The following is a 1,070,141-nucleotide window of genomic DNA, read 5'->3' as shown; positions in this document are numbered from 1 at the left end:
TCTCTAACAATGAAATACTGAAATCCTAGGTTTCTTTTAAACTGCTTCACTCATTTATATTATTTGTCTTATTCATAAGACTCCCTAGCTTTGGGATTTGTGGAATTTGTTGATTTAAGTCAAGATCTCTTACCTCTCAGAGATCAAATTTGTAGCTGAACCCCAATCTTTTAGCTTGTGACAGTTTAAGTCCTTCCCAACAGATTCCACCAGTTCCTGCAATGATTTTGGTCATGATTTTCTCAGTCTCCACCATGAAAGTTCAATCTCCTGCCCTGAGACACCCTGAAAACAATTTAGTCACTTCATCAGTTTCCACATAATATCCCCTCACATTAAGCATATCATGATTTCAGTAACCTTTACTCAAGATCTACATGGAGAGAAGAGGCAGTTGTTGGAGGGCTCTGTGCAGTCTCTGGCATCAAAAAGCTTGCTCTGCCGCCCATAGGCACAATCCTGAAGAATAAGGGTTGAGTAGGACAGAGGCACAGGCAACTCTAAACCAATGGGAAATGTGTTTTAGGAGATGCCCCAGCCTCCTCATCAACCTTGGCCTCCAGTGGAGCACTCTGAAGCACATTACTGTTTCTAAAAATGTGGAATTCCACAGCAGTAACAGACTTAATGCATCTTTTGTTAGCTTTTCCCTTTCCTTGTCTCACATCCCCACTTCTTCACGATTGTCTACTAAAATCTCTTCCCAGTAACTACCTTTGCCTAAGGCTTTGTCTCAGGGCCTTATGTTCATTTTGTTGTTGCTGTTCTTCTCTTTGTTTGTTTTTCATTTTGTTGTTGGAGGAGGAGGTGCCAAAACTAAGACTGCATGACAAGTAGAGGTTACATACCTTTGCAGTAGTTCACTGATTCTTCTTTCCCTCTTTCTGTCTCCCTCATGTCTTCTCTGAGGCAACAAACAAATCCTTTATTCCTCAATTTGCATAATGATTCAATTCACATACTAGTTATTCAGAATCCTCTTCCACCAGCAATATACAGTTGACTCTTCTCAAATAAATGTTAAGTTCTTCACTAAGAGGGCTTTGAAAATTGTTACAAGGTCACTGAAACTTGTAACAATTTTTAATTGTTAATTAATTTTTTCCATTTTATTACAAATAGTAATTACATAAAAATGGAAGGAAGCAGAAAAGAACACATGGCTTGAAGCTGGAGCTAAAGACTTGAATTTCAGAAAAGACAGATTTTCAATTAGAATGCCTTGTGAGTGATGCAAAGAGAGTCCACCAAGTCAGATTTCAAACAACGTTTTTTATTGAAATATAGGACACAGGTTTGAAAAGATTTACTTGAATATTGACCAAAAAGTGCAATATAAATTAGCTTAGCCTTTCAAAAGATAGAAACGAAGCAGAGAAAATTATTGCATAGTTCAAATTACTGGATAAACTAGCCTTTCTAAAAAGACAAATAAAGGAGGATTTAGAAGAACCTGAAAAATGTTGGACCAAGTTCATTGAATGAAGCCAGACAGTATAATCCAAACTCATCAGTTTCATTCTATTCCACAATTGTGAGTGGACCTTGAGATTCTTCACTTTGGGGTGAAAATAATAGTTAGTTCATTTTTGATAGCTTGGTACAAATGTTAAATTGCAGAGGTTAATGAGAGGGAAGGAATTCCCATAGGAGAAAAAAAAAAAAAAAGTAAAGGTAATGATTCCTCCTTCTACAACTTCCCCTACATTGCCTGACCCCACATCTATTTCTTTCTGGGTGGCAAGGGAGCAAAAGTGCTTTAAAAAGAGATAGCTAAGGAATATTTTTCCTAAGGGTTATGCTGTAGCCTATTTTTTATTGGGGGAAGAGGTGATAGAGGTAGCAAAGAAAAGGAGAAACTTTTTTTCTTTTTCTTTTTCTTTTTTTTTTTGGTTTTGTTTCTTTGGAGACAGAGTCTCACTCTGTCACCAGGCTGGAGTGCAATGGTGTCATCTCAGCTTACTGCAACCTCCGCCTCCCGGGTTCAAGCGTTTCCCCAGCCTCAGCCTCCCAAGTAGCTAGGACTGCAGACACGTGCCACCATGGCCGGCTAATTTTTTGTATTTTAGTAGAGACGGGGTTTCACCATGTTGGCCAGGATGGTCTCGATCTCCTGAGATCATGATCTGCCCACTGGGGCCTCCCAAAGTGCTGGGATTACAGGCATGAGCCACCGCGCCTGGCCTTTTAAAGACAGAACCCATCCACCAACATCAGGATCATTAAAAACCATACTATTTAAAATGCAGTTTATTTTCTTGCTCTGAGAAAACTTTTAATGATTCCCTGGCAAGCAATAATTATCTAGCTATGTCAAGAAATCTTCTGAACTTTATTTTGGGCATTAAAAGAAGTACAACAACAAGGAATGGATAGGATCTGTTTGCCATTTCTAGAAAGATTACTAAGCCTCAGTGCAGATAAACAGCCAGTTATTCTGATAAAAATGAAAATAATCAACATCATTGTCTTCCTGGACGAATTAATCAATTCAGTTTTAAAAAAAAATAGACCTGGAAATTCCAGAACAGCCCATGAACTTCTCATATGTTATGGTAGCAATACAGGTGCATTTTGAAAACTTAGCCAAAAGTGAATTAATATTAAAAGCCACTTTATTCTTTTTTGTGTAGAGTCTTCCAGACTGGGATCTCAACCTACGCTGTTGGTCTGTAACACAGGAGCCACCTCTCAACGACTGGCCGGACTAGCAACCCAGCTATATAAAATGAAAGCTTTGGAAATAATCTTGAGCATCTCTTTCTTCCCTTACATCAAATCTATCTCCAAATTTCCATCAGTTTTAGCTTCTAAGGAATCTATGGTCTAATCTCCACACCTACTGCCACCATCCTGGTCCAAACAGTTGTCACCTCCTACCTGAAATTCTGTAATGGTTGTCTAATATTTCTCCTTCAATCACCCTCCAGCCTTTAATTGCTTCTCCATACAACTTCAGAGCAAACTTCTTAAAATGCCAATCTTGTCATACAGAAGATAAAATTTCTCAGTATAGCCTATTAAGACTTTGCAAGGTCTGACCAGAAACTATGACTGACCACATATGCTCCCTTTCTCTTTAACCCCAAATACACTGTAGGTAACTTTCAGTTAGAAGAATGCACCATGAAAATTTCAACCAGATTCAGACATTTCTCATTCTGAAGTATCCCTTTTTTATCATCATCTTAATTGTTATATTTGCTAACACAAAAAAAATTCAACTTACAGTAGATCCGTGTTAGAAGATCCTTCTGGAATTAATTAGATCCAAAACATTTGATCAAGAAAGACTTAACTAACATCTCAGAAATATTCCTGTTTCATCTGAAGCTGCATAAATTTTAAAGTAAGTAGTGTTTAAATCAAAATCTTAGAAATTTTTTCCTTTTTGTTGATAAAAGTTTTATATCTATAATGAATAATGTTTAACAATATGAAACTCATTTTATGGTGATAAGCAATATTAAAAAGTCATAAAATTGGGTAACTTACAATGCATGCAATGCAACTGAAACATCTTTTTTTTTTTCTTGAGACACGATCTTACTCTGTCACCCAGGCTCGAGTGCAATGGTATGATCTCAGCTCACTGCAACCTCCATCTCCCAGGCTCAAGTGATCCTCCCACCTCAGCCTCCAGAGTAGCTGGGACTACAGGCGTGCACCTGCACACTCAGCTAACTTTTGTATTTTTTGTTGAGATAGGGGTCTGGCCATTTTGCCCAGGCTGGTTCAAACTCCTTGGCTCAAGTGATCCACCTACCTTGGTCCCCCAAAACTCTGGAATTACAGACACGAGCCAACAAATCCGGCCTGAAACCACTTTAAACTTTCATTTTCTTCCATTAAGCAAAAATGCTTTCATATTTTATCATCAATAAGATCATGTCAAGGTAGATAAAAGAATGATCCAAATGTCTTAAAGTCATGCTCTAAAAATGTTAATGTTCTGACTAAAAATGAAATCAAGGTTAAAACAAGAAAGAAAACACAACCTGAATATTCTTGGAGAAAAATAAGATCCCTTTTGAAATTTGAATTTACACAGTAAGGCAGGCAATCATATACAATATTGGAAAATCAAAGCTATCAAGCAAGAAAAAGCTTCCATTTAGAAATAATACTTCAGAATGTAATAGAGTTTAAAAGAACTCTTTCAAGGTTGTTAGGCCATTTTTGTGTCCTCTCTAAAGAGTTGTTTTATTATGAGACTCTTTCCCGTAGAAATAGATATTTTATTCCCAATTTATCTTTTCTCTAGTAGGAGAACAGAGAGAAAAGAAAAGTCAGATTGTCCTGCAATTTTTTTTCCAGAAACACACCATTACCCCTATTCTCTAGTTACTTTTTACAATAGAAAGGGCTGGCAAATAAGTTGCTATTCTTTTTAAATATAAAGATATTCTGCATGGTGGATTCTTGCAGCAAAACTGAATTAGATGGCGGAGGCATTGAGTGGTAAGAGGAATTTATGAGTGTACTTGCAAGAGTTAAAGTAATATATTTGTTAATGTTTGCTGGCATTTTTTGGTTTAGTGTAAATAACAAGGCCACATATTTCTACGTATTATTGATAAATTGGACACATCAAATAAAATCCAACATGTATTAAGAAATGGGACACGAACAATGTAAGTCCAAGAAATAATGTCTTTACTGAATAAAAACATATCTCCAAGCTTGGTTATCCTGAATCTCTGTATGAACCCATTCTAGCTAGCCGCGGGTCAGCTGCTCACTATTTAAAACACTTTTACCCTGGATCTCAGATATCTACACCCCTCCCCAAATGAAGGACTATTATAAAATTCTGCAATTAAATACTTTTTTAAAAATTTCATTTTTTTTTGAGACGGAGTCTCGCTCTGTCGCCCAGGCTGGAGTGCAGTGGCCGGATCTCAGCTCACTGCAAGTTCCGCCTCCCGGGTTCACGCCATTCTCCTGCCTCAGCCTCCCTAGTAGCTGGAACTACAGGCGCCCACCACCTCGCCCGGCTAATAGTTTTTGTATTTTTTAGTAGAGACGGGGTTTCACCGTGTTAGCCAGGATGGTCTCGATCTCCTGACCTCGTGATCCACCCGTCTCGGCCTCCCAAAGTGCTGGGATTACAGGCTTGAGCCACTGCGCCCGGACTTTTAAAAAAACGTCTTCAGATGTCACACCCTATTCCTTTGCTTGTTTATTTAATTAATTAACTTATTTATTTATAACTTTTATTTTAAGTTCAGGGGTACATGTGTAGGTTTGTTACATAGGTTACCTTGTGTTGTGGGGGTTTGCCATACAGATTACTTAATCACCCAAGTATTAAGCCTAGTGTGTTATTCCCCAATATTTTAATATAATATTTTTTAAGACCATTTTTGTGGGTGGCAATGGCTCTAAATGTACTAAAAACTAATTGGGAAAATTTAAAATTATAAATATTTATAACTAAAAGAGAACCTATTATGTTGGAAAACATAATAAAGGTATGTTTGTTTTGTTTTTTACTCATTTGGGATAAAATGTATACACTTGAGAATAAAAAGAATAAAAAGAAATCATCCCCAAATTTAATGAACGCAAATTTAAGCACAGTAGATAGTTTTATCAGTTTTGTTCTTTGTTTCTACTCTAAAATTATAACAACGATCAACTAGTTGGACAACTAACTAGTTATATCTTCCAGCTGTGAGCATCACGAATAAAAGTACAGATTTCTGGCATGTAACTCAGTTCTTTTTGCTGCTTATATTTCCTTTTTTGATTAATACATATTTATTAGAAAATTACAGTTATGTTTTAAAAATACTAAAGATATGACAAAAGATGGGCACTGTGTCCTGTCGTTTCAACCATCTTATATTAAAAAAATACCTCAATCATGTGAATGTTTGGCAATATTGTTTTTCACAGATGATAAACAATTATTTTATAATTTGAGGACACCAGAGCTATATTCCATTCATTTCAATAGTGCAATATGATCAGTTGTGTAACCTAGCCTGGTTTAGAACACTGATTATTTCTTTTTTTCTTTCAGCAAAACAATAAGATCCAATACACCAACTGTGATGATTAATACTATCAGCTTGATTGGATTAAATGAGGCAAAGTATTGATCCTGGGTGTGTCTGTGAGGGTGTTGCCAAAGGAGATTAACATTTGAGTCAGTGGGCTGGGGAAGGCAGATCCACCCTTAATCTGGTGGGCACAACCTAATCAACTGCCAGTGAACATAAAGCAGGAAGAAGAAAGTGCAAAGGTGAGACTGGCCTGGCCTCCCAGCCTATATCTTTCTCCCATGCTGGATGCTTCCTGTCCTCAAACATCCGACTCCAGGCTCTTCAGTTTTGAGACTCGGACTGGCTCTCCTTGCTTCTCGAGTTTGCAGACAGTCTATTGTGGGACCTCGTGATTGTGTAAGTGAATACCTAATAAACTCCACATATATGCATATATATATATATATATATATATATATATATATCCCATTAGCTCTGTCCCCCTAGGGAACCCTGACTAACACACTAACATAGAGCATCTTAACTTTAGGAGAAAATAGGTAACCTGGCAAGGTGAAAGGCTCTTAAGCCTCTGTTGAAACCTTTATACTCGCTATAACAAATTGGCTTCCAAGATGGCCCCACAGGATCCCACCTTCTTCGTTGGCATGGCCTACAAAGCTCCCACCATGCTGGATAGATCAGATTTATGTGTTCGACAGAATATTGAGAATATTGAGTGTGACTATCAAGACTAGATGATAAAGGACATCGTGGCATCTGTGTTACTCGGATTCTTGGATTGCTTAGTTTATGAGAAGCTAGCTGCCATGTTGCAAGGACACTCATGCAGCACTATGAAGCGGTCCATATGGAGAGAAAGTGAAGCCTCCAGTAACAGCCAGTGAGGACAGCAGCTAGACAGCAGCTATGTTGAATGAGCTTTTTTGGAAGTGAATTCTCCAGGCCTTGCCAAGTCTTCAGATGAACATAAGCCCAGCTGACATCTTGATTGTAACCTCCTGAGAGACTCACTGCCAGAATCACCAAACTAAACTGCCCCAGATTCCTGACCCTCTCAACTCTGTGAGATAATAAATGTTTCTTGTTTTAATTAGTTAATTGGGGTAATTTGTTATGCAGCAATAGTTAACTAGTACACTTACTAAGGGCCTTTAATCTTTTATTTTTAAAAAAGCCTCTTGTCGTCCCTACCCTACCATAGATGCATGCATGCACAAACACCCTCATATGTACTTGCACATACACCAATGGAAAACATATCCTAACACTTATTTTTTCTACCCCAAATGCACTCAATTAGAAAATATTCACATTTTCTCTAAATAACTTCCTCTAAGTTAATTTTACTGCATATTAAAAATTGCTTAACTTTAGAATATCTTAAAATTATTTCGTGTAAAAAGTAAAGAATTAATTTTACTTTTTAAGTATTTGTGTATGATAACAAAACAAATTTAATGTAACAGTGCTACTTACTAAAAATAATAAGCCCGAACTTGTTACACTGTGTATCATTTAAAAATAAACCACTATAACTCTCTCAGACATTTTGTGTTCCCATGACAAAGAGTTTATATTAATACTACCAACAGAGATTTTATTTTGACATGGACAAAGGGAGTTTCAGGAACCACAAAAAAACTGTGTACATAACATGAAACACAAGGTAAGTTTGCCATCAACACACAATGCTTCTTGCCTAAGACCTTTACCGTAACACATAAACAAATTTGTAAGTGTTGACTGTTTTGCTGCATTAGCTGGTTTGTCTGCCTGCCACAAAGAACTCCTAAGTGCCACGTCTTAAACACATTCCTTATATTTAACACCACAGGAGACCACTTTTGAACTTCCTATTTGTTGTATGTGTGTGTTTGTTTTTTAGTTTTTGCTTTATTTTGAAGTGGGGACACTAGAGGTTGGAAAAGCATGCAAGGGTTGTTTGTTTCCCGCAAACCAGTAATCTTGCTGTGAGAAAAGGGAAGTTCCCATCTCAAGCTTCTGCAGAAATGCGCTGATTGGCACTCTGCTGATTCGTTGATCTTAAGCACAGCCAGTAGAAGTCTGATTATAATTATCCTTTTTCCTGTTCTCTCTGTATATATCAGGTGCTGCAGGGCTCTCAGGGATGTGCTGTTTAATATCAAAACCCAACAAAGTTGGAGAGTTCCCCTTCCTCATTCAATGGTAGGCAAGGAAACACATTTAATATGTCTAAGTTGTTTGCAAGCCAAATCAAACATAGCACAGCTCATGATCGGAACCTGGCCAAGTGCTCATAGTGGGTGGTCAATGCACATTCGTCTAATTTAATTGAATGATCACAAAGAGCTTTAGACTAAACTGGAGCTTTAAAAAGTTTCCATTGTAAGCTCCAGGTTTTAACACTGTAATATGGTGGCATATTCATATTCTCAAAATGTGACTATGAGAGTCTTTCTGGGAACTTCCTGTGGTGTAGGCTCTAATTACAATATGTGACCAGCAGAGTGACAATGGAAGCTCCCTGCCATAGTTTTCTAACCCCCTCCTAGAGAGTTAATGAACTATCCAGTATCTTTCTAATGAATTCTTTCTCTTTTTCAATTATCCAGAGTTATTTTCTGTTTCATACAACTAAGAGCCTTGACTGATACAGAGATTATTTTGATATCTGTAATAGATAGATTCCAGAATTTGAAGATTTTAAGCCACTTAGAAGAGAAAATAAAAATATATCAAACAGATAAGGAGCTGAAAATATCATGAAATTAAAATATGCTATTTCAACATAGTATGATTTTAAGATTAAAATCATAACATTGAACAAGAAACACAAAACATCATAACACCAAAAGCAAGAAAAATATAATTTCTGAATAAAAAATTCACTTAGTATACCCCATTTTGATCTTGGAAAAGATAATTTTTCACAGTGGAACCAGTGATCCATAAGCATTTGGAAACTATTGCTCTAGCTGAAGTATATTCCTGACCATCCCTTACAACCATTTTACTTCATTTTATTTCTTCTCAAGTTATCTCCTTTCATTCCTACATAATAACATTGTAATTAATTTAAATAATTTAGCTAAGGGATAAATTAGGCCAGGTAAAATGATTTAAAAATAAATGATTTAAAAATGATTTAAAAATAAATCCTCAAGTTGATCTACATAATCAACATAATTCCTAGCAAATCTCAAACTGGGTTTTTTTGTAAAAATTGACAGTATGATTCTAAAATTCGTAAGGAAATGCAAGACATTCAGAATAAAGAAATTTTGAAAAACAACACAGTTGAAGTTTCAAAATTTAATATAAAGCTACAGTAATCACTATTATGTGGTATATCACTTTGTTTTCATCCTGCTATGAAGAAATACCCAGAACTGGGTAATTTGCAAAGGAAAGAGGTTTAATTGACTCACAGTTCTGCATGTCTGGGGAAGCTTCAGGAAACTTACAATCTTAGCAGAAGGCACCTCTTCACAGGATGGCAGGAGAATGAGTCCTGAGTGAAGGGGGTAGCCCCTTATTGTGAAAATTTGCTATCATGAGAATAAACATTCTCATGGGGGAAAATTGCCCCCATGATTCAATTACCTCCTACCTGGTCCCTCCTACCACACATGGAGATTATGAGAACTAAAATTCAAGATGATATTTGGGTGGGGACACCATCAAATCATTTCATTCATATCATCACATCATGTCATATCATTCCAGCCATGGCCCCTCCCAAATCTCATGTCCTCATATTTCAAAACAAAATTAGGCCCTTCCAACAGTACCCAAAATTATTAACTCATTCCCGCATTAACCCAAAAGTCCAAGTTCAAAATATCATCTGAGATAGCACAAATCCCTTCTGTCTATGAGCCTGTAAAACCAAAAGCAAGTTAGTCACTTCCTAGATACAACAGGGGTACAAACATTGGGTAAATACACCCATTCCAAATGAGAGAAATTGGTACAAAAAGGGGGCTACAGGATCCATGCAAGTCTGAAATCCAACAGGGCAATCATTAAACCTTAAAGTTCCAAAATGTTCTCCTTTGACTCCATGTCTCACATCTGGGTCACACTGATGCAAGTAGTAGACTCCCATGGCCTGGGATGGCTCCACCTCTGTGGTGTTGCAAGGTACAAAACTCCTCCTGGCTACTTTCATGGGCTGTCATTGAATGTCTGTGGCTTTTCCAGGTGCATAGTGCAAGCTGTCAGTTGACCCACCATTCTAGGGTCTGGAGGGCAGTGGCCCTCTTCTCACAGCTCCACTAGGCAGTGTCCCAATGATGACTCTGTGTGGGGGCTCCAACCCCATATTTCCCTTCTGCACTGCCCTAGCAGAGATTCTCCATGAGGGCTCTGAACCTGTTGCAAACTTCTGCCTGGACATCCAAGCATTTCCATACATTTCTGAAATCTATACAGAGGTTCCCAAACCTCAGTTCTTGACTTGTGTGCACCCACAGGCTCAACACCACATAAAAGCTGGCAAGGCTTGGGGTTTTCACCCTCTGAAGCAACAGCCCAAGCTGAACAATGGTCCCTTTTAGCCACAACTGGAGCTGAAGAGCTGGGACACAGAGCACAGGATGCACAGAGCATGAAAGGAAAACATTCTTCCCTCCTAGGCCTCCTGGCCTGTGATGGAAGGGGCTGCTGTAAAGGTCTCTGATATGCCCTGAAGATATTTTCCCCATTGTCTTGGTGGTTAACCTTCTGCTCCTCATTACTTATGCAAACTTCTGTTGCTGGCTTGGATTTCTCCAAAGAAAATGTGTTTATCTTTTCTATAGCGTTGTCAAGCTGAACATTTTCCAAAGTTTTATGCTCTGCTTCCTCTTGAATGCTTGGCTGCTTAGAAATTCCTTCCCCTAAGTACCCTAAATCGTCTCTCTGAAGTTCAAATTTCCACAGATCTCTAAGGCAGGGCAAAATGCTGTCAGTCTGTTTGTTAAAGGATAGCAAGGGTCACCTTTATTCCAGCTACCAACAAGTTCCTCATCTCCATCTGATACCACCTTAGCCTGGACTTTATTGTCAATATCACCATCAACATTTTGGTCAAAGCCATTCAACAAGTCTCTAGGAAGTATCCAACTTTCCCACATGTTCCTGTCTTCTGAGTCCTCCAAGTCTCTAGGAAGTTCTAAAGTTTCTCACGTTTTCCTGTCTTCTTCTGAGCCCTCCAACCTGTTCCAATCTCTGCCTGTTACCTAGTTACAAAGTTGTTTCCACATTTTTGGGTATCCTTAAGATAGCACCCCATTCTACCAGTACCATTTACTGTTTTATTCTGTTTTCACACTGCTCTGAAGAAATACCCAAGACTGAGTGATTTATAAAGGAAAGAAGTTAATTGACTCACAGTTCCGCATGGCTGGAGTGGCCTCAGCAAACTTACAACCTTAGCAGAAGGCACTTCTTCACAAGGTGGCAGAAGAGAGAAGCAGCTCTGAGTGAAGGGGAAGCCCCTTATAAAACCATGAGATCTCATGAGAACTTAAGCACTATCATGAGACTAGCATGGGGGAAACTGCCCTCAGGATTCAATTACCTCCAACCAGGTCCCTCCCACCACACATGGGAATTATGGGAACTATAATTCAAGATGATATTTGAATAGGGACACAGCCAAACCATGTCATGTAATATTAACATAAGTATATACATACAGATCAATGGAATAAAATTAATGATTTGGAAATAAGTCTATACATTTCTGATCAACTAATTTTCTACAAAGCAATTCAAAGGAGAAAGAATAATTTTGTTTTGCTGTTCCAGCAAATGATGCTGCAACAGCTAAAGAGTCACATAGAAAATTGTGAAATTGGACACCTTCCTCAAATCAAATACAAAAATTAACTCAAAATGGATCAAAGACCTACATGTAAAAGCTAAAATTATTTAACGAGTAGATAAAAAAAAAAACACAAACAAGTGTAAATCTTTGTGGTCTTTGATTATGCAATGATATTCTTAGATACAATGACAAAACCAAAGAAAAAATAAATTACATTTTATCCAAATTTAAAAACTTTGTTCTTCAAAAGATGCTATTAAGAAAGTAAAGACAGCACCCAGAATGTGGGGGGGGGGGGAACCTTTGCAAATAATATATATCTAATGGTCTATTGTCCACAATATATTAAACAATCATTACAATTTAATAATAAAGTCAAATAACCCAATTTAAAAATTGGACAAAATATTTTAATAGACATTTTCGTAAATAAATACACAAATGGCTATTATGCACATAAAAAGAGACACAGCCTCATTAGTCACTCAGGAATTGCAATTCAAAACTAAAATGAGGTACCACTTCACATCTAGTAAGATGACTACAATAAAAATGACAGACGAGTGTTGATAAAGATGTGATAAAGATGTGGATAAATCAGAATCCAAATAAATTGCTGATGAGAATGTAAAATGCTATAATCACTTTGGAAAACAGTTGGTGAGTTTCTCAAAAGATTAAATGTAGAGTTACCATACGACATGCCAATTCCAGTCTTAGATGTATGCTCAAAAGATAGAACACGTATGTCCATAAATAAGCTTTCATATGAATGTTTGTAGTAGTGTTATTTATAATAGCCAAAAAATGGAAACAATCCAAATGCAGAAAAGGTCAACTAGTGAACAGGTAAACAAAATGTTGTGGATTTATACAATGGAACATTATTCAGCCATTAAATAACATGAAGTACTATAATATGCATAAACCTTGAAAACATTATACTAAGTGAAAGAAGCCAACACAAAAATGCCAAATATTATATAATTTTATTTCCATGAATTGTCCGGGCTAAACAAATTTATAACAAAATAGATTAGTGTTTATCAGGAAATGGAGGGAGTGGGGAAGGCAAAATAACTACTAATGCTTATGGCATTCTTTTAGGGCAGATGAGAATGTTTATAATTAAATAGCGCTCGTGGTTGCACAGCGTTGTATATACACTAAAAATCGTTGTACTGTATACTTTAAAATTATTAGTTTAATGGTCTGTGAATTATAACTCAGTTAAAAAGAAATAAGTAGAAACTTCCAGTTTAAGTTCAGAGACGATGAGATAAAGAGCATCATCCCTGCAATAACAAGCAGGGAAAAAAAAAAAAAAGGAAAAAGGAAATTTTAAATTTTTCTTGGGCTTATCATAGACTTAAGATTACAAGGCAAACAACAAATCCAAAATATGGGGAGATCCAGAACCTGTTCAGTTGCTTACAGGAGTAGATAACACTAGGCACCAAATAAACTGCTATAAAAATTTATGAAAAAAATGTTTTAACAAATTGCTAAAGGCCATGTGTGGCTAGCATGAAAATAATAAACCCTAAGGATCTTAGAGATAGTGGAGGTGGACTGGGGGGAGGGGGACTATTTTTGTAGCATTATTTTTCATTAAGCCCACCAGGCCCTCACAAAGAAAATTAGGAATGATCCTGATAAAGATTTCCGTGCAGTTCTGGCTGAGGATAAGAGCAACTAGTGCTGAAACTCCATTCAGAATCATCTCTTCTATCAATCCTATAAAATAAAAGCCTACATCTGCATATTAAAGAGCTAAAAAAAATTGTCACTTTGGGGCACTCACGGAACTACATTGCAGGTGGAGAAAAAATAGCTAAGCCATAAATCTCTGTCTTTAAGGATAGGGTAGGATATATGCTACATGGGTAGGAGGCTAAGTTGCAGCATTGAACTACAAATGCAAAAAAGGTCTCCATCCCCACTACTCACCACCATATCAACATGTCAGGCAATCATTACATTGGAATACACTGGGAGAGCTCCAAGACAAAGATGCTATCTTGGAAGCACTGCAAAGGGAAATCCCAAAGCCAAGTAAGAAGTGCACATTGAGAATTACCTTCTTAAATACTAGTCCACACCAAAAACACAAGGCATCATTAAAAGAATATGAAGCTGGTGATGCACTGAGGTAACCCCAGCAGCAAGAACAAACATTAAATCCAGCAACATTAACACAAATCCCCACACTAGAGTTCTAGCAGAAAAAAGGCATACATACTGACAAACAGAAAAAATATTTACATTATCTACTGTCAATTACAACACTTATGAATTTCAACCAAAATTTTAAATCATACAAAAGGGGAAGAAAAAGTTCAATCTGATAAGACAAACTTTCATTAGAATTAGAGTAACATGTGACACAAATAGTAAGGCAATTAGAATTTGAATTTAAAATAATTATAATGAATATGTTAGAGTATCTAATAAAAAGATAAACATCATGCATGATCAGATAGGTTATTTCAATGTGGAGATAAAGTCTATAAGAAAAATAAAATGGACAATAGAAAAAGACTTGAAACTTTCAAGGAAAATGGGAACTTGAAGATAGGTCAGAAAAAATCACCTCAGCTGAAATGGAAAAAGAAATAAATGGGTGGAGGGTAAAGAGAAGAAAAAAGAAAGAAAGAAGAGAGCATCCATGCATTATGGGATAATATTAAATGCTATAATATATCTGTGTAATTGGTAACATGGAAAGAGAAAAGAGAAAGAATGAGTAGAAAAAATATTTAAAGAAATAATGGCCATATTTTTTTTCAAAATTAATGGCAGATACCAAACCACAGATCCAAGAATTTAGACAACAACAGGCTGGTTAAATAACAAAGCAGGATAACAATAACCAAACCAAACCAAACAATAACAACAAAAACCCGAGCATATGTAATATTGAAACCACTAAAACCAAAAACAAAGATCTTGAGGAAAGCCAAAGAATGAAATATACGTTACCTGTAGAGGGACTAGAATAACAAATATAGCAGAATTATTTTCAGAAATCCAACCAATAGACTGGGTGCAGTGGTTCATGCCTGTAATCCCAATACTTTGAGAATTGAAGTGAGAAGATCACTTGAGGCTAGGACTTTGAGATCAGCCTGGGCAACATAGTGAGACCCCATGTCTAAAAGAAATCTTTAAGAAATTAACCAGCTGAGGTGGCAAGAGCCTATAGTTTCAGCTACTCAAGAGGCTGAGGTGAGAGGATCACTTTAGTCCAGGAGTTGGAGGCTGCAGTAAGCTACAATCCTGCCACTGCACTCCAGCCTGGTTGACAGAGCAAGACACTGTCTCTAAAAAAGGGAAAAGAAAAGAAAAGAAAAAAAAGCAGGCAATCAAAAAAACAATGCAATGACATATTTAAAGTGCTTAAAGTAAAACAATTTTCCACCCAAAATTTAATATTCAGTAAAACCACCTTCAATAACAAAAAAGAAGTTAAAGTTTTTCCAGATCTAGAAAATCTGGGAGGATTTTATGCAATGGTATCTATTCAATGTTTAAGGAAGTTCGTTGGGGAAAAAAATATGTCAGAAACCTAGAACTATCTACACAAAGAACCTAAAATGTCAGTAATGGAATAAAGCCAATCTAATTAAGTTTTTATATTAATTGTTCTAAAATATAACTGTAAAGCAAAAGAGTATATGTTATAGCATATACACATATCACCTAAATGTGTGAGATATATACATATATCCCATACTCTCTCTCTATATATACACACTATGTATGTTATATACATACATGTATCTATGTAAATGTTATATAGTGTGTGCATATATAAAAATACATATATTTCAGAACTCACCAAAAATATTCTAATAAAATATTTGTAACATCTGTATGCTGCAAACTACAAAACACTGATGAAAGAAATGAATGAAGAGATGTACCACTTTCATAGAAGACTGAATATTTTTGAAATATCAATTTTCCCAATTTAATTAGTGGATTCAAAATAATCTCAATCCAAAATCACAGGTAGTATATCCACAATGTGTTTCTAAAAGTCATATAAAAAGTCCGTAAGAATAAGAACAGCCAAAATAGTTATAAAAATGAACAAAGTTGAAGAACTCACACTATCTGGTTTAACACTTAGTGTAAAGCCACAGTTAAAAAGGCAGCATGTGTCAACATAGAGTTAGACAGAGACATAGACTGATGGATCAGAACAGAGAGCCCAGAAATACACCTAATCAATGTAGTTTGATTTTTCACAAAGGTGGAACAGATATCCAATAGAGAAAGAATAGTCTTTACAATAAATGGTGCTAGAACAATTGGATGCCCATATGCAAAATAACGACTCTTGATACATAACTCACATCTTTTGTAAAAATTAATTCCAAAAAAAGACCTAAATGTGAAATATAAAACCAAAAAGTTTAAAGGTAAACATAAATGAAAATCCACATAAACCTTTAGCTTGATACTGTTTTTAGAAATAAACAACAAAATCATACCTGATGAAGGACTTGTAACCACAATACACAAAAAACTGTTGAAGCTCAACAATTAGGAAATGAACAACCTTGTTAAAAAAAAATATAGGCAAAAGCCAGGCACAGTAGCAAGGGCCTATAGTCACAGCTATTCAGGAGGCTGAGGCAGATAGATGCTTGAGTCCATGAATTCAGGACTGGAGTGCCTTATAATATCATCTGTGAGTAATCATGACACTGCAGCCTGGGCAATATAGTGTGGCCTCATCTCTAAAAGAGATAAAGTAGGCAAAATATCTGAACAGACACTTCTCCAAAAAAGATATATGGATAGCAAATAAGCAAGTGAAATGACATTCGGTACATGAGTCATTAGAGAAATGGAAAAAAAAAGCCACATGCGATATTCTAGAAATCTATTGGAATGGAAGGAAGAAAGTGAGGAAGGAAGGAAGGAAGGAAGGAAGGAAGGAAGGAAGGAAGGAAGGAAGGAAGGAAGGAAGGAAGGAAGGAAGGAAGGGAGAGAAAACCTGACAATATCAAATACTGGTTAGGATGTAAGAAACAGAGATCCTTGTTCATTGATAGTGGAAATACAAAATTGGTATAGTCATTTTGAAAGCAGGTACTTTTTTACAAAGTCAAATATATACTTACCATATGACCCAACAATCCCACCTCTATTATTTACACAGATGTACTTCAATGAGTAAATGGTGCCACATCCATACAATGAAATACTGCTCAGCAATAAAAATAAGTTATTGATTCACATAACATTGATAATTTTTAATATGTTGCATTAAGCAACAGAAGTTAGAACAAAAGGATATACATTGTATGATTATGTTGATCAGTGGTACCAGAGACTGGGAGTAAAACAAACAGTTGCCTACAAAGGGGCCTGCAGAAGGGACTTTTTGGAGTGATGGAACTTTTCTACATAGTACTTGGGTGGTAGATACATGACTCTATGCATTTGTCAAAACATAGAATTACATACAACAAAGATTGAATTTTACTGTTTGTAAATTTAAAAGAATCAATAAGGATGTCGGGGGATCACAGGATGGAATGTAGACTGTGAAAAATCTTATTAAACTACATGCATTTGGCAGCTTTACTGAAAGGCATGGAGGGGGAAAGGAGCTGACCTAAATAACTTTAGAACAGCCTTGACTGGATATTGTAAGGCTAAAGACAAAAAAAACAGTACACAACTATTCTCTTGTTGGTAAATTTGTTCCTTGCAAACTTTGAATTGCTAAAACAAATTAGCAATTCTAAAACTACTTTACATGTATCTAGAGTTGAACATATAGCTAAATAAATTGTACATAATGGGACCCAGTTTCTCTCTGCCAGAGAAAAATGTTACAAATAAGGAAGGAAGAAAGGCTAGAATGAGCCTTGTGGTGCTGAATATGCTTCAGAGGTATCAGTGAGAACTTACGTTTATTCTACAATGTCTAAAGATAGATAGGTTCCTTAACATAGATATGTGTACAATACATCAGTTATGATTCTACGACTGGAGCTGAGGAAATGCATGATAAGCCCAGAGTATCTAGTAGTAAGAGAAAGTTAGAATGTGCTCAAGAAAGGAAGAAGAGGTGACAGTCCCTGTAAAAGGGGCACAGAACTGAAACATTAAGAGTTCCCGGCCGGGCGCGGTGGCTCAAACCTGTAATCCCAGCACTTTGGGAGGCCGAGACAGGCGGATCACGAGACCATCCTGGCTAACACAGTGAAACCCCGTCTCTACTAAAAAATACAAAAAACTAGCTGGGCGCGGTGGCGGCCGCCTGTAGTCCCAGCTACTCGGGAGGCTGAGGCAGGAGAATGGCGTAAACCCGGGAGGCGGAGCTTGCAGTGAGCCGAGATCTGGCCACCGCACTCCAGCCTGGGCGACAGAGCGAGACTCCACCTCAAAAAAAAAAAAAAGAGTTCCCAATGATCAAAGCCGGAACCACTTCTGTAAGTACAATAGATGAAGATCATATTGAATTATAAATCCAAAGAATACAATATATATTTATATATCCATTCTCCTATAAATAATTGAATAAATACATAGGAAAATGAACAATCTCTTTAGAGAATAATTCCAATTAGTAAATAAAGAAGGAATAAGGGAAATAGAAAATCACCATTAGAACACTACACTAATAACTGTTGCAGGCAAAATCTACTGATGAATACTAAAATTACTAAGCAAACCTTTTAAGAGAAACAGAATATTTTCAAAGACTTGACATATGTCCCAAAAGCATTTACTAGTCGTTGTGGTGGTTTTACCATGTGTCCACAAATTATTTGACACTCCTTCCTCTAGATGATAAAGCTAAATTTCCTTCCCCTTGAATGTGGAGTGGATTTACTGATTTGTGTGAAAATAAGGGAATAGCTTTACAGTAGCCCTTTTAATAAGGGAGTAGCTTTACAGTAGAGAAATTTGGCATACACCACCTTAACAGGTATATTAGATTTCTAGGACTGTGGTAAAAAATACCACAAACTGAGTGGCTAAAACAACATTAACATATTCTTTCATAATTTTAGAGGCTAGAAATCAGGAAAAAAAAAAAAAAAAAAAGGTCTAGGCAGGGCCATGGTTCCACTGAGGTCTCTGGAAAATGAAATCTTCTTTGCCTCTTCTATGCTTGCCAGCCATACTAGACATTCCTTGGTTTAAAAATACATCGTGCCAGTTCTCTGCCTCTGTCTTCCCATGGCCTTCTCCCTAATGTATCTTTGTCTATTTCCAAGTTTTCCTCTTCTTAAAAGGACAACAGTCATATTAGATTTAGAGCCCACAATCATAAAAGATTTAAGGCCCTTTGACATATTAGTGGAAGGTCGTGGGTGAAAGAATCAGGATGTCTTCAAGGAGTGGGTTGAAGCAATGAGAATACATCTGCCATGTTTTCATCAGAGGACAACTAAAAAGGGAACAGGTTTGAAAAGTTAGTCAGTAGGGATTCATTATTTTCCATGCTCTAATTGTTTAAATGGAAATATCATTTATGCATTAATTATTATAAAGCAATGACAAACATCAAAAGCTGTTTCATTAATATTTTACAACAAAGTAACATGGAAGGAATGTTATGTGTGTAAGTGGTACTTTATTGATTCAACATAGTATTGTTTAGCATATGAGACAGTAAAGTATTAACAATTTATGGTTTATATCAATAAATAATTGTCTTGTTGAAGGCTGGTTCATTTCATCATTCATAGCAGTGATGAAGGAGTATCTAAGAGGAAATCCATATGGAAGTGGGGAATATAGGAGATAATTGTACAATCTTTACGATTATTTTCTACTATTATTTAAACCTATCCTAATAACAATTGTCAAAAACATTACAATTTCTTTCTTTTCTTTTGACATTTAAACTATATTTTAAAACGCAAAATATTTTCGGCTGGGTGCAGGGGCTCATGCCTGTAATCCCAGCACTTTGTGGGGCTGAGGTGGGCAGATTGCTTGAGCTCCGGAGTTCAAGACCAGCTTGGGCACCATGGCAAAACCCCATCTTTACAAAAAATACAAAAATTAGCTGGGCCTGGTGGCACACGTCTGTAGTCCCAACTACTCGGAAGACTGAAGTGGGAGGATGGCTTGAGCCTGTGAGGTGGAGGTTACAGTGAGTCAAGATTGCACCACTGCACTCCAGCCTGGGTGACACAGCCAGACCCTGTTAAAATAAAATAAAATAAATAAAATAAAATAAAACAAAACACAACAAAATAAAATAAAAATAAATCCAAAATATTTTAGTTGCGACTATATAAGTTGGCCCAACATGATAGAAAGATCTAAGTTTTCATGAATAGCTTATTTTCCCTTCTACTCAAACATCAGGTTAAGTTGCTGGGGAAACTACTTGTACATTTGAAAATGATGGTGAATATGAAAAATTGACTCAGTAACTACTGCAGTGATTGTCTAATTTAAATCAAAATTATTTTATTAGATCCAAATGCATCCAGAATGTTAACAGTTTTACAAGAAGAGAGACTTCAAAAATTAGTTGTGACAGTTCCACACCATTGTGGCCTAAAAACTGTTCTGAAGAAATTTCCAGCAAAAATGTTTAATCCTGCAGTTATATACCCCTTTCTATAAATAAAGGAGTGACTCTGTAATATAAACAAAAAGGAAACATGTAATAAAAGTTGAGCAACATATTAAAAAGGAAACTGCCCTTTAGAGATAATGGATCTATTCTCTACTCCATGCATGAATGCAACTCTTATTAACGCTAATGGAAGTTATGCATGAGCATCAAGAAAATATACCTGGTATAACGAATTTCCAAAGTGGATAATAGCATCTAATCTATTCCTGGCATAGTCTTGTCTTTATTCAGCCAAACAAAAGTACTCCTGAAATCTGGGGCTAGAGATAAGCATTTGAGTAAAGAATTTTAAAGTAATAAGAAATACTAAGAACATAGCAGTCCTTTGGGTACTATGCTCAGTACCTGGATGACAGAGTCATTCATACCCCAAACCTCAGCGTCAGGCAATATACCCAGGCAACAAACCTGCACATGTGCCTCCTGAATATAAAATAAAAGTTGAAAAAGAAAAATAACCAATTCCTTGTGGTCACATTGGTGTGACTTTCTGCTGCCACTGTGGGGTTTTAAGGGACTGGTTTCAAAGCGATGAGGTCACCTAATCAATTTAATAGAAAAACCTATAATACACTACCATAATGCCTAATACAGAGTGAGTGCTCAGAAAAGCTTAGCTGTTTTCACAACCTCATTTAGATTTTCTGCTTATAAAATTAGCATAAGATTAGCTATTAACAAATGGCTTTTCTCTCCAATATTTTTTTTATCTGGAATTCAAAAGATTCAAAGGCTCTTGATTGTAGATTATCTGTTGATATTTTCGATAGCTTAGGGTAGCTGCCTGCAGCTTTTTAGTAGTTTTTTATTGTTGTTATTGTTGTTGTTGTTAAGACAGGGTCTCACTCTGAAGTATAGTGGCACAATCAAGGCTTATTGCAGCCTCAACTTCCTGGGCCCAAGTGATCCTCCTACCTCAGCCTCCCACCACGCCCAGCTAATTTTTTTTTCTTTTTGTGGAAAGGGGATCTCACTATGTTGTCCAGACAGGTCTTGAACTCTCCACCTCAAGTGATCCTTCCACCTCAGCTTCCCAAACTGCTGAGATTACAGATATGAACTGCCATCACCCACACTTGTAGCTTTTGATAGTAGAATTTATTTTAAAGTCAGATGGTCATAATATTCAAGCAAATAGAGTCTTTTTTTATTAAGCAGATTTTAAGTATAGACTGGGCACAATGGCTTATGCCTGTTATTCCAACAGTCTGGCAGACTGAGGGAAGAGGATCAATTGAGCTCAGGAGTTTGAGACCAGCCTGGGCAACATAGCGAGACACTGTCTCTACAAAAAAAAAAAAAAAAAAAAAAATACAGACATTGTCCAGTTGTGGTGGCATGCACCCATAGTTCTAGCTACTCGGGAGGCTGGGTGGGAGGATCACATGAACTGAGGAATTTCAGGCTACAGTGAGCCAAGGTCATACCACTGCCTGGGTGACAGAGTGAGTCCCTAACTCTTAAAAAGATAGATAGAGAGATGGATGGATGGATGGATGGATGGATGGATAGATAGATAGATAGATAGATAGATAGATAGATAGATAGATACATACATACATACATACATACATACTTGCCCAATTTATTGAAGAAAGTCGTTAGATATTAATACTTCAATAAACATGAAAATATACATTGAAAACTGGGCAGTTTTGTTAATCCTTCACCTAAATATCTTCAATGATTTCTCTCAGAGATGGAATGTCAGTGTTCAGCACAAGTTCTTCTGTTCAAAACTGCTCCACAGTAGTCTCTCTTTACAATTGGTCTGTGTTCAACCATATGACAGAGAATAATTAATTGTGTAAAATAAGCTGTTTCACAGATGACGGTCTTGGTTTTTGTTTCAGTAATTAATTACTCAGTTTATCTAAATGAGGTGTTCTTATCCATATTATGTATTGATATTTTAGGAATTTTCTGTGCTTTTTTCCTCTGCAATTTTTTTTTCTACTGAAATTAAGTCCCAGAAGCTTCCCAGTCACACTTCTTGCTTTTTGTTCAATAATGGGAATTGCTCCTGGTCAGCAGGTAGATCTCTTTCTCTCCCAATCAATCTAAATACTGTGTGCTTGCTTGCTCACCCTTTATCTCCCCGCCTCACTCCCTTCCTCCCTCCCTCTCTCCCTCTCCCCTCCTCATTTTACTTTTTGTTTCTGCTCTGTCAACTCTAAATATGGGATAAGCATTTCTCCTTCCCTCTTCTATCTGATAGAGTGGAACAAGTTAATTCTACTGAAGTTATCAGGAATAGTGTGCAAGATGGAAAGCAAACTGGCTACCTACTGACATAAATGTTTTCATATTTTCCATGATAATCACATATGTAAATATATTACTAAAATGTTAAGAAAGATTCATCTGTAACTGGAGAGAGAAGAAAAATTAGAGATCCTTTCAGAGCCTGGAAGCAGCATAGATCAAACAAGTAGTGGAGGGAGCTGAAAGAATAGAGCTAATATGATTGAAAGTTTCCTATATGCCTGGCATTTTAAATATGAGCTATTACTGCCATACATTGAGTATCATTCAAAGAACATGAAGCCTGAGAGATTTAGTAAATTTTCTGAAGTTACCCATCTTGTAAATAGTATTTGCACACATATTTGGTTGCAAATCTCCTGAAATGTCCACAGCTAGCCGAGACTGCTCACTAATAAAATATCATTTAATCAACACTCACTGTTCCCTGAGTAGGTCATTAACACCATCAAATTAGCAAGTTTTGGTCTCTGTGCCCAGCAAAACTTCCAAAGATACACACCACAAACCACAGTATCCGTGCACTATAAAATAATAGCTCATTTTCAAAAATGTGGCCAAATTATTTAATATGTCTTATGGCATGCACATTGCTCTTAATCCCAAATATAAGATATTTTAGGGTGCATGTTTTTCCATTCTCATTCAAAAGAACATCATTTTAACCCCAATTTCCTAATGACCTGTGACCACTCAATTCCAAATGTCTTACCACATAAACCATTACCTGTTATATTACAATTAAAAGAATCCACTTTAAGTGTTCTAAAACAATAGACTTTAGATTAACTTTCATTCTATTTATCATTTTCTTCATTAACATCTGTTAATCTTGCTTTTAACGAGTCAACATGGAATAATAGAAAAAGTATAGGGAAACTGGGTTGAAATTCCCCAAATATTTCTTATAATGTTTATAATCTTTTTGAAAGGTTAAATAAAATTTTTGCTTCAGTCTTTACAGCTGCAACATTGAGGCTTAATATTTCCCTCATTGATTTGTTATTAAGTTGAAAAGGCACGTACCTGTTACATAGTGTACAAAAAATAAATTATTATACTCTGTTATCATCACCATCAACAGTATTCAAGTCAATACAATGAGATTGGAAAGAACTACTTCATAACCTAGCATTTATACGCACAATTTACTGAAATTTGCTTTTTAGGTTGGGAACGATACCTGCTAATTGATGGGCATTAAATTAATTAAGATACACAAAGCACTAATTGCAGAGAACAAAAGATTTCCTAACATAAATGCCTTGCAAAATACAGAATGACTGTGATATTATCTATCACAGTGTATGAGTTCTATCAGCACAACACTGCACTTTTCCCTGCAACATCTAAATTTGTATAGCCAAGCGATAAATGTGTACACTTGGAAGCTTAGCCTAGAACCTAACAACTTTCTCCTTGTTCCTTCTTGCTTGCTTGCTTTCTTCTTTTTTCATTTCCCAAATTAAAATTCATTCAGTATTTCAAGAAAATAAAATAATTTACTGATTTCTCACCTATCATTTTATTTTTCTTTTTTATCTGCTTTTATTTCTTTCTTCAAACTCTATTTTTCACGTCCATTTCTTCCAAGAAAGTCTCAAAAACTCATTTACCCTAGAATATAAAACTCCAAAGACCAGTTCAAAGTTACAGTATTATTTGTGGAGAGACGAAATGTGTTATTTTACATTTAGCTTAGACCAAAATGCTGTATCATCTAACAAGCTCTTCTGGGTATGAAAATTCAGAAAAGAAGTCTCCTATGACTCTGTCAGATCTTTGGCAGCTGGTGACCCTCTGTCCGTTCTACAAAGTCCCTAGATATTAATTCAACACTCAGAGAAGAAAAAATATATATAACCATCAGAAGCAAAACCGATGTGCCAAATGCACAGGAAATCAGCTATACAACTTGTAAAGCATATATTATGAGTTTATCCCAAACATCTTGTTAAGATATAACATTGAATGATAATAATACATAAACATACCCTGAATACTATCTTGTGGAAAAATCTGTCACAAATATATCTAAGTTATTTCTGCCCCCTCAACATTTTTTGTTGTTCACATTATACCTATGTCTCCTAAAAATATGCAGAGCACCAGCTATACCTGCTTAGGATTGTTAAAGGAGAATACTTATCCTTCCAACTTGGTCCACATTTATCAATGTATTACACTTTGTATGCCCTTTATCAAACAATATTCCAGTCAACATCTCAGCCAGATGCCCTCCAATCTTTGACTAGCACAATAGTATTCCAAGTGTGCCTTATATAATTGCCTTCTGGTCTATTCTGAATCCACCTTTTGCTATGCTATATTTCTTTTCAGGTCTTAATAGCTAAAATTTAAATTTGACCGATTAAAGCAATGTTTTTTATTAGGAACGCACACTGAAAAAAATAAATTTAAAAAAGAATAAAGGTTGACTCTATAAATTGGAATACATAAAGCTTAAAACACGAAAGAGTGGAGTTACATTAAAATAAGTATAATTTAAAAGTCAAATTTAAATATGTACAGAAAGCATGTGAAATTGTGTGTATTTTAGCCTTTAGGAACAGACAATATTATTTGCCACAAAATTCTTAAGTTCCTTTAATGAAATAATACAATGTTTAAAATATGGGGGAAACCACTGTAAAAACTGAGTAGTGTTACTATGGCAACAGAAAACCATTCAACTAGTCTTAGGCACCAAGAAAAGTGAAAATGAGTTCTTGCTCCATGAGAAATAATAGTACAGATGATATGCAATATACCTGTTATACTTTTGACTTAATAAATATTTCAGTAATATTTAAAAACACAGTCCTTATAGAAACATCATGTTCTGAGTCTTTAGAAATGAATTAAAATTAAAAGCACCATAACGACACTAAAAATCTGAAGAGAGTATGTGATTTTTTTGGGATAAAGATGGTATATCAAAAATTGATTTTATGTTTTGCTTCATTCAATATATATTTATTAGTTTCTACTGTGTACTAGCACTGTAATAGGTACTGTAGATAAAATAGAATACAAAGCATCACAATCCCTATTATTTTGGAAAGAGTACAAAATAAGACATGAATTCTACATATAATTATGTATAACCATAGGAATTTTGCATATATTATTCCTGCTGTCAGAGGCAAGGGGTGGGGAGGTACATAAGGAAAGGATTCCTGACATAAGGAGAATATCTGGTGAATTTTACAAACTCTTGCTTTAAAAAAAAAAAAAAAAAAAAAAAAAAAGGGTGGGGGTTGAGCAATATGGCCCCAAACATACAGGATCTTATGAAAGAGTTGACTTTGGCCTTTAGTCTTAAGGCAATATAAAACTACTGAAATGCTAATCAGGGAAATAAAAATGGTCACATTTTCATTTCAAAGAAAATTAAATTTCAGACTACATCGTTCAGTTTTGTTGTGGAAACAAACATCAAAAGCCTATAAAAAAACAAAAGGAATTATATCTCAGTGGTTGCTTGTTCAGTTGCAGATCAATTCTGGCTGCCAGGCTACACTTCTGCCGCCCAAGACTTTCATTTTTAGATCAGACTGAAGGAGCAGGTTCTACCTGGGACATACTCTTTTCATGGTATATCAAAAAGACCAAGAGCACTGAGCAACCCACAATGTTCTTAAAGCTCCTGGCTAAACGTAAAACTCAATCTCTTTTGCTCAAATTTCATTGGTTCCCACAAGTCACATGGCGAAAACTAAACAAGTAGTCAGAAAGTGTACTCAACCATGCAAGAAATATGGCAATCCACATGGCAAAATGATGGATGGGGGGTGAATACATAGTTCATTCTCAAAGAGGGAAGAGATTAGTTAGGAAAGATAAAACAATCCACCACAGAGGATTTTCTCACTTTTCAACCTTTAATTACATTTTGTGACCCTAATAAGTAAAAGTATAACATTATATAGCAAGGACTATTTTTTTTGGTTTTTTTTTTTTGTTTTTTTTTGAGACGGAGTCTCACTCGTCGCCCAGGCTGGAGTGCAGTGGCGGGATCTCGGCTCACTGCAAGCTCCACCTCCCAGGTTCACGCCATTCTCCTGCCTCAGCATCCCGAGTAGCTGGGACAACAGGCGCCCGTCACCATGCCCAGTTAACTTTTTGTATTTTTTAGTAGAGAAGGGGTTTCACCGTGTTAGCCAGGATGGTCTGGATCTCCTGACCTCGTGATCCGCCCGCCTCGGCCTCCCAAAGTGCTGGGATTACAGGCGTGAGCCACTGCGCACGGCCGGACATATCATTCTTAAAATCACCTTGCTTGTTACTTACATATTAGGAGACAGGTGGTAGACATCATGAATGAGACATTGAGGTATTCAAGGATGATTACTTCAAGCAATAATAACTTAAAGGCATATCACAATTTCACAAAACATGTACCCACCGATACAAAAGGAAAACAAAATTAAAAATCATCACAGCGAATAGATTTCAAAGCTTGTATTTATGACTCATATGTATTATTTTATTTCACCTACACCAAATAATTGGATTTGAAAGATTTCATTATCAGAATATTAAGACATCTCTAATTATTTGTGTCCATCCACCTCACAAATATATACTGCACTATGTCATGTAAATAAGCATTAAAACTTAGCCAACCACTTCCTTATAAAATAACTGTAGTTAATTCATGAACCTAGTGAAAATAATTGCTTGGCACTTAAATATGAATTATATTTTATTTGAAAATTGATTGCTCAACTTCATCAGAATCAGATAACCAAAAGTTGTGTGCTGACTAAGGTAATAATGTCTTCATTTGTAGCGTTTAATGATAAGGGAATTTCTAAACCTGTAAACAATTACTCCCCACCACTGAAAAACCTGCCTGGTGTTCTGGCCATCTGGGCATTCCACCAGTCTGCCTAGAAACTTGCACACCTCCTGCCTGAGTGTGCAAAGGAATATTAATGTTCCTTAAGAATTATCTTATTTATGCTAATAAATACTAATTTTCGTAAGTATTATTCCATGAACATTTTTTATGAGCAAGTACGCTCTTTTAAAAATGATCCATTTGTAGTAGATTAGCTTTCTACTGCTGCGTAACAAATTATTACCAATTTAGCAACTTACAATGAGATGAATTTACTATCTTACCCTTTCCTTGGGTCAGGAGTCCAAATACAGATTACCTGGGTCCTCTGAGAGTTTCTAACAGGCCAAAATCAAGGTGGCAGCCAGGATATCAATCTCATTTTAGGTTCTGGCTCTTCCATACTTACTGGAGGTGGCAGAATTCTGTACCTTGAGCCCATAGAGACTAAAAGTCTCCAGCTTCTTGCTGGTTGTAGGTCGGGAACTGCTCCTGTCTTCTACAGGCCACCCTCAGAAACTTGCCAATGCCCATACCATAGGCAGTCCAGGACATGGTAGTTTGCTTCTTCAAGGACACCAGGAAGAGCTCCCTTTTGATTAATTTAATGTCAACTGATTAGAGATCTTACCTGTATCTGTGGAATCTGTTTTGCCATATAAGATAACATAATCACAAGAATAATTCCATCATAGTCACAGGTTCCACCCACTCAAAGGAAGGGGATAGAATCTTCAGGGTCATCTTAAAAGCCTACCCACCATACATAGCTACACTTCATTTTTTAAAAAACTGTCTGTGCTGACTCAATAATGTAAAAACTGTAGAAATACAAATTCAACTCTACAAGATTAATCGAAAGTGCAATTTGATATGTTTAGAAGATCCTTCAAGAAAAGGAAAGAATGTTTTATAATATATATCATGTTAAATAACCTTCTATAATTAAACATTCATTTCATATAAACATATACTTCAATTTAAAGTAACTTTACTATAAACAATGAGTGGACCAGAGGTATAAGTGGCAACTGAGATGGCTTCTATAATTGTGAAACTCTCACGAATTCCTCTAATTCAATTCTTTCTTTGTGCTTATTAGGAAAGAATACTCCCTTTTTCACTGGATGATCTTGCATGAACACCAACCTGGATAATCTCTACTAGCAACCTCGAAAGACATGAAATGAGTGAAAATCATCATCTTAGGACATTCTGCATTCCTGAAATTTGGGAGCTAGATTTTTGGTAAATAATCAAACATATCAGTTTGAGAGAGAGAAAAAATATTGAATGGCAACCCTAATTTTACCCCAATTAATGTAAACTGTGAAATTTGTTTTAGCCTGAATAAATGCTCAGAAAATTCCAATTCTCTTGTTTTAACATCTCAAGGCAGTCTTTTCTTATTCAAAATAAATGTATGTATATATGAACCAATTTTTTTCTTTCATCATGAGTTTGCAACAACCTGAATATCTGCGGATGAAAATTGGTACATGCTAAATGACCAAGGAAATCATTAGCTTTTAAAAATAAGCAGAGAAGTTCTAAGACTAATGAGGGATAAATACAGACATGATCAAAGTCGCCATTTATTACCAAAAATCATATAATTTCAGCATGGTGTAAGAAACAGTATAAACATTTAATTGTTTATCAAAACTATTCAAGAAAGAGATGAGGTTTTAGACACATTCTGCAAGCAGGCATAAATATGTGATAGGTTATCAAATCCAATTAGAACTCAAAAACTGCATATTGAGATCTATAGCCAATTTGAGTGATTGGATGTTTACCAAATTACTGTTCTGTGATACTTTTTATTGTTTGTGAGCTTTGTTCCCTTTTATATGTATTTTCCTGCTATGAAGTATGTGATTCAGATTTGAAACTTTAAAAAAATAAACTATAAGTTATTGTTTTGCCAAACTGAATAAGATGAATTTGGATATCCAAGTTAACAGAAATTAATCAAAACATAACTTAAAAGATATAAGAATGTTCTACTCTTTATACTTGCAAAAATCTGAAAAATAGATGGCAAAACACAATGAAATCTCACTAGAACACTTTAATACAAAGAATTCAGAAGAAAGAAAGCTTATCTTTCATTTCAACAGAGAAGTCTGAATAGTAAATACAATAAAGGAATCCCAGCTCTAAAGTGATCTCTTGCTTTGATCCTTGGAGGGCTGAATTACATAAAGATTTCACAGTATCCCTTTAGTCATCAATAAAATGAACAGATGTGTTAGTTAGGGATCTCCAGAGAAAGAGAACCAATAAAACGTAAATAAATACATAGATAGACAGATGAGAGGGGATTTATTAGCAGAATTGGTTCATTCAGTTATAGAGGCTGAGAACTTCACTTACAGCCCATATGCAAACTGGGAACCCTGAGATGCTAGTAGCATGGCTCAGCCGAAGACTTAAAGCTTCAGAATCAGGGAAGCCAATGGTGTAAATCCCAGTCCGTGATAAAAAGCTGGAGAATAAATGGATGCGGGCGAGAGGTTTCAGGTAAGTCCTAGAGTCCAAAGGCTAGAGAGCATGGCGTTCTAAGGTCCAAGGGCAAGAAAAGAGTAATGTACCAGCTCAAGGAGGGTGGGGGTGGGAGGATCAAGGAGCAGGGCAGGATCACTTTTCCTTAGCCTTTTTTCTTCTACCTGGGATTGAATGGTGCCCATCCACATTGGGGGCAGACCTTCATCACAGAGTCCACCAACTCACAGGCCAGTCTCCTCTGGAAACATGCACACAGACACACCCAGGAGTAATGTTTTACTAGTTCTCCAGGTATTACTTAATCCGGTCAAGTTGACACCAAAAATTAACTATCACAACAGATATTTAAAGATCCAAAATTTTTTTCATAATTCTGGAAATATTTTTATCAACTAGTCCTATAAATCATTTAAACATCTTTCTACCATATAAGAAGAGGATCAAAATTAAGACTTAATACTAAAAAAAAAAAAAAAAAAAAAAAAAAAAAAAAAAAAAATCATGTTTCAACCTTTTTTGTACCTTACAAATTTACTTCAGTGAAGTTGACCTTTTTTGGAGATCAGTTCAAGAAATTGTAGCACGTGCAGAGATTCGGTAACCACCACACCAATCAGGCTCCAGAATAGTTCTATTACTCACAAAAACATCTTCCTAGGACTACTCTTTATAGTCACAGCAGGCCCCAACACTTAGTAAGAGCGAATTCTCTTCAATATACCTTTGCCTTTTCCAGAATGTCTCATAAGTGAAATTATAAAGTATTTAACCTTTTAATGTTGAATGTTCCATGTAAGTGCAAACAAGTCATGTTCACACACACACAAATTCTTAATATAATCGTGCGGACCTCATTAGTGTAACCGTGGAAATACAGCTTTGACATCTGCCCATGCATTTGGAACAAAAGACAAAACTAGTTCTATAATATATGAGGTCAGAATGAAAGGATAGCAGTGGTGCCTCTGTCACCAGACGAGGACCGGAAAATGTAAAGCTGTCCCTAAATATACCTCTCAGAAGTACTTTTCTTGTTCACTTTTAGATATGTTCTACAACTTAGGATTTATTTTAAGCTGGCTATACTCGTATCCCGCTTCAGAATATGGGGCTACACACACTGCATTCGCCAGGTAGGGTCAATTAATTTGTGAAAGAGCTCTGGCAGCTTTGAACAAAAGCTCTTTTCTATTTATTAAGGCATCAGAGAGCTGCCATATGTTAATTATGAATCCATTTTTTACTTCAAATACTTGGACAACAAAAAGGCATATTAGACAGAATATTTAACTAATGTGGTTTTTGAAAATATAAATAAAATTTTTATAATAAGAAGAAACAAGCTTTCCCCTTGACCTCTTCTTATTTGTAAACTTATTTTCTCTAGTCCAGTTTTTAGAGGAAAGAAAATCAGAAGAAAAAAGGTCTTTCCAATGGTTTTTCATTCATCTTTATAAATAGATTGAAGATTATGGGTATAATAATTCATAATAAAAAACAACTCCATAAATATTAGTTAATGATGGTAAATGCATAATTTTATATCAATTCAGAAATTGTCTTATTAGATGGGACTCTCAAATAACAAAATGATGGAGTAGACCACACTAAATAAAATTATAGCAACTTACTGGGGCTATCATATCCAGAAAGTGATGAAGTCTCATGTTTTCATTTGGATTTTGGTATTTTATTGGTTGATAGATGCTGATAGGGTTTGGCTCTGTGTCCCCACCCAAATCTCATGTTGAATTGTGATTCTGAGTGTTGGAGATGGGGCCTGGTGGGAGGTGACTGGATCATGGTGGTGGTTTCTAATGATTTAGCATCATCCCCAGAGTTCTGTCTACTGATAGACATCTGGTTGTTTGAAAGTGTGTAGCACTTCCCCTTCTCTCTTTTTTCTTTTTGTTCCTTCTTGTAAGATGCTCTGGCTTCTCCTTCACCTTCCACCATGATTGTAAGTTTCTTGAAGCCTGCTCAGCCATGCCTCTTGTACAGCTTGCAGAACTGTGAGCCAATTAACCTTTTCTTTATAAATTACCCAGTCTTCAGTGGTTCTTTATAGCAGTGTGAGAACAGACTAATACAGATGCTTTGAACTGTCATTTTGAAGCTCTAACCATAAGAAAGATTTAGGAAATGACCAAATATTTTATGGAGAGAAGGATCCTTATTCATCACATACTAGGTTTAAAAAAATGAGGCATTGGAGAAGAAGAATAAACATTTATTTCAATGTATGATTCCTATAATTGGTCAGTTTATCTTTCTTAATATAATGATTTCAAACTTCAAAATTCATTATTTCAACATCATGGTATTTATGACTTGATGAGAATACACTGATTTTGCAATGATCTTACTAACAATAGAAGTTTCTATTATAAAAAATAAAATAACAAATCATTGTCTTGAAATACTGTTTTGATAATTGCAGATTAGAGAGTTGTCCTGTGGAATTACACAAGGCTAAAATCTGGCCCACAATCTGCAAGGTCTTGGGAAACAGCTATTTCCAAATGAATCTCAAAATAGTATTTTTATTTTGTTCTTGTGCACCACATATATAGCTGGTTTATTTCTCCACTGCAGACTAGTCAGACAATTTATGCATTTTTCCCTGTTGGATATTTCATTTCATAAACTACATTTCACCACTGACTGTTCTGGTTCTTCAGCTTGAAGATGACAAGAAGTCACTGGCCTTGATTAGCAGCAATAAACATTTATTAAGCTTCAACAATGTGTCAGATGCTATATTAGTGACACTTTTAAAAGAAGAGAGTCACCCAAAACAAACACTCAGTTAGAGTCCCCACTTCTCATCACTGAGAGGACTGTATCTATTCAACCACTTGCAGCATTCATTCACACAGAAGAGAATCTGTACCCACTCAGTTGATAACTATTGTGTTCTTGCAAGATGATATAGAAGAGTCAGCGTTGTATCTAGGGATAAAGTGAGGATTAGTAATCTGGGTGGGCAATTTAACAGAGGTTGAAGTAAGGAGCTAGGAGCTTATAGGTCAGGAAGGTAACATTGGAGAGGGAAGGGAATAAAACAAAGGATGACTTGATTTGATCTGGTGAAGAGGAAGGAAGGACCAATCCTATGCAAAAGTATGAAAATAGTGTATCCTTAGTGTCTGCCACGCTACTTTGCATTTTCTTTGGCTCCATGGAAACAGTAATTCCATTTCACTACCTCATGTAACTAGTGTTTCTCTATTTACCCACTAAGAAAATTTGTTCTTGAACAGGATATAACTTTGTTCAATTTAATGTGTAATGTACAACTCTTCGAATGCTACTCTATTGGCTCAGTGCTTGAGAAGAGTCAGCTAAAAGGTAAGAATGGAGGTACTGTGTAAACAGTACCCATTGATCTGCCACCACAGGTCTGCCTTTGTCTTTCCCTTACAGAAACAAAAGTGCTTAACTTTACTCTACATAGCCCATTCTCCTTTTGGGCAACTGGAATCATGAAAAGATGAAAGAAGCAAGAGCCAACTACTCAAAGGGAAAATAGGAGGGAGCAAAATTTTACATGTTTGATTTTATTTTCTTCTCTGGTTATTTCAATTTTATCCCTGACTTTTTGGGGTGCAGGGGGCTCTCTTAAGCTGACTTTGCAACCAGTCACTGTAAGTTTTTAAAAGCAAATGACAAATGACAGCCAACCAATGATTCAGGACCTGAATCTCTCCCCAAGCCCACACTCTGACCTGCTAAAACTCATTATATGCTCCTGGTTTCCAATTCTTAATTCCACATTTCAACTTCATACCTTCCTTCAAACTTCACCCACATTGCTCTCCATTTTGCTAATAGACCCTTAGCATTTTGGATACTGGTGATTCTCCCCTGTTTTTAGCCTTAACTACTGTGGATAGTGGATAGCATTTCCTCTGCTTGGAACATTTTTCTTACTCCCATCTTCTTCTTCTTCTTCTTCTTCTTTTTTTTTTTTTTTTTTTTTTTTTTCTTTTGAGACAGAATCTCACTCTGTTGCCCAGGCTGGAGTGCAATGGCACGATCTCAGCTCAGCTCACTGCAACCTCCACCTCCCAGGTTCAAGCGATTCTCCCACCTTAGCCTCCCAAGTGGCTGGGACCACAGGCATGCACCACCACGCCCGGCTAATTTTTATATTTTTAGTAGATATGGCATTTCACCATGTTGGACAGGCTGATCTCGAACTTCTGACCTCAGGTGACCCACCTGCCTCAGTCTCCCAAAGTGTTGGGATTACAGGCATGAGCCACTGGGCCCTGCTATCCCCTCTTTTAAAGTCTCACTTATCCTTCAAGATTCAGTTCAAATACAACTTTTTCATTGACACCTGTTATAATCCATAGCTCTGAATAAATTGTTCCCTTTGTGCTAATGTAGGCATTCCGTTTACATTTCTCATGGTATCAGTCTTAGAGTTAGTTGTATGTATCTGTGTCCATCAACAAATTAAATAACACACGCAAAGCCTTTTAATTATTTTTATATCATCTCATTGTGGTGGTGCCCATAAGTATCTGAATTTGTAGCCCGCTCCATAATTTTTTTGGTTCTTTCCATTCTAACCATATCAATTTAAAATCTAAATAAAAAGCACAATTATTACGCAAAAACTGCCCAAACTAGTCTAATCTCCTTTTCTCACTAGATTGCAATCAATAAACATGACTCATGAAAATTTTGGAGTCACTTCTAACCTTAGTGCTTTGATTGTAATAAACATTAAAGATTTGAATTAAATTTTATTGAAGCAAAAAGCTATTCAATTTTTCTTTCAACCTTCCCTTTGGCCCACAACTAATCATCCCACTAGTTAGATGGTAAGTTGTTGAAAAGTAAGGTTTTTCAGATAGTAGACTGAGATTATGTGTAAATATAGCATTTCATTTAATTTGGATATCTTATGTAAAATAGTTATTTTATATGCATATCTAAATAATTGCAGAAATATTTAATTATTACTCATGAATAAACAGATTATAGATCATCTATAAAGAAATTACAAAGGTCACATTTTTAAAAATAGCACATTCATAATCAAGATAATTGGCTCTGTGGCAAGACCCATTGCGGTCTTTCTACAGAACTACTACTATAGGATCATAATCAAATTTGTTAGCTGATTTCCAGCAGCAGAGTTCAGGTTTCTTATAAATATATGAGAGGGAGAAGGAGCACAACCTCATTTTCAAGCCTTAGGTTGAGACCACAGTGCTGGTTGGAAAATGAAAACCTTTAATTTTTTAGGTGAGTTCATTTTATGTGGAAATCACTTAGAAAGAATAAATATAACAGTGATAACATGTTTCTGATACATTTCAGGCATTAATCAAAGCTCCAAAAGGTAGACATAATGTTACAGAAAAATTGTTCCTGCCTACCAACAGATAATGCATATAGCTATTTAAAATAATCTCACTAGACCAGGATATATTATAAAGTTACAGATTCTTACAATATAAATATTCAGTATAAAACCAAAAATTATCTTATCAGAATTTTAAATTTAATGATTTAATCATCTATTTTTGTTGGTACTGTCATATACACTTTTTCCAAAAGCTGAAATTTATCCTATCACAGTAAAAGACAACATTTTCCGGTAAATGTCCCCATGGAGGATTATTTTATTTTTTAAATTTTAAGTGTAGCCCTAGAATTGAAGACTGTTATGTTATTTGTTCACTTTTTAAACTTCATGCTTTTAAAAAGGAAACAATAATGTTTGACATTTAAGCATGTAGATGCAAGACAGCATTTAAGAACATCAATGTGTGTGCCTACTATGCCTTACTAGCCAAATATTCTACTGTTGTATAACAGGATCATTTGGTTATGTTGACTTTCTCAGATTCCTGAACAGTCCAATAACAATGTCTTTCCTTTACTGATATCATATATAGTCACCGTACCAAACAACATACATTAAGAAAATCCACATCCTCGAATGGTTTAGACATACAAACATTTGAGTTCAAATACATATCAACCACTTAGTAGTTATATGACCTTGGCACGCTACTCAAACATCTTTGTGACTCCTTTTCCTCGTGTATGATTTGGTGGTAATAATAGTACTTAACTCACAGAAGTGCTATGAGCAGGAAATTCCTTAGTATATGAACAGTGCTAGACAAATGATAAGCATTCCATAACTGTTAATTTTTTTTTTTAGTCCCAGCTTTGTCACCAAATAATGTGGAACATAATAAGACAAGTCATTTACTCTCTTTGTCAAATGAAGTTTACAGCACCTTCCTTAACTAGATACTAAGGTTGTTGTAAATGAAAAGTTAAAAATGTTAGTAATTTACATATTAACTTAAAAATACAATTTTTATGTAATTGATTAACCTTAACAGAAATGGAGCAAATGGGATTAAAGATGTGTTGAATGTAGGTATAATGGTAAAAGGGAGATATGAATAAAGGGAAAAATAGAAAAAGGTGCCAGGTGAGGTGGCTCACACTTGGAATCCCACCACCGTGGGAGGCCAAGGTGGGCGGATCACCTGAAGTCAGGAGTTCCAAACTAACCTGGTCAACATGGTGAAACCTGTCTCTACTAAAAATACGAAAGTTAGCCAGGCATGGTGCCAGATGCCTGTAATCCCAGCTACTTGGGAGGTTGAGGCAGGAGAATCGCTTGAACCCAGGAGACAGAGGTTGCAGTGAACCGAGATCATGCCACTGTACTGCAGCCTGGGTGACAGAGCAAGACTTTGTTTCATAAAAAAATAAACAAGTAAAAAATAAAAAGAGAGAAGAAGGAAATAAATAAGTCAAAATGCTGTCTATTCCTGAGTTGGGAATTCTATATATACTTAACAGAATGTATTACATTCACAGATCAAAACCAACAATGTTTATAAAGCACAGAAACGTGAAAATTATAGAAAATATAAAGAGCAATTGATTTAGAAAATGCAACATGATAAATGCTCAATAAAAATTAGTTATTATAGATAAACATATCTCTGGAACAAAATTTTAATGTCTTTATTTTTATCTCCAATTTACTAATTGGAAAATAGAAGTTCAAAAAAGTAAATTGCCCAAGGTCCACAACATAACTAGAACAATGTAAAAGCTGGAATTCAAGCCCAAGTTCTCTGCTGATAAAGCCTGTGTTCTTTCTAAGAATATTAACTGCCTCTCAATTCCATGAAATCACATTATGTAATATGCCTCAGGCAGTGGCAGAAACCTAGGCTGAAATAACCAACACTCCTTGCCAAACACTTTAGAAAGATTGTGTTTCTTCTCCATTAAAGAAGTGGAACATATGGTTCAGGTGGGCAGACAAATAAGTGGTTAATGGTTTCATCAATATCCTAAAGGAAGAAGTTGAATAATTAATTGACACTAGAAAAACATTAACAATGCAAGAGTGAGAAGGACTGATACAATCATCTATAGGTCTCTAAATACTCAGCTAAGTAAATTTTATTTTCTATTGTGCTATGTTGTATACACTGAACTGTACAGGGAATTTTAAGGGTAGTTTTGCCATATGCAATTTTAACCTCTATTGGCTTCATATGACCTCAAATTACACTTCCCAATCACTGATCACAGGCAAATTTAATTTATTCTCCTTATAGGACACTCTGCTTCTTATATTTCCTATATAAGTGAAGGTAGGCTAACTGTTACAGTCCATGAATGTGAAAATATCAGTAGCTTACCACAGTAAGCATTTATTCTCATTCAAAAATGCCTAAAATGGGTTTGCCCAGTAGGTAGTTGACTCTTCTTCAAGTTGTGACTCAGGGATCTGCGCCTCTTTCGTATTGTGTATGTGGTTTGCCATCTTCAACTAAGATCTGTGGATCATCTGCAATAAGGAGGAAAAGCAGGAAAAAATCCTACATGAGAAATTGTATAGGCCTGGCCTAAAAGTCTGCAGCTCTTATAGCATTTCTACTGTAGATATAGTATATGTTATATACATTGCAATGTATATACAATAGACATTCTCGTAGGTAGAGAACTCAGTCACATGATTGTACCTGTTTACAATGGAGGATGAGAAAAGTAGTCTGCCTCTGTGTACAGGAAGATTTGGTGATCAGCTAGGCAGTCAAAGACATAGTCTCTCTACCAAAGATGATGTCTCATTCTAGATGTCCGCATATTAAAATATTTTAAGGACCCTTCCAAATGCATCCTTCCCAAGAAGTATTCTAGGATCCCCCAACACAGATGTGATTTCTGCCTTACGTGAAGTATTACACAAGATTGTAGGGTTTTCATTTTGTTGTGTTTTTACATTGTTCTTAAGGAGTTTACCCTAAAGGCAAACTACAGAGGTTAAGCATGTAATGCAGGGGCCAAAATCATCAGTTCAAATGGCAACACGTTTACTTACTAACTTCATGACCTCACAAACTTGCTTCAAGTTTCTGTGACTTTGTCTCCTTATCTATAAAACAATACATACCTCAATGTCTGGTTAAAAGTTTCAGTTGGCATAATCTATACAAAGCTCTTAGAAGACTGCCTGAAACAGGTGAGTACTCAATAAGTGTTATCCATTATCTTAAACCTGCCATTTATTACCCATTTACTTATCTCATTTCTTATACTAAACCATAACCCTCCTCAGGGCCAAGATCATACCTTACTCAATTTCAGATGTTATGTATTTCCTGTGTAGTACTTGAGGAATATTAGGTAATCAAATAATTAGTGGATTGAGACAAGCAATTTCTTTTAGTTCTTTTTAAAGATTTTAAATGCCCTGTTTTATTTTATACAATAAAAAAAAACAGAACAAAATTCATAGTGATGCTTCATACTCAGTTGCAAAATATTAAAATATATGTATTCATAATTTCCCCCATTACTTCACACGGTTTAGTACATAAACGTCCACCTAAATGTATAGGGTGGTATTTATGATTGAGTTTTACCCTGTATGCCCTTTATATTAATGTAAACTCTTGAACAGTGACCAAAAATCATTACAGCTTGATGTCTGTTCAGTGGCTGGAATGAAATGAATTGGTCTCAGTCCAATTCCTAGTGGACAAGTGTCTAAATCAAAAAACACCACCACAATTAACATTACTTTACTTAATAGTTTTAACCACTGAGGTCAAGGATAAAATGAATAATAAAATTTGAACTAACCTTGCAGCACAAGTTGTAACTTCTTCCCAAATAGAGCTTGGATTAAGTTAAAAGGAATGCCTGATAACTAATAAATTTACAGAATAAAAGGAAGAAAGGAACTCCAATGAGGATGTGATTTTATATATCATAATAATCACATAATTTTATAAAACTGGATTTTCTATAATAGTCATTCCTTTTCACAAATAGCCTCAAAATGTTTTCTTCATGAAAAAATTAATTCCTATCAAATCTTAAAAGAATGTTTAACTTACTATTAATATTTGCAAATAAAGTTGAGAATTTAATTATAAGCATATTCATTTCATCCCCAAATCACATGTAGAAGACTCACTGATAAATTTCTAAAAGCAAGAAGAAACACAAATATTCCCTAGAGTCTTCACAGAAAGGCAGAAGAAACACCTTTGGATACACAGAGTTTCACTGAAGGTCTTAAAATTACAAAGCCAAAGTCTTTTTAGTAGCAGAAAGGTAAAAACTGAGTATTCATTTCTTTTCACAGAATTATAGGATGCTGTATAGTTCATGTTTTAAAGAAGTCCCAACATTTCATTTTTACAAAACATAATTACGATTTTTATAAATTGACTTGATTTCCCCAGAGTGACACAAGGATCTCCATTCTTCATGTGGTACTTAGTATCGGTATGGAAACATCATGCATTAATAAAATTTCTTATTTGTGTATATATGTGTATTTAACATTGTTCAAAGCACTGAGAAAAATATCAGAGAGCAAAATAGGCAAAATTCTCTGCGCTCATGAATTTACATTCTAGTGATGAGAGAAAGATAAAAATGAGAAGAATATTTAATAATGCAATAGTACAAGGTCAGGGAGATCAGTGTAGGCAGTAGTATATTCACCTGCTAGGGATGTCATGACAAAGTACACCAGCCTGAATGTCTTAAAGAAAAAGAGATGTATTTTCTCAGCGTTTTAGAGGATAGAAGTCTACAATCAAGGTGTTGGCAGGGTTGGTTTCATCTGATGGTTGTGAGGTAAGGATGTGCTCCAGACCTTTCTCCCGGGTTTGTAGATGGCTACCATTTTTTCTTTTTCTTTTTTCTTTTCTTTTTTTTTTTTGACAGAGTATCGCTCTGTCACACAGGCTGGAGTGCTGGAGTGCGATCTCAGCTCACTGCAACCTCTGTCACCTAGGCTCAAGCGATTCTCCTGCCTCAGTCTCCCACATAACTTTTGTATTTTTAGTAGAGATGGGTTTTTGCCATGTTGGCCAGGCTGGTCTCAAACTCCTGACCACAGGTGATTCACTCGCCTTGGCCTATCAAAGAGTGAGATAACAGGCATGAGCCACTCCGCCCAGACAGATGGCTGTCTTCTTTCTGTATCTTCATAATAGTCTTCTCTTTGTACCCCTCTGTGTCCAAATATCCTCTTCTTATGAGGATACCAATTATGTTAGATTAGGGTCCAACTCCAATGACTATAATTTAACTTAATTATTTCGTTAAAGATCTAATCTCCAAGTACAGAACATTCTAGAGTACTGGGGATTATGACATCAATATAAAACCTGGGGGGATGGGGGACACAAGTCAGCCCATAACAGCAGGGGGAGTAAAATTAAAATTTTCAGTGTAATGATCAAGTTAGATTTTATTGAAATGGTAACGTTTGGGCAAAGGCGCAAAATAGAAAATTTACGAAACAACAATTTAAGTTCCATTTTTGTTTATAATAAAAGTTTGCAATAAAAACCAAATTTGCAATTAATAAAAATCAAGTAAAGCTAACTAACATAAGAAGGAGGTGTTATCTCAGAGAACTTAGGAAAAGACTGAGGAAAGCCCCATGACCACCACCGAGAAAGCCTGATGAAACCTGGCAGCGCTGTCTCCCTGTTGATTTTCTCTGCTTCTCTCTGCATATCTGCTTTGTTCTCTTCAGGCAGACCCACTCTCTCCGCTTGACAGTCTACATGGTTGATGATGGCTCTCCATGGTCCGCAGTCTATACATATCCCATTTTCATCAGGTTGTAGAGACTTACCAACCATTCTTGAATGCTAATTACAAATTCCAAGGAGAAAAAAAGTCTCATTGGCCCAGTAAACTAATGGACAAGGACCTAGGATCATGCAGAACAAAGTTAGCTGCCCATGAGCCTTCTCCATGGAAGAATGCTAAAGATATGACTTGTGGACTAAGCAAAGGCCTCCAGTATAGTCTATAAAAGACAGTAAAGGCTGGGCACAGTAGCTCAGGCCTGTAATCCCAGCAGTTTGGGAGGCCGAGACAGGTGGATCATGAGGTCAGGAGTTCAAGACTAGCCTGACCAACATGGTGAACCCCCATTTCTACTAAAAATACAAAAATTAGCCCGGCATGGTGGCACACACCTGTAATCCCAGCTACTAAGGAGACTGAGGCCGGGAGGCCGGAGAATTGCTTGCTTGAACTCTGGAGGTGGAGGTCGCAGTGAGTCGAGATCGCACCACTACACTCCAGCCTGGGCAACAGAGCAAGACTCTGTCTCACTAAAAAAAAAAAAAAAAAAAAAAAGACAGTAAAGTTTTCCTCTTCAGATATTGAATATTGCTTTTTATAAAACTTCATTGTTTTGACCCTTTTTCTTTATCTACTTTCATTCTTCCTTCATTGACATTTACCAACTCTATATAAAATTAATCAGCTTATCCCTGATGTGGAGAAAGAGAAAGAGCACGGGAAAGGGAGTCATAAAAAACTCATGATCTGGGGTATGCTACTTTGTACCTCTCACCACGTGTTACAAATCTTCTCTCACTATAGGATAATTTCTTATTTACTTAAATCCCCAATTGCTTATTCAAAATGTATTCAAAAATATGTGTATTAATTTCTCACTGTGGGTCAGGGACTCTGATAAGGCAGAACCTCTGAAAGTGGGATGGGGGAGGTTTTTATCTTACCTGTACTTAAGGGTTACTACTATTTGTCATTTAAAATTTCAATCTGCTTTATAATAACCCATACTTATCTCATTAAACTTTGCAGCAAGATCCTCCCAGGAAAGTGAAGCAGAGAAAATGGGGGTAGAAACTGTAAGTTTCTGGAGGACAAGAGCTGAATTTTGTTACCTAAATATGAAAGATTTAACACATTTTTAAAAAACTAAACAGTGATGTTTTGTGGACTATATTCCCCATTCTTGTATCTCACATCTATAAATAACCTTTAAGGAGATGCACATGCTGGATGCACAACAAGGATGAGAGTCCCTGACAGATTAGTGAGAGTTAAATGAATGTGAATACAAGACTGTGAAATAACTATGAAATAAGAGCATTTTGGTTGGTACACACTATTCCTATAATCAAATCTTTTAAATCTCAAAAAATGTACGATCTCCTTTTACTGGCATAAGGATTACCAAAAATTTCACATATGCTGACGGTTTTATTTTATTTTACCTCGAATTTCAGCCTCTAACTTCAACATTCATATATCCCAAATGTAAGCAATCCATGAACAGCTCCACAATTTAGGGTTATTAATTAGAATAAAGTTAGCAGTTTGACTACGGAGTTCAGCCTGTTTTCTTGTGATTCTTTAATGCGGTTGACTGCCTGCAAACATTTAAATGATTCCCCTGCCACTTGTCTATGTATTTAAACAAATAGACTATTACAAGTACAAAGGCCTACTTGGTTTTTCTAATTTGACAGAGGATAAAAGAAGGCTTTCGCTACTTTGTTTTATTTCTAAACTCATTTAGCACCAAGTGCATATCCACTTTGACTTTTTTTTGAAACAGGTTCATTATGAAAATGGTCTAATAATGAGTAGTTGGATCTAGAGTTTTATCCCTCCCCAAATGAGCCCGAGCTTGTTTCTCATCATTTCTTTTATAATTATGTTCTCTTTCAGCCCATTCTGTGGTCTCCTCCTGAACATATTCTCTTTTGTACTGTTTCCTTTGACTGTGAATACCTCATCATACGTGGTAATTTTTATTAGAAGTCTACAATATAAATTCATCAACTGATATCTAGGTGTCTACCTTTCTTGAATTAATAATTTATAATATAGGTGCTTGCTCAAAATGGCATTACTCATATTAGGGAAATATGCATAAATAAGCCACTGAATTAAAAAGAAAATGGCATATAAATGTTTTATAACTCTTGAGGTTGAGCTATGCCTAAGTCAAATGCTTGCAGGAAGATTGTTTTTAAGACTGTGACTCTAGTAAGCAGATATGAGCGACAGGGACAGGGAAACCTGGAAGGAGGGAAGATAATGTAAGATTGCAAAATCTGAAAAACTAAGGCTCAGGACATGGGCTTATCTACTCCTCTGTAAGTGGATCATATTCTATATTGTCCTACAACTGTTCAAAATTAGCTCAAAGTGCTGATTGTTAATTATTCAGGAATTTTTCAAATCAATTTTTCAGCCATTGATAGTTTAAAATTAGCCACAGTGCTAGTATTTATACTGTGGAAATGAGCAAATACCACCCATTAGGGCATGCATTTTTCACCTGGGAGACATCGCTTATGAGTAGTTTTATTTGTTCTACTAAGGGTCTACAGACTAAAGCAACATTTTTTAAATAAAGCTTTATTGAATGCAACCACACCTATTTATTTATGTATACCTATGCCTTCTCACAACTCAGACTTGAGTAGTTTAGGTATAGATCATCTGGCCTGCAAACCCTAAAATATTTGCTAAATGGCTATTTGAAAAAAAAAAAAGCCCATTCCTGTTTTGAACTATGCTGGGTGAATTTCCAACCTTGGTAACACAAAACCCTGTAGCCAGATTATTCCATTTACACTTTTACCTTTGTTTTTCAGTATTATAGGAGAGGCTAGCCTTACTCTTCCCTGAAAAGGTTTACACATTTCTTTCCTAATCTTTGTGTTTGGTTTCTCATATAGGAGTACATATCTTGGCTTCCTAAATTTATGTTAGTTTCATTGAGATTTTAAATAGAAGATTTTAAGGTTTCAGACCCTGGTATAAGCACACCCTAGAAAAAGTTTAACAAAATCCTACCATTAGTGGTAGATTTTATCTCTTGTTTAAACTCTGAATGTCTCCAGCACCATATATTAGTTTCTCCTTTGTGTCGCTGCTGACTTAATCTATGTCTCCATCTTGGCCTTCAGTTTTGCAATACCTAAGATCCCCCTGACTCCAGCCATAGACTTCAATAAGTCAGTGATGAGCAGGTTCTTCCAAAGAGTTGTGTTGCAACTTTGAGATTCCTAAGAGTGATCTTAAACCTCTGCTTCTTATTTTCTAGGTCTTTATTGGATTTTCTTCTTCTGTTTCTTCTTTTGTCTTAATTCCACCACTAAAATAAAATAAGCATAGCTTATACAGATCTAAAGCAATGCATACAGCTTTCCTTGATTATCAGGCTTTTCCTACTTTTCATTATTATTTAAATTTTTGTAATGTTATTTCAATCAATATTTGCATAACTATCTTTATTTCTAAAGCACAGCTGTTCTTTTCCACATTTGACTGTTTCAGTTATTAACTGCTAATCCCAATACTAATCATAATGACTGATGAGAATTTCATAAAATTCACAATCATGGGAAAACCCTTTAAGAATTATATGCTAAATATAATATAAACTCCAGTTAAAATCTGCTATATTTTTCCAAATTTATTTTGAAATTATGTTGATCCAAAATATAGCCATAGAGACCAAAACTAAAAATAAGCTATTTTACATTTTCCTTTTCTAAGATGCTAAATATCAGAACAATGCTACAACCTTATAATTATCCGGTAAAGAAAAAAAGGTGAGTTAGTTTTGTTTCTACTATCAAAGTAGATATTAAGTGTTGTATCTTTCAAGAATCTTGCAATGAATGAAATTCAGCTTAAACTAAATTAAGCAAAATGGAAATAGGTACAAAGGTGAAATCCCGGCATAGATTACATGGCTAGAGCAGGACTTTCTCTCTCTCTCTTTCTCAACATATATATGTGTGTGTATATATATGTTGTGTATATACATGTATGTATGTACATATGTACAACTCTATCCCTATTCATATTTCTGTCTCTTGTCTCTTTCACATATGTTGGCTTTCTTCTCAGGCAGATTCTCTACATGTAGCAAAAATGACAACTACAACAACTTTAAGTTTCATATTAGCTTCTGGGAGCCAAAAAGTAAAATAACCTCTTTACCAATAATAGGTCAAGAGAATGTGCCCTAGGGGGACTTGGGTTGTCCTAGCAGAAAAATGGGACGTTGTCTTTTCCTAAACCAATCAATGAGGCCAAGGAAAATGATACAGTCTGATTGACCGAGGCTGGATTACATGCTCTTATCTGCAGTATTTGGGGAAAGGCCACATAAAAGTCTCAACTAATAATGGATTCTGTCAATAAATAAATAAACAGCAAGAGAAGGGAAAAAAAGAGCCGTTGTATCTACCCATGTCTTCTCTATGGACTACAAAAAACTGTTTATAGCTAATGTGAAAATTTCCACTCTAAGGAAAGTGTGTGCTAAAATGAAATATAACTAAAAATGTAGCACTATCCCTCTTCACTAGAAGGGCTTGCTCCATTTCAGGTGAAAGAATAATAAATAAAGGGATGAATGCCTGAGTGAATGTTTAAGCATGGACTTGTCTTCTCTGTACAGGGCAATGCCTACATTCAAAACTTCAAGGTCAAACTGACCATTCGTCAATCCTTAAAACAGGTATAATCAACCAGGGGTTGATGTAACCATCTGTCCAGTATATATCCACATCCCTGGAGTAGGCCCAGAGCCAGAAAAACCAAAAGAGACAGCTTAGGTCTGGGGAAATGGCCAGGTTTTTACTCAACAGCAACGTTCTGAAGAATGTGTACTTTGAAGTCTTTCTTCAAAGAGCCCTCTAAAAATAAGGAAGTCATCTTCTCATGGCTTGAGACTTTTGAATCCCTGAATTTTGTAAAGTGTCTCACTTTTCAACTGCCTAAAATCCCTCTATTCTCTATAAGTGTACAGTACAATTTCTAATCATTTAATTTAATGCATAGATCATTCGTTCACTAGTTCATTCACCCAATTTTTTGCAATGTTGCTTTAAGTCATAAGACATTTCTTTTATTAAATATTCTGCATTCTCCCTCTCAATGTTGATCCCTTTACCTTCGCTTTCCTCTTTCCTTTCTCTCCAAATTTTATACTACCCACTCCAGACTGGGTGAATGCCTGCTTGATTAACACAGCACTGAATTTTAGGATGTATTTTATTAATTTCTAATTATGTGTGTATATATATACATGCTTTTAAAATTAGATGGTAAATATGATTCACTGATAATTGTATCTCTAGTCCTAAGTCCAATGGAAGAGTAGCAATTATTCAGTAAAATAATTCAGTTTGTTTCAAATGAAAGTACCTGTGTCTGATTTGTGGTATAAAATCATTTGTACTTTAAAGAGAATGGGAAGGCGTTGTAAGGAAGCTGAAAGAGATTTCTTGATACTTTTAAAGGTTCTAGAAATTATTTGCTATGATGACTTCAAATTCAAAATGCAAGACTTTTCTTGCTTTCATATGTGCGAGAAACTATTTTTCTCTCTCTTTAACACAGAAAGAAAAATGGTAAATTCTGTGGATAAAATGCAACAATGGGATAGTAGCGAAGAGACACAGATGTCTAAATGACCATGTGTGCAAATATTTTACATTTGATAGATGTTTACACATTATATTTTGGAGTCATTTTGATCCTGTGTGATGTGAGAAAAAAAGATAGTTATCTTTACTTTAAAAAAATCAGTAACTGGAAAATTAAAAAGTTAAGTGGTTAGGTCAAGTTCATGAATCATATTAATATATGAGTTCATCCTGTAATATGGGGCAGGATTATAATTCCACTGAAGTTTCCCAGTCTCTTTATTTATTTATGAATTACATTTGATCAGAAATATCATCCTTTAAGTATTAATTTTCTTCATTTTGAAGTAAGGGTAAAATAGTACCCACTAAAACTCATAGTGAAAAGTAAAGAAAAAAAAATACATGGAAATCTGTGCTCAAGAGGAAGTGTTTATTTTGCAGTCACTTCAGCAGCACTCTCTGACTTTAGCAGGCCAACTTGCCTTGTTTCAGAAAATGTTTGCCTAGAAAAGGCAGAGCAAAAGTGGAAAATAATCATATATTCTACCTTGCTGATATGGAAGAAGAGAGGCCCCTGAAAAAACGATGACAATTCATTGTGCAGACCAACAAGAAGTGTTACTGGTTGAGAGTAGATCAACTGTCATGGGGGAAAGAGCCTGTGGCTAAAGATGGTGAAGTAGCCCCAGGGTAGGATGGAGAGGAAGGAATGTATGAATACTGAATGCCATTTCCCCATGAGACATTTGCAGTGGGAGATGATTGCAAACTAGCTAGGACCTATACTGGCCAACACAAGAAAATGTTTGCAGTTGCATAACACTTTCTACATCAAAATGCTAGTTTTCTGGACTAAAACACTGTGTTAAGGATTCATTTTAAGGAATAAAATGCTATTAATATTGGTGTATTTTTATTTTTCATATACAAGTTGCTTAATATTCACAGACTTTTAAAGTTTGTAACGGAAAAGCTGCTGCAGACGTTTATATCAGGTATTTGGAGAAACTGGAAACTAAGTGTAAGCTAAATGTTTTTAGGTCTGGGCTAGCAATTTAGAGAATTTGTCAGAGTACTTAGAGGCCTGTAAGTGTTATTATACAGTTTTCTTTCATTTAAAATCCAATGAACATTAACTTTAGATTAATTTTAATGCTCATGAATAAAAAATTCTTCCATTTAGAGTTTATTCAATGTTTCCTAGAATTTATTTAATTATTCCTGGACTAACTAGGAAAAACTTAATATGGTAAGTATAGTGATCATTCTACAATTCATACTTTGATAGCAATTAATTAAGTTATTTACCTAAACAACAGTATATTGCTCTGAAATGAGAAATAAGAGTTAGCTTCTCAAAAGGTTCACTAAGATCAGAGAGACCTTTGGAAGAAAATATAACTGAAGAACATTTTTATTATTATAAACATTATTATTAATAATATTAGTATTGAGAGCAACTGTAAATTTCTCTTCCTCTAATTATTGATATTGTTATGACGCCTAAGATTAATAATATACAAATACTGCTAACACCTTGCACATATCAAAATCTCATCCATCCGATTCCCCCTGCTAAACTACCTGCCCTCTGTAACATAATTCTTCTGTGCTGAAGAATTTGATACTACACAAAAAAAGAAATGATGTGAGAATAGGGAGGAAGACAAGAACTTGCCAAGTAGTGACATATAAAAGAGGCCAAGGGCTGGGCGCAGTGGCTCAGTGCTGTAATACCAACACTTTGGGAGGCCAAGGCGGGCAGATCACCTGAAGTAGGGAGTTCGAGACCAGCCTGACCAACATGGAGAAACCCCGTCTGTACTAAAAATACAAAATTAGCCAGGCGTGGTGGCACATGCCTGTAATCCCAGCTACTCAGGAGACTGAGGCAGGAGAATCACTTGAACCCAGGAGGCAGAGATTGCAGTGAGCCGAGATTGCGCCGTTGCACTCCAGCCTGGGTAACAAGAGAGAAACTCCATCTCAAAAAAAAAAAAAAAAAAGGCCAAGTAGAAACATATAATGAACCTGAGAGAAAAAGAAGAAAGAAAATAGAAGCCATATGGACTAGAGTAGTATGAAGAGGGAAGGATGGTTGATATTTGGGTAGTGAAGATAACTGCAATATAGATGGATGGAGTTTTTTATTAGATGGAGCTTTATCATTCAAACACTGGAATTCCTTGGACACATGGGTCCAGAAATCAAATCCTAGTACTTTAGGAGACCAAGGCAGTTGGATTGCTTGCGTACAGGAGTTCAAGACCAGCTTGGGCAATATGAGGACATCCTGTCTTCACAAAAGATAAAAAAATTAGCTGGGCATGGTGGCATGTGCCTATAATCCCAGCTACTCAGGACCTGAGTTGGAAAACTGCTTGAGCCTGGGAAGCAGAGATTACCGTGGGCCGAGATTTCGCCACTGCACTCCAGCCTGGGTGACAGAGCCGTAAAATTTTGAAATAATCCTGGCATTAAACAAAACAGAACTGGTATGGATTTAGAATGATGATACAAAAGAGCAAAGGTTAATCAGTGTTCTCTGAATTAGAAAGTCAAAGAACCATTAAGAAGATGACAATGAAATGAAGTCAACAGGACAAAGTTGAAGAAGATGATCTATTTATAAAGTGGATATACTAGCCATAGAAGTAAACAAACACAGACCTACATTAAGGAAGCTAAAATATCCCTTTATTAAGTGTTGAAATAGAAAACAATTTTTACCTGCCCATTGACACACACATTCCCACATCCCCACACTCAGTTTCTTAAGAAATCAAAGTCATTGTGAGAAATAAGAAGAGTTCCAAGTTCACCTATTATGAATAAGTGAGGGTTTCTTCCCATATCTCAGTGGTCAAAATCAAATCCTCACAAGGGAAAGGGGTGCTAACAGGGGACTTAAAATTGGTTACATATTTGCTTTGGTTTGAGCAAAGAACATCTTCTTGTGGTAAACAGCTATTAATATTGTTACAAAGTAAACAGACGAAATTCCTTTCTGAAGCTACTATTCACAGACATGTGGAAAGTTAGGGAAATAAATAGTAAGTCCCCCTCCCCAGCTTATAGTTTGAGAGGTGGAACTTTGATGAATCCAATAAGCCTCCGCTTGGCAGCATTTCTGGAATTTTTCAAGATCGGTTATGCGGCACTTGCCAAGCCCTCCTCCTCTCTTGCCCCCAGTAAAAAAACGGAAAGAAAGGGGGTCAGCCTGTAACAGATTGTCAATAAAAGGACTATCTGCAAGTCCTGTTTAAATATTGGATTTGCCTTTGAAGGTATCTATGAATATTGACCAGGGTAAATGTGTTAAAAGGGTGAAAATTTTAACTTACAAATTTTCCCAGTCATTTTACCTAATTAAATAAAGAGAAAGAGAATGTCCTTTTTCCTTATTGAGTTCCTTTCCACTGCCCATCCTTTTAAAAAATTATTTGTCAGAATTTCATGAGGCAGAATCATAGAATAAATAGGTAAAGAAAGGAACAAAGAAGTGGAATAGGGAAAGACCTTTTATAAGCCACTAATATTACCTACATAATAAACATAATTAGAGATTGGAAAATAGGGAAAAGAAAAATCTGAATTGATTGGATAGCATTGAAAGGCAATTTATTATTATTTATATACTTGTTATCTACCCGGATATATTTTTGTGCATTCATTTTAGAGAAAGGCAGTCTCCAAAGCAGTGTAAGGTAGTACAGAATTGGAGAGAAGACAAAAGAGATAATGAGAACAGCTCCAGAATTTAAATAACAGAAATATTATTACATTTAGCTGTTTGCATACCTATTTGAATTTGACTAAAAATAAGATGGAATCAGAAGTTCTAGGATTCACAAACTTTATAATATATGTTTATCATAGACAGGACATGCTCAATAGATGACTGCTGTGTTAGATACTTTATTTGTAAAATAGTACATTATTCACAGGAGTGAATCAGATTCAGAACCTTGTTAACTGTCTGGGTGAGAGTGAGACCCTGTCTCAAAAAAAAAAGTGTAGATAACAGATATTTTGATAATGCATTAGAAATGAAATTATGCTCCTAAACACTTCGCTGTGCATTGATTATTTTTATCATCCTTTTAAAGCATAAGAAGCAGATAACCTGTCAAGATGTTCTCTAGAATAGAGAAAATTGAGTCTATTTCCTTCTAGAAAAGTAAATGTCCATTGTGATATCTTAAACATGAGAAAAAGTTATGACTACATGTTTACAAATTAGAGGGAAACATTATAGAAAATAATTTAATTTGCTAACACCAATAAGAAAGCAAAAGGATGCCTGACATTGCATGCCAAAAGCAGTTTAACCAAAAATCTTCAGGGTGCAGCAAAATTCTATAGACAGTTTGTTTAACCTTTTTAAACAAAAATTTCAAAAAATTTCTCAAAGATTGTTTTAGGTATCTCACTGGAATTATTCCATAAACCAGAATAAATTTCTGAATGTCTGAGGACATTTATAAATGGTCTCATTTTCCTTGATACTAAGTTGTAGAGTCCCCGTTGCTGACTACTACTTTAATTATAATTCCTAATTTTAATTCCTATATTGGCATTAATTCATTTAATACATTGTTTTGACACTGAACACTGATATTTCTGAAGTCTTATTAGCTCTAGGAACACAAGCTATACGTTTTTGGTACCTGAGTCATCCTTGTTTCTGGAAGCTAACATTCTGAAGAGCCTTTATAGTCATGCAGATGTAAGGTGCATGACTCCATCTTTCTTTTTTCTTTCTTTTTTCTTTCTTTTTTTTTTTTTTCCCTGAGATGGAGTTTCACTTTTTTTGCCCAGGATGGAGTGCAGTGGCACGATCTCAGCTCACTGCAACCTCTGCCTCCCGGGTTCAAGTGATTCTCCTGCCTCAGCCTTCAAGTAGCTGGGATTACAGGCATGCGCCACCACGCCCAGCTAATTTTGTATTTTTAGTAGAGACGAGGTTTCACCAAGTTGGCCAGGCTGGTCTCGAACTCTTGACGTCATATGATCCACCCACCTCGGCCTCCCAAAGTGCTGTTATTACAGGCATGAGCTGCCGCACCCAGCCAACTCCATCTTTCTATAGAGACATCCAAATAGCGAATAATTCAAAAGCAGATGTTTCAGGGTCAGATGCTAAACTATCTGTCTCATAATGTATAATTTTTAGGTAGAGATATCTCTCTCCAGATAATTATAATGTTATCTGAGAACTCAGAGACCAGCTATTAGGTAAAAGGACTTAGTAAAGAGACTATAGTTTTTGTAAGAAGTGATCCCTAGGATTATAGTAATAAGTTTGGCCAAAGGGGAATAACAGCTACCAAGAACATGGAATAATGGGGAGGCTCTCAGGCTTGAAGATCAATTTTTCTTTCTGATGATTATTTTTATTACTTTTTAATGTTATTTTAAACATTTGGAATGTTTAATTTAAACATTTTGGATGAGTGGTAATTTAAGGAACAAAGAGAAAGCTTATGTGTATATGGTAATAGAGGTGACTCAAGGAGTTCCACACTTGTTGGAGTAATAAACATGCAATGTTCAGAGTTGAAGACAAGTAAACATCAGAATTATTGGTGAAAGAGACTGAACTGCCTATATTTATCAAGAGAGAGTCTCCAGCTACCAAAAATGTATAGTTTCTGTTCCTAGAGCTAATAAGAGTTCAGAAATGTCAGTGTTCAGTCTCAAAACAATGTGTTAAATGAATTTAATGGAAACATAGGAATTAAAATCATGGTATATAAAGTAGTAATCAGCATTGGGGACTCTACAAGGAAAATGGAACCATTTGTAAATGTCCTCAGACATTCAGAAATTCATTCTGATTCTTGGAATAATTCCAGTGAGATACCTAAAACAGTCTTTGAAAATTTTTTTGAAATTTTTGTTGAAAAAGTTTAAACAAACTTTTCTGAGTACATAAACCTACTTGTCCAATGAATGAATGACAACAAAATTTAAATTTGAGATGAAATGCAGTTTTTCTAAAATATCCATTTGCTGAAATCTTCAGTTAAATACTAATTGCTTTGGTTTTTGTCTTAGGAATCCATGCACATTCCTTCAGTCAGCTGCTTTTATATGTAATTGAATCTTCACAGCACTTTAAGGTATATGTTACTTTCTTTTTTTCACAGGTGAGCACAGGTAAGAAAACAGATTTAATGACCTCTACAGGTCATGCTTTTAGTCCACGATACTATACTGCTCCAAAAAGAGAGAGTATACTAGACAATTTACTTCCTCGGTCCTTTCAAAGGTGAAGAATCTCTAGAAGTTAAAGAATAACACAAAGCATAACCTAACGATTACTACCGCAGTGCAAACACATATTAATTGTGGCTATGAGATTTTTTTATTTTTCCTCAAATTTTCCCTTATCTTTGACATTGTGCTTATATATATATTTGGTAGGCAAGTGAATAATAAAACTTTTTTCTAATCACAGTGTGTCTTCTGAATGATCTCTTGCCTTTTCTTTCTTTCTTTCTCTCTTTCTTTCTTTCTTTCTTTCTCTTTCTTTCTTTCTTTCCTTCTTTCCTTCCTTCTTTCTTTCTTTTCTTTCTCTCTTTCTTTCTTTCTTTCTTTCTTTCTTTCTTTCTTTCTTTCTTTGTTTCTTTCTTTCTTTCTGTCTCTCTTTCTTTTCTTTTCTTTCTTTCTTTCTTTCTTTCTTTCTTTCTTTCTTTCTTTCTTTCTTTCTCTCTCTTTCTTTTCTTTTCTTTCTTTCTTTCTTTCTTTCTTCCTTTTCTTCTCTCTCTCTCTCTTTCTCTCTCTCTTTCTTTCTTTTTGACAGAGTCCCACTCTGTTGCCCAGGCTGGAGTGCCTTGGTGCGATCTCAACTCACTATAACCTCCACCTCCCAAGTTCAATCAATTCTCCTGCCTCAGCCTCCTGAGGAGCTGAGATTACAGGAGCCTGCCACTATGCCCGGCTAAGTTTTGTATTTTTAGTTAGAGATGGATTTTTGCCATGTTGGCCAGGGTGATCTCAAGCCCCTGACCCCAGCTGATCCACCCACCTCAGCCTCCCAAAGTGCTGGGATTACAGGCATGAGCCACCATACTGGGACAATTCTTTCAAGACATATTTACAAATATGTGTGATTTTACATTTATAAAACACAGTATGTATACTTGTTTCTTGAGTAAATTTAAAACAAAATCTGTACGCATGAACATTTTTCTCATCATTAAATTCTATCATACTAAAAGTAAAGATGGCTTCTCATTGATACTGCAGAGATTTTCATTTAAGCGAGTGGATAGGTGAAGACAGATTATATAATTTGAAGATTTTTATGTTACAAAAGTCATCTACAGAGCAAAGATAAGAACCTCAGTAAAATAAAATCAAAAATAAAATCTTTCTTGAGATCCAAAGCTAAGAAAATATCATCAGTCTAAAATATTTAAGAGATCAGTATCCATAGGTGGTATTTAATAATATTTTAATATTATAATTTATAATGAATTTAAATCAGAATTGCTGCATGCCTTCATCGACTTTGTATTGCTATTACAGAATATCTGAGACTGAGTAATTTATAAACAATGGAAGTCTATTTAGCTCACTGTTCTAAAGGATAGAAAGTCCCAGAGCATGGTGCTGGCATTAGGTGGTGGCCTTCATGCTGTGTCATCCCATAGCAGAAGGTGAAAGGGCAAAAGAGCAGGAGGGAATCAGAGAGGATGGGTGATGAAGTCATCTATTTTATCAGAAATGCACTCCTGCAATAACTAACCCCTCCCCACAATAATGCCATTAGTCCATTCATGAGGACAGAAACTTTGTAGCCTGACCACCTCTTAACAGTGTCACCTCTTAATACTCTCATGATGGCAATTAGATTTCAACATGAGCTTTTGGAAGGGACATCCAAACCACAGCACCACAGAATATGGGACATTTCTAACATATACCTGCTATGGCACTTTCACTTACATAACTTAAGATTTACAAAGACATTTAAAAAAAAGTCTTACAGTGTCAGTGTTGTTTCTATAGCGTGTTTAAGTGATAAAAGGATTGAATCATTAATTTATTGACTTTTAAATTTTGCTTAGCTGCCTGTAGGCATTTGTCATATATTTCTATTAACACTTAAATGCAATACCAAAATTGGACTCTAATATACACTACATCTACTTCAGCTGAACTGAAAATAAAATTTCATTTTTTCATTATTCTTTTAAAAAATCTCCTCTTAATTATGTATATGTTTGGGTGAAATAGTGTCATCTTAGTTAGAACTAACTACTTTCATTTATTTTTTTATTTTTTTGAGATGGAGTTTTGCACTTGTCACCCAGGCTGGAGTGCAACAGTGCGATCTCAGCTCACTGCAACCTCCGCTTCCCGGGTTCAAGTGATTCCCCTGCCTCAGGTGCCCACCACCACACCCAGCTACTTTTTGTATTTTTAGTAGAGATGGGGTTTCACCATGTTGACCAGGCTGGTCTTGGACTCCTGAACCCACCTCAGCCTCTCAAAGTGCTGGGATTACAGGCGTGAGTCATGGTGCCCAGCCAAGACTAACTACTTTCAAACTTAAAAATAAACCCCCAAAATTCTGAATTCGTAGTCGGTGTACGTCACAGGCTGTAGCAGAAGTTCTGAAACTTTTTCTCACAATCTAGACGAATGAAAGAAAGGATTACTGATTCTTTAGTGTACTATAACAGCAGAATTTAGCATGTTTCCCAAAAGTAAATTAATTACCTTATTGACTGAGTTTGTTCAGTAAATTTATTTTTCCCCTGTGTCTTAGTCTATTTTGTATTACTATAAAGGGACACGTGAAGCTGGGTAATTTATAAATAAAAATTATTTATTTGGCTCATGACTCTGGTTGCTGGAATGTTCAGGATTAAGTATCTTCATCTGGTAGGGGCCTCAGGCTATTTCCATTGACGGGGGAGGGGAGGGGAGCTGATGTGTGTGGAGATCACATGGTGAGAAAGGCAGCAAGGGACAGAGAGAGAGAGAGGGTAGATTCCAGGCTCTTTTGAACAACCAGCTCTCATGGAAACTAATGGAGTGAGAACTCATTCACCACTGAGGGAGGGCATTCATATATTTATGAATGATCTGCTCCCATGACCCAACACCTCCCATTAGGTCTCAGCTCCAACGTTGAGAATAAAATTTCAACTTGAAGTTTGGAGTGAAAACATCCAAATCATAGCACAGTGTATACTCATGTTTTAAAAAAAATAGCTGTGTGGTCTTAAAATAAAATTAGAAATATTTCTATTATTCATAGAAGCTTCAATTTTAATTTATTGAAAAATTTTTTTTTGAAATCCCAGAGTCTCAAAATCTCAACATCATTTTATAGAAATGTATTTAGATTTATAAATATTCATTTAAAAATATTTAAACTATATGAGTCATATCTAACAAAGCTAACATTCTGATGAGTTTTATAGAGCAAATTACCAAATCACATAATCAGAGATGTGTTTGTAACATCATTTTTTCTTCAGAGGACTGTGAGATTATACATGGAATTAAATCCCAGTTCACTTTTATCACTATACTCAGAAATTTGTAACTCAAGAATTTTTAAATCTTAGTAAAGATGCATTCAAGTGGAATGAAGCAACTTGCAACAGATGAATGCCCCACCTAGAAAAACTAGATAACAAACTGGCGCAGTGGCTCACGCCTATAATCCCAGCATTTTGGGAGGCCGAGGCAGGCAGATCACTTGAGATCAGGAGTTCAAGACTAACATGGCCAACATGGCAAAACCCCGTCTCTGCTAAAAATACAAAAATTAGCCAGATATGGTGGGGCATGCTTGTAGTCCCAGCTACTTAAAAGACTGAGGCAGGAGAATGGCTTGAACCTGGGAGGCGGAAGTTGCAGTGAGCCGAGGTCGTGTTCCAGTCTGACCCACAGAGTGAGAGTCCATCTCGAAACAACAACAACAACAAAAACTAGATAACTGAAAGCTCAGAGAGTTGTTTAAACAATGCACATTGGAAGAGCTAAGGCTCCAGAGAATGAAGAAGCTTGAAAAGCTAAGTTTAGCTCTATAGCCATGGCATTTGCCAACCTTAGTTAGGAGATTCTAAGATGACTCCCTCTGACCCATGCCCTTGTATAATTTTCTCCCCTTGAGTGTAGACGTCACTTTGTAGATGATGAATGTCATCCCTATGATTAAGTTATGTTATATGGCACAGGTTTTAAGAGTTTAAGAAAGTGAGATTGTTTTTGACAAGCCTAATCTGATCAGGCGGGCCCTTAAAAGAAACTGGACTATTCCTAGTGAAGAGACTCCAGGTGTGAGAGGGATTTGACATGAGGCAGATTCTCTGAGGCTGGGTTTACAGATGAAGGGGGCCACAAGGCAGGGAACAGCAGTACCTTCTAATAGCTGAGAATAACCCCGGACAAAATACAATAAAAAGATGAAGACCTCAGGTCTGCCACTGCAAGGAACTAGAACTAAATAAACTGCCAACAGGCTGAATGAGCTTGAAAACAGATTCTTCCTTAGTCAAATCTCCAAATGAGCACAAAGCCCAGCTGACTCTTTGATTTCAGCCTTGTGAAACCACGACCAGAGAACCCCGTCATACACCCAGATATCTGACCTACAGAAATATAACCTAATAAGTGGATGTTAAGATAATAAGTTTGCTTCCATGTGTTATGCAGCAATTCCAAGCAAAGACAGAAATCTAAGAATCTGGTAGTTATACTGATAAAAAGAACAAGACACAGAAAAACCAGAAAAGCTTTTGGACTTCAGGGATCCTCAAGTAGCTGGCCAGTTTCTGTTAGAGTAGGAGACTAAAAACTTAAGTGGAAAGCCTCTGGAAAAAAAAAAAAAAAATCATATTTTTTAGCAAATGAGAAAGATAGGGTTAAATTTCAAGAAAACTCCCTAGACTCTCAATTGAAAATTTTGCAGGAAAAAATGGACCGAAACCAGACAGAGCCTTACCATGATTACAATCAGCTTCTACTCAGTAAAATCCATGATGGATTAAGAGATCACTCTCTTTGACTAGTGGAAAAGGTAAACCATCTCCAGAGAAAGATGGCATTATTTGGAGTTTCTACAGTGTTTTGTATTCACTACCAGTATTTAATCAAACATAACTAGTCATGCCAAAAGTCAGGACCATGTGACCGAAACAACAGAAAAACAGTAGACAATAAAAACAAATCCACAAGGGATCCAGATGTTAACAAAAAGTTGTAAAAATACTACCTTTCAAATTCATAAAGCATTGTCACAGGTGTCTTACTATGAAATGTCTTTAATCTAATTTTATTTCCTTTAGAAGTGTGAGGGACTGAAAAGAAACTAGCCTGAAGATAAATCTTAATCTCTCATCATAACCTAATCATAAAGGAACTCAGCCAATGTTTAACAATAATTTATCAACTCCATGCAAACTATATTCTACTTGATCCAAGCAAACACAAATGTTCATTTACCTATATGGTATTGATTCTACATATATTAATTGTTTTGCTTTTGTTCTTAAATATAAAGTTGAAGTGCTTTTTAACACATTAGCTTTAACATTCTGCATAAGGAATATAAGAACAGACATTTCTCAAACTGTTTTTGTTCATTTCTACTTCAGAAAATTTTACTCTCCCAAAATGGTGTCAACTTGCTTTTGAAAGATAGGCTTTTATGAAGAAACACCTAATTATTGTAGTATTCTTAAGATAGTATATTAATAATGGTTATTAGCTACTAATATTACCTCAGATAGAAAATTATTATATTATTAACACTCAAATACAAAGAAACATATTAATTAAAATTATCCATTCTGGCTAAGGGGAATGTACTGATATTTAGTAATTATAGGACCATAATTTCATTTTTCTTTAAATAAACAAAATATTTTACATAATCATAATTTGCCATATCCCAAAGGGTTTGAAAACATATTTTATACAAAATAAAATATTAAAAGATATCGCAATACTTAAGTTGAAATTAAACATAAAATTAGTTTATAAATAATAATGTTAGTATTATGAGAATTTATTGGATATTATTATGAAATAATTTGACTCCAAATTTGTTCCTATGTATGAATTATACACTTCTACACTTACAATAAGCCAGTATTCTCTCATCTTAAATCCATTGTTGACTATTACAGACTAGCCTCCTGAAAGGGGAAAAAAGAACTTTTTCTGCCAGTGCTTCCTTTTTTAATAATCATTAAGACGAAACAAATCTGTAAAACGTTAAAGATTTGGGCTTTAGACTTCACTATGAATTACCTTGTCTGCATTTTTGAGCCTTTCAATAATTCAACACTTTTATTTATTTCAAGGTTGGTCAGTATAAAATTTCACATTGACACATGAATTTTTTTTATTTCAAGACTAGATCCTGAGCTGCACACTATGGCCTGAAATGTGTGAAATGTATGCTGAAAATGACTTAGCAATGCACTAATATTAAGGTTTCCAGCTTCCCAGATTATAATTGTTAGATCAAAGAATAGCTAATAAACACTGAATAGATGAGACAATACTGAAGAAATATATTGCCTATATTTATCATGATTAAATATGGTTTATGGTTTATGTAACTCCTATGTCTAAGATGCCTGGGGCTTGCAGTCTAGTTATGCTGCAGTAGTCAAGGTGAAGAAAGAAACAGCATTTTGGTTGTCCTGTGCCCTTGTTCGACACTTGAGAAAAAAATGTTTCACTGGAGTCAGCTTTGCACAAGAAAACGAACTTTGGAATTGACAGATCTGTGTTTCAATCCCGCTCCTATCCTTTATTAGCTGTTGAACATTAAACAAGTTATGTAATTTATCTTAACCTGAATTTGTCCCTGAAGTACTTATGAAGAAATAGATATAATACATTTAAAGCTCTTAGCCATTAGTAGCCATTCAACAGATAGTAGACATTCCTGGATGGCCTGGCCCTCCACAGGTAAGTATTCTATCCAGCGGTTCAGAAGAGTTAAGTAACAGAAAACAACACTGATCAACAGTAAATCTGAAGTCTGTAAGGACTTAAACTAAACCTTATGGTATGCTATGCCTTGTGGCATCAAATCCCACAATGATCATTTCTCAACTTGCTAATACACAAGTGTTGTGATGAATTTCTTCACAGTAGCTTTCACTGTGAGCTGCACCAGGTTCTGTCCTGGTTCTCTCTCTGGCTTAGGCATTCAAGACTCCTTTGCCTGGAGCACATTTCAGATGAGTGTCTTAGATTAGGGGAGTCTCTCTATTTACTCATAATATTGGTAGAGATCTTTGTTCCCTCCTCCCAAAGAACTATTTGCTCATGAAAATTAGAAAATGTGAAGGAGGTGTGTAAAAATGTTTGTAAAAATGTTTCACTTCTCTAGTCTCCCCATTGCAAATGCTAGTCTTCATCTTCCCTTTCAAGGAAATTATAACTGTATTCAATGCTTTTCTTGCATATTTTGAGGTATATGTGCCTTTATTTCTCTCTTGGTCTTCATTTCCTATTCAGCGTTCATTTTTAGTTGGAGGATCCACACCAAAAAACTAAGAAATTTCTAAAACACATGAATGCACTTATAGAAATTGTGTAAGATATATGTTATTGCTAAATCTGACTCATTCTTTGAGATCCAGTTAGGTCATCTCTAACCATTAAGTTTCCCTCATCAGCTGAGCCCACCACTGAATTCTAATAGCAATTTATAATACTTGCAATTCATATCACATTTGGCCTTATATAATAGTTTTGTATGCACATGGCTTTATTTTCTTCAAAACACCTGGCACAGCATAAGGAAGGCAAAAAACATGGACTTTGAATGTCACACAGACCCAAGTTGAAATTCCAGCCTCACAATTACTGGCTGGTTTGCCTTGAAATAGTTACTTTAATCTTGGACCAGTTGCTGCATGCATCCTGTGTGATACTTAACCTCTCTGTGTTTCAGTCTCCTCATCTACAAAATGGAGATAATAGTATTTTGCTAATATATAGGTGTTGCGATGAATAAATAAGATATATCATGTAAAATGTTTAGAACAGTTATTGGGACATGACAAAGACATTAAAACTATTTGCTTTTATAGTGAATAATTGTATTATAAAAGTATCATTATTGTTAAACGCTATTTTTTTCCTTTTTTCCCAACTTTTTTGAGGTTAAACTCTAAATTTTAGTGTTCACAATAAATGTAATCAGACTGTCTTTTTGGGAATATTGCATGAGTTAAGTATGTTATTTTATGAAAAGAATATCTCGAATATTTCCTAATATTTAAACACTAATTTAAATTTTATTTTCTTCAGAAAAGATAGGATGTTTTACACATCTTGGAAATGCCCGAACCTTTTTGTGTATAATTATATTTCACTAAAAATGTTTTGTGTTGAATTAAATCACATATAATTGAATTGAATAGCATTCCACCAAATAAATTATTTTTGGAGGAGTGTTTTTTCCCCTCTTCAGTGATTTATTATTTCTGATTTTGAAAATTAGCAGATTCTGACAAATAGTCCTAACATTTGCTATCCACATTTAAATAATTTGAAGATTTCCCTTCTTTCCATGGTGAGACATCTCAATAACTTACAGCTTTTGGACATCAGAAGAATCTAATTCTCAAATCTAAAGGAATCATCTGTTGAACTTCAAAGAGAATTAAATTAAAAATATGCTATGTACTATACAACAAATCCAGAAATACCTAAAGCAAAAATGAAAAGTCTATTTTGCTATCAAGTAAATAAACTAATCCATTCAGCAAATAATGGTTGAATGCATATTATGTTTACTTCTGTGCTAGACATTGCAGATAACAAGAACATATAAGAAATGATCATTTTCTATATTAAATAGGTAACAGTGCTTTAAGTGAAATAAAGCATGTAACTGAATGAATATAACAGAAAGAAATTGTTTATTTTATGTTAGAAGTGGAACAACATACTTTATGAGTTATAAAGACAAGTGCAAAGTATATTCTTAGCTGAAAAATAAGAAAAGACTAAAAACAAAGGGATATCTGAGCTAAGTAATAGAGGAGGTATAAATGTGTTGATGTTAAGATGGAGACGCAAGTACACTTGAACTCTACAGACTGAAGACTGTCTCAACAAGATATATTATGTCCCAAAGATGATATGTGCAAGTCTTAAGCCCTGATACCCATGAATGTGACTTTATTTGAAACAAAGGAGTTTTGCAAATGTAACCAATTAAGATAAAGGTATACCAGATTAACGTGAGCTCTAAATTCAATGACTGGTGTGCTAATAAGGAGAGAGAGATTTGGAGATACACAGACACACATACAGAGAAGAAGGCCAGGTTACAACAGAAGTAGAGATTGGAGTAATGCAGCTACAAGCTAACAAACACCAAGGGTTGATGACAACCACCAAAAGCAAAGAAGAGGCAAGGAAAGATTCTTTTCTGGAAACTTCAGAGGGAGCATGGCTCTGCTGACACTTTGATTTTGGACTTTTAGCCGTCAGAATTATGAGGCAAGCAATTTCTTTTGTTTTAAGCTACCACATTTGTGGCAATTTTTTATGGCAACCCTAAGAAACTAATATATTGATCAAAAAAGATGTTTTCCACAGATTTCTCTCTTCTGTTGAAATGGGCTTTAGTAAAAACCATCTGAGCTTTGGTGTCTTAAGTCCTGACGGTGCCTTTTTTACTAGTTGTGTAGCTTCAGTTAAATTAACTTCTAGCTTTAACTTAACTATAAAAAGAATATGATAATATCTACATGTTTTTATTTTTTTAACAAATAGAAATAAAGCATACATGTTATCTGATACACAGCAGATGTTTCACCAGCATTAACAGTGATAATGCTATTAGTGATTACTTTTATACAGGGTCCTATTGCTGATTGCAATTACCAAGAACTCTGATGGTGACATAATTAATAAAATAGATAACCGCAGACTTTAAATTGTGTCTTCTTAGATTTATTATACTTCAGATTTGAAAGATCTAAGACATACCTGTGATTTTTAAGAATATTAATACAGCATGAAAATAAGCGAATTACCAGATACACCCTGTTTTGCATAATTACAAGTGATACGCCTGCCTCGGAGCGTCATGCTTGATTGATATTGGTAGTCTGATGATACGATTAAATTAAAACATGTTATTTTATAAGAGTGGAATGGTGATATCTTGTCATTATATTCAATAGTATTAGATATCAACAGATTTCTTGGTTCTTTGTACAGGTGCACTAATTAAGAAGGCACATAGTCCCTGATTTTTTCATTTTTGAGGAATATAAAACAAAAAATACCACATGCTTCTTAAAATGTGATTTAGACCCATCTAGATGTGTATAGTAGTGTGCTGGGAATACCTGTTAACTGCACAAGATAAACAGTGCATATATTCCTATAGGCTCAATTTTAGGAAGACTTTTAAAAGGGAATTCAATGTATAATATCAAAACAAGCATAGTAATGAACAAGTAGCTAACAATACAGTATCTAAAGCCAGAGAGCCTCAGGTCATATGCTTATCTTAACCAATCATTAACTTCATGAACTTGGGCAAGTTTCTTAACATCTGTATGCCTCAATTTGCTTCATGTGTAAAGTGGAAACATTCATTAGTATAATATTATAGCATTTAATATGGTTATTAATTGAGCTAATACAAGTAAACCACTTGGAAGAACAGTGCCTCTGCTGAAAGTCATCACAGATATTACAAACAAATGGAAAATATCTTATGCTCATGGATTGTAAGAATTAATATCACTAAAATGGCCAGATTTCCCTCAGTAATATACAGATTCAATACTATTTTGATCAAACTACAAATGTCATTTCTCATAGAATTAGAAAAAAAATTCTAAAGTACATGTGGTACCAAAAAGAGCCCCAATAACCAAAGCAATCCTAAGCAAAAAGGATAAAGCTGGAGGCATCTCATTATCCAATTTCAAACGATACTATAAGGCTGCAATAACCAAAGCAGCATGGTACTGGTATATAACAGACATAGACCAATGGAACAGAATAGAGAACCCAGAAATAGAGCTGCACACCTACAGTCGTTTGATCTTTGACAAAGTCAACAAATATAAGCAATGGGGGAAATAATCACCTGTTTCATTAATGGTGCTGGAACAGTTGGCTAGCCATATGCAGAAGAATAAAACTACTCCTACCTTTCACCATATGTAAAAACTAACTCAAGATGGACTGAAAACTTCAATGTAAAACCTAAAACTATGAAATTCCTAGAAGAAAACCTAGGAAACATCATTCTGGACATTGGCCTTGGGAAATAATTTATGGTTAAGTCCTCAAAAGCAATTGCAACAAAGACAAAAATTGACAAACCAGATCCAGTTAAACTAAAGAACTTCTGCACAGGAAAATAAACTATAAATGGAGTAAACAGACAACCCACAGAATGGAAGAAAATATTTGCAAATTATACATCTGACAAAGGTCTAATAGACATGATCTATAGGTAATTTAAACAATTCAACAAACAAAAAACAAATAACCTAATTGAAAAGTGGGCAAAGGACATGAAAAGACATTTGTAAAAAGAAGACATACAAATGGCCAATAAACATATGAAAAATGCTCAACACTGTTAATCATGAGAGAAATGTAAATCAAAACCACAATAAGATATCTCACACCAGTCAGAATGGCTATTACTTAAAAAATGAAACAACAGCAGATGGTAGCAAGACTGCAGAGAAAACGGAATATTTTATACATTGCTGGTGGTCACGTAAATTAGGTAAACCACTCTGGAAAGCAGTTTGGGAGCTTTCTTAAATAACTTAGAACTATCATTTGACTCAGCTATCTCATTACTGGCTATATATACCAAAAGTAATATAAATTGTTCTACCAAAAAGATGCATGCATTTCTATGTTTATATCAGCATTGTTCACAATAACAAAAACATGGATTCAACCTAGGTGCCTGTCAATGGTGGATTGCATAAAGAGAATGTGGTCCATATACACCACTGAATACTACACAGCCATAAAAAGAGCAAAACCATGTCCTTTGCAGCAACATGGATGCAGCTGGAGTACATGTCTTAAGATAATTAACACAGGAACAGAAACCAAATACCAGATGTTCTCACTTGTAAGTGGACACTACATATTGGGTACTTGTGGATACAAAGATGGCAATAATAAACACTGGGGACTACTAGATGAGGAAAGGAAGGAGGGCAGCAAGGGCTGAAAAACTACCTTTTGGATATTACACTCACTACCTGGATGAAATATACCCATGTAACAAACCTGCATATGTACCCCGGAATCTAAAATAAAAGTTGGAAAAAAAAAAAAAAAAAGAATAGCTCCTGAAACTAAAGCTGAGTTTAACCATGAATCTATAAACCTTGGAATTAGGAAAGTTCTCTTGTATAGCTCATTCCAAGCCTTGGAAGGTACCTTTGCGATCTTTGCACAAGCTCTTTTCTTTTTGTAAATATACAAAAATAAGAGATTTATTCATAGTCATTTAAGGCAGTGACCCGTTTCCATTCTTATTCCCTCTTCATCAGCTTTCTTTCATGTCAGGTGGATTGGAATGGAACAAGGCCCTTTTCAGATTCAGCCATGGGTAAGTTGAGTTGGAGAGATGCTTTGGTTTTAGCTGAATAATTTGCATATATAGTTAAGATATTACCATTTTGGTGAAAAAATGCATTCCAGGGTTACAACTCCTGTGCTGATTTTCCCAGTGTCACGACAGGAAGGTGAAAGACAAGAGCTTGTACCACAAGATACATTAACTTGTCCTGTAGCACCTGTCATTGGAAGTGTGTGGGTAATAGAGGTTTGAAATGTATACAGCCAGAAGCCAGTCTCTAGGAAATTCTTCCAAATCTTGTAGCTTATACATGAAATAAAGTTGACAGAGCTTTTCTCCAATTTTAAAATAGATCAAAAATTTACACTTTATAAATAATGAGTTGTGATGCAGAAAAAAAGTTTTTCTAATATCAGTATTAGCAAAAAATCAATTATGATAAGAAGGCTAAATTATTTTTTATAAAAAATGACATTGTATAATTCATGTTATTTGAAATGGCAATGAGTCTGAAGATAAAAGAAAGTGGTATAGAAGTGTGTTATCCATTTAATTTATAAAGAGTTTTTTAGATTTTGTGATGTTTGTGGTACTGTGATTTCTTTTCTCTTTGTAAATAAATGTTTACTTATATACTCATTTTTATATACACAGTTTTTGGGGTCTTTGCTTGCTTGTTTGTTTGAGATAGAGTTTCGCTCTGTTGCCAGGCTGGAGTGCAGTGGCACAATCTCGGCTCACTGCAACCTCCAACTCCCTAGTTCAAGCGATTCTCCTGCCTCAGCCTCCCGAGTAGCTGGGATTACAGGCACGCGCCAGGTCTCCCAGCTAATTGTCGTATTTTTAGTTGAGAAAGGGTTTCACCATGTTGCCCAGGATGGCCTCGATCTCCTGACCTCGTGATCCACCCACCTAGGCCTCCCAAAGTGTTGGGATTACAGGTGTGAACCACCACTCCCAGCCTATGTACACAGTTTTATACTCATTTTCTTAATGAGCAAACAATAATTTTGTAAGCGTTCATATCTACAAAATCTAAGATTGCCTCTGCCCCTTCATATTAACTGATAAAATCACAAAACTACTAAAAATTTTGAGTGTGAATACATATAAGTATATATATATATATATAAATAAATGTATGTGAATGTTAAAAAGGCTTAATTTTTAAATATAAACCTGAGAGTCCAAAGAAATTTACAGCTTCTACATGTAGAGGTCAGACTCTCTACCTCTGCCATGTATAATTTTGAGATTCACTGTTTTATTGAAACCATTCCACAGACATTTATTGAGCTCCCACTAAGTCCTGACTGGAATACAAATTGAACACCTCACTGTCTCCATTTTCAAGTAGCAGAATATCTATAGAAACAGAGAGTTGCTGTCAGATAAATGAATGATAAGAAGAAAAAGAAAAAAAATACAGGAAGAATGGAAACATTTCAATTTTATTATGTTTATTTGAGACCTTTGATTTTTTTACAACACCGCTTTTATTTTCTGAGCGTTACTCATTGTCATGTCTTCCCCAAGAGAAATTAATGAGTAATAATAACTGAGAAATATTATATAGGCCTAAGTAGTTAGGCTGCAAATATTTTCAGATATTACTAAGTCAAATAGTGTTTTGGCAAGCAAAAGAATGTATCGGCAGAAAAGAATGAAATGAGAAAAATGGGCACAGGTATTTTCCTTTTCATGTAACTGATGTTATCCTGGAAATTCCAAAATCCAATTTTTATAAAAATTACTAGTGAAGCAATTCCTCAGCATAATATAGAAAAAAATCCCTTTTTGAAATAAAGATTCATTTTAGTTGCCTTTTTTGTGTTTATAGATATTGATAACATAAATACCATATACCTATGGAAAAGACATTATTCAGCATAAAAGGCATAAGATATATAAGAGAAACAAAAACTTCGTAAAGAAAACTCACATTTATTAAAGTGGGTTAAGGACTGCAGTTTCTCACACTGGAAAAAGAAAATGAGCTAATAATGTTATATAACTAACAATTTATGATGTCCTGCACCAAACAGGCACTCAATAAATATACATGCTTGGTGATAATGAGTTATGTAGAACTAAAAAAAAAAAAAAAAAACAAGAAAACTATGGAATAAACATGAGATTCACAAAAGATAAAGCAAATAATGAAAATTATAACATTTGAATTTTTAAAAGAATGATTAGGCACTTAATTACAGGTATTAAAGGGTGGCATTAGTGAATTATCATTGGCAGAATAGATGAAAATTGAATACTGAAAGATTTTGGCAAAATTTCATTTTCTAAAGAGCCTTAAAGTTAAGAGAATAAAAAAATATATATAATAAAATATGTTTGGAAATTAGGGGAACTATAGTATACTACTTTTGAAAATGTATTAAGTAAATTTTATTTTATATTTCACTTCTTTATTTGACATGATTCTAAAAAGTACATGTTCAATAAACATAAAACATATATATGTGTATATATATGTGTATATACTGTACATGTGTAGCTAGATAGATGATACAAAAATAGCTAAAAAGATAAAGAAGATATGAAAATCATTAAAACTTTAGCTGTATGGTCAATCCTGATGAGATTTCTTCCTTGGTTTATCAATTAATACCTGTTCCTACAATGTGAAATGTATTTTGGGTAATCTGCCTAGATTGTAAAATTTTGCTTTTAATCAGAATAATTTTCTGTGCATTATGCTAACTCAATTATATCCTCAATTATTTCAGGGGAAACAAAGGACAGAAAACAAAAGTTCTCACTTCTCAAAGAGCTAAGTTTCTTTATAATCCTGTTATGCTCCAAGATGTATGTATGTTGGGGGGTAGGGGGTGGGGGTACTGTCTCTTTATTTAAATACTTTACCAGGTACTTTTTTCCAAGTACTCACAGTTCCATCTTAATCAAGTCTCCAAATCTCTTCTGAAAACATTTTTTTAAAAAAATTTTGCCTTCCTCAAATCAGATTCCAAATATAGAAAAACAGGCCAGGTACGTTGGCTCATGCCTATAATCCCAGCCCTTTGGGAGGCCGAGGCGGGTAGATCACCTGAGATCAGGAGTTTGAGACCAGCCTGGCCAACATGGTGAAACCCCATTCCTACTAAAAATACAAAAATTAGCCAGGCCTGGTGGCAGGTGCCTGTAATCCCAGCTACTAGGGAGGCTGAGGCATGAGAATCGCTTGAACGTGGGAGGCGGAGGTTACAGTGAGCCGAGATCGTACCACTGCACTCCAGCCTGCGTGACAGAGTGAGACTTTGTCTCAAAAAAAAAAAAAGGAAATTAAATGTGCAGGGTTTTTTATGCCTAAAACTATCAATGCTTTTCTAGAGGGTCTCTAGAAAATCACAACAATTTGTTCTTTTACCTCTTAAAAGGAGACGACAGAAGTATCCAGTTAGGTTTCTTTGATGAGTTGCATGACAAGAATTGTCAAATCAGAAAAGATACTTAGACGTCTTTAGGTTAACTTACTATTTGTTAAATGTTATCATTGTAAATATTTCAGAAATTATATGCTTTATGGGAAGTCTTTGGGTACTGTTTAAAGCCCTTGCTTTCAATAATATGTATCATCCTCAGGAAAACTGAAAATACTCTTATGAAATAGTTTTTTTTTTTCTATATTTGTCAGAGTTTAAGTAGTGCTTTATCTAATATTAGTCAACAAAAGGAAAATGTTACGAGTCATAGTTTCAGTTTACTTAAAGTGTTCTTAGGCCACTGTCTTAATTTTTTAAGTTGAATCTAGCATCTTCTAAGCCAGTGGTTCTCACACAGTGGTGAACATTCGACTTTCCTATGGAGTTTATAAAAATACACATGTGCAGATTCTATTCCAGACTTTACTTGTTATTCTTGGTATACTCTTGATATGTATAGTTCAGGAATCATTATATGTAATATTTCAAGATTTTTGTCCTATAAAAATCCATCCTTAAAAAAAATAGATATAGCATTCACTGTCTTTAAAACACACAAAAATGATCAGTCTCTTTCCATAAAAGCCAGTCTCCAAAACTTGTGGGTAAAACCTACACTAGGTACTTCCAACTATTGGTCCTTCAAAGTTTAGGATGTTGGGTATACGCTTTGACTCAACATTGCTTAGACCACTGTTAGACGGTAGCAGGCGACTAAGTCAAGATCTCCCCAACTCTTTTTACTGAAGAAGCAAATGTCTTCATGAAAATACTAACCCAAGATCCAACAGAATAAGAATTAATTACAGAAGACCAAATGAACTAATGAGGGAAGTTCTAAACTATTTAAAACCTGGAACGAATGAGTTAACTCTGCTTTCATAACTGAAATGAAATATTTAAAAAGATCCCTGATTCTTACTGATCACCTAATTCAGAAACTCTATGCTGCTTCTGGTTTTTTATGGCAATATAGTTATCTGCGTAGGCTCAATAAGAATGCTTTCCTTTTCACCAAAGTATAATAGAATAAAATAATTGTAAAATTGACTGTCATATTTGAGAACAATGATTACTTAATCGGACATAACAAGCTGCTTTTGAGAAACAAAAGTTGATTTTCTTATGGAGCCAATGAATACTAGACTCTCCCAGGAAAACTGCCTAATATGTGGTTTGCAGCTTCCCAGCCTTATAGGTGTTAAGGAAGGTCACTTCCTGACAGGTAAAGAACTTTAAAATATTCGCAGCACTTTGAGAAGAAAAAAAAACTCCCAAATTTAGAGCTATGGTGGAAAGAGTATCTTGGGCTTAGTTCTCTAGTCTTGGTATAGTAAATAATAAACCTTTTATAAGTCAAATATGAAACTACTTATGAATATTTCCATACAGAAGTTAATCATGTGGTGTTTTTAATTGTTCAATTAAATCAAAAGCCATATCGATTTACAATGATTTGTCTTTCTTGATTTGTAAAAAACTGAAAAAGGCCTGTATGCAGAATGAATACCCTTACCACTTAACATAAGTAATCAGGTCAAACGTAGTAAAACTAGCCTTATCTTGTATTCAAGAGCATCTTTCTTTAAATTATTATGATTACAAGGTAGAAAGACACCTTCAGGAAAAATTATGAAAACTTTGAAATACAGCAAAAAGGTTACCAAGTATTTTCAATGGAAAACAGCATTGTCTAGAGCACACTGTTTTGGATTATCTGACTCTATGGGATTTACCCTTTTCATTGTATTTGACTATTTTATAACTCTGTAAAATGTATAGAAAACCAATAATAATGTGAATGATTCTTTGTCACACAAGGTAAATTTATTGTGTTCAATGGAATGAAATTGATTATAGCTCTGGGGATATTGATCCATTTTGCCAGTGTTCACATGAGCCTATGTAGGTGCCTGTTCTTTGGATTCTCCTAAAAACTGGTTGTACCATCTTACTAGTTTCCTCATTACTTAATGAATTTAATAAGTTTCTGCCATATGTTTATTTAAAAAATAAGCAGGTTGTGGTAAGTAGAAATTACAGTTGAATAAATAAGAGAAAGGTAAATGTACCTCCACAGGTTTAAAGTAAAGTATCTTAAATAAATTTAAAGCATATAATTAAAACTTCATTTTGACAAAACAAAATCTATGAAATGAATTACAGAAGCCATTAAAGAAAAAGCTTATGGGTTACAGTTTTATGTTGGCACCTTTTTATGTATCTTTATTTCTCATAACACTGGTTGGTATATCTCTCAGACGCTATTTTTATAAGCACTGTTCAGTCAGAGAGTTTTATTAATTTAACTTGGTTAAAAGGCACAAGAGTTGCATTTCTAAAGCAGTGAAAAAGTTCTGTCACCTAAAATAAATAATACCTCTGAAATGAGAAATACCAAAGCTTATCCATTGACTAGTGTGCTCTTGAAGATAGATTTTTAAAAACCGACAGGTTTTATCAGCCCATAAAATTTCATATCCTCGCTCTTGCTTATCTGTGTCATGACAATAAGACATTCAATGACAGTGAGGATCATGTTTATAAGGTAACTTATGCCAACACACCATTTTGCAAAGCAATATAAGGAAAACTAGTTTTTAAAAATGTCAATAAATATTTCATGCAGAAATTATTCAGTGTGCAATTAAAATTGAGAAAGAAGAGTCACAATGAAAATTAGCATATTTGAAGTTCTGAGGATTTCTACCATTAAACATCATAACTGTGAAATGAATTAGAAAAAAACATTTTTCAAATCTGTGCGAACATTTCCCCCCACATATGCCCATTAATAGCCCAAGGAATGATATCCTTCAGAACAATAGCTGCTGAAGGGGGATGCTATACTATGTCATGAATCATATTTTAGATCTTCAGTTAACTCTCAATAAATCCTCTAAAAGGAAGGTATTTTTAATTACAGCAATTAGAAATGTTTTTAATTGGAAGAAATAGAAATACAAACAAGGACTTGCAGAAATATAACTCACATGTTGCTGCATATAGTATTTGTGTCCCTGCAAAATATGTTAAAATCCTAACTCTGAAGTTGAGAACTGTATTAGGAGATCAGACCTTTGGGAGGTGATTAAATTATGAGGGCAAAGCCCTTATGAATGGGATTGGTGCCCTTATAAAAGAGGTCTGGGAAAGGTACCTTGCCCCTTCCTTTAGGGAAGGTTATAGGGAGTAAAGAGTCTTCTATGAACCAGGAAGCAGGCCATCCTCACTAGACACTGAATCTGCCTGTAACTTACCTTGGACTTCCCAGCCTCCAGAATGAAGAAAAATGAAATTTTATAGTTTATTAGCCACCCAGTAGATGGTACTTTGCTATAGCAGTCCAAAAAGGAAGACACATATAACCCCATTATGTCATTTTTCTGTGTACATAGGAAGTGCTTTCATTTTCATAAAAATAAATGGAATTATTCAAGTTTATTTCTATAACCTCAATTTTTCATTAGACATATGACAAAGATATTTCAAGCTATTTAATTTCCCTATAAAACATAATTTCTTATGGTTGCATGATATTCTAATTACAGATGAACCATAATTTATTTAACAAATCTTATCAATAGGCATTTAAGTTGCTTCCAGTTTTTTACTATTGTAAATTCTAACATGGTGTCATCCAAAAGACCACCAGGATGGCTAAATAGTAGAGAGGAAAGTTTTAGTGGCGATATCAGTTTGCAAACTGGGAAGAGACAGCCTCCAGCTTGTACCAAAGGTGCTCTCTCCTCAAAGAGGAAAAGAGAAGAGTTGGGTTTTATGCCTCACATGGCCCATATTAAATAATAGGGTTACGCATATTCAGCAAGTTTGGGAGAAAGGCTGTACATATTTATGAGGGGTGTTGAGTGCATGCATAATGGGCAAACATATAGGTAATATGCATCCCATATTTACTTTGGGGTGGGGTTTTGGCATCAAAATTGTGGAATTTGGCTGTTTACATCAATAAGCAAGCCATAGGACACAGTTCGTGTGCAGTCTCTATAAGCTGGTTGAAACTGGCTTATGGTCTGCAGTTGCTTATCAGGAAAGGATGTAAGACAGTCCTCTGTCCAATCAGAGTTGTAATGGTCTGTGTTGTAAAATAAATTTAGGAGGAATCTGATAATTGGCCTCAGAGCTCCTATTGTCAAGGTGTTAGCAAGTGTGGTTTATGTTGTAGACAGAGGTATTTAGGAAGTTGCCATGCCAGCCAATCACTGAAATCTTGATCTGTAAGTAATTTTTGTTTCCTTAACCTGAGGATCCATCTTAGTCTATAGAGGGGCATTTACTTTGCTCTGTCTGATCACAGTGTATATCCTTATGGCTCTATCTTGGATATATTCATGATTATTTCTTTATGATAAATTCCTAATCCAAACATAGTAGATCAAAGGCAATGCAAAATTCTAGTGCTTTTAATCTGTAAAGTGTTGTGCCTTCCAACCTCAGTGGTGTTCTCCAAGCTACAGAGCTGCATTGTGTTTGCATTTTACTATCAGCTCTCTTTCCAGTTTTTGAAGATGCTTAAAATCATAACCACTCCTTTCAAACCCTTAACTGTTTTTAATCGCAGTCACTAACTCTACATCCTTCTTGAAAAAGACAATAGAACATACCAGAGAAGACTTGTGTTGCCTTCCTTACCAAAAATTATTCTACATAATTACTTTCATCACCACCTATTCGTTTGATTTTTCCCTCGGGTTGAAAAGTAAATCCTCCTCCTGCAAATTAGATTGCATCCTTCTAGATTTCTCAGAAGACCAATATGTTTTCTCATGTATCTGTCCTCTATTCTGCCTTACCTGCCTTTCCTTTTCTACTCATTCCTTCACAACCTGTTATACAAACAGAAAAAGTCAGTTCCACAGTCCACTCCAGCTACCACCTTATTTTTCTTCTCTCTTCACAGTCAAATTTATTTAAAATGCTATCTCTACTCACTGTCTTCATTTCCTCATTTCCATTCATTGCACTGCAAATCTGACTCACCTCCATCTCTTACATAGCTATTGCCAAGGTCACATTTTTACTCATAATTCTAATGGAAACATGTCCTTTTGTCCTTATTTTATTTGCCCTCTCTGCGACACTTGACACTATTACTTTCTCTTTGAAACATTTACTCTCCATAGTTTGACAAAAACATATTGTGTTGTCATTCCTCCTACCTTTCTAACTCTTTGATCACTCTCATATGACAGCTTCTCTTACCCAAGCTTTAAAGTCAGCTATTTCTAAATTTCTGCAGTAGATTCTTTTCTCTTGTCTTCTATTTATTTTTTGTTTGTTTTCCCTTCTTATGAAACATATTCTGTCTAGGAGATATCATCCATATTCGTTAGTTTGATTATAATCAATCTCATTTTTATCCCCTAGCTACAGTCTTAAGTTTCTAACAATTTCCATGTACCAGCTATAACTTTAACCAAGTTACTGAAGCTTTCTCATCCTGAGTTTTCGTATCTGTACAATTAAAATAATGACTGTATATTTGCTATGGATTACTATAAATCATCAGTGAGATAATTTAAATGTTTTAGTACAGTAGCTAGCAGAAAGCAAGTGCTTAAGGAAATACTAGTTATTTGTAATCTCTAGTGAATTTAAAATAATTTAGACAAAACCTCACAAAATGAAGTAATTCATGGGAAGAAAGTTCTCCTTAAATACAAAAATTAATAACACCAAAACAACTGATTGCTTTGTACACAGAAGATTAAATTAGTTAAGGCAGCCATAGCTGTAATAACAGATGAACCTGAAATATTCAATGGCTTACTTAACCAACAAAATTGTATTTCTCACTCACTTCAAATATAATAGGTAAGGCACAGGCTTTGACCCATTCATTTTTCAGGATCTCAGACTGATGCAAATTTGGTATGCATATAGTTAGTTTACCTTCCAGGATTTGCAGGTGATATTTTTAGCAAATATTTTGCCACTGCATATCTGGAGTCTCAATCTTCCCAATTTCTGAAACAAATTTTCTTGACACCGGCTGACTTCCCATTCAGCCATGATGTATCTTTTAGGTTTGTTGTTGTTGTTGGAATTCCTACTTACTTCTAGTAGCAATTTGTGTATTAGTTACAGTAGTACAAGCTGCTTAAGAGGTAAATGCCAAAATCTCTGCAGCTTAACATAGTCACCTATACAATTAACTTCATTTGTATAATATCTTCCTCAATTTCTTAAAAACTGTAAGTCAGGAAACCTATATTTGTTCTAGTATTGTAAGTAGTTAGCAACCAGCTGTATAACTTGGTTGAAGTCATTTCCCTTTTTCTTGTCTTCAATTTCATGTGGAATAAATGATCTAGAAGATCCCTTCAACTCTATAATTTGGTTAACTTAAAATCATATCAGAATATTCATAGCTATCACAGAAACCAACAGAATGAGAAAAATATGTGTGTGTTTAGAAATATCAATGCCAAACATTTGCTCAAGTATTTATGAATGAAAGAAGGATGATCAAGCTACAATGTAGCTTAACAAGCATCTTTCAGGACATCTTGGTGGTCAGACTTAATATGGCCCCTCTGATCCTACATCCTAGTTCTCATGGCCTTTGTGTAATCCCCTTTTAGTGTGGGGCTAGGCGTAGCGACTTTCTCTTAACAAACAGAATATTGCAAAAGTAATGAGCCATCATTTCTGAGATTAGATTACTTTAAAAGGCTCTCTCTCTCTCTCTCTCTCTCCGTTCTCTCTCTCTCCCCATACATACATCCCTCCCCCACCCACCGGGAAAAGCAAGCTGCCCTGTTGTAAGTAACCTATGGAGAAGCATAAAGGGCTAGCAACGGATACTTTAGTCAACAGTTAGTGAGGACCTGAGGCTTGCCAACGGCCACACAGGTGAGCTCGGAGGCAGATCCTATTCCAGTCTAGCCTTGAGATGACCTTAGCCCCAACTAGTACCATTATCACACCCTTTTGAGATAGCTGGAGGCAGATAACCCAGGTAAACTCACCTCAGATTTCCAAGTCTTATAAATTAATTAAACCTCTCTGTTTGGGGGTAATTTGCTACGCAGAAATGGATAAATAGTACCCTATTTAATTGGTAAACAGCGAAGACATCATTCTTTTGACAGCGGGTAGACTGCTGTAGAGGACCTCACTTCTGGAAGGATAGCAGCAAAAGAGATTTTCTTGGGTCCTTTCTCATATTTTTTTCCTTTGGTTTAGCTCAGTTCCTGCCCAAAAAGGACGGGACTGCAAAATGTAATTTTCCTCTCTTATTCTGCCCTTTTAGCTCTTAGAATATTTAAATTGTGCCTGGTCATCCTTTATCCTTTACTGTGATGACACACTTGACACCTTCTAGTGGATTATCTTTTTTCAATAGCTTTAAAAAGTACTTTTTGATAATATTCTTACTACTTAAGTAAAACTTGTATTCATCATATAAAATTTAGAAAAAACAGGGACGTAAGAAAGGAAAATAAAAATTACCTGCAATTGTGTTGCTCAGAAATCCATCATTGTGGATGTACATCCTTCAAACAAATATCTTATAATTATTTAGGTACTCTAGTTTTAAACAATTTAACAATAATAGCACATATATATCACTTTTTATGTACCAAGAAGTTTTCTAACTTAATCTTCAAAGGACCTGCAATTATTGTCCCTGTGTTACAGGTAAGTAAACTGAGGTCCAATATATCTGAATTCATACGCACCTTTTCTCTCACTGAGCACTAGAGAATACGACATGAAGTGTATCTCATTTGTTCACATTTTGACAAAAGCCTTTTTTTTTTTTTTTGAGACGGAGTCTTGCTCTGTCGCCCGGGCTGGAGTGCAGTGGCCGGATCTCAGCCCACTGCAAGCTCCGCCTCCCGGGTTTACGCCATTCTCCTGCCTCAGCCTCCCGAGTAGCGGGGACTACAGGCGCCCACCACTTCGCCCGGCTAGTTTTTTGTGTTTTTAGTAGAGACGGGGTTTCACCGTGTTAGCCAGGATGGTCTCGATCTCCTGACCTCGTGATCCGCCCATCTCGGCCTCCCAAAGTGCTGGGATTACAGGCTTGAGCCACCGCGCCCGGCCGACAAAAGCCTTTAATGACACACTTTCTCACACTCAGATTTGGGTAAATGATGAAAGAATATTAGAAAGCCTGAAATAGTTTTAATAACTGCTTTTTAAAATACACACACATACATTTCTTTCATCTCTACATAAGGCCAGCACAGAGGTCAGCATTTATCAGAGGTTACCTCGGGGTCGAGCTGCTGGAGAAGGGCATAGATCATTGTTAACGTCCCATGCAATGTGATTAGGATGAAAGGGGTCATTCTGAGGTATCTACTGACTCCTTCCCCTAACACCTTAGGTTACATCTTCTTATGCTTTATGAGATCTGGAAAACACATGGGCATAATGTCCTTATTAAGTTCAGAGAATAATAGAGAAGTCAGAAGGTGATTTAAAACCTAGGACATAGCATATTAGGAGTTCTGGTATTCATCTCCGTTGCCAGACACAAGAATCAGTAAAATGTCAAATCAGGCTGCATTTTAAAACAGCTACTACATCTCTGCATTGAATGAAAGTTGCCAAATACAATTACTATACTTTATTCTATAGCTTGTGACCAAATATTAAATACATTTGATATATGTAAAACATGTTGTGATTGTAACATCTTTGCCACCTTGATTCCTGGATAATGCAAGAAAAAATTCACTCTTTATATTCTAATAAATATTAGCAAATATAGAATATATTACATTAAACAATCACTCACATATCATTATAATATACTATATATTGCAAATATAATTCTATGTTACTATAATTTGACTAGTATGGTTATACACTAAATGTCCTCCAAATTTAATCTTTATGAAACAGAAACTTAACTCTCTTGTACACCACTGTATCTCCAGGGCCTAGAATAGTTTGTGCGAGGTACATACATTATATCTATGTTCATTCATTTAATAAATGCATATGACTATATACTATTAAAAAGGAAATGAAATACAAAGATGACAAGTAACTGATTTAGGTTCACATAGCTAGCATTCAGGAGTTTGAATTCAATGTTACTCCTAAAACAATCCACCACCACTACTGCCACCATTGAATAGACAGGGAAATATCAGAGTGAGAGCTGGTGCTGTGGAACTCACACACATCCTTGGGTCTGCCCTAAGAATGTGCCATTAGGCAACACTTTCAGTCCTAGAGTTTGAGGAGCGCTGTTATGATCCATGTCTCTGTCTGCTTGATTACAGGTATATATGTAGAACTGTATTACAGGTATATATGTAGACATGCACATAGATCAGCATAGCTTGTAACTCTGTAAAGAATAGAATTCATGTCTTATTCATATTCATGATTATGGAGCTCGTATAACACTTTGTATACAGTGGAAACTCAGTAAAGTTCTGATTAATTGAATTAGAAAAATGCATTATGTTAGTTACATAACTCCTTCTGAATGCACATCCACAGTTGGGGATATTAACCAATGGCATAAGACCCTCTTATGTAGCTGCGGCATTCAGAAGGAGGGTTCCAGTTTGGGACGAAGAGAAGCTATAAAAACAGTTTTTCAAAATGAAGAAGTGCTTCAGTTCCAGAGGAAATGAGATATCAGGAAGTGTTTCCAAGCACAAAAGAGTAAAGTAGCCATCCTAGCTACTCCAAGTTAGATACAGAGCAAGAACTTGGTCAGTTGATCAAGACAGAAATCACTAACTTAAAGTGAAGAAAGCAGGGCAAAGCCAGACTTGAAGCAAACTTAAAATGTTTCATTTTCCCATTTTTCTCTCTTTTTCTTTTAGTATCTTCCTCATCTTTTTCTGTATTTCTTTCTTACCTTCAATATAAAAGTGACATATCTTAAAAGTCAAGATTACACATGGAAAAACTGTAACATCATTTTTTAAAAATGGCAATGGACAACTAATGATGGGACCAATAGTCACCCCAGACATTGAAGACTAGAGATACTATTGCTCTGGTGCACAAAAGCAAATGCTTATCTTTCAGGCATACAAAGCAAAACGGGAACATAACAGGATCTATCACTCACAATAGCCAATAATACAGAAAACCAAATTATCAGGTAAGAGATATGTTTCCTAGGTCTGAAATCTGAGAAGTAACATTGCATGAGTCTATTTTGGGGACTTTTTGGAATTACACATAATATTGTGATTAGGCCTTCAAGAAAAGAAAAAAGAAGAAGATAGAAACTTGGTGTAAATAATGAATTCAGGCTGGGTGCATTGGCTCACACCTGTAATCCCAGCACTTTGGGAGGCCAAGAAGGGTGGATAACCTGAGGTCAGGGGTTCCAGAGACCAGCCTGGCCAACATGATGAAATCCTATCTCTACCAAAAATATGAAAATTAGCCAGGCGTGCTGGCACATGCCTGTAATCCCAGCTACTCAGGAGGCTGAGGCAGAATTGTTTAAACCTGGAAGACAGAAGTTGCTGTGAGCTGAGATCACATCACTGCACTCCTGCCTTGCAGACAGAGTGAGACTGCATCTCAAAAAACAAAAATAAATAAATAAATAAATAAATAAATAAATAAACATAAAATAGAAAAAATCACCAGTGCAGATGAAGACAAGATCTAGAAGACGGAAGGAAATATCGAATGTGTCTATGTGCACCACTGGTGTCGTCACCAATGAGGCATACTGCCCCCAGGGGATACCTGTATCAAACTGGTAGACTGGCCTAGAAGTGCCACCAACTTGCTCACCAGTCATGTGCACAGTTTCCAGGGGTTTCCTGCCCCAAAGCAGTGCACCGGCTCCTGGGTTCACCACCAGGTATGCCATCCCCAGTGGATCCCTGCCAAACCCAGCAGACTGGCCCCCAGGTGCCTCAAGCACAGTTTTCAGCTAGGTGCATCATTTCCAGGGTGTCTCCATCCCAAAGCTGTGGATTATTCAGCATACTCACCAGAGAGATATGCCACTTCCAGGGGGACCCTACTATGAGCTGGTGGACTCCTGAACTCACCAGCTGTGTGTGTTACTCCCAGGAGAGCCTTATCCTGATTCAGTGGACTTGCCACACAAACCCCTACGGGGAGGCCACCAAGGAATTAGCAGGTATTGCTGAATTTGACTATAGCTGAATAAACTGTTCAGGGATTACACTACTGCACCCACCTGGAATCATAGCCAACACATTCTACTCAACTAACAACCCAAGACATATCTGCAGGTGAAAGTCTTTCCCTGCAAAACTGGAAGAGGTGACTGTTCCAGATATCAACAGAGGGACAAAAAAAAAAAAAAAAAAAAAAAAAAAAAACATAAAAAAGCAAATAAACATGACATCACCAAAGGAGCACACAAAAACATTCTCTAGTAAATGACCCTAAATAAATGAAAATTTATGAATTGCCTGAAAAGAAATTCAAAATAATGACTTTGTGAAAACTTAGCAAGCTGCAAGAGAATACCGATAGGAAATTCAATAAAATCAGAAAAAAAATCTATAATCTGAATTCAACAAAGAGATTGATATCATTAAAAAAGAACCAGACAGCAATCTTGGAACTGAATAAATCAATCAATAAAATAAAAATACAGTTGAAAGCATCAGTAGCATACTATATAAAACAGAAGAATTTCTGAACTTGAAGACAGGTCTTTTGAAACACAGTGAGAAGAAAAAGAGAAAATGCATGAAAAAGAATAAAGAACATCTACATGACTTAACAGGACACTATTAAGCAAAGGCATAGAAAGGCAGAGGAAGTTTGTTTAACGAAATAATAGCTGAAAAGTTCCTTAGTCTTGGGAAAGATACAGACATCCAGATACCAGAAACACGTCCCATACAGATTCAGCCCAAAGAGGTCCTCTCCAAGGCACATTATAATCAAACTGTCAAAAATCAAAGACAAAGAGAGAATTATAAAAGCAGCGTGAAAAACCCATTAAATCACATATAAAGGAATCTATGTTAGACTATCAGCAGATTTCTCAGCAGAAACCTTGCAGGCTACAAGAGAATGTAAGGGTATATTCAAAGTGCTGAAAAATAAAAACTGCTAGCCAAAAATACTATTCCCAACAAAGCAATCCTTCAGAAGGGAAGAAGAAATAAAGCATTTCCTAGACAACAAAAACTGAGAAAATGTATCCCTACAAGACAGGCCTTACCAGAAGTGCTTAAGGGAGCGCTTCAACTGAAAGTGAAAGGACAATAACTACTAATGTGAAAACATATGAAAGGATAAACCTTGCTGGTAGAGGTAAATTCATAAACAGAGTATTCTATTACTATAACAGTAGTATATACACTTTTAAATCTCCAGTATGAAGATTAAAATCAGAATGCTCAATGATTATATCTACAATAAAATATTAAATGATAGACAATATAAAAAGATCTAAACCAAAACACAAAATTTTAAACTGTGAAGTGGGGAAGGAGAAAAGTCTAGAGTATTTGTATGTGATCAGAGTTAAGTTGTCACAGTTTAAAATAACTTCTTATAATTATACAAAATCTTAAGTAAGCCCCATTGTAGCTACAAAGATAAAAATTACAGTTGATATACAATAGAGAGAGAGAAAGGATCAAAATTTATAAGTACAGAAAGCCAACAAACCACGATGGAAAAGGGTGAGAAAGAAACAAAGGAGCTACAAAACAGCCAGAAAACAATTAACAAAATGGCAGGAGTAAGTTCTTACCTATAAATAATAACCTCACATGTAAATGGATTAAATTCTCCAACTAACAGATACAGAGTGCTGAAAAGATTTTAGAAGACCCAACTATTTGCTGCCTGTAAGAAACTCACTATACCTGTAAGTGAAACTCTTCACTGAAAGTGAATGATTGGAAAATGACAGTCCATGTAAATGGAAAGCAAATGACAGCAGGAGTAGTTTTATACATTTATATACACACATATATATGTGTGTATGTGTATATATATTATATACATTTATATTTATATATAAATACAACATGATATATATAATATCATGTAAAATATACTTTAAGACCAAAACTGTAGAAAGAGACAAATAAGATCATTATATTATGATAAAGGGGTCCATTTCAGAAGAGGATATAACAATTGCAAATTGATTTGGAGAGGGGACACATCCAAATCATATCAGCCACATATAAGAAGCCCACAGCTAGCATCATTGTGAATGAAGAAAAGCTGAAAGCTTTACCCCTAAGATCTGGACCAAGACAAAAACGCCCACTTTCACCATTCTATTTAACATAGTACTGCAAGTCCTAGCTGGATAAATTAGACAAGAGAAAGAAATAAAAGTATTCAATTTGGAAAGGAGGAAGTCAAACTGTCCCTATTTAGAGATGACATAATCGTATGTACAGAAAACCCTAAAGACTCCACCAAAAAACCTGATAGAATTAATAAACAAATTCAGCAAAGTTGTAGGATGCAAAATCAACACACAAAGCAGTAACATTTCTATATACTAACAGTGAACTGTATGAACAAGAAACTTTTAAAATCCCATTTATGATAGCTATCAAAAAATAAGATACCTAGGAATAAATTTAACCAAGGAAGTAATATATCTTTACACTGAAAACTATAAAACTTTAATAAAATAAATTGTAGAAGACACAAATAAATGGAAAGATAGCTCATGTTCATGAATCGGAAAGGTTAATTTTGCTAAATTGTCCATTCTACCCATTCTATAGATTCAAGGCAATCTGTATCATAATACTAATGACATTTTCCCCAGAAATAGAGAAAAATAAAACTAAAATTTGTATATGACAACAAAATACTCCAAGTAGCCAAAGCAATCTTAAGAAAGAAAAAAAAAAAAAAAAAAAGAAAAAAAGAAGAAAGCTGCAGACGTTACAGAACCTGATTTGAAAATATATTACAAAGCTATAGTAACCTAAATAGCATGATATTGGCATAAAAACAGACAAATAGACCAATGTAACAGAATACAGAATCCAGAAATTAACCTCTGCATCTATAGCTAAGTGATTTTCAGTGAAGTTTCCAAGAACACACATGGGGAAAGGGCAGTCTCTTCAATAAATGGTGCTTAGAAAATTGGATATCTACATGCAGAAGAATGAAACTGAACCCTTATCTTTCACCATATAAAAATAAACTCAAAATAGATTAAAGGTTTAAATGTAAGACTCAAATATATTAAACTGTTGGAATAAAACACAGGGGAAACACGTCATAATATTAAACTAGGCAGAATTATTTGAATAAAACTCCAAAAGCACAAGCAATTAAAAGCCAAAATAAACAAATGGGATTACATCAAGTTAAAAAGCTTCTGCACACTAAAGGAAACAATAAACAAAGTGAAAAGAAAATCTAAATAATGGGAGAAAATATTGCCAAACTATTCTTCTGACAAGCAAGTAACATCCAGGTATTTAAGGAACTCAAACAACTCAATAACAACAACAAAATTTGATTTTAAAATAGGCAAAAGAACTTTATAGGCATTCCCCAAATGACTAGCAGACATATGAAAACATGCTCAACATAACTAATTATTAGGAAATGCAAATCAAAACTACAGTGACATATCACCTTACTCAAGTTAGAATGGCTATTATCAACATCTCTACTAAAAATACAAAAAGTTGCTGGGTGTGGTGGCACACGCCTGTAATTTCAACTTCTTGGGTGTCTGAGGCAGGAGGATCATTTGAACCCAGGAGGTGGAGGTTGCAGTGACCCTGGATCATGCCAGGGCACTGCAGCTTAGATGACAGAGTGAGACTCTGTCTCAAAAAGAAAAAAGGAAAAAAACAAACAAAACAAACAAAAAATGCCAACAGATAACAGTTAACAATAATATGGGGGAAGGGAAACTTTACACACTTTTGGTGGGAATGTAAAGTAGTACAGCCATTGTGGAAAATGGTATGAAGATTCCTCAAAAAAAATTAAATCATAACTGCAATGTAATCCAGCTACCCCACTACTGGAAATACATACAAAAGAAATGAAATCAGTATGTCAACCAGATGTCTTCACTCCCATGTTTATTGCATCACTATTCACAATAGCCAAGATATGAAATCAAACTAAGTGTCCATCAGTGGATGAACTGATAAAGAAAATGTAGTGTACATATATGCACAGTGGGATATTATTCAGACATTTAACAAAACAAAATTTTGGCATTTGTGACAACATGAATGAACCTGGAAGACATCATGTTGAGTGAAATAAGTGAAGCACAGAAATACAAATACTGCATGATCTCACTCATATGTGGGATTTTAAAAGCTGATCTCATAGAAGTAGAGATCATTGGTTTCCAGAGACTGGGGAAGAGAGAGGCACAGAGAAAGAAATTGGTGAACATGTACAAAGTCACAGTTACATAGAAGGAATAAGTTCTCATGTCATATTGCACAGTGCTTTACTTTAGTTAACAATAATGTACTTAATATTTCAAAATAGCTGGAAGAGTGGATTTTGTATATTCTTACTACAAAGAAATGATGAACACTTGAGGTGATGGATATGCTAATTACCCTGATTTCATCATTTCACAGGATATACATGTAATGAAACATCACATGGTACTACCCAAATATGTACAATTTTTATGCACTAATTAAAATTGTTTAAAATGACTAAAGAAGATAGGCAGAAATAAGTAATCCCAAAAAAGGAAGCACAAAGAAGGTAAAACCACAGAATCAATTTCACAATTTACTTGAATATGATAAAATGTATATGTAAAAATGATACAAAATCCCACTGCCCAATATCTATCAGTGTAAATGCCTACATTTTCCCAGGAATGTACTCATCATTTTCATATAAGTTTCCTTGACAGAAATAATTAGTATTAAGAACTCTTATTTTAATGTGGTGGCTACTGAATTAAAATTTAAGCTATTTTATATAAATTTATTATGTTATCTTTTAATATGTTACTTTTAAAAAAAACCTTGCTCCATTCCTAAATGCCAGATTACTACACCGAGTTAATCTTTTGCTCATGTGAAGGTATAGGAAAAACAATATAGGTTTTGGAATTAGATAGATCCAGTTTCAAATTTAACCTCTTTTGCTGTAACCTGTTGACTGACGTTAAGCAAGTCAGTTAGTCACTTGGCACTTGGCCTTTTTAAAATTTATAATATGGAGTAAATAACTCCTATAGCTCTAAATAGTTGTTGACTATATGCTATGTTTTCATTATTTACCCCTCCAAAACTCATGTTGAAACTTAATCCTCAATGTGACAGTATTGAGAGGTGGGACCTTGAAGAGGTGATTTAGTCATGAGGGCTCTGCCCTCATGAATGAATTAATCCACTTATGAATTAATAGATTAATGAATTGATGGGTTACTGAATTAATGGAGTGGGACTAGTGGCTTTAAAAGAAAAGGAAGAGAGCCCTGAGTTAGCAGCTTAGCATGCTCAGTCCCCTGGCCATGCGATGCCCTGCATCACTTCAGGACTATGAAGAGGATCCCCATCAGCAAGAAGGCTCTTACCAGACATGGCCCCTCAACGCTGGATATCTCAACTTCCATAACTATAAGAACAGAAAACCAAACACCGCATGTTCTCACTCATAGGTGGGAACTGAACAATGAGATCACTTGGACTTGGGAAGGGGAACATCACACACCGGGGCCTATCATGGGGAGGGGGGAGAGATTGCATTGGGAGTGATACCTGATGTAAATGACGAGTTGATGGGTGCTGACGAGTTGGTGGGTGCAGCACAGCAACATGGCACAAGTATACATATGTAACAAACCTGCACATTATGCACATGTACCCTAGAACTTAAAGTATAATAATAATAAAAAATAAATAAAAAAAGAAATAAATCCCTTTTCTTTATCAATTACTCAGTTTCAGCTATTCTATTACAAGCAACCAAAAATGGACTAATACAACTATTAAATGAGGTTCTATATATAATGTCCCCTGCAAGTTTCTAGGCATATATTTGATAAGTAGTGGGTCTATCCTCTGCTTTGCTCTGTTGAGATTGGTACTCCATATCTTAAATAGGTAAATGAAACATATACATGCCAGATAGTAAAAAAGAAACCTTCAGAGGAAAGAATTTCCTAATATTTATACAATGAAAGCAACCTCAAGAAAATAATCCTATATTACCATTCTTAAATTGTTTTGCATTCAACAGTTCCACCCTTAAATACCTTATTCAAGATGAAAGGCGTAGTGCCCAGTAACATATGTGTTAAAATAAAGTGTATATGTGTCCTCACCAGTGTAATGGAGCACAGACATTAGTAACTAAATATTAAATGTTAATCAAGTTCTGAGAAAAACATTATGAGATTGTTGAAAGGTGAACAAATGAGACGTTTCACAGTCATTCTACTATGGGTAAAGAAATAACCCCGAAGGTTGCTAATCAGCCGTACATTTGAATATTGTGCATATTATTAAATGTATGCAGCACCGTACTAAGTTTCTGCCTTCCGTGAAATAACATTTCCTCTCAAAAAAAGGTTCCAGTGCTCACATTTTATCCTAAGAAATGCATAAGACCCAGGATTTTTCAGTACAAAATAAGCAATATTTGTAGCTCTGCACGTTGAGCTTTAGTTTTCCCAAATCAAATTGAAAGTCTGATCTCTCCTTTTCTAATAAATACAAATCAAATTTAGTTATTCTCTTATCTTTGCTCTACCACCTGAGACCTACCAGTTTTCAGAGTTCTTTTTAAAATTTTTTTTCATTAAAACAAATCTGTGTAATATGGCAACCACGCTTGTTTAGTTCTATAAAATTATTTTAAGGTTTTTCCTGATGTATTTTGTTAACCAGAATATATTTCAATATTATGGCTAACCTCAAGGTACCAGGAAATTTTTTTTTTCTAATCCTTTATGGAAGTTTTTTAAAAGTTCAAAAAGCTGTGTCTCATAATATTTGTAATAATTTCCTGACCCAGCATAGGACTCTCCAGAGGGCCGAAGTGGGCTACAGAAAAGTATTTCCTCTGTTTCACTTCTCATAAGCTTCCCATAGTTCCCAAGAATTTTGTAAGGTTGTATAAGGCTGGAGTTCAGTTGATAGTTCAGAGATTGGTTGGCCTATAGCAGAAGTATCTTTCATGTTGACAAATGAAGTACTGACATGTAAACAATAGCACATTCTATGTTAGGCCACGCAAACCTAGTTCACTACCACAATAAAAACTTCAATTCTAATGGAAAAGCAAAATGATAATTTTAGCCATCCATATGTTCAACAAATCTTTATTGAGCATTATGATATGCCAGGCCCTATTTTACTTGCTAGGGAAACATCAATGAAGAAAATAAAGGAAAGTCTTCATCCTTAAAGAGCTTACATTCTGGTGGAAAAAGAGAGACACAAACCAGGACCAACTAATCCATTAGGCACAGTAGACACAGAGCATAAGGCTTGTAACACCCAAAGGGTCCCATAAAAAATATTTTGATTTCACTGTCTTTTAAAATCGAAATAAAAATTAGAAATATTACAATGATACATCCATGCTAGATTATATTTGTCTTTATATCAATGCAGACGTAAAATATAATTTAAAATATTTTTCATGGCTGAAGAGGCCCAGGGAAGTCGTGTTGTGGACATGTAAAAAGCACAATGAATGAGTAAATTATGGTGTATTAGAAGGTGAGAAGCTCTGTGGAGGAAGAAAAGGAAGTGTGATAAACTGTCGGATAAGGTTGTTTGTAATTTTACATAGAGTGTTAGAGAAAGCATCACTGGGAAACAACATTTGTGCAAAGGGTGGAAGGAGGTTAGGTAAACAGCCATGCAGATCTCTGGGTAAAGAGCATTCTAGAAGCAGATGCAAAGCTCCAAGATAGAAGGAGCAACAAGGAGGCCATTAGGCTGCAGCAAAGTGATCTCTGGGGAGAGGAACTAAAGGTGAGGTCATGTGAGTCAGGGATCAGATGTGTAGGGCTTTGTATGCCACTTCAGCTTTATTCTGAATGAGATAGGAAGCAACTGGAGGATATGGGGCAAGTTCCATGTTATGGGTTGAATTGTGTACCCCAAAAAGTTACGTTGAACTGGGTGCAGTGGCTCAAGCCTGTAATCCCAGCACTTTGGGAGGCCAAGGTGGGCGGATCACCTGAGGTCAGGAGTTTGAGATCAGCCTGGCCAACATGGTGAAACCCTGTCTTTACGAAAATATAAAAATTAGCCAGGCATGATGGCAGGTGCCTGTAATCCCAGCTACTCAGGAGGCTGAGGTGAAAGAACGCTTGAACCCAGGAGACAGAGGTTGCAGTGAGTTGAGATCGTGCCATTGCACTCTAGCCTGGGAGACAGAGTGAGACTCCATCTCAAAAAAAAAAAAAAAAAAGTTATGTCGATGCCCTAACTCCTGACACTGGTGAATGTGACTTATTTAGAAATGGGGTCTTTGCAGACATAATCAGATTAAAATGAGACCACTAGGGTGGACCCTAATCCCAAATGACTGGTATCCTTATAGGAAAAGGAAAACACTATGTGGAGGCAGGACGCATAGGGAAATCATCATGTGATGACAGAGGCAGAGATTCGAGTGATGCAGCTGTAAGCGAAGGTACACCAGGGACTGATGGCCATCACCAGAAACTGGGAAGAGGTAAGGAGGGATTGGAGCATGGCCCTGCTGACACCTTGATTTTGAACTTCTAACCTCCAGAACTGTGAGACAAGTTTATATTATTTTAAGTGATGCAGTTTGTAGTACTGTATTATGGAAGCCCCAGGAAACTAACAGTGTGACTTTGTTCTAATAGTATCTCTCCAGCTAAACGTTGAAAATAAACTAGAGCTAGGTCAAGGGCGGGAATGGGAGGCTAACTTTGATTCAAGTGTCCTCGGAGGCTGATTCATAGGAAATTGCAAATAGAAGGTTTTTCAGGAATGCTCTTGGGAGCAAGATGGGGGGCGGTGGTGTTGCATGGTGCGAGGAATGAGGAGCTCAGCATCGGGAAGAGAGAGAAGTGGGGCTACAAAGAAGAGGCAAAGAGCCCTCAGGCACTCCAGTGGAGAAAGAGGTGGAGTGATGAATCTGGAATAGCCTTTCCCAGTCATCATCTACGTGTGAGGAGTGGGCCTACTCTAAGTAACCCTGTGTAGTATAGGTATTGAATGTGGGCTAGCCCATTTGAGGGGATATAACGTTGAGCAAGACAGCTTCCTTCAGCAAACAGAAGGAAATACTTGAGGAACTCATCTGCAAGCAGCTACATTCCTCAAGCTGTAGAAATGAATACTTTCATCCTGGGGAGGAGGAATATGTGAGCTATTCACAGCATCCTTGAAATAGGACATTGCACCTATGGAGGTGAAATTCAAACAGCACAAGAAAACACGGATATTAGCGTGCACGGAATTCTGTGTGTATGAATGGTGTAGTTGTGTGTTTACATGTCCTAGCAAGGATCTTCCATTGGTATAGCACTCAAAATGTTCAACATACTGTACTTAATTTGGTGGTTACAATAACCCTGTGATGTAGGTGAAGACAGGTATTTTAATATGCCCATTTTACTTATAAAGAACATAAAGCCCAGAAATATTGAGTGACTTGACCAATAACACAGAATTAGTTTGTGTTAGGAATGGGACTGAAAGCATGGTCTTCTGAATTCATGTCTTGAGCTCTTCATACCAGGCCATTTGATGTAAATATTACTTCGGTTACGTGGCAGTGCTGAGGCTACACATATGTGCATATTCTTCTACACTTCATTATTTCTGAATCACCAAGGGAGTGTAGAGGAAGAACTGGATTTCTGTTTGTCAAACTCACATCAATTTCATCCTGGACCTAAACCTAGACTATATTTGCCAACCTCTCTTACATTTAGGTATAGCCATATGACTGAGCGTTTGTGAATGGAATCTGAATGGAGGTGATAAGGATCATCCAGGCCCATACAAAATGCTGAGAAAATCATCTCTTCCTCTTTTCCCATGGGCTGCCTTGTACAGCCTTGAAAATCATGTGGTAAGACGAAGGAATATTCATCAGCCTGGACCTCTGAATGTCTAAAAAGAACAAAGATACTCACATACTACCACTTCCCTCCAGTTTGCAGTTCTGATTCAGGGTTCTCTCAATCATTAGAAAAATCAGAAACACAATATGCATATCCTTATGTGGGATATTACAGTATAGATTTGGAATTTTGTTTCATGGCATTTTGCTTAAGTATAACCAATATATCTTATTTAAGTCTAATATTGAATAACTTAACCTAAGAATATAGAAAGCTGTTGGCAAGTGCATGTTCAATCTTTTGACCATTTAGTGAGATAAACTGAGATAATATTATTATGTTATTTTCCTAATTGTTAAATCTCTAGGAGGCAAAATGGAACAATATAAACAAATACATAAATAAGCACATAAATGAATGAATGAATGAATAAATAAATGCTTCTGGTTTGTATCATTCTAACTAAAAATATGCCAGAGAAGAAGGGAATATTTCTCTATTCCAGTGCTCATATTAATTAAAAAAAAAAAAAAAAAAAAAGGCCCGGGGGGAAGTCTGGTTTAAGTCATGTGGCTATCCCTAAACAAATCACTGGGGTAGAGCTGGTTGCAATACTTTATGTGGCCTGGATAATTTGCCTTTCCTATGTGGGTTGGGTATCATGATGGACATACCATTACTAGCACATAAAGTGAAGAGTAGAAGGATACCCAAGGAAGAGGCATGCTATTTCCAGAAGTGAAAAGAGATAAATGATCAGACAAAACCCATTAATAACTGCTATGAAGTTGTGCTGGCTTCATCAAAAGGTGAATGTACCGTAACACTACAATGGCTGTTTTCTAGAAACTAAGTATAAACATGTAGTTGGATCTTAGGAAAGAAATAAAATGAAGGTTCAGAAAACCACCCCAAATCTCTCCTTGCATTTCATCTGGCTCCTCTCTCTGCATGTGCTTCATGATGCTTTCTGCAGATTCCTATTATCTTCACCTCTGCTCAGTGGCTAAAAGCAGGTTCAACTGATGATATACTAGTTCATGACTCCCATCAAGAGCAAATCACCTCTGATTTTTGAATTGATATGGCAGAGAGAAGAGGGCCACACCACAGCTTGATAGTTTACATGGCCCATTAAGAAACAATGAAAGAAACAATGATTCTCTTAGCCCCAATTCCAACTTCCCTAAGAAGAACTGATTAGCTTGCTAATCAAGGAAGTTACCTCTTTCCCTCTCTGATCCAGTAAACTGTAGCCAGTAGGGAAGTTTCTCATTATAGAAACTTGCCATTGGAATCTCCACCATGTAAGCAGAGCGTTAGTAAAGTAAACATGTCTATATGGTATATACTTTACTGGATTTTTCAGCCTTAGTCATTACACCCTCTGTATTTCAACATCATTGTTAATAAAGTAGAAATGATGCCTATGTTGCTTGTTTTAGGGGAGGATTAATTATAATGAAAAATGCCCTAGCACATAGAAGGTTAAAAGGGTTATGGTCTAAAATTAAATCATAAGAAAAAATTTGTCATTCTTATTTATTTTGAGTAAAAACATTGTCTTCTGACTGTATAACCTAATTAGATGATTGCCAAGCTCTATTCCAGTTATTTAATGCCAATGATTTTCCCCTAGTTGATTCCAAACCATTAAACAAATAAACCAAAACAAAAAATCAAATACACTTTAAAATCAGGAGATTTGCTCATATCTTAAGGCTATTCCAAATCATGCCACAGTACAAAGGGATTTCAAAAGGATTCAACTTGATTTGAGTAACGGCAACCTCCCCTAGACAAGGTGACTAATTTGAATTTGATAACTCTCATTTAGATGTATAAATTCTATTAATCTATAATCTTAAGAGAATGATAGATATATTAATATTAATCAGACATAGTTTAATAGATACAGATGTATGTACACATCTTATATATTTCATATTATATATTATATAACATTTATCTTGAATTATTTCATTCATCAGACATTTATTGAGTACCCGCTAGGGGTCTGAGCAATGTATGGGGGACTTAAAATTCATGAAAATGTAACTAAAATATAAAAGTAAAAAATACAAACTTTATTTCTCAACATCAGCTCTATTAAGTTCAAGACACTTTAGTAAACAATGATCCCAGCCATTTAGTTCACCCCTAAAGAACTGAGGATCCTGGGAAGTTTACCATGTCAATGTAGTCTTTTTTATGTTATTAACTGAAGAAAAATGACTGTCCTTTAAAGACTTTTTAAGATTAAGAAATAAAAAGAAGTCAGATGTAGCCAAATCAGGGTTTTAAGGTGGATGTCTAATGATTTCCTTTAGAAATGCTTACAAAATTGTCCTCATTTGATGAGAGGAATGAGCAGGAGCATCATCCTGGTGAAGAAAGACCCTCTGGGTAAGCTTTCCCAGGTATTTAACTGCTAATGCTTTGACAAACTTTCGGAAACAACCATCATAATGTTAATAAGCAGATGTTATTCTTTGGCTCTCTGGAAAGACAACAACAAGCAAAATGTCTTGAGCATCCCAAAAATCTGTTGCCACAACTTTGCTTTCAACTGGTTTGCTTTTGCTTTGACTGACCACTTTCACCTCTTGGTAGCCACTGCTTTGATTGTGCTTTGTCCTTAGGATCATGCTGGTAAAGCCATGTTCCGTCTAGTATTACAATTATTCAAAGAAATTCTTCAGGATCTTAATCTCACTTTATTTAAAATCTCCATTGAAAGCTCTACTCTTGTCTGCAGCTGATCTGGACTCAATGGTTTTGGTACCCATTGAGTGGAAGGTTTGCTCAACTTTAACTTTTCACTCAGAATTGTGTCAGGCGAATGAATTGGGATGTCTATGGTCTTGCCTATTGTCTCTGTTGTTAATTATTGGTCCTGTTTAGTTAGGTCACAAACAAGATGAATTCTTTTCCTTGAAAATTGATGTAGATGGTCTGCGTCTGTGGGCTTCATCTTCAGGGTTGTGTCATCCCTTCTTAAAACTAGTTATCCATTTGTAAATGACTGGTTTCTTTCGGGAATTCTTCTCATAAACGGTTCTAAAGCATCGGTGAGCTCACCATTCTTCTACCTAAGCGTCATGATAAATGTGATGTCTGCTTTTGCTTTAATTGTAGCAGAATGCATGTTTCTCTGACAGGGGCTCTTTTCAAACTTATATCTTACCTTTTTCAGAGCCTTAAATGAGATCATCGTCAGTCATGTTATAACAAGCTAGTATGAGTTTATTTTGGTGCAGTAAAGTTTTGAAATCCATGCATAGTTTTTCTTTTTAATAATACATATTTTCTGTGAACATTTTGGAGACCCCTCATATTTCCGAGTGGAGAATGATCATTATTTTCTGATCAATCTTATTTTTGTTATTTATAGGAAAAGAGGTGAGGCATATGATTGAATATGATGTCAGATATGAGAAAATCATCTAACTGAGAGTATTGCAGAAATAATGTGGCCAACATTCTCAGAAGAGTAATGCGGCATGCCTTCCATGAGCTCAGATTTTAAAGAAATCCGGTAGGTAATCTGAAGGAGAAGCTAACTTCCTAGCTATCACCATAACACAGGCTGTATGTTAGCATTATAACTACATATCCATACAGAATTTTCCCTATACTTATCTGATTTGGGATTTAAAATATGCATGCAAAAGAAACAGGAATTTATGATAAAAGCTAGCAATACTTATTTTAATCTGATTGCATTCTTCAGGAAAATATTGCACTAAGTCAGGTTTAGATACCACCATGTGGCAGCTAATGTAGCTGTGAAAAGTGTCATATTCAATTTGGGTTGTTAAAATGAAGTACCATGGCCTAGGTGGCTTATAAACACAGAAAATTATGTCTCACAGTTCTCGAGAAATAGATCAGGGTGGCAGCATGATCAGATTCTAGTGAGGGCACTCTTTTGGACTGCAGAGTGCCAGCTTTTCGTGTCTATTCATGGCAGAAAGAGAGCAAGTGAGCTCTCTGAAGTTCCTTTTATAAGGGCACCAATCTCATCATGAGGGCTCCACCTTCATGACCTAAGTACCTTCCAAAGACCTGTCCTCCCAATATCATCATGTTGGGAGTTAGGATTTCAATATATGGGTTTTGTGGGACCACAAACATCCAGTCCACTGTAGATAGCTCCTTAGCCTCCCTTACCATCAGGAATATATTGAGACCCTCAGTATAGTATAGTATAGTCTGAAAAATTCTTGACAATAATTTTGATTAGCCAAGCCTGCATTAGTTGCCTGTACCTGGACCCTTCAACCATGGCCAAGGGTCAGGGTCAAATAGTATGGACAAGGCCACTTCATAGACACGTTTGCCCAATCATGTGTGGAAGCTGTTCTCAGAGAAAGGGGAGTAATTATGAGTCAGACATCTACTATCTGTGTCTATTATAGTCTTAAAGGAGTGAGGCCGAAAAGCAGAGCCCAGAAAAGTAGCAGTGTTTTATAAAGAATCAAAAATTCCACTTTCTTCCTTTCTAGACTATGACAGTTATTACTGACTATCTCTGGTTGACCACGATGTTTTCGTTAGTACAGTACAAACATATCTGTATACTTTATCTTATAAAGATGGGAGGATCTTAAGAAAACAGTGTTGGGCTCTTGAATCCTTTTGTATTTCTGGAGACTAGAATCTAGGCACTGTGATGTTATGCTTTTAACGCAACTCTATGAGTGCTGAATGCTTCTACTAGAGCAGGGTACTATCACTAACATTTATAGTAAGTAGCTATAAGCATTCTGTGTTGAAACTAATGAGGAGTTATGAAAGGTAATCTAACTGTGGGATCGAAGACAAGGTAGCTAGAAAAGTTACAGGAAAAAAACAAAGTTACAAGAAAAAAAGACTGTTGTTGCTTTCATAGTCTTTCAGAACTGGCATGCATGTATGCAAACATTTGAGAAATTATAATAAAGAGTTTTAAGGAGACACTTCCGTTGGAAGAAAAGAAATCAATATGTGGAAAATGTTTACTACTTAGGGAAGCTGTTTAAAAATATTTAATTTATATCTAGATTGGTATCTGTATCTATAGCTAAGCTTTCAAGTCATTAAGAATGTACAATTCATAGGTCTCTTTTGGATTGAAAAAGAAGGGGGGTGAATTACTTGAAGCAAGGAGGGAATAGAAGATACCAAATTAGCAGGGCAATATAATCTGGGTAAGATTTTACAGACTTAAAATGGTCCTTTCGGAAATATCCCAGGGTACAGAAAGGGTCACTGAGTGCTTCTTAGGATTGGGCTATCCCATAGGGTAGTCAAACACGTTCTGATGGCCCTATGTAATCTATATTTTCATCATTATTCTACTGATTTCCAAATGCCTTAAAATTCTATTCACGCCATGGCATCCTAGGAGTCTGAGTGCTATGCTTTGCTGTCTGCGTTGCAGATGTGATTTAACTCTGATTACCTTGATTTGTCAGTGAATTTAGGCCCAGTAGCATTTAAGATAGTAACTGTCTGCAGATATCTGACTGAGTATTAGAGAGTATTGTCCCTGATGGCAACAGCTCAGTAATTGGAAATCTTGTGAAAGCTTACATCTGGTTGAAGTAGAAGGTCATTTCATGTGAGAGTAGCACTGTCACGTGTGTGCATTATCCATGCATTTTGTTACTGAAAGACTAATATATGCAAGCCTAGCCCAGGGTGGTATGCAATGGTAAGTCAAAGGATGAGGAAGAGCTAAATCATGAAAGAATCCTGATTTTCACTTGGACACATGACTGCCTAAGGTAGTCTACATTTCCCATGTAAAGGATGGAATGAAAGGGAAAATGGTATATGCAACTTTAGGAAACTTTCCAGGGATGCAAGAATGCTCTTCTCTTCCTCCTCCTTCCCTTTCATCTTTGCTCTTTCAAGGTAGGTGTGATTACTGGAACTGAAATTAGGAATAGTGGCCACAGATGGCTGAGCAAGAAGACAGAAAGTGTCTATTTCAGTTTGGAATGCTTTTGATGGCCATACCTGCACTAGACCACCTACCTCTAGATTTTCATTTGAAAAAGAAACAAATTTGTCTTGTTTAGGTCACTGCTATTTTTTGTTTCTGTTGCTTGAAACCAAATTGAGTCTTAACTAATACAGTATGTATGCATCATTTTAAAAATTATTTTCGCTTTAATCAATTTTTTCCCACTAACTATTGATTTCATTCAGATAAGGGGACTTTTGTTGAGTATGAAAAAAACAAGATTACTTTGAATATGTAAACATTACATACCCTCTCCCCTTTTATAGCAATTATGGCTGAGATGTATATCATTATACAAACTCCTCATCTATATCTTTGCTTATTTCTGTAGAAGAGATATCTATAAATAGAAACACTGGATTTAGTGGCATATATATTCTATAAAGCGGTTGTTTTGTATTGTCAGCTTTCTTTCTAGAGCAATTGTGTCAGTGTATATTACTAGCATAGAGGCATGCCTGTCTCAACACACTTTCGTTAGAGTTTAGTAATAGAGCACTGTTGCTATTTCACCTAATTTCATGGGAAAATCATGAAATATGATAGATCTCCTAATTGGACATATTTTTATGTATTAGATTTCTATAGGCAAAACGTACTTCCTTACATTTATTGGCCGTTTGTATTTATTCTGTGAACAGATGGTTTTAAGGTCTTCTATCAACTTCCACACTGTTGGGGATCTTAGTATACTTCTTATTGATTTGAAAGGGTCTTTGGTCTAAAAATTTTAATAGTCATTTAAATGTTTTAATTCTTTTTTCTTATTTGATTAGATAATCACTTTTTATTTTCATTTTTGGAGCCCTTTTCCCTTTGGTGAAAATTATTTTTTTTTTTCAATATTAATGGTGCTGAAACCAACAAGTGCCATCTTTTATTAAAAAACCACTCTAGTTTGCACAGTTACGTCATATGATAGTATCTGTGCTCAAACATCATCTGTATGATGTCTCCTCATTGAGAAGAAGGTGTTAAATATAGTAGCTAAGAGGACACAGAATTTATTTTATTTTTATGGAAGCTTCACCTTAGAAAAACATTGGCAAGAGTCATGGATTTCCTGGCAACGAAGTGGGACGCTTTATGTCTTAAATCAGATATAGAAGACTATGTCCATGAGATTAAAAATGATTTGGAAGCTTGAAGTTTGAGGTTAGAATATAAGCAGCTGCTTTAAATAATGTTGCCTTGACATTTGATTAATTATATAAACAATCTGTTATCTTTCTTTCATTGCTTTTCTTTACTCATCGGTTATTTTTATTCACACCTCCCACCCCCGATTTTTGGTTCTTTCTCCCTCATTACTGTCTTTGTAATTTTGGTTATTTGTGGTCAACTCCTCTGTGGTGAACACTTTCAATTACTTATTTAACTGACTATGCTTAGTTTTCAGTTAACATTTCATTTATATAGATACATATATATGTATATGTATGTGTGTACATATATATGTGTGTGTGTGTGTATAGATATAAAACTTTTACTTTGAAATTTCATTTTCCTGCATCCCTCCAGACCTCTGGTGTTGTGTTAAAGCTGATTCTAAAAACTGATCTATAGCTACTATTTATTTAATATTCTCATTCTACCACTAATGATCTTTAATATCTATATATTGTCATTATATATATTTATCGATCTAAATAAATATTATGTATTTAATATTTCTGATGCTACCACTAATCATCTTTAATATATATACTTGTCATTATATATATATATACTTACAATATTATTTTTATTACTTTTCTTAATACAACCATTAAGCATTTGGGAGATGAATTGAGTAACTTCCATTTTTCCTCCTTTACAAATAAGAGCCTCTTGTCACAATTGGCTAGAGTCTACTCTTTCCAAAACTATTTAAGTAACAAGTGACTCCAGATGTCAATTTGTATTTTCTTTACGTACCCGGGGAGTTCATGGAGGTCCTGTATTAGGCAAATTCAAACAGCCTAACTTCAGCTTGTGACCATCTAGTTGGTCAGAATTTAGCAATATCATTAAATCTCCCTTCCCACCCCTGATTTTTTTTTAAGGAGTAACTATGCGCAAAGGACTGTAGATATAATCTTTCCTTATACAGATAATTAAAACTAGGAATTTGCATTCAAGAAAAACTAATCTGAAGAGGCAAATGGACAAACCATTAATATTAAAAAGGAACAAGGAAAAGGGCAGAATAAAATAGGTGTTAGTGAAGAGATATCATCAAAGGGTTTCAGGGTATCATGAAAGGAGTGATTTTCGGGGAGAGAACCTTGGTGAGAAGAGGCTTCTTGGAGAACGCTGGATTGGAGTTGAGCTTTAAAGAATGAATGAGATTTTAACTGTCACTTTGTGTTGGGTATGGTTTTAATTCTAATGAGGTTTCAGTTTCTTCAGATATACTAGGATTGATGTTACCTTTTAAAGAGCTCCTAGAAGTTGTTAGATCATTCTAAATGTATACAATCAAATACAATTTGGGAAATTTAGCTACGGATGTACTGTGCTTGTTGAATGAATATGATAAATCTTAGTGATTTGAGTGTACTAGTATAGAAAATAACATCTTAGCCATTTGAAATCACGAAATTTTAGAGCAGGAAAAGATCTTACAAATTATCTACTCAACACTCTCCTTTACAAAGAAGGCACCAAAAGGTTCAGCAATTGACCAAGGTCACTCATTTAACTTGACCAGACTTTTTCTCTATCAGAAGGCATGGCTTTGGAATCGGCACCTTTCTGTATTCATTATGGTAATTTCCATTGATGATGTGAAATAAGATAATTGAATCTCCACGATTGATCACCAGACAGGGATACTTTAAACTGTGCAATGAACTTGCAGGTTAAGTTTGAAGGAACATAAAATGGACCAAAGGCAGGAAACATTTTCAGACTCGGTACTTGCATAATGGAAATACGGAATAATTCGCACCTGAAAAAAATGAGACCCTAGCAGGACTTTCAAGCTGATGTCGTTTACTCACCTAAGGTGGAACTGGAGAGGAAGACTAGAGGAGAAAGGAGGAAGAAGGGGGGGGTGATGAAGAGTGGGAGGGGGAGAGAGGAAGGGAGGGACGGAGGAGGAAGAGGAGGGGAGAGAGCGAAAGAATGAGAGAGAGAAAGAGAGAGAGAAAGAGAGAGAGAGAGAGAGAGAGAGCGCGAGCCGAGGCGAGCCTCGAAGCCACTGGAGAGGTACCCTTTGTCTGACAAACCCTGAAAGGGAAGCCTCTATAGCAGCCCTCCCGTTCCCACCTCCAAGCGTTTGCCGAACTGCTAGGTGGAGCCCGCGCCGCGGAGCCCACGAGCACTCCAGATCCGGGTTTTGCCGGCCACCCCTTTCCCTGGCGCTAGCCCCCTCCCCGGCTCTCCGAGCTCTCGCCGCTGGCCCGCCCGACCGCGGCTCATTCTGGCCTCGGCTTGGGCCCCGGCTGCGACTACCCCGCGCGCAGGCTGCACAGCCCCCGCGCGCCCGCGCTCTGCCCCGCTCTCGGCGCGTCGCCCCCCTCGCCTGCTGGCCCGGCACCGCTCGCTCCAGTTCCCAGGAGCGGGGATGCAGATGCTGCAGCTGGTCGGGGTGGGCGCCGCCGCCGCCGCCGCTGCTGGTTTTTCTCGGACTGCTTGTTGCCTCCGCTCCGGCAGCTGCTGCCGCCGCCGCCGCCGCCTGTGACTCGCCCCCTCCCCTTTCTTTCTTCTCTTTTTGCCTCGGTCCTCTTCCTACTGGTGTGCGCGCGCGCGGGTTGCACGGTTTGCTTTGGCAGGAGCTCGCTCGTGTGTGCGCGTGTGTGAGTGTGCGTGTCTGGAGAGCGCCAGTGCCTCGCTCGCTCTTGGGGAGTCGAAGAAGAGAAAGAACCGAAGAGACAGCGGCGGCAGCGCGGAGCCCAGGGCTGCGCGATGAAGCTCCCACATGCCCGCAGCTGCCCGGCCAGGCCGGCGAGCTAATCAGCCACCCCACGGGCTCGGAGCTCGCCGGCCCCCGGGACGCAGCCCTCGGCGGCCGGGCGCCCGCTCTGCCCGCGCGCCCCCTCCGTGCACCGGGGAAGGAGTTTGTGTGGCTCTTGCTCAGGCTGTCCGCGGAGGTTGCGGGCGTGAGAGGGGATCCTCGGCTGGGAGAGAACCTCGGGAGGACGAGGAGGAGGACGGTTTGGCGGAGAAGCCACCCCTGGCCCTCGCGGCTCCCCCTACCTATTCCATCGCTCCCGCTCCGAGGCGGAAAGGGGAGGACGTGGAAGAAGAAAAAGAAAGAGAAGGGGGGTGGGGTGGGAGAACTGGATATAAAGATCGGCTGGGGGGATGGTGGAAGATTTTTGGTCTCTTCGGCAGCGTCTTTTCTTAAGCGGCGGCGGCAGCAGCAGCAGCAGCAGCAAGAGGAGGAGAAGCAACCCCAGCTATGACTGCCGCATGTTAATAGCTGCCGCTGGGTCCCTCGGCTGCTGCTGGAGACAGAGCTTGACTCCGAAGTTGTGCAACTGTGGACTGGCAGAGACATTTGAACCCTCTTTTCTCTTCGCTCCGCTTTTGCCCCCTTGGGGTGTGTGAAGCGAGGAACGTAAAGGCAGGCGAGCATTTGGCTCTCTTTTTCCTTCCCCTTTCTCCGTGGCTGTGCAGCAGAAGAAAGGGAAGAGAGACTTTTTGTTGTTGTTTCCTTGACTGGGGTCTCCACCCTCCTGCTGCTTTCTCTGCGCTTCGATTCTCGTTCTTTGCCGCGTGTGGTTGGGGGTGTCTGCACAGGGGCCGGCCGGTCTTTTGCCCCGAGCTCAATGGCTGGATTGTGGAAACTGCACCCGCCTTCAGGTTGTTGAGCAACTGATGGGACGATCTCAGGGACCGGCGGTTACGAAAGGTAATTTATTCTTCGCACTCTTCATAATAGGGGTCGCTCTGGCCGGGCGCAGGCTTCGGCATCTACCGGGCGGGCAACAGAGGGGGTGCGGGGTGCATTCACACTCGCCCTTCCACTCACACACTCGCCCTCACACACACACACACACACACTCATCCAGTCGTGATGCGGGGCGGGAAAGGAACCTCCTGGCTGGTGGGCGCTCGGGTCTGGCGCAGGTTCGAGTTTTTTCCAGCCATTCGGCGATTTGGCGGCCGAGGGGAGTGAAGGGGATAAGAGACTGGGCGCATTCGCAGCTGCACACGCTGGGGAATAGGAACAGTTCCCATCCCGTGAATTTTCCCTCCCCTCTCACCCCAGTGCCATCCCCTGGTGGGAGCAGAAAGCGGACAGGAGGGCGCCTTTTCTCCGGCCAGCTGGAACTGGTGCGGCTGGAGGCGGGAGCGGGCTGGAGGACGGACAGGGTCTGGGTGAGAAGCTGGGCTCTGGGAAGATGGAAAATGCAGGGTGCAGAGCCCGGCGCTATTCTCCCTCGACGCTTGCCTGGAGCATCCGTGGTGGCCCCTTTTGCCCAGGTCGCGCCCCTGAGTCGTGGAGTCGCGCTGCCTCCCCGCGCCCTGCCTGTTGTGTCCCCTTCACAGCAGCTTGGTTTAGACCTGCGTGCCCAGGCTTTGTTAGGCGGTTTTGACTGGAGAAAGCTTCCACTTTCGTGGGTGGCCCGGGCTGCGCTATGCTGGTAGTGGGCACTGGGCGGGGGGCGGCGGTGTTGCACGAATCCGGGCGGCCGCGGCGCCGGGGCGGGGTGGGCAGAGCATTGGTGGTCGCTGTTGGCGGGTTACAGGTAGGAGAAAAGGCACCTCGGCGCTTCTCTCGGGAGAGGGGAAAGCTCCAGACTGCAGCGGAGCGTCTGAGCTCAGAAGCTTAGGGTGCCAGGCCCCCAGCACTATAGGTGTGTGTGTGTGTTTGTGTGTGTGTGGTGTGTAGGGGTGGGGGCGACCTCCTCTACCAGGGTTACTTGGCGGCGGAGTCGGCGTTTGAGTGTGTGCGCATTTTTGCGCCCCAGGGACGGCAGATAGATATTTGCGGGGATGCTGGAGCTGATGCTACTGGAGCTGAGCTTGCTTATTGAAATCGCCTGGGATCCGCTTAACTGGAAAATCTGGTTTGAGGAGGCCACGGGGGCCCCCGCAGGGTGGCGAGGAAGCCTTGCCATGTCCCCTTCCCCTGGAGAGGCGCAGCTCGGCGAGATGCATGCGGCGCGTGAGAGTCGCTGGTGCAGCGCTCCATGCACCCCAGATTGGCCCTGATGAGAACCTCATAGGGTAGTCATCTCTCCAGCAGATTGAAGTAATCGAGTCCAGCCAGCATAACTCCTGGTCCCTGGAATTCTCTGGCCACTTTCCTCGCTCTGATAGAAACATGCGCTGCTTTTATTTTTATGGCCAGAGATATCATAGCAGTTGGGCGAACTCGAGCCTTGCGAGCCACCTCCAGGGTGTCTCCTCCCTGTGTCTGCGTGTGATCCCTGCCTGCGGTAGTTAGAGCACATTGTAAACAACGGTGTAAGCACTCCTGCCACAGTCTCCTTTAGAGTCGAACCTGCTGTCGTCTGTTGTGTTTACTTTCCTGGCTGTATTACTCATTAGGAAGTATAGGCTTCTTGCACCTCTGATTTTACATCCTTCCAGCCAGCTGCTGGGGAAATGAGGAGACACATAGACTCTGGCAGGAAGGAAAAATTGCCTTCTGTGTTTTGCTCTGAAGTAAATAGGCGGTCTGCTAATTTTAGTGTCATATGGGCTATCATCACTAGTTAAAGAATGTCATCGTAGAATCTGCAAAGAAATACTTCTTTAGCCTTTTTTTTTTTTTCATTTGGAGACTCTCCTATATTTCCCTACGAGAATAAACAGAGTTTGGTAAGATTTCTTTTGTATATTTTTCCATCTGTAATGGTCCTAAATGATCTGGCGCCCAATTTATCTGTATGTGGATTACAAATAGGATAGAATTCTCAGCTCTTTTATAATCACCAAAATAGGATACCAGATAATTTGTATAGGAGTTAAGAGGATATTTGTTGTTGAATTATCTCTCAGCTTTGTTTCACCCAATCTTTTTTTTTTTTTTTTTTTTTTTGGTAATCAAAGCAAGGGTAAAGAATGCACAAAGATAAACACAGTTTACAAACTGTTACTTTTGCAAGTGAAACTGCTTTTTACTTTTTACTTTCAATAATTAAAATGTATTAAATTCCTTAGGTCTAGATTAGCTCTGACTGCTTTGGTGTTTGTTGCAAATACTTGTGTTCTATTTTGTTTTAAAAAGTATAAGGCTCTTAATGTAACAGGGTACTTTGTTTTTAGGTACAATAATTTCTGGATGTCTTCATTATTTTTTGAAGACCTTGACCTCTTGAAAAAGCATAGATTGCAAAACACACCGAATCACTGATGCTTGACTTTAAGTTATATTTTCATGAGAGATATTGCTAATGGCCATCACCTAACAGAAAACTTAGAAAATTTTGATTTAATTCATGAGAATCTAACTTCATGTATTTGTTTCATTTCTAGATGATACATATTAAAGTCTTTATACTTGCAAATATTTCTGAGGATTAAAGAATACTTGTCCTCCCATTTTAGAAGATCTAATCACAATGATTCCCAGTCCTTACATTACAAGATTTGATCAGATCTGTTCTTTGTTTCCTAGCAGCATGTGTTCCCTAGCAGTCATACATTCCACAGGTCCTGATGTCATTAGAACTGTGTCTGTCAGTGTATTGTGCTGTCTTTAGCTGAAGGTGAATGTGTCAGAGTATTTGAATGCCATTCCATAGCTCTTCCTTATCACTAAGTATTCAGTAACCTGATCCATTTGTGTATATGGTTGACTAGACTATTTCTACAAAATCGGGGTAGGAGGAATGATTAACACAAAGTTTTCTATGAACTATTAATGTTTTTTTAGATAGAGACGTTAGGCTGCATCAGGCATCCCCGACCTGAAGAGTGATAAGCCAGCATGTGATTTGCCTGATGGGTAAACGCTTTTGATGTCTCATTTTAGGTTTCTTGGTGTGATTATCCTTCAGACTGAGAGTGCTCCTCAAAAATATGAATGGAAAGTCTTTCAGAAATGATTTTCTTAATCATGATCCTCTTACATTTTGCAGATTTAAACATTCTTTTCCACAGGGAATAATAGCAAGTATGGCACTTACTGGCTGCAGCTACACAGGCTGGCATTGTTTGTACTAATTAGGAAAGACAGATTTTTTTATGGATTTGATTTACCATTGATTCCTTTGTGTGCTATAGTCAAGGAAATCATAAATAGTAAATTAAAAAGACTATAAAATCATGAGGATTGAAGTTAGTCAAATAATATGATGCAAAACTGAATTGTTTTTCAGATTTGATTTGGACCACTTTAAGTGTTGGTTGAAACTCTCTTTAAAAAGGACTGCCAAGTAGAAGTGACAGTTACTGTTAGAAGTGGGGAGTTTTGGCCCAGAAATCAGCAAGGAAAACTGATTGCAATTTTCATATTTAGGATCAAACAGTGATTTTAAGAAATGCTGTGCAGCCTTAATTTAGCATGGTGTGAATGGCTAGAGCAGTTGGAATTTTAAAAGGATGATCTGTCCTTAAGTTTTGCAAATGGCTATTTTGCCTTCTCTTTCCTAGATTTGCATTATATTCAAAATATGCATTTGCTCACTTTGGGAGGAACCGTAAAGAATATGGCTGTATTGTAATTTATTATTTGTTTGTCCACAAGGATATATTTGCCCTTAGATTATTATTATGTCTTCTTATTTCATGCAAATGCATTTCTTTATAGAATAACCATTTTTATAATTAAATAAAAAGTAAAACTTGCAAGTATGAGTAAGGTCCTCCTGACATTTTTCCTTGGTTATCTTTCTGTGTTTTGTCGAGTAGGGGCAGGAAGAGGGTTAGAGAGTTGTTGATCAATGAAGAGAAAAATCCAGATTTTTCATTCATTGTAATACATTGCAAGAATGTAGTGTGAGCATGCCTGTAAATAACATTTATGCATCTAAGGTGTGCAGGTTTTTCCGCAAATCTTTAATGTGATTACTCTGATCTGAGTGTCAGCATGGCCCAATAAAATTAACTCTACTGCTGCATAAGAAACCAGGTGTAACTTTTTTCTTAGAATTGTGAAATGTGCTTATCGATTCATAAGCACAAAATATAAAAAGAGAAAAGTAGCTGTCCCACTTGAAATTAATTGAACTTCTTTATTTATTTTGGGGGGTAAATAAAAGGGGAGAGTTTCTATATTTGCTCATAATAGGTTCTATAGACCTTGATAAATCATGTCTTCCTTATGTCTTATTGACACCTAAAACAGGAACTTAGTTTCAATTTTAACAAATATCTTCATAAAAGTGATTACAAATAGGTATTAAAAGAAGTGAAAATTTGGTCCATATTATTCAAGAATTTAAATAGAGTATTGTGATGATAATCCTACTTATTTTGAAAACTATCTTTGGGATGGAAGAATAAATCACCCAACTGAATGTTTCTTTCTGCTAAAACTTCCATGTCAGTTTCTTTGTAAAGCAAACAATGCTCTTTTATCAGTGTTTTCAAAGTGTCCTCTGGGGAACCCTGAGGATCTCTGACACCCCTTCAGAGGAAATGTGAAAAGAAAACATTTTTATGATAATGCTAAGACATTATTTGCCTTTCACTTGTATTCTTTAACAAGTGTTCAGTGGCGTTTTCCAGAATGTATATGATATGTGATGACATCATTGCTCTGATGGCATATGTCATATGTTCTTACGTATTGCAAGTTTTAGAATTTTCCCAGTTTATCAATACTTGAATGGTGACAGTTACAGGTATAATAATCAAAAGTCACTTTAGAGGCTTAGTGCAGTGGCTCACATCTCTAATCCTGCACTTTGGGAGGCTGAAGTGGGCAGATCACTTTAGGTAAGGAGTTTGAGACCACCCTGGCCAGCATGGGGAAACCTTGTCTGCACTAAAAATACAAAAATTAACTGGGCATGGTGGTGCATGCCCATAGTCCCAGCTACTTAGGAGGCTTGAAGCAGGAGAATCGCTGGAACCCAGGAGGTAGAGGTTGCAGTGAGCCAAGATCGCGTCACTGCACTCCAGCCTGGGCCACAGAGCAAGACTGTGTCTCAAAAACAACACAAAACAAACAACAAAAAAAGAAATCACTTTAGGTCATTTTTTTTTATTATTATACTTTTAAGTTCTGGGATACATGCACAGATGTGCAGGTTTGTTACATAGGTATACATGTGCCATGGTGGTTTGCTGCACCCATCAACCCATCATCTACATTAAGTATTTCTCCTAATACTATCCTTCCTCTAGCCTCCACCCGCCAACAGGCCCTGGTGTGTGATGTTCCCCTCACTGTATCCATGTGTTCTCATTGTTTAATTCCCACTTATGAGTGAGAACATGGAGTGTTTGGTTTTCTGTTCCTGTATTAGTTTGCTGAGAATGATGGTTTCCAGCTTCATCCATGTCCCTGCGAAGGACATGAACTCATCCCTTTTTATGGCTGCATAGTATTCCATGGTATATATGTTCCACATTTTCTTTATCCAGTGTATCATTGATGGGCATTTGGGTTGGTTCCAAGTCTTTGCTATTGTGAACAGTGCCGTAATAAACATACGTGTGCATGTGTCTTTATAGTAGAATAATTTATAATCCTTTGGTATATACCCAGTAATGGGATTGCTGGATCAAATGGTATTGCTGGTTCTAGATCCTTGAGAAATTGCAACTCTGTCTTCCACAATGGTTGAACTAATTTACACTCCTACCAATAGTGTAAAAGCATTCCTATTTCTCCATATCCTCTCCAGCACCTATTGTTTTCTGACATTTCACTGATCGCAATTCTTTCATGAGATGGTGTCTCATTGTGGTTTTGATTTGCATTTCTCTAATGTAGGTCATTAATTTTTAAGAGTGTAAAACGGTCCTGGGCCAGCAAGTCTGAGAACGGCTCAAGTAGACTTTTCTGAGATCTGCCTCCTTGTACTCTAAAATGCCACCCATCCAGCCACATAAAGAGTCATGTAGGGTGAGAAAATGATTAGATGTCCAACCTGTAAAAAAGATAGGCAGGTTGGATATAGTTATTAATTATTTGGCATTTTCATTATTTTATTTCCAAATAATCTATTGTAGGAAACTTATTTTTAGACTTTTGTCCCCATTTATGGAAATGGAAACTTTAACACAGCAGATATGCAGCCTAATCTTCTGACTGCTCTTGGGAAGGCTACAAGGGAGTCAAGGGGAAAATATCTTGATCTAGGCCCTAGATCAAGATATTTTGATACCTAGAAAGGTAGATGGCGTCGAGATGAACAGAAAGGGACTCTGGAGTGTTTGCCTAGGTTTAATAAACTATTGGATTTGGGTTAAGGTACCTGATCTCTCTACGCTTTAATTTCCTGACATTTTTAATGGATTTGACAATTTTACCAAATTCACAGATGATTATGAAGATTTAATTGGTAAATCTATGCAGAGTCCTTAAAACAGTTCCTTGTGCATAATAATAACATAATTATTTGCTGCTATTATTACTATCATCATCATTATTATTGGGTCTCATGAGAGTCCTAGGAAACTTTAATCAATTCCCCATGTGATTCAGATACATAATTATATTTCACACCATTTTACAGTATGTCTTAAAATGTTGGTAAATTTTAAAATTTCATATAAAAGATAATCTTGACTTTATTTTACTCTCACACTATAAAACTCATGAAGGGTTATTAGCATTTTTTAGAGGAGGAATTAATAAAACACCTTTGTTAGCTTGAGCTAAGTTTGAAGTTTGATAGTGAATGTGAATGCCCAATTAAAACTAGATTTCAAAGACCCTAATTGAATATTTATGTATCTTGGGAATTATTAGAGAGAAAATCACTTTTCTGAAGTGATATCAAGATGACTCACTATACTCTTAATCTGTTAATCACTATCTAAGCATCACAACAAGCCATTTTCAGTGCAAAGGATCCTTGGGGCAATTATATACTGTAGTTCAGTCTGTTTGTGAGTAGTGATATGTCTAACTAGTGAAAGAAGCTATGCATTCAGATTAGCTTTACTAGATGCTAAAGTTTAACTGGAGAATTGTGTAATATTTTTGAATGAGACTTTGGCAACTATTTGAAAACTCGAAGTTACAGATGTGCTTATAAGTTATATACATTTTTGGGGTATATTCTATGGCTTGTTATAATTTCTGACCCAGCCTATCACTATAAAATTAGTACTATAGCACTTTCCTTCCAGAACTTTGGTAGATTCTGATTTAGTGTTGTAGAAACTAAATTATCCTCCATAGATAGGAATAGCTGGGCAGTGTTTTTAATTATGAGATTCTCAGAAATGGTCTTTGGACTGAGAGTCACTTGAATACAACCCTAAATGTGCAAGTTTCTACCTCTGTTATTGCTATCTGTAAAATAGAGATAATAAAGTCTACATTGCTGGTTTGAGTGGAGTAATAGGAAGTAAATATAAAAGTACCTAGTGGAGTGAATATTTCATGCATAGTACCTTTTGTTATTAGTCATAGTATTATTAGAAATGTCCTTGAGTACCATTATTAAGAAAACTTAGCTAAATCAAATATCATTTTCTTAATTGAAGAGTTCTTGATGAGCTGGGAAAATCAATAGCATTTTCTTAAGTAGTTGAGAAAGGTTCGAGTCTTGTATTTATTTTTACTATGTTGCTTCCCTCTGTCCCTTTTTAACCTTTTAAGTACTTATTTCTGAGCTCCTCTTCATCTTAAAATGTTATGCTCTGCTCCTAATTCCCCATCAAAAATTACAATCCTAGCAGAAAAATATTTTTGACATCCACCAAATACTATGTCCGAAGATTGACTTTAAATTGGGTATAAAATGAAAGTAACAATTTAAGATGTTTTAAATTAAATACCCTGTTATCTTTTCACATGTCAATCATTCTTTAAGCTTTAACTGCATCAGAATTTTCTGTAATGCTGTAACCATATCAAGTCATCATAAACGTCGAAGATATCAGGATTCTCATACTTTTAAAAGATTTATAATCCCAGGTTTTAAGTCTCATAAGAATGCCATAAATGAGATAAACCTATAAAATTCAGATCCCAAAATTGCTTTAAAGACTAAAACTTTTGAAGGGCTTGTAAATAAGTCCAAATTTTAGAATTGACATCTATATTTCAGTGACAGTGCCAATAACAGAAGTTATTAAAATGTGTGACTTTTTCTATAATTATCCAGCATGTATACTCAAAAGGAAAGGATATGATATGGTAGGTGGTAAAAATGAATGAAAAAGTAAACTGCACATTGGACTGGATGACTGGCTTGCTAAATTGCACCAGAATTAGGTGTTTTAAAGTATGACTCAAGGAACTGAAAGCCGAGTAGAAACGACACCCCCTCCTGTTTGATCAGCTTGTGTTGGTGTTTACGCATCCCGCAGAGGCAGAGTGTGTTACTATTCAGGACAGCCCCAGTGGCTCCACAGTAGCCTGAGCCTGTGAGAATAGAGGAGAGACTCAAGCCCAGTTTTTGATGTTCTGCTTGGGTGGGTAACCTGAATACTAAAATACATTCCATTGATGCTGACCCTGTAAGAGGGTTTTCAACAGTCTCCTGTTTTGTTTTGATTTGGTTTGGTTCCCCCCTTCCCCGTTTCCTTTTTCTCAAACTCTTCCAAAGACTTTTGGATAAAAGGAAATGGTCCTGACTGATGGTCATCTTTTTGTATGAGATTTTATTTCTGGCAAGAATGGAAGGGTTCAACTGGTTTTCATTAACACCTTTTGTTTTTTCAAATTTTCAGTGTTCTTGGTTTGTCAATGGCTTATGGTTGTTGTTTGAACCTTGACTCAGAATACTGATCATGACTTCAAGGCGTGGACAAAGAACCTATTGAGAAATCATTTTCTGTTAACACAAGGCATGTGTGTATCTATAGCCTTTCTTTATATTGGCTTTAAATGTTTGGTTGATGTTGTCTAATGAGTTTTAATTATATTATCAACTGTAGTTGGCTTTGGAGGAAGAGCTTAGGCAGCCATTTAAAAAAATTACATACAATCATCTTTTGAGGTTTAGGCAATTTCAATTAGTTTTCACTATGATTCTTAATTTTTATGTGTGATGGTTAAATATTACAGTCATTCTAAAATGGTGCAATTTTATGATAGTATCTAAGTAATATGTACTTAAATTTAACTTAAAATATTTAATAGAATGGGTGTTTTCACTATTTCTATTTTAATTGCAAAGACACCTCCAGCTCACTTTCTGCTGAACTGATTAATTTATTGGGAAGTTATTGTGTTTCTCACCTAAAGATTCTTGGGAAAGAGTGAAGTTTTACGTAGGTATCAGAAAAAATTGGATACCTCTAGGCTTCTGCTTCCATTCCATGCCTACCAGTTCCAGGCCTACCCAGCCTATCAGTTTTCTTTTTCTCTGACTACTGGATTCATTCCCTTTCACCACAGTCTGAATTAAGTACTCAGTCTTATACTGATCGACTGTCGTCAGCTTGGTGGAGGCAGTAAGAATATTGCAGTTCCTCTGTGGATGAATGGATAGCTAGCTTGAAGAAGAAAAGGCTCAATTAAGAGAGGGATGTTGCTCACACAAAAAGAAAGAGGTGCTGATAGTATCTGAATAGTGATTCTTTAATAACTGGGACAAATCAGGTGTTGGAAGAATTGGTTAGGAAAATCATTGAAAATGGGTTTACCCTCTTCCTATAAGAGGCCAGAGTGATCTTAGAAAATGGTTCCTTACTCACTTGACCAACAAAACCCAACAAAATTATGCAAATCGGGAGGTTCAAATCTTCAGGTTCATTTCAAGAGCACCCAAGTTATCTATTAAACTGCTCAAGATATCTAGGCTCTGTATATATGAAAAGCCACCAAATATCTGAAAGAAGTGCCTTTGCAGAAGCAGTGTGCCATTTCCGTCCTACAGTGGTAGAGCCATTGTACAATGGCTCTGTTCAATGCCAGATGGGAGAGCTGGACACAGGTTTGTTGGCACAAAGAGAACTGGATTTTTTCCTGTACATGCTTAAAAATGCAGAGAATAATGCTGATCTTCAAGGTTTGAATAGAGACTATCTAGGCATTGCGTAGATTCAGATTAACAAAATCCCCAAGATGTGACACCTGATAGTGCTCATGGTTGAATTAACCCATGTATGAGCTTCGCTGGCCACATTACTGAAAAGGAACAAATTGTTCCAAAGCCAGAAGTGGAGACTGCACAGAAGAAAAAGTTATGTCAGAAGAAACTGAAGAAACAAAAACTTACGGCACAGGAACAAATACAGCATAAAATAAATGCAAATAGAAGTAAAACCAGAAAAAGTGAGTTTGTAGATATGTATCCATCCATCTATTTGCGACGTCTAATTATTTTACACTTGCTGTGTACTCATTATGTCATGCTTCTGATGAGAATATATGTTTATTCAAGTAAACCTTCTGTTTAGAGGCAGAGTATTCAAAATTATATCAAGTAAGATATTTCAGATAATTGAGCATGGATAACTTTATAGTTGCCTAAAGCATCCAAACAAAATATACTTCAGTGTATCCAGTAGTGTTTTTCAAATGATAGACATCTAATATGGGCCCATTATTACCAAAACCAGAGACTGAATATTAATGCTGACACTTGACCACCTGAGGTGGCTTAAAGCTATTGTATGTATTCTTTGGAATACTCCTAAATTTATTATGTTACTTTTCCTGTATTCAGAAAAGAAAGTTATGTTGAGTTTTCATTTTCATTTAAAAGTACCAAATCAATATAAGTAGTAGCATATGAAGATAATTTGGAAGAATTTTTAAAGGTTAGTAGAAGGCCTAATTAGCAGAAATCTTATGTACAATGACCTTCCTTACTATTGCAAATCCTCAAAGAAGAAGGAGCACTAAAAATTAGTATGCTGTCAACATTTTTTTTTTTTATGATTTGACGTTATTAAGCAAACTTTGCGAGTATTTCTTTTTCTGGTGCGTTTGATTAAATGTGTGATCTTATCTTGGTGAAATAGCCTGCTGGGCTGCAGACAGTAGTGTTCAGAAATGAAATTTGCTTGGAGCTTCTGAGTAGACATTTATTCAATTAGACCTTTCTTGAATAATAGATGATAGTGAGATAACAGTGGTGTGTGTATATATGTTTTCTTCCTTGAATTTAGGGGATGTTGAGCTAGAGCAACATCAACAAGAGAAGTAATGGGGTATGAAAGAAAGCATTAGATTTACATATGAGAAATTAACCTACTTTATTACAAATGAATGAACAGTCTGTATGAGGGACTCATAGTATCAATGTCAGAGGACACTGTGTTAGCCCATATGTTTTGTTTTACCAGTCCTTGTATGTTAATTCCTTCCCGGCTACTCTCTTTTAGCTTAGTAGAGGTTACTCTGCAATGAATTTTTCCTCAACCTACATCATTTGTGCATGCTTTTTCGATTCTACTTGGGTGATGGTAATGGCTGAATTTTGATTCCCATTCTTTCTTCCTAGTATAGAAGATCATATTTAGATTTTTTTCTGATTATAGCACATGCTCATGTTGAACACTTTTGAAATACAGAGATACATAAAGTTAAAACTGAAATCACACAATATAACATAATACAGTGGCATACCACCATGTTCACAGAGATTACATCATATGTAATTTTTGCTTTGATTATCTGCATCTGTATTTTGTATTTGTGTTTGTTTTAATTGAAATGAGATTAAACCATATTTAGTTTGTAGAATTATCTCCAATTTCTCAATGCCATTATTTTTTTGAAAGCATTATTTTAAGTATTGTAAAATATTTCATAATGTAGATATACTACGATTTATTCAAACATTTACTTATTCATGTGGGTTGTCATTTGTTGCTAGAATAAGTGATGTCACCATGATTATCCAAGTGCTGAAAGCTTGGCCTGTTCTCTAGTTTTTTCTGCAGTACAGATTCCTTGAAGTACAATTACTAGATCAAGGAGTAAATAATCCTTTGACTTTTTCTACTTGGTTACAGATCCAGATGCATCATTGCTGTCTGTATAACTGGTCCTCTGAAAGTGTTGGAAACTCTTAAGAATTGTTAACTCTCAGTAGTGTATAGTTCATGGCTACTAATTCTTGGTTATGTATAGTTAGTAAAGTTAGTAACTTTTACTAAGTTTTTGGTAATTCTTAAGAATTACTAATGCTCAGCTGTACATGTACGCCAATATATAAAAGCAGAGGTCAATGTAATAATAATAATAAATGGAAATTCACTGATTATTAATATTTAAGTAAAATTGTGCCTTATGTCTTTGAATTTAACATATTGCTAAAACAAAACCATACAACGAATTTGCTCCATGAAGAACTGAGTCCACTGTGTGTCTAATATTTCCATAAACGTTCTTAGTTTCTTTCACTGATCTTGAGTGGACCTCATATCTCTTAAGTTTATCTAAAGTATCAACTTAACAAAACTTTTTCTTTCCCATACTTCTTATGGAACAAAAACAAATGTGGTTTGGATTATTGTTCTAAAATTTAAGTATGAAAAGTAGGAGCAAATTATCAGTCAATGCATTTAAAATAAATGAAGTTTGTCTATAAAAGTAGACGGGTCAGAAAAGTAATTTAACAGAACATTTTGGCTTATAATAAGTAAACGGGAACACAGGTTTTGCTAGGTGTAACCTCAATTGGAGATCTGTCTGTAGGAATAAGAGTTAGGTACAGGCTGGATGCTATGACTCATGCCTGTAATCCCAGGACTTTGGGAGGCTGAGACAGGACAATTGCTTGAACCCAGAAGTTTGAGACTAACCTGGGCAACATTGTTATATCCTATCTCTATAAACATTATTAGAAAATTAGGCAGGCATGGTGATGCACGTCCGTAGTGCCAGCTCCTCAGGAGACTGAGGCTGGAGGATCGCTTGAGTGGAGGAGTTCCAGGCTGCAGTGAGTCATCATCGCACCACAGCACTCTAGCCTGGGCTACAGAGTGAGACCTCGACTATTAAAAAAAAAAAAAAAAAAAAAAAAAAAATCAATAAAAATAGATACATAATGTGAAATGTCCAGTAGTGTTTAGGTAAAATTAAAGAGTAAAACAGCAGGTGGATAATGCAATTTGAAATCAATTTTCCAGTAATGCTGGTAGCTACTGAATTTGATTTCATTGTAGTTCATTCTTCGTTCTGAGAGACTTTAAACAGTATTTTTGTGACTTCTGCTTCCAATTGTACAGACATATTTACGATACATTTCTAGCAGTCAGAGCAGAAACATATTCTACTTTCACTATCGATATTTTGTTTAAATCTGCACCAGAATATATTTATGGGACAGAGTTTAATGCTTGATAAATAAATGATTGTATAACTGCATGAATGTGCTTTATGGACCTAGATGAAACAACTGAACATGAAAGCAGTTTTTGAAGTTACTATTGCAAGATAAATTTAAGTGCCATTGAAAATTGCTCTGTACATGCGCGTGCAATAAAGAAAGGCACAGAAGGAATCTTGAAAGCCAGACTCTTTGTGTTTTAGTTTCCTTAAAAATATATTGTCAAGAGTTGAAGTGACTTGCCCAAAGTGACATGGCAGTTTTGTAGCACATGCTGCCTTCTATTATGGATTTTTTTTTTTTTTTTTTTTTTTTTTTTTTTTTTTTTTTTTTTTTTTTTTTTTTTTTTTGAGACGGAGTCTCTGTCGCCCAGGCTGGAGTGCAGTGGCGCAATCTCGGCTCACTACAAGCTCCGCCTCCCGGGTTCACGCCATTCTCCTGCCTCAGCCTCCTGAGTAGCTGGGACTACAGGCGCCCGCCACTATGCCCAGCTAATTTTTTTGTATTTTTAGTAGAGACAGAGTTTCACCGTGTTAACCAAGATGGTCTCGATCTCCTCACCTCGTGATCTGCCCACCTTGGCTCCCAAAGTGTTGGGATAATAGGCGTGAGCCACCGCGCCCGGCCTGGAATTTCTTAGTCTTGCACTTGAGAGTTCTCATTTCTGATTTCAGGAATGATGTTATCACTCTCTATCTTGTATTGAATTAGTCACGTAACTTCTGTAGGTCTGTTTCATCTGTAAGTAGAAGATGGGGTGGTGGGTGGTCCTTTTACCCTAAAATATCCATGGGATAAAATAAAATGGTAAAGCTTATTAGAATACTTCTGCTTGCAAGGTGTACTTTTCAAAAAAAACTTACTAGGTAGTTGATGATGTAAGAATTTTCACATTTCTTCCTTTGTGAAGAGCTAAGGCTCAGTATTGCATGTGGTAATAGCATATTTTAAAAAGATGAAATAGATTAAACCATCTTTTTGTGATGGCTTAAAGGGAAAGTGACATAATGAAGATGCTTTGCATGATTTAAAACCATTAAGGAGTCTTATATATTTTTATGATATTTCTCTATTATTAAGGATAGTAATACGTTTTATTCCTAATAAATGATTTGAGGATTGGTATAGTGTGTTACATCAGCTTTCTTTTTCTTATGTTTATATTCAATACTTGTTAGATTCAGAGCTTTAGGCCCATAGTAGTGTTACCTTGTATCAAGGCAATTTCAACTTTTCTTCATTTATAAAGCAAAAGTATATACCTTGAGTATAGAATTCTCAGTGTCCTCCTTTTACTCTTTTTATTTTCTTATGGCTGAATTTATTTATGTAAAATTATTGCAATTTATTATAACGTTCAAACATTAAATTGTGTTTAGTTCTACATTAATGAAATGATCTTTACTGGCTGGGCTTAATAAACACATACATAGAAAAGTATCAATTACAGTAATAAAAATGTATACACATGAATGAAAATCAAAGAGGAAAAGTAGAAAAAGGGTAAAGGAATCATAAAAGCATGATTTCAGACCTTTCCTCTATGTCACACTGGAAAAGTTACTTCACTTCTCTATGCCTAATTTCTTCATGTGTGGACAAGGAGAAAAACAATACCTACCTTTCAGAGTTACTGTGAGGATTAAATGAGGTAGTGCACATACAACATATTGCACACTGGCTAGATTTGTATAAGCACCCAATACATTTTATTATTTGTGTTAATTTTTTCATTAATTTGTTGTTGAAGCTGCTACCTTTTCCTAAGTGGGCCTCTAAATTGTTCTACCATTTTTCTACAGTTCCCAAAATACTAGTTTCATTAAATCATTAATTTTATAATTCACTATTTATTTGTTAGCACCAGATGTCTGCAGGGTGCTGGGGATATGGAGCATAACATGGCAGAAAGAGCCTCTGACTTTATGGCACATGCAAAATCGTGGAAATAAAGAGGAATTAAGCAATGTATCCCTCATTAATTAGTTGTAGTTAAAATTGTGGTAAGTGCTACAGAGGAAAAGTCCAGGATGCTATGAGAGTTTAGCAGCAGAATCAGACCTTGTCTGAGCTGGGTGGTGAGTGGGATCTGAAAAGACTTCCCAGCGCCAGTGACATGTGAACTGAGATAGGAAGGTTGACTAGTCAGCCCTAGAGAATGTGCTCTCTTCACTTTCTGTCATCAGAAGAGCTCATCACAGACCCAAGCATGTTCTGTTGGGGGAGGTTAATAGAGCTGAGTACAGAGAGGAAAACTGAACATTGATGCCTTGATGTGGCAATGGAGACAACAAATCTGAAATTTTTCCTTTACAGAGAAAGTGAGTTAACATTGAGAATGTTTCAATATCACTTGTCTAGCTTTACTATTAAATTTCAGGATGCCAGAAAATAAACTCTCTATTGACCATAAACAGTGGTCAGGCACTGAAGATTTGAGATGAGCAGGAATATGTAAGATCTATACAAATATTGAAATGAAGATTTCAGAGTTTAGTTTTGGAGATATGTATCTGTTCGTATTGTGAAGAGGAGAGTTTTACTCCAGAAGGTTGGTTCCTACTCATCCTTATCCTTATTTCTTCCCATCCCTATTGACTTACTAAGTACCTGGTATCTTTTGTCCCTGAGAAATTCTGTAGAAATAGAGGAGCCAGCTTTAGGAATACCAGTGCTAAAGAAAAGGCTATGGTTATGACTCTATTTGTCAAAGAATAGCAGTAAAATATCAATCTGGAAAACAATTGTTAAGGAAAATGTGGTATTATTGTTTAGTAAAGACGGTAGACTTTGTCTTCTTTTCACTGCTAGGATTAAGGTTATTATTTAAATTTGGGGGGACTTTCTACAGTATGTAATGATAAAGATTATTTATTAATTATTTGGAACAAATTATTTAATACTAATAAAGTAATAGTGAAGTATGTTTTAAAAAATGATTTTTGTTTAGGAGTCTTTGGGCAAAATGTTAAGTAAGTGTGGTTTAGGAAAATTAACTTAGTGAAATCAAATTTTTAAAAGAGGAAGAGTCCTATAATAGAAGATACTATATTTAGAATCATTAATCTTTTTCATTCATTTTATCAAGAAATATTATTAAGTGCTTCTTTTTTTTTTTTTTTTTTTTTTTTTTTTTTTTTTGGAGACAGGGTCTTGCTCTGTCACCCAGGCTGGAGTGCAGTGGCACGATCATGGCTCACTGTAGCCTCGACCTCCTAAACAGAATGGATCCTCCCACCTCACCCTCACGAGCTCACGAGTAGCTGGGACTACAGGTGTGCACCACCATGCCCAGCTAATTTTTTTTTTAAGTAGAGATGAGATCTTGCTTTGTTGTTTGGACTGGTCTCAAACTCCTGAGCTCAAGTTACCCACCCACCTTGGCCTCCCAATGTGCTGGGATTATAGGCATAAGCCACTGGTGTGCCCAGCTTGAGTGCTTCTCATATGACACAGTTAAACACAATTGTGATAAAGATTAAACAGGAAAAATACTGCATTTCATGAACTCGTTAAGTAGTGCCTTCCTGAAGAAGGGAACCTCCTGTTTCAAGGCTTAAAGAAAGGGGCTCAGTTCTTGTGAGGAACTCAGAGGTTAGAGAACCTGGAACATAAGGATTGGGAGAAGTGATATGAGATCTGGCTAGTAAGTAGTAGCCAGAATTTGTAGTGTTTTCTAAGGTTAAGTATTTTGGGATTTTATCTTAGGAGCAATGGGAAGCCATTAAAGGTTTTAAGCAAGGTAATAACAAGATCAGATTTTCATTTTAAAAAGATTATGTTGGCTGCTCTGTGTAGACATAATTGGAGGAGGCATCAAGAGGGGCTGTGGAGAGACCAGCTACATGAGCGTCTAAGCCACTGCCCTACTGCTTCTGAGCTAAGCAGCAAAGGATAGATCCTGCTTCTTTCTGGCCTCAGTTGATTCATGTGTAAATAAGTGGTCTGCATTGAATAATACCCATTTTGACTGTACTATGCTGTACTCTAATTAGATTATAAAGATATGGGGGACCTAAATGAGATGGTGATCATTGGTTAAATGACCTCATCTAAACTTTACAATTTTTCACTGATCTACCTGTATAAGATATGGTTGCAGTTATCATTCTGTATCCAGTTGTTTAATATGGATTTATTTTTTACCTGAAAGTTAAAAGGCATTCTCTGGAGACCTGTAATGTAACTAGGATTTTTAATATGTTTGTATTTTAAATGCTATTTAAAAACCATAAAGCCAGATGTTGAAACTGCACTTAATTTAATTAAGAAAGTTGAAACCACAAAGATCTTTCATTTTGTTTACAGCGATTTATTTATAAATACTCATCATTGAAGTCAGGGAATTCCTGTTTCGATGATACCTGAAAAGAGAGAAGTACATTTTTCTTCTAACAATGGTTTAATATTCTGAATGACAGATACAAAATAGTTGACTATATTATTTAAGAACTTATGAAACACTTCAGTTTTTATGCTTTTCATTAATAATGTAAATATTTTATTTTCCCCTTGTGTTCTGTCCTCTAACTCATCATTGCTCTTTGTCATCCCTCTCTTATGGCATTTCTGACATTCTGCCATGACTTTCGATTATTTCTCTTCCTGTTTTAAACCTCTATGAAAATTTATAAAGTCATCTGCCAGGTGCAGTGGCTCACAAAATCTCAGCACTTTCGGAGGCCAAGGCAGGAGGATCACTTGAGGTCAGGAGTTTGAGACAAGCCTGGACAACATGGTGAAACCCCACCGCTACTAAAAATGCAAAAATTAGGCAGGCTTGGTGGCGAGCGCCTGTAACCACAGTCACTCGGGAGGCTGAGGCAGGAGAATCGCTTGAACCTGGGAGGCGGAGGTTGCAGTGAGCTGAGATTGTGCCACTGCACTCCAGCCTGGGCGACAGGCGACAGAGCGAGACTCTGTCTCAAAAAAAGAAAAAAAAAAAAGAAAAGAAAATACAAAGTCATCAATGACTGGAACTTCTTTTAGTCTTTTCATAAACTAGAGTATTTGGTTATGAAAATGAGATTTGATTTTTTCGAAGGTAAGGGCTTAGTATATTAGATGAAACATACGTGAAATGTGTCTTGTATGATTTAAAAAGGTAATAGAATAAGCTCTAATAACTTGTTTGTGTCATGATAACTTAGTGATTTAGAACATGAGCTTTAGAATCAGAAGACTCTGAGCCTAAACCACGGGACTGCCGTATAGCAGCTATGTGACTTTGGGTCACTTCCTAAGTATCAGTTTACGCTCTACATCATGGGACTGATTATATGTGTTCCATAGAAGGATCGTGAGAATTAAATTCAGTCATGTAATCTAATGCACGGGCAGAAGGTTTAGTCATTGTGAGATTCAGCTAGGAAAAATTAGTGCTATCACCACCCTTGCTTCATGTAGAAAAAGGGAGTGGAACACAGTGGTTCAAGCCATTTCCTTTTTTTCCCCTTTGCTCCTGCTCTTTTTGCAAGATTGACATTGCATTTTATATCTGCTGCTTTCAATCTTCAGGGACTTCCATTTGGAATCATTCTGGCATGCTGCTTCATGTATATCAAACTGTCTTTTTTTATCTCTGACTTATTCTGAAAGGAATGATTATCTGGCAATTTGTGAGATACAAATGGAAGCCTGAAACTTACAGCAGCGTCAGATAAGCATGCCAGAAATGACTTTATTACTTATTTCTAATACCACATTCTGTAGGCATATATACATAATATATGGACTGTAAAATACAGCTTGCATACTTAGTATTTTAGGACAGACATAGTCTTTCTTTTTCCCCAATGAACATTTTCCCCTAAATCAATTACTTTTAGAACTTGAAGAAAATTGCTTATTTTGAAAGTGACAATTTAAGAAAACAGTCTCACTATTGCAAAGAGTTACTGTGACAGAGGCCGGAATATGAGCTCAGAGACCTTTATCCTGAGTTAACTTCTCTCTTACTGAATGCAATAGTTTCATAAACATGTATTAATAATTAGGGATTATAATTAAATAATATTTAGCAAATGTATTAGATATTATGAGGAAAAACATACAACTGACATACATAATAAAATAGTATAGTTTTCCAGAACATTTTGAAGCCAGGTTTTCTGAAAGCACCTGTAGAGGTGTATGAACTAGGACTCAGTGTGTCTTTATATTTGGCCTGTGGGAACTTGCCCTTCAAAGGTAGGCTTGTAATATGATGTCAATATTTGTGTCCTCTTCAAGAACTGCTATTTCAATATAAGACATTGTCTGCTCTCTAATTACAGTATTCAAAAGAGAGAGATACAATTTTAAGCCTCTCTTGATAGCTGAAAATATTTTTTTTGAAAGGACATAAAAACCCTTAAGTTCTTGTTCTGGGTAACCAAGTATCATATTTTATTTGTAATCCTAACTGCTATGAAAGTGAATTGGTAATTTTTCCATGTTTTTGAGTCTCTTATTAGAATTAATACTTCTACAATAAGTTGCTTTACTATTTATTTTTTTTTCTGAGCAGTTTATTAAAAGAGCTGTTAAACACTTTGTGACATGTTTAAACATATTCAAAAAACTTATTTTAGATAATTTTATGTAATTGTTGTAGCAAACCAGATGTTGGGAAGTTCTTATTTAATCAGAGATAAAAAATATTCGCAATATAGTTTTGTCTAGCTGTCAGCATAGATAAATGAATCCATTTCAATCAGCATGCTCCCAGTGAAAAAAGGAGGAGATATAATAACATTTTTCTAGCTACATTTGTTGAAAATAAATATTAATCTTCTATGTGGTTAAAACCATGCTGTGCCAACTCTATCATAACCATAATTGCAGGGAAGCCTTTCAGATTTTTATTTTTATGAATTCTGGTTTTTTAAAAATCCTTCTGGAAGCATTGAATTAGATTCTGCTTTTAATTTAGATTATATGCTCATTTATGTTTGTGTTAATCTCATATTGAGACACCTTGTTAAGATACTCTTGGGTAGTTTATTGTCCAAATAGAACATGTGATCTGGTCAAGATTTTTTTGGGGTCCCAAACATAAACCTTATCTTAACCTTTCTTTTAAATCTGTTGTAATTCGTGGGAGAAGTTTAAATATATGTTTTTGTTTTTATTTTATATCAATTCATAATTGTGCATATTTATGGAGTACATAGCAATGTGTTGATATATAATATAGAGTGTTCAGATTAGGGTAATTAGCATATCCATCATCTCAAACACAAAGAAATAACAAGCAATATTTTATATATTCCTCGTTCTCTTTGGTTCTATAGCATTGGTTAAGACAAACTGCTTGCTTCTGTAGTTATGCTGACTTCCTGGAAAATGTTGCATAAAGTAAATCACTAAAGGAAAACAACTCTGAACTAACAAAAGAAAACAAAATTAGGCATAAGGCCAGAAAAAATGTTAATTTCAAGCTCCATTGGAAATGCCAGTGTGAAGAATGACAGGGACTCATGTGAGTACAGGAACCAAACTGGTAAGGAATGAGGTTCCATATTCTAGTCTTCTTAGTGTACAGTCAAGAAAGAGAGAAAGGGAAACCCAGACTACAAAGGGAATAACTTCCTCCTGAAACAATACCAACAACATCACTTTCCCATAATAATAAAGTTTGATTTTAAATTTATATGTCCTCTTAGGGGTCCTTAATTGTTTAAAAGGAATTGTAGTGAGGGGTTCGATATTATGGTTATAATTACTGATTTTTGTCAAATGTATGGAACATTTGCAGGGAAAATTGTTAAGATAGTAGAAAAGCACTATGAACTGTAATAATTACCAGCATTAACTGATTGTTCCAGTTCATATTGATGTTTGTCTAGGCTATTTATTGAGGAAATATAGAAAATGAAGATTGAAGGCATCATTTTATTTGCACCTCTAATAATAATTCTTAAGGATGACTGTCAGATTTTTTTTTTAAAGTCAGATTATCTCTCTATCTCAGTTTTATTGATACCCTCTTCAGAAAGCAACTTTTGAAAGGGTTCTTCTTAATTGCTGGATAGAAAATTGGTTAGAAGCACTTGACAAAATTCCCTTTGGAGACATGTTAGACTGCCAAGGAAAAGGGTGAAATGATACATATAGTTTTATTATCTTCTCTTGCTTTTATTATGGCATTCTGATGAAAGAGTAGAAAGTACATTTGATGGGCTCTCTGCAGTTACAGATACAACCTACAATATAAGCAGAGAGTGATGCAAAATTGTTCTCTTATGGATTTCTCATTGGCCTCTTGTTTCAGTGGCTTGAGGAATGAGAAGTGAAACAATACTTTCAGCTTCTGAAACACAGTGGTTTTGAAAGTAGGTGTAGAACCAGATTGGTGAGAGGTGGTGTCTGTCGGTCAAATGCCTCCACTTGTGTGTAAGATTTATATGTCAACATCGTGGGTGTTTGCCCACACACTATGGGGTAACAACCTATATTTGATTTTTATTTTTTTCTCTAATGTTGAGGGTGTGTGTCTGAGTGTCTGTGACTTAGTGATTGGGCATTTTGGGTTACCTTGTCATTCTTACATTGGCCAGTTTCTGTCTGCTTCCCTATGCCTTGAGAAACACAATAGAAACGACAATACAGAAGCAAGCCATCGTCTTCCAAGAGCAAAATTCTAACAGATCCCAGACTTTAAGTGAAGGAAAGATTTGAGGACATTTCCAAATATAGCACTCTGAATTATGAGTTTATAAAGTGCTAAGTAAGTGTCTTTGTATTTGTTAACTGCTTATTTTAAATTTTTCATGCTTTGCTTAATTAATCAACACTTTCTATTCATAAAATTTCTATATTGGTAAATTAGAATTTTTTTGAAATAATTTTTTAAAATTATTAATTTTTTTAAATTGTTAAATTCTTATTTTCAAAAATAATACTTAAATTTTTATTTTCAAAAATAATCTTCATGTATACCGTTTGGGGCCTCAAAATCAGATTTAATGAAAATTTCATGTCTAATAACTACAATAACTACTTTTATCTTTACTCTTTATTTCAGCTTCCAGACAACTTTAAATATGTTTATGTTTCCATAGCTAAAATTTGTTGGGTGAACTCATAAATATTTAACATGTGTTTATGTATCTTAATTTGGGTCTTCATTGCCGTTAAATATATGTTGTTTGAATGTGGGAGCCACCCTTTAATTTTATAGTTTGATATAGTAGTGGACAGAAGAACTTTAAATGCACAGGTTTATTTTGGTCTTTCATTTCTAAAAGTTTCCAAATTAAAAATTTATTGCTTCTTACTAAAGCATTATATATCTTTATGTATTTAAACTGAAACTGGGTCTTCCAGATTTTCTCTGGAGGAAATATAGAAAAGTTGGCCTTATATTTCTTAAGGCCAGAAAAAGAAGTGTATGCCTAGGGGATGGTGGTGTTTAAAGTATGTGAATAGAGGATTAACAATTCATAGTGGTCACTTAGAGGTGCAGACATGAACACACAACTGCTTACTTGAGGCCACCGCCTTGAATTCTCTGTGAACTTGGTCCCGACTCAGCGCCCTGGCTAACTCCATGCTGCTCTAGGCTCTTAGTCATTCAGAAATCCTTGGCAGAACCCGAGGGAAGGAATGGTGGACTCCAAGGGTCAGCAGACACCTTCTCACTGACTTCTCTGACTGGATGGCAACACATAACCATTTCTGATGTCTTCTGTAGGGGTGATGGAGCTTGAAACAGTCTGTACTCAAAAAGAGAGGGTCCTCTTATTTATTAAACTTCATCTTCTGAAGGTAATGCCAACCATCCCTGTCTGCACAAACCCCAAGCATTGTGGAGAATGGGGAAGGACAAATCATCCCTCTTTTATGCTTCCTTAATTCTCTTCTCCAGACTTCTCACTTCTAACGCAGAATCTGCTTTGTATTTTATTGGTGGAAAAGGAAAGAAAAATATAAATCGGCTTTGTCATTTCAACCTCTGATTATAATTCAACCCTGGAATTTAGTAATTTGTACTCTGGTAGTTTCATCTTAGCTGCCTGGCAGAGCAGAAGGGCAATCCAATGGTTCCAGGGACTGGGAACAGTCACGTTCCTTTAGTATCCTGTTGTTACCTGTGCTGCTTCCTGGATGATACTGTGGGCTCATTGGTTCCTAGCCAAACCTATCTTCCTTGAGTTGATAGCCCCACAGTTAAAGGGCTATGTAAAACCAAAAACTTTAGAAACATTCAGTTTTATATAGCTATTGTATCAATATATAACCTTCCCATTTCTCCACCTTCCTGTCTCTATTCTGATAGGGGCATTATTTTTCCTGCCCTCATCCTCTTCAACCTCAGTGCTGTCCTGGGGTATAAACATATATCATTTAACTATGATTTAAATATGATTCATTATGTAAGATGTGTGAAAATCAGTCCCAATACCATAGTCAAGGTATACATGTGTCAGTAATTACAAACACCACTTTGGTATTCACTTTAGCAAAATATAGATTAATGTATATTAACAGGCATCAGTTGAATAGGCATCTCAATTTTTACTTCCGTCTGCCCTTTCAGTGATATCCAGTTTCATTCCTGAGCTAAGCTTACTTCATTTTTAAGAAGCCCAAGTCCTTTCTTTGGGATCCCCAGTGAACAGTCAAACCGTTCTCCTTTCAGTGACTCAACTCCAGCTCCTTAAGTTCTCTGGATTTGGTTCCATATCTGTTTTCTTTACTGGCCCATGGTCAGCGTAAAAATCCAGTAATATTTTCCTTGTCTTCTTTAATATCTTTTCCATCACTGCTTTTTACCTTCTTGTTCTCTGAATTCTTTGGCTAAAAGCTCTCAAGTTCTCATTTTTCTGTAACAGCTCTCAGAGTATTCCCCATTCCCAAGTTTTTGTCTCCCCAAAAATTACCATCAAGAATTTATGATGACTCATCTTAGGTTACCTGTGAGTCACTTTGCCCAACTTAGGTTTAGTTCTCTATTGTTTTTTTTAGTTCAAATATTATCATAAACATTAACATTCTAAACAATTACAATTATCCTGCCTTCCATCAGACATTAGCATGGTCCTTTCTCCTAGCATTATGAGGGGGTGTCTTAGAGTCTACAGTTATCCAATTGGCTGTGATTAATGACTACTTTTTAAAAGAAAACACTGTGGGTTTATTTTAGCTATAAGCAGGCAGTCTTTAGGACTTGTAACAGCAAATAAATTGCAGTTTGAAGTATAGGAGACAAGAAAAATCTCTGTTCATTTCTTTGTTTGTTTGAGCTGTCCCATTACTTTCCACAGTGTCAGAAATCTGTTGCTTTCTGTGCACATGTGAGATTATTTTAATGTTACCATTGTTAATAGCAGAACTCATATTTTGATGTGGCATGAATAGCGGAAGATAGTTCATTTTATGATATTTTTCAGGTTCTTGACCTTAGGTGAAATACAAAGGTCAGTAATCTCTGAATTATAAAGTAGGATATATGTGATCTCTATTTATTTGTCTTATTTTATGGGATGATGGAGGAAGACCCTAAGAAGTTTCTACTTCTATTTCAAAGTGCCTGGCAGAATACCTGAAAGGTTGCTCAGGTGGGAATGTGGCATGAAGTTATAATTTCACTCTACTCAGGATGGTTAGGTGTTAGTAGAAAAAAACAAACAAACAAACAACTAACTAATGGAAAATGGATTCTTTACAAAAATCCAACTCTTTGCTACTATCCCCAGAATAAGTGGAATGCCATTATCTTCGTAAATTTAGATATTTGAACTTTCATGAAGGATAAATGGGAAAGATATCCTGCTGTGAAATCATATTTAATCTCTTTTAGATATTTAGAATGTAATTTTTTAATTAATCTTTGCTTTGGGAGTAAGCTTTATATCTAAATGATCATGAAATCTTTTAAAGTTATGTTTTCTGAAGCTTAACATGAATTATAGTGCCTAGCACATAATAGGACATCATAATGCGTGTTGCATGAATGAAGGGGTAACACTTTGTTTTGTCTTCATAAAAATGTCTGCAGAAGATGACTTGGAGGTTTTTGTCATTTTTTCTGGCACCTCCCTCTTTTTTTTTTTCTTTTGAGACAGGGTATTCATCACCCCGGCTGGAGTGCAGAGATCTGATCATGGCTCACTGCAGTCTCAACTTCGGTGCAGTGGGCTGCTCATGGCTCATGGCAGTCTCAACCTCCTGGGCTGAAGCAGTTCTCCCACCTCAGCTTCCCAAGTTTGTGGGACTGTAGGTGTGCACCACCATGACTGGCTAAGTTTTAAATTTTTTTTTTTTTCTTTTTTTTTGTGGAGAAAGGGTCTCCCTATGTTTCCCAGGCTGGCCTTGAACTCCTGGGCTCAAGTGACCCTCCCACCTTGGCCTCCCAAAGTGCTGGATTATGGGTATAAGCCATGGTGCCCAGCCCTCGTTTTCTCATAGTGTATTTCTTATCTCTGATCTCTGAGAGTTATATCAAAGTCATAATGGCAAAGAATGATCTGTTTTTAAATTTTTTCCTTGACTGAGCTGACTGTGGAATTTTTTAACTAACGAAATACAATGTTTTTCCTCCCGCATTCAAATGTATCACTTAAATTTTCGTTTATCATTCATGGATCCATCTTTTAAAAATATTCTTTTGCCAAAAATCAAAGGGTAATAAGCCATTATTGTTAAACACAGTCGACATATGCTGCAATCTGCTGATATTCTAAAACTTTGAATATTTGAAATGGTCATTACTAATGCTCTGTAGCATCTGGGCTGCTTAGCCTGCTACTATGAAATTTTATGTTAAAAGAACTAGGAATTGTTTTAAACTTTTTATTTTGGATCAGTTGTTGACTTAGATAAAAGTTGCAAAAATAGTACAAAGAATTCCTGTATACTCCTTAATTATCCGCTTCTGGTATTACTATTTACATAACTGCAGTCCACTTATCAAAATCTGAAAATTTAACATTCATAAAATTCTATTAACTGAATTGCAGATCTTGTTCAAATTTCACCAGCATTTCCATTAATGTAGGAGTTTTTAAAAATGTGGAGTGATTCATAGCTGTAACTATGTAAAGTTGATAAGTTTTGCTATTAACTGACTTTTTAAAAAGTAATGACAGAATTTAATAAACCTCTGATGCTATGAGAATGACGATGTCCTTTTCTTCTTATTCTGAAGTACATTTTTGAATGTTACCATTTGAGAAAAGGAATATCATTACTATTTTAGGAAATCATTAAATGTTACTGATGTTAACATTTTATTTTTACCCCATTTCAGTGATCTCAGTAGCATGATACATTCCACATTTCCATGTGGTTGTGGACATAGAGTGAAGTTCCATATTCTAATTTGATGTTTAGATCCGTAATACTATGAAAGTTATAGAGCTCGTCAGTGTCATCAATTGCAATAACCACTATTGATATAGTATAGAGTAGGAAGAGCTAAAATGTAAATGCTCTAGATTAAAACTAGACCGAGAGGACCTTTAAGAAGAGCAGACCATGACAGATGAAAATTTGGATTATTTGTAAAAGAGCTTCCTTAGTCCTTAATATATTTAACAACCCATTATGTGGAGAAATTTGTCTTTATGTCTGAACTTATACTGCAGCATAAATTAAATCCCTCTTATTTTGTCAACAGTAGTTAATAAGTGCAATGGCACGGTCTGGGCTCACTTCACACTCTGTCTCCTAGGTTCAAGCAATTCTCCTGCCTCAGCCTCCCAAGTAGCTGGGACTACAGGAACCCACTACCATGCCCTGCTAATTTTTGTACTTTTAGTAGAGATGGGGTTTCACCATGTTGGCCAGGCTGGTTTCAAACTCCGCCTCAGCCTCCCTCCGTGCTGGGATTCCAGGCGTGAGCCATCACGCCTGGTCTCTTACTTATCCTTGTGTGCTTCAGCTGAATATTGTATCTGGCACATGTACAGATACAGTACAGTCTTTTACTTGAGAGAGGCTGTGATGTAGAGAAAAAACAAGGGACGTAAAGGTGAGGGCTGTGATCTTCTAGCCTATAGGCCCAGGCATTGATTATTTTAAAGTGGTCTCCAGTACATTCCTAACTCTCACTGAGCCAACTGTTTGCCCAATTGGCTCAGCATTTCCTGTGTTTCTGTCTTTGCTTATGTGCTTACCTAAGCCTTATTTACTTGTTTATGAATAATGAATGCTTTTAAAATAACCTATACCAAATGAGTTGTATAGATAGCACCTTTTTGAAGTAAAACTTCTAAATAATTATTGATAAGTCAATGAAATTAATTACTTTGGTAGCCGTATCTGGGCATTATTAGCTTTATTACATTGTTTTGATAGAACTTAAATTTGGGGCTAGCAAGGATTTTTTTTAGATTTGAATTTTAACATAGTATACACCATACCCTTCAGAGTAACTCTGGAAGTATTGCTTTTTTAAAAACTGTTTTCTTTTAATCCTGTATTGGGTAACTTTAATTTTGTAAATATGTGAAAAGAAGTCAGGCTAATATTAAGTGACCCTGTGAGTCAAAACTTTAGGCTGGGCTTGGTGACACATGACTATAATTCTAGCAATTTGGGAGGCCAAGGTGAGATGATCACCAAAGCCCAGGAGTTTGAGACCAGCCTGGGCAACACAGCAAGATCCTATCTCTAAAAAAAAAAAAAAAATTTTAAATTAGCTGGGTATGGTGGCATGTGCCTGTAGTCCCAGCTACTTGGGTGGCTGAGGCTGGAGGATCACTTGAGCCCTGGAACTTGAGGCTGCAGTGAGACGAGATTGTAAGCTCCAGCCTGGATGACAGAGTGAGACCCTGCCTCTTAAATACACACACACACACACACACACACACACACACACGTATATACATATTATATAGATAGACAGAATGTACTTTAGAAAAACTTTTTTCAGTATCTGATCTTTACATGTTTCTAACCATAAGGACTCAAAAATATCTTAAAGCTGGAATGCCATGTATCTTTTATCAGTGTAATGTTATAGGGCCACCGTAGCTACAAGGGTGTCTGGAAAGCAAGTAATTTTAAAAGAAGCACATTGTGATGGTGAATAAAATGAAGGTTCTCTTGCTTAGTGATGGTAAGCAATCACGACTGTCTGCTAGAAGACCTTAACACAGTTCTTGGCACATAGGGAGTGCTCCATGGCTGGCAGCCATTCTACTACCATTATTATTATTGTTACTGTATTACACTTGAGTTCTTTCTGATTGTCAAGATTAGTCTTGATTTAATTAAGATGAAACAGTGCTTAGTAGACATCGCAGATGTAAGTGTTCCACGTGCTGCAGCATTTCCCTATTATTTCTGACTTAGTAATGTGGAGTTGATCACAAAAGTTATTAAGAAATTGTAAGGAGAGATGAATTCTTTCCAATTTATTTAAACCTTTCATCCTGAGTGTGTTTCTTTGATTTGGGGGTTATGCTATTTTTAATTTTTATTCATTTATTTATTTTATTTTTTGTAGAGATGAGGTCTTACTACATTGCCCAGGCTGGTCTTGAACTCTGGCCTCAAGTGATCCTCCTGCTTCAGCCTCCCAAAGTGGTGGAATGATAAGTGTGAGCTCCTGTGCGTGGCCTGTGGCTTATGTTTACAAAAAAATACAAATTACTGTTTATCTCATCCACCTATCATATATGAGTTTTATAGTAGTATAACTTAACCATTTGACAATATATTACAGAGCACTAATTAGGAGTTCGTATCCTGATTTGGCTAATAACATAAGCTAATCAAACTTGCAGTTCATTCTCTAAAATTTAAATCTCAGCCTCCTGGGGAAAAGGGCTGATAAAAACCAGGTAGGGTGGCTTGGCCACAGTCTGTCAGGTTTTGTCCAGTGCAAGCATCTAGTCCAAGCAGGACTTACTATGCTTATTTAAAAATTACTTGCTCTTCCAGACACCCTTGTAGCGAGGGTGGCCCTGTAACATACTACTAATGAATTATTGTGTTAGACAAGTAAACTGAGGTGGAAGTCCAATTCATTTGGAGTGGATCAACAATGAAGTTCAACAGAAAAAAGTCTGTGAGGAAATAGTAGACCCAGGCATGCCAAAATGTCAGTTGGTTGTGATAAAACTAAATCCATGTGACCTCACTTGATATTATCGCATATGAATTTTATTTTTTGGATTTAGCAATGTTCATATTCTAGACTTATGCTCATGTTATGCTTTCAGATGTCACTGGCAATTGGGTGAGGCAGAAACAGAAATTGGAAGACATCCTATGTCTCCAGGTGAGAGGGTTTGATGGATGAAGAGACCAAAAGCTGACTAGCAATTCCCCCCGGGAAATACTTCTAGGTGTTGTAGGGGTGGAGTGTAGGGAAGGAGCACAACCAACCTCCCAGTGTTGCATCTTCATTCTTTTCTTTCTTTGAGAACACTGTAGTTTATTTCTGTATCTCCGTCTTCCTTCTTCACCTGGCTGTTTCAGACTTTTCATTTAGGGCCCAGATTAGTCATTGCCTCCCCCAGATCTAGGTAAGGTGCTTCTCTGCATTTCCTTAGCAACTACACTTCCCTTGCCACAGTGCTTCTCAGGGCTTTTTGTAGCAGTCTATTTACTTGCTTTATTTCCCATAAATAAATAAGACGTCGAGGGGTGGTATCAATGTTCTTCATTTTATCCTTTGGGTCCAACCAACTTCCTGGCACATGGTAAGTACTAAATATAAATTAATAAAAGGTATCCATGGTATCAGATACCTGCATTGTAATTACAGTACCTTGGGAGGAGTGTATTTCAGCATATAATGCTGAGGAGGTAATTATGACTCCATAATATTATAATGCTAGAATGAGACCACTAGCTTAGCATAAAGAAACAAAGGAGGCAGTGTGTGGGGAAGCATTACTAGATAGATATATTAGGAGAATTGTAAACAGGTTTGACCTTGTGCAAGTACTTAACCTCCTCGAGCCCTAGTCTCCTATTCTGAAGACAGTGGAGAGAATTGCTATATCTCCCTTCTGGAATTGCTGTCAAGGTTAAATGTTTGGATGCATATGAAGCACTCAGAATCATGCTTGTTAAAGAGTAAATGATCACATTTTTAAGCTTATATTATATTGCATTTTTAATTTGGATTTAAGCCAACTATCCAAGTGCTCTAAAGAGACAAAATATCAATTTTGGAACTCATTTTCTTAAGTTTGAATTCCAACTTTACCAGTGACCAACAATGTCACTTCATTTTTTTTTTTTTTTTGGAGACAAAGTTTTGTTTCTGTTGCCCAAATTGGGGTGCAATGGCGTGATCTCGGCTCACTGCAACCTCCACCTCCGAGGTTCAAGGAATTCTCCTGCCTCAGCCTCCAAAGTAGCTGGGATTACAGGCATGCGCCACCACACCTGGCTAATTTTTGTATTTTCAGTAGAGACAGGGTTTCACCATGTTGACCAGACTGGTAAACTCCTGACCTCAAGCGATCCACCTTCCTTGGCCTCCCAAAGTGCTGGAATTACAGGTGTGAGCCACTGTGCCCAGCCCCAACAATGCCACTTTGGAAGAACAAGCTTACTCATTTTTAAAGTAGGGTAGTAATGGCACTTGCTATTATTATTATTGTCACAGGATTGTTATAAGGATTAAGTCATGTAAGACATGTAAACTGTTTAGAACAGTGCCTGGAACATAGAAAATGTGCTTTAAGGTAATTATTATGTAGGTAAAGACACTCACAACATGATGTTAGAAATAAGCCCTCAGCTTTATGAGGATGTTTGCCAGAATATAGCCAAAGTGGGAGGCAATGCTATACTGTGAAACTGTTATCAGGACTTTGACTTACCCAACATTGTAATCAGACTCATAGTTTTCTTGCCTCCATGCCAGCTTAGATGTAGTTAGTGATGATACCTCAGTGACTCTATGATATAGTTCTGTTGCAGAATTATGTGCTTGAATATTTGTACAGACTTATCAAACAGATTTACTTATATTGTAATTACTACTAAAATTCAATAGGAAAAAATCATTATCCAGTTTATTTGATTACATTAATGAAAATGTAATATTTCCCTAGTAATAATAATATCATCTAATATAATTTAAGGTATTAAACTTAGGTTTTGTTTAAGAGCTTCCACATACATTTACTTAGAACTGTACCATCTACGTAGGCATTTGAATGATTGAAGTAGGTAGGTAACATTTCTACAGTTACTCTTTTCTTTTTTTAAATCTCCTTTTTAGAAATTCTACCTGCCTCTGCTTTTTAAGACCGTGGTTTGCCCCACTTTTCTACCATTATACTACTCTTTTTTTTCTCCTTTCTGCCTTGGTAGATGAATGAAGAAGGTAATAGGTCCTATGGAGGAAAGAAGAAGAAGAGCAGTATGAGGGGATTGAGACTGAGTCGGGGGCATAGAAGGCAGCTTGTTCTATTAAACAGGCAGGTGAGGAGGCTTCATTGAGAAGGGGACATTTGAACAAAGACTTGAAGGATGTCAATATGTACAGGGAAGTTGAATACAAACATGTTAACAGAACATTTAAGGAAATGGATAAATGAAATAAATGTATAAATGGCAAGGACATGAATAAGGAAATAAAAGTGGTGTGTGTGTGTGTGTGTGTGTGTGTGTGTGTTCTACAAGTTTTTAGGAAGACTCAAGAATTCTGAGGATTAAAGCTAGAAAGGTAGGTAAGAGCCTAATTCTGGGCCTTGATGGACCTAACCAAGTAGTAGCCATGGAAACGGTGGGAGTGTCTACTGGATGTATAAGGTTCTAAGGAAATCTTCGGTAATCTATGACTAAATTAAAGATGGACAATAAAGGTAAAGTAGTCTAGGTTAATTTATAGCTCACTTACTTGGGGGATAGAGAGGATGGTGATGTCATTTTGTGGTCTTAGAAGATTATGAAAAAATTGATGGGAAAGGGAGAGGTATTACTTTCAACATAGGGCATTTCTATCCCCTACAAGTGGATATAGGCTGGATATAGCTTAGAGGTAGAATTGGGCTAGAGGTATAGATTTTGGCACCTTTGGGCAGAAGTTGTGTGTTAGTCCATTTTTATACTGCTGATAAAGACATACCTGAGACTGGGAAGAAAAACAAGTTTAATTGGACTTACAGTTCCACATGGCTAAGGCGGCCTCAGAATCATGGTGAGAGGCAAAAGGCACATGTTATATGGTGGTGGCAAGATAAAATGAGGAATAAGCAAAAGTGGAAACACCTGATAAACCTATCAGGTCTCATGAGACTCATTCACTATCACGAGAATAGCATGGGAAAGATTGGCTCCCGTGATTCAGTTACCTCCCCTGGGTGCCTCCTACAAGATGTGGGAATTCTGGTAGATAAAATTCAATTTGAGATTTGGATGGGGACACAGCCAAACTGTATCAGGTTGAGACCAAATATATGATTTACATTTCTAGAAGGAAGCTGAAAGAATGGGTGTAGCATATGGCCAAGGAGAAAGCCATGAAGAACTCTGATATTAGAGGATAGAAATCAGAAGAGGGAAATAAGAAGATATGGTTAGTGAGCCTGGAGGGATGGTCATAGAGCTTGGAGCTTAAAATAGAAGGAAAGAAAGTGTTTCAGAAGTTCTTGTTCAAGTGTAATGAGTGTTGTTTTATAGAGCAGTTTTAGTGAAGGGTGGTGTTACCTGAAAGACGACTGCAGTAGGTTGATGACTGAATGAGGGGTAGTAGCGGGAAGCAGGTGTAAATTATTTCCCCATCGGTTGAGAAAGGAAAAAAGGAAGGTTTTGGCAGTGTGCAAACAAGAATCATAGACAGCTGTGAAGTTTGGTTTTTGTTTACTGTCTTGCTCATTTGCTCTTTCAAGATATGAGATGCTTGAATGTGATTATGAGTTGCATGACGTTAGCCAGAAATGAAAACATGAGCAAAACAAGACAACCAACCAAACAAGGTCCCCGAAGAGATGGAAATGAGCCTCTTTTCTCTTGTGCACATGTAGACAACTGTGTCTACTTGAAGGCTATAATAAATAAATGAGAAACTACCTCCTTGTTTGTCTAGTCGAGCGATGAGTAGATGACACTCAGTAAATGTTATGTCCTCCAGCCTCCCAATCCTCACTGCAAAAATGTGCCTTGCTTATCTACAATTTGTACCCAGTAGATATGTATTAAATGAAAGTACTCAACTGTACTATGTTTTTACCCTATATTTGTGATAATTAAGAAAGGGTTGAGAACTGGTTGATTGCTAATTCTTTTTTGTAGTATAAACTTATAATTTGGCCAATTTTTAAATTAACACATCTTTTCTGGCTATGTCATTGATTATAAGCTTTACAAATTATAATGTTTATAGTTCAGAATGATACTGTAGTGTATTAGAGCTTGTAGACTAAAGTGTTGCTTACAGAAGTGAGAAAGAAGCAAACTACAAATCCCATAAACAATGAGATGGGCATAGGATAGAAAAAGCATAGGTCTGTAATTACTCCCAGGCCAGTTGCTTTCCTACGACTGGATTGGAGTATCACCAAACCTGAAAGAATAATGCATAACTCAAAATAAGAGCTAGTTAACTGTGGATATATAGAAAATAAATCCTGCTCCTATTGGCTAAGAACATCACTTGACTAACCTATGGAAGCCATTAAGTACTTGAGTTAGTTAATTCCCCTTTGTTCTGTTTCCATGTTTATTTGACTTCTCTGAAGCCAGCTTTTAGGAAGAGAATGGACTAGAAGGTGGGACCCCTAATATCCTGGTTCCTGTGAAGGTTGTTTGTAAATTAATAAGGTCACATTCCATTTATGTATATCAGCTTCTGTCAACTTTGGATCCAGTCAGTTTTCTCCTGAGAGACGATTTATTTTCTATATGTGCTTTCTTTATCAGTGTTTTGTTTTGTTTCCCTTTCTTTTCTTTTTTCTTTTATTTTCTTTCTTCCTTTCCTTTTCTTTTTTCTCTTTTTTTTTTTTTTTTTTTTGAGATGGAGTCTTGCTGTGTTGCCGAGGCTGGAGTGCAGTGGCTCTATCTCAGCTCACTTCAACCTCCACCTCCTGGGTTCAAGCGATTCTCCTGTCTCAACCTCCTGAGTAGCTGGGATTACAGGTGCCTGCCACTACACCTGCTAATTTTTGTATTTTTAGTAGAGACGGGGTTTCACCATGTTGACCAGACTGGTCTCGAACTCCTGACCTCAGGTGATCCACCCGCCTCGGCTTCCCATGGTGCTGGGATAACAGGCTTGAGTCACCGTGCCCTGCCTCTTTATCAGTGTTTCTAAGCATGAGAGAGTGAATCCTTCTCTTTGTAATGTGATCACAGGTGAGACACCCTGGAGCTTTTTCTTTGGTGACCACCTTGGCCATTTTTCTACTCTGTGTATCATAGTGATAAAAATTTAAACCATTTAAAACTCTTCTTGTTTATTTTTTGGTATTAGATGGAAATACTCTTTACCACATATGAATATTATTCTTTTATTTCTTTTTTTGTCCCTCCCCTTCAATGTTATTCTAATAAGATTTTTCTAAGGTTATACGTATGAAATACATTTTTTATGAGTATGTATCAATATTATGATTACAAACTATCTTTAATGATTTTTAGCCTCCATAAGTAGAGGTCAGTGTAAGATATATAGGCTCATGTTGTCTGCCTTATTAACTTTAAGGAAAACACAGTAAATTTCAGTAATAACTTCTTTGAAATATAATTGTCACATGAAGTTGTTATTCATTTCTTAATTCAATAAAGTGAATTAGAGCTGAGTTTTCTCGGCATGGTATATATCAAAACTATTTGTCTGCCTGATGAAATCATTATTGTAAATCTGTCTGGGCCTGAGTTCTTCCTATCTTTTTAGATAAATAAGGCTATGAATTTTACTTCCTATTTCAGATATTATTACATTAATATCTTTTGCTCTGCATGTGAATTCACGAATAATGTTTACTCATTTATTTTTCAAAATGAAAAGAAACTTTATTTACTCCTTCACAGTGGTAGTCCCAATTCATATTTTTATATTTTACATTATTGTTGTTGCAGCAAGAGTTCACTTAAGTTTATTTTCCCTATAGTGTTTTCTTTTAATGCATGAGTAGTTAGCAATGAGATTCTGAAAATGCTAGGAACCTTCACATTTTCCGAGTATATATATTCATTGTGGCTGCAGGAAATTCTATGTACATTAAATCCTTTCAATTTTAAGTAGCATTAAATGAAGTGTTTTTATATTGCCATATTTTATCCATACATAAGTGACAATTCTTAGTGTTTTGGTCCTGGGTTTCTGTTGGTTGTTTAAATATTCATTTGGCTAACAGAGCTATATTTGCTGTGTTTTGCTACACAGAGAGAAGATTTCTGTTAGTTCTTATTCTTTAACACAAGGAGGAGCATGAAATGTGACAGAAGAGATCATCACGAACAAAATCTAAATCTTTTGTCTCTGACAGCTCCATGAGGGAATCTGAGAAAAAAGGCTCCTTTGATTTGACCCCGAAATATAACTCCAGTCTGCACTTTGGGTGTTCTGAATACTGATAAGGACCACAAAAGATAGAACTATTGGTTAGCTTTGAAAAAGCAAAAAAAAAAATAGCTGTAAAATAATTAATACAACTGAGCTTCTCTGCAGTTATTAGTATTCTGGAATTATCTCATGAAGTTTTGCACCAGTTTTGAAAAACGCTGCAACATCCACTTTGAAAATCCCATCTCTGGTGCATTAAATTTAAAACAAGGCCGTTTTAGGAGCCAGGTGCTATTGTAATTTCGCATATAAACATCATATGTAGTGAAATGGTTAGGGGGAAATATTGAAACACAATACAGTACATTGCGGGGTAACTTTTGTAACAGTGTGAGTCTGTGTTGCTGAGACACATAAGTTGACACTTGCTCTTTTGCACTCCTGAGTTTGTGCTGTTATCAGTTCGTTGGAGGCCTACAACTTTCTCCTTTCAGCTGATTGATTTTGGATTTTTCAAACTGATTAATGTTTTCATTTGAATGGTAATGCTGATTTTGCAGAAGATGTGATCTTTTAATTAGCAGATGCTGAGATTAGCATTAGGGTTGAACAGTAATTAGCATTTGTTCTTATAGTACAAGAGCACAAACTAAGTACTGCAGCAAATAGAGCCACTGTGTCCTCCTTACATTGCCTCTTTAGATCTTTATGAGAGAGGTTTAAAATTATTAAAGCACTTACTCACTGTGGTACTATATTTTAACAAATTGAGGATTCACTTAAGATAAAAGTATTTTCAACTCCCTTATACTCTCTGTTATCTCTGTAAGGTTCTGTTTTCGAGGTTTATCTAGACACTTCATAGTGAAACTTAAACATTAGTTTTATTAAAGGGTAAATTATAATGTGTGGTGTGTGTGTGTACATGTGTATATGTGCATGTATGTATTTCTCTGAACATGTCCACAGTCTTGGTGTCTGGACTGTGCTTACAGAAGTAACACCCACTGTATATCCAAAGTTATTTTGAGGATCAACCTAAAATTGATGAGCCCCAGTTACAGACAGTCAGTGGAGTTAAGACTTGGAGTTTTCCTTCAGGCAAACCTAGATTGAAATTATGACTGTCCCACCTCCTAGGGCAAATTATTTAACAGCTTACTTCTCAATGTCCTCATCTTTAAAATGAAGATTATAATAGAATTATTTGAAGATTAAAATATATTTCACATAAAGCACATGGTGTACATTAAATAATGAGGGATTATTATAGTTAAAAACACTGTGTATATGAAGTAATACTCGTTCTTGTATATGGCCTACATTAAAAAAATAACTTGTTTTAGCTTATTAATGACATAAAACAAATTAGACACCTACAGAATAACTAAATCTTTTTAAAATAAATAAGTCCTCTTATTCTAGAACTGCAGGCTTTTTAGACACTCTTGTGTGCATTATGTAAGTCTGTACCTCCTCTCTAGAAAGACATTTGTGTCTCCGGTCTAGCCCTTCTTCATGGTCACTCCTCCAAGGAATCCTTATAGATAGATTGGTTGTCCTTACTAAAACTACCACCAAACACTGGCTGGTTTTATTTTTTGTTTTAAATGATTTCTGTAACAAATGGTGGTGGTTGGGAGAGTCAAAGCATGAATGATGAAATACTCATCTAGATAACTTGGGGCAGTTTGTCTGTGTGAACAATACAGGCTGTATTTTTAGGGCTGTGAAAGTAGACAGTGGGGTGATATTTTACAGAGATGCTAAATATGTGTTTGACTGCTTAATGTGTATCAAACTTCAGCATGATGAAACTTTAGCCATTAGTATTCAAAGAGGAAATTACTGGTGATCCCTAGTGCCTAGAGAGACTTCGTCCCATATAGAATTCCCCCTGCCCCCTCCACTGATGGCTATTAAAATAGCCCTAAAGTAAATGCATTTACATTTGTTACTATGGATGTTACTCTCCCAGGAGACAACAAACAGAACACTTAAACTCTGAGTGAACAGGATGATTGACAGTCTAAATCTCTGTCTCCACTGCTTGCTGCCTCCCCACTTAAATATAAACACAGAGAAGGGGTAACAAAATGAGTCAAGGTAGGTTTTCAAATGAAAAACAGGGAAAAAAGAAGAAGCAGGAAATATAATGCTTTATTTCTATGAGAGTTTAAGTGGTGCTTGAATGTAATTAAATTTTAGCCTGAAGAGAAAACAGGATTTTCTTCCAGTGTATCACTTTCATTCAAAATAGGTAAAACAAAATATGGCATTGAAATGGAGAGTTATGTTAGAAATAGAAAATAGTTAAGAAATAGATTCTTGAGAAATAATTGGCTAGGATGTTTAAGTTCATCAACCTAAATGTTTACTTGAATGCACATTTCGTTCACTATCAGAGACCATTGATTATTTGGCAACAACTTCAGTTTTCAGACCTACCTCTTTGGGATTGTCTTAGTCTATTTGTTCTGCTTTACAAATATCTGAGAGTAAGTGGTTCATAAAATAAACTTATTGCTCACAGTTCTGGAGGCTGGGAAGTTCAATATCAAGGCATGAGAAGATTTGGTGCCTGGTGAGGGCTACTCTCTGCTTCCAAGACGGTGCATAATGTTGCTGCATCCTTGCATAGCAGAAGGCTGAATACTGTGTCCTCACTGGTGGAAAGTGGAAGGGCAAAAAGGGGCCCAGCTCTTTCCCTAGAGATAATTTATAAGGGTTCTGATCCCATTTGTGAGGGCAGTGCCCTCATGACTTAATCACGTCCTAAAGTTACCTTCTCGTAATACTGTCACCTTGGGTCTTAGGTTCCAACATATGAATTTTGGGGGGACAAATATGAACAACCCATACCATAGCAGGAGTATTTTGCAAAAGGATCTTCCAGGATTTCATTGTCTTCCCATCTCTAAGGAAGACTTTCTGCACCACAAGTTTAGTATAAGAAAACTTTATTTTTCTTTCAAATGAAGTAGAGCTTAAACATCTATGAAACAGATGTAGATGTCTTTATCTGTAATTTTTAACTCTTTTAATACTGAAATAAAATTTAGTTAAATAGGTGTCAGTTTTCTATATTAACTCAATTTTTTAAAACATTTTAAGAAAGTTCAATGGATATGTGGAGCTATTTACAGATGTTTTGCTAGGGATATACTCATGTGTTGCCAGCAGAGTTTCCATAAATGTTTATTTCTTTTTTAGTACTTGCTACAAGATGTAATTTTTTGTTTATGTATTTACTTGTGTAATGTTTTATGAGGGATGAATCTAATTTATCTTGTTCATTACAATCTTATGCATAGGGCTAGGGACATAGGACATGCTTGATAAATATTTGTTGAATGAAATAATGAGAGATTTTGTCAAAATAAATGTATAGGTATGATTTTAGTGGCTATTATATCTAGTTGTAATGTATAATACTCATTGAGCACTTACTGTTTAATCTTATGCATTAGTTCATTTAAAATCCTAAAAATTATGTTGCTATACTCATTTTTAGATGAAAAAACTATGTGTACATATATATGTATCTTTTACACACACATACATTTAAAACATTGTGCAGATTTATAGTGAGGGTATAAATCTTTTATAATTCTTAGGAAGCATCAGAACAATATAACAAATGGCCGAATATAGCAGATATAGCTCATTTGGGCCTTAAAAACAGAAATAATTTGGAGATTAGATGAATAAAGAGATAGGATGATTTGATAAAGGTAACGAAGGCGATAGTTTTCATGAGTATGTAGGGTCACAGTTTTGAAAGAGGATATATGGTTCAGTATAGATTCCAGAAGATATTGAATGATAGCCGTAGGATTTTTGACTTCATCAGGAAATTGGACACCGTGTAGATTCTTAAATTAGGAATCAATATACTGAACCTACTTTTATCACTACCTGTGTTAGCGGGACTAATCTACAAGTGGCTTGGAAATATTTTTAAAGATTACTTATTTTTAGGCTTGCCATTGTAAAAACATGTTTAATTCTTATTTCATATTTGATTTTTATTAAATTTATAAGTTACTTAGAAACAGAATATGCAGTTTGAATTGGAAGTGACCTGTCTTGAACTGGAAGTGTCCTGTCTTCTACCTATGTCCCTTTTTAATCTTAACACTCCTGAGATTTTAGTAAGCAGCACAATATTTATCACTTGTTTACAGCTTAATGTATAAACCTTTTTACTTTGAGCACAGAAATACAATCAGACACACCATTGACTCATTATAGTTTGAATCTTATATTCCATTAGTTTGTTTAACATTGCTATATTTGGGAGAAATGTATTTTATGTTTTATAGTATATCTAAACATACTAAATTTGCTATGGTATTTAGCGTGAGTTAGATGTCAGAATAGATCTGATAATGTAATTCCTTGCTTAACTCTTTTCTTTGCATTATTCTTAGAATGCAAATCCCAATAATTAGTATGGCCAGGCCTGAGGTGCTATGGCTTCCATCCATCCTTCCAGCTTCCTCTCCCATCCCTTTCTTCATGGCCAACTCTGCTCCAGCAGCCTGTACTGTTTCTTCAGTTGTGGTTCTTTTCTGATTGAGAATATTCATGCAGACTGTTGTCTTTACCTAGAGCATTATCTTTCACCCCACCCACATTTTCCCGGGCAGCACTTATTCATGATTGTATTTGCTTGATCATCTGTTTGATATCTGACTCCCTGTTCTGATTGTAACCTCAATGAGGATGGGGATTGTGTCTATTATGTCACACTGTGTTGCATTCGTTGCCCTGCAGAGGATCAGGCATGTAGTTGGTGTTCAGTAAATATTTGTTAAATGAGGTGAATGAATGTCTCCCAGACCAATTAAGTTGTACTTTGATGTTTTTCAAGCACATTGGAGTGTGAATTGCCACAAGGAAGCCTGTTAGCTGTTTGAAGCCTTCTGCAATTTTTCTTTATTCTGTTATCTCATATATCGATTTATATTTGACTCAATGGCCATTTACACTATTTTAAACATTACATCCCCTATCTTTATGTAAGCTTGCATTCAGAATTAATGTCTGAACCCCAACAAAAACCGGTGTTTCGGTATATCAGTCAGGAGCTTTCCAATGAAACAGTTACATGCATTTTTTATGAACATTAGAATTAGCAGTGCAGAAAACGCATAGAAATTCCCAGTACACATGTATTCATTGCCTTAAGGCTGTTAGCTAACAGCTTACCCTTAACTGTATAGGAATGTGCTCTTATTTGTTGGGTAAATAGAATATATGTGATGATTTCATTTTTACAGACTGTCATTCTCTTCATACTTAATAAACACATTATTTAATTTTAAAATTTTAACATTAAGGAATATATTAATTCTATAATTTATTTTAAGCGATTATTGAACAGTTGTTTTATGCAAGGCACTTTTTAGAGTGTAAACCAATAAGGCATAATCTCTGACTTTAAGAGTCTATTTGTAAGCCAGTGAGAAAATAGGGCAAGTGCTATAAGCAGTCTACAAACAGCCGTGGGGACATGTGGGGAAACAATTAATTTCAACAACGGAGTCAAATAAACCTTCAGTGAAATAGGTGATACTAGACACGAACATTTAAAGATGAGTAAGATTTCTGTTAGACTGGTAAGAATTATATGACACCCTCTGCATGTTTAGTATAGGGGTTTCAATATCAAACTAAATGGGAAGTAAACAAAAGCATCAGGTAGAGATCAAACTATTTGCTTTATTAATAGTAGATCTCAGTTAAAAACCAAAGTCTGAACTTACAGCCAAATGGTTTTGCAAGTACTTCTCCTCTAGAGTTAAAACTTACCCAGACCAAGAGAGAGAAGAGAACCAGGTCCTGTGTGAACTGTACATTTTTACACTTTTTTTTTTTTTTCTAAGTTGAAGAATATAGACATCAATGACAGACACTGGAGGTCCCACCCAATTTCTTTTCTCCCTTGGGCATCAGCAACTGAGGAATGAAGAGATTTTCTAGCATGTGTTTGTCTTCGAAGTACAGGTTTCTGCATGAGAGAGAGACTTAGAGTTTCCTCTAGTAGTATTTTTCTAAAGAGAAACTTGCCTACATTTTAAAAGATACATACTTGTAGTAGTTAAATAAGAGCTTTTTGATTCTAATGTTGGCTTTTCTTTAAAGCCATCATTTTGTTTGGCAGAAAAACTATTTAATGTCCATTTTAGTCCCTCTTCCTTCAAAGACATTTAAAAGGAAGTCATGTTTGTACTAGTGGAAATCTTGGGCAAATAATATTAAAATGATATTATGGTTGATTTGTGAATTAAACCCAGGGTTGATTTTAATACAGTCATCATAAAATAAGTTAAAGGACATTATTTCATTGTGCAATCTAATAAACCTAACCACACTATTGAGATTCAGTTAAATTCAATTTTACTTTACTGCTAAAAATATTTTCGTGAAATACTATCCTTAGATTGAAGAAACGTTCCTATAGTGAAGGTTAATTTGTACTGGCAATTGTAAATAAAGTTGTTTGATAGAATGCAAAGACTAGGATCATATGTTGCTATCGGGTCTACCTAACTTTCCCTATCTGTCATATTTTATAGGGCAAATATTTGTAGGTTATGGACTTCAGTGTGAGACCTTTGGCTGTGAAAGTTTATTAGCTGACTCCAGTTACACTGATTTATGCAGTAGTAAATATGATGAAAGGGGAGGGATTGTGTTTTACTGGTAAGAAAAACAGTAGAACAGAGGGGATTAGACTTGTATTTCAAGTCATCTACTCTCTGGGGTATATTTTCCTTATAAAAATGTTTCGATGATATAAATGCCCATTTAATAGAATGTAAATATTTTTCAATTAAACAGTATTATAGAAGAGTGGCAGAACTGAATTTTCTTTCTATATAAGGCCTAATAGGTACACAAGTAATAAAGAAATAAAACTGATCTTTCTCTTTCTCTCCTCAAATAGATTTATGCATGTGTAAATACATGTGTGGCATGTTCTCTTATATTACATGAATTTATATCTCTACTGCTGATAAAATTAAACTAGCATTTAATTTTTTAGAGTTATTGTACAATGATAAAATAAACTCATAAAAAATAGCCAACCAAAACCCATTCTTGGATTTCTTGTTATGGAGTGGCTGTACCCTGAGTCAGTAATTGGGAACACACAGATGGAATCAGCCCCCGTAAAAACACAATCTCTGACTCGATAGAACCTATGGACTCTGGCAGAAATAGGAATGATACTGGGAATCTCGAATAGTGGGTCAGAGAAGCAGACAAAGTGATCATTTTCAGCTAAATATTTGCACGTAGCACTGTGATACAACTTCACCGGTGACTTCTGTTCCATCTTTCTGCTTTTCTACTGGTTTATTTCTACCTCTCATCTTTGCTTATTTTGCTATATTGTTGGTATTGTTTTTTGTAATGGAAGAGTGTTTGTTTAGAGATAAGTGAAGGATTCACTGAATGGGGCACTGTACACACAATCTCCATTCCTCTACTCTTCTGGAGATACTGGCATGAAGAACTGGGCTGCAAACCCGTGAGTGGGTTGGGCCGTAGGAAATGAGGAGACAGCATCTTGTGCATTGTGTCTTTCTCTTTTTTCCTTCTTGTCCTCTTCTCTCTGAAGCACATTCAGTTTTGCTGTCTTTACTTCTGCTTCCGTTGCCAGACTGTCAAGGACAGCTGAAGAAAAATCAAATAGACTTGTGGATCAGTGCTATTACACATGTAAGGTTTTTAGCCTCAGCCGAACCTTGAGTATGAGTACCACTCAGCCAATCCTTTCCCTGTCTCCCAGGCAGCTCCCTTTCTCATCTATCATGCTCTTTGTATTTGCATGTGCTATTCTTTTCCTGAAATACATTTAAAAAATTTCTTCTCCAGGTAAAGCCTAGTCATCCTTCAAGGCAAGTCTGGAATGCTACGTCAATTTATGAGCTTTATAGTCTGCCACTTCCTCTTGTCCATCTTCCTCATGTCTTGTCCCCAGCAGAGTTAGTTTCTTTCTTTCGTGTACAACACAAGAGGCATCGTCATTATTGTTTATGCCTTTCTCTCCCACATGCAATTACTGGAGGCCATGTCCATGCCTCATTAATTGTTGTCTTGCCCAGTACTTGGCACATGGTTGGCATTAGTTTAGATTTGTTTAGTAAATCAATGCCTGTGAATATGTTGCCAGTCTCAAAATGCAGTTTGCAAGAGGAGCGAGAACCATCATCTTTACATTTGTCACAAATATCTTCCTATTTATAATTATCATACTTTATTTTAAACACATCACTACATAGTAATAGCATTAAGTGGTAAACAGATGCAAGGGTGAAGAAATAGTTCAAATGATAATCTAGGCTCCCTGCTTTCAGATAGGGCAATAAAATACCTTCAGGCAGATAGCTGTCTGTCCTTATTCTTCATCTTTATTTTCTTTTACAAGATTTTTCAGGTTGTAGGCTTCTGTGATATCTGTGAGTCCTCCCTGCCATAGTTTGTTAGCGTCTGATCTGTAGCTACCACTTATATTAGCTTTCTCTGTGTCTTCCACACTTATCGTCATTTTTCTTTTCTACTCTCTATTGTCTCCTAACTATGGCCCTTTTCTACATAAAATCTACAACTCTTTTCAAATCTCATTTTTGTCAGCCACTTACCAGCTGTTGAGGCAACAGCTGATTTTTGTTATGTAGTGAAAGGGTGGGGCCCTTGACTCACAGCTGCCAAGCTTCTGGTTCTTTTCCCTCACTGCCTTGAAAGCCCAAGTCCCTTATTACATAAAATAGCCCAGCTGCTATCTATCTTGTAGCAGGTGATCAGGGAAGAGCTTTCTGTAGGATGATTAATAACAAGACTAGTTATGAGGGTAGCTAGATGGTGCCTGACAGAACTTATATCAAGCATCGGGGGGAGTTTAGTCATTACTATATTGCTATATATTAGGGTCTCTTAAAAGAGATATTTTATGACAAAATCTACAAATTTACAGGAGTTGATTATTTTCATATACCCAAATTTGTTTGGTTTTACCATACATTTAAATTTAGATGTGTTACTTAGGTTGAAAGTTAACAATAATGGCTTTGAAGACACCCAAGTCGAATGTAAATTTTATTTTTTATCATTTGTCTTATTTTTGTTACATTATAATTTTAATTTTGTGTTTTCCAGCAAAAATGAAGTTAACTATACCCTAAATAATAGATTTATGATAATAACCCTTTTCCTATATAATAGTTTAACCAAAATCAAGTGTGTATACATATTTATATAAAACTTAGCATATATTCCATTTCTGAGCCATCCCTCTTCCCATATATACCTTCTAATAAAGTTCCTCTTCAGAAAAAGAATGTATATATGGGGGAAAGGAGATGGCTCAGAATTGGAATAAATGCTAAGATTTACTAGGATTACTGATTGTGTGGAATTAAAATTTATCATGTGCTTACAGAAAAGATATTCAATTCAATTTATACTATAGAACACAACACAAATTGAATGCTACCACTAATGGATTATCTTCCAAGCAAACAGGATATGTAATAATATAACAATGTGAGATTGAGATTTTTCTAAAGGAAGAGAAATAATTTTTTTCTGTAAATTTTGGTTTCAGGCGTCTTTGCCATGAGCATATTGGCTTTCAAACCATGATGAAAAACAGTCACTTTTTTTTTTTATCTAAATTCATTTAACCATTAAGTTATCATATATTTATTGAGTTCTCATAAAGTTTCAGACACTGAGCTACATCCTGATGATAGAGTGGTGGGTACAACACATAAAGAGCCTTCATTGTATTCTGTTGCAATTCAGAGAGTGCTTTTTATAAATAGAAACCCTGCCTGTGTATGTTCTCCTATAGACAGACCAAGATATATATGATAATTCTTGTAATGTAGATTCTATAAACATGCTTAGCTCTTTTCTGAAAGTTCTTGGAACATTCACTCTTTGACAGAACAAGTTGTAAATCGTGGATAAAATTGTTATCTGCGTCGGTTGTGATGGTAGTGAAACGTATTTCAAAGGGCTTGTTTTTCAACTTATTTCCTGTGTAATGCCACAATTCAAAGTTGCCCATCTCTCCTCACCCCGAATGGTAATTAGATATTGACTCTTTTCAGGTAAATTTCAGTCAGTTGTAGGGTTTTCTAATTAAACCACAAAAGGATACTTGTGAGAGCATTTACATTCTGTAGTTTTGTGTTCTACATATTTTACATTAAAATATATGATTGCCTTTTCCTACCCCCCTATATATTAGGTTTATGAGAAATTGTTACTTTCCTTTCTTAGATATTAAAATGAACTCAAAAGTATCAATAATAATAATAATAGCTATAATTTATAGATCAGGAGCAGTTGTCAAGAATGATACCGGAACGATACATTATAGTAGCCACGGAAGTTATCCTGTGATATGTTTTCTTGCTTGTAGAGTTAATAGCAAATAAATGAACCATATGAATCCCCAATTTATGCTTTGAAGAAATGCAAAACCATTCAAATCAAAATTAGTTTGATTTATGTTTTAGAGCTATTTTATTTACTCTAGATATCCCCGCACAAGAAGAGTATAGTAATTTCATTTAAAAGGTTTAGAGGGGCGAACTGCTCTATATGTGAAATGCAGTGTTGACTCACTGAATTGAAACCTTCTCATTTACTTGTCTTTGCTTCTTTAGCAGTTAGATCAAGTGCTGCTGTAGAGTAAATTTTTTTTTTGGTCATTCTCATAGATTTTCAGATTATCTTCTAAAGCAGACCCATGGTGAGTTGTTGAAATGCTTCATTTCAGAAAGTTACATATGACTAAGCATGCCCTAAATTGAAAAGTTAAATTAAATTATTGCTTATGTAACATTTCTTTCCAAGTATTGAGTCTGATTACTTACTAAGCAACTCATCAGTGATTTTATTTTCACTGCCTCAGTCAATTTATTGTTTATTTAAGGTCTTTTAAAGAACAAATTTCACTGCTATTTTATGATCAGCTCAGCTAAATGGCAAATATTGGGTTAATGTTATAATATGGACTATCTTTTGGTCTAATCTGACATGATTTGTTTGTAGGTTGCTGACAAATGGGATTAAATGGTTAATGGCTAGAACATCTAGGCAAAATCTTAAATGGATTTAAAATTAGCTATCTTATATTTGTCTAAAATGCTCTTTATTCCTTGAGACACCAATTTTTCTTTTGAAAGCACATCTAATCAATTTCAAAGTGAAGAAAAATAGAGTCTGAGCCAGTTTTGAAAATTATTTCTCCTTGAAATGTTCAGAGTGCTGGAATTTATTTTACAGTTCCACCTAAGCAGGCTTCTGGACTGAAAGAAAGGGAATGAATAGTGTCTAAATCTGCTTTAGGAGAGAGCTTGTTTATCGAGCTACACCTCATTTTCCTTTATCTGTCACTATGTAAATAATAGGTCAAATTTCTTGGTTGGTTGTATTCTACGTGCACAGCATAAAGCTTGAGTCAACTAACTGTAGCAATTTTGATTCTTCCCTAAGCTTTCCTTTTCTTGTTAAGCTCGCTTCTCCATCTAACCTTCCTGTTTCCAAAAGGATGCAAACAGAATTATGAAGTTTAGACAATTAGAGTCTTCATGTCTATCTTTAAATTTATGCATCCAGTCTGGAAATGAAGTACGAGATTTTTGCAGGATGAAATAGAAATTACAGTGAAGTGGACTGTTAGAAATAAATGGATTTCTTTTTCTTTTTTGGAGCTTTCAACATTGTGTTTGGCAACATCTTTCAGTAAAGGTAATACATTCATACAGATTAACTGTGTCCAACAGCATGTATCAGAAACCCCAACATATTAGGGGCCTAGACAGTACAGAAATACATTTCTCTGTCTTGGAAAAAGAAGTTTAGCAGTAAGCGATGCATGGCTCTATGCTGTCTTCATGATCTGGAGAGACCAAAGCTCCTGCCTCCCCCTACTCCTCCTCTTTCTGCATTTTGACTCTGGCATTCATTCTCTGGATCACCTCACATTGAAGATGGCTTCTGATGCTACAGCTACCTCATCTACATTCCATATTGCATGAAGGAAACGAAGGAATCTAACAGGGTGACAAAAGGAATGCATTTTCCAGCTCATCAGCAGCTTTCTAGGAAATTCCACAGAACGTTTATGTATCATTAGCTTGAATTTAATCACACGGCCACACCTAGCTGAAAACGTTGGGAAATGTAGTCTTTTAGCAGAGTGTACTGCCCCATCAATAAAATTGAAAAGGAGAGAACGGATATTATGCACAATTAGCAGTCACTGTCATTTTCAATTTCCTCATCTTTAAAATGAGCGAGCGAGTGGCTTTCTCATGGTAGTTTTATGAGGATTAAGGGGGATACTGCGAAAATGATTCTTAGGCCTGGAACATAGTAAACATTAGCATGGTTCCCTTTCTAATTCTCATTTCCCTTACCATTACTGTAACATTAAAGCAGCGGGAAGTCTCAAGGCTTTATGGACTCTTATGATGATCCACATTAACTTGTGAATTATTTCACTTTCGGGACTAATATGTGCTTTGTTTTGCAATTGGTGTCTCCTTGCATTATCTCCCTTCTATAATGCCATACTCAGTGTTGGGATGTAAGTATATTCTGTCTTTATGCCCCTATATAACTAAGAATTGAGGATCAGTCACTCTTTGAAGTGGAAAAGGATTAGCCAGAGGGTTGATATATCTATCCTCCTGAAAATTTGGGGACTACAGATGTCCCTGAAGCTATCAATCCACCTGAGGAAGCCACAAGCTCTTTAGAACAGAGCATTCAATGGCAGTGAGGAACCAAGGACAGCCTCAAGTGGGTTACAGGACTGTTTTCTTGTTAAAGGAGGAGTTGGATTGGCTGATCTTTGGGGTTCTTCTTACTTCTTAAATAACATGATTCCAGGAATTCCATTTTCCTCACATCTTTTAAGCCATACACAGGTTCTTATGATGTTTGGTGCCTTTTATATGTAGACTAGATAGTGAGGGGCTGATCTGATGGCCTTGAAGGAACTTATAGTCTATACCATTGATTTTTGTTGCCTAAGATACTGACTTCTCTGTTTTTCTCTCTTGAATTCTAAGAATTGCCAATTATTCAGATTTGAACCACTTCAAGTAAATATTCCTGAAAGTGAAATCATTTAGTGATATTTACATTAGTACATTTTTGACATGCATGTTTATGTAAGAACTGCATATTTTTTTCTCTCAAATGAACTGTGTGTTACTGACAGCTGAGAAGTTACAAATAACTCCAGGTAAATACTGGTTCTGATATTTGTTACTTTTGTGCTGTTGGTAAGGTCACTTAAATGCCTAAAGACTTAGTTTCCTCATCTGTAAAATGGGAATATTTATAATACTCTTTTTATCGGTTAAATGGGAGTATTATAATAAAATCATAAATATGAAGCCTTAACAGTGTATCTGGAGCAAAAGATCATTAAAATTATTTTATTACTACTGTTTCTATTATGGAAATGAACTTGGAAAACTAGATAATTTAACTAGAGTGATAGTCCATTTATATGTTGCTGTATAACAAACTTCCCAAATCTAGTGGCAGAAAACAACTACTGTTTTATTATGTTCACAAATTATGTGGGCAGACTTTGGACAGGGCAGTGAAGGTGTCTCTGATCCGTCATGCCTGGGGCCTCAGTGGGGAAGGTTCCAAAGGCTGAGTGGGCCTCAGAGATCTGGGGCCTGGAATCATCTGGAGGCCCTTTCACTCACATGCCTGGTTTCTGGTCTGCACGGACCAAAGGCTGTGCTGACCAAAGGCTGGACCATTGACTAGGGAACCTACATATGACCTTCCCATGTGACTTGGACTTCTCACAGTATGACACCTGTGTTTGGAAAGGGAACGCTCGGAGAGCAGGTGTATCAGGTGACCAAGAGGAAGCTGCATGGCATTTGATGACCTCACTTCAGATGTCAGATGTCCCATAACATCACTTTTGCCACATTCTATTAGCTGAAGAATTCACAGGCCCTCCCAGATTCAAGGTGAAAGGACACTGATGTTTAAGTCGTCTTGGGACAGTGTCAGGCGACTTGTGATCATCGCCAATGCCTTGCTGCTCATTATAGAAGGTTGAAAGATGACAAGGAGTAAACATGATTAACTTTGAAAACAATTTTTCTATAAATTATTCTCAAGAAAGTAATGTAACTATAATGTGTCACCACCTACTATGGGCAAGCAGTTTCAGGTTTCCATCAGAGGCTAAAATCACTGTAAATGTAATCGTTGATTTTCATCTTATTAATCTTGGATCTTCACACTGTCAACTCTAGCATATATATATATATTTTTTTTAGTTTAAAAGTCATTGTGATCCTCAATACTTTTTTTTTCTTGCAGAAGTTTCTTATCCTAAGATTCTTTTTTTTCTTGAGATGGGGTTTCACTCTTGTTGCCCGGGCTGGAGTGCAAAGGCCTGATCTTGGCTCACTGCAACCTCCGCCTCCCAGGTTCGGGTGATTCTCCTACCTCAGCCACCCAAGTGGCTAGGATTACAGGCACCATGCCCATATATTTTTTTTATTTTTTATTTTTTATTTTTTATTTTTTTTGAGACGGAGTATCGCTCTGTCGCCCAGGCTGGAGTGCAGGGGCATGATCTTGGCTCACTGCAAGCTCTGCCTCCCGGGTTCACGCCATTCTCCTGCCTCAGCCTCCCAAGTAGCTGGGACTACAAGAGCCCACCACTGTGCCCGGCTAATTTTGTTTTGTGTTTTTAGTAGAGATGGGGTTTCACTGTGGTCTCGATTTCCTGACCTCGTGATCTGCCCACCTCGGCTTCCCAAAGTGCTGGGATTACAGGCATGAGCCACCGCGCCTGGCCTATTTTTTGTATTTTTAGTAGAGAAAGGTTTCGCCATGTCAGCCAGGTTGGTCTTGAACCCCTGACCTCAGGTGATCCACCCACCTCAGCCTCCCAAAGTATTGGGATTACAGGCGTGAGCCACCGCACTCAGCCCCTGCAGGTCTTATGAGGACTAAATTGCCTATTTTAAAAATATCTAGATCGGTATTATGCATTTAAGTTCATTATGTGTACATTAAATTAAATAACATGTCTGTAAGCCCGTTTTAAAAGCTATAAGGAACTACAGGAGATAAATTATTCTTAACTCAGTATGTTATTTACTAATATTGTATCATTAACATCATCATTACACTATTCTGTCAAAAGATTTGAAAAACAAGTGAGTTTGATAAATGTTTTAAACTTAGAATTCATTGCAGACAAATAAGCGATTCACATTTTTGAATGACAGTGAATGAATATTTTTAAAACTTTGTTCTAGGGGCTGTAGTTATAATTGTGTTTCAGTTGTAAATGTCTCATTAACTTTACAAATTGATCCCTGTTATTTATTTGGAAGTGACAGCACAATAATATCAAATTCAGCTAATAGCTCTCTTTGTCAGATCACTGTATTTTAGATAGTTTCTGATTTCATTTGTCTCAAATTAGAAGAACTTTTTTGTCTTTTTTTTTTTTTTTTAAGTCCTGGTAGCTTGATTCAAAATGTGACATTTTGGCACCCAGTAGTTACTGATACTATTCTAAATTTTAAGATCAAAAAGGAAATATATTTACATCTAAATGACTGTACTGTCTTCTGCTCATCATGTCTGCTATTTAATTTTTATTTTTAGTGACCTCAGAGTAGGCATACCTTACATAGGCTCATGTCTGAAAATGATTTGAATAGCCAGGGTAAACTTGCCTTTTCTGGATGCTTTTCTCTCCTCCGAGTGAGGTGAGGACACTGAGGTGAAGGTGTGTCATGCATATATTTTTGGTTACTTATTTTCAGTCTAAGCCAGTTCTATGAGTAGCTCTAATGGTTAACTTTGTAAATCATTCAGAAATCTGACTGCTTTCTCAAAACATACCTGGTCCTTTAGGCAGCAGTCTACAGGTGATTGCACCTGGATGTTTGCCTAAAGATGATTTAGAAAATTGGTTGGAAGCTTTGCTCTTCCCCAACTATCAAAAATTAACCTGCCAGAAATTTGCAAACACAGCAAAGTTATATTAATGATTCTGACTCATGCATAAGATTTTCTTTTTTAAAAAATATAAAGCTGGCTATTCCAAATTCCAAACATTCAGCATTTATTATTTGGTAATTTCTATTGCAGAATGAGTAGGACATTCATTACCAGACCCCTTGACTGTCTCAGACCTCTAGGCTGTTGACTCAGTATACTCAGTGGAGGTAGGTAATCAGTATTCTCTTACTCCATTGATAAACATGGGGTTTCATTTGTTGGGCGGAAAGAGAGGAAAGTCTTTGTACCGAAGACTTACACCAAGAGGAACTGTTGTCTGATTTCCAAACAGGCCAGGGAATATATTGTGTTGCAGGATCCCCTTGGGTATTCATTAAAGCATACTGCCTGTGTCACAGGGCTGAGAGCCTAGAGAGCTGACATGGGCCTACTTTGTAATATGTACACAATTTTGTATGTTCAGTTCCATATATATGTGTGTGTGTGTGTGTGTGTGTGTGTGTATGATTAAGTATATTTATAGCCTTTCTAATCAATACCATTTGTATTACAAATTTATTTCTAAAATTACTTTGTACTTTATAATGAAAGTGAGCTTCAAAGGCTTTGAACTTTGGCGTATAAGTTAGTAAATGGTTCTCTCTGTGAGAATTACACCAGATGATCTCCAAGTGCTTTTGCAGCTCTAAATCCCTGTGATTCTGTGAACCACGATTATTTTTTTCCAAAAATTAAGCCTCCACCTATATGATTTTTGGCCTTTGCTTAATTCTGAGTGTAAACATCTTTATCAAAATACTGTACAAGCAATCAAGTCGCATTATCAATAATCAGTAGTTGAGAAAAAGAAAGCTTGCTAATTTGGGCTCTTTTCATATTAACCGCTGCTCAAACTCATTACGCATTATTTCTTTTTCAGTTAGAGGAGTTCATTTACATTCAGCATCTCTGGGTTAAGTCCAGGTGAAAAAGCATTCACGTGCAGTCCCCAGTTCACTTCTATCTTGTAGAATTGTGAGGCATTTTTTTTAGACGTTTTAAAATGGGAATTGTAAACTCAGAAGCCTCATGGGTTGGGCAGGTGTCGTTAATGAATTAGGGATATAGTGTGTAAATGTTGCCAGAACCTCCCATTATTTTTTGAGAAACTACTAGTCCAGGTTTTTGTTATGAAAGTTTGTACCACCTTAGTGCTGTTTGAAATTATTTTAAAATCTTGTATATTAAAAAGATAAACAAATAAGAATGACATGACTGTGCATGACCAGGTCTCTTCATTCTTTAACTTCTGCCTTAAAACCAGGCATGCCCTTCAACTTCATGCTGCTGGATTTTCTGCTGTGAATCATTTACCCTTATAGATCCCTCCTCTTGGGGATTTCCACTTACTCCCTCACTGCACGGTTGTACAAGTGTGAACACGCCTGGAAACTATGATTATCCATGGATTTTGACAAAAGATCCTCAGTAGTTGTTACCATGCTTATTAAGTTCCTGAACAAATTTTTTATCTCCTAAATTAACATCAGGTTGACAGGCATCCAGGATGGACGCTGATCCTCTGGTCATCTGCACACTCAAAACTTAGTTTTTATCAGTCATTTTTCTTCCTTGTGGATCAGCTCAGAACCTTTTACATTTTTTCCAGTTTGTTTTTTTATCTTTCAGTATCATCCCTGCACACCACAGCACCAATGGCTTCCTTCATGCATATTATCTTTTAATTTTTTTTCAAGTAGAGTCATTTCATAATATGATACTCTTGTACTTTTTACATCACTGAAAGAATAGGATGGACAATGTACACAAACTAACTGAAATTGCAGCATAAATATCATGAACATACATCAGATTAAGGGATGTTGCTATGGCTGACATCAGAATGACATCTCCTGACTGCTACATTCATTTGTTGCTGACAGTCAGGGTTGGTTGATATCCCATTGTTCTTGAACACAGACTTGCTCACTTCAGTGAAATTGTTAAGGCAGAAAGTTCTCAAGAGCTGCTGTCTGAAGCAAATCTTAGGGCCAGAAGTTATAGTATATTCATATTCAGACTGATGCACTAGAGTTTTCAAAATGATTCGTTTGGTCTTCTTATGAAATAGTTTTGAGATTCCTCTTAGTAAACATTGGTTTGATTTTATTTCTGTAAATTATTTTTTTCTTCTCCACTGTATGGAGAAGACCGTCATGAGTGAACTTGGCATTTGCGTTGTTAAAACCAGTTGGACAGTATCTTCCACATTGCGAAGCTATACATGTCTGGTATGTTCTGAAATAATAGAAATTATAGTTAGATATACTATTTTTGATTATTTACTCTGAATGAGACATGTAAATTATTGTCTTACGTTGTCATGAAGATCTGTCAAATACATTTATATTTCACATCAATGTTATGAAGTTCCATTATTATTATTTTACAGAGGGGAAGCCAAGATATAGGAGTAGAAATTACTTGGCCACATCGCACTGGTAGGAAATCAGTCTTGGAAGTTTAACACAGAAATCTCACTCTTAACCACTATCTTGTCTGCGTCTCGTTATTTCATTTGAAATAACTCATGGTTAGTGTAGTCAGGGTACAATAAATTGTTTCCTAGCACCATACAAATCAATCCCTAATAAGTTGTTATGGAAGCTTTTGTAAGAATAGTGTAAAGCTCCTCTGTCGATATTTTGAAGAATTTACTGTTCTCCTCTTTTGCAAAGTGAATATGCATGTGTCTACTTTGGCCTGCAGTCTTCTGGCCCCTCCCCAATCTTTTAAGTTCCTTCAAAGATTACTGCAGTTGTTGGATCTACTTTGCAAGTTCTCTCAAAAATTATGGTCCTTAGTCAAATGGTCCAGGGGACTGAAACACTTTTTCAGTGAATGAGTGTTTCTCAAAACACAGTTTTTAACCATTAGCTTCACTTTTCCTTCTGGTAAGTTTTTCTTCTGTTCTTTTCAATCAGGTGGCCATTCTCTTGACAGAAAATTCTGAGACAACATAACAATTGGTTGTTTAGCTGTTTTTTAGTCATTTTTTGCCTTATCCTTTACTTTTTACACCATTAATCTCAAAATGTATGCCCTTTCTTTCCTTGTTATGTGCGTGAGTATTGATTTAAACTGTAGCAGCATTTGTTGGGTAATTAGGAATTTTAAAACACATCAGAAGTTATCTTTCTGCAAAGCTGACTAGAATTTATGAAAACTGTGAGTTTTTTCCTGAACTGGTAACAATAATACAATAATTATCCATTTTTTTTCTCAATATGAGCCAGTAAAAGGACTTGACATTTTCGAGAACATCATTTAACTCCTTCAACATAAATTTTCAGAGATTAGCATCTTTTGTTTGTTTGTTTATTTTGTGTGAAGAAGTATTGTGAGTGAATGAATACCAAATCAAACATAGAAAACGCATTTTTACTTTTGCTTTACCAGTGAGTCACTTTATGTTAATTTTTACCTTCTATTAAGTATAATCTGGAAATAAACTGAGTTTATAAACTCTAAGGATGATTGCAGACATCCAGGTTAAAATCACATTTCAAAAATGTGGTTAAATTTGCAGTGCATTTGACTAACTGTAGTCTCATAGCCTACTTTCATTAATGGGAAAATAATCTGTGCCTTTGAAAAACTAAATTTAATATTTCCTACAAAAATGCTAACAGTTTTTTTGATTCTCTTTCTTATTTCTTATACTTGAGATCTTTTATGCACATCCTTAACACACACACATAAAATCAAATTTTAGCATGAATTGAAACATGAAAATTATAACACAATATTTCCCAGCTGAACACAAAAGTATGCTGAAAAATCTTAATGTACATTCCACAAAGCCAATGACAAATCTTGCCCATAGTCCTTAGAGGCAGTTTCATTGTAAAATATTTTCCATGATTTTATTTCACCTTCCAATATTTTGAATTCCTCAGGATCAAAATGCGGTATTTCTATTAAATCCATATTCCCAAGTCTATCACTGACACATTTGCCCTCCTATGAATAATATCATTGTAGTCTATGATAGATCGCAATGTCAAGAAACTGATCTTGTTTCAATTTTTAACTCTGTTGAAAGAAATAAAAAATTCCATTTGCTTCCAAGTTGTGGAGAGAAGAAATAAGATAATTATTCAAAACAATAGCTTTAACATAATATTTATTTATGGTTTCTAATTAATTCTGTTGATTATTATTCTTAAAACCACAATAATCCTTTGGTAGCAGGTATATGTTGTGTGGGCCAGTGAACCTATTTGTTTAAGTCCATAGACAAGATGTGTATTTAAGAAGATTAGGGTTCTTTGAACACAGTGTTAGACATACTAAATAGGTAGCTCAGGAAGACATTAAATGTATTTTATGAGTGCAGTTTTTAAAGACAAAGATAAGTATTAAAGTTCAACTCCCCCCAAAACCCAATATGGATGTATTTTGGTAGATAGGATAAGTAACAGTCGAAAGTAAAAATCGAATAAGATATGATAATGTTAATATGGTATCAGTGATCATCTGTAGTCAGTTTATATAAGTTTATTAAAGATTATTTCACTTCATACCATTTTTCTATTTATTTCACTTAATTGAATTAGAGGCGTGCGCGCCGCACGCATGCGCACCCCATACTTTGGGAAGCAGGCACAGCAGTTTTGGGGAAAATGTGTGTGTGGTCCCAGGTGCCTGATTTTTCTCTTGAGAGTCAGAAGTGGTGTGTGAGTACATACAGATTAGGAATCCCCAAGGTCTGTCTTCCTTTAGCTGCTACCAGCCCCATCTTCCCCCAGGACTAATAATTTTTAAACCTTAGTGGGAGGACCTATCCCCCCAAGACTAAATACTGATTATCACAAGACATCTTGCTTGCTAGCTCTGAATGGACTCGTGGACCAAGTCCCTTGATAAACTGTAGTTGGGGTTCCAGTAATAGAGGCCTCCTCCTTACAACAGCAAAGATTCTGCAAATGAGGAGACACTTTTCCCACAAGTCACCATGGTTTTGGTGCTGACGGTTAATTTCCTTCTATATTACAATCCTCTCTACATACAGCTCTTGCAATATTTAGCACCCACCAGGATCCCCTGGAATTCATAAGCATGTGGTTTATGTTGCATCATTGCAATGTGGTTCATGAAGCCTTAGGGCCAGGAGTCCTGGATTCAAGTTTTTGTTCTGCTCCTCTGGGATGAGTGACCTTGGAAATGTTGACTCCCTGATTCTTTCCTTTGTAGAAGGGCACTGCAAATAGCATCTGACTCCTGATGGTTGTGAGAACTAAATGACATAATGCCTATTTGCTTAGGTCTGTTTTAGGCATATATGAAGTGCTCAGTCAGTGATACTGAAATCAATGTTTATATAGTCAGTGTATACATTATATACAATGAAATCAATGACTTATTATTGACACTTGTAAGGTGTTATCTTGCTGGTGGGAGAGTACACCCAGTGTACTATTCTTTCTTCTTCTTTGTAGCCCCTAGAACTATAACGTCAGGGAGTCTATAAACAATAGGCAAGTTAGCTCCCTTGCCAGTAATCACTTCACTCACATATATCACAAAAATAAACAAAATAACCTACTTCTAGGAAGTATAATTAGATAATATTGAACATTGCTAATGCAATAAAAATAATCCTTATTTACTTTGCTTCCTTAAATCCTGTATCAAGATAAGAAGATACTAATTTGGCCTTTCCTCTATCTTTCCAAAATTTTAAAACATTGCCAAATTTGCCTCATTATCTCTATCACACCAGGCACACTTCCCCATCAATTGAACTTATCTCAAAATGAATTCATGATATATGCCAATAAAATCATTCACTAGCATCTTCCCATTGTTACCATATCTAACATTTAAGAAATAAAAATGGCATGACGATTTAATAGAAGACCATTACTGCTCAGTATTGGTCAGGCTTCTTCCTAATTATAAGCAAACTCAACAAAGCAATTGTTCCCACAGCCTAGGGTTTTCACTTTTATACTCCTAGTGTTTATATTGCATGAAGCCTTCCTGAACAGCACGTCCATATGCTCACTGCTGAAATCACAAGGAAATGTCCTCCTCACCAATGAGGTGTGAGAAAGAAGGAAAGCAGAAGTGTTTATTTTTATATCTTTTTTACTGTTACCTTTTTTCCCTTTGAACATATTTAGTCTCAAATACTCACTTTCATTGGAAATCTTTGACATTCTAATATAACATGAGGCAAATCAGTGCAGACTCAGATAGGTTACCAAGATACAGACCTGTGACATATTAGATTTTCTCTTTTCAACAATTTCAAAAATCATTACTTTATGATTCAATTTAGGAAGCATTTGAATAAGTACTTGATATCTAACACTACTAGAGGCTTCAGGGATTCCCCCTAAAATATTAAAATGGTTCTTGCAATCAAGGAACTTCAAATTTCATTGGTACTTATGAGATGTGTAAGATTAAATGGCAAAATGTATGATAAACATGCTAGATATTAATACCATTCAAGGTCAGAGTTGGGAGAGATCAGAATGATTCAAATATTTGAGTAATAAACCTGTAAATATATGAAACATTTGAAGGGTATTTGAAACCTAATGTTGGTTGTTTTATATTATATGGATGAGAGAGAGAACAGATAAAGGCAAAAATGAACTGAATTCATTTTATTATTACCTTTTACCAAAGTATTTAACCAAGTGCTGTTGACATGAAAAACCAAGAATGTACATCTCTGCCTATTCTTTTCTCTGGGCATCGCTGGAATCCCATGTGAATGAATAATGAAATGAATAGAGACTGTATGGTGTGGTGCAGTTTATGCCAGAAATTGAGTGTAATGGTAAGAACAAAGACTTTGGTATTAGACATGTGATATTGTATGTTATTTTTGACATTTACTGCCTTTTTAATGTTGGAACAGTAAATATCACTGAGTCTCATTTTCTCTGTTAGGGTGGTTGTAAGAATTAAGTAAGATAATGAATGAAAAGTACCTAGCAGAATATATGGCATAGAATATGCATTAATACATAGAAATTTGACCATCACTTGAGTTAAGAGACTGGTTAAGGAGTTTTGTAATCTTATGCAGTAGAATCTAAGTAGCGTTTTTAAAAAAAATTATTTTTTTGAGACAGGGACTCACTCTGTCACCCAGGCTGGAGTGCAGTGACACGATCTCAGCTCACTGCAACCTCTGCCTCCCATGCTCAAGTGATCCTCCGACCTCAGCCTCCCAAGTAGTTGGGACTATGGGCATGTACCACCATGCCCAACTAATTGTTGTATTTTTTTGTAGAGACGAGGTCCCACTGTATTGCCCAGGCTGGTCTCGAACTCTTCAACTAAAGAGATTCCCCCCGGCTTGGCATCCCAAAATACTGGGATTACAGGCATGAACCAACACACTCACCATTCTCATTTGTATTGAGAGAAAAATATCAGTTTACCAAGGTGTAACCTCAATCTCTGGGGCTAAAACTTGATCCTCCCACTTCAGCCTCTTGAGTAGCTGGGACTACAAGCATCCATTACCACTCCCAGCTATTTCTCCTTCTTCTTCTCCTCCTCCTTCTCCTTCTTCTCCTTCTCCTTCTCCTCTTCCTCCTCCTCCTCCTACCCCCCCCTCCTTCTTGGTCTTCTTCTTCTTCTTTTTTTTTTTTTAATAGGAGACAAGATCTTGTTATGTTCCCCAGGCTGGTTTCAAACTCCTAGGCTCAAGAGATCCTCCTGCTTCAGCGACGCAAAGTTCTGGGAGTACAGACATGAACCATTGCACCCGGCCCTCCTGTATACTTTAAATCATTTCTAGATGACTTATGCTACCTACTACAAGGCCTTACACATTTCTTCATTTGCGTGGGATCGGTGTAGCACTTGGCACGCATCAAATTCAAGTTTGGTATTTGGGACTTTTTGGAAATTTTTTCTGAATAATTTTGATGCATTGTTGCTTGAATCCGTTAATGCTGAACCCACGGATAGAGGGGCAATTGTATTTTGAAACCTGCCAGGGTGTGTATGTGGTGGTGGTAGGATATTTTTCCCATGGAATTTGGCCAACACTATAAATAAGGAATTTTTATTTTTTTCAAGAGCTGGTTTATAGGCATAGTGCTGAGTAAAAGAGACAAATGATTAAAGAAATAATTACAATAAAGTAGGCTACAAAACATAATATAGTGTTACAATGTAGTCTTTGTGAGGACATCTAAACCAGCCAGGGAGGTCAAGGAGAGCATCTCCTTTCAAAAGCAGTAATATCTACATTGAGTTCTGAAAGATGCTAGGATTTGCCATGCAAAGAGTGAGGATAAAAATATTTGAGGCAGAAAGAAACAATGTGTGTGAAGTTCCAAAACTAAGAGAGGATTGTTCTTTTAAACAACTGAATTCAGTATGGTTAGAGCTTAGACTTCAAGGGGAGTTAGAAATGTTTGGGAAAGATAAGATTAAATATTAAAATAGAGACCAAGGAAGGGCTTAGTAAACTATGTTTCAAAGGCTTATTTTGAACACAATTCCATGTTGAAGGTGCTCATCATGGAATCAAGACTTATCTCTGAGCGTCATCTTTGGTACGCTCATGTTATAATAATGATTTTTACATTTCAGCAGTGCCATAGCAGTGGCATGGCATGTGGTATGATCATTCAGCCGTCTATGACAATGTAATTATAATACATTCTTTTTATTATATATCACTTGTGTTATTTTGTAGTAAAGGTCTTTGTGAAATTCAGTGTGCTCAGTGTCTGATCATAGTAACCCTTTCAAAATTAGAAAATAAAATCAGTTTGGCACGATTTCACTAAAAGTCACCCCTTTTCTCTGTAAGTGCTAATTCTGTATTGTATCAGTTATGGTTTTACTAGAAAAAAATTAATGTCGCCATTGTGTTATTTCTAGATTTCACTCTTTTTTAAAAAAAAAAAATTGGGCAACATTTGCTTTCAGATTCTCCAGACACTGTATTAGCATTGATCATTCTTATATCTTTTACTTACCTGGGCTGCTTCTTACCTGGGCCAGTAACCAGAACTTCTCTGGTCTCTTATTATTATTTTCTCTGTTTTGGTTTCTCCTTTTATCCTAACCATATTTATCCTATCATAGTCATTGTTAAGAGCATTTATCTTAATAGAAAAAAGAGTAAGAAAACAGGAGCTGAGGACTTATGCTCCCTCTCTCTAATTTTGTTCTACTTCATACAATTCTACCAACCTACTACAGAATCACAGACTCCTTATATTTTTTATTAAATAATTTTTATTATGTGAAACCAATTCATTATTTTTGTTATTTGATGCACTACAGCCACTCTTTAAAAACTGCTGTAACTCAACCCAAGAAGGATATATCTTTAAAAATGTTTCTGGACCAGCCACTAGTTTCTCATCTCTCAAGTGTTAAGTACTGGGGAAGATTTGCAAAATAGCACCCAGAAAATTAGGATCTATGCGTATTTATAAGAGGTTAGATTCTGAGACAACCATAAAAAATTCATATTTATGATTTCTGAAAATTGTTGAATGCAATCTTGATATATTTATTAAGTAGATAAGAAATAGCTAAGTTAAAAAAGTTATACAAATGTAAAATAATTGCAGAAACCATACTCAGATTTACTTTTTGCTTTATTATTTCCTGAATGTATATCATTTTGACATTATTAAGTGCAAATAATTAAACTGAAATTTAGAATACATAACATATTTTGATAGAAATTGAGTTTTGTGGTAAAAAAAAAAAAACAAACTAATTTTCCCAGAAAAATAATATTTAAATTCACTTTGGCATTCAAAAACTACTGGGCTATTCCTAATGAGGAGAAATTTGGCAACTGGCGTTTAACCCTTTCAGTATTAGCTGTAATTGAATGTAAACTGTAAAGCAAGTTGTCTAGCATAGAGTGCATTTGAAAAAAAAAAAAGACCCTGAAAAAGTCTCATTTCTTTTACTTTTTAATGTGTAATTCTAGCGTTTCATTTTACAAAAAGTATAAATACTCCTAAATCTTACTCATTTCAATAGAATGTCTCTGTTTTCCATGACGTACCAGAAAAAGCCTTAAATGATACGTGACGTGCTGCTAGTCATTAAATGAGGCATTCAATGCAGTATGATTGTGACTCTGTTGCTCAGTCATTTCAAGTTCTGTCCATCAAAATTGTGGGCACTTGCTTCTCAAATGAATCAAAAAGAGTTTCCAGGACCAGGGAGATATAAAGATTGAAATACTAAGCAACACACCTACTATAAAGTAGAAGTGATTGATTGGTCAACAGAAAACGTAATGTTCAGAGCTTCATGGTTGTAGATAAAATAGGCTATGTTTATTTATCCATTTAGGGCAGATTTGTTTTTTTCATTTGTTCCAGGTTAATTTTGATTTCCTTTGAAATAACTGGAAATTATTTTGAGATAGGCTTGTTGGTATCCTTGATTATCTGTGTGGTGTCTGCATGAAAGAGGAAACAAGTAGATTTTCAGGAAGTTTTCTTAATAGTTCGATGCAATCAATCTAGCCAATATCGAGAATTACTGCTCCATAAATAATTGTGGTTGGTTTTGATTTTATTCAGCCTAATAACAAGTATTGCTCTATAGATAATTGTTGATGGTTGCAAAGTCTGATTTCGTTCAGTTAAGCTGGTAACGTTTTTAAGAAACTGCTTGGGAGAAAGCCAAGAATTCCAGTGAACTGACTTCTAGAGGAACTGAATTGAAATTGTCTTAGCTTCAAAAATGTTTCATGTAGGTCCAACTGTGTTAATTAACCTTTCCCTTAAACTACCTTCTCCACAGTTAGAACCCCAAATGGGCAAACATAGCAAAGGACCATGCTATCTAGATTTAGGTTTTGCTCAAAACCTAAAACTTGGGAAGACATTATAAAGCAGGTTTGTGACATACAGTAAGTGTATGAGGGTTGCTCCTTCTTTCTAAATCACAGAAAAATTCAAGTTCTCTCTCCCTCCCTTTCTTCCTTTATAAAAATAATCCATGTATGTATTCAACAAAAGTAAAACCAGTGTATATTACACAAAGGTTTGCTTTCTTTATGTCAAATTGTTAATCCATAATGGGAAATACTGTGGTTGGAAGACAGTAGGAAACTCGATCAAACATACTCTTTACTGACAAAGTAGAGAATTGTCATTTAGAGTAGTATACTTGACCTGTGGCAAATGCTGCTAGTATTGGAATTCCATTGTTTCTCTTGTGCTCTACAGAGTGGGAGGGAAAAAGAGATACATTGTATTGAAAGTATATATTATGCTTGGGAAAAAGTGTTTCTCTAAATAAACAAAACCTTTTTAGTAAGTACCAATACAAACTAGTAAGGCCAAGGTCGTAGGTCTCAGTAACCATGTATGTCAGTAAAAGACATCTTGTGTGTTTCGTGGTTACAGTTAGTCTATAAAGTTGTATTGTTGATCACCCAAGTAAAAGGCAAGAGAGCACTGGTAGGATTTCCTACTTGGAAAAAATAGAGAAGAAAAAAGGAAAAGTGAGAAGATAAAATTACAAACTCTTCAAAACATGCTTGTTTGATGATGATCAGTAGTAGGTATTATCTTTGTATACAGAATCTTTGGGTTGATTTTTGTTAATTGTATCAACTTGAGTAATAGTTCTTATTTCTGGGAAATTAGAATCTACCAAAGAACAACTTAGAAAAAAAAAACTGTTATTATTGGGTTTCAATAAATGAAGCTTTGTCATTTACTGATGATCTTTATTCATCACATTCACAATTCACAAGAGTATTTCTAAGGTGGTTTTGATTTACTGACTTTTCCCATGCTCCATGAGAACTGCCATATGCCTGACGATTCTGGGCTGTCTCTTCCAGGTTTCATACCCACCCCTTGAGATCAACAGTTACTCCCCATATCCCTGGGACAACTAAGCGGAGGAGAGTAGTTAACTAAAGTGGCTTTGAACAGTGGCAGAAAAATGTGCTGGGAATATCTTATATTCTAAGCAACTTCCAATCTCTGTGGGCTAAAAGTGCTATGCAATATGATAAAGAGTATAACATCATGAGTTTTGTTTCAGGAGAAAAAAGTGAGATAATTGGCTGAAATTGACAAATTTTGAAATTTTCTAGTGCTGAACAATGATGAATAACTAAAAGTGCTGAATCAACCTGGCCTTTGAATTAAAGCAATATAACATACTGTAGAGGTTCGTCATTTCCAGCAAATAGGAGGTCCTGGCACACACAGTAAGATAATGTGAAAATGTAGCTTCAATCTATGATTTTTGACCTTCAGTACAATTCTAACTTAAAATATAATCTTCAAAATTTGCATTTTTGAATTTATCTTTTCCCTGTCTCTTGCAAAACCACATACATCAATATACATTGATATTTGGGGAAAATGATCCACAGTGGTATAAATTTAACATGCAATTCTGGGATACTAAGTTTTGAATTTCACATATCTAAGTCTTTTTATATTTCTAGAATTTTCATACAGGATGTAATAACTTGATAACGAACTCAACAGTAATTTGCACCATTTCAGATAATCTACTGATTAAATTTTTGCATACTTTATATATTCTAACAGAGATTCCATTTTCAGAGAGGTTCTCTGGGCTTTCTGCTTCATGTCTTCTGTAGCCACCCTGAACGATTATATCCTAAAGGTCTGTATTCTAAAGGTTTTCTGACACTGGACTTGGTTCTCCCTTTCATGATCTTTCTGGCTTTGGGACTACTTTAGACAGAGATGTTTTCTAGGCTTTTTCTATGCCTTACTTCTCTTACATCTTTAAATGCATTTATGGATACTTTAAAAAGATTAAATTGTGCTCAAACATATTCATAAAGCAGAACATACAGCTGACTTATATTTGGGAGGACTTTTATATAGTGGGAGTTCTAGACTCTAAGATCATGCCATTCAATTTTAACATCACTTCTATTGAAAAAAGAGATTTATCATATATTGCTTTGATTTACTACATCCTTACTGGATGTTTGTGGACAGAATTTGTAGATGGGAAATGTTCTGCAATGGATCCCATATTGAAATTTGTGGATCCCATTTGAGATTTACAGACTAATATAAAAACATAGGAATACAAATTTTATGACATAATTCTGAGTGTCATAATTGTCATTTCGAATTTAATGCTTATTCTTATAGAATGAAAGTTGTTTTATATATACGGTAAATCTAAGCCTTCCAAATGTATTTTATGCTTAATACAAACATCTTTTTGTTCCAAATTATAGTAGTCCATTAACTGAAGTAAACCAGGACTAATGCCAGTGCCATTGTTCTTTAATAGTAAAATCTAAACAACATTACTGCAATAAGGTAGTGGAGTGTTCAAAATCATAATTTCATTAATGGAAATGTGCTGGACTATCACTAATCAATGAACTGCTGTTTAGTTTTTAATAACATTTTTCCAAATATTTTAAATTTTGGTCCAAGTATTAGACTTCGTCAAAGTATGATAATACTGAGCCTCATAGTAGTTTCAATGTATTGAATATCATATATAAAACATTTAAAAGGTTTAAGCAGATTCAAAATAAATACATAGCATAATGAAAACAGTTATACTGCTAGCTGGAAAATTAAACTTTCAATTCCATTGGAATATATTTATAATCAACTTTTCTAAAAACAAAATAAATGTTTAATGTAATAAATTGCCAGAATGTGATATTTATGAAGCATCAATCACCATTTTCTCATTTTCAAGAATGGCCATAGCTGCAACTTAGCAGGAATAAAAGTCTCTGCTCCCTCCCCTAAGAAAGATGCATGTGTGTTAAATAAGAGTCACACAGAGAGAATACCTGTAACCCTACTGTACCATCATTGAGCTCAGAGACTGGCAAACTTGCAAACACCTTCCTGTTTTCCACTACCATTCTATATCATCCCTGGAGAGTTGAGGAAGCACAGATTGATTCATTTGCACCTATAGTGTCAGTTTTCTCATCTTTCTTTTGATTTTAGCTTTCCTAAAAGCCACTCTCAACATTACAGCACAGACAAGAATGAACATTTACTGTGAATTGATATTGTAAGTATGGTTAATAGGGATGGCTGCCCCTTTTCCTGATATCATGGTTTACTAACAAATAAACAAAGATGCCTTATTTTCTCTTTTCCCGCCTCTCTCTCATATACTGGCATGCAAAAACTGTGGGCCTCTCCATAAAAAGGCAGGCTGTACATGAACTTAATCTCTGTATCTATTTCAGAGAAGATACTGGTCTCAAATTGGAGTTAGGGTATGGAGTATTTTCATTGACTTCCCTTTTTTTATTTTGAAGTTTTGATTAGAGTATTATAATTATGAAATAGGTAGCATAACTATTTCTACAGAGTGGTGTGGAAAATACTTTAAAAAATAAAATATCCTAATCAAGCAAGTTTTGTGGAAGTAGAGGAGCATGCTTTTAGTACAAAATCTTGGCAAGGAAAAATAGATACCTGACCTTAAAATTTATGTATAATTATCACATTGGCCAACGTGCCATTTTAAAATGACTCCATGTAAATGTATGACTGTTTTTCTCAAACATAGATTCAAGTTCATAACATTTATTTTCCTTTTAATATGCATCTAAATTACTAACTGACCAAAACAAAATAAAATATAGGTAACTTGGGGGGAAATTTCTGTCTCAATAAGCTAACTAATTGCTTCAATTCATTCAAACATTTTTTCCTATTTTTAATGGAAAACGTCCAATTTTTGGTGCAAAAGTCACAGGCCTAATAGTGCAATTTGAAATAACTGCAGCAGCTTTTTTCTTCTGATTTTATTTCTTCTTTCTATGTAGACGAAAAATACAAAACTTCATCTCAAGCGGAATAGTTATCTTTTGTTTGCTGATTAAGCTAACCAAATATACATCTTCTTATTTTCTGCTTTGTTTTAGCCCAGGGTCTAATAAAGTTGTATAGGAATTTCTTGGGCAGCCATTTATTTGAGGTAAATACTGCGGTTTGAGAAAAATATTCATGTAACTTAATTTCCTGAGGAAATGATCTATGAAATATTTAACATCTAGTTGCTAGCATACTTTTTTAGTGCTAATAATTGACTCCAAAGAGAAAGAAATGGCATTCTTTTTCATTTTATTCCAGTGGTGTGTGGCATATTAAAATACGACACATATTTGGAAAAATACATTACATAAAATTAGATGTTAAACCTGTAATGCATCATTTTATTAATTGAGCAAGATAATTTCTTGAGAAACATTGCTACTAGATTATGGAAAATATATGATCAAGTTGTTAAGACGGCAAAAACCTACACTAATTCTTTAAAACTAGGGACATTTATGTATTTGGAGAGCACTGTTGGGAAAATGAGTAATTTCATCAACTCATTCATCATTTACCCTTTATACTTAGAGCTTTAAGAAGAGAATGGTAACTGATAGTATATCCACTCTTTCTTTGGCATTCAGACAGTAACTTGTTCAATTAAAAATTCTTGTTAGGTCAGACATAATGGATTCTTGTTGTTACTTTAGTATTTATTCAATGAAAGAGATCAATATTTTTGGCCCCAAGGGAGCTGCACTGATAAGAGACTCTGCAGTAAGTCTCTCTGTTCATTATAAACTTTTGGCTGGCAGGTGCAGTGTCTGCTGTATGACCAATTTTAATTAGAACATCAAGGTGGAATGAAAATTCAGACATTCTTTTTCTCTTTTTTTTAATAGCATATATGCTTTATAATAGCTTTTTACCTTCTCCTCCTTCCTTTTCTCTGGCGTGTGCCCCTTTTAGAAGGTATTTCTTAAAGGGAATTTGAGAACAATAGATCTGATTTTGAGAAATTTAACTATTATCCACTTGATCCCATGTGTTTCACGTTTGAGTAGATTAAATCTGATCACGGTTGTGTGTAGCCTTGTTATACGAGACAGGTAGAGAAATAATCATCTTTCATTATCACAGCCACCTTTGCCATGTTTCAAATGTATCTTTGTTTAAATTTAATGGAACTGATTTGTGATTTTTTGGAAACATGACATTAAATAAAGCCATAAAAATCTATTTTGCTTTGCTACTTCAAATGCTTTCTAAATATGGCCTAATGCTCTATTCAAGTAATAAAGTCATTTGCAGAATAAGCTGTCACATTGAACAAGCTCTAAATTTGACTAGATCTATTATTCCACAAATTAAACCAAAGTGCAGGTCTGTGCCTTCCCTGCAACAAAATCTTAACCAGACTATCGCATTTAATCTGCTAGATGATTTATTAACTTGCCATTTAATTCATTTCTTTTAAAGACTTAATTCAGAGTATAGATTTGAGAGCTGGCAGAGTCTTTTACAAATCATTTAGTTTTGTTCCTTTCTTTTACAGATAAAGAAACTGAGACCAAGAGAAATTAAATGGCATGCTTAAAGTTACATGTCAAATGGTTGCTAGAGAAACCAGCTCCTCTAATTTAGTTTTCTTTTCAAAATAGCATGTCAAAGAGATTTGTTACTATATATAAAAAACAATACTTGCTTAAATTTATTTATGAATAGACAAACTGATTTGTTTTCATGCCCCAGTTTACTTAGAGTTATCATAATACAATACATAATAATTTAGACCTGTGGGGCATGCAAAAAGGAATCATGTTTAAAGATCAGAATACGTAAAGGTTAAATGTCAGAGGTCTAGAAATAAGAGGTACAGCGTTTAAGCCTAAACTTTAAATTGTAGGCTCTGTAAGTGCCAGGACCATATTTTCTAGGTTTTCAGAAAAGGAAATCTTAAAGGCCTGAGTACTCACAGAATGTTGTTGCCTGAATAATTAAATATTCCAAAGAAGGTGAGAATTTCAGAGAATTGTACATGTTACTAACACCAGTATTTCCCACACTGGAATAATACTATTTGTTTACTTTTCAGTTAAATATGAAAAAAATCTGTTTATTTGAAATTAGACATTTCCTGAAGCATATATCTGTCTAATCAAAAAGGTTCTAATCATATTAGGAGAGTGATAATTTTAGTAGTTTAGACTTTGCATATAACATAGCGATATATTAGAGGAAAGAAGTATAAAATGGCAGGAAATTATTGTTACCAGAAGTATATTTCTATTATTGTGGCCATTAGGCAGGCTAAATATAAGAATGACCAAGAAATGCAAAATATCCTCACACCTGCCATTTATAACAGCTAATACAGTAAGAAAGCACGCATATGGAGTCTACTGCTTGCCATGCCCCAAACATAAAGTCTCTTTATGACTTTACTGATCATTTTTTTGATTGTCTGTAATCATGTTGAGACTTCATTTTGGAAGACCTGATACTGGTGTTTTCTAAGTTCAAATACAAAAGGATAATATTCTTATGGCACTTTTGTACTTTGGAAAATTCTATCTCATAATAAACTGAAGAAGCCTGTGGTTACAGGAAAGAAGAGTAAACAGTATCATTTATTGAAAACCTCCTATATGAGAGGAATGTGAGACACCTTCCCTTAGAAAATGGTAAAGGAAGGTATTAGTGTTCTTAAAAAATAATAATAACAGGGAAATCTAGGTATGAGGGGGCAGAATTCAAATCTAGGTCTTCAGAGTTGAAGTCAGGACTATAGACTCAAGTGACTTCCGGGGCCAGGAAGGAAAAATGAAATTGTGAAATTAATATGTCTTGTAAATCTTTGCTCTTCGCAGTTGTGTAGCATTGAATGCCTAAGACCTTGCTCTTCAAGATTTGACAGAAATGACTGTTACCCTGTTTTTCAACTGTCTCATCTCACACGAGGTTGTGCATTATGGCATTAAGAAATATAACTCTCCTAGAGCTATTTGTGGCTTAGAATAAGAGTTTTGTTAACATTTCTTGGTACTTTAGACCTTAAATGGAAAAAATTGCAAAATGAAATCTATCCTATGGTACATAGTGCTTTTATACACACATCAATGTGAAGTAGGTCTTTATGAGATTGATTTTGTGGCATTGAACAACAACAACAACAAAGTAAATTACTGAAGGCTGAGATAGGTAAAGAAACAGAGAAGTCTACCCACATTTCTGAACTCTTTGCTGGAGGCAGCTGTGTCCTACAGCTTACTAGTTTACAACAGACTATTCACTGCTTTTGAACTGTTTCAGATTACTCAGAGACAGCATTCATGGCCAGCCCAGAATTAATGTGTAAGTGCCCTTCTCAGAACCAGGATGGAGGAAGACGTCACTTAACGTTGGAAGAGGTGGATATTTAGATGTCATGAACCTCTCTATGCTTCTCTTAGGGCTAAATAGGAAAAGGTTTCCCTTTCATAAATGTTCATTCTCATTATAGAATGAATGGGTAATATATAGTTCCATCTACTTCTAGATGTTTGCTGTTCATTTGTGTGATGTTTAATGCAAAGCAAGAGGAAAGAAAATGTAGTTCTTTAACAAAGATCTCTTCAGTATATGTTAAGTTTACCACTAGAGATGAAAATACATTGTTTTTTAAGTGTTTTATTTTCTGAGGTCTTTGGGTAGTGGAATAAATTCACAGCCAGTTCCGTGTAATTTGGATATGTGATTATTATTTAGAATCCCTGATTTCTTTAAGTTGTAGTTTCTTATACGAGACTAAAACATTGTACTTTATCATGCAGATGATTTCTTATGCAAAAGCAGTGCTCTGTAGTGCTTCTACAGAGTTTACAAAAAGTAGTTTCGTGATAGTAATTTTTAAAGTTTTCTGTGTCAGTTTTTTGAATGTTAATGACAATTTTTTATGATCAAAAATCAGTATATAGAAGTCATAAGCCCTAGGTTTTAAAAATAAGAAAAGAAAATGGGAAATACAGTAATATCTTACTTTTTTCAGGAGAAATTAAAGAAAATTAATTGGTAAGAATAATATTACTTTCACTTCTTATATAAATCTAATATCTATATCTGCCCTGCATTTTATGTAATGAGGACTACAGGATAGATTTTACTTTGTGAGCATTCATTTTAAATTAAAAAAGTAACGTAGTCATGATTTTCATTATTTAGAAATGCCCTATTCTAACATTTCCTCAGACAGCATGGAATGTACTGCTGTGGCCTCTAGTAGGCCTCTTCAATGATGCTAATGAACACCAGCATTGTTTCTGCTATTTTGTTGACATACCTCAAATGTAAAATGAAAAGTAGCTTTTGAGTGACTCTAATTGTTAATACTATTGAATTAATTTTGATATTTCTGAGGAAATGATCATTTAAAGTAAAATTTACTCATCAAATTTACTATCAAAACACTTGACATTGCTGTATAGAGCATACTCTACTAAAATAGTATGTTGAAGATAAGTCAAATCAGCTTTTAGCTATTGTGTGGTATTCTGGAGAGGTGTAGGATATTGTAATGTGGATCCTAGACTCAGAGTGCCTGGATTTGCCTTAGTCATGCTAGCTGTGTGACTTTGGGTAAGTTACCTACATTTTCTACTACTCAGTATTCTCATCTGTAAATAGGGCATGATGATAAGACCTAGTTAGGATTGTTGTGGGACTGGAATGAATTTTATGTAAATGCTTAATACAATTTCTGACTTGTTAGCTCTTTTTATTTTTGTTGTTGCTATTGTTTTAACACAGAGTAAGGACACATGATGTACTCAGGACCAGAGTTTAGTTTACTATTGTTGGATTTTTGTGTTTTGCCATGGAAAATAATATTTAAATAAGACCAATGTCATCACACTGGAGCTCTATTTTCCCTAAGTGTGGTATTTGAAAGGAGTTACGCAATATAATGTCTTTTCCCAGCTGGGAGAGGCAAGTCATTGCTTAGATGGCCGGTCCTGGATATGAAGAAATTTGGTCCACTCAGTGTGAGTGACATATTTACCCTCCTCTACTGTGAATGTGCCCATGCACTTAGCCATTTCTGCAGGGTTGCACAGATTCTGTACTTGCTGAAAAATATGTTTGCATGGAAAGGCCTTGTGGCATATTTTGTGGCATTGAATTGCTACCATCTGTTTCCTAGCCAATGTTAAAAGAAAAAGAAAAAAAAAAAAAAGAAATAGCATTAGAAAATGTGTCATTTTACAGGAGCTACAGTAAAATTTTTTTTGCACTCCATTCCCTACCCTCGAATATGTGACATGTAAGAGTAGCTTCAGACACTTTCAGATTTGCCAATTCACAGCTGCGTATAATAAAACATTTAGAATTTATCACAAATGCTTTCACTGTTAACTACTAATTCCCCCCACCCCATGGAATTTGTGGTGCAAGTCTTAATTACGTTTTGTGTTATTTACTAATATATATTTTAATATTTATTTTAAAGATATTTCTCCCACAATGATATACGTTCCTAGGCATAAAAGAATGACATTTTAAGAGAATTTGACATAGTAACTATTAATAGCTTGGAAACTGAAAATCCTGACTTTTACAATAAAGACCCTATTGTCTTCAGCATTCCCATTTATAATAAAGCATGCTAAGGTGACCTTTATCTTTGTATTAAAAGGTGAATCCATATACAACATAATAAATGAGCAAAGGATTAAGAAACCTTAAAGTGCATATGTAGCAATATCAGAGGAAGAAGTTGCTGTACTTTGAGTAGCTTTGGCAAGAAAAAGTTAACTAAGGTATAGAAGTCTGAAGAAGTATTTGATGACAGAGTCCTGGCATGAATAGTCTTTTTCTACCTTTCATCATGAAGAATCTCTAACAGTTTAATGAGCAAATATAAAAATGATAAATGCTAACATTATTATAGAATCCATGGGAGAGACTGCCATCTCCAGTATGAAATTAAGGAGTTACTTTCAAATTGTATCCCATTAATGGAAGACAAGAAGAGAAGAATATGTTATGAGCTTTAAACTATGTTGGCCCCATGTTGAAAACATCAAATTCCTTGTGACACTGAATTTCCATGAGAGCAGGACTATTTATGCTGTGTTCAGCAATTTATACTTCCAGTATCTAGCCCAGAGCTTCTCAGTAGATGCATTGAATAACTATATTTACCAGAATGTGATTTAAAAAATAACACATTAAGGGTAAGTTCTGTTTTTTTTTTTTTTTTTTTTTTTTTTTGGTTATCAGAGACAGTGTGCTGGTCAGTAAAAAAAGCCAGATTAGGCCAGATAAAATGGAGTGATTTTGGAGGCAGAGGCTTGAGGCCAGGAGTTCAAGACCAGCCTGGGCAACATCGCAAGACCTCGTCTCTACCAAACAAACAAACAAACAAAAAACAAGATGGACACTTTGAAATCTGCCTCTGGCTTTGCCACTAACTAGTTTTTTGTTTGTTTGTGTGTTTACCTTGGGAAAGTTACTTTCTTTTTCTAGGGTTCACTGTTCTTTCTGTAAAGCAGTGGCCCACAATTGCAACTGAGGGCACTTTTAGCCTACAGAATTTATAAAGAGGATGGAGTCAACCTGCTCTTCTGTCCCAAACTACGTACTGTTCATACAACTGGGACAAGGTAATTATTCTTAGCTGTCAATGTTGTCAGCTGTGCCATTTAAACCTGTGATTCACTCTTTTGTATTATCAGAGTAACTATCTTTATTACTCTATAAGTTTATCTGAGGGTAGGGATTCTGCCTTTATCAACTTAGAATGGTGCCTGTAACAGTGCTTTTTAAAACCTGATAAAACACTTTCTTCAGTAATCACAAAAGGTACCATTTAATGATAGCTAAATCTCCTAGAGTATCTGCCTAGTGTTGGTAGCTAAAGAGTATTTGCTTTCATTTTCGTAGGATGTGCATACATGAGTTCATGTTGATAAAGAGTATGCTATCTAATCAACATGTTATCTGAAGATAAAGCATTGGGCCTCTGGTTTTTCTGTTTTTCCCAGAAATCTCAGAGTGTCGTGCATAGTCGATCTAGTCTGAAAATTTTGTTTCTCTATGTTCTTTGAAAATTTGAATTAGATTGCTTTAGAGGGAACATGCAGGTTTCAGTTTGGCATAGATGTTGCCACTTGCTGTTACTTCTTCTCAACCCACTTGACTCATTTATATAACCTGCCTGGTCCCTGTAGGCTCTTAAGTGTGAACCATGTCTAGACAGATCAAGACTGGGCATTTGGTTACTTACATATCTAAAATAAAAGTGATGTCTGTTGGCCTCAGGGGAGACCCTGTTGAATCTACTTATTCTCTTAAAAATAAAAGTAGAAAACTAAATAAAGATTAAAGAAGTAGACATTTGTGACTCAACTTTTATTTTATTATTTTTTTCCCAGCATTAGAGCTCAGACTGTGTAGCACAGGCCAGAGAAAGACGTTAGTGAAAAGACAATAAGCTGGCATCAGAGTTCATGTTATCAGGGTGCAGGCCCAACACAGAAAGACGAGAGAGTTATTCTGGTGAAATGAAGAGTAAGTACCTGGGTGCAAAGGCTGCTAGACAGAAGAAGTTGATTATCTCACTCTGAAAACCAATCCATTAAATAAAGGTCATGCTGCTGGGGAGAAAGGAATATATTATAGTTTCCTCAACATGTTCAATACGTTGACATCCTCAACAAAGAAGGCTCTTTCCCCATCATTACTCTAGCACTTCCCTGACAAACTCCATTAGAGGTATGTCAGCCATAAGTCTAGATGCTTTTAAACCATTTATATTTGTGTCTCTATAACTTCTCGGGTTTTTATGTGTAATGCTTGCAGTATAGAGAATATATCTTTTCATTTGTTATACATTTGCCTCCTTTAAACTTAAAGGAACAGCATTCAATTCTGCTATATATGAATTTAGTGAATTTTCACTAGTCATGATTTTATAGATTTTGATCACATTTATACTTTGTTTTTGGCTTTTGGGGCTAGAAATTCCTGTGCTAAATTGTTCGGTGGGATTTCCACAGATATATTTAAGGAATCATTTTGTGTTATAGATTTTTGAATCCTTGCTGTACATTTCTAATTCGTTTTAGTCAATTAGTAAAATATAACTGATCTTCATTTTAGTTAGGTTTATTTTTCTTGTTTTGATAGTCTTCCCATTTTGTTTTTTGCAAGCTGGGACTTTAGTAAGAAGAAAACGGAAATTTAGAAAGAAAGCCTGCATTTTAAATCTTTTTATTTTTTTTAAAAAAAATTTAACCACGAACTCCTAGGCCTACTGCTTAACACTCATATTGTGCTCATCTGTAAAATAGGAATAACACCCAATATATTATCAGAGTAGACATCACAGTACCCAGTATTAAACAGAACAGGTACTGTTATGAGAATACAAAAATTAATGATTAAAAGAAATTGGAAACTTTGAAGTCCTGTACAAGCTTAAATTTTTATTTTCTACTGTAACTATTAGAATGAAACTCCCCTGTATTTCATTTGTTTATTTAAAAAATAATGTCTGAATTTTAGCAAGTGTTTTTTGATGGTTTCTGGCTACTTCAGATGGAGTTTATAAGACATACATTACTAGGACCAGGCATCTAAGTTCAGTTTCTGACATTGCCACATAGTGGATGTATAATTTGGGACCAATAAATCATTTATTCTCTTGAGCCTCAAGCTCTATGTTTTCTGAATGATAATATAAGCCTGACTGAGTTATAAGGACTAGAGCTACGCATGCGATTTTTAGAACGGCGCACAGATTAAAGTACTTCAGTAAATGTTTCATACTGCTTTGTCTTGATGAATGCAGATAACATGTAAAGTACCTATTATACCGCACCACCCAGGTAGAAACACACATATTAGTTCCATTCTCCCCTTCTCATTAAACCTATTTATTTTATTTTATTTATTTATGTCATATTTAATACTCTTTTTTAGTCAAGGTTTAAATAAATTTAAGTTATTTAGGTAGAGTCAGCATCTTGGTGTAGAACTGACTGGAATCCACAATCTAAAATCACAGGGATATAGTGGGAAAAAATTGCTTGAATAGGAGTCTAAAGATCTTAATTCCAGTTCCAGAGCCACGCCTTGCCAGCTGTGTTGTTCAGAACAATTTACTTAACCTTCCTGAAATCCATCTCTTTCGTTTATAAAAATAGGATAATAATATCTATCCAATGTGCCAAAAAAGACTGTTGTGAGGATCAAATAAATTAATATGTGTTAAAATGTATTTTAAGCTCTATTGCTTATAATAAATTATAAAAATAAATGCTATTGTTCATATTAGACGTAGCAATGTAAATATTAGGAGTGGCCACTTAAGTAGCATATAGACAGATTCTCAGACTTGTAGAAGAAGCGGTAATGACCTAATCCCATGAGGGAAGCCAGCCAAGAATTTATACCTGCTGGGTAAACTCTCCATTGTAAGGCTTTGTGACTGTGAGCAGTCAACAATTTCCAAAGGGCTGGTCAGGAAATTAAGAGAACAGATTAAAATAAAATTGGGTAATGTTTCCCCTGGATCTTGATACTTAAAATTGTTCAACTGAGACACAGCTGATCCTTTCATTTTTTTAAGAAAAAAACCTATTATAACTGGCTTTGGCTGCCTATAGTTATGGCATGAATCATGTTTATACGTTGAAAAGATTGTCCCTTTCATCTGCCCTTTCTCTTGCTCCCTGACAGACATGCAGCTAAGATCTAAAAGTATTTCTTCTTTCGTCAAGGGAATTTTCCCCTCACATCAAAACCCTGGAGTTCTGAGCAAAGATAATTAATGAGCTAGTAAAAAATTGAATTTTAGCTTTTAGAAGACTATTAAAACGTTTTCTATGCTATTTCTAGTAGTAGTCTCAGTGTTGAAAATAAGAAACATGACGTCAGATTCCAAAATATCTTAGGAAACATTACAGTACTATTTCTTTTTCTTTTCTTTCTTTCTTTTTTAAGATGGAGTCTCACTCTGTTGCTCAGGCTGGAGTGCTGTGGCATGATCTCAGCTCACTGTGATCTCCACCTCCCGGGTTTAAGTGATTCTCTTACCTCAGCCTCCTGAGTAGCTGGGATTACAGGCATGCACCACCACACCCACTAATTTTTTTGTATATTTATCAGAGACCAGAGTCTCACCATGTTGACCAGGCTGGTCTTGAATTCCTGACATCAAGTGATCCACCCGCCTTGGCCTCCCAAAGTGCTGGGATTACAGGCGTGAGACACCACACCTGGCTGTGGTGCTACTTCAAAGGGCAAAAGTAGCACTTCAGTAGTAAGAAATGGTTTTGAGCACACATACAAAAAGTAACAGATAGGAGCAAGTACAATATCAAAGCCGAATTTATGCTGTAGATTTTGTATGTTTGCATGCAGGCATGCCAATGCTTATTAAACGTTGAGCAAAACTCCTTTAGTAATAAAATCCTTGTGTGTCTACAATTTAGTGCTTTAAACATGTTGTTGCTCCACGTCTGTTCATGATCATAAAAGAAAAATATTTCAGACTCCAGCAGATCATGACTGTCTAGACAGGTTTCAAAAAGGATATTGCATTATGTGATAATGGAAGTTGTAATATTTCAGCTTAGGGGCAGATACTTTAAAAATATAGATCTGTTTAGACTGAGTTTTGAAGCCAAAAGGGTATCACTACTGATACTTAGTTTACTTATACGTAAACTGCTGTATCAAAATTGGGTATTCATTGACGTTTCTGAGTAGTATTTTGTTTTGCATCTATTAGGTGAATAGTTTCTCTGAATACTAGTTTAGATGAATGCTAGATTCTCTGAATAAGATTCATTTTTTCCTATCATCCAGGTTAGTGTCTTCCCATTCATCCATTCAAAATATGTTTGCTGAGCACCTGATATGAATATTATAATAGGAGAGATTTCCTTTTGAGAGTGTGGTCAAGGGAAGCATCTTTAAGTAGACAGCATTTAAGCTCAGGCCTAAAACATTACAACTAGCCCTTCATCTATAAGATATGGTTGGACTTTATGCTATCTAAGGCCACATCTATGATTCTGTATGTATAAAAGTGATATAATCCCATGTGACTGAATTTAGCATGTTTCTTCATGGATTTACTTTTCCATTTGAGGACTTTACATGTTTCTGTTGCTGCTTTTCCTCCTTGTCCATCTATTATGTATATTTTTTTCTCCAGTTCTGTACCCCTCTTCCACCGCCATACCCCACGAAAAGAGCATTTGGATTTAGGAAATGGATATCGAGTGCATTATTCTTATATGTTCTATTGACAAATATGAGATATGGCCAAGTCACGTAACCTCTTTGGCCAAAGTTTCCCCATCTGCAAAATGAAGATAAATATTTTTTGCAACTACTTAATGGGTAGTAGTAGCTGGTTGATACTTCTATATCAAATGTACAAATACATAGGAATGTACTCTTGAGAAGTGTTATGGTACCTTCATCCAGAAAAGGTTGACACTAATAGAGGAGATACAAACCCAGGTAGTTTATTTCTTTCTTAAATTATTTTAAAGTATATTCTTTTCTTTTCTTTCTTTCTTTCTTTCTTTCTTTTTTTTTTTTTTTGAGACCGACTCTCACTCTGTTGCCCAGGCTAGAGTGCAGTGGCGTGATCTCAGCTCACGGCAACCTCTACGTCCCAGGATACAGCGATTCTTCTGACTCAACCTCCTGAGTAGCTGGGACTACAGGAGCGCGCCACCATGCCCGGCTCATTTTTTTATTTTTAGTAGAGATGGGTTCCACCATGTGGGCCAGGATGGTCTTGATCTCCTCATCTCATGATCCACCCACCTTGGCCTTCCAAAGTGCTGGGATTTCAGGCGTGAGCCACTGCGCCCAGCCTTTATTTTCAAGAAGAAGTATAAATTAATGAAAATAAAAGAAGTTTTTGTAAAAGGTGTTTTTTCTTCTCCCTAACATACCTAGTATACTAGTTACCTTTAAACACACCATATTGTTTTTGGAGAGGTAATAGAGATTAAATGTTGGATAATGTTAAATTAAAGTTTCCTTCCCCAAATGACAGCTTTGTATTGTCTGAAATTATTTTTCCTGAGAAAGTTTTTTCAGAGTAGATTGGCTTTCTAAATTATAAGATTGTTATTGTTTAATGATTAAAAATGTATCTAACATCCTTTTAAAAGGAAATAGATCATTAACTTCAGAAGTTCATATAAAAATGCATATTTTCCCCTTCCCGAGTCCATTATTAGAATTAACTTATATATCTAACAAAAAGAGATAGATAAATATATTGTAATATATCCACTTAGCAAAATGTTTTGCAACATTTAAAACTATTGATACAAAATTTACACTTACTGACATGGAAAATAGCTGTGGTATTTTATAGAACAAGAAAGATGAATCAGTCACCTAATACGACCTAATTTTTTTTAATGAAACATATTGATAGGTAGAATAATAATATATAAAGTTCTGGAATATTATACATCAAAATATTATGCTTCAAGTAATTTCTGGTATTTATCTTATATATATTAGTTAATACTTCCAGTAATTACTGGTATTTATCTCATATATATATATTCATATATATGCCTAATTTTAAAGGTTGACAAATATTGCCTTATCATCGAAGTAATAAAACTATTTTCAGTTTTTTAAAAAAGATAGTAGTTTTTTTTTTTAATAGAGTAGCCATTTTGAAAAGGTAGTACCGAATGGGGTACCATCCCAAAGAACATCGAAATGATAATATTCACATCCAGATTTTTAGCTTTGTCCATCGCTGCTATTCTTTTTTAAAGCTTTTTTACTTGTAAGCTTCCATTTGTTATCTCACAATATTTCTCTGACCTAACCTTTGGGTACCCCAAGAGGAGAATCTCTCGCACATAAAACTGTAGTCTCTAATGAGAACTAAATATTTTGAGAGGACTTACATGCTTGCAGGTAGCTTTATTTTATTGCATTTAGAAATTGTTAATCACTAAAAACGGCTATGGGGACTTTACTCCTGGATGAAGCATTAAATTACTAACAGGTGTGGAAGAGAAGGCAGAATTTTTGCTTCTGAATCTTCAGATTAAGGTACTCCTTCCCTTTGATTCCTTCTAGATGCCTTATGACCATGAAGCAAATGCAGGAGAGATTAGGGCATAGTAAATCAGTAGAATTTCGTTTTTTTTTTTTTTTTTTTGTTTTTGTTTTTTTTTTAATACTTTAAGTTCTAGGGTACATGTGCACAACGTGCATGTTTGTTACATATGTATACTTGTGCCATGTTGGTGTGCTGCACGCATCAACTCGTCAGCACTCATCAACTCGTCATTTACATCAGTTATAACTCCCAATGCCATCCCTCCTTCCTCCCCCCTCCCCATAGTAGGCCCCGGTGTGTGATGTTCGTTTTTAGATTCAGGATGTTAGCTGGCCTTGACTGAGCATTAGTTGCTTGTCTTGTTAAAATCTTCTTCTACAGGCCGGGCGCGGTGGCTCAAGCCTGTAATCCCAGCACTTTGGGAGGCCGAGACAGGCGGATCACGAGGTCAAGAAATCGAGACCATCCTGGCAAACACGGTGAAACCCCGTCTCTACTAAAAAATACAAAAATCTAGCCGGGCGAGGTGGCAGGCGCCTGTAGTCCCAGCTACTCGGGAGGCTGAGCCAGGAGAATGGCGGGAACCCGGGAGGCGGAGCTTGCAGTGAGCTGAGATCTGGCCACCGCACTCCAGCCCGGGCGACAGAGCGAGACTCCGTCTCAAAAAAAAAAAAAAAAAAAAAAAAAATCTTCTACAGTATTCTATTTCTTTTATTAGACAAAACCATGACGTTGATTTGGAAAAGAACATTTTAAAATTGGAAGTATTATATTTAAAAATAGTTTTTAAAGTTTAGAAAGTCTTTTCAGTTTCTCTCATCAACATCATCTTTCTAGATTCACCAATGTGAATGTATCTTCCAAACCACCCAGTTTGTTTCTCTGTGCTGGTAGGGCACTTGGCTCTGTCCCTAGCTCCTCTAGCTGTGGGAACTACATCTAACTTGTTTTTCATTTGGCTATCAAGATTCTGTATAGAATGACTTCTGCTTTTCCTTTCTGCTAATAAGGAATGTGGTCATAAAATTAAATATAATAAAATAAAAAGTGGTAACTTCAGTCTTCTCTAATCATTCATTGAGATGAAGGTGGGAATACTAATTTGCGTATTTTCAAGTTCTAAGGAGGCTTCATGAGTAGTCTGTAAAAAATGCTATTTATATGCTTTCATTCTTTCTCTAAAGTATGGCACCTGATAATAGAATTTTCAGCTAAAGAAGATTGAAAAAGGTAAGTTTCATAATTTTAAAGACCATGTTAAACTGCTACTTTCACAAGATCAAATTCAGGACTCTATAATGAGGTTTTATATCACATTTTACATCAGATTTAAAATCTGCATTTGGTTATTAAATTGATTTGTAACCATTTTAATATTCATATAAGATAATTTCGTGTGTGGGTTTTTTGCACATGTGGTAGTGTAGTATTGTGAGAAGTTGGCTTTTGGAGGCAGGAAGTTAGATTTATAATGCTTTTGAAGGTCTTCAACAACTATAACATTTTATGAATTTTTTAGGCATTTTTTTGGATGACTTGTAGCTTCATTAAAGGTATGCTAGCTTTTTTTACCTAAACATAGTAAATTCTTTTTTAGTTCCTATACCTATAAATCTTTTTATCTTGTTTTACACTGCCTAGAATTGTTTACTGAGTGTGAATATTGGTAACAGATTTAAAATAAAAAGCACTGATAAAAAGTAAAATCTTATATTTCACAGTTCTATAGTTGAGATTTGATACTGATCTTTAGATTCACAATGAAAATTAAATAAATTTCAGTTAAACAGTTTAAACCTATTCATAGAGCATGACAACCAGTAGTTATTAATATTTTGTTCATTATTACCTGACAGACCCAGAGTTTTTGTTATCCATTGAAAAACTTCAAATGTGAAGACCCTCCTCTTAATATGAAATATAGAATTCTCACAGTGGATATCAAGCCTTTTTTGTTTGATCATGGTTCAGATATATTTTTATCTACATGGTTCTTCCTTTGTAATACATTCTTATGGCAAACAACATTAAGAGGCCAGAATGGAAGGTTATGTTTAGCTAACTAGCAGATCTCACTTTAGAAGGGTTATCTACAAGGCCATGAATAATTGTATTACACACTGCTCGTTGTAATTTAGAAAGATAAAAGTATTCCTCTCTGTTCCCTTTGTGTTCATGTTTTCTCTGCAAGTAACAAATGTTTAACTCGATCTTCTGTTTTATGCTAACTGCAGCCACTGCTAACTTGATGGCTAAAAGTTAGCACCATAAAAAATTGCTCCCCTAAGAACTAAGAGTTTTTCAGGGAGTTTTCTCAATTGTATTCAAGAATAGGACCTCAGATTCTTCAATTCCATCTTTTTCTGTTTCTCTTTTCATTCCTTTTTTCAATAGCTGCCTCATATGCTGATGACATTAGTGAGATTTGCCCAGCCTGTCTTCTCAGCTCTACTGATGACAAATTTTGTCACTAACTCTGGCCTTTGGAAATGAGGGACACCACTCTCCTCATTTGCAACTTTGTTTTAGAAATGGTACAGATTGTTTCTTCAGTTCTCCAAAGTACAGATCTGATGGTTCAGACTTTACTGCAAGTTTAAAGGCAAAGGGGGGGGGGGGGGGAATGACATAGTAACTTACAAATTACTATGTTATTAATATTAAAGAACTCTCAGATCTCAGGCACTAAATTTGTCCTCAGAGTCTTCTAGCTTCTTACCCTGCTTGCAAGTAACTTGGCCAGTTGACCCTACCAAGTAGAGTACTTTAAGCACCTAATTGTCCCTGAAGTTTTGCCCAAATTTGAAAGGGCTCTGCCCAAAGTCCCTATCTCTCTTTACATTGAAATGATTTATAGTATAAAGGTCCACATTCTGGAACATCCCCCTCAATTTAATTGTATAACTACGTAACAATACCTGCTTGCATATATAATCACAAGGTGGTAGTTCTTGTGTTTGTGAACCAAGTATGTAATGGATCCTAATGCACTTTGGATAGTTGGTCTTTGACAGAATAACCTGCCCAGTTCAATTTTGTTCCGTGGCCTCTTAATTGATGTAAAGTGATACATATGTGCTTAACTCTCCATATCTTACAAACAACTGCCCAAACATGCATTAATTTGCAGTCATGTAAGTGAGAGGGGCCTTCTAAAGTGAGAGATACCTTTGACTTTGAAGAAATGGTTACTTCTTTAGAGGTCGCAACTCACCATCACATTGCAACACTGTGACAGAGTATTAACTTACTTAAAACGTAGAATCAACTTCCTTAACCACCAAGACCACTTATTTCCCTTCTGAAATATCAGCATCAGGTTATTCCATTGCTTTTAGTGCTTCTACAAGAAACAGTGGACAGTTGCTTGTTTTATAATTGCCTAATCTAACCAATAAAGCCTACACCACTAGGTACAGAAAATTGTATGACAAATTTAGGTAAAAGTTTAGCACCTACTCTTTACCAAGGCTCCCTACCACGTATCATTTGTAAGCTGCATATTAATGATTAATCCAGAAATATATCTTTTCTGTGTAAATGTATGTACAGTTTTTTCACTACTAAATACATTTGATGTTCATGTTTTAAAACTATGGTTTAAATTTTTTATGAGAAAGCTTTGTCTAGCTATCAAAATAATTGGACATTGGTAATCAAAATTTTAAAATTGGCCGTGTGCTTTCTTAAAATACCTAAACAAATGGTGAAATTGCATTATCTTGTGGGGGAGGGGGTGGAAAATAAAAATGGAAAAAATATCTCTATATATAAATCAACAAAGATATTTTTCATGCCTGTTTTCCTTACTTTCTTTTATACTTTTCTCCTTTCCTTTCTTCATGTAATTCATATTATCCCTCCCTCTTAATCCCCACTCTGTATTTTTTCATGTATGTTATCAATCTTTGTTTAAAATCGTTCTATAATATACTTATTGATCTTAATGTCCAAAAGTATGTATTTGTGAGATGGGTGACCACAGGTAGTTACTTGGATATGGAGTCTTGTAATGAGAGAGAAACTACTTAATCTGTAGAGAAAGAAAAATATATGACCCTGGCTTTATTTTGAATAATGCTTTAACCCACTGATATATCAGACATAACAATACCATATCACTGGGTGCTAATTACAGTAAAACATTTTATCACTTGGACAAATTAGGTAAGCCTTTAACAAATTAAATTAAAGATTTAACTTACTGCATAAAATTATCAAATAGTTATTGACAAATGGGAGGGCAGATATATATGGTTTTAGTTTTCATATCTGGGATACTGTTCTGTGTTTCAAGTCAACTACTTCAGTAATTTTCTTGATCTTAAATTCCAGGAAATACATTTTCTAAAATGATTCTCTTAATATTTTTCTCCATTTCTCAACCATCTGCTTAAGTTGCAAATCCATTTGGGTTGGTCCTCATGTATTTAGATATTTTTTGGTATTTAGCATTGCCCCACAGTCATGCGTTAGTATCCTCAAAGCTGTTCTGTGCCACTTGGTAAAATACGGTGATTCAAGACAGTCAGGCATTGTTGTAAACAAAGAAAGCATGTGTATTCTAACTTCACTTTTAATCTATTCTTTGTTTAGTTAGGGGTTTAAAGGAACCCAATTTTGAACCTGGCATTATCCTAAAAATTGTTGTGTGTTTTGTGAAATACTTTGTCCTTTTGGTGCTCTCCTTACAGGCCTGTGAACTTGAATTCACTTAATATAGTACCAGATATGAATAGAGGCTAATTCCTGTTAGGAAATTGAGAAAGGAATCACCTGCTTTTACTTGACAGCTTTGACATAGGCTTCTACTTTACTTTTTTCTTCCCCTCCAGCTCATGCAAAGGAGAGCCACAGGAAAGTGTTTCATTCTCTCAGAATCATTTAAAATTGAAACTAGATCTTAAATATATTAAACTATTTTGATTTATTCTGCTGTAAAATTAGTCCTTTTTGTGGTCAGTTGTTTCACAGTATCTTGGCATAAGGATATCTTGGGTATTTTTAAAAATATAATTATTTAAAACTTGATTTATCTTTTTGGCTCCATTATTTGAACCCGTAAAATAATTCACATGGGTTACCTGCCAAATTCATGTAATCCTCAGAGAGCCGTGAAGGGTTTTTTTTTTTTTTTCTTTTTTTTTAAATTTTTTTTATTTTAGAGTATGGAGTCACTTGTTTAGTATTTTTCTCAGCAATTAAGATTTTCACCTCATCGTGCCAGTTAGCTGACATTAGCAGTGAAATTTTCAAAGGATGTTTGATTTTTTATAGTCATTTATATTTCTTTGAGAGTAAAATTTAAAATTTTTTCTAGAATATTTTACAGCATTTAAGATATTAGCAGAAGTCATTACATGAGAAGATAAATTCAGTCTGACTTTAAGATAGTACCTATATAACTAAAGCAAATTGGTGAATTGTATATCATTACTTAGTAATTGGGAGATTGTGCAGATAATTAAATATAATAATTCAGTTTGACATGATTTTTTTCCTTTTATATATATCCAGATAAACCTTGTGGATAGTTGTAAATTCTTATGTAAATTTATCATATTCATTGATATTTTTAAAAAACAGTATTTTTTTTTTAAAGGTCCTAACGTGAATGACATGAGAAAGGGGACCACACATGTAATTTCTAATGTATAATGTTGGGAATAATCTTTAATAATTACAAAATCCGTACATTTCTTCTCTTAGAGGTCACTAGTTGTGTATACATTTTCTCTTTTCAAATTTTAAATTATTTTTAAATTTTTGGTAACTAGGATATCTATATTTTTTAGTAATTATGGAAGTCAAAGGCCTCTATCAGTTTATAAGAAAAAAAAAACAGTATCTAGCTTTCACTGACTCATGTTTAACAATTAACATTACCAATAACTAAGGGATTTTTTTGTAGTAGGGATTTTCAATATGTAGAAGATCCCATGTTCTTTGTACTTGAGTAGAAAATACTTTTTACCACACCAAGATAGAAACAGTCCAAGTACAAAATGTTTACAGTTTTTGTAATCATATCATAGAAGTGTACTGCGGTGAAGACCATTTGACTTCTTGAATACTTTAGGATTTTAATAATGCTAATTTTAATAATACTAATACAGTCTCTTTTTGTGCTGTGGTATTGCCTGCAAGAGTAAAAATACATTTGATGATGTTGTTAAAGGTGACCTCTCCTGTTCTAACATATCGTCATTTCCATTTTATTACACTATACTTGTCTGGTGAGCATAACTTTAATATGCTCTTAAAACAGTAGAAAAATTACCTAAATGAAAAAAGTGTTCACCATGAGGGATAAGAGATCATTTAATTTACTACTTTTTATACTATTGGAAAGCAGTTGTTTGAATAAATGTTCCTGTTTTATGTGCATTACCAAACTATAAATGAATTCTGTGTGTAGCTTTCAATCTGACAATCAAGGGCATAGAAATGCAAAATCTTTAAAATTCTGATAGAAAGGAGAAAAGTTGGCTCCCCGTTGTGTTTTATAAAAGTCCCAGGAGTCATGTTATTGGGTCTGACTGGCTTGATTTGGAGGGTGTGTCTATCCTAATCCATCTGTAATGCCATGAGGATGACATGTACTAATTGCCCTAACTCAACCAAGGCTTATCCCTGGATGGGCGTGAGACCAATTTCCCATGGCTAGGAAATTTGAGGTACTGTTTGAAAAACATAACAAGTTCTGGGGCAGAAAATAACAAATATTCATGAAACTCAGGGTCATTCAGACTATCTATGGGTTGAGTGGGCCTTAGCTTAAAGTTTTATGCTTTTGAACATTAACATTCACTCTCTCCCCCTTACTTTTAGGATCTTTTTATTCATAATACTCCATCCAGCCAGTGTACTGGAAAAAATGAAATTGAACACTATAACTAGAACAGAATCTAATACAATTATTTTGGACATCCCTCAAACCTAGGTCTGTTGGGAGAGAGGCATTTTCACTGAGAACACCGTTTTATGCTTTCTCCTGGTAATGTCCCTCCCCTCACTAAATAACATCCCTTTCTCTCTCCCTAAGGTATTTTTATTTCACTAAATAGATACTTCTGGCTTAATCATGTAGAATGCTTTCGACTATACATAACAGAAAACCAAGCTGACTAGCAACATTAACTAAAAAGATGCTTGTTTACTTAATATTACTTCCAAAGTGGTCCCTGTGATGGTTTGACCTTGAAGTTGAATCATCAGGGATCGACTCTCTTTTCACAATCTTTGGTAGGCAGTTGCTGCTGTTTCATTTTTTTTTTTTTTAATCTCTAGTTAAGATGACTTTCAGATAGCTTGACATCAGGTCTTGACGTAACATCACTCGAAGATAGAATATAGTGAATTGAATAAATGGTTTTCTGAAGTCTTCAAGCACTCTCTTTACATATTATTAGCTAAGACTAGGTCACACAATATTTGCTAGCTACAGCACAGGCTGGTAAATGCATATCTGAATTTTTCAGTTTCTGTGGTAGGGGCTGCATCACATATAATGTGTTGAGAATAGTTGCGTGGTCAATGTTTCCCAAAACTGTAATTAAGAGTAATTAAGAGATAGCTCCCTTTGATTTGTATAGAGGCATGTAAATAAGAGGTTGGTCTCATACTGAAAACTTTGCGTTGAGATCCATTTCTCTGGTTTAGTTCTTGAGCTTTTCGGTGGTTCTAAATTTTTAGGACAGTGCCAGTTTAGTCAAATATTTCATATAACACAACTGGTTATACTAAACTTGTTATCCTGGTGTGCTTCTTTAACCAGGGCACTAGTGGTTCAGAAACAGGATGGGTCAAAATAAATTAATAATGTAAAAATTAAGGTAAAATTATACATATATTTATATATACACACACAAACGTAGACACCTAGATATATGTATATAAGATAACACAATATGGAGGGTATAAATTTCTGTGATGTAGCACAGCTGATGAATTCTAGTAACTTGAAACAGGCTCATCATAGTTTTCTTTCATTTCCTATTCCCACACTTTTTTTCTTTCATAAGTTCTAACAGGCATCACTGGCTATCTGTTCACTCAAGGTATGTATTCAGTGAGGGCTTTATGTAAGAGATGCTAGATGTATTTTCACCTTAAATATTTCACCTAAAATATTAGCCTCTCCTCTCAGTAAAATTTGCTTATTGTGTTTCATACCATCTTTCTCTTTTTCTCACTTTGTATTTGATTAATAAGATACTTGTAATTGTACCGAACATAAATAATTATGACATGAATAATTTTGTTTCACTGGTCACTTCCAACATTAGAAGACTATTAACATGCTGTGTAGTAGATTATAGGGATATACATTATGACAATAATTATCTTTATGTCATAGTCATAATTTATAATATAGTAAGGCACCCATTTAGAGTTAAGGTCTAAGGTAATAGTGTTTTTCTCTCTTATGCCATCAGAATGAGAAATATTCTGAACCCATGTTTCCAAGCTTTTAACTAGGCAAATAATTGGATATTGATGTACTAAGGATTTTCTACATGATTATGTTATCTTTGTTCAGGCTGGGCAAATTTAAATAAATACAAAGGCCAAATTAGGGATTCTGGCATAATATAAGGAGACAGTAAGAGGACACTAAAGGCAGAATATCTAAGCAGAAAACCCGGCTCACTACTTACAAGCTGTGTGACCCTGGGCCACTGGTTCCTCAGGTTGCTCTTCTATACAATGGCTGTTACGAAGGTTAAACAAAATTACCCATGTGAATCTATAGCATAGTGCTTAAAATACGGTAAGCACTTAGTAACTGTTAGCACCTTGTCATTATAATTTGATTTGTGAATCTTACGGGAGAGATACTTAAATGTAAAGTTATATCTTGAAAAATGGAAAACAAACAGAACATACCTCCCCTATGAAGGAAGGATTGTGGGTCTTTGTGTGTCCACTAGCTTTTAGATCATACTTACAGAAAGCTTTGAACATATACCAGGCTCCATAATTGTATTTGAATCACTGAATAATGTTGATTAGTACTACATTTTGAACCTATCCGTACTAATCAGCCACAACTTTTATAATCTTTATGAAATTTATCTGAGATTAATTTAGAGTTGATGACCTATTGGACTTGGCATTCATATATTATCAGAACATATGGTTAGGTTGATTAATATATTAAAATACTTACGAAATTTAGCATTCTAATTTATTACATTGTCATATCATTACAAACAATGTAGTGACTTATATTCTATCTTTCTCACTATTTCTCTGTGGTTAAACACATGTGCATATACAATGGTAAGGAACATAAGGATAACATTTAAATTATTTTAGCCAGGTGTGGTGGCTTATGCCTGTAATCTCAGCACTTTGGGAGGCTGAAATGGGAGGATCAATTGAGCCCAGGAGGTTGAGGCTGCGGTGTAAAGGACGGGAAGGGAAGGGAACGGAAGGGGAGGGGAGGGGAGGAAGGAAGGAAGGAAGGAAGGAAGGAAAGAGAGAGAGAAAGAAAGAAAATTAGTTTTAGTCTTCATATGTTTCTTTATTTCCAATGTGTTAGACCCTGAACAGGTTGACTACTGATTAATTTCATGTTTATCCAGTGGCATGTTATGATTGTTTACTTTGTCATACTTCTAGATAAAAATAATGCAATATATTATAAACGCAAAATATTAAAAATGAGTGAGCTCTTAAAAATGTGAATGTTTTGATTTTTTTAAAAACTGGATTGCTATCTTTAAGTCACTTGCGGCCACTAGTGAAAATACTAATCTTGACTGAAAGGGGAAGTTACAAATTGGTAAAGGAAAGATTGCTGCCCATGCCATTATGTTTTCTTATTAAAACATTTTCTATGTTTATTTTCAGTTTTAAAGAACTTTGCTATATGTATTTTGAATGTTAAAGACCTAAGATTTTGCATGGATCAATACACACACACACACACACAAACACACACCCCTCCGTGTACATGGATTCCACATTCATGAATTCAACCAACCAAGAATCAAAAATATTTGGGGAAAAAAACATTGAAAATAACAGTACAATGATAAAAATAATACAAATAAGAAACAATACGGTGTAACAATGATTTACTTAGCATTTATAATGTGTTAGGTATTATAAGTAATCTAAAGGTGACAAAGTGTATGGGAGGATGTACATGGATATACGCAAATATCACAACTTTTTATATAAGGGAATTAAGCATTTGTGAATTTTGGTATCCTGGAGTTGGAGGATGGTGGTCCTGGAACCACCTCCTTGGATATGAAGGGAAGACCATGTATATATATACACATAGTTTTATATATATATATATTATTTATTTATATCTATAGAGAGAGAGAGAGAAAATGAATGAATGGCTTAATACAGAAGCTGAACAATAGTTTCTCATGGAAAGTATTAAATTGTCCTTATACTATTCTTAGTTTATAAGAAACTGCTTTTGAGACAGAAGTATTAATATAAAATGGAAATATTCTATATGAGAATAAGAGTATAATTATTATCACATTTTGGGAGAATATTTTGTTTCTGTTACATCTAGTAGGCATTCTTTATGCTAGGTCTTTACATTTTATGGTATGATCATTTTTACAGGTTGATGCACTGTTTTTCTTTGTTGAAAGTGTCCATTTTAAACAATGATTTTTAAAAAAGTAATGACATGTTTAATCAGTATTAAAAGGGAGGAGAAAATATTCCACATATTATGGGAGAACAAATGAGGTAGAAATTGCATAGTGCTCATTGATGGTATAAGGTTTGTAGGGTCAAAAGTATACAGCAACAATTAATACTGAAGTCAGCATGAACCTCAATAAATAGAGCAGCTGCAACTTATAGAGGACCTAAATCACTTCATAATTAAAACTGTAGCCTTAAGCCTTCCTGAAACATATTCCTTTTCCATTAGGTCTGAAGTATAAAATATTCTGGGAAAGAAAGTAAATTTAATCTTGTGTGTTTACTTCAAAGTATTCTAAATGTGACGATAAAAATGAGTATAATAACAAAACAATCTCTGGGAGTTTTGAGGCTATGGTTGTGATACTAGTAATATTAACTACAACTTATATGAAAGAGACTGATAGTGTCTGGGAACCAGATTATTGTTCAGCTAGGTAGCTAGCCTGTACATGCATGTAATTATCTTTTGTTTATATAGAAACATGCCGTGTGTGTATGTGTAACTGTGTATTCATAATCTGGACTTTAACTTGCCAGTTTAAAGACTGCCAGCAGTGCGTATGACTGTGCCATGCATCCGATGCATGGTAGTACTAGAGTGAATAACACAAGTGCCAGAGCGTCTACCTGGGGGCTTTGTTTGTCAATACCAAATTTAGAGACCTGGAGTCAAAGAAAGAAAATCTTGAAAGCTGTTGGGAAGCTGGAAGGCAGGAAATAATCTTGTTTGCAATGGTGGAGATCTTAGATGCTTTTTATGTTCTTTTTGATGCCTATTCTCAAAATGTTCCCCTTCAGACTGCACCACTGGGAAGGCAAATAGAACCTTCTTGACCAAAACCAAGAGTAATTTTAACAAAATGTGTACCTGAGTGGCTTGACTATATCTTCTGACCTGTAATTTCCTAAGATCGCCTATCCAATTTGAGGCCCCAAAGGAACATAAAAAGGGATTTCACAGAGTATTCAGGTTAATCGTCTTCTTTGCTTCCTCTGTTTCAGTCCCACCTATGGCTAGTTATCAAATACTGAACACTTGCCTTAGCAGAGCAGGACTGAGCAGGGAGCAGTGTTGGTGAACTGCTGAGACACATTGTGTAGCAGCTGGAGGTTTTGTGAAGTGGAAGACACCAAAGTCAAACTCAAGTTCTGAGTGTATTGAGAGGAAAAGAGCTGGGAAGCAGACTCACCACAAGGAAGAGCACAGACACAGGGAGTGGAGAGTATACAATTCTGTTTCCTCTTTTGTGTTTTAAGCCATCATTACCATCGCTTATTGACAGGGATCTGCATAAAACATGATTTCTGCTAGGTTTATATTAAATATGGTTGTTGAACAAAGCTTTCTTGATTTTGCCTGCAAACCCTATGATTTAAAAGCAGTTGCTCACACAATTCTAAAATAAATTTATTTTCATGCTCTCACAATGATATTAAAACTGTACTTTAACTGTAAGTGGAAATATATAAGTAGCTGAAGTACTCAGATTTCAGACTTATGACTTATTTTAGTTATGATATACACAATTGTGCTGCATATATTAGTAAATGCCTGCTTATGTGTTCCATGCCACAGCTGCCTTTGTTAATCAGAAATTAATAGATTCAGATGAAAATGGTTTAGTTAATGTTACATTTGCTGATAATACCTAGAATAAAGCATAGAATATTTGTAAACTCACTTTTTAATAAGCTCATCCAGCTACAAATCTGTTAATGAGAATTCTGATATAGCAAGCAGTGAGCTTTGGGGAAAGGTCAACCAATGTGGGAATAGATTTAAATCCTAGCTCTGACCTTCCTAATTATGTTACCTAGGGCAAGTAACTAAATCTCACTCTGCCAGTTTCTCCACTTCACAGATGTGAAAAGCTCTCTTGTGGTTTTTAGGGATAAAATAGGTAATGAACTTAAGAGCTTTGCATAGTGACTGGAACATACTGTAATTTATCCCTTCTGAAACCTACATTGGTATGGACAGTCCGCAACCTACAATGGTTCAAAATGATTTCTGACACTATAATGCCCTGAAAGTGATACACATTCAGTAGAAACCACTTTCGAAAATACTTCAAAATTGGAATTTTGATCTTGTTCTGAGCTAGCGGTATGCAGTGGGGAACTCTTGTTTAGCTGGGCAGCAAGCTGCAGCTCCCAGTGAGCCCTGCGATCACAAGGGTAAACAACCTTCAGGGCCAGTGTGCTTCCAGCTGAGTACGTGTGTGGTGAGTTCCCACAGCACAATTCCATTTTTCACTTTCAGTACAGTACTCAATAAATTACATAAGTATTGAACATTTTATTATAAAACAGGCTTTGTGTTAAATGATTTTGCCCACTGTAGGCAAACTTAAGTGTTCTGAGCATGTTTAAGGTAGGCTAGGCTAAGGTATGGTGTTCTGATAGGTTAGGTGTATTAAATGCATTTTCAGCTTATGATATTTTCAACTTAAGTTGGGTTTATGGAGACCAAACCCTATTATAAGTCGAAGACTATCTGTCTTCACATTTTAACATATCTGAAATTGGATGCATCATGGTAATGGATAGTGCATCAGTTTAATTGGAAAATTATTTTCCTTACTGGTACATAAAATAATCATGTTCTGTCTTATAATCAGAGGCATCTTATCATTGTTGAAATATGGTTTGTAAAATGGCATATAAAATAATGTTCTGCCCTTTGATTAGAGGCATCTTAATATCTCATCAACATGGAAATAGGTGCTATTACTGCCCCTTACTTTACTGTGGAACTGTTATTTGACTTTGTCAGCCATTGTTTAATATTAATATTTAATATTGCTATCTGGGACTCAATGTAAACTCCTTTTGTAGTCTTCAAATTAAATTGTATACACACACACACGCACACACACACACACACAGAGTAGTCCCCGTTATTCGCAGTTTCACTTACCGAAGTTTCAGTTACCTGAGGTTCGCCATGATCTGAAAATACTAAATGGAAAATTCCAGAAATAGACAATTCATATGTTTTAAATTGCGTGCCATCCTGAGTAACATGATGAAATCTCACGTTGTCATGTTTTGTCCCTCCTGGGACATGAATCATTCCTTTGCTGAGTATCTCCAAGCTGCCTACAGGCCCCATCCTTCCATCACTTAGTGGCCATCTCCATTATCTGATGAACTGTCAAGGTATTGCAGTGCTTGTGTTCAAGGAACCCTTATTTGACTTAATAATGACCCCAAAGTACAAGAATAGTGATGCTGGCACAGTGTTATAATTTTTCTATTTGATGACTTGTTATTGTTGTTAATTTCTTAATGTACCTAATTTATACATTAACCTTTATCATAGGTATATATGTATAGGGAAAACACCATGGTATATATAGGGTTCAATTCTACCTGCAGTTTTAGGCATTTACTGGGAATCTTGGAACATAGTCCCTGTGAATCGAGGGGGAATGCCTGTGTATGTATAATAAAATAGAGATCTAGCAAATATCAAACAAATATAACAGTACTAAACTTTTTGAAACTGAGCAAGTTAGTAATTGTTATGATTTAGTTAAATATATTTTCACACCTCATCAAATTTCCTATAAAACAATTGATTTCTGTATAACACTTAGGAGTTTCTAAAAAGTAAGAGCAGGCCAGGCACAGTGGCTCATGCCTATAATCCCATCCAATATTTTGGGAGGCAGAGGCATGAGGGTCACTTGAGCCTAGGAGTTTGAGACCAGCCTAGGCAACATAGAGAGACCACTGTCACTACACAGACTTAAAAAAAGAAAAAGGCCAAGGGTGGTGGCATGTGCCTATCGTCCTAGCTACCTGGAAGGCTGAAGCAGGAAGATAGCTTGAATCCAAGAGTGTGAGGCTTCAGTGAGCTGTGGATCGGCAACAGAGTGAAATCCTGTCTCAAAACGTTAAAATAAAGCAAAACAAAAACACAAGTAAGAGCACAGTATGACATTGATAACTGAACCTTTTAGTATATATTGTGTGTTTTAAAATCAAAATTCTATGGTTTCTTATATAAGGTAAATTGATTTTGGTGGCTGCATAGTATGAATGTGTGCAATTTATACGTGTAGTACAAAAAGAGTATTTTAAAATAGACACTAATTATTTGGATAAGAAACAAAAGCAAAGCTAACTTAATAATACTGTTTTTTCCATTGCTGTGTCAAATTATGCGATGAGGGAGACTTGCGTCGGAGTGCAGAGATGAAAAATCAGAATCAGAACTTGACAGGTTGAGAGTCACAGGAAATGAAACAGAAGGCTGAGTGACTCTTTACTCAGAACAAATCTCTCAGGTTAACTGAAAGTCTGGGGCTGGGAACAAAGACAAATTTATTGCCCTTTCGTGGTAAATGTCTGCAAACCTAGTCATGAGAGAGCCTTTGATGCCCTGGTGTACCTTTCAGCAGATTTGTAAATTCAGTAGATATGTGAAATAAAAATCAGCAGTTGCCTTGCCTTATATTTCGATAGATAAATTGCTTAAGGATTTTAAATCCATCCACAGTATGGATGATAGATACTGGATTAGAACTAAGGGATTTATTTAGTCTCCTTTTCCCAGAAAAGCAAGATTACTTCATGTCAAAACAGTGTTGTCAGAAAATGTAAATAGCAAAAGGCTTTACCTGAAACTTCATTTAGAAATGAAGACTCTCATATTTTCAAAATATAGTGTCATTATAAGATATGATGTTGTGTACCTTTATTTCTGAAAGTAAGCACCTTTACACAAAGCTAAACACCTTATAGTTAATATTACTTCATGAAAGAAGCAGTGCTCAAATGTATGATTTATATTACTGTTCTTTGATTCATTTAATTTTACATTAATTATATCATGAAATCAAAAATGCATTACTATGATATATTTGACATACATCATATTGATACTATTTGAAAACTGTCACTATTTCAAAAGAGAAAGATCACTTTTAGAGCAGTTGACACTCCCCCTACTCCATAAGATACTATAAACAACAAAAAATAATAGATCAATGTATAGTACATTGTTATAAATACAACATTATTCAAATCATTATATGTTTCTTAATAAGAGCAATGAGCTTATTTCTGTATTTGATGTTGTCTGTTGCACTTTTTGATTGCATAGGTAACAGTTTATTTTACAACTGGTCTGTTTTTAAAATAGATAATTCTGATCTGGGCTACATTTAAAAACATTATGAAGTAGATCCCAGAAGTGTTTTTTGAAAAGGAAACCTTTTTTGGGGTGTCTGTGTTTATCTTTCATTGCATTGATTAGACAGCTACCTAATCAGCTTATTAGTTTGCATATGCATCATATAATATGTGCTAAATTGCAGATTTCAATCTTTATCCGTGGAATGGGGGTGCATCTATACTTTGAGAAACTGTGGGAAAAATAAAGATGTTGAAAATAAATTTCTAATTTATTAATGATGATTATAAAAATATGCATTAATTTTACTTTTTGCCTTGAATTTCTGTAAAGTTTTTAGGAACAATACTTACTTTCAACAAAAGATTTGTTTTTCCTGGTTTTTACTTGAACCATATGACTTTAATTGAAGGCACAAGATGTCCTGGAGATGAGGAGGGATTTTGAATGGGCAGAATTTACTAAATTGCCACCTTTTTTTAACCCTAAATTATTCTCTTATTTTTGACGCAGGGTTTGTTTTAGTTATCTCAAGAGATTCTTGTGTTAAATGAAATGCCCTCTGAAATGTTACTTAGTACTACCGCTACAACTATTACCACCACCACCATCACTGCCATCGCCATCACCACCATCATCACTGCCACGACTACTACTGCTGACCACTATTACAGTATAATTTGCAAGACTTTCTGCTGTGTGTTTTACATTAAGAAGCTTATATAATACTTTATTTTATGTCTCCATCCTTTCGCTCAAAGGCAATTATATAATACTTTAAATAGCCATTATATATGTAAGGAAACTGCAGTGAAAGAAGAATCAGCTCCTCAAGATTAAACAACTAGTATATATTACATTCAGGGATTTTAGTTACTGTTTATTTTTCCACGTATTATACTTTTGTTACTAATTAAACTGGGTATGTTTTAATTACCAAATATTGTTAAAGTAATTATTACCCTCCCCATGTAAAAGTTGTTTAAATTGTTATTTCTGTCTGCTTTCCCCTTGCCCCCCAAATGCATGAAGATACAACTGTCATGGGAATATCATAGTAATATTCAGGGGAATAGAATTAGATTAATTTCATTTATACCACGTTAACCAGCCCACATTTGTGATCCCTTTACTTGGACAATTGTGCTGCTTGCTCAATTGTGCGGGTAGAGATAACCCTTAATTCCTCCTTATCCAGTTTTTGAATCATTTCATTAAACAAAAGCCTTTTTGAGTCTTCTTTTGTTGCTGAGAGCAAATGATTAGATTTTAGGAACTGTAGCTACTTTTGTTATTCACAAATTCCAGAGCCTTTCAAAATTTATCATTCACATTCTCTGCTCTGCACACAATCAGTCATTATGTCAGCAGCTGCCCAGGGAGCCTTACTTCAATTCATTCAGCCAAATAATAATGATCAGGACAACCATTTCTACATTAAAAATAATAATAAAATCAAATCCTTAAACAGCAGAGTTCTTCTGTAGTTAAAAATTAATTACTTATATTCAGTAGAAATCCCATTGTACATTTTGACAGGTAGGGAAAAGCAATATCTGTGTTGAAAATTAATTGATTAGATTGATATATTTTAATAATAGAGAAGGTTATAAAAGGTTCTATTTCCAAATAAATGACTTCAAGTGATTTATTAGAGGCTACGATAACTTAATCAGATGTTGGCTTTAATCATTTAGTATTTTAGTGACAGCAATAAAAAATTGTACCCTTTGAATAATTATAAATTTTGAAACACCTTTAATGCATGCAAGTATTGTGATTCTACTTTTGTAAATCAGATAATAAGTACAGTAAATATTGAATATTTAACTTGCTTTTAAATACATAATGCATCTGTGATTAAATTAGAAAATATTCTAAATTTCAACTTGTTTTCCCCTCCATCTTTCTCGCTACATGCCCACCCTCCCCATCTTCCCCCCCTTTTCTGTGATGTGTCTTTCTTAGATTTCAGTGGCATCATTCAGAACATTGAAATAAGACTTCACATATCACAACTAAAGCATAAATACGAGTATTAATTGATACAGCATCATAGTGAGACTGTGTCAGGGACATGCATTCACAGAATTCCTTTGTTTAACATCAGGTTATCATTATTTTAAATATCTTTGATCGTGTTATTCCATACTAGTATCTTAAATGAAAGTCTGTGTTTTTGTCAGCATCCTTTGTTAATTTCTATCTTATTCTAAAAATAAAGAAAATGAGATGTAAATGCTGACTCAGATTATCAGTTTGCTGGCAATTTGCTTTTAAGTCACATATGGAATTAAGAGACATCAATCTATGCACAATGTTGCCACCTTCTGCTGAATATTTTATATCTTTGAAAAGATCTGTTTTACTTTCAGAGTCAGCATCAACTTAAGCAAATGCGGGGCTTCATATTAATTTAAATTCAGTTTTAGTTATATGAAAATAAGATGTTTATGTCACATGATCCAAAGAACTGCTTTCTTTTACTTTGGTGTATGTGAGGGCTATTGGTAAGGATGTGTGTGTAACTCTTTATATAAAGATTTATGCTGTACATTTTGCCAGGTCTTGGCAAAAGCTTAATAATTAACAGTTCACAGTTCGCTAGAGAATGCTTTTCTAAAAGATTACCAAGAAAATTTAACTTTTTACGGTAGAATATATGTCATCTATTATTATTATTACCGTTCTAGTTTTCGCTTACTGTCTTATTTATCATCAGATATTGAAATCCAGTTGTCTTTTTATAAACAAGCCATAGCAGTATGTTGCAGAGTGGGCTTTTTATAGGTTTAAGAATACACCCAATTTACACTTGTTAATAATAAATAATTCTCACAAGTTTCTTGTATTTCACTCATTGAGATAATTAACTCACTGGAAATTCATGTTTACTGAATAATTCATTTTTCATATATAATACCAGTGTGTTATCTCCATGTAATCTCAGGTTACTGGTATCATGGCCTTCATTCAATGTTTCAATACAAATGTGTCTAAAGGGTTACTTGGATTTTGCAAATACTTTAAAATCTGCCAAACAACTCTACATGCTCTAAATGCATAAATCTTGCAAACAAATCTGATTCAGGATTAATATCAAATTGGAATGGGCCAGTCTAATGAATGCCAAGCTTAATGTACAATCTATTTTTTGAATAAATCATACAGGAAAATTGCAGAGTGTGTAAATTACATAGCCATCATAAATCAATATCTTTTAGATTGCTCTGCCTTGGTTAAGGGGTAGCACTGCAGAGGCCATGACATACTTAAAAGTGAATGAGAGGAAAGCAGTTAAAGTGAGAAAGGAACACCTATTAAGGAAAGGAAATGCTCAGAAAATTATTATAAAAGTTGAGTACACAAATTACATATCTCTGGGTAGTGGTTATTTTATGCAGAGTACATGAACGAATGAGAGCTCATGCTGGTCTTTACTACTTTACTCTATGACTGCTCCAGGACTAAGATGTTTGAATCATTCTCTGCAAGTTTGCCCTAATGCCTAAGACTGAGTTTTATTCTTTTTTTTTTTAGACGCAGTCTCGCTCTGTCGCCCAGGCTGGAGTGCAGTGGTACCATCTCGGCTCACTGCAAGCTCCACCTCGTGGGCTCAAGCAATTGTCTGCCACAGCCTCCCGAGTAGCTGGGATTACAAACGCCCAACACCACGCCTGGCTAATTTTTGTATTTTTAGTGGAGACGGGGTTTCACCATCTTGGCCAGGCTGGTCTTGAACTCCTGACCTTGTGATCTACCCACCTCAGCCTCCCAAAGTGCTGGGATTACAGGCGTGAGCCACCGCACCTGGCCAATAATGAGTTTTCTAAATTCTAGCATAAAGTAATTACTTAAAAAAGATTTGGAAGTCATTGATAAAGCTGCAGATTATGGTCTCTGTTCAAATCTCAGTTTTGTATAAAATATTAACTTGCATGGAAGATACTAGTAATTAATCTGTTTAAAATATTTCACCTGGGACTGCCATTTTATTATAAATACACAAATGACCTTGCAATCCATTTTCCATTTCTATTGTCTAAATAAAGAAAAATATTAGCCAGAAATAAGAAGATTGTGAGTTTAAAATATCACTTTAAGAAATATTGTCTATACTGGCAAAACAAATTTTATGAAGAGATGTGAACACTTTTTAAAAGCTTTTTCACGGGATCATATTAACTGCCAGGAAGTTTTGCCAAACAGATTTTAAGGGGAAAATCAGGCTATCCTAACTGTCCAAATGTTTTCTCACGTTTCAAGCAAGCAGCTGCTGGAAGTTCCTGCCAGTAGTAAACCTTTCAGCAGAATGTGAGCAGCTGCCAATCTTGTGTCAATATTTTAAATACACTTAGAACCATCTTAACTGGTGTAAAAAATTTCTCTTTCCCCCAAACGGGCCAACAGATATCTCTTTTTGATGCTTTGCCTTCTTTTACTCTTCTGGTGGTGACATAGCTAAGTAGAAAAGATTTTTCTGGAATATTGAGAATAAGAACAAATTTCAGTTTGTCCATGGACAAGAACAAATCTGAAATAACACTTAAAAGAACATAAAAAAATGGTTATCAATGAATAGTTCAGCAAATGTTTCAGTGGTGAATTTTAGTGCTATTACTAGAGCTTAAAAAGAAAAAAATAATCGAAGCCCAGAATTTAATCTTCAGAAACTTAAGATCAGGGTTGGCAAAGGCAACAAATAACTGCCTAGAAATCAGTTTGAAGGGATCTATTAAACTGGGAATAGTTGTCTACTTGACTCTTAGATTATCATGCAAAGTTTATGTTATAATCCCTGGTCTCAAGAAGTTATTTTTAAGGTAGGTGAGCATCAGAGTGCATGGTATTATTGCAGAAGTGGATTGAAAGGATAAAAATGGCAGAAGATTGTGCTTGAGACCTGATCAGATGAATTTTTGTTTCCTAGATTAGGTGAGCCTTTGATTTTATTGAAAGGGTGATGATGGGCAATAATAGAATGAAAATGATGAAGGAGAGAGGTAGGAAAACAATAAGACCAGGCTGATGTCTTAATAAGAGACCACGAGTTTGTTTGGAGAGTGAGAATTAACAGAGACCAAAGAAAGTGAAGTGAAAGGCTACTAGTGGAGACTCCGAAGCAAATGGTTCATAATTGGTTCTGTCTTTATGCTTTTATCTAAAAAACTAGGTATTGGATTTTTTTTTAAATTAAAAGTTGAACAGTATGTGGAACTGAGCATTATTTACTTTAATCTTTCATTTTCTCTTTTTTCCTTGTCCTACTTAAAGTCTTTTGTCATAGATTTTTTTTAAAGATTTAATTTCACTACTAAAGTTTTGTGAAATTTTGATTATTCAGATTCAAAATTACTAACATTTTTCATTATGCACATTAATAGTATTTTAAAATACCCAGAAAACAAAATTCTAGCTCATTATTCATTTTAGATTATGAGATATAACTATAAAGTAGTGTAATTTTTTTTAAAAAAGTACCCAAGTTAGAACAATTAATGCAAATAAGGCACATTTTAGAAGTAGTCATCCTGGAAAACTATACACTTATTCCAGTGATGAAGATATTAGTGAATCATTTTTGAAACATTTCATTGGAATTGTCTTTATAATCAGGAATGGATAAGAAAATAAATTTCACTGATTTGCTGAAAACTACGTGGATGTTTCTTTCTGTCACTTCACCTCATTGGGCTTGGCTTCAAATATATTAGGACTTTCCAAAAAAAATGAAATCCACTCACAAAAGATGGCAGTATACTATTAAACATAATATAGAACTCATTGACACCTCCAAAATGTTAGTGAATTAATGAGTACAAATGTCAACTCATATGACTATCCAAATTTAGAACTCTTATTGATAGAATTAACCCACCAAACATTTGCTTTTTGGAAGAGTGGTTTGAATAACTAATTGCAAAGTGGTTTCACTTTCAAAGACTGGGAGATACAACGCCTACTTTGAAAGCCCAGTTTTAGCCATTACCAGCTGTGTAGTTTTCAGTGGGCAAATCACTGCATCTTCCTGTATCACAGTTTATTCTTTAGTAAATTGGAAATAATAACCTTAAAGCCTGTAAAGATTGATGACTTAATGCATGCGAAGTGCTTAGAATGGTGCCCTGCACATGGAAAATATTATCTAATTGTTGACACTTATTAAGGTGCTACAGATAACTCTGGATTTGCCAGTCCTTTTTTTCTTCACTAACAAAAGTAATATTAAATGGCCTTTAAAAAAGTTTTTACCTGAAAGTAGTTGTGACAGAAACTGTTTCTGGAAAATATCATTGTGTGACTAAAACTGTCATTTTTTTGATTAATTGTTTGAAATCTTACACTTCTATAATAAAGAATAATTGGTTAGATGTTTATACATTTTACATTTCAAGTGGCATCATTAAGTGTCTAAAAAGTGGGATTTTTAAAGTTAGTACAGCTTTCCCTCTCAGGATTTTAAAATGTCTCTGTGTTCTCAAACATTAGTAGTGAATTTATGAGTGGTTTTACAGACTCTCTAGTACAGTTTGATTACTTCATTTTATTTTATAAATACCAAAGAATGCACACCAATTTTGGATGCTTACACAAAACACAAATTTGACAGAAAAATGAAGCTGTATTAAACGGTACACAAATCACAATTTAAAGATACATATTTAAATACAACCCAGAATCTCTGTCCTATTCACAAGGCATCCTGTTCAGTATTAGGAGATAATAGATACCTTTTTTTTTTCAAGGGTATGAACATGTTTCTTCTCTGACTTGGGTAGCAGCTGTGACTGCTGTGCACAGATGTGATAGCACTCCAGGTAAATGAGAGATACAATGTTGTTTGTGTAGCAGCTGCTGATAATATAGAATATTTGTGCAGTAGCCCACCTACGTACGTTGCTCTTCTGCTGATTCATACAGGTAAAGACTTCATTGTGTGGATTGGTTTTCCCTTCAGGTAATTGATTCAATCTTTGTTTCTCATTTTGTAGTGAAATGCATTTGATTTTAATCCAGTGGTTGTGCAATTCTCAAGGGAATATACACCTTGCTATTGTAGATGAAATTCTCTCTATGTGTTTAAGATTGTGAGACTTTCAGCCTCTTTATTTATATTATTGACTAAAGTGATCACATACCAACCTTTAGATTATGCTATTAAAAAACAAGCTCCTGAATGGCAGCAGGCAGTGAGGAGATGCTCTTTTTAAAAAGGTAGTCTTTTCTAAAGCTTTATGCCGAGGTTTTGTACTTTATGGATTCTTACCCTTTAATTGTGTGTGAGTGTTTTCCAGAAAAAGTATCCTTGTCTTTTTTTTTTCTCATTCTGGTGTTTGCTATAACTTTCACATTTTCATTTTAGGAGAAATTGGGTGAGTATGTAATTTGTGTGTGTGTGGGCATGTGTGTGTTTGTATTTGTGGTTTCCTTGTGATAAAATATTTCTGTAGTTCTGATCATATCTGTTTTAATAAGCCCCTAAGGGTTTTGACCGGTAAAACTTCTCTTGGGGGTCTTCTAATTGATTTTGATCTCATAAATGAGTGTTACTCATATGGTGAATGCTTACTAAAATCCCAGAGCAGCATGGACCATTGACAGGAAGGTGCTATCCATCTTAAGATAAGAATCACCTAAAGTGATTCTGATAGTCCTGGAAGTGAATCAATTTAGACAGCGTAACACTGGTACCTGCCTTAGAATTCGTTGTCTTTGAAGACTATTGCTCAAGATGTAGATAAAGAAAGCAGAGTCCTGGCTTATATTTATAACTAATTAAATTGAAAGAGAAGACTGTTTTATTCAACATCAAGCATCTCATGTTTTGTTATCAATCATAAGCCTGGTGCTTTGCATGAACCATTTGCAGGAATAATTTGAAGCACTGAATTCTTTGGAACAGCAGATTTTCCAAGTGACTTTTTTATAAACTATTTTGAGTCTATAATAAACAAGATACACTATTATTACAACACTTAAATTGTGAGTATCTTCCTTGGAAGAATGAGTTTCAGTCTAGATTGAGGGTTCTCAGTAGCAGCACACATGTATTAAGAGTTTCTATATTGCTATATCATTACAGAAAATTTGTAGCATCTTGTACCTCTTACAAAGGGAGTTCAAGTTTAAAGTACTAAAATAACTGTAGTACATATGGTGTTATGGAATGGGTTGTAACATCAGGGGGGCTTCTGTTTACATAAGTAGATGTAATTGGTGTAGGACACACTTGAGTTGGAGGGTCTGGGGTAAACCTTTTCTAAATGGGCTGGCTTTTGCTCAGCCTCAGTGATTATTGCCTTGAGGAAATTTGGGTTCACTCTTCCTAGAACTTCTGATTTATAAAGAGAAGTAGAGTATCTATGTTATTGACAAAGCTGGTCCCCCAAAAGATAGGGTCTCTGCGTGTTTGGTGTTGTGAAGCCAATACATGAAACAACTTCAGCGTCAAGCAGTTAAGGCTTTATTTGATGGCCATGGAATGGAGAAGTGGGAGCATAGCTCATAAATCAACTCCTCCACTCATGAAAGCCAGGAAGCCGTAGATATAAGGCATCTTGAATGAAGGAGTTGGGCATTATAAGCAAGTGGAGGAATATTCACGTCTTCTCGGAGGGTGGGTGGAGAACCAGAGTGCTGCCTTCCTTGTTTATGGTTTCTTCCAGTCATTGTCATGATTGCCAATTGTCATAGCACTGGTGGGGGTGTCATTTAGGAGGGAAATTCGATTATAATGAAGTTAGAGGTTCTTCAAGTGAGCTGCCATCTTGGATCCTACCAGTTTTAGCTGGTTTGGTCACAAGGATGAACTTCTTCTTTTAAAAAAAAAAAAAATTAAGTTTTCTGTTTTTGAGATGGAGTCTCGATCTGTCGCCCAGGCGGGAGTGCAGTGGTGCTTTCTCGGCTCACTGCAAGCTCTGCCTCCCAGGTTCATGCCATTCTCCTGCCTCAACCTGCCTCCTCAGCCTCCCGAGTAGCTGGGACCACAGGCACTCGCCACCATGCCCGGCTAATTTTTTTTGTAGTTTTAGTAGAGACGGGATTTCGCCGTGTTAGCCAGGATGGCCTCGATTTCTTGATCTTATGATCTGCCAACCTCAGCCTCCCAAAGTGCAGGGATTACAGGTGTGTGCCACCCCTTCCGGCCAAGGTTGAACTTCTGACTGTGGACTTCCTCTTTCTTAAAGAGAAGCAGAGTTAAGATGGGGTAGAAATTCCATTAGGCCATGTAGTCATTACACTGAGTAACGTGTAAATTTCCATGTGCACTTTCCTAGTTTTAAAACGATGGCTACCAGTTCAAATTCTTGCTTTTCTATATTTATTTAATGATGCCTGGCTTAAGAGCAGATGTGCAGTGTCTTTCTGTAAAAGCTTTCATTTATCCAACTCTAGGATTAGCCTTTGCTTTAAAAAATTGAGACACAATTAATAGAAAATAATATGCACACCTCTTAAGTGTCCTCTTTCACCATTTTTGACAATTATATACAACTATGCAACCACCACCCCAAACAAAATTTAGAACATTTCCCTTACCCCAGAAAGTTCTCTGTTGCCTCATTCCAGTCAATTCCTCATTCCTTCATGTGTGCAACCATTTTCTAGAACTTTATATTATAGAACAAAGAAATTGTGTCTTTACACCAAATGAAGCCCAAGGGCTACAGCTACCATTGACAATTTCCTGCTATAAAGCAAAATAAAATGTACTACTCCTTTGGATGGGATGAAGAGAGAGAAAATTATAATTGTTGGATCCATTTTTGTGCACACCACTTAATTTTATTGAATTCCTGTGTGTAAAAATTTCTGTGAGTTTCAATGCATCATGTTCTAAATGCAAGCATTGAGGCTTATAATAAATAGGTGACTTGCCCAATCTTAAACAGCTCTTAGCCAAAATGGAAATGAAAAATCAGACCATAGTTTTCCAGATTACTTTTCCACTGCTATAAGACTGGAAAGATATTTTTGAAAATTAATATAATAATGAAAAATGGTTATTACTACATGATTGTGACAATATATAAAATATTTGATATTTTAATTGACTAACACAATTCTGAGATATTATGTCTAACCTTATGTTCAAATTTATGAGAAAATTTTTTATCACTATTTCACAGATTTCACAAAATAAATACTAGTGTTAGTAAGTACCTTGCCCAGATTCACATAGCAAATGAATCATGAGGCTGAAATTTAAACCAGGGACGTTTAACTTTAAAGACTTTTTTTTTTTCATAAAATTACTTTTTAAAATTATATTTTACTGTTGTAAAGTACTGATTTTTATTTTGAAATAAAACTATTTTTAATACATTATTCACTCTATGACAGATATGTTTATGAATTGCAAATATCAGCTAATGAACATGAAGTATGAAAGTATGCAAACAATATGGATGTTTCAAAAAGTATCAAAACAAAATGGATGAAAAAAATATTTTGTATATAAATGTAATATAATATGAAAACGTAGAACCAATGTAAGGTGCATTTAAGTTACATTGCAAATTGTACTGAAGGATGAATTCTGCAATTCAGTCACTGGATAATTAGCAATTTAAGTTTTTGTCCTATTGGTTGGGGGTTGAATAGTATGAATTAATCATATTCTTCCTCTCTGTCATTTCTCAACCAATTGGAAAATTAAGATCATGTTGTCATTTTTAGATTGTTAAGACAAATTTTAAAAGTGCAAGTTGCCTCACAAAGCAAGGTTTCCAACTACATCCCCCTACAATGGTCTCGCCTACTTATTTGTCCAGGAAGAAGCTGGAGAATAAAGATCTCTCTGAAAGCAAGAGCAAGAGTTGTCCTAGTTATTGGCTACTTGGGAAAAAAAAGTTGCTTATGAGCATACAGATCTATGAGAAAGGGAAAGGACCCAGAGAAGGGCCTCAGCTTGGAGTGGTGATGTTCATGCATTAGCGGCTCCACCCAAAATGAGTATGACTTACTAAAGTCTAGTTTCTTAGCAGTTCTTCCACTCCTTTGGGAGAAACAAACACCAGGTGTAGGGAGAGCAAAATCTCCCACCCTAACACTGCTCCTGAGAATGGAAGGGTTGTTGGAAGTGTACCAGCACTTCCCTCCCTATAAGGGTGGCAGTGAGAAGAGAGGAAGGGATAAAAGGATCCTCCTTATATTAATTGTTGCTCATTCTTGTCATATACACTAGAGGTTTCAGTTTGAGTGACAGGAAAGTGTTTGTGTGTGCATACTTTAGTGTTTTTAAGACTTCCTTAGGGGATACTTACTGTGCCTAACCTATTTGTTCATTTGAGTCTGCTGCTAGTGTGTTAATTCAGTCTGGCACCATAACTGCATCTGAAATTCACAATAAAATAAAAACCATTAGTAAAGGCATCAGTCAGTAATAAAAATAAAGTCTGCAAAGCTTGTAGTTTAATTAAAAATGGAGGCTATTGAAAATGAGAGATTAATGGAGTCATAAAGTAGAAAAATTAAAATGCATATGTAAAATGGAATGGAATAATAGTCCTGGAGATATACCTTGTCTTAAACAGGTCTTTGAAACCTTCCTATCATTAGTTTGAAATTTTGAAGGTCATGAAGTCAAAGAAAGAAGAAAGTGCACAATCTGCTTGACTGAACTAGTGATAGGGTTTTACAGTTTACTGTCTTGTTTAAAAAGTTAGTACCACAGAATGCATGATACTGTTTGGCCATTTCGTTTCGTTTTTTCTTTCTTTACAATAAGGTAATATACATGTTTGTTTGACAAGTTCTTCAATTATATTTTTGCTGCACATGTAGACAAAAGAATTCACCTTCACATTGTATGATTTTAAAGTAAGTTTCAAGAGATTTAAAAGAATTTAAAAGAGATTTAAAAGAATTTACTTTGAGTCATGAAAATATAAAGTTTTGAATGTTACTAATTTCGACTTGATTTTCTACAGGGCAGAGAATGTTAAGAAAGAAAGGAAGTCACATCTGTCAATTACTTTTCGTAAACCTATTTGAATTCAGCAAATTAAAAGATGGCTTTGTCTACTATGTGGTTCAATATCTGAGGTCAGGACATCTGGTACCCTAATTTGGTTCTCCCACTGTTATACAATGGGGATTTGGGTCAAGTCATTTAAACACCTTTTGCACTCCCTCTATCAAGCCTCTACAAATTAAAATGCAGCTTAGTAACCAGTGGAGTATGTCACAAGCACCTTATTTACTCATTGCATATGTGTGAAAACTACCAAGACAATTACATCCACCATAATATTTTTCTGTTGCTGTATAGCAATAATCATCTATCATACTAAAAAATCTATTTCTTATGTATGCAACTTTCCTAATAAATGTCTATAGTGTAGTAATGTTTTCACATAAGAGTCAGAATGTCATGCTTTAAAGAGGTTGGAAGGAAAGAGAAGATAGATTGCTGATAACTCATTGGTTTAGAGTCTAAATTTTTAGATGTGTTCACCAATGGACTTAAAGTAGATGGACCCTCTCCACAAAAATCTCACTACCACTGTCTTCCACTCAGAAAAGTGAAAGATAGGATTTAGTTGTTCCATAAATCATCTTTCCAAGAAAGCGAGCTGTTCTTGCAATAGGATGGCAGATGGAACAGCTTTTTACCAGTGGGGGGTTTTGTTCTTTGCTGCCAAAGATATTTAGGAAAGGAGGAATTATGCTAATTTATCTATTTTTCTCCTTTGCAAGCAACTTTACATGTATAAGAAACTCACTTACTCATTTTGAGGTCTAAGTTATTATTTTTTGGCACTTGGCACATAGCACAACTGTGTGCTGAATGTATATGCACTGTTTAACCTTTAAACATTAGATATAAATGCAATATACTATTCAAGGGTCTTCTGCTTGTTGAATTTCAAAAAGTCATGAGAAGGTTAAGATCTAGAAAACATTCCAGATAGTCTCTCTTGATGCCCACTTCCTGAGATCATGTGCAGAGTATGAAAGCTCTTATAAAAATAGAGACTTCATTTCCCCTAGCTAAAACCCAATAAATTAAAATATATAAAATGGGCCAGGTTTCATTCTGACTAAATAGTCAATGATTATTTATTTATTAAATAACCCTGTTTATGGAGGAATAGAATGCGTAGGCTCTTGGTAAACTCTCCCCGAAGCATTGGTTTCTGACAGATGTACTGATAGTTTTACTGTCTTTCCTGACTTTATATAATGAGTGTTTAAAGGCGGACTGTTTTCTCTCTGTGAAGAACAATACCGATTTTCCATGTTTTGCCAAGGGCATGGATTATTCCAGGATGTAGTCAAGTGATCAATCCATTGGGACATACAATTATATCCTACTCTTTGGTGCCTTCAAAGAGAATATTTTGGGAGAATTATTAGTTTTCTCAAGCAGTCATACGTGTATTTAAATTGCAAGATCAAATCCAAAATCCTTTGAGCTTTTTTTGGAATAAAGATACCATGTGAAAATGATGAGCACCCTCATTACAATTACTACTTTCTAAGAAACTCTTTTTCCGTACCCTGTAAGATCAGTTTTTTTTTTTTTTTTTAATTCCTTTGTTCCCTTTTCTTTCATCTGCTGCTTTTTACTTGTCCCACTTCAGGGGAAGATAATTGAATCACCTCCGGCTCAGTGCTTGTGGACCCTATAAATTTAATGCCCCTAAATAAATTATGCATGTTACAGAGAAGTTAGAAAGAGTGGAATGGATATATTCCAGTCTAGGTTGTAGTTACAGATGATTAGTTAATATCTTAGGTGCCTTATATTACTTTATAGGGGAGAAAATGGATATCTAGATCTTCGGCAAGGACATACTACTTTGTGCCAAATTTCAACTCTAGGTTAAAAAAAAAAAAATCTCATGTTTTCTGAGCTCCTCATCCTGACTGGTGAGTGATGCTGACAAAAACACAAAAAAACCTAATATTTTTCTTGTATTATTCAAGATAGTATAGACTATGTTGCAGTGACAAATAAGGTATTAATTAACACCACAAAGTTTGGTTTATTGTATTCAGCACGTGACAGATCATTTTCTTGGGTATCTCTTCTCCAAATAGTGATCTGTAGACCAAGATTGTTTCCATTTTGTTGTTATTCCTTCTGGAATATATAGCTTCTACAGTTGCTGTGGAAGTATTAAAGAGACCCAAAATACTGGGAGCTGTATTTGGAGGGCCAGGTCTGCTCACATTTTATAAGCCAAAACTCAGTCACGTCATTTGCAACCTCACTGCAAGGGATCTGGGAAAAGTAATATTTTCTGTATATTCAGAAAGAAGAAACAATGTGATGAACAGGCCTCACTGTCTCTGCCATAGTTAGTGCTCCTATGAGCTCACATAATACAACCTGTGCTTTTGCCCTCAGTGGCACTGTCAAATAATGTTACTCACACCTAAATACCTTATGTGTCTTAGTTTTCATAACACATCATTTAAAATCGAGAAGCTGAAGAATGAAGTAGGAGTACTGGCAATACCTGACTTCAAAAATTACTGTAAAAGCACAGTAATCAAGACTGTGGTATTGGTGGAAGAATATTCAGATTCTTGTCAAAAGAACCATGCTTAGGGTAATTAAAATAATCTGGATGATACTACAGTGGTAGTTTCACATTATTATACATTTGTCCAGACCCATATACATTTTTATACAACCAAGAGAGACTGTGATAGAAGCTATGGGCTTCAGGTGATAAGAATGTGTCAATGTAGGTATATTAATTGAACAAATATAACACTCTCATGTGGGATGTTAATAATGGGGGAGGCTATGCATGTATGGGGCAGAGGGTATATGAGAGATCTCTGTACCTTCCTCTCAGGTTTTCTGTGAAGCTAAAACTGCTCTGAAAAAAATAAAACCTTTAAAAAAATAAATGCAACAAAATAGAGAGTCCAGAAATAGACCCACAAATATAGTCAACTAATCATTGACAAAAGTGCAAAGACAATTTAATAGGGAGAGGATAGTCTTTTTTAACAACTGGTGCTGCAATAACTAGATATCCACATGCAAAAAAAAAAAAAAAAAAAAAAAAAAAGTCTAGATACAGACCTTACACCTTTCACAAAAATGAACTCAAAGGTGGATCAAGACCTTAATGTAAAATGAAAAATTATCCAAATCGTAGAAAATAACATATGAGAAAATCTAGGTGACCTTGAATTTGACAAAGATCTTTTATACACACAATCACAGTCCATGGAAGAAAAGCAACTGATAAGTAGAATTTCATTAAAATTAAAAACTAGTAATGAAAAATCTAGTCATAACTGGGAGAACAATATTTGAACAACACATATCTGATAAAAGGCTTATATTTGAAACATACAAAACCTTAAAACCCAAGAATAAGAAAACAATCCAATTTAAAAACTGGCAAAAGACTGGAACCTACAAATCACCACAGAAGATATACAGATAACAAGCATGCTTAACATCATATGACATTACGGAATTGCAAGTTAAACAACAAAATACCACAACATACCTATTAGAATGACTAAAATCCAAAACACCAACACCAGCAAATGTTGGTGAGAATATGGAGCAACAGGAACTGTTATTCATTATTGCTGGTGGGAACGCAAAATGGTACAGCCACTTTGCAATATGGTTTGACAGTTTCTTACAATACTCTTACCATACTATTAGCAATTGTGCTCCTTGATATTTACCCGACTGAGTTGAAACCATACGTCCATACAAAACCCTGCACATTAGTGTTTGCAGCAGCCTCATTCTTAATTGCTACAACTTGGAGGCAACCAAGATATCCTTCAATAAGTGTGGATAAGCAGATAGTGGTATATCCATACAATGGAGTGTTATTCAGAGATAAAAAGAAATAAGCTATCAAACCACAAAAAAGACACGGGGACATCCTAAATGCTTGAAATGTAAGCATTACGTGAATCTTACATTGCTTAGTGAAAATCCCCAGTCTGATTCCATACTCTGTGATTTTACAATAGGATATTTTGGAAAAGGCAAACTATAGAGACAGTGAAAATATCAGTGGATGCCAGAGGATCATGGGGAGATGAAGAAGGATGAGCACAGGCGATTTTTAGGGCAGTGAGAGTACTCTATATGGCACTACAATGGTGGATACATGCCACTGTATATATGTTCCTACAGCATATTTCTGGTCACAAAAACATTACCAAACCTCTAAATTAAGACCCAAAATACTTCTAATGTTAAACATTGAAATGTTAACTATACATACATTTGAGAAAGATTAATAAAAACAAGTAGGGTGGTTTTTTACAAATTGATTTTAGTTCAGGGTCTTAGGTAACCAGAGCCTAACCTAACAAGTCAGTGCACAGATGGGAAGGAGCCTTGGCCGGGACACCATCCCACCGCAGGGGGAACTCACAACGACACCCACACTCACTCAGACTGGGAACCTGTAGACATGCCAGTTCACCTAAGGTGCACATCTTTGGGATGTTGAAGGAAAGCGGAGTACCCAGAGAAAATCCAAAAACACAGGAAGTATGTGCAAGCTCCACACAGACAGTGGCTCCTGGCAGCCAGGAACTGATTATTTTTCTCATCAACATTTTAATGGAATGACATTGAACAAAATGACATTTTTCAAGAGACTGCTATGCTTGTCCTTTTCTTTATTAATAAACCCATCTAGCACATACTAACTTTGTTTTACCTGAGTATACCTACTTGATTTTTTTTTTTTATTTTTTTTTATTTTTTTTTATTTTTTTTTTGCTTTCTGAGACGGAGTTTCGCTCTTGTTGCCCAGGCTGGAGTGCAATGGCACGATCTCGGCTCACCGCAACCTCCGCCTCCTGTGTTCAAGCGATTCTCCTGCCTCAGCCTCTTGAGTAGCTAGGATTATAGGCATGCGCCACCATGCCTGGCTGATTTTGTATTTTAGTGGAGACGAGGTTTCTCTACATTCCTCAGGCTGGTCTTGAGCTCCCGATCTCAGGTGATTCTCCCGTCGGCCTCCCAAAGTGCTGCGATAACAGGCATCAGCCACTGCGCCCGTCCCCCTACCTTGATTTTTGCCACTGTTCCCATGTAGTGATCTCATGGATGCTTTAGCTCCATCACTCCTGGGAGGTAAAGTTTTCATCATCTTGCTGGCTCCTTGAAAAGTTTTACTTTTCAAAGTTGCAGTTTATTCTATTAGTTTACTTCTAGCCCAGTGATTCTCAAACCTAAGGTTTATTGCCCTCCTGGAAACATTTGGCAATGCCTAGAGATACTGTTTGGTTGTCACAACTTGGGCTGAGGGTAGTACTACTGGAATCTAGTGAGTACAGTTCAGGAAGGCTGCTTAATTCTATAATGCATAGGACTGCCCATCCCACAACAAAGAAGTATCCACCGCCAAGTGTCAATAGTCTTGTGGTTAAGAAATTCTGTTTATTAGCTATTTTTAATGGTTTGTTGGAAATTGAATCCATTATGTGATTATCTATATCATTCATTAATTCATTCAATGGATACTTACTGGATAACCACTATAATTGGAAATGGCAATTCATTTTTATTGGTGAATCTATACATGGGATCTTGATCTAATCTGGGTTATGAAAGAAGGCTACCTAAGGAAGGGACATGTAAGCTGAGATTTGAAGAATAAGAGATAGTGAAATTTATAATCACAGTAAGGAAAGGTGTGGAGAGGGAAGAGCCTTCAAAGCAAAGCGAACACTCCCTATGGTTGATATGGTTGAGTCTAGACAAGCTTCTCAACATGGGGAAGCTCTTGCCCAAGTTCTGAATTTGCGGCTGCCCTGTCCATAGGTCCTCTTCCTTACCTGTGATCCAATATCTTGCCCCACGGATGGTAAGTATTTGCTTTTCTACCCTGTTTCCAGGACACAGGATTGATTGTGCTTTATAGGTCCTGTCAAACTGCTAATAGGAACAGAGTGGAACTTTCAGTGTTCAACCTAGACTAGCTATAAATACCATTCATGGTGGTGAGCCTTGGGATGTTAGGCAAGGACTTTGTATAAAGTTCCTTCTACGAGGTCAGGAACTAAGCCTGTTAATAGCAATGTTAAAAAGTATAGTTCACTTGATCCTGGTGGAGAAGGAGGGGCTGCAAAGGCAACCCGGCTGGCCTTGATTTTGAGCCCTGGAGATATACGTTTAATAGCATCATTCATTTTATCTGCAACTCTTGGAAACCATGAAAGAAAGGTAGGAGTGTAGAGACATAAGAGTAGCCATACTTGAATGGGTTGTTTAGGGCTCTTGGCAGCTGTTTTTTAAACCACCATAAAATCATTTTCAGACCTGCTATTTCAGTCTTAGATGGTAAAGGATCCTAAAGATAATACTACTACTTGGCAACAAATTAAATGCCAAATGAACTTGTAGACTAAGTTTGCCTTCTTCTTTCCATTTTCCAGATATTTATCTTGTAAAAATACAGTCCAGAAGTATCATACATTCTCTTTCATACATCAGATGTTTATTGAGCGCCTACTACGTCCCAAAACTGAGGCACTAGGGATAAAACAATAAACAAATTTGGTCCATGCTCTCATGAAACTTATTTCCATTTGGGCGAGGCAGATTATGAAAAAAATATAAATAACTTATTAAGTAAAAGAATTCTAGATAGTGTTAAATGTAATTAAAATAGCACAAAATACAGATACAGAGAATGATTTGGGAATGAGGCTCAGGTAGGCTCTATTTAAAAAAAAATGAGATTTGGAATAAGGCCCAAATGGTAGGAAAGATGAAAGCTCTTGATGATATGCAAAAAGTGCAAGAACCCCGAAACAAACAAATTGGGCTTATTTCAGGGGCAGGAAAGGTCAGTGTGACTGTGGCTGGCATTTAGTATGGCAGGCCAAGTAGGGTAAAAGACAAAAATTAGGAAGATAGGCAGGGTCTAAAATAGGTCGCATCGGAGCAAGAAATTTGGATTTTTAAAAATTAAGTTGGTGCAAAAATAGTCATGATTTTTGCCATTAAAAGTAACTGCAAAAACCCCATTTACTTTGGCACCAACCTAACACTTTCTTGTGAATTCTCTTGGTGAGTTATAAGAAGGAAGAATGACATACCTGATTTACACCGTAAAAAGATCATCTGGTTACTGTATGCATGGGTAATGAACTGCTGGTGCCATGGGAGCAAGACTAGAAGTCAGGAGGTCAATTAGAAGCCTACTGAAGTTTTCCAGGTGATAGATAATGATAACTTGCTCAGATTGTAGCTGTGAACTATAAAAAGAACTGGTTATTCAGAAAATGATTCTATTAACTTCTATGCCATTTTCATGTTTGTATGATTGTTTACTTTGAGATAATTTAAAATATTTTAGTATATATTTTGCTAACAACATATTAAGTGGCTGATACGTAAGTGTCTTTCTCTGCCCTCTTTTTTTTTTTTGGTTACATGTCTGGACACTGTAAAAAGGAAGTAAGGAATTTTAGGCTGCTTTTCTTCCTGACAATACAGAAATTGAACATAGAAATTTATTTCTTTTAAGCCTTTTCCTTCCAGCTTTGAACCTTTTAAGCTTCCACCAATACTTACTTTTGCGGGTATTTCTTTCATTATCTAGAAAGGTATAAGAGAGGAGTAAACCCTAAAACTTGTGGAAATAAAAGCACTGTTGATTTCTAAATTCCCTTGCATCTCTGGAAACTTTGGTCACTTTTGTGTGATTGTTCTTTTAAAAACCTCAAGGCCTGGATTACCTGTTCTTCAAGTACATTAATACATTTCTTAGAACTAAATCTGGAAGTGTATCGGGCAGACCATTATCTTAGCTATTTGTACTGCTAAAGAAGTAGTAATTATTTTAACTTTTAAAAATCTACAGAAGATTTTTGGTGGAACCATATGAAAGTACCCTAGTAGATTGTAAGGCATGTTTGACCCAAAAATTAATAGGATCCTTACAAAGACTTTTCACTATTTCGTAATTCAAAGAGTGGTTAGAGTATGTTCATTATGAACTGCCAAGATCCTTAAGAGTTTTACAGGAGCGCTGGAAATGGATTTTTCTATATCAAAAGCTGCTAACTCATTTTTTTTCCTTCTTCTGTAAGGCCTATAATAGTAGGTTTTTCTTTGTGTATTAGGTTTGGGACTTTTTTGAAGGACACAGGAAAATGAGTTGTGAAATGTAAATGCAGATTAGTGGAGAGCAAAGTAGCTTGTTCCTAGTTACACTTTTTGATTGGGGAAGGAAAGACAGAGGTTGAAGATTGTAACTTCTATCCTAGATAGAGTAACCAGAGTCTATATATCATACTTCCAATCTGTCACACCAACAATATTAATAGTAAAATACTTTCTTAAAATTATTTTACTCCTCTCCAACCTGATATAAAAACTTAAAAGACAGTTATTATTTCTATCCATTAAAAAAAGAAAATATATAGGGCCAGATGTGGTGGCTCAGGCCTATAATCCCAGCATTTCGGGAGGCCAAGGTGGGTGGATCATTTGAAGTCAGGAGTTCAAGACCAGACAGGCCAACATGGCGAAACCCCATCTCTATTAAAAACACAAAAAATTAGCTGGGCGTGGTGGTATACGTCTGTAGTCCCAGCTACTTGGGAGCCTGAGGTGGGAGAATCACTTGAACCAGCGGGGTGTAGGCTGCAGTGAACTGAAGGTTGCAGTGAGCCAAGATCGCACCACTGCACTCTAGCCTCGGTGATAGAGTGAGACCCTGTCTCAAAACAAAAACAAAAAACAAAAAACAACACACACACACACACACAAAGAAAATACATAGGATAATATTATAAATGAATGATTCTAGAAATAGTCTACTTAAACAACTTTGGAAGACTGTCATAAACAGCACTGGATAAGAAGACTCAAGATATGGATTTTAGCTCAGCTTTGCTGATGAGCCAACATTTTACCTTCTCAGAGCTTCAGTACCCTCATCACAAAAGGGCTATAATATTTGCCTTGCCTTTATCTCAAGATGGCTTTAAGGATCAAGTGAGGTAATGCTTAGAAAAGTTTGTGAACCATGAAGTAGTGTATACTATCATAATTTCCCTGATTTGAGTCATCACCCCTTTTCAGAAGAATTAACTGAACATGCTGTCTGCTGAAGCCTTATCACTCTGTGCTAGGACCTTAACCCAGGCTAGGCTACAACATGACAAAGGCATCATGAATTTAATCTTTTGTAAATGCCATTAGAGTCCTTCATCAGGATAATGGCTCTGCACCACCCCCGTACACTACAACTCTGATTATAGTGCACACCACACTTTTGCCCAGTTACAAACTATATGATTGCAAAAATGAAAACTTCCTCAGTTCAATTTTCTATGATTTTTCCTTAGCAAATTTAATATTTCAGATAATTTAAAATATTTTACATAATATAATTTTTTTATATTGACAGTCAATACTCATTACATCTAACATTTATTTAGCGATTATGAGTTGTCAGATATTTGGCAAGTTCTATAAATTTATTCTCTAGTTAATCCTTGCAGCAGTCCCATATTTTTGTGCCAATTTAGTGAAAAGAAAATGGAAACTTAGATACTAACGGGCTTGTTCAAGATGACAACTGGTGAATGGTGTCGTTAAGGAATAGGCTGCCTGGTTTTAGGATGTATACACTGAAATACTACCTTATAACACTCCCCAGGGTCATTTTTTGGTGAAAAGTGTAAAAATTTGTTAGAGATGTAGCATTTCCAGAAACCAGAAAAACGCCACTAAACGAAAATACATGACAACTTTTCGTCTCATTCTGGAGAAAGAAAATGTCAGTCCTCGCTACAACTACTTTAAATAAATCACTAAGTAATTTAAAAAATATCTTCACATCAGCATTACTTTCTGCCCCATATGCCCAAGATTCTGAAAGCCTTTGGTTATCTTTTATTATATTAAGATCCTGAGAACATGTATATGTTTATAGTTAGATCTAAGATAAGGGTAGAAATGTCTGGTTAATTCCTGAAAATTGACTTCACCATATTGTGTTGGTCTAGAAATCCCTCCCCTTTCCCTCATATGTTGCAGTTGATGAGCAGATCTGAATATGCAAAGCCTATTTAAAATCAATGGCCTTAGATCCAAAGCCCAGCTTACTATTTGCCAGGCTAATAAACTGAGAATTAATGTATCTCATTGAGCTCAAATTTGATTGTATGTAAAATGAGAATAATTATTAATGATGTTGTTTGTGATCTGTTTGAGAGTACTTTGTAAACTCCAAAGTGCTATATAAATTAATTAATTCTATTTTAATGTAGTAAACTAGAGATCTCTGGCAACTGAGTGAGGTAAGGTGCTCTTGTCTATCTAATTTTCTTACGTTTTACATATAAAAGCTACTAAAATATATGCATGAGCTTTGAAAAATTGTTTCTCCTGTGGTATGGACTGAATTGTGCTCCCCGCAGCCGAGTTAATATATTGAAGCCCTACCTCCTAATATGATTGTATTTGGAAATAGGGCTGTGAGAAGGTGATCATAGTTAAATGAAGTCCTAAGAGTGAGGCCCTAATGCATAGAATTAATGCTCTTATAAGAAAAGGAGGAGACCCCAGAGCTCTCTTTCTTCTCCATATGAGGGCACAGTGAGAAGGTGGACTTCTGCAAACTGGAAGGATACCCCTCATCTGGGAATGAATAGGTTGGCACCTTGATCTTGGACTTCCTAGCCTCTAGAATGGTGAGAAGTAAATTTCTGTTGTTTAAGCTACCTAATCTGTGTATGTTGTTACTGGAAGTCCGAGCTGACTAATGTACCTTCTTATATGCAAATATACCTAAAGATCCTTATAAATTACTAACTATATCAGTGTGTCATTCCTACTTGTGTTAGTCAGAGTTCTTTAGATAAACAGAACTAACAGGAGAGAAAGAAAGACACAGAGATTTATTTTAAGGAACTGGCTCACGTAATTGTGGGGCTCACAAGTGCAAAATCTGTAGGGCAAGCCTGTAGGCTGGAGATTCAGGTAAGAGTTGTTGTTTGCAGTCTTGAATTTGAAGGCTGGTAAACTCAAGCCTTTGTATGTTGCAGCTTGGAGGCAGAATTTCTTCTCCCTTAGGAAACCTCCATCTCTGCTCTTAAAGACCTGCCCATATTATGAAGTCTAATCCCCTCTACTTAAGGTCAACGGACTGTAAATGTTATCACATCTAAAAAATACCTTTACAACAACATCTACAGTAGTGTTTGACCAAACCAATGGGTCATCAAACTCTAGCCAAGTTAACTCTTAAAATAACTACCACACTGCTATAACAAATTACTACAAATTTAGTGGCCTAAAACAACACAAATTTATTTTGCTCTTCTGGTGATTAGATGCCTGAAATAGTTCTCATTAGCTTAAAACCAAGATGTTTTCAGGGCAGAGATTTTCTGGAGATCCTAGGAGAAATATCCCATTTCCTTGCTTTTTCAGCTGCTAGAGTCTGCCTTTATTCTTTGGCTCATGGCTTCCTTCCTCTGTTTTCAAAGCCAGGTCCTTCTCATACTGCCTTCTGTCTAGCTCTCTCTTCTACCACCTTCTTTCATTTATAAGAGTGATTACATGGAACCTATGTAGATAATCCTAGATAATCTTTCCATCCAAAGGTCAGCAGATTAGCAATCTTCATTTCACTTGCAACCTTTTTTCCTTTTTCGCCATGTATCATAATAAGTTCTGAGCTTTAGGGCATGGGCATCTTTGGTGGGCCATTCTATGGCCTACCACACTGGCTGATCTTCATGGAAAAAGAAATGTATGTTCATTGTTGAGGCCAGATCTTGGAGTCAGATCACCTAAGTTGGTTGTCCCAGCTCTTCCTCTTACTGTATTGGCACATCTGGAAAGGACTTTGAATTGTTTTGCCCCCAACTTTTCTCATCTATAAGTTGAACTAACAATTCTTAAGAGGATTCAATAAGTTGAATCACCTAGAAAAGCATGTATCAGGAAATCATTGCATTATTTTTTATAACAGTAATGTGTTGCTTAATTACAGGGATGGGGATACATTCTGAGGCATGGGTCCTTAAGCGATTTCATCATTGTGCAAACATAGAGTGTACTTATACAAACATAGATGGTGTAGCCTACTAGATACCTAGGCTATATTGTGTAGCCTGTTGCTCCTAGACTACAAATCTGTACAGCATGTTACTGTACTGAATACTGTAGATAATTGTAACATAATGGTAAGTATTTGTGTATCTAAACATGTCTAAATATAGAAAAGGTACAGTGAAAATATGATATTATAATCTTATGGGACCCATGTCATACATGTGGTCTGTTGACTAAAATGTGTTATATGGTGCATTGACTGTATTTTAATTACAGATTTCAATTGTGGTTGTTTCAGAGAAATAAAAATAATATAAATTGGTTAGAAGGAAGGAGATAGATTAAATAATCATCAGGTTATTACATAGTTTTTAAAAAAATTTTTCTGCAACCCAGGATAACCCACTGTATTAGTCCGTTTTCATACTGCTGATAAAGACATACCTGAGACTGGGCAATTTACAACAGAAAAAGGTTTATTGGACTTACAGTTCCACATGGTTGGGGAGGCCTCACAATTATGGCAGAAGGCAAGGAGGAGTAGGTCACATTTTACATGGATAACAGCAGGCAAAGAGAGAGCTTGTGCAGAGAAACTCCAGTTTTAAAACCATCAGATCTGGTGAGACCCATTCACTATTGTGAGAAAAGCACAGGAAAGATCCGCCTCCACGATTCAGTTGTCTCCCACCAGGTCCCTGCCACAACAAGTGGTAATCATGGGAGCTACAAGATGAGATTTGGGTGGGGACACAGAGCCAAACCATATCATTCCACCTCGGCTTCTCGAAAATCTTTTATCTTCACATTTCAAAACCAATCACGCCTTCCCAACAGTCCCCTAAAGTCTCAACTAATTTTAGCATTGACTCAAAAGTCCACAGTCCAAAGTTTCATCTGAGGCAAGGCAAAGCCCTTCTGCCTATGAGCCTGTAAAAGGACAAGCAAGTTAGTTACTTCCTAGATGCAATGGGATACAGGCATTGGATAAATACACCCATTTCAAATGGGAGAAATTCACCCAAACAAAGGGGCTACAGGCCCCATGCGAAAATCCAGCAGGGCAGTCAAACGTTAGAGCTGCAAAATTATCTCCTTTGACTCCATGTCTCACATTCAGGTCACGCTAATGGAAGAGATGGGTTCTCATGATCCGGGACAGCTCCACCTCTGTGGCTTTTCAGGATACAGCCTCCCTCCCAGCTGCCTTCACAGGCTGGCATTGAGCGCAGCTTTCCCAGGCACACGGTGCAAGCTGTCAGTGTATCTACCATTCTGGGGTCTGGAGGATGGTGGTCCTCTTCTCACAGCTCCAGTAGGTGGTGCCCCAGTAGGGACTCTGTGTGGGGGTTCCCACCCCACATTTCCCTTTTGCACTGCCCTAGCTGAGGTTCTACATGAGGACCCTGCCCTACAGCAAATTTCTGCCTGGGCAACTAGGTGTTTCTGTAAATCCTCTGAAATCTAGGCAGAGGTTCCTAAACCTCAATTCTTGACTTCTGTGCACTTGTAGGCTTAATACCACATGGCAGCTGCCACAGCTTGAGGCTTGCACCCTCTGCAGCCACAGCCTAAACTCTACATTGGCCCCTTTTAGCCATGGCTGGAGTGTCTGTGAAGCAGGGCACCAAGTCCTTAGGCTGCACACAGCACTGGGACCCTGGGCCTGGCTCTGGAAACCACTTTTTCCTCCTAGGCCTTCAGTCCTGTGATGGGAGGGGCTGCTGCAAAGGTCTCTGATGTGCCCTGCAGACATTTTCCTCATTGTCTTGGTGATTAATATTTGGCTCTTCATTAACTTATGCAAATTTCTGCAGCTGGCTTGAATTTCTCCTCAAAATACGGAATTTTTTTTTGCTATTGCATTGTCAGACTGCAAATTTTCCAAACTTTTATGCTCTCTTTCCCCTTTGAAACTGAATGCCTTTAACAGCACTTAAGTCAGCTCTCGAATATCTTACTGCTTAGAAATTTCTTCCACCAGATACCCTAAACCACCTCTCTCAAGTTCAAAGTTTCACAAATTTCTAGGGCAAATTTCAAAGTGATGCCAGTTTCTTTGCTAAAACATAACAAGAGTCATCTTTGCTCCAGTTCCCAATTTCCTCGTCTCCACCTGAGACCACCTCAGCCTAGACCTTATTGTTCATATCACTATCAGCATTTTTGTCAAAGCCATTCAACAAGTCACTAGGTGGTTCCAAACTTTCCTACATTTTCCTGTCTTCTCAGCCTTCCAAACTGTTCCAGTCTCTACCTGTTACCTAGTTCCAAAGTTGCATCCACATTTTCAGGTATCTTTTCAGCAATGCCCCACTCCTGGTACCAATTTACTGTATAGTCTGTTTTCACACTGCTGATAAAGACATACTTGAGACTGGGCAATTTACAAAAGAAAGAGGTTTATTGGACTTACAGTTTCATGTGGCTGAGGAGGCCTCACAATCATAGCGGAAGGCAAGGGGGAGCAAGTCACATCTTACTTGGATGGCAGCAGGCAAAGAGAGAGCTTGTGCAGAGATACTCCTGCTTTTAAAATCATCAGATTTCATGAGACCCATTTACTATCACGAGAACACTGCCCCCATGATTCAGTCATCTCCCACTGGGTCCCTCTCACAACACTTGGGAATAATGGGAGCTACAAGATGAGATTTGGGTGGGGACACAGAGTCAAACCATATCACTCACTTTCTCTGTTTTAAGTTATCTTGCAGTCTAGAGGCACAGTGACATTTTCTGTATACACATATGTACCTACTAAATCAAATACATTCTATATTTGAGAAAAATATCCTTGGAAATTAGAATAAATAGGGCATTACCAAAAAGATTAATAAGCATGTTAAAAACAAAGAATGTTTGAATGAGAGTCTGATTTTTCCTGCTTTTCTCCTGATTTTAAGGAAGAGACACAGGTTTGAGAAGATGTAGTAAGGTAGGGTTGATTATTTCTAAGAATAAATAGCCCTATAATTAAATGTAATATTTTCAGATTAGAAAATCAAAAGCAAAATCACATTAGATTATAAAATTGACTTCAGACATAGATATGTTTTTGTAATTTGTATTGTTGAAAGTGGAGAGTAATCTGCCCAATATTGCACTTATTAGGACCCTTCTGCTCAGCAAGCAAATAGGAAGCAGCAAAATGTTATATCTTACATCGATTTTGAAAATATTTACTGAGCACTTTTTATGCAATTTTTAGATTTAAGATTTTTGACAGCAATAACCATATACTAAGCTTTTTGGCATTTTTATCTTGGCTCTTACTATTCCTGTTTGTGACAAATATTGTGAATATAGTACTTACATTGTCATGGAAAGAAACTAAATTTTCACTAATCATCTGCATAGTATAATTCATTAGTTCATTATATTAAATAGAATTTTAAATTATTAAAGCACTAAATAATATTCTTATTACCATTTGGAACTCTGACTTTACAGATTACTTTACTAAATGCATTGCTTAAAGACCGCATGTAGGCCGAGCACAGTGGCTCATGCCTGTAATCCCAGCACTTTGGGAGGCTGAGGTGGGTGAATCATGAGGTCAGGAGATCGAGACCATCCTGGCCAACATGGTGACAGTCCATCTCTACTAAAAATACTAAAATTAGCTGAGTGTGGTGGCATGTGCTTATAATCCCACCTACTCAGGAGGCTGAGACAGGAGTATCACTTGAACCAGGGAGCGGAAGTTGCAGTGAGCTGAGATCACGCCGCTGTATTCCAGCCTGATGACAGTGCGAGACTCAATCTCAAAAAAACAAAAACCAAAAGAAACAATAGCATGTAGACAATTTCTAACCTATTTTTATTGATATTTTTATTTATGTTGTAGTACAGTATTTTATACTAACATATGCTCATATATTAATGCAGTAGTACTTTTGAAATATGAACAAGTGGAAAGAATTTTCTCAGTAGCTCAATAGAAGGTTGAGCTGAAGGTTGAGTGTGAACTCTCATTTGTTTAAAAGGCTTATTCTTTTTCTCTTTTTCATCTAGCGAATACTTATTGAGCATGTCCTATAATTCTAGGTGTTGAGTGACAGGTTAACAGAAGAGAAAAAGTTCTGCCCCTGTGCATCCTATAGTCTAGCTTGATTTTATTTTTTTTCTAACATGATACATCTTTGTTATCTTTCCTGCTAACTTTATGATACTATTCTTTTGTTACTGAAGATATAAAATAAATTAGTAGAGTAAAAATATGTTTAATAAAATAATCAAATTATTGTCATTTGAACTAAACATATTAAGTAACTCACTGTGGAAATAGAGAAGAGTCATTAAGCAAATAAAAGTCATGATTACTAACATATTGAAGAGAATTGTGTCCCTCTGAGATTATTAGAACCCATTACATTCAAAAGTCTAACTTCCAGATAGCATATTAAGAAATATGGTGACAGAGACACTGGAAACTATAGAGTTATTTGTCCATGACCGCAGTGAGGAATGAGGGCCCTCAGCTAAGGTGGGAACCCAGGTGTGTTTGGTTCCAACACCTATGCTTTTAACTCAAATAAAATCTGACCTCTTGGATTTTATGTTACTTATTTCCTTGAGTGAGATGTTCAGTGCATATATGTATGCTGTTAACGCATACATGTTTAAATGTATACATGCTTTCAAAAAACATTTCTTGAGTAGTTACTATTTACTAGGTGCCGGGTATAAGAAGAGGAATTAGCCAGTTTTTTTTCCTCTAGGACCTAAATAGCTAGACATATATTCACATCCTTTCAAAGTTTCAGGAGACAGAGAAGGAAATTCCTGACCATTTTTTATGTTTTATTAGATCTTTCAATACAGAAAATATTTATAATCATAACTGTTCTTAAGTTTTTCTTTTAAACATTATAATTTACATAAATCAAAATTGAGGTAACAAACTAGTATTACCCCTAATAGTAGCTACAGTTGCTCATTTAGTGTGAAAAAATCCATGAATTTTTATATATTTTGTTTAGGAATTTAATTATAATTGTGATTTTTTTTTTGCAGTATTATTGTCTCCAGCTAGCCCGTTATGCCAGGTAGTGTGTGTGTGTGTGTGTGTGTGTGTGTGAGATTAGGAAAACAAAAATTAAGAATGGTGAATGGATAATTATCCTGAAAAACCTAAATTTATGTTGAAAAATTTAAAAATTCCCTTCTTTTGGGGAGCTATTGCTCAAATGCTTTGGGTTAAATTTTCAACACAGTATGTGTTAACATTGAACCGTGCATCTCTTATTGACATTAATGGGAATCTCTCAGTTAAATCTGCTCATGCTGTGCTAAAAAGGAACCCCCTAATGCTTGAGTAGTTTCTTGGTTATCATTGATGCTAAAATAGACTTATTATAGTCCATGGTATAAATTTATATTTAGACAGTTTAAAAAATATTTATTTGATATTTATGTGAATTGTTATATAAGCACCAAACCTAATATTCCGCCTTTTAATATTGGAAATAGTGGTGTTCAGTCAACCAAACTATATATTTTACTTCACACAACGCAGAGATACTTTACTTCAGTTTGAGTTCGTTTTACTCCTCGCTATGATTCTTAAAAGAAGCCACTAAGGCTCAAAGTGAGAACACTCGACAATTCGCTAATATAATGCTGTATGTTAAATGTATTCTTAGAGTGTCCCTCTTTTTCCCTACTGTCCTTATTTTTAATTTATGTACATCAAGAGCTTCAAAAGCATTCTATCTAGTATAAGCTACACATTGAGTTTTACTCAGTTTTTTTTTTTTTTTTTTTTTTTAATTTTGCTGGCTAGGGTAGATAGAGATTTCCTGTAAAGTTTGCTCCTGTTTTCCTTTTCCGTTTTAGAACTCTCTAGAATGGAAAAATGAAGTACTAGGAGAGAAATTACGCATTTAAGAATGATAAAAACTAGTTTAGGCTTGTTGAGTTCAAAGTGCCTCTAGATGCCATAGAGTATTGTCCAATCAGATTAAAATCTACAGTTTGTGATAGGGGAAACAGTCAATTCAAAGGACTGATTTTGGAGTCATGAGCATAGAGGTGGCAGTTGAAATTCTAGGATTGGAGTAGATCACTAAGAAAAAGCAAGTAGAATAAGAGGTGAAATGTTTGGAGAAATAATACAGATAAAGAGATTGACAAAGAGAATTTGAAGAGTAAGGAAGAGATTGTAGAAATGATAGACAAGGAGGAAACAATTTTAAGATGAGGTGATCAAATATTTAATGTTTCATAGTATTATAGGCATATAAATGGAGAAATGGTCGTTTAATTATTAATCCATGATGATGTTCAGTAGTTTTAAAGAAATAGGACTTGGACTATGAAATATTGAGACATGAATGGAAAATGAAGAAATGAAAATTGCTATTAAGACTGTCAAAAATTATTTTAAGAAACTGGCAGTGAGAAGGCATTCAGTAAAATGGTAGTGTGCAATGGAGCATGAGTTAGGGGAGGATTTCTTTTTTTCCTGACTTGTTTCTTTTGGATTGGCAAAATTTGCATACACTTAGTAGTAGGAAGAGCTTTTAATATGTATCCCAAACTGGGTTGCTTCTAACAGTGAAAATGAGGCAATGACTCCAGGATAACAGGCATACACTGTGACTGTGCCTAGTAAACTAAAATCTGTGGAAACCCCAATGTAGAGCTTGAGTGAATTAAGTTTAATTTTTTTTTTTTTTTTTCCGAGACGGAGTCTCGCTCTGTTACCCAAGCTGGAGTGCAGTGGCGCGATCTTGGCTCACTGCAAGCTCCGCCTCCCGTGTTCACGCCATTCTCCTGCCTCAGTCTCCCGAGTAGCTGGGACTACAGGCGCCCGCCACCTCGCCCGGCTAATTTTTTGTATTTTTAGTGGAGACGGGGTTTCACCGTGGTCTCGATCTCCTGACCTTGTGATCCGCCCGCCTCGGCCTCCCAAAGTGCTGGGATTACAGGCGTGAGCCACCGCGCCCGGCCAACTTTAATTTTTAAATCCTAATCTATTGAGTGGATAGGCTGGGGCAACCTAGAAAGCTTTTAGGGTTCTGGATGATACAGAGCACAGAAACATTTTGACATTTATTTCAGAGATAATAGGAACCAGTGATGCTTTCCCAGTGATTGGTTATATGCATAGGCAAAACTTGTAAGGCATATGCCAATGATCTCATTATATGTTACAGGATGTCCTCCTTGCAATGAAAGGAAAAGGCAGAAACACAGCTATGACTTAAGACATTTTTATAAGGGATGTTTCTATAGCATATAAAAGAATAAGACAAGGAGACTACTATCTATTACAAGAGAAAAAGCTGCAAGTACAGATTTTTAGACATATTTCTTTATTTATTTTTTTGGTTTAATTTTTATTAATCACTAATTTGAGCTATGTCAAATGGGGCCAAAGAAGCTTCAGATAAAACTTTATTTGTGTATTTCAAGTTATTTAATTTTCAAAGTAGAGTATTTTCTAGAATAATATATTAGGGATGTTAGATGATACAATTGGCCTCTTTTCATACTAAGAGGGTCTCATTTGGCTTGGTTTGTTTATTGAATTCTCCTATTCCTGCTCCTGCCTTGTTGTGCACTGTTCTCCATAATCCCTCAAGCTGAAAATTGATCTCCAGTCAATAGTGTGCAGTGATTCGACCTGCTCTGTAATCAGTTCCGCTGTGTGAATGAAATTCATCATGGGAGACTTGATTACTATCTCTGTTAGGACTGACCTGGTTGAAAGGACTGTCAAGTGGCCTGAAATTTGTATGCTTTGGACGTGTGACATAAGGAATTAGTTGCTCAACAAAAAGAGCTAAATTGAGCAGTCATGAAGGACTGGTGTTTATTGATTTTTTCCCCTCTTCCTCCTGAGCAGCTAGATGAAAGCATGCATATTTAAAAGCTATAACCCAACCATTTAAGTGAAAATATTCCTCTACTCTTACGAGTCTTACTGATGTAGTTTCAAATAACTTTATAAAGTACAAGATTTATAATTGAAAAAATACATATTTAGATGGTTAATAAAAGCTCAAAAGAAATCTTCAACAGTATTGTATTACTTCTGATACTTACTCTAGAAAGCAGATAGTGATGTCAAATAATTCTTCCTGTAGAGATCAAACCATCCTTTGTTTGAAATCCTTTATTTTGTTTGTCAAAAATCAGTCCTTTGATGTTGCACTGAACTTTATTTCTTTTTTAAAATTTTCTTCAGGTTTATTTTTCAATGTAGAAATTTAATTTTTAATTTATAAAAAATGATAGATGCTCAATTAAAATATAATGAGAAAAATAAAAGCACCTGGAAGCTACACAAAAATAAATTTTGTTAAATTTTTCTCTATCTTTCCAGATATCTTTCTGTGCTGTGCACATATACTGAACTAATGTTCAGTAAACTATGTTTTTTACTCAACGGTATGTCATGACCATTTTGTAAGATAATACATATAGTATACAGTTTTGTGTTGCCTTTTTATGACTGCATAGGATTTAGATATTTAAGTGATTTTCTACTGGTGGACATATGGAGTGTTTAATATAAACAATGCTGTGGAATAACTGTCTTATTCAAAGATTATTGTCAGAAAAGAATGATTTGAGTTGTATGAGCAAATAGGGGTGTTAGTAGGGTACAGACACACCTCAGAAAATCTAAGGTTATTCCATGAAATTGGGCCTCCTTGAGGGCCTGGAATCAGGAAGGAAATAGCAATCACTTTGACACATTCTCTTGGCTTAGCTCCTCTTTGGTATCTGCCTGGTTGTCATTAGTCCCGGTTATCTTTGCATTGTGCATATGCTGGAAAATGCCTGCTCCACTCCTAAATGACTTCACAATTTGAGACTGATTGAAGTTTTCTTTTTTATTTCCAACTTTCAAGGAGAGAGGTATTATTTGGTGAATATGATTGATGATTAATTTGATGCGTTTACTTGACTGGGATATGGGATGCACAGATAGCTGGTTAAACATTATTTCTAGGTGTGTTTGGGAGGATGTCTCCAGAAAACATTAGCATTTGAATTGGTAGACTGAGTCAAGACAATAGCCCTCAAAAATGTGGATGAGCATGATTCAATTTTTTTGAGAGCTCAAATGGAATTAAAAGGTAGAGGAAGGCTAACTTCTCTGTCTTGAGCTTGGGACATCCATCTTCTCCTCTTCCTCTCAGACATTGGATCTCCTGGTTCTTAGGCCTTTGGGTTTAGACTGAAACTATACCTGCAGCTTTCCCGGTTCTCCAGCTTGCCTACAGCAGTAGATTATGGGAACTTCTGGTCTCCATAATCATGTTGTGTCCAGAGTTGGTTCTTTCTGGTGGGTTCTTGATTTCACTGACTTCAAGAGTGAAGCCATGGACCTTCGTGGTGAGTATTATAGCTCTTAAAGGTGGCATGGACCCAAAGAGTGAGCAGCAGCAAGATTTATTGTAAAGAGCGAAAGAACAAATCTGCCACAGCGTGGAAGGGGACAGAGCGGGTTGCCGATGCTGGCTGGGGTGGCCAGCTTTTATTCTCTTATTTGTCCCCACACATGTCCTACTGATTGGCCCATTTTACAGAGTGCTGATTGGTGCATTTACAATCCTTTAGCTAGACATAGAGTGCTGATTGTTGCATTTTTACAGATTGGGGCATTTACAATCCTTTAGCTAGACACAAAAGTTCTCCAAGTCCCCACTCGACCCAGGAAGTCCAGCTGCCTTCACCTATCAATGTGAGTCAATTTCATAAATCTCCACATGTATTTATCTTCTATTGGTTCTCTTTCCCTGGGGAACCCTGACTAATACAACCAGCATGAGTCAAGTGGTTCCTGCTTTTGAAACCAGTTAGGTTCAAGGGGAGGGGTCACGTAGACTGCTCCTTAGCAGGGACTATGGAGATAGTATGTTGTGTCTGTTTCTAAAGAGAAGTGGGGAGGATAGAAAGAGAATAAACTTTGCATGTATTTTTGTGCACAACAAATTATAACCCTAGTATAAATACCTATAAGTAAATTTTAAGATTAATAAGTATATGTTGTAAATTTTAACATAGGTCATCACCTTAATCATCAGGAAGGTTATCTAGGAGATACTTCCTCCAATATTTCCTGAAATAGTTTTGTCCTTGATACTTATATCAACAATATTGGGATGTTGATATTTTTCACTTTGGCCTATATGATAGCCCAAAAATTATGACCAACTATGGTTCAATAAAATTTATTTAAAAGTAAAGTTAAACATTTTTACACATTTTCCTAGTATTTCTTCTGTTTTAAATTTTCTTTCAATACATTTTCTATTATCATGTTTTGCTCAATTTGAAAAAGGTTCTCCTTAATATTTGTATTATTGATACTTTGTCTATCATTGATTATAAATTATTTTCCAATTTAGGCTTTCAAACTTGTTTAAGGTGATTTTGCCATATAGATATTTGAATTTTTTAGCTAGTTATCTTTAAGTACTATAGAATTTTGGATTAAAGAATACACATTTTAAATAAGACCAACCCTAGCTGTAAATAATAGCTTTAGTCATTCCTATATATAAGTTGCTAATACAGGTATGAAAATATATATAATTAGATTACGGTTTAGTGATTTTTCTAATTTAAATGCATGCATTGCCATTTTAAATCAGTCTTTTATTTCCCAGTTTGAGGAAATAAGAGCATACATTTTGAAACCTTTCATTATACTATTCATAAGAGAAGTGGGTATAGTCACTGTTCTATAGGAGTGGACAAGTGGCTTAAAGACCAGCTTTTTGTTAAAATTTACTTTCTCCAAAGGCTTCATTCCAATAACATTTTAAATTGTTTGCTTTAAATACTCAATTTCGTCAAATGTAGGAGATGATCACATGTAACTTGTAAAAAAAGTAGGAACAGGAATTAATACCCGTGAATAAGAAAGAACCTTTGGAAACTTGCTAGTGACTTCTATTTATATTTTGCACTACCATCATAAATTGACTTGAAAACAAACTATATCTTGACTAAATTCTTAAAAGGCAAGCTTTAGTAGGCCTGTGTTACTATTAACAATGCAAATTTTTGATATTCAAAAGTATAAGAAATCACCGACAAATTGATTTCTTGAATAGTTAAGTATTCTGAGTGCAGTGAGCTTGAAATTTATAAAGCGTGAACCAATTACTTCAATTTTCAGTTCTATTATAAATATTCCTAAAATGTTTTAGCACATTTATTTGTAAGGAGGATGTAATAAAAATGATATATCTTCTTTGATATAGGCTTATAATGTCTGAGGATCATTTTTTGTAATATGAAGTTTCTAATTATAATTTTAGGTTATATGTCTCCTGAGTCCAGGACTGACTCTGCTAACAGTGTTTTAATAATAATAACTTATAATGTGTTTTCTCATGATTTATCTCTTTCTCTAAAAAATTAGTACAATAAAGAAAGTTAGTTGATGTTTTGTTGATAATTAAATTTTTAATGTATCTGTCAAATACAAGGACGTTTGCTGGTCAATGCCAGTGACCAAAATGAACTACAGAAAGATTCGTTCAGGTAAGTAAATGGTTAGAGGTTAACAGAAAGCCATCATCTCAAGCTTGCATATTCTGTCTTGAAACAAATGCACTTATATGTTAGGCCAGGGTTAAGGAATTTACTGTCTTTGAAGGCTTTGACGATTGGGTTGCTGGCATGGTGAAGGCATGGTGAAAGAATCCGTATTCCATTAATGGGTGAACTTCTCACCCATGTGATAAATAGTATACATTACAGAGAAGTATAATGATGAGATTTATTTCTTCTGTTTCAGGGAAATGAAGCAATGTGTGTATGCCTGTCTTAACTTAAAAAGCTGTCTCCTTACCAATATACTACAGATAAAAATGGCATTTTTTGAGTTTAAGTTATAAGCACATAAAAATACTTAATAAAATTTTATTTTCTTTGGGCTCTTTGTAAAGTAAATGAAAAAAATACATCAGAAGATTTTAACTCTGATGTACATAATACTGGTATTGCTGATAGAACTAATATCTTCATTATAAAATAGCTGTATTATATAAGGTCTTACCACAAAGAGCCATAATGATTCAGGGGACATTACTGGAACTCTGGAATCCTTATAAACTAATGGGGTCCTGTTTTATTTAGTGTTCAGTGTACATGTAAAACATCACAAAATACATGCAGTCATATAATATCCTAGGAACGTGCTAAATTAAAAGCCACCTTAATTGAAATGTGGTATATCACTTGTCGTATATCACTTGTCGTATTTGTTCTTCACTTGTTGTTCAACACTTGCTTAAATTTTTAGTTTTATGGCATTTCTTAATCTTAGTATTATCAAACCCTTTATAATAAAATTTCATTTGCAGTTTTTTTTTTTTTCTTTTTTTTTGACAGGATCTCACTCTGTCGCCCAGGCTGGAATGCAGGTCACAATCATGGCTTACTGCAGTCTTGAACTCCTGGCTTCAAGCCATCCTCCTGCCTCATCCTCTGGAGTAGCTGAGGCTCCAGGAGTGTGCCACCATATCCAGCAACTAATTAATTTGTTTATTAATTTATTTATTTTTTGTAGAGAGGGAGCCTCACTATGTTGCCCAGGCTGATCTCAAACTCCTAGATTCAAGTGATCTTTCTGCCTTGGCCTCCCAAAGTGCTGGAATTACAGGCATGAGCCACTGTGCCCTGCCTACATTTTTTTTTTTTTTTAAGAAAGTCTCATTCTGCCTCCCAGACTGAGTGTAATGGTGTGATCTTGATTCGCTGCAATCTCTGCCTCCCCAGTCCAAGCAATTCTCATGCCTTAGCCCCTCTGAATAGCTGAAATTACAAGTGTGCACCACTATACTTGTGTAATTTTTGAATTTTTAGTAGAGACAGGCCACATTGGCCAGTCTGGTCTCAAACTCCTGCCCTCACGTTATCCACCCACCTCGGCCTCCCAAAGTGCTTGGATTACAGACGTGAGCCAACACGCCCGGCCAATTTTTTTTTTTTAATGCTTTTTATATTGTACAAGAACTATAATATTTTTCTTCTCTATCCAAAGTTTAGAATAGATTTACCAGGGCATTTGATAAGAGGATCTACCCTGGCAACTTTTTGTAAATTGCTCCCCTCCCTCTGGTGAACCCTAGAAATAAACTCAAATTTGGTGTGGTGGAGAGATATTAGTTACTTTCAGCAAAGTTTAAAGGGTGTATTTGATATGAAATGTACATGAAAGGAATAATTTTAAATGGTGTCAAAGAAGGATCCAGAGTGATGACTATCAAAAGAAAACCATGGCTGAGTGCTGTCTGGGGCAACCCTCCTTTTCTGATATGAACTGTGATCAGTTCCCACAGGTCTAGAAAATGTGTCTACTAAGTAAGGTTTCTCTAACCATACTTTAAGATGCTGGAAAACTTCTGCATATATGTCTACAATTGGGTTTTGCTATGTCAATCTCTTTTTTGGGTTAGGAACATGAAACCTGAAAAAAATTATGAAATATATGTATTTTAAAGACTTTCCTAGGCAAGACTATAAAATATGTCTTTTTCAAATTCAGTAGAGTTATATATGTGAGACAACTCTGGTGGGATTTTTCTATTCATCAAATTGGATTTAGGAAGAGCTCTGTCATCCTAATAGGTTAAACGGGGATAAAATCTAGACTTCAGTTGTATCTTACCATGACACTGAATAAAATTTTACCAAAATTTATGTTGTTGGTAAAATATTTTCTTCCTCATTAAACAAAAGAATAACTATAGTCCGTATGAAGTGAATTCATAACTTTTAAAAACACATTTACAAATGAATTGTTTATATCAATATAAAAGCAGAATGATTTCTGCTTTTTTTGGAAGAGGTTACTTAAAATAATAGAACTGGTTTATTAAAAACTAATAAAATGTTGGGTTAATAGTTTTCTATTTTTTGTTTGAAGAAAAGGCATTTAAACAAGCCTCATCTTTAAGAAGAATTCATTTCTGGAGTTATGAGAATGGGCTTGTGTTACTTACATGGGGGATACCTATAAAAGCAGGATTTAAAGCATAGATTTCTTTTCATTCCATTTTACTCTTAAGATTATTCAGTTTTTAAAGAAATATCATTACTGTTTAAGATTATTCCTGTAATGAGAAATCACAGCATGCCTCTTGAAAAATGGTTCCACTTCATCTTTTCTCATTCATTTGCTAGCACAATTATAAATGCATGAGTGCAGTGCATGGCTATTCAGGTCAAATTGTCTTTCAGGACTGATGTTCCTGTTATACAGTTTATCCATCTATTAACATCCCGAAATGTCAAAAGCTTCATTTTTTAAGAGTAGAATGTCAGTTTCTTTTTTACTTAGAGCAATTTAGTCAGCACAAAAAGGAAGAGATTTGACAGTCATAGCTATCAGGGCAAAGATTGGCTGATGATTTGAGGAAATAGGAATAAACGTTCAAATATATATTAGGGTGCCTGCATTTATATACCTCTAGGACAATTTATGAGGTGAAGTGGAAAGACAAATCAATTCAGTGTATGTGTGTGAGAAGAGCTGCATCTACCTCCTAAATTTCAGGGTTTTGAGAAATATTTCTTAATTTTATAAACTCTTCTTTAAATGCTTAAGTGACTTTGGATTGCAACCCAGTATATCATTGTCATTGTGGGAGAAAAGTTTTCAATTAAGTATTGTTTACACTTCACTATTTGAAGCTGTGCTCTCATAATTTTAAAAATTCATTTCGTGGATAATTCTAAATTTATTTATCGTAAACAGGTTGATAATGAGAAGACCAAGGAAGTCACATATATGTGGAAAAGCTGTTGGTTAGAGAACAAAGGCTATATGTGATGTATTCTATATGTACTTATCTATTGTGTATGAAATGAATAATATAAAATAATGAAATTGCTTTAAAAATACTGTAAATTATATTCAGATCAGTGGAGACTTCACAAACTATATATATCCCTATTTTCAAGTTGTTAGAGTCAAATCCAAACAATTAGTTTCCCCTGAAGCCTCTTGAAAAATTATCCTTTTGTGGGAAAATGGATTGGGGAGGCTGTTTTCCCTTTTCATTTCATAAGTGATTTGGACCTGAGGCATGATTTGATTGTTATCCACACTCCATATGGATTGCAAATACCTTCCCATGTTGTGGGAGTCTGTGCGGTCCTGGAAGGTCTGTGAAGCTAAGTTTCTGCTCCGCTGTAACATTTCATTCTCTGCGGAGTACCGTACTGTCTTGAGAAGGTCTATCTGTTTGGGCTTTTCTTCTCTAAAAAGCAAAGTCAAGAGCATGGAGGTTACAGGTTATTTTGGTGGCTTATTTTCCTCCGCGTGTGAGGGGTAGGGTGGTGTGAGGGTGGAAATGGGGCTCATTATGCCTTTCAGTTTATTCGTTTGTTGGTCCTCTGTCAACCTGCCAGCCCTCTCTGTGGGATAAATGCCCTTTGTATAATAATCTGCCAACATTCATGGTGGTTACATTCACTGTACCCATTCTACTGTGGCACTCCATTACGACTGGGTTTTGAATGCAAAGCTTCATGATATCTGGGTATAAACAGTGTGCTGAGCAACAAAGGCATCCTTTGTATTTCTTAGTTTTCTTACAGTTCCATTTTTTTTTTTTTTTTTACTAGCTTTGAAGAAAGGATTTTCTTAAAATAGGGATGAAAATGCATGCAGTCACCACTCTGTTCCATACTTTCATAAAGCGGTGTTTGGGGTGGGGAAGTGCAGCTGATTTGTTCCTTAGACTAAAATGGGCCAAATTTTAGGCTAATTTCCTACCTGTGGAGGTGTGGATGAATTGCCCTTTGTTTTCTTGCAGTTTCCTTGCCTGGCAGGTGGCCACATTGATTATTCCTGGCATGTGCTTTAGAAGTGCCTCTCTGATCCTTGTAAGCTCCTGCTTTGTCCGCAGCAGTCCTGTAGAATTCTTAGCTCTGAACTCTCATCTCCAAGGAAGATGTACCCCTGACCCCTTTGTGAGTACCTCGTCTGATCTGTTTTGTTTATTCCCTCTTGTCTATGGGGCCTTGAGGTCACTTTGAGAATAGAGTTGAATGACAGACAAGTGTCAGCAGACAAGTGACAGTTACAAATTAAGCAGGGAAGATTTGTTTTCCTTCCCTCCACGCTCCCACCCATTACTTTACAGTTAGAATCAAAGACCCAAGTTATGAAGAAATACAACATGCTTGGGTTGCTACAGCAGATTGGAGGATTGCTGTGCCTCTGCTTTCCGGTCATTTCCTGCCCTTCTCAGGGGTCTTGCGGAGGTTTTGTGAAGGTCAAGGGACTACCTTCTCGTTTTCTTTTCCTGTTTAGTTTTTCTTGAAATCTTTGACTCCAGTGGAGATAATGTGTTCACTCTGTCATAAAGCAGTTTAAACTGACATTTAAATGGTCACCTTAAAATTTATTGAGCACTTGCTGTGTGTTATGCTTCACGTGAATTTTCTTATTTAACTGATGTACTTACATGTGACCGTGAAAGTCAGTGCTTGCTTCCTTTGAAGATTCTTTGGCTTTTTAAGGCCCATAAGTCTATTTATATTATTGTGTCTCTCAATTATTTGGACAGAACACTAACCTGCAAGGTTCTTATATGTATACTCTTAAACACATACTCTCTCTCTCTAAATAATTAAAGGAAAAAAATCCTCGTTATATCATAATCTCTCTAACATTGACTTTTAATACATTCAGAGTAGTACTTAGAAGACTTTCATGACAGGCTGGGAATGGTGGCTCACCCCTGTAATCCCAGCACTTTGGGAGGCGGAGGCAGACGGATCACTTGAGGCGAGGAGTTCAAGACTAGCCTGGCAAACATGGTGAAGCCCCATCTCTACTAAAAATAATTAAAACAAAACAAAACAAAACAAAACAAAAAACCGTGTATGGAGGCAAAGGCCTGTAATCCCAGCTACTTGGGAGGCCGAGGAGAGAGGATCACTTGAACCTAGGAGGAAGAGGTTGTAGTGAGCTGAGATTGTGCCAATGCACAATGTCACTGGGTGACAAGTGAGACTCCGTCTCAATAAAAAACTTAAAAAAAGACTTTCATGACAATACAATACAGAATCAAGGAAACATCTTTCTGTTATTCATGTTTTAAGGTGGTTCTCAAAAGTTAATGCAAATATCATTCTGTGTGTGTGTGTGTGTGTGTGTGTGTGTATGAGAAAGAGAGAGAGAAGGGACTGATTTGATTTAGCAGGTGTTATGGTGGCAAAGGGATCTGCATGTTAAATAAACATTTAATTTCTGTGCAAAAGGCTCAGAGACCATAGTTTGAGGATCACTAAGAAAAGTCATTATATGTGGCAGTCAGCATTAAAAATGTATCATTTTGAGTGAGACTGTACTCACAAACTGAACTGATTTAACTCTATGTTGCTATTTCCGAATTGGATGTCCATGAGAACAATTTATTCTTTGTATGCTTTCATTTTATGTACATATGTCATTATTTAAATATTGTACAGATAGAACCATATACCAATATATACCAATATGTTTTCCATTCATTATTCAAAAACTATTGAATAAATATTAAGTGAAAGTCAGCAACACAATAAACATTTTATGTAAATATTCATTATTATAGTTTTTCAACAAAATTTAAATAAACTAAGAGAATGTAACAGTATTATGATAGTCTAATTTATATTAGTTGTGAAGTAATGACATTTTCACGTGTTAGCAAACTTAACTCATGATCATTACATGTTTTACACATGGAAAGTAATTCCTTTTCTATCCTACAGTCCTTGTTAATGAGTACTGATGACAGTGATAATGTGGGGAAGATTTATAAAATTCCCCTCATAGACCACTAATAGAGTATTTAAGTGCTATAGAGTCAGATTGACTCTAGAAGTGATTGATCCAACTTGAGTCTTTTCTAGTCTTTGACCAAGATGCTTAATTTCTCAATACTTTCTATTAAATGATTATAAGAGTAGTCCTAACTAATAGGTTTATTTTGAGGTTTGATGAAAGCGTATATGAACAAGCCCATAACACAATGCTTCACACATACAAAACCTTTCCTTTATGTTTAATTAGGTGCTCAGGGGTGTCAAACAAGCACATACAATCTGCAAATTTGGTGATTGTATCAGCATGGTTTTGTTTTATTTCAATAATTGTTAAACTCAACAATACAGAGATCTTAGATATTTTAAGTAAATATCCATGTCCACCATCATTTTAGAAACTGAGGAAAATATGTACAGAATAATAAGTGAGCTGGCATTGGATTTGGTTTACTTGATCCAGGAATAGACTGTACTTGCGAATATTAAATGAAGATGCATTAATTCACAGAGGTTGAGTTCATTGCCATCAAATTAGCACCCACTTTCTAGTTATTTATACCATGCAAGAGACTTCACATATTTTTTAAATATTAGCAAGAATGTGAACTATTTTTCATATTATGATTTTTAAAAAGTCTGTTGAATTTGTTCTAGTAACAACATATAGCTACATAGCTTTGTAACTAAAATTGTCCTGTCCTTTGTATATTAATATAAATTGTCAAAGATAGTTCTGTAGTTTGGCAGTGGTTCTACATGGTGATGGAGCCCAAGGGGACAATCTTGAGTCTCTTGGTCTTTGGGTTTGTGAAGCCAGGTGTTTTGGAGCCAGCTGGCATGTTTTTAGAGGAGATGCTCTAGAAGTAACTCTTCGGGCAGAGAGAAGGAGTCAGTTTGGTCAAATAACTGAAAAACAACATTATTGGGATCCCTCTTCAGGATAAATCCATGTTAACTGGCCCTGGAGGCTGTGTAAAGAGTATGAAGTTGAGTAGGGTATCTGTGCTTATTCTGCACTTCATAAAGTACTCCATCTGAGGATGCAGCACTTTATTTTGGCAGCTGTGATGTGGTGATTAGGCTTGTATTTTAGACAGGACATGCATCAGAGTCATTATCCCTCAGATTCAAACTAAATTGGATATTCTGCTTTACCCACATCTGACTGTTTGTCGTTTGCTAAAAGATGGCCTTACCAGTTCTGTTATCCTCATTTTAAAGCCCAGTCCAAAATATCACACTTCTCAGTGAGTTCATTCTCTTGTTTCCTCTTTGATTCCACATTTTCCATGCTTTTCTCTATTGTAGCAATTCAAGATTTATAACTTGTCTTACTTTGGGAGCATGGGGTTAGTGGGATAGGCATTCTCTTTTTTTCTGTACAGCTTTAATTTTTCAAGTTCCCAGTATAATCCCAAGTACATACTAAATACTTAATAAAAGTAAATGAATAAATCTGTCATTTGGATACATCTTTCTAAGGTAGACTTTAATATGCTATTGAGGATCTTGAGTGAAGTGGTGCTATTGTCCAGCTTAAAACTAAATATAATTTATACCAGTCAATCTCTCTTATGTTGTGTATCTTACACTATGTGGAATATCACTGCTTATCTGGGAGATTTATGCACAGACTTTTCCTTTAAAGCCTCTTTTGAAGCTAATTTACTAGTATTTAGCAACAATAAAGTTATAGTAAGTACTGATATGTCAAGAGCCAATGGATTTTTATCTAGGTTTGTTTGCTGTAGTATATATGTGCATGTGTGTGTATATACATACACACATATATATACACACATATATATACATATATATATTTATACACACACACATATTTACTTCTCCTTCATTTTTCTTCTTGTGCTCAGAATAAGTTGTATGTGGGGTTCTGGTTCTTATTTTATTGCAAAACCATTTCGTTAAATTTATAATCTATTAAAATCAATATATTTTGAGGAATAGCTATATTTCATATTTTCAAAACTCACTTGTGGGGAGATTTGCCTGTATGAGGATATTAATTAATATTTCCCTTTGAATAAACTTTATTAGTATATTATTATAAAAGTAATTCATGAATTTTTATAAAAATATCAGAGTACATAAGTATGTAAAATAAAAAGTATGAACCTCGAGCCCCTAACCTTATTGCCCACAGCAAATACGATGTGATTTATTACATATTTTTCTAGACTTTTCCCCATATATCCATCATATATGCAGTATATAACTACATATGTATTTTTATATATACACACATATTTATGCTATGCACATGTAATGCATAAGATATTAATTTAATTAAAAATAGAAATATAGCTCTTATGCAAAATATTCTCTTAGATGTTTTTGTTATTTCAAAATTTAATCTTAGATATCTTAGATATTTTCTTCAGTTAGTATATATTTAGTTCATGCTTTTCATCAGTCCCATAGTAGTCTGTATATGCAAGGCCCATAATTTAGTTATTCAGTTTCTTATTCTGGGAATTTAACATTGCTTTCAGCGTTTTCATACTTTAAACATAGCTGCAGGAGACACCATGGGCATACTTACTGATGCACTCGTGTTTGGTGGAGAATATATTTGTAAAAGTGAGATTACAAGGGAAATCATAAAATTTGTCATTAATATTTTGTTGAATATTGACAAAATGCTCTAAAATGTAAGTGTTCTTTCTTATTTATGGTTATTTAAAGATAGGAGCTTGATATTTTCAGATAAGTACTTTTTTCAGATTATAAAATAACGTATATTCATTGTAGAAATTTTAGAATTATATGAGTGTTAAAGAATAAGAGAAAAGCTTTATAATCCTACTACCTAGAAGTAAACACTGTTGATATTTTGATACATTTACTTTTTTTAACTTTCCCTTGCTGCTGCTGAGGGGTTTTTCTGATTCCTGGAGGCCTACAATCCATTTAACTCCTTTAAGTCCCAGAATATTATTCCTTATGTGTATATGCATTTGTCTAGTTTTGGCTTAAAGTTACAACTTGGATAAACCTCTTGAGTCTGCCAGTTGACCAAAATTATTAAACAGTTCATGAACAGTTACTTACTTTATAGTCTATAAACATTGTGGGAATAACTAATCATAAACTACTAAATTATATAAATACTTAATAGTGATAATGACAACTTCAGGCTATTTCTCTGGAGAAATGCCATACAGATAAAATCATTTTATACTTTGTCAACTTCTGGGTGATCTCTGAGGAGACCGTATTTCTACATTCATGCTCCCACACCCCTCATGCCTAAGGACAGGAAAAGGGGGTCAGTCTCTTCTTTGGTTGCCATTACCTCTTTCATATTTATCCTCTTTTTGTGACAAGCTATGCTCTTTTGAGACTCTTGCCATCTGGCTCTCCAACCTTCTTTCCCATTTATTGCCAATGTGACTGATCTTGTCATTTTCTTCATTAAGGAACATTCTAGCACCCATCTCACAGCTTTTGTCTCACCAAACCCTTACACTTGTTTTCAGTGACTTCAAACAGCCATAATTTTAACACATATCAGTTCTTTGGCTTAATCATCTCTAGTAGCCTCACCACTCTGCCATGATTATCCTTGTATTAGTCTGTTCTCATGCTGGTAATAAAGACATATCCGAGACTGGGTAATTTATAAAGGAAAAAGGTTTAATTGACTCACAGTTCCACATGGCTAGGAGACCTCACAATCATGGCGGAAGACGAAGGAAGAGCAAGGGGAATGTCTCACATGGCAGCAAAGAGAGAAAAATGAGAGCCAAGTGAAAAGGAAACCCCTTATAAAACAATCAGATCTTGTGAGACTTGTTCACTTACCAGGAGAACAGCATGGGGAAACTGCCCCCAGGATTCAGGTATCTCCCACTGGGTCCCCCCCAAAACATGCGGGAATTATGGGAGCTACAATTCAAGATGAGATTTGGGTGAGGACACAGCCAAGCCATATCAATCCTAAATCTCACTGTCACCAGATATTTTAATTTTCAAAACCACAAAAATCAGCACTTTCTGCCATCAGACTCCTATTCTTCCAACTCGCTTTCTCAGATATCCTCATAATGTCAATATTGTCAATACATTGATTTTCTTCTTTACCCATGTTAGGTTCCTGGGTCATGCTTTTTCTTACAGCCTTGCAAGTACTCTCAGAAACCTTGCTTTTTATCCCTCAATCACAGCAGCCTGGCAAGATGCCTTACCCTGTATCAAAAGTGATGTGTGGGAAGGAATCTGGCTAGTTCAGGCTCTGGTCCTGTCTCAGGCTTACTAGCTATATAACCTGTGGCAAGTCACTTCTTTGACCTAGGCTGTAAATAAATTGTGGTGTTTGGACTAGGGCACCATATTCTAAGATATAATAGATTCTAGACCTAGATGTTAACATGAAAAAAAAGTTCCACAGTCAAATGAGTTTGGCAAACACAGCATATTATTTCTTCTTGTAAATCCACAGTGCATAATATCTTAAAGGCTCTGCTAATTCCCACAGGGGGAAAAATGATTTAACATTGTTTATCCTTGCATTTTTCAACCTATTTGACTACTGAGTTTTCACCCTTAATTAATTTCTGCAGAACTTGGGTTCAGTTAAACACATTTTGGGAAATACTGGGCCAGATTATCTTTAGCATTATTTACTTTTCATTTTTAATTTCGTGATTCTATAACTTCACTTTATGTGCTTGTTTAGTCACTCTGAATGTCTGTGAAAGGTATACTTCAGCATCTCCATAATTCAGTGAGATGGATTTATGCAGCATATCACCCACAAGTAAAATAATGAAATAGTGCATTGATAGTGGTCCTTTTAAAAGAAGTATTCTCTTGAGATCAGCAGTATTTTATCTACTATGTGAGACAGAAAGAGAGAAACAATTGCTATGATTTATTAACTACAGCATGGCAAGTAATTCCTTATTCCATAGGCATTGCTCAGTGAAAAAGATTTCTTTAAGACCTTCCTTCAAAGTCACTTGAATGAAAAGTAGATACATTTCTTTTGCAACTGCATATATATAAGAGTTGCCAACAGTTGCTTTGCATAATTTAGTGATTCTGATAGGTTGCCTGAGTAAAGTACAAGTTAAACAGATGCACGCAAGTACAGGATTGTAAAGTTCAAAGGAAATGCAAACTTGATTAACAAAAGTCACTGTCAGAGACTAATTGTAATTCTGCAGCATATGAATCCTTGAATAATGTCCCCTAAAAGGTCAGCCAAAGTCCTGCTTCTGTCTACTATTCCCTTGAAGAGAATTTTCAGATTTAGGTATTTCCTGGCATCCTGAAAGTCAAGAAAGCTATAAGACTTTTTTTTTTCTTTTGAAGTTTCTTTTACAGATTTTACAGTGTGAGATTGGTGAGAATGATCATTGTGCCTGTCGTGGTCATTAAGTAATAAAATGATGTATCTTTTAATGAAGTTAGCTAAGTGTACTACATGTAAATCATAGCTCTATAGATTGCATACATCTCTTTTGCTTGTTTACTGGATTCGTTGTCTTGAATTTACTTTATTTATTTGTTTATTATTTATTTTTGAAATGAAATTTCCCTCTTGTTGCCCAGCCTGGAGTGCAATGGCGCAATCTTGGCTCACTGCAACCTCTGCCTCCCAGGTTCAAGAGATTCTCCTGCCTCTGCCTTCTGAGTAGCTGGGATTACAGGTGCCTGCCATCGTGCCTGGCTAATTTTTATTTTTTGTTGTGTATTTTTTAGTAGAGATGGGGTTTCAGCATGTTGGCCAGGCTTGTCTTGAACTCCTGACCTCAGGTGATCCTCCTGTCTTGGCCTCCCAAAGTGCTAGGATTACAGGCGTGAGCCATCACGCCCAGCCTTAAATTTATTAAAAATTTTTTTTTAATTTGACCTTTAAAAAATATAGTATGCCAGTATATTAAAGATTCATGCCAATGTTATTAGTTATGGATTTTAAAAAATTATGTTGGTTTTATTATAAATATGGTATATAATTTCCCAAAAGCATAGCAGAAATAATGAATTAATACTTAGACATTTTTGTAGCTCTAATGATTAAATGATTGCTTCAATAGTGCAATTTTTCAACTCCACATAATTAATGACTCTGAGTAAGTAATTAAATTATATTTAATTTTGATAACTTATGATTAAATAATTACATATTTTGTTATTTCTTAAAATTATTTGTTTTATTGATTGTGATGTTGACTGAGTTCTCACTCACTCAATTGATTTTTGTTTTTTAGAAAATATTTTGTAAGACAAACAGAAAGCTCATGTTAATAAGAAAAACTATGATTATTGCATGAGCAAGAATAAAATCTGTGGTCCATGTACAAGGGAAGTTGCATATATATTATTAATTTATTAAGGAAATTGTACCTAGAATATAGTCATTATTGGAACTTTCTGAAAGGAAAGTTTCTGTAGCATATTACACTTTTCTGTTTCTTTAGTCCTCTTACAAAATGTTCAATATTTTGATAGTGACTTGAATAAAGACATCAAATGGAATTTCTCTATATTTGTGGAGGATAATTATTTAGTAGCAAAATATTTCATTTCAGAAGCAAATTCCAAAACTGGTCTATACAGTCTATAAAATTTGCATGAGTTGTCGATTTTTGGCATCTTATCCTCTTCGATCCAAGAACTTATCAGAAAAAATACCATGTTGGGGTGACGTGGGTTAAGGCCAGCTCATGTTGATAAGATTAAAGGGTTTTTATTCATTTGTCAAACCTTTTCAAAGACTTAGTATATTCGAGGCCCAGCTGCTCCTGTGCATGTGTAATTATAGCTGAAATAGATATAAACAAATTAGTCCAGTTCAAAATTATAGATCCTCTGTCAGTGACTAGGCACGCTGGTATGCACCTGTTCCCACCTACTAGGGAGGCTGAGTTGGAAGGAACATTTGAGCCCAGGTGTTCTAGTCCAGCCTGCGTAACTGGGTAACACAGTAACATAGTGAGTCTCTCTCTCTCTCCCTCTCTCCCCTGCCCACTCTCTCCCTCCCTCCCTCCCTCTCTCTCTCTCTTACACACACACACGGACACGCGCACACACACACACAGCTGTGTCAGAAGTAGATGGTTTGTATGGGGAGAAAATGAAAGTCATTTTAACATTGGGCATCAGTTTAGAAGTTTGAGATTTCAGTAATGTTAACAAAATTTGATCATTGTGGTGATGTCATAAAAAGCTAAGATGGGCCAGGTGTGGTGGCTCATGCCTGTAATGTCAGCACTTTGGGAGGCCTAGGTGGGAAGATCACTTGAGGCCAGGAGTTTGAAACCAGCCTGGCCAACATAGCAAGACACTGTCTTTAGAAAAGAAAAATTAAAAAACAAAAAGCCAGGCATGGTGGCTCATGACTATTGTCCCAGGTATGACTATTGTCCCAGGTACTCTGAAGGCTAAAGCAAGAGGATTGCATTAGCTCAGGAATCCAGCAGTTTGAGTCTGAAGTGAGTCGTGATTGTGTCACTGGACTCTAGCCTGGGCAACAAAGCCAGACCTATCTCCAAAATAAATAAATAAATAAATAAAAAGCTAAAGTGAATTTAAATTGTGTTAATAATTAATGTTATCCTGAATAAGGCAGTTATTAGTGTTGGACAAAATGGAATTTTAAAAATTAGTACCAGTTTTAGAGGTCTTAATTATGAAAAACTGTGACTGTGAGGTTCCAAACTGTGTCACGTAAAGAAATATTAGCCTAAGGAAGAGAGTACTAGAGGGGGCATGATAGCTTTGCGTAGATGCTAGCAGATGCCATGGTCTATGCTCTCACTATTAGAGCTTCTTGTAAGTGTCCAGAATGTTAGAGTTAAAACGACTTTCCTAGCACCTTTAATTACCTACAGTGAATGTGCTCGGAACCTTAAGTGTCTCCACTGGAATGTGAAACTGACCCTAGATTTGTAAAGAGAATTGTTTCAAACTTTTTATGTGCCTTTCATTATACCAGAAAAAAATTTCTGGCTTTAGGAAAATTTTTAAAAAGAGGCGTAGTTATTTTTTTTCTTGTTACTAGGTAGATAGGGATATTAAATTTGATTCCCCCCAGCGACTAAGTTCCTAGAGCTATAGGAAGGTGCATTAGCTCTTTTAGGCCAGCAGATATCATTCGATGCATTATGGATATAATAGAGCACATTGTTATTAACACACCATTCTAGTATTCAGTATGATCTCATGACTACTTAGAATGGTGTTTTGAACTATAGTCCTACAGTATAATGCCTAAATTCACCAAATTGAAGCAAATGCAATGTATGCCTATGTTAATCCCCCTTCCCCTCGGCCTCATATTTAAAGTCCTTGGAAAGTAATGACTCAATCAAATGAAAGGATCTATCACAGTGCTTTGCTTTTTATTAAGTTGGCTCCTAGAAAATCGTGCATTTTCTATGAGAAAAAAACGTTGAAGTCCCATACTGTGCTCAAAACCAGAATCAAAAGAGAAGGATTAATCAGTATGATCCTTGGTATCTTTTTCATTTACTCATATTTTGTGCATTTTATATCTGGGGAATTTACATTCGTCTTACCACAGTAAAATAAAAAGTCAGCTTGAGATCATTGTTAAAAATATTATTAGAAAATGTCCCACTTTATTCTTTCTGAATCTATCTAAAAAGACAATATTCAAATTTTTTTTATTCTCATTTCTTAAAACAGATTCTCTTAGTGAATGATTCCACCCCTAGTGAATCATTTCTTCTTCATCATTTATTAAAGGCAGACAAGGTGACTTGTTAATGTTTCCTCATCATCTAAAACCAGAAAGCACCCTTGGATAATTTTAGCACTTTTTCAAGCTTATAAGGTAAACAATATTATTTGAAAAAATAGAACATAGATTACCAAAAGGAAGAAACTACATCAGATCAAACCCCCAAACCCAGAGACACTCTTTATTATTATGTGCACATAAAAATGTTTTAATCAAAATTATCATAATATGGTTATTTTCCTTTGTAGTTGATGCATTATTTTGTTATGTTTAAGGCACATACATTGAAATAATCAGGAGGATATTTTTTGAATGTATATTGAGACATTTGTTAATCTTTGTCTTTATTTAAGAAAAAAATCACAGTGTGCTTTTTTAACATTCTGTAATTATTCTTCCCTGAATACTTCAGTGAGATCATGTAATAAATAGTGTTTATTATCACAAAGCAGAGTTGTGGGAAAAAAAATGGCATATTCAAATGAGTATCCTAGTAGTAGTGCCAGAACAAATGTATAATCTTAACATACATTAACCAAACTTACATTCTTTGGAAGGTGGAAGCATAATTCTCAAATTAAATTTTTACAAGACAGAATTAAGGTTATTTAATTGGTGAAAATAAATTTCTGCAATACAGCAAGCCTGAATGTGAGAAAAGAACTAGTCAAAGATGTAAAATATGGTTGATACAATAATGAATTTAAATACCTTAGTAAATCATGACTATACCACTTTATTAGACATTGTTTCATAAACTGGAAGACCTGGCAATCTGATAAATCTGCCTTTTAATACTCAGTGGTTAATATTTTAAATAAATTATTTCTTTGTCTTTTACTGCAATAGTTAGCTAAATCTGTCTTGAGGAATGTGGAAATCTGAAGTCTTGTCAAAGAAATAATATAGTGTAAGTAAAGAATTCTGGAGTTGGACCTAAAAAGTTAAAACTATTATTTTAACTGAGTTTTTGAGTATATTTTCAGAAGTTTGAATATAGGAGATAAGGAGATTGGGGGGGTAGTTATTTAAGACAAATATATTTAATTTAACTGCCTTAAAATATTTCTCTTACTCCTAGTAGTTAAGAACCAGCTATTGTTGAATAAGCAAATGACACTTTTATGATACATTACTAGTTACCATGTGTAAAATTAGCAGGATTAGTTTTTAAAATAACAGAACATTTTGAATCTTATGAAGTAGCGAAACTTCATAATAAATAGACTTTTATTTTGGTGTTCAGAAATGTGTTCCATCAATATGTGAATTTATTTCCTTCACAATTTTCAACATTTAAAAAGTGTTCTCTGAAAAGCAGATAATAGTAATTTTTAAATATTTTCATTCTACTGAGAACCAGTATATGTTTCTTACTTTAAATGTAATTAAGTATTTGATCATAATTTTTCTGTGAATGATTTTACAAAATATAACAGCTCAATAATTACCCATGGTTATTTTAGCAATAAGTCTCTCTTTCCTAAAGTGCTGCACCACAATTCCCTGTTTAAAGCTCACCATAGTTTAAAACAGTATCCCTTTATAAACTTTGATCAAGTCCAGACTCCTGGATGCATTGTTACATGTAAGACTATAGCTGCTTACCTCCTTTACTGCCTGTTAAATAGCACCCTATTAGTACCTGCATTGTAGATTGTAGTGAAGATTAAATGAAATAATGCTCAATAAATTCTGGTACCTTTGCATAAAGTAAGCAATCAATAACTGTTAGATGTCATTATTTTCCATTAAACTGCAGGGCCTATAAGGCCTTCTTCTCTGTGATATTTATCCTTGGCTCCTAAAATTGTACCTTGCCCATAGAAAATATTTGTTAAATGAATCAATAAATGAATGAAGGAATATTTCATGGATGGCGTTTCCATACCTTGTTCTTATTTGTTTTTCAGGTAGCCACTGAGAATATAAACATGCATTAATTCTTTTATTTATTCTACAAATACTTACTGAATAATCACTCAGAACAAGAACACTATTTAAGGTTATCATCTGGCCAGTGATATATTTCATTATTTGAAAATTCACTAATTTCCCAAATATATATTGAATACTTACTAAGGACTAGGCGCTGTAGATGATATTGCAGATTGAAAGCAGGGAAACAAATTCAAACATGTTGCTGATATCAATTAGAGAAAATAGTTGGAGGTCTTGATATCCTTGAGCATAAACCCGTATCTCTAATATTTTCAGGTAATATAGTACAGTCATTATTGTCCATTTTGGACTTTGAATTCTGTATAGAGGAATAGTTTTGGAATAGTATAATTTTTATGAAAAGGTATGCCTCCCAAAAACATTCTGATGGAGTTTTTTTTTTTTTTTCTATCTGTAGAATATAGAAATGTAGACCTTGATAATAACTGTCTCCACAGGAGTATAAATGTAAGAGCAATGATACAGTGCTCTTTACGTTATCCCCAATTAGAGACATACTTTACTTTATTGTGTATCACTTTATTGCACTTCATAGATACCATGATTTTTACAAATTGAAGATTTGGGAGAACCCTGCATTGAACAAGTCTTTTGGTGCCAAACAAGTCTTTTAGTGCCATTTTTCCAGTGGCATATACACACTTTATGTCCCTGTGTCACATTTTGGTAATTCCTACAATATTTTAAACTTTAAAATTATTTTATCGATTGGAGTGATCTGTGATCAGTTATCTTTGATGTTACTACTATTATTACTTTGAGACATGATAAGCTGTGCCCATAAAACACAGCAGTGAACTTATTTGATAAATGTGTGCATGTCCTGGCTGCTCCTTGAGCCGACTGTGTTATGTCATCTGTCTCCCTTCTTCCCCCGCCCCATGCCCTAAAACACAACAATTTTGAAATTACACCAATTAATAACCCTACAGTGACCTCTAGGTGTTGAAGTGAAAGGAAGAATTGCACCTCACTTGAAATCAAAAGCTAGAAATAATTAAGCTTAGTGAGGAAGGCATGTCAAAGGTGAGACAAGCTGAAAGTTAGGCCATTTGTCCCAGTTAGCCAACTTTTGAATGCAAAGGAAAAGTTCTTGAAGTAATTTAAAAGTGCTACTCAAGTGAAAACCTGAATGATAAGAAAGCAAAACCGCCTTTTCGCTGACACAAAGAAAATTTCAGTGATTTTAATAGAAAATCAAGCCAGCCACAATATTCCCTTAAGCCAAAGCCTAATCCAAAGGAAGTCCCTTACTCGCTTCAGTTCTGTGAAGGCTGAGAGAGGTGAAACAACTGTAGAAGAAAAGTTTAAAACTAGCAGAAATTGGTTCGTGTGGTTTAAGGAAAAAAGCCATATCCATAACATAAAAGTACAAGGTGAAGCAGCAAGTGCTGATGTAGAAGCTGTAGCAAGATGTAGCTAAGATCCCTGATGAAGGTGGCTACACGAAACAAAAGATTTTCAATGTTGACAACAGCCTGTTATTGGAAGAAGATGTCATCTAAGACTTTCATAGCTACAGAGGAAATTTCAGTGCCTGACTTCAAAGCTTCAGAGGACAAACTGACTTTCCCAGTGGGGGATAATGCAGCTGGTGTCTTTAAGTTAAGCCAGTGGTCACTTATTATCCCAACATTTTAGGGCCCTTAGGAATTATGCTAAATCTACTCTGCCTGTGCTATATAAATGAAATAACAAAGCCTGGATGACAGAACATCTCTTTATAGCATGGTTTACTGAATATTTTAAGCCCACTGTTGAGACCTACTGCTTAGGAAAAAAAAAAAAAAAAAAGATTTCCTTTTGAAATACTGACAATGCACCCAGTCACCCAAGAGCTCTGATGGACATGTGTAAGAAGATTCATGTTGTGTTTATGCATGCTAATGCAACATCCATTCTGCAGCCCACAGATCAATTGAAGTGCAGTAATTTCAATTTCCAAATGTAATTATTCAAGAAATGTAATTTGTAAAGCTATAGCTGCAATAGACAGTAATTCCTCTGATGGATTCAGGCAAAGTAAATTGAAAACCTTCTAGAAAGGATTTACCATTCTAGATGCCACTAAGAAAATTTTGAATTCATGGGGGAATATCAAAATGTTAGCATTAACAGGAGTTTGGAAGAAGTTGATTCCAGCCCTCATGGATAACTTTGAGGGACTCAAGACTTCAGTGGAGGAAGTAACTGCAAATGGGGCAGAAATAGCAAGAGAATTAGAATTACCAATGGAGATTGAAGATGTTACTGAATTGCTACAATCTCCACCAGCCAAAAGATTATAACTTGCTTAAGGCTCAGATGATTGTTAGCATTTTTGTAAGCAATAAACTCAGATAATTGTTAGCATTTTTAGCAATAAACTATTTTAAAGTAAGATATATACTTTTTTTAGACATGATGCTATTGTACACTTAATAGACTACAGTAAACATAACCTTTTTTTTTTTTTTTTTTTGAGATAGAATCTCACTCTGTCACCCAGGCTGGAGTACAGTGGTGTGATCTCAGCTCACTGCAACCTCCATCTCCCAGATTCAGGTGATTCTCCTGCCTCAGCCTCCTGAGTAGCTGGGACTACAGGCATGCACCACCACACCTGGTTAATTTTTGTATTTTTAGTAGAGAAAGTGTTTCACCATGTTGGCCAGGCTGGTCTCGAGCTCCTGACCTTAGGTGATCCACTCACCTTGGCTTTCCAAAGTGCTGGGATTACAGGTGTGAGCCACAGTGCCCAGCCAAAACATAACTTTTAAATGTACTAGGAAACCACAAAAAATTTGTGACTTGCTTTGTCACAGTACTCACTTGATTGTGGTGATCTGGAACCTAACTTACGATATATCTGTGACATGCCCATACTATTTTTGTAATACATTGGTGCAAGAGTAATTGCAATTTTTCCATTACTCTCAGTGGTAACAACCGCAATTACTTTTGCACCAACCTAATACATCTAATGATTTGAGTGACAGATATGAATTGAAAATACTCCATGCCTGCTAGTATCCAAACTTGCAGGTCAGTATGAATAGAAAGGAACTTAGTCTTCACATCTGTTTGACCCGAGGTTCTAAAAATCCTATGAAAGGAGTATTTTTGGCTTAGTTACTATATCTTAGGGAGACAGGCCCAAGAATCTCCCAGAAGGAGGAGTTTGCTGTTGCTTTGGGCAAAGCGATCCAGGTAGTTTATACTGTCCTTTATTTGTGTGCTATTTTGAATAAGTAAATAAATAAGTCTGCATTTTCACATATAAATATGTAGGTACACATATATTTATGTGTGTATGCATATGAATACATGTGTATATATGATATATATAGCTATATACATAGTGTGTGTGTTTTATCACAATGTTCACTTTATTGTGAATATATACATTTTATATGCATATATATACACACACCCATTTTATACTCTTTCCATTTTTAAGACATTTTAATTTTATATTAACAGTTGTTTCCATGGAATATATGTTTTAAAAGCCCATTTAGTTATTTAGAGCTTTGTGCAGATGTGGATTTAAAAATACATATGTGTAAAAAGGCTATTAGTCTGTTCTCTGTTTTATATAAAAGAGGTGTCTTAATAGGTATCCCTTGTAATTGGGACTACACATGTGCACCACCACACCTGGCTAATTTCTTTTTTTTTTTTTTAAAGAAACGAGGCCTCACTATATTGCCTAGGCCAGTCTTGAACTCCTGGGCTGAAGTGATCCTCCTGCTTTGGCCTCCCAAAGTGCTGGGATTACAGGCATGAGTCACTGTACCCGGTCCTAAGTGTTATTTATTTTAAAATATTTCACCTTCTGCTCACCCTGAAATAGATGAACCAGACAGGGAAAAATTTTAGCAATTTTTATATGTAGATGATGGGCATTAATATGTGCTTTACATTTTTCTCTCCACTTTTCTAATTTGAAATTTTTAAGTAATAAAATTTACCATACAGTTTCCCTTACTATTTCTAATATCATAGGTGGATTTAACATTCTCATTTTCATTTTCCTATGTGTACCCTATAGTCAGCAGTGCTTTGTATTTATTTCTCTTCTTTCCTTTCAGAAAAACATCATCTATAAATAATAACTCTAATACCAGACATTTACTGGTTGCTTACTATGTGCCGTATATTATCTAAGGGATTGACTTGTATAAACTCATTTAATCTTCACAACACCCCTATTAAATAGGAAATAATATAATCCCGTTTCATAGAGTAGCAAACTGAGGTACAGATAAATTAAATGGCTTGTCCTAGTTCTCATGACTAATAATTGAAAGATTAGGGATGGGATCCTTTGCAGTGTAGCTATGTTGCTCAGGTTATTAACCAATAAACTATATTGCTTCTGTAAGACAGTTTATTTCAAATACATGAGAGTTCTCCATATGCAACACAATGGACATCCACTTTTATATAAATTGTTTAAAAAACATGTTAAGGCAATACAAATAATTATAGGATTGAATAAAAGTTAAAATGAGAAGAAATTTTAATGGTTGAGGTTGTTTAGTTCAGAAATGGTGTATGATCACAAAAGCAGCATGTATTTTATATTTCATATAAAGTCTTTTATTACTCATAGATGATAAGACTTTGTGTGTGTGTGTGTGTGTGTGTGCTCGTGTGCTTTAGTAACCCAAATAAAATACAGACTTTGAACTCCAACTCAATAAGCTATTGTAAGGTACATAAAATTTTCAAAATTATTAATCAAGAATGTGAATAATCTGTCCATTACCTCTGGGTTCAGAGAGGCCAGGACAGTGGGTTCTGAAGAAATTAGCATGATTTATTAGTAGTTCCAAGTCGTATCCATTTCAATTTATCAGCATGACCTTGCCAAGTCTCTTTAAAAAGCTTCTAGTGTTCACCTTGAGTCTCTATTCTGCCTTGAACAGTGGTATAGTTTTGTGGCCTTTTTTTCTCATTTTAGTTTATACTTGCTACAACAGGTCAGTCTCTGGTTTCAACTTTCCTTTAGTCACAGACTGAATTGATTGGAATATTTATGGTCAATGGACCAGAATAATTTGTCCTTGGTTCTTTACTGAGTTCCTTAAAAGTAACAATACAAAGACTAGGTTTATTTTGTGAAAATAAGAGCAGAGACTTATTCTATGGTCAGTTCCTTAACTCCCTGGTGGGTGATGTTACGCAAGACATTTAACTAAGGTTCAACGTTCTCATCTTAAAATTTGGCAAAATGAGATCGACTCTGTTTGCTGTATAGAAATTCTGTTAGGGTCAAGTAAGACAAAATATTTTAACAGCTCCCACATCTGTTCATATTATATTTTTGTGACTGATTTTTGTTAATATTCTTGTGTCAGTTTTACTTTAAGCCTCTTCTGAAGTACCTTTCTCTCAGAAGTGATATATCTTATTCTCAGAATATATATTATGTGTATCTATAGTTCATCTTTTTGATAATTTTGCAATTCTTTTTTTTTTTTTTTTTTTTGAGACGGAGTCTTGCTCTGTTGCCCAGGCTGGAGTGCAGTGGCCGGATCTCAGCTCACTGCAAGCTCCGCCTCCCAGGTTTACGACATTCTCCTGCCTCAGCCTCCCGAGTAGCTGGGACTACAAGGCGCCCGCCACTGCGCCTGGCTAGGTTTTTTTTTTTTTTGTATTTTTTAGTAGAGACGGGGTTTCACCATGTTAGCCAGGATGGTCTCGATCTCCTGACCTCGTGATCCGCCCGTCTCGGCCTCCCAAAGTGCCGAGATTACAGGCTTGAGCCACCGCGCCCGGTCTGCAATTCTTAATAGTAATGCATTACTCACTCCACGGAGATAGTTGACTCCTACTGTCTGTAAGTACAACGATTGTTCTTGGTCTGAATGCATTTTCTAAGTTCTCAGGTGATGGGGCTTATCAAAATATGGAAACCTGCACTTTACCTATCTTTCTAAAAGTGGCCATTGGAAAATTAAATTGGTATTTCTAATTTGTGACAGACATGTGACTGAGCCCTTTATATCCGAGTCTAGTTAGACAAAATACACCTCGGCAGTTACAGCAAACATTGATCCACCCACTCCATAAAATAGGTAGACAGTGTTTAGTTGCTGAACATTTCACCTCTTGGTGCAGCTATACTAATCCTCCTACAGTAGTTACAGATCTAGCACAGAATAAAAGAAATGGCAGTTTTTCAATAAATGTTGAATAAATGGATGAAGAGTAAAGTTTATGTTTTAAGGATATAGTCTTTTGCCTTCACAGATGATATTCATAGTAATATTCAAGTTTTGAAGTGTAATCTTGAAGGTCTTAATGTGTTAATATGATTCCAATAATTAAGTTTTAGTAATAATTTAATAATTTATAGTTTATTTGATCCATATCTATAAACGGTAGGGATGCCATTTCTGTAGGAAAACTGACACTTGATACTTACACATAGAATGCAGTATTTATAACTGGTGGAGATGATACAAATTTGACTATACCTTCGTTTCTTTCATTTGTGATAAATCCCTTTTTATTTGACTCTTTTCTTTCTTCCTAAAACAGAAGAACATAAAAGCTTTTGCCACTACTTACTCAGATTACGCATCTACTAATATTCTCATTGGTGTCTAGCTAAGGTTATAGATTTTAACATAAAAATGATTTTGGAAAAGAGTACATTTAAGCTTTAAGAAACCTGTTATGCAGGATTTGATTAATTCTTTTCTACAAAGTACTTAAGGCAAAATCAAATGCACTGTTGAGGGGTACATCATTAGTTAAATGGAACACTATATTTTTATTTCAGTAAAAATGATTCTAGATATTAAGAAAAAAACAAATTTATTTCTCCTCAGGAAAAAAAATTAGTTATCTAACTAATGATCATATACAACAGCTTTTTTTTTTTTCATTTCCACAATACTAATTGTAGTTTTTATTTCATTTGTGTAAGTATTTTTTCATTTTTGTAAGCACTTTGCAATACTGCAGTGAAGCAAACACATGTCATTCCATGTAATATTTGACAAGGTCATTGCATTAAATAGCTTCTTGAGTTTTTGCTTCTTAATTTTATTTGCTTGGTTTGATTTAAATTAAAAACAAACAGAAAAATTTTCCTTGAAGTTACTTATCATAAACAAAATGACTTGGAAATACATTTCATCATTTATCATAGAGAGGACAAAGATAAGTGTTAGAAAAACAACCCACTAAAATAACCATGACTGCGAAGTCCTGGCCTTGAAGGTTCTGTTTCTTTTTGTTTGACACAGCAAGTCAAAACATCAGGCAATTTTTCCTCCCTGAACACGTTCAGGCTGTTTTCTCAATGTACTCATTGGTGTTTGCCAACTTGCTGATATAATTTACTGACAAAATACAGTGCTTTTTTTTTTTTTTTTTAGTAAAATATTGGTCAAATTGTATCTGCAAAATGACTCAACAAGTCAATTAAAGTGTCATTAATTTTAAATTGTGTCCCCACATATTCACTTCATTAGCATTAGGGATTTTAACGTTTATTTTTTAATGTCGATCTGGGGAAAGTAATGAACCATAACCTTACTTTTATCAAATAATTACATTTTCTGATTTCACAGTACGAATGTGCTAAATTAATTGCTTGTTAATGATTAATATATGTTTTGATTCATAAATGATGTTAATTAAAATAGTATTTAGGAATACTAAAACTATTTTCTGAAGGGTTGAATTCCAATATAATTATAATGAATAATGTAGTAGAATTTTTTGAGTTACATTGTGGAATAATAGTAGAGCATGTTGGTATTTTTCCATTGTCATATTAATGTATGTCTATTAAGGAATAAATACAGCAAAGAGGAAATTTGTACTTGCAAGTTGACCAAATCCTAAAACTGTTTAATGTATATCAGTTTACCTATTTTTACAGGTATTTTAAAATACATAGTTATAATATTCCTACATTGGTTTCCTGCTTTCTTTCGTTTACATTGTATTACAAGTATTTTAAAGAGTATTTTACATTTTCTATATTGACTGTGGTTTGGTTTATGCATCAAGAGTCAATTTTCATAGCAATTTCATTTTAATAGCTGGCCAAATTTGGCCCCCGTGAAAATACATTAATGTAAATTTTTTTGGGGCACACATGAAAGTTATCTGCAATCAATAAACACTTTGATCTGTTTGGAAAAAGAAAAACATTAAGTATTCGAGAAGATACTGTTTACTATATTTAAAATAGAACATTTCTATGAAAAATCTAAAATAAATCACAAGCAGACACCAACATTTGAAGGAAACTTCAAGGTTTAAATAAACAGTATAGTCGGTGGTCAAGGTACAGGCCTTAGAATTAGAATGATTAATTATGAGCAATTTACTTAGCATCCCTATTCTAATAGGGAATTATAAGTAGTTACAAGGGTGAAAGTTGATGATCAAATATTTCTCCTTTCTTCCTCTTTTGAACACATTCCCATCAGGCTTTAGTTCTTAGCCATTTTACCAAAGCTGTTGTTTATCTGAAAAAATATTAATGTTGTCAAATCCAAAGTTTAATTCTCAGTTTCCATTTTACTTTATTTCTTAATATAAACTACTGGCCACCTATAATCTGTTCTCAACACAGAAGCCAGAATGTTCATTTTAAAATGTAAGTTGTATCATGTTATTCATCGCTCAGAATCTTAGAGTGGGTTTCTGCTCATGAAAGCAGACCATTGATGTCTTCTTGAAAAACTTTTCTCAGCTGTCTTCTGGGTCATCCAACTTCCCTTGTATTTTTCTGGCATCTCCCTTAGTTTTCTTCAATGATTTCTCATGATCCTCTCTAATCTACAAGTTTTGGAGATTCCCAAAGCTCAGTCTTGGGTTCTCTTCTGTTTTCTATATTCACTTCCTTGGTAGTCTCTTCTACTTTAGCATTATATGTGATTCAATTGCTTATTGTTTCCAAATTTTTACCTCTAGCCCAAATGTTCCACTCTAGACTCGTGTATATAGCTACTTTCTCAAGTATCTTCACTAGGATTTTTGATAGGCACATCCAACTAATATGTCCAAAGCTTAACTTCTACTCTCCACCCACACCCCTAAAAATGTCTTTTTTAAAAAGCTTTCAAAAATGACAACTCCTTTCTTTCATTTGCAAAAGTCAAAAACATTGACTTCTCTCTCTCATACATCACATATATGATCCATAAGCAAATCCTATAACTTCTACCTTACATACATTGAGAAATTACCACTCACTGCTTATGCTGCTAATACCTTGCAACCAAACCACCCTCATTACTCACCTGGATTATTGTGTATCTTTCTAACTAGTTGGCCTAGCTGCCTATAATCTGTTCTCAACACAGAAGCCAGATGATCGACTTAAAATGTAAGTTGTATCATGTTACTCCTCTGCTCAGAATCTTATAGTGGGATTCTGCTCATGAAATAAAAGCTAGAGTATGAATAATAGCCTACCTACTTCTACCAGAATTAGTATTAAGACCCTTGTTAGCTGTCTGATCCCTCCTACCATTTTTCTCCTCCCTCACTCTGCAGCTTCCCAATTGCCTCCTTGGTGCTATTTAAATCCCTTTCAACTCTTGCCTGAGGGCCTTTGCACTTGTTTCCACTGCCAGAAATGCTCTGAAATGCTATCCTTGTCATTTTCCACATAGCTTGCTACCAGTTACATTCAGGTTTTTACACATTTTACCTTCTCAATGAAAGAGTCTTTGGTCATACTACGTAAAATTTTACAAATGCACTTTTATTACTGCTCACTGAATCGTACCTTGTATTTTATTTGTTTGCCCTGTTTTGTTATTACTCTAAACTCCACAAAGTCAGGGTTATTTATTTATTCATTTCTTTATTCCCAGTACCTATAAAAATGCCTAGCACATGGAAACAGCTCAATACATTTGTTGAATTAATTAAATATTCATTGAATGAGTGAATTTTAAATCACGTAGTACATATTCAGTTCATAGAAAGCAATATTATGATGGTGTTATTGATTTTATTATTATATATAGTGGTATGTATAGTACTGATTAGTCTTTATCTGTAGTATTAATTTTTCAGCTGCTGTTTCATCTCAATTGCATTTCCATGGAAGAAAATGTCTTCCAAATTATCTACTGCTAGACTCCTGTTAGTGGAAAGGGACATCAGAGTGAGGGTATTTCTTTCTCTCATTCAATAAAATATATGAGAATTAGGACACAACACAGATTCCTGAGAGGGATCTCAGGAGATAATAATCTATGCTTGATGTGGACATGAGAGCTAGACAATTTCATGCTGTGATCTTAAGGATTTTAAATATTTCTGAGATAACTTTGACTACTAAATAGTAGCCAAACCAAAGAGCTATTTGTTAGAGGTAGGGGTTCTAAAAGTGACCAAAATCACTAGAAAAGTTGATATATGAAGTTTCTAAAGATGTTGAGATTATTCGGTCTTAAGAAAAGTCAAGAAATGTCTGTCTTTAAGTGTATGTCAGATGGCACTGACCAAATCGTTTCTATAGCTACCAAAAAGAGAACAAAGAAAGTGACGCAGTGGTCTTTGGCTCAAATTTTTAAAAATTCCTGAAAGTTATAGTTGTTAAACTTGAGGATATGTTATTTAATAAAATATTTTCTTTTAGTCTTTCATGGTAGTTCAAAAATAAAATAAAACTTCTTTCCTGGAATGAATCAATGAACTAATCTCTAAGAAGGATTTGCATTTTAGATGCATAAATATAGCGGCTGAATGCAATATTTTTCAATGAAATTTTAACAATAACAAATAATGAAGGGGAAAATCCTTTAGACATTTATTATCTATTTGTCATATACCACATACTAGAGATACAACATTTTTTAGTGTATAGTGTACTTTCAAATAGCCTTCCTCTAAAGGATGACTATGTCATGTAAACAACAGCAATAATAACAGCACCTGAAATTTATGTATCACATTCTTTAAGTAAGCCTGTGTCTGTGTTGTCTCACTTAGTCTTCAAAACAATACTGTGAGGTAGATACTATTGTTATGTTTGTATTGCCAGTGAAGAAACTGAGGCTAGGAGGTAATGCAACCCACAAAATGCTATTAATCTAATAAGTACAGAGATGTGGTTAGGAGCACTTATGGCTCACTCCAAACCCTGTGCTCCTAACCCCAGTGTAATTCTTTCTAACAAGTGCTAGAATGCTGTGGGATGAGCATGCTATCAGCTGCGTGGGCTTGAATCCTTTCATAGCCCTTTGATTTCCTGTGACTTTCTAAATGTCTGTAGCTCTCATTTCTTACATTTAAAAAGTGGGTTTAATAATAATAATTATATCATCTGTGAGATGATTTATGTGTAGAAAACAGTGTTAATATGCATTAAGTGTCAGCCATCAGAGAAGAATAACAACATCATGAGATGAGAGGGAAGCTTTGATTTGACTCAGATTGCATGATTGTAAAAAGCATCATTGAAATATCTGCTTTTGAGTTGAGCCTTAAAATATAAATAACATACTTGTCAAAGAAAGTGAAGAGTAAAATGAAATACTTTAAGGGTATGGCCTTTGGGGTTAGATAGGCTTGATTTCTAGTCTAGGCCTTGTCAATTACAAATTAATTCCCAGGCCTCCACAGCTACATCTTGAAATCAGGGCAGTAATGATATCCACTTTCACGATGTTGTGAAGATTAGATGAGTCACTGTAGGCAAAGGGCTAACAGCAGTGTGTGGCACACAATAAAGACAGTTATTTTTATTGTGAATTATCTGTATTTAGGACAAATACTCTGGAAGCAATAAACAGTAAGACTTGAAAGAAACAGAATAGGAGATGGTGAAGACTATGAAAGATTTTTGTCAATGTTATCAAAAAGTGTTTAAAATGTAAAGAATATCACGGAGTTTTGTGTTTTTTAAATAAATAAGCATAAAGTATAAAACATGTATAGTCAACCATAAAATTGAAGAAAAAGGTCCAGAAACAAAGAAGATATTAAATTATGAGCTGTAGTATAAAAATTATCTGAGAAAGGCTTTTTTAATGATATAATCATTTTATATATATATATATATTTTTATATATATATATATTTTTTTGGTATAAATTGCGACAGAGTCTTGCTCTGTCACCCAGGCTGGAGTGCAGTGGAGAGATCTCTACTCACTGCAACCTCCACCTCCCAGGTTCATGCGATTCTCCCACCTCAGCCTCCCAAGTAGCTGGGACTACTGGCCTGCACCACCACGCCTGGCTAATTTTTGTATTTTTAGTAGAGATGGCGTTTCACTGTGTTGGCCAGGCTGGTCTCAAGCTCCTGACCTCAAGTGATCTGCCTTCCTCGGCCTCCCAAAGTGCTGGGATAACGGGCATGAGTCATGGCGCCCTGCCTGATATGATCATATATTTGAAAATTATATATAAATGTACACACACACACCCACACACACACTTGACCCTTGAATGACTCAGATGTTAGGAGCACCACCCGCTACCTGTCCCCCAACCCCACAACATGTAGTTAAAAATCTGAGAATAATTTCTTCCTCCCCTAAAACTTGACTACTAATAGCCTATTGTTGATTGGAAGCCTTATCCATAACTTAAACAAGAATCAACACCTATTTTATATGTTATGTATTGTATATTCTGAAAGTAAGCTGGAGAAAAAAAGTTATTAAGAAAATCATATGAAAGAGAAAATAACTGTACTGTTTATTAACTGGAAGTGTATCATCACAAAGGTTTTCAGCCTCATCTTCACATTAAATAGGCAGAGGAAGAGTAGAGCTGTTCTTACTGTTTCAAGGGTGACAGAGGCGGAAGAAAATCCCAGTTATTATAAATGGACTCATGCAGTTCAAACCCATGTTGTTTAAGAGTCAAACTATGTAAAGTTTCGTATATAGATGACTTTTTCATATAAATACATATGATTTGAAAAAAATTAGCTTCTGATCTCTTCTGCTGTAATATATCTCCATGTCTATTGCTAATGTATAGTTTTCAAAGCTTTATATAGCCATTTACCAATGAAAATCTCATCCTCCTATATTTTGATTCAAAGCATAGCGTATTGACACCAATGTCTCAAGAATATCCCTTAACTGACTTTTTCATGGGTTTAAAATCTGTGTTATTGATATGGCTGTCTAGCTTGAGGAATTTAAAATATTTCTTTTAAAACTTTACATTGAATAGACTGCGATACCAAGATGGCAGGTTCTCAATTTAAGCAATATGTTGGATATGAGTAGCATTTATCCTAACTTTAGTTTCAGTGGAGATTATTGTAATATAATGAAAACTCACATTGCTCCTAGGGATATGCTACCTTCCTACTGCTATGGGGAGATTTTTCAGTTGTAATTATTGTCTTCCTAAAGCTCCAATTAATTGAAGTAAAGGCTGGTGTTTTTTTTTTTTTTTTTTTTTTTTTTTTTTAAGGATTTTTAAATATTTGACAGAGTTTGTTCTTCATTTACTCTGCTATATTTTTATCTGGTAGTGACAGTCACTTGTCTCTTTTGAAATGGCTAGAGTTGTAAACATGTAGGTTATGATGCCCAACCTAACATATGCATGATGTTTATTTCTCTCCTTTTTGAATATTGTAGATAAATGTTGCTTTGTGACTGTGCCATTTAGAAATTCTCTCATGTTAAGAAAATGTTAACTTCCCTAACTACAGATTCATCATCTGTTAAATGGTGATAATGTTACTTACTCTATAAATTAGGATTTCAAAAAGGATATACATATGAAACATCAAGTTAGCATTTAAGGCCTGACTAGCTGAACATGTTTTGTGCCAATTGTGTGCTAGAGATAGTTCTGAATAGTTTACTTGGATTATTTTTTAAATCTTTTCAGTAACGCTTTAAGATATCTCATAGTCCCAATTTTGCAGATGAGTAAATTGAGGCAAAAATAGTTTAAGTAAGTCCATGCAGCTAATGTAAGAGGTAGATTTTGTAATCAAGCACCGTGTGTCCAGAGCACACACCTTTTGAGTTACTATTATGCATATTTATTTTATATGTCATGTATATCATCTGTGATAAATAATTGGTGGGTGTGGTCAAATACTCAATAAATGATAAATGCCATCCTCTGGGTTTATCATAGTGAATGATAAATAAAACATGAAATAGGCCGGGCGCAGCTATAATCTCAGCACTTTGGGAGGCCAAGCCAGGCGGATCACAAGGTCAAGAGATCGAGACCATCCTGGCCAACATGGTGAAACCCTATCTCTACTAAAATTAAAAAAAAAAAAAAAAAAAACTAGCTGGACATGGTGGTGCACAGCTGTACTCCCAGCTGCTCGGGAGGTTGAGGCAGGGGAATTGCTTGAACCCAGCAGGCAGAGATTGCAGTGAGCCGAGACTGCACCCCTGCACTCCAGCTTGGTGACAGAGTGAGACTCTGTCTCAAAAATATAATAATAATAATAAAAATTTTAAAAAACATGACATATGAGTATTAGGCAATATATGTCATGATTTATAAAAATTAACGGTATCATTATATTGAGGATTTGGTTTGTTTTGCTTAAAAACCTATTGTACTTCTTCACTGCTTTCAGTTGTTTTTTTTAAACAAAACATTGACCTTATGTTTTTAAAGTATTCATTTATACAACTTTCTTCCATGGGGAATTAAGCAGTTATTTATTTTTGTAGCACACAAAATAATACACTGTCTAGCACACAGCAGGTTTAGAATAACTATTGTAAGATAAATGAATGAATAAGTAAATGAAGCCATTAACATTGATGGAGAATTAGAGGACATTCTAAATGTGAGTCACCATACGTACAAACAGGTTGGAGTTAGAGATGAAGACAGAGCATTTGAGAGACAATAATCATCACCAAAATTCAGTAATAATAGCAATGGTTACTGTAATGTTGTTTGCGGAGGTCTTTTCAATAGTACCTGAATGTCATTCAATGTCAACTTTTGAATGGCTGTGTTATGATGTTTTAACAGGTATGGAAAATAATAATTCTGTCCTTGTGTTCTTAAAAGTTCTAACAATTATGACAAACCTTACTTAGCCTGAGACTGAATTTCTAGAGGGATCATAAAATAGGATATTCTCTAAAAGACAGAAAAAAAAATGCTTATCTGGAGAAGGGAATGGAAGATGAGTATTGTAGGCTAATATCATTATGCCCAAGTTATAGAAAATGGTTATGACATTGTGACAATAATGCAGATGCATACTGTCCAGCTATCTCATTATCCAAAGTTGGTTCTCTAAATAGGAAGATTTAAAAAAAAGAAATTGTTGTTACTGAGTTTGTTTGACTGGGAGATCACAAAATGTTACAAAAAAATTGAATACAATTTACCACTCAGAAGTTTAACTGATTGTTTTAAAAGATACAGTGTAGTTTTCTTTTGCTTTACTGAGACTGCTAAGGGGACCAATATCTTGGCCAGTGCGAAAGGCATAGAACACACTCCCAGCTAATAGAGGCTTTTGATGTTCAAGAGCATTTGAGCTATACCATCTCAGAAAGAATTAGATCATTCATATATTGGAGGCAAGGGAAATGTATCTGCCTTGGTGCCTCACTTACTCAATGTTTTCAGGAAGCCTAGATATAGTTTGCAGTGGTGCTGTTGGATACTAGGAAGTCTCAGCTTCAGGATCTGCTGAGGCTGGGGGCATGCCCCATGGCAGCCAATCTAAAATTGCTTCAGCTTCAAGAGGAAAAACAAATTTTGGAACACCTGAATCTCTGCAGGTGAATCTCTGAATATTTTCCTGCCTAAAGCATATAGCACTGTAGAACACCAGCTAGTATTTTCAGAACTGGCAACTGTTAACTGAAAAACTAATTTTTCTTACCATTTCTCTCTTTCAAGTAACAGAAAAAAAAAAAAAAAAGAGAATTTCTATTTGTATAGTTAGAATTCTACAACATTTTCAACACATGATGAATATAAATTGATGAGAATAATGATGAAACAGGAAAGATATTTATGGGTTTTAGAAAAGCTATAATCTTAATTCTCTTATGAAGCATAATTTCTCAACAAATTATTTTTTAGAACTGGTCCGAACTAGGGTTTATAACTTACCTAAAATTTTGTTTGGCAAAGATAAATGTTTAGGTATTCTGTGATATGCTAAATCCTTTCCTTGAAAATGTGTATTAGTTTTAGGGAAAATTTAAGGCATTTAATTACTTTTTTTAAAAAAGAAATAATGGTCATTACTTGCTTTCTTTTAAAATAAGCATTCTCTTTCCAATATGTGTACAGTCACCAGAAATCCTGAAAAGGTTCTAGATTTCTATAAAGCCATGATTTTATGGAACATTTAAGTGGCAGTAATTTGGCTGGCTTTACCATCAGCTGCATAAACATCAACGTCTATTGACACATTATAAAGGCACGAGTGGAGTGTAGCCTGACATCCTGATGCCTGTGCTGAGGTTTAATAGTGCATCTGTATCACTTTTCCCAGTGGGAAATAACAGGATGTCACACTGTAATTTTTTACTACTGTATAATAAAATATAGCCATAATAAATAGCATCTAAGCAAATAAAGCGGATTTGGACCAAATCCATTTTGCCTTCATCACTTAGTATATAGGTCATGCTTTTAAGTAGTTGTGGATCCTAAATTGGCTTAATTGGATCAACTTGCATTTGACTGTCTTTGACTGCAGTGAAGTAGAGACAGATGTTTTGTTTTTATTTGCTATTTAACATTTAAGTGATATTTTTTAGTAATTTTGCTTTTGTATTCCATTGTACTTATTAACAGTTTATATGGATTAAGATCTAAATTGTGCTTCAATTAAGTTAGATGACCTTTTAAGCTTGTTATTGCTGTTGCTTTGTTATTTTCAGTCTTTGTTATTCATATACCTAATGTTGATCATTAAATAGCCAAACCAAGACTGTTGTGTACTGTTAAGAAATTTTGCAATTACCTGTGAATGTCCTGGTAATAGGAACAATATTTAACTCAGTTTTGTAGCACAGTTAGCTAGCCCAGCTTTAGGTTTACTGTGGCTCTTTCTTTGTTTATTAGATTGATTATTGAATGAAAATGACTGTAAACCATGTTCTTTTGAAATCTAAATATATAAAAGTTTGCGTTTTATGTAATTTAATTTGTCATCCATTTTAATAGAAATAAAAGTTAAAGTAGCACATTGAAATACTAAAATATTAAAAAGCTGCTGCCTATTAGTAGGAATTTTGCCAAACATTAGAAGAAAATAGCAAATTTGGGATATACAAAAATGATTTCAGTCAAGTTTTTTAAAACTCTTCTTTGTCGCTTTTCCAAAAATACCTAGCTCATCTTTGATCTTGATTTTTTATTGTAATAACCACAGCATGCTATTCTTAAAATTATAATAAGCGTATAACATTCATGTAAGAGACGATAAATGTGACTTTTCTATAAAGCATAGTTATTTAATTTGAAATAATATCTTAAAGAAATAAGAGACGTAATGATTTTCATTTATAGGTATACTTAAAATTATGTTTGCCTATTTATCCCATATGAATTTGAGAATTTAACTTTTATTAAGGGGGAAAGTAGAAAAAATGTTAAAATGTTAAAATTTTTGTTATTAGCATTTCCTTTATATATCTGGAATGTATACTTCAAAACTGATTACATTTAGTAACAATGGAAATTAAATTTAGCATCAATTAAATTAAAAAATAACACAATCTTTTAATTCAGGTAAATTATTTTCATAGTTTGCTGTTCTTTGACTTTTGTTATTCTGAAAAATATTGCTTCACTTTAATGACTTTTTTACTTTTTAAAGAGCTGTGTTGCTAACTGTATGCAACATCCATTAATTTTAAAAAGGTCTATGGATGCATTAACGTTTTCCTACAAAAAGCCAACAGGTTAAAAAAGTTTTAGTGAATCTTATATGAAAGATTGATATGAATTTTCCCCCAATAGGCATGCAATATCTAAATAACTTAAAACTTAGATTTATCTACTCTTCTTTTTATAGCTATAAAATATGGACATAAAATATAAATACTTAAAAGTAATGTCCTCAAAAGGCAGAGTAAAATACCTACACATATACAAATCCTTTGAACTTAGTCAAGGGCGTTAACTTTTGCTTATCTAGAATACCAGTATTACCTAACCTTATTATGACTAGCTTGAATCATGTATGAGTAAAACTTTAGTTATCTAGGATCTTGTTTGGGTGGGTGTGGGGGTAATTCTTTGGGTAGAAAAAAAAAAATTTCTGAAAAGTTGGGGCAAATATTCCTCCTATTCAAGTGTCCACTGCAGATGTTTGCATTTGAATAGTAAAGCTATTTCCAACGTTCTTTCTTGTTTTTTTCTGTTTTCCTCAGAGCCTTAGGTATTTCTTTTGGATGTCAGTTTGTCAATACTCTGCTTTTGCTTCTTCTGATTTCTGTTTGTTAGAACTCTGTATACGAAAGAAAGAATAAGTAGGTCTTGACTAAGGACCATTCCATGAAGTTGAATTTTAGTACAGTGTGCCTTTTTTTTTTTTTTTTTTTTCAAACGTGTTTTCTGATTCAGACTTGTAAGTTACATTGGTTTGATTTCCAGATGTTGGAGTCTCAGATAAGGGACTATTACTGTGGAACATAAAGCAAATTCTTAAGACCTCAGTACTGAAGATTTTCTGCTTGAAATCTTAGACAAAGTGAGAAATAAAGCTGCTTGCGATGAACTACAGGCAATGTGGGAAGGGGGCAGAGAAAAAAGGAGAAAGCAGGATGGCAATGCAATGGAAACCTGATATTTGATATGTAAGTTAATCCCTTTCAGACCTCCAGCCAGATTTCTTTTTTCACTTGTGCAGAAGTATTTCTTTATTTCCTTCTTTCTGCTTTTTGATCCCACATTCTGCCCCCTGCACAGTTGGAATGTTCCCAAAACACTTTGGCAGAGGTCACTTCTCAGAAGCTTTTTAAACTTTAGTTAGAATACATTTATTGATTTTTTTTAATGACCAGAGGAATGAGGATTTTTGGAAAAAGTTCATCTGAGATTCAGTGTCTGGCTTGGCAATCCAAACTATTTTAAACCTCCGAGAACATTTCATTAGATGCCAGGTTCTCGTCTTTAGTAAAACAGTAAGGATTCTGGCATATTGGATTTTCGTTGGGATTTGTATCACCTGACAATTTGGCCTTCTAGATATGTGAGATAAAAATCATTTTTCTGGAACTGACATTCAGAAACTGCATAAGTTTACAAAAATTCAGTAAATCTTAAAAAAAATCTATCATGAGTCTGTAGAAGGTATATGGTAGCATGTGCTGGTGCAATAACTTGTTCTTAGGCTATTTTTCCTTGTATTTAATAGTTCAAGATTAAACTCTAAATTTTTTAATCTAAATTTACCATGAAGGGAAAGTGCAGTTTTGTGAACTAAAAACTGGATAGTTTAAGACAGGATACATAAATGTTTAAGGAAAAGGATCTTTTCTTAATAGAGCATTACTGCTTTAATGAATTTTTTAAATTTCTTACTCAAATTTTGGACATAAACCAGGACAAAATTTCCTACATCCATAACCCTGAGATAATTATCATATGAATCATCAAGTGTACTCCCTAAGTTAATCTGACTTACACTGTCCCAGCATGCATGTTTCAGGTTAGATTTTGGTATGTTTGACCAGTGTGAAAGGAAAGGAGATGGAGCAATGGTAGAGTGCTTAAATAATATATATGTTGAAAGCTGATTATTTTGCAATACATTTCAAAATGATTTAGTATGAAGCTGGTGTAAAAGGTAAATATCTCCAATACATTCAAAATGAGTTAATTAATATGCAATCTTTCAAAAATACAGCTACTGTAAAGACCAAAGGGTCTATATGTTCTCTTTGTATATTCATCTCAGAAAAAAATACATGAGTTTAGAATTCATATCTAAAGAAGCAACAGCAATCAGTGTCACTTAATTGCAGGTATATATTGAAAATTAACTTTTTGCTTTATGAGTGGTAGTTTCTCATTTTAACAGGAATTCTGAGAACAAATGTTTTCTTTCCTGACTTTATCCCTTGTATTTTGAACAATATTTATTATTAAAATATACTATATTCCTACTGAAGTTGAACAAATGAACATTGATCTTTATAATCACCTTACTAAAACTTCTTAAATACTTAAATATAAATTATTGTTATATTTTCATTACTTACAAAGCAAACTTCCAATTGTTTTGAACTGTTTTGTCATAGAATATGTAAATGTATGTACTGTTTAACAATGATTTCATGATATAAACTGCAGGATAGATTTCAGCATGTTCTACTAGAAAATTACCATTTAAAAGTATATAGAGGGTAGGCGTATTTCATTATAAATGAGAGAAGTTTAATAATTCCCATTATTATAGAAGTTGGAAACCACGATTGGTATGCAAATACCACTTGTCATGTATAATTGTAGTCAAAACATAGCCATTTTTGAGGGATAAAAACAGAGGGTAAATTAAATGTTTTTTTTTTTTTTTAATATTGATAATTTGAAAGCTATTTCTCAAGCAGAGAGAGAAAGGAGCAGGAGTTGCTGAGGAAATATCTTCCTGGAAGGCCAGCAAGTCTTCCTAGGGTTACAGACATGGGCTGCTGATACTTGTAATGCAGAAAAGTGTTTAAAGGAGAGCAGGAAACCCACTGCCCCCAGCCATTAGTCCATCTTGCCCATATGGAATTTCCATTCTGTACTGAATCCTTTTCTAGATGTCTATTCAAGCCTCCATCAGTCACGTCTGCTGTATATTTTACCATCTTTTCTCCCTTCATAAGAAGCTTCTTATTTTCCTATCTACAACAGAATGCTAGAACTCTTCCTGAGGGTGGGTTATTCACAGCAGGTCTTGTTTTCTCCTTTATTATATCATAAGAGAATGGCTACATAGTTCCTTAGGTACTAGCAGTAAGTTGAAGCATCTGTGAGTCAGTCCTTGGCTAAACGATGAAGGAATTGATTGTTACTGTGGAAGCCGTGGGAGCTTTGGGTAGCTTTTGATACTCGAGAAAGAATAATTCTCTGCACTAAAGGAATACAGAAAAGACCTAATCCTTGGTTTTAATGTTAAAAAAATCTCTTCTCTGAGGGAAAGAACTGTATCTGCTTACACTGCCCTATTCCTAGCTGTTACCACAATGGCTGGGTATACAGAAGACACCTCAGCACGGGTTCTTCTCTTCCCTTCTTTTGCCTTTGTTTTCATGGTATGGTGTGGTAGGGAATGGTATGGAATGGTACAGTATCTTATCCTATCCCATCATCCTATCCTGTCCTATCCTACTCTACCTTATATATACAGACAGGTAAACTGACAGTCACCACAATGTATTTCTGCCCTTCCTTGCATTAATTATAAGTATTTTAGTATTTATATAAACAAAATGTAAGAAGCTCAGCCTTCTATAAGCAAAATTTTTGGGTAATATATTGACAAAGGTTTGAGGATCATTCTCTGGATTTTCTGTATTTTTTTTCCCTAATAATAAACTGTGAGTTTCCTGTATGTTGTGCATTTTTATATACTTTATAGATCTGTTGACTGTTACCAAAAAATCAATTATATGTTTTTCAATGAGGAGGAAACTTAAGAGTAATTTCATTGATTTGTCATGTTAAAAATGAAAATGCTACCAGATACAGAAGGTAACGAATTTTTTTCATAGCATAAAATAAATAATTAGTGGGATTTTAATATTAATTAGTGGGATTTTAAATAGTTAGTCATCATTTTAACATTGGTCTTCTGGTAAAGTTTACACCTTCTTTCCTTTATTCCTCTATTCTTTCCTTTATTCCCTCTTTTTTTGCTTACTTGGCATTTAGCCCACTCTTCTTTTTCTCTTTGCTTAAGGTAGAAGCTTTGATTATTGATTTGAGATCTTCCTACTTTTCTAATGGAGGCATTTAAAGCTATAAATTTGCCTTTGAGCACTGCTTTCACTGCATCTCATAATTTTTGTTATGGTGTGCTTTTGCTCCATTTAGTTAAAATATTTTCTAATTTCTTTTGTGATTTTGTCTTTGACTCTTGGGATATATAGAAATGTTAATACTTCCAAATATTTAGGGATTTCCAAAATCTATTTTTCTTTTTATTTATAATTTAATTCTGTTTTGGTAAGGCAACACAATTTGTATGATTTTTCATCCTTTTATATTTACTAAGATTTGTTTTTTGATCTGACATTAAGCCTATTTGCGGATGGGAGAGAGAGAGGAAAATTCCCAAGCAAAATGACATGGGATCCCCATTGTTCCTACCAGAAGTTCAGTAGTGTTTCTCGATAAACATTTCCTAATTTGTTAAATGACTGGTTAATTTCTATAGTCCTGAAACTGTTGTTTTTTGGCAATTTTGTCCAGTTTTATTGTTGATTTTTGTGGAGACTATTTGCCAGCCTACTCATTTAGCCATTCTCACTGTTCCATCCCCAGATACTTTATATAATGGAATACTCTTTCTTGGGGCCACAGGCTAACAGGTAGAAAATATGGGTGCATGCAGGACTAAACTTTGTACTACTGATTTAAAGTTTGCCAAGCATTTAGAGGTGAGTTTGTGCAAACACAGTTGAGGCTAATTTTTTGGGAAGATGAGACTTCAGCGCCGTGTTTAAAATTTTGAACAAGTGTACGGGGGATCGCATTAGCTGACAAGCCACTCTGTTCAGAATAGTCTTGTCTGAGGTGCCAGTCAGCAACTCAAGCTCGCTGTTATGGAAATTCTATTTGGAGTAGAGTGGTGTCAAAAAGTGGTGTTGGTAATACAAAACTTGTGTTCATCCTTTATAAATTCTTGAAGACCAGACTCTGTGAAAATTAAAACAGCGCTTTTGTGGATTACAGAGCAGAAAATCATCATGAAAAAAATGAAGTCTTAAGTTGTTCTGGAATCATTTGAAGGCAGATTTGAGAGGGGATTCAATGGTGTTCTAAGAGGTACTACTGAAGTGTGTACACCAGTGAGACAAGATGAGTGGCAGGTGGTTGAACTAAGTACAAATTGTCTTGGACTTTTGTCTTTAAAATATTATGTAATAACCATGGTAATATTTGTGAATTACAGCTTTCTAAATGTAAAATAGGGTGAAAATTTATTTTCTATTGTACACAGTGATGAGGATTATGATATTGGAAATAAAAATGAAGAAACAATCTGAACACTATCTAGAAAGAGGTGGCACAAGATGATGCTTATCAATAAGAAATCAAAGTAGAAGATATTTGAAAATCACCCATAGGCTAGTTGGGTGAGACCCGAAGGGGATAGTTGGAAAAAGAATTTGACCATCATAAGTAAAAAGATAACATTTGAAGGCCTAGTTGAAAGCGTGGAGGTGGACTGTCATAAATGTGATAATTATGTTTGTTTTCAGATCATTGACTCACATTTTGCTATTTACATCCAAAAAATATTGAAATGATGGATGTGAAAGTGATATACTTCTTTTTACAAATAATAAAATTATATTAGTAATACCTAATATGTAACTGTTTGTCTAGTTCTAAGAATGATTTAAGGATTAACTCTCGTAGTCAAAAAGATATTTCTTCATAAAAATTTCTCTAACTCGTTGTATTGTTTTTAAGTCTCAATTATCACTGACCTTTTTTAAAAATATCGCTGTCATCTTAGGCTGAAAGTCATCTATTAACTGACAACAGAATACTCTTTTAAAAACATGTTTGTTCATGTCACTTCTTCATTGACTCATGAACCTTGACTGGATAGTTCAGTAGGTGATGCCACATAATTTTGGAATTAATGGCATCTGGCCTGAGAAAATAACATATTTTCCATCTTAATTCCACATTATTTTTTAATGGGATTCCTGGAATCTTGTTTTAATACCAAAATGTGAAAGTATCTTCTAACAATAATCAGTGTCATGAAATTCTGAGATGATCATTTTCTAAAATACAAATTTTGGGTAGTTTATTTTCTTTCATTATAAACATCCCTGTAAGAAACATAGTCAGTAACAATAAGTATGTTACTTGAAAGGCTTGAGGATGTAGAGTCTGAATTTGGCTTTTTTGCATTCAAATTCTGGTCTCGTTACTAATATCCATACTAACCTCAGAGAATTGTTTTAAGGGTTAAATGTGAATTTAACCTGCCAAAAAAGTAAGAATTTTACATGTAAATAGAAAATGTATGTAAATTGTTTACACCTATATCTGTTACACATAATAGTATGGTAATATATTTTATAAATATGTAAAAATGTGTGTATGTATATGTATACATATAGACACAGACTCACATTTTCTGTGTGTGTGTTCATGTGCATGTGTGTGTGCGTGTGTGTGTGTGTGTGTGTGTATGCATGTATCTATCTCTTTCTCTCACTTACTGCTCCACAACTGGAATGCAGAGGTAAGCTCTGTGAGTGCTATTTTCATCTGTTCAGTTCACTCCTGAATTCATACCAACTAGAGAAGTGCCTGGCATTGAGTAAATATTTGATGAATCAATGAATTTCTCTACTTTTTAAACTTTCTATTTTAGGATTAGAAAATATACCTTGAACATTCATATTTATCATGTATTCCAGCTTTTTTTTTAATTGATGAATTGAATGTCATTTTTATTTTATTTTCTGTTTTGGAGATCTTATATATGTGATTGCTTTACAAAGTTTGATTTAAAGCAGAAATTAAGTTAACTTTTAATTTTTAATTAAAACAATCTAGTACTCAAACTCAAAACGTTTCCATTTAATTCTCAAGACCTAGAGTGAATTGCAATAATTTCTGGTGCATTGCTTTTTATGTCGCTTTCAAACCATATGGAACTATAAAGTAATGAAACTATGAACATATATTTGCAGACATTTATTTTTATCTAAAATAAATTACATTTTTTGTCTTCCCTGAGTGCTTTGCTCCTAAATAATCATATTGCTTAAAACAATATTTCTTGTAGCTCCTTTTAAAAGATCCCTTTTAGATCAAGTTTATTAATTACAAAAGAAATTCAGTCTTATTACCTTTTACTAATAGAATAGTATCATTTGATATAATACATTTTTCTGCCCTTCTTGCAGTTTTTTTTTTCTCTTTTCTTCACCCTCCTGCTTGCCTTTTTCTTTCTGGTGTTTTCCCTCACACCTGGTTGCCTTCTCATTAGCAGGCTAAGTGGCTCTATGTAAGCTTGTCCTTGGTCGGAGCTGTCTGCTGACTCTCAAGTGCCATAAGTGGCTGTAATTGAGAGAGGCACTGAGATGTTGAATAACCAAACTGTAAATGGAAGATTCTCTGTCCTTACCTATAAAAAGAAAAAGAACCTATAAAGGTAGCTATACAAACAAATTCAAAGACACATATAAGAGTGTACTTTTATTTTTGGTCTTAATTTATGTTCAGCCAATACAGTTTCCAATAAACAAGTTTCTGTGTGTGTGTGTGTGTGTGCGCGCGCACGTGTGTGTTCAATTAAGAAATGGAAATGTTTTATTTACCCAGTCAGCATTTTGTGGCGCTGTTAGGTGTTTAGTTCCTTAGGGAGGGGTGATACAGATTGAAGAAGCCACAGTCTCTGTTCTCTAGCAATTCATACTATAGTGTAGCTTTCAGCAAAATAGAGAAATGTACAAAGAGGTATAGGAGTGTCAGGGAAGATAAGATTGGTTTTGTCTGTGGTGGAGTGGGTTTGGAAGTATTAGGGAGAACTTTGTGAAATTAGTCATGCTTGGATGTCAGAATGTATTTCCCAAATGGGGAAGAAACAATAAAAGATATTAAAGGTGATAATATTGTAGGCAAACCTGTAGAGAACAACCCATGATTGTTTAGATATGTAGAACATTTGAAGATGAGATATGCCAGTTCTTCAAAAACCAGGGAAAAAAAGTGACAGCCAGTAATTATTGAGAGAGCATGCTAGAATGATCGTCCAGTGAAATTTAAGCAGTTGATTAAAAATTTGTTTTTCCTGTCCGAGCAGTCAAGTGTGGCATTCAAGTATGAACTTTAATTGTTCTTGTGGTACAAAAACCTCACTAATTGGGCAAATACAAATGGACACTCACTCCAAAAATACAGTGAGTTTCATTGCTTTAATATTTTTTAAGTCCCTGAACAAAATATAATGCTTTTATCAGTGAATAGCTTTCACTAATTTGTTTTCATTTTATATCATAGCATATCTTATTTTAATCAATAGTGATTTGGTAAAGTAGAGCTCAACTTTAATTTTATGCTATTGACTTTCTGCCCTGTATCTCATTCTTTATCCATTTGGGGACAAAATTTTAGAATAGATAATGGATTTTGTCACTGTTTATCATATATTTAGTTACTTAACCTCCTGACTGCATACTACCACTAATAGCATAAATAAATACTAAATATAATAATAACTAAGTAATACAAAGATCTTTGTGTAAAGCTTTGTGTAAAGCTCTTTGTATGGTAAGTAAAACTAGTAACTAAAACTAAAGAGCTTTGTGTAAAGCTCTTTGTAAGGTAACTAAAACTAGTAACTAAAACTAAAGAGCTTTGTGTAAGGCTCTTTGTAAGGTAACTAAAACTAGTAACTAAAACTGAAAAGCTTTGTGTAAAGCTCTTTGTATAGTAACTAAAGCTAGTAACTTAAACAAAAGAGCTTTATGTAAAGCTCTTTGTATGGTAACTAAAACTAGTAACTAAAACTAAAGAGCTTTGCATAAAGCTCTTTAAATAGACCTATTGGAACATTCAAAAATGGATATGGCCAGTTACAAAACCATTAGAAAATATTAAATATCTAAAGAAAATACTTTGAAGGACAATACTATTTTTTGGGTGTAAAAAATCTGTCTTATTACTTGTTTACTAAAATAAAAACATATGGTAATTTAAAGAAAATAAAAACTCAAATAACTCTATAAATCTTTGATTTAAATAAACTTACACTTTTGTATATTTCTTTCTATTTTTTAAAATCCAAATGTATTTAGATTACTGCAAATAAATAGATTACAGTATTTGTGTCTGTATACACAAATAAGGGTGTGCGTATGTGTGTGTGTATGATTAGATGTGCTAAGGTGCTTCTCAGTTTGTTTTCTATGCCTCTTATCTAATGGCAAAAGTGATAAGACTCATCCTAGTATCTTAGCTAGAAGAGCCTATGGCAAGAAATAAGGACATTTCTTGGAAATAGCAAAACTTATATTAAAAATGTTATATTCTTTCAATTAGAAAAAAAATCTTGACTATCAAATCCATCAATTTTCCCAGTAAACTTTATAATAAACTAGATAGTATAGGAAGATGTGTCATCTGTGTCCTAAATTTCCTCTATATACCATAGTTCTGCTGTGAGACCTCAGGCATTGTGGGAAATAATAAACTTGGCAACCAACAAGAAATATTCAAATAGTTCTACAACTGTAACCATAACACAGAGTATTTATTTTTTCTCATCATGAAATTAAATATTTTTTTCTTTTTTTTCAGAAATGTTTAATCTGGTAAATCGGAGGAAAAAAACATGGATTTTTAGCAATTGAAGAGCAAATTAAGGTAATCAGTAGATTATTATTGCCAACCATATAATTTCAAAATTTATTTTAAAATATTTACGTTCAAGTTAGTATATTATTTTATGAGTCTTTACCATATTGAAACGTCAGCATATTTGTAATGTGTTACTAAAATGGAATCTTACATATTTTTGGAAAATAAATTGCCATTTCTTGTTATACATTTTCCAAAAATCATATCTCTTGTGAACAAATTATAAGTGATCTAATTAAAAATATTGCTGTTGTGAGGAAATATACTCCAGCTATATGAAAAATAAATGAGCTAAAAATAATAGTTTTAGTAGGTCTCCACCTTTTTGGAAAGGCACATATGTTTTATTACTTTCTTAACTAATGCAGAATAACCATACTGAGTTTTCTTTCAGTTGCTGCATGTACACTAATACAATGTGATAAAGTCATTTTTGTTTAATTTATTCCATTTTCAATTACATATTCATAATGTTGAATATAAATATTAGGTAATAAAATATATTCATTTGGTAGCAACGAGATGTTTAATATTAAGCAAATTACTTTCAAAAATTATGTTGTTGATTATCAGAAATATATTTATGAAGTCCAGCATAAAATATTTCAAACGGTGTAACTTTATGTCAATATCCGTATTTACATTTTCCCCAGAAAATCATAGAAGGCAAAACAGGCCCGCATATTGACCAATCAACAGTACAATGAGAATTTCCTCTTTTCTTGAAGTTACTGAAAGTAATTTCTATAAAGTTACTTTGTAAATTTTAGCGTGTACATTATTATAAATACATAGCCTAAAATTTGAAATATCAACTTGCTTATTGTTCTTCATATTAAAATCATTTAAGTTCATTTCATTTTGATAACAACTTTCCTATTGTTCTTCATATTAAAATGATTTAAGTTAATCTTATTTTGAATTATTGACATAATTGATATGTACTTTAATTGCTATCATCTATTTTCAAATATTCCGTACTTTTTTCTGAGCTCTAAGAGTAATACATGACTTTAAATTGTAAAAATATTGCACCTGCCTTTGTATGCACTACATTTTCCAGTTGATGTTTTGTCTTTTAAGTATTTTTGCCTTACTTTGTCATTGTTTTCTTTCCTGTATTTATTTCTATATGCAAGCAATGTTGTTCCTATTTCACAGAAGAGATATGATTGAATTTCTTTCATTTGGAATTTCTTGTCAGTGTTTTCTTCTTCACACTCAATCACATTTGCGAACAATTAATATTATTTCCTTCTTTCAGAGTGGATGGGATTGACTGTCTTTCATTCGTATTTATTAGCTTATTTATACATTAACAACTAAATTTGGCAGACATTCTTTTACTATGTTGGGTATGTAATAGTTTATTTAGTACTTAACGTTGGTGAAATAAATCAATATATAAAACACACTCATGCAATCATCCTTTTTAAAAAAAATAATCCAAGCAAACTTAGATATGTTTGCTGTGAACATATTAAAAACTGGTGAAAAAGATGAAGCACTGCAGATACGAGTGTGCACATTTTGAAGGAGTTCCTGACAGACTGCTAAAGAAAGAAAGGTGGGAGCAGTTCACTTCTGCTGGAGGCTCCGAAACTTTCAGAGAAGCTGTGAAATTCACGGAGGAGTTGTTGTGACAGGGAAGGTGAGGTTATACATTCCAGGCCCACACACTAGTGTGTGAAAGAGCAAGGGATGGCCATTGAAAGATTGCTGCTTCCATTGCAGCTGAAAGATTGCATATGTGGTAAGACAGGGTTAGGAGAGGAGTCAGGTGAAGTAGACCTGGAAAAGTCCGTGAAGTATCATGTTTGCCTTACAAAAGCTTAATTTTCTATCCTAGATGCCCCCAGAGTGTTCAAAAGTATTCAGGGGGATGTCGGAATAAAATTTCAGAACATCTCCTCATGTTTATTTTCTTTATGGAAAATCAGACAGCATTACGACTTAATAATATTTAATTTAATGACTGTCACAGGTCCCAAATATGAAGTTTCTGGAGAAATCATAGGGATTGTTGCCATATTAAATGTTTGGCAGGTTTGTTTTCTAATATTTTAATTGAGATCTAATTCATATACCATAAATTCACCATTTCAAAGTATACAATTCACTGTTTTTTTGTTTTTTTCTTTTGCTGTATTCACAGTTGTGCAGCTATCACTGCTCTCTAATTTCAGAATATTTTTATTTCCCCAAAAGGAAACCTTGTATCGATTAGCAGTTACTTTTCATTCCACTCTTGCCCCACCGTCTGACAACCACTAACATACTTTCACTGAGGGTCTATCATATAAAAATGATCATGTTTGGCCTTTCCTGTCTGTCTTTTTCAGTTAGCATAATGTTTGCAAGTTTCACCCTTATTGTAACAGGAATCATTACTTCATTTCTTTTATGGCTGAATAATATTCCATTATATGGATATACACCACATTTTGTTTATCAATTTTTTAGTTGATGGAAAGGCCCAGGGTCTTAGGTGGAGTGGCCTAGTGTGTTCCACAAACAGCAATGAAGCCAGGGCAGCTGGAGAGCAAAGAAGGTTGAAGATGGATCAGGTCTCCAGTTGCTGTCTGCGACAACAGTGGAGCAAGGAAAGAAAAAGGGAGGGTGATGTAATTATCCACGCAGAAGAGGATTGTGATTTGGATAAAGGTAGTAGCCTAAGAGGTGTTTAGAAGTGGTCAGACAGAATATACTGATGGATGTGTAATGTGTGAGATAGAGAATTAAAGAATTACTCCAAGGATTTGTGTGTTAAATACATTCAAAGAGGTCATTTCCTGTGCAAAATGGACCTTCTCCGGTATGTCTTTCCTTTGGAGGCTCAAAAAACTGTAGCGTATTTTACAAAAATTTACGTAGTCCTTAAGATATGCATTGTTCTATTCTAAATACTGTGTGATAGATCATATTGTTAACTCAATTATGCAGGTGAGGAAAGTGAAGCAAAGAAAGGATAAACACTATGCCAAGGTCCTCTATTTGTATACTTTGAAGTGGTGAATTTATGGTATATGAATTAGATCTCAATTAAAATATTAGAAAACAAACTTGCCAAACATTTAACATGGCAACAATCCCTATGATTTGTCCAGAAACTTCATATTTGGGACCTGTGACAGTCATTAAATTAAATATTATTAAGTCGTAATGCTGTCTGATTTTTCATAAAGAAAATAAACATGAGGAGATGTTCTGAAATTTTATTCCAACATCCCCCTGAATACTTTTGAACACTCTGGGGACATCTAGGATAGAAAATTAAGCATCTATCCTAGATGCCCCCAGAGTGTTCAAAAGTATTCAAGTGGCTACTCATTGGGATTTTGATGGTGGTGGTTGTTTGAAAGGGTATTTTACTGTACTCACGTTGCATGAATTTGGTTCAGTGCATCTATGGAATTCTATGATTTTTAACTAAACTAGTCTTCAGATCTAGAAAATTGCTTTTATGTAGCCCTAACGTCAAAATTGGAAAAATGAAGATTATTTTATTAATACATGACCAAGGCAACAATAAGAAAATGGCAGCTGATATTTCCCCTAATATTAGTTGATGGACTTTTTGAAATGTTTAAGCTCTTATGAATAACGTTGCTTTGGAGATTTCTGTACAAGTTATTGTGTAGGTGTATGGATTTATTTCTCTTGGATATATACCTAGGGTTGAATGTCCTGGGCCTTTCTAGTGATCAGTCTCCCCAGTTATTCACATGGCTTGTTTCCTAGGCATCAGGTATTCTCTTCTCATGGCAGCCTTCCCTGCACATTCCCATTTAAAATGGAAACTGTTTGGGAGTACCCACTCCCCATATCCTGCCTTATTTTTTCTCCAGAGCATAGATTACCACATGACACAAAATTTGTTTATTGCCTCCTTCCATTATTTTATGTATTCTAAATATTTCCTCTTTATAGCATCCTTTTAATTTCTGTTTTTGTGTGTCTTTTATATTGCACCATTGGCTTTGCTCATGGATTTGTATATTAGAAAGATAACTCTGGAAGCAGCATGCATGATCATGTGACTGGAGGCAGGTGGATTACCCAGGAAATATTTGTAATAACTCAGGTGAGGTATGAGAAAGATCCAGTTTAACACAACAACAATGGGGATGGACAGGGAGTGTCACATTTAAGACTATTTAGAAGGCTCACTGATAGATCTTAGTGACTGATTGCATTTGAGTAGTGAGAGAAAAGTTGAAATCAGGAATCAGTCTCAGGTTTGAAAGTGGCAACATTGTTTGTGATGGGGCCATTTATTGAGCAGTGTAGGGAGCAGAATTCTTTGCTTATTTGCTTTTATACGCTTTTTATACAGTAACGATGTAATGTCTTCACAGAAATAGTAATGTCTGTTTTTTTCCAGAAATAATATCCAGAACTAGATGTTAATTTTCATCTCTGGGTAGGAGTGATTTCTATAAATTTAACACTTTAAACTGAAGATCTTTAATTGTCTCACTTTTTTACCCCTTTTTTTGTAGAAATTTAAAAAGGAAGTTTTGGTTTGCCATGAGATTATGTTTTCTAATTAATTTCAAAACCACAGTCAGAATGTGCAGGATGTAAAAACTGGCTATGGGCAGGGTAAAAGCACATTAATTATTCAGACAGGCATTCCTGCTTATTCCACTCTTGGAGATATCGTGGCTGTCAGAATCTGTCAGCTGTACATAGTTAGTGCCCTTCAGGATTTACATGCATAAATGGTGACCTTTAGAAATCTGCATAAAGATAAGTCTGGTATTCGAATGATAGCTGCCAGTCAGTTGAGCAAAGCAAAAGTTGTCAGCTACTACTTAATCCACAGAGCGGGCTGTGAAACCATGAACAGCAAATGGAGTGTATACAAAACAACAATAATACTTTTTTTTTTCCCCCACCAAAACAAAAATAAAATTCATTTTTAACAGAATTTTACAAAAGGTTATAACCAATTTCTTGGATCAGTATTTTTGGTGTGTATAGCTTTTCTCACTAAATCTGTTAAAACTTACATTAAATTTAACAATAATAATTTTAAAATTTAGTTATTTTAAAATAAATGTTTATTATTAAATTTTTATGTGATAAAGTGAGTACATACTCATTGTTATGTTAACTCTGTTTTTTCTTATTCTTACGGCTAAACCCTGAACTAGCAGTAGAGTAGCCCAGTCAAAATTTTGTATTCTGATCCTTGTCTTGACCAGATATTATTTATCTTAAAGTGTCCACTGCTGTGTCTAACCCACAGCATTGAACAAATATTATGATGGTCCAAAAAAGGCTGCTTATTTCTGCCTGAATCAGGATGCTATGTTGAATAGAGTGAGGTCTGTTTTGAGCTATAAATATTTATAGACTGGTGTTTTGTGTCATAAACAGTGCATTATTAGCTATTGACTTTTTGTTTTCTTGCGGGAGGGAGATTTGTTCATTGTTCTCTTTCAGTTGACAATATACATTTAAATTTTTTGACAACATACATTTAAAATTACTTCTTGTAAATATTTGATGAATTAACAAATATAGATACCTATGCAACCACAACTGTTGCCTTTCCATCTATATGTATGCTTATAGTTTTTTTGTTTGTATGCTTTGTTTTCTGTTGAAAATTCTATGAAATGGAAAACCTGTATAGAATTGTATAATTTTCACATTTAGGATACAAAGCAGTTTTATCATCTAAAAATTTCCTAGTGCTGCTTCCGTGTAGTCAAATCCTCTGCCTCTGCTCCTAAATTCCCAGCAACCACGGTCTGTTCTCCATGCCTATGTATCATACAGTGTGTAGCCTTGTGAGATTGACTTCTTTTTCTCAGCATAATACCTTTGAGGTTCTTCCTTGTTGTTAAGTGCCCCAATAATTCATTCCTGTTTTTATTGCTGAATGGTATTTTATTGTATAGATGTATCGCAGTTCATTTATCTACCTATTGAAAAACACTTGAGTTATTTCTAATTCGTAGTGATAATAAAAGATTGTGTTCGTTCGTTGGTACTGCTATAAAATAATGCTAGAGACAAGGCAATTTATAAAGAGAAAAAGGTTTATTGTGGCTCATAGTTCTCTAGACTGCACAGGAAGCATGGTACCAGCATCTGTTCCTGTTGGGGGCCTCAGGGAGCTTACAATCATGGCAGAAGGCAAAGAGGGCCCAATGTAGCTCATGGCCAGAGAGAAAGCAAGAGACAGAGGTGGGGATGGTGTCACACTCTTTTAAAAAACCAGATTTCACGTGAACTCAGCGTGAGGACTCACTCGTTACCTCAAGAAGGGTACTAAGCCATTCATGAGGGATTCACCTCCATGACCCAATCACCTCATACCAGGCTACACCTCTGACATTAGGGATTACATTTCAACATGATGTTTGGAGGGGACAAACATCCAAACCATATCAAAGTTGTTATGAACATTCATTTGCAACCTGTGTGAGTCTGCATGTATGTGCGTAAGTTTCCATCACTCTAGGTTAAATACCCAAGTGTGGGATTGCTGGTCATATAGTAAGTTTACCTATTGATTTTTTTTATTATTATTTCTAAATTTCGTTTCTGTTACCTATTTTGTTCCAGTTTCTATTTATTTCTGTTTATGGTGCCATTTTTATTATATAAATTGTTGGTATGCAGAAACTTTTATCTTCTTCAAACACTGGATTTTGTCAATTTTTTTTTTTTTAACTCTAGTATGTCTATGGCAAGACCTGCTTTTATTGATGTTTAGATTTAGGTAAGACAATAATCCAACTGAAAATGCTACTTTTTTTTTTTTTTTTTTTTTTTTTAGGTGGAGTCTCGCTCTGTCGCCCAGGCTGGAGTGCAGTGGCGCGATCTCAGCTCACTGCAAGCTCCGCCTCCCGGGTTCACTCCATTCTCCTGCCTCAGCCTCCGGAGTAGCTGGGACTACAGGCGCCCGCCACCTCGCCCGACTAGTTTTTTTTGTATTTTTTAGTAGAGACGGGGTTTCACCGTGTTAGCCAGGATGGTCTCGATCTCCTGACCTCGTGTTGCACCCTCCTTGGCCTCCCAAAGTGCTGGGATTACAGGCTTGAGCCACCGCACCCGGCCAAAATGCTACTTTTATGATATTTTCCTTCCTTGATATTTTTGTCTTTTCTCTATGAGTTTTGTCTTGTTTCCTACCGTAGATGATGCCAAAACGATTGACCATAGAAATAAGGCTTAACTGTTTTCGGTAGTGGATGAATATTCAGCTGTTTTATTCTAATTAAAGCTCATGTCAAGTGTCCTTCAGAATTTACGTTGATAAATGGTTTTCTTTTTACATACAAAAGAGTCTCATGCGTGGGCATAGTGGCTCACGCCTGTAATCCCAGCACTTTGGGAGGCTGAGGCGGGCGGATCAGGAGCTTAGGAGATCGACACCATCCTGGCCAACATGGTGAAACCCCTTCTCTACTAAGAATACAAAAATTCGTCAGGCGTAGTGGCGGGCGCCTGTAGTCCTAGCTACTTGGTAGGCTGAGGCAGGAGAATAGCTTGAACCCGGGAGGCGGAGGTTGCAGTGAGCCCAGATCTCGCCTCTGCACTCCAGACTGGCCACAGAGCAAAACTTCGTCTCAGGAAAAAAAAAAAAAAAGAGAAAGAAAGAAAAGAGTCTCATGAGAAAATATTTACAAATGTATTCTAACACATTTGGTCATCTAGTATACAAAACCTCTCTGATTAAATACACCAAATTATGAAACAATGGAAATAAAACAAAACATGATTCTGACATTGGATATTAGGTATAGGAACCCAATAAACACTAAAAATCATCATAAAATTATTAAATATAGCTGGCTATATCCCTTATATGTCACAGCAAAGTTTCTCTATGTATCTAAGAGCCGCTGAGTTATACACAATTTTCAAATGTGACTCCTATTAGGAAGAACTCTGAATAAGATTCTCTCCATTCTAAGCCTGGTTTTGCCATTAACTTGCTCTGAGACCCAGGGCACACCACATGATCTCCCTGGATTGTAGTATTCTCACTTGTCCAATTAGCAAGAACAGCACTCTATTATTCACAAATAACCTCCGTGATCTAAAAAAATAAGATGTTGCAATTCTCTGATGAGCCTGGGTCATTGAGAAGAAAAAGTTAGTTGGCCTCTGTGTTTTGTATACTCTTGTGAGAAGTCAAAGATATGTACATTTTTAAAGACCTTAAAAAATACTTAAAGAAAAAGTTTTAGTGCTTGACAGAAATGCACTAAGTAATCCAGTAGCTTAAGTATTATAGAATCATTAATTTTGGTATTGGTTTTCAAAAGCTTAATATTAAAAAAAATTTAGATTAAGCAAGTACATGAGTAAATGTAAATTCATATCCTCATTTTTTAGTATAATGGAATTTTATTGAGCATTACATTTTTTAATTTTTTTCAGAATTTAAAATGTCAATAATTTAGAGCCTTTACTTAATTATGAAACACAGGCTTTATTATAAATTTTCAATTTTTTTTCAGGGTGAATATACATTTTTAAAATTTTCAAGCTTATATGCTTACAAGAAAAGGAAGCATTAAACATGTCACTTTTACTTATATTGGTGTAATACAGAACATTAAGTACCATCTTTCAAATGCTAATTAATGTCATCATAACCCTTGAAGAGGAATGAAGAATAAAATATGTTAATTTGAATTTACTTTAAAAGAAATCATTTATTTAGTGCATATTGTATTAGCGTCTGGTGTGCATAAGACCTCGGCTGTGTTCTGGAGTAATAATGCCATACCATCTGGAGAAAACTGGAAGTCTAGTTGAGGATACAGAAACATGTACTGCTAGCTGTATGATAATATGACAAGTACTCTAATAGGAACATGAGGAATAGAGAGTAATTAATTCTTAATAAAATTCTTTGTGAAAACTTTGCGGATTTCATAGCATATGAAAAGGATCTTATTAGTGGAGAACAGAGAATGGGCTTTCTAAGAGTATGGTCATGGTAAGACCATATTATTTATTATAAAATAATGAATAATCTGTTTTGGAGAAAATATAATTTTCCTGAGTGATAGAGTATTGGATTAGGAAGCAAACAAGAGGAAATTTAAGGACATATTAGGAGAACTCTTTTTATATTATTATGTGTTTAGTAGAGACCTAAGTATACAGGTATTATTGTGATATTGTTTTATTAAATAATAAGATCTCTAAAGAGTGTAAGACATACATTAAAGATGGGATTAAATGATCAGATAAAAATCTGAAATGGATGGCTGGATCGGATAGCCATTCATTGTTAGTATTCTTTGAATGGATAGTATTTTTGAACAGATAGTATTCTTCGCACTATTCCCAAAATGCAGTGCCCTGAGCACTGATGAAAAGCTCAAATGACAAACTCCCCTCACTGAACTTTTACACAAACCATTGAATACCGAACTTTTTCTTCTTTAAAACAGCACAAATTTTGTACTTAAATATATATATAAAAAAATAACATATCTTCCCTATCCATCCGGTATACAATACATGTAGTTTTTTCTTGATTTCTAAAACGTGTTTGTGGAAGAGAATTTAATTGCTTTAAGAAAATAAATAAAGAAATTGGATTGCTTGGTTTGGTTTACTGCTGCCTTCAGTGTTCTGAGAACAATAATGCAATTAGCTAAAATGTTTATTCGCAAAATTTAATTCCTGGGGAGTATATTCTCAAATTGCCTCTTACAAGCGTAATGGAAGCAAGCAGTTGTTTGCTGACTTTGTTGCCAAAATTCTGAATGGCTAGATTTTTATAAAACTTGGGTATAATGTATGTATAATCTTATAAACTCTCCATTTTAAAATTAAATGAAGAAACTAAATTTTATACATACTTTTGTTAATTGTGTTTCAGTGTTCTCAACCACAACTGAAAAAATCTTCAGTGTTATTAATTATTCCACAAATAAAAATTTTAATAGATTATGTTTCATTTTAATTTAATTTCATATCTGATTAAATACACTGGACTAGTAGTATTTTTGGATTGTCAGTTCCAGGACAATCTAGTGATAAGGTGGTTGAAAAATGTAAGTGTGATATTTATTCTGGACATAGTATAAATATTCAAGAAAAATGAATGCTTCTTCTCATTACACTAGTATCAGTCAATATTGCAGCAGTAATTCCCTATGATACCACCTTTGAAAATAATTGTTCATAGGATAAGGACAGAGGAAATGTATTATAAAAACCTTTGCTGTATATATAGCTTATATGGCTTCTGAAAAGCACATTGTGCTAATGCTAATTGACAAACAAGGAATAATGAATGAATGAAGTCCTCCACCAAACCAACCAGGATGTTTTGTTGTTTAAGACCACAATTTATTCACAAAACTTATACAGATAATTTCTATTAACTTTGCTTTACTGTTATTGTTATGTCAGGTGCTTTCTCTCTCAGCTGGTCTATTTTCTAGCTTTAGTTAAAACATACTCACTATTATATGTTAATTTTACACAACAAATATAATAAAAATATGAAGGTTTTAATAGGTAATGACCTATTCTGGATTTGTTTGATAAAATATTATAACAAATCAAAGCTTTCGCTGAAAAAATAGCCAATTGTAACTCATTTGAAAGAGACCAGAAAATGATAATGTATCAGAAAATGATATCTGAAAATGTTTTAACTGGCATGGACTTCAATAAAATACCAGGGAACAAATTTAATATAAAACAAATTGGAAAACTTTGATATGGATGGGAGTAGCTGAAGTGTTAATGTAGAAAGAGGAGCACATAGATTTATTATCCCACCTGTTGAGAGCACATTGAGCTAATGCTAATTGACAAACAAGGAATAATGAATGAATGGAGTCTCCACCAAACTAACCAGGGTGTTTTGTTGTTGTGAGACCGTAAGTTTGGAAAAACACACCTGAATTGAGATCATATTCAAATTGCATTTACTGTAGCCTATTTTAGCTAAGGAGGGAAAGGATTTATTTGTAAAGTGCTACCTACAGTGTGCTTTTCACCCAAGTGCTTGACAGATTTCCTATACATACATGTCATCTGGTGACAACATCCTTTTAGCTTTAGCTGTAGCAGAAAGCGAACTTTTAACAAAGTTTGAAATTAATGAAAAACCATTAGATTTTTCTCATTATTTATATTTATATATTTAGAATGCAAACTAAGTTATAATGTTGGACCATTTCTGTCATTAATGATGATAAAGTTTTTCATTTAAAAAAAGACGTTATTTACTTTTTTGATAATGCCATAGATCAGCCCAAATTGAGTATTTAAAAAATAAAACTTTTATAGGAATATACCTATCAAATTACATAATCACATTTGTGATGTTAATCCCTAAGGAGAGAGTCTTATCTGCTTTATATTGGCTGAATGATTGCCAACTTGATTCAGTTGAACTGAGGTGTTGGGCATTGTTTTATTTTAAGGACTTTGATCTCTAACAATGTATTGTATAGTGTAGGTCAAAATGATGAGTAACCAACACAATTTTGACTTTCCCAATCACTGTCTTTTTTGTTGCATCAAAGCTTTTATCATCCAAGAGGGAAATCTTTGTCATTGTTATTACTGTATAAAGTAGTAACTATAAATTTACTATAAATCTACCTTTTTTCCAGCAAATGTATTCATTTATAATTCAACACCAATAATATGTATTTTTATAGTACTTCGGCCTTTTTGAAACTTCTCACATGTAAATGCATATTCAAGTTAAATTCACTAAGTGTCTATTATGTTCTAGGCACTATGAAACATGCTTTCATGTAATTTACTAAATAATCTATTAGCTTAGTAAGAAAAAAATTATTATTATTATTCCTGCTGAATGAGACTTTGATTCAGGAAAATAAAAAAGTTTATATTTTATTAGTTTTCTAATATGATAAGTATATATACTATAAAATAATACAAAGCAACAAGAATAGTGCAGTTTCTAGGACTTCAGTATTTTAGTAAATATCATCACATTTTATGACATTATTTACAATTGTTACCAAATTATATAAAGTTAAGTCTTTGAAACCACAAACTTTTTTTCTTGCACATTAACATTGCCTCTGTCTTTTTCCTGTTGTTAAAACCTTTTCACTTGTTCTCCTCACAAACTTTTAAAATTTCAAATGAATTTCACAATCATTCTAGGAAGTAATCCATTTACAGAAAAATAAATTAAGGAATAGGACAGATGTGACTGAAGCTGAGTCATGCTCCATTTGTGTTCTATCCAGCCTTAAACACAAATAGTCAAAAAGAAATGAGGCAAATATGGGCATGTTGGGCGGGGGGGAGGGGGAATATGAAAGCACATGACCTTCTGTGGTCCTGCTTTTTCAAACTCCTTCAGGGCCCACCTTATTGCTTAGAGAGTTGTGAGTTGAAAGCATCTTTTTAGCTCTCAATTCCTGGTTTTCTCTCTTGTTTATTTCTTTACCTTTACACTCTTTTACACCACATAGCCAGAATACTAGTATTCCTAAGATTCTGGGTGAGAAGAGTTCTGTGCATCAATTTTCTAACTGCTTCATATGAATACCTCTACCAGGAAGGTTTGATAACCCGTAGTATTAGCGAATTTCCTATAAAAAATTGTCAGTATTAACTGGCCTTTTCAGGCTCCAAGGGGTATGTTGAATTTCTTATCACTAAGAATCATTTCTCCAAAGACAGATTTTAAACTTTAAATGAAAGACTCTATTTCTCTGTCTTTGACTCCCAAGATCACTGGAATGTATAGCTGTTGAAAATATAATGGGTAAATAATAAAGTGGTCATTGGAGAGCTGTCCATGCTGTAATTTGAACAGGCAAGTAAATTTGGACTTTGTAAACAGATCTCTGTTGAAATTTCTGGAGGGAGCCATTCTTCATATTATTGTTGATGTCTTTATCACGCTCACCAGGCTAGACTCTGAATGATGAAATAATAAAGTAATATTGGTTTTGATGTGTTTTACTTTACCTTGTGAACAAAATCATTGAACAATGTCTCGCTGAAACTGCAATCCTGGAAGCGTTAATATTCTTTGTGATATGTTCAAGAATTAAGAATAAGAAATCATTGAAAGGAATATGATTAAAGAGTATTTTACTAGAAAGCAGACTTTGGAACTTTAAAAAGAAAAAAAAATGATGATTTTTACTTTGAATTTGGATGAATTGAAAAAAAATAAATTTTAGTAGACCCTTATTTTTCTGGTGTTAGTTAATGACAATCAAATGTATTGACAATAAATGATACCACATTCCAACCTGAAGATGGATTATTCTTTTTTCACTGAGATAAGTTATCTTTTTTTTTTTCTTATGTCTACTAATATTTAAGACCTGGCAAGAATTTTGAATTTAAAATCTTCAGCCAGACCTGGTTAGCAAGTTTCATTCATGTTGGTCCTATCTAGCAAACTTAACCTAATTACTTTACTTGGTAAAGTAATTACTTCTTTTTAGCCTTTCCTGTCTTCCCTAGGTTTTACTGACCTTTCCATCTTTTTGACTTCTTCTGTTTTTTTATCCTCCCATTTCATTTATGGAACCTCTGGTATACAATGTCTTTCTCTCTCTCTCTTTCTCTTCTCTCTCTCTCTCCGTCTCTCAATATATTTGACTCCCTTGCCATAGTCTTGAAATAAGAACTGATATATTCAAAGGATCTTTCAAAATGTAATATCTAATCTGATGTAAAGAACATGGAAATAAAGGAATCTTAATTTTTATCCTTCTCTTTCCTCTCGTCGTCTTTTACGTGCACTTTTTCTCTTTCCAAAACTGTGTCTCCTTAACTTCCCCCAACCCCCACCAAAACACATATATGTGCTTTTTCTTCCATCATTTTGTCTAACTGCAAAGAAAAGAATAACTTACTCTTGGGTTACTTGAATTTATTCACATATTCTAATTAGAAATAAAAGTCCTGAATGGACCATTTATAGGACAGGACAATCCTTTACTTGTAAGTAGAAAGCATATGGAAATGGAAATTGTTGATGGAATCAGACGTTACTAAAATTATTATTTATTCTAATGTCAAAATGATGTTGGAAGTAAAAATTGTTTATGTCAGTTAATACTCAGATATTTAGTTAAGGATGTATAATATTTAAATGAAATATGTAAAATGCTCAGGAATAGAGACGATTTTAAAATATTTTTCACAGTAAGAATTAATTAGCAAAGTGAACTGCTTACTAATTTAGCCATAACTTTGAAAGTTTGCATTAAGATATAATCTTAAAAACGAAATATTTTCAGTGTGAAATAAAATTTGAAATGACAAAATTTATATCAGACAATGACATATAACAAAATTATTAAAACAATCCCAATTTCATCTTTTTAGGTTCATTTCATTAGTTTTCAAGATCTGTTTTACAAATGTCTTGTGTGCACATTCAAGGTAATTAGATTTGTAAACATAAGTAGAAGATGTCAACAAATAAGAAATGTCACTATTCTGTAGTGAATAATTTAAAAATATTAAATCAACATCTAAAACTACTAGTACTGGTTCTACTACAAAGATATCCCTTAAGCTTCATGGACCTCAATTTCTACGCTAAAAACTGAGAGTGTTGGACTTAATGACTAAGATAGCCTCTGAACTCTAAAAATTTAATATTTAAAATCTTCCCTCTTGCTCTATAAATTTAACCTGCTTCCTTTGGGATTTTAGGAATGAGAAGGAATGTCATTTGTGTTTGCTCTTGTAGATGTTAAGGTAGACAAGAAGCTCAGTTGGAATGACAGAGTATAATTTCCACATTTAAAATGTTGTGTTGACTAATGCAATAAATTTGTACTCTGTTATAAGTAGAAGCGATGAGTACCAAGGCATACGATCAGTGCAAGTATACCCCTGAGACAATTTTCAGCGAATCAAAATAATCAGCAAGAGAGCATATATTTCCTTAATGGAGTACTGAGAGTTTATTAGCTTCTACTGGAGTGCTCATTAAAAAAAAAAAAAAAAAAAAAAAAAAGGAGAAAAGGGAAAGATTCAGTTTAGTTTTTAAGCTTCAGTTAAATAAAAGGATTTTGTCAATGTTATTTGCATGGTTAATATATCTAGAAGGGTTCATTTTATATTGAAGAAACCAAGGTAGTAATTATAGAAATGAATATAAATATTACCTGTAGATTTGAGGAATTAAAATGTCACATAGTTTCATTTATTACTTTACTATGCCAGACCTGTGTTAAAAAGCTGTTGCTCCAGTTGAACAAGCGAGTGAAATAAATATAGGGAAAAAAAACCCAAGAAAACCTTTTATAGTATATAAAAAGAAGAAAAACGATACACTTTTTATTTTCTAGAGGTAATGAAAAGTGAACTAGAAATAATTCCTCCGTTAAACCAGGCATTTTGTAAAAGAGAACCATCACTATATATTGTTCCTGGGATTCCCTGTGAATAACTGGCAATGTGGGGCTATAGTAGTCACAGCGCTTTATTCCTTCCAAACCAGTTATTGTGCTGCTAATTAGAATTGGATATTGGTGGTAGTGGAAATGGGGAAAACTATCAATGTTACTTTGTGTTAAATTTTAATCACACAAGTTAGGACATTCAGAATTATGGTTTCCATGGTAACCACAACACTGAGTCCTGTGTGAAGGCATTACAGTGGGGGTCTTTGATTAAAAGAAAGTAAACCAGAAGTGAAACAAAAATCTCCATATGTGCAGCTAAAGTTACAAAAAAAAAAAAAAAGTCCTGCTCCCTTGTCCTTAATTATATTTCCTTAATGGTATGTCACGTGCTTGTGCAGTACACTGAAAGGTCTGTTAGAATTCTCATGAAGTTGCTCTGTTTGCATTAGATTTAAAATGATTATTTTTATAGCACCTTTTGCATTTTTGAATTTATCTTTTCTCATTTTAAAAATAATTATAGAATCTGACTTTAGGGACCCTGTGACAATTTATGTGTAAGGAAGATTTAAAAAAAAAAAATTTTTTTTTTTTTTTAAATGCAGTGGATAGAATTATAGTCCTGGAACTTTTGCTGATAACTTTTCATTTTGAATGAGGTTAAGGAAGTTATTTAAAGTTTCATTTTTATTAAATTAATTTTTATCACATAAAACAACATAAGCAATAAATTATACTGATTAATTCAGGGTGTGTAGAATACTGGATCTATTAAAAAGAGTGTAACTGTAAAAAGGAGTTGGGGTCACTGATCACTGCAGACAAAATATATTTGGAGAACATTTATTTTTGAAGAACACATTTAACCCAGAGATAATAATCATTAAATGATTATATTACATTCCTGTGCCGTTTTAAATAAAAATGAAATATTTAGTGTATAATGGAAAACAGTTATGTTTCACACAATTAAATACATGTACAGGCATGACGAGAAATGCTTCTGCTGTAGAAACAGAAAAGCCTGCTCAAATGTAGAGTTTTTTTGTGTAAGAATGATCTATTGAACAACTATTATGGTTTAAATTTTGATAAGTTTATTATCATCTAAGTTGAAATGTCTCAGGAAACATACAGTCTAGTGGTATTTTTGTTGAAAATAAGTAAACATAAGGACACAGATTTTTCTACATTTTCATCTTTAAATATTGGAAATGCTAGTAAGACTAATATTTCTCACAATGTGGTTCAAAAACCCGTAACATGTATTCAAACCAGGTATGTAGATTCAGTATTTCTCTAGTAATCCTTAGGCATAGGTGAACGCCAGTGTTTCAGCTTTGAAGATCAAACATCATTTTACAGACCATTAATCTGTTGAAGAGGTCAGCAAACCTTTTGAGTGAAGGGCCAGATAGTAAACACTTTAGGCGTCGCGGGACATGTGGTCTTTCCTAACTGCTCAGCTTCCCTGTTGTAGTGCAAAAGCAGCTTTAGTCAATAAGTAAACAAATGAACATAGCCGTATTCCAATAAAATTTTAATAGGTGCTGAAATTTGAGGTTCCTATAATTTTCACATGTCATGAAATATTTCTTCCTCTTTGACTTTCTTCAACACTTACAAAATGTAAAAAACTTAGCTTGAAAGATTTACAAAAACAAGCAGTGTGGCAAATTCATCTTGTGGGCTGTAGTTTGCTAAAGCCTGGTCTATTGGATGTCCTGTGTTTTGTACAGGAAGGGGTTGTTTGTTCGTTTATTTTGATGATATTTACCTGCGTGAGAAAAGTTAGTGCTTAAGTATTCATAAATATTTTTTTAAAAAATTATTCTTTGTTTCCACCAATGATTGAATCATTTGATGATCCATTCCCCATTTTGAAATTATAATACTGTCATCTACATGGATTTGGTAGGTTCAATAAGTAGCACTGTTTTAACACATATGAATTTTAATCAAGTTGAGAGCTAGACAAAGATTTGGACAGATCAACTTAAAAATGTTAATAAAGTAGTTGGAGCATGTAGCTGCAATGGGCTTCCTAATATCACACCTCAAATTAAGCAGTTTCAGGCACAGCGGGATACAAACACATCTCCTAGGTAGGGTGATGCTGCTACAACACTTATGGTGTGGAATAATACACCAGAATCTCTTTCCCTTTGCATGCTTGGCTGCCCGGAGATGGGAGAGGGAAAAGAAATGAACCGGGTATGTCAGGTTCTTTTCCTAAACTTATCAGCTAGAGAAGTCACCCTTTTTCCCTCCAGCAGAGTGAAGAAACACTGGCAACTGCCAGAAACTTACATTAAATGTTATTCTTTCTTAATAAAAATGAATTTGGTGAGGAGGGGGACGGGGGGGGGCTTTTCCATCATATTTCATTTATTCATTCATTTATTCATTCACTCATTTAACAAGTCTTTTTAGTTACCTGTTGTATTTATCTGCTTGGGCTGCCTTAACAAAATACCATTGTTTAGGTGGCTTAAAAATAGTAGTTTATTTTCCCATGTTTCTGGAGGCTACAAGTCTCCCATTTCAAGGTGCCAGTTTCCAGTGTAGGCCCTCGTCCTGGCTTGTGTATGACTGCCTTCTCACTATATCCTCACCTGATCTTTCCTTATTGTGTGCGCACAGGCAGCGTGAACTCTCTGGTGTCTCTTCTTATAAGAGCACTAATCCTACTGGGAAAAGGCTTCATCCTTGTAACACAATAAGATATGCATATTTGGTCTGTATCCCAGTTTTCTGACACACAACTCCTAAAACCCTTAGAATCTCTGAAGTGGCAAGTGTCTTTTTGTAGGCCAATGAGATTAATAGTGGCTGAAACCTCCTAAATACCTTCAGAATCTGGACTAGTTTCCGGGGACATCAACCATGTGATTAGAAGGTGGGAACTGAATATCCTACCATCTAACCTCCAGAAATGAGAAAGGGCCTGGAAACAGACTCAGCCACCAATTGCTAATGATTGTCAAATCATGCCTACTTAGTGAAGTCTCATAACCCAGAGAGATTCTCAGTTGGTGTGCAGTGAGGGTGCTGGGAGGCTGTTGCACTGGAGAAGACCTTGAAGCCCCGTGCTCCTTCTCCCATACTTTGCCTTATGCATCTCTTCCACCTGGTTGTTTATCAGTTGTATGCTTTTATAATGAATTGGTAATTCAGAATCAACTGTGCAAGTGCTTTAACAAATTATTGAACCCAAGGAGTTGTTTGTGGAAATCTGCTATTCATAGCTAGGGAGTCAGAGGTGCAGTTGGTTATTAGGATTTGCAACAGGTGTCTGAAGTTGGGGGACAGGCTGTGTGATTGACTCCTTAACCTGTGGAGTCCGTGCTAACCCTAGGTAGATGGTGTCAGTATTGAACTAAATTATAGGACACACAGCTGGTACCTGGAGAGCTGGAGAATGGGTTGGTGTGAGGAAAATCCCCACACATTTGGTGACCAGAAGTATTGGGGGTAATAGTAGTATAGTGAGAAAATAGGCATTTTACTTTCAACCCTTATCATCTTATTTAATCTTAATTGCTTCCTTAGAGGCTTCATCTTTAAATACAGTCACTTTGGGGTTTAGGGCTTCAATATAAGAAACGTTAGGGGACAACATTCAGTCTATAATATCTACGCTGTACCAGGCTCTCTGCTAGTTAGTAGACATATAATAGTTAGCAAGTTTCTGGCAGCATGGTGTTTAAAGTCCGTTGGCAGAGACAGGCATAACTAACATAATTGCACTAACTAATATGGAATTGAAAACTGAAATAAATTCTCTGAATGAACGGAACAATATCATTTGACTGCATTATAATTATAAAGAATGTATATGCCATATACAATAAACCAATCTAACCTAGCCCAATGTGTTCAGAGCAGACCTCCCTGAGGACTAGAACGGAGGGTTCTAAAGAAAGGAAACATTTTGAGAGCATGTTTTCCTGTGTAGTTACTCTGAGGAAGACTAGTACCTTGCTATTTTCCGATTGCAATGGACTTTTTGCTGTACAAAAATACAGGAATAAATCCATGGGCTATAAAAAGTTACTTGGTTGAACTTCAGATGGTTTACCTGAAAACGCATAGAATCATGTCATTGAGCATTTCTTTATTCTGGCTTTAATATTTATTATTGTGGAGGATGCCTCAGGTGGGTGTGACTGCTGAGAAGTGAGAACACTCTTTAAATATGTCAGTTTTTAAAAAATCACCACCCTGAATAAGAATTATAAAAATGTTTATGCTATATATAAGTCATTTGGTCTCAATCAACACCATGTTCACTTTTTTCCTTCGCAAAAAGTATCTGGTTAATATTAATCAAGAAGGCAGATCCATTCGTGTTTTCAATAATCAAGTCAAAAAGTGTCAGGGTGGTGATTAAATCATGGCTTAGATGTAAAGCTTTTTAGTTTTTAGAACCCTGATGTATTACTGTGTTGCTAGTATCCTCATATTGCAGAGAAATATCTAACAATGTTTAAAATGCACATAAGAATATCATCTAAAATGATGGCATTCATATAAACAGGTGAGATATAAAAATAATGGAATAACTATGCTTACCTGGGACTCTACTTGGTCAGAAATTCTTTGTTAACCCCTTTTCCAGACTTGATCTCAGAAAGGCTTCATAGTAGCTACTTACTTCTTTGGAATGAAATGAAATTAATTGAGGAAGGAATCTTGTATGAGTTTTAGACTTCATGAGTCTTTGGAACCACTGCTACCTGCTCATTATGGAGAATTTTAAAATAATGGCAGATTAAAAACTAATTGATTTTGCACTGAATAAGCGATTCCAGTAGGAAAGGAAACACGGAATTTCTTAGGCTTTAACATACTTTCTTATGTGTGTGATTAGTATTATAGTAACTATACATTTCTTGTTACTGTATGTAAAGGACACTGTTCTGTAACAGGTATTGTTTGTAAATGTTTAGCACTGCATATGAGCTGTGTTTATTATGAGCTACTCAGTTTAGATGCATATCTATAGTAATTCTATAATTTGAGATTTATGATGAAAGAAATTCTATAATTTGAGATTTATGACAATAAAAATTTTGTTAAGTTACTGAAGCATTCCTATAGCATGAGAACTGTCCATTAAGCCTAATGGAATACCAAACTGTCTTCTGGCACACATCACTATTTCAGTTTATTCAAATCCCCTGTAGTCCTCAGATAAAAATACAATATGTAAAATTATATGCTGAATATTAGTACAGACTAGGAGATACAGTAGTTTTTTAAAAAAAAAACTAGAGATAAAATAGAATTTGGAATCACAGATTTTTTACCCTAACTTTGCCAAATTCTTATGTTGAGAAGCTTTTTTTATGTTAAATGCAAAACATATTTTCCACATTGCCTAATGGTAAGCTTTCTAAATAATTAACATCACTCAGTGTAATGGTCAGCCACAGTCAGAAAAAGAACACATTTTCTTCTGTATAATTCAACATCTGGATGTCACTATAATGCTAAACCTACCAGAAATACTCTTTGCCAGATGTGACTTATAGTTACATTATACTTTATTCAGTTCAGCCAAATGTATTTGAAAAGAAGTCAAAGATATCACTAGGAATAAACAAACTTCAAACATTTTATACATTCATTCATTGAAGTGGTAAAAACATTCATAATGAAAATAGTTAATACTTATTGAGAAGGCCCTATATACTACTGTTGGCATATATATTATCTTGTTTAATTTTTAGTCTGTGAGAACAGATTCTGTGTGCTCCTCAAAGACGTATGAGAAAACTGAGGACAAAAGAAAATTGTGGAATGTCACACAGCTAACATGTGGGAAAGCCAAGCTTTGAATCCAGGCTGACACCCAAGTGCCATACAATATAGCTTCCATCTATTTGGCCATAGTGTAGTGTAACTTTTGACCCTACCTATAAAAATAAGTTGGGTGGTTAAATTTCATAGATTAAATGACTTAATTCTCATAATTAATGAGGGAGTACATATTACTTATATAAATTACTAATACATTTTAAAGATGATACATATTATTAAAGTAGGTAAGATACTATTTTATCAATATGTCTGTCTCCATTGAACTTGCAGGTTTTTTTCGGTGTTTAATGTTGTTTTTACTATCTCTGTATTGACACGATGCATTTTAATAAAAAACTAAGTGGGGTGTTATGTCATTCCTAGACTTACATTATTTTAAATTTAGCATTTTTCTTTGTATTTATTTAAAAATACTAGGATATATATGTGGTTAATAAATCATTGGAGATATTAAACATTTGAAATATTACACATTCATGTTTGGAGAGGCAAGGGTAGTTCAGATATTTTAACTGTAATGTGTTTGTACAAGAAAAATATTCTGCACAAATTATTCAGCATGCCAGGTTGGTAAAAATATAAAACACTGTTAGTATTGTTCTTTAATAGGTGAGCTTATCTCCTATAATGGCTAAATGATGTCAATGGAATTTCCTTCAGCTAATAACTGTATGCTACATACTACAAATCATTCCATGGAACCAACTGTCATAAATGAGAGTGTAAGGTTTTATATTTCAACTAAGGTTAGAAATAACAAAATAAAATATTATGGATACGATTAACTTAGTCTGATTTGTAAAGGTCTTATTGCATTCCTAAAGCATTCTAAGTTAGGCAAATAATTATACAAGTAATTCAGCAGGATGTCTGTAATTGGTTTCAGTGATAAAATTTATATTCAGTGCCTAAATCTGAAACAATAAACCCTTACAATAATTTATTATAATTTTGCAGATTTCATAATAAGGATAATTTGAGGTTTTTTTTTTTAACTGGAAGTCAAGATAACATCCACATGAAAAAATTGCATTAAAGTTATGCTAAAGTAACATGTTTAAAAAATAACTTGCTTTGATATTGCAGAAGTAGATATGTCATTAGTCTTCACATATTAATCTTTTTTCTCAAAATATATAATGAAAAAATAGTCTCTGCCTTTTAAAACTTGAATAAAGCCTGAAAGTATAATACAATAAATACTTAGTCCCTTAATTTCATTTCTTTACATCTTATGAAGCCTTCAAACTTCAAGGTCAGTGGTTCTCACAAATTTTCTGTATTCACAACATGCTGATGGTGTCACAGAGGTGTCCACAAGAAACTGAAGAAAACAACCAGCTGTGTAAACCAATTTTTAGTTTAACTTGCATCTTGTTTTACCTGCCAAGCAAAGCTCTGCAGTAACAGTTTCTCTGTCATCATTGAAGAACAACTTGAAGGGTTAGAAAAAGGCAATAGAGATTCAAATCCCAAGAGATGAGGGAGACTGCATTAGCTCATATGTAATGTACATACTTTACCATTAATTTTACAAACGCATGCATTTAAAGCTATAAAAACACTTTTGGCTTGCATTCTCAAGTATGTATGTCCTCTCTAAATGAATGAGTTCACTGGAGAATGAATGAATATATGACTGAATGGAGAAGCAAATAAAGGGATCCTTTGTAAATCCTGAACTCAAAATTATAAATTGGTTTTCCATAACAAACATTTTGTAGATTATCATTATGAGGAATGCATCTGGAAAAATAGCTATCTAAATACATATGTTAGTAACTGTATATTACATCATTTCTGAAATGAGAAATTGGGGCTTCTGGCAGGGACTGGGGTTGTAGAGCCAGGAGAGGGAAGAGGAAAGGAAAATAAGAGAAAAACAAATTAAAATGAAGGAACCCAGTACTATTTATAAGATGGATCTAAGAATGTCAGAGAAATCTCACCAGAATTTAAACTCCTGCAAGGCTTTTTTTAAAGATCACATAAAATTGACTATTTAAACTCTTCTGTGTGTTTTCTTTTTGTTAAAGATTTTCCTTCCCTTGGTCTTCAATGAATTCCAAATGCGTCGAGCTTATTAGCTTGGTTCTTACCTCTCTCGCTGAGCCCCAGTTGGCCAATGAGAAGGCTATTTTAAACTACTGACCCTGCACCTGGGTATTTGCAGCCCATGGGGGTATTAGCTGCTGTCCTTTTTTTTTTTTTTTTTTTCCTGCTCTGCTGCTTGTAAAGACTTGCTTTGTTGCCGACTATACAGAGATTACTTTGATCATTCCCTGTTTATGAGAACAGATTTCCATAAGCCCTACATACATTTTCCAGTTCTTATTGGTATGGAGAACTGGCCAGACTGTAGCCTGGTTTTCTGTCTCAAGCCTTGTGAAAATGTCCCCTACTTACCAATATTTAAATTGGAAATAAATTATTTAATCTAGATTATTTAATTATTTATATAGAGTACAAAAGAAGCAGTCATGATACATTTTAAAGCTCTTAAAATTAATATGTATGGTTTTAGACTAAGATTCAAATATAAATTAAGTTATAACCTGATTTTTTTTTTCTTGGAAGTGAGAAAACACTGAGTCTGGATGATGCTAAAGTATTTGTGTTGCCTCTTGCTAAGTCTAACATGCTTTTAAGCTTATTTCTAAGAGTGTTTAAATCCTTTATGTGGATTAATTTCAAATAAACATCAGGAATAAAGAAAACTGTTGATTCTTAAGATTAAATATATTGGCTTTAAAATCTTATGCAGTTTCTGCATTAATTTTGTATTCCTGACCCTTAATGTGTCATCAAAAACAATCATTTTTGCTATGAATTACAATACTTGCATATTCTGCCCCAGGGCTATTTCTGCCTGGTTCATTAACTTGCTTTTCAAGTTACATTATAATAAAAGTCAAGATATGCTTTAAGGAAAAGAAAGTCACTAAAAAAATCCCAGTTAGATGGAAATTTTTATTATATATGTTATATATATATTATATATATAATATATATTATATATAATATATATATGATATAGACTTTATATATATATAATATTTATATATATTAAAATATATATATAAAGTCTATCTCATTCCAAGCTTTTCCTTTTTTCCTTTTCATATTTATCAAGCAGGATATATTTCATTTTTCTTTTCTGATGTTTAAGAATAAGGCATTGTGATAGTCTTAATTAATTAATAGTTCCAAAATGCTAGTCCACATGAATGATACAAAAGAAAAGCATTCAGAAAGCCTAATTGTGTAGAGGTCTAAATGTCTCCGTTATAGATACTCTGTCTTAGCAATATTTTTTTAAATAATGTGATCATATGCCTTTTTTAACCAAAATTTGATCCGTAAAATAAAACGTCATGATTTTTATTATTACAATAAAATTGACAATGATTTGATCTGTAAGGTTAATCCAAAAGAACAATGGGTTTGCTATGCCTTTCTTACCTTTAAATAAGTGTTATCTTTATATTTTCAAGTGCATTTTTTAATTCAATTTTTATAGTATTAAAACTGGTCAGAACTTTATTAAGGGATTACAGAATGGGAAGTTTAGAGAGAACATAATATGGTACATTTTTGTGTATGTGGATGCGTATACTAGATTTTTACAATAATCAGGTCTTTGCATGTGTGTTTTTAATCTCTAAAGAAGCAAACCAAACCAAAAACTGCTTAAATTATTACTTTGGCAAATAGTGAAGGATGGAATAATTAAAATTCTGAAAGTTATTTTTTTCTAGTAATTCATGACATTAAAATAATTGATGTTGAACATTTTTAAATGATGTTTTAAAAAAATGACTCTGTAAATTTATACTCATGGGTTCTAAAAATGAGTAGCATTTAGAGATGAGCTAGATACAATACAATTTTTTCTTTATTTCGACGAAATTGCCAGAATTATACAAATAATTCTTGTATATTCTCAACTATATTCCCCAAATGTAAACATTGTACCTTTTATCACATTGCTTTTTTCCCTTTCCTTTTCTTTCTCTCTTTACCTCAGTATGTATTGTGTATTTGCCCTCTCTTTAAATACTTCAGTGTGTAGTGCATATTTTCTTTGAAAAAATGAGGATATTCTCTCATATAACCATACAGCAGTGATCAAAATTAAGAAATCAACAGTATTACAATACTATTGTGTAATCTATAAACAGGGCTAGCTATGTAATTAGCAGGACCCAGTACAAACTGATAATTCAGGGCCTCGGCAGGGGAAATCAGTTTCCTATCCAGTGGACCCACCACCCCAACCCATGGTGAACAGGTGATCTCCAAGTGATTCCAACTTCTGTGCCTGGACATACTCAATATGTCCTGGATCAGGGTTGAGTGAGAAACCCTTGCTGAATGCCCACAGAATACACTATCATGGATGCTGCTGTCCTGGGCCAAGGAGTCACTTCCTTGCCCCAAGCTCCCCCAAGCTCAGACATCCTGTCTGGTGACGGAGCTGCTGATGCAGTTTTGGGACAGAGAGTGGAATGCCAGCAGGAACTGGGATTCCAAAAGGTCTGAATCAAGTAACTGAGAACCCATGCTATGGTGGTTGCGGGATGTCAGATTATACTTGAACCAAGGCCCTTGGTGTCTGTCATCCCATTGGGCTTTACTTACAAAACACAAATTCAGAGATAAAATTTGTAAGAATCTCAGGAAGATTATTGAGAGTATGAAACCCCAAGTGTTGATCTTTTTGAGTATGGAGCCTCATGCAGCTGCACTTGATTATATGCCCATAATGTCAGCTCTGTCTATAAACCTATTCAGATTTTGTCGATTGTCCCAACAATGTCAGTTATAACAAAAGAACACTTCTGATCATATATTACATTCAGTGATCACGTCTCTTCATTTTCTTTTTTTCTGGAATAGTTTGTGAGTCTTTGTGTTTGATGACGTTGATATTTTGAAGAATACAGGACAGTTATTTCACTGACTATCTCCCAATTTGAGCTTTTCAGATGTTTTCTCCTGATACGTTTTGGCAGGAATACTACAGAAATGATGTAATATTCTTTTCAGGGTATCATATCAGGAGGCAAGTGATGTCAGCAACAGTAATTTCCTAGGCATCCTCCCTCTATAGATATTATTTTGTAACACAGCAGAATTCTTTCTTAAATAGCTTGCCCAATTTTTCTTTGCCTAATATGTGGATAATCAGCTATTTCCAATTTCAGATGACCTGTGTTAATACTTCAAAGCAACATTCAACTTCCAGGTTTGAGTCATTAACGATATTTCTGCAGCTTTACATACAATTTTCACTAATTTCTCTTTCCTTCCTTATCTTTTGTCAGAAAAATGACCAATTCTCTCAACTTTATTAAATTATGTTTTCTCCACATTCATGATCTGTCATGAATTTCATGCAGATGTTAGGCTGAGCTGGTGGAAGGACTGCTTATATTTTATTTACTAGATGACAGGAAATACTTGGGATATTTCAGAGATTCCCCAAACATTTTCAGAAGAAATGATATTGCAGAGAAAATCACTTTGAAATTTAAGCTATGAAAGTGATAATTCCATCTTAATATGAGAATTCACTAAGTTTTTGAAACTTTTCTTCTGTTTAGATGAAAAACTAACAATGTGTTAACCCTCATATATTCATATTAATAAATATGAATTGAATTCTGGATATTACATCATTGTTCACACCTCTACTTCATTAAAGTAGGTGCTATGGGTCTCTTGTCTCAGAAAGCTCAATTTTGTTGGTGGTGGTGTTGGTATTTTTGTTTGTTTGTTTGTTTGTTTTTTGGAGACCGGCTCTGCTGTCCAGGTGGCGTGCAGTGGTGTGAACACAACTCACTGCAGCCTTGACCTGACTCAAGTCATCCTCCCACCTCAGCCTCACGAGGGAGCTGGGACTACAGGCATGTATCACTGTACCCAAGTATTTTTTTTTTAATACAATTTTTTCGTAGGGACAGGGTCTTGTTCTGTTGCTCAGTCTGGTCTCGAACTCCTGAGCTCAAGCAATCCTATTGCCTTGGCCTCCCAAAGTGCTAGGATTATAGGTGTGGTCCCCGACACCAGGCCAGTACACTCAATTCTTGGCCAAAGACACTACAGTTTCAGTTCAGTGGGGTGAAATCCTATGAAAAAGGCAGGCATTGGTTGTTCTGGGAACACTGATGTGGATGCCTGACTCAGCCTAGCCTAGATTAGGACATGAACATCTTTGGTGTTGGTGGAAACGTGGGTTCTGCCTACCACAACTGGAATGGTAAATCTTTTGTTGTAGTTTCTGAGGCTCTTTTCATTTTTCCAGTGTTTCTCTGTGTCCACATTGTACAGTGCTATTGCTGTATCCTAAAGTTAACTAACTTGATTCTTCTCTCCTTCCTTTCCATTTGGCTGTAGAATCCAGGTGTTATTTTAATATAGGTTATTGTATATTTTCCTGTTCTAGATTTTTTATTTAGAGACTTTCTATTTGTTGCTAAGATGGTGTTTTATCATCTGTTTTCATGCATTTTTGTAACTGCTCATTGGGAAATTTTTATGATGATTGCTTTAAAAATCTTTGTCAGATAATTCTAACATCTCTGTCATCCTGGTATTGGATTCTATTGATTGTGTTTTTTCCATTAAGTTTGACATGTTCCTGGTTCCTCATATGATGCATGATTTTCAGTTGAAAACTGGATACTCTGTGTATTAGGTTATGAGGCTCTGGCTTTTATTTAAATCTTCCATTTGAGCTGATTTCTTTTCTCACAGGAAGGTTAGTTTGTAGCTGCCTTGTTACTGCAGGTGGAGATGATAGAAGTCCACGTTCCACACTCAGCTACTGCTGATATTGAAGCTTTTTATTATTGTTGGATGTGCTCAGGAGGTTAGGCTCCTCACTAGGCCTCTATTGATGCTGTCCTTACTGAGATGGCTATGAGTGCCTTGTTACGCCTATGTGACCTCCATTGATACCAGGGGGTCAGTGTGCCTCCTTACTGGTGGGAATTGACGAAAGTCTTCACCAGGCCTCTGTTTATACCAGCGTCTTAGGAGGTGGGGAAAGGGTGCTCTTTACTGACAATGTGGGGTGGGAGGTCATTGCCACTCAGGAGTGGGGATGAAAGTCCAAGGTCTCCACTAGACCCTGCCTGACGCCACATTTTCTGGGGGTGCATAGAGGTGCTGGGGTTATACCCTAGTGAAGGTGAAACGCTAGGCTTTCTTTGGTCTTTGGTAATGTGGGTGTGGGTGGGGCTAAAGTTTTCCCTGTTGTTTGCCTGGAGTAGTGCAGTGTTTATCTAAAAGTTTTCTGAATTACTTCATTGCCCCTTTCCTGGTTCTTTGGCTCAGGAAAGCAAGCTTTATTGGGCCATTTTGGGTCTGTATCTGTTGGTGTTTCCATGTTGCCAGATTTTTCTTCTCCAAATCAGGAAGTATGAGTTAAACAACAAGCAAACAAACAAACAAACAAATGAATGAATGAAACCGGGGCACTCAGCGCCATGTTGTTGCTTGAGTCCACGTTGTTCCATGAGTCCGAGGCCTGTCTGCCTTATTTTCTCCATCCTTCAGCATCTCCTTATGTTTGTTTTATGTACAATAGTTCTCCTTCAATCACAGAGAATACTGGTTTGGGACCATTTTATTAAAATCATACATTTTGCAAATAATTTCTACATATTTGACAGTTGCATATAATTTTTCTATAGTCATTGTGAATATCTATGTCTGAAAGGCCCGTTTCTATTATTGAATTAAACCACACTGCTGGGACTAGAATTTGTCAACTCTGTAGGAAAATGAGACAAATCAGGAAATTATCTCAGGAGTCACTATTAGTCTGCCACAGACCATTCTGAAGGGCTGGAAGCATTACATGCAGATGGCAGCCTAGAACTAACTCACCTGGAAAAATGGGACTAATAATAACAAAAGCATTTTCCTACCTTTGGTTAGGTCTAATTAAAATATGTAAAGTTTCATAAACTTTTCAGTAAATAATGCATCACAAACGTAAGATACATTGTCCCTTGCATGTGATTTAAAGAAAAATTTTCTACTACTAAACGTATGTTAATTATTTTGAACAGTAGACCTGAAATTTGAGGGCTTTCTGAATTCCCTTGTAAGAACATACTGTTGTTATTCCCGGAAAATTTTTATTATCTTAAATTTCTTTATTCTTCTCCTCTGGTAAATAGATGAGTTACTTCAGGTAACATGATCTAAATTAATATTTCCAACAATTGGATAATTATGCTTGGTATTTTGCTTGACTCTGGTTATTGGTCATTAAGTGATTTTGCAGTTATATTAAGGAAAAGGAAGAGGCAGAGACAGTCAAAATATGAGAATGGCTTTTTTTGGGAATAGTATATCAAATCAAAGAGGTATATTTCTGGTTCTGCTTGTTCTGCTTGATCTCTGGTTGTTACATGAGTTATTTGTCATATACTAACAAAGCTTATTCATCTAAAGTGGTTTTTCACTTAGTGTCTTGTAAAGGACATAGTCAGTTTTCCAATAATAGTCATAGAAATAATGATAATAGTAATTTTGATATTTACGTTATCTCAGCTTAAAATCTCTTAAATTTTCATCAAGATCCTGAGTAAATATATTATCTATTTAGTCTGCATAGTAGCTTTCTGCTTATTCTAAAAATAATTGGAAATGTGTAAACTATATTGTGTCTAAATGAAAAGAGATGTCCACTGATTTTTAGAGATATTTCTTATTTTTGTTTTGACTTTAAAAAATAATTTTAGGTATTGTTTAGTGAACACAGTCTTTAATAAAAACATAAGACCATTTAGAAATAGGAACATTAAAATACATTAGTACAGGAATGTCTATTTTTGGCATATTTATATTATAATATCAAGGACCTCAGCTGAGATACTAGTACTTTGAAAACACCAGATCTGTTTATTAAAAGACATACCAATAAATTCATGCTTGCCTTTCACATATTGGCAATTATTGAAAAATATTATTTATAAATACCTGCCTTATTTCCTTGAAGTCTTTTTATTTTAGGAAGATTTGTTTTCACAATAACCAAAGAATTACTAATGAAAGATCATTTTTTTTCCAACACAGTGTATCCAAAAGAATTTCTGTGGAATATTAATATTGAATTGTCATGGAGAATTCTAAACTAGAAATTTATTACATGAAAGCAACAGCAATGTTATGATTTTTACCATCTATCACATTATTGTTTGCCTAGGGTTGAAGTGCTGGGTTTTTTAATATAGTAATAGTAATTTTAATTTCTAAGTTAGTTTATGTTAACTGTCATATATAAATTTGACCATTGTTAAATGTATCCCAATTTTCCCTATTCTGTCTTTGTCTACATCTTCCTTTAACCTTCTCTTCTTCTTCCTTTTTTGTTTTCTCCTCTTCTACCATCTCATGAAAGAAATGATCTTTATTTAAAATAAATTATCCTTCTTTTTAATATATATAGCATATATTGTCAGCTTTTTAGATAATAATTGAATTAAACCAGGAACGTAAATTTCAGTAATATGGCATGAGGTTTCTCAAAGTAGGGAGCCTAGATGACGGCATTTTTTCCAACTCCTGATACAGACATATGCGTATTTGCTTCTGAACTGTTCTTTCCATAAAGCATTGCAGAGTTCAAAAGTATTTTATGTCTTTTAAAAGGCTACCTTTTTCTCCATCTGTCTCTTCTATGGTTTAATTAATAAACATTCACCTAGTTTCTCTAATCTCTAGTTTTAAAAAGTTTGCATTAATATAGAATATAGTTTTTATAATATAAAGGTATTTTTCAGTTATTTTTTCCATGTGCTGATATCTAGATTAGGTAAAAATCTATAAAAATGCTATATGACATTGTTAATTTGAAATTATTTTAGCATATTTTTACAAGCATAATAATGAAATATGTCAGTCTCAATTTTGGGTAAAACCATGATGGAAATCAAAGAAACTAGTAATTTTTGAGGAAAAACCAAAACTATGAGTATTTTAATATTTCTACGCCTATTAGAAAAAAAATTAAAAAGCCTTTAAACGTCTTTCAAAAAGCAATTGAACTGACATATTTTTCTTTTTAAAATTAAGGAATAAGAGCATTTAAAATTTCACAGACTTCTCAAGATGATCTGTTATTTAATTCAGTTTTTATTTGTAGTAAAGAAAAAGGACAATTGAACATTAAACTCAGCTAGTATATGTAGGAGTAATATTGTTTCCTATTTGCAACAAGCCAAGTAAAAGTTGAGAATAAGCTTTTGGAAACTTTTATAACAATTTAATATTTGTTACAACACTCAAACATATGACCAGTGGATTTTTCTGTTGTTGAGGAGGAGGGTAAATTTTATAAAAGAATTGGTATATAAAACAGATGCATTAAAACAGTGGTGCCCAACCTTTTGGGCACCAGGAACCAGTTTTGTGGAAGACACGTTTTGCACGGACCTGGGTGGGGTGAGGTGGTGGATGGTTTCAGGATGATTCAAGTGCATTCTATTTATTGTTCACTTTATTTCTGTTATTATTACATTATAATATATAATGAAGTAATTATAACACTCACCATAATGTAGAATCATTGGGAACCCTGGGCTTATTTTTCTGAAACTACATCTGGAGGTGATGGGAGACAGTGACAGATCATCAGGCATTAGATTCTCATAAGACACAGGCAGCCTAGATCCCTCCTGTGTGCACTTCACACTAAGATCCATGCTGCAGTGAGAATCTAATGCCACTGCTGATCTAACAGGAGGCATATCCTAAGTGGTAATGCTTGCTTGCCTGCTGCTCACCTCCTGCTGTGCATCCGGGTTCCTAAGAGGCCATGGGCCAGTACATGGCCTAAGGGTTGGGGATCCCTACATTTAAAAAAATGACAAACAAGACTGGGTGCGGTGGCTTACACCGGTAATCCCAGCACTTTGGGAGCCAAGGTGGGCAGATCACTTGATCCCAGGAGTTCAAGACCAGCGTGGGCAACGCAGTGAGACCCCTATCTCTACAAATAAAATAATTAGCCAGTCGTGGTGGTGCGTACCTGTGGTCCCAGCTCCTTGCAAGGCTGAGGTGGGAGGATCACTCTTGAACCCAGTAGATCAAAGTTGCAGTGAGCTGAGATTGTGCCACCACACTCCTGCCTGGGTGAGAGAGCCAGACTCTGTCTCAAAAAAACATAAAAAACAAACATCAAACAAAAAAAAAAAAAAATCAAAGAGGTCCTTTACCATAGACAGTTTGTGAAGCACTGGTTTCAAAAAAAAAAAAAATAGTATTGTTTGAGGTGATTTTTTTGTATAGGGTTATTCTTGAAAAAATTTAGAAACACCTTCTTTAATGTTTAATAAAATGATAATTGATGTTTCAAAATGGTTTACGCCAAATTACATTTTTTTTTCACTTTTAGAGGAGGTGCAGAGAATCCTATCTTGTGCTTAAATTGGGTTCACTCCTTGAATGAGACATACAGAATTTGGAGTCAGGTGAGGGAGATAGTTTTGGAGGTTAACCTTTGACTGCAGAATAGGTTAAAGGGATTAAATTGATTGTATGTTGGTAGTAGAGCAATGAAGGCCTTCAGTTAGACTTGTTGAATTTTTTAGAAAATGAAAGATGAATTTTAGGCAAGGGTTTCAGTTGGAGATTGAGATTGGTCTAAATTGCTTAAAGACTGGACAAAGGGAGTGGAGGCTTCTGTGGCTGCAAGATTCTTTTTCTGCTGTCCTTACATGTGACCTTCATTTTCATGCCAGCCAGTTTCTGTGTTCTGGCTGGAAAAAGAGAAGAGCAAGAAGCAAAAGGCACATTTCACATAAGATTGCTACCCATTTTGGAAGTTTTGCTCAACAACTTTCTCTTATATTTAGTTGGACAAAATATCATGTGTTCTCCCATATCTGAAAGAGTAGAAGTGCAATCTCTCTTCAGGGCGAGAACAGGATTGCTGCCAAGAGAATTGGAGTTCTGTTAAAAGGGAAGTTGAGAATCATACTGGGTAGTCACCTAGTGGTCTCTGCCATAGCAATTGTCTGATATTTTGCAATTGAGCATATTCCAGGTTCTGAACATTGGACATGGTTTTGTCTTCACAATGGAAGCAAATTTAGATAAAACTTTGGGGTCATCTTGTGTGCATTTCTTCTGTGTCTTCAGTATGGTCTGCACCTTTGTCTTTTTGCAGTATGTTTTTCTTCCTATTGATACTTTCTCGTCTCACTAAAAGCTTTGTTCTTTGATAAAATAACACAGAGTGATAAATTCCACAAAGGAAAACAACACACTGAATTAAAACAGACTATTTAAATAGAGAAGCTGCATTCAGAAAATTCTCAGTAGGGTCAAATCTTTGTTCATTTTTAAATAAAATGATCTACTAATTCACATTAATATGTGTTAATGAAATTAAAATGGCATGATACTTAATATTATTAACTGTGTTAAATGTTCATGCGTTCATGAGGGCCATTTAAGAAGAGATACTCAGTTGGATATACAGGTAGCATACAGTAACACTTAAAACTTCTATCATGTATAAAAAGAAAAAAGTTAAATTAATTCAGACATTTATTTACAGTTTAGTGACTATAAATAGAAATCCCATGTCATGAATTTCAATAATTTAATTGATTTAGAAAACTTTATTATAGTTTCAATGACATAATTCTCAGAATGCATAGCTTAGATGACGATTATTTTGTTAAGAATGTTGGTATATTTTCTCACAATTAAAAAGATGTAGGTATATTTAATGTATAATATACAGTAAATCTTCACTTAACATAATTAATAGGTCCTTGGAAATTGCTATTATAAGTAAGTGAAGTGATGTATAATGAAAGCAATTTTACTATATGCAATTTTACTATATGCTAATTAATAGAAATGAGTTAAGTTCCTAAGATATATTTCTGATCACACAAACATCACCAATTTCTAAATAAAGATCAAAATACTTCTAATATTAACACTGAAATAAATGTGAGCTCTATATACATTTAAGAAAGAATAATGAAAATAAGTGAGAGAACTGTTTATTCACTTATTCCAGTTCAGGGTCGCCAGTGGCCAGAGCCAACCCAGGGGGCAAGCTGGGAACCCGCCCTGGACGGGATGTCCTTCCATTGCAAGGCACACTCACACAGCCACCCCCACTTGGACTGGAACCACTGAGTAAGAACAGTTGACCTAATGTGCACATACTTAATTTGGGATGTGGGAGGAAACCAGACTACCCCAAGAGTACCCACACACACGGGGAACACATGCAAACTCCACACAGACAGTGGTCCCCTGGAAATCGATTTGTTTTTCTCATCAACATTATAATGAAAGAACTTATTTGAGGATATGCTGTATGCAGTCAATTTTTAGCAGTGTTGTGATTTTTTAAAAATTGTGATTGTGATTTTCACAGATTTAAACATATTTAGTTTTTTTGGTTTTTTTTTTTGAGATGGAGTTTCACTCTCGTCACCTAGGCTGGAGAACAATGGTGCAATATTGGCTCACTGCAACCTCCACCTCCCGGGTTTGAGTGATTCTCTTGCCACAGCCTCCCCAGTAGCTGGGATTACAGGCATGTGCCACCATGCCTGGCTGATTTTTTTTTTTTTTTTTTTTTTTTTTTTTTATGTGTAGTAGAGACGGAGTTTTACCATGTTGGCCAGGCTGGTCTCCAACTCCTGACCTCAGGTGATCCACCCACCTCAGTCTCCCAAAGTTCTGGGATTACAGGCGTGAGCTACAATGCCCAGCCCTTATTTAGATACTTTAAGTGATCTTTTTAATTTACTTTAAATCTGATTGGGCATGACAACATAGTAAAATATTTTATGCCACACTTTTCTATTGTCTTCATTTGTTCTCCCATGATATCTTTCACATAGAGAGTATTTTTAAGTGAGCAAAATAGTATCACTATATGATGGTGGATTCGATTTTCTAATCAGTGTTTTAAAAATATTTTGGTTTCCGTAACATATTCGTTGGTTAGCTTTTCTTCACATATTTTTATTATGATGAACCTTATAATAATAAAATATTTGCTCCAAACGAAAGTTTAAAGATTGGCTTAAAGTCTCATTTGTGTAAGTGGAAAAACTAAAACATAGAGTACCTAAGGTCATACCCAAGGTTAAAAAAAAAAAAAAAAAAAAAAGTCTACTTACATTTGGAGGTGAATAAGAACTTCATTATATAAATCTTTGTTTTTATGACTTATATCAAACAACAAACGTTCACACTAGTTGAAAAATTCCACTCTAGTTATTTTGTAGTGTTAGTGGAAGGCCTATATTCAAGTTTTAGCTCTGTTTTTTAATAACTGTCTAACTTGGGGTAAAATACTTGTCTGTATTTTCTATGAAACTGGCAAATGCCAGTCGGGTGCGGTGGCTTATAACTGTAATCCCAGCACTTTGGGAGGCTGAGGTGGGTGGATCATGAGGTCAGGAGATCGAGACCATCCCGGTTAACATGGTGAAACCTGTCTCTACTAAAAATGCAAAAAATTAGCCGGGTGTGGTGGTGGGCACCTGTAGTCCAGCTGCTCGGGAGGCTGAGGCAGGAGAATGGTGAGAACCTGGGAGGAGGAGCTTGCAGTGATCCGAGAGCACACCACTGCACTCCAGCCTGGGCAACAGAGTGAGACTCTGTCTCAAAAAAAAAAAAAAAAAAAACAAAAGAAAAACTGGCAAATATCATCTTACTAACAAATTCACACAGTTCCTGTGAGGATCAAATGAAATGCATGTGAACAGCACTAGAAATCTAGTAAAGTGTCAACAAGAAGAATAATTTCTATCTCTATGGCACTTTAAAAAGTACTATTTATTGTTACTCCAGTGCCTTATTTATTTTTCTTACATTTTATACAGAGAAATCAGGAAAAATATTTCTAAATGCTTTGATACCACTTACAAGTAGGAAAAACTTCCTCATGATTTCAATATGATTTAATTTAGTATTTTTATGATTAAAATTAATTATTTTTTAATTTTATAATTAAAATTTAATTTCTATAAATAGTGTGATCCATACTATTAAGTAAAGGAATATTAGGGACTTTAGTAAAGTATTGTAATGACAGATAGTTCTATGGATACAATTGATGCCCATGAGTCAAAACACCTTGATCATAAAGATTTTAGTACTTATTTTCAGGAAAACTATCAACAATATTTATAATTAGATATGACTTTTCTTCATTCATTATTAATTCATTCCCACATCCCTTTTTCATCTTAAAAACATCTATTTATCCTTCATCATTCATCTATTCATCCTTGCTAAGGACTCAATTCAATACCACAACTTGTGTGAATCTTCTTGTAACTTGATTTTTATCTTATATAATCTTTATAACTTATATGAAGGATATACTTAAAAAATTGTCCAATCAAAGGCATGTCCCAACAAAGTGAGTGACTGCTTTGTATTTTCGTGGCTTTCTATGTCTGAAAGAGTGATCTACAAATTTCACCGTTTATGCGTTCGGACTGCGGAGTCTTGAGAATCTTTCGTTAAAAGTAAAGTTTAAAGCCTTAGAGTTAAAATGGGTGTATAACATTTTCAATGTATCAACTTTAGTGTCCCTAGAAAGATAACCAACTGCAATATCTTCCTTAAAACATTCTTAAATATTTGGCTTTTTCTAAGAAGTAAATAGTAGTTTCTTTGATTTCTCATCATATATTTTCAGCCAAGATTGTGGCAAACATAGGCCACTAACATGCTTATGAATATATACTAACATACACAAACATGCCATGTTTCTGCATACACACAGATATGGAAAAGTAGAAGGATTATGGAGCACCTTATTTTATACTTGGTTATATTATTTACTAATGTTTCTAAGATTTTTTCTGTAAACATGATAAAATCAGAATTGGTCCAACATTTCTTCCTAAGTAAAATAGACAAGCATTTGAGACTAATGTAGATGTTTTAGTGTACCTAATTCACTGATATTATAAAAGTTAGTAACACCCTGCTTGGGGGAATATCTGTTCTATAAATGAATAGTAATCTGCCCACATAGTTTTCACTTACATAAAATAATTAATTATGTGATTTGATTTTTGCATCAGGCTTTAAGAGTGTATATATATATAAATAGATAAAACATATAAATATATATTCTTAGAAATATGTATGATTAAGAATATATGTGTGTACATATAAATGGTGGGTTGCTATCTTGGTTTGGCACAAAATAAGAATGTTATATAGATGACCAAAAAAGTAACAATTTTGATAAATCCAAGAAAGGTGAAAATTCCTCATGATTAATTCTTAGCCTTAGAATTATAAAGAGGTACGGCTGAGAGACCTAAGTGAGCTTGTAGTATGAGAGTTCTGATATGAATTTTGGGGACACATGGCTAAGATATTAAGAATTAGGTAAAATTGGCCGGGCGCGGTGGCTCAAGCCTGTAATCCCAGCACTTTGGGAAGCCAAGACGGGCGGATCACGAGGTCAGGAGATCAAGACCATCCTGGCTAACACGGTGAAACCCCGTCTCTACTAAAAAATACAAAAAAACTAGCTGGGCGAGGTGGTGGGCACCTGTAGTCCCAGCTACTCGGGAGGCTGAGGCAGGTGAATGGCGTGAACTCGGGAGGCGGACCTTGCAGTGAGCCGAGATCCGGCCACTGCACTCCAGCCTGGGCGACAGAGCGAGACTCAGTCAAAAAAAAAAAAAAAAAAAAAAAAAAAAGGAATTAGGTAAATTTTTGAGGTAAAATTATATAGCTTATCTGAGTTACTTTCTCTCCAAATTTTGCAGTTTTACGTATCTGGTTTATGCAGTATTTTTGTACAACAGGATCAGAAGATTCCAAAGAAAGGGATATTGAAGTTGAGAGTTAACTACCCAAATGAAACGACCAGAAAACATTGACTATTTCAGTAGATAAACAGGATGGTTAAGATTTGGATACATAGAGAAGGAACAAATAGCAGCAGCCCTTGGAACAGTATGGGCAAAGCAAGAGGCGATGAACTTCCATATTTCACAGAGCATTGAATCCAGTGTGGATAGGATTGATAGAAGACAAGATGGGAAAGTGTATAGGAGTTTAACTTCAGAGCTATTGAACACTGTGTTAGAGAATCTGGACTTTATGCTACATCAACATGATGTCATCTGAGCCTTGATGAAGGTATAGGGAGAATCCATGAAAATAGTTTGATCTGGCAGAGAGCAGTATGGAAGATAAATAGTGGAAAGGGTCTAGGTGGAGGCCAAGGGATTAGGGCCAGTTTAATAGATTGAAATCACAGGGAGCGTAAGAGTTGGGATTGGTAGGAGAGGGTCATGGTTGTGAGATGTTTCAGACTTGTAAAGCCTACTGAAAGTCCTGATTGTGCTGTTCTTTTTTTAGTTGGAAATGCATTGTTGTGAAATTTAGAACCAGGGACTTGGTTAACCTGAGATAAGAATAGATGGATTTAATATGTGTATATGGTAGCCATAAGCCATGGAAGGAGCGCAGAGTAAGAACATGTTTAAAGGTGAGTCTTTGATGAGTGAAGGAGGCCAATAAGGGTGAATGTTAATGAGAGATTTAGAAAGGAACCTACAAAAACAGGACAATGTGACTGTCAGGTTTTAACCTGAGCTGGGGTCCAAGGGGAGTTGATGGACAGGTGGTGGGTAATTGAAAGAACACTCAGGGAGTGGAGGGGCATAGGCAGGTGGGACATGGCTTTATTATGCGCTGCCCCTCACAGTGTCAGTGATACATTTATGCACTTCACAGGCAATAGTGGCTCAGAGTCAGGTGATGAGCCACTCATAACATGGTAACATAACTGTGATTATATAATACATGGGATTTTGCGCCTGTGCTCTAATCCTGTTGCATCATGCTGTGCCAGATGTTGACCTTGGCCAGCTCTTGACTGCCACACAGCCATTCTCCTTACACTCTACCCCCTAGGCCGAGAGGGTCCTCTTAGTGGGGAAACTTGCCCACAGGGTGGCACCCTGGACCCATAGGCCACAACAATAATACAAGGAGCAACAACCTACTACTAATATCCCTGTTAGGCTCCCCATGATTATCAGGGCCCAACATAGGCCAGAGCTCAGGGATGTCCACCATCTCTGTAGGGGGTCATCAGTAAGGCTCTCAACTGCTTCAGTCTCCTGTGACATCCCTTGCAAAGCTGTCGTTATGTTTTGTTGATTTTCCGGAATAAATGTACAACATTGTGTCCCTGTAAGGGCACAGGTGCCACCTTGGGCAGCTGTTACTATATCTAAGGCCATCCAGTTTTGCAGCACCACCTTTCTGGTTTGATCAGCCTCATTGGTTAACAGGAGGGTGACTTGGGTGTAATTCAGGGGTCAAGCTGTGTACTCTGCAAGGGCTGTAACCTGCGTTTCTACAGTAATGACACCTGTTCCAGGGATGGTCAAAGCTAAGGGGCAGAGCCACCAAGGGGCTTGCAACACTTGCAAAAAGTGGGAACGCAGCACCTCCCAGTTATGTGGGCACCTAGGCAATGTGGGAAGCACATTGCCTTCCCACATTGGGCCACCCCAATGTGGCACAAAGGCCACCCCCAAGTACAAGGACCAGTCCAGTTAACTGGCAAATATGGCCATTCCTTGTATCCACAGACCCATAAACTCCCAGGGGACACAAAGTCCATTGGAGCTTGACCTTGATGAGGCCACCTATTCCACTACACCCTTGGTGTAGTGACATATGCTACATTTGTGCAGGCTATGGTGGGCAAATACCCCATGTTGATGCTGTCCGATTGTTGCTCTATACATCATGGTACCTGTGGTGGGGACACAACATGTCCCCCCATTAACCAGCCCCATTCGTCATAGACATTACAGGTCAGCCAGGGGATGGGCATGCCCTGGGTTTTGCTGCACCCCCTATCCAAAGTTGACCATTTCACATTCCAGGCATCGCATATGGGACCCCAAGTCTCTAGCCATGCCAAGTTCTCCATAGAAGCTAAGTGTATGTGCCAGGGCAAGCAGTCTGCAGCTGCTGCTGGAAGGGTGGTGCAGATCCTACAGTTGGAAATATTAGTCACCTCAGTGTAGGTGTGGGCCCATTTCATAATGCTTTTGGAGCATGTCAATCTATGGTCGAAACGACAAAGTGGGCACAGGTACTAACGGATGAATCATGCCCCTCAGGCAAAATACAGGCTAACTGTTCATTTCTGGCAGCTGCCAAGGGCTTCTGCCCTAGATGATGCTCCCCATGGTTCCTTTGCATCCTGTATCTGTGCTAAAGTTACTGGGGAGCTCATATTAGGCCACACAAATGTTACATATGTCCCCCAGAGCAGGGTTCCTTCCCTGGCCATTCCCCTATGAACAGTCATTCACAGACGCCATATATTAAGTACCCAAGGAGTGACATGTAAATCATACAGTAGGCCCTCCCCACAGGGGACTGTGATAGCCAACTATCGGCAGTGGGGCCCGAGGGTCCATGGCCAAAGCCAGGCTTTTTGTTTTCCTGCCTTTAGGGGCATTGAGGCAGGCAACAACAGATTACCATTCATCTCCATGTCCATTCGGAGGAGGTCATCCTTGGTGTCTGTATCTGTAACTGGATGGAGGCAGTGGCCCAGTGTAGCAGTGCCCCACTGGGGCTGGGCCGCCTTTCTGTGGCTGTTCATTCAAGATTTGGAGCACCAGGTCCAACCTTGAACTCCAGCCCCACGAAGGCCGGGGAGGAACATGCAAACGTAATTCATTTTCCATGGGTCTTGCCACGTGGCCTGGCTCCAAATGAGCTGGTGACCAGCTAGCCAATTCAGTAACTTCCAAGTAGTTAACCACAAGATTAGGCCCTGATAAACTGCCCATCTATTGGTGCAGATTGCCATGGGTGTCTCCTTCTTGGTGATCACCATCTACACTGCTCTGAGTTCAGCCCCTTGACTACTTTGTCCACACCTGATAAAAAAAGTCATATGGTGTCAGTACTAAGCTGGACCACAACAGCAGTCCAGGAAGCAGTCACACCCTGGCTGGACCCATCCATATACCATGCCCCACTGGGAATGTGGGGGTGCCTCTCTCCTACAGAGTCAGCAGCACGGTTATATTTTTCACTTTCATTGACCGGCCTCCACAGCCATCTTATGTATGCAGCCTTGCCTGGAAACTTATCTGGGTTCCCATAGACGAGGCTACACTCTGCACCAGCGTCTACCAGTGCCAGCAGTGGGAAGAGTGGATTGCCAATTCCATATGTGGCCTCTGGTCGTCTGGTTTCCCCCCAAGCCAGGCACCTTGGTCAGTTCCCTAATCAAACATAAAAGGCTGTGTAACTCCACCCACTTTCAAGTAGTCTTTGAGCTGGAGCGTCCTGGTGGGACTGGGTCGAGCAACATCGTCCTGCCCCATCTTGGACATTTTCTGGAATTGCTGCTCTGGGGGCAATTGCTTCCACAAAGTTAACAGCACTTCACTGGGTTGCCTATCAGTTTTATCTTGGGCAACCCCAGCCAAAAATGAATCAATTCACATCTTGCACAGGTCACCCGCTGGGGCCCTTTTTTGTCCCATGAGGCGCCCCCTGTGGAAAGGGTACCTTCCCCCTTTTTATGGCACAAAATCCCTGGTCCCGCCAATGGCCCTCTGCTTGTCTGAGGGCCACCATGGCAGTAGTCATCTCACGTACACAGTGCCCCACATACAGAGTAAGGGCAGTGGCCAGAGAGCTGAAAGCACTCGGGGGTGCAGAGCCCAACACAAGGCCCCTCATGTGGGAGGTAAAGCATTCAACATATGGCTCTCAGGTATTTAAATCAAACACAATTTGCCACATACCCATTTCCTGAATTACCTGCACCAGCTCTGCATATGATTGCCATTTACTCACAGTTTTTGGTATTTCTCTGACATCGTTCCATAGCAGCCATCAGCCATTCAATCAGGGTGTGGTCGCCTTGCTCCGTGCTCACCTCCTGCTTACCTGCAATCACCGATGAAGGGAGGGATGGGTCATAATGGAGACCATCTTTTCCATTTCAGAGGCAGAGCAGACAATACCATAGGCTTCCTCATCCAAAAGGCAAAGCACCCAGATGGGTAGGGGTTCCCCCATGCACTGCTGACACTGTTAACTAACTTATGCAACTCAGTTGGGGTATAGGCACTGTATGACATGTGATCCACCACAGTAGGGGGTCCCTGAACCCCCACCCCCTGGGGCCCCAATGGCTGTTCCTGCTCTATTTTCTGACAGACCACTGGGTGAGCCTGCAGTGGAGGTACTTCCTCCTTGGTATCAGACTGGGCGAGGGTCTCTGACTGGGATAGCTGACCCAGGCCCACACTAACATCAGGCCCTAATTCTCATTTCAAGCTGTGTATCTGGATCTCCAGGAGCTCTGCTTGCCCCTGGAAGTCCCTTACCTGAGCTGTATCCCACAGGGACTGAATGTGGACTTCCCATAGCACAGTCAAAAACGCCCATCCAACTCTGCCAGCAGAGGCTCGCTCCTTTTCAGTGCTCTGTGCTTCACAGTGCTTCGGTGCCTTCTCCATGGTCACAGGAGACCCATCCACCACCACCCGTGTTTTCACTGGGGCCCATCTGAGCAGGAAGTCTGCCACAAGGTACCACAACCCGTGCTGAGACCACATAGCTGACCCAGGACCATCAGGAGCTGAGGACTCACTCACCTTGGAATCCTGTTGACTACGCCAATTATGAGGTTCCAACCTGAGCTGGGGTCCTAGGGGAGTTAGTGAATAGGTGGCAGGTAGTTGAAAGAACAGTAGGGGGGCCATAGGCAGGTGGGACATGGCTTTATTATGCACCACCCCTCACAGTGTCAGTGATATATTTATGCACTTCATAGACAACAGTGGCTCAGAGCCAGGTGGTGAGCCCACTCATAACATGGTTACATAACTGTGGTTATATAATGCAAGGGATTGTGCACTTTTACTCCAATCCTGCTGTGTCATGCTGTGCCAGATGTTTACCTTGGCCTACTCTTGACTGCTGCACAGCCATTTTCCTCACAGTGACAGAAGATAACATTAAAGAGAATTTTATGGAAAGACCATCAATAGTTTCAAAGATTACCAAAGTTAGATCTGAAAAGATTCTAGTGCCAGAAAATTAGTTTATATTCAAATATTGAGACAGTATATATAACTTACTAGGTAAGAGTAGGTTCAGGAGTGTGTTGTCTGGTTCCACCACTTTCTGGCTATGTGATTTGGTACAGTTATGTCATGTCTAGCCTCAGTTTTCTCATCTGTAAAATTGGAGTGATAATAGTGGCCACTTCATGAATACATCATGAATATTAAATGAATTAATATTTGTGAAATTCTTAGCCAGTATCTGTAACATAGACCTATTTATCTGTATCTCTGTGACTATCATATATCTCACATGTTCTGGATATCTATCTGTCATCTATCTGTCTATCTATTTATCTATATCTATCTATCTATCTATCTATCTATCTATCTATCTATCAATCAATCATCTATCTATTGTTCCAGATAAATATATTTATATCTCATATAATTATGGCTTAATGAAGAAAAGCATTTTTCAGTGAAATAATCTATTCCAAATACAGATATTATTAGATATTGGTAGGGAGATGTGGTTACAAACCCAGGTATAATTTAACTCCAAAGTTTGTATTCTGTTCTCCAGGGAGACACAGTCCAATGTTTGCTTACAGTTTTGTTAGTACAGCCAACAATCACAGTATTGTTTGAGAACATAAATCGGCTCAGACTGAGAAATTAGAGACAGTGATAGGATACTGAAGCTGGACAATTGTAAACTGAACTTCAGTAAGGGAAACTGTATTGCTAGTAAATGGCAAAGTCAATATTCATATCTGAATCTAAAGAAGCATGACCCTCAAGTTGTTTTCATTGCACCATGTTGTCTGCCTAGAAAAGAAAGGTGGGTAGAAAGCAAACTTAAAAATTAAAGGTGAAAGAATCAGTCATACCTTAAATAAATATTGGAGAGACAAGATGCTTTGGAAGATTGTCACATCAGTATGTGAATTCATGTATTATGTATCTTTTTATATCCCAAAGTAGTATACGTGATAATTGTACAGTTGATGTAATTGAATTGGAATTAACCCCCACTTCTGTAGATTGGAGTTGGAGGAAAATGATTATAGAGTTTTATCAGTTTATTCTTTTTCTCTTTGAGTATCAGGGAGCTCTATAAATTTTCATGCACATAATTGTAAAAGGTCAATAAATGGTTAAATTTTTTGTAGGCATTGTGATTTAAGAAATCCAGATAATAACTTCCCTAAGTGTTAGATATTCAGAGACTCTAAAGTTATTATAAATTGCAATTTAGAAATATGGATGGGAAATAGTCATTTTAATTAGGAAGATACACTTGGAAATGAAGTAATTTTTTAAGGTAATTTCCTTGGTGAGTGCTTTACTGATAGCTTGAATTTATTTACCACACAGATGTCATAATAAAATAGGTATTTATGGGGTAGTTTTTAATTAGAAATAATGGCTTCTAGAGTTAAAGTGATGAATCATTTTATCCATATATTGGCTTAAGTGGCCCTAATGAAAGATGAACCCATCGACAGTTTTGGACTATCCTAACTGAATGCTTTATCTTCTAAAACATAGCAAAATCTGTACTGCATTTCAGTTTCTATTCAAAAACTCTACATCAACAATGAGATACAAAGGTAATCAAAATATTAACCTGTGCTGGAAACAGACAGGTAATGTTGCCTTTCATCATAAATGAAGCGCTTTATAAATTAATAGAAAAATATCCTATATGGCTACATATTTCTAAATGTAAATGGGATTGGAAGAGAATCAACCAACCTTGTCAAATTTATGAGCATGAGTGCAGTAGTCTAGCTGATGAGATGGCTTTGCAGGTATGAAGGATATGTCATTCAGAAGGACACATTGATTCAAGTTAGTTCTTTTCTGTTTGTTTGCATTTAATTATGTCCTAAAAGGATTGGTATAGAGAATAAAATATACATGAACTAGCACTTCTGATTTATAAAAGTATATCAATGACATTTCAATTTAAAGTACAACTGCTGTAGGGAGAATAAGACACTGTACATGCAACTTGCATTAACAATATTGAATTCAAATGAAAATTTATTTCTATTTTTTCATTCTTCTTTTAGCCAATATATTTTATTCCTATTGAAATGTACATTTTAACATTGGTTGTACTTAAAACCCACAATCAATAAAACTGAGAAACAAATATACATAAATAACTTGATAAAATACACCTAATTTCTTTCCTTGTTCATCCCTTATTCAGGGAATGATGTTTCTCACTGCCCCTTATATAATATGGAGTTGAGAAACTAAATTCACCACTATTGACTATGTAGAATTATAATTTTTTTGTGAGTGCAACACATATCTGATATGCTGATATCAGAATATACTCTCCTGCATATTTTGGTATTAAGGATAGTAGAGATTTACTGATAACATTATAACCTCAAGCTCAGGAAAGCTTCAAGGTGGTTGTTAAAAGAGTAATGGGTCTTAAATGATAGTTTCATAATCAATGTCTTTGATGTACAAATAGTCATTGATTGGTACTAATATCTGTTTTCCTTCCATGTATCTTGGCCTTTTCCCTAAAGTATGAGCCAGAGCTAGAGTAAGATAGATAGTTGCTTCCCTTAATTTTAAATCTCTTATTATAACCATGATCATCATCACTTCTAACCAAAGAAAAAAGATGGGTTGGGGATGTAATCTCTGTGTAGATTCTGTTTTTTAAATGGAAACATTGTATCCTTGTGAGGAATCGGAAATAAATTTCACTGACCATGAAATAGGATCTTTAAGGTGCTTAAACAATCCCTCTACAAAATAGGACCAAGAGATATCAGGACCATCTGGCAGCAGCAGCTGTCCTCCCCATGGCTGCCCTCCTTGGATAGCAGGTGCTTCTTCAAGCCTTTGTCAGGGGAAATTGTTGTCTTTCAGAGGCTGAACATTCAATAGTTAATGACCCACTGAGATAGAGGACAACTCTTCTTTTAAAGAGTGATCAGTCCCAGGTGACTAGACCTGGTTATTACCACCTCCAATAAGTTCCATTGAAATTAAACTGTTCTAAATATTTTTATTGATAGAACTTAGTCAATTACAGATAAAAATATTGGGCAGAGAACAAACTAAGTATCAACAAAATAATTGGAATGTAACAAATTTCTGGTTCTGAAGCCACCATATAATAAATTATTTGGATAGAATGAAAGCAAGAACATTTTAAAAGGCAGACTAATATTAAATCTACCTCAGAAAGGAATGTATTTTAAGTCATAATATGGATGTCAATAATAGTTTATAAGATTCTTGTCTACTAGAATCATGTAACATTTCAAAGATTATTTAAACTCTTAAATAACATATAATAATAGTCATAATGCTTCCTCTCTAAGTAACCTTAGATAAGTTAATGAATTTATCTCTGCTTTTCTTTCTTCATACGTAAAATGGGGATAATGCTAGCTACTTTCATAGTTTTGTTTTGGTGATTGAGTCAATATATATTGTGTTCAGCAAAGAATAAGTTGCTACCATTGGTAGTATTTATCTTAACAAAATGGACCTACGGAGCTTTTGCAGAATCAGTTGCCTTGCTTGGCATATGTAATCCAATTGAACTTTTCTCCTGCATTAGTGTAAGACCAGTTTCTTGATACTAACTCATTTCAAAATATAATTGAAATTACGCTGCAAGTTTTATGATTCTGTGAATGTCATAAATTTTTGTTGGTAGTAATTATAAAGACAAAAAGGTTGATTCTTTAAAATCAAGTTTAGCCTGGTTATGACTGTTCTCCCATGCCATGTTTCTTTCATACTCATCAATTTTTAGTTCGTTCCACATCTACATACTTCTGCCATGCAATTAGATTACATATAAAGCAGGCTTTTGATTTTGAAAGACAAGAGAAGCCTGATAAGTAAAAATTACATTGCACTCTCTCCTAATCCTAAATCAGTATTGCAAGTGCTTTATTAACCATACTATTTTTCTTACTTATTCTTGGCATAGGTATGAAGTTGCTAATTTCCTAAAGCTCAGGTTTACTGTAAGCTACAAAACCAATAGCCTTTCTAGATTTCTTTTTTTCTTTTCTTTTCTTTTTCTTTCTTTTTTATCTTTCTTTCTTTTTCTTTTTTTCTTTTTTCTTTTTTTTTTTTTTTTTGACAGAATTTCACTCTTGTTGCCCAGGCTGGACTGTAATGGTGCGATCTCAGCTCACCGTGATCTCAGCTCACCGCAACCTCCGCCTCCTGGGTTCAAGCGATTCCCCTGCCTCAGCTTCCAGAGTAGCTGGGGTTACAGGCATGAACCACCACAACCGGCTAATTTTGTATTTTTAGTAGAGATGGGGTTTCTCCATGTTGGTCAGGCTGATCTCCAACTCCCTACCACAGGTGATCTGCCCGCCTCAGCCTCCCAAAGTGCTGGGATTACAGGTGTGAGCCACTGCGCCAAGCCGCTTTTATAGATTTCTATTTTAACATTAAAACTGGCAATTCTAGATCAAAAATGCATAGAACAGAGAAACGAAATTATTATTTTTCTGCATTCCAATGGCCCCTGGACATCACTATGCATGGCTTCTATCTGGTATTTTCCGTATTTTATATGTATATTTGTGCTATAATGTCATGGGCTCATTATATGTAAAGACTATGTCTATTGTCCTATTTTCGTTTGAATTGTCAGACCATAATAGATTGCTTGTCACTTAGAATGAATTTAGTAATAGTTTGTTAAATTTAATTTGCCAATATGTATGTAGTATATAAGATGTTTTAAATATTGCCTCAGATGATCAAATGTTTACCAAGGAATGGCTTTTGATGTTAAATAATTTGTAGTCTCAGGCCACTTCTCTCCCTACTAAAGCTATAATGTCTATGTTGCTAAATCTGATAGACACTTTGCAGTCTCACCTTACTTAAATATGAATAGTATTTTAAGCATCTAAGGACTTACTTTTTTCTGAAAACTTTTTTTAATGTGGTGAAACAAATCATATTTCTTGCTCTTCCTTTTCAGTTTTAGGGAATATATTTGCGTTTATTCCTTTACCTGTTCACTAAATACTAATGTTCTTCATAGTTTGGCTGTTTGCATTTGGATTTCTATTCTAGTTGACCTCTTAACATTTCTCTATAAGTATTGAATCTGTATCACTGACTCCCAAATTTATACGTGTGTTGAGTTTCCTTCTGAGCTCCAGACTCATGTAATCAGCTGTCTAATTGACATACCAGTTGGATATCTCATAGACTTCTTAAATTTAATATTTCACAAATATTTTTTAAAAATCTTTGTCTGCCTTTCCAAACTCTTCTATCCAACAGTCTTCCTTATCTCAATAAATAATACTCCCTTCATGTCAAAAATGTTAGAATTATTTTTGATGCCTCTATATTACTTCCTCCAGAGCAAGTCCATCCTTAGGTCCTATTAATTGAACCCTTCAAAATATCTTATGTTGATTCAGTTTTCATTATATCTCTGCCATCAACTTAATCCAAGCCACCCGATTTTCTGATTCAGTCTCCTTTACCGGAATGTAAGGTTGTTAAGGGTAGGAACTAGTTCTCTTTTGGATCTGGTTATTTTTCAAGTGCTTAGATCAATGTCTGGCTCACATTAGACATTGACAAGTATTTGTGGAGTGAATGGATTGATGGGGACTTCCTGAAAGAGCCTCTTCTGTAATCATTGATAAATGATACTATGATAACGAGGTCAGCAATGGTCACAGTAGGAAAAATGCTGGCAAATTCTGTATTAATTGATCCAGATATTATTGAGGTAAATTTAAATGACCCTTTTGATGAACACTTTCTGGAACTTTGATGCTATGATACATTTTGACAAGATGACTCACGCTATGGATATGCGTGTATGTATATGTCATGTATACATATATCTTTAACTCAAAACATATGGTATTTGACTATGAAATTCCATGTATTCTTGTAGTGCTAAAAACGAAATATTTTGATTTTAATCTTTTATTTCTGTAGTCAGAATAGATAATAGGTAAAGGACACACACAGAATGGTTTCTTTCTCCGTTATCAATGCTTGCTTAATGATTACTCCAAATCCTGCTGACTATTTTTAAAATGTTCTCAAATTTCAAATGCAGTAATTTTGAATCAAGCACAGTTCTTTGTACTACTGTATTTCGTGAAATTTTAGCTTTTGATTCATTGAATAATTTCAAAATTAACCAGGGTTCTTCAGATATGCTACTTTTGAGGTTTTGATTAGAGCTGATTTTAAAACATACTCACAGCTTGTTTTAGCTGATATAATTTGTAAAAATTAAGATTTGTAAAATTAAAAATGTACATCTCATCTCTCATCTCTCTCATTTTGAAACAAAATGGCTTTGCAAATGTTTTAATTTACATTTTATAAAACAAAACTGATTTATATGGCAGGATGGCCACTGAGATTTAAAAATATCACTCAAATTATATGAGAAGTTTTCAGACATTAAACTGCAGAACATAGAATTCATAATTTCATTTATGGAAGATGATATTGAAGTAAAAGCAAAGTAATCTACATTTTTAAATGCCAGAACAATTTTGGTGTGCTACGTGTTTTGAAAATATTTTATCCGTAAATCATATTATCATATATAATTATGATATTTTGGTAAATTTTTATGTGATGTGACAATTTAAATTTGATGTAGAGCTATTTTATTTTATGCAAGATATGCTCCCTGAAATTAATAGTGAATCATTGACATTGCCATTCATTAAAAATTTTTTGTAATAGAAGTATGTTATTTTTTCCAAAGGAGTTCATGATCATTACTATAAATAAATGATAAAATAATGAAACAGCAAATGTAGAGAGTAAAAGTAAAGGTCTTTTTCTAATCCTCCGCTTATGGATTCATCATAAATATTTTAAGTTTTCCACATCCGTACATTTCTTGGTGAGTGCACATTTGCCCATTACCAGTGTGAAAATAGAAAGGTTGGTTCAGGTTTCTATATGTAGACTCACCAAGTCAATTTGCCTGCATTATATTTTATATATTTTGTTGTAGTCTAAAATGTGTCTTAAATCTTATTATTTTTCACAAATTCCTAAATGTATTGTCCAATATGTCACCTTTCACGTGGACAATTGCATTCTCCTCCTCTCTTGTCCTTCACCTTCCGTTCTCCATAAAACAGTCAGTGAAACCGTCCCAAAGGGCTAATCTAATCTCATTACTTCTCTGCTTAAAACTTTCCAGTTAGACACCATCATTTGGTTATTTGGGGAAGTCCATAGTAAAGTCAATGGGAAGTTAATCTTCATTGTCTCAGTTTCATTTGTAGTTAGTATGTCTACTGAACATTTACTAGTGATCATTTTTGTGGTAGTCACATTTTAAAATTAAAAAATTAAATAATAATTTTAAATGGTAGATTATGCCAAATATTTCAAAGTATAATGGGAATTCAAATTAAAAAGCTTTTGAATGAGGATTTAATATCCCCTTCCATGTTTACATAACCATTTAAAAACATTGTTGCCTATGTAATACAGACTTCCTTTTGCAGGCTATTTTTGTGAATAAACTATAGTCTTGCAGATGTTTGTTAGCAATATGTGTATTGTAAAACATTAAGAGTCTCTTGTTGGGCAGTTTATTTCTAAAGAGGTTATAAAACATTGTTCATATAGAATAAAGGAAGTATCTCAACTAGATCCCCCCCGCCAAAAAAAAAAAATCAATGTTAGGCAAGTATTAGAGAGGAAAAAACTGAAGATTTATTTCACAAGCTTCTTACTTACATTTTTGACATTCACATTTGCATATGAAAAAATGTACATTTATGTCAGCTCAAAGCATGCATATGGATTTATACCAGCTGGTAATTATTCTTCTATTCTCAAAGAGCTCATAGTCTAGTAGGGAAAGGTCATAGTTGTTTTGGGAAGACTGACTTGTAAATAAATTGTTACAGAAATGTGATAAGTTCCTTAAGAGATATATGAACAACGAGCATTGCTGAAACATAGGTGAGCAATGAAATCTGCCAAAGTTCATAGAGGAAAGAAATAAATACCAGACCTAGCACTGGAGGCTGCTCATTTTAGGTAGAGAGAACATGTTCAAAGGCATAGTGCTGTGAAACATCATGGTGGTCCCTAACGTGAAAGCACAATGGTAGAGCAGTCTCCTTGTAAATGTTGAGGCCAATTTCCTGAAAATCACAGTGGTAAAGTTTATAGAGAGGAACATTAACACCTCATGTGAAGTATAGAGTGAGATCCACAGTTATTGTTCATATACAGAGAGTATTGGAATAGTGCTTTTAAATGTATGGTATTTGATATAAAAAAAAAAGGGAGTCTAAGCTGGAGATAAACATTTGGGGTTGCTCAGGCCATAGGTAATAGAAAAAAGCGAATTGCCTGAAAATTTCAGGAACTGTGAACATAGCAACCCTTACCAACTTTATTTTTATAATGCATAGCTATCTAAAGTTTATAAGTGATACTGAGTTATATAGTGTTGATAGGAACCTAAATGTAGAAAAATGGAAGAATAATTCGTTGAAATATTGTTACATTTAAATATAGAAAAGTTATGTTTAGGGTGAAATAGTAGTGACCAGTACAACATTGATCCAAAACTAAAAATACAGAATGTTCAGATTAAATTTTATTCAAAGCTTTGGAAAGTTAATTAAACTCCTATATAAAACATATGCAAGATAATAAATACTGCTAAAACAAAAAACAAAAAACAAAAAACAAACTTTAGGCTACCTGTTAGAAATTTGAAAACATTCTAAAAATATTCTTTGCATTTTTGTCATTGCAAAGTTTATTCAGTAAATTACTGACTGTAAGGGAGACACTTTGTATTATTTCCTTGGCTGGGATACATTGGGCCCCTCCCTTTTTCGTTTCTTTTACCCCACTCATCTCATCATTCACAGTGTCTTGTCTCTTTGGTCTTTAATGGTTTCATATGTGTGCTTTCTTGCTGCCATTGCTATTTGAGTTTACATGAAGGTTTAACCTTCTAACTGATTTAAATTTTCTCTCATCTGCCACTTTCAAGCTGCATACTTCTCTCAGAGTCTTCTTTACAAAATGTCACTTTCATCATACAATTCTCCTTAGAAATATTGAATTAATTCTATCTAGTTGATGTATGCAGATCAAAATCCATGGGCAAGATTGTCCTCAAACTCCCCATCCAAGCTTCTCCTTCTCTATCAGCCCCACCTCAGACAAGCTTGCTTCGTATTTAACCCACTTCTTTTCCCTGCTCTGGAATTCTGCTCGTCCTCCTCCCTCCCTCCTATTCCAACACTTACCCACACTTCAGTGTCCAGGTAAAGTCCCACTCTCTTCCACTGGACGTTAATGACACTTTTCTCCAAATTCCTATGACACACATTCACATTTGGAACTTAATCCAAAGATAATTGTTAGCATCCTTAACAGAATTTTAGTATTGATTTCCTCAGGCCTGTGTACCTTGTTTTTCCTGCCTTCCTGGAAAACTCCACAGGGGCTGGCAACTTATTTTGTTCCTCTTGGAATTTCTGCTACTCATCATTGTATTACTCATTTCTGTAAGCAGTTTTTGATGACATGATAGAACAAATGTGCCTTTAATAAGGGGACAAATATGAATATGACATGGGTGAAAAGAGGTATGAATATTTTATACCTCTTTTGGGAAATTACATGCTAAAATGCATATGAAAATATAAAACTGTACATACTTGAATCACTCTATCACTTTCACATTAACTTGTTTTATTTCCTTCATAACACTAAGTACTATCAGAAATGAACTTATTTCATTTTTTCCTTTTTTAAAAAAATCTACTATATATTTAACTCCCATAGAAAAGGGTCCATAGAAGATGTTCCTGTTTTCAACACTAGGTTCCGGCATTAGTATAGTGTCTGGAACTTGGTAAATATTAAATATTAATTGAATGGATGGATGAATTAAGTAAGTTTAGCAGAGTCATACTATATTAGGATCTTAAGATGGGATCTAATGATAGTATGTTACTTGTATTCACTGGGTGGTAAGTTGAAGGAAACAGAAACCCAGAAAAAAAAAAAAGATACTGAGCTAAGTAAATAATATTATAGAGCAAAACCAGGGCACTTATGAAAATGTCATCATATTATAGTATCGTGTTAAATTAAAAGTTTCTGATATGGGTCGCATCTCATAAAAGAGTCTTCTCTATACTTATAAAGTACCATCTGTTGTACTGTTCTCTGTGAATCTATCTGAGATTTATTCATTGTGAGGCCACTGTACTTAGAAATTTTTAAAAGAGTAAAATGGGGGCTTGAAAGATAATATTTGAGAAGAGCAACTAACTCTCAGCTTATTCTTCCGTCAAGATATGGTTTCAAGTAATGTTTGAGAGAGACCCTTTTATAAATCAGAGGTGACATTTTTCTTGCTAAGAAAACAGATATAAATGTTGTATTGTCTGATTTTTTTTATTATTATACTTCAAGTTCTGGGGTACATGTGCAGAACGTGCAGTTTTATTACATATATATACACGTGCCATGGTGGTTTGCTGCACCCATCACTCCGTCACCTACATTAGGTATTTCTCCTAATGTTATCCCTCCCGTAGCCCTCCAACTCCCAACACACCCCGGTGTGTAATATTCCCCCCCATGTCCGTATGTTCTCATTGTTCAACTCCCGCTTATTAGTGAGAATATGCAGTGTTTGGCTTTCTGTTCTTGTGATGGTTTGCTGAGAATGGTGGTTTCCAGCTTCATCCATGTCCCTTTCCTGTTTATTTTAATAAGATGATGACCCCTGGAAATATAGATTTTAGAAAGCCTTCTTTTCTATCTTCTCCTACACTTACCCTGTACCTCCATCCTTCTCTCTTTCCATTCCATCCTCTCTTTTATACATGTACACATGGATACACATACATAACATATACATTTAATTTTTATACGTAAGTCATATGCAATGAAATTGCTGCAATTTCAGCTATCCCCATCAATGACGCATCTGTACTCTCTCTCTCTCTCTCTATATATATATATCTGTGAGATATATATACATATATATATATTTTGAGATAGAGTCTCGCACTGTCACTCAGGCTGAAGTACAGTAGCACTATCTCGGCTCACTGCAACCTCCACCTCTCAGGTTCAAGCGATTCTCCTGTCTCAGCCTCCTGAGTAGCTGGGATTACAGGAATGCCTCACTACACCCAGCTAACTTTTGTATTTTTAGTAGAGTCAGGGTTTCACCATGTTGGTCAGGCTAGTCTCAAACTCCTGACCTTGTGATCCACCTGCCTCGGCCTCCCAAAGTGCTGGGATTACAGGCGTGAGCCACTGCACCTGGCCCATGTTGATTTTAGTATACAATTTACAGTTCTTGCCTTTTGACTATTTTTGCTCCATAATTCGTTTTGGAAACTACAACAAAGTTTAGAAGAAGGACTTGGTAATTGGGCAGCTCAAGTCATGTAACAGGTGATTCAGAGCCTATTTATAAAGTACCATCTGTTATCTCAAGAGACTTCTCAGACTTCTCAGCCATGTTAATTGATTCCTTATAGTTTATGAGTGGCTTTTCTTAAGAACATGATTGAGTGTGATTTTATAAGAGGCTAGCATCTACAGATGGTAGGAGCTAAGTTGCTATCCGAAAAATGTAAGATCAGAATGCACATGATACATTACAGTGTGTTGTTGGTCCATGATGTTCTATTCGTTTATCCTAACATGATTTGTGTTGTACTTCCTTATCCCAATTCTTCTAATTCTCTTCCTTTTCATGTTTTCATTTTTCCTAGTAGTAATGGTGATAATGATGATGATAATGACCATGCCACCCAATAATAATAACAGAATTACAATTAACTATTCGATATCTGAATATATATGCAGTCATGTACCCTTTGGTTTACACATGCCATTTGATTTCTACAACATTCTAGGACTTAGAGGTTAAATTATTTGCCCAACATTTTGGAACTACAAGGTGGCAGAACCAATAGCTGAGAGATTATAGACTTACTCTCCAAAATTCCTTTTTTCCTGTTATTTCTCTTTATACTTTCTTACTCTTGCCAAACTGACCCATTTTCATGGCATAATGTTTTTTAATATATACTTTAAGTTCTAGGGTACATGTGCCGTGTTGGTGTGCTGTACCCATTAACTCATCATTTACATTAGGTATATCTCCTAATGCTCTCTCTCACCCCTACCCCCTCCCCACAATAGGACCCGGTGTGTGATGTTCACCTTCCTGTGTCCAAGTGATCTCATTGTTCAGTTCCTACCTATGAGTGAGAACATGCGGTATTTGGTTCTATTCTTGCGATAGTTTGCTGAGAATGATGGTTTCCAGCTGCATCTCATGGCATCAATTTTAATCTCCTTTTAGATAATTCCTAAATTGGTATTTATGATGTTTTTCCTTCTTCTCATTTCTGATCGATATCTCCAAATGCCTGACCAATTTCTCAGCCTGAAAATACTCTGGGAACATTTCTTTCTACGAGTATTTACTTCATATTCTTCTTCGTTAATGATATAATTTTCCTCTTAATTATTCAAACTCATGTCATACTCTTTGTCACCATCCTTTCTTTCAATTGCTGCCCACAAACAAGGGCCACATAATATTGATTTTATCCACATCCCTGGTTTTCTTCACTGTTCTATATCTACAATATCCCTCCTATAAACAATTCTTTTTTTTTCTTGAAACCAAGTCTCCTCTGTCATCCAGGTTGGAGTTCAGTGGTATGATCATGGCTTACTGTAGCCTGGACTTCTGAGGCTCAGGTGATCCTCCCACCTCAGCCTCCTATGTAGCTGGGACTACAAACACATACCACCACGCTTGGGTATATTTTTGCCTTTTTAGTAGAGATGGAATTTCACTATGTTGTCTAGGGTGGTCTTGAGACAGAATTTCACCATGTTGCCTAGACTGGCCTCAAGCTTCTGGTATCAGGTGATATGCCCACCTTGGCCTCCCAAACTGCTAGGATTACAGATCTGAACCACCACGTTGAGCCTACACAGATTATTTTAAATATCATTGCTAGTCAGTATATTTTATATCCCAAAAATAGCCCTACAAATTTCATGTTACTGCTGAATCATTTTTCTAAAACGATTGTAAAGATTCTCTTTATATTCCATCAGCCCTCATTACCTCTTCATTTCATAAAAATAATTAGAGAGGCCACCATTGCCATTCGGTGTTCACTATCCTTCATAATGGCATGCTAACAGATATTGGATATACCCAGAAATTGTTCTCACAACTTCAGTCAAACTAGACACCTGTCCATTTCTCATTAATGTCCTTTCCTTGTTGTAGCTCTCTTCTTTCTTTGTAACCTCCTCTTCTCACTCCTTTATTTTATTTTATTTTTTCTTGAGATGGAGTCTCTCTCTGTCGCCCAGGCTGGAGTGCAGTGGCGCGATCTCAGCTCATTGCAACCTCTGCCTCCCGGGTTCAAGCAATTCTCCTGCCTTAGCCTCCTGAGTACTGGGACTACAGCTGCATGCCGCTGTGCCTGGCTTTTTTTTTTCCCTAAACTTGCCTGTTAAAATATGTAGATAATTTTAAAACTCTGACTTCACATGAAGTACTGTCTTTGCTGGAATCAGATTGATTCTGAATTGATTGAATATGCTTTCTTTCTAGTATCACCACTTTTGACTAGATAATATGGTTCAAGATGATGTTCATAATATTCTTGTCAAAGAATTAATATTTTATGCTATTCAGTGAAAATTATGAATAGTAGTTTCAAATAAAGGAATAATTTGAATTCCAGGGAACAAATGGTTTTCTTTATAAAGACTACCAAATGTTTATTTTATTCCTTACAAAAGTAATACTCACCTCAGTATAACATGTTAATTTAATTATTTTGATTTCAAGAAAATGTTTAATGCACCTAGGATGTACAGTGTACTGAGTACCTGGAAGTTAGTAAGACCTCCACCCAGTGCTTAGAATGCTAGCTATTAATAGCAAAATCATTTTGATGATAACTGTAATGTTAGTTCAAATAAAGTATTTTGGAAATAGTAGAGTTGGTTATTTTGTATGGAAGAGTTATATCTAAGTTGAACCCTGAGACATAAATCAGAATATGAGAAATCTGTGACAAGTAAAGGAGACAGTGTTACCTTTTGGAGAAATGACTGTGGTGTGCTGGAGGAAGGTGGGTGCAGCCAATTTGGCTAGAGCATCAGATATGTAGGAGAAAATGACTGGACGTTAGTTTGAAAATAGGCTAGAATATGTAAAAGGGAGCCATTGGATTATTGCAAGTAAAGAGGTAACAATCATATTGTGACACACTGTAATTGTTAGATTGGAGAGAGTGAAAAGCTGATCAGGGAGATTATTTAGGAACTATTTCTGATCATCTAGAAGAGAAGATCATGCTTGGACTGGGAGAGGTAATAAGAGGAAGGAGGCAGGTATGAGGAGTAGAAGAAAATAGTGCTTTTAGGCATGAGTTTAAAGATGACTTAGATGTTTTCCTTGAACATCTGAGTTGAGTGATAGTGCCACCAATTTAGAATAGAAAGCAGGAAGATTGGGAGAGAGAGCAAGTGTAATGAGTTGATCTTAATGGCTGACAAATACTTAGGGTAATATCTGGGTTATTTGAAGTCAAGATATGATTATGCATCTTAATAATTTATACTTTAAACACTCCAATATAACCATATATTTTTTATTATAGTCTTTCCTTTCCAAGCATGGAAGGCTTTTGATGACCAGAAAGAGAGAGTGAATGTAAAACATTCTTGTTCAAGCCACTGACTGCTGTGAGGAATTTTTCAATTTGAATTAATTTTTGTCCTAAGTTATGTTTGATATAATGTGTCTTGGAAACATAAAACAGACTGTATTATAAACAGAAGTTATAAGACTTGGATACAAAGCCATTTTGTTCTAAATCCAGTGCACTGTTTCTGACCCTTTCTTGCCAAATTCAGTGAGTTTTATATCAATAGAGTCATGTAGCTTTCTCAACTAATGGCAATTTAGTCCTTGTTTTATGCAACATAGTCTGTTTACCAGCAACCGAAGTAATTTTCAAAATCCCATTGGACATACATAGCTATGCTCTTTGCAAATACTCTATTTTAAAATTTTAAATGAGACTTAAAGGAACACATACTCTAAAGAATATTTCAGTGCTGTTTATTTAATCTTAAAATTTAAGTCATTTTTATCTTTTAAAGTCAATTAGAGGCATGTTCTTTTATCATTAACAATGATATTATTTATTATTACTAATTGACTCTAAGGTAAAAAGTAAATAATAAATAATATCTTTGTGTGCTAAGTTGTTTATGGTTTTTATCTTAGAAAAAAATAAAAATATTCAAATGAAGTTAGCTCATAAACAGCTAATATTTAATTCTGTTTTTTCTACATTTCTTTAAAATTGATAATGATATTACTAATTTTATGTTATGTATGCTTCATATTTTATGTTTTTTTTCCTTCTGAAGCTGGTGTGGGAGCAGTATGCAATCTATAGCATTTTGTCTCTGTATACTCATTTTATTCCTCACTGAAAAATCATTCATCAATTTTTCAAGGAAAAAAGCAGGATGGAGATAAGCCATAACTAATCTCAAATATGAAAGTCCTTTCAATGTTATATGAGAGCAATGGTGGGTAAAAAGACAAATTGCAATATAAATTATGTGAAATTTATATCAAAAACTTATTAATTCAGTAACACTATATTTAGGTGGTTTCATTTTCAGTTGGTGTCATTTTAAATACATTGCAAATATATTTGATTTTGATGCCTGAATCAGTGTGTAGTGTCAGTATGTGCCTGAATCAGTGTGAGTGTCATTGAGAAACAATGACAGGAATGTGTTTATATTTTGTAATACAGACAAAGGGACTGTATTTGCTGGAGATAAAAAAGCACTTCTTGTTCCCAATATGCAAATCCATTCTATGCATTAAATATCTTAACATTTAGAGATGTAATGCCATTCCATTTATGAAGGCATGTTTGTGATTTTCTTCACTGGATGTATTTGTTAATATGATTAATTCCTTCTGATGAACAGTTTTTAGAAAGATTGGAGTTTTGTCTGTGTTCATAGACTTTTGGTGCAGTTTTCCCAGCCAGGCAATTCTTGAATCCCAAGCCTTGTCTTCTTGCCAAACTTTTGGGCTTGCCTATGCACACACTTACTAGCTTTCTGCTTCCACCAGATTCCATGAGTGGCTTTTGTCTTGCTATCTCCAGCCAGCCCCTGCCTGGAACTTACTTTGTCTCACCATGGCTTTTTGTTCTTGAACACCTTTCAGAACTAGACCTTGGCCTACCTTCCTTAGTACCTTCTCAAAGTCAACAACTTTTGATGCACCAAAACCACTTTGTGGTCAAATTAGGTCCTTTATCATCCATTTAAAAAAAAAAAAAAAATTCCCCTCTTCTCCCATGTCTGTTATACTCACACCCTCTCCCATACATATGTTCCCTGACTCCAGGTTTTTTTTTTTTTTTGTTTGGCTGAAATGTTGGTGGAATTACTTATTGTTATGAGGTGTTTTGCCGTTAAAAAAACTCTTTCAGGTTAAATACAAGAATCTCTGCAATCAGTTTCACACATTAAGAATGCTTATACTGGCCAGGCACAGTGGCTCATGCCTGTAATCCCAGCACTTCGGGAGGCGGAGGTGGGTGGATCACTTGAGCTCAAGAGTTCCAGACCAGAATGGGCAATGTGATGAAACCTTGTCCCTATAAAAAACACAAAAATTACCTGTATGTAGTGGTTACACACCTGTAGTCCCAGCTACTCGCAGGCTGGGGTGGAAGGATCGCTTGAGCCCAGGAGGTCAAGGATGCAGTGAGCAGATCGTGTCACTGCACTGCACTCCAGCCTGGTGAAAGAAGGAGACACTGTCTCAAAAAGGAAAAAAAAAAATGCTTATATTTCAAGAGTGGAGGATAGTTAATTTCACTGTTTATTGAATCCCTCCGTTATTCCAGATTCTGCTCCAGATACTCTCTATACATTATCTTATGTAATTCGAAGAGAAACCATATGAGATTGGTTTTCTTATCTTCATTTATGAATGATGGCACTGGTACTTGGAGGAGGATAGATCCGCAAAGACTTGTAAAGTTAGCAACAGAGCCAGGACTTGATCTCAAGCTTGCCCAGTATAAAAGAAACCCACACTCTGCTATATCAATCTGAAGACTAGCTAAAATATTTGAGTGACAGAAGTCAACTGAACATTCCATTTATGATGTTAGAACTCAGATTAATTCATGGAATTACACAAAGTACATAATTTTTAACATAAAGAAGTCACAGGAAGGCCTGTTCACTATTTAACTTGGGTTCTAAAGTGCAATGAAAAAGATGTCGTAGGAGTGCCATAGGCTTTGAGAGAGATAGTGTTGACTTAGAGATAAGTGGGTAATGGCAATGAGGTAATGGAGCAGGTTAGTTAAGGAGGCAGTTGCTATTGTAATAATACCAAAGTGTGGTTGCTATATTTGTACATAAATCATCCTCTCTCCTTCATTGTAGATACTTTAGATCTAAATTTCAGCATTACTTTCTCAGAGAGACTTTCATTGAGCTCTCAGTCGAGGTCAGATTTCTTAGCCTTAAATGCTTTTAAACTACAGCCATGCACCATATATTGACATTTCAGTCAATGAAAGCCCACATATAAAATAATGGAGCTGTAAAAATCCTGTTGCCTACTGACATCGCGATGTCATAGTCATTGTGATACCCTAGCACAACCATTACCTTCTCTATGTTTATGTGTTTAGATACACAAATACTTAGCGGTGTGCCACAACTGCCCACAGTGTTCAGCACAGTAACATGCTGTACAGGTTTATAGCCTGGGAGCAATAGGCTGTATATAGCAGACAGCATAGATGTGTAGTAGGCCATATCATCTAGGTTTGTGTAAGGATACCCTGTGGTGTAGGCACAATGACAAAATCATCTAATGACATTATTTCTGAGAGTGTATCTTCATTGTTATATGAGTTCTGCCCTGGACATATGTGTATATATATCTCTCACTTGCTCTCTGTCTCCCTCTTTCACTTTCTTTTATACGTGGAGAAGCAAAACGTGTATAGTTAGGCGCAATAATGTATGCTCCCCTTCATTTCCACTTCAGACTTGTCTAATCCACTCCTAGCCTTTTCTATTCTTCTAGCAAATATATTTATTCATGGTTTCAGGCCGGTTAATTTGATGAACTAATTTATTCTTATGTGATGGTATTAATGAATTGATGTCTTATTTGAGCAATGTCTTATGTTTTAAGAATATATGGTTCCAAGCTCTTGAGGGAGGTATATTTGTAAGAGATGGAGGAAGCCTTCCAAACTGTTCACATCATACCTTCTACTACATCTAGATAGAGGCTGAAATACCACCAATACTAGTTAATGATCTATGTGGCGCCATGTTGCCTTGATTGTCCAGGTGTAATTGAATAAATGAAGGTAATACGTTGGTTGATCATATCCACATTTGACCCTCACAGTTTGTAAATATGGAGCTCTGAGTCCAATTCAGTCGTATGAGGACATAAAATGTGAAAAAGGAGAAGTAGATGAGTTAGGTATTAATGAATATACAGAAATCAACATCATTTCTAGTAGGTGTTTAAAAAATGCTTGTTTTTGAACCTTTACCCATTTGTTTTCCCTACTTGCAATAGAAGAGTAAGAGTTGTATCACAGTAAAAGGTAGGTGTCAAATTTCATGTAGTTCTCTGCTTGGGCAGCTCTCTTAGGATTCCTGAGTAGCTGTCTGACCCCGTACTTGTATGCATACCCCTGCTCCAAGTACCAATAAACTCTATTATTAGGAATCAGATATAATGTGCTCAGTTAACTTGGATCCTAAATGAATTACTTTCTCAGTTTTCTCACCCCTGTTTATGGATGACTAGATGCCGGATGGCAGCCACCTGCCTGGCCCCATGATAACTGCCTGTTTTCTAATCTCATAAACATCAGGGGTCTTGGTCTTGGCACTGGATCTTTCATTTAGTGATTCTTGCATTCCGTACATCATTTTTGTTTGTCATTTGATCTTTTAATATAGACATCCCTTTGTGTTACTGTTTCTCTATTTCCTCACCCTGCACTTTGTATTTTATAATCCAGTATTGATTTTCAACGGATTCAGTGTGGCCTGTACTGCCACTGGTCAAATCATGGTTATAAGATAATCGTCAGCCAGGTTTTATAATACTTTCTCTTCCTCAGTAATCTCTGAATTCTTAGAACAAACATTTTGGATTAGATTTCTTGAGTATGTGATTGATATGATAGAGAGTTGACGAATTATGAAAATATGATACTTATGGGTGGGATTTTCTTTAATGATACAGGTTTGGTATATTCACATTTTTGGATAACAGACTGACAGTTTTGTTTGCGTAATTATAATCGGCATTGTACATAGAAAGGATGTGGCTCGTTTTTGTTAAATCCGCACTTTCTAAATATCAAAAAAAGGAAATAGAATATAAATCAATTTTTTGTATAATCTGTTTGAAACATGAGTTTTATTTGCTTAATATTATGGCTTTGCCCCTTTCTGTAAGTCTTTTAGGATCCTGTGTAGAAGCTGTTCTCATTGAACACCAAACAGTTAAGTCCATTCTCTGATACTAGCTACAAATTTGGTTTCATATTCTACTTAACAATTTAGGTAAACTGAAATATTTCTAGATGGTCTACTTCTGTTCATATAAAAACAAAACTTGACTTCCAAACAACAACAACAAAATATGGACCTGGGCCTGAACCTAGGTTAATATTGGCGGTGCTGCCTATAGAAAGAGATGTATTCTACATGTACTGCCTAGAGCAGTTGAGAAAATACAGATGAGTACAGTGAAAGTCAGAGAAGATTTATACAAAGGCAAAGGCAATCTTGTTTTTGTTAAATCACCAGAATTTAGTTCAGTGGTGTACACAGAGTAGTAATACATATTGGTTGAGATCACTAATAGCATGCTGATATAATCTTCCCCTGCTTCCCTCTCAAGTCATACACAGTCAGGTGTGTATTTATTTAACTTCTTTTAGGCTTAGGGTAGAACACAAAATACACTTGCTAAAAAAATGTTTGCTGTTACAAAGCTTAAAAATAACTAGGAAGGAGAAGTGGAGATTGGAACAATAATGAGAGATTAAAGATTGTGGGAAATAATTCTAAGCCCAGTGGTTAAGAATGAGCGTGTTTTGGCTTGAATCCTACTGTATTACTTAGAGTCTGGATGACCTTCGGGCTAGTTACTTTACCTATCTGTGCCCTAGTTTTTGTCTTTATTTATGGAATGAGAATAATAAAAATACTTTATAAAGTTATTGTGATGTTTAAATGACAAGATGTATGTGAAGTGCTTGGAACACTACAGTATATTCCTCATTTGATCATTGCTTCTTACATTCTGTCAGTTTCAACTATTAAAATGGCAATTTGATTCAAATATATATCATTAGAAGTTTAAGGGGCAAAAATGGCAGTGGAAGGAGAGGAACGAAGGAAAGAAAGAAGGAAGGAAGGAGGAAAGGAAGGAAGGGAGGGAGGGAAGGAAGGAAGGAGGAAGGGAGGGAGGAAGGAAAGGAAGAAAGGAAGGAGAAAGGGAAGGAGGGAAAGAAGGGAGGAAGGAAGGAAGGAGGGAAGAAGGGAAGGAAGGAGGGAAGGAGGGAAGGAAGGAAAGAAGGAAAGAAAGAAGGAGGGAAGGAAGGAAGGAAAGAAGGAAAGAAGGAAGGGAGAGAGGGAGGGAGGGAGGGGAACTAACAGCAAAAACAAATACAGTTATTAGGAGATTTTTTTTGAGAAAACCATGTTTATGTAGAGATTTATGTTTCCTCCTTTTTTTTTTTTTTTTTTTGAGACGGGGTCTCGCTCTGTCGCCCAGGCTGGAGTGCAGTGGCCGGATCTCAGCTCACTGCAAGCTCCGCCTCCCGGGTTTACGCCATTCTCCTGCCTCAGCCTCCCGAGTAGCTGGGACTACAGGCGCCCGCCACCTCGCCCGGCTATTTTTTTTGTATTTTTTAGTAGAGACAGGGTTTCACCGTGTTAGCCAGGATGGTCTCGATCTCCTGACCTTGTGATCCGCCCGTCTCGGCCTCCCAAATAGTAAAACTGAAGAGAATGTTAAGAATTATATATTTTATTTAGAACACTTATAATTTGAAGACATTGGGGGATCTTTAGAGATCTTCTAATTCAAGGACTGTTCTTTTATTTTTTAATTAATTAATTAATTAATTAATTTTTTGAGACGGAGTCTCCCTCTGTCGCCAGGCTGAAGTGGAATGGCGTGATCCTGGTTCACTGCAACATCTGACTCCCGGGTTTAAGCAATTCTCCTGTCTCAGCCTCCCTGAGTAGCTGGGATTAGAAACATGCACCACCACGCCCAGCTAATTTTTGTATTTTTAGGAGAGACAGGGTTTCACCATGTTGTCCAGGATGGTCTCGGTCTCCTGACCTCGTAATCTGCCTGCCTCAGCCTCCCAAAGTGCTGGGATTACAGGCATGAGCCACCACACCTGGTCTATTTTTTGCTTTATTTTTAGTGGCATACTATTTGGATTAAAAAGATAAATGCGAGACTGTATGACTAGGCAGGTACAGTTTAAAAACACTAATTGTGTCTACCTATTTATTCAAAGAATAATTAGACACAGTCAAGTAATGTGACTTGTCCTAAATCACACAAGTTCCTAGATTCTCAGTCTGTACTATTAACAAAGCACTCTTTTATATATAATATTCTCTAACTTGACTTTAGTTACCTAAAGTATTTCCACACAGGAAGTTATTATTTAGATAATAGGAACATCTCATTCTTTAGGTCAAGTTGTTTTCGTTCCCTGCTTGTTAGTTAACCAAGGACTCTACAAATGGCAGGTAAAGTGTTCATATTCACCGCCTTTACTGGACACACTTAATGTTAGTCAATGGCAACCTGAGTTTCTCCACCACACTTAACAAGCATATTAGAAAATGCAAAGAGCCTTACAAAGAAGATGATATAATGGTGTTTTTCTAGGCATGATGTCCATTAGAAACTATAATATGTTATTCTACTACTTTAAAATAATGATTGACTTATTTTGAGCTTTGTTTTACAGTCAATCAGTAACCAATTTATTGAAGTCAACTTAGAATAGTGAGGGCTTAAAACCCAAAAGGATTTGTCTGCAGGCTTGCTCAGGGACAATGTGGTATACAGTCACTCAATCAAAGGTAGCTCTGAAGAGTCTACATTTACATTTTTAATAGGCTATAAAGTAATTTTAGAAAATTATTTTTAACTTCTTTCAATTGTTTAATCAACCTCTACTTTAATGAAAACTGTTAATTTCACTATAGTTTTAAAAATTCCTAATATTGTAAGACCGAAATACCTAGTAGAATGTGTACTATTGTAAAGTGCTAGTTGATCATGGTGAAGGTCCTAATAATGCAACAATGAATTGTCATACATTCACCCATTTGTGATTTAAAATCAAAATCTTACAACACAATTATAAGTACTATATAGTTTAGTCTTACATTTTTTCCAGCCCTGCAATCTTTGCCTGTTAATTGGCATATTGACTTCTTTTACACTTAATATAAATATTGATATAGTTTGCTTTAAGACTGTCAGGTTAGTAATTAATTTTTATTTGTTCTTTCTGCTTTTATTTCTCTTAGATTATTTTAAATACAATTGCTTATTATTGAAATATATGTGTAACAACATGGACTAATGAAAAACAGAGATCCCCAAAATCGTAACTTTCTTATATAAAGGCAAAAGCAGCTTGAAATTTTGTTGTTAGAATTTCCATGTACAATAGCCTTAAACATTTTGAACATCTATGAACAGCCATAATAAGATATATTTGAGAACCACATGAAAAATATTCTAAAACTTTGAAAAACTATTGAAGATGAGACTTTATCAAATGAAGAGTCATAACTGCTTCCCAGAGAAGAGTGAATAGGAAAAGATTTTGATTATTAACTAATATATAAATTCGTATGAGTTACACAATTACAATAGTGTTAGATTATTCTAAATTTAATCTGAAAGTGTAACCAGATGAAAAAAATTTAGTAACCATTTTGTGAGCACTTACTGTTTGCTGATCATTCATTATCTAACTGTATTTTTAAAATAGAAAGCTTGGTACAAGAATAGTTAGAGCATTAAAATAAATAGATAACAAAAAAAACTGACCCTTTTTTTTAAAAAATCTCTGATTATATGATAAAATAGATGACTCAAATATATAGACAGGAGTTTGGACTATGTAAGAATTGTTATTGTGATAATTTGTCAGACGTTCCTATAAAAATCCATTAACCCTCATTTATACCACATAACTGATAAGTTATAGATGGTTTAGAGACCTCAGTGTAACATATATAACATTTTAATGAAAAAAGGGCAAAATATGACTTATCTGTGAATGAGGAAGGGCTTGTAAGCTTATGGGTAATAACAAAAATCACCAAGGCTATACAACCAACCACTGTGCTGAATGCTAATAGATTGAACAATGTTCAGACTGAAAAGTATGCTAACTCAAATATCACCAAGATAAATAAACAGTTTACTTATTAATACTTTCCACAAAATTCTGAGCAGTCAACACAGAAGGCAAGAGATGAACAGTATTTTCTAGTGTAAATGGAGGTTTAGAGGTCAGGAGATCGAGACCATCCTGGCTAACACGGTGAAACCCCCACTCTACTAAAAATACAAAAAATTAGCCAGGCGTGGTGATGGCGCCTGTAGTCCCAGCTGCCCGGGAGACTGAGGCAGGAGAATGGTGTGAACCTGGGAGGTGGAGCTTGCAGTGAGCCAAGATCGCACCATTGCACTCCAGCCTGGGTGACCAGCCATACACCGTCTCAAAAAAAAAAAAAAAAAAAGAAAAATTCCTCACCAAAAGATACAGAGCTGCAGAAAATGACACTTGACTAAGTGATGATTGCATTATTCATTCTAGAAGCCTAACTGTAATCCTCCAGACCTGCCTTTGTATATGTATACATATGTTTATGCATCTGGGCTACTTCATTTCATAACCTAGTTTGAATATATTCTGGTTACTGCTTCAACTGTATGGCAGTCCTCCTTAATCATTTTTTGTTTTAGTGGAATAAGAATAGAGGTCAGTTTCCCAGAAGTAACAGGAAGATATGATAACAGAGGGACCAGATAAAGGGCTTTTGCTACAATAGACTACGTTTATTATGTATTGAACTTTGATTTTGCATCATTTTATTTTCAAAGCCATTGCCATCTACTTACATAAATCAAATAACTGGTTGTGATAGATGTTGTATTCATTGTTCAGATTACACTTTTTCAGAGTGATTTCCCAGTTGTATGGAGTGTGGCTGCTTGGGCTCACAACTGAATAACTCCGCATGAATTTCCCTCAATCAAGGAGATGATTTGCTCAAAGTTATGCTTCTGCCCTAGAGGTCTTCCTCCAATGAGTGGTCGACAATAGGATTCCAAGACACTCTCCATTACCTCATTCTGGGACTGCTCTAGAGGGTCATCTTGCAGCCTCTGGGAGGCACAGGCTGAGGCCTCTGTTACACTCGTAACAGTTCATCCTTGCCTTCTGCCCAGTTCTGTTTCCCTTACTTCTTGGGTGTAACCCTCCTGCAGTAACCATGCTGCAAAAACTATCTCCAACTCAGAATCAGGGAATCTGACCTACAATGGTAGTCACATTCATGATGACATTCCAGATCTTGCAGATATTGTCTCAGTTTCTGTTGATTTCTGAACCAGGAAGGCAAACTGTTGTTCTTTGTTGAAATTTTGGTGGTAATGTGTGAGAAGCTTTTAGAGATTCCTTGCTTGGTGTTTGAAATCATTCTCAGCATCTTGTCAACCACTGAGTTTCGAGGCATAAAATATATAAGCCTAATCCTCTATTTTTCTCATTCTCACTAACATTGTTGGCATGGCTATAATGAATATAATATGTCTGCAATCTGGTATGAAATTTGGAGCATTTATGATATATAAATTCTCATGATTTACTTTCTTTAGATAACAGAATAGCCAAGTGAGATGAGCCTTAATGTACAAAATGCCTGAAACAAAAATGCCAACATGTAAAATGGCTTGGTAATTAATGAATGATTTATTATTATTATTCAGAGTTTTTAAAAAAATTGTATAGACTAGTTAGGAAATACTCATATTAGGTTTCATGTGAATTTTCCAGTGGCACAGAGATCCATGTATAGATAATATTATTAGAAATCATATACTAAGTTATAATTAAGTGATAAAACCATAGACGGCACAGTAGTTTGGAAGTATAATAGAGTAATTGTAAAGGATTCATGCAAGAACAGGGACTAGCTCTTTCCTGAAGGTTGAATGTGAAACATTTTGATTCCTGAAGGTTGATTGTGAAACATTTTGATTCCTGATGGTTGATTGTGAAACATTTTGAATGTCTGAAGGACACTGAACTTTATTTTTTAGGCATTATGTAGTTTTAAAGGATTTAAAGAATTGGTAACATCTGAGAAATGTATAACAGATATAACATTAATGTCTGGGAGAGGAAGACAGTGGTGGAAGGACTCCATTAAGAAGCAATCTCAATCATGTAGGAGAGAGACTTGATAATCACATTCTCAATTATTTTCAAAACGTTCAAAAATATGTTTATATTTATCATCTTTTGGGTTGATTCCTAGGGGTAATGACTGACATGCATTATCTCAGAGTATTGTGTAACTTGCATACCTCCTGTAGATAGCTGGTAATTGGCTTGTTTAGTCTCAAATTTTTTATTTTATTTTATTTTTTTTATGGATGCTGTATGGGTTAAAATGAAAACAATCACTGTAGTCCACAGATTAAATATACTGTTTTCCCCTTATCTATATTGCCTCTAAGTTTATCACAGGAGGAAATTAAATTGGTTTGGAAGTATTTATACTTTATAAATTCATGTTGGTTCCTACTTAGTACCTCAAGCTTGTGCAGATAAGTGAAAACTGATTTGAATTCACTGCTGTACATCAATCTATAATTATAATTGTCCATTTCTTACACAAAATACAAAGTTTAACCTCTACTATGATTGAGAAACTTGCTAGTTTCTTCTAGCTTCCTTACTTAATTTTAGAAACATTATAATAAGTAGTGGCACTAGGAACAATATTATCTAAGAGTTGCCTAAGTACCAGTTCACAAAACAAATTTTAATATTATATATATATATAAATTTATATATAATCTTACCTCAAATTACTTTCAAATTCCTGTGATTGTTCAGTTGTTCATTGTAATTGAATTAGTATGGGTAATCCATTTAGCCAGTATTTCAAAATTGATTTGATTAGTATCTGCATTCATATTTCTCTTGCTTTAGATTCCATATAAAGGGCTCAACACAGTGCATGGCACAAAGGAGACCTCCAGCTCTCATGGTTGCCTACCCAGGAACTAGTTTTCTGCAACACTAACATGAGGTTTTGATTAAACAACTCCTGTGACTAGGGTTTACCTTAATTTTGTGGTCTTGGAGAAGAGGTTAAAAACAATCTGCACTACTTGAAAAAAATGATTAAGAAATATAGGTGCATTTTGATTATTAGTTTTTTTGCTTGACTTGTTTTTTATTTCTACCTTTCATTTAGAATAATATTCAGATAACTTATAACACAAATATTTTGCATTTTAAATTTACTTCAAAATAAAGATTTATTTTTAAAACAAAACAATGGGGATATATGCAAATAAGACTTTTTTTGGTGAGAAGTATGATGTATTATTACAGTGTACTGAAGTGTGAAGAGCTTGATTTATAACCTTGGATAGTTAACATGAATAAATCATAAATTACAGCAGTGAGCTTCTTCTGAGTTTTAGAATACCTTATTTTGCATATAGTCTGTGTGAATTTGGCTGAACAAGTGGTAAGCTTGTTGTCTGTATGTGGATATGTACATAAATATTACATGAGATGTATATATATATATAAAAGCATGCATACATAGTGTTTTATATATTAACTTTTGTCTGTGCAAGACTCATATACGAATACTGTTTTATCACAAAAAGTAGACACTCATACAAATATGTGACTGGACAGAATGGAAGATAGATTTTTTTTTTCCTTAATCTACAAGTGAGAGTAGTGTATGTCTTTGGCATTGATTTTTGTTCAGAGCCCACTTTACTGGGAAGGCACGAATATTGGAAATCCTTCCTCAGTGACTATGATGTTAACAGACAAAATATGAGAAATTTCATTATGTGGCCAGTAGCATATTTTCCCTGTAAGTTAGAGCAAAGCAAAAACCAAGAACAACCCAAATGATTTTATACTCTTGAACTAAGTTCTTAGTTGGCTTTCCCTTTTTTGTACCTAAATCTAATCAGTCAAAAATAGTAAGGATGGGTTGGAGTAGGAAAAGATATTTTCTAGATTTGGAACCCTTCAAAGGGGTTAGTTATTTCTCAACTAAGCATGACTCTTGAAGCTGAGAGAAGCTCACATGAAGGTTGGGGGAGTGGACAAATCAGTGGGAATAGCATCAAAGCAGTATGACTAAAAATGAAAAAGGAAAATTAATTATAACTTTGGAATATTTTCAAAGTTGAAAATGTTTTTCTGTGACAAAGGTTATAGATGAGGACACTTGCAACAAGAAAAAGTAAGTATATTGTGAGCACTTAGCCATATCTGAGATTGGATTCTGAGACCACAAGTTTTTAAATAATTCATTTATTTATTCAAAAAATTTCCTGAAAATTAGCCATCTAGGCCCTGGGATTGTGGGGGAGAACAAAACAGACAGAAAACACTGACTCATGGAATTTGTATTCTGCTGGGAAGAAGTAGACAATTAAATATTCATGAACATAATATGTAGTGTTATTATATTTATAGTCTGCAACTACTGAACTCTGCTATTCTATTTCCTTCTATATTCTGATGGTGGGAAGTAGATAATTAAATATATGTGTAATAAATTGTATTATTATATTAATAGTCTGCAACTTCTCAGCTATTGTATTCTATTCTATTCTTTACTTGATTCTAAAGTGAGAATAAATATTCTCAGAGAATAATCCTGAATTATTTTATTTATTTATTTATTTATTTATTTATTTATTTATTTATTTGGAGACAGAGTCTCATTATACCCCAGGCTGGAGTGTAGTAGTTTGCTCTCGGCTCACTACAACCTCCACCTCCTGGGTTCAAGCGATTCTCCCACCTCAGCCTCCCGAGTAGCTGGGATTACAGGCACCTGCCACTATGCCCAACTAGTTTCTGTATTTTTAGTAGAAAGGGGGTTTCTCCGTGTTGGCCAGGCTGGTCTCCAGCTCCTAGCATCAGGTTATCCACCCGACTTGATCTCCCAAAGGTGCTTGGATTACAAGCGTGAGCAAAGACACCTGGCCGACCCTACATTATTTTAAGAAATACATTCTTCTTACACTATTGAGCTGTGTGAAATTATGAAGCCTATTATTTCAGAATGAGATATAAAGCATCTTTGATCAATAAAAAAGTGGATATATATGCTTGGCTATTCATAAAATAATTTTCATAAGTAATAGTCATCATATCTGTTTCATTCTCTTGACCTCTCCCAAATTGTCCACTAGTTTCACATGTATTTAATTAAAACAAACTAAATATTTGAAGGCGAGATATATATATATATATATATATATATATATATATATATATATATGAGACACTAAAGGTGCTCAGTGACTTATTTAACCACTAGTTTCACATATATTTAATTAAAACATACCAGATATTTGAAGGAGATATATATATATATGTATGCTTGTGTATGTGTGTATATATATAAATATATATGACACTAAAGGTGCTCAGTGACTTACTTATTTAACCAGGCTTTAACCCATACTTATTATCTGTTTTTCCTGTGTAGCAGAGGCAGATAAAAAGTTGGGAGAAGTAAGTACAAAATGATATGTGGCTCAGATAAAACCATGGGTCACCATTTTTGATTCTAGAAGAGGAAACGAAGAGTTTTTAAATGCTGTGTTTTGAGATGGGTCTTGAAATATGCGTAAGAAGTCATACTGAGGAAATGGAAAACACTTTTCATTTGCCAGTAAAAATTCAGTTATAAATTTATTATGATATGGTGAAAATTAGGGAGTTGTATACATCAATTCTTCTTCTCAATTTCTTTTTGATGTTTGATATTGCTACTGCCTCACTTTTGTAGGAGTAGGCTGTTTTTCTACCAATGAATATTTTTTTATACATGTTTTCATGTAATTCTTTTTAGTCTTTCAAAAAATGTATACTTATGATAGTGTTTCTAAGGTATGGACAATAATACATGTTCAGTTTCTGTGTTCTTTTTAAATTCATTTATCATGAGGTACTCTTCTTGCCTTTAAATTTTTTTCAGAATGGGATTCAGTGATTATTTCCATTATGTTTTTAAAAAAATCAATCTCACTTTATTAAAACATGATTTGAAAATTTATAATTCCCCAATTTAATAATTTTTTCACATGTAAAATAGAGTTATTTAGTAGTTTAAAAACATTTCACAAAATTGTATTGTAGTTATTCTCAAATATTTAGGGGCTGGCATCTGGTAGTCATAATGCTTAACTTACAAGATTATAAATAATTGATTATTAAACAAAAATTAATTCAATGTTATTTTTATTAAATCACTTATCTTTTCATACATTAAGGAAAAATGGAGAAAAATTTAAAATTAAGATATTTCTATTAGCTTATTCTTTCCTGTGAATGCAGTTTTAGTACCAGAACTCTCAGCTTAAATCATGTAATAGTTATGTTCTGCAGCAGCTTAGTTTGAAAACCTCTGTTAAAATGCAAATTACATATTGTTAAATAATGAGAATTTAATCAAATTAATGGGCCTTTAATTTACATTTTTAATCCCTCCTGACTTGTTTCTTGTTCTTTCTGTCTGATCAAATTCAGTATATTATTCTACAATGAGACCTGAACCAGCAGTTAGGATTCATGCTTTCTGTTTTAAAGTTTGCTACTATGTGCTTGAGCTTTAGGAAAATTGCTTAACAATTCTTATTTTACTGACAGGTAAAATGATTAGATTGGGTACAATTGGATTTTCTTAATCAGTTATTCCTGAAGGCCTTGTGTTTCTGTATAAAATCATTCATTCATAGATAGATAGATAGATAGATAGATAGATAGATAGATAGATAGATAGATAGATAGATGCAGCTGTTTGGTCTGGGGTTCTTAATCTTGAAAAATGAATAAACAACCATTGATTTTTAAAGTTTCTTCCAAATCTATAATTCAGTCTTTTTGGAGATATTTAAATATCTTAAAATGCCTTTTTGCTTCAAAGATAACAGGACACTTTTTGGAGTTAATATGTTTGCAGATAGCAACTACCTAAAAATAGATTGTATATAATAGTGGGTTTTTTTTGTTATAATATGTTAGGTATTTTCCCCTATGATTTTGTTCCACTGTTATTTAATTTGTACTTGTTTCTTAGGAAGTGGGAATAAATCATTTTATATGTCCATACATATAAATATTATTATTTAACTTCGTTAAAATATAAAAAATGAAAAACATATTTATTTCACCTTTAATTTATGTTTTTAATATTTTTAAATCTCAGCTAAATTGGTTATTATTTTGATGCTTGGTTTTCAAATAGATTTATTAAAAATAATAATTTTTATTAATAATTATTTTATGAGAAGGATTAATATATTAATAATTTTAGGATGGGAAATAACATCTCTAGTGTTGTACTAAAAATATACTAATAATGTATATGGTTTAGAAATTTACTATTAGATAGGCCAATAATATTCTTAGTTCCCATGATTTATCATAGGAGCAACAATTTCAGAAAATAGTAGAAATAGAAATAGGCAAACTTCTGAAATTTGACTCTCAGATATCAACTTATTGTAACTTTTAAATAATAAAAGTATAATGCTTTCTTGCCAAGAAATTAAATTTACCTTATCCAATTAATCGACACAAATTGTTTAGGTAGCTAATATTTGTGAATAAACTTAATTTAAAATTATATGGGAAATACATTTTAGGTTATTAGGCATTTATTTATTTTTGGAACTCTGTTTTCCTAGATATTCTCTAGATAATTTATTTTAAAATATTAAAATTTTGATGTAGTCTGCATGATACTAGGATCTCAAATTTTCAATTCCGTATATTTTTCTAACTCATATTTACCACATTTTTTCTATAAAGCATTTAACACATTTAAAAATATATCAATGAAATGCTTGTTCAAAAATATGTTAGTTTTGTGGCAAATGGAGAGTAGTTATTTTCGTAAGAGTTCCATTGAATATTAAACAGAACCCCAACATTATTTTCTTCACATCCTATTAAATAATATATAGAGAATTTTTTTTAATGTGTACTTAAGTTTTCAAAATGTATGGTCAAAAAAAATTGTACAGCGATTGCATTATAAACTATTCTTGTATTCCATTCATTTGCTGTTTAATTGACAAATATTTCATGATATCTCATTAGGTACATTTTTGGTCTTTGGTTTATAAATATTAGTAAAAAATAAATAAAGTATTTACCTTCCTGGAATGTGTATATTCTGGCTAGAGGGAAAAACAATAAATACATGAGAAATAAAATAATAGGACATTTAATGAAAACTGCTATGGAGGAAAATAAGATACAGAATCTTGTATGTAAGATATTAATAAATGTGCATTTACTATATTTACTACATTTTCTTTAGTCATTCATCTGGTGATGGACTCTTATGTTGATTTCATATCTTGAGTATTAATAGTGCTGCAGTAAACATTATAAGGAGGTATCTTTGATATGTTATTAATTTCCTTTCCTGCGAACAAATCCTCAGCAGTGGGATTGCTGGATCATATGGTGATTCTATTTTTAGTATTTTGAGAAACCTCCATACTGTTTTCTATAATGACTGTACTAATTTACATTTCCACTAACAGTTTATGAGTTTCTTTTCCTTCACTTCCTTGCCAGATTTTTTTTTTTTTTTTGTCTTTTTGATAAAGTCATTGTAATTGGAATGAAATGCTATCTCACTGTGGCTTTGATTTGCATTTCTCTGAATATTAGTGATATTGAGCATTTTTAAAAATTCTTTTAGGGCAACTGTGCAAAACTTCTGGAGCATTTTTGTAATGTACCTGTTGGTCATTTGTATGCTGTCTTTTGAGAAATGCCTATTCAGATCCGTTGCCCATATTTTAAATGGATTATTTGAGTTTTTTGCTGTCAAGTTCCTTGTATATTTGGATATTAGTTTCTTATTGGATGAGCAATTTGCAAGTATTTTCTCCTATTCTACAAGTTGTCTCTTCACTTTGTTGATTGTTTCCTTTGCTGTACAGAAGCTTTTTAGTTTAATGTAATCTCTTTTATCTATTTTTGTTTTTCTTGCCTGTGTTTTTGAAGTCTTATCTGTAAAATCTTTGCCCAGACCAATGTCCAGAAGCACTTCTCCTATGTTTTTCTTCTAGTAGTTTTACAGTTTTGGATCTTACAATTAGTCTTTAGAGTTGATTTTTGTATATGGTGAGAGATAGGGGTCTCGTGTCAGTATTCTGCATATGGATATCCAGTTTTCCCAGAACCACTTATTGAAGAGGGTGTCCTTTACCCAGTGTATATACAGTGGAATACTATTCAGCCGTAAAAAGGAAAGAAATCCTGTCATTTGCAGCAACATAGATGGAACTGGAGTTTATTATGTTAAGTGAAATAAGCCAAGCACACAAAGACAAATATCCCATTTTCACTGACATGTGGAGAGGTTGATTTAATGGAGGTAGAGACTAGAATGATAATTAACAGAGACAGGGGATGGTGGGAGGGGAATGAAGAGAGGTTGGTTAATGAGTGTATTAGTCAGTTCTCATGCTGCTAATAAAGACCTACCCAAGACTGGGTAATATATAAAGAAAAAGGGGTTTAATATACTCACAGTTCCACATGGCTGGGGAGGCCTCACAATCACTGTGGAAGGCAAAGGAGGAGAAAGGCATATCTTTCATGGAAGCAGGCAAGAGAGAAGCCAAGCAAAAGGGGAAACTCCTTATAAAACCATCAGATTGGCCAGGTGCGGTGGCTCATGCTTGTAATCCCAGCACTTTGGGAGACCGAGGTGGGAAGATCACCTGAGATCAGGAATTCAAGACCAACCTGGCCAACATGGTGCAACCCCATCTCTACTAAAAATACAAAAATTAGCCAGGCACGGTGGCAGACACCTGTAATCCCAGCTACTTGGGAGGCTGAGGCAGGAGAATTGCTTGAGCCTGGGAGGCGGAGGTTGCAGTGAATGGAGATTGCACCCGTGCACTCCAGTCTGGGTGACAGAATGAGACTATGTCAAAGAAAAAAAAAAAAATCACATCTCATGAGACTTATTCACTACTAAGAGTATCAGAAACTGCCTAAACGATTGAATTGTCTCCCACTGGGTCCCTCCCACAACACGTGGGAATTATGGGAGCTACAGTTCAATATGATATTTGGGTGGGGACGCAGCAAACCTTATCAATTAGTACCAACAAACAGATAGATAGAAGTGATAAAGTCTAGTGTTTGATAGCGCAGTGAGGTGACTTAATTAGCGTTAGAGTATATTGTATATATCAATATAGCTAAAAGACAAGATTTGAAATGTTCTCAATACAAAGAAATCATAAATGTTTGAGATGATAGATATCCTAAATACTCTGATTTGATTATTACACATTGTATGCATATATCAAAATAGCATATGTACTCTCTAAATATGTATGATTATTTTGTATCAATAAATAAATATAGAAATATTCATATAAAGAAATATATATATATATATATATATATATATTTTTTTTTTTTTTTTTTTTTTGAGATGGAGTCTCGCTCTGCCGCCCAGGCCTGAGTGCAGTGGCACGATCTCGGCTCACTGCAAGCTCCGCCTCCCAGGTTCACACCATTCTCCTACCTCAGCCTCCTGAGTAGCTGGGACTACATGCGCCCGCCACCTCGCCCCGCTAATTTTTTTGTATTTTTAGTAGAGACGGGGTTTCACTGTGTTAGCCAAGGTGGTCTCTATCTCCTGACCTTGTGATCCGCCCACCTCGGGCTCCCAAAGTGCTGAGATTACAGGCGTGAGCCACCGCGCCCGACCCATAAACAAATATTCTTACAAACCAAAAATGTATTTTAAAGAAAAACAGTTATTTCACAAAAACAATGTGTTTTACTAACCGAATATATAAATTTTATGCCACAGACAAAAGTGAATTTTAGTTTATCAGCTCATGTTCTATTGTATATGAATTATATTTATAAACTCACCACATTAAATATTAGGGACACAAAAAACAACCTTATTAGCCACCATATTGAAAGGATCTATAGAAACACTGATGCGTAACATATAAGACCCAGGCTGGATCAATGACTTACTCCAAGATTACAGCCAGTTTCAGTCCCATGCCTCTTAGCTGGAATGTGTCAGCTCAGAAATGCATTCTTGTTTTTTTTAATTCATCTGCTCAGAAAGACTGACTGCCTTTTCCTAATTACTTAAAATAGTTAATTACAAAATTCAAACAAAAGCTCTGAAACATTTTAAGCACTTTTTATTAACTGTACAAGAGATGTAATAAAAATGTAATATTTATAGATATAATTAAATAGCATCTTGTTATAAAATTTAAACCTGACCTTTTATTTTAATAGCCCTTTTGCAAACCTGGTAATCTCCACTGAATGCATAAATGGAGACGGGAAGAAACAATAACCCCAGTGTTTCCTATTTGGGCTGAATTTAGAAATAGAGTAAGTTACAGCCTATGTATTGAGATTTCAGGGGAGCCAGAAAGCTTCTGGATCCACTAATCTCTTACTTTGCTGTTGCATGAAATCTACATTAAGATCAAATCTTGTCTTTTATTAAAATACGTATGCTCTTGGGATAGATAACAACTCGAGTCACAGCAGAACTTTAGGTGAAGGGGCTTTTCTCATTACTTCCTTATTCTGGCATGTAAGAAGAAGTCAGAGTTTGAGAAAAAGGGGCTTATAAAGAAGAAAGGAAATATTAGATTGGAGACAATAGCTCCAGAATAGGAGAGATGGGGTGGTGATCTTTTGGATACGTTGGGCTTGGTTTGATCTTGTTCACATGAATCAGCAGAAAAATATGTACTAAAACATAATTAACTAAAGATATGATGACTTGACGGTGCTACTGTCCCTTAATAAATTATCTAAGTGTCAGTTAACGGAGGCCGTAATAGAGCTGAATATTTTAGGCAAATAAAAAACTACAGAAAGAGAAGATTTATGAAAAGTTATATTGATTGTTTTACTTTAAACTTGGCTGAGTATATTGGGGCAATCAGCCTAGCCAAGCATTACGATGTTACTCAGGTTATGCAGCCATTGTTCCGTGTGTGTAATGGATATACGGTACCTGATTCTTGGCAAAAGGAAGAGAACCAAAGCTAAATAGCACAATCCCTGCGTCAAAGAGATTAAAGATTAGTCACGTTTGGGCCTAGTCAGAACTGTTTCAACAGCCCAGTGCTCAGATGTATGCTTTTTTTCCACCTCCAAGGTCTCTGCTAGAAAAATAAAAGACCAGTTACAGATCTAACAGTCTTCTAAAGGTGAAATAGGTTAAAAGTAAAGTGAACATAGAAAGTAACAAAAGGATCAAACGTGGCTCCTCTTAATTTTCCTAGTTTCTAGGTATGGTTAAATGGGAGGAGCAAGGGGTGTGTGTAATGACCTGCAATAGTCAGACATACTTATACTAAAACACATTTGTTGTTCATCTGAAGTTCAAATTTCACAGGGTAGCCTTCTATATTCGTCTGTTCTCACATAGCTATAAAGAACTACCTGAGACTGGAAAATTTAGGAAGAAAAGGAGTTTAATTGACTCAGTTCCACAGGCTGTACAGGAAGCATGACTAGGAGGTCTCAGGAAACTTACAATCATGGCAGAAGGCGAAGGGGAAGCAAGCACATCTTGACATGGCAAAGCAACGGAGAGAAAGTGAAGGGGGAAGTGCTACAGACTTTTAACAACTAGATCTCTTGAGAACTCACTATCATAAGAAGAGCAAGGGGGAAATGCGCCCCCATGATCCAGTCACCTACTACCAGGTCCCTCTCCCAACATTGAGAATTACAACTGGACATGAGATTTGGGTGGAGACACAGAGCCAAACCATATTACCTTAGATTTTTTGTTTACATGCTAAATGTGGCAAACCTACTTTAAGGGCACAGCACTCTAAAATTTTATCAGTGATACATTGAAAAGAAAAAATATAAGAAAATAATAAATATGATACTTTGCCTTGAAAAATAGCTGAAGTTTGCTGTGGAAGTGGGTGTCAGCTTGTGAGTTATTATGAGGATGGGGTGGGTATGAGGATTACCTGAAATTAAACAAAAGTTGTAACACTAGATGTGGATGGGCATGGCTCACAACATACACAGGGAATTGAAGTAGCTAGTAGATACTTGAAGATTTTTTTGTGCATTTTGTGCATTTTTCTTCAACTTGGTTCAGGAGGGTTCCGATTTCTTTTATCACTCAGTGCAGGGCTCAACAGACCTTCCCCTAAAGGGCCAGATAATATCTCTATTACAGCTACTCAGAACTACTTAACACATGAAAGCAGCCAAAGACAATTCATAAAAAAGGGTATGTTGTCTTCCAACAAAACTTTATTTACAAAAACAGGCCACCTACCGGGTTTGCATAGTTTGTAGATCCACGACTTTTAGGGTTTCTTGCCTATAAAAGCTCACATAGCAAATGGAAAAGTGGCATTATCCTCATATAATTCCCTAACACATCAGTTGCTTTGGAACAAATTTACATTTTCAAAACAAGTGTTATAGCAGAACTGACTATAGTTTGTAAAAGTTTGGCATGTTAGAATAAAGAGTTATATAGGCATATGGCAAAAGGGTGAAACTCAAGGGTCATTAGTGTCTGTCTTAAGAATGTAAATGTGCAGAGTTGTTCGCTGGGACATGCCAAATCAGGCTCACTCAATTGACCAGGACTTTTTCATTTCTAAAATTTAACTTGTGGTCTGTATTGTTTCTGTATATGATATTTTGAAATATTAATTCACTCCCAAAAGACTCTGTATTTAATTCAGAGTTTTAGAGAATATTTTAATTAAAGTTCTAAAATAGGAGTATTTAAAGTATGTTTATATTATTCAGAAATAATACATAACTAATATGGCAATTTCTACATAATCCATATGACATAATACCCATTTTAATATAGGATCAGGAACATGAATTTCATATAACTGATATGGAAGATATTCTTCAGTTTTGACCATTTCATTTGAAATTGCTTCATATTTTATGCAAAGTATTTGTTAATTATCTGTTCCCCAGAAAATTAGTTAAGGATGAAGCACATAAATTCATTTTCACTTTACTACCTCTACTCAGTCAATGGGTTTTATTTATGGCATATAGAATTGCCTGAATGCTTCTGGCAATTCAACAGGCACATAAGTCAGCAGAATATTATAACCATTTATCTTACATCGCTACCTTCTAAATCTCGAACTGAACTAAAAAACTTTTGGGGTCTCCTTAAGAAATGTGTATCACAGACTTTGATTGAAATGTCCATGATAAATTGTTTTGCTCGAGAATGGGATCCCGATACTCAACCATGGGATCCTGATGTTGGAGTATATTGGGAAAATAAATTTAAGTGAATTTAAAATATTGTGACTATTTCAGAAGACCCACATAGTTGATGAAAAAACCTAGTTAATGCAAGTGTTTAAAGTATTTTGTATACCAATAAAAATATCTTTAGGTACATTTATTTTATAAGCATAGACTTGCAAGTATAAAAATATAAGAATATGCCAAAACTTTAAATACCATTTTATTTATTATTAAATATTTTGCCATGTTAAAGTTAGTATAGCATGTCCAAAGGAAGATGGGTATTCTTCCATGAAATACTTGTGAGAAGCTTTAAAAATAATTTGTGTAGTTCTTAGAAATTACTGCTTTCTGGTTACTCAGCTCTGAGTTACTCAACTCCAGCACAATACACAGAATTATGTCTAAATATAATTGGGATACAATTGCAAAGCCATATTGGTCCTCATTGTATCAATAATCAAAATGAATTTATATTGTATTTTACCAAAAGAAAAAAGTATATACTTTCTACCTATGTCTTCTATTTTTTAAATTAAATGTTAAAAGAAAATATGCAATAATTACTAGAATGTGTATATTTCTAACTGCTAAATGATAAGAATTTTGTCTAAAATTAATTTTTCTGTTGATAAGATTGTCCAGCATGCTTTATCTTGGATATTGGATTGACTCTGGATTTTTATATATATATATATATATATATGAATCTTATAAGGAATATATATATAATCATAGCAAAATAAAAATAATCCAACTCATGGTCAGGCACAGTGTCTCACGCCTGTAATCCTAGCACTTGGGGAGGCCGAGGCAGGTGGATTGACTGAGGTCAGGAGTTGCAGACCAGCCTGGGCAACACAATGAAATCCCCTCTCTACTCAAATACAAAACATTAGCTTGGCGTGACAGCATGCACTTGTAATCCCAGCTACTCAGGAGGCTGAAACAGGAAAATCACTTGAACCCGGGAGGCGGGTGTTGCAGTGAGCCCAGATCATGCCATTGCACTCCAGCTCTGGGCGATAGAGCAAGACTTCATCTCAAAAATGACAAATAAAGTAAATAAATAAATAAACAAATAATCCAACTCATTTTTAATGCGAAAACTTGAGGGCATTTTAAAGTTGATAGTAACATTTAAAATAATTTCCACTACCCGTTTCCTTTCAATCTAATTTCTAGATTATCCCCAATTAATTCAGAATACACATTTTTGAAAAATTGTCATCTCTAAAATGACTGTAAAATGTATATTAACTCAGCATACGCTTTTGCTCTATGAAAAAATAGCATTTTAAAAGCCCTAAGCATTTTGTATTATTAATATTTAATATAGGTACCAAGAATAAAATGTTCGTTCTGTAATTCCATTGTAGAAATTATACTTTGTCTGGTTTGCTGGAGCAGGAGGATGCATAAATCAGATTATGCATCAATGTATTTTACATTTCCTTATTCATGCCATTATATAGCCAAAGAGTGGACCTGGTACTATTTGGAAAATTAAATATCATCAGGAGATTGTAAGTTGTATGAGGTCAGAGATTTTTCTTGTTTTGTTCCTGCTCTGTTTTAAGACGTACCATGTATGGTGCAAAGTAGGCACTCAAAAAATAATTATTGAATGAATGAACATCATCTTTCTGTGCTCATTAAACTGATAATACTTAGGAAAATTGTATTGTGTATCAATTAAAAAATGGGATTACAATCAAACAAACTCCAGCTTGAAGGTCAGCTTTGGTTATTTTAGACAAGCTCCTTGACTTTTTTTAGACAAGCTCCTTGACTTTTTTTTTTGAGTGGCCACATTAATGAAATGTGGATAACGATACCTAAATTATAAAACTATTGTACAGATTTAATGAAAAAAATGTGCTACAGGTATTTAGCCAAATGCACAAAACATGGAAACTACACATTTTTAAAGTAACTATTAAAAGCGACTATGCATGAATTGATTTATTCATCGATATGTGATAAGTACTTGTGACACTAAACTCTGACTTAGGTCTCGTGGATGCTGAAAATAATAGGAGGCAAACTGAAGGAGTTCAGAGTCAAGCAGAAGGAACAATTGTGTAAACAACTAATTATAATACCAATGTTTTTAATGTTCATAAGAGAAGTATAAACATTAAAATGTTAAGACATGCATTTTATTTTAGATATGTTTTGTTTCAATCTCTTTTGAACCTCAATGTCAAAGCTTGTTGAGCTTCCTTAAAGCACATGATAATATTACTATTGCACTCGACATTCATGCTTTATTCTTGGAATTAATTTTATGGTATTATAAATCATACATTTAAAGAGTTTCAATGCTTAACATAGTGTCTGATAGTCTAGAAATATATGTTGAATGTTGACTAAAAGAACAAATTAATGGGAAGTCTGATTGCATTTCAGATGTGGGTGTGTGGGTGTGTGTGTGAGAGAGAGAGAGAGAGAACGAGAGAGAGAGAGAGATGAAGGGAGGGAGGGAGAGAAATAAGTGAAGACTGAGATAGATATAAATAAAAAACAGTAAGTTTAAAAGCTGTGTCCATGGGAAGCATTTTCATTTAAAGTAGAAGCACTCTGAAGTGGATTTGATCTCTGGTTTTCTTGTCAAAGTTTATGTGAATATGGCTAAATCACCTCATAATTATTTGACAACTTATTATCCTGTTTGTAAAGTTTGATTAATTTTCAGTAGTACACATGAAATAATTATCCTTAATTTAAGAAATTAAATATTGATGCAAAATGCCTAACTACATCAAATTACTTGTTCTTTTCTTCAAACATCTGTCCTTATAAAATACTGCTTTTTAAGAATTCACAGCTTAATGGTTCTTTGTATGTATAACATACAATAATTTGACATTAAGTAATTTAACCTATGTAAACGTATGTTCTGACAAATTTGTACACATATTGCTTTCTTGTATTTGTGTGCTAGGGTGGCAATAAATAACCATTCTCTAACAGGCTTTCCCCTGTAGACTTTATTGTTATAAAAATCGCTTTAGACCCACAGCTCTTTAAATCATTGAAGTCTATATTGCAACAGGTGGCTGCAAAGGAATTAAACACAAAAGGAAATAAAGCAACGTAAAAACCCCATTGTTGGAAAACAGTTACCACTGGCATAATTTCTTCCATCCCATTTCCTCAGCTTCTACCCATATAGCTGCCACAGTCTCTTAAACAATAATGAGCCAACTTTTTGTAAAATCATGACTATGCTTTACCACTAAGCTTATAAATACCAGGTAGCTCAGCTTCAGCATTTTTCCTGACTTTGTGGGTTTGGTGACTCAGTGTGAGGTGCAGCTGGAAATCCGGTACTTGATGGCTAGAGAAGGATCTCTTTTTTCCAACAGATCTGCTTTTGTCATATCAGCCTGAAAGGAACCATTTTTCTCTGAAAGTCTTTTTCTGAGTATCCTAAATAGTGTGTAATATACAGGATGATTAGAGTTTAGATAAGATTTCACTTTATCAAAGCCTTAACCTCAACTGAGTTAAAAATTCTTTCCCTTTCTCCAAAATAATAGCATCTTATGAATGTGCATGTTACAAATAGTGGAGAGACAGAACTGAGAGTCTTGCCCTACAGGCTGGAAAATAGGACTAAGATAATTATTAACAATTGTGAGACACCATGGTTTCTTGTTTAATTGACTTAATAAAAAAGGCTCTGTTCCAGTGGCTGGCATAAAGAGAGTGAATGTTGCTTGTCAGAGTCTACACCACAGACTCAACCAAGGGAAAAAGACATCGAGTTTGTCCACTTTAGTTTTATCAGTATAACCACTCCCTTCTATTGACAGAGCTCCTCATTTCTCAAGTAACAGGGAATATGAAGGATAAAATTAAAATAGGTTAATAAAGTATATATGAAAATGTATAATTAAACTCTTCTTATTTTGTGTGTGTACCTTGAGCCAGACTCAGAGCTCTAGACTATATGCTCTACTTGTCTGGGTTTAGTCATATGAGTCTTTCCCAGCTCCAGGGACCAAGAGAGTATTAGAATTTTGTATGTTCTTATTGGGAAGCCCACTACCCATATACTTAATTGACTCCTACTCAGTCCCCAGATCTTAGAAGGGCAATATTGCCTGCTAGTTTAAGATAAGGGCTCTGGAGCCAGCCTGCCTGGTGTGAATCACTCTTTTGCCTTTAGGTGATTTTATGACAGTGATGTATTGTTAGGAAATTAATTGTTTTATGCCCAGTTTCCTCACCTGTAAAGTCATCTGATAATAACAGTGTGTTACCTAAAGAATTATTATGAGTATTAAACGAATTAACCTTTGCCAAGTGTTTTGAGCAAGGACAAGCACATAGTAAGTATTCAGTACCGAGAAGCCATTTCTGCATTAAAATTTGCTTTTACACTATCCTAATAGCATTTTATTCTTTATTGTAAAATATTTGGATAGATAAAGAGATAAATAAATTTGGCCATATGAATCTTTAAGGTCTAAACGTTCCCTATGTTCAAGGCCATTTATAGTTTACAGCATAAGGATGTTGCACAAAATACAAGTGCCAAGGGAACAAATAGTATAGAAATTCACTTAGGGCATAGTTATGGATGATTTACTTGAGAAGTCAAAGATAATTCCAAGGTCTCAAACTCTATATGCATATGAAGTCAAAGAAGAGAATATGTTTATGTCATGATCGTATCCCAATAATAATTAATTTTATTATATTTAGTTTGTTTTAAAAACAAAAATAAAAACAAACCCCCAGCACTCTGAAGTATTATTACTTATGCTTTCTATCACCTGGGTGCTTTATTTATCATTATAGATTTTACACACTGAATAAGGTAGGCTAATTTAAATTCAGCATATCCCTTGCAACTTTTTAAAATTATCCAGGTATTATAAATCATACTCCTAATGGAAGTATGAAAGAGTAAACATTAACATAATTTGCATTACTACATAATTTCTTAAGTCATAATGCAATGGATAAAATTCCAAAACCTTTACGTTTCTCAAGTCCATGCTGAGCATTCCAGAAATCAGTCAGAATACTAGCATCTAAGGAAGGGTATTCATTCTCTTAAACACCTTGACTCATTGCAGGTAATATTTTGTATTTAGCAGCTACAGGATGTAGAAGTAGCCTAATTGTCTGCAGGAGGGTCAACTATTTCTCTTAGTATTGGTTTTCCTACCAGTAACAGGTAGACACTGCCTTTTTTGCTGTTAGTAATAAAGAGTAGCATAATTAAATTCTTAAATCAATGAAAATAATCCATGTGCTTTCCTGAAATCTGAGTTCCTGTAATGACCGCATATTTACTTACTTCTTTATAGATAAATATTCCTTATTTTAAATTTTGAATTGTGACTTTGAATATAAATATATGCTGCAGGAAATAATTTAACTTTGTATATTAAAAGGTAATATTCCTCTATGAGGAACTTACCAAATTAAACAAATGCTGGTTTAGCAACTATGAGCAAGGTACTGTGCTGTGGTACAATTAAGAAGACATTCATGTAATATGGTTCATTTTAATGACATTTAAAATGAAGTTGATGAGGAGGATAATAATTATTACAAAAATTAAAAAAAATAATAAAACAGTGGTTTTGAAATATCTTTTCATTTACCACCTGAAGGAATTTTTTAAATTCATGATGTACTTCTTTAATATTTTAAATTAACATTGAAAACATTTTCATTGTAAACATTAAAAATTGTAAAGAATATATTTTAGAACATTGAAAACATTGATACTCTTTTAAAATGATTCAGTAGGACTTAAATACGGTATGTATTAGATATTTACAATTATTCAACTAAAAGCATCTCTGAGCAATGTCTTTTTAACAGGCTGATATTTTACTTTGTTCTTTTTACTGCTTGAATTCATTCTTCCTTTTGAATTATTTCACAAAATTTTGTCTTATAGTAATATGCTTCGGTGCTTGCAAGTATTTGCTTGTTTATACTCTCAAGCTTCGTTATAGCATGTGAATATTCAGTAGTCTATATTTTCCATGGAACAATAAAGCTTTAAGTGTTTTTTTTAAAAGCCTCCTCTATATTGACTTATGTTTACATATAATAGTAGTATCCAATTGAACAAAATTACATAAAATGCTTTATTTTGATAAATATTATTATAAAATATAAAATATTGGTAATAAAATTTTCAGTAACATAGATGAAAGTGATGTTAATAGTATACAGATAAATACATAGTTTAAATACCAATTTGTTTGTTTTTTCATTATTTTAGGCAGATATCATAGTGAGATTCTAGATAGCTTAGAGGGATTTCTGTTGTAAAATGGAGAAAGCTGTGATTTTGAAAAAGGCCACAGATTCTTTATCCTTGATGTGTCTTCTGAGGCAAATTCATTTTAAAAAAGAGACTACATTGAATTTTAAGATCTGAAAATTGATTATCTTAAAATGATCTGGAGCGCCATACCCTTTAGAGACCATTTGTGTTTTCTCAGGTTCTGACATAGGGCAGTAGTTAACTGACAAAAGAATTTAGGTTACAGGGATTTCTTATAATCACAGAAATGGTCGATTAAGCTATTATTGAACAGAGTTTTCTTAATTGTAAACATTTTTGTAAGATTTGGATACCTATTCTGAAATCTTCAAATGTCGTGATTACAGAAGTAGAAGGAAATGTGTTTAAGAAATACATTATAATACAATTATTTATTATAATTCAATTATTGTATTATATACAGTATAATACATTAAATACAATAAATGCATTTAAGAAACAGTAAGCTAGTTAACACAAAGTGTAATATTTTAGTTAGCTTTGAGTACTAGATTCAGTACTTTCAATATATACTTTCTCTGCTATTGTGTTTAAAGACATTGCTTATTGAACACCGATTAATAGGAAAACATGGTTCATATGATGTTGTGGGAAGAATGAAGTGATAGAACAATACAAATTACTTTGGAGTTGATAAGTGTTTAAACAATTACAGTATTCCCGGAATGAGATGTTATTTTAGATGTCATCTATTACTGCATGAAAATTTCAATAAAAGACCAGAATTTTAAATATGATCTTATATTTTCTATGGGTCACAAATCTGGATGTTACTTAACTAATGCCTCTGGCTCAATGTCTTTTATGAGGTTGCAGTAAAACTGTTGGCCAGGATGGCAGTCTCATCTGAAGGCACAATTTGTGGAGAATCCACTTCCAAACTTACTCATGCAGGCCTCTTTATAGGGACACATCATGACATGGCAGGTGGCCTCTCCCAGAGTAAACCATACAAAAAAGAAGATGTCTAAGATGGAAGCTTTAGTATTTTCGTTATCTAATCTTGAAGGTGAAATCCCATCACGTCTGCCATATTCTACTTGTTAGAAATGAGTAAGTTCTGCTCAGCCTGAAGAGGAATAGAATGCAGTCATGAACCAATGGGTCCATTGTAAGACTGCCTACTATGAAGTTAAGGCCTGAGATACAGATTTGGCAGAAGTAATAGAAAGATCTATTTCAAAGAAAGTCTTGATAAACTTTGGAGAGATGGCCCTGACTTTTAATCATGACTCCATGGTTAAATCAAGATGTGACCCTGAGAGAACTGCTTTATGTTTTTGGGGGTTGTAGCTTTCTCATATGTAAACTAAAGTGCTGATCTCAATTATACCTAAAATTTTGTTATTATTTGGTACTATTTTCTTTTGTACCTTGTATCTGATCGAATTTTAGGAAACAAGGAATCTGATTGAATGTAAGGATTGTCAGTGCTACAAATAAATTAAGTAAATTGAAAACTATGAAAAGGACATAGGATTTGACAATAAGTCCAGAATTTTCAGTGACTGAGGAGGGCAACCCGGAAGAAATTAGAGGTTGAAGTGTGTTTGACGTAATACAGCCAACAGTCGTTGGTTGCTAAGGTGAGAATTTGGGCAGTGAAAGGAAAAAAAAAAGACACCTATTTGTATGTGCTTGTGTGTGTGTGTGTGTGTTTAAGCAGGAGAAACTTTTAAAACATTTCCAAGAAAGATAGAGATTAGAGGTTTTATTAAAAAGCCCTCGTGTTGTTCACTTTTGTACCCTGGATACTGTACACAGTGCCTAGAACAAACCAAACACATGGCGAGGGTGTGTACGTGAAAGGAAGGCAGTTTTTCCTTCTGTTATTTTAGGCAGTGAATATATAGCTAAGAGAAGGCTCTAGGATGAGACTCCCTGAATAGAACATGGATCCAGCACTTACTTGTTTAATGACATGTGTTTGGACAAGTTTCTAAAACTTATTATGACTCAGCTTTTCCATATGTAAAACTGATATAATTTCAGTCTGTACAAGAAATAAATTAGGAGGAAAAGAAAACAAAACATGTATAGAGCTTATAATAGGAAGTGAGACACACTAAGAGCTTAATAAGTATTTACTCCTATTATCTGTTTTATCTAGAAAAAAAAAGATTTTCAACCTATTTAAAAAAATAAATAAATAAGCTTACTTCTATCTGTGAGGCCTGGAATCATTGTGGAATCTTAATCATTTGTTTGTTTTAGCACAATTTAGATAAGCAGACATTTATTGACCGTCTGTTAGATGCCAAGTCTTGTGCTAGTTGATGGACACATGAAGATGAATAAAACATGAACCTGTATATTGGGCCTTATTGTCTAGGAGTGGGTATACACCTGTGGACACATGAGAATAATAAAGTATTCTGGACCCTGAAATGGAATTGTCAATAGGCATTTTGAGGGATGGTCAGGCAAATCTTTGCAGAGGAAAAAATATCTGTGAATATTACAGAAGTAGGGATTATTTTGTTCCAGAAATAAAGATGATTAGGCAGTTCATGCTTGAGCTTCTACTTTTGCAATACAGCCAGCAGACAGAACATTTTAGAAGGTTATGTTTTGGTGTGCACTGAGAATGTAAGACAACTTGAGCAAAATTCCTCTGAAATATTCAGAATGCAGTCTTGGCATTTACATGCAAGTGTCCTTTTATGCGAATAACTTCTAAATAGGGAAAATAACAGAATGTGAAAATCCCAGGAACTTTTGTGAATGACAGTGAAAAAATCAATTTGACTGTTTTCTGCCAGAGGGTTTGTTTTGCCTCCCTACCTTGTGAGGATCTAAAAGTTAAGGACAGGCAACAGAGAAGTCTCACTGTTGTGATAAATACTGCTTGTAGAACACTGAGATAATTTATTTATTCACAGCATTTGTTTAGGGCAGTGTTTTATAGAACATTATTAGTTGCTAAATTTATAAAACTGAAGTAATGTCGTCCTTGCCCTAAAGGGTTTTTTAAGAAAAAATAAAAAGAAAATTTATCTAACAATAAGGAAGAGTGAGAACATTTCAAATAACAAAAAAGGCAAATATGAGAAATGTCTTCATTGTGTTGCTTTTGTAATTTCTTTTTCCCATTAAACAGAAAGAAATATGTTAACTTCATCAGCATTCTTTACAAGAAGAAAAGGCACATATATTTCAAAGCTTTAGCACTGAGGGATTACCAGTTCTCTATTATCTAAAAGCATAAATATAGTTCACTTGAGTACTATTATATTTCACCTATTTATCCAAATGTAGTATATTTCTTCCAAAGATAAATCATTTCCCCCACAAGATTTTGAAGTTGCAGGTTAAATTAATATAAATTACTGTCCCAGGCTTATTAAATTACTACTGCCCAATTGCACAGTTACATTTTTAATTTAAAATGATTAATCTCTCACCAAAGAATGTGTGCATCCCATAACAATCAATTAAACCATTTTAGGCTAATCTAACAAACTATTTTAGAACAGGGAGGAAAAATGTGAAATATATGTTTTCCGTACTCTAATTGAACATTCTCAATGAAGTTGTCCCAAGCTAGGAAATTTTCTAATGCTTCCTTGCTTATCATTGACTTGCTCTGTAGTAATGTTTATTACATATCACATGCCGTAGGATGTCTTACTTATTTGTAAAAAATAAAAGTATTCTTTAAATCATGATATTTTAAGCATATTTTGTGGGAACTGGAAGGGGATAGTATTAGTTAAGATACAATTAACAAAACCACTATGTTAGCTCAGCCAAGGGTAATATTTCATTTTGGTTGAATTCAGAGCTCATTTCTGAAAGTCTGACAAAAATTTGTGGGTTTTTTCCTGTCATCCCCACTTAGTCCCCATGGTCCTATATCTTTCTTGAAGTACATAAGAAACAGTTAGTGCTAATGGTAACATATCTTCTATGAAAGTGCATATTAAAGGTGAATTTAGGAAATGTTAGCAAAGCCACTCTGATTTTTTGATGTAATGATGAGGTATGACTACCAAGTGTAGATCTCGATTAATATTCATAAAATATATATTACATTTTATTTGTTTTATCAAACTACTTGCCAAGATCTTGTGTTAACTGCTATAACTATATGGATACCGTAGTAGCTTTGATAATATTTCAAGGATTTAAATTTCAATCAAAGAATATTAAATGAGTGATAAATGAAGCTTCTAAATTATATTACTTCATAGATTTATAGGCTGTATGCATTTAGTGTTGAAACCTGTAGACATTCTCTTATTCATTCTTAAGCATATGTGTAGATCATGTACCGATGAACAAATAAAGATACCTTTTAATTTCAAAAATCTGCAATCTTATGCAAGCATTTTAGTTAAGGATTTAAATTTTAAAAACTTCTCAAAAAATGTAGGTAGATTAGCAGCACCACAGTCTATCTTGGTTCATGGGCACTTCTTTGGGCTTTGCTGAGTTTGGTCATATGACTCCTCATATTCATCATTGTATTTAGGAGTCAGATTTTCTGTTCCACAACACCATAATACTCTCTCTTTTGGAGGATGACTTTCTCAATTAATTATTCTTTCTACTGTTTCTTACCATAATTACTTAACAAATATTCTTGTGTATCAGTAGTTTATAAGGGCAATGACTCTTATTTATTTATTTATTTATTTTTAGAGAGTCTCACTCTGTCGCCCAGGCTGGAGTGCAGTGGGCAGACGATCTCGGCTCACTGCAACCTCCACCTCCCGCGTTCAAGCAATTCTCGTGCCTCGGCCCCCCAGGTAGCAGGGATTACAGGCACATACCGCCATGCCTGGCTAATTTTTGCAGTTTTAGAAAAGACAGGGTTTTGGCCAGGCACGGTGGCTCACGCCTGTAATCTCAGGACTTTGGGAGACCGAGGCGAGTGGATCACCCGAGGTCAGGAGTTTGAGACCAGCCTGACCAACATGGAGAAACCCTGTCTCTACTGAAAATACAAAAATTAGCCGGGTGTGGTGGCACGTGCCTGTGATCCCAGCTACTTCGGAGGCTGAGACGGGTGAATCTCTTGAAACTGGGAGGCAGAGGTTACGGTGAGCCGAGATCATGCTACTGCACTTCAGCCAGGGCAACAAGAGGAAGACTCCGTCACACACACACACACACACACACACACACACACAAAAGGAGGAGAAGAATAGAAAGGGTTTTGCCATGTTAGCCAGACTGGTCTGGAACTGCTGACCTCAAACAGTCCACCCGCCTCAGCCCCCCAAATGCTGGGACTGCAAACATGACCCATGGAGCCTGGCCAGCATTGACTCTTGTTAGGACTTTTCTATGCTGTCCACTCCTCCCTATTTTATTTCTTTACTTATTTATTAATAAAATTATTTATGTAGTTAGTTATTTTGTTCGGTTCATGTGAAAACACTGAATAAATATACAGAAATAAATGAAAAAAAAATTTTACCAAATCTTGAAAAAAGCACCATTCAGAAATATATCTGATACATAATTAAAAAAAAAAAAAGATTCATAGCGTTTTTCAGTTCAATACATCTAAACTCAATTTCAGCCATAGTTTGAACCTCTATTCAAATTGCATAAAATCAAAACAGTCAAATGCACCAGAAAAATCGAATGAGTTTTCCATTATTAAGTCAGAAAATTCATAGCCCAATTTTAATCTGACAACATGGTCAAGTTTTGGTGAGGTGGTCGTTCCTATTTTATTGTTATTAAGCTATGGTAGCATTTGCTTTTTAAAGATAGTTATTGTATATAGAATAGTGATGATACACACACACACACAAATGCACACACACAATTTTATGCAAAAGAAAGCTGACTATTTGATCTGTAAAAATATTAACATACCATGAATAAATTATCTGCACCAAAGTGCTTGGTACAAAAATGTTATGGAATCAAGGATTTTAACTGTATACCCTTCAGCTCATTATAAGCAGAAGTTGCTTCCCAATTTCATTGTATGTTTTCTTCAGTTTCTCTGAGACATTTGACCAATGTGGTCCAGCGATAGAAGTGTGTGTAAGAGAAGGACATAGAAAGCTAATATTATCTCCTCTTCACTTGTCTTCAGGGATTTAAGAGGCTGTCCATAATTGAAAATGTATCTTACTGTGGATTTGTGGGTTGGAATCAGTACATTCTGCCATAATATGATGATATGTCTTTATCACTATTATTTTTAAAAGCTTTAATTATTTTGACACTGTATATATACACAGACGCATATATATATAGTGTTGAAATATGTATATTTTTTACTACAGAATTTGTGGAAAAAACTTGCCAGTTTTTAGTGTTTAATGTATTACATTTTTCATCTTCAAAAAAAGGCTTGAAATAGGTGATTTTAAGAGTTTTCATTAGTTCTGAAACACTGTGATTATCCAAATATGGACTTTGTACTTTTTACATATATTAAACTATTTTAATTAATTTCCCCATGAAAATGTCTTAAAAGTCACGTTTCATTTTTTTTCTTATGAATTTGCTTGGAGAATAAAACATAAAATAATAATCACTTTCATTTGGGACAGAATCCTCCATATCCAATACAAAGTTTATATATGTCAGAGTACTTATGGACATTTAGGATGAACTATATGCTAAAAGGATTAATGCCACACTTCTTTTCTAATAATTTTAGATCTTCTGCTTAATGTTAAGATATACAAGCTCATATTGAGGTATGTGTTTGTTTAAAAGCATTTCCAGTGATGTCAAAGTGATTATGGTAATAGTGTTAGTGAACTTTTGCTTTTTTGGCTGGACCACTGTGAATCAACAAAGCAAAAGAGAAAGGGAAAAAAAAAAAAAAAAGAAACACGGAGAGGTCATGTCTGAGAGTAGCTAATGGATGCTTTTGGTTTAATGATCTCTAAAATGTATTTTTTAATGCTCCTTAGAATTCAAAGAAACTTCTCCATTAGATTAACTGTTTTAATCACTGGGAACACTGATGTTCTCCAGATGGCCAATCACATTTGTTTTTGGCTTCTGCTATATGTTTTCATATCTGAATCTCTACAAAATCTGGGCAATCCAATATAGAGCTCTTTGACTCCTTCTATATGAAATAAAGAGGATCATTGTTATATCTCTTTCTTGGATCTGGATAATGATGTCTTGCCATTTGATATTTACTGGCAGTATTCAGCAAATTTGCTCTTAAGTATTGATTTATAATAATACTTGCTTTCCTATCAAAAAAATTTGTAGGTACATGTCTGTGTGCACATGTGTGAGTTTTATCCGTACTAATGTGAACTCAAAAGGAAAACACAAATTTTATTTCAGTTAATGTTATGTTTCCATGGTAAAGAAAAAACCTGTAGAAATATACCCTAAAAAATTCCTAAGAATTTCTTTCTGTAATGTGGGTCATATAGAAAATACGTAAAAGATCTTTGCCCGATTGATAGACATTAAAGCTATACTTCAGCTGAACTGACAGGTGAACTGTCAACATTTTTCTCTTTCTTTTTCTTTTCTTCCTCTTCTTTTAAAAATTGTTAGATGTTAGCTATTAGCAGATCAACTCTAGACAAAATTGTCAAGGAGATGCCTCCTGACGTCTTGACTCTTCAACATTTTTTTCTTTTTTTGACACCAGGCTTCCAACCAGATCCTAAGTTTTCCTTTATATAATCCCTGAGTAGAAATCAACTACTTATGCTAGAAAATTTACATATTATTAAAAAGGAGCTTATGAAGAGATGTTTAGACACACATAATGTTTAAACATATAAATACGCACACCGCCCCCCATGCAAGGGCCATTCTCAAAAAAATGTATTGGTTATATTACCTACCTAGCTTCCTATAGCGTAGCTTGGTGAAAAATAGAGTTGGGATGTAAAGCATTCCTTATATCTACAAAAGTACCCAATGTAAGGTCTCTGCCCACTGATAGGAATGATTCTTAAAAGGGATCTATTGTATGAAGGCCTTTAAATTATTTTATTATAAGTAGAATAAAAAATACAGGAAGTTGGTGAAGATTAAATTAGCAGAAACTGTTTGCAGAGCCCAACACTGAAGAAAACACCATGGTGCATAAGTCTTGATTAAAGTGATTAAATAAATTTGAGGAGTAAAAGAATGGTGTAAATTCACTGAAACATGTGTATTAGAGGTGAAATGACCATACTAGTGTTTGCATGATGGTTTAAAATTTTGATATTCATATCAACAGTGTTCCTGATGATATGGATTCTCTCTCTTTTTTTTATTAGCATGCTTGTTATCTGCAAGAATACAAAATTATCAATTTAATTTTTAAAACAATTTTAAGCTTCATTGAGGTATAGTTAACAATTAGGATTTGTATATAGTTAAGGTTCACAAGTGATTTTTTGATGCATGTATGCATTGTGAAATTGTTATCACAATCAAGCTAGTCAACATATCCATCTTTCAGTTACTATTTTCTTTTCTTTTGAGTTAAATTTGTGATAATACTTAAGATCTATTCTATCAGAAAATTTGAAGCATGTACTGTTATTAATTGTATTACCATACTGTACATTAGATCTGGAGAATTCATTTAGCTTGTGTAACTGAAACTTTATACCCTTTGATCATCATCTCTCCTCTGTCCATCTCCTTCTTCTCCACTGTCACTGTCAGCTCCCATTCTGCTTTCTACTGCTATGAGTTTGACTATTTTAGATTCCAAATATAAGTGAGGTCATTCAATATTTGTTGTTCTGTGTCTGGTTTAGTTTACTTAGAATAATGCCCTCCGGGTTCATTCATATTGTTTCAAATAGCAATAGTTCCTTCAAATTTAAGGCTGAATAATATTTTATTGTCTAAATATACCACATTTTCTGTATCAGTTTGTTAATATTCAAAATATGTAAGGAACTCTTAAAATTCCATAGCAAAAAAAAATTAAATAACAGTTTAAAAATGAGCAAAGGTGGCATGGTGGCTCACGTCTGTAACTACAGCAGTTTGGGAGGCTGAGGCAGGCAGATCACCTGAGGTCAGGAGTTGAAGACCAGCCTGACCAACATAGTGAAACACTGTCTCTACTAAAAATACAAAAACTAGCTTGGCGTGGTGGCGGGTGCCTGTAATCCCAACTACTCGGGAGACTGAGGCACGAGAATCTCTTGAACTCAGGAGGCAGAGGATGCCATGAGCAGAGATCGTGCCACTACACTCCAGTCTGGGTGACAGAGCAAGACTCTTTCTCAAAAAATAAATAAATAAATAAATAAATAAATAAATAAATAAATAAAATAAAAAAGAGCAAAGGACCTAAATAGACATTTTTTCTAAAGAAGACATGCAAATGGTCAACAAGTATATGAAATGGTGCTCAACATCAGAGAAATGCAGATAAAATCCAGAATTCTTATTTTCAAGCCACAGCCAACCACTGTAAAAGACATTGATATTTGCTGAACAGTTTACAATAATCAACATTGATATCTTAAATATAGAAATATTAAAATGTGCTTAACACACCCTTAGTAATATGTTGGCCGTGGTCATGAACACAGACAGCCAGGGTTTGAAATTATATAATTGCAATGACCTAATTAATACAATGACCTAATTAAGCTCAATGATAGGATTCAATCAAATTAAAGAATTTCATGCATTTCTTCATTCTTGCTAAAATTACCAAGTGATTACAAACTTTTATTCATGCAGTGAATATAGAAAAGAATAAAAAGCAAAAGACAAAGAAGAGAAAAGAAAGTCAGGATGGTTTTCTGTAAATAGTGTGTGATATCTGAGGATGCCAATATTTAGGGCTTGGTTTTCTCAGCCTCTTTATAGGAAGATGGACCTCAAAATTATTCAACTCTAAAAGGCCAAAAAGAGCCACCATATATGTACATGTCCTTCATGTGGACAAAACCACCGCAGTTTGTTAAGATAAAAAAAAACAAAAAACAAAAAACAAAAAACAACAACAAAAAAAAACGCACTCTTGACAAATGGTGAAATTTTATTTTATGAACTCCAAAGCTCATAAAATAAAATTAATCCATGGAAACCTTAATGTTAGGAAGGAATTGGGATTTTATATATTAATGAGTGTTTTTGTGTGTGTGTGTGTCAAGACCATATGGAAGTTTGAAAGATGGTATATCCATGTTTTATTTTAAAATCACATATTAGAATATACATTTTAATAATGATAAAATAAGATATACCATGGAGAAAAAAGAGAGAAGGAACTGTGTTCACAAGGCCACTATTTTATTTAGTTGATTAAATAATCTTCTTACTCTTTCACAGAAAAAAGTAATTATCTTTCCTTTATTTTAACATTTTTAGAAAAAAAAAAAGATGTAAACTTTGTGATTAGACTGTCATTTTTCATACATAGCATTTTGAAAAAATTACTAAGATAAATCTTCATAAAAGCAAAAATATGTTTTCTTTCTGAATGCTATTGTGTTGAGATATTTCAGAAAACACCTAAAATATCACTAAAAAATAAATCAATGTCCAAAAAGAAAGAAGAAAATAATTTGGGGGTTAGCTGTCAAAACTGTGTCTTGTTTTAACAATCACAGACATGCTAGAAGAGCCAAAACAAGAAAGCAGAGATAACCTTTGATTCTAAAACAGATAAATGAAAGATTTATAATTACTCTCACACAATTTTTAACTCTCAAAAAATTGGCACAAATGTAGTTATTGAATTAAACAGTGCTTTAATCTCAAGTTGCTTCAACACTTTTCATTGTAAAAAATTATCTGCTTCATCAGTCATCACTGTGAAATTAATTTTGAGAAGATTTAAGTAAAATATTAGCTTAAAAGTATTCAGATATCATATTTTTAATAATCTACCAGCTTGGTTATTTCTGATGGATTTTCCATCACAGTCAATCTGTGTTCCCTTACTTTATTTCTAGCTGGAGCCAAGTATTAAACAGTGACACTATATATCTTTCTGTACAATTTGCCAATTTGGGTTACTCTGGAACCTAGGTGCTCCTGAATTGTCCTTGTGAATCACCATTCTGACGAGAAAAGACTGAACAAAGAAATGATTTATTTACTGAAACGTCAATGTATTTTTTAAGCTACATAACTCAAAGATGTTTTACCCAAGATAGAAAAGACTTTTTACAGGGATCAAAGTGGCAGTATCTTTAAATGAAAATAGGAGCCTTTAAACCATTTTAGGAAATGTTTTAATTATTAAGAAAATAAAATAGTATTAAAAAGTTTTCTACAGGCTTTTATATTTAAAAGTAGTCTTTGTCAAAATAGTTTTGGAAAGTCACTTTTATCCTGCTATTTTGCAAGTTTTCTGTATATCAGGTGTATGGTCTCTAGAATGGGTTGCTGCTTGGCCTAAATTAACTCAAATGTAACTTGGAGATAATTATATAATATATCTTGCAACCTAATGGGAAATAAAAATAATTACCTTGTATAATACTATCTGACTCAAATCACTGGGGTGAGTTCATTGAAATTTCCAAATTTGAGGTGCTGTGAATAGCATAGACTCCCAGAGTATGCAGTTTAAAGAACTCTAAGTGAGATATGTCTGTCCACTTTTGTATTTACCTCTTCATAACTTTCACATTTCTTAATGAGGATGTTCTTTTTCAAGTGCTGTTCTTCCACTAACCAAATCCTCTTTGGGGTTTTCCTATTGTCTTAGTTAAAGATACTATATTTGTTTGATTTAATTATCTCTCTACATCATAAAATTTATAATATTATTTGTATAGACATCTTTAGGAGTCATTCAGTATAATTTTAAAAATAAGTGCTTGACATATTTACTTTATGGTGCCATTGATTTTACCATTATAAAATATACCAAAGTATACAAAATGTATATCCATAGCAATTAAATAATGATAGCACTGAATTATGCATTCATAGACATTCTCTTGTTGTGCTATGTTATTAAAGAAAATTATAGGCCTGGCGCAGTGGCTCACGCCTGTAATCCCAGCATTTTGGGAGGCCGAGGCGGGCAGATCACCAGAGGTCGAGAGTTCGAGACCACCCTGACCAACATGGAGAAACCCCATGTCTACTAAAAATACAAAATTAGCTGGGCATGGTGGCGCAGGCCTGTAATCTCAGCTACTCAGGAGGCTGAGGCAGGGTAATGCTTGAACTCAGGAGGCGATGGTTGCTGTGAGCCGAGATCATGCCACTGCACTCCCACCTGGGTAGCAAGAGCAAAACTCCGTCAAAAAAAAAAAAAAGAAATTATGAAATTTCGAGTTCCAATATTTATTTTATAAATACATGAATGAATGTCATAATTAAAATCTGTATGCTATCATAACTAGTTATATGTACATTTATATAAATATATAATATATATGAATTAGTAAGAGTACAATAATGACTAAGTATAATGTGTTCTGTTATAAAGTTCTTTAATTATAGGCATCTAAACAGGACCTAACTTATAATATATTCTGCTCATATATTTAAATACATTAAATACGTTCTGCTCATGTATTTAAAGATATTAGCCAAATTAGTCCAGTGATTCCTTTTCTACTTAGATCCTACCACTTGGAAATTCTCCCCTCACCCCCTGTTTTTCTTGACTTACTGTTTTCTCACAACCTTTTGCTAAGTGACACCTGGGACATGGTATGGTGCTTTATAGTTTGTCTAATGCTGCTCCAGTTCAATTTCTACACTGATAGGACTAAGCGAGATGAGTGGAACAAATGTATCCATTCCATTTGTTGGATCTATTTCCATTTTGCCTACCAAGTTTCTATTTTGACTACCAATTAAAATCCTAAAAACTGAGGAGATATTTTTGACTGCAAAGCAGTCTTCCTTATCCTGGAACTTGGCATGTCAATATCTCTATCTAATCCTTTCCTTAGTTAGGTCATCACTGCTTTATTGGTCATCACTGTGAAGTCAATTTTGCGAAGATGTAAATAAAATGTTAGCTTAAGGGTATTAGATATCATATTTTTAATAATCTGCCAGCTCGGTTGTTTCTGATAGATTTTCCATCACAGTCAATCTGTGTTCCCTTACTTTATTTCTAGGTGGAGCCAAATATTAAACATTACCATAGTTAGAATGAAATGAAATAATGTTATCAGTATGTTGGCACCTATTAAAAACCCTTCAAAAAAAGATGTTATTATTGTTATTATCTTATTCTACTAAGTTGTATTTATTTTAAGGGTTCTTATAATTGAATAATTCAATAATTATATATAATTATGAAGAACTTCAAGGATTAAAATTACTTTCAGTATTATATTCTTCCCCATGGAGATTATACTTTGTGGCTCAATCATCTGTTTTAAAAGTTAGCTTTTGTAAAACGACCTATTACATAATTTGGTAGCTGCGTATAAATGCAAATTATCAAACCATTACTGTAAAAAAAAAGTGTTGTTGAATTTATATTTTCAAAATATGTCTTTGTAAACTTACTATGTTAGCTATTGATTTTAAAATGATAAATATGTATTTAAATAAATTCTCAATCAGGCTAAAGTTATAGCAGAAATACTGCATCACCTAGCACAACCTTAGAAACTCTCCCTTGGCAGTAATCGTCCCTGCCTCCCTTTGGGTATCTTAGGCACTGATATTCCATAATGGGCCATTAAGAAAGGTGTTTAATTTGAGACCCATCTAGGTGTGCTGTACTGAGATGAGATAATTTCAAAAACATGTGTATTTTCTCTCTTGCCTGGTTGCTACTGATACACTACTGATAATGAAATATGGGAAAATTATATTGCGATATTTTGTGAGTTGCAAGAGAGTACATTTCTTTCATAATCTCAAGAACAATTTAAGACTTATTATACAGCTATCCTTTTAATGTAAATAATTATTTTAAATGTGTTAATTTTTCTGCTATACATGTATTTATTTCCATTATTTTACAGTAATCTTTTCTCATTACTGTTTAAGCCCCTTTTGAAAAAAATATTGAAATTTTTAAAAATGTGAATATCAAGGGTTTTAAACTCAAATTGTCCATGTGAAAGAGATACATGGGACTGACCCTCATGATAACCAAACATCAGTGAAACGATGTTATGTTAACCTAGCTCATGATGAGATATACCTTCCCCTGCATTCCTCTTTGTCTTGGAAAGTGTTCAAAGAAAGTGTAAGTAGATGTGTATTTTTTTCTTATCCACTGGAAGGAGTTGGAATAGGATGAATTTGACTTTACGACCTCAATTCTTACAACTTCTCTATTCTAGGCTTTATTTTTAAGTCAGTTATTTAGGAACTGCCATTGTTTTCAGAGAAACAGTGTTAAGAAATGAGATGTTGTTTCCTAGTTTAGACCCTGAAATGCATACTGTAGCTTCATATGATTTGGATTATTTAAGAAGATATTTAAAGCTCATTATTCTCAGCTATGGAATTTTTTTTTTAACCAAACTTGACTATAGTGCCAGTTGCATTGATAATGATTTTTGAATTTCACAGGATAAGGATGACATTGATTTGATATTTAAATCAAATCCTGGAATTCCATTTATAACACACATTGTCACTAGGTACAATATATTGTCACGATTATCAATCATGAACTACTCAGGTGATTTTATTTATTCAGTTGCCATGGGTATAGGCTTATTAGTCTATCCTAATCATAAAGGCTCTAAGATAGTAAAAATGCAGTAAATATTAGAAATATTTGAGGATATGTTGACCTATCGTATACCAAGTTTCATCTTTGAGTTAGAATTAGTATGAGAAAGTCACAACTAATTCAGCTTCGAAGATATAAATGGTTATTCTCAGTAATATTCAGAATAATCTCAGTTCCCTTTTTAGGAAAATTAATAACAGAATTAAACACTCTTACTGATTGAAATTATATTGATGTATTTTGAAATATTTTAAAAACTTTTATTTGGGAAGTACCTTTCTTTTTTTTTTCTGATTGTTTTCAACTTTTGTTGTAACTTAAAAAGCACTGACTTGCCTTCTGAGAACGTGGAAGATCATGATTCTTGGTTACTCTCCTAATGAAATCTGTGATGTTGCCCTTCATTTACCCAATATATGCATGAGTAAAATGGGTTATTGCTATCTCTTTAGATGTGTCAAAAACATATTTAATGCCAGATAAAAATTATTCAGAGTGAAGATATTGAGGGTCTTCTGTTTATGGCATGCTTCTTGCAGGCTAAAGTTTGTTTTAATATTTCAGGTTATAGCTATATTCTAGGTCTTCACCTCACTCCGTTCATCCCACAAGTTAAAGACTAATCACACCTAGCTGAAAGCTCCTCACATAAGCTCCTTTACATAAGATATGCTATAAATTCTGTAGTCAGTATAGGTGATGAGAAGTAGTAGAATCTAAAGACTGAAAACACAACCCTTGGGTTTAGACTGCTTAGATGCAAATCTGGGCTTGATTAATTTTAACTATGTGGCCTCAACAAGTTCTTTAACTCTCCATCCCTCGGTTTCCTCATTTACCAATTAGGAATAAAATAGCCCCTTTCTTATGGAGTTATTATACGATTAACAATAATGTTCATAGTTAGAAGCAATTAAATGAGTTAATACATGGGAGGCTTTCAGAACAGTATTTGGCATAGTAGTAAGGGCTTAATAAATGTTAGTAGTTATTATGAGGAAGATGATTATTTTTCTTGGTTTTCTGTAGATTTTGGAATAAATTCATACATTCCTGTTTGAAATGGATTTATTTACTTTCAGATAGATACCTATTACGTTCTGAAGGTTTTAAGTGTAACTTACTTGCCCTTCTTGATTTCTACTGGACTTGGAATCATAAAAATTAATCCTTGATTGTTATCATAAATGACATATTGTAAATAGTTGTTAATTTTTTAAATATATTTTAAAATTATAGCTGTGTTCATTTAGATTTGTTTTTCACAACTAATTATTATGAATATTTGAGATTTTATGAGTGATTTTATTTTTAAAGAGCAAAGGTTCTATTTTACCAATTGTACCCATGGAAAGAACATGAGATCTATGTTTTGCTTTTAATTATTGGGTAGTCAAGCAAGTGTTTTCCAAATTAATTGATTTTAACATAATTATTTATATACACCTTTAGTTTAAAACTCACTGATTTTATTTCCATTTGAACATATCAATATAGACAAATATTATCAAAGCCTATTGGAAATGTTCTCCAATCAAATGCCTTATGGGATCTCAGAAAATATGTTAACTCAAGGGCACTTCATAAGAAAGTGATCCTGTGTCAAACGTTAATCTGTTTCCTGGATAATAGATGTACTGCTCTATAGCCAAAAAATAGCAATGTTCATTAAATATAAATTTGTTTCTAGACATTAACAGACATTTATTAAATCACAACACTGAGAGACAATTAAATGAAACTTTTATGCTAGAAAAGTTTCTTATTAAAATTACCCTAGAGAAATTACTTGTCTTCTAACTTAGCATCAAGTTATAATATTTAAAATATAATTATAAGGGGATGTGCCTTTTTTACTTCAGCAAGAAAAAAATAAATATTATTTGCCAGTGTTTCAGATGATGTGTTGAGATTTAGCTTGAAACATGTTTTAGGTAACCTTAAAATTAAGGTTAACCATAAAATTCACTGAAGAGAAATAAGTCTTTCTTGCTCTGATCTCTCTGAAACTTATGTAGGGGATTGCAGGGAAGAAATGAGGGAAGAATGGAGGCATGACTCAAAGTTGTAGTGAAAGTGTCACTTTATAACTGAACTACTCTCCCTACTCCCAATTTGATTCAACTTTTTACTGTATCTTCTGTGCCCATCCTATGTTTTTTTCCCTTCTGTTTTCCCTCATGACTTATGTTTACTTCCACACTGACAAGACATAGCAGTGATATTTCTACAATTTGAAAAATTGTTGACTTGACGTTCTTCAAATAATACATTAATTTAAATCACATGCTGGACTTAATAGGTCATTGTGAACTCCCACCATACTAACTCTGGCAAATATTGTTACTGACACTGATTGCCTAAGGTATTTTTCTTTTCTCTCCATTTTCTCCTATATACCATGACCAATTTAATCTTCTAAAAGCATGGTATTTACTATGGACCTTCTGATTCTATCCCCTTTTCTACTTGACCACTCACAATCTTTTATTGAATGTTCTTCTATCCCGCTTACCACTAAATGCAATCTAATTTACCATTTATAACCCCACTTTTAAATATAAATCCTTCACTAAATGAGAACAAGAATTTTTCTCATTGATCGAATGCCTACTCTTGCCAGGAAACTTTATAGCTTCTTATATATATTACCTTTATTTAAGCCTTAAACCACCTGGTAAAATAAGTATAAAATTCAGATGTGAACATTAGGGTATAGAAAATTTAAATAATCTGCTTATGTCATACAGCTCACAACTTGAAGAGAAAGAACTTAAAACTGTCCTTTTCACACTCCAAAGCTCATATTATGTCCTCTATTCATGCTGCTCCTCATGGCCCAGATTTTTTGATGTTTTATACTTGAAAACAGTAGCTTAGTTTTTTTAAAAAAATCTGTACAGATATGAAGGACTAGGCAAATATGGCTACATTCAGTTCTAGGTCAAGGTAAATACATATTTACTATAGATGAAATTTCTTCCAAGTTGTGTTTGACTTGAATATGTTATAAAATACACATCTATCCAGATAAGTCATTGGTGCCAGATGCAGAAGAATACCATTCTATCTAAAAGTGCTGTAATTATCTGGAATCAATATTTGATCTCAAATAGCATAATGACTGCTAAGCAGTGTTATGCAGATTTGGGACTGTGACAAAAGTATTATACTAAAAAATGCAAAAGCTGCATTTTTTCTGTGATGTCACTCTCTGAATAATAGTTTATTAATATAATGATTCATTAAACACTTCTATTGACTCAGGCTCCTCATATCAAACCAAAGATCATTTAAAAAATTGAATTCACAACAAAATGTTTGAATATTTAGGAGCAATGTAGAGGACTATAACAGTTTTGGGGATATATTTGCTATAAATATTTAGTCCCATTCTTAAAAGACAATACTTGAGATAATTTATATGTGTTGTGTTGATATATTTTGTGTCTTTAACTGTTATAAATTTCATGATTTGAAACCAATCAAATTGAATTTATATTCCTTGGTATAGTCTTCAAAATATTTCCTATTCCACCCTAATAGATCCTTCCTATTACTGTCTATGGCTCCTGACTTCTTCCTGAGAAACCAGATGACTTGCAGTTCTGCAACACGCTGTATTTTACCACCTCTTTACCTTTACCATAGCAACTCTAAATCCAAAACGTTCTTCCTCCACCTACTGTTAAGTGAGATCTTAGCCATTCTTCAAATTGTAGCACAGTTACCACTCTCACAGGTCTTCCAGATCTTTCAAGGTGTGTTATCTCCTCTGTTTTTTTCAACTCTTCTTCTTTACCAAATTTGGATTTATATTTTACCACTTGTATTTACTGCATTATTTCATCTTCCTTATCTTCCTCATTGTTTCCTTCTCTTCCTTATTGTTTCCTTCTCTTTCATTGGTTCTTCCTCCTTCTTCTTTAATGCAGGAATTATGCCTTGTATATCTTAACACATCCCCATGACCAAACACAGTGCATACTTGTAATAAATTAACAAAGAAACACACATGTAAATTTGTTGAATTAAATGTTTCTTGAAAATATTAAAGAAGGTGATTGAAAGTTTGTCCTCTATGAATTTCCAAAGGGAGTTAGCACTATTTAAGAAAGTATTCATTTAACTCATTGTTGCTGCTAACTAAACTCAATGGTTAAATGCTTTCTTTATACTTATTTAATACAAGGTTATTTGACCCCCTAAATATTGAAAAAAAAAACAAAAGATCCTTGAATCTTACTGTAAGTGCCTTGGTTTTCAGAGTCAAATTTTCAGTAGAAACTCTATGAATAATGTGAGGACCCAAACTAATGATGCTTTACAGTTCCATAGTATATTCACATGCATTCTGTAAATTGAGAAACAATACATATAATTTTTCAAGAAAACAAGAAAACCTTAAAGGAGAAGCATATGTGTAGGTTTCAGACATTGTAAATTATAGCTAAAATTTACAAAACATAATATATTTTACTGACTTCAAACTCCTTTAAAACCCATTTTGCTTTTGCCCGATGATGATCATACCAAATATATTAACATTTGATAGGATGGTGATGGAAAGAACCTGTGTTATAGTCAGGTAATTTTTCTTCTTGCTGTCCTACTCTTTTCCCCTGGGTTAATTGTATCATAGAGCTCTTGTTCACATCAGAGGGAGTCTTCCATGTAGAATCACTTTTGGAAAGTTTGTTTATTGTGAGAGATGTCATCTGTCACTTCGTAGGGCATGGATTATGAAGCATTGCTGTAATGTGCCTATGATGCTGCAATATTGGAAAATAATGGAATCTTAAATTGAATAATAAGCATTTAAGTTCCTCACCTAAGCATTTATACATAATTATTCTAGTTGAAATATATTTTCTAGTTTTACTAAGTTTAATTTACTAAATTAAATTTCTAAGAAATGCTTGGCTATCTTTGGTTACTTTGGACAGATCTTATTTACAAAGGTAGAGAGCTATGTGCACACAAATCACAATTACTTTGTTGCTCTAATATCAGATATTTTCTTTACTTGTTAATGAAGTGACAAATGATTAAATAAAACAACTGGGTTATTCTTCTTTGAAATTTGTATCACTTCTTTTTTACTATTTTTGTAGACACAGGGTGTTGCTTTGTTGACCAGGCTGATCTTGAACTCTTGGCCTCAAGCAATCCTCCCACCCTGGTATATCAAAGTGTTGGGATTACAGGCAGGAGACACCATGCCTGCCCTTATTTCTTTTCTTCATATGTCAATGTCATATTATTTTTACCATTTTATCAAGGTGCCAAATTATACCTAGATACAATTTTATACCACGTTGCTATAAATTAATTTTATATCATTAAAAAGGTAATTTATGGAGATGGCTTGTTTTGATTTTTAAATCAAAATGGTTTTAAATTTTTCAAATTTTAAAGTCCATGTACTAACCCTGGAAGAATATAGATAACACCCAAGTGATAATTCTGAACGCTCCTAAAATTGTAAGGTCATAGCTATAATTTCCCTCTATGGAACAAGGAAACAAAACAAAACAAAACAAAACAAAACATGCTTAATGGGAAACTCCTATATTACAATTAGAAATTAGGCTATATACCAATTCACCATTACAATAATGCCAAATGGCATTTTTTATATTTTGTATGTGCCAAACATGTCAGAAAATAATGGCCTCCAAAAAGTATATGACAAATACAAGTAAATATGCAAAATAAGGCATGGATTAATAAAAATCTGTAAAGTCAATATTGAAGTAGAATTTGTAGTTAGAATGTATAACAAGTGAAAAGTTAAGAGTTGGGGAAATTTAAACATTTATAAAGAAAATATAGTTTCTTGTCCATGGTATTATGATGGGAAAGGTACAATAATATGCAGTATACTTTGGGGAATATTTGAGAGTAAATTATCTTACAGAAATGTGACTTAAGAGTAGCTAACACATTCCCAAGATAAGCAGTTTTGAGACTGTAATGTTAACCTCTGGTTGGTGTATAGAAAGGAAGCTAATATAAGATAGAAATATAAATTTTTAGCATGATTTGAAAAGAAAATAATATTAAAAAATTAAACTGGGGAAACAATTATGACACTAGAATTCAAGATGAAAGTTTCCAGAAAGTAAAATCAATGTCTCCCGTTTAGAAGACTTACTTTTGTTGAAAGGAATAACAAAAAAAAATTCAAATTCTTTTAGAGTATAGCTGTGTTAGATTTGAATAAAAAGTAGCATAGTTAATAAATAAGGAAGTTTCCAAGTAGTTAGTGAGGGAAGACTTTAGTTATTTAAGCTTTTTGTAGAATTTCTTTCCATACTGTATTCTTTTCTAACTTTCAGTGGAACTAGTATCAAATAACACAACTTTAAAATTCTAAACCTAAACATTAATGATGTGAATTAGGTCATTTTAATCAACTTCACTTTTAAATTCTAGATACTATGAAGAACAGTGAACTTAGTTTTGTTTGAAGACAGGTAACCACCAAGATTTTTATAAGAAAAGAAATTTGTTTGGTGAAGTTAATGACAACATTTCAATGGAAAAATCATCATAAGAAGTTTTCTTTTAAAAAACTGCTATAATTCAGAGTGGTGATATATATTTCTGTAGGTTATGAGAAATCTATTAGCTATTAAAACTTATATTGTATAATTATTGCAAGTTTATTATATATGTCCCCTAATTAGCACAGTATTGGAGTTGTGAGTAAGAGAGAGGCAGGTGGTGAGGCTGGAGTGTGAGAACATGTGACCCTCCTCAAACAATAGTTTTTATTCTTATAAATTCCATTTCCCACCTCTATTTACATTATAATTATGAAAACAAATCCCTATGCCTAAATCAAATGTCAAATGTCTGAGTAGAGATGGCTCTTTGTCCTGCTGCAATACCTCAAAAGAAATCATTATTAATAACTAATAGGTATGTACTTCCTTATTCTTTCTATAAAATAACTTTCACCCATTGTTTCAACATTGTAAAATAGGTATCATATGAAATAAATGATTCTGGTTGTAATTGAAGCCAAAGTTAACAATAGTAATACTCATCCTTCACTATGGAAATAATTTTCTCTCCTCCTCCGACAGATGCGGCACTGTAATTAGGGTGGTGTCCTGAAAAGCACCACCCTTTGTGTGTTCTTTGTCCTCTCTTCTCCGCATGCTTTCCTGCCTGCCTCTTGCATCCATACTGTTCCGGGTTCTCCAGTCTTCACAATCAAATAATGTTTCATTTAAGCAAGGCCTAAGTCTTCTTTGGAAATCCCATGTTGTACCCTTCCTTTGCACAATTAATGTTCCTAATTATTTTCATTTATTTTCTTGTTTATTTGTGCCATAGAGGAAAGAGCACTAATGTTGAAGTCAATTTGGCTTGAAATTCTAGACACATAACGTGTCTGATTTTCCTTCTCAGTAAACATGGAACAATGTTATCTGCTTTATATATTTGTATGAATAATTATATTAGGAAATTTGTGTAATATCTAGCACAATGTATAAAATGTGGTAAGTACTTAAAGGAAGATTAATTCTTCTCTATCTTGTGACTTCATTTACTTTACTGTGTCCTGTTTTTGTTTTTGTTTTTCCCCCACTACAGTATGGGTTGTGAGAAAAACTGTTCTACTGATTTGCATTTTCTGTAAAATCTACTGTGGTAGAAATTTAGTATTATGTGTTTGAGAGAATGAATAAATAATTCATCTAGATGGCAGCTCATAATTTCTTCTAGTAATGAAATGCTATATATATATTTACCTTCTATTTGTGTGTATGCGTTTGTATGTGTATGTGTGTGTATACGTATATCTCCTGATAACAACTTTTGACTCTTGTATACTCCATGGTCACAGAGGAAGGCAAAAAAGACACAGAAATAGAATGTTGAGGTTTGCTAGGATAGAGCATTGTGATCTTGTTCATGAATCTGTCAATTATCTGTCAACTTAAATATCCCTCTTCAAGTAGCTGTCAGTTATTTTGTGCATGTTAAATAATGTAATTTTAAATTAGCAATCGCTTTCGAAATTTCTTTTCTGAGTTATACACTTATGACATTTGAGAATGGATTTTCAGGTTTTCTTGTGAGTCAGAGTTGCGTAAGAGAAAACAAAATGAAAATGTTGTGCATGATTCGTTTTCACTTAGTCTCTGTTTTATCTCAGCCATATATTTAATTTCTTGTCAATGCTTTCTCTGTTTGTAAAGGTAAAATGTTATGAGATTATCTAGAATGAGCTTTGTTTCCCATAATATCAATGAAATTGAAGAGAAAACTCTTTATATCTATTGTGTCCATATTTAGTACTGTAGGAGCCTATGTATACAATAGTAATAAATAAATTTTTTTTTAGTTAAATTATCAAATGATCTTGCTTCTTATGGATTCACATTGAAAGGATGTGTAGGACAAAATAATTGCCAATGCTATAGCACCTACCACATGCCAGCCCTGTTCTTGGCTATTATTCTGTATTTTATGTAATTAAAAATTACAAATTTTAACTCATTTAATGTTCATAGAACCATATGAATTAAGTAATGTCACCCTACCCATGACATAGATAGAAAAATGGAAATGCTATAGTAAATGACCGTCAACAGGAAAATTGAGATGCTATGTAGTTAAATGACTTGCCCAACGTAGTAGAACAGTAGTTGAGATCAGGTTGTCTGGCTCCAGAATCTGTGCTCTTAACTACCATGCCGTAAATAACAATATCAAAACATCTGATTAATTTGTGTAATTTTGCCTTTTCTTAAAGACTTTGGTTTTTATTTTGACAGAATGAAGCATATTAATACTTTCCTCAGTAAACAATTTTGAATATCCCTTTTCAGAAGATTTTTAAATTTAATTCTAAAAGTCTGAAATTATTGAAAATATGTATCAATCTCCAGGACAAAAAAAAAAAAAAAAGAAAGACAGAAAGAATGAAAGAAAAAAGGAAGGAAGGAAGGAAGGAAGGAAGGAAGGAAGGAAGGAAGGAAGGAAGGAAGGAAAGAAGGAAGGAAAGAAGGAAGGAAGGAAGGAAGGAAGGAAGGAAGGAAGGAAGGCCGGCCCAATTTGTGCTTGATTGATCAATTTGACAGGTGCTGACTGTAAAAGACGGTGTCTTCAGGATTTGGATTATGTTCCCTTAGTATTTTGATTTCCTAAGATAAATCTGTGAAGACTTTAAGAGGAGGCAACTACACTACTTTGGATCAATAAAGTTTCTTTTTCAGTGCGTAAAGTTATTAATGTTTGACACCTCTCAGCAAGATTCCTCATCTTGAATTGTACAATCCTGGGGAATAGGTTTCATGTTTTCTTCAATATTCTATTCCATGTTTCTGGACCACTGCTTTGTATTTTAGTGAGCATTCAATTAACCTCTGTTGAATGAATTATGTTAAAGCTGCATTTTAATTTAGTTTGTATCTATATGCTTACTGTTTAAAATAAGCTATTTAGAATAACATAAATGAAACTTAAATGAAAATGAAATTTTAGGCATAATAATCTATTTTTAATCATCATACATTGTTATTGAGGTAATACTTTGCCTTGATTTTCAGTACTGAAGCTTTTGACATTCAAACAAAAAGAGTAGCATCTTTTGTAAACATAAATCCATGATGTTCACAGATTTACGGAGATGTTTAGAAAAGTAATGTAGTTAATATGTAGAATAATTTCTGAATGAATATTGCAGCCTGAGATGAAAGTAAGACTCATATATTTACCTTTTCTTTTAAACTTATTTATGGTGACAATGATGAATGAAATATTTTACTGTTCTAATGTTGGTGAAATTATACTGTGGTAAAAGCTTACACAAAGTAAGCCCTAAATCCATATATATATATATATATATATATATATTTAGTCAGGAGCAGTGGCTCACTCCTGTAATCTCTGCACTTTGGGAGGCCGAGGTGGGTGGATCACTTGAGACTGGGAGTTCAAGACCAGCCTGACCAACATGGAGAAACCCTGTCTCTGCTAAAAATACAAAATTAGCCGGGGTGGAGTTACTCAGGAGGCTGAGGCAGGAGAATCACTTGAACCTGGGAGGCTGAGGTTATGGTGAGCCGAGATCTCGCCATTGCGCTCCAGCCTGGGCAAAAAGAGCGAAACTCCATCTCAAAAAAAAAAAAACAAAAAAAAAGGCCGGGTGCAGTGGCTCAAGCCTGTCATCCCAGCACTTTGGGAGGCCGAGGCGGGCGGATCACAAGGTCAGGAGATAGAGGCCATCCTGGCTAACACGGTGAAACCCAGTCTTTTACTAAAAACATACAAAATATTAGCCGGGCGAGGTGGCGGGCGCCTGTAGTCCCAGCTACTCAGGAGCCTGAGGCAGGAGAATGGCGTGAACCCGGGAGGCGGAGCTTGCAGTGAGCCTAGATCGCGCCACTGCACTCCAGCCTGGGTGACAGAGCAAGACTCCATCTCAAAAATAAAATAAAATAAAAATCATTATATTTAAGTTAATTTGTTCAGTAGAGACTGAATTGTTTATTTCACTAAGATCTGAGGCCAGGATATAAACATGATGGTAATATATGCATTGTATAAATAATGTCTTTGGATTACTTATTTTATACAATAACCCCTCCCCCCCCTTTTTTTTTTTTTTCTTTTTTGCAGGTTTCAGATTTGGGATATTGGTGTTTCTGTTTCGGAAGAATTATTCTTTTTATTTTTAATTTAAAGAAAATTCATCAGTTTCGGAATACAGAAGAGGAACTAGAAATACACGTATTTTGTTTCACATTTGAACAGTCATTCTTGAGGAATACTCCATACCTGAGTGGACAGCCATGTGGCCATCGCAGCTACTAATTTTCATGATGCTTTTAGCTCCAATAATTCATGGTAAGATTTTTCAGATTTTTGTGTAATGCTTAACGTTTTCTCACTTATTCATACTAGACACTTCCTTAGGATCTTTGCTCTGAGATTACTTTGTAGTTTTCCTTACCATATGTTAGTATGAGTAAGTTAAAATAAAAGAACATAATGTGTATTTATTTATTTATTTATTTATTTATTTATTTGAATCGGAGTCTCACACTGCCACCCAGGCTCGAGTGCAGTGGCACGATCTCGGCTCAGTGCAAGCTCCGCCTCCCGGGTTCACACCATTCTCCTGCCTCAGCCACCTGAATAGCTGGGACTACAGGCGCCCACCACCACACCTGGCTAATTTTGTTTTTGTATTTTTAGTAGAGATGGGGTTTCACCGTGTTAGCCAGGATGGTCTCCATCTCCTGACCTCGTGATCTGCCCGCTTCGGCCTCCCAAAGTGCTGGGATTACAGGCGTGAGCCACCGCGCCCAGCCCGTAATGTGTATTTTAAGCTGAAATAGTTATGAGTTTTCAGTTGTGTTTCTTAAAGTGCCTATTGAAATGTATTTAAAACCAAAAGGCTTTTTAAAAAGAACACTTGCATTTTATTTTTAGACTTTACCACACTTTTGGAAAATCAGCTGAATTATTAATTATCTCATTTATTGTGATTTTTTTGGCTTGCATAGTTTCATACTTAAAAAAAACATTTTTAATGTAGTAAATTTGGGCATTTGAAAGAAAACTCTAAAAGTAAAATCCTACTTATTCAAAAATATCTGCTTTACACAACCAAGTAATTATTTTTTCTCTGAGTATTTACTATTCTGCACAATCTTTAATATACAGAACACAAACTATAATCTCTCAATAAAGGGAAATTATTTTTGTACTATACCTTGTAATGCAGAAACACAAATAAAAAAACAAAAAACAAACAACAAAAGAACAGTCAGGCACGGTGGCTCAGGCCTGTAATCCCAGCACTTTAGGAGGCCCAGGCGGGCAGATCATGAGGTCAGGATATCGAGACCATCCTGGCTAACATGGTGAAACCCCGTCTCTACTAAAAATACAAAAAAAATGTAGCCAAGTGCGGTGGCGGGCACCTGTAGTCCCAGCTACTCGGGAGGCTGAGGCAGGAGAATGGAGTAAACCAGAGAGGGGAAGCTTGCAGTGAGCCGAGATCGTGCCACTGCACTCCAGCCTGGGCGACAGAGGGAGACTCTGTCAAAATAAATAAATAAATACATAAAAAATAATAATATTAATGTCTGTTTTCACTTTTTAAAGAAAGATGATTTTATGGAAACATGCTAATATACTTAATAGACATGTATACTTAATGTTCATTTAGACATCTTTGTAATTATAACAAATATGATAGATTAGAAATGACGTACCTTTGCAAATTTTATAAAATATATCACATTAATTAATATATAAACGATACATTTATATTCTGTACAACTTAGTGTAATATTCACTGAATCTCTCTCAAACCTGGTAAATTAAAGTCTATATGTAAGTTCCTCTTACACAATTTAATGTTTTTGGCTAATTATCATTGATTTTTTTCCCTAAGATGAAAATGTTGTAATATAGTCGCTCTGTCATATGTTGATGATAATTATAGCAAAGAAAAAAGGACACAGCTGTATTTGCCACTGCTTAGGAGGTCTCAGAATATTATAGTGTAGCAAGCAGCTGAAATGAATTTTTAGCCTCTTTAGCTCACTTTTGGTTTTTAATTGACTACAGAAACTCATTGTAGTTCATCAGTCATGCAATTCTGAATCTGGCCTGTGTTCTTAAGTTTTAACATGAATTGCATTTTGCTGTCATTCTAAATACTGGGTAAAATAACTTCTTTTGAAGTTTTCTTCTAAAGTTCCCTGGATGCATCATATTTAGTTCTCATAATCCACTCTATTATAAGGTAGAGATGTTTGTAAAATGGGAGTATCCTACTTATTCAACCATCTCAACCATCTTGTTTTAAGCAAACTTGTCTAAAATATCAAAATATTTTCTTAATTCATATACTGATACATTCACGTTCTCTGCATGGGCACATATAACATTTTGTGATGTGGGAAAATAAATATAATTACATTACTTGAAACAATGCTTTTCTAAATATCAATATATGTAAAGGTGATTTAAATTAGACTTTTTATTTTATAAAAATACCTCCCTTATAATGTTATTTTGAGAATAAATAAATAGCATATGTAAATAATACAGCACAGTGCACAGAAAATATTTAGTGCTTGAACATGTAAATTTCCTTCATCATATAATCTATCCCTCCAGTTAATTTTTGTTCCAGTAAATTATAACAACCAGGAATTAGCTAGCCGTAAGAGCTGATTTATTTAATGTTCATACTAAGGAAAAAAGAAAAATATCTACATATATATTTACACACACACAATTCATATTTAAAAGATCAAACTAAAATAACCCTTGTTTGAGAAACTTAGTTTAAAAATAGCAGAAACAGACGTTGCAAGAAGGATTCCTTTTTCAGAACTAAAATGCCTGGTCCCTAAAACTGACACATACTATGTATTTCAGTGGACACCTAAATGTGGCTGAGCCTTGGGTCTTAGGTCTTGGTTTGGGGACTGATAATCTGCATTGAAAACACACACACACACACACACACACAGAGAGAAAGAGAAAAAGAGAGAGAGAGAGAGACAGAATACCTCCAAGTAACTTTTAGAAGTATTAAATCAACCCCTAGTATAATGATAGGACACGTAAAAGACTGATCTGATATGTAAAATACTCTGGGCTAAAAAAGTAATCATTTCCATTTTATGTGGACTATTCAATATTATCTTGAGTTTTGAACTATAGAGGACAAAACAATATAGAATCTTTTTTCTGATAAACTTTATCCTTTATTTTAAAACTTTGCACCTGAGAAAATACAAGTCGGTTTTGTCTTCCTTCTTTAAGAAGGCTTTTTCTTTTGCCTTTGTGATACCAGTTCTGACTTGTGAATGAAGGGCTTTATAAGCAGCCTTTTGGAACCTAACTTGCTCATAAATAGAAAAATATACCTTTGATCAAGTGCTGAAATATAATAGGATAGGAATTTTTAGAGTCCCCATCAATCCTGGCTTTAGAGAATATTGCATAACTTGAAACCTTAGATGACTGAGTTAAAATGTATGTCATAGTTATAGAAGTACTTTTGTTTCCAACATATCCTCTGCTGATGTCTCCTTGCTACTGCTAAGATGTCCAGATATTTTGCCCTCTTGATCATTGGGAATTAATTCTTCTGAGTAATGATCTGAATTGCTATCCCGTTTTTCAGAGAAAATAGTAATGATGACTACTGATTTTATGGCCATAAACTTTAGATGTTTTAGTTCACTTAATATTCACTATAATTGCATAGGTTTATTTTTATTATTTGTTATTATTATTATCATCACCATCTTTACAGATAAAGACATTGAGGTACACAGTGATAAAGTAAATTGAGGTCACACAGCTATTAAGTGACACAGAGGGAATTTAAAATCAAGGACTTGGCTTTTGAGCTCTGCTCTTGTTGGCAGTAGATATCCAATTCCTATCAAGGCCGTTCCTCTTTACATAGAATCTCGTCTCAACCCTCCTGGTCACTTGGGAGCAGGTGAGGCAGAAACATTGACCATCTGCCTCTTCCATGTTCTTGGGACAGACAGACTGTGGTTCTGAAGCCTGACAGACTAGAGATGAGATTCCAGCTCTGCCACCTACTGGCTCTGTAATCCTCTTTATCTGTCAACTGGTTAATAAATATAATTAATTTACCCACTACGAGCCAGAATACTGCTAGATGCTAAAGACAGGATAGTGAACAAAAGACTTGTATTTCTTCCCTCAACGAGCTTACAGTAACCTAAAAATGTGTAGCTTAATATAATTTTCATCTGTAAAAATGAACATGTATTCTTTGCAGAGCTATTTTAAGAAATGGATGTAATTATATATGTATAACTTCTAACATGGTGCTTTGGCATTTGATAAACCTTCCATTTTTTTCCCTACTCCTTTCTTACCTTGAAATAGAGGTAAATACCTGAGCAAGGTAAGGAAAATAAATAATTACTGTTATTCTAACCCTGAGAATGGAAACAAATCTTTTTCTAATCAAACCTCAGTATTTATGTTTTGCCAAACATTTCTAAATATTAGTATCTAAACAAAATTATTATCAGTATTACTAATATCTAAACAAAATTATTCTCACTATGTAAGAATGTTTAAATTACTATTTTAATTGGTTATATATAATTGTTAGGGTTATATTTTTGCATAATCTCTACATGGACAAAATTAAAAACTAAGCTAAATAATTAATTCTGATAATGTTTATGTTAATTGAATAATCCCCATTTGCCCTAAATAGTCTGGTCAATGTTTTATATAGGAAAACAAAACAAGTACCTCAATATCGCATAAATATGTACAATTTAAATTGGGAAATGTCCCTGCTTCTATGTTTATCTGTCCATATTCCGTGTCTCTGTGTACTTCTGTATTTCTCTTTTTCTGTTTTCCATGACTGTGTCCCCTTCCTGTAGAGCCATAAAATCCTTATCTATAATGCAATGAGACCTGGCAGAAGTAAAGAGGAGCAGCTGAAGCAGATGGCCAGTTCTTTGCTGTGCACTACTGTAGTGTTGCATGAAGATAAAGGATTCTTTTTGTTGTTTTTCTATTGATGTGGTTGGGAGCAAGGAAAAAAATAAGGAAATTGGAGAGCAAGAACCCAGTAATAACCTGGGGCTCATTTTGATTGGCAGTAAAGAAACATCAAGGTCCAATGTGGAACCTTGGGCTGGGAGATCTGTTCCTGGGAGGTAACTACACCCAAGCCCCAGCTGACCGGGAGTTCAGAAGGTGATTGTGGTGCTCAAATATTTCAACTACACCTCAGCTTATTTGAACCTTACTTGTAAAAACTGAATCATAGTTGAAGAGGTAGAAAGCAGGATCGTTGGCACTTAAACTAGGAATAACAGCGAGCAGTATGTTTTACAGCGTCTTCACAGGAAAAGAAAAATACAATATAAAAAAAATCTTTTAGAACCAGCTTATGCATGCTTTTTTTCTGCAATTCTATTGCTAAAGTTGCATCTGTATTTATATATTCAGGGACTTTACTGGTTAGCCTACATTTCATCATGTGCAAGAAATGACTTATAATAAACAGTTCTTAGTAGGGATAAAAGAATGATCAGATGCATATTTGTTTTTATGTAATTTTCACCTTATTGTTAATCTGTGTTTACAATTATAATACTGATGTCAATGATTTAAGATAATACTCATATATTCTGTAAATTCTAATAAGATATGAAACTTGAAAAAGTACAAAATTACATTTAACTATGTAGCATTTTAGCATATAATTCTTTCTATGAAGATGTGTTTTATTAGTTCTGAAAGAGTCAGGTTGACTTCTAAGCTCTGCTTAACTTGGTTATTTTTAGAAATTAATCATCCTTGAAATGTTTATAACGCTTGCCAGCCTAGGTAATTTGTAATATCTGCAGTAATATAACTATGTTTATGGTCAAATACATTATACAGAAAAATCCATGTCATAGTAATGATATATGAGGTTACTGCTAACACATCCAACACCATCCACATTAGCCAGTGGGTACTGAGTTTTAAAATATGTATTTTGTAAGCTAACTACACAATCGCTAGTATCACAATGTAAGCTACAAACATGCATGGCTGATAGCTTTACTTTATGTGTAATAATTTGTTTAGAAACTTTCCCAAATACTCAGTATGCAGTTTGGCAGCTGGGAAATAATTTTTTTTTTTTTTTTTACTTTTGTACTTGCAAAAGATGTTACATATGCATTTAATTGTAGTAATAATCTATGAGTGACATGTACATATTTGGAGTAAAATAGCATTTTCCTATATTGAAATTTTATGTATTGTGACTATTTGAGGTGCTTGTAATTTATCACATTTTTATATTTCTTGTTCTGCGGTGGACTCTGACTGCAATAGGATTGTTGTTTTATATTTAATGTTGAACAAATTTAAAAATATTTGAATATACAATATAAAATCATTGTTTTCTTATTCTTTGGATTACTATTTACTTGAATCCTCGTATAATTGGGTTTATAAATGGGTTATTTTTCTTTATATTGTCAAATTATGAGCATTTTTTATAAAAATATCTTTTTTGAAAAGACAGTAAGATATCATTAGAAGACATTTAGTTTTAAGAGTTTTTTAGATTTTTTTCTAAGAATAGCTTTTAAATTTTTATTTATTTTTAAAATTTTAATTTTAAGTAAAAATTTCAAATATTGTTATTAGTAAAAAGTAATTTTTTATTAATACAAAACATTTGTACATGTTTATGGGGGTACATGTGGTATTTTGATACATGCATACAATGTATAATGATCAAATCAGAGTACTTAGGATATTCTTCACTTCAATCATTTTTCATTTTTTTGTGTGGGGAACGTTTCAGATTTTCTGGGAGGCCATTTGCCTGGATTTACCCACTTAAATTCTCAGGTATTTTATGTTGAATCATGCACCATTTTTCTACCCTCATCACTTCAAATTCTTCAACCCCCTTTTTCTAAGACAGTGTCTCACTCTGTCACCCAGGCTGTAGTGCAGTGGCATGATCAGAGTCCACTCTAACCTCAACCTCCTGGGCTCAAGCAATCCTCCCACTTCAGCCTCCCAAGTTGCTAGGACCACAGGCATGCACCACCATGCCTGGTTAATTTTAAAAGTGTTTTCATAAAGATGGAGTCTTGCTTTGTTGCCCAGACTGGTCTCAAACTGTAGACCTCCAGCAATCCTCCTCCCTTGACCTCCCAGGGTACTGGGATTACAGGTGTGAACCACTGTACTCAGCCCCCTTTTACTCATGTATTTGATTCCTCAAAGAAGTTCATTCATTCAGGATTTTTTAAAAAAATTATTATTATGGATATTTAATAGTGCGTACCTATGGGATGCATATAATATTTGATGCAAGTATACAATTTGTAAGGATCAGTTACTCCAGGGTAATTAGGGTATCTATCATCTCAACTATTTTTATTTATATGTGTTAGGAAAATTACAATTCTACTCTTTTAGTTATTTTGAAATACACAATAAATTATTGTTGGCTATAGTCACCATATCTTGCTTCTGAACATTAGATCTTATGCCTTCTACCTAACAGTATTTTTGTACCAACTAACCATCTTCTCTTCATCCTTCTCCTCTCCACTAATCTTCCCATCCTCTGGTAACCATCTTTCTACTCTCCGTCTCCATTAGTTTAATATTTTTTTATTTCTCACATATTACTGACAACATGCAATGTTTGTCTTTCTATACCTGGCTTAAGAATTTCATCACTTTTTTATGGCTGGATAATATTTCATTGTGTATATGTAACTACATTTTCTTTATCCATTCATTCGTTGATGGACACTTAGGTTGATTCTGTGTCTTGGCCATTGTGAATAGTGTTGCAATTAAAATGGGAGTGCACATATCTCTTCGATATACTGATTTTCTTTCTTTTCCACGTATACCCAGCAGTGGGATTTCTGGATCATGTGGTAGTTCCTGTAGTCTTTTGAGGGACCTTCATGCTGTTCTCCACAGTGGCTACACTATTTACATTCCCACCAATAGACAAAGGTTCCCCTTTCTCCACATCCTCACCAGCATTTTGCTATTGCCTGTTTTTTTGGATAACAGCCATTTTAACTGTGGGAGATGATATTTCATTATAGTTATATATTGCACTTCTCTGATGATTAGTGATGTTGAACATTTTTAATTTACCTATTGGTCATTTATATATCTTCTTTTGAGAAATGTCTATTCACATCTTTTGCTCATTTTAAAATCAGATTGATTTTTTTCGTGTTGAGTTATTAACCCTTGTCAGATGATAGTTTGCAAATATTTTCTCCCATTCTTGTGGATTTTCTCCTCACTTTTTTATTGTTATTATGACTACCAAAATTAATAATTGTCCATAATTGAAACTTTATTTTTATAGGAGACCTGTATACTGGTGAATTGTATACAAAACAGCAAGGCAATTCATTGGGTTCTATTAGTTTTCAATTATTCGTCCTAAGAAAATGATGAAGATAATTAAACTTTGGTAGCCAAGAAAAATTTCTATTTTTGGTTGAGTCTGAATTTTTTTTGAGATTTTGGAAATCCTCTTTTTTATATTTTTATATGTTTGCTCAAATTATATTATAAATATGGAGTCTTTCATTTTATTTCTGTAGATTGTTTTTCTCTAATATATTCTGCAAATTACTGAATGCCTCTTTTAGTTCATCTCAAGAGTAATTCTGTAACTTTGCATCTCTCTGTCAAATCTACATATTATATGTGAGTGTCCTCTGGACTCACATCACATCTTTTAATTAAAAAAAATGGAAATCAGCAGAGAACCTGGTGTTTTATATGGCAAGGATAATTAATGATTTATAAATGTTGATACTGAATAGCTCCTGTAATTCTCAGGAACTACAGAAGATGGTGTCAGCATATTTAGGAATTGTTGCTTACATGAAGCCCAGAAACTGAAATTTACAATATCATCTAATCTAAACTGCTTTAGAATCCTATCTTGTATGGTCCTATTAAATGAAGTAGAAAGATCTTAAGCCTTAGAGTTTAACTCCAGTTCCATTACTTCCAAGATATATGACCTTCAAGAGTTTAAATCACAGTTTATTTATTTGTTAAATACATAATTAGACCTACTTTGTTATAGTGTAAGGATTAAATAAAACAATGTATAAAAAGGCCCTAATACAAAGCCTCATACATTTAATCCTGGGAGAATGGGGTCATTAAAACATACCTTTAGGAATTAGAACCAAAAAAACAAATGATCTGAATAGTAAGCAAAATTTAAAATACAACACCATCTTGGGGTCACTTACATTCCACAGTTCTTTTTCAAAGACTGCATTGTATATTCTTAATCCCCATTGTGACAGTTTCTCTAATTATGAGTCTACACATTTGTACACACATCCCATCATTATATTTAGGACTCAGCCACTGGACTGTAACTAAGTCTTTAATGAGTTACTAATGAACATCTTAAGCTTAGATCAGCATTCAAAGAAAAATGTTAAAGGGTGTTGAAAAGCTATTCAAAGTGCAATTCTGTCACTTTTAATTAGACTGTAAGCCCAATAAAATATCCTGTCATCACTCTTCTTTCTAAGTTTGAAAAAATTGAATAGTGAGTGACGGATATACCCTCATTTTGGTATCATTAGTTTTATGTGAAATTAAAAAGGGTAAATTCAGTGACCTAAATTAGAGAAATCATTCTTTTGATTAAATGGAAAGATAAAAATAACATGCAAGCATAAAATAGCATTTTACAACATTTCATTCTTTTTTCTTGGACTCAGATGACTTTAAAACAGATTGATTTTGTTGTTGCATTGGAGAATAACAGATGATGTGAGGAAAATACCTAATGATTAGTTAGATATGTAGGTTAAAAACATAAAAATAAAAAAACAAAAACAAACCCTCTGTATTTATAAAAGAACAAATAGTCTGCTTTCACTCATTACTGATTCTCTCCAAGCTGTTAGAGATATCACAAGAGTAGTAAACATAAATATTACCTGAATTAGATCAGAACTAATCTTTAGTATAGCTCTCCATACAAATCAACAATGGTGGTGACAATTTAGCAATGATCCTTTTTCTTCTTTCTATTCTACTTTTGATAGGGAAGTTGATGAAACCATGCAGACCTTAAGGGCACATTATTTAATAATGAAGACAAATAATGCATAAAATTTAAAGCAACAGGCTGGTATGATGCTCTTCCTCCAGGGAACACTACACAATTACTTAAAAGGAGGCCTTTTAGATTAGTTACAATAGCTGAATAGTTGGAATAGCTGTGATAGCACAGATGTATCAGAGGTTACAGGCTGTTGGCAGGCTTTATGTTGTCCCTCTGCAGACAGATAAAAAACCACCATGTCGATTTTTAAAAGTAGGTGTCCAATAATAATCACATTCTATGTATAGCACCAACATAACGTAATCGATCATTTTGACATTTGAGCCTGTTAACATATTTGCTGTCTTGTTAAACAGAATTTAGGCATTCATTGAAACTTACGAACATTAAGATGTGAAATGGTTTGGCTCTGTGGCCCCACCCAAATCTCATCTTGAATTGCACTTCCATAATTCCCACGGGTTGTGGGAGGGACTTTAAAACAGATTGATTTTGTGTGTATGTGTTGAGAAAGGCGGATGGGTGGGAAAAATATCTTAACTACCATAAAAAAGCAAAACAGTTCTCATTCTTCTCAGATGTCTTCAGAAATACCAGTTACTATTTACTTAGGAGAGGGAGCTAGAACTCACTAGCAAAACAAACCTCTGTCAATATATGGATCATTTTTGCTCATTTTGCCCACACATTAGTTATAACTGGCAGTATGATTAAGGAAGAGTGCCTCATTACTATAGTTGTAAAGATTTTTAAAGAAGGGATTTACTTTACAGCATTCTGAAAGTATAGTTGCCATACAATTAAAAAATTGATATTCTTGAGGAGGGGAGTGGAGGGAAAAACAAAGTCAATGTTATCCACATAATAAATTCTAAAGGTTTTTGGTTACCATGAATTTAAATGTGTTTGCATTATGTTTACAAGGAGGCAGGTGTTTGGAAAATCTTACTCTTAGTTATCACTCCTCTTAAGGTACATAATACAGATTTTATTTCACTGGAATGAAAAAAATCATCCTTTTTGTCAGAAGCCAAATCTCTAATAAACTTATATCACTAACAGAAATCTGTGCTTACTCATTTTCAGAAGTGTTTAGGGTATTTACATCGCAGTGTTACAATTTAGGCAACAATTATAATGAAAGTCACTATTTTTCCCTTTATTGATATGATACATAAAATGCAAGCTATGAAAACCTATTAAAAAGCAATCTTAAAAAGTTGGTTCTTTTGTTCTTTAACAAAATGAAATTTTTCCCTTTAGCTTTATTCACAGTCACGTGTTTGACTCTTTCACTATTCTCAGCGTGTTTTATAAAACTTTTGTAACATAGTAGCTTAGTGTTCTGATGATGACTCTAATGTGCAAAAGCAGTCTATTCATTCTTTTATAAATACAGAGGTTTTTTAAACTTTTTTAACCTACATATCTAATCATATCTGGATCTTTTTTCCTCATGTCATCTGTTATTTATTTTTATAATTTCAATTGTTGTATTAGAGTCAGGGGGTAAATGTACAGGTTTGGTACAGGAGTATATTGCATGACTCTGAGGCAAATGATCCTGTCACCCAGGGTATTGAGCATACTACCCAATAGGTCGTTTTGCGCCCTTGCCTAACTCTCTCTCTTAGTTCCCAGTGTTTATCGTTCTCATCTTGTATTAGTCCGTTTTCATGCTGCTGATAAAGACATTCCTGAGATTGGGAAGAAAGAGAGGTTTAACTGAACTTGCAGCTTCAGATGACTCAGGAGGCCTCAGAATCATGGTGGGAGGCAAAGGCACGTCTTACATGACAGTAGCAAGAGAAAAATGAGGAAGATGCAAAAGTGGAAACCCCTGATAAAACATCAGATCTCATGAAACTTATTCACTACTATGAGAACAGTATGGAGGAAACCGTCCCCATGATTCAAACTATCCCACCGGTTCCATCCCACAACCCATGGGAATTACGGGAGTACAATTCAAGATGAGATTTGGGTGAGGACACAGAGCCAAACCATATCACACTTTTTTTTTTTTTTTTTTTACTTGAGACAGAGTTTTGCTCTTGTTGCCCAGGCCGGAGTGCAATGGCACCATCTCGGCTCACCGCAACCTCCGCCTCCCAGGTTCAAGCGATTCTCCTGCCTCAGCCTCCTGAGTAGCTAGGATTATAGGCACCCGCCACCATGCCCAGCTAAATTTTGTATTTTTGGTAGAGACAGGGTCTCACCATGTTGGCCAGGCTGGTCTTGAACTCTTGACGTTGGGTGATCCACCCGCCTCGGCCTCCCAAAGTTCTGGGATTACAGGTGTGAGCCACTGCACCTGGGTCATATCACATCTTAATGTCCGTAAATTTCAGTGTTTAGCTTCCATTTATAAGTCAACACATGCAATCTTTGGTTTTCTGTTCCTGTATTAATTCACTTAGGGTGATGGTCTCCATTGGCATCCATGTTGCTGAAAAGGACATGATTTCATTATTTTTTATGGCTGCATAGTATTCCATGGTGTGTGTGTATATATACATACATATATCTATATATACCTATATATATATGGAGAGAGATATATAATTGTATTTATCCAGTCTACCATTGATGGGTACTTGGGTTGATTCCATGTCTTTGGAATTGTGCTGCAATGTATATACAAATGCATATGTCTTTTTGGTAGAATAATTTATTTTCCTTTGAGTATATACCCAATAATGGGAATACTGAGTAGAATAATAGTTCTGGTTTTAGTTCTTCGAGAAATCTCCAACCTGCTTTCCACAGCAGCTGAACTAATTAGCATTTCCACCAACAGTATGTAAGCATCCCTTTTACTCCACAGCCTCACCAGCATGTTATTTTTTGTCTTTTTAATAATGGCCATTTTGACTGGTGTGAGATGGTATCTCATTGAGGTTTTGATGTGCATTTCTCTGATGATTCGTGATATTGAGTGTTTTTTTGTGTGTATGTTTGTTGGCCGCTTATATGTCTTCTTTTGAGAAGTGTTTGTTCATGTCCTTTGCCTGCTTTTTAATGGGGTCATTTGTTTTTTGCTTGTTGAATCATTTAAGCTCTCTATAATATTAGACGTTCGTCAGATGCATAGTTTGCAAATATTTTCTCCCATTCTGTGTGTTGTCTGTTTACTCTGTTGATAGTTTCTTTTGCTGTGTGAAAGTTCTTTAGTTTTATTAGGTCCCGCTTGTCAATTTTTGGTTTTGTTGCAATTGTTTTTGAGGACAGTCATAAATTCTTTCTTAAGGCTGATGTCAGAATGATACTTTCTAGGTTTGCTTTTAGGATTTTTATAGTTTAGGGTCTTACATTTAAAATTTTAATACATCTTGATTTAATTTTTGCGTATGCTGAAAAGTAAGGGCCTTGTTTCATTATTTTGCATACATGGCTAGCCAGTTACCCTAACACCCTTTATTAAATAGGGATTCATTTCCCCATTGTGTATTTTTGTCAACCTTGTTCAAGATCAGATGGTTGTAGGTGTGTAGTTTTATTTCTGGCTTCTCTATTTTGTTCCATTTTTCTATTTGTCTGTTTTGTATTAGTACCACACTGTTTCTGTCATTGTAGCCTTATAAAGTAGTTTGACATTTGGCAATGTGATGCCTCCAGCTTTGTACTTTTTGCTGAGGATTGCTTTGGCTACTGGGGCTCTTTTTTGATTCCATAGGAATTTTACAATAGTTCATTTCTAATTTTGTAAAAACTGACATTGATAGTTTTATAGGAATAGCATTCCATCTGTAGAGTGCTTTGGGTGGGCAGTATGGCCATTCTAGCAATATTAATTCTTCTAATCCATGTGCAGGGAATGTTTTTCCATTTGTTTGTGTTATCTCTGATTTCTTTGAGCAGTGTTTTGTAGTTCTCCTTGTAGAGATCTTTTACCTCCCTGATTAGATGTATTCCTAGATGTTTTGTTTTCTTGATGAGTATTATAAATGTGATTATGTTCTTGATTTGGCTCTTAGCTTGAATGTTATTGGTGTATAAAGGTAGCTCATGCCTGTAATCCCAGCACTGTGGGAGGGCTAGGTGGGCTGATCAACTGAGGTCGGCAGTTCAAGACCACTCTTGGTAACTTGGCAAAACCCTCTCTCTACTAAAAATACAAAAAAAATTAGCTGGACATGGTGGCGGGTGCCTGTTATCTAAGCTACTCGGGAGGTTGCAGTAGGAGAATCACTTGAACCCAGGAAGCAGAGGTTGTGGTGAGCCTCTCGAGATCACGCCACTGCATTCTACAGCCTGGATGACAGAAAAAGCTGCTGATTTTTGTATGCTGATTTCATACCCTGAAACTTTACTGAAGTTGTTTATCAGATCTAGGAGCTTTCTGCTGTCTTTAGGGTTTTCTAGACATAGAATCATATTGTTAGCAAAGAGAGATTATTTGATTACTTCTTTTCTTATTTGAATGACTACAAAAGTTTATCTTACTTATTTGTTTTCTTTTATTGTAACAAGCTATGTTTTGGAGAAAATTAATGAGGAATGTAGTCTGAAGTGTAATTTCTTGCCCACATCAGGCATACCAGTACTTTATGAAACAAGGTAGTCTGCAGAAGGAACCTGTTGAGTTATGCAGAAGGAACCTGTTGAGTTAAATAACATTCAGGTATACCATAAAATCTGTTTCATTATACACAAGAGGACAATTTGTTACTACTTAGCTCAGCTATTTTCTGATAAGATCCGGACTTGAAACAGATTTACCCCTCTGTGTTAGAACTTTCGTGTTGCAATTTCTACCTGATGGCATCTTTACTCAGGTGCTTGAATTGGATCTTTTATGACTATTGTTAGAGATTACTACCCAGCCTATAAAGAAATTATGCAGCTATCATATACACCTTAGGGAGAAATCCAGAAAGGCATAATCTTTTTATGGCTAAAATGAAGGTACTGTGGGAGAGAGCCTTTCAGGTATGCATCAGGAAGCAGGATTGAAAATGTGCCTTTATTTACAGAAAAGGAAATGAAAACAGTGGTTTCTTCTTTGCCCCCAACTCTTCTCTTTCTTTCCCTTTTATTATATATGTTGCAGTGAAGTTGGAGTAGACATTTTGGTAGCAATGAACCATTTGTTATTGTAACTTTTTCAATATAATTTCCAGCATTTACACAATACTTTCCTGTTAGCTAAAGAGTTTTGCACATAATAGCTCAGTGAATACTCATAACAATCCAATGAGTCATAGGTAGTAGGACTGGTAATTTTCAGATGGAAAAATAGACTCAGAGCTGTGAATGTAATGATGCAATACTATATTTTAAGTGGCTTTTGATGAGAAACTCAACCCAAAATTTCTTAGCCATCTTGTGGAAGTTCTTCCATAGGGATTTTTATAACCTACTGAGCATTTGCCTTATTTTGTAGATCTATGATTTAAATTATAAACCAACCAAAGTAACGTATTGAGATTGAGCTAGACTATAATACAACAAAATAAGTAAATTTTTAAAATCTTCAATTAGGGAAGACAGCAATACCGTGTTTGTTTAAATCTTGGAAATAAAAAGCAACAAGATTTTGAGTATGTTCTTGTAAAGAATGGAAGGAAAATATTATGAAATTTGATGATGATTTTATAGAGAGAGAACTGTTTGATAAAATTATGGAAAGAGTGATATTAGAAAGTGGTGAGATTTGGAAAGCCTAAGCAGTAGGGGAAAAGATTTCCTACTAGGAAGGATAATTTGTACAAAGGATTAGGCAGGTATGTTCAGGAGGATAAGTATTCTCTTTCCAAGAGATACTACCACGGTGAAAAAGTGTAACATGTAGGTTAGAGTCATAGCTATATTAGTGTACATTTCAAACTCTATAAAGCTCATGGTTGCTAATAAAGACATGGTGAAATATAACCCTAAAACACAAAAATAAATGACTTGTAAGAAAAATTGTTAGTTTATGAAAATAAAGCACTTGTAACTCTGATAAATATGCCCAGGTTGTATTTTGTTTTTAGCATTTCTCTCATTATAGAATTAGCCCATTGTTTTGTTTAGAGTCCCACCTCACTGTTATGATTAATAGCTGTTTGGAGGAATAAGCTAAATAATTGACTGAATTACAAAGCTGCTCATGTAAGAAGAACAAGAAAATAGAAACAGCTGAAGTTGGTTAGAAACAGTACTTACATAACTTTAAAAATATATATAAATCAGTATTGATCTCTGAAAGTTATCTATCATTGAATTCTGATATTTATTGATATTTATACCAATTATATGTTCCACAGATAATATGAAAACTCTGGTATTATCATCACAAATACTTTTAAAAACTCATTATTTTTTAAATACCTTTTAAAAACTCATTATTTTTCTTTTGCTTACCTCTTGCCTCATATCTGCCCACAATCAACATTCTGGAACAGTGATGTTCTGATGGCTTTTGATATTTAAGAGACATGGACATGGGATAAATATTTTGATCACTATAGTAGGTTATGAAATACTAATTTTATATTTCATGCTTGCCCACTAGGGAAGCAGAATGAAAGTACTTGCATTGTAAAAATATCTGGATATGAATCAGATATAAGGATGATTTGTATATGGCAATAACTCATATTGCTTACAAGGAGTATTATATGTTATGTATGATTTAAAAGTTAAAACTTTAAAAACAAATGAAAATAGAAAATCGCCCACTCAATTCAAATAAAATCCTAATCAGATATACAGTTTTTAAAAGATAAACATGAAATTTCTCTGAAGAAGGATAGAAAGAACAAGATGTATTGACCTTATTATAGATTCCTGTCTCAGAGCCAAAATTAACTTTGCGACATCTTAAAATTGCATACAACAGAGTTTTAAACTGTGGCCTCAAACGGTATTGGGAAGGAAACTTGGAGGGTTGCCTTCAACTTATGGTTAATGCCACAACATGCTGGTGTATTTTTCATAGCTAATTTGAAAGCATCCTTTCTCTTAAAGGTCTGGAGAAAAAAAGACATTTAGAATGTGAAAACTATCTTCAAATATCTGAGGAAAAGAACCTTCAAGGAGTACTTTGACTTGGTTTTGTAGCCTATGTATTCAATTTAGACAAGTGAGTGGAGAATGCCAGGGCATAGATACCACCTTCCTTGACATAAGGAAACTGGCTGCTTCAGATGCTATTGTGCCCCAAGGAGAGTGAGTTTCTGAGCAAAACCTCTTCACGTGAACCTTGGGAGATTTGTGTAGCAGGAACGTTCTAACTTTCTAGCATGTGAGTTGAAGGAATCTTTGTAGACTTAAGATTCGTGTTTCTAACAGAATACCAGACACCAGACTTGTAAGTGTGCTGTTTATCTTGAAGACTTATTTGTATAATAGCTTCAGGAAGACAAATTGGATTTATATTTATAATTAAAATAAATAATTCCACAGAAGTCATACAATATCTTGAGTATAGTACACACATATTTCTTAAAGCAAAAGTTGAGATGTTGGCTCTGTTCTAATAACCCTTCTCTATGTGGGTAGTGTAACAGCCTCTCTAGTTTTCCTGCCACCCATTGAATTTCTTTTATAGATACAGTGAATTTAAATGAGAGTACAAACTGTAGACACATAAGATACTTTGGTTCCATAAAACACATCAGTCTACTTTTTTCAATCGACAGTCAAAGTCTACTTAAGCTCCTGGTATTTTGTATTCTTTAGTCTTATTCCACGAAATCATTTTACTCCTCAAGCCAAACTACTCTTTTTAGAACCCTAAGAGTTTGCTTCCTAGTTCTATTGACATGTGTCTTTATGTTTTCTTTATTCTTAGATTTTTTTCATTTAGATACAGGCACTATTATACTGTTTAGTTGATGCTTGATTCCATTGTTTATTCATTTTTAAATCAATTGTCATTCTTTGCCTACTCTAGAAATGGACCTTTTCTAGAAATATTTGATCTCTAGTTCAGAAGAAATCCCTATTCCCACCTCCCTGTCCTATGCTACCCTTTCCTCCCGAGAGTTTTAATAATTATCCTAAACAGATTGTCTTAAAACTAAGCTCTTTACCCTGGCTTAAAAAGCTCATGATCTGGGTGCTGTTTGCCTTTCTGCCTTCCAGACTATTCTTCACCTTGACCACTATACCCAGCCGTTGTGTTTTTTCTCAAACACACCAAGGGGGTTCTAGCCAGGAGGCCTTTCCTGTATCCTGGAAGTTCTTTGGCTGTCAACTTACAGTCATACAACTGAATGTTGTATGATTAGCGACTTTAAATCTCACTAAAATCCCAATTTATATTTTATCTCCATATCCAAGTATTTCACAAAAACCTAAATGAAGTAGTCTTTACATATTACTCTATTTAAATTTTTCATAGATTTCTCATACTTATATGGTGTATTTTCTCTAATGTTTATTTGTGTGTTTTCTAATCTCATAATCATAATGATGCATGATTCATTAAAGTAGCTTTGTGGTCTGTTTTCTTCACCAAATTCTCCAGCACCTAGAATAGGACTCAACATGTAATGGGAGCTCAATAAATATTTGTTGAATGAATGAACAAATAAGCACATTCTCCCCCACTCTAGATGTGCTTATATTTTAACTTGGCTGAGGATAAAATCTTTCAATTTTTGAATAACAGAAGTTTATAAGATAACCTATTTCCATAACCTTTGGCTAATTTTCTTCCATAGAGTAGTAATAAAGATGTTAGAGAAAACACGCCTGTATATATTCATGTAAAAATATTTTTATATTAGTCATATAGTCATTTTGAAAAAGAAAAAAGCTAGGAAGAGGGATATCTTAGGAGCCAAAAGATCAGAAATGATGCCACTAGAGTGAAACATCAGTGAAGGCAATTACTTAGAGATGTTGATTTTCACAGTTTTTTGGTCTTGAAACTTATTTTCTTCTTTGTCACCTTTTTCATTTACACAGGCTATAAAAATGGCATTCAGATTACGTTTGCCTAGATATTTTAGTAATCATACATTGTAATAAATTCAAATAAAAATGTTTTGGGACAATGTCTCAGACTTATATGTTAAAGTTTTCCATTATAGATACATTGTTTAACATATTTCTTAATATGATTTTTTTCTATAAAAGTTGTATTATTTTATGTGTTTTGGGAGGGATATATTTTATACTCCTAATTTGCAAATATTTTATGTAGCAAGAAATTATGGCACCACTGTATAAATTTCTAGTATTAGAAAGATGATCATAAAATTCTCTTGCATTATTGATTTTCTCTTAAGTTTCTCTCCTGTTTAATGTTAGCCACATAACATTATTGTGTTTTTATACATGCATGTTATAACATGTTAAAAAATACGTGTGTGAAGCAAAATCTTTTTCTTTGTAAAATTTATCCTTTGTGTTGGCAGACATATTTTCATTATCTTTCCTATTTATTAAACTAGTTGCAAACAGTGTAGGGAAATATGTATCTCATGTGTCAATTTATCAGAAAAAAAAATACTATATTTAAATATCTCTATTTTCAAAGCATAAAATGTATGGGTGTTTTCTGAATTATTTTTAAAAATCATGTATACTTTTTTTTCATTATTGTCTTGGTCTTTCATATTTACTCATTTATGTAATATGTACCATTTGTCAGTAAAATCACTGTGTATTTAAATGGTAAAAAATGTGTGTATATCCTTTTCACCTTATCCACCACAGATCTTAATACAGTATCTCTCCAAAAATGGTAGTTAAATGACCTGAAAACATATAAATAAGTATAAAAAAATCCATATAAGTGTAACCATACTTCAAACAAAACAAATAAAGGAAAAACATCTCTCTGGGACTTTCTTTACCAATTACCTTATCAAACATTTTGTGTAAAAATTGAGTTTAGGAACCATTATTCTTATTTACACTTATGTAGATATTAGTGTCCTTAATTTACATTAGAGTGCTGTGAATTCCAAAAAAATAAAAATAATATTTATATTTTTTCAGGTAGCTTACTGTGCTTTCAATAATTATGTCTAATTTTCTAATCATTATTAGAGATTTGGATGAGGGGTTTTTTTAGCTTAATTAAGATAGTGTTTAACTAGGATAGCATTATACTAGGGGCCAGGAGGTAATCCTCTCAGCTGTAGGGTTGTCTGAGTAGGGCCTGGGGTAGCTGGAATCTTGGGCCTATAGCCTGCGGCAGAGAGCAGCCTTGGAAATAGCCTCTACCAGGGCTCCCCTGAGGTGGGACTGAGGTGAGCAGGGGTCTGATGGTGCGCCCTGCGGTCCCCGCAGGTGGCAAGCACAGTGAACGACATCCAGGCCTTGCTGCTCCATTGCGACACGCTGAGCGCAGCCCAGGAGGCGCTCTTCCACCCAGACATCTACTTCAGCAGCCAGCTGCAGAGCGCACCGCTGCTCATCGTGGACAAGGGCCCCGTGGAGCTACCAGAGGAGTTCGTGGTCCAGGTGCCCAAGGAGCACAGACTGCAGCCCAAGGTGCGGCCAGCGGTGGGGAGAGAGGGCTGGGGGTGGCTGGGCAGGGGCTCCTGAGAGGCTCAGCCCCAGGAAGTGCCCCCAACTGTGTCTTCTTGTAAGTTTACTGTCTGCATTCACTTTTGTGGCTGATATTACCACTTAGTGATATCCTGGCCAGTTTTAACAATGCATGCCTGTTCTACATTAGAGCTTCATCGTTATTTTGAAATGTTTGATTTAAAATATTTGATTGGGTTTGAAGTATTTTTGCATTATCACAGGAAATTTAAAATTACTTTTAGTGACACTTTCAACTCTTGTAAAATTTGAAAGGCTGCGTAAGTTTTAACATGTCTGATCATCTGCTTGTTTGAAAAAATTTTCACCAATGAAAACTATCAAGATTTTGAAAATATTATGATTAAGACGTCTTGGTTAGGAATTGCGTATTAGTCATTTAAAGCGTAAAACTTGGTAGAAAAGTTATAGTTACTGAAACAACCTAATCTTCTTATGAAAATACGGAACATTCTTTCTATAATATTGCCTCTGCAGCCGGAAAGTATAGCAAGTGGCATCCAGCCCCAAAAGCTCCAGTGAGGAACGTTAGGTCGTATTCCCGAACACTTTACATATAATTTTTTATTTACATAATATTTAGGCAATGTAATTTTTATTTTTCTCACAAAACTGCATATAGGTACTCTTATTTCTGTCATTTCCTCCAGAGAATATAATATTTGTAACTTTCTTTGTGAAAAAGAAAAAAGCTAGGAAGCATTTGGCTGGGGGAACTATGAATATCAAATCTTTCCTGAAACACAGTCACTCTTCTGACCCAAAAATGTCTTGAGAGGGATACACATATAAGTAATACTAGCAAAAGAACATGAAATATCACAGTATTAGCTGAGTTTATCTTCTAAGCCCCATTAAAGAGTTATCTGGTAAAATAAATTGGAATACTTTGTTTGTTAGGACCTAAGGGAGGTGCATCATTAATCCATTTGAGATTTGAGAGACCCGTGAGAGTTAAATGTAGTTCTTCTATGACTGTGACCTTGAGGCAGAGTAAGAGCATGTGTAACTTTGCATTCACGGTGGCTCTGTCTCCTAAGTCACATCGTTCAATCAGCAGCCTCAAATCTCTCCATTCAGATTGGCCTTTCTTCCTTGTAGTGGTGGTTTAGTAGCAGCAGTGATGACGACAGGCAGCAAAGTGGTGGATGAGTCCATGCAATTCCATAGAAGCCTGTAGAATGGACTCCAGTGTGTTCTGAAAATTCAAGGACAATGGATAGTAAACATTCCTTAAGAACGTCTTATTTTTCCCTGTTTTGTTTGCATTACCTTTTCAAACTTGAAGTTTTCTAAATTGGGTGCACTTTTATTATTCCCAGAATGTGCTTCAGCAGTCACAAAGATTTCATCATAACTTTGTCTTATATATAATGAATATTAGTTAATTAACTCCAATGCCTATACATTCATCAGAATTTCTAGTATTAATAAGAAATACAGAAATAATATTTAATTTATATGAATTCTATAAATATTTAAATCAGCAACTAATGTAAACACACACACACAGCTGCTGGAAACTCTGTCTTCTGACAAAAATTCAGAATATCAATTAGAATCATTGTTGCTAAGAACGTTATAGTGAATTTAAATATTCCCCAATTTTTATAGCTTAATAAGATTGTTCTATATCACTAGATTTTAGTTTTTGCCATGTATGTGGCAAGTTACAGTGCAGTGATGGGTTTTAAATCACATTTTTAAATCAATTTACAAATGGAAAAGCTGTATTATATTCTGTTTTGGACAGAGATGAAAAACGAGAGTACAAGCCGATTTTATATGATATGTTTAATGGAGACTGAGGTTAACATCTTGTGATTTAAAAGGGGCTTACAGAATTGTGTTAATCTGTTATGATGAGATGATACTTTTTGAAAGTTGCTTTTGTGTGAAAGTAATTTTATCAAGGAGACAGAAAATAAAGGTCATCTTAGAATATTCCCTGTAGAAAGAATAAAGAAGAATAAATAAATATTATAGGGGCATAATCTTTCCTAATATGGAAGACAGTACATACAGCTAGAATGCTTGGACAGGTATTAAAAATGAAATTGAAGTAAGAGATATCACATTATCTTGAGCTCTTTAAATTGAAAAGACATGGAGGAATTCGAACAAGAAAATGTCAGTGAATTCAAGTTCTTACCTTTCCTCCCCTCCTCCACCTTTACGAGACAAAAACAAGTCTGTTATAGAAACAAGATACTTTAAGAATATAAAGCTCAAAAATAAATAAAATAATAAAGGCTGATATTACTGCAATCTTTGATTCGAAAAAAAAAATTGATATTACTTAAAAGTATATTAACCTCTGTTCGTTCTGTAGGTAGCCAAACAGGCAAGTACAAATCCAATGAAAGCAGCCATAACAACAACATAACAAAATGTCCTTATTGACCTGAAATTAAACTTTGTGTTTTTTTTTCCCCCACTTTGAATTCGTTTGACTCTTGATAGCTAATAGCACTTGAGAGTTAATGAGTATTTGGATTCATACAAATTAGGACATCTTGGTAAAACAGCAAAGCCTGAAGAATTTTTTAAAATAGTTCTCCTAAGTTTCTTTTTAGCATGTTAAAGCAGAAGGAAGTCTAAGGGTAGATTTCCTAGTTAATGACTAGATATCAAGGCTTTCCCTAGAAGCTACAGGAATGTTAATGTGTTTTTTCAATCAGCATATTTCTTGGTTTATTTTTTATCTCCATGCAGCTGCATTAAAAGTTCATTGAGAAGATCTACAAATAATGTTCCTATAAGCCACACAGACAGTGGTGCCAAGCCAGTACAAGTTTTCTCTAGGAAAACAGCTAAAGCATTTCAGGCCTGACAAAACGTCTGAAAAACTCTACTCTGGGCTCATTTTAAAGTTCATCTTTTACAAGAGCCAAAAATGCTTCCACAAGAGGGTTGTATATTTGATCGGTCCATTTGGAGAATTACATCAAACTCTACTATAATCTTAAAAAAAAAAAAACAAAAAAAAAAAAAACTTTTTCCTTCATACCTGGGTTTTAATATTTATAGATGGGAAGGCTTCTATAAACCTCTGTGTGTGTTTGTGTGTGAGTATGTGTGTGTCTGTCTATCTGTCTGAGGGGGGTACTAAATGCAGGAATAATGTTTTAAGAATATGTCATAGTTATGGAATTCTAAGGACCCTTGAGTACTAAACCTTGGATACCAGGAAATAACATCCAGGGATCTTTTTTTTTTTTTTTTTTTTTCCCTGTGAAACCAATTTTTCTTCTGCTTTTCTTAATCCTTCCAACAGCTTTATCTGTTCATTGTCATTATAAGTCACTGTCAACATGAATTGCACACCACTCCTCCCCGCCAGAGCACAAACAACCAACTGGTACTATCCTTCTTGCCTCTTAGTACAGATTTCTAAGAAAGGAAATTTAATCCCCATTGTGTTAGGTAAATATCCCTTACATAATTACTCATGTCACTAGCCATTCCCTGGCCCAGAGCCCACACAGTAGCAGTTGTGTAACAGAGGCAATACTAGGAATACCTATTATAGGGGTGAGCATAAAGTCCTGTGGAGCATGTAAGGGGATTATCTGCTGGCAGTTAGAGAAGGTGTCCCTGAAGATAAAGTGGTCTCTAAGCTGCAACCTGACAGACAAGTAGTAGTTCGCCAAGCACAGATATGGAAGAAGAAAGATACTATTCTGAGTAGAGGAAACAGCAACACAAAGACCTACTTCAGGATGATTGGAGCACAGAAGTCCCAAGGATAATTTCTAGGTATCAGTCTAGAAATGATCTGGAGAAGTGGTCAGAGATCTGGCCAGGAAGAGCATAATGGTATAACATTATGAGGAGTTTAAAATTTCCCGATGGTAATGAGGAAAAAATTAAGTTGATCTTAGAGGAATTAAGCAAGGAATGATACATTTGAAGAATTAACAAAGACAGGCTTCAAGACCAATGGAGTGTTCATCATATTGGTGCAGATAGATAAAAGTCTGTTCTATTGGTGGGTCTGACTCAAGCTGTGAGTGACAGTAGTGATGATAACGGCCAAATAATAAGACTTAGATGTTCATTGCACATGTGAGTAAGACAGAGGGAAAACCCAAAGGAGAAAACCAAGTATCTGGCTTGAGAGATTGCATTATGAATGAGTTGTACCATTTACTGAGATAAGAAAGATTAGAGGAGATGGAGAATGTAGGCAAGGAATGATGATGTTGTTAACCAATCATTTACTGATTTAACAGAAACCCAACTTTCTGCCTCCAAATTTAAGTACCCATAACTTAAATACAACATATACATCTGAGGGAAAAAAAAAAAAAAAAACACTAAACTACAAATGTTATGTGTTTAGTGTAAGTGATTCTCAATAAAATAAATAAATAAATAAATAAATAAATAAACAAACAAACAAACAGGTAGCATTATTATTTGTTAGGCATCTTCTTTTGGCTCAGATGTGATAAGATATCCAGAAACATGAGGGCATCTGCCAGGATTTTCATTCAATCCTTCCCTCTACTTCCCAGTAATACCTAGCAGGGATATAGTGGAACCAAGGTTGGTTCTGAATTTTGAGCTCTGCTGTCTTTCCAGGCCTAGATATATTTGACGTTCATTCAGTTCTTAGTACAATGTTCCAAGGCAAAATTGGGAAAGAAGCGGAGACTACTCTGCTCGTATTTGCTCTCATTAATAATGTAACATAGCACACACTTCAGTAAAATAATAACAAAGAGTAATCTCCATGTGTCTTTTGAAAATGCCTCAGAAATGAACCTTGATTAATTTCTTGCCTAATTATAACTGGTTATTAAATAGCATGTCCCTTGATGACAGTGTAAAGTGATGCTTTATCTTGAGGAAATGGTTAATGTTCGCATTGATTAAGACTCTTGAAAATAAAAACTGTGCTCAAAAAAGAAGTGCTTTCAAAGTTGAAGATCCAAGACCACAATTGCAAAGCTTAAATAATTTTATATACGATGATGTAATAAACTGATAGGAGCAGGAAAAGGGTAGCAAAACCTCATTTGTTGGGTTGCTTTTAACACCATGATTTGGGAATCATGGGAGGGAGCCAGTTCTTTTGTACATTATGAGATCACTAACTAGAGAAGTCATTCACACTGGGCTAAATGAAGAACAGAAAGAAGTAAATGTAGGCTGCTTTAAAAACCTGTAAACCAGAAGGCTTACATCTAGTATGAAGCTAGTAGGAAGCACTTTTCTCTCTTGCTCCAAATCACATCATCACCACATGTCTTATCCTTCAGCCACATGGAGGTTGCGTCAATTTACCAGACAAACCATGCTTGCCACTATACCTTTGGCAAGTATTACCTTTGTTGGCTGGAACGTCCTATAGACCACCTAACTGTTCTTCAACTCAGCTTAAATATTTGTTGTAGTGTTGAATCTCCACTTTCACTCATCCATAGCCTTATTCCTGACAAAACAATTTCTATTCTTCTGATTTTGAATTTGATTGGTCTGAAAATTGTGCACGTGTGTGTGTGTGTATGTGTGTGTGTATGTGTGCTTGTGCATGCATATGTGACAATGATGAGTAATCCTTCTGGCATGTTCTCATGTTCTTACTTCCCTTACTCCTAAACTTTTGGAAAACGTGGTTCTAATTTTGTTACTACATTGTAGTCTGAAGTGTGTAGGTGAAGTCTAGGAATTTGTGGGGAGGTATGAAGGTGAAAGATATTTTAACAGAAGAACAGGGATCAATGTTGCTACAACAAAGGAAAACTCTGTTTTACAAGTTCAGCCTTTTGGATGTATCTCTTTGCTGCAGGAGAATAATATAATGTGGCTTTTAGAGTGCTGTGTTAGCTGCCTTCTTCTATATGACACTGTAATATTATTTCAGGTAAAAGCCCCGGTTCACATTTATTTATGTCTTTCAGTGAGGTTTGCCATTTTAGACAAGACTTAGAGTCTAATTGATATGCATAATACATTCTTTGTACATCACTGTTCAGAATTCTTATGTGCAGCTAGGGTCATATGATTTTATGTGGGAAGAAAGGTAATAGGCCTCTAGGGAAATAGGTCAGTTATTGAGATTTTTTTTTTTTTTAAATGCTTGGTAGCCCTAAAGATAATTTCAAAGAATTTCTTTAAGACCCTGTTTTTCCCCTAAATGGTGTAAATACCAGAAGGAGTTATCCAATTGAAAATAAATGTGCGAGCTTGACCTTCAAGTATTTCCAGAATAATATGATAATCTCAGTCTCTTTTTCTATTGGTGTAAATTACAATTTATATTCCTTCTTTAAAAGGCATGTGAGTAGCTTTTCAAAATACCTACAGAAATTATACTTTTGACTACTGAATTTTTTCACAAAGAATATTAATAACTAGAAAATAGGTGCTGAACTTTGACATTTAGTGCTCAAAACGTTTTGGTTTTAAATTTAATTAAGAATGTGCTTTAAATTGTCTCCTTAAACTATTGAGCATCTGCCCTGCTCAAAGTATTATATGTGTGTTTCAAAGGAACACATTTTATACAATGGCAGGTACTTCTCAGAATAAGTCATTACTAGGAAATATCTTCCTTTTTCTTCTCCATCCCCTTACCTAAAACAATGTGTGGTATAATAGAGATCTGAAGTGTATCCCAGATACAAAGAGGAAACTTACGTTATATTTATAGAAGTCTTAACACAAAATTCAGGTGAAAAGAAAGGGCAAGTCAGACGATGTCCATAAAACATCAGACTTTCGTATACTGCCTTATGTTCCTGTTCTTAGAATCTGCATTTCCCATTTATATAAGTCTCCAGTACAGAAATGCAGAAATTTGGCTAGGTGTTCTAACTTATTCTTTCTGTCATATATACAATTAATTAAATTGATGATTTTTTTTCTAATTCTTACTGCTTAAGGAGCTATTTCTTTTTCCTGGTTGTTAGGCATATCTTTAATTCTTCTTCACTAGTTAATTTTTACTGCTGCAAAGATGCTACTGGTATGGAATTGCAGTAAATGGGCTTTAAAGTCAGATTTGTTTCAGTCTCAGCTTTACTGTTCACTAACTATCTTACCCAAGTCCAGGGACTTATATTCTTAAAATCTTTGTTATCACATCTATAAAGTGTGATATAAAAATACATGCATTGTAGTGATGTTGTGAAATGGTAAATCATGTGGTTCCTGAGACCTACTAAGTGTTCCCTACTACTGTTTATCCCTTTTTTTAGCTTTCTGTTTTATAATAATCAAAACAGAGATATATAATGGAAAATCTATGAAAAATGTTTAATGAATTCATTTATTTACTTGTTAATATAGCTGAATGGATTACGGAAAAGCAAAATAATTTTTGAAAATACTGGCTTTATATTTTGGGCACATTCAGGGGTTCATAGCTTGGGTAACTGAACATTGATTATAAACATTTGGGAGAGACAGTAATTTAATTCATATATTTCTTGTGCCTATAACATCTATGGTACCCTTTGTAAGGTTGTTCCTTTTCTCAAGGACTTTGCAATCTATTGCTGGCAAGAGAAAGAATAGGTAAACCAAGTATGCAGTCAACTCTATGATTTGGTGGAATATGGTGTCAGTTAAATGCTGTCATATTTTACAGAAGAAGGAAATGTCTTTCCTGGTATGAGATGGGGATAAAGGAGAAAGGAGGATTGATAACACTCTTTTAGATAAGATAGTATTTTAATTAACTCTTGAGGAAAAAATCCCTAGGATAATTTGCAAGTATAGATGAGAGGTAGTAGAGGAAGGTGTTCCAGAGAACTGAGTTATGTGAATAAAATTACAGTTGGAGAGAACTGTGACATTTTTATGAAATGTCAAATAGTCTAATTTAGCCAACAACAAGAACATGGGGAAAGAAATAGTGAGACAGGAAGTTTGAAAAGCAGTTTGTAGCTATCTTATAAGGGGGTCTTAAATGTCAGGGTGAGACTCTGTACATAATTTTGTCTGTAGTGGGGATTCTTTGGAAGCTCCTAATTAGAGTTGCAGTTTAGAACCTGCTAGGATTGTGTGGGAAAAGTTAGGATAGAGTGGGACTTAAAAGTAGAGAGCTCAGTTAGGGTATTGCCATAGGGTGAAAAGTAATGAGTGTCTGAACTGGGGAGATAGCAATGGGGATGGAAAGAAGAGGAATGATGTGAGAGACGCACAGATAGCACTGCTGGGATACTAATTGGATGTAAGAGGTGACGTCCAGGGAAGAATCAAAGATACTGAGGTGACTGGGTGGTACCATTCACAAAATTAGGATGTCAGGTGGGAGCATTGCCTTTTCAGGAAAAAAATAATGGTGAAGTTGGTCTTAGATACCTTGAGTTAGAGTTGTAAATGTGAAGCAGATTCTGAAAATGTGAATCTTTGTCAAGAGAAAAATGATCATTAGCGATAAAAGTTGGCAATTTCTGACAGAGCTGATAAAGACGATTGGGGCTGATGAGATTGCCCAAGCAGGGAAGGGACAAGGAGGGATGCTGGGGATGCACTCACCCTTAGAGAAGGAAAAAATGCAAGCCGTTGAGAGTGATCAAGACATGGGTTGATACAATTGGTAAACTGAAGTTCCATACTTTTCTTACGCTTTGCCCCTCGGGCAGCCTCTGCTAATGCTAATCCACAGAAAGTTCATACAGATGTAATAGGGTGATCACACAGCATGAACTAAGTGGATGAAAAAATGATTGTGTTTGATTCTCACTGATAAATTACTGACTCAATGACCTTTCATAAATGCCATATTTGTAAGGAGCGCGAGTAGTAGAGGATTATGCTTGTGAGTTTTATCTGATAGAAATGAGGAAATATGAATACATTTAGTGATTTTCCTCCATTTTGAAATTGTTATACTTTTTTTTTTTTTTTTTTTTTTGCTTTTGATCATCGGTTAATTGTAAATCATCAGGCTAAAGTAGTGTTGGAGTGAACACAAGTTGGAAGACTGCAATACACTTAGCTGGGCATGATGGCTTATGCCTGTAATCTTAACACTTTGGGAGGTCAAGGAGGGAAGAACACTTGAGGCCAGAAGTTTGAAACCAGCCTAGGTAACATAATGACAACCGGTCTTTTTAAAGGAAAAAAATAACTGGGTGTGGTGGTGCATCCCTGTAGTCCCAGGTACTCAAGAGTCTGATTTTGAGCCCAGGAGTTTGAGGTTGCAGTGACCTTATTGTGCCACTGCAGTCTAGCCTGGGCAACAGAGTAAGACTCCACTTCAAAAAACAAATAAATACATAAATAAATAAGTTTAAAGTATTTAATTCGAGGAATGTTGTAATACCTTGTATGTAGAGAAACACTGGGATATTTTTGAATCAGTAACTAGATGAATATAAATATATTTTCAAATAATCTATAGCAAAAACAAAGTTGAGACTTTAAAAAAGTCATTTTAGAATTCAAAAATTACTCTATGGCCAAAATATTTGTCATGAGTGATACATTTATTGAAACTAGCCTTGAAATATGAAAAAGTAAGTCAACATTATTTGCCACACATTTTTTAGACATAGAAATATTTTTATTCATCTTTATTTCTGCCAGCAAGTAAATACATTAATACTTTCATAATTTAAAAATATCAGGAATTCAAAAACATATAGATTTCTCAATTTTATTGGAAACTTCTTATAAATGTAATATATTTCCATAGTTTCACATCTGAAAGAAAAAAATATACCATTCTGTCCATCTAATGTTTATAAATTTCATTTCATTTATATTAAATAATATAATTATGTCTAATGGGAGGATAACCTAGCAGAATTATTTGAATGGCCTATTTTGTTGATTATTTCTTACCTATATTTTGTTTCTCAAATTCTTTGTCGTCTTAAAGAAACAGCTATAGCAACATAATATTACTGAAAAGATACTTGTGTGAAACCTATTATTGCATTCCTCTCATCTTTAATTGACATACATACACATATGTACATATCCATAAATTTATATATAATCATTACATATGTGCAATTTAAACAAGTTAGAAATGTTTAGGTAACTCATGGATAGAAGTCTACTTTCGATTAACTGTGAATGCCACTTAAGATTTTGTTGTAGTTCAGAGAATCCTCCGTTTGGAATTTTTTTAAGATGTTGATGTAAATTAGAAGAATATTATTATTAATTGAAAATTTCAAGTCTTACTTTTGGTTTTTGTTTTTAATCATATGAAATGTATTTACTTTTCTTTCCATTAACAAGATTGTGATGTAGACTTTGAGTTATAGAGCAATATAGCAAAGGAGACAATAAGGTAAGAGCTTTAAAACTAAGCATAACTTAAAACCCTCTCATTGACTAGGCCTTCCCACTTTAACAGGATCATATTGTACAGTTCCTGGTGCCTACACTGTGTTCAGACTCTACTTTTGTTGGTTGTGTTCTCTCACCACCATGCCCTTCCCTCTCTTTTGTTGCCATTCTAACTTCCAGTCATCTTTTAATTCTTGGCACTTGGGGTGTGAAGCAATGTAATTTAGTGATTAAGAAGATGGATGCTTGGTCCACAATGCTGGGTGTCCAATCATGACTCATTTGAAAGATGTGTGACCTCACTATGCTTTGGTTCCCTTATTTTTCAAATAGAAATAATAACAGTCATAACTCATAGGATTGTTGTGAGTATTACATGAGTTAATTCACATCAATTACTTAGAAAATACTATCACTTGCAGTAAGCAGTCAGTGTTAGTGATTCTATTCTTCTCTCTTCTCTCTGTTTATTCTGTTCTATGTTCTCTGTGTCACTTCCTCTGGGAAGTCTTTCTCGGTCTCTGGAGGTTGGGATATACAACACTATCATACCTAGTCTGTTTACTCATCTGTTTTTCTCCTTGGACTCTGTTTAAGAACAGAGGATATATCTTTCATCTTTATATCCCAAACCCCCAGAATTGAGCACGCTGTGTAGAAGGTACTCACAATTGTTGAATGAGTAAATTAATGGGATTTTGGAGATATGTGCCACCATATGGGGATTTATATAGATGCAACAATAGCCTACCATACTGAGTAAGCTCTAATAGAAGCTAGGAAACTGAAAGGCTAAGAGACCAAGGTGCCATAATTCTAGAATCATGTGGTTTGTTTATTTTCTAGCCAGAGGCAAGGATGCAGATGGGGATAGGTTTACACAATTAGGATAGAAATCCATGAGGTGGAAGAACCACACTTCCTTAATTTTGTTTTATGCCATGTTGCAATATCATGATTTACTTTCTGTCACATCAGCTATTTCTGCTGATAGTGTGGTTACAAAGACCAGATATGCAAGGAAGCTCAATAATTGGAAGGTGCCTAGAGGTAGAGGTAGTAGCATAAGGCTTACTCTATTGGAGAGATGCTGGGACTCAGACACTGAGCACTGCTGTAGCTCACTGATTTAACCTGGTGAGCTACGAAGGCTTATGTCTGAGTTTTTCAAGCAGAGAACTCATTATGGTCATAATGATGCCATAATGGATGTTACTAAATGAGACAGATTTAGAGTCAATAACAATCTGGAGGTGATATGATCTGGGCTTTATGAATATTCAAAATTTATGGTCTTTTTATGTTTTTCTAAGTGACAGTCTTATTTGTTCCATTCTTGTTATTGATGTTCAGTAGAACTGTATTTTATAACATGTTGGTAGCTTACTAAGTTACTATCTATTCTAAGTATACCTTATGAGTTCTGGATATGTTTCCCAGGCTACTTGTCTATCCAGTATGTATATTTAATACATAAGTTTTATCTGTGCCTTTTGCTTCTTTTATCCTACAGCAGACTGGATATTCTCAATTAAAACAGCAAATACTATACTACATGTATTATAATTAGGCTAACCATATGTTCTAGTTTGTTCAGAGAGTCTCAGTTTATACCTGCTATTCTGCAGTAATCCTTAATAGTGTCCTCTTTCACTCCCAAGGTGTCCTGATTTGGGTGATAATTTATATAATCACCTTGGTTATAATCCAACATCTGCTACTTATAAAACTATGTAAATTGAAGTAAATTATTTAATATCTCATCTGTTAGTTAGTGGATTATGGCTAGATTATTTGTAAAGCTCTTGCTAAATTTGAAATTATTTGACATTTATGGAATGATATATAAAGCGTTTTACTTCTTTAAGGCTATTCATAAGACTTCTGCCCTGAAGACCACTTTTTTTTTCATTACAAATGCTTCTAAATGCAAGTTTAGCATAAGTGTATGCATTAACTGCTTTAAAATGTGCAAAATTGAAGTTTTAATTTATACTTGGGACAAAATATTTAAGATATTATGACCATAGATTTAAAATTAAAGAAACTAAAAGTGCTTTTATTAATTTCTTTAGAATTGAGTATATTAAATAAAGGGCTTTGAAATCACTACATGTGATTTTAAAAGTATTTTATGGCTTTAAATTCAACCTATGTTTGTATTCCTTATCTGTACATTGGAATAAAGAGTTGGCAAGGAATACTAATTTCTAAGGAAATTAATGATTTTAGTTTTCAGTATGATGTATTTCCAGGGGTTCATGAGCCAGTTCTGTAGGGATTTTGAAAATAATGGGTTTTAAACTAAATAGAATATTTTGCCACAGTTCTAGACATTATCTACAGAGAAAATATTGCGTAAGTGCATGATTTGTCTCAAAAGTGTTAGTGTAGATATAGAAGGATAGTGAAGAAAATGCAGATAGCATTTCTGTCTGTCTCTGCTGGTCAGCTGTTCCCTGGGTCTTTCAAGAGGTACAACTATATGGACCAGTTTCTATATGGTCTTGCCATATAGAAATTGGATTTGCTACCCTCCCTACAAAAATCTTCCCAGAGTATACGGATATTTGAACTATTTCTTTTTAATGCGAGAGTACTTGTTTCAGCTCTCATCAAGGCTAGACAGCTCCATGGCTCAGTGCTGAGTCTGGTAAACAAAAGACTGTGGGGAGATAGGTTTTTGTCTTTTGGAATTTTTGTTGTTATTCCATTTCTGAGGGGATGGGATAATATAGTAATTCATTATTTAAGTTTCCCTGCACCCCAGCTTAGATGATTTGATTCTACTGCAAATATGATACTACCAGCTCTCTATATTGCCTCATTAATTTTGAAAATAGCAAGAGATTTGATAGGTGATTAAGTGGCTTGAGCTGTTGAAAACTTCCTCACTCTTATGGGTGTATGGAGAAGCAAGAATATTGGAAACATATTCTTCCATGTATTTTTGGCAGTTTATGGACATTAGTATAAATGTAGATGGCAACACTTGGCGCTTAACTGTACTAGAGAACTTATCACATTCTCTTTAATTATGGCTATGTGTATTTTTCTTCTTTATTTGGTTATAAAATCCTTGAGGTAAGGGCCTGTGCTTTATCATATATTTGCCAGAGTTCTTAATATAATCCATGGCTCATAGTGTTAACTCAATACGTATTTCCTTACTGGTTATTAATTGTAATGCAAATAGCAAAATATTTGTGATTTATAGAATACCACCTATGAAAACATGAAGTTGCTGAAAACATATTGCGATGATTATATTGGCATATCACTTCAAGCCTGTTGAGCAAATAAAAGCAAAGAAAATGAGTGTATGTGTGTGCATATATGTTCTTTCACAGACCTGAATCTTGGTAAAAATAATTAGGTGCATTGCTCCTACCTACATCCTTCAGGAAACAAGGGTGTTTTGTTTTGTTTTGTTTTCCCCTAGTCCAACTTGCATTACACTAACAGGCTAAAGTTCACATTTCAGTTGTTTGCTTCTGGGCTTTGTAGAAGTTGCTCACTAATCCCCTTGGGATTGTGGAAAGGGAAAAGAGGTGAGTGCCTTGCATCATTCTGTAGCAGCCACAGGGATTCATTCAAGAGCCTTAGTGGCTTGCTGTGGTGAGAGCGATGAACAACCTTCCAGCAGGAAAGACATTATGATTATGGCATTTTGTTTCCCTCCTTCGGCAAGCATTGACTATGCACCTACTGTGTGTACATAAATGACTGCATCTAGACCCATGATAGAAATCTGAAGATTTAACTCCTACTTGGGAAGAAATTACAAATGAATAGGTAAACTATAAGAAGAAGCAGAGAGAGCAATATTGATTTCAGTAATCTTTGAAGTGTACAGGATGCTTGTTGTAATATAATTTCCATGTATGATGTACTTCCTAAATTTCCAATAGTACACTTTAGATTTCCTCACATCTTCATTGCTGTGACCTTAGTAATTATTAAGAAAAGCAGGAAAATCTTTTTATCATCCAGTATAATTTTTGTTAGCCTATGGAAATATTATTTTCACCTTTCATAACCTGACTTTAGAGTATGTAATACAGTGTCTGTGTTTCAAATGAAGGTGGTGTGTTCTACCACATGCACATAAAATAAGGAAAGGATCATTGTGGTTCTCTGAGTCAATTGCTTATTTGATATCATTCAATCTGTTTTATAACATGAAATAATCAATAAGCTAAAACAAAATATTTGGCGGAATTGATGATCTCTTCCCTTAGGAGTGATCTTGGAATCAGAAGGCTTACCGTAATTTATACAAAGGTCACCAGTTTATACTGTGTGTGAGGAAAGAAGGCCGTCAGATATGCGTGACTGCATCTAGACAGAAAAAGTCTTGCATTTATAGCCAGAGCAGCTTTTTGCTTTATCTTCAAAGTTAGAATAAAAGCTTGTATGACTTGGAGTGGGAAAAAACTTTATCAGCAAGATCATTAATAACTTGAGACTCCGCTTTTCAAGTTACAATTAGCTGCTCAACAGCTGTGACCTTCAAGAGCTACTCATTATTGTTGGTCCTGATTGTTCACTCCCACTGTAGAGCTCTTTTCAGAAATAGTTTCTCTGACATCATTGACCCCAGGGGTCAGAGTGAGAAATGAGTCTTCAAGTACTCATTTGTAAGTCTTGTTTCTGCAGGATGCTGCATGCGTGTGGGGGTGTGTGTGTGTGTGTGTGTGTGTGTGTGTGTGTGTGTATAAGGAATTCAACTGATGGCTAATGCCTCACTGTAAATCCAGCTGTTTGGTCAGCTTCCAATTAGGATGATGCCTGTTAGATGAAGAGGCACTACTGGGAGCAGCCAAGGGATTCAGTGTGGCCTCAAATACAGAGTAAAACGGATAGTGACACCGGCTCTGTTTTATTTAATTTTTTTTTTTTTTTAAAAAGGTCTCAACACACATGCTGGCCAAACTCTGCCATGCACTGTGTAGCATCTCAACGGATCAGCAGGGATTTTAAACCTGCTGTGTGTTTGGCATACACTGCAGCCCAAAGAGAAAGTGGGGATTAGAGAAACTGTAGTGAAGTATGAAATGAAAACTCAGTTGGAAAAGGAGGACTGGATTATGTTCCGCTTCTTTGCCTCAGTTCCTTTAGATATTAAGAACATGGGATCCTTTGCAAAAGGGATTTACTTCTCAGGACAAGGTGTAGTGCATGATCTCTACATTCTGAAAGGAGCCTTAATTAGGGAACAATCTATCTACCATAAAACAAAAGAATAAGCAAATTGACAGGAAAGTTGATAGAATTTTCATAAGGACGTTTCTGGCCAATGAAGACCCAGAATTAAATCTTGTACTCTGTGGGTGTCTTATCAGTAAAATGTATATATGATGAAGCTTTTGAACATGCACCCTTGGTAGTTTCAACCTAAGATCTCAAAGGTTGAAATCATTGTGATGTGGCAAATGGGATCTTTGTAGGAAGAGGTAGACTGGTTTTGGCTCTGACTCACTTCCAAACCACAGGAATTAGGACAGCACCTCTGGACTGTGTGTCTGAGTACTCATTTGTGAAAGCAAAGGAACTAGGTTAGACTTGGACAATATATATTTCCTGGGAAACTGGGCTAGATTGCTTTCTCTCTGAGAGCATTTGTATTTCTCTATCACCTTTATTGTAACTATTTTCACTAGTTTCACTATTACTAACCTCAGTAACTAGAAGATAAACCATTGAATAAAATCTAAATAAATTGCAGAGATCCTTTTCTTTGTTCTCTGACCTTAGCCTCTATATCATACCATGCTTAATTGTTTTTTATGTCTATTGTAAAATGGTTAGGTTGTCTATTTTCTATTTTTTGAAATGACTACATGGATTAATTTTCTAATATTATGATTTCTAAAGCATAGCTTTGCACTCAAGTGTCTGATAAGGTTCTCCTAATAAATAACTTATTACTGGTGAAATGGACACTCTTTTTGACATTTTAGCATTAAAATTTGCAAATTAATATCAATGACTGCACTAAGTAACTTAGTGAAAAAAATGCTATACACTGTGTACGTATTTTTTGTTATTTTATTTTATTTCAGATTGAGGGGATACATGTGCAGGTTTGTTATATGGGTGTATTGTGTAACGGTGACACAACTTTGATTTTGTTGCATTTGCTTTTGAGGTCTTAGTCATAAATTATTTGCCTAGACCAATTTACAGAAGAGTTTTTTCTGGATTTTCTCCTAGGGTTTTTGTGGTTTCAGGTATTGCATTTAAGTCATCTTTATCCATCTTAATTTTTGTATACAGTGAGAGATAAGGGCCTAGTTTCATTTTTGTGCATATGGCTAGCCAGCTTTCCCAGCAGCAATTTATTGCATAAGGTGTCCTTTCTCCATTGTTTATTTTTGTCAGCTTTGTCAAAGATTAGTTGGTTGTTGCTGTGTGGCTTTATTTTTGGTTCTATTCTGTTCCACTGGTCTATGTATCTACATTTATGCCAACATCATGCCATTTTGATTACTCTTGCCTTATGGTTTGAAGTCAGGAAATGTGATGTCTCCAGCTATGCTCTTGTTGCTTAGGAATGTGTTAGCTATTCAGCCTCTTTTTTGGTTCCATATAAATTTTAGACTTTTTTTTTTTTTTCTAATTCTGTGAAAAGTGATGTTGATAATTTGATAGGAAATGCATTGAATCTCTAGATTGCTTTGGGGAGTACAGTCATTTTAATGATAATTGACTCTTCCTATGCATGAGCATGACAGGTTTTCTATTGGTTTATGTCATCTACAATTTCCTTCATCAGTATTTTGTGGTTCTCCTTGCAGAGGATTTTAAACTCCTTCATTAAATGTATTCATAGATATTTTATTTTTGTGTATGGCTATTTTAAATGGGATTGAGTTCTTAATTTTGTTCTCAGCTTGAGAATTGCTGGCATATAGGTATGCAACTGATTGTTGTGTATCAATTTTGTATCTTGAAATTTTACTGAAGTCATTTATCAAGTCTAGGTGTCTTTTGGAAGAGTCTTAAAGATTTTATAAGATCATGTCATCAGTGAACAGAGATAATTTAACTTCCTCTTTTCCAATTTGGATCCCTGTTATTTCTTTCTCTTGCCTGATTGCTCTGGCTAGAATTTCCAATACCATGTTGAATAGGAGTGCTGAGAAGTGGACATCCTCATCTTTTTTCAGTTTTTAGGGGGAATACTTTCAACTTTTACCCATTCAGTATAATGTTGGCCATTAGTTTGTCATATATGACTCATATTATATTGAAGTATGTATGTTTTTTTGATGCCTAGTTTGTTGAGGGATTTTCCAAGAAGGGATGCTGGGTACTATCTAATGCTGTCTCTGAATCTGTTGAGATGATCACATGGCAATTGTTTTCAATTTGGTGTATAGAGTAAATCAAATTTACTGAATTGTGTATGTTTAACCATCCTTGCATCCTTGGAATAAGAACCATTTGATCGTGATGGATTATTTTTTGGATAGGCTGTTGGATTTGGTTTGCTAGTATTTTGCTGAGGATTTTTGCATCTGTGTTCATCAGGGATATTGGTCTGCAGTTTTCATTTGTTGTGCCATTGCCAGATTTTGGTATTAGGATGATACTGATTTCATAGACTGTGTTAGAGAGGAATACTTTCTCCTCAACTCTTTGCAGTAGTTTCATTAAGATTGGCACCAGCTTTTCTTTGTACATCTAGTAGAATTCAGGTGTGAATCCACCTAGTCCTGGGATTTTTCTCATTGGCAGTTTTTTTTTTTACTACTGATTCATTTTCATAACTAATTATTGGCCTGTTCAGGATTGTATTTTTTTTCTTGTTGTTCAGTCTTGTGAGATTGTATGTTTCCAAGAATTTACCCACTTCTCTAGGTTTTCTAGTTTATACATATAGAGATTTTCATAATAGTCTCTGATAATTTTTTGTCTTTCTTTGGCATTGTGCTTATTTCCATCTTTTCTTCTTCATTAATCTAGCTGACATCTATCAATTTTGTTCATCCTTTCAAAGAACAAATTTTTTACTTCATTTATGCTTTGTATTTTTAGGCTCAATTTCATTTAGTTCTTCTTGATCTTTGTCATTTCTTCCCTTTTACTAGCTTTGAGTTTGGTTTGTTCTTATTTTTCTAGTTCCTTTTGGTGTGAATATTAGGTTGCTAATTTGAAATATTTCTATATTTTTGATAGAGGCATTTAGCACTATAAACTTTGCTGTTTTTGCTGTATTCCAGAGGTTTTGGTATGTTATGTCTTTTATTTGTTTCTAACATTTTTTTATTTCTGCCTTAATATTGTTGTTTACCCAAAAGTCATTCAGGAGTGAGTTGTTTAGTTTCTATGTACTTGTGTGGTTTTGAGAGTTCCCTGTGGTACTGCTTTCTAATGTTATTCCACTGTGGTCTAAGATTATACTTGATATTATTTCAATTCTTTTGAGTTTATTGAGACTTGCTTTATCACTAAGCATATGGTTGGTTTTAGAGAATCTTCCATGTGCAGATGAGGGAAATTTATATTCTACATTTATTGGGTAGAGTGTTCTGTAGGTATCTACTCAGCTCATTTGGTCAAGAGTCTAGTTTAAGCCTGAGTTTGTTTGTTTTCTGCATTGATGATCTGTCTGGTGCTCTCAGTGGGGTGTTGAAGTTCCTCACTATTATTGTATGAATATCTGTCTCTTTTGTTAGGTCTAGTATTATTTGTTATATAAATGTGGGTGCTCTGGTGTTGGGTGCATATCTATTAACATTTAGGATAGGTAAATCTTCTTGTTGCATTGAATGCTTTATCATTATATAATGCTTTTCTTTGTCTTTTTTTAGTATTGTTGGTTTAAAGTGTCTTTTAACTGATACAAGAATACCCATCCCTGCTCTTTTTTGTTTTCTGTTTGCGTAATATATCTGTCTCCACCCCTTTACTTTGAACCTGTGGATGTCATTACACATTAGGTAGGTCTCTTGTAGACAACAGATGGTAGGGTCTTTTTTTCCCTTCAATTTGCCAGGTAAATCTTTTAAGTGGAGCACTTAGGCTTTTTAAATTCAAAGTTAATATTGATATGTAAGGTATTATTCCTGTCATAGTGTTGTTAACTACTTGCTTTGTACTCGCAATTGTGTAACTGCTTTTATAAGATCTGTGAACTTGAGCATTTCTTGTAGAATGTGTCTAGTGGTGAAGAATTCTCTTAGCATTTGCTTGTCTGGGAAAGACTTTATCTCTCCTTCATTATGAAGCTTAGTTTGGCAGATTTGAAATTCTTGCCTTGCTTTTTTTTTTTTTTTTTTTTTAATTTAGGTAGTCTAAAAAGAGACTCGACCTGTTTTGGTTTGTAATAGTTTTGTTTTGTAAAGTTTCTGCCGAGAAGTCAGCTGTTAGTCTGTTGGGTTTTCCTTAATAAGTGATTGACCCTTTTCTCTATTCTGCTTTTAAGATTTTTTCTTCAGCATTGATTTTGGTCTGATGAGTGTGTGCTCTGGTGATGTTCAGCTTGTGTAGTGTCTTGTAGGTGTTGATTTCTTGTATCTGGATATTTACCTCTCAGGCAAGGTTAGGGATATTTTCTTGAATTATTCACTCAAATATGTTTTCCAAATTGCTTGTTTTTTCTTCTTCTCTCTCAGCAATGCCTACAAGTAATAGGTTTGGTCACTTTAAATACTTTTATATTTCTCAAAGGCTTTGTTCATTAAAAAAAAATCTTTATTTTTATTTTTGTCTGGCTTAATTCAAAAGACGGGTCTCCAGTCTCTGAAATTCTTTCTTCTTCTACTTGGTCTAATCTATCATCTAGGCCTCCAACTGTATTTTGGAGTTCCTTTAGTGAATCTTTAAATTCCCAATGTTCTGTATAGAGAGAGACATTTAATTCTTCATTCTTCACTATCACTACACTAAGATTGCTTCTATTAAGATCAAGTGTTTCCATTTTACTAAATCCAAATTCGGTGTTTGTTTCCTCTATCCTTATTCTAGCTATCTTGTCTTTCATATCCTAAATTGTATTTCTGGTTTCTTTGTACTGGTTTTTGACCTTCCCATAGATCTCATCAAGCTTCCTTGCAATCCATTTTTTAAAATTCTTCATCTGCCATTTCAGAATTTTCATTTTGGTGAGGAGTCATTGCCTGAGAGCTGGTACAATCCTTTGGAGGTCTCTAAATAATCTGTGTTTTTGTACTGATGGAGTTTTTACATGGATTCCTTCTCATCAGTAGAAGCAATCGCTTCTTATTTTTGAAATGGCTTCAGTTGGATGGAAAATTTGAAAAGAAAAAAAAAAACATTTTTCCCCTTGAGGCCATGTCTGTAGTATTTGTTGTGTATATTTTGGCTTCTTTTCTAGGTGTTTTCAGGGGGCTAAGACTCTTTATGTGTTCCTTTCTTGTAAATAGCTTTTTTCTACGTAGTGGCTTTCTCAAATGATGCTTGTTGTAGTGATGTGTTGGATGTGCGAGTTGACACACTATCTTCTGCAGGTCTGAGAGTGTGGGGGTCTTAGGGAGTTTATCTCATATACTAGGACTATGCCCTTCTGATAGCAGGACTTTATTTTTATTTTTTTTGTTTGTTTGTTTGTTGAGATGGAGTTTCGCTCTTGTTGCACAGGCTAGAGTGTAATGGTGCGATCTTAGCTCACCATAACCTCTACCTCCCAACTTCAAGCAATTCTGCTTCAGCTTCCCGAGGAGCTGGGATTACCGGCATGCGCCACCACGCCTGGCTAATGTTTTTGTATTTTTAGTAGAGACGGGGTTTCTCCATGTTGGTCAGGCTGGTCAAACTCCCTACTTCTGGTGATCCGCCCACCTCGGCCTCCCAAAGTGCTGGGATTACAGACGTGAGCCACCATACCCGGCCTGATAGCAGGTTTTTATTTGGTGGTACAGTTTAATCTCCAGTTCAGTAGATGGGCATGTGCCCTTGAATAATCTGACAATGAATGGAAGCCCCTGCCCTGACTGGGGGTGGCTGGGGAAGATTGCGATGGGTTGCATTGAAGTCTCAGGAGCAGGGGTGGTAGGCGTGGCTGCACCAGCTTCTTGTCCTGTGCAGGCAGGAATGTAATCAACTTTCCTATTCCATCCCTGTCACAGGGATCATGACTTTCAGCTCATATAGACTGTTCTTTGTCTCTGGCTACCACCAAAATGGGCTCAGGGCAGAGTCCCTTCCCCCAGTCCAGAACTGACAGCTCTGTGACTATTTTGCCCTGTGTTGCCCCCTACACAAGCTAGTGCTTTGAGTAGGGAGGGAAAGATGGGCTACACCCTTCATGCAAACCTGTGCAGTGCTAGCTTACTTTTGGTAGGGGTGCAGCTGCCACAAAATGCACAGACTGGCTGTCTCTAGGAGCACTGATGCCAGCCCCTAGTGAGGAGATCCTCTGCTGTGTCTGTCACAGTGGGCTGGGGAACAGAAGACGGCCTTCTCTTCACATCTATTCCTAGTTACCAGTACAATTGACAATGCCTTGTGGGCTTTGGCAGGCTGCACTCCCCTATCTCCTATGAGTGGCCCTCACTGAGTGTTAGATCTTCAGGGGCCTCATAACTCTCCAAAGACCTGCTAGTCCCCTGCAGTTGCAAAAGTCGTAGTGTGCTCGGTGGTCTTTCTGTAGGGGATCAGGTGATGTGGTGACAGAAAGTCTGAGGTTTCTAAGACCCAGCAGTAGCCTACTGTGGGTACACAACCAGTGTGGTGTGCATCGTCTCAGTTGAGGCCTGAGGGGGACAGCCAGTGTACCTGTCCAAGCTGGCTACTTGGTGCTCTGTCTCTGGGAAGTTCACAAATCACCACTGAGAGTGTTGCCCACGGTCCCAAGGGCAGACTTTCTCTGCGACAATTTGGTGATAAGCATATTGTTGCAGGGGTTAGGGGAGCAGAGAAACACTCCCACCTACCCTTCCCACAGGGCTCCAAGTCCCTCAGGGGACTGTCTCCGCCAGAGCCTTTCTCCTTCCCTTTTCTGTGCCCTGGCTTCTTCCCATGGGCTCTCTGACAGGACCTGGCTCAAATTATGACCATTCACCTACAACTTTTATCTTCTTCTTAAGGAGAACTGGCATCTGAACTAAGCATTCCCTAGGCCGCCATCTTGGGAAAAAAATAATGTCAGGTACATTTTTAAGCACTACGCATTTATTAATTCATAACCAATCTTTGAAGTAAGTACCATTATTACCCCTTTTACAAATAAAGAAATTACATAACTTGTCCGAAGTCATATCGGGCTAAAGATCTGAGCTCAGGGAATCTTCCCTAAAAGTCTGAAATATTTATCACTTTACCACATGTTAAAACCCAATACTGACTTAAATACAGTAGAAATCTGCCAGGCGTGTTGGCTCACACCTGTAATCCCAGCCCTTTGGTAGGCCGAGGCAGGTGGATCACTTGAGGTCAGGAGTTCAACACCAGCCTGGCCAATTAGGAGAAACCCCGTCTCTACTAAAAATACAAAAATTAGCTGGATGTAGTGGCACATGCCTGTAATCCCAGCTACCCAGGAGGCTGAGGTAGGAGAATCACTTGAACTCAGAAGGCGGAGGTTGCGGTGAGCCAAGATTTTGCCACTGCACTCCAGCCTGGTTGACAGAGCAAGCCTCTGTCTCAAAAAAAAAAAAAAAAAAAAAAAAAAAAAGAAGAAGAAGAAGAAGAGGAAGGAGAAGAAGAAGAAGAAAGAAAAAAAATGCAATGGATTTTCTTCGAGGGATATAAGATTTCCATATCCTTTAGACATTAAAATTATTAAGCACATTCCTAAAACTGGATTGAATATAGCAATACTTTTAGGGACAAAATTTGACAATAGAACACAGTTTTAAGGTTAAGTTCATTGTGCTTGAAGTTTAATGTAAATTTAATGCCCAGGCTGATATATTAAAGGAACACACCAAAAAACATTAAACATGTGCCTATCAGGATTTACTGATTACTACAACCATTAAGAACAGCAAGGGGCATCCTTGGGTATACAAAAGAAGTTAAAACATAAAACGGTCATTTCACTGGACTTTGGTCAAAGGCTAAATTTGGTATAGAACATATTCCCCAAAAGAAAAAAAATAGCTATATGTGTTTAGTCACAATGCAATTATGATCAGCTGAGCTGAGGAGGTAAGGTGCGAGAGGCTTGGTAAGCAGAAACCAGTAGGACACTGTTATCAGAGGCAGGGTAAGAGGGGCACTCCAAAGTTCACAGAAACTGCTGGCAGCCCGGAGAGTTATAGGAAGTGAAAGATCCCGGGTGAGATGGGTAGAAGGAGTTCGTGGCCCCAGCAGCAAAAGAAAAGTACTGAAGCAGCTTGATTGCTCAGTCTTGGTTGTCTTTATTTGTTTCACCCCTGGTGAGAATTCACCCTGAGAGAACCTGTACAGCAGGTGAGAATAACTGAAAACAGCTGACTGTCAGTGAGGGCAGGAGTGCAGCAGATGCTGTTTTCTGCTAGATGTTTCTTTTTCTTTTTCTTTTTCTTTTTCTGACACCTGGACAAGTCACATGTAGTTGACTCTTTTAGCCAGACATTGTAATGGACTTTCCTGTAATCCCATGCATGCAGGCTGCCATTTTATATCTTTGAAAGCCTGTGTGTCTAAGGAAATATCAACAGAAAGAACTGGAAATGAAGTATTGACATTCTTCACTAAGGGTGGTTTGGTCCCATGTGATAGCTGAACTCCAAAGTCATTACGACCAGAAAGCTGCTCCTAAGAAAGCCAGAAGGTAGAAATGGGAGCTTATTCAGCTTGGTTGCCTGGAGAGCAATTCCTCGCTACATTTCCAGAGGGAGCTCTCTGCTAAAAAAGATAATTCATTGATTATCCTGTGTTCCCTTGTGGCTTTATGTGTGGCCTTTCTCTCTTATCGCAGCAAATAATCTTATCGCAGCAAGTAAAGAAAGGCAACCAACCAGGCAAGTGAATTTTTTGAGCCTTAGATATATATGTGTGTACATATATATACACACATGCACACACACACTAGTATTTCAGTAACTGAGCTCATTGAGTTTTTGAAACCATTTTAAATTGTTTTATTCTCTATGTGACTATCACCGTGTTTTGTGATAACATTATATGGGGTTGTGGCCTATTTATCCACACTTTAACAAACTCTGATTATTAGAAGTAGTTCAAGAGATTTTCCCTTTTTTCCTGATAATTTTTAATCTAAGTTAATTACATAGATTTTTAGGTAAGTAGAGATGACTATGTTACTATAAGACTGTAACTGGAATCTGGATACTCTCATAAAATGTTTAAGCTAAAAAGAACCTTTGGGATCATAGCTGCAATCCGGAGGAAATTGTAGCCTAGAGGTTTTATGTAACTTCCTCATAGTTAATGGGCTGAGACCAATTTAGTGAATCTTGGTTCCATTTCTAATCAAGTTTTACAATTTATTTACTGTGAACAAATATACATTTTAGGTGAAATATTTACATTTTGTTTGTAGCTGCTCAAATAAAAACAGCTGCAAAAAGTTCCCCTATGTCTAAACATTTTCTGAGAATTGAAAAATAATTTCTGTCCATAATAGATAATTAACAAAATAAAGCAAATTTTAAAAGACAAAAATCTACATATCAACCTGATAAAGACAACCACTATGGAGGCTTGCATGTATTTTCTCATTTTATCTATGCATTTATTTCTTTTAATGCAGTTGCGATTGTACTACATAAGCATGCTTTATCTGCCTTTTTTTTTCTTTTGAGAACATCAGACTCTTTGAAAGTGTTTGTAGCAGTTGCTTATGCATCATAATCCATTAAGGGGATGGAATGATTTACTTTAATGCACTCCCTATTTTGTGGCATTTTATTTCTGCTAGAAAGAGATTTTTGCATAACACAAATAAATGTTTATGGAAGTGTGACTGTGCTTTCTTACCATTCCCTCACCTCACATCCTCTCTTCAATACACTTTAATCCTACATTCTTTGCTAATGCCATACTAAGATTGCTTTTATTAAGGTCAAGTATTTCTGTTTTGCTGTATTCAATGTTCGTTTCCTCTACCTTATTCTAGTTGACTTCTCAGCATCCTATGACACCATTAACAACTCCTTAGTCCCATCTTCCACTTTTTTTACTCTATTTTTTGGTCAGACTCACAGAATTGAGTTGATTTTATCCCTCATTGGATGGCACAATATTATCATTCTTCCCAACTTGTTCAGTATTTTTTTTATGTATTTATTAATACCTTTCTCTATGGTAAGCAGAATAATCCCCCCCACCCCTCCCCCCACCTCTGCTTCCCCAGAAATATCCATATTTGAATCCCTGGAACCTGAGAATTTCTAATTTTACATGGCATAAAGGACTTTGCAGGTGTGGTTAAATTAAGGACATTGAGGTAGGCAGATTATCCTGGATTATCTAGATGGGTTCATTGTAATCTCAATGACCCTTAAAAGTGGAAGCAGGAGGCTAAGGGGAGAGTGAGAAGAAGAAGGGAGAAAGGCACAATGGGATGTAATGTTCACCATCTTTGAAGATGGAGAAAGGGAGCTTCTAAAAGCTAGAATGCTCCCTTGCTGGCAGAGAAAGGAACATAGCCTTCCTGACTGGCTGATTTTAGCCCAGAGAGAAGCATGTCAGATTTTTGACCTACAGAACTAGAAGATAATAAAATTTGTGTTGTAGTAAGCCACATACTTTGTGGTAATTTGTTACTGCAGCGATAGAAAACTTAATACATTCTCTTCTTCCATTTTCAAGTTCATTCTACCGCCTCACTCTAGTATACTTAATGTTTATTCTTCCAGTCTTACTTTCAAAGTTTACTTAAACATACATGCAGCCTTAATACAATAGAAAATGCTTCATGTTTTTAACCATGCATAAATGCATAGGTGGTGTTGTGCTATTCATCTTATTTACTACTTTTTTCACATGATGCTATATTCAAACTGCATCCGTATTGCTATAAAGTTTTTTCAGTGATTTTAATTTCAACATATTCCATTATTTGAATATTTTGCTGATGTATCATCATTCATCTTAGGCATTTTACCCATCCGGTCTCCTTGAGATTCTGTCTGCTCATATTAGTCCACTCTGTGTGTATATCACAGTCTGCTTAAGTGATGGAACTACTTAGGATGCTGCTAACTCTTTACAATCAAAAACAATGTGATAAGCATTGTCCTGGATGTCTTTTTGTGGATCAGTGTGAGTTTCCTTGGTAATATATTTAGGACTAGATTATACATGTAGATAACTTCACTATTGAGCAGCATTGACTATACTCCAGAATGACTGCATCAGTTTTCACTTGCACAGTGAGTCAGCTCCCCTTTCTTCGTAGTTGCACCCAAGCTTAATAGCGTTCAATTTTCTGATTTTTTTATATACCTGAGAGACATTAGGTAGTATCTCATTGTTTTGATTTGCATTTCTCTGATTACTAAAGAGAATGAACTTTTCTTCAATACCAATTAGCTATTTGGAAAACTCCTTCTGTAAATTTACTCTTTATAGTCTTTACCTATTTTTTCTCTTTGTATTTTTTTAACCCTATCTTGTAAGAACTACTGATGGTAAGTCAGAGTCTTTGCCATTTTCAAATGTGCAAATAGCTTCTTCCTCTCTGTCTCCCTTTAGATACATGTGGACAGCAATCTTTCACTGAGATGTAATCAGAAAATTCTGTTTTTTCCCTTTTGGTTTTATATTTGCAAGTATTAGCTTAGACATCATTCTTTACCCAGTATCACAAATATTTTACTTTTCACATTTATAATCACATTAAGAACTTAAATACATTAATTTGAAGTTTTTATATTTTATGAGTTAGAAATACATTGTTTATGGAGCGAGTCTTATTTTTTCAACATATATTACCAAACAATGGAACCTCTTTGCAATGATTTATGATGCTTGTTGTTTATAACAAATTCCCATGTATTCATAAACTCTTTATTCTCTTTCACTGCTTCATTAGTCTGTATCTATTTCACTATCACTTTACAATATGGCTTAATACTTTCATTAACAAGTATTTTTTTATTTTACTCTTCTTTTTCAGAATTAACTTAAAAATGTCAAAACACATTGTCAAATTCCTCTTTAAAAGTATAATTGGATTTTGACTGGAAGTTTGTTGAACTTAGATTGATTTGTGGGAAGTTGATCAAGTGAATCATGCTGATATCTGGTCAAAAATCTAGAAGTAATCTTGGACTTTTCTTTTTCCTTTACCTCTCCTCCCGCATTGTCCTTAACATTTGTGGGACATAAAATAGGAGTTTAAATGGAAGCCTGCATATCGTCAGTTGTAGTTAAAAATTACAGACCAAACTATCCCCGTGACCCAGCCCATGTTCCCACTGAAGTTATCATTCTGAAATCTGGAGGCAAAAGGAGTTCCCTTCCTTGTAGGGTCAACCCTGACAAACCTGGTTAGTACTGATGTATGTGGCAGGAAAAAGTAGAAGCTGGGTTCAGCTCAGGATCCACCCAGAGCTAGGACTGACCTAATGAAACCCTAGAGACAGAGGTGGGGGTAGTGCCTCTCTTTCATATCTTACTTTTCCAACACAGGATTTCCAGACTGTTCAGGATCTTCCAAGCAGAGAAGAGACAAATAACTGCCTAGACACTGACTTCAGGTGATTTTAGAAAGTCAAGTTTATATTATATTATATTATATCATATCATATTATATCATATCATATCATATTATATATTTTTGTGACAGGGTCTAACTCTGTCACTGTGCAGTGGCACAATCTTGGCTCACTGAAACCTCTGCCTCCTGGGATGGAGAGATTCTCCTGCATCAGCCTCCTGAGTAGCTGGGATTATAGGGGCGCACCACCACGCCTGGCTAATTTTTGTGTTTTTAGCAGATATGGGGTTTCATCATGTTGGCTAGGCTGGTCTTGAACTCCTGACCTCAAAGTGATCCGCCCACCACGGCCTCCCAGAGTGTTGTGATTACAGGCATGAGCCCTTGTGCCCGGCCAGAAAGCCAACTTAAAACAAAAGTAGCCACTCCTTTGCTGATTTTCTACTGCACAAACCATGATTTGTTCCTCCCATAGCCACCTTCCACCCTCAGCCCTGCTCATTAGCTCTCAAACGCATTTCCTCCGCCTCACGGAGCCAGTTCAGCTTTTCTCCCTGTCTTTCTCGCTTTGAGTCTTACTCTGTTTCCCAGGCTGGAATGCAGCGGCGCCATCTCCGCTCACTGCAACCTCCGCCTCCCGAGTTCAAGCGATTCTCCTGCCTCAGCTTCCTGAGTACCTGGGACTACAGGCGCACGCCACCACACTCGGCTAATTTTTGTATTTTTTAGTAGAGGCAGGGTTTCGCCATGTTGGCCAGGCTGGTCTCAAACTCCTGACCTCAGGTGATCTTCCTGCCGTGGCCTCCCAAACTGCTGGGATTACAGGCGTCAGCCACCGCATGGGGCTTCTTTCTCTCTCTGTGTAATTATGCTTGGTGTTTAAGGTTTCAAAAATCTTTCTTATAACAACAACAACAACAACAAAAACTTTCTATGTTTTTATGACTGTGATATGTGGGTCCTCTTGGTTTAATCTAAGGATTGTGCTGCCCCCACCTCAAACCATCAATAAGCACTGTCAGTCTGCCTCCAAATCATCATCCCCATTCTTGTCTAAGCCCTGGTTATCTCTTGCCTAGACTATTTCCAGTAGCTTCTGGCTGGTGTCACTGTTCTGCTCTTACCTGCTTGAAATTAATTCTCCAGAGCACTGAGAGGGAACATTTTAAAACACAAATTGAGTCATATCTCTCTCTCTGGATTTCAACTCTCTGATGGCTTAACTTTACTCTTTGGATGAAATAAAAACTCCCTGCATTGGTTTACAAAGCCCTTGCCAGATATGTCTCTGTTTACATCTGCAGCCTCATTAATATTACTATATGTCTATATTACACCAGTGTGCTCAAGCTGGCTTGCACACTTGACCTGTGAGAACCAGTTGTTAAATTTTCAGGAATTTTGCAAGCCAGTTGTTAAAACCAACTATTACAAATATTGTATAATCTTACAATTAACTAGATTGCATTATAAGGAAATATAATAACTACTCCAAGGTCATTATTTCCTAGTTATTTTTACTATATTTTACTATTCTCAATGCTTTTGGTGTCTTTTTATATATTGTATGTGTACAGTAGAAATACTATATAATGCTGTACTACTGCACATCCTTTCCCAACTGCATGTTCAATGAAGTCATGTTTATAGCCAGAAATCAACCCTGAAGGGAGTATTTACACCGCAGAAATTGGCACGTATTAGAAAATAGAGTTTCATTTGATGATTTGTTGATTGTCTAGATATGAGAAAATGTTTAAAATGCAGACTAAAGTTAAAAGGGTGTGTCTATAGCTGTTACATTGTGAATAGCACAAAAAAATTGAAGAAATATTCCAGTATTTGGAAACTTGTGCAATGCAGCAAAAAAGTTATTCACATCACTGATGAGCAAGTGAAGTTCCACCGTATGTCTTTTTGTTTCACTTTCATCTTGCTCATGAAAGTAAACAAAAATATCAAAAAATGTTTATTTCAGAACTAAACTCATTTATCAGTTACAACCATAGTTTGATAACAGATACAGGAGTTCATCAAAACTCAGTGAAAATATTCCAAGAGAATCAATTAGCTGTATAGAAATTACTATAGAAAGCATTGTGCATTTCTTTATTGTTTGCAGATTATGTACTTTACATATTTTACATCAGTAAAATTATAATAAATTTAATGTACATTTCTGAATACATACATGTGTTTTTCTAAAGAACCAGTTGTTAAATATTTACCAGCACACCATTGCTTTCTGTGTATCTATCAGCCATAATGATTTTCTGGGTTTCTTTTTCTTTTCTTTTCTTTTCTTTTTTTACTTTTTTTTTAATTTTAGGGATACATGCACAGGTTTGTTATATAGGTAAATTTCATGTCACAGGAATTTGGTGCACAGATTATTTTGTCACAGGGTAATAAGCATAGTGCCTGATAGGTAGTTTTTCAATCCTCACCCTTCTCTCACCCAGCCCTCAAGTAGGCACCAATGTTTGTTTTTCCCTTCTTTGTGTCTGTATGTTTAACTCCCACTTTAAGTGAGAGTATGTGGTATTTGGTTTTCTGCTCTTGTGTTAGTTTGCTTAGGATAATGTCCTCAAGCTCCATCCATGTTACTGCAAAGAACATGATCTCATTCTTTTTTTATGGCTGCATAGTTTTCCATGGTGTATATGTACCATGTTATCCAGTCTACCATTGATGGCCATTTAGGTTGATTCCATATATTTGCTATTGTGAAAACTGCTGCAGTGAATATACACATGAATGCCTCTTTACAGTAGAACAATTTGTATTCCTTTCGGTATATACCCAATAATAGGGTTACCGGGTCAAATGATATTTCTTCTTTCAGTTCTTTGAGAAATCGCCAAACTGTTTCATACAGTGGCTGAATAAATTTACATTTCCACCAAGAATGTATAAGTGTTCTCTTTTCTCTGCAACCTCTCCAGCATGTGTTATTTTTTGACTTTTTAATAGTAGCCATTCTTACTGGTGTAAGAAGATGGTTTTGATTTGCATTTCTCTGATGATTTGTGATGTTGAGCATTTTTTCATATGCTTATTGGCTACATGTATGTCTTCTTTTGCGAAGTCTGTTCATGTCCTTTGCCCACGTTCAATGGGGTTGTTTGCTTTTTGCTTGTACGTTTGCTTATGTTTCTCATAGATTCTGAATATTAGACTTTTGTCAAATGCATAGTTTGCATATTTTTTCTCCATTTGTAGGTTGTCAGTTTACTCTGTTGAGAGTTTCTTTTGCTGTGCAGAAGCTCTTTAGTTTAATTAGGTACCATTTGTCAATTTCTGTTTTTGTTGCAATTGCTTTTGACAATCTTCATTATGAAATCTTTGCCAGGGCCTGTGTCCTCAATGATATTTTCTAGGTTATCTTCAAGAGTTTTTATAGTTTTAGCTTTTACATTTGAGCCTTTAATCAATTTTTAATTGAGTTTTGCATATGGTGTAGTTAGAGGTCCAATGTCAATTATCTGAATATGGCTAGCTAGTTATCCCAGCAACATTTATTGACTAGGGAGTCCTTTCCCCATTGCCTTTGTCAACTTTGTCAAAGATCAGATGGTTACCTATGTGTGGTATTATTTCTAGGCTTTCTATTTTGTTCCATTGGTCTATTTGTCTGTTTTTGTACTAATGCTATGCTGTTTTGGTTACTGTATTCTTGTAATATAGTTTGAAATCAGGCAATGTGATACCTACAGCTTTGTTCTTTTTGCTTAGGATTGACTTGGCTATTTGGGCTCTATTTTGGTTTCATATGAATTTTAGGATTGCCTTGGCTATGTGAGCTATTTCTGGTTCCATGTGAATTTTAGAACTATGGTTCCCTAGTTTTTTTTCTAATTGTGTGATGAATGTTGTAGGTAGTTTGATAGGGATAGTGTTGAATCTGTACATTGCTTTGGGCAATATGGGCGTTTTAACAATATTCTTCATATCCATGAGGATGGAATGTTCTCGCATTTGTTTGTGTCATCTCTGATTTCTTTGAGCAGTGTTTTACAATTCTCATTGTAGGGAATCTTTCACCTTCCTGATTAGCTGTATTTCTAGGTATTTTATTCTTTCTATGGCTATTGTGAATGGGATTGCATTCTTGATTTGACTCTCAGCTTGGATGTTGGTATATAGGAATGCTACTGATATTTATGTATTGATTTTTTTATCCTGAGACTGCTGAAGTTGTTTATCAGATCAAGGAGCTTTTGGACAAAGACTATGGGGTTTTCTAGGTATAGAATCACACCTGCAAACAGGGATAATTTGATTTCCTCTCTTCCTATTTGGATGCCTTTTATTTGTTTTTCTTGCCTGGTTGTTGTGACCAAGACTTTCAGTACTATGTTGAATAGGATTGATGAGAGAGGGCATCCTTGTCTTGTGCAGGATTTCAAGGGGAATGCTTTCAGTTTTTACCCAACTTTGCATTAGTTATTTTTTCTGCTTAGATTGCTCCTCCTCATTTTTGCCTGATAACTTCCTCTGCAATCCTCATTATAATTATCATTTTTGTGGAGACACGCTCTCTGAAAAAGAAGTTTACCAGTTACTCCTTTTTGTATCATTCTATTTCAATTCTCTGTGGAAGACTAGATGTTATTTTTTATGTTTTTTTTTTTTTAATTTTATTATCTGCCTACCAGATTTTACTTTATTCCTCTAAAATATAATTTACCATAAGATTCGGGTCTTAGTATTGCCTGGCTTAATCACGACTGTATTTACAGGGCCTTGAACAATATCTTGCATTTATTAAATACTAGAATATATTTTTAAGTAAATTAATATAACTTCCCTGATTAAAATTAGTTTCTGAATCTGATGATAATGTGAATAAGAAGGGATAATTTTTTTTTCTTTCAGCAACATATTGACACACATTTCAACCCAGCAGTAAATTCTTATATTTAATAATAAAATTTTTGTGGCTTATTCCTCTCTTTTTAATCTTAGAAGTGTACATTTAAAAATTGTGGTTTCATTGTTAAATCACATTTAATATACTCAAATACAACATATCAACTGTCAAAACTAATGTTGTTTTGATTTTAGAGTAATTTTTGGTGTATAATTTTAATTATATTACAATAGCACAAGCAGAGATAAAATTACCAAAATATAGAAATATCATGTAACATATTATTTGAAGATTTATTTAATTCAGATAGTATATTCATCTTTATACAAATATTTTTGATCAGAATAATTTTACTTTGGGATTCAGTTGAGGTCAAGAATATAGGTAGGTTAATAGAATTAAATTGTTTTTTCTTCTTTTATGGTTTCTAGGATTAAAAGGCTACCTAGATGTTGTTTTAAAAGGCAACACTGTTAATAATTACAAAGTTAGCATGATAAAATAATTCATTTTTCTTAGGAAAGACAATTTTGAACTTGTTTACTTTCTCAGAAAGTGCTATGCCTTACCTCTACCATAATTGAGATATACATGCATGCATGTATATCTAATTGGACATGACAAGAAAATATTATGGCAAAACAGATTATTTGTATGTCCTATAACCTTTGTTGATTCATTTTAAAGATACTTTGGTATGGGGAGTGGTGAATTAGTGATATTTGAAGTACTGGTCAAAGGGGGATACCAAAGGAAAAGTTTTAAGATTTTCTTTAAAAAATTTCAGAATACTTTGGTGTGGGGAATGGTACATCAGTGATATCGGTAGTAGTAGTAAAGAGGGTAGCAAAGGAAAGAATATACATATAATGCTAACAGTATTCGTACTTGTGAAATGAATTGGAGAGGCTGGCTAAAGTTTAGTTTTAGAGCCATGATATATTTGTTAATATATAGGTCATTAATCTAGGGAGCTGGCCAGCTAAGTAGTTACCCTGTTTAATAATGGCTCTATAAATCCAGGTAATTCCTATATATCTCACTACTTAGATTACAAGTTGAGCTGGCCACAGGTCCCGCCTCCCGTTCTCTGTCAGCTTGTGTGTATATGTGTGTTATTAGGCACTTGCAAATTTTTACATTGAAGATATTAGTCACAGGGTAGCTATTTTTTCTTTTATCATATTGTGTCCCAAATTGGTGAGTTCTCGGTCTCGCTGACTTCAAGAATGAAGCCGCGGACCCTCGCGATGAGTGTTACACTTATTAAAGGCAGCGCCTCTGGAGTTGCTCCTTCTTCCCGTGGTCTTGCTGGCTTCAGGAGTGAAGCTGCAAAGCCTGGCAGGTGAGTGCTACATCTCACAAAGGCAGCATAGACCAAAAGAGTGAGCAGCAGCAAGGTTTTTTATAAAGAAAGAAAGAACAAAGCTTCCACAATATGGCTGGGCACCGCAACGAGTTACCTCTACTTGCTCAGGCAGCCTGCTTTTATTTGCTTATCTGGCCCCACCCACATCCTGCTGATTGGTCCATTTTACAGAGAGCTGATTGGTCCATTTCACAGAATGCCGATTGGTGCCTTTACGATCCCTTAGCTAGACATAAAAGTTCTCCAAGTCCCTCCCAGACTCAGGAGACCAGCTGGCTTCACCTACTGGACCCCGGACCAGGGTCACCGCCGGAGCTGCCTGCCAGTCCTGCGCGGCGGGCCGCACTTCTTAGTGCTTGGGCGGTGGGTGGGACTGAGCGCTGAGGAGCAGGGGGCGGCGCTCCTCGGGGAGGCTTGGGTCACGCAGGAGCCCATGGCGGGGCGCGGGATTCGGGCATGGCGGGCTACAGGTCCTGAACCCTGCCCGGCGCGGAGGCAGCTGATGTCCGTTGAGAACTCCAGTGCAGGGCCGGCACTGCTGGAGGACCCAGCGCACCACCGCAGCTGCTGGCCCAGGTGCTAAGCCCCTCACTGCCTTGGCCCGGCGGCGCAGGCCGGCCGCTCCGAGTGTGGGGCCTGCTGAGCCCGCGCGGGCAGGAACTCGTGCTGGCCTGTGAGCGCGGCGCGCAGCCCCGGTTCCCACCCGTGCTTCTCCTTCCACACCTCTCCGCAAGCAAAGGGAGCGAGCTCTGGTCTCGGCCAGCCGGCTGAAGGGCTCCCAGAGTGGATGCTGAGGCCGAGGAGGTGCCGAGAGTGAGGGCTGCTAGCACATTGTCATCTCTCAATATCAGCTTACATGTTAGTAGGCAGTAAGTAAACACCTGATCCAAGGGTGACTGTGCATATTCCTTTTAGATTAAATTAAAGATTGTGAGGCTATTTCTCCAGAACCAGGCCTTGAGACAAGTGTAATCGCAATTATACAGTAACTCCTTAAACACTTAAAACTTAATTATTTAGCAACGTATTAAAGGTGTTATCAAATGCATGGTGATTTTTATATAAAAGTTTTGTAGTCAGTGACAAATGACACATATCAAAGTCATAATCAGAATGCATCATTTCAGCTAGAGTTAAAAATATGTATTTAAAAAGTCATGACACTGTAGGGTTTTTATATTTAAAAAGTATTTTGATTATTTTTCTCATACATCAAAACTAAGATTTTAATTCTAGAGGATACTGAAAGAACTGTGATAATTGAAGAACCCAGCATTTTACTCATATGAGGTACGGTTGGCATTTGTACGAGCTGTGATTGCATTTATATATAACTCATATAACTCATTATATAGAGAGTTAGATGTGACTCCTTTGCTAAGATAAACAAGGTTGTTTTCTCACCCCTTGGGTTGATAAGTCTCTAATTATGGGATAATTTACACAGATTATAAATGGCCTAATTTATGCTGCACATTCATCTCAAACAAACATAGTCACAACTTAATTTCTGCAAGGAATCACAAACCTGGACAATACTGAGGAGTAAATAAAACCTCAGGACATACATTTTTAAAACCTACATTGGTAGTTGCAGAAAGACAATAGTTTGCAATATTCTGAAAAGGCTCAATTTATGACTGTAAATGGAACTATGTGTGTATATATATACACGTCTTATATATATATAGTATAAGATGTTTGTGTGTGATGACCTCAAAATTAATGTAATTACATATTGCAACTTTGCCAAAAATGTAGAGATTATCACTCCACTAAGGGGTAAGAATAAAACCACAACATTTTATTAGATGGATCACCTTTATTATAACAATACCAATTTAGGGACTCTTTTAAGTGTTTAAACTGCGTATTGATTATAGGTATAGAATTTGTGAGTGCCTAGGTAATAGACCCAATAAACACAGAAGCAGCTGCTTGATGACAATAACAGGCTCATACATGTCACTTACTGATTCATTCAACCTTTTATTGAGCATGTACTATAACATCAGGCAATGTCTCAGCATTTGTTACCAGTTGCTTTCTTTACTTTTTAATCTATAGTTCAGGTAACTGGTTACAGACATTTGATTCACAAGTTTCAACTTTAAAGTCGTCTTTCCTTATAAGAAAAAATCCCCAGAAGATCACCAAACTCTTATCACTGGATGAGTACAACAAAACAGACTCACATTTTCTTTTGAATCTGTGGAAGGTAATATGTCACTTGCCTTTTTAATTTTTAATTTTCTTTATTTATTTTGAGACAGGATTTCACTCTGTCACTCAGGCTGGAGGGCGGTGGTGCAATCACAGCTCACTGCAGCCTCAACCTCCTAGGCCTAAATAATCATGTGTGTGTCACCATGCTTAGCTAATTTTTTATTTTTATTTTTTGTAGAGATGGGGTCTCCGTGCATTGCCGAGACTGGTTTTGAACTCCTGGGCTCAAGTGATCCTCCTATCTTGGCCTCCCAAGATGCTGGACTTATGGGCATGAGCCACCATGTCCCATCTGCTTTTTTAATATCAAGGCCAAGAGTACAATATTAGACTTTGTATGCTAAAAATATCTAAAATTGCTTCCCTGTCTAGCTTATTTCTTTGTTGTCTTGTGTCTTCATATACTATCCTACATTCAGCTTTTTTTGTATTGGTCTATTTCCATAAATATTTATGAAGGCCTTACAGTGTGTCAGACCATGGTGAATTCTGCGAAACAAAGATGTATACTATCAATCTCCACCTAGTAGGCAGGGAAACAGGTAATTTCAGTGCATGTTAAAGGTTTTTGGCTTATTGCACCTGAGCCATTTCAATTATAAGCTGCCTCCAGTCACTTTTAGAAATAAGTGTAGTTCATAGGTACATATTGCACATTTGGATATGGTACTAAATTGCCTGGACAGATCTCTTCTAATCAAATTTTATATAAATGTGCTGTGAAATAAGTGAAACAGCTGTTATTCTTGTATTTTCACTCTCCTTTGGTTTGAAATTCCACAGGTATAAGAACATTTCTATTCAACATAAGCATCTCGGTACCTAAAATATTTAACTGAGATAAAAAATAATCATAATACAAATAAGTCTAAAGCTTTCAATACAGTAGACAAAATGGAAAAATAGATTTTTAGGCAGATGAGATTTTCTTGAGCTTGATAAAATAATACAACTATTAATTATTCTCTCACAAACATACAATACTTCTCAGAATACTAAATGAAGCTGAAATGTGTTAATGATTTAGCATTAAAATAGATTCAGCCTCCCAAATTGATTACACAACTGGTTAAATGTGTGGTTATGAGCCATTATTTATTTTTATTTTATCCACATGGAATTATTGATTATTGTCTGACATCACAATATAATAAGAGAAGTAAGTATTATTTAGGTATTAGTAACAAGTGTAGGCATAAATGGAAACTTCAATAATTTTAATTCATTATACATTTTTTTTTTTCAAGTGCTTATCCTGTTCTAAATGTCTTGCCCAGTGGAAGTGTTTGGTTAATCAATGGCTAGGCAGAAGGGTATTTTGTAGACTTGGTCCAAGCTCTCTGGCCGGGCGCGGTGGCTCAAGCCTATAATCCCAGCACTTTGGGAGGCCGAGACGGGCGGATCACGAGGTCAGGAGATCGAGATCATTCTGGCTAACATGGTGAAACCTCGTCTCTACTAAAAAAAATACAAAAAAACTAGCCGGGCTTGGTGGCGGGCGCCTGTAGTCCCAGCTACTCGGGAGGCTGAGGCAGGAGAATGGCGTAAACCCGGGAGGCGGAGCTTGCAGTGAGCTGAGATCCGGCCACTGCACTCCAGAGTGGCAGGGCGACAGAGCGAGGCTCCCGTTTCAAAAAAAAAAAAAAAAAAAAAAAAAAAAAAAAAACAAGCTCTCTAAACTTCTGAATTAACTCCTACAATTCACACCGTTGGGTTTTAGCTTCTCAAACACAGAACAGAGGTAACAACCCATTTTTATATTAGTATATGGGAATGAAGAGTATTTGAGCTTTGGCAATCAGAATTTACATATCAATGGTGTGTAAGGTTCTCTTTAAATTAGTGCTAGGGCAGTGCTCCTACCTGCCAGAGAACAGAGGAGAAAGTTTTTGAGTGAAATCTGATAAAAGAAGAAGAAAAGGTAATAAGAATCTAAAGAGTCATAGTTGGCAGATATATACTGGAAATTAGGCTTGGGCCGTTTTTTTTTGTTTGTTTGTTTGTTTTTTTTTTTACATTTTGAGTATTGGATCTTACTTGCTTACGAAAAAAATTCTCTCCTAACTTAGGTATTTTATTTTATTTTATTCATTTTTTTGAGACAGAGTCTTATTCTGTTGCCCAGGCTGGAGTGCAGTGGTGCAATCTTGGCTCACTGCAACCTCCGCCTCCCAGGTTCAAGTGATTCTCATGTCTCAGCCTCCAGATTAGCTGGGATTACAGGCCCGTACCACCATGTCTGGCTAATTTTTTTGTATTTTTAGTGGAGACGGGGTTTCACAATGTTGGTCAGGCTGATCTCAAACTCCTAACCTCAAATGATCCATCCGCCTTGGCCTCCCAAAGTGCTGGGATTGAGCCACTGTGCCCAACCTAGGTATTTTATTTTTATTCATATTTAAAATTTCATCCATCTGCTTTCTTACCACCATCTGTGTGTAGGTTTGTGTGTATGCACTGTGTATGTGTATGTGTGCATGTGTATGTGACAGAGAGAGAGAGGAGAAAATTGATTAGAAAACAATTGCTGAGTAGCACAAGCTTTTGAACTCACAGCATTCCTATACTTTAATTTCGGTGGCCATACTGAATTAAATTGTATCTCTGTGTAAGTGAAGAAAAACTTTTATTTTCCCCCTTAGGTTATGGAGCTGGGGACTGTGAATTAAACTGAGGGAAGACAGATTGACAGAAGTTGTTTATTTCACACACAGGCGTTTCCCAGAAAAGCAGCAAAAACCCCAAAGAGGGAGTTAGACCCAGGGGCTTAAGTACCTTTTTAACAAAGAGTAACAAAGTATAGAGAAGATTTTAGACAAAGGGAAAGGAAGTTTGGACTGAAGCAGGTAAATTGACTAGGAAATGTATGATAAATAAGGACTGTTTAGTAAAGTTTGTCCCTCCAGTAGTAAGAGCTGTCTCATTTTCTTCTTTTTGGTACAGGAGAGAACACTTTTACCCATGTAAATTTCCTTTACAAATATTAATTTATCTTACAAAAGTGAAATTTATGCCCAACTTTTAGGCACAAAAGAGGAAAACAGAGAGAGCTCCTTCTGTGTTTGCTGGTTTCTTAATTGCCTTCAACTCAAAATAATCCTTATACCAAAGTGGAATATTTGGGGATGGCATAGTCTGATCCCCTTCATCTGCTTTAGAATATTATTAAATGTTCATTAAGATAAATTTCTTCCAATTTGTATAGACATATTTTAATTTTACCTTATTATATACCTTAGCTGTTTATGTGCCACCTAAAAGACAGCAGAAATCTTTGTCTTTGTGAGTGCAAATAACACATGAGGCTCTTCAGAAAATAAAACCAGAATTGTATTCATTCTGTTTCTATTTCAATAAATATTAATTGAATGCATACTATGCTCTCAGAGCTGTTCTAGTTGCCGAGAACACAGCAGCCAGATGGGGATAAGCAACCGACAAAATAGCCTCATGGGAAGGCATTTTAGTGGGAGTGTTACAGGAAAGGGATTCCAATCCAGACCCCAAGAGAGGGATCTTGGATCTCAGGGCGAGTCTGTAAAGTGAAAGCAAGTATATTAGGAAAGTGAAGGAATGAGAGAATGGCTGCTCCATAGAGCAGCCCTGAAGGCTGTTGGTCGCCCATTTTTATGGTTATTCAAGGGATGAATTGTTCATGCCTCCCCTTTTTAGACCATATAGGGTAACTTTCTGATGTTGCCATGGCATCTGTAAACTGTCATGGCACTGGTGGGAGTGAAGCAGTGAGGACAACCGGAGGTCACTCCTGTGGCTAGCTTGGTTTTGCTAGGATTTAGTTGGCTTCTTTACTACAACCTGTGTTATCAGCAATGTCTTTATGACCTGTATCTTGTGCTGACCTCCTATCTCATCCTATGACTTAGAATGCTTTAATCATCTGGGAATGCAGCCCCGTAGGTCTCAGCCCTATTTATCCAGCTCCTATTCAAGATGGAGTTGCTCTGGTTCACACGCCTCTGACAGGAGCAGAGAGAGAATAAACGTACGAAAATATGCTTAAAAATATGCCATACCTATATTTATATGTGCTATGGAGAAAAATAAGGTGGGGAAGAAAGAATGGGGTTGTTGATCTGTTGGGAGTTTGCAAATATAAAGAATATAGTCAGAGGAGATCTCAGTGAAAAAGTGACTTCTGAGCAATGGCATATCTAGGGAAAGAACACTGGCAGAAGGAACAAGGAGTACAAAAGGCTGTGAGACAGGAGTTTGAGGAACAGCAAGGAGATGTGGTGCGACTAAGGCAGAATGAGCCAGGGGAGAGCAGCGGGGAGGGAGCAGAGTCATGGAGGTGGGAGGTGTTAGGGCAGAGTAAGGACTTTGGACCTACAGAAAATGAGAGGGCTTTGAACATAGCAGTAACATGATTTGACTTCACTGTTTCAAAAGAGACACTCTCCCTGCAGTATGGACAACCATTTGCAGTAGGGAAGGGCTTTTCTGACTTTGAAATTAAAGGTGTGGCCAAATACTTACTAAAGCTGGACTCAACAAACACAAATGCTTTGCTTACTGGGCCAGAAGATAATATGAAAAAGTAAAAATAAATGATTAAAGCAGATGGATGTAAGATGATAAAAGGCAATAGGTACTTAACCCCGGTGACAAGGATTTGAAGAAGTTATTGAGGTTGTATAAAATTCACTGGTGGGTGCCCACTTTGGAGGGGTAGATGTTGCTCACCTCCAGTTTTTACAGTGTGTTAACATAGGCCCAAGTGGTGTTGGGTCTTCAAAGTTTTTAAAAGAAGGTTAGACTCTGAATTTTTATAAGTCCCCTGAGTTTTAGACATATAGACACTAATTTGTATTTAAGATTGTCTTAGTGCAAGAATGTCTGGGCCAATTAAAGCGTGTCTAAGGGTGGAATTTACCAGAAAGCCTTCAGTTTGCATTTTTTAATGTACAGCAAGATAAAGCCAGCAGTTTCAACACTGATAAATAAATCAGAGGTAAGTTAAAAGATGATGGGAGAGATATCAGTCTCTAAATTTAGTGTGTTTTTTTTGTTTTGTTTCCAGGTGAAAGGTTTATAAAATTTTCTTCTTAAAAATATTTAGTAATAATCCAATAATGATTATGGCCTAAATTAAGGCAGTGTTTGCCTTAATGATTTTTAATGTGCTATCAGTTTAAAATGATTCTTCACAGAAACACACATTAGAATACTTAATCCTTAAATAGCAGGAACACTCATACAAACATATAACATGAAACAAATTTCCTTTATGAACCTATAATGGATGGATGGTTCAGTTGTTTTTATTATAAATACATCATTGATTCACAGACCTCAGGCACCAGGAATTGCTGGAATCCATAGACTCACTATGTAGTTTTAGTAAAAATAAAGCAGTAAAAGTCGATAGCCCATTTATTATCTATGCGTACCCTCTAAAGAAATGGGCATTTTAATGATGGCACTGCCTATTCCAGTGGATAGAGCTGCCTTAACAGTGGCATTTATAAGTCATTACTAATGTAAAATTGTACACAGGCTGACTGCCTTTCACTCTTTAATGCTAAAGTGCTTTAGGTCTCCAGAGTTGCAATTAATAAGAGCACTCAAACACTAACCTTAGGAATTCCTCACAGAGTGTGCATTCTTTAGTATGAAAGTATATGTATACTTTGGCTATTCTGCTCTGAATCATTGATCAGGGTTTTAGTGGGGTTTTTTTTTTTTTTTTCTTCTTGGTTGATTAGTTTTGTTTGTTTGTTTATTTACAAAGTATATTAGAGAGCTATGGCTCCAGCAGTTTTCATAAGAAGGGAAGATAGGTTGTCTGGATAGGTATATTTACAAAACAATTCCATTGAGGTCATGTGGATCTTTACCTTAAAACCCCTTGTGCATCTTACAGCAACCTTGATGTAGGGGCTTGTAAAATATGATTTCAAAAGTGTCTCAAGTTTTGAGAGTGTAAGAATACATATTCTGCATTTTAATAGCTCTACTGAGTTAGTTCAAAATTTGAGATACTTCTCTGAAATTCCTCTAGGTATATATTGATTTACACTCTGTCTTATCACAGTATCCTGAATTTCCTGGCTACGAAAATCTTAGGGTAGTCTACTTGAATGAAGGTTGACAGAACTGTACTTTTATGTAGTTTTCTTATGTGTTCCTGGGATCCTTTCTTCCTTGGACTTTTCTAGTCTGCATTGGATGCTCATTTTAGTGGCCAAGTAAGAAAATATGGAACTTTAAAATAGATATTTAGCTATTTGGTAATCCTCTAATCCATAATATTGCTTTCAGTTCCTGCTGTCTTTTACCAATACCAGAGACCAGAGATAAAATAGATCTCTCTCTATTTTTGGAGATTGATCTCTCTGTCTCTCTCTCTCTTTAAATATCTGTTCATCAATCTGTCTGTATAACATCTATCATCTATCATCTCTCTCTCTCTCTCTCACCTGTCTGTCTACCTGCCTGCCTGCCTGACTATCTATGTGTCTATTTATCTTCACTATATCTGGCTATCTAGATTCACTGCCTTTAAAATTGCTCCAGGAACATCATGGTTATTCAGGTTTTTTTCTGCAGAGTCTCTTAAGATTCCTCCATGGGACTATTTTATTTTTTAAATAAATCTTAGTAAGCCCTGGCAAAAACAGCATCATTTTCTAGGCTGCAAAGAATATATCTGACATATAAAAATCTCTTTCAAAGTTGCATTGGGCAGATGTCTTAAACTTCCTGAGTCCTTTTTCTCCTCATTAGTAAATGGGGGATCATAATACTTCAGTTATCATAAATATTAAAACAAAACTGTGCTAAATAGTAATTGTAATAAGGATTAATGAGAATCATGCTTAGCACAGGTACTGGTGTAGAATAAGTGCTTTTCCACATTTCAGGATTATGATAATTATCATGTATTTTTCTATGTAAAGAAAATTGAGACAGTTTATAGAATAAATTTAATTCTGTGTTTGCCCCTTAATAAGCACTTGGCAATGGTAGTAGCTTAATTCCCATCATCATCACCACCACCATCCCAACCATTGACCTTTTCTTACTACATAAAATATCAACTTTTATTCTCTGAATAATAAACAAAATCTACTTGTAGAGAAATAACTCAGTGGATATGAATTGTTTTTAAATTCCATTTAATTTTTGTGGATGATTGGAATATCTTCTGTCAATTGCCATTCATTTGCCAGTCTAAGCTGCTTTTGTTTATGGCCTGACTAGATACTTTAATAAAAATTAGAAAATGAAAAAGTTTAAAAATAAAAGCTTGGACAGCACCCATCATGGCATTTTAGTGTGATTAGCCTGAATTTGGCTCTTCCTTGTGCACTAATAGTCAGTGCGTCTGACACATTGGCAATAGGTTTTTCCAGCACAAATGTTCATGCTTTGTAATATTTTGTACTTACTTTGTGGACATATTTGTTATGTGTTACTTTTTTTCTGGCATGCCATAAGGGGATGAAAGTGTGACTCAAAATGTAGGAAACAAGAAAAGCAGGAGTGAAATATTTGTATCTCTCTTCTCTATTTGCTTATGTCCATACTAGTAAGTATAATTTACTCGCCTAAAGAGGAAATAATGGGGTACTTAGGCAAAACCATAATCATGTGTTTTTAATTCTGATGTTATGTATGTTTTATCAAATAAAAAATTAACTGAGTCTTCTCAGTTAATTTCTTATAAACTATAGTTTATTTCTTATAAACTATGATGCTCTGTGTGATCATCACTCCCAGAACATACTGTTTATTTATTCATGACTATTCTGTCTACATGACATTCTCTTCTTTCTCTTTGATCCTTAACCATCCCCCACATATTCACATGAAAAAAGCTTCAAGACTCATTCCTTCTTTAAAAAAACTTCCCTATGCCTTACTCCTTTTCTGACCAGGGAGCATTAAAGACATCCCTCTTTGCTTCCATTGTCTAACCTCCATAGTTCTATTATGACACTTAGCCTATTATATTGTCACTATTTATTTGCCTGGAAACACAAGAGAAACTAGGGGAACTGATGAGTATGCCTTTATTGTTGTTTTAAACCATAATGATTAGCTTGTAATATGCAATAAAAAAACTGTTTCATAAGATAATGTGTGTTGAGTATAATGGTTAATAAGATATTTTTCATACACCTAGAAATCACCTGAAATATAACATCATTTGCTTTCTACTTCAAAGTAGAAATTGTAAAAAAGAATGATAATCTGAGTATATTTGACCTTTAAGTGACCAGGAGAATCTAAATTTCCAAAGTATGAATTAATGTGTCTTGAAATTGTTCTGTGATTATTGGATTTGTCTTGTGGGAAATGGCGGGACAATCTGAGCACCTATAGTAACTATGGGGGATACCTGCCTTTGGAGGTTATTAAATTAGTAGGGATGGAGAAGCACAGTCCTACTACATCTGCCCAACATCCAAATCCCATTGACTTTGTGATTTTTTTTTCCTTACTTTAAAGAAATGGAGAATAATCTACTCCCTTTATAACAACTTAACAAAGGTCTATTATCTCCATGTAACTGAGTCAATATGGCCTGTCCGTCTACTTAAGGCCTGCTCTATATGGATCTCCCTATTTATGTCAGTAAACCAGTGGGAAAGAGATAAGCCTATCAGTTCTCCAATCATAGATTTGTTTTCATTTTACGAAAATATAGATTCTCTGATTTATTTAAGGTTGTAGCTGTTTTCTTTCAGTTGAAAGGTCATGGTAACTTGGGTTGCTAGTAACTTGAAAGATATATATATATGTATTGGTAAAAGATATAGTATATAAATAAATTAACAAGTATCTTTTATGTAACATTGTCTCAAGGTGTCTGAGGAGTATGAATGTGCATTATTAATAAGGTTAATCAGTAGTTACACTACAAACTCTTATATCAGATTTATTTGCCATTCAGAGAAAATTAATTCTGCCCTTCTAGATTCATTTATGTTAGGATGCAGTGCTTCATGTTTAATACCTTATTTGGTAGAAGATAGAAGAGTAGGTAATTGTGCTTATCTTGCATTATTTAACAATGCCATTTTAAAGTAGTTTTGAAAGAATGGATTCCATACCCAATCTTCTGGTTTAAGACAATTGTTGAGAAAGTAATGTATATGTTGGAAAATGATAGACATTTTATTGATCAAGATTTAATTGCTTCAAACTACATCTCCTTTATAATCTCATTTAACTCTAGGTACATTAGAATCTTTATGTTTCCTGACAAAGCTTCTCTTTTCCAGGAGGAAAAATAAGACATTTCTGGCTTTTTTAAAACAGATGATTCCGGGGGCTGGGGAAGAAAGAGAGACAAAAATGTCTTTAGGGTATTTGACTGATTTGAGGTGAAATTTTAAAATATCTTAAATATCTAGCCTTATACTAAGTGAATATTAGTTAAATCCTTATAGAGAAAACAAATATTTCTGTATGTTTCTGTTATGAAGCACACTGACAATTGTTCAATTTGTAATTAGAAATTTGTAATTTATAACCTATAAATCTCATAAAAATGTATCATATAAACATGAATTATTATATCAATTCTCAATAAGGATGACTTTAGAATTATTATTATTATTATTTTGGGAGGGATGAGTCCTCACTATGTTGCCCCAGCCTGTCTCAAACTTCTAGCCTTGAGCATTCGTACCACCCTAGCCTCCTAAGTACCTGGGATTAAAGGCATGCACCACCATGCTCAGCTAAAATTATTTTTATCCGGAAGATCCCTTTAGGAATTCACATATTTTTATATATCTATATCTGTATCTGTATTTATATCATAATCTATATGTGCATGCATAACTTTGAGATATGGAGGGTTTGGTTCCAGACTACTATGGTAAATATTGCAATAAAGCAAGAATAAAGCAAGTTTCATGAATGTTTGGACTTCTCAATGCATATAAAAGTTATGTTTACACTATTATGTAGCCTATTAGGTGTGCAGTAGCTTTATATTTATAAACACAATATACATACCTTAATTAAATTACTTTAAATTGCTAAAGATCCTCTGAGCCTTTAGTGAGTTGTAATCTTTTGGATGGTGGAGGATTTTTCCTTGATGCTGATGGCTGCTTATTAATCAGGGTGGTAGTGAAGTCTGGAATGGCTGTGGCAATTTCTTAAAATAACACAACAGTGAAGTTTGCTACATTGATTGACTCTCCCTTTCACAGAATATTTCTTTGTAGCATGCAAGGTTATTTGAAAGCATGACCCACAGCAGAACTTCTTTCAAAATTGAAGTCTGTCCTCTAAAACTCTGCTGCTGCCTTATCAACTAAGTTTATGCAATGTTCTAAATCCTTCATTGTCATTTCCACAATGCTCTCAGAATGTTCACCAGGAGTAGATTCTATCTCAAGAAACCACTTTGCTCATCCCCTACAAACAACTCCTCTTCTGTTCAAGTTCGATCATGAGGTTGCAGCAGCTCAGTCACATCTTCAGACTCCACTTCTAATTCTAGCTCTCTTGCTATTCATACCACATCTGCAGTTACATCCTCCACCAAAGTCTTGAACCCCTCAGAATCACCCATGAGGGCTGAAATCCACTTTTTCTGAGCTCCTGTTTATTTTGATCTCCTTCAGTGAATCATGAATGTTTTAATGGCATTAAGAATGGTAAATCCTCAATCCTTGCTTGAACCTAGCAGTTCATGGCTGCAGTGAGCTATGAGTGCACCACTGCACTCCAGCCTGGATGACAGAGCAAGACCCTGTCTCAAAAAAATACATAGGTGATTCATTAAATCATGAATTATTCTTTCCATAAGGCTTGCAATCTCAGAGTGATCAGAGGATTCACTATTTATGACAGCTATAGTGTTATATGTATATAACACTAAAATCTTATAAAATGTATTTTTAAAATAATAAGACTTGAAAGTTGAAATTACTTATTCATCTATAGGCTGCAGTATGGATATTGTGTTAGCACGCATGAAAACAACATTAATGTCCTTGAACATCTTCATCGGAGCTCCTGAGTGACAGAATGCCTTGTAAATAAGCAGTAATATTTTGTAAGGAGTGTTTTTTTTTTTTTTTTTTTTTCTCTGAGCAGTGGGTCTCAACAATTTGCTTAAAATATTCAGTAAACCATACCATAAACAGATATGCTGTCATTCTATTTAGACAGGCACTGTTCTATTTAGACAGCACAGGCAGAGTAGATTTAGCATAATTCTTAAGGACCTTAGGATCTTCTTTAACAACAAAGTCAGCCCGTCCTTTGAAGCTTTGAAGCCAGGCATTGACTTCTCTCAGCTGGGAAAGTCTTAGATGGCATCCTTTTCCCAAGGGAAGACTGTTTCATCAGCATTGGAAATCTGTTGATTAGTGTAGCCACATTCAACAGGTATCTTAGATAGCTGTTCTGGGTAACTTGCTGCAGCTTCTGCATTAGCACTTGCTATTTCACCTCCCACTTTCATGCTATGGAGATGACTTCTTTTTTAAAACCTCATGGGCCAGGCATGGTGGCTCGTGCCTGTAATCCCAGCACTTTGGGAGGCCGAGGCGGGCAAATGACAAGGTCAAGAAATCGAGACAATCCCGGCTAACAAGGTGAAATCCCATCTTTACTAAGAACACAAAAATTAGCCGGGCATGGTGGTGCACACCTGTAATCCCAGCTACTCGGGAGGCTTAGGCAGAATAATTACTTGAACTGGGGGAGGCAGAGATTGCAGTGAGCCGAGATGGCACCCCTGCACTCCAACCTGGAGACAGACCGAGAATCTGTCTAAAAAAAATTAAATAAATAAAAATACAACCTCACGAACCAACTTCTGCTAGCTTCTAACTTTTCTTCTGCAGCTTCCTCACCTCTCTCAGCCTTCATAGAATTGAAGAGAGTAGGAGCTTTGCATTGGATTAGGCTTTGGTTTAAGGGAATATTATGGCTGTTTTGATTTTTTTTTTTTTTTTAATCCAGACCATTGAAACTTTCTCTCTCAACAATAAAGCTGTTTTGCTTTTGTTTTGGGGGGCTTTGTTTGTTTTTCTGTTTGTTTGTTTTTGTTGGTTGGTTGATTGATTTTTGAGACAGGATCTCACTTTGTTACCCAGACTGGAGTTCAGTGGCTTGATTACAGGTCATTGCAGCCTCGAATTCCCAGACTCAAGAGATCCTCCCACCTCAGCCTCCTTAGTAGCTGGGACTACAGGTGCATACCACAACACCTGGCTAATTTTTGTATTTTTCGTAAAGATGGGATTTTGCCTAAGTTCAGGCTCATCTCAAACTCCTGGGCACCAGCAATCTGGCTACTTTGGCCTTCCAGAGTGGTAGAATTACAGGCGTGAGCCAGAGCGTTTGGCCTGTTTTGCTTTCTTATCATTCGTGTGTGACTGGAATATCACTTTTAATATCCTTCAAGACATTTTCCTTTACATTCATAACTTGACTGCTTGACACAGAGGGCCTAGCTTTTGGCCTGTCTCAGCTTTTCATATGCCTTCCTTGCTAAACCTAATCATTCCTAGCTTTTAATTAAAAGTGTGAGATGTGCTACTCTTCCTTTCAATTAAACACCTAGAGACCATTGTAGATTATTAATTGGCCTAATTTCAATATTGTTTTGTCTCTGGGAATAGGGAGACCCTAAGAGGAGAAGAGAGGAGATGGGAAAATGGCCATTTGGTGGAGCAGTTGGAGCACATACATTTATTGATAAAGTTTGTTGTCTTATATGGGCATGGTTCCTGACACCCTAAAACAGTCACAATAGTAACATCAAAGATTACTGATTACAGATCACCATACAGATGTGAAAATAATGACAAATGAAAAGCTTTGTAATATTGTAAGAATGACCAAAATGTGATACAGAGACAGGTAGTGAGTGCATGCCATTGGAAAAATGGCACTAATAGACTTGCTGAATGCAGGGTTGCCACACACTTTCAGTTTGTAAAAAACACAGTATCTGGGAAGTGCAGTGAAGCAAAGCAGAATAAAACAAGGTATTCCAGTGCATGTATATACATACACATACACTGACATGATGTTTGTTCTTTTTATATCATCTATTGTACGGTTTTACTAAAATCTTAGGCTTGCCTTCTTGAAAATGTGTATATTATTAATGAGATGGCCATAAGTGTATATTAATGTTTTGAAGGAGACTTGAAATTCATATTTGATGACATATTATTTTGTCATAATTGATGATGATATGGGAAATAAGTCTTGTATAACTGACAAAAATTGGAACTTAAATAGAAGACAAACTCAGTGTGACTTAGATCAGCTTATGCATGGGATCTCTTCAATATACTTGAATTTGGGCATCTTTTTATTTTTTTTTGAAAATGAAGTCTCACTCTTGTCACCCAGGCTGAAGTGCAGTGGCATGATCTCAGCTCACTGCAACCTCTGCCTTTGGGGTTCAAACAATTGTGCCTCAGCCTCCCAAGTAGCTGGGATTACAGGCACCTGCCAACATGCCCAGCTAATTTTTGTATTTTTAGTAGAGATGGGATTTCACCATGTTGGCCAGGCTGGTCTTGAACTCCTGGCCTCAGGCGATCTGCCTGCCTAGGTCTTCCAAAGTGCTGGGATTACAGGCGTGAGCCACTGTGCCCAGTCGGATTTAGGCATCTATTATATAGATTAGCAATATTACTACTAAAATGATCCTTTTCCACCCTGATTTTCTTGAATTTTCATAGATTTCTAAAATGGAAATCTATGAAATATACCAAGTTTTTCTTGAAATACATGATTTCCAGTTTACAGTTGTGAAAGAGAAAAGTCTAAAATTATATTGATTCAAGGAAAGGTAGGTAAGGGGATTTGCCACAGAACGTTGAACTATAGGAGTTTATTAGTTTGCTAGAGCCATCGCAACAAAGAACCGTAAACTGGGTGTCTTAAAAATAGAAGTTTATTATCTCACAATCCTGTAATCTAGAAATCCAGGATCAGTGTGTTTGCAAGATTGGTTTCTGCTCAGGGCTATGAAGACGAGATTTGTTTCAGTGTCTCTCCTTCGCTTGTAGTTGGCTGTCTTTTCTCTATGTGTGTCTGTGTCCAGACTTCCCCATCTTATAAAGACATGAGTCCTATTGGATTAGGGCCCACCCTAATGATCTCACTTTAACTTAATCACCTCTGTAAAGACCCTATCTTCCAATAAGGTCTTGTTCTTAAGCACTGGGGGTTGGGACTTCAACATAGAAACTTGGAGGGAGTGGGTACAGTTTAACACATAACAGGAAGGAAAGGTTGAATTTAAAATAATGATCTGGAAAAATTTTTTTCCTCTGGCAGGTTTGTACTTGCAATTTTAAGATATTTTTAAGATATCAATCTTTTCTTGGTGTCTGTGGTATGTATTGGAGGAGACTAACAAAATAAATTTTGTCATAAACTGAATACTTTTAGTGTATCTGATGAAGATAAAAATACATAATAAAGCTAAGAGTTATATATAATGAAATTTTGATAGTTTGCAGGAAATTTATCCTTATAAATAATATTTTTGAATAATAGATTTAGTATAAAATTTGTACACATTTACTATTATTGGAATATGTGTATGTAGTTTTATTGCTCCTTTTGACTGTTATTATTAAAGTTTTCTTTTTTCAAGGAAATCTAATCTATTTGCTCAACAAAAATATAACATCCTAACTTATATAATGTGGAATTACCCATATTGTCTCATCAATCACCCATTCATCTTGGACTCTAAGCTTTAAGAACATTATTAATCATTTACTTTACTTCCCATGTTACTTGATAAGGAAGTGGATGTCTAAAGTAGGGAAAGGATTTGCCAAATTCTATGCAATTAGTAGAAAATGCAGGGCAAGAACCCAAATGTTATAGAACAGAAATTCAACAATTTTACAATTTTAAAGGACCTTTGGGTTCATCAGCTCTGTAATTTTCCAGATGAGAGAACTAAGGCTCAGAAAAGTTAAATAATTTGTCAAAGTCATACAGTTAGCTCACTGGTAGAGTAATTACCAAAGTGCAGGCTTAACTGCTGCACTAATTTCTAAATCAGTTCAATCAAGATCATTGTCAAGGGATGTTTTAGTAGCTGCTAGTTTCTGAATGTTTGTGTCCCCCCCAAAAAAAATTTATATCTTGAAAACTGATCACCAATATGATGATATTAGGAGGTGGGGCCTTTGGGAGGTGATAAGATCACAAAGGCAGAGCCCTCATAAATTGCATTAGCGTTCTTATTAAAAAAGGCCCCAGATAGCCGACTTGCCCGTTTTACCATATGAGGTCGTAGCCAGCAGGTGCTGTCTATGAGGAAGGGGTCCTCACTAGACATCATATCTGTCAACACCTTGGTCTTGGACCTCCCAGCCTCCAGAATGAAGAGAAGTACATGTCTGTGGTTTATGAGCCACCTAGTTTATGGTATTTTGTTTTAGTAACCCAAAGAGACTAAGACAAAGCCATAAGTAACCTACATTGATTTCCACAACCCTGTCCTCCAAACAACCCTAAATAAAACTACTAAAAGTTTTAGCAAGTACATGCATAAGTAGGGAAAATAGAGTATGTATCTTGCAGTTTTAGGACTATTGAAGTTGCCCCTCAATTCCTACTGGCCAATTGTTAGGAAGAAAAATTAATAGTAAAGCTTAAACAAGACCCTTTGTCTTCTCACCATCTGAATATTTAGTTAGATTGCTACTTATCCCTTATTCCCTCCTGGAACCTCCATTGAATTCACTGATGTCTTCCTCATACCATTCTTGTTAGGGCAGGAAGTAAATTGAATCTAATTATTAATTTGTTTTGTTGTGGTCTTTTCTCTAATTGTCGTACCTTATATTTTTTCTCGTTCAATTTTCATTTATCTTTGAATTTACCAATTATGTGATTATTGTATTATCTGATTTCATCAGAAATATTCTTTCTCTATCAGTATATAATCTTATCTCCTTTCATTTTTAATTTTTTTTGCACAGCCCCACATCAAATATCTATAAACATTTTTAAGGCTTCTCCAGCAAGACATGCACAAACAAACAAAATAAGAATTATGGTAATTTCTAGAAGTCTATACACTACACTACTCTCCAACCACCTCTCTTCTGATTTTCTTCAAATTATATTAATACTTTGTAACTAAGTTTAATCTTTATATTCAGTGGATCCTAATTTGTATTTTCCTTTCTTTTCTCTTTGAAATTCATGGTCTAACTACCCCCACTATGGTACAGAAACTGTTCTTAATAAGTTGAAGCTGTAGAAGAAAGTCATTGTGAAGTAATTGCTTACGTTTATGGTTGGAGCTCTGAGAAATTGAGAAAATTCCCATGATAATATACTTAAAAAGTGATGAAGTCAGGATTCCTTAACAAAGAATTTCTTCATAGTCTATGTTAGTCCTCCTATAATATACTAAAGCACAAGTTAATGGTCTTTTTTTCAGCCTTCATCCTTATTGAAAATTCTGCACTATTTGATCGTGTTATATCTTTCAGATCCCTTTTCTGCATTTGCTTTTATCAGGCATAAACATGGTTCTCCTCTTGCTTCTTTAACTCCTTTTTTTCTCATGATTCTTTCTTCTATTTCTCTGCCTTCCCTCAAATTTAATCTAATTGTTCAGATGATGTTCACCTATCTTGCCTTTTCTCGAACAGTGGCTGTCTTCAATCTATGGATCGTGACTAATGGTTGCATTAGGAAGTCAGTTTAATGGAATCAGATGAGAATTGTTTTGATAAATCGGAATAGAACAGAGTGAATCTCATATAGCAAGCATTACTTTTGTTTGGAGAGACTTTTTTTCATTATATGTGGCAGTGTGGCAGAGGTGGAGGTGGGGGTGGGGATTTGTATTGGGTTAAGAGAAAATGTATTTCTTAACTATAAGGTCATGGTTAAAAGACTTTCAGAAGCACCTCTCTGACTAGATTGTCTTCCTTGGCATTATTTTTGTGCTTTTTCATAATACGTTTTATGATAAAATTCATGTTTATTTTTTTCACAATACAATTTATTTAGACGTAATTCACATGTCATAAAACTAATTTACCTAAGGTATACAATTCGGTTGGGTTTTATAGTATATTTGTACTGTTGTATGACCATCCTCACAATCTAGAATTTAGAATATTGTAATCATCCCAAAAAGAAAAGCTGTACCTATTAGCTGTCACTCACAGTTTTCCTTCAAACTCCCAAACCTGCTGGGTGCAGTAGAGCATGCCTGTAGTCTATGTACTCAGGAAACTTAGGCAGGAGGATTACTTGAGCTCTGGAATTTGAGACGATCCTGGACAATATAACAATACTTTGTCTCTGATAATGGCATTAATAAAAATACTCCCAAGCCCTAGGCAACTTCTAATCTACTTTCTAACTCTATACCTTTGACTATTCTGGATATTTCACATAAATAGAATAATACAATCTAGTATTTTGTGTCTGGCTTCTTTTATTTGGCATAATGTTTTCAAGGTTAATTCAAGTTATAACATATATCTGTACTTCAATCCTTTTTTTAAAATTTTAATTTTTCTGTTGAGGTGAAAGTCGTATAGCATAAGATTAGCCAGTTTAAAATGTGTACCTATGTGGAACTTAGCACATTCACTATAATGTCCAACAACCAAATATATCAAATTACAGAAATATTTTTACCACCACTTCATTTCTTTTTATTGCTGAAAGACATTACATTGTCTGAATACACTACATTTTATTTATTCATTATTTGATGAACATTTGGATTGTTTTGATTTTTGGCTATCATGATGAATATTGCTACTATGAACATATTTGCACAAGTTTTTGTTGGCAATGTTTTTCCATTCATGAACTTCATGTACCATTTTTAATTTATATAATCATCATTTACATAACTGATTTACATACAAACTTTGTATTTACGGGCTAAATAGTTACTTAGCTTTTAGTATGGCCTTTAAAAATGAGTGAATTTATCTTTGCTGTCTCCCCTGACTTTCACTTTTTCTTCTAGTAATACAGCCATCTCTGTCCATTTTGATACCATCCTGTCCCTTCTCTCCACATCCTGACAGTTAACAAAATTCATAGTAATTTCCTCAAATCTTTCAGGGTTTTATTCTCTTTCTATTTTCATTGCTAACATAATATAATCCAAACTTTTATCCCATCTTACCTGGGTGATTACAATTATCATCTTGTTATTCCTTCTACCATTGCCTCTTTCTAAATTCTCTCAAATTCATGTTGCTCATCTCAGGCATATTATTCTTCCTAATGTGCTGTTAGAACCATATCAAGACTATTCTCAAAGATACCAATGCCTCATCTCTGAAACACCTCCGTATCCTTCATAGTATTATAATTTTGCACCATTACACTTACCACTAATGGACAGTATTAATTTGTGGTTTATATTCTGTCTCTCACAATCAGAAATTAAACTCCATGAGACTAGAAGGTTCTTTCGTTTTTTCCATTTATTTACTTCTATGCTCCAGCTCTTTGCACTGTATCAAGGAACTCAATAATTATTTGTAGAACCAAACCCAGTGTTCTCTTTAACATAATCTAACACATATTCTCCCAGGTCATTTGCATTATTTCTTGTCTTGTATCTGTAGCTATATTACGAAGTTATAGTTCTTGTTATTTCTGAATAAATGCATGTTTTCTTACTTCTATGTTTATTTCAGTTTAAGCCAAGTAAAGAAGTGGGTAAGCATGGAAATAACCGAGGCTGGAAGCCCATGGTGCAGGATTAATGGGGGGTTGCTCAAATGGCCCTTTGTCTTAGAACCTGTAATCAATGTTATCTCAAAAGATATTTACAAATAGTAAAGACGGAGTAGGGGATGCAAGAGACAATCTTGGGGGAAAGGCATAAAATCCAAAGATTTATATAGAAATGGAGACCATAAACACAAGATACATTTACAGACATCAGGTCTATTAAGGGGCTCAAAGGCCAGGTACAGTGGCTCATGCCCATAATCTCAGCATTTTGGGAGGCTGAGGCAGGAGGATCATTTGGGGCCAGGAGTTTGAAACTAGCCTGCGCAACATGACAAGACCCTGTCTCTACAAAATAAAACAAAATAGTAAAATAAAATAAAATAAAATAAAATTATCTTGGTATGGTGGCACCCACCTTTAGTCGCAGCTACTCAGGAGGCTGAGACGAGAGGCTCGCTTAGGCCCAGGAGTTCAAGGCTGCAGTGAGCTATGATTGCACCATGGCACTCCAGCCTGAGTGACAGAGACCCTGTCTCAAAAAATAAAAAAATATTGAAAGTCTCAGACTTAAGGAACCTGGAGAGTTTGCCTTCATGCAAATAGTTATTTTATTAGATACCTGTGTGTACTTAAGGCCCCCAGATGGCTCTCTATGCCTGTGTTCATACCATCACTTCTACCGGGAATGATTTTCTGTATATCTCATATATTCACGTGAAACGCTAGTAGCGTCAAAACATACTAGAAATAGAACATTGACTAATCATTTACTACGTGCCTAGCACTGTGCTTGATAATTGATTTAATTCCAATGAGGGAAATTCAAGTTGTTATCCTCATTTACTATTTACTACTTCAAAAGTTTGAGAAATTTGGTCATGAGTAAATAGCTTTTGGACAAGAATCACAGCATTCATATTCATTACATTCATATTCATCTCCCAGAGAATAAAGCTTCTTTCTTGGCATATAATAAAACTCAACAGCTGTTTGTTGAATGAATGGTTGAGCAGATAGATAAATAAATTGTATTAACTAACAAATAATAAGAGATTCACATTATATGATTTTTCCCAAATGAACTGTTTGTATGTTTTTGAAGATTTTAATAATATTTGTTAGAGAGTTTTTGAAAATTCTTTTGGCTTTTTATAAATCCTTTTTCTTGGCAATACTTGCTGTAATAGATTTATGTTATGGTAAACAAGCCCATAAACCATACAAAATACAATAATCATGCAATTCCTTTCTTTAAAAGTGCAAATATTATCCCAGTGGGTTTAGAGTTCCTCTATGGAAACTGATTAAGGGACCCCAAGTACCAAAGAAACTTTAACTTTTAACAAATACTTTGTGTGCAGTTATTCTTCCCTGAGTCATTTTGTGCTTCAGTGAAAACCACAATTCACTCAGCTTCTCATGGTCTTTTATTGTATTCTGTGTACCACTTTATAGCATAGTCTGTTACTAGACTTACTGAAAACTCTTAGTGTACCCAGATACCGTAACATGAGGAAAGAAACACAATATTAAATGCATATAAATTTAAAAGTAATTTATGAGATAGTATGAATTATCTAAGTGACTACAGATAAAGCTACTTTTAAATATAAATTTTAACAAATACATTTCCCAATCCTTAGAAATTTTAAAACATGGCCTCTGTGACTCGTAGGATTTATTGCAATATGGTATCTCAAAATACTATAAATTAAATAATACACCAGCAAGTTGTGATTAATTAAATTTTTACTTAGTTATGTCACAGTTTTTTGACCCATAAATAGTAGTGTGTTAATTTGTGTCATGTGAAATTAAGCACTTTGGAGATTTATAATTATTTCAAATGTAAGAGTTCCATGATGTCTTTTCAAGGCTCCATCCTGTGATCTGACCTCATCTATGAGACCACCCAAAATAAAGAACTGCTTTCAGCATTTTGAGTTCCCAAGGATCTTTATGTAAATGATCATCTTTTGCCAAAAATTCAGATTTCTTACATGCCAAACTCTTAGGGCACTTGTAAAATAAGATTTATAGGTCATCTGAGCCAAATCTTAGGACCTACATAACAGTTATTTATTAGCACAGAAAGCTAGGGATGTAAAAGCATTTATTCAATAAAAATTCAACACCAACAGTGTGCTAAGCATGGTGTAAGGTATTGCTATCCAGCAGGATATTCTGTCACATTTGAAAGAATAACCCCATTAAGTGTAATGTGTATGTTGCTTATATTGGCCCTAATATTATATAATTTTGAATATTGTGGAAAGTTTCATATTTTTCCAAACTTATTTCCAAATCAGAATTATGAAGTCATCAAATTGAATTTGTGTTATCATCATTATAGTACACAGATTTTAAATATATTTGCATTCTTCTTAGCCATGGCTCCCTATAGAGAAAAAAACTTATTTTCATTTTCCATCTTTCAAATGCCTAAACGTATTTCATAAATGCTAAATAGACATTTAATGCACATTGAATGAGTGAATGATTGTAGGAACATATATCTAATTTCTAATTCTTCCCCCTCTCTATTATTCCCTTCAGGTAATCCCGCTATATTCCTAATGTGATGTAACAGTTTTTTTCTAAATTGATATTCAGGTAATATTAAATTATTTTTTAGCAAAATAGAAATCCATTAATTCATGTTTGCCATCAATTTGTCAACTAGAATATCTTCTTTGGTGTGTCTTTGGAGCATCTTTGGACAAGAAGGCTGTTCAATTAAAACTGATAAATATAAAGAATGAAAGGAAAAATACTTCTTATTGACCTACGTTCAACAAATACGGCTACTAAATTGTTTTCAGTGCTGCAGGCTTGGACATATGTAGCAATCAGAGAAAGCATAGTGACTGTGAAATACTGGATATTATTCACATTTTCTTATGGAATGGCATTTGACTTTAACAATCGTTAACCTCTGTTTCTTGAAACCTCAAGTGGCAGGAAGGCAGTACAAAACTTTGACCATATAAGTGTACAGACAATAAAAATGAAAAATGTTGAAAAATATATTCATAGTTTATTTTTAAAATTGTTTGATTAAAGAGAAATATTTTCATTCTCAAACCAAAAGTCCTTTGTTACTCAACCTGTTTTATAACTAGGGAATTTACACCTATCCAGTCACCGTGAAAGTCTGCTTCAACTCAAACTAAGAGAAAGAGTGCAACTCCATCAGACCTAAACTAAACCATCAGCATTACTAGAAAGATAATTAAAAATGCACATTTTTCATAAAGCAGCCATATGTATATCTGTGTATATTTGTGTGTGTGTGCTTTTTTTAACATCTTGCATATATTGAGAAATCCAGAATAAACAAATAGAATAATTGCAATAAGGTACAGGTGTATGTAACTATCATTCATAAAAATTTATCAGTTTATCACTTTAGAACCTTACCAATTAAGTAGAAATGTTAATTTCAAAACAGTAAAATGTTGGCAAAATGCCTTGTGAACTTACAGTCTAAATACAGTGAGCAAGGTAATTGAAAAAATATTTTATTACAAATATTAAAGGTAGACTCTTATTTAGAGGGTAGAAAAATATCAACAATAATCAATGTCAAACAAGAATCTTGGAGATACTAGAGCACAGCCAAGTTGTTAGTAAATATGAAAATAGATGATCAGAATGATATAATTAACGTTAAACTCAATGAACCAATATGATTTGACAGGAAGATGGGTTGACATACGAAATAATTTTGAATTAATGTATTTCTAATGATGGATGCATTTCTTGAAGTTGGGGTACATTTCTAGGCATTGAGAGGATTCTTTCGTTAAAAACAACTTTCACTTTGTAATCCAAAAATGATAATTTTAGGATTTATTGTTTTTGCTCATGCAAATTTTTTAGAAATAGAAAAATTGGCTAATTTATATGAGAAAATTTTAGTATGTTATTTATTATTAATATTAGAAGGCTTATATATTATTTTTAATGTTTGCAAGCATCATTTTACAGCTGCTTTCTCAGGAATATTCTATTTCACACCAATTTAATTAAAGAACTAAATGTCTCTTTAAAAATGTCAGTTGATATTTTCTTAACCACCTGTATTTGAATATTCTTGCAACGTGATTTGGTGTGATTAAAGTGGAAAAAGGAATGCAGTTTATCCCCTCATTTATCCTTTTTTGGTTTGAATCACAGAAAGCCATTTGTGAATTTAATCATCCTTTCTACTTTCTCCTACAATAAGTTATTGATTCAAGTAAATGTCTGTTTTAAATAATTTGCTTTCAGCTTCCTCTAATGAGAGTTTTAGCAAGACTTAAAGAAATAATTTATTTTGAATAATATAGAGAGCAGATGCTTTATGAGATTTTAAACTTGTGTTCTAGTAATTTTAAAAGTATTCTTGTTTAAAATCATTTTGTATACTCCCACTTTTTTGGGAGAGCCAGAGACAGATACAGAGACAGGTTACCTATGGATAAAACTAGTATGTTGTCTCATGGTATCATATTTTGTTGTGTTTTTCCATCATAGTTCTTGTGGACATTTTGGGGTTATTTAAGTCTTGTGTATTTATTCATTTTTAATGTTTATCTCCTGCCCCCATCTACTTTGTACATTTCATAAACTGATGAAACAATGTGTTATTGACCACTGAAAAGTCACCACCTCGAACAGTGCTCAATTTTTATTTGTTGGACAAATAAATGAAGTTAATCACTGAGGTGAAGGGTTGATATTGATCAGTGAGGAATGTCAGAATATGTATTTCTCAACCACCATTTTGAAAATTCATTTTTCTTTAACAACTTATGTTTATACGTTTAATGAATTGAGGAAACGTGTAGAAATCCAGAACTTTTATTTTAATCTAGTCTAAAAACTCGCTGTGTGGCCCTGAAAAATGTATTTTATTAAGACTTTCTATTAATTTTTTTGTAGATGGGAATATGTGTTTTATTAACCCCAATGGTATATTTTGTGGTTGAGCTGAACAAATATAATAGAGTGCTTTACGTGTCCTGTGTCATTTCATGACAGTTTTCCAACTTATAATCTTTGGTAAAGCCTTTTCACCTGTTTACTGTGATTTCTTTATGTGGTTTTTGAGTCAATTCACACAGCTTTAGAAAGCTAAGTGTGTGAGCTGGTTTTTGGCCTTTCAGAATATTATTGTTGTTGCTATTCCTGTTAGACCATAAAAATTGTTCATTCAGAATATTTCTGATGGCTTTGCTGAGAAGCTTGGGAGAGTTGAGAGTTTCTTCCTAAACGAGCTACATATTTCGTTTTCACTCAAAAGGTCTTCACTAGTGTCCAGAATTATCCGGCATATGATGTGGGGTTTTCTTTTAATCTAGTCTAAACACTTGCTGTGTGGCCCTGAAAAATGTATTTTATTAAGACTTTTTTGAGGGTATATTTTGCGTAGAATTGATGGTTTCATTTTGGCTAATCTATCACAATCTGATTATTTTTTGTGCTTTTTGTGCTTTGGAAAGAAAACTGTCATTAGAACATATGAAAAAGCAAACTGGCTACTCTTCCTGTCCCACATTTCTAGCATTTGGCAATGATCTGGGCTTTCATAGGTTTAGAGACTTGGTTGGTTAATGCATTCCTCATTTACCGATATGACAAGCAGAGATTCACTGTCTTTAGAGTGGGAATTTACATTTAGCGTCTAGTGTGCAGTCAACTTCTTAATAAAAATATGCTTGTGTGGAAACATTGTTAATGAAAATTTCTCTGGAAATAAAATAAAGAATAAGCATTTGATTTTTGTAAGTGGCATAGTCAATTGCAGACTTATTCCTAGCAAATATACTGTAGTGGAATACATGTCAACTTCTAGTTGCTACAAACATGCAATCCGAAACTTTAGTTAGAAAACATTACAATGTGAAAATACAAATTTGGTCAGACTGTTTACAGTTAGGTGTATTGTTCTAATTTCAGGTGGATTACGTAGACGGCAATAGTCCAATTCTGAATGAGTGAATAAAGGGGAATATTTTCCTTTCCAAAGCCATTGTAAAGCTTGTGGATAACGGATTTATAGACATTGTTGTACATGTTTTTCAATGTTGACGATATTACCAAAGAAGTTATTACAAGGTCTCTATTGTGGAAGATTATGCTTCAGAATTAGAAAAGCCTTAGTATTACTTTCCCTAGGGACAAAACAAAACAAAACAAAAATTATATGCCACTGAAAGCTCTTTGTCCTTTCCAGTGAATAATTTGTGTGTGTGTGTGTGTGAGGGAGAGAGAGAGAGAGAGAGAGAGGGAATGTGTGTGTGTGTGTGTGTGTGTGCGCGTGTATGTGTTAGGGAAGTGGGGAGGGATGAGGGAGGGAAGGGAAGAATGTGAATAGATTATGCATTTCTTGATAGCATGTATAATGCAGTGAGGCATTTGTTTGTTGCTTAATAACTCCTTTCCTTCAAAATTAAATTTTCGTATAGTTTTAACTGTTATCTCTGTTTATTCTTCACTAAATTTCCTATGGTTTCTTCTGTTAAAATCTGCATGATTACAGATTTTCTTGGCTCCACCATAAGAATAACATAAACTTTGTAATTGTTGATTTGCAATAAAGAAGAATGATGTTTATATACTGCTATGAAAGTATGCTGAGGCCAGGTGAGGTGGCTTGCCCCTGTCATCTTAGCACTTTGGGAGGCAGAGGTGGGAAAATTGCTTCAGGCCAGGAGTTCGAGACCAGCCTGGGCAACATAGTGAGATACTGTCTCTACAAAAAAAAAAAAAAAAAAAAAAAAAAATTAACCAGGCATGGTGGTGCATGCCTGTAGTTCCGGCTACTAAGGAGGCTGAAGTGGGAGGATCACTTGAGACCAGGAGTTCTAGGTTGTAGTGACATATGATCATGCCACTGTGCTCCAGCCTGGGTGACAGAGTGGGAGCTTGTCTCTTTAAAAAAAAAAAAAAAAAAAAGTATTGTGACCAAATTTGACAGTGAATGTCACATTTTAAAATTGAGGTAATATTTTCTATTTTACTACAGTAGATTTTTATACCAAGATTCATACTAAATTTTATAGTATAATATTAGAGTTAGGAAATAATTCTTAAAATTATATTATTTGTTGTGCTGTTAAGAAAAAAAGTTCCTGCCAGGCACAATAAATGGAATAGAATGTTTAACTTACATTTCATATTCAGGAATTAGATTTCACTTCACTAATGAAATGGGAATCCATAAAGATTATACCGCTGATTATTAGTGCAATATTCTTGTATCACCTTACATATTTCCTAAAAGAAGTTCCCTTTCCTCTTTTCTCTGTGTGTGACACCCAAGGAGAGTTATTGCATCTTGTCTTTATGGTTTTCTAGTTCATGCCTTCTATTCTTCTTATCTTTGTCTAAGCCACAGTTTGGTAAATGGGGATGATAATTTTTCTAAACTGTTATCATTGGGAATTTGAAATAAAGTGATACTTTTAAAGCACCAGCGCATGAAAAACACTTGATAAATGTTACTGATTATCATTGTCATATTGCCCTGAATAGCTCATTCCAGTATCTTCCTCATTAATACCCACACTCTCTTTCCTTCCACCCTAATCTGTTTAAATAATCTATTGTCTAATAATTTTTAAGATTAATTTGATAAATCTTTTTATTATGTCATTGTATTATATCATAATCTTCTATTGCTTTAACTAATTTGAACTATATTCTGTGTCTAACTTTAAGGCTTTCTCTGATTTTACCACTGTTCGGTTCTGTTCCTACCTCCCTTGTAAATACACCTTTCTTTGCTCACATTTTTTGCCTAAAGTATTTTACTATCCCCTCTCCGATATCCACACATACTGTTTCATCTTTAAAGGCCAACTCAAATCTTCTTCCTTCAAGAAATCTTTTTTAAGCACACTAACACATGTTTATTTGATTTCTCTGAAATTCTTACTTTTTATCTGTTCCACATCATTCTGCTTTATAATGCTTTAAGCTTTGCATAGGCATGTATTCATTCTTTCTCCAGCTACAAGCTTCTAGAGTCCCATGGAGACAGAAAGATTCATAGTATCCATGTTCTGGGTCATCAACCTATCTCTTCTCTCCTGCTCTGAACTTTCCCCCTTCTGGTCTTGTTACTCATGAGTAACATCCCTTGCCTTTGGGAGCTTGCTACACATATGTGAAGTTTTTTTTTTTGAGACGGAGTCTTGCTCTGTCGCCCAGGCTGGAGTGCAGTGGCCGGATCTCAGCTCACTGCAAGCTCCGCCTCCCGGGTTTACGCCATTCTCCTGCCTCAGCCTCCCGAGTAGCTGGGACTACAGGCGCCCGCCATCTCGCCCGGCTAGTTTTTTTGTATTTTTTAGTAGAGACGGGGTTTCACCGTGTTAGCCAGGATGGTCTCGATCTCCTGACCTCGTGATCCGCCCGTCTCGGCCTCCCAAAGTGCTGGGATTACAGGCTTGAGCCACCGCGCCCAGCCACATATGTGAAGTTTTATCGTTTCCTTTATTTCACATGTTAACTCTGAAGCTTCTGCTAGACTCTTGGAACTCCATCCCATATAGGACCACTCCTAGGCCTGAGATAATACCTAATGTGAAGAGAGACTTTAGATGACACCCATGTCTTATGTGTAATAACTCCCAGCATCCACGTTGTAAGGGATCAATATGCATTTAGAATTAAATTGGAATATTTTAAGAAATTTCTTTTGAACTAAATAATTCTTTTCAGTGGATTCTTGTTTATCTTGAAATTACAGTTCTTACTCTTAAGAACATGTTGAACAGCTGGTTTGGAATTTTTGACATTTAGAAGATTGGGAAAATTGTGATATGTGAAATTTGATAAAATTTTAGAAATGTTATTCCTCATGAATTGGAAGACAATGTGGAAAGTGATTTTTATTAAATGCTGAAATGCTATAGTAAGTAGATATGGAATGCATGTATTCAAACACTTGCTGCTTTTTTAGGCAGTCTTCACATAGACAATTTCATTTGAAAGTCACAGCTTTGTGTAAGTGCTCTCAAAAAGGATGAGGTTCATGATGAAGCTCCACAAGTCAAAAGAATAGCTGCTTAATTGTTTTATGATGTAACACTCATTAGGACTTTTTTTCTATAAGTTCAGAAACTTTATATTAAAACATCTGAATTTCATGCTTTTCTTTTGACCTCTGAACATAATTGTCTTCGGTTATTCTTTCAGGGTGTCAGTTTTAATTGTCACTTTGTTACACTTAGTTAAATGCTAAAATACCATTTAAATTATATGTATTCTTTTTTGAAATAGATTTGTTAGAATTCAGTGTATTAGAAGCTTACTGATAGCATATGTACTTTTAAAGAGAGTAGATGATGGGTTATTTCTTTCGCTTACCAGTGTTGTTTTTGCTGCCAGGTGTTTTGGATTAGATTTTCAGAGCACATTTCTTAAAACTTAGATAAATGTGTTGGCATGTAAAATGACACAGAAAAAATACATGTATTTAAGAAAATTATGTCAAAGGCTCGGCTGAAACTTAAAATTGGTAGTATTTACTTTTTGGCAGCATTTAAGTAATATATTTTTCAAAGGCATGCCAATAAGTAGAATCATGTCCACTTTCAAATATGTAAGTGTTCGTATCTATAATTAGGAAACTCTTGTAGAATCATTAGCCTTGACTTACAATTATTTTAATTAACTTCTTCCTCAGAGGAATCAAATCTGTTTCATTTTTATTTTTTAATTTTCAAAAGAGCTCTTTTTTTTTCTTATGATCAGTGAGATACAGGGGGAAAAATCGTTTTTAGCACCTATTAGTAATTCAGCACTGTTTCCATAAAAATACTAATAGCCTAAATGCTGTTTAAGCAAACGGTTGGTAATACTAGACTATTTGTATTCATAATATTTTTATTTCATTGATTTGGTAATTTTTCAATATCTATCTAACAGTTTCAGTGTCAATTCTTTAAACATTCCTTCAGGCTTGGTTCTGAACTGTATTGTATAGCCAAAAACTCTGTGGCTTAAAACAATAAACTTTTATTATCTTCCACAGTTTCTGTATGTTAGGAGTCCAGGAGTAGTTTAACTAATTGGGTATAGCTCGGGTGTCTCGTGGGGTTGCATTTGCCTGAAGGAAGGCTTTCTGGTGTAGAAAGATCAGCCTCCAAGGTGCCTCTCTCATGTGCCTCCCAAGTTTATCCTGGGGGCCTCAGTTCTTTGCTCCCTGGACCTCTCCATAGGACTGTTTGAGTGCTCTCAAGATATGATAGTTGGCTTTGCACAAAACAAGGGACCCAAGGGAGACTGAAGTGACAATGTGTTTTTAATGAACTACTCTCTGAAATCATATACTCAATTTATACAACACGAAGTCCTTTAGAAGCGATTCACTCAGTACATCCACATTCAAAAGGAAAGGGAAGAATACTGGAAGAGTATCAAAGAACTGTGAACACATTTTAAAACTGCCAAATGTATTGATGGCTGTTGTGAAAGTTTGGTTCTTGTCTTCTTAGTTTAAAGAATTTAAATAAGAGACACACAGCAATGGAGATGCAGCATGGAGCAATTTATGGCAAAGAAGAAAGAATATTTTGAAAGTTAGGTGCAGAATAGACAGTATACCCTGAGAGATGATTCAGAGAGGGCTGCTCATAAGGATGAGACAACCAGTGTTACTGGGAAAACTCCCTTTATGGGAGTCATCTTACATGATTATTCATGAGAGGGTGGGAAGAGGTGTTACTAGTAAGCATGTTCTGAGTGGTCCTCTGGGTGCATATGCGCAGTAGCTGTACATGCTTGTTCATACATCACATGTCTCATTAGCATCTTAAATCTCCATCCAGGGGTGTTTTTTTCACTATTATAACCAGCAAAGAGTAAGTTTGAGGACAGGTAAAATCAAAATGTGCATGTCCTCCATGGGACAATTCCCTCCTAGAGATAGCTCTTCTTGAATGAGCTTGACTGCAATGTGAGTACTGAAAGGATTGCTCTTAAAGGGCCACAGTTGCTGCATCTCCAGGACATGGTCACTTCCTTGATTACCTATCCTGACTCACTTTGACCTCTTTAAATATCTGCACTCCCTCTCTAGATTAGCTCATCTACTGCTGTGATTTTTAAGCACTACCTTTTAACTGTCAGATTAATGAAAATCACTCTTCTGATTCATAGACTTGTATATTTAACTTCCTACCAAATTTTGTTCATGACACTAAAATCTAACCATTTGCTTATGTCAGAAACCTGATAGCCATTCTTGTCACTCTCTTCCTTACCTTTCATGTTCAGTCTGTCATCAAATCATATAATTCTTTGTTCCTAAACGTTGATCAAATACATTCTTTGTCATTACCCATTTAAAACAACCATCTTTGCTTATCTTTATTACTACAAAATAGTCTTCTAATTTGCATTTCTTATTGATTCTTTTGTAAAAAATTTTTTGATAGATTTCTTGTCTTGTTTTTAATACACAGGATTTGCAGTAAACGAAATATGAAGGGAAGGAAATGGAAAATAAATAAAAATATAAGCTATTTTGCTGATGCTTTTATAATTGTAGCAAACAGACAAATTGGGCAGTCTGAAGATTTTCATCTCTACTATATGGAGATTAGGCTGTAGGCCTTATTCTTTTTCTTTTAATTTTATTTTATTTTATTTTATTTTAAGTTCTGGGATACATGTGCAGAACATGCAGGTTTGTTACATAGGTAAATGGCACCATGGTGGTTTGCTGCACCTATCAATCCATCACCTAGGTATTAAGCCGTGCATGCTTTAGCTATTTATCCTGGTGCTCTCCTTCCCCCCGCCCCTGCCCCCAGGCCCCAGTATGTGTTGTTCCCCTCCCTGTCTCCATGTGTTCTCATTGTTCAGCTCCTACTTATAAGTGAAAACATGTGGTGTTTCGTTTTGTGTTCCTGTGTTAGTTTGCTGAGGATCACGCCTTCGAGCTCCATTCATGTACTTGCAAAAGGCATGATCTCATTCCTTTTTATGATTGCATAGTATTCCGTGGTGTATATGTACCATATTTTCTGTACCCAGTCTACCATTAATGTGTAACCCTCATTTTTGAGTGGATCACTCAGTGTAGAGCAATGCATGAAAAAAAAAAAAAAAAAAAGACAGATTTGACTAGGACTTTGAAGACTTGGCTCAGGGAGAGACAAAAAAATGCTTGATTCATCTATCATGTAATTATTTGCATTCCCTTCCGCCAGTGTAGTGGCAGGTGATTTAGTCCATATAGTCAAAATCTTCCTTGAAAATACATGAAATGCCCTTCTCTATATTTCTCCCATGAATAAGGAGCACCTTCTTCAAGTTGTCAGTGACCACTGATGTTTCGACTTCTTTGTTCATCCCTCTTCTCTTACTCTATAGATACGCACTTAGCTACTTTATATATTAACATGGTTTTACCCTATATTCTACTCCTGAATTCTAGACTCATGCATCCAACTGATTATTAACCATTTGCAGGTATCCTAACACCTAAAATTTAATGCATTTCAACTGAATTAATTATATTTGTTATAACCTCAACCAATTAATTGGCTACTTGCCTCTTAGACTGTGTTTAGTCTTTTACTTATTGATATGTTTTGTACCATAATTGCATGTCTGAAGTAATATTCCCTTCTTTGAAAGCCCCCTGTTTATAACCTAGGATTACCTTGGCAAGTCTCTGACCCCAGTCCTTGGAGACCAAGAGGAATCACCTGACTCTTGATTGGTCGCCTACTTCTATCCTCCTCACTTCCCATTCCTAGTCTGGTATCTTTAGTTATCACACACAAGTTCATCAAGGACTTATAGCATATTGAGTCAAAAAGCAACAAATAGGTTTATCAGTAAGGGAGAGAGCCCAAGGAGAAGGAAACAGAACAACAAGAGGTTTCAGTAATGAAGTGGCTAAAATCTCAGAAAAGAAGTAAAAAATCAGATTAATGTCTGTGGAAAACAAGTGAGCAAGAATAGGGAGCTATTTCCATGATCAAAAGAACTTTTCACTAGCTGTATGTTTGATATGAAATTTGGAAACTTTCTGAGGTTCTGGCATCTTTATCAGAGAAGTTTAATTAGTTCATGTCCCTTTAGTCAGTCCTGTGGTCAGTGAGTAGTTCCGAAGTGTGGCATCCTAGCGGAGGTTTCCAGATTTCGCATCTAAACCTTTTCCAATTTATTCAGCAGATATTTATTACACACCTAATAGATGACACTGTAATCTTTGATATAACAGATTACCTCGTGGAATAAAAATGGGAAGGAGCATAAGAAGGTATGTATATGCCTTCTTTGCTCGAAATTATTACGTTATGAGCCAGTCCACAATGCCCAATGCAATGTTAACCTGGCACAACATGCAGTAGACTATTTGACTGATTACTCTGCATTTGAATTGTTGGCGTTTTCCGTGTTTTAGTGTTTTCCTCTTCTAACCACGTCTTTCCATTAGTAGCATGATAACTGAATGGCAGAAACCTTTTCTTAACAAAAATCTTTTTTTTTTTCCTTTGGAGTTTGGTTGTTATTAAAACAGTAAAATAATTAAAAGTAATTTAAATAGCTAATTAGATAATCTTATAGAGTAGTTTCCAGCAATACATTCCCATTAACAAATTTCCTTAAACAAAGCACGCATCGTTTATGGAGTGCAGTTTGTCACTGGGTTACTGATGATATAAATGCAATTATACACTTAGTGGAAGAAAGCGTACACAAATAAACTCTGGTTCTCCATAAAAATTGTCATATCCATAACTGTTGAATCATTCTTACAAGTCCAAAAGATACATGGAAAATTTGGGCCTCAACATTTTAATTGACTTTGCAACTGTCTAGTGTCTGGTACTAAATCATATTTTTGACAATGAAGATCCAAATTAAAGTTATGCCATTGTTTTGACAAAACTGACCCATGAGTTTATAAACCAAATTCTCCACTTAGTGAAACAAATGCTTTTTGCTAATTTGTTGTTTTATTGTTACATTAACCTTTTTTTTGTTGTTTATAAAAAAACAACTTAATTGACTAATTTAGTCAACATACTATAGCTAGATAATGAATTCAATGTTTGGAAACAGTTTCAATGTGATTTTTTATAAAATGTTTTTAAAGGTTAAGAAACAATTTGTCTCTTAATAAATGTGTAAAAATTTACTCTAAAACATTCTGAGAATTCTGATATTAAGGACTTTTGTGAAAACAAAAACAAAAACACCTCTATGTCCCATTTAAATTCACCAAAGTCCTTTTTTTAATTCAATGATTCTATTATATAAGACTTTAAATACACTATTGAAAATGTCTATATCCATGAAAATAGAATCTCAGTATTGAAAAGGACTTCAGATTTAAATAAGCATCCAATTTCTGAGTGACAAAGAATTTTAAGGACAATAGAAAGGCACGTATCAGAAATTTAGTGTCTATTGTGAGAGTACCTTCCCAAGTGTTGACACAACAACAAACTTTAAAAATAACATTACAACCAACGTTTAATTGTGCTCACTCTCTTCAGTCAATGCTGTGGACATGCTAGATTCTTCTATGGGTGTGTATGTGTATGCACGAGAGAGAGAGAGAGAGAGAGAGAGAGAGAGAGAGGGAGAAATAAAATGTTGAACCCCAGCTAGAATGGAATTAACTGTGCAGTGCAGCTTAAAGAACTTCAAGTGACCTGTTAACCTGTTAAGAAGTTTTGCCTAGGGTCTATGGTACAATCATACTTTTTCAAAAATATCATACAAATGAGATGAAAACCCGTATCACTCTCAACTTTTAAATTACAGGTATATTTCACAAACCAAATCAATATTTTCTCTAAACTTTAAGTGAAAATATTTATAGTTACATGTTTTTCTTTGCCCCTCCATTTTTCACCTCCCTGCCTCTCTCCTCCCTTCTTTTCACATTTCATGCTTCGTAAAAAAGCCAAAAGAAGACAAGCACATATTTATTTAAATAGATGTCTTTTGTGCATGTGCATATTGGTGATTTAATCAACTATAAATGCACATTTAAGCTATCACATGTTTCTCTATAACTGATTCTCTTAATGTGGAAATCAACTTATTTGACAGTTAGTAAACACTTCATTTAAAATTTTAATTACATACTTATAAAAGAAGATTTGTTGAGTTATCATTACTTAACATTTGACTCTTTCCCAATAATGCAGTGATTATGTTCACAATCTTGGAGAGGGAAACTGTTAAACTTGACAGGAAAAGGCAGACATTTTTCTGTATAAAACTTAAATATAGATGTCCAGCAAACATCTAAAATTAAACATCAAGCTGGAAAAAGTGTATTTCTCATAAATGTAAAGGACAAATGTTTATTTTTCTTTTACAAAAAAACTTTTATAACAGTAAACTTTACATAAATGTAAGCAACCATTCACGAATAAAAGCAATATGAAAGATCAATAAACATATGAAAATATATTCCACAGTACAAGTGAAGTAGTACAAGTTAAAGATATTATACCATTCTTTATCAAATTGACAAAACTTAAAGGAATTGATAATATTTAGTTTTGAAAAAGAAAGTATTGTTGGTAGAAAGTATACATTTTCAAGTTTATTTGAAATCTATTGGTATTTGCCAGATTTGAAATGTATTGCCCTCTTGATCCATCGATCTCATTTTTTAGAAATATACCATAAAATGTATTTGAATAATTAGGTTTTCTCAAATATATTACCGCCAAGGTGCACAGATAGGTTTAGGCTTCCTTGCAGTATTATGACACAAAAACACCAAGACCTTTCCAAGTGTCCATGAACATAGGACCAATTAAATAATTTATATTTTTATGAGATGTAGCCATTAAAAATGAAGGAAACAATATCCAGATATGGAAAGATTTCCATCATATATCATTATATTTATAAATAAAATAATACAAAATATCAAACAATGTGTATAGTGTGATACTACCTGAGTAAAATTACCAGAGTAAAATGAAACGAGGAGTGGGAGAACACACACATGTCTGTTTCTGTGAAGAAAATTATAATTTGGAGGTCTCCACATGAGTAACTAGTTACCTGTTGACTTTAGGGGAAGAGTATGGGGAGGAGCTAAAGGAAAATATAAGTTTTCCTCCAAACAAATCTCCATTTTCTTAAATAAATAGCATGTATTAGTTCTACAGTGAAATCATGAAGTATTGCCTCAAACAATGGAAATATGTTGTAAAATTGAAATAGATTAAGTATATTTAAAGTCAACAATAGTGCAATTTTTCATTGATGATTTTGTTATTAAAAAGAGAGAAGAAAGGAACACTTGCAAGGTTTATCTGAATATCTGATTGTATAAACTGGATGATATCTCTATCTAGTTTTAATCTGACACACCAGGCCAAGAGTTTAATACAAAATCGACAGTACCTTTTTCCATTTATAAGAAAAACAAATGTGATAAAGATTTTAAGAACTGTTTTTGTTAAAATAGAATAAAAATAGTTATAAAGTTACTGAATAGAAAAATATTCTAGTTTAATTAAAATTATGAATCTTAACTGCTTTGTATCTTGGTATTGATTTACCCCAAACACTGGAAAAGCAAACACATGCAATCTTCCTTTGTATGTGGTAAGAATGGCATCTCTTTTCTTCTTCCTCCTTTTGGCAGCTTTCAGCCGTGCCCCAATTCCGATGGCTGTGGTCCGCAGAGAGCTATCCTGTGAGAGCTATCCTATAGAGCTCCGCTGTCCAGGAACAGACGTCATCATGATAGAAAGTGCGAACTATGGCAGGACTGATGACAAAATTTGTGACTCTGACCCTGCTCAGATGGAGAATATCCGATGTTATCTGCCAGATGCCTATAAGATTATGTCTCAAAGGTATGATACTTCTAATATTCTTTTCTTTGTGCATAATATAAACCTTCAACGTGCATCTGTGTTACATATTGAACATAAGAACATAAACAGTGTTATGTATTTTAGGATATTTTGAAATAGTTTTCCATATCTGACTATTCCCTATATCACCAAAATGCTAATTGCAAACAGCATTTGGAAAGTATTACAATTTACTGGATTATCTATTACATTTCACGGTCTGCAAGACATTGCATGCTGTTATTTTGATAGTGTTCTGTAGAACTGAGTTCATTACATGAGAGAATAAATGTATTTTTCACAATTTGCAGAAATAGGATTTTCTCCAAATATGGCAGAAAAATTATTTTACTGCTAACAATAACTTTCTAATAATGTAGGGAAAAAAAGAAGTAAAAATTAATAGGTAATTTTATAATCATTAATCAAAATATAGTAAGAGTATTGATTAAGGATTAGTTGGCCATGGAAAATAATTTAAAAAGTATTCTTTTGCTATTCAGCATATGAAATTAATTTAAATATTTGAGCAATCTAAATATGGCCATATTAACATAACATAAATATAAATATATAATATCAGTGGGTAAGAAAAATATTTTTGATTCGGAAAAGACTGGTCAATAGGAATGCATATTATATAAGGCTTAAATTATATTAAAATTTCTTGATAAGTTAGATATATATTATATATCTCTTAGATATTTGTTCACTATTACCATGCTTTCTTGGAAATCAGTGATAAAGTCATTCATTTACTATAAGCCTACAGCTATTCAGTTATTTCTTTTTCTTCTCTTATTTAATGACTTTTTAAAATATAGGGGAAACTATATTTTAGATAAAACTAAATAAATTGAAGTCTAAAGACAAAAACGGTAGATTTCAAGGTTGCTCTCTCTTGTATTTAAGAAAGCCTTCCTTATTTTTCACCTTTTGTCTTCTTCATATTCAAAATTCTGGCAAGTATTTTTGTGTGTAATTAATACATTCATAGTCAATATCTTATTTTTATAAATTACTGTTGTATAAACTATTAATACAAGTTATAATATGTCAAGTTTTTGATGATCAAGGCATCTGAGGAGTACTTGAAGGATAATGAAATCTGGGCAAATCTGAGGGCTTTTAGTTGTCTATTACTAAAATGACGGCTCATGCTAAGGTGAGCATTAATAAGAAATAAGATATTAAAATTAGAGATTTCATTTGATAAAAGTTTGGTTGCATCTTGTTGTTCGTGTGTGCCTCTATCATTGTTACATGTTTGATATACGTATCTCCAACTATATTAAATGCTATGCCTGAAAGACTTCTAATTATTTCATTGTCTGTAGGTATTTTAATGGCATTTCAGGAGTGGTTTTCTATGAGTACTATTCAGTGGGCACTAGGACTAAATTGTTATGTTTATTTGTTTTAGTTAATCAAACATAAGATTCTGTAGAATTCATTTGGAATGTGGGTTGAGAAGGAAATTCTGCCTTTCTCTGATTCATTTGTCACTTAAAATGTCATAGAAGCGGCTCAAGCCTGTAATCCCAGCACTTTGGGAGGCCGAGACGGGCGGATCACGAGGTCAGGAGATCGAGACCATCCTGGCTAACACAGTGAAACCCCGTCTCTACTAAAAACACAAAAAACTAGCCGGGCGAGGTGGCGGGCGCCTGTAGTCCCCGCTACTCGGGAGGCTGAGGCAGGAGAATGGCGTAAACCCGGGAGGCGGAGCTTGCAGTGAGCTGAGATCCGGCCACTGCACTCAAGCCCGGGCGACAGAGCAAGACTCCGTCTCAAAAAAAAAAAAAAAAAAAAAAAAAAAAAATGTCATAGAAGCATTAGCTCTTTCATCTCTGTATGATTTTCACTGAAATCGTTTTAATCCTTTCATTGATATCATTAACGACTCCAAAAATAAGCCTTTAATCTTATAATTATTTCAGGAAAGTAGTTATAACGGATCCTTTAGAGCCCTTGAACTATATGGGATGCGTACACTAAGTGACAAATCTGTAGAGTAAAAATACTTTAAGCACCGTTAGTAAATCATTTGTGTAAGCCCTCCTGGTGGTTTCACAAATATGAGTTGTCAGTTAGCTGAAATAACTGTGGTTAATTCTCCATGGAAGCAAGTTTCTCACTTGCCTTTTAACTATTAAATGTACTACATTTAGACTTGTCCAAAGTAAACGTTTTTGACTCTCTGAGAAAACAAATCAGGTTCTATTTTGTAAGCTCCCAAGAGACGCGATGGTCATGGTCATTTAAGCTGCTTTATAATGAACTTAGTTACAGTATTATGCCAACCACAGCATGTTAAATAGTGCTAATAATTACTACTTATGATATGGACATCATACTAATGGTATAAACAGTTTAAATAGATTAAAGCATTTAAACTGAAATCATAATGGAAAACATGTTTTTTTAAAAGGTATCTTAATTCTTTTCTTTTGCTTAAACTTCTAGAAAGAGACTGTATCAGAGTCTAAACATTTCTAAGCGTGTCTTATGAAGGATTGTTACTCAGTATAAACAGCATTATTATCACTGTATTCGTGTATAACCTTGTTTAAAAAGCCCATAACTTGCTTCAGCTTGATGCAGTAGACAGATGCCCCAGGCAAGGAGCGACATGAAATGTCATTGAGGCAGATGTTTGAATACACATTGAACAAAGGCCTACATTAAACTGCATACTGACGTGTAAATTAAAGCTAGGTGTGAAAAATTTGGAAGTTGAATTGAAAGGCTGTAACTCTTGATTTCCATATTTTTCTTCAGTGGAGCTATGTAATCTGATATATGCTCTAGAGAAGCCACTTTCTTCATTGCTTCCCAGATTTCATGTTCTCCAATCACATGTGCTCTCATGCCATTCTGTCCACCACCCACCAATAGTCCATGCTTTACCTCTGTTTCATTATCTTACCAGATAACTTGTTAAAATATCACAACAGATTTATTTGTCCTTCTCAGGAACTTATACTTTTACTCAATTATTATCATCTACATCCCTCTTTAATCTCATCTAAACATTAACAAATCTATATTATCATACAGCTGCCTTGTCTGAAGCAAATTGTGGGCTTCTAGAAGGCAGACTGCCTGTTGATTTTACCTAAAACCAACTTTGTATATATAAATTAATAAATAAATATGCTCTCTAATTTTGTTATGCCACTTAAAAGCTTTCTTAACTCTATTATTTGAATGGTTTCTATTTCTTTTTGTTTTATTTTTATAAATTTTAGAGAGTTTTTAAAAAAATATTACGCATAACTTTGGAAATCTAAATATGAAAATGACAGTTTAGCAACTGGATAACTAGAAATTTTACATTTGGCATTCAGCTTAGGTTTCATGTTATTCTTAACTATTAATGGACATATTTCAGTTGTTAACCAGCACTTACTTGAAAGTTTACAACGTTCGGTTTACCATGACAGTTACTTTGGGGTTTGATGGATAAATAAGTTGTTTGTGTTTTCTCCCCATAAAACTATGTATTTTTTGGCAGATGAGAAAACTCAACTATATCATTTGCTCAACATTTTACTTTTTATCTCATTTATATGTATTGAAGAGATTAAAGGAGGAAGGCTCTTTCAGCTAAATGATATAAGAGCGCATTTCACTGGAGAGGAAATCTTAGAGCTGCTTCTTCAAAGATGGCAGCATTAGTGGAACCAGAAGAGACCTAAGTGATACTAATTATGTAAATGGAAGAACACTAGTAAAGAACACAATGGCATAGCTTTTTTCTAGTAATATTTTGCTCATCCTCCGTTCACAAGTTTATTACTGTTCTGCTGTGGACTTTTTATTGATGTATAATATATCTACAGAAAATTGCATATATCATACATGTACACCTCAATGAATTTTCACAAATCAAGCTCATCCATGTAACTATCACAGACAAGGCAGAAAATTAATGTCGCCTTAGAAAGCTCTCCCTTGTGCTCTGCACCAGCCATATTCCTTCCTACAAAGGTTGCCCTATCCTGATTTCGAAAACTCTAAATTAGTTTTGCCCACTTTGTAATTTTAGTAAAAGGTTTCATATATTATATACTTTTTGTCTGGCTCCTCTCATGTAATGATTTATTTTTAATGTAAATCTGTTGAAGCATTTGTATATCCTATATAGTTCACTCATTTCAATTGTACAATGGTGCTTTTAGTGAACTTAGCAAGTGTTACAACCATTGCAATAAATCAGTTTTGGAATATTTTTTGTCATCACAATAAGATTCTGCATGCCAATTACTGTTCATCCCAATCTCCTTCCTCATCCTGTGCAATGTCCAATCTACTTTCTGTCTATATGTTTATCCTCAATGTATTATTTTAAAGCAAAAAAATGAGTATTTAAAACCAAGTTAAATTTAATGGGCTTTTCAGTGGGGACAATATAGAAGAAATATTGGCAGTTATTTCTGGAGGTATGGAAATAGATATATTGCCTGCATTTTGAATACTCTTAGAATCAAACATCATGAATCTAGACATTTAAAAATTATTTCTTTTGAGTTTTCTATCAAGTACAGGTGTCAAATGTACAAAGTAAGCATATATTTCTTTTTTTTTTTCTGTTTAAAGGAGTGATCTAAGTTTTGTTTTAGACTCAGGGTGTTCACATATTACAGTCACATTAGGAACATGCAGAAAAGAGAGAGAGAGAGAGAGAGAAGGCCGGGTGCTGTGGCTCACACCTGTAATCACAGCCCTTTGGAAGGCCGAGGCAGGAGTATTGCTTGATTCCAGGAGTTCAAGACCAGCCTGGATGTACCGTCTCTACAAAAAATAAAAAGTCAGCTGGACCTGGTGGGGTGCACCTATGGTCCCAGCTGCTCTGGAGTGCTGAGGTGAGAGGATGCCTTGAGCCCAGAAGGTTAAGGCTGCAGTGAGCTGTGATCACAACACTGCACTTAACCTGAGTGACAGAATGAAACTGCTTTAAAAAAAAAAAAAATAGAGAAATAATTGTTTCCCATCTTTCTGAAAAATTAGTTTTCAGTTTATGTCAATAGCACTGAAGGTAATTTTATAGCTTACAAAAGATCTTGCGTTCTGCTGAAGTCATTCGGGGTGATGCTAAGAATTTTTTCAACAGTATGAGGAAGTGAAATGCCAGTGGCAGTTTTGGAGTGTACATAGCCTAGTAAGTGTTCTACAGTAACTGCATTTATATACATGAGTTGTTCCATTCAAGTATTCTCTTTTACTTCTTTGACAGATCCATTATATTGTCTCGTATATCTCTTATAAACTATAACGGATCAGAAACAATTCCTCATGTTAGGAACTTTTCCATTGAATCCACATTCTATGTAATAAGAAGAAAGAAAGACATAGATACTGTAATATATAATACATTACTTAAGGATTACTCTCTGTGTGCATGCCTTTTTAAATATAGAAGAAAAGAAAGGAGAGAAGGAAGGTAACTTTTTCCAAGGCCCAAATGTAAAAAATATGGAGAAACAGGAAATTTCCTATATGGAAGGCATTTATTTATTTCTTCTTCTCTAATATTTAGCTTCTTTCAATTCTGGAAGTACATTTTGATAATGTCTGCTAAATTACTTTCAAGTATTTCTTGCTATTCATTTAATTTTGAAAGAAATTGTATGTTACCATATGCATTGTTCAAAATTAAAAATTTCATTTAATGATTCAAATATTTCATTCTAGCTTGTGGGGAAAGCTAAAGGGAATTGTGTTAGGTCTCCTTTGCCAACAGGAACTATCAACCCTTTATTGTAGTCATACTCAAAGCCTGGTTCATGGAAATTTGGAATCCCTTTTAAGGAGTCTACAAGGTCAAAACCAGATTTTTCTCTGGTTGTATGCTTTAATTACTTGCTTTTTCTTTTCTGTGTATCCATTACATGTTTTTCATGAGGTTACCACGAGGCTTACAAACACTATCTTATAACCCACTATTTAAAACTAATGACAACTTAACACTGATTGCGTAAAGAACCAAACTCACAAAAAGGAAACTAATAAAAACTCTACACTTTAACTTCATCCTCCCACTTTTTAACATTTTGTTGTTTCTCTTTGTGTCTTATTGTACTGTTTATGTCTTGAAAAGTTGCTCTAGTTATTATTTTTGATTGGTTCATCATTTTGTGCTTCTACTTAAGAGAAGCTTATACATCATAATTACAGTGTTATACTAATCTGTGTTTTTCTGTGGGCTTACTGTTACCATTGAGGTTTTTGTTTGTTTGTTTGTTTTGTTTTGTTTTGTTTTGTTTTTTCCTTCAGGTGATTTCTTATTGCTCATTAACAGCTTTTTTCTTTCGGATTGAAGAACTTCCTTTAGCATTACCTGTCTGGTTTTGATGAAATCACTGAGCTTTTGTTTGCCTGGGAAGACCTTTATTTCTCCTTCATGCTTAAAGGATATTTTCACTGGATATACTATCTTAGGGTAAAAGTTTTTTTTTCTTTCAGCAGTTTAAATATGTCATGCCACTCTCTCCTGGCCTGTAAGGTTCCCACTGAAAACTGCTGCTGGATGTATTGGAGCTTTATGTCATTTGGGTTTTTTTGTTTTGGTTTGGTTTGGTTTGGTTTTTCCGCTCTGGCTGCTTTTAGGATCCCTTCTTTATCCTTGACCTTTGGAAGTTTGATTACTAAAAGCCTCAGAGTAGTCTTCTTTGAGTTATGTCTGCCTGCTGTTCTATACCTTCTTGTGTTTGAATGTTGGTATCTTTGTCTAGGTTTGGAAAGTTCTCTGATATTATCCCTATGAATCCCCCTTGCCTCTGTCTCTTTCTCTCCCTCCTCTTTAAAGACAATAACTCTTAGATGTGTTCTTTTGAGGCTATTTTCTAGATCCCGTAGGCATGCTTATTGTTTTTTATTCTTTTTTTCTTTTATCTCCTCTGATTGTGTATTTTCAAATAGCCTGACTTCTATTTCACTAATTCTTTCTTCCGTTTGATCAATTCTGCTGTTAACAGATTTGAAGTATTCTTCAGCATGTCAATTGCATTTTCAAGTGTAGCATTTCTGCTTGATTCCTTTTAAGTATTTCAATTTGCTTATTAAATTTATCTGATATAACTCAGAATTCCTTCTCTTCACTATTGTTGAATTTCTTTGTGTTTCCTCAAAATGGCCATTTTGAATTCTCTTTCTGAAAGGTCATATATCTCTATTTCTCCAGGACTGGTCCCTGGTGCCTTATTTAGTTCATTTGATGAGGTCCTGTTTGCTTGGATGTTGTTGATACTTATAGGTGTTCTTCAGTGTTTGGTAATTAAAGAGGTAGATATTTATTGTAGTCTTTACAGTCTGGGCTTGTTTGTGCCTGTCCTTGAGAAGGCCTTCCAGGTATTTGAAGGGACTTGGACCCCAAGCCCAATAATGTTGTGGTTTTTGTAGACTCATAGAGGTAATGCCTTGGTGGTCTTGGATAAGACCTGAAAGAATTATCTCACTTACCAGGCAGAGACTTGTTTTTTTTCCCTTACTCTCAAACATATTGAGTGTTACTCTATGTGATGAGCCAACTGGAACAGGATGTATAATGATGCAAGTACCCCTGTGACCACCGTCACTGGGACTATGCTGGGTCAGACCTGAAGCCAGCATGGTACTGGGACTTGTTCAAGGCCTTTCCCTTCAGTGTAATGAGTTCCTCAGGCCCTGGGAGTGTCCAGAGATGCTGTCTGGGAGCCAAGTACTGGAGCCAAAAACCTTAGCAATTTGCCTGATGTTCTATTCTTCTGCGGCTAAGCTGGAATTCAAACCACAATACAAAATCCTTCCCACTCTTCCCCTATGGCTGAAGATCCTCTCTTGTGGCTCCCATCACTACTAGTCCACGGGGGTTCTCCAGCCTATCACCAATGTTCACTTAAAACCCAAGGCATCGTCCTCAGCTTGTGGTGAATGTTGCCAGGCCTGGACTCACCCTTCAGGGAAGTGTATTCCCATCTGGCCCAGAGCAGGTCCAGAAATGCTGTCTAAGAGTCTAGGCCTGGACTCAGGGACTCCAAGGGCCTGATTGCTGCCCTACCCCACTGTGACTGAGCTGATAAGCTAGGGTGCAAGACAAAATCCCCTTTATTTTTCCCTCTGCTTTTCTTAAAAAGAAGAAGTATTTCACCATAGCCACCACAGCTGGGAATGTGATGGGTCTTTTCTGGAGCCAGCACATCTCAGAGCCCAAGGCCCACTGCACACCACCTGGGTATCAATGGTGGTTTTTCAGGGCCCAAGCATTCTTTAGTCAGCAGGTGATAAGTCCTCCCAGGACTGGGCTCTTCACTTCAAGGCAGTGGTCCTTTTTGACCCAGGACGTGTTGAGAAATGTCATCTAGGAGCTATGGCCTGGAATGGGGACCTCATAATTCTGCCCGGTGCCTTATCCTACTGTGGCTGAGCTGGTATCCAAGATGCAAGACAAATCCTCTTTCTTTTTCACTCTTCTCTCCTTTAGCAGAAGGAAGGAGTCACTTTTATTGCTACAAGCTGCACTGCCTGGGGTTGGAGGAGCGATGGCACAAGCACTCCTTGAGCTGTGCCAGGTGGTGTCTTCCTTAGTCACATGCCACCCAAGTTCACTGGCTCTAAGCCCAGCCTAGCACTAGGAATTGCAGTCCTTGTGTCCTAAATTCCCTTTCAAGTTTACCTAGGACCCCAGAGCACTTTGGCCCACAATGGTGAGGCTTGCCATGAAACCCAAGTTCCAGCCCATGGGATGGGTGATTCCCCTCTGTCTAGGGCTGGTCCAAATGCTTCCTCCTTGTGTAGGTGCTGGCTGAGCCCAGCATGGTTTAATTCTCTGCTGTGACGGGGCAGCACTGAGTTCAATGTAAAGTTTCTCGGTCACTCTGTCTCCCTCCCCAAAGTGCACGGATACTCTGTGTACCTCATGACCACTGCAGGGGACTGGGGAGGGGTGTCAATGGTGATTCAAGACTGCTTCTCTTGCTCCCCTCAGTGCCCTCTTTTTGCAAAATGAAACTAAAACAAGGTACTTTGATTGCTCACCTGATTTTTGGTTCTTGTCATGGAGCTTTTCTGTGTACAGACAGTTGTTAAAACGTGCTGTTCCAGCAGAAGGGGACAAACGGTGTATGCTTCCATTCTGCCATCTTGCTCTGCCCCTTAGCTACTTTTAAATACTTGTAAATGAGAAAATGTATCATGCCAGCCTTTTGTAATCAGACTTGAATATAACTAACTGAGTGCTATATAAATTTTACATACTGAGACTTTAGACGGAGCAATCCTCACAATCAAACCTTTTGCTAATAAGTTATAAAAATGAAAGTGAATTTTTACTTGTGCCACACTAGTAACTTTGGTTTATTATATAGTTAAATTTATTATTATGTAGCACTCTGATTTTATTTTTCACTCTCTGCCAGAGCTCAACTTATGCTGAAAACATATTATGAAATTTGCCTCCTTGAATACTGTATCTGTCTACCAATCATAAGCTTTATATTGCCTCATTGTTTATTTATTATTCTCCAGGCAGGAGAATTGCTCAAGCCCAGAAGTTCAACCCCAGCCTGGGCAACATGGTGAGACCTCGTCTCTACCAAAAATTAAATTAAATAAGTAGCTGGATATGGTGCCATACTCCTGTGGCCACAGCTACTTGGGAGGGTAAGGTGGGAGGATTGCTTGAGTCTGAAAGTTCAAGGCTGCAGGAACTTATGATTGCCTCACTGCACTCTAGCCTGGGTGACAGAGGAATATCCTCTCTCAAAAAACTGTTGGGAAATAACTGTTACCGCAGTATTTGTTAATCTGAAAAAAATGCATTAATTGATAATGGCTTCTATAAAGTTAGATGTTTGCCTTATCACTTGTGTAGAAAAAGATATATAAATCATATCTATTTGTAATTAGGATTTCCAAAGAGTAAAAGTGAGGTATGTTTATTTTTTCATGCATAAGGGCTAATTTCAATATATAAATATATATGTGTTTGTGTTCTGGCTCAAAAAGACTTGAGATCTTTCCAAAAATGTTAGTGCCCATAACTATTAGTACTATCAATCTTTGAAAATAAACATTTGGAGCTGTTTCTTGGACTCGTTTGTGTATTGAGGAAGTAATGCTTGGCAAAGAATGTAAGTCTACAGGAATGCTGTAATATAAAAAGAAGAAAATACACTTCAAAAGTAATAAAAAGACAAGAAGGAGAGATAGTTGTTACGAAAGGAGGAGACTAGCTGTCTATGGGTTAAATGGTGAGTAGATGATAATTGAACTAAAGGGACCCTTTTCACTTAAGATTATTGATGTTGTTGAATTATTTAGAGCCACTTTGATCCCAAACCTTCACCAATGATCATCTGAACAATTCTGTATATTTTACTCTTACATATTAATGTTCTCCTGGAGATTTTAATTTACTTAGCAAATTTAGTGCATCAATATTATATGAAATATTTATGACAGTTCTTTACCAATGCAAATATTTTTTAAAAGATAATATTATAATATGATCCCCTGATTTAGTAACCTTGACTTTTTTATTTGTTTCATGGTAATGGTCTTTTTGTTTGTTTGTTTGTTTTAATTTTACAACTATATACGTGAAGTCCACTAAAGCCTGGATATATGGTACAGCCTTCAGGTTTTCTGTTATAGGTGATATATATTTCATATGTATTTCTCATATATGTTATAGCTACATATTTCTAACTACTTAGACACTCATTTTTATCTTCTTTCTCTCTTCAAGCCACAAATATCTATCTTTTTATTGTAATTTGGTATAGCCAGTTTCATCAGTTAAAACTTTCTGGACAGTGGGAATTATTTATCTGTATGTATTTTAGAAATTAGGGACACAAAACATACTGCTCTCTCTCACAAATTAGTCTCTGCAATATTTTTCACAGTACAGGTTTTTCACCTTTCTAGGTAATTCAAGTAGATCATGCCTGAGGAGATACGATCCTGAATTACTTTCTAAGTTCATTTCTAAAGCAAACATAGAGCCCTTCAAATGGTTTATAGTAAGTTAGCATTTCCCTGCTGTGACATTTAAAAAAAAATGTGCAACTATAACAACAAACATGTGTATTGTAATTTTTTATGGAAAGTCATAGAAGTGGAAAAGCATAAATAATATTAGCAGCATAAGCCCACATGGATACTGGAGGGCAACATGAACCTCCTGCAAACTAACAGAAAAGTGGATCTTAATGTAATTTGTGAAGTACATAGCATCTAAATGTTACACATGAGTGACCGTGAAGGAAAATAATTCTCATGAGATGCTATCAGATACATATCTATTCATATTTCATAGTTGTAATTCATTATAAAATAATATCAGCAACAAATAACAAAAAGAAGTTACAACATAAATCTCATCCCCTACATTCCTTTAATCTGTTGTATTGTAACTTTTTGTCAGAAATAATTGAAGAACATGTGTTTTGGTGGTTACAGAATGAACTTAAATATCCTTAGAGTGGCACCGTTGAAAGTAGCATGCCAGTGGTGTTGGCATCCATGTGAACACACAAATTTACACACATACGAGTGAGATCATAACTTCTGATGTAAGTATATAGGGTATATATGACATATATTTGTAAGATGCAAATTAATTTCATAAAAAAATGTTATCTAATGGTTTAAGATTTCAAAAAGCTTACTTTTTTCATTAAGGAGTAAATGACTCTGTTTTATCCATTTTTTATTTAAAATTTTGTTTTGATTTTGTCAGGATGATAGAGCAGACATAATTATTTTATTTTACTGATGACAGAGCTGATACTCCAACTGGTAAAGAGATTAATACAAGGATATGACCCTATGCCTTATAGGGGCCAAGGGAAAACTTACCTTTTGCTTCCTGAAGGTTCACTGAAAAAATCAACTCACTAAAGGCACATTAATTGGATGAAATACATACAAATTTTAGGAATGTATACACAGAAGTCTTCAGAATGAAGACCCAAAGATACAGGATAAATCATTCATTTTTATGCTCAGGCTCAACACAGTATGGACAGCCATGTAGAAATATGATTACACAAAATGGTATGGCCTAATGCTAATAGACTGAGTGAATGGGGAAACCCAGCAAGCCCCATCTGTCTAGATTCTTCTTGGCCTCTCAGATAATTCATTCCTTCTGGGTATGGGGCAGGACCCTCTCTGGAATGGGAGTTTTATCACCTACAGTCAAACAAGATAGGTCAGGTAATTGCCTTTTGTTCTTTGAGACAAAATCGCATTCTGCAGCCCAGGCTGGAGTGCAATGACTTGATCTGGGCTCACTCCGCCTCCCGGTTTCAAGCGATTCTCCTGCCTCAGCCTCCTGAGTAGCTGGGATTACAGGCACCTGCCACCACGCCTGGCTAAGTTTTGTATTTTTAGTAGAGATGCAGTTTCACCCTGTTGGCCAAGCTGGTTTTGAACTCCTGACCTCAAGGGATCCACCCGCCTCAGCCTCCCAAAGTGCTGGGATTACAGGCATGAGCCACTGTGCCTGGCTTAGATAATCTCTTTGTGGTCAGTTTTTCCAAGGAAAGCAGGAGGGAAAGGTAGAGTAATGATTTCAGGTATTATGGCTAGCCTTGGGGAAAGGGGTTTCTGATTTCTGTGGCTGGCCTCCAGGATGAATGGTACTGAGACAGGAGAGCAGAAGGTCAGAGAAAAATTTTCGCTTCTGCGGCCACTTCTGAGGCCTTCTTTTTGGGGTATTGTTTTCTGAGTCACAACAGCTTTTACTCCAAGTTTAATTTTATAAATAAATTTTCTGAACTAGTTTATTTGGAAAGCAAAATGACTGATATTTGTTATTTTGATAGAAAAGTGTATCTTCCATTTATTGGCAGGATAAAAAATTGATTTAAACTGAAAGTTTTCTAGTTAAAAGAGGAAATGGGCCAGGCCTGGTGGCTTACGCCTATAATCCCAGCACTTTGGGAGGCCAAGGTGGGTAGATCACGAGGTCAAGAGATTGAGACCATCCTGGCCAACATGGTGAAACCCCTTCTCTACTAAAAATACAATAATTAGCTGGATGTGATGGTGGGCTCCTGTAATCCCAGCTATTTGGGAGGCTGAGGCAGGAGAATCGCTTGAACCCAGGAGGCGGAGGTTGCAGTGACCGAGATCACTCCACTGCACTCCAGTCTGGGCAGCAGAGTGAGACTCCATTGCAACAAACAAACAAACAAACAAAAAACAAACCAACGAGGAAATGGATTGGAAATGAGATATTCAACAACTGCAGATTTTTTTAAGAAAAAGTTGTCTCCTGGAGCTCCAAAATTATGTTAGGTTTAGGAAGGTGTTTAGAACCCAGACCCCCCTACTTCTGAGATACTTACGCCTCATCTATAAATTCAGAGCATGTAGTTTGAAATCTTCGCAATAGGCTTTGGTTTGGCATCCAGGCCACATGTCTTGGTACACACTACTTGGAAGCAATTTAGAATACTTGCTTTGAAGGCTTATTATAAACATAGAAAAATCTGTTTTTTCCACAAGGATAGCACCGGAGTGTCAAAGAGGTTATTATTGTGACTAGAGATCAATGTTTTTACATGGTCCTCTGTTACTGAATCAGAGGTGTCATTCTGGATTTTGATAATGTTTATTTCTCTATATAAGTCAAAATAGAAGGGTTTAAAGAATTCGTGTCTGAAAAATAATCTCTCTTTATTATGCCTTTAGCAATACGTTGGCTTCATGTTCTAAAAAAAAAAAAGGTATATTTACATTTGTGAATGTTTTACATTTTACTTGTCCATTGATACGTAATTCTTTTCTTATATGACTTCTGGTTATAGAATTCTGGTTCTGGGAAAATTCTTACAACATATGCAGTTTAACCTTCAAAATCAGAAAAGTTTTAGAAATTGGGGGCATTTGTTTTTTATTTGGGGGCATTCAGTCTTTTAACGATTCTAGCACATCAAGCTTCATATCTATAGTATGGATAGTATCTATTCCCTACCCCACTCCTTCCTTTGCATTTCTATATAAGAATGCTGTTACTTTTTTACTTTAAAATTATCTCTCTTTGAATTTGAGTCATTGTGATTTACAAGTTTTCAATTTATTTATTACCAACTGGGTCAAAAATCTAGTAGGCCAATTTCAACAAAGATACTTTGTTTCCTTTTAGATCACACAGGGAACACCCATTGCTTTGTCTTTTTGTTTCATAGAACTGTACTCTTTAATATTCTACCATTTGACCAGTTTTTGAAACCTATAGAACACAATCTTTATTTTAGTAACTGTAAAAACAACAAAATATTTCCTTTTCTTAATCAATTTATGTCAATTAAACAGAATTTTAAAAATATGAGTGAGTTCTGCACAATTAATTCAAACTATTCCCACAGAGAACAATAAACTTTGGTCATAATTTTGGGAACAAGTTTTTGCACATATTTGATATTGTGTTCATGAAGTCCAAATAACCTTGATTGTAAATAAATTATCATTTTTCCTACAGTTTTCAGAACCTAAATGATATTACAAAAGCATCTGTTTACATGCTAAGACTCATAAATATTTCAATTTTAGTTTTCCCTATCATACTTAATGCCAGTGGTGGTAGGGACTATTCTGTAAGCATTCAGCTGTGGCCATTCTGCTAAGGAAGGCAATATAATTGTTTTTGAAAAGATTTTCAGAGGTGCATGGATAAATAGAAATAAATTTGTATCTTCTTTTAGCAGGTAAGTGGAAGCACTACTATTTTAAAGTATTTCAAATTACTATACTTAGGTATTTCCAGGTTCTTCCTGCCCTCTACACAGACAAAAGCAATTCACTGAGACTGTGGTATTGCAGTAAAGAACCAGTTAAATTAACACTAGCCTTGCCATGCAGAAGAGGAGTTATTACTCAAATCAGTCTCCCTAAAGGTTCAGAGGTTAGGGTTTTTCAAGGACAGTTTGGTGGGCAGGGGACTAGGGAATGGGTGCTGCTAATGAGTGGGGGAATGCAATCGTAGGGGTGTGGAAAACACTCCCAATGTATCAAGTCTGCCTCTGGTTGGGTGTTCACAGAACTGGTGGAGTCATGAGTCATGAGTGTGTGTGGAGTTAGTCAGTTGCCAGAATGCAGAAGTCTTCAAAAAGTCTCAAAAGACCAATCTGGCTGGGCACAGTGGCTCACACCTGTAATCCCAACACTTTGGGAGGCCGAGGTGGGCGGATTACGAGGTCAGGAGTTCGAGACAAGCCTGGCCAATATGGTGAAACCCCATCTCTACTTAAAATACAAAAGAAAAATTAGCTGGGCGTGGTGGCACTCCCCTGTAGTCCCAGCTACTCAGGACACTGAAGCAGAAGAATTGCTTGAACCCAGGAGGTGGAGGTTGCAGTGAGCGGAGATCACACCACTGCACCCCAGCCTGGATGACAGACAGAGATTTTGCAAAAACAAACAAACAAACAAAACAAAACAAAACACTTTAGGTTCTACACTAGTGATATTACCTGAAGGAACAATTGAAGAAGTCACAAATCTTGTAACCTCTGGCCACCTGACTCCTGAGCAGTAAAGATTTATAAAAACTATGCCTACATTTTTGCAGAATTCAGACCTCTGCCGTAATCCTCATCTTGTGACTTTTCATCAGTTTTAAAGAGGCAGTTTCAGCCCCTGAACAAGGAAAGAATCAGTTTTAGGGAGCCAGCCACTATTATCATCCTTGCTTCATAATTGAATTATAAACTAAATTCCTCCCCTGGTTAGGGTTAGCCTGGCCCATTCTCTTTTCTAAGAGCCAGAACAGCCAGTCTGTGAGGCTAGAAGCAAGATGGAGTCAACCAGGCTAGATTTCTCTCACTGTCATCATCTTTGCAAAGGTGGTTTCATTGTTAATTGGATTTAGAGCATGAAGAAAAGAAAAAAGTACAGAATAAATCCAAAGCTTCTGTCTTAGGAATTAGGTGGTAGCATTCCATAGGAGGAGAGCCTCTGTGAGGTCCATTAAACTGGACCAGTCGGCCCCCACTGACTGCTTCCTACCAGCTTCCCACATTTGCACACACACCTTTGACTTTTTGTACCCCCAGTCTTGTTCCATCAGATCCAGTCACGATGGTGTGCTTGAACTTGGCAGAGGCCGAGCATCTAACAATGCTATTGGTTCTTCCATTGATCAAGTTAACAGCATGAACACTGTTCATCTTAATTTACTGTAAAATGCTAAAGACTGTTTCAGAGAATATACAGAAAAATTTAAAAAATCCCTCTAAATAAATACAGTTGACATTATAAATAAATGGAAGTAAAAACCAAACAAAATCCCAAAACAATCAAACAAAAACTGAGGCAAATATTAGAAATGCAAAAGGAAAATAGACAATTTGCAAACTCATTCAAACCACATTTTTTTATGTATTGGAATTTGTTACTTAGCTATTTTATTATTTATTTGGCTCTTTTGCTGACCTTTCTGCGTATTTTACTCTATGCGTACAAGGAGATAATAAGAATGAGGAGGTAAAATTTTCATCTGAGAATTTTATTTTCTTTTTTTTTTTTTTTTTTTTTTTTGAGACGGAGTCTTGCTCTGTCGCCCGGGCTGGAGTGCAGTGACCGGATCTCGGCTCACTGCAAGCTCCGCCTCCCGGGTTCACGCCATTCTCCTGCCTCAGCCTCCCGAGTAGCTGGGACTACAGGCGCCGGCCACCTCGCCCGGCTAGTTTTTTGTATTTTTTTAGTAGAGACGGGGTTTCACCGTGTTAGCCAGGATGGTCTCGATCTCCTGACCTCGTGATCCACCCGTCTCGGCCTCCCAAAGTGCTGGGATTACAGGCTTGAGCCACCGCGCCCGGCCGAGAATTTTATTTTCTATATATGTCCCTTTTCTTTTTTGGGGCACTGTAAGGTCATAGATACATGGAATTTACTATAACTTTTATTTATCTGTACTATTAATTGACAATAGTCTAAATCATTGAAATATGCAACAGCATAGAGATATGACTTAGATTAGAACTATAACGGATATTGGTAGTGACATTTGGTCATCTCAGTCAAATCATGTGACAGTGTTCTTGAAACAAGCTTATTTTCTTCTTCTGGAAAATTAGTATTTCACTGACTATCTGTGAACCATTTGGAATTGCTTGCTTAAGATTAAGGTGAAAAAAAGTAATAGTTATTTTCACTTTAAAATTTGTCTTCTTTTTTTCTTTACAGTTTAGCGTTCTGTTAGAATGGGAGATAATGTTTATTTGTTAGTGTTTATGTAGATAAGCCTTATCAACTGTGAAGCTATTAACTGTAAAAAGGAAGTCACAGCACGGATGAGGCAGGAAAATCATTGCCAACAATATTTATATTGGTTAGTCTGTTTGCCAATTTTACACAGAAAAAGATATCTGAGTTCCAAATTGTTTAATGTTGAGATTAATTAAAACTTGCTCATCAGTATTCTCAGAGAAATCTAAACTCATGTGTTATTCCTCACCTCCTAAAAAATAAATTTTAACTCTGCAGACATGTGTAAATACATAATTAATAAGCAAGGTATAATATGCTGTATGTACTATTTTGGACTACACCCTAAAGACTATTTTAAAACCTTTATTAGGTTTCATAAAGTCATTTATGAGTAAGACAGTGCCTGATTAATTTTCATGGTTATTAATATTTAATAGACTAGCTCTTAAAATTAAAGAAGTAAACATGGTTCATGTAGAAAACACCCAAAATATTTGGGATTCATTTTTAAAGTATTTCATGTCTTAAATTACATTATTAATATTGAGTTCAGCTTCTTTGTATATGTTTTGAGTATTTTAGAATTCTTCCTCCTGAATTTTCTTTACTGAATTTATGTACAATCCTGATTATGCAGCCCAGCTTCACCTAATATTGTTATGTCTTAATCCCTCTTTCCCTCAGGCATGCCCTGTGTTATTTTCAAATGTGTAGCACTGTGATAACAAATATATTAAATTAGGACCCTCCAGCTTCTGATCTGAATTTTAAAATGGCCTGTCAGCAGTCATTTTTTATATACAGAATAAATTTGGCATAAATTATGGATGGTTATTTTAGCTACCCTTAATAAGCCACCCCCCAAAGAAATTGAGACGAAACAGATATATAATAGGTACCAAAGATGTGTCATGCACAGGGTGGTTTGTATTTATGTCTAAATACAGACATTTTTGAAAGTAAAAATGGGCAGTGTTAGTAATTATATCAGAATTATAGTGGTATACCCAGAGGGTTCTATACTAACTGGAACGTGTGTATGAAGTCTAACAAAAAGAATTAATTATATTTTTATCAGCATTTTATGTTAAAATAAAGGAAGTGATATACATACTCCTTATAAAAGAGCCTGATTCTAGTACAAGGGAATCTATGACATGAACATTTAATATATAATATTTAAATCTCTAACCTAGTACCTTTCTTTGAGTTGAGTATCACATTCCGGTAACCCATTCTTAATTTTAAACTTATGTGGGTAATTCATAGTTTCTTCATCTCTGATTAGTTCTACTGCCAAGAATTACTCAGGGGTATGTCAGCAACTACAGTTTATAAGGTGTGTAATTTCAGATTTAGACATGATAGATCATCTTCTTCTATCAGGACTGATCTTTAACGGTTGTGATGAACAGAGAAAAATTATTTCCAATCTTGGTGAAATACAACTTAATCTTTCATAACGTAAGTGATGTGGCAGATTAAGAGTAACCATAGTCTAAGAATTTTTTCCAAGTCTAAGATAATTTCTCAAAATATAATTTCATTGAATTTATGGTGAGATGGTCAAGTAACTAGAGAATGTCACATTTTCTCTTGATTTTTAATAAAACTGTAGACAAACATTCAAATGTTCAGTTAATTTTTCTAACATATTATCTGCTTGTCTGTGGACAGATAAAGGAAAAGTGACTTTAATCATGGCGAACAGAACATTACATTAATGCATTGGAAGAGGAAATCTTTTTTTTGTCTTTTAAACTAGAATCCATTTCATAGAGGTCGAAAACAATTATTAAAAAGCTAGTGGGGTGAAGAGTGTTTGCATACAATCAGCATTAGCAATTTGATTAAAAAGTGACAACTACTTATCAAAATCTTTTAATATTCTTAGGCATAGAGAAAATATTGTCTTTCTTTACCCAAACAAGACCATTATGTCAAAATGTTAATATATGTAGGACCATTCTGTGTTAGGCAGATGTTAGATGCTCTCAGAAATAAACCCTGAAATTTCAGTGACTTAACACATAGAAATTTATTTTTTGTCCATATGCATTTTTCAGAGTTGATGCTTAACAGGTGGTTTTCTTTCATATGAAATTTGTGATTCCTATCGTCCCTACGACTCAGGAGTCCCACTCCTCCAGCCTGTGGGGCAGACAGAGAAAATAGATGAGATGCAGAAGAACCCTTACAGGTCCTCAAAACCATGGCCTGGAAAGATCACCATTGCTTCCAGTCACAAGCCACTGGCAAGAACCAATCACATGGCCATACTTGATGAGAGTGTTGTGCTGGCATATATATTTTCCAGTGAGCAGCCCCTTCCCACATGCAGGAATTAAAACAACAACAACAACAACAAAAAACCACCTAGATTTTTTGTTGAAAAACTAGCTGTCTATGTCATAGTAGCTATAGTAAATTTAATTTGATGGTGAAAACCCATTTGAAATATGAGTATTAACAAGCTGTCAGAGTGCCTCTAGGTAGGCAAGCTTAAGTCCCTGGGAGAACAGAAATTTAAGTGAAAAATATCTTCAGTAAATATTCTTTTTTTTTTTTTTTTTTTTTACATTTTGAATTAATACTATGTGCATGAATTAATTGTTTAAAAATTAAGGCCAGGCACGGGTGACTCATGCTTATAATCCTGGCACTTTCAGAGACTGGGGTTGGAGGATCACTTGAGGTCAGATTCAAGACCAGTCTGGGCAATATCGTGAGACCTCATCTTTGCAAAAAATTTAACAATTTGTTGGGCATGGTGGTGTGTACCTGTAGTCTTAGCTACTCAGGAGGCTGAGGTGGGAGGATCCCTTGAGCCCAGGAATTCAAAGTTACAGTAAGCTATGATTATGTCACTGCACTCCAGCTAGGTGACAGAGTAAGATCATGTCATATATATATATATATATATATATATATATATATATATATATATTTCTTTTTTTATATGGAAAGGAATCTTATAAGTAACTCATTTGCCTTACTGTTTTAGACTAAGCCTCATACATTTCTTGTTCACTCATTTGCCTTACTGTTTTAGACTAAGCCTCATACATTTCTTGTTCACTCATGGTAAAAATGTTAAAAATGGAAATTTGGTCATTTAAAGAGAATAAAGTTGAAAATGTAAAAAAGGACTTGCTTAATTTTTCTATTGGAAAATGTTCCCATATAAAAAACAAACAAACAAAAAATAACGACCCTTACTCTAGTTAGATTGAAATGTGGCCAATTTAAGCTTATGATGAATACTTCAGAAATGAAAGCAGGTATAATACAATTCTTGGCATGATTTTGATACCCTTCTGTCTTTCAGCCATGAGGTTATTGTGAATTTTATCAACTGAATCATTTATTGGTGGGAAGCCTCTCTTCACTTGTTATCAATCTCCAAATGATAGTCTGCTAAATAGCTCCTTAGAAACCAGAAACAATAGTCAAAGGCTCACCAGCCACTAGATGGTGAAAAGAATGATAGGTATTTCTGTGTTTTGTCTTGAAAATATACACCTTTTAGTTATTTGTTGGATCAACCAAAAATATTAAGAATCTCTTGGCTAGTTTCTAAAGAGTTCACATTACCACAATAACCTTTTCCTTACTTCTACAGGATAGTTATTACCTTCAGTAGATAGAGTAACACACTTTGGAAGATCATTAAAATACTAAACACACCGTTAAAAAACCTAAAATGCAAAAATCAGTCCCTTTTTATCATTTGGAAAATGGAGTATGTTGCTAAAACCAAAAGTGATGGATTTTGGCTTTTGCTACCTAGTATGCAGAATAAAGGGCCATTTTAGATTTTATTACTCTGAATACTTCTAATTACTTATTACTATGTATGGGATATCTGAAGTGCTGTGCTCTCTAGTTTAGTCTAACCCATTGAGCATAAGACTGGCAGTTCCGCATTAGGTTCTAGCAGGTGTAACCCCCAGTGCATGACTGGGAGCTACTGTCTACATAAGGGTAGAAAAGAGAGAAGAAATCTTAGAGCTTTTTAAAATCTCAACCAGGTATATTTATTTGCTTTTTTTTTTCTTTATTTTAATCATCCTAAATCACTGTATAGGATACCTATATGTGATTTGGAGTAATTTAGCAGAAGTGTTAAAGGGGTAAATTAGCTCTGAAAATTAAGTAATCAGATCTTGTGCCTTACCATGGTCTTCAGTGCTTGACATGATGTGAACCTCTAAATCCTATCATCTCTTGCCACGTTCCCCATGCTCACCAAATTCCATTCACATGATTTGTGGTGCTGAGTATGTTCTTTTGTTACCTGTTCTTTAGATTGATCTGAGGACTCTTTGAAGCAAATTTAAATGAGAGTATAATTTTTATTTTTCTTCTTGTTTTGAATATTTTACTACAAAGAAGAATCATCTTTTATATTTGACATGGTATATTTAAGACACAGTCATGAAATTCTTGTATCCTGAAATGTTTTACTGATGTTTTCTAAAAATTGTTGTGTATTTAAAAAATTGATCAAAAGTTAGTCCTGAGCCAGGTGCAGTGGCTCACGCCTGTAATCCCAGCACTTTGGGAGGCTAAGGCAGGCAAATTGGTTGAGGTCAGGAGTTCGAGACCAGCCTGGCCAACATGATGAAACCCTGTCTCTACTAAAAATACAAAATTTAGCCAGGCGTGGTGGCTCACACCTGTAGTCACAGCCACTTGGGAGGCTGAGGCAGGAGAATCACTTGAACCCGGGAGGCGGAGGCTGCAATGAGCCAAAATTGTGCCACTGTACTCCAGCCTGGGTGACAGAGATAGATTCCAAGTGAGTCCTGTTTACATGTTGTAGTAATACATTTAATTGTAACCACATTAGTATGATGTTAAACAAAATATGTAAACTGAGGTGCAAATAGGAGGAAGATGCCACCTATGAAAATGAACAATGGAATAGCAGTGCTGCAACCTGATACTACTGAGTGCAAGATTCCAACTGTGAAGAAAGAGGCATGTGTACTATTTCAAAATGCTGTGCATCAAAATTGTCAGTATGAATTTGTCCAAAATATAGTGGTAAGGATAGTTAGTGAATAATGAATTTATTTCTCCACATGTTTATTTTTTAAAATAAATTGAAAAAATAGTATTTCTTTTTACAAAGGAAATACAATATCTATAGCTCAAAAAATTACAAAATAAAAAAAAGTACTGTTGCTAAGTATATTTGCAGTATTCACAGTTACCAGCCAACACAGAAGTGAACATTGTCTGTATACTGGAAAATTCAAAGGCTGCCAGCATAATTCTCAATACAGACGTCTCACTAATAGCATTATGCATGCTTACATTGAGAATCGCCTCAAAAAAAAAATTGAATTGATCCCAAGTGGCAAACTTCAGAAGGATCTCTTTCCAAACTTTGTAGCATGCAGTTCAGAAAGTGATTGATCTTCTTAAGCAATTGCTGTTGTCTGCTAGGAGGCAGTTAATGTTTAAGGTCACTACTTATTCTGTGTGTCATTCATCCCTCCTTCAAATACTTTCACTGCAGGATGTGAGCAATCAGTTGGGATCCTGATGACTAAAATATAAAGCCCAGCTTCTGATGGTTTTCAACAAGCCACACCAGAGTTAAAGCAACTTTTAGCATAGTAATCACCCTATTGCTAACAGAATAAAGGTAAATTTATCAAATCTAATAGAGAAAAAAATCCAAGGCGTCAAGGAAGGACATATTGTATGTGGAATGATGAGCACTTTATTCAGTGTCTTCTTAAAAGTCACCTCATAAAATAAATCTTTCCTGACTTCCCTGTCTAAAATAGCAGTCACTAGCACCCAACCCCATCAGACACACTTATTTTACTCCTTTCTTTTGGTTTATTTTTCTTCAGACATGACTACTAGTCATTATACTCTATTTTAATTTTGATTTATTTATTTTTGTCTCATCCAACTAGCATATCAGCTCTGTGAGCATAGAGACTTTGGATTTTTTGCTCATTGCTTTATGTTGGTGTTAAAAACAGTGCCTGGACATAAGCAGCATTTTAAAAGAAATAAGTATAGGAATGATACGGAGGAAGAAAGAATGTGTTGTTCTTCTTTCTCACTGGGACAAAAGTAAGGCATTTTCTGTAAGCAATCTTAGAATACAGAAAGACTTTTAAAATAACCCTTTATAATGAAAGAGAAGCTATTAATTTATCTCACAATGATTAAAAATGAGTACAGTTTGAAAGTAAATAAAAATATTAGTTTGAGGTATGCCTAAGGATGAAGATTTTAAGAAATCTCCCATTTTGAGAAATAAGGTTTGTAATAACTATTAAATTATCTTTAATGTGCCCAGTGTTTTGCTGGACATTACATAAAAAGAGTAATTGATCATTTGTCCTGTCCTTCAAAGATTCACAATCGAGAGCGATGAGAATTAGTAAAAAAAAAATTTAATCAGTTATGTATGTGCTGAAATAAATGCTGGTAAAGGGTCTGTGAGAATAAAGAAGAAAAATACCTTGCAATATTAAGGGGAAGCTTCAAAAAAGGGATGATATTCAAGTTGAATTTTGAAATTTTATAAATAGAGATTTATGAATATATAAATATATTCATAAATAGAGATTTGTTGGTTGGTTAGACAAAAGAACAAAGAAGAACAGAAGTGTAAGAAAGAATTTTATAGGCCTATTGGAATACTGTGTGTGTGTTTGCATATGTGTGTGTGTGTGTGTATGTTTGTGTATGTGCGTTATGTGACAGAATAGCAGGAAACTGATGGAGAAAAAGAAAGGATACTTTGGGGTAGAAGGTAAAGAGACCACCTTACCTTATTTAATGAGTCATTTTGTTGCTTTTGGGAATTTATGACTTGTATTGAAAACTATCATAGGTTTTCTTTATTGACTATATATATGTATTTATATATGTGTATATATATATATATAAAAAATACTAAAAATTTCAAATACAGGTATACGTGAATTTATTAGTCTGATTTTCTATTCTCAATGATTACATGAAATCAAAGGCAGGGTTCTTTTCAAAATTCCTTAGAGACACCTTGAGATAAGGAATAAACTTGCTCTATAATGAGTAGGGAAGTTTGCCTCTCACAGTCTAAGAACATGTATTTCAATAAAACTGGCTATTTCATTAGATTCAAGGGAAAACACTGCAAACATTGTAAAGGTCATATTGAACATTATGAGGAAATTAGACAGACAATAGTTCAAAAGATATTTATTTTTAAAGACTGACAATATAAGTAATAGGAAAAGAAAACATGAATTTGAACAAGTTATTTGATCAAAATAACTTGATCAAAATGGTAGTTATATAATTGCTATGACTTAGGGATATGTTATTAGAACTAAAACAGTATTAGAAATGAGAGTTTTAAAAAGCAGTGTCATACTGAAAATATGAACATAAGTATGATAGATGCCTAAAACTCATATAATTGACATGTGAATATATAATTTAAAGCCATTAATATTTTTATTTTGATAGTAAAAGCTACTGAATAATTAAGTGGGCAAAACAATTTCGTTACTACTGGACATTAATTTTCACTTCAATAATCAGAGAAATGAACTTGAATGTTTCCATCCTTAAGATATCACATAGAATTTTAAGCAACATAAAAACCACAAGAGACGCCTTTTCTTTCTCAAACAGCTTGATTAGTTGAAGATTTAAAACAAACAAACAAACAAACAAAATCCTGTGCTCCCAGTTGGAAAAATAGTCTCTATCCAACTATTGACTACAACCTCCCACATTGACCAAGATTTCCTCTATGATTTTGATTGATACTTGAAATATGAAAGGCCCAATTTCTAGTAGTAATTTGTGAGTTTCAGTTCTGTTTCTCATGCTGTATGATGTGACCAATATAAAAAATTAAACTTCCAAGTTATAAATATATAATCTCTTACTTTGGTATCCAAAATCAGAAATGCTATCAATATTATTTTTTTAACTTTTTCTTAGAGATGGGGTCTTGTTATGTTGCCCAGCTTGATCTCAAACTCCTGGCCTCAAGCAATCCTTCCGCCTCAGCCACCCAAATTGCTGGGATTATAGGCATGAGCCACTGGGGCCAGCCAGTAATGTTATTAATTTGAATGGATTCTTAATATTTATATAGGATCCTATAATTTCTGATTTATCCTTAAGATAAATTTTTGTATTTGTGGTACAGTGAACACTGCTTATATTTCTTCCATTTCATGAAAATCCAGACAATAATTTCAGGGGTCCTTTCTTAGGCATAGGATTGATTAACTCTGATTCCTAAAAGATTTGTTCACGAAATGTAGGTGGTCTGCATTGTTCATTAGGATGACATTTTCCTCATATTTTAAGTGTGTGAAAATGTAACTGCACATATACACAGAGTAGCATTTTCATTTATTATGATTTTTATTAATTCCAATGTATGTTATTCAAGACAAATGGTGGCCTTTAGAATTTTTGGTGATTGAGTTCATTCATATTTTCCTTATTTTCTTCTCTTTTTTAAACATTTTCTTCACTGTACCTTTTTCGCATATTTCCTTAAGCATCGTAAAGTAAAATAACTTGCTTACTTTAAGCCATTTCATGAACACTATCTTTCCAGGTCTCTAACTTTTCTCATTATTTTCTGTGGTCACCTACTGGTTCTTGCACCTCTTACATTTTTCCCAAAATTACTGCAAAGTTTCCTGTAAGAAAAACACCTCTGCAGCTCAATTAGAAAGAACTTTCCTTGTTAAAGCTGCTCCACATGTATAAAACGGGATAAGTAAGAGGTAGCAAAAAATTCAAACAGCATCTGCTCCCAAATCAGGCCACTTCAATGTTTCTTGCACAGTAGCTCTACTTGTTGTTTCTTGAAATCTGAATGTTATTTGCATTACTTGAATTCTAAAGACATGCTCCATATTTTCTTCCCTAAGCAAAATCCTCAACGTATTCTCTGTTAACATGTGTTATAAATCCTACTTAAATATCTACTTCCATTATCTAGCTAAGATTTTCTCTGACTGCTCTGTGGCAAGGAAATCAGAGTGCTTGTACTAGCAAATTCGTAGCAATGAACATAGGTTAGATAGATATTTACTCTTTGAAATATTTAATACTGGACTGAGTATTAGGGCTTCAATGACAGTAACACATCCTTTTTACTTTGAGAGAGAGTCTAGTGGGGGATAAAATCATATCAATAGATAATTTCAGCCTAAGCCCTGGAATTGAGGAATAATCAGGGTTATATTGGGATCTACAGAGAGATTTCTTGGTGCAATCTTAAAACCAAGGGAGAGTTTTCTGAAAAAGATGCTGCCTTAAAAAGTAAGCAGGTAGGAAGGTTTTCTAATAACAGAATCTCTGAGATACGAAATAGAATGGGAGTAAGGAAAACTGTATTTTATCTTTTTATTTAGTAAAACACAGATTATTGTTAATACTTGTTTCAAAATGTTATTTTATTATCCTTGTGAATTTCAATCAGATAAACCAAGATTAGGCATGAAATTACTGTATCAGCTGTTTCTATTTAACAAATTGCTCCAACTTAGAGTCTTAACCAATTTCTCACATTCACAATTCTGTTTGTCAGATGTGTGGTTCTGGTCTGATCTGAGCCTACTAAGCTGGGGCTTGATGGATCAAGCGGCCACACCAACATTTCTAGTGGTTGGCCATTGGTTAGTTTGGTTAGGGGAGGAGGGATCTTAGATGGGGTTGCTTATCTTAGCTTTACTTGATCTCTGATTCACTAACACAGCAATCCAGGTGATCTCAAGGTTCCAGTGAGCAGCAAGAAAGAGCAAGGCCAAATGTGCAAGCAGTTTTCAAGTCTATGATTTTTCCTTGTTTGTTTGTTTTGTCTCACTCCGTCACCCAAGCTGGAGTGTAATGACAGGATCGTAGCTCACTGGAACCTCAACCTCCCTGGGTCAAGTGACACTCCCTCCTCAGTCACTCAAGTAGCTGTGAGTACAGGCACACACCACCATACACAGCCTTTTTTTTTTTTTTTTTTTTTTTTTTTTTGTAGAGACAGGGTCTTTATGTTGCCCAGACTGGTCTCGAACTCCTGAACACAAACCATCTGCCCTCCTTGGACCTCCCAAAGTACTGGAATTACAGGCATGAGTCACCATGCCAGGCCCCAAGTTTATGTTTAAGTCACATTTTTTAAATGAGCCTTTAGGCAAAGCAAATCACATGGCCAACTTTTGTAGAAGGCAAATCACAGAGACAATTTGTGGAGAAAGAAGCAACATTTTTAAGAGAGCAGCTGCAAATTCACATTGAAAACAGAGTATATACAGTAGGACAGAAGCAACATGTGGCTGTCTTTGTAATCTACCAGTCGTGCATAGACTTTACAAAGTTTTATCATGAGTATGTCAGCCTCCTCATGGATTTTCTTGTTTTATCTACTTGACTTTTTTGTATTGTAATCTTTCATGAAAAACTTCCTTCAATACCTTTTTTTCTAGTTCTAATTTATTAATTCTGTTAAGAAATCAGAGGCAAGAAAATTATTTTCTTTGGAAGGAGATATTTATATTGTTTATTAAAGAAATTTCCATGCTATTCAACACAGATATTTGAAATGCTCCATTTTTGTTTCATTGCTTTATTGCTAGGTTTTTGGAGAATGTGAGATACACACACACACACACACACTCTAATCAGAACCTCGTGTGTGTGTATTTATGTATTTGTCATACTGTCGATTTACAGCAACCTTTATGATATTTTTGATCCAGTTTTTCCCTGGTGTTCGAAGTACTTCTAGCTAGTAATTGAAACTCATAAGGTGGCTTGTTGGTGCTTTCTGACCACCAGGGTGCCATTCACAGCAGAGGCACTGGAGCCACTGCAGTTCACACTTGAAAGTTCTAGGGACTGAAACTGATCTCATATTTTTCTTTTTTTGTTCAATCCAACTATATCAACCATTTGAACTCTGTGTTATGGAGGAGGCAAATTTAATTTCTGGAGCTTACTGCTAGCTAAGCAAAAATGTGCAGCTTCTCATTCTTGTAATGGCAAATAGTTAAAATTTCATCTGTGTCAGGTTTCTTCTCTTGGAGTTTTTATAAGTAGAAAGAGTAGAACTGAGTAAAATCACAAATGAAAAATATTTACATCTTATTAAGTAATTTAGGATACTTTTTCATACCTTTAGAAATATATATATACACACACACACATTATATATATATATAAAATATATATATAAATATGTGAAATAAGGCCGGCTTTATGCTTCTTTCTTTAAAAAAATGTGAGGGAGTCTTTAATGAACAGAAATACTTCCCAGTAAATATAACAGATTAAACTCATACAACTAATTTCTCTACCTTCTGAAACGTTTGCTAAAATGACAGTAAAGAAATTTTTAAGACACATACATCCGAAAGCAATGGAAAGAACAAGATACAAGACAGGAGATAATAGTTAGACAGCTTTGGAAACTGGAAGGTAGTTGGATGAGTGGTAACTAATTGAGGATACCTGAGAAACTTCAGATCTAAACTGATTTTGAGAGAAGCTTAAAATGACCTTCATCTGAATGTCTAAAGCAGTGATGGTACCAATGATGATTTTTCCTGAGGTGGAAAATAAAATAAAAGTAAAGCTACTTCATAAGTCAAACTCCCAAAGAAGCCTAGTTACTTGAAGCCCAGGTACAGTGTCTCTTGTATGCCTGGCGTTCTCTTTCCTTCACTTCTTAAAGAAGTAGACAAACAGTTAAGCTGGCTTTTCTAATCTGGTGTATAGTATATATAGTGTAAATTGTGACTTTTTTTTTTTTTTTTTTTTTGAGATGGAATCTTGCTCTGTCACCAGGCTGGAGTGCAGTGGTGCCATCTCGGCTTACTGCAACCTCCGCCTCCCGGATTCAAGCAATTCCCTGCCTCAGCCTCCCAAGTAGCTGGGACTACAGGCTCGCACCACCACACCCAGCTAATTTTTGTATTTTTAGTAGAGACAGGGCTTCACCATGTTGGCCAGGATGGTCTCGATTTCCTGACCTCATGATCCATCCACCTCAGCCTCCCAAAGTGCTGGGATTACAGGCGTAAGCCACAGAGCCCAGTCAATTGTGACCTTTTTTAAAAGATAGTTCATTTCTATATTATGGACAGATTTTATAATTTTTATCGATTTATTTTTTATTTTTGTTTCTGTTTTTCTCGTTGTTTTGTTTTGTTTTAAACAGTAAAGTCTTTTTAGGACTCTTTAGAGGACTTACTTATTGAACAAGTACATGTTGATAATAAACAATCTTATGGCTTTATTTAACTTTGATTAGTGCTTTTATATCCTTTTCTTACATTTCTTTCTTTCTTTTTTCTAGCTTCATTTTTTATCTGTATCCTGTCTCAATTATATAGTTTATTTTAATAACATTGATGGATTGAGGCCTTGATGTTACAATGAAATTATCACAGATAAAATTTTTGTCTGGATTTTAAGCAGCAACAATGGTGATAAACACATGATAGTAACATTCTTTCTAAGAAAGATACTACTGTCTTACCTTTCTCTAACCAGTGGACCCCAGGATACAGTATCCTTGCTGCAAATTTCTTAGTGTTTAGAGTTGTTGGAGAACCTTATATAGTAAATTGGCAAAAATCTGAATGGAAAAGGAGAATTATTAGTTTTGAATATTTTTCATTAATGAATGTTCAGTGTTGGGATATTATCATATGTTAACACCTTGATCCTCTTCATTATCTTTTTAAAAATACTGTAATCTTAATATTAGTGAAAATCTTTGTAAATATATTAACTGTTCTCAGTATGACAAACATGGCCCTTTGTTTCCTCAGGAGGCTTATTTAGTTCTTCTAAACAGCTAATTTTCCTTTTACTTGTGGTCATCAAGATAGCAGAGCTAATTAATTGAATAAAACAAGGAAATTTTAGTGTTTTATTTTCTTTGTGGTTTTAATTTTTGCTATGAAATTTAAAATTGAAGAAAAAAAATAGTTATACCTCTCCTTTTTTGCCTTAAAGGGAGAAAAAGGCAATTAATCCCCACCTCCAGAATTAATTCGAGTGAAGACTAAGGGTAGAAGAAATTGTTGTTTTCATCTATGTCTGTACTTGTAAGCAAAACTTTAGTCAGACAATTAGACTGCAGTAATTATTCATCAAGAGCCTGGCTGCATGTTGGAGGCTGTGTTGGTATATTTATGTCAAACCAGTGTTACTTTTAGTGATTTCTAAGAATTTATAGAACCAAGTTAGAGGCATGTGTACAGAACAAAGGAAACTTTGGGGCTAAATTAAACATTTCAAATAAAAGTAGTCTTTTAAAGTAAAATTATGTGCAACCATTAACCTAATAACAGTGTAGCTCAATGTTTTCATTTAAAACTTTATATAAATCCTCTATATTCAGAGTAAAATCCTACCGTATGCAGATTGTTCTATTAAGAAAAAGAGAATGCTAATTCCTACCAATATTGACATTATAGCTATTGGCTTAAACAAAAATGTCCATATGATGTTCTCACTGGGTGTTACAAAGGATACATATCCAACAATGAAAGGATGAACTTATTGGAAAAAAAATGTCTTAATTTAACATTCTCATCATTGCCTCCCATTTTTCCAAAGCTTTTCTTAGCAATTTAGTCTGATCCATTAAGAATCTTTTTATACATGTGATGGGATAATAATTAAAACAATAACCATAACGATAAGAAGAAGGAGGAGGAAGAAGAAGAGACAACAACGAAGATGATGATGAAAAAGAAAAAAAGAATAGTTAACATTTATGAAACATTTACTATGTGCTAGGCATTCTGGTGTGCACTTTATGTGGATTTTCTCATTTAATCCCCATAAGAAATGGGTAGATACAAATTGCGTTTCTATTTTAAAAATGAGGAAAATTGATCTCAGAGAATTTGAATATTTTTTCTCAAAATCACATAGCTAGTAAGTAATGGATTTCAGATTGAATTCAAAGCAGTCATATTCAAGAACTCACTCTAATCATAACATTCTATTCCTTTCTCCTCAGTGCCAAGTTTAGTCATATCATAAACTATTATAATGTCATCCTTTTCAGGAAAAATTAAGCACAAAATGAGACAACGACCTATTTCTTCACGAGTTTTTTTTTCATTTCAGAGGGAAAAACATTCAAAAAATTCATGTTCCAGAGGTCACATTAATAGACCGATAAACAGAAAATGGTTTTGAAAGCTCTCTAAATTGTTTGTCTTTTTAACCAAGCATTAATTTTTCCCACAATGGCCTAGAATAACATGTCTACCAACTTGAAGAACTGACCCAGGCTTACAGACTTCAAACCTTATTCTGTTCTTGCTACCCTCTTTCATTTAGTCTTTGCCACATGTCTTCTTCCCTAAGTTCCTCAGTTGTTCTTGCTTCTCTTGGTTTAACTGCACACATTGTCCTGATAAAACCAGTTCTCACTCAGCAATGTCTTGACTTTCCAAGAGACTATCCCAATCAGTGTGCTTTGGTTCTTCCAAAAGTGGGTACAACAAAAGTTATCTTTAATTTTTTTTAAGAGAAAGGATTGTGTTCAAGCAGAAGTATGTAGTCACAACCCTATAAATTTAAAATAGTATGAATGAACAACAGAAAATACTGTATCACCTTCTTTTGTGAAGTTTGAATTTTAGGATACAATCCTTTCAGAAATATTTCTGTTTAGTTTTCTCCAAAAATAAAACACATTTCATGTTTAAGAACTGATTCAGTCTCTCTCCCATCCTTACCTGTAATTTCCAGTGACTGGTAGGCAATTTGTCCCTGACCCTCATTCTTTCAGCGAGTATTTACCACACTCTTCATATGTGTTTGGCACTTACTGGGCTATAGGGAGTCTCTATTGAGGAAGGCAAACATTCGGATAATAACCCTAAGACGTATATTATTAGTCTGATAGATGTCCTCTGAAGGATAGCACTGTTATATAAGAGCACTTAATAAAGGAATGTGATCTAGTCTGAGGTGGTGGTGGTGGTGGTGGTGGTGGTAGTGGTGGTGGTGGTGGTGGTGGGTGTCATGTATAACCCCTAAAAGGGACATGATCTGAAACCAAGGAGAAGAGTCAGGAAGTGCATAAAGGTGGGATGGAACTCAAGAAGAGGAAACAACATAGCCAAAAGCCAGCCTTAAAGACTCCATTTAAAGTTTGTAACTGGCACTCAGGGTACAAGGGGGTGAGTAAACAGTGATGCTAGAGATTCAGGCATGTTTCAGATCATGCAAGGTCTTATTGGCTGCATGACAACATTTTGGTTTAAGCCTATAGATAGTAAAGACTTGTTGAATGGATTCAAGCAATGGTGAAAAACAGTCTATCCAATGTGCATTTTTTAGGAAATGAATGGCTTAGTGAAAAAAGAAAAAAAAATAAAATCGATTTGCATTTTGAAGAGATACGGCTTTAGAGTGGATTTCATGAGTCGGAGTAGATATTCAAACTGGAGTCAGCAAACAGCTCTTATAGATTATAGAGTCTAAGGGAACTATGATAGCAGAATGGGCTATAGAAAATAGCCCATAATGAAGAATGGGATCTAGAAAATGAGGCCATGAGATATATTCCGGATGACTCCTGGGTTTTTTGGTTTATATTACTAGACAGATGATAGTAAGGAAGAAAAACCGGAAGAAGAACAATTTTGGGCAGATTATTAATTCAGCAAATATTTTGTGAGTGCCAACTCAAGTCCTTCCCAATCAGGGTTCCTTGAAAGAATTAAGCCCTAAATGCCTCCTAAAAACATGTATTGTATGTAACAAATTACTTCTTTCCTATGCATCTAGAATGATACCAGTCTTGTAATCCTTGGAAGAATTGAAAAAATAGTCCATAAAGTCATTTTATATAGGATTTGATTGTTTTCTGGCACCCGGGTTGAGAAAGGCTGAGTTACTTTATGCCAGATATTCTACCTGTGCCTTGAATCTAACGGATGTGAGATGTCATTAAGAATTTGAAGTGAAGAAAAAACCATTGTCATATGATTAACTATAATGATGTAATTTTATTTACTAAACTACCCCCAAAAGCAGCTTAAATATTTTGTTATATACAGTTAAGAAATCTATTTTTTTAAACTTATAAATTACTTCAAAATTACACTATTGTAGTAGATGTGCCTCATTAATGTCCTCATTCTCAGGTACTTTAGGGATAATTTTCTTGCCTTTTTTAAAAATGCAAATTATTTTGAAAAATTGCCTAGATGATGATACTGAACCCCAAAGAGCCACAAATGTAGAAAGTGAAATGTAGAAAATGAAACAATGTCATGTGAACTTTGAATCTTGTATGTAATTACATTAAGGTAAAGTATTGTTTTTCATCTTCTTTTATCCAGCCAAATCATTCAGCAGTTATTTATTTAGTGCTTGATATATGCCAAGCAGTGTTCATGCCACTGAGATAAAGCAGTGAACAAACTAGATAAAGTGTATCTGTTTGTGGGTGGGGTAGGCCAGGTTGCTGTTTATACAGGGTGCTCAGAAAAGTTCAGTCATAAACATAATTGGTAGTATTTATTCCAAAAAGTACATGAACTTAGTGTATAAATATTAGATGCTTTAATGCTATTTTTTTACTTTCTTTAGATAATAATTTTGTTAGAATAAAACATACACACACACACACACACACACACACACCCCAACATGAATTGGTGTATGTATATATATGTCAGCATATACATTAGTTACCTTGTTAATTTGTAATTTTTCTATATATCAACCCTTACTTAGATATTTTCTACTTACTAATTTAAGTAGTTTTGAATTTGAATATAGGCCATTTGTACCTTCACATACCTTAGGTTCCTAATGAGAGGTCAGGGAAATATATAAAAATGCATAATACAAAGCTAAGAACTTGGATAGGGGTCAGTACAGGGTGATGTAGGATCACACTGATATATCATATGTCTCAGCATAATATGGTAAGGAAGACTTTACAGAAATGACTAAACTTCTTAAAGGAGGAATAAAGATGAAGAGAAGTGTGGATGTGGGTATTCTAGTCATAACATTAAACTAATTTTGAGCAGTAAGTAAGTAAAGGGTGAAAACTGCATTCATTGGCAGTATTTTCTTTTGCTCTATTTTATGTATTTCTGTATAGCAGACAACCATGATCAAGTGTCTGCAAGTGTCTATTAAGAACTCTAAGTTTTTGTAGAGTAAATTAAATGCCATTATACTTTCTTAGCACTCTACAGTTTAAAATATATATTTACATGGCTAAAATATATATTTACATGGCTTTTTATTTAATCTTAAAATGAAATTAGAAAACCCTGGGTAAAAATATTAAGTCATTTCTCACTTTAAAATCTACAAAAATAAAATAATTTACTTTTTTATGTGATTTAATGATTTTTAAAATATTACTGTGATAGTGATTAAATGAATGTTTTACACAGTGACTTTTGTTTAAGTGTGTCATTAGCTCTGTTTCTTTTTCTCTAAATATCCATTTATTTGGATTAAACTGCTTATCAGGTATTCATATTTTCATACAATTCATAATTCAGCCTATTTCTTCAAACACAAAATCTAAGTAAGAACCAAGTTGGTGTTATTGACTGTATGCCATTTATAATCTCCCCAAACATCTTTAAAGGTATTTTTTTTTCTCTTTTTCTCTCTAATTTAATATCCTATTAGTATTGTCTACCCTATGGCAAAGTTGAAACGTGAAATTTCTTCTTTCTCAAGAAGGATCAAGCACAACAAAATCATTAATCACTAATTAAAAATGTAACTTCAAGACCAAGGATATGTTTCCTAAGTTATGTTTATATAAATCCCTTATTTTATCATTGTATTTTCTATTATAACTTCATGAAAGAAAACTGGAAGTAGTTTGGTGCTGACGAAAGAACAGTTTTAAAGTGATATAGACCTTTGTTAAGTAACAGCTTGTATTTATCAGTGAAATTATCTTTACATAATCCTCCTGAGTTTTACTATTTTAATCTCTAAAAGGAAATAATATTATCAAATATTAACATATAGGTTTTTATAAAAATTAAATGAAATGTCATATATACTCAGACACTTCAGTGTATCTGACTTAGAGGTAGTGCACAGTTGTAGTTTCTTTTGACTTCTCCTACATATTTTAAATTAGATGTCTGTCATTACATTTAACTATTAGGTTGATGTGAAAATAATTGCTGTTTTTGACATTATTTTTAATACCTAAAGAGTATACTTCATCAATTTATAATTGTAATCTCAATTTGCTACTTTTCAAATAAATTAAAATAACCCTCTACCCTTTATTCCTTTTGGTTAATATTTTTATTATCAATTACCATTTCTCTGATGAATCACAAAACATTGTATTACTACTATTTTGTGGAATTTTGAACCTTTACTTGATCTTATATTAATTTTCCCTTATTTAAAATTTGCCTTTTCTACTTGTAGCTTGTGCAAAAAAAAAAAAAAAATTACATTTTTAGAAATGTTCTTATATATTTCTTCAGAGCTGGTGCAGTGGTAATTATTAACAATGAATAGTTAGCCGAATGTGGTAACTCACACCTGTAATCCCAACATTTTGGGAGGCGGAGGTGGGCAGATAGCACCTGAGGTCAGGAGTCCGATGATCAACCATGGCCTGGCCAATATGGTGAAACCCCCTCTCTACTAAAAATACAAAAATTAGCTGGGCATGGTGGTGGGTGCCTGTGATCCCAGCTACTTGGGAGGCTGAGGCAGGAGAATTACTTGAACCTGGGAGGCAGAGGTTGCAGTGAGCTGTGATCATGCCACTGCACTCCAGCCTGGGCGACAGAGCAAGACTCCATCTAAAAAACAAACAAACAAAGAAAATAAATAGTGCCTTTCAGTATATTGGAATTACAAAAGACTGCATTCTACAAAGTAGAATAAATGGTAGGGTTTGGGTATTTCCAAGGGGATAGTACCCTTCTAAGTCCACCCTGCCTGCTTATATTGCCTTAATTTCCCAATTTTTTAAACCTCTCTTTTGCATTAAACTTTAAAAAAAAATATGAACACATTGCTTTGAAGATTATCTGAATCACTTTCATATGTTTTGTGTATGGGTGGGCTAGGGGATTGAGGACACTCAGAAATAAGGCTCTATAGATAGGCAGGGAGCAAACCTGAATAACAAGGATGCTTGGACCAAATGGGTTCATATTACAGAGTAACTCTCCTTGGAGTTAATTTGATAACATGGTACACATTCTAATGATAATGGTAATAGTAATAATAATAGCAGCTAATAGTTACATAACATGGTTATGTGCAAGGCTTGCTATTAATTTACTTAATTCTGTAACCACCTTTAAATGTAAGTACTAATTTTGTCTCTTATTACATTGTGGAAAAAAACTGACACAGAGAGATTTAATAACTTGGCCAAAAATTGCACAGCCACGAAGTGGTGAAGCCTGGAGACAAATGTGAGCAGTTCGATCCTACAGTCTCTCTCCTCTTTACTCTTACCCTGCACTGCCAGTCTGATCAGCCTTGCTGGTCCTACCTACTAATGACAGCTACGGTGACTTAATGATTAGTAAGATGAAAATAATGCATGTTTCAGATTCTTTGACAAAGTATTCACTTTAAGACAAAGAAGTTCTTAGAGAATAATGAGTATTTATAATGTGGTTTACCCATGACTGAATTCATTCAGCAATTTTATTTAACATTTTTCATCTTACTAATGACAAGTTTAATTTAATTATAAATGAAGGGTATGAGTCTCAATCACAGTTTGACATATTGCCCTCCCTACTTAGAAAGTTCTAGTATGGTTTCCTAGCATGGAAGATGGTTGGTTCTTTTCTCCTGCAGAAAAGATTACTCTTCACATTTTTTTCATTCTTGTTCAGGTTTTAAGGGATGTGTTCATTTCTTCTCAAAGAGAGGGCTGTAAAGATGGTGGGAACTGCTTTGCCAAAACTCAACTTACTCTACTTCAAAATACAGCTCAGGGACAGCCCTGTAAAAGAATCTTAGCATTAAAGAAAATAAAATTGGACTTTATTCTCGTTGACAATATCTAAAACCCCCAGAGAGTAAGTGCTGCCACAGGATGGCATTGGTACTTTCTGTTTACATAGCACCTATTTCTACAAAGCAAATACAGCTTCACTTGCATGACAGCCTCCCAGTCTCTGGGACCTGAGATCTTGCTACAGCACTAGGGTAACAAATCCATGCTGAGAAAACAAGTGAGACTTTGGTGAGAATGATATGCTTTGCAGAGAAGCAGGGTGAGAATTAGTGAAATTTGTCATATACAGATGGAGACTCTTTGGGAACCTCTTTCACTTAGAAGTACTATGGAGATAGAAAGGATTGATTTTCATTTTCTGAAAGAACAACCTGGAACATTTGCAAATAATTGATACTGACACTATTAGAAATTAGTAGAGAAAAATATTTATTTTCTTGGAAATGTAGTGAGAGTAATTATGCCCCTATTATTATCTACTTTGTAGACATATATTTGCAGTTTAACAACATAAGTCTATTCATCTTATTTATTCAGAGCCATCAACTATTAGTATCTCAAGTTGTTCTATATGTTTTTTCCCCATTTAAAAAAAATCCAAGTGATCAGGCGCGGTGGCTCACGCCTGTAATCCCAGCACTTTGGGAGGCCGAGGCGGGTGGATCCTGAGGTCAGGAGTTTAAGACTGGCCTGGCCAACATGGTGAAACCCCCTGTCTACTAAAAATACAAAAATTAGCTGGACATGGTGGTGGGAGCCTGTAATCCCAGCTACTCAGGAGGCTGAGGCAGGAGAATTGCTTCCACCAGGGAGGCAGAGGTTGCAGTGAGTCAAGATCGCACCACTACACTCCAGCCCAGGCGACAAAGCAAGACTCTGTCTTGGGGGTAAAAAAAAAAGTCCAAGTAATTTAGATTCATCCAAAAATTATAATGCAGACTGCCAGAATCAGAGTCATTTGCATTGAACATGTGTCCTAATTGTATCCATGTGTTGGCATGATATTCTGTAAGGACTAATTCTAATCAATTCTGTCTAAACATTCTGGATTTCCCATCAATTACTATGCTAAGTCGTTGACACAATTCCTGCCAATCTTTGGGCAAATGCCTCCCAGTACTGCTATTTTAACACCCCAGAGTGAGAGCCATATGACAGATCGCTTCATCTATGTATTTTGCATACCCACTTTCTTTAAATGTGAAAGACGACTCCTATGAAATTAGTAGTTCAAAGTTATTATACTTTTCATGGATTTTAGTGTACTGTATAGATTGGAACAGGGTATTATCCCAGTTTTCTGAACTGAATTGACATTAAATTCTCACAGGGTTTACACACAGGTAATATTTCAGGCATACTTAAACCTTCCTAATTAATATAATGTTTCTTGAAAGGTGAAGTAATTTTTCACTATTGATGCTATTAAAATTTCATATATGTAATTTATTCATGACATTTCTGTTTTAATCATAGCTCTTTTACTGCAAGTAATAGGAACTCAATAAAGAATAGCTTGATTGAGAAAGAAATTCTTTTTTGGAAAAATACCATTAACTGACTTCATGTTGTCCTGGGACAAAAACTGTAAAGATTCAAGGAGTCAGAAATCTACATGCTATTGTTGTTGTTTATGTTCCTCTCACTCGTTCTCTTTTTATCCCTTACCCTCATTATAACTCTCTCTTTTTTTCACTCTTATTTTTGTCATTGTTAAATGATTCTTACTGCTAAAGTGTGCAAATGGTCAACTTTCTCAGAGTAATCATGTTTACATGTCCTCAATTTAAGAAATCAGTTACAGTTGGCTAGCCAGATACCAGGAAAGAATATTTGGTTAGGTTTTACATCATGCTCATGAAGTAGAAAAACAAATGTATGCAAAGCACGTAAGGAGCCGTTTTATGGACAGGGAGATAGATGGTAGTTCTCAGAGAAGACGGTGGTAGACTCCTTGAAAGATGCCTACTTACCTTGTCATTTAGAAGATATTGTAGCAGTCATTAGGTATTATGGTCGAAATAGGACCATAATTTTCCCTTCACTACCTATCTTACTATTCTAAATAATTCTGAGTGCAAAATAAATGGTTATTAGATGATTAAATGAATGAAGTAATGGATAGCAGGACTGTCTTAGCATAGCTCAACTTATGTTGGTAATTCTATTATATTCCCATTTCCTGGGCTAAAAATTGTGGCAGTTACCTTTGACTCTTCCTTCTCTTTTGTGCACTTTTACAATACTCTCAAAGGTTTTCTTTTTGTTGTTCCATTATTATGTCTAATGAATTTGTACCGTTCTCAATATTTCTAGTGACATCTCGGTAATTCTGACTTGACCTAGATCAGCACTTTCTAAATTCAATTTTATGGAATAGTAATAACCAGTGATATATTAATGAGTGTTCTGGAGAAAAATAATAAAAGGTTTCTAAGGTCAAATAAATTTAGGAAAGCTGCATACTTTATCACCCCTTGGAGATTCACAATGCACATTAATGCCTTTAAAAATTCTGTAATAAAGAAATCCATTTAATGTTGATTAACCCAACATTTCTTTAAAGCATCTAACCAAGGAACCCTTTTCATCGTAAAGTACCTGTTAGTATCTCATAAGACTGATGTTCTATAGATCAATGATTGGTAAATACTGAGGTAGACTCTTAGAAGGGATTCCTGTTTTCTCTTTGCTTATGATCTTGCTGAGTCTCTCCATCATATACATTGCTGTTAAAATAATTACTACAAAACAGCACGAAGTAATGGGCACATAGAAAGTAGTTACTGAACTTTTGTTGGCTAGATTAACTACACAGATGAAGAAGAAAATGGGTTTAATTAAAATAAGAAATTGCTTACTAAAATGTGACACTTGTTACTCAACTAAAATAAGCTAAATTTAATTTCTTTTTCTTTCTTTCTTTCTTTCTTCCTTTTTTTTTTTTTTTGAGGCAGAGTCTCGCTCTGTCGCCCAGGCTGGAGTGCAGTGGCGCAATCTCGGCTCACTGCAATCTCCGCCCCCCGGGTTCACGCCATTCTCCTGCCTCAGCCTCCCGAGTAGCTGGAACTACAGGTGCCTGCCACCACGCCCGGCTATTTATTTACTATTATTATTATTATTATTATTATTATTATTTTGTAATTTTAATAGAGATGGGGTTTCACCGTGTTAGCCAGGATGGTTTGGATCTCCTGACCTCGTGATCTGCCCGCCTTGGCCTCCCAAAGTGCTGGGATTACAGGCATGAGCCACTGTGCCTAGTCACTGAATATAATTTCAAAAAGAACAATCTAACTAGTAGGGTTTTTTTTAAAAAAATAAACTCTTATTTATGTACCTATATCAATAAGGTGCCTATAAGAGAACTATGAAACGGTGTCTGGACTTCTTAGAACACACTCACCAAGTCAAAGATAATTACTAATAGGACAAGTCAGTTGCTATTAATTTTGATCATTGCTTTCTTCATTTTTATTTGCCTATGTCTAATTTTATAATTTCAGTCAAAATGATGAATACTAGGAAATGAGTTTTTCATTTTGAAATTCCTACGTAAAAAAACATTTATTTTTGCCCACTAGAAATTTTAAGGCTGTAATAATCTTTTCATGTTAAGTAAATGCCTATATATATTGTGAAAGTCACATTCAGAATGAGATTATCTTATTGAGTCTTTAAATCTCTGTGAGTACTAGCTTGTTTTTTTAAGTTAATGAAAGAAAGCAATAGTCATCATCAAAACATATATTGTTTAAAAATCAATGAAGAAATTGCCTCTTTCTTGCTCTTTCTACTTTCATTTTTTTCTTCCCCTGCCTCCAAGCTTAGGAAGTCTTTGTTCAGCCTTTAGATGTACAGTCTGGTGTCATGCCTGTTAAGTCCATGATAAAATTGAACTAGTGTCATAATCTAACCTAGATATTGGCCCTTGATATTTTATACCAGGAAGTTAATTATCAGCTTCCTTTTCAGAACCTTGTTATACCCACACAACTATTCTGTTTTCTTGTTTATTTTATTTCTCTTGCTAAGTGTAATTACAATAACTCTTATTGTTTCCTTATAAAGTGTAAATACATATTACCAATATATTATAACCATCAGCTGAGATAAATGACCTTTCTGGGTTTCCAGAATGTTTTAACCTTAGTTGATCTACCATATTTGTGTAGGATTGATGCGTTATATACAAGTCTGAGATATTCCCATTTTACAAAGCTCATTACTTATTTTTTTCAGGAAATAACACTGATAAATTTTAAAGCTTAGAGTTTCCCAATATTAATGGTGTTGTTCACATCAAATATTTGAAAATTGCTTTACAGATTTTCAAGCATACCTTCATGTATTACTTTATTTGGTCCTTGCAGAACCCTGTGAAGATTATAGACATTATTATTCTGTGTAATGAAGGAGTGAACTGCATAATAGAGAAAGTCAATTGCATTGTGTCCTCATATACATAGTGTTGGAGCTGACTATTGGAGCAACTCTAATGCCAATTTTTCTTACTCTGTTCTTCTCGAAGGTGTAACTTGATAAAACTGGACCTATATTGCAATTTGGGGTTTTAAAGTATGAGTATTGTTTTGACACACATACTTAGGTTTGACATCATGTATTATTTTATTTGGTCCTTGCAGAACCCTGTGAAGATTATAGACATTGTTATTCTGTATAACGAAGGAGTGAACTGCACATTAGAAAAAGTCAGTTGCATTGTGCCCTCATATACATAGCGGATATTGGAGCTGACTATTGGAGCAACTCTAATACCAATTTTTCTTAGTCTCTTATTCTTGGAGGTGTAACTTGATAAAATTGGACCTATATTGCAATTTTGAGTTTTAAAGTATGAGTATTGTTTTGACAGACATACTTAGACTTGACATGTATTTTACGTACAATCCTATGCTTATTTTATCTTTTGTGTGTTCCTTTTACAATATAAAAATAAAGTGGACAGTCTCAGTATTAACACTAATTATAAATAACCCCTGAATTATAGCATTCTGTCAACATATGGTTTCACAGCATTTAATGGCACAAAAAAGAAACAAGTGTTACTATACTGAGAAGTAAAAACAGTGAACTACTTAAGAGCTCCATACAAAGTCAGACTACCGTGGCTTAAATTCGTCCATTGCAAGCTCTGTGACCTTGTCCAAGTTACTGAAGACTCATTTTTCTTAAATGCAAAGGGGCCATCATTAAAATGCTTTTCTTGTAGTGTTTCTCTGAAAATTAAATGGCATAATATGTGTGAGATATTTAATGCAGTGTGTCTATTTAGTAAACACTTGAAAATTGTTAGCTATGAAAAAAATAAGATGAAAACTCCAAACTATATGCAAGCCCTAGAACATCAAAACACACAGCTACAAAGAAAAAAAGAGACATGAAAAGGAAGAGAAACAATTGGGGAGATGAGAAAGGGTAATTAAAAAGAAATGTGATGGGCTGCTCTTTTTATTTAAAATGTAGATGGTTTTAAAAAGTGAATGTCCTTCCCAGCTTAATGTTAAAAGTAAGCTGCATAACCTACAAAATCAAATATTTTAGCTCGTCAAAGAGTAAGGTCCAAAGAGAAAGTAACTGAGTGAATTAAAATCCAAATGTGATCCCTCCTACTATATATAGGATATATAATGGCTTTAATTTTTGGAATGAGCATTTTTCATTTAAAATCTGCAAGAACCCTATTTACAAAGGGGAACCATTTCCTATTCCCCATCTCTTGTCCATTCATCTTCACTGAGAACTCATGAGAAAGACAGAGGCAAGGGCAAGAAAACTGAGAAGTAAATCTTTTAAGGAGCAGGCATACTGAGTCTACTGTAGTCTCAGTGAGAACTAAAAGAAGGGTGTTTGCATTCTGGGCCTTACACTGAGCAAGTGGCAGAGACAGTCTACCTCAGGAGAAGGGGAATGAAAATTGAGAGATTCCCTCCCATCATAGGTACATATGCACAAGACTAGATCTTAAGCTGGAGGAGAAGGGGAGAAAAAGGAGCTGAGACTTCACTTGCAGATTGCTAAAGCCTGAGAGCAATGGAGGGAGCTGAGGTACTCTCCATTGAGTGACCCAATATGTGTCTTACATTCGGGGAGGGAGAGAAGAGTTAAGAGAAAAGTCTTCTACCTCACAAGTGCAGTGCATTGATGGTAGAAATAAGAACTCAGAGAAATCCCACAGGTGTTTTGGACCTTGCAGAAGTTCCAGGAAATGGCCCTGTACCACTGGGACAGGCAAAAGAGAGTTGAGGTATACCTCTCATGCATCTGAGGATAGCACACAAGAACTAAGAAAAATACCTTCAGGCACTGAGAATCTTAAGTCCTGCTGCAGAGAGGGTTCTGATTTTGACCTCAAAATTGAAGCCCATGGTGAACTGAATTTACTTAAAACAACAAAGCTCAGACCCACTGTATGAGTTTCCTAGGGCTGCCATAACCAAGAACTGCAGACTGGGTTTCTTAAATAAAATTTTTTTCTTACGATTTTGGAGACTAGAAGTCCAAGATCAAGTTGACGGCAGGGATGTTTTTTTTCCTGAAATCTCTTTCTTTGCTTGTAGATTGCCATCTTCTCCTTGTGTCTTCACATTGTCTTTCCTCCTGTGTGTATATGTGTCCTAATTTTTTCTTCAAAGGACACCAATCATATTGGACCAGGACCTACTATATTTGTGTATCACTGCAGCACTATGTACAAGTCTCAGTTATTGACACCTTAGTGGCCTCATTTAACATTAATTACCTCTTAAAAGACCTTATCTACAAACATAGACAGGTTCTGAGGATCTGGGAGTTAGGACTTCAACATATGAATTTGGGCAAAAGGGAATACAATCCACCTCCTAACCTCTATCGAAACTACACACCTAACTCATTGGACTGTGCTGACAACCTGTCTGACAAATGATGTACTTTTTGCTGGGTTTGAATGTTCCCTCAGTCCTTAATTTTTTTATACACAATGCTCACATTCCCTAAAAAAATTACAATACACAAAAAAGCAGGAAAATATAATCATTTGCCAAGAGAGGAAGAAGGAATCAATAGAATCAGAGGTAGACATACCTCAAATGTTGCAATTATCAGTAAGGGATTTTAAAATTCCTGTAATAAATTTATGAAGGGGTTTATTTGAAATGGTGGACAACATGTGGGCTAGTTTCTCATCAGATGCAGTGGAAGCCAGGAAATAATGGAATAACATATTTGAAGTTCTGAAAGAAAAAACTGTCAACCTAGAATTAATACTCCACCAAAATTTTTTTAAAAAGAAGGTGAAATGAAGATACTTTTCAAAACTTAAAAAGCTAAATTTTTCTCTAAAGCTCTTCTACAACAGAAATGCTTTTAAAATGTTTTTTAGGCTAAAAAGAAATGATACCAGATATGTATGTAGTGATCTTTGAGTTGAAGAACATTTCAGAGAATTATATGTAAATAAATATAAAGAAATTTTCATTTATATAAATGGGAATATAGTATGTATATGTATAAGAATATATATTTATGTAGGAATATACATAGGCAAATGCATATAGGATGTATATACATAAATATTTTTATATAATATACATATATTTTTAATTTTGTTAAACACATTTGTCTGACTTAAGGAAAAATAATAACAATATAACATGTTTATGGCATATATAAAAGTAAAACGTAACAATAAGAACACAAAGGATGGGAGGGTGATAACTGAAGGTATACTGTTGTAAGGTTCTTAGGTTTGCCATGAACTAGTGGACTGTTTTTTGAAAGTAGACTGTGATATATGTTAAAGGTACACATAACAATATTATGACCAAAAACTAAGACCAGCACAGAGAGCCACTGTTACAGGTTGAACTGAGCCCCTCCTCCCCAAACTCAGATGTTAAGTTCCTAACCCCCAGTACCTCAGAATGTGATCTTATTAGAAAGCAGGGTCACTAAATAAGATAAGGTCATATTATAGTGGACTTCAAATCCAGTATGACTTGTGTCCTTTTAACAAATAGGAGAAATTTGAACACAGGCATGCATACACATATAGGTCGAAAACCATGTGAAAATGAAGGTGGAGACTGGGCTCATGCAGCAGAAGCCAAGCAATGCCAAAGATTGCCAACAAATCACCAGAAACTAGTAGACATGATAAATTTCTGTTGTTTTAGCCACATAGTTTGTGGTACTGCATTACAGCAGCTCTAGGAAACTAATATGGGCATAAGTAAAAAGTCAATAGAGGCCCGGCGTGGTGACTCATGCCTGTAATCCCAGCACTTTGAGAGGCCAAGGCAAGCAGATCACTGGAGATTAGGAGTTTGAAACCAGCCTGGCAAACATGGCAAAACCCCATCTCTGCAAAAATACAAAAATTATCCAGGTATGGTGGCCCACCTGTAATTCCAGCTACTCGTGAGACTGAGGCACAAGAATCACTTGAACCTGGGAGGTGAAGGTTGCAGTGAGCCAAGATCATGCCACTGCATTCCAGCCTGGGTGACAGAGTGAGACTCCATTCCCCCATCCCCCAAAAAAGTCAATAGGAAAGATAAAATGGAATACGAAAAATAGTAGAATCATCTATTTCCATAACAAGGCAGAAAGAAGGAACAAAGAAAAAAATACAGATTGGATGAGATGAATTCAAATACCTGGATAGTAGACCTAAATCCAGACATTACAATAATTGCATTGAATGTAAACATCCCAACTAATAGACAGACTGGATAATAACTGACAATTTCTCATAAAAATTAATACATATCAACTTTATGGCCCCGTAATTGGAATCCTAAGTATCTATAAGAAATAAAAACCTTCATCCACAAAAACACTTGTATAAGAATATTCATAGTAGCTTTGTTGATAATAGTCAAAATCAGGAAGTAGCTTAGATGTTCATCCATAGGAGAATGGATAAACAAAGTGGCATATTCCTACAATAGAAGATTTTTCGCCAATAGAAAGGGACAAACTAGTGATGTATACCACAAAATGAATGACTCTCAGAAACATAATGTTGAATGAAAGAAGCCAGGCACCATGAATTTAATACTGTATAATTTCTTGATCATAGAAATCAGATGCGTTGTTTTGGGGGGCCAGTTGACTGGGGGTTCAATGAAAGAGAATATGAAGACATTGAGGTAGTGGGATATCCTAAACTTCATAGTGGTGTGGGCTAAGTGAATCTAGGCATTTGTCAAAACTGACCAAAAAGCGTTTAAAATCACTTTGTTTTTGGTATGTAATTTGCAATAAAAAAAGAAGCATTTACTTATTCTGGCGTACAGTCCACTTTTTAAATTACAGTACAGTTTATCTTTACTAACCACTGTACACCATGATTTAATCTCCTGTTATGTTACTACTACTACTACAAATATTTAGCAGTAATGTTTATACACTGACTTCCAGTTTACAAAATATTCTACAGAAATAGTGTTTTATTTAGGCTTCAAAATTACTCTTAAGTTAAACAGGAAAGACTCAGTATAATTATCCCTCCCCTGTAGAGGGATAATGTTGATCATATGTTTATCCAGAATTGGTGATGCGTTCAGTGGTTAAAGCATATCTGAAATGACGATATTTTGGCTCTGACTCACTTCAGTGAATTTCTTCTATTAAAAACTCAATTATATGTAAATTTAGTTCCTCCTGCTTTTCACTTAATTTGAGTGGTCCCATGCCTCATATATGTGAAGTAGTTCTTTTTTAACATTATGTGATGTAAGGCTTGGTGGCCTCTTGTACTGACCACATTTCCTAAGCCAGTCAGACTGTACTACCACGTCAACAAAACCTGGTTACTGAAAGAAGCCAGAAAACCAAAGACAATAGTGAGGTTATTTCCTGTGTGAGTATAATAGATTTAGAAATGGAAGAAGTGACAATTCAAAGTGCCTTTGGACTCTAAAATAGAAAACCTGTTTTTAAGCCATATTTGTCTTCCAGTCCCCATTACCCCACTGCCTCATGGATGTTAGGTGTATTGTGATGATTATTAAAAGATGTAAAGTTTTTGAGGCCTTTGGTCTTTGTAACTGTCTTAGGTGTAAGATATGAGTTTGGGATGATGTTTAATGTAGTATATGAATAAATGCCATACCTATAAAAATAAAATAATCATAGACAAAATTTGAAAAATTAGAATAACTATCTCCTAAAATAGGATTGAACATTATTACTGCCTTGTTCTGAAATTGGTTATCAAAACCTATACTGTACACTTTTAACAGAGAAAGGAAATTTCAACAGTTACACTTGCAGACATAGGAAAGGGTGAATATAAATTAAAATCCCTCTGGAAAATAGGTTTATTATCCAAAATAATACTGATTCATTAGGGGAATTTATTTAACTCAATTAATAAAATATACTTTCTGCTGAAGACTTTACTGAAGCAACCATATACTGAAATAGAGAGGTTATAACATTTCATTAAACAGGATTTTTAAATTGTAGTCTCAGTGGTGAGTTAAATTAAGGAAAATGAATTCACATTTTTATCTTTCAGAAGTATGTGTTCATCAGTATAATTTTTCAACTTCAGTCATATAGCCCATATTAAATTCTAATTAATACTGGCCATCTTTTCTAATGAATTTGGTATCTAGAGTTCTACTTAGTCTTTCATGTTGCAAGTTACATGGACAAACAATTGAGACTGTCTGTATTTCATAGAGGTTAACTAGTACCCACACTCTAAAATTAAAGGAGAATGGAATTGTCTGAATCAATTACTTCTGACTTTCCTGCTGACAGCTGGAACCTGGGGAGCAGTTAAGAGTATAATATTCTTACCTCCCTCTGCAAGAAGTGGCCAGAATAGTTAACACTTCCTTTTACTTTCAACAGCCTGACTACTTAGAATCATTTAAACTGCTGTGACCAAGTTATCAGATCATGCTACTGCCACAAACCAAAGCTGTTAAACAAGCAGAATATGGCAAGAGGAAATAATAGAGTGTGTTTTCATTTTGGATAGAAAAAAAAATGCAAAAAAAAAAGGAATTAGTTACAAACACCAGGTTTGTAACAGGTGTTTTATGAGAATTAGTTACAGAACAGATCGTTCTCCCTCAGACAAGATTCACCAGAGACATCTGCCCTCTGTGGTGTTAAATAAAAAGGTTCATGTTGCCCCAAAGATCCCTGTTTACATATTTACCTTCAGTTGACTTCTTAGGACCAACAGTTCCATTATGTGGGATTTTGAGAGCAAACCCTTCTTTGCTCCATTTTCCCACTATATGATCTTGTAGTTGTGACACATTATCATAAGCCTTTTGATTTATTTATCCATATCTATCTCTTCTTTGTGGAATAATTCTGTGATGGTAAGAACTATGTTTTGTTCATTTATGTGATGACCAGTGATTCCTGGTTCAGGACAGGACACATATTAGACAATCAATAGGAATTTTTGTTTGCATGTAACACTTTTTATTAAGAAAACTCGATTGACTTCCACCTGACAGTACTTAGAAAATGAGACAACATTTAGTTCCTTACATATGGTAGTCAGCAGATCTCATTGTTATTCTTGAGTGCTACTAGGATGGGCTCTTTTGTTTTGTTTTATTAACAAAAATACTTTGTCTAGGATAAGCTTATTGTCCTTTGTGAATTAACCAGAATTTGAGCAAACAAGGTTCTGCTTAATATTCTTCTAATACTCAGTTTGTTGGATTCAATGATACATTTTTCAAAGTTTTGTATAAGCTCTTTCAAAATATATTTTTGATCACTATATATTGTTTCCACTTAAACAGTTTATATTTCCTGAGTATTATTGAGAAGAAGACAGAATACTGTGGTCATTAAAGGATAGAGTCAGATAAATTTGGCTTCAAATAAAGTTCCGGCTAACCTTATTTCACCCATTTTTTTAAATTTAAAAATAGGAATAAGAATAATACCAATCTCACATGGTTATTTTGATGATTAATTTTTCATGTTTACATAGTTTGATGCCTTCTTGGCCCAGTGCTTGTTATGTAGTAAATAAAGATAAATGCTATTATTTACTAAAATTACTTTAATCCCCTTTAGACATTGAAATGAGTGAATACAGGAATTATATGTTTAGTCTCATAATACTACTTTTGAATTTTATTATCACCTTTTACTAGTTGATCACAGACACTTAAATGCATTCTTTCTTACTATTAAATATTCAATTTATGACATCCTTCTCCCTTGTCCTTTCATATGCTTATTTTCTTATCTGACCAATGGTACTGTTGTAAATTTTGTTTATTTTTATTCTTTATTTCTTTTCACATATGTGTACATATGTGTGTATATATATGTATATGTATGTGATATACAACATCTTTCTTAACATTTATTTTTGAATAACAGTAAAAATAGTAACTATTGAGTGCTTATTCTCTAAATCACTCTACAGTCATTCTCTGATTTAACTTTTAAAATTGCCTAAAAACTTTGGTTTCATCACCTTGAATTTATAGATGAAAAAATTAAAATTAATTGAGTTTTATTATCTTATAAAGACAGTGGAACTAGGATTTGTACCCACATCTGAGTACCTGTTTTTTCACATATTTGTAGACAACAGTGTAAAATCATGACTTTATGCTGCATTGAAGTCTCACTGACTGTTTATATGTGAGGGGAAAAAGTATTTTCTTTTGATGTTAGCCTTTTCATGGTAGGTGTGCCATTCAAATTTTTGGAGGATTATGAGAACATCATTTAAAAGATAAAATTCTCCTAAGAGCTGATATAAATTTATTTTATATTCCAGTGTTTTACATTGATACAGTAATTGTACTCTACTGAAATTATCAATAAGAATGCAAAAATTAACAATAGACTTTTCACACTGCAATTCACTTTTTATTATATATGAGTAAAAAGTTGTATAAGAAATTATATAAATAGAAAACATGCATTTATTAATAGCCTTTTATTTTCTTTCCACCAGTTTTCTACCATATGTTTTCTTTCTTTCATGGCCTCTCAGGTATTGGATATTACTATATTTAAAAGGAAATTTGTAAACTTTCTCCAAAGCAAAATAATCTTCAAGTAAATTTTTATGATGCATAGCTTTCCTATTCTGTGGGAAGACATTTTATGTATAACCATACACAATATATTCCTATAAAATATATATGTTCCATTTCTTTTTTCTTATAATGATTCTGTCAGAGAGATTCCATTGAACTGACTTGTATTTAAATAATGGCTGTTATTATTTCAATTCTATATGAGCTGATCAGTTGTACCAAAACCAGGTGAAGGGATAGAAGACACTGTGCACACCCTGTATACTCCTTGAATATGCTGTATGCTATTTGACTTTTAAGTATTCCAGATCTTATGCCACCTTAAAAAAAAATAGAATGGAAATAAAATATGTAAAATAAGAAATCTTTCATACTTAATCCAGGATTCTAGTGAGTAGCTTTTAAGAGTTAGGGAATGAAATCTGCTTTTTTTTTTTTTTTTTTTGAAGTTGAAGACAACCCTTAATGAGTGATTTGCTGCTAGGCTATGTTGAAATGAGACACATTCCTTTCCAGGTCACTAAGTTAATCATGTCCAGGATTTATCTCTATTGTCATTCTTATCAGTCACAGATTAATTTGCATTAGAATTTTTTTTTGTTTTGGTTTTTTTTTTTTTTTTAAGATTTTAATAGTCTTTTTCTGTGCTGAGTAATCCCCCTTTTAAGTCTGTGAAACTAAATTTTTAATAAGCTGTGCTTCTATTCTCTAACTAGAGGAGAAAGAACAGTCTAGAATATAAAACATCATTGCCTTTCACTAATGAACAGGGAGAAAAATGAGAGAACCGACATTCTTTCAGTAGCTGCTGTGTGCCAGACACTGTTAAGCACCTTACATGTATCATTTCAATTACTTCTCATTTAAACTACTCATCTGGATATTGTTCCAATTTTATTGATGAAGAAATTGAGGCCGAATGGATGTGGACATTCTTATACATAGTTTTAAAACTGTTAGGGACATGATAAGAACAGTTTTCCATGACTTCCAAGCTATTCCTTTTCAGTATTTTCTATACTATCTTTCTTACTTTTCAATTTTTCTTTAAATTATGTTTCCCAACAACCCCAGATCTAATTCCTAAAAGTAGCCACTTTTAACAGTCATGTTTTAATGCCACTTACATTTACATATATATATAAGAAAATAAGATCTTTATCTACTGATCTGTAACTAGATATTTGCAGTTAAAATGTATTTTGGAAGTGCATGCTAGTAAATGTAGTTTACTAGCACATCATTCCTTTTAGTAGTTACATATGGATGTAACATCACTCATTTGCCAATTTAAAAAAATCAAGTTTATAATTTTTTAAGATAATATGATAACCAGATATGTATGCCTCTAGGACTTGGTATTATATTAATAAGATGTAGGTTTATAATTAATTCATTCTTAATAGCAGCAACATCTAAATTTGCCAAAGTAAAGGTTTAAGGCTGTAGGTCTTTTTTAATTCTCAGAATCTGTTTGTCTATTGCTTATGTGCCTTCAGTTCTCCATAGATTTGTAAGTGGAACTTTGCTCTTTTGTATTTTATTTATTTTCTGGAGATTCTTTACTTCTTTTGCTGGATTTATAGTTTATGTACTTTGTAGAAGAGTTTAGCCTTTTATCATTCTCTTTGTTTTAGTAATTGATACTTTTATAACATGTAGCAAAACACAAAACCTCCTTTGGGCTAAATTTAATAATTGGATGTCTTATCATTTTGCATCCTTGTTTGTTTAAAACGAATGTTTAGAGAGACTCCAGTCTCTTTTGTAGGTAGTAAAATAAAAGTGTCAATCTTAATATTGTTCAACTAGTCAGCATTATAAGGACCAGAACCAACAGACATGGTACATTTTCTGTATCAGTTTTTACCTCTACAAAATATTGACCTGCAAAAATGTGTGTGTGTATAATATGAACTTGAGTCACAACCCAGTTTGCTTTTTTGTTATAGTGACCCTTCATATTTTAGGAGGAAATTGTGATTTTTGTTCTGGCAGAAGTGACAAAGATTTACTGACTCAGTCTTGCCTAGACTTTCCTGTGACATTTTTCAGGATGGGCAAGTGGAGTTAAAGCTGCAGTTTGCTGTCTGCCTGTTTCCTGCCCTTTTAGAAGAATACTGCAACCAGTAACTGTGGGAAAGTAGAAGAACATTTTAGGGCGACTAAATCTACTGAGAGAAATAATGGTATTTATTCTTTGTCTTGAACAAGAGTAGATGTTTTACATGTCATCCTATATTATAAGGATGTATAATGTACTTTTTATTAAGCAGGATAATTTTTTTGTAAAATAAAATATCATTTTTAATAAAATAAAGTCCTATTTTTAGAAACTATAATCAAAATTAGACTGTGATTAATTCTCTCAAAATACTTATTGTATTACTTTTTAAAAAGTAAACAGTAAAAGAAATACATCTTAAGTAACATGAGAAGCAATGAGTAAAAGCATATTACAATGCTCCCAAATATTTTTTATCAGTTTCAATATGCAGTTATATTATTAACCCTGTACCCTTATCTTGACTGAGGTTTCTCCATATTTTTTGTAATGACATGTTGCGAAAACTTAAATAGTAAATTTTACTTTTTAACGTTTTTCCTCACAATATTAAAGAGCTTTGAATCCTACCTTTTGTGGTGGTGCTGTTATTTTATTTTCTTTCAATATATTTTCTGGGTTCTTTTCCTTTCTATTTGTTGAGGGTGGGGAATTGTGAGATTCTTGTTCGTAAAATTGACTATCAAGTAAGCTAAATGAGTAACTAGTAATAATTTGACAGAGATCTTTATAAACGGAGGACAACTTGACTTTCCAACTGCAAGGTTGTGATTAGAGTGCATACTTCACCTTAACCATAGCACATGAAAATTAAAATGAAATAATTATGAAACTAATGAAAGTCAATATGGTTTCTAGATTTATAAATGAAGCAAGAGTGAGCTGACAATATTCGTATTTATTTTGGACAATGAATAATTAATAATTTTAGGAAGGATATCTTTTGAATATGTTTTTTGTTGTCTGAGAAAAATAAAAAGAAATAATGCAAAATAGTAAGGAATCAAAGAAATGACAAAGAGATTTAAGTAAGTAATATATCGCTCATACTCAACCTCAGATCTTATGATTCTTGAGGGAAAATTAAGTATTTTTCTATTTACTTGGCAGTTTAAAAATGTTAGAAAGAAAAGTTCTAGCTTATGGAGGCATTTTCTATATGAGAAAAGGATAGAAATCTTAATAAATTGTTAATTGTCCATTAGAAATTGGAAGTTACTCTATTTTGGGGATCATATTGCAAGAATAATTGTAATCTCCTAATAGCACAGATGGAATAAGAAAAGCTAATAAAGGTACACCATAAATATAATCCTTTATGTTTATTCTGATTCCTAAATCATAAAATATCACTAAATATTCGTATATTATTTCCTAAATCAACAATTACTAGATTATCAAAATTCCTGTACCACTAATTGCTTTATGAAAGCACTTCTAATTGCAATAGCCTTATCAGCATCCTTAGTTTTGAAAATATATCCAAAGTGATAATGCTTCTGCAATTTGGAATCAAAACTCCTTATAGACTTGTATTTGTTTGAGGGAGGGCTTAAAATATTATTGAATAATATTTTCAAAATACATAACCTTTTTTTTTTTTTTTTTTGAGATGGAGTCTCACTCTGTCACCAGGCTGGAGTGCAGTGGATCGATCTCGGCTCACTGCAGCCTCCACCTCCTGGGTTCAAGTGATTCCCTTGCCTCAACCTCCTGAGTAGCTGGGACTACAGGCTCATGCCACCAGCCCGGCTAATTGTTTTTTATACTTTTTATTTTTTTTATACTTTAGTAGAGACGGGGTTTCACCATATTGGCCAGAATGATCTCAATCTGCTGACCTCGTGATCTGCCCACTTCCCCTCCCAAAGTGCTTGGATTACAGGTGTGAGCCCCTGGACCTGGCCCAAAATAAATAACTTTTTAAGGTCACTTTGATAATGTTTAAAAACACAATTTGTATTAAATAAAGAAAAAATTTATTAAGCCAAAAATGAAGAATTGAGTTAAGTATTCATTGTTAACAATATTTTCTGACATAGTTTCCATGTGTATATTGAAAAGGAATGTACTTAATACCCTATATAAGAACTGGAAAAAATGTGTAAGAGAAAACATAGCTTATTTTCTATATTTTGGCAAGTATTCGAAGAGTGGCCTATAGTGTAGATAACTTCATTAGAATATCGGGACGTTTTTTAAAGATACCAAGATGATGCATGGCGTGCAAAGCTTTAATAATTAAAATAGGGAAATTTTTCATATTATTTCATAGAATTTTTAATTATAGAATTTTAATATTACTTTTACTTATATTTTTTACCCAGTCTGAAGATTAAAGATACATATTATTGTTGAAACCAACATGAAAGGTTCTTTGGATTGATTGATTAAATAAAGCAGAGGTCAGCAAGCAATCGCCATCATTACAAACTAAACCTGTTTCAACACACTTTATGTGTTTATTGCTTTCTTGCTACAGAGATTGACAGAGTTGAATAATTATGATAGAACCCATCTCGCCTACATGACGTAAAATATTTACTATCGGAATTTTTAACAAAAACTCATGCTGACCTCCGAAATATTAATAAATACGTGATATACATACATCATCAGCCATATTATGATGTGTATTTAAAAAATCATTTTGTAGACAAGTATCTGGACACCTGTAAGCTCACCTAAGATTATCTCCATGTATGCTTCCCTGACCTACAACATTTATATTTCTGTCATAATTATAACCACTTTTTCCCCTGTAAGAACAGATTCCATGGAACTGCTATTAATAGAATAATTAATGCTTTAATCAATTACTGAGCATTTGCTATAGGCATAATAATGTGTTAAGTACTAGTGATACAGAAGTGAATAATGTTCACAATCCAGTGGGAGGGTCATTGATAATATAAATCAATCTATGATGCTATGCACTGAGTAATGGCTGCACCCCCCACCTCCCCTCCCCCGGCCAAATTGATATGTTGAAACACTAAACCCCAATGTAACTGTTTTGGGTGAAATGAGTAAGTTTAACCTTAACTTATTTAAGGTTAAATTAGGTCATAAGGGCAGGGTTCTAATACAATAGGATTAGTGGTCTTATAAGAAGAGAAAGAGAAAGTCTGTCTGTCTGTCTCTCTCTCTCTCTCTCTCTCTCTCTCTCTCTCTCTCTTTCTCTCCCTCTCTCACACACACACAGACACACAGAGCCATGTGAGAATACAGAAAGAGGGCAACTGTTTGCAAGCCAGGCAGAGAGCCCTCACCAGAAACCAAGCCTGCTGGGCCTTGCAGTGGGACTTGTAGCTTTCAGAACTGTAAGAAATAAATTTATGTTATTTAAGCTTCCCTGTCTCTGGTATTTTGTTACGGCAGGCTGAGCTAAAATGTATGCATTGTACACCTAAGACAAAATGGAGTTTGGCTGGAAGGAACCAAAACTATTCAGGACTCTCAGTTGCAAGGAATTCAGTCCTAACTAAAAATGCCTTAGAGAGAAGGAAATTACTCTTTTAATGGAAAAGTCCAGGGTTTAACTAGCTTTGGGTATCTCTTCATCTAGGTGCCCAAGCGATGTAATCAGAGATCTGTCTCCCTCCACTTCTTTTGTCCTTTGTATTGGACTTCATTTTTAGGTACACATATTGTCCATCAGCACCACCAGATTTATTTGGTTAACCTTTCAAGCAGAGTTTTAAGATAACAAGCAAACCTTTTTCCATTGTTTGTAGCAAAAACTCCAGATTTGGATATCATTCACCTCTCTTGGATTGCATGCCTATTCCTAAATAAATCACTGTGACAAGGGACATGAAGTGGGCACACATGGTTCACGTACCCGTGCAGATTGAGAATATGAATAAATGACTTTCCAGAGAAAAACCCATGTGTTCTTACAGGAGTAAATACTAGGTGAGCAAATACATGCTGCTACATTCAACTAGCCTAAAAGCTGTTGTTCTCAAGAAACTTCAATGCTATACTAGTTCCATATATTTATGATTTCCTCCAGTGATTTTTTTAAGGTATTTTGGGCTAAACAGAATGTAACTTTTGTCTTAGGCAACATACATGGGGAAAGTATTCTACAGGAGAGGATTATACTAACTCTAATTTTTTGGTAAAATTTTGAATTTCTCATATTAAGTACCTACTGGTAGTTAGTTAATTCAGAAATTTGAAGCATCCAACAAACATTTTGGTTTTTGTAATATCCCTGATAATGGAAATATCATCATTTGTATTGAATGTGGCTTTTTTATTTAAAAATTTTGAATTTTTTCTTAACATTAAAAATTTTACAAAATTTCATATCAAATTTAGATATGCATATAAGTATAACATGATTTAAGTATTAAATTTTATTCTTTTTACTCATTTTCTATGGGGTGATTTTAAGCATTTCCAGATGAATATATAAAATTGTTAATATGCTGTAGGGATGTACTGGCTTTAAATTAAATATTAAAAGGATTTTAACACTTATGTACTTTTTAGAATTCTATTTCATTTTATGCTCTATTATTTTCTAAAATAAAAATAATTATGAAATTTGTATTATATAGTAATAATACCTGAGCCTACTTTTAAAGAAACTAGGCCAGGTACGGGGGTTCACACCTGTAATCCCAGCACTTTAGGAGGCCAAGGTGGGCAGATCAGGAGGTCAGGAGTTCAAGACCAGTCCAGCCAAGATGGTGAAACCCCGTCCCTACTAAAAATACAAAAATTAGTCAGGTGTGGTGGTGGGCACCTGTAATCCAGTTACTTGGGAGGCTGAGGCAGGAGAATCGCTTGAACCCAGGTGGCAGAGGTTGCAGCGAGCCGAGATCTCACTACTGCACTCCAGTTTGGGCAACAGAGCAAGACTCCGTCTCAAAAAAAAAAAAAAAAAAGAAAACAAAAAAAGAAACTTTAACTCATGTATGTAAGTCTATAGAAAGAAAGGAGGAAACAGTGTTTTGAGGAAATAATTATCTAAGACTTATGACTTTTCTAAATGAGTTGTGTTTTCATTACTATTATTTTATGTGTGACTCCTACTATCAGCTGTATTAAAATATAATAATATTGTCTTCTTTGTGGCCAGCAGTGTACTCACACAAACTGTATGACTTGCCTTTACAGGGTTCATACAGCAACTCTGTCAAGTGTGGGTACAATTATGATCTCCACTACGTATATGAGTTTGAAGACTAGACAAGGTTAAGGAGCTTGTATAAGCTGTAATAGCTGACAAGTGACTAAGGATTCATCTTCAAGTGTGCCTACTTTCTAAGAGAATATTTTTAACGGATACAAGCCTGCCTCTCTACCTCTGTGATGCAATTTGAAAATTATACATTCAAAAAGCACTTTAATAAAAGCAAAAGTATATATATAAATTTTTCACTAGCAAATTATTTATTATTTTCTTTAATAGTAATATGTTTTATCATGCTTACCCATCAATCATCAGTATTAACTATAATAAATTAAATTAAAAGCAAAAAATACACTTTGAAAAAAATAGAAATACACTTACACTTGGAAAAATTTAACCTAAAGTTTGAGTTGTTTTTATGTAAATGTCCGTCTTTCTTGTTTAACATTTTGGCTCAAAGCTGGGATTGTGGTCAGTAGCAAGAAGGTTGTCATTTTTCTCTTAATTGGTAGATTCATTCAAAAAGTTTTCTAATCAGTGATTTCCATCTGCTGAGTGCTATGGAAAATTGTGATATAAAATGGCAAACTATACTTTCACATGAATGAAGTTCCCAAATAAGATTTATTTTAGTTTTTATGGAACCCAAAGTGTACAGTTAACTTGAATTTAATTCAAATGAAACAAATAGAATGTTTGTATCTTTAAATTTTGAGTAAAAACATATTTTTCTTTAAATTCCTGATATTCTAGATATTGGGAATGTGGTTACTCACTGATATTATAAAGAAAAGGCCGGGCGCAGTGGCTCAAGCCTGTAATCCCAGCACTTTGGGAGGCCGAGACGGGCGGATCACGAGGTCAGGAGATCGAGACCATCCTGGCTAACACGGTGAAACCCCATCTCTACTAAAAAGTACAAAAAAAGTAGCTGGGCGAGGTGGCGGGTGCCTGTAGTCCCAGCCACTCGGGAGCCTGAGGCAGGAGAATGGCGTGAACCCGGGAGGCGGAGCTTGCAGTAAGCTGAGATCCGGCCACTGCACTCCAGCCTGGGCGACAGAGCGAGATTCCCTCTCAAAAAAAAAAAAAAAAACAAAAAAAACCTGTTCCTTGTCAATGCTGAAATTCAGGATTGGTGGTTGACTTCATTATGTTTTCTCTGTTATGTTTTCCCCAGTGGCTTGCAATACATTTTCTTAATCACATGTTTTTGATGTTGAAGTAAAGCATTAGATACGTATTTCGTTGCCAAAAGGGCAATAAATCAAAAGGGCAATGTTCTAGTGAGGTGTACTTTTCGTCTTTCAGTAGACAATAACACATATTTTATGAATGTTTCTTAATGTTATCTTTCAGTACTATCACTTATATGTGTGACTGTAATACAGGACCTTAAAATGTCTTTAAAAAATTAGTATGACTCAGATTATGATTTCTGTATGAAGCTAAACTTACATGTGACTATTTGTTGAGTGAAAAAGTGCAATAAGGGTACTTTCTTTTAGTTGAAATATACAAAAGCCACATTCTGTGATGCTTTTGTTCATTGTTGCATGCAATGGCCTCAAGAAGTCCTTGAAGATTAGGGCAAATATTTATTGAGACCAATATTCCTTAGTTTTGGAATCCAAACTTTAAAACCACAGGTAAAATTGACTATATAGGAAGTTATTTGGTTCCTGGGTAAAATGAAAATCAAGAAAAGATTTTTCTGAAGATATTTGAAAGGTATGCAAAAGGTTTTAGTTTGTTTTGTTTTTTACAAAAGGTATTTGTGTAAATTTTGGCAAGTTGAGATGTAGCAGTTATATGCTATATTCTGAGACTGGGTCACTACTGACAGAGAGGAAATCCAATGTAAGATGTAGGGAGTTACAATAAAACGATGAATTTTCTAGATTTAACTGTATTTTCACTCAGCATATACCATCATGCTTGCTAGTTGACTAATTATTCATGTCCATTTAAACATTTTAGATATCCATTTGGACATTTCAGCTGCTTAATTTTTCTCTGTTGCTATTTTCTCTCTCTGCTAAACTTCTGTTGCATTTCTAAGTTGGCATTCTCTTAATGGCAGTCTCCCAGTATTCCTTTCCCCTTGCAAAAGCAGCAAACACATCCTTCAGTTTGCACACTCTTGCCAAATGTCTATTCTTTTGATACTTTTTATTTGCAAACATGTGTTTATTTATCAAATGGATTAAAATGCTTGAAATACAGTAGCCGATAAAAAACATGTGTTTTCCCCTCTCTGCTCTTGTGCTTGTACTTCACTCTTATTTAGAGTTCTCCATTTTTCCCATCCTTTTTGTATAACTTGCTTCCAACTGAGAAGCCATAAGAGGGGCTTTCCCTTCAACTGACGCAGGTATTACTCTATAATTAGACTATAGGGAATTCTGCAGAAGGAAACAGCCACTTTCTTCCATACCTAAAGGGACTGTCTGTCATCCCTGCAGCACATTCAAACTTCATATCCCCCAAGAGCCACAATCTGCAGACATATTATATATGCCTTCGGTAAATAAATGTTTGTTTATCATTTCACATGTTCAAAATATGTTGCCAATCCATGGTAACTCAGATCAATATCTGAGAGTATGGGAATTGTATTCACATAGGTATTGTTCTCTCTATAGATTCAGTTTTGTTTTTTTTTTAATATGGCATAAAAATTCTGATTTAACACCAAGAGCCAGCAAACAAAGTTGTCTTTTTAATACAACTTAACCAACTACAGTTACCTGAACCATTTCTCAAATTATATTTCTGAGAAAGTCAAGGCCTTCTGAATAATTTTGAAAATGTCCCCTTGCTTTGGAGAAAAAAGCAAACAACAATGAAACATTCAAATTTTGTAAACGTATGCATATTGCATTGGAAAGGGCTAAACATTTCAGACATATCTGTTAGAAAACCAAATGAATGCCCAAGTTATTCCTTTTGACGTCAGAGATCGAGGTTTAGACTAAATATCTTAGGATCAGCAATAAACGTTGGAGAGGAAGAGAGAGGAGTGCTTCTATCTGCCCCCATGGCATATTCTAGCATGGTATTGCAGAGGATCAAATGCTTGATGAAAGACACTGGAGGTTTGGTAGCAGCAATTCAGTGCTCTTACTGTATGCAAATCAACCAGTAATTCGTTTGTTATTTTCCTAAAGTCAGTCCACCGTAATTTATGCTTCTTTTTGTATTATTTTTCTTCGTAGTTTGCACCACCATCCATTCATATTCTAAAACTGGATTCCACCTTCTTTCCTTCCTCCTTTTAACTCCTGACATTTCAACCAATTATTAAGACTTGCCAGTTTTCCACCTTAAATATTTCTTGAGTTTACTTATTTTTTCCATATCCATTATGAGATCCTTTTGCCTGTACTGTACCGATTCATTTTCTACAAAAATGACAGACTTACCTGGATCAAAAGCAGTGAGACCATATTGTTCCTTGCTTATAACATTTTCTATGATTCCATATAATCAGCTATATCAGTCCAGGCTCATATAATTATTAGCTGGATAACCTTTACATAAATAACGTAATTTCTCTAAGCCTTAGTTTTTTTCACTTAAATGGCCCCAGTAGAGTCATTGTGAAGATTACACAAGATAAGGAAAACACATTGCACAGTGTTGAACACAGTGAAAGTGATCAATGTGTGTTAGCAACTATTAGTTACTAACATGTTGTGTAAAATCTCTATATTTGAGCCGCACTTACCTTTCAACCTTTTCTCTTCTTAGCCTGTGCCTTATAATCTAAGAGCACCAGTGACCTCCAGATCACTATGTTACCACCCCGTGTCAATTCCCTTCCTCTTTTTATCTGCCTGCCATGCCTCTTCTGCCTTCATTCATTTCATCAAGCTGATTGACACTTGTCCCGTAACAAGCAATTCTGGAGTCTACTCCTTCAGGAAACCTGCCCTGAAGGCCCTTACTCTGGCCCAGGTTAGGCACCTGTGTTGGTTTCCAAGAGCTGTTGTAACAAAGTACCACAAACAGGGTGGCTTAAAACAACAGAAATTTACTCTGTCAGCTCTAGCGACTAGAAGTGCTAAGGTATCAGCAAGATACTGTTTTAGAAGATTCTAGCGAAGAATCATTGTTTGCCTCTTCTTAGCTTTTGGTTGTGGCTGTTAATCCTTAGCATTCTTTGGCTTGAAGCTGCATCGTTATTACCATATGGCATTCTCCCTGTGTGTCTCTGTATCTGCATCCAAGTTTCCCTCTTCTTACAAGGACACTGGTAAAATTGGATTGACAGCCTACCCTATTCCATTATGTCCTCATCTTAATTACATCTACAACAAGCTTATTTCTAAGTAAACCATATTCTGAGGTCCTGGCGGTTAGCTCTTAAACATACCTTTTTGGGGACTACAATTCAACCTGTAATAGTGACCCTTATGTATTTTCATATCATCTGTGCATAGATGCACTAAACCTATCATATACTGATAACCTGTCCAGATGCCCGTCTCCTGTGCCTTTTTGTTTTGAGTTCTTGAAAGAATGTCCCATGTCTAATTTATATTTGTTCCCAGCAGTGGACACATGGTAGTCTTTTAATACATGTTGATTAAATGAATAATCTAATTTGCTATTTAAAAAACAGGTCTTATGATACAAAAGATTACAAAGATTAAAAATGCCATATAATGTCTAATAACCAGCTTTATATTATCCCATTACTACAGAAAAAGGAAGCAGGAATACCTTGAATCGAGAACAAAGAGAAGTTAGTTCTTTACCCAGGGTCTTCATTGTTCATACAGCCTTGGGGAAATTACTTAATTTCTTCATGCATATCTATAAAATATAAATGAAAGAAATTATAGCTTTCATGTTCACTTTCAGATATTTATATTTTGCATTTCCCATTTTAGAACCACCAGAGACTCAATTTAATCAGAAAGTAGAGACTACTTATGAAGATCCTGGTGTTCATGCTAAGGAGTTTGGTTTTCACTCTGGTGGAAATGGAAGGTCATGAAAATCAAGTGAAGATTAGGAAAAAAAAAAAAAAAAAAGCTGTAGTGAAGCTGGTTAAGAGGGTTACACGAATATACCAGAGATTAAGAGGAGCACACATAGGATATGGACTGATTGGATATTGGGAGGACAGAGGAGAAAGATATTCAAGGAGCATTCTCAAATGAATTTGTGGAACACAGCTTACCAAATGCCAAATACGATGCTATAGAGGCTGGAATCCAAAATTTTAGGCTGTAGTTGAATGATATTCCTGAAAAATGTGTGAGGCGTTTTAGTGTTTTTCTTTGTGTATGTGTACCTCAGTGAGACCTCTTTTGAAGTTATGATACCATATAATTATAAAATATTTACATTTCCTCTCTGCAGTTTCCCACACCATGTTAACTTTGATGTAAGGAGGTAAAGCTCTGTTACAGTCCTGTTGTTTTACATGAGTGTAGTAAAACTCAGAAGGATAAAGTTGTTTGCTTACACAATTGTTACTTTTAAAATTGTCTTTTGATTCAGAATCTTTTTCTTAAAGCATATATGTAATTTTAAACATACTTTCTCTGACTATACCCACATGTATTCCTTTTTTAAATCTATTTTAAATGAATAGATTTTTATTTAGTCATTATTTATTTGCAAGGAGATCTCCCTTAAAGACAAAAATATTGTTTATGTGGAGATTAAGAGGGTTTTAAAGTACAGCCCAATTCTCCCTAACTAAATGGTTTCCTATTTTTGTCTCTGTTAATCAGGGTACTCTAAGCTGTTCATGAATAAAGTATAATGACATAGTGATATAAAGATTACCATGCATTAATAATCTTAGTAGATGGTGATCCAGTGTGATTTTTACAGTGCTAAGTGGTGTCTTTCTTCTGAGTAACTTTCCACATTAAACCCAATTGATCAAAAATGAAACCGTGTGGTTTGGATGTAGAATACTTTACTTGGTTGCCTGTGTAATTGTTTTATTTTACTTAGAATCTAAATTAAAAACTTCACTTAGTCAAATTTTCTTTAGAAGGCCTGTTTATACCTTTTTAAATAACTTACTTTTTACTATTTTTAAGTATTATCACATATATCTTAGATTCAGTAACTCATCATTTATTGAATATCTATGTTCAACTGAGTTATATGTTGTGTTGTCCTATATGTTATTACCTCAAAATAATCACAGATTAAAAATACAAATAAGTAAATATTAAGGTTTTGAGAGGTTACATAACTTGTCTTGTTTCTCACAGTATTACATGTAGCCTTCTGAGTTTATTCACTAATGGTATCTAACCTATTTGCTTTAGACTGAGTTTTTAAAAATTATTTCACATTTTAAACATTGTCAATATCCTGACATTTGCACATATTCCGTATTTTTCTAATATGCATACAATCTGTTGTGAATAATATAGTATAGATCCATTTAAAAATAGTAAAGATAAAATGATTACTTTCCATTATTGACTTTTTCAATCAAAAACTCTAACTGCTATCCTGTAGTTGAATTATGGCTTCTTAATAAAGGGAAACTATATTCTTGAAAAGACTGAAAATCAGAGCCTTATATCAGAGCATTCTCCTAAGTAACATGTGAATAATGAAGTTTACTACATAGTAGGTATTCATACAAATATTTTTATTTTCATTGTGTGATTGTTCGTTATCAGAAATATTTATGAAACTTTGTCTCTTTAAAGGAAACAATTATTAAAGGAAAGAACAGTGTTAGACCGGGCGCGGTGGCTCAAGCCTGTAATCCCAGCACTTTGGGAGGCCGAGACGGGCAGATGACGAGGTCAAGAGATCGAGACCATCCTGGCTAACAGAGTGAAACCCCGTCTCTACTAAAAAATATAAAAAACTAGCTGGACGAGGTGGCGGGCGCCTGTAGTCCCAGCTACTCTGGAGGCTGAGGCAGGAGAATGGCGTAAACCCGGGAGGCGGAGCTTGCAGTGAGCTGAGATCCCGCCACTGCACTGCAGCCTGGGCTCAGAGCGAGTCTCAAAAAAAAAAAAAAAAAAAAAAAAAAAAAAAACAGTGTTATGAAGTAATATTAATATTGATTAATATTATATTTCTGAAGTTCAAGACATAAAGTAGAGATGTGTATTTCATTATAATATCTTTCAGAACATTGCATTAGGCATTTGGTTTCATACTTTATATTTAATATTTTTAACTTCATAATTATAAAGCAAACTAATAAAATACAAAAAAAATATGATTAATCTTATTCGGGATCAATATTTAAAAAGTTCCTTGACTAAAACTTCAAATCTTATATAATATTCATTAAGTATTAATTTATTTATCCGTTCTCAATGCAGGAAGAGGCAACAAATGCCTATTATTGAAAATGACAAACTAGAAAATAAATAACTTGTATTTACTCTTTTAACTGTTATTTCTTCTCTCTGAAAAGCAGGTTGTAATAGTGAAGGCAGTGGTGGCCAATCTGGAGTGGCTGCTGCCATGATGCCAGCTACAGTGGGGGAGGCAAGGCCAGGGCTGTGCTCCCCGGAGCTGGCAGGAGCTGGGAACAGATGGAAGCCCCACTCCCTTCCGAGCCATCAGGACAGGAGCCTTGTGCTCCCTGGGTGCAGCTGCAGCCTCCCAGCCGTGGCTCTAGACCCAAGCATCTGTGTTCCTGGGGGCCAGGCGCAGGAGGAGCCCTGCCCTCTCAGGCACAGCTGTAGTTGCCCACCCATGGCTGTGGACCGAGGCATTACTGCATTCTTAGGGGCCTGGGCAGACCCTTTGCTCCTGCAGGCTTAGAAGTGTGTACTGCCACCGTCCTGGCCTCTTTTCACTCCAGTTTTGGAGTGAAGTTTAGGCTAAGCCTGAACGCTATTGCAACCCAGCTAGGTGTGTGCATACTCAGGGCAGCACTGACATACCAGCACCCTGCTGCCTTGGCCCCCTCCAGACTTTGGGTGCCAGTGAGCATGAGAGGAAGGCCAAAGGTGGGGGCTAGGGGTGGCTCAGTGTGGGCCTGCAGGCACCCCTTGGCAGGAATAGCCTGTGTCCCATGGGCACCATGGATGGCAGGCTGATGGTGGCAAGAGGCCGACAGGTTTCTGGGTGGAAAGGGATGGTCCCCAGTGAAACCCCATCTTCAGGCCAATGACAACCTGAGGTCTGGGGGCTGGGCTGCCTGCAGAATGGAGTGAGAACTTATGGGGCTTTTTCTGGCCACCCCATGGACCAATCCTTCCTTCTGAAGCCCATAAAACCCTCGGACTCAGCCTGACTTGGGCAGGCGATGGAATAACCTGCCTGTGGAGAGGTGCTACCCACTGTGGGTCTCCTCTCTGCTGAAAGCTGAACACTTGTCAGGACACCTTACCTGTGGAGAGGAGCTACCCACTGTGGGTCTCCTCTCTGCTGAGAGCTGAACATTCATCAGGACACCCTGCCTGTGGAGAGGAACTACCCACTGTGCGTCTCCTCTGAGCTGTTCTGTCACTCCATAAAGCATCTCTTTACTTTGCTAACCCTTCACTTGTCTGTGTACATCATTCTTCCTGAACATGGTACAAGAACTCAGGATCCTCCAAATGGTGGGGATAAAAGAGCTGTAACACAAGCAGAGCTGAAACACACCCCTTGCTCACTACATTGTGGGTGATGGGAAGGAGAGAAGAGAGAAGGTGAGGATAGCTGCGGCCCTTCAGGGAGCCCAGACCTAGGACCTCCCTGAGCCAGGTCTGTGATACCCTCTTTGGAGCTCTGTCATTCCTGGCATCCCCAAGTTTCTGGATTTCCGCAGAAACTGCGTTCTCCAATGCCAGCTGTAGATCCCAGCCATAGAAGCTGTTTGCACTATGCCTGGCCCAGCCACAGCCTCACAGCGAGCTGGCACCTGTGCTGCTGCCTAAAGGTGCCTATCCCATCGCAGCTGGTATGCCTGGTGGTGTGCAGTGACTGGACCCCATGCTCGCTTGCTCACACACCCCTCACCACTCTGCGCCTGGCTCGCCCTAGGCAGGCGTGGGATCCAGGCCAGTAGCACAAGCTGAGTGCAGCCTGCCAGGTTAAGTGGGCAGAATGAGCCCAGCAGGCCGGAGCAAAACTCAGGCAAACATGCCACCGGCTGCAGAGGTTTCTGGATGGGAAAGTGACATCTCAAGGTTCCTGTGACAATACCAATTTTTTTCCGTTCTTCTCTTTCTACTGAACTTTAAAACGTTGGTGGTTTTCTCAGTCATGTAAGTTATGAAGCCTGTGTTTCAGATAATTCATTGTTTTGGGTTGAGTATTGTAGTTCCATTTTACTATGTTTCTCTTAGATATGGAATTAAAACCACAACTTTGTAAAAGAAAAATGTGAAACACCCCCTGAAGATAATGTCTGCTCATATTTTAAGATGTCATAAGTTGTCATCAGAGTCATTCTAAGACGCATGAACTAACATTGTTATCATCTTAAGGCCTATAGCAACTGAAGAGATGTCATTCATTTGTATATGATATGTTCTGGCTTCCTAGGCACATGGCAAGCTAGATTCCTGTCATGCCAGACATCCTAGGTGATCTATACCTGCACATTATCCCTAAAAAGAGACTCAATACTGAAAGCAAATGTAATGTTTTGGGAGCAAAGAGATATGTAGTAAATATATGAGAAACTATTGGGAAATATTACAGAAAAAAATAATTTCTATGAAAGCTGCATTGTGTAGATGTTATGTAAAATGTGTAAATTTTTTTAAAGCATTAAATTTTATCAGAATATGGAGTAGTTAATTCAGATAGTCCTGAAAGAATATCATCCTCTTTAAATTTTAAATGTGGTTTGGAGTAATCGAGAAATAATAACTGTTCAATTTGTTTTAATAAAAAAAGCAGAAAAAGTATTAAGAAACTGAAAATCACAGTTATCCTACACCTCAGTGATAATCACTGTCACTATAAATATGTTCATGCCGTTCTCTACCTTTACGCATGCATACAGCTACAACACATTTTTAATCCTTTCATTTTAAATTTCAGTATGGATTTTCTTTTCAGTTCAATAAAGGAAGACTTGCCTCATTTTAATATCTTTCTAAGATCACATAGTAGGGATTCATTTAAATGTATTTAATCAGACTATACACTACAGTGCCTCATATCATATACATTTAAAGTAAAAAAATTGTGCTTTAAGTGTGAAAAAATACTTTTTATATGTTTCAGGGTTTTTTTTGTTGTTGTTCTTAGTTATTGTGGTACCAATTTTACAGTATCTTAAATGAAGTAATTTTCATTAGACAGGGGGACTTGAGAGGATTCTATGTAATATAATGTTGTTTGCCTACCACAAACCCATCCTCTAACCCCCATCCTCTTCTTCCTTGTTAGAAAAACTCTATTTGTTCTATCTCCCATAGGTGGCCAGGTCTTTAAGAGGCAACTGTGTGCCTCTCAGGTCCTAAAATGATCATGTAAACATCATTCCCCTTACATGATTATTTTAGGCATAAGTATGTTGTCGTGCCATAGGCAATGACTCATGTGGCCAATGTTCTTTAAGGGGTGATCTTCTTAATGATTTATGTGTAGAATATTCTTACTCTTTAAATGGCAGAACTGCCGGGTGCGGTGGCTCCCTCCTGTAATCCCAGCACTTTGGGAGGCTGAGGCAGGTGGATCACCAGAAGTCAGGAGTTCAAGACCAGCCTGGCCACATAGTGAAATCCTATCTCTACTAAAAATACAAAAAATTAGCTGGGCATGGTGGCGGATGTCTGTAGTGCCAGCTCTTCTGGAATCTGAGGCAAGAGAATTGGGCGAACCTGGGAGGCAGAGGTTGCAGTGAACCGAGATTGCACCATTGCCCTTTAGCCTGGGCCACAGAGCGAAACTCTGTCTCGGGGGCGGGGGGGGGGAACATAGTAGAGCTTTACTGTCTTCTGATACTGTATGTGATCATCTCTTAATCAACTTAGAACCAACCCACCTTTCAATTTTTAATATGCAAAATGATGTAATTCTTATTTTAAGCCACTTTTATTTACGTTTGCTGGTTTTTGTTTAAAGTATTCTGATATAAATAGAAATGCCATCACATTTCTATTTATTGCTTCCTGGTGATACCGTAAATTGAAGCAGTGGGATTTAGGATTGAGATGTGTCTCTCTAAAGTCATCCCTGGACTTAATACATCAGAGTCAGCCTGACTAGCCTTAGTACCAAGTGGGAGATAAAACATATATGGAGAAAGGGGCCCTTGAGATTTATTTGTCTTCAGTCACTGGCATTTGTGAGCTCTGCTTCGTGGTTTGTTATGCTATGCCATGTCTGTTACATTATTCTTACAAAGCGTGAAGACAACTAACATTATTTTATGTAGTATAACTTACTACTGCACTCTTCAAAAAACTGTAGATGACAGAGTTAGGTGCCAGATGTCATTTCCCTCTGTTGTGTATTCCTGTTTTGGTAATCTTTTTTTTTTTTTTTTTTTTTTTTAAGCCTGAGTGTATATGCACACACACAGACACACACATGCACACACACACATATGCACACACACAGACACACACATGCACACACACACATAGTTATCCCTTTGCTTTTGTTTACAACTTTATTAAAAGCAAATATGAGGAAGTGAAAGCCATTTTTCCTAGCTCATCTCATATTTTTCTTTTTAAAGACTTTCATGTTACTTGACTTCAATATCTAGTATTAGTAAAAGTTCCTTTTCTTTCCATTTCCCTTTCTAAATGTTTGATTCTGTTTCTCCTTTTTTCAATCATACATAAGTCATTTGACTTGGAAATATCACATATTGACAAGAAAAATGTCTTAACTAAATGATTCAGTATGACATTCCGTGTCTCAGCCCAGTCATGCGGAGAGGACATTTTTGTTGCTCAGAAAAGAAAAGAATGCCTTACAGCACTCCATTGAAGTATAATGAATTAAATCTGTCCCTGATGGAAAAAAAAAAAAAAAAAACAGAACGGAAAAAAGAATATAATAGTAAATGGTCCAGTAAAATGGATTCAAATAGTAATATCCTAACTAACTCATAGTGAAGTGGACGTTGTTTTAACTTAAGAGAAATAAATTAGTATATGATATAACATATGTAATATATAAGGTGCATATAAAATATTGCTCCTTTATATTACATGAACATAAGCAATATCTTTATTTGCTACACTTTCAGATAATTAATTCAGTCACATACTCTAGCTCATTTGGTTAACCATACATACAAGTAAAGAATGTTCAACTCTAAAATGCTGCTACGAGTAGATAGTAATAAATGAATACAAATGCCGTTCCAGTTATTTTTAAATGAAAACCTTTTACCATTTTATCTGGCCATTGATAAAGCATTTAACTACTGAAAGATTACAGCTTAGAAATCACCGGTACAGAAGTGTCAGGGCTGAGATGCTTTTCCAAGCAATGTATGTGAACTTGTTAATTTTAAAAGCACATTTCCATTTATTTTGGATGAATCTTTCTATGAATTTTACTCATGTGTCTGACATAGCTAATCATTTTATTTTTGGAATGGGCTCTGTGAAATAGTCTATGGATGTTGACCGATGAATATGATAATTTGTTTTATCAAATATTGTCCAGAGGTGTGTGCAGTATTTGGAAATTGGACTTCTTTGCAAGATTACCACATTTTCAAACACATTTCTATGTTTTCAGAATACTATTAAGTCAATTTTATATATTCCTAGGAATAAGGCTTTAAGATTCATACATTTATAAATATACATTTATTGTAAGAAAATCAAAAGAAGTTAGTATTTTTTAAATTGCCACTGAAAAATTTTAGAGCATAGGCAAATAAGATCTTGTAATATGGTAGGGAGTTCATAAATTGTATTTTGTCAGAATAAAATGATTTATTTCGGTCCATCAACATGAGTCATTTTTCCTTTTTTCTAGAAAAATATAGTAACACTGAAACATAAATTTAATTTAACATAAATCTGTGGAGTTGGTTAAAAATTTCTTAATGTTTGATATCTCAAATTTTATAGGTTTTATGTAAGTCCAAATTGAAAATACATTCCAATTTCCATAAAATGCTTTATCTAGAAAAGTCTGGAAAAAAGGACTTGGTCAACTAAAATGTAGCTCAATTTCCCTCATCTATAGCAATATGCTTTTTATGCTGAGAATTCCATTGTGATAAAAGCAAAACAAACATAATCTTTTAACCAAATTAAAGTCAAAACATTTACTTATACTAGAGGATACTATGTATAAATTGGGGCTTACATACTTTTTAAGAAAAGTAAGTGTACATTATAGGAATAATCACCACTTCAGCCATGCTCCATGGCAATGACATGCATCTCACTAGGTCAGACTTCAAGGTACCCACCCGAAGAGACACTGTTTTCAGTATGCCTTTTTACTTACGTGTGGTAGGATGAATAGTGACCCCCACCCCACCCTGATATTTGATTTATGATCTCCATAACCTGTGAATGTTATCTTATATGGTTAAAGGGACTTTTCATATATGATGAAGCTTCGTGGCTTTTGAGATGAGCAGATTACCTTGGATTATCAAGGTGGGCCATGCATGGAATCACGTGGGTCCTTTTAAGAGGGACATGGGAAGATTAGAAAAGGGAAAATGTGATGTGACTTTAGAAATGAGAAAGAAAAGGTGCTCTGTTGTGGGGCCACAAGCCAAAGAATGAGGGCACAGTCTCCAGAGTCTAGAAAAAAGGAAAGAAACAGATTTTCCCCAGAGCTTCCATATGAAACAACCCATGCCAGCATCTTGGTTTTAGTAAGATATAGTTTGGTCTTCTGACCTTCAGAACTATAAGATCATTAAGTTGCATTCTTTTAAGCCTTTAAGTTAGTGGTAGTTTGATATAGAAGCAACAACAAAAAGCTAATACAATATCCTAGGTTCCATACTTTTCCTTGCTCATCTCTTTGGTTATGTTTTCACTTGCTGGATTCAAATTATATTTCTTTCTTTTTTTTATTATTATACTTTTAAGTTCTAGGGTACACGTGCACAATGTGCAGGTTTGTTACATATGTATACATGTGCCATGTTGGTGTGCTGCACCCATTAACTCATCATTTACATTAGGTATATCTCCTAATGTTATCCCTCCCCCACCTCCCCACAATAGGACCCGGTGTGTGATGATCCCCTTCCTGTGTCCAAGTGATGTCATTGTTCTATTCCCACCTATGAGTGAGAACATGTGGTATTTGGTTTTCTGTTCTTGTGATAGTTTGCTGAGAATGATGGTTTCCAGCTGCATCCACGTCCCCACAAAGGACACAAACTCATCCTTTTTTATGACTGCATAGTATTCCATGATGTATATGTGCCACATTTTCTTCATCCAGTCTGTCACTGATGGACATTTGGGCTGACTCCAAGTCTTTGCTATTGTGAATAGTGCCGCAATAAACATCGTGTGCATGCGTCTTTATAGCAGCATGACTTATAATCCTTTGGTATCCTTACACCACATCCTTTGGGTATATCCCCAGTAATGGGATGGCTGGATCAAATAGTATTTCTAGTTCTAGATCCTTGAGGAATCGCCACACTGTTTTCCACAATGGTTGAACTAGTTTACAGTCCCACCAACAGTGTAAAAGTGTTCCTATTTCTCCACATCCTCTCCAGCACCTGTCGTTTCCTGATTTTTTAATGATTGCCATTCTAACTGGTGTGAGATGGGTATCTCATTGTGGTTTTGATTTGCGTTTCTCAGATGGTGAGTCATGATGAGTATTTTTTCATGTGTCTGTTGGATGTATGAATGTCTTCTTTTGAAAACTGTCTGTTCATATCCTTTGCCCACTTTTTGATGGGGTTGTTTTTTTCTTGTAAATTTGATTGAGTTCTTTATAGTTTCTGGATATTAGCCCTTTGTCAGATGAGTAGATTGCAAAAATTTTATCCCATTCTGTAGGTTGCCTGTTCACTCTGATGGTAGTTTCTTTTACTGTACAGAAACACTTTAGTTTAATTATATCCCATTTGTCACTTTTGGCTTTTGTTGCTGTTGCTTTTAGTGTTTTAGACATGAAGTCCTTCCCTATGCCTATGTCCTGAATGGTATTACCTAGATTTTCTTCTAGGATTTTTATGGTTTTAGGTCTAACATTTAAGTCTCTAATCCATCTTGAATTAATTTTCGTATAAGGAGTAAGGAAAGGATCCAGTTTCAGCTTTCTACTTATGGCTAGCCAATTTTCCCAGCACCTTTTATTAAATAGGGAATCCTTTACCTGTTACTTGTTTTTCTTAGGTTTGTCAAAGATCAGATGGCTGTAGATGTGTGATATTATTTCTGAGGGCTCCGTTCTGTTCCATTGGTCTATATCTCTGTTTTGGTACCAGTACCATGCTGTTTTGGTTACTGTAGCCTTGTAGTATAGTTTGAAGTCAGGTAGAGTGATGCCTCCAGCTTTGTTCTTTTGACTTAGGATTGTCTTGGAAATGTGGACTCTTTTTTGGTTCCATATGAACTTTAAAGCAGTTTTTTCCAATTCTGTGAAGAAAGTCATTGGTAACTTAATGAGGATGGCATTGAATCTATAAATTATCTTGGGCAGTATGGCCATTTTCACAATATTGATTCTTCCTACCCATGAACATGGTATGTTCTTCCATTTGTTTGTGTCCTCTTTTATTTCACTGAGCAGTGGTTTGTAGTTCTTGAAGAGGTCCTTTACATCCCCTGTAAGTTGGATTCCTAGGTATTTTATTCTCTCTGCAGCTATTGTGAATAGGAGTTCATTCATGATTTGGCTCTCTGTTTGTCTGTTACTGGTGTATAAGAATGCTTGTGATTTTTGCACATTGATTTTGTATCCTGAGACTTTGCTGAAGTTGCTTATCAGCTTAAGGAGATTATGGGCTGAGACAATGGGGTGTTCTAAATATACAATCATGTCATCTGCAAACAGGGACAATTTGACTTCTTCTTTTCCTAACTGAATCCCCTTGATTTATTTCTCTTGCCTGATTGCCCTAGTCAGAACTTCCAACAATATGTTGAATAGGAGTGGTGAGAGAGGGCATCCCTGACTTGTGCCAGTTTTCAAAAGAAATGCTTCCAGTTTTTGCCCATTCAGTATGATATTGGCTGTGGGTTTGTCATAAGTAGCTCTTATTATTTTGAGATATGTTCCATCAATACCGAATTTATTGAGAGTTTTTAGCATGAAGGGCTGTTGGATTTTGTCAAAGGCCTTTTCTGCATCTATTGAGATAATCATGTGGTTTTTGTCTTTGGTTCTGTTTATATGCTGGATTATGTTTATTGATTTGCTTGTGTTGAACCAGCCTTGCATCCCAGAGATGAAGCCCACTCGATCATGGTGGATAAACTTTTTGATGTGCTACTGGATTCGGTTTACCAGTATTTTATTGAGGATTTTTGCATCGATGTTCATCAGGGATATTGGCCTAAAATTCTCTTTTTTTGTTGTGTCTCTGCCAGGCTTTGGTATCAGGATGATGTTGGCCTCGTAAAATGAGTTAGGGAGGATTCCCTCTTTTTCTATTGATTGGAATTGTTTCAGAAGGAATGGTACCAAATCCTCCTTGTACCTCTGGTAGAATTCAGCTGTGAATCCATCTGGTCCTGGACTTTTTTTGGTTGGTAAGCTTTTAATTATTGCCTCCATTTCAGAGCCTGCTATTGGTCTATTCAGGGATTCAACTTCTTCCTGGTTTAGTCTTGGGAGAGCGTAAGTGTCCAGGAAATTATCCATTTCTTCTAGGTTTTCTAGTTTATTTGCATAGAGGTGTTTATAGTATTCTCTGATGATAGTTTGTATTTCTGTGGGGTCGGTGGTGATATCCCCTTTATGATTTTTTATTGCATCTATTTGATTCTTCTCTCTTTTCTTCTTTATTAGTCTTGCTAGCAGTCTATCAATTTTGTTGATCTTTTCAAAAAACCAGCTCGTGGATTCATTGATTTTTTGGAGGGTTTTTTGTGTCTCTATCTCCTTCAGTTCTGCTCTGATCTTAGTTATTTCTTGCCTTCTGCTAGCTTTTGAATGTGTTTGTTCTTGCTTCTCTAGTTCTTTTAATTGTGATGTTAGGGTGTCAATTTTAGATCTTTCCTGCTTTCTCTTGTGTGCATTTAGTGCTATAAATTTCCCTCTACACACTGCTTTAATTGTGTCCCAGAGATTCTGGTATGTTGTATCTTTGTTCTCATTGTTTTCAAAGAACATCTTTATTTCTGCCTTCATTTTGTTGTGTACCCAGTAGTCATTCAGGAGCAAGTTGTTCAGTTTCCATGTAGTTGTGCAGTTTTGAGTGAGTTTCTTAATCCTGAGTTCCAGTTTGATTGCACTGTTATCTGAGAGACAGTTTGTTTTAATTTCTGTTCTTTTACATTTGCTGAGGACTGCTTTACTTCCAACTCTGTGGTCAATTTTGGAATAAGTGCAATGTGGTGCTGAGAAGAATGTATATTCTGTTGATTTGGGGTGGAGAGTTCAGTAGATGTCTATTAGGTGCGCTTGGTGCAGAGTTGAGTTCAATTCCTGGATATCCTTGTTAACTTTCTGTCTCATTGATCTGTCTAATGTTGACAGTGGGATGTTAAAGTCTCCCATTATTATTGTATGGGAGTCTAAGTCTCTTTGTAAGTCTCTGAGGACTTGCTTTATGAATCTGGGTGCTCCTGTTTTGGGTGCATATGTATTTAGGATAGTTAGCTCTTCCTGTTGAATTGATCCCTTTACCATTATGTAATGGCCTTCTTTGTCACTTTTGATCTTTGATTGTTTAAAGTCTGTTTTATCAGAGACTAGTATTGCAACCCCTGCATTTTTTTGTTTTCCATTTACTTGGTAGATCTTCCTCCATCCCTTTATTTTGAGCCTATGTGTGTCTCTGCGTGTGAGATGGGTCTCCTGAATACAGCCAAGTGATGGGTCTTGACTCTTTATCCAATTTGCCAGTCTGTGTCTTTTAATTGGACCATTTAGTACATTTACGTTTAAGGTTAATATTGTTATGTGTGAACTTGATTCTGTCATTATGATATTGGCTGGTTATTTTGCTCATTAGTTGATGCAGTTTCTTCCTAACATCAATGGGTTTTACATTTTGGCATATTTTTGCAATGGCTGGTACCAGTTGTTCCTTTCCATATTTAGTGCTTCCTTCAGTAACTCTTGTGGGGCAGGCCTGGTGGTGAGATTCTCTAAGCATTTGCTTGTGTGTAAAGGATTTTATTTCTTCTTCACTTATGAAACTTGGTTTGGCTGGATATGAAATTCTGGGATGAAAATTCTTTTCTTTAAGAATGTTGAATATTGGCCCCCACTCTCTTCTGGCTTGTAGAGTTTCTGCCGAGAGATCTGCTGTTAGTCTGATGGGCTTCCCTTTGTGTGTAACCCAACCTTTCTCTCTGGCTGCCCTTAAGGTTTTTTTCCTTCATTTCAACTTTGGTGAATCTGACAATTATGTGTCTTGGAGTTTCTCTTCTTGAAGAGTATCTTTGTGGTGTTCTCTGTATTTCCTGAATTTGAATGTTGGCTTGCCTTACTAGGTTGGGGAAGTTTTCCTGGATAATATCCTGCAGAGTGTTTTCCAACTTGGTTCCATTTTCCCCGTCACTTTCAAGCTCACCAATCAGACGTAGATTTGATCTTTTCACATAATCTGATATTTCTTGGAGGCTTTGCTCATTTCTTTTTACTCTTTTTTCTCTACACTTCTCTTCTTGCTTCATTTCATTCATTTGATATTCAATCGCTGATATTCTTTCTTCCAGTTGATTGAGTCGGTTACTGAAGCTTGGGCATTTGTCATGTAGTTCTCATGTTATGGTTTTCATCTCTATCAGTTCTTTTAAGGTCTTCTCTGTATTGATTATTCTAGTTATCCATTCATCCATTCTTTTTTCAAGGTTTTTAGTTTCTTTGAGCTGGGTACATAGTTCCTCCTTTAGCTCTGAGAAGTTTGATTGACTGAAGCCTTCTTCTCTCAACTCGTCAAAGTCATTCTCCGTCCAGCTTTGTTCTGTTGCTGGTGATGAGCTGCGTTCCTTTGGAGGGGGAGATGCACTCTGGTTTTTTGAATTTCCAGCTTTTCTACCATGCTTTTTCCCCATCTTTGTGGTTTTATCTGCCTTTGGTCTTTGATGATGGTGACGTACTGATGGGGTTTTGGTGTGGGTGTCCTTTCTGTTTGTTAGTTTTCCTTCTAACAGTCAGGACCCTCAGCTGTAGGTCTGTTGGAGTTTGCTTGAGGTCCCTCCAGATCCTGTTTGCCTGGGTATCAGCAGCAGAGGCTGCAGAAGATAGAATATTGCTGAACAGCGAGTGTTGCTGTCTGATTCTTGTTCTGGAAGGTTTGTCTCAGTGGTGTACCCCACCATTTGAGGTGTGAGGTGTTGGTCTGCACCTAGTGGGGGATGTCTCCCAGTTAGGCTACTCAGGGGTCAGGGACTCACTTGAGCAGGCAGTCTGTCTGTTCTCAGATCTCAACCTCCATGCTGGGAGATCCACTGCTCTCTTCAAAGCTGTCAGTCAGACAGAGGCATTTACCTCTGCTGAGGTTTCTGCTGCTATTTGTTTAGCTATGCCCTGTCCCCAGTGGAGGAGTCTACAGAGGCAGGCCGGCCTCCTTGAGCTGTGGTGGGCTCCACCCGATTCGAGCTTCCTGGCAGCTTTGTTTACCTACTTAAGCCTCAGCAATGGCCGGCGCCCCTCCCCCAACCTCACTGCCACCTTGCAGTTAAATCTCAGACTGCTGTGCTAACAATGAGGGAGGATTCGTGGGCCTAGGACCCTCTGGGCCAGGTATAGGATATAATCTCCTGTTGTGCCGTTTGCTAGGACCCTTGGTAAAGCTCAGTATTAGGGTGAGAGTTACCCGATTTTCCAGGTGTTGTGTGTCTCAATTTCCTTTAGCTAGGAAAAGGAATTCCCTTCCCCCTTGTGCTTCCCAGGTGAGGCGATGCCTCACCCTGCTGCAGCTCTCGCTGGTCGGGCTGCACCCACAGACCAGCGCCAACTGTCTGACATGCCCCAGTGAGATGAACCTGGTACCTCAGTTGAAAATGCAGAAATCACCCGTCTTCTGTGTCGCTCATGCTGGGAGCTGGAGGCTGGAGCTGTTCCTATTCGGCCATCTTGGACGCGCCCCCTCAAATTATATTTCTTTAAGGTAAAGGAATGCTAGTGAAGTAACATATAAAAGAATATAGGAAATGAAAGAATTGGAGCTAGAGAATCACTTTATGAATCACAGATCTTCATTTACATACATTGCCATAATGTCCTCTGAAAGATCCTATAGTACTTTTAGTTTATGGTTTAGAAACAATTTTTTTCAAAAAAAAAAACAGAAATGGAGGCCTGGCACAGTGGCTCACGCCTGTAATTCCAACACTCATGAGAGGCTGAGGTGGGAGGATCGCTTGAGCCCAGGAGTTTGAGACCAGCCTGGGTAACACATCTCTACAAAAAGTAAATACGGTTACGTGGGCATGGTTATGTGTACCTGTGGTCCCAGTTTTTCGGGAGGCTGAAGTAAGAAGGTAACTTGAGCTGCAGAGATTGAAGATGCAGTGAGTTAAGGTCATACCACTGCACTCCAGCCTGGACAACAGAGTGAGACCCTGTCTCAAAAAAAAAATTTTTTTAAGCTAGATTAGGAGTCTTATTACTTTTATAACTCTTCTTAAATTGTCCCTTAAATTATAAGTGGACGACATCATTAAACTTTTTAATAAATGCTGAATGTATGGCTATAGTATATACATGGGAGGATTTCTTTTAGTTTTGATCATGATTAATATTTTTATTTCATAGCCATTTAGTTCTCTTTTTATTTGAAATCTAATTGATTCCTTTATGACCTACATATTTGTTTTCTACCATTATATAGTTGTCTCATCTTTTTTGGTCTTCTAAGTTCAGAATGAATGTCATATAAACATGATTAGGATATCATATAAACATGTCTCAGGATGACAGGCAGTAGAAAATAAGGAAATTACTGTCTTGAGGAGGAAAATAGAGAATTGTCCAATTGATTGACATTAAGCAAAATACTGATATTCATGCATCTATTTATGTTTTCTTCTATTGCTTCATTCCATCCTGAGAACTAAAAACCCATAGTTACTGTGATAACCTAAACTATTTTGAGATTTTAAACATTAATAGAATATGATGTGGCTTTTTAAATTATAAGATACCTGTAAAATATTTTTCCATTGGAGTATAATTCCATCTTCCTTTATGAATCATGCACTGATTCATCATATGTTAGATGCTATGAACTTCTTGGGTATACTAAGTGGATGTGTGTTTTTGCATAACACATGCTTTTGTATAAATGTCATTTAATAAGTGCTAGTATCAATGTTATTTAATAAGTGCTAATATAAATTTATAAATTCATATGATTAATTTTGCTGACAAAAAGGCACAAGGCACTCTTTTTAAAAACATTATCCTATCCTGTCTTTAAAAAGTCAGTGCTTTTCTTTGGAGTTTTATACATGGCTGAAAGTTCATTTAAAAAGTTCCTTAGTGTTGTGAGGAATAGTTTGTATACACTGACTTTAGAATGTGATAAACATTCATGATTGAAGGGTTTATTAACCTAGAATCCCTGTGAATTATATTCCCAGCATGTAAACACTACAATATTTTACCTAAATTATTTTAGGCTGGGTATGGTGGCTCACACCTGTAATCATAGTACTCTGGGAGGCTGAGATAGGTGGATCACAAGGCCAAGAGATCGAGACCATCCTGGCCAACATGGTGAAACCCCATCTCTACTAAAAATACAAAAATTAGCCAGGTGTGGTGTTGCGCACCTTGAGTCCCAGCTACTTGGGAGGTGGAGAAAGGAGAATGTCTCGAACCCAAGAGTTGGAGGTTGCGGTGAGCCAAGATTGTGCCACTGCACTCCAACTTGGTGACAGAGCAAGACTTCATCTCAAAAAAAAAAAAAAACATTTTAATGATACTGTGTTAGATCTATAGTGCTGTGCAATCAACTAATATCATGTTTATATGTCTATCATGTAAGAATTTTTAAAAATATAGGTATGTTAAATAAGGTATATGCTTCATGTACAAGTATGTTATAATCAAACATGAGATAGTGGGCTGCTAATTTTTGTCTGTATAATGGAAGTGAAAGAAGCATCGTTTTGTTGAAGTCTCCTTACACCTTAGTTTAGCAAGGTCCAAATTATTGTCCCATGACCAAGAATAATAAGGCATGTAAACACCAGAGAGTGAGTAAGGCAGAGTGGGATTTATTAAGTGACAGAAAAGCTCTCAGCAGCAAGAGGGGAACCAAAGATGGTTGCAAAAAATGGGGGTGAGTTCTGGGTCTTTTATGTGTCAGAAAAAGAGTCTTCTGTGGGTTCTGCCTTAAAGGAATGGGTAAAGTTCCCCCCAGGGGTATTGTGTCTGTTCTTGCCTGGGGTTGGCCATAGTAACTCCATCTTGATTACCTATGAGTGCCTAAATGAAACCCACAGTGGGGCTAAAGTCACAATGCTCATAGACTTATAAGGAGTTCAGGGTCATTGTAGGATGTCCTTGGTCCTTGTCTGTGCCTGCACAGGCAGTTAGAAAGTCCTTTCTGAGCAAGCATCTGGGTATAACAGGAAGTTCTTAACCACATTCCCTCCTTCTAGCTACATAACAGGGGTGGTACAGGTGTGTTCTTGCAGGCATTGTCCCTCTTCTGAGACCCTGCCTCTCTATCTGCCTAAACAGCCCCTACCTGCCTCCTCTCTCAATTTTATCGAAATTAGCAGGAAAAAAATAGGCTAATTATTTGAATAGTCAATATGCATGTAAATCCAGCAATATCATTTTTGCTATATGGTGCTGTATGTTGTGGCAAATAGAGGAAAAGTTTACCCAGAAATGACTTTCATTTTCACACTTAGCTAATTTTTCTTCTACACTGCAGTGAACCATGTTGAAATGGACAAATTAACAGTAAATGATTCTCTTTCCTATTACTAGTCCTGTGATTTGGGAAGATGTGTATCTTCTATGGCAGTCATGTGACATTCTTGAATTAACAATATTGCTTTAAAATTAGTGCTAATAACTAATGGAACTCAACATATTAACTAAAATTTATTAAACATGATCAATAGGTGACAGTTACATGTAAATTGGAGGTTTATATGTGGGTTAAATTAAAATTGCATGTATTTTTAATTGTGGAAAAATCTATGTATAAATAAATATGCATCATACCATTACTAGGCTCTGAAATTTATCTTTCTAATTTCCGTATGCCAATTTGAATCGTGAGGGCCTGGTTATATAATGCCTGATCTACATCATGACTGAATGAATTCTGGGGCACTCAGATATTTCACAGATGGTCTTTATTTCATCAGATCATCATAGTACTCTTGAGAACCTATCAGGTCAGGGTGAATTAAATCAGGGTCCCAGAGTGACCATGAAATGTATGACTCATTCTCCCACAAGACAGCAGTATCATGATTTTCAGGCCACTGTTCTGGACTCCACTGGCTATTATTTGATTACTGAGAGTCTGAAAAGCCATTTAATGTCTTCATTCCAATTCTATTTTCTGTAAAATTGAGGGTAGCATTATTCATCTCAGAAAGAAGTGACAAATAGGTTTAAAAGTATTTTCTCCCATTCTGTAACTTGTGTCCTCACTTAGTTAATTGTTTTATTTTCTGTACAGAAGGTTTGTAGTTAGATGCACTCCAATTTGTTTATTTTTGCTTTTTGACCTGTGCTTCTTGGGTCATATTCTCCCCAAAATTGCCCAGATCAATTTCAAGAAGGTTTTTACCTATGTTTTCTTCTAATAATTTTATAGTTTTAGGTTTTACATGTAAATCTTTAATCCCTTTCTACTTGGCTTTTGTATGTCATGTAAGATAGAGATCCAGTTTCGTTCTTCTTCATGTAGATATCCAGTTTCCCCAGCCTCCTTTATTGAACAGTCAATCCTTTCCTCATTGTGTATTCTTGGCACATTTGTTGAAAATTAATTGACTATAAACATGTGGATTAATTTGTGGGCCATCTATTCTGTACCATTGGTCTACACGTTTATTTAGGGGTTGCTATCCAATGTATACCAGGAATTTAAACACCTCTGTAGCAAGAAAACAAATAACGTAATTTAAAAGTGGACTCAGTCTATCAGCATTAAACATGATAAATATTTCTTGAAAGAAGACAAATGGCCAACAGGTAAGTTTAAAAGTGCTCAACTTCACTAATCGTCAGGGAAATGTGAATTAAAACCACAATGAGCTATCACTGCATATCTGTTAGAATGGTTATGTTCAAAAAGACAAAAGATAAGTGTTGATGACAATGTAGAGGAAAGACAATCCTTATATACTACTGATGGAAATGTAAATTAGTATAGCCGTTATGGAAAACAGTATGTAGGTACTTCAGAAAATTAAAAATAGAACTACCATATGATCCAGTAGTCTTACTTCTGGGTATGGATATGTAAAACAAATGAGTCAATATCTTAAAGAGATATCTGTAGTATCATATTCCTTCCAGTACTATTCACAATAAACAAGATATATGGAATTGACCTAACTGCCAATTAGCAGATGTATGAATAAAAAGTAAATAAAAACATATTTATATATAAATATATAATAGAATATTATTCAGCCTTAAAAATGAAGGAAACTGTCATTTGTGATAACATGTATGAACCTGGAGGACATTACGCTAGGTGAAATCAGTGAGACATCAAAAGACAAATACTATTTGATCCTTCTTATATGTGGAATCTAAGAAAGTCAAAACTTCTAGAAGCAGAAAGTAGAATGTTAGTTGCCAGAAGCTAGGGAGATAGGAGAAGTGGGGAGATGCTGATCAAAGGGTGCAAAGTTTCAGTAACACAGGATGAGTAAATTCTGGTAATCTAATGTACAGTCGGGTAACCACAGTTAACAATACGGTATTATATACTTGAAATTTGCTGTTAGAGTAGATCTTAAATTTTCTCACCACACAACACAGAAGAGATAACTGTATGATGGATATGTTAATTAGCTTTATTGTGGTAATCATTTTACATTGTGTGTATATATATATAAACATCAGGTAATAGGGTTACCGAAAAGCATGTTTTTAATTTATGTTTACATTAAAAATAAACAATGAAACTAAAGCATTTGAGAACATTAGATCACTTTATCTCACTTTTTTCATCTATAGTATTTTAGAATGATTTTCCTTTTATAAATTTTGAAAGAATCTTTGTGGACTAAATTGTTTACAAATCTTTAATTATATTTAATTTCATTTTAACTCACAGTAACTGAAGTCATTTAAAAAACGAAAGCAAAGGACAGAACCTTTAAACTCCTGTTTTCAAAGTATAGCTAGTCTTTAAACAATCAATATTATAATGTATTCTATATAAAAATAGTATTCCAGAGATTGAATCTATCTTTTTCCATTTTATTTTTAATAATCATCATTTATAATGAACTTTTGATACAAACATAGTAATAGAATCATAAATTATTTTGAAAGGTGAATGTTATAAATTACTGCTGTTTTATATAGAACAATGATGACAATGACTATAAATATAGGCATAACATTTTTTGTTTTATATACCACCAAACAGACACTATCTCATTAATTAGGAGGCTTTCTTGACTCATCTTCAGTTAATATTAAATAAACTATTTGGATCTCACAATGGTAACTATTATTTACAAGAGATAGTTGCTTTTATAATTTTCTTACATATAGATAAATAATTAGTAATTTACAACTTGATAATATATAATATATAAATTGGTCAATGCACTTTTAGGTAGGTAGATAGATAGATAGATAGATATGGATAGACTCCAGGTTATGTTTTCTAATCTAATCTATATAAACATAACCATTTGAAATCCCTATTGATTCGGCACAGCTTTCTGTGCAACATATACTTCCATAATTATAAATTTTAACTATTATGCTCTGGTCAGAAATGAGTAGTAAGCTGATCTGTTTATATCATACATTGATTATTTAAATAAAAGATTTACAGTTGCCTATTTATATCTGAAAATTACAAGAGTAGATATTGCTTCTAAATACATTTTTGAAATTAGAGGTATAGTAATTAAAAAGGTTTAATAATAGGGAATAAAGTGACTGTAGACCAAGATAAGAAGAAAAGGAGATATGTATAAATATTCACACATCAGAATTAATATTACGTTTACAGAATATTTACATCATATTAAATTTTATAGTGCCACTTTTCCATTATGTCTATGTTGAATGTGTTCCTGATAATTGCTAATTTTTCTATAACAAATACAAAAATAACTTTATGAGTTCATATCCCTACCTATTGTATTAAAAACCTTAGATGGATTTATGAGGTTGTATATTCAAGGTGTAATATGAAAATTGTATTGTTTTAATTGCTAAAAACATGTCACTTGACTTGAAGAGCTTATTCAAATAATTTCTTTTTAATATGAAAGACCTGCTATTTTAAGAAGGTGTGAGTACACCAAAACATCAAGATAACATATCTGTGGGTACATGTGTCAGGACAGTCACATTTACCTTAATGTTATTATACATTTATCTGATCATCAGCCTCTGACACAGAAAATCCTTACAATTTGTTAACTCTCAGTATTAGCTGTTATGCTAAATTGCCTGATGAGTATGGAGCATTAGCTTTTATTCATCTTTCACTGATAACACATAATATATTTTTCAGCTTAAGAAATTCATTAATGAATCAAATTTAATTTAGAGACTAAATAAAATCCTTGTTAAGCCTGACAAATGGTAGCCTCAGGTAAACACAACGTATTTTTACACTAAATCAACGTGAATTCTGCTCTAGATGTTCTTTATGTTGCCATATCCTTGCAAGTATTCTGAGGTCATGTCAGAGAACAGAACATCTCCGTAAGGAATTAACAGAAAAATCTAGCCTTGAGGTTATATTTCTGAAATGAATAAACAAGAACATAAAACACAGGGGATAATTAGAGTATCACATGTTATAGACTTAGTGCCAATATTATGGGTAGGAAAAACCATTAGTGTTTTATAGAAAAATACTTAAGGATAAATTTTTGAATTTAGAACGTTGCTGAGTGAAATTCACAGTAATTAGTCCACTGTGAATATGAGTATCTTTTTCAGAATTATAATTAATTTCAACATGTTTGTTTTTCCCCATGAATTAATCAATTCAGATTTATTTAGCCTAATTGCCACAAAAGTGTCCAAGTTTGTATTCATATTTTTTTTTCTCTTTTTCTGTGGTTTAGAAAGATTTATTTATTTATTTATTTTTGTGGGGACATAGTCGATGTGTGTATTTATGGAAACATGAGATATTTTGAAAAAGGCATGTATTGTGTAATAATCACATCAGGGTAAATGGGATATTCATCACCTCAAGCATTTATCGTCTGTGCTACAAACAATCCGTTTATGATCTTTAGTTATTTTTAAATGTACAATTAAATTATGTTTGACTGTAGTCACCCAATTGTGCTGTCAGATACTAGGTCTTATTCATTCTTTCTGACAATTCTTGTACCCAGGAACCATCCTCACTTCCTCCCCTCCCTACCCCTCATTCCCCTCCCATCTTCTGGTAACCATCTTTCTACCCTATAGCTTCATGGGTTTAATGGCTCCCATAAATAAGAACGTGCAAAGTTTGTCTTTCTGTACCTTATTTCACGTAACATGATAACCTCTAGTTTCATCTTATATTTATGTTTTAATAGTGGTATGTCATTATTCTTTTTACAAATTTAAAGTCATTATTTTATAGTATAAGATATTGACCTTTGTGATAAGTAATCCATGAGGATCGTATCATTATTTGGCTGAACAAAAGGACATGACAGTTAGTTCCTAAAATGGTTTTAATAAGTAGTAATATTATATTAATTTATACAAAATAAATTCAAATACTCATTTTTATTTAAATATTAACTTTTTACTAATTTGTAAGGCTCAGATAAAGCTTTTCAATACCATTTTTCATACCTTTAAAATGAATGTCATCATAGTCAGTGAATTTATTTTACAACTGCCTAATATACTCTGTGGTTATATTTTCTAAAATCTTTTTTTTTTTTTTGTACTGGAGTGAGTCTTTCCTATCAAATAATCTTTCCTGCTTGTGTTCACATTGGCAATATCCTGTGGGCCAGTTAGTGTTGCTTCAGCAATATTTAACTTCTAACTAGAAATTACGCTGAATTCAAGCAAATTTTAAATCAGTTAATATGAGCAAGCTGAATAGATTGATTTTAATGTCTAGTTTCTAAAAACTGTACTACAGATATTTTCTTAATAGGCCTAAAGCCCCAAATTAAGCAAAACGTTATTCAAATCTGTATAACAGGAACTAAAATAAAATTAATGTTGATGTTGATAATAATTTAACTTTGCATAAGCTTATTACTTCTTTTCCTTTCTTTTGACTTCAGATGCAATAACAGAACCCAGTGTGCAGTGGTGGCAGGTCCTGATGTTTTTCCAGACCCGTGTCCAGGAACCTATAAATACCTTGAAGTGCAGTATGAATGTGTCCCTTACAGTATGTATATTCCTATACTTTTCTTGGAAAGAGAAAAGATATTAAACTGTGTTTTGCATGCATTGACAAATATTCTCTATGAAAACATAAATCACATAAATTAAATGAAAAAATGGGCTAATATTAATTTTTGACAATCATAGACCCGCCCCGCCATCAGAAGAATTAGGTATTGCCTACCCTATCCTACAGCGTTTACTTGTGATTATTTCTGTATATGAATACCTATTCTAACACACTTTTCTTAATTAATGCAAGAATATAAAACATTTAGAAAACGGTTGAAGGAGTATTATACCAATTATCCAGGTCCAAGCAGATAAGAAGTGAAAATGAACAATACAATTATATATATAATGTATAGCAATTTATACATTTTGAATTTGATAGAAGAATTATATCTAAGCTTCATCTGCTGTCAACATTTTGAGAATTAGAAATATATTCATCCGGAAGGAGTAGACCAGAAAGAAAAAAATAAAGATTAAAAGAACTAAAGTACTCTTCAGACTATATGTTTTACAGCTTCAAGAATTATGTCTTTGCAATGTTTTTATCAGCTATGGTATATGCCAACAATGTGTCTTTTCTTCAGGAATAATGAAGAATCAAAAAATCTAAAATGAAACATTTTCTGACAGCATCTCAAAAAAAAAATTATCTAACTTGTTAATTATTTATGAGATTCTTAGTGAAAATCACTCAGAAATTATGTATTTTCATAATAGATATTCAGCTTATCCCAGAGATAGAAAACACCTGGTATCATAAACAAATCCTAGGTTTCAACTTCCTTTGATGTTTCATAAGAAGCAAAGAATCTGGGGATCAGCAAGTTTAGTTTTGTAAAGATATTTCTAGGCTTGCCTCATTCACACTTATTAAAGAAGCAGGACATTACTCGTGAGCTGGAAGTATACATACTTCAGTAATAGAAATTTGGCCAATAAGAGATGAATTGAAATTTTAAAATAGTAGTGAAAACAGTTGAGAGAAAATTTCATTCAGCTTCATTTATAGAATGAATGATTAGAGAAAGTTTATCTTGTGAAGTTTTATAAGCTGATCATTGTCATGAAAAAGCCTCAGAGTAGAGGATTTATTGATAGCTCATTTAGCTTACGCTTCTTGTATTGGTATCTCTATAGGCCCTTCTATTTGATAAAGCCCCTACTGACCATTATTATTCACTAGTGATATTTTAAGGGAATAAAATTTGTAAACCATCTTGGAATTGGGACAATTATACTTGGGTTGCACAATAAGACCTTTCTGAAATATAAAGACTCCTTTTCTACAAAGGCATTTTATTTAAAAATGCAATAAGGTGAACCTTGCTTTTAAAGACAGTTTTAGGAAACTTACACTCATATTGTTATGTTCATATTTTGAAACAAAAGGTGAAGTAAAATTTCAGATTGTAGATTTTATCATAATTTTTTAATTAAAGAATTTCACAACTGTCTCTTCAATTTCCTGTATTCCTTTAAAATGTCTTTGAGGATAGCCACTTCAAAATCTTCTGCCAAACTCATTCTGAAATATCATCTACTTAAATCACTTTAATATAAATAACTTGCTCATACACTTTTGCATAAAGGGATTATGGTTTACCACAGATTTCCTTTCTCTAATAAATTTTCAGAGATGGGCAATTTGGTTCCTTAATATCCTATATTTAGAGAATTCTGATCATCCTGAAAGTTTACTGACTACCTTAGAAATATTATATCAAAATATGTATCTAATAATTTCATTAAATAAGAATTATACACTCAGGTATACCCACTTGCCAGTTTATATACTGGTTTAATTTACACATTGTACCCCGATCGTGTCTGTTTAAATTATTTGGAATATGTTTCAGTTAAAAGTGTAACGTAGAATTGGAATTCATTTAATAAACTTAACATGATTTGAAAAGAAAATAACTTAAAAGAAAGTATAAATCATAAAATAAACTATAGTGACTCATTTGAAAGGCAGATTGGTTTAAGAGAAAGACAACCAGAGATCAGAGAACATGGGTGTATTTGTTAGTCTGTTTTGTGTTGCTCTGAAGGAATACCTCAGACTGGGTAATTTAGAAAGAAAAGAGGTTTATTTGGCTCACAATTCTGCAGGCTGTACAAGCAGAGCACCAGCATCTCCTTCTGGTGAGGCGTCAGGGAGATTTTACTCATGGTATAAGCTGAAGGGGGAGCAGGTACATCATATGGCAAGAAAGGGAGCTCCCAGACTCGGTTTAATAACCAGTTCTCACATGAACTCATTACCATGGGGAGGCCATCAAGCCATTTATGAGGGATCTGCCCCCATGACACAATCATGTCCTGCATAGCCCACCTCCAACACTGGAGGTCACTTTTCAACATAAGATTTGGAGGGGACATACATACAAACTATATCATTCGGTTTAGAATACAGTCTGATTACTTAACAAAAAGCTAGGTGCTTCTCCTGGATCTCACCTTGTAGACCTTCCTGGATCTATTAATAAATCCTGATTTATTTCAACACTCAGCTATTTTTTTTCTTTTCTTAAGCATAAAATTCATGACTCTCTAATGGTGAAAAGATTTACTTATTTAAAAGAGTTATTGTTTATTGACACTTAACCACATGCCGTTTTCTACATGGATAGTGTTTACATGCATAAGTTATTTAATTTTTACAAGATCCTCCCTGTTATGTGTGAGTATCACCATTTTTCTGAAGAGGAAACTGAAGGTCAGTAGATAAAGTGAAATGTCCCATGTGAAATATAGACTCGCTAGAGAATGGCAAGGACTAGATTTGGGTCTGTTTCTAATACCTGTTCTTAAGGACCTAGCTGTATTTCTCTCCATAACTGTTTTTCATTTATATTTTCATGAGCTATTAAATCTTCTATAGTATTTTTAACTCATAATTTTCATCAGTACATTAATGGTATGTGGTGAAAGATAAGTGCTTCAAGGGCCCGAGCCCTTTTTCTTAGTCCTTTACCTATTTATTTTAAAGACTTTTTGTTCTTTTTCTTAAAGCAGCAGAATCACTACAAACTTTTATTTTCCCAAACACTTTATGAAACTTTATGGTGTAACTAGTTTGTACCATGAAAATACTACATGCACTTTAGAATGAGGCTCCTAAGTAAAATACTTTTTTAATTTCCTGTATTAGAGAAAATCCTTGTGCTTAACAATATTTTATGATCCTTGATAAAAGGTCCCTATTTCATTAGTGTGAGGGAAGCTTCAGACCTAGGATTTAATATTAATATTGGAATTAAACAACTGAACAAACAATATAGGTTCTGTTTGTTATACAGTTTAGTAATACCCATTTCCATTTTGGATTTATGACCACAAACTTTAGTGTTTATAGTAATATATTTACTATTTATGAATGTTTTATTCTTAATATTGATATGTGGAAGAAACATTATTATTATTTTTATTTATACATAGTCGTGTGTGTGTCTCTGTGTGTGTGTGTGTGTGTGTTTCCATGGCAATATTCATTTTTAAGATGAGACTTTTTCATAGAAAAAACGTAGAAAAACAAAATTTATAGGAAAACGTAATAATAATGAAGCATATTAAAGGTAATATAGACAAAGAGTCAATAAAGTTCATTGTATCACATAAGAGAAGTAGAGTTTAAAGTATCTGAGGAAAGCTTGCAGTAATTCTTGCACGGAATTTTAGGAGTCACTAAATAGGTACATAATTGAACAATAACAACTTTAGAGGAATTTTAGCTTAAATTAATCAAATGATATGACTTTTAAAGATGCCAGTGAGAAAGAAAATAAGAAATTAGTTTTTAAACTGTTTACTGAGACCACTTTCTTGGAGTGTTTTGTACTCCTTTTTCAGAATCACTGAAGTTATATATTTAATCTTATCTAAGTCCTACCTTCTTACTTCTGTTCTGTTTTTTCTTGTTTGGGTTCACAGACACACTTTTTCTGAAAAAATTTGGAACAGATGAATCAATACTTTCTCTGTTCCTCGCACACCTCAGTTGCAGTGTGACTTTTGTAGCCTTTGCATTTTCTTAGGAGGTTTAATATTCTTCTTTAGTGGATATTTTCTCCCCAGGAGATGACCCACATATTCAAGAGGTTAAACCTCACATTTACCAATGCCACGTTTTTGCTCTTCCATCTTTCTTCTTATTCTCACCCTACCTCCTTCCCTTCTGACCTGATTTGAGATTGAAATTGTGTCATCTAGAGCTGCCTTCATTCAGCAGGGTTACAGGGATGACTTGTATTCAAGAGAAGACAATAAAACAACTAACCACCTACTCAGAGTATTTCTGAGCAAAGAATCTTTACTTTGTATCCTGCTGACAAATTGTCTTTCTTTGGAGGCATACAATTTCACGCACATTACACTCAAAAGGTGTTTGTCTTCTCTCACAATCCAGCTTTTCTCTTCAATTCTTTGTTTCTTTTTTTTTTTTCAGAAGTATAAAGCATATATTACTTATTCTAGCAATCATGGTGAATTTTCTTAGGAAATTGCGGGGAGAAGTACGCAATTTGGAAAGTGACTAGCAATGAATGTTTGATTAAAACAAACTTGTTATAGCACTTAAGACTTTCTTACTAGTCACGTTAGCCATTTGAATAGTTGTGTGCATGATTGTCCTTATGAACAGGAAAGAAAAATGAGCATTATTGGAAAATTGATATTTATAAATAATTATATAACTGTTTCATCATTTTCACTAAAAGAAAAATGTATTACACATTTAGCATTTAAAACAATCTAAATATTTAATTATAAATAGTTAAATACATCTTTGCAACTAATGTCCAAATGAGTGCATATTTAAATGTGTACACATTTGATAACTATTATGTAAATAAATATATTTTTAACTCATCATGCTGAAATTAACTGATATTTTTATTTTTAGAAAGATCACAAAAATGTCCGAGGTATATTTTAATTTACAGTGTCTTTTTCTGTTTCATATATACAGTAGACATTCAATAAATATATATTGAAGGACTGGAAGAAGGAAGAAAATGTAGTCAAATGGCTTCTCCAGAAGTACTGCATTCATTGCTAGAATCATAAACACAAGAAACTTGTCTGCAAATAAGACTTTATTAAATCAAAAGAAAGATCTGTTTTTTAAAATATACATTACATACATTTTAGTTTTTCCAAATTACTTGGCGATTGCAATCCTCAAGAATGATACCAGCAACCATCTTTTTTTCATATTATTATTATTACATATGCCTTTGTATAATATAGGAAGTATTGTCCCTAGTTTAAGTGTTACTTTCTCTGTATCAGCTGTATAAATATTTTTAGAGTTATATCTATAACAAGAGCAACAAAATGTTTTTTTTTCTTCTCTCCCACTCTTTCTCTCCCTTACCACAGTTTCTTTTTCCCTCCAAATAATTTTTCTGTCCTTTACAGTATCTTTTATATAACAGATGATGCACGAAGCTCTGGGAAATGAACCAGTGGTTAATTAATAATTAATTTAAGCCCTGCTTATATGCCAAAAATATTGCATATTCATACACATTGCTATCATCATTCTGTTTAGAAAATAGTAAGCATAGCTGGAGTTACTTTCTTTCTTTAAAAAAAAAAAAAAAAAAAAATTGTAGACCCAGGATCTCACTATGTTTCCCAGGCTAGTCTTGAAGCAATCTTCCTGTCTCAAGCAATCTTCCCGCCTAGGCCTCCCAAAGTTCTGGGATTACAGGCATGAGCCACTGTGCCCAGCAAGTATACTTTCTTACAGGTTCTAATCATAAATTTCCTCCTATCTTTATTGAACTTCTTCAAATGTACATGGAAGTTATTTTCAACTAGATTATATTACTTGCTTGTGAGACCTCCTTCTTTTATATTCCTTTCATTCAACATCTTTTGAGTACCTACTGCATACCAAGCACTATAATGAAGTATTAGGGGTCAAAAACCAAGATAAAGATTCTGTCCTCCTTCAAGGAGTTCGGTCAAGTGGGGCTTAGAGTACTAAATTTACAATGTTAGCTTAAGCAATTAAGCATTTCACATTAGAAACATACAGAGAAGGCACACTGATCCAAAGTGACTGATATTTGACTAGGGGGGTGGTGGTGGGGATAGATGTCTTCATAGATGCTCTTAGAGAAGGTGACCCTTAGAGAGCTATATTGTTTGTGTTTTTGTTTTTGAGACAGGGTCTTGCTCTGTTACCCAGGCTGAAGTCCTGTGTCACATTCACAGCTCACTGCAGCCTGGACCTCCCTGGCTTAAGCGATCCTCCAACCTCAGCCTCCAGAGTAGCTAGGACTACAGGCACATGCCACCACACCCAACTAATTTTTGTATTTTTTGTAGAAATGGCATTTTGCTTCCTGTTGGGGTCTTTCTGCTCTTTAGCTCAGCTAGGTTCAAGTTCTTGTCTCACAACCAGGAAGCATTAGCCACACGGGCACTGGAGAGTGAGTAGAGTAAAATTCATTAAGCAAAAGGAAAGCTCTCAGCAGTGAGGGGATTCCGGGGGGATTCCCCTACCTGAAGCTGGAAAAGTGCCCCGTGTGTCTGGGTCTGGGGTCTTTTATGAACCCAGAATGGGGAGTGCATGCTGATTGGTTTGTGAGTGTGTAAAAATGGTTACAGTGAAGACACCACTCAGAAGGTGGGCATGACAGTGTAGAAAAACAATTAGGAAAGAGTAGCTATATGTAAAATAGGTGAAGGGTGGGGATCAATCGGAGGAAAGCACACCAAACAGGAAGACAAGTTCTCAATCCAGTCCCAGGATTTAACTTGTAGCTTGACTTTCAGGCTTTAAACTGTCTGTGGCTTGGAGGTGGGGTTTCAATGGGGACCCCCCACTATCTGCCTAGGCATTTGGCTGCCTCCTGCTGCTCTTACTTTGACCAGGCTGGTCTTGAACTCCTACGCTCTAAGGATTCTCTCACGTTTGCCTCCCAAAGTGCTGGGACCGTGCCCTGCTAGATATGAGTCTTAAAATATGAATAGACTTTCCTGAGAGAAGAAGGGCAATCATTTTTAGCAGAGAAGACAAGATAGGTAGTAAATTGCATGGAGAATGTGAAACCAAAACCGTTTGGTATTTGCATGAAATATAAAATGCAAGAGGTACAGAAAATAAACCCACAGATAGGCAAGGCAGAAACCTTGGACTTCCCTGTATGCTGTGATTTCTCTGGAATCTAGTACCAATTACAATGTACAACATGGAGAAGGTAGTGAACCATTTCTGAATGTCATTAATTCATATGTTATTAAGAAATGTTTTTTTGAAAATCTGTGAAAACCAACTTTGGCTAGTTTAAATTAAATAAAGCAGAGGTTTTTATTGGCCAAATACAAAGTATTAGTTCCAGAAACAAAGGAGAGAAAAGGTGAAAAGCCGGACCTCTGAAAAAGAGTCATCGGGACTCTGTGTACCCGCTAATCTAATTCCTGTAACTATCTAGGCTGGGACATCAAGACTTCACGAAATTCAGTAGCGGAGTATTGTTCCGAAGGAAGAAGAATGGGCTGGCAAAGAGCTTAGGTGTGACCAGGAAGGGTCAGATCCTCATAAAGACTTTAGAGCAAAGACTGCAGGGTAGTGGTGGTGGGCCAGATTCAGCCTGCCAAGGGATTCCCTAGGCCTCTGAAACACCTAAAAGTAAGATTTAACATAAAGTCTGGAGCAACACAGACCTTGTTCCTTTTGGGCAGCAACAGGCTAGGGCTGATTTGGTTCTGCCCACTTTGGGTGGGTTCTGTGCTTTTCTGTGTGTTGTATTTTTCAGTAATTCATTGTATTGTATTCTAAAGGTTCACCTGAATAATTTTAAATATTTCCTGGCTTCTGAAAGGTATCTAAATTTGCAACTGTTGCTCTAGAGTTTCATTTTAATAGACGTAAAAGCACTTTTAATTGTTGGCGCTTTTTTTTTTTTTTTTTTTTAAACAGGATCTCGCTCTTTCACCCATGCTGGAGTACAGTGGCACAATCACAGCTCCCTGCAACCTCCACCTCCTGGGCTCAAGTAATTCTTTCCCTCAGCCTCCCTCCCAAGTAGCTGGGACTACAGGTGTGCACCACCACATCTGGCTAATTTTTTTAAATTTTTAGTAGAGACAGGGGTCCCACTATGTTGCCCAGGTTGCTCTCAAACTCCTGGGCTCAAGAGATCCACCCACCTCAGCCTCCCAAACTTCTGGGATTACAGGCATGAGCCACTGCTCTTGGCACATTTTTTTTTTTTTTCTTTTAAGTCTCAAAAGCTAGTAATAAGTTCTTGCAGCAACAATAATTCTATCAAACAAGTTTATTGCTGCCTACTATGGTCCAATAACTGTGCTAAATGCCAGTGAAGACCTTAGTCCCACAGGTAAGGCAAATAATGAACACATGAGCCAATACATGTAAATAACAAAGTTAATGATAAAAGAAATCAAAAGTTCATGATAAAAGAGAAGAAAATCAGTATGATTCTATGATAAAGAACAATGAAGGGGCTGTTTTACAGAGGGTGTGAGGAAATATCTGAAGAGGATATTTGAGACCTGAAGAATGAGAAGAAGATAGGCCAAGAGTCTGGGGAAGAACTCTCAAGGCAGAGAGAACAGCTCCAAGGGTCTTGAGGTAGGGAAGAGGTTGGCCTGTTCTCTTAAGTGGTAGAAAGACAGTATGGCCAAAGTCCAGTTAGATGAGGTAGACAGACTTGGAGAGCTGCTGACCAGCAATTAGCACTGTCACCACTACTGATTTTCATTAAATCAGTTTTTTTCATTAAATCAGTTTTTCTTTCAAATTTCTAGGATCTGTTGAGAATGAAAATATGTTTGCAGAAGAAAATTGAATAAATTGACCTTCTCTTTCTAATATATATTTTAGAAAATGTCACATTGTACTACAGCAATATGGATAAACTTACATCAAATAAAACAAACATCGGATGGTATAAACATCTTGATAAGATTCATATAGACTTATATCAGATTAATAATATGTAAATGTACACTTAGATACTAATTAGTAAGGAATCAAGATGAATTGAGAGCATTAAAAAATTAATTGGATTGACCGAGTTAGGAAAATATTTGGTTTAGGAAGTAAAACTTTATTATAGACATAAAAGATTGAAGGGATTAGCTCAACCATGCTCATGTAGCTTTATTCAAAATAGTAAAATATAGAACTTATGCACTTAAATTTAATTCAAAGAAATTTCTATAAGTTATTCAAATTGAACACTATAAACATGGGATTAAAATATCTTGTTTTAAAAATATACCGCATACAAGAAGAATAGTAAAAAACATACAGAGGTAAGGTTTTCATCCCAAAGTATTTGTTGCTGAGAAGATCTTACGGAAAACATGTTGTGTGAGATCTATAAAGTAAGTTTCTAGATAAAACTGTTCTAAATAAATGTAAAATTGAGTAAAATGCTATAAATTAGCATTATTGATTTTCTTCTCCTCCAATCATGAATCTTATGAAACTAAAAAATTTAAATAATTGCTTTAGAAAGCACTTCATCATTCAAATACTTATTTATTTAAAAGATTTGTTTTAAATTGACACATAATTGTATACATCTATGGGATACAGTGTGGTATTTTTATACACCTATATATTGTGTAATGATCAAATCAGGGAACTGGCATATCCAGCACTTCAAAAATTAATTTCTTTATGGTAAGAACATTCAAAAGAGTCTCTTCCATTTATTCTGAAATATACAACATGTTATCATCAACTATAGTCACCCTACTGTGCAATAGAACAACAAAGCTCATCCTTCCCATCTAACTGTAACTTTTTACATGTTGACACATCTCGCCTCATTCCTCCCTCCTCCCCATCTTCCAGCCTCTGGTAGTCACTGTTCTACTCTTACCTCTATGAAATCAACGTTTTTAGATGCTACATATGAATGAGATCATGAGATATTCTCCTGTCCCTGGCTTATTTCACTTAACATAATGTCCTCCAGGTTCATCCATATTGTCACAAATGACAGAATTACATTCATTTTTGTGTTTCAATTTAACATGATACCTCATTAAAATTAGTAATTAGTAAAGGAATATATATGTTAATACTTTTGTTTATATTTTGGAAGAAAGTATCAAATGGTAGGAGATCATAATTCCTGTTAATACCATAATATTTTTAATTGCCTATTTTTTTTTCAAAACCCTTTTATAAAATCCAAAGTCAAATAAATACTTATTATATGATAGGCTCCATAAAGTTCGCCCAAAGAAGTCCATATTCTAATTCTCAGAATGAATATGTCATCTCAGATGTCAAAAGAGATATTGCAGTTGTGATTAAATTAAGTATATTGAGATGGGAGGTTATTCTGATTATCTGAGTGGTTCCAATCTAATTACAAATGTCCTTATAAGAGGAAGTCAAGAGAGTAAATGTTGGGAAGGGGATATGTGACAATTGAAAACAAAGGTTGGAGTGGTATACATAGAAGATGGAGGAAGGAGTCACAAGCCTCTAATAGTTTTGCTTTCTAAATAAAGTTTATTGTATATTTCTAATACATTGTTTTTAAAATGTAAACATATACCTTATCTGTCATGGACTAGGGAAGGGTGGGGTGTAAAGTATACCATTATAGATAAAAGTCATTTTAATTTCATTTATGAATATATTAAACCCAAGGCAAACCCAGGTCAAATTATCATTTAGTAAAGTTTAATTTTACTATATTACACTCATCTACTATTTATATAGGGCAGCAAAAATAGTGAATGGGTAAATAAAGAGTTGTTTATGAATATATGTGTTAGATTAATGGGATGAATAAATGTAGCGAGTTTTCCATTTGTATTTTCTCATATCTTCAAACAGATAAATTTTTCACAATAACTTACTTGTAAAACTTGAATTAAATGCATATTTACTGACTTACAGGTCTGCTTTGTATGTACTAATTTAATTTTACCAACATTTCATGAAAACTTAATTATATTGAAAACATTGTATGAAGTCCAAATGCCCACCCTGCCATGATACAAACATGACTGGTTCCTAGCTTCCAGAAACATATAGTTTTCTCATCATTCTGTCATCATCCAAGTAATTATATCAAGATAGGATCAAAGACTGGGAAAGGAACTCTATACCATTTGGTTCTTCATACTATATATTATAAATATATTCTTTCTTCTCTCTATGGCTAATTGCTTTTCTACTTTGGCTAAAACAGAAACAAATACAGAATAGAATAGTAAGTGATTTGGAGAAAAAATAAGTGACTGTTTCTTAGTATATCTCTATGGCAAAGACATATTCTAATTATAATTTACATCTTTTTTAGGTCTGACCACATTTTCCCTGTCTTTGCCTTACTGATTTCCCTCAAGCACTAGAGAATATAACTTAGTGGTTAAGAGTAAGAGCTTTAGAATCAGAGTTGAATTTGTGTTCTAGTTTTGCCAGTTACTAGCTGTGTTCTAATCAAGCTACTTTCCTGCTCTGAGTGAATGGCTTCACCTAAAAAATGGAGATGATAATCAATTGACAGAGTTTGTGTGAAAAATTAAAATGAAATATATTCAAAAAGCTTTGTACTGTGATGGCCACATTAGAAATGCTAAGTCTATCATAGCCATTCAAATTATTCAAAATTTCTGGATTCAAAATTCAAAATTCAAAATTCTGGATTCGGCATTTAAAATTGCTGGAGAGGAAATGTATTTATTTCTACAAGGTTTCTTTTTTCTTTTCCTCTTGGATTCATTCTGATTGCTCAAGGACCAACAGAATTGGTAGATGGCTACTTGTGTGTATCAGAGTCTAATAGAAACTTTTAATGGCAGGGTTTGATCTTGTCCTTCTCTGTTACTTATCAAGAGCTACTCATTCAGACACATCAAGCTATCTTCAAGAAACTTGCCTGCTTAGAAAAGAATATGACTATGGATATTATCAAGAAAAAGCTCTAAGAATTTCTCCTTCCACTTTATTAGGCACTCACTAATACATTAAACGGGTTCAAACACCAAGTTTGAGTCTCATTAATTATGAATGACTGCTCTGCAACAGATGGCTTATGTTTCTCTTTTAAAGAATGAATGGTAAGTGTAAAGTGAGAAACATGTTATTCTGTGTCTTTAGGAATCTGTACTTCTTAATTCACTTATTGATATGGTCTGCATTTGTGATTAGCACTGATTCTAACACAATTTGATAATTTATGATGAATTGTAGTACTTGATCACATCTTGACAGTTGCTGCTACTTAGTTATCTGATGACAGTTTCTAAAATGTTGAAATACCTTATATTTATCCTCAGACAGTAGCTTGAACACTATTAGGAGCTGTTTAGCAAAAATCCCATTTATTGTTGGTTTTGAAGATCTAAAGCTGATAGGGACCAATCTATGGAGGCCATACTGGCCTTTTTTCTTTTTAACCTAACTCGTGAAAAACAGGAAATTTTTCCTTTCTTTATGGATATTGGAGATAAAGAATCCTATTGCTTACTACAAATATCCAGGTGAACGTGATGTTTTTGAAAAAGGGTTTATTTCTTCAAAACAAGCCCTTACCTCATGGTTGCTTTGACTATTCGAATAAGTAATGCATGTAACAGAATTAAAACAGTTTCCAGCACATAAGTAGTGCTTGAAAAAAGTTTGCTATAATTACTTTAACAAAGTGTATCCAATATGGATATTTAGCCTATTTTTGGAAAAACTAAATCATAAAGTTCTGAATACCAAGGTTTAAAAATTACCGTATTCTTCTGATTTAAGTTCTTGAGATATTCCACCTGGATGTGCTTTTAAGAGTTAAAATTATGACATTAACTAGTGTTCATCTATCTTCAGATCCTTTTAGTAGACTGTAGACTTTTACAGAAACTGAGATCTAATTTTATATTAGTGATGGTTGCTAGGTAATTTTTTGATGCAAATTAATCATTAAACACTAGCAGCTCATTTTCTGATTGGAGTGTAAGCTAGAGTGACTTAGAAGATGACAGCTCAGGAAATGATTGAGAAAGAATATTCTGGGCTGTTTAATAAAAATAGATTATGACTCTCCTACTTGATTTTCTCCTCTTTGTCATAATCAGAAAAGGAAGAGAAATTGCTAGACAAAATTAAAAGCTTCTTCCTAATAGTAGATGCTGTTCACTGAAAAAGTACCATGTGCCAGTACTAAATACTTTGCATACAATATTATCATATTCTCATAGTAATTTGTTTAATTAGGTAATTGGATTTTTATTTTAAACATAAAGAACATAGAGTAAGAATTAAGTAGCTTGTCCAAGTTGGCAATTCTTTTCTACCCTCTTCTCTGAATTTCCTTTCATTCCCCTCTATTTCTCAACCCCATATAAAGAATTCAGAATCAAAGTACGTACTGGTTGCTTAATTTTGTCTGCCTTCTAATTGGTCATTAGTCACCATTTAGTCTCTTTCTCTCTCTTCCGGTTTTTTTTTTTTTTTTTTTTTTTTTTTTGAGACAGTGTCTTGCTTTGTCAACTAGGTTGGAGTACATAGCCCAATACCAGCTCACTGCAACTTCCACCTCCTGGGTTCAGGCGATTCTCCTGCCTCAGCCTCCCAAGTAGCTGGGTTTACTGACACCTGCCCCCCATGTCTGGCTAATTTTTGTATTCGTAGTGAAGATGGGGTTTCGCCATGTTGGCTAGGCTGGTATCGAACTCCTGGCCTCAAGTGATCTGCCTGTTGGGTCTCCCAAAGTGCTTGGAGGTGTGAGCCACCGCGCCTGGCCTCTCTCTTCCCATCTTATTGATAGTGTTAATACTTCTTTAAATTTTTGAATAGCTGTTCCCCAATTCAATCTATTACAATTTTTACTTTACTTTGAAAAAGTATATGTTTCTACTCTTTCAACAAACATTTAGTGGGTACCTTTAGTGTGTTCTTGACCAGTCATGGAAAAATGTGAGCTCTTACCTTGAAAATTATTAGGCTTCGATCACTTTCCTTTTTAGCAGCTCTTCATGTCCCTAAACAAACCAAAGTAACCGAATTACTTTGATTTGTTATAATGCTTCCCTGTGTGAAAATAGAACTTGCAGGAAAATGCCAATGCCAAAATTTATGAATAAAACAATTTAAAGATAAGAACAGGTTTTTTTTTATTATTATCCTAGCTTTGTAAGGCTTAATGATCTCCACTTTGTGAAAAGAAAAGCAATAATTGGAATAATAATGTAAAGTATAACCTTTTGTTTTACGCTATTCTCTTATGCTTTAATTCACTATTATTATAATTATTTATTTAGTTTCCTATATAAAGTAACTAAATTAACATTAAACTGTCATGTTCACCTTTCTAAAGCTTCAGAGTAATGGATAGTTCTAGCTCCAACCAAAGTTTATTCTTTTTCTTTTTTTTTAATGTGATAGACAAACCAAAGATACAGCATGCCAGAATTCTAACTGGCATGTCTAAAGCTTATAATGCTAGATCCCTAAAATCAGTATTATTAAATCACCAAGAGGTTGTAAAGTGGTAGAATAAAGATTATGTTAAGTCTGAGATTAAGCTGTCACATCAGAGTAATTTGATTTTAAGGCTTGCTCCACCACCTCCATTAGTAGTCACATCCTTGACAGAGACAAAGTTCATCCAATATGAGTTCTTGTTTCGGATGAGGTATTGATGTTTTGTGTTACTTTGGTCAGTCAATAAGGTTAAAAGGATAAAGTTTATTTAGTTTTCAACATTGCCTTCTTGCAGTCAAATGTCTATTTAATTAAATTTTCCAATATTTGGCAAGAAAGGACTGGCAGTGTCAGCTTTCTTCAGCTTGATACTAAATAGCATCTTGTGAAATTTAGTAAACACTATCTGCAGGGATATGAAACAGATATACTTTGATTCCACTTATGAGAGGAATGATAAGTCCAAATTCTTTGTCAAAGTAGTTAATAACTTCTAAGATTCTGAATGCTAAAAGTATGAAATACATCTTTGGATCTTAAGTATGACATTCATTTGCTAACTGACTTTTGGTGACTTGTGGAATTCTGCTTCTACAAATATTGAACAACAACAAAATACATCTATAGGCAGAGCGTAATTCTCAAAAGGTGGTAATAACGACTTCCAAACAGTTTATATTTTATCTGCAACTCAGGCACCCATTATATTATATCATGCTATTTTTCTGTCCTATACTATTTTAAAATTTTGTCATTTCATTGTTATTATTATTATTATTATTTTTATTTTTTTTTTTTTTTAGAGACAGGATCTTGCTTTGTTGCCTAGGCTAGTCTCAAACTCCTGGCCTAAGTGATCCTCCTGCCTCGGCCTTTCAAAGTATTGGGATTACATGTTCCTGGTCCCAGTCCTTTTAAATATAGGCGTACTTCAGAGATACTGTGGGTTCAGTTCCAGAATGCCAGAATAAAGGAAATACTACAATAAAGATTTTTATTTCTTGCTTTCCCAGTGCACATAAAAAGTTACATTTACATTATGCTATAGTCTATTAAGTGTGCAATGTCTATTAAAAAATATATATCTTAATTTAATAATACTTTATTGCTTAAATGTGCTAACCATCATCTGAACCTTCAGCTAGTCCTACCCTTTTTGCTAGTGGAGGATCTTGCCTTGAAGCTGATGGCTGCTGACTGATCAGGATGATAGTTGCTGAAGTTTGGAATAGCTGTGATAATTTCTTAAAGTAAGATAACAATGAAGTTTGTCACATGGATTGACTCTCCCTTTCACAAAATATTTATTTGTAGCATGTAAGGCTGTTTGATAGCATTGGACCCACAGAAGAACTGTCAAAATTGAAGTCAATCCTCTCAAACCCTGCTACTCCTTTATCAATTAAGTTTATGTAATATTCTAAATCCTTTGTTGTCATTTCAACAATTTTCACAGAATCTTTACCAGGATTAGATTCCATCTCAAGGTCTACTTTTTAAAAATTCATTTATAAGTAGCAACTCCTCATGTTCAGTTTTACCACAAGATTGCAGAAATTCAGTCACGTCTTCAGGCTCCACTTCTAGTTCTATTACTTCTCTTGCTATTTGTACCATATCTTCAGTTATTTCCCCCACTGAAATCTTGAAACCCTCAAATTCATCCTCAAGGGTTAGAACCAACTGCTGTTAATGTTGTTATTTTACTCTCCCATGAATCACAAATGTTTTTAACAGCATCTAGAATGGTGAGTCCTTTCCAAAAGTTTTTAATTTACTTTGTTCACATCAGAGAAATCACTGTTTATGGCATGTGTAGTTTTAGAAAAATGTATTTTTTAAATAGTAAGACTTAAACATTGAAATTACTCTTTGGTCCATGGGCTACAGAATGAATATTGTGTTAGCAGTCATGAAAACAACAGTAATGTCCTTGTATATTATCATCAGAGGCTTAAGGTGATTAGGTACATTGTCAATGAGTAGTAATATTTTGAAAGTAATCTCTTTTTCTGAGTAACAGGTCTCAACAGTGGGATTAAAATTTTCAGTAGACCATGCTGTAAACAGATGTGCTGTCATCCAGGCTTTGTTATTCCATTTATTCAATTTATAGAGTACAGGCAGAGTAGTTTACCATGATTCTGAATTGTCCTAGGATTTCAAGAATAGTAAATGGGCACTGGATTCAACTTAAATTCACCAGCTGTATTGGCCCCTAATAAGAGACTTAGCTTGTCCTTTGAAGCTTTACAGCCAGACCTTATGTTCTCCTCTTTAGCTAGAAATGTACTAGATAACATCTTCTTCCAATAGAAGGCTGTTTTGTCTACATGGATAATTGGTCCTTTAGTGTAGTGTAGCATAGTAATATGTTGTTTTACTGACCTTCATCAATTATCTTAGATCTCTGAATAACTTGCTGCAGCCTGTCCATCAGCATTTGCTGCTTCATTTTGTAGTTTTATGTTATGGAGATGGCTTCTTTCCTTAGACCTCAGAAACCAATTTCTGCTAGCTTCCAACCTTTCCTCTGCAGCTTCTTCACCTCTCTCAGGCTTCACAGAAATGAAGAAAGTTAAGACTTTGCTCTGGATTAGGCTTTGGCTTAAGGTGATATTACGGCTCATTTATTCTTTTATCCAAACTGCTGAAACTTTCTTTCAGCAATAAGGCTGTTTACTTTCTTATCATTCATGTGTGCATCAGAGTAGCACTTTTAATTTCCTTCAAGAACTTTTTCTTTGTATTAACAACTTGAGTGTTTGGTGCTAGAGACTTAAATTTCAGTCATTCTGAGGGCAGAATTTCTTGATCAAATTTGTCATTTCTTAATCTGCATATGACTTGAGTTCCCAAAGTTATTGGGAATATCCTATTCCAGAAAGTAGCATACTTTCTAGGATAGGTTTTTTTCCTGCCCAGGAACTGACTGGTAAGTTACCTGAAGAGGATATTTAATCTTTATGGTAATGTTCCTTTTATAAGACAATGGTAGACTAACTGTGAATTTAATTATCTACTTTATTTCTTTTCTTTGCCAATACTATCAGATTAAGTCATGATTTATTAATTTAACTATCTAGTGTACTTGGAGTCCAACTAGCTTGTATTTTAAATTTAATTGCTACAGATACTATATTTCAAAATTCTACCTACCACGAAAATCTTTTTTTTTTTTAATTTTCGTTGTATAAATATTTACTGAATGCCTTCTTTATGTATGATAGGTGATGCATTCCCCAAGTTCCTTTTTTTTTTTTTTTTTGAGATGGAGTCTCACTCTGTCACCCAGGCTGGAGTGCGGTGGCGTGATCTTGGCTCACTGCAACCTCCACCTCCCAGGTTCAAGCGATAATCCTGCCTCAGCCTCCTGAGTAACTGGGATTACAGGCGCCCGCCACCACGTCCAGGTAATTTTTTGTATTTTAGTAGAGATGAGGTTTCACCATGTTGATGAGGCTGGTCTCAAACTCGTGACCTCAAATAATCTACACGCCTCACCTCCCAAAGTGCTGAGATTACAGGCGTGAGCCACCGTGCCTGGCCATATTCTCCAAGTTCTATATGGTCAGGAACTATATCTTTCTTATCCATGTTCATAACCCCTTATGTATCACACTGCTTAATATAGTAGATACTTAGTAGCATGGATTAAATAATCAATTGAAGGTTAAATACAAAGGTAACTTCAATATCCTTAAAAAGTTTATCACCAAATAGAAGAAATAATACAAATGCACAAATGCACAAATAACTATTACAATGATGGATGGGTAAAATCCAAAAGTATCACCTATCAAGTTTTATAGTAGTAAAGACAAATGTTTTAAAATAAATGTTATCCAGAATTGGGTCAGGCACGGTGGCACATGGCTGTAATCTCAGCACTTTGGCAGGCTGAGGCAGGTGGATACCCTGAGGTCAGGAGTTTGAGACCAGCCTGGCCAACATGGTGAAATCCTGTCTTTACTAAAATACAAAAATTAGCAAAGAATGGTGGCAAGTGCCTGTAATCCCAGCTACTCAGGAGACTGAAGCAGGAGAATTGCTTGGACCTAGGAGGCAGAGGTTGCAGTAAGCCAAGATTGCACCATTGCACTCCAGCCGGGATAGCAAAAGTGAAACTCCTTCTTAAAAAAAAAAGTAAAATATTATCCAGAACTTCAAGGAAGAAGTAATATTCTTGGTGAAGGATACTAATAAATAGGCTTCAATAAAGCTTTGAATCAAACATTTGCTATTATGTGAACTCTTATAAAAATAGGTAAAAACTTGCAAAGGTTCAATGTAAGAAACATCAGAGGGACACGTACAGGAGATGTAATGGCAGAGGTGTTTTCAAGAAAACGATCACCAGAATTCCTCTCTGTTCTGAATTCTCCAGGCCTAATAATTGTAGCATACTTTGGTTATGCTTAGGGGATATTGCTCTTCATGCTTACCACTTAACCAGAAAAAAATTATGTTACATGAAGCGCAGGCGTGATCATTAGGCTATAGCAGATCATCTTCCTCTATACCATTAAATCTCAAGCTATGGAAAAATATTTAGAATCAGGAAATACTGTTCAACAGGCTCCCCCACTATTAGGAATTGGGAGCCATGGAAGAGAATGTAACTCATTCTCTGTGGAGATTCTAACTCTTCCTTTGTGGCACCAATACAAAAACGTACTTGCCTATTTGAAGTTATATGGTATTAATGATTGTGAACATTACTGATTCATTTGAAAAAATATATATATATAGAGAGAGAGAGAGAGGCCAGGCGTGGTGGCTGGCTCAAGCCTGTAATCCTAGCACTTTGGGAGGCCAAGGCAGGCAGATCACGAGGTCAGGAGATCGAGATCATCCTGGCTAACACAGTGAAACCCCATCTGTATTAAAAATACAAAAAAATTAGCCGGCCATGGTGGCGGGCACTTGTAGTCCCAGCTACTTGGGAGGCTGAGGCAGCAGAATGGCATGAACCCGGGAGGCAGAAAGCTTGCAGTGAGCTGAGATCATGCCACTGCTCTCCAGCCTGGGTGACAGAGCAAGACTCCATCTCATAAAAACAAACAAACAATAGCAACAAAAGAAACAAACAAAAATATATGTATTAAACTAGCTCCAGTGCTGTACTATGCATTGGGTGAGAAGCTGAGGCCAAAGGAGAAAAGAGGTTTCACTCATTCAAGCTCTTGTGGTATTCTCAAGTATTTTTTTTTTAATTCCATTAATTATACATGAAATAAATTGTTTATAAAAGTGTTAGTAATTTGTGAGTTTATCTTATGACATATGTGATTAGGTATTATAGAGAATCATTTTGCTGTGTGAGTCTCCATTCAGTAATGGTGTGTTGCAACCTTTGATTCCAGCCACGGCTTATAAACTGAGATAATTCCATATTACATTGACTTCCCGAAAATCCACTTAAAATTATGTAAATGGAAGACTATTCTTACGCTATGGGTGGCATTATTTAATCCAGTTAAAAATACTTTCTTTTTAACTGTAGGGTTTTGACTTAAATTAGTTTATCTTGAGGCTTTAGCATCTCACTTAAACCATTAGTGTGCTTCTTCCTCTAGGGACTTCCATTTATATTTTCCCGTTCAGAATGTAATCCTATCAGAAATGGTAATAATACTTTGTACTTGGTAACATCTTTCATCCCAAGAAGTCTTGAGCACTTTAAAACATGACCTTGTTATTAGTGTTTGCAACATCCCCAAGATGTAGCCAGGCAGCCGAAATAGATGCTTTCAGGTTTACAGCTGGAAAAATGAGGTGAAAGAGAAAACTCAATTCTCCAAAAGTGATTTTAAGAGTGCACCCTGATATGACTTTAACAAGCATTTTTAAATGATGGAAAAACTGAGAGAAGGGTGATTAAGGGGAATATCAGACACATCCCAAAAGGATGTAAATTTTTATTAAAAATAATTTTCCTCAGCAATTATAATATTTAATATTTTCATTATTTTTCAGCAATTATATATTAATTGGCTACTCTACGCCCAGCACTGTACTAGGCACTGAATATGGCAGGAAACAAAATAAAATAAGATGAAGTTAGAGAGAAAGACACATGGCTTAGATCCTACAGGGCCTTGTGGACCAGGTAAAGGATTATGGATTGTGGCAGAAGTTTGTTGAAGGGCTTAAAGCCAGCTTTTAGTTTAAGGAAAAAAAAAAAGTCACTCTTGGTAGAATGTGAAATCGAGGATGTAGAAGGGTAAACAGACCCATTAAGATTTTTATTTCTAACATTGTATGCTGGATATTTTTGGTCTTATCTCTTAACCACATGTTCAGTGATTCTTAAAAATACAATAATTAACTCTAGAAATCCTATAATTAATTTGATGCAATCATGCAATTGTATAGGAATAATGTTAAATGTATTAAATATTTAAATATAATATGCTATTTCATTCATTCAGAAACTACTTGAAAATTGCTTAACTTGGAAAAAAGTACTATGGATAAACTATGCTTGTAAGAAGTTACAGCCTAGTAGGAAAATTCATACGTTTATGTATGTCATGTGGGCTGTGTAAGTTCTTGTAAGAATGAAGAAAACCATTACTTGAGGAAAGAGTAAGGAGGGACGAAGAGTCTGTACATGAGTCAATCCATAAAATGTATACAAATATACTTAACAAATTCAGCAAATATTGTCTTATTTCCTAAACACTATACAAAGAGATGAAGAGAATATAGACATAAATAACACATTATTTCTATATTCAGAGTACTCATAGTCTACTGGAAAGTATAAATAATTACTTTAAGGACTCTAATACTAGGCGTGTTGCCCTAAGTATCACAATATAGAATACGAAAAAAGAAACTTAATTCAACTAGGAAACACAAGTATGTTTTACATTAGAGAATAGCAGAAAATAAAATAACAAGTTTTGATTGAAGAGAGAACAGAACTTTCCTTACTTGTCAGTTTAAAAGAAGACAAAATTATTAGCAAAACAGTTTTATAGAATAATATAACAGTTATCTTCAGGGTACCATGGATTCGGGAAAGAATAGATAGATAACTGAATTAGCAGATGAATGCCATACTATGGATGCCAAGTAATCCAACTGAGCTAAGGTGCCAATGATGGTAATAGAAAGAAATTAGTTTGGGGTGAAGTTAGAGAAAATTGGGCAGAAACTAGCACATTCTTGAATGCAGTGAAAAGTCAATAACTGAATTTTGAGCCATGGTGATTGTACAGTGGTGATATGATTTCCAAAATGAAAATCAAGAAATGTTTACTTGTAGGCTTCAGTCATTTGATGATTAAAAATAAATCTTAAACATATTAAGTTTGAGGTGCTGGTGAAATGTAGTGCTCAACAGTGGTGATAGCTTGGGGATCAAGAATGAACTTAGGAAAGAAAAGAATAGTAATAGCTAAATGTTTGAGGCATTTTACCTGAAAAGTTAATTTAATTCTTAAAATTTGCTGAGCAAATACTTCTTTAACCCCACTTGTAAGTAGAGCCCTGAAGTTTGGATTCCTTCAGAGTCATTACACAGAGTGATACCACAATACTGTCACTCAGAAATGAACTAGACATTTAAGAATCATTTGTATGAGGCAGAATTGAAATTTTGAGAGCAGTAGGAACGTCTAAAAATGACTAAAGAAGAAAGGGTAAAGAAGAAAAGTTAGAAAATCTAGAAGACTGGAGAAGGAAGACAGATCAAGACATATAGAAAAGGTGTGTCAAAGTTCAGCTAATACAGAATCTAGCAAATAAACTAATGTCACAAAAAGCTGGAGTTTAAAGAAACAGAAACACCTTAGCTTTATAGAATTCTGTAAGGCAGCCTGTCTCAAAGTAGGTTACATGGAATATCAGCCACACAATATATTTGATGAGAGCAAAAAAATGGTGACATGATCAAGTAAGTTTATAAGACAATATAATAAGAGATCCAAAGCACATTAAAGGTATGATTTAAAAAATATATTTATTTATTTATTTATTTATTTATTTATTTATTTATTTATTTATTTTTGAGATGGAGTCTCACTCTGTCACCTAGGTTGTAGTGCAGTGATGCGATCTTGGCTCACTGCAACCCCTGCCTCCCAGGTTCAAGTGATTCTCCTGCCTCAGCCTCCCAAGTAACTGGAACTAGGTGCATGCCATCATGCCAGGCTAATTTTTTGTTTTTTGTTTTTTGTTTAGTAAAGATGGGGTTTCACCATGTTGGCCAGACTGGTTTCAAACTCCTGACCTCAGGTGATCCACCTGCTTTATTCTCCCAAAGTGCTGGGATTGCAGACATGAGCCACCTCGCACAACCGAAATAATTGAAAGAAGGTGATAACTTCATGATAGCTTAGAAGGCACCTTCTTCTTGTTTAATATAAAAAATACCTATTTGAACATATGTTTTACAAAAGAATCATATTTTGGAATATGATGAAGGTTCTAGAAGAAAATTCTTCAGTTGTTAGGATCTGAGGAATGTTAAAGAAGGCAGTAGTGAGATAAGAGCACAGTTTAAGTATGGCATGAGGATGAAGAATTAAAAAAATGAAGAAAAGTCCTGAAACAAGGAATTAATGGAATTGTAGAATTAGGACATAAGTGTAAGATCACTAGTTCAGTGACTGTGTGTTAGAATTACTGAGGAAGGGGTCACTTGCAGGGCTGCTCATGGACTGTCTGAAGGAGATTTAGATATGTAAAGGATGATAGGAATACCAGGCCATTCCTGTCAAATTTCATTCTGCTAAATACTCCAGTTCCTTTTTTCATGCTTTCTAGATGTCATTTCTTTCTAATTTCAAACTCTAGACTAGTTATCTTTAATGATATTGCTCTCAAAATAAGCTACTCAACAGAAAATAATACTTTGGTTCTTTCCAAGGCACTATGCATTGTCTTTTTTGACAGCATGATCAGAAGGCCTATTCCCTATGAGTCCAGCCAATTTTATGCAATTTACATAGATTTTTCAGTAGCTATACAACTTTTGCCCATGAACAAAACATCTTTTTAAGGCTATTTTATAACGTTATTTTATAATTTACACGTACATTTTATTAGCATCAGCCCTTTATTTCTTGTTGGCATTTAACTAGTTCTTTAAAATAGTGATTCTGACTTTCATTTTATTTGAGCCCCTAGTTTTGTGTGAATTTCAGGTTTTAATTTTATTTTTATCCCTTTGATTTCTTCAAGGAAATAATTAATATTAAAGTGATAAGTGTAAGGAAAAGACATTTGCTGAAAGCCTCTAGAAATCATTATTCAAAATTAACTTACCCGGGAATCCCTTTAGGTACAGTTATTGTGTCCAACTCATTGGCTTCAATTTTCAGTCCTCTTAAATGAATCATCACTATTGCTTTTATTTCTGCATTCTATCTGCCTATGTCTATACCTATATCAAGATTAACTTTGTCAAAACATTAAGAGTGTAGTTGAAGCTTCACTCCTGTATTTTCTTGATATTCTAGTTATATTGATTTGATATAATTTGTGACTGATTGCATTTTCATTCTTAGGTAATGAGCAGTCATCTCTTCATTCACTTTAGAATCTTGCTTGTGTCTTAATTCAGTATCACTAATATGTTTTTTAAACATACATTTCCCCCATTTTGACACAAGGTATTTCTTTGTCACCTTGTTTCTCCATAGCCTCCTTTGTATTTTATTACACTATTTCTGAAGTGGTCTTATGATAATGAGTGAGAATCCTTAAGTAATTTACATAAATTTTCTGTGCCTCAGTTTCCCTGTCAGTAACATGGGAATGATTATAATATCTATCTTATAAAATTATTACAGGCAGTAAATAAATTTAAATGCTTAAAATACTACCTGAAACAATGTAGATGCTCAACAAATCTTGGTTGATATTTTTTTCAGTACTCTAGTCTCAAGTAAGAAACATGATCCATTTACAGTCCTCCTGTGAAAGTGCTTTTGAGAACAGAAAAGATTTAAGTAAAAACAAAAGTTTCTTTCAATTACTAAGCTTGAGGAGTGAAAGGGTTATGCTGAAAGATTAGTATTTAATTATTTTTACATAAACATCCTGTGTTAGACATCTATCAGGTTAAAAATATGTAAGAATGAAAACTGCTTATTCTTTCAACTCCTAAAAATAATTTTTTGATTTTGGAGTTAAAAAACGAAGCATTAGAACAATAGGATATGATTTTTAGAAAAAAAAATTGATTCGTTTATAAGAGATAGACATAAAGACTGTTACTTCTATTGTTGGATGTAGTAAATTAGGACAGTCTTGCTAGGTAGTGACAGAGAGGGGCAGATGAAAGAGAAAACAGATTAAAAAAAGACCAAACTGTGTCATCACAGAATCTATGTCTCTATTCTCCAGCAGGCTATATGATACTTTCTTTATATGTTCCTTCTATTGTTTGCTTTGATGTTTATTTTAGCCTTTTTTTCCCCTACATAAATAAAGGGTTTGTTTGGAAGTTAGAGTGGAGATAAGTTGAGGAACAGTATCTGTTCCCCAGCAGGTGGTCAGTTGGCATTGCAGGCATAGAATACTTGCTTAAAAAATGCTGACCAGCATACTCTTTCTTTAGATACAGCACCTATGGTTTTTAGAAGACCTAATGTGTAACCATCTTTAAAATCTAATTAACAATGCTTCACAGGGCAACTCTATTACTTGCTGAAGGATTTTAATGGGAACATAAAAATTATAATTGCTAATGAAGGTCACGTATAGGCAGACTTTGTTATTTGATATCATAACACATCCAAGATTGATCAAAAAAAATGTATCAGAGTCTCCCACTTACCAGTAAGTAAATATTTCCATATGAAGTGCCCTTCTGTGAGTGCAGGCATACCTCAGAGATACTGCTGGTTTAGTTCCAGATCACTGCAATAAAACAAATCATATAAATTTTTTTGGTAACCTAGTATATATAAAGGTAATGTTTATACTATACTGTAGTCTATTAAGTGTGCAATGATATTTATGTCTAAAAAATGCATATCTTAATTAAAAATATTTTATTGCTAAAAAATTCTAATGATCATCCAAGCCTTCAGCTAGTCCTAATCTTTTTGCTCGTGGAAGCTCTCACCTTGATGCTGATGACTGCTGATTACTCAGGCTGGTGGTTGCTGAAGGTTGGAATAGTTGTGATAATTTCTTAAAATGAGATAACAATGAAATTTTCACATGAATTGATTGTCCCTTTCACAAAGAATTCCTCTGTAGCATGGCAGGCTTTTTCGATACCATTTGACCCACAAAAGAACTTATTTTAAAATTGAAGTCCACCCTCTCAAACCCTGCCACTGCTTTATCAACTAAATTTATGTAATATTCTTTATTGTGATTTTAACAGTGTTCACAACATCTTCACCAGGAGTAGATTCCATCTCAAATAATCACTTCCATTGCTCATTCATAAGTAGCAGCTTCTCATTGTTTAAGCTTTATCAGGAGATTGCAGCAATTCAGTCACATCTTCAGACTCCATTTTTAATTCTAGTTTTTTTGCTATTTGCACAATATCTGCACTGACTTCCTCCACCGAAGTCTTGAACCTTTCAAAGTCATGCGTGGCCGGGCGCGGTGGCTCACGCCTGTAATCCCAGCACTTTGGGAGGCCGAGGCGGGCGGATCACAAGGTCAGGAGATCGAGACCATGGTGAAACCCCGTCTCTACTAAAAAATAGAAAAAAATTAGCCGGGCGCAGTGGCGGGCGCCTGTAGTCCCGGCTACTCGGGAGGCTGAGGCAGGAGAATGGCGTGAACCCGGGAGGCGGAGCTTGCAGTGAGCCGAGATTGCGCCACTGCACTCCAGCCTGGGCGACAGAGCAAGACTCCGTCTCAAAAAAAAAAAAAAAAAAAAAAAAGTCAAAGTCATGCGTGAAAGTTGAACCACCTTCTACCAAACTCCTGTTAATGTTGAGATTTAAATCTCCTCCCATGAGTTGTAAATGTTTGTAATAGCATCTAGAATGGTGAATCCTTTCCAGAAGATTTTCAATTAACTTTGCCCAGATCACTGTCTATGGCATTACTATCTATGGCAGCTATAGCCTTATGAAATGCATTTCTTAGATAATAAGACTTGAATATTGAAATTACTCTTTGGTCCATGAGCTACAGAATGAATATTGTGTTAGCAGGCATGAAAACAACATTAGTGTTTTTGTACATTTTTACATCAGAGCTTTGAGGTGTCTAGGTATGTTCTTCAATGAGTAGTGGGTGGATCACCTGTGTATATATACAAGTGACACATATTATTTATATATATTAGATATACATGAGTTATATATATGATATATATATTAGTTATATATTAGATATATATTTATATGTTATATATTACATATAATGTTATATATGTGTATTTTATATATATATATATATTTTTTTAGTCTTGCTGTGTTGCCAAGGCTGGAGTGCAGGGGCACAATCTCAGCTCACTGCTACCTCCACCTCCTGAGTTCAAGCAATGTTCGTGCCTCAGCCTCCCAAGTAGCTGGGATTACAGGCATACATTACCACGCTCAGCTAATTTTTTGTATTTTTGGTAGAGACAGGATTTTGCCATGTTGTCCAGGCTGGTCTCAAACTTCTGAGCTCAGGCAATCTGCACCCCCTGCTTGGCCTTCCAAGGGGGCTAAGATTATAGGCATGAGCCCCTGCGCCCAGCTGAGTGGTAATATTTTGAAAGGAAACCTTTTTCTGAGCAGTAGGTCTCAAAACAGAGATTAAAATATTGAGTAGACCATGCTGTAAACAGATGTGCTGTTATCCAGGCTTTGATATTCCACTTATAAAGCACAGGCAGAGCTCAGAGTAGATTTAGTGTAACTCCGAAGGGCCCTAGGATTTTCAGAATGGTAAATAAGCATTAGCTTCAACTTAAATTCAAATCTGCATTGGCCCCTAATAAGAGACTAGCTTGTTCACTGAAGCTTTGAAGCCAGACATTGTTTTCTCCTATCTAGCTAGGAAAGTTCTAGATGGTCTCTACTTCTAGTAAAAGGCTGTTTTATCTACATTCATAATCTGTTGTTTAGTGTAGCTACCTTCATCAATTGTCTTTGCTAGATCTTCTGGATAATTTACTGCAGCTTCTACACCTGCACTTGTTGCTTCACCTTGCGTTTTAAAATTGTGGAGACAGCTTCTTTTTTAAAAATCTCATGAGCCAACTTTCACTAGTTTCATATTATTCTTCCAGATCATCATTTCTCTCAGCCTTCATAGAATTACAGAGACTTAGAACTTGGCTCTGGATTAGACTTTGGTTTAAGGGAATATTATGGCTCATTGAATCTTCTATCCAGTTCACTGAAACTTTTTCCATATCAGCAATAAAACTGTTTTGCTTTTTTAATATTCATGTGTTCAATGGATTAGCACTTTTAATTTCCTTCAAGAACTTTTCCTTTGCATTTACAACTTGGCTAACCATTTTGTACCAGAAGTCTAACTTTCAGCCTATTTCAGCTATCAGCATGGCTTCCTTACTAAACTTAATCATTCTAGCTTTGATTTAAAGTGAGATACTTGGACTCTTCCTTTCACTTGAATAGTTAGAGGCGATTGCAGGATTATTAATTGACTTAATTTAAATATTGTTGTGTCTCAGGAATCAAGAAGGCCCAAAGAAGGAGAGAGGGAGAGAGACAGGAAATGGCTGATCAGTGGGACAGTCAGAACACAAACATTTATTAAGTTCACCATCTTATACGGGCATGGTTCGTGGTCCCCAAAACAATTAATATAGTTACATCAAGTATCACTGATCACAGATCCCTGTAACAGATATGATAGTAATGAAAATTTGAAATATTGCAAGAATTACCAAAATGTATCACAGAGACACCAAGTAAGCACATAGTGTGGAAAAACATGGCGCCAATAGACTTGCTCCGTGCTGGGTTGCCACAAACCTTCAATTTGCAAACAAATGCAATATCTGCAAAGCACAGTAAAATGAAGCTCAATAAAATGAGATATGCCTGTGCTAATACTCTGAAAGAAAGGTAAAATACAGAGAGATAATGTTGATTTTAAAAAATAAATAACAACTTGTTGATTTCTTTCAATATGCCTAAGTAGTTAATATTATTTCTTCAGTTGATTTTAAAGGTGTTTGACCTTGATTTTTTTAAGGTTATGTTAGTCTAGTTTTGCTCAGATGTGAATATTTTCAGTTTTCTAATTGGACCTTAGAAATATTTTTCAGTTGTCTAATCAGACCTTAGAAATATACAACATTGTAAGTGTATGGAGATTAAGCAAATGAAGAAGAATAAGTAAAAGAAAGGAAAACCCTGGAGTTTCATGTGCTTAACCTTCCTCAGATGTATCCCAGCATGCTTCCATGATATGTAAGACCATCCACTCTTCTGAGACACCCTGATGATAGGCCCATATGTACTTGATACCTTCTGCAAGCATAACAAGACCGCAGTAGGGACATTGTGGAGGGCTCAACTCACCATGTCACTGCTTGTATTAATTCATTTCGAATTCAATGTGGGTCACTCTCTCTTGCTTTTATTCTTTCTCTTCTTTTGTGGGTTTAATGTGTGATTTAACTAAGTTTTCTTAAATATGCTACATTCACCTTACCCAAATCTCAGCTATTCCCTTCTGAGATTCAAGTTTTGTGGGTCACTTGGCACTGCTTTATTGGATTATTTCCAAACATACCATCTCCTTTTTGTTCAGTATTGCAGATACTTTCATGCTTATTCATGAAAACTATCATGTGAATTTATACTGACTCTGGGAGAAAGTGACCACTGTGCCAACAATGAGTGTCACTTGGTATGGAGAGGGATTTAGAGGCATTATGTATTGTCTCACTCTAGTGAAGTAATATATCAGAGTCATAAATCTGACCTTTCAAATACCTTTTTAAATTGTAGTTGCTACGTTTTTTGAGTTTTGTGTTCTTATATTATTAGCAAGAGAGCTTTGATTATTCTTATGCAATATTTAAAATATGGTTTAAAACATGTTTTTAAAGGTACTTTAAAAAATGTAACTACTGGTTATTTAAAGTCTTATAGTTTTTGTTTTTTACTTCTTTTTTGGAAATTTTCATGTTGGAAATTCAGTTTCCTTGAATGATTTATTTTTTTCCAACTTTTATTTTAAGTTCAGGGGTACATTTGCAGAATGTGTAGGTTTGTTACATAGGTAAATGTGTGCTATGGTGCTTTACTGCACAGATCAGATGGATGATTTTTTTTTTTTTTTCCTGTAAGAATAGAAAAATAAAAAAATTCAAAGAAGTACATGGTATTTTCTGTTTATATGGATTTTTTTTCAGTTAAAAATAAAAATTGATCAAAGTTGAAAGGTCTCCTGTTCCATTCTTGCCAGTTCTTAAACTTTATTCATTATTTATTTATTCGTTTATTTATTTGAGATGAAGTCTCACTCTGTTGCCCAGGCTGGAGTGCAGTGGCCGTGATCTTGTCTCACTGTTACCTCTGCCTCCTGGGTTCAAGTGATTTTCCCACCTCAGCCTCCCCAGTAGCTGTGACTCCAGGCGTGTGCCACCATGCCTAGCTGGTTCTGTATTTTTAGTAGAGACAATGTGTCACCATGTTGGCCAGGCTGGTCTCGTCTCCTGACCTCAGGTGACCTGCTCACCTCAGCCTCCCAAAGTGCTGGGATTCAAGGTGTGAGCCACTATACCCAACTCAATTCTTAAACTTCAAGGCCTGTTATACACAGAGAAAATTTCCTAATTTGTTATATTGATCTTATTACCCTCTTCTGACCATTTCTACCACATCGTAGCAGCTTCTTAAATTTAGCCCATTATTGCAGCTAATTTTATTTTAGTATAATTTATACATAATTTAGTAATTTACTGCTTATTTTAATGTTACCTAATTGGCCTATGCAATTAATTGCCTAATTATTACATGAGTATAAGTCATATCCTTAGCAAAATTATGAAATCTGTGGAAACAAATACTGTGTTTTCCTGTTTTGTGTTTACTATTGATTTTTTCAGTCATGTTAATCATTTTGCATTTAATAATAAGAATACCTGTTAGTTTCCAAGCATCTGTGCCAGGCTTTTTATAAGCATCACAATAAGCCAAGGAGGTAGAGATCTTTATTATACTTTTATTTAAAAAGGGAACTGAAGCAAAGAAAGATTGTATGTAATTCACTCACTGTTACATAGGCAAGCATTGATAGAACTGGCTGGGATTGAATTTGAAATTAATTATGTGACTCGAAAGCCTGGTCTCACAACCTTGCCAATAACTGTGCCCCTCAACCCCTGAGAAAAAACATCCAATACAACATTTATTGAATAGATTGTTTTTACCTAGATAAATTTGAATTCTGCCAGTAGAGGTTAGTATTTATTTTATTAATGATTACAGTCAAATTCTGGTGTATCTAAGAGAGCTAGTACGTTGGCATAGAGGATTCCACAGCATGATAGAATAAAATTTAAGTAGAAAAAATGCATCTAACTTCCTGGAGTGGTTTGTGGATCTCATTGACTTTTACCATGATATAGCCATGCTATCTGTTAGAAAAGTATTCAAGGAAGCATATGTTTTTATTGTAGTCAAGCTGATGTTGCTAACATAGAAAACATACTTATTATTTCTAAAACTCGAATTGTTTAATAGAAGCTACTTTTATGGACATTTAAGAATGAAGTGAGTTCTTCATCTTATCCAGATAGTTAAACCATGGCTTTAAACACAGTTCTGAAGTCTGTGGCTGAATGGTAGGTTTCTCCCAGGCTTTGGAGTCAAAGCCTTTCTCCTTTGTGAAATCCTGTGTGTCCATATTTGTAAAAGAAATATTATTGACTCTATTGTTCAGAAACAATAGGTGGCATTTACATAAAGAAAAGCTAATGGGGATCAGTCTTGGGGAATGTCCATTGATCCAATCTTGAACTTTAAAATATCCTTAAATTTATGCAGGAGGAGGTGTTGGCCTTTTGGGACTTCACTTTGGAATGTCCCTTTATTCTCTAAGAGACTCTTACTTGCAGGATTCCATGTGCCTGCCAACCAGAACCACTATCTTTTACCTGAATAACACCTCCACAGATCCTCATGCCCAGGTGGCAGACCAAGAGAACTGTAACAGTTAATTGAATATTTGAATTTTCAAGTTAGATTTTGAATGAATTACACTAAGCAAGTGTGTTGCATATTATTCTTAAGGTATAGATAAATGGCGCTAAACTTGTGTACATGTTTATTTAAACACGTATTCAAAACACATCTAAATATGATAATCTTGGTTATTCTCTTTAATGAACTAAATTTCATTTAATAATATAGCACTGTACATTCACATAGTGTGTTACACTCTCTATGTAATTATTTGCTAATCCGACAACACTCTAATATACTTGTCAAGCAAAGTTCACACACTTTAAATAAATATTATTGATTTGTGTTTTTTTGTTTATTGTTTTTGTTTTGATATTGGCTGTACTTCCAATGGTATCTCACATGCTACTACATGACTCTACTCACTTAATTTAACATTCCATCCAGCAGATATACCTCTCAGTTGTATTAATACATTTTCCACTTTGATCAAAATTTGATGGCACATCTGTAAAGGATTTGTAGTACATTATGAATTATGTAGATGTGGGGGCTCTGTCCATGAAAGTTACCAACAAGTGGACATTGTGCCTAAGGGAGAACCAATCCCAAGATATCAATATCTAATTGGAAATGTCATTTTGGGGCACAACTTCTTCTTATATCAGAGATTGCTGTTCTCATAAAAGACATATTGTAGCACCACTACCAACTTTCGCAGACAATGTGACCAAATAGTATTTGCCTGTTACTATTTTTGCAGGATAATATATTTCACTGCACTAGTTATAAATGATATTTAGTTTGCAATGTGGAAATCCTGCACATAAAAAGTAGGCAATGATTGCTAGTGTTACTTTCTGTCCTTTCCGTTACTGAAGTTAAGATCCAGTTGGCAACAAGGGACCTTGCAAACCTAACGGTGCTATCTTAAAACATATACTTCAGGCCGGGCGCGGTGGCTCAAGCCTGTAATCCCAGCACTTTGGGAGGCCGAGACGGGCGGATCACGAGGTCAGGAGATCGAGACCATCCTGGCGAACACGGCGAAACCCCGTCTCTACTAAAAAATACAAAAAAACTAGCCGGGCGAGGTGGCGGGCGCCTGTAGTCCCAGCTACTCGGGAGGCTGAGGCAGGAGAATGGCGTAAACCCGGGAGGCGGAGCTTGCAGTGAGCTGAGATCCGGCCACTGCACTCCAGCCTGGGCGACAGAGCCAGACTCCATCTCAAAAAAACAAACAAACAAACAAACAAAAAACATATACTTCATAGTATTATATATATAATATATATAAATATTATATATATATATGTAAAATGGAATGATTGTAGAACTGTTAAAAGAAACACTTCAGGCACATTCAATCTAATTGAGAAAAGAATGATTTGCAGATTGGACAGCCCCCAATACCAGAATAGATTCAGAGCAATTTTGGGGCTGCCACATGATTGGATAACATTTATGGACAGAAAAAAGAAAGTGCCATACAGAAAACAAAAGTGCAGTACGAAAACAACTGGATTGGTTACACGTAAGTGTGTGACTTGTTTGAACTGGCTTTGAATGGTTGATTGTGGTTGGCACTTATAACACTACTTGTTATAAGACCAAGTTACAGTCTATTTACACATCGATTGAGATTGCAGTTCAATGTATATGGAGAAAACTTTAGGTCAAACTTAAAATATGTACAGCAGCAGCTTTGGGCCAATTTAACAGAATAGACACCATTTTCAGTAAGTCAGTCAGAGTACCACTAGCTTTAAACACTATCAGGGAAAAACATGTTTGAGAGTTTTAGGAATCATTGCAATAAATATTTTCTTTCACCTTTGCATTTCATTCCATACTCAGTTACATTCACAAACAACAGTATAGCATTTTGGTTAGAAAGGAGGTTTTGGGCCGGGTGTGGTTGCTCACGACTATAATCCTAGCACTTTGGGAAGCTGACACGAGAGGATCACTTGAGCCCAGGAATTCGAGACCAGTCTGGGCAACATATTGAGACCCTGTCTCTACAATAAATAAAAAAATTAGCCAGGCACGGTAGTGTACGCCTGTAGTTCCAGCTGCTCGGGAGGCTGAGGCAGGAGGATCACTTAAGCCTGGAAGGTTAAGGCTACGGCGAGGCATGATTTTGCCACACTGCACTCCAGCCTAGGTGAGAAAACAAGACCTTGTCTTAGGCCAAAGGGGGAAAAAAAAAAAGAAAAGAAGAGAAGAGAAAAGAAAGTTTAGGAATCTATAAATGTGAATTGAAATCCTAAACTCATAAATTTCAAGCCGTGTATCCTTCGACCATTCAGTTCATTTAACCTCAGATCCCTTATTCACAAGATGAAGATATTATAAGATGAATAAATGAGAAGTTGTATGTAAAATGCTCAGTACAATGCCAAGTATTTATACTATTTGAACTCCATTCACTTTATTGAATGGAATTTTAAAATTAAAGTGTGTAATTCACTACCATATATCCCAGTCCCCTCAAGTTTTGACTTATGGTCCATGCAGTTACGTCATTGATACCACTGTGTGAACATACTTTGGTCATCTATTTAAATTCAAAAGATAACTTCCATCTGCATGAAGCCAATGCTGTCTTTTTGTTCATTACTGTGGTTTTAATTCCTTTTGTCTCTTGATATGGCTTTCTCTGTATACACTTATGTTCCGTGTTTCTGCATTGAAATGTATTGTTTAAAATTTAAAATTGTCCCTGTTGACAAAAATGACTATTATATGCTTTCAAGACTGTCAGTCAAACATGGGGATCTGAGTGGCACAATACCCAGATACCTGGACAGTGATGAGGCCTGATATTGCAACTGCAGCAACGAAAAGTAATTGCATAAATATGTAATGATAAAACTTTATAATTATTTAATTATGTAAATATTATTGCATATTACTATATCACTAGCTTGACTCTGGAGCCCTTTTTAACAGTAATAAACTTATTCTGCATTTTTATATGAATTATACCAGTAAGTAATGATATCTTGTGCTCATTTCCTGCAATGAGAAGACATTTTGAAACCGGTTATGCTTGTGTGACAAGCACTGAGTATACTCATTTTTTTTCCTGTATGTACTTTCTCCAACTAGAAATTAGTTCTTATTAACTCATCATTAAGTTCATTAAGGTGATGAATCAGCAAGTATTTATTGTGTGCCTAGTGTTCACCAAAGCATACATTCTGTTGCCTTTAAATTGCTTATAAATATTTCAAGTTTTTTGCTAATTTACTGTGTTAAATTAATCGACCTTGATCTAATTCTAGGTCTGTTACATTCTCTGAGAATCTTAAAAGTTGCAAGGGCTCACTTTTGTATATGTAAGTTAGTAAATGAAAGTATATGAGTTGAAATTCCAAGCATTCTCTGTCTCTTTTATACTTTTTATTCAAGAATTCTGGACTTCTTTACATTATGCTGAACTAAAGATGATTTTTCAAAGTTCCTTTCTAAGATGTACTTTAAAAGAGCGAGAAATAAGAGCCCAGAAAATAAGCAATGTTTTTTATGTAGAAAGTATTTTATTTAATAATTTATTATGATAGAGGTCTATCTAAACACATTTTCTCTCATCAAAACAGGAAAGGCTATTCAAGGGCTAACTTCAAATAAATGTTATTGTATCACAGAACGAAGCAGGAGAAAGGAATGATTACTTCAGTCCAAGTCCCAATCATCAGGTGTATCTAAACTGTTTATGAACTCAGGATTCGTGGTCTAGGTGATTTATCTTTCTCTTTCTCCATTCCCTGTATTGACAAGAGAATAGACAGAATCAGCCACAAGTTCTATTTCTTCCCCTTTTTTATGCCTGCAGGAGGAGTTCTATGGAATGTGTAAATGTTGGACCTCTAGCTACAATTCTTTTCTGAACTTTTCACTCTCAGCTGCATGTAACTGGAAAGAAAGTTACAAAAATAAGCTAGTAATGCTGTAGTAGTAAAAAAAAAAGAAAAAAGAAAAAAGTTATTTTTGTTGTTGTTGGAGAATGAGTGAAGAAAAGCTGCCATGTAAAATACACACACACACACACAAAATTAAAAATATATTTTGCAGTGACAAAATTGAAATGACTGTTAAATAAATGTAAAACTTGGCTGGGCGCGGTGGCTCAAGCCTATAAACCCAGCACTTTGGGAGGCCAAGACGGGCAGATCACGAGGTCAGGAGATCGAGACCATCCTGGCTAACACGGTGAAACCGCGTCTCTACTAAAAAAATTACAAAAAACTAACCGGGCGAGGTGGCGGGCGGCTGTAGTCCCAGCTACTCGGGAGGCTGAGGCAGGAGAATGGTGTGAACCCGGGAGGCGGAGCTTGCGGTGAGCTGAGATCCGGCCACTGCACTCCAGCCTGGGCGACAGAGCGAGACTCAAAACAAAAAACAAAACAAAACGAAACAAAAAAAAAACCTTGATATTATGAGAAAATCGGAGTTAAAGATTATGGTCAGTGTATTTTTTTGTTCATGTGTACTTGAGTACACACACACACACACACACATTTAACAGATGCCTCTGCATACATGTTGTATCCCCTTGGCCCAATTCTGATTTCAGCCAGCCTGAGATGAACTATTTGTGGGCACTTGGGCCTACCTCAGCTACCTAATTCCTATCTCAAATGCTTTCTGTTTGTCTTTACACATTCTTCCCGAAGACTTTCCTCCATGCCAGTGGCTTGGGTGGTGGGCACCCCAGCCATCTGCTTGTGTGCTGTGGATGTCATACTGGTAAAGATTGTCCTCAAACACTGGGGAGGAGGAGGTCATGCAGATATTTCCAGCTTCCTATTTCAGTTGTACAATTCTGGGTGGCAGTCTGTATTTCTCAGAGATCTTGACAGAATTTGGTCTTTCTTGCCAATAGCAACAACTGTAATAATAGCAACATAGTTTTGGCTCTTCCTCTTTTTCTGCCTCTCCTTTCCTTCACACTTGTTTCCTGGGTTCATCCTCCAGTAAACTACCTGCATCAAAGTTCTTGTCTTGGGCTCAACTTTTTAGGGGATCCCAAACTGGAATGCTATGCCACATAGTAATATTTGATCATTTTATGTTTGAGTAACTCAAAACATTTGTAGGCATCATCAATCAGTAAGTATTTCATGTCTTTAATTATTTAGTATTATGAAAATATTACATAACCATTTGGAGATCTGATTTGGTAGAACGTTAATTATCTTACCACCTTTTTAAACATTCAGCATGTTATCTACCTTCTTAAAGAGCAGCTGTAATATTGTTGGTCAAGTAAGACTTACATTTTTGAAACAGTTGGCCAATGTTATACAAAATCTGCTTCTTTCTTGCATTCTACTGGTTATTGAAGTTCTTGTTAACACTGTAATTGAGGATGTCTTACTCAAAGATCAAAGTGGCAAATATCTATAAAACTTTCTTCCTAAGATTTATCTTTTAAAAGCAGGCCGAAAATGTCACAGTGAAGGTGGGATTTCTCTCATTTTAACATGACAGTATAGGAGATTTGTTAAAGGCAGTATTCAGTGGTGAGTGGTGTGTGCAGGGGTGCAGATATAGGAGAATCATATTTAATTCCAAAACAGCTAATTAAGGAAGAATAGCTCTATAGCAACTTACTTTTTCTTGTGTGAAAGTATTAATATATGTTCAAGAAAATAATATATATAAATGAAAGCAAGACATTTATTCATTCACACATAGCTTTTCAGAAATAAGACTAAATGTGTCATAACAAAAATTCTGGCATATATCTAATCAGAGATATTTTGCACTTGTGGTAGTTAAAAAAAGATGTTACATAGCTATTTTACAGCTATGGATGTGATCTGGTTTAATAGACATGTATTATTTTCTTTCCACTCTATTGCCATAACCAAGGACACAGTTGTCACATAGAGGTTGGAGAGATGAGCTTGTATTGTCTCTGGGCATCTGTTCTAAGTGTTGCATGCTTAGCCAATTGGTCAGCATGACTCTGGAGGCGGTAACATAAGCCATTTTCATAATCATCTCCTTTCATAACAGGAAAGGAATTGGAAAAGGAAGAGTTTGTTTACCCGTAAAGTTAAAAAATCCTTTCCTCGACAATACTGTCAGGAAAAGTACTGACTATTTCTACCATTTTCTTTATTCCTCAATTATCAGCTTAAAAATGTAAGATTAAATTTGCCTGTATTTTATTTTTATTTGCTCGAATGGAAGCAAATTAGATTTGCTAATGACTTATTTTTTGGTGATAAATTTAAGAAAGGCATCAAGTTAGCATCATAAAATTCAACCAATTAACTTTAGCTGTACTTCCTTCTTCTGTTATTGAAATAGTTGTGTGTCCCTGAAAGCAATAGATAGGGAACCTTTTAAAATCTTAATACATCCCTCATTGACCCTTTTCTAAATTTTCCCGAGTACTTATCAGAAATATAGATCTGGTTCTATTCAACTGCCATTTACTAACATTAACATGTAGCATTGCTGCCAGGGGTAGAAAAAAAAGAAAATTAACCTCTCTCTTCTGCCTTCTTGAAGTTTGCAAGATAAATACATACCGGTTTTAAAGGAAAGTGAACATCAGTAAACTGGACAGATTTATTGAGTTAGCTTGTAGCAAAATGAGTTTGCTCCATTTTCACATAATTTTTCTGGTAGTAAATGTTTTAATCTATTGATGTCATGGAGAAATGCTACATTAGCTATAAAACAGAAAGAGGGCACTGTTCAGTGACAGGACCAATAATATGTATAGTGCAATAAACACTTTGTAAGAATTTAATGGCCCTGAATTCAAATAGATAATATATAGTTCACTAAACTAAGGGAGAAGATTCATAAAATACTGCCAAATCCTCCAAATGCATAAACTTAGATGCACTATTAAGACATCAGTTTTACAATGGTAGATGAAACTATGCGTGTTTTGAAAAAGAACGAAAAAAAAATTATCATAGCATTGCAACACATCAGGATTTTATACTGTTTTTCCTTTTATAATTTAGGCTTTTGATGTTAACTTCCATCGCTAAGGAGTTAATATTTTCTGTGATAAATCTCTCTTCTTCTGTAAAATTAATAAGGCACAGAAGAGTCTAGAACTTGACCATGGTGTGATGAATTCATGCATCTAGATGCATGAAAGGGGAACTGATGTTAAGGAAAGTCCTGTGGGTTAAGATGTAATTGTTTGTGGTTAGTAAATATACATCTCATAAATCTCAGAAACCTAAAACTTTACCTCCACACTGTTTCCAAATGTGTATACCATTTTTTTCAAAGTAGATGCCAAATTCTATAGGCCACATAGTTTATGTGTGTATGTGTGTATGTGTGTGTTTGTGTGTGTGTGACAAACCATCCAAAATTCATGACTTGAGATTTCGTTTAAAACATCATGCATTTGAATGTATTTTTCAAATCCATTGACCTTTGAAATAGGACATCAGAATTGTGTTACTTCATTTTCTGGGTGAGAAAAAAATAATTCAGTACCAACTGATCTGTAATCTTCTTGGGAAATTATATGCTATCCAATGAGCCTAAACCTTGGAGCCAGATTGTCTTATAAATTCCTAGCTCTCTCTCTTACCCGATTTGTGACCTTGAGCAAGTAATTTAATTTCTCTTCTCCTCACTTGTTTTATCTGTGAAATGGTGATAATATCATTCCTATCTAAAAGTCGTTTTGATAATTAAGTTAGTAGTAAGAGTTTACACATAGTAAACATTCAATAACTGTTGGCCGTTTTTTCTATAAATTCTTCTTGTTTTAAAATTATGCACTTATGTAATTATGTTTAAAATGCCCTCACATGTAAGCTTTTGTTTGCAGTTTTCATTATTTTAAAATGTAGCATAATAGGGCTGGGCATTGTGGCTCACACATGTAATCCCAGCACTTTGGGAGGCCGAGGCAGGCAGATCTCCTGAGATCAGGAGTTCGAGACCAGCCTGGCCAACATGGTGAAACCTCGTCTCAATTAAAAACGCAAAAATTAGCCAGGCATGGTGGTACATGCCTGTAGTCCTAGCTACTCGGGTGGCTGAGGCGGGAGGATTGCTTGAACCTGGGAGACAGAGGTTGCAGTGACCTGAGATCAGGCCATTGCATAGCATCCTGTGTGACAGAGTGAGACTCTGTCTCAAAATAAATAAATAAGTAAAATAAAATAAAATAAAATAAAATAAAATAATGTAGCATAATGGAACAGACCATGGTTGTTTGGGTTTTTGGGTTTTATTGGGGTTTTTGGTAATTAGAATATTAACCAAAAATAACAAATAGATGTATTCATTAAACTTTATAATCAGAAAATATTCATTTCAGCATAGCATTGGTACAATCCACATAGCTATTTTATTTTTTTCTTTAAATGTGCCTTTCTTAATACAAATAAAGTTGTACTTGTTACTCAAGAGCATCTGAGATAGAAAAACCTTGTATTTATTTAATAAATTTAAAATACTTATTGAGTGGCCTGTTTTAAGTGAATATTTCACAGCAGTGAATGAAGCAGTCATTAAACATATACAGGTTACTTTCTAGTAAGTTAGCAGAATTTGTCATTACATAGCGGTTCCTGAAAACATATAACTTCTATTTAAAATTTATTTGTTCTTTAAAGTTGAATTTTTTTACAAAAAAGACCACCTTATGTGGAAGATGTACTAATATTTATATAGTACTTACAGTGAATATAAACATAAAATTAAAGATTCAATAAGTTTCAACTCTAATCACTTTAATAGATATCAACCACTGTTTGTTGTCTACCAAGAAGCTGATTTAATTGGTGAGAAGGTTACACCTAGTAATGTTATATTGTTGGTAGTTCCTTCCTTAATGATCTCACTAACAAATTTCTTTTTATGACCCTTCTACAGATGGCTTTTAAGGAAAAAAAAATAGTAGGGGCTAGTTAGTTTAAATAGACTGTAAAGTATGTTGACAGTGGTCCAATAGAGCAAAGAATAATGTGGTCATTTGTTTCATTCTCTAAAACTGACTTTTCCTCTAATTTGACACATTTCACTAAAATAAACAAGACATGCATTTAGTGAATTGCCTCACAGATGTTGGCTGAGTATTATAAAGAATGAGAGGGAAAGTATACTTCATGCTGTGTTTCTATTTGTTTTAATTTAATTTTTCTATTCAATTTCTCACCTTTGGATTTTGTATCACATTATATACATTTGGATAGCTATTTGCTTATTATTTCCTTTGTCAACTTTGACCTACCCAGTTTATAACTGTTTTTTTAATGAGTATTTATTATTTCTGTCACTATCTCTCAAAGGAGGACATAAATTCATAAGGAAAACAGATAGGGAATATGATGCCATCATTCTCAGAGGCATGCAATTCTTGTATTAAATATGCCAATACTGCAGAATTAATCCTTTATAAAGAGTGGAAAACAAGTAGAAACCATTCACTATCCAATTAACTATATTTGGTTAGGCCAGTGGAATCATGCTGCTGAATTGTCATGAACACACTGTGATGGTCACTGAAGAATAAAAGAAGAAATAGGAGGAACCACATGAGAAAACTGCTACTTCTACATGATTAATAAAACATGATTTTTCTTTCAAGTAAGACAAATAATAGCAAATGGTTTTATGTGTACCACTTTCTTCTTGGCATATTTAATTCTTCTACCCCCGCGTTTCTTTCACCTCTGTCATACTTTTTTTTTTTTTTTTTTTTTTTTTTTTAAAGACAGAGTCTCACCCGGTCACCTAGGCTAGAGTGCAGTGGTCATGCTTGGCTCACTGCAACCTCCACCTCCTGGATTCAAGTGATTTTCCTGCCTCAGCCTCCTGAGTAGCTGGAACTACAGGCGCCCACCACCACACCTGGCTAATTTTTGTATTTTTAGTAGAGACGGGTTTTTATTATGGTGGCCAGGCTGGTCTTGAACTCCTGACCTCAAGTGATCTGCCCAACTCAGCCCCGAGAAATGCTAAGATTATAGTCCTGAGCCACCGCTCACGCCCCCTGTCAGACGTTATTGACTAACTCAAATGCTGGCTCCTTGCTTTCCAAGTGACAAACATTATACTTGTAAGTCTGGAATGTGATACTGCCTTAAATAGTGTTCAAGAAAAGCAATGTAATCTGAAAAGAGATCCTAAATAGATGACTCTGAGAAGAAATTTTTTAGCAAAACTCAGAATGATACTTTTGTTTTTTATTTTGAGACTGAGTCTCACACTGTCACCCAGGCTGGAGTGCAGTGGCATGATCTCAGCTCACTGCAACCTCTGCCTTCCAGATTCAAGAAATTCTTCTGCCTCAGCATCTTGAGTAACTGGGACTACAGGCACACACCACCACGCCCGGCTAGTTTTTATATTTTTAGTAGAGATGAGGTTTTACCATATTGACCAGGCTGGTGTCGAACTCACGACCTCGTGATCCACACACCTCAGCCTCCCAAAATGCCAGGATTACAGGCATGAGCCACCATGCCTGGCTAGAGTGATACATTTTTAAGATAAGTTATTCCTAGCTACTGATTTTAACTTTCAAATGCTTTGTTTGTTGTAATCACAATCATATTTGTATTAAGAGCAGCCCATCAAATAATTTTCTATTTCTGCTGAATATTACTTAGCAGATGAAGCACTGATGGCATGTAGAGAGAATAGGGGTAGCTGGGAATAGTATTTTCTGTTTAATCAATGGAGATATTCAATAATAGTAGCTTGCACATGAAAGATAGTGGTTTAGCAATTGTGCTCTGGTGAGAAGCCTGGCATTGTATCTTGAACGTGGCACTTAACTATTTATTTAACTTATCTATACCATTGTTTCTGCCTTCGTAATATTGAAATCATGACACTATCTAATTGTTAGTGGTAATGCATTAAGTGGATAATAAGGAAGTACCAGGCACTTAATAAATATGAGTCGTTCTCATAATTATCATAATCCTTTTGTTCTGTTTTCCCAGGGAGCATAGCACAGAGGTTTAGTGCAGGCTTCGGAGTTCAAACACCAGCTCTACCAATTACTAGTTATATGAGTCTTCTACTGTCTCCTCATCTGCGTAATGGTGACAATAATCTCAGCAGGGTTGATGTGAGGATTAAATAAGATAATAGAGGAAGTACCCAGCAAATATACTGGTATAGTGTAAATGCTAAATAAGTAGGACTAAGAATAACTTAAATCTGAATATCAATAAGGAGGAATTCCACCGATTACAAATCTTTCTTATCAACAGTATTAGGGTTCTCTAGAGGGACAGGAGTAATAGGATAGATGCATATACTAAGGGGAGTTTATTAAGGAGTATTGACTCACACGATCACAAATTGAAGTCCCACAATAGGCTGTCTGCAAGCTGAGGAGCGAGGAAACCAATCCGAGTCCCAAAATCCTCAAAAGTGGGGAAGCTGACAGTGTAACCTTCAGTCTGTGGCCGAAGGCCTGAGAGCCCTTGCAAAGGGTCCAAAAGCTGAAGAACTTGTAGTCTGATGTGTGATGGCAGGAAGCATCCAGCACAGAAAAAAGATGAAGCCCAGAAGGCTCAACAAGTTTGCTCTTTCCAACTTCTGCCTGCTTTATTCTAGCCCCTGTGCTGGCAGCTGATTAGATGGTGCCCACCCAGATTGAGGGTGGGTCTACCTCTCCCAGTCCACTGACTCAAATGTTAATCTCCTTTGGTAACACCTTCACAGACACACCCAGGAACAATACTGTGTATCCTTCCATTTAATCAAGTTGAAATTCAGTACTAACCATCACAGTATATTTGAGGGTTTTACATGGACAGAGTCACTCTCACAAGCGACAATCATTGTGTAAGCCATCCTTTCCTCCTATCACTCCCCTTTCAAGGTATGTGAGTGCTCAGTGACAAACAAAGCAGATTAGGTAAGACAAAAATAAAAGGAAAATCAGAAGCTTCGTGTAGGTTTTACAAAATATTTGGCCTTTCAAATATGAACAGAAATTTCATAGAAAGCCTGAAAAACAAATACTGTTTGTATAAAAATTTCTAAGGATGATAGATTCATTGAATTTTCTGAAATTATATAAAAATATATAAGAAACACATATTGGAAGATTATAGTAATGAATCTAAAGATTTGGATATCATTTTATTTGAGCCAATATTTTATAAATAAGAAAAAATGAAGCCAGATAACTGAGATATTAGCCTCAAATCACAGTTTGCTTTTTAATCCTTAGGAGTGTTTAAAATACAGTAGTAAGTAATGTGATAATTTTTGATTCACTTAACAATGTTATGGAGTGTGAAGGCAGAAATTGCTATCCTAATTCTATTGACAAGATAAACATTTAGCTGTAAGAAGTCAAGTCAGTTTATTTCTGATACAATTATAACTATTGTCTCTACCAGAGCTCTTGAAATCTTGTGAATTAATCTTGGAATGGTAACTTTCTATCATCATTTCATACAAGAGAATAGAACAACAAAACCCACCAAGACATTCCATAAGAAAAAAACAAAACACCAACAAAACCCAACATCTTGAGGAATAGCCTAGGAATGCTTAAGAAACTATGGAATACTCTGGTACTTTGTAGAATTCTTTCAAACGCCTCCGTCGACTTGGGTCTGGATTTACTAGCCAAAGAACAGAAAATATTTTGTATTTAATAATAACATGGTGAATAATAATATGTTCATTAGTACAAATATGATGTCTAGAATGGAAACAAAAAATCAAACTAATTGTAGAATTATTTAGAAATTGACATGTAGAAAATATGTCAAATATATCCTATACATGTCAACTGAAGCCCTTAGAAGGTAGGTTTAAGATGTTTACTCATCAGTTTTTTTGGTATTTGATAAAATTGGAATGCCAATTAATCTAACATAAACTGTTATTTGGAGCTAATATCTCAATTATCTGGTTTCATTTTTCTTATTTATAAAATATCAACTAAACTAAATGGCATCTAACATACTTTCAGCCTCCAAACTCTGGGACTATTAATTTAAAAGTATTTACGAAATTTCTGAAATTAGATCTAGATTCATTTTTAATATCATATTTGTTACATATCCAGAGCTGGATGTATAGAACCTAGTAATAAGAATCAGTCAAAAATACATGTCTTAGGAACAAATAGATGACATTTTCCATAGAAAGTTAATTTTAGTCAAACTGTTGTGCCTTGTGTTTCTAACTTCAGCTTCTTTTGACAATTCCCCCTTTCTCTGTCATTCACTTCTATTCTTGTCTGTTTTTAATGTCTTTACACAGGTTTCTTTGACAGCATTTAAGAACAGTTTATCTTTAGTAAATAAGTATACTGAAAATCACCAATTATTAGACTACAATTTCCCTGATGCAGAGATTAGTTTGTCCTTTATAGCATGGTCGTAGTAGTCATATGACTTCGATGACCGGAGAAACATCAGGGCCCTTTGTCTCACACCGATAAGATTAATGACACGGACACACGTGGAGTGGTTTTAAGGAGAGGAAAGTTTAATAGGCAAGAAGGAAGAAATAAAGCTCCCCCATACAGAGGGAGTGGGGGCTCTGAACAGATAAAAATCCCTGCCCCTTCCACAGAAAGCAGTCAGTTATACTGGGAGGCTGTTGGAGGCAGTGTCTGATTTGCATAGGGCCCAGGGGATTGGTTTTACCAGGTGTACTATTCACGTAAGCAGTGAAAAAAAACTGGCCCTCCCACCTTAGCCATTTAATGTACAAATGCAGATCGCCATGATGTCTTGCAGAGGTGGTGGTGTCCAGAGGCAGCCAAGACACCTGGCATATGTGGTGACTAGAAGAGGGTGGGAACCGCCATGTTGGGTGGATCAGGTTTCTATTCCCCAGCATTTGCATATCAATGCTTGCCCGTAGGCTTTTCAAACCGCTTTCTATTAGAAATGTTTTGGGAACTGTTTTTATTAAAAGAAAAAGCCTTACCGAGGACTCCTCAACCTTTCTACGTACCTAAAATAATTTTTTAATAACTCCTGTAATAATAGTACCACCAAAGTCATGAGTTTCGATGAGGATGAAATAAAATGATTCACAGATTGACTCTTCACAGAGTACATATTCGGTAACTATTAAGTGCTATGATTGTTACTATTTGTCTCTATTCACAGCTCTTAAGTGTGTTGCACATAACAGGAGCTCCACAGATGCATTCAGTGGATGTAATATATAAACATGCATATTTAGTCTTATACAATCTGAAGTAACTCTGCCTTTGTTTTTTGTTTAGCAACTCTAAATGCCATGTGGTTATCACACAGTAGTAACAAATCACTATAACAACGGTACATCATTGAAGAAGCAAATGGATCAATTTTAAGTATTACCAATAATAACTTTGAAAAATTATTATTTTTACTAAAGCTATTATAAATAGATTCTCAAAAGAGTCTACTAAGAGAGCTGCATTTTCTTCTAAAAGGCTAAATTAATAGTCTGAAAGGTTTTGCAGATCCATCAATGGCATGGAACGTTAATGCAAAATAAAAAGCCATCTCAGTTTCTGTAGCATCTATAGATACTGCATTTAAGTGTTTAAATTAGAATGTGGCTAGCAAAAGCATTTTATGAATTATTGACATTTTCAATCTGCACACTCCAGGATGAAATTCATTAGGAGGTGTTAATTTTGGAAACAAATTATATAAAGCCATTGTAATACAAGGTGCTTGAGCAGCACTTTTGTTCAGTGATGCGTGGGTATTATTTGAAAAACATAATTTAGAAGCTGAGCTGCAGAGATTACTCCTGTCTCTCATTAAATAAAGGATTAGTACTTTATTTACTGAAAGAGACAGATGTCTGTCAGAATTTTTGATATGCAATATACCAAAAAATTTAATGAACTTCACTTTTTTTTTTTTTTTTTTTTTTTTAATTTCTATTTACTGAAGTGCTTCTGTATTTCTTGGTGGAAGTGACATGGAAAAAGAGAATTATCTGTTTCAGAATAATAACAATTAGGGAGACATGAGAGTTATTCAGCACAGGTTTGTTTCCAGTGATAAGAGAAATCTTGGTTTCCCTTGGTCAAGAAATCTGGAAACCTTTTTTTTTTTTTTTTCCCCTGTTATTTTATCTTTTCTGGAGAGTTGCTTTGTAACACTAGTACACTAGTCTCAAGGGGTGATAGCACTGAAAAGTGTGTCAGTCAGTCCCTTTCTTTGAAAATACCATAGTGCCATTTAGTCATTGCACAAAGCATGGAAAATATTAATTAAGCTCTGTTTATGTGTTGAGCACTGTAGATAAATAAGATGAATTTTTATCTTATTGAATATCAATAATGAATAATATCTAAACTTGGATTCCTATTTCAACTCTACCTAAACAAAGCTTAGCTACCTAAACTTATTAGCCATAGAGCCATGGTATTTGTGCCTCAGTTTCCCCATTTGAAAAGTTGGGATAATGAGAATGCCTGCATTTAAATATCTACTTAAGGCCGGGTGCAGGGGCTCACGCCTGTAATCCCAGCACTTTGGGAGGCCAAGGCGGGCGGATCACAAAGTCAGGACATCGAGACCATCCTGGCTAACAAGGTGAAGCCCCATCTCTACTAAAAATACAAAGAAAATTAACCAGGTGTGGTAGAAGGCGCCTGTAGTCCCAGCTACTGGGGAGACTGAGGCAGGAGAATGGCATGAACCCGGGAGGCGGAGCTTGTAGTGAGCCGAGATCGCGCCATTGCACCCCATCCTGGGCAACAGAGCGAGACTCCGTGCCAAAAAAAAAAAAAAAAAGAAAGAAAGAAAGGTCTACTTAAACATTCATTGCTTTTGTATGCAAAATTTCAGTACTTAATGAATGAATATTATACCAGATATAGTGCCTACCCTCAGGGAGATTCTATTTATATTTTTGTCTTTTCTAAAGTATGCTTTTTCAAGGATTTGATGACAGGGAGGAAATGGAGAACAAGAGTACAACAATTAAACTGTGTTTCATTGAGTTTGTACCTTGTGAGAGTCAGCGTATAGTATCAGACAAATGGTAGTACTGTGCCACCTACCAGGGTTGACCTTGGTCAAATCCTTTAGTGTTTTGACCCTCTTTACTCTTCTCTGATGGGAATAATAAATACTGCATCACATTACTGTGCTGTTAATTCTTCAGTAACTAAATAAGGTGATTCATGTGAAAACATTTTATTAAATTATAAAATGCTGTTCATATATAAAGTATAGGCTGAGTATCCCTTATCCGAAATGCTTGGGATCAGTAATGTTTCAGATTTCTGATGTTTGGGATTTTAAAACATATTCAATATATTCCTTTTTCAACTCTACCTAAACAAAGCTTAGCTACCTAAACTTATTAGCCATAGAGCCATGATATTTGTTCCTCAGTTTCCTCATTTGAAAAGTTGGGATAATGAGAATGCCTGCACTTAAATGTCTACTTAAGGTCGGGTGCAGTGGCCTTTGGAGAACTGAAATGCTCCAAAATCTGAAAACATGATGCTCAAAGGAAATATTCAGTGGAACAATTTTTTTTTTTTTTTTTTTTTTTTTTTTTTTTTTTTTTTTTTTTTTGGAGATGGAGTCTCACTCTGTCACCTGGGTTGGAGTGCAATGGTGCGATGTTGGTTCTCTGCAACCTCTGCCTTTTGGGTTCAAGTGAGTTCAAGTGCTTCTCCTGCCTCAGCCCCCCGAGTTGCTGGGATTACAGACATGGGTCACCACGCCCAGCTAATTTTTGTATTTTTAGTAGAGATGGGGTTTCACCATGTTGGCTAGGCTGGTCTCGAACTCCCAAACTCCTGTGATCCACCCACCTTGGCCTCCCAAAGTGCTGGGATTATAGGCATGAGCCACCGTGCCCAGCCTGGAACATTTTTTATTTCAGATTTTTAGATCTGAGATGCTCAACCTGTATTATTGTGAGCTTTTGATTATGCAACTTATAGGTAACTGGTTGTGATTTTTTTATTACTTTCTTAGTTTGCCTTTCTGCCATATCCCAACTGCCCCACTGGGATGTGATAAGGGTACCCAAGTGTATTTTAATAGTCTAAACCAAATGTAATAAGGACAATTGTTCTGTTAACAATACTATTATATTGCAATGAAAAAAAATGTTTATAATATTTAATATTTTATTACCATGTTATGTCCCCTATAAGTGTCTTTTTCCTTTTAGATTACAGAAATATAGGGGCATTATTGGATTGTAACATTCTACATTGTAAATAGAAAATGTGTTCTATGATTTTTGTAGTTTAAAAGAAAAGATAATTTAAACATTAGAATTGAATACAAGTTCATAGTTCTTAGTTATGGCATTAACATTTTTTGGCATGCAACAAATTTATTTCTCTCTATTTTGTGATGTAATTTTTAAAAGCTTGGCAATACATACATATGCTCTCTGATCCATGCCTTTTCTAATTAAACAATGCAATTCAAAAGTATTGCATATGATTCAGAAATGGCTGAACAGATATCTTATTTTTCAAAACAGTAGCATAACTATATATTGTATCTATTTTATGAACTCTTAGAAAATATAGAGGAAAATTTACTAGTCGTTTTTACCTGTTTCTTTCTTTGATACAGAATAAAATTTTCCTTAATTGAATTTGTCATTTACTCTAACTACAGGATATAGCTTATGACATTAAGTTTGACAAAGGATAACGATGAAATCACTTTAAGGAAATATATAAACAGATTTATAGAGGCTGAATGCACAGTAAAAATAGTTTGGAAATTAAAAGTGTGGAGAGAAAAGGAGACAAACTAGTCTCAAAAACTTTTGGAAATGAACAATGACAGCTATGCCAGAATTCAGGATATTGGACTAGACTAAAAAACAAGAGATCCTGAAAAAGGCCCTCACACGGTTGTCATCATGCAATTCATTTATTTATTATCTTATTACAGAGAGGAGGGAAGAGAGTATTTTAGGCCTGTGTTTTTAGATCATTGCAGGCTGTTTCATAGCAACAAATGATTTTTTGCCAGTATAACCCACAATACCACCCATATACTTCTTCTTCTTTTGCTCTCCAGTTTTACATTTAATGGGTTAGAGATATAAATTGCTTATAAATTTTACTTTCCTCCCCACCTATTAAAATATACAGACATTATGCAGATAATGCATTGCAATATGATTTTATATAGTGAATGCAGATTCTATTTCACCACTTTTTCTTTCTACAACATGCTTTAAATATCAAGAAGCAAAATTATTCAATGTTATTTGGATAGTGTTTAATTCAAGAGCTATTCACTGAGTATTTATTATGTGGTTATGCAGGATGTAGTAGTGTGCTTGTTTCTTGTATTCATGTAATTTGATTATTCAGTGTAGGGAAGCTTCTAGAATCAGAATTAAATGATAGGTAATGACTGGCCAATCCTTAGTGTTACTGAGCTTTTCAATGACAAATTATGTTGTCTTGCCAGTTTTTGTTATGGGAATATGATTTGTGTGCACTTGTTTCAACTTAAATTATAGGACTATTTTACTTCAGTCTTGAAAATATCAAATAAATGATAAATGAGCTACAGCCAGTCATGACATGGGCAAGATCATAATAATTTTCTCCAAAGCACAACAGCCTAATAAATCTTCATTTTGAGTAACCAGCAATCAACAGAGGCAAGCTTTACTTATTCTACAGCTTATGCCAGTGTCTCTGATATTAAACAGGACCAGAGAATCAAAACCAAAATTTTACTAAATGGCAGTTGAGTTAATAGAGGTTAAAACTCTTCAAAAAATAAAAATTTCCATTAAAGTGTAAGATAATATTTGAAGAATATAACAGATACCATTGCCAATACTTTTTTGTCACACAGCCTTCCTTCCTCATTAAATATTTGTTGAAGAGATAAATAAAACTCACAAAGAAGTTAGGATAGTTCCACTCAAAAATAAGATTGTGTATGAGTTTTATGTGAAAGAAGACTAAATTTCCATGAACGTGCATTTCTGTGTTTTAGAATGTAAAACTCTCTGTGTGCGTATTTATCAGAAATATATCTCTATCTAAGGCTATTTCAAGGAACAAAATTAGTTCTGAAAACTTCTTTGTAGGCTAGTAGTTGAAAAATATCAACTCTAGTATGACTTTCTATCCCCAACCTCAGCCTTCATTATAATGGGCCTCAAATCTACACGTTGGAGACTATCAATTATGCAATTTGTTAAGGTGCTTAGTTATGCTTCTTCTAGTTGTCAGTCTGAACACAGGTTTGTCATTATTCTGGTATAAGCATGAAGTGCATCTCAGATAAGGCTTGAGATGCCTGTATTAGACTATTTGAGACATATGGTCCAGTAAACCCTGGAGTTACTCAATAAAGATTGAGGATGATGATAAATTATGACAATATAATAGAGTTTTTAAAAGCATCCAAGAAATATCATTAAAAATAATATTTGTAGAGAAGGAGGGAGAGGGGCAAGGGTTGAAAAATTTACTATTATGTACTATGCTCACTACCTGGGTGATGGGATCAATCATACCCCAAACCTCAGCATCACATTATATATCCATGTAACAAACCTGTACATGTACCCCTGATTCTAAAATAAAAGTTGAAATTATTTAAAACATAATAATATTTATTAATTAGTGAGATGAAGGATCTAAAATTTGATAACCTTATTTGCAACTTTCTAAGCAGAACTTTTGATATATGCCAGTTTTTCCTCGGTGAGATTGAGGAATATCACTGCACAGTATCACTTTGCAACATGATATTGAGGCTTCAAAAAAGTCGTTGGAGAGAAACGAGTGTGGATTTGACAATAACTGGAAACATGCAAGCTTAGATCAAAGTATAAAGATATCACCCAAATGTAATTATCCTAAACAGTATTTCTCACTTGTTTTTGAAATCTTACTAGAGTTTTACATTTATTTATTGTGCATAATATCTGAGTTCATCTCTTCCACTGAAATTGCTTTAGTTTTACATCACTTGAAATCTGTGATTTTTTGAAGTTTGTGTTGTGAACTATTCTTCCCTGACATTCTCCTCTTTGTTCTTATTGGTCCCTCTTTTCATGTTAGAATATAGCACATTGTCTTTGGTGAAACAAAATGTTTATAAGACAAAGAGATGCTGCTTGCTGAGTTTGTGAATATGTTAACAATTTTCCAAATTTGTTACTGACTTATATTGGTCAATACCTTAAAAATAATTATGGAATTTAATTTGAAATGTATAAACATAACATGTTTGAGGATCTCTATTTTTATAAGTGTATGTTGACTCTGTTAAGAGTTTCAGAAATGACCAGAGCCAGTGGCTCATTATTTTTCTAAACCTTCTGATAACATATTTTTCTGAAACACAATATTTTTTCCACAGTAATATCAAATATTACTGAGTGGCAGGGAGAAAAGTTTCTTCAATAAGGATTCCAAATCAATTTATTTAGGGTAAGAGCATTCCACATTAATGTGTAGTCGCATGATGTGCATTTCTCATAAGACAGACAAGCTACAGGAAATCTTAGGCCTTAGGAAATGAGTTGCCGAGTAGTTCTTCTGAACAAATTCTTTGAAATGCATAGAAAACATAACTATTATGTGAAATAGTGGTATAGACTATAATATTTATAAGTGAGACTAGTCAAACTATTTGAAAGCTTTCTTTGTGTAACTATTGACCTGCCTTTCAAATGGAAATATTTGTGTTCTTATTATGAATATTGCATTTCCTTTGTCTGTAATTTGGAATGATGTGTTTATTTAATCATAGTTTGATTAATTTTTACCCTTTTTCTCAAAGTTTATAATATATTTTAAAGAATATAATGTGATTATTTTTAAATAACTGTATTAGAGAGATGAGTTTATTAAAACATATAATGTTCAATAAAGCAAGTATGAGTGAAATAAATTATTTACTTTCAGTTTGGAAGAGGTGAATAAAAAGTGCTTGGCCAATACCGTACCATTAATCTATTCTCTTTTCTCCTTTCTCTCTTTACTTCTCTCTCTCCAATAGAAGTGGAACAAAAAGGTAATTAAATACCTTTCATAAATTATATACTATTTATAGGCTAAGTTATTTAACAGTTTAACATTTAGTTAAAATAATTTTGTTATTAATTCTTATCTATTTTATGAAAATTTATTTACTACCTCTGCTGCTCAACTTCACTTTAATCTGTATTACTGACAAGTGTCAGCTTCTTTTATCTAAGAAGAGTTTAGTAGTATAAAAGTTTCCACAGTGTATTTTATTCCCCTTTATTTTTGAATAGTTAGAAATCCAACTCATGGTGATGAATAGTAGTTGCTTTAATTTGTTTTTATTTCTATACTAGACAATTTTTCATAGCTCTGGCATGGTTTCCCTATTCCATTAATTTTTAACTATTGGGGGAAAAGGGAAATAGTTTTCCGAACCACCTAAAGTAAATTACTTTAGTCACCAAGGATGATTATTAATTTTAGCATAAAGCTTATATACAGTTTTGATAACAATGGATACCTATCCTTTATAATTATAGCAAGCATATGAAATTCTTATAATTAATATTATTATGGATTGTATATTGATGATGGCCCTCTGTCCTTGCTATGGAAGATTTTTGTAGTTAGCCTGTTCCCAAACTTCTTATTTCTCTAAAAGTAAAACTTTAGGCATTTTAGTAATGTACTTTTCTTTTCGATAATCTCCAAAATCTACCCGAGTTTCATCTTAGATTGTTTTCCATTGCATCTATGCTTATAGTTGCTGTTTAAAAGCTAATCACTAATGCCAACATAATACTACTTTAATCATTTAAAAAAGGGTAAAAGTCCAAATTACGGTGATTTTCTAATTTTTTCACCCAGTACACTTCTAATCATTCCAAACATAACAGTAGATTGCATGATTATTTTTCAGTGTATTTGCTTTGCAAATATATTAGAGCAGTGTTTCCCATAGTAGGTTCAGTGGAACTCTATACTCCAAAGAAGCTCTATAATAAAGGTGCCATGATCCAATTAGTGTGTGAAATTTGCTCACCCTTCCCACTTCCGCCTTGGAGATTCTCAAATGTACCTATGCTATTAGAATCTCTGCTACAGTTGTATTTAATAAAACATTTCTTAAACACATGTGGGTAAGGATCCCTTTTTTCTTTCTGTGTAACATCTAGCTATGCCACTTGAAACACATGATTCAAGGACCAACCTTTGGGAAACATTGCTTTATAGCCCCTTTACTGCAGATGAATCAGCCAGGCTTTCTTACCACCATTCACATGATATGCTACTGAATCATACAAAAATCAAGTGAATCAGATGATTCCTAGCCATTTTCATTCTGAAGTATGAGCAGCAAAATATTATAGCAAGTAATCTTGGGTTTTAATGCTCTTTTCATGTAACAGTAAAAGGTACATGTTTTTAAGTTCCAATACTACTGTATTTAACAGGACATTTTTAACTGATTAAAATCTAGATCTTGGGTTCTTTTCTGTAACCTTTCACCTTTTCTTCTTTCCTTATTCCTTCTTTCCTTTCTTTTTCTTCCTTTCTCTTTTCCTTCCAGTATCCATCCATCACTCATTTTTAATTGTGTGGGTTGCATGCTCTGTGTGTGTTGTAGCAACTTTGAGAGCTTTTTTGCTAAAAGATTCAGTGGCCTGTATTACAGGGCTTTTCTTTTCTTTTATTAAAAAAATTACTATGGGATATTCATCTGTTTCTTAATGATAACTACTGAATGGCTAATTTCATCAGAATGGAAACAATAATTTTTATTTTGAAATATGTTCTTCAGTGAACTATTAAAAGTATTGTGTATAAACATTTGTGTTTCTTATATGTCTATAGAATATGTAGACATATGTCACATCTAATATATATTTCCAAAAATATTGTAGCGTGTTTACAAAGGTAACAATCACAGGAAGGCACAGCTACTCACAAAAAGGCTAGATATTTTTCAGTTATCGAAATCAAAATGATTTTGAAATGAAGCCAAAATTAATGTGGAAGAATACTTTGTGTTCTTAAAAGAATGCAGCAAAATAAGTGATGGTGGGTATCTCCTGTTAGAGTTGCATTCCATTTGGTGAAAAATAAGACTAAATAACAAAATATGAAATTAATGCATTTATTTATTTTAACTGTTTCCCTTCCAACAGTTTTTCTTTGTCCTGGACTACTAAAAGGAGTATACCAGAGTGAACATTTGTTTGAGTCTGACCACCAATCTGGGGCGTGGTGCAAAGACCCTCTGCAGGCATCTGACAAGATTTATTATATGCCCTGGACTCCCTACAGAACTGATACCCTGACTGAGTATTCATCCAAGGATGACTTCATTGCTGGAAGACCAACTACAACCTACAAGCTCCCTCATAGGGTGGATGGCACAGGATTTGTAGTGTATGATGGAGCTTTGTTCTTCAACAAAGAGCGCACCAGGAACATAGTAAAGTTTGATTTGCGGACTAGGATAAAGAGTGGAGAGGCTATTATAGCAAATGCCAATTACCATGATACCTCCCCTTACCGATGGGGAGGCAAATCTGACATAGACCTGGCAGTAGATGAGAATGGGCTATGGGTAATCTATGCAACAGAACAAAACAACGGTAAAATTGTCATTAGTCAGTTGAACCCTTACACCCTACGGATCGAAGGAACATGGGATACTGCATATGATAAAAGGTCAGCTTCCAATGCCTTTATGATTTGTGGAATTCTGTATGTGGTCAAATCTGTATATGAGGATGATGACAATGAGGCCACTGGAAATAAGATTGACTACATTTACAACACTGACCAAAGCAAGGATAGTTTGGTGGATGTACCCTTTCCCAATTCATACCAGTACATTGCAGCTGTGGATTACAACCCCAGGGACAACCTACTTTATGTATGGAATAACTATCATGTTGTGAAATATTCTTTGGATTTTGGACCGCTGGATAGTAGATCAGGTAAGTTCAACCTTTTATGGTACTCTTTGGGGAAATATTTACAGTTTGTTCTCAGCAAGTTCATTTTATGTTGGTTTTTTGTTTGTTTGTTTGTTTTTGTTTTTGTTTTTTTTTAACTTTCTTTGTGGTCTTCTGGCCTGTGTACCTGAAAATTGTTCTTCCTCTTTGCGTCTAAAGAAGGTTGCTGCTGATCACTTTCAGCTGTAAAAATTTATAACTACGAAAAGTAGACTCTCCTTTGTTCTGCTCAACTCCAGTCTTTAGCTCTTCTTCTTTGAAAGGTATTTGTTATTTTCAGCAGGTTAGTTCTTTGTGTAGTGAACTGCACAAAACCATTGCTGAAATAGAATGCCAGCCTGTCTAATTAATTGTGAAATGCCCACTGAAGTGCTGTCTACTTGGAACATGTCAAAGGGTTAACTTGATACTATGTTTCAGGAGCCTGCACCAATGTATTCACCTCACAGAGAGCATCATATATGACCTCCCCTTTTGGGAAAGTTGTTAGTTTGAGTGTGCCTGTGTCTGAATGAACTTAATTGGTATATTGAGAAAAATGTTCATAACTGATAAGTACAGGAAAAAATATCTTGATTTTTATAAGACATTGGAATTTTTTATAGTTTTAATTGCAATTCTTTACAAGCACCCTTTTTCCATTAAAAACATACCATTTCCTTTTAATGTTGTTTAAAGACAATCATAAATCGCTTTAATTTTTTTTCATTTTTATGTACTCAACACAATTACCTTAATTTAAAGGTTGAAATTTTTAGCTAGCATATTAGTCCATTCTCACACTGCTATGAAGGCATAAACAAGACTGGATAATTTATAGAAGAGAGAGGTTTACTTGATTCACAGTTCTGCATGTCGGAGGAAGCCTCAGGAAACTTACAATCATAGCAGAAGGTGAGAGAGAAGCAAAGGCGTGTCTAAAGGGCAGCAGGCAAAAGAGAATGAACAAGCGAAAGGGGAAGACTCCGTTATAAAGCGCTCAGATTTCATAAGAACTTACTCACTATCACAAGAACAGCACAGGGAAAACTGCCCCCATGATTCAATCACCTCCCACCAGGTCCTGCCCTCCACATGTGGGGATACGGGGATTACAATTCAAGACGAGATTTGGGTACGGACCCAGAGCCAAACCATATCAACGAGTCATAATAGTCTTCCCCAAGATAAAGTATAATGGAAAACTAAGATAGGGGTGTCTGAATTTCGACAGTAATATAGCAATTCAAAAATTAAATTATTTTTGCCATTCAGCTTTAAAAATGTATAACTACAAGGAATTGACTTTCCTTTGTTTTGCTGAACTCCAGTTTTTAGCACTCCTTCTTCGAAGGGCACGTGTCATTTTCAGCAGGTTAGTTCTTCATATAGTGACGTGCACAAAACCTTTGCTAAAATAAAATGCAATCCTATTAATATTTCATATTTTCTGCATTATGTGTTGAACCACTCTTTTATTAGCACGACATTCCTCTTAGTCCAGTTTATGCATATCTTTTTACTGAACTAGATCCTAAGTTTTTTATGGTCAATGGCCTTGCCTTACCCTTTCTTTTGTTGTATTTTTCTCTTACCATTATTTCTGTCTTCTCTGACGCTAGTATAATACATTGCATATATATAATAAGGCTCAATCACTCTTGTGGAATGAATGAATGAATGAATGAATGAATGGCTTTTCACTTCTTATTCAGATAGGATGACAAATTAGGTGGTATTTTCTCTAATCATGGAGAGGCTTCAGTCAGAGTGACAGCACTTGTTTCCACAATCAGCAATGCTGATATTATGTTGAATTGGCTTTTATGGAAAGAAAAGACTAAATATGCAATAGCAACAAAAACAATTTCACCTAAGTCCTCAACAACATCTCCTAGACCAACTCTATTATCTGACTCACCACTGTACAGGTAAGGTTTTTTGTTTGTTTTTTAAACCACTGCATTCTACAGTTTAAAACCCGATCAATAATCCATTATCTAGAGTATCTGGGAAGACACTCCTTTCATAGTCATGATATTCTTAAACTAAAATTTATATTTGGTAGTAAAAACTTTGTTATGGATGGTTCTTAGCCTTTGTTGACTCTTAACTAGAACAGGAAGTGATTTCTAATATCTCAAAGGAATAATAAATAACAACACTTTTTTTAGTTAATCAGTGAATAAGAGGCAATAACATAATTCAAATTTTATTTATTTAAAAGATCATACCTTATTTTTATTTAGAGTAACAGATAAGTTATAATTAATTACCATTTCAGGTTCTGATATGATAAACTAAAGCAAGTTCTTAACTCGGTTTTATTAAGTTATCCTTAAAGAATAAGATAGTACCATAATCCCATGTGTTTAAAAACTTGCCAAAAATATTTTTAGCATACACACAATTTTAGCATATAATAAACATATGAATATATATACTCATGCACATATATGACTATGCTTTTTGTGTGTACTATACATATATGTATACATGTATAGTCACATGTGTATTAGTATACATATTCATATGGTTGTTATATGTTTATATATTAATATATTCATGTATCCCCCTCCATATGTATATACATTTCCCCATCTATATATATGTACATATCCCCCTCCATATATGTGTACATATATATGGAGGGGGTAAGAGAATGAGTTATTGTAATTGTGAACATAAGGAAAATTACACCTTCATTTAATTTTTTAAAATGTATTTGTTTGTCTGTTTATGGGAGTTAAAATATGGGCCGTCTCTCCCTCATGTACTAGTGCCCATTATTTCTTAAAAGGATGCTATTGAAGTCTGGGCGAGGTGGCTTTCGCCTGTAATCCCAGCGCTTTGGGAGGGCGAGGTGGGCAGATCACTTGAAGTCAGGAGTTCAAAAACCTAGCCTGGCCAACATGATGAAACTCCATCTCCACTAAAAATACAAAAAAAAAATAGCCTGGCAAGCTGGTGGGCGCCTGTAATCCCAGCTTCTAGGGAGGCTGAGGCAGGAGAATCGCTTGAACCTGGGAGGCGGAGGTTGCAGGGAGCGAAGGTTGCGCCACTGCCCTCCAGTCTGGGTGACAAAGCGAGATTCCATCTCAAAAAATAAATAAATAAATAAATAAATAAATAAATAAATAAATAAATGGATGCTATTGAAGTAGCAAACATTAAGAAGTGATAGATTTCAGCTTTTAAAATGAATTCCTAACTTAAGTCAGGAGATTGAATTTTCATTCCTTTTGAACAATGACAATTAAGACTTTGTCTGTTTTACAAATAGTGAAATTTCACCCTTTAAATTTGTCAATATAATCACAAAAAAACTATCAATTTTCATGCATAATGCTCAAATTGAAAAGCTAGTGCTTTAGCATGGACTTATTGCAGTTTAGGGGTGAAAAGAATATGTATACAAATAAATTTTATGCATGATGTGTGCTGATAGGAAAATTTCAATTAACGTTAGTAGAGCCTTTTCTTATTTCATACAAACAGTTTCAGCTGGGTATTTTTCTTTAGTAAGTTACAGTGACTTCCCCCCCCGCCCAAAGAAATTGCCTTTAGTGAATTTTTATTGCCATTTTATTTTGGGTCCTATGTGTCTATGTACAGAAACCCTCAACTTATTACAGATATGTTAGAGTCAAAAACTAATCCTAAATTTATCAACCCAAATTGTATTTGTCATTACCATCTGTTGGTAGCAGGCTAAATCTTTTTGCGATGATTTTAACTGTATTTTAATCAATGAAAATTCATTCTTTTGAAGTTTTTATGTAAAGGGGTTTCTATGTTTTATGTCTCTTGTAAAAAGATCTGGTGTTGAAAACTAAAAGGCAAATATGCTTCTCTTGGGTATATAAAGATCCTCTGGTGACACTTGGTGATGCTTACACATAGGTAGCATAGGCTTCTGAATATGAGCTTGGGAATCAGAAGGATGTAGGTTTGAATTCTCTCTGTCTCTTCTTTGACTCTGGGCAGGTTGTTCAGTCTTCAATCTTGATTTCCTCAGACTATAAAATGGAAAAAATAACTCCAACCTCACAAGACTATTGTTTTCTTTTAATGAGAAAATATATGTAATAGGCACAATACAGTAACAACCTAATAGATTTGCACCAGCCCTACAAGTACCATTTTTATCTATGTTTTCTAAATGAAGGCCCTTTTAAAGCACTTCAGTTATATAACTTATTCCAAAATTGCCCAGATGTTAGCACCTCTAGATACAAGCATCATTTGTAGTTCATATTACAAGTTAAACATGATGTATTTGTACTCTAAAAATTGTATCTACTCTTCAACCATGAAATCAAATGATTTGTTTTTATAAGGGTCTTTTTTTTTTTTCAGTCTTTTTATCATTCTTTTTTTTTTTTTCTTATTACTTCCATAAGTTTTTGAGGAACAGGTGGTATTTGTTTACATGAGTAAGTTTTTTAGTGGTCATTTGTGAGATTTTGGTACACCCTTCACCCAAGCAGTATACACTGAACCCAATTTGTAGTCTTTTATCCCTCATCCCCTCCCACACTTTCCTCCAAGTCCCCAAAGTCCACTGTATCATTCTTATGCCTTTGCATTCTCATAGCTTAGCTCCCACTTGTGAGAACGTATGTTTCCCATTCCCGAGTTACTTCACTTAGAATAATAGTCCCCAAGTCCATCCATGTTGCTAAGAATGCCATTAATTCATTCCTATAGAGTAGTGTTCCATTCTATATATTTATATCACAGTTTTTTTTTTTTTTTTAAATCCACTCATTGATTGATGGGCATTTGAGCTATTTCCATACTTTGCAATTGTGAATTGTGCTGCTATAAACATATGTGTGCAAGTATCTTTTTTGTGTGATGACCTCTTTTCCTCTGGGTAGGTATCCAGTAATGGAATTGCAGGGTCAAATGGTAGTTCTACCTTTAGTTCTTTAAGGAATCTCTACACTGTTTTCCATAGTGGCTGTACTAGTTTGTATTCAACAAGGGTCATTTTTAAAGTCTGAAATGGTAACCTTGGAGGAAGAATATGAAAAAAAAAGCTCAACTCCTCAAAGTATTCTAAAAGTGGTTTCAGGAGTTATTAATCCTAGTTCCTTACTTTTCCCAACACTCATCTCCAGACTTTTAATTGTTACATTTTTAAATTTCTCTGCATTTTGTTGAGCTGCTCAATTGTGTGGCATATATGTTTGCATTATTTTTCAGAAGAAATGTCTTGGGAAATGGTACGATCTGTGAAACATTGTTTTCAACAATAGCTATGTTAATAAATTCATTTCAATTGACTTTTTAAACTTGTATTTAAAATGTTTTCAGAGACTATAAGTGAAGTTTCTCCTAGAAAAAAAATCATTAATTGGCCAAGTTTTCTTGGCAAAGTTTAGAAGAAGTTTAAAATTCATGTACTATGTTCCCTAAAAACATTACTTTTGGAACACCATCCTGTTGTCACTTATTCTGCATGATATTAAATGTAAAATTGCCAACATTTTTGTCATTTCCCAGCATGAAATCGGTAGAAACATAAATCTGAACTTATTTTGATACTGCTATTTAGCATTCATATAGCAAATAGATTTGCAAATAATTTCTTAAAATTTTAGGTAATATAGTTATATTTCACATATTAAGGAAAACACAAATGCAAAGAATATCTAATGTTTTATAAAAAGTTTTTTTTGGAACTAATTAGACTTTGATTCACATTGTAATATCTTGTTGATTTTGTTTTATCAGTTTCTTCTACAAATTCCTTTTTTTGTTGTTTGATTGGAGACAGTCTCACTGTGCTGCCCAGGTTGGAGTGCAGTGGCACTGCAACCTCCGTTTCCTGGATTCAAGCGATTCTCGAGTCTCAGCCTCCTGAGTAGCTTGACCTCTCAAAGTGCTGAGATTTCAGGTGTGAGCCACTGTGCCCGACCCGTCTACAAATTCTTAAAGTGTCTGATAAATAGTGCTTTTAAAAGACTATTGAGTGATTAAATGGATAAATGGACTATATTTTTTAAATCTGCTTTTTCAAGATATTAGGTGAATAGGAGTATAGTTTCTAAATGTGATTTACTAAGATTATGTGTATGCTCCTCAGGTAGTCATCTTCGCTGTCAGCACATGAATCTATAATCTAAGTTTTATTAAGTCACTCAGTCATCCTCCACACTCCCACCCTGTACCTCCAGCTTCTCCCCTCCTTCACTCACGTTGTTGTGAGCTTTGGTAGTGTGTGATAAAGATAAGTACCAAAGTACATAAATACTTAATGTGTTTTCTTCCAGAAGAAATTAAGGCCAGTGATTTTACAGTATGGAAGAAAGTGGGCAACTGTTTAAAGAATTCTATATTAAGAACGTTTTCTTAAATTGTTTAGTTGACAAATTGTAGGGATTTCTTCAACTTAGAGAAAATGGAAAATATGTTATATTTAGAAATGCATAATAGTTGCATTCTCTTGAAAATATGTTTTGTCTAAAGAACCAGTGATTCAGCTTTGTACACAGGTACCAAAATGATTTTAAGCATTAGCACTTGAGTACAAAGTACATGTGAAAGCACTTCCTCTGTTTTTTCTGGGCAGAGCACCAGATACAGAACTATCAAATCTAGAATTTTCTTCAGATATACTTTCAACCGAGCCTATTTTCTAGCTTATAAAATACAATATAAAAGTCTACCTTTATTATGACCTTTAATTGGTTATTTTTTGTAAGATGTACATTTAAAATGTTCAAGTCATACTTAGCTGTTTCACAGATTATTTGAGTGATTCTCACATGGGCCTCATAACTCTAAAACCATATGCTATATCCTAATGCAACTGGTGGGAGGGAGTCAGATAGTTGCATCACTTGCCTTTAGCGATGATTAGTGGCTGGTTTTGACTGACTTTCACCCTTCACTGTTCTCTCTCCCAAACCACCTTCTGCTGAATTGATTATTCATTAATAAAGAGGAGTTAGATGAAAGGTATTTTCTTTGACTCTTACAGTTTGTTTCTAAGCTGTCCATCAAGCAGTCTAATTTTCCTTGTTAAATATTCAAATGTTTTTCAGTATTTCCTGCTGAAGGAGGATGGGGAAGTAGGTTCAAATTGGTAATAACAGGCAGAGAAGCTGAGTTTCAAAAATTTCCTAAAATTAGTATGTCTAACAGATCTAAAAATCTACTGAGATTTAGTGAAAAACACATCCAGCAATAAGTACTAACAATAGAATGATAAAGAGATGTAGCTACTGTCTTGTTACCTGCTGTTCTGCTTCCCAAACACAATCCACATTTTCTTGAAAGACATTTGAGATTATGTAAATATAACCATTCTTATGTACGCTAAAGATAGTAGACTCTAAACCAACAAAAAACCTACACATAACAGTTTAACAATGAGGATATGGTGCACCTTCTGTCCTTATAATATGCAAATTAAGTACATTTGTGTCTCCAGTAAAAGCTGTGGCTGTGTAGTGATGAATAAGAACTTTAAACACACATGACACCTCGTTAAAATGTAATTTTCACATCATATATCTGAGCGCTTTACTATGACAGCTGAGTAATGTGAGTGCTGGGCAGAGAATCCTGAACATTTTGAAAATGTCACGTGTTTAATAGGTAGCTGAATCTGCTTCCTGAATGGTTTAGTTAAATATGGTGCACCCTAGTCAGAAAATAGAGCCTAAAAGTAGTAGGATCTTAAATCAAACTTGTCCTCAGCCTATGTGTATGATTCCTTCACAGTTCCACTTGAGATTCCACATTGTCTCTAAAGTTTAATTTACATCTATCTTAGTAGCTGAGTGAACTTTACAAAAAGTAAAAAATAGTCAGCAACTTGTTGCTAATTTCAGCCCTATCTGTATTTTTATGCATCAGCTGTTTTCTTTGTCTGCAGAGGAACCCCTTCTTTTTCTTTCCAGTGCTGCTGCTTTGCTTGCAGTGACAGCTGCTGCCTGAAGGACATTGCTGCTGCTGATTTTTCAGGGAGCACAGCCAAAGCTTGCGAAATTTGCAAGAGCTATTCCATTGCCACTTCACAGCAGCTGAATTTTCTCTTACACTTTTTAAAAAACCTTTCCTGTATTTTTCTTCTGTCATAATTGAGGGTAAAACTTCCCAGAATGGCATCTGCCTTTCAGGCTCTGAGTAAAAGAATCACAGTCCTGTACAAAGTAAAGCTGAACTTAGCTATACAGCTGAACCTAGTGTTTGTTAGTCATCTGACTAGGTGACCTTCCAAATGGATGAGAGAAGAGATAAGGAATAAAAAGGTTCACAAATGCTCTAACGTTAGTTGTTTGTACAGAGTGATGTCCCTGATAAATGTATAATTATTAGACATGTAATCAAAATCATTTCTACATGTATTTTACAGTAATAAAGATGACTTATTTGTGAATAAGCTTCCCGCTCACACCAGCTGTCCTTTCTGTAGCCATTTCACTGCTCATTAGCATGTCCAGCAGAGGGCAGGCAGGTGGAACTGGAATACTGTTGCTGCTCTTTATTGGCACATCTTGTAAGGGTTGGTAACAGTGCCAAAAGTAGTGATTATCTAGGGGTTCCACCTTAGAGTCCCATGCTTCTACCCATCTTAGCACAGATAAGTGAGAGTAGACTCTATTACATAATAGCTGTTACAATAGCCAAGTCAGACATCTGCTTCACTTCTCTGTTTTTAACATCATTATTATTATTATTATTATTATTTTATTTTTTTGAGACATAGTCTCACTCTGTCGCCAAGGCTGGAGTGCAGTGGCGCGACCTCGGCCCACCGCAAGCTCTGCCTCCCGGGTTCACGCTATTCTCCTGCCTCAACCTCCCGAGTAGCTGCGGGCTAATTTTTTGTATTTTTACTAGAGACGGGGTTTGTAGAGACGGGGTTTCACCGTGTTAGACAGGATGGTCTCGATCTCCTGACCTCATGATCCACCCGCCTCGGCCTCCCAAAGTGCTGGGATTACAAATAGGCATGAGCCACGACGCCGGGTCTGTTTTTTGCATTTTTAAGTAGTGGTCAAATACCTGGGACTAGGCTTGACAGGCAATAGTATGAGTTTTTAAGCACAAAGGTATTTCCTTCTTAGTAACTACTTTACCACTAGAAAGCTAAATTCTCGGATACTAATGATTAATGACAAAATAATTCAGGACACGTAAATGACAGGTAAAATCTACTATACTATATAATTTTACAAGATGAGGTATGTTAACTGATTTCCCTGAAAACAAATGGGGAATACTTCATCTTATTTACTTAAAAAGAATTCTGGCTGCTTTTCATTATGCCTTTCAATAGTACAAATCAATGGCCAAACTTTTTGCATCTATTTATACTAGCAAAGATACAAATTAAAATTAGCCAGTGCTTTCTATATAAAATGCCTTGTGACTGCAATATTTTAGCCTTAAAACTTATTTTTTTTTTTCTCAATAATGTTAGAAAAAACAATTCTCCAAAAAACATACGGGTATAAGTGAAGAGTAAGGTATTTGTTGACATTTAAGATTTATCTGAAAATTATCTCTAATGCTAATTTTTTTGTTAAGGGAGAAATGTCTTTGAAAAAACTTTTGCCTTTCAAAACAAGATAATAGTACTATATTTAGAAACACACTACTCATTAAAAATATAAAATAGATTATTTTTAAAACATGGCAAACCTTTCAATATCTATGATAATTTGGCTGTTAGCATGCATATTTAAATAGTAGATGAAAATTTAGACTTCTGTGTTTTATGAGAAGCCCACTGAGGGCCATGGGTAGTTTGTGGTGAGGTAATTTAAAGTGGAATTGAAAGAATTCAGAAAAAGACAAAAATGAAAAATGGAATTCATGCACAAAGTCATATCTGCTGTGAGATGTAGAAGCAGGAGTTGAAATTAGGTTTACATCAGAAGATGGATGATTCATTGATTGATGCTTTTTTATTTCTTTCTTCCCTTCAGTCAGGAACTATGTCTTTAGGTAGAACTGAACCGTGCCACTATTCTATGTTCTGTGGTTGTTACAACAAAGAACAAGGCAGGCACTGGCCCTGTTGTCATGAACTTAGAGTCTATTAAAAACAAATTGAGAAGAAAGAAAAAAGGAGATGGTAAAAAATAATAATAATAATAGTAATAATAATAATAGTATTCCCTACTATTTTTTAGGTGTTTGCTGACCATTTACAAAGATTATCAGATTTAAATCTAACAATAATCGTTCAAAGACAGCATTATACTCATTACCAGATGAAGAAATTGAGCATCAGAGAGTTTTAATAATTAAAATGTGACATACGTAGTCCAGAGATACATTTAGAATCCTCGTCTGCCTGACTTTCTGCTTTGTCACGTTGCCTCCATCAGGGATTTAAAAGAATACAGGTGCCACAACTGAGAAACAAGGGGAAAAGCAGGAAGGCAGTGGACATATATTAGAACTGAAGTCAAAGCAGATAAGCTAAAGGAGCAAATAAATGCAAGGCAACAAGGACATGTCAATCTTGAAGTGGAATCGGGACAAGCAAACAGTAACCAGTGTTGTAGAGCAGGATTCCTCCGTAGCGGTCCGTGGGCTTTTAGGAGTAGGGCCATACAGCAGAAGTTGAGCTGCACATGTTGAGCGGTAGGTGAGCCGGCATTACCGCCTGAGCTCTGCCTCCTGTCAGATCAACAGTGGCATTAGATTCTCATAGGAGTGAGAACCCTATAACGAACTATATATGCAAGGGATCTAGATTACATGTTCCTTAATGATAATCTAATGCCTGATGATCTGAGATGAAACAGTTTCATCTCGAAACCTTCCCCCCAAATTCCTGAGTTAAGAATTTGCTTTAGTTTTTCAAATCAGAGGCTGAAATGGTAATTAATTTTAACCTATTATTCTAAATGAAAATAAGATATGACTTTTAAATAAATAACATCTGAAATATGTTATTGCCTCTTATTCACTGATTAACTAAAAACTGTAAGTTATTATTTATTATTTCTTTCGAGATTACATATTTAACCCTTGAACACTATTAGGTACAGAGAAGGGAACTAAGACTCAGAGATATAGTCTCCTGCCCAGAAGAATCCATTTTGTAAGTGTAGATTTGGGCGCAACTCTGAATTATAAAGCTGAAATACTTTGTATTTGCAGTAGAAAAAAGTATATAATGCACACAAGCATACAGAAGATAGTGATATAGTGGTGTGTGGATTGTGGTGTAGTGGTGTATGGATTGTTGTATGTATGTGTATGCATTAGCTTAGATAAATTTGAAGAAACAAAGATTTAATTATTGGAGGATTAGAAAGATGAGTTAGAAACTTTTGCAGAGATTCTGAACAAATTGAAAGACTAGAGATTTGGAGACTGAATATTTATTAGATTTAACTCTAGCATACATTATTTGCATGTTCTTAATTTTGCTGTAAACTGGACATTCAGATGTATTGCTAACAACACTCTCATGCTTACAATCTATGGGCAAGATTGACAAAATGGTGAAAAGCTGAAGAGTAGAATGAAGAAAAGAAAAGAGGAATAAAAGGGAAATACACATTTTTTCTTTGAAAATAAATGAACAAGTAATGGATGGTCTCACTTTCTTCAAAAGAAAGTGATGAGAGAACATGCATTTTTTTATTTTAAAAAGTTATTTCCCAGGATTGATTTAAATAACCTTGAGTAGGTAACAATGTGATTAAGGACAAAGTGAGGAGTGCTTATATACTGCTGGTTGGAGTATAAAATGTTGTAACCACTCGGAGAGCAATTTGTCCATAGTTACCTAGGGAAAAAAAAAGTATTTTGTTCCTGCTCTTATAGATTCTCAGCTTGGGCTCTGTAACCAAAAATAGATTAACAAGAGAAAAGAATAGAAATTGTTGCTTTTATTTAATATAAGTTTTTTATAACATAGGAGGCTTCCTAAGGAAATAAAGATCCCTAAAGTGATTAAACATCAGTGTTTTTATAATAGGCTTGGAAAGCTTATTATATTGCCTATTATTAGCCTAGAAAGCCTATTATATCACCTATTATTATATTGCTTAATAAGCCTATTATTATGAAAAACCATGGAAAAATGTGATAGGACAAAGGGGTATAAGTTAAAAGCAGTAGACTGGAGAAATGTTGGCAAGTTCTGTTCATTCAGACTTCTCTCAGCGTTCCTTCATCCTCACAGATAAGAATGCTCCTTTCCTCTGAGTATTTGGAGAGTACTTCTTACAGGATTGTCTTATGTTCTGCTTCAGGGGACTGTCAGAGATATCTTCCTGTAAAAGTTATTTCTCTTCAGCTTATAATACTCAGTATGCTGGCTGGGCACAGAGGCTCACAACCTGTAATCCCAGCACTTTGGGAGGCTGATGTAGGTGGATTGCTTGAGCCCAGGAGTTCGAGACCAGCCTGGATAACATGGTGAGACCCCGTTTCTACAAAACAATGCAAAAATTAGCAGGGCATGCTGGCATTCACCTGTAGTCCTAGTTACTGAGAAGATTGAGGTAGGAGGATCACTTGAGCCTAGGAGACTGAGGTTGCAGCGAGCCAAGATTGCTGTACTACACTCCAGCCTGGTGACCGAGCAAGATCCCGTATCAAAAATATAGATGTATTCAATATGCAAAGGTGCCCTATTTGGGGGTATTGTGTACTGAATCTGTTATTCTTCCAACTGGAACTTCCCACAGGAAGTTTTACAGTCCAAAAACTGAGTTGGTAGATTGCCCTGTATCCCAATGAACAAGTCTCTCAGTCCTAGGAAGAGGATAGTTCAGTTAAATAATTTTATCTCATTTCAGGAGACACCATAAAGGTAGGAATAGGGTGCTTCCTTCCTCGAACTCCTCTAGATGGTATGAACAATCAAGCATTTAATAAGGTACATTTCTATTTTAAAAAAAAAATGAAAAAGATAACTAGTTAGAACAAACTATAAACCCTGTTTTTGATTCCAGAAAGCAGTCACTCAAGATTTCAGGACATTTGGCTCAAAGTGTCTTTAGATGATAGCATGAAAATGGAAATAATCATTCAATAAATTTCCTGGCTTGTAGTTTGAATGCCTCTGGTGATGAAAGGGTTACAGTTACTTCTCAGAGCAAAATATGGAAGTTTCCAGTCTCAATGTCCAGGGCTTCTTTAGCTATTCCTAACAAAGACCTGAGCAGTAAGGTTTTAACCCTCAGTGGTACCAACTTAAGAGGGTGAGAGAAAAACTGGAAACATTAATTTGAAGAGTTATAGTCAGGTATTGGAGGATGCTAGAATTGAGCATGATCTAGTCTACTTTACAGAGACGTAATAAAGCTTCAAAGACAGAGAACAGGATTAGATTCTATGTTTGAAATAATAATGGAGTAATTTTATTCTCTATAGTTATTTCCAATTCTAACAAAGTGAGACTAATTAGATAGCAAAATAAGTCTAACCCCATTAAACTTCTCCTGGTTATTTACATTAGTGCAGCAAGAATGTACTTGACCACATAGGTCTTTTTTTGAATTTGTTTCCCTGGAACTTATGATAAGGAATCTCAGATTAGACTTTTAAAAGTGCCTGGAGTCACGGGACTCGCCATTAGTTTTTGCCTGTGGCACCTATAGATTTTGGTGAATTCCACTCTTCCCAAGGTACTTAATGTATTTTGAGGTTCCTGGACCTGCTGGGAAGTGACCTTCCTTACGTGTAAGGCTGAGAATTCTGTAAGCCAGGTCCAAGGCCAGTTTTTCCAAGGGTCTTTGTAATCATTGGCCCCATGAAATCAAATTTAGTTCCTTAAAATTTTCTAGTCATATCTGATTCTATACATATTATTCTCAAATATGACCTTCAGTCAAAGGCTTAGCAATATAATCAACGTTTCTAGTTATTTTCTGTTATAAGAAGTACATATTCTTATTGAACTTATGCATGTATTTATATTGCCTTGAAAATAAGAATAATCAACAATAGTTTCCAAATTCTGGAGAGATCAAGTAGAGAGAACAAATAAATATTTTGTTTTTCTTTATAGTTTGCCAGATTGTTATAGCTTGAGAGAAAAAGAGAAAAACTTTAATTTGAAAAACAAAATATTAAAGAACCAGCAATGTCTCAATCAAAAAAGTAATTTAAAAATTATAATATTCCTTACCAGTTCATTTAGTCCATGTAATTAATTCTTGTTATGCTTGATTGTAACCACCCAATGAGGTTCACCTTGCCCACTGCCTAGACAGAGCTGTATATTGATACAGGGAAATTGCAACAGAGAAAGAATAATTCACACAGACCCAGCTGTGTGGGAGACCAGAGTTTTATTATTACTCAAATCAGTATCCCCAAGCATTTGGGTATCAGAGTTTCTAAGGACGACTCGGTGGGGGGAAGCCAGAGAGCCAGGAGTGCTAATTGGTTAGGTAGGAGATGAAATCATAGGGAATTGAAGCTGTCCTTTTGTGCTGAGTCAGTTCCTGGGTGGGGACCACAAGATCAAATGAGCCAGTTTATCAATCTGGGTGGTGCCAGGTGGTCCATCAAGTGAAGGTTTGCAAAAACATCGCAAGCACTGATCTTAGGAGTAGTTTAGGGAGGGTCAGAATCTTGTAGCCTCCAGCTCCATGACTCCTAAACCATAATTTCTAAACTTTGTGGCTAATTTGTTAGTCCTACAAAGGCAATCTAGTCTCCAGGCAAGAAAGAAGTTTGTTTTGGGAAAGGACAGTTATCATCTTTGTTTTAAATTATAAACTAAGTTCCTCCCAAAGTTAGTGTAGGCTCCACCCAGGAAGAAACAAGGACAGTGGAGGTTAGAAGCAAGATGGAGTTGGTTACATCAGCTCGGTTATAATTTTGCATCATCTTCGATTAGTTTTATGACTCAATCAGATTTTTAAAGTAGAGTTCTGGAAATTTTTACCCAGTCAAAGCGTATGATCTTATTATTGTCAGAGGCCAGGCATGGGTGGCTCATGCCCTTAACCCCAGCACTTTAGGAGCCGGACACAGGCGGTTTGCCTGAAGCAAGGAGTTCAATACCAGCCTGGGCAACAAAGCAAGATCCCATCTCTACAAAAAATTTTAAAATTTAGCCAGGCATGGTGGCACACATTTATAGTCCTGCCACATTGAAAGACTGAGATAGAAGGATTGCTTGAAGCCAGAAGTTCGATACCAGCCTAGGCAACAAAGTGAGACTCCATCTCTACAAAAAAAAAAAAGAATTTATTTAGCTGGGTATGGTGGCACATACCTATAGTGTCCCAAATCCTCAGGAGGCTGAGGTCAGAGGAGTGTTTGTGCCCAGGAGCTGGAGGCTGCAGTGAGCTATGATCACAACACTACACTCCAGCCTGAGCAACAGAGTGAGACTCTGTCTCTAATAAATAAATAAATAGATAAATAAACAAACAAATAAATACAATTATCAGAAACCTGTACTTCAGAGTATTTATTAGAGTATGTTTCATGAATTTCTTTGAAGATAGAGCAGTTTTGGCCTGCTGCTAATTGTGAACATTTTCAGAGAAGAATCTGAATAAAACTAATTGTCTGTAAATGACAAAAGACTTAAAGTGGTCATGGTTAAAGATCTGATAGGAGCTTATTATAATGTGGCATATCACATTCTAAGATAACTGAATTATGATTGATTCATATAGACAGAAAGAACATTGACATATTTCTAGGAATTTCATAAAATTTTTGAAGCAGTTATATTAAAAATGTATACCCATATAAATACAACTTGAGGAAGGTTAAGCATTACTTTTTATTTGACAATGCTTCTGTGTAATTCAGTATCTCAAATAAATCTAATGAGTTTAACATCTCTCTCTTTACAAGATGAGAGAACATATTATTTAAGAGTTTCCAGGGGTGCTCTGGGAAATCACAAAGTTAGTTTTGAGGTCAAAACGACTATTTAAATTTGATATTGAGTTGCTTGTCAAAAATGTGAAAAGTTTTGAACATTTCATTAAGTAGGCTCACTACTATGAAATAATATTTATTTATTTAACTAGTGAGACAATAAAATATTTCAAAAGCAAATACCATAAGTTATATAGCTGTGAAAAAATTTTAGCTCTTCTAATATTGAGAAAACTTGGTTTTCCTAAGCAAAGATCTGATAAATACAACATGAAGCAGAGGAAATTATTTTGCTAAGATACAAAATCTTTGTTTCCTAAGTAGATTACTTAAAAGATAAGGAGAAATCTCTTATTTTTCAATAAGACCAGACCAATAATCCAAGAAAACTGCCATTCTGGTTTTGCATTAGTATGCTTTTAAAGTTGTCTCATTTTTTTAACTTAGAAATAAAGTCATTCTCTCTTAGAGGCTGACTACACATAAAATTATTTTTCCACGAACCCTTTACGTGTTTTTTAAAATCCATTGAGTTTTGGTCCTACTCTTTTCCTTTTTCTCATTCTGGAACAACCAGTCATTCTACCTTAGGACAAAATTACTCTTTTTTCCCCCTTAAAAAAAATATCCTTGCTACCACATTTCTCTTTTTAAATCAAAAACACATCCTACTTTTCTTGCACACTTTGCATAGTTTTTTTTCTTTACTCTCTTTATTCATAGTAGTTTCATTTATGTAAATTCAGTATAACTTTTAATCATGAGTAACATTTCCTCTTTTTTTTTTTGAGACAGAATCTCCCTCTGTCACCCAGGCTGGAGTGCAGTTGTGTGATCTCGGCTCACTGCAAACTCCACTTTCCAGGCTCGTGATTCTCCTGCCTCAGCCTCCCGAGTAGCTGGGAAATACAGGCATGTGCCACCACACCCTGCTAATTTTTTTTTTATTTTTATTTCACCGTGTTAGCCAGGTTGGTCTCCATCTCCTGACCTCGTGATCCGCCTGCCTTGGCCCCACAAAGTGATCAACATTTCTTTTACAGAGAAAACTAGGAAGTAGACAATTGTGAATTTCCTGTCATATGCCAGTGTTCTGTAACTGACTGGCACATTTACAAATACACTATTTTGTGTTTTTATAGGTATATACTATTTCCTCATGGTATAATTTCTCATGTGTATTAACATACCCACATATATTTCGTTTCTTTATAACATATAAAAACAAGATGCCAAAAATACATAGATTTAACTTATGTTCAGTAATGAATGTTTCAGCATTTTATCCTATTTGGAAATTTTGAACACACGCACACACTACATATATATACACACACACATATATATACATATGTGGACTATGTGTATATATAGTGTATATATACACACTATATATATACATATATACATATGTATAATTTAACATAATTCTAAGGTTTCAAGTTACCATAAACATTTTTGAAACTGTTTTTAGGCAGACATATATTATAATACCAAACAAAACTAACCAACATTTTAACTTATTTCCCTCTTAACTATTTTTAACCTTATTTGGCTACTAAATCCAGTAGAATAAAAATGTATGCTCATATTATACATAATGCTGATAACTTAGAATACATAGCTATTTTTATGAAACCAACCATGTTAAACTAATCTTTTATATCAACAATTTATCCAAGTCATGGGAACATGAAAGCATTTAGGTTAGTTTCTGTATTTCCTGGGGTTTTAGAAATATTTATTTTATGTAAGTGTTCGTTTATCTCTAAGCCAATTTGAATAAACCATTATAGAATTTTATAAATTAATTTGGTAACACTATTCAGAGGTAGAAAACTGTCATGTATACAGTACATATACATATACAAGTAAACCTAAGTATACATAGCCATACAGACAGCTGCAAACAGAGATCTTAGAGTTTTGTTCTAAAATTTTAGTCATGATTCAGTAAATGTATTAGTAAAAACTCACAGGTTTATCTCCACTTTACATTTGTATCCAAATTGTATTTCTGGCAAATGGGACAAGTTAGGGTTACCTGTTGACTCATGTTTATGGAGGAGGCTTTTAAGATTTTTGTTTATTGTTATTAAGTAATTTTCTGGAAGTGGTGGACACTGGAGCAGTTTGTTTTCAAAAAGCCTGTTTTTGTTGTTGTTGTTGTTGTTGTTTAGAAGCAAGAGTTATCTCCCAGGAAGTTTTCATAGCAAAAAGATTGCCCTCAGGTCCTAGAGAGGACAGGGTCAAATATTTATATCTGAAAGGCACAAAGAAAGGATGTAAGGTTTCTCTGAGAGCATTTTGGGGCATATCAATGATCACAGATTTAGGGTATTTTTTTCTAAGTGCAGGACAATTCTATTTCCAATGTTTTGACTTTTTAAAGTATCTGCAAGCATCTTGATAGGAACCGGAGAGATTTGGGGATTGTTAAGAAGGATGGATGGGCTTTGAATTGCTCCTAGTGCTGCGTTTCTGTTTTTAATGGACTCAGTTTGTAAGACAAGGGTAGTTGTTTTAAACTCTTCAGAAAACTGTGTTGCAGCCTGAGTAATAAAGAGGCTGACCTTCCTATCAAATTACATTATATTGAATTTGCTACTTCATATCAGAGAACATATTTCTAACTAAGATGAAAATAAAAATCCCTATGTTCTAGATTGAGTTGCATGCCTTTAGAATGTTTTAATAAATTATTACACAAAGCCTTCCTAATGTTCTTTCTCTCTAAGTGATGCAGGAGCTTTTCCTCCTTAGCTCAACCAGATTTGGGTTCTTTTCTCACAACCAAGAATTAGGCACAAGGTCATCAAAGAGTGAGTGGAGTAGAATTTATTAAGCAAAAGGAAAGCTCTCAGCAAAAAACAAAAAAGGGTCCTGAAAGCAGGTTTCCAGTTGCTTCCTTCACAGTTGAATATGAGGGCTTAAGGTGTGAATTCTACCCCATCCTTCCAGTGCACATGTGGGTCCTTAGGCTGAGTTCCTCCATATTGATTTATTTCTGTTACCGCACATATGTTAAGGAATGGAATTGTCCACTATGGGCATGTTTAGGCAAGATCCCTGTGCAAGTTCCTTTATCTGCAAAAAACATCTGATATAAATTCTTGTGAGGTGGATTGAAGTTCTCCAGGGACCCTTCCCTTACTGTCTGCCTAAAGCAAGCTGGATAACTCCTTTCATAAGTGCATAATTGTATATTAGAAGAGAAGGCCTTAAAAATAGTTCCTCTCAGGCTCTGAAGATCAACCTCCAATTAAGCCCATTTCTGACCATAGAGTATTTTGGCCAAAAAAAAAAATCCTTTGAAATATGATTGTCAGGTTTTGAATGGGACAAACAGTACATTTTCCGGCACAATTGAATCCCCTTTGTTCCTCTAACTATAAAGACCCAGAAGAGATGAACCCTTTTCCTTTAATTAATTATTTTTTCAGAGATCAAGATCTCATTGTGTTTGCCTAAACTGGTCTCAAACTCCTGGGCTCAAACAATCCTCCTGCCTCAGCCTCCCAAAGTGCAGGGATTACAGGCAGGAGCCAACTGCAACCGCCCCCCGCCACCCTGCCTTTTTTTTAAACCAAAGGGGTATCTATTCCATGTGACTCAAAATCAAAATCAATAAGCCCCTTTATAGCCTAATCACAGACGCAAGAGGCATCCCCAGAGAAGAAGCCACCCTCATGATCCAGAGCCACTACCAAAAACAGACAGAAGAATGACAGATGCAAACACAAAACCTCCTACGAGCTAGTAATGCCAGTAAGATACCAGCTGCAAATGGGGTGCAGCCCACATTTCTGTTCAGCCACCCTCATATCTCAGGGCCCCTATCTAACAGTTGGCCACCTGCAGATACAGGCCTGACAATCTGTGTGCCCTGACAGGTGTAAAATCAAGCCAAGCTCTCAAGATACAAAGTGAGACAAATAGGAATGCCATGGCTGTCCCTGGGAGGAAAAGGATCAGTAATCAATGAGTACTTCGAACCAAATTTGTAAGAGTTACAATTAAAAGGAATACTTCTTACAAATTTCTCCTGCTAATCTGAATTTGGAAAGGACTGGACGGGAAAAAAATCTTACCTTCCTCTCTCAACTGGCCTCTGCAGATAGAGATCTAGGAAACGGACTCAGTAAGAATTCTTTGCTGGCTTAGTCAGTGGCAGCCCCAGAGTTGTTGAGTGCCCTAGCCAATGCAATCCCATCCTCATCACCAGAAACTGCAGAGAAGGAAAGCAATATTTTCATTCTACCTGTCTACATTCTTGGCTGGGACTCTGTAACCAAAGACATTAACAATAGAAAAATATACACATTTATTTAATTTAAGTTTTACATGACGTGAGAGCCTTCCTAAGGAAATGAAGACCCCCCCAAAAAAGGTTAAACCTGAGTATTTTTATGTGAGATTTGATGAAGTGTGCAAAGTTATGAAAAAGTGTGATAGGGCAAAGTATGGGTTAAGCGAAGTAAACTGGGGGAAATTTAGCAAAGCCTATTCATTCTGATTCCTCTTGCCCTTCCATCTTTGGAGATAAAGATGCCCCTTTCCACTGGGTATATGGAGGGCAGCTCTCATTTGAGGTTCTTATGAAGTGCTTCAGGAGAAAATCAGAGATACCTTCCTGCACTTGCTATTTGTCAATTTCTTAAAATATTCAATGTGTCAGAGCTCTGTATTATGGGGTATGTTCTGAACCTCCTCACCTACTAAAACCCATGTTTTACCACCTTATATTACCATGTTTTAAAAATATCATGTTTAAAATACCATGTTTAAAAAATATCATGTTTTACATACCTTGTATATTGGAAATCTACTTCTAAGTTTTCCTCCTAGAGAAAATCTCATTCTTGTGTGCAAAGACATGCATCAGGTGTTCATTACAGTGATGTTTAAAATAGCATAAAAGTCAATCATACTGAACTGTTCTTCAGTAAAAGAGAACAGGGTGGAATAGGGAAGAAAGAAAAAGCACAGTTTGCTTGCACTTGTCCAGGTGGATAATGCCAAGCTGGAGCAGAAGATTTGAATCTGACAATCATCTGCACTGGCACCAGAGGTTTTTTAAGCCCTGGACAACATGAAACGTGGAGAAAAGCATTATATGATCAGTTACCCCTTAGTAATATACTAAATCAAATATTGGTATATATGAAATAATGAATAAGAATTGATCTTATACTGGAGTTTTCTTTTTCCTAGTACCATTGTCTCATTCGGTCTCAAGCTACAATAATATTGCAAAACAATCCAGATTATAACCTCCTAAAGCACCGGCAACCTTTTATTCCTATAACTCTTTCCATCCAATTATTACATCATTAGTAAAATAAGCCCTCACTTTTCCTAAAAGTAAAATTTTATTCTGAAATTTTAATTGAGTGTGGCCTATAAGAATAACTGCCATGTGTTTCAGGTACTGTGCTTATTAAACAATTCTTGATAATGTAATTTCTTAAAAAATTATTTTTATACCACTGCAGGCAAGGAGAAAAACACCTTTTCCCTCTGACTTAGGTTCATTGGTGGGGCCCAGCAAATTAGACTGACAAAAGGCAGATTAACAAGAGAAAAACAGTTTAGTAAGGAGTGCTTCATGGATGCACATGGGAGAATTCTGATGAGTAACTCAACGGGGTGATTGGAATTTAGGGTTATATAGCATCTAAACAAAAAACAACAGATTTTGTAGAGAAGTGGCAAAACAAAGGAAAAGAACTTTGAGCTTGTGAGGGCAGCAAATTGTGGGAAGGTAAATATATGGGGGAAACTAATGGAACATGAGAGCTACAGTAGTTCCCCCTTATCTGCAGTTTTGCTATCTGCAGTTTCAGTTACCTGTGGTCAACTGAGGTCTGCAAACATGTGAGTAAACAATATCAGATCAAAAATATTCAGGAAATGGGCCGGGCATAGTGGCTTATGCTTGTAATCCCAGCACTTTGGGAGGCTGAGGCAGGTGAATAACCTAAGGTCAGGAATTCAAGACCAGCCTGCCCAACACAGTGGAACCCTGTCTCTACTAAAAATACAAAAGAATTAGCAGGGCATGTGGTGGGCACCTGTAATCCCAGCTACTCAGGAGGCTGAGGAAGGATAATCGCTTGAACCTGGGAGGCGGAAGTTGCAGTGAGCCAAGATCGCACCATTGCACTCCAGCCTGGGCAAAAAGAGCAACACTCTGTCTCAAAAAAAAAAAAAAAATCAGGAAATGGAAACATAAAGTAAATAAATAAATAAAAATATGATTTTTCTAGAAAAAGCAATACAGTATAACAACTGCTTAAATTATATTTACATTGTGTTAGGGATTATAAGTAATGTAGAAATGATTTAAACTCTTTTGGAGGATGTGTGTAGGTTATATGCAAATACTATGCCATTTTATATCAGGGACTTAAGCATCCACAGAAAAATCCCCGGGAAGATTCGGAACCAGTACCATGTGACTACAGAAAGATAACTGTACGGTACAATATATTTTGAGAGAAAGAGATACTGTATTCATATAATTTGTATTGCAGTATGTTATTATAATTGTTCTATTTTATTATAAATTCCTGTTGTTAATCTCTTACTGTGCCTAATTTATAAATTAAACTTTGTTGTAGGTGTGTATGTATAGGGAAAAACCTGGTATATGTACTATTTGCTGCTATGGGTTGTTTCAGGCATCCACTAGAGGGCCTTGGGACATATTCCCCATGGGTAAGAGGAGACTACTGTAGTTAGTAATGTTTATTATGTGGATTCTTCTGGTGCCATCTCCAGGCCGATAAATGTTTAAAGTTGTCCCTGGTGATTAACTTCTATTTTTCCTAATAGAGAGGAGAGAGGGGATACCTTTGTAAATTTATAGTCTGCTTAGAGCTTGCCTTGTATCTGCTTCCAATTGTCTTCAGTTCAAAATCATCAATATGCCAAGTGGCATATTTTGGGGCAGCATATTTTGCTACTTTTCATAACCTTCACTGAATTTTCCCCCAAGTATGAATATATTGACTTGCCAGATGGTCTAGATTCCTATGACAGCCTTTTTTTTTTTTTTTTTTTTTAACTAAAAGCTTTCAGGAACATGGCAAAGTAGCTCAGTGGATGAACAAGACTATTGATTTAGCTGATCATGTTCTAGAGTTAAGAATTTGAAATACCATGACACAAATTCAAGTTCCTAGTTTTACAATCATGGAAAAGCTCAAATTTTCTTTTTTTCTTTCTTTCTTTTTTTTTTTTTTTTTTTTTTTTTTTTTTTTGTGCGTGTGAGCCAAAGATTTATTTCTTCATTTCTTGCATGTGAAGTACTCTTCGATGACATCCTTGGCCTGAGACTCCTAGCCATAGTCCTTAACTACTACACAACTGCAGCCAACCACTTTATGGGGTTTCCCCTCTCTGTCAATTGTACAGAGACCTACCCTTTCCTCTAGTTTCTTGTTGTCATCAACATTAATTAGGTTGATTTGGTGTTCAGCACAAAGGGCCTCCACCAACTTGACATACATAGGCTCATCACAGTTGGATGCAAGCACACAAAGGTGGGCTTGGTGCTTGTCTAATCCTTTGGCAGCTTCGTGAATTCCACATGCTAGGCCATGGTAGATGAGGGCGGTCTTCAGCACCTCTTGTAAAGCAGTATTAATGGCCATTACACCTCCAGCAGCAACGCCTTCCTCGGCCATGGCGGTGGGTTACGGGTGAAGCCGAATCTTGAATTCACCCAGGCCTCCGCCTCTGCACGACTCAGTGGTGACAGGCAAAAACGCCTCATGCGCCGAAAAGCTAAAATTTTCTAAACCTAACAGTGAGCAAGAAGACTATTACATGTGAATGAAGGTAGGGGTTTTGAGTTCTTTTATTTTATTATTATTGCTTTTTTTTTTTTACTACTAAAACGAGATAACCAGAAAAGATTTATGAAAGTTTTAAACTGCAGGACAGAATTCACATAAGAAATTGAGTATCTGAAATAATCACCTAGTTGAATTAAATTATATGTTGGGGTCAGGGTCTGAAATCAACTATTAAATTTTAGTATAATCAAAATTATTTTTGAAACTTCTTCATTAGATCATAAAATATACTGAACTTAAAAAAATATATTCCTATGTGGTGTAGAGATATTATTACATATTATTGTACAAAGTATGGAGTACATAATAAAAAGTATCTTTACAAAGTATCATTTTATAGTATTGTAATAACATAAAAGAACTACTTGAATTTATGTAAATTAAATGTATCTGTGATGCAATCCTCTGTACTAAGAAAAAAAAATTCAAGGCCGGGCGCGGTGGCTCAAGCCTGTAATCCCAGCACTTTGGGAGGCCGAGACGGGCGGATCACGAGGTCAGGAGATCGAAACCATCCTGGCTAACACGGTGAAACCCCGTCTCTACTAAAAATACAAAAAAACTAGCCGGGCGAGGTGGCGGGCGCCTGTAGTCCCAGCTACTCCGGAGGCTGAGGCAGGAGAATGGCGTAAACCCGGGAGGCGGAGCTTGCAGTGAGCTGAGATCCGGCCACTGCAGTCCAGCCCGGGCTACAGAGCAAGACTCCGTCTCAAAAAAAAAAAAAAGAAAGAAAAAAAAAATTCAGTTGCTATTTCTGTGTTGATAAATCTTTTCCATGAGAACTTTTCCCCAAAACAATGCATCAACAAGAGTCTTCTTGAATATATTGATTTATACTTTTCCATTAAAGTTGTATGCAATTATTAGATCACTTACTAAGTGTGTCAACAGTGCAATTATTAAACATATATAATGATCTGAGAAATATTCATTATGCATTGCTATTGCTTTTGAAAGCAGGTTAAAATGATTTGGAATTTAGATCTTTATTAATTTCCCTGCTTTTGTTTATGTTTGAAAATTTCTGGCCGGGCGCGGTGGTTCACGCCTGTAATCCCGCACTTTGGGAGGCTGAGGTGGCGGATCACGATGTCAGGAGATTGAGACCATCCTGGCTAACACGGTGAAACCCCGTCTCTACTAAAAATACAATAAATTAGCCGGGTGTGATTGTGGGCGCCTGTAGTCACAGTTACTTGGGAGGCTGAGGCAGGAGAATGGCGTGAACCCAGGAGGCAGAGCTTGCAGTGAGCCAAGATCACGCCACTGCACTCCAGCCTGGGCCACAGAGCACAAGATTCAGCCTCCAAAAAAAAAAAAAAAAAAAAAGAAGAAGAAAAGAAAAGAAAAAGAAAATTTCTCTAAAAAAAAAAAAAAAGTTTTTTAATTTCTCACTATATGCGTTTTTATTTTATGTAGTACATGTTTTTACTACATGTGATCCAAAGTTTTAATGGTACTTAATAAAAGTACCATTAAAATCTGAGTGTTTCAGATTTGAGCTCTTCTGCATTTTACCAAAATTTTTAGTGAATATATTCAGTCTTTGAAATTTTGAAATAAATTTCTGAAGATTAATTTAATAATTCACATGAACACAGGACTGATAGTTCACCTAGAATTCCATGAAGGAATGTAAAAAGTGTTAATTGCGTTCAGGAGAGTTATCCAGCTAGCTAATTGGCACCTGCTCGTTGTTAGGACACACAAATTCCAGGGAAAGTGCCAAAGTATTACTGTGAAAATAAAACTGCAAGAGAAGAGCCTTACTCTATTTCTAGTATTTGTTTATTATTTATTTATTTATTTGCTAAGGAAGGAAAAAAAAAAAAAGTAGTTCTTAAAAGTTTTGAGTATTGCTTCTATTTATTAAATAGCCCTGAAAAAGTGTGTAACACATTGACTCTACTCTCCTAGGGAAACATAGAATAACAAAGTGGGTTGGTCTTTCGCTCCAGAGACTTAAGAAATAGTTCTAGTGTCATGTCAGATTGAGCATCTCTAACGTGAAAATTAGAAATCTGAAATGCTGCAAAATCTTAAAACTTTTTGGGTGTCAACATCCTCCCATAAAAGGAAAATTCCACACCTGACCTCATGTTATAGATTGCAGTCAAAATACTGTCAAAACTTTATTTCATGCACAAAATTGTTAAGAACATTGTATAAAATTACCTTCAGGCTGTGTGTATAAGGTGTTGATGAAACATAAATGAATTCCATGCTTAGACTTGGGTCCCATCCCCAAGATATCTCAAATATGTATTTGCAACTATTCCAAACTCTGGAAAAATCTGAAATCCAAAATGCTTCTGGTCCCACACATTTCAGAGAAGGAATACTCAACCTTTATTTGATTAAGCGGTACTCTCTATTGACTTTCACATTTAAACAGTTCAAACAGACAGCTTTCACCAGTTGTTTGTAAGGACAAACGTTGAAAAACATGAAAAGAAAACCATGAAGTGTAAAAATGTCAACATTGAATTTGAATAAAAGAAGAGTCAACCATTCTAATCAGAGGTGAAACTTTAAAATTTTTGCTTTCAGCTTTCACAGTAAAGCAGGTAAAAATTGCCTATCTGCAACATTCTTTTTTTTTTTTTTTTTTTTTTTAATTTATACAACTATGGCCATTTTATGTTGTACTTACATTCCCTTGGAAGGAGTAGGTACGTATATTCATTAAACCTTGTTATTATAAATATTAACCATTAGTATTGACTATTAGCCTAATATTAAGTGAATGCTTTTGATGAGAGAAGCACTACTGATGGTCATTATCATAGTGTAATAATATTAAAAATCATTTGTAAGCTGGGCACGGTAACTCATGCCTGTAATCCCAGCACTTTGGCAGGCCAAGGCAGGTGGATCATCTGAGGTCAGGAGTTCAAGACCAGCCTGGCCAACATGGTGAAACCGCATCTCTATTAAAAATACAAAAATGAACCGGGCACGATGGTAGGCATCTGTAGTCCCAGCTGCTCGGGAGGCTGAGTTAGGAGAACCGCTTGAACCCAGGAGACGGAGGTTGCAGTGAGCCAAGATCATGCCATTGCACTCATGCCTGGGTGACAGCGGGAGACTCCGTCTCAAAAAAAAAAAAAAAAATCATTTGTAGAGGAAATATTACAGTGTTTTACTACAATGTTATGTAATTTTGTTTTAGTGATCAGTGAGTTTAAATTCTTTGATGAATTAGAGGTGTACTATCATATTCATTTGTATAATCAAACTTATGTGCATATAGATTACACTTAACTGAATTTTTTTTTAAGGACTGTTACAAAGAAAAACTGTCAGGTCCTACCTTAGACTGAATCTGAAACCCTGGGGGGTGGAGACCAGTAATCTACTTGTAACAAGCTGCTTAAATTTGAGAATTATCGCCTGTAATCCCAGCACTTTTGGAGGCTACTAAGTGGGTGGATCACCTGAGGTCAGGAGTTTGAGAACTCTGGCCAACATGGTGAAATCCCCTTCTCTATTAAAAATACAAAAATTAGGTGGGCATGGTGGCAGGCACCTGTAATCCCAGCTACTCGGGAGGCTGAGGCACGAGAATTGCTTGAACCCAGAGGTGGAGGTTACAGTGAGCCAAGATCGAGCACTGAGCCACCCAGCCCGGGTGTCGCGGTAAGACTCTGTCTCAAAAAAAAAAAAAAAAAAAAAAGGAAAGAATTATCATGTATTCCATAACTACTGCTAGGTTAGTATAAGCTACAAAATATAATAAAAACATGTTAAACTGTTTTTTGTGTTTTAAATTTCTGTGACTATTTTTGTTGATTGCCTTTATATAGATGTTTATGTAGATGTTTCTGAATTTCCTAATGACTAATTAGATGTTTCTGAATTTCCTATCTAATGCAAGGAGGCTCTATATATCACCCCGGGATCATGTTAAAATGCTAATTTTCTGTCTCTCCCACATCTCATCAAATCAGAGCCCTAAGATGTGTTGATTCGGTATTTGTAGTAAGGCCCTGGGTCACTATTTTTTTTTAATGGTGATTCTGGGTTTGGAAAAGAATCACTGTTCTCAACTTCCTAACATTGAATTGAATTTATATCTTAGCATGAATGGGTGTACTAATCTATTAAGAAGGTGTGGAGCGGCCAGGCACGGTGGCTTATGCCTGTAATCCCAGCACTCTGGGAGGCCAAGGCGAGCGGATCACGAGGTCAGGAGATCGAGACCAACCTGGCTAACACAGTGAAACCCCGTCTCTACTAAAAATACAAAAAATTAGCCGGACGTGGTGGTGGGTGCCAGTAGTCCCAGCTACTGGGGAGGCTGAGGCAGGAGAATGGCATAAACCCGGGAGGCGGAGCTTGCAGTGAGCCGAGATCCTGCCACTGCACTCCAGCCTGGGCGACAGAGCGAGACTCCGTCTCAAAAAAAAAAAAAAAAAAAAAGAAGCTGTGGAGCGATGTATATGCTGCCTCCCTCTCTAGACTTAGGCTGCTCAGGCAGTGAAGCACATCACTTTGTTTTGTTAAATGACCCTATTTTGTGTCCTCACAGAATTACTGCCTGTCTGGTTGACAGAGAAGAGCAGCCACCTGATATAGGATGGATATGTCCCTCACAGGTTTATCCTGGCCAAGCAGAATACTGTTTATCCTCACCTTGAATAGCTGGAATCAATTAACACAGTGAGAAGAGCAATGAGACTCGAGGCAGTCATGCAGTGTTTTGATCTGTTCATATGTTGGAGGGGGAAGAGGTGAAAAATGGACAAAAAGATAAATTAGACCTGTTAGTATAGGTTAAAGGAATTTAGAAAAGGAACCAGTAAGTTTCTGTTCTCACCATGGGCAATACCTTGGATTTCCATATTTTAACTTAAGCAAAGGTTATGTTTCATACTCAAAAATAGGGAGCAGGTAGAGTTTCAATTTTTCATGTGTGTTTGTAATTTTCTCAGTGTACTAACTCATAGTCTATAACACATGATGGATTCCTTCTTCTGTCCATTCCCACTGATTTCCCTAAACATAGACAGATGAAGGGCTGTTTTGAAATGCTGTGAGACCAATCCCTCTTTCTGACTGTGTTAATTTATTCTGGCTCTGCAAAGCCAGCATGAATGGCACTCAGCTTTGCCAGCTGAGGTCTGAGCGAATGTAGGGAACCAGAGATCTTGCCCATCCTGAATCAGGCTGATGTGTTTGTTCCAGCCCCCTGTTGCTCTTACTTTTCTCTTAAAGACAGAAACATCTGTTGACTTTGGTCCAACTAAGACTAAAAATTTAAAAGCATCTTTTCAAATCTGAATCTGTTGAATTAAATATTCTAACATGGTTAAAAGGGACTCCAATAGCATATCTCTTTAATTTCTAAAATTATGCATGAAATTGTTGCCTCTGCCGGGGCCTGGTGGCTCATGCCTGTAATTCCAGCACTTTGGGAGGCTGAGGCAGGGGATCACCTGAGGTCAGGAGTTCGAGATCAGCCTGACCAACATGGAGAAACCCCATCTCTACTAAAAATACAAAATTAGCCGGGCACAGTGGTGCATGCCTGTAATCCCAGCTACTCGGGAGGCTAAGGCAGGAGAATTGCTTGAACCTGGGAGGCAGAGGTTGCCTTGAGCCAAGATTGTGCCATTGCACTCCAGCCTGGGGAACAAGAGCAAAACTCTGCCAAAAAAAAAAAAAAAAAAAAAAAAAAGGAAAAGGAAAAAACAAAGTGTTGTCTCACTTAATGAAATAACTATTTTTAAGAGAAATATTTCTTTATGTTTACCTCTCTCTTCACCTCTTTTCTGTATGCATCATTATAGTTTACTTCCAGAAATATTTGGCTTAGTGACTAAGGTGAGTAGTAGCTGGTTGTTGTGAAGATCTTTGTTGGGTTTTCATTAGTTCTTTTAATTTTATCCCGACTCTACCTCCAATTTAGAAATGAAAATACTATTGATTTTTGTTACTGATATTGATTTATTTATTCATACTCTACCCTATTTCTATTAGGATGTGTGGCAATTCTGATATTATTCCTATTTAAAATAATATGAAATAGTAAAAGTGGTAAAATTAAAGTTTACACAAGCCTTGGGAAGTGTAAGCATTTCTAAACTATAAGAAAAAGTAAAGCTTAAAATATGAATCCATTTCTTGTTTCACTAATGGCCATCATGATTACCTATATTTAGATTCTAAGTATACTGTCTCTGAGATAATTCAGAGGACTTTTAGGTGTCCTTAATTATTCTTAATGATAAGGTTATGTAATTTTACGTATTTCACTCTTTTAACAAATACTTATCGAATACTTAAATTTGTGCCCAACGCTGTGCTTCAGACCTTAAATGAATTACAGTGAATGTGTAATGGAATTGATCCTTTTAAATTACAAAGCAATTGTTTACGATTAAAATGGGCTGACTTTATTACTTGAAATGGGAAGAGGAGGATGTAGTTACCATTTGGCAGAGTATTGATGAGTACTATAGACAGAGATGCAACATTGATTGCATCCTAAATATGTGAGCTCCCTGTTATTTTGATGTGCACAGCTTATTCTACATTCCTTTCTTTTTCCATTAATGAGAAGGAATAATATTCACTGATTCAGTCAGTAGCACTTGACCATTATTTGCTGAGCTGTATAAACAATGAGCAGCTGCATCATTGTTTATATTACATGATTTTGTTTATTCATTTTAAAAATTTTATGACAGTACTGTAGCTTAGCAGCATTGCTTATGGTAATGAAGAAGTTAATTAGCAATATTGAACAAGACTTTAAGACATGAGTTTTAATAAGTAGTGCTAAAAATATTACAGTAGTCATCCACAGATAAACACAATAAACCTCAGATAAATGGGGAAAATGATCAAATTATGAGAAAAAATATTTTAGAATGCTTTGGCTTTGTGGTTTCAAAAGAATAGTACAGATAAATATACATTCACATACCAAGGACACTACTAATTTCACTGGTGTTTCTTTCCTCTTAACCTAAAACTACTAAATGGTAGAAAATGGAAGCTTACTTTAACAATAAATAAATAAATAAATAAATAAGCAGTAATCTTTTAATATTAAATTCATGCTGACAGAGAAAGAAGACTCTGCCAGTAAAGCAGTCAGACAGCTTACGAAGGATACTGGAATTATCTGAGCTTTCTAGCCCAGAAATATTGACAGACATAGTCTGAATGTGTCAGTCAGCTTCATTTTAGAGCCAAAGTCTTAATTCAAGCACTGGGAAATCCATAATTGGAAAGAATCCCATAGTCACTGCTGATATTTTTCTCTAATTATAAGTGACTTTGTTGTATCATAAGCTTCCTTAAGAACTCTTGATTTTGATAAGAAATGTATTCCCAGGCTCCACTGACTAGACCTGGCATTATCAGAAATTAATTTCTATTGACTAAGCATTAGAGTGTCATGCAGTAGTTGATATAGTGATACAAAAACACTATTATCAGAGTATTTAAATGTGGCATCAATTTTGCCTGAGGGTCAAACAGAGGTTAAACTTGCATTTCTTCATATCAGTGGCTTAAAGGACTCTGTGACTCATTTTGGAATTCCATTATGATTGTGACAGATGGTGTTACTTTACTTTATCCTTTTGTCATGTCACCATCAGCAGTGTCTCTATATCTGAGCCAAGTGCCTGGGTGATTTAGTATGTATTTAATTCCCATAGACCTTCAGAGATTATGAGGTTATTTTTAATGCAAAAGGGGTATTTTCCCTCTCTCTATATATATAGTATGTCCACATGTGAGTGGGCTGTGCCAATAGTTATTAAAGCCAGTAGAAGTTAGATTAGTGATAGGAAATATCTTGAAAAGAGATAGTTCTAGGAAATTGTATAAAAAGCTTCTCAATGAAGGTTCTTTGCTGAATGAGTTATGACCACATTCAAAATTATTTTATTTTATTTATTCAACATTTGATGAATATTTATGATATGCAAAATACTTTACTGAAAGCTGTGGGAGATAAAGTAAGAGCCTTGGTCCCATAGATGAAGAATTAGTTATTTGGTTATAGAGACAACAAACTTGAAGAATCAAGTTATGCCAAATAACAAAATTTCTTAGTTTTGTAAAATTTATCAAGTTAATAATAATAAATCTTAAAATAATATACATCTTATTAAAGTTATGCATGATGTGGATTTATTTTTATTTAAACGAGATATTTAGTGAAATCTCGTATGACACTCTTAGAAAATGAAAAAATGTGGACTACATTAGATTAGGTTAAATTATATGAAATTGCCAATATCTGACAGTTTTGATGTAAGAAAATGCAACTTTTATGACTTGACCTAATACAATGTATCGTTCTCACAAGTAGCTTGAATTACCCAGAGAGAGTAAAGCAATATGTTTGTTCATCAGAGTTAGCCTAGAAAGTAGTCTTATGAGAATGTTGACAAGATTTGTCCTTGGCCCTCTCTTGTTCAATATTTTTCATCAATAACTTTGATGAAGATATAGAAGATATGACAATTTGCATTGCTAGATGACAGATTATTTAGAAGGAATACCCTAATAGACCAGATGATAAAATCAAGAATCAAATGGTTTTGAACGGCCTATGTCAAGGTTCTAAAATTAAAAGATGAAATCTAACACAGATAAATGTTAAGTCCTATGCTTAGGTGTTTTTTTTTTTTTTTTTTTTTCCTTGTATATTATACAATTCCAAAATGTGAGACTCTGCTTGACATGTGAACAACAACAACAACAACAAAAACCCTTAATTCATTTTTGGCCAGCAAATAGATATTAGTTGACTCACTTTTTTCCAGTCACTTTATAAGATGTTGAGGATGCAATGACTCAAACACATTCAATCCCTGTCCTCACAAGTTTACAGAATGTGGGGAACCACAGGTTCACTTTATAACAACAGTTTGGGGTATGGGGTGTGAAAGATGAATGCAGTCTTCAGGTACATTAATAATAGTAATAATTATAATGACACCTAGAATCAAGGTGAACATTTTTATGCTATTCCCATTTGGTCAGACCACTTCCTAAGAATTGGGTTCAGAACTCCTGGGTATCAGCTTTTAGGAAGAATGTCAAAATGTGAGACTTGATTCACAGGAGGATGCCTATGTTGGTATGAATTCTGGGAACTATAATCCAATAGATGAAAGGTTGAAGGATGAGGGTTTTTAGCTAATGGCAATCAAGTCTAATTGCCTGGGTTCAAAATGGCTCCATTACTTTCTAGCTATATAACACTGGGCAAGTTACTGAACCTTTCTCAGCCTCAGTACTCTTATCAGAAAAACAGAAATTATATAAGTATCTATATCTCAAGTTTGTTAAGAAGAGTGAGTTAATATTTGTAAAGTACTTAAAACAATGAATAATGACATGTAAGTGACAAGTGAGTGCTAAATGTAAATAAATGAATAGATGGATAGATAGATCTATAAATTGACAGGTGGCTAGATAGGGGATAAATAAATAAGAGGGGTTAGGAAGGAGATTAAGAGAGAGACATAGAAGGTATTTTGAAATATCTGAAAAGAAGCTTTGGAAGAGAAAGTATCCATGTTTCATTCTTCCTAAAAGGAGCATGATCAAGTAGCCAGAAATCACTAGGTGAAAACAAATCCTTATTCTTTGATAAAATATACTCTTTTTTTATTTGGCCAGTTTTTATTCTGCAGTGCTCCAAATCTTGTTCATTTCTAAAGTGATGCAAAATTGGCAAAATTAACTTCAACAACTCTGCCTCTTCACATGATACCTTTCATGTAAAGTAGGTGGCACTGCTTTTAAGGTCTAAAATTTCAAAATATTGTTACCTTCTAACAGGGAAATAAAATATAATCTGATAATGATTGGAACCTGAGTAAATCCAAGGTTAAGGCATGGTTGCCTATTGGCTGATAATATAGCTGACTTAGAGGGGTAACTGCAAGTCTTCCTGTCTTGTTTCAGGAGCTCTTCTGCCACAGATTATCGGAATAAATCCATAGAATTTTCTTAGTCTCTCTCTCCTTCTTTAACCAAATAAAAGCTCATCAATGCAGTGCTATTTTTAGCATTATCAGAGATTTATTCTGGCATCTAGGCATACTGCAGTGAGTTTATCCTTTTTATAGAACTTGATTATTCTTAATGGTTTTAGAGGAATGTTTCTTGCTAAGATCAACTTAATGTAACATTTCCAAAGTAAAAACTTTGGTTAGGAAGAAACAGTGGAGCTTTTGGAATGATATTTTTAAAAATTACTTACTTGGGAGGTTGAGGCAGGAGAATCTCTTGAACCTGGGCCACAGAGGTTGCAGTGAGCCAAGATCATGCCACTGCACGCGGGCTGGGAGACAGAGCTATTGGCAGTGTAGTGTTATATAATTAGACAATAGATTTTTTTTTTATGTGCTTAAAAGACATATATCTAAGATAATTATATACACTAGCTGGATAATATATACAACTTTATCTGCAGAATGTTAGTTTCATGTTTCCACTGATACATACATTCTACATTCATGCTAATAGAAAGCCATTCAATGTTGGTTTTGGTGGTTGTCTTCAGAAAAGCTAATTTCTTCTTACTAGAAATGTATAAAGTTTGGAATGAGGATTTGTAAGCAGCCAGTTTGTAGTATTTAGTCAATAGTTGTTACTCTTCTTCCTACAGTTTAAATATTCATTCATTCACTCACTCATTCTGCTTTGAATGAGGTTATTTGGCAAGCACTGTGAGGATGTAACATATGACTCTTGCCAAAAATGAACACCTTTCCATTGGGGACAGACTTTAAATGAAGAAACCAGATGGAGAAAGAATAAGAAGAACATTCATAAGATGAATGCTCATAAGATGATAAAATAATACTCAAAGGGGGAAAAGAGGAGATGCAAGATATTTGGCAAGGCACCCTTATCTTAGCTGCTATTGCCATTAGCCATCAGAGTATTACACTTCCCATAGTTTTTGTTTTTGTTTTTAAACAGATTTCCTGTCTGAACAGGACATCATATTGGAAAGCATAAGCAATGTGTTAAACATTGTAGCTCTTATCCCATAGATGAGTTTATAAATCTGTAAGATTTTTATCTTAAATGAGATTTTGTTCCAAAAATATTCTAACATTTGCCCCTTGTGATTTCACATATCTAGGCACACATCTAGGATAGGTTTATTAAGTATAAATAAAATAGGCGGGCGCGGTGGCTCAAGCCTGTAATCCCAGCACTTTGGGAGACCGAGACGGGCGGATCACGAGGTCAGGAGATTGAGACCATCCTGGCTAACACGGCGAAATCCCGCCTCTACTAAAAAATACAAAAAAAAAAAAAATTGTCGGGCGAGGCGGTGGGCGCCTGTGGTCCCACCTACTCCGGAGGCTGAGGCAGGAGAATGGCGTAAACCCGGGAGGCGGATCTTGCAGTGAGCTGAGATCCGGCCACTGCACTCCAGCCTGGGCGACAGAGTGAGACTCCCTCTCAAAAGAAAAAAAAAAAAAAAGTGTAAATAAAATATTTTATATTGACAATTCTCATTTTATAGTGACAATACAAAATAGATCTTTGTGAAGTCTTATGCTGATTACTTACGAGATTCTTCCGTATTAAAAAAGAGAAAAACATGTCACACTGCTGATACTGATGGCATTCATGAATACACAAAAGATAAATAAAAACTTGAAACAGAATTAATTAAAATACATTTGTTAGACATTTCTTAGTTTCCTGGGCAAGGTATACCTTGAGAGGTTGTTAAAAGCAAGGGGAAAAGGTAAAAGGATCCCTCTTATATTCTGTAAATGATAAAATTTGTGAATAACTCAGTAACATCACAATTGAAGGTATCATTTTTCTCTAATTGATATGTCACATAGGATGAGTTATTGTTTTTCACTAATTGCATATGCTATCCAGACATTATTGGACTTCCTGAAATTCTATAAAGATTTTCAACTTTCCTCACATTATCTTTCAAATATCCCAGCTTTTAGTAAATATTAAAAGTATAGTCATACTTTATTTTTAAAAAGCATAGGCACATATATATGACAGTGATTTTGGAATGACTAATTTTTTGCTAGACAATATCTAGCACTGCATGCTTCGAAAATATTATTGTATGTTCTTTACAATTTTATACAGTAACAACGTAAAGAGTGTTTTGGGGACTCCCATATTAGTTTATGCCAATGAAGGAAGAAAACCATCCAGTGGAATTTAATACCCAAAACAAATTCATTCAAAAGAATTCTGTTTTTCCAGTAGTTTATCAGTACTTGAAAGCTTGTCAGAACTATTTATAAAATATATTGTCTTCTTTATTTGTTTATGAACAAATAAAGCCTTATTTCCAAAATAGTGTTTTTCATTATTAAAAATTAAAATATTATTTTTATACAGTAAAATTCACTCATTTTAATACAGGGCACAGAAAATTATGAAAGATTCATATAAATTCACTGCCACAATCAAGATATAGAATAATTTCATCACTCTAAAAAATCCAGAAAAGATTTAAGATATCTTACCTTGGCACATGAAACAGAGCACATAAATTAAAACTGGAAAATAGTTTAGGAAAAAAGGATAGAAAAAAATAAAATGAAGAAAGTAATAAGGCTAAAAATGCTACTGCAAAACTGATAGCTGTCCACAACATATATATACATATATATGTATATATATACACAAATATATATGTGTATATATATGTATATATATGTCACGTTTTCTTTATTCACTTGTTGATTGATGGGCATTTAGGCTGGTTCCCTATTTTTGCAATTGGGAATTGTGCTGCTATAACCGTTAGAGCAATTCATCAAAGAACAACCCTTCCCCAAGAAAGGAGAAAACAACAGAACAACAGCTAACCCCACCGCCTGTAACATCCTGGCTACCAGAGGTCCTGAGTCTATCCATGTGACAACTTTACTGCAAGCACTACCAGCGTTAGTGAAAACCAGTGCAGCAATCAAAACTACAACCAAGGTCCCACCTCACTCCCCTGCTACCTCTACTGGAACAGGTGCAGGTATCCACACCTGAGAGAACTGAAGACAGATCACATCACATGACTCTTTGCAGACACTCTCCAATATCGGTCCAGAGCCCAGTAGCTACACTGGGTGACTAGACCCAGAAAAGCAATAACAATCCATGCAGTCTGGCTCTCAGGAAGCCCCATCCCTAGTGGAAGGAGGAGAGCACCACATCAAGGGATCACCGTATGGGACAAAATAATCTGAACAGCAGCCCTTGAACCCCAGGTCTTTCCTTTGACATAGTCTACCCGAATGAGAAAGAACCCAGAAAAGCAATTCTGGTAATATAACAAAACAAGGTTCTTTAACACCCCCAAAAGATCAAACTAGCTCACCAGCAATGCATCCAAACCAAGAAGAAATCTCTGAATTGCCAGAAAAGAATTTAGGAGGTTGATTTTTAAGCTACTCAAAATACAAGACCATGTTAATGTAGACTGAGAGTGTATTAAAGTTTAAGAATCTATGTACATCCATAGATTTATGAGTTTACAATTAAGAAAACTAATTAGTGCTTTTTCCAAAATAAGATTTCAAGATATGGGCAATTGATTTCCAATAATGTCATAGTAAAAATAACCTATTTGTTTTAAAACCAATTATGGAATCTTAAATCAAGTCTCAGTTCTTCACTTTTAAAATTAGAAAATAAGAAACATTTTAATCAAATTTAACAAAGGAGTCATAAAATTAGAAATTCATGCATTATGTCACAAACAGATGAACCAAAGATATGTTATTTACCTAGACTTTTTTACTTATTTTCAGGATTTTAAAAAAGATAACTAAACCTCGATTTTAGATTATACTGATTAGAAAATTATGTATTTATTTATCAAATTTATGTTTTCTTGGAACACTTTTCACTAAATGATACAAGTAAAATTTCTCTCTCTTTGTGTGTGTGTGTGTGTTTGTGTGTGTACACACACATATACGTTGGTCTTTATTAACAAAGAAACTCCTAGAGAGAAGAAATATAAGAAATGTCCTGGCCGGGCGTGGTGGCTCAAGCCTGTAATCCCAGCACTTTGGGAGGCCGAGACGGGCAGATCACGAGGTCAGGAGATCGAGACCATCCTGGCTAACACGGTGAAACCCCCGTCTCCACTAAAAATACAAAAAACTAGCCGGGCGAGGTGGCGGGCGCCTGTAGTCCCAGCTACTCGGGAGGCTGAGGCAGGAGAATGGCGGGAACCAGGGAGGCGGAGCTTGCAGTGAGCTGAGATCCGGCCACAGCACTCCAGCCTGGGCGACAGAGCGAGACTCCGTCTCAAAAAAAAAAAAAAAAAAAAAAAGAAATGTCCTGAGGGCTTTACTATATGGCACACTTAAAAACAGACCAATTAATCACCAAACGTACAAACAGACCAATTAATCACCAATTATATGCAAGAAACTTATTTTTAAGATTTATTTTTTCTTCAAAATATATAATAAAGTACCTTTTGCTTAAATTTTCTAATTATGCTTGAGCGATTATATGCTAGTAATAGTAAACTAACCTTTCTTTTAATTGGTAAGTTTGAACTTTAAGTATTTAATTGATGCTTCATAGTAAAATTGACTGATAGTTGATTTTCAAACAATTCTCTAAGGAATGAAATAAGTCTCCATTACTAGTGAAGTGCAATTAATGTTTAATTAGTATTTTCGCTTTTGCCAAAATATGCTTATATACCAGAATATACATTATGTAACTACAATGTTAAAGCTTCCAAAATAGGCACAGAAAAAGTGTTGAATAATCAAAACTAGAATGGCAAAATATAAAATACAAATGCATAAATGAGCCATAGCTTTTCCTCAGCACCTGTTATTAAAAATAGAATAAATCTTTTCATGTCTGAATCTCTTAAAAAATGAGTCATGCTGAGTAGCAGAATATTCTACCTAAATCAGATTATTTAAGCACTAAAACTTTTAGGATACATTGTAGTCATTTGGAATAGATCCTTTCTGTAACTTTTGTACTTAATTTTTATTATAGCAAAGTTAACTACATTTAACTTTTAACTTTTCCTTGGTCACTACAGATTATCATTATGCTGGGGTTTCTTTTATACCTGCCTTATGTATTTAGTATTTAAATTTGTGGTTTTAAAACAAATAGGTTATTTTTACTATGACATTATTGGAAATTGATTGCCTATATCTTGAAATATATGTTCATTTTAAAGTTCTAAACCAAATTTTGGGAATATTACACGACTCCTATCACAATAGTTGACTGTACATTCATTTATGTATAGTAGGGCTGCCCTTATGGTAGAGGATTCATCCCAAGACTCCTAGTGGATGCCTGAAACTGTGGATGATACCAAAGCTTATATGCATGCTTTTTCCTATACATGCATATAATAAAGTTTAATTGATAAATTTGGAACAGTAAAAGATGAACAACCATAATTAATAATAACATAGAAACAATTAGAACAATATACTGTAATAAAAGTTATATGAATGTGGTCTCTCTCTTTCTCTCTCTGTTGAGAATGACTGCTTTGTGAATCAGTGTTTCTGATGGAAGTATGTCTTAATCCTTTTAAATATCTAGAAGCTAAAAACCAGAACTATTAGTTTAGGCTCTGTATTAATCTGTTCTCATGTTGCTGATAAAGACATACCCAAGACTGGGTAATTTAAAAAAGAAAGAGGTTTACTGGACTCACAGTTCCACATGGTTGGGGAGGCCTCAAAATCATGATAGAAGGCAAGGAGGAGCAAGTCACATCTTATAAGGATGGCAGCCGGCAAAGAGAGAGAGCTTGTGCAGGGGAACTCCTCTTTATAAAACCATCAGATCTCATGAGACATAGTCACTACCATGAAAATAGTAGAAGAAAGACTCACCACCATGATTCAATTACCTCCCACTGCATCCTTCCCATGACATACTGGAATTGTGGGAGTTGCAATTCAAGATGAGATTTGGGTGGGGACACAAGCAAATCATATCATTCCACCTCTGACCCCTCCAAATCTCATGTCCTCATATTTCAAAACCAATCATACTTTCCCAACAGTCTCCCAAAGTCTTAACTCATTTCAGCATTAACTCAAAAGTCCATAGTCCAAAGTCTCATCTGAGATAAGGCAAGTCCCTTCCAGCTATGAGCCTGTAAAATCAAATGCAAGTTAGTTACTACCTAGATACAATGGGGTATGGCATTGGGTAAACACAGCAATTCGAAATGGGATAAATTGGCAAAAACAAAGGGGCTACAGGCCCCATGCAAGTCCAAAATCCAGTGGGGCAGTCAAATCTTAAAGCTCCAAAATGATCTCCTTTGACTCCATGTCTCACATCCGGGTCACAGTGATGCAACAGGTGGGTTCCCATGGTCTTGGACAGTTCTGCCCCTGTGACTTTGCAGGGTATGGCCTCCCTCCTGGCTGTTTTCATGGACTGGCATTGAGTGTCTACAGCTTTTTCCAGGTGCATGCTCTAAGGTGTCAGTGGATCTATCATTCTGGGATCTAGAGGACAGTGGCCGTCTTCTAACAGCTCCACTAGGCAGTGTCCCAGTAGGGACTTTGTGTGGAGTTCCTCTGCATTGCCCTAGCGGAGGTTTTCCATGAGGGCCGCACCCCTGCAGAAAACTTCTGCCTGGGTATGCAGGCATTTTCATACATCTGAAAGCTAGGTGGAGGTCCCCAAACCCCAATTCTTGACTTATCTGCATTCTCAGACTCAACATCACGTGGAAGCTGCCAAGGCTTGGGGCTTACACCCTCTGAAGCCATGGCCTGAGCTGTACATTGGCCCCTTTCAGCCACAGTTAGAGCAGCTGGGACACAGGGTACCAAGAGCAGGGGAACCCTGGGCCCGGCCTGTGAAACCACTTTTTCTTCCTAGGACTCCAGGCCTGTGATGGGAGGGACTGCCATGAAGACCTCTCTCATGCTCTAGAGACATTTTCCCCTTTGTTTTGGGGATTAACATTCAGCTCCTCATTATGCAAATTTCTGCAGCAGGCTTGAATTTCTCCTCAGAAAATGAGATTTTCATTTCTATCGCATTGTCAGGTTGCAAATTTTCCAAAACTTTATGCGCTGTTTCCCTTATAAAACTGAATGCCTTTAACAGCACCCAAGTCACCTCTTTAATGCTTTGTTGCTTAGAAATGTCTTCTGCCAAATGCCCTGAATCATCTCTCTCAAATTCAAAGTTTCACAAATCTCTAGGGGGGGCAAAATGCCACCAATCTCTTCACTAAAACAACAAAAGTCACCTTTGCTCCAATTCCATCTGAGACCACTTTAGTCTGTACTTTATTGTTCATATCACTATCACATTTTTGTTAAAGCCATTCAACAAGTCTCTAGGATGTTCCAAACTTTTCCACTTTTTTTTTTTTTTTTTTTTTTTTTGAGATGGAGTCTCACTCTGTCACCAGGCTAGAGTGCAGTGGCACGATCTCAGTTCACTGCAACCTCTGCCTCCCAGGTTCAAGCAATTCTCCTGTCTCAGCCTCCTGAGTAGCTGGGATTACACGTACGTGCCACCACGCCCAGCTAATTTTTGTATTTTTAGTAGAGATGGTGTTTCACCATGTTGGTCACACTGGTCTTGAACTCCTGACCTCAGGATCTGCCCGCCTCAGCCTCCCAAAGTGCTTGGATTACAGGCATGAACCACCCTGCCTGGCCACTTTCCCACAATTTTAAATCTTTTTCTGAGCCCTCCAAACTGTTCCAACCTCTGCCTGTTACCCAGTTCCAAAGTTGCTTCCACACTTTCAGATATCTTTTCAGTAATGGCCCACTCTACTGGTACCAGTTTACTGTATGACTCTGTTCTCACACTGCTGATAAAGACATACTCATGACTGGGCAATTTACAAAAAAAAAAAAAAGGGTTTATTGGACTTACAGTTCCATGTGGCTGGGAGGCCTCACAATCATGGCAGAAGGCAAGGAACAGCAAATTCACATCTTGGATGGAGGCAGGCAAAGACAGAGAGCTTGTTCAGGGGAACTCCTCTTTATAAAACCATCAGATCTCATGAGGCTTATTCACTATCACAAGAACAGCACAAGAAAGACCCACACTATGATTCAGTTACCTCCCACTGGGTCCCTCCCACAACAAGTGGGAACTGTGAGAATTACAATTCAAGATGAGATTTGGGTGGGGACACAGCCAAATCATGTCAGGCTCCCAACATTACTTATCTTTTGCAACAACTAATTTGACCCCCAGCCTCCATTCTCAACATATTCCTCCCCATCCTTATTCCCACTCTCAGTCTACTCTCCAGAGAGCTACCGGATATTTCCAAAACTCAAAACGATAAGTTATAAAGTAGTTTATTTTTTTAACACCCTGGTTTTTTTAATAAACTTGATGAAACTTACCTTGAGAAATATGACCTCAACATATGGTCATACCAAAAACAAAGGTGTAGTCATAATTTACCTACATCTATACTATGAATGAGAATGTAGTCTACATATTTAATTTCAAAGAAGAAACATAGTAATTTAAATTTAAGTAAAATATAGATTTAATATACATTAAAGACCTGGAAAAAGTAGAATAAATCTCTAATATTTAATGACCAGTACATCGAATCATTGGAAATCTGTTAGATAATAAAGGGTGCTAGGTGCTATGTGCATGATGTCATAACTAACTTTGCACAGATGCAGTCATACTGGCTAAGATTATATCGCCCTTGAGAGAACCAGGTAGATCATACTTATTTTTGTTGTTAAAGAGTTTAAACATGTGAACTAATTTCATTGACAATATTCAAACAAATGTATTTAGCCATTTCTTCTACTTATAATTTCATTTACCGGTAGAGAGAAAACAAGTCATTGTCACCTGAGCATTAGCCAGGTGGTCATTTTGCTCTCACAAGACAAGGACATGAGTAGATGAATTATTACAACATATTGTCTTTAGTATTTTTTTCACCATAGTAGCTTATGCCTTTGTGATGTCTTTTACTAATATATTCAAAAGAGAAAGGAAATTTCTGCTTGTAATACTTTCTGAAAAAACCACATTGGTTGGTTTTTAAACAAGTTAATCAAAGAAGAAAACACCTGTCTCTTGTTAAATAATGAGTGATATTTTTCTGTGAATTCATTTGAAGAAATAATGCTAATCTGTATAGCCATGATTCATTTCTGGTTGTCTATTTCTTCCCATTTTAAACAAATAAATGCGTTCTGTTATTGAGATTCCTGGAAAGGAAAGACAAGTGGTTGTTCACTTGCCTGTGGAGATATTCTTCATGAAGAGGAACTCAGAATGTACTTGGTGATGATTGACTGACTTAAAGAATAGGGTAGCAGTGTTGTAAGAGGCACTAACTCATTTGTAAGTTTTAAGCCTAAATGAGGTAAACCATTAGGTGGTGGCTTCTTCAGTTTTCTCTCGTTTGCTTGTGAGCTAATGACAATTCTGAGCATAGCTCTTAACTGTGAATTATTTTAAGGAAAGTTACTTATTGTCATTGCTTTCACAATTACTTCTACATGAATAACTTCTTATCTCAACCTCTTTTCATGCCTAAGCAATTCAGAAAATTCTTATGCAATAAATGCACTTTACATGAATAATTTTATGTCAAACTACTGAGAAATTGAAGAGCTATTCATAGGATCTTTCTGCCTATCAAATAGAACAATAATAACTATTCTCTAAAAAATGGAAAAATATCAGTTTTGTGCTCAACTTAAATTTATGTATTTATTTTTTAGAGATGGAGTCTGGCTGTGTTGCCCAGACTGGAGTGCAGTAACCTGATCATAGCTCACTGCAACCTCGAACTCCTAGGCTCAAACAATTCTCCCATCTCAGCCTCTTGTATTACTGGGACTACAGGCACAATCCACTGTGTCCAGCTAATATTTATTTTTGGGTGTAGAGGCAGGGTCTCAACATGTTGCTATGCTGTTCTTGAACTCCTGGCCTCAAGTGATCCTTCCAAAGGGCTGGAATTACAGGTGTGCGCCACTGTGCGGGCCTCAACCTAAATTTAAAAAGAACACCTCAAGAATGATTAGACAGCAACTACTGATTCAAATTCTTGCATTTTATTCTTTTCAGTTCATACGTGATCTTGAGCGAATCATTTGAACTCATTTCCATTTAACTATGTCTAGGGAGTATATATTGTACAAGTTGTGAAATAAAATATATAAACATAAAGAAAATGAGTCACGTTTCCAGCTTATCAACTACTATCTGCAAATGAATACTTTTCAGCTGTTCATGGGGGCTTTCACTATTGTATACAAGTATGTGTACTTTATTGAGAAACTCAAAGCAACTACTGTTCTTAAAAAATAAAATGAGAGATTTTTTATTTCACTTCCCCAAACAGATTATTCATCAGCCATATTGGCAAATACAAGCATAATCTGATCCTGCTTGCATATCTTGCATCATATCGTGCTTCTTTTTGTTTTTGGAGACACAGTCAAGCTCTGTCTCCGAGGCTGGAGTGCAGTGGCGCGATCTCAGCTCACTGCAACCTTCGTCCACTGGGTTCACGTGATTCTCCTGCCTCAGCCTCCCGAGTAGCTGGGATTACAGGTGCCCATCACCCTACCCAGCTAATTTTTGTATTTTTAGTAGAGACAAGGTTTCACTATCTCGGCCGGCTGGTCTCGAACTCCTGACTTCGTGGTCCACCTGCCTTGGCTTCCCAAAGTGCTGGGATTACAAGCTTGAGCCACCACCATGCCCAGCCAGTATCCTACTTCTTATACATTGTAGTTTGCATCCCAACACAATGGACTGCTTGTGGTCCCTGGGCTGTGACATGCAAATAACCCCCTGCACATGCTGCCACCTCTCTGCTGTCTCTATTAGAATGATGTCTCTTAGGGAAGGATCTAGGCCTTAATCATTTCGAATCTTCATCATAATTCCTCCACAGAAAAGACTCAGCTTTTTTCCACCCCAGCATATCTGTTGGACTTCTTTGTGTGTAATCAGTGTCTTTGCCTTTTAACTATAGTAAGTCTTGGTGGAGATTAGAAAAGCTGGGGCTCTCTAGATCAAAGATAAATTAACCAAATCAGAAACTGAAGTCAGAGCTTTTATGAAATTTGACAATGCCCTGAAGGTAGATTCTGAGGGGATAGGGTTGGAGAATCACTGACTGTATATTTTATGTGGATTCAATAAATATTTGTTGATGACTTCACAAAAGACGAGATGCCTATTCTAATAACAACACATGATTAAATCTATCATGACTTTGAAAATGGCTTTACCCTTTTGCTTGAGTTTTTTTCATGCTAACTCTGGATAGCCTCTATTTTTTGGTATTTGCTGTCGTTATAATTTTTATAAGCAATTCTTTACTTACCAGATATGCTCTTGAATTTTTTTTAGAATTGTTTAAACATTAGTGAATCTAATTGTAAAGGAGTAGATACAAATTTCAAAAGAAAACAAAATACAAAAGGATAAAAAAAAATACAAAGAAGTATTTCAGCATGGAGCAGTTAGTACCCCTTCTGTATTTGGGGTTTTGGAAATTGAACCATGTGATTTTGTGGTGGAATTGTTTTCCCCTTATCTTTAGCATTTCTAAAGTTCAGCATTCACAGCCTTCCCTTTCTTTCCTGTCCTGTCAATTTGGCTTTGCCTTTGCTTCTCAGGCATAGCACCCCTTTACTTCTCCGAAGAACTGAAGAGATTTCTCAGAAGCCCTTGCCTTTTATCCTTACATGGCCAAATCAAATGAAATTAGAGCCTTTCCTTCTCTCAGTTCTTCAAAAGCTTTGTATCTACAGAGAATTTAAGCAAGGTAAATTAAAACGTAGGAAAATCAGAGTTTTGGTTACAACTCTGGTGTCTTAGAAGGATATTCACATTTTATTATGTATGAAGACTAATGTTTCAAAGTATCAATTGTTTAATTGTTTTAAACAAATATTGGAATTAAGTACCCTACAAAAAGGTGTTTCTAAAGGATCCTGGGTGTTAATTTGGGGATCATATTTTCTCCGAACTTAACACAAATTTGAGGCAGAGTATGGGGCAAAAATAAAACATAATTTAAACTGAGACTTGGTTTCCTCTCTAATAAAGTAGAAAGAACTATAGCAACTACCTCATTGATTTGTGTGAGGATAGAAAGTAAGATTATAAAATAGTTCACAGAAAGTTTAGCAGAATTAAATATTCAATAAATATTATCAGTGTGATCATTATCCTCTTCCTCATTATCATGTTACCTTTTATAACAGTTTATTTTTTACAGAAGCAAAATGATAAACCAAGAAAAAATCTGCATGTTTATTCTAAATATTCACACTATTAGAGGAAAAAACCCAACACCACATAGATTAAGTTTCACTATCACATCAATGAATTCCCAATTCCTAATGGATGGGTTAATTTTCTCCTTCATGTTCAACTTGGGTATCAGGATCTGTGTCATTATTAATGTTAAATAATTAATGTCAAAGTATTAATGTTAAATAATTAATATATTGTCGTACTTGTTAGCTATTTTATTTTCACAGTTACCTCTTACGGGTTTTGTGACTTTATAAAAATTGCTGGATCACATCCATCTATTAATATGAAAAGGCATAGCCTTCTAGAACATTTGGCAAATAGAAGGGTGAGGATGATGGCATGATGTTTAGACAAGGTATCTTGATCTTTATTGTTCAGTTCTGTTTCATTTCCACCTTTGCGCCTTATGGGCAAATAGGGTAAAATGCATTTTCTGAAACAATTTTTACTTTTATACTATTGTCTTGTGTTGTACTTATTAGTAATAAAATAGCAAGGGATGAGAATCAACAATTTCTAGCTTTAAAAACTTGTCAGAGCTAAAAATCACATTAAACCTCATTGGAAATTAATTTCCGAGTCCCATAGTATGTGACTGTTGCTTGTGATAAAATTGAGCACGTGGTAGGTACACACAAAGCAAAACCTATGATTCTTTCCTCTCTGTATATGTGCATGTGTGGCTGTGTGTGTGCCTACATTTACATACACATATGTTTCTGATATGGAAATCTTTGTTGTAGGACTGACTGCCGTTAAATACAGATGCATGATACAAAATCATCTAAACTGTTTTTGCCAAATGATTATTGGCAAAGATAATATTGTACATCTTCCTCTGCCATATTTAACGTATTTTGTGAACCAAGGAAAGTAGAACTCTTTTATCTATCTATATATCTATCTATCTATCTATTTATTTATTTAATTTTTTTTTAATTTAATTTTTTATTTTTTTGTGACAGAGTCTTGCTCTATTGCCCAGGCTGGAGTGCAGTGGCACGATCTTGGCTCACTGCAACCTCCGCCTCCTGGGTTCCAGGGATTCTCCTGCATTAGCCTCCCAAGTGGCTGGGATTACAGATGCACGCCACTATGCACAGCTATTTTTTTACGTTTTTAGTAGAGATGGGGTTTTGCCATGGCCAGGCTGGTCTTGAATGCCTGACCTCTAGTGATCCACCAGCCTCAGCCTCCCAAAGTGCTGGAATTATAGTTGTGAGCCTTGGCACCTGGCTAGAACTCTTTTCAGAAGGCTTTTTCTAATGAGTTTAGAATATTTTATATAATAAATATGTATTTATATATAACGTATACACTATATATATATAATATCCATTATCAGCAGTTAAATGTGGTCCAAAATGATTTTTTATGGTGCATCCTTTACTATGGTCTTTAGGGGAGTGCTGAAAAGTTTAGTAGCAAGAATGATAACTACAATAACTACAATTATGCCAGGTTATCTGCTTAGCATATTTCACATATTAGTTCCTTTACCATTCACAATGATTATATGAGATGGACTAGCAAACTTCTTCTGTAAAAGACAAGAGAGTCAATATTTTAGGTTTTGCAGGCTACATATGATCCCTATTGCTGCTAGTGTTGGAAGTACTTCTGCTGTAGCTGCTCCTCCTCCTTTTTCTCTTTCTATAACTACTTCTGAATATTTTTTCTTCTAAACTTTTAAAACTAGAGGAAGCATTCTTCTGTGACAGACCACACATACTCAGGCCATGGCCAGCTTTTGTCTGCAGACCATGGTTTGCTGACCCCTACTCTATGAAGTATCTATCAATAGCCCTATGTTACAGATAGGGATGCAGAACCCCCAAGAGGCTAACCAACTTGCCCAGAGTGCCTCAGTTTAAGATAGTGTTTTGAACTTCAGGCAACGATATGCTCTTTAAATACCAGCTTCTTATTCACCAAGCTAAATGTCTCAGAAGGGATTTGATTAACCATACTAGTATTATCTTGTTTGTCTCAGAGGTAGCAACTGTGACACAGCGATGATACAGGCAATGATGTTGACAATAGTTCAACATTTGGGTGCTTATCATGTGACAAGTACTCTGCTTCATATATATGATTTTAGAAAAAAATCCTCACCACAATCCTATGAAAAAGGATTGTTTGCTTTTATAGATGAAGAAACTGAAGCTAAGAGATTAATATATCCAGGCCATAGACTTCACGGGTTATGTAACTAAAATTAGTACACAGGTTTTACATCTCTCGAACCTGTGTTCAATGCCATGGCACGACCCTGCCTTACCATTGAACCTCTTGTGTCCTGGGACATGTGACTTTGATTAGAATTAGTGAAATTGGCCGGGCGCGGTGGCTCAAGCCTGTAATCCCAGCACTTTGGGAGGCCGAGGCGGGCGGATCACGAGGTCAGGAGATCGAGACCATCCTGGCTAACACGGTGAAACCCCGTCTCTACTAAAAATACAAGAAAATTAGCCGGGCGAGGTGGCGGGCGCCTGTAGTCCCAGCTACTCGGGAGGCTGAGGCAGGAGAATGGCGTGAAGCCGGGAGGCGGAGCTTGCAGTGAGCCGAGATCGCGCCACTGCACTCCAGCCTGGGGCACAGAGCAAGACTCCGTCTCAAAAAAAAAAAAAAAAGAATTAGTGAAATTTACTTAGCTTAGCATTGTAAGGTCTAGCAAAAAGAAACCTTCTTAACCATCTGTAACAATGAGCAAAGAAATGAAACAGAAACAGGAAAAATCATGTATGTATATATTGTATATATGAGATATATAGATACAGATATACAAATATAGCTATGAAGATAATATTTTTAAAATTCTCCGAATAGTACACTTAAGGCAGAACCTGAGTTATCGTCATGAAATTCAGGAGGAATGACTGCTGTTTTGGAGCATTGAGTGACACTTTGAACACTGAGAAAACTTGACACAATCCATTAGCTAATAATTTTCATGAGTCTATTGTAGAGGGTCCATTCTAGTCTGTACCATCTTCTGTTAGGTGAACTGTTTCTTGATAAAAAGCAGAGTGGCATTTAGACAACGATACTGTCAACGACGTTCCTAACCTCAGTGCAAGTGCTGTCTTCAGGCCGGGCGCGGTGGCTCAAACCTGTAATCCCAGCACTTTGGGAGGCCGAGATGGGCGGATTACGAGGTCAGGAGATCGAGACCATCCTGGCTAACACGGTGAAACCCCGTCTCTACTAAAAAAAAAAAAATACAAAAAAACTAGCCGGGCGAGGTGGTGGGCGCCTGTAGTCCCAGCTACTCGGGAGGCTGAGGCAGGAGAATGGCGTGAACCCGGGAGGCGGAGCTTGCAGTGAGCTGAGATCCGGCCACTGCACTCCAGCCTGGGCGACAGAGAAAGACTCCGTCTCAAAAAAAAAAAAAAAAAAAAAAAAAAAAAAAAGTTAATGTGTGCCAAGTTGTTTTGATAGGGAAGCTCTTCTAGAATTATTCTAGAACATCACTGAAGATACTTGTTAGACATTTCTGGTCTTTTTCTAATAAGGAAGTTTCTTTTAATGGGTTATCCTGAACAGGTAGATTTAGACTAAATTCCTCTAAAGCCTTCTCAGTATCAGAATCAATTACAGACCATCAGGCATAATTCTAAAAATATTATCATGAAAATGATCCCTTTTTGTGTGTAATATCTTCAGGATGATGTGATGACAATGTTCTAGAATTACAATTTAATTTTTTTTCTTTAAAGGTACACATTATAGCAGATAGGACAAATGGCTTTTTTGGAACTTCTTCATTCAGTTTCAGTATTGATCTTTGTACCTGGTTTATATAAACAAGTCTGCTGTCTACACAGTTAACTGCAGTTTAATCAGGTTGAAAAGATCATTGAGAAGGTCTACTAGCTGCCTATCTTCCTAAGTACAGCATCTCCTCAAATGTTCAGTGGCAGGTGGTTCAGCACGTTAGTATTCAGCATTGCTTTTCCAGTTTACACCTGTGGGTGAAAATGTCATGTCTTTTCTGTAAAGCTAATCTACCTGAAAATGTGCTTTTCCCAGGAATAAGGTTAGTGATTGGTACTTGGTAAAGTCATCTTGATAAAGCCATCATGACGGTAGAAGCAATGGATAATGGCTTTTGGTAGGTTTATGTGATTTTTTTTCTTGAGATATTAATAACATTTCTAGGAACAATTCTTAGAACATCAAGGCTATTTGAGGACAGCTCCAGCACCTGACATAAAATGTTGATGATAGGAAACAATAATTTTTATATGGCATGACATGAAACAGGTTTTTAATTAAATTAAGAGTGGACATAAACTCTATTGTTCAGCCTGTTTTTAAAAAATAGACTCTCACATTCATGTCAAGATTGTAAAGTGTTCTGTAGTAGCATAAACTGAAATAATCCGCATTGCTTCTTTGAAACCATAGTTTCTTGTTACAAGTAGAACTTTGAACGGTGACATTTTAAATCATTTAGCAATGAAATACAAAAAGAAAAGAATGAGGGATATTGTGACGCCTCGTGGTATAAGGCGTCAGTTACTCCTTCTATACCAAAAGAGGATATAGTATCAAGTCTAGCATTCCATAATATAAGTTGTTTACAGTAGGATATAAGAGTTTTCACTCATGCCTAATGTCCCGAAAGTATATTATCAAGACACAACAGTACCTCAAACATTTTGGATTTTGAAATAATTTTCAGTAATGAATATGCTCCTTAATGCTTTATTAATTTCATGTTCTCCAAATATATGTAAAATACACATGAGTGTTTCTCTCTCACTAGCATGTGAAGTGATTTACCATGTTTATTTTTTTATTTGCAGACATTTCTGTCTGAAATTTCCAAGTTGTCTCCCCTTTATCAATTAATGAGCAATTGGAGAGCACTGATAATGAATGATTTTGAAATGATCATATGCTAGCCCTCTGAATATTCTCATTCTCAAAGCAGAATATTAAGATGTGTCCATTGAATTATATGTGGCTGAATTAGTTGAATTGAAATCATGAAAGTAAACTTTTGAATGGCCGAAGAAAAAGAGTTGATAAACTTATTAAAGGAAGAAAACACTTCTGCTTTCCAGACACATATGCACGTCTGCACACACAATATCAGTGAAGTTGCTTTTGTTTGAAAGTGAGAAAACCCAACTCAAATTCGCCAAAACTAAAATAAGGAATTTAATCTCTCCGGTAATTGGGTTTTCAAAGAATGAGGCTTGCTTCAGACCTAAAAAGTTCATATTCTGCTATAAAGCCTTTGTCTCACACCATCACTATAACTTTACTTGCTTCTGTATGATAGGCTGCTTTCTCAGATAGTTTTCTTCCAGATGTCAACAAGATGACCATGGGCATCTTCAAACCTGATTTTTCATAGAGCTCATATTCTTGTAGAAGTAGTGTTCCTTCTCTCTATGAGCACTACTCATTGGTCATCAGGGAACAATCTGATTGTGCCTTCTGACATACTTTTTAAAACCCTCTGAATGGCCAAACCCGGGTAATGGATTCACCTCTCTGATTTTAGAGATACTGGAGAGAGTAAGTCCTTCCCCAAACAATTTAAACTGAGCAGGATTAATATTGAATGGTATATGGTATCTGGAAACAAGGGATGCATTAGGCATGTAATTTTATGACACAATAAAAAAATTATCTAAATCTACTCTAGTAGAGGTGTTTTGTTTTTCATAAAAATGTCCTTGGTGTCATTTTTATTGCTGTTTTGCTTGTTTCCCCAAAATATAATTTTTAAAAGAAAAATCCTTCATGAAAAAGAATTACCACTTCTAATCCCACATGAGGCAAGCTAATATATCTATCAGATACTGTTTCCTTGAAGGAAAAACATAAGACTATAATATGCAGAATTTTCTCGTTTACATTTTTATTTCTATTTGCTAGTGGTATCAGTGAGAATCTTTAAAACATTCAAATTAAACAAAACTATGAAAACTCCCCAATGATAGTACATAGCCCAGTGAACATTTAAATGGACAAATTTTTTTTTGTTTAAGCATAAAGTAAATTATCTGAAATTGATTGTGCTTGATTTTTCATACAAGAGTTATGTGGAAAAATTATTTGAGCCTTGTTTGAAGCTTATATTGAAATTCTAAAACTATGAATTTTTATAGTCTATTAAAGTCACCTCTTCCACCTTTCCCCGTTTCAGGTGTTCTCCCGAACTTTAATGAGTATTACTTGGTGCATGTTGTTAGGTAAACAGATCTGATTTAATACATACATTTTCTGAATATTTAATCTTGGAGTCTGTGATATGAGAGAAAGCTCTATTCATCTATGACATAGAGCTGTATTGGTCTTTCACTATGACGTCTTTCTCACTCATTCACTCACTCTCTCTTTCTTTGTTTTAGTAAGAGTTACCTTGAAATGTCATGATATTTTTTATATAGTAAAGGAAACCAAAATGGAAATATAATAGGAATCAAGTGATTCATTTAATCCTACATTAAGTTGAAATAATGAAATGGAATGACCGTTTTAGAAATATTAAGATATCTGTTAAAGAAGAAAACATAAAACTATTAAATATGTTATACCTATGAAATGATATTTCTACTAAAGTCTAATACACAGTGTCTTAAAATCAATCAAGCTCTCTACTGTTACTTTGTAAATATTTTCCCTTCTATGACAATTTTTACTTTTTATAGACAACTGTGATATAAATACCCAGTACCCCCAAATTATGCTAATAATGCCTCCTATTCTTTGAATGTAAAACTAAATTTTGACTTTTCCAAATTCCTTTGATTAATGCTACAAACATAAAAGTAGGATAAATCTGTCAAAAATGAACAATTTGCAAAAAGAATTCAAATTTCCCAGGTGACAGCATTTTAGCACACAGAGGGGAGTTGTCAAACTTTCACTACAGGCAGTTATATTCTATACAATGATACATTTTAAATTATCTTGAAAAGAATTAGGTGGTAAAATTCACTGTCATCATCCTGGGAGAATATCCATATTTTTAAATTTCTGTATGTGCCAATCTGGTCTCTTTATACTTAGGTCATTCTGATCCCATTTTTATAAGCCTTGCAATACATTTGCAAGGAACTTCCTGCATTCGGGTCTTTGGGGGCATATATTGATCGCAATCAGCTAACTGACATGCTGTCAAGTCCTGCTGGGCCATCTTCCTGGCAGATCCTCTCATAGATCACTTGGATTAATGAAAAGGAAGAGAAGATTCTGAACTAATTATAAGGAAAATAAGAGTCTCCTTGTCTCTTTTCTTTATAAGAACAGTTAATTGGACACACAAGTGTTTATAGATATTCTGCTAAAAACCTCCTCCTCTGATTCTTCATCAGTTTGCTTAACCATATCATTATAGGTGTAAAGAACTCTTTGAACACTGGAGCCATAATGGAATATTTAAAATTTTTCAGTCTTCTCTCAACTAAGTTGAGCTACACTTAGTTTATTATGACTCTGGTATTGAAAGACCTCATTCTGATTCCCTTATAGATCTGCCTTCTTTAAGGTCTACTGACTCAAGAGCTGATACGAAGAATGCCTATTGGCCATTATTTGAGAGTAATACATGATAAATAGCTTTTACTTTGAGATCTATATTGTCACACTTCATCATTGATAACATTTTTTCAGTCAAATTCCGGCTACTACATTTTGTATCTTAGAGCCTTCCTTGCTGGGAGGGGTTGGGGAGAGGTGTTAGCATTTTGTTGCAATCCACCTATGAACTTTGTTTCCTGTGCCTTTTATTTTTTCATTAGTTTAGTTTAGTTTAGTTTAGTTTAGTTTTTCGAGATGTAGTCTCATTCTGTCACCCAGGCTGGAGTGCAGTGGCACAATCTCAGCTCGCTGCAACCTCCACCTCCCAGAATCAAGCAATTCTCCTGCCTCAGCCTCCCCAGTAGCTGGGACTACAAGCGCATGCCACCATGCCCGGCTAATTTTTTTGTATTTTTAGTAGAGATGAGGTTTCACTGTGTTTTGATCTCCTGACCTCATGATCCGCCCTCCTTAGCCTCCCAAAGTGCTGGGATTACAGGCGTGAGCCACTGTGCCGGGTCTGTCACCTGCGCCTTTAACATGCTTTCTTATTCTGCTTTTTGAGTTAGTGCTACTGAATGTTTTCTGATCTATCAGCAGGGAGGAAAAGAAAATTTACCACATTATGTTTTTCTTAGCATGCCAAGATAGGATTTAAAGCAGAACTTTAAAAACATAAGCACAGCAGGCCAACTTCCTGGATCTGTCCTCTAGGGAACAAACCTCTTTGTTGTGACTTCCCTGGTTTATGGTTTTGCTGTTCGCTTCTGTGGTTCTAGAGGCAAATTTTCTCCTGCTAGTTCTCCTTTGAAATAATTCTAATATTATTTTTCTAGCACCATAACCCTTTATCCTAAACACATAATTTCAATATTTTCTTTATACCAGCAACTATTTTCAGTTCTATTAAATAGATGAATAATAGAAATATGGTGCCAATTAATCCAAGTTTTTCATATTATAGTTTACTATAATGATACAATTGCCCCCTACCTAATAATTATGTTATTTTGGAAAAATAAAACTGAGAAAAGTACGTTAGGAGAGTATGTTTAAATAGCTACTTTACATAGGGCACTGGGTTAAAATCACTGTTTGGTGAATTGTTATACCCTTCATTTCGTAGAGGCCTTTTTAAGAACTCCATGAATGTTTTCTGCTAGAAAATGGGTAGACTGAGAGTTAACATCGTTATCAAATTTGCAACACTTCTCAATTAAACAGAATTAGTTGCAGTGTGAATTTGTTTTAACTTTTGAAATTTCTCCAGAATTTCAATGTTTCTCTTGTTTATGATTTGAAATATAGCAATTTTAACATTTGCCTTACTTTTTTTTATGTCATTCATATGTGTTTTCACCAGAAATACACTGAGCTCTTATAATGTCTGACATTCTAGTAGGTCCTAGGATGACAGAGAACACATAGGAGCTGCAGTTGATACTTCCAACCCTCGTGGAGTTTTATATCTGATTCATCCTATTTAGTCATCACTGAATGTTTTCATTTAGGTTACTCTTCCAATAAAGGGAAGTTAGAAAAGGGAAAGGATGTTTTGGTTTCATTGTCTTTAAAAATATAGCGAATGTTAAAATATTTTAGAAATTCTAGGAGAATTTGTGGATAGCCAAGTTGTGTGTGTGTATGTTTGTGTGTGTGTATTTATATTTATATATAAACAAAAGATATATAGTGTATATAAATAAAATATGTAAGTTATATTACACACACCTGCTAATATAAATAGCAAGTATTTGTATGTAATACATACATTATAAACACATATTTGCTATTAGTATTGTTTTATTTAATATACAATACCTGGAGCATACAAAATTATAAGTATTAAATAAATTTTCCTAACAGAATTTGAGTATAGAGCCATTGTCATCATTTTTGTTTTCTTGGAATTTGTTATTTAGGCTGCATGTTGAAAAGGGTTAAATAATTGGTACTTTCTTTTAATGTAAAGTTTTGATAGGTGAATTGATTTATAAGTAAAAATACAGATTCAAGAAATTCATAAATTATGCCCTTTATCTAAATTTTGGCATAAATAAAATGTCACAGGAAATGCCTCATCTTTTTCTCTTTTTTCAAAAGTACTATATAATATGATGAATCATATTTTCAAATATCACACGAGAATTGCGAGTATAAATGTGACAGATAATTTTGTCTTTCATAGTCACAGTGTCTGCTTTGTGTTTGTTCCTCTACCGGTCTTTCCTGAGTCACCCCAAAGAGATTTTACTTCTCAGTTATCAAGATTAGTTTTGTCTTTCTTATAAACAAGAAGTAATAAAAATAAGCATTTTTAAACACCTACTGTGAGTCACACCCATATTGATTGGGTTTCCTTTCCTTTAGGAAATGGATTTCTCAATTGAAATCAATCATTTTATATTTTTGATTATAAGTTTCAAGAGTTAAGGGTTCACCAGTTTATTTTCAGTACTTAGTATCAATCACATAGTAGGCACACATTACATATTGTCCAAATGATAATTTAGTAATGAGGGAATTAGTGAAAGCTCATTCACATTTTTTTCTCTTTTGCTGTTATTTGTGTTGAGGTGTTATTTTGCTCAATCTTTGCAAAAATTAATTGCTCTAACTTTTTTTTTTTTTTTTAAGTTTTTTGTAGTAATGCTTGCTACAATAGATCTTTGAGACTTCATGGAATATATTTTTTAATGGTGCTTTCAAAATTAACATTTGTCATTTAAACACCAAGTCTATTTTTCATGTTTATGAAAGAAAGGCATCTGTATGGTTTTATAAAATAGATTTCCCTGTGCATCTATGAGTAGTTGAAATTTATCATAAATTTAAAGCATTTCTCACGCCAATGTGAGAGAAGTGAGACAGATCCTCTCAGATTGTTTTATATTGTTTTATAATCAGAAAAAGAAAGACAAGTTAAACTAAAGGCAGGTAGCCCGGCACCTAAGAACCAGACCCTAAATCAAGGAACCAGATCTGAAACCAGGCCTGGGCCTGCCTGACCTAAGCCTGGTAGTTAAAGATTGACCCCTGACCTAACGAGTTATGTTATCTGTAGATTCTAGACATTATATGGAAAGTCATGGTAAAAATCCCTGTCCTGTTCTGTTTTGTTCTGATTACCGGTACGTGCAGCCCCCAGTCACGTACCCCCTGCTTGCTCTATCACACACAACCCTCTCACACACACACCCTTAGAGTTGTGAGCCCTTAAAAGGGACAGGAATTGCTCACTCCAGCAGCTCGGCTCTTGAGACAGGAGACTTGCCAATGCTCCCGGCCAAATAAACCCCTTACTTCTTTAACTCAGTGTCTAGGGAGTTTTGTCTGCAGTTCATCCTGCTACAATGTAGTTTCAACACTAGGACCAAGTGATGCTCTGCAGGCTAAAAGATTTTCATCCCTTTCGGATTAGTTGATTTCTTGCTAACAATAGCTATATTAAATTTCACACTAAATTCATTTACAAAATGTATTTTCTTAATTTGTAGGTATCATAATGGTATAAAGAAGCCCCTAGACTGGGCGTGGTGGCTCATGTCTTTAATCCCAGCACTTTGGGAGGCCAAGGCGGGCAGATCAAGAGGTCAGGAGTTTGAGACCAGCCTGACCAACATAGTGAAACCCTATCTCTACTAAAAATACAAAAATTAACTGGGCATGGTGGTGTGCGTCTATAGCCCCAGCTACTCGGGAGGCTGAGGCAGGAGAATGACATGAACCTGGGAGGCGAAGGTTGCAGTGAGCCAAGTCGTGCCACTGCACTCCAGCCTGGGCGACAGAGCGAGACTCAGTCTCAAAAAAAAAAAAAGAACCCCCTATGTTTTACAGATGCATTTTCAAATAATTTATAGATGAAATTGTATGTCCTGGATTTGCTTCAGAATATTCTGGGATGGGGAAAGCAGCATAGGAAGAAGATGAAACAATATAGCCCAGAATTGATTATTTAAGCTGGGTGATAAGCATGTACTTTTTTTTTTTTTTTTTTTTTTTTTTTTTTTATGAGTACATATCTGAAGTTTTAATTCTTTCTTAGTCATCTTTTTGGCATGTGGGTCCTTGTCCCTTATCTCTCACTCCTGTGATCTGTAGACATCCACTCAAAATGTTGCTCCTGCCCCCCCTACACTGCCCCAGTCTTTCACTGGACTACGACATGCTCTTCCCTCAGATCTCAGCTTTCTCCAGGTACTGATTGTCCATTACTTACCTCAGTTAGGTGCCACCGCTATGCTCTTCTCTCTCTCCTCTTATCAAGGTACGTATCAGACTTTCCTGTAATTGCTTAGTCCTGCACCTAGACTGAAATCTGTCAGTAGAGGAATAGTGTTCCTATGGTATCCTTAATACCGACCACAGAGTGGGAGCAGGTGCCAAATGGAATACACAGACAAACACAAAGTTACCTGGCTTCAAAGTACTCCATGTTTTCTGTGCAACAAGTAATATCCACTAGGGAGAGGCCCATCAGTAACCTTTGCACCTCCATCAATGACTTTATGTCCAGGATAAATCAAGCATGTAGTTGTTTCTCTGCTACCTCATACTTTACTAAATTCACTGCAAATCTGTAGGATTATTAAGATGAAGGGGGGAAAAAAAGAAACCAGAATAAAAGGATAGGTATCAAATTGACTTTACACAATTTTTGGTTGATGATGACTTTTGACTGGTGTTTACATCATCTCCTGAGAGCCGACTTTATAAATGCAGATGGGTATAGTCAGAGTGGAACTTGAAGAAAAAAAAAAAATTCAAGCTGTTATAATGCTAGGCATGTCCAATTTTCCATCAACACAAACAACACATTGACCTATGTTTTGTTTTGTTTTGTTTCAGCAGTAGAGATTATTTCCAACAAGAAATCAGGCTTGCTTTCCTTTTTTTTTTTTTTTTTTTTTTTTTTCTTTTGGAGGATCAGAGCTACTTTCAGAGTGTTTTTAAAACTTAGAAAAATCCCACATGCCATTTTTAAATGTAGTATGGTGTGGGTTCCCTCTTCCTCATGTGGAGTTATTCTTGTAGTAGAGCAGAAAGATATAACTTACTAACATCCAAAATGTTATAAAAGCAAAATGATAATATTATTAAAAACCTCAGGAGTAAAAATGTGGCATCCATTTTATTGTCTTTAAAGAGCAGGAATGTCATATCTCTAGAGTAAAATAATCATGATCAACAGTTGAAAAATGTAAAGCAAACAACAACAACAAAAAAGGCATAAAATCTGCCTGGAGGACCATCAACTATTCAACTTGTTTACAGTACTGTATAGAAAATGGCAAAAAGTTGAGTTGAAAAATGGTATAACTGTAGAAATCAATGAGGATTTTATGGTAGTTAAATGTGGTTTTCCTTTTAGAAGAAAGTTGTGGTTATTTTCCCAATTGCATATCTTCATGGTGTATTGATATCTTCTTTTATCCATTGGTCAGTGGTGACAGTATTAATATTTCTATAAATATGCAAAGAATTTGAAATAAATGGGTTAGAGGAAAAGCATCTGATAGCAGCATATTTAGTTCTTTAAGTCTTACTTATTAAAATTAGGTTTGAGCCTTTGTCTGTGCATTTATCCTTTTAGAGTTTCTCATAAAAGTCAGATATTACCTCTTGTCATCTCTTAAACTCTGTAAGTGCTGTTCATGGAAATTAAATTAGGCCTTCCTTGAGCACCCTATTGAAAATTGCTAACTGCTCATCCCACTCCAGATACCCTTTAACCTAGGTTGCTCCCATTGCCCTTAGCATCTTGCACATATGATATAATTCATATATTTATTATGTTTACTGCTTGCTTTCTTTTCACTCTACATAAGAATATGGACTCTCATTTCTTATGGTGTTGTATGTATGCCAGACACCTAGAAAGGCACCTGTGCCTCATGAATTAATGAACAAAAGAACGAACTTCTAGTAATAATAATAGCTAAAAATTAATAAGTACTTTTCAGTGTACTAAGCACTGTTTTAATTACTACCTACGTATAAATTCTTCTAATCTTCAAAATGCCCCTATGAGGTCAGTGCTGTTATAATCCTCAATAAACAAATGAGGAAACTAAGACTCATAGAAGTGAAGCAACTTGATAGTTACTTAACTAGTTGGGTTATATGACTAATAAGTGGCAAAATCTGGGTAACAACACAGACTTCCTGCTTCTGAAGCCGTGATCTTACCCATTAAATTAAACTGCCTCTAGTTTGTAAACCTAGCCTTATGGGGAAAAATGTGCATATTTTCATAAATAAATAGCTCTCAATATTTTTAATGTCTCAACACACATGAAGCATTATGCCCCACACACCTTGAAAATAATGCCATTCTAAGTGAGGCTTGAGAGGTAAGAGGATGAGGATTATTGGCAGTTTTCTGCAGGCTAGCTGTAAAGCATCCGCTTTCTAACCGGCCTCTGACATCACTCTTGACAACCACCATCTTGACTTGACTTTTGAAAAAGTCTCCAACTTCTCAAGATGTCAGTTTTCTCATTCTAAAATGTGGATTCTGGAATATAAGCTATCAAATGTCTTTCTCCGTCCTAGTTCCATAGTTCTATAAAGTATTTCTATGCTCAGATGTACAGGGAAAGTATTGACAGTAGAAAGAGAGAAGAGCATTTTCCTGTACCAAATGCTGGTCAAGTCCTTTTTCTATTTGAACTTTAGTAGAAATTGCACAGCGTTTCTCAATAAAATAGAAATTAAATGAAAGTTGAAAAAGAGATTGAAGATAGAAAAATAAAGGCTTTTCCAGAATCCATAATGGCCTTTTGATTTTTACTACAGCACTGGGCTTTATTGAGCAGGCCCTTGAAATTTTTACTTATCTGGCATACCTGACAGTGGAGAGTCCGCGTTTTCATTTCAGAACAAAAGTTTTTTTGTGTGTGTTTCTCTGTTCATTAGATCATTTTTCTCCTTCTATCCTCTCAATGGGGACATAATTTCTGGCTCAAATTCTCTGATTTATCTTTCTGTACTCAGGGAGATTGGTCCTTTCCCAGATTTTACAGTCGTCATAATATTAATCATTTCAAAATCTGGTCAAAGCTGACTTCACTATACTATCACCTTAAAAACAAACAAACAGCAACAACAACAACAACAACAAAAAACCCTCAAAATGTCTCCATGTCATTGGGACCTTTATATCCTGTTATGGAAAAGTAAGATAGTACAGCCTCTTTGGAAATCAATCTAACAATTTCTCAAAAGTTTACATATAACATTACCATATGACACAGTAATCCACTCAAGGGAATATATCCAAGAAAAATGCATATAAAAATTTGCACATGAAGGCTCAAAGCAGCATTGTTCACAATAGTCAAGAAGAGGAAATGATTCTAAATGTTCATCAATTGATGTATGGATAAATTAAATGTAGTATGTCTATGCAATAGACTATTATTTAGGAAAAAGAAGTAAAGTACTGCTTTGTGCTACAACAATGGATGAGCTTCTTTGAATTATGTTGAGTAAAAGAAGCTGATCACAAAATATACAAACATATCTTTTATAATTTCATTTATATGAAAAGTCCAGAATAGGCAAATCTACAGAGACAGAAGGTAGATGAGTAGCTGCCTAGAGCTGAGATGGCTTCGGAGGAAATGAGGAGTGAGTGCTAATGAACTTCGGATTTCTTTTGGTTTTGATGAAAATGTTCTAAAATTGGTCGTGGTGTTTGCATAACTGTGAATATATTAAAAACTGTTGGCCGGGCGCGGTGGCTCAAGCCTGTAATCCCACCGCTTTGGGGGGCCGAGACGGGCGGATCACAAGGTCAGGCGATCGAAACCATCCTGGCTAACACGACGAAACCCCGTCTCTACTAAAAATACAAAAAACTAGCCGAGCGAGGTGGCGAGCACTTGTAGTCCCAGCCACTCGGGAGGCTGAGGCAGCAGAATGGCGGGAACCCGGGAGGCGGAGCTTGCAGTGAGCTGAGATCGTGCCACTCACTGCACTCCAGCCTAGGCGACAGAGCGAGACTCCGTCTCAAAAAAAACCTGTTGAATTGTATACCTTAAATGGGTGCTTGTGGTATGTGAATTATGCTTCATTAAGATACATATATGAGTGTATGTGTGTCTCTCTCTCTCTATATAAAAATCTCCATACAAATGTATCATTTTACCTAGAGTAAATATAATCAAAACTAATTTGCAAGCTACCCTCCCTTTTCTCTATTGCCACTATTCTTTGGTTTAAAAATGCTCGTATTTTAACAAAGTACATAGTGATGGGGGTTGGATGAAAGGAGATTAGGTATGTGTGAGTGTTTTGTGGTTACTGTCTTAGGTGACGAAAGTTATGTTCCGGTATTAAACAGAAAATCAATATTATTCTATATGCTAAGGTTATTTTGAGCCAATATAAAGAAAGCAATGTATTATTTGTATTTACAAGATCTACAAAGTTTCAAACCAATCTATATGTAATGACACAGGGCCAGAAGAATAGAAATGTCTTTGCAACCAATATGTTACATAGGTCAAGAGGTGGTTTTATAATTAAGATTATCTGAAGTTCTTAATAAACAGTATTGAACATGGACTGCTAACAGTACACAATTGGTGTCTTATTCTTTTTATAATAATGTTTTTAGTATTCCACTGAAACATGGCCAGTGAATGTGCAATATTCTTAGTTACCATTATGAGGGACTCTGTATATTACAGTCTCTCCACTGTCTCTGCTGTTAGCCAGGAAAATGCTGGGAGCAACGGCAGCTACTATCAACAGGGAGCCATATTAATTATTTGAAATGTGCCTCATAAGAGGAATCAACAGAGTTTATTACAAGTCGAATATTACTTGAAATGGGAAGGTTACTCCAATTGTTATCATTATCTATGTATCATTAACTTTCCTTGTTTAGGAAAAAAGATTAACAACCCTATAAATTGCTATGGTAGATGTGTGAAATATATAACTGCATATTCCCATTGTAGAAAGAAAGTAGTGGGTCCTCCACTCCCAGTCACACCTTCTGTATATAAAGTAGCTTTAGAAATTGAACTGACTCTATAATTATGCTTTCTTGCCTCAGAATCCTAATTGCTTATTATTATCAGTATACAAACTATGGCTACTTTGAGAATTAGAGAATTCTTTTACATTTAAGCTAACAATTTTTCAAATCAGCATCTTAACCTTAAAATTCACTTTAATGCTTTCATCTCATGAAATAGAAAGTGTATTACAAATTTGTGTGTTAGTTAATAAAATGTTTTGCAAGGAACACAGAATTAATCCATCTACTTCCCTTTTAAATTGTGGGGTTTTTTTTTGTTTTGTTTTTTGTTTTGTTTTTTTTTTTTTAAGTTAAATACAGATAGGAACACTTCTGTATTCAAGTAGTAGAGGTGAATCTTAAAGGTAAAATATAAGTTAATCATAATTGTAAAGTGATCTAAATAAATGTTTCTCAAAGTGTTATTTGTACATTGGGTGCCAGTCTCCAGACTGTTTATTACTGATCTTCATTGAGGTAGGTGCAGAAATTGAGAGAGTTTGGAAATATTTACAGCAGGCTGGGCACAGTGGCTGAAGCCTGTAATCCCAGCACTTTGGGAGGCAAAGGCAGGTGGATCACAAGGTCAGGAGTTCAAGACCAGCCTGGCCAACATGGTGAAATCCCGTCTCTACTACAAATATATAAAAAAAATTATCTGGGTGTGGTGGCATGCGTCTGTAATCCCAGTTACTCAAGAAGCTGAAGCAGGAGAATTGCTTGAACCCAGGAGGCGGAGGTTGCAGTGAACCGAGATCACGCCACTGCACTCCAGCCTGGGCAACAGAGCTAGATTCCGTCTCAAAATAAATAAATAAATAAATAAATAAATAAATAAGAAAGAAATATTTACAGCAAATAAATATGCCACTTAATATTTATTTAATCTAACAACAACAAAAAAAAGGACTTTTGTTTTATATGTCTTTGCTTTGAGTTTTTTTTTCTTATAACTCATTTTTATTGTGTTTTTAAAGTTACCACTCCAGCTGGGCACGGTGGCTCAAGCCTGTAATCCCAGCATTTTGGGAGGCTGAGATGGGTGGATCATGAGGTCAGGAGATCGAGACCATCCTGGCTAACTCGGTGAAACCCCGTCTCTACTAAAAAATACAAAAAAACTAGCCGGGCGAGGTGGCGGGCGCCTGTAGTCCCAGCTACTCAGGAGGCTGAGGCAGGAGAATGGCGTAAACCCCGGGAGGCAGAGCTTGCAGTGAGCTGAGATCCGGCCACTGCACCCCAGCCTGGGCGACAGAGCAAGACTCCATCTCAAAAAAAAAAAATAAATAAAGTTACTACTCCATAACACATTTGTAATTTCACGACAACAAAAAAAGAAGAAACATAACTCAGATTGTTGGAGAAGCACTGCTTTAATTGGGTGATGTTTGCATGGCACATTGTTTTTATGTTTGGGCAGATATATCTACACTCTTTAATGTAGGCTATTAATTGAGTTTAGAGTGAGATAATGTAATATAAAAACAATTTATAAAGGGAAAAGACATACGAATGATGTCTTCTTAACAATTTTTTTTTTGGGTCCACAGGGCAGGCACATCATGGACAGGTTTCATACATTTCTCCACCAATTCATCTTGACTCTGAGCTAGAAAGACCCTCTGTGAAAGGTGAGTTTTTCTTTATTTAAAGAAAAAGTAACGCTGCTCATTCTTTGATGAAAGCAATGATGGTTGTACCTATATATTTTGTAATGCAGTGCCTGTTCAAAAAGCAGGGATAAAATGAAGTATGCGAGTAATCTGGAGATAAAGCAAGTCTCATTTATAAACCAAAATGTGAAATATTTCTCTGAGAAATGTTTGTAAACCAAAATACAATGGCTTCAATAAATGAGTATTTATAGTGATTCAACTAGTGGAGGACTAGCTGAATACCAATTTAGATTTAGAAATTACCAGATAACCCTAACTTTTCTACTGGGACCTTCTTTTTGTACAATTCTTTTTTTTTTTTTTTTACATGAAGATGTCTTAATCTAAATCATATTGACAGATTTTTTCCCCTGAAAAGTAATATTTTATTATGCTTAAGTCATTTTATATTAACATCATTTAGTTTTTCAAATATGTGTTAAAATTATGTTTTTTTAAGTTGATGCTACCTGTTTCAGTTAAAGATTTTTGTAAATAGTCATACAAAATAAAAATTAAAGGTAACATTTACTGCATCATAATCTAAACACAAATTTAATCCTCCAGCTTTTAAATAAATATTTATCAATGATTTTCAAAATGCTTCTTTTTCTCAAAGCTGATATGTGGACATGACTTTTAATTTTATAAATATCAGATATTCCAAGGTCAAGTTTTTGGTTTTAACTAATGCAGTATATTTTCTCATGTTGTCAACAGTATTAATTACTTAATAAATTAAAACTCATTAGCTCTGACATTTCTCAACATGTTTTCTGTATAGGCTATTTCCTCTCCTGAGAATCTCTTATCCCTTCTTGTCTAATTGATAGGTTTCCACCAACATTTCAAGGCCCTCCTCTGTATTAGTTTCCCTATTAAGTTTTCCCAGACTGTGTGATAGGGTGGACATATGTGCATGTGTCAGTTTTCCAAATGCCCCCTGTGCTTGCCTCAGTTGTTACACACCTAACACACTGGCTTTTATTTTGTGGCATACCTGTTCCTTTCCCTTATCTGTATGCTCTGTGAGGGCACAGAGTGTCTTATTTATTATTTTTCCCTGAGCCATTGGGTCTGTGCTTGACACATAATGGAAACTCATTCAATGATTTCTAAGGTACTGACAGTGAAGGTGACAGCATAGACCCTGAAGGATGCATCTGTGCTTTATTAGAGAAAAAGAGAGGAGAAATGATAAGCGAATCCCATGAAAAGGAAGAAAAATGAGACAAAACATAAATATGTGAAGGTATTTTTAAGGAAATGTGCTGGATGCACAGTAAAAGGGGAGCGGTTCTGGAGGAAAAGACTAGAGAGATGTAATGAGGCAGATTGTGATGGATTCTGTATCCCATACCAAGGAGTTTGTGTTTTATCCTGGATAAAAACATGAAATATTTTAAATTATTTTTCCCCAGGTCAGTTGGGTGTTACATCATAACATTATCAGTTCTAGATATGAGAAAAATATTTCTGGTGTTAGTGTAGGTGATGAACTGATTGGAGAAGAGATTGGCAGAAGGATGCTTTTCAGCAGTTCAGATAAAAGATGATGGGGAAATCAGCAGTGTGTCCTGGCAATGTGAGGATCTGATAAGTATTTTGAAGAGACATGACATTTCAATGAATAGATACAGGGAAAGGGGCAGAAATGCCTCTGAGGTTTCTATATTGATTAACTGCTTGGATGCTACTATGGTTTGAATGTTTGTATCCCTGCCAAAATTCATATGGAAATTTAATCCTCAGTGCAACTGTATTAGTATTAAGAGGTAGACCTTTACGAGATGATTGTGCCATGAGGGTGCTGCCCTAATGAATGGATTAATGACCTTATAAGAGGGCTGGAAGAAACTAGGTAGGTCCTTTTTGCTCTTATGTGTTTTGCCATGTGAGGACACAGCAGGAAACAGAGAGTAGCCCTCACCAGACACTAAATCTGCCAGCCCCTGATCATGGGCTTCTCAACCTCCAGAACTGTGAGAAAATAAATTTCCATTCTTTATAAATTATCCAATCTCAGGTATTTTGTTATAGCATCACAAACGGACTGAGCTGGATGCTTATGACATAATTGCTCATCATGAGAAATAGATATGAATTATAAATCAATGCATTGCTTTAGACACATTAATCCATAGTAGAATGTTCCTACTAAACTTGAAAGATAGAGTCCTACTAATAGAAGTTGGTGACTTCAGTAGAATTCAGTTCCTCATGCATGATCCCAATATGATTTGAGAACGAGTACTACTTTAGGGTCATGGATAAGACAGTATAATGATCTACTCCAAAACTTAATGACTTAAAACAAGAAATATTTATTATAGTTTTGAGAGTTAGTTGATGTCCACTGACTTAGCTGAGGCTGAGTGTTTTATAGTTAACAGGCTGGTTGGTTTTGCAGAGGAGGAGACTCACTCATGTTTTTGAAAATTGCCCTGATGTCTCTAGGGTGATGGTCACAGGTCTCTCTCTTCATTCAGCATGTTACTGTCATATTTGCTGATGTCCCATTAGCCAAAGCAAGTCACATAGCAAATTCAATTTAGGAGAGCAGAAATAGATTATGTCTCTTGACTGAGGAGCCACACTTCAAAGGACCATGAATATAAGAAGAGGAGGAATTAGAACAATTTATAAAGTACCATAGGTAGTCATATAAAAAGTAAAATCAATGTAAAATCAAACAAGACAAAAAACTGACTGATAAAGGGATTTGGAAGCTAATAAATGGCCAGGTGCAGTGGCTCCCATTTGTAGTTCCAAGTGATGGTGGTGGTGACCTGTCTGGAGCAGCTGCTGAGGGGATGCCAGCTGCAGCAGGGGAGGCACAACTAGGGCGGCATGCTCTGCTGAGCACTCAGGGGCCAGGAACAGGCGCCCCCTACTGAGTTAAAGGGACAGGAACCCTACACTCCTAGGTGCAGCCGCGGCTTCCTAGCGGGCAGCTCTGGACCCAGCCATCCCTGAGTTATCAGGGACCCAGGAAGCCCCCATTGCCACTCCTGGCTCAGAAGTGACTGATCCTACTCCCTGTCCTCTCCCTGCTCCTGGTGCCTGCTCCAATTTCAGAGCAAAGTTGAAGCCGAGCGTGGTCACTGTTGCATCCCGTCTGGGTGTGCATGTGCTTTGGGTGGTGCTGACATCCCAGCCCCACTCCACCACCTCAACCCTCTCTGAAACTTTGAACATCGACAAGCTCAGCAATGGAATCCCAGGTTCAAGAGGCTGAGGGTAGCTTGGCACAGGCCTGCAGACCTCCCTAGGCATGAAAAGCCTGGGCACCATGGATGGCATGTTGAAGGCAGGAGGCAGACAGGTTCTTGGGTTGAAAGGACTGGGTCCCCAGTTTAAACCCCACTTTCAAGGAAGAGAAGTTTAAACCCCACTTTCAAGGAAGGGATGGCCTGAAGCCTGGGGGCAGGACTGCCACTTCTGGGTGGAATCTGTGACCTGGAGTGAGAACTTATGGTCCTTTTTCTCAAGCCCTCCCATGGCTGCCCATGGACCAGTTGGCATGAACTTCCACCCTTCTGAGCCCATAAAAACCCCAGACTCAGCCATACTTGAACAGATGTTGGGATGACCTGCCTGCAGAAGGGAGTTACCCATTAACAGTCTCCCCTCTCCTGAGAGCTGAACACTCATAAGGATGACCTGCCTGTGGAGAGAAGCTACCCACTTTGGGTCTCCTGAGAGCCATTCTGTCCCTCAGTGAAGCTCCTATCCACCTTGCTCACTGTATTAGTTTATTCTCACTCTGCTAATAAAGACAAACCTGAGACTGAGTAATTTATAAAGGAAAGGAGGTTTAATGGACTCACAGTTCCACATGGCTGGGGAGGGCTCACAATCATGGCAGAAGGTGAAAGGCATATTGTATGTGTTGGCAGACAAGAGACAATAAAAGACCCAAGACTGGGCACAGAGGCTCACACCTATAATCCCAGCACTTTGGGAGGCTGAGGTGGGTGGATCACGAGGTCAGGAGATCAAGGCCATCCTGGCTAATGTGGTGAAACCCTATCTCTAATAAAAATACAAAAAAATTAGCCAGATGTGGTGGCAGACGCCTGTAGTCCCAGCTTCTTGGGAGGCTGAGGCAGAAGAATGGCATGAACCCAGGATGTGGGGCTTGCAGTGAGCCAAGATTGTGCCACTGTACTCCAGCCTGGGCAACAGAGCAAGACTCCATCTCAAAAAAAAAAAAAACAAAAGAAAAGAAAAAGAAAGAGCCAAGCAAAAAGGAAAATTCCTCATAAAATCATCAGATCTCATGCAACTTATTCACTACCATGAGAACAATATAGGGGAAACTGCCCCCATGATTCAGTTATCTCCCACCAGGTCCCTCCCACAACACATGAGAATTATGACAGCTACAAGATGAGATTTGGGTAGAGACACAGCCAACCAATCACGCCTTTCCAACAGTTCCCCAAAGTCTTAATTCATTGTAGCATTAACTCAAAAGTGCACAGTCCAAACTCTCATCTGAAACAAGGCAAGTCCCTTCTGCCTATGAGGCTGTAAACTTAAAAGCAAGTTAGTTACTTACTAGATATAATGGAGATAGAGGCACTAGATAAGTACAGCCATTCCAAATGGATGAAATTGGCCAACATGAAGGGGCTACAATCCCCATGCAGGTCCAAAATTCAGTTGGGTAGTCACTACACCTTAAAGTTCCAAAATGATCTCCTTTGCCTCCATGTCTCACATCCGGGTCACACTGATGCAAGATACGAGTTCCCATGGTCTTAGGCAGCTCCACCCTATGACTTTGCAGGGCACAGTCCTTCATGAGCTGGTATTGACCGTCTGCAGCTTTTCCAGGTGCATGGTGCAAGCCATCAGTGGACCTACCATTCTGTGGACTGGAGGACAGCTCTGTGGAGCCATAACACAAACAGGGCTGAAGGGGGATGGTGCTAAAATATTCATAAGAAATCTGGCCCCATGATTCAGTCACCTCCCACTAGACCCCACCTCCAGCATTAGGGGTTACAATTTGACAGGAGATTTTGCAAGGACACAGATCCCAACCATATCAACCATAATCCTACAGTCATTTCTGCTTGATATCTACCTCAAATTGTGCTCTCTACTTTAAAATGGTTGTCCTGATAGATTCTACTTATTCGATTTAGGAGGTACATGCTATACCAGAGAAATGATATACATTTCTCTGCTTGCACAGATTAGAGACTCTCCTAAATTGTTCTGTGATTAATTGTTCAATCCAATTGCAGTTATAATCACTAGCTCATGTGACCCTGACCTGCAATTTTCAAAATAAAAATAAGATTGATTAGACAAATAAAGAAGAGATTTGTACAAATTACCCAAGTAACAATACAAAAACTCTTATTCATTTATCTTAAGACTGTCTTATATTTAAAGACAAATATTGGAAATGGGATAGAGTTGGTATAATAATATCGTTAGCTTGGAACTATAAAATATTTCCTTTCAACTATAACCCCTCATCTCTATTTATAATTTAAAAGTATATTGTACATTATTGTTGATACTTATATGCAGTCAAATTATACATGCAAAATGTACATACATCTCTATATCTATCTGCTCATCTGTTGACAAGGGACATGGGAGAGAGAGGAGGAGGAGAGCGAATTTCTCTTGAATGTTATGGATTTTTATTTGAATGTATATAATATGACAAATTAGGTTCTTTAAATAATTGAAATTCTATCTCCAGTAATTTTCTGTGAGAATATATAGCAATATCCTTTGAATTACCTATAAACTAACACCTGTTAACCATCTTACCTTTTCTTCTTCTGTTTTACTACTGTAATTTCATGCGTATTGAAAATATGAGCAACATTTCTAGGTGTTCCCCTTACTCCATTCACCCATGACTCTCTATATCTTTTTCTTTCTCTTCCTGAAGCAATTTCACCAGTCTACATATATGTTAATGTATCAGGAATTATTGCTTCATGTATTAATTCCTTTTATAGTTTATGGACTGACTATATTCCTATAGGAAAATCATACTTAATTTTCTGTTATTCATCAACCTAGCAATATGAAACAAAAACATTTAAAATATATTAACATAGTTATAAATATTAGCAGAGGAAACTCAACCTAACAATATGAACTCAGTCTAAAAATAACACAGAATGCTTCAGATATTATGCCATTTTATTCTTCTGTCATATGAAATATCTTGGATTACTTGATACTTACTTTTTAAAATAGTGATTGTGCTTTGAGAGTTTGAGACAATAAAATAATCATTGGTAACTTTGAAATTGTGCTTTAAAACTCTATTTTTTAAAAAAAAAAACATATATATATGTGGAGAGAGAGAGAGAGAGAGAGTCACATTCTAACCCCCTTCTGCCCCCTCACCTGTGAATCATTTTAGTTTTAATCCATGGGTCACTATTCTGCCTCCTTTCAATTCCCTTGATTTATTCCACTTTCACTCTCACATTTTTAGGGAAAAAGTATTTTGTGTTATTGTTACATTTGTTTACCATAGTCACAGTGTGTTTCTTTTTTGATAGTGTTCATTTGAATTATGTTTAACCTGCTCTTAGTGATCAAAAGGAAAATACAGTCACAAGTAACAAAATACCTTTGAATATAATGTACTCTCTGCAGTTGCGAAGTAGCCACTGAATTTATATACTAATGAGCAAATTTGAGAGATTCTGTTCTTTAAATCTAATGTGATAGTACATGGCATTTGGTCCCATAATTTATGGCTGTGATGGCTTTATGTGCATTCTTCAATTTACAGATTTTATTACTGAATAAGGGTGTAAATTCCAATAGTTTACTAGTACATTAAAGTCACAATACATTACAAGGTAATTAACCAGAGCTGTCACTATAAATAGAAAAAATAGTCACAGCCTTCACTATAAACTGCTTAATAAAAATAAGGTTCTGAATCAGCATTCACCATTATAGTAATTTTTCTTGCCATACGTCTCATTAATCAGGACTTTTTAAAGAAGCTTCATCTCAAAGCACTATTATTTTTAAAACTTTCATTATTAGAACAAGTTTGTTATAATTTTGTAGTTAATCTAATGAGATTGATTATATAATTCTGTATGCAAGTAAGCTGTGCATGCTTTTAAGGCATATTTCCCAGTTTTACTAAAGTGGAAATGAAATAAATACTGCTTTGGTGATTTTATGGCAGATTTGTAAATAAGTACATGAGAGTTCTTAGCAGGACTCGTTGAAAGTTAGAGTTCTGAAGGTCATATGTCCCCACCAACTCTCCTTTCTCCCAACTGTTATTTTGCCTCCTAACTACTCATGTGTAAAATGCCCTACACCAGAATCATGTCTTAATATATTACAGACAGAGTCACTCAATGAAGGTGATTGGGTGGGAATTTGTGTTAAAGGTAAATCAGAATCCTAAGGAGAGGCATACTTTATTTGAGGTTTACATATACCAGTTGGGACACACCGTTCAGTTGAGATTTTGTTGTTTTTATGTTGGGTTTGTCTGTTTCGTTGTTTTCCTGTACAGTTTGGTGACACCTTAGCAGTCCATTATAAAATCCATTAGAGAAATTCGTTACAGTATCACTAACAATTGAAGTTAGACAAATTACTGTCAATTACAAAAACAAAATAAAAGACATTAACTTCTAAAAAAATGCCCTCCTAATGTCATGCTAATGATGATATTTTGAATATTTTGCTATATAAAAAAATTGACAATTATTGAATATATTCCACCTTCCAATACAGTGAACTACTTTTTATTTATTTATTTACTCATTTATTTTTGAGACGGAGTTTTGCTCTTGTTGCCCAGGCTGGAGTGCAGTGGCTTGATCTCGGCTCACCACAACCTCCGCCTCCCTGGTTCAAGAGATTCTCCTGCCTCAGCCTCCCGAGTAGCTGGGATTACAGGCATGTGCCATCATGCCTGACTAATTACTACTTTTTATAAATCTAGTGAATTTTGTAGAGTTTTTCTACAGGTAGGGTCTTAATAAGGAGTCTAATATTGGATATTAATTTATACATTTGCTAACTGTTGACAGTTACAATGTATACTCTGAGACAAAGCTAATTTTTCACATTTGAAAAATTACAATTATTTTTAGCTTTTTTTCCTCAAATAAACCAAGTAATATAAACAGGGTTCAACTGACACATAATCAATGAACTAGAGTAATACCAGGCATTAAGTTTCATGTGCAAATTAAATTATATTCAGCAAATCCACTCACTGAAAATATTTTTTAAAGTTCAAAATAAGCAGATGGTCCTGCCTAGTGCATCTATATTAGAAATACGCTGTAGCCAAAGATTTACTATCACAAATTAGAGACATTAACACATGCTATTATCTAGTGAAGTATAAAAACAGTTGAAATTGACTAAAATAAAATAGGAATGTCACATCTGGCATTCTCCTAGAAGAGTCTGCAGGCCTGTTCTCTAATATTCCATGATGATACTTTTCTAACTTATCTGATTAGCAGACATTACAGGGGGAGGGAACATAAATTCCCTAGTTATACCTACTCTTATCTTAATAGAATAAAAATGAAACTTGCATATCACAGAGTTCTTTGATTGCATTAAATTAAATCCCTTTTCCTATGTTCCTACACTTGTAAAGCCAAACATTTTTATTATTAAAGTACACTGTCAACACCTATAAGATATAGGCAGAGAGTGTAGCTTGTTATTATTAACGATAAAGATAATTCCCATTTATTAAGTATGTACCTTGTATCAAACACAGAAAAAAATATTTCATACACATTGTCTCAATTAGTCTCACAAAGATCCTGTTACTATTTTATTCAGACTTAATGATCATGATTATCATATCTCTAGGTTCTTGCATGATACCGTGATACCCTATAATACTAATGGAATGTGTTGACTTTAATTAAAATTATATTCTAAATTTAATGCTAAAATGTATTTGTTATTCAGTATTGTCAGGAATAAGTATGAGGATTTTGTAAACCTGTAACATACTTTCCAATTATAGGTTTTTGTTTAAAGCTGACTTTTATAATTTGAAATAATTTAGCATACTCTTTCTGGCCCCTTGTGGTCTATAATTCACATACTGAGAATAATTATCCCAGAGAGTAGAATGATTTGATAGAATGATTTGATGGTTTTTCATATTTGGTTGTTCATCAATTTGTCCTGGTGGTCTCTAAAGAGACTGAGAAGGGAAAAAGAATTTGTTCAAATTCTCTTTCCATGCCGGCTGATGGAATGGTATTCTTAGTATTCAAAGGGCGTTAAATAAAGGCTTGGTACTGTCATGCTCTGAACATTCTTCTTCAGGTTTGATGTGACTGGTTGCAGATCCTGTGATAATGATGCTCACATTGAATACCGTGGTTCCCCAGTGGTGATTCTGCCCTTGAGCACTACTCCAGAAAAGAGAAAGTCACTGAGATTAGTATGTCTCTAAGTAGCTATGATCAGGCTCAGTTCCCTCAACTTTACCCCTCCCAAACTACCACATGGAGCTTCCTGTGTTCTCTCTCCTAAGGTTATTCACTGGCCTAGCTTCCCTAAGATTGCTACTATAGGTTCCAAGGCTTATTTTTCATTGTCTTACTTTGTTTTTGGTCTCTTTCAGAAAAGTGCTGATAGAGCTGTGTTATCTTGTTCTGAAAAAATATGTTTAATGTCTAAGTATCACAGGTTTTGACTGAGGCATTGCTAGTCAATAATGACAATAATAATAGCTAACATTTACTTTGCAAATTAACTGTGAAATCATGTGTTCAATCTAATATAATTCATATGACTCCCTCTCTCATTATTCCTTCGTAAAGAGAACAAATCATACTATTCTTCAGGATTTTCCATAGATATCACCTTTTGAGTGGTATGAACATTTATTTGTTCCCAGCTCTATTCTAAGCACTTGACATGGATTATTATTTCATTAATCTCCCAAATCCCGTGGCCGGGCGCAGTGGCTCAAGCCTGTAATCCCAGCACTTTGGGAGGCCGAGACGGGCGGATCACGAGGTCAGGAGATCGAGACTATCCTGGCTAACACAGTGAAACCCTGTCTCTACTAAAAAAATACAAAAATCTAGCCGGGCGAGGTGGCGGGCGCCTGTAGTCCCAGCTACTCGGGAGGCCGAGCCAGGAGAATGGCGTAAACCCGGGAGGCGGAGCTTGCAGTGAGCCTAGATCGTGCCACTGCACTCCAGCCTGGGTGACAGAGCGAGACTCCGTCTCAACAACAACAACAACAAAAAATCTCCCAAATCCCATGAAATAGGTAGACAATTATTGTTGTCTTTTTGTGAATGAGAAAACTGGGACATAGAGAAGTTCTTTAACTTTATAAAGGTAAGACAGATAATACTAAGTCTTGGAGCCAGGATTCAAACCTAAGTATTAAAAAAAAAAAAAAAAAAAAAAAAATCTGCTATAGCAGTTTTTCATGTATAGAAAAGGAACTACGACTTAGTGCCCAGTCCTATACACTGTAATAAGTAATCCTTAGGCTGGGCCCAGTGGCTCACGTCTGTAATTCCAGCACTTTGGGAGGACGAGGTGGGCAGATCACGAGGTCAGGAGATCAAGACCATCCTGGCTAACATGGTGAAACCCTGTCTCTACTAAAAATACAAAAAATTAGCTAGGCATGGTGGCACACACCTGTCGTCCAAGCTACTTGGGGAGGCTGAGGCAGGAGAATCACTGGAACCCAGGAGGCAGAGGTTGCAGTGAGCCAAGATCATATCACTGCACTCCAGTCTGGGCGACAGAGTGAGACTCCATCTCAAAAAAAAAAAAAAAAAAAAAAAAGGGCATCCTTAATGAAACAGTACCAGCAAGGCAGGGAGGATCTGACTATCCATAGTGTAGTACTTTTTAAGAAACTCTTTCATCATCTTATTTATTCATCTTAATACAATATGACACGAGTAGTTTGAAGACATATCTACTATTTACTCACCAAGTGAAAAATAATTTTTTGTGTGCTTGTTGTTTTCCATAAAACGTCTTTGTTCTAGTGTCACCCTTTACCTTTTACTGTTTTCATAAACATATACTACTTCTCTCAGAAAAAGTATTTAAAATCATACTGCAAAAAGAAGTCAGATGTTCTAATGATGTATTACAAATTGTATACAAGTTAATGTACTAAATCTTGTAAAATACTAAAACGTCATATTTTATTTGATAAAATATCCTTTTTTAAATGTTTTTCAATGTTCTCTTCCCCCAAATGGTTAATGTTTATGTTATCACCAGAAAATAGTTTTATACCCGTATAGTAAAAATTAATTAGCTTACTGCCTGGAGCAGACAACTGGCTCGTAGTTGTGTTGGCTGTTACCACCAAAGCCTGAGGGGGTGAAGTAGGAGGTCTGCCTTGACCTCCAAATGTAACAGTCTCCTCAGCCCCACCTGCTGCATATCCACAGCTGCAAGGTTCCAAATTATTTGGCATACTCAACATAACACATGCCTACGTGCACACACACGGATGCCACTCAGGGGAATCTTCTTGAATATAACAATTCCTACATGACAGTAGATGTAGAAGATATGCATGACAAAAATTATATTTGGTAATCCTTACATTTTAAATTTTAATCTTAGAGTCAATTGCCTGAAGTTAAATATCTTCTTTTTCGAGATCTTTTATACCCTAACAGTAGGGGTAGGAACTGTTATATATACAACATCAGCCTATATAATACCATTTGGAGAATGAGAATCTTTTCTTCTTCGCTGCTGAAAGGCATATGCTTCTGTTTGGGAAGCATTGACTTTAGCTATTATTTGTCCCATTGCACATTAACCAGTGTTACCTTGACACTAAGAAGCACTTGGCTCTCTCAATGCCAAGAAGCACATTTCTCTTTGCTAGTGATAGCCCTGGGTCCAGCAATTATTTCCATTTTTTAAGAGTGCAGCAAAAAACAATATCCCTTGCTGTTAAGTGTGGCATTAGAATATCCTAGGTGGAGTCAAATGTTAAGTACACAGCATGAATACCAATGCCTGCATTTAATCCTGATATCCCACTTTGGTAAGTATATGGCCATGGACAAAACCTTTGCCACAGTGCCTCAGATTTTCCAGCAAATCTCCTTCCCAAGGTTAAGTATCAAATATTGAGTATGATATTATATGTGAAAATGCTTTATAACCTAAAGAATGCTATACAGATATTGGTTAATTTAATTGATCAGCAATACTGTATTGCTCTAGTCAAAAGCTTAGTATATCTCACATATGGTAAGATCAAATAAAGCAGTTTTCAATTGAGTTTTCAATGTTTTTATCCTCCTTAAATCCTGTTGGTTTAATTATGATACAATTTTAATTTTATATGAAAACATATTTTAGTTGTGAATGGCTATACATTAAAAATCTCAAATATATGTCAAATAATTTATTATAGTCTATGTAAAACTACACATGACTTTTTCTCTGTGTTCTTCCTAAGGACTCCAACTGTCCTTCACTATTCAACAAATATTTTTTATGCAGTTGCATCTTATGCATGGGTTAAATTCTGAAATTGTAGAGTGAAGCTAAAAAAAAAAAAAAAAGATCTTGAAAAATTTGTTAAATTACCCATGATACGTGGTCCAATAATGAGTTATTCCTTAATACTAGAAAATGTGAATTTAAAAATGTCATAAAATTGCTCCGGGGTGTCTAGATACCTATGTGATGAGGGGTGTAGAGAGACACAGACAGCATAGAGGGCACCTGATCACTGCTCCTCACTCGCTCTGGGCTGTGTGCTTACTGAGTAAAATGGCAAATAGAATCTTTTCTCAAACTTTTTTTAAATGCATACAGTTGAATTTAAATCAAATTAATTTTTGATGTGACTGTACAATAGTGAATGTCTAGGAGAGAAAAGATTTTTGCCCTCACGGACTTTATCTTGTAGTGGGAGATTTAAACAATAGAAAAATTATTGATTAAACAGTCAAGATTATAAAGAGATCATTATTATAGCCATAAAAGACATATAAGATGGTTAGTCAAAGGAAGCCACTCTAGGGATGTGACCACTGAGCCGAAGCATGAAGAATGAAAGTGAGTTGTCCATGATTACAGTTGAATACTGTGTTCAAAGGCCCTGAAGTAGGAAATTTATAGTATGTTAACTAATTTACTCACTAAGTAAAGACTAATTAAGGCCTCATATTTGCCAGGCATTTGTGGGATTGAGCAGTTTACAAGTCTGTCAAGATTTCTATTCTCATGGAGTACACATTCTAGACAAAGGAAAGTATAAATAAACAAAAAAGTAGGCAAATAAATGGATAAGCTAATTTCTGGAATATAATAAGAGGAGAGAGTAGGGATATAGGCAGAGGATTTAGGTGGGACCTAAATCATACCACAGTCACGTGGGGTCTTGTAAGACATGAAGAAAGTTATGGTCTTGTTTTAAAAGCTGTGAATAACTCTGAAGGGTTTATAACATAGAGTACTACATACTGTGGTTTCCATTTTTAAAAGATGACTCTAGCTACGGAATGGAGAATGACTTAGAGAGAGGTACATCCAATCATACTGGTGTGACCTTTCCTTAAAATTTTATTACAGAATTCCCTCCTGTCCCTTCTGTTCTCCGAAGATTCCATTCCCTTCTTTCCCCTCCATTTCCCACACTAGTTATTGTTCCATGGGTAAAGTGGGTTGCCTTTTCTGATCAGATGTAGCAGAATAGTTTGGAAAGAGGCAAATTCAAATCGCAAGACTAAATTCTGAGTCTCTAAGAGCAGCATCTCAAGGAACACATCCCTGGATTCCAATATATGTCCTGGGGTTAAAGCCTCTGCTGAGCATAAGAGCATTAACTACTAACGGATAACCAATGAAAAGACTGCATTTACTGTGCCCACACAATCAGATTCTCCTGCTGAATATTGATTCTATTAAATCACGAATAGTTTTAGACTCTTGACTGGTGATTGTGAATCTGTTAATCTATTGCCAAGGTTAGTCTGTATTGCCTCTAGTACTGAGTAGGCCTTCAGTGTGAACAACTGATGTGGGGCGAAGTGGGAAGAAAGACACTGACAAAAGAAATAATAGCCTAGGTTATAATCGATCTTTGTGTACTAAACCTAGCAATTCCAAATATCCTATAGATAGTGGGAAACCACAAAGGACTTCAAGCATAGAAGGCAATTAGTTGCAAATTATATGCAATTAGTTTGCATATAAATATTGATTCCAGTTCTTTTTTTTTTTTTTTTTTTTTTTTTGAGACGGTGTCCTGCTCTGTCGCCCAGGCTGGAGTGCAGTGGCCGGATCTCAGCTCACTGCAAGCTCCGCCTCCCGGGTTTACGCCATTCTCCTGCCTCAGCCTCCCACGTAGCTGGGACTACAGGCGCCCGCCACCTCGCCCGGCTAGTTTTAGTATTTTTAGTAGAGAGGGGTTTTTACTGTGTGAGCCGGGATGGGATGGTCTCAGTCCCGTGACCTCGCGATCCGCCCGCCTCGGCCTCCCAAAGTGCTGGGATTACAGGCGTGAGCCACCACTCCTGGCCTGATTCCAGTTCTTAAGGTGGATTGAGAACAAAGAGAATTAGTAGGTTGTTTCATAAAATGCTCTTGAGAGTACAAACTACAAGACAATAGCAATGGAAATAAAGATGACATGATGGATTCATAGACTGCAGTTAAAGCATAAATAGATCTCCTTGATTGTTTAGAATTGTTGGAAATGTCAAGAGAGAAATTCTTGATACCTAATTTAGATAATTTGGGTGGTTGTTGGTACTGTTCTGGAAGACAAGGGCAATTCATGTTCAGACTAAAGATCACCCATTATTGATTCTTCGAAAGTACATGTAACATGAAACATGATTGCAAAGTAGTTCCTTTCAGTCTATAAAAGATGAAAAAATAATAATTTTAGGAGTGTCTGAGACCTTTAGCCTTGTCTAAGTAATTGAATTGGCCCTTTGGTCACCGGGTGGTTAGTTATCTTGAGATGTAATTTATTTAGAAAAGTATGACTAGTGGATTTATGTGATACTGAGTCTGATAAAGATCTTTCCTGGAAGTTGAAAGGTATGCCTGCCAGAATTTATTTAGGTTTTAATAAGTGAATAAATGAAGCCAGGGCTATAGAGTGGGAACCACCTCTGGTCACCAAATGGTCCATGCCTTTTCTTTGTTTCACTATTTTGAACAATTGTAGTTCTTCATTTCAATGTGCCTGTTCATTTAAGAGGGAACCCTTAGGGCATACTTGTTTGTTTGTTAGATAAAACCATCCTAAGGCACAACACAGAGCATACAGGCTGCAATGCAAGCACATAAAACCCGAGATACCAGATGGAAAATGTCTTAGCCTTGTAATTCTGATTTGCTAAAGTAAAAAAATAAAAATAAAAAGTACGAGGTGTCGGGAGGTGGATGTAGGGGCAAACATTTAAATTTTGCTTCTGTTGTTTGCCCCCGTTAATACAGAAATTTGGTGTTGGTATCTTACAGAAAATGAGTTTTTAAAAGCAAATCTTCAGAGTTTAAAAATCATCCCATCCTCTTCGCAAAAATCTGCATTATTATTTTTCTTTATAAAATCTACCCAGCTGAAATATTTTCTGATGAGTTTAAATGCATATGAACTAGTGCTCTAGAGAATGTCTTAATTGAGTACTTCGTTTTGTACTTTATTGAAATGTGTACTTTGAAAACATTGGTGAAATTTGCTGTTTCCCACCTGGCATCAGCAACAGCTGGAGCCTGGCCCATTTACGATGGCCTACACTCACGCAGTACTAATCTAAAGCAAATGTCATATGAAAAGCTATGCCCCTGCCCCTTCTTCTGTTAAACGCATCTAAGACAAAAGTAAGAACATAATATTTTATTTAAGCTCAGCTATTTTTCTTTTTCTCCTCTTCCCTTACCATTTCTGTTGCTCTAAAACTATTACTCGCAGTCATGCTCTTAACTGAAATATTTATAGGGAAAAGATTTGTTTTAAATGAGCAGATGGGCCAGACCTGAGACAAGCTGCTATATTAATAAACATGTGTGGTGCTTTATCAGTAACGGAGCCTATTTTGACATTTCTTCCGGATGATTTGTATAGCCTATCACTATCACACCTGGTGCAGGGACAATAAATGGGCACTTAATAGTCAAGCAGTGTGCGAACACCTTCCATTATAACTTCATTATGTCAGATATAATCATCTATTACTGAATGTCAGGCACTTAATTTATGATCAGTTGCCCTATGGAATTAGTGGCCAAACAAATGAATAGTCCATTCACGTCACTTTTGCTGTAAATGTGTTTCTCCTAATACCCGCCCCTTTTTTTAAAGCACACAGACTTAATCTGATATCCTTTGGGATTTAAAACATAAGATGTTTTGTTTCATATTTGTGAATTTTGAGAAGTGGGAAAATGTGAATAACAGATGATGTAAAATTCCATACTCAATTATGTTAATGCCCCTATCTGTTTAAAATAATCACAATTCTTTTGTTTCCTTTACCAGTGAATTTCAGTTTGATTTTGGTAAAGTGACAATGCTTTTTGGAAAAAAAATAAAACTTGGCCCTAGAGATCTGCTATACAATAATGTGAATACAGTTAATACTGTACTGTACACTGAAAATTAGTTGAGGGTAAATTTCGTATTATGTGTTTTTTTACCACATTTTTTTTTTTAAAGAACTTCTCCATTAGACAACATAAACAGGGTATAGTTAGTTAACCGTGGCACTATCAAAGCAATATGTACAAAAGACACAGCAAAAAGAGAAGTTTAGGTTTTTGAGAGAGGCGCCAAGAGGAATAAAGACAGTCAAGGAACTGGTACTTTGTAGGCTTTAATAGTTAATGTTCCTGGTTGGACATGGTGGTTCACACCTACAATCTCAGCACTTTGGGAGGCCATGACAGGAGGCTCTCTTGAGACCAGGAGTTTGAGATTGGCCAGGACAGCATAACAAGACTCCCATCTCTACAATTTTTTTTTTTTTTTTTTTTTTTTTTTGAGACAGAGTCTCACTTTGGCACCCAGGTTTGAGTGTGGTGGCACCATCATGGCTCACTGCAGACTTGACCTTCCAGGTTTAAGCAGTCCTCCTACCTCTGCCTCCCAGGCTAGGACTACAAGCACAGGTGCTATCATGCCCAGCTAATTTTTCTGGTTTTTTTGTAGAGATAGAGTTTTGCCATGTTGCCCAGGCTTCTACAAAAATTCCTTTAAAATTAGCCTAGTTACTCAGGAGGCTAAGACAGAAGGATTGCTTGAGCTCAGGAAGGTGAGCTACAGTGAGCTAACTCCACACCTCTACACTCCAGCCTGGGCAACAGAATGAGATGAGACCTTGTCTCTAAATAAACAAACAAAACAAACAGACAAGAAAGAATTAATGTTCCCTGCTGGCATCTGCAGAATCTTTTTGCCCTCTTCTTCGGACATAAGAACCTGCTATTGGAACTCCACCATGTCTATGTTCAAGATCATTATTAGAGAAATCCTTAGACTCTCAATTGAAGTTACTATCTATGAAAAGATTCTTTCAGAGATGTCTAGCCTATTATCTAATGGGGACCTTAGAATGGGGGCAGTGATAAGACCAACTGTAGGGGGAAAGAAGTCTCAAAGACTGTTTAAGAATCAATTAAACTATTTGACCAGCCAGATTAGGAAGAAACTGAATGCTACAGAATAGGAAAATATTAACAAACTATTAATAGAGATGGATGGTATGAGAATGAATCTACAATAGACATATTAGAATTGTCTTAAGCTATTTGAAGGGCTAGAGATGCCAAAAAGGAGATCGTGTCAGTGTCATAATATTATCAACCTATCTTTATTCCTCCTAGTTCTATCTTTACCGTTTTGTTTTGTTTTATTTTATTTTGTTTTGTTTTGTTTTATTTTATTTTATTTTATATTTTTTGAGACAGTCTCGCTCTGTGCCCAGGCTGGAGTGCAGTGGTGCCATCTTGGTTCACTGCAACCTCTGCCTCCCAGGTTCAAGCGATCCTTGTGACTCAGCCACCCAAGTAACTGGGATCACAGGTGCCCACCACCACACCAACTAATTTTTGTATTTTTAGTAGACACAGGATTTCACCATGTTGGCCAGACTGGTCTCAAATGCCTGATTTCATGTGATCCACCCACCTCTGCCTCCCAAAGTGCTAGGATTATAGGTGTGAGCCACCACACCCGGCCTAGCTTTGTCATTTTAAATAACAAATAAGAGAGGGAGAATTTTGATTCTGACAACTTTCATAGTTTCATTCTCATGACTGATGGCACTCACACTGGAAGCAAGGTGATAGAATAGAAGGTCATTAACTTCTCTGCCAGGCCTATATGCTTAAAGAAACCATGCATTTTGGTGATGTCTTCAACAGCTAAAAAATGTCATGAAGATGAAGAAAGGAAAAGATGCTAAGTGGGGGATAACCAGGAGTGAAGCAGGGGAGGTGGGCTAGGTATTCCTAACATTCTAAATTTAAAAGCCCTGGTACTGTGAAAGAATGCATTTTCAATGTCTGGCCACACTGATGCATTTGTAACTGGCATGGACTGCCTCTGAGATTTACTCCCAGTGGACACTAGTGGTCAATAGATAATTAGTCTCTAGACTATACCTTTGACCTAAATGGCTGGAAAGTTCATTAAGGTGTCTGGGTTATGGGGGAAGATATTTTAATAGCCAACTCAAATAAAATTGTTAAGGTTTAGTAGGTGAAACCTCATGCTAAGGTGACCTAGCATGGCTCTGGCTGAGACTGTTTAGGGGTGCAAGCCTCCCAAGAACTGATCAAGACTGCTGTCTTTTACATGTCTTAACCCTCAGGCAAGTATAACCAGAATGAAGGGGGAGGTGGCAGCAAGTTTCTGCTGGCTGGCAAAAAAAAAAAAAAAGAAAGAAAAAAATCTAAAGCCTGCAGATTAAGCTTTATATAGAAGAGCCCTGAGCCAGTTCAAGCCCTAGACAGCTGAGTAGACCTCAGAGCCTGTTCTAAACCACGAGACTGGCATTTGGCAGTGTAGGGGCCAAGGGAAAGCATTCTTTCTGCCCCCTAATGTTCGCTGAACATGAAATGACCAAACGAGAAAACGGCATACAAGATTTATTTAATGCACATATGGACTTAAGAGCCATATACAATGCATGACACTTGAAGAGGGGCCAGGTAGTTTAGGCTTAAATACTCTCTTCAGAGGGGAGAGATGTGTGAGCCTGGCAGGCAAACATTAATTTGTAAATGATTCTCTTAGGAAAAAGGATGGGACCTATGGGTTATGACTTACTGTGAATATAAAGCTTCACAGGTAATCTCCTGGAGTTGTTCTCAGGACACCAGATGAAAGTCAGTCTTTTCCAGTGTTTATTTTTCCTGGATATTTGTTGAGATTCCTAGGGAGGGGATCTTAATACAATTGTGTTTCTTTTAGAAAGAAGCTTTCTTAGTCAGATAAGGAAATTCTGCAGAAATCCCTTCCAGTGCTTCCAGAAAGACCATCAGACCTTGTTCTGAGACATTTGAATTTTTAAAGCTCTAAGTGTGCCAAAGCACCATATTTTAGGGAATTATTTTCTGTGCCCCAATAGCAGGGACCTCCTATAATCTACTATTCTTTCCTCATCATCTTATATGTATTTTTCTCACAGCTTCACTGGATTGACTATATCAAAAATATAGCCTAATCATCTGAAACCTTGTTGGAAAACCTGAATATATAATCAATCACTTGACTGGCCTAGAATCAGTTTTTCATTTCCTTTCTCTTTCTTTCTTTCTTTCTTTCTTTCTTTCTTTCTTTCTTTCTTTCTTTCTTTCTTTCTTTCTTTCCTTTCTTTTTTTAAGAAGTGGTCTCCATTAAAAAAAAAAAAAAAAAAGAGAGAGAGAGAGAGAGCCTGGTCCCCCAGGTTGGAGTGCAGTGTTGTGATCATAGCTCACTCACCTCTCAAGCAATCCTCTCAAGCAATCCTCTTACCTCAGCCTCTCGAGTAGCTGGGACTACCAGCATGTTTCTCTCTTCTTTCTGACCTTTGAGTTCATGTAGAGCCACGAATAGTTCCTGAAGTGTCTACATCTAAGATTTTGAGGATTTTCATGTGAAAATAAAACCATTAAGTAATAGTACCATCTAGAAATTAAAAGAAAAAAAGTGCTTATTTATATTTTTATCTTCAAATATATATTTATTTTTGCTGGTTATGCCAAGACTGAATTGCAAATCGAAGTATGTATCACACTTTGTAGGTGGTGGAAAAAATACTGGCTGCACTGAAATTTTATATAAAATAAGGAGCATAGTTCTTGCAAGGACACTTGGTTTATTTTGCATTTAAAAAAATGTGTAAAGGTGAACATGTAACAGCCCAATGGGTTCACCTTGCCTGCTGCGTAGATGTTGCAAATTTATCAAGACGGGAATTGCAGTAGAGAAAGAGTAATTCACTGAGAGCCAGCTATGTGGGAGACTGGAGTTTTATTACTCAAATTAGTCTCCCTGAGCATTCAGGGATCAGAGTTTTTAAGGACAACTTGGTGGGTAGGGGGAAGCCAGTGAAGCAGGAGTGCTGATTGGTCAGGTCAGAGATAAAATCATAGGGAGTCAAAGCGATCTTCTTGGATTGAGTCAGTTCCTGGGTGGGGGCCACAAGATCAGATGAGCCGGTTTATCAGTCTGGGTGGTGCCAGCTGATCCATCAAGTGCAGGATCTGCAAAATATCTCAAGTAGTGATTTTAGGAGCAGTTTAGAGAGGGTCAGAATCTTGTAGCCTCCAGCTGCATGACTCCCAAACCATAATTTCTAATTTTGTGGCTAATTTGTTAGTCCTGCAAAGGCAAACTAGTCCCCAGGCAAGAAGGAGGTTTGTTTTGGGAAAAGGCAGTTATTGTCTTTATTTTAAACTATAAACTAAGTTCCTCCTAAAGTTAGTTCAGCCTATGCCCAGGAGTGAACAAGAACAGCTTGGAGGATAGAAGCAAGATGAGTTGGTTAGGTCAGATCCCTTTCACTGTCTCAGTCATAATTTTGCAAAGGCAGTTTCAATCCCCCACTTTGGGTTTTAAAACGTGTTAATCTTAAGGTGTAGGCTATGAAGATCGGAAAAGGCCATCAAGGGCTCTGGGTTCTTCCTGCGGACAGGGGGCATAGCGAGAATGGGAGTTGACCCCAAGGTGAGAGGAGTGAAACCACTTTGTACCTGGCTGAGCAAACTCACATGAGCCAGGCTGGGGGTCCAAGGCTTGCATGACAAAGGCATTAGTACTTACATCTACAATTTTAGTACAGTATTGAAGTGAACAGTGTACTATAAGGTAAATAATGAGTACTAGGATGAAGAGTGCAATTCCTAATTTTAAAGGTAAAACCCAAAGCCAGTCAGCCCATTTTGTAATCAGCCATCCCCCATGGGAATGTCATTTCTCAGTGGGGGTTGCACATGTTTCCATGTCTTCCGGGTGGCAGAGAGCATGATTCTCTGATCCAAGCATGCAAAGAGCTAAGTATCTCTTCATAAATGACATTAGCCATTTCTTAAAGTATGTGCTTTTACGTTATATGTTATACATCAAGGGTAAAAGCTTTCCCATAATTCAGAGTAATTTTTGATACCCCCAGAACTTAAAACCATTGGATAACTCAAAGTAAGACACAGTAGAGCCTTAGATATTGATAGGGATCTATCTGCTTTTAATTCCCGGGGTTTCATGAGAAAAACAGAGGTTTTGTTTTTGTTTTTGTTTTTGTTTTTTTCCAAAATGAGTTCTGCAGCTCCTCGTCTGTTTTTCCCAAGGAGTCCTAGGCTACCACTAGCAGAAGTTACCTTAGGACCTCTCATGTGTGCTTTAAGAGTGTCAAGACTGGAAAAAAAAAAAAAAAAAGAAAGAAAAAAGAAAAATGATGAGACTGAGAAGGAAAAGAAACCTTTTTCCAGAAAAACAAGATCCAAGAAGAGAAAAACATAAAGGCCTTTTAAATATACCTATAACTTGTTTATCCATTAAGCTGATGTTTAACCATAGTGCTCTTTAAAAAAATAAATCCTTTTAAATCTTGTATTATCTGACTTTAGCCATATCAAGTAGCCAATATATCTAGCTTTTGAGCTTTGCCAAAGGTAACCTCTCAGGTGCTTCAAAGACATGGTAAGGAGTTTCTTTTTTTTACAAGATTTGCAGTCTCCCCATGGATAGTTTAGAGAAAGGAAAATTCAAGACAGAAAATCAGAGGCTATCCATGGGGGGCAAAAAAACCTCAATAAATGGCAAAGTTATACAAATAGCAAACCAGAAATGAATCATTCCAGAAGCCAAGAATTGAACCTGGGCCACCATTGTCAAAAGATAAAGCCTTAACTACTGAGCTATACAGCATTGAGCGATTTCTATTATTTTTCCCATAAGGAGCCTAGAGAAGCCAGTTTTGAGCTTGCAAAGGCTTTTAACTGCTCAAGATAATTTTTAAGGGTAACCATGAAATTAACCTCAAAAGTCCTGTCCTCCAGATGTCAGAAACCAAAAAAAGTATCCCAACATGGTCACAAAGTTAAGCTCTTAAAGATGAAAAACAAGACAGAGAAATTTTATCCAGTATTGCTTTGTGTCCTTAAAAGCTTAACCTCGTGACCACTGAAGAATATCTCATCTAAAAATAATGACAAATTTTTGAGAATTCACACTTTTTCCAATTTTAGTCCTTTCTTATATTTCATAAAGATTAATCCCTTTAAAATTTCTAAGCTAGAAAAACTATTCATTATATTAAAGCTGCAACATTCTATGATTTCTGAGAAAAACATTCTATAACTAGGTTTCTCTTAAACTATGTAAATATCTTATTGTCTGTACTATGGAATAATATTTGGGACAAAAATTATTGAAACATTGGAGTCTTAAAAGTCATAGAAGCCAAGTGGAAATAATTTAAGTGTAGCGTTTCCTGTATAAGATCCACTGGATATTTTTTTTCTGTGATTTGGAGTAGATAATGTTAAATGGTTGATATGAAACTTTATAGTCCCTTTTTCAATTTTACCCATGAAAGTTGAATGTGTGGTATTAGGACATTATGCATTTCTAAAACTATATGAATCTGAAGTACCCCATAATTTCAAATCAAGAGACATGTAAAACCCAAATGTCTTCCTTATGCTAATATTTTTCCTTGAATAACAATGTTATTCATGAATACTTATGGTACCTATTAACATTTCATTTTAAAATGACTGTATTTATCATGAAACAAATTTACTTCTGTTGAACGTTTTATATGTTCTTGATTAGGAAAAAATTGATGAATGGTTTCCATTTATTCCATCATGTAAAAACTTTGACTTTATAAACATGTAATTTAAAATATGACTTTTACCCCACTGTAAATGTAGTGATAATACTGAATAATAGAAGAAAAATCAAAGACTTAGGAAATATCATTAGAAATTTCAGTAGCAGGCCAGGCACGGTGGCTCACACCTGTAATCCCAGCACTTTGGGAGGCCGAGGCAGGTGGATCACGAGGTCAGGATATCGAGACCATCCTGGCTAACACAGTGAAACCCTGTCTCTACGAAAAATACAAAAAATTAGCTGTGGCGGGTGCCTGTAGTCCCAGCTACTTGGGAGGCTGAGGCAGGATAATGGCGTGAACCCGGGAGGTGGAGCTTGCAGTGAGCCGAGACCACACCACTGTATTCCAGCCTGGGTGACAGAGCAAGACTGCTTCTCAAAAAAGAAAGAAATTTCAGTATCCAATAAAATAAGGATAAGAAAGGTCACCACTGACTGAATGGCAATTCTAAACCTGCTACATTGGTGTTTCATATAGAATATTGCAAATTCTTTTGAAAATTTGACAAAATAAATATTTTTATCCTCATTATAGAAATAAAAGGCCGAGGCTTACAGAGATGAAGTAGTTCATCCAGCTATTAAGTGCTAGAGTCAGGACTCTGGAATAGATTATAAACAGTAACCACATTTTTTAGAGTTGATACAATAAAAGATACAATAAAAGTAGCAAAATACTGTGCCAGGGAGGAAAAACTTCCTCTACCCACTTAGGTCTTATTTTAAGAGGCCTGCAAATTGAACTCACAAAAGACAGATTAACAGGAGAAAAAGCTTATTTACAAGTGCAATGCACCTGCAGACTGCTCAGTGGTGAGTAACTTATCATCACTACCATCACAAAGGCAATTAGGATGTGGTGCTTACATACCTATCTTAGTTGGGGAAAGAGAGAGGGTAGAAAGACTTCTGTGGTTTCTTTGGAAAAGACAAATGGGTTTTTAGGAGAACAAATGGGAAGATGATAGGAAAGTTTGTGATAATGTTCATCTATACAGGTCTGATTGGTCTATTTGTCTTCTTTAGGGCATTAAAATTTTCCAAAAGAGACTCAGAGTTGGTATGTTCTCTGTCTACCCACTAGGAGTAGTCCCACCCTGAAATGGGAATTTATGGCAGCCTCATATTTTTAGAAGTTCTGTTTTTAGGGAAGTTCTGGGAAGGATTCTGTCTGCATCTATAGATTCTCAAAGGTTTTGAGCCTAAAATAATCTTCATGCCAACTGTGAAGTTCTTAGTGGCCCCTCACTATCATCTCTTATGAAACAAAAATAATAGTCATGGTAGTCTCCTAGGAAGAAACAATTACACACTGTTGTCAGTAAACAGACCTTATTTCCTAGGGATAGGGTGGGGAGCTGGCATTGCATTATCATTTTAAAGTTACATGAATGAGAATTCCATGGATGGTGCTCTAAAATGAAGAGTTCCATTGTCATGATGTGCTTCATACAGTTGAGGAGTAAGCTCTAGAATGGCTTTGTTGTTGTTGTTGTTGTTGTTGATAAAGTTTGTTTGCGGGAGGGAGCAAAAAAAAAGAAAGAGAAAGAAAATAAAATTTTTTTCTTATGAAACTCTCTTTACCATGAATCACCTTCCCCAGATCCCAAGCTAAATAAATACATCATGGTGCTATTTAGTAGTAATTATACTTGCTGGATTCTATCATAAGAGGAGAGAGAAAGAAATGTTTATAAACCACTTTGACCATTTCATTACATATAAAGATAAAAATCAAATTTAAATCAAGAAGCCTTATAAACAGTTTCTGAAAAACACAGCTATTTTAAGAGGGTGTTTACAGTGGTTTAAAATTACTTACTGGGCACAATATTAACCTAGCTCTATAAAAAGGAAACAGAAATAAACAGGAAATGTTTATAGAATTTCTCATGGCAGTTAAGCATTTGTCTATTTAGGATTCTGTTTAAGGATGTAAGATTGTAAAGCAGGTAAACTCAAGATCATTCTTATATTTGTTAGAACTTCAAATTTTGTTCATGTGAAGTAAATTAAAACTACATTTGAACATGTATGATAGAGTTACTTTGGGTTAATAAAGATGTAGATATCTAATACAGAAACACAAATGTCTAGCATCTTTGAGTAGAAAAATTAAAGAATAACCAACTCTATTATATTAAGTTAATAAATTAAGTTTTATCATACGAAAAATCATAATTTCTCTGGTTGAAAGTAAAAATGGTCTATGCCTTTTATCTTTAAGTAAAGACTTGAAGATACTGTTTTATTCCATTTCTTCTCTTTGTTATTTTTTATTGCAGAGGAGGGAAGAGGGTTGGTTTAATTTAATTTAATAAAATGTGAAAGGCACTGCCTATAACTTAACTTACATTCTTTTGTTGCTATAAGTGCCTAGAGCAAATGAGAATGATCCTTAAAGAAATCTAAGTTAAATTCCAGTAAGAATAACACAAAAGTGATCTTCAAAGTCATCTACTGTAAGGAGTCCTATATAGAGAGAGTGTTTTGTTTTTGTTTTTGTTAAGGAAATTGGGCAAGGTGTAGCAAGGAAATGGGGAAGGAAGAAAGGAAGTGTGTACTGGAGTATTTAAAAGTAATGCAACTTATGTGGTAGTTTTAAGTATGTATTGCTATCTGTGGTATCCTTTGTTTTTATATAACTATGAAGTTTGTAATTAGATTGTGATTTTTTTCTTTTTTGAGATGGAGTCTTTACTCTGTCACCCAGGCTGGAGTATAGTGACACTATCACAGCTCACTGCAGCCTCAACCTCCTGGGCTCAGGGGATTCTGTCACCTCAGCCTCCTGAGTAGCTAGTCCCACAGGCATTCAACACCATGCCCAGCTGATTTATTTTTTTTGTTTTTTTGTTTTGTTTTGTTTTGTTTTTGTAGATACAGAGGTCTCACTATGTTGCCTGTGCTGGTCTCAAACTCCTGTGCTCAAGAAATCCTCTCACCTCAGCCTCCCAAAGTGCTAGAATTACAGGAATGAGCCACTGCACCTGGCCATATGATTCTTAAACTAAAAGGAAAAAAAAAAGTATAGTTATGGTAGTTTTGTTGTTGTTGTTGTTGTTGTTTTCTTTATAATGGGCATAATTTGTCAGGTTTTTTTTTTTTTTTTTAATTGGTTGGTTGATACTGCTTAGGCTTTAGAGATAAGATATGTGGGGGCCAGGCGCAGTGGCTCAACCCTGTAATCCCAGCACTTTGGGAGGCCGAAATGGGTGGATCACGAGGTCAGGAGATCGAGACCATCCTGGCTAACACGGTGAAACCCCATCTCTACTAAAAAATGCAAAAAACTAGCCGGGCGAGGTGGCGGGCGCCTGTAGTCCCAGCTACTCGGGAGGCTGAGGCAGCAGAATGGTGGGAACCCGGGAGGCGGAGCTTGCAGTGAGCTGAGATCCGGCCACTGCACCCCAGCCTGGGCAACAGAGTGAGACTCTGTTTCAAAAAAAAAAAAAAAAAAAAAAAAAAAAAAAGACATGTGAAAAGGCCAGCTGCCATGGCTCACACCTGTAATCCCAACACTTTGGGTAGGCCAAGGTGGGTAGATTACTTGAAGCTAGGAGGTCAGGACCAGCATAGCGAGACCTTGTCTCTGCCCACCCCTCTCCCAAAAAATTAAATTAGCCATACATGGTGGTGCATGACTGCAGTCCTGAGGTGGGAGGATCACTTGAGCCCAGGAGTTTGAGGCTGCAGTGAGCCATGATTAGGCTACAGCACTCCAGCCTGGGCAACACAGCAAGACCCTCATCTTAAAAAAAAAAAAAGGACATTAAAAAAAAGCAAATCCAGGTTCTTATGTAATGAATGATGTACATAGGATAATCTTACATTTTTTACAAAATGAATTAACCATCAACTAGTTTGTCTCACTTATTGATTTACTTGTATTTTTATTTGAGATGGAGTATTGCTGTGTCCCAGGCTGGAACGCAGTGGTGCAATCTTGACTCACTGCAACCTGTGCCTCCTGGGTTCAAGCTATTCTCCTGCCTCTGTCTCCCATGTAGCTGGGATTACAGGCATCTGCCACCATGCCCGTGCACATGTCTTATCTCAAAAGCCTAAGCAATATCAACCAACCAATTAAAAAAAAAAAAAACCTGATAATTTTTTAATTTTTTGTGGAGATGACGTTTCACCAGGTTGACCAGGGTGGTCTGGAACTCCTGACCTCAAGTGATCCACCTGCCTCAGCCTCCCAAAGTGCTGGGATTACAGGCATGAGCCACCACGCCGAGCTTGTTTGTCTCATTTAACTTTCACAAATACATGTGGTATTAAATTCTATTTACATATAAGGAAAGAGAAACTCCAGTTGTTTGTACCTGATAATAACACATTATACTGTACACTTTTTTGAGTCTAAGCCTAAGAGCATCTCCTTTTATTACCTTCAACTGAGGAAACACTACTGAATTTCTCTCTTGTTGCTTTTCTCTTTTTCAGTGTCTGTTTTACTGGTTACTGTACTAGGGCCTTTGGGAGGTTACAATAAATGTATTTGTTTGCTTGTTTAGTTTCTTTGATATCCCCTCCTGAGATGAGAATTTTTCCCTAAAAGGGTAAATCAGATAATTTGAGAAGCAGGAATAAGTAGCCTGTGTTCATGAGTTTGCACTTGAACTGGGAAGAGAAAAAGGTTCAAAATAACTGATGCTGCTTCTGAATGATGTATCAAAACATGCTACTGCGGGGAAGTTTCCTTCTTTGGTGGAAGGAGAGGAAATTGGGTTTTTGTTTGCTTGGTTTTGGCTTAGAGTTTATCTTTTAGAATTGCTTTCTTCCTTCCCCATGTCTTTTTCTCTATTCCAAATCTTGAGTTTTCTCCTCAAACTTCCTCTAATCACAAGGGGGAGTAATAACTAAATGCTAGGTGTATTTTATCATTGTAAACTAAATATTTTCATTGGATAGGATTGTAAAGTCACAGACTCTAGATTTCCATAAAAGGCAGGCTATTACCTTACCTCCTTCCCCTTTCTTTCTTCATCTTTTGCCATCCCTACTCTATCATCTCCTCTGTTTCATATCTTGGAAAAATAAAAGCAACAATGAATATCCTAGTTCAAACCTTAAGCGTTTGAAAACCCAAGGAGAGAAAATCCTTAGGCATGACTGAAAATTGTTGATCTCTACCAGGTTATTCCAATAAGCTGGAGGCTCACTTACGTATTTGCATATAAATTAGGTCATTTCTTAAATTTGCATATATATATTCTTAGGCCTTGCAAGTAGTCTCAGGTGATGTTCAAGTCCAAATTACAGTAGCTTGTACCCTGGAGGAAGCTCTTTCTTGAATTTTTCTGTTCTCCACACCATTTCATCAAACACTCATTGTAATTGACTCAAAATTTTATGTCAGCACCACATAATTGTTAGAAATTTTGAACATGGAAGATGAGAAAAAGCGGTTAAAGATGGCAAAAAGATGTGTTTTGAAGAATAGTTCATACCTGAGGACAAATTCTCTCTAAGGAGAAGAAGGAATACACCTGTGAGATCATTTAACCCATGAGAGAATTTCAAAATTGTAGAAGGGATTTTTTTGTTGTTGTTATTAGATAAAGTAAAATAAATTACTTATCATGAAAAAAAATAATTTCCACTGCTGAATGCCTATAAGAATATTAAATCATCTGTACCTGGCTGGAGTTTGTTGAAAGTTTCGAGTTCCTTGCTGCCTAGACTTTACTCTTATGTGTGCACACATTGTTTTTATAATACATACTTGTCCTGGGGGTAGGATGACAGTATGAGAAAAGGCCAGCATGGATGGAGATAAATGACTGAAATTTGGCTTTAGTTGTCCTTAGTAAGAGCCAGCAGGGTTGACACCATGGGTATTTTGCAATCATTTGTTTAATTAGCTGAATCTCCTAAGGGAAAATTATATGAAATGGCCAACTCTCAAAGCCTAATTTAAATCTGCTTTTTAAAAAATGTACAACAGAATTTCATAACACAGAGATGTTAAAAAGGCACTAGTGAATAAATTCTATACAGTTAAAACATTTTAATACCAAAAGAAATAAATTACAGAGAAAAGTGAAAATAAATTAGGTTAAAATAGAATTCACATGAGAGAACTGAGGTAAATATTTGCAGGTGGCTAAGAAATTCATATATTGGGTGGGATAATTTTTCCTTATGTTCCTATTTTCTTTCATTTTTGTTTCCTGTAGATTTTTCTATACAGATAAGTATATGATCAAGTTTACATTATCTTCTGACTAATAATTTTTTTAGTCTACAGGATATTTAATTGTTTTGGAGTAATTAAAGGGATTAATCTAAAAGCACTAAATTCTTCATCTTCTCCTTTGGGGCATTCCTAGTTTAGATCTAGGTAGCTGGCTGGCTGAAAGGCCAATGAGCTTGGTTTTCTTCTGCATTGGGATACAAACACAAAGATAGCTATGTGAATTATCTTCCCCTGGGAGAAAAAACATCTGGCTGGAACACCATCTTCTCAGGTGTTTTTCCTTAAAAAAAAAAAAATTGACTGTATCCCTAAGAAAATCAGAATCTTATTAATGTATTGATCCCAGATGAATAAAGTCCATCAGGTTTGTTGCAACCCTAACGCTACAGGGTAAATTCACTTGAAAGCAGTTTGTGTTTTGTAAGAAGCTGCATCATTTGCTGTTTTCAGTGGCTGATGATTTTAGTATAATTTCATTGAAAAGATCAGCTCAGTGAAGCCTTCTAGTCGTGAATGCATATAGTCTACACTGAAGATGATAGTTTCTATATTGGAAATTGGAAACAGGTGTTTCAGCACTGGTTCTTTAAGGGCTGTTACAAATTGCTTTCAGTAGTAGGCTATGAAGAAACACATGTAAGAGGAGAAAAAGAGCAACTTATAATTCTTGCAGTTGTTACCTCCTGTATACTGGTATTGAGAGATTCAACTGAAAAAAGGGAGTAAAGAGCACCAAAGATTAGATCTTTCAAAATGTGGTTGGAAAGGTGTGATAGAAGAGAGAGAGAGAGAGAGAGAGAGACGGATTCACTTTTCATACTATAAAACTTGTTTAATTTCCTTCAGTCTCAGAAATTGGGTAATGTTGATGTCATTTCTAAGTTTATGGATATAAACTTAATAGATATGCAAAAGCCAATGTAGGAGAGGCTGATAATATCCACCAATATACTTTCCCTTTCTTCTGCAGTGTTAGAACATCCTGTTTTTGACTGGCCACTTAACTTCTGAGAATAAAGATGTTTTCCAACTTTTTCTAGCAGCTAGGTGTGTCTTGGCCAATAGTATTATAAATAATGCTGGTGTGTGCAACTTCCAGGAAGTGTTACTGAATGAAGGTCTCATTCTCTTTCCCTTTTCTATCCTTCCTATTGGCTGGTACAATATGCAAGAGGAACCATTGTGGATCACAAAGTAGACTCTATGAAGGCAAAACAAAGAGCATGATAAAAAGATGGCTGCTTTTGTACCAGCTTTGGAAAACTATTTTTGCCTTGAGAGAGAAAAAAAATTATCCTTTTAATAAGTCATTGCTATTTTGGATTTTCTGTCACTAACAGACCTAATCCTATTATAATTTTCCTACGATCCAATAAAGATTTCACTAGTAGGTCAGATGTGGTGCTTCGTGCCTATAATTCCAGCACTTTGGGAGGCCATGGCAGGAGGATCGCCTGAGCCAAGGAGTTCAAGACAAGCCTGGGCAACATAGCAAGATCTCCATCTCTACAAAAATAAAAATAAAAAAATTAGCCAGGCATGGTGGGTAGTGTGTGCTTGTAGTTCCAGCTACTTAGGAGGCTGAGGTGGGAGTATCACTTGAGCCTGGGAAGTTGACGCTGCAGTGGTGAGCTGAGATGGTGCCATTGCACTCCAACATGGTGACAGAGCAAGACCCTGTCTTTAAAAAAAAAAAAAAAAAAATCACCGGTAGACTATATCAATGTCACATTCACAGGGGTCTTGCCCTCTCAAAAATTTACAAAAATTTTGGAAATCATATATTTTGTGTTTTCTGTTTTATCTTTGCTTCCTGTTTGTTTTTTTCTTTCTATACTGGTCTTCCCATAATATAGTGGCTGCTAACCGTCTAACAAAAATAGTAGTCAAAAAAGGGTTTCAGAAAAATAATTTAATTAAAATGTCTATATATGGCTGGGTGCAGTGGCTTACGCCTGTAATCCCAGCACTTTGGGTGGCTAAGGTGGGTGGATCACCTGAGGTCAGGAGTTCGAGACCAGCCCGACCAAGCTGGTGAAACCCCATTTCTACTAAAAATACAAAAATTAGTTAGGCGTGGTGGCAGACGCCTGTAATCCCAGCTACTAGAGAGTCTGAGGCAGAAGAATCACTTGAACCCGGGAGGCGGAGGTTCCGGTGAGCCAAGATTGTGCCATTGCACTCCAGCCTGGGCGACAAAGTGAGAGTCTGTCCCAGAAAAGAAAAAAAAAAAAAAAAAAAAGGTGTGACTGTATTTACTTTATTCACCCCAGAAAAAGAGGGAAAAGACTGACTAAAATGAATAATCGCAATAACTTCATTGTTTTGTAGTTTGAACACCACTGCTTGAAATATCCTCATTGATAAGCTCTGACATTGTAACTGTCTTGCCTTAATGCAGACTCTCTTCATCTTTTGTCTTTTTCCAACAGATTCAAGCTACTTTCACTTCTTTGACTAGCTCCCTCACTCCCTTCTGCTACTGTGTATCTGTGTCTCTTTAATACTGAACTACACACTGCACAATTATTCTTCGCATGTCAGTTAAAAACAGCAGAACTATTAGTTCCTATATGACTAGTGGGTATATAGTAGCTACTCATTGAATATTAAGAAAGAAAATGGAAGAGAAAGTGGGAGAGATGGAAGGACTTTTTCTTAAAGTAAGCCAACTTTCCTGTTTATGTTTATTTTTAGAATCTTATGTGTAGTCATCAAATGCATTTATAATGTGTTTGATCATCTTTATTACAATGTTTTTGTTTTGACAGTCTGTTTGCATTTTAATTTTCTTTGATGCATAAAATGTCTTGGAATACCCCCTCACCTTTGCTTTTTCAGACAATCTCTTATCTTGTCCAAAATATTAGAGAAACATGAAGAAGCTACGCAGATTTCCCATTACATTTTTCTCTTTTTCTCTTTTTATTTTATTTTTATCTTTATCTTTTTATTTATTAATTAATTTTCTTGTAATTTTTATTTTTTGAGACAGGACCTTGCTCTGTCACCTGGGCTGGCAGTACAATGGTATGATCATGGCTCCCTGCACCCTCAAACTCCTGGGCTCAAGCCATCCTCCCACCTCAGTTATTAGCTAGGGCTACAGGTGCATGCCACCACACCTACCTAAGTTTGTTTGTTTGTTTGTTTGTTTGTTTTGTGTAGACAGCAGTCTTACTATGTTGCCCAGGCTGGTCTTGAAATCCTGGGCTCAAGTTACCCTCCCTCCTGGGCCTCCCACAGTGCTGATATTATAGGTGTGAGCCACGGCACCCAGCCTTCCTCTCTTTTATGAACAATTATCATTCTCTACTATGTTTTATTTAATGGCCTAGAATTGGTTCAGTGGTATTATTAACGCTTAATGACAGAAATAAATGGCTTTAGTGGGAGACATGGCCATCTGGAGAAAATCAGAAAATAATAGCAATATAGTGATACACTTAAAATTGCAACAATGTAGAAGTTTACATCATTTGATGTAAACCAATTCCTACTAGCAATTGCTTACTAGTACCATTCCTATTAATGTGTAGTATTTAGTAGAGTTTTATAGCATTTATTGGCATAATATTCTGTTGGCAGCAATTCCTTCATTTATTCATTGCAAATGTTTGTATTTACGCAAATTAAAGTCCTTTCTTGGCCAGGTATGGTGGCTGATGCCTGTAATTCCAGCATTCCAGAAGGCCACGGTGGGAGGATCTCTTAAGCTCAGGAGGTCAACACCAGCCTGGACAACATAGTGAGCCCCATCTCTACAGAAGATTTTAAAAATCAGTAGAGTATGGAGGTGCACACTTGTAGTCCTAGCTATTTGGGGGGCTGAGCCAAGAGGATCTCTTGAGCCCAGAAATTTGAGGCTGCAGTGATCTATGATGGCATTACTACACTCTAGCCTAGGCAACAGAGTGAGACCCTGTCTCTAAAAAAAGAAATCATAAAGTACTTTTTATTAAAAAGTTACACATATTCATGTAGAATATACTAAAGAAAGTGACTGAAATTAAAAAAAAATTTCAATTGCCTACTTTCCTCAGGTTATCAATATTATCATCTGCATTTATAGCCATCTAGCCTTCTGTTAATGTTTATGCAGGTAATCCTGTAGTGCATTCTGTTTCGCAAGCTTTTTTATTTATTTCAAAATAGGTCAGTAAAAAACCTTCCACGTAAATATTTTTATATTTTTCTATAGTATCATTAATGTACCTGTAGCATTTAATTTGTGTGGTATGTTAGGCTGTTCTTGCCTTGCTATAAAGAAATACCTGAGACTGGGTAATTTATAAAGAAAAGAGGCCTAATTGGCTCACAATTCTGCAGGCTTTACAGGAAACACGGTGCTGGCATCTGCTTGGCTTCTAGGGAGGCCTTAGGAAGCTTACAATCCTGGCAGAAGATGAAGGGGGAGCAGGCATGTCACATGGTGAAAGTAAGAGTGAGAAAGCAAGGTGGGGAGGGGTGGGGAGAAGGAGAGGTGCCACATGCTTTTAAATGACCAGATCTCATAAGAATTCATCATCACAAAGACAGCACGAAGCCATGAGGGATAATATGTGTGTGTATATATATGTTAGAGGGTCAGATCCACCTCTGGGCTGCTATAACACATCATTACAAATGTATCCTTTTACAGCACTGAAGACTCAAAGTCCAAAATCACAGCGTTGGTTGGGCCATGTTCCCTCTGAAGCCTCTGGGTCAGGATCCTACTTTACCTCTTCTAGTATCTTGTAGCTCCAATAATTCCTTGCTTGTGACAACATAACACCTCCCCACGGGGCCCTGCCTCCAGCACTGGGGATTACAGTTCAACATGAGATTTGGTTGGGGGCAAATATACACAGTATATCATATGGGTATTAGATAACATGTTCAACTATTCATATTATGGTATATTTTGGACAATTCTAATTAGTTCATATTAATAGCACTACAGTAAGTATTCTTTATAAATCGTGATTATATTTTTGTACATATACATGATTGTATCCTTAAGAATGAATTCTTAGTTATGAAATTTCCAAAGTAAAGGATAAGCAAAGGGCTAACTTGAATCAATTTATTGACAGTTGCCCTGCAGAAGAAATATTATACCAAGTTACAGATCAAGAAGCAGTGTATGGGGGGCCGGGCACGGTGACTCACGCCTGTAATCCCAGCACTTTGGGAGGCCGAGACGGGTGGATCACGAGATCGGGAGATTGAGACCATCCTATCTAACACGGTGAAACCCCGTCTCTACTAAAAATACAAAAAAATAGCCCGGCGTGGTGGTGGGTGCCTGTAGTCCCAGCTATTTGCGAGGCTGAAGCAGGAGAATGACGTGAACTCGGGCAGTGGAGCTTGCAGGGAGCCAAAATCATGCCACTCACTGCACTCCAGCCTGGGTGACAGAGTGAGACTCCGTCTCAAAAAAAAAAAAAAAAAAAAAAAAAAGAAGCAGTGTATGGGGGAGGAGGACTTTCTCCAAAACCTCACCAAATCTATAGTGCCATTTAAAAAAATGTCTGCAAACCTAAGGGGCAGGGTATGTGTGTACCACATGAAGGTAGATATACTTTTTTTGTGAAGAATCATTAAACTTTTCTCATAGGAGCTTGTTGTTTAGAAGTCCCAAATGAGAAATTATAGTACATGAAGTATGTGTGTGTGTGTGCGTGTGTATGTGTATATATATACACACACACACACACAAAATATATATTCTATATATTATATCATGTATATGTTAGAGGGGCAGACTTTTAAAATCATGTATCAAAAATTGTATCATATGAACTGCTTTCAATTTTGGTTTGTAAACATAATAGTTCAAATTCTGAAGCCATGTGCATTAATTTCCAGGGCTGCTGTAAAACATCATTACAAATTTATCCTTTTAACAGCACTGAAGTCTCAAAGTCCAAAATCACAGCGTTCGTTCGCCCATGTTCCCTCTGAAGCCTCTAGGGCAGGATCCTACTTTACCTTCTCCAGTATCTTCTAGCCCCAAAAATCCCTTGCTTGTGACAACTAACTCCATTTGTCTCTGTCTTTACAAGTCCCTCTTTCCTCTGTATGTCTGTCTCTGTGTCCCTTCTTTTCTTTTTTTTTTTTTTTTTTTTTTTTTGAGACGGAGTCTCGCTGTGTCACCCAGGCTGGAGTGCAGTGGCACGATCTCGGCTCACTGTAAGCTCCGCCTCCCGGGTTTACGCCATTCTCCTGCCTCAGCCTCCGAGTAGCTGGGACTACAGGCGCCCGCCACCTCGCCCGGCTAGTTTTTTGTATTTTTTGTATTTTTAGTAGAGACGGGGTTTCACCATGTTAGCCAGGATGGTCTCGATCTCCTGACCTCGTGATCCACCCGCTTCGGCCTCCCAAAGTGCTGGGATTACAGGCTTGAGCCACCGCGCCCGGCCCCCTTCTTTTCTTAAAAGGAAACCAGTCACAATAGATGAAGGGCTCACCCCACTTGATATGACCTCATCTTAATTTAATTACATCTGCAAAGACCATGTTTCCAAATAAGGTCACATTCACAGGTACCAGAGGATAGAACTTCAATGTATCTTTTTGAGAAACACAATTCGACCCATATCACCTTGTATTTTAAATTTTATCCAAGAGACTATTGTCTAATTCTGGTAATAAGACAATAATATTTCTTACTTCTGGGTTAATAATTTTAGTATTAATGACTCATAAAAGGATACATTAAATGATCAAACTTTCTGCAGGCTTAATTAGCTTCCTATGACTACTGTCTGTTCCAGAGTTTCTCCTGTGTATAAATGATATCCTAATTAAAATACACTGAGGATTTTCTAAGATTTGCTACTGATGTCACAAGTGTCTAGATCATGACAGAGGCAGTGAAGAAAGCTCCAGCCCATTCAGATCTCTGTCCATAGCATCATTTAGAGAAGTACTTTATGAAGCTAAAGTTAGTTCATAACTGAATCAACTTCCATAAATGAGAAGTGTATACATTTTAGCAAATTATAAGTTATACACAGTGAAGTTATGATAGCAGTAACCAGCATCCGAATGAAATGCTTCAATCACTGTTGTAAAATATTTATTCTTCTTAAACTGGTCTGGATTTCTTTTTTCTCTACTTTGTCTAAGTTCTGTCGATCCTTTGCTCTATTTAAAATTGTTCTTTCCTCACCATAACCTTTTCTGCAATGTCACTTTCTTTTATTAGGACTCTTATTACTCTTTGTAAAAGTCACAAACATAGAGATGCTGAAATTGCAATTTAAGTCCAATGATTGTTAGTAGTGCATTACCAATGAAGTATTGCTTCCTTAGGGCACAACATCTAAATACTGTCTGTTTTCCTTACTACCCAGCCTCACTTAGCACTAAAACTCTGTATCATTAGATGGATTCCAATATGTGTTTTCTACATTGTTTTGAAGAGAGAAATATTTTATATTATTTTTTGTGGAATGTGATTCAAAAACTGGATCCATTTTCTCTCATTGAGCCCAAGCAGGCATATCTTGACTCTTGCTGTGTAACTCTATTAAACATCCTTCTCTCTGCAGCATTTTGGGAACTTTTATCCGTTTTATGTATAAACTATATGGAGCATTTAGAAACAGTTCTGTAAGTTCTGTTTGTAGTGTCTGATTTCAATTATCTTTAGGTTAAATTTCCAATTCTTTCTTACAAATATTATACTTGTTTAATATCTAAATGCCAGCTGTGACTTTATTTCTTACAAACAAAGAGCAAATGTAATCAACATAACCAAACACATTTAGTTTATTTCTACTTTGAGGACAGCTTAAAATATTTTCATTTTCCAGTAAACATTGCCATGGGTATTTTAGGTATAAACACATTACATGTAAACAGAACGCTTTTGCCAAACAGATTGACTTGAAGAATATTCACTTTAATTATGACATAATATAGCACAGTCAGGCAGATTTGAGGCATTATTAAGACAGTCTTCTAAGGAATGTTATTTTGCTGGTTTTGACCACTGTGAAGATCAGGATCTTCACTCCTAATAAGTATATACAGTTCCCTAATACAGGTCTTGACACAAACAATTATTTGAGAACATTGTGATGGTCAGTCTACATTTTGTAATATTTACTGTGCACATATCATGGGCATATGCACTGTGCTAAGCATCTTATGCTAATTATCTCCTTTTATCTTTACAAAAGTTCTACGTTATTATTTTTCTCCAATTTATTGGTATAGACATTGACGCTTAGAGAAATTAAATATTGGTTGGTGCAAAAGCAATTGCGGTTTTGACAATTTACCAATAACTACTATCAGTGAACTATAAAGAATAAAACGGGCTCTGATATCAGACTTTCACTTCTCTTACCATTCTTAGTGAAATGACAGATTTAACTTGAGTAACCAAGTGAATAGTCCTGATGTATTTTAACTCCTGTGTTTAATTTCTCTAGGCCAAAGAGCTCAAGACAATGCAGGAAGATGATATTGTTTATGACAGATAAAATGACAGCATAAAAACAGCCTCTGGGATCTTTCCTAAACAGCATTTTCTTTGCAGCATTGTAAACTTAAAGTTGATACTGTATTTGGGCAGGGCTATTATTCCTTAATAATAGCTATAAATATTTTGGATATTACATAAGGATTGTAGTTAAGTGTAAATTTAAATATAGATGAAAATCTAAAATTTTATCAATAGACTATTTATGTAGCATCACCTGTGGATCAACAAAAGGGAAGGGAGAAAAAACAACTTTAAGTAGAATTAAATAATAAATCACTCACTTTTACAATAATACTGCTGTTGAAAATTTAGTTTGTAAATGGAATCATCTTTCCCAATGCCATTACCTTATTAAAATTTTAAAAAGCACATTTCTTAATAACAAAAGTGAATAAAAAAGTGAACCAATTGTCATTTTTAATCATTCACTGGCTGAAATTTGAATTAATTGCTTCATATCTATTATTTTTAAATGTGTAATTTTACTTTCCTATCTACTGTTTTTAATTACATGCTTTAGTATCCAAGTATTTTATCTGTTTCTTTTTAAATATACTGATATAGCTGAATAGCAGAGAAATTGTAAAGATCTTTTTTTTTTTTTTTTTTTTGAGATGGAGTCTTGCTCTGTCACCCAGGCTGGAGTGCAGTGGCCGGATCGCAGCTCACTGCAAGCTCCGCCTCCCGGGTTCACGCCATTCTCCTGCCTCAGTCTCCCGAGTAGCTGGGACTACAGGCACCCGCCACCTCGCCCGGCTAGTTTTTTTGTATTTTTTTTAGTAGAGACGGGGTTTCACCGTGTTAGCCAGGATGGTCTCAATCTCCTGACCTCGTGATCCGCCCCTCTCGGCCTCCCAAAGTGCTGGGATTACAGGCTTGAGCCACCGCGCCTGGCCGAAATTATAAAGATCTTTAGCAGTAACATAAGTGAGCAAAGGTGTGTATCTCAGAAAGGAATATATTTATTTTAAGAGCATTTTTTACATACTTAGAATATTAATAAAAAATTGAGGTGTGGCCGGGTGCAGTGACTTACACCTGTGATCCCAGCCCTTTAGGAGGCCAAGGCAGGAGGATCACTTGAGACCAGGAGTTTGAGACCTGCCTGGGCAGCATAATGAGAGACCTTGTCTCTACAAAAAAATCAAAAATGAGCCAGGTGTAGTAACACATACCTATAGTCCCAGCTACTTGAGAAGCTGAAGCAGGAGGATAGCTTGAGCCTGGGAAGTCAAAGCTGCAAGTGAGGCATGATCATGCCACTGCATTCCAGCACGGGCAGCAGAGGGAGACCATGTCTCAAAATAAATAAATAAATAAATAAATAAATAAAATTGAGGCTTTTAATTCAATGCATTTGAGTGTCATTTTCAGGGGACAATTACTGACGAGCAACTTTAGAAGGTCATTTGTTAAGAATATCCCTCTAAATGGTGTTTCCTAAAAATAGATTTTAAAGTTTGTTATTTTCTTTTTGTGATGTCGTGTAGAACAAATCTCTCCAGTGCCTTGTGAAACTATTTATGTGGTGTTGGCATAATATAATAGATGCAATGTGTTGACTTTTAAAACTCTTGAATGGCACTGTCAATATACAATAATAGACTTGTTTTGCCACACACCTAGAGAAAACATTGACATAGTTTTTAGTTTTTCTGGAACTGATTATGTCATAGCTCCTGGCCCATTTAATTATTTAGAATAACAAAAAAATCTGTTTTGGAGTGCAAATACCACAGTTAGTTTATTTAGTCTGTTTAGTACATTTGATTAGAATGTGTAAAATTAAATATGAAAAAGTCTTTACGAGTTAAGTCTAAAATTGTGCAGAGTTAGTGAGTAGATATTTTTTCTCCATAGAATCCTGAACTCAGCATCTTTTATTTATTTATTTATTTATTTATTTATTTATTTATTTATTGTTTTTTACATGCAGCTGTGCTTAGAGCATGTTACTTTTAAAAACTACAGTTAACTCCACTCTTGCTGTTACCAGCTACTCACTTTTAGAAAAGAAAGAAACTTTAGTGTTATAGAAGTGTTCTTTTTAGTGTTCATCCTTCTCCGCACACTTGTTTTTTGTTTGTTTTGTTTTGTTTTTTGAGAGAGAGTCTCGCTCTGTCACCCACGCTGGAGTGCAGTGATGTGATCTCAGCTCACTGCAACCTCCCTCTACTCTCCAGGTGTGGAGCCACTGCCCCTGGCTGAAAGTCCCTAACTTTGAATTCTGTGTTTGGTCTTTCTGGTGAGCAGCCCCCATCCTGACGCCATGAGAGGCCCCACCTTGGGTCACCCCACTGGCATAAACTCAGATATATTTGAAGGGTCTCCTTATGAATAACAAAAGACATTCCTACCACTCATGAAATTCTAGGGTTTTAGGAGATCTATGCTAGGAACCAAGGCTGAAGAACGAATATGTTTTTTAGTATACCACAGTTTGACTTCTGGGGACGGTGAAATATTTTCCCTTCCCAAACCATCAGTAAGCTTTCACAGTGTGTTTGCTGTCCCATCAGTTGCTAATTATTTTATATTTTACTACTTGATTTCACTTTTGGCTGCAGAGCTTTAGTATAATGGCTATGAAAATACTTGGAAAAAATTAAAATCATTTTCTCGCTACAGAGTTTTATTATTACTTGAGTTACATTGAAGAATATTTCCCCCTTAGAGACACTAAAGAAGCCTGTTTGTGTTTGTGTCCTCAGTCTGTTACCCAACTAAGAGTGTTATCTGAAAGCTACCTTCAAAAGCGGTTTCTCTTTACCTACATGATTTGCATTCCTGGAGTTGATGTTTACATATGGTTCCTAATATTTGAGATTTATTCTTACTTTCCAGGTTTCCCAGTCATAGTCCCAAAAGACAAGTTTCATTTGTAAAGCTCAACAAGGGAGAGCCAGATGTGAGAAGCATGGGGTGTAATGATTCCCTAACATAATTGTTTTTATTTATAGCCTCTTCTCTATAGCCTGAACTTAAAAGATCTATTACTTGTCTTTGCAAGCATATCTATCTTTTCCGGTACTTATGGATGCTGATACATGACAGTTATCATTTGCAGATACGGTTTAGTTTATCTTCTAAGAAATCTTCTATCTTTATATGTTTATAAGCCAGAGCATCTGGGAATTTATTGCTTCTTTATTGGTAGAATTGTATATGTGTGTGAATATGCTTTTATTCATATTCATTAGAAGGAGTGGTGAAATTGTAATGGAGGGCATCCAGAGCATTTACTGGACAATACTTTCCTCCCTCACAGAATTGAAGTAAAAGTAGGAAATAGAAGAAACCAACCAGCACCCATGTGTTGTTTTCTAGTAGGATTCTCTAATAAAAACACCAGCCTCCTTGGAGAAATGGCTGATTCTAGGGCTAGGGGATGAAATATACAAAATAAATCTGGTGAATCTTATAGCACCAGAAAGTAAGGAAGTGCTCAAAAAATAATTTGTTAAGAATATGTCAAAGTGAGATAGGAGCAATCAAACTCGAAGATTTCTCATGAAAACGCTGAAAAATTTAAATTAAATAATGTAATATTGAATTATCTCCTAGAATATAAAATAAATAATCATGAATTCGTACTGATACAAATAAATGCATGGGCGAGTAAATATGTGAAGGAGAAGAGACAAATCTCCTGTAGAAAAGAATTCCAAGTAATTTGTGCAGATACTTCTTCCTCAATGAGATGGAGCTGAATCCCTTCCTCTTCAGTGTGGGCTGCACTAACTTGCTACCAAAGAATACAGTAAGGAAAGAGGAAGAAAGTAAGTTTTTAGTTGAGAAAAAAACTTAGAAGACACTACTTTTGTCAGATGATGAAGTTTAACATCGTTAGTGATAAGTCAGATTAATAGTACTTACTCTTGATTATGATGTGATCAAAATGGTACTTCACCTCTGTGGTCATCCTTCCAAAAATCTATGATCTCAGTATAACCATGAGAAAAGGACATCAGACAAACACAGATTTAAAGACTTTCTGCCAAATAGCTGACTGGCACTCCTCAAGGTCATTAAACACAAGCTAAATGTAAGAAAGTGTCACAGACCAGAGGAAGCTAAGAAGATATGACAACTGAATGTAATGTAATATCCAGGATGGGATTCTGGGACAGAAAAAAAGACATGAGGAAAAACTAATGAAATTTTTAAAAACAATGGAGTTTAGTTAATGATAACTTATGAATATTGGTTGATTAGTTGAGACAAGTGTACCGCAGTAATGTAAGATATTAAAAATAGAAATGGAATGCTGGCTGTAGGGGAACACTATGTGTTTACAAGTTTTGTGTAATAAACTAGGAACTATCATCTTTCTAAGCTGTAAAATAAAATGTTAATTACACAGAAAAAGAAATAAAATTAAGAGACCAAAATATCAGATTCATATAGTTGACTTAATTTTTATATTGAAGAATATTTTCTGGAAGCAGTCAAAGCTAGAAAAACTTTGAAGAATATAAAATATATCTTTGCTTGCTTTTCCACAGATAAGAGTTCTGACTTAAAACTCATTGTTTAGTGAGTGGGTTAACTATAGATAAATAATATTGATATATTGATAAGAAATATTGATAAATATTATTTTTCACTTTTTAAAAAATAACTGGGATTATTGAAAATATCGTGAGATTTATGTTCTTTTTGATATCAACATATTGTTGACGGGCTTAAATATATGGAGACCTTAATAACTCACCTTAAACCATTAAAAATAGTTCCATGAGGACTGTGAGCTATTAATGAAGAAAAGAAAATACTTGCCTAATAGTCACCTAAATGGTGACAGACATAATTTCTTTCTTTTTTTCAGCCACTATTTATTGAATGCCTACCAATTTCTAGGCTATAGGGATACAAACCTAGTCCCTAATTTCAAGGATGTTACAGTAGAAGGCAATGGGTATATAATTAAAAGAGCAATTAAGTACACTCTTTGTCAGGGTTCATTGAGAATATTGAAAAAGGAGTCATTAATCCCAGACAATAGGAGACAGTTGAAAAAGGCTTTACAGAACAGGAGAATCTAGAACTTAAACGTATCTCACCATACCGAAAGAGCTGAGAAACCTTAGGTATAGTCAGAGGCATGAAGCAGTCTATCAAATTCAGGGAACTGGCCAAGGACAGTGATTTAAACCTGTAATCCTGGCACTTAGGGAGGTTGGGGTGGGAGGATCATTGGAATCCAGGACTTTGAGACCAGCCTGGGCAACATAGCCACACTCCACCTCTACAAAAATAAATAATAAATAAATAAAAATTTGAAAGAACTGTTTATGTCTGTGAATTTTTCTTTATTTCTTTCTTTTCTTCCTTCTCTTCTTTCTTTCCTTCCTTTCTCCCTCTCTCCCTCCCTCTCTCCCTCCCTCTCTCCCTCCCTCTCTCCCTCCCTCTCTCCCTCCCTCTCTCCCTCCCTTCTTCCTTCCTTCCTCCCTCCCTCCCTCCCTCCCTTCCTTCCTTCTTCCTTCCTTTCTTATAACTTGGAATTGTGTCTGAGAAATAATTCTTTCCTTCCTTCCTTCCTTCCTTCCTTCCTTCCTTCCTTCCTTCCTCCCTCCCTCCCTTCCTTCTTCCCTTCCTTCTTTCCTTCCTTCCTTCTTTCTTTTATCTTTTCTTTTCTTTCTTTTTTCTTTTCTCCCTCCTCTCCTTCTTTCCTCCCCTCTTTCCTTCCTCTCTCCTTTCCTCCCTTCCTCTCTCTCTCTCTTTCTTTTCTCTCTCTTTTTGTTGTTGTTGTTTTGTTTTGTTTTTGAGATGGAGTCTTGCTCTTGTCATCCAGGCTGGAGTGCAGTGGTGGAATCTCAGCTCACTCCAACCTCCACCTCCAGGGTTCAAGCAATTCTCCTGATTCAGCCTCCTGATTAGCTGGGATTACAGGCGTGTGCCACCACATCTGGCTGATTTTTGTATTTTTAGTAGAGATGGGTTTCACCATGTGGGCCAGATTGGTCTCGAACTCCTGACCTCAGGTGATCCACCCTCCTTGGCCTCCCAAATTGCTGGGATTACAGGCGTGAGCCAGGGTGCTCAGCCTGCCTCCCTGCCTCTGCCTTCCTCCCTCCCTCTTCCTTTTCCTTCCTTCCTTCCTTCCTTCCTTCCTTCCTTCCTTCCTTCCTTCCTTCTTTTTTTCAGACAGGTGTCTTTCTATCTTACCTAGGCTGGTCTCAAACTCCAGGCCTCAAACGATTCTCCCACCACAGTCTCCAAAAGTACCGGGCTTACAGGCATGAGCCACTGTGTCTGACACCTGATAATTTCTTTTTTTTTTTTTTTTTTTTTTTTTTTTTGAGACGGAGTCTCGCTCTGTCTCCCAGGCTGGAGTGCAGTGGCCAGATCTCAGCTCACTGCAAGCTCCGCCTCCCGGGTTCCTGCCATTCTCCTGCCTCAGCCTCCCGAGTAGCTGGGACTATAGGCGCCCGCCACCTCGCCCGGCTGATTTTTTGTATTTTTCAGTAGAGACGGGGGTTTCACCGTGTTAGCCAGGATGGTCTCGATCTCCTGACCTCGTGATCCGCCCGTCTCGGCCTCCCAAAGTGCTGGAATTACAGGCTTGAGCCACCGCGCCCGGCCGACACCTGATAATTTCTTAATCATGCTGGGAGTAGAGTATCTACAGGAGAAAAGGTTCCATAAGAGAAAGCCTGAAAATACAGGCATAGTTCAGGTTGTAAGGGGCTTTGCACATTAGGCTAGAGTAAGTAAAGAAATAAGATTATCAAATCATTCTAACAGCTATTTATCAAGGAAAATGAGGTTGGCTTCCCTGTCAGAATGTCTTGGGGGGCTTTTAATTTTCAGCCAACCAACCACTGCTAGTTTTCTTCACTATGATGAAACAGTGTACTTAAGAGTGGTGCTGAAATAGCCCTGAAGAGTGATGGGTCAGAAAGTTGAGACGAACTTTGGATGGGGTCTAAGATTATAGATTATACACAGCCAAGAAAGATATTGGACAACTGTTGTGTTCTTTTTTTCTTTTCTCTCTCCTTCCTTCCCTCCTACCTTCCTTCCCTCCTTTCCTTCCTTCCTTCCTTCCTTCCTTCCTTCCTTCCTTCCTTCCTTCCTTCCTTCCTTCCTTCCTTCCTTCCTTCCTTCTTCTCTCTTTCTTTTTAGGGTCAAAATCTTCCTGTGTCACCCAGGCTGAAGGGCAGTGGTGCATTCATAGTTCACCAGACTCAAGCAATCCTCTTGCCTCAGCCTCCGGATTAGCTGGGACTGCAGGCAAGAGCCACCATGCCCACCTAATAGCACAATTGTTTTAATAGTCCATTTGGGAGGTTTACATTAAGGTTTAGTAATAGTAATAGGGACGAAGGCAGAGTGAGAAACTTTAATGAGGCAGAATCATTGGGAACTTGATCATTGGTAGGTGGTAATTGTAAAGAAAAGGTCACAAATAACTTCATTATTGAAAGGAACAGAGGCTGCTTTGTGGGAAAAGATAATGAATTAAGTTTTTGCATATTGAATTTGTGATACCTACATAGTGAATTTGAGATACCTACAGGATGCAAAGGTAACATACCCAATATCAGTAAATCAAATGATCTAGAGCAGAACTTGGCAAACTTTTACTATAAAACACTAGATAGTAAGTATTTCAGTCTTTGCAGGCTATGTAAGGCCTCTCTCACTGCTCAGTTCTGTGGTTGTAGCCTAGAAGCATCCATAGGCAATATATCAACACATGAGCATGGCTGTGCGCCATTAAAACTTCATGAATATTGGCCGGGCACGGTGGCTCATGCCTGTAATCCCAGCACTTTGGGAGGCCAAGGCAGGTGGATCACCAGGTCAGGAGTTCGAGACCAGCCTGACCAATATGGTGAAACCCCACCTCTACTAAAAATACAAAAATTAGCCTGGCGTAATGGCATGTGCCTGCAATCCCAGCTACTCAGGAGGCTGAAGCAGGAGAATCGCTTGAACCTGGAAGGCGGAGGTTGCAGTGAGCGGAGATCGTACCATTGCACTCCAGCCTGGGAGATAGACTGAGACTCCGTCTCAAAAACAAAATAAAAAAACAAAAAAAATTATGAATATTAAAATTTAAATGGCATATAATTTACACATAATGAAGTATTTGTCTTCTTTGTTTGTTTGTTTTTTGAACTATTACAAAATGGAAAAAAACATTCCCTACTTGTGGGCTGAACAAAAGCAGAGAGTGGGTCAGATTTGGCTCATCGTTCTTAATTTACAGACCCTTGATCTAGAAAGAAGTCTGACTTAGAAATGGGAGTTTTCTGTTATTCACATATAGAGAAAAGTCTAAAGTGGTGGCTGTTAATGCAATCACCTCTTTGGATTGATGGAGACTAAAAAGATGGCGAGGATAAGGCTAGGAGACCATTAAAATTTAAAAGATCAGAGTGAATAAAAGAGATTTTGAAGGCAAAACAAATCCTGCATTGTGATGAATAAGCCTATCGTACTGTTTAATACATATATTAACTTTATGAAATTTATGTGTATATACTATCCTGTGAACACTTCTGGACTCATCTCAGCCTTCGGTGTATTTTTCAGTGCTTAGTATAATTGTACCACCTGAAATAGAGCTGACATTTGAAAAGTCTGTTTAAGGGATGGATGGTTAGCAAAATGTTAAATACCTCCTTATTTAGAGGTGTTTGATTTAACACCTGAAGTGGTAGGTTGTTTTGTTTTTTCTACATATTAACTTAGATAAGCAGAAAGGAAGCTGAATGAAATACTTAGAATCTTTGAAGTAATTTGCAAATCAAGTAATAATAAAAAATATCTGTAGTGACAATATGGCAAATTAGTGATTAAATTTAATTTTGTTATACTCCAGTCATGATGGTGTGAAATATTTTTGCTTTCGTAATTCTATGATGTTGAAAAATGATTAGTTAAAAACACATTTATTAATAAAGCTCCTAATCATTCGGTAGGTTTTAGTGATCCAAACTTCACATTGACTTAATGCCATTTTTTCTCTTTACAATGTATAAGTTGTCAAAAAGCATGACATAGAAACAACAGTAACCTCATGAAGTTCTGTAAGATACAGAAGAAATTTAAATGTAAATAAGTATTAAAACACCATTAGAACATGTTTATAACTTAGTTCAGATTGAATGCTGAGGAATAACTGAGACTGTGGATCTGCAATAATGATCTATTTCTGTGGTATGTAGTACTAAAGTGACAGTATTCTTACTAAAAAAGGAAGCACTAAACAGAGCTGGTTATCTCATCAGGAAAACCAATTTTAAGGAGAACAAGTGAGTGCCTAATTATTTATGTTAAAGAAATAAATGACATTGTCTTTTTCCAGTGCTTGTCTGAGAGAAATATGGTCTTAACTGCTTTTAGGTTAACAAAATAACAACACTATACTAAAAGTGAAGGAATATTTTTCAAAATAAAAATCCTATACTCACCTGAAAAAAATAGAGATAAAGGTGTATTTCAATGTTTACTGTTTTGAAACAAAGCTTCTGCTACAGGGCATGCTTCAGTGTTCCTTGTAGAGAGTCTTGATTCAGCAGGTTTTGGTTGGCTGGGCATTGTTAAAACCTCCCCAGGTGCTTTCCAACACATAGCTTAAAGTTAAGAAACACAGTTGTGTTCTGTGGGTGTGCTTGTGTGTATGTTGTTTTATTCCTTCTCGGCAACCAACTTAGGACAACTGAACTGAACAACAGTCTCATTTCTCCATCTCCTCACCTTTTTTTTGGTCTTTTTCTTTAACAATATACAGATAAACATATGCCCTTTTACTTTACTAGCATTGTCCAAAATCAAATTATCAGAGTTGGAAAGAAATGTGGAATTATTTGCGTAACTTATTGGAAAATGAAGAAATTTGCCCACAAGAAGAGATTGTTTAGTAGCCACTGCCAGCTAATCCTTTTATCTCTCTGGATCGGGGTGGAGTAGAAGACTTTTATGATGCTGGCATCAATACAGTGTGCCAATGCCAGTATCTGGGCCCCTTTGTTGTTGCCAGCATCATACAATTCTTATCCACTCTACTCTATCTGCGGTCCTTCCCCTGAGTGCCATGGCTAAGTTGTTAGTGAAATGCCTCATTCCAGTGCAGTCATATCTCAGAGCCCCTTCCTATTATTAATAGCTGCCATGAGAGTGCCTGTCATATGGCAATTACTCTTCTTGGTGTTTTATACTTTCTCATTTAATGATCATCATAATATTATTAGGTAGTTATTATTATCATCATCCTCTTACTACAAATAACAAAACTGAACCTCAGCAAGTGCAGAGTAACTTAACGTCAATAAAAAGTGATAGAGCCAGGATAGGAACCATGTTCAGTCTTATTGTTAAGTCTTTGCATTTTTTCCTAAGCCACACTGCCAAATGTTACGGCATTAAATCACTCATCATTTTGTGTCAAACTGAACATTTCTACATAGGAAATATTGAAATCTATTTCCAAGTATAGACATAGGAAATATTGAAATCTATTTCCAAATATAGTGAAGATGAAAACACAATTTTGAAATAGGATAGGTGCAGCAGAGCAATTGTGTCCACTTGTTTCTTAAGAAAACCAATTTCAGGATTACCAGGGAAGGACCAGGGAAAGCTGAGAGTCGGGGTGTATGTCATGATTGTTAAAAGCAAGGATTTGGGAATAAGGCATATATTTGAATTTATATCCAGTGCTTATAAGATGTGAATTTAAGCATCTGGGAAATGGGGATAATAATAGAACAGGGTGTTGTGAAGTTTAAATCAAATAATCCAGATTATTGATTTATGATAATGCCTGCTAAATGTTTAGAGCTCATAAATGTTTGTTTGGAAAAGGGTTCTGAAAGACTGGGTTGGAGAGTTGCACTGAATCAAGGAATTAATGGGTTGGAAAATTAAACCAAGAAACAGTATGCTTGATTGAGCAACAATCTTGACAAAGTCAAGTCAAGATAGATACAAAGATGATACCTTTTGGATTAGGTGAGGTTGTGATTATCTACTGGTGCATAATTACCTCAAATTTGGTGGCATAAACTATCATTTTATTCTGCTCATGGCAAGAATTCATGAGCAGAATAAAATGAACTCTTGTCATGAGCAGAATAAAATGATAGTAATTAATAGTCTATGTTACCAAATTCATCTAGGGCATAGTAGGATTGGTTTGCTTTTGCTCCACCATGTCTATGGACACAGTCGAGAAGATTTGAAGACTGGAGGTGACTTCAGTGAGTGGAATGGAGTTTTCCAGGAGCTCCTGCACATACATGTCTACTGCTGCGCTTGATTACTTGAAGGCCCGCCCTACCTGGAACTGACAAGCGGAACACCTGCATGTGGCTTTTCCACATAGGACTGACTTCACAACACAGCTTCTACTTTCTGAAAGGAAGGGTCCCAGAAGAAAGGTTCTAAACAGCAAATGTTCCAAGAAAATAGTAGAAACTACACAGCCTTTTTTACATAGCTTTGCAAGTCATATAGCTTGACTTTGGGAATATTCTCCTGGCACAAGGCTGTCACGAAGGATAGCCAAGACTGTAGAGGAAAGGAATTAGACTATCCCTTTTCATAGGAAAATGGTAAGGTAGAGTGATAAAACTTCTTTGTTTCCCCATGACTCAGGGGGTTACCATGACATGAGTCTTTCCATTTTAAAACTAGGAAAGTCTCAGGAAAACCAGAACAAATTGGATTCTTTATGGCAAAGTCACATTCAGAAGAACATCAGAAGAAAAGATTTTTGCTCAAAATACAGTCTGCGTCCCAGATGGGGACTAAGGGACAGAGCTGTAACTATGACCAGCCAGAGTCTACATCAGCCGAATCACAGGCATTGGAATGATGTTTCAGCTGGCATGACCCACTTTTTAACTAGAGTTGTTTGTTGGCATTGTCAACTGTAGTTCAGGAGAGAAGGAGATGGGACGGGGATATTATGTTGAATAATCTAACCCTGAGTAAAAACAAAGTCTACAGTTCTCCCCTCACACGTGTTCCTTGATATTATGTCCCACCACCACCAGCCTTGGGAATTAGAGCTCCTCTGCTCCAAGTCTCTGTAACCAATAATGGCCTTCCTCTCATTAGTATTGCAGTTCAGAGTATAATCCCTGGACCAGCAGAATTAGCACCGTCTGGGAACTTGTTCGAACTCCAGATTCATGGTCTCTATCCTGGACTGCTGAATTCAGAATCATTGGGAGGTGACCTAGGACTCTTTTGAAACAAGATCTCCCGGTGATTCTGATGCTTGTGAAAGTTTGAGAAGCACTGCTCAACACTACTACTACATCAGTGGTTCTCATCCTGGGAGTATATCCAAACTAAATGTTTGGGATTTTGAGGGGGTGGGGATGAAGGGAGCTTATTTTAAATCAGACTAAAGTCAGCTTTCTAGGTCCTGTCACCACAGTGATTCTAATTGTGTAGGTTGGGGAAACAGTGGTATAGGTGAAAAACATGACTTGGATTTCAGAAACCAGGGTTGGCAGTCCAGCTGAGTCACTTCAATACTGTATGACTCCTCTTTGAGAAGTGCTAGTGGCACCAGATGAACAGTGTGATCCTTTTTCATTCCGACATTCCACGATGTGAATGATACCCTGAAGTTACTAACGTAGATCAATATATCATTGACAAGGAAACGTGCTTCTGCACATCATGTCTGGGCATCATTCATTCTCACTTACTCCATTCCACCTCTTTTAGGAAAGTGGATGTTTATCTTGGTAGCAGTATGCAAACACACACACATATATGTACACATGAAATAACTTTCTTTTCAACCATGATTTAATAGAAGACTTACAAATACATCATATTAGTTGTGGGAGGAATGTAGGCATTTTGGAACTTTAAGGTAATAATTTTTTTATTGGCAACAAAAGGCACAAAATCACTGCCAGCATGAGGGCAGTTTGAAGAGATTAAAATCATACAAGCATTGTTTCATAAACATCCATCTTTGTCTGGCATGGTCTTAGACAAAGCTGATTTTTCAAAGGATATTTTAAGTATGCTCAATCAGGTGTTTGGAATGAAATCCTGTACTGCAATTCTCCCTATGAAGGTTTGGTCAGAATTGATTATTTCTAATGTCTAGCTCTGCAAGAGTATAGAAGGAAAATGGTCTCAAGCATTTATAACATATATTTTATATGATAGTAGCTAGGTTGTCATCAAAATCTTGAAAATAACCTGAACATATTTAAATGGAAGATAGTGTACTCAATGCTGCTATAGGAACAGACTGTACTATGTACCTTATCCCTGGAAATTCAGTTACTGAATACAGATTCTTAGTTTTAAAAGCTGGTAATAATCGATTTAGGTCTTCTTTTTAAATCAGATTATTCATTAATGACTACCATATCTTTGTTCTCATATATCAGTGAATTGGCAAGAAATATTGAAAACTGGCCTATAAAAATAACTTCTCTAAGTCAATAACAATTTCCCCATTGAATTTAAGCTCCAGATTAGAGCAAGTAGGCAAACTAACTAGTTTTGTCTGCTGTGCAAAAGGACTTTCATGAGCCTCAGTAAATATCTGAATGTCAAACATAAAACCTTGGCTCTTCCCTGTCTTGCATTTGATTCTGAACATTTCAAAGCCCCAGAGTATCAGATACTTATGTTAACTGAGCTCCACAAAAAGCCAAGCTTTTAGATGTTATTGTGATAGTCACTTACTGCCAAAAACACATGCAGAAACTATAGTAATGCTGGCTTTAGAAGGACAGAATTTTTATCTGTGTTTCCTTTTATTTGTGCTTAGAATAACTTTATACTGCTGAGACAACAAATAAAACTAAGGTCACCAGCAGAAACTGGAGCAAATCATGGAATTTTCAATGATTCTTTTGAATCTGGTTCTGAAGCAACTGAGAAAAAAAAAGTGTTAAATTTACTGAACTGAGAGAGTTCTTTGAATAGAGCCCCAAAGAGACATAAAAATCACAGTTTTGGAAAACAGGTAAAATTGTGAAGCTGTGGAACTAAAATGCAATCAACGGAAGCATAGAATGTAATGTGTCACTTAATTGTATTTTGTTGTTGTTTTGTTTGAGGGACATACACTATCACATGTTTGTTACTTTGCCTGAAATGGCCATATATGCAGAACCTAGGGATTTTTAGCCTGTTAGGGTAAAATATAGAAGCTCTTCTTTATGCATGAATTTTTGTAATCTGCATGTCACTTGTCTCTCACAGAATGAGATTGATTTACACTAAGCATAAACTATGAAATAAAATTTTGGTCTTAAGAATAAAATGAGTATTTTCATAATCAATTTTCTGTGGACAAAAGAATTCTCTAAGATATGTTTGGCTTACTAATAGCTATATCTGTAATCTGTATTGCCCACCCCCATATACAAGCTACTTTTAAAAAATTATCTAAATCTAAGTCGTTTTGAAAAAAATTATTAGACTTTTACCTTTCCACCAACTTGAAGCTTGTGGGGGTATAATCTGGACAGGATTTTTTAAAATAGCATGTGTAACTGGAAGGCTGTGGTTTGACATTTCAGTGTACTAAAATAACCAGCTAGATTGTAAATAAGCACATTAAATAAGGATTTCTAGACCAATCATAAAACAACTTTATTCTGACTGTACCATATGCCTTCTCTGCCCATATAGTTCCTCCTTTGCACCACAAACATTACTTTTAGTCCTAAAAATAATCCAGTTATTGAAATTCAGTGTACAGTTCCAGATGACAGTAAAATTTCTGAACTTCATTTAAAGTCAATTTCTCCACAACGTTCTCCTCTTTTCAGTTCTTGCCACGCAAAACAGGTGTTTAGTGGGTTTCCTCAGTTTATCCACCTGATATTTCCACTTGACTCTTGTTTGCTAGACTACCTCTGACTCCTACATGGTTAAGATGGAAGGAAGAGTGAGGAGGGGAGCACAGATTTGGGCAGGAAAGGTCTTAAGTGACAGGCTTTGACAGAATCCAGTTTCAGTTTTTTCATAGGAAGATGGATAAAGATGAATCTCTGGCTTAGGCAGATTTTTGAAAGCTGAATAGTAGTATAAGTGATTTCATGGGATTTTCGTACTACCCCATTGAGGAATGTTTGACCGAAAATGAATGATGCATGTTCTTCCATCTGGATGACCATTTACATTTCCTTTTTGTGCGCCTGGGAATCCAGTTGTATACCTCTTCTGTGGATATCACAGACACCTGCAGAAAGTTGCTTTGGGCTTCCAGGCAAGCATCATCCCCTGCCCCTGAGAAATTTATGCAGCTTTCCTTTCACTTTTATAGTGGAATCATAGCTAGCTCCCTATGCATCTTAATCTCTGTTTCTCTGTTTTGTCCTCAGACTCTAGGGCAAACATATTAAGCCTCCATGAATCCCTTATCATTAAGTTTAAATGAGGGGAAAGCATCAAATCAGCCTCTGTTCTGAGTATGGCAGAGGAACAAGAGAGGAGAGAAGAAATGCCATAGCCCTTCACTAACATAAATAGACTTGCTGATGGCATGAGATACTCTATTCATTGGAGTGTGTTCTTCATGGTCACGCACAAGTTTTCAGGATCATCGTGAACTTCCTCAGGACCATCTTCAGTCTTTAATGGCATCAGATTTGTGTGCTCTGCAGCTGGTCAGCCTGTTCTCAGCATTGTATTCTCCGTGTTAGGAAAAGCTCAGGTGCTATTCGTACTGGCCCAGAGCTACTTCATTCTCTTGCTTCCTGTCAATGCCGAGGCTGGAAAACACTCAGATTTGAAAATGCCTCTAAGCTTTCCAATATGCCTTCTGAAACTTCATAATGAAGGAACTCCTCATGCAGTCAGTGCTTTCTCTGAAGGCTCTTCTGGCATTAACTAAAATGCATCTCTCCCCTGAGTATACCCTCAAGCCCTCTTTGAGGGAAGGTTATTTTCTCATGTCTATTGTAATTCTGTTTTAAGGATTAAAGGTAGTGTCACATCGATCAATCCTCCACGTGCTTGTTGAATAACAAAATCAAAGAAGACAAAAGAAAAGCCCCTCTGCTTTTTTGAAGATCCATGTATTCAGATGCACTCCCAGAGAGTCAACTATAAGCACAGTAAAGATTACGCACAGACTGTATAAGGATTATATTGACTTTGTTGGGAGCTTCTATTGGTTACAACATGGAAAAGTCATGTGTACTTGGCCTTCAAATTGTGTTTTTTAGGTAAAGAATTTTAATAGTAGAAAGAATTATGATACCAGCCCATATCTATTTTTTAGCAGATATGCTAAAGAATATTTGCATTATTACGATTAGATTAAACCAAACAAAAATTGGAATCTAAATGTAAGTGATTTAAGATTGTAGGAGAGGCAGGCACAGTGGTTCATGCCTGTAACCACAGCACTTTGGGAGGCCCATGTGGGCAGATCACTTGAGCTCAGGAGTTTGAGACCAGCCTGAGCAACATGGGGAAACCCTATCTCTACAAAAAATACAAAAAGTAGCCAGGAGTGGTGGGCTCATGCCTGTAGTCCCAGCTACTTAGGAATCTGAGGCGGGAGGATCATTTGAACCTGGGAAGCGGAGGTTGCAGTGCACTGAGATTGTGCCACTGCACTCCAGCCTGGGTGACAGAGGGAGACCCTGTCTCAAAAAAAAGTAAAAAAAAAAAAAAAAAAAAAAAAAAAGTACATATATACACACACACACATATATATTTGTGTGTGTAAATACATATATGTATTTTATATATGTATAATTGTAGGAAAGAAAAGATTTCTTACCCGTCTTAAGATTTATGACTGAGATCCCTATAACAAAAGACAAATTAACAAGAGAAAAACGTATAGATTTATTTAATATGTATTACGTGACACCAGAGCCTTCACAAATGAAGACGAAAAGAAGCAGAGAAAATTGTCTGTTTTGTGCTAAGTCTGATGAAGTCCGTGTTATGGAGAAACACGATTAGACAAAAAGGGGTACGATCTAATCGTCATAAACTGAGGAGGGGAGGGGTTTACTTATGGCAAGGCCTGTTTGTTCAGATGTTTCTTGGTGTCTCTGTGTGACATTCCTTTTCTCTGAGTATAGGCCAGGACTCCTTCTAGAATGAAGATGTTTCAGGAGGAAGTCAGTTAGGTTTTAAGGCTCACCTCAAGGGAGAAGGGGCAAGAATTCCTTCCAGCTTCCACGGTCCACTTCTGGTATTTCCTCAAATGCCAAGGTGCCGTATTTTGGGGTAATGTGTCCTGAACTCATCAGATAATCGTAGCAATGCCCAATAGTAACTACATTAAAGAATTGTAATTAAAATTAAACAAGAGGAAGACTGTATATGAAGGGAAAGGACACAGGGCGTGGAGAAGGCAAGCCTGTAAGAAGGTTCGAAAGCAGTCGTAGGAGTAGGAATTTAGAAAGGTAGTAAGGAATAAAACAAGACCAAATAACACTTGATAGGTAGAGAAGATCCACCTTAGGAGTCATACAGACCTGGTTTTGATTCCCTGCACTATCTGTCTCTAAGTGGTTGTTTTTGATAGTTATTACCATTGCCCTTCCAAAATGATGCAGTAAATTTTTTACCCCCAATGACTAAACAAGTGAATTTAGGTGAGGTTGATTTTAAGGAAGAACTGGTGGAGTCTGAGAGGAAATTTTGTGTGTATCTTCTAGAGAAGGAGCTATAAAATGCAGCTTCATTTGTGTATTAATAGTATGCAACATCTTAAGTCTTACTAATCTTAAACTAGTAAATTTATCCAATGTTTATAATCAAATGTGAGCAAAGAGCTTTTGTGTTGCTATTTGAAACTGGTTCAGTGAGGAGAAGCAGTTCTTATAGTTTTACCAAATAAATTTAGGCTACTTGATAAGAAATAATGGATTTTTTATGTTATGATAAAGGTGAAGTTATATCTTTTCTTCTTTATGGGAAATTTCACTTAATCAAAATGTAGCAGTTGTGTGTTTTTGATGACAGTACAGTAATTTAGTTTTAGGAACATGTGCTGCATTTCAAAAAAGGAATATAATTAAATATATTTTATAAGAGGGTACAGCAGTGAACCTTTTAAAATTACTCTTACATCCTAATATTTCATAATATGCATTTCGATATGAAGTGTCAATGCTTTTATTTAGGTCATTATAATATATATCAATGAAGTTGAATTTTTGTTAACAGTTTTTTTTATTCAATATCTATGGTAATAAGTGATAAGACATAATAAGTTACAATATAAGTGTGACAAGTGCATATTATTCACCATAACTTTCTAAATAAACGTATATCTATAAATGTACTCATTTATTTAATTCCCAGTGAAGTAAGGAGTTTTGGGTAAAAATCAAAGAATATGAAATAGACCATATAGACCAATATAAATGACAGGGCATTTTCTTCCTACTTACTACTCAGCACATCTATATTCAATCCAGAAATGTAAACTATACTTTTAAGCGTATGACAGTATTTGTACTCTATTCCAGTGCTGTGCCTGTTACTCGATTTTGCATGGTTGTAATAATTAGGCATAGGCTGTTAGGTCTTGAGCTTTTTTATTTTTTCCTCTTAGATTACGTATAAACTCTTAGATATACCTGTGTAACTTATATATTTATCACTTTCAGTGTCAAGAGTACATTTTTTTTTTTTCTTTTTTGATACTGGTTTTGCTCTGTTGCCCTGGCTAGAGTGCAGTGGTTCAATCAGTTCATTGCAGCCTCAACTTACCAGGCTCAAGCGATCCTTCTGTCTCAGCCTCCCAGATAGCTGAGACTACAGGCATGCACCACCACGCCCAGCTAATTTTTAAACTATTTTGTAAAGATGGGGGTCTCCCTGTGTTGCCCCGGCTGGTCTCAGGCTTCTAGGCTCAAGCAGTCCTCCCACTTCAGCCTCTCAAAATGCTAGGATTACAGGCGTGAGCCACCACACCCAGCCTCAGTGACAATAATCTAGAGGCCACTTAAGCCATCCTCAAACTGTGCATATTTATAATCCTTTCATCATCTTGTTAATAGATAGCATAGATATACAACACTTTTTATAAATATTTGGATTTTTTTGTATTATTTCCTTGTGATATAGTCCCCTAAGTGGGTATGTAAAGAGAAGGAGATATAATGGGGTTTTCTTTCATTCTCTACATGTTGTCACTTTATAGCTTTGATTTTCTTTGCTTGAAGCTTTATAATATCCTGTTTTAATATTAGTTATAGAAAATTCGGCTTAGCTAGTGGTTTACATATGCACAAAAAATTTAAATTGAATTATATACTTTCTTGTGGCGATATATATATATGTGTGTGTGTGTGTTTTCTTTTGTTTGACAATAAATAAAATATGTCTTTGATTTTTAAATATCCTAGAAATATAAAAGTAATTCAGTGATTGAGACTTTTAACAAGATTCTGTAGATTTTTTTTTCAGTCCATTTATTTCCCCATAGGTCTCAGGGAATCTCAAATTTCAGCTCTGATTCTTTTAGAAGTCAAATGATTTCTATTTCTGTTTCTTCCCTCTTTCTCTCATTATTAGCACCATCTATCCCCACATCTACCTCTAGCACCTTTGAATAGGTAACTACCAGATCTACATATCTAGTCCAACCATTTTCTGAGCCCCAGTTATGGATTTCCAAATCCCTGCTTGACATCTCTGTCTCTATAACAAACTAATGAAAGGAATGCACTTTACAATGCATACTATCTTTTTCACTACCACTGTCATTGTGACCCTACTGCCTTTAACTTTACTCTTGATTATAATAACAACCTCTAAACTTGTCTTTCTTTTTTTCCTCTTCTATATTCTCCAGCTAAATTAATCTTTCTAAAACAGAACTCCATTCCTTGTTCACAAACCTCAACAGAAGCTTCAAAATATCTAATTCGGTAGACAATTAAAGTCCTTGGCAAGGCATTTCCAGCTGCTGAAAAGTTTCACCTCAGCCTGTCTTTGCAGCTTTGCCTGCCTTGGCTCCTGTGCTCACTCATTTTAAGACCCTGTTTTTGCAACCCTAATTAAACTGCTTTCCAGCGATGCTATTAATTGTCCAAGTACTACCACGATGGACCCAACATCCACCTGAAAGGTAATTTTATTTATTTATTTTTCTTTTTGGAAACAGGGTCTCTGTATGCCATCAGGCTAGAGGGTAGCAGCTCACTGCAGTCTGGTGATGGCAGTTCACTGCAGCCTCAACCTCCTGAGCTCAAATGATCCTCCCACTTCAGCATTTCGAGTAGCTGGGACTACAGGCTCAGGCCACCATGCCCAGCTAATTTTTTTGTAGGGGTTTTATACAGAGGGGCTGGTCTTGAACTCCTGGGCTCAAGCCACCCTCCTACCCTGACCTTTCAATGTGCTGGGTTTATAGGTGTGAGCCACCATGCCCAGCCAAATTTTTTTTTTTCCTTTTTTTATAACATGCCAAACATTTACCAAGTTCCTACTATGTAGCAAGTACTGAGAGATTTAAAAATGAGAATGGGAGTGGTGGCTCACACCTACAATCCCAAAACTTTGGGAGGCCCGAGGCCGGTGGATAACCTGAGGTTGGGAGTTCGAGAGCAGCCTGACCAACATGGAGGAACCCCGTCTCTACTAAAAATACAAAATTAGCCAGGCATGATGGTGCATGCCTGTAATCCCAGCCACTCGGGAGGCTGAGGCAGAAAATGACTTGAACCCAGGAGGCAGAGGTTGTGGTGAGCTGAGATCATGTCGTTGCACTCCAGCCTGGGCAACAAGAGCAAAACTTTGTCTCAAAAAAATAAAGAAAGAAAGAAAGAAAGAAAGAAAGAAAGAAAGAAAGAAAGAAAGAAAGAAAGAGAAAGAAAGAAAGAAGAAGAGAAGAGAGAGAGAGAGGAAGGAAGGAAGGAAGGAAGGAAGGAAGGAAGGAAGGAAGGAAGGAAGGAAGGAAGGAAGGGAAAGAGAAAGAAAGAAAGAAAGAAAGAAAGAAAGAAAGAAAGAAAGAAAGAAAGAAAGAAAGAAAGAAAGAAAGAGAGAGAGAGAGAGAGAGAGAGAGAAAGAAAGAAAGAAAGAAAGAAAGAAAGAAAGAAAGAAAGAAAGAAAGAAAGAGAAAGAAAGAGAAAGAGAAAGAAAAAGAAAGAGAGAGAGAGAAAGAGAAAAAAGAAGGAAGGAAGGAAGGAAGGAAGGAAGGAAAATTCCTGTCGTTGGGACTCAGTGTGGTGTTGAAATTGAAAACAACACAGTTCTATAATTGTTGATAGTTTAGTGAAACTGGAGTTGCTTAGATGATGGAAGGTGCCCACCAGACACAAGAAGTTAATGACAACTCAATGAGGGAAAGAAGAGTAGTCTTTTCAACAAATGGTTTTCAGACAACTGGATATCCACATACCAGTGAATGGAGTTGGACCCATACCTTATACTATACACAAAAATTAACTCAAAATATATCATAAATCTAAACATAAGAGCTAAAACTATAAAACTGTTAAAAAAAAAAAGAAGTAAATCTTCATGACCTTGGATTAAGCAATGGTTTCTTAGATTTAACACCAGAAGCACAAGCAACAACAGAAAAATAAGATAAATTGGACTTCATCAAAATGAAAAACAATTGTGCTTAAAAGACACTGGCATGAAATGAAAGGACAATCCACAGAACTGGAGAAATGATTTGCAAATCAGCTGTCTGATAAGGCGCTTGTATTCAAAATATAGAAAGAATCCTTACAACTCCATAATAAAAGGACAAATAACCTGATTAAAAAGTGAGCAAAGGGTCTGAACAGACATTTCACCAACGAAGAAAAACAAATAACCAATAAACACTTATAAAGGTGGTCAACATTATTAGCCATCAGGAAAATACAATCAAAATTATAATGCGATACCACTTCAAAATCACTAGACGACCTGTAATCAAAATGACAGATAAGTTTAAGTGCTGGCCAGAATATGGAGAAATTGGAACACTTATACGCAGTTGGTGGGATTATTAAATGCTGTAGCTGGTTTGGAAAACAATCTGGTAGTTCCTCAAATGGTTAAACATAGCATTACCAGATGATCCAGTAATTCCACTCCCAGGTATATACCCAAGAGAAATTAAAAAGCATATGTCTACATTAAAAAAGTGTGCACGGGGGCTAGGCATGGTGGCTCACACCTGTATGGGAGGATGAGGCAGGCAGATCACAAAGTCAGGAGATCAAGACCATCCTGGCTAACACGGTGAAACTCCGTCTCTACTAAAAAATATAAAAAATTAGCCGGGCATGGTGGCGGGCTCCTGTAGTCCCAGCTACCCGGGAGGCTAAGGCAGGAGAATTGCGTGAACCCAGGAGACGGAGCTTGCAGTGAGCCAAGACCGGGCCACTGTACTCCAGCCTGGGCGGCAGAGCGAGACTCCATCTCAAAAAAAAAAAAAAAAAAAGTGTACAGAAATGCTCATAGCAGAATTAGCTATAATAGATAAAATGTAGAAATCATCTGAATTTCCAGCAACAGATTAATGGAATATTATTGTGTGATCGAAAGGAATGAGGTACTGATTCATGGTACAACATGGATGAACCTTGAAAACAGCATGCTAAGTGAAATAAGCCAGTCACTAAAGGCACATACTGTATGATTCCATTTATATGAAATCTCTAGAACAGGCAAATCCATAAAGATAGAAAGTAGATTAGTTATTTTCTAGAGCTGGGAGACTGGGGAACATGGGAATGACTACTGTTGAGTAAGGGCTTTCTTTTTCAGGTTATAAAATGTTCTAAAATATGTTATATGCACAATTCTATGAATATACTAAAAACCATTGAATTGTACACTTTAGCTGAATTATATGGTATGTGAATTATATCTCGATAAAGCTGTCATTTTTAAAAAGCTAAGAAAAAAATATGCAGAGAGGCATGTTCTTTTCTCTTGCTATCCCCTCTACCTGGAATGATCTTCCTTGTTTATCTGTGTGGCTCACTGCCTCATTGCCTTCAAATGTTACCTTTCAGTTACGCCTGCCTTGATAACTAATCTAAATGTCAAAAATTTCTTCTTTATACTTACTACTATCCCAATATTTTACTTATTTTCATATTTATTGTCTACTTTGTTATAAAGTGAGGAATTTTTGTTTGTTTGATTGCTTGCTATAATTCTAGCTTCTAGAAAATGCCTGGCACATAGTGTATGTTTAGTGAAGACTTGAAATGAAAGATAGCACTTAGGTCCCAAGCAGCCTGGTTTGTATGGACATCACAAGTGGTTCTTAGTGGCTGGATCATAGTGTGTGTCTGATGTGATGATAAATAAGTCAGTAAAGGAAGGGAAAAGCCCTGTGACTGAATATCTTACATAGACATATTAAGTATAGACAAATAGAGAATGATGGAAGGAAAGTGAATGGAGAAATAAAGTGATAGTCGTGTTGCATTAGTGGCAGCAGAGAATAATGCCTGCCAACATACCATTTCATACCATTTCTTCCTTTCGCCCTTCCTTCCTTCCTTTTTTTTTTTTTTACCTCATAAGAAGTGGTCTCCAAAATTGGTTTTGTTTTTTTTTTTCTTTTTACTCTCCCACCCTTTCCATAATAGTTTATGTTATCAAGTAGTTAGAAGTATTGGTGACACTAAAGATACATAATTTGTAGGATTAATTTATAATTGTTTATTATTTTATTTTAGACTTTTCTCCCCCAGGTTTAATTCAGACATTTACTTATTCAGTCTCAAGTCAGTTTCTAGTCTCAATGTTAACCTTGTTTAAAAAAAAAAAAAGGAATTTAGGCAAGATGAAACACTTTGCCATCCTGAAAAAAATATGTATGTTTTCCCAACTTTCCTTGATAATTAGCAGCATTTAGATTTCACACCAAAATCAGGGTAATGAGCAATATCCATGGGCAAGGTGAGAAAAGTAGCATTTTTTAATTTGGTTTGAAATTATTATTTAGGCCAAAGTTGTGAACCTAGACTGATTAGTGTTTATTTTACGCTTTAAAGGAAAAATCTATTTATTGACCAATGAAGAAATTACAATCCCTTCTTTCAGTTCTTTGTTTAAAATGCACTGTAGTGCCGTATGATTTGCATGTTAATGATGTGAATCTAACTGTATAATAAATAGGAAGGGGAAGATAAAACTTGTTTCAAAGAGCAGGCTTGTTTGTTTTCCTTGATTTCCTCCTCAAATGTTTAACTTGAGAACACATCTATGAGGTACGCTTATGTGAAAGCTAATAATTTGTGATCACTGAATGGAGTGGCGATGAAGCAAGAAGTTTCATTCTCAGATTTCTCACTCAGAAAGCAACTGGACACTGGGGGCATTGAACATCGTTGAAAGGCAAATATAATGTAGTAAACAAGAGGCTCACAGAGTTTCTTCTGTGCAGTATAATCTCTGAAATCAAAAAGCATGAAGCCTTCACAATTTCTGTTTCTCTCTCCAACTTCCCTCCCTAAGCTAATTCAAGCATGCAATTGAGATGCTTTGTATTTTGTGCTTTGCATTAGTTTCCTGATATGTTGTTATGCATGTTCTCCTTAAGTAAAATAGCAAAATAAAACCAATTTTTAAATATTAATGTGTGATTTGAGGAAGTGTGTCTTAGACGCATTGAATCACTAGAAATTGAAAAAAGCATAATCTGTATTTCTGAAAGCCATCCAGTTTCCTTTTATTTACAACCTTTGAGCCATTTCACAAATTGAAAAGCAACCATCCAGCCATTTCATGTTTAGATTATTACATATTTAAAAGATCCTAAGACCATTATCAGCATGCAGTAGCCCTCTCACTGAACAAATACAGATTAGAGGTAAATGAAGAAATTCCTCTAAATCATTGTTTCTCAAACATGGGAGATTTTTCCTTCCAAATGACATTTGACAGTTTCTAGAGATATTTTTGTCACAATGAGGAGTGGCGAGTGCTACTGGCATCTAGTGAGTAGAGTTTATGGCTGCTACTAAATATCCTACAATGCAAAGAACAACCCTTTACACCCTTACTCACACAAAAAAAGAATTGTGTGGCCTAAAATGTCAGTTAGTGCCATGTTTGAGAACTCTTGCTCTGAATAAAGATATAAAGCCGGATCATATCCTAAATTTTAAAAGCTTTTCCTATTGTGAAAAGCATTAGGCTTATGTTACTTACTGATAAATAACAATGCTATGACAAACTTAGTGGCTTAAAACAATACACATTTATTATTTCAGAGATTCTCTGAGTCAGGAGACCAGGTACAGCTTAGCTGGGTCCTCTACAAGGTCACAGTACTAGTGCCACTATGGACAAAGTTCTCATCTGAAACCTTGACTGGAGAAGAATCTGTTTCCCAGCTCATGTGGTTGTTGGCAGTGTTCAGGTCCTTGTAGACTGTCAAACTAAGGACTTCATTTTCTTGCTGGCTGCTGGTCTCAGCAACTTGCCCCATGGCTCTCTTCCTGGGTAGCTCACAACAAATCAGCTTATTTCTTCAAAGCCATATGGAAAATCTACTTACAAGATTAATGTTAGAGTTTGCTATAATGTAATCAGTGCGCATAATCATATACATTGCATCACCTTAGTCATATTCTATAAGGTATAAGCAAGGACAGGCTCCACCCACGTTCAAGGGGTGGGAATTACACAAAGCTGTGAATATCAGCAAGAGGGGCCGCTCTAGAGCCTGTCTGCCCTAGAAAGGTTGTCTTTCTTCTCTTTTGTTTGCATGTGTTTTTTTTTTTTTTTTCCTCTAAAGAATATTGCTATTTATTTAAAGTTGATAGGCTAAATGTGAAAAGTCTGCTAGTAAAATATACACACTATTATTCAGACAACTAAGAGAAAGGGAGACCACAGAACCCCTTCACATGATAACCATCACCACTTTTTCATTTGTGTAAAATATTTTCAACAACATCAAAATGCTCTTTTATAGTCAGCACACAAAATTGCCTAGTTTTATTTGTGCCTTTTTTTCTGTAGACCTGCACTTTGTCAGTCTTCTTTCTGTTTCATTTTCTTTCTCTCTATAAAAGACTTTCCCACATTATTTAGGGTTGGAGGATTGAGGAATGGAAAAGCCACCCTGGATTTTTCTTCATTGCCAGTGGTAGATGGAAATTCTCTTGCATTTAGAATACATAATTATAAAAAGGATAAATGGAATAGTGAAAGACTAATAAGGTAATGTGAATCACATAACACAAAAATAGGTATTGAATCTCTCTTTCCAACCTAAAGTTAAATGGACTTGTTATAATAAATTTTACCAGGTCTTTGCTGGAGAACATTGCCTGTTTATTATACTTTAAGTATAAGCTGAATGTTCATTCCTTGATACTGAACTCTGTTTTGCTTTGCTTGTAATATAAGCCAACTTAATTTCTACATAATGTTGGAAACTAATTTCAAAAGTGAAAGGGTAATACTAAAAAGATAACATTAAATGGATTCATTGTTAAGCAAAGTAATACAAATATTGCTAAATATAAGTTTTATGATTACACTAAATTTTTTTTATCCATTGCCTTCTTTTGAGGTCTACAAATAACTAGAGTTCTTTTCAGATACTATTTCATCTATTTGATTTGTACTATAAGGCATATTCTGTGGTCAACATATATGATGACTGATAATACTGCATTAGGTCAGATTGAAAGTGTACTTTGTACTTTTTTAGGAGATATCAGAATTTCTGTTTTACATAAATTGTACTCAGGCCAGGTGCAGTGGCTCAGACCTATAATCCCAGCACTTAGGGAGGCCAAGGTGGGAGGATCTTTTGAGTCCTAGAGTTCGAGACCAGCCTGGGCAACATAGTGAAACCCTGTCTCTAAAAAAATTAGAAAAGAAAAAAAGAACTGTATTCATAATGCAGTTTTTAGGAGATGTGGAAATTATACTATCAAATAGGTTTAGATAATTTTTAGATAATTTCTCTGTATGTTTGCACTATTTGCATATCTCATATGACTTTTCACATGTATATAAAATATTTAAAACATTTATTCAGCACTTGTTATGTATCAGAAACTGTGCTGGGTTGCTGGATGCTCAATATTACAATATCATTCATAAGTCTGTTTTATTCAGTTTTGTTTTGTGTTTTTTTTTTTTTTTTTTTTTTTAAGGGAACAACACTTAGTCCAGTTTAGGGATTTGCTCAAAGTTTCACAGCAAGAAAACACAAGAACTGATACTCATAAAGAACTGTTTCTTCCCCTGATGCATGGCCCTACCTGGCTAGTGGTGTAAAATATGACCGCTTCCCAGCAAGAATGAAATTTTGAATTCTTTTTCTGAATTAATGTCTAGAAAATAGCCATATATTGAATAGAAATATAAGTAATCCAAAAATGACAATTTCAGTCTTCTTTTTTTCTTTATTTTCTGGTTACAATCATTACAAATGACAGATATTCAAAGAATTAGTGGTATAATTAAGTAAAGGGAGTTGGGCCTAGGAGGGAAGAAGAGAGTAGAGAATATGAGAAATAAATGCCTGGGAGGGAAGAAGACAATAGAGAGTTTGAGAAAGAAATTCCACATCATTGAAGATGAGAAGGGGCTTTTTAAGGACATAGGAAATAAACCTAGGATGATTAGAAGAGAGAGAGCAAAGGTGAGGAGCTCAAGTGGAACTTTGAGAGGTTGGCAGAACATGGATTGGAGGGCTTTTTACAACAAGTTTGAGGATTCTGAATTGATGAAATCGATGGGAGTTTTTAAAGTGAGAGAACATCAAATTTGCATTTTTCAAAGGTCAGTCCTGCTGCAAGATGAAAGATAGATGGTAGGAAATCGTGGGATGCTGCAGAGAGATAATTTAACTATTGATATGTACAACATGGGTGGACCTCAAAACATTATGCTTAGTGAAAAAGTCTACCTCAAAAGGTTCCTTGCTGTATGATTTTATTTATATAACATCCCTGAAACAGTGACACTATGGAGATGTAGAACAGTTTGGTGGTTGCCAGGAGATTGGGATAGGAGTGAGTAGTTAGTATGAATACAAAGGAGTAGCACAACACAATTCTTTCATAGTGATGAAACTGTTCTGTATCTTGAATGTGGTTGTATGTGATTGTAAGTGGTTATACAAATCCATACATGAGATAACATTGCAGAGAACTACACACATGCACACGTGAATGGAGACTTTTTGAAATGGTGATGTATTAGTTTGCTAAGGCTGCCATAACAAAGTAACAGACACTGGCTGGCTTAAACAACATAAATTTACTGTCTCACCATTCTGGAGACTAAAAGTCCAAGCTTCAACTGGCTGTAGGTTTGGTTTCTTGCCTCTGTCCTTGGTTTGGAGATGACCACTGTCTCATTTTGTCTTCACATGGTCATCCTGATAATGGTTTGGCTCTGGGTCACCACTCAAATCTCATCTCAAATTGTAATACCCACATATCAGGGGAGGGACCTGGTACATGACCATTACCTTGGGAGGTGACTGGATCATGGGAACAGTTCAGTTCCCCCATGCTGTTCTCATGATAGTGACTAAGTTCTCACGAGACCTGATGATGATTTTAAAAGTGCTTGTCAGTTCCCCCTTCATACTCTGTCTTGCCTGCTGCCATGCTAGACATGACTTGCTTCTCCTTCGCCTTCCACCATGACTGTAAGTTTCCTGAGGCTTCCCTAGCCATGTGGAACTGTGAGTCAGACCAATTTGGTATAACTTATCCAATCTCAGGGAGTATCTTTATAGAAGCGTGGAAACAGACTATTCCACATCCTTTTGCTGTGTGATCTGTGTCCTAATCTCCCCTTCTCATAAGGACATCAGTCATATAAGATGAGGGACCACCCATGTGACCTCATTTTACCTTAGTTAGTTTTATAAAAGCTCTCTATCTCCAAATAGAGTCACATTCTGAGGTACTCAAGATTAGAACTTCAATGTATGAATTTTGGGGAAATGGAGGCATAATTGAGCCCATAACAGGTGAAAACTGAATAAAGTCTGCAGTCAAGTTAATGACCATGTAATCAATGTTTGGTTTTTTGGGTTTTGTATGTTACTATAGCTGTAAAAGTCATTGTCATTGAGGAAAGCTGGACTAGCTTTGCAACTTCCTGTAAGTCTGTAAGTATTTTGAAATAAATTTTTTTTTGAACAAGCCATTGTAATAGAACAGACATATTAGAGTGAAAACAGTCAAAAGATGAAGTAGGGTGATCTCCTCTGGGTACATGAATGATCACATTTGTGAGTGTCAATGTTAATATTTTGGAGTAAATCAAGGTTGTTGATGTTAGAGTTCATTTATTTATCAACTATTATTTGACCCCTCTTCTGTGTCACATGCTGCTCAAGACATTGAGAGTTGTTATCAAGCAAAACAGCAACAGTCTCTGTCTTTGTGTTGCTTTTGGGATAAAATTTGGTCTGCAGAGTCTTACATAAATTCTTGACATTCCCCTGTATGAAGATCAGTCTATGCTTCCAAGAGGCTAAGGTATGAGTGGAATTCCATTATCACTCATTGACTCTTAAATTATTATTTTTTTTGACTCTTAAATTCTATGGGCCATCTACAATTATGATTCCAAAATAGTTTGATCTTCTTCATATTGTACATTTTAATATTGATTTAATATGTCCCTTTAAGGTTTTTTTTTTTTTTTTTTTGGAAAAGATTGTTATATCCTTTATGCCCCAATTTTCTATCATCTGAAATATTGAAATATCATAGAGTAGGCAAGAGAATTTGAAGAAATATTTTTCTGTCTTTAGAACTCTCCTGAAACAGAGTTGACAATATATAGGCATAATCTGAATTTTATTATAATGTTACTATTGCTGAATAACATTATGTGTTACCGAATAACATATTGTGTGTTGGTATTACTAAAATAAATATAAGAATTCTCATTGACCCTCTGGGCAGATTTCCCTAAGCAATCTGCTTCTTTGATCCATTTATTACTACAGGTTGTATATCCCCTTATCTGAAATGCTTGGGAGCAGAAATGTTTCCGATTTCAGACTTTCTCAGATTTTGGAATATTTACATATACATAATGAGAAGTCTTAGAGATAGGATCCAAGTCTAAACACAGAATTAATTTATGTTTTATATGTATGTTACACATGTAGCCCAAAGGTAATTTTACACAATATCTCTAATAATTTTGTGCACACATCACATGTGGTCAGGTGTGGAATTTTTCACTTGTGACATCAGATTTTGGAGCATTTCCAATTTCAAATTTTCAGATTAGGGATGCTTAACTTGAACTTGTGGAAAGCAAGACTCCATATTCTTAAAAAGAAAACAATTAAGAGAAAGCAAAATTGGGAGGTCTTCAGTTCTTTATTACTGTATTAATTAATTAGTTATCATTATTTGAAACAAGGTCTCATTCTGTCATCCAGGCTGGAGTGCAGTGGCACAATCATAGCTCACTACAGCCTGGAACTCCTGGGCTCAAGAAATCCTCCCACCTCAGCCTCCCAAATAGCTGGGACTACAGACATGCACCACCATGCTTGGCTAATTTTTTAAAAAATTTTAGTACAGACAGGTGGTCTTGCTATATTGTCCAGACTGGTTTCAAATTCCTGGGCTCAAGCAATCTTCATACCTCAGCATCCCAAATTCTTGAGATTATAGGTATGATCCGCCATGCCCAGCTACTCTATTAATTTAAAAGGTGCTGGGTAGGCTTGGTTGGCCATGATAGTAGAAAGAAAATAAAATGATAAATAAGTGATTGAGGAGAAGTTACTGAGTCCTCAACCTACAGACTAACTGCAAATATTTGTTTTAGAGATAAACATCCAGAATTCTGTTTCCAAATCCATATCATCAGAAAATACATTGTCCTGATTACTCAACCACTTAGTCATTAGTTCCAAATAGGTGATTCCTGTTCTTTCATTTCTAGAGGAAAGTAATTATGAATTAGTGACTAAAAATATGCAAGTTAAAATTTAAAACTCATATTAAGTTTTGTTATAAAATTTAGTCTGGAGTGGGTGATCAAATCTTTAATACAACTTTATCAAAGTCACAGTGTAATTCAGGCATAGTAGTATATATAGATCTTCTAAAAATATACTTTTCAAAATAAATTATAGATATTTATTTTGTCACTCACCCATTTTGCATCTACTGAGTACTTACTACAAGGCAAGTAGTATAAGGAAAACAAAGTGGAATGCCAAATTTCCTTGCACTTAAGAAGAACTGTATAGTTTACATGTGGTTGTGGTAGAATGATTTAATTTATCTGTAAAGTGTATACTCTGTACACTGATTATTAAGTGATTTAGAAAGATTTACGATAGGCCAGGCGTAGTGGCTCACGCCTGTAATCCCAGCACTTTGGGAGGCCGAGGTGGGCGGATCACGAGGTCAGGAGATGGAGACCAACCTGGCTAACACAGTGAAACCCTGTCTCTACTAAAATTACAAAAAATTAGCCGGGCATGGTGGCGGGCGCCTGTAGTCCCAGCTACTTGGGAAACTGAGGCAGGAGAATGGCATGAACCCTAGAGGCAGAGCTTGCAGTGAGCCGAGACTGCGCCACTGCACTCCAGCCTGGGGAACAGAGCACCAGACTCCGTCTCAAAAAAAAAAAAAAAAAAAAAGATTTACAATATTTTTGTGGTTTCACTTGAATTCAGGAATCATTTATATGCCAATTATGCAGCTCTTTCTTTTTCGCTATTTAAATTACTTGAGAAAAATGAAATGTTTAATGGCCTCACCAGTCTTAGAGAAAATTCAGTGAGTCTCATTATTAGACAGTCACATTGAAGAGTCAAGCTTTAACTCTACAACCCACGATAAAATTAGACTCCTCAAGGAGTCTAATTTTAAGCTCTTTGAGGAAAGGGGCCTTGTTTTACTCAACCATGTATTCCCATTATAGCACCTAGTTGGATCTTTTGTTTGTTTCATCCTTGTGTTTATTTGATGAAAAATCAATACTAATTTTTTAAAGACATATTTTATGATATGGTACTTGAAAAGTAATATAATCTTCTTTGTCTTCCAGACTCTAAATATAAACAACAAAACAAATAATCAGAATAGGGCCTTACATTTTATCTGTTTCTTAGAAATGAATACATATGTAACAAAGACAAATGCATATTTATTCTCTAACCATCTGCTAGATCAAAGTTACCAGAAGTGCATTCTTAAAAGAGAAAAAACTTGAAGCTTAAATTACAGGCTTGTTTTTACTGTTCACTTTAAATTTTCTATTTCCAAACTTGGAGGATAATTGTCTTTTTCTTTTTTTTTTGGAAATGGAGTCTAGCTCTGTTGCCCAGGCTGGGGTGCAGTGGCGCAATCTTGGCTCACTGCAACCTCCGCCTCCCAGGCTCAATCAATTCTCCTGCCTCAGCCTCCCAAGTAGCTGGTATTACAGGTGCATGCCACCATGCCCGGCTAGTTTTTTTCTTTTAGTAGAGACAGGGTTTCACCATGTTGGCCAGGTTGGTCTCAAACTCCTGACCTCAGGTGATCTCCCTGTCTTGGCCTCCCAAAGTGCTGGGAATACAGGTGTGAGCCACCTCGCCTGGCTAATTTTATTTTTCTTAAATTTATTTTAACTTTATACTTATTCATAACTAAATCTTCCACAGCATTTATATTCTAGTGTCCCTTTATCATCATACTTAAATTATAATTCACAAGTTAATATAAAAATATGTGTCTTGGCCGGGCGCGGTGGCTTAAGCCTGTAATCCCAGCACTTCGGGAGGCCGAGGCGGGCGGATCATGAGGTCAGGAGATCGAGACCATCCTGGCTAACAGGGTGAAACCCCATCTCTACTAAAAAAATACAAAAAACTAGCCGGGCGAGGTGGCGGGCGCCTGCAGTCCCAGTTACTCGGGAGGCTGAGGCAGGAGAATGGCATGAACCCGGGAGGCGGAGCTTGCAGTGAGCTGAGATCCGGCCACTGCACTCCAGCCTGGGCGAAAGAGCGAGACTCTGTCTCAAAAAAAAAAAAAAAAAAAAATTGTCTCTAGAAATATTAGGCAATAACTTCAGTAACTAGGTAGCTAGTGATGTCAAAACTCGAGAAGTAAAATACAATATTGAGGCTAGCCCTAAGAAATGACTCTAAATCTATACTAATTCATCTACTTATGCCTTTGGTATGTTTTGTTGTTCACTGAGAAATCAATCAACTCTGATTCAGTTGAACTGAATCTCCCAGTTTATTTATTTGTTTTTATGTTTTTCTCACTCCCAAAGTTTGACATTCCCATCAATTAAAACTTTTAGCAATTTCACGGTAATGAGAACACTAACATAACTGTATTAACATTTTAATACTGCTTGGGGTCAGTATATTTATTTGATTGTTTCAAGTTTAAACAAGTAATAATAATTGAAATGGAGCTATAGAAGAATTTGTATAAGAAGAACAAATTCATTTCACTACAATGCAGAAGCAAACATATAGTTCAATTCAGCCAACAATGACTGAAGGGCTACCATGTGCCAGTGAGGATCATGGTATCCATACTCAAAAGCCACCGCCACCTCTCTCACACCCCCATGCTGTATTATGTATGTTTATATCCATATCATTCTAATTGTCATTATCACCATTACCACCACAGATGTTTAGCCAAATAGGTACACTGACTCCTCTCTCATTCAATCACTCTTCAACACAACAACTCAAGTGATCCTATTAAGTGAAAGTTTTCTCACATCATTTCTCTGCTGAAAACCTTCCAGTGGCTTCCCACACCACCCAGAGTAAATGCCAAAGTTCTCACCATGGCCTGTCAACACCCATATGCTGTCAAAAAAAAAAAAAAAAGAAAACATTTATTAAGCTATTATTCTCTGACATATACTTTGCTGGGTACTTTAAATGCATATTTCCATTTTTCTCCTCAAATAAATACAAATATATTATTATCTCTGTTTAGCAGGTGAAAAAAATCTAAGGCACAGAGAGGCATTACAATTTGCCCAAGGTTACATCGCTTTTAAATGATTGAGTGTTTATTTCATTATATTGTAAGGAGATATGTCTGTTACTACTACAGTTTTTCATTAATTCGAATAGTCTCATTTTACCCTTTAACATCTCATGAGTTGGGATGTGCCTAACCATCGAAGGCATGTCAGAGTTAAATTGACAGAGATTTTTTTTTCTTTCTAAGTGGTACATAGAATAATTGATGATGTTGTAGCATCCATAAGATACAGTTTATTAAATCTTCTTAAGGGTAGTACTCTTTGCTTCATCTCTGAATCCCTCATGCCCAGCACAATGTGTAATGCAAGACAAATATCAATAAATATAGGCTGAATGAACAGAGTTTGTATATTTCTCCTCTTTGTATTTTCTATTTTCTTTGATAGCTTTTTCTATAAGGCTTTTTAGAGAAGGTTTCCATGAGAGCAAGGAACATAATAATTATTATTCAACATTTTATTCCCAATATAATACCTGTCACATGACAGTTGATTAATAAATATGGATGGAATAAATTAATCTTATAATTCCCAGAGCTGAGCTCTCTCACAGGCATATAACATATGCCATATTCTGACACTTTTTAAAAATTATTTCAAACCTTTATCAGTTCATCAGAAAATATGGGTACGTATGGGTTCTTGAGTCAAACTACCTGCATTAAAATTCTGGCTCTACTACTTGTGAATGCTATGAGATTGGGAAATTTATTTAACCTCTCCGTGCCTCAGTTATGCATGTAGAGCATTAGAACACTGCTTGGTGCATAATAAATGCTCAAGAAATGCGAGAGTTTATTTCACACTATTGTTTGTTCATTGTTTATTGCCTTATTTGTATGCTGAACACTATAGCAAGCTTTGTGGAATCAACAGTTTTTCCTTAGATGGTCCTGAACCCTTACTTAGGGGATTTAAAATGCCATAAACAAAAATAAATTAGCTCTGTAAAGATTACTTCCTCTACTGTCAAGTGCAGTGAGCAGGCTGCTTTCTATTATTATTATTATTATTATTATTAATTTATTTTTTGAGACAGAGCCTCCCTTTGTCACCCGGGCTGGAGTGCAATGGCGCGATCTCGGCGCACTGAAACCTCTGCCCGCCAAGTTCAATCCTCAGCCTCTGGAGTAGCTGGGATTACAGGAGCCTGCCACCACGCTTGGCTAATTTTTGTTTTTTTGGTAGAGACAGGCTTTCACCATGTTGGCCAGCCAAGTCTGGAACCCCTGACCTCAGGTGATCTGCCCCCCTCGGCCTCCCAAAGTGCTGGGATTATAGGCGTGAGCCACCGCTCCCGGCCAAGACCCAACTCTTAACTGTAATAACTTGGAATATTAAGAACCTGAACTTGGTCCATAAGAAAACAGCCTGGCCGGGCACCGTGGCTCACGCATGTAATCCCAGCACTTTGGGAGGCCTAGACCGGTGGATTACTTGAGGTCAGGAGTTCGAGAACAGCCTGAACAACATGGTGAAACCCCGTCTATACTAAAAATACAAAACTAGCTGGGGGTGATGGTGCATGCCTGTAATCCCAGCTACTCAGGAGGCGGAAGCAGGAGAATCGCTTGAACCCTGGAGGCGTAGGTTGTGGTGAGCTAACATCGCGCCATTGCATTCCAGCCTGGGCAACAAGAGTGAAACTCCTTCTCAAAAAAAAAAAAAAAAAAAAAAAAAAAACCATTGGTCTCTTTAACAGTGCCCGTGTTGTTCCGTTGTTCTACTTATGCATTTGTAACCTTTGGAGAATTACTGAATCTCTTGGTGACTCAGTTTTGCCATCTGTAAAATAATGATAATTAATAGTGCCTTCTAACAGATTTGTTGTTCTAATTAAATGGGTTAGTCCTTGTAAAGTATTCAGAATATTGCCTGGTCCATAATAAGTGCACAGTAAGTTCTCAACAGGTCTGGACCATAGTAAAGCCTATAAAAGCATATGTGAGCAGTATTTGGGACAAATTAATTTCCAAATTCATTAAAATGTTTACATATGTGTTAAAGTTTCAACATCATTGGCCTAGTGGACAGGGAGAGATTTTAATAGACCTGGATTAGAATCATGGTCCTAACAATTGCCAACTGTGTAAACTTGGGCAAATTATTTAATTTAACCTATTTCCTTTTTTTTTTTTTTTTTTTTTTTTGAGACGGAGTCTTGCTCTGACGCCCAGGCTGGAGTGCAGTGGCCGGATCTCAGCTCACTGCAAGCTCCGCCTCCCGGGTTTACGCCATTCTTCTGCCTCAGCCTCCCGAGTAGCTGGGACTACAGGGGCCCGCCACCTCACCCGGCTAGTTTTTTGTATTTTTTTAGTAGAGACGGGGTTTCACCGTGTTAGCCAGGATGGTCTCGATCTCCTGACCTCGTGATCCGCCCGTCTCGGCCTCCCAAAGTGCTGGGATTACAGACTTGAGCCACCGCGCCCAGCCTAACCTATTTCATCTCTGAAATGAAGATGAGTATGCTTACCAAAAAGTTGCTGCGAGTACTAAATTCGAGAGCACATAGGTAAAACATTCAGCACAGTTTCTGACATGGTAGGGGCTAAATATGCACCAGATAATATAAATAAATGCCCCCCAAAATCTTACATGATAAAGCCACTACAATTTTATGTTTATTAAAACAGCTTCCTCAATCTCCTAGCCGTGAGAGAACTAGAAAATATAAATGGATCCAATTACAAAAATAAATATACTTTCACATTGCTGATAGTCTGTGGAGTTTCACTATCTCAGGAGGCCACGGAGCCAAGTATTAAAATGAATTCCGAAGAGAACTGGATAATTTCATGACTGATAATATGAATGCTTCTTTTTAAAAACTAGATGTAATCAAATCTGCTGCCACCAACTGATAGCCATGGGGTCTCAGGCAGAATTTCCTCTTTCTACCCAGGGCACTGCACAAGTAGCCAAAAGCTACTGAGAGCATTGTTATGGTTTCAGTTTTCTTATTTCCTCTATTAGGCCCTTGGGAAGGTTTCTTCAGTAATGGACTTTGGATGTAAATGAACGCTTGAAGGGTGGGGAGAAGGAAATGCTTCTGCAGTCAGCCAAAGGATTGTCTACTAGAGCGAAGTTAGAGCAAAAGAAAGATTTGTAAAGGGAAAACCATGAAGGAAGACACATATTTAGAGAGCAAAGGAAAACATGAAGGAGAATAAAAAAGAAAATTAATGCATTTTATGAGTAGAAGGTAAACCTTTCTTCTCTTGTGCAGTTTAGACTACGTTTGTTTATTTGTTTGTTTGTTTGTTTGTGACAGTGTGCTCTGTGGCCCAGGCTGTAGTGCAGTGGGGCAATCTTGGCTCATTGCAACCTCCACCTCCTGGGTTCAGGCGATTCTCCTGCCTCAGCCTCCTGAGTAGCTGAGACTATAGATGCCCACCACCATGCTCCGGCTATTTTTTTTTTTTGTATTTTTAGTAGAGATGGGGTTTCACTATGTTGGCCAGGCTGCTCTCAAACCCCTGACCTCGGGGGATCTGCCCGCCTCGGCCTCCCAAAGTGCTGGGATTACAGGCATAAGCCTCTGTGCCCAGCCTAGACTATCTTGGATTGTATAATTTTATATTCTCTCTTAAGTATTAAATCTTTTTAGAAAATGCCCATTCCAAATAATAAAAATGTTTGTGATCAAGAGTAGTAATACTTTACTAGATTCTTTTTATTTCCTTCAGCTTCTTCTTAAAGTGTTAAGGAAGACTTATAATTAATCATAATCATGAAATCATTGAGAATGACATTTTTAATAGCACAGTATTAAAAACATGGAATATGGAGTCAGAGAATGCCTGTTTAGTTACTACTTGTATGATTATAATTCACTTACTAGTTGAGCCTATATTTTCTCATTTTTAAAGCTAGGAATATATAGTAATAATTACACTTTTTTTGGTCTGAATTAAATGAGATGATAGTGACTTTAAAATATTGCAAAATGTGCCACATGTCGTGGCTCACACTTGTAATCCCAACACTTTGGGAGGCTGAGAAGGGCAGATCACAAGGTCAAGAGATCAAGACCATCCTGGCCAACATGGTGAAAACCGGTCTCTACTAAAAATACAAAAATTAGTTGGGCGTGGTGGCACGTAGTCTCAGCTGCTCGGGAGGATGAGGCAGAAGAATCACTTGGACCCGAGAGGCAGTTGTTTCAGTGAGCCAAGACTGCACCACTGCACTCCAGCCTGGCAACAGAGTGAGACTCCGTCTAACAAAAATAAATAATAATACTAATTGCAAAATGTAAAGAACTTTACAAGTGTTTATTTTCACTGTTTTCTATTATTGTACTCCAGAAGTTATAACTCGTAATAGCATTCAAAATAATGCTTATACTTTATAAGGCAGGCTGAAGGAAAAAAATTAAGCCAAATAAATCAAATTCTAAGAAAGAAACAAGTTATGAACAGTGAATTTCAAAGGACAGGAGAATTAAAATTTTCTTTTGGAAGTAAGATTACGAGGGTAAAATGCTAAGAAGGAGTTTTATTTAGTTATTTTTATGAAAATACTAGTCCGTATAAGCCCAATGAGCTCAAAAACAGTGGCGAAATAAGGAAAATTGCAAAACTTGAATAAAATGTCGTATGTAAATAGTCACTCAAACTTAATTTCTTTTAGAAAATAACTTTTCTCTGATATACAACCATATAAAGCACTTATAACACATAGTTATATTAAGCTAGCTATGTCATCAGGTAAGATTCAATAACAGTACATATTGAAAAAAGTGTCATGTCACCTCTCCATTGCTGGAATATAAACTCACATAGCCTATAATATGGGCTAGAACTTTACCAATCAGTGACTCTTCAGCAAATCTAGATTTTGTTTTTCTCTTGTATTTAGCAATAAGATGAATCCTTTCTTGGGCACTGGTGACAGCATGTCTATCACTAGGATTTATTCTGCCAAAAGTTGGCATTGAACAGAGCCTGTGATAGTCTTACATAGCAGTGAATGGAAGGGTGGGTATGGGGGATCAGGGACAGCCTTTAAAATCGATTTTAATTCTGCTTAAAGTTAAATGGAATGGTATGACCCTGCTTGTAGACAATCTCTCTGTGGCACAGTTCCATGAAAATAAGTTCTATATTGATCCCTAACGTTAGTATGTCTATTAAACTAAGTCCTTCCAATGTATTTCGTAACAAATTGAAGTTTTTAAAAAATATTGTATCATTGTTATTGCTTCATGAGAGTTTAAATCTGATTGTTCTGAGATATGATCATTTGGGGGAAAGGGAGCTTAATTTTCTTCCTGAATATTTCCTGGACAATGTAAAATGCATTTAAGAAATAAATTTTCCAGTCTATTAATTGTACAAACTCTTAACTACCCCATTTGCTTGTCCTACTATTTATCCTTTCCCTTCTTTTGTTATGCTTCTCTTTTTGTGGGACACTATACCCTTCACTGCCTTCTTGACCTAGTCATGCTGTTCATCTCCCTTTCCTGAGAGCTCATTTACTCCTAGTCAGGCACAATGCTAAAAGCTAAGGAACTAATCCTAACAAAACACATGTTAGTGTATAACCCAGTCTTGGTAAATTTGGAAAGGCTCCTTGATGGAGATAGCATCCAAGCTAAGCTGAAAGGATAAATAGGAGTTAGTTAGCCAGGTGAAAATGGGGGCAAGAACACATTACAGGATCAGCAAAGGCCCTGAGGCAGAAAGAACAGGGCGCAGCTGGGAACCACTGGTAATTTTGTGTGGTTTAAAGAATATACTTAAAAGATGAGAAAGCATTATAATGAGTTGGAGAGAGAAATTCATGAAGAGCTTGGGCATGAAGAAAACAATTCAGCTTTTGTTTGAAGGGCAGATAGAAACTGTTCAAGCACTTTAATCAGTAAACTAACATATTCCAATTTATACCCTAAGAGTATCTCTGGAACAAGGTAGAGAATGATTTGAATAGGGTCATTTGAGAAAAAAGAAAGAAAGAAAGAACATTAATTTTCATTACATGGTACTAGTGCTATTGTTAAATTATGTTTGGTTTGATTCTATTATCTTTAAAAATCTGAAATATAAATCATTTAAATAGAGGATAAAGATGTCTTACTAAACCCGTGCTAAAATACTTACACCACACAGCCAGCAAAAATCTTGCAGTGGTGTGCCATGGCCCGTTGTGCATGATTTGTGCAGTTGAGACAATAGGCTGGAGAAATCTTGCACTACGTGTGTAACTAGGTAGTTTGTCATAGTGAAAATGATTTTGCTGAACAAATCTTTTCTTCTCGCAGAGAGTTATATGCTAATTAAAATATCTAATCGAAGAAAGGTGCATTCGTTTAGAAAGCATTTGACAGTACCTACATAATCCTCAAGAAGGGAAAGAAGACAATTGAAAAACAGAGCTTCTATTTTAAAATTAATTCCTACTCTAGTTCAGAGGCCTCCTGAACAAGTTAAGTTGAGCATGAGATTATTTAACTAATAACAGGTAACTGCTAAGAATCTCCATTTTTACATGATCAAACTAAAGAAGACAAAGAAGAAATCGTAATGCTTTGTTTGAAACAAAAACTGTAGCTCATTATCAATGAAAAGATTATAGTCCCTGTCAAAAAATTAAAAGTTGCTCAAAACCGTCCCTTCAGAAGTACAAATGAGAGCTGGCATTATTTGAATTAAAGTATAATTCCAACTTTAATAGTTAGAGAAAATAGTTGGAGCTAGCTTTTAACTATTGCCTTACTACTTCCCTATCTTCGTTCATTTTCTACTACTGTAACAATACCCAAGACCAGGTAATTTATAAAAGACAGAATCGTTTCTTGTAGTTCTAGAGGCTGAGAAGTTCAAGGTCAAGGGCCCCACAACTGGCAAAATTCTTCTTGCTGCATCATCCCATGGCAGAAGGCAGAAGGCAAGAGAGCATACAGTTTGTGGGAGGGGTGGAGACAGGTGGGAGGGGACGAAACACACATCCTCTTATCCTCTTATCAGAAACCCATTTCCTAGATAACTAGCCCTCTCCCACAATAATGGTGTTAATCCATTCATGAGGGCAGAGCCCTCAGGTCTTAATTCCCTCATAAAAGTTCCACTTTTCAACACTCTTGCACTGGGGATGAAGTTTCTAACACATAAAGTTTGGGGGACACATTTAAACTGTTGCATTCCCCAAGTAGTATGATGTCAAAAAGGATTTTTCTGTCAGCTGGAAAAATCAGCACAAAATGTTCTTACATCTCAACAGTGACACCACTGACACACTTTTTTTTTAAGCTAATACTTTCTAAAAATTTAGTTTTTAAGTTATTCAGTTTTCTTGATTGTAGGTAATGTTTTCTTTTTCAAACATTTGATTGATTATATATGCAAATTATAAATATTAGAGTCATTTTTATTGTGTATAGTTGTAAGCTTTCAATTGCACTTAGTATTTTGAAATATGTTATTAAAAGTTATGTTGGGATTGTATTATATGTTTAGTGTCAACTTTATTTTTTGAATCATGAGCTTTGATTTGGCAAAAGTAAATATTGAAATAACTGTATTGCCATTTTGCTCTGCTACTGCTTTCATTAACAAAAAGTTGATGATGGGGAGCTGAACATAGGTAGTGGTGATTAGAAAGAAAAAAATAGGTGGATTTCAAATAAAGGCATGAGACAGAATCAAAAAGACTTGGTTATTTGGGAGATATAGTATATGTGGAAGAAGGAGGAAAAATAAGACGCTCTGCCTTCTTGTATGAACTTTGAGTAGATGCAGTTCTGAACATTACCATTCATATGGAAAGGGACCATGAGAGAAAGAGTAGGAAAGTTGAGAAGAGTGGGAGGGAAAATTGAAGAAAGAGGCAAATGGCATAATAAAAAGCATCACTTCAGAAAATACTGCAGTGTCAGTGATTAAATGTTCAAAAATATCCCATCCCTTCACCATCTCTATCCTATTTCTTTGGAAGCTTTGTATATACCAAATACATTGTGATGAACCTGGGACTTCCTTGGGGTAGCAGAGGTGAAGATATTTTAAGGGAAGTAGAAAATGAATTATGAACAGCTAGAGGTTCATATCAGAATGCCCTACATCTCCTTCAACATGAGTGATCTTGAATCAGACTAGAGCCAATATCCCTACAGTTTATTGCCAGTAAGTGAGGTGAGGAGTAGTTTCTAATCTTACAGCTAGGAATGCAGTCTGTGTACAGGAAGGACAAGCATACTCTTGCATTCCCATGATGAGAAGATGAATATATTTTCCCAGAAAGATGATTATTTGCAGTGGTTATTTCCATAGTATGCCTAGTCCTTGGAAACATAGGTTCAATTACCTGACAAAGAACCTAACTACCTTTATTTGGAACTTGGAATACACTTTCCCATTCAAAAAATCTTGTTAGAGGATAATTTAGGGTTGTAACCATTTGGAAACTACTTATACTGTATATTAATAAAAATCAAATTTGAAAATCGTGTGAAAGTGAGTCTGTTCTAAGAGCAATAAAGCAGATCACTAAGCTACTCCAGTTTGTGATGAAGGAGACTATATTCAGAATTGCTCTTTATTTTTTAGCTTGTCAGCAGTTTAATTTCTGTTTCCTGGTTTTTTGTTTGTTTGTTTTTTGTTTTTTGTTTTTTTTTCCTTTGGCCTCTCCCCTGTTTGCTGCATATATAGAAATCTATATTATACTTCATATGAAAATAAAATTTTATATAGTTCCCTCTTCTATACAAAGTTTGATAATTCTAGGGAGAGGGCTTAAAGTTTTAATCCTCTAATTGTCAAAAAGGCTGGGAGCGTTAAGAAGCTTACTGAAGAGTTGAGTTGTGCTGTAATTTTGTTTTCTAGGATTTGAGTTTCGAAAAACCATTAAAAAGCCTGTGTTTGGCAGTGATCAGTTGGTTGCTTTGATACTCAAGTGGCACCCTGATACCTTGGTATTGGCTTATTTTTGCCATGTTTAAAATGAAAATCAGGTTGAGGACTTCTAGAGCTTTAAAGCCCTTTCAGCTGTCAAATAAAAATAATTTCTAAAGTGTTAGGACATCTTGAGGTCCTACTGTGAACAAGCAATGCAGGTGTTTTCTTTCTAATTTTATTTCAGATATCTCTACCACAGGACCCCTTGGCATGGGAAGCACGACCACCAGTACCACCCTTCGGACCACAACTTTGAGCCCAGGAAGGAGTACCACCCCGTCAGTGTCAGGAAGAAGAAACCGGAGTACTAGCACCCCATCTCCAGCTGTTGAGGTGCTTGATGACATGACCACACACCTTCCATCAGCATCGTCCCAAATCCCAGCTCTTGAAGAGAGCTGTGAGCCTGTGGAAGCCCGAGAAATCATGTGGTTTAAGACCCGTCAAGGACAGATAGCAAAGCAGCCATGCCCTGCAGGAACTATAGGTAAGTCTGTGCTAAAGCACTGAGTTAAAACTGTTGTGTTACTTTGGCTTTATTTTCTAGTGTTCTTTTCCTTTTCCTTCCTCCCTCCCTCCATCCCTCCCACCTTGTCTCTCTTTTCTTTTCTTTTCTCTTTTCATTTCTTTTCTTTTCTTTTGTCTTTTCTTTCTCTTTCTTTCTTTCTTCCATCTTTCTTTCCTCTTTCTTATTTTCATTACAGTGTATTTTATTACTTGACATTTGACTAAATTCTGAACTCAGCTAAATTACAATTTAAAGCTATCTATTTTCCAGTTTGAAAATGTAACCTGATTAAGTCACAGTTAACCTGTGAGATCTGCGTTTTGCCCTCATAGTCTCAGGTCTCTGGATCAAGGTAAAGTTAGGCTGTAGATGTTCAGGCTACTCTAGAGGCTCAGCTTTTCTATGCAGCAGTCCAGAGGGGATCACTTGATTGCTGGGAGTTAGTCTCATGCTTATCACCAACCATCAGATATTGATTGCAGAAAATGAGGTCGAGGACTTCTATATTAGAAGATTATCATGGAAACGACCTAACATGTTACAAAAGAGAACGTTTGACTCTCCTTTTTATCAGCCATTGTAGTTGTCCTCTGATGGTCAAAGGCTCTTAACACTGTTGGGGACCACGCTGTAGGAGTCAACCTAGCACTCATGCATCCACCAGAGAACAATCCTGCATTGTTTCCTCTAGGGGATAGATAAGAACTCAATATTTCTTTTCTTTTCTTTTTTCTTTTTTTTTTTTTTGAGGTGGCATCTCAGTCTGTCGCCCAGGCTGGAGTGCAGCGGCATGATCTCGGCTCACCCTCTGCCTCCAGGGTTCAAGAGATTCTCCTTCCTCAGCTTCCTGAGTAGCTGGGATTACAGGCGCCCACCACCATGCCCAGCTAATTTGTGTGTGTGTGTATGTGTTTTTAGTAGAGACAGGTTTCACCATGTTGGCCAGGCTGATCTCAAACTCCTGACCTCAGGTGATCCGCCAGCCTCAGCTTCCCAAATTTCTGGGAGTATAGGCATGAACCACTGCACCTGGCCGTCTTTGCCTATTTTATTACTGATATAATTCATAATATCTTCACATGGTAACCATATTATTATTTATTTTGCTTAAGCAAAGGTATTCTGATTTTCTTATTGTTGCATACATTGATATTCGTAAATGAATACTTGTCACGTTTGCATTATTCTCTAAAATATGTAAATAAGAGAAATTCACAATATATGTCACCTCGCATTCTCGGGGACTTTCTCCTTGGGTATTATTGATTTGGATACTTTAAGGAAAGAAGTTTTTTTTAAGAAAGTTCTGATATGGGTATATCATTTCATATTCCGTGGTATAGGAAATGGTGGGTGGGAAGACCAAAGGGTATCTTGATTTTTATAAAAAATACACTTTTTTCCAGCAAAATATTTAAAAACATTCAAAAATATTCATTTTCTTTAAGAAAAAGAGGGAGAATATTTATTTGTAAAGTTTTCTGTGATCCTGGAATCAGAGAACAGTTGGGAGCCACCTTCTTTCTTAGCTCTGTTTCCTTAGTTCTAGGTCTCAGTTCCTTTACTTCTAAAAGAAAAATAATAATAGCCCCCTACTGCAGAACTTTGTTTTGAAGATTAGTGAAACACTTTATTTGACAGCACCTTGCTCTGCAGAAATGTGTCATTATTTTTCTGTGACAATTGGAAAAGATATTTTCTGAAGCCCTCAGGGATTACTGTCAATACACCCCAGTCTCATTGTTACCCATTTCTGTCCATTCTGTTATGCCTTTGTCTAGGCCCCCACAGTCTCTCACTTGAATTATTGCAATAGCTTCCTCACCATCACTCCATTACTCTCTGAAATTCATCTTCCATGTTCCTGCCAGAAATATCATTTCAAAACTCAAATTTGCTCATCGTATATCTCCTCTTTTAATATTCTCATTGATTTTCCAGCACCCACAGATGATAGACAAGGGAGTTTATGATTTGGTTTACGTTTCCACTTTCATTAAATACAACTCCCCAGTCCAGTAGACCCCAGTTCAAAAAAACTTGATGTTTCCCAAAGAGCATATATTTTTCCACCTGGAATGTCCTTTTCCACCTTGTTTTTTTTCTGAAAAACCTGCACACTTATTCCTTTAAGGCTCAGCTGCTACCTTTCCTCTACAAAGTCAAGCACTAAGCTCCACGGAGGCACATATCACATCATCTCACACATGAAATTCTTTAAAAACAGTCCCCAGCTGGACACAGTGCCTCATGCCTGTAATCCCAGAACTTTGGGAGGACAAGGCAGGCGGATCACGAAGTCAGGAGTTTGAGACCAGCCTGGCCAATATGCTGAAACCCTGTTTCTACTAAAAATGCAAAAATTAGCCGGGCATGGTGGGGTGCACCTGTAGTCCCAGCTACTTGGGAGGCTGAGGCAGGAGAATCACTTGAACCCGGGAGGCAGAGGTTGCGGTGAGCCGAGATCTTGCCACTGCCCTCCAGCCTGGGTGACAGAGCGAGACTCCGTCTCAAACAAAACAAAACAAAATAGTCCCCATACCTACTGTGGCTGCCACAAGTGCTTCAAATATATTGTATGTTTTTGTTTGGAGTACTACATTTCTCTAGTGCTAAATGCTTACCTGGCACTGTATCTGGTGTTTTAATAAACATTATGTCAATTTAATTATCTCATTTTTACCTTTGCTCATTTTTAAATATACTATGGATGTGAAGTCATTCTCAGAAAAAGAAACAGATATATTTCTCTCATTATTATAGGTGTATCAACTTATCTATGCCTTGCTCCTGATGGAATTTGGGATCCCCAAGGACCAGATCTCAGCAACTGTTCTTCTCCTTGGGTCAATCATATAACACAGAAGGTAAACCTTGTGACTAACAAGAAAGTCTTTGCTAAAACTGTATTATCTGCTGTTGATGATAGCTGTTGGAAACAAAACAGTCAAGAATTCTTTTAAAATCAATGTAGAAAAATTCTTCCATTTTAATTTAATTTCACATTTAATGACAACCTCTAATATGTTATGAGCTAATTCTAGAATTTTGTTGTTTTTAAAGTGCAAATCCATGAATTTCCTCTTATATTGCTTATAATTTTATTATTAATAAAATTTCTATGGTATTGTGAACTACAGATATAAAAGTCCAAGAGGCATTATAAATTAAGCAAGTAAAAGTTTCTAGCATACATACATATGGGTTTTCCTGTGGAAATAATAATTATAATTTTTCAAAGTCTACCTTTGGAATCTTAAGGCATCTGATTAATGTTCTGTAACCTAATCATTTATCAGTGTTAAAAGTATACACATGTGTGACAGAATCTTGCAGACTCAAATTTTCAGAGCTTATTTGGTTGCAATATGTTGAACATTTTTATTATTAATGCACTGTGGGGCTTTGAATTGATTTCATTACAAACAGAGACCAGATGTGCATTTATGCCAAAAGGGTTATGGGATGAATCCTTATTATAGCAATTTATGTGAATTTATGCACTCCTAAAATGGAGAGTCCTTCTATGGCACATTAGCTATGCTGAGGAATTTCTGAGAGAGATTTTCCCGAGAAATATTACAAATGATGACCTTACTAAAAGCCTGCCTGTGCCATTTGCTCTTTTCTCTATTTGTTTTTAACCAGACTTATCTTCAATAATATACTGTATAATAATCCATAAATATCTACCCAGTAGATCATTTAGCAGATGAGCCATAACTATCTATTTACCCTAAATCATGGAAGAATAGTGGTTATATTGACTCTAGTTACCCTCTTACATATGCATCTCCATACTTGTTGCTATTCATAATGATGCTTCTCCAATTTCAGCACTGTTCCTGCCACAGTTTTTATGTCCTTTGATTTTATTACAATGTAGCTCAGACCCCAGGGCAAATAACTCTTGCTGGATGTGATCAGATTAAAAGATCAGTAGCATATCTCCTTGCATTAGCAATTCTTTAAAAACAGTCCCTAGATACTTAGCCCAGGGGTTAATATAAATTCAATAATAACTCTTCTAGAAGGCTGAATGTTTTCACGATAATTTCTGAATATAGTTGGATCATTTTATCGTAGAAATTACTAGGTGACTTTAACTGATAATGATGCTTAATTCTTTTCTTTTCTCTGCAGCCCAGCTAATCTTAGGACAAAAGATAATTCAAAGACCAGACAGCTGTTGTCCATTTGATTTATAGACAGGATGTTTTTGTTTTGTAAAAAAATACCTCCTATTCTTCCAGGGCATTTTTGTTTCATCTTGTAGAGTCTACAAAACTATGTTATGTGATCATTACATTTAAACTTAAATAACTTAGGTAATTGGAACTTATAAAAAAAATCTTAGATTGATTACTCAAAAATTTATAAAATCTTAAAAAGTGCAGCAAGAGGCTTTTGAGCACTCTGAATCAGCTTATGTAACTTGTCCAAGGTCAGTGGTGGAGCTAGTATTTGGTGGAGAAGAAGTCAGTGGTAGAGAAGGTAGTTGTGACTACCTTCATGAAGACATCATACTTAACCACAACACTGGTTAAACCATGGATAGCTTGTGATTGGCTTCATAGCCTTACACTCAGTTACCTATGCTGTCCCTCTGCACTCTGCCTACCCTTTTACTTGGTTGTGTCCTTTATGCCTCCAAATATTTATGATACTCATTGGCTATAAATGATAGCTGAACAGGTTTCTTTACCACAAAACTCTAACACTTTTAAATATTAGTATTGAAAACTTCAAGAATCTGTTGTAGCATTCATAGGATTATTTGTCTATATTTTATCCTCTTCCTACCCAGGCTGTCTTTCATAGAATTCATCCCTTTTCTCATCTCCTTCCTCTCATTGTAATACCTGCGTAATACCAGAGTCCACACAGATGGAACACTTGAGGAGGTTTTGTTTACAAAGGTATTGGGGCAGTAAAGGCAAACTGCAAGGGATTGAGCAGGAACCCCGAGCTTGTAGCAGGGGAGGAGCTGTTCCCAACCCCAGGCCTGTAGAGTACCAGATCAAAGGAGTGACCAAAAATAAGGAGCTCTTTGTCCTTGGGAAGAAAGATGATCTTAAGGCAAGGGACACAGCTTAGCCCCAGGTGGCCATTCAGAAAGGAATCCAGGTGAATTAATACCCTGACCTTACTTACCCTCCACCGTCCATTTACCTGCCAAGCCACCCCACTGGCCAAACCCAACCAGAAGCCAAAGAAGGACACACTTAATGACTACCTTGTAAGTCCACCTTGTAGGGCAGAAGGCAGGATGGAGGAGGGTAGAGAGTAGCCCTGAACTAGCAAATGGAAGGTACCCAACATAGTCCTTGGCTTTTCTCCACTCCCTTCTCTCACCCTTCTTCCTTTTCCCATTGAATCAGCATTGTTGTCTAGGGTAAATGCTCATGGCTCATCATCTAGAGCCAAGAAGATTAAGGACACAGACACACACAAGGGGTGAGTTTAGGAGCAGAGGTTTAATAGGCAAAAGAAGAGAAAGGAGAACAGCTCTCTCTCTTGTGAGAGAGAGAGGGGCCCCAAAATGGGAATTCCAATCTGGAGTGGTAGTTCACCGGATTTTATAGGTAGGCTTGAGGAGATAGTGTCTGATTTATGTAAGGCCCAAGATTGGTTGGACCAGGTGTGACGTTTACATAGCCTGCGGGGAAGGCTGGAAGGCTAGCCACCTCACCCTAATCTTTTTTTTTTTTTTTTTTTTGAGATGAAGTCTCGCTCTGTCACCCAGGTTGGAGTGCACTGGCACTGTCTTGGCTCACCGCAACCTCCACCTCCCAGGTTCAAGCAATTCTCTTGCCTCAGCCTCCCAAAGCTGGGACTACAGGCGCACACTGCAACACCTGGCTAATTTTTTGTATTTTAGTAGAGACGAGGTTTCACCATGTTGTCCAGGCTGGTCTCAAACTCCTGAGCTCAGGCAATCTGCCCGCTACGGCCTCCCAAAGTGCTAGGATTAGAGAAGTGAGCCATCATGCTCCACCACACTAATCTTATTATGCAAATAGGCTTTCCACTTGGCCTGCCATGTTGCCTGCTCCTTACTGTGCACGTGGCTGGCAAAGGGAAGGAGCTGCCATTTTGAACATGCCTAGTCCCAGGTAGCCTTCTCTTGTCAGCACAGCTGCCAGCATTCGCCTGTGCAAGCTTCTAGCTTGCCTTTCTATGTCTGCAGCTCGATTTTACAGGCTACTCTTTGTTAGAAAAGAAATGATTTTGGGGCTGCTTTTCTTTAAAAGGAAAACCTTACTGAGGACTTTCTTACCCTAACTGCCTAAATAATTTCTTTTTAATTCCTGTGTCACCATTTCCTTCTCTTTCCTTTGCCCTTCACCTCCCCTCTCCTCCCTCTTTGATTTCCTTTTTCCCACACACTCTTTGCTCTGATCTCCTACCTCTTTCCATTTCTGCAACTGATTTTTTTCTGCTGTCTACCATGTTGAAAAATTGAAGTCAAATAGATATCTTTAATGTTTCATTCTTCCTGCTACCCTCTCCCTGCTGCCAGTATAGTTTTGTGAATTTCAAACTCGTAAAGCAAAGAAACACTTTTTACCCCCAATGGAAACACAAGTGAAAAAAACACAATATACACATGCAAAGAAAAAAAAGTATATATTTGAAATGCTAGTTTTCTTCTTCTCAGGGATTTTGTGAATTAATGTACCCTGAAGGGTGAGTCCACTTGGACTGCTGTAGTTTATGGTTAAAAAACCAAACAAGGCCGGGCGCAGTGGCTCACACCTGTAATCCCAACACTTTGGGAGGCTCAGGCAGGCAGAGCACGAGGTCAGGAGATCGAGACCATCCTGGCTAACACAGTGAAACCCCGTCTCTACTAAAAAATACAAAATATTAGCCAGGCGTGGTGGCAGGCGCCTGTAGTTCTAGCTACTTGGGAGGCTGAGGCAGGAGAATGGTGTGAACCCAGGAGGCGAAGCTTGCAGTAAGCCAAGATCATGCCACTGCACTCCAGCCTGGGCGACAGAGTGAGCCTCCATCTCAAAAAAAAAAAAAAAAAAAAAAAAAAATTAAAATTAAAATACAAACCATAGACGAGGTAGCTTATAAACAACAGAAGTATATTTTCCATAGATCTGGAGGCTGGAAAGTCCAAGATCAAGGTGCCGGCAGATCCTTTGTCCAGTGAGGGCCTGCTTTCTGGTTCATCAGCAGCACCTTCTCACTGAATCCTCACATGGTGGAAGGGACAGCTCTCTGGGGCCTCATTTATAAGGGCACTAATCCCAGTCATTAGGGCTCTGGCCTCTTGACCTAATCCCTTCCCACAGGCCCCACCTCTTAACACTAACACATTGAGGATTCAATGTTAACATGTGAATTTTAGAGGGACACAAACTTTCAGATCACTACAACCTCCTTCTCATCTTTACAGTGCCCCGGAGAACTCCTGAGGATGTTGAAGGGAAGAGCACTGACCTGAGGATCTTGATTGTTGAGTTATGGTGGACACATCATTAACCTTTGGATTGGTTTCCCCCTTTGTAAAATAGAGTAGATCATTAATTTTAGTGCTCACTAAATTTTAGACGTACAGTGCTCACTGTATGTCACCACCATTATAGATTGCATAGGTAGCAGTTATACTCAACTAAATGAACCAAGTTGCTGACTTTAGTTCAAAATAGGAAATCTTACATTTACATTTTCTTGAAAACATGAATTATGTTTTTTTTTCCCCCAGCAATCAGGCCAAGTGGGAGAAAACAGTTAAAGAATCTTGATGGTTTCAACTCACAAATGAATTGGAGTCACTTATGTACTTGTGAAGTTAGAGATTAAGTTCTGTGTGACACTAAAGAGTGGATTACTTTTCACTAGAGAAGATGTCAGGTTTTAAAGTTAGAATATCACAAAGGAATTTGTTGTAAATAAACCAGCTGGATACATTCGTAAAGATGAGATTTAATAAAAAAAATTATTTGTGCAGAAGAGAAAGGAGGAAAATCATAAGTTGTACAAAAGGTTACCTTTACTCCAACAATGAGATAGAGAAAAGGAGAGCGAAAGGGAGAGGAAAAGGCAGGCCAGTAGGCAGGTGGATGGAAGTCTTGATGGATGTACGTGGATGGATGGATGAATGGATGGAAAAGTAGGTAGAAGGGCTGGGCACTGTGGCTCACGCCTGTAATCCCAACACTTTGGGAGGCCAAGACGGGCAGATTACGAGGTCAGGAGATCGAGACCATCCTGGCTAACGTGGTGAAACCCTGTCTCTGCTACAAATACAATAAATTAGCCGGACGTGGTGGTGGGTGCCTGTAGTCCCAGCTACTCGGGAGACTGAGGCAGGAGAATAGCGTGAACCCAGGAGGCGGAGCTTGCAGTGAGCCGAGATGGCGCCACTGCACTCCAGCCTGGGCGACAGAGCGAGACTCCATTTCAAAAAAAAAAAAAAAAAAATAGGGAGAAAAGTAGGTAGAATAATAAATGAATAGATACATACATAAATAGATACATATCTGTATACATATCTACATACATTGGAAGATAGATATATGTCTTCAAATTAATGTTTTAAAAAAAGTTTCCAGTTTTTATTGAAAGCCAACAAGTTGGCTCAGAGCCATGCCTCCTGAAACATGAAGGCAAAATATCCCATTTCTCACCTATTTTAATGACTGCTGTAAAATCATAGTCTCTTGCCTCAGCTTGATCTCCAGCTTGCACTCAATTTTTCAAAAAGGAGACTATTTTGCATACTTTTAAAGAAAGCATTGTGCTTTATAACTTCACCCATCTTTTTTCACTTCAAGTTTGGTGGTAGTATAGTTCTGCATAGCTTCTTTATTTACATGCAAAGGGAAGTCAGTTTCCTACTCCATTGCCTGATTCCACTATTACATGAAAAAGAATTGTCAATGTTGTAATGGTGAGAATAGCCTCTTCCTATTTCTAAGAAACCAAAGTGCCTCTGTTTCTGTTTGTATACAAGTTACTGATAGATTTTCAGATAATGCAAGGTTATTCCTGACTTTCTAAAGAAGAGGGATGTGAAAATCTAGAAAGAATGTTGCTACTTTACAACATAAGTCAGTTATCTCCCCTAGAAACTAGGTCGAATCCTGTCTCCTATATCTTAAATTCCCCATTTTATCTTCCTTAGATCTAGCATGAAATGAAAGTAAATTGCTTCTTTATTTTGTCAGAGATGAGTGGCAATTCCAAAATTTTACACTTATTTAACTTACGTTTAATTGTAAGATAGAAGTATTTTGTTGCTTGTATACTTATTTGACTCAGATTTATGGTAAAATAGATCTTTCAAAGAAATGGTAGCTATGTACTTGAACACTGTGTGTAATTCCTTTATAAATTGTTTTGGCCCTTGATTAGTGGTTGATATAATAAAATCTCAATGCTGATTTTTAAAAAATTGCTTTGACTTGTATCAAAATTTAAAATGTTATCTGTTTCTGTCATAATTATTATTTTTAACTAAAGCTGCCAGGTTTTCCCTCCCTGATTCAAGTCCTAGATATAATCCCACCATATCAATATAGGCATTAATTTACTAATCCTCACAAAACTTATAACATTTCTCAGTGTGTATTGCTTATTTCTGAGAAAAATTTTAGTAGAATTTAGCAAAAGAAGTTAGTGAGGTCTTTAAGCTATGAGATGTAGAATAAATGTATTTCAGCCCTGCCTATGTGCACAGAAAACTTGAGGCACATTCAACATATATATATATTTTTGTATGGAAATAAGATCATTATAGTCTGCAATAACTGGAGTAAGAGAAGTAAACAGGGTGATCAGAAAGAGATTCACTTTGGATGCCACTGGAGAGGATGTGGGCCGTGACAGCCGGACAGAAAATGTGGCCATGAAACTGAATTGGAAGCAGCTATGGGAGAAATCAGTTAATGGTACCACCGTGTAGTTAGGAAAACCAGAAACCCAAGGATGGCTTTTGGTGCCTCCCTCTCCTTCCCCTCCTGCACCCAGTCAGACACTAGTCCTGTCAGGTGTAACTGTAAATTCCTCTCAGGCCAGGCCACTGCTTTTCACTTCTCTCCATACCCACTACCCCAATCCATAGCAATTTCTCCTCACCCAGATCTCCTTTCATTCACTCCTGAACCCTCTAATCCTTTCCCCTGAATTTGACTTCAAATACAAACCTAATTTGGCATATCCCATGTAAGCTCTTCAGGACCTTCCCATTATTCTTAACATAATTCCCCAAATCTTCATAACTTCTAAACCAAAACTACTTAATCCTGTCCTTGCTCACCTCTCCAGCTGCCTAAACACCAGATATGGTGCCCTTTGTGCAATTTCCCTAAGATTGCATGCCCCTCCCTCCTAAAAGCTGTTCCCTCTGCCCAGATGCCCCCACCCACATCCCAATCTAATTTCTTCTTTCTGTTCCATCTCAAACATTCTTCCTCAGAGAAGCATTTCCATGCCAGGTTAAAATGTCTTCAAACTACTCTACCACACTGGGATTCTGTATTGCTCTCAACAAAATTAAAATTATATATTTGTACAGTTAAATTCTTAATAACTATTTCCGTGGCTAGTATATAAACTCCCTCTCATTAGAAAGCATTTTATTCAACACTGACCTTAGCACAGAGCTATAGAGATTCAAATGTTTATCAAAGAACAAATGAATATATAGGCTGAATGAACAATCATTGAAATAATAGATGGATGGATAAGCGGATGGAGATAGCTAGACAAAAACATACGGATATGCAGGTAGCAATACTGGATTCTCAAAGTATAAAAAATGTTTTTCCTTCTTATCGTACCTAGTACTATGTCTACTCAAGCCATGTTTATTCTAGATCTTACTTTTTATGTATCATATTCTTGGCTTATTCTTTCCCCTCAATAGCACCGATTAGTATTCCATTGTACCTTGTATCCCTCGACTTATCTTTTAAGATTTCACTTGGTGGTTACTTCTTCTTGCCGTCCCTCAGCTTTGTGGTTGTTCTCTATTCCCATAATACCTCATACACATTCCTGTCACAACAACTGAATTGTTGTGAACTCATATGATCTTTTACATACCTCACTCCAACCACATGAGTGCAAGAGTTGTATAAGATTCATCTTTATTTCCTCAGGAAATAACAAGTGTGCAAAGAATCATTGAAAGAATGAAACATTTTTGCTATGATTTATTCACTTTAAGATGAAGAGAGGGCCTGTCGTCCCACCTACTTGGGAAGCTGAAGCAGGAGGACTGCTTGAGGCCAGGAGTTCAAGGCTGCAGTTAGCTGTGATTGTGCTGCTGCACTCCAGCTTGGGAAATAGAAAAAAAAAAAAAAGAAAAAAAAAGAATAGAGGGTCAGAAAATAATTTGTTATAGCAGTTTTTATTTTACCCTAAAAAGGTACTTTTCATATTTTTACTATAAACGTATTTATTTATTTATTTATTCATTAAAGACAAGGTCTTACTCTGTACTCTGTCACCCAGGCTGGAGTGCTGTGGCATGGCCATGACTCCCTATAACCTTAACCTCCCAGGATGAAACAATTCTCCCACCTCAATCTCTCAAGTAGCAGGGACCACTGTGGGCCCTGAGAATTTTTTTTTTTTTTTTTTTTAATTTTGTAGACATGGGGCTTCCCTATGTTGCCCAGGCTGGTCTCCAGCTCCTGAGCTCAAGTGATCTTCCCGCATTGGTCTCCCAAAGTACTGGGATTACAGGTGTGAGCCGCCATGCCCAGCCTACAAATATTTTTATAACCTATTTGCACTTCAGTTTTTTTTCCTTCCAACATTTTTGTTGTTAAACATTGAATTCCAGGGCTCTTTTGAAGGATTAAGTTTATTGTTCACAAACAACAACAACAACAACAAAAACCCCACTTCTTGATTGCTAAAATACAGTTACTATTTATAAGAGAATTCATTAGTGATTTTCTTATTTTACTTATTGATTTATAAAACTACACTGTTGTTGACACATATATGGACAGATGAATTTGCCTGGCTGTTTTTTGTAGAGATGGGGTTTCAATGTGTTGCCCAGGCTGGTCTTGAACTACTGAGCTCAAGTGATCCGTCCACCTCAGGCTCCCAAAGTGTTAGGATTACAGGTGTGAGCCATCCGCCTGGCCTTCATTATTATCTTTTGTATTGAGAACAATTACATTTTGACTTGTTGGTCATCTACATTTTCAACTTTTTCATTACTGCACATAAAGAAAATGTTTAATTTTTTTCTGCCTTTTTATATTGATAAATTTTTATATAAGGGAATTACATAGGCCTTCTTTTTCACCTTTTCATTTCCCACTCCAATAATGTAATAATTCATATTGAAAACTATACTTGTATAACCACACAGAAAAAAAAAAGAAATGGAATTACAATAGGAAAATACCACTACCATTATTTCATTTTTTTCTCTATTTGATGACTAATTTTGCTATTCATAATGATCACTGATAGATGTAATTAAAGTCAATACTTGTATCCTTAGTTTTGAAGATGTATTGATGAAGAAAAAAGGTTTACCTAATTTAGTAGATCTCAAACTTTTGTCACCGTAGTATATTTAAAACCGTAGTATATTTTATGATTCACCGTAGTGAATCATAAAACCTCAGAGGTCCATCAAACTGACTTTTTTTCTTATAGAAATGATATTGTGTGGTAACAAAGACAGAGAAAGAAACTTAATAATAATAACAACAAAATAATTACATAAGAACCCATGATTAACAAAATAAAACAATAGTAATTCTACAAACATATTCATTATTATAAGAGTATAATAGGTGAAAAATTATAACCTGCAAGACACTATGAATGGCACATTAATTAAAATAATGTCCCTTTGGAAAATTATAGGAATTCCAGCTATCTTAGATATCTCTATGCCCAGTGGGGGAGTTTTCCAAAGTGTCAGTTGTATCAGGTGTCCAGACTTCTTGATAGAATATTGAATTTGAATACTTACACTATACTAGCATCTCACTAAATTAATTAATGAACACTGAATTTTAGAATGTGTTACTTGATTTACCATATTATCAGTAAGTAGCCCTCATTTATGTACAGAAATTTAAATGTATGGACTTTAATCACATTTATATCACTTTATGAACACTTAAAAGTACATTCATGACCCACCAGTGGGCCACGAGTGCTACTTTGATCTACATTGAATTTGTTACATACATATCCTTGAACCCTATAATGTATTCCTTTTAGTCTTACAGGTATTTTAGGCAAAAAGACCCTGACCATATTTTACAAATTTCTTATACTCAGTCCTGATATTTTCTATTTTAAGAATTTCTTGAAAGTTGGACCAGGTGCAGTGGCTCACGCCTGTGATCTCGGCACTTTGGGAGGTCAAGGCGGGCAGATGGCTTGAGATCAGGAGTTCGAGACCAGCCTGGCCAATATGGCGAAACCTAATCTCTACTGAAAATACAAAAATTAGCTGGGCATGGTGGCATGTACCTGTAATCCCAGCTACTCAGGAGACCAAGGCATGAGAATCACTTGAACTGGGGAGGCAGAGGTTGCAGTGAGCTGAGATCATGCCACTGCTCTCCAGCCTCAGAGACAGAGAAAGACTCTGTCTCAAAAAAAAAAAAAATTCTAGAAAGTATTGATTATATAATAATTGTTTAACATATTTTTCATGTAAAATTTTAACATTATAGGTAAGGATTTTTCTTTTGATTCTCCCTTTTTAGGCTTTGTTCTATATATTTAAATATATAGAAATGCACATATGTAAAACACAAATATTGTATATATTTTTTTCACAAGTAGCATATTTACAATTACTTATGTAGTGTGTTTATATTTCTCAATAGCATGCAAATATTTATTAGCATGTATATGTAAATAACTTTCATATCTGCATTGATTTTAACTCAACAATATAGCCTGAAGATTAATCTTCACATTATTGATCTCATTCATCATTTTAAACTGTTGGATAATATTTCATGGTATGGAATATTTCATGGATCAGATGGTAGTGGATTATCAGAATTTATTAACGTTAGTGTCCATATACTTGCTCTACAACCCCCTCACTGCCAAATTTGACTGGCTTAATTTAAAAAATTAATTAAAAGAAAATTCCAGGGTATGAATCTGCCTGCAGAGTTTTATATAGTTATAATCCATTTTATTGTTGATCATGAACAAGCTGGAATCAACATCCTTGAACATTTCTCTTTGTATATCTGTGGGATTATTTCTTATGGTTGATACTTTGAGTTACACAGTCTTCACATGTCAAAGTTTAATAGACAATGGTAATTTACTGTCATAGGAGCAATACAGATATACACTACCAATAGTAGTTTATGAAGGTGATATTTGTTGAGACAAACCCTTGCCACCACTTAATGATATTAAACCTTTTTTGTTTTGTTTTGTTTTTACTTTTTGAGTTAGGCTTTTCTATATACATGAGAACATGATTGTAAATAATTTAGGTGTTCTAATCAGTTTAATTAATTTATTGTTTCTTTAACATTCAATCCTGATACAAACGCTAAGCATCCCAAGTAGATCATTATAACTGATAACCTACCTATTTAAATAAGAGTTTTACTTGTCCCCCTTTTAGCTTTCTGAATAGCCATTAGTGAAACAACTTACAGAGAGTATGGCTTTCTCTTTGTGTTCCCATTTTCTGTGTTGGACTGCCTTTAAAAAGGGGAAGAAAATAATTTTGTACATAATGACACTATTATATATTTAAATAGTAATGGTGTTACAGGAAAAGGCTTCGGATCCAGACCCCAAGAGGGGGCTTTTGGATCTTGCCCAAGAAAGAATTTAGGGCGAGTCCGCAGTGCAAAGCAAAAGCAAGTTGATTAAGAAAGTACAGTGGTGAAAGGATAGCTATTCCATAGGCAGTGTAGGACGTTCCCAAAAGTAAGAGGAGGAAAGCATCCTCCCTAGGTAAAATGCTTGTATATGTATATTTTTTCTATTTAGTTAGTTAATTAGTTTGTTTATTTGTTTGTTTTTGAGATAAGAGTCTGGCTCTGTCACCCAGGCTGGAGTGCAGTGGTGCAATCTGAGCTCAGGGCAACCTCCGCCTCCTGGGTTCAAGCAATTCTCCTGCCTCAGTCTTCCAAGTAGCTGGGATTACAGGCACGCACCACCACGCCCGGCTAATTTTTGTATTTTTACTAGAGACAGGGTGTCACCATGTTGGCCAAGCTGGCCTCAAACTCGACCTCGTGATACACCCGCCTCAGCCTCCCAAAGTGCTGGAATAACAGGCATGAGCCACCGTGCCCAGCCCAGTGCTTGTATGTGTGTGTGTGTGTGTGTGTGTGTGTGTGTGTGTGTGTGTGTGTTTGTATTTATATATATGAGATAAAAAGAGATACTGGCGAGATGTGTTATGCTCCAAGGGTTTGTGATAAAGCGTTAATTTTCTTTTCTGTCTTTTTTTTTTTTTGGATACGCAGTCTCGCTCTGTCACCCAGGCTGGAGTGCAGTGGCACGATTTCGACTCACTGCAAGCTTCGCCTCCCGTATTCATGCCATTGTCCTGCCTCAGCCTCCCGAGTAGCTGGGACTAAGGGCGTCTGCCACCACACCCGGCTAATTTATTGTATTTTTAGTAGAGACGGGGTTTCCCCATGTCGGCCAGGATGGTCTCAATGTCCTGACTTCGTGATCCGCCCGCCTCAGCCTCCCAAAGGGCTGGGAGCCACCGCACCCGGCTACTTTTCTTAATTACTATATTTTGCAAAAATTGGTATTATTGTCTTTAAAGCAAAATTAGGAATGCCTTTGTTCTCTAGATATCGGGATATCTCCCAAGGCTGGGTCTGTTTAGCAAACATTACTAGTTTGTTCCCTTAACCATAAATATCTAAAAGCTAGGAATGCCTAACTTTCTGAGAATGCAAGTCAGCGAGTCCCGGCCTCATTTTCTTAGCCCTCACTCAAAATGCAGTTACTCTGGTTGGAAGGCCTCTGACAGTAGGACAGATTAAAGTTTGAAAAGATAATATCAAATTATTAAGAAACTCCTAGAGACTTGCAACTATAATCTCAGCACTTTAGGAGACCAAAGTGGAAGGATAGCAAAAGACCAGGAGCCCCATCTCTACAAAATTAAAAAAAAAAAAAAAAAATTAGCTATGCATAGTGGGTGCACACCCGTAGTCCCAGCTACATTGGAGGATGAGCTGGGCGGATGCCTTGAGCCCAGGAGTTCAAGGTTACAGTGAACTGTGATGAGCTATGATTGTGCCCCTGAACTTCTTCAACCTGGGTGACAGTGAGACCTGCCTTACCAAAGAAAAAAAAAAAAAAAGCTGGGCGCGGTGGCTCATACCTGTAATCCCAGCACTTTGGGAGCCCGAGACGGGTAGATTGCCTAAGGTCAGGAGTTCAAAACCAGCCTGGCCAACATGGTGAATGAAACCCCCATACAAAAATTAGCTGAGCGTGGTGGCAGGCATCTGTAATCCCAGCTACTCGGAAGGCTGGGGCAGGAGAATCGCTTGAACCCAGGAGGCAGAGGTTGCAGTGAGCCGAGAGATTGCGCCATTGCACTCCAGCCTGGGTGACAAAAGGGAAACTCTGTCTCAAAAATAAATAAATAAATAAATAAATAAATAAATAAATAAATAAATGAATAAAGAAGGAAAGAAAGAGTCTCTGGAAAGTGAGAATATAGAAAGGTGAAATAGAGGTGTTCGTTATTTTTACTTTGTACACTTTTTATTTATTTAGTGTAAATATGTTATAGTCCTGTTTTACTTTTTTAATTTCAAAACAAAGAAGAGTATAACTTGGGAAATTACACTTATTTACTCATTCTTGTTTCTCATGACTTTCTTACCAATTAATATATATTCCTATGTTTGAATTACCCATGGCTAACAAATTTGTTCTAATGATGATGACGTATTAGGTCTTTATCTATTTTAATATTTTTGGAGTGTTGACAATTTGACATATTCTTGTAGAATGTACTTGAAAAATCAGCATGTACTTTCAGAGAAAAAAAATACTAGAAACTAAGCAATAACATACCGGGAGAGAAATTCCTTATTCAGTTAGTAAGAAGACGAAAATCACTTTGAAAAGCCCAGATTTTATTTCTGGTAGAATTTTCACAGAGCTTAGCAGCTGATGAGTATTCACTGTGAACTAAGTGCTAAACTAGACACAAAGGAAAATGTGTACGTGCCTCTGAGAACTTACAATGTGGTTGGGGATCCACAACACACAAGCAACTAAGTCAACTTCAGAAACTCACAGAGAAAAACCATAGGGCAAACCTTAGACTTAACTACCCAAATAGATAATTAAGGTAAACCTGATTTTTCAAAGTAAATTTCCTCAGGAGGAGCTTTCTGAAGATATGAGTTTAAAGTCAAGTTTTGAAGAAAAAGATGAATTTGCAGGAAAAATTGGGGAGTGTATTCCAGATGAAGATGGAGTTTAACAACTATTTCTTGAATCCATCATTACAATTACATCCAAACATGATCACTGAAAGAAACCAATAAAAGTATTTATGTGAGATCTCTTTCCTTTGTATTCCGTTTAAAAATTATAGTTGAAATCTGGTGAGACAGCTGCCAACATTGCTAGAGAGCTGGCTGAACAGACAAGAAATCACTTGAATGCTGGGGACATCAGCTACTCTGTCCGGGCCATGGATCAGCTGGTAGGCCTCCTAGATGTACAACTTCGGAACTTGACCCCAGGTGGAAAAGATAGCGCTGCCCGGAGTTTGAACAAGGTAAGGACCCCAATTATGTGTGTGTGTGTGTGGTGTGTGTGTGTGTATATATGTGTGTGTGTATATATGTGTGTGTATATATATATGTCTTTAAAGTTTTCATAAAATCTGAAAGACTTCACTGCTTAATTTTCCCCCTTCTATAGAATATAATCATTATGAAGAGAATCAACAGTTATTTTCAATTCCTTTGTTATTTCGTTACAATAATAGAACTACGTGGTTCTTAATCTAAAGAAATGATAAATGATAATCTCTGTATATATATTTTGAATTTATAATTCTGTTTTCCATGGCAGTTATTCTGGTATGCTAAATTCAGAGAGGGTTAATGTACATAAATGCAGTTTCTTTTTCTTTCAAACTTTTATGTTAAGATAATTGACAATGAAATAAATGTCTAATCAATAAGTAAGACTTTAGAACATAATAACAAGAAGATATTACAGATCTTCTTCTGGAAGGATGGATGGATCTCTAACATCCATTATAGATTATTTAAAAACTGAGATAATTGATCCTAATTAATAAAACTTTTAAAAAATTCATAAGGCAAGTAATTAAGTTTAATTTCTACTTCCTTTTGACTTTGAAATCACTCAGATTTTGTATCACTAACATTAAAATGTTAAAAGCTTAAATATTTTCCAGCAAATTTGAATTGTAATTTAAAAAAATTATTTATGTTTTTAACTTCAGGGAAAATACATTTTATGAATTTTCATTTATATTTACATAAATGAAATAGGCATTTATTTACATAAACATTTAAAATATATTTCATATATTTATAAAGAATATAATTTACTTATGTAACAAAATATCACATGGTGAATTAACCCCATGGTAAAACATATTAGCATAGCTACCTTCAAATGACATGTGTTCCCTGACTGGCTGGCATTTGTGTAGTAGAGATGTTCAATGATTGAAACTGAATTTTAGGGCCTTGAATATCATGATAGCCTTACTACTTTAAAAAAGAAGAATTTGACATTTCCAGACTAATATTCCTCTATGGAATTCACTAAAAGAACATTCTTATTTAGAATGAAAATGACTGCAAAGTAGTCTTTTAATATATTTAGTTCTTCTATGTCTTACTAGGTTAAGAATTTCACTCATCAAAGGGAAATAAATTTTCTAAATAATGATTATTCAACACAGAAAAGCCAGATATTTTATCTGGCAAACAGTTTTGTTTGTTTGTTTGTTTGTTTTTTGTTTGTTTGTTTTGCAATTTCATCTGCAGAAAACAGGTACAGTTTTATTATTCGATACAAATTATTATCTTTTTAATTTTGAGCATAAAGGAGTTATTTTTGTCACTTATGCCCTTGATAGAATCACAACTAATTGCTTGATGGAATATAATCCACAGCTACCTATATAATCTGGGCGTGCTGTGATTTTAATGCGTTGTTGCCCAGACTGGCTGGATGCTATTAATGAATATTGCTGCCAGCTATTGTTATCATAATGTACTGGATGTAGTCATTTCTATTAATGTTACATATCCATAACATGACTTGTTATAGCAGTACTTTGTATCTTTATTTAAAAATGGTGTTGATGTCTGACAATATCAGGTAAAGCTGGCAATTAATGTCACATTCTAACTGGCTACAGCTAATCAGCTTGCCTACTCTGAATATTAAATAACTAAATAATGGGCAAATTTCCATTTGTGAAGCTTTTTAATGCTTTCTTTTGTTACTCATTTGGCTCTTTTCAATTGTTTATATAATGTGGTTTGTCATATGTTAATTTGCATGACGGGGTAAGGAGAAGGGAGGATGAAGTTTATTCACATGCTTGCTGGCTTGCTCTCATTTCCTGTGGTTCCCACTTTCCCTGAAGCAGTTATAACCCATCAGATTTGAAAAGTCAACTCAGTACAAATTAACTGTGCTCTGTATTGAAATTCTGGAGGGTTAGAGTCCTGCAAACTACGATGCAAGTCAGTGATCCACATGACAGCCTGGCAATTTACTTGCACTCATTCCTCACTTAATTCTTTAGAGGAGTAACTGCTCTATGCTCATTGAAAAATGCATGAATTAGAGTTGGGAGAGTATAAGCCACACAAAAGGCATCTGGGTAACTGCTTCTTAAAACTGGGTAATTTTCTCCTTCGACAATCAAGGCTACTAAGGAAAAAAATATATATGTAGGAAAGAAGAGGAAAACCCACAAATGAATTTATAAAATTATAGCTCATTTATTTAAACATGGTGGATAAACTGCTATTAATTATTCATTTTATCACCAGGAAATAATGTTTGGGACATAACATGAGTTGTTGCTAACCTTTTGCCCAGAAATACATCACTCTCTATGCAAACGAACAAACAGAAATATACTTCTTATCCCACCAAAGTTTCTATCATTTGATTTTTGGTCAAAACTGTCAAAAGAAATTCTTCAAGAAACAAAAGCAGCGATTAATCAGGAGAATAATCACATTCTTTTAATCAGTAGCTAGTTATCCCTAGTATGTGCCCATTAGAATCAAAGAGTCATAATGATTGGGCATTTCTTTTTTCCTGATAAACAGAAGTTTTTGTATATATGAAGAACATATGATTTGTGGTGCACATTAACCATTTGTATTATCTGTAAACCACAAATAATCTTTGAAAAATGGATTCCAAACTTTTGACGTAATTTCCTTAACTTCATGTCTTTGTCACCCATAAATTCATAACTAACCTAATGTGAAATGAATCATTTCAGATGAATGAAGTATATTGATTTTTACTAATTTCTACTAAATGTATTCAAAGATTTCTTGCTATCATTAACAACTTCATACCATACAGTTTTCACTTAGGTTGTTCTGAAAGGATGTTGGCTACTATTTTTCAAGCCATTGCTTGCTTACATTTTGCTGCTGCTTAGCTTTCATTTTCTTCTGAAAAGCAGTGAATGACAAAATAAGGTGTTTTGTGTAGATGTGTTCTTTTATTTTTCTTGTTTTCTTCTGTCACTAACTTGTTTTTTCTATTCTGTGTTTAATCTGCTGTCTTAATGGATTCAGCTTCAGAAAAGAGAGCGCTCTTGCAGAGCCTATGTCCAGGTACTTTCTGCGTTTTTATAAATGTGTTAAGTTGTTGAATGTCTGTGTTGTGATGGCATGCATGGACACCTGATAGAAAAACGATAATGTACCTTACTGAAATAAAGGAATTTCATGGAGGGGCAGAAGGGTGGGAACAGAAAAACATAAAAGCGTTGGCAGGGCCAATGCTCTATCAAACAAGAGGAACACAGACTAAGAAGGAGGTGCAACTTGAGGTGTGAACTTTTTCATCATCACTAAGAGGTGAGTTGGGTATAATCTATAAAATCCCTATCTATAAAATTCCTATTTATTTTTCTTAGACGTGGGTATGAAAACATTTCATTTTTTCATTGGGTCAGCCCATATTTGAGTAGCAAGTCGTTCAGAAATGAAACTAAATCAGTCTTACAAAACAACAAGTAATCCAGGATACTTGGAATGTCATGCTTCTGTTCCTCAGTAAAGCTGTTTATTGGCTCAAGGCATGATTGTGACTATCTTACTTTCTTACTTATTGCGAAAACTGTAATCCCAATGTAAATGTGCTGTGTTTCTGGCTGACACGCTCTAATTTGTAAGCATGTTGTAATTTATAAGCAATAAACCATACCTATGTTTATGGATTTTGTATGACAGAGAACAACCTCAGAAGCAAGCTCTCTAGTTTTTGTTTTGTTTTGTTTTGTTTTATAAGAAATGAAGGAAAGAAACAAAGAAGGCAGGAGGAACAATGAAAATGTTTGGCTGTAAACTTTATTCTACATGTATACATTTCACAGCATTTTAAAAAAGAAAGTCTATCTGCATTTATAAAGAGATACCCTCAAGAACCAAGTTAATGGGTATGAGATTAATTTGATTCTTGAGGGTATCTCTTTATAAATGGCAGTTTAAAAACAAAACTTTATCAGTTAATTTGAAGGTGAACATAATATCAGGGTGTTTACTTCTTTAAACCAAAATTCTTAAGTTAGGTTGATATAAATAGTAAAAATCGATTTGTTTATTTATGCCTTTCCAGTGATCTGAATATTCACATCTGCTATCCTTCTGGGTAGTACAGAATTGAGAATTGGATTTATAATGAGAAAGTGACTTAATGAGCATAAAATCATAGCAAAAGGAACTGGATAGGCTTGGGACAAACTTAGATTGTGAAAAGCACAATACAGTAGATTTTTTTAATGAATGGAAATACTTCGGTGTGCCAGCTATAATCATTTGCTTAATTCTGGCTGGCAAATTCTTTTTCTTGCAGCTATGCCATTTGTAAATTCTATACATGACTATCTTCATATCCTCAACAATTATAAGTGAACAAAGCAAATATAATACAGTCCTTGTCTAGGATTTTACTATCTAGGAGAAAACATTGATTAATAAATGTTAGTACGCTAACACTTCAGAGGAATGAAAATGTAGTTGAGTAGACTCAACTTTCTTTAGCTATACTCTCGTTCTGGAAATGTGTACTGATCACTTTGATTGGATTTGGTGTCTTCCAAGTCTCCTGAGCAACACAAGAACACATTACAAATGTTCCCTGTAAGTTGGCTAAATTTGTAGTTGGCCAAAGGTGTCTATTATGATTATGTGTGGTTTCTGTAGGGAAGGAAGTATTTCTTTCCTGATCTATAGCTAGGTTCATGACTCAGGCCCCTATAACAAAAGACAGGTTAACAAGAGAAAAACAAAAATTTATTTTGTGTAAGTTTTATGTGAGATAGCAGCATTTGGTAATGACCCCAAGAAACAGAAAAACTTGTATTTTTTATGTGTGGGTTTGATAAAGAGGAGACAGTCGTGGGAAAGTGCAACTGGACAAAGGGGGAATTATCTAATGGTAGTATATTGGGAGGAACTTAGCAAGGCATTTGTTCAGATTGTTCTGGGCATCTCTGTGTCTTGGGATCCTTCCTTCCAGGTATAGGGAGATATGAATTAGGTTGACGTAAACGCTAAAAATTAATTTGTTCATTTATGCCTTTCCAATGATCTGAATATTCACATTCCACTATCATTCTGGGTAGTATAGAATTGAGAATTGGACATTCTTTAAGGAGAGTATTATGACCTGATTCAGGAGAAAGTTAGAAAATTCTTGCTCAGTTGTTTGATTTGCATCAGGAGAAAAAGGCAGGGTGAAGATGAGAATTACCTTCCTGCTTTTGCTGTTTTCTCAAATGCCAACGTGCCATATTTTGGAGTCACATGTTCGGAGTCTCATCAATTCTTATTACTTTAATCTCAGCATTGTTTTGCAGAATGAGCAATTAGAAACTTAAAAACCAGACTGAAAAAAAATATTATTTTATTCTTGCACTTTTCATTCTGAATGTGAAGTGAAGCTATTAGAATAAGGCTAATAAGGACATTTTGTGAAAATACTATTTAAAAGGAAAAAGAAAATTTCAACATTGAGCAGAGATTAGGAAGATAAACTTTTAATTTGTGTTTTATTTTATAAAATAATGAATCAGGCCGGGCGCGGTGGCTCAAGCCTGTAATCCCAGCACTTTGGGAGGCCGAGACGGGCGGATCACGAGGTCAAGAGATCGAGACCATCCTGGCTAACACGGTGAAACCCCGTCTCTACTAAAAAATACAAAAAAACTAGCCGGGTGAGGTGGTGGGCGCCTGTAGTCCCAGCTACTCGGGAGGCTGAGGCAGGAGAATGGCATAAACCCGGGAGGCGGAGCTTGCAGTGAGCTGAGATCTGGCCACTGCACTCCAGCCCGGGCGACAGAGCGAGACTCCGTCTCAAAAAAAAAAAAAAAATAAATAAATAAATAAATAAATAAAATAAAATAAAATAAAATAATGAATCTTTGTGTATAATAAACTGTTCAGGTTTATTTTTCTAAGGTTTTGGGGAAAATTTCTTGCGAGGTCTATATAGGTGTGTTTATATACATATACACATATATATGTATATATAAATATATATCTATATATAACCTATACTCTTAGTGAGTGCAATAGGTAGAGAAATAAAAATATCCTTTATCATCAAAAGCTGAAGATCATTTTTGAGCTGAGCAATGTTAGGATTGTTTCTGATTGCAATCTATGCTATCCTTTAATGGGGCCTTTGGGATAATTAGTCTTTTGGTATTTAAATCTATGAAATGCATGGTCATTCAAACATGAATCTCTGGTGCAAAATTAATAGCAGTTTATTCAATGGTTGATTTCCTGGGTTATAACTGACTATGAATAAATGTTTCAGCTACTGAGTAAACATTATAACACCAAACACAAACAGAATATTAGTGTATCAGAAATACTCTGCTCTCTAATACATTACACCACCTCTGTTCCTCTTAATGTAAATCATTATTCCATGAAATTCCAGAGTGAATAATCCTTTAAACTTTAGTCTATTTACATTTTAAAGACTTATTTTATGTTTCTTATTGTTTCTATGTTCAGAGTACATTCAGAGCTATCTGTGAAATAGGTGTGAAATATGTTTGAAGTGCTTTATGCATTAAATTTGAAATAAGATTATTTCTAAGTCATCATAAATTTTTAAAAAATATATGGCCTTTTCATAGGCATAAGCAATGAATCTTTTAGGGTTGATTTTGGCTGTCTAACTCCATTTAGCTTTCAATTACTTAGAAGTTCAGTGTCTATTTTATGAATTATCCAGAGTTATCTTTTGTATCTTCTTACTTTTAACCTTTTGTTTATCTCACACACAAATGAAAGCACAGTGAAATTTTAACTATCACTTGTCAACTATGATAACTGACCTGTAGTTGTACAATTAAAAGTGGCTGGTGTGATATTTTAAATAATATGTGAATCTCCTTAAAAGCCATTATGTTTGCATCCCAAGAGTTTTAACCAAAAAAAAAAAAAAAAATTGAGTTTAATATGCATATTTTAATTGTAATTATAATTTTAGGTTACACTAAAATTCTTGTTGAGTATCACAAGATATAAATTGATATGTGTCATAGTAAAACATATTACTTCCATTTCTTAGACACAATGACATGGCCCTACAGAGCCCCGGGTACTCAAGAAGCTAAGGCAGAAGGATTTTTTGAGCGTAGGAGTTCAAATGTAGCCTGGGGAACTTAGTGAGACCCATGTCTCTTAAAAAAACAAGAAAAGACAGAGAGTTTTCAGTTTTATATTAGAGAAAACAAGTAAGACTTGTGTTACACATGCATATTAAACAGTTACCGTGATTTAATATTACCAGAAGGGGTCTTATAGATGAAGATGAGATAGTGTACTAGCCCAGGGTCACACAGATAGCACTGATGGTACTATTGCTTCTCTCCTGACATGTGTCCTGTGCTGCTTCAACACCATGATTAAGAATAACAATGATTTGTTATTAAGAATAAATTAATTTCCTGGAATCCTAACACTTTGGAAGGCCAAGGCGGGCAGATCACTTGAGACCAGGAGTTTGAGACCAGCTTGGCTAACATGTTGAAACCTTGTCTTTACTAAAAATCCAAAAATTAGCTGGGCATGGTGGTACATGCCTGTAATCTCAGCTACTCGGGAGGCTGAGGTAGGAGAATTGCTTGAACCCGGGAGGTGGAAGTTGCAGTGAGCTGAGATCGTGCCACTGCACTCCAGCTTGGGCGACAGAGTGAGACTCCATCTCCAAAAAAATAAAAATAAATAAAAATAAATTTATTAGGCATTAATTATGTGCCATTATAGTACAGAGCAATTAGAATACATTCTTATTTAATATTCACAACCACCATATGATATCATTATTGTGATTTTTAACTTACAAATGAAAAATTGGAGGCCCAGGGAGGGTTACATGACTTTCACAAGATCGAACAATAATAATTGAGGGTGCCCTAAATTCAAAGCTACGTCTTTCTAATTCAGACGCTTGTGCTCCTAATCTCTGAGATACTGTTATTAGCAGGACTGATCTCATCTTTTGGTGATAGGAAGCAAGATATATCATTAGGTTTATGTTTGTTGATTTTTTGCACTGTATTCCCAGCATGGAATACAGTAAAACATTTTTTTTTTAATCTCTTTTTTGAGACAGAGGTAAAATGGCTATGTGGTAATTTTGTGCTGCCTTCTTAAGGTCATATCCAAATATAATTTGCTTTGAGGTCCTTTTATTTTCAGAGGAAACTCTGATGAAAAAGTTTTCATCTTAAGATAATAAAAAACCAGCAGAAAGATACAGTAACTATGTTAAAGGGGAACTGTCCAACTGTTTTCCAGAGACAGTACCATTTTCCACCAGCAATATATGAGGATTCCAGGCTGGGCGCACTGGCTCACGCCTGTAATCCCAGCACTTTGGGAGGCCGAGGCGGGCAGATCACTTGAGGTCAGGAGTTCAAGACCAGCCTGGCCAACATGGCAAAACCCCATCTCTATCAGGTAGTCTATATGATTTTTTCATGCTTAAAGAGTATTATTATAGTATACTAAAGTGTACAATATATATACTATATGGGTATATAGGACATAGAGAGCTTATTACTGTAATATATTTTTTATATATAGTATGATATAATACTATATCCTAGTAATGGAAAACCATCACATAGTGAACAACAAAAATATTTAAGAATTACTAGTTAAGCACATGTGCCCAGTATAATCTTACCAGCTCTGCGAGTACAGCAGTACACATAATAGGCAAAAATCCCTGCACTCTCTTCTAAGGTGAAAATCCTAGTGAAAGAATATGAACAATACACTGAATATGTAAAATATGTGGTATGCCAGATGATGATAAATGCTACAGAGTAAAATAAAGCAAGAAAGCATGAAATGAATTACCGAGGTGATATTTGAGCAAAATTCGAAAGGAGATAAAGGAGTCAACTATGCTGATATGCAGGAGGGAGCATTTTAGCAGAGAGAACAGAAAGTTCCTGAAGCGGAAGTATTCTTGTTGGTAATGAAGGAGGCTAGTGCGACTGGAACAGAGTGAAAAAGAAGAGGATCACAGGGTGTGAGCTTGTGGTACCACAAGGCTCAGATTCTGATAGATGATTGTAAGGCCTTCAGCTTTTATTCAGAAAAGCCTAGTAAACAAACCACTGCAGGTTTCTGAGGAGAGGATAATTATCTGATGTGTGTTACAAGTAGAGAGTAGCCAATAGCAAGAAAAGTAAGGGCCAAAGCTGGGTGAGCATTTGGGTAATGACAGCCACTTGGATTAGTATATTAGTGCGCATACTGAGGTAATTATTCGGATTCAGAATTTTTAAAAAAAATGAAATAAGATTTGCTAAGAGAGTGTGTGGAGTTTTCAGAGAAAAAGAGGAGTTGAAATGACAGAATGTTTTTTGCCTGAGCAATTGGAAGGATGAAGTCGCTGTTAATTGTTGAGATGGTCTATCTGCAGCCAATTTGGGAGGGTCAGGAAGAGAACTCCACTACGGTTCATGTTAAGTTTGAGATTCTTATTAGACATGCAATATCAATGTTAAATATGTCATTAAATATACAATCATGGTGTTCATTTGTGAGATTAGCCTAGAAATAATTATTTGATAGTGTTATGCTTAGAGTGGCATTTGAAATCAGTGTTCTAGATGAATCCATCAAGGGAATGAGTATAAAGAGAGAAAAGAAAAGAATCTAGGACTGAGCCCCAGGACTCTGTAACATGAAGAGGTTGGGGAAATGAAGAGAAGTCAGCAATAGAGGCTAAAAAACAGCCTTAAGGAATGAGGAGCACCAGGAGAGTATGGTATCCTGGAATCAACTGAAGTTATTGCAGAGAGGATGAAATGATGTGAAGTGCTGCTGAATCTGCTCAGAAATGCTGATACAGCTTTTCAAAGATAAAAGTAATGTCAACTTTTGATAATTAAAAAAATTCCAAAGCCCACATATCTACATTATTACATGCAATATCTAAACATTTTTGCCCATTCTTTTCAATTTTTTTGTATTACAAATGCACACTTTCTGTGAACCAAAGTTGCTACTTGTGCCTTTGACAAAGTGCAAATTGAATTATGCCAGTTTTACTTGTGTGCCTTTGGTGCATAAGACAAGAAGGATTCTAAGCTCCATTTATACTGCTAGGAAGAAATTAATGAGTATTTTCAAGTTCCTTGTTTGGTCACTTAATTGGCTGTGTGACAAAGAGCTCTGTGGTGCATGTCAAACAACTTTCAGAGTCCTCTAATGATTTGTGCTTTGCTTGACTTGTGATACTATTCTGTGTGGCCTGTCAGGCTGGATATCCTTGTTAAAGTGGCTAGAATAAATTGGCTAGCAGTGTGCATACAATGTAGTATATTAACTGCAGCAACAGGGAGTACTTTTAGCAGCTCTTTCAAGAGATTTAGATGTTTGCCCATAAGCATCAAAGCCAACCCAAACTTTCATTTAATATAATTAAAAGGACATCTGAAAGTAGTTTGAATCACAGCAGGTTCTTGTGGTTTGGTAACCCTTTGTTAAAACCCTGTGAACTTAATATATTTCACAGCTTGATAAATCTGCACTTGATTTATGTCAGTAAGAAAGAAAATATAAATCTGCACCCTGCATGTTTCTGGTGCCCTAAACCTATTGTTAAAAGACATTGAGATCAAAGAAAGTGACTTCTATCTACAAAACCAGAGTACTGTAGTTTTTTTCAGATAAAGAATGGTTATAAGAATTCCTTTCTATAAATTGTAGACATTAAACGCTACTACATACAAAGCAATCATTGAATCAAAAGAGTAAAATCATATGTAATGTAAGCAGAGTAATTCACACAGGTATTATTGAAGAATGTGAACAGGTCAAGTTGTAAATCTAATGATTTAAAAACTTCCAAAGGACAGTGACAGATGTTGATGATGGAGATTCTGCACTGACGTGGAAAGAACATCATTCTGGGAATCTCTCACAATTCCCCTGGCGAATGTGTCAGGTTAGATAGAAATGGCTGCTTTAGAAAGCCATTTCTGCCTCCTTCGTTTTGTACATTTCCTGTAAATAAACAAATGTTCCAGCTGCTGTTTGTATATGCATGGTTTGTGAATGCTTCAGGAAGTAATTCTAATGAGGGTGTGAAAAAAGTGTCTTTCTGTTTTTAAATAAAATGTTGTCATCTAAAACAAAAATGTTTTCTCTCTTCTTTGCACCAACTTGTGTTCTCTTAAAATTTTCTGATCAAAGTCTGGGCCATTATGTAATTGTAAAACTGTTTACTTAAAGTCCATTCTATGCATCAATGCTTTCTGAACATAAGTTTACCTTCAGAAAAGTTTTAAATACATAGAAAATAAGTAGATATTATTTCTATGCAAATGCAAGAGAATACACATCATTTTACTTTTCCATTTCTTTAATAGTTTGATGGTTACATAGCTAACCAGAAGGCAAAGGATATTAAAAACAGCATTACATGTCGGGCACAGTGGCTTACGCCTGTAATCCCAGCACTTTAGAGGCCGAGGCAGATGGATCACCTGAGATCAGGAGTTCGAGACTAACATGAACAACATGGAGAAACCCCTTTCTACTAAAAATACAAAATTAGCCAGGCATGGTGGCACATGCCTGTAATCTCAGCTACTCGGGAGGCTGAGACAGGAGAATTGCTTGAACCCGAGAGGCGGAGTTTGCGGTGAGCCAAGATCGCGCCATTGCACACCAGCTTGGGCAACAGAGCAAGACTCCATCTCAAAAACAAAAACAAAACAAAAAAAAACAACATTACAGATTTAAGATCCTACTTTCTGAAACTATCATTAACTTTTTTGGTACAGATCAGAAAAGAAATGGAAATTTTGAAGTCCAATTTGCAGTAAAGTAGTTGTCTGAGGGCATGGAACCAAACAAATGATTTTTTAGGACTGCTCCCAGAGTTACAATTTTTATGTATTCCTTTGTTTAATATATGAATCTTGGACAGCTGGTAGTAACAGAAAGTTAGCTATGGTAGCTTAAACAAACCAGGGCTTTATTCTTGCATATGAAAAATGCAGACGAGGCAGTCCAAGATTAGCTTGGAAACTGCATGAAATCATCAGAGACCAAGGCTGCATCTGGTTTTTTGCTCCATCATCTTTAGCACATGCGTTTCCATCCCCAAGATGACAAGATGGCTACTTAAGTTCCAATCATCACGTCATGCCAATCTTCCAAAAGGAAGAAGGAAAAGGATAAGTACCGGAAGGATTTGTCCCTTTTAGTACTTTCCAGGAGTCTCTCCAAACTATTTCTTATTATATTATGTCGGCCACCCTATTTGCATGGTTAAATACTTCTTTAATAGGTGCAGCTTTGCAGCTGAGCATAGTGTCCAATGATTCTGTGTCTAACACAAGAGGGATATTGGGCAACTAGCAGCCTCAGATGCAACGAAAATGCTTTTTCTTTTTCTTATTTAATAACAGTGAAATCTTACTCAGTTTTAATGTAGTAACCTACCATAGATTTATGACAATACAAAGGTAACTTTTGAACCCTAGATATAGATAACAATGTTCTTCTACTTGTTCTGTTAGTCATAGTTTGAGATTAATCATTTTGTCTTTAAAAAAAAAAAAACTTTTAAAAGCTATTTGAAACTTCTCAGATTGCATTTTTCTACCTTTTAAGTAATTTTTTGAATAGCTAATATAGACACATGGTATAAAATTCTAAAGGTAGAAAATAATTATTTCTCCCTCCCTCTGGAACCTCTGCATTACTAACTCCAGGGCACGCCACTGACATTGTTGTCTATTTCAGTGGTGCCCTCTTGCGGTTGCGTAGTTCAACCCGGCCTCTTTTCTCTCCACCGTCTCTCAGCAGTCCTTTTCCAAAGCATGATCACTGTTAGCTTTTTTTTTTTTTTTTTTTTTGAGAAGGATTCTTTCTGTCACCAGGCTGGAGTATAGTGGCGCGATTTCGGCTCACTGCAACCTCCGCCTCCCGGATTCAAGTGATTCTCCTGCCTCAGCCTCCCAAGTAGCTGGGATTACAGGTGTGAGCCACCCTGCCTGGCCTGTTAGCTTTTTAAATATCTTACCAGAGAAGACTATTTTTACTCATATCTATATTTTTATACTGTTTATTTATAAATCTTGTCATACAATCACAAAACAGTGTTGTTCTCCTTGTCGAGAGAAAAGACGTTGGGGGTAACTTGTGGCCAACCCACACGATGGGTAGCATTCCGCCCTGGAAAAGAGTAAATGTGTAGACAGGATCACAAGCTAGATTAGCGTAGTGTTTGTATCAACAGAACAACTTACCTCTTCATCAGTAGGAAATCGGTTGAATAAACTACTAAATGAAGGAATACTTCCTAGCCTCAGAAACAGTGAGGTAGAACTTGTGTTGACTTACAAAGATAGGTGTGATATATTTTGAAGTAAAAATAAACAAGCAAGCCAAAACGACAGATAACAACCTTATTGTACGGACTGAGTTTGCTCTCATAAATGCATAAATATTTACAGGTCTAGAGAGATCCACAATGAACTGTCAAAAGTGATTTTTTGTGTGTGGAGTTTTACAGTGTTCTATAAATGGAATTTCAGCTTTTACCATATATACTTCTGTAATTTAAAACTGTTTGTAAATATGTCTTTTTAAAACTAATAGATATTATTTTTTGAAACGGTTTTAGATTTGTATCTAAAAAATCTAAAAAATTGATCAAGTCTGATAGAAAGTTCCCATATGCCTCCCATTGACATGAACAACTTCCTCTATTGTTAACATCTTACACTAGTATGATACATTTATAATAATTAATCAACCAATGTTAATATATTATCATTAACTGAAGTCCACAGTTTATTCAGATTTTTAAATTTATTATCCATGTCCTTTTTCTGTTTTAGGATCCTATCCAGGATATCATAATACATTTAATTGGCTCTGCTAGGCTGTGGCAGTTTTTCAGACTTTCCAACAAGTATCTCCTTTTCTTTTTCAGACTTTCCAACAAGTATCTCCTTTTCAAAGTCTGAAAAATGCATTTTTTTATTAAAAAATAGTAAACATATATACTTTAAGAAAAGCATAGATTTATTCCTTCATTCAATCAGGCAACATTTGTTGAGCTCATTCAGACACTATTTCAGGTACAGGGATTTGGGGGTGAAGACGGAGTTTCTGTCTCGTAGGGCTCACACCCTAGTTCAGCCAGCTGGAGTTATGGAGAAAAATAGCCAGTAAATCAGTCAATCAATCAAAGTAATAAAATAAGATTGCAGAAAAGCTATTCAAAGAATTAAAGCAGTCATATGAGTAAATATGACCTTATGATTACTTCATTTCATGCAGATCAGGGAAGACTTTCTAAGGAAGTGATAGGCAATTCAGCAATGTGACTACCTGGAGAAGAGCATTCCAAGATCAAAGGTCACCCAAGGCCGAGATGGTCAAGTGACAAGTGGTTGGAGAGTTCAGGGAATAGAAAGAAGACAAATATGCCTGAAGCAATGGGTTGAGGGAGAAGGCTATGGAAAAAAGTCAAGCATCTGAGTGCTATTAAAAACCTTTGACCAGGGTCATGACGTATTTTTTTGCAAAATGACTTTGGCTGCAAACTTTATTTTCCTCTGATATTGATTCTTATAACTTCAGCTATTATCCTTGTGTAGATGATTTTCAAAAAAAAAAAAAAAAAATTTAAACAACTGCTTTACACATTGTCAAATTCCTCTGCTAATCCATTCCACCTACTGTCTGAGTAATGTTTTAAAAATGCAAATTTGATCATGACTTGACCCTATTCAGCTTGTCCCTTACTCTTTTTTATCCTTATAGAAAAAAAAATCCTTTTCTGAACTACAGTGCTTGAATATCAGACTCCTGTTGCTAATTTCTCACCCCTTTAACTGGCTCCTCCTCAGATCCTACACTACCAGAGGATTTAAATACTTTCAGTTCGTGTCTTTGTACCTTTATAGTCACAGCTCCTTCTGTTTGGATTAATTCTAGATTTGCTCTCCTTTCTCCTTCTCTTTATTCCAGTAACTTTGATTTACCTATCAACACTCACTTCATATGTCAATCACTCTAAGGAAGCATTCTTTGTCCCACTTAGTCTGAATGAATGACCTCTTATGTGAACTTACAACACTCTCAGTTTTCCTCTATTACAGCAATTATCAAGCTGTATTTTAATGTCTCTTCACTCTCTCTATCAATAAGCTGCTTGGGAAGGAACAGTGCCACTTTTATTTCTACATCTTCAGGACCTTTTAAATTGTATTTAGCACATATTAAGTGGTCTCCAAATATTTACTGTTTAATTCAAGCTCCAGGCTCAAATTTCTGATTGCCTACTAGTATGTCCACTGCAGCAGAAATTCTGACAACACTTTTCAACATTTGCTGTTGCCAGTCCCTCTCCTCGCATTCTCCCTTAAATTCACCTCCTCAGGCTTGTGCCCCCACTACACCACTGAAACTGCCCTTGTTGACCTTGTTGAGGTCATTAATGACTTCTAAATGCTGCTAGACCAACAGTCGGTAGTCAATCCATACCTTACTTGATTAATTAGAAACATCTAGCACAGCTGATCACCCCCTCTTCCTTGATATATTATCTTCAGGACAACTCACTTTATTTTTCTCCTACCTAATTGACACTTCTTTCCAGTCTCCTTTGCTGGTTCCTCCTCTTCTCCTCAAACCCTTAAGCTTGGAGTGCCCCCTAGCACAACAGTTAGTCCTCTTGTCTAAGCTTTGTACATTCACACCCTTGGTGATCTCATTGATTTACATAACACCTATACGTCTATGACCTACAAATATTATCCATGGCACAGACCATTCTCCTGAACTCCAGAATTAATTTTCCAGCCAATTTCTCAATAGCTTCACTTTGTTGTGTAATAAACACCTCAAACTTTCCATATCTATAACTGAATTTCCAATCCTCACTTGCAAACCATTCTTCAGCATCTCAGTTGAAGTGGTTGAGCCCCCCTTCCCACCTCTACTGTTTTCCTTCGCTTTACTCCAGACGCATGCCATTTTAAGGTTTTGGACCATGCAAACCTTCAAAAGTTCCATTTGAAGACTTTTATTCTGGTTGTTCTCTCTGATTGGAATGCTTCTCTTCCAGATGCCTGCATGGCTAACTCTCTTAATTCCTTTGTCGTTTTCGAATTGTTACCTTTTCAGTGATGCCAATCTGTACCATCATATTTGAAAGCCAACCTCTATCCCAACACCATCCCTGATTCTAGATCCCCCTATCCTGTCTATTTTCTTTTATTTCACACTATACATTGCATCTTCTAACAGTATATGGTTTATTGTTTGCTTCCCTTGCCAGAATGTTCAGTTCTAAGATTATTTTTTCTCTGCTTTGTTAAGATGTATCTCAAGGGTCTAGAACAGTGTTGGCATGTGTTAAGGGCTCAAGAACTATTAATTAAATGAATAGATGTCGTGCTTTGAAGTGTTGATACATAAAATTGTATTGATTGCTCCTCAAAAGCAGTATCTCTGTGGTTTTCTTTTTTGTTTTACAATCACTCTGTTACCCGGAACAAAAATAGAGTTATTATTTCTAGTTCAAAAAGAAGAATTTTTGGACACTTTCATGATTATTTTTGAAACCAAGGAAAACCCTCTTTCCATCTGTGATACCACACTCTCTGACTGCTTACTCTTTCATCTTCATTGTCAACTATTCTTACTTTATTTGCCCCTCTATTTTGTTAGTGTTTCTGTACCATCAATTCTTCTTCTACACAGTTTATCTGGGTAATTTCAGATATATCAATGGCTTTAATAAGCCTACTTAAATTTCTGATGCATGCATTGTATTAAGTCGTTTTTCTGCTGCTGTAAAGGAATACCTGAGCCTGGGTAATGTATAAAGAAAAGAGGTTTAATTTGCTCATGATTCTGCAGCCTGTACAAGCATGGCACTGGCATCTGCTTAGCTTCTGGGGAGGGCCCTGGGAGATTTTACTCATGGAAGAAGGCAAAGCAGGAGCTGGCATATCACATGGCAAAAGCAGGAGCAAGAGAGGGAGTCGGGTAGGTGTCACACACTTTTAAACAACCAGATCTCACAAGAGCTCACTCACTATGTGAGGACAGTACTCCGCCCTCATGACCCAAACATCTCCCACCAGGCCCCACCTCCAACATTGAGGATTACAGTTCAACATGAGATTTAGAAGGAAAAATATCCAAACTATCTCATGAACTATATGTGAATATCAGATATCTTATATAAGCTTCAGGCCCATGTAGATGCCATTCAATTACAATCATGCATTACCAGTGAGGATACATTCAGAGAAATGCTTCATTTTGCTGTCATGCAAACATCATAGGGTATACTTACGAAAACCTAAATGGGATAGCAGATTACACACCTAGGCTACGTGGTATAGCCTACTGCTCCTTAGGCAACAAACCTGTACTGCATGTTACTGTACTGAGTACTGTAGACAATTATAACACAATAGTATTTGTGTATCTAAACACAGAAAAGATACAGTAAAAATATGATAAAAAGATAAAAGCTAGTACACCTGAATAGGACAGCTCCATTTTAATCTTATGGGACCATCATGGTATACATGGTCCATTGTTGAGCAACACATCATTATTCAGTGCAAGACTGTATATTCCATTCAAAATAGGCAACCTGAATTTACTGTGTTACTCATACTCTCCACCCACACATATACTCTTATGCCCACTACCTTTTGAAAAACAAAATTCCCATTTGAAGTGAGTGCTACCTCCTTGACTACCCCAAATTCTACGCATTGCACTTCTTTCTTTTCCTCGTCAACTGGCATTAGCTAATCAGCAAATCATTTTAAATATCTTTGGAATAATCCCTGCTTTTCTTTTTCTCCAGAACCAGAATTCATGTACTTGAGCCCTGGTTCTACTCTATGTTAGCTAATTAGCCTTTAGCTAGTTACTTAACTTCTATGAGTCTCAGTATTCTCACTGTAAGATGAAGATGATAATAAATTATACCTCACTGGGTTACTTTGAAAATTAAAGGAGTTAATGCATGTAAACCATTCATATCAAAGTCTGGAATACACTCCACAAATATTAACTGTTACTATGTATCACTCTGTTACCTTACTTTTTTTTTTTTTTTTTTTTTGCAGTGTCTATTTGTCACTTTTGGGAAGAATTGTAAATACCTTAACATAGTTTGCAAACCTCTTTGAAATCTAGCCTTCACTTACCAGTCTTACCACTGAACCCCTTATACTCTTTGCTCTACCATAAGGAATTTGTTTTCAGTTCCTTCGCAGTGCCTGTTCTCTTTCACCTCTGTGCTTATAAGTACACGCTGTGCCCTTTGTCTCTTTGTTCAGTGTTGAGTTTCATCTTGGAAATGTCCCGCTTCATGGAGCTTTTCCAATACAGAGCTTGAACTCTATGTTTCCATCATTATAATGCTTGCCATGTTGGATTTTAATTACTTGTTTAATTGCCTGGCCTAACTATATTGCCATTACCTTCAGGGAAGGGAGAACATCTGTCTTTCTTGCTGCATCCCAGTTGACTGCCACATTGAAGATGCTCAATTAATATTTGTTGAATGAATATTGAGTTAGCAAGGAGTTTAAGTCAGGTCTGTAGATCCATTTAATTCCTGTAACACAATAGAGATTTATTTGACAGCATTCAGTCATTTCATTCTAAAGTAGAATTAAACAGTGATATGATCAAATACAGTTTGCAAAAAAATAATGCTTTAAAAAAAATAAGGGTCTCTTAAAGACACAGTCTGTTCTATGAAATTTTAGTTTCACCTTGTTTTACTCCTAAAGGTCCTTATTACTATATTAAGGTCACTTGTGTTATATGATCTAATTTTAATTAAGATTTGAAAATGCCAGCACTTCACTGTAATATAAAAGGTAGTTCAGAGATTAGTGGTTTTTATATTCTTAATAATATCAAATGACAGTGGTTATAAAAAGCACCTTAGGTTTATTGATCAGATGTGTAAATATCAGTCATTCAACTTGACTTGTAATAAAAAACCTTCAAGTTATAAACTGTTTTGAAGACACTTCTAATACTTGACCTTTACATTTTGATTTGAATCAATATCTGAACGCAGATTGCAGTACAATGTGTCCTATTCAATAATGATTTTAAACTTTTGCTTCGTTTTACTTTACTCTCAACTGATAAACTTTATATCAAGAAGTCAAAGTAAAGAATTAAAGAACATTTTGTTTTTATTATTTCAAACTATAAATCAATGGATACTATTTTCATCTATCTATCTACAGTGTACACATTCAGAAAGCAAGAAATGGGAGCAGAGACCTGAAAGTATGTTTTTCTTCCTTAATATATCCTGAGATTTAGATATGAAGAAAAATATTTAAATGTAACTGCATAATATAACAAAATAATAATATAATAAAATAGCATTATTCAGCATGATTGTGGTATATATTGATAAGGACATGATGCATTCAGGAAGACATATTTAAAAAGTGGAAGTAGAGTAAAATATAATTTATATTACTAGGCTGTTTTTCAAAAGAATTTAGGCAATTCATTAGTACAAATGTATCTATTATTATGAAATAATTGTTCCCAACTTTCAAATGGGCTGCCTAATATCAATTTGCTTTTTTTATTTGATCATCATCAGCTTGCTCATTATGTACTTTAGCTTTGGATTTCCTCTTCAGAGTCAAAGAAAATGTATTCATCCTCTAGTGTCTAACTCAAAAATGAACATTTTCTGGGATGTTTTTATGGTCCTCCCCAGCAAGAATCTGTTACTTTTGTGCTGTATGCTGTGGGTTTCTAGATCTGTTTTGTGCTGGAGCATAGGTAAATTGAAGGCAAACTCTATGTTTTTCTTCTCTAACCTCATTCAACAGTGCCTTACCTAGTTCTTTGCATATAATACATATTTAATGAAATCTTATTAAATTACATTAGAAATTACCTTTGGAAACATTATGGAAAACTTTTATAAAAAAATATATATATATTTTTTCTTACTCATAGTGTCCTATATTCACTATAATAACCTGTGGTTCAGATTTTCTTCTTCTGAACTCTGTCATCTTAACTTCCTCTCATTCACCCTGCCTCCCTCCCAAATTATGGTGATATCTGAACACGTTATTCTCTCAGAAGTACTTGGGGAGACATGGAAAAAATTAAAGAAACAAAAAAGGATGCTTTCAATTTTCCTATTGTATATAATGTCATTAATAATTTGATAATAAAAGTAACTTATCTTTATGTGATAAATATTAATGAATACCTATAAGGTATCACAGCACTAAAATTTACTCTGGGAAAACACAAATGAATATGATCTCTTCTCTGAGGACATCATAGTCTGGTGAGAAAACCAGATACAAATATGGATAATTCTGTTAAAGATAAACAAATACTAAAATGGGAGCCTTCTGTGGTCTGACTGCTTGTGTCTCCCCATAATTCATGTGTTGAAACTTACTTTGCGGTATAGTGGTGTTGGGAGGTGGGACTTCTGCTGAGGTGATTAGGCCATAAGAACAAAGCCCTCATGAATGAATGTTACTAGTGCCCTTACAAAGGAGGCCCAAGGTAATTTGTTTCTCTCTTGAACCCTGTGAGGATGCAGAAAGTGAGACCTCACCAGACAGTGAATCTACAGGTACCTTGATCTTGAGCTTCTCAGCTTCCAGAACTGTGAGCAATAAATTTCCGTGGTTTATAAAATTGTTCAGTCTAAGATATTGTGTTCTAGCAGCCCAAATGGACTAAGAGCCCACTGGGGTATTGATTCTCTGAAGTGAGACTAATTCAGGGAAGTATTGGCTAGTTAGTAAGTTTTATCATTTCTATTTATTCTTTGCTCTTATACTCATCAAACTAATAACTTCAGAGGTTTTTATTTTGGCTGATATGAAAATGGAGAAAACTGACTTACGTATGAGTTATCACGCATGGCAAATCCCTCATCTAGGAGTTACCGAACACAGCTTTGGGCTCTTGTAAATGAGACAGTGTCTCCTCCTTCAGAAAGCTCGCCATCTGTCTAATGGGAAGTTTAAGATAGTTGTGCAGGTAAACAAATATATGAGACATCTTTAGATAATGACATATGATACAAAGAAAACAAAACAGGTAATAGATTTAAGGATGGGGGGATTCTCCCCCACCTTTCCCCTGGTTTTGCTAATAATGGAAGACCTCTCAGAGCAGATGATATTTGAGCTAAAACCTGAATGAGCTAGTGATTTAAAAACTTGTCTGCAAGGCCAGGCGCAGTGGCTCACGCCTGTAATCCCAACACTTTGGGGGGCCAAGGTAGGCGAATCACAAGGTCAGGAGATCAATACCATCCTGGCTAACACGGTGAAACCCCGTCTCTACTAAAAATACAAAATAATTAGCCGGGGGTGGTAGCGGGTGCCTGTAGTCCCAACTACTCGGGAGACTGAGGCAGGAGAATGGTGTGAACCCGGGCGGTGAAGCTTGCAGTGAACCAAGATGGCACCAATGCACTGCAGCCTGGGCAACAGAGTGAGACTCTGTCTCAAGAAAAAAAAAAAAAAAAAAAAGAACAAAAAGAAAAACAAAAAAGCCATGGTGGTAAAGTTAGACATTTATACATCTTTCCATAAGGCATTCCTTCTATTGGAGTATTTATTTTTATGATTTTCAAATGGAGGAAGAGGGGATAACTAAGTTCCCCAGATGATTCTGCTTACTTTCATAGTTTGATATTTACTGCTCACCTGGGTAAGAGGTGCCACTCATGTGTTTCTCACTGTTGATTCTTTTGTGTATTCTTCCTGAGAAATCTTAGGCTATTTCACAGATACATCCTCTTGGAATAATGACAAAAGTTGTCATTGCAAAAATATATAGCAGTTTTTCGCAAAGGCTTCTGCAGTAGTTATAACAAACTCTGTATTTTGAAATATATAAAGTGTAATTATAAAGTATACAGCATCCTTAACGAACATATCAGAATTATATGCTATGAGTAATATTTGTCAACTGAATTTGCCTAAGGTCCGAATTTAATGATAAGGGTCCTAATAATGTTGCATTAAAAAATAATGCAAATATGTGTCTAGTAGGATATGGTATGTCCATAATCTTGGTGTGAATCAAAATGACTTTTGGCTCTTTCCCATTTCTATTTGATTTTTAGAAACAGTCAAAAGTCACTGAGAGTTTAGTGAGTATACTGTATGATGAAAAGGATAATACTCACCCCTACCTACTCTCAAATTGAAATATAATGAGTCTTATGTTGAGCTTATGAAAAGAATGCAAATAACTAGTTTGAGAAAAAATAATTATCTTGTGACCAGATGTCATAGTGTGTGAATAAAATATACAATACATAAATGTATAAGGAAATCCAAATATAGGTATTCATTGAGGAGTTGTAACTATTAAATTAACCTTCATTTAGCTAGTAAAGGGACATGTCACCAAGCTTTAGAAAGTTTAAGTCATTTATAATTATAAAGCTTTTAAGATGGACTTAATTGTGCTGTCTCACTAGCAGGAAATGGGGCATTTTAGTCGTCTCTAAAAAAATCATTCTGAACTATTTAATACACATGTTGCCTTTACTCTCCAGTTCCTCAAAGCTTCAGGTAGTATAGGCTTCTGTAGTTGTGTAAGAGACCAAATTATGAAGATTGCATTACTGAAGATTTATTCCTTCCAGATCTCAATTCAGTGTGGCTATTTAGCAATTATCAGATGTGAAATGTGCTTTCTAAGTGAAGACTTCCCTTCTTCCTACACTGGACTGTGATATCAATTAAAAGTAAAAACAAGGTTACATTTTGAGCACTTGTTATGAGCCAGACAACTTTCTGAGATGATTATATTATCATACCAAATTCGTAGATGAAGTATAGAGAAGTTAAGTAACTTGCCGAGTGTCACACAGTAAGAGGCACTGTGGAGGTACAATTTGGGTGATGTGGTTCCAAATCCCACACTCTGATTTTAGAACTACAGAATACTGTCTCTCGATCCTTGTGTAAACATTTCCTTGCAGTTATACTTAAGCAATGGTGAACAGGTGTGTCTTTGAGCAGACTAAATACATGTTAAATTGGTGTCATAACTCACCAAATCCTAGGTTTGGTGGCCACATGTTGAGTGTGTTGCTTTTTAGTAAACTAGGCAATTGTTTGGGCCCAAAATTAGTAGAAAGCCTTCCTAAAGACTGCCTTATCTTGAAGAATACACTTGTTGAATACTTGTAGCTATGAAAAAATATTGCACCTTGCACTTTTTCGGTTGCAAAACTAAGATAAATTAATAAATGGTACCTTTGATTTATTTGCTGTCGGTTCAAAGACATACAAAGTTTTTTAGATAAAGCAGTCTGTTGTAAACACGTTCCTGATTTTGTTCATTAGTTAATATATATATACACACATATACACAAATATATACAGTATTTTATAGATATATACACATTTACATATATACAGCATTTTATGTGTGTATATATATTTAAAGGACATACACACATATACAGTCTTTCATATATATATACATACACATATATACAGTCTTTTATGTATATATATATTTAATGGAGTCTTTCAGGTTTTCTGTATATAAGATCATGTCATCTGCAGACAGGGAGAATTTTGCTTTTTCATTTCAATTTGGATGCCTATTATTATTGTTACCTAATTGCTCTGGCTAAGGACTTCAAGTACTATGTTGAATAGTGGCAAGAATAGGCATCTTTGCCTTGTTTTTGATCTTAGAGGAAAAGCTTTCAGGTTTTCAGTGTTGAGTATGATGTTATCTAAGGGCTTTTATACATGGCCTTTATCATGTTGAGGTAACTTCTTTCTGTTCCTAGTTTGTTGAGTTTTTGTCATGAAAGGTGCTGAATTTTGTCAAACACTTTTTCTGCGTCTATTAAGACAATCATGTGATATCCTTTATTCTGTTAATGTGGTGTATTACATTCATTGACTTTTTTTATGTTGAACTCTCCCTGAATTCAGGGATAAATGGCACTTGATCATGGTTTATACTTTTTTTCTTAAGTGCTGTTGGATTTAGTTTGCTAGCGTTTTGTTGAGAATTTTTGCATCTGTATTCATCAGGATATGGCCTGCAGTTTTCTCGTGGTGTCTTAGTCTGGCTTTGGTGTCAAAGTAATGCTAGCCTCATAAAAATGTGTTTGAAAGTGTCCCTTCCTCTTATATTTTTTGGAGTTTGAGAAAGACTAGTGTTAATTCTTCTTTAAGTGCAGAAAATTTTGGTAGAATTCACCAGTGAAGCCATCTGATCCTGAGCTTTTCTTTCTTGGGAGGCTTTGATCACTGATTCAATCTCCGTATTACTTATAGGTCTAGTCAGACTTTCTATTTTTTCCTAATTTAGTCTTGGAATATGTTCTTTCTTGGAACGTTCTCGGAGTTGACCATAGTTGTTTCTTTTTCCTTTTTTCTCATCTTGCATTTTTTAAATTATGAAAATAAAAACAATAAAGGACAGAAGAGAAATATATTATGCCCAATAAAATTTCCCCTAAGGTAAGATTTTAATTAATTATTATAAGATTATTAACTAATTATTAAGATTATAAGCAGCTAAAATGGCTGCTCCATAAAGAACAGGCATAATTTCTGTTGCATGTGGGATTTTCAGAGCATTTTTAATGAATTCACAGTATCATCTAATCCCTGAAAGAATACTTCTTTACACTGAAGAGGTCTATGTTCTCTTGTTTTCTGTTTGGCTTCAGAAAATATCTAAAGTTTTTTTTTTTTTTGTTTCCTATCTGGCATCTCTTTGTTTGGCATATCCTGTTGGCATTCCCTTATAGAGAACTTCCTGGAAAGTGGATCATTTTGTTGTGATCCAGAAATACTTTTGTCTGGCTACTAGGTCATGCTTTACACCAAGAACAAATGACGGAGCTAAGCACACTATATGAAAATGTCCAGTGTTTAAACTTGTGAGAGACTTTTTTGATTTGTTTGTGTTGTTCCTCTTTTAAAAAATAATCTGAAGCATGAGCATGCAAGTTGTGAGTAGGATTATTTTACTTAAAAGTACAGTGATGTTGATTTTTGACCAAAACTTGGAATAGCTGGGAAAATATCAAGAAAAATAACTTTTATCAAAAGGCAAATTAGTTTTTGAAGCTGGTGTTAATTGGCAGCCAAGGTGTTTCATTAGGAAGCTGAATTTTTAACAGTTGTTACTTGGTTACTATGAAAACACCAGCCAGGAGAAAACACTGCCTTGTGGAGGGTATATCTCTAGTCTCTCCCAGCCCCTCTGCTAATGTGTCAATAATGTGAGTCCTGTTTTAAAACACTTATGTGCTGCCTGGTAACTGTGCCTGTGTTGGCTGTTTATTCAACTTTATTTCTGGATTAGATGCATATTTCATAATGATTTGGGTTCAGGGATGATCACTTTCAAGCTGAAGGTATTGTATCTTTCTATTTTACAATTCTCTATGTTTGAATGAAACCCAAGACCTTATTGGGAGAACTGTTTTTCTTTGTAACCGACAGCATAAAGCAAACCACAGGAAATATATAAATTGTAACTACAGAGATGATTCTTTTGGATGAAGCAATGAGAACTGTAGTGTTTTGTCTCTATGTGTGGGTGTACCTACTGCTGATTTTTTAAAGATAAAACACCTGAGGACCATAGGTAGTAAGGTTCAACTGTTTATTCCCCTCCTTAGTAGTAAACAGCATGAAGAACGTTTCTCTTTGTACATAACATATCCAAAGCCCCTGGAGTATGTATGCTTTGATATTTTCCCCATTCTGACATTTTCCTAGCTGGCTAAAAAACAGATAGGTTTGCTATGTGAGTCATCAACCTATAGGCAACAAATTCTTGGATTGTCACATTTATGGTCATCCTTTTAATCTCTGTTGTGTTCAGCATCCAGTTTTATGGTAATGTACAGAAAAAATGATTTTCTCTGAGTCATGTGGTAAAACTCTTGGTTTAAATTTTTTGTCAACAGTTCCCCAGCCAAATAATTTAATTATGTGATCATAGTCTTGTTGAAGCTTGTGTTATTGATTCTAAGAAGAAAGCATGACTTTATTTGTTGTCTTTCAAAACAAAAACAGGTTTTCCTCTTGCTTTGCAAAGTCTCAGCTAGGGTTTTACAGAACAAAATAATGAATGCTTCTGCTGCAGCATGTCACAGGGGAGGCTGGGACAATACTGAACTCATGCACACTGCTGATCCTTGCTTGCTGGGCAACATGTACAGCTGGATTTCTGACAGCTATGTGGGTTCACTAGAGACCTCTGTCATTCTTTTCATCCTCTTATATAGGCAATGGTCGAGACAGTTAACAACCTCCTTCAGCCACAAGCTTTGAATGCGTGGAGAGACCTGACTATAAGCGATCAGCTACGTGCGGCCACCATGTTGCTTCATACTGTGGAGGAAAGTGCTTTTGTGCTGGCTGATAACCTTTTGAAGACTGACATTGTCAGGGAGAACACAGACAATATTAGTAAGTGGCCTTTGTTATTCAGAAGGTCTAGACACTGTTGTATATCTGAAGAGGGAAAAGAAAAAAGTATCTCTGGTGTCCCAGATATGAGTGATACTTTATTTCAATGGAGAAAAGTCATTCTTTTTCTAAAATAAAGAGGGCATCACTTGTCATTGGCTTAAAAGGATAGAAAATCATGTGTGCTATCTTTCTTAGGACATTTCAATATTAGGTTCAATATTGAACATAGTAGCCTGAGATCACTTACGGTGAGGTTTGTTTTTTTAAAGGACTTTTATGTATGTATCATACTATTTAAAATTTTATCCTCTTAATACAGGAGTATTAGGAGTTATTTCAGTTATAATGAGAGTATCTTTGAATTCACATTATAAAGAAGTAAGTCATTTGAGTGAAAATGATAAAACAGTGTTTGATAATCATGTTATTTGACTTATAAAGGATATCAATCTATTTTTATTGTGGATTAGGAGTAGCTAACACTTTTATTTCAGAAGTTATGATAAAGCTGTTTCAAATTTATTGGGCTTAAAGATCAATATTGATAGGATAGTACAGCTCTAGATTATAAAAGGATTTTTATTTAATTTATAAAATAAAGATTATATTTTGAAACTTAAGGCCAATGACAATGTATTAGAATTTGGGATTGAATTTTAAATTTTAGGCTTTATTATTGACATGTTTGTATTATTTACATAATTTTAATAACTTTTATTTGCATTACTTTTATAAAATACGAACAATATATTTTCTGAAAGATTTTCATAAAGCATGACAAATAGAACGAGAATTCCAGTGTTTTGATTTCAGAAATACTACAATGATTTAGGAAATTATTGTAGCTTAGGTATGTTTCTCAATGAGCACGGGTATCTCTTTGATATTAACAGAATTGGAAGTTGCAAGACTGAGCACAGAAGGAAACTTAGAAGACCTAAAATTTCCAGAAAACATGGGCCATGGAAGCACTATCCAGCTGTCTGCAAATACTTTAAAGCAAAATGGCCGAAATGGTAGGTTAGAGTTTATTTTTTAAGGTTGAGGGAATTGAACTTGCATCAATTCATTCCTTTTTGGCCCAGAATATTAGATCCACTATTGAGGAGCTTTTCCCCTCTTCCTTTTCCTACACTATTCTCTTTCTCCTCCTCTTCCTCCTCTTTCTCTACTGTACAGCACCATCAATATTACAGTGATATTTATTCTACAAAATTCCCAATCAGATTTGGAAATTGTTCCATTACTTTTCAGTTGCCAGAAACTTAAATATAAAGGAAATTATGGACAACAAAATTCAGAGGATCTGACATCTTTCCTCAAAAGGAGGAACTCTCACTGAGTGTGCAGATTTCACTTGTAAAATTTTTTACAGAAATTTTACTTGTAATTAATTTTTTTTTTTTTTTGCTTATTCAGCTTCTTTTTGAGAGTTTTTATGCTTTTCTTTGCAAAGCATACAAACATTTAAATGTAAGGAGATTATTTTGGGAAATGGAACTATAAATATAATCAGGTTAGCTTACTACTAAATTGAACACACTGAAAATAATTAAAATTCAATAAATAATCTTATAAAGTATGCCCCAAACTTCACTAATATTAAAAAATGTTTAAACTTACACACATGTATGTGCATGTATATGTATGTGTGTGTATATATGTATGTGTGTGTATATATGTATGTATAGATGTGTGTGTATATATAATATGTATGTGTGTGTATATATATATCTCCTCTAAAATAGACCCCTCTTTCCCATATTTGTACATATATGCATACACATACACACACACACACACACACACACACACACACACAGAGATATTTCTTTTTTGCCAAGAAAGGGAGATTGTTTAATCTGCCAGGTGATAGGAAGATGACCTCAGTTCCTAGTCACCAACTTAATGCTAATATTTCATATTGCAGGGTGAACAGTGTTGATAAATAATATCAAGAAAAACAACTTACATTTGTTGTCATCAGAATAAAATGGTTTGTAAGTGTTAGAAATATTGTAAGACTAAACTTAGAAATCATTTTTATGTTACTCATTTGACTAAGAAAATTTTTGAGACCGCAGTAAGATTAAGTAGAGCAAAATTAGATTCCTGCATTAGCTTCCTAAATCGTTTCCCTGCTTCCACTCTTTTGCCCTCCAACAGTATATACTGTTGACAAAGGGTTCTTCCTGAAACATACATCTGACCAGTTGACCTCCACTTACACTTAGAATGAAATCTCATGACTTAACTAGGCCTGCCAGGTGCTACCTGGTCCACTTCCTTCCTGCCTCATTTGCCACACCTCACATTTGTCTTCAGCATGTTCTGTGTGATCCAGACAGAGTAATCTTGATTCTGTTTCTTGAACACACCAAGCATGTTCCTGCATCAGGTTTGGGGTGTTTTTGTTTTTGTTTTTTTAAACCTTTCTTCTTAGAATACAATTTTCACTTTTTTTTTTTTTTTTTCATGGCACCCTCTCTATCATTCACTTTTTAGAATAAATCTACCTCTATAAGGAGAATCTTCCCTATCTCCTCTAAGGTAAATTCCTCTTTCCCAATCACTCTTTCCCCATTAGCCATGATTATGCCAATGTTTCTTCATAGCATTTATTCACTTACCATTATAAGAAATAATATTATTATTATTTTTCAATCTGCCTGTTTACTGCCTGGGTCTCCCTCCAGGCAGTAAGTTCCATGGGAGCAGGGGCCTTGTCTAATCTTGTTCACTGATGTAACCCTAGTACTTCAGTGCCTGGTTCATCTATACATGTATATACTCACTACTTAAGTATACAATAGATGTGTGAACCTTCAGACACAAAGCTGTGTATCCGAAGACATGTAGAAATATATTAGTCAAATTAAATTCTGTGTTCATTTATTTTCTAAATTAACGTATAGTTGTTTTTTGTGTGTTTTGTTTTGTTTTAATAGAGAAGAGGGTCTCTCTGTGTTTCCCAGGCTGATCTTGAACTCCTGGCCTCAAGGGATCCTCCCACCTCAGCCTCCCATAGTGCTGGAATTGCAGGCATGAGTCATCACACCCAGCCTGTTTTTGTTTTTGTTTGTTAAAGTCACATTTAAGCATTAATTTTAGAGCAGAGAATATGAGGGAATTGCCAGTGACTAAGTGTGCTGGTAACACACGGTGGGATGGCAAAATGACACCATCCTGGAAGTGGAAATTGGCATGAATTATCAGCCAATTATAAACCAATTAAAATTGAAGTTTTTAATGTCAACAAGAAAAATGCATGAATGTTCTTAATTTTCACCTTTCAAAAATCAGCATTTTAATACCAAATCTAGAAGGAAAGAACAAAATTAAATTGTATATTATAACAGATAAGTATTTAGTGAATTACTATGATTTGCTCAGTACTGTATTAACACTTGTAGATTAGATAAGAATGCTCTCTTCCATTATGTAGCTCTCATCATAATCTCTTTGCTGGATTACAGAAATGATAATGGATATCTCATAGAATCACTGAGACGGCTGGAGAATCAGGCCCAGAAGATACACTAGAGCAAGGAGGCTGACAGCAGCCTATACTATATCACAAAATCACTGCTGTGAAATGTCACTACTGCCGCAAGTGAACTCTGTAGCAGTAACTGTGCCACTGCTGCTGCTGCTGTTGCTGTACCACTTCCTGCTTATTTGTATCACTAGCTTGTCATCTGATATCTGAGGCTACTGCATCTGATTGGATGCATCTAGCAGAAGTGCCCAGAGCAACCTATTCACAATAAGCTAGGAAAGCAAGTATATGTCCATTTTGTGTCTATAAATCCCGAAGAGTAGGGAATTTCCCAAACACGGGAGTTAGATGTTAAATAGCCCTCCTCCTCAAAAAAAGAAAAAAAGAAAAAAAAAAGTAACTTTTTTTTTTTTTTTTTTGCCTATCTCCTCACACGACTCAATTTTCTTTTTTTCCACTTGATTCTAAGATTCAGAGATAGGGACTGTGACTTCCTCTTCTTAGTAACCATAGTAGTTGGAGCCAGAAATAAGATATAGGGCTTGATTTTTTAAAATAAAGGAAAAATACAATTTTAAAAAGTGTGTTAAGAGACAATTCACTTCATAGAGGATTACATTTAAGAGACTGTCATAAAGGAAAAAAATAAGGTGGAAGAACTTGGTGACTTTGTGGAAACAGTGACCTTAAAATAACATGACAGCTGAGTTTTAAGACAGTAAAGACTGTGAATTCTTATGTGTTTTCCTTAACATTGCAATTGAGAAATAATTTACATACACTAAAATATACATTTAGCTTGAGGAAGCATTTAGCTTAGGAATTTGACAGTTGTACATTCTTTTATAATATCACAAAAAGAAAGAAAATAAATCTCTTCTGTACCCAGAAAATTTTCCCATGTCTTTTACCAGTCTTCTTATTCCCTCTCCTCACCTAATAAAACTTTCTTCTCATTACTATTTCTGTAGACAAAATTTGACAGTTTTTTGTTTTTTGTTTTTGTTTTTTTTTTTTTTGAGGCAGAGTCTCACTCTGTCACCCAGGCTGGAGTGCAGTGGCACAATCTCAGATCACTGTAACCCCTGCCTCCTGGGTTCAAGTGATTCTCCTGCCTCAGCCTCCTGAGTAGCTGGGATTACAGGCGTGTGCCACCACGCCCGGCTAAATTTTGTATTTTTAGTAGAGACAGGGTTTCGCCATGTTGGTCAGGCTGGTCTTGAATTCCTGACCTTGTGATCCATCCGCCTCAGCCTCCCAAAGTGCTAGGATTACAGCCATGAGCCACAGTGCCCGGCCAAAATTTGCCAGTGTTTTAAGACGTCATATAACTGGTATCATACAGTATATACCATTTTATGTCTGAATTCATTAACTAGGCAAAATATTTTTAAGACTTTCTCATGATGTTCCATGTATCAATAGTTTGTTCTTTGTTGATGAATAGTATATTCTATTATGTAATATGCAATAATTTATTTATCCTCCTATAAATAATAATTGACTTGTTTCCAGTTTGGGACTATTAAGAATAGGAATATATATCCACATGTATTGTGGTGGATATATGTTTCCACTTATCTAGGAAAGGTAGATGTATGTTTAATTTTATAAGAAATTGTCAAACATTTTTTCCAAATGGTTGAACTATTTTATACTACCACCAGAAGTGTACGAGAGTTCCGTTTCTTCCACATCCTTATCAACATTAGTGTGGTCAGTCTTTTCAATTTTAGAGATTCTTGTGGGTATGAAATGATAACTCAATGTAGTCTTATTTTTTCATTCCCTAATTACTAATGATGCTGATCATTTTTCATGTGTCTATTGGCCTTTCCTTTATTTATTTTCTAAAGTGTGTATTTATGTCTTTTGCCATTTTAAGATGCCATTAATTTCTTGTTAGTTGGTAAAAATGCTGTATATATTAATGAATCTTATTTTAAAATGTATTTCAGTCTGCTTGTTTATTTTCTTAATAATGTATTTTGATAGATTTTTGGTTTTGATAAAGTTTAGTTTATCATTTTATGATAAATGTTTTGGGGTCTTATTGAAGACATTTTTGCCTTCTTCAAAGTTCAAGGATATTTTTCTATATTTTATTCTAGAAGCCTTATGATTCTGGTTTTCATGTTTAGGTGTATGATCTATCTTAAATTTAGTTTTGAGTATGGAGTGAGTTAGGGATTGAGGTTCATTTTTTAAAATAGTGGTATGTAGTTGTTTTAGTATAATTTGACTTTCCTCTCCTCATAAATGACTTGGTACTTTGGTTGAAATGAATGCTGAATTTTTTGTATGAATACATACTATATGAATTTAATTTTCTATTTCATTAGTACTAACTAATTTAAGTAGAATGGACAAACTAATCAGAGTTTGCATTTATTTTAGGAGAGATCAGAGTGGCCTTTGTCCTGTATAACAACTTGGGTCCTTATTTGTCCACGGAAAATGCCAGTATGAAGTTGGGAACGGAAGCTTTGTCCACAAATCATTCTGTTATTGTCAATTCTCCTGTTATTACGGCAGCAATAAACAAAGAGTTCAGTAACAAGGTTTATTTGGCTGATCCTGTGGTGTTTACTGTTAAACATATCAAGGTAAGAAAATGGCATATTAACTTGGTTGTTCATATTATCTGTATTTTTATAACACTGAACATTAAGTGTATTAATTCTTTTAATATTTTTTCTATTTGACATATAGCAGTTCATTATTTGTACAATATAGTGGCAATTTTTTTTCAGAAATAAGATTTGGAGGAGAATCATCCTTGTATTTGTAAATACTTATGGTGAAAGCATTCATAGATGGATTTATAAATGCTTCTCCATAACTAAAAAGACCTAGTCCAAGTGTAGAGATCTAAAAAACAGCCTGAAAATCATAGATAATATTGCAAAATTCTATTGTATTTGGGATTCATGTGAAATGAATAGATTTTTAGCTGCTCTTGCCACAAAAACAAGAAAACAATGGGTAACTATGTGAAATGATGGATATGTTAATTTGCTTCACTTTGGTTACCTTTCTACTATCTACATGTATTTCATAAAATTATGTTGTATACCTTAAATATTCACAGTACTATTTATGTTTTTTAAAGAAGAATAGGAGTACGTTAAACAGAACTAGACATGGTTCTATATTTGCTATTTCAAGCAATTATGTCCATGTGAAGATATATTTTTGCATATATACAAAGATTGAGGTTGTAAATTCAACAAAGATTTCTAAAGATCATCCATTCAGATGTTGGTTGTTAAGAGCAATTAACCTCTTTATTTTGCAATGTGTATTAATTAGTGTGATTCTGAAACATTGATACTAGTATGTTTTTTACTGTTAATTTAAAAAAGTAGTGCACTCCTCTCCAGTCAGAGGGAACAAACAACAGCATATATTCAGTTTCCCTTAGAATCGATGAGGCCCACTCATGAAAACATTGGTAGACATCTCTAAAAAAAGGGAACAGAATATGAAGTTGTATTATATGTAAAGAAAATGCCAATTTAATTTACATGATCATGAAGTAGTTGTTGATTTTATGGACTTTTTTCCCCTGTAGCAGTCAGAGGAAAATTTCAACCCTAACTGTTCATTTTGGAGCTACTCCAAGCGTACAATGACAGGTTATTGGTCAACACAAGGCTGTCGGCTCCTGACAACAAATAAGACACATACTACATGCTCTTGTAACCACCTAACAAATTTTGCAGTACTGATGGCACATGTGGAAGTTAAGGTAAGATATATACCATACAATGAAAATGTTTTAGTACATAATATGATCACTAACTGTAAATAGTCCTAACTATATGGGCTATCATATTTCAATGTTTTTCTACTTTTGTAGTAATTCTATTAAGGAACTCTCGATGTTCAAACCATATCCTTGTGGATGATTCAAAGAACTTGTTATCTCTTTTCCTATTATCAATATAGTTCTTAAAATTGAAGTTTGCTTAATAAACTTCCCCTAGTCCCCCTGTTATTTTGTATAATAAATGTCAGACCACAACCTCATGAACGGGGTAAGATAGCACCCCAGGACCAAAGGCCAGTGGGGTTGGTTTAGAAAGCTGGGACTAGTGAGGTGGAAAAGTAAAGAGCTATGCATAGGTTAAATACAGTCAAACTGACTCTTGGGAAAGCAATCTTCAAGCACAATACCCAGAGAATGATAGTGCAAAGGACTTGGCATACCCTGACATAAGGAAATGGGTTCTGCCCATGCAAGAAGACATTACTCTAAGGAAAATTCCAGATGATAGATAGTTTCCAAAGTCAGAAACATGGCTGCATCAATTTCCTCCCAGTGTGACTAGCTTTCATATGGATAGAGGGTTGTCAGATGGAGTCTATGAGTTTGCAAGGGAAGGGAAGGTTGACAGGGTTTCAGGAGATCAACTCAAGCAGGATAACAGTAAAAGCTAGAAATGCAGTAACTATCAGATTTTAGGAGGCCTAGGCCAGGAAACAGAAAAAAATGCTAAGCAGGTCAGTGCATCAGTAGTAGGTAAGATTATTGCTAACACTGAGTAATATTAATACTTAACCTATAGAAATGTATGGGGTTGAAAACTTCAATTTTTATTTCAAGCAAGATACTTCATGGCCAGAGATGTTCGAGAATACAAATATCTTGCTTCCCTCATCACAATAGTTAAGAACTGAGGCTGACTCAGATCCACATGTTGGATTCCACCGATTGTTATTAGTTGGAAGAAGGCTATTAATAGATTATATACATTATGTGACATTAAAAATTTAATTTTTGAACTTCGAAACAAGATGCTCAACAAAAATAATACTTTTAAAATAAATATTGTATGTCTTAAACTAAATGGATAATGACATTTAAAATCTTAAAATAGGCCGGGCGTGGTGGCTCATGGCTGTAATCCCAGCACTTTGGGAGGCCGAGGCGGGCGGATCACAAGGTCAGGAGATCGAGACCACGGTGAAACCCCGTCTCTACTAAAAATACAAAAAATTAGCCGGGCGCGGTGGCGGGCGCCTGTAGTCCCAGCTACTCAGGAGGCTGAGGCAGGAGAATGGCGTGAACCCGGGAGGCGGAGCTTGCAGTGAGCCGAGATCGCGCCACTGCACTCCAGCCTGGGCGACAGAGCGAGACTCTGTCTCAAAAAAAAAAAAAAAAAAAAAATCTTAAAATAGGTTGAGCATGGTGGCTCACGCCTGTAATCCCAGCACTTTGGGAGGCCAAAGCGGGAGGATCACTCGAGGTTAGAAGTTCGAGACCAGACTGACCAACATGGCAAAACCCCTCTCTACTAAAAATACAAAAATTAGCTAAGCGTTGATGCATGCTTGTAATCCCCCCTACTCAGGAGCCTGAAGCAGAAGGATCGCTTGAACCGGGGAGGCAGAGGTTGCAGTGAGCTGAGATTGCACCAGTGCACTTGAGCCTGGGAGACAGAGTGAGACTCTGTCTCAAATTTAAAAAAAAAAAAAAATCTTAAAATATAGCTTCTTGTTTTTTTTAAATGTCTTTATAAGTTAAATACAATTTCATATGTATTAGTCTTTAAGATTATTAATCCTGTATAATATATACAAAATTTTTGTCTTTAGAACTAGCATTGGTATTTTGCTTTGGTAGGGAAAAGCACTCATAGCTTCAACACTTTATGCAAAAGTTAAAACTTAGTTTTCACAGCCTTTTATATTATAATACCTCTGCTGTAATTATATGGCACATATTTCATTGTCAAAAGAAAATGAGTACTTAAAACCCTGGAATGGCTTTCACAAAGATTGAACATTCTTTCATACAATTCATTAAAATTTTTCACTGTTTAACTAATACTACTTAGCTTTCAACTTTAGTAACTGGTAAATAGTATTTTCAAAACAATTGTCTTTACAAGTTCAATAAAATGTGAAATAACGTGTATTTTTAACCATACTGTTCAGTTCAGCACATATATGTTAGTAGTGTAATAATATAAGATATGAACACTGGCTTCAAAAGTTTACAGGTTTTCTTTTCAGATGAGACAGAAAAAAACAGCTATATAGTTAATAAGGTAGTGATAAGAATGAAGTTTGAACAGTGTACTATGGGAAAAATTGAATAAGTATAATAAAAGTCTGGGGAAGTTCTTAGAGATTTAAAAGCTGTATATTAAGAGATTAATGGATTAGCCAGAAAAGTTGTGAAGACCATTTCAATCAGAGAAAAGAGCAGGAGCGAAAACACAAAGATGTTATATACCATGGTATGTAGAGCATGGTAAAAGAGTTTAGAATTTAATACACTGTAAGTATAACAAGGCTAGTGTTTAAGTCAAAATAAAAACAGAAACAAATATCTAAATTTAAGATTTGATTGGGGAAGCAAGAATTGCAGTTCAGGTATACATACAGACTGGATGGTCTTCCTTATGCCTGAAGAACAAAAAGAAAGTTGGAGATTTCATAAAAAGAAGAAGTGTTACCTAATTGTTTTCCCAGAAAGTTCATTGGCACTAGTCAAGTGTGGAGAGCTGGCAAGCTCTGATTGGTGAGTGACAGGCAATCGGTCTTGGAGTCAGAGGAGGTTGTTTCAGTAGCTATTGGGTAAAACTAGTTTCAGGTTACAACAGGCAATTTCAGCATGCAGGCTTACAGTGAATTCCATTCTTGGAGCCATGTTTTGTGCCCTGAATGCTTTCTTCCCTGTCTTTTGCCTCTGTTTTAGTTGGTATGACAAGAATAACCCAATTCGTATGACCATCTTTCATTGTAGTTAGAAACTGGAGGTGGACTGAAGAATTTAGTAGGACTGTGGCCATGAAGGGCATAATTTATTTATTTCCATCTCTGGTGCTTGAATCAGGACAATGTGGAAATTTAGATGGGCTTAACATCTGTAGTCTCGGAGTAGAAGTCTCAATATCCTACATGTCTAAATATTTACAAGTAATACATAAAGTTGGGAAAAATGAAATATAACCTGATTTAACAAAATATAGCTTTATAATCACCGAAGACACACAATCTGAATTTAGGATTCTCAGAATCCCCAGAGTTCTGCACCTGTACATGGCAGTGTCAGAAGAGCCGACTCCTGGTTCACAGTCAGTGGTTTATCCAACCCCTTCAAAAGGAGAAGGCGCGGGGATGGGGGGGCTCTCTTTCCAGAGTCTCAGGGTATAACTGTGGTATGGATCTTTGCTGTGATTCCATGGGCAACTAAAAAATGATTGCCAGATATCTAAACAATAATAGCACCAGTTTTGGAGAGGATGTAGAGAAATAGGAACACTTTTTACACTGTTGGTGGGACTATAAACCAGTTCAACCATTGTGGAAGACAGTGCGGTGATTCCTCAAGGATCTAGAAATAGAAATACCATTTGACCCAGCCATCCCGTTACTGGGTATATACCCAAAGGATTATAAATCATGCTACTATAAAGACACATGCACACATATGTTTATTGTGGCACTATTCACAATAGCAAAAACTTGGAACCAACCCAAATGTCCATCAATGATAGACTGGATTAAGAAAATGTGGCACATATACACCATGGAATACTATGCAGTCATAAAAAAGGATGAGTTCATGTCTTTTGTAGGGACATGGAGGAAGCTGGAAACCATCATTCTGAGCAAATTATCGCAAGGACAGAAAACCAAACACCACATGTTCTCACTCATCAGTGGGAACTGAACAATGAGAACACTTGGACACAGGGTGGGGAACTTCACACACCAGGGCTTGTCATGGGGTGAGGGGAGGGGGGAGAGATAGAATTAGGAGATATACCTAATGTAAATGACGAGTTAATGGGTGCAGCACACCAACATGGCACATGTATACATATGTAACAAACCTACACGTTGTGCACATGTACCCTAGAACTTAAAGTATAATAATAATGATAAATATATGTATATAAAATAGAAAACTAAATTAGACTGGTTAAGGCTTTTTAAATAAAGCATAAAAATGACTGTTCCTATTTAAAAAAACAATAATAGCACCAGTTTATGTTGCAATTTTAGACAGATTATTCCCAATTCTTTGTGGATGACAGATGTCAAACGATTAGACTGACTGGGCGCAGTGGCTCATGCATGTAATCCCAGTACTTCGGGAGTCTGAGGCTGCTGGATCAGTTGAGGTCAGGAGTTTGAGACCAGCCTGGCCAACATGGCAATCCATCTCTACTAAAAATACAAAAATTAGCTGGGCATAGTGGTGCCTGCCTGTAGTCCCAGCTACTCAGGAGGCTGTGGTGGGAGGATCACTTGAGCTCAGGAAGCAGAGGCTGCAGTGAGCTGAGATCCACCACTGCAACTCCAGTTTGAGTGACCGAGCAAGACTGTGTCACAAACAAACAAACAAACAAACAAAATGATTAGACTGGTTGTAATGTGACAGTTATTTTAATAAGTCCTGGTAAAGTAAGGGACGTCTAGGGCATAGGCAAGGGCTGTTGTAGTAGTCATGAAGAGGATTTATATTTCAGATATACTAGGATACAAAAATATAAATGGCTTACTACCTTGTTTATAGAGGTCGATAGAAGGGCTATACACATGTACATTGTCTTCTCCCTGCTATCAGTAAAAATAGGGAAAGTATTAATGTCCTTAACATTTTACAAAGTAAAAATGATGGCAAAATTTTTAGCTACCTTATGTTATTGATCCAAATAATTTCATCCAGGCCAGGCATGGTGGCTTGCACCCTGTAATCTCAGCACTTTGGGAGGCTGAGACGGGCGGATCACTTGAGCTCAGGAGTTCAAGACCAGCCTGGACAACACAGTGAAACCTCATCTCTATTTAAAAAAACACAAAAATTAGCCAGGTGTGATGGCATGCCCTTGTAGTCCCAGCTACTTGGGAGGTTGAGGTGGGAGGATTGCTTGAGCCCAGGAGGTTGAGGCTGCAGTGAGCTGTCATTGTGCCACTGCACTACAGCCTGGGCAACAGACTGAGACCCTGTCTCAGAACAAAACAATTTCATCCAAAATTTTATTTGATTCAAATTTAGAGAGAGTTGGTGCAGGTATACTAGAGGGAGAGCAAATTCATGCTCAATTAGCAGCTTAAAAGTAAAATTATCTTAGCTGTGTCAGCACAGTTTAAATTTTGATGTTCGAAGGACTACGAACTCTATTTTGTCAGAGCATCACAAATTGATCCATCTTAGCAAGACTGGCTATATATTCACAAGTGATAGATTTAAATATGGATTGTATTACTCTGGCTCTGAGAGTCTAGATTTTAGGTTAGGTTATAAACTCAGACTCAGAAAAATGAATCAAATTTGAGGCAGCAACAAAAAATATCATTTTATGCTCAGTTCATTGCCTAACAACCTTTCCCCAATCCATTGTATAACAGTCATGACTGTGACCACTATTGTGTGTCAACAAGAGATAAAATAAATGGAAATCAATATTTTTCTTTAGCAGTCAATCACAAAGCATGTGTGTCCTGGAATTCTTATATCATAATCTCTTGTGATTATCTGCGTCAGCCCCATTTGGATCTCACAACAAGATTTTGAAATGTTAGCCGTCAATGAAAAACAGAAAACAAGGAGACCGATCATCTCTAGAGTTTCAAAAAGAAACACACTAGCCAAACTTACCTAAGACTAATGTTTCAAACAGAACATTAATTTATTCATACACAGTGAGAAGTACAGCAGCCAGTTGGAACAGATATTTATGTCTTCTAGTTGTCAGTTTCTAACTCTACAAGAAAACCTGTAAAGGAAACAAAATTATTATTGGAGAACTTTGTTTGAGGAATTTGGAAAGAGTGCAGGAAGATTTAGCTCAAAAATCTTAATAGCTATTGGCATCAAGCTGTGGTATCCTGATGCATCTTTCTCCACTTCAGAGCTCTCCCAATACACTGAATTGCTTTTATTTGTCCTATGTGTTATTTCTGCTCTTCGGTCAACACTTTATTTATTCTTTTATTCACATTTTTGATCACCTAAGTTAAGATAAACCTCATGAAGATACTGACACGTTGCCTAATACACAGTAGGCTCTGAATAAATGTAACTTCCTCCTTCCTAGTTGTCAGATGTATTACTGGATTCCAAGGACTCTAGTGCAAACTTCAGGCCCTCAGGAAACTCGTATTTTTAGAGAAGTGGTGATAGGGAAGAAGAGCACAGAAGAGAAACTGCAGCTAGAGTCATAGTTTTGATAAGAATTATAACCAAGGCCTACCCTGTGATTTAGAGATATAGGGGAAAATCATCTGTGTGAGCCAGGAGTCCTCAGAAAGGGCTTATCAAAGAAGTGTCCTGTTACGAAGATCAGATGTATTTCATGAGTTAATGTGTGGGGAATTTGAGTTGGCCTCATTCTTGCAACACCTTCTTCACTGTGCCGTGGGTACACCACTCCCTAGTTTCTTTCCTTTCTCAGCAACTTGTCCTTTTTAGCATATTTTGCTGTTTTCTCCTCATCTGCATGACCTCTCATTGCCATTCTGGTCCTGAGCATAATCCTAAATACCTGCCTTTCTCCCTCGGAGATGTCATGCAGTCATATGGCTCTATACCTCATCTCATGACTCTCATATATTTCTATCTCCATTTTTAAATTCCAGACTCGGATTTCACCAGTGGCTTGATGTAACTACTTACACTTATCTAAAAGTGTCACAATCCTAGAGCTATATACTTTTGATATTCTCTCATCTAAGTCTTCTCCATTTTAGTAAAAGGCTACTCTGTTCCTTCAGATGCTCTGGTCCTAAAGCAGGCATCACTTTTGATTTGTTTATTTTCCTTCATACTGCACAGTCAATCCCATCAGCATCTCCTGCCAGATCCAGAATCTGACGTCTTCTCAACATCATCTCTACCACCTAGGTTCAAACCTCTATCATCTCTCCTCTACTTGTTTGCTATAGCCCCTCAACTGCTGTTTCCTTCTTTGTTTCTCTTAATTTAATTTTCAACATAGTTGCCAGAGGGATACTTTTAAAATGTGAGTTAGATCATGTCACTCCTCAAATTTATTCCCAAAACCCTTTAAAATGCAAATCAGGCACTTCATACCTTTGATTCAATCTCTAATGACTCCTTATCTGAGTAAGAGAAAAATCTCAAATCTTGGCCCCCATTAGCATCTCTTGACATCCTCTCCTACCACTGTTCACCTTGCTCACCTGCTGTAGCCACTGGTTACAGTGGAAAGCCACTCCTTGCCTTTCCACAAACACATCAGATGTGTCCTAGTTAGACCTAAGTGTCTTTCTCTTCTCAACACTCCCCACCCCACCCCCGCAAAGATAGTACTTGCCAAGATTCCTCATCTCCTTCAAGTTTTTGCTCAAATATTACCTTCTCAATGAGACTTTCCTTGTTCACCCTATTTAACATTTTAGATTACCCCATCTCCACAAAATATAGAAGGAGCAAGGCAAACCAGGTCCCTGGCCTCAGAGAATTTATAGTTTATCAAGGGAAGGTTGTGTCAAGGCTGATTGTTGACTAGGGTGCTCAGAGAGATTTCAGCTAGGTTCCCCTCAGGCAGACAAGAAAAGTAAATGGCATAATTCCAGCTGAACGTTGCTTAGAAAATTAAATGCGAGCACTGAAACTTTTCTACCTTTTCACGAACATTATTATTTTTTTTCTACAGAGTAGGGGATAGTGGGTTAGGGTAGGTGTTTTTTGTTGTTTTTGTTTTCTTTCTAAATTTTAAATTTTTCTTATTTTGATTATTTGTTCAAAACGTTTACTTTAGCACCAGAGGTCTGAATAAGACAATACTGAGTAACTATTTTTCAGTGATCTAGTCCTTAGCTTTCAAACTAGACATTAGTAAAAACATTGTAAATATACTTTAAATTAGAGTTGCTGATTACTTGTACCTCAGATATGTTCTTCAAACTTTAGAACATAATAACTTAAACAGATTAAACTACATAATAATGAATGGTTACTAAATTAATTAAGATACATATAGTTTCATTCATTGTAGCTATCCCATATCAAAGATAAAATATACTTTGAAATGATTTTTCTTTAAGTACATGACAGTTAAATACAAAAACTAATTTAAACTAATTAGTGATGAATTTCTGCTGGGGGGAAGTCATTTCAATAAAGAAACACCTCTCAATTATTATTATTATTTATTTTACTTTAAGTTCCAAGATGCATGTGCAGAATGTGCAGATTTGTTACATAGGTATATTTGTGCCATAGTAGTTTGCTGTACCTATTGACCTGTCATCTAAGTTCCCTCCTCTGGCCCCCCATCCCACAACAGGGTCTGGTGTGTGTTGTTCCCCTCCCCGTGTCCACGTGTTCTCATTATTCAACTCCTACTTATGAGTGAGAACATGCAGTGTTGGGTTTTCTGTTTCTGTGTTAGTTTGCTGAGGATGATGTACTTCAGCTTCATCCATATCCCTGCAAAGGACATGACCTCATTCCTTTTTATGACTGCATAGTATTTCATGGTGTATATGTACCACATATTCTTTATCCAGTCTATCATTGGTGGGCAATTGGTTTGGTTCCATGACTTTGCTATTATAAATAGTGCTTCAGTAAACATGCATGTGCATGTATCTTTATAGTAGAATGATTTATATTCCTTTGCCTATATACCCAGTAATGGGATTGCTGGGTCAAATAGTATTTCTGGCTCTAGATCCTTGAGGAATTACCATACTGTCTTCCACAATGGTTGAACTAATTTACATTCCCACCAATAGTGTAAAAGTGTTCCTGTTGCTCCACAACCTTGCCAGCATCTCTGTTGTTTCTTGACTTTTTAATAATTGCCATTCTGACTGGCATGAGATGGTATCTCATTGTGGTTTTAATTTGTATTTCTCTAATGATCAGTGATGTTGAACTTTTTTTTCCTACATTTGTTGGCTGCGTAAATGTCTTCTTGGGAGAAACATCTGTTCATATTCTTTACCCACTTTTGGATGGGGTTGTTTGGTTTTTATTCTTGTAAATTTGTTTAAGTTCCATGTAAATTCTGCACATTAGACTCTTGTCAGTTGGGTAGATTGCAATTTTTTTCTCCTAATCTGTAGGTCACCTGTTCATGCTAATGATTGTTTCTTTTGCTGTGCAGAAGCTCTTTGGTTTAATTAAATCCCATTTGTCAACTGTGGCTTTTGTTGCAATTGCTTTTGGTGTTTTCATCATGAAGTCTTTGCCCATGCTTGTGTCCCAAGTGGTATTGCCTAGGTTTTTTTCTGGGGTTTTTATGGTTTTGGGTTTTATGTTTAAGTCTTTAATCCATCTTGAGTTAATTTTTGTATAAGGTGTAAGGAAGGGATTCAGTCTCAGTTTTCTGCATATGCCTAGTCAGTTTTCCCAGCACCATTTATTGAATAGGAGATCCTTTCCCCATTGCTTGTTTTTGTCAGGTTTGTCAAAGGTCAGAAGGTTGTAGATGTGTGGTGGTATTTCTGAGGTCTCTGTTTTGTTCCACTGGTCTATATGTCTGTTTTGGTACCAGTACCATGCTTTTTTGGTTACTATAGTCTTTTAGTATAGTTTGAAGTCAGGTAGCATGATGCCTCCAGCTTCGTTCTTTTTGCTTAGGATTGTCTTGGCTATACGGGGTCTTCTTTGGTTCCATATGAAAGTAGTTTTTTTCTAATTCTGTGAAGAAAGTCAATAGTAGTTTGATGGGAATATCATTGAATCTATAGATTACTTTGGGCACTATGATCATTTTCACAATATTGATTTGTCCTATCCATGAAGATGGGATGTTTTTCCATTTGTTTACGTCCTCTCTTATTTCCTTGAGCAGTGATTTGTAGTTCTCCTTGAAAACATCCTTCACATCCCTTGTTAGCTATTTTCTTAGGTATTTTATTCTCTGTGTAGTGATTTTGAATGAGAGTTCATTCATGATTTGGCTCTCTGCTTGTCTGTTGTTGGTGTAAAGGAATGCTTGTCATTTTATACCTCTCAATTATGAGAGTTGGCTATGTGAGAACTTTTATATAAAAGAGTAATTACGCCTGGCCATCTCATAGTCCATAAATAAGCATAGCCAAATTATAAGTAATCTCTCTATATAAAAGAGGATTACTTATTAATTTAATGGTGCCTTTTTTTCTCTTTTGGTTTTATTTATTTATTTATTTATTTATTTATTTATTTATTTATTTTTTATTTATGACAGAGTTTTGCTCTTGTTGCCCAGGCTGGAGGTTGCATTTATATAGTAGTTTACAATTTGGAATTGACAAAGACCTTAGGAAAAACTAAATTTTTTGTGTGTATGCAAGGACACTACTGTTGATACAAGGAAAACTAGTTAAAGCTTTGTTTTGATTATTTCTGAAATATTTACATTTATGAAAAATATAGCTAATTACAATTTGAAAAATGGTGAAGCTTTTAGTTAGTCAAATGTAAAATTATCCTATAGCATCTTTTTATTTCATTTTCTTTTTTTCATACATGCTTTTTGCCAATTAAACAGACTCTACCTCTTGCTTTCTATAAAAAAAAATATTGTTTTTAATATTTCACAAATGTTACTAATTTCTAATCTGTGTGTTCAGAAATTGCTGCAGTTGTGCAAATTTAAAGATTTGGAGCTGTGCTTGTCATATAATGAGTATTCAGTAAAAGTTAACTTTCTTTTCATGTATTTCTAAAATACTTTGTGTACCTCTCATCATTTTATATTATAATCATCTCTTGAAACGTATTTGTCTTCTCTAGACTGTGGATTCCTCCTATTAGGGAATGTCTTTTCTTCTTGTTTGCAACCTCAGTGCCTTGTATGGTATATAAAATAATCTTTTTTGACCAAGTGGACAGAATTCATTAAAAGAAAAGCCAAGTTATATGGTATAAGACCTCTTAAATATCCAAAAAGTGTCTTATTTTGCTTTGTCTTCATTCTTATTTCTAATTGATTGTAAGTTTATTAATGCTGATGTTGTAAGGGTTTTTTGTTTGTTTGTTTGTTTCTTTCTTTCTTTCATTAGAAACCACAAAACCAACTGCTATGAGGAATTGTGTTAGTTCATTTTCACACTGCTATAAAGAATAACTGAGACTGGGTAATTTATGAAGGAAAGAGATTTAATTGACTCACAGTTTCACATGCCTGGGGAGGCCTCAGGAAACTTATAATCATGGCAGAAGGTGAAGGGAAAGCAGGCAGTTTCTTCACAAAGTGGCGAGAGAGAGAGAAAGCAGGAAAAACTGCCACTTTTAAACTATCACATCTCATGAGAACTCGTCACTATCACAAAACAGCGTAGGGGAACCACCCCCAGGATCCAATCACTTCCCACCTGGTCACTCCCTCCACACATGGGGCTTCCAATTCAAGATGAGATTTGGGTGGGAACACAGAGCCAAATCGTATCAGTGTTATCTCTGAATTCCCAATTATGCTAACATCCAAAGGTGAGAAGAGCCTGTCTCATCTACTTGTAACTTTTCTGAATTGCTACCATAAACCTCAAGGTGGCAACACAGCTGGTTAACTACTGAATTCCCCCTGCTTCTACTGTCTAAGGAAACATTTGATTGTCTTCTTCTTTTAGACACAAAAGTAACCATTACAAAATTTAGGTAATGTAATTGTATACTTAACTGAGATATAGTATTTATGATATTTTAAAACTTTCCATTATTGGGAATTGCAGATTTCTCTGTTGTTAAGAAGAATGTTAAAAAACTAAATCCAAATGTCTCTTCATCTCTTAGTAGTAATTCTCTTTTGTAACCCCCTTTGTGGAGGGAATATTTTAATTTACAGGAGCATAAGTTTCAAAGTAATTATATTAACATTTCTACTGTGGTTTTGTAGAGCACTGTAAAAATGCCTCAGAAAATGGTCCTATAATTTATACTACTAGCTCTTTTCTCTAGTCAAATTATAATTCTTTGGAGATAATACAAAAAGTCTGCCTACTCTCTCCTGTCAATTCAACTTGTCTCATTGATTTTTATTATCTTTAAAATACTTCACTTTCTTTAGTTTGATGATTGTATTTTTTTTAAATCTTACTATTATCACCCCATCCCAACTTCACCTCATTCCAAGTATAGAACTTGATTTGTTGTTTAAAGCCATTGTATTTCTTTCTAAATGTAGAATTGATTCAAAACAGTCACAGGTTGGAACATTTTAATTCCATACCATGGATTCTGTGTGTTGAATATTTTATGGCTAAACTTTTTCTAGGCTAGAAGAAAACACTAGGTAATTTAACATTGTAAGGCTCTACAGTTGAACATGAAAGTACTTGTTTTTCAAAAAGAATATTTTTACTTTTTAACGTCCAAAAAGAATTTTTTGGACTTTAAAAATTTAAACTTTAAAAATTTAAGAAATTAATTTTATTATTAGAAAACAAAATATTGAATTTATGATGCTAAAAGTTGCACAATCCTATTCCTAGTTCTTACACTCATTTTGTATTTTGCTGTCTATAGTATGGTGGGATTTAGGTGGAGGTGGAGAGTAAAAATCATAGCTAATACTTTAGTATAATACTTTAGTATAAATAGTACCTTAAATAATGTATTTATTTAAGGAAAAATTATATAATTTGTATGTTGAGTACCTCCAAATACAGAAAATTTCTTCAAAAGAAACTGGTTTCAAAAACGTAAGATTTTATTATATTATCTTGAATATTAACTTTATCCAAAAGCTAACCTTTTAGAACCAAGAATATTTTGGTGCTTTCTCACTGAACACACTTGTCATAATATATCTCCTTCATACACTTATTCAAATTTGAAATTATTTATTTGCTAGTATGCTGTTTTATTGTTTACTTCCTCCTCTTGTGTCCAAGTTCAGTATTAGGAGCAGAGTCCTGAAGGAAGTGAGAGAGTAGGCCTTGAAGATCACCTGGGGAAAGAAAGACTCTGCCAGGCAGAAGGAACAAAAACAAGTCCCTGAACCAGGATGATTTTGATATGTTTGAGGAGCTGCAGGGAGAACAGTATGGTTGGAGTGGAAAAAATAAGAGAGAGAGTATGTTAGCAGAACAGGCTGCAGGGTCTAGAACCGAAGACTTTGTACGACATAGGAAGGACTCTAGGTTTGGGTTTTACTCTGAGCACTCTGAAAAGCCACAGGAGAGTTTTGAGCAGAGGAGTAGCATGGCCTATTTTATAAATATGTAATATATATAATGTTTTACATTTACCAGTTTTATATTGACTAAAAAGGAAACTTCAGCCATGCCCATGTGCAGATCCTAAATGATGTAATGATGTACATACTTCCTAAAAGTATAGATTAGTTTTATTTTTTGTTTGTTTGTTTGTTTGTTTGTTTTTGAGACGGAGTCTGGCTCTGTCACCCAGACTGGAGTGCAATGGCGCAATCTCAGCTCACGGCAAGCTCCGCCTCCTGGGTTCAAGCGATTCTCCTGCCTCAGCCTCCCGAGTAGCTGGGACTACAGGAGTGCGCCACCACGCCCAGCTAATTTTTGTATTTTTAGTAGAGATGGAGTTTCACCATTTTGGCCAGGATGGTTTCGATCTCTTAACCTCACGATCTGCCCACCTCGGCCTCCCAAAGTGCTGGGATTACAGGCATAAGCCACCACACCCAGCCTAGTTTTTACATTAAAATAAATCTGTATTTTGCAATATAGGTCTGTACGTCTAACCCCTCTAAATTTTGAGATCAGTTAGCATGTTTACTCAGGCTTCCTATGTATCTAGAACTAGTTCTTAACCATTTATTATTGTCTAGAACTAGATATTAACCATTTATAAGAGTTGGTTACATTTTTGCCCAGGCTACCAAGAAACAGCAAATCCCTTTTACTTAAAAAAAGGTAGCTGCCACCTTCCTCATCCACTCACTTTCGCTCCTTCTGTGCCAGACACTTGCAAACACTGATGTTTTAATTCCCCAGGTTGTAGAGGGTATTTAGAACTATATTTCACTTGCATACAATGGGCAGAAAAAGGGCATTTCAAAATATGAATGAGTATAATGGGAGAATTTTCTTCCTACCATCATAGCTCCTGGGACATGAACCTTAACTCTAATTCTCTTTTGTTCATTTCCTGTTACAGAACAGGAAAAGGAGAACGTTGCCTTCCATACCACTTTCTCCCATCTAGAGTGGACCACGAATTATCTAAAACCTCTTTTACTTCATTTCTGATGAAGTTGTTCTGAATAGGAAAAAATCACTGGAGGAAGAAGAGTAAAGGTTCTATGTATTTTCCCCATTACTTATCTCTGTGAAGGGCAGGGAGGAAAAAAAGAAGAAAGAGAATCTACCTAGAGATATTGAGAAAGATAGTGTTTCTATTTGAGGAGGGGAATTGACACCAACTTGTTGTATATCTTCTTAAATTAATGAAAGAAAAAGATATGTCTAAAATTATTTGTAGAAAGAGAGCATTATGGACTTGAAGAAAAACAAGCCATTGAAATCATTTTATTTCTTTTTTCTCCACTCTTTTACAGAACTTTTATAGAAAAGGTGAAAGAATGATACAATAAATATTCATATACCCCTTTTTTCTGAATTCATATCTATTTGACACAGTTGGCTTTCTGTATATGTTGTGCATGTGTGTATATTTTGCTGTATTATTTGACTTTTTGAAAGTAAATTGTGCAGCCTGGGCAACACAGTGAAACCCCGTCTCCATTAAAATAACAAAAAATTAGACAGGCATGATGGTATGGGCCTATGGTGGTATGGGCTTATAGTCTCAGCTACTCAGGAGGCTGAGGCAGGAGAATTGCTTGAATCTGGGAGGCAGAATTTGCAGTGAGCCAATATTGCACCACTGCACGCCAGCCTGGGTAACAGAACAACCCTCCATCTCAAAAAATAATAATAATAATAATAATAATAAAAGAAATAAAAATAGAAAAATAGAATGTAAATTACCGATATTATATTACGTAACTCCTAAAATTTCAAGCAATTATATTTTAAGAACATTATTGTTAACACAAACAAGATATTTAACATTGATACAATACTATCATCTACTATATAATCCACAAAAAAATTTTTCCCAGTTGTCCCAATAGAGTCATTTTTTTTTCAAGTAGGACCCAACCAAAGATCATACATTGCCTTCATTTGCCTTGTTGCTAATCTTCTTTTATGTCTTTCTGCCTGTTTTTCTCTTTCATAAGAATGACATTTTATAAAGTCCAGGTCAGTTGACCTATAGAATGTTCCACAGTCACAACCTTTCTTATTTTTTTCCCTCATGATTAGATTTGGGTAAAACATTTTTGTCAAGAACACCAAGTAGTAAATGCTGTATCCTTTCTGTTGCATCAAGAGGTCCAGTTACTATCAATTTAGTCATTTGTATTACTGAATTGGATCACTTAGTTAAAAAGTTATGTTGTACAGAAACATTGAACTTTTTGTAATTAAGAGAAATCTGTGGGAACGTATTTGGAAACTTTGTTCTATTAATCTTAATTTCTTAAATTTATAATGTGCTCAATCCATCCTTTATTGTTCCCCAAATAGTTAAGTACCATCTTGGTGACGAGCAAAGCTTACAGTTTATTTAGTAATACAGACAACTGATCAACAAAATCAGCATCTTGTGAGAAATGTGTTGTAGTTCTCACAACTATAGAGGATTCTGTGGAAACACATGTGAATGAGCTTTACCTGGACCTTGAAGAGTCAGGGAAGACACCCTAGAGGAAGTGACATCACTTCCTAGGACAGTTTATTTAAGCAAAGCGAGAGACACAATTATGATAGCATGATATAAGGCTGTATTTTTTGTTTGTTTGTTTGTTTTGCTATATATATTTTTTCAATACATTTTATATTATTTAATAACATGCTTCGTTTGAATTTTTTTCTGGATTATAGCAGAATTTTTTTTTTTTTTTATTTTACTGTGACTATTTTTTTTTTTCTTTCCAACTTTTATTTTAGGTTCAGGGGGTACATGTGCAGGTTTGTTACATGGATAAATTGCATGTCACAGGGTATTAGTGTACAGATAAATTTGTCACCCAGATTATCAACAGAGTACCTGATAGGTAGTTATTCAATCCTCACCCCTCTCCCATCCTACCCTCAAGAAGGCCCTCGTGTCCATTGTTCTCCTTTTTGTGTTTATGTGTACGCAGTATTTATCTCCTGCTTATAAGAGAGAGCATGCATTGTTTAGTCTTCTCTTCCTGCATTAAGTATCTTAGAATAATGACCTCCAGTTCCATCCATGTTGCTGCAAAGGACGTGATTTTATTCTTTTTATGGCTGCATAGTATTTTATAGTGTATATATACCACATTTTTCTTTTTCCGGTCCACCATTAATGGACATCTAGGTTGATTCCATGTATTTGCTATTATGAATCGTGGACAATATAACTTTTAAGCAGAAAGAATCCTGTGATCCTCCCATGCACAGCTTGGATCCTCACACTTGAAATATTTAGATTCTATTTCATCTTCAGCAAATAAGATTGGCTAAAAATAGCAGCTAGAGGTCCCTCGGCAATTCTAGTGAGAAACGTTTTGTAAGAAAAAAAAGTAATCAAGTACATAAGGGATCCTAAATGTGGACACTGGATGAAGACTTCAACTCTCAGAGTGTCTCAAGACCTTTCCTAATAAGGATGAACATCATTCCTTTAATGTCTACATAGATTACCTCATTTTAATCCATAGCATCACAAAAGATATTGTCATCACAATTCTTTATTTTCCAAGTTTATAATTCAGGAAAGTAGAAATAAGAATTAAAAATCAGGAGGCCTAGGTTTCTGATTCCAGTGTTTTAAGTAATTCCTTTTTGTTCTTAGGCAAATCATCTGAACTTCCTGTTCCCATTATTAATTGATCAAATATGACTAACACAATTTTTTCTAACAGTCTGTCAATTATTTTAGGGATTGAATAACAAAATCTATAAGAATCATATTGAGAATTATAAAGTTTTCTGGAAATATGACTTTTTAATTCACTTTAACTATTCTCAAAGCCTTTAAAGCTCTTCATCCTGGATGTAGTTAACTCTCAAGGCACAAACACATGATTGAGATTCTAATAAAAATAATGATTTTATCTACATCTAATCAGGTAAACTTTTCCTGAAAGAGAAATGTTTAGGCCAGTGCTTTGCCTTGGTTTTAGAAGTCACAGACTCTTTTTTTTTTTTTTTTCATAATGAAATTATCTAGTAATAGCTTTGTGGCAAGATATAACTACATATAACTTCCCAACTCTTTCAAATGTTGGTTGTATGAACATTGGGAATTCCCACAATATCAGTATCACTCAATTTAGTTTTAAGTACAATCATAAATCAGTACTAAAAATAAATAATCTTTTTTATTGATTCAGTTTCTTCTTCATTAGTGAAATGATTTTAGCATTGTTTAACTGAAGGAATTATTATTTAAAAAATTTAAATATAATGGTTCTAATCATCCAATTTATTCATGCTTAAGCATAATCGATCAACGAAGCAGAAGATACCTACAAACCTTTCCATCCTAATATCCTAAAAATATTTTCAATTGTGTACACTGTCCCTGGTAAGAACTAGTTGAGGTGTTTATTAACTATATTTGTTCCAGATCACAAAATTTTACTTTAACATGGCAACATTTCTGTAATCATTTTTCTTTTCTTCTGGTTTATTAGATTTTTGGACGGGATCTCACTCTTTCACTCAGGCTGGAGTACAGTGGCATGATCATGGTTCACCACAGCCTCGACCCAGGCTTGGGTGACCCTCCCACCTCAGCCTCCCAAGTAGCTGGGACTACAAGCACCCACCACCACGCCTGGCTAATTTTTGTATTTTTTGTTGAGATGGGGATTTGCCATGTTGCCCAGGCTTGTCTTGAATTCCTGGGCTCAAGCAATCCACCCGTCTTAGCCTCCCAAAGGGCTAGGATTATGGGCGTGAGCCACTGTACCTGGCCTTTTTCTGGCCTATTTCATTTGGCTATTTCTAGTAAATAAAGTGATAAAGTTAGAAAACTACTAGAATTAGGCTAGGTTTTCCAGAATAGTTATTTATATAGCTTTATAAGATAGACAATAATGACAAATTGTATAAACAAGATTTTAAAAGCATTTGAGGCCGGGCGCGGTGGCTCACGCCTATAATCCCAGCACTTTGGGAGGCCGAGGCAGGTGGATCATGAGGTCAGGAGATCGAGACCATCCTGGCTAACATGATGAAACCCCATCTCTACTAAAAATACAAAAAAAAATTAGCCGGGCGAGGTGGCGGGTGCCTGTAGTCCCAGCTACTTGGGAGGTTGAGGCAGGAAAATGGCGTGAACCCGGGAGGCAGAGCTTGCAGTGAGCCAAGGTGGCGCCACTGCACTCCAGCCTGGGCGACAGAGGGAGACTCCATCTCACAAAAAGGAAAAAAAAAAAAAGCATTTGAATAAAAATGTGGCTAAACTAAACCATTTTGCCTATCTTGATATGTACAATTCAAGGGATTGCGAATTTACTCTGTGTATCATTGCAATGTAAATAATATAATTTAAAAATCTCCTATAGTTACTTGCTAATTTAAAAATCCAATTCATGAAACTTTTAAGATGTTAATTATTTTTTGAATTTTGTATTATCTCACATTATTGTCACTAAGCCTGTGGGATAATTGTCTCTAGAATATCTGGAAGACCCGCATTCTGCTTAAAATGCAATGCATTTATTCATGAGAATGTAAAAAACAGAGCCTAATAAATATTCTTTTTTTTTTCTGAAATTGCTGTAGCTAAGAAAACCAAACGAAAATGAAATAAAAATGACATGACTGTGTGTATGTGCACATGTACATATTTATATTTATATTTATATTTATATTTATATTCTGTTTTGTTCAGTACCTGGCACATAATAGGTACCCAATAAATATTCTTAGAATTAATCTACCAAAATTTTATTGAGTGTTTCTTGCCTTATCAGTGTCTATTACATGGTTTTTATAATCTAGATATAAAAAATTACCTTCTCCTTTAATTCTAATTCTGTTCATCTATAATTCAAAATTTTCTTTCTCACTGTGGTAAATTTCTCTTTTCATACAAGCTAAAGGTAATGACTCTGTGAGAATGATAAGGTGATAAAAGTATACATATCAGGTTAACTCATGTCTGGTATTTCTATAATTACTTTTCCTTACTCTTCAGCTGCTCTACCCCACTCCACATCACCCAACCCCTTTAAGAAGTACTTTCAAAAGGGGTGTGTGTGTGTGCATATGTGTGAATGAAAACAAACAGAAGTTATCCATTTTATCAGAGAATAAGAAAATTTAGAGCTAGAAATGAGCCCAGAAAACTCTGTTTAACAAGATATCTGGGTTTAATCATTATATTCAAAGGATAGTCAAGACATTTTTACCCATGTAAACCTTGCTCTTTCCTGTTCTAGGAGCTTAGTATACAGATGTTCCTCAGTCTGTGACGGGGTTATGTGCTCATACACCTGTTGTAAAGTCAAAAAATCATCAGTCAAACTACTGTAAATCTAGGGCCACCTATGTTTGGTCATGGAAGGAAATATAGCAAGCATTTGTGGACCTTCCCACTGTTAATGATGTTGCTGAAAACATGGAATATTTAGCTACCAGTTAGGGTGACCAAGTTTTTAGAGAGCCAATGGGAGATAGCACTGCAAGACCAAAAATATGCTTAGTACACCATAAATAATTATTCACGTATGTGTTATTACTATTTAACAATGAAAATTAATAGTACTTTAATGCTAGTTCATAGTAGGGCCAATAGTATGAAACAATGTATTAATTTTTTTAACATTTCTGTCTTCTGATTCAGACATTTATTTTAATGTTTTTTAAGTCTTCACTGGATATTTAAATTTTGAGGCTATATTATTGTGCATTTTTAAGTAAATATAAGAATTTTTTAAAAGGTAGATACAATGTAGTAATTAAACATATATTACCTTTATTTAATAAAATAATTATGACATGTTTATATTTGCCTTTCGTTTTCTTTTTAATAGAGGTAAAAATGAATTCAGTCAAAAGTAAAATTTACCTTGAGTCATAGTTCTGTTCTGCCCTCATTAAGCCCATATTACGTTGATTTCTTGTGTCAGTCCAATGTGATAACATCAAACCAAATATCCTCTCAAAAAAAAGGTTTGAGCATGGAATACCTTCGATTTTACTGCATAGCTTTACTAAATAGCTTTTCAGACTTGTAGGAATTAGTTCCCAGCTCTGCAAAAATGCCCATCCACTTTGTATCTACATGCTTGTTTTGGTAGACCAGCTGCCTTTCAATCAGGTCGTTTGCATCTATGAATTCATCATATATGTTCTCTATGTCCAAAATGTCCATCAGTTTTAAACACTTAGAAGTATGTTGGATGTCAACATAAATTAAAACACTATCAGGATTAATAGTTGTAAAGCACATAGTTTTTTACCTTATGAAATAGAGATTGGATGCTGTTTTAGTCTACTTTGTGTTGCTATCACAGAATACCACACACTGGGTAATTTATAAAGAACAGAGATTTATTTCTTAAAGTTCTGGAGGCTATGAAGTCCAAGAGCAAGCCACCAGAATCTGGCAGAAGGCAGAGGGCAAGAGAACAGGGATGCTAAAGAGGGCAAGAGAGAAAGAGAAGGCCGAACTCGCCCACTCGCATTATAACAATGTTAATCCATTCGTTAGGGCAGAGCCCTCATAAACTAATCACCTCTTAAAATTCCTACCTCTGAACACAGTTGCAATGAGGATTAAGTTTCCAACTTAAGAACTTTAGGGGCCATATTCAAACCAGAGCAGATTCTAAACAAGTTACAGCTTTAGTAAATAAGTGAGAAATTCCTGTTTAACTTGACTGCCCTTTTCTGGTGACATTTTTTGAAAACAGTCTTAAATCCTAAAAATGAGTCCTTTTTTCCCTCTATGGCTTTTTGTCCTAAACTACACAGGACTTCAAACAACTCAAGTAGAGTCAGTTCATCTTTTTCTAGATTTCTTACATCTTCTTTAGAGATCATTAAACAGTTTTAGAGAAACATCATTTACATTTCTGTCTCATGGTAATCTTTTTCTTTGTTCTCATCTGTCATGTATTTAAAAATCAAAGAGAGACATTGTTTTTGTTCCATGCTTTGAAAATATAATTTTACAGAAGGCCAATATTTTAACATATTTTTATGGCCAGCCACAGTGATGGGCATCTTGTCGGCATATGTCTCAAAGTACATATTTTCTTCCATTTCCAGAAAGTCAAAAAGCTCATTAAGTGCTCTGCACATTTTGAGGAAACTGAAAAGTGACCAAAAAATTTCATTATAAAACCACAATATCATAGCTAAGCAAACCACATACCTTTTTATTAATATTGTATAAAGATGTACAGGACATTTAATAGGTAAGAACTATTCATTTTCTCTTATAAGACATTTATGGGCTGAATGGAATTTTCTAACATTTACATTTGCACAGTCTGTCAAATATGCAGATAAATGAGTAGAGTCTACTTTAAATTTGGACAAGATGCAACATCTTTTATGTCATCTGAAATTTCATTAAAATCTTCACAGAAATCCAGGAGATGATGAAACTCCATTTTAGAATTCAAAATTCCAAGAGCTAGAGGGAGCATGGTTTTGCTAGCATGATTCAACATATCATTTGATATTTTGTAGCACCATGATCATTAAAAAGATCTGACAAAATCAGCTCTACACTCTAAGGGGTCAACATATTGGTCCTCAAAATTTCCTCTTTTGTTTACCCTCAGGAACGTTTTTAGTTGCAACGTTTGAATCAGAAAAAAAACTGTACTCAGGTGTGTTGAGCAATCAAGAGAACAAAATGATAATGCATGTTTATTCTTATTCCATTTTCAAAAGAGCATTGATTTTTTTTTGGGGGGGGCGTTGGGAGGAGATAAAAAATGGTGTTGATTGACTTACAAAAACTTGCCTGTCTCATCCTAGTCTTCTGAGATCTAGGCTCTACAGGTGTATTCACATCACCTTCTGTCTAATCTCAAATTTATTTCTGTTTATTGTACACTACTCTGTTTTGATTTTCTCCCTATTCTAGATCCATGCATCCTTCTATGTTATTTTTAAAGTAACACAATTGTTTAGATTTTTTTGTCAATATTGTCATGCTAGCTTTGGTATTATAGTCATACTCATTTTCATCACTGAACTGTAGGAAAATGTGGTCATGATATTCACAATATAAAAATTAAAGTAGCACAATCTTGACACAAATCACTACAGTTAATTCACAGGCAAAATCAAAGAGGAGCTCAGGATCACAATGCGTGTGGGTTAAATACTCAATCACATCATCTAGAGTAATGCAACAATGGATGAACTGGTATTGGGATCACAAATCTTCATTACCAACTTCAGTAGTCAGGAGAAAACTTGAAGGCGCCATTAAGAAAAATGAGTAATTGATGCTTCATCCATTCAACACTAAAAATACTGTGGCATTCAGCCTCCAATTTCTAGGTGGTCCTGTGGATTTTGTAGATTTCTTTCAACGTTCTGCATCCATCTCTGAAATCTGAGGCTTTTTATGTCTTGGAGAAGGCTTTCCCAGAAAACAAAAATTTACTGCTAAAACCAAGACAGTACTGAGCAAACCTGGGAAGTTGGTTGCCCTATCATTAATTCTGTCTCTACCTCATAGTAGAATGATTGTGGATAAATTCTGTATACTCTTTGCTTCAGTTTCTTCATCTGTAAGTTGGAGATAATAATAGTATCACATCACAGTGTTTTATAGAATGAAAATGAGTACCTTAAGAAAATAAATAAGCTCTTCTAATAGAATCAGACATTTTGAAAATTTTGTGTTAGTTATTACTGCTATCATTATTAGCCACTTTATTTAACTCAGAAATGCTAAGGATAAAATTTTTCCATCTGCCTAGCTTCATTTCCTACCTTCATCCCCATGCCAGACACTCTTAAATTATTTTCTTTCTATTGATTGATCATTCCATTTCCTTTAACAATTTCAGCTGTTTTCTTTCATTTGTTATAGTAGTTGCAAATCTGGTACACCAAATGTAGTTTTTTTGTTTGTTTGTTTGTTTGGCTTTTTTTTTTTTTAATTCAAAGCAAGAAGATCGCCAATAACTTAGAGTGTGCTAATCATAGTAAGTATGCTTCTGAAGCCAGAAATGATGCTAAAGAAGTTCCATTGAATCCAAAGGATAATTGTATATGAATGTTGTATGCTCTTAAGAGCACACACTTGCTAGTGTTTCTCTTTTACCAATTAAAGCATGAAAATACTTAGACTGGTTTTCAATTTGATACAAACTTGAATGTTGTTGGTAGGTTGTTTCAGTTAATTGACCTAAAAAGAAGTAAGAAATATAATCATATTGTCCTTCTTACTGGGTTACCCAACTATGGTATGTTCTGCAAAGGAAATCCTAATTTCTTCAGACCATTAATCCCTTCACTTTCCCAAGAGCTTGTGAGGTGACCTCTGTGTCCGATGACCTAGTTCTTAACAGTTAGATCAATGCCAGGAATTTTTTTCACTGCCAGGAATTTTTTTCACAGAGTTCATGCCACATTTATCTGAAAATAGGCTTTTTGGAATCCTGCTGGCTTCAGTTTAATTTACGATTCAAATCAATGTTTTATGCTCATGGATATGTTAGTGGTAAGGTGAACACTCATATATTTTTATTAAAAAAAGAAACTCAGCTATATTACAAATATTTCAGAACACGATATGTTGAAGAGGCAATTTTAAACTCATATTATTCTGCTTTACCAAATCCAGCTCAACATTAAAATAATGCATTATTATGCAAAAAGTAAAACAGGTTCTTGATAATTATTGGCAAGCAGTTGATAATTATTACAGGGTGATTGTTCAAACAGTCGGAAAAATGCAGCTCTCTAAAATTATTTTTTTCAAAAAAGAAGGAAAAAAAATATCAAGAAGCGTTCACAATTAATTTGTATAGTTTGTATCCCATCTGGAAACACTTATATAGTTAAAAATGAAAACTATTTTAAGATCTATCTCATTTGCTGACTGGCTTTTTGGACAATAAAGTTAGAAATATCAACAGTTTCACATAAAGTCTTCGTGTACTCAGATTATTATTATTTTTTTAAATCATAAGGCAAAAGTCACATTTCCCTGTTCCAGAAATTTGGTCTTAGTATCATCAAATGTACCTCATGGTATATTGGAGGGGTTTACATGGACAGAGTCACTCTCACAAGTGACAATAATTATGTAAGCCATCCTTTCTTCCCATCACTCCCCTTTCGAGGTATGTGAGTACTCAGTGACAAAGACAAAGCAGATTAGGTAAGACAAAAATAAAAGGAAAATCAGAAGCTTCATGTAAGTTTTACAAAATATTTGGCCTTTTGAATATGAATAGAAACTTCATAGAAAGCCTGAAAAACAATTATTGTTTATATAAAAATTTCTTTCTAGAGATGATAGATTCATTGAATTTTCTGAAACCATCTTCAGAGGAATAATTTTGTCATTCTCCTCTGATTTTTCTCTCACATCTCCTTATCTTCCCTTAAGAAGCTAATTTCCTTGAAGTCTTTGATATTTTTGTTTATTGTTATTTTTTAATGAGTTTTCCAAGAGTTCCTTGCAAAAATTACACTGGTCTGTGGTACAGACTCTGACAAAATTTTTTAGTGTCTTTCTTTGTTTGCTACTTTATTTGTCTTTTTGTTCTAACCTAAGGAAAAGTATACAGATGAATTAGTGTTTTTCTTGTTTTCTCATTTAAAAGTCATAAGTGCAATTGTACAGTAATCAAGATGTAATTCAGATTCAAAAGTTAAAATCTGCCTTCTTCATCTGCTTTGGGCGTTTTTTGTTTTATTTTCTCCCAAACAGGATCTGGGTCTGTCACGCAGGCTGGAGTGCAGTGGTGTGGTCTTGGCTCACTGCAGCCTCCAACTCTTGGGCACAAGCCATCCTCTCACCTCAGCTTCCTGAGTAGCTGTGACTACAGGCACCCTCCACCCTATCCATCTAATTTTGGTATTTTTTGTAGAGACGGAATTTCAGCATGTTGCCCAGGCTAGTCCTGATTTCCTGGACTCAAAGCAATCCGCCTGCCTCAGCCTCCCAAAGTCTGGGATTATAGGAATAAGCCACCATGCCTGGCTGCTATAGGCATTTTTATAGTCTTCATTTATAACTACCACAAATATTAATAATAACTAAGCTGGAAATGTTATAAAGTGAAATTAGATAACTCATACTTGATTGGAATATTTTTTGGTGTTCTTAGTTAAAATAACATTAACATATATTATTGTTATAGTTATTATTTTTCTGATCCTCCCTATATCATTTATATAGGCTTTTTATTATTTAAATGAAAATTGCTATTGAACATGAAAAAATTCAGAATACATTCAGATTTAAAAAAGGAAGGAAATACTCGCTTTCTTACTTTCATATATTATGTGAATTACTTATCACAGTATCCTGAAGCTTCAGTTATTTTACTGCTATGTGGATAAGGCTTCTGATACTCAAACAGATTAAGTACTTTGTTAAAAGTAACAATGACTAAATTGAAGTAACAAGATTAAATTCAAGGCTTTAGACTCCAAGAATTACTCAAGATACCTCTTATTTACATCTGTACTTTTGTCTTCATTTTTGTAATTGTTTGACACCTTCACATTATAGGATATCTTAAGGTATTATGATGTAACAACCTTCTTATTTTCTAGCTCTAATTTTCTTTATCTTTTACGCAACATTTTAGAGCTGATGATTTAAGAGGAAGAGTCCCAAGGACTGTTTAGTGGGCAACATGATACAACTTGTAATTTGAATAAAAATCCATTGTAGAAGAGAGGGATGATTAAAGAGAGGTCATTTATTCAATCAATGCATTAATTGTGCAGCTACTGTATACTACCTATTTCTCCAGGACCTGGAGGAGTGGTAATCAGAAGAGATGAAACAACTTACTCTCTTTGAGCTTTCTTTCTGGTTGGGAAGGGCACAGAAAATAAGTAGAAAAAAATATTAAAATATATAGTTTACATAAGTGATAAGGAGTAAGGTGAAAATAATACAAGAAAAGCAATAGAGAGAGTCAGAATAAGGAAAACGGGTCTGTAATTTTAGATAGGAAGACTCAGAAAAAACCCTATGTGGGAAGGTGACATTTGAATAAATAGTAAAAGGAGGGTGGCAAGTAAGCCATGCAGATATCTTTTGGAAGAGTATTCCAGGTCAAAGGAGCATCAGATGCAAAGGCCATGGGACTGGAATATCTCTCACCCATTCAAAGAACAGAGCAGGCCAATGGAAGTGGAATGAACTGAAGGAAGGGAAGAATAGGAAATGATGTCACAGGGGTGCAGTTCTTAGGGCTATGTAAGGCTTTTGCAAAGACTCAGTTTTATTTTCATTGAGTGGGAGCCATTGGAGGCTTTGATTAGAGGAGCGATGTTGTATGACTTATATGTAAAAAGAATCTCTCTGCTCTGCTAAATATAGAGAGAAGTGGGATTAGGGCCAAAGTAGGGAGATCAGTTAAGAATCAATTAAGAGGCTCTTCATAAGAAATCAGATGGCTCCAATCAAGTTGGTGCAGTTGAGATAAGAACCTGGCAGGCTTAGTGGGTAAGACCTATAAGATTTCCTGTTGGATTAAATGTAGTGTGTGAAGGAAATAAAGGAGTCAATATAATTCCTGAGTTTTTGACCAGAACATTTTCAAAAATGAAGTTGCCATTTGCTAAAATGAGGAAAACAGAAGGAAGAGCAGATTCAAGGCAGGAGGGCAGAATAGGATAAGATCAGGAGCTGTTTTGGATATATAATATTTGATATCTTATTAAATATCCAAGTGGAGATTAAATGGGTGCTAAAGCTGTACTGATATAAGAGGGTTCAGCTCTAAGGCATTTAGCCTAATAGAAGTGGGAATATAATCATTCAAAACCAAATATTTTTATAGATTGTTTTAATGTTAAGCACAGTACTAGGTGCTAGGATGTAATATTAATAAAATTGATATAATGCCTGCTCTCAAGGCACATACTGGTATATAGTTTGTCTTATAGGTGATTGAGTTATGTAGTGTTCACAAACATGCAATCTCAGAAAGGAATCCTTCTGCCATTATCACATTGGTACATCTATACCTAGGAGTTTAATTCAAGGGGTTGTCCTCTTTAATGGAGTTTGCTTTTTTCCATGCATGGACCTCCTTCCTAGAAGTTCTATTATGGCAGACTATTAATTATAAACAAGGCTTTTCATATTTACATCTATTATTTACATTCAGTGTCCACTTGATATGGTTTGACTGTGTCCCAACCCAAATACCACCTTAAATTGCAATAATCCCCATGTGTCAAGGGTGGGACCAGGTGGAGATAATTGAATAATGAAGGCGGTTCCCCCATACTCTTCTCATGGTAGTGATTAAGTCTGATGAGATCTGATGGTTTTATAAATGGGGGTTCCCCTGCACAAACTTCCTCTTGCCTGCTGCCTTGTAAGACGTGTCTTGCTCCCCCTTCACCTTCTGCCATGATTGCGAGGCCTGCAAGTGGAACTGTGAGTCCATTAAACCTCTTTTCTTTATAAACCCAGTCTTGTGTATGCCTTTATCAGCAGCGTGAGAATGGACTAATACACCATTGTTCTTTCCTGTTCATGTTACTGGTAAAATTCAAGTATTGAGTTGTCTTTGATGAGTGCTGCCCTCTCAGTATCATGGACATATAGGTGGTTGGTGTTGATGTTTTCCTGGCTAAATAGTCATAACTAAAAGGTGGCTTATTGACTAGACTTGTTTGTTCTATATTTGAGTGCTACAAATTTTTGCTACTGACATTTCAAGATCTGATATTCTTCTCTTAGTAACTCTGCATGGGGTTTTTGAAGAGCCTACTAAGGCACTGAGTAAAATAAATAAATTTCTAATAATGCATCTACCCAGATAAAAGTGAGAGTTCTTTGGTTTCTTATCAGTTTTGCTTGTTCTTGTTCTTCTTTTTTTTTTTTGTCTTTTTTTTTCAAAAGGGTGTTTTAGGTCTTTTGGATACATTTGAGAGGGTGTTATGCCTGCCATTTTTCCATTATGAAAGACTGCTGTGCTAAACGTTGGTACTTGATTCTCAAATCACAGCATCTTTCCTTTGAATCAAAGAAGAGAGCAAATAGCTCTCTATTCAGGGAACCAGGTAGCACTAACCACTATCCATTCTCAAACACTAAAAGTAATTTAAGCTACCACAGACCCAGCACTGCTTTGGTAGTATCCCCCAGAGAACAAAGCAGTTAAAGCAAAATTTCATGTGGTTTTCTTTCATGACCTGAGCTCCTTCTGAGAAATATATCAAGAGGTATGCAGGAATATTTTGAAACTGTTTCATTGACAGTATTCTAGTGGAGGTCTTTATCAAATAACAACTGTGAAGTCATATCTGGCAGTATGAGGAATGCTATGATTCAGATTACAGCATGGTGGCTCACTTCTAAGAATTTCCACATCCAGAAAAATCTTTGAAAGGATGAAGTTAAGAAAAAGAAGAAAATCTGGATATATGTTTTTCAAATGTCCTCATTTAAAATCCATTTTTTTCAACATTTATTTTAGATTCATCAGGTACATGGGCAGGTTTGTTACATAAGTGTATTCTGTGATGCTAAAGTTTGGGATACGAATGATCCCATTACCCAGGTATTGAGTGAACATAGTGCCCAATAGGTTTTCTACCATTGCCCCCCTCCCTACCTCCCACCTCTGGTAGCTCCAAGTTTCTATTGTGGCCATCTTTATGTCCATGAATACTCAGTGTTTAGCTCCTGATTATACGTGAGAACATGCAGTATTTGAAAAACCTGAACATTTTTATAGGTTAAAATTGGGCTTAGTGTGGAAGCTAACTAAATGTGATGACTTCCATCTTAAAACAAAAGTCAGTGTGTATGATCTATATAGCTCAAAAAGGCATCGCTTAGAAAGACAACTCTTTGTTGTCAGAATTTTTCCATGTAATGTTTATACTTTTACCAATTTTACATATATTCATAAAAGTCAATGCCGTTGATTTTTCATCCTTTTTTGTTTTGTTTTGAGACAGAGTCTCGCTCTGTCACCCAGGCTGGAGTGCAGTGGCACGATCTTGGCTCACTGCAAGCTCTGCCTCCTGGGTTCACCCTATTCTCCAGCCTCAGCCTCCCGAGTCGCTGGGACTACAGGCGCCCACCACCACGCTTGGTCAATTTTTTGTATTTTTAGTAGAGATGGGGTTTCAGATGTTAGCCAGGATGGTCTTGATCTCCTGACCTCATGATCCACCCGCCTTGGCCTCCCAAAGTGCTGGGATTACAGGCATGAGCCACTATGCCCGGCCTGATTTTCATCTTTTAAAATTTTACAAAAATGCTGTCATCGTGTATAGATCCTTTTGATGCTTGTTTTTTTTAAAAAAAATATTAGATTTTTGTGTATTATCCATGTTTTTGACTTTAAATATAGTACACTGATTTTCTACTACTCTTTAAAATATTATTGTACAAATTAACCTTTTACCCAATCATTTATCCATTCTGCTACTGATAGAAGTTAGGTATTTAGAGCTCTTCAAAAAACCTTGAAGGAAAAGAATTGACAGTCATAGACAATTTCTCAACTTTCCTCAACATCTTGATATATTTATTTGTTGGGCCTCTATAAATTCTAAAGTTTCACAGAAGTTTTTTTAGGGTAGGGACAAAATATCTCAAGGTGGAAATAAGCGTTCTGAATCTTAAAACAAGGACAGAAATGAAGTAATTGACAACCAAGGAACATGGCAGACTCAGAGCTTCCCCTACTATTTTAATAGAACCCAAACATGATGTTTCAGTACAGTTCCCGAACTTTTTCTTGTTTCTTAGCTCTGTTGTCTGCTATATGCCACTTTAGTATAGCAATTCTGAGTATTTATTTTCTGTCAATGTATAACAGGCTCTATTCATGCAAAATCCTTCAAAGATCAAACTTGCTGATGTCTCTAAGCCATTCAATATGAATATAAATCCAATGAATATCCTCATTCTTTTAGATCTTCCCCAAAATAAATGGTACACATGTGTGGCTATTCATCAGAATTCCCTGGGGATCTTTATGAAAATACATACTTACATAATGCAACCTTGGAAATTATGATACAAGATTTATAGGACAAAGGAATTGCATTTTTAATTTTAAAAATCCTTAGATGATTCAAAAATTAGTTGAGATACAACTTCCCCAAGTATAAAGCTTAAAATTTTAAATAGTGTTCCCTAGTGGAGATGGTCTGAAAATTAGTCCAAAAAAGTGATACAAATTTAAAAAATAAAATATTTTACCTCGAAATCTTTGGCCAGAATTAAGTCGGTCTGCTTTAACTATTTATATTCTGAAAATGTTTGTAGCTGAGAAAGAAGCAAACACTATTGGCATCTCTGAATATCAAACTGATTTACACCTCACAGAAAAGATAAAATGCTCTATCTGTGGAAGAGAAAACCCAAATCATTAAGTTGCTGTATTCATTGTGGGTATAGAGGGTATTTTGTGCATTATTACTATCATGCTTTCTGAATCCAGGCCCTTATAAAACTTTGTAATTGGTTATGCATAAGCGCAACTTATGGCTTTTTCGTTGTGTTTCCAGCACAGTGATGCGGTCCATGACCTCCTTCTGGATGTGATCACGTGGGTTGGAATTTTGCTGTCGCTTGTTTGTCTCCTGATTTGCATCTTCACATTTTGCTTTTTCCGCGGGCTCCAGAGTGACCGTAACACCATCCACAAGAACCTTTGCATCAGTCTCTTTGTAGCAGAGCTGCTCTTCCTGATTGGGATCAACCGAACTGACCAACCAGTAAGCAACCTACATTGATACCAGTGAAGAATTTTTCCACTTCCAGCTTTTCAGTACTGCCAATACTAAAACTACTTAGTTTGAAAGTATCATTTCTTCTAGTCATCTAAGATAGATACTAATTTTCAGGCCTTACTCAGTTTTCCATTTTTCATATCCCATCATCATAAATAAGCAGCAAACTTTATGAATAAGGTGTATATTTCATTTTTAAATAGACTTTTGTTTTTTAGAGCAGTTATTGCTTTACAGCAAAATTGAGCAGAAGCTACAGACATTTCCTGTCTATTCCCTGCTCCTACACATGTATAGTGTCCTTCATTATTAACATCCCCCACCAGAGAGGTACACTTGTGACAACAGATGAACCTACATCAACACATCATTATTGCCCAAATTCCATAGTTTACCTTAGGTTTCACTCTAGGTATTGTACATTCTCTGGGTTTGAGTTTTTTTCACTGCCTTAAAAATCCTCTGTGCTTCCTCTGTTTAATCTCTCCTTTCCCACTAATCTCTGGTAACCACCATTTTTCTTTTTTACTATCTCCATTGTTTTGACTTTTCAGAATGTCATATGATTGGAATCATTTAGCTTTTTCAGATTGGTCTCTCTCTTTCTTTCCTTCCTTCCCTCCGTCCCTCCCTCCCTCTCTCTCTCTCTCTTTCTTTCTTTCTTTCTTTCTTTCTTTCTTTCTTTCTTTCTTTCTTTCTTTCTTTCTTTCTTTCTTTCTTTTTCTTTCTTTCATTCTTTCTTTCTTTCTTTCGTTTTTCTTTCTTTTCTTTTTTGACACAAATTCTCACTCTGTCACTCAAGCCGGAGTGCAGTGGTATGATCCTGGCTCACTGCAATCTCCATCTCCCAGGCTCAAGCGATTCTCCCACCACATTCTCTGGAGTAGCTGGGACTACAGGCATTTGCCACCATGCCCAGCTAATTTTTTGTATTTTTAGTAGACAGGGTTTGGCCATGTTGTTCAAGCTGATCTCAAAATCCTGGACTCAGTCGACCCACCTGTCTCAGCCTCCCAAAGTGCTGGGATTACAGATGTGAAGCACCATGCCTGGACTTGGCTTCTCTCAAATTGTCATATATATTTGAATTTCCTCCATGCATTTTTGTGACTTGATAGCTTACTTCTTTTTAGTGCTAAATAGTATCTCATTGTCTGATGAGATATTACTTCCAAGATGTCAGTTATGCTTTTGTCAATTATAAAGAAAGCTGCTATAAACATTTGTATGCAGGTTTTTGTGTGGACCTGTTTTTAACTCCAAAACCAGGGAGCACAATTCGTGGATCACATGGTAAGAGTATATTTAGCTTTAAAGAAACTGACAAATTGTCTTCCAAAGTGGCTGTACCATTTCGTGTTCCCATTAGCAATGAAGGAGATGTACATTTCTTCAGAAATTATTTCATAAACTTGTCTTTCTAAGGAACTACATATTGTCATTTTTTTGTTTGTTTGTTTTAACCACAGGGCTCAATATTGAGGAAACTTTGGTAAAATTATTTAGAAAATGAAAGAATAGCTTTTTTTCCAATTAATAGAATAATGTTTTAAAGTTTGTAATATGCCTTAAAAATAGCCAATATTATATTAAAATCTGCAGGTCTAAAATAAGTTTTTCTAATTGATGTATTTTGGAAAATAGTACAACCTGCAAATCATTTTTAGTATATGTAAACTCTTCCCAATTTTTGTTTGGCACTTTATATTTGGATGAGTTCTGGTCATGTCTTTAAGTGCTAACCTTACACGTTATTGCACCCTACATTTACTCGTATCAAGGAAAGGAGGAAGAGAAAAAGGGAAAGAAAAGAAAAAAAAAGAACAGCACTAGCCAACTGTTGGTAAAACCAAACAGAAAATGTAAATAATAGACAGTATCTTAATATTACACAGACTTTATGCCCACTTATAATTTTTGTGAGCCAGTTTCAGTTTACTTAAGATTTATGCACATGATACAAGTTTGTTATCATGAGTAAAATTGCAAATGAGCAGAAAAGTTTCATTTTGTAGAAGACTTTTGAGCATAATAAATAGTTCGCTTACTTAATGCTGTTTTCTGGTATGTGTCCATATGTATGGAGTACTTTACAATAAAAATGCAGTTGGATTCATGTTTGTGATTACACATTCATGATTAATGACTGTAAAGGGTACAATTATGGTGATTATATTTTTAATTGGGTATCATATACTAATGTGACAGCTTTTCCCATAAATGCATACCTATGAATAAGCAATCAAAGTACACATTTCTTTCCCCAAAAAAGTAAAGCCTTATGATAACAAAAATTAATAGTTGAAGTTCCAACTCAAAAAAGCAAGAAATGGAAAATTGTGTTATTTTCCAAGAATATATCATTTTATTCTCTTGTTAGCTTGCAATTCAAATGCTGTGTGATTTCTTTTCATTTAGAAACCTTATTCTTATCTTTGTTTCCTGATGTTACATATGGTATGAAAAACTTCGCCAAATATTGCAGACTACACAAAACTCATTTCTAACAAGTAATATAGAGAACAATGATTGATATGAAAAACATGGGTAGAGTGCAGCTCAGCAAAACTTGTCTTTACTCTCCTTGCTAGCGAGGTGTCCTTTTCTGCACTCCACGTAGTGTTTAGGACCAGCTTTCTTTCTAGCTCCTCAGATGTGAGACTTCCTGACCTCTCCTTCATTGTCATCTTTGTAACCCAAAATTTCACCTGCCCTTTTGTCTCATTTCATAGAGATTATACTCACCAATGAATTTCTGTTACTCTGATAACTTCTGTAAGTTTGTTGCCCTTTTCCAGTAGCAGCTATAGATTTTAATCAGGGCTTCCTATAAGGAACAAGAACTCAAAGAAATGAGAATTGAGGAACTGACATAAGGGTAAGAAATTGATAGTTGGTCAGCTGAAAATTGTAGTACTTTAGAAAATATACAAAAATGAGAACTGGCTGCCTTTTTTGACCAAGCTTGTCTAAACCAATATTTAATACAGTAACAAAAAAAATCAAAGAAAGAAAGCAGTTTGGGAACATTTAAGTAGATCCATTTTTATTCATGTTCACCATGAATTTTCCAACACCACCTTAAATCCTTTTTGATACCAGGCAGGGAGAAATAAACAATTACTAATAAATTTCATCATGAAACAAACAAACAGTAATAATCTCATCATGAAAAGACTGCAATTAACTACACTATTTAATTTTCCCTTAGTTTTAATGTTTCTCTTTCATTGACTATTGAAAAACTTACTCGGTTAGTATGTTCTAACTCTAACTCATGATTATGGTCAAGAGAAAAAATTCTTAAAATCTATTTTAAAATATTTATGCTCATCTCTCAGGAATAGTTATTCATAGACTCTTATTAGAATTTTTCCTAAGTATTATTTTTTTATGCTGATGATATGCTGTCATCCATAAGCCATTATTAATGTTAAAGGCAGTTTTCAAAGGTAGATTATATTTAAGTATGTTAGTTTTAACATCTGTGTTTTAGGAATCTTCCCTAGATGATTATTTTGCAGACCTATTGTAATGCAGTTTCGGTAAATATTTAATTTGGTTTTATGGCAGTTGACCAGTATCCCATGCGGTAGTGATTTGACTAAATCATTTGTTCCTTTTCCTAGATTGCCTGTGCTGTTTTCGCTGCCCTCTTACATTTCTTCTTCTTGGCTGCCTTCACCTGGATGTTCCTGGAGGGGGTACAGCTTTATATCATGCTGGTGGAGGTTTTTGAGAGTGAACATTCACGTAGGAAATACTTTTATCTGGTCGGCTATGGGATGCCTGCACTCATTGTGGCTGTGTCAGCTGCAGTAGACTACAGGAGTTATGGAACAGATAAAGTGTAAGTTTATTGTTTTCTTTCTTTTTAAATCTAGGTGAAATAAAAGTGTTGGATTTTCTTGGAAGCTAAGGTCTTTATATTACCTCACAGCAATAAATGAAGAAACTGAGCAGCAAATGTGTATAATTCAATCCATGGTTATACTTTGGTTACGATGTAAAAAGAAAAAGATACCTTGAGACTTACCATGATGCTGTTTTAAAACAGTATAATTTTTCCACATCCACATCATAACCTTGTGTAATTACGAAGAGATCATAATTTTATTTTTCTTCAGAACATTAAGACGTTAGTCAAAGGAAGAACTAGCTGTATGAAGAGCTGTTTGCTAGTATAGGATGGTGCAGTCCCTGACATTGCTGGCTTCTCTTCTTCCTGACAGGCCAGTTCAAGTCACTGGAAAGCCTTTTATGTCATCAACAGAAAGAGTATAGGAGCAGGGACAACCTGTGTGTTTTCCCCTTTTTTCCTGGGTAGACGTTGAGGTAGAGTGATGAATTTTGCTTTCAACACAGCTTTAAATTGGTAAGACATACCTATCAAGATGTGAAGCATATTAGCATGGAGTTCAGAGAAAAATATGTTTGTAATCTACATGCATATAACAGTTGAGGTCTCCAGAGTAAATCAAAGTTTTATGAGAAGATTAGAAAGTAAACCAAGATAGACCTCTGATGAATAATCATATTTAGAACATAGCCTCAGGAGAAAAATTACAAGTAGAGAAAAAGAAGAGGTAAGCAGAGGCTTATAAAGATTACCATGAGGTTCAGATTCAAGGCAAGGGAGAAGAAAGTCTCAAGATAGTGTTTCAAAACACCATCAGTGACCAGACACAGTGGTGCATGTCTATAAGGCTACTTAGGATGCTGAGGCAAGGGAATCGCCTGAGCCCAGCCTTTGAGATTACAGAGAACTGTGACCATACCACCTTACTCCAGCCTGGATGACAGAGTGAGAACTCATCTCTAAGAAGCAAAACAAAACTAAAACAAAAAACCACCATTAGTGGTGTTTTATGTCAAAATTAACTTAAGTAAAAAAAAAAAAAAAAACAAAAAAACCATTTGACCTCTAAAACAAGTCTTTTTTTTTTTAAGAGGTGGGGTCTCTATGTTGCTTGGGCTGCTGGAACTTCTGGGCTCAAGTGATCTACCGGCCTCAGCCTCCCAAGTAGTGCAACAGCCATTTTTGCAAAGTGCTGGAAGCAGAAGTCAAATTGGGAGGTGTGAAGAGATAAGTCAGTAGTAATAGTGTTATGTACACCTGGAAGTAAGTTGATTGAAAAATAGTGAAAATATTAACTTATGTGATAATCATGAAGGAAGATTTTAAATATGAAGTCTTAAGCATATCTAGGGTGAGAAGAATCAAATTAATAGGAGGAGATTCATAGAGAGAAAATTCCTTATGGTACATATGTGCCAAATGAAAGCCAAAAGTCTTGGGGGTTAGAATGACACAAGACTCAACACAAGATTAGGAAACTCTTGATTTATTAATAAAAGTGGTCTTAGAATTTGCAAAGTCCATGGCACTAATTTTACAGGTGAGAAAATAAAATACTGGATTAATTAATTGCATTGCCTGTGGTTATAGAGTTAGTTGGTAGCAGATGTGAGATAAACCAAGTCAGGTTATTTCAAATAAACTAGGATTTTTTTTTTTTTTTTTGAAACTGTAAAATGACCTCACTTTTTTGAGGTGAGTGTGAAGAAAAGGACAGGCAAGGTACATTTTGAAGCAGAGGAACTTTTCCATCAAGTAAAAGATGCTGATTTCTATTGAGTGAATAGGTGAGGTCATGTCAAGAGAACAGATTTGAAAAGCTTTGAAATGAAGACTACGGAAAATGTGCTAAGGAGCCAATTAGATATTAATAAAAAGATTTTCAAGCAGCAGTGAAGGCTCAGATGAGGTTAGATAACTTCAATTTGTACAGAAGTTAATAAGCCAAATTTCATGACTTTCCACCGGCAATCAGCAGTCTGAACATGCTGGCAGTAAAACAGCTTGCTTCTCAGAAGTGAGGATTCATAAAAAGGGAACGACAAGAAGAGGACGCCAGAATTATTGGGAGCATAGTTAAAACAGCATATGTGAACTGTGCTATTTTAGGCACCAACACTACAATTAAAAGAAGACTTATTCACGTTGAGTCTTTGTCTTGAGTAGAGTGACAGGCTGTATAAAACCATTTGTCTAGTCTTTGTCTTGAGTACACTGACAGGGTGTATAAAACTATTTGTCTAAATATGCCAATAACTATTATTTTTTTAATCTCACCTTTGTGAATTGTAATCAAGTCTGTGATTTTTTTCTGTTGATTCCAGTGACATCTGTGATACAGACTAGGATTAGCAAAAAAAAACACAAAAAACAAACAAACAAAACACATTATCTGAGGTTGTCCCTAAAGATATCTTAGGGGAGGGGTGTTAGGTTGATATAGGTTTATTTGTTTTTTTAAATAATATCTTTGATATATTCATATAACAAAATTCAGTCTTTTAAAGCATACACTTCAGTTGTTTTTAGGATGTTCATGGTATTATGTACGCATCACTATTGTCTAATTTTAGAATATTTTCATCGAAACAAAAAAGAAAGCCCCTAGCAGTCATTTCACCTAGATCATGGGACTTTACACTTTTCTCAATGCATTTTCTACTACGAAATTGAGTAATATAGTTATCTGTGACCTTATACTATTTCAAATATTGTTGCTAAGTAGCTCCATTTTGCTCTCTTGAAGTTCCAAATTATATTTTTCTTTTACATTATTTTTTTTCTCCTTAGGTATTTGGAAATTGTCCTGTTACTGAACTCATTCAATTTGTTTGGTTTGTGTTTTAGTCATTTACTTTGAGACAGATGTCATATTTTGGATAGTAGAAATCTATCTTTTCTTAGAATCAATAATATGTAGTCTCTTGTGACTTTGTTAAAGCTTTGGCCATCATTGTTTTAATTTCCTGCACCATAACTGGAAGCTCTCATTTACTGACATTATTACTGTGTGAGACTAGGGGCTAATTTATTTCCCAGGCACTGATTTAAAACAAGCCTTAATAACAGTTCAGTTTTGCAATTATCACTTTTTCCAACATAAAGAGAAGCAAAACAGATATAGAGAAAAGGGAGGGTAGATGGAAAATAAAGAGGAAAAGATAGAGAAAATTTCATTATTTCAATTATTTCACAGGCAGGCATAACACATTTTAGTGTCTTGTTGTACATTTTAAATAAATTGTCCACAGAGAAGCCTTCAGAATACATGTAAAAAATGTTTAACTTCTACTTTTTCGGAATTCACGCAGTCCAACATCTATACAGTGCTGTTTTGCCCACTGAAGAAGCAGATACTGAAAAGAGAACCAGTACTGAGCCATGGTATTTACTTGAAAAGTTGAAGTGAACCAGATTGTTTCCATCAGGGTTTAATCAAGACATCGCAATGAAAATATAAGCCATTAATTTTTATGCAACTCAAAGGATTTCTGTATATAGAATTATATATCTTGTTTCTTATCATCGAGACTGTCTTTGTTCCAGTTTCTCCTGCTGTTGTGCATTGCTTTTATTTTGTTTTATTTTGTTTTTGAGACGGAGTTTCACTCTTGTTGCCCAGGCTGGAGTGTAATGGCACGATGTTGGCTCACCACAACCTCTGCCTCCCGGGTTCAAGCGATTCTCCTGACTCAGCCTCTGGAGTAGCCGAGTAGCTGGGATTACAGTCATGCACCACCATGCCTGGCTAATTTTGTATTTTTTAAGTAGAGATGGGGTTTCTCCATGTTTTTCAGGCTGGTCTCGAACTCCCAACCTCAGATGATCCGCCAGCCTTGGCCTGCCAAAGTGCTAGGATTACAGGTGTGAGCCACCATGCCCGGCCTGCTTTTATTTTATTTAATATGACATTTCCCACTCCCTGCTCACCACGTGCATCTTTTTTTCACACATCTCTGCTGTCTCAAGTTTGTTTGTTTGCAGTGTCACCTTCCTATGTACTACACTGATTTTTTCAAGTATGAAAATGTATAGTCCACAGCCTATAATACAGTGGAACTAGCCAGAAATCAGAGAAATATTGTTAACTATTTTCTTTAAATTATTATTAAGCTCAATACAGTAAAATTGTATGTCTTGGAAATCTTTTTTACTTGTTTTTGCAACTTCATGATTCTTAAGTTTTTATTCTTCAGTCTTGCCCACTTAGAGTACATCTAGAATAAAACCACTGAATGTCTATTGTAATAATTCAGATAATAGACATATCTCCCTTTTCTCTCCTCTTAATGTATTTGTTTATTATACTGACAATGAGGCTTTATTTCTGAAACCTTTAATATAATAATAATACCTTACATTTCTAAAATATAGAGAATTATATTAATGGTAGGAGATAAAATCAGAGATAAAATTGTTTCATAGGTTAAATAAATGCTATTTTTACAGATATGGAGATAAATATATTCCATCTGGCTGATGGATTTTGACGTTTTTCTATGAAATGTTGTTAGGGCTATTGAATTTATTATTTTATATAAAACACATACACACAAAGCATACAAATCTGATTCTGAGAAGTTGCTTAATTTGCCATCAATTTGCAGTGCTTGTAAGGCGCCATTATTTGTTTAACGAAACCTTTTTATCTGTACTGATATTATATTCAAGAATGTACTTAGAATAACATCTGGTTAAAATAATTAGATATTTTAAAAATCCATTTTATAAAACAATAATCTTAAAAAAAAAAAAAAAACTCTGCTAGTAGACCACAGGTATAAATTGCACTGTTAATAATGGGCATTTATTTTCATTTACCTCTTTCTTATATCTTTTTATGTCTCTCATACTGTTATTCATATGGATATTCAGTGGGATGACATCAATATGATACCGTCAGAAGAAAACTATAGCAAAGGCTGGCACTGACTTAACAATAATTCAAATGGGACAGATTTGGAAATTCAGTGCTAAATACTTTGGTTTTATGACCTGAAACTAATCACTTCATTTAAACTTTAATTATTCCAGTATTACCAAAGCATGCAAACTGTTTGAACAGTAAATTTTTATTTAAAGAAAAAATCACATTGATAGTTTATAGCATTTTCCACTCAATCTCATGTATGGAAAAGCAGTGGTTACCATCATGAGTGGATTGGAAGAAGGAATTAGAGGTGGGTACCAGGAAGAGGGAGAGAGGACACTGGGAAGGGGTTAAGCTCAGAGAATTGTCTAGAAGAGAAAATCTGGGCTAAAAAATTGTTGAGTGGTTTCTAAATATGTGGATGCAGTCATGAACATTTATAATCGATCAGAATATTCTTGAGTACTAGAAGAATAGCCAAACTGTTAAAAATAATTGAAATCAAATTTTATGATCTGAAAATTGTTGTAAATTATCTATTAAATTTTACATTTGTCTTCCCAGCTCATTAGCTTAAGAGTATCTCTAAAAGGGGTAATCTCTCCTCTGTTAGTTAAAAGACCCCAGACTTCCTTATTTTCACTTCATCATCTAACCAGCATAATCCTGTAGGTAGAAAAGTGATTATAGATTTTTTAAAGATATCAGATTAGAGTATTATTCAAGAAAGAGATTAGTTAAGGAACATTGAACTCGATGGTACCTGCAAGTTATATGCATAGATTTATTTAATTACCTTGTTCACAATTCTTTAGCATTTCAAATTCATAGAAAATCATATTTTCACTTAAGGAGTATTTTTCTAAGCAATGATTATATGATGTTATAAAATGTTCTTATAACATTTTGTTGACATAAAGCATCTGCCTTGCTGTAATATTATCACCAGTTGTGTTTGACTATAGCTTGGCCAGTAGGAAATAGTACAGATAATGGAGAAGTATTTGTTATTGACATATGACGGTCATCATTCAATATGTCTACAGGGAGTACATGTATATGTTTATATACTATTTTATTCAAGGCCAAGAGCATTTTATGTGTATGTGTAGTAAATGCTGAAGGGTTATTGTGTCATCATTTTATCATCCAGAAAGCCAATGATTGATTGGACATATAAAATTATCATCATATATACAAGAATTCTTGGTTGAGCATAATTTTTTTCTATTAAGAAGTTATCTATACTAGAACTATGTCAGAGATCATCAGGACCACTGTACTGTTATTTTTAAAATGCAATGAAATGCTAGACTTAAAATTGAATATTGGACCTGAGCTTATTGGAATCAAAGAAGTATAACAACTTCCACAGCTATCATTAGACATCTAGAACATCATGTATAATATATCATGACTTTATTGATTAGGATGGCTACATTAAAAAGTACATAGTGACAAACATTGTTGAAGATGTGGAAAATCAGAACCCTCATGTATTGCTGATGGGAGTGTCAAATGGTGTAGCTAGCTACTTCAGAAAATCATTCCACAGATTTTCAAAATGTTAAACATAGTTTTGATCCAGCAATTCCACTCCTAAGTATTTATCAAAAAATAAAAAATAAAAACTAAGGACCACGTTAAAACTTGTATACAAGAGTTTATAGCAGCATTATTTATGTTAGCCAAAACATGGGAATACCCAATGTCCATCAACTGATGAAAAGATAAAATGTGAAATACCTAAATGATGGAGTATTTTTTGGCAATAAAAATGAAGTATTAACACATGCCATAAAATACATAAACCTTAAAATTATTATATTAAGTGACTAAAGCCAGTTATAAAAGACTATATATTATATGTTCGCATATATATAAAATGTCCAGAATAGGCAAATCTGTAAAGACAGAAAATATAGTGGTTGCTAAAATTGGGGAGAGGGTGGATGGGTCATTGTAGGGCAGTGGGAGGTCAAAAATGGGGAGTGACTTTTGGTGGGTACAGAGTTTCATTTTGGTAAAATGAAAATGTAAAATTAGATTATGCTGATGGGTTCACAACTCTTAAATATACTAAAAACCTTGGAGTTATACTCTGTTAAATAAATGATTTATGATATATAAATCATATTGCAGTGAAGCTGTTTAATAATACTAAAAGTTTCACTAACATCGAGATGACCTTGTATTTAGAAAGATCTGATATTTTGACTTGAGAACTGTTTCAGTAATCTGTGCATTATATACAGCATATAAATTTCTCACCTACTCATTGAGAATTTTTAATTATCAACCAAGCTACACCTTTAGTTGTTTTATAATTTATATCTTTATTCTCTGGAGAAACATCTAATAGCCACAGTGAGTTTGGAGTCAGGTAGACTAGAACAAGATTCAGTCTCAACTACTTATTATCTATGTGTCTGTGTGTAGTTTACCCGAGTATCACATTCCTAATCCATACATGGAAGTTATTATAAGTACCTTGCAAGACTCTTCCAATGTTTGAAACTCTGTTTGTGTGTGTGTGTATTTATGAATCAGGGTATATACATAAAGTGTATATTTGTATGTAAACAGTATGTATATATGTAAAGCATATGCTGGACATCTATGACTAGCATAGATAAGTATTTATTAAATTAGAACTTTTATTATTACTGGTACTATTATTTGGCTGATACCAATGAAGAAATACAGACATGATCAGCAACATTGTTTTTAATTATAAAATTGATTGTATTAAAAAGCAACCATTCACTAGAGTAGTGATTACAATTCTTGGTGTTTTTGTTTGTTTGTTTTTTGGGGGTTTTTTTTACCTTTCAGGTTCAGAGGTACATGTGAAGGTTTATTATATAGGTAAACTTGTGTCACAGGGGCTACTTGTACACAATTCTTATGATGTCATCTTAAGATGAGACCATGGCAATCACTCAACATTTAGTAGTATTAATAAATTACAATAGTTATAATTCTTACTTACCTTTATAGTCCATCATAGAATGTAGTATGCATTTTACCAAAAAAAAAAAAAAATGAAATTCTTTTAAAAACTATAACATGTTGAGGAAATAAAGACAACACAATCTATTTTTGATATATTAAAGGTAGTGTTTAATTCTAAGATCCAAAACTGTAGCAGAACCTCAAATGCTAGTCCTGACCACCACTGATTTCACTGCATCCCTGTATCACTCCACCAACCTTTTTTTAAAATTCATGCACTTGCTTGCAAAGTATTTCAATATTACATGTATGAATGTGCTGTGATGAAAATGGCATTAAAAAATCCCTAACAATCATATTATGCAATAAACTGAGGACCAGATTTATTATACTTGATATATATACCTGTCCCTTTTTTCTCTTCTTGTCCTTCTTTCTTGTCCAGTTTATTCCTTTCTTATTCTCTCAAGCTTGCCAGATATATATATAAAAATATAATATGAATATTATATTTACATATATTTATATAAAAATATATTTATAATACATCAATACATAAATATATATAATATTACATATAAATATATATATTACAAATATAACAATGTCGGCAAATATAACAGAGAAAAGGATATTATATAATTAAAAATTCTCATAAACAACTTGCTATGATTAAGCCTTGCGAATTTCATGATCTAATAGTAGCCAACGATTGTTTACTGGTTACATTTAATATTCATCAAGAATAATTCAGTCTGTGATTTAGCATCCTGTAGAAAGTGAAACAAACATATTGCGAATTTACATTACCCAAAAAGACTTTGGTTAATATTTTGAAATAGAGTAATTCACAAGGACAAAGACTACTTATTCTTGTGGGTTAATGCCAGTCCTTTAGAGTTTTGAAATCAATAAACTTGTATAATTCAGTAAGACTTCATCATGTAGCTAGCAATATACGTTACTTCTATTATTTGAAAAAAATTATACTACAAAATGAATTTCAACAACATTTATATTAGATAAATGAAAAGGAGGTCAAGTCAAGGGGTGTGTGGTATATGAGAAGTGTTTCTTTGAATTATAGGATATATCTAGTATCAAAAGGTTTTTACTATGGCCTCAAATAAACATGAGTATGGTCAGAATGCACCTGCTTTCTCAAGTCTCTTATGTCTTTTGTTACAGTACTTTTATAAACATAATGTATAGATGATATACAATGATTGAATTTCATTTATAAAAAAGAAATTGCCATATCTTAAAAATTAAATGTAAATGGCCAATCCAAATTACTAATTTCACAAATTAAATGTTGCTAGATAGATAAAGGCAATTTTTAGATAAATTGTGCTCTTCAATAGCGGGTCTATCTTACCATTCACAAGCTGGACTTCAGTGTGTTTAGTGTGATAAATTGTTCTTCTAGCTTTGTCTCACCTTAAACAGTGTTTTTACCTTGTATCTAAATGTCATTGAATGGTCAGACTTATAACTCTGAGGTAGGATATATGTGCTCAGGCATGTATACATACGCCCCACGTAATATTCTTCTCCACCTTAAAGGCTGAGTGAAGTGTTTTAACATAGACACAGTGAACTGGGACAGGAATCATGCAAATTTTTAAGGTACTTAATAGGAAGAGGAGGAAATACAGAAGGCTTTGAGAAAGCCAGCATGCGACCAGAAACAACAGCAGGTGTGGCCATATGGCAATCAAATTAGAAAAGGGATTCTTGCCACACAGCCTTCCAGAAAAGAGTAAAGCCCCAGCAGCCCTCATGGAGGGATGATTTGTTAAGTACATTTTACTTATCTTATATTGCCTCTTTCACTGTTCAGTTCCAAAGGAAATGTAAATCCATTTTGCCAAACTGATATAAAAATTTTTCTTAAAGAATAAAAATAATCATTTTGAAATGCCCTTTTACATTTAGAAAATATCACTATGCTGAAAGCACATTTTCAAATAAAGCGTTAGCTAAGCTGAGATCATTGTCAAAAAAGCAAAGTTTTGCAAGGCTATAATTTAATGATACTATTTTACTTTATTGAAACATTTGGTAAGATTATTTAATATTTTAAAATTCCCTTAGTCCAAGACAACTGTTAATAATATAAAGGTATTTGTTTAAGATTCCTTAACTTGTAAAATAATCTCCTATAGAAGATTGTGAAGCACATTTTCCTATTAAAATTTTTTCTGAAAACGTGTTTTAGTTCTCTGATTAGCTTTCAAAAACTTGTTTGACCTACAAAATGACTAGAGTTATATTATTAAGTCATTCTTAAAACGTATTATTACTATTGTATCATGTTGCTATAATTTCAGCAGCATTCATGGGCTGCAGTTGTGTGTGTGTGTGTGTTTGTGTATGTGTGTGTCTGATCTAGTCTGGGAAAATGTCCATGTTTTGGTCTCGTCCTTCATTGTTTTTTTGTTTTTGTTTTTGTTTTGAGATGAAGTCTCGTTTTGTTGCCCTGACTGGAATGCGATGGCACGATCTTGGCTCACTGCAACCTCTGCCCCCAGATTCCAGAGATTCTCCTGCCTCTGCCTCCCAATTAGCTGGGATTACAGGCACCACACCTGGCTAATTTTTGTATTTTTAGTAGAGATGGGGTTTCACTATGTAGGCCAGGCTGGTCTCGAACTCCTGACCTCAAGTGATCTGCCCACCTCGGCCTCCCAAAGTGTTGGGATTACAAGCCTGAGCCACGTGCCCAGCCTCCTTCATTGTTTTTACCCTGAGGTAAAAAAGAATATTTGTTCAGAACTCAGACCTTTGAAAATCCTTCCCCAAGAGTTTCTTTTTTCTCTCTCTCTCTTCCCCCGTCTGTCGCTCTCTCTTTTTCTCTCTCTCTCATACACACATACACCCTCTCTCTCTCTCTTTTATTACATTGATGACAAGCTAGCCTATGATCAGAATGAAGACAATGTTCATATTTCAACCTTGAATTTTCTGGTTTGTTTTTGCTTATATTTAGCACTACACTTCTATTTCATATGACCAAGTTTTTTGAACACCACCGCAACAAAAGGGTAACTAATTATCCAAACAAACCAGTGGTGTTTAAACACTGATTGCTTCACTAATAGCATTTTTTCAAACAGGATTATTGTGTTTATTTTGAATATAGAAATTATCTTGTCTACATAAAAAATGGGAACTTATAGTCAGTTTCTTTTTAGAGTGCCTATTCTACTTCTACTGAAATTAGTTTACATGTATTTAACTTAATAGAAGAAGGCCAGACTTCGTTTTTCGTTTTTGTTTTGTTTTTGTTTGAGACGGAGCCTCACTCTTTTGGCAGACTGGAGTACAGTGCCGGGTTCATGACTCACCACAGCCTGACCTCTTGGGCTCAAGTCATCCTTCCACTTCAGCCTCCCGAGTAGTTGGGACCACAGGCATGCATCACGATCCCCAGCTAATATTTTTTTTCTTTGTAGAGATGAGGTCTCACTATATTGCCCAGGCTGGTCTTGAACTCCTGGGCTCAAATGATCCTCTTGCCTTGGCCTCCCAAAGTCCTGGGATAACAGGGGTGAGCCACTGTGCCCAGCCTCTTCATTGTTTTAAAATGGGCTTTTAGTAGGCAATCTGTTTTGGTTCAAGACTTTTTTTTTTTTTTTTTTTTTTGACTTAAAAATCTAGCTCTTAAAATAAGTTTACAAGTTATAGCAAAGTAAAGGAAGCCAAAAACCATAATAAACATCATTGCCTCCATTACTCAGATGTTAAAACTGTTAGCATTTTAGTGTATTTGCTAACAGTAATTACTAACCTAAAACATATGGCTAAAGCCCATTTTGTTCACTTCTAGTGCTCTCTATTCTTACGTGAGAGGCAACCACTAACATGAGTTTGGTGATTTTTTTTTTCTTTCCATTAGATAAAATAATATATATATATATATATCCATCAAAAATGTATTGTGTGTAGTTTTTAATGTCTGTGTGTGTGTATTTAACATGTATATATACACACTATATTATATATACATTTGATATAGTTTAGATTTTGTACCTTACTTTTTTACTCAACTTTTTTTTTTTTTTTTTTTTTTGAGTCAGGGTCTCACTCTGTCACCCAGGCTGGAGCACAGGGCTGTGATTTCAGCTCACTGAAGTCTCAACCACCCAGGTTTAGGTGATCCTACCACCTCAGCCTCCTGAGTAGCTGCAACTACAGGGACACACCACCATGCCTAGCTAATTTTTGCAGACACAAGGTTTTGCCATGTTGCCTAGGCTGGTCTCAAACTACTGGACTCTAGTGAACTGCCCTCCGTGGCCTCCCAAAGTGCTGGTATTACAGATGTGAGACACCGCACCCAGCCCCCAACTTTGTTTGTTTTTTTATTTATCCTATTGACATATGTAGATCTACTTCCTCCTTTTCAACTGTTTTATAACATTTCATCATATGAATAGAAAATATTGTATTTATTCATTCCTTTTTTGATAGGCATTTCTAATTTCCCTTCTTGATAGTTTTTCTGTTATTCCATTATTACTTAGGTTTAAGTAACTTTTATAATCACAGAAATATTTGAGTACTTAGGATTTGCATGTTTATATTATATAGCAAACCAGTTGAATATTTACCACTGGAGTTATTTTCTTCTTATGCCTCAACTATAGCAAAATGGCAAATAATTCAAGATATTATTTTTAACATCAAATGTAATTTGTTCAAAATTTACATTAATCTTTCTCATAACTAGTCACTTCCATTTTGTCTTCCTGTCATCCTGAAGAATGAAAATGTAATTTCCCAGAGGGTTTAAGAATTGGGGGAGTATTAAATGTAGCTGAAATTAAGTGATTAATAATTTACTTCCGGGTCATGAATCAACTTCATGGGATGCTAAAGATCATTTGCAACCCCAGAAGAATGAGCAGTAACAATGCACTTTTTCAGACTCCAGAAATCTCAAAGGTTGACTGCCCAACCTAATTAAACTTCAATCTTCTGATACCAAATTTATTTCTTCTTTGTACTGCATTTCCTTAGATCTTCTTGACAGGAAAATGTCACTTTGCCTGACAACTGATAGACAGGTTATGTAGCATCATAATTGAAGAGAAAAGGATAGCTTAAAGCTCCTCGATTTAATGGCTACGTGTATGGCTTTTTCTTTCTTTCTCTCTTTTTTTTTTTCAAGTTTCTATGACAGACACAAAAGGCCTGAGCAAATAGGCCCAGTGCCATTTTTTCCTGCTTCCTCCAGGGGTAATTATCTTACTCCATCAATAGTGCTGTCAGAAATTGAGCACATAATTCAGCATTTAAATGAACAAGCAATGTAATATTTCCTGTCTCCCAGTGGAATGCTTTGCAGCTCACATTCTTCTCTGTCACTTGCTCACTCTTGATGTATGTCCCATACCCAGTCCTTGAATGCCTTCTCTCCCTTGTGTTTCATTGCAGATGTTGGCTCCGACTTGACACCTACTTCATTTGGAGTTTTATAGGACCAGCAACCTTGATAATTATGGTAAGAATTCCTAATTAACTATGTGTTTCCCAGCTCAAGATATAAAACTTTCACTATCCCAGTTCTGACTGTCTTTAATTTACAGAGGTTAATTTGGGGAAAGCATGTACTTACTTGACCCAACATAATTCAAGCAATTAAACACTCATTATAGTCTATTTTATGTTGTAAAATAGTTAATCAAAACTGGTGGGAAAGAAAATATGCATTTGCAAAAGCTTATGGAGCTACTCAAGGGTCCAATCCAACATAATCCATTTGGTTTCATAGATAGTTGAACAGGGATAACTCTAAGGTTGACAACAGTGTATTTCCATTATTTTTCTTTTGGATAATTTGAATTGGGAACTGATATAACTTAGAAAGGTGGGAAAACACCTGACTGTTCCTATCAGCTTTGTTTTTTAAATGAATCTTGAAAACTTTAAAATTTAAAAGCAAAACTTTAACACTTTACTTGAGAATGGCACTATCGCATTAGGCATACATTCTGGAATCATGCTTCCTTTTCCGTTTTTAGATCCATAATATTCTGATTTCAAAAATGGATTAACTTAATTTAGATAAAACTGTTAGTAGAATTGCTTATATACTTACCATTTTAAAAATACAAATTTGCTATCCATTTTGTGAATAAAATGTTAGCCTACTGACTTTGGATAAATATAGGTCTCCAGTTTCTTATCTGAAATCTTTGGGACAAGATGTATTTTGGAATCAGAAAGTTTTCAGACTTTGGAAAGATAATAAGGTACATACACTGCATAATACACAATAATCCTATTGAGGAATAGGCAGTTACCCAAAATCAAATACATCAACAAATACTCACAGTGGAGACTAGACAGCAGTCTGTAATCAAATACAATATTTCAACAGAGAGAAAAAAAAAAAAAAGGAAAAGTAAGAGCAAATAGTGGAAAGACCATGGACAGCCTTATGTCAATTCAAATTAGGTTTTCCTACCACATAGATTTACTTCATGTTAGGCTTTTTGGTCACTGAATGGATTTTTTTAAATAACTTTCATTTTGCAGACTTTTTGAATTTGGGGATGATTGATAAAGTGTTGTGAACATGTATTTTTGAGAGAATTTCAGGAGCGCTTTTATTGCCAAGTTGTGGAATATATAAATTAATCAAGTGGTAAAGGGCAACTCACTATGTGGTTTTTGTACAGTTTACCTGTGTGTGATATACGAAGTCTACATCAGAGCTTTCTGTTTTTCTGTTTTGTTTTGTTTTAAATTTTATGCTTTCTGTGTTTCCAGTGACATGGCAATACCACGGGTGGTTCCCTTTACTTTAGTCCTAGTTTATTGTAGCATCAGAATTTAACCAACATTTTATAATCCTTTTGAACTAGCTACACAAAAATATATTGATTTTAGTATTTGCATTTTTGTAATACAGTATTTGAAAATGTGTCACTAAACAATAAATTTAGATAAATGTTCAGAGTGTAGAAATAGTAACACACCTAAAAAAGTATTTTTTTTGTTTTGACATACACTAGACTTTGAATTGTTTCACAATTTCCACAGCATCATTCCAGCTGATGCTGATTTTGTATTTGTGTGATTTGGCATAGCAGGCATAATAGTGCTTTGTAACTCAGTAGTATCCCAATTCTCAAAGCTGGCTTCTTGCCTTTACTAAAACACTAGGCAGTCATCTATGATCCAATTCCTTTAAAAGTGTACTGAGACCTAATTTCCCAGAACAACTCATCTGTTACAGCGAATAGATTTGGTTTTCTTCCTACTCCAATTATGCTACATAACACTACCTTTTGCATTCCAGCTTAATGTAATCTTCCTTGGGATTGCTTTATATAAAATGTTTCATCATACTGCTATACTGAAACCTGAATCAGGCTGTCTTGATAACATCAAGTAAGTGATTTTTATTTTTGTTTTCTATAGGTTGCCTTACATTTATACTACAAACTATCCTTTCTATTATACCAAAATCTTACGACAAAAAGATAAAGAATTTGCTGAATAAGATTATTGATTGACTATCAAAGTGACTTGATCTGCCTGAAAATAAGTATAATAAAGTTCTGTTTTCAAAGATACTTTTTCTCCTAAATTCTAATTTGGAACATGATAAGTTTTAAATATCTATATTCATTTTGTCCTGAAAACAAACACAACATTTCCATTTAGGACAGATTATTCTGTTTTTTTTTGAGAGGAAGTTTCCCTCTTGTTGCCCAGGCTGGAGTGCAATGGCACGATCTCAACTCACTGCAACCTCCTCCTCCCGGATTCAAGGGATTCTTCTGCCTCAGCCTCCCAAGTAGCTGGGACCACAGGCTCCCGCCACCACACCCAGCTAATTTTTTGTATTTTTAGTAGAGACAGGGTTTCACCATTTTGGCCAGACTGGTCTCAAACTCCTGACCTCAGATGATCCACCTGCCTCGGCCTCCCAAAGTGCTGGAATTACAGGCTTGAGCCCCCATGCCTGGCCAGGTTATTGTTTCTTAGAGCAATTACCACATCACTTCCTCACACTCCTCTCACTCCAGAGCAATGTGATGAGAGCCAGATGATGGTACCTACAAGTACCAAAAGGGGAATTTTACATCACAGAAGAGGAACCCTGGAATTACGAATCTGGGCATTTATATAAGAGCTGTTACATGGCTGCCATCTTCTGAGAAAGATAAAGAAACCTTCCTAATGTAAACAGATACTTTGTAATATAAAAATATGGCTCTATGTTTTACCTCCCCTTGAAATATTAACGCTTAACCTTCTGGGAGCCAAAATTAAATCTCTCCAGAAGTCTTTATCTATTTAATCATCTCTCAAGTTTGAAAGTTTGTTCTTTATCCCAAGATCTACTTTTATATGTTCAGAAAGTTCTGCCATGCAGAAATATGAAAACATTCACATTACTTTTCAATAGTAGTAGTACTTTATATCGGCAAAAAAAAGTAGCTGATTTACATTTTCTGAAAAGAAGAATACTTGCAATCCTTGATATAACAAAAAAAATATATTGTTTCTTTGGAATGTATCATATTTTAGAAATATAGTAATATTTAATTGCATATTAGTTATTAAGATATGCTATATTGAATTGCATTTTCATATAATTTGCTTATGCTAGTGTTATATTTGTTAAATGCTTTTATTTAAATGAATGTATTTTCAGAAGTTTCATGAGGTAATCTGTGACTTTTCTGTGCTACTGACATTCTCCTTGAACTACCTCAGATAGTAATTATGTCACCCATTTTCCATCTTTCTACATTCAATGCCTGACAGTTCCTGGCCCATATTAGACCCTCAATGAATGTTTACAGAATAAAGTAATATATTAAAGACTTTAGTGCCTAAGGTGTATTGACATTAAGTAGTTAATTTTGTTGAAGGAATTATTTATCTACATTAAATAAAAAGGATAACCAAGGAATTAGAAAAATTAAAACATAGTGGTGCAAAATAGAAATTATCTACAATGAGTGATAGCCTTTTGTAATTCTCAATATTACTTAGTTGAGCTAGTAGTCATCATATTGTTTAATTATGTACAATTAAACTGTCCTTCTGAAGTACAGTGTTGGTTTCTTAGACTATTTGTTCTGATGAAATTGAATTTGGCACATATTTAATTTAGGCACATAAAATATATTTATCATATTGTACTTTTACCCACTTTAGCACAAATAACATCTTTATACTTACTTTGTAGTATAAAGTAAAACACAAGTAACACTTTATTTATTATTTATATTATATATTTAAATACTAGCAGAAATCAGGGAATAAGACTTTAACATTTATGTAACACTAGGTTATAAATTGGCAAAAAGGATCATTCTTTGTCCTATATTTCAAGTATACTTTTTAGGTAATTGTTTTTTTCTTTTTAACTTTTTTGTCTAATTCAACAAAAGGTAAAGCCTTTGCTTACTTTTAACTTTATGATTTGTATTTAGTACTGTCACATATTTTAAAAGTCAATTTGTTTGAATAATGGTCATATGTATTTTTTTACATAATGTGGATGAATTTTTATGATATTACTGTTTGGAAAAATAATTAAACATGAAAAAATCAATAATTATATTTAGTGGCATTGGTAGCATCAAGTTTTATATTACAAAGCAAATAAAGCCTTAAATGAAAATATCTTAAATTCAATTATGTCTAAACTGCCTTCTGGATTATATTCTTTGGAAAGTGCTTAATCTTCCTGAGTCTTCCTCTCTTTGAAATGGGTATAATAATGAAATATACCTGACCATTAAACAGGCAGAAGAACATAAACCTTTGATGATGCTTTTTTAAAAAATTTAGTAAATGAAAGAGAGAAATTGGATAGTTGTTAGAAGGGGTATAGAGGATGGCTTTTTTTTTTCTTTGTTTTTATTTTTATTTATTTATTGTTTCAAGAGGTAGAGTCTTGCTCTGTTGCCCAGTTTGAAGTGCAGTAGTGCCATCAAAGCCCACTGCAGCCTAAACCTCCTGGGCTCAAGATATCCTCCCACCTCAGCATCCCTAGTAGCTGGAACCAGAGGCATGCACTATCATGCCTGGCTAATTTTGTTGTTGTTGTTGTTGTTGTTTAATAGTGATGGGGTTTCATGATGTTACCCAGGCTGGTCTCGAACTCCTGGCTTCAAGCTATCCTTCTGCCTCAGCCTCCCAAAGTGCTGGGATTACAGGCATGAGCCACTACACCTGGCCTAGGATGGTTTTAAGTTGAAAGAATTATGAATATGGATATATTGTTGGAAAAGAACCAGTGATAAAGAAATTAAGAATATAGGAAAGGAGAATTACTGTTATCGTTGTGATGTGAGGTTGTGTAGAGAATGTGATCCAGGATAGTGGTAGAGCAATTCCTCTACATTGGATTTCAGGAAGGACATTTGTCCAGTAAGCTGAAAGAAGCCAGGCAGGAGGATCCGTTTCCACTGAGACAGAATGGAATAAATAATGATAGGTGTGATGCAGATATGTTGGTAGAACTGGGGTAGCGCAGTGAATTGAGGGATTTCTGTGTAGTCTCCTCAGTGAGGTAGGAAAGATAGTTTTTGGCAGGATAACGGGACATGTTGAAGAAAAACAACGAGAAAGATATCTCCAGAAAATATCCCTTAATCTTTTCCAGAATCTGAAGAAAATTTCATTTTATTTAAAATACATTATATTAACTGTTTAAGAAGTGGTTTTAAAGAAATCAGCAGGGCATAATTTATAAGGAAAAAAGGAGTTAAGAATAATAATGATGTTGAACATTAACTAAAACTGAAAATCTGACTTTTTTTTTTTTAACAAGAATAAAGCTCTGTATAATATGTATTCAAAATGGTATAGGAAATGTGAAACTGTTCGCTTTAAAGATATAAGCATCATTTATCCAGAAAACTTTTTTTTAGTATATTGGGGAAAGCATAAAAGTTAATGTTTACTTGTATTTTTCAAAAATTTTTGTTAAATGGTGAACAAGACAGGTCCTCTTGTTCAATGTATTAAGAATAAAAAATCACCACGTAAGGCCCTTTGGAAGTCATTGTCATTCTAAAACAAGTCATTCATTCAGTTACCAAGTATTCATTGCTTTGATTATACACATTCTTTCACACACATCTATCTCCTTTATCTAAAATGTGTTTGCTTCTCCCCATATTCACTGGCACTGTTTTCTTTAAGCCACTATCATCTTCAGAATCACTGCAGTGGTCTCCTAACTTCTCTACCCACATCAATTCTTGCCCCTGCCTTCACCATCTAGAGAGATCTCTTGAAAAACTTAAAACCATTCATACAACACTCTGGGGTAAAACTCTTCAAAAAGAGCCCATTACTCTGAACTAAAGGTCAGACTTCCTGCCAAGGCCCATTAAACCTCCCTGATCTAGTTGCCCTTTTCTTTCTTCAGCTTCATTTTATGCATTTTGGCCCTCTGGCCATTCTAGATATGCTCTCTTTTGCCTCAGATCTTACCTCTGTTGTTTCTCTACTGACTTTCATTTCCCTAACACTATGACTGGCTGACTCCTATTTATCCTAATTAATTGAATTATTATTGTATTATCTTAAAAATTAACTTTTTTTAAATTCTAAATTTACTGCAAGTCATCATAGAAAACCCCTTTTGATGTTAATAGAGAACATTTAATTAGTTGGCTTGTTACTATATTAATGAATTCTCTAGAAAAAATAATAAAAAATAGAGTGAAGTAATATAGGTAATATGATTACAGGGGAACTGAGGTATGCCAATTCTTGGATTTAACTAAAAAAGTAATTAAAATTAAATAATGCTTGTCTGTATTATTTGCTGCTTGCTTACTTGTCCTTTGTCTCTTTTTCATTCAAATAGGTAATTATAGTTAGAGGAAAGAATTCCAATCATTTGAATATTCTCATTGAGTTTCTGACAGGTCAAAATCAATGCTTACAATTATCATAGCAAAACTCTAACCTAATTAAAAAATAGTATATATAAATATGAATAAAACTATTATTGAATTGTTACCAGCACAAAATTAACTTACAGTATGGCTGAAGTACTATGACATGTGAAACTGTAATTTGTGAGGAGACTTTAGAACTCTCTTGACATTTACCTTCAAAATAAAAATGGGGCCAGGCGCGGTGGCCCAAGCCTGTAATCCCAGCACTTTGGGAGGCTGAGACGGGCGGATCACGAGGTCAGGAGATCGAGACCATCCTGGCTAACACGATGAAACCCCGTCTCTACTAAAAAAAATACAAAAAAATTGTCCGGGCCTGATAGCGGGCACCTGTAGTCCCAGTTACTCAGGAGGCTGAGGCAGGAGAATGGCGTGAACCCGGGAGGCGGAGCTTGCAGTGAGCCGAGATCGCGCCACTGCACTCCAGCCTGGGCGACAAAGTGAGACTCCTTCTTAAAAAATAAAATAAAATAAAATAAAATAAAATAAAATAAAATAAAATAAAATAAAAATGGATAGTTTCTCTAATCACCCATTTCTGTTATTGAAAAATATTCACAACTGTATTTCAAAATAATTTGTTTAATAACATCTCAAGTTATTTTGGAGAAAAAATGAAATAGTGGACGTAGGAAAGAACATTGGTGCCTAAGTGAAGGGAACACAGAATCTACCAGGCTTTGCTTTTCTGTATCTGTCCCTTTGCCCCTTCTCATCAACGGACTTCTGCATGAAGACTTAGGATTTCACCGGGTCATGTTTTCTGATTTCTAGTCTTTCTCTTTAGGTTTTATATGAGTGATAGGTTGGCAAAGACTCTGTCAGATAGTTTAAACAAGTGTTTGTTTAAAGATACAACTTTTACTTTCCTTTCTTCTTCCCTAGTCCTAACTGTCAAGGAAGACATAATGGTCAAGGGGAGTAATAACTTGAGTGTCAAACTTAGTTGGGTTTGAATTTCTCTTCAGTCCTGTAGTGTTTACAAGACCTTGGCAAGTTATATCAGAGGTCTGGGTCTTACTTTCTCCTCTGAATTGGGAATAATGATGCCTGTTTCATAGAGCTTTGTGATAATTACATGTAATCACATATGTAAAGAATACAGCATATAATTTGTTGCCCATACAGGGTGGTTTGAGTATTTTTAACCACTCTGTATGGAAATGCCCTGCTGCCTTTGGTTCCTTGTGTTTTTAATGGTGAAGCTTTGCTCAGCCTCTATCAAAATCCTTTTAGAATTTGACTGGCTTTGTTTACCATATGGTATCATGAAGAATTATGCTTGATATGATCCTTTCTTTTTTTAAGCCAAACTTATCCTATTATGAAAGAATTGGCTCCAGGGGTGGAATGCTCATTTGATGAATAAATAGCTAGTTTTGTTCTTAGTTCTGGAAGGAAAAAAAAAAAAGTATTCTCAGTGAGGTTGGACACCTGCCAAATGCTAAGAAATCTAAGAAGGCTTCTGAATAGCTTCAGGGATGAATAGCAAAATACCTTACCGGTACCCATAATAACTTATTATATTTCTTAAGAAGATAACCTTTACTTTGGGAAACATGTGTCTAAATGTTAGTAAAAACAATTAAGTCAGAATTACATTCAGCTTGATTAGTATTATATTAGTACTTTGTGGTTGAGGTTTAAAAAAGTAAAGGCAGAAAACCAAATGGACATGTTCCTGAAAAATACAACAATATCACAAAAATATTTTAATGCTTTAATTTTTCAATTTCATATTAATATAATGAATATACTTACGAAAACTTTCATCTTAATATGCTAAAAGTAATAAATACATATAGCCTACTTTCTAAAATTATCTCATCTCTATACTATAGTCAAAGCAATAACTTAAAAGTTTAAGCCTTTATGAGAACAGTAAATCTAGTTCTGAGTTGTGTAGTAAAAATTTCATCAATTGCAGTGTTTTCTGGATGAGTTTTGAGGAAATTTTTTTAGAACTTTCTTATTCTCAAAATACTAGTTACTGATAAAAATATTGATATACTGATTTTTGTTTTTAAGAAGGAAGCTCAAAATCATCTATGCAAACTTAAAAATATTAGCTTATATCTCTATACAACTGATTTTATTCATGGTTTATCATTCACCGTCAAAGCTATTCAATTAGAATCAAGATTTTTCAGATTTCTAATTATTTTAACTATTTAGAGATAGTATGTGTAAAAACTGTTACCCATTTTGTAAAAAGATTATTAGGTCAACATGCTATACTGAAGATGTATTTTCCCAAATTTTAAAAACCAAATATACTTCTGAATGCCCATGTATACTATGAACACTTTAGTTTTAAGAATTAGCTAGAACCAATAATTATTTTATTCATTGTAATAAGATAGAATCATTTTTAAAGATAATTCTGAAAGTGAATATAATTTGTCTGTTATCCCATTTTTTCTGTCTTCCTCTATTTCTTTGATCTATGTTTAAACATTACTAGAAATCACCATAACGATGTAATAAGCGATCCAAGTGTATTTAAAGAGTAGTACAATCCAAACAACATTGTGTGGAGCTTTGTGTATTTTTTAATGACACTACTAGACTTGCTTCAGACAAGTTAAGACTTTTTAAGGTAATGGTGGGTCCTTTGCTGATTGCCTTAATTTTAGCATTTAAATGCATTTAGCAATCACTTCTTTAAAAACTGAATTTTAGTCACTGATTCAAAAAGCTGTGCATTCTGCAAGTGTTATTGTCAGTCTCATTGTATCCTTTATTTTAGGCTATAGTTTTAAGTTTTCTGAAATGTAAAAGGACTGCTCTCTTTTTAGGCTTTTCTTTAAAATGCATTAAAATTCCCATATGATCTTCCTATGAATCAGGGTTTATGAATAAGTGTATTTAACATATTTCGTCGACTGGAAGTTCACATTTGAGAAAACTGGTTTGAAGGATGACTGCCATAGGCACACTGGAATTGTTTTCCATTATACCTTGAGGTCAAATTATAGTTTCCCTTTTCCCCAAAATAATTAGGTTTCTATCAGATATAGGAGAGTCAAGTGCTATCTAAGGATGAGAAAGTCTAAAAACCTATCTAAGGGGAAAATGTCTTCTTCATAATGAAAACATAAAAATTAGCAGGTTCTTTGTTCTTTATATAGGACTTAGACTCAGATTACCTTTATATCCCACAAGAAATGTGCAATCAGTCTAAGGAAATGCTTAAAAATCTGAATTAATCTGAACTAGCTATTCATAAGACTGTAGTTTTTTCCCCAAATAGTGAAGAGTAAGATTTCATAAGAGTAGAATAAATCTGAGAATAGTTATAATAATTAACTTTTGTGTTCCATATTATTCATATATTTTGGTTTTAATTTTAATGTATGAACTTTGATTTGATTTGATCCTTATTTCTTAATTTATTCAACAAATGAGAAATATGAAAATTGTGGATATGTTTCAAAGATGGAGTTTACATAATTAGCTAGTTTTTATTTATTATATATATACATACATTATATATACATATAATATATATACATACATTATATATACATATTTTATATATATATATATATTTTTTTTTTTTTTTGAGAAAGAGTTTTGCCCAGGCTGGAGTGACTGCAGTGGCGTGATCTTGGCTCACTGCAACATCCACCTCCCGGGTTAAAGGGATTCTCCTGTTTTAGCCTCCCAAGTAGCCAGGAGTACACACATGTGCCAGCATGCCCAGCTAATTTTTTGTGTTTTTAGTAGAGACGGGGTTTCACCATGTTGGCCAGGCTGGTCTCGAATTCCTGACCTTAGGTGGTCCTCCTGCTTTGGCCTCCCAAAGTACCTGAGCCGCCCAGCCCAGCCTACATTTTTATGTAGATTCTAAGAGAACGGAGTGGAGTGTGACTCCAAGGTTTTTGGCTTGAGGTACCAGAACAGTGAATGGTTGTTACCAAAATGAGGAAAACTGTGGAGGGATCACTTTTGAGGGTTGAACAGATTTATTTATTTATTTATTTTTTGTAAGATAACTTGCTGAATATCTCAGTGCAGATGCTGAGTTGGAAGTTGGAGTAGTGAAAGCTGAAGATACAATTTGGAATCATCAATGTATAGATTTTATTTTTTTGTTTTTAGTGTTACTCATGTTTTATTTATTTTCAGTATTGATTTCACTTTATATATCTATTATTTTCTATAATAGCAAATTATCCTGGTTTTCTAAAATTTATGGCAGTTATTTATTTCCTTTTAAAACATTAAGAAAATAAAAGTGAGATGATTTGAAAAAAATACAACAGTGAAAGAGGCATAGAGATATCGTAAACAATTGAAATGGTGATTTTCCAGCCAAACTGATTTCTCTCACTAGTCACTATAAAGTATGTTTCTGTTAGAATGGCCGCTACTGGAAGTATCAAATGCTGACCAGTATGGTGTCCTAAATCATAGTGACACTGGTGATGTATGAAACTTAAAATTCAGAGATAAGTGTTCTAGAGTTGGTTCAAAAGCTCAGTAATGTCAACAAGGACCAAAGTTCTTACATCATCCTTGGAATGTTGACTGTTGTCATGCACTGCGTCATCTTATGGTCCAAGGATGACTTCTTCGGCTCTAAGCATTATTATATCCTTTCTTGGTTGCATTCAAAAGCAGGAAAGAAGAGATAAGAGAAAGGATTCTCCCCATGAGCATTTCCTCATGGGCTTCTCTCCCATGTTCGGGGTGTAAAATATTCCTCAGAAGCCCCTTGCTGGCATCACATGTCTGAATCATATGACCACTCCTGGCTAGAAGGGAATCTGGAAAAGCAAAGGTCCGGCAAAGGGGCTGTGGGAACAGGACAGTCTCAACATTTGCAGAGCTCAGGGCAAGAGGACATATCTCCTAACCTCCTCTTGTGATAGATACACCTTCAAAAACACTTGGAAGATCAAGTGTGAGTTTAGAATCCTTTGATGTCTTAGAGTTCCATGCCAGGATATGGCTCCTGGCTCACCGCCTGTCTTCCTTCTCTATCTAGCTGCCTCCAGCTAGATACCACATGTGGGGCCTCATGCACAGGTATGTGGACACTGTGCCCCACACGTCCAAGGTTTTTCTACCTCTCCCGACCTGCCGCCCCTTGGCCACTCCTCAAACCTAGACAACCTTGGGAGAAAGGGTCAGGGTCGATTTTATTTTAAACCCATGATACTGGGTAAGATATTGAGATTGAGGGTAGACACTGAAAATAAGAGAACTAGGGACTGTAACCCTGGGACACTCCGACTTTTAGAGATCTTAGAAGAAGTGTAGAACCTGCCAAGTGGATTGAGGAGGAGTAGCCAGTGAGATAGGAAGAAGTCTACAGATCCTGGAAGCTAGCTGAATCTAGCTTTTCAAATGAGATGGGAACTTAGACTTGACCACTGAATTTAGCAACATGGAGATCTTTGGTGAACTTGACAAAGGCTGCTTGACAGAGTGGTTGATGAAGATTTATTAGAGTAGAGTGAAGGTAGAATGGGAGGGGAGGAGTTAGAAACCACGTGTAAAGACAATCTTTTCAAGTCTTTTGCTGTAAACAAGAGCTGAGAAATGTAGTAGTGGACAGAGATCTTAGGTTCAGGAGGTTGCTGTTGTTGATGATAATTGGTTTGTTTTTAAGTAAGAGATAGTTACAGTCTTTTCCTTTTAATTTGGTAAGAATACATAATTAGTTGATATTGGAAAGAGAGAGGAAATTGTACGGGATCTGGCATCTACACTTGAATAGGCAAAAGAGTATGGGATACAGTATACAAGTGAAGGCTGATCTTAGATAAGAAGGATGCAGACAATACCATTATTTCTTTATGTGATAGAATTATGACTGAGACCTGCTAACCTATTGACCAGTAGATGTTTTCTTTTAAAGTAATGCAATAAATTATCATGATTCATAAGTATTCAGTGTGTTGAAAAATGTTTATTTACCTAGAAAAAAATTATGTAATATTGACAAATATAATATTATTATGAAGTTTTAATCTTCTATTTTTCCCCTTGATATTAATATATAGTAATATATGTACAGGTTATAAATTAATAATCCAATTATAAAATCTATTTATATCTATATGTATATATGTGTGTGTGTGTATATAGGTACAAGCATGCATATATATGCTTATATATAATCGAAATATATACACACATATCCACGCACACAGTAATGCACTGCAGAATGACATTTTAGCCAATGACAATCGCATATATGATGGTAATCTCATAAGATTGTAATACCGTTTGTTTCCTGTACCTTTTTTACATTTACATTTGTTTAGATATAGAAATACTTCTGTGTTACAATTGCCTAGAGCATTCAGCACAGTAACATGCTATACAAGTTTATAACCTAAGAGCAATAAGCATTACCATATAGCCTAGATGTGCGGTAGGCTAAATCCTTTAAGTCTGTGTAAGACCACTCTATAATCACACTACTATGAAATCGCCTAAGGACACATTTCTCAGAATGTATTCCCATCGTTAAATGACACATGACTGCATATGCTTTCTAGAAAATACAACTGTCCAAAGGCTTTATTAACAAATAAAAATCAGTTAGTTATCAAAACACATTTAGTAACTTTGTTGTGTAATTTCATGAATGTAAGAAACTAAATAAGTCACATGTTTTGGAGAAAAATTATTTGTCAATGAAAATTACCTAAGCAACACAATTCCTTTCCTTCAAGCAATAATAAGGCACGCATTTTGATACCTTATAATTTTTTATTTAACTGTCTTTCTAAAAATAAAATATAGTGTTATATAGTATAAAATTTTATGAAGTGTACTTTATAAAATAGCTGTGTGTAATATACCTTTTTGGACATTAAATGAACACTCATTGTTATTTGTCAGAAATAAATGATTATACATAGAGAAAAAGGAGACTAAATGGAAATGTACTAAAGTTAATAATGATAATGTTTTAGTGTCAGGATTATGCATAATTTAAAATTTCCTTTTTTATGCGCTTGCATAGTGTTTTCTGATACCACTTCTCAACCAAATACATGTCCTTTTTTCACACACCAACCAGTGCTCCAGCAGCAACTGGTGTCCAACAATGCAATTCAGTTTTGAAACTAACTCCTAGGGTTAGCGCAGACCCTACAGGTTAACAGCTCTGTCCCTCGAGACTGCCCCCACTTTAGGCACCAGGTGCCAGTGGAGTGCCCAGGATACCCACATTTTGCTCAGGCAACTACAAATTCAGGAGTCCCCACAACCATCCCTCAAATTTGATAATTTACTAGAACAATTCTTAACTTAGAAAAGTGCTGTACTTCTAAGTACAGCTTTATTATAAAGGATATAACTCAGAAACAGCCAAATGGAAGAGATGCAAGGGCAAGGTATGGAGGAGAAGGCATAATTTTCATGCCCTTTCCAAGAAACCACCCTCCCAGGCATGTGGATGTTTTCACCACCCTAGAAGCTTCTCGAAATCCATTCTTTGGAATTTCTTATGGAGGTTTTATCACATAGGCATGATTGATTAGACATTGGCTACTCTATCTCCAGCCCACCTTTTTTCCCCAGTGATTATGCAGGAGGGGAGAGGAGGCTGAACATTCGGCCTTTTTATTTTTATTTTATTTTATTTTATTTTATTTTATTTTATTTTATTTTATTTTTGCGACGGAGTCTCGCTCTGTCCCCCTGGCTGGAGTGCAGTGGTGCGATCTCGGCTCACTGCAAGCTCCGCCTCCCGGGTTCCTGCCATTCTCCTGCCTCAGCCTCCCAAGTACCTGGGACTACAGGCGCCCGCCACCGCGCCCGCCTAATTTTTTGTATTTTTAGTAGAGACGGGGTTTCACCGTGGTCTTGATCTCCTGACCTTGTGATCCGCCCGCCTCGGCGTCCCAAAGTGCTGGGATTACAGGCATGAGCCACCGCGCCCGGCCTCATTCGGCCTTTTAAATGTTAGCTTGATCCTTCTGGGAACGAGGCCCCATCCTGAAGCTCTCTAGCCTCCTGCCATCGCCTTGCCACACACCTTCCCCCTCAACACACCTAGTCATCTCATTAGTATGCAGAAGGCACGTGGGAGATTTCAAGGGCTTTTAGGAGCTCTGTGCCAGGAATCAGGTACAAAGAACAAATATTTATTTTTTATTACACCATTTCACTCTTGAGTTTTCAGAAGCTAGTATGATGAATACATAGTACTCTTATAAAAACGTTTTATTTTAAAACTATCTCACCTTACGTTATGTCCGAAAACATATTTGTGAAAGAACAATATAAGAATGTCATTTCCCTGAAAGGATTATCCTTCTATATTTTTGAGCTGTGAAACAGTTTCTAAAAAATCAAGTCTGATATTCTATTGTTAATATGCTACTGTGGCTATATCTACATAATGAAAATGTAATGAAGTCTTATGAAAATGGGAACATTTAATTATTGTAATTTATCTGTCTGCAAATTCTTTATGAGGTAGAACTCACTCTAATGTTGTATTGCTCTTATTTGTATCATTAAAATATTAGTGAAAAATCCACTTCTGATTCGGGGATAAAATTTTTAAAACTTACTCTGTTTTTATCTTTTGTATTCACTTTTAAAAGGTAATTGCTATTTATTTACCTTGGATTTTAAACTTTAGAATAAAAGTTCAAAACCGAGTACTTATCTTTAATGATATTTAGTTCCAACTTGTAAAACTGAATCTCATGTGCTATAGGTAAAACTAAAAAATATCCTAAAATGACTTCATAAACTTTTTAACTTATTTATTTTAGTGCAGTTTCAGCTCCTAAACAACTACACAAGAAATAGGATTTGGAACTGTACATTCCAAAATAAAGTATTTGATTCCATAGGGGAGAAAAAATTTCTTTTCTCACCCATTACTAGGTTCATGGCTGAGACTCTTATGACTAAAGATTAACAAGATAGATGCGTACAAATTAATTTAATACAAGTTTTACATGTTATTAGAGCTTTCAGAAATGGAGACTCAAGGAACGCAGTTAAACTTGGGAATTTTTTTTACTAAGTTTGATGAAGAAGCGGATGGATGTGGAGAAATACGATTGGAAGACAAAAGGTTATGATTCAATGTTAATAAACTGAGGAGAATTTAGCAAGGCCTGTTTATTCTCAGATTACTGTGGGTGTCTCTATGTCTTAGAGGATAAAAATGTTCCTTTCCTCTGGGTACAGGGTGGTTATCTCTGGGGTAAGGGTCTTATGATCTACTTCAGAGAGAAAAGTCAGAGAATTCTTTTATGGTCTGTTTCAGAGGAGAAGGGTGGGGCAATGTCAAAGAGACCTTCCCACTTTTGCTGTTTTCTCAAATCTGAAGGTGCCATATTTTAGGATACTATGTCTGGAACTGTATCAAGTAAATCTCTTTCTAATTATTTCTGAACATGTCTTTTTTTGTTTGAATCCAGTTTTAAGAAAAATGAACATAACTTTTTAAAAATATATAAGCCGATTTTTAACCAGTTAGTTACTACTTAAAGTTCTTAAACATCTTAAGCAGAAATACAATTTCTTCTAAAGGCTAAGTGAAATACGCATGAAATCTCTTTGATAATATAATCTTGTGGTTTTTAGGAGTTTGCCTTGTATGCTATAACAAAAACCAACTAGGAATACATTTTTTTTTTTTCCTAACATAGCTTTCTTTAAAATAACACAACTTATTTTAAATTGAGGGCTTTATTTAGTATGATGATTATATGTGTTAATACATTTAATTTTGTGTGAAAATTGACCAAAATTTGCTGACTTAAAAATTTTTTTGTGCGAAAACTTAAATAAGTGATGTTAGACTGAAAGATTTGGACCTCCAAGTTCAAATCAGCCTCTTTTTAAAGCTTCTTGGAGATAAAGTGAAACTTTGTGAGGCATTGAAGTTAAACATTCCATTGTATTTTGAGTCACATACTCAAAACGTAGTCATAGATTCTGAAATAAAAGATAGGTGCTCCCTGGTTCTGCCCTCATATCAGCTGTAATCTCTGCACCTGATTAAACATCAACTTGAATTTTAAATATTGTGTCTATTTGGAAAATGTGTGCCAAATAATAAGAATAGTTAGTTTATTGACATTTTACTGTGTGCTAGGCACCGTTCTAAATTCTTTACATGTGATAATTTATTTAATCTTTGCAATAATCCTTTGAGGTTTCTGAGAGGTTAATTAACTCACTTCAAACCTCAGATCTAGTTAGTGCCAGAACCAGGATTTCAACAGACAGTCTGGCTTCACTGTCCATTTACTTAACTCTTAGATATAGTCCTTGTCACATCAAATTGCATACCTATAAATCTAGTAAAATGTGTCAAATTTTTAAGAGATTGTCATTTCAGAAAACATATCAGTTTAGATCATTTTCTAGGGCATGTTCAAAAAGCCTTAATCCTGGTATTGATTGGATAACGATGATCATTAAGGGTCCTGTGTTTAACACCTATGATTATGTTAATATTTTAAATTATGAACTATAAAATCTGGCCAGCAGAATGCAATTATGAGGTGTCTTCGTGTACAATAATCTTGTCAGGATGAGAGACAGGGATTTCAGCGTTGTTAGTGTGTAAAGTGAATTACTGAGTGAAACTACTCAAGAAGAATATTGTTCTGGTGAAGATGACTTGGGAATAAAAGTCACTGAGGTAAATGTAAAAACATCATGTTATGGAAAGCAAAAATCAAAGGAAGCAGCAGCCGGGGATGAGTTTGGGTGCTGTACAAGAAATTGACAGGTCTGGACAGTGCAAACATTTGCAACTGTCAGATTGTTTCCATTTTTTCAAGAAACTAGGAAATATTCAGCTGAGGGAGTTTTGATGGGAAAGAGGTTTGGAATTGAAGAAAGATGTGAAATATCTCTTATGGAGAATGGGAAATCACATGCACTGGGGAAGTATGATTGGCATTTCAGATGTTAAGTGCCATTAGAAATTTGTTGTTATAGGCTGGGTGCTGCAGTGACTCTCGCCTGTATTCCCAGCACTTTGGGTGGCCCAGGAGGGCGATCATCTGAGGTCAGGAGTTCGAGACCAACATGGTCTCACCAACATGGTGAAACCCCATCTTTATTACAAAAATACAAAAATTAACCAGGTGTGGTGGCATGTGTCTGTAATCCCAGCTACTCCGGAGGCTGAGGCAGGAGAATCGCTTGTACCTGGGAGGAGGAGGTTGCAGTGAGCCAAGATCACATCATTGCACTCCAGCCTGGGCAACAAGAATGAAACTCCATCTCAAAAAAAAAACAACAACAAAAACAAAACAAAAAAAAAAAAACCCAGAAAGTTGTTAGGAATTTAACATGTCTTCAAAAAACAGCCGGGCATGGTGGCTCGTGCCTATAATCCTAGCACTTTGGGAGGCTGAGATGGGCAGATCATGAGGTCAAGGGGTCGAGATCATCCTGGCCCACGTAGTGAAGTCCCGTCTCTACTGAAAATGCAAAAATTAGCTGGGCGTGGTGGCAGGCGCCTGTAATTCCAGCTACTCGGGAGGCTGGAGAATCACTTGAACCTGGGAAGCGGAGGTTTCAGTGAGCCAAGATCGCACCACTGCACTTCAGCCTGGTCACAGAGCGAGACTTCATCTCAAAAACAAAAAACAACAACAAAAAACACATTTTTTTTTTCTTCAGCCTTGTTCAGCTACCTCAATGTGTGTGTGTTTTTTTCGAATCATTAAAGAGGAAAGGGGTTATAGCAAAGTAAATGGTCATAGTATCTGGGCTGCTCATGGGGGAAAGTATGAACATGAATTGGGTGATAATGCAGTGGAAAGATGGAGAGACAGAAGAAGAAGAGGTCTAGGAATGTGCAAGATAACAAAAACAAGAAGATAGTACTGAATAACCCATGGCAAAACCTCAGAGGATTTGGGTTTTTGCACTGGGGAAATCATGATCTGGTGATGGCACTTCCACCACCTGAGGGATGAGAGAGAACCAATCCTTTGAGTTTGTGTGCTCCTAAGGGAAAGCGCTGCTGGTGGGCAACAATTTCACTTAAAAGCAGTAAGTGACAGAAACACCAAAAATGAAGTTTAGGATTTAAGGGAATTTGTTGAGTTTGGATCATGAGTTTCAAAGGACAGGATACAATTTGTGGGGAGAAAGGGAAATGGTAGAAAATTAGTTGGTCTAGGAGGTATACAAAAATGTCAGAAGAAAGGAAGGAATAGCCTATAATGCAAGTTTTTTTTTTTTACAATTTTTGTTGCCTAAATTCATTACTTACTATATGTATGCAGTCACTTACAGTCTTGGGCAATAGAATGTCACTCATTAGCGATAGAAAAGCCCCCTAGATGGGTGAGAACACTACTTCTGCTTTGCTTTAGATACATACACATTCTCCCCAAATTCCAAAAAATACTATGATACATAAATCTTGAGAATCATTGCTCAAGCTATTCAATTTTACCACTCTTCGTAAAAGAAGTCTGTAAAATGCTCTATCATTGAAGTTACTGCAGATGATCACTGATTAGCAAATTAATCACTGGAAAGGTTAGTGGATTACACAAACGGAATGCCAAATGCATCACCATACTCCAGGTGCTTATCAGTTTCCCCCAATTCCAAACAAATACCCCCCGTTTAAGCAAAACAACAATAAGGTAACAGATTTCAGCTTTTCTCATTCTCCTGTTTTTCGGCACTGGTTTCCATCAGGAGTGTTACTTGGTTTTAAATGCTATTTTTTATTTACCTCATTTGAAAAGTGCTGAAAGCATACAAGTCAGAGTTACCTAAGACAAAAGACTGTATTAAATCATTGGATTTGTAATTAAAATGTGCAGACTGTATACTGGAGTGTTAAGCATCTTGAGCCGCTCAGTCCTCACTTGAAAATTTCCTAATCTAATTTTCTCTTGGCTGAGAACCAATTGTTGCTGGTTTTCTCCACTACATACAGTTATGTATTCTTAAAAGGTCTGTCATCAAGGTCCCTGGTACTTTTATAAATGTGCTACTTTAGCATGCATTCTGCAACACTCTGGATTGCTGCCTATGGAAGTTGATATTTTAAACCAGATACTTCAAAGTGCTAACACAAAAATCCTCTTTGTTCCACAACTGAGATTGACAGTCTAAGGCTACAATTTAAAACTATTTAATTTTGAGATTAAGATAATAACCCATGAGCATAAAAAGTAATAATTTATTATCACAAGTATTGACACTATTCGATAATATATTATACGTTCCATGATATGACTCAAAAAGTAGCACATTTTCTTTGTAATAGTCTTCATCATCACAGTGCTCTGATTTTTCTGCCTTCATTGAATTTACTGCATCTTGCACAATTAGCTGTGGAAAGGTTTCTAAAACTGCCAGATCTCCCGTTCTGTAAGTTTTAAGAATGTGCTGTAATGCAGCATATCTCTTAATATTCAAAGAGACGTTTTAGTAAAACTTGTGTACCTATTTGTTTCTACTAGATTTTCTCTCTCTCTTTTTTTAATGGTTTTAATTTTTTCCACTTTTTTCTGTTAGCTTCCCTGTCCTTTTTCTTTTACTTGCTGATATCCATTTTGAATGCTTTTGCTATCGCAAATATCTTCTTCCAGTCTGTTACCTCTCTGTTACTTTTTCCTTTTGGTACAAATATTAGTATATAATTTATAATATATAAATGTAAACCATCAACTTTTTCCTCTAAGGTATATGCTTTCGAAGTCTTTCAACTGAAATCCTTTTAAACTAAGAATTTTAAAATTTAGTTTTTCCTTCATTCCCTTTTATTTTCTTTCTTTCTTTCTCTTTCTTTTCCTTCCTTCCTTCCTTCCTTTCTCTTTCTTCCTTCCTTCCTTTCTCCTTCCTTCCTTCCTTCCTTCCTTCCTTCCTTCCTTCCTTCCTTCCTTCCTTCCTTCCTTCCTTCCTTTCCCTCTCTCTCTCTCTCTCTCTCTCTCTCTCTCTCTCTCTCTCTCTCTCTTCTTTCTTTCTGATGGAGTCTTGCTCTCTCACCAGGCTGCAGTGCAGTCACATGATCTCGGCTCACTGCAACCTCCGCCTCTCAGGTTCAAGTGATTCTCCTGTCTCAGCCTCCCAAGTAGCTGGGACTACAGGTGCATGCCATCATGACCAGCTAATTTTTGTATTTTTAGTAGAGATGGAGTTTCACCATGTTGACCAGGATGGTCTTCATCTCTTGACCTCATGATCTGCCCCTTCAGCCTCCCAAAGTGCTGGGACTACAGGCATGTGCCACCGCGCCCGGACTTTTATTTTCCATGCTATATTTTGTTTGTCTCACAGTTTTACAATTCATGTTACAATCTTTAATCTCTTTGAAGGACATTTTCTGTTTCTTTATGTAATAAGCTAAGTTTCCAACACCATTTGCTAAATAATCCATCCTTTTTCTGAACATTTATGCTATCACACTATCCTACATTAAATCTGTTTCTGTGCTTTCTCTTCTGTTCCATGGACATACTTTGTGTTTTTCTATCATTACTACATCATTACTAGAACTTGCTTAATATCTGGTAGGGTGAGTCCTCCCGTTTTGATCATCTCTTGCAAAACTGTTTTAGTTACTCAGAATTTTTTTTATTCCTTCACATAAATTTCAGAATCAGTTGTTAAAATTCTTTCAATATATTCAATTCGAATTACATTAAATGTATGGATTATGTTGTAAGGCCTGGTATCTTTATGAGGTTAAGTCATACCATTCATACACATGTCTATCTATTATTGAGGCCTTCCATCATATCCTTTTATAGGTTTTTAAGATTTTTCTCCATTAATGTCCATTCATTCTTTGCTTGGTTGATTTCTGTATAGATTCTTTTTGTTTTGTTGCTATTAGATATGATACCTAATTTCCCTGTTTTTTAGTTTATTATTGCCAAATAAAAAAATGATGTTAATTTTTGCATGTTGATCTTATATCTGACAAACTTATTGAACATTATTAAATAGTTACAACACCTTTTCTCCGCACTCATTTGTATTTTCTATGGAGATGATCATGTCATATTTAAATAATAAGTTAAAAATTATCTCTATATGTCTCAGCTTTATACCAGTTATTTATTTATTTTTGTATTTGATTTGTATCATAATTGAGCAGGTCCCAGGATAACCTACATCCTTGCTTGGGTCCTGAGGTTTAAAAATACACCTTTTGAAGTTTTCCCATTAAATATAATATTTGCTATGGATTTTAAAAAAAATGAATAATTCCACCAAGTTAAGGAAACTACTATATACTAGTTTTCTGAATTGTTTTTTTTTTTTCTTGAAAAATACTAAAATTCATCAAATAGTTTTTTTTTTTTTTAATTTTATTGGGAGGTTTTTTTTTTTTTTGAGACTGTCTATTAGACTATGAAGTAAGTGACATGATAGATTGATTTAACTCTTTTTTCTGTCTGGAATAAATCTTAGTTGATTATGATGTTTATGCACCATTACATTTTTGTTATTTAATAGCTTATTTAAGGCTTTTAACTAAGTTCTGAAATAAAATGTTAGTATAATGTATTTTTTGTTCTGTGGTAAGACAAAAAATACATTATAAAAACTTTTATGAGTAGACTCATAAAAGTTTTTCTTGAAAGAATGGAAAGGAGGACGGAAGCAGGCCTTCCACCCACTGGCTGTGCTGGAGAAGAAAGCATGGTTCCTTTCTTAAAGAAATCGTCCATGTTTTCTCTAAGTAACCCTTTGTCGAGCATTTTATGTGGACATACTAAAAGTAGAGCTTTGTTTTTGTTGTTGTTGTTGTTTTGAGATGGAGACTTGCTCTGTCGCACAGGCTGGAGTACAGCACTTAAGATCAAATTCAAGAGAATGTAGATTCCTGAAAAATTTCACTGTTTGCAAATTGAGCAGTGCTGCAACATGTACTGCGTGGAGGTCATAAAATATAACTAGTTATGGATAACACACTTTAACCTGGTAGGTGCTAGATACCAAGAGGCACCCCAAAGGCCAGCAGGTGCTTCCTTGGCTCCCTGTGATGGAGCATAGGCATATTAAAAGCAGAGGAAAACAGAGCTCCCAGAAGTTTTGTGTTACGTTCTTACAAGAGTTTGCAGAGCAGTAGGCATTTCAGGATAACAGGTTCTTATTGAGTAGATCAATTAGGAGATAGAGGGTGTCAGGAGAGGAGTCTCTGATATAAGACTCCTGGTTACCAGAAGAGACTCAGTTTCATTGCAGTAGATACAGATTTAGAGGGGAAAAGACCAAGAGCTTTTCAGCACTGCAGTGGTGATTGCACTCACTCAATTATCAATGAAGGGCTGTGCAAGACAAGACCTAGGAATGACCAGGTATTTTGTTGGCATAGACGTCAGGAAAAGGCAGAATACTGGCAAGAAATAGAGAGAGAGAGAGAGAGAGAGAGAGAGAGAGAGAGAGAACAATATACTTTCTTGAGTGTGAAAGTGCCAGACAAGTAGGAGCCCAACTGGATTGGTGTAGGAAGGACAGAATGCTGACTGGTGTGGCCTCACTGCCCCAGCTTTCCTTTAGAGGAAGGCCTGTCCTGCTGGAATGGGGGCTGAGGGAGACTGTCTGTGGATGCAGAAGACTTGGAAGAGTTCACACACTGGGGGCGGTAGGTATGGTATTTGTAAACAGAAGGTGGCTGATGTAAGCCAAAAGGAGATATCATCCTGATACACTCTATGAAAGGGAAGATGTGCCTCATGTGTGTGATGCAGCTGGGGTATGGAAACACTGAGGAGAAGAAGATGAAGGAGTTTGCATAGCAGTGGGGATATGTACAATTTAACACCTGGACTCATCAGGGGAACAGGAAAGTGACTCTGTAACCAACATTAACATTACTTTGGATTTGTAATCAAAATAGTTCTATGATTTATCTCTAAATCTTCACAGATAATTATAAATTCTGGTTTTATAAGCCCAAGCCATTTTACATTTGCTTTTCTAAATTTGAATTTTTAAATCCTTTATATACATATAAAAAGTTTTTCTTTTTGCATTTAGGCTTAACCTAGATTAGAAGAAGAATTATTTGTTGAGTTTTAGGTAGAACTTATTTGCAAAGTGGTGTGGGACTTGAGGCTTTCTTAGAGACAGCAGCAAATGGATAATTTTCATGTAGTCATATCATATATACATATTTTATTAGTTATTGGTATCTAACTTTATTATCATCAGAGAGTAAATTCCAATTGATGTTAATTCTTAGTACATTTTTGAAGCTGCCATTTGGCTTAGAATATGTCTGATTTAATTTTTTTTTATTTTGTGACTTGTAGCTTTTTATGTATTTATAAAATTTGATTTATTATTTTGTTTAAATATTCTATAATATTTATTAATGTTTTTCTCATTGACATCTTTTTAAGAAGATTATCTTTCAATTTCCTTTAACAATTTGAATTAGGAATAATTATATCTCACTGGACTTCTGTATTAAAAGCAGAATTGAGATAGAGCTCTTAAGTAATTAATCAGGTCTGCTCACTGACAAAGTAATAGCTCTTGTGCAGTAGATGTGGAGTGTGATTTTTTTCAAAATTTTTACAAGAAAAATTACAAAGGACATTCACTGTTCCATATAAATGATAAATTCAATGATTCAGAGTGTACTTCAAAAGCTTTTACTAATTTGTAACCTTTTAAGGACCATCGAATATTCTTTTCTTGAGTCCACTCAACTCTAAAAAGATCCAAGTGAGATTATCTTATTGATTGTGGAGTTGAGAAAACTGAGGCTTATAAATAGGATAAGATACTTCCAAAATTAAATAAACCTTGCCTGCTTCCAACTGTGTTGCAGCGCCTTCGATGGTTCCATTTGTTGGAATCTTTAGTTAGTACAGATGTATTTCAATTCTCAGTTGTGCTTTCCTTGTGTTTTAGTTATTCTCCCAAGCAGTTTATAATCCGTTGTTTATTCAATGAATGTTTCCGTTGGAAGTTGGTGAAAAGAGAGGTGAAAATACCATACAGTATGAGGAAGAATATAACAGAATTTCACCTAGTCAGAGCATGTTTGGCAAAGATTACAAAAGGTTATTAGTTTCTTGACTTATTTTACTTAAATTAAAAGTTTGTATATTCTGTAAGTGGAAAATATAAATCCTGAGAGTAGGTAATATAGTCCTTAAACTACTTCATCTCCTTACATTCCAATGACCATATTTTATCAGCCCCACAGTTACAGGTTCTAAGGAATTCATGAATTCTAAGGCTCAATGTAAGTGTAGAAAACACTGGACCTCCAAAAGTGAACCAGAAAACATTGTAAATTTTAATCATAAATATCAATAAGTAAGATATGTCAACTTGCTAAAAATATTTTATGGATCTTGAAGTGTTACTGACTTCAAGTTTCCATTGATTTCAAAATAAAAACTATTGGAAATAAATATAAATGTGCATATATAGGCATCTTCTCATTTATTTCATTTTTCCTATTCAAATTTCAAAGTTTAGAAAAGTCATAAGAAAAAAACATTAAACAATCCAATTCTGGAACTTAAATCTCTAATTGAATCTTCAGGAACATTTCACATGTGATGTTATGGCTTTTATTCTTTATAGTCAAATGATTGCACTTAGCAGAACATTGCCATTATATAATGGACTTTTCAACACTAAGGATATAATATATTCATGAATTAGAGTTCTCATGTAAACCAAAGAATTCTGGTTATCTCTTTTAATGTTCAGTAGGAATTTTGGAAATACTTCAATTTCAACTCAGAATATGAAAATGCATAGCATTTACTAAATTTAAACTAATAATCTAAAAGAAAATGCCACTTTATATAGACTGAGGCCCTTTAAATGTATGTATTAAAGATCAACTCAGAAAAAGGCAGTGACTCCCTCATCTTCTTTGTATTTACACTTAATATATAATTTCCAAAATACTTAATAAAAAAACCTAATATAGAATCATGTATGTGTTTTTTCCTACAACCCCTTTATTGAGGTCAGAAGGTCAATACACAACAGCAGTTACAATAGCAAATATTTATATAGTACTTTTGCACATAAAAATTGTGTATGTTTGCATAGTTTTTTGTAATAAATAAAACTACCAAGACCTTTTATTTGATACGCACAATGGTCCTATGAAGGAACTTCAGTGTCTATCCCCATTTCACAGAAGGCGGCTATGAGGCGCAATTAGTGAAATATTGCAGAGTTATTAAAATGCTTGGCTGTCATTCAAATTCAGACAGGTTGGTTTGCACGTCCATATTTTCAGTCACCAGCATACAGCCTTTCATACTTTAATATTGATTAATAATAGAATGATATTATCATTTTATTCAAACATAAGACTCAAAAATTGCATACAGGCATACCTCATTTTATTGTGCTTCTCTTTTTGGTAATAATACTTCCCAGACATTGCATTTTTTACAAATTGAAAGTTTGTAGCAACTCTATTTCAAGCAAGTCCATCCGTGCCATTTTCCCAACAGCATGTGCTTACTTCATGGATCTATTTCACATTTGGATAACTCTCACAATATATCAAAACTTTTTCATTATTATTATATCTTTTAGGGTTATCTATGGTTACTGATCTTTGATGCTACTATTGCAATTATTTTAGGGCACCGTGAACCATACCAATATAAGACAGCAAACTTAGTCAATAAATGTGTGTGTTCTGACTGTTCCACCAACTAGCCATTCTTCTGTCTCTCTCCCTTTCCTCTCCTTGGGTTCCCCTCTTCCCTGAGACACAAAAATATTGAAATTAGGCCAATTAATAACCCTACAAAGGCTTATAAGAGTTCAAGTGAAAGGAAGTGTCTCTCACTTTAAATCAAAAGCTAGAAACCATTAAGCTTAGTGAGAAAGGCATGTCAAAAGCTGAGACAGGCTGAAAGCTAATCCTCTTATACCAGTTAGCCAAGTTGTGAATGCAAAAGTTCTTAAAGGAAATTAAAAGTACTCATGTAGTGAACACATGAATGATAAGAAAGCAAAACAGCCTTATTGCTGAGAAAGTTTAGTGGTCTTGTTAGAAGATCAAACCAGTGTCAACAATCTCTAAAGCCAAAGCCTAATCCAGAGCAAGGCCTTAATTCTCTTCAGTTCTGTGAAGGCAGAGAGGAGTGAGAAAACTGTAGAAGAAAAGTTTTTTTGAAGGTAGCAGAGGCTGGTTCATGAGATTTAAGGAAAGAAGCTAGCTGCATAACATGGGACTGCAAGGTGAAGCAGTGAGTGCTGATGTAGAAGTTGCAGCAAATTATCCAGAAGATAGAGCTAAGATCATTGATGAAGGCGGCTACACTAAACAAAAGATTTTCTGTGTAGGCAAAACAGCCTTCTATTGGAACAAGATGCCATCTGGAACTTTATTAGCTAGAGAGAAGAAGTCAATGTCTGGCTTCAAGGTTTCTAATCTTCAAATAATAGCCTGACTCTCTTGTTAGGAGCTAATGCAGCTGGTGAATGTAAGTTGAAGCCAGTGCTTACTTATAATTCTGAAAATCCCTAAGAATTATATTACATCTACCCTGCCTGTGCTCTATAAATGGAACAACTAAGCCTGGATGAAAGGCACACCTGTTTACAGCATGGTTTATTGAATACTTTAAGCCCACTGTTGAGACCTACTGCTCAGAAAAAAAAAAAAAAAAAAAAAATTCTTTCCAAATATTACTGCTCCCTGACAAGGCACCTTGTCACCCCAGAGCTCTGATAGAGATATACAAGGAGATGAATATTTTTTACCTGCTAACACAACATCCATTCTGCAGCCCATGGATCAATGAGTAATTTCTACTTTAAAATCTTATTACTCAAGAAATAAGTTTTTTAAGGCTCTAGTTGCCATAGATAATGCTCCCTCTGATGGATCTGGACAAAATAAATTGAAAGCCTTCTGAAAAGTATTCACTATTCTAGATGCCATTAAGAACATTTGTGATTCATGGGAGGAGTAAAAATGTTAACTTCAATAGGATTTTTGAAGAATTTGAGTCCAACCTTTATGGATGAATGAGGAGTTCAAGACTTTAGTGGAGGAAATAACTACAGATGTTGTGGAAATAGCAAGATAACTAGAATTAGAAGTGGATCCTGAAGATGTGACTAAATTTCTGCAATCTCATCATCAAATTTTAATATGTGATGAGTTGCTTCTTACAGGGTTGAGCAAAGAAAGTTGTTTCTTGAGACAGAATCTACTCCTGGTAAAGATGCTATGCACATTGTTGAAATGACAACAAAGGATTTAGAATATTACATATTTAGTTGATACAACAGCAACAAGGTTTGAGAGGATTGACTCCAATTTTGAAAGAAGTTCTATTGTGAGTAAATGCTATCAAACAGCATGACATACTACAGAGAAATCTTTCATGAAAGGAAGAGTTAATTGATGTGGCAAACTTCACTGTGGTCTTATTTTAAGAAATTTCCATAGCTCCCATAACCCTTAGCAACTCATGATCCAGCAGTTTTAACATCCAGGCAAGACTCTCCATCAGCAAAATTATTAGAACTCGCTGAAGCCTCAGATTTGGTAACTTTTTTTTTTTTTTTTTTAACAATAAAGTATTTTTAAATTAGGGTATGTATAGTGTTTTACTCTATTTAATGCTTAATAGACTACAATATAATGTGAACATAACTTTTATACTCACTGGAAAATCCCCAAATTTGTGACTCACTTTATTGTGATGGTCTGGAACCGAGCCTGCAGTATCTCTGAGGTATGCCCATATCTTATTTGTATGCAACCTACGAATTCATTTTTGTAAATCTGATAGAGAGGGATACTAAATTCTAATAAGCATTTAATTATATAAATGAAGTACAATTTAATACTTCATTATTCTTTCTCCTTGTTGATACCCTTAACTTCTCTCACATATAAATTAATTCTTTGATAGTATTAATATGTTGAGTTAAAGAAACTTATATAACATTGAGTTGTGAGGAAACATAATTTGTATAACATTGAGTTGTAGAGAAAGTAAAATTTTGTCTGTCATTGATTTGATATTTATTTGTCTTAATTTATTATACTTAGTTTTTCCTAATTTCAGACTTACCTGATTCATAAGCAGCACATAATCTATTATTTAAAGTTTAATATTGGTGTTTTGATTTCAAATTTGCAACATTGTTATGAGACCCTTGAGTCATAGGGATAAAATATTTATTATATATTCTAAAATGTTTGTGATGTATTCTAAACCATTTGTTTCATTTATTTGGTTCATTTCATTCTCTTAATAAATTTCCTATGAACAAAACATAGGAATATAGCTTTTGGTAGGAATACTTAAATGGTAATAAAATTCATAGTTGAAATATAATAATCTCTGTCATTTATAATTTTTATATGTATGTGACTTTCATGTTTTTGAAGAATTTTTAATATCTTTAATGCTTATTTATTATATGGCCATAGATAAAAATTGTTAATATTTTACTCAGAACCATTGAATTAAATTCTGAATGCCAGACTGGGCATGGTAGCTCATGCCTGTAATCCCAGCACTTTGGGAGGCCGAGGCGGCAGATCACAAGATCAGGAGTTTGAGACCAGTCTGTCTAACATAGTGAAACCCTGTGTCTACTAAAAATACAAAAAATTAGCCTGGTGTGGTGGTATGCACCTGTATTCCCAGCTACTCGGGAGGCTGAGGCAGGAGAATTGTGTGAACCCCGGGAGGCGGAGGTTGTAGTGAGCTGAGATTGCACCATTGCACTTTAGCCCAGGTGACAGTGTGAGACTCCGTCTCAAAAAAAAAAAAAAAAAATTTCGGAATATCTTTTCCTTTTATTCTTCCTATAGTGATGAACAAAGAACAAATATAATAATATAATTTCAGGATGGTATAGTCCCATCAACATAAGGTACATTTGGAAGAAATATTAAGCTGTCAAGATTTCTATCATAAGTATAACCATTTGAGCATTTTTAATGTAATAGAATAAAAGATGAAATGTTTAGTTTTTTTTTCTGATCACTAATCTAGCTATGCTATCTTAAATATCCTTGAACCACTGCATAGCAGATCACTTACTGCTATTTTAGATATACATTGTAATGTTGCCGATCTATTCGTGTTATTATATGTCTGACCAACTTAAAACTTTAATAACATACCCACGTAAAACATTCTTCCTCCACTGCCTGCTAAGATTTGTGGCTAGGGGATTAGTATAATAAAAGTTGTTTCTTCTTCCTACTATTTAATATATTCCGTGAATACTACAAACCTAAAATGGCCTTGTTTGTCCCCTTGCATTTATAAGGACTTGGAACACCTGGGCTTGTAGTATGGCAAAGCAGTGTCTCTCAGATCACTTCTAAGTAAAGCTTATGGAAGTTCTTTATCTCAGGTTACTGCTGGCTCCTTTTAGAATATGGGCAACTGAATCTTCTTAGCCCTCAGTTTGGAAGCCTCGTTATTGATTGAGGAAAAGCCCACTCAACATACAGATCCATTGGTATATATTACCGGGTTTTTTTCTATCAGGAATAGTTTGATCTTGAAAAATCTGTAAGTCATACTTATAAATGATAAGGTAACCTATAAATTCCTCTTAACATCTGCTAAGAACGTATTAGGCCTTTGCATCGACATTTTTACAAAATTCTTAAATATACTCCAGTAAAATTGTTTTAGTCATACAACCTGTAATGGTATTTTGTTTAAATGGATTATCATTGGTAAAACATAATAAAAATTTTTCAGCTATAGAAACTAGTTCTGGGGATCTGCTTTTTCAAATTAAAAAAAAAAAAAAAAGAATCAACAGCATGATGACATTACCATCAATTTAATTTGGATTTGGTGGAGAGAAACTATAAAACTAGATCATCTAGACTGGTAGAATATTTGACAAAAATTATGGAGGGTACTGACATATTATAGGTTATCTTTAGTGATCTTTAGATTTTAAATCATTGAATATTATTGTCTCATTTTGGGGATAAAATAAATGCTTTGTTAATTATTGCACAAATCAAGCCACTGCAAAAAAAATTCTAAAATATTGTGCCTTAAACTCTGCTTTATGAGAGTCTAGTAGTAGGTAGTCTAAACCTAATATTTCAGCTCCACATAAATAAACAACTTCCATCTTGATGCCTAAGGCTCTGCATCACTTTCTCCTAGTAAAAGGACAGCAACAAATGGTAAAGAGGAGACCAATTCCCATCCTTTAATTGACAAGACCCAGAAATGTCACAATTCACTTGTGGCCACATCCCTGTGAACACTACTGCTACACATAACTATAGCAAACTGTAAGTGAAGCTGGAGTTGCTGTTGTCTTTGTTATTAAATGGAGCAACTGAATGGTCCCCACCAATTGATAAAAACTGCTGAATTGCACCCTGAAATCTCTACTTTCTCATATTTCATCTTAAAAGCAAAACATATGCGGCCTCACCAGTTATATTGCAAACTTTGTATTTTAATTTTTACAAACGTTTTTTATAGTACAGAGAGAGAGAACGAAACACAGGGATAGGGGAAAGAAATGGGGAGATGTAGATCAGAGGAAAACAAAGTAGCAGATATATAGGATGAACAAGTCTAGAGACATAATGTACATGAGGGCTATAAGTAATAAAATTGCATTGTGTATGGGATTCATGCTAAATGAGTAGATTTTGGCTGCCTTGCTACAAAAACAAACAAACAAAAAGTTGGTAACTATGTGAGATGGTGGATACATTAATTTGCTTCAATATAGTAACAGTTTTACTGTCTACATGTATCCAATAGCATCATGCTGTGTATCCAAAATATACATAATGAAATTTAGTTAAAATATATACAAAGCTTAATCCATTTCCTGGAGCATTTTTGCATGGATGCCTATGTGTCAACCTCTGTAACTTTCTTTTCTTGACCTTGTACTATATGAATTAAGGTAGAGTTATTCGAATCATGAACAGTACATCACAGATGGAATATACTGATGCAATGGGAATGCATATAGTATAATAAATATCACATATTATGTTTTATAAATTTTTGATAGTAATGTAAGTACAGGATTTTTCTTTCTAGGCCTGTTTTACAGCTGTTAAATACCATCAATTCTTACAAATTCTTCTCTCTTTATCTTTCACACATCCATGGCATTATTTAAATATCTCTTGGATTTCCATTTCTTGGCTTAAAACTCTTTTTGAATGTCCTCGTCCAGTACTGACCAATAGAACTTTCTGTGATGATGGACATATCCATTATGGTAGCTACTATGTGAAGGTTTTGAGTACTTGTGTTGTGACTGATGTAACTGAGGAACTGAATTTTAAACTTAATTTCATTTAATGAATTTAAATGTAAATAGCCAGACATGACTAGTGATCACCCCCTTGGACATACAGTTCTAGTCATTCTCTGCTCCGTTTACCAACTTATTTCAGCCACATCTATTTTACTGCATCATATTACTCCTGAAATATCCTTCAATAAATTTACTTACTCAACATGTATGTATTTGGGGTTTTACTCTCTGGGTGAGAAATTTTGTATTTTAGGTGTGATTTTATCCTATCTTTGAGTAGTCTAATAATAATATGCATATATAATAATTATTGAACACATTTTGTGTTAGACACAGTTCTGAGCATTTTATTCATAATAAATTGTTTCATTATCACAAGAAACTAGCATTATAATTATCACCATCTTATATATGTATAAAAGGACACAACCATAAGTTAATCAATTTTTGTCTAAGATCAAATAGGTAGCTAGTAAGTGGATGAGCTAGGATGTAAACCTCACGCAAAGTGGCTTCAAATACCATTCTTTATTATTTCATCATTCTGGAGAGTAAGTTTTCATCAGTGGTTCTCCTTATTCAAAATACATCACAGTTGGAGCCTTTCTAGAAGCTTTATTTGTGTATGCATAATATAGGAAACTATCTTGCCTCTGACAAGAGAGAAGAGAAAGGAACAGTTTCTCTTCTTTCTTTTTCTTATCGCAATTCTCTAAGCAAAAACTATGTTCATAAAAATTGATCCAAACCATTCCTTATCTTCACAAATTATTAGTACCTTATTTTATCTAAATGATATTAAATAAATTAGTAAACGTAAGTGAAAATAAGCAGGTGCTGTATGTTTGTTCCTATTACTACGAATGATTATTCAGGTTTATCTTACTCAGAACACAAACAGAAAGAGTTATAAAGTACTCAAGATAGATTATTTTCTAAAGGCTATAACGTTAAGATTTAACTCAGGTCAATCATCTCCAAGTTAAAATTACTTAGAAGCGTACTGTCCATAATTAAGTAATCTTACCTACTAATGTTACGGAATAAGAATACCTTTAGGTGACATGAAATCTGTCATTTTAAGCATGCCCCCAAGCCTTTTCAAGATTGCTCATAAAATTTCTCATTCTCTAGAGAAATGTGATCTCTAAGAAATAAATGTCTCTTTCAAGTCACAAGTAATATGAGCACATGAAAAAAATGGAATTTTGAGTCTTAGAAGGGATATTGCAGTATTATAAAATTGCTTTCATTTCTTGTTATTTAAGTTCTCATGGTCATTTTAGGATTTACCTTCTAGATATAAAGGATTATGATTTCTTTTAGGGAGGTGGGGGACAGAAGCCTTTGGGGACCAGGAGAATATTTTTCATATGAAATTCTTTGTCATAAAATGCTAATGTTGGTGTTCTTGTCTTTATGTCTATGCATTCTTTAGCTATGAGGATAACAGACCCTTCATCAAGTAAGAATGACCTGAATGGCTGATAAATTCCATTTATCAGTGTGGTCCCATGAACCAGCTGTCAGATCAGTACTGAAAAATCATTAGAGCCTCTGTCATTCACATTGAGGCAGAAGAGCAAACTGTGCAGGAAAATAATCTGGCATACAACTTACATGCAGAATAAATATGCTGCAGGTGTATTGCCAAAAAAAAATTCTGCTTCACCTCTGTTAATTGGATATCATCTGAATCTAGTGCCACAGCAATAGCAATTTCCTGTGGTACAGACTTGTTTCTCTTTTAATAGCTTCCCTCTCATTGTGATGTGTTCCTCTGTGCCACATACGTCCGCTTTTCTGTTGTTTGTTTGGGCATCATTCATCTAAAATTATTCTGTCATTTACTGGTATATCTTCAAAATGATCTTACGGGTATAAAAATACCCAATTGCAATTGATATTAATGAATTGCTATACTAAATATAAATAAAGAAAAAAATTGCCTTCTTAAAAATTAATTTTTACATATGCAAAATTATCCCTTTCAAATTTGACACCTGTCACTTGATTAATGATCTAATCTGTATGAATATATTTCAGTTTCTGAAATAAAGCTACAAGTCTGTACTAATCTAACAAATGTGAACATAAATGTTAACATTTGGACATTTTTCCCATGTATATTTTAAAATTACAAGTCCTGCAAGAATAAACTAAGATTGGTAACCTATGGGCAATCTTGCTGTAGACTTTCAGTTTGTTCTTCTGGTGAAGAGTCCTTTGTTTTCATTTTTCTCCAGTGCCATTTCGCTTCTTCATGCTTTTGCTTTCTTTCTTTCTTTCTTTCTTTTTTTCTTTTTCTTTTTTTTTTTTTTTTTTAAGAAATCGGGGCTCATTGCAGTTTTCTACAACTTAACCCTTGGGCCCATCATGTGTTTTCCAGTGGTTAATACCTGACTTCAGTATTTGATCCCATTATTTTGCTTCTAAATCTAAATAGCAATATTGCCTTGATTTAATGGCAATTCTTATTTTTTTTCTTTTTCGAACATCCATAAGAAGCTGAGAGCTTTTCCTTGAAAGTTAGTACACTTCTGAATCCCGCTGTAGAATGAAATATTAACACCTAAAATGTTTTCTAAATGATATAAGGAAACAGTAACATGTAATAGCAAAACTCCTTTAGAGATTCTTTAATTAGCCGGGCGCGGTGGCGGGCGCCTCTAGTCCCAGCTACTCGGGAGGCTGAGGCGGGAGAATGGCGTGAATCCGGGAGGCGGAGCTTGCAGTGAGTCGAGATCGCGCCACTGCACTCCAGCCTGGGCGACAGAGCGAGACCCCGTCTCAAAAAAAAAAAAAAAAAAAAAAAAAAGTTGATGTTTTCAGTTAAACGTGTTAAATTTAGTGGGCATTTAAACATGAAATATAGTGGCTGATTGTTATGGGAGAAAAATAGTAAATATTTATAATTAATTTTAATAAGACTTTAATAATTAACTACTTTGGAACCATATCTTTCTTAAGATGCAGTTCTCTCTAAAAAACAAATTGAACTCAGCTTCAGATTATCATAAACATATATGATCTTTCCCCTTCATTTTACAAAGTCTCAATCCCTGTAAATATATCTTCCAGAGACATTATAGTGGAGGATAATAATCTGCTGGAAAGAAATATGAATTCACCCTTTTCAAGGAAGATGTGCTGGGAATAAAGAGGTTGGGCTTTTTAGTGTATAGCGATCTCTACTGATTTGGTCCTGTTCTCCCATATACTTAGTTGTTGAGAAGGATTTCATTTCAGTTATGAGTCCCACCTGTTGCAAGAATTCATTTTATCTTGATATTCAATACATAACTTAACCACAAATATATGAACTTTGTTACCTGCTTATACTCTTGCAAATGACATCTTGGAGGAAACTAAGAGAATGGAATGGGAGTGAGAGCTTGTCTTTCATTCTATACCACTCCGTTCATACACTCCATCTTCATTCTCAGCTTCATCTTCTCCCTTGAGTTTACAGACACTTCAAAGAAATGAAGTGTCTCTGAGCCTTCAAAAATTTTTTCAGCAAAGCTGCCAAATGACTGATTTCTAAAATCTACTACAATGTAGCATAGAAGAGAGTGATCCAAAGACTGAAGGAGAGTAGAAACAGAGTGTTTCCATTAGAGTGGAACTATTTTTTTCCATCTACTATCCCTCACTCTTAGTCTTTATAAATATAGGTTAGACAAGTAGGGCTCATTAAATTCATACATTAACTTCAAATCCATGTATTTCCTCCTAATACGAGTTATATTTTTGTCAGTAAACAATAAAATTTTTGTGGAAAAAGAGGAAATTTTGAAAAAATGAGGTACAAATGTATCAGAAGAAGCACTAATAGAGGGAAATCAATCAAACAAATGTTACCCCTGTGAGACCAGTGAAGACTAACATAGCTTTATAGCCTGCTTTCCTCTTGCCATTCACCATAATTACACCTCATGCCATTTGCATATGTGCTGCAAATACATGAATAATTTATGGTACAAATCTGCTTTTGCTTAAATGAATTTCTGTGTTCATTACATTTTCATTCATGTATATCTCCTCAAGCTTGAAAACTTGTAGTCTCATTAAAACCTTAAAGTACTTACACCACCTGTCTTACATTTTGTCAATAAAAGTTACTGTAACATTTTTTTTCAGTGTCGTATTGTTGATCTGATATGGTTGTTAATTAAAGACCAATTATTTAATAACCCTTAATTTTCTCTTCTCTCTACAGGTCATGGGTTATAGGTGCAATAGCTCTTCTCTGCCTATTAGGATTGACCTGGGCCTTTGGACTCATGTATATTAATGAAAGCACAGTCATCATGGCGTATCTCTTCACCATTTTCAATTCTCTACAGGGAATGTTTATATTTATTTTCCATTGTGTCCTACAGAAGAAGGTAAGCTAGAATTCTTTTTTTAAAATATAAATGGCATACATTTCATGACAGCAAAGCAGCCATAACATATTCTAACATATTATTATTGATATGTTTGTCTATAAGAAATGAAGATACTCATCTTTTATAATAGTAAAGCAAAACAAACACAAAATACAAGCATAATAGTTGGTGAGAGTGTCCAATAGTAAAAAACAATAAAAACATTTTCAGATTTAAAATATTAACAAAAATTATTTTTTTGTAGATTTGACTTTATAGTCTTTAATATTCCCATTGATGGCCAATTTTCGTTGTGTATTAGGAAGTAATTATTTTCTAAAAATGTTGTGGAGGCATGAGATACATGCACACACGCACACACATCATGGAAATATATCACAGTATAGGAAATATACATATGTGGGTTTGAATCTCTGTTCTTCTATTTAAAAACTTATGTGACTTTTGGCAAGTTAATTAACCTCTCCATGTCTCAGTTTACTCATGTGTGACATGAAGGGGGTAAAAATAACTATAAAATATTCAAAGAGATGTCTCTGAAAATGAGGCAGAACATTATGTTTTAAAATTTGTGGGAAAAAACAATAAGATTTATAATTTTTCTTTGGAAAACAAAGGAAATAAGAAGTAATGGTATCCCTTTCTAGGATTTTTAGTTTTAGAGACTGGTGGGACCAAAACAAGAAGTTGAAAAGAGTGTCCACTTGTCACAAGGTGGACAAACATAAAACAAAACACTACTCTGTTTCAAATTTAGAAGGTAGTAGATATCTAAAATGTGTTGACACGATCACAAATACAGAATAGAGTAGTAATGATGAGGCAGGCTTCTAAATGTATGTTACAGAAAAGAAAAGACGTAACATTAGAATGGATGCATTCTAATCTAATTCATTAGAATTCTCCTTAAAAAGAGGTTGTTTTAAAATAGTGAATCCTGCTATAACAGGATGTTTTAGAAAAAATAAAAATAAAATAAAATAGATGAACCCTCCCAAATAATTAATATGTATACCTCCCAAATTACAGAAACCTTACTCAACATATGTTTATGTTTTACTCATTGCCCAATGGATGGGGTTGCCCCATGAAGGGACATAGGCTGATGAAGATTCGAACAGCCTCACTCTATGATTTTATAGTCCTCTTTGGTTTTGACATCCAACAGGAAGTCTGGGAGAGAGAGAGATGATTTTGTACTAAAGATTTGAAAGTGGCTCACATGGCTTCTACTAATTTTTTTTTTTTTTTTAAATCAGATAGGACTCTGTTGATGGTACCACCTAAACTGCAAGGGAGACAGAAAAACATAGTATAGCTTTTTTAGTTAGAAAGAGAAGAAATTGGGTATGGTGAATAGATGGCAGTCTGCCACACTCAATGTATTTAAAGAATAGGAGACATGTAAGTGGCGAGTGAGAATAGAGCTGGAAGGAAGAACGAGAATCAAGATGATACACTGAATTAAAGATAGGAGAAAATGTCAAGAAGAAGACAGTGGTTGGTATTCTAAAAGACTTTAGAGAAGTCAGAGAGACTAAAACTTGGGAAAGATGTTTAGATTTGGATAGAAGAAAGCCATAGCCATAACTGATGCTTAAGAGAAATACATACAAAAAATGTGAGCAAAATCAGGAGATTAAGAGAAAACATAGCATTTGCCCATGAAAAAAAGGGAATGTATTAGGCCATTATAATCAGTCATAACATATTGAAGTATAGTAGATTTATTTGCCTGTTATCTTTATTTTGTACATTAGCTGGAAATTTGGCCCAACATAGTTTTAAAATTTTATTTAATTTTTTTTTTTTACTAACTCATTAAGAAGTAATTTTTAAATTTTAAAGTTAATTTGGAAATTTTTTACAAGGCAGAAAAGAAATTTTTGTACTTTACACACAGATTATTTTGCTTTGAGTATTTTTTATTAGCTAACACCTCTTTCAGTTTTCCCAACATTAATAAAAATGTTATTTTAGTTTTTCTTGTCTTAACATAAACATATCACTGGAATAAGTAAGAATTGCATTTGATACCCAGGTAGAGATTTTACATCTCACAACCCTAAAACAACTTTAGAGTTTTTAGTATATTTAACATACATTAAATTTTAAAATATATATGTCATCAAGTTCAGTTTTGTGATTCATTAAAACAGAGTTCCAGAAACTGTGGCTCATGAGCCAAATTCATCCAGTTGCCTTTTATTTTTACAGCCAGGAAGCCAGGAATGGTTACTATATTTTCAATACATAAAGTTTAAAATAAGTATATACACCATATCCTTAGTTTTGGCTCCTGACTCAAAAACCTTAAAATATTGACTACCTGGACCTTATAGAAAAACTTGCCAGGCCCTGATTTTGAAAGTTTATTTTCATGATTTACAATAACAAGTAATACATATTGTTCTTTCATCCATTCCATGTTTTGAATTTTAAAACTTTGGTTGCATTTGTATTTGGTGTCAAGAATATGGGCCAACATCAGAAAATACAGAAAACATAATTATTTTTGGTTTTTATTTTATATAAAAAATGTCATATACTTGTCTTTGAAATCGAAGAAATGGTTGGGAGGTGTTTTTTCTTTTAAGCCATCAGATTAAATTTCACTAATATGCCATTGCTGGTATAGTTGCTTATATATTTTGATTAAATAAATATGAAGTATTTCATATTTGAAAATTGTTGTCTTATTGAATTATTTGTCGATTGCTTCAACTTACTTGTAAAATTAAAATTTTTGAGTCATCAGTCTTTTTCTGAGTATGGATTGTGTAAACAGTATTTCCACTGGCCACATTAAAGTGGTCACTTTTACTTTTGTTGTACATTCCAATATTTTATATATTCTCAGAGCTTCCATGATCATTTTATTTCTGATATAAGAAATATCAGAAATATTTTATTGGTAAGATATATTCTCTTTCCTGTATTCTATGTTCTAGAACAGCATCACACCAAAATAGGATATCATCTAACTAGGGTAACTAAGATGCAGTGCCATGTGAAATAGTAGATTAGAATATGCAAATGATTGAACAATCAAATAACTGTTTTATTGTAATCTAAAAAATGTTTCCTGGACACGGTCCATATTTTTTTTTCTTCTTTTTAAGACATATGCTTACCATTTCAAATCAAATCACAGCAAAATAAAGTCAGTATAATGATTCAGTAAGTAATGTAGCTAATGCGAGACTTGGCATCACCAAATATCTTGATTTTCTGGTTGTTTATATTATCAGTTCAGAACATTTAATCTTTGTTGGAAAATTCAGATAGTCCATGATGAATTATTGTGGCTTAAACAATATTGCTGATTTTGTAACAGGAGGGAGAGTGGTTCTCTTTCTGTCTTCTTTGCCTTTATTCCTCATTGTACTGAAATATTTGTTTAGGTTTGTATCACTTCATTCAAATACCATTTCTCATCTAGAAACAAACATATCATTTGCTGTTTACCTTAGGAAAACAATGGGATGTTGCAGGGGGAAGTTATGATCAAAGTTTAGATTCCTAGAGATGTTTCATAAATCAGTAGAAATTACTAAGCTATCATCGATACTGCTTACTTTTGGTTAGAGATTATTTTAAGCCTTCTCAAGTTCTAATTAAAGCATTTGTCCTCATTCTTTCCAGACACAAAGAAGGAGATAATTAATAGATTACTTTAATAATGATATTAGTGATATACAATGTCTGTGCTGGTCAATGATTTCATGTTCCAAATATGGCATCTTAGAGCTTTTTGATCATACAGCACTCGTGAAATTTAGAGTTTTCTCCTAGGGCACATCGCTTGACCTTTTCGGTCTTGTTTACTCTCATTACTTAACCCATTTCAATCTCCTAATCTATAAAATGAAGTTAATAATTATTTTTCAGACTCATTTTGAGGGACATACCTAGCACAATTCCTGACACATAATAGTTAAAAAGTAGAAGTTTCTTCTTTTCACCCTCCCTGCAGATGCATCTTAGAAACACACATAACTGGGTGCAGACTGGTGTCTTTTTTAAAAATAGACAAAATATGGACTAACTTGTAAACACTGAACAAAAATGATTGCCTCTATTTCTAATTATTGATAAATGTAGCACAGAAGAGACTGGTTGCAAAACAAATCAATAGCATTTTAAATACATTAAAAATAAGTAATTTTGCCATGCCAGAGCAGAGAAAGGCCTTAAAGACCAGCACATCATAACCCTGTTTTGTTCATTCTATTCTTTGTGGTGAGAATGCCTTTTTCTCCTCTTCTCCCCTATCTTTTATTTCAACTTCACTCTATGAATTAATTCCAGCCGCTCTTTTGAAGACTTTCTGGGAAGCTCTCTTCCCCAAGAAGCCCTCCTTGGCCCCCCACACCTACCTCCCACAGGCACTCCTCTTCTATGTTTGAGTCACCTGACCCTATCTCCGTCACTGTTCTTATCCCATAATAAGCACCGATAAATGTGAGTTCTTTGAGCAAATCTGCATATGTTCTGTCTTTGATTCTCCTATGTCTTTAACACAATGAATTTTACAATAATAAGATGAAACGTTCCCATTTTGAATACTAAATTTAATGTATCATTTACATACCTTTTTTTGCTTTTGATTCTAAATAACATCCCTTTTTAAAGCACATGTTTAAAACTTTGATTTAAATAAAATCTTATTTGAATATTACATTATCATAAGTTGTGGAAAAAATGAACTAATGTGAAATCAAATACATAAAGGCCTAAGAATAATTTATGTATATGATGTTGTTTCATAATATAAATTCATGAACATATAATCCATATAATAAGATGTCCCTTTGTTGTTATTGATAGTAGATACGTGATTTAAGGCAGTTACTGTTTATTTTTATATGCCTTGTTCAATTAAATAGGCAGTAATAAAAATTTTAGACATGGTTAAAATTTTTACCGAAAGTTGATATATTTCTCTGCTTGAAAACATCCGCTAAAAGTTTTCCTTTTCCCTGTAATTTTATACTACAACCAAGATTAAGTATTTAATCAAGAATGCTATAAAGAAAAGTAATTATATTTCTCTGTGATTATTGAGTAGAACTATTTTGAAGGACTACATTTACAATCTTTTTAATTTTTGTTCTCAGTTTAAACATTTGATCTCTTTTAAAATAAACTTCAGAGAAATATAGATTTAGAAGAAATGATTAGCCCAACATACTCATATTTTCTGTCTTTAAATATCCTTTCTCTGCTTTCTCACTTTCTTTGATCTCTCTCTCTGTCTCTCTCCCCCACTTCTTACCCTACTTCCTCCATCCCACTCTCTTTAACTTCCTAACTAGGCTTCTACCTAAAGAACAACAACTACAGTTCCCTTGCACCAATAGGCTACTTTATATCAAATTTATGAAGCTAAAAATAGTATCTTCGATGGGCTTAAGTATATGTTCTTGGAACTAAGAGAAAGTACCACTGTGATGTGATGGGAGGAGTGTGAGTATGTGTGTATGAGTGTGTGTGTGTGTGTTTTAAAAGGCTCCAGAATTAGGCAAAATTTCAAGCTTGACAGTATGCGTATAATTATGTTGTATTGTAAAATACATGCTGAGCAGACTTTCTTATATCTGTAGGGCAAGGAAAAAATTATGTTATCTAAAAATAAAACTCACATATATTGTCTACTTTTGTTCCTACCTGCAATGAATTACTTGCTAACAGAAGTTAATATTTAATTGTCTAGGTACGAAAAGAGTATGGGAAATGCCTGCGAACACATTGCTGTAGTGGCAAAAGTACAGAGAGTTCCATTGGTTCAGGGAAAACATCTGGTTCTCGAACTCCTGGACGCTACTCCACAGGCTCACAGGTAAACAATATTTGTTCACTGAAATGAAGTAATTCTTAACTATATTCTGTAACCAGTTACTGTCCCTTATGATTGGAGCTAATTTCTATCCTGTGTTTAACACATGGTTTGTTTTTGTTGTTTCACTGTGTCTCACATGGGAATGATTCTGACAAAAATGGAGGAAACTAAAACTGTATTAAAATGATGAAATTGGGGTCTCAGTTTGCATAATAATTAATGACTTCAGATTGCTTTCAGTTCAATAAATGCAGCAGGTAAAGAAAAGAATTTTCCAGTTCACCCAAAAATCAAAGAAAGTAATATTTCATGTATATAGAAATGTGATATATTGATATGATTCTAATTCTTATAATTCTTCTAACTAGTGTAATAATTATCACAAACTGAGACAATTTACATATGATATGGTATGTTTAGTAAAAATAACTATGACTCAACCGTATTATGTGCTGAGAAGTTGAAGAAAAGTCAGGGCAGTGAAGACTACTACAACAGCACTATTAACATAGCTGGTCTAAGCCCCACTCCCATTCGCCCAACACTAGACGTAGCAGCATAGTACCTTACCAGAAAAAGTTTAAGCTTTTAGGTAAACTGTGTGCCATTTTTCCCAGGGCACAGAGTCAGCTCAAAGATTATTACATAGAAATTTTAACAACTCCTGTATGTTAAGATGAGCCTGTCAATAAAAGACTTAAGAATTGTGTAGGTCATGAGTGAGTTTGATTCAAGCTAGCAAACTAGTATTATTTGTTTGTTCGTTTTTTGAGACAGAGTCTCACTCTGTTGCCTAGGCTGGAGTGCAGTGGTACAATCTCAGCTCACTGAAACCTCTGCCTCCTGGGTTCAAGCAATCTTCCCATCTTAGCCTCCAGCCTTCTGAGCAGCTGGGACCACAGGCATGTGCCACCATGCCCAGATAATTTTTGAGGTTTTTGTAGAGATAGTGTTTTGCCATGTTGGCCAGACTGGTCTCAAACTCCTGGCCTCAGGTGATCCACCTGCCTTGGCCTCACAAAGTGCTGGGATTATAGATGTAAGTCACCTAGACTAGTAGTTTTAGGATTGCATAATTCGGTAGAAACAAAAGTCATGTTTTCAGTGTTGCCACTTAAATTTTTCTGAGGAAGACTTGAGTTTAAATTGATAAATAAAGTTATAAATCAAGAATTAATTTTTCTTTACTCTTTTAGCTCAACCTATAAATCTAATTATTGTTTCATAAATTTGGTTATTTCATGTAAAATAAGAGTGATTACTTCATTTTTTTTTGATGAATGTTCAATTGGCTTGTAAGCTTAATAGATTAAATTTCCCTAAATAATTTCATTTATATGCTTAGAAAATTTAATTTCCTTATACCTTTTAAACATCATTTATAAATTTAATATACCTGATTGTCTCAAACACATCAACTGTCAGACTAGACAGTCATACACACCTAACTAGCACTTGAACCAGTTATAAATGAATGAATGACCAGTGTTTTCATAGTTTCCTCACCAATTGAGTTTTTAATTTTACAAATAAAATCATATCTTTAATATCAATCTGATATTTCCAATTAAAATTTTAAAAGTTAACATAAAACTGTCAAAAATATCAGACTATCTTAAATAGTTTTACCAACCACAAATCATGAAACTTAAATATAATTGCATGATTATTAATAATCTGAATTTGATTTAATTTTTACACACCACACTGAGGTTGTAAAGTTGCAAATCAGAGGAACAATTGTCCCAACTCAGATGGATGGAAATTTCTGAGTTTAGGACTACTAAATTTGCCAATCAGAGATCTGAATTCTCACATAAGAGTGGGGGCAGACCAGGATGATGCTTATAGCGTGAGCCGCTTTAATAATTAATGCCTTTATTTTCAGACTTATAATCCCTTGCTCTTCCCCTGCTTTTTGTAATACCTTTTTCCATGACTTTTCAATTGATATTGCTGAGATTCTCTATATCATCCAGCCTGATTAGATCCCACATGCTTTTCACATTACTGAGCTCTTCAGCTACCATCCTATAGTCATTTTATTGAAATATATCATTAATATTATAATAATACTTGGGGGTCTCGTTTACTACAACAGAGTTGTGCAATGTTTAGCAATACTTCTAAACTATGAGTTAAGGCAGTACAGCTCAATGGAATAATAATAAACTCTGTGGGTGGGTATACCTTGTTTTGAATTCTGGCCTTGCTACGTACCAACTATGACACAAAACAAGTTACTAATTTCATTGACATTCAGTTTTTTCATCTGTAAAATGGTGATAATAAATACTGACGTCTTAAGTTGCTAAGAAGATTGAACTAATATACACAAAACAGAATAAATTGTGGGTACTCAATAAATGATGGTTGCTACCAGTTCTTACTGTTGTTGTTATAGAATATGATTGTACATATATTTTAAGTTGTATCATATTTTTCCCCTCACTCTTGCAATTTGTAATATCACAATTCTACTCTTGGAAAATAATTTACAGTTTTTCTTATACTTAATATAATACTAATTCTGATTAACTATGACCATCCAAGCCTATGTAAGGTTATAGTTACTTAAATCTATATTATTTGTTTAGGTAAGACGAGTAAATACATTTCTCACTAGTTATGGCCATCCGTAAGCAAATGCTAAAATACTGATATTAAAACAAAATTTGGGGAGTATGGATGCATCTTTCACATAAGAGCACTTCTAAAATAACTATTTTATTTAGAAATATTGAGTGCCTCCTATATAATGCTATCGATTTTCTAATCTCTGGGGATAAAATGGTTAAAAGACATATAACTTCCCCTGTGATCTAGAACTTTTATTCTAGTATTGGAAGATAGAAAGTGTATTAATTACAAACGACCCAACAAAAATATCAAATGAGAAAGCTGGCAGAGAACAAGAATATGATGTCAATTAGCCAGGTGGCTACTGGAATTAAGTGCTGGAGAAAGACTACCTTTGGAAGTGGTACTTATGCCAAAGTCTGAGTTACAAGATTCTAAATGAAGGAGAAAAGGACATTCAGGGGAACAGAATTCTAAGTGAGAAAATGTCTAATGCAAAGCCTTTACGGTGTGGAGAACTTACAAAAACTGTTGGCCAAAGTAGGTTAGAGGGAGAATGAGACAGAAAGTCAAAGAAAAAGGAAAGAGACCGATCCCTAGGTATTTGTAACAGTATGAAAATTAAATTTTATTTTGATTACTTTGGATAGCCAGTGAGATAATTTAGTAATGAAAATGATAGGATACAATCCGCATGTAATAAACATTATGTTGCTACATTGTGGATAATGGAGGGGATGATGGCCAAGACTAACAAGTAAAAATCCTCTTCACCTCTTGCTCCTCCAAACTTATTTCCTGATCTTAATCACTTATAAAAGGTTTATAATATGCATCAGTCACACAAACATATTCACAGAAATGGGTGTAAAATTGTTTTAAACTATGGACTGAAATAATATCTTTTGACTTTCTTGTCATTGTTTTGTCATTTATCTTTCATGTATTTTATTGACTTTTAGATATATTTGCTTTTTATTATATAATATTTGAAAAATTAAAAAGTGACATATGTATATGAAACATTGAAACATTTTAATAAGATGAACACCTGTGAACTCAACATCCAACCGAATAAATAGAACATTTTCAATATGTTTTCCTTTTTATTTAACCTCTCCCTAATCAACCCCTATGTCTTCCTCCAGAGAGACTCCTAAATTTTATTTTTCCATTCCTGCAACTTATTCTAATAGTTTCCCTCCAAAAAGTGTTGTTCAGCATTCCTTTTTGAAATCTTTGTTTAAAAATGGTATTTGATTGTATATAGTCTTCTCTGACTTGTGTTTTTCACTCCCATATTCTAAAACCCTGCCTGATTCATTCCATAAATATCTAAGTGTGGCCTCTGTGCCGTATACTATATACCTTTTTCTCTGCCTGCAATACTTCCTCCTTTTTCTCCTTTTCCTTTTTTCCTCTTTTCTCTTTTCCTCTTAAACTATGTTTGGTGTAGTGCAGTGAGTTGTTAACCTCCTGCACTCAGGAGCCAGATGACTGCATTCCAATGCTGATTATTAGATCTGTGCCATTAGAATGTTCATTAACCTCTGTGCTTCGGTTTTCTAATGTATAGTATTACCTACCTCATGGAGTTCTTGTGAGGTTTTGATGGGTGAATACGTGAAAGGTGTATATTATGGAAAAGAGAGCATAGAAAAATTGATACAGATGTATATACACACACATGCAAATATATAATATACATACACTATGTATGTATGTGCCAAGTATATGTACCTCAATTAACAAAAAAGACAAAAATTCTGTTTTCATAGAGCCTCAAGCCTATTGCAGACATCAGACATTAAATGGTTAGCTATTAAGTATAAATGTAAGAAATAATTATATTATACATGGTATTGTAGGAGATGTTAGTGACTGTTGGGGGAATGTAGTAGGGGAAAAGGGACTGAGATGTGATTGAATTGTGTGTGTAGCCTCCAATGCAAGTTATATCTTCAGAAAAAAATATTTTAGAGTTAAAAGGATAAAGGAATTATGCATACCTGTGTCTGGGGGAAGAGCACCCCAGACAGAGAAAACAACCAACATTGCCAAGCTCTGAGGCACAAACATGCCTGGCATGTTAGAGAACAGCAAGGGGACAGGTGCAGCTAAAGCAGATAGGGGAGATGAATAGGAGATGAGATAATAGGGACAGCTCATATAAATATCACCTAACAATAATAACTTCATCAACTCCAGATAAAATGTTACTTCTTCAGTCTGCGTTGTTCTCAGACTCCCTAGAGAAGGACATATCCTTTAATATATGGTAAAAATATATGGTATAATTGGTAAAAGTCTTTACAAATTCTGTAGTATAAAGAATAGTCACAAAAGTATACAAAACATAAATGTATGGCACAATTAATTATTACCACTTCCCAGGCCAACTATTAATATACTGAGAATACCTTGGAAACCCTTTGAACCCGTCTCAATCATTAACCTCCAAACATAATCACTGTCTTAGCTTTTAATAGCACATTTTAGTTTGCATATTTTGATGCTTATTCACCTGAATTCATTTAGTACATACTCTTTTATGTTTTCCTTTGTTCCCAAGACATCTACATTACTGCAGGAGGCTATGAGCTTTTAAATTTTCTTTGCTTTATATTTTTGTAGAGTTTATTCATCCATTCTACCATTGACAGTCATTTTGTTTGTTCATGTTTCAGCTATAATATTTAATGACTGTATGGAGATTTGTGGGCATATTGTACGTTTGCATTTATTTTTGTGATAATTTAATCTGTTGCTAGTTTAGCAGCTCCATCAGGGTCAAGACATTTTGTGCTTACATTTCACCTTTGTATCTTATAGGTTAGTATTTGGCAGGCAGTAGAGGGTAATTGATATTTTTAATTAATTAATTCACCAACTAATGAAACAAATGTGAGAGACTGGCTCCCATCATTGTCCTTTTGTTTATTAGTTTTCTGTGTGTGTCTGTGTGTGTGTCTGTGTGTGTGTGTGTGTGTCTGTGTCTGTGTGTGTGTGTGTGTGTCTGTGTGTGTGTGTCTGTGTGTGTGTGTGTCTGTGTGTGTGTGTGTGTCTGTGTGTGTGTGTGTCTGTGTGTGTGTGTGTGTCTGTGTGTGTGTGTGTGTGTGTGTGTCTGTGTGTGTGTGTGTCTGTGTGTGTGTGTGTGTCTGTGTGTGTGTGTGTCTGTGTGTGTGTGTGTGTCTGTGTGTGTGTGTGTGTCTGTGTGTGTGTCTGTGTGTGTGTGTGTCTGTGTCTGTGTGTGTGTGTGTGTGTCTGTGTGTGTGTGTGTGTCTGTGTGTGTGTGTGTCTGTGTGTGTGTGTGTGTGTCTGTGTGTGTGTGTGTCTGTGTGTGTGTGTGTCTGTGTGTGTGTCTGTCTGTGTGTGTGTCTGTGTGTGTGTGTGTCTGTGTGTGTGTGTCTGTGTGTGTGTGTCTGTGTGTGTGTGTGTGTCTGTGTGTGTGTGTGTGTGTGTCTGTGTGTGTGTCTGTGTGTGTGTGTGTCTGTGTCTGTGTGTGTGTGTGTCTGTGTGTGTGTGTGTGTGTCTGTGTGTGTGTGTGTGTCTGTGTGTGTGTGTCTGTGTGTGTGTGTCTGTGTGTGTGTGTGTGTGTCTGTGTGTGTGTGTGTGTCTGTGTGTGTGTCTGTGTGTGTGTGTCTGTGTGTGTGTGTGTGTGTGTCTGTGTGTGTGTGTGTCTGTGTGTGTGTGTGTGTGTGTGTGTCTGTGTGTGTGTGTGTCTGTGTCTGTGTGTGTGTGTGTGTGTGTGTGTCTGTGTGTGTGTCTGTGTGTGTGTGTGTGTGTGTGCGTGCAGGCATTTGTCAACCTAGGGAAAATGTGGTACACAACAATATACCTGAAGAATAATCATGTTCCAAGATTCATAAAACCAATTGTCTAATATTCTAACATTGATTACTCCCATTATTCAGGAAGTTCAAATGTATTTGGAACATAACCCATTGTAGGCATGGTTTCATAAGTAGTAGTAATATTTCTTATAACTATTTCAACCTTGGAAAAACTTCTGAAGATATTTTGTTTCTTCCTCACAAGATTGTTAATACTTTTTTGATCTATAACTCAATAAAATAACAGAATAAAACAGAAAATAATCCCCCAATGGAAAAAGTTTATAATATTTATTTTCTTGAATTATCTGACACTTAGAAATTTGAATTTAAGAATGTCAATAATAATGTAAGAATTTTTAGTTATCTATAAAACTTCCTACTGAAGCAATGAATCAACTAACTTTATTTTCTTCAAAGAAAGAAAAGTGAGGATAGTTATGTAATCCCTAAAATTACATTGATCTTCCTATAAATGTTATGAGAAATTTAAGTTTGGTAGCATTTTAATAATGTTCTCTTTTCATAGCAAACTCTTTTGCAAGATTCTGATTTCTTAAACTAAATCTTTTGTTAGAACTGGCAATTTAATGAATATTTAAACATTCCCATTCCAATAAAATTTGCAGTAAAAATTGTTTCACCTTGGAAATTAAAATTTTCTCATTCTGTCTGAAGATATATACGTATGTATATCTTCAACATATTTAAGTTGGCATAGTACTTTACATTTATTTCTTTTTTCATAGTTATAATTATCTTTGGTATATAGGCATTTAGGAATACAGTTAATGAGAACCATGTATTATCATGAATGTTATTTCTGATGTTCTCATGCTACTGTACTGCAAACATGTATTTGTTTATTTGCCAAATACTAGAAACAAACATCTCATGTAAACTATGACAGAAAAGGAAAGAATGATTTGTGTGAAAATTCACTGTCTCATGAGTTCATTTTCTTTCTACCTTTTCCCCCACCCAGAGCCGAATCCGTAGAATGTGGAATGACACGGTTCGAAAGCAGTCAGAGTCTTCCTTTATTACTGGAGACATAAACAGTTCAGCGTCACTCAACAGAGGTAATTAGAAATAATTTTTCATATTTATTACTTTTCTGATTAAGAAGTTCTTAAATGCCTTGCTTTATTTGCAACTTCTGAACCTGTTCCATGTGATAGAAATATTGTAAGAACATAAAACTTGGTTGAGTGTAGCAATGTGTTCCTTATTCATAAGACACTTTAAAAAAAAATCCTGAATTTTTCAGAAGTCTTTTCCAAAAGGAAATTAGAAAATAAGAAACTTTTTTTCCTAGTCATCTGCTGCTGCTATAAACGAGAGCTGTCAGGCCTCATTGGAAGCAGTGAAAATGGGCAATTATGTGGCTATATAGTCAGCTAAGCATCATAGAGTTCCACATTGTCTTAGGTATAAAGCAATTTCATAGTCTTTGCGGAAGTAAAAGTATACTGTCTAATACATACTTAAGGCAACCTGTGTACTTGGAAAAAATCACATCTTAATATCTAAAAGACTTATCTGGATGATATTGCGTATTTAAAGATTTAGGAGAAAAGATACTTTGGGGTATATTATGATTTTTGTGTATGTGCCTGTGGTTCAGTGCTCCCTGGGTGGCATTTAGATTTTTGAAATGAAGAAATGAAGTTCCCTTAATCTATTGTTTTGTTTGTGGTCGAGTTTTTTTCCTTGATCTTATATTCTCTCTCTCTCTCTTTCTCTCTCTCTCTCTCTTTCTGTGTGTGTATGTGTGGGGATATGATTAGAATTCATTTTGCTGCGGTAAAAATGACCAGATGCAATATTTTGGAGACCAAGAGGCTACTACAGTCAGCAATGGGAAATATTTAGAATATAGTTTTATCCGGGAAGGAGGCATTTGTATGAATTTAAGTTATTTTTATGATCAATATTATTATTTTTATCCCCAAACTAGAATTATTATTTTGTTTTTAACTCATTTCTGTTAGTTTTTTTGTTATATTTTATGCTACTTAGGAGGAAATAATGTAATAATTATAACATATGATTCAGAAACATTCAGATACTAGTACTCTCAATTATTTGTACTCAAGTAAGTTACATTTATTTATATAAAAATGTTAGGACAGGCAGTGTCAAGATTGAATTTGATGCAGGGATCCATGTTTTAATATAATCTTAATTGAGTTTCATGTGTTGTTTGGGGTAACAATATAGAAACTATAAACTAGTGATGATTTAAAATTATCTGCATCACTTTTTCTTGATTAGTAAGACTAGTGAGTGAGAATATTCCTCCAAATATGAAGAAAATATATTAAAATAAAACAACTACCTCCTAGTATTTTGTTTCATTATTAGTTTGTTTTTATTGGTTAGAATATATTCATGTAGACAATATCTCTTAAGTATTCATATCTTTTTCAATTGAGTTTTAATGTTTAGTTTGTGAAAATTTCTTTTAATATGAGTATTCTAACTTTTTGACATTACTTTTAAATAGTAGAGAACAAATTACTTACAAACACCTCCATAACCTAGGATTAATTTGCTTACAGATGACTAATTTTCTGTATTCTTTAAACAATTCCATATATAAGAAAATTTACTGCATGTTCCAAGAAAGAGAACTGTCCTTACCTATAGGATTTATTGACAGAACTATCTTGCATTTAAAGATCCTGGCAGCCATAGAATAATTATTGATTAAACAAAGAATGAGGTAATATGATTTTAAAGATGAATTATTTTTATATTGTTAGGATAAATAAAATATGTGAAATTATTATTTTGTCTAATACTGTTATCTAAATTCATGTAAACATAATAAGGTATGTAAGTTCAGTAAAAAATGCTATGAATGGATACTATTTATGGGCTTAAAGTTAATCACTATATAACACTACATTTAGTTTCTTCCTTTTTAATTGCTTCTCAAGAATTTAATCAACTTGGAATATAGTGGTGTGTGGATAACTGGATCAATTTGAAATATATTTAAAGGAAATAGTATTATTTTATATTGTCTGGTCATATGTTTAAGTGTGTTTATCAAAATCTCTAGTTTTAAAAGATATTTCGTACAGTTATTAAAGGAAGGGTATACAATTTCTTGTGACATTGAATAAGTTACTTTAATGATGCCTTTTTATAGAGAATTCAATTGAATTTATCATTTAAAAGCTGCCCAGATAGTGATCATTTCATCAGGATATATATTCTTTCTTTCACTTAGTGACTTTATTGGTGCTAGAAATCATAGTGATCTTCTTCATTTCTTATATTAATTTCTTTGTGCCCCTCAAGTCAGAAACTCCTAGTTTTATTCTCATCTTGTTTTTTTATCTTAGATGAGTGGACTACTTGAAATTTTGTTTCTTCATATTGTATCTCTGAAGATAGTCTTTAACCTCCTTCTTTAATCTTGTCTTATTTCCCAGGGTCCTATCTTCCCTGCATTCAGGCGTGTGTATCATATTTAGGTAGGTGACATCCAAGATTCATCTTTTCAGATAAATAGTCACCTCAACAACATAATTATTCACTTCTGTTTATTCAATAGATTATATTCTCTATTACTAAAATAAAAATCTTAGATACTACATCTTTACATCTTCATATATTCTAACTTCCCATTCATTTCGTTTTTTATAGATAGTGCTTTTATTTTAAATTCAGACTCCATTTTCCTTTCTTTCTAAGTTAGATATATTAAATCTCTTATTTTTGTCTGTAAGATAGTTCTGACCCTTGAAAATGACAACCTGTTGTCCAAAAATTAGTCCTATTTTTAATTTAGGTTTTCTTTCCTGTTCATTCCACTGGTCAATTCATCAAAAGAGTATTATTTAAAATTTTTGTATGTTTTATCATCTATTCTTACAAACAAGAATCAATCATTATTGTCTTTAGGATCCATTAGGAATAAAGAATACATCATGCAGTGTAGAACTACTTCTCAATGGTATTTATTTTTTTAAACCATCTCAAATATTCTGTTCTTGAATTAGCTTGTCATATCATAAGTATGAGATTACCTTTCTAGATTTCCCATTGTGATAAATTTGATTACTATTGGGATTTTACTCCTTGGAAGCATGTGAAACCTTGGAAGATTTATTGAAATAATAATTTTCAATGAGTATATTAATTTCTTTTTATTCTCTTTGGAAGTTTGTTGTTTTATAACTTTATCTTTTTTAAATCTTTCATTAAAATTGTACTTTGAATATCTATAAATATGAAAATGTTTCACAAAATGTTTTCTATACATTTTCAAATATTTTTCTCCAGCCAACTTGTTTGGCACAATGTTACACACTTAGCAAATTCAGAATTCCTTGAGGCCAATACCCCAGCACTATTATCAAGCTAACTTTAGCAATCCAGCTGAATACACAAGTAGAAGGAGCTTTAGAACAGCTGTAAGGTGATGGTTGATTATAGAGAGTTTCAACAAAGATTAACTCTACGCCAAACCCAAGTTTTCACAAACTTGTAGGACTTCAGTATGGTTTATTCATTGGTTCATTTAAATATTTACTGTTCTGCTCATACCTTGAAGGTTTAGTCAGCACTCAATCCCCAGTCTCCTCCCCGGGCTGCTGGAAATCTAATTCAAATCTCTAGTAGTTCCAACTTTCTGGCAGCGGTGAAAATGACTTGTAGCTAGTCTTTTCCACCCATAGCTCCTACCAATAATCTCTGCAGGCCAAATCTTATCTTGAGCTATGTATTTATTTACTTTTATTTAATTTATTTCATTTTATTCATTTTTTTCATTTATTTTTGAGACAGAGTCTTGTTCCGTCACCCAGGCTGGAGTGCAGCCGCATGATCTCAGCTCACTGCAACCTCCACCTCCCCAGTTCAAGCAATTCTCCTGCCTCAACCTCCTGAGTAGCTAGGATTACAGACATGTACCACCACAACCGGCTAATTTTTGTATTTTTAGTAGAGACAGGGTTTCACCATGTTGGCCACACTGGTCTTGAACTCCTGACCTCATGATCAACCCACCTCGGCCTCCCAAAGTGCTGGGATTACAGGCATGAGCCACTGCGCCCGGCTATTTTTATTTTTTTGAGTCAGGGTGTCCCTCTGTCACCCAGTTTGGAGTGCAGTGGCATGATCATAGCTCAGTGAAGCCTCAAACTCCTGGGCTCAAGTGATCCTCCTGCTTCAGCCTCTTGAGTAGCTAGAACTACAGGCTCCCACACCATTTTTTTTTTTCCCCACTTTTTTTAGAGATAGGGTTTTGCTATGATGCCCAGGCTGGTCTTGAAGTCCTGGCCTCAAGCAATCCTTCTGCCTCAGTCTCCCAAAGTGCTGGGATTACAGACAAGAGCCACTGTGCCCAGCCTAGAACTATTTAGATTAACAATGTCTCTAAAACTTTAGTTTTATCTAAAATTTTAGTTTGATCCAAAAATGAAATGTTTACTGAGAAATTTCCTCTAACAGTGGCATGAATTGTTAAATATTTCTACTTTTTTTGTAACTCTATATAAAAATTAGGATATTTTCTGAAATTAGGTTTTATCTTAGAAATATTGTATTTGTTAGGCTTTATGTCATTATAAATATTTTATTGGCTTTATCTCATCATAAGTATTATATTTTTCATTTTCTTTTTATTTAATTAGTTAGATTGAGGTCAGAGACTTCCCTTTGAAAATCAAATTTTGCTAGGTAGCTCTTACCAGTATGGATCTTTGAATCACAAAAGAGTGCCCCATTTCCATCTCAGTCCTGAAGTTATTGCAAAAATATGCAATTTGAGTGGTAGAATTAGAAAAATGGGCATTTATTTTTTCTTCTGGAACAATTGCTTGGGTAGCATCATGGGTTTTTATTTTTCCCTAAACTCCTATCCTCCATCTTGTCAACCTCCCACACAAGTTAATTTGATTTAGGTTTTTATGCATAGAGATCTGACTAGTAAGGGTGTATTTATTTAAGCCAAATTTAGTTGTTATTTGTAGGAAGACCGATCTGTAGATGTGTAACACTTATTTATAAATGCTGATGGATTCTCTTTTCAAAGTTCAGATCTTTATTAATCTCTTTTCAGAGTTCAAAAGCATTCTCAGTAAATATATGTAATTGACAAAACTGTGATTGCCTAGGACAATGGATTTATTTTAATAGATTTTTTAAGGGTAAATTTTGGCTTGCAGCTAGTGGCTTTGCTACCTGCTGAAAGGTGACCCCACCTGTTAGGAGTATGGTTGATACAGAGGGGAAAGATGCTGCTGTCAAATAGATATTTGCAAGTAGTTGACTTACTCATTTTAGTTTTGCATAATAGTTCTAAGAATGGACACCTGAGTTTTAATCCAGAGACTTCTGGCAAATTGCTGAACTTCTCAGGGTCTATGCAATAGGTAAATAAATAGTACTCACTTCAGAAGGTCCTTGAGAGGAGTAAATGAATATATTAATATGTAAATTGCTTACAACAGGGCCTGGAACATAATTATTATTATTTTATTCAGAAGTTCACTTATACTTTCTAAAAAATGAAAACTTGTCCTTGCTAGTGCTCTCAAGTAATCAGATATTAAAATCCATCATTCACTACCGAAGTTTTGTTTTCATTTTTATTTTGCAGAAATAGGTGGGAAGAATGAAGTGGTTAACTGAATGTCAAGTAAAATAAATGATTGTGCTACCCTGGAGCCTAACAAAAAATAAAATAATAAAACTGCGTTGTCGCTTCTAAATTAGAAATTAAATGCACATTGCATCTGCTTATTTGTATTTCCCACTTTTGATTTATAACCATGTTTTAGCATCAAAGAAATAAAGGTAATATATTTCTTCTCCCTACCTTAGATAATGACATAAGCAAACACTGCCTTCACTTTTCTTCTAAGCCCTGTCCTGTCCCTTCAGAAGCTTAGAGAACACTATTCCAATTCAGACAGCTCTGCTAAATCATCAGTTATGTAGTGGAGCAGGGATGTGGCTCAGACCCGTTTTTAACAAAAGTTTTCTCAGAGCCTGTATTGTCTTTACCAGGAGGTAGGTCACTGAGGCAGAAGAAACCTCAAAATAAATCACCTGCCCTCCCATTAATAGTCAAGCTTCTAAACATATTTTGCTTTTATGTTTTTAAAGAAAAATTGCAAATGAAAAAAATTTAAGTGGTGTTTTACTGTGATTAGTGATTTATATAAATTAAAGCTACTAGGGCAAAACACACATACTCATTCACTGTTGTTTATTAATGTCAATAAATATAATTTGGCTTATATGCATAAAATAGGCTGTATTGCCCAAAAGTCTTACTGTTCTGAAGAATTATAAAATCATTGGTTGTAAATATTAACCAGCTCCTAATATAATCTGACATCTACTTATGAAATTTGCAAAAACAGTTAATAATGTGCCTATGGAACTTGCATAGCTAACAAATCAGAGTAACCTATATAACAAACTATTCTTATTTTGAACAAACATTATCCTGATATGAATGCAAATATAAGTATTCAATGACATAGGTAAATTTTTCTTTTGAGAAATACTGTTATATTTATGTCTAGTATGTCTATAATTTTGTTCTTTATATTCTGTGTAAATGAGGCAACAGCATTCTGTGTGTATATATATATGCAAAGGATATATATATACGCAAAATATATATATGTACATGTTATCAATAGACACAATCAGAAAAGGAACAATAACATAAAGAAGCCTGTGTTAGGAAAATCAGTTTAATAACACAAAGGCAAAAATAGGCTCAGGTTTTTAAAGTGAGATGCTGAGTCAAAGAGATAATTAAACAAGGCTGTTAATATCCAGGTTTTTAACCCAAGGAAGCCAAATAATTTTCACAGTTAACTCTTCATTCAAGTGGCAAAATGAAATATATGAAATATTGACATCCAATCAATCCAGGGCAAAGGTCCTTGGCTATAAATTGTTGGCAGGATCTGGAAAAGAAAAATCTTCGTATTGCTTACTCAGCAAGTCCTTCTTACGCATTACATTCAACTTTGTCTGTGGTATGACTCTTCCAAGTAATCCAGTCCCTCACAGCCAACTAAGCAATAATAAACAGTTTGTATTCATTATTATTATTAACCTAAAGCTCTCATAGATCCTTTTAAAGAGAGAGATTTGTAAAACTCTATTTAATTTCCTTTTGTTTATTGATTTATTACCTTATTACCTCACGTATTATGAGTAGTATTCCTTACCTCTATTATGAATCAAACAAGCTGCAGTGAGCTACCTTGATACATTCTAAATATAAGTGCTATAGAATATTTCCACTTAGCTCTAAAATATTACTATTTGTTTCATGTAAGTTATTGAGGACATAATTTTTAAAAATTTCTTTTCTTAGAGCTAAGTGTGAAGATTCCAACTTAGGAGTTGCTGGTGTTCCTTTCTCTGATAGAGCACAATATGCCTCTTTATATTTGTTGATAAATTTGATGTTTCTTCTTTAGTATGTGTGTAATCATTTGCATATTGTACTCTGTTCATTATTTATTATCCATTTTCTTTATATCCATGAAGACACTGAGTTTCTTGGTAGTCAAAGTAACTTGTCCAAGATCACATGACTATTAAAGGCAACATCTAGATTCCAAACAAGGTCTTTCCGACCACAAAGCCCTATACAGGGTAACAAAAACATTCATTCTTTCCATATAATGACAATTTTTCATGAAGTTGAAGATTAGAATATAGATATAGTTGTTTGAAGGAAGTATTTCAAAGTGACCTTTATTTTTATCACCTAATATGGGAAATAGGTATTCTTAACAGTGAAGTTATTCACATCTTTATTTCTAAAATTCCTTCATGTATTATTCATTTGCTTCCATTTTATTTTATTCTAAGCACAGTTTTTTAGAGTGGATTCTTCCTATCCATATAAGGAAGAAAAGCTCGAAAAAACTGGATATATGAGGACATAGATTGGTAAATCACATATTACTTTTACAAAACTATTTGATCTAGAATATGTTGAATTATTATACATTATTGCCCAATTGTAGGGCTTAGATTGTAAGAAGAATTTCATCATCATTCTTCTTTCTTGGAAGCTTTCAAAGTATTTTATTTGTAGAATCTTTTTTATTTTAATTTAAAATATTTATATTTCAGTACAAGGATGAACATTTTGGTGAGGGCAAAGATTATGTTAGAAAACAGGTAAATAGCTTTTCCCTATAATCATGTAGTAATAGAAAAGATATGACTTTTCCCAGCTCTTTGTACTCCGGAATTTGATATTTTCTGAAGCTGTGCCCTTTTCTGTCAGGACAATACAGTAATGCCTGGAATAAGTAGAATAAATATTTCAGTTGAAATTGCAGTGATAATATTATAAATTAAACTTTTTATTATTGTGTTGCTAATTCTGGTTTTAACAAAAAGTATGATATGCTTTATAATTCAAAATTTTAAAACAAATAAAACCTGAACTGTGTCTCTCATCTGGAAAAATGTTCCTGCTAATACTGTAAACATAAAGGTTGTGATGATATAAATACCATATATAATATTCAAAGTTAATTCTAGCAGAGTCATCATTGGTTCAAATTATTTTTCTAAGAAATAGGCTGTATTAATTTCTGTCTGCTATTGTGAGGTAAATGGGAGTTAACGCAATTATCTAAAAAATTAAAATGTGAAAGGAGGATATGTGTTTAGCAAAGAGAAAAAGGCCTCATTGGAAAAAAAAAAGTACTTAAATTGTAACAACCAATAATTGCGTAGTATTTGATTAAATTAGCTCCTGTTGAATTGCATACAAAGGCTTGCACTTTTTATAGCTCAGCTTTATATACTACATGCCATTTAGAAGTTTGTTTATGTGATAGCTTCTCCTATGAATTTTTATGATAAGCTTTCTTCATAGTTTGTCATGATAAGGAATGTGGCCACTTCAGAATGTAAGACAAGTCAGCTACCACGTTCATAGAAGGTAATTTACAACCCTGGAAAATCACTGGAGAATTAAGAAAGAGTTGAGAGGATATATAGATTGAAGGAAGATAGTCAATCTTGATTTAGAAAAATGGAAACAATATGTTTCCTGAATCAGCCCCAGTCTAAATAGAACAGAGCTGACTATGATCATAGTATAAAATAAGCCTTCTGTAACATTATCAAAAATCTCTTTATTCATGGATACCTTATTTGAATTCATGTCTATTTTGTTCAGACACACTGTTTTCAAATATAGGTTCCAATTTAAAAGATCACATTTTAGTCACGACAGACCTTCTGCATGTAAGATTATATAATTTGCACAATATTAAAAATACACCAATATTGAGCAGTGAGGTATACTAAATGTCATATTTTTTCACTTTGGTAAATTATTTTGTCGTTATTAATAATACTTTCATTTGTTCTGTATTTTATTTCAGAACAAATTCACAAGCAATGTGTGAGTAACAGATAAATATAGCTATGGGATTGACTACATACCATTAGCAGACTATCGAATAATCTGATTTAGAGGAAATGAATTGAGTTGCTACTGTGTGAATGACAAAGATAAATATTTTTTTGCTAAGTGCCTTTAATTTACTAAAAAGAACTGCAGTTTACTGCTATTTTGCCTGTGGTTAAGGAAAATTGCCCCAGGATTTCCAGACACAGTATTCTTTGAGTACTATGCAAAAGAATTCAAAATGTGCAACTTAAAAGAAGACAGAAATACATGGCTTTGACTGCAAAAGATGAGCTTTAGAGATTAATAAATCACTAATAAGAGTCCCTCACTTCTACAGACCAACCACTTTCTCTGTTTTGAAGCAGATTCACCAACAATTCTGAGTTTCAATCCTACCATTGTTGGCTTAAGCAGTTGGAAAACCTAAAATCTCTAAAGAGCTTTGGTTTCTAGCTAATTATATGAATAATATCATTGAATATCTAATGACAGTAGTTTTCTCATTTGCAATATGATAGTGTTGTGTTGCATAATATGGAAAAATACTAAATATAAAACCTTAAAATTTTAAAAATTATAGTTCAGATTTTAGATTAAAGAAGGAGTTTAAAAAAAAAAAAAAAAAACGATCACAACCTATAAGAAAAAGACAGATAAGGTCATTGTCTCAACATTGAAACAGTACTCATAACACATAAGCCATAGGGAGAAAGTGTAAACAACATATATAAAAAACAAAATGCTAGTGCTCATGTTGTATAAAGAATGTCTACAAATTAATTAATGAAATTCACTCAATAAAAATGTGAGCAAAAGATAAAAACAGACAACTCACAAAAAAGAAACCCTTATAGCGAATAAATATATGAAAAATTACCCACCTTTATAGTAATAAGAAATGCAGAGTATAACAGTGATATGAAATATCATTTTATACTCTATCTGATTGGCAAAAATGTCAGTCTGACAGTGCTAAATCCTAGCAAGAATTTGAGAGAATAAGTGCACTGTTCATGGGAAAGTGAATTGTACAAACACGTTTGACAGCACTTTGGCAGTATGTTACTTCAATAAGCTGAAAATGTGCACAAGATATGACCTAGCGATTTGACTTTTAAGTATTTATTGTGGAAAAACTAGTGTCTGAACAAGAAGACACGTATGTAGCCAGTTAGTACAAAATAAGAGGAATTGAAGAGGTAGCTTCTAGGGTTTCCAACTCTGAATCTTCAGATTTGTTTGTTAAAATAGAGGCAACACCTCTGAATTCAGACTATGTCATTTTATATTGAACTAACAATAACTTAATCTGTACTTTAGAGAAAATGTGTCATTGAAATCCATATTAATGGGTTCCCAGTGAATGAATTAGCTATTAAAAGAAGCTGAAGTATCTCCAAACGATTTGAATGAAATTTAATAGGCAGGTTGATTAAAATTTAATAGCAAACTTGTTGGCTATTAAAAGTGCACAGTGTGATAAATCAAGATGTCAGCTCTTCAATTTATGACTTTAGAAAAAAAAATGATGAAAGAGTTCTTAGCATTTAATGAAATATTTCTTTTTTGACTTTGTAATTTCATTATTCGAATTAAAACATTAAAATCTAAAATTATGGATTCTGTGATTTTAAAACTTATGTAACTTTGAAAGGTGTCATGTAGATTCTATTCGTTGTTTTTTTTAATAAGTGACTTGGTATTGATTTATATAGCTATCCCTGTTTTATAAAGTAGCCCAACCAAGTTGAACTAATCATTGTTTGCACCTTCTGTAGATTGTTTATATGTGTTGATATTGTTTTGCTACACCAAAAAGCTAAAAATAGGAAACAAAATACTTAAAATAGGCAATGCCTACTGAATCCGTTCTCTGTAATTCTGAAGCTTCTTCTTTTGTCTATTTACATTCTTTTTTATTCATTTATTTTATATAATTTAATACAAGAATATGAAAATAAAGTAATTCAATATTATCAGAAAGGGTATGGAAAGATTAATGAACTCCTACAAGGCTCCTAATAAAATTATGTTGAAACATTTTTTGAGGAAGAGGATCCTAAAAAATATTTTGAAAATCACAGATTTAAACATATTTAAATAAAACTACCAGAGGTCATGCGTGACCCTGAATAAATTATAAAAACCTCAGCCTGTGATTCTTTATGTATTAAATAATGGTGGTAGATTAGATGATGTTAAAAATTGTATTCAGTTATAAATTTTGAGTTATAACCTTTCTCCATAATGCAATCTTACAGTCAATTAGGTGATATAAATATAACATATATTGGGAGTACTTCTAATTTAGTTTTTTCAGTTTTCTTGTTTATATTATATTTTACTCACTAAGGAAAGAAACTTGCCTCTTATTCCTTTATACCAGTTTTTTAATTCTTTGTAAAGGAAAGAAAAGCCATTGGACTCTTTCATCAGAAGGAAGTGCAGACATGTGAATGTGCACAATTTAGCATACAAACATATACCTAAACCATTTTACATGCAGTGTTAAGGATTTCCCAACTTCATAGATCTCATGTCTCTGTGAAAGATCCCTTGCTTTACACTGAAGTTAGTGTTCTAATGCCCTAGAAAATACAACCATTAGAAAAACTGTTTTTGCCTGTTACAAATTAAGTCTCCCCTGTGGGGCAAAATTAAGGTCTGAAAACAAAAATAGACATCACTCAGTAGTAACTGTGTTTTATGCAAAACTCTAATTTATATACATTCATGTGTATATTAGAAATGACTTCATAAGAAATTTTATGTCAAGGCAAAGGAGAGAGAAACATGAGGGACTGGACTGGAGGATATTAGAGAAGAAAGAACCATCAGAGTATAACTATTTTCTTAGGATAAAGCAAACAGAACATTTGACATCTTAAATATTTATAGATATAAGAATTTGAAAATTGAGGCCTCTTGCTATATGACTGTTGATGAATGGTTGTATTCAGTTGGTTCATTAGATCACCAAGGTTTTGAATTTTAAAACTTTGGCCATTCAATATGATCAAACCAGAATGTAAGTGCATTTGAAAAAAGAAATAAAGTCTGAGGTCAGAGTAGAGTGGCAATTCAAGTTATTTTAAGATCTTTTCAGTATACTTTTGTTAGCCTGCTGTCAAGAAGAAGCGTTGTTTGAATTATGTTTCTGAATGATAGATTCAAGTGAGATCCAACTGTCATCCTTTTTCAGATGTGTTTTTTACTGTACAGTTTCAAAGCACATCATTCAGCCTTAGATTTCCAGTCCTCAGTTACACTGAACCAGCCCAGACAGTGCTGTCATTCAGGGCCTCCCAATGTCAAAACACCTATTCTATTTTCATAAGAAAAAAAAAAAATCACAGTTTTGTGTTAAAACTATACATTTGAGAAGAGTGTGACTCATTATTTCATTCAAAATTCACTCATTCACAATTTTTATATCAGTCTAGATCTTCAGGTATAAATGAAGTAAAAAAAGAAGAGAACCCTTCTTAAAATGACTATGATTTTAACTGAATCTATTTCAGTGGCTTTAGGATCTGACTTTCTTCTAAACATGTGTTAAAGAAACTTCCCCAAGTTTTTCAGTATAGAATACGAAAATCATTTTTGCTTTGTATCTCACTTTCATCAGAAATAAAAATTTTGTGCTGGGCCTTCTACTGAAAACCATGGTAATGATTCACATATATTGTTTTCCTTTATTATTTATTTAGTTATTGAGACAGGGTCTTGCTTTGTCGTCCAGGCAGGAATGCAGTGGTGTGATCTCAGCTAACTGCAACCTCTGCCTTCCAGGCTCAGGAGATCCTCCTGCCTCAGCCTCCTGAGTAGCTGGTACTATAGGCATGCTCCGCCATGCCTAGCCAATTTTTTTGTATTTTTAGTAGAGACGGGATTTCACCATGCTGGCCAGGCTGATATTGAGCTCCTGACCTCAAGTAATCCACCCACCTCAGCCTCCCGAAGTGTTGGGTTACAGGTGTGAGACGCTATGCCGTGCTTGATACACATATATTGTAATTCAATCTTAAATAATTTTCCATGACTTTATTAGAGGGCTAATTCTTGTTTCTGATAGCAATTAAGCAAGTATGACTCGACAGTAGCCAGGAGTTTGTGAGTTAAATGATTAAGGAACTGTCATTTTCATATAGCCACTTTATTTTTAACCCAAATTTGGGCTTTTTACTTTGAGTCATGGCAGGTAGTGAGTTGTTTTTTGTTTTGTTTTGTTTTGTTTTCTGTTGTTATCCACAGTTAGTATTCAGGTAGCCTTTTGTATTTCCAAATAATATATGATTGTTTATTTCTGCTTTTAAAGTTTAGATAGTAGAGTACCTGATATAGGATTAGAAGGAAATAAATTACATTAGGAACTGGACAATTGACACTATTAAAAAATTTACTAAAATTATAAGACTACTCGTAATGGATAAATTTGATTTAGTTTTATATTTTCAAGATGCCGTCAATTTCACGTAAGTTTTTTCATTAATTAAACAAATATTTTTTTGAGTTCTAGGGACTATTTAGATACTTGATGTAGAGCAGTGAAAACCCCTGTATATTGCTTTTTCATGGCGCCTCTCCATTCCAGGAAAAATTAGCACATGAACACATGAACCTTCTTTTCACATATGTAATATTGTAACTATCTCGTCCTCCCTGAGCCCCCAAAATTCACCATCATATGTATGTCTTCAAACTGACTAAGGAGTAAGCCCAACTTTTCAGCTGAGAAACAGTGACAGATGGTCTGTAAACACTGAACTTCTTGGAAATCTTCAACAGTTTCACAGCTATTAGAAGGGAAGTTTACAAATCAGAAGCTGGTTGGAAGGAAGAGGAAGAGACAGGGTAGACAGAATCCTGGAAGACAGTATTAGAATTAAAAATGACCTAAGTCAATTGAGGAGACAGCCAAAAGCAAACAGAATAGACTTCAGCAAAGGCAAGAGAAATGCAATGCAGCTATAGAGAAAAGACAAAAGTAACTTTGCACATAAAAGGGGGAGGATGACAGCTTCTGTGCAAGTTTTTAGTTAAAAGATCTAGGCATTGGCAGCAAGCTAGGTTTTGTTTTCAGCACAGTCAGTGCTACTATTCAGAAGTATAATTGAAATGCTTACTTAGTGAGTGTGGACTGTAGGAACTATGTGATAGTACCTTCCAGAAAAATTGTACTTGTTTGGTAGAGTGATAGGGAACATGTCCTCTCGAGGTCACTCCGAGTCCTAAATAGTCATGGAAAAGTATTTAATTCTTACATTAGGTGAATCAAATGAGGAAAAATTGTTTGATTACTCAGACATATCTCTTACTCTTTCATACTCACAAACCCGCAGAGCTTATCTGTGTCTTTATAGACTTTGAAAAACACTAATCATCAAATTCCATTTCTTTCTTTTTTGTTTCTGTTGCTGAAGACCTCATTTGAATTATAACTCTCCAGTTGCAGAGTTAATTTCAGAAACAATAATTACATTGATTTCAAATGGTGCATGAGGCATGAAAGTGAGTGCTAGACAATAAAGAAGCACGTGATTTTTAAGTAGCGATTATTTTCTTTTGTCAGGAAAAGGTCCTTAATAACAAGGGCAAAGAGGAACATGCATTTTCCTTAATACTTTTATGTTATTTTTTATAAGTCTTTATATGGTTTCAGTGTAACCAGCAGATAGATCTCCAGTTATGACTGCATGACACTCATTATGGCTACAGATCAATAACTGATTCTGGATTACATTGAGATGTGAAGAAGCAACCTACCAAAGCCACATGGCTGAGACTAAATATTGTTCCATGTAGCCACCATTGTGTCATAACACTTAGTTATATGGTATTTCTGCCATTGTTGCTGGATTTTCCAGCTTTGCAGAAATGATTGAAAAAGAAAATGAACTTTAGAACTAACTGTCTTCTCAGATTAATAGTTTCACTGATCAAAGTGGTTTTAAAATACATTCAAAATTAGAAAACACAAAAACTGACAAGGAAGCTTATGCCAGGATAGATATAACCACATAGAATATTTTTAAAATCTTTGATAATTTCATTAGAAATCCAATATAAAACTCCTCTTTCTTTGTATGATTAATCCTCTTTTGTTCTTGTATTCTTGGCTTTTCAATAAAGTGAATGATAAACACAGAAACCAGAAAGTTGAGTCATCTGCTTCTTGCTTGCGTTTGATTCTTCCCAAATCAATTGTTCCTTATTCAAAAGTGCATTTTTCTTTTTTCAAATTATCTTCTTTTAGATCAACATAGAAAAAATATATGTGTATTTAAGACAAAGAAATATTTTACTTTTGGAGCTAGGAAGAAGAGTGGCGTGCAATCTCCCTACCTTATTATTTGTTTTCCAATTAGTTCAAATTAGATAATGTATAGCAATGAAGGGAAATATTTTTCTCATAAAATACCATATATTTAATTCATTAATGGAAAATAATGCCCTTATAGGCCCATTACACAATACATTGCAAATCTGCCGTTGCACTATGTAAGAACATTTAGATGTATATGTTTTACATCTTCAGAAAGCAAATATTAAACACTTAGGAAGTGAAAAATTCGGTGACAGTTCTATCCTAATTATTTGCAAGAAATACAGGATGCAAACACATGAGTTATTTCCTGAATGAACTGATGCCTTCCAACTCTAGAGATCTGACAAGGGATAGTGTCCTTTAAATCAAGAGATGTTCATTTTTCCAATGTTGAGGTTAAGACATTTGTTACTTGACTGATAATTTACTCTGACAAAGAGTTATAATTTAGAAAAGATCAAAAATACTACTACCCACACTTTCCTTCTCATTTTTAACATTTTTTAGGAGTGACTTTTTTTTTGGTTGTTTCATTAATTTAATATGGATTGCTAAAGTGCTGGGATTACAGGTGTGAGCCACTGTGCCCGGCCTAATTACTTTTTATTTTGAGATAATTGTACATTCACATGCTGTTGTAGGAAATAATACTGAGAGATACTGTATCACTTACCCAGTTTCCCTCATATCTTGTGAAACTATACTGCAATATCACCCCAGAATATTAATATTGATACAATCCACCACTCTTGTTCAGATTTCTTTAGTTTAACCTGTAGTTAATTGTATGTATGTGTTTAGTTCTATGCAATTTTACCCACAAAGTAAGTTCATATTTACACCATCATAGTGAAGATACAGAGTAGATAATTTTATGACCACAAGGATGCTTCATGCTGCCCTTCATGACGATACTCACTCACTTCCATCCTCTATCTTTAACCCCTGGCAACCAGTTATCTGTTCTCCATTTCTATCATTTCGTTGTTTCAAGAACGTTACATGTATAAATGAAATTAAACAGTATGTAAATTTTGGGGATTGACTTTTCTTACTCAGTAAAATTATCTAAAGATTTATCCAAGTTTTTATGTGTATCAATAGTTTGTTCCTTTTGGTTGTTGACTAGTATTTCATGGTATGGGAATACTACAGATTGTTTGACCACTCACCAGTTGAAGGAAATTTGGGTTGTTTCCAGTTTGGAGCTACTACAAATAAAGTTGCAATGGACATTCATGTACAGGTTTTTGTGTGAATGTAAATTTCCATTTCTCTGGGATAAATGTTCAAGAATGCAGTTGCTGGGTGTCATAATAATTGCACAAGTAGTTTTATAAGAAACTGCCAAACTGTTTTCCAGAATGGCTGTATTATTTTACATTCCCACCAACGATGTCCAAATAATCATTTCTCTGCATTCTTGCCATCGTTTAGTATTTTTCATCATTTTTATTTTAGATATGTAGTAATGTCTCATTGTGGTTTTAACCTGTATTTCTTTAAGGCCAATAACAATTTGTTTCATAAGATTGTTTGCCACTTGTGTATCCTCTTCCACGAAATATCTGTTTACGCTTTTGAACCATTTTCTAATTGGAGTGTTTGTTGTTGCTATTAGTTTTTTTTTTTTAATGTTGACTTTTGAGACTTCTTTCTGCATGCTCGATACTAGTTCTTTTTTGGATTAAAAATATTTGTAAATTTGTTTTACAAATCTGTCTCCCAGCCTATAGCTTGTGTTTTCATCCTCTAATACATATATTTAAATTAACATGTACTTGTCAGTTCAACATGACTATTCCCATGCAATTTGTATTTTCCTTTCCTTTGTGACCTTTTCTTTCTTTCTCATCTAACACAAATACACAATTCTATTATTTTCATAAATGTCCTAAGTATATTAATAAAACTTCTCCTCTGATCTTTGCTTCTTGGTTAAATGGCTTTGGAGGATGGAAAGTTGCAAGTCATACTGATGGTGTTAGAAACTAAGAACAAAAAATATTCACAAAAGGGTGAAAGAATTTAATATTGTTTCATTGCTATGTCAAATTCCAAACAGCCAGTTGGAAAATGGAAAATGGAGTTATATATATGTATATTGCTTGACATTGTAAAGTTAATAATTTACTTAAAATATTTAAAAATAGCATCTCTATGATTTTTTATCAGATTTGTAAGATCACCAAATTAGTATGCTTACCATGGTGTACTAATGAGTGATTATATTTTGTTTTATTTCATCTTAAATGATTCCTCTTCATAGAATTTCAGAAATGTCAAATTCTGTTGTGTCAACAACTGCTCTCCAAATGAGTGTTTTGTCGTAAATGTTGCCTTTTATCCTTTTTTATTTTCATTGGAAACAACCCAGTGGTTTCTGTGAATGAGGGAATGTTTTAATTTTTGCTTTTCTTTTTCTGTTTTAAACTTTTTTTGACTTTTGTTTTGTGTTTTGTTTGTATGAATGATTAGATTTTGCTTTTTTTCATTTTCATTTTAATTTTTAGCAAGCATGGAAATATATTCTAACATACACCTTGGGAAAAAGAAAACCTTAAATGTAGCTTAATCAACATTGTAAATCATTTTCTTTCTTTCCCATTGACTCAGATATGTGCATTGTTGGAAATGTGTGCTCTAAGTGGCATATTTTTTTAGTCTAGTTAGCTGCCTGCCTGTAATCAGGACTATATCAATTGTTGTCATTCTAAATGTTTCCTTTCTTTTTTTCAAACACATTTGCCTGATTGACCTTTTTTTTTTTTTTTCTCTGTCTTTCTATGGGACTGCTCCAGGAGCCATGGCTAATCATCTTATAAGCAATGCTCTCCTTCGTCCGCATGGTACTAACAATCCCTATAATACATTGCTTGGGGAACCGGCGGTCTGTAACAACCCTTCTGTCAGCATGTACAACGCACAAGGTGTGCTGGAGTTTATCTTAAGTTTTTCAAGTGAGAGTCCCATTTTATGTAGCTTTTATGGGCACATTCTATTTTTCTTTCTCCTGCCTTTCTTTGTTTTGGAAGCAGACATGCAGACTCCTTTTGCATTCCACCCTTCTTGGTGCTTTTATTTTCCATTTTCCTTAGGTTTTCCTTAGTAAGAAATGGATTCCTTCTGATAAACAAATGCCTGCTTCATCAATACGTGTTTGTTTCTCCATAATGTTATAAAGTGTATTGTGGTTTGTCAGTACTTGTTGTTCATTTGTTTTTATACTAAATATCTATTCATTTTGAGAAATGAGATATTTTCTTAAGGTAAGTAACATAAAGGAAGACTTGATTCAGTAGTCTTAATATTACAAGATCAAGAAAATGAATCTTAATTTGTTATACCATAAAGTACACTCTGAGCACAAACCATTAGTACTGATGAAAGCATTTAAATCAACTCTGGGGAGAATTACGTTGAACTAAGCAGTGGAGGATAAAAACAGTGTACTGGGCAGTAGCAGCTTGGGTTCTGCCTTAGCTCTGCCATTGCCAGTAAGAGCTGGCTCAGGCAGATTATAAAATTGCTTTTTCTTCTGCAGCTACATGTTAAAAACAAGGCTAATGAGTATGGTTCCTCTGTACGTCCTCTAGCTTGAAAATGACCCAAAAATTAATTGTATCTCAGAAAAAAAAAAAAAAAAAACAACCATAGATCTCTTTAAAACCACTTACAATGTAAGCATTCGGACATGGTTTTATCTTTCCTGAGTATAAAAATGTGTTAGGGACACAGAAAACTTAAAATATATCATATGTAAAGAGACCACAAGAGAAAATTATTCAAATAAAAGTTTTTTAAAAGTCCTAGTTAGTGATCCACTTACTTGAAATTATATTTGAAAGAAAATTCACAATTACAAAGAGACTTCCATGATTCTTTCAAGTTGAATGTGACTGGCAGTATTTAAATTTTCTAGGCAATTTTAAATAACATTTCTACTATCCTCTGTGGAAATCTTTGTTGTTGTTGTTGTTTTTCTTAGTCACAGGTGAAAGATTAGTGATGTGAGTGTGTGCAACTCAGTGTGAATGTGCCATTGCAGAAAAGGATATATTTGTTAAAAAAAGGCCATTGTGTGTCTAAAACCATCTGCGCTTCCTCAGGAGGCATCTTGCCAGATACGAAGGATGATTTTACATTATTTCAGAAACACCAAAGTCAATAATCAAAAGTGACTGCAGGAATATAGGCAAGTCATTTGTCGATACAATGAAATAATTCAGCTCACTTTCAATTTCAAATTTCTTAAAGGGTGCATGTCTTTAGAATTAGAAAGCATAGAGCTCATCGAATTCTCTTTACATCATTGCTGACATTCTGTCAGCTTGTGCTTAAGTATTTCCTCTAATGGGGCCCATCCTACCTCAGAATCTCATATATTCTATTGTTGAAACACTCCATTTGTTATGTATATTTTTTCCTTCCTCTAAGCTGAAATTTGTCTCTGGCCTCTAGAACAAAGAAGAGCAAAGCATTCTTCTGTTGTCTATGGCAATCCTTTAAATACTTGGAAACAGCTATCCTGTCTTCCTTTAGTCTTCCATTTCTGTAATGAATCAGAACCATCAATATGAGACAGTTTCTAGGTCTTTCTTCTTGGTTACCCCACCTAAAGTGTCTCTTTATATCTCAGTGTCCCTATTTCATTGTAGCACTCAATGAATTGTACATTACACAATGCATCAGATGTGGTTTGGCAGGACAATTTAGTAGACCCTATAAAGGCTTGTTTTATTTTGCTTTTTTCTTTATTTTCCTTAGGACAAGTGACAGGTTAATTGTGTCATTATAAACATATTAATATGTGCTGACATTTTAGTAAATTTTGAATGATGTTAAATGCAGATTTTCACCCTATCTGGAAATTAAACATATTCTACATTTATTCACCTTATATAGAAGAGTCATAGGTAATTATTTCAAAACAAGTAATAAATTTGGACCACATTTTGTTTAACTTTTTTGCTAATTCAGATATAATTTCTAATTTCTTATATAATGAAAAAGTAACACTGATTAATCTGTATGTTTTTCCTAATTCAATATCTGCCTTCTTGTCTTACTTTATTTTTACTGGTATCTTAAAGTATGAGATTTTTCCAAGGATGGAATACTTCCATAAAAACTATCAAACTGCAATTCTCACAATGTAAGAATTTTAAATAATACTGTATTGATACAAACTATTATTCTTGGGATCTATGACTGGTTATTGCTACTGAGATTATCAATAAATACACAAAGGATTCTTCTGAATGAATTTGTCTTTTATTCCAGTAAATTCAATAACTTTACTGACTTTAAAAAAAAAAAAAAAACAAAGTAAATAACTTTATTAATGTTTTCCAGAGTCAGAAGTTGAACTGTACACTATATAATGTTTTAATATTTTTTAAGATGTTAAGAAACTATGGTAGTGCTTAAAATAATTCTTTTTTACCACTGACCAAAAATAAATCTTGGTGATTGTCATATTGCTACTAATCTTATGCTTTCAGATGAATGCACTTATATTCTTACTGGCAAGGTGAAATCTTACATGAAATATAGGTGGCTCGGTATGTACTGGAGTGGTTTATATTGAATTACCACTTGGTTCTATTCTGTGGGTCCTCTGGTTCAGTTGCACCAATGCTATCCAAGCATAGAAGCATTCTGATTTAAAGTATCTATTCTTGGTTGTAACACCATTTATTTAAAATATGTAAAGATGTGTTTATTGTGTCACTGAAGCATACAGAATTAGAAATGAAGATGAATAATATACTTTTATTACAATGAATTCAGAGTCTATCTGGAAATATTTTAAATTTCATGCAGAGTACTTCTGGACCATTATCTTCTTGTCAGTATTAGGAATTTAATTTTTGTAAAGATAAATCTCATTATACAAAAACCTGTCAACAAAACATAATTTAGAGAGGAAGTCATGATTTTACTAAAATAATTTACATTTTAAAGTAATTTAATTCTATTCTAAAACTTTAAAGAAACATAGTCCTAGAATGGAATATAGTGAAGAATATATTACAGTTGGTAAGAATACAAGATCATTTTAGAATGTATATAAATAGATTTTCTGTGATAGTATTCAAAGCCTAAGGCAGATGTGAAGTGAAGGAGATTGAAGCAGACAGAATTGGAAGAAGTCTCGAAGACTTTTTTCTGATCCCAGTTCTGCCATATTAACAGGGTGTGGTGTTAGATAAAGGCTCAGCCCCTCTGGGCTGCAGTCTCCTCTTCTCTGAAAAGTGGGAGTTGAACTGCAGTGATCTCTCATGTGTTTTCCAGTTCTAAAATGCTTTCATTTAAGGAATGAGCCGTAATGAGCCTCCAAGCATTTACATCTCTTGATATACTGGCTTGGCCCTTCCTTTCAAATTCTTATTCTTAAACTCTTTTGAAACTTCAAAAGAGATTTCCTTTGCATTTTGAAATGTTGTTGATCTTTTTCTGAGAAGCAAATCAACCTTTAAAGTACCAAAACTGTCTCTTTAAACTATCATTAAATTATAATAAGATAGAACCCTTTGCAATGATCTGGCCCAGTGAATTTGCTGGTTTTTATTTTATGATACTTTAGTCTTTTTGTAGACAAAATCAGCAAGAACAACTCTGTTAACCTGGTTAAGAGGTTTTTTTCCCTTAAAAAAATAATTTGGACAGGATTGTTGTTTAAAGGATCAACTCTCAAAATGTTTGATCGCATACAATTGTGCAACAATCCAGAAGAAAACCTAATATTGTTGGTTGCGTTTTTCCCCTCTCACATTTTCTGTATTCAGAATAATAAATACATTTAATCTTTTTTCCTCCATAGTTACACAACCTTTGAATATGAGTTCCAAAAATGACAATGTTGATCAGTTTTTATTTAAAACTGATAAAATAATGCATATATATAAAATAGGGAAATAACTTTTGTGCAGGAAAAGAGAAGATACAGAAGGCGGGAAAAAATGAACACAATTATGAAAGTCTTCAACTCTGGTTTCTCTGTGTATAAAAGCTTCAGATTTTATTTATACTTTTACTGAAAAAATTTAAAATTAAATAACATTCCTTGAAGCAGGTATACTCTAACATACACACACATATGTGACATTGAAATATATTGGTGAAAATAGTCACGGTCTGCCCTCAAATTTTTACTCTCCTTGGTTTATGTGATAATCTTAAGTGTGTATTTGTTTGAAATTTACAAACGGTGGAAACACTTTTTAAAAGACTCATTATATTAGCATGTGTTAAGGGGGATTTCTTATTTTCTGACTAACATTTCAGTATTTTTAATTATGATAAATCATGTAACCCAGACTCATGAATTTTGGGGCAGTGGAAATTATTTCCTTTGACTCTTTTTTCTGCATATCATCAATTTGCTTTTTACTCATGTTTCTTCTACTGTCGCTGTAAGCTTACTTGTTGTTTTTTCTTTCCTTTTCTTCATGCTGTCGTTTAGAGCCCTACAGAGAGACAAGTATGGGAGTAAAGCTAAACATTGCATATCAAATGTAATTTTTTTTAGTTCACTTTTATTGCATCACATATAGATGATGTAGTTATTAAAAACAGTTCATCTCACAATTTAAAAACTAAAAAGCCTATGAATCAACTTATATAAATATATGTTAATAGAGATTAGACGCTTTTGTTGTCTGATTCTTTTATTGTCACATAATCAACATAGTTGTTAAGTTTCATGTAATGTTTGTGTGAGTTAAATTGTTTTTAAATTAAGCATTTATTTTTGCTAAGTAATTCATAAACTTTTAATTTTTATTAGTACATTCCATCATAAAAATGTGTCACGTGCAACATATCCACTTTATTTTACTATGGCTGTTTTCAGCCCTTACCTAATGCATTGATAAGCCGAAATAATAAACACGTGTTTCAATGCATCAGCCATCCAACCATAGCCATCAAGCATACCATAGCAGCTTCTGCAAAAGCTATCACCCATCACATACAGCCCTTTAAGAAGCATTTACTTTTATTTTTTCTTAACATTGTGGATTTGTCTACAAGATATAAAATGAAAATAAATTGCTTCACCCTATGTCTGTGATGGCTGCTTATTAATACAATTTATGCATTGCTAATTTTGAAAACTGTCCTAGTTGAATACACAGTATGCATCAAGAGTCCAAATAAAAATTGACATATTTGAAACACATAATTTAAACCAGTAATGAAACTAGTTGAGTTTTGATAAATAACTGCATCACAGATATAGAATGAATGCTGTATTTTCACAAGTTACCAATATATTAAGAAGTTTAATAGAATTCTCCAATTAATTTTTCTGTAAATAAACACCCTTTCTTATTTACCAGTATTGGTTAAATGTGTTTTTTTTCATTTTGTGGTTGCATTTGAAGTGATTTATGAAACTACTATAGATTCTCGGATTTCTGTTCGTTCAAGGGAAGGCAAAAACCTTGAAGAAATATGTGGTCAGATTTATTTCACTGCAGCTGTTTCTTACCAGAATAAAATGTTTATCCTCTTTTAAACCCAAACTTTAACATGCACACAAATCCATCATTCATTACAGAATGGTAACATTAATACTGACACAATGTTTTCAGGCACCAGATACCTGTGTCTTTACACATTCTTTTGTAGTATTACCTAATGAGCCTAAAAAAATCTCTGATGGGACAGTATACAATAGCATAGCATACAATAACAGCCAAAGTCCTTATAGCAGAAAAAAAAATTGGAAAGTAAATCCAAATACTTTTGTTTTGAAAATTCCTAGGTGTCAGTTCTTTTGACGTGCCATTTATCTGACTAAACATTACTTCATAACCTCATCATTCTGACAAATTTAACATAATCCTTTTGTGGTTTTCTATGTAGGGATTATTTTTAATCTTACAAAATTAAGTATCAATTTATTAGACACTGTTTGTTGCTTTTACTTTTGACCAGTATATTCAAAGTACCACACATGAATTATGTTAATACTATACCTATTTGGATGTTAAGACAATATGTAAAATTAAAGGTAATGAATTATTTAACTGACTTTGATGTGTATAAATTGAAAGCTATGAATGACTACACCAAAATTTTGTGTTTTTTTGTCAAGTTATAACCAAATATACTTCAAATAATGTCAGCCAATGTTTGTGTGGCAATTGCAAATTGATAATTTATAGGTTTTTAAAAATTCTTTTAAAGATCTACTTTAAATATGATTTTCCCATTATATGATTTCAATCACGGGTCCAATTATACACATATATAGATTTAATAATATTTTAGGTTTCCTTCCAAACATTTTATACTTAAGTAAATGCTAGCAATTTATACATATTTCATAGTCGATGAATGTTTTTGCTTCTGTGTTTGTGTGTGTGTTCTATGACTTGTTGGATATAAATGTCATAGTATTTTGTAATCTTTTTCAGAGGGGCTTCTGAACAATGCCAGGGATACAAGTGTCATGGATACTCTACCACTGAATGGTAACCATGGCAATAGTTACAGCATTGCCAGCGGCGAATACCTGAGCAACTGTGTGCAAATCATAGACCGTGGCTATAACCATAACGAGACCGCCTTAGAGAAAAAGATTCTGAAGGAACTCACTTCCAACTATATCCCTTCTTACCTGAACAACCACGAGCGCTCCAGCGAACAGAACAGGAATCTGATGAACAAGCTGGTGAATAACCTTGGCAGTGGAAGGGAAGAAGATGCCATTGTCCTGGATGATGCCACCTCGTTTAACCACGAGGAGAGTTTGGGCCTGGAACTCATTCATGAGGAATCTGATGCTCCTTTGCTGCCCCCAAGAGTATACTCCACCGAGAACCACCAGCCACACCACTATACCAGAAGGCGGATCCCCCAAGACCACAGTGAGAGCTTTTTCCCTTTGCTAACCAACGAGCACACAGAAGATCTCCAGTCACCCCATAGAGACTCTCTCTATACCAGCATGCCGACACTGGCTGGTGTGGCCGCCACAGAGAGTGTTACCACCAGCACCCAGACCGAACCCCCACCGGCTAAATGTGGTGATGCCGAAGATGTTTACTACAAAAGCATGCCAAACCTAGGCTCCAGAAACCACGTCCATCAGCTGCATACTTACTACCAGCTAGGTCGTGGCAGCAGTGATGGATTCATAGTTCCTCCAAACAAAGATGGGACCCCTCCCGAGGGAAGTTCAAAAGGACCTGCTCATTTGGTCACTAGTCTATAGAAGATGAGACAGAAATTGAAACCAACAAAACTGCTAACATCTTGTTGACTGTTCTGAGTTGATATAAGCAGTGGTAATAATGTGTGTACTCCTAAATCTTTATGCTGTCCTCAAAAGACAAACACAAACTCTCAGACATTTTTTTTTTTTTAATGGGATTTTTAGGTCAGCCCAGGGGAGAAAGATAACTGCTAAAATTCTCCTGTACCCCATCCTTTCTTGTCCTTTCCCCTTCAGATGGAGACTTCATTATGTTAATGAACAAGATATGAAGAAAATGGCACTCATTGTGGCCTTGTTGAATTACGTTGTGTCTGTTTTAACATCTCTGATGCTCTGTTACTAAAATTACAAGGACCTGCTTTTTAAAAGGCCAGAACAGTTGTCTGAAATTAGTAACAATGCTGCATCTAGATTGGAGTGCTGCACAAGCAAACATAAAAGCAAAGCAAAACTGTATCACATAGGGTTTTCGGTCACTCACAACCTGAATTCACCACAACTGCAATAGCTGTGGAAAACAAAATAAAACAACAAAATTAATAATGAAATGGAGGGGAATTCTAGAATTATATGCTAAATGCATATTTTATGATTTGCTGTATTAACTGATGATAAAACTAATGGCAGAAAAAAGTTGAACAATTTCTATGTAATGTACAGATACTAGCATTGCACATATAGTCTGCTTTCTGTTCCTCCAGAATTTGAGTCCTGTTAATGTAGTAGAAAAAAAAAAAAAAATTCTTTTTCTTTTGTGCTGGTCTTGCAAGTTTGTCTACCAGTAAGAGAGCAAAGTTTCCTTCCTTTCTTCTCTTTCTTCATTTTCTTTCCTTTTTTCTTTTTTGCCTTTTTTTCCTTTAAAATTTCGCCTGGCAAAAAATAAATAAATGAAACTATCACTTTATAAGAATCATTTTCTAGTAATGCAAACAAATTATTTTTTACAAAAAAATAAAATAAATAAAATTAGACTTCCTTCCCTCACTATATATCTTTATGCAGTCAGAATATTTCCAACAGTGTTTTTTGCAAACTAGAGTAGGACAAACTTTTATGTTTACAGGGCACATCTGTTATAATGCAAAGCATATTTGGCAAGCAGTTCATCACCAGGACACTAGCTATGATTCTAGAAGTCAAAAGGTGTCTATAGAACTAGTGGGACTTCTGCATGTGAAAACGGTTTTCCATAGGCATTAAAGTGCTGAATGCTCAGTCTGATCCCCAAGTGGGCACCTGCACTACCGATTTTTAGAGGAAATTCACTCCCTCGTAGTAAGAATTGAAAGGTCAAATTATTTTGAAGTGATTTTTTTTTTTAAAAGTCTTCTGTTTATTAACAGGAAAATTTATTTATTTGACAGGATTTTGAGTAATGTAGGAATACAAAAGGTAAATTAGCAGCACATATAATTTTTTTTTTAATTTATGATCCATTTTGTATGGTCTCAAAGTTGGATGACCTCATTACTAATATTTGTTGTAAAAGTGAAACTTGTTTGCCAACCAATAAACAACTGATTGAGATTTAGAAGATATTGTATTGATGTATGTACTATATGATTAATTAGTCTTTTTATTTTTCTCGCCTTTCTTTCCTTCTGTTTTCAATACATAAACTTTGCTAATCCTCCATGGCCCAAATGAGCCATGCAAAAGAAATCACTCTGCCTAGATGAATAAGCTAAGCACAAAATCTTACAGGTTTTCAGACAAAGTAAACCAGAAAAATGGAATGGGCATGTTTATTTTGGCTGAAATCAGATGCATCACTTAATTTTGAGCAGGTTAACATATATGTTACTATTTACTATCTAAAACCAGGTGCAGTCACTATGCTTACCTTTAAAAATAGATTCAATCAGAGATATGAATATCAAATTTGGGGTCTGGGTGAGTCATATTTTTTTCCTCCTTTGTACATTCCATTTTGATGTTAGAAATTCAAATTTCCTGAATTTGCTAAAAGCTGCAAAGAGAATATTCATTTTATAAAGATATAATAAGACTTTTATTGTGTTTTTTTCTTATTCTATGTGATGGAAATAGGAAAAGATAAAGAAGTTCTTTCCAAGAAATTTTCTAGATCTCTCATTACTGCAGATCCTTTATAGCAGTGTCCAGGTACAGATCCCCTGTTAGGGCAAAGCTAAAGGGAATCTGCCAAATTATAATTTCTCCTGTGGCGTGTTTTATCTTGGAGTTTCCTTTTTCAAAAATCTAAACACTATCCATCTATAAATGACTATCTTAAACCTAGTTTAGAGAACGGCCAATAATCTGTATATAGTTTATAAATACATGACAAAAAAATTTCTGCTGGGCCAGAGTGCCTCATACCCTTCACATCATCTCAAAATATTTTATGTATCATTCCTTTTTTAGTCAATTGGCATGAATATTTTTTAAGTCTACAGATTTTATGTTGGAGGAGAATGACAAGCATTAATGGTAATTCGGTTTTCTCACACCACACTATGGCAATATTAGCACGTCCAAGGCGTTTAACCCACCCGATACATAGAATACATTTGGCAATAAAAGAATCCTTTTTAGATGTGTTTATGGTAACTTCAGAAACACAAATGTGGTCTGTGGATTATGAGCACTTATGCTTGTTTTGTCAAACAGTAACCTACATGAAAGTATCTCTGTCAGTAAGAAGCTGGTTTCACAGAAAAATGGGGAAACTACCTCAATTCAGCTTGCTGATTTTCTGACATTGCTACCTCCCTGCCCATTATTTTTGTGTTTCTATATGGAAAATTGAAGCAGGTAGCCTCTCAAGCTCTACATAGACCAAGTTGAAGAAAGATCACTTGAGTACATAAACTGGTGCAGAAGAACATTCAGCATATAAAGTTACTACCACGCTCTTGCATCAAGAAAAAAGAGTGAGATTTTTGAACTCTATACATCATAAATGGCATGCTTTCAGAGAGACTTAAGATCCCAAAGATTATAACAGAGAGAGATTTCCCCTGCAAGTTTTATGTAACCATAATAAAAAATTAAAGTGGATAAAGGAACTAATTTTACATACATTTCAATAGAAATTTGCATATATCTAACGTATTCATTTTGCCCTGTTTACACTAGCAAGGGTTGAATTCCTGAACTTGAATCTTCTTCATATACATTTTCTTATAGAGCTGTTGATGATTAATGCTTTTTAAATTTTTCTTTTTTCTACCATCTTTTGTGACTCAGTTTTTTTAATATCCTGAGACATTTATGATCTGCTTATCTGTATATTTTTATGTGTTCATCTGACTTTCCAGTAAGAAGTGAATTTCCATCAAACAGATATACTATAGAGCTATAATATAGCTTATTTAGCCAGTTAGAAGAAAAACTTATGCCACTGAAACAAACAAATGTTTACTTTCTTGTCAAATAATATTTTTGTAACATTTTTAGACTTGGTTGTTTTTCCTCTTTGAAGTCTAGTTCACATGATACTTTATCAGGGACACTAATGGACCTCATGTTCAGTTAATTCTGAAGCTGATGGATTGTTGCACAGCCCCTGTTCCTAATTGATAAATATTTGTGGCAAAGTCCAAATTTGGTGAAGGAGAAATTGGTTGGAATTAAATTTTATGGGCATCCCTTCCTGTTTCCACTATATTATAATTAAACACACTGAAGTTGAATAATAAATTACTGTGCTAAAATAATTATAATAAAAACGAACTGACAGAACAATTATCTTGAAGTAACAATAATCAGGAAAATACATTAATAAAAAGCAGGTAAGGGAAATATCCTTAACTTCCTGTAAAAAAATAATTCACAATGCTTCTAAATTAAGATGTAGTTTATCATCTGTATTTTAAAATATACATCATAACTAAAAATGTTGACATATTAAGGAAAGGATCTTTAAGATTTAGGTTTAAGATTTTTATCAATATTGATTGGTATGACAAAACTTTTCAAAATAGATATAAGCATATAAGGGAATTAGTAACATTTATAAAGGACCCACATATTTAATTGTAGGCATTGTCTTCAGCTTCCCTGGATCCCCAACACATGTTGAAATGTTATTGTCAAGCTTGCTTACTTTAAGGAACGACATTAAAAACTTTGACTGACTTTCTACATTACTGTAAAGACCAAAAGGGAGAGGAAAAATAGTTTATGAGTTGTCTAAAGATCAACTCTAGGCTAATCTATATCATCCCCTAATAATGAAGAAACAATTTGTGTTTATAATTTGTCTATCAGTACTGTACCAAAGTGCTACTGCTTGGATTTTTCTGCTGTATTAAAGAGATGGGGTCTTGCTCTGTCACAAAGACTGAAAGGCAGTGGCACAATCCCAGCTCACTGCAGCAGCCTCAGACTGTTGGTCTCAAGTGAACCTCCTGTCTCAGCCTCCTGAGTAGTTGTGATTACAGGTTTGAGCCACAGCACTTAGCCTGTGATGTATTGTGGAGGGAAAGAAACACTACAGAACTACAATGCATGTCAATTCATTTAGAGAGTGAAAAAAGCAAAAACTCAAAGTCTAATTTTTTAGTTTTGAGCAGATCTGAAGATATTGGCATGAATATCCTTTCTTCTCTAAGAAAATTTTTGAGATAAAATAACAATATATATGAACTTCCCAGTATATTGTAGACCAAGGTGTTGAAATTTAATTAGTTCATTTCTAGTGATTCATAATTTTAACTTACCACATAAACAATTATTATGCATTTCTAAGTAATGCTTTCAATATAGCTTATGTTACATTTCTGCACATCATTAAATTAGGAAGATGGAGGCACAAAAGCAAAGCAACAACATTGCACAATAGATGATGGAAGCATTATTGTGCAAATGGATTTTACATAAGAAGCTTTTTTGAGTTCATAAAATATATTCAATGGATCCCAACATTAAATTTAATTTTGTAATCAGCAAATATGTTCTTTATAATATCTGAAGAATATTAAACAACTAAATTTTCATTTGTAGGCTAGCAGAACTTAAATGTGTTGGTAGTTGCTTCTTTCCTGATTAGGCCATAAGAAGAAACTTTCTTATTTACTAATTAACACTGATTACACTCTCTTTGGTTTAAAAGGGAAAGTTTCACCTGTACACATACTAACACACTCTGATTCCACTTATTTACAGCCTGCAGAAGAAATAGCTTGTTTACGGTATTTAAAACTTCGTGATTTCTGCAATAAAACAGGTAGTTAATATAGTTTTGCATAATGTCATTGAAAGATATTGCTATCCCCTCTTTATTTGAAAAAAAATTTAAAGTCAGCAGTTCTTTCACATCTAGCACCTCTAAGTTACCATTCAAATGTCTTGATTTCAGCTAAGTTTTGATGTTTCTTTTTCTCTTAGTAGTGTGTCAAGGGCATTGTTCTCATTTGATGATTTGTGTCCCATTAGAGTATTTCAAAGGTAAATGCAAACTAATTTTTAAGAAGGCTTGTGAAAGAACTTTGACTTATGTGAAAAAATCAAGAATGACTATACATGAACAAATCTCTTTTGGGGTAAACAAGTCTCTTCAACTACAATATGAACAACGGAAGAGCAGAAACCAAACAAGTTAGCAAACTTATGGTGAGGTGACAGGACCTAAACTAGAGTTACAGAGAAAAGTTTTCCAGGAAAGAATAATGAAGTCATTTGTAGTGATAAAAATCTTATAGACTATGCCAAATGTTACAGGTGTTTTCCAAAAAGTAAAATTGGAGTTTCTTGTATTCTGATATTCTGCTAATTCCACAGGAAACAGTAAATACTTTAAACACTCTTGAGATATTTCTTATCTAACTATACCTTGTCTCAAGGAAACATCAATATTTTATAAATGTTTCTTAAATATAAGTATTTTGTCTCAATTCATCTTCACTCTCTAATCTGCTGACTCTATTCAACACCAACAGAGCTAATGCTTTTAGTAGCTTTGTACTGTTTAGAGCTCTATTATGAATCTTTCTAATACATATGAAATTAATATTATATTAGAATTATGTACATTGTACAAAATAATTCATAACCAAGCAATATTCATACTATAGAATAATTTATTATTATATATATGAATATTACATTGAGACTGAACAAATAACTATTCTGCTCCAAATATTACTCTCAAGTTCTCTGCCTTTAATTACTGTAGTCAATTCATAAAATTCTACATACAGTTGTACATGGTGGGTTATAAAAGTACTCCATAATCCAAATGCACCTAAAAGTATTCCCAATGCTCCTTTCATTCTAGAATACTAAAGGAAAGAGTTTGAAAGAAGAGGAAAGTAAAGCAGGCTTCTAACTATACAATTTAAACATGGCCATTCAGATTGAATAATTTTAAAATGATGATGCTCCACTCTTTGATCTATAGATGAGGTTACAAAAGATTTACAATTAGTTCAAAATCAGAGGATTTTAAATCTTAAAGGAGTTAAGTTCATCTCAATGATCCAAGACTACAAAAATTCATGCTAAATTGGCAAGGAAATATGTTTAAAACCAAGACCTAAAATAGTTTTCTAAGTTTAAAAATCCCTGTGTTTCTTCTGAATGTAAAACAGGCAAAATGATCCTGACTTCAAAATGAAATATATTGATTGTTATCAAAAGATGTTTGGCAAAGTTAAGTCAGTATCTTCAATGCTTTAGCAGTAGGTAGAAGTCTTTGGGGTTGGAACTCAGGATACAGTGACTAGGACAGAGTATATTCTTAGACTAATCAGTGCCTAGTCCTCTGGAGTATTTTTTAATGCCCTGAATTTCAAGTTGTCAAACTGGTTTACATATTGAATGACATTTTGAATCAATAAAAATGAGAAAAAACATTCAAATTTGGTTTTCATGTCTCATTTGAGAATAAGGATTTCCTTCCTTACCCTAAGTAATAAAAACTGATATGTCTTGAAACAACTACAGATAATCAGAATGTGTTCATTTATAAAGTATCACTTGTTTGTATATTTTAACGCTGACCTTTGCCTGTGAACTAGAAAATCAAGATTTGTAGAGTCAGGTTGATTTGCCTTCATTTGATTTCTGCGAATGCATTGGAAGTGGATGGATAACTTGGAAGTTTTTCCATACTATTTTCCACCTTGCCAAGCATTAAATCTAATTCAAAATATGTCTTTCTAAAAAACAATAGTTTATTTTTAAAACTAACAACTAATTGTCCTATTCCTTATTGATAAGAAAACTCACTTTTTAGAAACGAGTATAGCTATTGTGGCTTTGGTCTCCTAGGATCCTCATATATTTACACATGGCGTTATTCTTTTCATATTCACCTACCAGATTTCAAGCTATTGGATATTTCCCTTGTACAACCTTTACATCCTTTTTTTTTTCCTTAAATGCTCTGTACAATCACATGTAAAGTCATCAGCTACAAACCTCAATAAAAATATCAGTAAACAAGAAGTGATGTAGTTACTGTTATTATATGGTATTACCAAAACTTTGATTTTGGGATAGTGTTTCAAATTTCAGGATAATAACTGAAACATGGGTTCCTAATATATTTCCTATGTCCACTACCTCACAACACCCTGCCACCCTCCCCTTCATGCATTGAAAATATAATGAAAGATCTTTTTAACTTTTGTTTTCAGAGAACTGCTGCCACCAGAGGCATCTATAAGGCAATTTTTCTCTTCCAGAAAGATAGAAAGTTAAATTAAGAATTTACTGTTTGACCTTGAAATTTGCCATTAATGAGATATAATCAAATTTAGTCTTATATCTACTGTCTGGTCTTATTTCTCCTTATCTCAAACTAGGGAGTAGGACAGTCAGTCACCAACCAACCTCTGGTCCAAATAAGAGCTTAGAGCTATGCATTCTGACATGTCATTCTTCTTTTGAATAAAAAGTTGTATATATATTGGTAAATATTTTGGATCACAAAGATAGATGTCATATAATCATTATTCTGTAGTGTCACGGATTCTGATTATTTAGCTTACTAACTCTGAATGTCGGTTGAATGAGCGCAAATATCAGCTGGATAAATCAAATTCAGATACCAGTTTTTTATAACATTGAAAATTCATTTCCATAAGAAATATTCTGCAAAGGAAATGGAAGAGAATCCGCAGCTCCTGAGTGCCTAGTGTATATCTAGCCCTTTACATAGCCTCATTTGATCTTCCCAATAATGTGACAAAAGGGAATATATTACTGTGTACTCCTTTTATGGAGGAAACTGAAATTCAGATCTCACAGTCACAGAGCTATTGTGTTTTGAACCAAAATCTCTATTTATTAATCATTTTATACTGCATCAACAAAGTGATTAGTTGAAAAGAAATGAACCAAACCCTTTTCATTTAAATAAGGGGAGGAAACAGGCATTCGAAGAAATGTTGCAATAACGTGGAACTCACAGTTTATGTGAACCTACTTTATAAGGTATTTAATATATCTATAAATATAATATGTACGTACAAAGATAGAAAGAGATCAATATATCTATTTCTATTTATCTATCTATCTATTGAGAGAGAAGAGAGGCCTGACTTTTGAATTCTGGTTCTGTCACTTATTCTGTAAATTTCAACAAATTAACTTCTCTAAGAATGGGTTTCTCATCTCCAAATACCTAAATACAGCATTTTGTCTGTGATACACATATATATAGTGTACTAGGTACACATAAAATTCTCATCCAGGAAATTCTTAAACAGATTCTGGGGTAGTACTAAGTAAATTTTGCTGGTGTCTTGTTGATTCTATTAGTCCTCTCACCCCCAATAATGGTTAGATAATAGTAATCTGTTTCTGAAATCAAATTCTAGTTAAAGTTCCACTTTAATATGTATGGCTGGCTCATTTGATTGTTATGGCATGTATAATAATTAGAAGTTTATGTACAGAAATTTTCAAAATTTAATCTTTACACTACAGTTTTAACAACTGTATTTCCAATGTGATGACACATCATTTTGTAGTCTATATTCAGCAGTTTGCACCTGATAAAAAGAGATGGCATTGCACTTCAGCCTGGGCAACAAGAGCGAAACTCTTTCTCAAAAAAAAAAAAAAAAAAAAGATGGTTCGAAGTTTAAATACATTTAGGAGATGTGAAACGAAATACAATACAGATTTTTAAACTAGGATTTCAGAGAATGCACTGCAGAACTCCAAGAGGAGCATATATTGTGCTGTTTACTAAAATTGTTTGGACCTGAAATCCTCAAGGAATCTGAAGAGCAATACATTATGAACCTGTTGATTCATGAAACAGTTTGTGAAACACCCCTCAAAATATTTTTTTACTATTGAGTTTTTTTTCTGAATATTTTATGTTCATGAAATACTGGAGGTGTGACTCCTCCAATACAGATATTAATTGGCTTTATAACTCATGATTTAATATTTTTAAAGTATCCCCACTAAATTTCTGCTCCTAATCTTTAGGTGAAGAAAGAAAAATTGAGACTAATACTGCCCTAAGAATTCTGCCCTAACCGTAGAATCTCTATATTTTAATATAGCTTCCTATCTTTTAATATCAAGTATCTATCTGGCTGCAGCAACTGGAGGGAAAAGGAGACTACCTGCAAATACCTGCAGAGATACCTGCAAATAAATGAAATGGAAATATTGTTAAAATGCAAATTTGGATTTTTTACAGTCTTTGGGGGTGAGGAGTCTGAAGTGGTGCATTTCAAACAAGTGCTCAGTGATGACTCTGTGGCTCTTCCACCTAGTATCAGGGCACTTGGGCTTTCTCCATGTCTTCCATATGCCTGTGATCAGGTTTATTATTTCCTCTAAGTGGTTATTTTTGGGCACTAGGGAATATATTGGAGAAAAACATGTCTAGATGTTGCTCAATTTCACCAAAAGATAGATACGTTTTGATATTTGGAAATAAATACAGTGTATTCTCAAAGCTGGTAATGGTTACAATGGTACTGAAGCTAAAGCCACGGCTCTTTTAGTCCAGCATGTTAGGTGAAAAACGTCATGGGAAAAGGATACACACACACACACACACACACACGTATATGTGTGTCTGTGTGTCTTATGTGTTTATGTGTATGTCTCTGTGTAACTGCATATATATAATTGCATATATATGTAAAATACATGAAGTGATTGCTTATCATGAAAAATGATCTTAGTTAAGTGTTATTTTCCTCATAAACACTTATCTAAGACATGGTGGAAATAGCTATTAGAGATGACTAACATTTTTAGCATGTGAAACATTAATCTGACTGTTGCAATTGGAGGTACTTGCTGGTCTTCTCTTTGTGTAAAGTGGAGAATAATCACATAGGTAGGTATGACAAGAAGTGAAAAATTAAAGAATGTCCAGGAAGTAATATCATTTTGAATTTTATAAATACTTTTTAAAAATATCAATTATAATTTTTTGTTTCATTATAATACTAAAAACTTTATTGCTAGCAAATAATCTTCTTTGATTAAAATATCTCATAGATAGAAAACAAGTGAACTTGTTTTCTCTATTTACCTTTGAGACACGTTATTCGGGATTTACTGCCATTAATGGCAGTAGAAAATATAAATGTTTTATCCAAAAGTTTCGAGGATGTTAACTGCTCTGAAGATTTTATGTATACATTGAAATAAAAGATCTTGTCCAGATTGGTGATTGTGTGTTAAATGTATTAATGTCAAAACACATCATTGTATTAAACAAAAATGTCTAATTATGAATTAGATAATCCTTATAATGAACATGGTCTTTCAGATAATCATAATTATTTGAAAGCAAGACTCACACTGAATTTCCAAAATATTAATTCTCTTTATGTTTCCAATTGGGAAAAAAAACTTCACTAAAATATTTTATTTTTATTTTGATATTCATGCTTTGCTTACCACAAGATATAAAGAATTTGTGTTTGATATTTAGTATACAGCCTTAATTCCACCAATCAGGCCCATATTCCAAAAATTAACAATTAATTTTAAATGTTGAGAAGAAAAGATAAGGTGTACTCAAATAAAATTCCGCTTGTCTTACCCTTTATACCTCTTAAAGTTGGTCATTTCTCACATCTTAGAAAGTCTTTAGCACATTGTTAATTCTATCGTTCCGTTGTAACTGATGAAAACAGAATTCCATTAGTTTCCATTAATGCGGAATAACACAGTAAGAAGAAATAGACAAACTGGAAAAATGCATACAAATTTTTTTTAAAATAATTTCAACTTTTATTTTAGATTCAGGGGGTTACATATGCAGACTTGTTACATGGGTAGACTTTGTGATGCTAAGGTTTGGGGTAAGAATGGTCCCATGACCCAGGTAATGAGTCGAGTACCCAATAGGTAGTTTTTTAGCCCTAGCTTAGCCTTTAGTTTAAATTTTCATGTATCAAATTTTCATGATTTGTTAGGCTTTTTCCTCTATAATCTAAAATTATTTAATTAATAGAATTTTTATGCAGTTGTAAACTATGTGTACGTACGTTGCCTAAAAGATTAAAAATAAATAATGATATTATTTGGTTTTTAAAAATGGAATAATATTCAAGAAGACAGAGTCAAGACTGATTACTGACCCTATGAAAAATACAATAATTCAGTGTTACATTTTAGTCACTTATTTTGGAAAGACCTTGATAAAACGTATCTTTCTATTTTCAAATACTGTGAAGGTCAATAGAGTAGTTTTGTATTTCCCAGGCTTCCCTACATTAGAATCACTAGAGCACATTAAAAAGAAAAAAAAAAAAAATCCAGGTCTCACACCACACTTATTAAATCAAAATCTCTGGGGGTGGTTCTCAGGTATAAGTAAATTCTAAAAGCCCTCCAATGATTCAATGTGCACTTTGGGCTGAGAATCACAGAGTTAATTGCTTAATGAATATTAGGTGTTTGCATTAATCATGTTTAAATATCCTTGAAATATTTAAAAACATTTTAAATGTTTCTTACTTTTTAAAGCAAGAAAGAAAGATGAATAAGGAAGTTCAAAATAGAAAATTTCTTGTCCCCAGATGAATCCAGCTAATTGCCTAAATATGGTTTACCTCCCAGTTTATAAAATGGATAGTATATTATTCAAGTACAAAACAACTCGATTATTAAATCATCTTTTTCATGATTTAATTCACAGAACAAACATTCTTATTAAAAATATCTATGTTTCTATCATCATTTGAGGGGATTATGAATATTATCACAGTAGAAAGAGGTCAGTTATTAACTTTAAATCAGGCAGAATCACAGACACATATCAGGAACTATTTACATGGAACAAAATCAAGTTTTTCTGGAAAATTTAGCAATCCTTGGACCATATGTCTACATGGCATTTAGTACAGCATAACAACCATCAAAAACCTACTCTTTGTAAAAGTTAGTTGTTTATAATTCCATAGAGTAAAGCTATAAGCTGAAGGATTGTCACTTTTTTATTCATAATAAATAATAAAAATAATAATACTTGTTTCTTCGATATGACTTTAAGTGTTGTATTTAGCTTTCGTGGGTCACCCAATTCACATTCTTCTTTTTAAGTTTTAGTAAATAATTGACAGTGATTTCTAAAAGGTTCTCTAGACAGGAATAGTATGGAGGACTGCATCGAAGATAAGAACAATTCATTAGATAGAAGAATCACTTCTGTTTCTTTCTCACACCCACAGTATTCTCCTTCAATTTTTGGAATCACACATAGAATTATGCATCTAAATTGCCTAAAGCAATTAACATATAACTTTCATGGATAATGTGATGGGGCGGCAAATAATTTTTGACCCTAGTGACAACTCCTGATCAACTGGCAATGTCTGTTCAGAGCACAGTCCTCAAACGCTTTCTAGAGTATTCGTAAAAAAGAATGCTTTAATGGATTATTTATGTCTGCTATGACGGGGAAAAGAACCAAGGTGAAAATGATCAACTCATGTGCAATTTATATGACATCTCTGACATACAAGTTGTTAACACAAATAACTGACACACATATTTTAGAAGAGTTTGGAGCCCTAAACCTTTTTTTTTTTTTTTTTTTTTTTTTTTTTTTTTTTTTTTTTTGATGATAGCTACTTTGGTTACACAATGATAGATAATATTTTCTAAAGGGAGCAGAAAAATTATTTATATCATATATTCTGCTTGTTCCAGATGCTTAATTTATATTACTTATATAAAGTGATGTTTATAATGATTTTATTTTACATTACTTTTCACAGAGGTATATACTTGAGCTTTCTTCTTTATCTAATCATCACTTCCATCTGGCCACATTCCTAACCAGTCTCCCTTAAGATTTGGACTAAGCTCCATTCAATCTCATTGCAATACAGCATCTTTTTTCTCTTTTTTACTCTTTTCCTACCTATCAATGTTATTCTCAGTCTTCATTTTATGTTTAATCTTAGCCTTAGTCTTTTTCTCTTTTTGTTTCTATGTTGCACAAAAGTCATTTATATCTTATCTGATGTTTCTTTGTTCCATCAATCAGGAGCATCTTGTCTCACTTGGTCTAGAGATTTACTTACCAACTAGCTCTTTCCTGTCTCCCTTCTGTCCCTCAGTAGTCCCAAATCCAGTTTGCTTCAGCCCTCAGCTGCATTTTATTCTAGTCATTTTCATTCATCTCTCAGGGTTTCTCCACCTATCACTCTAAGCTTTTGGTCTTTTCTGTGCATAATGTAAATTCACAGAACTGAAGACCTGAAACAATTCTTGAAACCATTTAGTCCAATTCCTTTATAGACGGTAAACTGAGAACTACAGAGGACATCTGATTATACACCTCATTCATGGCAGAGCTAATTATTGATCAGGGTTTCCTAATCAGCACACTTTCCTGTTATTTTTTTTCTATTTACCTTGTTAAACCCTCCTACCATGATATATCTGTTTCATATGTGATCTAGTTTCTCCTTTCCTACTAGGTATTTTTCAGGAGACTTTGGTTTTAAATAACAGAGTCATAATTCACATTTACTTATGGTAAACTTAAAATAAAAAACCAATGCTTTAATAGAATTAAAAGTACTTTTAATGGAATTAATGGAATTTATTGATTCACCTCATCAGGGGTGATTTTGGATGGTGCCAGAGCTGGTTGGGAACCAGGACAATAAACACACTAAAGACTTTTTCTGTGTCTTATTTCTGTTTCTTCCTGCGTAATAACTTGATTTTTTTCTACTGAAAGGCACAATTTTATGGTGGCTGAGTGTCCAGACTTTGAGTTTAGACTGCCTGAGTTAAAATCCTGCTTCCTCCATTTTCTAGTTTTGTGATTTTGAGCAAATTCCTCTCTGCCCCCAGCTCCCTACTCTGTAAAATTGGGAAAATAATAAAATCTACTACACAGGGCTGCTGGGTAATAGAGTTAAAAGCATGAGTTACTAAATTGTTAAGAACAGTGCCTGACACATAATAAATGCTTAAGGATTGCAACCTATCATTGTTGCAGCAGGACAGCCTCTTTTCATAGACAGAGGCATGTTTGAAAGCAGCTTGGAATTTCAATCAAATGGCTCCATGAGACTATGAACGATCTCTTCCCCCGTAAACTAGTTAGAAAGCTGCCAGGAAGGATTCAGACTCACCACGCTTGGTTCTTTCAACTTTCCCTGAACCAGTTTTGCCCAAAAGATTGGGTACTATGATTGGTCCACCCTAGTCTACTGATGATATCTTTGGCTAGAACAGCGAAGTCTTACTAGAAGCTGGCATGAGGGGGAAGCTGAACAGATACGCAGGTATTAGCATCGGTTGTTACAATACTACAGCTTGCCAAGTCTGTCTGAGATGTGATCTTTATGAACTTCATTCTTTCATATCTGAATCATGCTTCACATCTGATTGAGAGTCGCTATTTATCTTTACTCAATTCCATTTCCATTTCACCAGTGTAATGCTAATAAAAAGCAAAAGTTAAAGTCCCAATTCAATCAATATTACAAAGCTGTGCATTACTATTAGTTGTAATTAATTTCTGTGCTGTCCTTAACAGGCCTTGATTGTAAACATTAGGAAATCAGAAAAAGTTTAGTTCTTCTATTTACTCTTCTCATTTTCATAACAAAACATTGAATTTCATTCTGTAACTTTGAAATTTTCAAATACAGAAATACTACTTTTTCTAACACTTATATGTCCTTGAAAAGATAATTAAATTGATTTTGATGAAAAGTCCTTCTCAAAATAGGATAGAAATAAAAATACTATTAGGTTTAATCCAGGATTAGCAAGAGATATCCAGAAAGGCTTTTACTCTCAGCAAGTCCGAAGGCTTATAGCTGAGGGATACACACCACCACAATATGCATATCTAAATACAATAACTGTTACACTCAAAAGGATTCTTCTTTCAGTTTGAAACAATCTTTCAGATAAAATTGGGGGAACTTTCCCAAGGCATACTTTGCACCTAAGCATCTTATCTGAATATGGATTACAGATCTTATCACACAACACACACAAACACACACACACATTCGGCTGTTGGAAAAGAAAGAAGTGCCAAAAAAATATATATATATATATATATTTTCACAACAAGGATGAGAAGGGAAGATTGTTCTCTGTGGAGCAGAGTCACCAACAGCAGCAAGGAAGGACAAATGTGACAGTCTGAAAGACAAAAAGAAGGCCCTCACCAGATTGTCGTCTCCTTGACCGAGGGCTTCCCAGCCTCTAGAACTATGGGACAAGAGGCCCACAGAAATGGAGGACCTGGCTTGCTCACACAGCAGAATCAGAACTAAGATGCAACTATCTTTTCTCTTAACTGAGAGTAACTTCTACCAGACCACAATATTTGGACACGCAGTGCGCTTTGAAGTAGGAGAAGATAAATCCAGGATCAAACATGTTTTGGGGTTTATTTTCCATCATCTCAGTGACTTCCAGTCTCCAGCTTCTGAGTCTTTTTGCCAGAGGGCTTCAAACTCATTTCTGGGGCAAGCCAAAAGCATGGCGTGGCGGCGGGGGTTCATTCCCCAGGAGCAACACTTAAGCAGTGTAGGATGGGTGCTCTGTATGTGTGTGTACATTTACACACAATTCTAGCAGACAAAAAGGAATCCTTTTTTTTTTTTTTTCCCAATTTAATAGAGACTCTAAGAGGAGTATGCATGCAATATGCACTGGGGGATGCACATTCTTTGAGTCAAGGAGAAGATACAATTCCTTGTATAATGCCATAGGATTTCCAGCTACCAAAAGAATGCAGAAGTTAAGAGCAATTATAATTCTGCCTCTTCTGCTCAATGATCCATCTGTATATAGAGTTGTGTTTTATTTTTTGGGATTCTCAGTTTTATTCTAAGTGGCCTGAGGTTTTATAAGTAAACAAAAAGAAGATATGTTGCTAAAATTTCATTTTTCTCTTGAAGTATTTCCAGAAATATTAAAACCCAGACAAAAATAAAAACTTATTGAGTAGTCTCATTAAAAAAATAGATTGAAGTGTTCCAAATCTGAGACTCAGTGACTTGGACATACATCGGAATAAATTACTTGTTATTTCCAATAGATTTAATTTAAAACAAGCTACAGAGGAGATTTTCATAAGAAAATGATACAAATCTTTAATTAGAATAATTAAAACCTAATTGTGATTTAATTACAGATAAGATTAAATTTTATCAAGTTAAAAAAAGTTCAAGTGAATGGTAATGCTTGATTGAAGATTTGCTAGATTTAAAAGACTAGATTTAGATTTTGGAATTTTGGAATTTGATTATTAAAAAAGAACTATATCATTTATGTATGTAGGCTTCACATTGAAGCAATTGCATGATTTTGGTAAACTATAGTTTTGTAAGTGATAGAATGATCTGTGATTTTCATTTCCTGTCATCCCAGATAAAAAACAACATACAAAATCAACATATACTTTAAATTTTCTCAGAGGAGTATCAGCTTCAAGATCAACACACAATACTGAGGATTAAATCACACTTGGGGCTTATGTAGTCACATGCCCAAAGTGTTTGAAAATGCTTTCAATAGAAGGGAGTGCTTAAAAGGATTATAACTCTCAAGACTATTGTAACTAAGCATATTGTGCTACAAATAAATCCTGATGTAACTGTTACAGAAAAACAGGTGCTGTAAAGACCATCCTTCAGAGAGAAAATACAAACTGTCTATGCATATAATAAAATTTATTTGACTAAATGAGCTAAAGCTCTGGTGTCTCCAGAGTTTTAGAATGCTATTCAGCAATTATGTCCCTATTGAGATTTAATTATCCCATTAGATATTTATTTACTACTACATATTAAGTTAGAGTACACCATTAGGGTCAGTGGAATAATAAATACATAACTGCTGCTAGATGGAAACAGCTTAGCCAAAAAATTATTTCCAATTATTCCGCAAATATTTAACACTATGCTCAGAACTATGCCTTGCCTATAGTAAGCATTTAATAAACATTTTATTTATTTATTGTATTTTTTTTTTTTTTTTGAGACGGAGTCTTTGCTCTGTCGCCCAGGCTGGAGTGCAGTGGCACGAACTCGGCTCACTACAAGCTCCGCCTCCCGGGTTTAGGCCATTCTCCTGCCTCAGCCTCCCGAGTAGCTGGGACTACAGGCGCCCGCCACCTCGCCCGGCTAGTTTTTTGTATTTTTTTAGTAGAGACGGGGTTTCACCGGGTTAGCCAGGATGGTCTCGATCTCCTGACCTCGTGATCCGCCCGTCTCGGCCTCCCAAAGTGCTGGGATTACAGGCTTGAGCCACCGCGCCCGGCCTATTTATTGTATTTTAAGTTCTGGGATACATGTGCAGAATGTGCAGGTTTGTCATATAGGTACACACGTGCCATGGTGTTTTGCTGCAACCATCAACCTGTCATCTACAGTAGGTATTTCTCCGAATGCTATCCCTCCCCTAGCCTCCCACCCCTTCACAGGCCCTGGTGTGTGATGTTCCCCTCCTCGTGTCCATGTGTTCTCCTTGTTCAACTCCCACTTATGAGTAAGAACATGCAGTGTTAGGTTTTCTGTACCTATGATAGTTTGTTGAGAATGATGGTTTCCAGCTTCATCCATGTGTCTGCACAAGACATACACTCATCCATTTTTATGGCTGCATAGTGTTCCATGGTGTATATGAACAACATTTTCTTTATCCAGTCTATTATTGATGATCATTCGGTTTGGATCCAAGTCTCTGCTCTTGTGAACAGTGCTGGAATAAACATACGCGTGCATGTGTCTTTATAGTAGAATGATTTATAATCCTTTGGGTATATATAATGGGATTGCCGGGTCAAATGGTATTTCTGGTTCTAGATCCTTGAGGAATTGCCACACTGTCTTCCACAACGGTGGAACTAATTTATGATCCCACAAACAGGGTAAAAGCATTCCTATTTCTCCACATCCTCTCCAGCATCTGTTGTTTCCTGAGTTTTTAATGATCGCCATTCTAACCGGCGTGAGATAGTGTCTCATTGTAGTTTTGATTTGCATTTCTCTAATGTCCAGCGATGATGAACTTTTTTTCATATTTGTTGGTTGCATAAATGTCTTCTTTTGAGAAGTGTCTGTTCATATCCTTTGCCGACTTTTGATGGAGTTGTTTGTTTTTATTCTTATAAATTTGTTTAAGTTCTTTGTAGATTCTGGATATTAACCCTTTGTCAGATGGATAGATTGCAAAAATTTTCTCCCATTCTGCAGGTTACCGGTTCACTCTGATAATAGTTTCTTTTGCTGTGCAGAAGCTCTTTAGTTTAATTAGATCCAGTTTGTCAATATTGGATTTTGTCGCCATTGCTTTTGGTGTTTTAGTCACGAGGTCTATGTCCATGCCTATGTTCTGAATGGTATTGCCTACGTTGTCTTCCGGGGTTTTTATGGTTTTAGGACTTCCATTTAAGTCTTTAATCCATCTTGAGTTAATTTTTGTGTAAGGTGTAAAGAAGGAATGCAGTTTCAGTTTTCTGTATATGTCTAGCCAGTTCTCCCATCACCATTTATTAAATAGGGAATCCTTTCCTGGTTGCTTGTTCCTGTCAGGTTTATGAAAGATCAGATGGTTGTAGTTGTGTGGTGTTATTTCTGAGGCCTCTGTTCTATCCCATTGGTCTATATATCTGTGTTGGTACCAGTACCATGCTGTTTTGGTTACTATAGCCTTGTAGTATAGAAATCAGGTGTGTGATGCCTCCAGCTTTGTTCTTTTTGCTTAGGATTGTCTTGGCTATATGGGCTATTTTTTGGTTCCATATGAAATTTAAAGTAGTTCTTTCTAATTCTGTGAAAAAAGTCAATGGTAGTTTATTGGGGATAGCATTGAATCTATAAATTACTTTGGGCAGTATGGCCATTTTCACAACATTGATTCTTCCTATACATGAGCATGGAATGTTTTCCTGTTTGTGTTCTCTCTTATTTCCTTGGCAGTGGTTTGCAGTTCTCCTTGAAGAGGTCCTTTGCATCCCTTGTAAGTTGTATTCCCAGGTGTGGTTTTCTCTTTGCAGCAATTGTGAATGGGAATTCACTCATGATTTGGCTCTCCGTCTGTTATTGGTGCATAGGAATGCTTCTGATTTTGTATACTGAGACTTTGCTGAACTTGCTTATCAACTTAAGGATATTTTGGGCTGAGATGATGGGGTTTCTAAACATACAATCATGTCATCTGCAAACAGACAATTTGACTTCCTCTCTTCCTATTTGAAAACCCTTTCTTTCTTTCCCTTGCCTGATTGCCCTGGTCAGAACTTCCAATACTGTGTCGAATAAGAGTGGTGACAGGGGGCATCTTTGTCTAATGCTGATTTTCAAAGGGAATGCTTTTGGCTTTTGCCCATTCAGTATGATATTGACTGTGGTTTTGTCATAAATAGCTCTTATTATTTTGAGATACGTTCCATCAATACCTAGTTTATCGAAAGTTTTTAGCATGAAGGAGTGTTGAATTTTATTGAAGGCCTTTTCTGCATCTATTGAGATAATCATGTGGTTTTCATCATTGGTTCTGTTTATGTCATGGATTACGTTTATTGATTTGCATATGTTGAGCCATCCTTGCATCCCAGGGATGAAGATGACTTGGTCATGGTGGATAAGGTTTTTGATGCGCTGCTGGATTCATTTTGCCAGTGTTTTATTGAGGATTTTTGCATCAATGTTCATGGAGGATATTGGCCTGAAATTTTCCTTTTTTGTTGTGTCTCTGCCAAGTTTTGGTATCAGGATGATGCTGGCCTCATAAAACGAGTTAGGGAGGAGTCTTTCTTTTTTTAATGTTTGGAATAGTTTCAAAGTTCCTCTTTGTGCCTCTGGTAGAATTCGGCTGTGAATCCAACTGGTCCGGGGCTTTTTTTTTCTTTTTTTTTTTTTGGTTGGCAAGCTATTAATTACTACTTCAATTTCAGAACTTGTTATTGGTCTATTCCAGGATCTGACTTCTTCATGGTTTAGTCTTGGAAAGGTGTATGTGTCCAAGAATTTAACCATTTCTTCTAGATTTTCTAGTTCATTAGTGTAGAGTTGTTTATAGTATCCTCTGATGGTACTTTGTATTTCTGTAGGGTCAGTGGTGATATTCCCTTTATCGTTTTTATTGTATCTATTTGATTCTTCTCTCTTCTTTATTAATCTGGATAGCAGTCTATCTTTTTTGTTAATCTTTTCAAAAAAATGAGTTACTAGATTCGTTGATTTTTTGAAGGGTTTTTTATGTCTCTATCTCCTTCAGTTCTGCTGTGATCTTAGTTATTTCTTGTCTTCTGCTAGGTTTTGAATTTGTTTGCTCTTGCTTCTCTAGCTCTTTTAATTGTGAAGGTAGAGTGTTGATTTTAGATCTTTTCTGCTTTCTTTTATGGGAATTTAGTGCTATAAATTTCCCTCTAAACACTGCTTTAGCTGTGTGCACAGATTCTGGTACATTGTGTCTTTGTTCTCATTGGTTTCAAAGAACACCTTTATTTCTGCCTTAATTTTGTTATTTACCTGGTAGTCATTCAGGAGCAGGTTGTTCAGTTTCTATGTAGTTGTGCAATTTTGAGTGAGTTTTTTAATCTTGAGTTCTAATTTGATTGCACTTTTGTCTGAGAGTATTTGTTATGCTTTCCATTCATTTGCATTTGCTGAGGGTGTTTTACTTCCAATTATGTGGTCAATTTTAGAATAAGTTTGATGTGGTGCTGAGAAGAATGTATATTCTTTTGATGTGGGGTGGAGAGTTCTGTAGATGTCTACTAAGTCGACTTGGTCCAGATCTGAGTTCAAGTCCTAAATATCTTTGTTAATTTTCTGTTTTGTTGATCGGTCTAGTGTTGACAGTGGGGTGTTAAAGTTTCCCACTATTATCATGTATAGGAGTCTAAGTCTCTTTGTAGGTCTCTAAGAACTTGCTTTATGAATCTGGGTGATCCTGTATTGGGTGCATATATATTTAGGATAGCTAACTCTTTCTGTTGTGTTGATCCCTTTTCCATTATATAATGCCCTTCTTTGTCTTTTTTGATCTTTGTTGATTTAAAGTCTATTTTATCAGATACTGGGATTGCAATCCTTACTTTTTCTTTGCTTTCCATTTGCTTGGTAAATATTACTCCATCCCTTTATTTTGAGCCTATGTGTGTCTTTGCACGTGTTATGGGTCTCCTGAATACAGCACATCAATGGGTCTTGACTCTATCCAATTTGCCAGTCTGTGTCTTTTAATTGGGGCATTTAGCTCATTTACATTTAAGATTAATATTGTTATGCGTGAATTTGATCCTGTCATTATGATGTTAGCTGGTTATTTGGCCCATTAGTTGATGCAGTTTCTTCATAGTGTCAATGGTCTTTACAATTTGGCGTGTTTTTGCAGTGGCTGATACCGGTTTTTCCTTTCCATATTTAGTGCTTCTTTCAGGAGCTCTCTTGTAAGGCAGGCCTGGTGGTGACAAAATCTCTCAGCATTTGCTTGTCTGTAAAGGATTTTATTTCTCCTTCACTTATGAAGCTTAGTTTGGCTGGATATGAAATTCTAGGTTGAAAATTCTTTTCTTTAAGAATGAATATTGGCCCCCACTCTCATCTGGATTGTAGGGTTTCTGCAGGGAAATCTCCTGTTAGTCTGATGGGCTTCCTTTTGTGGTTAACCCGACCTTTCTCTCTGGCTGCACTTAACATTTTTTCTTTCATTTCAACCTTGGTAAATCTGAGGATCATTTGTCTTGAGATAGCTCTTCTTAAGGAGTATCTTTGCAGTGTTCTCTGTATTTCCTAAATTTGAATGTTGGCCTGCCTTGCTAGGTTGGGGAAGTTCTCCTGGATCATATCCTGAAGAGTGTTTTCCAACTTGTTTCCATTCTCCCCATCACTTTCAGGTACTCCAATCAAATGTAGATTTGGTCTTTTCACATAGCTTCATATTTATTGGAGGCTTTTTTCATTCCTTTTCATTCTTTTTTTCTCTAATATTGTCTTCATGCTTTATTTCATTAAGTTGATTTTCAATCTCTGATATCCTTTCTTTTGCTTGATCAATTTGGCTATTGATACTTGTGTATGCTTCATGAAGTTTTCATGCTGTGTTTTTCAGTTCTGTCAGGTCATTTATGTTCTTCTCTAAACTGGTTATTATAGTTAGCAATTCCTCTTACCTTTTCTCAAGGTTTTTAGTTTCCTTGCATTGGGTTAGAACATGCTCTTTTAGCTCGGAGGAGTTTGTTATTACCCACCTTCTGAAGCCTACTTCTGTCAGTTTGCCAAATTCATTCTCTTCCAGTTTTGTTCCCTTGCTGGTGAGGAGTTGTGATCCTTTGGAGGAGAAGAGGCATTCTGATTTTTGGAATTTTCAGTCTTTTTGTGCAGGTGTTTCCTCATTTTCATGGATTTATCTATCTTTGGTCTTCAATGTTGGTGACCTTTGGATGGGGTTTCTGTGTGGATGTCCTTTTTGTTGGTGTTGATGCTATTCCTTTCTGTTTGTTAGTTTTCCTTCTAACAGTCAGGCCCCTCTGCTGCAGGTCTGCTGGAGTTTGCTGGAGGTCCACTCTAGACCTTGTTTGTCTGGGTATCACCAGCAGAAGCTGCAGAACAGCCATGATTGCTGCCTGTTCCTTCCTCTGGAAGCTTCCCCCCAGAGGGGCACCCGCCAGATGACAGCCAGAACTCTCCTGTATGAAGTGTCTGTCGACCCCTGCTGGGAGATGTCTCCCAGTCAGGAAACATGGGGATCAGGGACCCACTTGAGGAGGCAGTCTGTCCCTTAGCAGAGCTTGAACACTGTGCCTGGAGATCCAATGCTCTTTTCAGAGTCAGGAGGCAGGGATGTTTATGTCTGCCGAAGCTGTCCCCAGAGACGCCCCTTCCCCCAGATGCTCTGTCCCAGAAAGATGGGAGTTTTATCTATAAGCCCCTGACTGAGGCTGCTTCCTTTCTTACAGAGATACCCTGCCCAGAGAGGAGGAATCTAGAGAGGCAGTCTGGCTACAGCGGCTTTGCCAACTTGCAGTAGATTACGCCCAGTTTGAACATCCTAGCAGCTTTGTTTACACTGTGAGGGGAAAACCACATACTCAGGCCTCAGTAATGGCGGATGTCCCTCTCCCCACCAAGCTCCAGCATTCCAGGTCGACTTCGGACTCCTGTGCTGACAGCGACAATTTCAACCCAGTGGATCTTAGCTTGCTAGGCTTCATGGGGGTAGGATCTGCTGAGCTAGACCACTTGGCTCCCTGGCTTCAGCACCCTTTCCAGGGGAGTAAACAGTTCTGTCTTGCTTCCAGGTGCCACTGGGGTATGAAAAAAACTCCATCAACTAGCTCTGTGTCTACCCAAATGGCCACCCGGTTTTGTGCTTCAAACCCAGGGCCCTGGTGGAGCAGGCACCCGAGGGAATCTCCTGGTCTGCGTGTTGTGAAGACCATAGGAAAAGTGTAGTATCTGGGCCAGAATGCACCATTCCTCACTACACAGTCCCTCAAGGCTTCCCTCCGCTAGGGGAGGGAGTTCCCTGACCCCTTGAACTTCCCGGGTGAGGGGACGCCCCACCCTGCTTTGGCTCACCCTCTGTGGGCTGCAACCACTATCTAACCTGTCCTAGTGAGATGAGCCAGGTACCTCAGTTGGAAATGAATAAATCACCCACATTCTGCCTTGATCTCACTGGGAGCTGCAGACCAAAGCTGTTCCTATTCGGCCATCTTGCCAACTATTCTAACAAACATTTTTCTTAAATGAAAGAATAGATGACCTGACATGCATTTTATTTAGCTGCTATTATGTGATCTCCTTTGTAATAAATCATACAGGGATCCACTTGGAACTTGAACTGGAACTCCAAATTACATTAAATGAACTTGGGGAAGGAAAGTAATGTGAAAAAAATGACAGAATAAAGAGGGTCTCTTACAAGTTCCAGGGATTGATTGATTGATTTATTTTTTAAACACATCCTGCTAGGGTTCTTTTCTCTACCAAAAGCTACCATGGCTTGGCAAGAGAAGGTTTACTGTGTTAAAAACCGAAATACAAAGGGCTAAAGATAAAGCTTTTGGATAAGTATTTCCATTTTGTAGTTCTTCAAAGAAAAAGAAAAAAATACTGATTTACTGATCTCAAAGTAAGCTTAGTGGTTCCCAGTAAATTGGTATTTATATTATATCTCTTATTCAAAGAGTTAGACAAAGTTATCATACCTTCAAAATATTCTCAATCATGATAACATTTCTGTTTCGATGAAGCATAAGAAGCTCCTCTAAGACTTAACTCCATGTTTCCCAAACTATTTTGGTATTTTTCTGTTCTTTGAGATGTTATGTGTGTTTTTAAGGCGAGGCAAGAGGAGGTGGTTTCTGAAGGTCAAGTAATTTCAGAAAGACTAGATCAAACATCTTCAATGTATTTTTCTCACTCTCTTTCTTTTTTTCTTTCTGAGATGGAGGTCTAGATATGTTGCCCAGGCTACTCTTGAACTTCTGGTCTTAAGTGATGCTCCTGCCTCAGCTTTCCAAATCATTGGAATTATGGGTGTGAGCCACTGTACCCACCTTTAAACACATTTCTTAACAGCAGGGTCAGCAAAAACTTTAACACACTAACCTTCACTCTGTGTTTCCTTACAGAAAGCATAAACCAAATATTCATTAGGAAGATAAATGATAGGATATAAAGGAAGGAAATCAAATTAGAAAAAACTTTAGGGATCCATTATTAAGTCCACAATCATTGATTTCTTGACCTACTCCTCAATCAGCGGGCTTTCAAATGTGCTCTCTTTTATAGTTAAAATGTTGGAAAGGAGTGACAGAGTAAACTCACTCTTTAGTGACTAACCAGCTATTTGTTATTCACCCAGCCGTCATTCGGAGCTTCCCTTTTATAAAGGCAGGATCAGTATCAGCAGAGGTCAGCCAAGTAAACTATGAGTACTCTTACTATTAGGTTGGTGCAAAAGTAATTGCGGTGTTTGCAATTACTTTTAATAAAACCCTTATATTATAAAGATGCAATTAGCCCATGTAAAAGTCTATATTGCTGATTCTTTCTTATAGTGAGAGGTGGCCAATGAGATGTAGATAGACATTAATGATTTTTTTTTTCCAGGGAGCTGCCTCAACTAGCAGTGAGTCCTTTACCTTTCTTCTTCTTCTTCCTTATTCTTGTTGGAATGTTGCTATGATGGTTAGAACTCTAGCAGCCATCTTGGACCATTAGGAAAGCTTGAAATAGAAAAAGCTATAGGCTGCCGGGCACAGTGGCTTTCACCTGTAATCCCGGCACTTTGAGAGACTGCGGTAGGCGAATCTCTTGAGCTCAGGAGTTCGAGACCAGCCTGGCCAACATGGCGAAATCCATCTTCACACACACACACACACACACACACACACACACACACACACACACACAAATACAAAATATAGCCGGGCATGGCATGGTGGCGGGAACCTGTAATCCCAGCTACTCAGGAGGCGGAGGCTGCAGTGAGCCAAGATCCTGCCTTTGCACTCCAGCGTGGACAAAAGAGAAAAAAAAAAAAAAAGAAAAAAGAAGAAAGAAAAAAAAAGGCAATACGCTAAAGATGGCAAAGCAAAGACAATGAAGAAGCCAAAGTTCTGTACAAATGTAAACTGTCAACTTTCAGGCCTCTTTTTTTTTTTTTTTTTTTTTATACTTTAAGTTCTAGGGTACATGTGCACAATGTGCAGGTTTTTTACATATGTATGCATGTGCCATGCTGGTGTGCTGCACCCATCAACTCATCAGCACCCATCAACTCGTCATTTACATCAGGTATAACTCCCAGTGCCATCCCTCCCCTCTTCCCCAACCCCACAATAGGCCCCGGTGTCTGATGTTCCCCTTTCCGTGTCCAAGTGATCTCATTGTTCAATTCCTACCTCTGAGTGAGAACATGTGGTGTTTGGTTTTCTGTTCTCGTGATAGTTTGCTGAGAATGATGGTTTCCAGCTGCATCCATGTCCCCACAAAAGACACAAACTCATCCTTTTTCATGGCTGCATAGTATTCCATGGTGTATATGTGCCACATTTTCTTTATCCAGTCTGTCACTGATGGACATTTGGGTTGATTCCAAGTAGTTACTATTGTGAATAGTGCTGCAATAAACATACGTGTGCATGTGTCTTTATAGCAGCATGACTTATAATCCTTTGGGTATATACCCAGTAATGGGATGGCTGGGTCATATGGTATTTCTAGTTCTAGATCCTTGAAGAATCACCATACTGTTTTCCACAATGCTTGAACTAGTTTACAGCCCCACCAACAGTGTAAAAGTGTTCCTATTTCTCCACATCCTCTCCAGCACCTGTTGTTTCCTGACTTTTTAATGATTGCCATTCTAACTGGTGTGAGATGGTATCTCATTGTGGTTTTGATTTGCATTTCTCTGATGGCCAGTGATGATGAGCATTTTTTCATGTGTCTGTTGGCTGTATGAATGTCTTCTTTTGAGAACTGTCTGTTCATATCCTTTGCCCACTTTGTGATGGGGTTGTTTGTTTTTTTCTTGTAAATTTGTTTGAGTTCTTTGTGGTTCTGGATATTAGCCCTTTGTCAGATGAGTAGGTTGCAAAAATTTTTTCCCATTCTGTAGGTTGCCTGTTCACTCTAATGGTAGTTTCTTTTGCTGTGCAGAAGTTTTTTAGTTTAATTAGATTCCATTTGTCAATTTTGGCTTTTGTTGTCAGGTCTCTTTAATCAGTGAGGAAATAAATATGTCTTGTTTTAGTCATCATTATTTAGACATTCCTGTCATAAGCAGTTAAACATAACTCCTAACTGATAGAGCATTCAGTGAAAATTAGTATTTTTTTTTTTTTTTTTTTTTTTGGTGGAGGTGAGGAGAGGTAATAATCATGCCATTTCTTTAAACATAAGGAGAGAGTGACAGATCTTTACATTTCAACATTAAGCTGCAAGTTCACATCAAAGGCTCCTTTTAGACTGCTTAAAACAGGACAATTCCATTTAATTCTAATCTCTTCATGGATTATATATTATTGTGAGGGAAATCTCAGCTGTCCTTTAGCTACAGCACAGCATGCTTTCTCATTACCAGCCTGCAGTTATCAGAAGAGCTTCCTCTCAAGGTTGTAATCATTATGAAAATGGCAATGAACTACTTAGTCAAAAGATAGTAAAGTGTGCTTCAATTAAAACTTGATAGCAACACATATCTTTCTTTTCTTTCTTGACTCATAAATGAAAGCTGTCTATACCAACACTTAACTACTCAATTAGGAACCAGCACTAAATAAGGTTTAGCAAGGGCTATACTGGCAAACACACCATGAGGTGACCATTGAAGGAAAGCTCTACTATCTTATTAGAGGGGAGATGATCATATATGGGATATTACTTTTCTCTTCATGAGGACATGCCATCTCACTGAATGACTTTAGAAAGATGTAATGCTCTCTTTAGGTGACACACAAGACATGTGACCAGCATGATATAATTACTTATAGATCATACGTGATTGGTTGGTAAAACCACTTGTTGGGAAAATGAATTTCTGTTCATAAAAGCAACATCTTGTATCTGCATGCAGGTATTTCTGTTATCGGGAGTTACACAGAACAAACACAGAGTAGATCTAGGTGCAGTGACACGTGAAGAGATGACTTTTAGCAGGTGGTTACAAGAAAGAATAGTGAAGATTATTAGAGGTAAATTCAAGACTATTTAAAAATGACTTAAGGTTTGGTTTCTGTGGTTCTCACACAGATGAATGGCCATTGACAGGCAAGCTAATAGAAAGCCCTTTTTTTTTTTTTTGGAAATCATAACACTTTCAAATTAAATGAAGACAACTGCAGATGCCTTTTTATAAGGATCTTCCTATGAAAAATAATACAAACTTCTTATAAATCACAACAAAACAACTATAAAAGGAAAATCTCCAAAGCAAGTATTCCAGAAATAAGAAAGATCTGATGCCCTTTCCCATCTCTCTCATTGTAAAATACTAAATCTTTACTGCAAGGTTCAGCGCCCAGCTTTCTCTCTGAATTCATCTCCTACAACCGTTCCCCACGTTCCTCTCAGCCACACTGTTCTCCAAGCTGTTCCTCAAATTTAGAAGACATAATCTTGCTACAAAATCTTCTAATTGCTGTTCTCTCTGCTTTACAGCTTTTTGCCAAGAAAATCACTAAGCTTATTTCCCACATTTCCTTCAGGTCTTTACTTAAAAGTTGCCCTTTCAATGTGACTTTCCCTAGCCATTCTATCTAAAAATTCATCAATTTCCCTCTCCCACTCCTTTTCTGTTTCTCTCTTGACATACTATAATTCTTACCTATTTATCTGGTATATTATCCATCTCTCAAGATTATATTTCTGGGAGAACAGTGATTTATGTTTGTGTTGTTAAGTAGCATATTCTAATACCTACAATAGTACATGACAATAGTATATGCTAAATAAATATATGTTAAATGAATGAGTGCATAAATGGATAAGTGATAATGAAAACAAAATAAAACAAAAAAAGCATGTTATAAAACTTGCCACTGATATCAATTGGGTGCATATTCTACCAAAAATATTCTAGGGACATACAATGTATATGTGTGGTCGTGTGTGCGTGCACACATATGTGTGTGTGTGTATATTTATATTTACAAGCATATACACACACACTTTATTTAATTTTATATATCTATATATCTCACTGATCTAAATTTTTATATAGTAGTCTGCCCTTATCCACAGGAAATATGTTTCAAGACTTCCGGTGGATACCTGAAACTGAAGATTTTACTGACCTCTCTATATATACTGTATTTTTTTCTATACATTCATACCGTACAGTATAGATGTGCTGGACGAAAGGATGATTCACATCCTGGGTGGGACGGAGCAGGATGATGCGAGATTTCATCATGCTACTCAGAACGACATGCAATTTAAAACTTATAAGTTGTTTATTTCTAAAATTTTCCATTTAATATTTTTGAACTGCAGTTGTCTGTGGATAACTGAAATCATGAAAAGTGAAGTCGTAGATAAAGGAGGACTGCTATATGTAGATTTAATATATTACTTAGGATAAATAATTTGGTGCAAGTTTCTTTTTTTAACATTATGGCTAGTCCACAGGAAGCTTGCTATTTAATACCTATATATTTCTATTATTTGTTATAACAGTTTATGTTTTTCAACCGGGTACAACCTCTCCTTTAAGTTAGTTCTAGATTTTTTGCTGTTCATTTTACATCTGTTTCACAATTATATTTGTTAGTATATCTGTAGATAAACTGATAGAAGTAAAATTACCAAGTCAATGGTGTATGCAATTTTAACGTATTGTCAAAAATGTTAAACATGTACTAAAAAAGAATAGTACAAAACCCACAAGTAATCAGCATTCTCTTTCAATCATTATCGACAAACAGCATGTGTTGTTTCACCTATATTCCCATCCACTTCTTCCCTTCCCATTTTATTTTGAAGAATATCATTTTTATGATTAGCATTGCTTTTTATAAAGCAAATCATGCCATTTCATCTATACATATTTCAATATAACTCTCTAAGAGATATTGACTTTTAATTGTAACCTGTGATACAACTTGTACATATTAAAATAGTTCTTTTTAAAAATCCTCAAATATCTAGCTAGTCAGTGTCCATATTTTCAGTTGTCAGTTGTTTTATAGTTTGCTTGAATCAGGAACCTGATATAATGCTTCCTGGACATCCCATTATCCCCCTTTTTTTTTTCCTTACATTTTGTTGTTGTTGTTGTTGAAGAAAACATGTTGTTTACTTTGTGGAGTTTATAACAATCTGAATTTTGCATCTTACCAGGCTTCACTTGCAGTGACTGTTTTCTGGTGAGAATCTTTTCCAGGTCATTTAGATGTCCATTGGCTTTATTCTCATGCCTCCTAGACATTTTGTACAAGGCAATAATATTGTTATTGGTGGTTTATTCCATCTGCTTGTATTTTGGAGTCCATGGAGATACTTTATTATCCATTTTTGTTGTGTTTGCTTGCTGTGAGGTTTTGTTTTGCTATCCTACTTTCTGTGTCTGTTTTTACAATTTGATTTTGGAAATTCCAACTTTATGCCACTATAACCATCCCCTCAGAATTTTCTAGAAGAGTGGTGTGTGGGTTTGTAGGTTCTCTCTCTCTGTCTTTTTTTTTTTTTTTTTTTTTTTTTTTTTTTTTGCGCGTATCACTCTGCCTCCCAGGCTAGAGTGCAGTGGCACGATCTTGGTTCACCGCAGCCTCTGCCTCCCAGGTTCAAGTGATGCTCCTGCCTCAGCCTTCCAAGTAGCTGGGATTACAGATGCCACCACCTGCTAATGTTTAGTATTTTTAGTAGAGGCAGGGTATCACCATGTTGGCTAGGCTGATCTCAAACTCCTGAACTCAAGTGATCCACGCACCTCAGACTCCCAAAGTGCTGGGATTACAGGCATGAGCCACTGTGCCTGGCCTAGAATGGTGTGTGGATTCTTACTTATCATAGATAGTGACAAGTGCCCCTCAGTAAAGACTTGCTCATTGTATTGTCTCACATAGAGTTTATAAAAGTTTGTTTCCCTGAAACAGGTTCAATTTCCCCATAGAACTTATATTTACAGTTGGTTTTTGTTTTTATTGTTGTTTTTGTTTGAATAAACATGGAAATTGACCTTCCTGGTCTTAAAGCTAGAAACTTGCATTTGTCTTATATGAATTCCCTCCTAGGGAAACCAACCCCCAGGCTTCCCACCTATTGGTTTCCACAGGTCCTGAAACCAGCCTGTGTTCTGTACCATGACTCTGTAGTCAGTCACTCAAGTCAGTTCATTCAATGCACATCTGTTGAAAGAAAATAGGTTGTTTTGACTGGTATTTCCTCACTCATTCAACTAGTGATTACCTATACTTCTCCTTCTTATAGTCTTTTCCTGACTAATGCTACCCCACACATTATTTTTACACATTTAAGAATTATAACATATGGCCTGGCACAGTGACTCACCCCTGTAATCTCAACACTTTGGGAGGCCAAGGCGGGCAGATCACCTGAGGTCAGTATTAAGGAGCTGAAATGCCTCTTCCTTAACCCCTAATTCCTGCTTTTCTAACTGATCATCTGCTTCCTGTTGACCAAATCCTCTTCCTTCCCTCCCTAATTCCCATTTTCCTGCACATAGCTACATTCCTTCCTCACTATATAAACCCTCAATTATAGTCAGAGAATTGGGGAATATTCAAGATTTATATCCCATCTCCTTAGCTGCAGCATCTGAATAAAAGCTTCTTCCCTGGTAATATTCATTGTCTCAATTATTGGCTGATTATGCAGTGAGTATTAGAACCCCAATCAAACCCTGGTGTTTGGGTAACATCCCTGCATCATGACACACATTTGATACTACCATTACTTTTCATCTTTGGCAATCTAACCAATAAGCAATTATAGGTCAGTGCTTTACATGGTCTTTCATGATTGCAACTTAAAGGGGAGGTAATCTGTCCTTTTCCCCGGATGTACTAGACAATCGTGTATGTTTTCCTATGGATATATGCTTTATATCCTTTGAACACATTTCTTACAGGTTAATGGTCTTGTTTGTATTAATTTAGTATTTTAATATACTAACAAGTTTATTTTTGGAGTTTTAACATGGTAATTTTTATGTGTCATAAAATATTCCATGTCTTTTTTTCTTTGTAAATATCCCATTATTTAAACATCCTATTATCCAAATATCCTTTTTCCCTAAATTATTTGAAATCCTATATTTACTACTCTTAAATTACCAAACTGTACTTAGATTGACTAATGGACACTTAATATTGAGTCACTGAACTGTGTGCCTATTATTTTTCTATAAACATTCACTTAAAATTATCATTATAATATTTTAATATCTATCAGGATTGATATGGTTTGGCTGTGTCCCCACCCAAATCTCAACTTGAATTGTATCTCCCAGAATTTCCATGTGTGTGGGAGGGACCCAGGGGGAGGTAACTGAATCATGGGGACTGGTCTTTCCCATGCTATTCTCATGATAGTAAATAAGTCTCATGAGATCTGATGGGCTTATCAGAGATTTCCACTTTTTCTTCTTCCTCATTTTCTCTTGCCACTGCCATGTAAGAAGTGTCTTTTACCTCCTGCCGTGATTTTGAGGCCTCCCCCAGCCATGTGGAACTGTAAGTCCAATTAAACTTCTTTTTCTTCCCAGTTTCAGGTATGTCTTTATCAGCAGCATGAAAATGGACTAATACAAGGACTATGTCCCTCTCAACAAACTTTCTCAATTTTTTCTTTTTACAAAATGAAATTCAGTTGTAATTTTCCATTTCTAAGGGAACAGTGGCTTGCCTGAGGTTACATGCTAGTGGTGGGTAGAAGCAGCATTTGAAATAAAATAGTCCTGGCTCTAAAATCTGTACTCTATTTACATAGTTCTTATTTTAAAAAAATACGATTGTTTTCATAGAGCAAGAAAAACAAACGTGTGTTGTGTTCTGTGTGCCAGATCCTGTGTTAACTGCTAAGGCTACAAAGATAAATTACTTTGTTTCTGGACTTGCTTATTGCCTAATATCCTATTGTTATCCTTTTTTATTTCCAATTTCCCTCCAGAAAATCATATATAAATCTTTATAAAGCCTTTAAACCCATAAAAGTAGTCATTTTTAATGTCATAAATACATCAGTTGGGTACAAAGACAGTTTCTAAAATAATTATTGTTTGGATTCATTTTTTATGGAAGTAGAGAAGAATGCTTTAAAAGGAATAAAAGGAAGGCTTAGATTTAAAGAAACAGAGTAAGCACAATCTCTTCTACAAAACAGTTGTATTTGTAGTTTACACATAAAGGTCTTAACGTCCCCTAATTTCTCTTTAGAGATTATTTGGTATACTGGAAAACATGGTTCTTGTTTCAAGTCCTTGCTCCTTATATTTGTTATTTGTTGCTGCACAACAAACTACCTAAACTTAGTGGCTTAAAACAAAAACGTTTATTGTCTCATAGTTTGAGAATCCAGGTGAGGCCAGACTGAGTGTTCTGTTTCAAGTTGCAATCAAGGTGGGGTTTAGGACTGCAGATATAGAAAGGCTCAACTGGAAAAAAAAAGTCCCCTTCCAAGCCCATTCACATGGTCTCTGGAAAAACTCAGTTGCTCATGGTTGTCATACTGAAGATGTCAGTTTCTCTGAGAGTCTCAGTTATTTGCTGGCTACTGGTCAGAGGTTGCCCTCAATTTCTTGCCACTTGGTCCACTCTGTAGAGCAACTCACAGCATAACAGCTTGCGTCATCAGAGCGAAGAAGCAAAAAGACAAGAGAGAGGTGTGCTAGCATGATGGCAATCACTAATCTAATCTTGGTAGTACCATCCCATCACCTTTGCTTTATGCAATTCACTGGAAGTGGGTTACTAGGTTCTTCCCAGGTGCAAGTGGAGGGAATTAGAAAAGGGCATGAATAATATGAGGCAAGAGTCATTACAGGCATCTTAGAAGTCTGCCTACAATTTTTCTCTCTCTACTGATTCTGCAAGATTGGTTTATCTATGAAATAGAGGGTTGCCAAAGAAAAGAAACATATTTATCAATTATTATCGATAAAAGTAAATCTAGATATGCATGGGATGTATATATCAGTATTTTCTTTATTTTTACTATTACTGATAATATTTTTACTATTACTGCTAACAGCTAACATTTATTAGATACTATATGCCCAATGTTAGGATAAATAGCATACACGTTTAATCTCATTTAGTATTCATATAAGGTTGTTAGCATAATTCTAAGAGTTAAGTAATACTATTTTTCCTTGTTATATCTGAGGAGCCTGGGGCAAAGAAAAATCTAAGTAAATGCACCAAATCATACAATTAGCAAAAACTAGTCAGCCTATCTCCAACTCTGTGATTGATACCACTACAGCATGAAAAAAAAAAAGTGTGTATACATATACATATATATAAACACATATTATAAAATCCTTTTCATAAACAGTGTAAAACACTGTACACACACATACACACACACAGCCTTTGTCTAAATATTGTGAACTGGATACTCCCCAATTCACTTCTAGTAACTGATTTTGAGACCAAAATCATCTTCTCGGTAGGCCTTTGGGTATCTGAAGAAAAAAAAGCCAACTATGAGTTAACATCCACATAAACATTGTGCAGTTAGGCTATGCTGCACATCAATTTTATAAGCCTACAGCAGTTATTACCCTGAACTGTGAAAAAGCCTGAACAGACACAAACTGTTTGCAGATAATTGTACTGACATTCCTACTTCATTACTTTTAATAGAACAGCATTTGCAGTGTTCATGCCAGGGTATATGAGCACTACCTTCAGGAGAAAGACATATCATATATCCTTTTCTCAGTTGAATAGAATGCTTTGGGCAGGAGGTCACTTTGTGGCATGAAGGACGTATTCACTTAACTAAGAGATCAGCTTTAATTAAAATAAAAGAAGTTTTAAAAGGGTTTTAGATGATTCTGGTAAAAATCATTAGATTTTAGATAATCATTAGATAATAGAAACTCATTTTATAATGGAGCACACGTGCAAATTTGGTATTAATTCCTGTGTATTATGTATCAGGCATCTACTAAATAAGCTGTTTTTCCAAATTGAAGAGGTATAAAACATGGGACATAGATAGATAGATAGATAGATAGATAGATAGATAGACAGACAGACAGATATGTTGTCAAGAATTACTCTTGCATTCAATGAGTAATGAGATTAAGAAAATGTTAAAACATTTAGTAGGAAACAAATTTAATTAATAAAACTAAATAGTTAAATATAGCACTCAGGCTCCTGCACCTATTGGTTTCCACAGGTCCTGAAACCAGCCTGTGTTCTGTACCATGACTCTGTAGTCAGTCACTCAAGTCAGTTCATTCAATGCACATCTGTTGAAAGAAAATAGGTTGTTTTGACTGGTATTTCCTCACTCATTCAACTAGTGATTACCTATACTTCTCCTTCTTATAGTCTTTTCCTGACTAATGCTACCCCACACATTATTTTTACACATTTAAGAATTATAACATATGGCCTGGCACAGTGACTCACCCCTGTAATCTCAACACTTTGGGAGGCCAAGGGGGGCAGATCACCTAAGGTCAGGAGTTCGAGACCAGCCTGACCAACATGGTTAAACCCCGTCTCTACTAAAAATGCAAAAATTAGCCAGGCGTGGTGGTGGGCACCTGTAATCCCAGCTACTTGAGGCGCTGAGGCAGGAGAATCACTTGAAACCGGAAGGCAGAGGTTGCAGGGAGCCAAGATTGTGCCACTGCACTCCAGCCTGGGCAACAAGAGTGAAATTCCATCTCAAAAAAAGAAAAAAAAGAAAAAATATATCACACACTTGTATAAGAATCCCAAAATGTACAGTTTAAGGAATAATTGTAAAGCAATCACACATTTATTTAACTTCATTTATTTATTTTTAAGTTCAGGGTACATGTGCAGGTTTGTTACACAGGAAGACTTGTTTCATAGGGGTTTGTTGTACAGATTATTTCATCACCCAGGTATTAAGCCTAGTATCTATTAGTTATTGTAAAAAAATCTTCTCTTTCCTCCCACCCTTCACCCTCCTACAGGCCCCAGTGTGTGTTGTTCTCCTCTATGTATCCATGTGTTCTCATAATTTAGATCTCACTTATAAGTGAGAATATGCAGTATTTGGTTTTCTATTCCTGTGTTAGTTTGCTAAGGTTAAGGCCTCCAGCTCCATCCATTTCCCTGCAAAAGACATGATCTCATTCTTTTCTATGGCTGCCTAGTATTCCATAGTATATATGTTCCACATTTTATTTATGCAGCCTATTATTAACGGGCATTTAGGTTGATTCCATGTCTTTGCTATTGTGAATAGTATTGCAGTGAACATACATGTGCATGCATGGTCTTTTTTTAATGAGGCATTTTATTTGTAAGTATATGTGTTACATCCCTAGAAAAAGAATCCCAGGATTTTCCCTCCTGTGTGTTTTCGTCTTGCTTCCTCATGGTCCATGATGCCAGCTGAAGTTGTCAGTATAATGAAACCAGACTGGCGGGATGGAAGCAGATTATTCTGTCATTTTTCTAGATCTTTGAGTTGCACACGAAATCTGGGACTGATCACTCCACACTTGTTCAGCCTGTCTGTGAGGTTCACAACAATTTTCCCAGCTCTGTGATCATCAATGATTTCAAATTTGCCAATGTAACCATGCTTCATCATCAAAATGAGAAACCAGACAATGACTTCGGAGCACGGCCTAATAAGCACCTCGTGTTTGCCTCTCTTTTCCGCATTGTTGATCCTCTTGAGAGCATCAGCTAGGACATTCATGCGTACCACTGTGGCGGTGCAGAAAGATGGCAGAAAGAGGACAAGCTTGTGTCTTTACAGTAGAATGATTTATATGTCTTTGGGTATATGCCCAGTAATGGGATTGCTGGGTCAAATGGTGTTTCTGTCTTTAGGTCTTTGGGGAATCACTACATTGTCTTCCACAATGGTTGAACTAATTTACACTCCCACAAACAATGTATAAGCATTCCTTTCTCCATAACCTTGCCAGCATCTGTTACTATTTTGACTTTATAATTGCCATTCTGACCGGTGTGAGATGGTATTTCATTGTGGTTTTGATTGGCATTTATCTAATGATCAGTGATGTTGGTTTTTTTTTCATATGATTGTTGGCCACATATATGTTTTATTTTGAAAAGCATCTGTTCATGTCCTTTGTCCACTTTTTGAATGGTGTTGTTTTCTTCTTGTAAATTTAAGTTACTTATAGATGCTGGATATAGACCTTTGCCAGCTGCATACTTTGTGAAAATTTTCTCCCATTCGGCAGGTTGTCTGTATACTCTTTTCTTTCTTTTTTTTTTTTCTGTGGAGTAGCTCTTTAGCTTAATTAGATCCCTTTTTTCAATTTTACTTTTGTTGCAATTGCTTTTCACATCTTTTGTCATCTGCAAACAGGGATAGTTTGACTACCACTCTTCCTATCTGGATGCCCTTTATTTCTTTCTCTTGCTTGATTGCCCTGGCCTGAACTTCCAATACTATGTTGAATCAGAGTGGTGAGAGAGGATATTTTTGTCTTGTGCCAGTTTTCAAGGGGGATGCTTCCAGCTTTTGCCCATTTAGTATGATGTTGGCTGTGGGGTTGTCATATATGGCTCTTATTATTTTGAGGTACGTTTCTTCAATACTTACTTAGTTTATTGAGAGTTTTTAGTTCACAGTGGATGTCAAATTTTATCAAAAGCCTTTTCTGCATCTTTTGAGATCATCAGGTAGTTTTTGTCCTTAGTTCTGCTTATGTGATGAATCAGATTTATTAATTTGTATGTGTTGTACCAATCTTGCATCCCAGGGGTAAAGCCTACTTGATGGTGGTGGGCAAGCTTTTTGATGTGCTGCTGGATTCGGGCAAACACACATTTAAATAACACCCAAGTTAAGAATTAGAAACTCACCAGTTAACTCATAGACCTATTGTATGTTTCTTCTTGCTTTTACCCTTTCCTTTCAAATCTTGTTTTTTTCTTTGGAGCATTACTATCTGTTTGCAAATATTTTAAATTATGATATTGTTTTTTCTTTTTTTTGAGTGGCATTAAAATGAAATTATGTTGAATCCTTTGTTGACTTTTATTTTCTGCTAAATTCCATGTTTATGAAAGCCATTTTATTGATGTGAATATAGTTAATTTTTATTGTTGGAGAGCATTCTAGTTTGTCAACATACTACCATTTATTTATTCACTCTACTGTTAATGGATGTTTGGATTATTTCCTGTTTGAGGCTATAACATCAACGATGCTATGAACCTTATAGTACACGTTTTTTATATACATTTACAAAACTATCTAGGCTTTCTTTATTTTAATTAGATAATGTGAAATTATTTTCAATATTACTGAATAATTCTAAACTATTTTCAAAAGTGAATATACCTACAGTGTATGAATTTCTGTTGTCCCATATCCTCACCAACACTAGTATTTTCTTATTTTTATTCTTATCAATTTTAGTTAGCTTGGTAACCATGTACTGCTTTCTCATGTTATTTTTAATTTGTATTATTTTATTGGTAATTAAGTTGAGTACATTTGCATATGGCTATTGTGTCATTTGGATATCCATTTACATGAAATAGTTACTTTAGTCTTAGGACCATTTTATTTGTGCTCGCTTTCTTTTTCTAACTTATTTATAGGAATTCTTTATATACTCAGGATCTGAATTCTTAATTATATGTGTTGAAAATATCCTGTGTCATCTTGTAACTGTGTTTTTATTTAGTTTACAGTGACTTGATGAACAGACCTATATTTTAATAGTCACATACATTGTTTTCTTTTCTTATGTATTATACACATATAGCTAAGATGACAATACTCTCCAAACTGATCTAAAGATTCAATTAAATGTCTATCAAAATCCCAGTGATTGGTTTTACAGATATTAACAAGCTGTTTCCAATATTCACATGGAAATGTTTACTTTTCCAACCAAAACAAATTTTAAAAAGAACAAAACTGAAGAACTCACACTTCTCAATCTTACAACTTTCTACAAGAATAGTTATCAATATAATGTGATACTATCATAAGGACTGACCTATAGATCAGTAAAACAGAATGGAAATTCCAGGATTTTTTTTTTTGCATTTACAATGAATTGGTTTTGACTAGGGTGTCAAGTCAATTTAATGAGGATCGAAGAGTTTCTGTGGATGATTCTAGTACAAGGGGATAGGGTATCCACATGAAAAATAAATTTATTTATCTGCCTCACATCATGTATAAAAACTAACTAAAAAGGGCCCAAAGACCTAAATTTAAGACACAAATATATAAAACTCTTAGGAGAAAACATGACTAAATTTTCATGACCTTGGATTAGTCAACAGTTTCTCAGTAAGATGCCCTAAGTATAAGCAACACAAGAAAAAAACCCATAAACATCATCAAAATTAAAAATGTTTGTGATTTAATGCACATCATTAAAGAGGTGAAGGACCACCACAAAATGGAGAAAATCCTTGCAAATTATAAGGGATTTGTGTCTTGAATATATATAAAAAAACTTACAACTCAACTAGAAAACATCAAACAACGTGATAGAATAATGGATTAAAAAAATTGAATAGATATTTCTCCAAATATGGTATACAAGAGGCAAAACAGCTCATGAAAAGATTATTAATCTCACTACCCATTAGGGAAATGCAAATTAAAACCACGGTGTGATACCACTTCCCACTCACTAGAATCACTAAAACAAAAAAGACAGACAATAATAAGTTCTGTCAAGGATGTGGAGAAATTGGAACTATCCAATCTTGCCTGTGGGATTGTAAAAGGTACAGGCACTGTCGAAGATAGTTTGGAAATTCCTCAAAAGGTTAATCCTAAAGCTAATATATCATGGGAGAATTCTTTTCCTAAGCATGTCCCGGGTGACTGAAAACACATCCACACAAAAACTTGCACCAAAACGTTCACAGATGCCTTTTTATAATAGTTAATAGTTAAAATATGAAAAAAAAAAAAAAAAAAAAACAGAGGTCTATTAACTGATAAATGGACAAACAAAATGTGGTGTATTCTTTATTCAGCCATGAGAAAGAATGAAGTAATGATACAAGCTACAACATGGATGAACCTCAAAAATATTGTGCTATGTGAGAGAAACCAGTCACAAAAGACTGCATATTGTATAATCCCATATATATAAAATGTCCAAAGTAGGTAAATCCATAAAAAGAGAAACTCGATTAGTGATTGCCAAAGGCTGGGGAAGGAGTTCAATTGAGAGTAACTGCTAATGTGTATGGAGTTTCTTTTAGGAGTGATAAAAATGTTTTTGAAATTAGATAGTAGTTATGTTTGCATAATTCTATGAACATTAAAAATCTCTAGACTGTACACCTTAGAGAGGTGAATTTTTTGTTATGTGAACTATGTCTCATTGTGGATTTGTCTATTTTTTTCTTGTTTTTTCTTGTTTTGTTATTACCTGAATATCTTTTTAAATTTAAAATGATTATGTTTTATCTTTATGAAATCACTGTCTTTACCTGTACTTTTTGACATAAAGTCTACTTTGTCTAATATTTATACAGCTATGCAAGCTTTCTTTGATAAGAATTTGATTATAACTTCAAAAAAATTTGTTACTTTCAACTTTCTTCTTTTCCAATTTTAGATGTTTCTTGTACATGTAGCCAGGCCTTTGGAAAGGCCTTAGCAATATATTCACTAGCCATATGTTTTGGTTAACTACGCAATATAGGCATCTTGACTGCTATTGAATAAGTTTGCTGCTTTTTCCCATGCAGTTTTTTCTTGCTTATACTTCCCTACCTGATAAATGACAATGAAATTGCCATTGGAATTTTGGTGGTTAACCTAAAGTAGGTGTAGAGGAATATGTTTATGTGACTTCTAGAGTCACTTTCCTGGATACTTGGTTATTGTGTGCCATATTAGTATAGGAAAGCCTTCCAGGAATCCTCCTGCTATGCATTGTGCTAACTCAGCTGGCATCATCTCACAATATTTATGACCTGAGGTTGCCCTGCTATAAGAACTTGCCCTACAGTACCTGGCACCAAACGCATGTGTGAGTGGAGAGGAAATAAGTTTGGAAATGTATGAATGCAGAAATAAAATTTGAATTATATGAATGTAAAATTCTTCCAATCAAAGATATTTAAAATTGTAAGCAAAGGGTTTGGTTCTTTTTTTTTTTTTTTTTTTTGAGATGGAATCTCGCTCTGTCACTGCAACATCCACCTTCTAGCTTCAAGCGATTCTTCTGCCTCAGCCTCCCCAGTAGCTGGGACTACGGGCACGCGTTACCGCGCCCAACTAATATTTTTATTTTTATTTTTGTACTTTTAGTAGAGAGGGGGTTTCACCATATTGGCCAGGCTGGTCTCAAAGTCCTGATCTCGTGATCCGCCCACCTCGGTCTCCCAAAGTGCTGGGTTCACAGGCGTGAGCCACCATGCCCAGCCCGTTTGGTTCTTTTTGATGCTTAGTCAAAACAGAAGCTTCCTCTCATCAGGTATACACTCAGTGATTCACATATACAATTATAAATATGCAATTGTTAAAAGTGTTTTACACAATAGAATCTTTTAGATGACCTATGCATTGTAGGGCATAAATCTTTAGGCATTCTACAAATAAATGGGTCAGTGTCTTCAAGTCTCACGTTTTATGCACCTCAACATATGGGAGTATATCTTGGTATATCTGATGTATCGTGTTCTATAAGCCTCAGATGCCATTGCTCATATAAAAATAGATGTATATTTCCTGCTAATGTGACACCGAATACTTACTTTGATGAATATAACATAAAATCCACCACATGAGGAGGCTATCAACAATAATCTAGTTAATGAGTTCATAATTCTTTAATGTAGTTCCCTGCACAATAAAACTTTAAACGCTCTAAAATCTCACAGCTTATATAGAAAATGAACATAGAGAGGTTTTCCCAAATTTGACAAAAATCTTTAAAAAATCAATGTGGTTATTACTAATAACTAGTCATAAAGCTGAAACTTTTCTATACTATCGGTATTAAAACTAAATTGTAATGATCCTTAAATAATTGGAATTATCTTTCTATCCTGTTTGCCAAAAGTTTTCAAAGTTGTTGTTATAAAATTAAAAAGTATGCAGCCAAAGTATTCAAGGAAATAGTATTATATATATGTGTTCAAAAGGAAATTTTTTAAAGTTTTTTATAAAAACTTTTATGTCATTTAATGTATTGTCAGCTTTTTACAACCTGTAATTTGGTTTGATTTCTTTTTCTCATTCCAAATAAATATTATAAAGTGCAACTAATTTTTGTTGTTAGCTAATTTTTTATGTATTTTTCTTAAAGAATGAACTACCAAATTAAATAAACCTCTGGACTCACATAAAACCTAGATTGATGTATCTCCTCCCCTTGGAGTGGTCATTCATTTTAATTTTTGTTATTAAGTGCATGTAAACTGGTACTTTACTATAGTCATGTTTTGTATTCCTAGGATCACTACTAATATTTGTATGGGTCTTATACATTTTCTCTTCTGTGAAAAGTCTCTTTATGCCTTTGAACATGTTTTCTATCTTTTAAAAGTTTTTCATACTGAATTGTGGAAAATTTTTTTTAAATAGCATCTTAATATTTTGTTGGTTATCTGTATCATAAATATTTTCTCCCAGTTTATAATATTTTCACTTGTTTTAATATGTCTTTTGATTTGTAACAATTCTCAATTTTGATATAGTCAAATTTATAGGTCTTCTTATTTATGATCAACTCTTTTTTAAAAAAAACATTTTATTTTATTTTATTATTTTTTTCTATAGAGTACAGTGAAAGCAGGTTTATTAAGAAAGCAAAGGAATAAAAGAATGGTAACTCCATAGGCAGAACAGCCTTAAAAAATATTTTAAATAAACTTTTTCATCCCACTAAACCTAAACACGTTCCAAATGAACTTTTTCAAGTAGTTATTTAAACATTTCACTTTGACATTTATCTTTCATTTTCTGCAGTTTATGTTTATATAGTGTGAAGTGGCTTCAATTTTTTCTTCTTTCCATATGGATAGTCATTTATTCTCCAATCATCCCTTTCCCTACTGATCTAAAATGTCACTTCTGTCAAAAATCAACATGTATGGATACGTTTCTGAGTTCTCTGTTCTATTTTGGGTGTCACACTGTTTATCTCCACACTATTCTCATTTGTTATAGTTCTACACTATCATATGTATTATAGCTTTATAATAATTCCCATTAGCTAGTTGAACAATTCTTTGTCTCTGTTCTTTATGGTTATTTTTGGCCCTTTACTCTTCCATATAAAATTTAAAATCATCTTATCAGATCGTGAATAACCTTGTTATACATTGGAACTATATTGGATATGATTATTAGCAAAAGATATACTATTTTCAAATACTACATTCTTGTAGGCATGAACTTGGCACATCATCCCATATACTGAAGTGTTCTTTAATATCCTTTACTGAAGCAATTTCCCTTTAGTAGTTTTGAATATTTGAAAAGATACTTGATATTCTGTGATAATATTATAAATTATAATCTCTCTTTAATTGTATTATTAGGATGTTTGTTACTGGTAATTAGAAATGCAACTGACAAATGTTGTATTAATATTTAATTAAATGTGAATTTTATATACAACCAATTTACTAAGTTATTTGTAGTAATTTAAAGACTCTTCATTTTTTATGTAAAAGGTTACATCTTTCCTAATTTGCATCTTTATGTCTCCATTTTTTTTCTTGTCTTATTGCACTTGCTATGACTTCTAATACAATGTTGCATAAGAGTACTGACATTGTGCATCCTTATCTTAGTCCTGCTTATAAAGGGAACTCTTTAAATCTTTCCCCTTTCAGGAAAATATTTACCCTATATATATCATTTTTATAAGGTTAAAGATATTCTTTCCTATTTCTTATTTCCTAACAATACATATCATGAATGGGTATTAAACTTTATTAAATATTTCTCTTCAGCCTAAGTAAATGATCATCTTTCCTCTCTTTTAATATGTTAATTTGTCAAATTGAATGTATGAAATTGAAAATATTGATCTGTTCTCATACAACGAGAATATAATGTTTGCCAAGCTATATTTTTTGAAAAATATATTTGGATTCAATTTGCTATTATAATCTTTTGTTTAGGATATTGCATCCATATTTATGAGTAAAATGTGTCTGTTATTTGCCTTTATTATGAGATATATATATATATATATTTTTAATATCAGGTGTTTCCAGAAGTAGTAGAATTAGTTTGAAAGATTTTCTCTTTTTTATTGCCTGTAAGATTTGGTCTGATCTGTCATTTGAAATTGTCTTGCATTTCTATTGCTAAAAGGTTAGCTGTTCATTTTTCAATACTTTGAACATAATCTGCCTTTTTTTCCTCACTTTTTTTAATGTATCTTTTTATTTGATGTTCTGCAGACATTTCTGGATGTGGATTTCTTTTGACTTGTTCTACAAATAATATATTGGACTTCTTGAATTTTTGATATGATATCTTTTATTAGTTAGGGAGTATTCTCAGGCATTCTCTTTTTACTAATTCATTCTTTTCTCTCTATCTGGTTCACTAATTGGGAGTATATTAGACTTAGTTAATTTTACCATTTCCTAACCTATTTTTCATAGTTTCTGTGTTTTTTTCTCTATGCGCTATACTCTGTTTAATTTCTTCTCACCTGTCCACCATCTTGCTAACTGTCTCTGTTCTTTTCAATATAATGATATAGCCATTCATTGAGTTTCTCATTCAATTTTTATATTTTTAGTTTCTGTGAGTTCTCTATTTTCAAAACTCCTTTACTTTTCCTTATAGCTTCCAGATCCCTAGAGATAGAGTTCACCTTGTATTTTGTTTTTCAAATTCTAGCCAGCATAATTACTTTTTATTCTAATAATGTGATTATATGATGAATGTATGGTCTATTTCTGTTGTTTGGTTTTTGATTTTTTTTAAGGGGGAATGGACTGATTCTTTCACATAGTGTATTATCTCCTTCAGTATTTTTAATTTTTTTTTTTTCTTAGAATTGCTTATGGTTTGAGGAGAAATTGTTGATGAGAATTCTTTGAGTTCTAAGATGAAGATGTGCTCCTCTAGAGAAGATTTTTGTTTGCCTTTTTAAGATCTTTGAAAGTACTACCAATCTCTAACAACTGTACTGTAAATTTATGACTCATTTTTATGGGTTACCTATACAATGTGAATTTTTGACTGCAAATTCACCTGAGGACCAGCCTGTAGTTACTACTTTGCAAGGCCAATTTTATAATATACATTTGCTTTTGGAATTTAATGTTGGTGATTTATTCAAATAATGTAATTGGTTGTGTTTATGATGAACAAACCAACTTTGAGCTTGCATTGCAATTAGTTTAAGTACTTGAGGAATATGAGATCTGCTATTTTATTTAGATCCTAGTTTCTGTGATAGCTTTATAACACCTGTGTAACTGAAATGATCTGATTGCTACAAATGTATGAATTCATTTTAGGATTTAAGGTTAGATGGGTTTATTAGCTATTTAGTTATAAAATTCAACATTGGATGTTTACCGGAAGCTGATTTGGCTACAGCCCAAAAACTGGAGATGTTTTTATGGCACTGCTTATTTGTAAACATTTTGCTTAATCAGCCTAAACCTTTAAGCAGTAAAAAAACATATAGATCCTGTGAATAACAATTTAAGCACCAGAGTAGTTTTAAATACCTTTATTTAAAGGAGAATACCATTCTGGTGCCTTTGTTAGCAATCCACAAATACATTTAATATAAGGTTTTTCATCCTTCTAATTAACTAGTGAGCTGCTTAAAGAAAAAAACGCATACATTTTTAAAAAGTCTCTTTAGCTTATGGAAATATAATATTCACTCTAAAGTGGCACTTAATAGATTTTTCTATCATTGCGCATCTGTAAGTTCAATGATTGTTATCTTTATTTATTTAGCACCAAGTTCTAAAGTAACAGATATGCTGAAATAAATTTGATGCAAAAATTCTTTACAAAAATTTGCACATGTGTAATATATATTATGACATACATACATTTTCCCTCTTAGCACAGGTTCTTAGCACTTCACATAAATGAGGCTGTGATTATGGATCCCAATCTTATGTGTTTTTAGCTGTACAGAGATAAAATACATTACACTTTAGAGCATAAAGTTAGTACTCCTTAGGTTGTATAAAATAGAAACCCACTCAGCTTGAGCAAAAAGGTAATTTATTAGGGCAGCAATATACCTGGGCCTCAGGAATAGAATTAGAATGGCAACACACTAAAGTATCCATTAAATTTCTCTCTCGGTGCCTATCATGTCCACTTCTCTCTGTATGTCATGCTTTATTTTTCTCCTTGGTCGTAGAATAGCTTTTTCTGGTTCAGTCTCATAGGTAGAAAACTACCAACACGTGCTATGTAATTTATGTAAAATCATGAAGTAATTGAGAAATACTGAATTGACTTTGTCTGGATCTCAGTTCCCAATATTTGAAAAGAGGACAGATTGGTTGAGTTTAGGGCTCATCCCCGTGGTATAAGTGATGAGCAAGTGTGAATGTGGTGGCTGCCACATTACCAGTGTTGATGAAAGGAGAAAGGAATGTTTCCAGAAAAGAGATGCCGGAAAAAAAAATTCAGTAATTGTCTGCATATAGCCAGAGGCTGCGTGTGTGGCTTATGGAATACCACAAATATTACCAGGAAGCCTGTTAGACATTTAGATTCTCAAACCTACCCTACCCGTTATGAATTAGGATTTGCATTTATCAAGATTCTCAAGTGATTTGTATCACATTAAAAATTAAAAACATGGTTCTAGTCTATTAAAAAGTCAGTACCCAGGTGTGTGAAAAATTGATTTTATTTCAAGGTACATTTTACTCCTAACCAGACTTAACCATTTAGCCTTCTGAGTTAAACCTTTGCATCCTTGAAGAATCCCTATCAACTGTTTTAGAACTCTCTCTCTCTCTCTCTCTCTATATATATATATATATATAGTTATTGTTGTTTGTTTGTTTGTTTTTTGAGACGGAGTCTCACTCTGTCGCCCAGGCTGGAGTGCAGTGGCGCCATCTCAGCTCACTGCAAGCTCCGCCTCCCGGGTTGACGTCATTCTCCTGCCTCAGCCTCCCGAGTAGCTGGGACTACAGGCGCCTGCCACCACGCCTGGCTAGTTTTTTGTATTTTTTAAGTAGAGACGGGGTTTCACCGGGTTAGCCAGGATGGTCTTGATCTCCTGACCTCGTGATCCACCCATCTCGGCCTCCCAAAGTGCTGGGATTACAGTAGAAATATATTTTTTAAATTATATTATAAAGGGAATCTTTAGAGTGACTGTATATATTACTGCAAATTCATTTCCCCTAGCGGAAAGTCTAACAATTTAAGGTACAGGTCTTAATAATGTGGGTCAGTAGTTTCAATTTTATGTATAAAAGATAGCACAATGTATCCACTGACAATATATTTCTATTATTTCTAAATTTTACTAGTATGATACATTTACATTAATTGCCAAAGAAATAGCTAATTTGGCAACTCAGATGGAAACAAGTAATCCAAGTAACCTAGGTAAAAATTTTTAAAATAATGGAAGTCCTTAGCTCTTAGGTATTATATACCTTTAATTTTCACATAGGTGTATGTTGTGGAGTAAAACATTATTAGCTAGGTGTTATTAATGCTTATTGCATGCCAGAAACATTTCCAAATAATTTACATAGGTTTTCCTGATTTATGTTTGTTTCTGTTTAGATTTTGATAAAACCCAATTTTTACAAATATGGTTGTTTTTAGCTAGGTTTTCTTTTTTGTTTTTATTGCTGTAGTATACATCTTCACTCTAAAGCTTGGCATATGAAGTTGAATGGACAAGGATTTGAATTGTGGTTCAACCTCTTGTTGCATAAGCTCAGGTTAGGCATATCAAGTTTTTAAGCCTCAGTTTCCCATCTGTAGTGTAAAAATAATAATTATACTTTCTATATAGAGTTAGGATTAAAAGAGAAACATGTATATATTCTAGCATAGGGGAAGCATCAATAAAAATTACTTTTGTTATAATGATGTATTTTATTATATGATCATTTTTAATTTCATTTGGTTCATGACAGTAAGTTTCTTCCTATTGTATTTAAACTAGTTTTACTCTATCTGATTACTTGGAAAAGGAGTTTTCTTCTTAAAATCAGCCTGTTTCTTACTGAGCCAAATGTGGTTGCTTTAGATTAGATAGTAATTATCATTAGCTCTCCTTTTTAAATAGGAACTTGAAAATAGCATGTGTTGCCTGAATTTGACAGTAAGAGCCATTTGGAGTTTTTCACTGAATTCTTTGTTTAGGTTGACTTCACATACTCTTACACCGTGGTATACACACAATGTCAGAAACAGCTAAGCAGAGAGAAAAGTCAACATGGAAAACATTGTTTTGTGATGTTTACATATATTTTTGCCAAATTTCTTTCCATAAATAGAACTCTAACTTTCTAATTCAATATTAGATTTGCCACAGATATCCTATGCAACATTTTAGGTCCAAAACTCTAGGTTAGAAAGTTATGTGGTAAATTTATGCCTCCTTATAATCACAAGGATAATTTTTTATCTCATTAAATCTCATTTAAAAAAAAACTTTGCAAATAGCCTTTAATATCTCTGTAAGACATGGGGTTAGGTGGAATATTATTCTGATTCAATATTTCATTTCTTATGTCTCATCTCGTATACTTTCTAAGATGAAAAATTTAGGTAGAATGTATTTCACATAAAAACACATTGAATTCTTTATTTTGGAGTTATAGCAGACTATAAATAAGGCTATTCTTATTTTCTCAAGTTTGAAATGAACTGAAAGATCGATTTAGAGGTCAAAGATCAAAATATGTTTATTTCCAATTATGATTAATTGTTAAAGGTAAATTTAAATGTAAGGCTAGGTTGTTCTGTTAATAATCCGTTTCTGTATTAGACTAACTCATGCCATTAGTGGGAGAACTGTACAGTTCTAGAGTGGACATATGAGGCCTTTTTTCAATACCTTTGTAAATGAGACAAAGAACAACTCAGGACACATGCCTCCTGCAGACAAAATAGAAGCACAGCGGTTGCCATGAGTCATACATGTTTCTTTCTTCCAACACCATCATCAAGATAATTTCCCTTCTGACCATCAAGGTAACTTGAGCTTCTCCGTATTTTTTTCTCAAGATAGTTCAGCAAGATACCACACAATTTTAATTATACAATGGAATTGAAGGCGTTCTAAGAACTGGTAAATAATAGTATTTTAACATTCTGAATAGTTATTAGAATCTAAGGATAGATTATTCAACTGAAGTGTTTTAAATAGTATTTTATATTTTATATAAGAATAAGTAGGGATTTACAACACTCTCAGAATAATAAAATCTAGCCCATTCTTTGGAAATATGAATTAAAATGTATCATTGAATATATATTTTAAATGCTGTTAAATTCCTTTTTAACATTGTCAATTAAAGGACATACCTTCTTTACCAAACCTCTTCTAAGTTTGTGTATTTTATTCTGCTCAACTTTCTCTCTAATATTTTAAGTTCAGGCATGGAAGGAAGCTCGTTGTTTAAGTCTCGGGGCAAAGCATTAATTATAATGCAATTACATAGATAGAAATCTCAAGTATCAAATTTAGAATATGTTTTTACTTTCCTTTTTCATTGGATCAACTCAATTTACTTGTATTCCTCCAGCTCCAACCTCAATTAGACTCATGACATCATCATAAGAAGCTAATCTCTTCCCATGAAACCCTGTGTGTGGAATGCATAAGAAAGCCATGGAGACAAGATTTATTTGTCAGAGTTCTAGGCTCTAAAATTTAATGAATGGATAAACTTGAATTCTGCTTCTCCTTGCCTGTTTTTCCTTCTATGTTCTATCTTTATATTTGTTTTCTTTTTAATCTCCAAACTTCTTTAGAAGCTTATTTTCTTTTTATTTTTCAACATAAAAACTAAATTATAGCTATTGATTGATAGTAGGTAACAAAATACTATCGATTTGTAGTATGGCACAAATTTTAATACTATTGATTTTGTAGTGTGGTAACAAATCACTAGCTAGTATACAGATATTTTACATATTGATTGTTGTTTTCAAGACTATTGTTTGTGTGTTTTTTAAAAACCTTGCAACTTTTATCACTTACTTTAAATGAAAAGTGTCTGAAACAGATTTTGTGACATCAGCTTTTTCAATACAATTACCCATTTAAAAATACACATGTTGGATATTAGTGACATTATTAAAGATGATTAAACTATTCTCTCTGGACAGTTTAATGGCATTCTTACTGCATGCAAGCCAGCCATCTGGTTTACCTAAAGAGAGTTTAAAGAATGATGTCACCAGGGTACCTCATCTACATTTAAAACACTGCACTGCATATACAAGAGTGTTATTGGAAACACATGTCTGGTTTAAAAAATGCCTGCCATTTCATTCATTGTGAACCAGATTCTATCAGTGACAAAAATTTCTCAGGAAGTAAGCTGGCATTTTTGAATTTATTAAATTACTACTAAAAGGCACAATATCTTAAAAGTGGTCTCATATTTCTTTTGCAACAATTATACTACTTAATTTTCTTTAAGGAGAAAGTTCTCCTGTAAGGAACTCTGCGTATTATTGTTGAGAAGGCATAGCAAAGATTTAGTTCTATTGACCAGCACTTATATTCCTTCATGTTTAAAGAAAGGAAGGTCAACATTTAATCTCACAGCAAAATTATTGACCTATGTCCACAGAGAGTTTTCAAAAAATTGAAAAATTGCCTGAATTCAGAGAGGAAATGCAGAAATCATATTATGGGGGAAATTTAAAATAAATAATCAGAACAAAGTACTCTTTTGGGGTTTACTTAGTGTTTCAGTGATTTCATTTTTAAAAGGAAGAGTCCTTTTAAATAAACTACCCTTAAGGTACAGGGGAAATGATATCAGGTCTTAAGCAATAGAAATATACAAGATTAAAGACTTTTTTTGTAATAATTATTGAGGTTGCAAAGCAAACATTTATAGGATATACATTGTATCTATACAGTGAATTTTAAGTTTTGCTTTAAAATATTACTTGAGAGGTTTCTCCTTCACATTATCATATAATTTCTTTAAAATATTTTTTTTCCAGAAAAACAAGAATATTTAGATTAGCAGAATTCATTTTACTTATATTTGGAAGTAATCTCTCCTCAGAATTGAAGGGGGTGGTAAATATCAAGCAAAATCATATTTCTGTGAGCAAGGATAAAGACAGAAAGGTTTTTGGATAGGCAATGGTCCACCTCTACTTAAAGGGCTTATTTGAAATTACTCTTGGTGTAGTCAAATTATTCAATGCACTTGAAGTATAATGTTAATGTATTGCTACATTCATATATTAATTGATGTATTTCTCATCACTCCCCAAATTAAAAAATGTATATAGTCAAACATAATAAACATAAAAATGTAACTTAAAGTCAATGAAAATAGATAAATTAACAAATAAAAGTGGGTGCAAGCTATAAATGACCTAGAAATAATGTGGTCTTCCCCAAAACATATTTTATTCATTTGTTTAGTAGTGTATCAGATTGCATATATAGAATGGTCTTAGATTTATCAAATATCAAAAATTTAATGTTGTACTAAAATGTGCTATTTTTCTATAGGCTAGTGAGTATCCATAAAGTTAAAGTTCAACAACTTCCAAATTGGATTTCTCTTAGGAGATAATTCAGCATTATAAGTTTTGGAAATAAAACACAACCTGTGTTTTAATCCCTTGAGAGTCATCTGAAGATTAAGTGAGTCTTCATGTACTAACTATGTGGTTCAGTGTGAGTCGCATAATCTCTTGGAGACTGTTTTCATGCCTGCAGTCTGGCAAGAATTTAAGGTACTGTGCACATGATACATATTTATTCCAGGGATGCCTAACAAATTATCCAAAATATAATGGTATGAAACACCCATGCTCATGGATTGTGTGAGTCTGCAAGTCAGGGCACATTTTAATACTTCAATTTTCATATCTGCTGTGCAATGTCTTTGGCCTCAGCTGGAAGACTTGAAGATGGAGGCTGGAATTATCTGAAGAAATCATCAACTAATATATCTAGAGTTGATGCTAGCTGTCATGTGAGGGCCTTAGTATCTCAGAACACCAGCTCCCTAAGGGCTACTTTAGCTTCCTCACAGCAAGCTGGGTTGTTAGGGTAATTGTCTTGAGAGAGCACCAAGTAGAAGCTGCATCCTTTATATAACCTAGCCTGCAAAGTCATATGACATCGTACTGCCATGCTCTGTGGGTTAAGGCAGCCACAAGCCCTTGTTAGATTCAAGTAGAAGAAAAATGGAACCCGATCTATTGATGGGAGAATTTTCATTCACATTATGAAAACAGCATGTGGGATGGGGGTGCTTATATTGTGTGATTATCTTTAGAAAATTAAATCTTCTACAGTACTCAACATATAGAAACTATTATTACTTTTATATGATATAGCATGAAATTGTGGAAAATGCAAGGATTGGTGGGCAGGACATTTGCCACTTTTAACTTAAAAACTGTTATTAAATAGTCTCTTACATTCTTCATCTATTAAACTAAGAGGGTACACTTATTTTCAAGGGTTATTTTGAGGATTAGGGAGATACTAGGCAAAAGAATTTGAAGATACTTAATGCTCCTCCACCTCCTTCATCATATTTGGGTTCCACAGGAAATGACACTAGAAATGCCTCTGTCTCCTATTAAGTCAAAGAGTACCAACGGGCTAAAAGAAGTTACTAACAGGCCAAAAGGATGGATTTCTGCTTAGAATCAAATTTGGAATAGTATGCTGAGGACAGAGCAAAGATGTAACTTTTTATATGGAAAAATCCAGTATCACCAACAAGCTTGAAGAACAAATCGAATCACAGACACACAAAATCTTAGAAAAGGAAGGTGGCTGATAGGGCAAACTCCACATTTGATAGATAAGGGAATCAACGGAGGTTAAATTGCTTGCTAAAGGTTACACTCTAAGGAGTAAATGTGCTGCTTAAATTCATGTCTGCTAACTTGTTAAGTTCAAGTCTCTAATACTCAACTATGCACATTATACATTTTCTTTATAGCTTTTTTTTTCTTGGAACAGAATCATACGTTAATTACAATTGAGCATATTATTTGTGTGACTACAGTAATAATGTGATGATAATAGCTAATGAATTAATGTCGTTGGATAGTTTTTCAAAATCTTTGTTACAGTAGGAGGAGTAATTATTCTTCATTAGGAGAAATAATCAGGAATGTTAAAGTCAAGGTGTCAGCAGGGCTAGTTCCCTTTGCAGCATTATTTCTCATAATATTTCTCAGAGACTTAAAAATGGCTGAAATCATTTCCAGTTTCCCTTTAAAAATGTGCATTTTCGTCTTTGAATATTTATGAAATTGGCTAATTAAAAAACCCATGTGTGGTTGGATGGACCATAGATGTATACACAGCAAGTCAGTCAGTTTTCTTATCATGGAATATAGCACGGTGGCTAAAGACAAGGACTTTTGATTCCAACTGCCTGGACTGGATCCTACTTCCGTCAACTTAGTTAACTTTTCTGTACCTCCATTCCCTCACATATAAAAACGGATAATGACAGTTTCTACATTGAGTGGTTATGAGGAGTAAGTGCAGTATTACTTTCCTGTTGCTACTGTAACAAATTAACACAAACTTAGTGACATAAAATAACACAAATGTGTTATCCTGTGGTTCTAGAACTTAGAATTCTTAACAGTTTCTTTAGGTTAAAGTCAACGTGTCAGTAGGACTGGTTCCTTCTGCAGTCTCTGAGGAGCAGAATCTGTTTTCCCACTTTTTCAACTGCTAGTGACCACCTACATTCCTTGTGATTATATTTAGAGCCCACTCAAATAATCCAAGATTGACTTCCCATTTCAATATACTTTTTTTTTTTTTTTAATTATACTTTAAATTCTGGAGTACATGTGCTGAAGGTGCAGTTTTCTTACATAGGTCTACACATACCATGGTGGTTTGCTGCACCCGTCAACCCATCACCTACATTAGCTATTTCACCCAATTCTATCCCTCCCCTAGCCCCAAAGTCCCTGACAGGCCCCAGTGTGTGTTGTTCCCCTCCCTGTGTCCATGTGTTCTCATTGTTTAACTCCCACTTATGAGTGAGAACATGTGGTGTTTGACTTTCTGTTCTTGTAATAGTTTGCTGAGAATGATGGTTTCCAACTTCATCTGTGTCCCTGCAAAGGACATGAATTCATCCTTTTTTATGGTTGTATAGTGTTTCATGATGTATACGTGCCACACTTTCTTTATCCAGTCTATCACTGATCAGCATTTGTGTTGATTCCAAGTCTTTGCTGTTGTGAATAGTGCCACAATAAACATATGTGTGCATCAACATATTTAGTTTAATGACATTCTAAAGTTTCTTTTGCCATATAAGGAAACATTTGTAGGTTCTGGGATTAGGATGCAGATAATTTTAGGCACCATTATTCATCCTACCATAAATATGATGATGCACGTAAGTACTTTACACTGCCTCTAAGTAAATGCTTACTCAATAAGTGCTGTAAGTTACTGTTATTGTGAAAGAGGTGAATTTATAGTTATACACATTGGGATCACATGCTTCCTTCAAAACTACACCGTTGTGTGATATTTTTGTATTAGTCCATTCTCACACTGCTATAAAGAACTGCTCGAGACTTGGTAATTCATAAATAAAAGAGGTTTAATGGACTCACAGTTCCACATGGCTGGGGAGATCTCACAATCATGGCAGAAGGCGAAGGAGGAGCAAAGGCACATCCTGCATGGCAGCAGGCAAGAGAGTGTGTGCAGGGGAACTGCCCTTTATAAAACCATCAGCTCTCATGAGAGTTATTCACTAGAATGAGAACAGCATGGGAAAAAATCCATCCCCATGACTCAGTTACTTCCCATCAGGTTCCTTCCATGACATGTGGAGATTATCAGAGCTGCAATTCAAAATGATATTTTGGTGGGAACACAGCCAAACCTTATCAATATTGTTCAAAGACTGTGGATTACAAAAGCAATAAGGGTGGAAATTGCCTTTCTCTCTGAGTCTCACCTTGTGGAATACTGGGATTCCAAGGACACCCAATCCCTTCTTTTCCTTCACATAATTCTAAGTAAGCATGTCTGCATTCTATGGTACTTTTAAATCTTCTTTTCTGCCTATTTCCTGATTTTCATTTTTCATCCTTTGATCTGAAAAAATGTTCACATTGCATTTTCCTGTATTATTGATACATCATGGCTCTGTTCTTGATGTATCCAGCTCTGGCACTGAGACTGAGTTGGTTCATCATCATGAGTCCTCAACCATGTATGCAAGGCAGGGCTTCTTTCTCCCTTCATCACCCTGATATTTTGATCCAGTATTTGAGCCCTCCTCCTCATCTGCATTTCTATTTTTTTTTTAACCAGGTCTAATGTACACTCCATAATTAATTGACATCTATAGATCTCTTACAGCCTTCTCTCACAAGTCGCTTCAAGCAGATTTCCCTGGGGTTTCATTGGAGAATATTACCATCAGCTGCCTCATTAACAGAAGCTGTTCAAGACGAAAACTTCGCCTTTTGCCAAAGACAGGATGAGTTTTCTACTGAGCTAGGACATGAATAATGATTAAACATCTAGTACACATCACGCCTATGCTGATGAACATGAAAGCTACAGTCTCTGCCCAAGAAGTTCACAATTAGGTACAGGAAATTTAAAAAGGCAGGTAATTATCATCCAAGATGATATGCTAGAGATTCAGGGTACTGTGGGTAGCCTATTGGAGGGCAATTAACTCTGATTTGGAGAGTGTGAGAATGGCTCCTGGAGAAAGTGGTTGGTAAGGTGAGACTTATCAGCTGTCCATAGACAAAGGATGTGTGCAAACATGGGTAGGACTGATGGCTGTAGGGAGAATACAGTTTTCAAAGAGGAGAGAAAAGTCTGAAGCAAAAACCTGGAGAATAAAAGAGTACGGCATGTGTAAAGTTCTCAGTGAATTTTGGGACAGCTGAAGCATTTCAAGTACTGAGAAGAGAAGACTGGAGAGATTAGCCAGATCCTGAGGATTTTGAGAATACTTTAAAACATTTAGATTCAATATAAAGAGCAAAATGGGGCCAGGCGCGGTGGCCCACACCTGTAATCCCAGCACTTTGGGAGGCCGAGGTGGGCAGATCATCTGAGGTCAGGAGTTCGAGACCAGCATGGCGAAACCTTGTCTCTACTAAAAATACAAAAATTAGCTGGGCATGGTGGTGCAGGCCTACAGTCCCAGCTACTGGGGAGGCTAAGGTGGGAGAATCACTCGAACCCAGTAGGTGGAGGTTGCAGTGAGCCGAGATCGTGCCACTGCACTCCAGCCTGGGCAACAGAGCGAGACTCTGTCTCAGAAAAAGAAAAACAAAAGAGTAAAATTGAGCCTCTGAAATGTAGTGCTATTGCAAGACTGGTGTTTGGGAAGATCTTTTTTTAACTTGTATGGCTAGATTAAATGGCAAGCTTGGAGATGGATTGGGTGAAGTAGCTTGGAGCCTATTACATTAATACAGTTGAGACAGAACGGTGGCTTCATCCCAAAAATGACAAATGGAATAGAGTGGATGAACTTAAACATTTCTTAGGAGGTAAATTTCATAAATTTGCTGCTTGTTTTAATGTGTATATTGTGGTAAAATAAGACAAAGGGAATTTCTGGTGCCTACCACCAGATTCTTGGTTGATTCTGAAGTTAACTGTCAGAATTCCCGGTACTTTCACAAGGAGGCCATACATTTTGCATTAAAATAAATGACAAGCCAGAGTTCACAGTTTGCTCACAGATTTGACCCTTCCATTAGGCCTCTGTTGCACATATACAGTTACGATTTTAACCATTTTTATGGTTTATCCATTGTATTGAATTTATTTCCTCAACCCCACAATGGAATTAGATGTTACTGATTTTTGCAGACCCCACAAATCAAGAAAAAGATAAGAAACATATGCTACAAACTAGACAAAAGTCCTGTTATTTAGGGTACTAAGGCATTTTGGTGAAGCCCCTGGGAATCTTTTAGCTGAGAGGCCCTCGACAGTTTTCTTCTGCTATTTAAGAGGTGTCAGAGATAGTTGTCTTGTTAAAGACAATGAGGCAAAATTTTCCTACTCAGCTCCTCATCTTTGACTATTTTTAGTATTGTTTCCTGGTGTAATACCAGAATGTTGTAAGGTGCTGAATTATGAGTAAATCCAAATAAGAAAAAGGTAGAGTAAAATCTTTCATAACTAGAAGATGGAAGAAAATCTTTATCCAATGGACTATTTCTTCTTTCTTCTGAGAAATGACCTTAGACTGTCAAATCATATCAAACATGACCACAATATGCACTACCACTCATTAGGAATGCATTCTCTGTTGTTAACGGAATTGGTAAGGTCTATGGTTGCAAAGCTCTATGGATAGCTAGTCTTCGCAAACAATGTGGGAGACACACAGTTTTTGGATTTCCTGAGAGTGACAGACTCTTTAAATTTTTGTTAAAGAATATAAACAGTTTACACAGTTGTCTGCATTCTCAAAGAGAGAAAATTGGGCAGTCAAATTTCAGAAAGACATAAACTACTCTTTCAGCGTGCCAATGTCTTCTTCTTTGTATTTTATATGAGGACCATAACCAGGTATAGAATTACTATTCAAAAATAACACAAAACAACAACAACAACAACAAAAAAGATAAAAAATAAGTAAATTTCAAATTGTATTATAGAGAGGACTTTTATAGTACAAAACAAAGGAAACAAATCACAAAAACTAGACAACTTATGTCCTTTAAAAGAAACTTCTATACACAAAAAGTCTTAGTTAAATGAGATGTTCCAGCTCTTTTATAGAAACACAGATTTAACAACCATCCATGGATGAAAATGTCTTCATGAGAGCTCTGGAATCCAGGTGAGAAATTACAGCAACTGGATGGAGCACAGAAAGAAACAAACAAATAAGGTGCATTGAAAATGGTAAGAACAATTTTACATGACTCACATCATGTCTTCCCCAAGCCTGCAGAATAGAATACTGAGAAATATCTTCTTGACTTGTAAGTACTTCTATGCCCACAGAGAAAAAGGAGAATGAAGTATAATGTACAGTTACACAGGATAAATAAATTCTAAAGATCTACTGTATACCATAATGCCAATGAAGAAAAATAGTCTATTGTACACTTAAAATTGTTCTAAGAGGAAATATGGTAAGGATTTTAATTATAAAATAATATAATAAACAAAGAGGGCTGATATGGTTTGGCTCTGTCCCCACCCAAATCTCATCTAGAATTCCCATGTGTTGTGGGAGAGACCCAGTGGGAGGTAATTGAATTATTGGGGCAAGTCTTTCCTATGCTATTCTTTTGATGGTGAATAAGTCTCATGAGATCTGATGGTTTTAAAAAGAGGAATTCCCCTGCACAAACTCTCTTTTTCTTTGCCTGCCACCATCCATGTAAGACATGACTTGCTCCTCCTCACCTTCCGCCATGATTGTGAGGCCTCCCCAGCCATGTATTACTTAAGTCCAGTTAAACCTCTTTCTTTTGTAAATTGCCCAATCTTGGGTATGTATTTATCAGCAGCGTGAAAACAGACTAATATAGTAAATTGGTACCAGTAGAGTGGGGCGATGCTTTAAAGATACCTGTAAATGTGGAAGCGACTTTGGAACTGGGTAACAGGCAGAGGTTGGAAAAACTTGGAGGGCTCAGAAGAAGATAGGAAAATGTAGGAAAGTCTAGAACTCCCAAAAGACTTGTTGAATGGCTTTGACCAAAATGCTGATAGCAATCTAGACAATGAAATCCAGTCTGAGGTGATCTCAGATGGAGATGAGGAACTTGTTGGCAACTGGAGCAAAGGTGATTCTTGCTATGTTTTAGCACAGAAACTGGTGGCACTTGGCCCCTGCCTAGAGATTTGTGGAACTTTGAACTTGAGAGAGATAATTTAGGGTATCTGGCAGAAGAAATTTCTAAGCAACAAAACATTCAAGAGGTGATTAGGTGCTGTTAAAGGCATTCAGTTTTATAAGGGAAACAGAGCATAAAAATTTGGAAAATTTGCAGTCTGACAATGAGATAGAAAAGAAAACCCCATTTTCTGAGAAGAAATTAAATCTGGCTACAGAAATTTGCCTAAGTAATGAGGAGCCCAATGTTAATCCCCAAGACAATGGGGAAAATGTCTCCGGGGCATGTCAGAGGTCTTCACAGCAGCCCCTCCCATCACAGGCACAGAGACCTAGGAGAAAAAAGTGACTTTGTTGGCCCAACTTAGGATCCCTCTGCTGTGTGCAGCCTAGGGACTTGGTGCCCTGTGTCCCAGCCACTCCAGCCCTGGCTGAAAGGGGCCAACATAGAATTTGGGCCATGGCTTCAGAGGTGCAAAACTCAAGCTTTGGCAGCTTCCACGTGATATGGAGTCTGTTAGTGCACGGAAGTCAAGAATTGGGGTTTGAGAACCTCCACCTGGATTTCAGAAGAAGTTTGGAAGGTGTATGTTACCAAGGCTTGCATCTTGTCCAGTGAATTTCCCAAGAGAAGCATATTCCAAACTATATCTTCATATATGCTCACAAATCCTAGGAACTAATCCAGTTGTTCCTAAGAATTCTTCCATACCCTACATCCTTGCAGCTTAACTGGCATCACAGGCAGTTAGGGAGAGAGATGCTTATCATCCCTTTTACAGATAATAAATGTCAGTAGGAATGATTCTCTTGAGCACCTCTCTTCACTTGGTGGTTGGGGGGCAGTGGAGAAACAAACCCTCCCCATGGGATTAGGAAAGGGAGAGATCATAGCATTCTCTACTCATATGTATTTCCTTTAAGTAATTTCCTCAGTGTATATTCCAGTCACTTTTAACAGAGACTGGAAGTGGGTGACAGTAGTTGGTAGCTGAAGGACCAATTTAATCATTTGTTAGTAAGCTCTGTGGGAATATGTTTGTAGCTCTCTTTTAATGTGAGTGTAATATATTACCTACTATCTGTAGCTCTAGGGAATTAGCCAAAATTTTCAAGTAGATAGGAAGCAACCTATTCAACATTCTATAACATATGGCATATATGAATATGCTCATTTGCTGTTCAGAAAAATGAAGGCATATTAAACTAAGATAGACTTAGAGAAAAAGATTATTTCTGACTGATATACCTTCTTCTAATCTAGCATTTCCCAGTGCTGTTTGAGAGAACTCCACCTCCACAGGAGGCATCCTCAGACTCCTAGCATATTAAAGATTCTGAGAAATCACAGCAATGTTCTGTACAAAACCACCCCAAAACTCAGTGAATTAAAGCAACACTCATATCTTCCTGTACATCTGTGTGTCTTTGGGGGCTTGGCTAATATTGGTTGGACTCAACTGGTAGCACTTTGTAGTCCATGATAGATAGCGTCCTGCTTCCAAATTAGGAACTGAAGGCGGATGGGTGCTCCAGCTTCAGTGTCTTTCATTCTCCTTGTGTCAGACAGGTCGCCAGAGATATTTCTTCCTTTCATATCACTGGCAGAGGTGCAAGAGAATAAGCACAAATATGTGCATCCTCCTAAGACTCAGGCTTGACACTGGCAAACTGTGATTTCTATACAGAAACCTTTGGTCAAAGAAAGTCGTTTGACCAAGCCCAAAGTCAAGAATTGAGTAAGTACATCCATCATGAGGCCATGACAATGGTGTGAGTGCAGGTAGGGGAAAAGAATTGGGGCAATAGTTCAATCTAAAATAATTTTTTTAAATGAAATTTTTGGAATTTTTTTTAACCATAGAGTTATTTTTGTTTTCTTACCTGTAAGATGATGGAGTAGGAAACCTCAGCCTTTATTTTCCCCACAAAGAATAATCATTAGACTGCTGTATGAAAATAAAAATAACTCTAGAAGAGCTAAGGAGTCCACTTAGGAAGCTATAGCCATATCTCTTGAAGAAAAAAAAAAAACAAAAAAACTAAAATAACCACACAAAATAGATAAAAGTGTTTTCTTTTGCCGACATCATCCCATCCCCCAGATCTGTACTGCTCAACACAGAAAGCGAACACCCCAGCTCTCGATTTTCTCTCGTACAGAAAAGGAATATGGTGTGAACAACTAGTTTCCCCAGTCTTTCAAGGCACTGCTCAAACAAACGTGTTTTCTTTCACCTCACCCGGATTGCTAAGGAGACTGGTATTATCTGTGATGTCTGGAGACAACCAGAAGCAAAGAAGATGGATGTGATCTATCAGCACAAGCCACTAATCTACTAAAGTCCTTTAGTAGGACTTTAAAGTACTAAAGGACTTTAGTAGATTCTACACGAGCAGAATCTACTAAAGTCCCCAGTGCCCTGCTCTGCACACAGTCCCGCAGCCTCCTCCACTGAGGACCTCAATAGTCCTTATGGTTACTGTGCACTCACTGCAGGTTTCACTGCTGAGGACTTTGCAGTGTTCGCTGTCATAGACATTAGCAGCTTTTGCTACAAGAAATCAACAACCAACATAGCCTCGATGGATGCCCTGCAGGTTTTGCCATAGGGGATTCCACAGCTTTTTGCTTTGGCGGTTTCCAGGTGCCTGAGCCACTGCTCATCTTCCTTCTCCCTCACAGGAACCACACCAGCTGCTGTCATAACAGGTGCCTTGGCCCAGGGACCCAGAACAGCCACACTACACATGCATGAAAATGGTCCTGGGACCACACTGCAGGCCCTGCCCTTGGCTCCCACTGCAGCACATATGCCTGTAGCCAGGTTCATATATAACATTAGTCCTGGCTCCCACAGCTGTGTATACACAAGCAGCTGGATCCAACTCCCATTTCTGGCCTTGATCACTGTGTTTACATGTGCAGCTCCAGTTCCTGCAGCTGAGTACACAGATGCAGTCATCTGACCTCTGTTACCAGCTCTCACTGCTGCATGCTTCCCCGCATAGGACCTCTGCAGCTATGGATGTGCACATGTGCCCAAGGCCAACTTTGGTCTCCACAGTAACACAGCCATACATAGCTGGCCTAACCCCTGTCCACAGCCCCCAGTTAGCCCCTGCAACTACTGACATGAAAGCTGCCAGCCCTAACTCCTATAGCTGTGCTTGGACACAGCTCCAGTTCCCACCAGCACATGAACCTGCAGTCAGCCAGGGTCCCTGCTCATGACCCTAGCCCTTGCCACTGTGAGAGTGCCTATAGTTGGCCCCTGCTACTACACATATGCTGGAGCTAGTCTCCATACTCCAGCACAGGAACACCACTGGCCCCAACTCTGGTCTTCGGCTGTTCGACCCAAAGGCATTGCTTAGGACCCCAGCAGCCCTTACAACTACTGTAAAACTCTGTATTTCTTGCCACCAAGAATCATGCAGTTGCCAGTGTCACAGACCCTAACTACCCAAACCCCCAAGACACTACACCCCCCCCAACCTATCCATACCTCCATACTTAGTGCCCCCTACCACTAGACCAGGTGCGACAGCACACTCCAGTGTGCCCTCAACCCCGACAAGTAAAATTCTTTTACAAAGATTTTCATATATAAATGCAGTTCAAAAAGTCTGGAAGAGTAGACTGCTTTTTGAAGTGTGTAGAGAACTACATGAGGTTACAGAAATCATGAAGAATCAGAAACATGGCACCACCAAAGGAACACAGTAAACATCTAGTAACTAATTCCAGAGAATTGAAGATTCACTAATTGCCTGACAAAGAATTCAAAATAAATGTTCTAAAGGAGCTCAGTGAGCTACAAGAACAGAGATAAGTGATTTAATGAAATCAAGAAAACAATATAAGAACAAAAGGAAAAGAGCAACAAAGAGATAGAAAAATGTAAAACACACATACACACAAACACAAACAAATAAAAAAATAGCAAACAGAAACTTGGGAGCTGAAGACTACAATGACAGAACTAAAAAATCCAATACAGGGCTTCAACACAAAATGAGGACAACAAGAAGAATAAGGAAACTCAGAAACAGATTATTTGAAATCATTCAGTAAGAGGAGAAAAAAATTAATAAAAATGTGTAAGGAAAACCTCTGGAATCTAATAGCCAAAGCAACCTTAGGCAAAAAGAACAAGCTGGAGTCATCATACTACCTGATCTCAAAATATACTACAAAGCTAATGTAATCAAAACAGCATGGGAGCTGAGCATGGTAGCTCAAACCTGTAATCTTGGTGCTTTCAGAGGCCAAGGTGGGAGTACCACATGAGGACAGGAGTTTGAGCCCAGCTTGGGCAACATAGTGAGACTCCATTTCTACCAAAAAAAAAAAAAAAAAAAAAAAGCCGAGTGTGCCAGTGGATACCTGTAGTCCTAGCTACTCAGGAGACTGAGTCAAGAGGATCGTTTGAGCTCTACCTCATGGGGCAGCCAAAGAAAACCCTGTCTCTAAAACAAAAACAAACAAACAAAACCAGCATAAGAATAGCATAACAATAGACATACAGACCAACGGAACAGAATAGAGAGCTTATAAATAAATCCAGGCAATTGTGGTCATTGATCTTTAACAAAGGTACCAAGAATACACAATAGGGAAAGAAGATTCTCTTCAATAAATACTACTGAGAAAACAATATCCCCATGCAGAAGAATCAAATTGGATCCTTATGTGACACCATTAATTCAGAATGAATTAAAGATTTAAACATAAGACCTGAAACTATAAAACTCCTAAAAGAAAACATGCAAAAAGAGATTTTTGACATTAGTTTTGGTAATGATTTGTTGAATTATGACTCAAAGCATAGGTAACAAAAGCAAAACTAGACAAATAGGATTGCATCAGACCAAAACATTTCTGCATAACAAAGCAAACAATCAAGAGAGTGAGGAGACAACATACAGTATAAGAGAAAATATTTGCAAATCATATATCTGATGAGTAATTAATACCCAAAATACATATAAGGAAATAAAACAACTCAATAGCAAGAAAACAAATAAGTTGATTAGATATTTCTTGAAAGAAGGCATATAAATGAACAACATGTACATGAAAATAATGCTCGATATTACTAATCATCAGGGAAATAAAAATTAAAACCAAACAAGATATTACCTCACATGCGCTATCATGTTTAGTATCACAAAGCCAAAACATAAGTGCTGGTGATGTGGAGAAAAGAGAACCCTTGTAAACTCTTGGTGGGAATGTAAATTACTCCAGTTACTATGGAAACTAATACGGAGATTCCTCAAAAAATTAAAAATAGAAGTACCATATGATCTAGCAATTCTGTGTCTAGCTATATATTCAATGAAAATGACATCAGTGTGTGGAAAAGATATCTGTACTGCCATGTTTCTAGCAGGATTATCAAAATAGTCAACACAAAGAAGTAACCATCAATGAATGAATGAATAGTGAAAATGTGGTATACATACACTGTGATATTATGAATATATTTGTATAGTGGTTTTCAGCCTTGGTTCATAGCTCATAACTCCCATAACCATTGTTACAGTCTTTTGTTATGATGTTGAGGCACTTAAAGCCTCAGAAGCAGAACTCAGGAAACAAAACCTGTCTCTCTGACCCTTTTGTGTCCCTCTTTCACTTGCCTAAGGCAGGACTCTAATCCGACTGTGGGTCATGAGACCCTCGTTCCAGAGACTCCTGCTTCCTTCTCTGGAGGAAGCAACTCTGCACAGAGAGGGAAAGAAGAGTCTCAACATACAGGCCTCAGAGGATTTAAATTATATTCTTTTTGACCAATCACATTACAACATGGTTATCCATGCTTCTATCATGGACAATAAATGAAGTCTCCGTAAAAGGCCCAAAGGACAGGGTTTGCGGAGCTTCTGGAAAGCTGGATACATGGAGGTTGACAGAAAGGTAAAGAAGAACTCATTTACATGCCAGGAGGGTGGAACACCCCAATTCCATGAGGATAGAAGCTCCTGCGCTCCAGACCCCTCTAGACCTCACCCCATGTGTCTCTTCATCTGGCTGTTTATTTGTCCTTTAAGATCACCTTACTCAACCAGTAAGTGTAAGTAAATGTCACCCTGACTTCGGTGAGCTGCTCTAGCACGTTAACTGAACTCAAAGAGAAGGTTGTAGAAACTCCGCCTTGAAGCCAGTCAGTCAGAATTTCTAGAGGCCCGAACATGTGACTAGAGGGAAGGAGGGGGCGGTCTTGGGAGACTGAGCCCTCGACTTGTGAATTCTGACACTCTCTCTGGGTAGATGGTGTTAAAACTGGGTTGAAGGACACCCAGCTGGTGTCCACTGCTTGGTGTGTGTGAAAAAACTCCCACGCCTTTGGTCACAGAAGTCGTCTTCTGTGTTGATGATTGTGGTGAAGTGAGGCAAAAGAAAAATGCAGTTTGGGAGTTTTCCTCTGAAACACACACACACACACACACACACACTCACACACACAATGGAGTACTATTTAGCCTTACAAAGAAAGAAAATTCTGTTATTTCCAACAACATGGATTAACCTGGATGATATTATACTAAGTGAAATAAGCTAGGTACAGAAAGACAAATGATGCATGATCTCATTTATATGTAGAATCTAAAAATGTAGAACTCAGAGACTAGACTGATGTTATCTGGGGTTCGGGAGAGGGTGAGATATGGGAAAATGTTTGCCAAAAAGTACAATGTTTCAAGTGGACAAGAGGAGTAAGTTCTCTAATTCTATTGCATAGCAGAGTGGTTATAGTTAATAACAACACAAACTTGAAATTGCCAAAAGAACAGATCTTAAATACTTAAGATGGAATATAAAATACCAACCCTTGCATATAATTTGTTTCCTATTTTTCTCCATCTAATGCAAAATCCTTCCCTCAATCTTTGTACAGCCCAAGCACATTGATCTCTCATAGTCTCAAAACTGCTGTGTTTTCTCCTGTCCTTCCGTTTTCAGAGATTCCCTCTACCAGGAGTCCTTTCTCCTCTTCACCAATTAATTTTCCCTTTCCTCAAAGTTTCAATCAATCATGACTTCCTTGGCTAAGCTTTCTGGGACCCCCTATCTTGGTCAGGTCCTTACATTAGAGATTCTAATAATCTCAGTGTGACTAACATATTTCTTATTACAGTGGCAATGCTGTATTTCTTTGTGTGATTATTTGATTAATGTATCTCTTAGTAACTCAACTGTAGGCTCCAAGAGGACAGGAAACATGTTGTATTTATCATCTGATATCACTAGGGCCTTGCAAAGAACCTGTCCTGGGTTAATTATTAATTAATTATACATATTAATTATTATAATGTATAATTATAATATACATATTATTTATTGTATACATATTATTATTATACATATTATACATATTAATATATGTATACTTATATTAATATACATATTAATTATTATAACTATTATTTCCTACAGTGTAGGATAAGAATAGTGTTTAATATCTGAGATTATATTATGATAACACAAAAAAGGAAACATTTTGTATAGACATTCACTTCTTGTCATAGAATGATTATAATTTTTTTCCTTAAAGTCTGTTTTTTAAAAAAAAAAATCAAAATTTTTCTTAAATTATGCCCTCAGGAGAGTATACCTATGTTTATAACCCCCCTTTCTCTCTTTTTTCACATCACCCTCTGTCATTTTATCTTCAAAAGAACTCTTTTAGTACTGAACCCTAAACTAACCTGAGTCCAGAAATCCTCAATTTTGGTAAATCACAGGGCCTTCTTTACCAAGTTAAAGGAAACACTGATTTACATGAATAGATGAAGTCTTTACCATCTCAAATTCCTGTTATAATTAGTTTCAGAAGAACAGATCCTTGTTATGTCTATTTCTATTCTTTTCCTCATCTGCGACAGGGGAATGAGTCATTAGAATTTTAACGTCTACATTAAATGCCAGCAGTGGTCTGTTGTTATGCTTTAACTACTTCAATATTCTGAATTCTGAATGGTTAATCCATTCTACCTTTTATTGTAAGAGAACAGGAATGAGCTGCTAATCAAACAAGAGAGCTTGGTAAAGGTCAAATGAGTGCAAAATCATCTGTCTATCATTAAATAATGACAGAATTAGAAGGCTTGACTTTGTGACTAAGATTGAAATTGGAACATAGAATGTCACCACATGAATCCTTTAGATTGACAGAGAATGTGGTTCCTGGAGGAATGGCAAAGAATTAACTATTTTTAAACAATTTCATTGCATATGAAAATTCTAAAAGAATATGTTCTTTGGCCACAGGAAATGGTTTTTTAATATTAATAGTGGTTCTGATAATAATCAAATAGAAATAGAGCGCTGTATAAACTCGTATGAATGTAAACATTTTTGACTAAACCTTTAAAAAGAAGTCAAGTCCTATTCTTGAAGCAATTCATAAATTTTACTGAGATGGTATGTATCCTTTCAATTTAATCTTGTGCTTATATTTTTAATTTCAAAAATAGTTACTTTGAGTTTGTAAGTTGCCAGATGCTGTTATTGGAACTGAATTGATCTTTATTTTATGTATTGTTTAGCTTCATTTTAATCTTTATACTCAATTCATTTTGTCTTGCCCAGAAAGGTTGCTAAATAATACTACTTCAGATTTCTAAATCGTCACATATTTAAATAGACTTTCAAATAAATGATTCTACAGGGTTTTCTTTCTTTTGGGGTTGATTAGGTCAATTTTACTTTTAATTTCTTTATCATTATTATTATTTTTTTAAAATTCAGAGCAATAGGTTTATGCCATTGTTTCAGGAATAAAAGCTATGTGCCAGCCACCAACTTAGATTTTTTTAAATAAAGATATTCACTCATTTTATGTGTAGATTATTCAGAATAATTGCTTTTCCTTCTGCTATCTCCTGCAGATTTTCTTTGCCTGCTGTAACTTCACTGTAGAAAAAAAAAAAAAAAAAAAAAAGGAGGAGATGAAACTGCAAGAGTGAAGTTCAATCTAATGACTAAATGAAGTTTGTGGTGTTATCTGTATGGTTCAGTCTCCTTTGCCCCTTTTTTCTTCCTAAGTGTGTATCTTTGGCAATTAAATTTATTTATACCTTTACCAGGTGTTGAAGTATCCACAAGGTCATCTGAAAGGTTCTTTGTTTTATATAGATAACGACCCTAAAGCACTTGACCATTTATCACAAGTTAGGTTCCTTGGTCTAGCAATTGCTTTATTAGCTAGCAGGCTCAGAGAAAAGTTTTTGGGATAATCGGTGTTACAGACACGCAGTCATTTGTAACAGCAATAGAAATCTTGGAAGTTTAGAAGCTGTTGTATACAGAAGTCCAAAATAAATTATTGTTACTCTTATGACAAAAGTAAAGAGCTAAATTAGCTGATCCAGAAGAAAATCAGAACACTATGCTTAAGGATATAACTTTATAGCTCATGGAAGTTGAAAGGTAGACAACAACCTTATGTGCAAACTAATAGAAAAATAGAGAAGGTCCAGAATATAGAAGTCTCTAATAAAGCATGTGATTTATAGATCTGCCAGAGGGGACTCTAAGAGTCTCGATTTCAGTGAGATTATTTGAAAAATCTATTCAAAGATGTGCAATGCAGAGGCCAAGAGAAGAGTGAAATAAAATTGATAGAATCCTTCACCTTAGCAAGCTCAACACATGACTTAGAGGCTCAGTAAAAGTGCAGTTGGCAGTATTTTAAGTCCATGATATATAAAGGAGGCTGTGTCATTGTTATGAGTTCCCATTAAAAGTGACAAAAATTCAGTCAGTTTAGGCAAGTCATTTTTTTCAATATTTATGCATGTTGAGTCTAACACTTTTTTCCTCGTTGTTGGGTAGGGGGAACATAATTAAACTTGGAGAATGCTTGAGATCTAGGAGTTTATGTTTACAAATCCAAATTTCTTTTCATCATGTGTCTTTACATTGTCTTAATCTTGAGCTAGAAGATGAAAGCATCATATAAAGAAATATACTGTGGGTATGTGGATTACAAAAAAAGGTAAGAGAATGAAAAAACAAAATTGGACATGAATAACATGTGATGTAGTGATAGAATGAGGCTCAAATAGGCAAACATTGCAAGATCTCTGATAATTGAAAATATGTAATTTAATGTGCTATTTCAAACTCACTGTATTTGACACATGCATAGGATCACCCTACAAGGCTACCCAAGGTTGAGCATAAGCATTTGAAGGTCATCTTTGTCAGTTGTGGCACTTTAAATATATTAAATTCATTAATTCACTAAAATTTATGTAAGAATAAGAAGTAATCACAAAAATATACTATTTTTATTGTCTTTGAACTTTTAAAGAACTCTTAATCAGTGATCACTAAGGAAACGATCTGTCAAAAGAATTGGGCACTTAGTATGTTCCAGGCACTGTGCTACTTGTGTAAGTGTGTTGCAAATCATTCGTAATACACAATGAAGATTCTTAAGCAATTAGGCCGGGCATGGTGGCTTACACCTGTAATCCCAGCACTTTGGAAGGCTGAGACGGGTGAATCGCTTGAGGTCAAGAGTTTCAGACCAGCATGGCCAAACTGGTGAAACCCCATCTCTACTAAAAATACAAAAATTAGCTGGGTGTGGTGGTGGGCACCTGTAATCCTAGCTACTCAGGAGGCTGAGGCAGGAGAATCGCCTGAATCCAGGAGGCACGGGCTGCAGTTAGCCGAGATAGCACCACTGCACTCCAGCCTGGGTGACAGAGCGAGACTCCATCTCAAAAAAAAAGCAAAAGAAAAGAAAGACTCTTAAGCAAAATAATTTTATCTTAGGAGATAAAATCTGAAGCAAGGGAAAAGAACAACTCAGTACTGTGAGGTTCAGCCTAACAGTGCCTGCACTACATTTGACCATCACTAAATGTTGAATAGAATTATTTTCTTCATTCATTTATTAAAAGAGTGGAAGCAGCCACTAAAGTGGCTTTCATCATGCTCTCTTGACACTGCTGTCACCTCCCAAATATTGGAAAATGTGAAGTAAAAATGGGAGGAGAGAGAAGTCGCGGAGTGATTGGCAAACATGATCGTTTGATAACTTCTGTTTAACTCAATTGCACTTTGGATATATGTGTATTAATCGGTTCTCACACTGCTATAAAGAAAGATCCAAGATGGGTAATTTAAAATGGAAAGAGATGTAATTGATTCACAGTTCCACATGGTAGGGGAGGCCTCAGGAAACTTACAATCTTGTCAGAAGGGGAAGAAGGCATGTTTTATATGGTGGTAAGTGTGTGGATCCTGTGGCTGCCGCAACTAAGCACTCAGTCCCTGGCTGGAGGGGGTGTGTGAGAGAGCAAGTGCAGGGTCCAGCTAGCCATCCCAAGTGCTGGAAAAAGAGAGGGCTCAATGTGGGGCTTGTGGCTGGACCAGGCATGCCACAAGTGACTCTCATGGTGGATTCCAGTGCCCAGATGAGGGAAATGTGGTGGTGCCTAGGCAGTGGTGTCTGTGACCCTGAAGCCCCAGACAGGGTGCTACAGCATGCTAATTTGCTCTTTCAGGCCTGCTGTCTGCAGCCCGATGGACAGCAGCATGCTAACAGCTCTATCAACCCCTTGTCCTACTTGGGCCCATTGCTCTGGGGCTGAGCTACTTCCCAGTATATGGGGCAGAGGGCCACAGTGTTACAGCCTTCTTTGTACCCATGTTCAGTGGGTCCTGAGTTCTTGCACCATGTCCAAGAAGAATGAGGTTATGCTGACAATCAAAGGGTGAGGAGGGTGGAAAATAACTTTATTGAGCAATGAAACAGCTCTCAGCAGAGAAGGAACGTGAGGGTGGTACCCCAGTCGAAGTTGTATAGTCTCTCTCACAGTGTGGCTGGGTTTGAGGCCTTTATGGGCTCAGAATGAAGAGTGACTGCTGATCAGTTTGTGAGGATGCAAAAAAGGTTAAAACAAAGACACCACTCAAAGGTGGGCATGACATTATAAAAAACCAATTAGGGAAAGATAAGCATATGTAAAATAGGTGAAGGGTGGGGATCAATCAGAGAAACACATGGAAAATGGGAAGACAGGTTCTCGATCCAGCCCAAGGATTTACCTGGGACTTGTAGCTAGACTTTAAACTGTCCTGGCTTGAAGGTCAGGTTTTGCCAGGGACCCACCCCTGTCTGCCTAGGATTTGTCTGCCTCATGCCTCTGTCACTATCACAAGAATAGCAAAGGGAAACCACCCCTGTAATCCAATAACATGTCTCCCTCAACAGGTAGGGATTACAATTCGAGATGAGATTTAGATGGGGTCACAGAGCCAAACCACTTCAATATTATTGTAAAATCATGAAGAAAATGGAGAACCTAAAAAGTTAGGAAAGCATGACTGGTAAGAAATTTGAAGTGAGAATGTGGGATAAAATACAGTACCTTGGCTAATAAAGTTGCTCATTCATGTACTGGCTGAGCACGTTAACCCAGATGATTGCCTGTGTTCTCTTTTATTTTCTGTGTAGACTGAGAGAAATCAACAGTTCTCATTCCTATTTAGTCTGGGTAGAAGTGCATCAATAGAGCTTCCACACTCTGTTGTATCAGATTTATCATGAAATGAATAAAATTCTAACTTCTAGTCTCTTCCTTGCACAGGAACCTTCTAAGGCTTTCAAAGAGACATTAGGAAAATGTTCAGAAGGTCAAGCGTTTGTAAAGTTTGCAAAACTAAGACACATTTTAACCATGTTTGATTAAGTTACCTGTATCTCCCCTCCCTGATTTCTTCTCTGTCACACTTTGCCAGATATTGGGTGGCACTGGAGTGTTTAGGGCATTTTGGCTATCCAAGTAAAGTGGAGTTAAGAGTATATTTGGTTTTTACTCTAGTGGAGCATATTTATATGGCTAATATTTCCTCTAGGTACAGTTTGGATATTGCTTGTTATTCAAGTGTGAAAATGACTTCTAGGAATCCTCTTACTGGCCATTCTGTTGACTTATTTGGCATTGGTGTACTTCAGTGCAGAGGCAGAGTTTAAATCTTATATGAACATATATTATATCCCATTACATTCTGCACCAAAATTATGTGATTTTGGACAAGAAGCAAAGTTTGAAAATTACAGAGCCAGAAGCTAGCCTGTAGAAATATTTTCCAATCCTCAGACATGTAATCTTAAGTTTTAGTTATTATAAACACTGGTCAAAATGGAATTTCTCTCCTCTCTTGAATCTTCTAAATAATACATATTTACTTTACAAATGTATAAACCCACTATTGTTTTTGTTTGGTGATGAGACTTGTGCTTACAGTTATTTTTATTAGTACTAAAAGAGTGGGTATATCTGTGTATAAACTTACATGTCTTATGCATATTAGCATCTAAGATTTTAAGACAAGGATGCTCACTTTCACTGCTCTTATTCATCATAGTACTAGAAGTCCTTACCAGAACAATCACACAAGAGAAAAAATAAAAGGCATTAAAGTTAGAAAAGAGGAAGTCAAACTGTCTCTGTTCACTGATGATATGATCTTGTTTCAGGATACAAAATTAATATGCAGAAGTTAGTATTGTATCTATATATCAATAACAATCTGAGGACTAAATCAAGAAGGCAATCCCAAGTACATAAGCTACAAAAAAAATACCCAGGAATATATTTAAACAAGGAGGTGAAAGATCACTGTAAGGAGAACTACAGAGCACCAATGAGAGAAATTGTAGACAACACAAATAAATGGAAAACATGCCATGCTTATGGATTGGAAGAATTAGTATTTTAAAAGTAAACATACTGCCCAAAGCAATCTATAGATTCAACATAACCCTTCAAATTACCAACATACACATTTTTTTTTTTTTTACAGAATTAGAAAACAATTTTAAGTTCATATGGGACCAAAAAGAGCCTGAATAGCCAAAGCAATCCTAAGCAAAAAGAATATAGCTGGGGAAATCACATTACCTGTCTTCAAATTATACTACAAGGGTATAGTAACCAAAAGAGCATGGTACTGGTATAAAACTAGACACGGAGATCAATGAAACATAATAGAGAACAGAGAAATAAAATGTCATACCTATAACCAACTGATCTTTGAAAAACTCAACAAACATATACACTGGGGAAATGACACTGTATTCAATAAATGGCACTGCAGAAGAATGAAACGGAACCCACACCTCTCACCATATAATATGGTTTGGCTCAGTGTCCCCAACCAAATCTCATTGTGAATTGCACTCCCATGATTTCCAAGTGTTGCGGGAAGGACCTGGTGGGAGGTAATTTGAATCATGGGAGTGGTTTCCCCATACAGCTCCCATACTAGTGAATAAGTCTCACAAGATCTAATGGTATTATCAGGGGTTTCCGCTTTTGCATCTTCCTCATTTTTTCTCTTGCCAGCACTATGTAAGAAGGACTTTTTGCCTCCTGCCATGATTCTGAGCCTTGCCAGCCATGTGGAACTATAAGTCCCATTAAACCTACTTTTCTTCCCAGTGTCAGGTATGTCTTTATCAGCAGTGTGAAAACAAACTCATACACCATATAAAAAAATCAACTCAACATGAATTAAAGATCCAAACATAAGACCTGAAGCTATACAAATCATAGAAGAAAAGATAGGAAAAATTCCTTTGGACAATGGCATAGGCAAAGAATTTATGATGAAGTCCTTAAAAGCAAATGCAACAACAACAACCAATAAACAAATAGGACATAATTAAACTAAAAAGCTTCTGCCCGGCTAAAGAAACAATAAACAGAATAAACAGACAACCTACAGAATGAGAAAAAATATTTGCAAACTATGCGTCTAACAAAGGGCTAATACCCAGAATCTACAAGGAACTTAAGTAGCTCAAGAAAAAATAAATAACCCCATTAAAAAGTGAACAAAGGACATGAACAGATATGTGTGTGTGTGTATATATATATGCACACACACACATAAAAATATGAAAAATAACTAAAAATATATATACATATATAAATATAAATATGTATATATATACACATCCATATGTGTGTTTGTGTGTGTGTGTGTATATATATATATATATTTTTTAGATGGAGTCTCACTCTGTTGTCCAGGCTGGAGTGCAGTGGTGTGATCTTAGCTCACAGCAACCTCCGCTTCCCAGGTTCAAGTGATTCTGCAGCTTCAGCCTCTCGAGTAGCTGAGACTACAGGTGCATGCCACTGTGTCCGGCTAATTTTTGAATTTTTAGTAGAGATGGGGTTTCACCATGTTGGACAGGTTGGACAGAACTCCTGATCTCAGGTGATCTGCCTGCCTTGGCCTCCCAAAGTGCTGGGATTGCAGGTGTGAGCCACGGTGTCTGACCAGAACAGATAATTTTCAAAACAAGACATACTAGTGGCCAAAAAAACATGAAAGAAATGTTAAACATCATTGATCATCAGAGAAATTCAAAATAAAATCACAATGAGATGCCATCTCACACCAGTCAGAATGGCTATCATAAAAAAGACAAAAAACAACAGATGTTAACCAGGATGCAAAGAAAAGGGAATGCTTATACACTGTTGCTGGGAATGTATATCATAACAACCTTTATGGAAAACAGTATGAAGCTTTCTCAAAGAACTAAAAATAGAACTACCATTAGATTCAGCAGACTCACCACTGGGTATATACCCAAAGGAAAATAAATCTATATATAGTATGGAATACTATTCAGCCATAGAAAAGGGTGAAATCATGTTTTTGTAGCAACATGGATGGGACTGACAGCCATTATCCTCAGTGAAATAACTCAGAAAGTCAAATATAGCAAGGTCTCACTTATTGGTGGGAGCTAAACAATGGATACATGTGGACATACAGTGTGGCATAATAGACCCTGAAGACTATAAAAGGTGGGAGGGTCAAAGTGGGGAGAATGTTGAAAAGCTAGTTATTGGTTACAATGTTCACTATTCAGATGATGGGTATACTAAAAGCCTAGACTTGCGTCCTCTACACAATATATACATGTAGGAAACTTGTACCTGTATCCCCTAAAGATATAAAAATTAATTAATTACAAAAACTATTATGTTGTAGTGTTAACTGGTATATATTATCTTGGGAAAATATGGCAGCTCCTATAAAACAGCTTGGAAAATTGTCACCAATGTTGCAAAACACCCAGAAGAATCAAGTGATCTGGTGAGAAAACTTACTCATCTTTGCCTACCTATGCATATACGAATAATTTGATTATACACTTGTGTGGGATAATAGAACCTAAAAGCAAATGCAAAATTTAACTTAAATTGTATTTGTAAGTTGTAATTTCATTAATTCTGCATTATTGAAGTACATATAGGAAAGGTATACAAATGCATCAGGCAGTTAATACAAATACATGTTGTAATGCTTATACTACCATCAGTTTTTTCAAATATGTAACTTTTACTTATTTTCTTAGAGTCCTCCATATTATGTTTCAGGCTCCTTAAAGACTTTTTATCTATCCCTGATAAATATTCCTCAATAATAATTTTAAAAATCCATTTGTTTAAATAAACATGAACTCTTAGTCTTTTAACCAGAAATAAGCTATTAGGTTGATGCAAAAGTATTTGCATTTTTTGCCATTGAAAGTGATGGCAGCAAAGAAGTAAAACTGCATTTTTGGAATAGCTTTTTCTTAAACTCTTGATAATAAACCTGTATTAACTGCCTTAAAAATGGCAAAAGAGGCCACTTGAAGGAAAGGAAATTCCTTAACAGGACTTTCGTTAACAGGAAAGTTAGTTGCCTGGATCATTACTTGGATAAGAAAAAGTCCATTAAAAAATGACAGTATTATTAGTATCATATACATAATAATGTACATAAAACTTGCCACATATTGTGTGAAATATAGTTCTTTAGTATAAGAAAGATATATTGATATCTATAAAGGTATAATTATTTTAACTCTTTTACATATCATGTTATTTGATAAAATTGACTTTCGTGTTTTTTCTATGTAAGGGTTCATTGATACTAAAAATTCATTTCCGTTGACATAGCTCAGGAGATTTGTTAGTAAAAATCTCACCCAAATTCATAAGTGTTTTCCAATAAATATTTCAGAAATGAATATTTTGAAAGAATTGGTCAATTATCACTTTGCCCTAGATAGAGCATGATAGTTTGGTGTATATTTTAACATATCAGGGATATAGTTTGGATATTACTCCCCACCCAAATCTCGTGTTGAATTGTAATCCCCAGTGTTACATGCAGGGCCTGGTGGGAGGTGTTTGGGTTACAGGGGCAGATCCCTTATGTCTTGGTGCTGTCCTCTAGATAGCAAGTGAGTTCTCTTGCGATCTGGTTGGTGTAAAGTGTGGCACCTCCACCCCTAACTCTCTCTCTTGCTCCTGCTTTTGTCATATCAAGTGCCCACTCCTGCTCCACCATCTGCCATGATGGGAAGGTTCCTGAGACCTCCCCAGAAGCAAATGCCAGTGCCATGCTTCCTGTACAGCCTACAGAACTGTGAGCTAATTAAACCTCTTTTCTTATAAATTACGCAGTCATGGGTATTTCTTTATAGCAATGCAAGAAAGGCCTAATACAGAAAAATAGTACCAGGAGTGAGGCATGGCTATTAAGATATCTGCTAATGTGAAAGGAAATTTGGAACTGGGTAACAAGCAGCAGTCCGAAGAGCTTGCATGGCTCAAGACAGGAAGATGAAGGAAAGTTTGGAATCTCTTAGAGACTGGTTAAATAGTTGTGACCAAAATGCTGATTGTAATATGAACTTTGAAGTCCAGGCTGCTGAGGTGTCAGATAGAAATCAGAAATGTATTGGGATCAAAGATTATGCATATTATTCCTTACTAAACAGCTTGGCTGCATTGTTTTTATGCCCTAGAGATCTATGGAAGTTTGAAGTTGAGAATGATGACCTAGAATATCTGGTGGAAGAAATTTCTAAGCAGCAAAGTATAAAGATGCAGCCTGGATGCTTCTAAGAACCTATGCTCAAATGGAGGCACAAAGGAATGACTTACGTTTAGAACTTACATTTAAACAGGAAGCAGAGCTTAAAAGTTCAGAAAATTTGCCCAGCCTGGTCATGTGGCAAATAAATAAAAACCTTTTACAAGAGAGAAACTCAAGCAAGTTGTTGAGCAACTGTTTGCTAGAGATATTTGCATAACTGAAAAGAAGTCAAATGGTAATAGCCAAGACAATGGGAAAAAGGTTTCAGTGACATTTCAGAGAACTTCCTGGCAGCCCTTCCTACCACAGGCCCTGAAACCTAGGAGGACTGAATGGTTTTGTAGGCCAGGCCCAGTACCTTGCTTCTCTGCACAGCCTTCAGACATTGCTCCCCAAATTCTGGTCACTCTGGCCCCAGTCTCAGCTCAAAGGGGCCCAGGTAAAGCTTGGGCCACCACTTCAGAGGACACAAGATATAATAATTGGCAGATTTCACATGGTGTTAAGCCTGTGGGTGCACAGAGTGCAAGAGTTAAGGAGGCTTGGTAACCTCTGCCTAGACTTCAGAGGATGCATGGAAAAGTCTGGTGTCCAGGCACAAGCCTGCTGCAGGGGCGGAGCCCTCATAGAAAACTTCTAGTAGGGCAGTGTGGAGGGTAAATGTGGGGTTGGAAGCCCACAGAGTCCCCACTGGAGTATTGCCTAGTGATGCTGTAAGAAGGGGGCCACCATCATCCAGAAACAAGAAAGGTAGATCCACTGGTAGCTTGCACTCTATGCCTGGAAAAGCTGCAAGCACTCAACTCTAGCACTTGAAAGGAGCCATGGGGCTGTGTCCTGCAAAGTCACAGGGGAAGAGCTGCCCAAAGCCTTGGGAGCCCACCCCTTGCATTAATATGCCATAGATATGAGGCATGGAGTCAAAAGAGATTATTTTGGAGCTTTAAGATTTAATGATTGTCCTGCTAGTTTTCAGACTTGTGTGAGGCCTCTAGTCCCTTTCTTTGCCTGATTTATTTCTCTTGGAATTAGAATGTTTACCCAGTGCTGGCACCCACATTTTATCTTGGAAGTAAATGACTTGTTTTGATTTTACAGGCTCACAGGTGGAAGGAACTCATTTTCAGATGGGACTTTTCACTTGGGACTTTTGATTGAGTTGATGAAGAAATGAGTTAACATTTTGGGGAACTGCTGAGAAGGCATGATTGTATTTTGCCATGTGAAAAGAATAGGTAATTTAGGGGAAGACAGGGCTGGAATGATACAGTTTAGATATTTGTCCACACTCAAATTTCATGTTGAATTGTAATTGCTGATGTTGGAGGTGTGGCCTGGTGGGAGGTGTTTAGGTCATGGGGGTTGATCCCTTATGTTTCAGTGCTGTCCTCTCAATAATGAATGAGTTCTCTCAAGATTTGGTTGTTGTAAAGTGTGGTACCTCCACCCCCAACTCTTTCTCTTGCTCCTACATTCACCATGTCAAGTGCCTGCTCCCACTTTGCCTTCTGCCATGATTGTGAAGTTCCTGAGGCCACCCGGAAAGCAGATGCCAGCACTATGCTTCCTGTACAGCCTGCAAAATTGTGAGGCAATTAAACCTCCTTTTTTATAAATTACCCAATCTTAGGTATTTATTTATAGCAATGCAAGAACAGCCTAATACAATCAGTAAATATGTCAGATTCTACAATGAGATTACTATAATGTTAAGATATTTTTCTTAGTCATTTACATTTACAAATACTGAAATTTTTGTTTTATGTTATTGTCTTAGTTCATTTTGTGCTGCTATAACAGAATACTACAGACTGGGTAATTAATAAACAATAGAAGTTTATTTGACTCATGGCTCTGGAGATTGGGAAGTCTAAGACTGAGGGGCCTCATCTAGTGAAGGTCTTGCTAAGTCATAACATAACATGGTGGAAGTCATCACGTGGTGAGAGCATGTGTAAAAGAGGAAGATAGTAATACTCTTATAATTATACTCATATCAGGATCCCACTCCCACAATATTTAGCCCACTCCCAGGATAATAGCACTGATTATCTTAGAAAGATCCCAACTCTCAGGACTGTTGCATTGGGGATTACATTTCAAACACATGGATCTTGGGGGACACATTTAAACCACAACAGTGATGTTTTGAGTAAAATAAATATACATCTACAAATGTGTTTCATACATCTACAAATGTGTTTCTTTCACCTGGCAATGCTGTCTTCTGATAGTTTTATTCTGCAAATTTCAATTCTTCAAATAAAATTTCCTCATTGGCCCCCTTTAACACTTTTTCCTCTGAAATCTTATATTACTTGTTGCTTTACAACCTTTAAAAATTATTCCACACTGGTATCTAAATTCTTCATTTTTTTTCAAGTCTTATCTTCCCAATTGGCTTTTAATTTCTATCAGGACAGGATCCATGTCTTTTGACTTCTTGGTGCTGCTCACAGTAATATGTAAATAATTAAGATTTAATATAATTGGGTTTAATTTAATTTCATGTAGATTCTGATTGACTTTTCCAGTTAGATGTGTGAGATTTTTACTCATTGAAATACGCAATTATACTAGCATCCATTTTTACTTGTCTAAAGAATGAGTTAAGATTTTATATTTTGCAATCTTGAGATACATTTCATATGCTCTTCATTGAACCGCTTTTCTATTCATCTTCAAATTCCAGCTATAAAATATGACATGCAATTGTCTTAGCTCAGGTTTACCACAAACCCTTGTTCTACAAGATATCATGTATTCATATATTCATAAAAATATCAACAGAAATAATATATTAATAAATATTTAACTATATAATTTCAGAAAGAGATGGTAATGTATCAGGACAGATTTTAGTTAGGAGACACAATATGCTTATTCAAGCACAAAGTTGGTTTTTGTCAATTGATACTAGTTTTTGATTATATACCATATGTAAGTACTCTATAATTATAATTGTCTAATTAATAATAGTAAATCATACCTATATTGTACCTTGCAATTATCAAATCACCTTTCATTTCCACCTCATTTTCTCTCTTTCTCTTTTTCTCTTTCTTTCTCCCTGTTCTTTTAGTCTTTGCCTCTCTTTCAGAAAATTTATGTTACTTAGCAGGACATATACTATTATTTCCATGTTACAGATTAGAAATTAAATTTCAAAGGAATAATTTATTTTTTATGGTCTTATAGCTAATAATTTTTAATAATTGATATATGTAGGATTGTAATCCCAAGGTTTCAACTCCTAATCTTGTGACTTCGGACAAATAACATAGAAATAATATCAGTTTCTCTGAATTGTTACATGGGGTCTTAGGCAATTTGTGTCATTATAACAAAGTATGATAAACTGGGTAACTTTTAAACAACAGAGATTTATTTCACAGAGTTCTAGAGACTACAAGTCTGACATCAGGGTGCCAGCATAGTTAGGTTCCAGTGAGGGTCCTCTTTTGAGTAGATTACTGCCATTTTATTGTATCTTCACAGGGTGAAAAAGAGTGTAAGATAGCTCTTTGGCCTATTTTTATAAGGGCTGTAATCCCATTTATGAGGGTTCCACCCTCATAACATAACTACTTCCCAAAAGCCTTATCTCCAAATACCAGGATACTCGGGATTCGATTTTAACATAAAAATCTGGGAGGAAAATGAACATTCGGCTTATAACACATAGAGAGTGAGGTAGTCTGAATAAATGATCTAGAATATCCACTCATAAATGTTACTTTCATTTTCTTTTATAAGCCTTTTCTATTATAACAGCAATGCAGTTTGTAACTTTAAGAATTATTCCATGTAGAATGTTAATTGATATAGCCATTATAGAAAGCAGTATGAAGGGCTGGGCATGGTTGCTCATACCTCTAATCCCAGCACTTTAGAAGGCCACGGTGGGAGGATCGCCTGAGCCCAGGTGTTTGAGACCAGCCTGAGAAACACAGACGGGCCTGGTCACTACAAATAATAAAGGAAAATTAGCCAGGCATGGAGGTACAGGCCTGTGGTCCAAGCTAGTCAGGAGGCTGAGGTGATAGAGGCTACAGTAAGCTGTGATCAATACCACCTCACACTAACTTGGGCGACAGAGTGAGACCCTGTCTCAAAAAACTCCCCCAAAAACTAACCAATCAAACAACAAAAAACACACAACAACAAAAACAGTGTAAAGTTTCCTCAAAAAATAAAAAATAGAACTACCATATGATCCAGAAATTCCACTACTATTTACCGAAAGGAAATGAAATCAGTACTTTGAAGAGCTATCTGCATTCCTATGTTCATTGCAACAGCATTCACAATTCCCTAGATATGGAATCAACCTTAGTGTCCATCAATGAATGAATGGATAAAGAAAACATATATAGGCAATGGAGTACAATTCAGCCACAGAAAGTAATGAAACCCTGTCATTTGCAGCAACTTGAAGGAACCTAGAGGACATGTTAAGTGGAATAAGCCAGGCACAGAAAGACAAATAGCACATAATCTCACTCACTGTGGAATCTAAAAAAAAAAAAAAAAAGATATCAATAGAATTATATAGTGATTTCCAGAGGTTGGGGAGGGCTTGGAAAGAGGCAGTGGGGACAGATTTATCAATGGGTATAAAATTACTGTTATGTGGGAAGAATACATTTTGGTGTTCTATTGCACAGTAGGGTGAATATAGAAAATGATGTTATGGTGTATATTTCAACTACAAGAGAGGATTCTAAATGTCTCATCACAAAGAAATGGTAAATGTTTGATACAATGAATATACTAAATACCATGCTTTGATCATTATACAATGTATACATGTGTTGAAATATCACACTATACTCCATAATATGTATAATTACTATGTGTGAATTATAAACAAAAATATTGTTCCATGTAATGCGAGGAAATTGTGTCTCTTTGAAAAAAATGTAGCTGTCAACAATACTGGTAAAAACAGATGAAGAAGCAAAATATCAAAAACTCATAATCCTGCAGGAGTCTTAACAAGATGAAATATTTGACTATTTCTAGGACACAGGATCTTTTAAAACATTTTCTGTTGTTCTTTGGATGGTCCACTATGAGTAGATTGAAAGATTCTACCAGACTTCTCTTTGTATCAAAGGAAGCAATGAAATCAAAGTAAAAATATCAAAGAAAGATTTTTTTTAAATGACTTAAGGAAGGTAAATCCAAGCAGAGTTTTTATAACTTTCACAAAAACAAGTAGCTTTGTGTTAAATGGTATTTTAAAAAATATTCTCTTCTTGCTTCATAAGGTAAATCCAAGCAGAGTTTTTATAACTTTCACAAAAACAAGTAGCTGTGTGTTAAGTGGTATTTTTAAAAACATTCTCTTCTTGCTTCGTATCTTTGAGTCAGAAAGCTAGATGTATGTCTAAACAAACTAGGAAATGTTAATGCCAAGAATCCTGGAAACTGTGCTAAATTCACTATTCTATGTAAGTTTGCTCAAATGGTGGAGAAAGTGAGTGAACTAATACTGCAAACTGAACCGTGTGTGTGTGTGTGTGTGTGTGTGTGACAGAGAGAGAGAAAGAAAGAGATAGAGAGAGAAAGAGAGAGAAAGAGAGAGAGAGAGAAAAGATATTTGAAAAATAATACACGAGGTAAAGAGAGAAATACTCAAGGAAATAGATAGCATAAATAAAAAGCAATCTAAACTTCAGGTAACAATGAACACACAGAAATTCAAAAGGCTCTGGAAAGTCTCAGCAATAGAATCAAACAAGTAGAAGAAAGAAATTCAGAGCTCAAAGACAAGGTCTTCGAATTAACCAAATTGAACAAAGACAAAGAAAAAAGAATAAGAAAATGTGAACACAGCCTCCAAGAAGTCTGGAATTATGTCAAGTGACCAAACCTAGTAATAATCAATGTTCCTGAGAAAAAAGATAAATCTAAAAGTTTCGAACACATATTTGGGGGAATCATTGAGGAAAATTTGTACAGCCCTGCTAGAGGCCTGGATATCCTAATACAAGAAGCACAAAGAATACCTGGGAAATTCATTGCAAAAAGATAATCTCCTAGGCACGTTGTCATCAAGTTACCTAAAGTTAAGATGAAGGAAAGAGTCTAAGAGCTGTGAGACAAAAGCACCAGGTAACTATAAGAAAATCCTATCACTTTAACAGCAGATTTCTCAGCAGAAACCCTACAAGTTAGAAGGAATAGGAACCCTATCTTCAGCCTCCTCAAACATGACAATTATCAGCCAAGAATTTTGTACCCAGTGAAACTAAGCTTCATATATGAAGGAAAGATATGGTGTTTTTTAGACAAACAAATGCTGAGAGAATTCGCCACTACCAAGCCACCACTACAAGAACTGTTGAAAGGGGCTCCAAATCTTGAAACAAATCCTGGAAACACATCAAAACAGAACCTCTTTAAAGCATAAATCTCGCATGACCTATAAAACAAAAATACAACTTAAAAAACAAAAACAAAAATAAAAAAACCAAGACATACAGACAACAAATAGCATGATGAATGGAATGGCACCTCACATCTCAATACTAACATTGAATATAAATGGCCTAAATGGTCCACTTAAAAGATACAGAACTGCAGAATGGATAAGAATTCACCAACCAACTATCTACTGCCTTCAAGTGACTCACCTAACACATAAGGACTCATGCAAACCTAAGGTAAAGGGGTCGGGGCGGGGGGGGAAGACATTTCAGGTAAACGGACACCAAAAGTAAGCAGGAGTATCTATTCTTATATCAGACAAAACAAACTTTAAAGCAACAGTAGTTAAAAAAGACAAAGAGGGAAATTATATAATGGTAAAAGACCATGTACAACAGGAAAATATAACAATCCTAAACATATATGCAGCTAACACTAGAGCTTCCAAATTTATAAAACAATTACTGATAGACCTAAGAAATAAGATAGACAGCAATACAATAATAATGGGGGGCTTCAATACTGATAGCACCAAGCAGTTCATCAAGACAAAATGTCAACAAAGAAACAATGGATTTAAACTACCTTGGAACAAACGAACTTAACAGATGTATATGGAACACTCCATCCAACAACCACAGAATACATATTCTATTAAAGAGCACATGGAACTTTCTCCAGTATAGATCATATGATAGGCCACAAAACAAACCTCAAGAAATTTAAGAAAATTGAAATTATACCAAGCACTCTCTCAGATCACAGTGGAAGAAAACTGGAAATCAACTCAAAAAGGAACATTCAAAGCCATGCAAATAAACAGAAATTAAATAACCTCCTCCCAAATGATCATGGGGTCAAAAATGAAAGCAAGATGGAAATTAAATATTATTCTAACTGAACAACAATAGTGAAACAACCTATCAAATCCTCTCAGACACAGGAGAGGTGGTGCTAAAAGGAAAGTTCACAGCCCTAAATGCCTACATCAAAAAGTCTGGAAGAGCACAAACAGACAATCTAAGGTCGCACCTCAAGGAACTAGAGAAACAAGAACAAACTGTCCCAAAATCAGCAGTAGAAAAGTGTTAACCAAGATTAGGGCAAAACTAAATGAAATTGAAACCAAAAAAGTTCAAAAGATAAATGAAACAAAAATCTGGTTCTTTGAAAAGATAAATAAAATGGATAGACCATTAGCAAGATTAATCAAGAAAAGAATAAATAAAACCCAAATGAGTTCAACAAGAAATGAAATGAGAGATATTACAATTGACACCACTGAAATACAGAAGACACTTCAAGGCTACTACGAACAGCTTTACGTGCATAAACTAGAAAACCGAGAAGAGATGGATAAATTCCTGGAAAGATACAACCCTGTTAGCTTAAATGAGGAAGAATTAGATACTCCAAACATACCAATAACAAGCAGCAAAATTGAAATGGTAATTTAAAATCTTACCAACAAAAAAAAAAGTCCAGATCCAGATTGATTCACAGCAGAATTCTACCAGACATTCAAAGAGTTGGTACCAATTGTATTGATACTATTCCACGAGATAGAGAAAAAGGAAACCCTCCATAAATCATTCTGTGAAGCCAGTATCACCTTGTACCAAAATCAGAAAAAGACATAACCAAATAAGAAAACTATGGACTGATATATCTGATGAACATAGATGCTAAAATCCTTAACAAAATACTAGCTAATCAAATCCAATAACATATCAAAAGATAATCCAACATGATCGAGTGGGTTTTATACTAGGGATGCAGGGATGGTTTAACATATTCAAGTTAGTAAATATGATACACCATATAAACAGAATTAAAAACAAAAATCACATGATCATCTCAATAGATGCAGAGAAAGGATTTTACAAAATCCAGTATCTCTTTATGATTAAAACTCTCAGCAAAATTGACATACAAGGGACAAACCTCAGAATAATAAAAGCCCTCTATGACAAACCCAAAACCAACATAATACTGAATGGGGAAAAGTTTGAAGCATTCCCTCTGAAAACTGCAACAAGACAAGGATGCCCACTCTCACCACTCCTCTTCAACATAGTACCAGAAGTCCTAGCCAGAGCAATCAGACAAGAGAAAGAAATAAAGGGCATCCAAATTGGCAAAGAGGAAGTCAAACTGTCACTATTTGCTGATGATGTGATTGTTTACCTAGAAAACTGTAAGGACTCCTCCAGAAAACCCCTAGAACTGATTAAAAATTTCAGCAGTTTCCGGATACAAGATTAATGTGCACAAATCAGTAGCTCATCTATACACCAACAGTGACCAAGCTGAGAATCAAATCAAGAACTCAGCCCCTTTTACAATCGCTGCAAAAAATACAGCAACAACAACAAAAGACTTAGGAACATACCTAACCAAGGAGGTGAAAGTCCTCTACAAGGAAAGCTACAAAACACTGAGGAAATAAACCATAGATGATGCAAACAAATGGAACCATCCCATGCTCATGGATAAGTAGAATCAATATTGTGAAAATGACTCTACTGCCAAAAGCAATCTACAAATTCAACACAATTCCCATCCAAATACCACCATCATTATTCACAGAATTAGAAAAAATTCTAAAATTCACAAGGAACCAAAAACAGAACCCTCATAGCCAAAGCATGGCTAAGCAAAAAGAACAAATCTGGAGGCATCACATTACCTGATTTCAAACTGTACTATAAGGTCATGATCACCAAAACAGCATAGTACTGATACAAAAATAGGCAAATAGACCAATGGAACAGAATGAAGAACCTAGAAATGAAGCCAAATACTTAAAGCCAATTGATCTTCAACAGAGCAAACAAAAATATAAAGTGGGGAAAGGATACCCTTTTCAACAAATGGTGCTAGGATAATTGGATAGCCACATGTAGGAGAATGAAACTGGATCCTCATCTCTCACCAACAATCAACTCAAAAAATCTACTCAAGATGGATTAAGGACTTAAATCTAAGACTTGAAACTATAAAAATTATAGAAGATAATATTTGAAAAGTTCTTCCAGACATTGACTTAGGCAAGGATTTCATGACCAAGAACCCCAAAGCAAACACAGTGAAAACAAAGATAAATTGCTGGGACTTAATTAAACTAAAGAGCTTTTACACAGCAAAAGAAGCAGTCAGCAGTGTAAACAGACAACCCACAGAGTGGGAAAAAATTTTCATAATCTATACATCTGACAGAGAACTAATATCCAGAATCTACAATGAACTCAAACACATCACAAGAATTAAAAAAAAAAAATACAATCCCATCAAAAAGTGGGCTAAGGACATGAATGGACAATTCTCAAAAGGAGATATACAAATGGCCAAAAAACATATGAAAAAATGCTCAACATCATTAGTGATCAGGGAAATGCAAATCAAAACCACAATGCAATACCACCTTACTCCTGCAAGAATGGCCATAATCAAAAAATAGTAGACGTTAGCGTGGATGTGGTGACCAGGGAACACTTCTACACTGCTGGTGGGAATGTAAACTATATAACCACTATGGAAAACAGTGTGGAGATTCCTTAAAGAACTAAAAGTAGAACCACCATTTGATCCAGCAATCCCAGTACTGGGTATCTACCCAGAGGAAAAGAAATCATTACACGAAAAAGATATTTGCACACAGATGTTTATAGTAGCACAATTCGCAATTGCAAAAAACATGACACCAGCCCAAATTTCCATTGATCAACCAGTGGATAAAGAGGTGATATATATACACACACACACAAACTGTGATATATATATGTGTATATATATATACACACACACACAAACTGTGATACACACACACACACACACACAGTGGAATACTACTCAGCCATAAAAAGGACTGAATTAATGGCATTTGCAGCAACCTGGATGAGATTGGAGACTATCATTCTAAGTGAAGTAACTCAGGAATGGAAAAACAAACATTGTATGTTCTCACTGATATGTGGGAGCTAAGCTATGAGGATGCAAATGCACAAGGAGGACACAATGGACTTTGGGGACTCAGGGGGAAAGGTGGAAGGAGATGAGGGATAAAAGACTAAAAACATGGTATAGTGTATACTGCTCGGGTGATGGATGTACTAAAATCTCACAAATCACCACTAAAGAACTTACTCATGTAACCAAACACTACCTGTTCCCCAATAACCTATAGAAAAAAAAATGTTAATTAAATTAAATTAAACAGAAAAAATTAAAAAAAATAAATAAAAACAGAAGCCACAGTCCAAGGGCGGTGGCTCACGCCTGTAATCCCAGTACTTGGGGAGGCCAAGGCACGTGGATCACTTGAGGTCAGAAGTTCAAAACCAGCCTGGCCAACATGAGGAAATTTCCATCTCTACTAAAAATACAAAAATTAGCTGGGCATGGTTGTGCACACCTGTAATCCCAGTTACCTGGGAGACTGAGGCACGAGAATTGCTTGAACCTGGTGGGGGCAGAGGTTACAGTAAGCCGAGATCACGTCACTGCACCCCAGCCTGGGTGACAGAGTGAGACTCTGTCTCAATAAATAAATAAATAAATACATAAATAAGCCACAGAGAGACACACAGGAAGAAAGGTCATGTGAAGATAGAGAAAGATTGAAATTCTGCATCTATGAGCAAAGGAACATTAAAATTACTGGCAGTCACCAAAAGTGCACAAGAGATATAGAATAAATTCTCCCTCAGAGCCTCCACAAAGAAGCAACCTTTCAACACCTTGATTTTGGACTTCTGAACTCCAGAAATGTGAGATAATACATATCTGTTAGTTTAAATCACTTAATTTGTGCTTATTTATAATGGCAGCCTTGGGAAATAATACAAACTCATGATGCCTCTGTGACAGCCATCCAAATGTTTGCTCTGTTGACTTGCATGTGTGAGTTCTTAAGAGAATCCTAGAGAGTCTCTCCACTGCATTTCCCCGGTCTGGAAGGTCAGCCTTAAACTTAACTTTCCCTTCCTCTTCATTCCTGTAACTTGGAGTATAGCCAAAGCTCATGCAGATATCATCCTCTTGTCTCGAGGTAAGTTTTCATCTATGGTGTGCAGTTCTGGTAAGAAAGTTTAGTCCTTTGGTGGCGTCCCACTGATCTTGAGAAACTCAGAAATTCTCAACGTGCAAGATATAAAAGACAGGTTGCTTTATTCCCTTCACTTCTGTAGCTGTCTCCAGTTTTCTCACTCTGCTCTAGATTTACTGTCTAACAGACAACTAACTAGGCGGATGGTATGCCAGGCTTTGTTCTTGTCAGAAATCCATTTCTAAAAGTGTCATATAGTTTCTGATTTTTTGAGAAGCAGCTCCCCTGTCCCTTTGGGGAGGGGAGTTAATAATTTTTCTCCAAGAGCTTACAGTTTCTACAAGAACAACAACCTGATATTTTTATCTCCTTAATTCCATACTGACTCACCTTCTTTCCTGCATTGGGAAGGAAAGTGACAATGTAGCTGGTTGTAGAGTTAATGCTGGTTCTCCAATCCCATAAATTCAGGAGTAGGTGTTGGGGGATACAATGCTTGCCTTAACTGTTAACCAGCTTTCTTTAAAATGTTGGGTAGTTAATGCCTCATTGTCCTAAACTTTGGGCCAGGGTTACTGATTCTTGGGCATTGGATTACATTTCCCTTAACCACCAGCTATACATGCTTAACACAAAATCCCTCCACTAGCATCAGATGAGTTTGTGAGTTTGGAACTTTAGAGTGAAAAAGCACTTTGCAAGATTTGATTTCACTATATATTTGACATTCAACTCAACTGTTCAACTTACTTTTTTGTGAAGTGAGGGAATTTGACTAAAATCAGTAATTGCTTACCCAAACGATTTTAGAGGCTAGAAGGAAAAGTAAATGCAGGAAGTAGTCACTTGGAATGGGGACTGTGACCAGTTTGAGAGTGGTAATACCAACCTGAGTTGTTGAATTAATCTGAAGACTTCTTGAAGCCAGTTTCTAAGCTCTGATAGATGGTTTTTAATGTCCATTTCACATTTAAATGTCCATATATCCACTCTTTATGGGCATATAGATAATATATGGGGGCATTTTTCCCTTGTCATGATGTTTGGGAGTGTGTGCTACTAGCCATTTTAGTAAGTAGGGATCAGAAACGTGATACATGCAATCGTCCATTGTCGCGAATGATTTTCAAATGATACATAGGGTATTAACCAGAAACTGTTCATATCTACTTGAACATAATCCAAATTCTGATTTATATAGAGAGTAGATAGACAGACAGAAGAGTAAAGTATTTTTGCATATTTTCCAGAAATACAATTGCTATTTATATTGAGTAATTATTGCACTTTATTTTGTTTATTGCTTTCCATCATTATCTAGTATCAACCACCCTTTCTGAAAATCTTTTCAGTGATAGCAAGTTGCTGATAGAATTTGAGTCCATAACACTTGAGTCAAGCAGCATTTGTAGTTTTTAACTTGTGTGATTATACAGATAGAGGTCAGCATCTGACTGTTTCATGCAATCTTCTCATGTAGTCACACCTGAATATACATAACAAACTTCAGATTTCTTCTTAATGAACTGCTGTCTTGTTATTTATACTTAAATTAAATTTCAGATAAGGCATTATATAGACTCTTTCAAAAAGCTATGTGTAGGTAGACCTTTACATCCATGATCTTCATTTCAGGTGGTAAAGCATTTATTACAAAGTATTTTTTATAAAAATGGAAAATTGTTTTGATAGCACTGCTCTATATCCACTGTCAGAGGTCTATAAAATCTCAGAGGTCATCAATATTCTAATGTATATATATACACATATATCAGTCTTCACCTATCCCTTGGCTATATCCTTTAGTATGTTATTGTTCTCAGGCTATAATATTCTCTTAGTCACCAGGGGCCTAAAGTAATCTGGTTTTACTTGTAGCATAGTAAAAACTTCAACCTGAGACCAACTGCCAGAGGACCTATTCATTGGATGTTTTCCTGAATAGGTACAGTTTTCAAGTCTAGATTTAATGTGAGAGAAGTATAGCACCCTAAATATTGTGTATGGTTATTTGTAGATATATTCAAAATTATTGTTTTGCCATGATTAAAATATTTATGAGACTGAGGAGATTTTAAAATTTAAACTAACCAATAAATTGGATCAACTCAGTGTTAACTGGTAAAGCATTTTCATCATCATAAAGAGAATGCATCATTTAATTTTCAAATGTTTTATCTTTCTAATTGAATTTCTAATTAGTACATGTTAAAAAATGAAAATATTAATGAGATCCTCATAGGTGCTTAGCACAGTGATATCAAGCACTATCATACATATGTGTGTATATATACATATAAATGCATGTGCATAAGTTATGAAGAAAATTTTTATTATGCAAGATAATTGTCATTTGACATAAAAATTTTGCAAAGAGGTAAAAAGTGGCATGACATTAAAGAAAGTTAATCATCTGATCTTTCTCCTTTCAGCAATTTACTTTCTTTTGTCCACAGATCAATCTTCCTATTTGCTCATTTGTTTAATTCCCTTTAATTACAACTGAGAAGTAAGCAAGTGAGACAGTAATTTCTACTGAAATTTCCATGCTTAATCTGCAAATGTGGTGAGCAGCTGATGTAGTCAAGGAATAGTGTGGCTGTTGTGAGAAATAGAAAATGGAGGTCAGGAATTATACTCTGTTTCCCCCATTATTCAGCAACAATAGAAAAAGTTAATTTACACTTTCTTTATAAAAATGTACATTTTTAAATTTCAATACATTTATTGAATTGAGCAACAAAAGTAATGTTTAGGGTAGGCATTTCTGTAACTTCTTTCTCCCTATTTTGTATTTTCATTTTTCTGTATTTTTTTCTGTACAGTTTTATATATATATAAACTAAACTAAAGTTGGAGGTTGAAATAAAATCCAGATTGACACTGTATATAGACAGCAGGACAACCCAGAAGGAATCTGTTTATACTGTCAGTGAGAAATATTTCTATTTTTAACTCTACTAAGGGGCTCCACTAATGAAGTTTGTCTGGCAGAGGATGTGACCACAGAATTATATAACACAGAAAGTGCTCCTCAAGGTAGCAACCTGGTTCGAAGAAACCTGTGACTGTCCGTGTCCCTGAGAGGTGCTTTAGGGTTCACAGCTTCAGGATATCTGTGAAGTTCTGAAATTTCATGCAATAATTTAAGCATTTGTCCCCATGTTTTTGTGTGTGTGCATGTGTGTGCATACCTGCATGATATTTTGGGGGGAAGTGGCCCATTTGGTATGATCCTGTTCTAAAATTTGATTATCCATGACCCCCTTAAACCTTAAGATCCCCTGAAATTTCAGCTTTCTACTTTTTTGCAGGCAAAGATCTAATTTCTCCTCTTTTTTAAATGTTTCACTAAATATATGAATCATTCTGCCTTTTAATGAATAGTGGCGATATGTTATTTTGGTCTTTACAATCCAGGAACACTATTGGTTTTGACAGGCTTTGCTCAAATAAAGACTAGTTTCACTTCATTTCCAAGGCATTCAACTCTACCCAAGTGACATTCCTGAAAGCCATATATTTCATTTGTGCATTTCAATGATTTAATTTAGTAAGCTCAATAAGCTTATCTCTAATCAAAGATAACATGTCATTTATGACTGTAGGTAGTGTGATTGGGTGGGATTCTTCCTGCTTCAGTTTCAACTTAGGCTCCATTTTGTTGTTATTGGACACCAAATATCCTGTGAGAATAGTTGATGTATGGAGGCTTTAAAAGAAACTGGTTGAAACTCTTAATTCCTGAACTCTCTCACGTACTTAGGAAATTTGCAAGAGAATCATGGTCTAAAGAGAAGGTTTTAAGAAAGGGGTTATTAAAACCATCGCTTTGGAGAGTGCACTTCACATGCAGGCTGTTGCATCCTCTTTTAGGGGAGAGACATTAGGCAGGGGTTTACTTTCCAGTCCCAATATTGAAGAGGGTGGGCTTCTAGGCACCCAGTTGAAGATCTTTGAAATAGTCAAAAAACCTTGAGGATAAGTGCCTGATCCCAGCAAAGGAAGGTAAAGCAGTTAGTGTTCTGAGGTCTTTCCTTCCCAGGAAGTCCAGGAGAAGAGAGAAGGTCTAACAGTGCTGGTGGCTGAGCCAGGAGATGCTACTATGTTGAGACTGGTTCACTTTCTTCTAGCTTATCAGGACACAGGATGTGTGTGCTGATTGTTTCTGGTAAATTAGATGTGGGCTATGTGGTACGGGATCTTCTTGGACCTGTCCATCTGGGATCTCAGGAGGGATAAGGGCTGCAAGTGTATTGCTGGATGCCCTTGGACTAGGGAAGGGTCAGAAGAATCCACAAGTTGTAGACACTGATACGCCCAAGACAAGAGCATTTCAGACAAGGGGAGGAGCAAGGAACTATTAGCAAGCTCCTATAATCAAAATCATGAGACAGAGAGTAGGTTTTAATCATCTGGCAAGTTTATGAAAAATATCAGCTTCACTGATCTACTCTGTCCAGATAGCACAAAGCCACCCAAACTAAATGTGGTACAGAGCCAAACAACAGCTTGCAAGTGCAGAAGAAAGGGAACTCCAGAAAGTAGATAGTAGAGGCACCAGATGCCACCTTAACCCATTTTCCTCAAGCATCTAATTGGAGAAAAAAGAGATTTAAGGCTACATCAAGGTTGGAATACTTTGAGGATCTATCTTGTAATGGACATTCTAATTACTGGACTGAAACGTGTTTGCAAATTAAAGTGATCATATTGTGATATATTCTCTAACAATGTGCCAAAAAAACTTTGGGACCTACATGAGCTTCTGTACAGGGATGGGGAAGATGGTCTCTATGTCTTTTCCTAACCTACCTTCCCCTAAGTGGGAGGAAAAAAAAAAAAAAAGAGAGATTTTACTTTATTCATGTCTGAAGTCCAGTTTTGTCATCATATGAGTTATACTGCTTAATAGAATCCAAGCAGTAAGTACTATGATTGATAATTGTGGTGGTTAATACTGAGTGTCAACTTGATTGGATTGGAGGATGCAAAGTATTGTTCCTGGGTGTGTCTGGAGGGTGTTGCCAATGGAGATTAACATTTGAGTCAGTGGACTGGGAAAAGTAGACTCACCCTTAATCTGGGTGGGCACAATCTAATCAGCTGCCAGCATGGCCAGAATAAAAAGCAGGCAGAAGAATGTGAAAAGACTAGACTGGCTTAGCCTCTCTGCCTACGTCTTTCTCCAGTTCTGGATGCTCCATGCCCTCAAACATTGAACTCCAAGCTCTTAAGCTTTGAGACTTTGACTGGCTTCCTTGCCCTTGCTCCTTGGCTTGCAGATGGCCTATTGTGGGACCTTGTGATCATGTGAGTTAATATGCCTTAATAAACTCCCCTTTGTATATACATCAATCCTATTAGCTCTGTCCCTCTAGAGAATCCTGACTAATACAGATTTTGGTACCAGGAGTGGTTCTAGAGGAAAAGAATATTAAAAATGGAGGCCTTTTTGTTGGTTTTCAGGTTTCTGAAGTTGGCTTCTTAATGTGATTAGACTTAAAAATGCTAAGGACTCTAATTCTAATAGTATGGAGAACAATGATAGTCCTCGGCATGAACAATTTAGAGAGTTATTATGCAAAATAAATGCATTTGACACTCTTGATTCACTGCTCATGAAAGACAAGGAGTTTAGTGACTTAATACATAATACCTTTGACTATATGTGGAGAACGAAGGAACATAATGAAGTTGATTGGTTGCTCTTAAGATCACTGGAGAAAGTGATGAAAGAAAATTATGAACTCAGGGATTCTAACTCCTGGCTTCAGAAGCAGATACTGAGCCTCAAATCTGCTAAGATTGCCCTGAGTGAGTCTTATCTCCCACAGAGAAAGAGCTGAAATTTGGAAAATCAGACACAGACTCTTACCATGTGAGTGGTTGACCTTTAACAAAAGGTGCATGCACAGCCTTGCCAGGTGTCTACTATTAAAGTGACAGCATTGATTGGAAAAGAATGGGACCTTGCAACTTGGAATTGGGATATGTGGGAGGACCCTGATGAAGCTGGACACACTGAGCTGGTAAACTCTGATGAAACTTTTCTGCCAGAAGGAACAGCTTCTCCATCCCCAGTAGTGGCAACATCCCCTCCCCAACTCATGCTGCCATTAGCCTTTCCATCTTTGTCTGAGGAGATGAATCCTGCCTTGCCTGAGGCAAGAGTGATGGCCTCCCCTGAGGCAGTTACTAGGCAAGATAATGTTGATTCTCCTCAGGATCCTCCCCCCTGCTGCCCCCCAACACCCCTGTTTGCTTCTAGACTTATAATTAAAGTTTTGGCAGGCCCCTAGAGGTGAGGTTCAGAGTGTGACCCACAAGGAGGTATACTATACTTGAAAATAATTGCTTGAGTTTTCCAATTTATATAAACAGAAATCTGGAGAACAGGTATGAGAATGAATATTAAGGGTATGAGATAATGGTAGAAGGAATATACAGTTGGATCAGGCTGAATTTATTGATTTGGGCCCACTAAGTAGGGACTCTACATTTTATGTTGCAGCTCAGGGAGTTAATAAAGGTTCTAATAGTTTATTTGCTCCATTAGCTGAAATATGGATTAAGAGATGGCTCACTGTGAGTGAACTGGAAATGCCTGATTTCCTCCCTTGGTTTAATGTAGAGGAAGGGATCCAAAGGCTTAGGGAGATTGGGATGCTGGAGTAGATTAGTCACTTTAGGCCTACTTATCCTAGCTGTGAAGGTCCAGAAGATGTACCCTTTACCAATGCTTTGGAAAACAGATTTGTGAGGGCAGCACCTGCATCTTTGAAGAGTTCTGTATGTATTGCTTTTCTCCATATGCCATATCTAACAGTGGGAACCGTAGTCACTCAACTACCAAATATAAATGCAATGGGAATAATTGGAACCCAAGGTGGCAGGAACCAAGTGGTGACACTCATCCATCAAAGGCACAGTGGGCATGGCTACCATCAAGGCCAACAGAGGCGAAGCAGCAATCAGAACAGTTTGATTTACGTAGAGCTCTGGCATTGGCTAGTTGAACACGGTGATCCTAGAAGTGAAATTGATAGGAAATTTACTGCATTCCTACTTAATTTAAATAAACAGAATACTTCCAGGCTGAGTGGACAAAAGACTAATTTGAAGTATAAAAACAGAGAATCATGGCTCCTCAATCAATTTCCAGACTAGAGGCAGTTTACAGAACCCTTTGCATGAAGGGGAGGCTCCTTCCCCTTGAGGAAGGAGCCCACTACATTACCAACAATTTATGCTGTTAATCTTTCTCCCATCCTTCCCCAAAGAGACCTTTAGCGTTTTACCAGGGTAACTGTGCATTGGGGAAAGGGAAATAATCAGAAATTTCACAGAAATTTCAGGGATTACTGGACACTGGCTCTGAGCTGACGTTGATTCCAGGGGACCCAAAATGTCATTGTGGTCCTCCAGTAAGGTGGGGGGTTATGGAGGTCAGGTAATTAATGGAGTTCTAGCTCAGGTTCAACTTATAGGGGGCCCAGTGGGTCCTTGGACTCATCTGCGGTTATTTCCCCTGTGCCAGAATGCATACTTAGCAGCTGGCAGAACCCCCACATTAGCTCCCTGACTTGTAGGGTGAAGACTATTATGGTGGGAAAGGCCAAATAGAAGGATTAGAGCTGACTCTACCTAGAAAAATAGTAAATCAAAAACAATATCGCATCGTTGGAGAGATTGTGGAGATTAGTGACACCATCAAGGACTTGAAAGACACAGGGGTGGTGATCCCCACCACATCCCCATTCCACTCTCCTATTTGTCCTGTGCAGAAGACGTGGATCTTGGAGAATGACAGTGGATTATTGTAAGCTTAACCAAGTGGTGACTCCAATTGCAGCTGCTGTACCAGATGTGGTTTCATTGCTTGAGCAAATTAACACATTTCTTGGTACCTGATATGCAGCCCTTTATTTGTCAAATGCCTTTTTCTCCATTCCTGTCTATAAGGCCCACCAGAAGCAGTTTGCCTTCAGTTGGCAAGGACAGCAATATAGCTTTCCTCTCCTACCTCAGGGGTATATCAGCTCTTCAGCTTTGTGTCATAGCCTTGTTCAGAGAGACCTCGATCAATTTTCCCTTCCACAAGATATCACACTGGTCCATTACATTGAGGACTAAACTCTGATTTTTTTTAACTCGCCCAAATTCTCATCTAAGCTGTCTGGGGAGTCATGCCCTACAAACCATAAATTCTCATCAGATGAGTTTTATTTAACCCTATATGTCGTAACCAACCTGACTCTGGCACAACATTACTAGACAAAGAAGAAAATCAAAATATTTTATCCCCAAAACATGTTTCTTTGATATATTTTGAAGTGGTCCTGCAAAGCTGTTCTTTGTTGGGGGAAATTTGCATTTGTAAAAAATCTCTATTAACATTGCCAGATTTTTTTCTTCCAGACCCTCTCAATCCTAAAGAGATTAACTAAGATCTGAAAAGGAAATATTTGTCATCTGTTGTCTGTAAGGGCAGCCAGTATAAGGCTTCAAAAGAACCTTGGTCTCCACAATCTTTTATCTTAACCTGAACATTCCCTTTCTATCAATCCCAGATCTTTAGCCAAACTCAACAAATTGTCCATCAGGAAATGTTTAAATTCACCTATAGCCTGGAAGCCCCCACTTTGATTCGTCTTACCTTTCTGGACCAAACCAATGTATTTCTTAAATGTCTCATACCTCTCTTAAATGTATGAAACCAAGCTGTTCCCCAACCACCTTGGTAACATGTTCTCAGGGCCTCCTAACTGCTGTGTCATGGGCCATGGCCACTCATATTTGGCTCAGAATAAATCTCTTCAAATATTTTGTAGAGTTCAACTCTTTTCATGGACAACACTGATGACATTATGCTGACTGGATCCAGTGAGTGAGAAGTAGCAAACACACTAGGCTCATGCTCATGGAATTCATGGGTCTTACTATGTTCCCCATCATCCTGAAGAAGCTGGATTGATAGAACTGTGGAATGGCCTTTTGAAGTTACAATGACAATGCAAACTAGGCAACAATACTTTGCAGGGTGGGGGCAAAATTCTCCAGAATATCCTGTATGCTCTGAAGCAGTGTCCAATACATGGTACTCTTTCTCCCATAGCCAGGATTCACGGGTCCAGAAATCAAGGGGTGGAAGTGGAAGTGGCACCACTCACCATCACCCCTAGTAACCCACTAGCAAAATTTTTGCTTCCTGTTCCTGTGACATTATGTTCTGCTGGCCTAGAGGTATTAGTTCCAGAGGGAGGAACACTGTCACTAGGAGACACAAGAACAATTTCATTAAACTGGGAGTTAAGATTGCCACCTGGAGAGTTTGGGCTCCTCCTACCTGTAAGTCAACAGGCTAAGAAGGAGTAACTGTGTTGGCTGGGGTGATTGTCCTGGACTATCAAGATGAAATCAGCCTATTACTCCACAATGGAGGTAAGGAAGAGTATGCATAGTATACAGGAGATCCATTAGGGCGTCTCTTAGAATTACCATGCCCTGTGATTAAGGTCAATGGCAAGCTACAGCAGCCCAGTCCAAGCAGGACTACAAGTGGCCTAGATCTGTCAAAAATGAAGGTTTGGGTCATTCCACCAGGAAAGAAAAAACCCACAACCTGCTGAGGTGCTTACTGAAGGCAGAGGGAATACAGAATGGGTAGTAGAAGAAGGTAGTCATTAATACCAGCTACGAACATGTGACAAATTGCAGAAATGTGGACCATAACTGTCATGAGTATTTCCTCCTTCTTTTGTTAAAAACTTGTTTGTGCATGTATACACTTGTACTAAGAAAACATCTTCATTTTATTTCCTTTTTTTCCTTTATCATGTGATATAATATTTATTGACTTCATATCAGCATTTAAGTGTTGTTAACTTTGTGTAATAGCATTTGGGTTGTGGATTGGTGCATTTCTGGTGGTACAAAGGATACTTGTATTTTGTTAGGCAAAATTATGACCTTATTATTGTCTTTATTTGAAGATTATATATGATTTTAGGAAATGTGTATGAGTTCAAGTTGACAAGGGGTAAACTTGTGATGGTTAATACTGAGTGTCAACTTGATTGGACTGAAGGATGCATAGTATTGTTCCTGGGTGTGTCTGTGAGGGTATTGCCAAAGGAGATTAACATTTGAGTCAGTGGACTGGGAAAGGCAGACTCACCCTTAATCTGGGTGGGCACAATCTAATCAGCTGCCAGCACAGCTAGAATAAAAGCAGGCAGAAGATCGTGAAAAGACTAGACTGGCCTAGCCTCCCAGCCTACATCTTTCTCTGGTGCTAGATGCTTCCTGCCCTCAAACATTGGACTCCAAGTTCTTCAACTTTGGGACTTGGACTGACTTCCTTTCTCCTCAGCTTGGAGATGGCCCATTGTGGGACCTTGTGATCATGGGAATTAACACTCTTTAATAAACTCCCCTTTATATATACATCAATTCTATTAATTGTTCTGTTAATAGTTCTGTCCCTCTAGAGAACCCTAATACAATAATTCTTTTTTTTACGTGAAATATTCCTGTTTTTCTCAGTGCCATAGATAATAGGTGGACTGTAACAGTATCTAGTTTTCAGCTGAACCATTTTAATCTCCATCATTTCCACTATTAAAAGAACAAAATCATGCCTGCTTAATATTTCACATGTGTTCCACACCATTTAGGTTATATAATAATATAGCTCATTTGAAACTTAGTGATTCTCAGAAGAAACTGAGTACTGCTTATGTTACTAAGAGTTTGTCATCTGGGGTCAATACTTATCATGCCATATTGCTGTGTCCCCTATCTCCCATTGGAGATGAGAAAACTCTGACTTTTGGTGTCAGAATGTCTGGAAATCACAATGTGAAATTATCTTCTAAACTAATTCAGCTAAATCACATTTAATATCAGATTTTAGTGACTTTCTCATGACTGTTTATCAGCTCCCAAATGACTCTTTAATTAATTGTTTCTCCTTTCCTGGCTCATTTTCTGTCAGATCCCTTTCCTTAGAGTATTGTTTTATCCCTGTGTGGCAGAAAGACTGTCTGAGATTGTGCTGTTATTAAATGTAGTCTGGCATAATTTAAGCATGTTACCTTGATGATGGTGATGTTACTCAGGTACTTGGCCTACAAGGAGCTAGTACAATTTCACTTATTTCGTTTTAATGGATCCCCTTGGTTTTGAAGCTATAAACTAAAATACCATTGCAGTTCCCTCCAGCAATCTCAAACTTAATTATGCCACTCCAGGAAGCTGTCTGATGGCCCTGCAGAGACCTGTTTTTGCACTAAAATGCAATCCCTTATTGTGTGACAAAATTACTTTCGTTTCATGTTCTTTTCTTTATTTATTTACAAACAGCATGGAAAAGCACTTCTCAGCACAACTTAATAGGTGATTATCACAAATTTGATTTTGAGATTTAGATTGAATAGTTGTTAAGGTTTTCTTTGTATTCTTTCCTTTGTAATCATGATGACTTCTTAAATACTATTCGAAGTACTGGGCATTGTGGGTAATGTGGTATAAATTGCCATAATAGCTGACTCAAATCTTTTCCCCTACTAAGTTTTGATATTATTTATTAAGTTTCATAGCTTTGATAACACCTCTTATAAGCCCATCTCTACCAATATCTTTTTTGCTGCTTTGAGCAAATTTAGTTTTCTAAACTAAAATTTCTAAGTGGTTTTTCAGAAAGCAGAAGAGAGAGCCACATTGCAAAAAAAAAAAAAAAAAGGTGTGGAAAGATTGAAGATTCATAGATGTTGCCATTTGCAATACAGAGTTATCTATGAAAATGATCAGTAATATATTTCACAAATGTTCAAAAGTTTTCATTTATAATTTCAACATTTTGACAATTGAGTAATAACCAAGAAAAATTTAATTTTGTTCATAGTCAAAAAGAAGGTTGAAGTGAGAGCCAGAAATTCTGTAATGTGTTGCAAGGGACATATTTGTCTCTAGTCATCACTTTGGTCTATGGGGACTAATAGGAAACTAACTTCATGCTTCTCTTACATTTTTCGAAGACAAAGGGACAACCCATGGATGTGCTGTGTTTTCTATTTATAACATGTTCTTTCTCTTCCTAGTTTCCTAGGCTTTGAATAAAATGGTGAAGAGAGAGAGAAAAGAGTAAGAGGGACTGGCATACTTACACTTTATGTGTGCAAGCAGTTTTAAATTTTATGCTTTTCAACCTCTCTCTCATCAATGCAAGAAATTAAATGCATGAGAATTAATATGCTCAAGTCAATAGGTGAAGCAATAAGCTATAACTGAAGGGAAAGGGCCTCCATCATGCACAAGCTTTATAGACATCTAATTCCCTATGTGGACAGGAGGTTTACTTATCTGCACAAGAACTTCACACAAAACAAGAATTAGATTCTCTTCATTTTGAGCTTGCAATCCTACTTCATATAACAACTGTGGAATTGAGAAAGAAAAATAAATGCAGAGATGCAGAGACAGATAATATTTGGAAAAAGAGTCAGAATGAAACTGAATTACACTTGTTTGTTTTAAGTTTGGGAGAATATGGAGAAAAACAGATTGAATTAAAAAACACAGAAACCACAAACACTTTTTTTGAAAACTCATTTTAGTTTATCTTCCCTGAACAAACTGAACAATATTTAGAGAAGCTCTGTCTTAGTTCCTGTGACCACTTTCAAATTACAGGATGGTCAGAGGAGGATTGGTGAGTACTTGGAAGATTGACAAGTCACTGCCGGCAGAGCAGGCAGATGTGAGTTTCACTTAATCTTTTGTCTCAAAAATGAAAGGTTCCCCATAAAATGAGTTAGCATATTTTACAGGCACATTGACAAAGATACAGATTTTCATAGAAGTTATTTGGTAAGTCTTAAACAAACACTAATATTAAGAACTCATAAAGAATGTCAATTTAAATATTCTTCCTAAGATCTATTGTCAAAGATTGTAAGACTGAAGGCTGATATATCAAAACATAAAACCTATATATTGTTACAACTGAGGGTCATAGTTTCTTACTCAAAGAGACCTGATAGGTTAAAATGGGACAGTAGTCCTGAATTAATTTTGAAAATATTTAGAATATTATAAATAAACCTGCAGCATTGATTTTTATTTTGATCATAATACATTTCATTTTCTGCTATCCTTACAAAGATAGTATTTTTTGTGTTCAACAGAACAAATATTATACATTTAAAAAAAAAATCTTTGAGCTGGGTGCGGTGGTTCATGCCTGTAATCCCAGCACTTTGGGAGGCCGAGGCAGGCAGATCATGAGGTCAGGAGTTCCAAGACCAGCCTGACCAACATGGTAAAATCCCGACTCTACTAAAAATACAAAAATTAGCCAGGCATGGTGGCGCATGCCCATAATCCCAGTTACTCAGGAGTCTGAAGCAGGAGAATCGCTTGAACCTGGGAGATGGAGATTGCAGTGAGCCAAGATCAGGCCACTGCACTCCAGCCTGGGCAACAGAGCAAGACTCCATCTCAATAAATAAATAAATAAATAAATAAATAAATAAATAAATAAAATTTAAAAAAATAAAGTGTCTTTCTATTGTGAGGTAGATTTATCCAACAAATACTAATTAATGGTACTTTGTGTTGTGTGACAAGGTTTTTTTTAATCTGTCTATCAAATGAAAGAATTTTAGTCAGCGTGCATACAGATTTTGTAGTTCCTAAATCTTATAAAAATGTGGAAGCTTTCTAAAAGAAATAAAATACTGAATTACAAACATACAACTACTGGGGCTACTCCTAGGACCTTGGCACTGGTGTGATTTAGTGAGGACCCTGAAGTTTAAGCTACTAAATTAGCTTCATAGTTAATCTTTCCTTGGTCTCATGTAACCCTATAAAGAGCACAATTCTTTTATCCTTTGAATCGAAAGCAAATGGCCTCAACCTTAAAAAACAGAGAGAAAATAATGTACTGTTCTTTGCTTTTCAATACCATGCTGAGCATGATGTTTCTAAACGTTCTAGCATCAAATGGTGAAACATGTCTTCCCCTGTTTCCTTCATGGTGTTGTTATAAAGACACAGTGTTTGAAGGACATTGATCTAAATACGGGTAACAGGAAATGAATCTGGTAACAACAGGAAGTGTATTATGGAGATATGGTTCAATATAAGCAAGTTAAGATTCTGTAACTAGAAATATTAGGAGATAGTCTGGATCTCAGACCTATAAAACCATGAGTGAACCATAAAGCATTAGAATAGGGCAATTATTCACACACTAGATGAGGCTGGGTTTTGGTAACTTCATATAAAACACATTTATTAAGAATAAAACCTATTGGCCAAGCATTATGCCAACATTTGAAGATATACATATGAATGAAACCTGCCCTCAGGAAATTAAAAGTCTTGTGGGAGGTAGCATCTTCAACTGATAGCAATGAGATAACTAATTTTTGAATTATAAAAAGACTGTATAAACTATGAAAAGTACCTTGAACGATTATGATTCATTTACTCCAATAACTCTGAAATCACATTACTCTTCCACTCTCTCTGCAATGTATTCTCTTAATTAAGATGCCTCTAATGTCATTTAATCCAATCTCCATCATTTTTTCACAGATGCTGGAATTTGTCATAGCCCTGGGAGGGTGTGGCTGGGGCAGAACTCACTCTGAATGGTAAAATTAGTGGTCTGATGTTTGAATGTGAGATTTCAAGGACAGAGTATAAAACCGATCATTTCACTGGTCATGATCCCTTCATTATGAATAGGATGGGGTATCTTGCTGCAATGAACTTAGGAAAGAGGAGGTCCCTGGGTTCCTACTTCATATGAGACAACTCGTTGCCCAGCAGTCACCCTACAGTCTCTAGAATGAAAATGGCTTCATAGCATTTTATGCTCCTGGAAGCTTAGGATAACACAAGTGACCTTCATGTGGTTAGATGCAGACTTCATCCATCATCTACATTTGAAATAGACGACCAACCTCTTCTCTTTAAAACACTTTCTTCTCCTGACTTCCAGGACAGAATTATCTCTTGTTTCTCCTCTACCTCATGGGCTGTTACTTCTCAGTCTGTTCTGCTTGTTCTACTTTCTCTAATGTTTCCAAGTTGGAGTGCTCAGGGCTTAATCTAAAGGCTTTAATCCTGTCAATCTAGCTGCCCACCTCCAGTGATCTCATCAGGACATATGGCTTCAAATGACATCAATATTTCTGATGATTCTAAGTTTGTATCTGTGGCCTGAACCATTTCTACAAACCCCAGACATGTATGTCAAATTTCCATGCAACATCTCCACTTAGATTTTTCAAACAGATAACAACAAAAATTGAGTTCCTGATTTCCCTTCTCATATTTACTTCCCTCTCCCTCCTCAATCCTCCCTGGCAGTAACAGTCAATTCTGTTATCCACACTGCTCAGCCAAAAACCTTGACTATGTCAAGGTTTCCCACCCTACATCCAAATCAATAGCAAATTCTATCATCTCTATTTTTGAAAGACAATATAGAATCTCACTAATTCTTACCACTTTCATTGAAACCATTCTCATCCAAACACCAGCATTTCTTACTTGGATTGCTGCAGTAGCCTCATAATTATCACCCTTGTCTTATTAGAGGTTAGTCTCATCCAACCAGAGAGTTCTTGTTAACACATCAGATTATGTCACTCCCCTACAAAGCCTTCTAGTGATGATCCATCTCCACAAAGCAAAAATCTGAAGTCCTTATCCAGTCTAATGATCTGGCTTCCTTGGCATTTTTGTGATCTATTACTCCCCTTCAGTTTCTCGAGCATGCAAAACATGTTCCCATCTCAGGGCTTTGGTGCTTACTGTTTTCATTGTGCTTTTTACCAAGACATTTGCACAGCTTACCCCTCACCCAATTATCAACCATCACCACCTCAGAGAGGAGGCAGCACAACTCCCTGAAATTCTCTATCTACTTTACCTTGCTTGATTTGTATTAAGTTACCATCACTTAATATAGTAGCTATATTTTTTATGTCTTTATTGTCAGTCCTTCCTCATTGTCCTGTGAGCTCTTTTAGGGAAGAGACTTTGCTTTTCTCCATCCTCTTTTATCAACCTAAAAGAGCTTCACATAATATAAATACTTGATGATACTGATTAAATAAATAAATAATGTAAGCCCATTGAGAAGCTTGGACTCCTTCCACACTACTGTATCACTGATACCCATAGGGAAGAAGAGTTGTTCATGGTGCCATGTGATAGAGTTTTCACTTCACCTAATTATGAGAAATAAATGCATCTGTCCCTGTTCATTCCAGGTACCATTAGAACCAAAGCACTCTAGATTATCAATCATCTCCTTGATTTACTTCTGCTTACTTCTCTGCACACCTTGCCCAGTTTCTTTCTCTTGCTAATCTCTGCTTTATCAATCTTTTTCTCTTGGATTTAAACAGTCTGTCAACAGCAAAAATCCCTATATTCTGACCCTCTTCCCTAAACCTGCCCTTCACACTCTTATGCCAGTGCAAACTGGCTATGTCTCATTGACCTTACTTTCTAGCCACTTTCTTGAGGGAAATCTTTTTTTTTTCTCTTTCCCTCTCTTTCTGTCTAACATCCCCATATACAACAATATCTGAGGTGAGAACAGATGTTATTCTTGCTTTATACTTTTTTTTTTCAAAATATTTCTCCTCCCTGTGCATATAAAATTTTCACCTTCTTTAAAGTCATAATTAGGCTCTGTCTCCTGTGGCATCTCTTTGTAGCAGTTATCTATAAACCTCCATTCATTTCACTCCCTTTTTCAGGATGACTTTAGCATCTCATCCAATCTCTTATTTTCTACCTGCTTCCCTTTCCCCTTTTAATTATTTAAATAATTCTACTTCACTTTCCAATACGCTTTATTTTCCTGCATCAACAAAATGGCTATTTCAGACATTTTTCTTGCTTATCAGATTTCCTCATGACCAGAAGAGCTTCTGCAGTTGTGGCTTTACATCTGCATTAACAAGGAGTATCCCCTTTATCAGGAAGCTAAAAGCTTCTCAAAAAACCCCCAACAGGCTTCTGTTTCTCTTTGGCCATATCTGTGGCAGATAGCTATTCCTTGCTTTAAGGGAGTTAGAAAAAGTAAAAGTTTAACTTTTCCAACCTTTATTTGAGGAGATAGCAAGGGAAAAGGGAGCAGGAATTATCTATAGGGTTAGCCACAAGAATGTCCGGCACATTTGTTCACCATCTACATTACAACCGGGAAGTGAAGGCCAACACACCTCTTTTTTGAACAACCTTGTAGCCTGCAGCTAGTCTCTATTCTTGACCTACCATAATTAATGTTCCGTGAGGCCACAGTGACCTTTGTAAAACATACATCCAATTTGTCATTTCTCTACTAAACCCTCCAATGGTTCCAATTACATTTAGGATAAAACCTATATTCTTTATAATGGTTTGCAGAGACCTGTCTATTCTGTGACTTTTATTTCTTATCACTCTCCAACTTGTTCTCCCTGCTTCATCAACTTAGGCTTCTTTATGTTTCTAAAACACACCAAGATAACTCTGGTCTTGTTCCTTCTACCTGGAATGAATTTCTCTTTGATCTTCTCTTATCTTGATCCTTTTGTGATTTAGATGCTGGTTTAAATTTTCCTCTATAAACAGAATTTCCTTGAATCCTCTATCTTAAGTAACTATCTTTTCATTATTGTGTCTTTCAGTTTTTTAACACAGAATTTATTTGGAGTTTTAAGAATTTGTTTTTTGTTCTAGTTTGAATCTGCAGTTTAACAGGGATTATCTATGGGGTTAGTCACAAGAATGTATTTTCAGGTCTGAGAAAAGCATAGGCATCAATAATAGGTATCAATAAATGTGTTAAATGAATAGCAAATGTACCAGTGTGCTAAAAAATTAAATATGTCACTATTAGCCTCTTTTAAGAAAATCTTGTAAAATATGTATTAGTATTTTTCTATTCTTCAGATAGAAAATTGAAGCATTAAAAGAAATTAGAAATGTTCAGAGTTACACTGTTTGGTTCTCTAGGATTTATCAATGGATCATCTGACTTAGAAAACCCACTGAACTGTCTTAATATTTATGTTGAAAAGCAATTGATCTTACATGTTTGAGTGTATTTCCGGACTCTATTCTGTCTCATTGTTATGATTTTTTTTCTGTCTTTATGCCCATTCCAAACTGTTGTTAACAAAAGAGTCAAACTCTATAAAATATTTTAAGAGATTTATTCTGAGCCAAATATGAGTGACCATAGTCTGTGACACAGCCCTCAGGAGGTCCTGAGAACATGTGCCCAAGTTGGTAGGGGTACAGCTTGGTTTTTATATATTTTAGGGAGGCATGAGACATCAATCAAATACATTTAAGAAATACATTGGTTTGGTTAAGAAAGGCAGGAGAACTCAAAGCAACAGGAGTGGGGGTATGTGGGGTATGGGGGGCCTGAGGGGGTGGGGAGGTGGGTTTCAGGCTATAGGTAAATATAAAGATTTAAACATTTTTTGATTGGCAATTGGTTGAGTTTGTCTAAAGACCTGGCATTCACAGAAAGAAAATGTTCAGGTTAAGATAAAATATTGTGGAGACCAAAGTTCTTTTGAAGTCTTATAGTGGCTGCCTTAGAGATAGCAGATGACGAATGTTTCCTATTCAGATTTTTAAAGGTGCTAGACTCTTAGTTCATCTCTTTAGGATTGGGAGAGTCTGGAAGAAAAAGATCTAGCCATGTTAATAGAGATCTTTACAGATGCAGTTTCTCTCCCACAGAGGACAGCTTTGCAGGACCATTTCAAAATATGTCAAAGAAACATGTTTGGGGATAAAATATTTTGACTTTCTTCTTTGTCACATAATGTTATGCCAGAGTCAGATTGGAAAGTAAGTCACAATATATAGGGTTAAATAAAATGCATCTGATGAGAATTTATGGTTTGTAGGGCATGACTCCCCAGACCCCTTAGGAATTGGGGCAAGATAAAAAAAAAAATCAGAGCTTAGTACTCAATATTTTGATTACTCTTGGCCTTTAGTAAGTTTTGAAATCAGGTATTATAAATCCCCCAACTTAGTTTTTCCGTTCTGAGTTCTTTGGCTTTTCATGTAAATTTTAGCTTGCCAATTTCTAAAACAACAACAACAATGACAAATATGTTTTCTTTTTAACATTACATGTTGTCGTTCAATGTAATTCATTCATTAATTACAAGATGATGAGAGTGAGTAGCTTAGAGAGGAGAAAATAAGCTCCTTTCTGTCTTGAGACTTTAATAATCCATTCATCTGTTTCTCATCCGGAAGGCAACTTGTGATGTCTTAGGAATCTAGAGGAAAAAGAGTAGCAATGCAGTTAATTCTTCATCTTTTAAATTTCTCATTTATAATAATAAAGAGCTTGCTTATTGGGAATATTTTTAAAGTCCAGATGAGAAGCATAAGGCCATGGACAACATTTCTTATTGAAATATTACAGGTAATGAAGAAGGTTGTAAATGGAATTATGAGGACAGAGGTATCTTTGCAGTGGTTCAGAGTAGAGTTTAGTAGATCAAAGCAATATTAGATAGTGTCAGGAAAAAATTTAAAAGTCAATCGTTCTCCAAGTGTAAAAAATATCAATTAATCTCAGGATAGAGATAAGACACAGTTAAAAGCTATTGAGATGAAGGAGGAAAATAATTATAAATTTGTGCAGTGTTGTTTTAAATCTCTAAATTTTATTTTCACTACCAGGTAGACATACATTTTTGATGGTAAATCAATAGTTACATGATTACTTTGCTTTTAGAAATTGCTTTCTTTCTAGAAAAAGAGTACCTTTTATTGCTGTAAAAATGGAATTATTATCCCCATCAACCTAATGTCAATTTCTCATTACAAGCTATGTAGGAAAGTTGATAGTGCCACAGTGCCTTTGAGATTCAATTTTATGTTAGAGAACATAACTATCCAATAGAAACAAAAAATTGTAGTTTTGAGATCTCTAAATTCACATAATAGCCGAGAATTTAATTTTATTTCAAATTGAATGCATGCTTTGCTACTTTTCTGCATATGTTATGCAGAAAATTGGCCACGTTAGTGAGTAGAGAATCAAGAACTTGAATTAACTGGTAGTTACTGTAGGAAAGTAGATAAAATAGCAGGTGACACTGTACAGGGAATATATACTATTATCTAACTATCTTCCCTATAAAATTGCTCATAATCTTAAGGGACGGTTGAAAAAAATTGGAAAAATAGTTCCAAAATCCTGATATAAAAAACTAAGTGTTGGAATTCAGACATATTTCTAGGAATATGTTTCTAAAAACATCCCCAAAGAAAGGGGGTAATTTTTTGGAGAGTGTAGATGATAGGATGCAGAGTATCTTTTTGGCCCTCTGGCTTTTCTGTCTTGCTATTATTATTATTATTATTATTATTATTATTTTTTAGACTGAGTTTCATTCTGTTGCCCAGACTGGAGGGCAGTTGTGCAATTTTGGCTTACTGCAACCTCTGCCTCCCGGATTCAAGAGATTCTCCTGCCTCAGCCTCCTAAGTAGCTAGGATTACAGGTGCTGCCACCATGCCCAGCTAAGTTTTTGTATTTTTTCAGTAGAGATGGGGTTTCACCATGTTGGCCAGGGTAATTTAGAACTCCAGACCTCAAGTGATCCGACCACTTCCGCCTCCCACAGTGCTGAGATTACAGGTATGAGCCACTGTGCCGAGCAATGCTAATTTCACCGGTCACTGTGTAATGGCTGTATATTTCCTTTTTAACTTTAACAGATTTTATTTGAACAGATAACATGTTTACATATTTCTGTGATGGCCTGGTTTGCCTGTCTGGTTTAGGAATACCCAGGGATGGGCATTTAGAAGCTGCCAAGACATTAAGCACCCCGAGAGGTTCTTTTTGGCCTGTGTCTGTGCTTCTCAGGTGGAGCTGATGGCTGTACTTTCTTGAATTCAACAGTTGCATTTCCAGCATGTGAGGAGTGTTTCTTACTGCTTTCAGGGATGGGCTTAATCTGAGAGTAACAAAACTCTTATTTCTTCCCCCTGGGGCCTTTAACACTTCAACATGTGGGACTGGGAATCATCTTTTTTAGGAAGTGAGAGAAATTGCAAGTATATCTAAACATTTTTGAGTAATATAATCTGCGAAAACAGTTCTATTATTCAACACTTTTGAAATTGAATGTGAAAATGAAATAAAACAAAACCAAAGCACTATAGGACTGAATAGTTTGTACAGGAGGTGGAAGGATTAACTAGAAGCCTGAATATCTTTGTTGGCTTTCTATACTTAATAGGCAGCCAATAGGAAATAAATTGTAAGCAAAGCATTTATTCCTATATGCCGGGAAAATTACCCTGTAAATACTGAATTATATGTGGCTAATCAATATTCATAATTTATCAGATTTCTTAAACTTATATTTGTAAGAAACATCTATAGAATAGCTGCTTGGCTTCATTAACTTTTAATTCTTATTTAAATATATATTTACATGTTTTGATGGAGTTGAAAGGCAATTCAATTACAGATAATAATTTCAAAATATTTCTGCAGAGAAAATGTCAACCCTAAAGTTCAGAATGATTGTAGAAAAATAACATTTCGTGAAAGCTCTAAGGAGTAAAAATTAAGACCAATTTATGAGTAAAATAATTGATTAAGTCCAGATCCTAATTTTATGTAACTCGAAGCCTTTAACATATATTTTAATAGCTCTGTCAAATATATATTAATATTTAAAATATTTTAAAAATCTTTAAAAAATTCTGGCTTTCTCCTCTATAATTTAGATAAAATATTAGGTAAAGGGCAGACAAAAGATGACAAGTCCTTTAAGGGAAATATGTTTACTTCACATAGGTTTTATATTTTTTGTAATACTCCAAGAATCATAAAATATAGATTTTTAATATAATTTGACAGTGTTTGGCATAACACTTGGCATATGATACTTGTATCCATCTGGATTCTGGGTTGCAAGGCACAAACACAAGATCTGGCTAAGTTATAAGAAAAATAATTTATTGGAAGTGTATGGGGCTGTCACTCACAGATTTGATGGGAAGACTAGAGAGAATCAGGTTCAGAAAATGCAAAGGAAACAAGAAAGCATCAGTATCAACATTCTGAGCTCTGGTCACATTGTAAAGTTGTCTAGTGTGATCTCCATGGCCAAACACTGCTGCTGCTGCAAGCTGCCAATGGGAATAAATATATTTTTTTTAGGAAGTGAGCCTTTGTCTTTACACCCCAAGCTCAACATTCAGTGTCCTAGGTAGCAGCATTTAATCAGCTGAATCTAGGTCAAGTGCCTGCATCTTTACTTCCAGGAGTGTGGAGAGACAGTATCTGATTCCCTTCAGCTTGCCAACTTGTACTCCAATCAAGACTTAAACAATAGGGGAATTTCCACCACCAAATAGAAAGAGGTTTTGGACAAAAGGAAACTAAGCCAAAACAGTTGTCATCTAAATGTGGCATCCCATGTTATATAGACAGTTGATTCTTGTTAATTACAGTAGTTATAGTTTATAAAGTCACTGAAAACACTGAATTACGGAGTGCTAAGCAATTGCCTTTAGAGAAAATAAAGATATAGGTTCCTGTGAGCCTCTGGTCACAATAGTTTCATCAACCAATCAATACACAACCTTGCTTTGTGTGTGTTTCTCTTTAAAGATGCCTTGGCCGGGCGCGGTGGCTCACGCCTGTAATCCCAGCACTTTGGGAGGCCGAGGCGGGCGGATCACAAGGTCAGGAGATCGAGACCATGGTGAAACCCCGTCTCTACTAAAAAATAGAAAAAAATTAGCCGGGCGCAGTGGCGGGCGCCTGTAGTCCCAGCTACTCGGGAGGCTGAGGTAGGAGAATGGCGTGAACCCGGGAGGCGGAGCTTGCAGTGAGCCGAGATTGCGCCACTGCACTCCAGCCTGGGCGACAGAGCGATACTCCGTCTCAAAAAAAAAAAAAAAAAAAAAAAATTAAAGATGCCTTATTTAATATATATTGTTGATTCAATAACATTGAACTCTTGGTCAACAGCGTTATAACTCATGCCTGAGCAAAGCTAATCTAACATGCCTTTTCTCTGTAAGTCACATCATAGCCTTCTGGCACTTAGAAATACTAGATAGCACTTGGGCACTCTGTTGGGGGCCATTTTAAACAGCAAAATTACCAATGAACAGCACAAAAATGCAAACAATGTAACACTAGACAGACCTCAAAAAGTACACTGGTTTACAGTGTGAGAACTGAAACAAGAAGGCAGAGTATGAACTTGTTCAAAATCTGCTGGGAATGTGAGCATTGGGTAGCCCCAATTTTTTGCTTCCCTGTAGATGAGCATGTCTGTGAATGGCAGCAGAAGTGACATGAATATTGATTTGGGGCTAAAAATAAATTTGCCCCAAATTTATATTTGTGTATTCACAAATATAAAATCTGTGAGCAATGAGGATAAGCTGTATGTGCATGTGTGTGTGATAACAAATATATATACTTGACAAATACTACTGCTTTTCAAACTGTAAAACATACACATGCATGTAAAAGCTGGGATTATGTAAGTTAGTGATATAGCATATACAAAAATTCTGTACTGTATTGGCACTGAAACCACTCAACCCTGAAAATTCTTAACGTATTTCCATTATTAGATAAATGTGATGTTAGGAAGTTATATATATTTGCTTTTATTTGGTTGTCCATGTTAAATGTTAATACTTTGAAAACCTTTTTGCATCTATGAATTTGACTATAATTTGTGGGTTTTAGTTTTACTTGGATACATCAAAATCTTTCAGCCATTATTCAAATAGTCCTTCAGAAAATCTAGTGTCCACATCCTTTAATATATTTTCAGTTTCTAAACACATTCAAAGGTAATGATCTAACTAATTAATCATTCTCCATCTTTGTCCAAAGATATAAATGTTTATTCAAAGATTAAAATAAATGTTTTATTTTGTTCACACATCTGATGAGTTGAATAGGCCTCATCAGTCAAATGACTTCCCAGGACGCTTGGTAAATTAAAAATTTTGAAACACGAATAAGCCTAACTCCCATCAGCATTTCCACCTATGGTTTCTTTCTAGCAGAACTAGCAGAAAGTTGATATGGCTTTGTGTCTTCAATACCTAAAGGTTTCTAATCTTTCTTAGCTCTCTCTTGGCTCACTGACTTTTGACATTTGGTTTCTGTCAATAAAGATAATGATATAAAATACATCTTATGAGGAAATGAGGAGGAAGAGCTATCAGATCCAAAAACTATGTCCCAGATGGAAAACCTTGCCAGTCTAACAGTTATTTGTTGGCATTGTTGGTACCTCTGGCAAAGGTGGATAAGAAGGATAGTCTTAGGACAGGTTTGAAGCAAGTGTTCGGATCAAAGATACAGGAGACTTTTACATCAACATAACATTGATTAAGGGAGGCAGAACCAAAAAAAATAACAAAACAAAACAAAAAAAACCCACAAGTATGAATGGTCTTCCAGACGCCTCAGTTCTAGACTCTGAAGACCTGATTGAAATATATCAGAAGGTAAGATTCGATATCTAAGAAATCAGAGAATGATTATGATTGATTCTAGAAATTGCAGGCTGCTTGGATTCTGCTCTATTTATAGTACTGGCTAGAGTGGGTAGGCTCAGGTCTTGAGATATCATTTTAAACAAGAAGGAGGTCAAAAGTTTATAGGATAAGGTCAGCGATGTTAAGATTCTCTTTTAGAAATAACAGATCTGCAATAAAATTAGATACAAATGTGTGAGTTACTTGAGGAAGGTGAATTCAGTTCTTGGAAAATAATAGAGAGAAATGGCAGATATTATAAGACCTAATATATTTTATATATTCATTTGTCTGAAGTAAAAGCAATTTCTCATGTCTAAAGTAAAAAGAAATACCATAATTTATTGATTCTAAGATGCACTTTTTACATTTTCAACATCTCTGAAACCTGGAGACATTTTACCATTAATGACACCCTACAATTAAAATGTAATGATTTTTATCTTTAAACATAAAATAATGGGGCATCTTACAAATGGCGATGACCAACATATAATTAAATATGGTAACACAGACATCCTTTGGTAAGCGCAAACTGGTTCCAGGACTCTACATATACCCAAATCCACACACAATCATCTGTAGTTGGCCCTGTGAAACCCACAGGTATGAAAAGCTGGTCCTCTCTATAAGCAGGTTTGTATCCTGTGAATACTGGGTTTGGCTGAAAAATATTCACGTATAAGTGGACTTGCACAGTTCAAATTTGTGTTGTTCAAAGATCAACTGTATATTCCAAATTAAAAACAAAATTCCTTAGTGTTAAGAAAACATAATTGGGAAGCCATTACCCTGAGACTGTTCTAGTGCCTTGGGTTCCTATTTAAGCAAAAAGAAGTCCAAGTCAAGGCAAAAAGTAAAAGGGAATTTAAGTTTAAACAATGAGAAACTGTCAAACTAGTCTCTAACTAGGGAATTTCGATTTGAACCAGTCAAAAGTATGTTCTTTGCCTTGTTTCTGTGGGAAGCACCTTATAAAAGGCTCCCCCTGGGTATAGCCCAACCACTTGTGGTCCGACGCTGCTGGGGTCATGAATCACTGTTTACTCAAATAAACTATTTAAACTTTAAATGTGCCTAAGTTTACCATTTAACATTAGTAAAAACAGGATTAATATCTGTACAAAATATGCATTTTTTAAAATTGTACTTTACGTTCTGGGATACATGTGCAGAACCTGCAGGTTTGTTACATAGGTATATATGTGCCACGGTGGTTTGCTGCACCCATTAATGTCATCTGCATTAGGTATTTCTCCTCATGCTATTCCTTCCCTAACCCCGAACCCCCCAACAGGCCATGGTATGTGATGTTCCCCTCCCTGTGTCCATGTGTTCTCATTGTTCAGCTCCCACTTACGAGTGAGAACATGCAGTGTTTGGTTTTCGGTTTCTGTGTTAGTTTGCTGAGAATGACAGTTTCCAGCTTCATCAATGTCCCTGCAAAGGACATGAACTCATTCTTTTTTATGGCTGCACAGTATTCCATGTTGTATATGTGCCACATTTTCTTTATCCAGTCTATCATTCATGGGCACTTGGGTTGGTTCCAAGTCTTTGCTATTGTGAACAGTGCTACAATAAACATATGTGTGCATGTGTCTTTATAGTAGAATGATTTATAATCCTTTGGGTATATACCCAGTAATGGGATTGCTGGGTCAAATGGTATTTCTGGTTCTAAATCCTTGAGGAACTGCCACAGCGTCTTCCCAAAATATGCATTTCGAATATCACATTTTATTATTTCAATTTAGGGATCAAAGGTACCCCTTTGGATCTCTTCCTGTTGGGTCAACTTTCTGTTATTTTATAAAAAATTCTTTTTGTATGTATATGTGTACATTTTTCTCCCTAAAGGGTCTGTAATTTTCATCCAATTCCGAGTTAGTAATTCAAAAAGTGAAAAACATCTCAAATTATCATAGATGGTTAATTTTTAATAGTGCAAATAATGATTACATAATAGGTGATAATAATAATTTATAATTATTATATTAAAGTAATTTGTATAGATGGTGTTTTTTCCTTTTTGATTCCTCATTACAGGGCAATTTTCCATAGCTTAATAGACATGAGGCCACCTAGATTTATAGTGGAGTCCATTTATAGTCAGCAAGAAAAAGTAGAAAGGAACCTTTACTATTTGAGTTCTCAAATACGTTGCTGTATTACATTTAATATCTAGAAAATAGAGTCAGTTTTTATATTGATACTTTAAAAATTAAGTATAAAACAAACTATACTGTTAGAGTAACTTTTAATTTCAAAACATAAGATGTTCTTTTTGTAAAATACATGCAATGGTAAGAAAAAAAAGTCAAACAATATCTAACTATACAGATATTTTACCTTCCTGATTAGCTGTATTCCTAGGTATTTTATTTTATTTTTTATTTTTTGTGGCTGTTGTGAATGGGATTGCATTCTTCATTTGGCTCTCAGGTTGGACGTTGTATATAGAAGTGCTACAGATTTTTGTACATTGACTTTGTATCCTGAAACTTTGCTGAAGTTATCATGTCTAGGAACTTTTGGGCAAAGACTATGGGGTTTTCTAGGTACAAAACAATATTGTCTTCAAACTGGGGTAGTGTGACTTCCTCTCTTCCTATTGGAATGCCTTTTATTTCTTTATCTTACCTAATTGCTCTGACGAAGACTTCCAGTATTACACTGCATAGGAGTGGTGAGAGTGAGCATCCTTGTCTTGTCCAGGTTCTCAGTGGAAATGCTTCCAGCTTTTGCCCATTCAGTACAATGTTGGTTATGATTTGTCATAGAATTACAAAAGACTGCTCAGAGAAATCAGAAACAACACAAACAAATGAAAACACTCTATGGTCATGGATTGAAAGAATCAATACTGTTAAAATGGCTATGCTGCCCAAAGCTATCTACAGATTCATTGCAGTTCCTATCGAACTACCAACGCCATTTTTCACAGAAATAGAAAAAACTATTCTAAAATTCACATGAAGCCAAAAAAGGTCCCAAATAGCCAAATAAATCGTAAGCAAAAAAAAAAAACAAACAAAAAAAAAAAAAAAACAAAACAAACAAACAAAACTAGAGGCATCACCTTACCCCACTTCAAACTATACTAAAAGGTTACAGTAACCTAAACAGCATGATACTGGTACAAAAGCAGACACACAGACCAATGCGACAGAATAGAGAGCCCAGAAATAAAGCCATATACCTACAACTGTCTAATCTTTGATAAAGTTGACAAAAACAAGCAATGGGGAGAGGACTCCCTATTCAATAAATGGTGCTATCCAATAAATGGTTGAATAGCAGCTGGGCACGGTGGCTCATGCCTGTAATCCCAGCACTTTAGGATGCCAAGGCAGGTGGATCACAAGGTCAGGAGATCAAAACCATCCTGACTAACACAGTGAAACCCCCTCTCTACTAAAAATACCAAAAATTAGCCAGGTGTGGCAGTGTGCACTTGTAGTCCCAGCTGCTGGGAAAGTTGAGGCAGGAGAATGGTGAGAACCTGGGAAGCGGAGCTTGCAGTGAGACGGGATTGCACCACTTCACTCCAGCCTGGGCAACAGAGTGAGATTCTGTCTCAAAAAAACAAAAATAGTTGAATAGCATTTCAACCATTATTAAGGCTAGCCATATGCAGAAGATTGGAACTGTACTTCTTCCTTTCAACATATACAAGAATCAACTCAAGATGGATTAAATACTTAAATATAAAATCTAAAACTGCAAAAACCCTAGAAGAAAACCTGGGAAATACCATTTTTGACATAGGCTCTGGCAAAGATTTCATGATAAAGACACCAAAAGCAATTGCAACATTAAAAAAAAAAAATTACAAGTGGGAACTAAGTAACTAATTAATTAACTAACTTTAATTAAACTAAAGAGCTTCTGCATGGCAAAAGAACCTATCAACAGAATAAACAGACGACCTACATAAAGGGAGAAAATATTTGCAAACTATGCATCTGACAAAGGTCTAATATTCAGCATCTATAAGGAACTTAAACAAATTTACAAGCAAAAACCAAACAACCCCATTAAAAAGTGGGCAAAGAACATGAACAGACACTTTTCCAAAGAAGACATACACGTGACCAACAAGCATATGAAAGAATGTTCAACATCACTAATCATCAGAGAAATACAAATCAAAGCCACAAGACATACTATCTGAAACCAGTCAGAATGACTATTATTAAAAAGTCAAAAAATAACAGATGCTGGTGAGGTTGCAGAGAAAAGGGAGCACTTATACACTGTTGATGGGATGTAAAGTAGTTCAACTACTATGAGAAACATCTTGGTGATTTCTCAAAGAACTTAGAATATAATCACCATTCAAACTAGCAATCCATTATTGGTTATATACCCAAAGGAATAAAAATTGTTCTACCATTAAGACATTCACACAAATTCACTGCAGTACTATTTACAATAGCAAATACATGGAATCAAACTAAATGACAACAAATGGCAGACTGGATTACAAAATAATAATATATACACCATGGAATACTATGCAGTGATAAAAAAGAACAAGATCATGTCCTTTACAGCAACATATGGAGCTGGAGGCCATCATCTTAAGCAAACTAATACAAGAGCAGAAAACAAAACACCTCATGTTATCACTTATACATGGAAGCTAAATATTGAGTACAAATGGACACAAAGAGGGAACAATAGATACCAGGGCCTACTTGAAGGTTGAAGGTTGGAGGAGGGTGAGGGTGAAAAAACTACCCATCAGTTACTACACTTATCACCTGGGTGACAAAATAGTTTGTATATCCAACTCCTGTGACACATAATTTACCTATCTAACAAACCTGTACATGTATACCTGAACCTAAAATAAAAGCCACCAAAAAAAAAAAAAAAAAAAATCTAACTATATTTGCATCTTCATTTTGGAAGAAAAATTGGAATTGATCAAGATAAATGAATTGTTTAAGAATGAGCTCCCATTGGTAGGTCTTTTGGTAGTGAAGGTCAAAGCTCGGGCCACTATGGAGAGGTGACAAAAAAAAACTAGGTATTATTTATTTAAAATAATGACAGAAAATTTGAGTTTTCATTTATCTATTGAACACTCAGGAGGTAAGATGTTGGGTTGCCTCAAAGATTCAAAGGAAGAAGGGAAATGGGTAAGAGATTCCCTAAAAGGGGAGCAATAATGTGATAAACTGGGAAACAAAAAAAGGAAAGTAAGAAATTCTTTGTGTCAGAGATAGCTAGAAATTTAGTAACAATAGTGGCCGCCATTTAGCTTTTAATCTTTATATTTTTGTTCTGTTGCAATTATCCTTTAGTATACCATGGATTTATTAAAAGATTCACACAATAATGTTATGTTCATTGTATTTTAAAATGCAGACATTTAAGAACACAGGTTTGGCAGCCAAGCTTACGTAAGTGCAAATACTGACTCTAACACATGACTACCAGCCTCTCAGTGCTTCATTTACCTAAGCTCCAAAATGGGAGCAAAATGTACTGAATCCATAGAGTTATGGTCAAGATTAAATCAGTTAATGTGTATAAAGGTCTTAGACCACTGCTAGGCATAGTAAAAACTAAAAAAAAGGTTTTGGAATAAAATGACCCACAGAAAACTAGAGCAGCCTATGGAAGCATTGGGGTTTAACTGCGTAATCAAAAAATGAACCAGTAGCAGGGGTTCAGAGTAAAATATCTTGGCAAGTATAAGTATCCCTTCTGCATGCCCCTATTGTTTGTCATCTCAGGAAGTCTCAGAAATACGAATAAACCTGTTCCAGTTTCATGGGATGGAGGCTTGAATTGACTTCATTAGGATATTACTAAAGGCTCACTTGGGAAGGCTGCATGACTTTGGAATACTTTGACTATATATGCCAAATAGAAAGTGAAATTTCCCAGTCACCTAACTCCTCAGAAATACCCTGTGTTAGCAATCTAATATACAGAATATACTCTTTCCCTTTATAGTCTTAATACAATTATTTTACTTTTGAATGAAGAAAAATGTGTCGCCAATAATCATTTTAATTTCCCTGAATTGATCAGCATGAAAAAAATCTTCAGTTTTCATTGCTGTCAAGGAAAGATACTGCATTGAAAACTGGGAGACATGAGATTGAATCTTCTGGTTTTAACTTGTTTTAGACTATGTAAATGGCTTTATTCCTTAAGGACTCTGTTTCATCATATTTTAAATGAAAGAATTTAGCTACCTCATCCCTAAAGTGTCTTCCATATCTAAAATTATATAATTTTAATTGCTCCATAGCAAATTGGGTGAATGAATTATAATAAAAGTACTTTTACTGCCTAAAGCCAGTTTTTTTTTTCTTTATTTTTTGGACAATAGTTATTCAATAGCCCACACTTAATTATGTCCAGTTTTCAGCAAACAAGTCACAATTCTAAACACTTCCCAGTAACTACGAAAGTTTCTTCACAATCTTTCCATATGTAGGATAGTTTCATATCTCAATCATATTGATTTGCAAGCCTCTTCACTCTTCTAGTTGTGAAATATTTGTTGAGAGCCTATTTACCCAGTAGCTGTACTTCATGCAGTTTCTCATGACAGTCTCAGTAGGCAGAGGGCCATTTGATGGCAGTCAACTGACTTACTCAACCTATTTTTAAAGGGTATGTTGTCAGAAATACAGCTACCATATAATTCAGCAATTTCACTCCTAGATATATAACCCTCAAAAGGAAATCAGTATATTCAAGAGTTATCTGCACTCTTATATTGGCTGCAGCTCTGTTTACAATAGCCAAGATATGAAAGCAACCTAAGTGTCCATCAGCAGATGAAAGAATAAAGAAAATAGAGTACTTATACACAATGGAGTACTTTTCAGCCATCAAAAAGAATGAGATTCAATCATCTGCAACAGCATGGATGGAACTGGAGATCATTATATTAAGTGAAATAAGCCAGGCACAGAAAGACAAACATCGCATGTTTTCACTTATTTGTGGGATTGAAAAATCAAAACATTAAACCCATTGAGATAGAGAACAGAAGGATGATTACCAGAGCGGGGAAGAATAGTGGGGGTTCTTGGGGGAAGTAGGGATGATTAACGGGTACCAAAAAATAGTTAGAATGAATAAATAAGGCCTAGTATTCGACAGCACAATGAGGTGACTATAGTCAATGATAATTTGACTGTACACTTAAAAATAATGAAAGTAGTATAATTTGACTGTTGATAACACAATCAATAAATTGTTGAGGGGATGGATACCCTATTTTCCATGATGTGATTATTAAGAATATCATACCTGCATCCAAACATCTCATGTACCCCATACATATATACAGCAATTATGTACCCACAACAATTAAAAATAAAAACAAATAGAGAATTGAGTCAGAATGACCGATCTAGAGCAGTTAGTGTTATAATTGGTAGCAGCAGTGGAAAAGGAAGCAGACAGACCTATAACACAATCTGTGGGTAGAAATGAAAGAGAAAGGGATAATCAGCTATGTCGTCATGATCTGACATTTGGTATCTAGCTATCACACCAGATGAGGCATTAATTTCTGGAACTTTTTTTCTCCAACTTCCTGAAGTTTTGTCACTATTTTCCTTTACCACGTAGATTGCAGTTGTAATATTACCTGATAGAAGTGGATGTTCTTTAGAACCAGTAGCAGATAAAGACATTATTCATTTAGTGATTGAGATTTAAGTTGTCAGATTTGCTTCTGGCACAAAGACTAATAAACTGGGAGCTATTGTGGGGAACTAGAATCAGGAAAGCTCATGGTAACTGAATGGGGGTTGTAGACACATTGGCAGTTGGAAAGGTTGGTAAGAGGACAGTGTATAAAAGGAAGAGGCAGCTAATAGATAAGTCCTCTGAAAATTTCCTTGAATTGTATATTTTCCAGAAAGCTGGCCCTCAATCAAAGTTGCTAAGAAACAGAGTTAATTCAAAATGTAGATGCTCTAGCCTGAGATGCTTTGAATTTATTTATTCAGCTCAAGGCATTTGCTCTTCATATATGTTATTTTAGGATTACGATGCCAGATGTTCTTGTGCAGGATACTGGCAATGAAATCCTTCACATATTTACCTTTTGATTTCTATCTTGGAGACTTGACTGAATGCCACATGACTGGAATTAAAATAAATACACAATCCAACTTTTAAGTTAAACTTTGATAACTTTTCTCACATAGATATATACTTAACAAAACTTAGTATCATTAATAGTGGCAGTTTTCTCAATTTTTGTTGTTTCTATCTTGTCTGCAATCATACCCTGTGAAATAAAATTAAAAATATATAATTACAGTCCTCTTGGTAGGCTGTTGACTATTTTGAGTTAAAAAGCACTCTGTGCTGGCAGCAGAAACACAGCAGCAGCAGTCTAATTTCCTCTATTCCACTAGGTGCCTGCTTAATTGCAACCTTCCATTTACCAGCTCTCTGGCTGCATGCCATTTTTGCTTGTATATTTTTTCATTCAGTTCATCATTCATTTCTATTTCATCGAGTAACATATAATAGAGACTGTGCTGTTTTGCTCTCTAGCTTGCACACACATTCAGTTAAGCCGTTTCTATATTTTATAGAGATGGATTTAACTCAGAGAAGAAATACATTTGTATAAAAATTTAGACTTCAAAAGGTTTGTTTAAGGTGTCACAGAATTATGAGAAATAACAGAAGAGTGTAAGAATCATTTTAGCTGTCAGATTGATGAGTAAGGTGACAGACACTGAAAGGAATATGAATTGATGTTAGCAGAAGAGTTTTGCTGTCATATAATGTATTGTGTTAATTATTTTTAATGGAAGAAAAGATTCTTGGTACCAGTTTTCAAAACTGTTATCTTGTATATGTATGTAGATAATGTAATTCTTCAAACATCCAATTATTTAATGAAGTCAATAGATCAAAAAATGGAAAAAATTCATTAAATATACAATTATGTTATTGTTCATATACATTTAATTGTATACATGTAAAATACATGGAGTTTCTGTTTAGCTGAAGCAGTTTTGTTATTTTTGTGGTGTTAAAGTTGTATATAATACATTAGGTTTAATAAAATTAGAGATATTTGGTCTGGTTTATAGTAAATTTATTCGACTTAGATTTTAATCTACATGAAGCCAGAGAGTTTATCTAACTTATTTAACAACATATTCTGAGACCATCACAAAGTAAATTCTTAATGGTATTGAGGTACATGAATATCAATATTTAAGTGATTTTTTTCCTAAAGAGACATGCAGTTGAGATTTCACAATATTGTACTGTCAGACACATATCAGGAAGTTTGGCCAAATGTGGAATAAGTTTAACTTTGTGAAGACCGTGGTCAACTGTTATGAAAAGACAAATTCAAGAAGATAGTAGAGAAGCCGAGATGAAGAAAATTCAATCTAGAACTTTAGAACACAAATGTTAGCTTTTGTCAGGTTAAAAAAAGATTCAGTATAAATGTTGGCTTTTGATTTTATATTTAGAGGAGAAAAAGATGACCGGGAGTTGTGGGATGAATCAAATAGGAAGGTGAACAAAGGATTACTTCAGGGTGATGAAAATGTTTTATATCTTGATTGTGGTGGTGGTTACATTTCAGTATCCATTTGCCAAACTCAGAGCTATATGCTTAAAATGGGTGTTATTTACTGTTTGTAAGTAATATTCTACTCCATATATCTATAATATGTTACTAATATATTTGCAAATAAAATTTTACTTGTTATTACTGTTTGTAAGTAATTGATTTAAAAAATGTTCTCCAGGAGGAAAAGTAAATAAAAAAGTGAAAATAAAGGCAATAGTTGACACTGCATTTTTTAATAGGCTTTAGCCAGAAAAACATTCTAAAACACAACTAGAAGCCTGATCTGGAAACAATTCGCCAACTTGGAACATGTTGACTAGAAAACCAATGACTCATTTTCATTTTAGTTTTTCACCTTTTCTGGCTACTAGCCACTGAATAAGGAATGCAGAGAAAATATTAGTGGCCAGAAAGAACCAGGAAATCTCCTTAAGCTCTTTCATTATTATTAGACAGTAAATTAAAATAAGGATCCCTCATTTCTAAGCAAGTATATTTTTTTATAATGACATCAAAATTGTGTTTTTTAAAAACAGTTTTTCTCTCTAATTTTACTATCATTGATCACTTTTATTCACTCAGCAACATTCGTGCCTCATTTGCTGGGACTAGCTTAACATTTGGTTATGCTTTGAGGGTCTGTGTCATGAAACCTTGTCTGACTTCAAATTATGCGATCCTTTAAGCTTCTCCACGAGAATGAAAGCTCATTCATGTAATGTACTGTAAATAAGTAACTCAGGGATAAATAAATAAATCTCTCCGTTGGACTTTCAGAACTTCCTTCAAGAAAGTAACTCAGTGCAGACAGTTAAGGGTTTTCGTGTGTGTGTTTTAATATTTCCTTGTTTAGAGAGCTTATAATCTGTAAGTTTTCACACTTTCATTTTATACTTATTTGGTGAAATATTTTCCAAGCATCCAAAAATGGAAAAAAAAAAAATAGATTTTGGGATTCTCAATGTCACCCAAGGAAAACTTTTGAAATAGTCTCACAGTATTTTTCTCTTTTCAAAAGAAAATTTCAAGGTATTTCTACTAAAAATTTCATTATCAAGAAAAAATCCTCAATTTTACTAACTTATATAAAGGAGTATATATCATACATATGACTTTCAGAACATTATTTCTTACTGTTTAAAATAGGTCAGGCATGGTAGCTCATACCTGTAATCCCAGCACTTTGTGAGGCTGAGGTGGGAGGATCGCATGAGGCCAGGTGTCCAAGACCAGTCTGGACAATATAGCAAGACTCATGGTCTATAAAAAAATTATATAAAATAAAATAATTGTTAATAGTTTGAGGCTGAAATTTGTATTCTTTGTTCAGTAATCTGGAAAGTCCAAACACTTATTAATGTTTCTGTTATTTCTTTTCTTTCTTTTTTTTTTTTTTTTTTTTTGAGGCAGAGTTTCACTCTTGTTGCCCAGGCTGGAGTGCAATGGCACAATCTCGGCTCAGTGCAACCTCTGCCTCCTAGGTTCAAGAGATTCTCTTGCCTCAGCCACCTAAGTGGCTGGGATTACAGGCACCCTCCACCACACTTGGCTAATTTTTTGTATTTTTAGTAGAGACAGGTTTCCTCCATGTTGGTCAGGCTGATCTTGAACTCCTGACTTCAGGTGATCCACCCGCCTCGGCCTCCCAAAGTGCTGGGATTACAGGCGTCAGCCACAACACCCGGCCAATTGTGTTCGTTTGTTTGTTTCTATAATACATATACATTTTATGGAAGTAAATTTATATTTTAAAAAATACTCTTGTAAACATTTGCTATGATTTGTTTTCATTGTTAATGTCTGTTCTCATCGCTGATCAAGCCCAGATTACTTACTGAATGAATCGTGCACATTTTCAGTGAAGTTAGGATTGTCTAAAACAGTTTTTAACCATTTAAGCCAGTAGATCATGACAAAGCCAATCTTGTCACTTGGTCAGCTTACTCAAGTTAGTAAACTGGCTATTTTCCAGTGCAGTGCTTGTCTCTGAATGGCCAGGGCCTCATTCAGGGTATTTTTCCTTAGCTTCTATCTGGCCCTTATACCTGAATTAGGAATCTGAGAGGCATAACATTTAGAGAGGTTTATAAGCTCAAGTTACTATTGTTATTTCTCTTGCTGTTCAGGGTAGAATCTAGTCACAATTAAAGGAAAAAAGGAGAAGCTTCCCAAAATGTCTGCCCTTCAGGTCTCTTGCCGTTCAGATATTTCTTCTGGACTTTCTGCCCTGATTTCCTCTGGTTTTTAGTGCTTTTATTTTTCATTCAAGCATTAGAAGAGGGAGTACTTAAAACAAATGGACCAAAGGAATTGCGTCCTATGTGGTATAGATCCAAGAGCCCCGCTCTGATGTCTTCAGGGCACACAGAACAAAACAACCGAGCTTCTAAGGGCTTTGGGGAGGTGTAAGGAGTCTGGAAATAATCCAACTATCCTCACCAGAGTTTGCGTGCAGTCCTGGAGTCGTCAGGGATTACGCATGAAAGAAAAGAAATTCTCTCCTCTGCTCACCGGCCGCGCAGCAGGCAAAGTACTAAATCTCCTGGACCCTTCTACTTGTGGATTTTAATTGATAGGGCTGGTACACAGAGTAAAGCCATTTGGGCACAATGACAGGAGTTGGCATTTAAACAAAAATGGCAATTTTAATTTTATCTTCATCCAAATTAGAAAGGCAAAAAAAAAAAAAAAAAAAAAATCAGAAAGAAAAACCTCATTGTTTTTTCAAATGAAAAGTGAGTTTTTAAAACATTTGGCTTGCAGGAATTAAAAAAAAATAATTAAAACAAAACTTGTCTATGTCATTTTAAAGTGGTTGGTTAATAAGCTTTGGCTCACGATTTCAATCTGGAATTTCCCTAGACTACCCTATTTATGATAGAAGCTGAATTTTACAGTGGCATTTTATGTGCCTGGGCTACATTTTTAAGCCCAGTCCTGTTGTTTAGGACCAGAAATGGACACAATTTAATTCTGTTTATTATAGAAATCAAGTGCTTTTGGAAAGAGATTCTGAGCAGCTGTTTAATATTATCTTTCTGTTAATATAGAGGTTCATTTCTCATGCCTTTTGAGGAAAAAGCAGTTCATGAGATTTCCAGAGGCTCTTTTCTACAGAAATACAGGTTGGCTGCCAGGATTTAGCAGCAAAAGAGATTTGCTGTTAATTGGTGGGGCTGGCTGTCTCTGACAGGTGTCAAATTAAGTCATGTACTCCAGTAGAATTTCTAGGGTTGTGCAAAGAAGACATCAGTTATCAAAATAGAAAAAGAAAACATTTTTTTCTTGTTATATAATTTCTCAACTAGTTTTTAATCTTATGTAACTGAATTCAACATGAAGAAAGTTTTTGGAATGAGGATGACAAGGATTATTTCCACTTTCCTCAGAAGACTGTGTTCATCAATAGTTAACAAAATTAATTTTTTTATTTAAAAAACAATCTAGTGAACATAATTAAGCAAATTTTAAGGTAAGATGATGGTTTTAATAATTGCATTTACAATGGTAAGTAACTGAAATTCACAGTCTCTTGAAGCAGGCCCTTGCATATAGCATTTGATTCTTTCTACAATGATATAAAGGAACCTATTAAACTTGGTGGAAAATAGCAATGGCATTTAGTCCTTAAGCTATTTTTTTCTCTTTAATTTTATTATTATTATTATTTTTGAGACGGAGTTTTGCTCTTTTTGCCAAGGTTGGAGTGCAATGGCACAATCTCGACTCACCACAACCTCTGCCTCCCAGGTTCAAGTGATTCTCCTGCCTCAGTCTCCCGAGTAGCTGGGATTACAGGCATGTGCCAACACTCCAGTTAATTTTGTATTTTTAGTAGAGACG

At 35.3% G+C, this 1,070,141-nt stretch overlaps 2 protein-coding genes and 1 pseudogene across 17 annotated transcripts; 1 reads left to right on the top strand and 2 right to left on the bottom strand.

Annotated features, from left to right (window-relative positions):
• The first annotated feature begins 99,250 nt into the window (after positions 1–99,250).
• ADGRL3 (adhesion G protein-coupled receptor L3) lies at positions 99,251–945,623 on the top strand. 16 transcript variants are annotated; one of them, XM_073017340.1, is made up of 26 exons: positions 100,417–100,687; positions 276,315–276,380; positions 389,033–389,260; positions 409,278–409,481; positions 481,192–481,405; positions 567,354–567,463; positions 622,096–622,896; positions 687,015–687,095; positions 768,171–768,458; positions 771,243–771,346; positions 786,052–786,237; positions 789,278–789,316; positions 812,556–812,739; positions 813,636–813,758; positions 818,639–818,847; positions 819,816–819,992; positions 850,895–851,104; positions 854,749–854,969; positions 868,246–868,312; positions 870,116–870,207; positions 901,414–901,440; positions 904,198–904,366; positions 910,086–910,211; positions 917,610–917,706; positions 940,853–940,904; positions 942,813–942,985. In XM_073017340.1, exons 3-26 carry the CDS (start codon positions 389,206–389,208, stop codon positions 942,871–942,873), a joined length of 3,897 nt encoding a protein of 1,298 aa, XP_072873441.1. In that variant the 5' UTR covers positions 100,417–100,687; positions 276,315–276,380; positions 389,033–389,205; the 3' UTR covers positions 942,874–942,985. The 16 variants fall into 16 exon arrangements, with proteins under 16 accessions (XP_037845270.1, XP_072873439.1, XP_072873441.1 ...); XM_073017339.1 differs by having other exon boundaries at positions 768,156–768,458; XM_073017343.1 differs by lacking the exon at positions 940,853–940,904 and adding an exon at positions 936,186–936,314 and having other exon boundaries at positions 100,418–100,687; positions 768,156–768,458; positions 942,813–944,611.
• Positions 646,031–646,750, bottom strand: LOC119621066 (small ribosomal subunit protein eS12-like). Its single transcript, XM_037989367.2, has one exon. The coding sequence runs from the start codon at positions 646,422–646,424 to the stop codon at positions 646,077–646,079; it is 348 nt and encodes a 115-aa protein (XP_037845295.1). The 5' UTR covers positions 646,425–646,750; the 3' UTR covers positions 646,031–646,076.
• Positions 945,624–980,013: 34,390 nt separating the features above from the next.
• LOC103235624 (small ribosomal subunit protein uS8-like) lies at positions 980,014–980,409 on the bottom strand (annotated as a pseudogene).
• Positions 980,410–1,070,141: the final 89,732 nt, after the last annotated feature.

This window comes from Chlorocebus sabaeus, chromosome 7, assembly GCF_047675955.1.
Source record: "Chlorocebus sabaeus isolate Y175 chromosome 7, mChlSab1.0.hap1, whole genome shotgun sequence".
In the NCBI taxonomy this organism is placed as follows: Eukaryota; Metazoa; Chordata; class Mammalia; order Primates; family Cercopithecidae; genus Chlorocebus; species Chlorocebus sabaeus.
This window is presented reverse-complemented; position numbering and strand designations above follow the sequence as displayed.

What these genes read in the sequence shown, in the direction of transcription:
- ADGRL3 (XM_073017343.1), top strand. Translation starts at nt 389,206, where the DNA reads ATGTGGCCATCGCAGCTACTAATTTTCATGATGCTTTTAGCTCCAATA. An exon ending in TTTAGCTCCAATAATTCATG is followed by an intron (nt 389,261 to 409,277) that starts GTAAGATTTTTC and finishes CGGTCCCCGCAG; the next exon opens with GTGGCAAGCACAGTGAACGA. An exon ending in ATTGTGTCCTACAGAAGAAG is followed by an intron (nt 904,367 to 910,085) that starts GTAAGCTAGAAT and finishes TTAATTGTCTAG; the next exon opens with GTACGAAAAGAGTATGGGAA.
- LOC119621066 (XM_037989367.2), bottom strand. Translation starts at nt 646,424, where the DNA reads ATGGCCGAGGAAGGCGTTGCTGCTGGAGGTGTAATGGCCATTAATACT.